General features: G+C 43.1%; 1 protein-coding gene across 1 annotated transcript; it reads right to left on the bottom strand.

Moving 5' to 3' along the window:
- Positions 1–241,006: 241,006 nt before the first annotated feature.
- Positions 241,007–751,245, bottom strand: AHR (aryl hydrocarbon receptor). The gene is made up of 11 exons (XM_078663779.1): positions 750,472–751,245; positions 618,488–618,675; positions 514,828–514,943; positions 452,838–452,927; positions 451,732–451,855; positions 376,241–376,371; positions 317,359–317,561; positions 315,694–315,803; positions 301,993–302,134; positions 294,061–295,324; positions 241,007–243,161 (listed from the first exon to the last, which is right to left on the bottom strand). Exons 1-11 carry the CDS (start codon positions 750,525–750,527, stop codon positions 243,006–243,008), a joined length of 2,580 nt encoding a protein of 859 aa, XP_078519905.1. The 5' UTR covers positions 750,528–751,245; the 3' UTR covers positions 241,007–243,005.
- Between the last annotated feature and the right edge of the window lie 402,188 nt (positions 751,246–1,153,433).

The raw sequence follows: 1,153,433 nt of genomic DNA, 5'->3' as shown, positions 1-1,153,433 counted from the left end.
CCCTTGTCTTGTGGTAATCTGCCGCAGCTGTGTAGGTGGGAGGCAACAGGAACAAAACAAAAAATGTGCCCGAGAAGTCAGGGGGCAACCATGTGTAGGCTCTATCATGACAGATGAAATAGGCACCCCTAGCTGCTAGGAACGAAGGGGAAGTCTGAGATGCAAAAACATATGTCTCAGTGCAGATACTCTTCCCTAACTGAGCTCCGGGATTCTTGCCATTTCCTTGCAGACATAGGTGACCCTGATGGGGTACAATCCAAATCTCTTTGCTCGCTGGTTCTCACTCAGACTAACTCCATATCCGGTTACGTTCCATCCAATATATGCTAGTGTCTCATCTCTCGGGATAGTCTCATAGGAAGTAGCTCCTCTAATCATATCTACTATACCCTAAACTAGAGCACTATTCTCTGGATTGTCTTTTATAGAACGTAGGGGATGGACTTCACGAGCATAGATGAACATCGTTCTGTATGCCAATACGGAACCATTATGGCTGATGGCAGGATCAGATAAGGGATACCTTTATCAGTGGTATGAGGCATAAGACCACACACCCAACAGTTAGTCGTATTCACTACTAATTGATGTTGGTGCAAAAGTTGAACGAAGGAGTTATTAACAAACTCTAATCTTCTAACGGACTCATGTTCAGGTAGAGGGTGAAAAGAATGCGAGGAAACAGTGGAAGGAGGTATGGGCGGTGTAGTGGGTGCAAATGTCACTCGAAAAGAGAATAAAATATATCCTATTAAAAACGCTATTACACTAAGCACCATGAAAATGCATAACATCAAAAAACGTTTTTTGGTCATCATTATACACATTTTGGCTTTAAAGTTCATTTCTTTGGCAGGTCTCTCCATCTCGAAAAACTCCATCCTCTAACCGTGCTGCTCGCGGAGGTAGGGTGTTCCGTGCTAAGGAATGCGCCTGTCAGTCCAGGGAACTCCCAAGGACCAACCAGAACCGTCGACCTTGTGTCTCCGGCTTGCACTCCAAAGACTTGTCGCCCGCGACCCTACAGCTGAACCCGGATGGTGGTTCGAAAAACACAAATAAAAAAGTTTCTCAGATGAGAGAGCTGCACTTCCAAAAAAAATAGCAAAGAAAAGGAGTTTATTTGTCCATAGAGTCAGCAATACCCTCCTGGACCCACCGGTCGTGCGGCAGAGGCAGAGGGACCCTCTTACAATGTCGCCGTGGATCCAGTTCTTCTTCCCTTCCACTCGCACGGCTGATCTCGTTGACAAAAGGACTAGGCGGGGGCCGGTCCAACGGGGCTGATCATTCTTTGTCCGCTGGAAGTTTTTGACCAACACCCACGAACCAGGATCAATAGCGTGTCCTGGATCTTCAGAGTTCTGAGGCAGAGTATCGTGAACCTGTTGGTGTAAAACACGCAATTTAGCCGTCAAATCATACAAGTAATCAAGCAGTACAGGGTGTTCAATTTCACTGAATTTTTTCGGCCTAGGCACTCCCCATATGTTGGCCGGGCGGCCAAACACAATTTCGTACGGACTAAGTCCCACTCGTGAGTGCACAGTCATTCTTGTCGATAAAAGTGCTAATGGCAACGCATCAGGCCATTTAAGACCAGAGCTTGCTTGTATTTTGGCCAGTTTCAGTTTTAACGTGCCATTGTAGCACTCTACTAGTCCAGCTGATTGGGGGTGATTTGCAGCGTGAAACCTTTGGCGTATGCTTAGCCCTTTACATACTCTTTTCATCACTTGACCCACAAATTCACTCCCATTATCACTCCAGGCCATTCTCGGCAAGCCGAACCTAGGGAAAAACTCTTTGACAAGGGCTTTAGCTGTGGATAGGGCAGTATTGTCTTTCAGGGGATATGCTTCTACCCATCTCGAAAAGGCACAAACAACAACGAGTACGTATTTCAAGTTGTTGCACCTCTCCATGTGGATGAAATCTAGCTGCAAAGCCTCGAACGGGTACGTTGGGGGCGCAAAATGACCAGCTGGAGTTGGAGTTCCCCTACCAGGATTGTATTTCAAGCCCACCATGCAATTCTTGACCACATTCTCTGCACACTTAGGAATTCTAGCATTTTGCCATACTGGAGCCAACAACTTGCAGATTCCTTTCACACTGATATGGGCCATTCCATGCGCCATTGTAACCACTGCAAGCACATATGCATCGGGTAACAACCATCGCTGATGTTCTGACAATTCAACCCAACAACCATTTGCATCCAATTTACCCGTACTCTCTCTCCACACACTCAACTCTTTATCTGTAGCTTCAGCTTGAATAGACTTCACACTCTCTATCGTATCTTCACACATTCCAATGTCACCAACCCATCTCGCAGGGCCTGCAACATACATTCGACTCATCACATCCCTTGCTGTTTCTTTCGCGACTTCATCAGCAAATGCATTGCCACCACCAACATCATCAGTAACCTTCTTATGTGCACTGCATTTCACAATCGCAACTTGCAACGGCAAAGTAAGTGACTCGAGAAGCTCATTCACCAACTGACCATGATGAATCTTGGCTCCATGCGAAGTCAAAAACCCACGTTCTTTCCACAATCGTCCAAAACTATGAGCCACACCAAACGCATACTGGCTGTCAGTATATATAGTCACTTTCATTCCTTTTGATAATACACACGCTCTCGTAAGTGCAATCAACTCTGCTGCTTGGGCTGAATTATGTGGGATGCGTGCAGCTTCAACAATCGTATGCAAAGTCGTAACAGCATATGCTGCAGTCGTATCACCATTCGGAAGCTTGAAGCATGAACCATCCACCCATAAGGTACCATCACACTTCACAAGAGGAGTGTCCCTAAGATCTACTCTCCCTTTCGTTTCCGCTTCTGTCCTAAGAAAGCAATCATGCTGTTCAGAAACACCTGTCTCTGCTACAATTGGCAACAACGTAGCTGGATTCAACGTGTTGCATCTCTTTATGTGCACATGACTCGCTAAAAGTGTCAGCTCATAACCTGACAATCGAGCACTAGTTAAGTGCTGTGTCTTGGTTCTGTTCTGCAAAGTGTCCACTGCATGTGGAACCATTACAATCAACGTATTGTTCATCACCAAACCAGCAGACTGTCGAATAGAAACAGCTGCTGCTGCCGTCGCTCTCAAGCAACTCGGCAACGCTCTAGCTACCGGATCCAAAGTCGACGAAAAATACGCACATGGACGCTGCTTGTCCCCAAAAGACTGTCAGCACTGACAATGCACATCCTTCTTTCTCATGGACATACAGTGTAAAGGGCTTACTGTAGTCTGGTGTACCCAAACAGGAGCCGAACACAATGCATCACGCAATTCGGAAAAACTTTTCTGACAATCTTCAGACCACGGAAGGGGATTCGGTGTATCTTTACAGGTCAATGCCACTAGCGGTTTGGCCAGCAGTGAAAAATTTGGTATCCATTGTCTGCAATATGATGTAATACCCAAGAAAGCACGCACTTCTCTCTGTGTAACTGGCACACTCATTTGTACAATTGCCTGTATTCTCTCTGGGGTCAACTTCCTTCCCTCCTTCGATAAGAGATGACCTAAGTAGGTCACTTCTTGTCGACAATATTGTAATTTTGAAAGGGACACTTTGTGATGTAAATCAGATAAATGACGCAACAACGACAATGTTGCTTCTTTACAAATTTCCTCAGTATCTGCAGCGACTAGCAAATCGTCGACGTACTGAATAAGGGTAGCGCCATCAGGTAAAACGATCGTATCAAGCTGTGTTTTTAAAGCCTGACTATATATCGATGGACTTTCACAGTAGCCTTGGGGAGCGCGTTTGAACCGGAAGCTTCGTCCTCCTAAACAGAAGCCGAAAATATCCCTACTCTCCTTGGCAATCGGGATGCTGAAGAAAGCATTCTTCAAGTCAATCACCGAGAACCATGTGGCCGAAGCTGGAACCATAGTTAATAAGGCAGTGATATCAGGAACAACAGGAAATTGTGGCACAACTATTTTATTCACCTCTCTAAGATCAATCACAAATCTGTAAACGGGTGGCTGAGAAGAGTCAGTTCTTTTTAGGACAGGCAAAACAGGGCTATTGTAAACATTACCTCTTGTTTCTTCAATCACATCCTTTTCAATCAAATCATAAATGATCGCTAACAGCGCCTTTTCACCTTCACTAGAGATCTTGTATTGGGGAATGCGCGGCATTTTAACATTTGCTTTCAATGTCACGACATAGGGCGGGGCGGTATTTCCAGAAGACCCACATCATTAGGACCAGTAGCCCAAATAGAATCTGGAAGAGAAGACAATTCTGTTGGAAGTTTATCCTTCGACAAATACATTGAGGAGACCACTTTCTTACCCAGTGTAAACTGTACTCCCGAAGGAGAACAATACAATGTCGCGTACAGTCTTTTTAACAGATCCAATCCTAACAAGTTCTCACCACAACCCGTCGTCAGAATAAGGGGTGCTTCTAATTCACAAGGTCCAACAGAAAGAGACATAGGACTGGAAATTGTGTTCCTAACCGGGGCGCCAGAAAAACCTACTGAAACATTCATTTCGCCAGACAAAGGTGCGCCAGGGAGTTTAGAGTGCATAATAGAAACTCTTTGTAGCACCAGTATCCAACAGAAAAGGCTCTGACACACCTGATGTAATCACCTCAACGTAAGGTCCACTCTGATCTACTGGAACTGAAACAACTCCCTCTCTTTGTCTATGGCTGTCCTAGCAATCATTCATCACCTTCCATATTTTCACCTTCTACATAGTAGTCATCAGCATAGTACTGAGTCGTCCTACCAGACGCGTTATTCTGCTGATCAAAACTATTCATTGAATTTTGTGGGGGAAAGGAACGTGCGTTCTGGGGGAACCCTCCACGTCCTCTACCCCTAGGAGCTTGTTGAACACCTCGACCTCTTGTACCAGACATACCATTCATACGCTGTAACAAAGCAGGGCAGCTACTTTTAAAATGACCTTCTTCTTTGCAATATGCACACTGATTAGGGCCTACAGGAAAACGTTGTTGAGAAAACTCAACGCTTTGCGAGTTTCTCTGAAACTGCTGAGGTTGCTGGTAGTCACGCTGACCACCACGAGGCGGATAAACTTGCTGTAAAAGAACCTTCGTCTTTAACTCTTTAGTTTTCTTGTCTGCTCTATCCTTCTCATCTTTATCCCTATTTTCGTAGTACTGTGCAGTAGCCAATATCTGTGCTGAAGAGGAAACGGCTCAAGAACTTTCTGAATCTTTCAATTTCTTACACAGCTCAGGAAGCAAATTGTGCACAAACTTGTCAACGAACAACCGTTGACCACCTTCTGTACTCATATCTTGACCACTGTGGTCGATAAACGTCTCTTCAAACCTAGTGAAGAAATCCGACACGGTCTCCTCTTTCTTCTGCTTACATGCAGACAATTTATCCCAATTCACACGCATCGCAGGCATTAAAGTCTTCCTGTAAGTAACTATCTTACCAGGGAGTTCTGCTACTAAAGGCTCAGGTTTAGCACCACCAACTTGTCTATCATTTGCAGCACTAATATTAGCCCATGAGTCACCTAACTCTTGCGCATGATCTGTATGGCGAATCAATCCCCATAAAGGCTGTGGAACAACATTCCCAAACAACATATCGATATTGGCTGAATTCATAATGCATGAGTCTGCAGTCTGTGACAATTCCTTATAGTACCCTGCAGGATTTTTACGAGGGTCAGGTAAAGTCTGTTTAAGAGCCAATACTTCAGCTCGTTTCCATGGAACCTGTACCCAAACACGTTGAAAATGAGCCGGTACAGCATCAATTTGATTAGCGACATCCGCCGCAACGGCGTCCTTCCATACTGGAGGAACCTCTCTCATCGGATACTGTCTCACCTTCTTTCTAACAGAGGAATCAGGCTCAAACAACGACCGAGAAACACCCTCACTCCTAAACGATAATAATGTCGCAACTGCTTTCTCAACATCGGAACCCACAATCATTCCTTTTGCAAACTCGAACCGTACACGGCACAAATCAGGCGGATTGGATTCCAAATCATTGTCCTCCAATTCCTCACAAAGAAAATCACACATTTTCTCAAAAACATATCTTTGCTTTGGTGCTTCCCATTGATGGAAGACATCCATAACAGACTCTAGCTCATATCTTGTAGGGTCCGTAACCCATTTATGTGCCAAATAATCCAAGGTTTCCCGCTCCCTAGAGTCAGGCAGTTGACTGCGCAACTGTTTGCGCGTTGAAACAGGGGTCATACTTGCTGCTCCGAAACGAGGATATAGAAGACTAGTAACAGTATTAGTCATTCTCTGGCGAACAGAGGGAGAAGTTGATGAGAGGACAGGAGGAAAAGCAGAGTGAGGCAAGGCAGACGCAGAGGCAGTATCAGAAGGAATACCGGGAATGGTAGTCGATTTGGTAGACAAAGTCGTAGGAAGTAAAGGCAGAGCAGATGTCAAAGTCGGCGGCCCTTGAGGAGGCTGCACCAGAGGAGTAGGAGCCAACTGAAGAGCAGCTGGTGGCTGTGGAAGAACCTGAGGCACAATAACCGGGGGTTGCACAACTAAAGGTTGCGGAGGTGCTGTAGCACTTTGCGCATAAGGGGGTGGCGAACTCAACAAATGAGACATTAAAGGATCGCTGCATCTTGCTGTAGAGGTGGCAAAACTGGATAGCATTTATCAATCACCATTTTACGTTGCCTGTGCAACTGCTCACTCGCTTGCTCTTCTTCGTTATCTTTATACTGCATAGCAGTTTGCATTATCGAAATACCCTTTTCTCTTGTATTTCTCTTTGCTAATTTAATTTCCTTCTGTTTGGCTTCCTTTCGCCACAGGCGGAAAGATTCAAACATCGCCGGCCGGGCTTTCTTCTTAAAGAGTCTAACCTCTAAATTATCTAAAATCTCTGTGCCAAAACTACCATATTGGGGCCACTTTAGAACACCATCTTTCCTGGTGTATCGGATCCATACTTCATTATATGTGATGGGGCCTACGCCATGTTTCAAATAAAGCTCATAGGTTGGAGTTCCAATCGGAGGAACCGGACACAAGTCCTCCAATCGGGAATCCCTATTACAACCAAGACAAAACAAATTTCCAAGTCTGCTAAGACCAGGCATCTTCCCTCACTAGCCTAGCTTCAAACTTCAAGGGGATATTGAATACGATAGTCTCGTGAATACACGAGTCCCTCGGCTTTGGTACTTGCAAGTTCCAAATCAAAGATCCCAAGAGGATATCCAAAAACTAAGAACCAAAACTAAGGACTGGGAGACGCTCCACTCATACTTAACTGAGGTATCGATGACGTCACCAGAAGACTCGTCTATCGTCTCGCTCTACAAATCATCAAAGGGTCCAAGACAGGGCGATAGTCAGGGCAGCAGTCCTTTGTAGCCGTCGGAAAGGTTTTTTGGGAGGTACTTGCTAAGGATATGATAAGTACGATGCAAAAAGCGTAAATGGGGGCATCTGTCCCAGGCTCCTGGGCCGGCGCCGAAATTGTTATCATCTTAAAAAAGGGGAAGCCGGCTTACGAACCTGGCTCTTACAGGCCAATAACTCTGATGAATGCCGACACTAAGATCTACTCAAAGGCACTTGCAATAAGGTTCGCAAGTGTAATAAGTGCATTAGTTAGCAGTAGCCAGCATGGTTTAAACCAGGGAGGGGGACTACTCATCATACCCGGAAGCTGATTACTTTATTTGACACCATGGAAGTCTCAGGGGGCCCGATGGCGGCAATGCTTTTAGATGTCGAGAAGGAGTTTGATCGGGTCTCCTGGGACTATCTATGGTGTGTCTTGGTTAGAGCCGGGTTTGGTGAGGGGTTTGTCAATGCAATACGAGTTCTGTACAGAAATCCGATGGCATCTGTCAGGGTAAATGCAGGTGTAACTATGCCAGTCCAAATTAAGAGGGGAACCAGGCAGGGGTGCCCATGCTCCCCCCTGTTGTTTGCTATGTACCTAGATCCTCTGATCCGGAGGATGGCAGCGAATGAGAATATAGCTCCCTTAATAACGTACAGGGGGGAGTGTAAGATACTTGCATACGCTGATGATGTGGCGGTCCTCACATCAAACCCCATGGAGGCTATTGGACACGTAGAATTGGAGGCAAAAAGCTTTGGTAGAGTCTCAGGGTACTCTCTTAATACCACTAAAACTCAAATAATTAAGAATAAAAATGTGGCCTGTCAGGATCACCGTGTGGTGCAGGAAGGTACATATCTGGGGATTACAGTTACTTCGGAGTTAGATAAAATAGTGGAATTAAATATAACCCCTAGTATAACTAAAGTAAGAAGGGACTTAGATAGGCTTCATAATTTGCACCTGTCAATAGTCGGCCGAACTAATATAATAAAAATGTTGGTTCTGCCCAAACTTTTGTATATTTTCAGGGCAATACCTTTATTTTTTTTAAATATATGGTTTAAGAATTTAGAAGTCTTGATTAATAGATTTATTTGGTCAAAAGGTAAAACTAGGAGGGCACTGCGCTTTATGGCATTGCCCAGAGAACGAGGTGGTTGGGCATTACCAGATTTGAAACTTTATTATTGGGCTGCTGCTCTTCAGTACATGGTGGGTCTGATAGGTGGAGCGGAGGCAGAAGGGGAGGATGACTTAGGAACTATAGCAATATATGCCTTACTGCTGGGAGGGAGGCGCAAAATGTGTTGCTGAGGCAATTCGATTCAAGCTACTTTAAGAGAACTCGTTTTAAGATTATTATGGCAGCACATAATATCTGGAAGGCATTCACCAAGAGATATGGCTTAGGTAAATATAACAGATACACGAGAATGATCAATAATCCAGCATTTCCTCGGGACATTTTTTTCCGGATGCGATTTTTAATGAATGGGCTAGAAAGGGAATTATTAAGATTGGAGATTTTATGGGGACGCAGGGTTTATTGCAGTTCTCTGAGATCCAGTTAAAATATGGTGTTGACACAAGACACTTCTTTAAGTATCTGCAAGTAAGAAGCTTTTTAGCAAATAAAACAGGAGTGGCCTTGGGATTTGCAAAAAAACGCTATAATGGAGGTGGCACAGGGTGGAGTGAGTTGTACTATTAAGAGGTTTTATTATGAGTTAATAGAAACCAAACAGGATGATTTGGAGAAATGGGGGGGACAGCTGGGAAAATAAGCTGGAGGTAGAAAGGGACTGTTTTAAAATGTCATTAGAATTAGGCCAGAACGTTTTGTGTTGCGCAGCCCTCCAGGCGCAACATTTTAAAACACTGTACCGGCTATATTATACCCCAGCGAAAATAGCCCAATGGGGGGGAGTAACAGGCATTAATTGCCCAAGATGTGGAACCTTGCAGGCGGATATCATACATATATTTGCAACATGCCCCACTTATCTATGACGTTGAAAGGAATTGAGGCATTTATGCAAAGCGTGTTAGATGTATCGTTTAATTTAACGCTTTCAATAATAATGTTGGGTGTGAATGCGGATGGCAGTCAGAGGGAAGGTGGGTAATTCATTTTTGTGGCTATGGCTGTATTAAGATTATGCATTGCCTCAGCATGGCTCGACCCCTTGCCACCAACATATCAACAGTGGTTAGCCAGGGTACTCAGGATATATAATTTGGAAAGGCCTATTTATGTAAGAAAAGGGAAGAGGGGGAGGATGCTGGGATTACAAATTTGGGAACCAATAACTAGATGGAAAGACGAGAATAATGAAATTTAGTTTTGTTTTTGTGTTTTTTTTTTCTTGAAGGTGCTCTAAATTCAAGAAGAAGTAATGTACAATCATAGTGCAGGGGAACTGAGAATGTATATTGAGATGTATGATATATTGGCTGATCTTTTTGGTTTTTTTGTTATAGTATGTTGTTTTTTCTCTTTGTTTGTGAAGCTGAATTTATGTAACGTTGTGCTCTGTAACCAATAACAAAAGAGGGTAAAAATTCTAATAAATATACTTTAAAAAAAATAAATAAAAAATAACAGAACCTTCTGGAACTCTCCAATACATAGGGAGGGTTGTGGAAAAGGCTGAGTGGAAAGCACCTATTTGTTGACAGCGGTGAAGAAACAAATTCCATCCACCAAATGGCTGAAGTACAGATGTTGGCTCTGTCTAATAGAATAGCATGGTCGCTCTGTCAAAAACTGTCGGAAGGTCGAGCAAACTAGTGAATTGAGCCCTCTGCAATCTACCGTCATACACAAATAATCCCAAACTGAGCTAACCACTGATTCTGTACTGTGACCGCACTAAATCGGCAAAGGAACTTCCATGAAAGAATGAAGCTGTTGAAATGCCAGTCCTTCCATAATTTTAGGCATAAATTGTAACAGAGAAAGAGGTCAATAATTACTGGCATCATTTGGAGGCAGAGAGAGCTTTTTTAACAATGGTTTTGCTAAGGCTACCTTTCAGGGACCCGCGACCGGCCTGAATACACAAATGATTGAACTGAAAAAAAACAAGCAAGGACTATACAATAAGCTTTAAGTATCATAATCATACAGAACAGCTGTTATTGGGTGAACTGAAGGATGAAATGATGGTACAATTGAATTCTGAAACACAAACTGGATTGAATGCAAATGTGGGCCTATTAGTACTTTTTGTTAAGTGACGGTTATGCTAGAGTGCAGGTGGTAACTTTGTTGTCTATGTCTGCTCCTATGTTGTTTATTTTGGCCATAAAGTGTGCTGCAAATTTATAAAATTGACTTGAGAGGAATTATAATAGCAACTATCTGAAATAGGAGACAAAAGCTTACTCATTACAGTAAAAAGGTCCTTAGAAAGTCTAGGAACACTACAGACCTTAGCAGAATAACAACTGCATTCAGAAGTGCAGCTATTTGACTTATAATCAAATAACACCAGGTTCTCGGGAACATAATCATTTCCAGTTCCTATCGGATCTTCTGATTGATGTGTGTGAATTAATAGAAAACAGAAACTGAGAAACTACATTGGAGAGGAAACCAAATCATGAAAAACCAATTTTAATGAAAGATAATTTTACTGAAATACAAACAATTCAAAAAATGGAGGAAATATTTTAAAGCAAAGATAATGTTAAGGAAGAATCCAAGACTACGTTAAACTTGGGAAGAGTTTCGGACTACTGTGGGTTTTTTGGGTTCAGGGAAGGGTGTTGTTGAAGAGGAGGAGGGATTTTTAAGGGTCAGGAATAATTGGTTTTTGGGCATACAAAGGGTTGTAATAGAGTGTTTAAGGTTCAGAAATGGTTGGGGTGGTAAAGTGGAGAAGTGTGGCTCACTGGTTAGAGGAGGTAGATCCTGAAGCAGAGGTCAGACCCGGGACCAGGGTTCAATTCCCGACGCGGCAGGGTCTTGAGCCCAAATATCCACGGACTCGATAATTCTCGTTTCGGTACCTACTCGAATTCATGGGTTCACACTCTGCAGCTCTGGGCATCAGCTTGCTTAATCTACACTATGGCCCCCTGCGGCGGGATGCCTGGCTTCCACCTTGGGGATGCCCAGTATGGGTATCTCATAGGGAAAAAGCCAGGACGGGTTCCCAAGGCAAGCGCCGAGATGCCTACGGGTAATCGAGCGCTATATAAGAACGCATAATAATAATAATAATAATAATAAAGTGTTTTTAGGGTTCGCGGATGAGGCGTGTTTAGGTGTGTGAGGTGTTTTTGGTTTCTGGTATAGGTGGAGCGCAAGGTTGTGGAGGGGCTGTAGGGTTCCTGGGTGGGTGGAGTTTAGGGCTAGTGAAGGTTTTTAAGGTTCAATTATGGGTAATGGCTGGGGTGATGAAGAGTTTTTAGGGTTCAGGATGGTGTGGAGTTTAGGGTGGTAAGGGGTTTAAGAATTCAAGGATGGATGTGTTTAGATGTAGGAAGGATTGTTAGTGGTCAGGGATGAGTAGTTTAGGATGAAGAGGAGTTTTTAAGGATCATGGAAGGATGGTGCTTAAAGACAGTAAGAGGTTTTTATGATTCAGGGATGGGGGAGTTTGGGGGCGCAGTGGTGTTTTAAGGGATATGGGATGTGTGGGTTTTAGGGGTAGAAAGGGATTTTTAGGTTTATGGAATGGGGACTTGGGGTAGTGAGTGGTTTTATAGTTCAAGGATGGTAGATTTTGGGGTTAGAAAGGGCTTTTAGTCTTCAGTTGTGATGGTAGTTTAGGTGTGGTTAGAGGTTTTAGAGGGCAGAGACTGATAGTGTTTAGGGATTGTGAGGGGTCAACAATGGATGGTGTTTATGTTATGTTATGTTATGTTAATTTATTTTTCTAATGCGCACAGCTACCCAACAAGGGTTTCCCAGCGCAGACCATAACAGAGACTCAAGACATCTGAATTAGCAGTGTTGATTAAAGAGCCAAGTTTTTAATTGCTTACGAAAATTGGGGTACAGCTTCTCTTTCTGCATCACACCAGGTAAGGAATTCCACAAAGTAGGACCAAGAAGAGAGAAGGAGCGGCCTCCCATTCTTGTCAATTTGATCCTGGGAATTTCAAAGAACTCTTCTGAAGAGGAAAGGAGCAAGCGAGAGGGATGGTAAGGGCGTTCCAGATCTTGTAAGTATTTAGGAGCAGAGCCGATCTTAATTCTGAACATATAGCATAAGGCTTTAAATGTTATGCGATGTTCTACCTTAAGCCAATGTAATTCTCTCAGGGCAATTCCCGTGTTGGACATTCTAGGAAGACCACACAGCAATCTGGCTGCAGAATTCTGCACCACCTGGAGCTTATGCAGTACATCCCTGTTAGACCCCAAAAAAAGAAAGTTACCGTAGTCCAGGCGCGATGTTACAAGCGCCTGGACTACCGTCCTTTGGGTATCAACAGGGAGCATCCAAATGATTTTTTTTAGCCATTTTAAGATGGTAAAACAGGTGGACTCAATTTGTACTGCCTGTTGTTTCATTGACAATTTGTTGTCAATAATAAAGCCTAGATTGCGGACCTGAGAGGAAGGCGTAGGTAAAGGTCCCATTTCAGCTGGCCAATGTTGAGGGCCTCAATGTTCATAATTTTTCCTAAAGATAAGCACTTCCGTCTTTTCCCTGTTGAGCTTTAGTAAATTATGTTGCATCCAAGATGCAATATTACGCAAGCCCAATTGCAGAGCAGAAGGGCCCTGTTTCTTATCAGCCGATAGGGAGAAGATGATTTGAGTATCATCGGCGTATGAAAACAGTGCCAGCCCTGCTGCTTCAGCAATCACTGCTAGGGGTTGCACATAGATGTTAAAAAAGACTGCGCTCAAAATTGAGCCCTGTGGCATCCCATACAGGGATGTGTAGGGTTTTGAAGTGGGCCTAGTGGAAAACACCTGGAATGTTCGCTCAGATAAAAAGGAGGACAGCCAGCCAAGCGCCGATCCAGAGATGCCCAATGCCTGTAAAGATTTTAATCATACGGTATGGGAAACCATATCAAAGGCGGCACTTAGATCTAATGATATAAGGGCCACTGTATCACCAGCTTCCAAACGCTGGCGTAGCAACTCAGTGACGCCCAGCAATGTAGTCTCCGTTGAGAACCCTGCTCTAAAACCTGATTGTGAGGTGTGAGGTGTGCAGAAAGTGAGAGGATTCCACAAACGTAGATAGCTGGCCATTCACATGTTTCTCCAAGACCTTGGAAAAAGTTGGGAGCAGGGAAATAGGCCTAAAATTAGATGGCATAGCAGGGTCTGCATTAGGCTTTTTCAACAATGGCAAAACCATTGCATGTTTCCAGGCGGCTGGCATCACTGCCTCACTAAGAGAGGCATTTAATAGCACCATAACCACTCTTAAGACGGGCTGTTCCATTTGTAAAAGCACTGTAGCTGGAAGCAGGTCGCACGGAGAACCCGATTTAATGCTTGCTAAAATTTTTATAAAGGAGCCAGTGTCCAAGAGAACCCACTGCTCCAATTTTAGCCCAGAGCCCTCTACCACGATGGGTACCTGAACAATGTCAGGCAGAGTTCGACACACAAATTCCTCCTAATGTCTGATGGATTTGTTCAACTTTATTTATAAAGAAGTTAGCAAGAGTGTTACATTGCGGTTTGTCAAGGACAGGCGGACTGGGTTGTGTCCCTGAACCTGCTAACTTCTTAACCATGGAGAATAAGGTACGAGGACAATTTTTTGCCCCCAGGATAGTGGAGGAGACATAATCAGCTTGTGCCTTTTTGCATAAAGCATGATACTTTTTCAATGTGATTTTGTAGATATTTTTGGACTCGGGGGCGTAATTCCTTCTCCAATTTCTTTCCATAACTTTACACTTGCTTTTTTCAGCTTTTAGCTGCTCTGTGAACCAGGGGGCAGGAGGCCGGTGGTTCTTACATTTTTGGAAGGCAAGCATTAGAAGCGGAGGCAATCCAATTAAAAAATACTGTTCAAGGAAGCCAGTGATATGGAGTTATAAGAAGTGGCATTGTTTAACAGTAACTGGTTGCATTTTGCTATATCCAATTTTCCCCAATTTCTGGTTCGACCTGATGTATCGGGAAACAATGGGGACAGGTTCAGTAAACTACTGTATTGAAACTTAACCGCGAAATGGTCGGACCAGCATAAAGGCAGTGCAGGCGGACAGTTAATATCAGACAAGTTAGAGAAAATAGGGTCCAAAAAGTGACCAGCTATATGAGTGGGACCTTCAATGCAAAGTGGTAAATTCAATGCAGATAAATCAGCAATGAGCGCCTTACTTGCTGGACAATCCGTGCTTTCCAAATGAAGATTAAGTCTCCTAAAACTGTAAAACTTGCCAGTTTAAGTAGCCAAGGAGCCAACAAGTCTGACAGAAGGAGCACCCAAGACCCATCTGGTCCTGGGGGGTCGATAGATCAAGGCCCCAGATAGAGTGAGCTGGGGGGAGAGCATAAGTTTGAAAAGGCAGCCTCACAATCCTGCAGTGGGAAGTCCTCCAATTTGCATGAGTAGCTCTTTTTAAAAATAATCGCAATCCCTCCACCCTTTCTGAGAATTCTATTTCTCTTTATTATAGTGTCATTTTCGGGGAGGGCGCAAGCCTCATCTGGACCTGAACTATCATTCAACCAAGTTTCCGTCATAAAAATAGCATCGGGTCCTTCACTATTTAACAAATTAAAAATGTCCTCCTTATGTTTTGAAAGGGAGTGACAATTAATACTCCAAAAATTATAAATTTTATTTTTTCTGGGGTACTTTTGTATCATTTCCTGCTCATTTAAGTCTTTAAAAATGGGCCTATTAGTTGTATTTAAACTAGAGTTATTAAAACCATAGCTACAACCACTGCACAAAGAGTTGGCCTCTAGAGGACATAATAAATTACAATTTGAGCCTCTCCTACCTTGCAAGCTAAGCAGCTGACTTGACAAATATTGTATAGTAGGTTTGGGGGAAGAACATTTGTGAGCATAAGTCCTGGCCCCTGGTCCCGGTCGGTCTCAGACGCCTTTGTCGCGACATTGGTGCGACCACTGCGCGTAACCGCTGCGCGTCAAGACCATGGCTCTTAAATAGCAGCAGGGTCGGTCGGCATGCAAGGACTGAAACGCTGACCTCCGTCAGCACGCGGCAATTAAAGATGGCCACCCGGGACAAAGCGTGTCCCGAAAAAGAAGACCTAATACACGTAATTCAGCCCCCAAATATGATGCCGCTCAATGGTGGCAGAAGTTAACTCCCATAGGTTAAAAATCAATTTTAAAAACAATTTCCTCAAGTTTGTGGAAAAAATGCTAAATTAATTGGTGCAAAGTACAAGTATTGTCAGCCGAATTTCACATTCCCCCCAACACGATCAAATTCCCAATTTCTTAAATTCAGAGTGAAAGGAAGCCTCAGTAAAGCCTGGTGATAGTGATGGGTCAGTGTTTTAAAGGCATCCAAAGTAATTGTTTGACAATGTAAAATACATAAATATGAAAGTATGTCCCTTGGAGTAAAGCTCTGGAATAAATATATCCAACAAAACTGTTTCTGGAAGTAAGATCTGCAACCAGTGCATTTACACTTATAAAATAAGCATTTCAAAGCCAATTTCGACCAAAGAGGCATTCTATCACTGGTTTCCACAAAAAGGCAAATGTCATTCATTCTAAAATTTTCTTTAAACCATTAGATTAAAGGGTTTCTCAGTAATGGTGTTCCATGAAATAGTTTTTCTATGAAATCACATACAACCCTTCTGACATCCAACATTTGTGCAGAAAGACTGTTATTAAACCAAGGATTATGCTGCAGCTTTTCATTTGAAGCTTGTATTATGCTTTTAATTGAAAGAAAAGAGCGTAAAAAATACAGCCAAGGTTATTTTCTTCTATTCAAAAGGATTTCTAAAGTGCATGGCTACCAAAAAAAGGCTTCCTAACACTGTAACAACCAGATATCCTCAAATGTATCTATAAGTAGAGCAAAAACGTTTTCAGTAATTTTCTGAAAACTAATTCCATTGCTAAACAAAGACAGAGAACAGGCATCTTCCACAAACCCACAAGCAAGGTACACAACCTAAAAAATAAAATGCAAATGCTGGGTCAAACACATGTGCAAACGATGATTAAAAGCTGGTGATTGGCTTTCGGAGCATGGTAATAACAGGTTAGAAAATGGTAAACACGATCAATAATAACTAGGATCAAAGAGTTAAATGTAGCTTAGCATAAGGTTTATGTTTTCGGAGGTTGTGCAAGTCCTTGTTCACAGAGCTCTCAATTTCCCCAATCCCATGGACGAGTAGCTGATGTATTACATCATGTATCATATGAAACAAAACTTAATATACCAGAATGTTAAATAGAAAGGGGATCTAGCCAACCTAATAAAAGCTGAGCAGGTACAGTTCACTATCTGGAGAAAGGTAAGAGGGTCCAGAAAGATGGCAAGTTTCCCAATTGTATGCATGCGTAGATCACTCATTCCAAGTATGTTTTTGTGCAGAGTGGCACTTATTTCTATTACACTATGGCTTCAGTATCACAAGTACTAAGAAGGGGGACCCTTGGCAAGATACAGGCAGGTAAGCAGGGGGAAATGAAGGCAACCAACAACAAGAAAATACCTGCCCAGCAATTTCAATAAGGCCCTAGGTGGGGGTCCTGATACTAGTTAGCACACACCAGAGCAGACCAGGGCTATAATCAACAATCAACTTGAGTTTATCAAAGTATATAGTCCTTTTATTTATTCTTTTTCAAATTCACAAAGAACATTTCATCAATCTTTCAACAAGAATTAAATACAGTACAAAGCCAAACTTTAATAAAACATAAATACATTGATCATGTCCCACACACCATATTTATACATCACAGTCATACTATCATCCATTCCAAAACTCATCATCAGATATCCAACATCACTCATACACATCACATCAACAAGTGCATCAGGGCAGAAACAACTGGCACAAAATGATTGGATGACAGGTTGAAAATAATCATCAGGGGGGTAGGGGTAGATAAAAGCCAGCTTCCCCCACAAGAACAACGCCAACGCGCGTTTTGGTGTCTAGCCCCAGCCTGGGCTACACCTTGATCAAGGCGGAGATGGACGAGTGGTGTGGGACAGTACACCTAAAAACATGAGAGAAGACACATACATTTGAGATAATTACAGGTGCTGTCAGTCTCAAACTCCTTCATTAAATAAGATCATATAGCTACATGATCAGCTCCGGGGAAAAAGATAGTTTATTTACATAAGAAAGATTCTACAAAATCAATGAACTGGAATAGGGGGCATCGTTACCAAACAAGAATGAGAGAAAAATAGGTGAGAATAAACAATACCCAAAGGTCTCAAGTTCAAGGCCACGGGTAGGGCTCATTTCAAAATCTCATACCAACATATAAAGGAGAACCCCAAAGGTGTTTTAGTAAGAAAAGGAGCATAGCAAGCTATGTGCTGCAAAAGAAACCAGTGGCAGTTATAACAGAAAGAGGGCTGTGAGTATAACATATTCCACTCCAACATGCAAGGAAAGAATTCACATGTACCACTTAGTCGCATACCTGTTGTTAAAATGCGGACAAAAAAGGTGTTTTTTTCTAAAAAACAGAGCAGCTTCCAGCACGGAAGGATAGGGCTTCAAAACAAGACTCTATGGGGAAAAAAATTAAACATGTGTATACACTATAACTCTACAAGAGGATACCCTGTCAATTAGGAAATCCTTAGCAAAGTTAATGCCACGCCCTCAGTGTGAGTTGGGAATTAAAGAACCTACCCCACAAATTCCTGACGAGTCCTTCTCCAGGATTTCAGAAAATCTCCTTCAGTCAGGCAAAAGGGAGGGAGAAGACGATGTCCCTCGTAGCGCGGCAGATAGGGCAATACTGCTTTACATGGTCATAAGACCGGTCCCGGAAATTGCGGGATCGTTACCTGTTCGCACAGAAAGTACATTAAACATGTTAAGCTCATCGGTAGCCCGAACAGTTAGGCTGCCCGCGGCAAATGAAGTACCCCGGCACGCGCCCATACATAGCAGTAAAGGGGGGGTTGAGGGTAACAGCAGGTGATCAGGGGCGAATTGCGGGGAAACTGCTTCATCCAGTGATGGCGGTGCATGAAAAACGTGTACTTAACTCAGGGAAAGGGGGCCATCTGGGCTCTAAGGGAGCACTACACTTAACATGCCTATGGATAGGGGAGATGGAGCAACAATTTAGCTTCATGCTAATACAAGAAGAGTAACCATCCGGCCTCAATTAAATAATAAGGGGTAGTCCAAAAGGTAGTATTTAAGGGGCCTTCCAGACCAATCCGGGGACCTACCCATCTGTAGAGCGGGATTCAATTAATGCACCTCTCATGAACAAAGACGAAATGAGAGGGAACCTAGTCAGATGAAGAGGCCCCATCAGGTAACCCGCTCCAAAGCTAGTGGTTACAGGGGTACCTAACAAGGGGCGGTCAGCACACCACCCTCTGTTATGCAGAAAAGGGTCCCCCGACGGATTCTCCCGCTTACGTTAAAACCGGATTACAGGACCAGCAATAAACACTTCCTGCAGGCCCGGCTCCAGGAATTTTTATTTGGGTGGGCCAATGGTGCATTCGGGTGGGCCACTGAGTTAGTCGCGGCCGGCATGACTCGCGGGGGAGGGAGAGGGGGCAGAGGGGTCACGCGCGGGCACGGGGGTCACAGTGAGGTGTTTTAATTTAATAATATATATTTTTTTAATGTAGCTTACCGGGTCCCACATCTTCTCTGCTCCTGCCCAGGATGCAAGCAGCCAGGCTCCCTCCCCAATGGTGCATAATTCCAGTGACCCTGGTTATATCAATACACCCCAGCAGGCAGCAGTTAATGACTATGCCGTCTGAACAAATAAACTATGATGTAAACATTTTCAGTTTCGCTGGTATTGATTGATAGGGCTTTATTTTTTTACCAAGGAAGGAGTACATGATCAAACATTTGGTCTCTCAGAAAAAACATAACAGGTTCTGTGGTGGCCCTCCTTTGACTGAGGTAACTTAAAAGTTGCACTGCTGTGGCACTAGGGCCCAGGAAACTCGCTGCCAAGGTCTTCTGCTGACAAAGCCTATACATTAAATGCCACATCTCAAAGAGACAGGTAAGGTGGGGCTTGGTTTCTGGTTACATTCTGAGTTTGAGATGGGAGGTTGGTAGAGCAGTGAGGATGCCTTGCCTGGCCAGAATGAGTTGGAGTCGGGCCTGCCATCCACTGCGAGGAGGGAGGGAGCAAAACCCTGTTTATTGCCCCCATCACTTCCTGTTCCAAGGGGAGTGAAGACTCTGGCCCGCAGTAGCAGCATCTCCCGTGGTGAGGCCTCACTGTCATACCCTAAGGCAGTGGTCTTCAAACTTTTTTGCACTGAGCCCCCCCAAAGCAAAATGTTTTGATGTCGGGGGCCACATACAAAACTTTATTCCAAGGATCGGGAAACAGATGAGGCAGGGCTGAGCGCAAAGGCAGAGCTTTTGAAATCATATCATGCATACTTTTTTTGTAGCTCATAATCCACAGTAAATGTGAAACATATGATAGGGAACATCATCAAACAATAACAGAAATTGACAAAAAACAGTTCTCTCCATAATTTGGTTCTTGTGAACCCCTCACACTCCTGGGCCCCAATGGAATTGAACTTTCTGCACTAATGATAGCTGAGGCCCTAAGTAGCCCTCTACCTCATCTGCCTCTTTCACAACTTACCGACCATGGCTATCACTCTAATCTTGAAACAGGTTATCCATCCCTTTTTTGGTTTAACATAGGGAGGACCCGTCCCAAGGGCATTGGGAAACTTTAAATAAGTACCATTTACATTACACAAACACAAGTTGATATTAATTTATTATATATATTTTTTTATTTTAGGCACTGGACTATTAAGTGATTTGAGTTGAGCTGACAGGAGAACCTGAACTAGGTTCCAAAGTAGGAAGCTCTTGCCATTTGGACACAACTCCTCCCTTTTAGAAATAATGAGCTCCAACGTGCTGCCCCCACCTTTTCGCAGTAAAGGTGCTCTCATCTCTCTGTGAAACGTCCTTCGCAAAGCTTGACTGGTCACCTTTCCTTTTTGCTATATTTGGGTATTAAACCAGCATTAATGAGGTGAAATCAATGCCCAGATAGTTTTAACCAAATGTAAAAATGACAAAGTAACAAAGTAGATGCATAACAAAATGTTCTGTATAACCCCACATAATTTTCCTTTTCTTGCCACATAATTTAGTCAACCCTGCCACATGATTTGGTCCTCCCCTGCCGCATAATTCCAGTGACCCTGGCTTTAATAGGCCTCTCATGACACTGGACCAGGGTTGTATTGAGATCAAAAATCGGCCTGGGCACACCAAAAAAAAGTGGCCCCCTTGCGTATTGCCTTTCATAAAAACATTGCTTCAGCAAAGTTTTATGAAAAGAAAGGGGGTGTGGGCATGTTTTATGAACTACACTTAGATAAAAAATAATTGTATAGAATAGTTCACACTTCTGAGCCACACATGAATGCAAGTAAGGCCACTTTTGCTCAGGCCCCCTGTCCCGTTCAATCAGCATATATTAATGGGCCAGCCCAGCGAGAGATAGGGAGTGATACCTCCGCCCATCTGCCTCTAGAAGGCCTCTCGGGCACCCACTGGGCCGCTGGCAGAATCCTAACAGCACAGACAGCCCCCAAGCTGTCCAAAAAAGCAGCCCACAGCCAAGACTCGCCTACCGGCCCTTCGGCCATTTCCCGAGTGCCCCTTTACCAATCCGACCCTGCACTGGACCCTATGCAACTGGTTAAGCAACACACATAAAAGCAGCTGAGGAGCTAATATATGCTTTATGTGATGCCAGAGTGCTTTTTTCCACAGGCATGGAACGTGTAGCTCTATAAATACACTAGTTACTATTTCCCACTGTGAAAACCAGGATTCAAATCGGCGACTCTCTGGTCAGACACAGAAATCTGCAGTAATAGCTTTGGATAACAGAGTTTTATAACGTAAGAGAGTATATTTTTCCAAAATTCGTTTCATTTGCTTTTTTTTTATTTACTGTGTGTGCGCATTTTTTATATATGCAATTGTATGAAGATGAAAAATTACATAGTTATTAGCCTATTGTATTTAGCCTTGAGCCCAGTCTCCCTACTCACTGACAGTGCCCCAGGAATCACTCAGAATTACAGGTGCAAACTTTTTATGCGGTTTAATTTCTGCATATAAAAGAAGACATCCTTAGAACTCACCAGATAAACTTCGACCCTTCCCGGCTATCTTCATTTACAATTCCTTCCTTGCAGACGCAGTTGTGCCCCACTAGGAACGCAGTTGCAGACCCCCAGGGAGGTGCGCACCACCGTTTGAAGACCTGTGACCTAAGGTCAGGGCAGGAGCTCCCACCACATGCTGTGCCTGCTGGCTTTGGCCCATTGTCATTCTATATGTGACAATGGGCCGCGATAATCTGTACTGGGCTGTGCAGAGGCTGCAGCAGCCTCTTGACTTCGGATCAGGAGAGCCAGCCTGAACACTGGTGGGGGGGAAACACGGCTCACATCAAGCCTCGGGCCAAGGCTCATGTTTGGGTGGGCCAGGCTCATGTTTGGGTGGGCCAGGCTCATGTTTGGGTGGGCCAGGCTCATGTTTGGGTGGGCCTGGCCCACCCGGCCCACCCTCTAGAACCGGGCCTGACTTCCTGACGGCTCGAACACAGCTGGCCGTCCGTGGGTAAAGACATAGGGCAGACCGAGCGCCATTTCAGCTTTTCAAGCACAGTCACGCCAGCCAATAGACACCTGCTGCCATCAAAGAGGTATAGATAGAAAGCAGACTGCTACAGAGCAGAATATGCTCCAGCTTCTGCGGCGGACATCTTAACAGTGGCAAAAACGTCAGATCGATAATAAGGACCAGGTACAGATAAAGAGAGCCCAAGCTAATGCAAGGAGAACGAAGTTAGGGAATTAGACATACAATAAGAAAAACAATACGAAAATCACTCCCAGGGAGCTCCTCAGTCACATAATGGAGGGCTTATTAAGGGGATAGGAGGAGAATACCCAAGAAAGGGGGAACACACCAAGGAACAGGTGTGCCACAAACTCCAAACAGACAATACACGATGGGGGGGGGTCCTGGGGAGGGAAAAAGTGGGGGGAGGAAAAAAGGGGGCAGAGGAGGGGGACCCCACTGGTATAGGTCGGGGGATCCAGGAGTTCAAGGTTTACAGACAAAGGTACCAATTATATTATGGCATTCTCCCATGGGCAATTCTCATTGAGACCCTTCTTCACGGAATTCAAGAAATAGATCCAAAAAACCTCTCCTTTTTTGCGAATAGCAGAGGGGTCTTGTCCTGGATGTAGATTATTTTCAGTATAGACCACTTAAGATCGCTCTCAGAGTGGTTTTTCTCAAGCCAGTGGCCAACTAACAGAGCCGAGAGTTTTTTTATTCGGATGTTTGATTATTTTCACCAATCCTGGTTCAGCACTCTCGTCAAGTTTCTCCAACATAAATAAGGTCACAAGGACACATAATTATATAAATAATGTTGGTGGTACGGCAGTTGGTCATTCTCAGAAGGGTGAATGTGCACTCAGCGGTCTTGATAGTGTCACCCACCATAGCGTTGGGCAAGCCTGACAATTGCCACAGCGATGACTGCCCTTGATGGGGCCCGGGCCACATATTGCTTTTTGGAGGGGGGCGGGAGGTTCCTGCAATTTCCCTATAACAAGACAGTTTTTAGGATTCTTGTTTTACTTAAAGGCAAAAATGGGTTTGGGGAGATGCTCTTCACCATTGCCCAGATTAAGAAGATGCTAACATAAATTTATCGCCTGTCTCAGTTTATGACTGAAATTAAAATGTCTGGTCACACAGACCAATTTGTCCATGGATTCCTTTTCCCTGGGCATGAACATAGACTCGCGGTTAAAGTATCTTGCCCTTTTGAGTGATTCCTTGATCAGTTTGTGAGGGTAGCCGCGGGACTATATACTTTGATAAACTCAAGTTGATTTTTGATTATAGCCCTGGTCTGCTCCGGTTTGTGCTTACTAGTATCAGGACCCTCTCCTAGGGCCTTATTGAAATTGCTGGGCAGGTATTTTCTTGTTGTTGGTTGTCTTCAGTATCACAAGTACCAGATTTCAAAGAATGAATCTAGTAGGAAAAGCTACACAAGCCTGGACTGGGGAAACTTGAAAGTTCTCCATTCATGAAAGTAGAATGCAACCAGAAGGACAGGATGACAGGCGGTGAACTGGGTGTGGGTCACAAGCTTTTACATTGGTGTGTCTGTTATTATTTTATCTTCACATTTCCCAAGTGCCTATGTCTCAACACAGGCCCATTAATTGGAAGGATATGCCATTATGTTTTCATTTTAATTTCAAATTGCTCAGGAAGTGTTCTTTTGCATTGTATATTAAATACAGTCACGCTCATAGTTAATTTTCCTATGCACAGGGAGAGAGAGAGTAGCTCCCCATTAATGGCACTCCTGAATAGAAATAACACATTAAATCAGCCACAGGCATATATCAGTTAAATTAAAAGACCTTGATCTTCAGTCAGGATCACACCATGTAAACGAAACTAGCAACTCCCTGAAAAACAAGCCATTCCACAAGTGATGCCAAAACACAATTGCTTGTTCAAAGGTTGGTAGGGTGGGAGGCAGGGTAATATCAGGACTTTATTTTTCTACAGCCTGCAAAGTTTCCAAGAAAAACATGGCATTCTCACAGAAAATTAACACAAAAGCATGAAAGAAAACATTTGCTTAGCCCCTGAAACGATCAGCTCTGTTTTCTTGCCAAGTCACATTCAAAAAAATAAAGCTTGGTCTATTGTGCAAAATATGTTTGGATAAGAACGCCATTTAAGATGAAAAGGTTCTGATTACCATGACCTATTAATAAAACTGCATTGAAGAATCACAGACAATATGAGAAAAGAAAATAATCTGCTGGGACTATGTCGTACATTTGGTGGATGTGGCTATTATTTTCACTGCGACTGGTTCTGGAGTAATCTATAAATACTCTGTAGTTTACACTCTTATTTTCGACTTAATTACATTTAAACTTACTTAAAGTCCTAGAAAGAGAAACATATTACTTCTTTCACAGCTGTGCTGCACTTTAAAACTGGACCTTTTCTATGTATAGGCACAGTTTTCTATTATATACAGTTCCATCATCAGCTACTAGAGCATTTGACAACAGAAAGGCAGTAGGGGTAGTCCACGCAGGGTAATGTACAGGCGTTTTCCAGTTCAAATATTCCAACAAGTGTAAGTGTTCAAGGCTATCCTACAACGACCACCCTACATTGTAAAAATTATAAAAATTATAGACCTAAATCCACATGTGATACAATAATTAGCAATCGACAACCTGAGCAAAAACACTGAAGTAAAGCACATATAAAGTCCAAATCTCAGTCCTTAGTGATTTCTTCTTGCTTTTATTCCGAGGTCTTTAAGCATACATCTGTATTTCAATCTTCATAACAACTGTCCAAGCCACAAAACATGCCAACACATGTTTCGTCTATAAGGCTGCAAGCCATAGACTTCATCAGGGCACTCAAAAAACATGTATTTGCTAGAGTCATAAAGTCAAAATGAGGTCGCAATAATCCATATGTCCTTATTCCTGAAGTTCGACAGAGGAAAGTATTCCTCGTGTATCCCGTGGCATGTAGCCTACTAAAGCAAACTCAATTCAACTCTTCTTTGCACAATTGCCTTTTGGTGTACTGAGTCAATTTTCGGCCAGTCTTCTTGCTGGGGGTACTAAGCTGCGTCCACTGGACACACAGATCGCAATCCAATTCTTTAATGCTATGGCAAAAGTTGTTTTCCTTTTTTTTTAAGTCAAGTATTTTATTTTATTTAGAGAAAAAGATATACGATCAAGGGATACTGTGATACATACATGCCAACATTGATAAATATGTAAGACGATAAACATAATCACATGACATGAATATGAACAGATACATAATGACAGAAAGTAAATACATTCAAATCCTCCAGATAATAATTATCATTCCAAAGTAGAGGAGTCTAAAGAATGAGGAAACAAATGTAGACCAAAGATCACCATGTCAATAATGCCATGTGCGGCAGAATATGTATCACATGAGAGATAAGGCATATCACAAGGGGGAAGGAAAATAGGGGGTAAATAGAAGGAAAGGAGGGAAAGATGGGGGGTGGTGATGGTATAATGAGAGATCTACTTCACTTATATTGAAAAAATCAAGAAAAGGATCCAAAAGGATGCTGAGCCACTAGACCCCGAGCAGACAAATCCTTGTAGTCATCCAGGGAATGCAATACAGAAATCACCAATGGAAGTGGTCCCTCCCTGTGTTGTCAAACCTTGCGCCAGCTTGTGGAGACACAAGCGAGGCAGTAGAATGGTAGCTGATGGTCTCGCCTGCCTTTAACTGTTTTTGCTGAATCTCTACATAACTAAGGGAGCCAATTGACTGCCCACATTTCCCTATCAATTTGGGTCTCTACAGAAATGTACTGACAGGGAAATACAAGCTGGCTAACCAGCACTTCTCGCAGAGACCCTGTCAGTACGGCGCTGGCTCTCCACACATGTGAGAGCACATCTTTCTGTAGGAAGCAGAAAAAAAGAGCAAAAAGTAGTTGGCTTGGGTAGCTGGGAGCCAGGGATTTATGTTTATATTTGGTCGGCAAGGTAGGGGTAAATGTAGTACTGTCGGTAAGGGGGTAGGGATATTTTTTTCACATTTGGATGAGAGGGAAGGGTAAATGTAGAAGATGATGGTGGTGTGTTGCAGGACGACAAGCATTGTTTTGCACTTTTGGCCTAGGAGATTTTAAATGCAGAGGATGGTGGGTGTGAGTGGCAGGAGACAAAGAACACCCCTGCAAGGCTTATTTGTAATCTTCCTTCCAGATCTACATCAATTCCCCTCTTTACACTGGCTACCAGTCAGAGAAATAATTATATTCAAGCTCTGGCGTCTTACCCATAGAGCTCTAGTGGGGAAAAGAACCAATATACATACACCAAAAGCTTAAAGGCTATCTCCCTGTCAGGAATCTGTGATTTAAGGATAAAGAGCTACTGACTATTCCCTGCATCCAATTTTTACAGTGTGGAGGCAGATATTTCTCTTACTTGACCCCTACCTACTGGAATTGAATCCTTTTTTTATTCGCACATGCTCTGATTACACCAAATGTAAGACATTATTCAAAACGTTCCTATTTTATTTTGTGTCCTCCTGCAGCGCCAAGATACACCATTGGGGTGATTTGTGCAGGATATCAAAGTAAAATAACATAGTATAGCAAGAAGCCAGGTATTTTGTTTAAACTTTGTGAGGGGTTGGGGAGGCCATATTATGTATGGCATCTCCATTGCTTCTTTGCCCCGGTTCCGATGTTGAAACCAGGGGTGGTATATTTGGGGGCCCCAAACGTACCATAAAATTCTCAAATGGTAAAAAAGTGAATAATGGATATAGTGAAGTTGGAATTGAGTTTATTTGTGATACTATTCATATTGCACCCTTAGTACTATGGTCTAAAGTTTGGCAATCTGATGATTTGAAATTGACGAAAGATATTCTCACAGATTGTCTTAAACTAGAGCACTTTGATGAAATCCCTTGGCTCCGATATGTTAGAGATACCTTTGATAAAATCGGGTTAGATATTATGTTTAAAAACCGTGATATCTTGAAAAAAGGACTCTAAAGCTATCATTAAAAAAGCATATAGCCAAAAATTGGGATCCTTGTGTGGTAATGAACAGGTACTACGTGTTCAGGGAAAATTAGTGCGCCCATTTTATTTAACAGATATTTTGAAAATGCAAGGACGCTTTTATTTAACTAGGTTTCGTCTTGGAACCTTACATTTCCTTTTTGCTTTCCCAGAGCAGGGGGGTTGGAAGGTGACTTTACCCTGTTGTCCCTGTAATAATAAAGTGTCACAAAACACTCTACATTTAATTTTATTTTGTACTTTGTACAAAGATCCAAGAAATTCCTTTATTAAACCACTATTATTATCCCTTGGAACGCCTTATTACAAAGAAGGCTATGAATATTTGTTATCATTATCTACGGAAAAGATCTGTAATGCTGTATTAAGCTTCATTAGAGCGGCACTTGCCATCAGAAACCGTTACTGATTTGTATCGTGTAAATCAGAATTGTGTAACAATGTACTATGATGTCTTCTTCTTTTTTGGAAATGTATTATGATTTAATGTTGTTATATTTTAACTTGCATACTTTTATGATTTCCTTTGAGAAATCGAAATAAAGTTATTTGAACGAACGAACGAACGAACGAATAATGGATATGATTTTCATCTCAGAATTCTGAATAATTACATAGACAACTTGTGCTTCCTCTCATTGTCTATTTAATATTACAGAGAACGTCACTGCGAAAACACCCCAGTTAATCACTGTTATCCATATATAAAACTACATATGTCATGTATGGCTCTCACCGAGAGCCATTAACATCAATACTGGATTCTAACTCTGTTTACACTGCTATGAAATAATAGTGGGAAAAATGTTTTTCACTGTTGCTACATCAGGAAAGATTTCCAGACTACACTGACAGGGCTGGCAGGGTTCCTAGATCTCTGCTTTATTATTTGCCATCTGACCACTTCTTCAAACTGTTTCGCTTTTATGGTAAGCATCATTATGCTCATTTAGACCATTTACTCCCTAAAACTTTCTTCTCCATTGAAATAATCAATGCTCTTCATATAATGCTGTATACTCCCTGCAGGTTTGCCTTTATGACCCAACGTTCCCATACAATTAATCTATATATAGTCATCAAACAAATCTTAACAATTTGAAAGATGCTAGAGTAAACTTTTCCAATTTCTACCGTTGACAGCACTGGCCTTGTTGTTCTTACCATTGACCAAAGGTTTTACGACCTTCCTTCAGTCTTACTTGACCTACTGTCTTTTTTGCCCAATCCAATAGAGTGATGATGTGCCAAAGTGTGCAAGATCGCATAGAGTTCACAGATTGTGCGCAGCAAATACTTTGTTCAAAAGGGAAATCACATACCTAGTTAGATGATAACATTTTCTCTATTTCCTTTAGTTACAGAAGAGAAGAACATAAAATCATACAACTGATGCTTTATAAGCCAGATCTAGAAATGTTATCAATATTATTATTGCAGTGGTTTCTCTGACTTGAAAGCAACAGCTTCTACAGTTGTTCGTATTTTGTCAGTTTTGAACAAGGAGCATGAGTATTTTTTTCCTTAAGAACAACATTTTGAGGAAGATACATATGCTAAATCATATATAACATCAGGCTCTCCTTCGATGCTAGACAGTCTGCCATCCTTATCCTGCTCGACTTGTCAGCTGCCTTCTAAATCATTTCTCATGGCATCCTCTTAGAGCGCCTATGGGAGCTTGAGGTCGAGGGTCCTACTCTGAAATGGCTTACGAGCTACTTGACGGAATGCTCCACCAAGGTACAAATTGGGGGTTTCTGCTCCAAAAGCCAACCTATTGACAAGGGAGTTAACCTTTATGTCTCACCTTTGGCCAAAATAATCAGAGACCATGGCTTCGATACAGTCTCCTATCCGGATGACACACAATTGTTGATCACTCTCGTCCCAGATCCCACTGACACACAACACAGATTTAAACTATGGATGTCATCAGTAAATAAATGGATGTCAACAAACCACCAGCTGCTCATTGCGAGCAAGACAGAAATCATATGACAGCACATATGGACCACCAACTGGTGGCCTTCCTCCCTTGGACCGTACCCTCTGCCCAAAACAACAGTTCGAAATTTGGGAGTCATCATGGACAATAAACTTTCCATGACGGACCACATCAACTCCATGGGCCGTACCAGCTATAGTTTAATGCGCTCCCTTAGGAAAATCTTCAAATGGATGCCACTTTACAGGGTCTAATCATAAATCGATTAGACTACGTCAATGCACGGTTCGCATCCATAAATGAAAGACTCCTGTCGAAGCTTCAAGTACTTCAAAACACAGAAGCCAGATTGGTCTAGAATCTCCCCCCTCGATCACCATGAGCTCCCAGCCTCAGGACCAATTACTGGCTACTTATAAAAAAGCGGGTCACCTTTAAGCTATGTTGCTTGATACACAAAACTCTGAACAAAAAGGTGCCTGCCTATTTAGCTAAGAAACTGATCAAATATCAGCCAGGGTAAATTATCCGCTCTTCTAACAAGCATCTCCTAACAATCCCCAAGGTCCGAACGGTAAAAAAACGGTGACAGGTTCTTATCCAAAACTGCACCACAATGATGGAACTCACTGCCGCTACGGGTACGCCTGGAAACTGACCACAAAATGTTTCGCAAAGATCTCAAATCCTGGCTATTCTAATCCTAATTTTAATTTTTCACCTCTTGACTGTACACTTCCTAGCTTCCAGTGTTTGGCAAAGCGCTATGTGACCTAAGGGTGATATATGCGCTCAATAAATACCTACTACTACTACTATGCATAAGGGATTCAACTGGAGAACCACAGAGATGATAGACTGTTTTACCTTTAAAGACCGGGTTCCATTTCTCTTCAAACTCCCAAATCGGATTGTATAACAGTCTTTTTTAGGGTTAAAGGGCTTTATTATGCAAATAAGAACAAAGGTACAACATTGCAAGAGCTAATATAAAGAATTACAAATAAAGTGCATACAATATATATAACTGTTGGAACTGGCCCTTCTTGCAGGGTCATCCTCAAACTTTTTGCTTCTTCCTCCCTTATTTTTCCTGACCCGTGGCTGTTGGCAATAGGACTCTGCGCACTTTTACCACTGCTGATCAGTGCTAAAGTTTTATTACCCCCCTTGGTTGCCATGCTTCCTCCCCCTCCCCCTCAAAGACTTATTACAGACTTTTTCCGTCCCTTGGCCCAGTACCCTCTGTCTTAACTGTTTTATCCGGCCAAGCATAGCAAAACGCTAACATAGGCAACCATAATACTGCTCCTCAATAAGCATATTGGCCACTAAGCCTTGTAAATTACTTTTTAGCCTTGTTTTTATTTGATAAATGTGCTAAAAACTAAATTTTATATTCATGCTGAAGTAGACTTTGTACAGCAATACTTTTAAGTAACTGTGCTAAACTAATAAACTTGAAACTTGAAGCATATGCTCTCTGTGTAAATTGTTATTCTGATTGAATATACATGTTTGGCATATTTGTATCACCATGAAGTCCCTAGTAAAGTGCACTGGGTGTGCCAGGGCTGGTGATGACAAATGCTACTAGTGGGCCTGCAGCTGAGGAAAAAGGGTCAGGCAGATCAGGTCGATTACCCCTTTTCAAGGTTTGCCCGGCGTTAGCCGCCTCTCACCCAACTCACGGTTACCAAATAAAGAGGCAGGCGCTGGAGACTGGAAGGCAGGAAACAGGAGTTTATTCCGACGGAGCAGAACACGTCAAATCAGACAACAGAGTATCTTCTCGAGGTGCTCTAACCGCATCTCTGAGGCCTGGCCTCTTATACACAGGTTTATGGCTTTATTACATTTATGACATCCGTGGTATTGCTTTGAAGTTCACAAAGGCATCTTTGGAATCCCCGGTTCAGGCCCGTTCTCACACATATCTACAGTAGAGGTCCCCACCCAAATCTCAGCATGATGGCTATCGCGCAGCTGGACATTCCGCTGGGAACAGGAATGTGGGCGATCGGTCAGATCTAGGGGTGTGAAGGCTTTGATTAATCCCCGCTCCTTTGATGTGGGGCGAGGTCCTACTGTAGGGGGCAATAAACTGCATCTGTTGAGCTAGTTGATGGCCTGGGGTCAGGCCGGACAATCGGGCAGGGAGGAAGAGGTTATCAAAAGGGCCTGTTCTATGAATGAGATGAAAGAGTGAGGGAGGTTCAGCACGGGATGTGGCTCGGAGACAGGGTCGCGCTGGAGGTGCGTTTATGACCCAAGCAGGAGAGACCGGAGGCTGTCGGGGATGCTTGCGAGGCTGGGGAGTGAGGGGGAGAGAGAGACGCTGGCTATCGGGAGTGGGCAGAGAGGCCATGGCAATCAAAATGGTTGCTGCTTACGCGCACGTATGGATCTGAAAAAGGACAAGATGGCGCCGATAATGTTTACGCCACAATCCAGATTTTAACAGTCCTCCCTTTTCAACATATCTAGCCAGCTTGTCAATTTATGTCTATCCCCATTATATTACGTATTTCGATATCATACAAAGCTTTCATACGTTCAGCTTCGAAATTCGGAGTCCTAGGGCACATGCAGTTAGCAATGAGTGAACACAAAGGTGGCAAGCATTGAATACCTAAGCAACACCCACACAGTACCACGACCGGTATCAATATAAATGTAAACAACCTCCATCCCCAGTCCTTCAAAGTACCCCAAAACCAGCTCCCAAGCGACCATCCTTCTTGCTCCTGGTGAACCTCTGAGGAAAGTCTGTGGAGGTGCTCGATTGCTTTGTAGACTGAGGGCGAGTTATCTGGCACGTAGGTGCAACAGCTGGATCCGATGATGCGGCATGCTCCTCCACGGTCAGCTAGAACCACATCTAGAACAAGGCGGTTCTGAAGAGCCACCAGGCGGACTGCCTGAAGCTCGACCGTATTGTTAGTGAGGATGCCAGCCGTGATGTTCATGGTCGTTTCTACTGCCTGGGTCAGGTGTCGGATGGCGCGGCTGTTTGCCATTGGGCCCCACAGAGGAACAAGTCCCTTCACTGCATCCAGGAACTGTGCTCCGGTGGAGTCGGCTTGTTCAATGTCTCTTGCGCACTTCTGCCGGTGATGGTTTGCTGGGGCCACGTACGTTGGAGGGAGAACGAAGGCGATGTAGCAAGTACCCCCCCAACTTTTTGGAAGCCAAGTGTAAGCTTTGGTGCCACAAACAAAGTACATATTCGGAGAAGCAACAAAGGAGGGGGGATCAATTGAGTCCAATGTTCTGGTGATGTGACAGAACTGTGACCCACTAGCTGTGTTCCCAGGCCTTCGAGGCATACGAGGCCCGTGACATTGATAACAGACAGAGCCACAGTCAGAGTGGCAGCAGTTCGTTTCCGTAGGTAGGAGAAGGTGGGTCTGGCTGGATTATGGAACACCTGCATTTCAACTCGTTCCTTGGCAGGGATGTCCATATGGAAGGAGGAACCAGAGGTCAAAGGACAAAAGGGAGCAGATGTCCTCCTGGTTTTGTTCAGCCAGAACCCATGGTAAAAGTGTGACACTGTTTGACCAGAAGTGGCGTTGTCCTTGTAGCTCTCTTGCAAGAGGATCAACCAGGCAAGGCAGGGGCCATGAACTGAGAAAGGGGAAGGGATGAAAGGGATGGAGTGTCCGGTGGCATGCGGGAGCAACCCGCAGATCCAGCAGTTTGTGGCGTTGGCGGCAAGGTTGTGTTGGTGCAACAGTTGCACGAAGGAATTGTTCCAGAACTCCTTACGCCTTTCTCGGAGCTGAGGTGAAAGGGAGATCAGGTGATGCTCTTTTATAGTGGTTGGCTGTGCAGTGGTCAGCAATATCTGATGAGCGGGTGCGCTCTCTTCCACGATCCAGAAGGAAGTCATGAGGAGGAGGCAAAAGAGGAGGACAATGAAAAGGGCAATTGTCTTTGATTTGTGCATACTGTCAGTCTTTGGGTTCCTGTAGTGGGTATTTCCGGTTGCTTCCATCATCTTCTTATCTGGCGCTTCCATCATCTTCTTATCTGGTGCTTCCATCATCTTCGAGGTGCTCGGTAGTGGGCAGAACCGCAGACTTCGTTTAGCTTCTCTCCGGGTAACCCTTGGTTGTGTTTAGGCTACCGTTCTGAGATTCAACTTAGTCCGTGGTCTACTTAGCCGAAGCTCCCTCCTTTCGACGCAGGAAATACCCTTCCCTGGATGGCACAGTGGGATCAGAGAATTTTGCAAGTTCGAGTGCCTCGGTATCAGGATAACAGTTCAGTGATGGCCGGTCTTTGTTCAGGAGCTCTTCTTGGGTGCTGACGTTTTCTGTCGTGGCCAGGGTCGAGGAGACCTTCTTACAGTGGTGTGCGTGCAGCCAGTGTCATTTCCCCTCCACTCGAAGAGCCGTCCGGGTGGTGATCAGTACTTGCCAGGGGCCCGTCCACCGGGGTTCCAGACTCTTTGCCCGTTGGAAATTTCGGATCAGCACATAATCCCCCGGTTGGATATCGTGACCCGGACCCCTGGAAGCATCTGGGATGGCCTGCTGCACCTGCTGATGAATGACAGACAACGTTTTAGTCAATTTGCACAAGTAATCAGACAGTAGGACATCCGGGACGTCGTGAATGGAGGTCGGTTTAGGGGCGGTCCAGAGGTTCATCGGTCGCCCAAATACAACCTCGTAGGGGGTCAAATGGTGCTTAGTGGGAGTGGAGCGCATCGATAGCAATGCCAGTGGGAGGGCATCTGGCCATTTAAGTCCTGTGGTGGCCACTATCTTCGACAGTTTTAGTTTCAGTGTGGCGTTGTGTCGCTCAACTAAGCCAGCAGATTGGGGGTGAAAGACCGCATGAAACCACTGTTTTACACCCAACCCTTTCAAGATTAGTTGGATAACTTCAGCTATGAAGTGGGGGCCGTTGTCGCTCCATAGAATTCGACCGTAGTGAGGGAAAAACTCTTTCAGTAGTACCTTGGCAGTGGTCATGGCAGTGTTGTCACGGGTTGGATAGGCTTCTACCCATTTGCTGAAGGCACACACAATGACTAATACATACTTCAGGCTTTGGCATCTTTCTAGTTGGATGTAGTCCATCTGGAGGACCTCAAAGGGATGGTCGGGGACCCCAAACCCTCCCCGGGGTACCACAGTTCCTTTCCCAGGGTTGTGTTGCAGGCAGATAAGGCATTGCTAGACCAGGCGTCTGGCTGAGTCGGGGATTTTGTCGTTGTGCCAGACCTTGGAGATGAGTTCGATCATGGGGGCAGATCCTATGTGTGCGGGGGAGTGTGCCATAGTCAGTATGGGAATCAGGTACGAGTCAGGCAGCAACCATTTGTTTGTGTCTTTTGTCCGCCAGCAGCCTTCATCGTCTTTTAAGCCTACCCGTGCCCACTCAGTCAGTTCGTGAGGTGTGCTGGCCAACTGGATGTCCCTAATCGTTTCCCTAGCGTCAGTCCATTTTTCTGCTTGTGACCTGGTCACATACATGCGTGTCGTCGTCCTATTCTCCGCTGTGGTTCAGGCAGTGATGTTGGCCAGTGCGTTTCGCTGTCCGACTAAGTCTGTCACCTTCCTGTGTGCCTGGCATTTGATTACGGCTAATCGTTTGGGGAGGAGAACTGCTTCAATCAGGGCGGAGACTAGATCTCCGTGGAGGATGGGCGTGCCGTGGGACGTCAGGAATCCCCTTTCTCTCCACAAGAGTCCAAAATGAAGAACCACTCCGAAGGCGTACTGGCTGTCCGTGTAAATGTTTGCCGTGGTCCCTGTCGCTATAATACATGCTCGTGTGAGGGCAATCAGTTCTGCCGCCTGTGCGGATCGTTGTGTGATGCGGGCTGTCTCAATTACTGTTCGGGCTGTCGTTACTGCATAGGCAGCTGAGGTGGTGCCGTCGGAGAGTTTGATGCAAGAGCCGTCTACCCATAGCTCTCCGTCAGGGTCTGTGAAGGTGGTGTCTCGGAGGTCAACTCTACTCCTAGTCTGTTCGTCTGTGAGGGTCACACAGTCATGTATAGGGGGGGCATTTGGGTCGTTTTCGGGCAGAGGCAACAAGGTGGCTGGGTTCAGTGTGGTGCATCTTTTCAGCGTGATGTGGGGTGCAAGCAGAGTCAGTTCGTATCCAGTCAGTCGTGCGCTAGTCAGGTGTTGCGTCTTAGTCTGGTTCAGGAGGGTGTCAACAGCATGGGGCACTAATACCGTGAGGGAATTCGATAGTACGATCCCCTCACTTTGTCGGATAGAGACAGCAGCGGCAGCTACGGCTCGAAGGCAGGCAGGCAAGGCTCTCGCTACGGGGTCAAGGGTGGCAGAGAAATAGGCACAGTGTCGTTGCTTGGGGCCAATAGTTTGAGTCAGGACAGACAAAGCGCACCCCTCCCATTCGTAAGTGAAGAGAGAGAAGGGCTTGGTGTAATCGGGGGTTCCTAGGACTGGTGCAGAACAAAGGGCGTCTCGAAGTTCTTTGAAGGAAGATTGGCATTCAGGGGTCCAAGGGAGTGGGAAGGGGACATCTTTGGCTAGCAGGGAAAGTAGTGGCTTTACAATGAGGCTGAAATTTGGCAACCACTGCCGGCAGAAGGAGGTGAGGCCTACCAGGGAGCGGACTTGTTTCTGGGTCTTTGGGACAGGGGTTTCTAGAATGGCCTGAATTCGATCGCGTGTAAGCTTTCCCCCGTCTTTGGACAAGAGGTGGCCTAGGTAGGTGACCTGGGGTTGGCAGAATTGCAACTTTCTCTTGGAGACCTTGTGGCCATTTTCCGCAAGGAAGTGCAAGAGTTGGATGGTGGCTGTGACTGCAAGTGGAGTGGTGTCGGCCGCCAAAAGGATGTCATCGACGTACTGTATCAACACCACTCCCTCCGGTAGCTGAACGGCGTCCAGCTGTCTCTTGAGGGCCTGGCTATAGATGCTGGGACTTTCTGTGTAACCTTGGGGAGCTCTACAAAATCTATATGAGCGGGATTTTAACGTGAAGCCGAAAAGGTAGCGGCTGTCTGGGTGGATGGGGATGGAGAAGAAAGCGTTCTTGAGGTCTATTACAGTGAAGGTGGTGGCTGTGGATGGAATCAGGGTCAGAATGGTGGCGATATCTGAGACTACGGGGTACTGAGGTACAACTACCTTGTTGACCTCTCGAAGGTCGATGATGAAGCGGTACGCTTTCTCATCTCCCTCGCCCTGCTTCTTCACAATGGGTAGGATAGGGCTGTTGCAAATATTGCTGACTACTTCCTCTACCACTCCTACCTCTACCAGGGACTAAATTATCATTACCAACGCCTTCTCACCTTCGGGCGGTATCCGATACTGTAGGAGTTTTGGGAGTATCGCATCTTGGCGAACAGTTATGTGCACGGGGTCGATCATCATTCGTCCTACTTCAGCGTCCGTTTTAGCCCACAGACACAGAGGTAGAGAGTCAAGTAAGGATGCGTCAGAGATGGAGAACATGTGTCGAGCGGGATGAGGTCTGAGCAAAGTCGGGTTATTGTACAGAATGACTCGAACTCCGTCCTGTGAACACCTGATAGTAGCTCGGAAATGTTTCAGTAAGTCAAGTCCCATAATGGCATCGGGGGTGTTGGAGGAAAGCAGAAACGTTGTGTCAGTGGGGTTACTGTCCAAGTCGAAGGAAACCGGTGCGGATAAGGGGTTAGTGGAGGGTGTTCCATCAAAGCCTATTGATGTTATGCGTGAGCCAGACAAGGGTGCCCTTGGAATCAGTTGTTTAGATAACGCACTACGTGTCGCGCCAGTGTCTACCAGAAATGGAGACTTCGTACCTAGGACCTTAGCGGTGACATAAGGACCTTGCTGGTCAACATAGAGCTCGACTGGATCCCTCCCTTGCCCTAGGCAGTCCTATGCGAAGTCGCGGGCATCGTCACAGTCAGTCTGCTGGCATTGGCTCTGTCGGGGGTGGTCAAAAGTGTTCGGTCTGCCTGATCTGTTATTGCTGGCGTCGTTTGCGTGCCCTCGTCCCTGTCCTCTATTTTTCGGCCTACCCGCTACGTCTTTTGCGTCCCTATTTTTGTACATTTCTAGCAGGACCGGGCACTGGGACTTCCAATGCCCATATCCTTTGCAAAACGCACACTGGTTCTCATCGAGGTCTGTTCGTGGAGCGCCGGGTGCGGGTGTGCGGTCTCTAGGGGGTGGATTTCTAGGAGCATTCGACTGGTAGTTTCCTCTATACTGTTCCCTTCCTGTCGTCACTCCTTGTAATTGAGCAATCATCACTCGTTCTTTCAAGTCCTTTTTCTTTTTCTCAGTCGCCCTATCGTTCTCGTTCTTTTGCCGTTCGTAGTATTGAGCCATCTGAAGGATAGCCGCGGGTTTGGAGGCAGCCCAACTACTTTCACTAGTTTGCAGTTTTTGCGAGACTTCTGGTGTCAGGCCTTTTACAAAGTTCTGGACGAACAAGTGATGTCCGGTCGCAGAGGTCATGTCCTGGCCACTGTAATCGGAGAACACCGTTTCGAACCGGGAGAAATAGTCTGAGGCGTCTTCCTGTGGTTTCTGGCAGCAAGCCGTTACTATCGACCAGTCCACCTTCTTTTCTGGTACTATGGTTTTCAGTTTTAGTACTATTTTGTCTGGCAGGTCTAGAATCGATTTCAAGGGTTTCTGTCCGGGCTCTCGCTGTTTGTCTATGCCATCGAGTTGTGACCAGGTATGTCCGAACAGCTCAAGGTGGTCGACTTTCCGGATTTGCTTCCACACATCAGCTGGCAGACATAGCCCGAAAAACAAGTCGATGTCCGCTAGGGTCATAATCGTCGAACCCAAGGCGGTACCTAATTCTGTGTAGAAGGCAGTGGGGTTCTTTCGTAGATCAGGCAAGGACTTTCGGAAAGTCAGGATGTCTTGCCGATCCCAGGGTTGGTAGACCCAGTTGTACACTACCCTCCCTTTCGCATCTTGGTGGTTAATATCGTCGTGTGTTCCCTGTCCTCGTGAGGGGACCCAATAAGGTGCCGCTTCTCTTATTGGCATCATGGTGTCAGTTCTCTCGGGTTGAGGTTCAGTCGCTACAGGGGTCGTGGTGTCGGCCTCTAATCTTTGTTCAGTGAGGTGGCGGAAGACTTCAAGCGTGCGCGAGAAGAGGTCCGTCACATCACCCTCGCCCTGCTCTCCAATGTCGACTTTTCTATACAGAGCCGTTAGGCTTTCAGGACCTTTGTTACGATACCGGTCTTCATAGGCGTTAAGGGTGTGGTAACAGAAACGTGCAACAAAGTGTCGTTTGTGGTTATCAGCATATGTATTGCATATATCTGTCACGTAATCTTCGTTTTCTTTCCGTTCTACTAGCGTCTTTGCGATCTTATCAATCCCTGCTCGTTCATCCTTACTCAATCGATGGAGCCTAGCAGAGTCTTTCTTCTCAGTTTCGGGCTCATCTAATGCTGCTGCTTGCGCTGCGCTGAGTACAAGGGGCTCGGCCGGCGCAGAGGCCGTGAGGACTGAGGCTCTGGCACTGCTCTCATCTGTGCTAGGGGGTTGCGTGCGTTGCACTAGAGGTTGGGAAGGGGTTGTATGGAGGGGGCATGTAGATGATCGGGGGACCTAGCAGTAGATCATCGTTCGCTCGCTGCTTCGAAAGTAGCTATGGGTAAAGCGTAGAGGGTGTTCTAACGGGACATTGGCTCGATGTCTCGGATTCTTGCTTCAGTCTAGCTCCCTCTCTTTCCTTTATCTCTACTTTCAACTTGCTCGCGGCTAAATGAGCTGCTTTTCGCAATTCTTTCTCTAGTCTGACTTCGTTTCTTTTGTTTCGTTGTTCCGTCTCCTTGCGCCACATGCCGAAACTATCAAGCATAGTGGGCGTTGTTTTATTGTTACAAAGGGCTGTTTCCAGCACGCTTATTTTTGCGTCATCGAAGGATCCTATCAGTGGCCACTGACTTTCTCGATCCTTTTTAGTATATTTATGCCATAACTTACTATAAGCTACGGCAACTAGTCCATACTTTAAAAACATATCCTTATTAGGGGTGCCCTCCAGAGGAGCCGGATGATCCACCTCCAATAAGCGGTCCGGGCTGAACCAACTACTGAACAATGGGGAGAAGATAGGCATGACGGGTTACAATGGGGACAAAAGTCTGCACTACCTATCCTTTCACTGCTTACAAAGACTAGACAGAATATCTCTATTCCACGTTATTTGTAAGCAGAGAATACCTCCAAAGAACCAATATCGAACAATTAATGTCCGTTCAATCAAACAATCAGTGGCGAGAAAGAAATAGGCACGACGGGTTACAACGGGGGCAAAGGCCTGCGTTACCTATTCTTCACTATCTGCAAAGGAGGACAGAATACTTTTATCCTTCCCCGTTTGTAGACAGAGGATTCTCGAGAAAACAATCCTCGAACAAACAACGTTCGGGCAAACAATCAATCAGTGGGGGAGAAAGATAGGCACGATGGATTACAACGGGGGCAAAAGCCTGCGTTACCTACCCTTCACTACCTGCAAAGGAAGAGAGAATACATTCTATTCCTCTCCGTTTGCAGACAGAGAATCTCCAAGAGAACCAACAATTCGGAGAGTAATACTAGTATTTTCCAATCAATCAATCAAATATTTCACAGTTTGTCGTGTTACACGACCTTACCCGGACCGCATGGACAGTTTCCTGTCTTCCGATTCCAGCGCCGATCGTCCTCTATCATCTGTCGTGGCACTCCTGATGGTTCCCAGTCAGGACCGTAGATCACTCGAGAGAGGTCTGCTCGGAACCAGTGAAGTTCGGATGATCGGCTGCCAGACGAGGGTCTATCGGGCAGGTGCACTTCCCGATCGTTGCAGTCGTTCACTCCGTCGTCAGGACCTCACCCACTGGATCCACGTGTCGCTGATGGGCCCCACGTTTGGTACGCCAATTGAGGAAAAAGGGTCAGGCAGATCAGGTCGATTACCCCTTTTCAAGGTTTGCCCGGCGTTAGCCGCCTCTCACCCAACTCACGGTTACCAAATAAAGAGGCAGGCGCTGGAGACTGGAAGGCAGGAAACAGGAGTTTATTCCGACGGAGCAGAACACGTCAAATCAGACAACAGAGTATCTTCTCGAGGTGCTCTAACCGCATCTCTGAGGCCTGGCCTCTTATACACAGGTTTATGGCTTTATTACATTTATGACATCCGTGGTATTGCTTTGAAGTTCACAAAGGCATCTTTGGAATCCCCGGTTCAGCCCCGTTCTCACACATATCTACAGTAGAGGTCCCCACCCAAATCTCAGCATGATGGCTATCGCGCAGCTGGACATTCCGCTGGGAACAGGAATGTGGGCGATCGGTCGGATCTAGGGGTGTGAAGGCATTGATTAATCCCCGCTCCTTTGATGTGGGGCGGGGTCCTACCGTAGGGGGCAATAAACTGCATCTGTTGAGCTAGTTGATGGCCTGGGGTCAGGCCGGACAATCGGGCAGGGAGGAAGAGGTTATCAAAAGGGCCTTTTCTATGAATGAGATGAAAGAGTGAGGGGGGTTCAGCACGGGATGTGGCTCGGAGACAGGGTCGCGCTGGAGGTGCGTTTATGACCCAAGCAGGAGAGACCGGGGGCTGTCGGGGATGCTTGCGAGGCTGGGGAGAGAGAGACGCTGGCTATCGGGAGTGGGCAGAGAGGCCATGGCAATCAAAATGGTTGCTGCTTACGCGCACGTATGGATCTGAAAAAGGACAAGATGGCGCCGATAATGTTTACGCCACAATCCAGATTTTAACACAGCACTGATTGTGCCACCCACAGGAGTAGCTCTAAAATGGTGTCTCAGGCCTGCCACTGCAGTGCCTATGGGCAGTTTAGAACTGCCATGTCCTCCTGGTTAGTGTCCCCACTGACCAGGCCTAACCCTTCCCTTTTTGTGCACATCAGTCACCCCTATGGAAGGCCCAAGGTACCCCCCTGGGCAGGGTGCAGTGTATGTAAAAGGTAGAGCATGTACTAGTGCAGGTGACATGCTCTGGTAGTGAATGGCAGCCATTTTCGTTTTTCACTACTGTAAGGCTATCTTGCTCCATAGGTTAACATGGGGGATGCTGGCTACAGTGGTTAACAGCATTTCTTCCCATAGGAACAAGATAGGACATAAGTATCTAGTATCCCTGAACTCAGAATTTAATAACACATCTTTTAGGAAAGGTTGTTTTTAAATCCTGTGTTTGAGAACAGCACTTTTAGAAAGTTGCCGTTCTCTTGTCTGACCCTTCTGTGTGCCTGGGCCTGTTTGTGTATTGACTGTCTGGTTTGAGAGTGACAGGGGCTGGGGGATTCCCCAGGAGGCTGGATGAGTCAGCACTAGGCTGAATGACTGCAATTGCAATTGGAGTGGTGGGAGGAGTTAGCACCTGGGCTGAATAGGGCTGTGCCTGCCTTCCACAATGCTGGCTCCACCCCCCTGCTGGGCGGCTGAGGACCCTGCCCCTCACTCTGAAAGGAAAGATGCAGCCAGCAAAACAAAGTGCTCAGGATCCACCCAGAACTGGTTTAGACCGGGCTCAGGGCCCACATGCACCTAGAGAACAAAGACTTTAGGGGTATAAGTACAGGACCCCTGACAACAGAAAATTAGATCATCCTGGAAATCAAGAAGGAACCTCTGCCAAGGAGAAAGCTGAAACTGAAGAAGGAAGATTGTCCTGCTGTTGCTCTGCTGGACTGACCAGTTGCTTTGCTGCCAAGGAGAGGGGAAGGACTTTGCTGCTGAGCTGTGTCCCCTGTCTTGAAGGAATCTCCAAGGGCCTGAGAAGAGCTGGCTCCCTGTTTTGAAGTCCCAGGAACAAAAGGACTTCACCCCCAGCTTCCCTGAACTCTGCTGAGAGAGCTCTGTCCTTCCTAGAGTGCTTGATCCAGTTGTTGGGCCTCTGGAAGTTGTACCTGTGCTGGGAAGCTTGAAACTAAGCTTGAGTGACTTTTGAAACTGAAAAGTGTCACATCGCTCGCTTGCGGAGCGCATCCCCGACAGTGCGAGAAGTTTCCCGCCGCTACGGAGGTCGAGATCGTCGCAGCGCCTCACGCCGCTGCCAGAGACGTCGCATCCTTCGTTTGCGGGACGCACCAGACTGGTGCGGGAGAATCGAACATCGCTGCGAGTATCGTCGCAGAGCCTGTCGTCGCTGGGTGAGATCGCCGCACCGCTTGCTTGCGGACCGCATCACGTCGCTGTGAGCATCATCGCAGAATCAACGCATCGAGGAGCTGCGAGAGAGAGGATCCCCGCTGGACCGCGCATCGTCGCCCCGGAGATCGTCGCAGCCCCTACGAGATCGTCGCATCGTGCCTTTGCGAGAACAGACTTCCTACGGAACCTACACATCGGAATCCATACAAGTGGCCTTCCTCCCCATACAGACCGGATTCGTCGCAACACGCCCGCTGCTGCAGCGGGGCTGTCGCATAGCCTCCCCAGGGTCTCAGGAGGAACGCATCGCTTGTTTTCCACCGCACCAGCTTCTGCTTTTGGAACTTTGTTGCAACTAAAAGGTACTGTGAGTAAACGTGACGCAACTGTGAACTTTTCACGCATCAGTAGAGAATTCTATCGCAACGTAGAGAATTCTAACGCAACCTTAAGAACTCTTTTTGAAACCATATTCTTGAACTGTGTATGTTGGATTTTTGTCGTTTTGGTCTTATGTAGTTTAGATTAAAATACCTTTATTTTTCTAAACTGTTGTGGAGTCAGTTTGTGGTGTTTTCACTGTGTTACTGTGAGTGTTGGTACAAATACTTTACGCATTGCCTCTGGTTAGCCTAGACTGCTCGTGCCAAGCTACCTAGAGGGTGAGCAGGGGTTATCTCAGAGGGTTTTCTCCTTGCCCTGACTAGAAGCAAGGGTCCCTATTTGGACAGTGGTAACTACCTCTGCCAACTAGAGACCCCCAGATCTAACATTGGTGGCAGCGGTGGGATTTGAACTTGTATTTGTACTTGACCCACAGTAATTGGTGTACATCACTAGTGAGTGCAGACCACTACGCCACCACATACTACTGGTTTGGTTCTATTTTTGATCATAACCCTGAACGAATCCAAGCATCATGTCTCAGAATGGTAAACCAGCAAGTGATGTTGCAGAACTGGAGTTTGATATTGAAATGGTAAGTGATTACAAAGTAGGTCAACTTAGGCAGTTCTGCAGGAACTTTGGATGCCCCATTAAGCACCGCTCCAAGAAGGAGGAGCTACAGGAGGCCTTATTGGCCTGGTGGGAGACCAAAGAGGCTGGGGAGACAGATGATGCAGAAGTGGATGAGGATGCACAAAGGGATGGTTTCAGGTCACAGGATCTGCCTGTGTCCAGAGCAGCCTCAAGGGCTGGCAGCAACCATTCAGCTGAAAGTTTTTCCCCAGAGGAGTTGGAGGAAAACCAAAGAGCTAGAGATCATAAGTTAGAAATGTTGAGGCTTGAAATTGAGCTGAAGCAAATGGAAAGGGTGGCGGAGGAGAGCAAAAAGGCCCGTGCCCTGGAGGAATGGAAATTGACCTTGGCCCACGAAGTAAGAATGAGGATGCTTGAGTTGGAGCTCAAGAGGCATGAGGCCATGAGGGTCTCAGCTGAAGAAGAAACATGGGTAGCTCAGGAGGTGAACGTTGCTGAGTTGGAGGTGGAGTCCAGCTCAGATGGTGGCAGCATGTTTAGGATATCTAGTGCTGAGAGAAAGGTACAAACACCCAGAGATGTGGCGCCTGACTTGAGGGAGGGGGTCGACATACACCAGGGGGTTCTGGTTTATGATGTAGTTCCAGTGGAGTACAGTTTTCCTGAAGTAGATTGGGGGACTGGCACAGGGGACCATATTACTAGTGGTGGGAGGGACACTCTACTGACTCTAGATGAGAGGTACAGGGAGAGGGGTTCCCCTATGGTAGAAACCTTGGTGTGTGTGTGTGAAGACCAGCCAGAAGAGTGTGGGTTGTGTGACAGAGACAGTCAGATACTGTCTTGCCAGTCTCAGGAGAGTGGTGTGGGATACTTGTGTGAGGCACTGGAGGGTGAGGCAAAGGGTAGCTTGGTTAACAACTGTGGGGGGCTGTGTGATTCATTTGTTGGAGAGCATATTTTAAGTCCCTGTTTTCCAGAGCTATGCCAACACCCGGTGGAGTGTGAGTTCTCTGACACCAGAGAGCTTGCGTTGGAGGCAGACCTCTTGGTGGATTCCAGAGAGTCTGAGGAGGCATTGGGGAGTGATCCCAAAAGGAGTGGCTTAGATATCTTCCAGACCTGTGAGGTGGAAGCGGTTCAGTGTAGCCCAGGTAGGCCCCAATGTAGTGGGAGGGGTGTAGGGGCTCATGTCCGGTCTCAGTGGAGAAGGAATGAGTGTGGGACGGTGTGTCTCATGGTGCCCGAAACCAGTCTCAGGGCCTGGAGGGTTCCTTAGGGGAACACCAGGTTGGGGACCTAGACTGTACTTGTAGGCCATTTGAGGAGGATCTCCTAGTGTCTGGGGAACGGGGAGTGCCTGTAACCAGGCCTCCATCAGTTCTGGTGTCTGGCAGTGCCGCTCCACTTGGGAGGGTACAGAAGTCCAGACTGAGGGGTGAGAGGGGGAAGGAGTCCCCAGTGGGAGAACCAGTGGGTCAGGGACCAGTCAGAAGGGCTGAGTCCCCAGTGAGTGACCATGGTGACCTCACTTCTGTCCTGGGGGATCTTCCTGCGCTGTCAGGTAGACAGGGGTCAGGAGATCTGCGCCGGGCAGACTGTCACAGGACACATGAGTTGTGTGTCACCCTCAAGGGGGTACTATGTGAGTCCCCAGAAGTCCTGGCGTGCCAGGCAAATGCACAACCGCAGGTTTTTGTCCCTGGATTGGGAGACCAGGTTCAGGATTTGCCTGACCTGGAAGGAAGGACATCTGTAACCAGTGTCCTGACCAATATGGTTCCCAGAGGTACCCCTCCAGTAGGGAGGGTGCAGCGCTCTGGAAGGGGGTACAGAGGGATGGAGTCCTCGCCTCTGACCCCGGTACAACCTGAGGGGTTAAACCCTAGGTGGGGAAGCCAGGTTCAGGTGTTGTCTGACCTGGAGGCTTGGGAGCCTAGGTTTGAGGGCCAGGCCCGGGGTATCCCCCCTGACCTGGAAAACCAGTTGCAGGATAGCACCCCTGAACTGGTGGATGAATGGTGCGGGACACCTGCCACAGGTGCCCTGGCTATTCTAGAAGGGGTTACCGCTCCAGGTGGGAGGGTACAGAGCCCCCAGGAAGAGGAGGACCGGGTGTGGGGAAGCCCACCACAGCCTCCTGTCCAGCCGCTGGATACAGGTCCAGGACTGGTGGGTCAGTGCCAGAGTGTCAGACCTGACCTGACAAGAGAGGGAGTGGACAAAGGGTGCCAAGCACCTGGGGCTACTGTCCCCCACCCTCTGACGCCACAGAGGTTTGAGCGCCCTGAGAGGCATGAGGCCTGGGTCTCATCCCCAATCACTGTTGGTGGTCACTGTGGCTTGCTGTCGGTCTGTTGGGACACACCTGTGAGGAAATTAAGGCTAGGTGCCGCACAGGTGGTGTCCACAGGTGAGGAGAAGGGTTCCACATGGATTGGCATGGTGGACCCTGAGAGTATGGATAGAGTGATTGAAGTGGGTTTAGGACGGCGTAGAACAGGACTGCCCTGCTGTGTGGGCCAGTTTCCGTATTCTATCGCCTTAAGCAGGGAATCCCATCGAGGTATCGTTTGGTCTACCCTGGCTTTAGGCTGGAAGGGGGTTGTGTTGGAACTGGCCCTTCTTTCAGGGTCATCCTCAAACTTTTTGCATCTTCCTCCCTTATTTTTCCTGACCCGTGGCTTTTGGCAATAGGACTCTGCGCACTTTTACCACTGCTGATCAGTGCTAAAGTGCATATGCTCTCTGTGTAAATTGTTATTCTGATTGAATATACATGTTTGGCATATTTGTATCACCATGAAGTCCCTAGTAAAGTGCACTGGGTGTGCCAGGGCTGATGATGACAAATGCTACTAGTGGGCCTGCAGCACTGATTGTGCCACCCACAGGAGTAGCTCTAAAATGGTGTCTCAGGCCTGCCACTGCAGTGCCTATGGGCAGTTTAGAACTGCCATGTCCTCCTGGTCAGTGTCCCCACTGACCAGGCCTAACCCTTCCCTTTTTGTGCACCCCTATGGAAGGCCCAATGTACCCCCCTGGGCAGGGTGCAGTGTATGTAAAAGGTAGAGCATGTACTAGTGCAGGCGACATGCTCTGGTAGTGAATGGCAGCCATTTTCGTTTTTCACTACTGTAAGGCTATCTTGCTCCCTAGGTTAACATGGGGGATGCTGGCTAGAGTGGTTAACAGCATTTCTTCCCATAGGAACAAGATAGGACATAAGTATCTAGTATCCCTGAACTCAGAATTTAATAACACATCTTTTAGGAAAGGTTGTTTTTAAATCCTGTGTTTGAGAACAGCACTTTTAGAAAGTTGCTGTTCTCTTGTCTGACCCTTCTGTGTGCCTGGGCGTGTTTGTGTATTGACTGTCTGGTTTGAGAGTGACAGGGGCTGGGGGATTCCCCAGGAGGCTGGATGAGTCAGCACTAGGCTGAATGACTGCAATTGCAACTGGAGTGGTGGGAGGAGTTAGCACCTGGGCTGAATAGGGCTGTGCCTGCCTTCCACAATGCTGGCTCCACCCCCCTGCTGGGCGGCTGAGGACCCTGCCCCTCACTCTGAAAGGAAAGATGCAGCCAGCAAAACAAAGTGCTCAGGATCCACCCAGAACTGGTTTAGACCAGGCTCAGGGCCCACATGCACCTAGAGAACAAAGACTTTAGGGGTATAAGTACAGAACCCCTGACAACAGAAAATTAGATCATCCTGGAAATCAAGAAGGAACCTCTGCCAAGGAGAAAGCTGAAACTGAAGAAGGAAGATTGTCCTGCTGTTGCTCTGCTGGACTGACCTGTTGCTTTGCTGCCAAGGAGAGGGGAAGGACTTTGCTGCTGAGCTGTGTCCCCTGTCTTGAAGGAATCTCCAAGGGCCTGAGAAGAGCTGGCTCCCTGTTTTGAAGTCCCAGGAACAAAAGGACTTCACCCCCAGCTTCCCTGAACTCTGCTGAGAGAGTTCTGTCCTTCCTAGAGTGCTTGATCCAGTTGTGGGGCCTCTGGACGTTGTACCTGTGCTGGGAAGCTTGAAACTAAGCTTGAGTGACTTTTGAAACTGAAAAGTGTCGCATCGCTCGCTTGCGGAGCGCATCCCCGACAGTGCGAGAAGTTTCCCGCCGCTACGGAGGTCGAGATCGTCGCAGCGCCTGACGCCGCTGCCAGAGACGTCGCATCCTTCGTTTGCGGGACGCACCAGACCGGTGCGGGAGAATCGAACATCGCTGCGAGTATCGTCGCAGAGCTTGTCGTTGCTGGGTGAGATCGCCGCACCGCTTGCTTGCGGACCGCATCACGTCACTGCGAGCATCGTCGCAGAATCAACGCATCGAGGAGCTGCAAGAGAGAGGATCCCCGCTGGACCGCGCATCGTCGCCCCGGATATCGTCGCGGCCCCTACGAGATCGTCGCATCGTGCCTTTGCGAGAACAGACTTCCTACGGAACCTACGCATCGGAATCCATACAAGTGGCCTTCCTCCCCATACAGACCGGATTCGTCGCAACACGCCCGCTGCTGCAGCGGGGCTGTCGCATCGCCTCCCCAGGGTCTCAGGAGCAACGCATTGCTTGTTTTCCACCGCACCAGCTTCTGCTTTTGGAACTTTGTTGCAACTAAAAGGTACTGTGAGTAAACGTGACGCAACTGTGAACTTTTCACGCATCAGTAGAGAATTCTATCGCAACGTAGAGAATTCTAACGCAACCTTAAGAACTCTTTTTGAAACCATATTCTTGAACTGTGTATGTTGGATTTTTGTCGTTTTGGTCTTGTGTAGTTTAGATTAAAATACCTTTATTTTTCTAAACTGTTGTGGAGTCAGTTTGTGGTGTTTTCACTGTGTTACTGTGAGTGTTGGTACAAATACTTTACGCATTGCCTCTGGTTAGCCTAGACTGCTCGTGCCAAGCTACCTAGAGGGTGAGCAGGGGTTATCTCAGAGGGTTATCTCCTTGCCCTGACTAGAAGCAAGGGTCCCTATTTGGACAGTGGTACCTACCTCTGCCAACTAGAGACCCCCAGATCTAACAATAACCAAGGTAAAAATGGAAAACGGATACAACTACTATTCTGAACAGTAAAACCAAGAACTAGGAAATAGGAATACAGAATTATAAACCTTAGCAAACTAGCATTTTAAGTTTTAGAATTAAGAAGTAGAAAAATAGAGAGAGAAGAAGAGAAAGAAGGAAAAAAAAAGAAGCCAACAACCATAGCAAATAAAGTGTATAGGAATATCCGATAATGAGCACAATGAACTTATGATAGTAATATAATATCTTAATATGTACAATAAAAAAAGAATATATCACAATACTCATGGTGGTTGAAAAACAAAAGGACTGTCTTTGTTATGCCTTACAGGAGAGGATAAATAGTTGGCAAGAGGAACCAAAAGACTTCTTTCCGAAGAAGCTGCAAAGAGGTAGTGGCAGAAGCTCTATCCAGCCTGTGATGGTAACAGACAAGATTCCACCAACATGCCCTTTGCATGGATATCACACTCTGCTTCTGCCAGCAAGCCAGCCAGCTCTGACCCTCTACTGCCACTGCCGCAAAAAGGAACCAGGGGCCAGGACCGGGAGTGTAGTGAGTGACCGGACTACACTACCCAGGGTCCCTTGCAACAAACCACGCCGTCGGACTCCCACTGACAGCATCGGAGCAACAGGAGGCGTGTTGAAAAGAGCCCAGGGGCTCCCGCAGCGCGGGACGCCCTTTGCACTGATATCACACTCTTCTTCTGCCAGAAAGCCAGCCAGCTCTGACCCTCTACTGCCACTGCCGCAAAAAGGAACCAGGGGCCAGGACCGGAAGTGTAGCGAGTGACCGGACTACACTACCCAGGGTCCCTTGCAACAAACCACGCCGTTGTGCACCCACTGACAGCATCGGAGCAACAGGGGCTCCTGCATCATGAGACGTGCCCGGGCTGTGCCTGGGCGGAGCCTGGGCCATGGGCGGGCCTGTCCTTGCCCATTACTGCCAGGAAGTGGCAGGGCTGGGCCACCGCACTTACATCCGCGACCAGGTGCCGATCGAAGCAAGGGTGGGAAGCTTAAGGTACTGTGCTATTGCTTGTTTCTATCCCGATCCTTTTAACGGAGACTGTCCTGGATCACCTGGCTCACTGGACGCTACCCAAGGACTAAACTATTCTGTCACCTTAAGTAAACCGGGTAATTTATTGTTTAGTATCAGTGTAACTAAGTTTTACTGAAATCCAGGTGGAGTGTGCTATCCAGGGCTGGCACGGTTATTTAGGAGGCACAGGGTCAGACTGATTTGCATATGGCCATGTCTGAACTGGGGTGGCGGAGTGAGCTAAAGAACGGTGATGGATTAAACCCAGATCAGTTGACTGGGGGTGAGTGTTTGTATTGTCAACGCTCCGTCCATCATCACCTTTGGTTTTTCTTTGTTTGCCCTAAGTTGGCAGGGTATGCTCAGACGTGAGTCCCTTGCTCACTTTGCCACTGGAGTCAAGCAAGCCCGGCTGAAGACGGCTGTAATGCCAGAAACCGGTCCTGGGAATCTTGATTCCGGTGCAGGGAAGACATGGCTTGGCAGTTCGGTCTGGACTGTTCCCATGAGGCACAGGGTCAGACTGATTTGCATATGGCCATGTCTGAACTTGGGTGGCGGAGTGAGCTAAAGAACGGTGATGGATTAAACCCAGATCAGTTGACTGGAGGTGAGTGTTTGTATTGTCAACGCTCCGTCCATCATCACCTTTGGTTTTTCTTTGTTCACCCTAAGTTGGCAGGGTATGCTCAGACGTGAGTCCCTTGCTCACTTTGCCACTGGAGTCAAGCAAGCCCGGCTGAAGACGGCTGTAATGCCAGAAACCGGTCCTGGGAAGCTTGATTCCGGTCCAGGGAAGACATGGCTTGGCAGTTGAGGCTGGACTGTTCCCATGAGGCACAGGGTCAGACTGATTTGCATATGGCCATGTCTGAACTGGGGTGGCGGAGTGAGCTAAAGAACGGTGATGGATTAAACCCAGATCAATTGACTGGGGGTGAGTGTTTGTATTGTCAACGCTCTGTCCATCATCACCTTTGGTATTTCAGGGTTATTTCATTGCCAGTATAACTTTGCTTAGATAAATGGGGAAACGAAAGGCACTGGAAGTGAGTGGGGAGGGGAGCGAGGGTGGGGTAAGACGAGAGAACAGGAGGAAGAAGTTAAAAAAATCACAAAAAACAGCAGCAGGTAATTGTGTTATGGACCGAATAGATACTCTTATAAGTGAGTGCAAGGTTATTCTAGAATCAACACCCTTGAAACACGCAAATAGTAGTAATAAAACCAACGACAAAGAGAAGCTATCTGAGAAGCCAGCAATCCCTGATATGTTTCGCAAGTCAAATAGGAAGCTAGCAACTAATGTAAAGGATGCGGTGCAGGATCTCTCTGTTACATTACGAACTGCTAATGAGTCAAATATGCAATTGCCTGAAACAGATCATGTAGCACACATAGATCCTATAGTTTTCTGCACCAACAGATTTCAGCCACTCTTAGTTTTGGAAGGAAACAACAGAGAAGGTGGGGAAAGCTTAGAAGAGGCACAAACCAATTTGAATCTACTCACACAAGAACAAGATATTGAGCCAGGCTTATGCTCAGTATGGCAAAACATGTTCCAAGTAGTCACCACATTAAGAACTGAGGCGAGGTCCATTAAGGGCATATTAGAGGAGATTTTCATAATGGTAAAATCTCTATTACCTGATGCAGTGCTAAAAGGGAAGGGAAGTGCACAGGTTAGTAGAGATTTGGAAGACCCACATGGCCCTACACCGAATAAATCCTTGGGTTCCCCGATTATCCTAGGCTTAACTAGAATAAAACAGCAAGAGGTGTAAATCAAAACCCAGTTTTAGCTAAGAAGAGTATCAATGTGGCAAACCTATTTACGGTGGAGCGTACAACACCTACCGTAGCTAACAATAACATCATAAAATATAGCAAACCATCAGGTAAGAGGAAGCAAAACCTCTTCACAAGGGGGTCTACCACAATTGGGACTTAAATTGGGGCCCAGTAGGTAGAGCATACCTAACATGGCTAGCCCACCTAAAATCTACATGGTAAATATACCAACATGCGAGGCACGTGGAGGCATGGAGAACAGGGACTCTCTAACCAATAAAGTTATCCATTGGATAAGGCATGTTAGAGGATGCCGTTCGGTGATTAGGAACGACATAATAGCTGCACGCAGGTTAACTTCCCCAAGTCATCCTCATGATTGTATTGACCTCACCATGGAAAGTACAGATCTCGTTGAGAATCTTTTTACATTGGAGTTCCGTACTAGTCCCCCGGAGAATTCGAAAATCCAATTTAGAAGTTCTCCTCCTACTGGTGCGAATGGTATCATGTACACCCGGAGACTCCCCAGCATTCAGGCATGCTCTACACTTGGGGATAATGATTGACTAAGGCAAACTGGAATACCCAGGCCGCTGACAGGGTTTAGTAACGCGAACACCAAGGATACACCAGCATTGCAGGTATCGCCCCCTAAGATTGCCCTGGCTCCACCTATACAAACAGAAGGCATACCGGAAATGGGTATTTCACAATCTCACAATTCTACGATGCTGCAGCCCTGAGACTTATCTCCACCGAAGAATAAGATCCTGAGCTGGAATATCGCAGGTCTGAGAGCTAAGATGGGTTCAACAGAGTGGCATGCATTTATAGAGGTATATGATATATGCCTCTTTTGTGCAGGTTACTTAAACTATTTTATAAGCATGGGCGTAAAATCCGTTCCGCTCGCGGATTTTGCGGATTTTCGGTAAGTTCGCAATCCGCGAACTCTCGCCAACTTGCCGAAAATTCGTAAATCCGTGCGAAGCGGATTTTTTGCTTGGTTGCACTTGCCAACTAGAATACTATACAATTTTGCGGGAGTAAACACTTGCGAACACATAGATGCGGCGGGCAGCGACAAGCTCGCAATTGCGAGATTGCAAAATTTGCAATTTCGCACAAGAAATCCACCAGCAGGCAGCATAAACCTTGAAAATTATGATTTTTAACAGAATAACTCCTCAGGTTGACATTTGCATGCACTTTTTTTTGCAAGGAGTCCATTTTGGGGGGGGGGTGGGAGGAAGGAAGTGCCCCACAGTCCCCAACTTCCTGTTCCTGTCCAGCAGGCTGCTCCCAGTGCTTTCTTCATGTGCTGGTCACTTTGATTTGGATCTTGACCTGGAAGGATTACTTTTTGTGGATGCTGCTGGATATTTGGATTTTTGCAAAACTGAAAGCACTCAGCAGGTGCAAAAGTTCAATCTTATCATTAGTAACCATTCCCTGTAGTGCTTCCTGAGGGGCCCCTTCAGAGTTCAGTTGCCTACTTGCAACTATTCTATGACCCTGCTCTGACCCTCACAGCAGGCTCAGAGAATAGCTACAAGTATACACCAAAGGTCCTGTTAAAAAAATTACACTGCAACAGAAAACAATTACAGATAAGGAAGCAGGTGCCAGCCTGGAAGTTCAAATTCAGTGACACATTAATCAGCCTCTAATTCATTCATGTCAGTTGAGGCAGGGCAGGTGTGCTTTTCCCCCCATAATCTACAGTGATGAACTAGAGGGTGGCATGGGTGAGCCAGAGGGTGGCATGGGTGAGCCAGAGGGTGGCAGTGATGAAACAGAGGGTGGCAGTGGTGAAACAGAGGTTGCTGTGATGAACCAGACATAGAAACAACATGGTCGCGACCGTTGCTACCCGACAAGTAAGTTCGCGTTTGCGAACTGGTAAAAAACCCTTGCGAAATGGCAGAAACACTTGCGAACACAAAAAAAAAAGGAATCCGCAACATTCGCGAGAGTTCGCGGATTTTGCGGATTGCGAATCCATAAATACGCAATTTCGCGGATTGCCAATTCGCAAAATCCGCCCATGCTTACTATTTTATAGCTGCAAGCAAGGGAGCAACAGGGAGGCCCTCTGGAGGGCTGACTATCTGGGTACGACAAGACCTTGAGGCTCATATTCAGTTCTCCCAACCCAGAGCCATGACATACAAGAAATTAGATTGACCACGCGCGACCAATTGAAAATAGACATATATAACATTTATGCTAGAGGAACAAGAGAGAAAAGGTCGGGAGTTTTAGCGGCTCTCGAAGATCTCCTTGACTCGCATCAAGACGTTCCAAACATAATAATAGCGGGGGACTTTAACATAATGTTTAAACCACTTACCACTGAAGTTGCCTATTTAACAGAAGAAGAAGATACCAAATGGGGTGTTCCATCTGTAGAGTTAACCCCAATAAGGAATTGGTCTAATGTGGTCATTAAAATAAACAATATTTGCATGGAAAAGGACTTTCGGGCTTTAAATGGGTGTACACAATCTGATAGATATGGGGCTAATACCCTGAACAGTGGCCATAGTACTAGTAGAATTGATTATATTCTGGTGAGTCTGGGTCTATGGTTCTTGGTGGTGGACATGGAGGTCATAGACAGGATAGAAAGTGACCATAACCCCTTGTGCGGAATCTTGGATCTGAGCCGTCAAATGTCCTGTACAAAATCCAGGAACAGGCATTGCATAGGAGAGGTTGTACCAACCAATGATCTAAGACGGGTTAAGTGGGTAAGATTAATTGAAATGCCAAATCAGCTAGACAATATTCTCCTGAGTATGGATCATGCCACAAACGAACTAGAGGCCAGTGCAGAGGAAAATAGAGATTTAGCCAATTCAACATACAAACATAATACACTCTTCAAACTCCTATGTACTTACTTTTTTAAGCAGGGAAAGAATTCTAAGGCATCTATTCCGATAGTGGGGCAATGGTACAGCAAGGAATGTCAAGAGGCACACCAGGCCCTAGGAGCAGCCATTAAAGGGGGTGAACCCATAAAAGTCCGAGCAGCAAGGTCACTTTATAGGGGCGCCCAGGCAAAAGCCAGGAAATCATGGGATGACAAAAGGTGGCAGGAATTAAAGAATGCCTGTGCCATGAAAAACCCCAAACAATTTTGGAACGTTTATAAATGGGCCAAGGGGGCCAGGCAGAGCGACCCCAAAACCACGTATCACAATCGGACTGGGTGAACCATTTCAAACCCCAATATGCTTCAATCCTACCAGAAGGGGAGGGTACCTTAGTGAAACATTTAACAGGGCTGAAGTAGAGACAGCACTTAAATCAGTATTGGCTGGGAAGGCACCAGGCCGGGATGGCATTCCAGGGAACATCTTCTTATATGACAAAGATAGATGGTGCGGTTATATTCTTTTGCTGTTCAATGCTATCGCCCAAGGAGCCCCTATACCTGACTCCTGGAAGAGTGCAGAAATCATCCCCGTTTATAAGAAAGGGGACAAATCATGCTCGGGGAACTATAGGCCTACAAGCCTAATTGACTGTTTGCAGAAAATAATCGGGAGGCTGGTGCTCAATAGAGTACATGAATGGATTGAGGAGTTTGAGGTCTTGTCCCCTCTGCAAGCCGGATTCCGAGGCATCCTTGGTACTATTGATCAGGTGTTTCGATTTGTCCTGATATACTGGAAGATGGTGACCATGGGTAAGGGAAGCCTTTATGCCACCTTTGTAGATCTTAAGGCGGCATTCAACCTTGTCCCTCGCACAAAATTATGGTTAACCTTGCAAGAGCTAGGGATTTCATCTGAGCGCCTGACTTTGATCATTAGATTGCATGAAGACAATAGTGCACAAATTAGATGGGGTGGGCAGGGCGTAGTTACTGAAGCGTTCCCTGTAGAAAGAGGAGTGCGCCAAGGGTGCATGATGGCCCCAACACTATTCTCATTGTATATTAATGGAATAGTAGATCATATGAGTTCTACCCCGTCTGATGCACCTGTACTGGCAGGTGATAAAGTGCCAATGTTAATGTTTGCCGATGACACATTGATTTTATCCAAGACCCCAAGCGGGCTCCAGAAAGCCCTAAAGACATTTTAGGGATTCTGTTCACAGTGGGGCTTGGAGGTCAATGAGTCAAAGACAAAGCTGATGGCATTTAATCCGCATAGGGCCTACAAGGGTGGCATCTGTATGAACGATAGGCTGCTAGAACTGGTCAAGGAGTTTACCTATCTAAGGGTTAACTTTCAAGATAATATGAAGTGGGACCATCAGATTGAACTAGCTTCCCTCAAACATAGGCAGATATCAGGGATCCTACACCTGGAACACAATTCATCGCACACCAAGCCCATTAGCCCTGTCTTAGAAATCTACAACATGAAAGCCATTAGCTCAGCTCTTTACAGCTCGGAACTTTGGGGTGTGAGAACCTCGTAACTCTTACTTCTTCGGAAAATAGGTTCTTAAGAAAAATTACTAGACTGCCACAAAGTACCCCAATGAGCCCATTATTACTTGTTCTGGGTAGAAAAACGATCGCAGCGGTAGCCAAACTCTGACCCCTCCTTTATTGGAGGAGACTCTGGACTACGCTGGAGCTTGCAGGCTATGCGAAAGGTTTATTAGAAATAACAAGGGCTGAAGCATCTGTAGGTATGTCTTCCAGATGGTCTGATCCTGAAAACTCAAACTTTCCTACAAAGGATGTTTCGAAGGCCAAATATTGGGAATGCTTCCAGTATAAAAACATTAGACAAAGTGACCCATTTTCCCTATCAGGTCTTTTTTGGAACATAAAGCCAAGTTGAAGTTGGAGACTTATTCGGACCTAATCATGAATCCACTAGACCGCAAACTATACTTCCAGTTTAGGCTAGGCACACTGCCAGTGAGAATATTCACCGTTAAATGGACCACGCAGGCAGTTGATATATGCCCGGGATGTCAGTCTAGCAAAGAATCTTTGGCTCATTTTCTCTTTGCTTGTGCTGCTAATGCTGCCCCGCGTCAAGCCTGGTTGCTCAAAATCTGTAAGCTCCTGGGCACCAGACGGGCGAACGATGTGGAACATATCTTGCTGACCGATACCTCACCACCAATTGCAATAGCCATGGCAAAATTTATCGGGTGGGCATGGGTATTAAGGGCCCGTTTATTACGGCAGAGCGAGGTTAAATAATGATGTGACCTAAAATAGCCACTTTTCCACTAAGTAGTATAGGGTATAACAGTGAGAGTCATCCATTAAGACCTAAATGAGCTTTACATGTGGGAGGGTTAAACAACAAACTGTTAATCTTATCTAAGATTGTGATGTATATTGTATATATTTTAAATGTTTTTTAACACTCCCTCAGGGGTTTTTATTAAGTTTTATGACAAGTGTATTTATTTTTCCTTTGGAGGCCAGGCCTAGTACGAATCATCATTTAGAGATACGACTAAGAGCCTTTTAACGCTGGTCTTAGCTAGGGTGTGTACTACTGTACTTCTATCCAAGAAATATATAAAACGAGAAAAAGAAGTGAATCCCTCTTATATTTAATAATTGAATGTTTCTTCCACTGACAGCTGTTTTATCTAATTAATTCTATTTGTATTTTTGTAAATGCTTTTATGACTCAAATTTGTCGAATAAAGCTGTTAAATTGGAATTGGATTCCGCCAACAAGAAAAGGTGACCTTAGTTGCGTCCTTCCAATTAGAGGTAATAACCTGAAAGCCTATGGCAAGTAGCAAATCCACAAAGGTGCCCAACATGTGAGCACCAAACCAATTAATAGAGTTACTGCCCAAGAATATGAAGTAAATATAAAAAGGGAAATTAATAGAGCAAATGGAGAAGATTGATTTACAAACCCTTATCCAAAAGGATTTAATGCTGGGACAGAGAAAAAATGAGTGTAAATAGGTGCCAGGGGTGTTTGTGTAAGACCAACAGTTGGGTGATGGTTCGGAACTGTATTTGGAAGTAGCTATTGGGGTCAAATATAACCTCTGATAAAAGTAATAAAGAGTTTGAGTGGTGCTAGCATTACAAGTGTGTTGTATTCGTGTCCAGATAGAATTCCAAATGTGAACAGAAAGAGTGTGCTGCAAATCCGATTCCCAAAGTAGTTCAGTTTTAATCTTGGAGTGATTGGGAGGAGAAAAATGAAGATATTTGAAAGTATGGGACGCCCGAACAGAAGAGGAGGTGAATAATGGTTGCTAATGGGGGATCTGATGGAGTAGATCAAAATCTAGATAAAAGAGAAAACTGTTGAATTAAGAGCATTCTTAAAAAATTGTACTTAAGAAGGGAGGTGGCAGACAGGCAAATTTTGGCTTGAACTTCCTGAGCAGAAAGAAAGTGCGCACCTTGAACTAATTGTTTAAATTGAATTATCCCTTTAGTCACCTAGTCTCTCCAGAAAATAGTATGGTTGGAAAGTTTGATGGACGTATTGTGCCGTATACGAGAATCCAGGAATACTTGCAAGGATAAAAGAGATTCGATAAGGACCGGATTAAAAGTCGATATGAATTGTGAAATGGTTGGGGACTTAAATGAGCGAGGAGGGTGGGGAATATTGGCTAGCGAGGAAACAGGAAAGGGATGAATCAAGGAATCTTCCAATCTATGCCAGACCGACAAGAAGGGTGTTTCGGAAGAAGATAGATACTGTAAAACCTAACAAATTAGAAAAGAGGAAGGGTACGGTCGGAAGTTGGGGAAATTGACCCCTCCCCGATCCTTGGATGCAGGCAAAGAAAATAAAGGGATGCAGGCTTTCCAGTTATTCCAGAGAAATATGTTCAAAGTGCTATTAAGCGTCTTAAAGAACGTTAATGGAAACCTCACTGGTAACATAGACATAAAGAAGTTAATAACAGGAAGCATTATCATGTTTGATTGTATCCAACCTGCCCCACCATGATAAATATAAGGGAGATCACCTCCCTGCCATGTCAGAGTCCATTCATGAAACATCTTCCAAATGAAGTTGAACTGTTTTGACAATTGAAGAAGAGTATTTGATTCCCAAACACGTAATGGAATTGGTGTTCCATTTGAAACCCTTACCTTCGAACATGTTTTTAAGCAATACTTGTTTAGTGGAGCACTTCAGATTTAGAAAAGTTTAACTTATAACCCGACAGCATAAGAAGACAGAATGTCAGTAAAGGTGGGTAAAGAGGTAATGTGATCCGAGATATATAACAAAATGTCATCCACATAAGCAGTGAACTTAATTTAAAAAGATTTATAGGTAAAACCCGAAATGCAGAAGAATGTCATAAAGAATGGAGAAAAGGTTCAAGAGACAATGTGAAAAGCAGAGGGCTGCCTTGACGAGTTCCGCTTTGAAGGGAAAAATAAGGAGATTGTTCATTAACAAAAACCGAAGTGGTTGGAGAGGAATATAGCAAACTGATAAGAGACAAGATACTAAGGCCAAAACCATGCCATTTAAGTGGCCGCATCATAAATAGCCCGTGAATGCGATCAAAGGCTTTCTCATTGTCTAAAGTAATGGCTGCTACAGGTGAGGAACTCTTAGATGCGAGATGAATAATGTTTAGAAAGGTTCTTTAATTGGCTGCCAGGGTTTTTCCTTTGACAAAACCAGTCTGTTCAGGACCATCAGATCAGGAGTTAACTGATTAATATGAAGGGCCAGTACTTTAGCAAAAATGTAGCAATCTAGAAAAATTAAAGAAATAGGGCGATAGTTGACACAAGATGAGAGTTATTTTTCTTTCTTAGGGATTAAACAAATCAAGGCTTCTAAAAGTGTGCAATGAGCCTCGTTATGGGAAATAAAATGTTGAAAGAGGGATAAAAGATAGGGGAGAAGAGTCTGTGAGAAACAGGAATAGAATTCGGCAGTAAAACCATCTGGGCCAGGGACCTTGTCCTTAGATAGTTCAGCTAAAGCTAACTTAATCTCGGAGAGGGACAGGTCTTTATCTAAAAAGAGCAGTCAGCGGGAATGGGAGAGCAAGGAGGTAACAAGTCGAAAAAGGAATCCAAAGCAGTGTCAGAGGGAGGGGATTCCGGAGTATATAAGTTCTTATAAAAATCCATAAAACATTTTAATATCTCCTCATCTTTAAAATGATTAATGTCTTTATCATCAATGATGTTGACTATTTTAGATTTTTGTGATTTGACTTTCAAGTATTTCGCTAGCAATTTTCCAGCTTTATTACAACCACCATAGAATTTTGAGTTAATTTTAAGGGATGTCCCCGATGCTTCCTCCGTAGATTTCCTATTAACACTTAATTTAGCCTGGATTCGTTTTTGAAGAGCAACATCATCGTTGGAAGTGAAATAGGCATGTTCAAGTTGCTTAATGGATGATAATAAGGAGGTTGATTCCGTAAGAAGATGTTTCTTCTTAACTGCGACGTAATCAATAATTAATCCTCTGGCTGTCGCTTAAAAGGCATCCCAAATGGTATGGAAAGGAATGTCCGAACTGGCATTATTGAGAAAAAATTCCAATAAAAACTCTTTGACACACCCAATGAAAATAGGATCTTTAAGTAAATAGTTATTAAAGAGCCATCTGCAAAATTTGGAGATCGATTTTTATAAAAACAGGAGCATGATTGGAAATAAGTATGGAACCAGTTTCGGCATGAGTTAGGTATGTCAGAAGATGGGGGTTTCAGCAAAATATAATCAATTCTAGATGTGGATTTGTGTGTAGGAGAATAAAAAGTGAATTCTAAACTGTCGGGATTGTATATCCGCCAAGCATCTACCAAACCTCTTGAATGAATAGTGCTCATAAAGGTTTTTTGGTTTTATGGGGGATATACCTAGAAGTGGATTTCCTGTCAATGAAGGGGTCCATAACTTGATTACCAGCCCCACCCACCAGCAGATTGGAATTAGGACATGAGTGGAGGACATGCAACACGGACTGCCAAAATTGTGTATCGACACCAGTGAGACCATAGATGTTAAAGAGAGAAATAGGAGAACCATTTATAGTTAAGTGAAGAAGAAGCTATCTGTCCTCGGCATCCTTCTCCTCCTTATCTATAGTGGGGGAAAGGGACTTATGAAATTGTGTCACCACTCCGATTTTTCTTTCATTAGCCGGGGAACAATACACCTGACCAACCCAGTGCTTTTTGAGAGAGCTAATGTCATTTTCATTAAGATGGGTTTCTTGCAGCATTGCAATTTTACAATGTAATTTAGATAAAAGAATAAGTACCCTTTGTTTTTTGATGGGGTTATGCAGACCATTCACATTCCAAGATATGATACGAACATTATTGGTCACAGTAAGAGGGGAGGGACATTATGCAACCAGGAGCATTCTAAAATTGATCAAAACTATGAATTCAGCATGCAAAAATATTATGCAAACTAGAAAGAGAGTGTGCAATAAGAGTAAATGATAGAAAAGGATGTTAAAGAGGTAAAGAACAGGATAAGGAAAAAAGAAGAAAATGATCTGAGATAGTGATTTAGAAAAAGCTGGGAAGAGAGAAGAGCACTATTCAAAGAATAAAGAGATAGATAGAAGAAAAGAAAAGGATGAGGTAAAAAGAGAAAAAGAAAATAGAAGAGGATATAAATGATAGAGAAAGAGAAGTTGACAAGAAGCCAAGAGACTTCAGTCAAGGTAAACAAAACATACTTCCAGAATGAAGAGAGCAACATGAGGAGGCGGGGAACCACGAAAGGAAGACAGACGAGAGTCGACGAAGTCAAAGGGAAATGACAAAGACCACTAGATATGTAAAAGAAAAAGAATAGAATAAGGAGCAGCAGCTAAAGAGGTGTGGTAGACAAAAATGAACTTAAAGAAATAAATATTAGAAGAACAAGTGGAGATAAAGTGCATGCTTAAAGAAGGGAGGAACACTTACCAGCAAGTGAAGAAGCAAAAACACTAGGAGTGGGAGGGAAGGCACAATGAGGAGAAAACATCAAGGAGGAGTGTCTGTACTAGACAAAGTACATCTGCAAAAGAGAAACCACAAGATTATTAGAAGATAGTTCCCTGAGAGGGTAAACATACAACAATCTCGGAATAGAAAAGCGAATAAAGGCAAAAAACATTTGAACCTGTAAATTAAGAACAATTAAACATATGGGGGACAAAACATGATAGAAAAGTCAGTATTCACGTTTTCTTAAAGTCCATTTCTTCTCCTTTGTGATGAAAAATAAATTGTCTTAAATCCTCAGGGTGGTCAAAAGAATGAGTCCTTTCCTTGTAGGTGACTTTAAGAAAACAAGGAAGACCATATCTGGCATTCATATATCGAAGAGCAGGGCGAAAGGAGGGGAACTCCTTACGATAAGCAGCGGCGGCACAAGCCACGTCCTCAGAGAGAAAAACTCTTTGGCCTGTCCGTAACATCTGCTTGCTCTGTTTTGCTGGAGACAAAACCATTAGCAGTTCAGTATATTCCAATAAGAAGACAAATATCCCTCTGGAGCGACTGAGTAGTACCTTCCTTAAGGTCAACTAGCTTAGAAATGTGAATTTTAAGAAATTCGATCATGTCAGGCCCCTCCTCTCCCTCAGGAATACCACAAATTGTAAGATTGTTGCACCTATTGCGGTTTTCTAAGTCCTCCTTTTGTTGTTTGAGAAGAGGTTTTTCTTTGAACATAGCTTCCACTTTAGGGATCACATCCTGAGTATCACTACTCTTCTGCTCCACCACAGAAACCCTTGACTCTAAATTGGACCACTTCTCCTCTATCCTCTGTGGGGTAGCGTTGGTGTCAATGACAAATGGTTTCATAGGCTTTATCTCATCTATGAGATCAACCAGTGTTATAGGCAGTGGAGATTTTGAGGGAGAGCCCGCCTCCTTCTTTTGCCGTTTTGACACAGCAGAGGTGGAGTCTTTGTAGAGAGAAGACCTGGTAGCAGAAGCACCCTTTTGGCTGAAAGGGGAAGGAGGTTCCATAAATATGCAAAGGAAGAGATAGCACCAATGCTATTCAGTTGGCAAAGCTTATGAAATGCAGCTGAGAGCCGAGCTTGGACAGTGTCCTTTTACTTTTACTTTCTTATTCTCTTTTCCAGTTCCTTTGTTAACATACAAGTGGGAATCAAAGAAGGGCAGAGGGAGTATGTGAAGAAAGGCCAATGGTAAACCAACACAGCTGAAAACCTTCCATGACAGCAATGAGAGGGTTCATATGGCAAATGCACCATTCTTAGGAGAATAAAAACTATTGTCATATTGTTTAGTGCATGAACAAGGAGAATGTCTGTGAGGAAAAGCCACTGGTAAACCAACACAGTTGAAAGACTTCAATGACAGCAAAGAGAGAGTTAAGTTGGCCAGTGCACCATTCTTAGGAGAATAAAAACTACTGGCATACTGTTTAGTGCATGTACAGGAACCAAAGTGTAAAAAAAAAAAAACACAGCCACTTACCACCCAGGCCCACAGCCATCAAAATGGCAGCTGCAACCAGATCCCCTGAGAGGAACCCGACATGGGAGAAACAGGCACGAAAAACGGCTTGTAAATGTAGAAAAATAACAGTTACCTGCGCCCGTGTCAGTATTATTAAATGTGCCAGTTTATATTGTCCAAAGAAAAATGCTGCTGCTCTGAAGAGGAAAAGGTCCTGGTCGATGCGTGGAGCCTCGCAGAGCCTCACGGAGTAGTGGCCATCTTGCTGCAGCTCAAGCCACACCCCCATGTATAATAGTCTTAACCGTAAAAATTTATTTTTAACATGACTAGGAAGGTTTAGCTCTAAATATTCTTGGCTCTGTGCAGTGTAGGTGTTGAATAGTAGGTCCATATATTAGTATTTTACGACCTGTGACAAGTCTGAGTCTACTGTTTAATAGTACAGATATCACAGAGAAAAACAATTCCGGGCTGATCGATTCATTTGCCCTAATGTCTGTGGATCAGAAAGATCATAAGATTCTAAACCCACCAATACAGTGTGCAATTCAATATCCTTGTATATAGATTTACTCAATTCTTGATATATTAGATGTTTTAATGGAGCTGTGTCAGTTTTTGCACATTCGCAGATGAAATTCACTGTGCCCTCACTGTGCTTCTATAGTGGAGTGATGTAAGGGATTTTAGGCCTAGTTCCATTCTTATAATGCAATGAGGTGTTGGCGAGCTTAAGCACAATAAATTACATATACACTGCATAAAGATTTTATTAACATTGGAAATGACCACATTGTTCATTACCAGAGATGATACAAATTTCATGCTTAATGCTTAAAGTAATGGCTTAATCGCTTTTCCTCAAAACATGTTTGCGAATCTTAATACTGATCTGGTAATCGTTACTGACTTTGATTTCCTTGTGGCCAGGTGGTTCGACCAAGATGACTTACTGTCAAAATTCACTCTGAGATAATCATATTGTTTACTACTTCAACTGGTTTCTCCTAAAACCCACCACAAGACTTTGGTTGTGTGTAGAATGTAAATGGTTAAGATCTATTTCCCAAGTTGCAAGCTTATTCCACAGTCTCTACTGATTTACTTTGTCAAAAGCTGTGGAATAATCCACAAAACAGACATATAATGTTGTTTTCTGTAAGCTTGATTTTTTTACAAGTGAAGTCTATGTTGTAATATTATCAACTGTTGAACAACGGAATCCTCTTTGTGTTAGTGGAATCAGTGACTTTTTTTCTGCCCAAACCCTTAGTTTGTTTTGGAGGTGTTTAGCAAACAATTTCTCTTCAAAGTCAAGGAGTGCCTTTAATCTGCAGCTAGTTGGATCTTGTTTTGGACCTTGTTTGTAAATCGGATGCATGATAGCCCCTTACCAGGAACATGGTACTTTATCAGACCTGATTGCATGCAAAAAAAGTTGCGCTTCAAAAGGTTACATTTAAATTGACCAGATGTATAGTTATTCCATATTCTCCAACAGCTTTGGACGAATGAGCGCTTTTTATAACTTTGATATTTCTTTTTTTGTAATGTCCAGATATGCTCTGAGTTCTTTTACTAATGCATGTGAACAGCTGATTACTGATTGATACAGGGACTTCTGGCTGCTTATACGAAAATGTACAATATACCACCAAGGACCAATATCCTTATTCATTTAGTGGTGAGATGGCCTACCATAGGCGTTATCTCCGCTGCCCGGTTTTATACATGTATTTCTGATCTTCAATTAACTTTTTCATTTTTGCAGTCTCGAGTCATGATCCTTAGACACCGGAAGTTTAAGGGTGTGTTGCCCCAATTTATGATACACTCTCTTTGATTCGATTAGTTGTAGAGCATTAGATGAAATAAACATGTTTGGACGTGGATTTTGTAACTATTTCATCACAAGTGATAGTATGTGATCTCATATGATTTGCCAGATGTTCTTCAAATGATTGCCTGCATTCAGTTGAGCAAGAGCTTTATTAATGGATGGTGTCAAGGCTCCACCCAGATTTGACGCTTTGTTCCTTAGCCCGTTGCTCCAGATGAGTTTCTTTCCATTAAGAGCAATTATTAGGTAATTGTTTGCCGTTGGCCAGGCCTTCCACCAATCATATTTTATATAAATAACTAACCTTTGAGGGTCATGATCACTCTTGGGCCTTTGAATGATAGCATGCTTTTTACATAGGTGGAATTGTGAGTAATGAACAAATGTATAATCTTTTGTGGTGGAAGCCGCCGGTCCTTGATAAGTTGGTGCAGCTGGATAATCATCTAACAACCTACCATTTAATGCTCTCTATCCAAAGTCTGCTAACAAGTTATACATAAGCCTGTTTTGAACATTGGAGCCCTTTAGTTTTTCCTGAAATAGAATTTTTGGATGAGGAATATTGTAGCTCAGATCTGGTTCATCAATGGTTGAGAGCTGGCTCACCAATGGCAATAACTTTTGGTTAAAGTCCCCTGTTATAATTAAAAATAATTGACCATATGTTTCCGTTATTTGCTTCAGTTCAACAAGTGTTTTAAGATTTCTATATTTATTTTTTACAAAATGAGGGGGAAAGTAGATATTTATAATCAGAATTTTGGCGGCGGATTGATTTGTAAATAGGACTACCAATATAAAATACCAGGGTGTTTTTATCTTCATACAAAGGGGTCCCCAGAGGAGGAGGGAACGTCTGCATGGGCTGCGGCGTTCCCTCCGTGCCGATTAGGATGTGACCGCCAGGGTGGCGGTCACATCCTCTATCTTTAACATTGCGGCGGATGCAGCTTCAAGCTGCACCCGCCCCAATGTTAAAAATGCATGCATCGCATTTGCGTGCACAAAGCGGCACGCGGTGCCTGCTGCTTTGTGCACGCAAATGCAGGGGGGTACCATAGGCACCCCCATGTGCACCCCCAACCCCCTTCACCCAGGGGGCCCACAACGGGCCCCCTAAGTGAAATTCCGTATGCTTTTTCCTCCATCCTAATATGGCTGGCGGTGTCTGACAGACACCCGCCAGCCATGTTAGTGCTTTTCCGCCGCGGTCGGAGGGCGACCTCGGCGGAAAAGCAGCGGACGGATTTCAAGACCCACCGCCATCCTAATACGGCGGTAGGTCTTTTGAGGCTCCACAGCAGTTTTCCCTCATCCTCTGGCCCGGCGGTAGCTTCCGCCGGGCCGGAGGATGCGGGAAAACCGCCATCATAATCGGCCCCAAAGTTTGGTACTGATTGATATTACCAGGCCTCCACTCAATTGTCTCAAAGCATTCGTTTTTGTTTTAATGTCTTGTGTTGTTAAGCTTGAGATTGTTAAAGTTGAAGATTGCCAGGTCTCTTAAAGTCAGACTAAACAGTGTTCTTGAATGAAACTCGACAATTTTACCCCTGATTTTTGCACTTGACGCTCATATCTTGTGATATTCCATATTATAATGGAAAACGCTTTAAGCCAAGCTTCCCTTTCTTTCTGCTCATTAGGAATATTGATTAGCAGGCTGTGATGGGTGAACTGATCGTGAATCTACTGGCCAAACAACTGACCGCAGGTTAAGATCTGGTCTCTCTGCTGTAATTAGCAATTTTTCAAATCTTGTTGTTGCCTCAGGGCGTTTAAAAAATGGGCTGGTTGTTGATGTTAATCTATTAAACTCTGGGTGCCTGTATGAAGGTCTTAACTTATGTGGATATTTTGGTTTTACCAGGTGGCATGGCTGTGATTCCTCAGTCCGGTAGTTTCTCTTTTAGGGCCAGTATTCTTTGTGCCATGTTTTGTGAAGCTCATGTTGTTCTGGTGGCCTCACAATCTGCGTTTGTTTTATGACAGAGGTTAGCAGTGATTGCGAGTCAAGGTTTTTCAGGTCCTCAAAGGTACTTAGTAACTTCAATATATTTTGACGATTTAATATATCGTGAGAGCCTTCAGATTTATATAAAGGTCTAAAGTCAATTTAGTGTTTCTCTTGACTAATAGTTAGCTCATAGTGAGATGTTGTTTTAATATACTGACTGGAACCTCCCTTTACTGCTGTTTGGGTCTGCTCTCTGTTTGTTAGTTGTAAATACATGTAACCCCTATTTGAGTCAAATTCTGTTTCTGGGGTTTTTTTTGCTTCCTCTACTGCATGCACAATACTTAAGTTAAATAACTCGATGGTGTAAGTAATTTTTCCTTAATATGATTACGTTCACTGATAGTGCTAGGCCTTGGGTTGTGAGTCATGTTCTCAAGTACTTCACTATAAGTTGGTTGGGGTATTGTTATTGCCGTTCTGGAGGTGGATGGCACAGTGATGTTTGGATCTGTATGTGAAGGTGAGGGCTTGCCATCAGCACAAGATGTTGTTTTAGTAATTTTTTTGCACTGGTTCTAGTTGCTTCCCTACAACCGCGATGTCCTTATCTCATTCATCAGTGGAATATTGATCTATTTGGCCCTGATTAGATTCCTCAGTCTTTGCTGAATTTTGGCTGATTTTAATACAATGTAGTTCATAGTCCTACAGTCATTTGCCTTTGCTGTCAATTTATTAAATATGGAAACTTTTTCTCTTGATTTAGAATAGAGTGCGCCTGGGAAAAGATAAGGGGCAAAACTATCTTCTGGGTCAAATAATTCCTCATGAGCTTGTTCTTAATCTGAGTGTCCTGTTTGAGAGAGGTGTGTAGTTGTCTCCTGTATTGTCAGCCTCATTGATCTAGAGTTTCTCATTTTAGAAATATTGTGACTTAGGTTGTTTATCTCATTGTTGGTCTTTTTATTTTCATAAGTCTTCTCTATAGTTTGGGGTGATAGGTGACTTTTTACCTGATCCAATATAAGGTTGTTCATTCTTTTTGGGAGAAGGTGTAGTGAGTCAACAATATCATCCAGCCGCTCAAGGTTTTTTGAGGTAGTTGTTAATTAAGTCACATTCTGTTTAATCAACACCAATACTTTTGAATTTTCTTTCATTGATGTCAGTTCCGCCGCATTTTGTTTGAGATATTCCACCTGTTCTGTAAATAGTGGTGATTGATTTTTTAGGATATCTGATCTCTGTAACAGTGTGTTACTGATTGCCCCTATTGTAGTCAGCACAGGAAACGCAGGAGGAGTATCTTCATCTTCTGAGGGTTTGGAGCCTTTTCTGACTTTATTCGTAATTTGTGTACATTGGCCTACTCTACAATGCAATGTAAGGCCTGAATTTTTTGTACATTTTGTGAGTTCTTATACTGCAGGCTTGACTTATAAAAGAAGGAGTTAGGTAAATTGACTAAGTTCCAGCAATTGATCAGATGATATTGAGACATTAAAAAAGTAATGTGAGATTTCTATTTGTTCAGATTCTGGGTCTGTGTCTGTATCTCCATCTCCTACTGTATTAGTCTCCTCATGTCCATATATTAAGTCAGTTTCTGAATCAAGCTCAATAGATATATTGTTTGCTGTGGCTGTGGCTGTACTTTCTTGATATACTAGATGTCCATTTTCCTCTTCAACCACTTTGATTAAAGATGACAGACGAGATTTCACAGATGGGGCTGATATAAATACATCCACAGAGTCAACATTAGTATCTTGGGTGAACTGTGTAACTTGAACGTCCTATGTGGCTTGAGATAATGCGGTATTTACCGTGGATAAGTATGGTGCTCTTTCACTTTCAGGTTTACCACTGTTCCTGTAGATTGAGTCAGCCAGAATCTCTTTCCTCCTTAAGCAATCTTTGATCTTCAGCTGTTTTTTGTGTTGTAACCCTGATATGCTAAATGTTAAATCCCTCGGCATATCATGTGTTAAGCTCCCCTATGTGACGCCACAATTTTTTTGGGCTAAACAGCCTTGTTCAGTAGTCTTTGTGTTTTGTCCCCATGTGATGCCCGTGTTAAACTTTTTTTGTGGAATAGCCTTTGGCCCTCCTTGTTTTTTTAATGGTGTTGGAGCTCTTGCTGTGTGTGCGTTCAACCGCTATTTTTGCTGAGCAGGTTTTCATACTCCTGTTATTCTTGTCTGGTTGCCCCTACTCGACTGTAAGGGGTTTGGTGGTATAAGTCAAAATAATAACAAAGCCAAGGTCCTCCTTGGTCCCTTAGCCCCTTAGCTGTTAGACCTCTGGTTGAACCAAATTCCTCCCTTTTACATTCTTTTCACTTGTCCCTGTCCCTCGCCCTTGTCCTTGCCCTTCCCATACCTGTCACCACATATGCAGCCAGAGAAGTGGAAAACCAAATAGAGGTAGTGAGGTAAAATCAGAGATAAGAAATCCACAAGGTCCCACACAGATTATCACACACCACCTCAATCCCTTAAAAAGGGTGGACCGTTTTCAGGATGCTTTTCAGACTAATACGATCAAGGCAACCTAAGGGAAACCCATCCAGCCCAGCACATACCTCATCTATTACCTTATATTTATCAGAGATAATAATGACAAAGGGCATTCAGTCGACAGCCTGCAGCTGGCAGTTGGCACCCAAAGACAATAGGCAGACGATAGGCAGACCGCCACTGGCAGTTGAGCGGATAAGGCAGGCAATGTAGTGTCGAAAAGCAAGGACTGTGTTGACTGTGTGGTTATACACACAGCAGGTGTCAGGCGTTTGACTCACAAATATCGGGTGATGCCAACAACGGCACTAGTTGCTGCTTTGCACAGGGAGAACGAGTGGATGCAGAGCGTTCCTCTCTGAGTGCACAAGCCGCACTGGCTTAATGCTGGCTTAATGCTGGCCGTCTCTGCGCAGACAGAGGGAAACCTTGGCACTAGCCTTGCCCCACCTGCTACAACGCTGCCTGAGCCGTCCCTGTGGTGACGTATTTATATAGGGCATGGAGCACCGATCTGTCCCAGCTTATGGCTCTCGATCCACAGCCTTGACTCAGTATCAGTTCGCCAGCCCCTTCCGGCTCACCCGGCCTCAGCTCAGTAACTTCCAACTGATCACCTGATGCAGAGAACAGAAGTAAGAAATGTTTATGACAGGGCAGTATTGAGAACTCTTGAACTGAGTGCCTATCAGTGGGTCATAGAGGTGCTCACACTACAGGCAAATGTAATCCTTGGCCTCTCTGCAGGACACCTTTGCAATGGTAAAAAGTTCCAACTGTGGGAAATTACTCAAAAGAGGTCACACAGTTCTCGAAATATGTACAGCAACAAAGGAAAATGCAGTGCTTATAAGTGAGTGGTTGAGCAGATAAAAGTATGAAGGAGTTTAAAGTATGCGCAAAAAGGAGGAAGTGAAGACTGTTTTTTAGCGGAAAATGAGCCACAGAAAAAAATAATGCCCCACACCCTTAGAGAAAACTAAAGATCCTTCTTTTTTCATCTTTTTCAGAAACCAACCCCCACTTTGGGATTTTGTTTCTGAAAAACAATACATTTTGTAGATGTTTGATGAATGGCCATCAAAACCGACGGCACCCTTCCACAAAAACTTTTGTACCTTGAAGGGGGCCTCCACGATGGTGGTTTCTTTTAAGGTACAGAGATGATCACTGGTCTGGAAGCCATCTAAAAATTCGGTGGAGGGTAGTCTGTCAGGGTGGCAGAAGTAATGCCCTTTGCCACCCTGATGGACAGAGTACCCTCTGTCATAGCCTAAACCAGGCACTTAGTTTTGCTTTGTTGTGACAAATTATGCCCGGTTCAGAGAACCCTAGCTTCATAAAGATTTGAGAAGAGGGAAGGTAGGTGCAGGTTAAAGTTATTCAGGTTTCAATAAAACCTTTGATTTGCTGATAGTTATGGCATCATTTGACAGATGTGTGAGAAAATTGAGACACTAGAATTGGATTTAACTTGGAAAGTGCATATGTAGCTACAGGTTTGCTACATGGGGGGTTGATTGCCTGCAGCAATACATGATAGCACACATCTGATGGCTTTACGCAGCAAGGAATGCTTAGAGGCAGAGGGTTAGGCACAGGGCCTGGTTGCCAACTCCTGCAGTGCCTATTTGAAGGCAATGCACAGCAGGAGTTAGCCACCTTGGGAGCGGCATTCTTTTATGGAAGTTAGATTTATATATAATGCAAAAACTGAAATTCGCAGAAAAAGTAAATTTAACATGAAGATATGGTTGATTTTGTGCACTACACCATAATATATGTTTAAAAACGTTAAAACACAATTCAATGTTGCTACTAAAATAAAAACAAAAGTTCTGTGAAATACCGCAGTTAAGTTCCACCAACCAGAGCTCAGACACTTGCCCTGCGAGCCAGCACTCACACAAATAATAATAAATAAGACGATCCCACTTCACAACTTTAAACTACTACACATATAAAAACAAAGGGATCATATTATGTCAATGGTCATGTCATTAATGTTGATTGTAAGGTAATGTCATGTCAAGAGTGAGATCACTTATGTCATTTGTGTAGTCATCGGTCACATCTAGGGTGAGGTCATAAATGTATTGGCAGGGGCAGGTCATGTGACACCACCCTGCTCCAACTGTAGAGTTCCTGTGACCCCCAAATTAACTATTTGCGTTGTATAAGACATTTTAGCTGCAGATTCTAATAGATCAATCATCTTGAAACAAATGTCCATTGGTAAGATTACCCACATTTGAACTTTAAGGGCAAATGCATTTAGAACATATTCTGATTATCTAAAAATTTGGAGCCATATCTGTGTCTCTACATTATCTAAAGTTAACTTTACTGTTGCTTTAATACCTACAGGCAGATCTACAAGAAACTGACACAGCACAGCGCCGCATGTCATTTTGCTGCGCTGCGTTAGTTTCGATGCACAGGGATGCAACATATTTACAACAATATGTCACATCTCTGTGCTTCCCCCTGTGCTGGCGCACACACTGCTACAATGCGCCGGTGCAAGCACCCTTGCACCATGGTTTAAGGATGTCTGCGTCTTGGGGAGATTGTTTTTGTGCAGGAAGGGGCACCTTCATGCACAAAAACAATCAATTGAGGTGATTTCCTCTTCCAATGTGTGCTGTAGAATGCAGCATGCATTGAAAAAGGAAAAAACGAGGAGAAATGAAAACATTTCTCCTCGTTGCACATCGCTTTACCACAAGGGTACATAAGATGACATTGTCTGTGAGGCTGCCGTGACTGTCTCCTGTTTCTCTTTTGTGCACACATTTTCTTGACCTGTAGGGGTGTGAGGCAAAGCATATAGACCTAGTTGACTAAGGTGGATATGTTTCACTGGTTTCTGAGAGATCATCAAACCCCATACAGGTGACACATGCATTGTTGTAGATGTCTGAGACCTCATGAGAGGTATAATCTTGTAAGTTTACCTAAATCCAGTGGCAATTTCTGATGCCTCGCAAAAAAAGCTAGTCACATGCAACTAACATCACCAGTTATTCCCCTTGTTCTTTGGCAAGCAATAGGGTGTTGATCCTCTGCCAGCAGGTGTGATTCCCTCAGGGCATGTGGCAACTTCTTTTGGAGGCTGTTGAATGCTGCTATACTTTTGCACACCCTAACTGGGGACCTGTGCAGGAGTTGGTTGACAGAAGTTTGATTCCATGGTTGTGGTTGTTAACAGTGTTGTAATATAACTCCCTTTGTCCATCAACAGATGCAGTTGCATTATGAAGCTATTTGGATGTGGTCTATCACTTCATTTAACTCATCTTATTGCAAGTCTCCCTACTTAAAGTACCATCGCCTATTCCCTTCCCCTCAATTGGCCACTTTGCACTTCTGTTCTCAGTAAAGCAAAATTGTGCTGTCAAAAGATAAGAATCTGTAAGTGTACAGTTCTTAAAGAAAGTAAAGCTTGACAGAGGCTCCTGAGACTGTTCTCAGCCTTTTGACTTGCAGGTAACATACACGATCCATAGCCACACCATTAAATTTTTACCAGTTCTTGAAGAAATTGAGTTGATGGATTATAGGATGGAAGAGGTAGAAGATTTAAATGTGTTGCTTAACAACTGGATTAGTAGAGTTCGGTCTATCATATCCAAAGTAAAAATGGTGAAGTCAAAGCAAGCCAGACAATTGGCGTTAAAGTTCTCTGAGGGACCTTTGCATTTGAATAGAGGTTGTAAGAGATTTGTGATGGTATGGGCAAGAGATTATAAGGATGAGGATAAAGAGAAGTACTCAGCGGCTATTTATGACTATAGAACTCTGATTAGACTGGAAAAAGCTCATATGGAGGCCCAGATGTCATTCTCTACTAACTTGCCAGGTAAATCTTCATGATTTTAAATTTCTTTGTCAATCCTAACCGTCTCTCATTGAAAATGGCTGATCCTTAAAAAAACTGGCAACAAGCCTGCCTTTTCTTTCTTTGAGAAAATGTATAAAAATTCCTGTGATCTTGTTGAGTCACATGATCAGGAAAAAACATCAAAAGATGAGCAAGCATATTATTTTATTCCATCAGATTTCGGAGTTCGAGCCACTATCTCTGGGTTCTGTGTATGAGCTTCTCTTAGATGAAAAAGCATGTTCTCAACAGAGCCATGCTCTAGGTCATTAAGTTATATAATACATAACTGACTTCAGCAGTGGCTCTGTGTATTAGGAAAAATGACTCTGAGTTTATCACACCAGTATTAAAGAAACCATCTCTGGATTCAGGTATTTTGACTTACTTCTGACCGGTTTCATTATTTCATGTTCCAGTTAAGATTTTAGAGAAACATGTGCCAATCTGCATATGTAGGATCACAATCAGTCCTGGACCCAATTGAATCAGGTTTCAGGCCAATGCATAGCATGATGTCCACCCTGTTAGCTGTAGTAGACAAATTGCAATGGGTCCTGGATCAAGGCAGTTGTATGTCAATGATAATTTTAGATCTCTCATTCACCTTTGACACCATTTCTAATACTATTCTTCTATCAAGGATGAAAGGGATTGGTTTTAGGAGCCTGGTCGCACAATGGCTGGCATACTACCTTGGTAACCATCATTAGAGAGGAAGAAACAGCCAACTTTACATCAGATGTTTTTGTATTAAGTTTGGATCTTCATTGAGCCCTACTCTTTATGATAGATATATAATGCCGCTAGCCAAACTTAAAGAAGCTTATGAGCATCACGTTATGATGAATGCTGATTGCACCAAGCTTGTCATCTGCATTGATGGTGACCAAAAACAGAATGGTGCTTTATTTAAAGCGTGTTGTTCAGCTAAGGCTAACAATCTCTCATTCTTCCAAGAGATGATTATTTTTACTGTGTTTACAAGGGGACCTCTAAGACAGGTATTAGGGAGCTACAGCGGCTTAATAATTTGGAGATTCATCTGATTTTTAATCATGAAAGACAGTCACATACCCCCTCATGTAAATGGTCACTTCATTGGCTTTCAGTGGAAAAAGGAATCTTGTTCTAGTCTATCTGCTCAGTACAACATGCAGTGGCTGGCACTGGTGCGGACAATCCTCCCCGGGGCTGCGACTTCGCAGAGGTTACCTGGTTGTGCTCCTGCACGCCGGATATCCCGCCGCATTCTCTGAGGGGCTCGCAGGACTCGGAGTAACGCGGGTCTACCCGTGAGACCTGAGGTGCGCTTGGTGGTATGCGTGCCTCTTAAAGGGCCAAAATTGAAGTGAGGAGACTGGATTTCCCTGAAGGCAAGCACCGCTGGCAGTTGGGGACTTTAATGTAATTTCTGAAGTTCTCGATTTTGATGAATGGGAGAGATGTACACTTGGCGCCATGCCTGACTTCAAAATGGCACCGGCGCTCTGATCTGCCCTCAGTGTGATACATTGCTTGACCACGGAAGTTGAGGTAGGCTCAATACCTTTTCTTCTACTTCTCCTCTGGCTGCCTCTGCCTTGGATGCCGATCCCCCAAGCCAGCAAGATGGCTGCCAGCATCCCTTAACTAGAGATCGGCCCGTGCAGATTTATTAGAGAACTGTGGGGGCTTCCTGGGGTGCCCCCTCATGATTCAGACCGTTGCATGCTCCAGTGCCCTTCGCCGCATAGCCCATATGCCACCTATGAAGGTGTCGAACAAAGTCTCCCGCTACTTTGCTACCGCAGACAAAAACTCCACTTCGGCCAAGTCGGATCAGTCACAGGCCATGGCTCTCACCAGGGAGGACATGGTAGCCACTCTCCGGTACTTTAAATCTGATCTCTGCCAGGAGATAAAGAAAGATCCCCATGCCTCCATGGATCAACTAAAAGCTGACCTCACTGAGAAGATGGCTTCCCTGCAATAGGATGTGACCACGGTGGGCTCCAGGGTGCTGGAGGTGGAGGAACAGACGTAGGCCCTCGATGCGCACTTCCATAGACTACAAAATTCCCAGCTGGCACTTCAGTCCCAACCGCAACAATTGCTCCTGAAGGCGGAGGATTTGGAAGGACAGGCGATCACAAACGGCCAAGAGATGTTTTAGTGAAAATGCACTCCTTCCAAACGAAGGAAGCCATCCTGGGTGCGGCGAGTAAGTCAGGGACAAATACTGTCTCCATATGGACAGGGCGATTGTGGGGCAGACCATCTGGGATATCTTATGGAAACCAAAACCCGACAGGCCGGTAAATGCATGCCTGAGCACACCCACCTGCACTACTCTTATGGTATGTGACCAGGATACGAAGCGGGAGGGCTGGACCACTTTCCCTTCTCCTTACACCCCAATCCACTTTAATCTAGCCTTTTCACCAGCAATGACTGAGGGGCCCTTTGATAGCTGGCGGGAAGGAGGCTGTCTGAAACTATCGGATCTCTTCCATAACTTTGACATCATGACATTTGAAACCTGCAAGAGAATTCCAACTTAAGCAGTGGGCCACCCTCCCACACATGAGAGACGCCACTACCAGAGAGCTCATGGCCATGGATAGGCTGGTACTTAAGGCAGGCACCATGAAGGGGGCGATCTCTTCACTGTATAACATGCTCCTAAATACCTTACACGCACGCCAAGCACGCTACATATCCTTTTAGGAGCAGGTGCTAGGCAGGGGATCACAGACGAAGAATGGAAAAACCTCATGGGCGACATCCCTAAACATAATCTCTCGGTGGCTCTGAGGGAAGCACACCACAAGACTCTCCTTGGCTGGTTCCTTTATCCGACCAAACTCAAAAGGATCTTCCCTGACACCTTAGATCTCTGCTGGCGGGGCTGTGGGTTGCGGGTTTTTTTTTGCCACATCTGGTGGGATTGCCAGGGTATCCGGCCTTTTTGGGTAAAAATCCTTTCTCACATTAAAGACATCCTGGGGTACCATGTCCCGACTGCTATGGAGGAGGTCCTACTTGGTATTAGGGATCCCAACCTGGAGTACCAAACACAGGCCAATAAGGCTATCTTGTGGGCATGTTTGGGGGCAGCGAAACATACGAAAGCATTTGCCTGGAAGAAGAAAGCCACGCCAGAGATTGCGTTATGGCATGCCCGGTTGTGGGGTATCCTCTCTATGGAGCGACTTGCGGACATCTTCCCGGATGACTTTAAGACCTTTGAAACTAAATGGGGTCCGTTAGTGACTTACTTGTCTAAGGGCCACCCTCGGCGGTTTGCCCTGCCTCATTTAGGTCCACGAATCTCTTTCAATTCTAATTTCCCTGTCACAAATTGACCTCAACATCCGCCACTCCTCTCACAGCTCAGGTTACCCTCCTGCGGACAAACTTTTTTGGCACACCTGTGTGATTTGCTTTACTCCTGTATGGCTCCACCACCATCAGGGTTTGGGAGTGTTGGGCGGAGTTTTCTGAATGTTATTGGCTTCTTATTTGTTTATGGGGTTCTTTCCTAGGGCTGTTAACCCGACACAAAAAGTCTCTCAGCTATGATGATAACAGGGGGACTGTATCTGACCTAGGGCTATGTGCAACTGGATTTCCATTAGCTCAAGGGGTTGACTCTGGGTCCTGTGTACCCTACTGTACTTTGAATGGTGTATTACATTTAATGCTGAATAAAAAGATTTTTGTCAAAATTACATCAATGTAAGAATATCTATTATGGAGACCAAACCTTTAATTATTTAGCCGCCAAATCTTAGAATGCACTCCCTATCGATGTAATAAATGAATATGCATTTTCCTTTCAGGAAACTGTTAACAATCATCCTATTTGAGTGATCTCTGAGAGGTGTGGTGTGAGATCCAGGGTAGGTTAGTGCCAGGACACCCACTAATTCAACTGTGGTGCTTTATAAACTAATTAACATATTCCATCAGTGCCAACCATCTCCTACACATCTACGAGCTTGCCTTAAGATCACACCACAGCACAGAGATATATCGTAGACAATGCCCTCTTGACCACAGATGGAGAGGTTCCCTGTCTCCTGATATTGTTGGACCTCTAAGTATTTGACACTGCGGGCATCCCACCTTCATATGCACCTTTATATCGTGAATAGGATTCTCCGGCAGTGTCCTTCACTGATTCTCCTCTTACCTTTACAAAAAAACACCCCTGATCCCTATCATGTCATTCTTCACATTTATATAGAGTCATGTGGATAACAGCATCAAGATTCATCAATATGTTGATGATACACAACTCTGCTTGAAAGTTTCCTCGTCTTCAGGCATTCAACACCTCAAACACTGCTTGCACATCATCCAGCCCTGAATGTTCAGCACCCATCTGAAGCTCAACACATCCAAGATAGAATTCCTGATATTTGCAAAGAACAACAAACAAGATACAGTACAAACCTGGAACAATGACTTGAGCAATGACAGCTTTGAATACCACTGCTCACCGAATGCACAGTTACATGGATTCACCCTGGACACCATCCTCACCTCAAGGAACACATTACCAGCAGACAACCTGGTAACAGCTCTCTTTTCTAAAGAAAGCCAAACATTTCTTCCAGAAAGCAACTTCAAAACTGTTGTTCAAGCCCTTATACTCTTGTAACTGGATGGTAGTAATGCCCTACTCCATGGCCTCACAGACTCCATACTGGCACTCCTTGGGGACATCCTACACTCTACAGCATGTCTCATCTAGCAGCCTGAAGAAATATGATCACATAACTTCCAAACTGATGGAACCCGATTAGCCTCATTTACTGGCCCACACCAACTTCAAAACCAGATTTTTCACAAAGCTCTTGTGACCAGTATCCCCACTTATCTTGCAGACAAACTCACTATTTCTGGAGTTTCTGCACACACCCACAGCCAGGACACAATCTGAATGCAGATTAAGAAGTCTATAAAAGAAAAAAACAAACCTTTTCCATCAATTCAGCAAGGTTGTGGATCAACATCATCATGTCTATCAGAACTGCCACTATGCCGCTTCAGTTTAGGAAAGAGTTGAAGATTCATCTCCTTAAAGAACACTACATCACAATGCATTAACCATCCACTACCCAGCTCCCTTTCCACCTACTCACTTGCCTTTAACCATCTACAGCACTCCACTGCCTTTTGGAGGGATTTGCACTATTGAAATTGAATATACATACATAGCCACAGGATGGCGTTGGCAGAAGTGTGGAAATCAATGGAGAGACTATAAGTACTGTTAATCAGGACTCAGAAGTGATCCACTGTGTGTGTGCTGATATTGATGCAGAGGTTTCTTACAAAAGAAGGATTCCAACATGGTGTGCACATCTCAGAGGAAGCCCACTGTCCTTGGGTTAATCAGTGAGAGGGATGTTCGTGGAGCTTACGAATTACGATGAACTGAGTCATTGAATAGTGGTGAAGGGTGGCCCCTTTGAGTTAGTTTGGGTGTAAGAAAATGTTATCCTTCCCAAGTAATTGATTCAAAATCTTGTCAGGTCTTTCCCACATGTTCAATAAATAGACCTGGGCTCAACCCCTGGTAACTATGGCACAGAGCAGACATGCTTATGTTAAGGATTTTTTTTAAATATTTAGCATCACCAAAACAATTAAAAAGTCAAAACACAAAGCAATTAAAATCCCACAACCAATTTCTAAAAATAGTGAACATTTTAATTAGAAAAAACCCACAGAATTACTCAAATCCAAAAGGAGAACAAGAGATTTTGTTAAAGTTTGATGGCAAAAATCACTAAGAAAATGTAACGTGCTAATCAGAAGTGACTGTTCAAGGTTGAACAGTATATAGGCATGATTTCAGTCCAGCCATGAAGGGAGTGGAGATCGGATACCCCAAGTGAGTTGTCCCAGTCAAACATTTTGGGGCCTCTTGACAAAGTGCATTTTATAGTACCTTTAGTAGTAAAACAATACTCATACTACAAAGGCTATTCAGTAACCTATGTGTAGAGGTATCTGTCTCTGCCTCCCCTTTCTTTTATTTGTGGAGATTTCTGCCCAACTGCAGAGATCATTGCAAATGTATGCCCAGGCTTTAGTAGTAAATGTGGGAGGGTCGGGAGGAGGGAATGGACAATAGGGAATACTTACTACTAAATGGGAGTGGTTTGGGGAGGATTTCGGAGAGGTTAAGGAAGGGCTAGGGAGAGGTTTAAGGAGGGACATACACCCAATCCCAAATGAGTAAGGCCATTTCTATTCCCTGCACTTTTAAAGTTACTACAACCAAAAGGACCTAACACTGTTTTAAATGTACTACTTCAGACCTGGAGTAAACACCATAAATGGCCAACCGTTGGTACTGCAATACTCTCCCACAGAAAATAATGGTGGCAGGGACTTAAATAACATCCCATTGGAAATCATGTAAAAATAGATTAATTTATTGTAAATTTGTAAATATATAAATTTAATGTAATAGTATGATTATATATAAATAAAACAATTATAATTGTATTAAACATATTTTAATATTATTTGTTAACTTACACATAAATATAACTTTAGTTGAAAAAAGCTAAATACTTAACTTAAATTATTTCTATACACAACTTTGAATATATTTTAATATCAAAAATACATATACACATTTTAATTAATGTGGTTTTTAAATAAATATTGAACAGATAGTTATTTAATTTAATATCTTGCAATGAATTATATATTTATTTCAAAATGTAGGTACTATTGCTGTAGCATGTTTTGATTTGCTCTATATGAAAATAAATATATAGAATTCCTTTAGATTATTATTTATCATAAACATATTTTCACTACTTACGTTTTAAAGATTAGTAAACTTTCTTACTTTTCCCTATAATTTACCTTACCAGTGAGGGAGATATAAGTGTGAAAATTTACTAGTAGTAACTTACACTTGTTAATTATCCTCCACTCCCTAAATGCAGGGGTAAGTGTACACTTACAATGGCTCAATAGCCACAAGTAGTACATTTACTACAAAGGGAAAGAGTGAATTTACATGAGCAGATTTACTCATTTTCTAAATATACTTTTGTGAATAACCCCTTTACCTTCTGACTTAGGGGCCGATTACGATGTCGTAGGGTCGGAACCATTCCTACGGCATCATAATCAGCTTTTCAGATTAATTTCTGACTAACCCATTTGGATGGAGTTGGTCGGAAAGGAATCCAAACTGGATTTCCAAAAGGCTTTCGGCTGTCTCAGAGAGCCCGTCTGCCATTCGGAAAGCTTCCAGTTATCCCAAGGCCGAGGGATTACACTGTCAAATTCCGACAGCTTTTCTGTGCCGGCCTTTTCAACACAGAAAGTCTGTCAGAAGTCGACTTTGCGGGCCCCCGGTAGGCCCCCATGGGACCATGGCCTCCTTTTGGAAGCTAAGGGGGGCACCTAAGGTTCCTCCCATGTTGATCCCTGCAGCCCATGGCAGGCACCTTAAGGGGTGCAGGGATGAAGTGCACCTCTTCTCTATACAATGACAGCATGCATTCTGGTTAGAATGTATGCTCCCATTGTAAAGAGTAGGAGTGTGACTGAGCAGTGTTCGGTTATATCCTAATTTCTGGGTTGAGACTGCCAACAGGAGGTCAGTCGGTCTCAGTACTGAATCAATGTTGGGCAGACTCAGGTCCGTCCGACATTGAAATCAGGCCCTAAGTATCTGAAATGCAAGTTAAAATCCTCCAGCAGGGCAAGGCAGCAGGTTGTATCTGGTGACGTCTCTCAAGCTCACATAGCTGCTGGATGAGGTACAGCTGAAGCCATTGATTTTAGCTTGAAAATCTCCAAGAGGAAAAATTCAAATTCACACCACCAAAGTCCTCTCGTTGATCCCATATTTTTGGTACTTTGGCCTGGTCAAGATTTCTGCCTTAAACATTTAGAGGTCTGTTAGACCTGTCAGCTTTTTGGTGGTCCCTCCTAGTTATTTATTTATTTTGTCCCCGTTTTGCTCCTCAACCTTTTTATCTTTTATGTCCACTGAATTTTTAAGTGTTGACTTTGGGGGTTAGGAGCTCCTTGCCCCTATAGTTCTCTTACCCTAGGTGCTCTTCTGACTAAAAATCTACAAGAACCACAAAATGGTGGACAGTAACTGCCATAACTGCCACCTTAGGAGAAAGACCCATAGGTTAGAATAGGGACCTTCCAGAACCTTCTGGACCCTGCTGGACCTTTGGAAGGGAGCCTATATAAGGTGGAATGCGAGGTGACCAGTGAGAGCATAGTGTGGAACTGGTGAGGAGGGAGGCGACTCTGAGGAGGAGGACAGCGCTTTACTAGGAGTGGGATTGACCTGTGGGCCGGTTGATCTCCTGTACTGACCTGCCCCCACTGGTGTTGACCAAACCCTGCCATGGTAGTCCACACGTAATTTCTTAAACGACCCCGTGATATTTCAAAGGCCCTGGGGACTCTGTGTCGAGTCGCTATTGAAAGGCTGAAGAAACCTAACACTGAGGGGTCACCCCTGGAAACTGCGGAGCTCAACTCGCCCCCCATATTGCTTGCGGGAAGCTAGCCGATCCCTTCATCAAGGACTCACCGTGTGTGGGTCTGGCCAGGCCAGCTGTCATCCCTGTGGGGTGAGGGCGCACTATCCGGCGCAGATTCCCTCTGTGTGTTGACAGGGGCCTGAGGGGCGTTGGAGGAGGCGGAGCGGCGTTGGAGGATGCGGAGCACGAGCAGCGTCGGAGGAGGCGGGACGTGGAAGGCGGAACCACCGGCGTGAGGAGACGGCGAGGAAGGAGCAGCCTGTAAGAGAACGCCGTGAGAAGTGCAGCGACGTCGATTGCTGCGCAGGCCCAGAGGTGCGGGTCTCCGAGGAGTGCACCGAGCGGCAGTGTCTGGTTTCGGCGCAGACTCTGGGGGTGAATCAGCTCGTCCAGGGACAGCGGCGCATCTAGAAAAGGAGTGGCAGAAGGTGCTGTTGTGTCCCCGGGTACCGGCAACAGTCTGAGCTTGTCCGGTCAACTAACTCCATACAAGTAAGCCGGGGCCTCATAACTGGAGGGAGGTGAGGAGCGTCCCTGGGATTGTGACGGAACAACAGCTGTTGACTGTGAACTACCCCCCCAGGTTGCAAAACGGTATCCGCGTGCTGGATAGAGGCAAAAACATTACCCCATGAGATCGGGTCCTTCTGTTCAAACGAGGCTAAATACAGTTTGACTGCACAGTACCAGAAACCAGGAAAAGGGGCTGAACTGGGGATAAGTAAGGGTTGGGGGGCTGCACCTGACCCAGACCGTTCAATGCTCGTCAAGGGGACCCTCATAGCCTAAGGTGGGTTCTGGAGCAAGTTAAGATAGCCTTAATCAGATAAAATAACTACCTGTTTGTTTTCACTTAGGCCCCAGCTGTTTGCATCGAGACATTGGGTGACCTTATTGAAGTTGGGCTGTAAACCTGTGCAACTTGTGTGAAATGTCCATGAAGCTACAGGGGTAATGTACAGCGTCGCCTTATTGTAAAAGAGCTTGTCAAATGCTGATACTTGACCTAGAATTGTAGAGTGGTGGAATGCTTGCTTAAATTACAGAGTTATCAACCAGCTTCTTTTATTTGGGAGAAAGTATTGTTAATAACATACAGAACTTGGCACAAACTAATAATGGCATGTGAAGATATTTAATGTACTGAAAACTGCTAAGAAGCCATAAATCTAACAAAGAACTTTTATAAAGCAGACCGTATTCTTCTAAATCTGGTGTGGTGTCGTTTTTGCATGGATGAACACTGAGTTATTACTGGGTGGAGCGCAAACTTGACACTTTTGCTTCTAGGATCTGACTGTCTTACACTAGGCCGGGCTACCCTATGTGACTTGGCAACACTAGGTCCAACATGATTGGTGTCTAGCGGTGGGATTAGAACTGTGTTTGCGTCCACTCTTTAGTAACAAGGTGTATTCCATAGGCCTACACTTGGAGTTTTCTCCTGGAGGACTTCCCAATTACTTCTTTTGCTTTTTCCAAATTGGCTCCTGGTGGTGGGTGGAGGTAGCTTCGAATTGCCCTTTGAACCAATTCTTCCTGAGTGGTTGTCCTTGTATCTCTCATAAGCAAAATGGAATTTGCTCTGGAGGAACTGGAAACCTATTCTGCAGCCCAGCTTAGAGACTTTTGCCAGAAGATGGGAGTGTTTTTTAAGCGTGGTGCCAAGAAGGGGGAACTCCAGACCAGTTTGAGGGCTTGGGTGGCAGCACGTGGAGAGGGAAAGGAGGAGGAAGAGGGGACGGACCGGGACACAGTCATAGGGGTAGAGGGATTGTTCCATCCTGAGATGGAAAACCTACTCCCAGGACCTAGGACCTTCTCAAGGGAGGGCAGCAGTGTCTCAGCGAGAAGCTTAACCGAAGCTGAACTAGTGGACAGGAGGGAAAAAAGACAGCTAAAGTGGGAATTAGCCAGGTTAGAAAAGGAGAGGGAGGAACAGAGGATGGCTCACGAGTTGAAACTTAGGGAGCTAGAACTCAAGGCCCGACATCTAGGACCCTCCAATTCTCCAAATGGTGGCAGCGAAACAAAAGAACTGACCAGGGAATCCAGACCCTAGCTACCTAAAGATATAGTCGCCAGCTACAGCCCAGGGGACGACATCGCCAAGTGGCTGGCTGCCTATGAGGTCTCCTTAAGAGCCCATGGGATCCAGGAAAAACACTGGGGGGGTGGTTTATACAAGTACATGCCTCCTACTGGACGGGACACACTATTGGCCCTGGAACAGGAAGAGCAGACCCACTACCCCACCATGAAAGTGGCGCTAATTAAGAAGTTTGGGCTGACCCCAGAGAAGTACCGGCAAAAGTTCAGGGGAAGTCACAAGTTAGGCACACAAAATTGGGTGGATTTCCTGGACTATGCAAGGAAGGCACTAGAGGGTTGGATACAAGGCAGTGAGGTGAGGGACTATGAGGGGTTGTACGACCTTTTTCTCAAGGAGCACCTACTCGAGAAATGTTTTCCCGAGCTGCGTCAACACCTGGTGGACAGCAAGCTGACTAACCCCCGGAAGCTTGCTGAGGAGGCGGACATCTGGGCAAGTACCCGGGTGTCCTCGAAGGGGACTGGAGGGGATTCCCAAAAGACCGGACAGGGCGCCCCCCAGAAGAAAGAGGGGGGAGATAAAAAGCGGGAGTTCTCCAAAGGCCCCCAAACCAGTTTCCAGGGAAAGGGAACAGGATTCACCCCTAAGGCTAACCCGCCCAGAAACCCTCATCCTGGCCAAAGTCAGCAGCCAAGGGTTGTCCACTGCTTTGAGTGTGGTGGTGTTGGACATTATAAGGGAGATGCCAAGTGCCCAAAGAGACCACCCCCTCCCACCGGAGGAAAAGCCCCGGGAGTAGCTAGTGTAGTGCTTGGGGAGGAGTTGCCCTTAGATAAGGGGGTGAGTGGGCGGGTGTCACCTTAGTGTCCCTGGGAGATCGGGAGATGGTTCCTAAGATCCAGGTGCCCTCAAATACAGTAAAGTATGGGCAATGGGTCACCATCAATGGCCATAGAGGGGAGGCTCTGAGGGACACAGGAGCCAGTATGACTATGGTGAGGAGTCAACTGGTGTCCCCAGAGCAGGTGATTCCACATGTACTCCACCCCGCCGCGATGGCTGACGCCAGATTGGGCCACTACCCGGTGGCCGAGGTTCCATTTGAGTGGGAAGGGGTTGCAGGTTCACTTCGAGTTGCCGTAAGCCCTGCCGTGCCAGTCGATTGTCTGTTGGGGAATGACATGGAGCACAATGCTTGGAAGGAGGTGGAATACCGGACTCATTCTGAGATGCTGGGTACACCTGACCGGGCCTGTGCAAGCACAAGGTCTGCGACTGCCCAGAGAGGGAGTTCGCCTGGGTTGGAGCCTGGAACAATGGCCCAGCCCGCTGCCAAAAAGGGAAAGAACCGAAGTCAGGAGAAGCCTGCTTCGACTTCCACGCCTCATGAGACAGATCGGCCACCTGCGGTGGTGGACCAGGAGTCCATGAAGGGGGAAGTAGTCTCCCTGGAGGACTTACCTATCCCTGCTGAGTGGCATGTGGAAGGAGGGCCTACCAGGGGGGAGTTTTGTAAGGGCCAGAAGGAGTGCCCTACTGTGGTAAATAAATAATTAATTACCGGTACTATTTTTGAATACATTAATAAAACAGATAGCTCAATAAATAAGAGGCAGGATCCGGGGAATCTGAGTCTAACAGGCTTTAGTCAGGCACAAGGGAAGGGACAGGATCTGAACAGCCTGAAATAGAATGGCACGAGTGGCAGCTGCAACGTCTCATTAACAGTACAAGGTATATATAGTAAAACATTAGAATTACATTGCATACAGTAGGCGTAACAAGTGACAAGCGTAAGATAAGAACACATGGGCGTGAAAAGAAGGCGTGCACAGGGCGTGCACGAAGACATGTGATGAGAACGTCACAGAAGTGTCATAAAATGGGTGGATACATGGAGGGGGCTACCTGGGCAGCTGGAACCTTTAACCTAGTGGTGCGCGCAAACGGGCCATGACGTGTAACTGGGGAGAGCTGGGGGCTCTGACTTCTGTGCTAGAAGAGGAGACTAAAGTCTGCGATGTCAGGACGACATGTACCTATAGCATATCTGGTATCTTGTGTTTGGAGTACATGTCGACAGAATCTAAAAGTTATCAGAGCAAAGGCTACTGGACACTAAGGCTGGTGTAGGCATATATTCTACATGTATTGCGTGTGCTATGAATCTTCTATGAATATTAATACAGTAATTCACTTGCATGGAGACAGAAAGACTAGACTATAATTGAAGATGTTTATGCGGTTCGTTAGCTTAGGAATGTGAAGACGGAGAGCTGAACTGATAACTAGAGGCATAACATATTCTTGGCAGACAGGCAGGCAGAGCCAGGCCGGGCACTGCGCTGCGCGGCAGGAAGTAAGCGAAGGGTCAGGGATGCAGGTGGGGGCTGCATCGCTCCTCGGAATGGTTTCAGGAGACTGGAGCTTGAATCTGGTGTCCGAGCCCTTTTTGAGGCCTGGAAACGGGGACAATTCAATGAATAAACGTGCATAATGTAAAACGTTGGCAACATAGGCCTAATACTCGTTGCTTTCACGGGGACTGGAAACTGGCATACTAAAGTTGGACACAACTAGAATTGCGTCTTTAATCGATCATAGGGGGATATATGCATATCGATCATGCACATATTACATAGGATGTGGAACACGTAGGCACACATGACAAGGCAAAATTCAATTTTCCTCATTCCCTCCTTGTGCCCTACGTTTCCATCAGGAAACATCAATATTCATGATACCATCTATCTGTTCATATAGCATCATTTGCTCGTCTCGAATTTTCTTGGAACGGGATTTAGGACTAGGACTACAAGAGGTAGTACACAAGCCGCAAATCGCAGGGCCACATTGTAAACAGAGACACAACTGAATATGATCATTACTGTTATACCCAGGAATGATAATACTCTCCATCCCCAGGCAGATATTATATTCCAGAGCCAACCGGACCATGTCCAGGTGCCTGGATTCTGGTGTAACTGATGGGCAATTTTATGAAGTCTGGTTATAGCTGAATAAACAGACGGTGCGTTATTAGGAATGAAAATGCAGCAACTAGATCCGATGACTCTACAAGCTCCGCCCCTATCGGCCAGTATGACGTCAAGGACGAGACGATTTTGGAGCACAACAAATCTCATAGCAGATTGCTCTTCAGTTAAGTTACCTAGAGCGGAAGTAGTCTCATTCACTACTGCTTCAAGGGTTCTGGTTAGCCTACGTATTAGCTTACTATTCTGGACAGGACCTATGAAGAAAAAGAAACCTTTATTGAAGTCTTGATACTGTTCTAAAGCAGTTTCAGTCTGATCGACAATTTGGGGACTCGATCTCCCTTCTATGTCTTACGTGTACTAGATGTGTGTTTCTGTGATAATCGGATGGGGCTAGAAAAACTGGTGGCAGTAGGAAGGCAATGTAACATGTTCCATCCCAATCGAGGGGCAGACGTACATATGCGGTCTGACCACACACAAAATATGAATGACGTGAGGCTTTGAAAGTAGATTTCCCACTGTCACTATACTTGACCACAGTAGTACAATCACTGTGTCCTAGATGTACTGAACCATTCTTTCTGACACATAATTCGCCTTTCACTGGTAGAACTGTAATAGCAGGCAAATCTGGAGTAGTCTCGGACTGAACATTCAAAACCATGAAATTCGAGGAATAATTACCTAGATCATATACTTCATTTCTCTAGATCTAACCCTGTTCTGTGGGAAAGACCTTCCTTGTCTGGGAAACATGTTCTATTCAGAAGGGACATATCAGCCGAAGATGACGTTAACGTGGACCATGCTCCACACGAACCATTGTGTGAAAACGGGTAGGGAAAGAGTGGCAGAACTCCCTTCGGTGTCTGGAAAGGGGGGAGTCGACCACACACCCAACAATTTGTGGTATTGCTGGTCTGGTGTTAATAGTGTAACATTCGGATAAAAGTATTATTGTGCATGGCAAGACGATAGGATAACTCGTGAGGAGGCAGTTCACTAAATGTGTGCTCTACTGTAACATTAGAGAACATATGTACATGTGAATTAATAGGAAAACATAGATGTAAGGCATAACTTATGCAGGTAACCATAAGACTCAGAAATAACATTAATAATAGAGTAATAATACATCGACTTCGAAGATTTTTACAATAACGTATTCTCTTAGAGTTTTGACTAACTCTCTCACTGGGTTGGTCTATCTCATACATGTCAGGAACCTGTCTAACCGTTTCACCCGAGAGGGACTTAGACAATTAAACTGGCTGACTTACTAGACCTTAACTTTTCTTTATACTCCTGCTGCGGAGTTTTCTATAACAGAGGAAGTTTAGAGTCAGTATCTGGGCAGTCCTTGAAAACGGGGCAGTCTTTGAAAACAGTTTTTGGAGAGAGTCCATGGAATCGCTTCACGTGACTGGAGTGCAACCACCCCTTGCGACCTTCGACCTTGATTGCAGTCCTTGTTGTTAGCAGGACGAGTTTTGGCTCTTTCCAGCGGGGCTCCAGCGGACTGGAACGATCAAAATTACGAATCAAAACGAGGTCGCCTGGTATGACCTCGTGCGGTTTCACTTGAGTGTTGTCGGGAAAAGCAGCGGCGACCTGTGAACGACAAGAGAGTAGTGCAGACATCAAGGAAGCCAGGTAATCTGTCAGCATATTACTGTCAACATCTGTAATTGTACGTGGCCTAGGTGTACCCCACATGTTCGGGGGACGACCGAAAACTACCTCGAAAGGTGAGAGACCTGAACGGGAGTGAGCGACCATTCTCATGTAAAAAAGGGCGACTGGCAGGGCTACCATCCAATCTATGCCTTTTTCTGCGCATATTTTGGCAATGCGGATTTTCAGAGTCTGATTATGTCTCTCTACAAGACCAGCTGCTTCAGGATGTCGTACACAGTGGAACTTCCACTGGTACCCTAACAGAAGGGATACTTGTTTCATGAGTTCGGATGAGAATGGCTGGCCGTTATCTGAATACACGACCCTAGGTAATCCATAGCGGGGGAAATACTCACGAACCAACTGCCTGGCAGTGGTCGCGGCAGTGTAATCTGGGACTGGATATGCTTCTGTCCATCTGGACAAAGCGCATACAACTACGAGGACATACTTGAAACCTCGACATCGATCCATCTGAATATAATCCATCTGGAGGACTTCAAAAGGGTGGTCAGGAGGATGGAATCCACCTTGTTCCACCGGAACACCTTTACCTGGATTGAACTGACAACATATCATTCAGGTACGCACTTTCTGCTTGGCTGCTGCTCGTAAATGCTTGTTAAACCAAAGGTTCTGAATACTGTCTATCATGGCTTTTTCTCCCAAGTGTGCTGGACTATGTGCGGTGTTAATAATGACTTGAACCATAGAGTCGGGGAGAAACCATGTGGCTTTTCCCTTCGTCAACCATCCTTGATCTGTCTGGACCCCTCCTTGTTCAGACCATTTCTTGATTTCATCGGGAGTAGCATGTGACTGTATATCTAGTACGTCTTGTGTAGGGTCCTTAACTGTCATACAAGTAGTCTGATCGGGAATGTCTGTCTGTGTCGTGTTAACTGGAATGTCTGGAGTCTGAGCTGTAAGCTTGGCTGTTCGATCTGCCAGGTGGTTACCCTGGGAAATGATATCAGTGACTTTCGTATGTGCCTTGCACTTCATGATAGCGATAGCTGTCGGTAAATGTATTGCATCTAACAGAGCTTGAATGAGGGGGCCATGCTGAATCTTGGTTCCATGAGAAGTCATGAAACCTCTTTCTTGCCAGAGTACTCCAAAGTCGTGTACGACTCCGAATGCATAACGTGAATCTGTGTATATGTTTACTTTCAGGTTCTTGGCTCGTATGCAGGCTTGGGTCAGAGCGACGAGCTCTGCTGCTTGAGCAGACAGGGTGTCAATACAATGTGTTTCTATAACTTCAGTTTCAGTAGTCACTGCATACGCGGCTACTAGTTCTCCTGTACTTGTTCTCATACATGAACCATCCACATAAAGTGTCAGGTCGGGATCAGGTAATGCGATGTCGGTCAAGTCTTGTCTTGGCTTTGTCATGGTGTTAACAACTTCCACACAGTCATGTGTGGCAGGATTTGAAGTAACTGAGGGTAACAATGTAGCTGTATTTAAAATGTTGCAGCGTCTGATTTCTATGTGTGGCTGAAACAATGTCAGTTCATATCCTGTTAAACGTGCAATTGTCAAGTGCTGAGTCTGTGTTCGGTTTAAAAGAACTTCCACGGAGTGTGGAACCTGTACTGTCAGGGAGTGTCCTAACACTATGGAATCACTTTGTCTGATAGCTAGAGCTGTGGCTGCAACTGACTTGAGGCACGCAGGCAGAGCCTGGGCCACCGGATCTAATGTGCTAGAGAAATAAGCACAGGGCTTGTATTGTCCTGCTTGATCTTGTGTGAGAACAGATAATGCAGTACCATCACGTTCAGTAACAAAAAGTGTAAAAGGCTTACTGTAGTTTGGTGTCGCTAGAACAGGTGCTTGGCATAAATCTTTCTTTAACTCATTGAAAACAAGTGTATGTTCTTGGGTCCAAGGGAGGACAGTCGATGTGGCTGCCTCCTGTGTCGTTAACTGTATCAGTGGCTTGGCTAGATATGCGTACTGAGGAATCCATTGTCTGCAGTATGAAGTGAGGCCGATAAAAGCTTGCACCTCCTTTTGAGTCTTGGGCTGTGGAAGATGTGCTATTAACTGGATACGGTCAGGTGTCAACTGCCTACCCCTCTTGGACAGTAAGTGTCCTAGGTAGACCACTTGCTGGACACAGAATTGCAATTTAGAAGGGGACACCTTGTGCCCCATCTCGGCCAGAAAATACAAGACTGTAAGTGACGCACATTCGCAGTCACGTTCAGAACGGGCTGTGATCAATAGATCATCGACATACTGGAGCAGGGCAGTGTCAGTTGGCATGTGAATATTGTCTAGTTGTCTTTTAAGTGCTTGACTGTAAATGCTAGGACTTTCTGTGAAACCTTGAGGAGCTCGTGTACATTTATAGCTCCTTCCATTTAAACAGAATCCGAAAAGAAACTGGCTGTCTGGATGAATGGGGACACTAAAGAATGCGTTCTTGAGATCAATAACAGTAAAGAACGTAGCTTCGGAATCAATGGCAGTCAATAGGGAAGAAATATCTGGAACCACTGGGTACTGGGGTATGATACATTTATTAAGTTCTCAAAGGTCAATCACTAATCGATAAACTGGAGGTGCATTGGGATCTGCACGTTTTAGAATCGGAATGATAGGAGAATTACATACATTGGAGTCAGTTTCTACAACTACTCCTTGAGCAATGAGTTCGTCAATAATTTTGGATAAGGCTGCTACAGCCTCAGGTGGCAATTTGTACTGTCGGATTCGTGGTAATACAACCCCTTGCTTTAGAGTGACACGATAGGGTGTAATGTGCATACAACCTACATCAGTTGGACCTTGCGCCCATAAATGCTGAGGTACATTCAATAATCTTGGATCAAAATCACGTAATACATAATGACCTTTAAAATCTCGCAAAAATAATCGTACTCCTTCTGGGGAACAGCATATAACTGCTCCTAATTCTTTCAGAGTCTTAATGCCTAGTAAATTCTCTGGACATGATTTCGTGAGTAACAAGTCTGTAGTTCGGGACAATGGACCAACTTCTAGGGAAACTGGTTTCGATATTTCATTAACAATAGGCTTTCCTGAAAATCCAAGGGAAACATTTCTAGAGCCTGAGAGTGGAGCCCCTGGAACCTCGTCATGACTGATGGTAGTCCTACTTGCCCCTGTATCAATCAGAAACTTTCTGTCTTTCCCTAATACTTGACTGTGTACATAGGGACCCTCTTGATCTACAGGTATCTCGATGAGAGGCAAGCCAACCTCCCTCTCTAGGCTGTTTCATGAATACTGCTGGTAATCTGGATATTCTGACTGTGCATACTGGTACATCTGCTGTGTAACGTGCTGTGTGGCAGCTATAGGCTGCGGTACTGTAACTGTCTGTTGTGCGTTCTGCGGTAGCTGAGAATTCTGCGGAACCTGTTCTTGTCTAGGCGGACGTGGTCTCTCTTTCGTTTTACCAGTAGCTATGTTGTGTTTCAGAACTGCACATTCGTTTATATAATGACCTGGCTGTTTACAGTAATTGCAGGTCCCTTTAACGGGAGCTGCCGGATGACTAGCTTGATTCGGACCCCTCTTCTGACTGTCTTGTGGAACAGACTGTGCCACTAGTACTTTCATTTTCGTGTCTTTCATACGTCTCCTTTCATGTTCCTGCTCCTCCCTAATTCTGTTCTGGTGATACTGGAGCATCTGGAGCATTTGTGACGGAGTATTAGCTTGCCAGGTACTTTTGACTTTCAGTACTCGATTTTTAACTTGTGGTAAAGAATTCTCAACTAGTTTGGTAACAAAAAGATGTGGATACGATTCACTACTTGTTTTCAGACCACTATTTATAATGAAACATTTCTCAAATCTAGAATAAAAATCACTAGTGTCTTCGTCTTGTTTCTGTTTACAGGCTGAGATGGCATCCCAGTCTTCCTTTTTCGTGGCTAGTAATCTTGGCAAGACTTGTATTAACAACTCGGGTAATGCTTTAGCTTTTTCCCCAAGACCGGTACCTGGAACTCGTGTGTTATCTTCAGTCTCTAATGCGGTCCAATCTATCTTTTTCTCTCCCACCTCCCATTCTTTTTCTTTGAGTTTTTCATATATGCCCGCAGGCAACAGGACCTTTAACATTTTAATGATATCAGGATACGTGTATTCTCCCATACGGAGCATGTCCTTTAGTTCACGGTGGAACCCTGCTGGATCTTTATCGTGACAGGGTATTAACTTTTTCATTTCTAGAAGTTCTATTTTCGTGATAGGGGTGTAAACAAATACTCGTTCTAGATCACCCCCCTCTCCCTTAACTGGATGTACTTCTCTCAACGGATTCTGTCTATCTATGTAGAATGATTTCCTTACTGGGGGTGGAACAGGAACAAAATGTGGATTCAGGAACGTTCTGTATTTGTGGCGCTGTTCTAAAATGACACTAATTAAATCGGTACCTAGACCTTTCCATCTGTTTAGGAGTAACTCGTTCAGTACATCATGTAAAGGACCTGGATCAGAATGCTGATCCTCATACAGGGTAATGAGGTGCTGGATCATATACATACCCACCAGACGCTGCTCGGCTGGGGGCAGTTTCAGAAACGTTTGGGCCACTATTTCATCTGGAAACGTGGTAGAATCACTAGTCCATCGGACTGCTGATCGGGCTAGTTCTTGTTCATGCATGGTACTAAGCTCACTATAACCTATTCGTAATTTCAGAATTTTATCGGTGGCCTGGAATACTTGTTCAAGAGAACACTGTTCTGGTACGGGAGGAGGAAAAACTTTCTTGTAATCTAGGCGTGAATGTCTGTCAGAAAGTCTAATTCTACCTACATACGCTATTCTGGAGGGATTCTCGCTATCTACCTCTTCACTTGAAGAGTCATTCTCTTTCTCGGTTGCTCTTTTTGCTTCCTCCTTTTGGTGTATACTTATAATTTCCTTACGAATTTTCCTGTACATATTTTCTATACTACCTTGTGACTTGTGTTTTCCCTCGGCTATATTGTCACTCCACCTAGTCAGGCCTTTCATCTCGTCTTGGTCTTTATCAGGATAATCTTGTTCTCTTATTAAACAGTTAATCAAGAACTGTAAAATCATATTTTGAATCTCGGCTTTCCTGTGTGCCATAGCTTCGTGAATACTTCCTGGATTCTCCCCTGTACGGACAAAATGATATATTCTGTCTAGATGTTCTTTCATGTCGGGCAGGGTGGCCAAAAAGTTGGCAACCCGTCTTAAACGTACTGAATATAATATCATGTGATCTTCGCCTGGAACTGGATCATATATGCAGTCAGTAAGAAGTCGCTTGAGGTCTGCGTATGTAGCCACTTTTGGCGTACGCTGTAACGCTGCTTCTCGCGGCGTCAGTCGTCTTAGTTGAGGCGGGGTGATAGGAGCACCTCCTCCCACACCTCCTGAACTGGAATCGTCAGTTAATACTGTACGTGCTGGTAGAGTGGCTGGCAAAACGGGCACACCTAATGTGGGCTGGTCCGGGGGCACTGGCACATTAACTTGGTCCCCGGGACCAGTGGCTGGAGGAGCAGGAATTACATTATTCACATGGTGCTGCGGGTGAGCAGGCGGAATAGGATTTGTATATTCTGGGACTGTATCGTCCAAGTGGGACGAAAGAAAAATTTCAGCTGCAGTCGGTTTATGACGTAGCTTAATCGGGACCAATGGTGGCGGTAAATTACAGGGTGCTTCCGGGGTTGCCTTCGGCAAGCCCTCGGCAAGAAGAGGATACATACCTTTAATAAGGGCATTTCTCTGTCTGTCTGACTGTTCTGCTCTAACTCGTTCACCTTCTTCTAGGAGTTCCCTTTCTTGGGCTTTTTCTGCGGATTCCCTACTTAACTCTGCTTTTCTGAATTCTTTTTCGGTTCTTCTATGAGATTCTTTGCGCCATAACTCGATGGCATCTTTCTGGGACTGTCTGGCTTTCTTTTTCCATAATGCTTCTTCTACTCGCATGATGCACTCGGCATCCCATGTACCTGATACAGGCCATCTATATTTCTCTTCAAGATCCTTGGTGTAACCCACCCATAAGTCTAGATATAATATGGAATTTAAGCCATGCTTGTGATACATAAAATGTCCAGGACTGTCCCTAGGAGGGACAGGAACTGATTCTTCGAGTAACCCTTTTCTGGTTTTGATCTGACGTAATTTCGAAAATAGAGGCATAATCGGGTCGTACTTAAACTAAACACAATACACAATAATCACAGTAATGGAATGGCAAACAAATCACTCATACCACGACATAGAAATACATTAATAACAGTTCGAACAGAATACTACCTGATACACTGAAAACATAACACTTGAATTTCTCGAGAACGGACTTACTAGAATTACTGGATGCACTGCTAAAACAGTACAGAACATACCAGTCTCGTGAAGAGACACGTCATACCGTATCCACCCAGGTGGACACGTTGGACTGGATCTGCGTACCCAAACCCATCGGACCAGGAACAAACTAATGAACCTGTCTAGATACTTCCCCCGCAACGGTACTCACCGGGAAGCAGAAACTGAAGGCCTCGGACTGGACTGGACTGCTACGACGTCTGGTTACTACGCATGCGCTTCGGACCTCGGGCTTCGGTTACAGGTGGGCCTCCGGATACCTCGGACCTTGCTCTCTCGGCTTGGGCTCTGGTCGGGACGAACCGCATTCCTCACCGCCTCGTCTGGATGCCGGACCGCAGTCTCCGTCTCCTCCGTGGGCCTGAGGGAGACTTGATGAAGCAGAAATATCTGCACGTGCACGGTAGAGTTCCGTCTCAGCTGTAGAAGGGTCAGGGGGCCTGCGTTACATCGCCGGCGCGTGGGGAAGGGGCTCGTCCCTGTTCGGGCGCCATTATGTGGTAAATAAATAATTAATTACCGGTACTATTTTTGAATACATTAATAAAACAGATAGCTCAATAAATAAGAGGCAGGATCCGGGGAATCTGAGTCTAACAGGCTTTAATCAGGCACAAGGGAAGGGACAGGATCTGAACAGCCTGAAATAGAATGGCACGAGTGGCAGCTGCAACGTCTCATTAACAGTACAAGGTATATATAGTAAAACATTAGAATTACATTGCATACAGTAGGCGTAACAAGTGACAAGCGTAAGATAAGAACACATGGGCGTGAAAAGAAGGCGTGCACAGGGCGTGCACGAAGACATGTGATGAGAACGTCACAGAAGTGTCATAAAATGGGTGGATACATGGAGGGGGCTACCTGGGCAGCTGGAACCTTTAACCTAGTGGTGCGCGCAAACAGGCCATGACGTGTAACTGGGGAGAGCTGGGGGCTCTGACTTCTGTGCTAGAAGAGGAGACTAAAGTCTGCGATGTCAGGACGACATGTACCTATAGCATATCTGGTATCTTGTGTTTGGAGTACATGTCGACAGAATCTAAAAGTTATCAGAGCAAAGGCTACTGGACACTAAGGCTGGTGTAGGCATATATTCTACATGTATTGCGTGTGCTATGAATCTTCTATGAATATTAATACAGTAATTCACTTGCATGGAGACAGAAAGACTAGACTATAATTGAAGATGTTTATGCGGTTCGTTAGCTTAGGAATGTGAAGACGGAGAGCTGAACTGATAACTAGAGGCATAACATATTCTTGGCAGACAGGCAGGCAGAGCCAGGCCGGGCACTGCGCTGCGCGGCAGGAAGTAAGCGAAGGGTCAGGGATGCAGGTGGGGGCTGCATCGCTCCTCGGAATGGTTTCAGGAGACTGGAGCTTGAATCTGGTGTCCGAGCCCTTTTTGAGGCCTGGAAACGGGGACAATTCAATGAATAAACGTGCATAATGTAAAACGTTGGCAACATAGGCCTAATACTCGTTGCTTTCACGGGGACTGGAAACTGGCATACTAAAGTTGGACACAACTAGAATTGCGTCTTTAATCGATCATAGGGGGATATATGCATATCGATCATGCACATATTACATAGGATGTGGAACACGTAGGCACACATGACAAGGCAAAATTCAATTTTCCTCACTACCCTTGAGGGACTGAGGCGACAGGACGAAGCCCAGGCAGCAGGGAATGTTGCAGGGAACTACCATATTTACTGGGAGGACGGACTCCTCTACAGTGAACCAAAGGTACCTTTGCCCGGTTCATCACGGGCCCTGGTAGTCCCTCAACGGTACAGAGCCTTTCATTAAGAACTGGCTCATGAGATTCCCTTGGCAGGACACTTAGGACAGGACAAGACCTTTGCCCAGCTTGTCCCCCACTTTTACTGGCCTCAGATGAAAGTGGCATCCGACACATACTGCCGGACATGTGTATCATGCCAAGCCAGTGGGAAAACAGGGGTGAAGCTGAAAGCTCCCCTGGAACCACTTCCTGTCGTTAGCACCCCCTTCGAAAGGGTGGGCATCGACATTGTGGGGCCATAGGATCCACTAACTATGGCTGGTCACAGGTTTATCCTGGTTCTGGTGGATCATGCCACACGGTACCCAGAGGCAATTCCTCTGAGGACTGTCAGTGCACCTGTCGTGGCCAGGGCCCTGATGGGGATCTTTACCCGAGTGGGTTTCCCCAAGAAGTTGTGTCTGACAGGGGGGCCAACTTCATGTCAGCATATATGCGGGCAATGTGGAAGGAGTGTGGAGTGACCTACCGGTTCACCACTCCAACCACCCCCAGTCCAATGGACTGGTAGAGAGGTTCAACAAGACCTTAAAAGGCATGATAAGGAGTCTGCCTGAGAGCCTGCGGAGGAAATGGGACGTCCTCCTACCCTGTCTGTTATTCTCCTACAGGGAAGTGCCGCAGAAGGGAGTGGGCTTCAGCCCCTTTGAGCTACTGTACGGGCACCCTGTACGTGGACCTCTCAGCCTGGTGAAGGATGGATGGGAAAAGTCTCCCAGAAAGCCTCCCCAGGATGTGGTGAGCTACATGCTGGCCTTCCGGAGCCAAATGGCAAAGTTGTGGAAGCAAGCTTCTGACAACTTGGAAGCCAGCCAAGCAGTAATGAAAGAGTGGTATGACCACAACGCTCACCCGGTGGAGTTGGAGCCTGGCTAGAAAGTGTGGGTGATGGAGCCTGGAGAGCTAAGTGCCCTCCAGGATCGCTGGACAGGCCCCTTTGAGGTGTTGGAGAAGAAGGGTAAGGCCACCTACCTGGTGGATCTTAAGACCCCTCGACAGCCCCTATGGGTGCTACATGCTAATCGCCTCAAACCCCACCATGAGAGGCCCGAGGTCATCTTGATGATGGTCACTGATGGAGGAGAGGAAGCGGAAAGCGAGCCTCTTCCTGACCTATTTTCGTCTCAGGAAAAGGATGGGTCAGTGGAGGGAGTGATTCTCTCCCCATCCCTAACTCCTGAGCAGCGGGAGGACTGCCGCCAGATATTGGAGCAGTACTCTTCGTTGTTCTCCCTTGTCCCGGGAAGGACCCACCTGTGTACCCATGATGTGGACACAGGAGACAGCCCACCAGTGAAGTCAAAGACTTACCGGCTGTCAGACAAGGTGAAGGCCAGCATCCACGGTGAGGTTACCAAGATGCTGGAGCTAGGAGTCATTGAACCCTCCAGTAGCCCCTGGTCCAGTCCGTAGGTTTTAGTACCAAAAGCTGCCCCACCGGGCACCACTCCAGAACTAAGGTTCTGTGTGGATTACCGGGGACTGAACTCAGTGACCAGGACTGATGCTCATCCAATCCCTAGGGCGGATGAATTGATTGACTGGCTGGGAGCTGCCCAATACCTGAGTACCTTTGACCTTACTTCAGGGTACTGGCAGATCTCCCTTACAGATGGAGCAAAGGAAAGGTCAGCTTTCTCCACACCTGAGGGACACTACCAGTTCTGTGTGATGCCCTTTGGGCTCAAGAACGCCCCTGCCACTTTTCAGCGGCTGGTGAACCAGGTCCTCTCTGGAATGGAGGCTTTCTCCGCTGCTTACCTGGACGACATTGCCGTCTTCAGCAGCAGTTGGGAGGACCATTTGCGTCACTTGCAAGCTGTTCTCCAGGCCCTGAAACAGGCTGGCTTGACAATCAAGGCCAGCAAATGTCAGATTGGGCAGGGGTCGGTTGTGTACCTAGGCCACTTGGTGGGTAGGGGAACAGTGCAGCCCCTCCAGGCAAAGATTGAGGCAATCATGGCCTGGGTACCCCCCAAGACCCAGACTGAGGTCCGAGCTTTCCTGGGCCTCACAGGTTACAACCGTCGCTTTGTGAAGGGGTATGGCACTATTGTAGCGCCCCTCACAGAGCTCACATCCAAGAAACAACCTCGACGGGTAGTCTGGACAGAGGCTTGTCGGCAAGCCTTTGTGAAATTGAAACAGGCAATGTGTGCAGCACCGGTCCTGAGGGCCCCAGACTTCTCCAAGGAGTTCATTGTCCAGACAGACGCATCAGAACATGGCATTGGGGCAGTGTTATCGCAACTCAATGAAGAGGGTCTGGATCAGCCTTTAGTCTTCCTGTCCAGGAGACTGCTTCCCCGGGAACAGAAGTGGAGTGCAATTGAGCGGGAAGCTTTTGCAGTGGTATGGGCTCTGAAGAAGTTGCAGCCATACCCGTTTGGCTTGCACTTCCTGGTTCAGACTGACCATCGTCCTCTTCGTTGGCTGATGCAAATGAAGGGGGAGAATCCCAACCTGTTAAGATGGTCCATCTCCCTACAGGGAATGGACTTCCGGGTGGAACATCGGCCTGGAGTGGACCACGCCAATGCAGACGGTCTCTCTAGGTATTTCCGCCTTAGTGATGAGGACTCCCAAGGGGTTGGGTAGCTCTCCCCACTTTCAGCTTGGGGGGACGCGTGTTAGACCTGTCAGCTTTTTGGTGGTCCCTCCTAGTTATTTATTTATTTTGTCCCCTTTTTGCTCCTCAACCTTTTTATCTTTTATGTCCACTGAATTTTTAAGTGTTGACTTTGGGGGTTCGGTGCTCCTTGCCCCTATAGTTCTCTTACACTAGGTGCCCTTCTGACTAAAAATCTACAAGAACCACAAAATGGTGGACAGTAACTGCCATAACTGCCACCTTAGGAGAAAGACCCATAGGTTAGAATAGGGACCTTCCAGAACCTTCTGGACCCTGCTGGACCTTTGGAAGGGAGCCTATATAAGGCGGAATGCGAGGCAGTCATTTTAGAGGTGACCAGTGAGAGCATAGTGTGGAACTGGTGAGGAGGGAGGCGACTCTGAGGAGGAGGACAGCGCTTTACTAGGAGTGGGATTGACCTGTGGGCCGGTTGATCTCCTGTACTGACCTGCCCCCACTGGTGTTGACCAAACCCTGCCATGGTAGTCCACACCTAATTTCTTAAACGACCCCCGTGATATTTCAAAGGCCCTGGGGACTCTGTGTCGAGTCGCTATTGAAAGGCTGAAGAAACCTAACACTGAGGGGTCACCCCTGGAAACTGCGGAGCTCAACTCGCCCCCCATATTGCTTGCGGGAGCTAGCCGATCCCTTCATCAAGGACTCACCGCGTGTGGGTCTGGCGAGGCCAGCTGTCATCCCTGTGGGGTGAGGGCGCACTATCTGGCGCAGATTCCCTCTGTGTGTTGACAGAGGGCTGAGGGGAGTTGGAGGAGGCGGAGCGGCGTTGGAGGAGGCGGAGCACGAGCAGCGTCGGAGGAGGCGGGACGTGGAAGGCGGAACCACCGGCGTGAGGAGACGGCGAGGAAGGAGAAGCCTGTGAGAGAACGCCGTGAGAAGTGCAGCGGCGTCGATTGCTGCGCAGGCCCAGAGGTGCGGGTCTCCGAGGAGTGCACCGAGCGGCAGTGTCTGGTTTCGGCGCAGACTCTGGGGGTGAATCGGCTCGTCCAGGGACAGCGGCGCATCAAGAAAAGGAGTGGCAGAAGGTGCTGTTGTGTCCCCGGGTACCGGCGTCAGTCTGAGCTTGTCCGGCCAACTAACTCCATACAAGTAAGCCGGGGCCTCATAACTGGAAGGAGGTGAGGAGCGTCCCTGGGATTGTAACGGAACAACAGCTGTTGACTGTGAACTACCCCCCCAGGTTGCAGAACGGTATCCACGTGCTGGATAGAGGCAAAAACATTACCCCATGAGATCGGGTCCTTCTGTTCAAACGAGGCTAAATACAGTTTGACTGCACAGTACCAGAAACCAGGAAAAGGGGCCGAACTGGGGATAAGTAAGGGTGTGGGGGCTGCACCTAACCCAGACCGTTCAATGCTCGTCAAGGGGACCCTCATAGCCTAATGTGGGTTCTGGAGCAAGTTAAGATAGCCTTAATCAGATAAAATAACTACCTGTTTGTTTTGACTTGGGCCCCAGCTGTTTGCATCGAGACATTGGGTGACCTTATTTAAGTTGGGCTGTAAACCTGTGCAACTTGTGTGAAATGTCCATGAAGCTACAGGGGTAATGTACAGCGTCGCCTTATTGTAAAAGAGCTTGTCAAATGCTGATACTTGACCTAGAATTGTAGAGTGGTGGAATGCTTGCTTAAATTACAGAGTTATCGTCCAGCTTCTTTTATTTGGGAGAAAGTATTGTTAATAACATACAGAACTTGGCACAAACTAATAATGGCATGTGAAGATATTTAATGTACTGAAAACTGCTAAGAAGCCGTAAATCTAACAAAGAATTTTTATAAAGCAGACCGTATTCTTCTAAATCTGGTGTGGTGTCGTTTTTGCATGGATGAACACTGAGTTACTACTGGGTGGAGCGCAAACTTTACACTTTTGCTTCTAGGATCTGACTGTCTTACACTAGGCCAGGCTACCCTATGTGACTTGGCAACACTAGGTCCAACAAGGTCGATTTAGACTTTGGTGCACAGAACACAGTCTGTCAGGGTGGTGGATGACATTTGCTCCACTGCCCTCACAGACTGCCATGTGCCAAATTTAGAGATGACCTCAGGCCCAGCAGTCATCTCTGTGCTATGAAAGGAACCACTTTCACAGCAGTTTCCTATATGGTATAAAAAGTTTGGTGGGCACCTGCCATCTGTTCTGATGGCTGTCCACCAAACTTTTAAAACTTTTTGTTTTTCAAAAATGAACTTTCAAAGTTTTCTCTCAGAGTGCGGGAATAATTTTTTCCTGGGCAGAAAAAGAACATCATGCCAGCCCCCCTAAACACGGTGGACAGTGTAATATCTGTCATACGATGGCTCCTACTCCATCAGGCCGTTGGAGGAAGCTCTCCATCAACAGAGCCAATGAAGGCTCTGTCAAAATGAAGCTTTTGGTCCACCTGTCCCTAAATGAATTGGGCAAACCTAGAATTTGACCAACAGGGTACTATGTCGCATTTGCAAAACAGTACCCTTTCTGCCAAATCTATGTAATCACGATGCAAGTCTGAAATTGTATCCAACAAAGTCCTTTGACGTTGAACACTTTTGTCATGAGGCATAAATTAAAACACTTTAACTGAACCCCTTCCCATAAACCTGGATATAGAAGAAAAAAGAAGTAAAATGGAAATTTGCCTTTTCAGATGAATCACTATCATGATTCTGTTCACTTCACACACTGTTGTAAAATTAATAACATAATGAAGACTACTGTCATGTAATGTCAATAAGGTCAGACTCCATTTGGAGCATTCTGAGACTCAATTTTCTGCTTGATCATCGGACCAACTAGACCTCAAGGTTAATTCGAACAAGTCACACACCATAGTTGTTGGCCACCAGAGGAAAAGGGCCCTGGTTAAAACCTTCATATGTAAGGGCGAAGTTGTTTCCAGAGTTTCTGTTTTTCCCTACCTGGGGGTGCTCTTTGACAACAAGGGCACCTGGGACCCGCAGGTAAGGGCCAAAAGCCTGGCGGTGACCAGGACATCCATGGCCCTTTTGGGTTTCGCTAAAAGGCTGGGTTCTAGACCGATGGAAGCCCTCTTAAAGGTCTATAACAGCAAATGTTATTCAGTGGCACTGTATGGCGCACCATTATGGGGTTATGTATGCCTGGAATCTATTCTAAAGGCGGAAAAAAGATTTTTACGCTCCCTCTTGTCCGTTCCCCAGTCGACACCAACCTTTTCCATACATGCAGAAGTGGGTCTGGATTACGTTAATGATAGGTTAAATTTTGCATCTCTAATTTACTGGCTTCATGGCTCAATAAAGAACTAACTCTTAATCATTTGATAATGAAGGAAGTCATGTCTTTGGACCATAGTAGCAGAATACCGTGGATGGCCTACTTGAAGAAGGACTTTATGGAACTGGGCCGCCCTCTGGCATTATGAAACAAGATGTTGATACCATTAAAAAACAATTTATGTTAAAGGTAAGAGTGTATCGAGAGGAAAGGGAACTGTTAAAGCCTGCAGTGAGACAACACTATTTGCTAGTGAATTCCTTTGCAGTAGAACCATATCTATGTTTTGTCACTAAACCATTTCACAGGTTTCTTTTAACTAAATTTAGATTCAATCTTATACATTTTTATTTGGGAAATTTTAACACATGGGTGAAACCAGAGTCAGCACCGCCCTGTACTTGTGATAATTTCTCTGTACAAGATACCATGCATTTTATTATGTTTTGTGATTTCTTTTCTGATCAGAGAAAAAAATATTTGTTACCTATTCTAAGGGAAGCTGGCTTCTCACAGGTTAGACCAGCCATGTTTTATCTTCAATCATTGTGTAACATTCGTATCACATTTTGTATGGCAAACTTTTTAGTGGCGGCGGCTAGATCAAGATCACGCAAGACATTATAAGACTTCCCCGTATGAACTGTTTTGCATATTCCTTTTTATAATTCTGTTTTTAGCTTACATACTACGTCATATGAATTCGATTGATATAAAATTGTTTAATTGTGTTTTACTTGTATATAAATGTTTTTATTCTCTTTGTATGATTTTTAACTAAATCGAATAAATATTCTTTGACTGACTGACTGTCTACCTTCAACAAAGATGCCATCCGTCTTTCTAAGAACCTGGGACAATGTCTAGTCATCCAGAAAATTACTTCAATAAGAAAACCTAATGAAGCATCAGTCTGGGACAAGCACCTTGTTTTCTGAATTTCAAGGTCAGCTAACAACAATAACATAAACAATGTAGTCTGAATTGACGTATTTGTGCCCTATTTGTTTATAATAATGCATCTAAGACTATTTTTTGATGCACAAAGGTTATGTTAGGGATTTCTCAAAAATTCCCCATTTGAGATAAGATTGGTAATCAACAGTATAAAAGGCTCATCAAGTGGCAATTAGATAAGAGGGGTCCTATGTCCCAGATTATCGCACAAGACAATGCCATCAGATCATGACAGTGACCTTCAGATTGCTGTGCTGCTGAAGCACCCTGTTTTACACGAAGAGCTGTACCAAGCCAAGCCCAAGAGGAGAGGAGATGAGCCCAGCTGATGTTTGTTTTGCCTTTTGAGGAAACACTTCCTTCCAACTACTGATAACTACAGCTTCTTGATGTAAACAGGTGCGCAATGCATTGAGTCCTGCTGCTAAGCAACAGGGTGAGACTGCTGATATCAAATACTTTTAATCGTAAAGGGTCTTTTAGTACATAAATTGTGTGGTATATTATAACGAAACAATATTAGATTTGAATTTCCACTGCATCCCTGACCACTTTGTAAGGGTATGTTAGTAACCCAGAAAGCATGAACACCACATCAATTATTATTGAGTGGAGTTCTGTGGGGTTACAATAACCTGTACTTTCACATTTCAGATTTGGTGTAATGAACTAAGGGGTATATTACCAACAACTAGCGATAATTTTTGTCTCTAACTTGTTTAGAGACAAAAATTATCGCCGCACATCGGCGATTTTTATCGCAGATAAACCTTGCTATTAGCAAGGTTTATCGCAAATGCGATAAAAAACTCCCGCAATGCATGAATATCGCTGAAAAGTCAGCGATATTCATGCATTATCGAGCAAATGCTCTTAGCCATGTTATCCACCTCCCATTGGATAACATGGCTAAGAACTGCTCAGGGCAGGTGTTAGCTTTTGGAGATATTCGCGGTTAGCGCGAATATCTCCAAAAGTTGGTAATAGGAGATAGCGATGTTAGCGACTGTTTCCAGTCGCTAACATCTTGGCACGCCCACTTTGCATGTCATTAGTGATAAATATCACTGACATGCAAAGCGGGGCCCAAGATGGTCGCTATCTCCTATTAGCTGTCGCTAACTGGTGTTAGCGACAGCTTGGTAATAGGGAGATAATTTTATCTCCGCTTTCTTGGCTTTTAAAGCCAAAAAGCGGAGATAAACCCCCTTGATAATATACCCCTAAGTTCAGGCATCTATGGGTGTGACAGCAAAGCTTGTAGAGCTATGCCAGAGTCTTAGTTTACCCAACAACTGTATTTGGTTAAAGTAAATCTTAGAAATTGGGTTACTGGTTGAGGGGGATGAAACCGTACTCAAGCAGAACCCACAATACCTGTCAAGGTGAAATCTTAAGCAACCCCGAATTAACCTGTGCTTATCCCTCTGATAGCTTGGCACAAAGCTGTCAGGCTTATCTTAGAAGCAATGTGCAAAGTATTTATGCAGCATGTCAAAACATTAATAAAGTGGAAATACTGCACAGGAAAGATCCAACACCAATTTAGAAAAAAAGAGCAATAATGTAATAAATTATTTGACACCAAAACAACAAAATCCAATCAGTACAACTGGAGATATACAGTTTTAAAGATTTCAGGTATGGAAAGCACTTAAAATCACAAAGCACCACTGACAGTCAACTGGTCATGTGAGACCGGGTCAAAATCATACCTACAGGCTGATTGTTAGGGCCGACTGATGCGGGTGGGAAGATCTTGGTGCCAACAAGACAGTTCGTGTTCATGAACAGCTCAAAACGTCAGGATTTCTCCTTTTCTTTGGCGAGTAGCTCAGATGAGGCCATACCAAAGTTCCAAGATTTATGGGGTTCCTCTTGGGGACCAGGAGCTCACTCCAGCCAGGCCAGCAGAGCTCAGGCAGGTCCAGACAGCAGGTCAGCTGGGCAGTTGCAGGGAGCCTCTAGATCTTATCATGTGTCTGTAGCTTAAACCAGGAGGGCAGTCTGCTGTCCCTTTGAGACACTTTAGTCTGGGATGAAGTGTGCAGGTTCAGTCTTCCTTCTCAGCAAACAGGGTTGCATGTCACAGAGCTGCAGAGTAGGTAGCAGGGCAGCAGTGTAACAATCCTTCTGGCCGCAAATAAGCACAGAAGTCCTTTTTCTATAGCATCCACAGGACCAGAAGTGTACTGAAGAGTTAGGTTTGAGAGTCCAATATCTATATCTGGTACCCACTTTGAAGTAGGAGAAGTTACTAGAGAGTTCCATTTGAAGTCCCTGACGTTTCTAGCCTCCCCTGCCCCGAAGTTGACTGCATGAACAATGCAGTGATGACAACCCTTTGTGAAGCCAGGGTACAGCTTATTCAGTTGCATATGGGGCTATGCCAAATTCCGCCCCCATCCTGTAAGCTGATGGCGCATCCAGGCACATCTAATCCCTCTACTGTGTGGCTGTCTGGGGGAATAACCAAAGTCCAACTGCCAACTACACCCAGTCATGTAACCCAGGAACAGGCTGTGGATGTCGAATGGTCAGTGATGGAAAATGGCAATTTTCAAAATAGTAACTTAAATCGGGATGAATGCTTATTTTGTATTCCAACTCCTGGAACAACACATATTAGTGTAACGGGATATATCTGTGGGAGTCCAGAGTTACTATTCTAACTCCATGGTATACAAACATTAGTGTAACTGGAAATATTTGTTGAAGTTCAAATAAATTATTCTTACTCCAAGGCCTACAAATATTGGTTTAAATGCATAAACTTAGGGGAGTTCAGAGTTACTATTGTAACTCTAGGGTTTACACACATTGGTGTAAGTGCATGGATTTTATTCTAAATTAAGGGTCTTCATGCATTAGAGTAAGTTACACATTTGGGAAGAGGACATTTACTATTCTAAATTCAGGGCTTAGAAACATTGGGATAACACAATATATTTGAGGGAGGGCAGCATTACTATTCTAACTGCATGCAAGTCCTGCAAACACTAAGATGACACAAAGTAACTGGGGAAATGCAGATTTACTATTTTATTTACAAATCCTACAAACAATGGGGTAACTTTATTTATTTGTGGCAGTGTAAATGTACTATTCTAAACCCAAATATTCCAAACATTGGGGTAACTGCAATGTGCAAATGTATTATTCTGTCTCCAAGACTTACAAACATTGGGGTAAATACATACACTTAGGGACATACAGAATTACTATTTTAACTCTAAGGCTTACATACATTGGGGTAACTGCATATTTATAGGGAAGTGCAAATATATTTTTCTAACTCTAAGGCTTACATACATTGTGATAAATGTGCATATATGGTGTGGGGGGGAATAGAAGTACGATGTCAAGAAAATCTGTCCTATTAAAAGCATAGGACCCATCACCGTTTATCACCCCTATGTGTGTTACGCTGATCTCAGTGCCTTACTAAAACAACTGTATCACCAGCTGTACTTTTTGCTAGTATTACCAAGAAAAGGTGAGTAATGCCCACTGTTAATTCCGGTCACTGTGACTCCGCCCCCTTCCTGCACCTTGCTCATGATTCTCCTGGTCCACTCACCTCAGTTCTGAATTACACTATTACCTATGGCTAAAAATCCATGCAACACTGAACATGCCCGCCTCACCACTTAGGCCACACTAAGATCCCTCTTCTGGTGCCTCTCATGAAAGGGGGTTTACACCCCCACCAAATACACATGTGCAGCTGAAGCAACAAACCACAGTGCATGCACCCTTCTGGGCCACTTGATTGAAGGCGTGACGCTTTGACAGAGTCACCACCGCCTTGTCTGTCTCATCTTCCCCAGGTGCTTGTGGACAGTGTCAAGGTGCAGAGACTCCTCCTCCTGGCCTCCAAGCACAGCTGATGGTCCTTCAGGATCCTCTGTGCTGGTGGAGGTCGCTGCCTCTGTCTTTTCCTGAGACTCTGCTTCCTTCTACCTCCCAACTCACTCCTCCGCTCCTTGCCACGCCACAATGCTCCCTGCATTCCTCACGTCCCAGTCTCGTCTCCTTCTTCAGTGTTTTCCCTCAGCCTGCAAGCCTGCCGTGCCAATGAAAGGGGCAGGTCTGCATGGTTATAATGCTAGTTGGGCCCTCTTCAGTGCCCCTGTGGTCCCCACCAGAGTCAGCCAAGTGTGGGCTGTCACAGTTGGATTGTTTTTATTTCCTCTAGATAGATTTGAAGCTGACCAGGATACTTTTGATTTTTTTATACTGCCATCATATAGAAAGTGTCGGCTTTGTTGGCATAGTTTCAATAAATAAGGTAACTACTTCTTTACGTTGACAATGTAACCCATGAAGAATGAACCCATTAAAATATGAAGGAGCTTATTCATAGAAACAAGCAAGAAAGGAGAGGATATGAGTTCATTTGACAGCTAGAATAAACACTTGCTCCAGCTACTATACATCTACCAAGGCCTATTCTGTTGAGGAAAAGGTAAAATAATAGATATTGGAAATTATTTCTAAGTAATTACTTTTGTGAGCCCTGGGATCGAGAAAGTACCAACAAGTGAGTCACTTTTCAGTAAAACATGAACAGCTAACAATGTCTTTTAAAATATAAATGCGGATGTTCTTCTACTTGGCAGAGATAAGAAGTGGCATTTAACCACACAGAAGAAATCACATTCATCGGGCAGCAGGAAACAGATAGTATCGTGGGAAGTTGTGCTGTTAGTCAGCTAAAGCATGAGACAGATAGTGAAATCTTATAGTCTATAACATCTGCAGAATTTGCTTATGAATAGACATAGAAAAGACCCAGGCATAATCTAAATGAATCAGGAAATACATAAAACCTCAGATTATGGAAACATTGCTTTATGTTAATATTAATAAGATTGAAAGGACGATTGTATTGACTAGGATGAACATTTTAATGGATTACAAACAAAGAAATTAAACCTAGAAACAAAAAGGTGTGAAGGAAAGATACAATGAATGCTATAAATGTGCTCCTGAGTGGTTAGTTGTTGCAAACCTCATCCTAACAAACACACTGAGGTTGAGGGATATCAGGCCCAAACCTTCACCTCCAAGATAAGCTCCACTGGTCTTATCCAAGATAGAGTTCAGCCTGTGGAGGAATATACTAATCTTTAATACTGAAATACTATAGTCTCAATAAATATTTCTTGATTCAAAATTAATCTACATTGCTGCTTCTGTGCAGTTTTATACAAAATCCATCTTCATTTGAAATCATTACGGGGCCAGACAACATGCGCTTCGAGGGATCTCTTCTTCAGGGCGGATATTCCATGTAGGTATGTCCATCCACCAGAATTTTCATATCAAGAGTAAATGTTATAAAGATTAGATCAATAATTGCTCCATTCCAGTATAAACAATCACACCACAACAGCATACTCTACTCATCACTCAAGCTTGCAAGCCTGGAGCAATGTATGAAGTTTGCTGATGTGACGTGATTGCTGATAGGCGAATGAGGCAATTATTGATCTAACCTCATCCTATTTGTTTCATGATGAGAGTATGCTGAAACAAAACACATAAGCAACTCCTGCAACATGTAGAAAATTACCATCTGTCATTAACAGACAAACCAGGCTGCCAAAATCAAAGGATAAATCATCTACAACACAACAGGTGATGACAAATGAAGTTGCTATACACATAACAGGCAAGTATATGTTTCATACTACGTAACAATGCATCCAGAACATAATATCCTAGCAACGAATATGTGACGTAATCCTGCATTCAATTACCCCACATACTATCACCCTGCATTTTTTATAACGCAATTACAATGACCCCGCAAATTATCACAACGCAAACTTTTACAATGACTATGCCTTTACCACGTATGCCATTACAACACAAAGGCAAGTGGTAAAGGTATACTCATTGTAAAAGCTTTAAAGGTAAGTGAGAGTACCCTACCCTACCCTTCAGCCTAATGTAGTACCCCTGCATAACCCTTCCTTGGCAGCCAGTCCTTTTCCTACATTTACACTACCCAGCACGACCCCCAACACTAATATAAACCACTACTCTACACTACACAACACTACAACACTACCCTAAAACACTACCCCCAGCATGACCCTACACTAAACAAACACCACAACACTACCCTACACTACACAAACACTACCCTAAAACACTACCCACAACCCCCAGTCGGTCCCTACACTCAAACACTACCCTAAAACCTAAAACACTACCCTACATGACACAAATACCACAACACTACCCTAAAACACTACCCCAGCATGACCCTACACTACACAAACACCACAACACTACCCTAAAACACTACCCTTCATGACCCCCCAACACTACCTGAAACCCTAAAACACTACACTACACAAACACCACAACACTACCCTAAACCCTAAAACACCACCCTGCACAACCCCGACACTACCTTAAACCCTAAAACACTACCCTACACTACACAAACAGCGCAACACTACCCTAAACCCTAAAACACTACCCCCAGCACGACCCTACAATACACAAAGACCACAACACTAAACCCTAAAACAGTACCCTACACTACACAAACACCACAACACTACCCTTAACCCTAAAACACTACCCCCAGCACAACCCTATACTACACAAACACCACAACACTAGCCTAAATCCTAAAACACTACCCTACACTACACAAGCACCACAACACTACCCTAAACCCTAAAACACTACCCCGAGCATGACCCTACACAATACAAACACTACAACACTACCTTTAACCCTAGAACACTAACCTGTACAACCCCCAATACTACCTTAAACCCTAAAACACTACCCTACACTACACAATCAGCACAACACTACCCTAAACCCTAAAACACTAACCCCAGCACGACCCTACACTACACATACACCACAACACTACCCTAAACCCTAAAACACTACCCTGCATGATCCCCCGACACTACCCTAAAACAAGACCCTACACTACACAAACACAACAACACTACCCTAAATGCTAAAACACTATCCCCAGCACGACCCTACACTACACAAACACCACAACACTACCCTAAACCCTAAAACACTACCCTAAAACACTACTCCAGCACGACCCACCACCCCTAAAAAAGTAACCCAATCCCCCTTACCTCTCTCTCCTTGTGGTTCCTCTCTTGTTTTATTTCCTAACTGTAACCTTTGGGAGTGAGTGTGTGAGTGAGTGAATGAGTGCCTCAGTAGGTATGTGAGTGAGTGTGAGTGTTCCAATGGGTGTGTGAGTGGATGTATGAGTGTGTCTGTAAGTGGGTGCATATGTGTCTGAGTGAATCTGTGAGTGGGGGGCATACATTTCTGAGTATGTGTCTGAATGAGTGCATGAGTGTCTGAATGAGTGTCTAAGTGGGCCTCTGAGTGGGTGTGAGAGTGTCTGAATGGGTTTGCAGTTACCTCCATGAGTGTGGAGTCAGTCTGTGAGTGAGTGCCTGAGTAAGTCTGAGTGGGTGTGTGAGTGTTGGACATGGCGCTTCCCTTAAACATTTTGCTTTTTGACCTCCAAGGTTTTTGTCAACTCTCTTTTCCTGACCTTATGACTCTGGGCACTTTCCCACTGTACTGCAGTGGAAAAGTGAATGCGCCCTTTCTGCATGTCAGGATAGGGTGCTTACATAATTGGGTTAGATGTCCATCCTCTGATTGCCATGTAAAAAGGTACACCACATAACCAGGGCGGGTGCGACATTGGCAAATAGGGGGATGACACACTGATTGTGCCGCCACCTGAATAGCCTGTCAATAATGTCTCGTACTCAGGTTGGCCAATCTCACTCCATAGCCAACCCTGAGGGGGCCATTCACAACCACCAGACTGGGGTAGGTGAGTGGCCACATAGGTGTATCTGCATGTGCACTGCCCGGGTAGAAAAGAATTCCCATGTGGGTTTCCCTACTTAGGGTTCAGCTCTCCCTATATGACACTTCTTGGGTGTGGCTGATTCTCTTGTTAAGGTCTTAGGGCCTGTGCAGTCTGAAAGTGTGTGTGCTCTTCCTACAAGCGTTAGGAAGTGGGGCTCACTTGAGGCTTCTAAAACTTTGATCAAGTCTGCATGGCCGGCCGGTGGGGGCACACTCACACCTATTATGTTTTAAGACCTAGGTCCAGCCTGCGGTGCACTGGCACCAATGGTGTCTCTGAATGTGTGTGGCAGGCTGCAATGTGCTCGGAACTGAGGGTGTGCTAAGCACGGGCCCAGCCGACCATTTCAGGCTGGTGTGCGTACTTGCACCAATGGTGCTCCTAACTACGAGTCCTGTCTGCCATTGAAGGCTAGTATGTGCCTTGCACTGATGGTGCTCCTTATTATGTGTCTAGCCTGCCACTGCAGGCTGGTGTGCTCACTGGCACTGATGGTGTTTTTAAATATGTGTCCGGCCTACCATTGCAGGCTGGTGTGCCGGTTGCTTCAATGGTACTCCTAAATACGTGTCTGGTCTGCCATTGCAGGCTGATGTGCACTTTGCACTGATGGTGTTCTTAAATACATGTCCAGTCTGCCATTGCAGGCTGATGAGCTCAATTGCGTGTCTACTTAAACTGGCCTGTTTAAGGCAATAGCCATTCCTGAGAGGACCTTTCACTTCCACCCAAGTACGGCAAGGATACATCTTAAGTGGTGAATCGAGTGGTAGGTGAAAGGCAGGGCATGTGCACATGTGTGTTCCCTGCCCAGGTAGTGAGGAATACCCCTGAGTGTTTTCATTGCCTATGAGGTTTGCTCTTCTCATAAGCTAACATGGAGAAATAGTCACTACAGTCTCTGAGTGGTTCTGTGAGTGGGTGTTTGAGTCTCTGAGTGGATCTGTGAGTGGGTGTGTGAGTCTCTGAGTAGATCTGTGAGGGGGTGAGGGCATGCATGGTTCTTAAAGTGGGTATATGAATGTCTGAATGGGTCTGTGAGTGGGTACATGAGAGTCTGAAGGGGTCTGTGAGTGGCTGTGAGAGTGTCCGAGTGACTCTGTGAGTGGCTGCATGAGTGCCTAAGTGGGTTTGTGAGTGGGTATGAGAGCGTCTGAGTGGGTGTGTGGGTGTGTGAGTGTCTGACTAGGTAACAGAACCACACCAGATCCTTTATCAAACAAAAGTCCACAGTTCTGCACAAAATATCTACCCACGTGGAGTACTTTCAACTGGTTAATTGCTAAGTGCTATCGCCTTGGTAAATGTTTAGTACATATTCTATACTACAGCTGTGCAATGGCACACGAGGGATGTCACCAGTGACCTTGTGTTCATTTTGGCAATGTGATTGTTCCTCATGTGGTCTTTAACCAGAAATTTGTGATAACATTAATCTTCCTATAGAGAAGACGACGAGAGTACAAAGAGCTAAATCTCCACCAAACAAGGGAGCTTCCACTTAACTATATGAGGTAAGTGCTTCTTTGTTTGGTGGAGATGTCCTCATTTTCCTTGGCATCAAGAATGCCTAACCAAAATCAGCAGGAAAGGCGCTGGGGTGCCTCTTGTTAAGCTGTCCATCATCCTGGCATAAGGCGGGAAGACTTTTGGATACTTCTAAGGTGGGCAGGGCAAAACGAGTAAAGCTTCCAAGTGATTTTGTACATTTGAATACTCGTTGTAATTTAAAGGGGAGAACCATGGACTCTGCTCTCACCCGGTAATGATAATAAAGGATCCACGTGTTACAGTCACAACAGATTGCGCTCCAATTAGTCAACGATGCATACATCTCCACAAAGCATTTCAGACCTTCTTTCAATGTGGAATTGCTGAGAAAACACACTTGCTTGGCCTTCGTCAAGCCTGGGAGGTCAGGATCATTTGTCCTTTGCTGTGTAAATACATTTATAAGTGTTTCCCGTTGAAGTTTAGTTTCTGTGAAATGAGCATCAGGGCCACCCAGGCCTGCCATAACTTAATGCGGGGGCATGCACCTACCTCCCTGGGCTGATTTCAGCCCTGGGGACCCCATTCCTTGGGATCTGCCCTAAATTTAATGCAGGAGGGGGACCATGCCAACCCCACTCCCTGTGCTGATTTTGGTCCCATGGACCTAATCCCCATGAACGGGCCAAATATTGGAGGGGGAGGGCGTCATGCTTATTTCATACCTGTGACCCCATCCCCTGGGGACCCCATCACCTGGGGCTCAGCCTCTTGCTCCTGGGTGCCCTGGAGCCCACCCAAGGTACCCAGTGACCACCAGCGATTGCCAGTAGGTAATATGTATATATATATATATATATATATATATATATATATATATTACCTACTGGCGGTCGCCAGTAGGTATATATAGTTAGGATTTTTTCTCTATGGGATTTTTGAAAATTCTATGTCTAATAACTTTGCCGTTTGTGGACGGAATTGGCTGAAATTTTCAGGAAAATGGCACATTTTGTTTCTGAGCAGCCTTTGAAAATTTGGGGGGGGTTCGTCAAGGGGGGGCCGAGAAAAAAGGGGGGTCCCAAAACGCGTTTTTCCCATGTTAATTTCCATAGGGCGGTTGGCCTCACTTTTAGCCCGAACGGCTGAATGGATTTGCACGAAACTTGGCAAAATTGTAGGGACTGGTAGCCCGATGTGCCTTTTGTAGGTCTCAATATATGTGCTCCAGTGGATTTTGAGAAATTAACGTTTAAAAAAAGATATATATCTGTAAGCGCGGACCGGGCAGCGGCCTAGGACGCGTACTTTTCGCGCAACGGAGCTTTGTGAAGCGAAGCTGATTGGTTCTCCGGCGTCTGTCAACATTCCAAACAGTCCGTAGTGGCCGCAAACAGTCCGTAGTGGCCGCCATCTTGTCTCTCGGTAGGATCGAGAGACAAGAGGAGGCCAAAGCGAAGGGGCAAATGACCATAAGGGGGAATAGTAGATCCTCGCTGACCTCCTAGGTTTGATGTGGAGGTTTTAAAAGGGCCCCGCGGGGCAAAAAAAAAAATATATAATAATAATCTTACGGCTGAATGGATTTGCACGAAACTTGGCAAAATTGTAGGGACTGGTAGCCCGATGTGCCTTTGCTAGGTCTCAATATATGTGCTTCAGTGGATTTTGAGAAATTAACGTTCAAAAAAAGATATATATCTGTAACAGCGGACCGCTTCGCGTACTTTTCGCGTTACGGAGCTTTGCGAAGCGAAGCTGATTGGCTCTCCGGTGTCTGTAAACATTCCAAACAGTCCGTAGCGGCCGCCATCTTGTCTCTCGGTAGGATCGAGAGACAAGAGGAGGCCAAAGCGAAGGGGCAAATGACCATAAGGGGGCATAGTAGATCCTCGCTGATCCCCTAGGTTTGATGTGGAGGTTTTAAAAGGGCCCCGCGGGGCAAAAAAAATAAATAATAATAATAATCGAACGGCTGAATGGATTTGCACGAAACTTGGTAAAATATTAGGGACTGGTAGCCCGATGTGCCTTTGCTAGGTCTCAATATATGTGCTTCAGTGCATTTTGAGAAATTAACGTTCAAAAACAAGATATATATCTGTAACAGCGCTCCGCTTCGCGGAGATAAAATTATATCTGTATTACGTAGCTGTTGCTAGCACCAGTTAGCGACGGCTAGTAGGAGATAGCGACCATCTTGGGCCCCACTTTGCATGTGAGTGATATTTATCACTAATGACATGCAAAGTGGGCATGCCAAGATGTTAGCGACTGGAAACAGTCGCTAACATCGCTATCTCCTATTATCAACTTTTGGAAATATTCGAGATAAGCGCGAATATCTCCAAAAAGTAACAGCTGCCCTGAGCAGTTCTTAGCCATGTTATCCAATGGGAGGTGGATAACATGGCTAAGAGCATTAGCTCGGTAATGCATGAATATCGCGGAGTTTTCAGCGATATTAATGCATTGCGCTCGTTTTTTATCGTATTTGCGATAAACCTTGATAATAGCAAGGTTTATCTGCGATAATTTCTGACGGTAAAAAAATCTTTGCAATGCATCGTTAGGGATAAATATCGCTTAACTTTGGTAATATGCCCCAACGTCTGTTAACGTTCGATTCGAAGGAAATCAGGAATTGTTGAAAAACATTGTGTGCGCCATCTTGTCTTTTTTCAAATGCCACACTTTTGTCGTGCACGGCAGCCATTTTAGATGCCTTGACCAGATCCACTCTGTGCACGCTGTCGATCCTTAGCATGGCTCCCCACCCTCGCAAGCATCTCCCCCAGGCAGTGGTCACCCCCGCTCTCTGTTTTATGCATGGGTAATAAACCTCCCCCCATCTGCGCTGTTCTTCCCTGAGAATCACACCCTGTGCCCGCCCGACACCTCCCTTTCGCCCTATTCACTACCGCACCCTCTGACACTCCTTTTCCTCTGTGTCCGATTGTCCAGGCCGGTCCTAGGCTATCAGCTAGCCCTGCAGATGTAGTTTATAGCCACAGCTGTAAAGAATCACCCGTCTTCAAAGGAGTTATAGTAGATCAAGGCCCACACTCGATGAGATCCGTCACAGCAGAAGCGTTGCTATTATCTGAAAACCATCCTGTATTGTGATTGGGGAGGGGACCGAGCGTGAAGCGGAAGATTCCAGGGATGACTCTTTGTACATCAAAGTTTTTACAATTATGTGTCACATTAAAAATATATAGCACTCCGACAAAGTAGTAAGATTATAAAACTTTAATAATTTATAAATATATACAAGAAAACAAAAATAGTAATAACATATAAACATTTTTAGAGAAAAACAACGAAGTAGCGGTCGGCTGTGCGAATAGTCCCAACGCAGCACAACGTCCAGATTTCCGGCGTGGGGCGTCGCGGGGGGTGGGTGATCAGTAGCAAACTGTTGTGCGAATAGTTCCAAGGCAGCAGAACGCGCCGAAATCTAGATGACACAAAAGTGATGTCTAGTAAGTTGCCACCCAGCAAATAACGGCGTGGGGCGTCGCGGGGGGTGGGTCATCAGTAGCAAACTGTTGTGCGAATAGTTCCAAGGCAGCAGAACGATGGCACCAAGGTGATGTCCAGTAAGTTGCCGCACTGGTTTTGGTATCCTACAATGCTGCTCCGAATAACGGCGTGGAGCGCCCCGGGGGAGGCGGCGTGAACGGGCCTCTCCAGGTGGAGTCTCGTCTGTTGTAGTGGGGCGCCCCTTTACCGTTTCAGTTGCCATTCCGTCCGCTTTTGGTCCACTGTGTCAAAATCCGCCATTCAGCTGAGTTGCGCCCACTCTTGCGGTGCAGCGATAGGCGGCTGTCACAGGACTCTCAAAATGGCGGCAGGCTGTTTCCTTTTTGGGCCTGGTCCACTGAAATGGCCCTGGGACACCTTGGAAATCGGACGCTTGTCTGCTAGGTCTTGGACCCCATTCTCGAAAGCGTCCCCTCCGCCTTGAGAATTCATCAAAAGTTTTGGGGGCTCCGACTCCTGCAGGCTTCTGGTGGGGAGCGGCTGCCATGATTGCTCGCGGAATGACCACGACTGAGCTACGAGATGGTGGTGCTCTCATGCTGACGCCAGCTTCAGTCTGAAACATCCAGAAACAAGGTGGGGCTTTCATCGTTTGGGAAAAAAAAAACAGTTTTCATCCAATGAAAAGTGTTGTTTTTAGGTCACATGATCAAGCCTTCCATCATTAGGAAACCAAAAGTAAAATGAACCAATGAAAAGTTTTATAAACAAGTCACATGACCTGTTATGCGGCATAGGGTGTAAAATGCGGAGAAAATACGTTGGCACGTGAGGCGGCGTCAGTAGCGGACCGATGTGCGAATAGGCCGAAGGCAACACAACGCGCCAAGATCCGGATGGCACCGAGGTGGTTTCCAGCAAGTTGCAGCACTGGTGTGGCCATCCTACAATGCTGAAAGTCGGCGTGGGGCGCCCCGTTGGCCTGTGAGTTTGCGTCAGTAGCGGACCGATGTGCGAATAGGCCGAAGGCAGCACAACGCGCCAAGATCCGGATGGCACCGAGGTGGTGTCTAGTAAGTTGCCGCACTGGTGTGGCCATCCAACAATGCTGAAAGTCGGCGTGGGGCGCCCCGTTGGCCTGTGAGTTTGCGTCAGTAGCGGACCGATGTGCGAATAGGCCGAAGGCAGCACAACGCGCCAAGATCCGGATGGCACCGAGGTGGTGTCTAGTAAGTTGCCGCACTGGTGTGGCCATCCTACAATGCTGAAAGTCGGCGTGGGGCGCCCCGTTGGACTGTGAGATGGCGTCAGTAGCGGACCGATGTGTGAATGGGGCCGAAGGCAGCGCAACAATATTTTCGGAATAGAAGACACCACTAGGCGCTGAGATTCCAAGATCCGGATGGCACCGAGGTGGTGTGTAGCAAGTTGCCGCACTGGTGTGGCCATCCTACAATGCTGAAAGTCGGCGTGGGGCGCCCCGTTGGCCTGTGAGTTTGCGTCAGTAGCGGACCGATGTGCGAATATGCCGAAGGCAGCACAACGCGCCAAGATCCGGATGGCACCGAGGTGGTGTCTAGTAAGTTGTCGCACTTCTGTGGCCATCCTACAATGTTGAAAGTCGGCGTGGGGCGCCCCGTTGGCCTGTGAGATGGTGTCAGTAGCGGACTGATGTGTGAATGGGGCCAAAGGCAGCGCAACAATATTTTCTACTATATTTCCGGTGTAGAAGAGACCACAAGGCGCTGAGATGCCAAGATCCGGATGGCACCGAGGTGGTGTGTAGCAAGTTGCCGCACTGGTGTGGCCATCCTACAATGCTGAAAGTCGGCGTGGGGCGCCCCGTTGGCCTGTGAGATGGCGTCAGTAGCGGACCGATGTGCGAATAGGCCGAAGGCAGCACAACAATATTTTCTGACTGACACCACAAGGCGCTGAGATGCCAAGATCCGGATGGCACCGAGGTGATGTCTAAGTTGCGGACTGATGTGCGAATGGGGCCAAAGGCAGCGTAACAATATTTTTTGTATGGAAGATACCACTAGGCGTTGAGATGCCAAGATTCGGATGGCACTGAGGTGATGTCTAGCAAGTTGGTGTGGTCATCCTACAATGCTGAAACTCGGCGTGGGTCACCCCATTAGCCTGTGAGATGGCGTCAGTAGCGGACCGATGTGCGAATAGGCCGAAGGCAGCACAACGCGCCAAGATCCGGATGTCACCGTGGTGGTTTCATAGTTGAGAGGCACTTCATCTGCAGTGGGGCGCCGAGATCCGGATGGCACCGAGGTGATGTCTAGCAAGTTGCTGTACTGGTGTGGTCATCCTACAATGCTGAAACTCGGCGTGGGTCGCCCCATTAGCCTGTGAGATGGCGTCAGTAGCGGACCGATGTGCGAATAGGCCGAAGGCAGCACAACGCGCCAAGATCCGGATGTCACCGTGGTGGTTTCATAGTTGAGAGGCACTTCATCTGCAGTGGGGCGCCGAGATCCGGATGGCACCGAGGTGATGTCTAGCAAGTTGCTGTACTGGTGTGGTCATCCTACAATGCTGAAACTCGGCGTGGGTCGCCCCATTAGCCTGTGAGATGGCGTCAGTAGCGGACCGATGTGCGAATAGGCCGAAGGCAGCACAACGCGCCAAGATCCGGATGTCACCGTGGTGGTTTCATAGTTGAGAGGCACTTCATCTGCAGTGGGGCGCCGAGATCCGGATGGCACCGAGGTGATGTCTAGCAAGTTGCTGTACTTGTGTGGTCATCGTACAATGCTGAAACTCGGCGTGGGTCGCCCCATTAGCCTGTGAGATAGCTGTTCTTTGGATTTGGGCCTGGCTCGTCTGCTGTAGTGGGGCGCCCCTTTACCGTTTCAGTTGCCATTCAGCTGAGTTTCGGCTGCTCTTGATGCTACAGCGACAGGCGGCTGCAACAGGACTCTCAAAATGGCGGCCTGTTCTTTGGATTTGGGCCTGGTCCACTAAAATGGCCCTGGGACACCTTAGAACTCGGACGCTCTATTTTTTTTTCCTTTCCTGTACATGCAAAAAAAGGTAAATGCCCGGTACGTTACACGCTTCATCTGCCACGATGAACTCTCCAGAGGAACCGAAAAAAAATATAGTTGTGGTAACTATACCATGCATCGTCATATGGAGAGGTGGCACCAATTAATTATAGTGCTGCATAAAAGAGAGATTTGGAGGAGAACCCCTGACCTGCTAGTACATTCATCAAAGAAGTGGCACTGAGAGCTTCAGAGGCAAGGGAAACGGTCCCAAATTTTTAGAAGAACTTTGGAAAGATTAAAATGACATGTTTAGATTGTGGCAAATTAATTTCATGTGGACAGATGAGTGTTACTCTAATAAATACAGCATATGAACATCATCATAGTCGATGGTTGGTAGAGACATTTTGACTATATCCTGGACCTGCCCGTCCTCGCCCAAAATGGCGCCGGAATAAATGGGACTCGTAACTCCTTGTTGTGTACTGGTTGCAGAACCTTGAAATCACGAGATACGTATGCAGTTTTGAAGCACATGGCGGGCGGGGACGAGAATTGATTGAATATTTCGACATCCCTATTGATATTAAGTTCTGATGTGTTATTGATTACTGTACTGTTGAAAGTTCGAATTAACGTCACCCATGGTACTTGCCCGCAAATGTATATCTAGATAATTTTATTGTAACTGGCCCTGTCGTATTTTAATTATAAAATGTACGTCCACCGATTCCGTAACTGTTAGACACCTTAGTTCTTGCAACCTAATGGCCCGCCCGTTACGTTCCTCTACAGTGTAAATGTCTACTCATCATATACGATTACAGTTTGCTCCGTGGCCGGCCCACGTGGTTATAGGCTCGTATTTGTATAATGAAATTTTCACAATAAAGGTTTTTAAAAGAAAACATGGTAGTAGTATATACATTGGTAAAGTTTGTAATAATAGTCACTGTTTTAGAATCATTAAAAGGCAAGTGAAATAAAGCAGACCAATTACATGAAGGGTAAAAGGTATAATACGAAGGAACGCAGTAAAGATAAATGGTCAAGGGCTGTTGTGTTTTCTATTCCTGCAACATAAAGTGATCGATAAGAATCTCATATTCAGGCGTATCGGCGACTAAGACAGCAGGTCGACCCTCTTTTGCTCAACGGCTCCATCATGGGACGAAGAAACGCTCTTTTTCTCGAAAAAAGAATATATTTTACTTGCAGGACAGTTGTAAAATTTCCGGGAAAGTACATTAGTCTGGAACATTATAACATATATTTAAGAAAAAATAATGTTCGGAAGTAATGAAAAGCGTAATTTTTAGGTCATATGACCAAGCCTTTCATCATTACAATAAGAAAAGTAAAATGAACCAATGAAAAGTTTTATTAACAAGTCACATGACTTGTTATGCTTACGTTACGCGCTGCGCGCACCGGATGACTTCCGGATGCGCTAACGCGGCGCGTCATATGACGCATTACGCGACAACGCAGGTCCAGAATATAGTCAAAATGTCTCCACCAACCAGCGGTCGGAACACAACCCCTTTCAGCAGGCTAAATAGTTCTGTTAAATGACAACAGAAGGGACAGGCAACAAGAACCATCAGTCAAAGAGGGGAGGGCTAGTTCTTCTCTACCGGGTTACATTGGGGCGCTACCGGAACTGATCGAATTGGTAGTCTACAGTGTTTCTGGATGTTTCAGACTGAAGCTGGGGTTAGCATGAGAGCAGCATCATTTCGTAGCTCCGTCGTGGCCATTCCGCAACCAATCATGGCAGCCGCTCTTTATCGTTATTTTGGGCGGGGTGGGTGGCGGAGCCGAGCTGTTTTGCAGCCATCATTGTGTGGAGTTCAGTTCATCTCACTAGTTTTGTATTTGTCATGAGGGGTTGTTCCTAATGTTTCTATTTTAGCGAGGTCAAAAAGAGATCCCATTAGTGGCCTACTGATTTTGCTCGATTCCTTTTCTTTTTTTTACACGATTTTTCGTTATCTGCAAAGACTAAACAGAGCATTGCGACTCTGTGTTTGTTTGTAAATAGAGAATGAACCAAAGAGAACTAATTCTAAAACAGTAAATACTTGGATAACAATCAATCAAATGGAGAGAGAAGCAGGCACGACGGATTACAACGGGGGCAAAGGCCTGCGTTAACTACCTTTCACTATCTGCAAAGAGAGAGTACTCCTAATAGAAATGAGGGGGGGGGGCACCATTCAAAGCAGATCAGTGTGCATAAACACGAAAATGTTTTCACTTACCACGTACTTGACATTCGACAGCTTATGATATTTGCTATTAAAAAACCATTGAAATTCACTGAAAAAACCATAGGTTATAGACCATATATAGTTAGGAATTAGCATTTACAAAACCTTGAAAATTCACTGAAAAAACCATAGGTTATAGACCATATATAGTTAGGAATTAGCATTTAAAAAACCTTATTTTACTCACACAAAACCATTGAAATTCCATATATAGTTAGTTGCACTAACTATATATTGCGCACCCGCAATCCACTGCTGATCATGTCACATATTACATCATTCATGACATGGTCAGTGACATCACTGATGACATCACTGATGACATCTCAAATGACATCACTGATGACATCACTGATGACATCTCATTTGACATCAATGACCACATCACTGATGATATTATTCATGTGACAATACAATGCATCTCTTCACATTTTAATATAACCTCTGTTTCACCCAGTGTTAAAAACAGAGTATAATTTTTGAAACCATTGACACACCAATACTAGTTACTACATACGTACTCACTGATTCCTACGTCTACACACACATTCACTCATTCACCCATACAATCATTCATACATACAATCACTCATGTTTACAACACAATCATATGCACTCATACACCTATACAGACACTCACACTCTGCCACTCATCCATGGAGTTACTCACACACCTAGTCAGTCCTGTAAAGAATCAATCACACTTCCATTTTCTACTCTATACAGTTAAACATAGAGCACCTTACGTTTTCAACCATATACTAACACATACTTACTCTCTTATACAATCATTGATACAAGTACACATTGATCTGTACAGAGTCACACACCTGCCATCCAGCCACACACACACTCAGTCTCCCATGCAAATACTTGGGCAATCAATCAATAACCCATATAGTTACTCATATAGCTACTGATCAACACATGCAGCAGTTTACAGAACAACAGACATAATGATGCACAAATTAAGACAGTTTAGTCACTAACCCATGCACTCAGTGAGACACATTTAATCACTCACTCATACATTCAGTCATGCACCTACTAAATCCTTCGTCCAGACACTTATACATCCACTCATTCTTCAATATGTAAGACATATTTTAACTTTACAGAAACATAGTCACTGGATGTTGTCATCAGTGATGTCATCAGTGATGTCATTTGAGATGTCATCAGTGATGTCATCAGTGATGTCACTGACCATGTCATGAATGATGTAATATGTGACATGATCAGCAGTGGATTGCGGGTGCGCAATATATAGTTAGTGCAACTAACTATATATGGAATTTCAATGGTTTTGTGTGAGTAAAATAAGGTTTTTTAAATGCTAATTCCTAACTATATATGGTCTATAACCTATGGTTTTTTCAGTGAATATATATATATATATATATATATATATATATATATATATATATATATATATATATATATATATATATATACATATTACCTACTGGCGGTCGCCAGTAGGTAGTTATAGTTAGGATTGTTTTCCATAGGGAAATCGCAACATTCTATTGGGAATAACTTTGGCGCCGGTTGAGGAATCTGCCTGAAATTTTACTCAACTTTGCCTGGCGGTGCCCCGGTCCTTCCTTGAAAGTTTGGGGGGGATCCGTCAAGCGGGGGCCGAGATAAAAGGGGGGTCCCAAAACATGTTTTCCCCGTGTTAATTTCCATAGGGCGGTCGGACCCACTTTTAGCTCGAACGGCTGAATGGATTTTCACCAAACTTGGCAAAATTGTAGGGACTGGTAGCCCGATGTGCCTTTGCTATGTCTCAAGATATGTGCTCCAGAAGATTTTGAGTAATTTAGGTTAAAAAAATATATATATCTATAGCCGCGCCCCGGTACGCGCACCGGGGAGTGCTCCGGGCGCGCCACGCGACTTGCTCACGGAAAGCTGATTGGCTCTCGGGTGTCTGTAAACATTCCAAACAGTCCGGAGCGGCCGCCATCTTGTGTCTCGGTAGGATCGAGACACAAGAGGTGGCAAAAACAAAGGCGAAATAACCAAAAGGGGGCAGGGTAGACCCCCTCTGACCCCCTAGGTTTGATGTGGGGGCCATAAAAGGGTCCCGCGGGTGAAACATTTTTTACATTTTTTTTCGATTTTCACGGGGGGAGCGCCCGGTACGCGCACCGGGGAGCGTACCGGGGAGCGTACTTTGGGGAAAAATAGTGAAAAAAATTAGTGTAAAATAATCATTTTGAGTGATCAGAGGTAGGGTAGCTCTGAAAAGAGCTTTTGGGTTCTGTGGCTGTTTTAGGTACCTACAAGTACGTCCCATACACACCCACACGCACACAACCCCACACCCCCGCAGCCACACACTCCCCACACATACCTCACACACGCACACCTCCACCTACACCCAAACACCCCACACCCCCACACCGACACCTTACACATCCACACCCTCACACCCCACACACCCACACACACACCTCACCCCCCCAACACACACACACACGCACACACAGATACCTCACAGACACACCCTACACATCCCACACACACACCTCCCTCCCCCCCCACACACACACACACCTCACAGACACACCCACACATCCCACACATACACACACATCCTATACACATACCCCCCACACCCACACACCTCCCACACACACCTCACACACCCACACCTCCACCTACACTCAAACACCCCACACACCCACACACACACCTTACACCCCCACACCCCCACCCACACCCACATACCCCACACACCTACACACACCTATACACCTCACCCCCCCAGACACACACACACACACACCTCACAGACACACCCCACCATCCCCCACACACACCTCCCCCCACATATGGTGAAAACTCAGTGAAACAGTAAAATAATAATTTAAAGTGCTTAGAGGTAGGGTAGCTCTGAATAGAGTTGTTGTGTTGTGTGGGTGATTTAAGTACCAACATGTAGGTACCAATGCAGAGTCTTAAATTCAATGTACACCTTTTTTTCTGTAGATATCTTGCATGTTGTTACAGAAGTTATTGTGGTATATGGAATCCATACCATAGTCTGTCAGGAAAGCAGAAACAGATCCTTTAAGTACTCCCTGAGAAGACCTAGGGGATCATGGGTAGTCTACCCTGCTCCCTTATGATGTTTTAAAATTGCACAGTATACTGTAAGTTTCACTTTATACTATAATATAAATATAAATCTTTTAAGTACTCCCTGAGAAGACCTAGGGGATCATGGGTAGTCTACCCTGCTCCCTTATGATGTTTTAAAATTGCACAGTAATATACTGTAAGTTTCACTTTATACTATAATATACACATTATCATTTTGGTAGTACTTCATGAATTAGATATAAAAATGAATAATGTCTCAGACAATTTTTAATTATTAAATAAAAATGTATTGGTTAGAATTTTCATAGTTCAATAAAACTTCCAGCATTAGATCATCTGGAATCTCCTCAAAAATGCATGTTTCTATATCTTGTAAACATTCAATAAATTGTTGATCCAAAGACTGATCCATAAAATCTTCTTCAACAAAATCTTCATTAAGAATCTCCTCATATGTAATCTCGAAGGAAAGATTGATGTTTTCTTGCTCCCCTTCCATTTTTTTGCTGTAAATTGCATGAAAAATAACTATATCAGTAGAGTTAGGGTACTGTTGGGTTTAAGTTCAGACAGGTAGTTCTGATTTTTTAACAGTGAAGTTAACTTTGGGCAGTGTATGGTAACAGGCAGGAAGTAGAAATATAAAAAAGTGCCTGTGAAGAAGCGTAAGTAAATTCATAATTATAGCAGAGAAGCCTAAGTCAATCCATAAATATAACAGAGGAGCCTATCTCTATCTATAACTATAGCAGAGGGACAGTAAATAACTATCAGAAAACGTTTTTACAAATTAACTTAAAGTGCCCCTTACAAATTATCAACTTACTTTACAGAGAGGTGAAGAAGAAAAAATGCGAAAATCCTTTCAAGATGTACCTCAGGTAGTTGTAGTCAAAATGGCCGTGTTTCCCTCTCATTTTTCATTTATATTCATGTACATAACCAATCAAATGTAAGGAAAAAAAGTAGAAAATGAAAGTAACATTTTAATTGGTTGTAAATTCTAACACTTCAGATGTGTTTTTGTCATGTAATTTACCTCAGGATATTTAGACAATGCTACAGCTCAAATGGCTCAATGGAATTCCACCAAATTTGGGAAAATGGTAGGGATTGGTATGTAGTAGGGCCTATTCTATATTTGGTGAAAGTGTCTCCAGTGGTTTTTATGTAAATTAACTTTTAAAAAATTTGGGGAGCGCTTCCCGGTGCGCGCCCCGGTACGCATACCGGCAGCGCTACGGGAGTCCTCCATCTTGTGTTTCGGAAGAATTGAGACACAAGATGGAGGACAAACAACGTTGGGAATGGGTAAAAAGGGGCACGGTAGACACTCCCTGACCCCCTAGGTTTTCTGAGGGGGGCTTAGGAGGCCCATATAGGCCAAAACAAAAAATATATATATATTTTTCGCGGGGGGAGCACCCGGTACGCGCACCGGGGAGCGTACGGGGGAGCGTACTTTGGTGAAAAACAGTGAAAAAAGTTAGAGTAAAATAATCATTGTGAGTGATCAGATGTAGGGTAGCCCTGAAAAGAGCTTTTGTGTTCTGGGGCTGATATAGGTACCTACAAGTAGGTTCCAATGCACAATCTTAAATTCAAGAGGAATATTCTATTCCCCTCATCTGAGAAGTGCACACCATCTCCTCTGTAGATATCTTGCATGTTGTAACGCAAGTTTTTGTTGTATATTGAACCCATTCCATAGTCTCTCATGTAAGCAGAAACAGATTCATTCACATGTTTCCTTGCTTTCTCAATCTGTGGACAAAATTGGTTGGACCACTTCCATTTCTGTCTTTGACATATATTGGAATATACCAAGGCAGTTTGTGGAAAAAGTGTCATCAATTGCCCAAAGGTGTCCTTTAAAACCATTTCCAGACCTGCCCCAGTCAAAGTGCCTAAGTCATTTCCACCACAGTGCAAAATTATAAGGTCAGGGTGTGGCAGATGGTGAAAGGTTTTCACCAATGGTATCAATTGATGACATCTCAATGCTCTTTGGCCAATCCATTTTATGTGCACATTTGGTAAATCAAGGTTGTGAAAATTTCTGATAGCTGCATACCTTTGAGCCCAGTGAATGTAGCTATGTCCAATAATCCAGACAGAGTACATGGTGAGAGGAGGTTCTGGTGCAGTCAGATGAAGTGTAGGAATGAAATGGCAGTTGGAACAGTAGGAGTTTGCAACAAAAAAAACTGTGGAGCTTCAGTGCTCTTGAATCACAAGCAATGATTGGTGGATTCAGATAGTTGAAAACTGGAAGTTAGGGTGCATGGTTCTGTTCTGTGAAAGAAGCAATTTGAATGGTTAAGAAAAAGTCATTTAAAGAAAGATTGCAGCGGATAAGCTGGTGTATTGAGAGGTCAAACATCCTTGCTTAGTTCATTTGCAACATTGTAGAATAAACTTTTAACCCTGAGAGCTCAGTGAGGAGGGAGTTGCTATGGTAACAGGTAGAAAAGGCTGAGGGGGGAAGGGTGTTGGTTTGAAAATAGAGAGGGAAGAGTTTTGATTGGTTACCATGTGCAATATGTGTGTAGAATTAGAGGTTCTCTGTGCCATTCATGGTTGCAGTGCCTGGAGTACATACCTTTTGCTCTGCTAAAGAAATATTGGTGTGTGTGTCTGACACTGTTCACAATCTCCTAAAGCATTTGTAAAGGTGAGTAATGATTCATTTAATATACATAGAGACTTGTATACTCTATGGAGAAGATTTGGAAGCAAATTGTGTTTTTTTAATGTTGCTTTGTGTCATGCTTTTTGATAATGCTTGGTAAAAAGTTTTTACTGCATAGAGGAATTGTATTTTGTAAAATTGAGAAGTGTCAGTAGTGACATGGAATTCTTGTACATAGTACCTGTGCTGTGTTTCTTAAATGTGATGTCAAAAACGATTTTGGGGAAAATGAATGGCTTTTACATTTTTTAGAAGGAATAAATAATGTGTGCATGCTTAAAGAAATAAATTTGACCCTTTCACAATGATGTTACCTGTGTTAACTCAGTGTAGGAAGCACATGGAGTTTCTTTGCATAGAGGAATTGTATTTTGTAAAATTGTGAAATTTCAGTAGTGACATGGAATGCTTGTACATAGGACCTGTGCTGTGTTTCTTAAATGTGATGTCAAAAACGATTTTGGGGAAAATGAATGGCTTTTACATTTTTGAGTAGGAATAAATAGTGTCTGCATGCTTAAAGAAATAAATTTGACCTTTTCACAATGATGTTACGTGTGTTAACTCAGTGTAAGAAGCACATTGAGTTTCTTTGCATAGATGAATTGTATTTTGTAAAATTGTGAAGTTTCAGTAGTGACATGGAATGCTTGTACATAGGACCTGTGCTGTGTTTCTTAAATGTGATGTGAAAAACGATTTTGGGGAAAATTAATAGCTTTTACATTTTTGAGAAGGAATAAAGAGTGTCTGCATGCTTAAAGAAATAAATGTGCCCCTTTCACAATGATGTCACCTGTGTTACCTCAGATTAGGAAGTAGATTGTGCAGATGAGGTGAGGCATGTCCAGAGGTACAGAGGAGGTGAGGCCTTTGTTCAAGACTGTAGTGGGAGAGAGGGCTTTCCTGGGGAGCATAGGTGGTGAGGCTTGTGTCTAAGAGTTCAGTGGACAAGGCTTCATGAAGCCTATCCCCGACTGCACTCTTAGACACAGGCGTCAATTTGACTCTTTACAATGATGTTACCTGTGTTAACTCAGTGTAGGAAGCACATTGAGTTTGTTTGCATAGAGGAATTGTATTTTGTAAAATAGTGAGGTTTCAGTAATGACATGGAATGCTTGTACATAGGACCTGTGCTGTGTTTCTTAAATGTGATGTCAAAAACGATTTTGGGGAAAATGAATGACTTTTAGATTTTTGAGAAGGAATAAATAGTGTCTGCATGATTAAATAAATATATTTCAACCTTTCACAATAATGTCACCTGTGTTACCTCAGATTAGGAAGTAGATTGTGCAGTTGGGGTGAGGCATGTCCAGAGGGACAGAGGAGGTGAGGTCTGTGTTCAAGACTGTAGTGGGAGAGAGGCCTTTCCTGGGGAGTATAGGTGGTGAGGCCTGTGTTTAAGAGTGCAGTGGACTAGACTTTATGAAGCCTATCCCCCACTGCACTCTTAAACACAGGTCTCACCTTCTTTGTACCTGTGGACAGACCTCTCTTCCACTACACTCTTCAATACAGACCTCGCCTCTCCTGCACCCCCAGACAATCCTCACCTTATCTGCAACCCTGAATAGAATTCAACTAATCTGTATCCTTAGACAGGCCTCAGCTTATTTACACCCTTGGACATGCGTCACCTCATCTGCACCCAGTTACCATCATTTATGCTCAATACATTGAGGCCTGTCCAGAGGACACAGATGAGGTAAGGCTTGTCCAAGGGTCAGAGGAGGTCAGTCCTCTCCACTGTACTCATGGACACTGAATGCTTGTACATAGGACCTGCAGTGTGTGTCTAAAATGTTATTTAAAAAACGATTTTGGTGCAAATCAATGAGTTTTAGATTTTTGAGAAGGAATACATAGTGTCTGCATGATTAAATACATATATGTCATCCTTTCCCAATAATGTGATTGGTGTTACCTGAGATTAGGAAGTAGATTGTGCAGATGAGGTGAGGAATGTCCAGAGGGACAGAGGAGGTGAGGCCTGTGTTGAAGACTGTAGTGGGAGAGAGGCCTTTTCTGGAGAGCGTAGGTGGTGAGGCCTGTGTGTAAGAGTGCAGTGGACTAGACTTCATGAAGCCTATACCCTACTGCACTCTTAGACACAGGTCTCATCTTCTTTGTACCTGTGGACAGAGCTCTTTTCCACTACACTCTTCAATACAGACCTCACCTCTTCTGCACCCCTGGAGAATCCTCACCTGATCTGTAACCCTGAATAGACAGTTTGCTTTTTGTCATTGCTTTGTTGTTTGGTAATAGTGGTCTATAATGTGCTATTTTTTTCTTTAACACAGATTGAAATCAAGATTTCAAGAGTAAGGAAAGATGCCCTCAAGGCAAAGCAGAAGAAAACATGATAACCGCAAAAAAACAAAAACAGCAACGGAATTACAGCACTCTTCCACAACAAATACTTCAAAAAACAGGAATAAAGCTCCTGGTAAGACAACTAAGTCTTTCTTACGGAACACATGTAGATCAAAAAAAATGTTGGACAGCATGTAGAAAAAGAGAATGAGAGAGTAAATTTGAAAAGGAAGGAGAGACCCTCAAAAAATCTTACAACTGGAGCAGGAGAGAATAATATGTATAGGAATAGAAGGCAGAATCAGTTTAGAGACATTCGTAAACGAATGTTTCGCAATAGGGTGGTTTTAAATTTGTTAAAAAACATTAGGAAAGGTAAACAGAGAGCTGCTGTTTATAAGAAAAAGAAAAGTGTAGAGAAGATTGTTGATCAGGCTTTTGAAGTTAAGAAAAAATTATTTATTTTAATAATCAATAGAATTAGGACACTTAACAAGACAATTGATGTTTTCAAATCAAACAGTAGATGGAAAAGAGTAATTAATCGGACTAATTTTTGTAAAGTTTTTTCAGGAGAATGGATGCACAGTTCAAGTTGTGAGCCATTTTTTAATGAGGAGAGTTACTTCCAGGAGAATGATTTAGTGCATGCAGTTGACACCAGTGGTCGAGCATATGAGGTGAAAGACGGTTGTCCGATTGAAAAAGAGAAACTTGTGCCTAGAGAACCAGAAGAGGTGTTAACTGATGAAGTTTTAGGGAGACATACTAAGGGTCCAGTGTACACTTGGAAGTGTAGTAGTATTTGTAGTGTGCGACAGGAATCAATTGATTTGTTTTGTAATTTCTTACGTACATATAGTAAGAAAAGTCTAAAGCAGAAAATGAAGTTGTTGCAAAACTTAGATCCTTGCAGAGTGCGAGAAAACACAGGTTTGCAAGGGCATTCACTGGCTGGTCTTTCTAGAAAAGTCTGTCAGAGTGTTTTAATCATTTTAGGATGTTAGCAGTGCATCATCCAAAATGAGGAAATTAGTGAGAATGTTGTATTATGCAAAAAGTCCAGCACTTAAGCTTAAACAATTAAACAGTGCTCTTTTGCATGGAACTGAATTAGATGTGAAGAAGATTTGTGAAGAAATTGAGATTTGTTATTTTGGTGAAAAAGAGGACAGTGTAGAAATTGAGACAGAAATTCAAGGTAATGAGGAAGACAATTTACAGATTTCAAGTACAGAAAAGTTTGACCAGGAAATTACCAGGTTTAAGGTGAAATCAAGTGAAAGGCCGAATTTTACTTGTGTGTGTTGTCGACGAACTGATTATAAGCATCAAACTAGATTAGTTGATTTATAAGTAAAAAGTGAAAAGATAAATAATTATGAGTGGAAGGATTTTGCAACTTATTTGTGGGTGGAGAATTGTTTTGATTTGAGTTCTGATCAGCGTATTTGTAAATATTGTTATGATAAATTAAATCAAAACAGAATGCCTGCTAGAGCTGTTCATAATAATCTGGAGTTGGTAGACATTCCTCCTGAATTGATGGATTTAAATACATATGAGTCTATTTTGATTCAATGTGTCCATCCTTTTCAGGCTATTGTTCGCATGGAGCCTTAGATAGGGAAATTGCCTCCTTCAGATTTACAGAGAGGATTAAAGGGAAGAGTTGTTTATTTGCCTCTAGATTTCAAGAAAAATATTGATACCATTGGTGTAGAGAAAGTGGAAGAGGAACCTCTGGTTATTCTAGTTAATGGGGTTCCGACAAAGAGTAAGAAAATCTGGCAAGATTTAGTGGATGTTAAGAAAGTCAAAAAGGCAACGTTGTATTTGGTCAAAAAGAATGAGTACTACAAACATGTATGTGTAGAAGCAGAGGAAACAGCTGCAGATGAAGACAGTGATTGTTCAGCTGGCCAAATTGAAAAAGTTGATGTGTCTAGAAGTGAAGAAATATATGAACATTATACTGTTCATCCTTTGCATTCCAAAGAAGTGATGGGGAATGCAATTGACTTGTTTCAAATGAAAGCAGCAAAAGGAAGTCCCATTAGTGTATGGGAAGAAAGTTTGGAAGCTCGTTGTTTTCCACATTTATTTCCAACAGGTCGAGGTGGACGATATGACGATCGACCACTTCAAATTCCTGCATCTGAATATCGAACTGTAAGATTATATGCTGAAGATCCAAGGTTTCATCAATGCATTCCTTATTTGTTTCATCTACTGTATGAAAGTGACTTGTCTGGGCTTTCTTATGCAGTAAACCATATACTGAAAAGTGGAGCACATCTGCAAAATGTTTCGGCGAGGGACTTTATGGAGAAAGTGAATCTGCAAGATAATATTTTGGAATCTCATTTAATCAATCTCATGGCATGTCAGCGTAGTACAAACGAGTATTGGTACCGTCGTCATGGGGAATTGAAATGTATGCTAAGAAACTTAGGAACTCCTACATGGTTCCTCACTCTTAGCTGTGCCGAGTATGCATGGGACGACTTACTTCAATTTCTACGAGAGGCAAATGCAAATATACAAAATATAGAATTCAAAACACCTGGAGAACTGTGTTCTTTGGATCCAGTGAATGTATGCAGATATTTTCATCATAGATTTGAAGCTATGATGTCTTTTATTACCAACAAAAAAAATCCTCCCCTTGGAGAGGTTTTGGATTTCTTTTGGAGAAAGGAGTATCAAGCGAGAGGTGCTCCTCATATACATATGTTGTTGTGGATTAAAGATGCACCCAAATTTGGAACAGATTCGGATGAGACAGTGATGAGCTTCATTGAAGAGTATTCAACATGTGCTGTTCCGAAAACTACCGAAGAAAACAGTTTAAGGCAACAAGTTTTACGCTTTCAATCAAAAATCGAAAATCGTCGAAAATTCAGAAACAACGACAAGTTCTACACAAAATGTCATTTCGGCTTTCCACGACCAGTGATTTCTAAAGGAAGAGTCAATAATTTGATGTCTTCTCTACGACATACTGTGACGAGGAAATCACCCAAAAATACATACAATTTAAAAAGAAACGAAGAGTCCAAGTACATCAATGACTACAACCCAGTGATTTTGTCCATGTGGAACGCTAACATGGATATTCAATTCGTTGCTGACAACTCTATTGCTGTGGCTCGATATGTGACGTCTTACATCACAAAAAAAGAAAAGACAGAACTGAAGGAAATGTGGGAGGACATTTCACATGAAAAGAGTCTAAGCAAGAAATTATACAGTTACAGTCTGAAGATGTTGTCGCATCGAGAAATTGGAGCATATGAATGTTCTGATCAATTGTCATCAGCAAGTCTCTATGCCAAATCTAGAACCATCATTTGGATAAGTCTAGGTCTTGTTGTAACACTAAACCGAGTTTTGAAATCTGTACAAGAGATAGAGTATTTGGCGGAGAAAGAACCAGAAAGTACAGATATTTTGAAGACAAACATGTTGGATACATACTATCCAAATAGAAGTCCTCACCTTGAGAACGCTTGTCTCTATGAGGTTCTTCAAAGCTATATTTATAAGAGGAACATCAGACAAGATATCAATAATGGAATATATGCTGTCATTGGATGTGAAGGATGTCTAGTGAAACAGAGAAAAGGTCATTTGATTAATCATCGAAAATTGAGTTGTGAAAATCCAGACAAAAGAGAATTTTACTATTTGGCTCTTTTGCAACTCTTTAAACCATGGCGTACAGAAGAGGAACTACTTGGAGATTTTCTCTGTTATGAAGACTCTTTTAAGGCAACGAAGGATACCATAGAATGTCATGTTTTTCCAAATTATCTGCAAATGTTGAATGAAGAAATAGAGCAACAAGCAACAATTGCTGCAGGGATTGTGAGAGACAGTTCTCAAGACAGTCAGAGTTCTGCTTCATTGAGTCAGGATCCACTAGGAGGACCAATTATCCAAAATGAAGCTGCCACTGCCATGGATGAGGTGGAAAGAGCTATGGAGCAAGCTCAAGAGGATGTTATTAATTTAGAAGATTTGGTGAAACAATTAAACCTTGAGCAGAAACAGATATATGACGAAGTCACAGAACAGGTTGAACATGGATTGAGTCATGAGAAGAAAGAGTGCTCATGTACATCATTTAAGCCTGTCCGACTGTACGTGAGTGGAGAAGCGGGAACTGGAAAAAGTTTTCTGATTAAAGCAATTGCAACTTATCTGCAGAAAAGGACTGAATCACCGCTGTCTTATGTTGTTACCGCTCCAACTGGGCTGGCAGCACATAATATTAAAGGGATTACTTTACATCGTTTACTGATGCTGCCAGTGGAGCATGATAACAAATTGCAATACCACAAGCTATCTGGAGATGCGTGTTCTGAAGTTTCCAGAGTCCTGAAGAAAATGAAACTTCTTATCATTGATGAAGTAAGCATGGTCTCAAATCTAATGCTTGCTTTTGTGCATTTGAGAATGCAAGAAATTCTTAGAACAGACTATGATGACTTATTTGGAGGAAAACACATTATTGTTTTTGGAGATCTACTGCTGTTGACTCCCCTGAAAGGTCAACCAGTGTTTAAAATAGTCACGCATGAAGATACCAGGAAGTGCTTAGGAAGCATTGGAAACGTTAATATATGGTTAAATTTCAAATATGCAGAACTACTCCAAAATATGCGGCAGGCAAAGGATGAAGATTATAAAAATATTCTACAAGATGTAAGAATCGGAAAAATAAGTCAGCATGGGAAAGAAGCTTTACATGGACGATTAATTTCAAATTTGTACCCAAATAAAAACATTCTTCCAGAGAATATTTTTAAGAAAATTAACGAGAAGAAATCTGGCATATGTTTGATGCCTACTCTGAAAGAATGTTCCATGTTCAACAACAAAATGTTAAAGTTAGAAAATGAAGAGATAGTGAAACTGGAAGCTATAGATAAAATAGAGCATATGGGAGCAACAATTATTTTGTCAGAAAATTTGAAATCAAAATTGGATTCATTAGAGAAGACTATATCTAAAACTGCTGGTTTTGAAAAGACTCTGAATGTGTGTTTAAATTTTCGTATCATTTTGATGCAATTCAAAAGGAATGTCTACCAACTCCACATTATTATGAACAGCTCTAGCAGGCATTCTGTTTTCATTTAATTTATTATAACAATATTTACAAATACGTTGATCAGAACCCAAATCAAAACAATTTTCTACCAACAAATAAGTTGCAAAATTCTTCCACTCATTATTATTTCCCATTTCACTTTTTACATATAAATAAACTAATCTAGTCTGATTCTTATAATGAGTTCGTCGACAACACACACAAGTAAAATTGGGCCTTTCACTTGAATTGACCTTAAACTTTGTAATTTCATGGTCAAATTTGTCTGTACTTGAAATCTCTACATTCTCTTCCACATTACCTTCTATTACTGTATCAGTTTCTGCAATGTCCTCTTTTTCACCAAAGTAACAAAACTCAATTTCTTCCCAAATGTTCTTCACATCTAATTCAGTTCCATGCAAAAGAGCACTGTTTAACTGTTTTAGCTTAAGTGCTGGACTTTTTACATAATACAACCTTCTCACTAATTTCCTCACTTTATTATGATGCACTGCTAACATCCTAAAATGGTGAAAACACTCTGACATACTTTTCTTGAAAGACAAGCCAGTGAATGCCCATGCAAACCTGTTTTTTCTCTCACTCTACAAGGATCTAACTCATGCAAAATTTTCATTTTTTGTTTTAGACTTTTCTTAGTATATGTCCGTAAGAAACCGAGAAACAAATCAATTGAATCCTGTCGCACACTACAAATACTACTACAATTCCAAGTATACACTGGAGCCTTAGGACATCTCCCTAAAACTTCATCAGCTAACACCTCTTCTGTATTTCTAGGCACAATTTTTTCTTTCTTCAACCGGACAACCATCCTTCACCTCATATGCTCGACCACTGGTGTCAACTGCATGCACCAAATCATTATCCTGAAAGTAACTTTCTTCATTAAAAAATGGCTCACAACTTGAACTATGCTTCCATTCTCCAGAAAAAACATCACAAAAATTAGTCCGATTAATTACTCTTTTCCACTTACATTTCGATTTGAACACATTGATTACCTTATCTAGTGTACGAATTCTATTGATTACTAAACAATATAATTTATTTTTCACTTTAAATGCTTCATCCACAATCTTCACTATGCTTTTTTTTTCTTGTAAAAAGCAGTCTTTTTTTGATACATCTTTACATTTTTTAATACATTTGAAACTATTCTGTTATAAAACATTCGTCTACGAATTTCAATAAATTGATTTCTCCTTCTATTGCTATAGACAATATCATCTCCTTCTACAGGTCTAACATTTTTTGAGGGGCACAGTTTTTTCTTTCTATTTAGAGATGGGTTATTCTTCTTTGAAACAACATTTTTTTTTACATTTCAATAACTTCCTTAAAAAGTCCTTAGTTTGCTTACCAGGAGCATTTTTTTTTTTTTTGGATGAGTCTTGTATTTCTGTTTTCTTGGACCTTAAATCCTGTTTATATTTCTTTTGACGTCTTTCCTTTGACGGCATATTCTTTTATCTTTCTATAGATGATTACAATCTGTGGTAAAGAAAAAATAACATATTATAGACCACTACAAACATACTACATAGAAATTACAATAAGTAAACGATATAAACACTAGTTTACAACATAAGTTACTTTATACCACAGCAACTGTGTCACAGTAACAGTGCAGTACAGTTTCATTATTAATCTTACTCTCTGCCTGCACCATCTCACTTTGTGCCTGTGTCTTATGTCACTCTGTGCCTGTGTCTCATCTCACTCTATGCCTGTGTCTCATCTCACTCTGTGCCTGTGTTTCATCTCAGTCTGTACCTGCCCCATCTCTCTCTTTGTGTGTGTCATTTCTCTCTTTGCGTGTCTCATCTCACTCTATGCCTGTGCCTCATCTCACTCTGTGCCTGTGTCTCATCTCACTCTGAGCCTGTGTCTCACCTAACTCTGTGCCTGTGTATCATCTCACTCTGTGCCTGCCCCATCTCTCTCTCTTTGTGTGTGTCATTTGTCTGTTTGCGTCTGTCTCATCTCATTCTGGTAAATGTTTTATGGTAAAAAGCATAGCTTTAACATTTTTGACAAGGATCACACTGAGTGTCTGTATGAAATAAGGAATTATATTTTCACATTTTTTCCATAATGTCACCTGTGTCTGCTCACAGATTGCATTCCTAGGGTTAAAGGGTACTTTGTGCCTGTGTCTGACCTCACTCTGTGCCTGTGTGTCATCTGACTCTGTGCCTGCCCCATCTCTCTCTCTTTGTGTGTGTCATTTGTCTGTTTGCATCTATCTCATCTCATTCTGGTAAATGTTTTATGGTAAAAAGCATGGCTTTAACATTTTTCACAAGGATCACACTGAGTCTCTGTATGAAATAAGGAATTATATTTTCACATTTGTCAATAATGTCACCTGTGTCTGCTCACAGTTTGTATCTCTAAGCTTAAAGGGTACTCTGTGCCTGTGTCTCACCTCACTCTGTGCCTGCCCCATCTCTCTCTCTTTCTGTGTGTCATTTGTCTGTTTGCGTGTGTCTCATCTCACTCTGGTAAATGTTTCATGGTAAAAAGTATGGCTTTAACATTTTTGACAAAGATCACACTGAGTGTCTGTATGAAATAAGGAATTATATTTTCACATTTTTCAATAATGTCACCTGTGTCTGCTCACAGTTTGCATCTCTAAGCTAAAAGGGTACTCTGTGCCTGTGTCTCACCTCACTCTGTGCCTGTGTGTCATCTCACTCTGTGCCTGCCCCATCTCTCTCTCTTTCTATGTGTCATGTAGTCCTCGAGGGATTGCAACAGTGCATGCGTTAGTGACTGAGTCATTGCATGAGTATATGGGTAGTGACTGGAGGATTAGAGTGCTTCAAGGACAGTGCATGGTCATTTTATAACTACTTTGGTTTTGGCGGAGTGATTGGATAAGTACATAGTGGTGGCTGGGTAATTGGAGGAGTGCAAGGGTAGTGACAGAGGGATTTCTGGAGTGCATGGGTACTACCTGGGTAATTGGAGGAGTGAATCAGTAGTGTGTAGGTGGTTAGAGGTGTGCATGTGAAGTGCTCAGGGTATTGTAGCATTGCATGTGTTAGTGCCTGCATGACTACATGGGTAGTGACTGGATGATTAGAGTACTGCAAGGAGAGTGCATGGTGAATGTATACATGCATGGGTTTTGGCGGAGTGATTGGATAAGGACATGGTGCTGGCAGGGTGATTTGAAGAGTGCCCAGGGCATGATAGGGTAATTACTAGATTGCATGGATAGTGCTCTGGTGATTTTAGCACTGCATGAGTTAGTGCCTAGGCCATTGCTTGAGTACATGCGTAGTGACTGGATGATAGAGTGCTGCAAGGAGACTGCATGGTGAATTTATAAGTGCTGGGGTTTTGGCAGAGTGATTAGATAAGTATATGGTGCTGACAGAGTGATTGGAAGAGTGCACAGGGAGTGACAGAGGTATTGCTGGACTGCATGGGCAGTGCTCTGGGGATTGTAGCAGTGCATGTGTAAGTGCCTGGGCCATTGCATCAGTACATGGGTAGTGACTGTAAGGAGAGTACATGGTGAATTTATAAGTGATTGGGTTTTGGCGGACTGATTGGATAAGTACATTGTGCTGGCTGGGTGATTGGAGGAGTGCATAGGTAGTGACAGGCAGATAACTGGACCATAAACACATGGTTAGTGACTGTATGATTAGAGTGCTGCAAAGATACTACATGGTGAATTTATAAGTGCTTGGAGACTACTCAGTTGTTTGCAAAATCTTCATTAACCAGATTAGGGGGCACTTAGCACAATTTACAGAACTATCAACTTCAAACGACACCTTGCATTGGCGTCAACAGGCACAGAGGCGTAGCTGGGGGGGCGGACCACCCCAGGCGGCACCATTTAGGAGGCGGCGGTCACGCGGCACTGGTCGCCCGTTGCGATGGCCTTTATAATTTATTTGGGGACACTCACTGACAATACTCTCAGTCATTACAGTAGTGTCAGTGTCCCCAAATAAATTATAGAGGCCGAGCAAGCAAGCCTCTAATGAAATAGATAGTGCGCACTGCACGCCCGGCGTACTAATGAATTTAAAAGACGGTGCGCATGCCGCTGTACCCACGGCGGGCATCTCTGAGCCAGGCTCTTTATTAAATATGGCACACGGTGCGCGCCGCGCGTGCAGATGTCTCCGCGAGTGCGTGTCTTAAGGGTGGGACCATACCACATTGTCATGTGCAGAAGCGCAATTAAAAGTGCTCATGAGCCTGCCACGACGAGTGAGGTGAGGCGAGGCATTCCACCAAGAGTGACTACTATCTGAGAAAGAGACCGTCACGGTGCGGCGCCCCCAGCCCGGCCATAATTATTCCTAGCCCCAGCTGCATGGCTAGCCAGCCTTGCCCTGTCTTAGGCTGCCCGATTGTGCCTGCCTCTGAAGCTGCTGGCCGCCCAGGTCTCAGGTGAGTCTGTGTGTTCTTTTTCAGTTCACCTGTTTATTCCTTTCAGGATTGTGTTATTTGGCAATGGGCTGTTAATAAAAAGGTACAGGCACTGATTATTGCTGCTCAATTACCTCCAATCACGGCGGAAATGTTTCAGGGATCCGTGTGCGTTGACGGGCCCTCTAAGGTGAGTTTCAGTGTATTTGCTGCAAAACCTTTTACTGTTTAAATTGCAACCTCGCCAGGATAGGAGGCAGGGACTTACTCATTCAGGTGACCTAACGGGGACAGGAAGGGGCTTTCTTCTTTGCAAGACTCAAAAATGGAGCAGGCTCGGTGGCGTCTGCTCTTTGTGCCTGTGTGTTGACCGGCCTTCATTTAACCAGAGTTTGCTTTTTGTTTTTACTTTCGCAAAGGCGTATAGAAAACTTAGCAACTTTCTGTCACGATTTAAACCTTTTTCAGGACGAGTCAAAAAAGTTGTGTGTCAGACGCACTCTTTACGGAGTCGTGTTCTTTCCCCGAATAATACATTATTGTGCATAGAAAGAAATCCTCAGCAAAGGGTGAACTTGCATAGATGAATGCTGCGTGCCTTTCCTAGCTTGGCAGGCAGTTAGGCAGTTATCACACAAATTGCGTTTAAAATTATTTTGGAATTTACAAAAAACTTTGTTGCACGGGCAAAAGTGAATAGGGAAACTTCACAAAGCAACAACTTTGATAACGTTCACCAGTATAAAGCAAACTTTCCTTACCTCTACATAGACCCCAAATTCATTTCAACCACACCGCCCTGCACAGGACATAGGCTCATAAACCGGGTCTGGTGGTTTAGTGGACTAATGCATCCACTCTAGGGGCCTGTGTTTGACCTCATAGTCACAGGTTCAAATCCTGGCGGCTGCACTCAGCCTTTCAAATTTCTGAGGTATTATTGAGTTGGGTAACAACAAACAACTGTTATTCAGTGCCAACATGCCCGTGTGGGTGAACGTGTGCTTTACAAATAAACATGCTATGTTTTATGAAGCGACTGGCACTGCACCCTAAGAACTTCTCTTCTGAGCAGCGCTGTCACTACCTGTCTTGATTTAAGGTGGGTTTGCTGAAAAGTGCTCGTCCTTTTCAGATAAACGTTATGTTATATACTGAGTTGTATTATGTACAGCACCTATCCAATGATGTTTAGGGTTCCCCTTCCAGATATTGGCCTCTTGACACCAGGTTTTATTCTATCTCCTGATTTTTGAGATGGTCCATGGTTGCCTGATTGGTGTGGACCAAAGAGTTACACTGTTTCGAGGAACGGTTACCTAAGTGCGTATTCACAATAGGCAACAGATTTCATACCAATACCAATCAATAGCAGTAAATTAATGTTCATTTGCACTTGTGATGTGTACATATGTTTGTATAAGAAAAGAGAAAGGGTATTTAAGTATATATCTATGGGCATCTATGTTAGTGGAACAATATATAGATCTATGCTATGACAGTGAAAATTAATGTGATTAAATTTAATATGCTACTGGGGAGAATGTATACTAATTCATGTATGCCCTCCCCCCACTCCCATTTTATACCACAGAACAAATGTCAGATTTGATGTTATTGCCTTAGAGCAACCCATCTAATGTGGAAAAAACACCCTTCTTCCTTCAGAGATTATTTGCTACTATGTCTTTAGAGTATACTATCTCTGCTGATGCTTGAAAGGCCTATTCAGTGTGCCTGCATCTCACTGTACGGATTCAATCCACTATCTCCTCTTACATTTTTATTATATAGAAATGTATTTCTTTATAACTACTAAACAAGTCATACATAAAGTATACAAAGGGTAACGTGTTATGTACTACCAATTTTGAGTTAGGGAATAGTCCTCCTAACACACTTGAGGCTTTGTTTCTTGTAAATCATTTCCCCTCCCATCCAGAACATTGCTGACAAATAACAGATTACACTTTGCCCCTAGATAGATCGATAGTTAGATAGATATATTGTGTTTACTCGTTGTTTTCTTTCATGCAATTGAAAAGCTTTCTATTAACTAATAGATACAGAAGCTAAAATGAAGTCAGTTAATTGGGGGTACCATGATATTTGGTTATTTAATGTCAGCTGTAGATGATGGATCCCCAAACAGTGTCATGTATGTGCATGTTTGTATTGTGTTGAGGGGATTACCAGGTATTCGTTCACGCAGCTCTCTGATGGATGTCACATGCGTTTTTTCTGAGTCCCCAGATAGATCATGCAGTCTGTGTTTTCTCCTTTGTACTGCCGGTCACCATTGTATTCAACTGTGTAGCCTTGGACCTCGTCATGTATGTGCATGTAACTTGCATGATCAAGGTAACTATTAGCAGCGATACTACGTGTCTCTTGGACCTCTATCAAGGGCTTGCCATCCTTTTTCCCCGCCTCCCCCCCCCCCCCCCCGCCCAGGGGTGGCAATCTGAGGGATAGCCCCAGGCGCCACAAGTTCTAGCTCCGCCTCTGAACAGGCAGACCTTTATACTAAGTTTAAAACCTGAGGATTTCCAACTCAATTAGTTTTCTCCAGACTTATCTTTAGAAATGAGCATAGCGTTTAAATGTTACTCTCTACAGGGCAGATTTACAAGCCCCTTGCCACCAGTATGTCACTTTTCCCATGTTAAAAATGACGCAAAAGTGGTGCAAGAGGCTTGTAAATGAGCCCCTTCGAGTTTTAGAAATACGTGAAATAAGGTTCCAGCGACATGCTATTGAAAACATTCATTCCCGGTTAGGCTGGTTAGAAAAAAAACAATAGGTGAATAATGCATCTGTACATTTCATTGTGTGCATCAAACAATGGTATAAGTGTCGTTTTTCAAATCCACTGCATTGCATTTGGTTTGAGGCCCAGGAAGCTTCAAATGTGAAATGTCTCTTCAAATTTAGGAAATGAAAGCTGGAATTTCCCTGATTACAATGTATTGAAACACGCATCAATTCAGCCATTGGAAAATTGCTTTCTAACCGATCATTTGGCATATCATATAACGGGAAAACATGGAGGCCCTGTGCAATTAGAGAGGTGCAGAGGTTTACAGCTCATTCTTCTGCTGGGAAACCCTGGCACGCTATGAGAATTATTTTCTTTGCAGGATTCCCGAGCTTGACTCGGTTCAGCTGTTCGAAGAATTCCCCGCCGCGAAGCCGAGTCTAGCATTCTGGTGTGCCGTGTTGGTGAAGACAATAGATCAGAACATTGCCTGTAATTACTCCTTTTTGGCACATGGTGAATATGTCCTGTAAATGATATGGCAGCAACACAAGCTCCCCCTTTTCACACTTTGTGTTCGCGCGCGTAAATCACACGGGGCTCAAACCTGATGCCTTTGGCATGCAACAATATTAGACCCTAAAAATGATGACCGTAAAGCCTTTTTCCACACACATTATTTGTTACAAAACAGATGACTTTGCATTAGAAAATGGCTGGAGGTAGTTCACTACTTTAGTTTTCATTGTAAGCAACTTGTTTTCTTGTGAAATTTGAATAAAATTCTATAAGTAGAAGGAATGTGCTTGAAGTCATACAATCAAGAAGATTTATTCAGTACCATTAGACCAATGTATTGTCTATTCTGTTTACTTGAAATGTGAGATACAGTTTTATGCATCTGTCATCACAGCACTGTACAATCATTAAAGATACTGTAAGAAATTGGATTACTGTTGGAGAGGGGATGAAACCCTACTCAAGCAGCAAACACAATCCCTTTCAGAGTGAAGACAGTGTAGGATTTTACTGCATTCCCAGTTTTACAAAATGTTGTAAATTTGGGAATGCGCCAAGTTCCATGGATGCTGCGTGGGAGCTCCCAAAACAATACCTACCCATGGAACGCCCCTTTCATGCAGAGTAATGTGTGAAAGGGGCCCATATTTACAAGGCAATGAAAAGCCATGCGGGGTGACTTTATATGGCCTTGTAAATATGGTCAGGCCCTTTGCGTAGCTGGTGAACCAAAAAAAAGTGAAACATCGGAAGGTACAATGTACATTTATTAGTGTACATTGTAATAAATAAAACAAAACAGCAAAATCCAGTTAGTAGAACCAGAGATATAATTTTTTTTAGATTTAAGCGAAAATAGTGGCAAAAGGCTCAAAGAGCGACTTGCGGTTATCTGTTCATGCAAGCACTGGAGAAATTGCAAGTTACGGCCATTCAGGGGCCAGACTTGTCGCATTGAAAAGTTACCTTTTCAGTCCAGGGCAAAGAGTCCCGTTCGCGGTGGAGGGTGATTCACGGAGCAGAAAAGCATCATAGATGGTCGTCAATATAGCGTGAAGAGCAGGCCTTACATCACAGTAGTGCTGTAGCGCGGAAATCCTGTTGTTGTCAATAACACTCAGCCCAGTGTTAGTTACCTGTTCCCATTTGAAAGTCCAATGTTATCCTTTGGGTGAAACAGCCTTTTAGCAGTGTAAAACGAATTTAAGAGTTTTTCACTACCAAGACATGTAAAACTTAAAAGTACATGTCCACCTTTTTAAATACAGTCGTCCTGCCCTCTGGGCTGTCCAGGGCCAACCCTACGGGTGACTTATATGAGTTTAACAGGAAGGGGCCAAACTAAATGTTTAATATTACCAGGTCGAAATGGCACTTTAAAACTGGCATTGGCAGGTCTGAGACATGCTTAAAGGGATACTTAAGTGGGTGGCACAATCAGTCCTGCAGGCCCACTATTAGCATTTGATTTACCTATAAGTAAATTAAATGAGTCAATAAGGGATATGTTAATTTTACCATGTTTAGAGAGTGAGCACATGCACTTGAGCAGTGAGCCTAAGGCTAGCAAAAATAAGATCAGCAAAAATGGAAGAGGAGGGCAAAATCTTCGGGGGAAGACTACGCCACAGGCTAACAGGTCTAACACATATCAGCACAAAAGACTTACTATATTACTAGCTAGGCATTCCAAAGAGCCATGATCACATACGGCATATGTTTTACAGTTTATTCAAACAATGCATTATTATGGCACAGGAAAACATACATTTGATACAATCTTTTTAGTATTTACATATAGGAACCGGGCTCATCACATACTGGACCAAAACAAGGTACACTGGGTAAAGAGTCCAGGCAAACCCCAATTGGTTTACAGAGGCACCAATGATATCCCAAATACTCTCTTTTCTGGTAGTGTGAACGAGCAGTTAGGTGTATCAGAGAGTAGTTCTAAGAATTTGTTGTACTCACAGAGGCAATTAATGAGATTCACATTTGAATCCAATTTTAAAAAATAAGTTAGGTTTTTATATGAATTTTGATACGAAGAACTTAAACACTTTTGAATTTTGCAGGCAAATAAAACAGTCACTTAAATGCGCTTTTACGCACAATGTTTTCCAATGGAGGGAAAAGGCATAGATAGCGTACAGGTATTTCTGTTTGGTTTCTGGGGGTCTCCTTTGGGACTTAGCGTTGTAGGGGGCAAAGGTCCAAAGTACTAATGGCAGTTTCTTGTTACTTAACCTGGGGCGTCTGGTTGCAGAGGTGCTAGTTGGGTTGGTAGCTGTGCTCACTACACCAGTAGGAGAAGAGGAGGGGCACCTAGAAACAGTCTGCAGAGGGGGACTTGGGAAAAGGTCCTGGAGCTCTCAACGGGGGCGCTCAGGTCACAAGGGTCCTGGGAACAACGAACCGCAGTCGGTACGTCAGTACCCGAGCTGGGGCACTCAAGTGCAGAGTGAAAAGGTCGGCTGGGCTTTGTGCGTCCTAGGGTCTGGCGGGCGTCGGTCTTGCTGGTTGAGGGTACAAAAATCAGGTCAGCTGGGCCACTGTAATTAATGTGTCAAACTATCTGCTTGGTGCTGGTGTGCTATCTCGATCCTGCTTATGTTGTTTTCCCCTCAAAGCATGTCCTGATGTGCCTGAAGACTGACACCTCCTGTCTTGATCTGTCTGAAGAACAGAATTATATTGAAGTCTAGTGAGACACTTGGGTGAGTCACTTACTTGAGATCCCTCTTTGGTCTGAGTGGTCATCCCCATGGGTAAGGTCAGCAGAAATAAGTAAACATTGGAGTCTGACCCTTCTTTGATGTTGGGAGCTCATGTACAGGATAAAATATCTCCTGATGAGGGGAGTCTAAATGACAAACACACTGCCCTTACTTTGGATACAGTTCTGCAGGTTATTGCTGCCTCAAGAGAGGCGATAGCACTTAAGATTGATTCCTTGCTAGCAGTCAGGGGTCTGTTAAGAGACGATCAGAGGCGGCTTTCTGAGCATGTTTACACTGCTGAGCGTGCAATTGATGATTTCATGCCTGAGAGGACATCAGTGAAATCTAAGTTATCTGGTACGGAAAACAAGTTTAAAATTTTAGAGACAAGGGCAGATGATGCAGAAAATAGAGCCTGCCGAAACAATATAGGAATTATTGGTATGCCTGACCATATTGAGAAGAAACAATTACAGGAGTGAACCTGTTAACCCAGGTGAAACCGGGTGAAGTTTGTACCAAAACAACAATGTCTCAACTGGAAATCATTCGAAAAAGGCAATTCAGGACAATTGCATACATCACAAGGGAGGGAATAAAGGGAGACCCCAACAGAGTTGTTGAAAGGAAAAAGTTTTTTTTATATTTATAAGTAGTTATGACAGCACTACCATATAATTTACAGTGACCATAACATACAAGTGTGCACTGAGCATGCTAGTGACAGTGGATGGCGCAGTGACACTTGGGTGAAAAACCCAGCGTGAACGGGGGAATAGGAACAACTAATACCGTGGTCAATAATACAAATATATTCAAGATCAGTTTTTGTCAATTGGGTTAAATAAATTGACAACAATAGAGACAAAGTTCTGTGCTGGTTAGTCAACGGCGTTTCAACCTGATCAATTTCAGGTCATCATCAGGACAAAGGTCACTCAATTCCAGAGTAGTGCTAAGTACTGTAAAGGAAGATCAAGCGGGGCGGCCTTAGAGGTCTGGTTGGGAAAGGATCAATAGATAGTAGTCAAGCAGGAGTAGTCAATCATATATAGTTGTGAATCACATGAGCCCCTCTATGAATAAATCGTAGCGCCCGGCGTGAGGACAATGGTGGGCTGGAGGCAGGCGGGGTGAGGTGTGCCAATCACATGTGAAGGTTCCATGAGATCCTGGTTAATGAAGATCTGTTAGGGAGATCCTAGCTCTAGGGGTCCGGGTTGTAGCCAGCTATGGGCCGTCGTGGTTAGGAAAATGCCACTGGGCGGGAAGCCGGATGAATTAGGGAGGAGGGATTCAATCCTTTGTTTTTTGTTTTTCAGGTGGGTGGAGGACGAGTGAAGTGTCTGCGTGTAGGAGGGAAGTGGTTCCTTTCAACAACTCTGTTGTGGTCTCCCTTTGTTCCCTCCTTTGTGATGTATGCAATTATCCTGAATTGCCTTTTTCGAATGATTTCCAGTTGAGACATTGTTGTTTTGGTACATGACCATACTGAGGGCACTGTGTAAATTTGGTTGACTTTTTATAGAGGCATGGATTAAAGAACAGGTGGCCCCAGAGGGCCTCTCTCTGTACTATTTCTTAGAGCATGGCCATCATGTTCCCTGGAGGCCCCTGCTACCTGGTGCAGCTCCTCATTCAATAGAGGCAACACTATTACATTATAGAGACCATGACCATATTCTGTCACAAGCCAGACTCTTGGGAAATATTATGGTTAAAACCATAAAGCCATTTTATTCCCAGACTTCTTGCAAGAAGTCCAAAAGCAGGGGGCTTCCTTTACCGATGCCTAAAAACATCTTTGCCTACTTGGTATATCGTATGCTATGTTGTTCCCTGCCAAACTGAGGGTGACCTTTGTGAGGAGGTGCAATTTTTCACTACTCCACAACCTCTTTGAGATTGGATTGATGACCCTCCTCAACAAAAAGATGAGTTCAAACTGAAGAAAAGCTAACATAGAAGGAGAGCACATAAAAAGTCCACCAGGGGTATCCGAGGAGCTGCTCCATCTCAGTTCCAGGTGCACTATGAACGTAAGCAGGTTGTAGTGGTGATTGCTGCCATGAGTAGTGGGGAGGCAGATTTACCGGCACTCAATAGAGAAAGTGATCAATGTGACACAGACTCTGATCAAACATCTGTTTCGTCTCAGGATCCTGCAATGTTGTTACCTAAAATCACCCCAGGCACATCAGATAAGATAATCTGAAAGCTTTTGAATACTATAATGTGGGGTTTTGGAGTAGGGCATTAGTATGAGGTGAATATTCTGTTTGTAATTTTCAGATGGTGTGCTGTGAAGACAGCGCCTTTTTTGTTGTTTGTCATGCATGCACCTGAGTTGGATGATGTCCGACTGGTTTGGATGAGTCTGCTTCTGGTCCTGGGGATAGGGAGTTGGGTTATTTTTATTAGGGTTTGGGTTTTAGGTACAGTTGCCCCTGTTTGCTGCTTTAGGGTGGCATTAGAATAAGTAAGTGTCACTGTCATGTGGGCTACAGTGATCACCATCTCTGGCTATTCTATGTGGCAACCTCAGTGAAATATAATGTTGTATCCTGGAATGTCTGGAGTCTAAACACTACGTCTAAAAGGTGTACAGTTTATTTTTATCTTAAGAGACAAGGAATTCACTTTGCCCTGAACTGGACAGCTCGGAATTTAAGGGCCTGGCACCAGCAGTGGGGGCTTGTTGACTTTTGGAGGCAAATGCATCCTGTGACGCGTGACTACTCATTTTACTCAGGCCTACACAAACTTCATGTTAAACTGGATACCTTTATAAGCTCTCCCCAACTGTCCATGGTGTGGTACACAGAATTGAATATCTATGCCGAACTATTTCTGATCACAACTCTGTTAGTCTCTTTTAATTGGGGGCGTGAGCGCCCTTGCATTCCGATATGGCATTTAAATGTAGAGGCACGAGATGATTTAGTTTTTTAAAATAATATTAGAGAGGCTATAACTGCTTACTTGAAAATGCTGGAACATCTACATCCTCTTTGATTTATTGGGATGCATTTAAGACAGTGATCAGGGGTCAATGCATCGCAGAGGTGGCTGGGATACATAAAAACTTTAGTTGGTGAGGTGGAAACTCTGGAAAGGGTACTTAGAAGCCTTGAGCAATGTAGGCCAGGTAATCCTGTTCTTAAATATCCCCTGATTGAGGCAACGGAATTACTGGCAGCCCAAATTGAAAAATTATGTTGTTTTGATAATAAGGAATATTTGACTCATGCTCATGCTGAGCGTGATAAAGCTGGATCCGTTTTGAAATGTCTTATTAATCCAGAAAAACTGGAATCTTTGATTCTAGAGCTTGACTCTGCTGCAAGTGAAGCATTATATAATTATGCTGCTATTAATGGTAGCTCCTGTGAATATTACACTTATCTATATGCTCCAGTGCCTGGGTCACCACCTCGGGATATTGAGGATTTTTTTATCAATAAGCCAACAGCTGGTCCTCTCACATGAGGATGCAGATAATTTGGGGGTGAAATATAACTATACAAGAAATTAGAGCTGCCATAAACATATGGCATGTGGTAAGGTTCCTGGAGCAGATGGCTAACCTGTTGAGTTATTTGCTACTTCCAAGAATGAGTTGAAATGTATTCTACATCCTGGAAGACAGGACACCTGCTGGTGTCTACATGTGAGGCGCTGGCTATTCCTCTTTTGAAACCTGGATGCCCTTAAATGAATGTAGAGGCCACTGTCTATACCCAATGTAGATTTTACAATTCTAAGCCATGTTCTGGTGAGAGACTCTTACCACATATGCCCTTTTTAATTCATACTGATCAAGCAGGCTTTAATCCTGGACGTAATGCAGCGTATATTATTCGGAGGATCAACTTTCTCTTAAATGATGGTTTTGTGGATAAGGAGAGGACAGCTGTCATGGCAAGAGACATTGAGAAGGCCTTTGACAGTTTAAGCTGGGAGTTCTTATATTTTGTAATGGCTCAAAAACGTTTGGGTGCAAGATCTATTCGCTGGAGTGGTATCTAAACCCTATGACATGGGAAACTGGACTAGAGAGGGGTGTCCAATGTCCTCTTTATTATTTGCTTTTGAAATTGAGCCTCTAGCCAGTCCTGCCTGCACCAGACATGTTTTATCACGAGATGGAGGTTCATGGGCAAACTAATTTTCCAGCACTATATGCTGATGTTATGTTGCTGTTTCTCCGAGGTGTTGGGATGGATTTGCCTGGTTGTATAGACTTATTAAACCGTTTTGTTATGGTATCTCGGCTACATATTAATTGGCAAAAATATCACTTGTTTCCACTTTGCCGAGATTCTGCACAGCCCCTGAATTTACATGGGCTCAGTTGCCTAACCGGCATTAAACATTTAGGTGTAAAAATATATCATAGCCATCAAGATTTATTAGCTGGGGATATTGCAGCAGATTTTAGAACACGTAGATCTAGTATTAATTTGTGGACGAGCTTACTATTATCTGTGGGTTGAAAGATAGGGGTAGCTAAGATGGTGGCGCTACCTAGATTGCTCTCTTTCTTCAACATGTTGCCATTGGGTTTGCCTTGCCAATTTTTTAGGTAATTGGAATAGCTACTTCTGAAATTGTTCTGGGCAACAGGTAGGCACAGAGTAGCACTAACAAAACTAGACCGCTCTGTAAAGGAGGAAGGGTTGGCTTCCTCTGATCTTGAATCGCATTATCTGGCAGCCAACTACAATGGTTAAATGGTTGGGTTTACTGTCAAATGAACCCTGGGGAGGGTGTTATTGGCTCACTGCCTGATTTGCAGCAACTTATTGAAAGTCTTCCTGCTTCATTTGTGGAGATTGCCAGCAATTTCTCAAAATCTGCTAGTGATATAGCAAAGCTGGCAATGTTGCCTTCTGGAAATCTAAGACCAGGTACCCTATTCGCCTGATATGTAATTGTGGCCCAGGTAGGAGCTTTAGCAGGGATCGAAAGATGGACTAACATTGGTGTTAACCTTGCTGTTGACCTATATAGGGATGGACTATTGCTTAGGTTTGAAGATGGCTCAAGAATTTAATATACCTAGAGGACAATTTTTAACTCACAGGGCATTGGTTGTAACAATAAGGAATTGTTGCAGAAATGGAGATGCAGAACCTGCCACACATCAGGTGTGTCAACAGCTCTGTAAAAATGGTCTTGTATCTATAACGTGCGATTCATGCAAATATTCTTTCTTGTCTTGCTGAGTTGAAAATAAAATGAGAGAGAGACTTAAGGCTCCAATTTAATGATTTGAACTGCAATAGAATTGTAGTGAATATACCAGAAGTTTCTAGAAATGCTAGGTTCAAATTAATTAATTTAAATAACCTGCTTTGAGCTTATCTTACACCTGGCAGGATTAACAAGTTCTATGCGACTGCTGCTGATAAATGCCCTAGATGTGGGAGTTGGGGGCAGAAATGTTCCACAAGTTATGTTCCTGCCCTTCATTAGCCGGGGTCTGGGAGGAAGTAATAGAATATATTAATGGAATAACCTTGCGGGATATCCGTTGTACACCCTTGGTCTGCCTCCTAGCGAGATACCCTTGTCCTAAAAATAAGAAAACTACTACTAGATTTAGTGATTTAGGTTTGATTTTAGCAAAAAGAGACTGGACTATGCACTGGAAATCAGCTCAAGGTCCTCAAATTACTGGATGGCGTAAAGAAATATCAAATGGGCAAGTTTGGATAGTGCTGTGTTGTTTTGTGTGATAAAAGGAGACCAAGGCAAAATTGAAAGGGTTAAAGCATGGGAACACTTTGTGGATAGTTTGTCGGCCCCGGAAGAAGACACAGATTCATCGAATAGCTCCCTGAGTACTTGCGGGCAAGAGAAGGTAAATCTAGTTTAATACTGATACATGGGTGATAATGGGTACTGCTGTGATATTCTTGTCCATGTGAAATATGTTGACACTTTATTTATGACTGCTTTTTTGATTAGGGGTAACTGTGGGTGAGGGGATTGATGTTCTAGTTTTATTGTACTAATTTTAGTAGAGCTAAGATATGTATAAATATACAGTAGTTGGAATATGCTTGAATGCTTGTGGATGCATGTAACATGAAATATCATTTTTAATCTGTAAATTATAGTCATCTGGGTATTTCTCTTTTTTAACCTATATTTTAATTTATTTATTTTAGTTATCTATGTACCGTTTTAAAGCAAATGACTGTATATGTAGTGTACATCATTTATGAACTGTATTACATGCCTGTCACTATTGCATTAAGGTCTATTTAACTAAACTAATCAACATTAATTAAACTAGGTGTGCCCCTATGCGAGTGGGTCCCGGCCCACGTTGCACATCGTAAGCTGACCAAAAGGTGTGATCGTTAGACAGTTCTTACCAGCCATACCAATTACTCTGAGTCTAGTAATTTCCAGAATAGCCCAAGCTTGTTTCTATTATTATGGGAATTAACCTTTTGATCCAAATCTTTAAAAAAATCTGACTGAATTCCCCCACTGCCTCCAAAATGGAGAGTCTGCCTGATGCCATCTTTTGCATATTTCTCGTCTTGCTAAGAGAATTAAATAGAACACAAGTTCATGCTGTTCACCCGTGAAGTCTGCCTCCCCCTCTGAGGGCTGTGCTATGCCAAAAAAAATTAAAATAAGGCTTACCACCACATCTTTACCTAGTGCTTCTGACAAAGTCTTACCCACATTTTCCCAGTACTCCTTCAACATTGGGCAGGTAAACAACCTGTGGATGTCATCCGCCTTATGGGTGCGACATCTTGTACATCTGGCATCTCCTCCTCCCCTCATTTTGGATATCTTAAGCGGAGACCAATATATCCTATGAACGGTGAAAAGGTGGTTCTACCTAAGTGCAGTCGATTTAATTAAAGGGTATCATCTATCTAAAGGTGCTTGCCATAAGGTTTGCAGCTCTTCATCTGGCAAGCACTTCTCCCAGATCATGCAAGAAGGATCCAGCTTTCGGTCTGCAGCAGCAAGAAGATGATTATACCAGAGAGCTATCTCCTTTTTTCTTGGATATGGATCTTGGAGATCATCCTCCATTGCATTGTCTCCAGGAAATTGCCAGTGTTGGTTCTTACACCAAGTTGAGATTTGGTAGTAATTAAATCTGGAGAGCCTGTCCTTCTTTAAGTTCCTCCAAGTATCCCAGGGAAGACAAGCAATATCTAAAGTACTACGGCAATCAAACCATAATTTGTCAACAGCGTATAGAAACCTACAGGTGCACTTTAAAAAAATGTTTAGGGGCGCCAAATTTGTACATAAAACCCTCAGCTGGACTCATGTGCAGCATGACCTTGAACATGCAACCAATCCAATTATCATCTGGTCTGGATAAGAGCATTCTACTGTTCTTGAGTTGGTATGCCCAGCAATATAATTGAGGTCTGGTAGGCCCAGACCTCCGTGTGTCAACTTTCGTCTAAGCTTTTTCCACAATAGTCTTCCCTTACCAGCCCAGATGAAAGTAGAAATTCTTCCCTGAATTTTATTTAGAAGGTTTTTTTCAAAAGTCAGGGGGATATTATTAAAAAGATAAGCGAACCTGGGCAAAACACACATTTTGACCAGGTTTGACCTACCATAATGTGAAGATTCTGCATCTCTATTAACCTCCTTAGAAACTCCAGCTATATTTGTTTTGGGGAGTTCATTTAGCTCTTGTGTGATGGTTATTCCTAGATACCTTAACTCCTTTGAGACCCTGAAACCCTGCACTTCTGAGTTCCAAGTCCTAATCTCGGTCTTATTGCTGTTAATCTCATATTCTGACATTTTACCAAAGAACTGCACTTCTCTGAATAAACTCGGTAGAGCTTGATTGACATTAGACGTAAAAAGTATCAAATCATCAGCATATAGTGCTAATTTCCTAAAAACCACATTCATCGAGAAGGGGGAGATTTCTTTGTATAGCCTTAAACTTTGAGTGAAAGGCTCTATATATAAATCAATAAGAATAGGGGACAACGGACAGCCTTGTCTGGTGCCACGCCCTATTGATATAGGAGCTGAGAGGTTACCGTTTACTCAGATTTGGGCTTGTGGTTTGTTATAGATTTTTCCAAGAAGATCTTTAAAGGTCTATTCAAACACAAAAACCAGTACACTAGAGAGAAAACACCAATTAAAGCGGTTGAAGGCTTTTGCAGCATCTAACGTTATAATTGTTAGAGGAACTTTACCCACAGTTGCCAAATCTATTGCATCAATTAAAGAAGTAACAAGTTCCTTCATCTGATGCCCGGGAAGAAAACCCTTCTGATCTTCATGTATTCTAGCCCCAGCGATTTTACTTAACCGGGCGTTCAAAATTCCGGTTAAGGTTTTATAATCGCAGTTCAACAAAGATATCGGGCGGTAAGATTGACATTGTGTAGGATCTGTTCCGGGTTTTAAAATCAGTGTGATGACTGCCTCTTTCCAAGAATCTAGCAGTGGAGAGGATACTCTTAAAATGTCATTAAATAGCTTTAACCATATGGGGATAACTTCATCAATTAATACGGTATAGATCTCATTAGGAATCAAGTCTGGGTCTGCAGCTTTGCCTTTCTTGATTTTCTTAGTAGCTTCCACAATTTCACTCCGTGTTATATCTTGATTAAGTAGCATTAAACTTTCCGCGCTCAACTTTGGAAGCTGTTTTTGAGCAAGCCATTGGTCTAGGGCAGGCTTATCTACCTCTAAATCCTCCTTGTACAAGTCCTGAAAAAATGTACAGAACTCCCGCTCTATCTCACCCTTGTTATCAGAAAACTGATCAGAAGGCTTGCTACCACTTTCTACTCTAATCCTTTTGATGAAGTTTTGAGACCTGTCCATTCTGCTCTTTATTGCTAGAAGTTTCCCACAGTCCTCACCCTGACCAAACTCTCTCATTCTACCCACTTCCAATTTCTGTAACACTATTCCTTCCATTGCCAGCCTGTATTCACATTGCAAGTCCTCAACTTTGCCAAGCAGTTTTTCTTTTTCCTCCCCCTGAGCTTGACCAAACTTTAGACTTGCTTCTGCGTTTATTAGCCGCTCCTCCAATAAGACTATCTTTTCTTTCTCAAGTCTGACCCAGCCTGCCACCGCCCCCTTCAGCATCCCTCTCAGCCAGGCTTTGAAGGAATCCCAAACCAAATGAATGGGAGTAGACCCTAAAATTTGGTTAAAAAAGGCAGGCAAGTCTAGTTTAATCTTCTCCATAACATTAGTTTGTGAGAGCAATCTTCTGTTCAATGTCCACCTCCTAACTGGGGGACTAGTGGGGAGTTCCATGCTTAGTTCTATTGCCCCATGATCCGATATATGAATAGGCAAATATTCAATTTTCTTGACCGTATCTACTTCTGAAAGATCCATAAATACATAATCGATCCTAGAGAAGTCTCCATTCTTTTTGCTAAAAAAGGAATAGTCCCTTGCGTCTCCCTTTTTCTTCTGCCATACATCACATAGATTTAAATGATCTAGCATTGCGGAAAGGCAAGCTCTAACTCGAGGCGCATTAATTTGAGTATGGAGTGAGGATCTATCCAACGTGTTGTTTAGTAGTAAATTTAAATCCCCGCCAATTATCAATGGGGTCTCGAACTCAAGCAGCAAAGAACAAAGACTATTCAAGAAAATAACCTCGTCCTCGTTTGGACCGTAATAGCTAGTCAGTGTGTAGGTGCTAGTTCACTTTTCTCTGCAACATGGCACACAGCCTGCAATGTTAGTTTGCCTGTTGGTGCTGAGGAGTCTCTTAGGGTGCCATAATACATGCTGCAGCCTTTAGAGACCCTCTTTAACTTCCCTGCCCTTTGTACCAGGGGTACAGTTTACTAAGGACTTAAAGGAAGGGCCTTAAGGTACTGCTCATTGGGGGAACAATGCTACAGCTTTAGGGAGTGAGATCTGGCACCGGGGACCTGGATGACAGGAACCCAGTACACTTCTGTCAAAATTGCATTACATACCAGAAAATAAATGGGGGGAGGGGCTATGTAAAAACTGAGCACTTTCCTACATTACATCCAAAATCTACAACCATTTTCATCCCTAAATTGTTTTTGGAACATCAGTTCAAAAGCTATTTATCCTGCAAAACAAATCAGCAGACAAATCTTATATTATTCCAGCAAGGGAGTGATGATGATAATGCTGTAGTAGCACATAAAAGTTGATATTGAGGTAGCACAAGCAGCCAACATGTGTTTGGCGGGGGAACATCACTTACAACGCAACTTTTACCACGCAGTGCCTTTACGACGCAACTTTTACAACGCAAACCATTTCAACGAATTGCGCTGGGGGGCGCTCTAGGATAGGGAATGTGTTTAATGTACTATCCAACACCTTCCCTACTATCCACGGGGACTGGAGTTGGAATAGTAAATTAAACAATTCACTATCCAGCGCCTAAAAGCATTATGCGTTGTAATGGTATGCGTTGTAAAACTCGCGTTGTAAAAGCATGCGATGTAAAAGCATGCGTTGTAATGTCGTACATCCGTTTGGCGGTTTAACTCTCACCGATTCTTCAAGGCTGTATGACAAAGAAGAACAACAATAAAAGAGTGTTACTTGTTTGGAGAACACACAAGTATTAGAGCACAAAGGAAAAACAACACCTATTTGGTGTGTTTAGAAAGCCCTGGTTGTTGACATGCTTCATCATCGGGCCCCACTGGGAGTGACCGAGTGTCACCCCAGTGTGCTTCAATGCCAGATTTACTGCGGAGTGGGTAATGTGAAGATGTGAGAGCTAAGTGATAGACTATGTGAAAAGAGTGACATGGTGGGTCGAATTCCGGTTCCTAGGGATCGTGCAGGTTCACAAACAGGTGCCTGGCGTCGTGGGCGGTGTGCCAAATACGCCATCACCCCCCTCCTGTGGTCTATGTGGTGATATTTTCTCACCTTCCAAGTGCATTTTAATTTTTGGAGTCTCTAATCCAGAGACCAGTAGGGGTTCTCACCACCGATATTTTATGTGTGTTCCCCTTACCATTTTGCACTTTTTCAGACGACTTTTAACTTCCACGTCCCTTGGTAGGGTGGGCCTTAGCGTGTCCATACCGCCGGGGTTTAATTCACCATAGGTCCTGACGAATGCCAGGTTAATTACACCAATATTGGCAGAAACATGTTGACCATCACCTAAGAATATTGGAAACGGACCATTCAACTTAGTTGGTCTAGTTTGCCAACACATTTCTAATATGTCTTTATTGATCAGCCATTAAATCAATTTTTGATACAAGATAGGCATTTTTAAACCCACCACGTCACTCTTTTCACATAGTCTATCACTTAGCTCTCACATCTTCACATTACCCGCTCCGCAGTAAATCTGGCGTTGAAGCACACTGGGGTGACACTCGGTCAATCCCAGTGGGGCCCGATGATGAAGCATGTCACTGACCAGGTCGGTGAGTGAGGGCTTTCTAAACACACCAAATAGGTGTTGTTTTTCCTTTGTGCTCTAATACTTGTGTGTTCTCCAAACAAGTAACACTCTTTCATTGTTGTTCTTGTAAGTCAAGTGGGGATTAAGAGTGTTGCACCCTCCCTACCTCTCTCTTTGTTGATATGTATGACAAAGAAGCCACAAAAAAATGTAAATATTGACAAAAAGGAAAAACAGAATCCTATGCAATATAGCACATAATTCATACAAACCTTTTGTACTCAAACCATTCTTTAAACCTGTATATTTGCATAAAGAAGCAGTATGCTGTTGCATTTGGAATTCGTACTCACAATAATCATATTGGAATTATGTATAATATGAGTTAATTTAACACCAACAATGGACAGTAACTCAGTTGAAGTGGTATACTACAATATGAAAACGTTTTCTATTAACCTACCAGATAGAAATTCTAGAAAGGGGCCTCCAACCTTTTCTGTACTGAGAGCTACTTTTGTTCAATGAAACAAATTGAGAGCTACTAATATTAGTAGTGTGGTATAATCTCAATTTTTTATATGTATTTTAATTCAACCAAGCAAAAGCATTCTAATTTGATAAGATTACATCTCAATCCGTCTTATATGTATATACCTATTGTTGAACATTTGCAAATTATAGTTCTTAAAATCATTTTAATATAACGCATTTAGTAGCACAGTAACCGGCTAAAATATTATCACTAATACCAACAGAATTATCTGACACAGTACATCATTTTAGACAAATATCCTAATACAAGAGAGCAGGGGCGGTGGGTGACATTTGAAAGTTGTAGGGCGCAAAGTGATTTGCATACAGCACCGTAGGGAGCGAGCGCAGCGAGCGAGCCTGAACCCCTAACGTTCTCTTAAAAACAGACCGAAGCACTTCATAAAGAGCTATAAGCGTTAGGTCCATACTCTCTCCATGCAATGCTTCTTTTACTGCCAGAATTAGGAGCGCTTAGAAACGGACCGAAGCCCAGCATGAAGCACTATATAAACCAAACCCATAATCACTCAGTAGCTCATTTTTCTCATCCGTCAGAATTGCAAGCGCTTAGAAACAGAGCAAAGCCCAACATAAAGCACTATATAAGCCAGACCCTTACTTTCTCTATGGCACTGTTCTCTTGTCTGTTCCAGTTTTGGGCACTTAAGAACAGACCGAAACACTTCATAAAGCGCTTTAAGAGTTAGGTCCATAACCTCTCCATGTCATATTCCTTTTACTGCAAGAATTCGGAGCGCTTAGATGCGGACCGAAGCCCAGCCTGACGCACTATATAAACCCGTCCCTTGGTCTCTCAGTGGCTCCTTTCACTCATCTGTCAGAATTGCGAGCGCTTAGAAACAGATCAAAGCCCAACAGAAAGCACTATATAAACCAATTCCTTAATCACTCTGGGGAAGCTTCTCGTATCCGCTAGAGTTGTGACCACTTAGAAACAGCCCACGAAGCGCTAGAGGAGTCAGGCTCATAATCTCTCAATGCCCTCGTTTTCTATTGTCAGAGTTAGGAGCGCTTAGAAACAGCTCGAAGCCCAGCGCGCAGCGCTTGACGAGCCCGCACTCACCTCCCAACCACTCGGAGGAGATGTTCTGGAGCAGGGTGAAGGGGATGCAGAAGAAGGTGACCAGCAGGTCGCTGGCCGCCAGGGAGCAGATGAACATGTTGGAAGCCGTCCGCATGGCCTTCTTGCGCACGATGATGAAGACCACCAGGCTGTTGTCCAGGAGCGCCAGGGCAAAGATGAAGATGTAAAGAACAAGAAAGACCACCTTGGCGCCAGGGGGCAGCTCGGGGATGTAGACCAGCGGCTTGATGCCGTACGCCGCGATGAACTCCTGCCGGGTCATATTGTGCTTGAGGAGAAGGCGGGTCAGCGCCTCTGGGGTGACGTTCAGCCGGCCGTCCATGGTGGCTTCTGGGGGCGGCGGTGGGGGAGTCTGGGGGGGTCGTGGCCCGAGTGCTGCTACATGCCGGGGCCATCAATGCCTCCACCAGAGGTGGCCAACTGCTTTCTGTCTGCCAGAAGGGTGCTGCATCGGACGCTACCGCTCCAAAGTCAGGATTATAGTGCCTAGAAGGTCAGGTAACATTCACAGAAGGTTACCGCTGCTGGACCGGTGTTGGATCGAATACACAGGAGCATCGACATAGTGCCTGCATGAATTACCCCGCTGCACATGGTCAAACTTCCTCTGACATCTATCGAAGGTCCCTTCTCCGATGTCAACAGTTTTTAGTGCTTCAAAGTGCAGAAGAAAGGCTGGCTGTCAACCCTGTTAATGGTAACTCACGTGGCTTAAGCCTCCTGGGCTCTCCCATTATACTATCGCCATTAAATCTAGAAGACGTGGTCAATCTTTCTTCTATACAACTTCTTCCTGTGTTCTAACGACACTCGTCGGAATTATAGCGCCGAGAAGCTCAATCAAAAGTCCCGGCGATGGCACATGAGGGGCTCTCACCACCGTCTGCTTCTCCTCCTGCCCGGGGTCGCGCCACTCTGCCCCCACCCACGCCGCGCCCCCCTAGCCAATCCTGGTGCTGCATGCAGCGCCAGGATTGGCTGGTCCACCGCGAAACATCCATTATTGGATGCGCGGTGGACCAGCCAATCCTGCGCTAATTTGAAGAATTCGTGCCGGTATGTTTATATAGCTTAGCTGCAGTGCCACGGTGCGTCCAGGGCTTAGTGGGACTACGCCCCTACGCCCCAATGGACGCACCGCGGCTGCAAGAGAGCAAACAAATACAGTTCATTTAAAACTCCACATTTACCCCATTGTGAAATTTTCTAACCGAATTCAATAGGCGTCCATTGACCTGAATCATAATTTAGGGACTATTTCTTCTGCTTACCCATTCATCTTTTTATTTCTAGTGCATAGATTGTCAGGATCACAGGCAGTCAGCTGAATTCTCAGTCATTATTTCTGTAATAGAAATAGAGAACTGAATCGAGCTCGGTAGTAACAATCAAATAAAATTCATCATAACTCGCTTTGGTATAATACATAACTCTTAAATATAAAAACAACGGGTTTACCCAAAGCATTCCGTATCCGGAAATAATACTAAGAATTCTGATTTCAAATTGATTAAAACTTTATAAGCATTTCATTAGTAGACACAACGAGTATTAACACACCAATGAGGGTAAGCACTAGCTTTTCAATTTCCTCACTCCTTATCTTTGCACTCTTCCCTCATTTCAGTTCTTACTTCATAAATACTAGTCTCACAGATAGACAATACGACTTTCCTCTAAAATAAAGCACATCTCTTTTTCCTTCTGTTAATCTGTGGTATGCATACCCACTCCTTTCAATGAACATCCTGTTTGTCTATGTCCCGGCGCCTTGAGATCCTTACGGGTGAGCAGTTGTGCTATACAAGTCGTCTGATTGATTATCCTGGGACATACAGTTAACTGGGAGTCAGCATCACAGGTTGACCCCAACTGATGGTAGCCATGTAAAAGAGGGGTCAGAAGAGATAACTGCTGTCTAGAAAGTAAGAGAGGAGATACAAGAACGTTAGAGTGCAGACGAAATGAATAAATGTAAAGAGAGGGGAAATATGAGAGGGCGCAAGACAACAATTGCCATACTGGCATTTCTCCGGTGGGCTGCAGGATGGGCAGCAGCTTTGTGAGCCAGCAAGACCAAGCACACAGAAAGTTATATGAGGAACGCTTGTAATTTGTTTACCCACTGCCCATCGTTCTGGATACCATTCCAAACGATTATTCCTTTGCCCACCATGCCGCCTCAGTTTGGACACAGCTACTCAGTCTTGACCCCGTTCCAATAGGAACATTCCACCCGATGCCCAGGCCAGGAACTCCCTGAAAAAGAACACAACTAATTTAGGACTGGTTTCGCAGTGATTGGGGTTCTTCAGTCGGTGTAGCTTGGCTCCCACAGCACAGTGAACCATGGGTTTGGATGCCACCTTAGCGATTTTCAGTGGTCAGAACAATTGCAAGCATCCCTACCATCACCTTTCGTATGTTTGATGTATCGTCCTAAGTGGTAACTATGCCCAGAATTCGGCCATGTGCTCACTGTCCGAAGAAACAGTGGCAACTCCTCCGCTAAGGCAGGGAAGTGTCACCCACTGCTTCAACTGCAAGCTCAATACAAAAAATAAAATGTTATTAACGGAACGTTATTATCATTTTATTTTTTGTAATGAACTTGTAGTTGAAGCCAGGTTAGGTTAGGGCGGGGTGGGGTCAGGCTCCCTGACGTAAAGGGAGGAGGAGTGGTGGCTGCACCTTAAATGTGCATGACAGTTTGGTCTGCCGTCTTGGGCTGGCCAAACCGTCTTGCGCACTTTCCACGTTCTCCACAGGCTGTATTTGGTCAACCTGGGTGGAGAACATGCACAACCTCTGAGTCCCTCTATGAGTGCCAAACCACAGCGCTCAGACCAATCGCAATGCTTAGGTAAGGCAGTATCGAGATTGGCTAGGGAATTCAGGGAGGCTATGTGATTCCTGCTGTGAAGAAGAGGACGAAGGAGAGGTGGCGGCCGGCAGTATTTAGGTAAGTACTTTTATTTATTGTTTAATTCCCACCTTTACATCCCCCCAGCACACCACCCAGTTTGGTAGCAGCCACTACTGCGAAGAAAGCAAATAGAGAAATAAGAATAGTCACACAGGGAAGTGGTTTGAGCAGTAGGCATTCAGAAGAGCTGATTAGCCTTTTCTCGGCCTAACTGACTTACACATTGTCATAAAACAGCATATCCAGTACACCCTTATTCACATTTGCTCACTGAAAAAACACAGTGTGGAATTCTGGCTAACTCTGTTCATAGGACCATAATATGTTTTAAACACTCAGAAGTTTACATTAAAATAGAGTTAAAAATTAGTACGGTTACGAAATAAAACAAAGCTCCAATGAATTGCCAACTTTTAATTTGCTCAGGAAACCGTAGTTCACACAACTGACATGCACACTTTTGTTCACACTACAAATGCAGAGCTCCTGACCACACCATTGCTGTAGCAAATGACTTCATAAATTACTTACAATATCTCTCCCTTGACATGACATATTACCTCAGCATTATCATTATGGATCACAGAAAAATTGACATGAGTTGTGATTTAAAGATGTGGTGTGAAATCTTATTTATTGTTATTGTTCATATAGTGAGCAAGTTATGGTTTGCATAGAAGGTGTGCAATATATGATTTGCTGAGCTAACCATAAATGGGAAAAAATCATGACCCTTTTGGGTTTATAGCACAGTCATAACTGCACCTTAACTGTAGCTTTTTGAGTGAATTTCAGAGGTAAATATATATTTAAGCATAATGAATAAAGGGAACATCACTTAAACTGTGTTTTTCAGTGAATTTCTCTGTTTTTTTGTTGGTATACTAGATCCAACATAAACAGGAACGCCTTCCACTTGTGACCAAAGCAGTCTGCCCAGAGCCTTCAGCTGATCACCACAGGTGTTGCCCAAAGGCCTGGCAAACAAATAGACCCTTCACCCAACCCTCCACCAGTTTTTACAAGGTCTGACCTTCGCATGTGTGTCTAACTTCTGTAGCACATCGTAGCGACTGATGATTTAAAAAGAACACTTTTATGATTCACGGTTCCTGAGCCTCTAGGAAGATCCACAGAGTCCAGGATCTGTGAATCTAGTGCTAAACTTAACGCATATGTATTATAATGCTGGAGTTGTTCATTTGGTACCCTTTAGCATGGACTCACAACTGAAAATACAATCAGCAGCAGCAATAAATGATTGTCCGGTCAAATATTTGCTTTCATGAAACAATAAGTATTTATAAACAACACAAAGTAAAATATGACATTCACAAACAATACGTACAGTCCCCTGAGGTCAGGGCTCTAGTGTTTCATAGGCCTGAGTCCCACTCTCCTGTCCTAGCGGTAGTGGTTACTCCCCATTCAATATAGGCGACATTCAGGTATAACCACACTAAGTAGTCCTAGTCTCAGGAGTCCCACTCAGACTCTGTACCAAAGTGAATAGTGTTCCAGCGCCGAAGCGCTACTTGGCAAGCTAGTTCCCCCAGGGCCATCTAGCCTGTCAATCAGTTTTACCTGTACCAGCAGAATCTGAGTGACCGGAGCTTCTGAGTGCACCCCTTCGCAGGCGCTGATGGTGCAGCGGACTCAGGTATGTCTTTCACAGGCATGGCCCTGGAGGGCTGAGGTCAGGTATCAGTTCCTCACATGCAATCCTGCAGCAACCAGGGTCTTGATGCTTCTCCACTGCTGGTAGGATTTTCGAGTTCCTCTCAGCTGATGGGATGGGGGTGCGACACAACTAATCCTCAGTCAAGGCTTAGTTCCGTTCTGGTCACCTAGGTGGCCGCCTTCTTCCAATAATGGTCTTGACCAGAGCACCCCTCTTACCTTGCCCTGGTGCCTCCCCGTGCATATGGGGTCACTATTCCTCATCTGCGCATGGCCCACAGCCTGATTGGCACAGCAGCAATTTTCACATCGGCCTCTCCCAGCATATGGGGTTTCCGACTTGGTACCGCACAGGGGCTATGGCACAATAAGCACAGCAGCATTTTTCATAAAGGCCCGTCCTGGCATACAGTGTCACCGACTTTGTCACTGCACATGGGCAATGGCCTGATCAGTGCAGCAATGATCAGAGGTCACATCATGGTGGCCCTCCTCTGGCATAAGGGGGTCACTGACATTTCATTGCCTAGGGAAAATGAACAGATTGATGCAGCAGCTGTCTCCTCAAACCTTGCTACTGAGATCCAATCGCCAGGATTCCCAACTGGACCGCACTCTCTCCAGTGCTGTCCTCTCCCTTACATGGTGCACCAATCTTGGCAAGCAGGCATGCTCTGGTGCTCCAATCTCCAAGGGCAGTTGGCTTGGATTCTCTGGGTGATGTCCTTTCACCCAGCTGGGAGACTAGCAGGCCTTGGCCCCCAGTCCTAGTCACAGGCAGCAGTCTAGCACAGTCCCTCCTTCTCGCAGCAACCCAACTGGCTGCTTGGAAGTTGACTATTTTGGGGGGATTGAGTTCTTCTTCTAAAACTTAATTTCCATACATAAAATGTGACTTAGAGTCTGAGTCTTTGAAGTTTACATTGGGGGTCTGCTTCCAATTGAAGTACCCTCTCCTCTGTCCTGCAATTCCTCTAGACAACAGTCTGTCACAGCAGGACCAACTGTAAAACTGATATCCTCACAACACAGGTTATGGGAGTGACTAGGTGTCCACGCCTGGATGTAAACTCAGTGATATGTATACCAAAAGGTTAACCCTGGGCCTCAAGTCTACTCTTTATGATTCTCGTATCAGACCCCATCTCCTTCCTGAGTTGTGCCCAGGCCACTTACCAGTGACCGCTCTCTGAACCAAAGTTCACTGTTTGAAGTGTACTGAAGAGACTGCCTCTCCCTTTCTCCAATGTCTGTCACCCAGCTTACAGGAATGCAGAAACACATAAATCTATCTTGGGGGATTCCTGTATCCTCCTCTCCTCATGTTCCTCCAGTTCTACAAGCATCCAGCACACGTGTTTCACACACACTGCTATATAACTATACATAATTATAGTTAGGACCACGTTTTCATAGGAAATTAATTTTTTGGTTTGCTAATAGCTTTGGTGCCGTTTATAAGTCCATTCAAAATATTGTAAAATAAAAGTCTCATCCACCTCAGGTCCTTACTGGAGAGTTTTGAGGTGATCTGTCAAGCAGGGGCTGAGAAAAAGGTGAGGGGGCAAATGCATTTTCCCCATGCAACTTCCATAGGAAAATTGTACAGCAATACCACAAGACCGGCTGAACAGAATTACACCAAATTTGGTAGAGAGCTAGATTTTGACCCAAAAGTAGTTTTTTTGTTTGGTTTGGTGTAAACCCGTTGTGTAGTTTTTGAGAAACTAAGGCTCAAAATGTATGTATATTTCACGCCACAGTGGATCTCAAGTCCCTACAGATGCAAAAGATAAGATTTGATTAGGTGCCACCACATCAGCAAAGATGAAGCAGAAGTCATCTTAGAACTTGGGAATTCAGGCCCCTGCCATTAAAAAAGGAAAACAAAAACAAGGTATGGATACCATAAATGTAAATGTAAATGTAGTGGTACTTGTACAGCGCACGAATCACCCATGAGGCATCTCGGCGCTTGTACGAATACCGCTGAGGAACCCTTCCTGGCCTTTCCCTGTGAAGTGCCCCCTCCGGGGCACCCCCAAGGTGAAGCCAGGCATCCTAGCATTGTTGGGGCTGTTGTGGAGATTAAGCAAGCTATTGCCCAGAGTTGCAGAGTGGGACCCATGATTAGAATAGGCACCGAGGTGAGAATTATCAGGTCCGAGGAAGTTGAGCCCAAGACCCGCTGAGGCGGGAATTGAACCCTGGTCCCGGACTAGACCTCTGCATCAGGGTCTGTCGCTCTAACCATTGAGCCACACTTCTCAACGAACCATGAACCCCTAAGCCTGGTGGTGGGGGATTGCCTGATGGTTGAGAGCAACATAGCATGTTTTGCTGGGCCAGTACATCCTTGGTCCTATAAAACAAAAGACAGGCTTCAGGTTGAATACCCGAGGGTGGACCATGGCCACGTGGGAAGGTTTGTTTCATATATAATTTTGGGGAGGGGTAATGTTGCCAACCTTCTCTGAGCTATGACCAGGCCCCTGGGACCCCAACCCCGAAAGCTGCCTAATATTTTTATGAGGAGGGTAGTTTGCAGCTTCCCCTCCCTGAGCCATTATATGGCCTCAGAGACCCCATCCCCAGGCCATAATAGAAAAATGCAGTGTGTGCCCCATGCCCACCTGGAAAAAAAAAAGCAATTGCAGGCCATTGAGCCACAGGCTCCCCTGCCTGCACTCATTCCGGGTGCGGCAGGAGCTTGCTACATTGGGTTGCTCCCACCTGGTGGGAGCAGCTTTGCCCTCTGCTCCTGCCAGGCAAGAGCACACCTGTGTTTTCTGCCTGCAAGAGCACGGGCAAGGAGTTTAATTCCTCCCTTCCAGTGCTGCTGGAGCAGGGAACAACAGTGTTCGGGATATAGGGACCCCATAGTCGCTGGATGGCTTGGGGGGCCAGGACACCTGCCCTACAAAAAATAATTTGCTTATGGGAATGGCGTTTAAGGGGCCTTTTTTTCTATGGCTCGGGTAGGGGGTCTGCACGCCTCCCCTCACAAAAAGGACATTAGCCCCAGGAGATGGGGTCCCCAGGGCCTTGAAAAGGGTCATGGAGGGGGCCCACACCCCTCTTCCCATTAACAACAGTGATCTGCCCCACAGGATAATGTCTTTGGGGCCTTGAAAAGGCTCAAGGAGGGCACCACACACCCTTTGAAAGTGATTGAGATTCCAACTGAAGGGTGCCCCGGGCCATGAAATGGCTCTAGGAGGGTGAGGGCACTTCCTTCCCCCTCAAATAAAATAAAGTAGTGAATGTGAAATGCTTTTTTCCGACCAATAATAAACATTGCAATGCGTGAATTTATCAAATATGAATTTGATTATAGTTAATGGTGACCCCCCCACACATGTTTTGTATTGACATTTGACAAAGCCAATATGTCTGCTTTATAAATGTTGATGTGCTGGTCCCTTGATAAAGCCAATAGGCCAGCTTTTTAGTTCTCGCCTACGCAGCGTACATGCGCTGCATAGGAAAAAGACCTTTAGCAATGGATTCTGTTTTTCAGTCAAAATGCGTGCACGTTTGGCTATTCCCTCGCAGGAGCAAGCTTTAACATATGGTTTCTGCACACTCCCGCAAGGGAAACAGCCGCAGGCCCCCTCCTCTCTCCCCTCCCCCTGCTGCCTCCTCCTCTCCCATCTCCCATCTCGTTTTTTTTTTTTTTTAAACTTTCAGCGTGAGGCACGCGCTGGTTCTTTTTTGGATCCATTTCACAGGGAAGCAACTAAATGAAAGAAGGAAAGAGATGTTGTGAACTGTTTCTTCAAGTCACGGTTTTCAGTAAGTGAGGAGCGAGGCGCGCAGTGGTTGTTCCTTTGTGGTTGCTAGGATGAAGCACAGTAGGGCACCCATCGGCGTGAATCAGTCCACAGTGTTTCTTTAATTGCATTTGCATATCTATGCTCGAGTAGGTCATTTTGTTGCGGCCGCATGGTCGTGCTTGCTCCATTTGCGGCAGGGAGATTGCAGGTTAGGTTAGGCCCTGAAATATTTATTCGTTTACCACCGTAAAGGTGGGCTGTGGCCTCCCTGAGACACTGACGCCTTCCATGATTTATTTTGGGTGCAATGAAGTGGCTTTTCACTGTCATAACGTATTTGTCGGTTAATTAAAAAAAGCAAAGGGTCTGAACTATATACCATTCTCATGGAGATTGCAGGTGAGGTTTTCCCAAGTTTTAAGAATCGATTAAACACCAGGCGCGACCCTGCGATATAAAACTTTGCGTGACTAATCTCCCTATGATAGTAGTGCAGGGCGATATTTAACAAAAATATACACTTTCAAATTAAATTATGGTTTTATTTAACACAAAGTGGGATAATTGTCTATGTATTGACTTAACTTCTGCCTTAGGCTCCATGCACCTATCAAAATCACTGAAAACCACAAAGGGCGTATCACATCATAGAGAACATGCTGGCATCCCAAAAAAAATATCCATGAGTCTTTTGCAGCCCTTCAGCATGATTATCAATATGGTTGGAATTTAGCAGGACGTAAAATACTGCACAGCTCAGCTTAATTTCCAGAAAACCTACGTTTTCTCTCTTCTTTAATATTGGCTTTTCCAATGCTTGTTTTCACTATTGGGGCACGTAAAAAAACATAGATGTACCTGTGTTGCGATGAATCCGAGCCCATGGGTTGGGCCTCGTGAACGCACATTGTGGCCATCTTGAACACTATTCCAAGATGGACGTTGTGTGAGCACATGCATGTGTATGTGTCACAGTGTATGTAATGTTAAGCATGTGCGGTCATGATGCCCTGGTGGGTATGTTTTACATTCCATTTCGAACATGGCTGTGTTAAAGCTATAAGTAACAATAGTGTTGTAATGTACTGCTATTTATGAAGCGCGTGCTACCCCTGACCAGGCATTAAAACATTTTGTAGTGAGTGGCACATTACATGGAATGCAACAAGCAGTGGATAAAACTACTTCTGTAAAACTCCGCCTTTCCCTGAACCTCGTCTTCTTCGCTCCTGATTATGCACCAACTCAATTAATATTAAGGGGGGATTTGTGGGAAAGGGAGAACGCTCGGCTGATGTGATTAGCCAATGCCATTAAGGAACAAGCATTGGCATAGCCAATAGGTCTCGCATTTGGGACCTTATAAGTGCTTAGCCATGCAACAGTTCATGTTGTTGCACCAAGGATATTGTGCTGTATAATCAAACACTTAGAAGGTCCCAAAGGCGAGACCTATTGGCTATGCCAATGCTTGTTATACTTTGTTGTAATGACCCCTTTAAAAAGACAGTAGGTCTACCTTACTCAAAACGACAGCCTTTCCATTGTTACATGAAAACTGTGTGCAGTTCAGCGGGTATTCCTCAACACTACCTTCCCTAAGCATAAGAAACCATTCGCAACCACTCCACTCTGCGATACCTGAACCCTCAGACTCCTAACTATCCCATACACTATGGGGCCTATATATGAGCTGGTTTGAGTAGATTTTACGCCAAGCAACGTGGTGCAAGAGCGATGCAATCCTTTCATGTGATTAATGAAGCCATCAAGGCCACTTTGCGTGGCCCTGAGTTGCTCCATAAATATGGAATAAGGCAATGCAGCGCAAATCGCTGTGTTGCCTTACTCTGCCCTGGGAAGGCATTCCATGTGTGTTGCGTAAGTGGTCCCACACAACTCTCATGGTTTCTGACACATTCCCTGATTTACCAGAACTGGAAGAGTTGGGAATGAGCTATAACATATGCCTTCCCAGTTGAGGCGTGATGAGGAGAAATTTCTTTATTTCTCCTTGTTACCTCCTCTTTCTATGTGTGCTACATCCTGCACAAAAACAATCCTTTGAGGCAAATTCCTGTTTCTTTGTGTGCGGCAGAATGCAGCACATGCAGAAAAAGGAAACAACAAGGAGAAATAAGGACATTTCTCACTGTCACGCTTCTGTTGAAAAGGCATACCATTTTAATATAATCCTAGGTTTAACAACGTTAGTAAATCTGGTATTGCGTAAAATTCCATGGGTGGATGCATGGGAATGCCCATGCCCCACCCATGGAATGCCTTCCTAGCGCAGCGTAACACAAGGCAGCGATTTGTGCTACCTTGCGTTTCTCTGGAACTTGCGAAGACATGCATGGGCCTATATATATAATATCTATCTATCTATATACATACAATCAAAGTAGACTGTTTATTCCAACCAAAAGACCTGAGCCAGATATAACAAGTTGCTAGGTGACTGTTATACATAGGGCCTCATTTAGAGATAAGAGAAAAGAAGAACTTTACCAAAAATAAGCAGATTTCTCGCCCACTAGGTTGGGAGTCGGTTACTCTATTGAGACTGTGTACACTTGAAGGACTTTCCACTGTTATGTTCCTATGTATCTAAATTGGGGCTGAGAAAGGCCTCTTGTAAATACCTGGGTAAAGCAGGTATGGTTTAGGTTCATCAATGCTACAGTCCTAAGTAGCTTTACTTCTCTGACCCCAATTACACTTGCTACTCGCAAAAGAAATATGACTAGCTAGGGTCCAATGTCTGTGGGGATCTTGGGCACTCACAGCTCGAGATGAACCAACCAGTCTTCAGTAAGGTGGGCCTTGCACTTTCTCCCTTTGGTCAGGGCACTCTCCTCTGGTCTCCCTAGGCAGTTCATAAGCCAAGTGAGTCACTGGGAGAGGATTTCTTCTGGTAACTAGATCTTCATCCCAGCGTTTTGGGAGGACAACAATCAGTAGGTCAATTAAAATGCAAATATATTTCTCGGTTATAGTGCAGGGAGAGTCCCCTTTCAAAGTACCGATGAAAGCAAAGTAGCTGGCAAAGAGAGATAATCTTAGCAAACTAAGGGATCATGTGTTGGGAAGCTGTGGCAAAAAACGTGCACATTTTCTGCCCCTTTGAAATAGTCTGTCAGTTTTGAGCAAGTACACCTTTGTGTATGTCCCATTGTTCATGGGCTTTACAGCTAGATGCCTGACTGATAATAAAAGGTCAAGGTACACAGTTTATTCCAACATGAAGGGCTGAGCCATATTGCAAGGTAACAGTCAGATTTAGGGCCTCATTTAGGGAAAAGAGAAAACTAGAAAGCTGCCAAAAAATAGCAGAATTCTCGATCGTCAGGTTGGCAGTCTGTCCACTATACTGAGATCCTATACAAGTGAATGTCATTGCACTGACAACTGCTCACCATGCCTTTGCCATTCAGCCTCTCTGTCTTTGAGATATTAGTTGTGAAAGTTCCAGTCCTGCTACAATCATGGATTCCCCTCTCCACCCTATGAGTGAGAATGGTTAGCTTACCAACAACAGCCTGAGCTGGTATAAGCACCACTGTTATGTCCATTCATTACTTGCCCTGTCCGAGTCCATCAGCCGAAGCTTGGTTGTCTCAATCAGACAAAAGAAACAATAGCCCTCACAAAGAGCGAGAAAACTAACTTTGTTGGTTACATTATGTTTTTGTTTTCACACACCCGCTGTATCGTATCGTCATGCCTGACCCTGGCTTCAAAACAGGGCATGCATTACAGGAACAGGAAGGGGCGGAAACAGGAAAAGGGCAGAGTCGGAGGATCCAGGGAAAAATAAAGAAGCACATTAGAAAGCTCCCGTCTCCCGTGTCTTTCTTGGGGGGGTTAATACAGGAAACTGGCGACAAGGGTGGGATTCCCTGACCCACCACACCAGCTCCCCCTCGACCGCCGCAGCGCGAGAAGCACGGGCGTCTGAAGACGCGCTGCAGAGCGCCAAAAGAAAAAAAAGAAACGAGTGAGAACATCGGGCTGACCCGACGAGGCAGCCTACAATGGACAGAGCGCGACTCCAGAGGTGGCACAGAAGAAATCAGGGTGAGCCTAGTGCATTAGCTACCCTGCAACAAAATGCACTCCTAATTTGCTCAGTGGGAATGAAATACCCACGTCCCTCCGGCGGCCATCTTGGAATCAGGTATCGGGCATAGGAAAGCATTGTATCCTATCATGGCGGCCATTTTGGGGTCAGGCGACCTCCAAAAAACAGCAACAACAAAAAAATCTAAAATTTACGAATTAGAAGCCCCTGCCGTCTACTGGAGCCACATTTTCACCCACCATGTCAGTAGAAGCCACCTCCACGCAGCCCACGGCTACTGGGTCCACCCAAAATGCCCTGCATCTTGGACCAATGCTCATGGGAGTACCTTTTCAATGCCACCCAGAGCCCCTGATGAAGGGGAACAGCATGGGCCCAAATGGAAAAGATGGGCTGAAGATTTTGAGGATTTAATGACGAGGTCGCAAGTTCGTGATCCCAATCAGAAACTTGCGGAATCTAGTGGGGAAAGACATAGCGCAAATAATCAAGGAACTACCGCTGCTAATAGCGCATCCTACGAAGATGTGAAAGGAGCTCTAGATAGGAAGTTCCTCACAAACGAAACCTAGACTATGAACGCTATAAGTTCAACCTTGCCTCGCAAGAAAAGGAGGAGTCAATGAATGACTTCATCGCACGCATCAGGTGTCTCGCCGGATACTGCGAATTCGACAAATTCAACACCGAAGATGCACTTCGCCTGCGCATCATTGAAGGATGCCAATCAGAATCACTACATCGACGACTACTAAAAAACACTACACTCTTGAGGAGATAGAAGAACTCACTCGCATCAATGACCAAGCGGAAGAACATGCGAAAAAGATGGAGGCTAGCAAAACTGAAAAATAAAAAGAGAACAAGCTCTTCGGGTACAGTCCCACACCGACTCGAGGCGTTGCCCTGACCGTCACAAATCTGGTAGGCTCGCAAGAACACATTGCGCAAACTCTCCTCACAGCAGGACCTGAAGCAGCCAACCTAGGAGAAAATCATCGCAATGCTATTGGTGTGGCCAAGACTACCCTCACACAGGCCCATGCCCTGCAGTTGGTCAACAGTGTCATCCATGCAGAAGAGAGAACCACTTGAAGCTGTCTGCCAAACCCGCCGCTCGGAGGTGAAACAGACCAGACAAAGCACAGAATCACGTCACCATGTCAGAGCTGTACAAGGACGGAGAGATCGCTCTTCCAGCTCATCAAGGTCAAGTTCTCAATCAGTAAATTACTACAAATCCCAGCGGTTGATGTCTAGAGAATCATCTTCCCTCACTCCTATATCAAACTTCAAATTTAAATTTGCTTTATTCGAGGTTCACTCATAAAAGCATAAAAATTCCATTGTATTACAGAAAGGATAAAACTAGTTAAAATTTGATGTACAAACAAATAATTTAAAAAACATAGTATAATTACATCATAAAATTCCATATAGAATGCAGATACTCATTTAGTACATTATCTTACCAGATCAATGATAATTTACAAAGAATACATATTCAGTGATCGAGGAACTTCTGTCTAACAATCCATGCCCATCCTAAATATTTGGCAGTAGCTATTGATATAGGGAGTAAAGTGCTAGTGCATATGATTCTTAAGGCTTCAGTACTACTAGTAGTACCTAAAGACTTACACAGTGGAGTTAACCAGATGCGTCTTGGTATTGCATACGCCGAACAAGCAAATAAAAAATGGCCAGTTGTTTCTTTATGTACTCCACATGCCGGACAATTGCTGGTTGACGGACCGCCCCATCTACCAGTCAGAGCTCTAAGGGGTAGGGCACCTGCTCTGAGTTGGAAGAGGAGCTTCCTATCACTTTGGTATAGTTATAGCATCCCAATAAAGCTCTAAGCTAGGGTTGAGCTTTGCTTCTAAAAATCCTCCAGCCATAGTCGAGGAGCTGGTACCACTCCAGTTTCGGTGAGCCACCTTCTTCCAATAAGTATCTTTTAAGACTTATTTGGATGGAAATAATGCTGTCTCTGGATGTTCCCACAGCATTTGGAGACCTAGAACACCCAACGTTTCTCTAAGTACATTCAACCAACTAACTTTATGGAAAACGTCAGACTTGATAATGTCTAGGAATCCAACCGCATAGTGCGAAAGTTCTGGAGTAGTCCAGAGCCTACGCCAATGTAAGATTAGACAAAGCCTAGCTAAATCTACAATAGCCTTCCTACCAAGATCGTACCTGAGTGGCAGCAAGGGAGTACTTGTGGGGAAATGTAAATGTAAATGTAAATGTAGTTGAGCTTATATAGCGCACAGCTACCCGCAGTGGGTTTCCCGGCGCTTGCTTAGGGAACCCTTCCTGGTATTCCCCTGTGAGATAGCAGGGTATCCACAAGGCGAAAGTCAGGCATCCCGCCGCGAGGGGCCGTTGTGGCCAGTAATGGATCGAAAAAACTTGTTTTCTGAAATTTGCACTGGCTGTAATTTCTCAAAACCCCACAGTTCAGCGCCGTACAGCGCCGAGCTGAGGACTTTAGCCTCATAGACCTGGAGTGCTGACTTTATTGGTTTGGTTAAAGATTTTCTATGTTCTATACCAAGTGCTCTTGCTGTTTGCCTATGCCTTAATACCGCAGTGTCTGTATGTTGGGCCCATCTAAGATCCTTTACCGCATGAATCCCTAGGTACGCAAAGGCATTAACCACCTCTAAAGGGCGACCATTCATGGTGAGTTTATTTTTAAAACTACGATGAGGATTAAAAACCATGAGCTTAGTTTTAGCCACATTAACTTCTAAGTCATGATCCCCACAATTTTTTTCAAAAATGAATAGGGCATGCTGCAGGCCACTCGGGGTCTTCGATAAAATCAGAGTGTCGTCTGAAAACATTAAAATAGGTGTCTTGATGCCAGCCAAGGAAGGAGCATCCACATTTGCAGAGAGCATACGGGCAACAACACCATTATTATACAACGTAAAAAGCGTGGGAGCCATCGCGCACCTTTGGCGGACACCCCGCTGCACTGGGAATTCTGAGGTAACCATTCCCTGCCCTCCCCACTGTATCTTAGCAAAGTTTGATTCATGGAGCCTCATCAGCATTGTTAGCAGTTCTACGGGCAGACCCAGGATCTTCAGGACTAGCCACAACTGAGACCTGGGGACTAGGTCAAAGGCAGCCCGCAGATCGACAAATGCCGCGTACAGGCTGCCCTTGCCCAGTAACAGTAGGGTGAAGCGGAAGACCTGATCTACCGTGCTGGTGAACTTCCGAAACCCCGCCTGGAAGCGCGACAAAGCATTTTTCTCCTCGGCCCAATCAAGTAACCTATTGACTACCATCCTCCCAACCACCTTTTGGATAGTATCAATAAGGCTTATGGGCCTGTAATTTCCAGGTTGTGATTTGTCTCCTTTCTTAAATACAGGGATTATCACTGCGCCCTGCCATGATGTTGGGACAGCAGCACCCTGAGCCACTGCATTGGCGAGGAGAACAATATACCCAGCGCTCTTTATCGTGGATAAAGACGTCTGCCGGTACCCCGTCTAAACCCGGTGCTCTACCACTAGCCACTGTGCTAAGAGCCATTGTGACTTTATTAATGCTAAAAGAATTTCCTTTATAAAAGACAGGCCTAAAGCCATCCATCATATTATCAAGCTGATTTGGGGCGTACTGAGGTTTGAAGTAATTCACCCAGTCCTCCTGTGATACGTTGTTACTAGGAGGGTCAGATAACCCCCCCTAACCCACTTGACGATATTCCAGAATTGCCTGGAATCTTTTCTATCACTGGCTTCCTTTAGATCTTGCCAATGGAGCTCGTCCCATAATTTCTTGGCTTTTGTTATACACTTCCTATACTCCTTTCTGGCGATGCGAATGATCTCCAGTTGTCTACCCTTGATAGCTAAGCCAAGGGCAAACCTAGCATTCCTACATTCAGCATTGTACCACTTAACCGGCTTGGGGGTTACACCAATATTCCTCTTAGCTGGTTTTAAAAAGTGATCCCTAATGCTTGAAAAAAGGCTATCATGAATTTTGGTAACATCATCCGAACCTAGATCAGATATGTTCATTTGTTCAATGGCCAATATGGCTTTATCATCCTCCTCGACAATACTATCCAGAACCTGTTGATTGGCCATAACATGCACCCATTTTAACCTGCGCAGATTATTTGTCGGGACAGTTATAGGTGTGCATTCCACGTCCAAGTACAGTTCTACTTGATCAGATTTCCACCATTTATGCACTACACACAGCGGACTATGGTCACTTTCAATTCACCATTTAACCTCCATGTCACCAACCAGATTCCACAGTTTCATGCTACAGAGGACATAATCAATTCTCTTGCTATGTCGCCCATTGTCAAAAGTATTTGCCCCTATCTTATCGCCCTCAGTCCTCCCATTTAATGCCCTTAATCCCCTTTCATAACAAATCGCATTTAAACATATAACATCCTCAGACCAGCGAGTAACAGGTTTCAAATCTAATTTGGGAACACCCCATTGCCTATCCTCCTCGTCACCAGGAAAATCGTCATAGGTAACCAAAGGCTCGAAAGTTCGATTTAAATCACCAGCTATAACAATGTTATTATCTGCAGAGTTGGTTTCTAGGAGGGAATCCAAAGCCGCTAAAACTTCTGACCTCCCTCCCTTGTTACCCCTAGCATAAACATTGTAAATATCAAGCCTTCCCAGGGGACCCAAATCAGCTCTAGTGAGTTGGATATCTTTACTTTTGGTGGTTTCCTCTTTGATATGGAGTGATAAACTCTGGCGGACCCATATGACCAAGCCACCCATTGGTCGCCCCTTGGGTCCTTTAGTTGCCGGGACAAAGTAATTTAAATAACCCTGGGCAAAATGAGGTTCACACAGCCAAGTCTCCTGGAAAATGCACACGTCGAATTCGTTAATAAATGTTATCCAATCTGGAGACTGCTGTCTGGAACGCAAGCCAGCAATGTTCCATGAGATTAACTTACCCACGCCAACCTTATTGCTGGCAATTGAAGTTGAGGAGGTGGCAATGGCAGGGATACTACATAGCACCCTCTCTACCTCACCACTAGGTCTCCTATATCACAGGACAGTGATGAATATGTGTGCATGGTGGCAGACCCAGAGAGACTGAATAAATATCCATGTCTAGATATCCAAGTAGGAAGCCACTCCGCCAAGTTTGTACTAGACACGGGCGCATCACTTAATTACATCTGTATCACAGAATATCAGAGCATGAATCTCAAACTGAAACTTGAACCAGCAGCAGTGCGAGTCTGTACGTGGATGTCTAGGAAACCACTGCCGTGTCTGGAGCAGTTCCGCACTACGCTGACGTACAAAGACCGACAAATTCAAGCACATATTCATGTGATCGAAGGCCCTGAAGCAGCAGGCTGCTTCCTCAGCCTGCAACAGCAAAACGTCTGAAGCTGGTTGAGATCCTATACAAAGTGGATGACTTGCCGGACATTGTCAACAAATTCCCGAAACTATTCAGCGGACTAGGAAAACTAACACACTTCAAAGTCAAGTTGCACATCAACGAACAAATAACACCGATAGCGCAACATCACAGGAAGGTACCATTCCACCTGCAAGAGGCAGTAGAGGCCGTAGAGGACGAGCTACAAGACCTACTGCAAACGGACATCATAGAGTGTTCAACAGGACCCACCCCATGGGTGTCGCCGGTCATGGTTGTGCCCAAGAGAGGTCAAGACAACAAGGTATGCCTGTGTGTGGACATGCAAGCCCCTAATTCGGCCATTGAGAGAGCACGGCACCCTGAACCCCACATCAGTGACATGATTACGCGCCTAAACGGAGCGACTTCTCGAAATTGGACGTTAACAAGGGCTATCACCACTAGAATTACATGAGAAGTCGAGGTACATCACCACATTCACCACTCACCAAGGCCTCTTCCGATATAAACGTCTCAATTTTGGAATTTCCTCAGCAGCCGAGATCTTTCAGGAGGCCATCCGGCGGGTAATTCAAGACATTCCAAACGCATTTAACTATAGCAACGACATCCTGGTCTTTGGGGAAAACCAGAAAGAACATGACAAAGCACTTGATCGGGTATGTCATGCCCTCCTTAATGCCAACCTCACACTCAACCAGGACAAGTTTATAAGTCGACACTCAAATTCTACGGCCACATCTTCTCTAAGGACGGCATGATACCTGACCCGGAGAAAGTATCTGCCATTTTGGACACTCCACAACCACAAGACGTCAGTGACCTCCGATCATTTCTAGGGATGGCCAGCTACTGTGCACGTTACATCAAAGACTATGCCACCATCAGCTATCCACTCAGAGAACTGACACGTCAAGAACAGCAATTCCTGTAGTCAGATAATTGCGAACATGATTTAAACAAGATCAAAGAGGCGGTGAGAACTGCGATCAACCTAGCAAACTTCAACACCAAACGGAAGACTGAAATCAATGTGGATGCCAGCCCAGTGGGATTAGGTGAATTCCTGGCATAGTATGATGGTGAAGCTGACCAATGCCACATTGTCGCATATGCCAGTCGCAGGCTCACCGACACGGAAAAAGCTTACTCCCAACCAGAATAAGAAAGCTTTGCGGTTGTGTGGGCATGTGAACCCTTTCATCTCTTCATCTACGGGAAACACTTCACCCTCATCACGGATCACTAGGCGCTGACAACCGTCTTTGGTAACACGCGGGCAAAGATGCCCCCACGGACTGAACGGTGGGGAATTCGCCTATAAGACTACACCTACACAATTATCCACAAACCGGGGAAGGCAGAAAACCCAGCGGACTACATGTCGCGACATCCACAGACCCGAACAATAGTGCGACGCTTTGTGGCGGAGGAATACCTCCACTTCATCATCGACCATGCCTGTCCACCCGAGGTCTCGCTAGAAGCCATACGAGAAGCATCAGCTCAAGACGCCACAATTCAAAACATTATGCACCGAATCCGCACCAACTTGTGGAGACATTTAGACGACCTCACAGAAACGAAGCTGTCAACACTCAAGAACTTGCTGCGTTCAGACATGTCCAAGAAGAACTGTCTGTCAATACTGACGGACTACTACTGAGAGACAGAAGAATCGTGATCCCTCAAAGGTTAAGACAAGGAATTGTCATCCTGGCACACGAATGACACAGAAAAGTGGTGGCCACGAAGAAAGCGTTACGAGAACGCGTCTGGTTCCCGTCCCTCAACCAGATGGTGGACGCTATGCTCCGAGACTGTACATCCTGCCAACTAGTGGAACGAGATGAACCACCAGCGCCACTGCAGATGTCGGACCTCCAAGACAGTGTGTGGAAACAAGTAGGTATTGACTTCTTCGGCCCGTTGAAATCAGGGAAATACATTGTCGTCATCATGGACGATTACTCTCGGTTTCCCATTGCTCATCAAATCTCTTCCACCAAAGCGACGGCCGTCATACCCGTCATGGACGAAGCATTTGCAGCATGGGGAATACCTACGGTGGTGAAGACAGACAACGGGCCACCATTCAATGGACAAGAATTTGCGGAATTTGCAAAACACCTGAACTTCAAATATCGGAAGATCACTCCTTTGTGGCCCCAGGCTAACGGGATGGTAGAACGTTTTATGGGAACAATCAAAAAGGCCATGCAGCAAGCTGAACTGGCTTGCCGCGACATTCACCTGGCACTAAATGAAGTGCTGCGAGCCTATCAGACCACGCCGCACAGCACCACAAATCATTGCCCTGCCACTCTAAAGTTTGGGCTAGTTCAACGTACCTGGCTCCCAACTACAGATCCTGTCATGCAATCCTGAGTCATGACCACAGACCATGACACTCTAGTAGAACTTGATCACCCCAAGAAAGCCAAAATGAACATGCTGATGACCGCAGATATGCAAAGACGTCCGACATCCGTGAAGGAGACTGGGTGTTAGTGAAGCAGGACAAGAGAACCAAAGCAGACAGTCGCTACCTTGCACACCCTGTGCAAGTCACAAGAAGAAAAGGGACTGTTGTATTCTATCTAGGACCCTAATTCGATATTACCGATTTATGCCCTTATGTGGTTATAATAAATAATTTCCTTATAAAGGCATAAGAATCATATCCATATTTAGGCATAGCCCATGCAGTCCAAATACGGCAAGGCTACTCCCCTAGACTCCTAGAAAGTACAACGCGTTCTTTAAACAAACCAAGCCTCCAGCAGCCCGGGAAATCCCCCTCATTTGTTTTGATTTGCACAAGAACTCCTGGAGTCCAGAAAGAACTGTTAGTTCTTGGTGACGTCTTGTGTCCAACCTTACGTCAAACCTGGCATCTTTCAGGTATAAATATACCAACTTTGCCTTAAGCAAACACATGGTGGTTTGGAGCAGAGCGGCTATCTACTTGCCCGACGCCCAGCTGATGCGAGAGCCGAAGGAAGCTGACCCTCCCTTTTGACGCAGTGAGAAAGACGCTGTCTTTTTCTCCAGCCGAGAAAATCCAGCTCCAGTGTTTCCAGTCACCCTTGTAGGTTGCTGGGAGATCGAGTCCTGAGAGAGAGATACAAGACCTCCTACATTCTAGAGCCAAGGTACGGAGTTGACTAAACCCTTAAGAGAATTCTTGATTCAGATCCTTGGCGAAAACCAACTTAACTTAAACTGCTACTTACTTACTCCTTCCCACGTATTAGGCTTAGGTCAGGTACACTGGTGTAGGCGTATCTTAGAAGTACCAGTTGAGTACGTTAGTCAATGTTTTTATGTATGTATGTATTTTATCCATTTTAAAGTATCATATGGCTAAGAAACCATATCAATGCTTTTACAGTATTATTTTATAATACTCCTTTTACTGTACGCACTATACTTTATGATAAGTATTGCAATTGTGGCAATTAATTTCTCTTGCATGAGAAAAAAGACTGCTCAATAAATAACACCTTTTATTGAAAACGCCTGTCTCCCTATTTCTCTGCACTCTGGTGAAACTAAGTATGCACGATTGACTGACTGAAATAGTTGTCTATTGTTTTCACACGACTCTAGAGATACACTCTTTATTCTGAGGGAGCAAAGTTGTCATGTTTATGCGGTTGTCAGAAGCTAATCCCTTCTTGTCTAAATCCGGACAGTTAACTCTTTCCTGAACATTCGAGAAAGTTTCTAGTGACCTCTGAGCTAGCTGGCAAAAATAATTAAGTCTAATAAAGTCAGTAGAGACCTAGTCGACCTCAGTCCTACGTCTACACTACTGTTTATATTATTCCAATGCGCAGAGCCTATTGGGAATATAGGAACTACACTACAGGACCATGGTCACTGCAGAGTCTGAAGGCAAGCGAACGACCAGAAACATATCACACTACAAAAGGTGCACCCGATCTGCCTATAGTCGAGTTCAAGAGCCTGACCGTGACACAGATTCGTCAAGTCAAGAAAGTAACAGTGACCGTGAACATCGTTGCACCCTGGAGTCTGAGTACACGAGAGACAAGAGCCCGCTTGACCAGATACAAGCCAGCCGACCACGAAGAAAAATTCGGAGGCCTGTTCGGCTTATTGAAGAACTCTGAAATAAGGTAAACACTTAAAATACAAAGGGGGGAGGTGTCATTTCCTCATGCCTGACCCTGGCTTCAAGACAGGGCAGGCATTACAGGAACAGGAAGGTGCGGAAACAGGAAAAGGACACGGGGAGAAATAAAGAAGCACATAGGAAGCTCCTGTCTCCCGCATCTTTCTTGGGGGGGTTAATACAGGAAACCCTGCTTATGGAGTTTGTAAAAAAACATACCAAAACAACGATGGGCGTCTAACAAAACTGTGGTGTTAGCTGAACATTCCGCATGCCTCGCTGGCAGATGGGGGGGTAGAGAGAGTGCCCCAGTAGGCAGACTGATATCTAGGTATGGCAGTAGTTCTGATTTAGGGAAGCAAAGGCATGTGACTCTTCTGAACTACTAGGCTGCCCGCCATTGTCTAAATCACTCCCATTGTTCCTTCTAAATTGTGCCCGAAGATTAGTCTGGAGCTCTTCCACAGCTAACTAGTTCAAACATGAAACTACTTGTTTATAAACTGAACATGCAAAAACCTGAAGTAGTGTGTCATGTCATGTACAATTGATTGTCCCATGTAACACCATACCATAGTTGAGCTGGACTACTGTAAAGGAAATTTAAAAAATACCAAAAAAAAGATAGGTATCCCTAAAATTAAAAAGCTGTTTGACAGATTATGAATAGTGAATTTCACTTTGTAGGATAAAAGTAATGAAATGAATGAAATGAAAAGCAATTTATAAACGTGCTACTAAGCCCGAAGGCATCAAGGCGCCTAACCAAGAAGGAAATCATAAAAAGGCAAATCCAGAGCTAAGGGTACGCTTTGGCAAATAGCCAGGTCTTAAGGGCCCTCCTAAAAGCTTGCATTGAGGGAAGGGACTTAATTTCAGCCGGCAGAGTATTCCACAACTTTGGAGCAAGGCTCGAAAATGCTCTGCCACCCCACTTGGCTCTACGAACGCACGGGACTGCTAACAGAGATTTATTGATAGAGCGCAAAGTTCTGGAAGGGGTGTAAGGGACCAACAGGTCTCCTATGCCTCCAGACCTGTTTGTAGCCAGAGCCCCATAGATCAAACACAGGGACTTAAAGGAGATCCTGGCCTCGATCGGAAGCCAATGTAATGTCTTTCTCGCAGCAGTGGCTGAGGCACGCCTAGGTAAGTCCAGTACAAACTTGGCTGCGGCGTTCTGCACCATCTGAAGCCGCAGTAACAGACCCTTGTTGATACCTAGATATAAGGCATTGCAATAGTCAAGTCTGGAACCTATTAATGCTACTACAACTTGCTTTCTGGCCTGAGGGGACAGATAGTGCTTAATCTTCCGCAAGATATTTATTATCCCCCAACAAGTGGAGATAGTCCTGTTTACTTGCTGACCCATCCCCAGGGTTGGGTCAATCATGACTCCTAAATTCCTGGCAAGGGCAGTGGGTACAGGGCAAGCTCCCAGAGATGTAGGCCACCATTCCGCAGACCAAATGTCCTCCTTTCCACCAAACACCAGAATTTCTGTCTTCTCGCCATTAAGCTTCAATGAATTGCAAATCATCCATTGAGCGACTGCCTCCATACAAGATCTAAAATTGGAGGCAGCAGAGATGACAGGTTGGGCGAGAGACAGCAAAATCTGAGTGTCATCGGCATAGGAGACTACCTCCATCCCATATGATCTGATAAGCCTGGCAAGTGGGGTCACATAGATGTTAAAAAGGGTCGGACTTAATGCCGACCCCTGAGGGACCCCACAATGCACAGGAAGGGATGGAGATAGAAACTCCCCCAGCTTAACTCTCTGTTCCCTCTGGCCCAGGAAAGAGGCCAGCAAACTAAGCGCGGGCCCCTCAACCCCTATCTCCCTCAGTCGAGATGTTAACACCGAGGGATACAGAGTATCAAATGCAGCCGTGAGATCTAACAGGATAAGGAGGGTAGTCTGGCCCTTATCAACTCTGGTGCGGATGTTATCAAGCACTATGGTAAGGGCCGACTCCGTACTATGCCCTCTCCTAAATCCATGCTGCGAATGATCCAAAAGGCCAGAGGTTTCCAGAAAGGCTGCAAGATGCTGGTTAAGATGGGTTTCCAGCATCTTTGCAGGGGCTGAGAGCAGCGAGATGGGGCAGAAGTTTTTAAGAATCCCTAGATCTAATGTGGGCTTTTTTAATAGTGGCTTAACCACAGCTCTTTTCCATTGTAAGGGGAAAATCCCATCCTTCATTGCCCTATTCATGATCTCTAATAACTGAGGCAGAAGAGTCTCCTTGCATTGTTTGAGGAGTTTCAGTGGGCAGGGGTCTAGGGAAGACCCAGACCTAGTCTTGTTCAAAAGGGCTTCGAGATCCTGGAGGGAGAGGGGTGGAAAATTGGACAAACACCCTAAGGGCACCTCCTCGGGTGGTGTTAGCGGGGGGATAGATAAGCACGGAGAGATAAATAATGAGATCCTCTGTAGCTCTAATGACGAATATATGTCCACAATTTTAGACTGAAAGAATTGTGCAACATCATTGCAGAGCTGCTGTGAGCTGACAACGGGATCTGGCACCTTCAAAGAGGTGAGCGAGTCTACGATCTTAAATAGCTCTTTCGGCCAGGTGAGCGAGGTAGTACGGATCGTAAAATACTCTTGCTTAGTTCTTATCACCTCCGCCTTATAATTTCTCAAGAGGGTTTTATGATTTTCCCTATCCCGCATATCCCAACTAGTCCTCCAGAGACGTTCCTGTCTCCTTACTCCCTGCCTAAGGAGTCTTAAAGGTTCCGAGAACCAGGGGGCCGAGGAACTTTTCCTGGCAGAGTAACGCAATGACACTGGGGCAAGTTTGTCAATAGCTTTTTTAATGGCACTATCCATCCTAAGTACTGCCAAACCTACATCCTCCTCCGAGGAGATAGCCTGACTGGGCAATCTGGGGGCGAGCGCATCATTAGTTATATTCTTAAAGTTACGCCTCAGTTCCATTTTACTTGACTCGTTCCCCTTGCTATTGACAGTGGCTATCATTAATTCTATAGGGACAGCGTAATGTACTTTTGTTTTGCCAATCCTAAGTGGAAGACGACGAGCACAGATCACTTGTGACAGATGTCTATCATCGTATTTATATTACCACGAAGCGGCCTCCCTCTGCCATGAATTCTTCATTCATTCTTTCAGGTGTTTGTGAAAGTTATATAACAAGACGTATAGCCAGTCCGCAGTACTGCCATATATCTGGTCTCGAGATCTCCTTTTTCTCGACCTCAGAAGTCCCTGCATACAAAGTCTTTGCATCGCCTCACCACTTGCTCCAGCGCCGACCTTACCATGATCGATCATCATATTCTTCAAGAAGCATTCAAGTTTGTTTCCATTTATGGGCTCCGCTATCCATCTGAATCCTTTTCTGCACATGACATCCTTACTCATTGGAGTTTAGGATCTGGCATGTTGTATTTGTGGCTTTCCTGATGAAGGCGCTTGGGTTGTCGAAACGTGCATAGACTCGAAGATCTACCGAATGATCAAAGCCACTCTATTGTCTCTCAACAAGGATATATGGTTTGGGAAATAATTTTCCTTTTTTCTTAGATCAAATGTTTGATTTAATTACCCTTGAATATTATGTCTATATTTATTAGTGACATTGTTATGATTCTACATTAATAGGTTTGCATAATTGTGAATATAGTATCCAAAGTATCAAAAGATAGGATTGTATCTGTTAAAACTACACACATGAAACTTGATCCTATTGACTTAATGCTTTGAGAGGCAATGAGATTGTGATGTATGTTGTTTTTAATTGCCATGTGATCACACAGGCATTGTTTATCATAATTCTATTTAGGCATTTTGTATGAATAAAAGGTCTTTATAATGTATTCTTTTGTGCACATTTAGCCTTTTCAGTACCATGTAGCATTTATGCTCTTAAAAGAGTAGAATAATAGTTGCCTAGGGACTTGTTTTGTACAATTAAAATTATATTGTTACCATGACTCTTGTATATGTACCATAAGGTAACTGCCCCTATACAAAAATGAGATTTCCATTTGGCTTAAAAATCGTTTGAGTTTGTACAAGCAGTGAGCAAAACCTAACTATTGCTCTGGAAAGTCTACTTCAGATAAATTATCCATCAGACACAGTGTTAACAAAGATACAAAAATTATAATTCATATGGATATCTCTAACTTATTTTAGCCTGATTTTTAAATCTTTTGTTTTGTACTCAGTGTGTTAAACTCATATTTAAATGAGCAGTGAGCGGACGTGCAGCGCCTGACAGGTTTTACCTACGCTTATCTCTTTGCTGAATTTTGCACATTAATCATATTGCACATTTTTGTCTGCTTTCTAATTGCTGCTGAAACTTTTATTTACTTATTTTTAGAATTGAGCATAGAATTACAAAGGATTTTAGCTTGATTTTTAAATCTTTGTATTGTACTGAGTGTGTTAAACTCAGCTGTTGGTTTCTTGAAGTAATGCTGAACTTTCCGCAGCAGCCATTTTGACTGTACCACGCTTTTTTTTCCTGCTGAGGGCACTAGTTGATGCACGCCGCCCTGCTTCATCTACTATTTAAATGAGCAGTGAAATGACGCGCAGCGCCCTACTCTTATCTCTTCGCGGAATTTTGACAATAATTGTATTGCACATTTTTGTCTGCTTTCTAATTGCTGCTGAAACTTTTATTAACTTATTTTTAGAATTGAGGTTAGAATTACAACTGATTTTAGCCTGAGTTTTAAATCTTTGTTTTGTACTGAGTGTATTAAACTCAGCTGTTGGTTTCTCGAAGTAATGCTGAACTTTTCGCGGCAGCCATTTGGATTGTGCCACCTGTTTTCTTCCTGCTGAGGGCACTAGTTGATGCACGCCGCCCTGCTTCATCTACTATTTAAATGAGCAGTGAGCGGACGCGCGCAGCGGGTGCGACGGGTGCACGCCAAAGGCAAGCCCGTCTGCGTCCATCAGCGCCCTTTCTGGACCAGGGTCCACAAACCCTGGCCAAATGTGTGGCCAGTCTGAAATCTTGATACAATACTGCACTGAACAACTGATGAAATATCGCCCTAATACTGATCCTGATTGTAATGTTAATCTCTTGTTAAATAATGCTTTTCACTGCTTTTGTTGAAACTTTATGTTTTGCACAGCACTTCCTAAAGATAAGACAAGCGGAATTTTGAATACCGCCCCGCCTTTAAAAACCAATCTTTTGTTGTTGGGTAAGAATTCTTCTAACAAGGTTTTTACATTCTGGAACATCAATTGCCGCTCCCTCCCCAAACATAAGATGGACATATTTGATCTTTTAAATAGTGAACATCCAGACACCATCTTCCTAACTGAAATGTGGCTACATACAAGTTCTGGTCCTGATGTAGCTTTAGCTTTACCATCTAACTATGCTATAGTTAGAAAGGATAGAGTTTGTGGGAAGGGCGGAGGAATTGCCATAATCTATGATGAATCCTATCAATATAAGTTGGAAGATTTACCTTTTTCAAGTTGTGAAGCAGCTTTATTTAAAATCACAATGACCCTGCAACTTACTTTTTTGGGCATTCTCGTCTATCGGCCTCCTAGACCATCAGGTTCCTGGGCTTCTTCACTTCCAGATTTGGTCACTCCATGTCTTCTTGTATCAGCAAATGTCACTATTCTGGGTAATTTTAATTTACATCTTGATAAACCGGAATGTACGGTCAGCAGTACACTGATTGCTGATTTTGCAGCACTACATCTCTTACTTTGTAATATAGGCCCCACACATATTGCTGGCCATTTGTTGGATCCCATTTTCTCCAACTTGTCTTGCCTTCAGTGTTATCCTGCTCTTCCTTTATGTTGGTCAGATCACTTTGCAGTTAAGTTTCACTGTACTTTTTCGGTGACTCCAATTGCAGCCACCGTTAGTACTCCACAAAGATCTCGGAATTGGAGTAAATCGGATATGGAAGCCTTTAACAAGCTTCTTTCTAATAGCGCCCCTACTATTCATCATATGTCAACTACCTCGTTGACTATAATACATGAATGAATTTTAAATGAAATGGAGTATTGTCTCCCACTATCTACAAAAAAAACTACAATCACCATCCTCCAGCCCCTTGGTTTACGGAGCAATTAAAAATTGAAAAAAACAAATGTAAAGCTTTGGAAAGAAGTTAGAGGAGGAATTACACGCAGGAGTCAAAATTAAAATATAAGCAAGCTTTAAAACACTATCAAGCTCTCTGTAAATCAGCAAGGAAGTACTATGTTTCCTCCACCATCTCCAATGCCCAGAATTGTTTGCGTACCCTGTTTACTATGGTGAAAAAACTTGCTGGCTCTGATACACAGTCAATACCACCTATTTTAAATGAACAACAATGCAACAGTCTTGCCAACTACTTTGTGAACAAAGTAGAGCAAATACATTCCACACTGCAAAATACTCAGCCAGTGGCATCTGCTATGCCACTTTCTACAACTGAGCCTGCCCATAGGGTGGAGTACACCACCAGATTAGAAACCTGGGCACTCTTTTACATCAATTCTTTAAAAAAGATTTTAAACAGCATTAAATCCGGGTCTCCTCGCGATCTCATCCCTGTATCTGTGTTGAAGCCGTTGGATTTACCATCTCTCATGTTAATTATGCAGCTGCTTAATGCCTCTATTCAAGTAGCTATTGTCCCATCGGACTGTAAACATGCCATGGTCCTTCCCCTCTTAAAGAAGGCCAATGATGACCCGGCCCAGCCATCTAATTTTAGGCCTATTTCTTTACTTCTGACCTATTCTAAAATTCTGGAAAAGCGTGTTAACTTGCAACTAACTCAATTTGTCGAATCTGCTGCCTTCCTACACTCCTCTCAATCCAGCTTTAGGGCCGGCTATTCTATGGAGACAACTCTTCTTGAAGTATCAGAAATGTTACGACAACGATTGAACTCTGGGGACACCGTGGCTCTTATACTGCTCGACTTGAGGGCTGTATTTGACACGGTGTCCCATACCGTGCTAAATAAATCCTTGAAATCTCTTGGCATCACCGGCTCAGCGCTCGGCTGACTTTAATCTTTTTTAGCTAAACGGACATTCAAGTTTTTTCATCCAGAGGCACTTCTAAAATTCACTCTTCTTCCTATGGGGTAACCCATGGTTCTATCCTAAGACCTCTTCTGTTCAATTTGAATGTTAAACCTTTGGCAACAATTGCAGAGGAGGCAGGGTTGTGCCTTTTCTCTTATGCTGATGATACCCAAATCATCTTTTCCCTTTCTACGGAAAGAATGCCTGGACCTTCAGTTCTTCAGACTTGATTGAGGAATATTGCATCTTGGATGCAAGCAAATCTACTTAAGCGTAACGGCGAAAAAACTGAGGTCCCAATTTTTGAGTAAAAATAAAAATCTCTGGCATCCCCAGCAATGACCGAGTGAAATGGGAGCTCTACCTCAGCCCACTGATCATGTCCATAATTTGGGAGTCATCATTGATGACAAACTATCTATGAGCAGCAAACAGTGAAGATGGCAGCCACTTGTTTCACCATTTTAAAATGGTTGAAAAAAATTATCTGGATGCTTCCAATCTCCACTCAAAAGACCATAGTCCAGGCCCTTGTGACATTTAGAATGGACTACGGAAACATCCTTTATTTGGGATCAAACACGGATGTTACGGGGAGGCTGCAGGTGGTACAAAACTCTGCTGCCAGGCTGCTCTGCCAGCTTTCTAAAACATCTCCCGTCTCCAGTGTTTTGCGAAATCTTCATTGGCTTAAGGTTGAAAACCGTGTTAAGTTTAAGGCCCTGAGTTATATGTACAAAATCAAGGTTGGCTGTGCTACTAAATGTTTGCAAACCCTAGCCCACCCTTACCAACCTTCTCGTTTACTATAATCGACTACTCAGGCAAAAATCCTGGTGCCTAGGATTAAACTCACAAGAATGGGAGGTCGTTCGTTTGCTTGCCTTGGTCTATCCATGTGGAATTCTCTTCCCATTGCACTTCGCAATGAAACTTCAATGAAACTTCATACATTAATTTTCGTAAACTTTTAAACACGTGGTTATTTAATCAATAATTATCTATTTATCTGCATCTCTTTGTTTCTTTTCTTTACTCTTTTTTTTCTTCCGTCAGGTTTTAGCGATGGGAAACCCTTGTTGGGTAGCTGTGCGCTGTACAAAATTAATTTATCATAACATAACTTCAGATTCTTATCCTTTTGAGTCAGTGCCAAAGCAATGCCCACTCCAAGCAGGTGGGTCTGAGGAGGGAAATTACACCAGGAAGTCCTACAGGACCGAGCAGGCAAACTGATCCTCCCAATGGAGTAAACAATTGATCAGTAGTGCCTGGTAAAAGAATGGGCAGATGCCCACATGGATGCCTGGTTAATGTCCAAAACCTGGACACCCAAACTAGGGCTGTTGTTGTGGTGACTTTCGTCCTGGTATAACAATCTCCAAGGCCCTTAGGAGGATCCTACTTGACCAATAAATAACACAGATGTATGCAGCGCACAATCCGTGTAATTGAGGTCTGCTTCTGGACAGCCTTTTCTTTCTTCACACTAGCAAAAGCCTACACACAGTTGATTGTCAACATAGTAATCCTTAGTTGTTTCAGTGTAGAAACTGGTGTAACCTCAATTCTTTTTTGATGGATCTAGCAGGGAAAAGAAGGCAGGGAATATGATAGATAGCTTCAAGCAATAGAGTGACACCACTTTAGTAAGGAGGGATGGATGGGTCCTATGCACCAGTTATTGAGACAAAAACATAGTATATAAAGTCTGAAATGGCAAAGAATGTAGCTTGTGAGTACAGAATATCAGAAGTGATTGGAAATGCAATTTCAAGGTCAAGTGCCTCAGTGTACAGCTTCGGGGTGGCTCAAAGGGAGCATGCACTCAAAGAGATAGAACCAGATTAAGTTCCACTGCAGCAAAAAGAAGTGTGCATGAGGGGACATAAGTGATATCCCCTTTAAAAAATGCATCACAATGATAATGTAACATAAGAAAAGTTGAAAGAGCCGATAAGTAGCCCTTAATTATGCACACTGAAAAGCCTTGCCAGAACAATACCAGTAAAGTATGAAACATCAGAAAGCCTTGCCTACGGAAGATGTCATATAGGCCTTGAGAGGGGAACAGCACCATTTTATATATTCACTTTTAAAGTTGACATCTTTCTTAAACATTGACCCTTAACACACACTTGCATGCGTGCACATATAGGATAATATTCTCTGAAATGGATTTGTTTACATTTACACTTCTTCGCAGGCATATAATCAGGGCCTTGAACATTCTGTACCAGGCTTAAATTCACGACACAAAATGTTGATGTTTGTAGTTGCCCGCTCGATGACAGCACTGCAAGGGTGGAATCAATAATGACAGCCTTTCAAGGGCTCCAGTATGGTAACACGGGTGAACTTTATTATGCAAATGACGCTAATCCTTTGTTTAGACAGCAGAGCATTTTGATGTCACTGTCAAGGGCACCCCATCTGAATCCTATTTACCTTCCAGAGAAGGATGATGGCCTGCTCTGCATACGACTGGGCTCCCAGATGAAATATGCCCACAGGTAACAGGGTAGTTGGTTCACCCTAGGGTATTCTGACAGATTCTCTCCCCCTAATCCCACTAGGTTTCAAAGCTCTAGGTAGGATTACAGATATTATTGGAAATGTATGCTTATAATCAATGTAACAGCACAAGGGTGGAACTGTGGCCCAAAGGACAGGGCCAGGGGCCAGAGTCTCTGCTAGCCCACCGCCAGCCCAAATGTCTTTCATCTCCGCAATACTACAAGCATTTAAGGCACCACTAGGTGAGCTCTGTAGGCCCTCTGTGCTCGTGGATGAGGGCCAGTGGGCTTGGAAGCATTACAAATCGGAGGCAGGAAACACCAAGTCTACGCCCAATTGTATGGCAAGCTCCCCTCTGAGAAATAGCTCTCATGAGTGGTGTACAATACTACTAAACTTCGCAGATCCATATCTGAACATAGTTCAGAGCTGTTTATTTTATAAGAAGATAAAAAACGAGATGACATTTATTACAGAATCCTGACCTGTAGAGTAGTCCATGCCAGACCCAAGGATATGTAATCAAAAGGTGCGACTGCGAAAACAGGAGGGGAGTTTCCCCCAAGAAAGCTTCCAGGAAGTGATTGTCTGGTGTTTGCTTTGGAACTCTCAGTTACCTTCTCCTTCACATACATTTTAATATATCACTCCCCGGGTCCCTCATCTGAATTTAGTTCAGCACCTCCTGAATTAACTGAGGAACTTAGTCCAAAAATATCTATCTTTACAGTAGTAGGAGAGCTTAACATACATTTTAATAAAGACAGTAATGAAAGCATAAAAATTCTTAGGCAAGATATGTCAGCAATTTAAATAATTCAAGTAGTAAAGCAGCCTACCCACAAACACGGCCATATATTGGATCCTATTTTTTCCAGTAGTGAGGAGCTTACTACAGATATTCCCATTCCCATTCCCATTTACTAACCAGACCATTATCTAATACCATTTTCTCTTAACATTTCTAGGGATACAGAAAAACAGTCTCACTATGCTCAATTAACGATGTTGGTTTAAATTAGATGGGAAAACACCTGAACAGATTTAGCACTAAAAAGGAAAGGAGGAGTTAATGAGAGACATAAACACTTTGAGAATTGGCTTATAGGCTCCTTGGACACCTTGGTCCCTATGAAGTTAAGGGGCTCATGTCGTCCAGCAGGTCTTTTGGTACTCAGCCAAGCTCAGTGGATTAAAAAGGGAAGGCAAAAAAACACAAAGACAAGAGCAAAACGTATGATGGGCCAAGTAAGGCATCATACAAAAATGCAACAAAAATACCAGTACGCCATCAGAGATTCCAGGGTAACATATCTCAGCACCAAAACAGAGAGTGCTCCAAACTAATCAAAGGAATTGTTTAAACTGGTAAACAGTCTTATGAAGCCAGCCAAGACTCAAAATTAACCCACACCGTCAGTTGAGCGGCGTAACATGTTAGCTAAGTTCTTTCTAGGAAAGTTGAATAACATCTTGCTTACCTTTCCCCAAAAAACTATTGGTGCAAAAGTAAACTCTACATTAACAGCATTCCCCATACTGCACGCTGAGACAACCAAGGAGAGCTTCAATACAATCAAATCAGACTCACCGCTAGACCCATCCCCTCCCGATATTCTAAGAAAAGGAGGAAACACTATCTTAGTCGAATTGTCAGGCCTCCTCAACTATTCCTTAGAGACTAGCATGGTCCCTTGGGCATGGAAACAGGCAGTAATAAAACGCTACCTGAAAAAACATACAACCGATACTCTGCTGGTGGAGAATTACCACCCCATATCACTTCTCCCAGCGGTGAGTAAGATTCTTGGAAATCATACGTCTACTGGCAGAAATAATGCAAGCCTATGGCTTTGCCCTTGACCAGTCCAACGTAACCAATTATCGACCCATCTCCCTCCTTCCCTGGCTGAGTAAGCGGCTTGAAAAACATATAAATACCACGCTGGTGGAGTATCTGGAGTCCAACAATCTTCTCCACTGCTCCCAAACAGGTTTTCACCCTCAGCTAGGGACTGGGACTGCCCTTCTGGCAGTAACTGAGGAGGCGAGAAAGATTCTGGACCAGGCAGGTACTGCAGCAATTATCCTCCTCGACCTCAGTGCCACATACGACACTGTCAATCATAACATCTTGACCTGTTGACTTAAGAATTTTGGAGTGAAAGCCATGGCTTTAACCTGGTTCCAGTCTTTCCTCAGCGATCGTTCTTTTCAGGTGTTTGAAGGAGATGTTGTGTCCAACTGGTTGCCTCTTAGCTGTGGGGTTCCCCAGGGATCCTCCCTGAGCCCCACGCTATTTAATATCTACATGGGACCCTTGGCTAAGATTGTCCATCCTTTCCGCTTAAAGATCATCACCTATGCAGAAGACACGCAGCTCATGGTGGCGCTAAACCACCCCAAGAGGTCATCTAGCTCCCTAGGCCCCTGCCTAGAGGCGGTGGCCGAGTGGATGTAACTCCTATGCCTTAAGCCAGGGGTACTCAAAGTACGGCCTGCGGGCCAGTAGCGGCCTGGCAAGCCTTCAGTGGCGGCCCGCGGAGCTTGAGACACATCGCATGTGTGGTTTTTTTTAACTTCAGCAAACACCTTGGGGAGCAGCAGTGCGAGTCAGATACACTGCTCTGTGGGGGCCCGGGCGATTCCAGCCACAGTCAAGAGTGGAGCTGCAGGGGCGCTAAGAGGTGAACAAAGCCTCATTTACATACAAATGGTCGTTTAAAGACCTGTGAAGTACTGGGGGAGGCTATGTCAGCCAGGCTGACGCACAGGAGAGAGGGGTGGGAGGGGGGGAGGACAGCAGTAACTGAGAGCCGAGTGAGGTGGGAGGGCAGAGCAGGGAGTCAAGTCAAGTCAGAAAATTTATATAGCGCGCTACATACCCAGAGGGTCTCAAGGCGCTTGAAGAGGGGAGGGGAATTACTGGTCAAATATCCATGTTTTAAGTTCCTTTCTGAATGCTAGGTGGTTCTGAGTGAGGCGAAGGTGAGTGGGAAGTGAGTTCCATGTTTTAGCTGCGAGGTAGGAAAAGGATCTACCTCCCATGGTGGTTTTGTTGATGCGAGGTACAGTGGCCAGGGCTTGGTTGGATGATCGTAGCTGGCGTGAGGGGGTGTAGAAGGACAGTCTTGCGTTGAGGCATTCTGGTCCGGTTTCGTAGAGTGCCTTGTGTGCGTGGGTTAGGAGCCGGAAAGTGATTCTCTTATTGACGGGAAGCCAGTGGAGGTCTTTCAGGTGACCAGAGATGTGATTGTTGCGCGGGATGTCTAATATGAGCCTGGCTGAAGCGTTCTGGATTCGTTGGAGTTTTTTCTGGAGTTTAGCGGTAGTACCGGCGTAGAGGGTGTTTCCATAGTCCAGTCGGCTCGTGACCAGAGCGTGGGTGACCGTTTTCCTAGTTTCGGTGGGGATCCAACGAAATGTTTTTTTGAGCATGCGAAGAATGTTGAAGCAGGATGAGGAGACGGCGTTGACTTGTCTGTTCATTGAAAGTGAGGAATCCAGGATGACGCCCAGGTTCCGTGCGTGGTCTGTCGGGATGGGTGCTTTTCCAAGGGCTTCTGGCCACCAAGAGTCGTCCCATGCGGAGGGGGAGGTACCTAAGATGAGGACTTCTGTTTTATCTGAGTTCAGTTTCAGACGGCTGTGTTTCATCCATTCGGCTACTTCTTTCATACCTTCGTGTAGGTTAGTTTTGGCGGTTCTAGGGTCATTGGTGAGTGACAGGATCAGTTGAGTGTCATCCGCGTAGGAGATGATGTTAAGGTTGTGTTGGCGGGCGATGGCCGCGAGGGGGCTCATGTATACGTTGAAAAGGGTGGGGCTGAGTGAAGATCCTTGTGGTACGCCGCAAATGACTTCAGTGGCCTCTGACTTGAATGGTGGAAGGCGGACTCTCTGGGTTCTTCCGGTGAGGAACGAGGTGATCCATTCTAGTGCTTTTCCTTGGATTCCGATGTTTCTGAGGCGCTGTAGAAGGGTGCTATGGCAGACTGTGTCGAAGGCTGCGGAGAGGTCGAGGAGGATGAGGGCGACTGTGTCTCCATTGTCCAGTAGAGTTCGAATGTCGTCTGTTGCTGCGATGAGGGCGGTCTCAGTGCTGTGTTTTGCTCGGAAGCCGGACTGTGAGGAGTCGAGGGATTTGTTGGCTTCGAGGAAAGCTGGTTGTTGACGGCTTTCTCGATGACTTTGGCCGGGAATGGAAGGAGCGAGATGGGGCGGTAATTTTTGAGTTCGGTGGGGTCCGCTGTGGGTTTTTTCAGAAGGGCGCTGAGTTCAGCGTGTTTCCAGCTTTCCGGGAAGGTGGCGGAGTTGAAGGAGCAGTTGATGACGTCTCGGAGGTGCGGTGCTATGATGGAGTCTGCTTTGTTGAAGATGTAGTGAGGGCATGGGTCTGTGGGGGATCCTGAGTGGATGGAGTTCATCAGGCGGATGGTGTCCTCAGTGGAGATTGGGTTCCAGTCATTAAGGATGTTCGAGGGGGGTGAAGGTCCAGCAGATGGTAGGGTGGGTTGGTCTCCGGGTTGGTCGTCGAAGCTGTTGTGGATGTCTGCAATTTTGTTGTGGAAGAATGAAGCTAGGGAGTCGCAGAGGGCTTGAGAAGGGGTGATGTCGTTAGAGTTGGCCGAGGGATTGGTAAATTCCTTGACGATGTTGAAAAGTTCCTTGCTGTTGTGGGCGTTGTTATCTAGTCGGTCCTTGAAGGCGGTTTTCTTGGCCTTTCGGATCAGTTGGTGGTGTATGCGGGTGGCGTTTTTGAAGGCGTCCTTGGTATTGGTGGTTGGGTCTTTTTTCCAGGCCTTCTCAAGGGAGCGGCAGAGTTTCTTGGATTTCTTAAGATCTTCGTTGAACCATGAGGTCTTCTTGCTGCCAGATTTGCTTTGTCGTTTTTTCAGTGGTGCTAGGATGTCGGCGCTGTTGGATAACCATAGGGTGAGGTTGTTGGCGGCTTGGTCGGGGTTTGAGGAGTGGGCTGGGGGGGTTTAGAAGAAGCGATGAGGAGATCTGGTCGATGGTGATTTTGTTCCAGTTTCTTTGCAGAGTTGGTTGGGGGTGGTTGTTGGGTTTGGGCTTGTTGTAGGTAAAGCGAACGCAGCTGTGGTCAGTCCAGAGGAGAGCCGTAGTGTGGCTGAAGGAGACATGGTTGCTGGAGGTGAAGATGGGGTCGAGAGTGTGACCTGCGATGTGGGTGGGGGAAGTGACCAGTTGTTTAAGTCCGAGGTTGGCGAGGTTGTCCAAAAGGGCGGTGGAGTTGCGGTCGTTGTTATTTTCAAGGTGAAAATTGAGGTCTCCCAGAAGGATGTAATCTTTGGAGGGGAGCGCGTGTGGAGTGATGAAGTCCGTGATGTCCTCACTAAATTGTGCGCGGGGTCCTGGTGGTCTGTAAAGGAGGGTGCCTCTGAGTGTGGTATTGGGGTCGGTGTGGATCTGGAAGTGAAGGTGTTCAGAGTTGGCGAGATTGACGTCAGAGCTGGTTGAGATGTGGATGGATTTCTTGTGGACGATAGCGATTCCTCCTCCTGTGTGGCCGGTACGGTCCTTGCGTATGATCTTATAATTTTCTGGGATGGCAATGGTTATGTCTGGGGCGGAGGAGGCGTTCATCCATGTTTCTGTTAGGAAGGCGATGTCCGGAGAGATGGTGTCTAGTAGATTCCATAGGTCAATGGCGTGCCTGTGGACCGATCGGGTGTTGAGCAAGATGCATTGTAGGTGGTTGGGGTCGGGAATCTGTGGTGTGATCGTGGCGGAATTGTTGACGGTGCTGGTGAATTTGCAGGAGTAGCATGAGAAAGGTCCATGGGTGTGTCCAGGAGCGGCTTGGACGCAGTTGGGGTAGCGGCCAGGGTTAAAGGCTAGGAGGGTGGTGGCATCGTAGGTAACGCGGGAGGGCTGGGCAATGCGAGGGCCAGGGGGTCTGGCGCTGGGCGCGGTCCAGGCGTGGCCGGGCGTAGACGGGCTTACCTTTGGCGCACCTTCGGCGCGGATGGGGCGCGAACGCTGCGCGTCAACGCTACGCGCGGGAACAACTGTCATATATGGATGGTGGAGGGGGAGGGGCGAGGGCGGCTCAGCTGGGAGGCGGGGCGGGCTACCGAGGACAACAACAACAATCAAAATGGAGGCGGAGGGGGGAGAACAGACGAGCGCTTGGAGCAAATGCGCAAACAGAGTCAAAGCAACAGTTTAAAATGAGCAAAGTACAAATAAGGCAAAGCGGCAACCAGGCAGACAGCAGGCAATAATGATTAGGCACTTTAGGATCGCAAAGCAGCACAACGATACCGGATGTCTCGAGGGACACTGGGGAGCGAGAGCCCGGGTGTGGGAGGTGGGAGGGCAGAGCAGGGAGTGAGAGCCCGGGTGGGGTGACAGAGGGCAGCAGGGAGTCAGAGCTGGGTGAGGTGAGACAGATAGAGATAGAGACAGATAAAGACATATAGAGACAGATAGAGGCAGAGACAGATAGAGACAGGGACAGACGGAGGTAGATAGGGTCAGAGACAGGGACAGACAGAGACAGATAGAGGCAGAGACAGATAGAGGTAGAGACAGACAGCGATAGAGACAGACAGCAATAGCGATGGAGAGAGAGACAGATAGAGAGAGAGACAGACAGAGAGAGAGACAGACAGAGGGAGAGAGGGAGACAGATATAGGAAGGAATGGAGACAGACTGAGAGAGACAGACAGAGGGAGACAGACAGAGGGAGAGAGGGAGACAGACAGAGGGAGGGAGACAGACAGAGGGAGGGAGACAGACAGAGGGAGATAGACAGAGGGAGGGAGACAGACAGACAGAGGGAGGGATGGAGACAGACAGAGGAAGACAGACAGAGGGAGGGAGGCAGAGGGAGACAGACAGAGGGAGACATAGGGAGAGAGGGAGACAGACAGAGGGAGGGAGACAGACAGAGGGAGGGAGACAGACAGAGGGAGGGAGACGGAAAGACAGAAGGAGACAGAGAGAGGGAGGGAGACAGACAGAGGGAGTGAGGGAGGGAGACAGAGGGAGGGAGGGAGGGGGACAGACAGAGGGAGGGAGACAGAGTGAGGGAGTGAGGGAGACAGAGGGAGGGAGGGAGACAGAGGGAGACAGAGGGAGATAGACAGACAGAGACAGACAGACAGACAGACAGACAGAGGGAGGGAGACAGAGGGAGAGAGGGAGGGAGACAGACAGAGGGAGACAGACAGAGACATACAGACAGACAGACAGACAGAGGGAGGGAGACAGACAGAGTGAGGGAGACAGACAGAGGGAGGAAGACAGAAAGACAGAGGGAGACAGACAGAGGGAGGGAGACAGACAGAGGGAGGAAGGGAGCCAGAGGGAGGGAGGGAGGGAAACAGAGGGAGAGAGGGAGGGAAACAGAGGGAGGGATGGAGACAGACAGAGGGAGGGAGGGAGACAGACAGAGGGCAGACGGAGGGAGGGAGACAGAGGGAGATGGACAGTGGGACACAGATAGAGGGAGACAGATGGAGGGAGATGGAGAGAGGGAAGGAAAGGGAGGGAGGGAGACAGAGAGAAAGAAAGGTAAGACAGAGAGAGACAGAGGGAGAGAGACAGAGGGAGACAGAGAGAGAGGGAAGGAGGGAGCGAGAGAGAGATAGAAGGAGGGAGACAGAGAGAGAGAGAAAGAGAGATGTGTGTGTATGCTGGTCTGTTGGCTCAGTGGATGAACGCGTCCGCTGCAGGGGCCTGTGTTCAACTTCATGGTCACAGTTTTTTCTAGCACCTTCCCCCTCCCCCACTGACCCCGCCTCCACCGGTGCGGCCCTCGGCCACAAACCACACTGTAAATTTGGCCCCAGAGAGAAAGTTTGCGACTACCCATGCCTTAAGCTCAATGGGGAAAAGACCGAGCTTATGCTCTTTGGCAACTCACCCTCCTTCAACCCTGCCCTCCTTTGGCTGAACTGTCTTGGCCCTATCCCTGACTCAAAAGCTCAGATCAAGAGCCTTGGTATGTGGCTTGATTGTTCTCTTAGTTTCAACCATCAGGCCACTAAGCTCTCAGCTACCTGCTATAGCCTGTTGAGGATGTTGCATAAAATCCTCTCCCTCCTTCCCTTCCATGTGAGAAGGATCATGGTCCAAGCCCTTATTCTTTCTCGCCTGGACTATGGGAATGCCCTCTATCTGGGACCCCTCAATTCACCATTCATAAGCTCCAGAAGATCCAGAACTCTGTGCTGCTCACCTACTCCTTCAGATTCCCCGTAGGCAATCTGCGAAACCAGCACTGAGTAGCCCATTCCCTTATCACCCCTTACCATCCTTCCAGAAAACTTCTCTCCAGCTCCTCTTATCTTGCCGTCCGGAAATAATACGAAGAACTAGATTGGGCCGGTGCTCCTTTTCCTTTAATGCCTCTAACCTCTGAAACACGCTTCCTCTAAATCAGCGGAAGGAGCCAAACCTGCTAACGTTCCAAAAATTCCTGAAAACCTGTCTTTTCAAGGACTTGCTTTAACTTTCTGTCTTGTGTTCCACCTGTGTCCGTCCACGGTGCTGGGAGGCCTCAGGGTAGCCATGCGCTATACAAATATAAATGCATTCATTCATTCATTCTCATACGCAGACCTCATATCAGTGAAATGCATGCCTTAAGCATGTTACAAACTGGATGTTGGACAGTTGTCTGAAACTGAACAGAGATAAAACAGAGGGTATGGTCGTAGGGAACAATCCTTCGATCTGGAAAGAACTCAACTGGCCGGTTGAGATAGGAGTTCTCCTGACACCTGTGCCATCAGTCAAGAGCTTTGGGTTCTGGATAGATGAGAGGCTATACATGGAATTCTAGGCCAAGAAGTTGGTGGCATGCTCCTTTGGACTTCTTCGCACCCTAAGAAAACTTCTGAGATGGCTCCCAGTCTACCTGCATAGAGTAGTAGTACAGGGTCTCATCAACTCGCGTCTGGAAAAAGGGAACACCCTTTACCTTGGCAGTTCCAAATATGTCACAAACCATATGCAGGTAATTCAGAAAGCAGCAGCATGTACTCTCTTCAAAATCCCTAAGTGTACCTCAGCAGCTCCTGCATTAGCAGCACGTCATTGGCTGCCAATCCAGAAGAGAATACAGTTTAAGTCCCTCTGCATGGTTCACTGGGCTGGATACAGAAAAGGACCCCAACTTATCCAACATCTGATAACTCCCTATGTCCCTAAATGAACTTTGCAATCCAAGGGTCAGAACCTTCTTCTTGTCCCAAGGACCAAGAAAGTAAGAGGTGGCAGAAGTTCTTTTTTTAGCCCCCGAACTTTGGAATTGCTCCACCTTGACATTAGACAGGAGGGATCAGAAGCCTGCTTCAGGAAGCTACAGAAAACCCATCTATTCAAGTGACCAGCTGACATTCATAAACTGAGAGTGAAGGTTTATTATGTGTGCTGGGAAGCCCGTTGGCTAGCCAGGCGCTATATAAATTATGTAGAATAGGATAGAATAGAATTGTTCATCTTCTATACCATTCTAGTAATTCTGTTTCCTTATATCAATCATTGCAGTGCGCGTATTTACCACGAGAATCATAACGCTTCAATAAATGAGGGTATTTCTTGTGTCTCCCTTTGGGCATGCTTGAGTTACTAACGAAAGGTACTGATCTGTTTCCACAATTTCCTTGGGGAGTCAGAGTTGCCATGTTCTGAGGCTGCACATGCTCTCCACAATTTCCTTGGGGAGTCATAGTTGCCATGTTCTGAGGTTGCACATGCTCTCTGGTACCTTGTAAGATTTAGAGGTCCAGAGGGAGAATTATGAGCTGGCCAGGACTAAGGACAATATATCCTGATGGTGTGCGTGGAATAAGTCTCACACAGTTTTGAAGTTTATGTTGTCCAAACCCACAGTTTTACTGGTATAGTATGAACCGTATGGCATGGCACTACCATTGTTCTAGCCTGGGTACTTATGTAATGGGTCTCCCGAGTAGGTTTTCTTTTGTGTGCCCAAAGACCCTACTCACCAATTAACCAGAGACGTCCTTGGTCTTAGGGAAAAAATCATCCACAGTAAAGTAGGGAACCACTAATACTGACTGTAGGATGTTCAAGCTTTAATCTTTAAACGGTTCACTCCACGGATGTACCCTCTCTGAATTCAAGGTTTTCACATGACTAATCCAGCACACATGGCTTTGCCACTAAATTGCAGACTTGCATTAAAACAAATGTTATTAAACCATGAGCTCACCCTGACTGGTGGTGATGTTACCTTCGTGGTAGAGGCCCACAAAGCTTATCGAACAGAGGTATTCTATTCATGGATCGCATTCCCAGCAGCAAATACAAACACAGGGAATTTTCACACATAAACTGAAGCACAAGTACCGATCAACTATAGACCACATGAGGATTTAGAAATCCCATTAATATATCAGGGATGTGGACCATGAATTGGATTCAAGGCACCCTACCACATACAATAGAAAATGTCAGACTAGGAACCCCTCAGTAATGAGGGAGCAACATGGCCATGCCTAGCTGATTACACACCCTATTCAGATATAAGAAACCTTAAAGCTCCAGAGCTATGTGTACTGTACACAGGTATAGTAACATGATATAGACAACAAATATAATTTGTTATGAGAACCATAACAGCAAGCCCAGTGAGTGCTGTTCAAGCTGCTCAAACAAAATTGGTTATGTCTGGAATTAGTCCAGTGACTATTAACCCAATAATGTGTAAAGTTCCCGTCAGGTGGGATGAGATTCCGTTCTGGATTGCACAAAAGAACAAATTAGCTTGAAGCAGTGTTTCCCCATACCGGACCCCAAGAAAAACTTAGAATTCTCACAATGTGCCTGCCATTAGGGATGGTTCCCCCTGATGGAAAACTGCACCACTTGGGTCAGAGTCTTTGGTGCAGTCTATACCATAACTCATGGTACGCCATCATTATCTGTCTTGCCAAAGGTACACAAACAGATTCAAAATGGCAGCCCCTCAATGATATTAAGTAACATAAAAGGTGAAGCAGCAGCATTGGCAGTACACCAGTGACTTGCACATGGTGCTTCAGCAGACAGAGAGTGCAAACTATCTAGAATTATTTCTAAAACCTATTCTTCAATAGGTCGAGATTATTTGGGAGCCAGATCTTTAAAGCACAACTAAAGGGTAATTCTAAAATGGATAACCCAAAACAGGCACCTGTGTCTTCTAATAAAAAAATACTGGGATAATAACATGCGTTGGCATAGCCAATAGGCCATGCATTTGGAACGTTATAAGTGTTTAGACAGAGCTATTGGCTTTTCCAGTGTCTTTAAGCTATGCTGTAGAGCATTGTGGCCGCTGTGCAGTATGCTGAAAAGCTATAATAAAAAAGTGCTGTAAGCATTTTTGTTATTTTATATATAACCAAGAAGATATTAAGTAGAACTGAACAACGCTATTAAAAAAAGAATTAACATAAGAAAATTCTAGTTTTTAGTTCTTGCAGTGCTGGATATTTTTGCCTGCCTTTTTTAATGCTTCTTTGTTATAGGATTTTTTACTATGTGAGGGATGGGGGACCACCATAAACATTGCTGGTAGTGAGGTGGTGCTGCACTGGTGCAGAGCTGGTGCTGCGCGTGTGCAGAGGTTGTGCTGCACTGGTGCTTAGGTGATGCTGCGCTGCTGCTGAGGTGGTGCTGCGCTAGGGCTGAGTGATGCTGTGGTTGTGTGTTGATGCTCAGGTGCTGCTGAGTGATGCTAAAGTGATGCTGCAGTGGTGCTATTGAGTGATGTAGAAGTGGTTCTGAGTGACGCTTATGCTGCAGTGGCCCTGATTTGGTGCTAAGCACTGAGAAGGGCGGATGGTAGGGTGGGGGAGGGAGGACGGGCAATGGGCGTTCAACAAAATGCGTTTTTAAATCAAACATAAATCCTGCTTGGCTGGGAACACAATGTAAATTAATCAGTTTAGTGTATATTACACATAATATAGACACACTTATGGCAACAAATGTTATATTTGTGCACATATAGGGGCCGATTACAACATGGTTGGAGCCTCTCTGACTGCATCATAATATGCTGGTCAGATTCCTTTCCAACCACATCATTTCGATACAGGCGGTCGAAAAGGAATCCGACCGGTCATTCCAGCTGGCTTACAACAGGCTCGGAGAGCCCGTCGGCCAGTCAGAATGCGGCCAGTAATCCCAAGGGAGGCTCTTTCCAACCTAGGGATTAATGTTGGGTTTCGGAAGCCTTTCTGTGTTGGCCTTTCAACACAGAAAGGCTGTCATAACTCGCATTTGGGGCCCCTCAGCACAGCCCCCTTTGGTGCATGGCCTCTGTTTGGAGGCCGAGTGGGCACCTATTGCGCCCCCCTGTTGCTGCCACAGGTATAGGGATGAACTGCACCTCCCACTTTACAATGGGAGCATGCATTCCGACCGAACAGTTGCATCCTACTGAGTTGGTTAGGACCGCCGACTGGGTGTTGGTCATCCCTCCGCCCGACATCCTAATCAGCCCCATAGTGTGTGCACATGATAAATACAAACACAAGATTTTCATTTGGCTACACAAGAGGCAAATCACATGCATACATAATCATGGCATACTGCTCACACACACTAAATGTAGACACATGAACACAATCCTGGCAACATACGGTGCTTGGGCCACAATCAACATACTTAATGGCTCTTGGCTTGCCTTGCTGCCTGCCTGGTTAATGTCACCGTCCCTCTGCTGATGTGTACAGAGGGTGAACAGATGGACTCTTTTCTTCTCAAACCAGTGAATTTTGAAAATGTAAGAGAGACACATTTAAATAAACAATCAGATACTTCCGATGTCTCTCAAGTTACTTAGATGATAACGTGGGTGCCAATGAAATGAGAGCTATGTTTAAGGATGCCTTAGCGTTAAAGGCTTGCACTTTAGACAGCATGGCAATGAACAATTTAGTAGTGCTTCATATAGTGCCTAACACTGAACCCCATGTTGTTGCAACCATGATCACTGGATGGAACTTGGTTAAAATGATGTTGTATTCTCGGGAGGCTGGCTGAGGGCTGGCATGCCAACTGGAATTAGTTTTAGCCATTAAACATTTCAGAGGTAAGATTTGCTGTGCCTACCAGTAATATAACAGTATTGTTTGGGATAAGCACCGTGGATCAATAAACCTGCCACCCATTTCTACATCTTATAAAGAACTCAGTCTAAAGAGAATAGAATTGGTAAGGAAAAGCATAAGTTCACTTATAAGTTACTGCCCCACTGAGAGAAATGCGCACTGCCTTAGGCTACAACCCAATTGAGAAGCGCAATAAGCACCTGGATGTGACTCAATTCAAATTATGCACTAGACAAGAGTAATATGTTGCCTGAAAAGTAATATCCTGCAAAAAGCAATCTTTCATAGGGAATGCTTTTAATGCTTTTACAATCATTATTCAGAAATCAGTGTGTGGTAGTAGTGAGTGTTTTTGGCTGAGAAGTTAAGCACATGACTACAGGGCCTGGAAGGGACCCGTCTCAATGTCCATTGCTTACATCCTTACAAAACCTAAGCAGTATGGTTTAAAAAGATCACACCCCTGAACACAGAGCCACGGGACATGCTTTATAAACTAAAATGAAAACAGCTGGAAAGGATCAGATTAAACGTTTTCTACTCCTTACATCAACCAGGTATTACTGGACCGCTAGGACTGGTGTACTTTTCCACACAGGAAAAACAATGTTGTTCACAGAAAGACGAGAAGACTAAAGAAGCGCTTCACTGGCAAACTCTGTAAAGTAGCGCTAATGTGTTTGGGTGTGAATAAAACCAATCCGGTCACTTGGCAACCATTCAACCTCGCTTTATTCAGTTACTTTTTGTATTTTGAAACTTTTTTCAAGGCTTCACTTCGGAACAGAAAAATGACAGATAAAGATGATATTTCCAGCAAAAACGTTTCTTTCTTTTTTGGGGTCCATTTCACAGGGGAACGAATGTAGGAAGGGAGAGGAAAGAGAGGGTAAGAGCCATTTCTTGAAGTCAGGGTTTTCAGCAAGTGAGGGTTTCAGCGAGACAGAGACTGAGACAGAGACAGAAAGGGACGGAATAAGATGAAGAAGAAGAAAGGGAAAGTGAGAGGGGGACAGCTGCCAGTGGACACCTGTTTTTATGCAACCATTGCCCATTATATAAAGTGGGAGGAGGAGGGAGGAAGCAGCTTCTGAAGCAAGGCTGTGTGAGGGCTATCTGAGCCCAGTTACTCTGCCGACTACTGCTGCTGCTTCTTGGCCCCAGCCCTTTCCTCTGTGATCCTCGTGGTGGCGCCAGTGATAACATGGTGTCAACAACAACACCAGGTCTCATTGAAAACGCTGGTGTTCCATCGAAGAGGTAACATAATGTGCTAGAGAACAACAAGTTGGAGGCAGCGAGTTACCCGCACTGCTGATTCTAGGAATGGAGGTTGGGATCCGGGCTCAGGCCACAATGAGAGGCCTGCAGGTGGATTGAGCTGCCAAGCATGCACCGGGACTTGGGAGGGGCACAGATGATGCAGTAATGCTACAGATTCTACAGGTATATGCGTACCTTTTGTGCACCTATGCTGTCAGTGCTGGTGAGGCAGAGAGCAAAAAATAAAGGCACAAACACACATTGTCACTGAAAAAATTGTGAAAAATTTCCCTAAGCAGAAAGCAAAAAACAGATGGTCCTACAGCGCTAGCAGTGCAGGCTCCACCTAAAAGTAAAGAAAAGACTAAACCATAGGATGGATCTCCTCAACAGGAATCCTCTGATAAGCAGTATAACTTGTGAAACCATGATAAAATTAAACAGCCTGATAGGTATCAGGATACTGATACATGTCCTTCTTGTTCATTTAAGGAATCACCTGAGAAAATGTTCAGAGAGAGGAGGACGATCAGTGTGCAGATCAGAAGAGTATGTGAAACTGAATAAGGACTCAAAACGCTCTTCTGACTTCATAATAAAAAAGGAAGAAAACTACCACAACAAAAGCCTCCATTTAAAAAGAAGAAAATGGCTGGGATAAAAGTTAAACATGCCACAAATATTGAAGACTCTGCATCTGAATGGGGAGTGAGCTCTGACTCTGCTTGGCAGTGTGGCAGAAGTTGCAATAGTTTGCCAGAATCTTATGGAGTCTCTGGCGGCAGAAGCCATGAATGACAAATGTCTAGGTGGAAACACTGGACCAGAGATTAAGCGTCCCAAGTCAATTATATTACATTTCCAGATGGAGAAGGATATGCCAAGTACTATAACTGTACATTCTCTTGGTTGAAAAAGACTGGCCACCAGAGTTTGTTAAAAATGTCCAACAAGTAGAAACAGTAAAACTACCAGGTTTTCCCAACCTCGACTCGGAATCAGTAAAACACACATATGCCAAGGTGTTGGCCATGGCACAAACCCCAGCATTATACTGCGATCATGTGGGTTGGGATAAAGGATCCACTTACCACATCATACCCATAAGGTCCAGCCCACAAGCACTGTGGCAATATTCCATCAGACATGAAGCAAAACAACAGGTTAGAGAAATATTCACACAACTTGAATATCAGGGTTTAACAGAAAGATGTACCTCATCAAATGAACAATCCTTTGTTTCCAGTAATGAAACCAGATCACTCATATTGCTTAGTCTCTTAGACTATAGACAATTCAACAATGCTAAATGCACAATTGCAGTACAAAACATGCATGGAATTAGCACTAATGAACAATATTGTGCATAAAAAATATAAAACCACATTAGACATCTCAAATCGGTTTTTCTACCAAAATTATAGGAACTGAAAGCAGGTATCTGATTTTATTTAGTGCCCTCGGCTCTCAAAAAACATTTTTTTCAAATGCCACAAGGGTATAAGAATAGGACCGTGCTGTTGTCAGCCCGTGTAACAGAACTGTTACAAGATATGATGAGCAAGAATTGTCCTATGTTGATGACATACTTGACGGTTGATGATTTAGCACCACATTTGGCCTCAGTAAACCGCATAATTCTAGAGTTTGCTCACATGGTCTACAAATTCAGTTTCAAAAACTCAAAAATGGCTTATCTCAATGTCCTTACAGGGCACCTCTGCCTGTCCTGGCTGTTGAAGGCACTAGACTATACTTTTACTGCCTCTTGCTGGCAGCAAACACAAGAGATTTGTTTCTATTGATCTAATCAAACCACACTAGGTGGCCGGTTCAACATTGTAGGCCGCAAGGTATACTGGGTAGTTACCTGCCTCCTCTCACTACCATGCAGGAAATGTCTTTGGAAACTTTAACTAACAATGACGTTTCTTCTCCCTCGCTGGGGACAGCTAATTCTAAAATTTCACTACTTCCAGTTAAATCTACAAACATCATACAATCATCAGGTGTAACTACACAGATTTCAACACAATCAAATATATTAAGCTGTTTATAACATCCACCAGTGGAGTTAACTGGCACTTCTACACAGCTCCATCCGCCTCCTACACTTGCACAATCTACCTTTGAGTACTTTGTTGACTTTGATGACTTTTTTTCGGATTCGTCTGATCCACTGCCACAGCGTGAACCACATTTATTTTTAATCAGGTTAAAAAGACATACTTAATCCCACCCAAGGTATACATTTGAATTACAATTTTGTTACTTTTTCTCTTTCTTTGAATTGGTTATGTGACTGTCTTTTTCTTTCTTCTGAATGGACGCAGTCTCTGCTGTTGAACTGGTAAACGAGGTTTTGAAGCCTTATTCTTCATCACACAAAGTGCAAGGAGACCTGTTCCTTGTGAATTTTTCAGCTGTTCCAGTTCCTGGCGGAATTGTTTGGGATAAGGTACCCTATGATATATTTGGACTGGGAGAAACTTTACAAGTTCCATATGTATTTGATATTTCATTGAATGATGTTACCTCTCCGGGTAGCATCTCTGATGATTGGGACATTCGTACAGTGAAGCAAATGTTTGACGATTTAGAACATTATACTGTATTTGAAATTGAAGATATGTATACTGGTGCATCTAAATATTATGAAATGTTTTGTTTTACCATTATGGTCACCATCATTTACACAAAGCAAGTAACTCAATGTGCAGTATTTAATTACACACAATGTGAACACTGCCCTATACACCAGTGAGTAGTTCAGAGACGTGCACAGAAATGTGCTTTTTTTCTGGTCATAATCCTGGTTTACCCAGAGTCCTACTATCATAAGCTTCATCCGTCCCCGGCAAAGAAAAATATGCTAACTGACACCATGCTAATTTATTCAGCCCCTTTCATTTCAATGTTGTCGATTCAAGGGTATGGCTTTTGTAAAGATAGCACTGATTTGAAATCCACCTGGGGAACTAAAGATTGGTAGGTTCAGAGAAATTAGGCTTTGTTTAGAACATGCCTCATACCACAACAAATGATTTTCCTGAACAAAACAGTGCTGCAAACACCCTATGTCAGCCTGGCCGAGATAAAGGATATGAATACACCAAATGTTCCCACATTTGCATGTTTTGAGAATTTGGTACAATTCACAAACTACACTGAGGAAACATTCAACAACACGCTTATGAATGGTACATGCAATTTTTTCAGTTACAGTCCACAGGGATGACTAGTGTGACCATTAGATACTAATGAATGTCAAGAATGTTTTCTTAACAACACAAAAGGGTTTAGTATCAATAGGTCAGACCCATATTATGTACAGACACAACACTAAGTAGTGGGAACAAAATATAGCTATAGAAAGTTATGCCTAGATTGGCAAAGACATTCAGTGTTAGACAAGGTGAAACAACACTTGTCAATCTTTTCTGATAACATGGTCCTACAGGATTTCTTGTTAAGTCCACGAAAACCAGTTCAAAAGCGCTTTCTATATTCAATATACAATATACAATGGAGTATGGAAGGTTTCACAGCAGGAAGCTGCTGAGCAGATATGAGCAATAGACAGGGCAAATTTGGAGAGAGCACTACCTATAGTTAACAATGGTATGACTACATTATCCAGTAGGATATATTCTCTGAGTAACATTGAGTCATCTGCTAATGACAGCATTCAGTGACATGTCCCTTTTACAACATGGACAGATGCAGCTTAGGTTGGTTATGCTACTGAGCTGGACTTTGCAGGTTCTGTGCAATGACTGCATTCCAAGGAAGCATTTAAATGTCACACCTTTGTTTTTACCATATAATTTGACAAAAGAAAAAGAAATGGCCAGGAAAGACAGAACATGCACAATGTTACAGATAGAAAAGCTCTAAAAATCACCGTTCAGTGTAGCAGAGACACCCTTAACTGATTGGATAATACATGGATTTACTTGTCTGCCAATTTCAACTTTTCAGGTTAAATACTGATTATAACTCTATCAAGTAGGCAGATATGAAATGCTAGGGGAGGGATTTGTACATGAGGCATAGATCCTACCTTCCACTTACAGATGTATGAATGGTGCAACTCAGGGTTTTCTTAGCAGTATAGACTGCAAGAACACTTTACACCATTCTCTAGTTTGGAGGGAATTTATAGTTCATGAAGCATGTATGGTGTTGAATGACCAAGGTTGCTGTGAGATGGAACCAGGAATTCTATAACTGACAACGGTTTCTAGGACTGTGACCTGTTGTGCACAAGTGCTTTTTCCACCTGCCCGTACAGTTAACGAGGTGTCAGGTTAGCCTTCAATTCCCATTGTAAGAGTGAACTTTGATGGTTCAAGCTGACTGACAGCCATATTGTTTCAGCAAAAAATTGCTTGCCTTAACATCTGCACAGGAAATGTTTGACCTTCAAGCTCCACAGTCCTCTTCTGCGATACAGTCGTTACCACGCACCAACCTCCCACACCATTTTGGGCAGCTTCTGCAATGTATTTTTAAAGCCTCGAATACTGTGGGTGTAGTACACTTATTTAAGACAATTGACTACAGATTTCTTAGTACCTTCCAGATTGTCTTCAGAATAATTCCATCTTTTATCCATGCCATGCTTTAAGTGTTTTTTGTAGGCTTACCACCTGTCCTGTTGCTCATTGCTGGGATACTCATTTTATTTTATATGCCTCGCAATGGATGTTTCGTCATGCGGCCAAATGAGGATGGACCTGCCACATGTACTCCTGTGTTGTGTGAGGATGATACATTATTTTGGTGCACCCTTGCTTCAGGAACTAAATTAAAACTGGTTCTTGTCCTTTAGGCCCATCTTGTTACACTGCATGCAACCTGTGTTCTGGTGTCTTGTGTACACTTTCAAGCGTTCCCTAGATTTATGCATTGGATTGCAACCGGTTCAATCTACAGACATAGGTTGCTGGTGGATCCATTAAAAGCTCACTTCGTAGTTGCCCTACACGATGGCCGTTGGTAGAAAATGACTATTATAAGCCTTTCTGGGATGCCTCAGCTCCTGGATTTCTTGAACCTGGCTTATCCTCTGCGGATGCACTATTGGCTGTCACACATTCAGCGGCAGCTGAGGGTGAAGGATTTGAACATGTCTGTTCATTGGAACTTGTTAGAGGGAAGCCAACTGAAACATCGTCTGCAGCAGCTGGGAATAACTTTGTTTTGTCTATTTCGTTGTCAATCCGGCAGTTTCGAGCAGTGAAGATTTTTTTATATTAAGCAATATTTTTTATTCACAAAATGACTTTTAAAGTAGCCTTTTATGCACTTTTTAAAATTACTTTTTAGATATGTTTGGCTTTCTTAATGATTTTAACATTAAAGGAGATTTTGACCCTATATTTTAGCACTTGCTTTAGGAAGCTTTTAGCCACTTTACGTACAAGGAGTGGGCATTACATGGGCCTCGGACTAGGAACACCACCATTTTACATGTTTAAAGTTGACATCTTTCTTAAACGTTGACTTGACACAAATTTGAATGCGTGCACATATAGGGTAATATTCTCTGAAATGTATTTGCTTAATTTACACTTCCTCGTAGGCATGTTACCAAGGCCTTGAACATTCTGTACCAGGCCAAAGTGTTGATGCTTGTTGTTGCCCTATCGGTGACAGCCCTGCAAGAGTGGAATCTATAATGGCAGCCTATAATCTATAGTGGCGGATCATGGATGAAGAAACTGGCGCAGCGCCTCTCGACGCTGCTGCATTGATCGCCGACGCATCGCAGACTTCCACGCATCGTACCTGAGCGGCAAGTTTTCCCAAAGCATGGCCCACGGACCTGAATCGTCTCGGATCCAACGCATTTCTTTCTCCTACAGACCAGACACGACGCATCACTTCTCCTGCGTGTAGCGGAATTGTTGCATCGCCTCCACATGGTCTCAGGAGCTGACCCATATCTTTGTGTTCTCAACGCTTCCCATCCCTGCGACTGTTTGGTCTTGCAAATCTTGACGCATCTATAGGTACTTTATGATAAATCACGCATACATAGTTTTCGATGGACCCAGTTTCTTAAAATCTTTTTAAAATCATATTCTTAATATTTGTATGATGGATTTTTGTCGTTTTGGTCTTGTTGAATTCAGATAAAGATACTTTATTTTTCTATAATGGTGTCCATTTGTGGTGTTACCACTGCATTACTGTGTGTTTTGAATACAAATACTTTACACATTGCCTTAGGGATAGGCCTGTCTGCTTGTGCCAAGCTACCCAGGGGGTGAGCAGGGGTTATCTAAAGTGTGTATGCCCCTTACCCTGACTGGAAGCAATGGTCCCTATTTGGACCAAGGCACCTACCCCATTTCTAACACCTCCAATGATCATACAGCTGACCATCGCACATGGCCTTGCCTGGCTACTGTGTGCTGACACCTCACCCTAACCTTATCATCTCCTGGGGTGAGTGAGACCTCTTCTCCTTTCCTTCTCCTTCCTGTGATGCCACCAACGTTCAGTCACCCCATCCTTGCCAACACATCAGTGTCAGAGGTAACCGATGCCTCTTATTGCTGATTCAATGACCAGGAGACCTACAACACTGGGTCAGAGCCACTTTGCTCACTCATCCTACTCTGCTGTTGTGAACCTGCCTGGCACTGGCCCTTCTGAAGCCCACAGCCAGCAACTAGTCATGGGTCGCCTTCGCCCGACTGGTCGCTGGCTCCTGCCCCTAATGGATTGTCTATGGAATGGTCAACTGCAAACCTAATAATGTTTTATGTATTGGGATCTCAGCCCGGTTCCCCATACACATTTGGCCCGCTACTTGCTTTTGGTCACTAGCTCATATGCGTGAGCCATGACTCTTTGCTCAGAGGTGGAAGAGGCAAGCGTGTAACCCTATTATGCCATCTTTATGACCCACACTAATATAGTCACCTGGAATGTGCATGTATACACACACCCAAACGACGTTATGCAGTCTACTTGTACCTTAAACGCAGATCTTCCCACATAACACTGCTACAGGAGATACATCTGACAATCGCTGAGGCTGATCTCCTTCGTCACTGATGGCGGGGCCAGGTGTTTGCCACAAACTACTCTTAATATGCCAGGGGGGTGTTGGTGTGGGTGAGATCAGGAACTCCATTCATGGCAGAGGATGACTGACACAGAAGGTAGATATGTGTGTTCATACATGTCGCATAGATGGTAGGTACAATATATGCCCTTAACACAGATCAGGCTTCATACCTGCACACGCTATCTGGCACACTATCTAATAGGAGCACGATTCCCTCGTTCTAGGTGGAGACTTTAACTCGGTCCAACTTCCCTGGATCGGCCCTTTGCTCCATTGCCATGCACAGCGACTGTGACTAATGCCCATGCACTGAGCAATTGGTTACAAGACTGGTCTCTTGTGAACCTATGGCGCAGTGTTAACGCAGCCTTGCAAGTTTATTCCTTTTACTCTGTCCCGCAAAACTTGCAAGTGCCGATTGACCGCATGGTAGGGTTGACTGCTCTTCGCCCCGCAATCCATCAAATTGACTATTTGGGTTGCACACACTCAGACCACAACCCCCAGCTCCTAACATTGGCATGGGACAGGGAGGTTCCTGCTATCCCTACATGGTGCTCCAACTGGAGGCACTTGAAGTGCCGTTTCAGGAGTCCCTTGGTGTTGCCACAGCAGAATATTTCGATCCTAATGCTGGCTCTGCTTCTGACAAGCTCATGGAATAGAATGCCTTTAAAGTCACCATTAGAGAGCACAGTTTAGGCATTACATTGAGCATTCGTAGGCAACCAGATGACACTATTACCAAAATTATACGCAGTCTTATACAACTTTAAACACGTTCGGTTACGTGCCCAGACTCCACATGTCTCTTGGATAAAGTCTGTAGCGAGCCTACCACATTACGCTGGCTGCCTCAACTACACTGCACATTGTGCTTGGATCCATGTGACATCGGACCATGGGGGGCAGCTGTTGCCATTGTTAATACATCAGGAGCAACCCATTCTCTCCCTATGCACTCAAGAAGGCCATCTCTTGCACACACAGCATGAAATACATGCTGAACTGACATGCCACTTCTCTTCGCTATGTAGATACACTGTTGCACTTAGCCCAGAACTCCTTGCCGAATTATTCTGAACTATAAGTCTGTCCGCTATCTCCCCCATTCATCAGGAGGAGCTGGAGGAACCCAATAACCTTTCCGAGATCCGTGAGGTCATCAAGACACTAGCATCAGGCAAGACTCCTGGACCAGATGGCCTGCCTGTTGAATACAACAAAGCACATGCCTCAGTCCTGACTCCACGCCTTCACTCTTTATATGCAGATGCCCTAACAGCCTCCATCCTTTCGACATCATTACAGGAGGTTCTCCTTATTTCCCTTCCTAAACTAGATAGAGACCTCACAGCCTTAGACTCTTATCGTCCTTTAGCTTTACTCAATACGGACTATAAAATGTTGCCAAAATACTCACCAATCGGCTAGTGCTCCCAGTTTTATCACTGGTACACTCAGATCAAAATGGGTTTGGCCCTGCTCGTCACACCCCCTGAACCTGAGGCACTTCTTCTTTGTTTCCACCTACTCCTTCCTTGGGCTGCCTGGTGCTCGACATAGAAAAGGCCTTAGACTCTCTGAAATGGGATTTCCTTTTAGTCACCCTGCCTCCCTACGAAATTGGGCCCCTTGTTCATTTGTTTGGTGCTGCTTTTTACTGCGCCAGCTGCCAGGGTGAGGACAGGATCCTATATATCGGACCGAATAGCGGTGTGCCGTGGCACCCATCAAGGATGCTTACTATCCAATCTGCTTTTTTCCCTGGCCACAGATTCGATCGCAGCTGTTATTCGTGTGCAAGGTATTGATTGGGGCATTGTTAGACCTGGTATTTTTCCGTGTTTCCCCTGTCTTTTATGTTTTCTGACCTCTTGGTTTTTACTCTGTTTTTGCTGGTTTATTGTCTCTGTGCACTTTCTCACTGCTGTTCAGTGTAAAAGTGCAAGTGCTCCTTTTGTATATTGTATCATTGATTGGTGTTTCCATGGATGGCATATTTGATTTACTGATCAGTACACATGGACTTACACAAGCAGGTAGGAGTAACAGTTTTAACACTGTCTCCTAGTGCTTCAATATCCAGAAGGGCACAGGATTCCTCACTCCATTCCGCTAAGGGGAGAAATCTATTAGTACATTCAATTACCTTATCTATTTGGCTTTCATCAGTTGTATTGGAATATTATATCAAAGGATTAACATTCAAAGTGCTTGTTTGAGATGATGCTAAGTGCCCTTTAGGTAGATATCTTATAAACATATATGGAATTAATAGAACACCACTTGGAGGAGGGGTGATACACAACTGTTGAGCTACTACCAGGGCCCACTGGAGCAGCTAATATCGCATGGCAGTCACTCACTAGACTATCCATGCGATTCATAACACAGTTCTTGTTTTTTTGCATTGACGGTTTGGATTAATTTTTGGCTTTCTAACGCTTTCCCAATGGATCCCCTTCTAAGCAATCTGCAGCTTTCCTTTTCCCCATGGCACTTATTAGAAAATACAAATAGAGCAACAACAATAAAAAAAACGATAAGACAAGAGTAAAACAGGAATAGACAAAACAGTGACACCAAATGATGGTTAACTGTCTCAATGTCACGGCTGACCGGGTAGAATGCAAGGTACCTTTTATGCTACAGGGCTCTGCTAGATGCCAAAGTGTCAAGGGGGTGGCCCTGTCCTGTCTCGTTTGCGGCAGAGTCCACATGGGATCCTGAGACTGGCGGTCAGAGTCCCCTCTCCCTCGGCAACAGCGGCAATACAAGCACGGGCTTCCCACACTGCGGGATCCCGCAAGGGATTTTGTAGACGCCTCCAGGCATGTTGGAGTGACGTTTGCGGCAGAGTCCGCACGGGATCCTGGGACTGGTGGTCAGAGTCCCCTCTCCCTCGGCAACAGAGGCAATACAGGCACGAGCTTGGGAATTTTACTACTCAGTTAATTAGGGCTCATATTAGGCACTGAAAGCCAGGAGCAGCAGAAACAGAGATAGGCCTCTCTCTCACCTCCAGACCTACCCTCCACGTTAATCAAGCAGCACAGGCGATTGGTCCCAAGGGGAAAGGACAAAGGAGGGATACCATAAAAGTGGGAGAAGTCAACACAGTAGGACCACAGGTTTACTCTGGAAAGACCATGACACAGGATGGGGTTGATCTTCTGGTAAGTCCCGAGTAAAGTGCACTGAGAGTACCAGGGCCTGTAAATCAAATGCTGCTAGTGGGTCTGCAGCGCTGCTTGCGCCACCCACATACGCAGCCTTTTAAAGGGTTCTCAGACCTGCCACTGCAGTGTCTGTGTGCAGATTTACTGCCACAGTTGACATGGCAAGTGCACCCACTTGCCAAGCCCTAACCTTCCCTTTTATTACATGTGAGTCAACCCTAAGGTAGGTCTACGGTACGCCTATGGGTAGGGTGCTGTTAGAAGCGGCTGTCTCTAGTTGGCAGAGGTATACACTTCTGACAAATAGGGACACACCTTTTCTAGTCAGGGCAAGGGGATCACACACTTAGATAACCCCTGCTCACCCCCTTGGTAGCTTGGCAAAGCAGACAGGCTTATCTCAGAGGCAGTGCGTTAAGCATTTATGACCACATACAGTAATAAAGTGAATACACTACAAATGGACACGACACAGTAGTATTATAAAAATAAGGATTTTTATATAAGGCTTAGCACAAGACCAAATAACGACAAAAATATACCACAGTCTTAATAAATACTCTTGGAAGGAAAAATAATAATTCAAGCACGGTTTCTTCTTAGCACAAAGTCTTTTAGTATCAAAAGCAACTCTTCTTCTTTATAACACAGTTCTTGGCAACAATGTAACCCACACGGGAGTCACACGACGTCGAGGCAAAGTTAATCCAAAGGTTCGGCGTCGACCGCGAGGAGCGCTACGTCGAGCCCGGAGTCGCACAGACCCCAACAACACAGTACCTTGGAAAAGTGAACCACTCGATGATCAGCAGCGTCGAGATGTCCGGCGTCGCGTCTTCGGCGTCGATCGGGCCTCGGAGTCGGGGCGATCTGCAGCGGCGTCGACCGAAGTCAGGCAGGAGCAGCGCTCACGAGGCGAAGCAGGATACGGCATCGTCGATGTCGATGTTGCAAGAGTGAGCAGCGCTCACGGCGTCGAGAGGGCTCGAAGTCGATGCGATCAGCAGCGGTGCAGACACGAGGTCACTTGGAGCTGGAGCCGAACTCACTACTCACTGGCATTGTTGCTGGCGTCGATCGGGCCCGGCGGCCGGCGTCGAGGAAGCGGGACACTGGAGCCGTTACTCACGATGTCGAGCTGGATTCGGCGGCGTCCGTCGGCGTCGAGATTGCTGGATTCTTTCAGAGGTGCTGGATTCACAAGTTCCAGCAAACAGCACTTTAAGCAGATGAAGTCCTTTAGCCCTGTGACTTCAACAAGAGACTGGCACTCTTCCAGCCCTTGGAGATTTTCTTAGCAAAGATTGAGAGTACACACACAGTTCCTCTCTCCTGGTTCCTTGGCAAAAATAAAGAAGCAATGCAGGATTCCCCCAACAAACAGCACTCTGGCAGAAGGGGGAGGCAGTCCTTAGATCAGCAGGCTTCTTGTCCTTGGTTCAGGTTTCCTTGTCAGAAGTGATCTAAATTCTTGGTTCAGGGGTCCTTCTCTTATACCCCTTTTTGGCTTTGATCCCTTTGTCCATGCAGGGGAGTTTCCCCCCATGTTGGGTTTGTTGTGGGTGTTGCCAGGCCGAAGCACCTGGCCTATTCACTGTGCAGGGCAGAGTCTTCAGCCGCCCAGCAGGAGCGGAGCCAGCATTGTCACTGGCAGGGGCAGGGCCATCAAGTGCCCGGCAGGAGGTGGGCCAGGAAAGTCCCAGGCAGGCACAGAGTCATCAGCCGCCCGGCAGGGGGGCGGAGCCAGCATTGTTTCAGGCAGGGCAGGCTATCAGGAGCTACTCTTCCCCTACTCTCAATGCAAATGCCCCACTCATCCCACACTGACTCATTCAGACCTCTGGAGCCACCCAGCTCCTGTCACACGCACACCAGAACCAGCAGAGACCGGTAGACAGTTAGACAAGAAAATAGCTACTTTCTAAAAGTGCTATTTTCAAACACAGAGTCCAAACACCATCCACCCAAACGGATGCGTTATTAAACCCTGAGTTCAGGGATACCAAACTCGACATTGCACCATGCTCCCCGAGCCCGCTAGGATTATAGCATTAATAATCCTGGCAGCCCATTCTAACTGATGGAGAGCAGGTTACCTTACAATAGTGAAAAACGAATATGGCTGTAATTCACTATTAGGACATGCCAACCTTGTCAGGCTTGTCCTACCTTATGCTTACAATGCACCCTGCCCGTGGGCCTACCATAGGGGTGACTAACATGAAGTTAAGGGAAGGTTTAGGGACTGGCAAGTAGGTGTACTTGCGCAGTCTGCGTGACAGTACCAGACTGCACGTGGTCTAGCAATGGTAGACCTTCAGACATACTTTTACTAGGCCGCTCTTGTGGGTGGCACAACACGTGCTGCAGGCCCACTAGCAGCATTTGTATTTACAAGCCCTGGCACTCCTGGTGCACTCTACTAGGGACTGACAGTAAACCAAATAAGCCAAACATGGAATTCAATCAATACAGCAATTTCACATAGGGAGCACTTGCACTGTGGCACTGATCAGCAGTGGCACAGTGCCCAAAGCATTTACCAGCAAAAACATCGTAAACAGAGGAGGCAAACAGAAAAAATGGAGGAGAGACTCATGCCAATGATGCCAGGTCTAACACGTGTCCCCTCCAGCTGAAATGTGGGGAGAACTACCCTTACCCTAGGGAGTCCTCATCACTAAGGCGGAAAAATCTGGACAGACCATCAGCATTGGCGTGATCTGTGCCAGGGCGGTGTTCCACCGTGAAGTCCATCCCCTGTAGGGAAATGGACCACCTCAACAGCTTTGGATTCTCACCCCTCATTTGCATCAACCATCTGAGGGGCCTGTGGTCTGTCTGAACCCGGAAGTGAGTCCCAAACAGGTAGGGTCTTAGCTTCTTCAGCGCCCAGACCACAGCAAATGCTTCTCTCTCTATCGCACTCCACCTCTGTTCCCTGGGAAGTAACCTCCTACTGATGAAGGCTACAGGTAAGTCTCGGCCCTCTTCATTCACCTGAGCTAGAACAGCCCCCACGCCATGCTCTGAAGCGTCCGTCTGGACAACAAATTCTTTAGAAAAGTCGGGTGCCTGGAGTATGGGTGCTGTGCACATTGCAGTTTTCAGGGTGTCAAAGGCCGTCTGACAGGCGTCAGTCCAGATCACAAGTCGTGGCTGCTTCCTGGAAGTCAGCGAAGTCAAGGGGTGCACAATGTTACCATAATCCTTGACGAACCTCCTGTAATAACCCGTGAGACCCAAGAAGGCTCTCACCTGAGTCTGGGTTTTGGGCGGTGCCCATGCCAGGATGGTATCAATCTTGGGTTGCAGGGGGGCCACCTTGCCGCTCCCTACTTGGTGCCCCAAGTACACCACTGAACCCTGCCCAATCTGGCACTTACTGGCTTTGATTGTGAGGCCTGCTCTGCGCAGGGCCAACAACACTTCCTGGAGGTGGCACAAGTGTTCCTCCCAGCTGGCGCCGAACACTGCGATGTCGTCCAGGTAGGCGGCACTGAAATCCTCCAGTCCAGCCAAGACCTGGTTGACCAACCTCTGGAAGGTGGCAGGGGCATTCTTCATCCCAAAGGGCATAACCCGGAATTGGTAGTGCCCATCTGGTGTGGAGAATGCTGACCTCTCTTTTGCCCCATCAGTCAAGGCGATCTGCCAGTACCCAGACGTTAGATCAAACGTACTAAGGTACCGGGCAGCCCCTAACCGATCTATGAGCTCATCAGCTCTGGGGATGGGGTGCGCGTCAGTCTTGGTGACTGAATTGAGTCCTCGGTAATCCACACAGAACCGAAGTTCCGGTGAAGCACCAGGCGCTGCAGCCATTGGGACCAAGACCACTGGGCTGGCCCAAGGACTGCTAGAGGACTCAACCACCCCTAAGGCAAACATTTTGGAGACCTCCTCCTTGATGTATGCTCTGACCTTGTCAGTCACTCTGTAAGCCTTGTGCTTCACAGGAGTGCTGTCCCCGGTGTCCACATCATGGACACACCACTGAGTGACACCAGGAATCAAGGAAAACAGATTAGGGAATTGTCCCAACAATTGGCGACAATCCTGCTGCTGTTCAGGGGTTAGTGTGTCAGAGAGGACAACACCATCCACTGACCCATCTTGCTCTTTTGCAGACAGGAGGTCAGGAAGAGGCTCACTCTCCTCCTCCATTCCAGCATCTGTAGCTAGGAGCATGCCCACTTCGGACCTTTCTAAGTGGGTCTTTAAACGGTTGACATGCAGGACCCGCAAGGGGTTCCTGGGAGATTCCAAGTCCACCATGTAGGTGACATCGCTCTTTTTCTCCACAACCTTAAATGGTCCAGTCCACCTGTCCTTGAGCGCACAAGGTTCCACAGGGGACATAACCCAAACTTTCTGTCCAGGCTGAAGCTCTACCAGAGTGGCCTTCTGGTCGTACCGTGTTACAACGAACAAGTAGTCCCTAGTTGGCCTATAGTTTAGGCAGAGAGGGAAATTCCTCAGTTAGAGAGATGATGGGGTGGGGGGGAAGCCAATTGGCCAGCAAATGCCATAACCACATGAAAAATAAATCACAAATGTTGAGGGAAATTTCAGAGACACAATACAAAACACAAGATGTATGTACTTGTACAAATTTTTAATTCACAATATACAAAAATTAATATAAAATGCCAGTTTAAAAAACATAAAAATGTACTTTGAGATGTACATGGGTACAGAGCAATAATTTAAAAACACAAGAACACAAGTTGTCGACGCAGCGTTTCGGTATCTAGGATTTGACCTTCATCAGGACAGGGTTTCTTGAAATGGAGAAGACGAGATCCTCTCTGTTGGGTTCTATGTTTGTGTTGTGACATCCAACCTTGTGGTGGCACGGTCCTTTGGATGATAGGGTAATTCTTAACAATTAGTATTCTTGGTGTATGCTTGAGTCTTAACACCGATTCGATGGTTCAATAGGAACTCTATGGAGGCTACCTTCATCAATTGGTAAATCTCTATGAGGGTCCTTAAAAGAATTGGTATTCTTGGTGTATGCTTGGATATTTAACACCGCTGAAATTGATCAGATGGGTCTCTATGGAGGTTACTTTCATCAGTTAGTAATTCTCTGTGGGAGTCCTCAGGCGTCCTTATGTAATTAGGAAACCAAGTGGAAGAGTGCAGGTAGCCACCGGTTATTCATTGCTCACTGGTCATTTCAAGGCGTATATATTTTTGATATGTTTCTTGAAATAGTGGTCCAATTTCTGATGTCACGTCGCAGATAATGACTTGCTGCGAGGGACTGTTTTATCTCCACACTGGGTAAGTTGTATCACCAGGCTTATGAGTGTACTGCGGCCTCCCTGCTACCTCGCGTCTCTCTGGTCGTACCACCGCTTCATCTCCTCCTGGCTGGCCTCCAGATTTGCCTGAGCAAGATCTCTGAAGCGCCTAGTCTGGTTCCTAAAGCCCAGCATGTCACTGTATACAGCCTGGGGAGGTTTCCTGGGAGATTGCTCCCAGCCTTCTTTGACCAGACTCAAAGGTCCTCTTACCGGGTGACCATACAAGAGCTCAAAGGGGCTGAACCCTAGAGACTTTTGTGGCACCTCACGGTAAGCAAACAACAGGCATGGCAAGAGGACGTCCCATTTACGCCTCATTGGTTCTTCAAGACCCATAATCATGCCTTTAAGGGTACGGTTGAATCTTTCAACCAACCCATTACCTTGAGGGTGGTAAGGAGTGGTGAACTTGTAAGTTACCCCACACTCCTTCCACAGAGACTTCATATAGTTGGAAATGAAGTTGGTGCCCCGGTCTGACACCACCTCTCTGGGGAACCCCATTCGGGAGAAAACACCCATCAGTGCCCGTCCCACCACGGGGGCCGTCACTGTTCTGAGAGGGATGGCTTCCGGGTACCGTGTGGCATGGTCCACCAAGACCAGGATGAACCTGTTGCCCAGGGCTGTCTTGGGGTCCAGGGGCCCAACAATGTCAATCCCCACCCGGTCAAAGGGGGTACTGACCACAGGAAAAGGTTGGAGGGGAGCCTTCTGCTTCCGCCCGCTTTTCCCACTTGCCTGGCAAGTTTGACAGGTCTTGCAATGGATATCTGTATCCCTTCTCATCTGAGGCCAATAAAAATGGGTGACAAGCCTGTCATAGGTCTTGTCCTGCCCCAGATGTCCAGCTAACGGAACGTCATGAGCCAAACCCAGTAGGAAGGCTCTGAAGCGCTGGGGTACCACCAGCACACGGGCTGACCCAGGCTCAGCAGCCTTAGGCTCGCTATACAGGAAGTCGTTCTCCCAGTAAACAAAATATGACCCTGACTGATCACCTGAGGTTTGGGCTGAGGCCTGCTGCCTCATACCCACAAGAGAAGGGCACACTTTCTGTTCTGCACAGAATTCCTCCCTGGAGGGACCACCATCCTGCTGCCAATGGGTCAGCTCGGGCAGGTCTCCCAGTTCAGCAACTTGTTCACCTGTGGGTTCCAGGGCATGCCCCTCAAGGCCTGCCTCCTCCTGGACCATGGGAACTACGGGGGATGGTTTCCCGCGCCCCCTGCCTCTTCTCTTCACAGCTGGGTCCTGGGCCATACTTTCAGGCTCCAGAACCCCATAAACACCCTTACTTGCTGTCATCGATCGAGTGGTTGCACACACCCACTCTGGCACACCCAACATTTTCAAATGTGTCTCCCTCTCCACCTTAGCCCAAGGGGAGTCTTCTAAATCATTGCCCAGGAGACAATCAACAGGCATGGCGGGCCTTACAGCAACTTGAAGAGTACCTGAAACTCCCCCCCATTCAAAGGAAACTTGAGCTACCTCACACTCTCTCTGGGAGTTGTCAGCAGCTATCACAGGGTAGAATGCGCGGGGAACAACCTGCTCTCTGGACACCAAGTGACACTTGACAGCTGTCACACTCGCTCCGGTGTCTCTGAGAGCTTCCACTCTATGGCCATTAATGGTCACCCACTGCCTATATTTCTTAGTGTTACTAGGCAGAGGGGGTGGAGGGACCAATTCCATGTCTCCTAGAGAGACCAGGGACATCTCTGTGGGACCCTCCCCACCATGGGCAACCATCTCCTCCCCTCCCAGGGCTACACTCGCCAACTGACGGGGGGCGGCACGTGGTGGTGCACTAGAGTTCTTCAAGGGACACTGGGGATCATAAAACCGGTGTCCCACCTGCTTACAGGTGAAGCAGGTCATTGGGCCCCTACGAACAGGTCTACCTGTCGGGGCCTCTGATTTCTTATCGGGGGAGGCTGGGAACCCTTCCCTTGGTTCCCTTGGGGATTACTTTGGGGCCCTTTCTGGAACTCCCTCTGTTTACCCTTGTCCCCCCCACTCTTCTGCTGGGGACCCTGCCCACCTTTGGCTGAGTCTCCCACTGGACCCTTGTGGACCCTGGTACTGACCCAGCGGTCCGCCTCTTCAGCAAGTTTTCTAGGGTTAGATATCTTGCTATCAATAAGGTGCTGGCGCAGCTCTGGAAAACAGTTATTAGACAAGTGCTCCCAAGCAAACAAATCATAAAGAGCATCATAACTTTCCACTTTGCTGCCCTTTACCCAACCATCCATGGCTATGCAAAAATATGACACATATTCCACCCACGTCGTCCCAGGCAACTTCTTACATTCTCTAAAGGCCTGTCTGTACTTTTCTGGGGTTAGGCCATACCTTAACATTAAAGCATCTTTCGTATGAGCATAAGACAGCCTATCCTCAACAGGCATGTCTAACAGGGTATCTCTTCCCTCATTCACAAAGCGACCCCACAACCCCGCTCCCCAATCCTTCTCAGGGACCCGGTGGGCCAACAATGCTAACTCATATGCTTTAAACCATTGACCAATATCCTCATTCTTCTGAAAATCTTTGATCACATCTTTGGGAAAATAAAACCTACTTTCTGCAGGCACAGATGGGATGCTGCCACCAGAGGGATTCAATTCTAACTCTTTAGCTTTGAGCTCCAACTCCCTCATCCTGGTATCACGCTCAAAAGCTAACTTCTCTCTTTCAAACTCTAACCTTTTGATCTCCATATCAGCTTCTCTCCTGCCTCTTGCAATCTCTATTTCCAACTGCCCATTTATCTTAAGTTTTGCCATTTCCATGTTGTATGCTCGCTCCTTCGCCCTTTCTTCTCTTTCTTCAGGAGAAAGACCTTTGGAGGAAACACTGCTGCCAGGAGAGGATGCGGGCCCATTCACTGGCACCTCCTCCTCCCCTTCCCCTGTCGGTACCACCACCGGATCAGAGGAATCTCTGGCCTCTAACCAGGCCTGCAATGCTTTGAGATAATCTGGCCTCCTTGAAATGCCTGGGGTAGGAACTTGCAACTGCTTGCAAAAGGATTTCAGCTTCTTTAACGGGTAGTCGTTCATCTTACTCCTATCAAATTCCTCCACAACAACAGGTGTAGTGCCTCCAGCATTACTCATGGTCAAAACTGGCAGTTTCAAAAATCAAGCTGCAGGAAATTTGGAGAACAAAAATAGAATATCCAACCAAAACAGATTGTGGCTGCGCTATGGTCTGCTTTCACTATGTAGTGCACACTAATCACTGCACATGGGTCATAAATGCAAAGTTCAAATCCTCACCGCTGACCCACCAATGTTAGAAGCGGCTGTCTCTAGTTGGCAGAGGTATACACTTCTGACAAATAGGGACACACCTTTTCTAGTCAGGGCAAGGGGATCACACACTTAGATAACCCCTGCTCACCCCCTTGGTAGCTTGGCAAAGCAGACAGGCTTATCTCAGAGGCAGTGCGTTAAGCATTTATGACCACATACAGTAATAAAGTGAATACACTACAAATGGACACGACACAGTAGTATTATAAAAATAAGGATTTTTATATAAGGCTTAGCACAAGACCAAATAACGACAAAAATATACCACAGTCTTAATAAATACTCTTGGAAGGAAAAATAATAATTCAAGCACGGTTTCTTCTTAGCACAAAGTCTTTTAGTATCAAAAGCAACTCTTCTTCTTTATAACACAGTTCTTGGCAACAATGTAACCCACAAGGGAGTCACACGACGTCGAGGCAAAGTTAATCCAAAGGTTCGGCGTCGACCGCGAGGAGCGCTACGTCGAGCCCGGAGTCGCACAGACCCCAACAACACAGTACCTTGGAAAAGTGAAGCACTCGATGATCAGCGGCGTCGAGATGTCCGGCGTCGCGTCTTCGGCGTCGATCGGGCCTCGGAGTCGGGGCGATCTGCAGCGGCGTCGACCGAAGTCAGGCAGGAGCAGCGCTCACGAGGCGAAGCAGGATACGGCGTCGTCGATGTTGATGTTGCAAGAGTGAGCAGCGCTCACGGCGTCGAGAGGGCTCGAAGTCGATGCGATCAGCAGCGGTGCAGACACGAGGTCACTTGGAGCTGGAGCCGAACTCACTACTCACTGGCGTTGTTGCTGGCGTCGATCGGGCCCGGCGGCCGGCGTCGAGGAAGCGGGACACTGGAGCCGTTGCTCACGATGTCGAGCTGGATTCGGCGGCGTCCGTCGGCGTCGACATTGCTGGATTCTTTCAGAGGTGCTGGATTCACAAGTTCCAGCAAACAGCACTTTAAGCAGATGAAGTCCTTTAGCCCTGTGACTTCAACAGGAGACTGGCACTCTTCCAGCCCTTGGAGATTTTCTTAGCAAAGATTGAGAGTACACACACAGTTCCTCTCTCCTGGTTCCTTGGCAAAAATAAAGAAGCAATGCAGGATTCCCCCAACAAACAGCACTCTGGCAGAAGGGGTAGGCAGTCCTTAGATCAGCAGGCTTCTTGTCCTTGGTTCAGGTTTCCTTGTCAGAAGTGATCTAAATTCTTGGTTCAGGGGTCCTTCTCTTATACCCCTTTTTGGCTTTGATCCCTTTGTCCATGCAGGGAAGTTTCCCCCCATCTTGGGTTTGTTGTGGGTGTTGCCAGGCCGAAGCACCTGGCCTATTCACTGTGCAGGGCAGAGTCTTCAGCCGCCCAGCAGGAGCGGAGCCAGCATTGTCACTGGCAGGGGCAGGGCCATCAAGTGCCCGGCAGGAGGTGGGCCAGGAAAGTCCCAGGCAGAGTCTTCAGCCGCCCGGCAGGGGGGCGGAGCCAGCATTGTATCAGGCAGGGCAGGCTATCAGGAGCTACTCTTCCCCTACTCTCAATGCAAATGCCCCACTCATCCCACACTGACTCATTCAGACCTCTGGAGCCACCCAGCTCCTGTCACACGCACACCAGAACCAGCAGAGACCGGTAGACAGTTAGACAAGAAAATAGCTACTTTCTAAAAGTGCTATTTTCAAACACAGAGTCCAAAAACCATCCACCCAAACGGATGCGTTATTAAACCCTGAGTTCAGGGATACCAAACTTGACATTGCACCATGCTCCCCGAGCCCGCTAGGATTATAGCATTAATAATCCTGGCAGCCCATTCTAACTGATGGAGAGCAGGTTACCTTACAATAGTGAAAAACGAATATGGCTGTAATTCACTATGACAAGGTTGGCATGTCCTACCTTATGCTTACAATGCACCCTGCCCGTGGGCCTACCATAGGGGTGACTAACATGAAGTTAAGGGAAGGTTTAGGGACTGGCAAGTAGGTGTACTTGCGCAGTCTGCGTGACAGTACCAGACTGCACGTGGTCTAGCAATGGTAGACCTTCAGACATACTTTTACTAGGCCGCTCTTGTGGGTGGCACAACACGTGCTACAGGCCCACTAGCAGCATTTGTATTTACAAGCCCTGGCACTCCTGGTGCACTCTACTAGGGACTGACAGTAAACCAAATAAGCCAAACATGGAATTCAATCAATACAGCAATTTCACATAGGGAGCACTTGCACTGTGGCACTGATCAGCAGTGGCACAGTGCCCAAAGCATTTACCGGCAAAAACATCGTAAACAGAGGAGGCAAACAGAAAAAATGGAGGAGAGACTCATGCCAATGATGCCAGGTCTAACAGGTGCCATGTATTTGAAAGCTAGGACACGTATTGGTGTTTGAGAGAGTGAAATACAGTACATCTTGTTTTTCACTATTGAAAGGCTATCTGTCCCATAGGACAAAATGGGAAGTACTTGGTAACATTTTACGAGTATACCATCCCATTGAGACAAGATAGAGGAATTGAGTTTAGCATGCCTCAACTCAGAATGTAGAAATGCATCTTTTAGTAAAGATGATTTTTATGTTCCTTGTTTGAAAATACCACTTTTAGAAAGTAGGTCTTTTCTTGTTTAGCCATCCTGCGTGCCTCTGCTGGATTGTGGATTGATGTCTGGCTTTGGAGTGACAGGGGCTGGGGATGTGCAATCTCTTCAGACAGCTACTGGGGGGGCTAGGAGTGTCCTGACTTTCCTGGATGAGGCAGGGCTGAGCTTATTAGACTTGGGCTGCATTTAGAGTAGTGGGAGGAGATTTCATTGCACCTGAATGGACCTGGTCTGCCTTGGACAGTGCTGTCTCCACCTCCAGGCAGGAATCTGGACCAAAGAGGACAGAACTGGTTTGGGCTGAGCACAGACACTCTCTGCCCAAAAGAACAAAGAGAAACTGAATACAAATATTGGGGAGCCCAGACCCCAGAACTTTAGAACTAGCTTAGATCAAGTAACCTGCCAAGAAGAGCTGGAAGAACTGCCAAGAGGAGTACTGTCCCTTTGCTGTGTTGTTGCTTTGCTGGGTTGGCCTGCAGTCGCTGCTTCTGCCTTGGGCAGTGAAAGGACTGGATTGAACTTTCATCACGTGTTGCTGAGTATCTCCAAGGACTTGAAATAGAGTTTGCATCCTGTTCACGAAGTCTCAGGGACAGCAAAGACTTCACTTCCTTCTGGGTACTGCCTCTGGAACCATGGGTTTCAGTTCCCACAGAGGGGGAAAGCAGCCAACACCATCACAGACACTGCTGCTGGCTCCGGGTCCTGAAGGCACCACAGAAGGCACTGCCACACTTCGCACTGCGACCCTGGTCTCACTGCTGCCGCCACCAAGCCGCTGCTTGCACTGTGACCTATGGGCACCGCACTCCACACTGCCTCACTTCACGCTATCACCCTGGTCTCACCGACGACGTGGCTGCACGCTGTCCTTGAAATCCGTGACTGCACTGTGGTTTGGAGGCACTGCTCGTAAGTCAGATGATGTACTGCCCCGTCCCACACCGCAGCCTGGGATGACTGATGCCAGCTCCCATCAACCGGCACTGCTGCTAGCACCGTGACCTGTCAGCCCTGCAACGAGCACCGCCTCACTTTGCACCACAGCCCTGGTCTCACTGACGCCACTGGATGACCCCCACAGAGCCACTTCCTGCACTGTGACTTGAGGGCACTGCACGCGGCAGCGCTATGCTTCACATTGCAACCGCAACAGTTGCCATGACCAGCCCGCACCAACTTGGTCGGCCAGAACCAAAGGTACTGTTTACGAGTCATCTGACACTGACGCCGGTCCGCACTGATGTGGTCAGCGGGAACAGTTGGATTCTGTTGTTTTCAGCACCGCGGTAGCAACGGATGGAGCTACTGGCTTTAAGGAACTGCATTTTAAATTCATTCTTGCTAAGGGCATATTTTTTATTTTTGTGTGTTATGTGCAAATTCTTTACACATTGCCTCTGAGATAAGCCTGACTGCTCGTACCAAGCTACCAAGGGGGTGAGAAGGGATTATTTCAATAGTGCATCCTCCTTGTCCTGACTAGAAAGAAGTGTCCCTACTTGGACAGGGTAACAACATGCCAACAAGAGACTCCCATTTCTAAAAGGCATTCCCCTGGTAGACAATACGAACATTATATCTCTCTCGCAGATGATCTTCTTCTATACTTCCAGATCTGAGGTCGACTCCCACTGCACTGGCCCACACCCTCTCCGACATCCCTGCTCTTTCTGGCTTGAAGGTGAACTGGGCGAAATCCTGTTTATCCCCGTTCGCATGCACATGTCCTGATCCTGCCTAGACCCTCTGCAGCATGTCCATCATGTGGCAACCTAGCTCCTTACGCTATCTCGGGATTAGAATATATCAACCTGCTGATCTGCTTGATGGTAATCTTATCAGAGCTGCGTTGGCTAGCAGATCCCAGATGGTTTTCTGGCGCATGCTACCTGTAATTTTTTCATGCTCCCCTTTTTAAATGCATTTAAACGCACCATGAGGAATTTATTTGGAATGGCTTCTGTTGTCGAGTGGCGCTCTCCAAGCTGGATTTGCCCACGGATCAGGGAGGCCTGGCTGTCCCTAATTTGGAACAGTATTATCTCGCTTCCCAACTACAGTGAGTGGCCAGATGGTTGGAGGGCTTACAACTCACAGACACTGCCACGCACTTACCCCCTTGGTCACTCCAAGCGCTGTTCCTGTTATTCCATCTCTGCAGTCGTCATCGGCTGCCGAACACCCTACTTCTTGGAGTTGCTTACCACTCCTACTGTAGACGTTTGAATCTCACACGAATGATGACTCCTAATGCACCAGCACCAACCTTAATGGGTTCCCCCCATGGTCTTGCTGACACCTCGTCCACTGAGCTATCCATGTGGTGGGAAGCTGGCCTCCACGCACTAGGTGCCCTCTACCCGAGATGGGATCCTGCACACCTCTAAACTCGCTGCTTTGGGGGCGCAGATGGGGGACATGTTTAGCGAACATCAGATCCACTTCACTGTTCAGTAATTGCACGTGATGGGAACAGGTAGGTATCTTACCAAATGGTTTGCAGCATTTTTGCATCAGCATGGAGCAGTGCTGCTCATCCACCTGAGAGAACGCTTGGAAACAGATCTGGCCCGCCCCATCCCGACAAAGAATGGGCTGCAATATTAGTAAGTCTTAATAGGACTCCCCAAAATGCTTGTTTTTGCCAAATCTAATATTCCATCACACAAAGAGCATACATTACCCCAGATAAAATTAACTGATATTCCCATCACACTGATGCAGCTTGCCCTCAATGACACTCTGTAAGTGCGAACCTGCTACACTTGGTGTGGTCCTGTCCCCAGCTCGCATCTTATTGGTGATTGGTCACAGCCTCTGTCATCTTGTACTGAACGGACCATGGCATCCACCTGAGAGGAGTGCATACTGCATCTCTTTTCTAGTAGTAGACGTAAGAGGGTGACTTCAAGTTTCCTGGGATTAGGGCTGCTGGTGGCTATACGCCTGATCACATGGAGGCGGAAATATCCTGTACCTCCTCCTCTGCTAGCTTGGAGACGTTCACTACAGGTGTGGGCCAAAGCTGAAAGCATCACCCTACATAAAAAAGAGACCCTCAGCCACCGAATAATCCTCATTGCGACTCACTGGGACGCGGTAGTACAGGATTTTCAGGAGGGTGCCCCGGCGGAGGTGAGTCCCTTGGGCGATGCTGATCAGACATCGGAGGCTGATGGGAGGTGTAATGACCTAGTTTAGTGACTTGTACGAGCTGGCTTGCATTCGGGTCTGAGTTATGACCTCCCGCATTTTATAAGACAGTCGTGTTCAGGGGCATCTATGGTGTATAATGTCTAGTCAACTATAATATGGGAGGGCTAAGTTTTTCCTGTTATTTATGATTTGTCCCACTACTTTTTTTCTCTCCTGCCTCCAGATTTCCATAGAGTTAAAAAGGAACAACTAAGTGCCGCCTTTATATGTGATCTTTCCTTGGCGCTTTGCCTACGACGGACCGCTCCTTTCTAGTCAAAATGGCATGCCTTACCAACTGAATTCCCATGCATCACCTATGACTCAAAACTTTACATTGTTCTCACCTAATATATTTACTGCTGGTAGGGTGTGTGGGTTGAGGCATGCTTATCTTCAGGATGTCAAAACACCTGGTAAATGGCGACACGTTAGTGGTTTTTCTTCTGTTGTATTTTATTCCAACTCACTGATGCATTTTTAAAACTGTATAATGATAAATAAAACTACTTGACACTCAAGTTCTTATTGTTATCAGTTTATTGAAATGTATGAATCTGTCTCCAATTTCAGCTAGGGGTATAACCTCTTCTACAATCTTACTGCAGGGGTCGTCATGTAGATGTCACATTAATAATGCCAATATGAGCCTTCTGGACAGAAGTAATAATTCGTAACTAAATTCTAGTGTTTATCTTATCATTATTATTATTATTATTTTATATTTATATGGCGCACAAATCATCCCCAAGGGGATCTCTAGACGCCCAGTAGGCAGACAGGACATTTTGCAAAATACTCATCTAGAAAAGCCAGGTTTTAAGATGCTTTTTAGATCGGATCAGAGTAGGGCATGCCCGTAGGTCTTCCGGTAGCGCATTCCAATACTTAGGAGCCAAGTAGGAGAAAGCACGGCCTCCCGTCTCCGCCTTCTTAATTCTCTTGGTTCGTCAGAGCTTTTGCCCAGTGGATCTGAGCTGATGGGCCAAACATACCATTCTAGTTTTTTGTAAGATATCTAGGTCCAAGTCTGTGAAGTGCCTTGAACACTAAGTATAACAGCTTAAAAACTGCTCTTTTCTTTTTCGGGAGCCAATGTAACACTCTCAGTAGGGGAAAGGATGGCGTCCGTCCTGGCTTATTCAATCCTAACCGTGCCGCCGTGTTTTGAATAACTTGTAGCCTTGAGAACAGATCTTCCCTCATCCCTATCAGTAGCGCATTTCAATAATCTAGTCTACTGACTAGAACTGTCTGTAACAAAGCCCTTCAGGTGGTAAGAGGGATCCAAGGAAAAATCTTTTTCAGCATACACAACATTCCAACACTCTTGCCTGATAGGGTCTTGACATGCTCCTCCTTAGTAAGATTGTTATCAATTACAATGCCCAGATTTTTTGCCCACTTCTTTGGAATGGGAGCTTCTCCTAACTCTCCCGGCCACCACTCCTCCGTCCAGAGGTCCAGAGCTTTCCCAAACAATAAGATCTCAGTTTTGTTTGAATTAAGCTGCAGGAAGTTCTTTCTCATCCGTGTGGCTATTTTTATCATACTAGTCTTAAATGTATCTCTGATCACCTCGGGGTCCTTCTCTATTGGGACTATCACCTGAGTGTTGTCCGCGGGTTCATTGGTGTTTACTCACTACTGTAAATAAACTATGATGTGGACATATCATTACCACAATAACTTGCTTGTGTTATATAGCGTACGTCTTCCACTGTATACTATTCTACCTGTCACTTGCTTTGCTTTTGTATTGTATAAATGGAAAAAGTTCAATAATCATATTCAAACAAATGCAGATGGTAGGAGACAAGCTGAAGTGAGCCTTCCCTCACTAGCCAGTCATCAAGATATGGGAATACCTGTATTGTTTAGCCACAAATATGAGTTTTACCCACTCACATGACACTTGTAAAGACAAAGATTTGACGTACAGCCAAGAGGCAGTACCAGTAGTATACTGATCCCCCACAAAGCAGTGATACATTCTGTAGTTCTATGGAACTGGCATATGAAAATATGCATCTTGCAGATCCAGGGACAATATCTGTTTGTAATAGTACAAGACCAGCAGAACCTGCCCCACAGCTGATATTTTGTGCTTTGCCTTCTTGAGGAACTCTGAAGTCTGAAATCTAAGATTGCGTTCACGACCCAGTACGTCTTGGGGACCAGAAAGTAGCATCAGCAATTCCTATCTCTGACTGACCCCCTTGGCAATCAACATCATCACATTCTTGGAAAGGATATTGGTGTGGTCCACTGTTAACTGGTTGCAAACAGCGAATGTGAGGATGTTTGCCAAGAGAGGAAAGGGCAGACCCAGCTTAGACAAATTGAGAACGAATATGTCTGAAATTATCTAGTGCCGGTGGAGTAGGCAATAGGTTATCCTGCCCCTACAGGCCCCAGATGTCCATTTGAGGTCACATTAATGAGGTTTGGAAGTGTCACTGCAAACAAAGAGGGTTGATGCTGCTGCTATCCGTGACATTTGGCACCACCTCTCCCTCTCGAGTGTCATAAAAAGCCTGTATGGGCAGCGATGCCACTGAGAGAAATGCAAATGCCCTATAGTAACCACACAACTTACTGCATTGCTGATGGACAACAACCCCAAAGAGCCAGCCATAGCTCTGTCATTTTTTTTAATGCCACATGTAATTTTCTCAGAAAATCGGATCCCATCAAAGTACATATCCAACAATGAAGCCAGGAAAATCAAGTGGAGCATATTGAGTAGTGTTATCTATAATGATACTTGTACCCAGTAAATGAACAACTGAGTCTGTGATGTCCAGTCCAGAAAGTAAAATATATTCAACAGGATATTGTATACAATGGACTTTTGGTGCAAAGCTATTCTGTAGGTCTTCGGGTAGCGCGGGAAAGATTTCACACATCATGTCTCAAAGGGTGTGGCTGGTAGATGTCAACCATGCAGCGCTACACTGCCCAGGAACAAACTTTTCTGCCCTTTGCGTCAATAATCATTGATTCTCTTTTCCTAGGAGCTGCAGGAAAGGATTTAGGGTTGTCCAATAGAGACCGGTACCACAATGTTCTCCATAGTGGGATGCTGTATCAAAAAGTAGGCTCACCAGTATATGGTCAATGGTGCCGAGCAATGAGGCTGAAATAGAAAATGGTTTTGACCAGGCTGACATAATTAGGTCATTTAGACACCTTGTTAAATATTAAAAGAGGCTCTGATATACCATTCCAGGTTGGCAAAACTCAGGAAGATGACTGGATTCGGCCTCTTTAGAGGAAGGGGTATCATAGCACTTGTTTCACACTACTAAACACAGCAGCAAAATAAGTATTTTTTCAGAGGTTGGGTCCCAAAGGGAAATCAAGGGCAGATTGTGCAGAGGTATCTAGGTCTATGGCTTTCTGTAAATTGAGATACTAGCTAGCATCATTATAACAAATGGGTAGTAAGCTATCAGCCTCCTCAGCATTGTGGGTAGGTTGAGGTCCCTGTATTGCATCAAAGTCACACCCAAAATAGCCTCACTCCTGCAGCACTATTGCTGCTGAGGTATAAGTACTGGTGGAAGTGAGGTAGGTTAACTGCAGGGGAGACTTCCTCTACAATTTGTTGCACCTTTTATGACTGCATAGTGTTCCATTGGGCAAACACTAGTCATCAATATGTTTGAACCTGGGTCCAGAGACAAGACCAGATCTGGAACAAGTCCTTCCAGAGGTAATGGAGAATGGAGGCACAACTGGTGAGGCTAGCAGTACAGGGGTGGGCGCATGGCATGTCAAGGTACAAGAAGTGGCGTGAACTCACTTCACCCAATGTCAGTTAGTGCCAGAGGAGGGCCCACTAGCAGCAATACACCAGATGCCACTGCTGAGTCCATGGGGCCTGAAGAAATGCCAGATCCATTTTGAATATCTACAGCATTTTTGAAAGGGTCAACCTTTAGTCAATTATGCCCAAGGGAATTAAGGGGGGGGGGGCACATCAGCTCCAGGATTGATATCAGGTTAAAAAAGAAACGCAAAGCCGGAGTAGGGTTTCAAAACTTCAAATGCGAGACATCTCCCTTGAACAGGAGCATATGGATGACAAAGTGTTTTACTTATTTTTCCTATGTTTCTTGACTTGTCCTTCACCTTCAACTTACTTGATGAGAATGATCTGGATGGTTAGAGATGTGGCAATCTGGATAAGGATCAACCAAATCTTTGTGTTTGGCAACGTAGAGTTTAGTTTCAGAGTCCTTGAAGGCACTGGGGTGCATCAAGGAATATGTGTCACAGGACTCAAAATCATGCTTGGTACCAGGGCATCACAGGCAGGCATTGTGCAGATCCCTAACCAACATCTGCTTCCAGCAAGCATGACATAGTATGAAACTTGTTGTCTGTTGGGGCTGACATCCCGGCACACTGCCAAGAAATTTCAAGTTAAAAATTACTTTGGTAAGTACCAAAATCTGCAGGAGCGAAGCTTCCTCTCTGTGTCAAAGGACGTGTAAAAAAAGAGGAACTGACATCAGGGTGCACGGGTGGCACCTACTTGCAGGACAAACTGGAGGCAGGCTAAAGACATGACCGTGGCTGATGGTTCCACCAGCCAGCTAACATGAGCTATGGTAAACATTTTCTGGATTCGGTCTGGTGCCTGGAGAGTTTCACAACGCGAGGAAAGTATGGTTTGAAGTATCTAATAGGATGTGGATTTCTGCAGATATCATTTGAAGGTTTGTCACAATCAATTTTTTTAAATCTTCTAATTCCCCAAATATTGTGTATAGTATCTCTGAGGAATGGCCAATAGAAATATTTCAGGATCTTTCCATATAAATGAAGGAGGAAAATAATTTCAAGGCAGAATGACCCTCTTCCGTCCTGCTAATTCCACCTAGGATAATGACTGCTTCAAAACTCTGCTAAGTAACTCCAAAAAATACAAAGAGCCTCAATGCTTGGAATAAATACATGGAACAATTAAGCAAACTACTAATTAAAACTTCATTCAGACACTGCGCCTCATTTAAAGCATTGATGTTCTAATTATATGATTTAAATATTCTACCATTTTTATTGTTGAAAAATATATTATTATAGCTGTGTTCACTTGCTTGATGATTATATTCACGAGTAAATTATTCTACTATTTTATGCTCCACCAAATATATTAAATTAGTTAGATAAATAATCAGATACACTTTATGGCTCGTGCAAAACTACCCTGAAAGTCTTTGAGCCACACATTTGCTCCCCCAGGTATATTCTAGTGCATTTCAGGCAACAACAAACAGGTGGAAGATGGTAGATTGATTAAAATTCTATTAATTTAAAGAAAATAACAGTCATGGTGGCAATAACGTGTGTAAATTCTGTGATGATTTTATTACCATATATTATATTTTACAGGTTTCTTTTCCAACAGCCAATGCGCAAACTGTACACCATACCTTAAAACAAAATAAGGTATAGCATGTGTAGGCATGGTAACTTAGGGACCAACACACAAAGCACTACAAGTCAAACTATATATTACAAAACAATACAAGTAATACTGCTCAAAGCAATGTTATAGCTTCCATAAAAGACACAAAGGATAGCAAAAGCCAATTGGAATTAGAAAAAAAAAAGTACAAGAAAAGCTGCAGCTGACTTTCCTGTTGATCACAATTGCAGTGCTCAACAATTGTTTAGTTGGGCTTGTCAAATTAGTGGTGCATGAGAGCTAGATTCATGCTGGATTTTCAGGATATACATAGGAGATCAATTTACTTGCAGTTCATCTAAATGGTAATCCACTTACAAAGTCCTTGGTTAGGCTGAACGTTTATCATAGATCTTGCCCTCATGGACAAAGCTGGAAAGAATTCTATAAAGGTATTATCTACAGGTTCAGCTGTGTCGACAAACATGATCAAGATGACTATTTGCATGTAGCAGCGCTTAAAAAAACCTGCTTATAATGAGGTCAGCACGCTATTAGTATTGCATGCTGGGCACTTAGTGATGTGCAGCATGTGTATTTGGTGTAGCAGAAACAATAAACAATTGCATGATATTGGTACATTTTTTCCAGCCTGCAGTTCACTAATGCAGACCGTCCCTTTGAACCTCAAATAATGAAAAATTATTTCAAAATCACAACAAACGTATTCACAATATGTACATGTTTAAATCTGATAATTTATCTACAGAAGAGGCTTAACTGTTGAAACATTAAAAAGAAGTAGCACACTGTTGCTAAATTTAAATACATTTTTAGAAAATGTAAATATAAATACAAACAAGAAAGCATTTGGTCATGTCCCTATACCAGTATCTTGTCTCTGTTTAACATGTGATATGCGATTCAAACATTTTAGCTGAACAGGTCACAGATTTTAAACTGTGACTAGCTCAATAGTAATGAGATGATGGTAGGATTATGATTCATGAAAATAGAGGCAATATATCAAATTTGGATTTAGGCATGATATTTGCCTGCACTTGTACTATGGTCTTGTATTGCACCTAGATGGTAAACTTTTCTTAAAAATTACATGTGATATATTATTATCCTAAAATATACTAAAATGAAAAAAGAGTTACTTTGACCATGGTCTTAAGATAGAGGTCTATTGATTACTATATATATATTTGTTATTATATCTAAAATGTAGTGCCCAGTAAACCTAACCTGCTTTATTGACTCTACTGTAATGTACTGCAACAAACCCATAACAGCAAACCCATAAGAGGGGGTCGGCATGTGCAACTGCAGTATTGATTTCACTTACTACCATTCTTCACATATGCTGTCAGAGAAACCAAGGGGCATATTGTCAAGGGCTTTATCTCTGCTTTTTTGGCTTTAAAAGCCATAGAAGCGGAGATAAAAATATCGCCCTTTCAACAACAGGGTGTTAACATGCAAAATAGCATGTTAGCACCCCTTCCACTACGCTTCCCTTTGCATCTCTAATGAGATGCAAAGTGGGCGTTCCAGAGCAAAATAATTGGAGAAATGTCGCTAAGCGACATTTCTCCTATTATCAAGCTTCACGCTAACCCTGTTAGAGACAAAAAAAAGCGGCGCTAACCACGGTTAGCGCTGCTTTTTTATGTCTGCTAATTTTCAGACTTAGCCATGTAACCCAATTGGAAGTGGATTACATGGCTAAGATCACCCTGCCCTATCAGCAAGGTTTCGCTGGTTGCAGTGTGATTTATGTTTAATTTTGTGTATTAACATGTGATCTTAACTTCTTGGAGAAGAGAAGGCATCAAGGAACATATAACCTCAGTACTTGATTAAAGTCTCTGCCTGCTAGTGACAAAGCTATTCATTCATTTTGTAAAAAGAAGTTTCAATTCTTACAATAAAAAGGAAAATGCACACAACACACTTTGGGACCGACTTAAGAGTTTGACAGACAGGGTACTGATTCATAAATATGAAGGATTACCCTGCTGGCCAAACCCTTGGACTGCCCTCCTCATCAGAGATCGGCAGACCTTGCATATTCCTTCAATGGAGCCCCTGTTGGCTCTGTCAACAGAATATTATTCTGATGGCCCAACAGAGTAGCGGGCATCAGAGGAAGGACATTACGCTCTCTGCTGTAGTTAGGATGGCCACTGTAATGCCTTTTTGTTACTGTCTGTCGCTATCAGGAAAAACCTGTTAGTGAGGGGCAGGAAAAAAACAAGAATGACCCCTAAACCCTGGGAGAAACCTACCAAGTTGTGGGGTATTCTTTTTCTCTCCCAAAAACAAGCTCCCACTTTGTCAATAGTTTGGTGTTCAGCCATCAAAACTGACCGCAGCTGTCTAAAACATTTAGTACATTGAAAGGAACTGCTGTGACAGTGGTTTCTTTCAAATAAGTGAGTTGACTGCAGGGTCGTCTGACATCTCTAAATGAGGCAGGTGGAGTACCCTGGAGATGGCAGAGGTCATCCTGACGGACACTACTCCATCTGCTAAACTTTAAATCAGTCTCTAAGTCTAGCACTCCTCTCCCAAACGATTCCTCATTTCACTGAATACTTAGAATAACACCTTTCCATGCTGAAGAATGTAACATGGACAAACCGGTGGACCCCAGATATGTACTCATCAGGCTAGGTGCCCCTTCTCCCCACAGATTCACTGCTACCATGTATGATAAGATAACCTATAGAGTTGACCAATGTTGGAAGGCTTGTTTTGGTAATTATAAATATATGAGCCTGGCTTATGTTTTCAATGATTGCTAAATATGTGGAGAATGGAAAATGTCAGCCAAGGGCAAAGTGAGAACCTACTTTGAAAACAGAAATAGTTATAGTTACTGTGTTTTTCCTGTCCCCTCTATCTTTAGAGGATACTTTCTCTGTAGAGGAAGGCATGTGCATTGCGTCTGAAACAAATAGCGTATACACTATCTTTTAGGTGTGCCAATGTATGCAATGTGCTAAGAGGTTGCCAGAAATTATGCAGACGATTGAATAACTACAAGGTGGTCTAGTAGACTAGTCAATAGACAAGAATACACTCACACGTAATTTTCACTTCCAATTATGCGGAATGCCAGGGACATAGGTGTAAGAAGGCAGAGGAAAGAAGGCTGCAACAATAATTTTCTAATTTATAAGGAAATCTGAAATAATCTTTGGAAGGAAATAAAAGTTATAGAAGGGCTCCTTTCTACTAAAAATTGCATGACGTTCTAAAAAAGGATATAACCCGAAGCTCAGAGTAAGAGCTATTACTTAAGCGACTTTCAACCACATTTCAGATCAGAAGACATTTTTTTCTTGATGAATGTGACATATTCTTCAAGTAAACACGAGTGTGAGATATTGCATGAGGGTAATGTGTAGAAATATGCCCATCTCTGACCAAAGTGTGTGAATTGTCAAGGCATACACAAGCCAAAGAGCTGATTTCAAACAATTCATAGTTATGATGGTTTGACGTTAATACTTTTAAAATGTAATATGTTCTCAGTGTCATTACTCATTCAGCATTAGGATACATCCCTACAACTGAGGTTTATGGCCAACTTGATACTGAGAACAGTCATATAGTTATCCTTTGTCAGTACAGACTACCTGTCACAGCGAATATTCTTCAAATGTGCAGAACAGAGTTGCTGGTGCTTCTTAATGCACCTCAAAAACAAAGACATCTGCTGCCGATTGGTACTCCATTCTGTGAGGTAAATGATCAAAATATTGAAAGCAGATATCATGAGCATCGAAGTTCACTAGACAAATTAAATGGCTGTTAACTCCTTGTTCATTTAATTTAAGTTTGTAGACCATTAGCAAATTTTGGTTTAAAAAATAAATAAATGTCAATTTAAGCATCCATAAGTACTTACAACTGATCATTTTCATCCAGCACCTAAGAATCCAGGGGGACTCACATCTACAGGCAATGAAAGCTGTATACTGTCTGTATTATAGATATGAATTGCTTCTAGACTGAAGTAGTATGCAAAGGTTTACAAACCCTTCCTGTGGTCAGAACAATCTCTTTCAACTTTGACAAGAATAAGTTATCATTTTATCTATTCAGCTGAGCCTATTGACCTGAAATGGTTGCAGAGAATGGTGAAATCCTGAAGTTCAGACATCTGATGCTTGCTTGGAGGAGAATTGCAGTATATCTGGATGTCATATCTGAAGTATAACTTATAAAAGGAGACCCCAGTCATCCACCAAGGACAGCGGGATATATCAATTATACATAATGATTTCAAGGAAAGGGGAATTGTTTTCCTTCAACAGACAGTGGCAGATTAGTTGCACTCTTGATTACAATCTTAATATTTATCCTATATCTCCTTTTTTATAGGACATCCACAGCAGAGGTATACACCACAGAGCCACATTTCATTCCATTCCTCGGTATTCAAATTGATTACAAATATTCCATATATTTACAAAACATTCAATGGTGTGTTAGTGGTAACTAGATAATTACAAGAATAGTCCCTATGCATAGAAGTTTTTCAATGTGTAACACAAGAATTAGGGAGTCAAAATGTGATGAAAGCCTGATTTCCTGCGTTTGGTGCCACTTTACGAACAATGAATATTCCACTGGGGGTATTAAACCACCTGAAATTAAGAAAATTTTCCTTATGATTCTGGGCATTGGGGAAATTGTGTACTATGCTGGGATATTTGGCACATGGATGTACTAACCCTAATAAAGTCCTATGGACGAAAAGCGTTGGCTGGGCGGATTGACTTTTTGATAAAGGAATCAATAATATGAAATCAAAACAAAAATACACGACTCCTGATGGACTGAATTCGATTGAATAGATGTTATATGTGACTTTTGGATGACAAAATATCATACATTGAGCTTTCATTGCTCAAATTGAGACATATGAAATGTGATTATTTGCGCTCCTTTTTCAGTTGTTGTATAAATATAATGAAGGTCCATAATAAAGACAATTCTTTTAGTAGAAAAATCTTACAGTATTAGACTCCAGATAACGGCAATAGTTGTTACACTCTGAATTTTTTTATTTAGGGTGCACATTCTTTTAATTAGTTGCGACTTTTAAAAGAGCCTCCCTCCCCTTGAAGCTAGAAATGTATCCTTTTATGGGATCATGTTTATCTGATTCATGTATTATAGTTACAGCTGTTAACTGATTCAATTCCATTCTGAAGCATTGTTTTGCTGCAGAGAAGGATTGTATATGACTTTACCAATTCAATTTAGGAAGCAATTCCCATGGATACAAAAGCATTGCTAAGTAGGCAGATCTCTTCCCACGCCTGTTTCCATTAACAAACTAGAGGTGAATTGGGTGACAACTGTTTCTTCAATGTAGGGCAAAGGTATATTATGAGTCCCTGAAGAATCATGGCCTTAAAGTACACAAGTAGGGAAGATAGTGGGCAGGAAAACAGAAAGGGCAAAGTGAATGTCAATTTAATCAAAGCTGCACACCTTATGCAAAACAATAAAAAACAAATTTCACAGCTCCTCACCCTAAGACAAATATGTAGACTCACCGTCCTCAGAAATATAAGCTGTGGCCATTTTAGCTAGTGAGATGGCCATGTATGTGGTTATCTGAGTCAGATACCCCTAAGATTGGGAAACAAAGTTGTCTAGTAGGGACATATTTTGTGCCTTTTGGTGCAAATCCTGAGTGCAGTGATAAATGAACTTTGGGTTGAGCTGGTGGTAGCCTGATCTGCTCAGAATGGAGACAGAATTATCCAGATTCAAATCAGCCTTCGGAAAGTGGAAATATTTGGTTAGAATGCTATGCAATCGAAGGAAATTAGACAAAGCAAATATTATCCTTGACTAAGCCTATTTTATTTGAAAGAAAATAGTTCTCAAGATAATTAATTAAGATTGTGTTTTGTTACATTTGGTTTTAAAAAGTAAGGGTTGGTAGAACGTGGATTTTCACTCTCTGGAGTTCCCCAGAGTTATATATAAACTCAGCAATAATCTGAGAAGTTGCGCCAACAGACAGAAAATGCGTGCAGTGTGCCCGTGCTGCAATTTAGGGCTGTTAGTGTGAATACATACTTGAAAAATTAATTTGAGTTGATTGTTCTGCTTCTCAAGTGGAAAATCTACTTGAGAAGCAGCCCTCTGGCCGCTCACAACCACCTGCTTTAGAAATGCATGCTGGAAGGCTTCCTAGCAGGCAGAAATCATGCTGGGGCTGCAAATCTCGCTCGTTTGGTGCAGCTATGCAATGTTTCCATTATCATCACTTTGCTCAAACAGGAAAGAAATTCTGCCACATGGTGATCACCATATGATGGAATTTGTCCGGAACTCCTTGTTACAAGCGTAACGTGGAGTCGCCACAATGCTCCCATTTCGCAAGAAGAATTAAAAATTCTACCCAGCCCTAGTAAAAATAGCTCAAAATAGAGTTTGCCTGATTTCTGCCAGTACTCCCACCTTTTCTAAACTCGGTCCTATGCCTTCTTTGCTATGAATATCATCTGGTGTTTGCTGACAATGTCCTTGTGTACAAAATAGGTATACCTTGCATTTGCATCTTTTTCCTCTCATATTCAACTGTGCAAAGAACATTAATTTATTATATGGCATATATTTTGGCAGAAAATATTACCTTAAGTAAAAAAGAAAACATTTTTTAAAAGAAGTACATTTTTTCATTACTTCTATTATTTTACTGTCACCCATCTACATAGTAGGAACGCCGCCTTGCAGAAATATGATTTTTTTTTAAAGTATGCCTTCTGTTAACATTACAAAGAACATGAATCAATATTAAAATGCTGTATTACTCTTTACCCCGAAATATCTTGTGGCATTATTTAAAAGACAATTTCATGTTGTAAATATACAATGTACGCAACTTGTGTTCGCATCTATCAACTATACAGCACTCAAACAAAGATGCATTTACTTTACAAGTACATATATTTAATATTATTCATTTCAAATATTTTTTGCCTCAAACATCAATAATCTTTTACAAATGTAACCTTACCTTCAGTTAAAAAAATACAAAATTTCTCATCTAATGAGATAGATCTTCATGTCAAATCTGTAAAGACACATTAATAATTTTACATTTTGTTTTCACACAAAACCCTTTAATTAGAAGGGTCGGACCTGCCTCTTAAATGAAAATGCAGAATTTTAGAGATATACAATATGTAGTATTATATATACATAAGGTATGTCTATTGCTTGAAAGAGAGCTTAAGCACAAACACAATTATTCACTTTTGAAATTGTTTAAAAAATCCTGCAGTGGGACATTCTCAAGTTGTGCTAAGGTGCCCAACAGAGGACAATTACAACACTGTCTCACAGCTATCTACCAAGATAAATGTTCTTGTATTTTTATGCAACTTTCGTAAACAACATTATAATGACACGTTAAGGTTGCATAGAAAGTGAAACTTCAAAAACATGAACGCACAATAAGGCACAGATTGTCAACATTTAATATACCTGACATGTGGGGACTTGGCATGTGACACAACTTCAGCCAGTTTTGAGTTTTGAACTACCACTGATTTTCTTACTGGAACCTGTAGTCCAAGTATCTAATGGGAAAAGTGCTAACTACAAGTCTCAGAATTAAAAATGATATTGGTTAAAAGACAGGCTGAAGGTATGGAAAGCCAGGACCACATGTGAGCTACAAAATAAGTGTAGCAAGCCTACTTAATTTGCAAGCATAAAGGCCTTGTTTCACATAATCCAAATAATATTTATGTTGACCCTGTTTCACGACCAACAGTAGACCTAACATGCATTAGCATTTATTAGCATTTAGTGGCATTAAGTTTCAGTATCTATACCAAATACATAAGTGAACCACTGTACAGAAAAGCTACATCCTGCATGTATGTGTTGAGCCATCTTAATTACTACAAGTATTTTACACAATAGCCATAGAGTTAATAAGGCTTCGGCAACATCTGTGCGTTGTTTGGAAATGTACTTAGGTTATATACAAATGTTATTATCTATGAAATTGTAGCGTAATTTACATTGAATGTCCATGAAGAAACATGCGACACTTTTATTAATTCATTTAGGATATTACTATTGGTCACTGAACAACTTCCTGCATGCAAATAGCTGGCTTTGGTTCCAAGCATCAAGTTGAGTTGAAGTGTGGACTGCAGTCTAGTGTGAGCTGGAATTGTTCAGTGACTAAGGTGCAATATACAGCATACCTGTACGAAAACAGGAGTATTAATATTAATATGCCTGGTGTTGTCTGATAGGCACTTTTTGCTGCTGATAAAAAGACTGCACTATTTTATTTTACAAAAAGTGCAAAGCACACACTTATTCTCATAAAAGTAATATATTGCAAAGATGTGACCGGTGTGTAAAAAAACACAGACAAAAACAACAGAACACATCAAACTTATAAAGAGAAGATGTCCGATGTCCTCTAATAAGTGCTTTTGGTTTTCATCAGCTATGAACCTGATTTTACTTCTCTTGCAGTGAAATCGCACTGGGAGAGAAAACATTAGCACTTTACACACAGTTACAATTAAGGCTTCCGAAAGAGTGCAAATTTGTTTTCCAACCAAAACAAATCTTGCCTTATATTATGATTTACTGCTCAGTACTTACAAATTATGGACATTTTGTTGTTAAACAGCCAATGTTCTGTATCACTGAAAATGTAATATGCACTTGTATTTCAGGAGAAAAGAGTGTCCTCTCCCTCAAAAATATAATTGCCTCACTGCCCCTCAAAAGAGCTTTGGATAGATTCCTTATTGGATATAGTGCAATGAGACTCAAATTCCATATAAAGTCTTGCTTTAAGAGGTCTTTCCAGATTCACAGTCTGCACTTCACATCATCCTTCAACAGCCAACAGAGTAACACTCAAAATTCCATGTGATCTTACAGATCACCTGTTCACATAAATCCACTGGATGCCAGATCTGGATACTTTCTGGGTTCTGTTCGATGATGCGGAGTCTGAAAAGGTGCTGTACTTTGCGTGCTATTTACAATGTTTAATGGAGTCAGATATGAATTGATGATATTTCCTCCACTGAAACCATTTTGGAACTGAAAGGAAAAAAAAGCACACCATTAGAACTGGTATGGGTTACTGGCCCCTTTTGGAACGGTCTTTCTAAAGATAACATATATATATACATATATATATATATGCACATGTACTTAAAGTAGCATTATATTTCTTCTCAAAGTTAAATATGAGGAAGAATATTAAAACAGAATAAGTGAAAATAACATCAGAATAACTTTTTTGCTTTTGATAATGTGTTTGAAAACCTCTTTTCATAGTAATGTATTAGAGACCACAGGAGTTGTAACTTGCGAAAAACTTTCCTCGAAGATATAAATTCAAAGACCTTCAAGGTCACTTACATCAGGTCTAACTTGTTCCTTTGAATATTGACAAATGAGGGAGTACTTCTAGCCCCCATGAGGAGCGACATTCATTGACTGATTTATAAAGCATTCCTTTCCGGGAAAATATACAAGGTTAGTCATGATGCGGCATGCAGTGTTGCAGGCATAGCCCACAAGGCCACATTTCTGAAGTTGATCTCTTAAAGATATATGTTATGGAAAAAGTAGACCCCTATGTTGTCAACTAGTAGTCAAGGCATTATGTTATGTTATGTTATATTATCAGAGCTTATACAGCACAAAGCTGCCCCTGCAAAGGGGCGTCCCGGCGCTTCCAGCATCAGAAAACGGGATTAACCACTACAGAGGGATAGCTCTAACAAACATTGAGACCAGAGAGTTATACTAAAGGAAAGAGAAAGGTTTTGATGGCTTTCCTAAAAATCCAACAGACCCTTCAAACCACGTATTTGAACAGGCAGGGTGTTCCATAATTTGGCCGACAGGCAACGGAAGGACCGTCCGCCCGCTCGACAGCGTTTTACACGGGGGACATTGACCAAATGCTGCCCTAAGGAATGCAGTGAGCGGAGGGAGTATACGGGGTAAGCAAGTTACAGAGCAGGCTAGGCATAGCGAGCTTCAGTATCTTGAAAGAAAGACATAAAGTCCTAAATTGAATCCGCTCCGCCATGGGAAGCCAATGAAGTTTCCAGATGGTGTCAGCAATAGGACAGAACCGAGGGAGCCCCAACAAGGTTCTGGCAGCAGCGTTTTGGACCCGCTGCATCCAAATAATTTCAGCCTGATTGGCCCCCAACAGCAGAGAACTAGCATAGTCCAGTCGGGATAGTTAAGTCAACTGGACAATCAGCTGACGTGTTGATGGTTCGAAAAACTTCAAGAGTGGTTTAAGACCCCGCAAGAGGCCGAAACACGTGCCAGCAACTTTTTTGGTATGGATTTGAAAGATAAGAGAGGAATACATCCACACCCCCAAGTTCTTAACCACCTCCTTTGGTTCAGGAGTCTTGCCCAGGGCACTCGGCCACCAGTGCTCACCCCACAAGCTTGCATTCTTTCTGACAAGCAAAACCTCAGTTTTATTCGCAATTAGCTGCAAATAGTTGGTGGTCATCCATTCAGCTACGGCCGTCAGGCCATCTCTAAACCTGGAGGCGTTCAAAGTAGAACCTTTAGCCAGTGCAACCACTAGCTGCGTATCGTCCGCATATGAGACCATAGTGAGGCCCCACTGCCTAGCGACCGCTGCCAGTGGCTGAACGTTTAAAGGGTCAGCTGGGGAGAGGGATTTAATTTTTGCACTCAGTCGAGTAAGCTTGTCTTGTGAAATCTCGGGGATAATCGTAAAACAGGAGCGTGGCACAGGTCTTGAAGAAATAGAAATAGGGCGGAAGGTCATAGGAGGAAAGGACCTATAAATAGCACGCACTTTCTCCACAAAGAAGGAGGCCAAATCTTCACATTGGTGTTCGGATGAGATTACGGGCGCCGAGTTTTTCCTAGCTCTGAGATCTTTTAAGATATTGAAAATACATTTAGCAGGGTTGGAACTAAGCTTGATCTCGTTGGCATGGTAGGCCGCCTGACCCTTAAAAACAGCTCTATGGTAAGATTTAATCTCGGCCAGATAACATGCTTTTTTCCCAGGGTCATAATCTTTCCTCCACTCACGCTCTGTTCTTTTACAGGCCTTCCTCAATGTAATCAGAGAGTCGTTGTACCAAGGACTGGTGTCGTGAGTACGTCCCTTAAACCAACACGCCAGGATGAGTCAATCCAGTCCCCGTGTGATCCAGTCACAAAATACATAATAACCTGACTCTGCGCTATCAAGAGAACCCAGCGGATCAGCACTAAGAAGTGCATGAAAGTCCTCTAGTCTCAATTTCCGCCAAGGACGTTTAAAGACAGTCTCGCTGAATGGCCTTATTAAACGGCTCGAAGATTGGGAAGGACATTTCTACCAACAGATGGTTGGACCAGCCCATAGGAGTAGGCACCGCCACAGTCGCAGACTCAATATTAGAAAAAATAGGGTCTAACAAATGGCCGCCATGTCTGCAAGCAAGCTACAGATCGTATTGTCTTGCATGAGATCAAAATGCAGATTCAAATCACCAAAAATACTAAAATTAGCAGTACCCACAGCAAGAATGCCCACTACCTCCAAAAGTGCATTTTTAAAGTTAGTGGCTGACCCTGGTGGCCGGTACACTAGGATCCCCGAGAGAGTCAAATGGATACCCACTGTGATACTAAAACGGGCACATTCGCACCCCTCAACTGCTTCCTAATGAAGAGACAGTAATAACAGGATTTAAAAATCACCACAATGCCGCCCCCTAGTCTCCCTGTTTATCATGCAGATGGAATAGCCAGAGAGCAGAGCTAAGTTTGGCTCAGCCACCGTGTCCCCATTAAGCCAAGCCTCCTTCAGAAAAAATATGTCCGGAGCTTCCTCAGTAATTAGGTCATAAATTAGGAGATACAAATGAACTTATAAACAGTTTGGTGTTTCTCTGCTTTAAATTAGTTGGAATAAACATTAAGGAAATCAACTACAGCAGAGTGACCTTACAACGAATTATGATGGATGGATGGAAGTATGCATTTGAAACAATCGTGTAGCTGCAGTGTCAATGCTAAACAAGAGCATCTAGGATGTCGCTGATTTAGCATTCAAATTATTTGTTAAAACACATTTGGGTGTCCATAGCACACACCAGTTACTGGGCCTGTCCATATCTTAGGAAAAAACTATTCTGGCCACAGATAAATGAGCATCAGTACACAAACAAATGTCCCTTAGGAAAAGGAAACATACTTTAATATACCAATAATGCAATAGCACACAAAAGAAATAGGTGCAAGGCACACTGGGTATGACTATGGTGCTACAGGAAAATGCATTTAAAATCATACTCAGAAATAAATTCAAAGGTGCATGCTCATAGGAGAGGACACAAAGAGACCACTTTATCCAAGATCCTCTGGTCCATCTATTGTGCTTGTACCCCATTAGATAATGGTTATAGAACCAAAACCAGGTCTATAGAGGAGCCCCTGTACCCTCAAATAATATCAGTACCTGAATATTTGCTTGCATGTTCCAGCAGGACTTCAGTCAATGTTGCTGCTGTTGTGGTTCAGCGCATTAGGCCCTGCCTCTTTCTAGACACAAGACGCAAGGCTACAAATGTTACAGTTGGGCTGCGAAAGCAGTAGTAGCCTTTGATGTAGTTCTGGCCCAAAACACCGAATGACAGGTGAAGAGCGCTGATCCACAGGTCCACAGGAAAATTCACCAAGGTTTGTATGGGGACTAGGGCTGGTCCCAAGAGCCTGCTCCCCAGAGTCCCTGTCACATGACCCCAGGGGAGCACAGGAGGAGGGAGGGAGGGTAAATGCCACAGGATATGCTTAAAGTACCAACATAGGTACAGGACTTCATTGGGGACAGCAATGGCTTATTAATCCTGCAGTCCCATGCCATTGATGTCCAATTGGTCTAGGATTTTACCAAGGGAATGAGCTCACACATTCTTTTGAGCAAAACACACATTTGGCCTTGGGGATGCAGCTGAGCCACTTCAGCATCAAGATCGAATCCTGGGATGTCTCTCTGGTGAGTCCTTGTTAGCCATGATTCTGTTTGTTCTTAGACCTTGGAGGGAGCTGAGAACATCTGAGGCCTTTGAAGATAACTGGGGGCACACACTATTGTGGCAGGGCAATCCTCAGCTACAGTCAGCAAAACATATGGGTGATTTACAAAAGCATGTGAAAGGTCAGTCTGATTCCTTTGGGCATCACCTCCACCAGACTGCTGAAAATGGTCTTCTCTGGGCAGATTTCCTCCTCCAGGAATGCTGTTACTCAGTAAGCTTGGTAGATTCATTTCAAAGGCAGAAGAATGGCTTTCTTCAAGCAAATAGTTGCAAACATCTTAAGGTGTTGTCCCCCGCTGAGAAACTGTTTCTCAAAAGTAACCCTGCCTTTCTGGAGAATGTAAGCTACTCTGGGCAATGAGAAATCTTGGAGACATTTGCATCTGGTTCAGTCCTCCAGGCGTGGATTGTTACTTACTCATGCATTATTCTGGAAATGGTTCAAAGTGGTTCCCTTACTTTGGGTAGCAGTCCTCTCCACAGCAGACACTGTATTTGCCTTGATGGTTCAATAAGAAGCCGCCGAGCACAAGCACAAAAGAGGTGAAGCCTTCCACTTGACAGTTATCAGCCGTTGGTGGGCAGTACCACTGGGGGTAAAAAGGGCATTACTTTCTCTAAAATGTTAATTTCATCCTGCTTGATTCTCAAATTTCTTCATACAGAGATGACTCCTAATCTGTTGTTCATTAAAGTGTTGTACAGCTTATACTTTCTCAAGTAAAACTGTGTGTTTGTTGGACAACCTAACAGTCAGAACTGTTGGAGACTGATTCCCTACACACCTTCTGGATATGTTGACCAAAGTCCTGCTAGCTCACAATGCACCATCGGTACCCCTAACCTGACAGGGTAACAAATGGATTGTGCAACCTCAGAACATGACAACCCTGACTCACCAAGGAAATTGTGGTAACAGAAGAAGAACCCTTTCGCTTAATAACTTATGCATACCCAAAGAGATACACAGGAAATATACAGTAAAGAGATTCAATATTTATTAAAGCATTGTGGTTCTTAAGTAAAATACTTGTGCTTCAATAATCAATAAAAGAGAATATAATTATGTGATTAGCGTTATGAGAATGGTGAAAAAGATGAACAGTTCAACCATTTTGCTTATTACAGAGAATATTTGCTTGCATAAAAGTACTGTAATATCGTGTATTCCTATCTAGCTCATCCTAATTTATCATGTCTAGTGTGAGTGAATCTGCCAAATCCCTGTAGTGTGATCTAACTCCCCGTTACCCGAGGGTTAGTGTCATCAAGCTACCCGTCTTGGTGTAGAGCCAGGCAGCATCCCTTGCGTGAAGCAAATACAAATCAGCTGAGCAGGAATTCCAGCATGGATCAAAGTCTGAATGCCAGCGCAATGCTCCTCTGTCTAAACAAAGGTTTGATGTAATATGTGTGTGTGTATCCTGCACGGACAAAGTTTCCACCCTGAAACCCTAAAGAAAAGCATTCCGTATGGAGAATTACTAAGAATGCGGAGAAATTGCTCAGAAGAAAAAGAAATGGAGAAAAACTTCAAAGACACCAAGAAGAGATTCGAACAACGCGGTTACAAACACCGAGACATTCACCAGGGAGAAATGAAAGCCAGGATAAAAACCAGAGCAGAAACACTGTTACCTAAACCATCAAGTACCGCCCTGGGTAAAGAACTAACTAAGGCTGAGCCCCCAAGAATGATCGTCACTTACAGCAAGGAATGTTACAAAATTCGCAAAATACTAAACAAGTACTGGCATCTAATACAGAAAGACCCTGATATAGGTAAAAACATTGGAGATAGACCCTCAATAACCTACAGAAGACCTCCAAACCTAGCCAACCATTTGGTGCATAGCCATTATGAAGAGAGGAAACAGATCGACTGGCTCACCGAGAAAAAGAAAGGCTTCACCAGATGCAGTACGTGCAAAGCATGTAAGATAGGAAAAAACATGAAAACAATCAATGATCCAAAAGGCAAGACTTTTACCATAAGAGAACACATTACATGCGAAACAAGTTTTGTAGTGTATATGCTACAATGTTACTGTGGAAAACAATACATCGGCAGTACCACGTGCACCTTAAAGAAAAGAATGTTGGAGCACATTCGCGCAATTCAGAACAAAGATTCCACGTATGCCATGGCCAAACATCTAACGACCCACACAAACAAAACGTGGAAAGATACTCATTTCTTTGGTTTGACCACGGTAAAACAACATGAACGTGGTGGTAACAGGAAGCAAAACCTAAGAAGATTGGAATCAAGATTAATAATGCGCTTCAAAACGAGACAGCCGATGGGATTGAACGAAAATGAGGAACTTTATTTCCACCTTTGAAAAATGAAAAATGAAAAAAGAAAAAAATGTTGTTCTTTGTAAATTGCCAAAAAGGATATCTCAAAAACTAACAAACTCACAAGCCATTGGTAAATAATCATTGTAAAGAATATTCTGCTTTCTCAAACTAATGCACATGCACATGAAAGTGTCTGAAAACATGGCAGTGTGAAGGGCACTCAGCCCGAGTAAATAGGACATGACTGCACAGCCGGATGGATGACCACATGGCTTTAACAAGAAGGACAATTCAATCATATGTGCAGTCCATCACACTGCCAAGACACTCTGTCCTCGTGCTAAAAAGTTGAATGTAGGGCACTTAGCCCACAATAAAAACGCATAAAAACGCAAAAAAATGTAAAAAATGTAAAAAATGTAAATAACAATGCATAATGAATGCCAAACTGCATGTCCCATAATGCACCAGGATGAGCATTATAAGCTATATAATTGTAAGTGAAGTAGGACAACTGCTAACACTGCCGTGAAAAGGAACCATCTGGTTCGAAACGCGTAGGCTTGCACAGTGTCTAAATAAAACCTTAATTCCAAAGTGCAGGAGTGCTGGTTTTCATTTCATGAAAAATTATTCACGGGATCCGGTCCTGGTCCCGAACCTAGCACCAACTTGCGAAGCTGTTCCCTCTGCGACAGGATCGCTCGTGGAAAATATATATATATATATATATATATATATATATATATATATATATTTCAAAAAAACTTTTCCTTTGATGCTTCTCTGTCTAAATAAAGGTTTGATGTAATATGTGTGTGTATATATATATATATATATATATATATATATTTATATATATTTAAAAAAAAACTTTCCTTTGATGCTTCGATAAAAAAAACAGAACGGACTCCATTTAAATATGTCCTTCAGTTCTTTTTTATTTGGTGCTAGTTGCTGCCACGACGCGTTTGGGGCTACACGGAGCCCTTGATCACATGACGTGCTCAACATTTTTTCTGTTTTTAAAGTGACACCGTGCAAAGTGAGTAATAAAGTTCGAAATTCCACATTGCAATTATCATGGCGTTTTAGTACAATTACAATTATCATGGCGTTTTAGTACATATTTATAGATGTTCCATTGCTATATCTTATGCAATATTATTATTCATAAATATTCATAAAATTCGATTTTTATAAATATAATAAAAACTGATTTTAAAAGAGAATACACATCTTGGCACCGTAATTTGATAGAAATACTACATTTGCTAACTGCTTAAATGCACCTTTAACCATATAACTGTCAATACTTGTGAATCTTTATATGATATTTAAAGAACTCAAACAATACCTGTATAAATACATATTGTTAAAAACACACCAGATAAGAATTTCATCATAACGTAATGTTCTTGTTTTTTATAGTTCTTACTCAAAATTCGATCTGAAAATAAAGTATGTTTGCCTATGTGTTCCCTTTATTTGCCCATTCGGAACTATTTTAGGGTCCAAAACATTTTTCCTGTATTTGGGTCCCAAGGTACAGTTCATGATATGTGCAAAATGAGCTTATAAAAAGTGCATAAAGTGCAAATGAGTAAATACATTTCATTTATGAATTAACCATAAAGTGTCACCATGCCTAGTGCAATATTTATTTTAACAGTATACCATGAGCCCATGGAACTACTGCTAAAAACAGATTTATTTACAGGGGGTAAAAGAGACAGACCAAAAATTATTTCATGTATTTACAAATTTCTATTTTTCATAATTAAGATGTTATTACAACCATGTATATAGATCCCCAGTTGTATTTAAGCCATGCGGACTCTTGCTGTCTAGCTCCAAGATATATTTTGTCTCCAGTCTCCTGAGTACTGCGTCTCTATTTCCTCCTCGTCTCAACGGAGGAACATTATCAATTACGAAATACTTCAACTGATTCAAATTTTTATTGTGTATTACGTTGAAGTGTCGGGTTACCGGATAGGAGCTATCATGGTTGGTAATCGCCCGTAAATGTTGCAGTACCCTCTTATGGACTTTGAGACGGGTGCTGCCAACATATTCTAGTCCGCACGTACATTCGAGTACATAAACTGCGAATTCAGATTTGCAAGTTAGCAGTTTGTTGATAGTCCTGGGCTTGTTATTAAATGGTATATGGAATGAGGTCTTATTCTCTCCATATTTACATGCTTTGCAGGTTGTACACCGCACAAAGCCTTTACGTTTTGTAAGCCAGTTGGTGTTAACAGAAACTTCTGGGCTACTACTAACTAAGTGTACACTAGTACTGCATGCTTTTCGGTAAGGGATGACAGGGGAAGCTGGCATTTTGTCCCCTATTGTTGGGTCACTCCTTACCAAGTGCCAGTTCTTTTTGATTATTTTCACTAAGCTATTCCTTTTTTTGTTGTATGTCAGGATAAGCCTAGGACTAATAGGCAAGTTATCTTTTTTGCAGACTGTTTTATTTTACTACGTGTAGGTTTGAATAGTAAATCCCTTCTAGACATAGTTGTGGTGCGTGCAATGGCTTGATCTATGATCTTATGCCTATAGCCTCTTGCAAGAAATCTCAATTTACATTCTTGTGGCGCGACTTTTAAATCTTCATCCTTACTACACAACCTATGAATGCGCAACATTTCACCATACGGTATACTTTGTATTGTATTTTGCGATGGAAGCTACTTGAATGTAAGATTGTGTTCCCTGTCGTAGGTTTACGGTGTATTCAGTGAAAATATATATATATATATATATATTCACTGAAAAAACCATAGGCTTCAGGGGCGTTATGGGGTTATTGTTAGTTGGACATTTCACTCGTACAAAACCATAGAAATTCCCCCGTTACAGTTAGTTCAGCTAACTATTACTCGTGCGCCCGCAATGCACAGCTGATGACGTCACATATTAAATCATTCATGACATGGTCAGTAACATCACTCATGACATCACTGATGACATCTCAAATGACATCACTGATGACATCATCTAGTGAATGTGTAAACAAATGTGGGAGCACACTGCTTCACCTCCCAGCGGGTTCGCCCCTGAGCATTGTGGTCAATGCGGTTCAACCAAGCATGTGTGATTGCAGGAAAGTCTCAAATCATTACACAAGTGTGCTTGCCATCTAGTGAATGTGTGGTTTTCTGAAAATTAAATATGTCTTATATATGGATATCTCAAGGTCGAAGGAATAAATGGATATATAAGTGTCTAAATTGATGATTTTTTTTGTAAAATTGATTGTATAACTGAGTGATTAAGTGTATCTTAGTGAACACATGGATTATTAAGTAATGTTTGAATATGTAAATATCTGTATCAGTCTCACTTTGTGTACAAGTGGCTGCATGGGTTGGTGAATAGTTTCATGAGTGTCTCTATGGGTTATTAGTTGTTCTTTTGCGTATCAGTACGAGTGTCTGAGTGTCTTTTAGATCTGAAAGCGGCCTTTGATACAGTGAATCACCGTATCTTAATTGACCGCCTCAAAAATGTGGGAGTTTTGGGAACAGCTTTAACCTGGCTGTCGTCTTTCCTGGAGGTGCGATCCTTCCAGGTATTTGAGGGTGAAGCCACTTCCAAGCCCTGGCCTCTTTTATGTGGAGTCCCACAGGGCTCTTCGTTGAGCCCAACGCTTTTGAATGCCTCATCAGCATATGTTACGATGTTCACTCCATAGGGCTGTATGATCTCTGCAGAGATCATACAGCCCTATGGAGTGAACATCGTAACATTCGCCGATGATACTCGGCTAGTGGTTTCACTTAACCATCCTGATACATCTACTCCCCGCCTTTGCACTTGTCTTGAAGAAGTGGCTAAATGGATGAACCATTCCTATTTGAAGCTAAATGGAGACAAGACAGAGCTTATGCTCCTTGGTAATTCATCCTTATTCAGACCAATTGAGATGTGGCCGACTGTAATGGGACCAGCACCCATCCCCAAACTATATATAAAATGTTGGGGTTCTGGTTGGACTCAGACCGTACTCTTAAAGTCCAAACCAGAAAGGTAGTTGCCACTTGCTTCAGCATGCTTAGAATGCTTTGTAAAGTACTTCATTTACTTCCCTTTCAAGCCAGAAAACTTGCACTCCAGGCGGTTATTCTATCACGCCTGGACTTTAGCAATGTACTTTACTTGGGTGCCCCAGAGGCGGTGCTCTCTAAACTTCAAATGATCCGGAACTGTGCGGCAAGAACTCTTATGGGAATTTTCTATCGGCAGTCAGCCAAACCTGACAGAAAAGCTCTGCATTGGCTGCCCATTCGGAAGAGAGTCCACTTCAAAGCGCTTTGTATTACTCACAAATTGCTTAGAGGGAATGGAACCAAGATAATCTCCTCTCTAGCCAAACTATATCAAGCCAACAGGCCTTTACGATCGGATGAATGGCCTGTGTACCAAGGATTAAAAGATCCAGAAGCGGAAGTCGTCTCTTTTCTTACAATGCCGCCAAACTTTGGAACTCCTTCCCACTTCAGCTGTGGAAGGAAACTAACCATCGGAACTTTCGAGAGATGTTGAAAACCTGGCTCTTTCCCAGATAAATCTCAGAAGCTTCTTGCAGCCCTCAGTGCTGGGATGCCCATGGGTAGCCATGCGCTTTATAAATGCTACTTCTATTCTATTCTATTCTGTATGGTTCGGTGGGGGGTATTAATTAGTGCATAGATGCATGAATGAATGACTCACTGTTTGTATGTGTTGAAGACAGCATGTGTGCAGGACTGTATGGGTGGATGAGTGTGTGTATGGGTGTGTTAGTGAGTGAATGACTGTCTCAATAGTGTCTTTATGAGTAACTACACATGTTTTAAACTAGTATATGTGAGTATTTGTGTATATAAGTGAGTATATGTGACAGTGAGAGATTGGAAGAGTTCAAGTATAAATAAGTATGTGTTTCTATAAGTGATTCTTTAAGAGAGTAAATATGTGTAAGTTTCTGTAGAAGTAAGTGTGGTGGTGTGTGTATAACTGTATATGCAAGTAAATGGATGTTTTATACTTTATTTGCATGTGTGACTATGTGCATGAGTAATTCTATGGATGAGTGGCGGTGTGTAACAGGATGTATAGGTGTATGAGTACATATGATGAGTGAGTACAAGTATGAGTGACTGTATAGGACTGTTGGTGAATGAGTGGATGTGTAAATCTAGGAATTACTGAATAGGTGTGTTGTAACTGGTATTGGTATGTCCATTGTTTTGAAAATATTAGTTTCTATTTTTGAGTGTGTGTATTAAAGGGTATATTAGGGTGAGAGGAGGTCTGCCACTCTATTACAAGGATGATGTCATCAGTGATGTCATTTGAGATGTCATCAATGATGTCATGAGTGATGTCACTGACCATGTCATGAGTGATGTAATATGTGACGTCATCAGCAGTGCATTGTAGGCGCGCGAGTTTTTGTTAGCTGAACTAACTATAACGAAGGAATTTCTATGGTTTTGTATGAGTGAAATGTCCAACTAACTACAACGCCCCTGAAACCTATGTTTTTTTCCGTAAATTTCTATGTTTTTTAAAATGCTAATTTCTCACTATTACGTGCCTGAAACTTATGGTTTTTTCAGTGAATTTCTAAGGTTTTTTAAATGCTAATTTCTAGCTATAACGTGCCTGAAACCTATAGTTTTTTTCAGTGAATTTCAAAGGTTTTTTAAATGCTAATTCCTAACTATAACGTGCCTGAAACCTATGGTTTTTAAGTTAATTTCTAAGGATTTTTTAAAAATCTAGTTTCTAACTATGCCTACAGAGGTAGGACATGTGAAGAAAGAAGACAACATGCACAGAATGAAGCAAAAGAAATGCAGAGAGAGGCCTTGTTACAAAATCATTATGTGCCCACAACTTTTTCAGATGGGTACTGGTGTTAACTGACTCTGACTAACCAGGCCTAGATCCAGTGGTATGCTAACAGACACTTAGAATACAGTGAAAACACCTACATACACTAGGGAACACTATGCGTTGGGGTACCTCTGTGATTAGCATGACCTCCTCTGTAAACTCCTAGTACATAATAGGGCAGGAGGATTAAAAACCTCTTAAAACGCCATGGGCGCGTTTGCACACTGGTGAAGGGAGGGGTGGACCTGAGGTGACATGAGTGCAAACACGCCCTGTGGCCATTTTATGTTGAGGGATAAAGTCCCCTTGAATCCTGAGTGTCCCTGGGGGGAAACTAACCCACCAGGTATGTCCAGTAAGTGCCACAGAGTTGCATTGCAGAGAGGTGTAAAATGGGGCATGGCCTCGGACACCTCTCTGCAACGCAGCTCTGTGATGCTTTCTAGAGGTACATGGTGGACTAGTTGGACCCAGAAACTGTCAGCATTAAAGGGGACTTAATTCCCCAACTTAAAAAGCACCACAGGGCATGTTTGCACACGTCACCTCTGGCCCCGCCCCCTCCCTTTACCACTGCGCAAAGGCACCCTGTATCACGTTTTAAGTTGGGAGATTAAGTGCAGAAAGAACCAACAGAGGAGCAGAAAGAGGCCTTGTTACAAAATCATATATATATATATCCTATATATATATGATATCCTCTATGTTACCGGGTCATAGCCCCAGTCACGCCGCTATTGTTTATACTATGGTGATAGCTCTGTTGCAGAGCGGAAAAAAACAAATAACATCTTTCATGTTGTACTTAGTACTTGTACAGAATGTTCAAGTTGATTTGATAGAGTGCTATGAAGTGGCAATGTAAGCAAAACTGAGTTCGAAGAATATTATCTCATATGTAAATGCAAATAAATGTGTGTCAAATGTCACCGTGTTTAGGGAGAGAAGGCAACTTAAGAAAGTGAATATGTAAAAATGGCGTTTCGTAACCGGGCCTAATACCGCCACGTGACAAAAGGAAATACAAGTGATTCTTCTATAAGACAGACAAATGTTTCTTTCCTTCCAAAAACTGGATGACAGCTAATATGCACAAACTAAAGTCTAGTGAAGCAAATATTCTGATGAGCAGGCAAACATCCAGCCTGGATGTCATGGTAAGATAAACAGAGCTATATCACATAAAGTGCTGATTTTGAGACGGTCACTGCCACAGGTTTAATCTGACTGGTGCTTGAAAGAGCTGAAGAGCTGGAATAGAACAATTTTATCACCGTAGGCAGTGGAGAATGGCTTCTTGTAACTGGAACTTCAAAGGCATGTGGTGTGTTCGGGTGGAAATGTAGTAGCATTCATTGGCATAGCTAAGGGAAACAACAGAACACAGCACAATAACAGCCTCAAAGCAAAATAAAAAATAACCCCTTTGATGTGGGTGTCGGTCAATGGCCAATACCCGCAGTACCTCGCCATGGAGCCTGTCAGCCACTAGCTTACACTTGGTGGGCCCATAAAGGTCTCACTGGTGCCATGCACTAGAGGGAGCCCTTTCTTGTTATATAACCTCGGGCTGCTCGGTAAGTACTTCCCTACCAGCCTGAGTCTTTTGTTTTGGCTTAGTGTAAAGATGATCAGCATGCAGGGAGCGCTGACGTCCTTACACTAAAGTGAAAGTAAAATGAGCCTTTGGGATCCTTTTAATTTTACTGTATCAATGATCGGAGGCATTTCCAATAATATCCCTGCTCAGTGGATCCTAGCTCGGGGATCGCCATAGGAGAGCAATCGCCAAGCAGGGATCAACCCACTAGACACCAGAGACTTTAGGGGTGCAGACCCTTGGGCAAGGACTTGTGTCCCCCACCCCAATAATAGAGCAGTTTTTCTGCCCAAAGGGCGGATAGGGGTAATTACCCCCAATGTGCCACCCCATGGGGAAGAAGGGCACCGAAAGCTCACTAGACACCAGGGTCTATTTTTAGAATAAATACAGGGGTGGGGGCTGCCTGCTATAGCCTTAGAGCCCGTTGTAGCAGACTACAAACCTGCTTCGGAGGGCTCTAAGGCTGTTAGAACATTCCGCCCCAGAGGGCAGTATGTTCTAATTAGTAAAAACAAATGCCTGAGGGGGTTTAAAACCCCTGGGCTCTGAGAGGCCGTTGTTCAGAGTAACAGCTGAGAACAAAGTCAAACATTGGAATGTTGGAGCTCCAGGCTTCTACCAGCCATTAGAAGCCCGGAGCACTCCATTGTTTTCAAATGAGCTCCCAACATTCCAATGCTCTAATATGGGCATGGCCATACCCCCTCCCAAACAAGAAGAGACACAGTCTTTCTGCCCCCTGCCCCTGGTGGCAGATGGGGATAATTTCCCAAATCTGCCCTTTGAGGGGGAGACAGAAAGCCCACTAGACACCTGGGACTATTTTAAAAATAAATAAAGGGGTCGGGCCTGCCCTTATGGGTATGGCCAGGCCCCCACCCTGCAAAAAAACTATGGTAGAGTCTTTCTGCCCACCCTCCTGGAGTGCTGATGGGGGTGATTAAATATATGGGTGGGCTTCCCATTATTGGTTTGGCACACCCCAACATGAAAAAAACAGTGTTTCTGCCCCCCGCGAATGATGGGGGTAAGTTCCCTGGATCTGCCCCGGGGGGCAGAAAGCCCCTAGAGACCACAGTCTATTTCTAAAATAATTATATGGGTGCAGTTTTTCTGTCCCCCTGGAGGGAAGATGCCACTATGGGCATGGCCATGGGGATTACCACTATGGGCATTGCCATCCACTCACCCCAACAAGAAGAGAGACAGTCTTTCTGCCCCCTCTGGAGGGCAAATGGGGTAATTATCCCCGATCTGCCTCCTTGGGGGCAGAAAGCCCACTATACACCAGGGTCTAATCTAAAAATATATTGGCGATGGCCATGCTCCCACCCCCAAAAAACGATGGTGACAATCTATCTCTACCATGCAGGGCAGATGGGGGTGATTACCCCCAATCTCCACCCCCTCCCGGAAGGGGGCAGAAAGCCCATTAGACACCAGGGAATGTTTTATTGTTTTTAAATAGTGGGGTAGGGGCTGCCCACCATGGGGATGGCCATGTCCCCACCCCGACAAGAAGCCAGTCCTTCTGCCCCCTTGGGGTGGATTGGGGCAATTTCTCCATTTGGCCCTCCGGGGGGTAGGGGGTTGGGTTCGGGGGGATAATGCCTACTAGACAAAAGGGACTGCATTTATGCAGTATTTATTTTAGGGGGAGTGACCCCTCTGGGCATGGGCCTATACTCTCCCCCACCTTGCAGCCCAATACATTTCTGACACCCACTGGGGGATAGATAGATATATTTACCTCCAATCTGCTCCTGGGGGGTGAAAGCCCACTAAACACCAGGCATTTAAAAAAGGAGCCAAAATAAACAAAAGGAGGAAGCGGGCTACCACAGCATCGAGCAATATCCCCCCTAGAAGGGAAAGTTTTGTCTTTCAGCCTCCCTGTGGGCCGGTTGGAGGTTTGTCGCAATTGGGAAGATAGTCCCAAATATGCCCCTGGGGAAGTAGAAAGCCCACATGACACCAGGGATGTTACCTTTGTGGCAAAAGAAGTGATGCTGGTGTTGCACTCTGGCACTGGCCACACCCCCACCTCCGAAAAATGAACAAACCAGTCCACCACCCTCCTGAGCAGACAGGAGGTTTGCTCCATTTTGCCATGGGGGGGCCAGAAAGCCCACTGTATGGCAGGAATATATTTTTTTAATAAAATAATCAGGTGGGTCTGGTCCATCTTAACATCCACCCCACCCTCACCCCTAAAGCCTCAACAGTCTTGCTGCTTCCTTGCAGACTATGAAATCCCATTCCGAGAGCAAACAAGAGGACATTTGATTCCCTTGGCTGTGGTTTTTACAAATGGGCCATGAGAGTGCGGCTAACTCCAAATATCGCCATCCTTGCAGTGGTGAATGGTAGCACTTATTGGGCTTGGGTAGGTTGCTAACTGGAAAAACACCTCGACAGTTCTGAACACTTGACACACAGGGGAGTCCAGGGTGGTGGGCTCCGCATGGATCCCACAACATTTTCTTCACATGTCAGTGAGGAAAACCTCTGAAATATGTGGGGATCCACAAATGTCGTACCACTCAGCATTCGACTTTGACACAAAAGGTGCTAAAGAGCTACGTGTAGATATCAACAATAAGGGTAGTTTTGGGATTTGGGGCCGTGCTCGGCTGCCACCCTTGGAAACTTACGAACCATGAACGTTTTTGAAAACTAGACAACTATTGGATTCCAGGGTAGTGGGCCTTGTGTGGATTCCATGAGGTGTTCTTACCCACAATACCCTGCAAATCTCAAACTTTCTGGAATCTTCAAAAAAATCCTACTATCTAGCGTTATCCCACTTGGGCCAATATAAGCGCTGTGTCACGTTTGTGGCTGGGACTACTGATCGCATCTGGAACGATTCAAACCGAGGTCAATGAGAGTCTGCTCCTATTGACCTTGGTTTGATCCATTCCTGTTGTGGTTTTCCTATTCATTCTTATTTTCCTATATTCCACCCCCCCAAAAAAAATCTAAATGTAGCTATATTTTGCCTATTTTCTTTGTTCCCTCAGGCACATCCACAAAAGCCTCTGTACTTTTAAAATCCCCAGGATAGTCAGAAAGCACAACAATTTAGGAACACATAGCCAATCAGGACATACCACACACAGTACATGCACTGATCACGACCCCTCATGCCAGACATCTGGACACGTAACCCACTGGCCCACATTGTGTCTACACAAGGTCAAGGCCTATCTGCATTTATTATCAGGGATCTTATTTATGACTCCACAAGCAAGGCCTGCATTCTTTTAACAAACAAGGTTCACCTGAAGTGTTTTTATGATGCACAAACATTTTACAAAACTCTGCTCAGATTGATTGTACTTTGAGACAGTCTTCAGATCCGCTTCTGGAACTGTGCTGCCGGCCGATGTGTTTCAATAAACCAACGGTTTCTGTTTGGCCAAACACCTCTTGTGTTCTCATATTCAAGCAACATTTTAGGAAGCCAAATAGGGTAGATTGGTACCTCGGACCTGACTGTAGCCGAAGGACAGGGACCCCGCCCAGACGGATTCACATCTGCATAGCTAGGAAGGGGACCAGATGCAGAAATTGATTGCAAGTTTTGCTGAATTTGCAGGGCAGAGGTCCATCCTAAAGCTGCTGTCAGAGGATAAGAGACCGCATCTGATCCTCAGTTCCCAGCAATTGGCATATGGCAAACTTGTAAGATGTAGAAAACTTTAACCGGAGCCATTGACAGAATTCTGACGTGTTACCTATTCTATGTGCCTCGCCTGAGTAGTCACAAGGCGGCCTCGGAGGCGTTACGGTAGAGGTCACTTTTTTTTGTTTATATTCCGCATGCTAGGAAGGGTGAAAGTGGTTATCGCTTTGACTGCTAGGCATGACACAGATAGTGCCCTTGTCCGCTGGGTGTGCTACAGGGTTGAGGCCTCATCGCTTAGACCGCTGGGCATGATACAGATGGTATTCATGGGCCATGGGTGTAATATAGGGCCAGCACCTCAATCTTATTTTTTAGTCTAATGGGTTTTTTTCTCAGTGCTTCCGGTTTCTTAACACTGGTGGTATCTGAAAGAAGCGAGAGATGTTAACTCGGACCGCTGGGTGTGTCAGAGAGGGTACACTTAGCTTCTGGGTGTGAAACAGAGTGCAATACGGACATTAAGGAAAGCTTTGTATCTGGAAGATCAGTTGTGGCTTGTGTTCGGCCAAAAGGGTCCTGTGGTTCTTAAAGTTATCCCTTTTCTCTGCGAAGAAAATGGGTTTCTCTGTCCCAGAGCAGAAATTGACAGATTATCGGACTCACTTAGTCCTGTGTATGGTGCAGGACTTCCCCTGGTCACAGAACAGCATGCGCTAGGAGCCAGTTAAGGTATTTTTGACAAAGTCATCATTTTTTCTCTGTCAGCTTTTTCTTTTATATTGGTGAAATTGATGCTGGGTATGTTTGATGTTGTGGTTTTTTTCATAATGTAGCTTTGGGAAATTAATGCAACTGTAGTACCCAGCATTTCATGGAGTCGCCACTAAAGCACATGCAGACCAGGGCCTCCACACAGGCTAAAACACTTAACAAGTATTGCCACGAATGGCATGCGCACACTAAGGCACACATGATTCCCTGGCCAAAGAAGGAAACCTTCAACACCATCATAATTGACCACATGAGGAAACACATGGATCAAATACGCAGGACAAAAAAAGGAAAGGAGAGAGGCACTATTAGAGCTGTGGGCGATCTTCGAGGAGGCACGGACCGACCATCCTTTCCCACAGATAATAAGCAATAGGCAGAGACCGATCCAAGCGTGATCGGTGGGGTGAGGCGATTCAATCTTGAAGTAAAGACGAGCGAGTGAAGCGCTGTCAAGGACAGGTAATGTCTCACGTCGGTACTTAACCGAGAAGGTTTTAGATCAGCGGCTACCCGATCTACGCCGATTGCTGATCCCATTTCCCCTTTCTCTAGATTGAATCGCCTCACCCCACCGATCACGCTGGATCGGTCTCTGCCTATCCACGGACCACGCGGCTCCGTGAGTCCCGTTTGAATTTACTTCAATCACAGATTAATTCTCAGCTCTTGGTGAGTTCTTCCTTTTATTTTATTTTAGCAACTGACCTTTGAGCTCACCATCACACCTCCACCCCAACTGCCTCTCCATCTGACTCCCTAGCTCTAATACACACGAGGTACCTATGAAGTGATTTCGGACCCTTCAGCGGTATTAAGACGGGACGACCCACGAGGCACCCGTACTGTTCCAGCCCTCGCGGAGCAGCCCCACAGATCCGCCCATCATTGCTACCAACCAGTGGCTTCACACGGTGAGCATTACACCCCTGTCCTCCCCCACCCACTCCGATGTAGTTTGGTTCCCACCCCCCACTGACCCCTGCCTCATTCCTTCCCATACAGCACTGCTACCAGCCCATACAGTCCTGAAGATGATCCTAATTCTTATGGATCGAAACGCCGTCGACTATTCAGCAAGACTTTAGGCGCTCCTCACACAGTGGTTCTCGCAAAGAATGAAAAACGAAAAATAACCATTCTGAATCATTTAGAAACCACTCTGTCTTTATTCACTGTATATATCTAGGCACAAATCACCCTGCGCCGCCCACGCTGATCACACTGTCGCTTGTGTCGCCGTAGTGTCACTCACTTTTGCACTCGTGCACCTTGTACAACTTTGGGTTGTTATTCTTTATTTGTAAATTGCAGTGCTGATATAAACTGTAATTGTACTTGCCCTAAATTTTCAAAATGCTGATAAAAATGATGCCTTGAGCACATGTGACAATCAAATTGAGTCTCCTTGTTCCTCCATGGATAATGTTGAATTCATATCCTCACTAATTGTCTACAAACAATACTGGTTGGGATATTGTTCAGTATATATAGTTCTCTAACCCAATCGCAACAAGGTTGACGGGTTTTCCACTCCTGTTATTTTGTATAAAATTTGCTTGCAAATGAGCAGAGCAGCACTAGCCCGTTGAAGCAAGTGAATAGACAGACCCTGGCCAGAGGTGGGATCCTTCGAACAAGAGGACATGGCTGTTACAGAAGACTGCATCCGGCACAGAGGGAGAGAACTCAAGTGGAACTTCCCCTACATGCAGGGTTGTCTAAGAAGATAGGAACGCTATGTTAAGGAAGGACCAGTGGACCTCCTCCAAGCCAAAATGTATCCAATTCTGCAGAAGGGCAGATCAGGGATCAAATGTGTGCCCAGGGCTCAGATGAAAAAGACGCTCTAAGGATTAAACTGCTGCTGTTGCTGGATGGAGTGGGGAAATGGATCTCATGTTTTGAGAAAAACACCACAGGAGTAAATCTAGCGATAGGCGATGTTAAAAGTCTGCTGAGCAGTCTCATCGGAGGGTAGGCTAACAAGGTGTTCGCCAGAGCTTGCATCCCAGCAGTCATGCTGAGAAACACAGAGCATGATGGGGTCACATTCAATTCGTACAAGCACCAAATATGGACGGCCCAAAAGGAAATGTTCCCAGACTGCTCTGATGCGGTAGGGTTAATGGCAGAAACTATGAAACATGAGGAGACTATAACTGAGTTTCAGTATAGAATAAGGGAATTATGGGGACCAGAGACCAGACAGCCATGGACTAAGAAGGGCTCGCAAGTAGCGTTCTTTTATGATATCCTCAAAAAGGAGCTGCCCACCAAGATACAAAGCGGTTTGCACAAAGTAGTGGGGCTGAACACCAAACCCTGGTGGGAGATACAAGGTTACATATTACACTATTACAAAAAGAAACAAGAAAAGGAGCATGCATATGTCACCAGTCTTGAAGAGGGCTCCACCACCCAATACTAGAGGTTTTCAACCTAACAGTAACAGCAGAAGTCAGGGAGATTGGCACCAGTCACACCTTGGAGAAGGTTACTATTGCTACAAAATGGGGCCAAAGGCTGACTGATGCCGGCTAAAAGCAAACCATGAATAGAGGTCAATAAACTCGGGCCAGTCCCCGCAAAACCCCCATCCACAAAACCAAGCCCAGGGAAACTCAAATAGATCCTACTGAAAGCCCCATGGAAGACAGTCAGCATTGGCACCACTACAACAGGAATCAGGTAGCTGGACAAAATGTGTGGCAACAGCAGACAGAACTCTCAGCCCAACAGGTGCCAGAGTTACAACTGAGGCAAGGAGGGGTAACTGACTGGGGAGGCAATGCTTTAGCACAAACACAGAACTCAAATATAAAGTAAGGCAGACCCAAATGCAAAGCATCAATTTCATGTGTACCTCACAATTCACGGTACCAAAAAAGGACCAATGAGCCAACATTAGTAATTCAAGCCTTTACTAGCATTCAGGAATTCAGGGCTGCTGGATGTGTTTTGTTGATTGGTTATCCTCACTAGGGTTTGCCATTGAAGGTGCCTGCGGGAGCCTAGGCCCCACCCTGCTGCTGATCCCCCCGTTCAGTCCTTAAAAGCAGGTCCCCGCATCCACAAGTCAATTGGAACAGGTTCAAATGACCAAACCGAAAGGACCATATACTTGGGTTCCCAGCCCCTCAAAATTCCTTCATGTTGTGAGGTTCCAACAGCACCCCCAAAAAGCTAGCAGAATTCTGCCAATGGAGGCCCCCTTTAATTTCCAAAATAAAGCTGGCCTCCAGTGTCGGTAGCCAGGGGTCCCGCATGCTCGGGATAGTGAAGACCCCATAACCTGCACTGCACAAGAAATGACAGGTTGCGAAGCACCGCACAGTGCTGAATCAGTCAGGAGGGTGGGTCGGCCAGGATAACCAACTGTCCCCAGTTCAGCACCTTCATTAGACAAATTCAAAGGAGTTCTTCAGCGATGTTTTTGTCTCTTCTCCCTCAAAGTTTTTCAAGTGTCCAAAGTCCGTTCATTCCCCTCCAGAATAACGACAATAGTGTGTCGCAGGTTTAAAGACATGGTTAGAGGGAGAGGGGGGCACAGGGGAAAGGGGATCATAGCTCTATGCAAGACCCATACTCAAGAGTGTTCTCACCCTCGTATCAGCTGAATACACCAGGCCTTATACAGACCATCTGATGGAATCAGCAAGCCCAATCTCAGACAACGCAATCTGAGAAACATGAGCTGACTGCAGGACGGTCTTCAACCCACCTCTATTGTTTTCCCTGATAAAATAGAATAACAGATCACGTGAGACCCAGGGAAAGCACCCAACTCAAAAGACCCATAAAAAGACGCCCAAAGCCAGCCCAAAAAGGAACTTCTAGAAAAGCGACATAGTCAAGACATCTGTAGCCCCTAGGGAGGGCCCTGTTGCATGACTAGAAGGATATAAACGTGACCTCAGCACATGCTGCGATGGTCAACAACATTTAATTGCGACACGCTCCCTCTTTATACACTGCCCTGCAAACTTGTAGGTCAAAAGACACCACCTGCACCAATAGCACCCCCCATGTATACCATGGAGAGAGTGTATGGCAATGCCCACGGAACACTAGCTCACCAACTGCCAGCTAGGTACGGAGAGGGGTGAAGCCCAACATTCCATGAAAATTAGAGGCCAAACAACCCATAAAAATGAATGTGTCACATTAACAATAGTACACTTTCGAAAAGATACTCGGACTGGAGCCACCTTTCAGTGCCTCACTAAACATTACGTGAATAGAGAGTAGAGAGCACACCCTTAAAAAGGAAGGCACTTTAACCCTGGCGGAGAATCACAGCATATGCAATAATGCACTGTTTTTTTAACTAACCAAATGAGCATAGCCCTAATTCAACAAGTTGGAAATCAAACGCCCAAGTGCACCACCTTTTCAGTGTCCACATAAGTCGACAGGATCTACAGTGTGTGAATTAAGAACTACAAACTGTGAGCTTTTTGCCTTGAACTTGCTGGCGAAAGACACTCCCAATTACCAGAGGATTACAGACGTCTACCCTGGACCCAATACCAAAGACCTGCGATGTTTGATAAGTTATGTATTGTTGCACTTGTACGCTCTGTTTACCATGCGTTTTTCTGCATTCATTCATCACCAAAGCACTGCCCAGTATGATGGATTTTACCCCAAAGCTATTACTGCAATTGCGTAGGGACCTCTCCCATATCCCTTGTAATTACACTGAGCCCAACACGTGCATTCCACACACAATACACATCACCCTCTAACACATCATGTGGTATCAGCACAACAGTCAGGTCATGCTACATCTGTTCGTTGATACCACATGCAGCAGACACAGACGGGCTTATACCTATGTAGGATTAGGGCCAAGATACAACCCAACAGAGTAGAACCCCATAGAGTAATCATGAATCTGACCAGATATGAGACCAATCCTACAGCATTGTACCTTTTCACCGAGCTAGATAGAATGAGCAGGAGGGGCACCATAGGGGAGGATACTGTTTGGCCCGAGACATACCAGAAAAGAGATTCTTGGAGATAGCAAACCCACCGCACCAATGCACAAATACGTCCACTTCTGCTTCCATCTGTGGTCCCTGGATAGCCCTTATCATTTCTGGGACTGTCTTCATGAGCAAGAAATGGACCCCAGACATAGAGTTCCAGTGCAGAGCCATCCACTTCGATAATGCAAAGGGAGAAGAGCTTTGTAGGGGAGGGTTGAACCACAGCACAGAAATCTGGGATACTGTGGTGAATAGATATACAGGGTTAGAAGGGCAGGGGCAACACTTAATTGTATGGACACTTACACTGTATTCCTTGTGTTTCAGAGGTAAAGGAACCATTGGGAACAAATGAGAACTGTGGCACAATACTGTACATTCCGCGAATGGATACCTACTGGCAGTGTGACGAGTTTCCAGACACTCAGCTCATCCCCGGATGGTGGGATGGCACGGTCTTTGCTCCATCATCACCATACACACACACCAACCCTGGTCATTCCCAGAGAAAATCTGTCAGAGTTGCACCAACTTCCGCTAAGTAAGAAGATGACGCTTTTGCATCAGGCTTGATAACAAAAGAACTTCTAATTAGTTTGGCTAGGCTCAGTAGGACATGCCGAAAGAATTCAGACTGTTTTCTGACACGTAAATCAACGCAAGGTGGTCCATACCCTTCTGCACAGTGCAGACGAAATCAAACACCTGATGGTTGTAAATGACCAGTTGGGAAATGCTTATGATGATAAACAGCACTAAGCTCAACCTGAATGCGATCAAAGAAGAACTAGAAGTTGTCCTCCTCATGGTGATGCAACATCGATATGTGTTGGACTTATTGACCACAATGGAGCAAGGGGTGTGCGCTGAGATAGGTGTCTCTTGCTGAACGTTTATCCCAGGTAACGACCTGGATAACAAGACTCTGACTCTTTCCATCCAAGCATTGCACCACTTACAAAGAGGCATGCGTGAGGAGGGAGGTGCCCCTGAGCAGGAATGGTATTTAAACTGGCATTGCCTGGCTCCCCCTGAGGCTGACCAGACTGTATTTCATTGTTGTCCATTTTTATATCTTTTATATCTTTATTGTTCTTGTGTGGTTTCCTGCATTTTGGGTTTTCCTGTTGTGAAAACGCAGTCCACAAATTAGGTAGTATGCAAGTATAGGATAATTGGAAAGCAGTAATAGTCAAAACTGAAGAACAGCATGTCCCCAATAGCGTGATTGGCATGAAGTATGGGTTAGACAATATAGTTGAAAATTCAACTGGAGCGGGGGTAATGTTAATACTGATAAACTCAATGCCAAAATGTATAATAATACACTGGCATATCTGAGTGAAATAGTAACACTATTAACAAATTTGCACACCATAAACTCTCCATCAACCCCGATTCAGAATTACACAGTCAGGCAGGCTCTGCAGTGTAGGCTCGAGGTTACTGATTGACTGGTCACAGGTTGGGTGGCACATAGCTGGCAGACAAACGTGTAAACCCAATACTCAGGGCAATTTCCCAGATAAGCACGACAACACCACCACAATGGTCCGGGGAGATTGGCCCCAATAAAGCCCACATGGCCAGACACACCACACACAGTGATCATGTGCCCCTTATGCCAAACATCTGAACACCTTAACCACTGGCCCACATTATGCCCATGCAGGGTCGAGGTCCACCTGCATTTGTTTTCAGGGCTCTTATTTATAAATCCAGAGACAAGGGTGTGGAATTTAATAAAATATCTACTTGACCATTGGGAAGGTTGCTTCATAAATCTACTTGTCCTGAAACAAAATCCACTTGTCTCTTTGGTGCCATGTAGTGCAGTGACAAATTATGGGAGCAATCTCATTATATAAGAGCTCTGATATAGCCTCTCTGGTTATGCCAGGGCTCATACCATCGTTGTGTTTGAATACTTGCAATCCACCTTATGTTTTAACGTTTCCGCTGATGTACATTCTGGGGCTGAAGGTAGTAGTAAGCAAAAGTTCCAGGGTTAGAATGCCCTTTTGAGTCTTTGCAAATCTACTAACTTGCATGTTTTAAGAAAACTCTTCTCTAATCTTTTCCCATACTGGGAAATGTTGGAAATTTACGTAAACCTTCTGCCAGAGTTGAGAAAACAGGGAAAGTAAACTTGTAAACATTCAAATTTTTGCATTAGCAAATCTATACATGCACATTTGCTCATTCTAAAATGCAGTTCACAAATATTTTCTACGAGTGCTATTTTTTGTAAAATTTCTGTAAGTTCTTGGGAATTCACGAAAGGCAAATAACTGCACCTAATGCAAGGACATATACCAAGGGTGCACTTTTGAGACTTTCTTTAATAATTAGGTCCCTAATTTAGTATGGCATTGACCATGACCTTTTGTGATTATTAACATTCTGTCTCTCTCTCTCTCTCTCTCTCTGTATCGGCTGGCTTCACTCTTTAACAATGACCATATTGGCACACAAAGTAGTTTTGTTCAGTGCCAATAACTACTGTGGCAGTGTGTGTATTTTGAGACCAAAACATTTTTTGCTTTTGCCAATGTTTGTTATAATGCTGCTCCCACACCAATAAGGTTTTGCAATTAACATGCCAAAACAAGTCACACAATTTCAGGCCTACTGGCTTTGCCAATGCTTGTTTATTTATGTTTCCCCCCTAATTATATTGAAACTGGTTGCACTGATTTTCCATTATTAATATTTTTGGGAAATACTAGCATGCATCAAAACATGTTACTAAATGATGCTGCAAAGAAATGGTACGTGAAATGTTACAATAATTTAGCTAAATGTTTTTTTCCTGCTTTCATTTTTTATGAACATTTAATTTTGAAAGCAAAGAATCATCAATCCTGCTTTTAAGCTTCTGCAAGCAACTACATCAAATCAGAGAGCATTCTACATAGCCCCATATTGCTAAACTTTGAAAACGTGTGTCCACATTTTTATACTGGAACCACTGTCAGTAGTGCAGTCAGAGCTTACAACATTTAGTTAGAGCGGTCACCCTAATAATAAAGGATTTCAATTAATGAACCATAAATACAAGTTTGAACAGCATTAACTCATGTACACAAATATTACCTTAACTGCAGACAGGCCCTTTCCTATTCCATAATATGCAAACTAGCAGTCAAAGGGTTCGTGCTGCAGGGGGTTGGGCCCACTTGTCGGAAGGACAATACACATGAAAACTTGTTGCCCTTGACCCTAAACAATGTTTCCTGGGCTATAGGAATTCCTCATCCCTGTTTCACCAAAACAAGGTTCACCAGAAGAATTTTTATGATACCCAAAAAAAACACTCAGATTGATTGTACTTTGAGACAGTCCTCAGACCCACTTCTGTGACTGTGCTCCCAGTCGAAGTGTTTAATTAAACCAACTGTTTCTGTTTTGACAAACGCCTCTTGTCTTTTGTTTTTTCAAGGTAAATTCATATTCAAGCAACAAGCACACTCTAAAATGTGCCAAAGCAGACCCTCCTTCACCAGATGCTTGGTATGGATCTCACTGTTTGGGTGAGGGACCTTGACATCTTTCCATAGTAATGCTACAGCTGAGTCTTAACTATACTGTATTTGCTTTCGCTACAACTTGACCTAGAGTTATTGTTGTTAGACAAATTACTGGGTTGTTTTCTTTGGTATTTTTGAATGCATGTTTTTATGCTCTTTTCACTTACTATTGGGGGGACCAACCTGTATATAAATGGGATCGAGCTGAGACCGGCAATGCCTGGGTTTGCCTATTCATGGCTGTTAGAAATGGGGGGTCTCTAGTTGGCAGAAGTAGGTACCTGTGTCCAAATAGGGACCCTTGTTTCTAGTCAGGGTTAAGGGGATACGCACTCTAGATAATCCCTGCTCACCCCCTTGTCAGCTTGGCACGAGCAGACCGGTTTATCCCAAAGGCAATGTGTAAAGTATTTGTACTAACACTCATAGTAATACAGTGATAACACCACAAATGGACACCACGCCAGTTTAGAAAAATAAAGTATCTTTATCTAAACTTAACAAGACCAAAATGACAAAAATCCAACATACGAGTATTAAGAAAAATTACTTTCAAAAGGATTTAGCAACTGAGTCCATAGAAAACTACGGATGCTTGATTTCTTGCAATGTACCTGTCGTAGGGACAAAATCCACCAAGCCAAACAGCCAAAGCAATAAGAAGTATAGAAAAACAAAGAGATGCCTTGATTCCTGAGACCATCATGGATGCGATGCAACAGTTACACAGGACACAGGGGAGAGGCACGTCGGGTATGGTCTGTAGGGGGAAGCGATGCGTCGATTCTGAGATGACTCCGAGCCATGGGTGATGCATCTGGGAAAAATTGCCGCACAGGGACGATGCGTGGAAATCAGGATGCGTCGTCGAACAATGTGGCGGCATCAGGCGGCGCTACGTTGGTTTCTTCAGCCACGATCCCTCGATGCTTGGATTCTTGCAGAGTAGCGTGATGAACGCAAAACAGTGTGTGGACTGAGACGCGCACCGCGACTACTCCAGGAAGGTGCAACTGAGAGCCGGCACCTACGATTAAGCAGAGGAGACATTGCTACGAAGTCTCCATATACAATTCAACTTCTAGATGTGCCCACGAGGCATACATTTGATTGTCTTCCGACGGGTTTATGTATGAGGTTCTTCACCAATAAGAGCTGCGAGGTCCTGATGAGAACTCCCAACCAAGTAGGAGTTCGAAACACGTAGACCGCTAGTTCTTACGCCATAAGAACTTGAAACTGCTAATAGTATTTCTAAAAAAACTAAGCATTAACAAACGTACTGTCTATGGTTTTGTGTATATGTATCATTGAGTCCTTTTTGTAAATAGATCTTTTTCCCTGTGTGTGTGTGAGAGTGAATATTTGAATGTGGGATGTAGTGATTGACTGTGAGTGATGAACGGCTATTGAATATGTACAGTCTTATTTTCTATTCGTTGTATAAATTGTTTTTATATGTTGAATGTAGGTATTTAAAAATTGTGGAAATGGTGTAAATTAACCATCAAATGTTCTTTAAGTGAAAATAAAAATAATGATTTATTCAGATTGATTTGTATATCTAGGACCCATATTTGGTTTAACTCCAATGTGCTGTGACAAATAAGAGAAATTGAGGATAACAATATTGGCGATTGTTTAGTTTATCATTGATTATTGCAGAGGCAACAGGTGCTGCGACGGTTTCATCTGCGACACGGCAGTGCAGGGAGATTCTACTCGCACCACGCCGGTGCGTCGGAAAAACTGTGGCAAGAAGAGCGATGCGTCGATTTTCTTGTTGTTGCGTTGCTTTCCAGCTCCCAGCAGCAGCAACAACCTCCACAGGGCCTACACAGTCAAAGGCACTCCTGGTAGGTCAGAACTCCCAGCAAGGAAGTTCAGGGGAGCTGGGGACGAAGTCTTTGTGTTCCTGGATCTTCAAAACAGGAGGCAAGCTCTACTCAAGCACTTGGGAGACTTTCCTCAAGCAGGGGACACAGCACACAGCAAAGTCCTTCTCCTTTCCTTGGCAGAATCAGCAACTGCAGTCCAATCCCAGACACAAGTAAGGGTCGTACTTCTCCTCATTTTCTCCTGCTCTTCTCCTTGGAAGTAATCTAAAGTTCAGGGGGTTTAGGTCTAATACTTATACCCCAAAATGTCTTTGTTCTCTTTGTGCAGAGAAGCCCTGTGCTCAGTCAAAACCAGTTCTGGGGGGCACTTTGCAAGTGCACAACAACCTCCATTGTCAGTGTGAGCCCTGGCTCCAGACACACTACAGGGGGGCAGAGCCATCATTGTGGATGGCAGGCAGAGCCCTATTCGGGTGCAGGTGCTACTCCTCCCACCACTCCAAATGCAGACCAGGCCTACTCAGCCTAGCACTGACTCATCCAGACTCTCTGGAGCCACTGCACATCCCCTGTCACTCCAAAGCCCGACAGTCAATACACATCCTAGCAGAGACACACTAGAAGGCTAAGCAAGAAAATATCTAATTTCTAAAAGTGGTACACAGAATGTAAAAATCAACCTCACGAAAAGATGCATTTTGACATTCGGAGTTCAGTAATACTAAACCTTATTTTCCTATCTGGTTCCCAGGGGCAGTTATGCTTATAAGATGTTATAAGCACACTCTCCATTCTATCCTATGGGAACAGGTAGCCTCACAATAGTGAAAAAGAAAACTGGCAGTATTTCACTATTGGGACATGCCACACACATCAGGGCATGTCCTACCTTTCACATACACTGCAAACTGCCCACAGAGGTACCTTGGGCCTTCCTTAGGGGTGCCTTACATGTAAGAAAAGGGAAGGTCAGGGCCTGGCAAGTGGGTGCACTTGCCTGGTCGACATGGCAGTTAAGAACTGCGCAAAGACACTGCACTGCACTTGTAAGGGCTACTCATGTGGGTGGCACAATCAGTGCTGCAGGCCCACTAGTAGCATTTGATTTACAGGCCCTGGCACACTCAGTGCACTTTACTAGGGGCTCAGCAGTAAATCGAATATGCCAATCATGGATAACCAATCATGTTAATAATTTACACAGAGAGCATATGCACTTTAGCACTGATTAGCAGGGATAAAGTGCCCAGATTCCTAAAACAACCAACAACAGGTCAGGAACAAATAGGAGGAAGAAGAAAAAAGTTTGGGGATATCATTGCAAAAATGGCCAAGTCCAACAATGGCCTACCTCTCACTCATTTGAAGATGGGAGGGGAAGTGCGGCGGTGGTGGGTGGGTTGGGGTTTTGGGTTTGCTGTATGGTTTTCTCTTCTTTTTCATTTCTATGCTCCTTTCTTTTTTTGCGTCTTCTCCGGAATTCTTCCCTCCCCTACTCTTCCCATCCTGTGATTTCTCATACTTACCGTTGCTCCCACAGACTTGGCAATTGCCCCTCTTTTCCCAGGGTACCTGGAACACCATGGATGTGATTGTTGCTTTATACGTCATAGACTTCAATCATATTGTGTCAAATATGCATGCCACATCCTCATGCTTATTTTTGGTTCCTCTTCCCTTTTGCTACTACACACATCCACTTGAGTTCCTGCATATATTATAGATGGCATCACTCAGAATCCTCTTGCTAAATACTAAAGGCTTGACCCACCGCTTTAAAATGCAAAAAGATTGCAGACATTTGTAACAAGTTAAGAGGGGATATAATATTATTACAGGAGACACATATTGACTCCATCAGAGATGCCAGATTCTACTGTTCCTGGATTGCCAAATCATTAGCCTCTTCAGCAGTGAACAAAGAGAAAGGATTCATCAGGTTAATTTCTAAGAAGTCGGAGGTTAACTTCTTGTCCCACATACACAATCACCAAGAACTTGGCTTATTACTACTGCTGCAAAGAGGGACAAGGAATATGGTGCTCCGAATGAGAACTCGGTGGATTTCCGGAAAGAATTAGATAAACAACTCTCAGAACTCCCTGATAAAATGGGTATTATCCTAGGTGCTGGCTTCAGTTTACTGATGGAGAGGATCTTACACAGACTGTCATCATATAAAATGTAAATTGATACTTGTATAGCGCACTACTCACCCGCAAGGGTCTCAAGGCGCTTGTACGAATACCACTGTGGAACCCATGCTGGCTTTCCCTGTGAGGTGTCCACTCCTGGGCACCCCCAAGGTGGAGGCCAGGCATCCTTAGCGTTGTGGGGGCCGTTGTGGAGATTAAGCAAGCTATTGCCCAGAGTTGCAGAGTGGGACTCCATGATTGGAATAGGCACCGAGGCGAGAATTATCAGGTCCGTGGAATTTTTTTAGCCCAAGAACCGCCGAGGCAGGGAATTGAACCCTGGTCCCGGGCTAGACCTCTGCATCAGGGTCTGCCGCTCTAACCATTGAGCCACACTTCTCCACATATAAATCTCTAGGGAGTAGATCCCATAATCAATCAAACTCTGTTGTAAAAACAATGTTCTGGTCGATATATGGAGGTTGCTTAACCCGCCAGCAAGTGAGTATACATTTTATTCTTCCCCACACTCTCCAGGATTGATTACATCTTGGTCGACAAATCACATGACCCATTGTCCCAAAACCCCAAGATTGAGCCAATAATAATTTCCGATCATGCCAGCATATTCCACACCTTCTCCAAACAATGGCACCTTAATGATGCTTTACTGGAAAATGGTGATTCTAGCAACAAAATTACCACTGTGATTACTTAATTTTTGAAAGAAAATGCCCCGGGGACACCTCCGCCAATATCAGATGGCATGCTATAAAGGCCTCCCATAGAGGGAGTCTAATAAACCTGACTTTGTCCAGGAATAAGGCCATGAACAAACACCTCAAGGATACTGAATTGAAAATAAGAACTCTGAGCGGGTCTATTAGATATACCACTGGTTCAGAGGCGGTTCCGACATCATGTAACTTACAGTATGAATATAACCAACTACTGAGTAAAAGGGTTCAGAAGTGGGTAGAAACCACTAATGCAGAGAAAATGATATCAAGCAAAAAAGCCAGGAAAAACTTGGAAATATTCCAAAAATAGGGCAGTTACCTCTGCAATTAAAAATGGCACTGGGGAAAGGCTCACATCTCACATTCTGGAGGTATTTCACATGTTTTATGCTAATTTATACATGCCCAACATAGTGATAAGCCCTAATGCCTGCACCTCGAATTGTGCTCTTGTGCTATCCCTCAGGTCTCACAAGAGGACCTAGATTCTCTTAAAGCTTCAATTGAAAAAGAGGAGATTGTGGCTGCCATTCAATGCATCAAGACCGGGAAAGCTCTGGCTCCCCATGGCTGCTCGATCAAATTTTTAAAATCTTCTTGGACTAGTTAACTGATCCTCTACAACAAGTCTTTCAAGACTATGTTTCCTCACATTGTATTATAGGCTCTGCATCTGAGGCTACAATATTGTGTCATCCCCTAGGATGGGACGGACCCACTGGATGTTAAAAATTTCAGGCCAATCTCTCTAATCAAAATTGATCGTAAGCTATATGCTAAAGTCCTCATGTGGAGCTTAGAGAAGGTAATTCTAAAACGTATTGTGCTCTCCCAGACTGGCTTTTAAAAGGCAGACTCACTGCAGATAACATCAGAGTATTCTGTCAAGCTCTCGACAAGGCTCGCTATGCTAAAATCCCGGCAGCCGTGCTGACTCTCGACGACGAAAAAGCCTTTGACCATGTCTCTTTTGCAGGCTGTCTTACACAAATTTCAGCTTGGAGAGGAATTCATCCGCATGATAATGGCACTGTACAAGAGCCCAGTGGTGAAGGTTAGAGTTAACGGCCATCTATATAGATCCTTCCATTTAGCCCAGGGCACTTGGCAAGATTGCCCACTTTTGTTTCTGTTAGTGATTGAGCCACTCCTTTCCTCCCTCAGGCACTATCATAATGTCAAAGGCATGCACTTTCACTCAGGTAGGAAGCTGGCTCTGCATATGCCGATGATGTATTAATATTCCCGGATGAAGTAGACACAGCCATCCCTCACATTATGTTAGAAATTGAGAGTATCTCTCAGGTCTCAGGCTACAACCAAGCCTGAAGTCTTCCCATTAATGTCCACTGCGCCTCAGCAATATTGGGTGTCTCTGGCCTGAAATAGAAATCAGAGGCACTTAAATACCTTGGCATTTGGTTTAGTAAAAACTGAACGCAACTGTCATGATTAATGAAAACAAATCATTGTCCGAAATTAAAGATCTGCTAAACACATGGTCACTTAAACATATCTTGCTGTGGAGTGGGGCGGACACAATTAAAATCATGAAAGCGCCATTGGTCAACTACCTTACAAGAATGTTCCCTATAGACCTCTCCACTGCCTTTTTCAAATCTGTGAATAAGCAAATATATACGTTTCCTTGGCAGGATAAGAGCGCTAGGATTTCCGGTGTTACGCTGAAGCTGAATAAGACCGAGGGTGGTCTGAATCTGCCTGAATTTCGAAGATATCAACAGGCCTTCTTGGCAGCTCAGGGCTCATTGTGCTACAGAGATGCAGATGATCATTGTCCCATATGTCTTCAGACTGAATCTCAGTGAGTTTACCCTATACGTCTTAGCTCTACCCTTTCCATTCAGGGTCGAACAAAACTACCCCAGGCTCATTCTCAACCCATACTTTTAGATGTAATCCTCGCTCTATTACAAATAGATAAGCTTTTGAGTAGACAACTAGCTGACTCAACTTTGGCCTCCTTATGGCAAATTCACAAGATCAAGATAGAAGGGAAGATGGTGTTCTGGGATTTGTGGGCAAGCAAGGCCATAAACATCATTGGGTATGATCCTGAACCCCACTCCCTTTGCTTCCATGAGGGCACAATATAACCTTCCCCTCATAGAATTTTATAGTTTCTTGAGACTTAAGAGTGCTATTAGGAAATTACTGAGGCCGCACTCCCCTGACCTCCCAGGGCCACTTGGTAACTTTAGGAGGTTAGGCCACTTGGCATCTCACCTCTATAAATTGCCCAAACATTCTAGAAAGCACCAACTCAAGACCCTATAAAATAAATGGCCACCATGTATTCCATTAGCACATACCTCCCACTTTAAGGATGCAACATGGAATAGAATCTGGCACGCTCCTTTCATGGAGAAATTTACTCCGGCACTCGCACAATCTGGATTCTGACCTATGCTAAAGACATTTTGGACTCTGTCCAAACTGTATACATTGGGGCTCATTTCAACAGGCCGTTGTTGGAGCTGCTATGAGAATGCAGATTCTCTTGAGCACATGTTTCTCTCATGTAAAATGGTACAGCCCCTCTGGTCCAGAATACAGCAGACAATTGTAGATATTTTTTAAATATCATTTACGACCTCCTTTTTGACTGTGACACATACCATTGACATTCCTCACACATGACATACTGTTAGTAGACCGACCTGATGGTAACATTGGGTGTTAAAATTATATTATTGGAATGGAAGCCTTCTACCAAAGTTCCTGTCAATAAATGGTGGAATATGCTATGCTCCACTAGAAGTGCAGATAACAATGTACCGGAAGCTACATAACACATCTAGCGCAAGACCCTTCTGTAATTCCTTTGACAAATATCTATAAAAAGAAAACCACTACAAATAGCATACATCCATATAGTGCTTTGGGCTGTCCAGTATACTTTCACTCATATAGTATATGTCTCAAATATGGTATTATCGAGTCTATCTGGCTTGTTGTCGTCAACGGATACCCCCACTCCCTGTCCCATTATTCTTTCTCTATACATTGTTTCCGCTTGCTGTGCCCTTTCCTTCCTTTCCTACTCTGGCACGATGTATTCTGATGAGGGCATTATACTCATTATTCATCAGAGATGCTCACATATTGTATTTTAAGCTGTTAGGATTATTGTACCTCATTTCGCTTTTGTTTGAGACTTTCACTCAGTGACTTTAACACTTTATAGGATTACCCTAGCAACGTACTGCCACCTCATGCTGACATTTACTGTGATTTCTTTATTATGCATACCATTTCAATAAAATTGTTTGAAATTAAAAAAGAAAGATGACCTCCATTATTTATAGTGGTATTATGTACCATTGATAACAATAGTGTAAATGTTACTACTGACAAAGCCCCCATAGCACTACCCTTTCTTTTTTGAGAGAATAATTCAATTTATATCAACCCAGTGAAGTATTGTGGAAAGCATACCAGACCATGTTGTTTACTCCATGTTTTAAGTTATTCTGGGTGATCGGCTGGTCCTTCCCAACCCTATTCCTCAACTAACAAACTTCCTGCTTTCTTCAATCCATAATAGACACAAACATTTGACCTTCGGGAATGCTGCTAACATTCATCTTACTGTTGATTAATTTGTCCTCAGCCTTGCCTGGAACATATATGTACATCCTCAGCAAATAGTCCATTTGTCAAATACATACAACACACCACTGCATCTTAATGTAGTAGTTTTTGGTAGGGTGTTGAAATATCGATTACAAAAATATTGTTGACAAAAATATAATTGGAAAAATATCGTTTACAAAAATATCGACACCCTATACCTAAACAGGTAAGTACATAAATATCGACTCAAAAATATTGTTGTAATAAATATCGTTGTAAAAAATATCGAATTTTTAAATTAATTAAAATTACATTCAATATTAAATAAATATAAGTACTATTAACAAAATTAATTACATTACTTTTATTTTTTGACTATTGAAAACAAATTAAATACACTTTTTCATTATAACTTAATAAATGTGTACATATACATATATTTAACACATTACTTTATATAACAACAATAATACATACATATAATTAAAATATAAAATATATTATTAATTAAAACATTTGATAGTGAAGGGGTAAAAATTACTATTCCCACTCCAGAGGGTGCAACAGTAGGGAAAGCGTTGGATAGCGTAGGGGTTTAAATTACTATTCCCACTCCAGAGGGTGCAACAGTAGGGAAAGCGTTGGATAGCGTAGGGGTTTAAATTACTATTTCCACTCCAGAGGGGATGTATGACGTTACAACGCATACTTTTACCACGCCTACCATTACCACGCATTTTTTACAACGCAGGATCCATGACAACGCATACCATTACCACGCATGTATTTACAACGCATATACCTTTACAACGCATACAATTACAACGTAAGTATTGGTAAGTATATAATATTTTTTAATATTTAATTTAATTAAAATTAATATAATGTAATTTAATGTAATTTAATTTAATTAATTTAATTTAATTTAATTTAATTAATTTAATTTAATTTAATCAATTTAATTTAATGTAATTTAAATTTAATTATATTTAATTTTTACACTGTACCCTTTTCCCAAAAACCCAAAACTGAGCCTGAGCCCAAAAAATACCCCTTTTACCCAAAAACCCTAAACTGACCCTGAACCCTAAAAATACCCCTTTACCCAAAAACTAAAAACTGACCCTGAACCCTAAAAATACCCCTTTACCCAAAAACTGAAAACTGACCCTGAACCCTAAAAATACCCCTTTACCCAAAAACTGAAAACTGACCCTGAACCCTAAAAATACCCCTTTACCCAAAAACTGAAAACTGACCCTGAACCCTAAAAATACCCCATTACCCAAAAACTGAAAACTGACTCTGAACCCTAAAAATACCCCTTTACCCAAAAACTGAAAACTGACCCTAAACCCTAAAAATACCCCTTTACCCAAAAACTGAAAACTGACCCTGAACCCTAAAAATACCCCTTTACCCAAAAACTGAAAACTGACCCTAAACCCTAAAAATACCCCTTTACCCAAAAACTGAAAACTGACCCTGAACCCTAAAAATACCCCTTTACCCAAAAACCCAAAACTGACCCTGAACCCAAAAAATACCCCTTTACAAAAAAAACCAAATAATATTTTTAATAAAATAATATACTTACCAATACTTACGTTGTAATGGTATGCGTTGTAAAAGTACCTGCGTTGTAAATACATGCGTGGTAATGGTATGCGTTGTAAGTCAAGTCAAGTCAAGTCATAAAATTTGTATAGCGCACTACATACCCAGAGGGTCTCAAGGCGCTTAGGGAGGGGAGGAGGATTACTTGTCGAATATCCACGTTTTAAGTTGTTTTCTGAATGCTAGGTGGTTCTGGGTAAGGCGAAGGTGAGTGGGAAGTGAGTTCCATGTTTTAGCCGCCAGGTATGAGAAGGATCGACCTCCCATGGTGGTCTTGTTGATGCGAGGTACAGTGGCGAGGGCTTGGCTGGAGGATCGTAGTTGGCGGGGTGGGGTGTAGAAGGACAGTCGTGAGTTGAGGCATTCTGGTCCGATTTCGTAGAGTGCCTTGTGTGCGTGGGTCAGAAGTCGGAAAGTGATCCTCTTATTGACGGGTAGCCAGTGGAGGTTTTTCAGGTGACCAGAGATGTGTTCGTTACGCGGAATGTCCAATATGATCCTGGCTGAGGCGTTTTGGATTCGTTGGAGTTTTTTCTGGAGTTTAGCGGTAGTACCTGCGTAGAGGGTGTTTCCGTAGTCCAGTCGGCTCGTGACCAGAGCATGGGTGACTGTTTTTCTGGTTTCGGTGGGGATCCAGCGAAATGTTTTTTTGAGCATGCGAAGAATGTTGAAGCAGGATGAGGAGACGGCGCTGACTTGTCTGTTCATTGAAAGTGAGGAATCCAGGATAACGCCTAGGTTCCGTGCGTGGTCTGTCGGGATGGGTGCTTTTCCAAGGGCTTCCGGCCACCAGGAGTCGTCCCATGCAGAGGGGGATGTACCTAAGATGAGGACTTCTGTTTTATCTGAGTTCAGTTTCAGACGGCTGTGTTTCATCCATTCGGCAACTTCTTTCATTCCTTCGTGTAGGTTAGTTTTGGCGGTGCTGGGGTCATTGGTGAGAGAAAGGATCAGTTGAGTGTCATCCGCGTAAGAGATGATGTTGAGGTTGTGTTGGCGGGCGATGGCCGCGAGGGGGCTCATGTATACGTTGAAGAGGGTGGGACTGAGTGAGGATCCTTGTGGTACGCCACAGATGACTTCAGTGGCCTCGGACTTGAATGGTGGGAGGCGGACTCTCTGTGTTCTTCCGGTGAGGAACGAGGTGATCCATTCAAGTGCTTTTCCTTGTATTCCGATGTTTCTGAGGCGTTGTAGGAGGGTGCTGTGGCAGACTGTGTCGAAGGCTGCAGAGAGGTCGAGGAGGATGAGGGCGACTGTGTCTCCATTGTCCAGTAGAGTTCGAATGTCGTCTGTTGCTGCGATGAGGGCGGTCTCAGTGCTGTGTTTTGCTCGGAAGCCAGACTGTGAGGAGTCGAGGGATTTGTTGGCTTCGAGGAAGGCGGCGAGCTGGTTGTTGACAGCTTTCTCGATGACTTTGGCCGGGAAAGGAAGGAGCGAGATGGGGCGGTAATTTTTGAGTTCGGTGGGGTCCGCTGTGGGTTTTTTCAGAAGGGCGGTGAGTTCAGCGTGTTTCCAGCTTTCCGGGAAGGTGGCGGAGTTGAAGGAGCAGTTGATGACGTCTCGGAGGTGCGGTGCTATGACGGAGTTTGCTTTGTTGAAGATGTGGTGAGGACATGGGTCTGTGGGGGATCCTGAGTGGATGGAGTTCATCAGGCGGATGGTGTCCTCAGTGGAGATTGGGTTCCAGTCATTAAGGGTGTTCAAGGGGGGAGGGAGTTCAGCGTATGGTTGGGTGGGTTGGTCTCTGGGTTGGTTGTCGAAGCTGTTGTGGATGTCTGCAATTTTGTTGTGGAAGAATAAAGCCAGGGAGTCGCAGAGGGCTTGAGAGGGGGTGATGTCGTTGGAGTTGGCTGAGGGATTGGTAAATTCCTTGACGATGTTGAAAAGTTCCTTGCTGTTGTGGGCGTTGTTGTCTAGTTGATCCTTGAATGCTGTTTTTTTGGCCTTTCGGATTAGTTGGTGGTGAATGCGGGTGGCGTTTTTGAAGGCTTCCTTGGTGCTGGTGGTTGGGTCTTTTTTCCAGGCCTTCTCAAAGGAGCGGCAGAGTTTCTTGGACTTCTTAAGGTCATCGTTGAACCATGAGGCCTTCTTGTTGCCAGGTTTGCTTTGACGTTTTTTCAGTGGTGCTAGGATGTCGGCGCTGTTGGATAACCATAGGGTGAAGTTGGCGGCGGCTTGGTCTGGGTTAGAAGAGTGGGCTGGGGTGTTTAGAAGGAGCGATGAGGAGATCTGGTCGAAGGTGATTTTGTTCCAGTTTCTTTGCAGAGTTGGTTGGGGGTGGTTGATGAGTTTAGGCTTGTTGTAGGTGAAGTGGACGCAACTGTGGTCAGTCCAAAGGAGAGCCGTGGTGTGGCTGAAGGAGACGTGGTTGCTGGAGGTGAAGATAGGGTCTAGAGTATGACCTGCTATGTGGGTGGGGGAGGTGACCAGTTGTTTAAGTCCGAGGTTGGCGAGGTTGTCCAAGAGGGTGGTGGTGTTGCGGTCGTTGTTCTTTTCAAGGTGAAAGTTGAGGTCTCCCAGAAGGATGTAATCTTTGGAGGGGAGCGCGTGTGGAGTGATAAAGTCCGTGATGTCTTCACTGAATTTTGCGCGGGGACCTGGTGGTCTGTAGAGGAGGGTGCCTCTGAGTGTGGTCTTGGGGTCGATGTGGATCTGGAAGTGGAGGTGTTCAGAGTTGGCGAGATTGGCGTCAGAGCTGGTTGAGATGTGGATTGATTTTTTATGGACGATAGCGATTCCTCCTCCAGTGTGGCCGGTACGGTCCTTGCGAATGATCTTATAGTCTTCAGGGATGGCAATGGTGATGTCTGGGGCGGAGGAAGCGTTCATCCATGTTTCCGTTAGGAAGGCGACGTCCGGAGAGGTGGTGTCTAGTAGATTCCATAGGTCAATGGCGTGCCTGTGGACCGATCGGGTGTTGAGCAAGATGCATTGTAGGTGGTTGGGGTCGGGAATCTGTGGTGTGGTCGCAGCGGAGATGTTGTCGGTGCCGATGAATTTGCAGGAATAGCAAGAGAAAGGTCCATGGGTGTGTCCAGGAGCGGCTTGGACGCAGTTGGGGGCGCGGCCGGGGTTAAGGGCTAGGAGGGTGGCGGCATCGTAGGTAATGCGGGAGGGCTTGGCTGCGCGAGGGGCAGGGGGTCTGGCGCTGGGCGCGGTCCAGGCGCGGACGGGCGTAGACGGGCTTACCTTTGGCGCACCTTCGGCGCGGATTGGGCGCGATCGCTGCGCGTGAACGCTGCGCGCGGGAGCTACTGTCATATGTGGGAGGTGGAGGGGGGAGGGGCGAGGGCGGCTCAGCTGGGAGGCGTGGCGGGCTCAAGGGAACAACAACAACAAAATCAAAATGGAGGGGAGGGCAGAGCAGGGCGCCGGGGGATAACACACGAGGTCAATATCACAATGCGCAGGTAAATATCAGAGCGAGCAAGCAAGCAGCCAGTAAAGCAGTGACCAAGCAATGAAAACGCTAATGAATCCTGGCGCTGTTGAAATACATAAACAATACTAAAACGCTATAGAATCCTTGCGCTATTGAAATAAATAAATAAGCAACACTAAAACGCTATAGAATCCTGGCGCTGTTTAAATAAATAAGCAACACTTCGTAAAAGAGCAGCTTCACAGTACGATACCGCCTTTCAGCAAGCACACAGGGGAGCGACCACTCAAGGCAGGAGCGAGGAGTGGATCACGGCGCTGCGAGGTCAGAGGGCGCTCTATATTGGTAGTGGGAGGGCGGCTCAGCTGGGAGGCGTGGCGGGCTCAAGGGAACAACAATAACAAAATCAAAATGGAGGGGAGGGCAGAGCAGGGCGCCGGGGGATAACACACGAGGTCAATATCACAATGCGCAGGTAAATATCAGAGCGAGCAAGCAAGCAGCCAGTAAAGCAGTGACCAAGCAATGAAAACGCTAATGAATCCTGGCGCTGTTGAAATACATAAACAATACTAAAACGCTATAGAATCCTTGCGCTATTGAAATAAATAAATAAGCAACACTAAAACGCTATAGAATCCTGGCGCTGTTTAAATAAATAAGCAACACTTCGTAAAAGAGCAGCTTCACAGTACGATACCGCCTTTCAGCAAGCACACAGGGGAGCGACCACTCAAGGCAGGAGCGAGGAGTGGATCACGGCGCTGCGAGGTCAGAGGGCGCTCTATATTGGTAGTGGGAGGGCGGCTCAGCTGGGAGGCGTGGCGGGCTCAAGGGAACAACAACAACAAAATCAAAATGGAGGGGAGGGCAGAGCAGGGCGCCGGGGGATAACACACGAGGTCAATATCACAATGCGCAGGTAAATATCAGAGCGAGTAAGCAAGCAGCCAGTAAAGCAGTGACCAAGCAATGAAAACGCTAATGAATCCTGGCGCTGTTGAAATACATAAACAATACTAAAACGCTATAGAATCCTTGCGCTATTGAAATAAATAAATAAGCAACACTAAAACGCTATAGAATCCTGGCGCTGTTTAAATAAATAAGCAACACTTAATGGATCCTGCGTTGTAAAAAATGCGTGGTAATGGTAGGTCGTGGTAAAAGTTGCGTTGTAAAGGTTGTATACCCTCCAGAGGGTGCAACAGTAGGGAAAGCGTTGGATAGCGTAGGGGTTTAAATTACTATTCCCACTCCAGAGGGTGCAACAGTAGGGAAAGCGTTGGATAGCGTAGGGGTCAAAATTACTATTCCCACTCCAGAGGGTGCAACAGTAGGGAAAGCGTTGGATAGTGTAGGGGTTAAAATTACTAAATGTATTTACAATGTTTAAAAATTAACAAATCTTTATTTTTATTTAATTAATCATTAATTAAATAATTATTCAATTAAAATGTAATTAATTCACTACTTTTTCACTTAAAAATTCAACTACACACACCTAAAATTAATTAAACAATTAACATAACTAATTTACATAATTATTAATCAATTAACGAATTGAAATTAATTAACTATTATTTATTACACTATTTATATTCAATTAACACATTCATTAATCAATTATTTTATTATATTTACAATGTTTAAAAATTAACAAATCTTTATTTTTATTTAATTAATCATTAATTAAATATTTATTCAATTAAAATGTAATTAATTCACTACTTTTTCACTTAAAAATTCAACTACACACACCTAAAATTAATTAAACAATTAACATAATTAATTTACATAATTATTAATCAATTAACTAATTGAAATTAATTAACTATTATTTATTACACTATTTATATTCAATTAACACATTAATCAATTATTTTATTATATTTAAATTACTTCCCACCCTACTCCCCTATAAACCCACAACCCGCTACGGAACTATTAACACTAAATTCAACATAAAATATGGTATTAACTAATAAAATACTACAAAAAATACTACTTTGACAACCAATACTCATTAAAAACACTTAATTACTTATTATTATTTAAAAAACGATATTTTTGTAAACGATGTTTTTGTAAACGATATTTATTACAACTATATTAATGTTAACGATATTACTTACCTGTCTGTCGATATTCTTGTCAAACTATATTTTTGTCATCGATATTTCTTCTTGTCGATATTTCTGTGACGATATTAATGTTAGTCGATATTTTTACGACGATATTCCCGCTCTGTACCGTAGTTTTTATGTACCTTATGCACTTTCACCAGTACTACATAAATACATACAATTATATTTGTTTAATACTTCATAAAAACAAGTGCCTCGTTGAAGAAGACACTGTATACAGCCATACATCTGTGTATATCTGTACTTACATTCTGTATTTCATATGGGAATGAGAGGATTCAGAATATGCATCTTTTGATAACCATTGGTGTTGTTCGGGTAAGGCCTGTGCAGTGCTGGCGAAGGCCCCAGGCCATGGGCAAACATATTGCACAACAACACTACTTCACTAAGGTGGACTGTGGAATATTTTTGCAACCTGATCAGGTATGAGCATACCAATAAATAGAGTGTTGCTATGTTTTTACAATACACTGGATATTTTGGATTAATTGATTGATGGATTGAACTAGGTATTCTGCAAAACATTCTGGAATCCACAGACAACATAGATATGGTGTTAATGTTACAAGATATGCTGCCTAAAAGGATATTTAGCAATAAACATAATTAAACAAGATACATAATAATTTAAGTGGCATGTAATATCACAGTATTTAACATTTTTAATTATCAGCATTTACTACTATCTGATTCATGTCATTTATCTGACTATCTTTGTGAGGATAAAATGTGGCTCTTTTTGAATTCAAACTAGTCTTCATCAGCAGCAGGTACCAAATATCTCACTGACCAATCCTAAATTCCAGCCACTAAAATATTGAAGAACACTTGAGATCTCACTAGATTCCAAAACAGTGCCTTGACAACAACAACCAACACGATGACATCTCTAAGACTTACCCAGAAGAATAATGGCAAGAGATCAAAGGATAAGACAATCAATAAGGCCTTGTAGAATCAAATGACCATAGTGTAGACCAGAAAACAACGATTATTGTTTGCACGAAGAAGTACACAAAAGTGCGACAATAGCAAATTGCATATACACATAGCAGTATTTTCTGAATGAGAATACATTTGCCAAGTGAAATATGGTTGGTTTCCATTAAAATTCAGTCCCCAAAGTAAATGCTAAATAAACATATTCTCCAATCGACTTTTTCTTCTAAGATGGAGATATCAGGGCCAGCTCTAGGCTCACGGAGGCCCTGAGCAGGGAGTGTAGGTAGGGGGCCCAAGGCTGCCAAATCCCTGCCAGGGGCCGCCACGCAAATATGTATCTAAGGATATATATTGGCGTGTCGGCCCCTGGGGTTTGGCGGCCCTGTGCAGGTGCACAGCTTGCACGTGCCTTAGGCCGGCCCTGGAGATATTGTTCAGAAATGGATGGCATGTCAGTTTCAGCTCGTGGTTTAAGTAAATACACATTTAGATTTTCACAAACACCCCTAAATGCTCTAAACTTCACCTTTCACAGGGGGCACTGTTTTGCTTGTAAGCATATTTTGGTGCAAATACTCTCTCTTCAGAACTGTTTTCGCAGCTATCATGTGCAGCACTAGCAAAACCAAACTCACCAAATAGCAAGAGTATCCATTCATAAAAGGATATCACAGAATTAATCTTTACACCATCCTTTATTGTATGAAGGTTAATGAAGTGGATGTCTTTTGGGTTATCGTAATTATAGAGCTTAGCAATCTGTATGTACTACTAAGTTATATATATCTAGTAGCATCCCTAGTCCCAACTGCTGGCCCTCATGGTCATCCTCCTGAGCTTTATTCTTGGTGAAGCAGTCATTGTGCAGCATTATGGTGAAGCGATCATCAAAGGCAAAGTCTGCAAGTATTAAAAGGGTAATGGTACTAGCAGTATAACAAAGTGGATGGTCAGAAGAGCGAGAACCACACAAAGCATTCTCCTCAACACTAGGGGTGTGTGATTAATTCCGCTCCGCGGGTGGAGTTGGTAGAGTTTTGGACACTCTGAATTACGCATGTAAAGCGGAGTTCGGGCCAAAGTCCGCCAACAGCCATGAGGCAGAGTTTGTGTTTTTTAAGTTGGTGAGTGAGATTTGGCATCCCATACTGCAATTATGCTAGGATGGCACCCGATGAGATTTCCGCAACAAGGACGCACGCGACCATTTGCAATCAAAAAGTTGCAGCTTGAATAGAAAACCTAATTAAGCGGCAGCAAAATCAACTTGAGATGCAGCGCCATCTGGTGCGCCGCACGGTGCTGTTTGTGCTGATTCTTCAGTGCAGAAGGAGCTCCCAGCACTAGCAATCACAGCGAGCAGCGCAACTTGTCTAATTCCGCTCATTCATGGAACTCTGCAGAATTTCCCAGAGTTATCATGTAACTGCACGGAACTCCAAAGAGTGAAACTCTGCGAGTTCCCAGCACCCCTAACAAACATCAGCCCTGCCAGCTCCAGTCTTTGGTGCAATGAGCTGTAAGTACCGAAACAGACATTGCAACTTTCCATGGGTATTCAAATATAGAGGGTTCAAAGGTTCTGCTCAGGGAAAAGCTGCTTCTCCTCAACACTAGGGGTGTGTGATTAATTCCACTCCTCCAGTGGAGTTGGTGGAGTCTTGTACACTCTGTGCTATGCTTGTAAAGCGGCGTTCGGGGCAAATTCTGCCAACTGCCACGTGGTGGAGTTTTGTTTGTGTTTTTTAAGTTGGTGAGTGAGAGTTGGCACCCCCTAGTCCAATACTCAGTTGCTAGGAGGGCAACCAACGAGATTTCTCCAACAAGGGCAGACAAGACCATTCGCAGTGAGTAAGCTGCAGCTCGAGTAGAAAACCTACCGGAGCTGCAGCAAAATCAACTCGAGAAGCAGCGCCATATTGTGCAATGAGCTGTAAGTACAGAAACAGACATAGCACCTTTCCAAGGGTATTAAAACTAACAGGAAATATAGGGGGTTCAACGGTTCTGCTCAGGCAAAAGCTGCTTCTGAAATTCAGGAAATGGCTTAGCACCAAAGTCATCAGTAGCAGCCTTTGCACACGGACACAATTCTAAGAAAATAGTTTTTTTATGAAGTTAAATGGTAGATATTTAATATATCAAAAGATCAGAGAGTGCACCGAAGGGAGATATTGGATGAGTGGCACATGACGAAGAGAGGCTCTAAATAGCAGCGGGAGCGATATATATCTTTTCACTCAAATATACAGAATGGAAGAAAGCTGCGTAGTCAGTATTTTCAAGTTATAAGCCACACCAACAGAGCAGATGTAGTTGTGGTGTCACCCAGAAGGAGCAGCCAGAAGCATAAACATGTAAAAGAAATCTCTGTTGTTGGTGCTGAAGCAAACATGGCAATCATACTGCGTTACCAGCTCAAAGTGGAAGTCTATAGGGAGTAATGCATCCCTCGAGGAAAAGCTTCTTATGAAACAGAGGAAATTACTTAGCAGCAAAGCTGCTAGTAATTGTGTGTGCACACACGGAGGCATTACTGGTAGACTCATATGAAAGTTAAACAGTTAAGAGAAAAAGGCATCAGGAAAAAGATCGGTGTTGGTGCCAGAAAAGGATACCCTGAGAAATGCAGGGGAGCTTTGTATAGTGGGCCTTCTTTCAGAGATGCACCTTCTCTCACCTGTGCATCCTTATTGGAAGAGTGGTGTGCATGGGCTGTGCAAGCATAAACAAAAAAGTGAAACGTCCCCCAATAAAGCAATTGACCAAGAGCATTAGAAATTACAGCTTTTCTTGTTTCTCTTAAATGACTTCAGGTAAGTCATCTTGGAGTCAGGCTGTCCTGATTGGCAAAAAAGATAAACAAATAAGATAGCCATCAAAGAGACTCACACTTTTGAGCCCTGAAAAATGCACACATTTGCTGCAGCCATGGAAAAATTAATGAAAATGATTGTTTTGCTGTTAGAAAGCATGTGTGACATTAGGTTTGTATGTGACAACATGTTTGATGATTGATTGTATTTTCTGGCTGTAAAATAGTGACTTATGATTTGCAAAGAAAGAACTCCTTAAGGGGTTGAAAGAAAGAACTCCTTAAGGGGTTGAATGAAGCACTAAACAGCCACTGGCAAGAGGTTAAGGTTGGTATTTTCTCTATTGGCCTGATTATGATGGTGGTCAGATGAGCATCTGACCGCCATCATGTCGAGAAAGGGACCAGCCGACAGGGAGTCGACGGTACTGCCATGCAAATTACAATCCAACCTCCATGGAGGCAGTCGGAAACATGTTGGTAGCATTGAGGCATGTTTGTAAACATTCCTGCACCCTGTGAAAGGCACCATGTGGTGCCTGCTACAAGGTGCAGGGATGTTTGGGGGGCACCATTGTGGATGGACTAAGGGCAAGTGGGGCCCGCTAGGGGACCCTAAAGTCACTTTCTGCCTGCCTTTTCATGGCAGCCAGACCGCTATAAAAGGGCAGGCGGAAAGGGACATTGAAATACCCCTAGGTAGTGCATGAGCAAGCACTGTCCCTATTGTAGGGACTACTGTCCCTCTGACAGGCCGGCGGGATCCATGAGCCCTTCGGATGTGTGGTGGACAGTCTCATCCCCAGATGCCTCCACCTGCTGCATCCTAATGTGGCAGACAGACCTACAGGGGCCGATGGCGGTGGCACCACCACTGACAGTGGCGGTCCCATCACCATCGTAATAAGGCCCCAAGTGCATAATTTGTGGCAGTGGTTGCCCAGGCGGGCTATCAAATCTCATTTGAAGAGCCAGCATGAGGGAGATAATGGAGCAGGGTGTGTCAGGTGGTGATTAAGCAGAATCAAAACTATGCAGCCTTATTATTCGGCACCTCCAAATATCATAGTGCCAGATGCAGGACTTTGGGTCCCAGGACTTTTCGTTTTACAATTTAAGCACTGATTCTGAGTCCTACTTGTTGCATATTTCTTAAAAGAGTAATGAAACAAGATTTGGCACACAGCTAAAGCTACCATGTCGGCCTGAAAAATTAGTGAAATGTACCGTTTCAATTAACCTATGGTATATATAAGATAGGGGGTACCACAAAAGCTTCAACTGCACTGATTTTCTTGCAAAGAGATTGTCTAATGTATTTAACATTTACAGTTAGTCCAGCACACTCAGTTGGAGATTCCTTCTTCATTGCCTTCATACACATTAATTTTCAAATCAGCTGGTCTGACTCTCCTGCGGTCCACATGTTAAAACGCATGCTTGCACACACTAGCAATAGGTCAGAATACCGTATTCTATAAAAGCCTGACACTGACAGTATGTATGCATGGCACTGTCATTAGATCTGACTGCCAGAGACACCTGTAGCAAGTAAGAACCTTAAAACTGATGGCCAGACTTTGCTAGCAGGTCAGAACCATACATTCATTAAAACTGAGTGCATACGCACTAGCAGTATATCAGAGCCCCAAATGTCAATAAAACAGACAACATCAGCATGACAGGTCTCCAATGTCATTGAAAAGGACACATTTATTTTTAATATATTTTGCAGGGGTCACACCATTTTACATGTGTCAGTTTATGGCTAGACACATGAATTGAAGTATACAACACCAACATATTTCAGGTCAGGAGCTATGCATCAGGCTAAATATGAAACAATATATTTTCTTGAATGATGTCAGCTATATGATGCCATCTGACCATCATGCAGAAACTCCGAAAAAATTGGCTTACAGGGGAACTATGGAGCCGATTTGCACATTGGCGGGCGGAAGTTAAGTCTGTTAGGGCGAAAGTGTACTACTCCATCGCCATGATGGAGTCCCCACCTGCTAAAGTTAGAAATGACAGCTAAGACAGAAACGGCTGTCACAGCTTTGTTAAGTTTGACGCAAGTCTCCATCAACATGATGGAGACGTCCATCATAATTATTATTTTTTTAATTTTCAGAAGGAAAATACTGAAGTGGAATTTTCTTTTTGAATATGAAAAAAACAATGCCTCCCTCGCCATAGGAGTTATTTACCCTTACAGCTAGGGTTCTTCTGGCAGGGATGGGCAGTAAAAAATGGCTATATGTCCGCCCATCTAAATTGGGAGAGCGGACCTACAGCCATTTCTCAAAGTAGTCTCCGCCTTTGCCAAACTGTGGCCCACCAACACATCAGTTCGGCAGGCAGACCATTATATTGGGTGTAAGGATACTCCATCACTATTGTGATGGAGTATCCTTACACCCAATATATGAATCGGCCTGTTAATCACTAGGGCATAATGTAAATTGCCCAACATCACATAATATATTTAAAAGGGGAGGGGCACATGTATCAAACAATATTCATATTTCTGAACTTTTTTAACGAGTTTACATCTCTTACCATTTCTACCTCTCTAGGAATCACTTTGTCAACCTATAGCCTTTAACATTAAATGTGCCAGATAAGAAGCACCTTTTGGAAATCCACTGATTGATAGCTACAAAGTTTTTGTTTTAATTTAAAAATGCTTGAATGAATCCTTTAATTCAAAGACACAACATAAATCCGGAGAGCCTCCACGTACAGAACTGTACGTGGAGCCTCCTCTGTGGCCTGTATAGGCCCGCAAGCCAATTGATAGCTTGCAAATATTACTAATCAATTCCCCCATCAAACAGATCCATGAAAAACAATGCATCAATCTAAAATTGTCAGCTGCAGAGGGAGACTGAAGGAGTTAATGGGATGGTAGGGTGAAAAGGGAAGCTCCTGCACAATAAATGCTAATGAGCACTAAGTGCATTTGCTATCATGCCCTCCAAAACTAACAATGAGAAATGCTTGAGGTGATCTACAAGATCTTTTCTTCTCAGGAGCTTCTATGAGACCTAGACGGATGCCTCAATATTCACTACCACAAACTTCTTAGGAATGTCCTGTAATACTCCTCTTCACTATGGGTATGAATATCTGCTTAGCAGCCTCAGGGAGAATTTTATCTTTACGTTTGTGATATTTATGTAGCATAATTAATTTCTCCTCAATTTCTTTCACTACTTTACTCAGGCGGCATTTCTGAAAGCCTATTGAGTTCTACCTTGTGCATTATCTCTTTCGCCAAGACCTCAGTGTTAAGGAAATTCTCAGTAAACAAATTATGAATCCTCTCTCCATCCATCTGTGTCATATGATATCATTCTTAGGCTGGTAAGTGAAGCAAGAATGCCATATCATGGTATCTTCTTCTGTATCTGGTATAGAGAAGCTGCTGCACATTCTCAAAAACCAGTGGACAGATGTTGCACAGTCATTTTAGACTCAATAACACCACCCTCATCTTAGATCTCTACAGCCTACCTACCTCTCTTTTAGTGAAAAGCCCCTGTCTTATTTTTATTAACTTTATGGGTACCAGGAGGTTTCTGTTCTTCTATGACACATACCTCAAGGCTTTTCTGTTTGTCTGGCAACTTGAGTTGTATGTGGTCAGTCTTCCCACATGGCCCGCAGGTTAACAACTCTGGGCTATGCACTTTGCTGGCAACAGCTTGTGCTTTAAAAATTTAGTTCACAGCTCAGTAATGTATTCTTAATAGAGAAAACAAGCTAGACTCAGATCTGGCTCTCTGTTACCTGTAGGTAAGGAGCTCAGTGTCAAACATCTGGTGCTAAAACGAGCACTGTTGCTCCTTTCTAAATTCTGATTATTCACTGTGTCCTATTTTCCTCTCAGCTCTTGTTGCAGATGTTGCCTCCAGTAGCCGTGCCCCAGTGCTACCTAGGTAAACCGCCTTCCTGCTGTGATGTGTGTGCAAACTTTTTCCAGGGAATATATAGTTGGTGCTACCCCAACAGGCGCACAGATGAGTCGAAGACCCATGATGCCTCTGTGAATTTCCCACCACTGTCATCTACAAGACTCTGCCCTTCCAGCAACAACAAAGACCACACGTGAATGAGAAGTGCTACAACATCTTATTTAGTTATATGCCACAACAGGGCTTGTAATTCCAGGAGATAGATCTTCTCTCTATCTTGTGTCGAGGTGGCCTTGTCTTATGTGTTAGTTGTGAAAACATAGGATGATGATGATGATGATAATGGGGTATGGGATAAGAAGTGAAGCCCATGTGTGGAGCCCTAAAGAAGTATGACCATCTTCAAAAGATCTGACCCACCTTCATTACTACCTCCCTCCACCAAAACACCACAATTACATTTGAACTTAAAGGAGACCATATTGCAATTCTACAATTGAGAAGGCCATATTTCACCAGGAAGTATTCATCTTTCTATTGATTTACTTGTTGATAAATGATTTCCTGAGATACAAATGATAAGTATTGGCTCAAGCCTAGACATTTGAAAGGTAGAAAGGTTGCAGGTAATTACTTTAGGTGTCTGGTTTAAAGTTTCTAAATCTGTGTTTTACCTTAGCTGCTATTAGGAATCTGTTTCTCCAGCCGAATGATGTTATTTTGTATCCACAAATTTTCTCTTGTATTCTCAAAAGGCAATTTCTTAAAAATCAGTCATTGTCTTTACTAAGAATCGGGGTATCTAGGATCAAAAACTAAGAATTTGCTTCACTACATTATTTACGTTCCAACAGTTGAATTTTGAAACTAGTGAAAACGCTCCACTACACACTAGTGAGCCACCATCATGTAAGCAATTGGGAGCTGAACTCTCTTTGATGTGAATTAAGTCATATTATGTATATGTAGACTTACTGAAATTAGCAATATTTTGAGAATAAATATTGAATGGTGCTATTTACCTCATTTAACAATGGTTGCTGACTTTCCATCAAAGAGTCATAAGATGGCTGATTCATGCAAGATGGCTGTGTTTCTGGAATGCATGGATACATTGACACAGCACCTGCGTAGCATGGCTGGGCTGTCCCGAACATTGGCTGTGAGATTACTCTGCATGGCTGACTCTGAGAGTTTTGTGGTAAAAAATTTGTACAACCCTCAAAACTGGGCATAACAGGACAGTCTGACCTTTCAATGTTCCCAACATGGAAATCCATGTCTTCAGCTGCCAGTAAAGTGGGATCAAAGCTACTTGGCTGCTGATATGGCATGAAGTCCTGTGTGCAGGAAGAGGGGGAATTAGTGATTTCCGACTTGTAGGGAAAATCTGAATTGATTTTGTACACATGTGAGAAGCCATATTGATCCGGATGTTGTTTGTGGCAGGTAAACGGCATGCCACCAACAGAGTTCCAGTTTTCAAACATATTATTAACCTGCATTTGTTTCATTTTGTGATATAGCTGGGGGGGGATTGTTTGCCTTTGGCAGGGCTGAGGATGGGGCTGTGTTTCTGCCACTTGAGGCATTCTGTTGTTCATTCCATCTGCCGCAGGATTTTTCTGAAGGCTGCTCGAATACATGCAGTCTGACCACCTATTTAGAGAATCTTGCACAAATGTGAGGATTTCATCAGTAAAATCAATATCTCCAATGTCTGAAGATTCACATTCACTTTTGAAGAACGCCTCATCTTGTTGAAGGAGTTCCAAATCTTCATTATCAATACCCAGACTTCTCATGATGTTGTAGAGTTCATTATCCTTATTCCCTAGTGTCATTCCTGTACCATCCTGTATATGAGATGGGTTCAATGTTTCTGGACTGTCCTCATGTTCTTGTTTCAAGATATTACTGGTACCCACCGGAACCAAATTTTCTTGCCAGTCGCTGGAAATTATATTGCTTAGTTCATCCTTTGCTTCACTTAAAATATTCTCGAAGGTGAAGGTTTTTGGTGCAGGAGGACAGATGTAGACCGATTCATCTTGTCTTAGTATAGCTCCTAGAAGTGAGCTTGGATCCACAGACTCACTGCGTGCAGGGGTTTTGGTTGTGCTCCCTCCTCTTGGCATTTTACCTTTGCTCTTCATCTGCAAGGGATCCATCATCATCATGCTAGCCATAGGGAATGTCACTTCGTACAACACTGCTTCGCCAGTAGCAAACATGAAGGGCAACTGCATACTTCTTTTCCTTAAGTGCTCAGCTCCTTCTTCTTCCCTAAAAGTATAAACATATGAGATTGAAAGACCTGCTGATCACTCTTTTCACAATACTACCTTCAGAAATATAAAGGTGAAAGAAAAGGAGTTCTGAAAATATTTATAAGCTCTGGTCTACGTTTAAATGCAGAGTTTTGTGCCAAAGAGAATCTGCCTAAATGGACAATATGATCACATTATTTAAAAACAAAGAAGAGCTTTATTATATTTCAAAAAATTAAATGTGAATGTAAAATATTGACCAGCTCAGTAAAAGAAAAACCATCCATGGCCTTCTTGTGCAACCTTCAAACATATTATATTATTTGTGTATTGTTTGACTATTCGAAAAATGTTCCAGGAGTTGTTGCCCTCTTCATTTTCACCCAAACCACTTGATTCATGATGAACAATCTACCCTGTACACCATGCATATCAGATATTCACCCGCCTTTATTAGCACATGATTTTGCTTTCCATTTCCCTTGACAAACTATCAAAGCAAGAGATACCCTTGCCACACTATTTCCTGCTTCAGATACACCTTCCTACATCCCCAGTGTACTCCAGATTCACTCATCTAATCTATTGCACCTCTTCTCCATGTGACTCACTGAAATAATTTCCATCATCATATCTGCTAAGACTTCTCACGCACCATCTGCTTTCTTTAGTTCATAAACTATTAAATCTCTCACTTTCACCTTCAAGGTCCTTCATAGTCTAACCTCTGTATTTACCTATTTCTTCAGATTTGCAGAGGTGTCCCCCATTTAACGATACCCTGTACTGTTCGGTTCTAGTCTTCCCAGTTCCTATATCTCAGCTCCTACCTTTCGCTTGCATGGCTAATTTTCAAGAGGTTCATACTGTACCTGTTCATTAACAATCTACTCAAGTCTCCTTCTGTCAAATATTTGTACTCACACACATAGCAACTTCAGCAATTACTTTCACCTATTATCTAGTTTCATAATTTTGACCTGATGTTGTCGGTCATTCCACTCTGCAATCTTCTGTCATTCCACTCTGCAGTCTTCTGTCAACTGACTAGACATTTCATGACTAGTACACACATGGCCCTTGCTCTACCTCGCTGACTACTCTTTCTGAGTTGATTAAATGTTATCCATACTCACCCACAACACTTCCAGTCGGTGCCCCTCAAAACATTGACCTTGAATCTACACTACACTGTCTACACTACATTTTGTCTTCACTGGGATTGTAATACGCTGGTGTCATCTATTTTTTCCCTTTTTAGGGCTCGGGCGGAGCCCGAGATCCTATTACTACAGAAAGAAAAAAAAGTGTGTTAAGGCCTTGGGAAAGACACATTCCTTAATTTTTTTATTATCTGAATGGTCATTGGTGTTCGCGGTGATGTATTTTTAGTAGTCTTGATGCTATTGGGCAGTTGTAATTTTCGGGCGCCATTTTGGGCATATTTCGTGCGGTTACGTGCTCGAAAGTGCATTCATCTTAATTAGGAACTGTCAGGGTGGCCGTGTAATGCATTCCAGATGGTGTGCGCGTGTTCACCATCTAGCAGTGTGTTTGTCGGGCGCGCGTCCTCCTCACGTGCACACAGGCATAGACGCCGTGTGCGGCTCCTTCCTGCCGGCCCGGGGAGCTGCTCTGCCGCTCTCTGGCTCACTCCCCGTCTCCCCGCCTGATTTAGACATCACCGGCTCGGGCTCAATTACCAGTCCAGGACCCGGGCAGCGCGCTGCCTGGCTCCCTTCTCTTCCGTTACGGGAACCCCGCTTTTATTGTAATATCGGCACTTTTTGTATCTCATTTTCATGACTATATTTGTGATTATAAGAATCTGCCGCCAGCCGGATCCATCTAGGAAACAAAGCTATTCCGTTTGGAGAAACAGCCCCGGGAAGCGGCAAAGAAGGGCGGCCGCGGCCGGGCTGTCAGCGCGCCCTGCACACACCGCCCCGGAAAGCTCGGGCCAGTGACTTCACAGGCCCTGCACAGTCCCATCCCCACGGCGCCCCCATTCATGCCCACGCCCCTTCCAGCAGTACAAGAAGGAGCGCCCGTCTCCCCACGAACACAAAGTGACATGACGCCTCCAACATCGCAATGTTCCTTCAAACAACGAAAACAAATGTCTCTGCTGGCAGATTTTATCGCCCCGAGAAAGGCACTCTTTTCCTCCGAAAATAAATATATCATACACAATAAAAAAGTGTCACTCCAGTCCCAAGCACAAACAGATCGTTCATCTCCCGGCCACTCAATCCCCAAGTTTGGAAATAAGCGACTAGGGCATAATAGGAAATTAAGTGTGTGTGTGTGTGTGTGTGTTGAGGATGGGGGCAAGGAAAGCACTCGCAGGATTTCGAGGAGCATGGCACATGCACCTATAAACCCGCACAAAAAGTTACGGTCTTAACATTTTAAACATAAATATATTGTCAACTGAGTAAAAACCAGCGAGAAACTGCACATTCAAACCTGTGCCCGCCCTGCTAATGTTTCAGCTGACCGAACCTGATAAATGAGCGAGAAATGACCTAGTTTGAAGTTTAAGTGTGGGTTGAGTATATTTCTTGTACTTCTCCATTTTGCACCTGTCTCGGGGTAAAGACGGACCCCGCGCATTTTTTTTAAATCTCTCATGCCTGGCTGGCCTTTCCATCTTTAGCATTTATGACTTTTAGTAACTGTATGCACCTTTTGGTATGCGCTGGGGATCTCTCAGGGGAATTTCATACGAGGCTCTTTACACAATCAGTCTTACAGATTGTACGGCTCTAGGAGGATAAAAGCCTGAGTCAGCCCTGCAAGGGCTGCACTTGTGACTCCAGGCTATTGAGGGCGTCCACAGCCGTAGCTTAAAATAACCGATCCTTCCCCCAGGCACAATCCTCCTCAATTGTCTATTTTTTAAGACCAGAAGAACACATTTCCGTCTTGCAATTATTAGCGCTGCTAACAGAATCTTGTACTTAAGACTGCGCGGGCGATTCTTCATGGCTGGACATTTGTGGTGTTTGTTTTCTTGCAGTTTTAGGATTCTCCGTGGTGACCTGTTGTTCTGCCTCGCTGGTACCGCAGCCTGCTCGTAGTGAGTGCAGAGTGAGTGTGCAGAGTAGTGAGTAGTGAGTGCAGAGTGAGTGTGCAGAGTAGTGAGTAGTGAGTGCAGGGTAGTGAGTAGTGAGTGCAGAGTAGTGAGTGCAGAGTAGTGAGTGCAGAGTAGTGAGTAGTGAGTGCAGAGTAGTGAGTAGTGAGTGCAGAGTAGTGAGTGCAGAGTAGTGAGTGCAGAGTAGTGAGTGCAAATTAGTGAGTGCAGAGATGTGAGTGCAGAGTAGTGAGTAGTGAGTAGAGTAGTGAGTAGAGTAGTGAGTAGAGTAGTGAGTAGAGTAGTAGAGTAGTGAGTAGTGAGTAGAGTAGTTAGAAGTGAGTGCAGAGTAGTGAGTAGTGAGTGCAGAGTAGTGAGTAGTGAGTGCAGAGTAGTGAGTGCAAAGTAGTGAGTGCAGAGATGTGAGTGCAGAGTAGTGAGTAGAGTAGTGAGTAGAGTAGTGAGTAGAGTAGTGAGTAGTGAGTGCAGAGATGTGAGTGCAGAGTAGTGTGTAGAGTAGTGAGTAGTGAGTAGAGTAGTGAGTAGAGTAGTGAGTAGAGTAGAGAGTAGAGTAGTGAGTAGAGTAGTGAGTAGAGAGTAGAGTAGTGAGTAGTGAGTAGAGTAGTGAGTAGTGAGTACAGAGTAGTGAGTAGGGTAGTGAGAAGTGAGTAGAGTAGTGAGTAGTGAGTGCAGAGTAGTGACTAGAGTAGTGAGTTGTGAGTGCAGAGTAGTGAGTAGAGTAGTGAGTAGAGTAGTGAGTAGAGTAGTGAGTAGTGAGTAGAGTAGTGAGTAGTGAATAGAGTAGTGAGGTGAGTAGTGAGTAGTGAGTGCAGAGTAGTGAGTAGTGAGTAGAGTGGTGAGTAGAGTAGAGTAGTGAGTAAAGTAGTGAGTGCAGAGTAGTGAGTAGTGAGAAGAGAGTAGTGAGTAGTGTAGTGAGGTGAGTAGTGAGTAGTGAGTGCAGAGTAGTGAGTAGAGTAGTGAGTAGAGTAGTTAGTAGTGAGTAGAGTAGTGAGTAGAGTAGTGAGGTGAGTAGAGTAGAGTAGTGAGTAAAGTAGTGAGTGCAGAGTAATGAGTAGTGAGTAGAGTAGTGAGTAGCAAGTAGTGAGTAGAGTAGTGAGTAGTGAGTGCAGAGTAGTGAGTAGTGAGTAGACTAGTGAGTAGAGTAGTCAGTAGAGTAGTGAGTAGAGTAGTGAGTAGAGTAGTGAGTAGAGTAGTGAGTAGTGAGTGCAGAGTAGTGAGTAGTGAGTGCATAGTAGTGAGTAGAGTAGTGAGTAGAGTAGAGTAGTGAGTAGTACATCACAGGCAGCAGCTGTGCAAGCTTCTTACACTCACAAGGAGACCACAGGCACTTGAGGTGCAAGCTTCTCCCACTCACAAGAAGGACATCACAAGCAGCAGCGGTGCAAGCTTCTCACACTCACAAGAACGACATCACAGGCAGCAGCAGTGCAAGCTTCTTACACTCACAAGGAGACCACAAGCAGCAGAGGTACAAGCTTCTCACACTCGCAAGAAATACATCATAAGCAGCAGTGGTGCAAGCTTCCCTTACACACTGACAGCAGGTACTGTGCCAAGGCAGCAGCAGCAACAGAGCAAGAGTCCCTTACAAAGAACAGGAACAGCACAGAGATGCACAATGCAATCTTCTCATACTCACAGGCAGCAGCGGTGCAAGTTTCTCACACTCACAAGAAGGACATCACAGGCAGCAGCTGTGCAAGCTTCTTACACTCACAAGGAGACCACAGGCAGCTGAGGTGCAAGCTTCTCCCACTCACAAGAAGGACATCACAAGCAGCAGCGGTGCAAGCTTCTCACACTCACAAGAACGACATCACAGGCAGCAGCAGTGCAAGCTTCTTACACTCACAAGGAGACCACAGGCAGCAGAGGTGCAAGCTTCTCACACTCGCAAGAACGACATCACAAGCAGCAGTGGTGCAAGCTTCCCTTACACACTCACAGCAGGTACTGTGCCAAGGCAGCAGCAGCAACAGAGCAAGAGTCCCTTACAAAGAACAGGCACAGCACAGAGATGCCCAATGCAATCTTCTCATACTCACAGGCAGCAGCGGTGCAAGCTTCTCACACTCGCACGAAGGACATCACAGGCAGCAGCTGTGCAAGCTTCTTACACTCACAAGGAGACCACAGGCAGCTGAGGTGCAAGCTTCTCCCACTCACAAGGACATCACAAGCAGCAGCGGTGCAAGCTTCTCACACTCACAAGAACGACATAGCAACAATACATTGGCATTTACAATGCCATTAGCTCAAACTCAAATAAATCCGAGCCCGATTGCATTTCTAATGCTTGTTCTACTTTGGTACGCACTTCTCACCTATTATAGAGACATACATATTTAACTGTCTCACTGCCGTCTGCCACAGGATAGCTTGAAGACCACCAGAAATTACATCAATGCATGCCTGGCAAGACAATACTGACTTAACTTTGGCAATCAAGAAATCAACAGTGGTTCCCTCGGAGGATGCTTAAAGCCTAAGATTCCTAGGCGGAAGAAATTGAAGTTTACACATAAGCAATGAACAGGTATTTAATTGTGACTTTCACATTCAATGAGAACAAAATCCAAAACATCGCTCCTGGCATCAGAAAACATGCTATATTAGCGATCAGGAATACAGATCTAAACAGATGTTTTGCTGCTGGGACAGATGGCCTTATGCTGACAGCGCGCTTGCTGTTGTAGTGCAACCAAGATTAGTTTATAAATTATGATCATTAGAGCTCAGGGATGTGGATTTAAACAGATGTTTTACTATTGAATATTAGAAGACTTCCCAAATCATTTGGGTAAGAGTTTGCTTCCTTATACGTCCTGATGAAACCCTTTAACATATTAGCACATGGGTCAAAACTTCAATGTAATAAGTTGTAGACTGACAAGAACTAGAGTAGGCAAAATTAAACTGTAATTTTGAGTAATTTCTTGTATATACAAACACGACTGAGTCAGCATGTTTGTTAACCTATCGCTTACATATATCTATATATAAATCCATCACTAGCACATTTTATAATTAACTCTTGTCCTTTCGCAGTTTTTTGGAGCACCTATGTTTTAGATTCTGTTCTCATAGAATGAGAAAACAGCAATTAAATAACTGTTTACTGATTTTTGTAAGCTTACATTTTTTCACCTGGGAAGCTTGCTTAATCATCCTCCGAGGGAGCCACTGTTGATATTTGATTAAGTACACAGGACTCCAGGAATGCTGGATTAGCCCCTTATTTTCTGTCCAGTCTTACTTAGGCATTGTTATAAAACAAGTCAGGACATTCCCTGACAATATGTTAAAAACTACGAAACAGAGAAAACCAGAACATCTCCAACTATGCTCCTAAAATTTGTAGCAACATCCCTTTCAACATCAAAAGTGCTTCAAAACTCCTCAAATTTAGATGGAATACGAAGTCTCTTCTCTTCAGAGGGCACTGAATGTTAAAAGTAAAACAATTCTCCCTACATGATTATTCAGTTTCATTGTCAACAGTCATGAATAACACATACAACTCACACTTATGTTCAATGTTCTGTGTGAACCTACACATTTGACATGCATTCAACAATAGTTCTTACGTAAGAGGTCTTTGTGTGGCAATGATGTAATCTGGTCTTCCATTTTTGTACACCAGACGAGCATTTGCTTGTACCCATGCCCATCCATTATCTTTGGTTAGAAGTCTGAACACTGTCATTCCACTCTCTCCAGTTTTTATCACTAGGAAAAAAGACATTGAATTGTCAGTTATTACAGTGACACTTTAATGATTAGGAAAGAAAAGAGACACATATTAAAAAACATTAGGATGGGTAGGAAATAGTCATAATTACTTAAAAAACTGATCACTTTGTCACTAAAGGTATTCAGTCCACTTTTCTGTCATATCAATTTACCCAGAAAATGAGAATGTTCATATTTTAGGTTTTACTAATATGATTCAGAAAAAGTCCAGTTTAATTGGTTTACAGAATGTCCATACATTCTGTTATATTCCCCTATAAGTAATAGAATGTATACAACAAAATGAATGCTATTCTCAAGCAGTTTTGACACACACCTGTTTTGCATAAGATGATATGTGTGATGTCTCCAAATTTCAAGGAATACATGAGTGTAAGGAGAGGAAACTTGAACAATTTAAAAAATGTTTTTATTTTCATGTAAAAGTATTTTCAATTGCAGTTTTATTGTATATATTTCCTGCTTTTTTAATACGAGCCCTTCTCTTTCCACTACTGCTCCCACTTCTACTACTACTACAAATATCGCATTACACACACAAGTGCCTAGGTATGGACTTTGCCCAATATCTGTCTCCATCACAGAAAAGTGACAAAAGAAAATTAGAGATGCTGGCTTGAATTTTACTACTTCGAGGTGCCACTATATCGATGGCATGCCCTCAAAAGAAAGTACATCATTTTTTTAGTTATCCTAATTTATACTCTCTAATTAACCTATTCATAAACCTTACTATAACCCTAACCTTAGAATAAGTTACCTCAAATTTCAATAAAAAGCTTACCCGTCTTTTATTTAAATTAAATAGTTATCCTTAACCTAACCATAATGTGAACCCTAAACCCAACCCTTAACTAGTTTATAATAATTTTCATTAACAGTTAACTATTCCTAACAGTAATCCTGACCCAACATTAAACTAAGTTAAATTAAATTAAATAATTCCCTTAATTAAACCCGATTCCAAATCTTTAGTACTGTATAGTGAATGGAATTTATTAATATAAGTATGCTTACCTTAAACCTAATAATAAGTCGAACTTTTAATTGTTTTAAGTTAAAATAAATACAAATCCCAACTTCAACACTTACCGTAACTCTCTAATTACAATTGCATTGAATTTAAATAAATAGTTGTTCTTTACCTAACCCTGATACTAATTGTAACCCATAATTAAATGAAATGAAATGAAATAATTATCAATAACATAACCCTAGTATTAACCATAATTCTTAATTAGAGCAAATGTAAATACAGTACATTCATAGCCCTTACCATTTTAATTCTACAAAATATTCTTACATAAACCCTAATTAAATATTAATATCTCAAAATGAATGTTCTACATAATACAATTTAGTGAAATTGTCTATAGTAGGAATCTCTGTACAGGTTACATTGATGCTGATGCATTTATGTAGTGCAGTCTACTTAATGGGGGTATGCCAGCTGATGGGAAGATAAGGAGGCTTGTAGCATTTTGTTTTTTAGCCTCTGGGTCAGACGTAAGTCTTAAGACTATGTAAATACTTTTCAAAGTCTTGGAGGCAATGACATAGGTGTATACCCTTGATCTTCAAAATACAGACCTTTCAAAAGATTACAATAAGGTATCCTAATTGGAATTATATAGACACAGGGCTTGACATGGATATCCAGAAATATTTTATTGCCAAACAGCAAAGTAAAAACATTTTTTTTTTTACTTTTAAGGAAAAAAAATAATAATGTTTTATTAGATCTAGAAATGCAAATTGAAAACATTATGTGCAGTCTGCACCTAATGAACAAGACTGGCTTGATGATTTCGACACTATGCACTGGAATACTAAAAACGTGCATTAATAGTAACGCGTATCTTTGACTAAAGTCTTTTTTTGTTAGAAATGTAATACAAGACATACTTAAAATGTAAGTAGTTCTTTTTAATGGCTATCTGCCTCAAATTTGGGAGGCTGGTATCACTACTGGTGTGATAAAAATATTATCATTAATAAAATAATAATAATAATAGTACTCTTCTGCAAGAGTAATACACTGATCATTATATAGTTTTTAGGCATCTGACAGTGCTGTCATTCTAGAACTTATTGGTGGCGACCTACATATATATATATATTTTTTACGGAGGACTTGACCCGAATTGGGTATCAGAGCGCTTTACATAGCACAAGTTGCATTACATAAGGCACGGGGAGATTAAGTGATTTGCCCAGAATCCTAGGGTGTTCAGCGTCATTGCCGAGACTCAAACCCGGTGCCCCAGATTTGACTTCGACCGCCCTAGCCGTTACGACAAAAATCAAAAATCAAAGAGTGCAGGAACATTATTGTAATCATTTCAAAATTTGAACTACATTTGCAAATCTAGTGCAGAAAACTACATTCTAATTTAGTCAACATCTTAAACAGTATTGCTAAGTTAATATGAGTGCAGAAAGCAGTGTGCCTTTCCATACACAGACTTTTGGCATAGTATGATTTAAAGGGCAGTGTCTGCCCCATTCCCATGATTTGGTGGTCCACACCCCAAAAAGCAGTGGATATGTGCAGAAGGTCTAAATAAGTTGTATTCTCTTCATCCACCCCTTCACAGGTCTCATTCCTGAAAATTAACAGAGAGTGTTCTGCTTCTAAAATCTTGACCCAAGAATCAAAAAATCAAAAGGTGAGGTGAGATGAATTGCTGGAAAGTTTATTGATCTCTTATCCCTTGGTGCCATCAGGTCCAATATTCTGTGTGTGATTCACAAGGATGTTGCTTTGACTTAGTCTTGTAGCTGAGATCCATGAGTTAGCCAAGAGTACTACATGACTTAGGGCCTGATTTAGATCTTTGCAGATGGGTTACTCCGTCACAACGGTGATGGGATATCCTGTCTGCCGAAATATAAATCTCATAGGATATAATGGGATTTATATTTCGTTGGAAGGGATATCTCTCACCGTTATAACGGAGTAACCTGTCCCCAAGATCTAAATCAGGCTCTGAGACTTTTCCGTATGCCCTTGCCCATGCATACCCGGAACATTTAGGAGAAAGACTGGAAGTACAGACAAGTGAAAGAAATACATTCCTAATTTGTGTTAATAGGCACACAGTTACAATTGGGTCAATGCCTATTTTATATGTATTTAATTTGCCAGATGATCCCCAGTCCTCCTCTTAGCACACCAGAAGTACTCATTTAAGTGTCACATATGAATGAAGAAAACCTATAGGCATAGACTTCTGCCTACCTCATTGAAATGGCAAACAAACAAATGAAATCACATGTCTGCATCATGTGACGGAGCCCGCTAGCGAGAGATAAATAAGAACAATAAGTCAGTCAATCTGAGTATTACAGAATTTCAAAATCTTTTCAGCCTTAACAAATGGAAAAGTAATTCGTGATTGGAACTATGGGTGTGTGTACAAATATTAAAGAGTGGCAAGTAATGAAATAATTATCTACCCGTAATCTCATTTACTCTCTAGGTTTTCCTCTTTCCAGTCCTTACTTAACTGATGCATCCAGCCTCTCGAAACAGATTGCCAGAGTACACATAACTAAGAAGAGATACTTTTCTCTCATAATAGCAATGTCTTTCTTCCCTTTCTAGAATGACAGCTAGGCTCACCCTCCTTTGCACATCCTTTCGCACTCCTGTTTTAAAAAACAACTGATATAAATCCATACAAAAGGTGTCTCGAGAAGAATGGGAGGGAGGGAAGATGGGTTTAGGACTAGGAAAGGGACGTGTACCCAGAGTAATAAAGATTATGTATTTATTTCATTGCCTCCTCATCACTTTTCCTTGACTTGTGCTTATTTAAGGATGTACCTAAGCCTACATAGCTCAACCCAAGATTAAAGTCCCAGTGCATAGTAAAAAAAAACACACTAAAAATATTACCAAAACATCGGAGTGATCTTACTTCAAGTACATCAGAGGCAAGACTAGATGATTCTGAATGTAAGACATAAGGGGCCAGATGCATCAAGCATCCATTTTGCGATTCCTTATTAGCGAAAAATAAGGAATCGCTAATAAGGAATAGCAAAATGGAATGCATCAAGCAATCACTACATAAATAGCGATTCCTTAGAATTCCTTAATTGCGACTCACAAATTGCGAGTCGCAATTAATGAATATCTCCCCATTCATTCCTATGGGCCCAGAGGCCCATAGGAATGAATGGGAAGACAATCTCAATTTGCGAATCGCAATTAGCGATTCGCAAATTGAGATTGCGAGTTCAAGGGTGCAGGGGTGTCCAAAGGACACCCTGTTGCACCCCTGATTTTGATCTGTGCACATATGTTGCGCACACACATGCCCTTAGGGCATGTGTGTGCGCAACACCAAACTTTAAAATATGCACAAAAGTGCATTTTTCTAAGTTTTTGCAAATTACCACGAAGTTGTACTTCGTGGTAATTTGCGTGCCCTAATAGCGAATTCGCTATTTTTAAAACTTTCATGCATTGCATTTAAGGAATCTCAATTTGAGATTCCTTAAATGCAAACAATCGCAATTTAGCGAATTTTCTATTAGCGATTTTTGCATTTGGGATGATGCATCCCAAATGCAAAAATACCGGTCGCAAAGGGGCAGATTCTGAGAATCTGCCCCTTTGCGACCAGTTTTTAGCTTGATGCATCTGGCCCTTAGTCCATAGTGGGAAGTATTTGTATGAGCCCAAGTGGTACCCTTTTGCATACTTAACATTACATGTATATTGTAATGCACATGTTCATACAGAAGAGCATTTTGGTGCAGAAATAACAGATGCCTTTTGTTACTCAGCTCAATGGTACTAATTTTATCGACCTCTTAAGAATAAAAGGCTTAGTGTACCCAACAGGATTTATACCTGCGACCATGAGCTCAAACACAGATTCCTACAGAAGATGTATTAGCAAACTGAACCACCAGACCAGGCTTAGACCCTGAATTCCCGTAGGGATCTTTTGACCAGAATAAGCTTGGGAAAAAGTCAATATTACCCATCACCTTATAGTTGTAGAAGAGTTTTTTTTTCCATTGTGTTCGTCCCCAAAGAATACCAACTAAGAATTAGAAGAATAAAAAGTTTCCCCTGAAATTGAAAGGGCCGTGGGGATATCTGACACCTAATAAAAAGTGGCCTCAATCTCAGGCTGTAAAATTAGACAGGATTTTCACAAAAGACATATGAAACTAGGAGGACCTCTTAGGAACAAAACCCAAAACAGGTCTATGAATGACCTTATCCGAAAATAGCTGAAGGTATGGGCATAGAAAACCAAGAAATAACCAAGGAATCAAACTCATGCAAGCTATGAACAGATGTTGTATTTATTAGAAAAGCCACCTTGACAGATACCATGAAAGAGGGGCAGAAGATAGAGGATTAAAATGAGGTGCTTGTAAACCTTTCAGTATTGTAGATAGATCCAAAGAAGGGACCACAACATGTAGAACAGGCTGTTTGTTTTACTACAAACTCCTCAGAAGTCTAGAAGCTAATAGTATAATTTTCTCCACAGATCCCCAATGCTCTGTATAACTAATCAATTGCTGGCCACTGAGCAGTCAACGTAGAAGGGGCTAGAAATCTAGAAAAGCCATCGCTAATAAATTTTAAAATGAAAAATGGGCTTAATGATTTGGGATGTAGGCCTCCAGTCTTTCGCCCTAGCTTTCAAAATAATACCAATGTTTACTGAAATAAGCTAGAGTGGATTGACAACAAAATCCTTGAATAACATATTATCGAAGAAAATTGTTCTTGCTACCAGAACTCCTTCCCAATTGATATATGCCTTTGAAACCTGATTGTCCATCTTTAGCCATATTGCTTTCTCTTGAATCGCAAATGAAAATCATTGAATTATTACTACGACTTCAGCATGTTGCCACAAGTTGAAGACTGAGTTTACTATAACTCATACCACTGAACCTAAAGCCATTGTTCTTCCATTGGTGCTTCCAACCTGAGTGACATAGCATGGGTTGTCATTATCACTGGAGGCCGAGGAGAATAAGAAACTAATTTAGAAGATGTTCTGGACCTAATTACCGTGCTAAGGCTTCGGTATCAACAGATGTTACAGTAATCAGTAAATCATAATATTGAGAATCTGGAGACCAGTGTTTTAGAAGATGAACCTTCAAAGGTTTGCGTTGCAAACAGTGGCGGCTCCTCCACTAAGGAGGAGGAGCATCGCCACACTGCTCGTCTGGGCAGTGCAAAATAAAAATAAAATGATAATAACAAACAGTTATTATCATTTTGTTTTTCTTTAGACTTCAGCCACCCCTGTTCAGAGGCAGCCGTCACTGGGTACAAATGGGTCAGGCGAGTCCTAAAGTCCTGGATGCCAAGCTGCACTGGATTCTTAAGCAAACCCTGACAGGTGTTTTAGGCAGTAATAATAGCAAAACTTAGAAAAGACTTAAGGCAGAAGTGTCCGTTTTGCAGAGGAAACGCTGATCCTGTAGTAGTTGGGAAAATGGCACCAATTAATTGTATTTCCCCAGTTGCACAAAAGATGAGATGTTTTTCAAGTAAAGTAGGACCCCAAACTCTCTGAGGGAGCTGCTCCTCAGATGTCACCTTTAAAAGAGGAGTAGAGATTAGATATGGAAACACTTGGATGCCTTGTAATTGTAGAGATGCTACCACTGCAGCCAATACCTTCATAAATACCCTTGGAGCTGAGGAAACACCAAGGGAAAAGACCAAAAGGTACTACTGTGAGTTGAAGGTGATGATCTCCCACTGCAAACCATGGGACTTTTTGAATCAGGATTTGAAAGTAGGCACCCTTTGGGTCTTAATTTACTAGATTGAACCATTTTGAACAATGCACATTTTACAGATGTGTACACACCCTTCATATCTAAAACTGGCTGAATTCCTCCATCTAGTTTCAGAATTACAAAAGAGATACAGTAGAATCTCAGTGTTTGCCTTTCAAGGAACTGGCATTATGGTTTGCTTGTCCTTCAATGTATAGCTTCCTTTGAAAAGCACTCGGTAAACCAAGCCTTTGGAAAGGGAGTTTTTCTGAAATATTCTTCCTAGTGGAGGATGCCATGAGCTGATGAAAAAGCCATTTTTTTTTACCTCATCCGGTATCTAATTGTTCTAGATGCTTAAGAGACAAATGTGAATAATCTGAATTAATACAGCATAGTTAGTTAATTTTTCGGCTTTTGTTTTCGTTATTAAAGCGGAATTTGGGACTTGGGCAGCCTTGAACTCAGCAATAAAAGGGGTGTCAGCTCTCCTGACTCACTTTAGAAGTTTGACAAGAAATGAAAAGCTGATTCCAAGTAGGCTTTTTCCAGAAAGTTTGGAAGAACTTTCGTCTGTTCTGCAGATTCCTGCTCAAATTCAACCTATTCTGGGCTGAACAATTTAGACCTTAAAAAGGGAAGATTGCCATTCGCAACGTTAGTCTAAAATTGCATTTAGCCCCTACGAAAGCACCAGTTGCCATAGATGATAACCAAAATAAGTCAAATATATATTGTCGGAAACAAACGGAGGTAAAAAGTCCAAGGAGGGAGAAGTTCAGTATGTTACCTTTCTGAATACAGACAAACTTTAAAAGTCTTCCAATATTGTCTGAGCAGCATGGGGAGCATACGTTCCTGATCTAATGAACATTTCAGCTCTCTTTCAGACTTTTTGTCAAAGTGATCTAGCAAGTTAGCTACTTCTAAAACGAAAAAAAGGAAGCTGCCAATGGAAGTTTACAGAGTTCTTTGTGGACTGCAATTAAACATTAATATGTGTTTTTAGAAATCCCATGTTTTTTTTTTTAACTTCCATCTCTAAACAATTTTCATGCGATGCAGAATGATGTCATATTTTCAGTCGAGTCATGGAGGGTGTTTAGAATTGTCTGATGGATGGATTAAACGTACTGCTGACTCTGCTCCAGATGTCTGTAGGCACATGTTATAGTAGCAAATCACACAACCATCAACAAGTTTAGGTTTTTAGCAACAAATATCAGGACCATATTTCGCACGGATAGGATAAAGGTTTGCATATTTTCGCTATTATGCTGACCTTCCACTAGACCCTGTGGGCCTGATTCACAAAGACAAATATATATTTGTGTGTACATTTACAAATGATTGCTATTCAAAAGGGTGTTTTACTAGTAGTACCTTTACGACTGAGGAGCGTCCGCACATAGGAAATAGGGCAGTCCTATCATTTTATGTGAGGAGACTCCACATTTGTAAAGATACTACTAGTAAAATACCTTTGTGGGTAGTAAGCAATCGTAAACTTACATAAAAGTGTAAGTTAATCTTTTTGAATCAGGCTCTCAATTTATGTCTGCAGTCTCCCTAAAATGGTCATGTAGACCTATGCAGCATTAGGAGAACTGAGCATAGGCACAATTCCTTATAAATGCAATATTTCTCTGCAAGCACTGATTGTTAACATGTCTAGTGATTGAGACTGATTTCGTTGTTATAAATCCTCGGTTGAGTCCCTTTTTGGGAGGACCTGTATGTGGTAAAAATACTCTAAAAATATGTCACTTCCTAGAAAGGAATACAGAAGAGGCCACCCTCCTCAGAAATCCTTTTGAACTGCAACAGTATCAGGTTATAAAAAAAAATCACCACGTGTTTTGGGGGGGGGAAATATTGTTGTTCATAATTTTGTATATCTTGGAGGTTTGCAAAATACAAAATCTTAGTGACTGAACTGAACCTGTAGGTTTACAGGCCAGTACTGAAGTATTTCTTTATGTCCATTTTGTATGATATGTTTTCTCCCCTTTTTTTAACTTTTTTTTTACCACTGAAGCGGCTGTGGTTGGCATTGATATTTGCAAATTCATATGTGTCACTCTCTTAAGTCAGTTCTCTGTGCATAGGAAATGGAGTGCGTCACTTTGTTGAAAAACTGGGATTCTAGCCTGGGAGCTTTCTTATCATTAACTATGGTCATATCAACAATGAACCTTGATACCTTTATAATATCTTGCTTGATCCCCTCCAAGGAGAAAACCTATCCACAGCTAAAGCACTGAACATTTAAACATTGTTCTAAACCTCTGCCTCCAGCAGTCATCTTCACGAATGGTAGCACCCGTCTCCTCTCCCTCTATTAGGATTCATACTGACATTTGTAGCCCTCTCTTGAGAGCATCCTGCCTACTGGAGGAACTTTCTCCTTAAAGACTGGGTACTAAGGAGCTGAGAAAAGCCTGCATTTGAGGTAGATACTCTGCCTGGGAGGAACCTTCCCTAGTGACCCTGATTGCTGAGGGGGCTAGGAAGAGAATGTGAGAATAGGAAGCAGCTCAGAGACCTTTAAAATAGAGGCTCAGTCTAGCAATTTCTGCAATACTTTTCTGGTTCTGCTGACTGATTTAAACTTGAATAGCACTGCAAAATGAATTTGGACAAATATGGCAGTATTTTTGACCCAATTGTAATTCCTGTGTGTGACTGGGCTTATTTTGGGTATTTTTTACCTATTCATTATATTTCGTTCGTTTAGGTTTTTTATAACTTAGCTCCTTTGTTTTTGATCAGTAGTTGCAAACATACCGCACACTTCGCCCTTGAGGAGGGCCTTGTTGCTTGAGCCAAACTTCAGCTTGAAGAAAATAGGTTATTTCTTTGAGACAAACTGATTGGGCCTTGTGGGTGCTCAGACACAACACACATCAAGATTTTGGCCTATCTCGCTACCAAAATTAATTTTACAATAGAACAGGGCTTAAAGAATAGGTGGTGAGAAGGCATTGTTCCCTCAAATATAAGAACAAAGACTATGACTTTTTACATTTGTTTAAAGGCTAAGGACTGTGGCCATGTCCATCTCCCCACAGTGATGGCAGGTGGCTTCTGACAGATGCAGCCATCACATCTCTAGATAACACCAACCTTCACCCTTTCCGTTGTAGACATCCAACCTCTCCAACCAAGAAATATAATTACTTCCGGTTACAGAGTAAGAAACTGTGAAATCTCAGAAATGGTCTTCAGAAGGTGCATCTGGCTTTGACAAACTGAATCAAGAAGATATGTCTTCAGGTCTTATTCTTGTGGCATCCCAGAAATGTTATCCTGGGAAACGACTGACTTTGATTGCAGCAGCTTCCCAAAGAAAATGTAAGCGTTTCAGCAAACAAGGAACCTTTTTTGGTGACCATCACCATTTACACAATACAAGTCTTTTATCATGACTCAGGCCAGTACGCGAAACCAGAGCAATCTGACTAGTATGCAAGTGGGTGCAACTCGAATCATGGAGCAGAAGATAACTACTGGACCACTCACATTGATGGTACTGTCTAACAATAATGTCCTCGCTGTAGAGTGCACGAGAAATCTGAATTTAACATGGCATTTCTGTATGCGGAATTAGCAGCAATTGTAAGTATTCCCGAGAATCTACAACTCTGCTGGGCTAGAAAGTTAATGCTTCAGACACATAGACCTTTCAGGGGTGTACCGGAGAACAGACTTTCACCGGCAAGCAAAGGAGCAAACAATATTTTGATACTGTGCCGGGAAGTACCGTAGATGTGACCTACACTGTAGGTGTTAGCGCCATAGGGATGTTGTTACAGTGTCAAATAGAATCCTACTTTGGCAGTGCCACAAGCAGTAATAAAGACTAATGAATGCAGGAGTTCGGCCTCGAGATGGAAATTGTACAAACTCCCCCAGTTAGGGGATGCCTTTCAGACTCAGAATGGACCAGCCATGGGAATACTCCATGACTCAGAGCGGGAAATCAAATACTACAGACAAGAGTAGGACATTACCACAATTCATTTTGGTGTTATTCAACGAAAGAATGGATCATCTGAGGACATGTTTTCTTGGATAAACTTTTAATCGCTTGTGCTAGAAAATATGGTGTGGGTTTTATCTGAAGAATCAAGACAACAAGCTTAATTTTAGAGACTGGCTACAGGCACCACTCACTACACACAACAGCACACACTCTAACATACATTACACAACAGAGTATACCGGAAAGAACTTTGTGGTATTTCCTTTCAGCTATTAGTTATTCAAAGGCATTTCACGGATGTCTACATTTTTTGTGCAGTTGGAGGTTGAAGCAGTGATAGGGCCAAAACAGAGAGACTTTTTAGTTTTATGTAATGTTATTTATTGCAACATGATGTATTATTTAGATATTTGTATGTTCCTTCATTTTTTCTGGTTTCTACACCCATCCATGATGGCCCGGTAGAGTTGTCATGATTCCCATCCTCCGATGGGCTGTTCTATCCATCCACAAGCACCCAGCAAAGTCATCAAACTACACCAGATGAATCCTCCTTCCTCCAACAGCTGCTCCTTTCCTCCCACACTTAGAGGTCTGGTGCACTCTAGTGGTGTGTGCTTCACAGCCTTAGGACGCGTCATGTGCGTTCCTGGTTTTAGGAGACCTACAAGCCACGTGCAATGTGCTGGCGTCATGGCAAGCTGTGGTTCGGGTACAAGGGCGGGCATAGTGAGCAACCGCAGTAGTCCTGTAGTGCATGGAGACTCCAGTAATCAAATAGTAGAGGCAAAGGAAGCAGTGGCCAAGCAAATTGGTTGACCTTTTACCAGAAATGTAAATCATACTGGGTTTGGCAACGCCTGCCTTACTCATTGGCACTGACATTTTCAGGGAAGCTTGCGTTAGTGTATTTGTACAATGCATTATTTTTCCACTAATAAACATCCCTGCCTATTTGGTTGTGCGATATGTTGTTGCCCAAAAGTTTTTTTCTTAATCTCTAATTTAAGTGAATCCGTTTTAAACTCAACCTAAGATACATGCTTTGCCACTTTGTGTCATTTTCACTATATTTCGGTAAGTGATACATAGCTATTCCCAGAAACGAGTTAGAACACTAAATTTGTGAAGAGAAATGTTATAGAAGAAGAGGAATAGAAAAATATAATGCTGTTTGAAAACAACAAGAAGGTCATCAGGAAGAGAAGAGCAAGCTAAACAACTGCACACACTGTCTGAGTTTTTCAGTTTCCAAATTTCCTGAGCGTTCCTTGGTCCTTGGACGACAATTCTGCCTCTACCTCACCATAACTTCTAACTTTAGAGAAAAACACATCACAGGAGCTTTATGTGCATATCTTTAAACCTCTTACAGCCAGATTCATCAAAGTAAAATCGGCTCGCAAAGGGCCAGATTCTGAGAATCCGGCCCTTTGCGAGCGCTATTTTTGCCTTTGGGATTCATCATCCCAAATGCAAAAATCGCAATTACAGAAATCGCTAAATTGCGAAGAATCGCATTTAAGGAATCTCAATGAGAGATTCCTTAAATGCTATTCACGAATCTTTTTAAAATTGCGAATTCGCAATATGGGGCCGCTATTTACCGCGAAGTGTAACTTCGTGGTAAATAGCGAAAACTTAGAAAAATGCACTTTAGTGCATTTTTCTAAGTTGTATGTTACACACACACATGTCCTTTGGATATGTGTGTGCGCAACACCTGTGTACATTTGCATTTCAGAGGTGCTACAGGGTGTCCTTTGGACACCCGGGCACCCTTGAAATCGCTTCCTAATTTGCGATTCTCTAATTGCTAATCGCAAATAAGGAATGACTCCCCATTCATTCCTATGGGCCTTGAGGCCCATAGGAATGAATGGGAAAGCCATTCCTTATTTGCGATTAGCAATTAGCGAATCGCAAATAAGGAAGCAGTAGAAATCGAAAAATTAATTGCGATTTCTACATGCATCCCGTTTTGCGAGTCTTTAATAGCGATTCCTTAATAATCGCTATTAAGGACTCGCAAAAGTGGACAATGATGAATCTGGGGGTTAGAGCCTTGTTTATATGGGATTAGGTTCCGAATGTGGTTTCTGGGACAGTGACCCTTTATTCCTTCGCAGAGCGCGTTGCAATCTAAACTTAATACATTGTGATGCTGGGAGCCCTTTCATAATCCCCGGTTTTTGGATGGCAGAAATTCCATGGTAGACTGAAGCGTGGTGCTCAGAAAACGCAACGAAATGAAGTCGCAAGAACAAAGGCACATTGGGTTAGCAAACAAGAAACTGGCACAATAACATCTGGCACTTGCGAAAGAAAGGCAACAGGCTCATTCTTGTTTGCTACCTAAAAGTAAGAGGTGTATGACTTTTCCTATTGAGGATCTAATTGAGAGAGGCCTTTTTTCGATCATGTTTGCATGGGGTTTTGGAATCTGGGTAAAGTAGTCATTACCGCATCCCCTGAAATCTTTCCCAGGTGAACGCTGACAGGTCAAACTGGCTGAAATTTACTAGAAAAATACCCAATCAATACCAGTACATGCAGATTTTGGAGTGGAAATATACAAAAATCTGAATGTCATTCCCCATTTGGATTGAGAAAACTGGCGGTAGCATTTATTTCTAGGGTCTTTCCTGAACTGTTGCGGTTTCTATTTCCTCAAGAAAGAGCTGCCCTCGCCAGGACATTCACGGTGAGGTCTTGGATGAGCCAATGGATGCATTTAGGGTCCCAGCACAGACGTGATGCAGTGAGTTTCACTTACTTCGCACGTGATTCTCGGCACAGTACATCATATCTGCGGCGTGAATGAACTGATATCCTGTGCCCCTCACGCACAGCTCTGCTTCGGTGTATCCCAGCACAATGCTTCCCCTGTAGGAGAGAAAAAGGCAATTATTTCTCAGTGTAATATTACTATACTATAATGTGTGACTAATTCTGCAAAGTATGAAAACAAATGAAAACACCGAAACTCCTTTAGTATCATCAACTAATCTAGCAAGAAGACAGCTACGGCACTACAGATTATGTTCAATCACGTTTAGACCATTATTGTTTGTATTTCATTCTATTTTAAAGAGGTAATAGTGTCTTGCCTTAGTGGAACACCTCCCAATACTTAGCATCAAGCAGATCGATAGAATGAGCATCCTTTAAAAGCAGAACAATCCAGTGAAAGAAAGCCGCCCTTTAATAAACAATATTCACAGTGCTTATATTGAAATGCCCATGAACCACTTTCCGCTCAGCGGCTGTTCTGCTCTTGCAGTGAAAGAGCAGCAGAGCAGACCTGGGGTTTCATGGAAAGGGAAAGGGACGGGTGTGCCAAAGCGCTACTTGGGGCAAAGAGACCGAGGCGAGTGTTAAGTAAGGTGATGATGTTCTAAGTGGGAAGGCTGGGTGACAAATAAGGGGCGTGCCTGGGAATGTAAGAGATAGGATTTATTACAAGAGAATACAATAGCCATGGCTGATATGCATCTTAAATAGCAACAAGTGGAGAGGTCTGTAGAAATGGGTGTGAGAAGAAATAATAAGTATAGAGTAAAGGTAATAAGATTTTCCTTGTAGAAATAACACAAATAGAAATAACATACATTACATTAAGAGACAGGCCATTGAATTCACATGTACCAACTCACATATAAAAATATGAAGCAGCCCAGTAGTGTACCATGTATGCCCCGGACCCTGGTGCAAGCGAGGAACTAGACCCCTTTGACTACTGTTACGGTAGTAAGATACAACAACTATCAGGGTTCATCGGTCCCCAGTGCAACTGCACCTGTTGATCCAGTGGTGGCTAAGCCCTTGAAGCCCCATGGTAATTACAATCAGAATTGCTGCAGATAATAGTTCCACCTTCAGGCTAATTTCAGAAAGCAGTTCATTAAATGGGAAGAATATTCAATATGCTACTATGAATACTATACCATCCTATTCCATACCACACCACACCATATCTCACCACACCATCCTACCCCATACCACACCATACTATATCATACCATCATATCCCATACCATACCATACCATGCTATCCTTTCCCATACCATACCAAACCACACCATACTATATGATACCATACCACACCACACCATACCATCCTATCCCATACCACACCATACCATCCTATCCCATACCATACCATACCACACCATATTATATCACACCATCCTATCCCATACCACACCATACCATCCTATCCCACACCATGCCAACCTATCCCATACCACACCATACCATCCTATTCTATACCATACCATCCTATTCCATACCAACCATACCATACCATCCTATCCAGCCCATACCATACTGTCCCATACCTTACCATACCATACTATACCACCCAATCCATTACCATGCTATCCCATTCCCTATTCAATATTCTAATGCGAACACCATCCCATTTCATCTAATAACTTACTTGGTATCACAACCAATCGGAGTAAAATCCAGCTTGTGTTTGGTTCTGAAGATGATATTTCGAGTCCTGATCTCCAGGATGGACGGGGACTGCATCGGTGTGGCCAGCGCAAACAATGCCAGCTGAGGGGGGATCAGCGAGCCATCCTTCCTTCGTATATTCTGCCCGTGAAGGAACTTCAGGCGGCCTTGAAAATTCATAGCCTGAAACAGACAAATAATGGTATATTCCATCTGCATCACTGCTTCGGGTTGCATTTCATTTCTGTCACATTAATCCTCATAGGTAGCACATCGACTTCAGACTCTGATATTTCAGCATCAAATGGATTATTGAAGAAACTGTTCTGCCTCTTTCAAGGTCAGTACACTGGGTCTCATAATTTTCCTTATAGACATTTCTGAGATTTTCAAAGGTTAGGAATTGTTTACATGTGTTGTGCAGTGTGGTATTGTATAGTGAATAATGACGATGCTTTTCAATGAGAGGTCGGAGTGACGTCAAAGAGACAATCAGGGCACACCCATCTACAATGTACGCTATGTATGGCCCAAAGTCACTTTTCCCAGCTTCCAACAGCTACACAGGGTCAGATGAGTAATGAATAGCCATACCTTTCAGGACCACTTCTAATCCTCCCAAATATAACAAAAAACATACCTCCCCTCCTCCCCACCCCAACCACCCTCTGCATTTACCTTCATCACCAAAATTAAAATGCAATTTTGTGTCTAGCACTCACCACCACCGCCCTGTGCATATAGTTTGGACTCTGCTCAGATTGGGAAAAATCTAAGATTTACGCCAAACACCCCCACCACCCCGTGTCCCTTTCCACCACCCAAACTGCAGAAAGCTGCACTCTCACATTAAGAACACGGATTTTACACTGATTGGTTGTGATACCAAGTAAGTTATTTGATGGGATGGTATGGTGTTCACATTAGACTATATTGAATAGAATGGTATGGTATAGTATGGTGTGGCATGGGATGGGATGGTATAGTATGGTGTGGTATGGTATAGGATGGCATGGTATAGTATGGTGTGATATGGTCTGGTATGGGATAGGATGGTATGGTATAGTATGGTGTGGTATGGGATAGGATTCTATGATATAATATGGTGTGATGTGGTATGGTATGGGATAGGATGGTAAGGTATAGTATGGTGTGATATGGTATGGTATAGGATGGTATGGTATAGTATGGAGTGATATGGTATGGGATAGAATGGTACGGTATAGTATGGTGTGGCATGGGATAGGATGGTATGGTATAGTATGGTGTGATGTGGTATGGTATAGGATGGTATGGTATGGTATAGTATGACTAGGTATGGGATAGGATGGTATGATAGGGTGTGATATGGTATGGCAGAGGAAGGTAAGGTATAGTATGGTGTGATATGGTATGGTAAAGGATGGTATGGCATAGTATGGAGTGATATGGTATGGTATGGGATAGGATGGTATGGTGTGGTATGGGATAGGATTATATGGTATGATATGGTATGGTATGGGATAGGATGGTAAGGTATAGTAAGGTGTGATATGGTATTGTATAGGATGGTATCGTATAGTATGGAGTGATATAGTATGGTATGGGATAGGATGGTATGGTGTGGTATGGTATGGGATAGGATGGTATGGTATAATATGGTGTGATATGGTATGGGATAGAATAGTATGGTATAGTATGGTGTCGCATGGTATGGGATAGGATGGTACAGTATGGTATAGTATGATTTGGTATGGGATAGGATGGTATATTATGGTGTGGTGTGGTGTGGTATGTACGGGATAGGATGGTATGGCATAGTTTGGTGTGGTATGGCATGGGATAGGATGGTATGGTGAAGTATGGTGTGGTATGGTATGGGATAGGATGGTATGGTCTAGTATGGTGTGGTATGGGATAGGATGGTATGGTATAGTATGGTATGGGATAGGATGTATGGTATAGTATGGTGTGATATGGAATAGGATGGTATGGTCTAGTATGGTGTGGTATGGGATAGGATGGTATGGTATAGTATGGTATGGTATGGGATAGGATGGTATGGTATAGTATGGTGTGGTATGGGATAGGATGTATGGTATAGTATGGTGTGATATGGGATAGGATGGTATGGTCTAGTATGGTGTGGTATGGGATAGGATGGTATGGTATAGTATGGTGTGATATGGGATAGGATGGTATGGTCTAGTATGGTGTGGTATGGGATAGGATGGTATGGTATAGTATGGTATGGTATGGGATAGGATGGTATGGTATAGTATGATGTGATGTGGTATGGTATGCGATAGGATGGTATGGTTTAGTATGGTATGGTATGGGATAGGATGGTATGGCATAGTTTGGTGTGGTATGGTATTCGATAGGATGGTATGGTGTAGTATTGTATGGTATGGGCAGCCCTCCGTGACAGCCATTAACGCAGTGTGTTTTCATGTCAGCTTGGATCTTCAAAGATCTGAGCTGGCAGGACAGGTGGGAGCTAAACAGGCACAACACTCTTGAGTCTGCTGAGCCATGCTTCCCCTGATGATGTATGAACAATGGGAAGAACTTCCGCCTCCTAATGTTGTTACGTCATAACAGTGAATAGCCAATATCGATCCGTTTATTCCCAGGAAAGGCTCTTTCTGAGAGTCACACATACTCAGAAATGGTATTCATCAGTAAGCAATATCAGGCTTAGACTCGGAAAGGCCGTCGCAGAGGAGCACTTCCTACTTTGCGGCTTGACTAAACTCTGTCTTCACCTACCTGTTCTTCCGTAGATGACTTACACAACCACATACTCCTTTGTGTAGATCAAGACTGTTACCAGCGCTACACTTTATCCTTGGTCCAGAAATCACAAATGAGTGTGTTTGAAATAATTCTGCATTACATAACTTGAATGGTACTAATTCCCTTTCTGTACTAATAACAAGTAATGCACAAGGGAACGATTTACAACACTGTTACCATAACAGTAACAGATTTCACCTCTGCTAACAAATGATCATGAGTAAAAGACGTTTTACAAGGAAGGTTGCAGACGTGTGGACCCACATCACAGCTTTTCTCTCAAAACAAGGCTGGGATAAACAAAAATAAACCTGATGCATGTATTAATTATTAGGGTACTATGCCCTACAGATGATACACAAACATTTGGACAGCAGGCAGATTTTGAAGAGGTGAGGTTTATGGACCAAAAGAGCATCATCCGAGGTGAGATAAAAGGTACAAATGAAAAGTGGGTGATTGGCATTACTGATATCTTGTATTGTTTCACTAATGATTTAAATATTCCAATACATTCTTTGGTATCTGTTAGAAATGGGATTTCTGGTTGGCTAAGGCTTGCACCAAAGCCAGGCAGAAACCACCACTCTAGTCAGGGCAATGGAGTTACACGTCAAAGATAACCCCTGCTCACCCCCTTGGTAGCTTGGCACAAGAAGTCAGGCTTATCCTGGAGGGCATGTGTGAAGCATCTGCGCTCGCACACAGCAACAACATCCCAGGCACACCACAAAAGGAACTCCGCAAAAGGTTATATCAAAAATAGCCTTGGTATTCTCATAACACATTAGAATAGTAAACACATATATACATGGTGCCACCTGGCACTATGTCATATCTACAAGTGATTATTTACACCTGACAGGGCCCACTGGACCACTGTCAAAACCATCACAAAGCAAACTTAGTAAAAGTATGACAGATCATAAACGTACAACCAGTAATCACTGTAAACCACTGTACTCAGCATCAGCCTGTAACATAAACTACGTTATGCACAGTATCACATTAGGTGCGAATTGCATTCTGCACCAACCTCATTAGAATAAACACATTATGCAATCCTCTCGTAAGTATAAACGCATTAGACCCTAACCTCCTAAGCTTAACTCGCATTAGGGGCATAAATCACAGTGGAACATAATCTCACTAGCATAAACCATAATATGTAAATCAACCTCATAATCATAAAAAACACATTTAGAGGTATCAAAACAGGGTGCGGAAATCATGCTACATGAATCACATTTCCTAGCACCACATAAATCACATTAGGGCCTAGCGTCCTATCACTCTCAGTTCTCCTGGCTAACTGGCCATCGCTAAAGGGCTCAAACGCCCTGTGTCCAGAATGTCAGGGCTGCTGCCTAGCAGCGAAATCCGATTGCGCCATTGCGCAAACCTAAACGGTGCAGTTGGCACTAAGTGATGCGCAGCTGTGAATGTAAGGGGGCAAAGAAGTGCATCTCACTCCTAACGTCAAAAAGACATGCCCCTAAAGCACTGTGGGCTAAACGATGCAGCTGCCCACTACTTGCATGGCATGGTGAGCAAAAAAACGATGGATGTAGGCCCAGATCTCTGTACTGGGGTGAATGTATAACATTGTTCTGCATTCTGTCCATCAACTGTTGTTTTTGCATTCGTCACTCCGAGTGGGACGGGTATGCTCAGACGTGAGTACCGTGCTCTCCATGCCCCTGGAATCAAGCTATCCAGGCTGACGAGGGCTGAAAGCCTGAAACCGGTCCTAGGATGCTTGTTTCCAGTCCAGGGAGGACCTGGCTTAGCAGTTCGGCCTGGACTGTTCCCATGGGGCAGAGGGTCGAGACTGATTTGCATATGGCTGGGCTCAAACTGGAATGGCATGGTGAGCAAAAAAACGATGGATTTAGGCCCATCAACTGTTGTTTTTGCATTTTCCCACTACTAACTGGGCAGCTGTGAGTGAAGCGAAGGCCTGGCACCTCTGTGCCGCTTCTGTCCCTCTCAGGGACTCCTGAACCAATCTGCGCAAGACATGGCCGCTGCCCTCTTTCAGGCGGGGTAGCGGGAACAATGGCCTGAGACCTGCTCTGGGGCTCTTGAACAATGACACGTGCCCTCTCGGTGCAGCTGCCCTCTGCGAGCGGGGCAGCTGGGATGCATGCAGCTATGGGGCCCGGGCACCGCTGTGCCCTCACTTTGGAGCCGACAAAGGCTGGCAGTTGCAGTGCCTTGGGGGAGCAACACTATGCCTCACAAAGCACCATAACCAGGATGAAGCCCCTACCCACCGGGGCTGGCGTGGGGTCTCTGCTCCTCTCTTCCTGGTCTCCTCTTCAGGCAGCACAGGGAACCTCTCCGGGCTTCACTGCTCTTCACCCAGGCCTCCTCCTGGGACCCAGTTCTTCGCTTTTCCACGCTGCGGAACTGGCAGCACTTCTCTCATGGCGCGGGGCTACCCTTTCACTCTTGGGAGCCCTGTGCTGCCATTGGCAGCCTCTGCCGCCTCTTTCTCTTCAACTGGGCCCCCTCCTGGGACCCGGGACTTTGCCGCGGTGCTCGGGGAGGCAGGGTAGGCTCCCGTCCTCCCTTCTGCCTACACTTCTTCTGCTCCCGCTCGGACCGTGGCGGTGAAACGCGGGGTGGGCTCCCGCTTTCCCAGCAACACAAGGCAGACAATGAGGGGTAGGCTCCCTCCAAATTCCAAAGATATAAAGCGGGGTGGGTTCCCGCTAGTCTCCAAGCAAAATAGTCGGCAGAGACGCGTGGTGGGCTTCCGCCCAAGACACAAGGCGGGGGAATCCCTACGCTGGGGATTCCCTCCAACAGGGCTGAGGCAATGTGCCGCAGAGCCCATGCTTTCCATCAGCTGGGCAGTCCAAAAGATAGCGCTACCAGGCGCTAGATGCAGCAAAAATCCTGGGGCAAAGAGCACAAGTCCTTAGGCATGAAAGAAACGCAGCAAAAGGTCCGAGGGGCACAGCTGGGCCCAGGGAGCCCAGCACACAGGGCCCTCCAGAAGGGAGGCAACCCCCATGGCGGTTCCTCCTGGGCCCCAGCAACAGCACCAAATACAGCACAAGCACAGAGACTTTTCATGGGGACACAGCCCCTATATTTATATTAGCAAATCCCTTTGTCACAGCACAGGGCTTGGGGATACCTGTTAGGACTGGCTTAGAGGGGATTTGGAGAACTTTGTTTTGTCCAGCTCCTCTCCCCTTTGTCAGGTGGGGGCTCAGTGATCAGACGCACCACAGGGGGCGCAGCCAGCATTGTGGAGGGAAGGCCCAGCCCTATTCAGGTCCCATGTGCAACTCCTCCCTCCCATCTGCATGGAGATCTCTCTTTTCACCACTGGGCTGACTCACCCTGTCTCCTGGAGCCACCCACACCTCTCAGCTCCTGTCAATCACAAGCCAGACATGCAATTCACATCAGGCAGGCAGACACACAGTACACAGAAATGCCAACTTCTAAAAGTGCCATTTCTCCACCATTCACCATAAATCTGCGCAGGCCATTGCGCAGCATTTATTCTCACGAGTTCATACATACTAACCTCGCCCCTGCAGTCCTCTCATACCAGGAATTACCATGGACACACATATCCCCAATGCATTCCTATGGAAGGGCAGGCCAATCTCACCACACACACACACACACGCACTTTACACTGGCTTACAGTGCTCAGAGGCCTAAAATCACCAACACCAGGTTACAGGAAAAGGCTAGGAGAATGCAAAAAGTTTCGGGGTGAACCTGCCAAAAGGGCCACATCCAACAGTATCCAATTGGTCTGAGGTGTGGTATTGATAGGGTATTGATAGGGTAGTATTGTTATCAGTAAATGTTAATGTACCCTAGGTGGCAATAGGTGGCAATAGGTTTAAGCCCAGTATTGACTAGGTAGAGCAAGTTCTTCACAGTAAAAGATATTACAAGCTTCTTTTGTTACCAACGCCACATTATAATACAGGAACTGATTTGTCACAAAGCAGAGCTGTAAAGAAGTGCTTAGAGTGGAAGGATACAATATTCTGCTTAGTCCTTAAGAGGATATTTGCAATTAGGGATCGCTGAGTTTGTTGTGTTTTAGCATAAAAAGTCCAATAAGAAAATTGGAATACAAGCATGAAGGAGAGATAACAGTAGATAGTTTTCCTTGACCCATAAATAAAGGCTTTTACCAAATTATATTTCAAAGCCTTAAACCACTGGTTTAAAGGCCTCCCCTCACACCATAAAAGAAGCACTGGCATCAAAGAGCACTTGTAGAAAATGTAATGACTTGCGGTCCACCCCGCCCCGGGCTTTTATGGCAATGATTGGAAGAGCGGATGTGCAAGGCAGCTGAATATAAGATGTCATTCCGCTAGCCAAGGAATAGTGGGCACTACCCATTAAATCTCTGCTGTTGAAGGCTGAATCAATTTCATACATCGCTACCTCATATATGTGTGATTAAGTGTCTGCCTTTTATTGCAGTATTCTATTCCTACCTGTATTTTGTACAGTTTTTGTACCCTGCACCTATGTCACTTTTCTCCACCTGTAGTGTGTTCTTCACCTGCTCTTCACCTGAGCATTTTATTGCAGTATTATACCTCTACTTGTATTTTATACACTCTTTGTAACCTGCACCCATCTCACTTTTTCCTCACCGGTATTGCACCGATCGCTACCTCATATGGTACCGGTTGCGCATTGGTGTCATACTTGTCTATTGTAGCCTTCTGTCTGCACCTATATTGGTTCCAGTATATCTTTAGTATTTTATTCCTATCTGTACACTGTTTAATTTGTAAGCTACACCCATTCCACTGTTATCCCTATTATGCACTGATTACTACCTCATATATTTTGCTCATTCTTGTAAGCTGCACACACCCACTTTTATTACTGGATGACACCGATGCTACCTCCTACATTCTGGAAATTCTCATTAGTGTCATACCTGTCTATTGTAGCCTTCTGTCTGCACCTATATTGGTTCTAGTATATCTTTAGTATTTTATTCCTATTTGTATATTGTTTAATTTGTAAGCTACACCCATTCCACTGTTATCACTATTATGCACTGATTACTACCTCATGTATTTTGCTTACCTATTATACCTATTATGCACTGATTATTACCTCATATATATTGCTCATTCTTGTAAGCTGCATACACCCACTTTTATTACTGGAGTACACCGATGCTACCTCCTACATTCTGGTTATTTTTGGCTACTCACTAATATCACTTTGGCCCCAGTTAACTGGCTGCTACCTCATATACCTTGTAAATTTTTGTAAGCTGCATCCACTCACCGTTACTTCTGGACTGCACCGATTGCTACCTCCTATATTATGGTTTCTTTTGGCCATTCACTAGTGTCACTTTTGTGCTAAGTAACTTACGGTTGACAGTTGTCTTTTCCACATGTGTATTATTATCGTTCTCCCTCCCATACCCACCGCTACAGCCACCCCAACATGGATCTCATCGGCAAGCACACATATAGAATAAATTACCCATCCACACTCACCAAAAAAGCCGCTAAACGCTTTAAACACAACCTCCTGAGGTCCCACTCTGAAACCCCCTTTGCCGACACCTACTTCTCACCGGTCAATGGATCCCTGAACATTGATATCATCTTCCACACCTCACGTAGAGCTCAATGGAGAAAAGCGTTCCTCACCCTACTCACCGTCTCCACCACCAGGAAAACGGCTCATGGCCTAACACTCTCCATCACACCATCCCAACTCTTCCCTGGCAGAACCACCATTACTATCTACAATAACGGGATTGTCCTAATTCAATCCACAGACAAGAACCTGGAACTACTAGACAACCTGTTCCCCAAGTTCAAAGAACACCTTTCCAATCCCCGGACCTCCACCCATATCTCATCCAGCACTATCACACCTGACATCACAGCCCCCACCCACAACCCGTCTAACCTAGCGCAGCATCAGAACGACACGCACCTCACCTCTACCCCCAGCACCCTATCCAATCACCCACCTGCTGTTACCACCCCACAGTCCTCAATCACAGTCACAAATCTCTCCCTCTCACACACTAGCCGCCCCCCTAACACCAACACTTGGACCCCAACACATACCACTCCCACTCATCTCTCCCCTGACACCACAGCTTGCACCCACAATCCCGCTCCCCCCACTCACAGCCCCCACTACCACCCGCTAATTAACGACACAGAACACACCACATCTATTATTATAACTCCCCCTCCCCACGACAGGACCATCTCCAACACCATTTCCCCTCCCACTCTCAGCCCTCACTACCCCTCAGGCTCCCCCATCACCACCAACATACACTCCACCTCCACCCCGCTCTCTCCGCCTGCTACCAATGCCCTCCTCTACGCCACCAACCTCCTCCGTACTTCATCCACTCCCATCGCCCCCATACCCTCTCTCCTCCCTAACACTAACTCGTACGCCCGCACCACGGAGCCATGCATGAGCACCAACCCACCCCCTCACCCGCACGCTAATTCCCAGGTCAGCCACTCACCCATGACTTCCTCCCCTAGCACTAACACCTATCCCACGCTGGACAAGATTATGTCCTACCTCCTCCAGTTCAAAGAAGACATTCACACCATCAAAAAAGACATTCACACCATCAAAGAGGTACTCATCACACCCCCCAGACACACCCCATTCACCACCACCCCCCCTCTAAACTGGCTCCGCACCCGTCCTGATGACGCTCCAAAGCCACACCCCTCACACAAGACCGTGATCCATGCCCACAATTGCAACAACCGCACCCGCCGCCCACATTGGATCGTGATCCCTGCCCACAATCGCAACAACCGCCCCCGTCGCACATGCAACCCTCGTTCGGATCTCGACACTCTCACCCTTCTCCGCTCCTACGACCCAGCCCCCCTAAACCACACAACCGACACGCACCTCCCCATTCCCACGATACACGCAAATCCCCGTAGACCCTCCACACTAAACAACAGAATCTCCGTCCCGAATAACCTTAGAAAGGTCTCCCTCTCGCTAGTACCCTCTACCTCACCTGGCACACCCCGTCACAAATGCGCTCTCCTCAACTGCAGATCGGCCTCTAGACACTCCTCCGCCATTGCCGATCTCATCCTAACATAGGACCTTGACCTAATCATCTTGACTGAAACCTGGCTAACCGAATCTTCTACACCTATAATGGACATTCTGGTTCCCCCCAACTACCACATCATTAGGCTTGACAGGTCTGGCAAGATAGGTGGTGGAATTGCATGCATATACAGGAACAACCTTACTGTTCTGAAAGTCTCCGCACCTTCCCTACCCTCCTCAACTTCCTGCGAATACATCTGCCTTGATATTATCAGCGAGGGCAAACCGATATGCTCTCTTCACGGCATTTACCACCCACCCAGAGACAACCTCACCTTCGCCCAACAAATCATGGACATGATTTCAACTAATGCCGGACGACAGCTCACCCAAATATACCTTGGTGACTTCAACCTCCACTGGAATGATCACAATGATGCGGTGGTAAATAGTCTTAAAAATTTCCTCAACGCTCTGGACCTCACACAATTTTGCAACAGCCCGACCCATGAGAAAGGTTCTATCCTCGACCTTATCATCGCCAAAGAGGACGCTATTCAGCTTGAGTCTATCCAACCTTGTGACTGGTCGGACCATCATATCGTCACATTCTTCATCAATGAAAAAGTCAAACTCAACTCGACTCAATCCTCCAGACCCAAAATATGGAAAAGAGACCTGAAAAAACCCAACCCACACTCCCTTCCCCCGAACAGCCGCGACCTCCTGCTCCCTCCTACGGGCGCCACAGATGTCCAATCTTTGACTGACCACTATCTCGACGCCATGACTTCAATAATTATTGAGGCTGCTCCCATGCAGCTAAAAAGAGTCTCCGCTAAAATCTCCAATCCATGGTACGATGGGAGTCTCAATGAAGATAGACGAGCCATGCGAATGGCAGAGCGCACCTGGAGAACAGCTCCCTCTGCACTGCACCTGAAAACCCTGAAGAAAAAGAGAAACGCCTACTTCAGGAAAATAAAGCGCTCAAAAGCAAACTTCTTCAGCCTCCAGCTCGACCAAGCAAAATACCGTCCAAGAAAACTGTTTGAGCTAATCAGAACACAAGCCAAGGAACAACCCCAACCTCTCAGTACTTTGGGCAAAGCACCCTCCTGTGAAGACTTCGCCACTTTCTTTACCCAAAAAACTGACAACATAAAGAGTGATCTCGCATTGACGCAAGCCGCTACACCACGCCCAACTACATAACACCCACCGAACTAAAAAACAATGCTACATGGTCATCCTTCGACACCTACTCAGAAGAAGAAATAGGCAAACTGCTCAGCACCTTGAAACCTTCCAATCACCTCACGGATCCCCTCCCTGCCAACGCTGTCAAGGATTTCACCCCATGGCTCCTTCCACTGTGGACTAAAATTATCAACAGCTCGCTCCAACAAGGATCCATCCCTGACTCCCTCAAAGTTGGACAAGTCACACCTTTACTAAAGAAACATACTGCCGACCCATCCGACCTAAACAACTACCGTCCCATTACCAATATTCCCACTCTCGCCAAACTATTGGAAAAATGCGCACAACTACAGCTGACTAAACACATTGATCACTTTGATCTCCTCAACGCTCATCAATCAGGCTTCCGAGCAGGACACAGTACTGAAACTGCTATGACTCACATAATTGACGACGCCCTACAAATGCTAGATCAAAATGAAACCTGCCTCCTCATCCTTCTTGATCTCTCCTCAGCATTCGACACTGTTAAACATGAGAATTTACTCGAACTTTTGAACACAAGAATGGGTCTATCTGGGACGGTTCTCAAGTGGTTCACCTCCTTCTTACACAACAGGTCGCAGAAATTCAAGAGTAACAACCTGATGTCCTCGCCAATACCTGTTTCGTTAGGTGTCCCCCAAGGATCCTCCCTATCACCAACTTTGTTCAACCTAGTTATGGAACCTCTCACCACCCTGCTTCAAGCATCCAATGTACTTTTTCACATGTACGCAGATGACACCCAATTATATCTCAAACTACAATCCCCAATGACATTTTACTCCTGAACTCAACGATCAGAAGCACCCAATCCTGGCTTGCCAATAATCATCTCAAACTCAATGCTCTGAAAACAGAGTTCCTTCTGATCTCACCTCCCGCGAAGATCTCTACCACTCAAACCTGGCTTAAACAGCTAACTGCACTCAATGTCCTACCCACCATCGTGGACTCAGCAAAATCCCTAGGCATAACTCTCGACTCCAATCTCAACATGCAGCATCATATCAGCAAGGCTACTAAGGGAGCGAACTTCCAAATCAATACCCTGAGGAAACTTAAACCCTTCCTACCAGCCAAAGACTTCCAAACTGCAGTACAAGCACTAGTAATCCCGCGAATTGAATACGGCAGCATCGCCCTCTGCGGTCTCCCGCTAACCACTACTGCACCCCTAAGAGCCTCTCTAAATGCTGCAGCGAGACTCATCACTGGGTCAAAAAAACACTCGCATATCTCCCCTGACCTGAAATCCTTGAACTGGCTGCCTTTTGAAGCCAGAATACATCTGAAAATCGCCTGCATGACACACAAGGCTGTACACCTGAGCTCTCCCGGATACCTCACGCAGAAGCTGTCAATTTCTGGCAGATCTAGATACACTAGAGGCACAAACAATCTTCTGCTAAAACCTCGAAGATTCCGGAAGGAAAAAACTTATAAACGCTCTTTCTCAGGAATGGCACCCAGGATCTGGAACTCACTCCCTCCTGAAACCAGGCTCATCTCCTCCGTCACACTTTTTAAGAAAGAAGTAAAAGCTATTCTCATGGCCAAATACACTTGACCTATTAACGTGGATCTGTAAAGTCACTGCACCGATCTGTATTATTCTGATCGATCCCTACGACTATGTGTTTTTCCTGTATTTTACTGCTCGAGCCCTACGACTTTGTGTTTTACCTGTATTATTGATTCACATACCTGACTTTCTACTTGCATTACTGATTTACTTGTGCTATTATGCTATTATGCTCCCTCACGTACCTACCTATGTCACTTACTACCTATAATTTCGATATACCTAATGACATGTTATTTACTCTCTTGTTGGTATTCCATGCATTGTAAAGCGCTCTGATATCTGCAAAGATCTTGTTCGCGCTATATAAAACTATAAAAATAAATAAAAATAAATAAAATACAAGTCTTCAATCTATCTTTGGAAAAATGTGCCCAGGCTGAGAAACAGAAAGGGGCCGTATCATTGAGGCTGATTTTATTCTAGGTAGAGAATACTGTTTAAATATTGACTACCTAAATGTAGCATTTACTACCTGGCATGAAACATATGTAGCAGCAGGGATTCTTTTTTTTAATCGGTCTCTGCATATTACAAGCCTTCTGTGAATCAATGAAGCATGTGTTAGCAGCGTACATCATTGCCTTAGTGTAACTGCGACTGCTGCAGTCATGTTTTCTTGCTCATACTATCTGTGCCTGGAGGAAAAACATGATGTTTGAAGCCTCTCTTTCACAATTTGTCTCTCGAGACAAAAGAGAAAACATTCTTGTAACAACTGAAGGTTGTCTTCTCCCTTTTTCATGACCTCATTCTCCGGCACCTGAGCACTCCCTTTGTTGTATGACACCATATGGCTCCCACTGAAGCCTTTTTGTAAAACACTCTACATTTGTGCCCGGCCTTTGATAGCGCTCACCTTCTTACATTTGACTAGTCCTGTATTTCACAGATTTACATTTTGTTTATAATATTTTAAACTTCATTTTTTGTGAGTGCAGGATTACCTTAACATTTGAGTTACTGTAAGTGGACTAGGTGTGCAGTCTCAATTTTGAATGGATGAGGGAAATTAATTAAATGGAGCTTTGCTAAAGAAAATTACAAATTGTGCTCTTTGAGCTGCATGGATATTCGTACAGGTAAATGTTGCTTCTCTGCAACAGCTCACAGAATTGTGCCTCGGAATGCAGAACCCCTGCATGTTGGGAATGAGGAGATTGGATGAATAAATTGCATACCTTCTGGTGGGTTTGTAAGATTCTTCATCCTAAGAATGAGTTTCAAAGCAATATCGTCTGAGAGGTGAATGAGTAAGATTAAGAACCAAAAAGGTCATGCTGCACAGCCCCAGTAAAGTATCCATCACTGTGTGCTTGGGCTGTGGGCAGTAACAGTTAGCAAGTGCATGCAGAAATGACAAGTGCCTTTGTCAAACCCTGGAACAACTCTGGTGACAGCTGGAAGAAGTCATGGCCCTAAAGAAGGCCCAAGAGAAGATGGCATGAATACCCTCGAGAGGGTCTTTTTTAGCCATAGCAGATCTAGATATAAAGGCTGAACCTGGTAGAAATTGTGCTTTTGGCCATTGCCTCAACTTTCATGACATTTGGAAAGAACCACAAAGAGTTGGTTGGCCACTCTGTGCTGTTTGCACGCTTGCAAAATAGCTCCTCTACCTGGGTGGGATGAGGAGGAGGGAAGAAAGACAGAAAGAGGGCCTGAAGTTCTTCAAACCTATTAGGTGAAGTGACTGCTATTAGCACCACTATCTTAAGGGTATGCATCCAAACAGAACTACTGTCCAGTAGCTAGAAATGGGATGCATAAAGAAAGTCAACTCAAGTTTCTGATGCTACAGAGGGACAAAGAATGAAGTTGGAGGAAACAGTTAAAGGTAATCTTGTATAAAACGTGACACTAAAGGCAACAAATAACAATACCTTATAAGGGAGACATATGAAAGCCAATAGTGCAGTCAGATAATGCTTCACTCCAGGCAGTGCCAGCGCCTAATTTGCTATAGACAATGTGAAATGCAGCTAACAGAAAAGCGTGATTTAAAAGATTCTGTAGCATGTTTTATGGCAACCAATATGATGTCTGCAACTCCATCAAGGAGGCCATATGACTTTAGCTGGTTGTGTTCAATTTCCATTTGTGCAGCCAGAGGATCTTAGAAATGGAATGGAAGATCCACCCTATGGCCCTCTGGAGCGTGTCAACAAATTGGCGTACCACTCCCTCTATGCCCAATCTGAGGTGTCTGAGATCAGGTGTACGCATTCCTCCTGCTTCTTCTGTAGGATATTCGTCAGAAGCAGGATCAACATGAATGCATACCGCAGGTCCAAGACCAGTTGTGGTGAAAAGACGCACAGATTGACACCCAACCAGGACAAAATTATTTCTGTCCCTTCCGAGGACTTCTGATCCTCCACCGAAATGTGATTAAGACTATTCACTTTCACTTTTACAAAACTGTCCAGGTGGGCCACTATCCACAGAATCCTGCAATCCTGTGTCTACTTCCACAGGAGAATTGCCTTTCAAAATGCCTGTTGGTTTAATTGATGGTGTTTTGACATATGACTTGTAGTGGTGTTTTGACATATGACTTGTAGGACCGAGACATGTGATTGAGTCAGAAATCTCTGTATCACCTCCTGAAGAGTGAGAATCCTCTGAGGAGGAAAGGTCTTCCTAAGAGTTGTGTTCACAACTGTACCTATGAATGTCAACTTCTATGTTGAAGTGAGGTGGAATTTCTGGGCACCGAAGGTAAAGTAGTTCCCGGTCGCTGTTTTCCAAGTACGGACTCCGTACTTGGAAAACGGCGACCGGGAACTACAGGAGGAGGGATACTATGCCGACGATTTTCCAGATTCAAGTAGCACCCACTAGAACCGGAACCTGACTTAGCATCCCCTCCCGGTCAGAGGCTTGATGTACACTGATATCAAGCGTCACCGATATACACCAGTCTTGAATTTACTGCTCTTGATTTCCGAATTGATGGGATACTCACCTCGTTGAAAATTTTACGATCTTACTTCATTCACTACTCCCAGCTACGGAAGGAACCACCACACCTGGAGCCGCCTTTGACAATGGAAGCATCCGTTCCTCTCTTCTCCTACAATACTCGTATTTGTCTTAACTCGAGTAGGATCACCTAATTTTCCACGTAATCGGACTGTATAGACACACTGATCAAGACGTATAGGATATTAGGTCGTGTCTTAAGCCCTGAGGAGTCGCAGTGATCTGTTCCCATGCGACGAAACACGTGTCGGCTGGTTGTGGAACCAATAAACCTACATCTATTTCCCAAAGATACGGAACTGGATTGCAATTGTACCCCCTGTGGGCTCAGAAGCGCTCCAGGGGCTAACGCTCTAGTGGTTGCAAGCACCTTTCTGGCAAACACTATTTAGGGGACTAGGCAGCCTCGCGCGGACAAACATACAGGATTGTCACGCTGCTGCTGCTATTTTAAAACCATTGCTGTTCGATAATTATTTTAGGAACACTCTGCCCGTTTTTTATAAAATTGTTCGGAATTGTAAAATTGATTGTGTGGTGGTGCTACATTGTACTACATGACGCTGTGCTGATTTAAAATTGTGCCCCTCGCTCCCCCTTTGATTGTAGCGCTTAGAAAATCATCAGACCTAACAGGATTTACCAAATTGGGAAAACTCAGCGCCGCCTCACTCCCGACCGCCATTTTGGGTGTGGGCTCAGAAGCGCTCCAGGGGCTAACGCTCTAGTGGTTGCAAGCACCTTTCTGGCAAACACTATTTAGGGGACTAGGCAGCCTCGCGCGGACAAACATACAGGATTGTCGCGCTGCTGCTGCTATTTTAAAACCATTGCTGTTCGATAATTATTTTAGGAACACTCTGCCCGTTTTTTATAAAATTGTTCGGAATTGTAAAATTGATTGTGTGGTGGTGCTACATTGTACTACATGACGCTGTGCTGATTTAAAATTGTGCCCCTCACTCCCCCTTTGATTGTAGCGCTTAGAAAATCATCAGACCTAACAGGATTTACCAAATTGGGAAAACTCAGCGCCGCCTCACTCCCGACCGCCATTTTGGGTGTGGGCTCAGAAGCGCTCCAGGGGCTAACGCTCTAGTGGTTGCAAACACCTTTCTGCCACACGCTATTTAGAGTCCGGCATGCCAACGCGCAGCGCTCGCGCGCAGCGTCGCGCCGGAGGAGCGCCAGAGGAAAGCCCGTCTGTGCCCGTCCGTGCCAGGCCGGGTCACGGGACACGAAACGTTGAGACCGGTAAGATTACAGTGGACCAGATGCGGGCTTTGCGCCCTAACATTCCCAATAACTGTTCCATTCTAAAGCCTTCCTTAAAAGGTACACATGTGTGCCCTCATTGTGCTTTTGCACTAACTAATATTCAACCCTATCCAGAGGTCTTATATAAGCCTAGGCCACCTATTTTAGCCACTGTTGTAAACTCTCGTACTTTTACTTTTTACACTGTGAATTGTAGATCACTGCCCCAACACAAAGCTGATATTTATCACCTCCTAATGGAAGAAAAACCTTGTGCGATATTTTTAACTGAGACCTGGTTGCACGATGGCTCAGGTCCCGATGTAGCCGTCGCTCTGCCCTCTAACTATGCTATTGTTAGAGTAGACAGAGAAAGACAGGTCGGCGGGGGTATCGCTGTGATCTTTGACAGAGATTTTAATTGTGACTTTGAATCGGTCAATATTCCTGGATGCGAAGCCGCATTTTTTAAAATATCATTGAACCCTAATTTTATGTTCTCCGGCTTCTTAATTTACCGCCCCCCGGGTAACGGCAGTGTATGGGCTGCAAATTTGGTTAACCTTATTTCCCCGTACTTCCTAAATGCCCAAAATCTGACCATATTGGGGGACTTAAACCTCCATTTTGAGGATAAATCTAATTGCATCGCTTCCAACCTTCTGGAAGATTTTGATACTTTGAATATGTCCCTGAGAAATGAGGATCCCACGCATAAAGCTGGGCACCTATTGGATCCTATTATCTCCAATATACAGGAGCTGAAATGGTTAAAAACCGACCCCATTTGTTGGTCGGACCATTTCCTAACGCTCTTTAGTATTTCGCTTACACAACCTGAGAAGCTAGGTTCTGCCCAGCCCCCAATTTCCATGAGAAACTGGAAAAAAATAGATTTGACCGAATTGCAGAATGCTTTACGGGTATCCCCTCCAGTTTTAGGTGATGATATGGAGATCAATGCACTGGAAGCCCACACCTGGCTACAAAGTGCAGTGGATATCTGCCTACCCGTTACCAGGTGCAGAGGGAATGTCCATCGGCCCCCGGCTCCCTGGTATACGGAAGAACTGAAGCTGGAAAAAACTAAGTGTAAGGGACTTGAGAGGAAGTGGCGCAAGCACTATGACCCTCAATCTAAGGAACTGTACCGTAGGGCCAGAAACCTCTACCATACGGCCTGTTCCAGAGCTAAGGCATTTTATGTAACGGAGACCATTAATATGGCTGCCAATAAAGCACGGACCCTTTTTAATACTGTAAAAGACTTAGCCGGAGCAAATTCTGCGGCGGTCGTGCGCCCCCTGACCCCTCAAAAATGCCAAGATCTTGCTACGTACTTTGTGGGAAAGATCGACACTATTCTTGCAAATATCAACCCCCCGGTGAGGGAGGACAGGGAAGCCCTTCCTTTAGAAAGCCCACTAGGAAATCGGCTGGATTCCTGGCCTTACATTACCGTGGACACCTTAAAATTTTTGGCGACCTCCATTAAATCAGGCTCTCCGTGCGATCCCCTCCCTATTAACATTCTGTGCCAACTGGATGACGGTGCATTAGGAACTATCGCCGAGACACTTAATGCTTCCATCCGTCTGGCAACAGTTCCGGCATCGTGGAAGCACGCTATGGTCAGCCCTCTGTTGAAGAAGCCATCTGCTGATCCAGAGGTTCTTGCAAACTACCGCCCAATATCTCTGTTGCCTGCTTTTTCAAAGATTTTAGAGAAGCACATCCATGGCCTGCTTTCATCGTACACGGAGAACAACAACTTGCTCCACTATTCCCAGTCGGGCTTCAGGGCAGGTCATTCGACCGAGTCTGCCCTCTTGGGAGTCACGGAGAAGATCAGGGGACTTTTGGACGACGGGCAACCGGTTGCTCTCGTCCTGCTCGATTTGAGCGCGGCCTTCGACACCATCTCGCACAACAGACTGCTTGCCAGGCTGAGTGGGGATGGTGTCGGAGGGACCGCATTGGACTGCATTAGATCTTATCTGAGCAACCGGACGTTTCAGATCTCGTCCTCACATGCCCAGTCGGACATTTTTCCGTCATCCCATGGCGTGCCCCAGGGCTCAATTTTAAGCCCATTATTTTTCAATCTTTATCTCCGCCCCCTCGCTGATTTAGCAGAGCGGGTAGGTCTTGAACTTATGACCTATGCGGATGACTCACAGATTATTTTTTCCCTCACCAACTCAGAGTCTTCATCCCCTTCAGCCCTGAAACTTGGTCTTCAGGAGGTCTTCAGCTGGATGTCAACAAACCAGCTGAAGCTCAACGGGGAGAAGACGGAGATTCTTCTCCTGGGAAAAAATCGTGATCTGTGGCAGGAGAGGCACTGGCCGCCATCTCTGGGTGCTTTCCCCAGTCCAGCTACCCAGGTTAGAAACTTAGGGGTGTGCATCGATGATTCTTTATCGATGAAACAACAGGCTAATAAAGTGGCTGGCATTTGTTTCACGATTATTAAATGGCTGCGGAAGATTATCTGGATGCTGCCTGTGGATACCCAGAAGACCGTAGTCAATGCGCTAATAACATCTAGGCTTGACTACGGTAACATTCTATACCTGGGCTCCAACCTAGCTGTAACCAGGCGGTTACAGCTGGTCCAGAACTCCGCAGCCAGGCTGTTGTGTAAGATTCCTAGGACAGCAAGGATCTCGAGCCACCTTAAAGACCTACACTGGTTGAAAGTTGAGAACCGGGTCCGGTTTAAGGCCTTGACCTACATGTTTAAGATCAGAGTGGGAACCGCACCACGGTATCTGCAGAAACTGGTTAGGCCCCATGTACCTGTACGGAATCTTCGCTCTTTAAATGGAGCAACTTTCACGGTACCCAGATTCAAACTGGCCCGAATGGGAGGTAAATCCTTTTCCCACCTGGGACCAGTTCTTTGGAACTCCCTTCCTTTAGCTCTGCGCAAAGAGGAGAACTTCGCCAGTTTTAAGAAACAAGTTAAAACCTGGCTGTTTAATAAATAACTGTTTAAATAAATAGCGATCATTGTGTTGCCAGCAGTTGCTTTCTGTGTCTTGTTCTCTTAGCCATGGCGCCGGGAAACCCTTTGTGGGTATCTGTGCGCATTACAAATGCAAAAAATAAATAAATATAAAATAAATAAATTAATTGAGCTCTACACTTAGAATGTTTGTGTAACTTTGCCTACTCTGTTGTTATACCGTGAATTGTGCGTGCGAGGGCATTGCAGTTATGGATGGGGAGGGTGTTCCAGGTCTTGGCGGCGAGGTGGAAGAACGATCTGCCCCCGGCGGTTGTCCTTCGGATGCAGGGGATGGCGGCGAGGGCGAGGTTGGCCGAGCGGAGCTGGCGGTTCGGGGTGTAGAAGGTGAGACGTCTGTTGAGGTATACAAATATGTTATTCTATGGACATGTTTCAGGATAGGTGTTAGACCTGGCACTCTTGGCGTGGTTTCCCCGGACTTTTTGCCTCCTGACCTCCTATTTTGCTGACTTTGTTTTTGCTGGTTATAGGATTCTGGGCATTTTACCACTGCTAACCAGTGCTAAAATGCGTATGCTCTGTACACTAAACATGGCAATATTGGCTCATCTACAATTGGAATACCTAATTTACCTGGAAATCCCTAGTAAAGTGCAATAAATGTGCCCAGGGCCTATAAATTAAATGCTACTAGTGCGTCTACAACACTGATTGTGCCAGCCACTTAAACACGGCTCAGGCCTGCCATTGCAGAGCCTGTGTGCAGATTTAAATTGCCATTTCGACCTTGCAAGTTGAACTACTTACCAGACCCAAACCATCCCTTTTACTGCAGATAAGTCACCAGTAAGGTAGGGCATAGGCAGCCCCATGGGCAGGGTGCAGATTATTTAAAAGGTAGGACATGTACTTTTGCGTTGTACATGTCCTGGTAGTCAAAAACTGCTAAATTAGTTTTTCACTACTGCAAGCCCTATCTCTCCCATAGGTTAACATGGGGATTGCCTTTAGCATCTTTTAACTATCATTTCCATTTGGAAGCAGATAGAAAATTGGTGTTTAGTGTCTCTGGACTCACAATTTGGTTTTTAAATTGCAGGTCTGAAAATGCAATTTTAAGAATTTACCATTAGTCTTACTTTAACCTTTCTGTGGATCTGCCTGCCTCTGAATACATGTCTGGTTTAGGGTGGCAGCTGGGCTTTGAGCCTTCCTTCTAGACAGTGACACAAAGGGAGCTGAGGTGTTACATTTGCATCCTGATGGCCCACCACCAGGCTGATGGGCCTTCATGAGGTTGATAGGGAGGGAGGAGATGACACTTGCACCTGCATAGATCTGTGCCAGTCCCCACACAAAGAGCTGCATACCCCCCTGTAGTGTGCCTGGGCCGGAAAGGCAGGGACCTGGTGATCTTTAAAAGGCCTCTTTGATATCTACTCTACTTCAAAGACACAAGTGGGTATGAGCACTGGGCCCCTGACGCCACCAAATCAGAACTCTACTGGAACCAAGGACATTCTGCCTGGAAGAAGAGCTACTGTGCTTTAGGAGGAACTGTCACTTTGCATCTTGCCCTGCAGTATTGGCCTATAGCCTAATACTTCTTGCCTGACAGTGGGCGGGACTGGACATGCTTTCTACGACCTTAAGCCCAACATTTTCCAAGGCCTTTCTGGCTTGCCTCATGTTTTCAAAAGTCTAAGGTCACAAAAGACTCCTTGTAACACTCTTGATGCCGAAGGACTGTGCCATTGTGAATCCTACCCTTGCCTGAAGTGCCCCCTCCAGTCCTGGACCTCAGAAGTTTGTTTTGCAGCTGTTTTAACCTTAAATGTCGATGCAGCAGTGACTTTGTACCGTTTGGTGCAAACTCATCACTCTTCACCGCTAACGCATCAACTGCTCGATGACAGCGTTTCAAGCACCAACGCGGCTCGATGTCGACTGCGATCTGACTGCCGAAGCTGCTTGTCAACAACAGTGCGGCTCGACATAGAAGCAGTGCCTGCATCGGAAAGGGTTCGACATATAGACCTCAATCGAGGACGTAGGTCAGTGCAGACACTCGCCTCCATCGACAGATTGAAGACAATGCGCCACATCCTTGACTCCTCACCTTAAGTCTTCAACATCGACAAAAGCTCCAGCCAATGTACTTTGCTAGCGGGACCTGTCTTGGTCCTGTAGCTGGCCTGCTGTCTATCGCAGTGGGCCTGTACTTCGGATTTGCACTAGTTTCTTGCGACCTCAAGTAACCTTTTAACCACTAATTGCTTCTAACCACTATTTTCACATTTATTCTTTATAAATTCATATCTCGACTACCACTTATTGCATTTTTGTCATTTTGGTCTTGTTTTAATCCGATACAATATTCTCTATTTTCCTAAATAGAGATGGCATATTTTTGTGGCTCTTTCATTGAGTTACTGTAAATAACGTGTATACAAATACTTTACACATTGCCTCTCAAGTTAAGCCTGAATTTTCTGTGCCAAGCTACCAGAGGGTGAGTGCAGGTTAATTTAGGTTGTGTATCTAACTTACCCTAACTAGAGTGGTGGTCCCTACTTGGACAGGGTTCATACCTCTCCAATTTCTAACAATAGATAAAATTGGAGGATTGTCTGCTCTGGCAGTCCAGCTGTCCCTGCTCTTTGCTTGTCTCCGTTACCTGAGGAGGGGCGTTCTGTGTCCACATGGGCAGTCACACATTTAGGTTCTATGAGGAGGGAGAACAGTTGCGATATCAGTGACAAGTGATGGGCATTTACTAAGTATGGTTTGAATATGGTAAAATTATAAATTACTTAGGAAACCCACAATGAATGACACAAGGCAACGGTGTTCATATTGCCATGGTGACCCTTCACATTTACTCACGTTGCATGTGTTGGACACAGCAATACTAAAAGAAGTAAATCTTCTGTGCTTAGTCCCCACCTGCTGAAGTAGATTCTTGTAAGCCAGTCTCTCCTTTGGTTGGCACCAAAAGACAACAGCACCTTTGCTGATTTCATCTACAGGACGGTTGGCGGGACCTGCCTCATTTGTTCTCAAGCACATGGCCAACCTGTTTTTTTTGTTGGCCTCCGGTATGGTCAGCGAGTATTTACCAAATAGATTATGAATTTTAGCAATATACTTGTCCCTAGGAGGTCCAACTCTTGGTTGCTGAATTTCCCCTTCCTTCTTTAGTATTCCGTGGCGTCTGACTTGCAACAGTATTCAGTAAATGTTCTGAACCATGAGAGTTGAAACCGGTGCCTCCATCTTTTTTTCTAGACTGCCCCTACTTCACTTCCTCGTTTTGGGATGTCATCAGCAACTGCTGATGCAACAGTTGCTATTTAAAAATCGTTCCGAATTCCATTTCGCAATTCTCTATTTTTGATTGAAAATCCTACCAAATCACTATTCAGTCCTGCCAAGCGTCACGCAACAGGTGTGACGCTCACGCATTTCAGTGCGGTGATCCGCATCACCGCACTGAAATGCAATGTCACGCATTTTGAACCTGCTCCAGGCGAGCCACCAGCGGCGCCTCTGTCACTATGCTCGTGGCTCTCTCTGCTGCTCCGAGGTGCGCCTACTAAGTTCCGTGTGTCCCCAAATAGTTAATGCGGCAATGGTGCGGCTGTGGCGCCAGCACGGCTCATGAAACAGCGGGGTGCGGACTGACTGCCCTCTCAGTCCGTAATTAGAGAGCCAATCACCGACCGTGATGTCACCAGGGTGCCGGGATTTTAATCCGGATGTGCTGCGGTGAGTGCCGTCACGTCCGGACCAGGAACAGGAAGTTAAAACGGCGGGCGAATCAATCTGCGAGTGCAGGCAGGCTGCCTGCCTGCTGCTCACAGAGCCTCTCTAATGATGGCAGGCCGGCCGCCGTTATGTCGAAGTACGACCAATGGGGCTCTGCGGCGACACAGAGTAAGTCACGCACTGTTATCTTGTGGTCGTGAGGTGTTGGGGCGTCGGAGAGCGAAGATTATAATAAAAGAATCTCACCTTATGTATGCACTATCCAGTGGTTTTTTCTTAGCACTAAACATACACATGGCGCATAGTGCAGCCACCATTGCGCACAGACCAGCAAGTCTGTCCTGCTTAGGGTTGTGTGTGATTCTCGCACGTGGCAACGTGTGCGTCGGGGCTCAGGATAAGGTATAGCGGGGACGCACAGAGCTGTGCAGCAGGTGAACAGAGCTGTGCACTGGTGACCTCTGCGCTCTGTGCCCAGGGGGACCTTTGGCATTGCATTTAAGGGAGCACTTGGCATTGTGCATCAAGGATTACCGGGCGACATGCATAAAAGAAGCGCTGGGTGTTGTGCAAAGAGGGAACCTGTGCTGTGCATCCTTCATAAGGGGGGGGGCGGCGGCCTGTGACTCGCTGAAACACTGGTGTCGAGTAAAGCAACGCGTTGTGACTCAAGGGATCAGGGCTCTGTGCAATGGGCTTTTTTCGGGAGGTGAGGCTAAAATGCACCCCGACCTCCCCTATCTTAGGGCGGGGTGAAAAGGTTCAAGGATATAGGAAAATGATATTGGTCAATGTAGCGCAGGGGCCAAGTACACGGCACAAGGACATCGTGGACTATTTACACGAATACTTTGGCAAACAAGCATTCTCATATTCCAACACGGACGTCATTGAGACCACCAGCATCTCCCTACTCTAATTTACTTTCAGTAATAGTAATTCAGCCTGCGTACAGTTACATAAAGCAGCTCTGCATGTAGTCTGCACAAACAAGTTGAATTCAGCTGAGAAAGTAAAGTCTGTCTTGATTGGAATTTACGGTTTAAAGGTCACATATACATGCCCTCAATGCCTAATTATCGCACACATCAAGCCGAACCTGCCTCTGAGGGAGTGTACCTTAAGGTCATTTTCACAGGTCCGGACCGGCAGGCAGTTTGGTCTTGTGGCAGCAGTGGCACCTTTATTTGTCCGGTTAATGTCCTGATGCGCAGTGTTGTCCAACTGCATGTTGAGCAGTTTCCAAGCGCTAACTCGGCCCGAAGGTATTCGGTCTCCAGCCGTTATCAGGGCCTTGTTTGCGGGGGCAGATTGTGGGCCTTGGAATGCCAATCCGGGACGGCTAGGGTCTCTTTGTTGCCACGTCTTCCCTCCTGGGGCCCAGAGCGGCATCCTCTAATTTATGGATACCCCATCGGCTCACTTTTAAGTCAGGATACTGCTGGATGGGACCCGCCGGCCGGGAGCTTAGATTTCTGCTCCTCGCTACATCAGCTCATGTCCACGCCCCCCTCTCTGTTTGTACATGCCTGACTATAGGTTTGGGTGTATTCATGTGTGCGATAATTTGTGAATATGTGCATACAAGTGTGTATCTATTTATATGTACGTGGTCGGCCCTAAGCAAGGTGTGCACTAAAGCGGAGCCCGATAAGAGAACTCCAGTCATCTAAATCTGATACTCACCAGAAAGGTCAGTGACAAAATCCGTCATGGGGAGCGGGTTAGTGGTGGAAACAGGGAAGGGCAAACGAGGGTGGACACTGCCTCCCCTCTCGGCTGGGAACCAGCGTAGGCATGTTTAAATGAGTATTCAACACTCAATCACTGCCTGTGTACCCTGCACAGGCATGTAAGTGTGTTGATTAACAAAGACAAATGACCTATTGTTACCTTACACCCCCATTTCATGGCCCTCTTCAGATACGGGATTGCAACAACATCACATTGGGATCAGCATCTTATACTATCATGGCACTCGAGAAGGGTGAGGTTGGGACACTGGGTCCAGTATTCACCATTCTGAGTATTCTTCACAAAGGACGTTTGTTTCACTAGGACTTAAGCATTAATGATAAGTGAGGCAAAGGCGTTCATTAACTCTTGCTCAGGCATTGTCCCAGGTGAGGGTTCAGGCCAGCCTGCCAGTAGCTGCCAAGTTTTCAGATTGCTATATGTGACATTTTCATAATTTCATTGTAATTATAAGTCAGCCACTGTAGTCGTTTGCACCAGTTTAAGATCTTCTAACAGTTCCTTGATCTAATTTCTGACATTTTTGTGTTTCCCTCGTCTAAATTGCTTGATTTTATACTCGCACGAAAATGTCACTCATACTCGTTGAAATGTCACTCATAATTACATTGAAATTTTGAAAATGTCACACATAGCAATCTGAAACCTTGGCAGCTATGACTATTTTACATTATCCTCAGCAAAATGTGCAATTCATAAATGTTCGCAAATTCTGACTCCATATTTTCCATCCATACATCAGACAGGGTTGAGACTCAGGCCCTGCAACCCCTGTGTTGCAGAGATGCCCCCAATGCTTTTTGGACCCACAGCCCTTTAGAGGGACCCAATCAACCCAAGACTAATGCATATCTTTATGATGTGGCAGACTCTGGGGCGCCTCATCACATTCTGCAGGGGGTCCCATCATTTTGTGTTATGCCACTGATATCAGTCCCAAGGATAAACATTTTAAATTGAGGATCTTCTGGTTACAGCTCTAAATTTTTCAAGCTAATACATTCCTTTTAGCCTGATACTTTGTAATGAAAAGAAAAACTATAACCTAGTTATAAATGAGTAATTCAATTAAAGAATATCTTCTGTGGCCTTATGTATTCACATGTACATTTAAGTATCATCAATGTACTGGCTTAGATCCTCACCCGTCCGAACCATTTTGAATATGGAAATTCAATAAATGTGGTTAATGCTTGCAAAGAGTCATTTAAATGTAAAATCTTTGGAAAAATTATGCAACAATTTTTTTTAAAGTGTAGCAATATTTGCTTAATAAAATTAAACCAAAAGCTGTTTGATAAACACAAGGGAAATTGCACAAAATATCAAGTCCATCTAACAATACACTGGGTACAGTTTGTTCTCAGATAAGAAGAGCTCTGATAACTTGCCAAGGAAGAGGGAACAGAGGTGACAGATCTTGATGTATCTTCTTGTTCTTCTGATAACATATTCATGTTGTAGAATCTCTGCTTTGCTTTATGTCAAACAGAATGATAAGGAATGATTCCCCTTGAATTCGCACACATTGAACCCAAGCACGCATATATTTGCACCTTTAAGTCGAACGTGCATTTACAAAACACAATATATGAACAAGTCCGTTTTGCACTTGTAAAATAATTTTTCTTAAGTAAATATTCTCCAATGGGTTGTTAGATGGCATTCCATGGTGTACTAACATTTGCAAATACTTGCACACAACAGTGCTAGTGTGTATTCATAAAGGGTCCGATTCACAAAGGGACTTAAGACTCCTTAAGATTCGCCGCACTCAGTCACTCCTCTCTCATTGCAAGTGTAAGGGCTTGTAAGCTTTGGAATCGGAAGCAAATGGAGCAAGTCGTGGCAGAAACGATTTACCACATGGAGAAAAAACTAAATACAATATTGAGGGTTTTTTGCAGCTGCTTGTTGTCCTATGACTTGCTTGCGTTCTAGACTTATTTCTGAAAGTTGTCATCAGTTTAAACTAGACATGATCTGTGGGACTTTCCCTTGCCATACATCAGTAACAGTATAAAACATGCTTAAGCAGTATTATTTACATCTCTGCTGGTGTTCCAGAATACTGTGAAAGATACAAATTTAAAGGAAATACATACTTAATTTCATTGTTTGAAAGTTTATGGTTCTATGGAAAAGGATGAAAGACAAGGCTTTAAAAATATATATTTATGGTGTACTGGAGATGCCACACACCCTGAAATAATTGTGCAGCACCTCACGTAATCTTACCCAAAGGCCGAAAGTGATGTTATTGTTATCCACTCTCTGCCAGGCCCGGACTGGTGAGTCCGGGCACCGGGCAATCCCCCGGTCGGCTGGAGGGTTTTGGGGTCCGGTTTCCGAAAAGGGGGGCCGGTTCTGTGTCCGGGGGCCGATTTTGCCCCAGGCCCCGGCAGCGTGCGTCACTCACTTTTGCACTCGCAGTCACTGTCTCGCACAACTGACTCTCCTGCAGGCCTGCACGAACACCCCCCCCCCCCCCCCGCGCCGCCACAAGCAAGCACTGCAAGCCTAATTGTTGTCAAGTTGCAAGCAAGCAACCACCGGGTCCGAGTCCGACCGTAACCGTTACGTTACAAGTGTAAACACATGACATAATAAACAAATGGATTATGGAGGAGGAGGGGGGAGGTGCCTGTGCGCAGCACCCAGAATTATGCCTGCCCCCTCCTCTGCCGCGTCCCCGCATGCGCATTGGCAATTTACTGCGCGTGACGAGTCACGAGAGGAGAGCAGTCCAGTCGGTGCGCATGGAGTCGGAGTCCCGCCAGGCCCATAAATTAATTTTATTCTAGAGTGGGTGGCTGGCTACTGGCAGTGGACTGGCTACTAGCGCCGGCGCCGCCTAGCCCGACCCCCCTGTGTCTCTAGCCACAGTGCCTGCCTGTGCCACCGTCCGGGACCGTGACCGACACTGACCAACAGCAGTCAGCAGACACTGGACGGCAGCCAGGCCTGAGTGAGGTGAGTGACTGAGTCAGTTTAATTTCTGCCCGGCCCCCGAGAAAGTAAAGAAGCAAGCAGCGCTGGCGCTGCGCTGCTTGCTTCTCCAGCGCAGCAAGTAGCCTGTCTCCACATAACATCGGAATAAAACCATGCTAAAATGCCGGAGTGACTTGAGTAAATCCCTATTACAAAACATTATTACAAGCTAGAAGTGGCCGGGCCGGTGGTGTACGGTATTGTCAATCTGCACCAAGAACGTGGCGGAACACCGGTGCAGAGTTTGGCTTGACAGCACTGCAGACTTTGGTTTTTCAAGTGTGTAAGGACGAGTAGCATCGCTCATTCACCCCCAGGAAGCCAGCCCCTTAATCTTAGATTTATGTCATCGTTTAGTGGGCCAGTGGATGTGGGACTGCAGTGCTGTGCCTTTGCCATACCCGCCACATCCGACCTGCCACATCTAGTATGCTGCCAGGCTGGCTGTGTTTTTGTCCAAAGCAGTTCCTCTTACCTTCGTGACTGGGAAATTGTGTGGAAAAAAAATTACGTTGCATTTTGCACACACTCTTTGGCTCATTTTGCCCAGCATGTTAGGGTACTTTGTAGACTTTTGTTGTCCACTGCTACAGTGCTTTACATGCTAGTCGCAGATGGGGATTTGGTGTCTGAGGGGCCCCTGGATGGATCCTGCAGGGACTTTCTACCCAGCAGCTTGCTAAGCAACACTTTCCACCAGCAGAGCTGACCGTGGCTCCTTGTCAGGAAACCACTTCCCCTGACCTCTAATTCAGCGAGTTGCTGACGAGAGGTGGTTGGACATCCACCAATTTTCGGCATTAATTTTTTACAGCCTGAGTAAAATGATGCCCTTCATCCACAAGAGAGAATAGGTGGGGAGCCGTGTCCGAAGGAAAGAGCCATGAAATCTGAATGCTCAAGTGTCACAAGTCAGGTGATAAACTACAGGTTTTATGGCAGTTTTAACTCCTACCGACCGATTCATCTGGATAGTCCTGCAGCATTTTTTCTAAGGCCGAAGGTCAACCTACAGGTTATAGTGACTCTCCTCGAGAAAAGAGGCTGCAGCTGAGCTGGTTAGAACATAAATAAATAATTAGAAAACAGTGATTTTTTTTTGGTTTGTTGCAGTTTTATAAATTGGGAAGTCAAGCCGAAGGTATCGGAGCGCCTAACATAGGCACCTTTCACATTACAAAAAGGCTCTTTCATCTTTGTTTTTAGGCACGGGGAGATAAAGTGATTTGCCCAGAATCGCTGGATGTTAAGCGGACGCTGAGACTTGAACCTGCTTCCACAGTCTACAGCTCTGGCCCTTACACCGCACCCCCTTTCATAGATAATAGATACATCAGCTTTCCACTTCAGTCTGCACCCAGCAGTCGATTGAGCTAACAGTATGTAAGAAACACACGTGTTTTTTAAATGTTCCAATGCAGTTGTGTTTTAAGAGGTGAACTGAGACAGCGCAGAGCACTCACAGAAAGAAATCCACAGCTGAGCCTGGCACAGGAAGAGATCTCTTGATGAGCTGAGCGAGGCGATCTGAAAGGCCCTAAGGAAGCATACACTGTTACCATGATCCTTTCAGAAACCTCAACCACTAGCCCTTACAGGTACTAGTACGTGTAGCTTTCTTTCATCCAGGTAAATGGGGCTGGACGTGCAAACATGGCTCCAGGAACAGGCCAACATGGGGAAAAGTAGGACGTGAGAAGGCTGGCTGCAGCAAGGAGGCGGACAAGTGAGGGCTAAGTTAGTCAAAGAATAACCAGCATGTTGCGTTGTAGGGTTGAGGCACGTGCTGCAGATTTCTCTGTGTGTACAGCATGGCTTTAGGTAGAGTACTTTAAGATAACTAAGGAGGCAATTGCACGGTTTTACTACCTCTTTCAAGGGCTTTAGAGCTCTTTAAACAAGCATTGGCATAGCCAATAGGTCTCGCTTTTGGGACCTTCCAAGTATTTAGTTATGCAGCACAATATCATTGGTGCAACAACATCAACTGTTGCATGGCTAAACACTTAAAAGGTCCCAAAGGCGATACCTATTGGCTATGCCAATGCTTGTTTTAAGTGACAGAGACCGAGTCAGTGAAGTGTAATCACTTCTTGTGAAGGCCCCTTTGTAACACTTCGGTCTTGTGTGTGTAAAGGACCAGTACTGTAGGACTGGGACAGAGACAGCTGTTCTGCCTGGCATGTAGATTCTCTGCACACAACACCCATATCTGGCCATAGAAAACAAGCTAAAACAGCTTGTCTGGAGTCACAGTGCACATAATAATTCTTACAAATGGGTGCCAACATTTGAATATGAAAAATAGGATTAGACTAAGCCACTGTACTTTGTTACTATGATAACAAACATGCTTCCTTGCCTGCTGAGGAGTCACCAGTTTGCATTTCTGCCATTTTTTCATTGCCAGGGCACATTATATGTTCATTTGCTCTCCATATGGCCACCTTAAGTATGACGTTTATTTCTCAAAACTACATGGGAGAATTTTAACAGGTTTCCAACAGTTCTGGCTATGTTGTATGGGAGATTATTACGCTGGCCTCAGCCTGTGAGGATAATGGAAAAAGGTACTCAGCCTGTCCGCGCGTGAGTCAGCTCACTGACTCTGTGACAGGCAGCTGAGATACCTGGATCCCTGTGTAACTTGTCTTGTTCATATTGGAGCCTCACACATCCTTCCTGTTGGGCTGGGGGTCCCACGTCACGTGGACATAGAGAGTCCCTGTAGTCCTGATGTTCACTTGATTGATTGCTGGCAGGTAGGGGGCCATAGGCTGCCAATGATTTCTGGTGCTTTGCTGCAGTTTTCAGATTTTCTTGGAGTTTCTTGTTGCTCAAATGGGTGTAATTTCAGATATTTATATGTTTCCCCCGTCTTCATTGCTTCATTTTGCTCGCGAGAAAGTGTCACTCATAGTCATTGAAATGTCACTCATAATTCCACAGAAATTATGAAAATGTCACACATAGCAATCCGAAACCTTGGCATCTATGTCTTACTCACTAGTGAGCTTTACTGCTGCATCTGCTCCTTCTCACTGTCTCCTCGCTCCGTGGGGAAAAAAAATCTCAGTGCTGGATAAATAATGCAGCAGCAGTTTCAGGGCCATTTTAGGAGGTGGTGACTGCTGAGACAAGGTTAGATAAGTCCCTGTTGGCCTCAGATTCCTCCAAATTAAAATCCAGTTTCATCTGCTTTATTACATCAAAAAAGCCATTTTTGTTGGCTCTTAGGGCTTAGTGCACTTTACCACCACTAACCAGTGCTAAAGTGCTTGCGCTCCTTCCTTTCAAACATGGTAAAATTGGCTTACACCGAATTGGCAATTTTAATTTACTTGTAAGTCCCTAGAAATGTGGTTCTACATGTACCCATGGACTGTACATTAAATGCTGCTAGTTGACCTGCAATACTTATTGTGCCACCCACTTAAGTAGGATATTTAAAGATGTGTCATGTCAAGGCCAGGGCCTGTGTGTTATTTGTTCATGCTTTCTGGCCAGGGTGCCATTTGAGACATTTCCATTCCTTCTGTCCGCCTAGGTGCTTATATGTGACGTTTCCATGCTTTCTGGCCTGGGTGCTTAATTATGTGTGCTATTTCCATAGTTTTTGGCCTCAGTGACCTGGAGCTGGGGGGGTCATGTGTGACATTTCCATGCTTGCTGCCCTGGGTGCTTATGTGTGACGTTTGCATGCTTACTAGCCTGGTGGTGGGACCAGGCCTGGGTCAGTGCCTAGGTGCTTATGTGTGACATTTCCACAGTATTCTGGCCTCAGTCAGTGGCCTGTGTGTTCATGTGTGACATCACATGTCAGTGCTTAATGTGTGATAACATGAGTGACAATTTACTATGCTTTAAAAGTTAATACAATCTAATATGTAATGAAAAATGTGTTGACAAATGTTTTGTTTTGGCCTTTCTGTCTCTCAAATTTTCTTGGGGAGGATAAGTTCAACCCCCAAAACTCCCCCTAGTCGTGGTTGCTCACTGCGCTTGCTCACTACACACCATGTGGGGGGCTGGTCTCACTTTTACTTTGTTCTCTCTGAGTCACTGAGTCTATTTTTTGTGCTCTCTGAAAGAATGTCTATGGATACATATGACTGGGTGGGTAACCTGGTGCTCTTTCAGGTCATCATCTACTATTTACTGTGCTTTAAAAGTTGATACAATTGAATATGTAATGAAAAATGTGCTGTAAAATTCACCATTTTGGTCTGTCGTTTGCCAAAATTTTCTTAGGGGGAGAACCCCCCAAACCCCCAAGTTGCGGTCGGCCTCGCTCGCTCGCTGCGCGAGCTCGCTACGCGTTGGACGGGGGCTGGTTTGCAGAAATTTGCCAGGGCTGCTTTCAGTTCCCAGTCCGGCCCTGCTCTCTGCCTCCACCTTGCCCAATGTTGTGGGTAACTGGCTGCACTTTTTTTCCTGTTTATGATAGTGAAGGAGGAACTTAACAGGTAAAAGCAGTTCTGGGGCCGTATTATACATATGGCACACTTTCCCTATTTGTACCACGGTGCACCTTTCAAATGGTGAGCCGGGTGCATACAGGAACAGTGCGCTGTATTAAAAAGAATGCGCTGCCACCACAGCAGCTGAAAACTTGCGCTGCCCTACGGGCATTGCTACCAGGTGAAATACAGCAAACCGCCTGCACTTTCAAAAGGGGAGAGAGATACCCTCTCAGACAGGAGCAGTGAGTGACTGCGCCCACCTGTAAGGGGACGTCTAGGGGGTCCATTGGACTCCATTTTTCCCTTCTAGAGGCTGTCTTTAGGAGGTAAACTAAAAGAGTGCCACCTTTTTATTGCGTACTTTGTGTATGCCTCCTATAAACATGTATGCCTTTGCACCTGTTAGGATTGTAACTCCCCTTCCCATTGTGCACTTACACATGCTATGTTAGGTTAGCATTATGTGGCTAAATAAACGCTATTTGTATTCGTAATATGCAACCCACTGAGTTATCCTCACAGCATGTAAGCTTAGTTAGCTTGTGTGACTCCATTTTGTATTTCGCAATCACTAGAAGACTGCTTGGACCATGCTCATAGTTGGCTTTATTTCTCCGTTTGCTTGCCTTAGCAAAATACTGTACTTGTTATTATTTTCTCTCCTGTTCAAGGTTGTAACCCGACTTGCTAATGGACTGGCATTCTTTCGCTGCATTCCAATCTCGATTTGTAGCTCTGCTCCCACATTAGGAGACGTTGAGACTTGGCACAGTGGCCTTGGAGTACTGATAGTGCACCCATCTGGCAGGTGTTAGCTCATCTCTCTGTAATTCCTTTGTTCATGCCAAGCTCAAGCCAGTAACTTTTCGTTAGAGGTGAGGCCGAAGTCTCCAGAAGGGTTTATTATGTATTAGCGTACCCTGGGGAGTCAGTCCCCCTCAGCAGACATCTTTTTTCCTGCCGCATTTAATGCCTTAAGTGCCCTATTGAGCCTTCTGCTGCAATTTTCTTCAGTCGGTGCCTCAGTATTTGACTTCTGTCTACTGGGAACTATACCTGCACACCAATACAGCTGATATTATGGCATTTTTCACCCGTTTTTCCTTTTCTTTCATGCCTAATGTGTATTTCATGTGAGCTATCTTCCTCACTCATGAGATAATGTGTGCTTCAGGTCATTATTCACGCTGGATATGCCTTTTTTTAAGAGCTGTTCCTTGATTTTTTCTTCATAAAATTACTTCCTCACCAGCTTTTCTATTTCTCATCTATATCAAGTTCTGCTGCAGGTTGCTACATATTACCTCACAGCCTCTATACCAGCATATGCAAAGTGGGTCCTGCCGCTTTCTCTCATTTACCTCATAAGTTCTCTTGCTTATCTCAAGTGTTCATTATGGCCAATGACTTTCATTCTGCGAGATCCTCCTCCACTGGAACAAATCTGAAACGGCATAAGAATGATCCACCCTCTCCTATCCTCTCCTAACAGAATCCTGTTTTAGACTCTATTTTGGATGAGGTACGTGGTCTGCAACCTTTTAAGACCGCTACTAATGAAAGCTAAGACAAATTGAGGAAAGATGAATTGTAATGGAGGGTAAAGTACTGGAATTGGAGCAAAGGGTTAGCGATATCCAAGCTGTTTCTGTGAAAACTCCACTACTTGAACTAGAAATTCATGAATTAAAAATTCACACTGAGGATCTTGAAAATCGTAATAGTAGAAATAACCTGCGCCTTTATGGTCTTCCGGAAAATCTTGAAAGGACTGACTTGGTTGCATTTCTACAGAAGTTTCTTTCAGAATTGTTGGATCTTCAAGCTGCGCCATCTCCTCTCAACATTCAGAGAGCAGATCGCCTGGGTCGTCTGCATCCCATGTCAAACAAGCCACGTGGAATTATAATGCTTTTCTTGGAATTTACTGAACTTATGCATGTCTTGAGGGCAGTGAGGTTTAAACGACGTCTAACTTGGTATGGCCATAACATCTTTATTTCCCAAGACAACTCTAATGCTACGAATGCCCGTCGCAAAGAGTTCCTTGCTTTACAACCGTAAATGAGGCAACTCAACATCAAGTATGGAATTCTCCATCCCTGCCTTTGAAAAATCACACATGATGGTCGGTCACGTTCCTTTGATGATCCTGCAAAACGTAAGCTCTTTCTCGATACCATTTCATCGCACGGCATGGAGACTATTGACTAACGTTCCTCTTATTACAGGATTGTTTCGTTGTTCACAAACTATCTAATTTCTTTTTCCTTTCCAGGATATTAAGCTATTTTCAAATATTTGGCTTGCATAATATTTTTCTTGTTGCTTGTTATCTTTGAGGTTCTTCTTTCTGATATTATTCCCCTACGGGTGTCCGTGTTCTTCAGTGTCACCACGCTTCTCTCAACTCGCGTTTCTCTTTTTCTACATGTCTGGATTTTCCACCTTTATCTGTCTACTTCCTTCCTTCCTGTATCTTCCTGTCCTTCTCCTTCTTTCTTTTCTTCCTTTTTTAATATTCTTCTCTTCCACTGCTCATTAAATGTCTTGTCTTTTGCAATGTTCCCTTTTATTGGTCCCACAGTTTCTTTTTGTTGAATATGCAGATTTTTGTGTTCCTGTTTCCTTCCATATTCCCTAATCCAAATCCATGGTTAATGTCGTCTCATGGAATGTACGTGGTCTAGGTCATCCTGTCAAACGTCAAAAGGTATTGTCTCACTTTGGAGGAAACCCACTGTAATGATGTTGAATCTTTGTTTTTTCACCTACTATTGATCGTCATGGTGGTGTTGCTATTTTACTTCTCAAATCCATTCAAGCTCAAATTGTATCATCTGATTGTGATTCTCATGGTTGATGGGTGATAGTTGACGCTACCATCAACAAAAAACGAATTACTTTTTTCAATATTTATGGTCCCGTGAAACCAGACTCTGAATTTTGGCATACTGTAAAAATGAAATTGATGTCTATTTCTAACCCTAATGTGGTGATTGGTGGCGATTTTAATAATTGGTTAGATACTTTCTCTGACACAGTATCAAATTATACATTTAAACCTGACAAGACCCACAAATCATTCTAATTAGCCATCTCCTCTCGTTACTTGTTTGACTCTTGGAAAACATGTAATCCTGATGCATCTGAATTTACCTTTTTCTCTCCTGTCCATCACACAAGATCTCGTATTGATTATATTTTAATTTCCAAGTCATTGTTGCCTTGTCTCCAATCATCTGAAATTGGTTCTACTTTTATTTCCGACCATGCTCCCGTTTCCACCTGTATTGGTACATACCTATCTCCACTCAAACAAGGTAGCTGGCGTTTTAATAATGACCTTTTATCTGACCGCACTTTTATCTCAGAAGCGACCTCTTTTATTAAGGAATTTTTTCGAACTCGACGACTATTTAGAAACCTCACCACACAACAACTGGAATGCTTTTAAAGCATCATTCAGAGCCTTTACTATTGTTTACTCAGCTAAGAAGAAAAAATTGTTGAGTAAAGAATATAAAGACACACTTAGTTTAATTAAAACTTTGGAACATAGTTACTTCTCCTCTATATCTCCCTCTTCATTACAAGAATTAATCAAAGCTAAATCCACACTAAACAAAATTGCCACAGTAGATGCTTGTAACGTCCTCCTTAAAATCAAATCCAAATATCATGGGGGCCAAATAAAGCTGGGAAAATGTTGGCAAACTATTTAAAAATCAAATCTGAACGCAAAAATATTGGCCCTATCCATTCAGAAATAAACAATCAACTCCTATCTTCTGATTCCAACATTATTAGCACTTTTGAATCATATTATAATAACTTATACACAGAAACTACTAACCCAACTGAGGGAGATTTCACATCTTTTTTCCAAAATATTCCCAGAACTGCTACCCCTCCTGATATCTTTACCTTTCTTGAGGAAGATATCTCTCTCCAGGAAATCAATGCTGCTCTTAAGTCCCTGAAAAAGTCCAAAGCCCCTGGTCCCAATAGTTTTTCAGTAGAATTATTTCCCACCTTTTCTTCCTTTCTTGCTCCTAAATCACTGGAACTTTTTAATTCATTTCTATCCAATTGTAGGGCTTCTGGTTCTTTTTTAGAAGCCCTTATTATTGGTATTCCCAAACCAAATAAAGATCCTTCCATCCGTAAGAATTTTCGCCCTATTTCTTTAATCAATTATGATTGTAACATTTTTGCAAAGATTTTAGCCACCAGACTGGAGAATGTTATCCCTACTCTTATTAATCCAGATCAATCTGGTTTTGTCAAAGGTCGTTTAGCCTCGGATAATGCCAGAATGTTTTCTAATATTCTCACTCTAAGCAATAAATACCCTTCCCACTTAGCAACTCTATCATTAGATGCTGAAAAAGCTTTTGACCGGATTAATTGGGATTTTATGATACATACTTTGCAATGGTTTGGTTTTGGTCCTAAGTTTATTTCATATGTTAAATTGCTATATACAGATCAGAAAGCATGTGTATTTGTTAATGGTCTCTTCTCCCCTTATGTTTGCTTACAGAGAGGTACACGCCAGGGTTGCCCCATTTCCCCTTTACTCTCGTTGTTATGTCTAGAACCTTTTCTTCAACGAATCAGGAATAACTCTCAGAAATCCCATCACATTAAATTATCTGCTTATGCAGATGATATTCTTATTTACATGTCTGACCCTGTATCTTCTTTACCACATTTTCTACAAGAAATATTATCATTTTCTCAAGTTTCCGGATACAAATGAAATTTCTCCAAAACTGAGATTTTACCATTAAATGATTCATGCTATCAACATATGTTTGATTCTACTAACTTTACATGGTGTCCCCCAAAAATTAAATACTTAGGGATTTGGTTTTCTTCTAATATTCATAATACTATATCCTATAACTTTACTGCCCTGAAACTCAAAGTTACCAATTTGATATCCTCTTGGTCTCCCTTATTTTTATCTTCGTGGGGTAGACTTGATACAATTAAAATGATGATTGTCCCTCAGGTATTAATTATTTTGTCAATGTTAGATTTTAAAATTCCTAATTATTATTTTTCACAGATCAATTCTATTTGTACTTAGTTCCTTTGGAACAATAAACGTGCTCGTGTTGCACTACTCAAATTGTCCCATCCCAAATCTGAAGGGGGTGTCCGATTTCCTGATTTTAGATTGTATCATAATGCTTTTTTAATTCGCTAATTTTATGCTTTGTCTAAAGATTATCAGGATGTACCTAAACCTTCATGGGTTTTTGTTGAAAGTTCACTGCTAAATTACTTTCCCTTTAAGAATGTGATATTTATGACCAATTGTACGTTTACTTCTCAATATCCAATTTTGAAATATGCTCATCACCTATTACACACACTTTTCTTTAAACCTTTTGATGAATATCTATCTTTCCTAGCTTCCTCCTTATGGTTTAATAGACACATTAAATTTCGCCACAAATCATTTTACTACAAACATTGGAAAAAAAGGGTATTTTTTATGTTTATCAACTGTTTGCCAATGATTTGATTTTGCCTTTCCATAAATTGCAAGGGAATTTTAATCTACCTGATTCATGTATTCAATATAATGTTCTTGTTACAAATCTTCAAAATTCTCTACAGAAGTTCAACTCTCAACCCTTCCCACTCTCATTTTCACCTGACACTCCTCTATATGATGTTTCTTCTAACATTATACCCAGTGCCTCATTCACATATAAAACCTTATCTAATGTATCATGTCCTCACACTAAGTCTAGAGTTGAACTTGAATGGGAACATGATTTATCCCACGCGTTGTCTATTCCTCAATGGGACAAATTATGGCCAACATTATTTAAAACCTCCAAGGCTGCACACATAACACAATCTCTATATTTCATCTATAATAGAGTTGTTACTACTCCTTCTCTTCTTCATAAATTTAATCACTCAGTTTCATCCTCTTGTTGTGTGGAAATAAAATTGACAATTGTGCCCCATCATTTCCCTGTTTCTGCCTGACAGCCATTTTTTTTCATTCAGACAAGCACCCATTTTGTGTGTGACATCCATTTTGTCTTCAGACCCACAAGCAAGACACCCTGCCTCTGGCACCCCCGTTCATTGACCACACATTTCCGTGGTTCTGCCAATTCTGGGAACCAGCAGCAGATAGTTCCTGTTTTAAGAAGTAGTTCCTGTTCTTAACTGTAAGACACCCTGCACCCGGGCATCTTAGTTCATTGACCACCCCTTCCTGTGCTTCAGCCAATTCCCAGAACCAGCAGATAGTTCCTGTTTTAAGACATAGTTCCTGTTCTTGACTGCAAGCCAGAGAGCAGATGGTCTCTGTTTTACACAAGATAGTTCCTCTTTTTGACTCTTGTGGTTCAGCCAATTCCCAGAACCAGCAAGATAGTTCCTCTTTTTGACTCTTGTGGTTCAGCCAATTCCCAGAACCAGCAAGATAGTTCCTGTTTTACACAAGATGGTTCCTGTTCTTGACTCTAAGACAGAGATAAACCCTCGAATGAGGAAGGGCCTTCAACTGAAAGAGAACACATTTCCACACATTGCATGCCCTCTCATGAGACACAAGACACGCCCCTACCTTGACACATCTGTTGGAAATTACTGCTTGTCACTTCCCTTTTTCTTGTCACTTCTCTTTTCTTCTTTTTCCTATTGACTGAAATTTGTATAAATATTCTGATGTGTGAATAAAGCTGCGGACCACTCCTGTACCCGCTTGGTGCTGGAGCTCTCCCCTTAACTCGAGTTACTGGACCCTTTTTTTGTACTCGAGCACCACGGACTCCTCTCTTTGCTTTGACTGAAATTATGATTATTAAGTATAGAAATTCTGAGATGAGGTAATATTGAATTAATTTACCACAGTTGGTCATGCCTTACAGCTGAGGTTCATTAATACATTTACTTTACCACTGTCCTAAGGTGAATTCTTTTTGGAAAAATATTTGGTCAAAATGTTTATTGATTTTTTCATATAATGTCCCTTTCAATATTCATAATGTATTTTAGGCACTATGGGGGTCATTAGGATGTCTGGCGGATTGCCTCCGCCAGGCTGGCGGTGGCCACCGCCAGCCTGGCGGAGGCAATCCGCCAGACATCCTTCCCTGAATTCCCCCCCGCCATATTACAATGGCGGGGGGGACCGCAGCGTGAGAAAACACCGCCAGGGCGACCAGGGAGGAAAATTATTAATATGGTGGCGGTGTCTATTAGACACCGCCAGCCATATTAACATGGGCTGTGTGTTATGCTTTTCCACGGCGGCAATGCCGCCACGGAAAGGCAGGCGGTGTTCACTATGGGGGCACGCTGCGGGCCCCCATAGTGAAGCAGAGTGGGGACATGCACACGGGGCGTACTTGTGGTACCCCCCCACATTTACATAAACAAAGCGGCAGGCACTGCGCGGTGCCTGCCGCTTTGTTTAAGAAAATGCTGCAAAGCATTTTCAGTATTGTGGCGGGCGGTGCAGAGAGCACCGCCCGCCACAATACTAACAATACAGGATGTGCCCGCCACTGTGGCGGGCACGTCCTAATACCCCCCACGGGACCTCCGACCTTATGGCGTGCGGTCCCATTTACCACGAGGATGGCGGGCAGGCAAAGTCCGCCGCCATCCTAATGAGGCCCTATGTCTCCAGATTTTGATCTGGTTCTCTCCAAATCTATTTTTACTGACTTGTTTATTGCTGTCGCTTTTAAGGTTATATTATCTTGTTGGAAAGACAATTCTAAATTATTCCTCTTGCATTGGATGGAATCTCATTTGTGATGAACACAGAATTGATTAGTTTCTTATGTCTCAACACCATTACAGATCAAATCTGATTTGTTATGGTTACCGTTTGCTACTTATTTATCTTAGAACTTGCCGCTTCCATAATCTCCTCTTTCCTATTCATTTTTCTTTCTTCTCCTCCTTTTCTTATTGTTTTCTATCTCTTCTCCTACTTTTCTTACTCTTCCCCATCTTTCTCCTTCCCCTCTCCCTTTTTTATAATAAAAATCCTTTAATATAGTTTTCTTTTCCTCCAGTTTTTTTCACAGATATGTTCTATTTACTCTTCTTACTGTTCAATTTTCCTTAGCATTAGCTGTTTTATTATGACTATTTTGCACAAGTTCATGTAATCTTCTGTTATATTATTCTTATTTCCACTGTTTTTCATATGTATTCTTTGTAAGTTATTTATCCACTTTACTGCTTGAACATACTAGTTGTTTGTATTTTCTGTGGTTACTTTCTTAATAAAAATAATTTAACAAAAAAATAGAGGCGCATTAATATATTCGGCTACTCCAAGTCCTTAAAGTTCGAGATCATTAAGTCTTCATTAAGGTCAAAGTCTATAGATACTATAGGATATGGTGTGAAACCAAACAAGATTCGCCAGAATAAATAATTAAGATTTAGTTGCAGTTGTCAGTAGGAGAATAAAACCTTTGGCAATGATGACCGTCATGACTGCTCAAAGTTCTAATGTTCTGTCTTGTATATGGGAAATGCTTTTTATATCACAATTTCGAATCATCATTTTTAAACCAAAAGGTGGTGCCAGCAAAACAGAAGACAAGCTCTGTGTTATTTTTCGAAACTCATTTACTGTGTGGGCCTTGCACAGCCTTGCAAAACAAAAATATGGTTGGGAAACAACTGAGAAGCCACTGAAGAGTGTGAGTCCCACAGTAAGCAAATAAGGCCCCGTTTTACTCAGAAATGTATAACATCACACCAGCAGGTAGACTGCCTTCCATATTTGTAAAATTATGCATTTTAGATCGCTAGAAGACTTATACAATCACTGTGAATTTGCCTCTCGACTATGCAAAGTCCTTTGTATAATGCAATATTGTGCATGAAAAATGGCATCTCATTTGTGGAATGGCACATTTTTTTTCTCTGTGTGAAAAACTTTCCCACATGGAGAAATGCACTTCCAAAGACTCTGGCCGATTCTGAGAGGTTCCGAGCACATTCCTACCCTATAAATATATTTACTCCTCCCGTTAAAAGCGTACATCTTCAATCATCCCTAGGGATCGATTGTCATACAGAAATTTGTACATGTCACAAATAGGTTTATGAGAGTACACAGACATTCATGGCACTTATGGATAGGAACGCTGACAGCACCTCAGAGAAGAAGTAAAAATAAAAATCGTTGTATAAATAAATTATTTTACAAGCTGTAAATAGAATGTGTAATGCGCATTCACATGAACAGATAGCTTCGTGAATCAGGCCAGCAACGCTTATATTAAATTCTACTGTTTAGTAATACAAACAAATGAGTGGGTTTTTAGATCCCTCCTGTGTCAGCACATGTGCTGCATATGCTCTTGATTGCAAGAGATATTGTAAACAAAAAGAGATTACTTCCCACTCTTTGCTTACCATTTGTTGGTTTCATTGTCACTATTATTTGCTGCCTTCCTACTGGCCAACTTGCCTCGGCTTCATTCCTCTTCTTTCGGCTGGAGCATGGACAATCACTGATTGCTTCAGATTGATTGCTGTCCTGACCATGCTGCGATTGAGAAACCATTTTTATTCTTTCTTCCTCCCATGTCCGTATTGTTCCTTCCCTGATGTAGGGTCCTAGCATGAACACGGTCTAGTGTTCAAGAGTGTTTGTATTACACTTCACACCCACCCACCACAGACGTCATGGTGTCACATGACGCTGGCAATAAAAGGGGCCGAGCGCACGTGCTCGTGGCCATTCCCACTACCCCTAACTAGTGTCCGTGTCCACATCATTGCTGCTATCTACCATGCGGGCCTAGGGCCCTCCCCAACTCTACACCTCCCACCCCGTGTCTGCATTACTTCCTTCCCCTCCTCCACTGGCGACGAGGCCGGTAGTGCAGCCCATGCGTGCCACTACCCTCGGCTGAACAAACAGCAAAAAGGGGAAGAGAGCTGCCCGCCTAGAGGGCATCCCCTGCAGCAGGGCGCAGCGCGCCGAGAAGCCGGTGAGCACGTCGGAGCCCCGCAGTGACCGGGGACCCCACAGCAAGCCGACCGGAGCCCACCCGCGTCGACCGCCACCACCGAGTGCCACCAAGCAAGAGCGGACCGCCCAGTGCCCACCTGCGACGGCCGCGAGGCTGCAACCCCCACTGGAGAGGTGCACGGGCCGGGCGGAGCCCACCCGCCACGACCGCGACAAAGCATCTGGCCCGCCGGCCGAAGGTGAACCCCAGGGGCGAAGCGCCCGCCATTGACTGTGCCAATGCATAAGCAGGACCAGCGGAGCCTACCCGCGGCCTGCCCGAGTCGTCCCCTGCCCCCGCCGCGCGTGTGCTTAGAAGCGGTGGGGCACAGAGACTGAAGACGGCGTGAACAAAAGTGCGGCCGGACCCGCAATCACCGAAAACCACGAGGGGGAGGGAGCGGAGTAGCTAACCGCCTCCCGACCCCCCTCGCAACGTGATCCGGGCCAGCGGAGCCCACCCGCGGCCCGCCGGTAGCCCCCCCCAAAGGAAAACTCTGCAGCGCCAGCGGAGCCCACCCGCGGCCTGCCGACGGCACCCCCGAGAGGAAAGAAACTGCAGAGCCAACGGAGCCTACCCGCGGCCTGCGACATACATGGCAGGTCTCCGCCGCGCAGCGTGTGCAAGTTGAAGCTGCTGCGGCGGGAGACCGGGGAAAGTGAAGCCTGCCGCACCGGACAATCACCAGCGTCTACATAGGCAGAGCCGGCGGAGCCTACCCGCGGCCTGCCTCAAGCACCCCGTCCCGAGGTGAGTGAACAGAGGGCAACGCGGAGCTCACCCGCATGGGGAAGCATCAGCATTCCCTTCCCCCCCCCCGCGCACCGACTGCGAGACGCCGCCGTGGGCGGGGAGGACCCAGGAAAAGTGACTGGCGTTTTTCTGTGCCCTGAAACGGGCACCACGCACCCGCCAAGGAACTGCTTGAAGCGGAGCCTACCCGCTCAGCACACCACACATCGCCGGCAACTCCCCAGCAGTGCCTCACTCACACGCACAGACACTCCTATGTGCCCCATCTCTAAATGGAAAGTGCCGGTGCACCCGGCAAGCTTCAGAACATTTTGCATTTCTGCCCCCATAAGTGAAAAGGAAGAGACTCACCGGGAGGACAGTTTGAAGGACAGTTTGAAGCAGGTTCCCAGCAGCAGCTCCAGCCCCCTGTGCACTGAGACAGTAGAGTGCACATCAGGGGAAGACAAGACAGGCTGCTAACAAATCCAGCAACACTGCCACCCAGTGGCCAAAAGCAAAAGTACACCTACATCAACAAGAACTAAAACAAGCATTGCACAACGCAAGAGAAATCAGCAGCAGCAAGAAAGCATCCAAACTCCCGCAGCAAGAAAGCATCTAAAACTCCCGCAGCAAGAAAGTGCGCAACAGCGCAGAAGACACCCACACACACCAGCAAGGAGTCGGCAGCTGCCACTTCCAACGCGACGTGGGAAGAGGCGCGAACGTCTCACTTAACATCCAAGCACTGACGTCTGGAGGAAAAGACTGCCAAGCACTGGAAGAACGTCCATGGAAAAGACTGCCGCGATCAAAGGACGGAGAGAGCAGCGACGCCTTGTGGCCACAGGCGCTCACCGCAGCATCAACTACTCCCGCCAACGGTCCAAAGCATCAAGTACCTGACGACAGCCAAAGCAGCAAGTACCCAACGTCACGCAACAGGCGTCCCAGAACCCTGAACAGTAAGTGCGCAATCAACGCGCCACGTGGCAACGCACAGCCGCCGCAAGCAGAAAGAAGGATGCATGCAGCGCCATCGCGCAGAACAATCTTCGCGGACGACCCCACGACATGGCGCCTCCAAGGAGCCGATCCGCAGAACGATCGCCCATCAAGTGTCGAACGGCGACAGATCCATGGCGCCTCCCAGGAGCCGATCCGCAGAATGATCGCCCATCAAGTGCTGACCCACAACGGGTCCCCTAGGAACTGTTGTAGCGCAAAGTCCGACAGGACGACCGAAAGCAACCTGCCAGGCATCGGCAGAAGTGGACCACCAAGCAGGACGTTCAACCATGAAAAGGACGTGGACCCCCGAACGTCACCAACAAGCATCAAGAAAAGAAAACATCAAGAAAAGAAGGTTCGCGACACCAACTCTGGCTGCTGAGGAAGAAGGAGAAAGTGTCCCCGACGGGGACAAGACCAGGGGTACACATGCAGAGTGCGCGCACTGCATGGAGGACCCAGGTCAGGAGAGAAGACACAAGATCGGACCAAGTGATGTCGCGATGCAGGAGGAAGAAAAGGAGAGACCTGAGTGGCACCTCTGCCACCGCGAAAAGGAAGGAAGAAAAGAAGATATCCGTGTGGCACATCTGCCACCGCGAAAAGGAAGGAAGAAAAGAAGAGATCTGAGTGACACGTCTGCCACTGCGAAAAGGAAGAAAGAAAAGAAGAGATCTGAGTGGCACGTCTGCCACTGCGAAAAGGAAGAAAGAAAAGAAGAGATCTGAGTGGCACGTCTGCCACTGTGAGAAGGAAGGAAGAAAAGGAGAGATCTGAGTGGCACGTCTGCCACCGTGAAAAGGAAGGAAGTATATCCATGTGGCCTGTTGCCACAGTTAAGAGTAGAAGGAGAAGTCAGGGCGAAGCAACGTCCCCACAGTGAACCAACTTAGGAAAGAGAGAGGAGTGCAGGAAGACCACTCACACTCACACTCCCGAAGAGAAGGGAGGCGACAAGTGCCAGGACAACGGTGCAAGGAACACGAGGCCGGAAGAACACCAGTGGCAAAGAAGACCAGCTGACAGACGATGTTTCCGCACACCCAGGATCTGCGGAGAGGAGCAAGCGAGACCGTTTGTGACATCCACCTTTGGGGTCACACGGACACTGGACACATGCCAGCCGTGGTGACTCAGGGGCAGAGGCCTCTGGGACGCAGTCCCCGCGACGAGAGACGGTCCTCCGACGCCCATCCGAAAGGTCCGGGGAGGGCGAAGACATCGCAAGCAAAGACAGAAACCAACAGCTACCTTGGGACGAGGCTGCGGAATCTGAGGTGAGACACATCGTCTTTTCCATACCCCCACTGACGGCGGCGCAGGAACAACTGATGTGGCACATCCAGCCCAGCGCAAATCCGAGAAAGAGGACCTCAAGGATATCCCGTGGCAGGGGAACACCGACGAGAGGGGTCATCCTAGTGAGAGGGATGCCTTGCAACGGATCTGCCTTTTGCCAAGTAGGACACAGACTACAAGTGAAGCTAAGGCCGAGACCGGAAATCGTGCATCATTCCACAAGAACTCTAACTGCACCCGTCGCCATGGAAGTGAGCAAAAGAAGGACTGTGAGGACAATCTTGTCGCAGAGTCGTCAATAGACTGGTTCCATCGAGCACCCCCACACCGGTGCCACTGTGAACTGACGTTCCCCGCAGCAGATTGAACACTATCTGTGATGCCAAGCAGCGGCGGATAAAAGGACTCAGCGGAAGTTGAACACTTTACTGCATCCTGATACAGTTTGTTTTTCCCACAGGTTGATTTCCGTAAGTGGGTTTTTGCGATTAAAAAATGGGAGGGATGTAGGGTCCTAGCATGAACACGGTCTAGTGTTCAAGAGTGTTTGTATTACACTTCACACCCACCCACCACAGACGTCATGGTGTCACATGACGCTGGCAATAAAAGGGGCCGAGCGCACGTGCTCGTGGCCATTCCCACTACCCCTAACTGGTGTCCGTGTCCACATCATTGCTGCTATCTACCATGCGGGCCTAGGGCCCTCCCCAACTCTACACCTCCCACCCCGTGTCTGCATTACTTCCTTCCCCTCCTCCCCACCCCGTTATACGTGTTGCTTTTTCCCTCTCACTTCCTCCGTGTCCATGTTGGTCCTTCCCCCTCCTCCCCCCTTGTACATGTTCTTTCTTCCCCCTTTCATCCCCCTTGCTCATGTTGCTTTTCCCTGCCTTTCCCCCGTGCAGGTGTTACTCTTTCCCCTTACACCCTTCTGTTCTCTGTGTTACCCACCATCAACATGAAAAAAAAGCAATTTGAGGCATTCAGCACTGTTTGCGCATTGTTTTTTAATTTTTAATGCCCTATTGCCTGCTCCTTGTCACCTTTCCTCTCACTGTCAGCGTAGCCCATTCGATCCCACCCTCCCTCCTGCTGTCTGTGTTGCCCATCCCCACCTACCATAAACAAAGTTGCTATGACGTGGACAGAACTCCTTGTTTATAACTTTTAGCTATGCTGCAAAGTAGCCGTGCTGACCAATGACATGGCTAAAAGACATTGGTAAAGCCAATAGCTCTTGCACTCAAGAGACCTACTGGCTTTGACAGTGCCTGTTCAATCTTGCCACAAGTTTCAGTCATTTGCACTCTGAAACGTCTGCACCCTGTCCCTGGGAGCAGATTTACTCACAGAACAATGCAATCTTTGTAGGTGGGAATATTGAATTTCAAAAGTGTCTGTATACTTATAGAAACATTTTTTATGTGCTTGTAAGTGTTGAAGCCTCAATTCTTTCATAAACTTTGTCTTGGTTAACAATGAAGAAAATGTGCCTGACTTTAGAAAATGTGTTTAACTTTACCATATCTGTAGAAGGGAAAATTAAAAACATAGCAAATAATTCTTTAATATATGCTAAATAAATAACAGCTTTAACCACAGGAGATGATATTGTTGAACATGTAAAAATATATAAATATATATAAACATGTAGCTTAAATAAGTTGTAGGCTCCCATACCTAATGTACCACCACAAGTAGGCTTCAAAATTTTGTTTGTCGACTTCTGTTTGTCATTAGAATAAGATGCCTTTTGGCAACTGGCAACCTAATCCTCTAACTGTAAAATCATTTATCACTTTAAAATGTGCTGTGCTGACAGAAATGTATTTCTTTGCTTCCTCACGCCATATGATGTATTTCTTTAGCCTTTTCACACCATATGATTTCCTTATTTCACTAAATAATGTATCCTGCTATGTTTTCATAATGAATATAGTATTAGCAATGTTGAACTTTCTGAAGATATTGATTCGCATGCTCTCATCCAGACATACTGATAGAAATGTTTCATTGCTTTAGACCAGCCCTTTGTCCACACAATGGTATACTGACAGCAGCTAACAGAATAGGTCTGCAAGGGTTCTCATGAGAACCTTCCCTCTTGTATCTAGTATAAGACACATTCAAAAGATAATTGCTTACCGTGGAAAATAGGAGGAAAGATGTCAGAACATTGGAAGAACTGCTTCCATTGGACAACGTCATGTTGAAAGTTGCAAATGTTTTATGTTTTCATATTGACATGTTCCTAGTTAGAGAGGGGCAGGCATTTCTACCCTTTTACATGCCACTGTACCCTGGGTGCTTTATGTATTATTTTCCCTTTGCTTTTGCCCAGATTGCTGTGTGCTACTGTTAACAGTGATTTCCTATCATCCTGATCTTTTGGCAGAGAGACTTTCTCTACAGCCGATCATAACTACTGCTGTGACTACTACTCTTTTATCTACCAAATGAGTTGCTACTGAAACTTGTTAGGGAACTCGGCTAAGTTTCCTGAACTACTCTTTAAGGGGAATTCTTTTCTTTAGCTAACTAAATGTTCCAGGATCTTGCTCTGACCCAAGAGAGCTCTTTACGGGTTCTTATTTAGGTTACGACTCTTCGATTAAGATAAGGACTATTTCCTTTATGGAACACATTATCTATATTATGCTGATTCTAACAAAACCGTTTCTTGATATTTCTGTAAATTTACTAATCTGAATAAAATGACAAAAACAATACTTATCTCTTAATGAAAAATAAAACTTTGAAAACGATTTCAGACCTGCCATCATTGACTAAACATTAAGTTTACTGAAAGATGATGATTATATTTTAAAGGAAATTTGTTTCAGCTCCATTTTGAAAGAACAGCCAAGATCTGTCGGCCTGAAGACAACGAAGTACTGAAGATTGGAGTCTTTTTTTTTTAAGTACTAGAGTCTTCACTGGCCACCAATGGTATACACCTGTTACAACGCATTTTTTACTCCGCACTACCATTACAACGCGACTTTTACTCCGCATACCGTTACAACGCATTGCGCTGGGGGGCGCTGTAGGATAGGGAATAAGTTTAATTTTCTATCCAACACCTTCCCTAGTGTCCACGGGGACTGGTGTTGGAATAGAAAATTATACTTACCACTATCCAGCGCCCCAAGGCGCTATGCGTTGTAACGGTATGCGGAGTAAAAGTCGCGTTGTAATGGTCTGCGGAGTAATAGTATGCGTTATAACGTCATACATCCGCCACCAATTACCTCCAAAATTTGGACGTTAACATAAGCTAAACTTGTATAGCCAAATAGCTTTGTTAATGAGCGTTCAAAACATTTACTACTGCATCCCTGAGAAACAAAGGTAATTTAAAAAATCTGCTTTAACTTCTATATGTTATTCTAATCATAGTTATTTCTTTTTTAACCCATTTTTTTTACAGTTACTAGGCCTGAGCTGCTCCCCGGAAATGCCACCAAACCCTCACTGCCACTTTCAGCACGCTGCATCCCGTGTGAGCATTTCAAGTGGCAGCCATAATGAAATGCATGGGATTTTGGCATTTATTACGAATAACAAATAGTGTCAAACATCATCCCGTGAAGGTCAATCGTGTAAGCATAGGAATCTACCCATGCAGATGTCAGGCAGCCAAATTTGGAAAACATTCAATGATGGACACATATATTTACACACATGCATGCCATGGCCATCATGGAATGTGGTGGAATATTTCATAATGCTTTACCATTCCAACATAGCCAACACATTGCTTCTAATTACATTGGCCATCTTAGAATGGTAAAGAATTATAAAATATTCCAAAGCAGACAAGCATAGGCAAAGTCAATAGCTCTGCTGACCGGTAATAAAGGCTTGTCCTAGTGGCTTTGCCAGTGATTCCTTTCTTGCAACAAGCTCCTTTGACGAATTCTTGAAGATAGCTTTAGGATTCCACAATAGATCGATCCACCCTCTTCCTAGTCTTCTACTGGTGACATAGAGCTGAGGTAAAACATACCACCTTTTGAAAGTTATAAGCATATTCCTATGTCCAGCATTTACTTCAAACATTTACAAGATTTACAGAGGGTCCCCAGAAATTCCGCACATAATACACCACTCATGACATGTTAAATTACATTATTGATGATATTACTGATGACATCACTCATAACACCACAGGCATATGCAGCATAGAATTTTTTTTAATTCGGCCTATGAGTGGGATCCTTCAGGTCCCCCCTCCACAAGTGTCAGGGGGACAAGGTTGTCCCTACCCTGTCACACTATATTTACAGTACTTTTTCAGGACATGGGGACCAAGTTCCCGAATCCTGCAATGGCAGCTACAACATTTTCTTCTCACTTGCGGCCAGACAATCAGATCTTTCTCTGTACCACAGGATCTGCACCAGTCCAATGATATTAAAATGGTAATAAGGAGAAAAATCTATTTCAGCCAGTTAGAAGGTCCTACGTTTAAAATGTTCAGATCTGCGGGACACCAACTGTCCAGATATACCTAACTTTATAACTCCTACAAGCCCAACTTGAGTACCTTTTATTGTTAATTCCTCATAAACAGCAGGGTAGATTTACACAAAATCACAAAAAGCATGCTTTCTGGGGGAAGATCTAGCTTTCTACTAAATTTGCTGTCATTTTGAAGTAGCTCTGTTCGAAATTTCCTATGGAAACTGCAGGAGACAATGCGTTTTTGCATGCCCCCTTTTTTCTCAGCTCCATCCCCAGGAAGGAGCTGAGTTGGATGAACTTTTTCATTGAAATGTTTCATGAAGATTCGACAAATGGTGCAAAAGTTATAAGCAAAACAAAAACACGCTTTCTATTGAAAGTGTGCTCGAACTATAAATACACAGTGGGACTGCCGCTGAGTGATATATATATATTCTAAAAAAAAAAAAAAATTGTTACAGAGGTGTTATAGGTCGGAAAGAACATTAAAAAAAGTCACTGGAAAATCTAAGGTTTCAACAGCATTATATTAGGGTATAGATTTAAAAATCTTTGAAACTCACTGAAAAATTGCAAAGGTTACAGGGACGTTATAGTAAGGCTCAGATTGTACACGCACAAAGCCATAGATATTCAGCAGTTATAGTTAACGGGGTTAACCATAACTTACGTCCCCGGAATACACTGCTTATGACCTTACATATTATATCATTCATCACACGGTCAGTGACATCACTGATAACATCAGTAATGACATCACAAATTACATCACTGATTATATTATCCACAGAGCCACTCACACACCCACAAAACCACTAACACACCCTCTCACACACCCATACAACCACTCACACACCCATAAAACAACTCACACACCCATACTACTACTAACACACTCACTAACACAACCATACAACTACCCACAGTCACTCATACACCCAGAAAACCCCTAGCAAAACCATTCACAAACCCATACAACCACTCACATACCCACTGACAGACCTATGCAGCCACTCACACCCACTGACACATCCATATAGCCTCTCACACACCCATACAGCCACTCAGACACCCACTTACACATAGATACAGGCAGTTACACAGTCACACATATACAATATGTTAGAAATAGTATCACTCATTACTAGTACAGAAAGAATAGTAATTTAACTTAAGAAGTAGTTTAGTATCTCTCAAAGTCTCAGACCATATCATGAGTGATGTAGTACGTGAGGTCATAAGCAGTGCACTGTGGGGACATGAGTTATCGTTAGCTCAGCTAACTATAGTGGCTGACTTTCTCTGGTTTTGTATGAGTGAAATATGCCTGTAACATTTGTTTTATTCAATGAATTAAATGTTAATTCCTAACTATAACGTCCCTGTAACCGTTTTTGTGAATTTCTTTTTTAGCTAGTAGTCACATTTGAAGAGTGGTGGAGAAAGGGGTGTGGGCCTCTGGCCAGCTCTCAGGAATTCCGTTGCCTAGGTGTTACAGGAGGTACCAGGAGGGCTTCTTGGCCCCAAAGGTCCCTCAGAGGTAAAGTGGGCTTCCTCCCCCAACCAGTAGTGCGCCTACAAGGAAGTGCTGCAACGTGGCACCGCAAGCCGTTTGGCCGTGCTACACTGCGGCATTTCTGAAGCACAGGGGTGCAACATATTTACAAGAATATGGCGCATCTCTGTGATTCCCCCTGCGCTGTCGCACAAACTGCAGCCATGCGCCGGCGCAGGCACCCTTGCCTCATGGTGCAAGGATGCCTGCGTCGAGGGGAGATTGTTTTTGTGCAGGAAGGGGCACCTTCCTGCATAAAACCAATCACTACAGGCACACCCACAGCAACACCCATGGAATGCCCCATCAATGCATACTGCTGCGTGTGAAGGGGCCGTATTTACAAGGAGAGGAAAAGTCACGCAGGGTGGCTTTTCCTGTCCTTGTAAATATGGAGCAGCCCCCTGCGCCACCAGTACGTCACGAAAAGTGACGTATTGGTGGCGCAAGGGGCTTGTAAATCTACCCCAAAGTATTTCGTGTTGCATGATAGATGGGGTTGAATCTTTCTAGCAGTATATCCCTGGAGAATGTTTCAGGAAGTAGTTGCTTGTTGATGGCAAACAGGATGAATATGGTCTTGGTGTGGTTGATTTTCAAGTGTTGACTGGACATCGCGGGGCTGGGTGAGGTGCAGACACTGCTTGAGGCACTGAACGTTGAAATAAGAATCTTTCAAGCAACATTTTTTGTTTTCAGCGCATCTGTGAAATTTGATGCTGTTGGTGAACCTAGGTGGGACTAGTGCTGTATGTTGCCTGCTCATCCCGTACAAGTCTTCAGTATGTGGATGAGTGCGAGACATAAAAGAAATGTCTTATTTAAAACCCAAACCCACATCCACAAGAATAACACTGCCATAAGGAACTGTGATATATCACATTCCTCTAAATAAGTTGTCCCCTTATGGATTCCAGAAACACTGTTTGTACAGGTTATAAACAAAATGTTCGAGCTGATCAGACATATGCTTATTGCACCAGTTGCATAACTCTGGCCCTACACACTAAGAGCCTCATTTATGAGGTTTTGGCGCAGGGCAGCGCCAAAAGGAATATTGCTGCGCTGCCCTTCATCAAAAGAAAAGGGCAGGAGTGTACTGTATCTATAAGATACGGTGCATTCCTGCCCTTTTCACCTGCGCTGGTGCACAATGGGCTGCCATGCGCTACATGCCAAGGTGCAAGGGTGCCTGTGCTGCAGGCCTGATTGATTTTGTACAGGAAGGGACAGCTTCCCAGACACAATCATTCAATTCAGGGGATTTCATCTTTCTAAGTGTGCTGCAGAATGCCTTGCTATGTGTGCTGCAGAATACAAAAGAACTCAACCGTCGGAACTGTATCCAGTTAAGATACTGTGCCCTTCCCTCATTAGGTTTATACATAATAAATTGGGGTCTTGGCATTATTCCTAAATAAGCAAGAGAGTCTTCACAGGAAATCTTGGACTAGCACTAGGGCCTGGACTTACTAAGGGCTTGCGTTGCCCTTGAATCATGCAAGGTGATGTACATGCAACGCTAGCCCTTAATTGAGATTTACGAAGTCAAGCAGAGCCAACTTGCATTGCACAGTAAATCTTGCGCTGGCTTGCTTTACTCTGGCTTGGAAAGGTGTTCCATTGGCGGAAGGTGGTTGTCCCACACACCTACTCATGGTTTATGGTGCATTCTCAGATTTACAAACACTAGTAAACCTGAGAATGCTACACCTTGAAGGGGAGGCGTAACGGAGAGAAATACATTAATTTTTCCATGCTTTTTCCTCTTCCTACATGTACTGTGTAGAAAGCACACGTAGGAAGAGGAAAAGGATTGGTGTCCCTTCTTGCACCAAAACAATCCTGCCTGCAACGTGTTTGCAGGTACTAATGCGCCAGCACACATAGAAAGCAGGAATGCGCCATATCTACGTAGATTCCTGCTCACTAAGTTTGATACAGCGCAGCAAGTTGTCTTGCTGTGTTGCATCAAAAATGAGTAAATCTGCCCCTGGTATCTATTAGGTTGGCTGCAATTTCTTTACAATTTTGAGGCAGCTGTGAGCCTTTCCTGCTCAGGGCAATCACACCATTGATCTGTGTCCCTTGACTCATAACATCCCCGAGTCCACACTTGAAAGGAATTAGAAGCCAGATTAGATCGTATTCATATATAGGAGCGGCTAACATCAAGCCACGTTTCACACTGAGTTCCTGCTTTAGTGCAATCACTGGATCCAGCTCCAGAGACTATCAAGTTCTCTAAGAAGTGTATTCTAGGAATTTTTCAGTACATTAGACATTGTTCTGCTTCACAAGCGCTAATCTCTATTGTGGACAGGTGAGCAAGTAAAGGACATAAGATCATAAGATCACAGAAGTCCAGAGTTTAAAATCATTAACAGACAATACTCTAGAGGTGTTTACTAACATCAGGGGGTTCTTCTGAAGATCGGAAGACATAGGGTCTGATTTAGAGTTTGCCAGACGAGTACTCGATTATAAATGTGATGAATATCCTGTCTGCTTTGTTACAAGTGGCATAGGATATAATGCATTTGTAACAAGGTGGATGGGATAGCAATCATGTTGGTGACGGAATAACCAGTCTGCCAAACTCTAAATCAGACGCCCAGTCCCTTTACTACAGAACTGATTTCTGAGACAATCACATTTGTTGATAACATCAATCCTTAGGTATACAAAAGAGGAAAGGGTAGTGGTGGATACAAGCGTTGCACATCAAGATTACTGTATGTACGGGCTACAGAATGAATTTAGGCAGTAACCATACAAGAAAGAGTAGAAACTGTGCCACTCAGGGTACAACACCCCACTACCTAAGGTGTAGAAAACACAAGTGACAACTGTGACTTGTGAAAAACTTGCAAACAAGGAAACCCTGGCACTCACAATATTTCGGATTATATTAATGACAATATTCTGTCAGCCTAATTTAAAGAAAGCACCTTAGAGTTTACCACGGCACAGACGGGAGGAGATCGGCTTTAACAGAGGCCAGCAAAGAAACAAGGGACTTATGATAGTTCCCATTCATCGTTTAAACTTTCTACAAAGAATATTGTTGTTCTTGTAAGTCACGAAGTGCATCTATCATATAGTTCACGAATACGCTTCTCTCAAGATACGAGTAAATGTGTTATCTACGGTAACCGAGATCGAAAATGGCCTAGATACCATTAATAGACTTTGGGGCATATTCAGAAGCCCCTATTGCCACCACAACGTCACTTTCAGTGACATTGTGGTGGCTATAGGGGGCCTCTCCTTATTCACAAGGCAGAGTTAAGCCACTTAATGTGGTTTAACGCTGCCTTGTGAAAGGGGCGTGCAGTGGGTGTTGTGGTGGGCGTTCCACCGCAACACCCATTGATATTTACACTGCCCCCTATTCACAAGGGCAGTGTAAATAAGAGCTAAAGCCAAACTTAAGACCAGCAAAGCCCAGGTCTTAAGTCGGCGATACGAGGAGAAATGCTTTATTTCTCCTCGTTTTTGCATTTTCCATGTTTGCTGCTTTGTACAGCACACATGGAAAATGCAAAATGACATGGTTTGTTTATGTACAGGAAGGTGTCCCTTCCTGTACATAAAAAATGCTGTTTTGTAACTTACATGTGTGCTGCATGACGCACCACACATGTAAGTTACAAACTGGAATTTTAGGTTTGTTTATGTGCAGGAATGAACACCATCCTGTACATAAACAAATATCCCTGCTTGCAGACACCCTTGGACTCTGGTGCATGGGTGCCTGCATTGGTGCTAAGTTGTGAAACTTAGCGCCATCGCAGGGGGAAACGCAAGGCTGCACCATATCCTGGTGAATATGGTGCAGCCTTGCTTTTCCGAAGTGGCGGAGAGAGGCGTTAAGTCAAGAAGGCTAACACCTCTCTCTGCCACTTCCTTGTGAATATCTCCCTTTGTATGCTATTAATACAGACTTATTTCTATCATGTCTGTCGAGCCGCCAACTTCTCCAAAAAATTGTTACAACTTTAAGCCTTGAGACAGTCACGTGCTGGCTGTTTTTTCATGTTCTTTGCAACAAGGACTGGACTACAATTTCCATCATTGTTGATAGTTTCTGACTGTATTATCCAGACTGAAGAGTCTAAGTCCTTGCTACTTTGTGTACTAAGTTTGGTACTTTGATATATGTGAAATAAACTAATGGATGTTTAGTTCAATACACTTTCCGTGTTTCCTGTGTCAAGAGAATCTTTCTTTGTGCTTTCTTTGAGTTCGTCTGACAGAATATTGTCATTTTGTCATTCACCGCATGCGTGCGGTGCATATTTACCGCGGTGCGCTGCATTTCGCTAAAACCCGCGTTACATGACGAGCTCAGCTCGTCATGAGTGTACGAGAGGTGTACCTCATGACGAGCTGAGCTCGTCATGAGCGTCGAAGGGGTTAACATAATCCGAAATATTGTGAGTGCCAGGGTTTCCTTGTTTATCAATCCTTAGGCATTGAGGCTGACCGGCATTCTATGCCCCAGCTTCAAACTGTTAAATGCAACTTCCATTAACCCGAGATTAATTTGATGTTCATGTTGTCTGAGCATACCTCAAAACCCACTATTAATCAGCAAAGCCCAATCTCTGTTTTGGCAAACAGAATAGAGTCATTGGAATAAAGCAAACATGTTTATCTTTTTGTCTACCTATTTAGGTAAGCTCTGGGACCTGTCTCCCTTTTTGATTCCAATAAATATTATGGGCTTGAACCATGACTCAGGAACAGAATGATAGGGAAAAGGATAATCAAACAAAGAAACCAAAGGTTCTGCCCAGACATCTGTATGATTGCAGACGAAATCTTCAGGAACCCAATCTGACAAAGATATACATACATTGAACAAGACAAACTTATGCCAGCTACATAAGGATGGACCAACACCTGGACATGCTTGGTTCTAATGTATTAAGCAATTGCTTGACGAAGTCCCAAAAAGCTATTTAAAAAAATAAGTGTGATGAACTTCATACAATCTAGAACAAATTGTTTTTCTCTTACACACAGATAAGAACGATGTCAGCAATTGTCAGTGCTATCATACTAAGCAAGTTATTCTGCAACTCAACCCCAAGAACTGAGTTTCAATCAATCAGTATTTTCTTACTGAAGAAAGTAGCTCTTGGGAGTTGGAGATATGAGCTATGTAACCACTATCATTTGTTTATGTTAGGCGCTAAAACAATGATTGAATGTCACTTGCTATTTCAAAATAAAAATGAATCGCCCATTTCCTGCACAAGTCTAACCCGGGTTTATTTATTGATACAACTCTCCTGTGCAAGATAACAGTAAACCACATAATTTCCGGACCTGTCCACTCAGACCACAATTAACCCTGGCTCCAACAGTACTGTGGCTACTCCCAACTCTCTTCAAAACTACAAAGTTTTAAAGATGTTCTCAGTCCATGAGTCTTGTAAAAATATAATCCAGACTTCAGGATCTATTTTGATCTACCCAATTAGGTATTTGCAGGACAAGGTGATGAAAAGACCATTCAAAGATCTGAATCTAGAGCTGTGTTTAAACTTTTTAAATTCTTGATAGCCACAGTTGTAAGTGGAAGAGTATTTGGAAATAAATGTCTCTTCCAAAATTGGTCTTAGTCTCAAAATACCTGATTGTCCATAAGATAGGATCTGTGTTTTTTAATGCTTTGTAATCACAAATAATGCATCAACGAAAAAAGGGAATTTAAAACCTGAAGTGTTGGTAAAGTGCAGCCGTTCAGGGGGCAAGAGGTGATGCCACAGCAGGGCAGGAGAATGCTGGAGGAACATTCGCTGCTTCTGTACCTAGAAACCCCTGCATGGAGTCATTAACAGTTTAACTGGATAAAAAAGTGTTAGGTGATAATGGACTCGCTTTAAAGGGTTCGGAAACACCAGGCCAATTTTAATTGTCTAGAGTGGTATATCCCCACTCTGAGTGGTGCTCTGGACAACTCATTGTCTCTCCTTTGCTTTATAGAATCAATAGTGTGCCTCCCTCCAACAATAAACAGCCCAGACTGTTGTTAATCCATAAACCAACAATAACAAGAACCAATGCTACATAAATTTACACCTGATTATTTGAGATAAGAGCTTTTTACATTTGCTGGCATAGTCCTAACTCATAGCTGCAGTCAGGGTATTTTGCATTCTTCCAACCATTACAATTAATTTAATCTTTATAGTAACTTAGCCTGCCTACTTACGGCCTTTTAAAAGATGCCTAAACAGTTAGCTGTTTTTAAAGAACCAGAGGCATGTTAGGTTTTATCAAGACAATGGTCGAAGTAGCGTAATCATGTCCTCTCTTGGGCCAGACCTGTACCCAAATTAGTGTTTTTAATTTATTCAGAATTGTCAGCATGAGGCAGAACACACAAAAATAGAAACAGGCTATTACTAGGCCTGGGTGGTAAATTCCGTTCCGCTCGCGGAATTTGGGTAATTTTGCATTATGTGGAGAATGCGGAATTGCCAAAAATTCCACGATCCGTGGCTTCGCGGAGTGAAGCACTGACAATTTTTAAGAAATGACATTGTTGGTTTCGCGGACTGAAAATTGTCTATTCTCATATTGCTTGTCTGACTTTAATATTTTAAGATAAACTACACAATATTAACATTTCAGGTGCATTACAGTTTTGTCAATACTGGTAGAATAAAAGGGAAAATTGGGACTTATTAAGTTACACATATACTTTGGGCAGCTGAAGATGAGTCATGGACATGTACTTCCATTCTGCCCAAATTTCTAGCTAAAGACAGGATAGAGTGGTAACAAACAACTGCAGCAAACGCATATTTCACAATGGAGTCAATAATAACTTCAACTTTTAAATGACAAGAAGAAAGGCACTTACCAAGAACCCAGAGGAATTATCCAAAAGGCACCTTAACCTGCAGATAAAGTTTCTTTCCATAAATGCAGAATTTTCTGGAGGGAGTTGGTCTGGGTCATAATAGGATGTGCGCTGCGTGAATTCTTGATCACCTGTAGTGATTACATGAGATACATATTGATTTATTTGTATGGAAAGGATTACATTTCTTTGGGCCAAGGTCCATCTAAGCAAAATGAATAAGATTTGCAGCCAGCATTTCTGTATTATTAAATCAGAACTGCACCAAATTATGTCTTGAGCCACAAATGTTCAAAGCTTCTTTTCAAGCATGCATGACAAAGTTCTATTCTCAGTCTAAAAAGTGAGTTTAATTCTTAAATGATTTTGCTCAACTACGTCTTGTGTGGCATCCAGCGCATACTTTAATATGTAATGGCAGTTATGAAATGGCATCTGCCATCTTAGAAGAGTCAATTAAAATAAAGTATAAAAATCATTAGAGGATGGCCACAGCGATTGTGAATAAGCACACATTTCAGCAATCTTTGAATATTTATTTTCGTTTAAGTACAATAATGCAGAGATGGCTCAATGCATGTGTGTATATAGACAGAGTACCATCTTGGAATGATTTCAACATTCAAAGATGTCCACAGTTTACTCGTGTGCACACATTGCTGTCATCTTGGAATCACTTTTCCAAAATTATTTGAAAAAACATTCCAACACTACTACCACATTTGTGTGCACACGTACCGTACGGTAGGCATTAGGAGAATAAAAAAAAGCACTGGCAAAGCCAATAGCTGTCACTGGAGAAACCTATTGCATTTGTCAATGCTTGTCTGTAGTTGGGCCAATCACTAGGGGATATTTATTGGCTGAGTGCCCCAAAGGAGTGGGCATGTAAAGCTGGGAAAATATAATCCGCCATAATTCAGTGCATATGAATTTGACAGAGAGTTCTGAGGGAAACAAAAAAGTGATGGGTGGATGCTTACATTAATTTTGGCCACTAATAATTACCTGGACTGGTGCCTATAACAAATAGAGTAAGTTGAGGCTACTGAAACTATGTCAACTATCTTAGTAGCAGGTGTACGTATGCGCTCTTTCAGTTGTCCATCCTTGAATAGACAACTGTGGAAGCTGCAGACCATTGGTTTCCACTTGGAGCAAATCAACACTGAAATTGAGCAGTTGTCAATTAGAAATTTAGTTTACCTGCTATTGCGTTTAAAACACTTTTCAAACACTGGTAGATGGTAGTCAGCCATGATCTGAACAGATGACAGCAGAGGGACAAAGGCATTTATATGCAGGAAAAGGTTGCAGGGTATCCCCATAAGAAAAGTCTGAATGTCCGGGTCAATTGAACTAGAGAAGTGGGATATAAAGTCAGGCAAAGTGAAGTGTCAGTGACGTGGTGAAAACATATAAGAAATAAAATATGATGATGGAAATATAAAAAGGGACACAGATGAACATCAAAGGCCCGTCACCGTGAGTGGCCTGGAATAAATGCTGTTATTTCCCTAAACCCCTGGAATTACTGTTACCAGGAATACAGGTAAATAAGGGGGAGGGAAATGATTCAGGGGCACATGTCTTTGGGGAATAAAATGCTGGATTCAGTGATACTATGCCAAATTGTGCATGTGTTGCTTAGAGTTTTACACTGCAACGTCAGCTGCTTTCAGAATAGGAAGTCCGATGAGCCGGGTAACAACTTTTAAGCAGGCCCATGGCAATAATGGGCCAATAGTAACGCAGGCCAAAGTAGAGATGATGTATAAATCCAGAACCTACGGCTCTGTTAAGAATCACCAATTGGTTCCCTGGATAATAACTGATTTGTTTGGAAATGTTTACAGCAATAGTTCCTCTGCTTCCTTAGATATGTGAATCAAAATAATGCATGCTTAGTTTAAACACATTCATTTTCTTTTGCAAACTGATTAAAAACATTGGCAAATGGTTAAGCCCGTGAATTTTGTGTCATCCCCGTGTTATATTAAAAAGAACCTGTCACAAATATAGTTTTCAATTCTTTTGCAGAACAGACAACTCAAACCAAAAATCAATGAAATGCCAAGAATATACGCAACAGTGCACCAGAAAGAAAACCCTGCATAGATTGAATAGGTATTTAAATATATTCCACTGATATGTAAAGTGACTAGTCATAGTTTTGAATTCTGATTTGGCTAACTCAGCCTTTTATCCTTCTTAGGTTGACAGGAGCCCCAACAAAATTGTTCAAGCATCCCCTGCCCTGAAAATACTGAAGGCGGCCCAAATGGGTCGGGCCTGCATTGCTGGGGCGGGCCAGAAAGAAGCTTTGGGCCTGGATACTGTAGGGGAGCCTGGAACTTGGGTTCAGTGCGGAGACCTACTAATATGGTGGCCCGGATGCCACACTGGGTGCCTGACTGAAGATGGTGGTCCACGGTGGGGGCATGGCCACAACTATGGGTATTTGACAAACATTAGAGAGAGACCTAAAGTTACAAGAAGACAAGCTGGCTACTACAGGGTGGGCACTACTACATGATCCAACAGTATGCCTGGCACGGGGTAGACAGGAAAAACAAGTTCTTCCTCCTTGGAAGTTCATATAAAATAAAAACATGTATGACTCTTTTACAGGAGGTACCTGCAGATGAAAGGGGACAGGGCAAGCAGGTTATTGGCAACGTTGGTCAAATAGGAACATCAAACAGCATCCATACTATCAATCAGGGATTCGATGAGGCAACAGGTTCATATGCAACAGGGCATTAATGAGTCATTGTTGGATCACCTTAAAAAGTGTACACATCGACAGGCGATTTCCTGGTGCGAGAAGCTGCGGCCTACCTTGGGTTTCTGCCACTGCCACGGCTGGAGGAACCTGACTGGGCAGAACTAGAAGGGCCATTGACTAAGCAGGAGATTTTGCAAGTCATAGATGCCCTTAAGACAGCTAAGGCCCAAGGTGAGGTTGGCCTCCATGCTGAACTCTATTAAGCTCTCCCAGTTACTATGGATGATCAGTTATTATTAGTGTACCAGGTTGCCCTGGAAAGAAGTGTGCTCCCTGAGTCCATGCGTGAAGTGCTGGCAGTGTTAATTCCCAAACCAGGGAAGGACCAGTTTGATGTGTCCGCTTACAAGCTTCTGTTACTCTTAAATGCAGAGCAAAAATTACTCGGACGAATTCTAGCCAAACATTTATGTCGACACCTACCAAAGCTATCCAGCCTGACCAATCAAGATTTATCCCTGGAAGAAACCCCCTTTGCAATCTGCGAAGGCTGGCACATGTCTTCCACATGCCCTACCTGGACCAGGATCCTTAGAAACTAGCCTTCCTAGATATGGAAACGCCTTTTGACTCGGTTAAGTGGGAGTATATGTGGCAGGTGTTTGACAGAATGGGGCCTGGTCCCATATTTTTTCCGTGGATTAAACTACCCTATGCTCAACCACTAGCACAAGTTTGTATGTTATGCCTGATGTCAAAGGTGAAACAGCTACAGTGGGGAATGCAACAGGGGTTTCCCCTTTATTGTTCGCCCTGGCAGTGGAACTGGTGGCGTGCAGGTTACGACAGGTGTTAAATGGCTGTTGCACACAACTAGGACTGACGAGTCATGTCATATCATGATATGCGGATGATGCCATGGTATATTTACACCAGCTGGATATCTCGGTCTCAATCATGCTAAACGTGATGAGGGAATTTGGGGAACTCTTGGGATTTCAAGTTAATTAGTTGAACTCAGTATAGTTTCCACTGGGACAGCTGAAGGAGACTAAGGCCACTCTCCTGTCTAAGTCGGTATAGTCCTGGACGACAAGCAGTGTTAGTTACCTCAGTTTGCATGTGGTGCACACAGTGCAGCAATGTCACTCCTTAAATCTAGGGAGTGTGATTGCTAATCTTAAGCCGTCCATTAAATTCTGAAATACTCTTTGGTTCTCCTTAATGGGCAAGACTGCCCTAATTAAGATGGTGCCTTTATGTACTGCAGGGAGTGTACGGAGTGTCGTTTGGGGATTGGATAAGCTGCAGTTAGATCTGCTATAGGAGGTGAACAGATGCAGGTTGGGGCTTTCAACATTGAAACTAGAGTGGGATAGAGGTGGTAAAGAAGTATAAGATCTTGAACTGTATTTCCTTGCTTCACACTTGCAGCATTCCGTGAACTGGTTTGATGATGAACCCAATTGGGAGAATGACATTTTGGCCGGTTGTGTAGTAGGGGGAGATCTAGGGACCATGTTGATGTGCAGCAGTGGAGCACCTGGGACTATGACACATGTCCTGAGAGTGGTGTGCAAACTCTGGGAGTGGGGGTTATGGGAAGTGCTCCGCAGAGCGTCCTATGAGCAGGAGCTTGAGATATGGAAGATCCGGGCTTTCGCGCAAATTGAACGATCCATGGCAATAGCTCACTCGCGCGTGGGGGGGCTGTGTCACTTGTATCCATCGGGCCAGTTTGTCACTCTCCAGGAGGCCACAGAGACCATTGGGCTGGATAAGGGTCAATTTCTCCAGTATCCCAAAATAGCAGCCACTACGCGAGCGTTCACGGAAGCCTCTGAACATACTCTGACGCTTCTTGCATTGAGGAGACTATCGGGAATTCGGAGACTCATTACTCATATATACCATGCTCTGCTGGCTGACAGGCCCAAGGCCACGGTTAAGATCGAGGAAACATGGCAATGTGTCTGTGAGTTCCCAATCATGGCCATGGTGTGGTTTAGGGTACATGATGGAGTGCGAGAAGCTTCTACCAATACACTGTTTAAGCTCACTCAATATAATATAGTGCATATCACATATCCCTCTCCTAAACAACTGCGCACTATCTATCCCACAAGGAGCGTGAATTGCACAAACTGCGGACACACAGCCGCAGATTCATTTCATGTCATGCAGAACTGTCCCCAGAATGTTTGCTACTGGGTTAAGGCCCTGAGGCGCTTACATAGTGCTAGGGGCGGTCGATTCCTAGGGAAATAAAACAATGCTTACTGAGTTTGGTGTCTGCTAAGAAAAATAGGAGGCTTAAGACTGAATCTTGCTCTAAAAACTGAAAGCTAAACATTCAAACGTGATTTCAGACGTATAAAGAAGTTCACATGCTATGTTTTAAAAACAAGTATACATTTTAGAAATCGTGGTCTTGTTCACTAAACAGTAAGGCACAACTCTTGTAACATTTTATCAAACAATCACAAAATTTCAAATAAATAAAAACAACCACAGAACCTTTCAAAGTATCAAACTTTGTAAAGTATTTCAATCGTTCTAAACAATTACATATCAAGCTTAACATTTTAAAGATGTTAAGCTTGTGGGTTTTTATTATTTTATGAAGACATTATAGACAACTTCAATAACTCGTTAGCTAGGAGTGTCAACCGTTTTAAAAGTTACAAAGCCCATTTTAACTTTTTTTTAGGAACAACGCCAATTTGTTTATCTGATTAAAGAATATTTTTTTACTTCGGTGTATAGATATATCTTAAGCAGGGACAACTACTTATCATCCTCGGAAGTTGTATATAGTGGTAGCATTATTTTAAAAATAGCTCTGAGTGTTATTTTTGAAGATGATTACGAGGTAGCACCTACGACAGAAATTCTCTCTAGCAGTTTCTTTTGTTTTCGACATATTATTCTTCTTAAAAGCATCTTGCAGGTATTTCAATGAGTAACAAGTATATAGAAAAACATATAATTTTTTAAGTACACAATGGTAGATTTTGTAATGCCAAATAAATTAATCGATCCTTTAAATGCTAGATTACATTTTACAAAAAAGGGAGTTGTTTTTTTAAAACGTTATTGACATATTCTGAAACATTCTTTAGTTGACAAAACTTTCCATTTTCTTATCCTGAATTAAAATTCATAGCGATATAATGTTAAATAAAAAATTTAATGACTAAACCAATCACTTTTCATTCTCATTTCCTGAAGCAACTACCAGTATAACAAGCATTTACAATGCAACGGTCTCGGCATTGCAAAAGTTAGAGCTATTAGCACTGTAAATGAACGCGAGTTTAAGGTCTTGACATTGTAAATGACAAGGTCTTTTATTTATGTTTTAAAAACCAAAACATAAATAAAAGTCATTGTCATTTACAATGCCAATAGCTCAAAGACGCGTAATGTGTATGGCAAACTACAGTAGCCTCCTGACGAGTGCCCTTTCACTTAATTTTTTACAACTGAAAGCCCTGGCATTTTTTTTTTACAAATTAAGCACGGGTGGTGTCCGTGTCTGCATGGCAGTGGTGGTGTCTGTGTGTGCATGGGAGTGGTGGTGTCCGTGTGTGCATGGCAGTGGTGGTGTCCGTGTGTGCACGGCAGTGGTGGTGTCCGTGTGTGCATGGGAGTGGTGGTGTCTGTGTGTGCATGGCAGTGGTGGTGTCTGTGTGTGCATGGCAGTGGTGGTGTCTGTGTGTGCATGGCAGTGGTGGTGTCTGTGTGTGCATGGCTGTGGTGGTGTCTGTGTGTGCATGGCAGTGTTGGTGTCCGTGTGTGCATGGCAGTGGTGGTGTCCGTGTGTGCACAGCAGTGGTGGTGTCCGTGTGTGCATGGGAGTGGTGGTGTCTGTGTGTGCATGCCAATGGTGGTGTCCGTGTGTGCATGGCAGTGGTGGTGTCCGTGTGTGCACGGCAGTGGTGGGGTCCGTGTGTGCATGGGAGTGGTGGTGTCTGTGTGTGCATGGCAGTGGTGGTGTCTGTGTGTGCATGGGAGTGGTGGTGTCGGTGTGTGCATGGCAGTGGTGGTGTCCGTGTGTGCATGGCAGTGGTGGTGTCTGTGTGTGCATGGGAGTGGTGGTGTCAGACTGCTGAGACGCCGACAATAGTTCTCGGCGAGAACGCGCTTTCAGCGCGTTACTAGCCGAGCCCTAAAAAGTACTCTTTCCCCAGGTCAACCGGGTAGCAAATTTATAGACTATGCCAACTGCAAGAAACAAATCAACAAAACCGTATATGTGTATACTTTATCAACAGATAGCAAACATAGATGTGCAAAATTAGCCACGTTAAAAAAAGACATTAGAAAGGGGAAAGATTACATAAATCAATGTATGGTTCTTAAAGTAAATCATATGGAATGAATACATGCTCTTTATATTTCAAAATACTATAGTGTTTGTTTTTGACCAAATAAGTTTTTGCATAGTTGGCACATGGTTCTTTAAACTGGCTTTTCGGTTGCCCAGGGAATTTGTAATGGTTCTGGGCTTCCTGTCCCCTGTGGTTACGTCCAAGTATTCTGTACTCTGCAAAGTTTTCAGAACAGGACCATTTTATTAAAATAGTACTTCAATTATGTGGCACAAGTAAATCGCATTAATAAACACACTTCTAAGTATTTCAGCAAATTATTTTCAAGTGTAATGTTAAATCATCGGTTATGATTGGAATAAATAATAAAAATCATTAGTAATCAAAAATTTCACCCAAAATTGCACATATAAAACAACTTTCACAAAGGTTTTATAAAGGCAATGCTTTTTGACAAGGCCGATAATGTTAAAATGGGGCCTTTAAACATCTGCCATCCATTAGCTGGACAAACATCTCGACAAATCTTAAGGCACCTCTGGTATCCCTGGCCCTTTGGGGACCCAGCTCTCATTTTCTGACCACGTACCAGAATAACGTGCTGTCTGCCAAGCCCTGGCCCGGTTTCGTTTTGCCACGGCCATGCCAATTTTAATTAAAGCTAGTTTCAGACCTATTGATGCCACAGCCTAATGTTATGTGAAGTAGCATGAATTTGGGGCTCAGCCTTGCTTCTAGGTAGAGGACTAAAGCTTCCATGGGCAACGTTTCCTATATTGGGAATGTGAATCGGCATCTTGAATGCTTTCACTCTGGTTTCACAAGTGTCAGGAAAGGAACAGTGAGTGAAAACCCCACTCGAAGGTGGGAGGGTGGGTGAGAGAAGAGGCAGCCAGCTTGTTCGTGAAGAGCGCCGCGCGCCCCTCTGCAGACTCCCCCTGCATTCCAGAGAGGCGCGCGACGCGATCCTGTCTGCCCTGCGATGCTGTGGAGACAAGACCTGGCCACGCGCACAACGTTATCCTATGGGGAAACGCTGCGCGCGGCCAGGTCTTGTCTCACTTCGGTGTCTCAGACTGCTGAGACGCCGACAATAGTTCTCGGCGAGAACGCGCTTTCAGCGCGTTACTAGCCGAGCCCTAAAAATGGAAAGTGATATACTCTAAAATAAAAAGTAATGGCTAAACCTCTCTATGCCACACCTCAAATGAACCAATTTGAGATCTTTCCTTCGTAAAGGTTAAAACAAATCTGATTGCTTTTAAGAAAACTTTCATCAACTTCCTTAATCTCCTTAACAATGTGTAAACGTTTTAAGGTATAGATAATTAATAAAACGTTCTAAATAAAATTTACCATTCTATGAATCCAATGTTATGTTCTACTACGTTTAAATAAGACACTAAGGGGCAGATTTATGTCGGACTTGCGCCACGTTTACGCCGCCGTTGCGTCACGCAACGGCGCGGAAACGTGGCGCATCCCTGCGACCTATTTACAACGTTGTAAAGCCCTGCGCCACATGAAACCTGCGTCAGGTTTCATGTGGGCGTTCTGTCGCAGGGTGGGTGTTCCCTTGTAGGAAAGCCCCGTAAAACTGACGCAGTGAAATCTACAAGATTTCACTGAGTCAGTTTTACGACGCTGCTGGGTCAAATCCTTACGCCTGCTTGAAGCAGGCGCAAGGAGTGACGCACCACGTTATGTATGGGTGGCCTCTGTACATTGCAGGAGTTGCGTCGCACTGGCGATGCTACTCCAGCAATGCGCCACCCGTACACCACAAGATGCGTCACGCATCTGCCCTTCCTTGCACCATGGTGCGCCGCATTGTAAATGCGGCGCATCTTTGTGCCGCAAGGAGAGAATTGCGTGACGCATCAGTTCTGGCTCATCCCTGCTGATTTGCAGAGATGCGCCAGAACTCATAAATCTGCCACTTATTTTTCAAGTTTTGAAACCTACCGCAGCATTCTACAACTCATCAATTGCATAACTAATGTTTATTAGCAACATAGAAACAATATTTATAATGGTAGAAACAATAAGAACACGTATGAACTCAAGATGCTTAAAACTAATTTGCAAACCGTGTAGAAAGATGATAAAAGTTACGAATAACTTTTGAGCGAACTATTCTAACTTTGTACCATTTTTTGAATGCTACTTGTGGCTCTTACGAGTTATACAGTTAATTAAAGCATTTTCCGAGTTGAACAGGAGTTTGCATAAGTGAGAAATATTATTAGGAGTCCTTATTTTTTTGTTGAAAGCAACTGGTAGAAGTGAGCAGTTGTTCTAAGGCACAGAGCCATTTTTTAATAAAGTACTGCCTCACCTGCCATGAAAGGAAATCCTCCGTGGAATATCACGTTTTCATCTGCAGGGCATAAAAGGCAGCAGTATTTATTTTGAACTGAATAGTTTGCCTACCGCAGAAAGTGTTGTGTAGCCGATCCCATGGCTTATATCTGCAACCCTTGCAGGTGAAGTAGTGAATATTTGCAGGGTTACTCTAACCGTCAGTCTTTCAAGAGAATAGTAAAGTTCGGTGACTGTAACGTAATGTTTGCAGCGCTACAGAATTAAAAACTGTGGGGCATATTATCAAGGGGGTTTATCTCTGCTTTTTTGGCTTTAAAAGCCATGAAAGCGGAGATAAAATTATCTCCCTATTACCTAACTGTCGCTAACACCAGTTAGCGACAGCTAGTAGGAGATAGCGACCATCTTTGGCCCCACTTTGCATGTCAGTGATATTTATCACTAATGACATGCAAAGTGGGCGTGCCAAGATGTTAGCGACTGGAAACAGTCGCTAACATCGCTATCTCCTATTACCAACTAAGCGCGAATATCTCCAAAAGCTAACACCTGCCCTGAGCAGTTCTTAGCCATGTTATCCAATGGGAGGTGGATAACATGGCTAAGATCATTAGCTCGGTAATGCATGAATATCGCGGACTTTTCAGCGATATTCATGCATTGCGGGCGTTTTTTATCGCATTTGCGATAAACCTTGGTAATACCAAGGTTTATCTGCGATAAACCTCGCCGCAGCTCAGCGGTAAAATTTTGTCTCTAACCAAGCAATAGCGATAATTATCGTTATTGCTTGGTAATGTTTTTTATCAAAATATAAAAATAACCTGTTATTATTACATTCAGCATCAGACAGAGAATGGGCAATTGCATTGAAATTATTCTTGTGCCGAGACTGTGCAATTCCTGCACTTTACTGGATAGAGACACCTTTCCTGAAGACCGTCGTGAAGTGTGGTATTACAACAGCGGTACAGAGGAACATTTAGTAACACACACTTGTCTACTACCACCCTCTTATCATACATTAAAAACAGCTATGGGCATCACACACGTAAATAAGGAAAACTGCTTTTAGGACGCCCCAGGGGAAGAACACCTCATCAAGTAAGTAGTGGTATTTGACCTTTCCAGTCTATCAAGAGAAACATATTACATACAAAAGTCGCCTGGACCACAAATTGAATATTCATTTTGGAAGAGGGTTTGAAAAATGGTGCAAAAGGGAAAAACATGTGTGCACTTTTTAGTAAGGTAGCTGGGTAAGAACCACTTAGATAACCAAATGGGAGGAGGATCATGCATTACATATTTAAGTGCCAGGCATATAGGTTTGATATGTTATCCTATCATTCACAGTAAGCCAGTTAAGGGCATTGTTGAGGGATGCAGAATGTGGACCACACTGGGGATGCCCTGTATTTCATGGAACAGAACCATTCCCAGGCGTTTTAACAGCATCTATTCACACTGCTGTGAAAGGAGACCCACTGTATTGCACTGCAACCCCCTGCATAGGCTTCTCTGGGGACTGCAATGACTGCATACATAGTTAGACAGTTTACATCTTTGATAAGACCTGCATTAACCCATCATAAATGGACCAACTCTTTCTGAAGGTATGAAGAGTCAAATGGGGACCAGGATCACCTGCCTGGGGATCATTGCACTTTAAGGGGAGTGGTAAAGTATACTGAGTATACTGAGTTGATTTCAAGGCCACATTTCTGCCACTCTCATAGGTAAGGGATTCTTGGTGCCCACGTCCTCTGCACAGCTTTCAGCATGTAAATATATATCAGCAGCTCGCCCCATGCCCTCGATATCATGAAATACAAATTCAGGCATAAAGAGATCCCCTTAAGAAGCTAAGTTAGGTCGTAGAAAAAAAAGAAAGAAAAAAAAGAAAAGGGAGACAAATGTAAGAAAGAAGTAATAAAGGAGAAAAAGCAAGGAAGGACAAACATAAAGGAGAATCATAATAAATAAAACGCAGAGGGGAAGGAAAATTATTTAGAAAGAATGTGACAGAGAAAGAAGAGAAGTAAGGTGAAAGAAGGAAAAAGAGACGCCAGGATTGAAAGAAGTAGAAAAATGGCAGAATGAAATAAATTAGTGTGAGGAAGTAGAAAACGAACGACTAGAGAAGAAAAGAAGGAAGGGGATAGAAATGAGAGGAAAGAGAAAAGTAATGAGAAAAGTGGAGGAGAGAAGTAAAGAGAACAGAAAGTAGAGACGGAAGGATACAAGGAGCATGGAGAGATAGAAAAAGAAAGATGTAAAGGTGGAAGTAGAAAAGAAAGGAGACAAAGAAAGGAAACCGAAAGGAGAAAAATAAAAGGGAAGAGGAGCAGGAAGGGAGGAGAAAGGGAATGAGAAAAAAGTAAAAAGTTACGTGAAACTGGAAAGGACCGAAAGAAGGGGAAAGCGGAAAGAAAAGAAGGGATAGGAGAAAAAGGAGAGAGGAAGGAAAATGTCAACAAAGAGGCAGTGGAGAAAATGAAGAGGAAAGAAGAAATTATACGAGGAAGGAGATATGGAAAATGAAAAGGAAAAAGAAAAACAGATGGGAGAGAACAAAGGAGATATGTTTGAATTAAGGAGTAAGTGAAAAAGGAAATAATGGAAGGAGAGAAGAATGAGAAAAATAAGGACTAAAGTTGACACTGTTAAGGTAGGAGAGCAAGAAAAGTAAAAAAGAAAAGGAGAGAAAGAAGGAGAAAAGAAATAGAAGAACAGAGAAACATTGAGAAGGATGGAGAAAAAAGGGGAAGCCAAAAGAAGACAAAGGTAAAAGAAATGAGAGAAGAAGCACAAAAAGAAAGATAAAACTCAGGTCATACAACTGAACCCAAGTGCACAGTTTTGATTCCTGTAAAACTAAAGGTCTTTCCTCTAATCTTCATTCATACCCTCTGGCTGAGTCAAAAGAGGCTGCGGTGCATGCTTCTGCACAGTTCCCCTGCCTCACAGAACCAGGACAGCAGAATTTTAAAGTGCTGTATCAACAGGTGGCCACCTGCATATTATTGAACCTGCCGATCACTTGGAGGCAAATTTATCAAAGGTTTTGCATCACCCTTGCACCACGCAAGGGGACGCAGAGCGTGGCCATGAGTGGCTTGGTAAATCTGGAGTAAGGCAAGGCAGCGCAAGTCCCTGCCCTGCATTACTCTATCCCAGGGAGGCACTCCACAGGTGGCATCCACCCATTGATTTTGGCGCATTCCCATATTTACCATGAGTGGTAGACCTGGGAAAGCGTAAACATGCTAGACCTTCCTAGGGAAGGTGTAATGAGGAGAAATATCTTTATTTCTCCTCATTTGTTCCTCTTTGTGTGCCGCTGTTTGTTTTTGTGCAGGAAGGCACACCTTACTGCACAAAACAATCCTGCCTTTAAAGCAGGCGCTCTTGAACCATGGTGCAAGGGTGCCTGAGTTGGCATTAGGCAGCTCACAGTGTGCCCGCACAAGGAGAGGACAGGAATTGGCCATATGGTGTTATATATGGAGCATTCCTGCCCGCTCCTTGTCACACAATGAAGAGCAGCAAGGTGTCTTGCTGTGATGCATTGCGTGACATTTTGATCAATCTGCCTGTTAATGTGCAAGTATGTTAGAAGCAGCCGGCAAATTACTGGCAGCTCAAAAAGGACCTGTTGGAAACCACTGTCCTAGATGGTCAATAATACAGCAAGTTGCCGAGGCTTAATGGGAAATTCTTGGCTTTGTGCTATCCGCAGAACATTAGATTACTGCACTGGTAAAAGGAAAAAAATCATTATTTGCTCCACTGCCCTGTGGCAGTCTGTGGTTAAAGTGGCATTGGCATTCCAATGATGTCAAAGTCTCACTAGGCAGTTCTTACTTCTTAAGGAGAATTTAGGGTGTTCAATTGTCACAGCAAATCTATTAAGCCCCAATTTAAAAAAAAATCACCACAACAACTGAACCAGTGTGCGATTTTAGCAACAATATAAATTCATAAATGCAAACGCCTCGTGCAAAGCAGAATGCCAGTGGTTCTTAAATTTGGCCGCAGAAAACATCTACAAAATCATTCGCAGATGGACTAATAAGCAACACATGGAATAAGGAGTCTTTTTGGGGCATATTCCAGTTACACATTCCGTTGTCTATTCCATTCCATCCTCTCTCTTTTTCCGCTGGAAACTCAAGAAGAACCTTTAGCGGTAAGCTGCTCATATCTTTTTTTGGCAATGTAACACAATGGATACACAGATTGTCTTATAAATAGATGGTTATTTGACTTTCGTAACAATCTGGAGGGAGACTCTCGGGCACGGACAGCCTGTTTCTCAGCAAACCAGGAAGGACTAAAATAACTTTTGTAAGTCGTGGCTGCAATTAGTCATGGTGTTAGATATTTTTTATTGACCTGGAGCTACAATTATTGATCATTGAGCTTCCTCCATAGATCTCATTGACATACTCAACTCCCTCAAAGCCAACTCATATGCAGATGATGATTTGCATTCCATCAAAGCCTTCTCCAAAATGCTCTCTCAACCATACCCAGCACTGTCAACACCTCTCTCACTCAAGAAATCTTCCCAGAAGCTCTCAAGACAGGACAGATCCTCCCACTCCTGAAGAAATCCACACTCAGCCTTGTTTACCTCATCAGTTACTGACCCATCTCTCACCTTCTTGGGCAAGATTATCAGTCTCTAAATTTTTTATTTTATGTGCAAATAAACCAATGCAACTGTATTCAAATAAACATTTATTTCCTGCTGGATGTAAAAACCAGATTTTACTATAATTCATTTTGTGGTACTCAATTTACCTTTTCTCATCAGGATAGAATTCTGAGTGTCTTGCTGACACACAAACTCATGAATTACAGATCCCTGCATTTGTGAACGTTCAGCTCACTTAGCCATTGATAATGAAAGAAGGCTTATTACCGGGGAATCCACAAAATCCTAATAGTAGCATTAGCTACCAGACCCTTCTCTATCAGCAGCAGGAGGTAATTACGCCTCGTCTTGAGTTGGTTTTGATTCCTGCATGTCTTCATGTCGGCATAGTTGGTCTTTCCTTTATTTAAGGCACATCCGTCTAGCTGTTGACAATCTGTGCACTCATGGTGGGGCAATCTTTTCTCGTTTTTCCAAGTGTGTATGAGTAGGTCTGTGTTTGTCTATCCGTGTGCTACTGGTCTACTTGTAAGATCTTCATTTGAGCAGTTTATGCAGCATAGCTGTATCCTTATAGAGTGATGTGCTTGCTTTTATGGAGACCGATCCATGTGTGGATTGAAGAGAAGGAGCTGGATTGTAAGTAACATTGTAGTAATTCTTCATCTGTCAGTAAATTCATGTGTGGATATGTTGTTAGATAAGATGATTTTGCTACTCACTAGAATGAGTTTTGTTGTTGTGGAGGTTGGGCACAATACATTGGGCATGATTTCGATTTTTTCTCTGTGTTTTCAATTAAACAAACCTGCTTATTTACTGCTGTGCACTAAGTACATAGTATAATTATGACTTCATATTTCTACTATTCCAGCATATTTAGAGACATACATTACTATGGCATCATACCACAGCAATGCCATTCAGACAGTTGCAATAAAAAGTAAGGTCCGAAACAAAATGCAAATAAACGCAGAAACATGTGCAGTAACATTGCTGCTGATGTTATTTTCTATTTAACTGAATACACCACTACATTTTGGAATATCTGCTTATGATAAGGTTATTGCCATCTGAGGATGAGAAACATCGCAGTACTACTACAACGCGGTCGTTACAACGATCGCGTTGTTAGTACGTGATAGATTTACATCGTAAGTCATTAGAACGACTTGCTGTAGGGGGTGCTAAGGTATTGGAAATTAATTCCAACACCTTCCCTACTGTTGCGCAACCTGGAGTAGGAATAGTAAATAATTCTATTCCCAAGTCCAGCGAGCCCCCTACATCAACTCGTTCTAATGACTTGCGATGTAAATATATTGCCTACTAACAACGCAGTCGTAACGACCGCGTTGTAAAAGCACGCAATGTAATACATCGCTTTTTTTTGTGCTATATTCTCTGAGGATATTACCTGTGGAGTTAGCACAGGACTCTAAATTAGCCTGACAGGTGTTTGTGATCCGAGGTTTGTTTATATTCGGGCTTGAATGCAGTAGTGATCCACACGGGTGAGGGTTTTCATGTTAATTGTGCGTTTACTGTAAGTGCCTTTCAGGGGCGTCGCCAAGATGGCGACCGGTTCAGAGGCTTAAACGAATGGATGACTTTGGGGCAGTATCAGGCCTTTGGGTAAACTGGTCCAAGTCCTGCCTGTTCCCTCTTCGCCATATTCCGGAACAAGAGAGGGGGAACTGCCCCTTCTCGTTTCTCATGGCATTTGCAATTTTCAAATACCTGTGCATACAGATTTTCTATTTTGACGGTGACCTAATGGAGGGAAATGTGGGCAGAGTGATGAACTCGATCTGGGGCTACCTACCATTTTGGGTGTTGTTGCCGCTGTCGGCCGTTGTCTGGGTGGCGATCCCTAAGATGCTCATACCCTCACGACTGCTACACTTCTATGCAGCCTTGCCTATTGTGATTCCCATACTTTTTTTTGTGGATCTGAATAATTGCTGGTAGAATTGAACGAGCGGATACCTTCAGGAAGAGGGCTTTGGGGCCCCTTACTTTGACCTCTACTACTTGGCGGCTCAGTTGGAGTGGCTGGTGCGGTGGTTGGGTTCGACTTAATGCTCTGAGGGACACGCACACCCTCCCAGTGGCACTTTCTGACATACAATGTAGTGTCTCACACTAAAACACGAGAGCGCTGGGCTCGGCGGCTTACATACACCCCTTACAGACAAGCAGTGGGATCAGGCCTTGAAACAGTTTAAGGGGAATCACATAATCTGTGCTTTTGTTTCACACAGATTACCTACCTACATCAGGTGTACTTCATGCCACGATGCATAACACACATGCGTCCCACTGCCACAATGCAATGCCCCATGTGTAGATCACTGGATGCAGGCTTCTTTCTCCAGGTGTGGTAGTGCTCAGTAATTGAACGGATCTGGGAGGGGGTGGCAGAGGCCACATCAGAGTTGGTCAACAGAGTGGTCTTGGCTACGCCGAAATCCTGCTTACTAGTTGGTCGGCCATGACCTGGATTCTATCGCCGCATAACATGGACTCACAGAGTGAACTATGTCCTACTGTTTTAAAAGTTCCTGCTGATTTAACTGTTTGGTGAACAATTTTTGTTTAATTTATGCTCGTGTACCTCCACTGTGTTTGTTCCTGGATCCAGTTTGGGTTCTGGACTGTTTGCCTACATGGTTCTTTGTCTCATGTTTGAAATTAATAAAGATATGTAAAAAAAAAAAAACTGAATGGCTTTCATAATGGTAAGCCCCCTCATCTACAGGTATGACAAAGTCATACACTAAATCTGATGATTACACTATCTTTTTTACATAAATATCTACTCCGGAACTATATAGCCGTAATCGATGAAGATGCATGATTGAGCCTCTCTACCTTTTCTGGGGCTCTCAGGTAGTCCTGTTTGTGGTAACAGTAATACGTGACTGGTAGGAATGAGCTACATAGACAGTACATGGCTCAAACAACAACTTCATCTGAGTGATGATGAATGCACAATGCTATGCGTAGCAGTGTCTATTACATGCTCAGTCAGTTCAAACACTGTGGGGTTCATTTAGGCCTGACCGATAAAAATGGCGAAGATACATTTGCTCCAGGAGTTGCCCTTTGTTCAACAAAATTTACAGATCAGAGCTAAAAATGGGGACTAATGCATAAATCCTATTTTGTATGTGTTACCACTGCTAGATTTGTGGATTTTCAATGGCAAATATCATGTAGTAGAACCTAGAGGTTTTTGGCTTTGCTAATCTAGAACGGGTGTGAATTCCCAATTTTACACAGACAGAGAATTGTAATTGGTCCCGTCTATGGTCTGCAGGGCTGGACGTTTTGCGAGATCAAACTTGGATATATAAATATACATAATAGACAAAGTATAAAACATGTTTTTGAGCTCAGAGGGAGAGAGCCAGCTGTATTTCCAATACCATGAGTAATTTATGCATGATCCTTCAGAGAACCAGCTGTTTTCAGTAACAACTAAGAGAATTGTCTGAAACAGATCTGTGTTATGTTATGTTATGTTAGCAAGCACTTGTAAAGCGCGCGTACACCCTAGGGTTTCATGGCGCTAAAGCTGAAGACTATTGCAGCCGAAATACTAGGCATAGGCTTGCTCAAATTGCCATGTTTTTAAAACCTTCCTGAAGCTGAGAAGATTATCGCAGCTTCTGAGTACCAAGGGAAGAGAGTTCCAGAGTCTGGGGGCCAAGTGAGAAAAGCGGCAGCCTCCCTGTCGTTTCCATCTGAAAGACGAAGTAGTAAGCAGGAAGTGGTGGGCTGAGCGGAGGGGTATATTTGGAAATCATACTGCTGATGAATCTGGGGCTTTTGCCGTGCAAAGCCTTAAAGGCTAGGCAGCAGGTCTTAAAGGCTACTCGTTGGGATATCGGGAGCCAGTGGAGTTGTGCCAGGCCAGGTCTGGCTGACAGCCACTTGGGTTGTTTATGAATCAGTCTGACTGCCTGATTCTGGACCATTTGAAGTCTTTTTTGTAGACCAACAGGTAGACCGAGATAGATAGAGTTAGAGAAGTCGAGCCGTGAGAGTATGAGGGCTAGCACCACATGTATTAAAGCTGAATAGGTCAGCAGGTGTGCGATTTTCCTGATTTTACGAAGTTGGTGGACACTGGAGGAGATCACGGCACCCACCTGTCCATGAAGCGAGAGGTCGGCGTTGATTATGACCCCTAGGCTTTTCACGGAGGGAGAGGGGGTGGGGGGAGGCACAAGTTCTAACGGCCAAAAGTGCATGCCCCAGCTGTTCTTGCTGTTCCCAGGTAACACCAGCTCCGTCTTGACCGGGTGGAGTTTTAAATGGTTCACATCCATCCAGCTCTAGATGTGAAGCATGGTAAATTGGAACTCAATTACGGCATTGGGGAAGCCAAGTGGAAAGCCTAGTGGAGAAGTGTGGCTCAGTGGTTAGAGGCGGCAGACCCGGAATCTGAGATCGACCGTGGACCAGGGTTCGATTCCCCGCCTCGGCGGGTCTCGGGATCATAAATTCCACGGTCTCGACAATTCTCGCTCCGGTGCCTACTCGACTCACGGGGTCACACTCTGCGACTCTGGGCAATAGCTTGCTTAATCTCCACATCGGCCCCTCGCGGCGGGATGCCTGGCTTTCACCTTGTGGATACCCTGCCGGGGTTTCTCACAGGGGAATACCAGGACGGGTTCCCTAAGCAAGCGCGGAGATGCCCCAGGGTAAGTCCTGCGCTATATAAGTTTCATACATTTACACATTTACAATATGATCGGGAGATCGTCGGCATAGTTAAAGACAGTGATGCATAGTTAAAGACAGTGATGTTTCTGTTTTTAAGTGAGTGAATCAGTGGTCTCAGATATAAATTAAAAAGCAGCGGGGACAAGAAAGAACCCTGTGGGACCCCACAGGTAGAGGAGAGCTTGGGGGAAGTAAAATTCCCAAGCCTTACTGCTTGAATGCGGTCAACAAGGAAGGATTTAATCCATCCAAGTGGGGGTCCACGCAGGCCTGCTTGCTTGACACGGTTTAACAAGATGGTATGGTTGACCGTGTTGAACGTGGCCGACAAATCGAGGAGCACCAGTGCTTGATGGTTGCCCCTGTCAGCATTTGCTCTAAGGGTATCCAGGACTGCGAGGATCACAGCCTCCGTTGAATGCGCCGGACGGAACCCAGCTTGATTTGGCTCTAGGTAGGCCGAGCATTCAATGAAGCTAGACACACACCTAGCTACATGGGGCTCTAGCATTTTTGCAAGGAAGAGGAGGAGAGAGATAGCGCGGTAGTTAACAGGGTTGCTAGGGTCCGCCCAGGTTTTTTATAAGGGGGACTATCGTCGCATGCTTGAATGCGCTGGGGACCTTGCCTTGGGCAAGGGATTCATTAAGGAGAGGAGCACGCTCTGAGGCAAGGCGGTGAATAGCAGTAACGCAACAAGCAAGCTTCAATCGCGCGTCCCTGGGGCTGAATCCCTTTTCTGTGGTTCTGTCAGGAGGGGCGTGTCTCGCACTGCCGGTCCGCCCACCACTCAAACCGCAATCAGCTGCGATGGACCGAGGTCGGAGTGGGAGGCGTGCGGCGAAGTGGTGAGCCAAAGCAGCTTCTTACGGCGAGTGCACAGGTTTTTAAAATGACTTGACCAAATGTGAAGAGAGCAACACACAGCTCAGGGTGCAGCCAGCAGTAACGCGACAAGCAAGCTTCAGTAAATAGTGTTGCAAAGACTTAGGGCCAGATTTAGAGTTTGGCAGACAGTTTACGAGGTCACATAAGTTGTACAGAGAATTTAATGCACTTGTAATAAGGTATATGGAATATTCATAATGTTTGTGAAGGAGTAACCCATCCACCAAACTCTAAATCAGGCCATATGGCTTCTATTTCATGCATTTGTACAATTAATACAAGTAAACAATAAGTTCCAAAGGTACCTTTCACTGTTTCACTAGTTAGCAGCCTGCCACGCTCTTAAAACATGAGTTCTAAAAATATTTAGAAAACATCTTACTTCATTCTGTCATCTTTTGTCGACATAAGATTAACGTCAAATGTCTACACTGGAATGCCGATACGATTATCTCAAAGTCAAGTAAGGAAGGAAGTTAAAATTAAAATCCGGCTACTGTGTTCACTGTTATCATGCTGAATTGAGACTTCCTGTTGATCCTGTGCATGCAGTTTAAAATAATTCAATATTTCGTAGGAGAACGGACACATGTCGCTGAAATGGTCAAGATGGATAAAATTGGTAATTTGGTTACTGTCAAATAAGCTTAGAAATAACTAATTCAATACAACCAAACTAAAAGTAAAGGAGAATGCCAAAAAAGATAAATTGATATTCTGCATGATGAAAAACTACTTAAACCTAAACCAATGGGTATGAGCATTCAAAAAATATAAGACCCTCACCCACCAAGATGGCATGCTTCATCATCTGGTCTGTTCCTCGCCAAGCAAATGGGGATTACTGGCAGGGTGGGCTTCAGGTGTTAGAGCTCTTGGTGGAGATCTGGTGGGTGAGGGTCAACTATGTTACACTGTGTTTATCATGTCCACCTACACCTTCACTTACTTCACCTACACTAGAGGGCAGATAATAATAAGAAGTTTTTCCTCAATGCATAGAGAAATTGGCTCTCCTAAAGAATAACATGAAAATGATCGACAAGATCTTTTACCCGCATTCGTGCGGCGCATTTTCCCGCTGTGCGCTGACTTTTTCAAAAAGCCGCGGTTCATGACGAGCTCAGCTCGTCATGAGCGTACGAGAGGTGTACCTCATGACGAGCTGAGCTCGTCATCAGCATCGAAGGGGTTAATGAAAGACTACTGTGTGTGTAAAATCTCAACTGCAGATGGATGTACAGATTTATTTTTTCACACAAAACCCAGCCCACCTGTCACTACTCCTAATACTTTAATAATGAATAACGGGGGCGTTCAGCACTACAGTAAGTCAAATCGTCCAGGGATGCTCCTTAACCGAAGTTGGAATAATTTAAAGTGCTTTTTAAAACTCATGTGTGCCGAGTTGATTCTAAAAGATGATGGTATGTCATTCCAAAATCTTGAACATGTGTAAATTAGAGAAGCAAAGTGTTCTTTCTAGATGATAGTGAACGCATTTATTCCTGAGCTACTAATATATCACTTAAGAATACCAAGACATAGAAATATTGTCAAGCACAAATTCATCAAAACCAAAAGGAGAATGGAAAATCAAGAGGAAACACATGGGAGGGTAATATGCTTGCATTTGTTTACTTAAAGCGTCATATACATTCCCCCAAAAAACTAAAAACCTTCTTGTTTCCTTTAAAAAAGGAATCTGATCCTTGTATGTCATTTGGTTGCCACACCAAATTGCATTATTTAAAGTATAACTCAATCTGCCAAAAATGCAGACTTCATTTAAAATGGGGACAACCATGGATTGTCACCTTAATAAGTTTCATGCGGTCGTTGGTTCTTTCATTTTCAATGCAAGCCTTTGTTAGAGATTTTGAAGTATTTTGGCCCTCCAGCCATTCATTGGCTTCTTCAAGACAATGCTGTCGTTCGCCTCTGATGTTTTGTTTAATTAAATACTTGAATGTACATATTTTATGTAACACATTATTTTCTGCATTATTTTGTTTTAGTAACAACAAGATTCCCCAACATAGCTGAATAGTGCATCGCTCATCTTGACTTTTTTGTGTGATTAACTTTTAAGAAATCTGCTTCATCCAGCTGGGTAGCAAGATAGGGGGAAAACACTCCACACTCCTCCTGAAATGGCAGAGACAGAGATGGCGTGCCCTTGTTGCAAAGCTATTTTTGGGTAAGTGTAAACCTTTGATATATTTGAAGATTCTATTTTGTTTAGTGATCCGCTCACACCTTTAACTTGTTTTCCTACACCGTGCCATCATAGAAAGTAGGTAAATCAGTACACAGACATATAATACAATGCAATGCCTAATTTTAAGTGGTTATTTACTAAATGTAAATTATTTATATGGATTTTTAAAAGATCCTATCTTCCATCCAGTCATAGCAACATTAATATGGAATGAGCTTGTCTGGGACGCAGCTATTTGAAGTCCCCAAAACGGAGTTACCCCTTGTTTCCTCAGATTAGAGTTTAGGAAATCATTTTGATCTGGGGAGCGAATAAGGCTCTTGTCACACATGCCAGACCCAGCTGACCTTTTCGGCTACGAAGTGGTTGTTACAAGGTGTTCTCAGGTAGGAATCAACAGATCGTTCCCCCTCTATGAACAATATGGAAAGTGTTAACCAACCACCAGATATGATTAGAAAAGATATAATTTAGAAAATCTAACATTTAAAAGATCCATAAAGAGAGAACAACCTAACAGCATGAAGAGGAAAAAAGGGTTGAGAAAAGAAAAGGTTACTAAATTCAAGAGAAATGTATGTGTGTTAGGGTGAAACCATATGCCCCCAAGAATATTTACCCTAAACCAAAGTTGCATAAACTTACAAGAGGGGGTCCCATTAATCAAGGATGAAATCGTTGTGCCATCTAGGAGGAAATCTAACATTCCTCAGGGATTCTTTTCTAGAATGGCCTGGAGTTCAAATCCTCCTAGCAGGACTCCCCTAGTACTTTGAGATAAGAGATAATGCTTGGATATCCTGTCTAGACTCCAAGTTTGTCCATTACTCAATTGAATACATTACATCCCAGCTAAATATTTCTATGAGGACAGGAGAACCTGTAACTTCCTCCTTACGGTCCTAGGTAACTTTATTTTCACCTTATCCCTACAGCTAAAGTAGGTTTCTTTACACTGTTCAAATGATCATATTGTTCTTTGCATCTCTCTTGGTGGGAACAGATTATTTTCTACTAAACTTTCTTTTGTGATTCAGGATGGTGTAATGGAAGGTTTGGGATGCCTTCCCTTTAGGGATAAAAAAGGGGAGAGGCCTGTAATACTATTAGGGGTAGTGTGGTATGCCCATTCAGTTTCTTTCTGAGCTTCTTTAGCAGGTGTTTTCATTACTTCCACCCATTGCAGACATTTGTTAACAATACTATTGATTCTTTCTACTAAACCGTTAGCGCATGGACAGTACAAAGCTGTCTTGAGGTGGCTAATACATACCCTCCTGAAGAAGTATTGCATGGGGTCTGAAGTAAATTGTACCTCATTGTCAGTGCTAAGCATTTATGGGGTGCCCTTCTCAAAGAAAATATCCTATAAGAATTTTATCAGGACAACAGTAGTCTTGCATCTTGTCACCACCCAGTGAGTATAGTAACCTACCAAGACAATGATACACGTTTCGTTTACAAAACTACTTTGGATGGGCCTGATGATACCCAATGCTAACTGGGCCCATGGTTTGTCAGGGATTTCAATAGGTGATAAGGGGTCCTTAGTAAGTAAACAAGACTTGTCGCTTTCAGCACAGGGTACACAACTTTTCACTATGTTGTCTATGAACCTATCTATGCATTGCTACCAGTACTTAGAACGGACTCTGCTTTTAGTTTAACTATGACCTAGATGTCCTACATGTGCTAACTGTACTGTTTCTAATCTCATATATGTGGGAGGGACAATCTTCCGCCCACAACAGATAGACACACTTAAAATACAGAGTTCATGTCTCGCTTCCCAACATTTCAGTACAGAATTTGGTAGATCAAGGCAAGAATCGGGCCATCTTCTAAAATATAAGCCTTCAAAGATCGCAATTCCTTATATTTTCTCATGGATTTCTCCAATTCTTCCTAAGTTTCCCCAGCCATACTTATCGCTAGGACAAACTCATCTAAGTGCCTTTGTTTAGCGCACATGCCTCTATTGATCTGCATCCTTCAAAAACAATCAGCAACAATGTCCTTGTTGCCTAGCAATTACTGCATGGTAAAATAGGGTCCTTGCAATCTTAGAAGCCTACAGCATATTCTGGGCGTAGTACATTCAGAACCCTTGGTCGTGAGAGCGAAGATTAGGGGTTTATGGTCTGTCCATATCACACACAGTATGCCCAATAGAAAGAATTCAAAGTGCTTTAAAGGCCAAAAGCACCCCAAAGTTTCATGCTGGACCACAAAATAGTGGAGTTCAGGACCCTTAAGGGAGCACATGGAGAAAGTAAGGATGTGTTCACCACTATCGGCCGATTGTATGAGAGCTGCGCCTAAACCAATATTGCTTGCATTGGTGGTAGAAAATGTGGGTTTATTGGGATCCAATCTGCAGAGGGAAGAGGCATTACTGATGGAAGATTTTATAAGTTCAAAGGCTTCCTGATACTTAGCTACCCATGTGAAATGTATGTTTTTCTAAAAAGGTCTTGAGTTCATCTTTGTTCATAGGATAATTTGCTTTGATGATGACTTCTATCAGATCTAGTTTAGGTTTAATGCGATCATGCAAGATAGTATGTCCGAGAGATTCCATCGATCCCACACCAATGCAACATTTCTCTCTCTCGCTTTATAGTGAACCCAGCATGCCTTAATTTCCCCAAAACTTCTCTCAAAGCGTGGCTGTGGTTTTCTTCATCCTTTCCAAATACTAGTATATCACCCTTAAACATAGAACAGTATCTAACCCTTTAATAATATGTTGCATGGTGCACTGAAACGCTGACGCCGCAAAAGCCAACCAAAAGGGTATTCTGGTAAAACAGTAAGTTCCTAAGTGAGTAACAAATGATGTAAAATGACCTGAAGATGGGTACAACTCTACCTGATAATGGGTCAATGATAAGTCACGTCTTTCATCAAAGGTAGGATCTTGTAAATACAAGGAAGCGGGTGCCTGTGAACCTATATACTGGCATTTAAATCTTGTAGGTCAACGAATAGTCTGATATCATTCCTACCCGTTTTGGTGGCTATGACTACCGGTGCGAGCCACTCCGAATGTTCTATGAGCTCTGTGATACTTTGTTGCAAGAGCTTGCCTACTTTTTTTTTTTGGGGGGCCTGCATTAGGTGCGGATTAGACCATTCATTGTGGATTACAGGTTTAGCATTGTTTTTTAGTTTGGCACAATGTTGGTAATCTCTTAAGAGGCCTAGTCTATCCGGGAACTCTCGTCACACTTCTTTTTTACAATGTGAGGGGTCAACAAGCAAAGTAGGGTTCTTACTATTAGAGTCAAGTTTGATGCCCAACTCTTTTTGATGTGTCCTCCAAGTAAATTGGAGCCCTGTTTTGTAATGTAGGCTTGTATTACTGTAGATCTGTCTTTGAAATTGATGTGCATTCTTACCATGCCCTCCAAAGTACTTGGGTCACTGTTATACTCCCCCTCTCCCCCTCCGCTTTTATGCCAGGAGATTCTACTACTTATATGTTTCCTGAGAACAGCTTATTAAAATCATTGCTATTTATAAGGGTACAGGGGGACATGAATATGCAAAAACAGTGGCCATTACATCATCTAATAATATTTAGCATTTAGGAGAAGAAATGTCACTGCAGCACTCCGATAACTGAAAGAGCAATGTTTAATCCTCAGTATTAATTAAATCAACTGTGTGAATGTTCTTGGGAGAAGTGTTATTACAGACTCTCCTGTACTGACCTTTTTTGCTGTAATTGCGGCATGTGACGCTTTTTGCTTGGAATTTAACATTATTGACTAGATGACCATTACTTCCACATTGGAAGCATTTCACTCTTTCATTAGAAGATGGCAACTCTTGGCTGCTCTTGGGGTTAAGGTATTTGTTATTCATTGTTGTTTCATTCTTAGTAATGACATTGACTTCAGGTTGTGACTCTTTTGTAATTTTCATGTTATTTGGGGGAGAGGATGTAGCCTTATGGCTAGAGCGGCTGACTTCGTAACAGGGCAAATCACTTAGGGCCATATGTATCAAGCTTTTTGCGAATCGCTAACGGCCTTTTTGCATGTTTTGGTATCTATGAAATATTCGCAAAATAAGGAATAGCAAAGATTTGCGATTTCCTATTTTGCCTTAGCATTTAAGGAATCACAATTTTGCAATTCCTTAAATGCTATGTATGTAGCATTTTTGGGTTGCGAATTATGGTTAAGAAATCGCAAATTACCACCAACTTTTAGTTGATGGTAACTTGCGAATTCTTCAAAAAATGCACAATTTGGCATTTTTGAAGGTGCATGTGATGCACACACATGCCCATAGGGCATGTATGTGCGCCATATGCACACACGTGTACATTTCAGGGGTGCAGCAGGGTGTCTTTGAGACACCCCTGCACCCTTGAAATAATTCTCAAATTGCGATTAGCAAATTGCGAATTCGCAATTTGAGAATTATTTCGCAATGGCCCATAGGAATGCATTGGAAATTATTCCTTAATTGCGAATTCGCAAAATGCGAATTCGCAAATAAGGGAGATTAAGGAATCGCTAAAAAATAGCGAATTTCTTCATACATACCATTTTGCGAATCCTAAATAGCGATTCCTTAAAAATCGCTATTTAGGAATCGCAAAAGGGTTTGTTGATACATATGGCCCTTAATCTCCCCGTGCCTCACAAAAATTAATGTAAAGAGCTCTGATACCCATGTCTCTGGTCTAGTTCGCACTATATAAAACTCTAAAAAAAGAAATTATAAAAAAAGAAAAACATGTAAACAACCATCAGTATGATCTACGCCCACAGCTACTGATATGGCATCTTTTAAATCAGGGTTTCCAAATAATAGTCTTTCCAGAATTTTCTGATTGTTCGTCGATCTCACTAGTAGGTCACATATCAAAGATTCTGTGAGGGCCTCAAAATCACGTGTTAGAGAAACGGCTCAAAGCAGCAAGATATGCAGTCAATTTTTTGCTTTTTCCATAAAACCACCCAAACAATTTGGCCTCTCTAGTCCTACCTTTTTCTTTGTCCAAAATGCTCCGGGAGTTTGAGAAAGGTAAGTTGATACACACCAAGCAGTGCATATTGTCTATCTCCCTCCCTGGTAAGTTTTCATAGATATTTTTTCCATCAATCCCCAGGTTGTGTTGAAGAATGTGATGTTTGTGCACAGGCGTACATTTTTAACCGATTGCAATAAAGTAAGACTCGAAATGTTTGGTCCATTGTTTCCAAGGAAGAGAGGGATCCTCGATATTATTTAGAAATGGTGGATGTTGTGACATGCCGGCATACAGCCATGTTTACACTGCTTAAAGTGGTTTAAAGCTTTCCAAACACAAGATTGTCAAAATGAGTCCTCATGAAAAAGTATTTACTGAAGAGGTGAAACATATAGCTTAACATGTAGTCATCTGTACAGTAAGTAGGAAGGACTATGAAGAATATATTCTGCACTTACAGTGTATGAGTAGCAGCCATTCCGTTTTAAATTTGGTTTAGGCATGCATTAGGGGAAAGTCCTGTTTCTTTTTTTATACTACCGATTTGCTGAGGAGAAATGGAACCGCTCCTTCCTGTGAGTTAGAAAGTGGTCCAACTGCACTACATTGAAGGAGACTGTAAGACTCCAAAAATACCCCCCCCAGCATCAGCACCTTGCCCAAAGAGCACCAAAGACTGCACGTCACAGAGAAACAGAGGAAGGGGGCCATTGCACATGCCATGCTGGATGGAATCACAAGCACCAGTAGCGGCTCCTGGAGGGAGTGCTGCCGGGCGTTGACATGGGACGGGGGAGGGGCAGGGTGGGGGTTAGTAAAGTCCGGAATACGGCCAAATGCGATGCAGCGCGCGCAACATTTGTTTTATTTATTTATTTGTTTTCTTACCTCCGTTCGGCCGTATTCCAGACTTTACTATCCCCCACCCTACCCCTCCCCCGCCCTACGTTACCGCCCAGCAGCACTCCCTCCAGGAGGCGCTACTGGCTGCTTGTGATTCAAGCAAGCAACACCCAGCGGAGTCCCGTCTTGGCCCCTGGGTGACAAAGAAGGACACGAAGACAGGCCACAGAGCTGGCTCCCAAGCGACAATGAGAGGAGCCTCTGACGGGCTTATAGTGCCACAGTGGCCAGAAGCTGTAAACTGCCTGAAGAATTCGTCAACTGGGCACTTTGCAGGGGATGAGTCTCAGAAAGGGCACATTGTGCCTTAGCGGTCAGCCAGAGCCATAAACTGCAGGGAAAAATTCATAGACTGGGAACTATAAACGGGGCTGATACCTCCTCTGTCCCCACTCATGATTTTATGACACAATGAAGGGTAAGTAAAGCTTGTCTATTCAGCATCACCAATTCTGTGAGCTGCTAACATCAAATCTCAATACCATTTTACAGGTGACAGATAACAGCTGGTGGAATGTTCCAAAGAACAGTAAGGTAAGGGGGTGGGAGGGTAGAGAGTACAGGTCAGTAATTTTTTATTGGGTGCGGTAATCTCATGTATAGGAATTAGAAAAAGATTGCAAAAGAGGACCATGGATCCACTGTAAAATAATCTGTTATCCACACATATGGCATCTTGCCAGTCATAATATGGCAGCTTGTTAAGTACCCTGGATGACAATTCCCAGTTCCCAAAATGTTCTCTCTTTGCAACACAGTAGCAGGTGATCCATAAAGCTCCACTGAGGCAGGGGTGCTCCTTGCTGCTCCACTAAGCTGCCTCTCCCCTAAACTCCCGGTTGGACCTGGCCAATTACTGCTAGTCTCCTAGCAGTAGTTTGGGAGGTGTGAGCTTTGTATACAGGAAGGTGACTGGTAACAGTGCCTACGACCCCACACAATTCAGTAGGGGCTGCAGCAAAATTGAGTGATCCATCATTCAATAGGCTGCGGCGAGGCTCAAGTGAAAAGTCCAGAGCTCTACAAGCATCTTTAGCTCTCCGAGAAGGTCGGCCGGCTTGGTACACCCTGAGCTTCAGCACCTCTTACTTACTTATTTAGTGGGAAATCTTGACCTGGTGTCAGTAAATAAATGTATAATTGCTATAATAAAACCTCCGGAAATTAATATCTGTTCATCCATGTTTTTGTTATAATGAGCTTCAAACATCAAGGTCATCTTAAGACACTGGCTAGAACAGCCATATTCATCTTGCAGTCCAGATCCCTGATTAGGGGTCAGGGAATATGCTGTGCTTTTCAATTCGAGTCTGTAGATATTTAGCGACCTGGGGCCATATTACAGAAGTGACCCAGGGGTACAACGGGCATTTGTACCCACTTTGCGCGCTTCTGGGGCATGTTGATATTACAGAAGGGGCCGCAGACCTTTGTGCGACCCTTTCTGTAATATCGATAGTGCTGATGCACATAAAGCACCAGCGCTTTCTTCTAAAAGGTCACTGTCAGTGCGCCCCCTAATTGCAGCCCACTGGAGAGTAAAGTGGGACCCATGGACCCCCCAGAGATCCCCTTTCACACGGGTGCAGTCACTCACTGCACCCGACTGCATAGTGAATCACAGAGTGGCTTCAGAGCAGCCGCTCTGCTTTTCACCTGAATGCACTGTCCCCAGGGCAGCATGAGTTCGGAGCTACCCTGGGGATAGTGCATTTCATGTAATACTCGCAAACAGAAAAAGTGCGCCCTTTACTTAATAGGGCCCGTGGTCTGCCAGAATAATATTGCTATCTAAACCAGTAGTACTGTGTATCTTCTTTGGGATTTGAGCCAGAATATTGTCTGCTTTTGAAGACGCCCATAGAGGCATCATAAAACTGTTCAAAATCACATCATCAGGTCAAATAATATGTAGATTTAAAGAGCTCATCAATAAACTGGTTGAGTGTTCGTATTAAAATAATTGGTGTGTAGTGCTCACCTAATATTAAAGTAGAAGGTCCTGAGATCCCAAAACCAGAGGTTGAGGGCACCTTTGCATCACGAATATGACTGTCTTTTGCTAAACATCTGCGGGTAAGGGAACACTTGCTACAGCTTTTCTGGCATGTGTTTTCAAAAGTGAATTATCTGCATGAAAATCAGTCGTATATGATCCTACAAACATTTATGTTTTTTCATTTTTTTAGTTCTTGCTGTGGGTGGAAAAAGTAAAATATAACCAAAGAACAATTTAATATTTTCCACATTCAAAGCAGGGTTCCTCTTTTTTATCAGGCCAAGCATCAATCTGAAATAGGATCAACACAGAAGGTGATTTTTGTGGTTTTATCATAATAGTTCTACATGTATTTACTGATGCCAATCCCTGCAACACACCAGGTCGCCATACACCTCCCTGTGAGGTCAGAGTTGTTTTCTTGTTCCGAGGTGTTAGACCTGGCACCTTGGCGTGAGTCTCCCTTCCACTTTTTGCTGATGTGCCTCAGATGTTTTGCTGGTGTTAGCTGCTCAGGGCACTGCGCCACGGCCAATTCCAGGGGACAGTCTGGGCTGCCAGGTGGTGAATGGAGGGGTTACCCCCGAGCTAGGTGGGAGGAGTGCCCCATGACTCTGAATAGGGCTGTGCTCTGCCACCACAATGCTGGTTCCACCTCCTGCGGAGCGTCTGATGTCCCTGCCCTGCACCCTGAAAGAAGAAGGCCGCTTCCTGTAAACAGAGTACTCCAAAACTGGGATGAACCTGGCTCAGGCCCCCTGGCCTGCAAAGACAAAAGAAACTTAGTATAAATATAGGAGCCTCACTCCTAGACATTAGATCCTGTTTTACCACGACGAACCTCTGCCCAGCTAGAAGGACCAGAAGAAGCTGAAGGACTGGCCTGCAGGGGTGCCTTGCTGAGGAAGTAGAGGAAAAGCCCAGAAAGACTTAGCTTCATTGTGCTTGAAACTATCTCCAAGGGCTTGGTCTGAGCTTGCCCCCTGAATTGAACCCCAGGACCAGTGGGTTCTTTGTGCCTTCGCCCGTCTTTTGACCGAGCCGTATGCTTCCTTCCCGCCGGAGCTGAGTCTTGTGCCCCCTCGCCCCCTCCTAGGGCCATGGTACTCAGGAGTTTGGCCGCCTTTTGCCTGCTGAGAGCCCCGCTCTTACAGAGTCGCTCTCTCCTCGTTGGGCCGGGCCGCCTGCTCCTCTACCACCCTGCCTGCTACTGGAGTGTGTGGAGTGCTCCCTCGCCCCTCCCGTCGGAATTCTGGTTGGATCGCAATCCTACGCCTCGGACGGCCGCCCGTACGTTGCATCGTACCCGGCAGCCCCGCTTTGCCATCCAGTCCCCTGAGAGAGGCCGCGCCGCACTCAGAGAAGACCCCAAGTACGGTCCGTACTGGAGGCCCTGTGCCACGCCTGCCTACTGGAAGCCGCCAGCCGTCAAATACCCAAAGGTACGCTTTTCCCCCCGGTGCGTACTCGCTGAGTGCGAGTCGAAGCGGATCCGGACGCCGCGCCTAGGACATCTACAACTTAAGGTACGGTCCCGCACTCACTCGACAGCGAGTCTTCAACGGACTTGGGTCCGCACCGTTCTGTTTTCCCCATACGCACTGTACAGCTCGACCTCCCAGCGCTGTACGTTTAATACGCGTGGCGCGTATCATTCCAAAGCCTTAGCATGCGCTAGTGAGGTACGCCTCGCACGGGACTGTAATGACGTGCACTCCATTTCGATTCTCTAAACAGTGTACGCCTCGCACATAGCGCCGTGCCTCGGACTAACGTGTCCACGAGGCGCATGAGGGTTGGCAAGGTGGTATTGTAAACATCGCGTACAGCGTACAAGAGCGCTACGAAGCGCACGCAGTGAGAAACACTGCCAGAGCAGATCAGAACTTCTACTTTAAGATCAAGGAAGCAACATAAACTGCCTTTAACAACTTGAAGAAAACACTTGCCTTTTTGAAATCTTGTGGCCTCCTATTACTTGTTATGTTGGTCTTGTGATAAGCCACTGCCTCATATCCTATATTTTTACATAAAGCTACGTATTTTTGATACAAATATAACGCCTGGTGTCCATTTGTGGGGGGTCAGTATTGTTTACTGTATGTGGTCATAAATGCTTAACTGACTTAGCGCACTGAAGATTAACCTTGACTGCTCGCGCCACGCAACCTAAAGGGTGAGCAGGGGTTATTCGGAAAGGGTAGTTCCCTTACCCTGACTGGAAGAGAGGATTCCCTGCTTGTCACAAGTGCCTACCTGTGCCAACCAGAGACCCCCAATTCTAACACCAGGCATAGTGTCCTCATTACAAATGATGGTTTTGTGTGTCTATAGGTGGCTGAAGACAATCCAGAGAGCACACAGTATTTGACTATCCCATCCCTAATGAGGGTGACAGACAGATTGAGAGAGAACACTGAATATTATCACTTCTGACATCTCTATGTGTGGCAGCTGGCTGACAGCATAGTCTACCTAACACAGAAGGAGGCAGAGGAGGACAGGGTCGGACTGGGAACCAAAACCGGCCCTGGCAACCCCCGGGGTTTGGGGGTGCTGCCGAGGTCTTTGCCGGGGCCAGTTTTCTGCCGATTTTGCAGCTATGCTGCAAAAACGGCCCTGTAACAAAAACGGCCCCCAGGGGCCTAAAACCGGCCATCACCCTTGTTGCCTACCGGGGGATTGCCCAGTGCCCGCAACGGCCAGTCCGGGCCTGGAGGAGGATAATTAAAGGAAGGCAAAAAAATCGGTCAGTATGGATGGTAGGCTGAAATGGGCGGAGCAGATGGGGACAGGCTTAGAGATGACAGTGCAAGAGGGAGACGGACAGTGAGATGACAGAGCAAGAAGGAGACAGGCTGAGAGATGACTGGCCTGAGATAACACTCTTAAGTGGGAGCAGAATTAGGCAGACTACGGAAGGGTGAAGAAAGAGGGAAGGACATGCTGAGCAAGACAGCCTTGGAAGGGGAAGGCTTAAAAGGGATATAAATTCATGGAAGGGGAAGACTGTGGGAGAAGGGCGGGGAGTGTGAAGGGAAAGCTTGAGGGCTGGCAACCTGAATGTGGGACAGACTGGGTGACAAGACTGACACTGGAAGGCTTGGGGGAATTTAAGAGGGAACAAACTAGGGAAAGGGTGGACTGAAAGGGCACATGAGAAGCGCCCCCCAAAGCACCCAATCACCATCTTTAGAAACCAAAATAATCAGACAATCCTTCTATAGCTTCACTGAGATCATCCACATGACACATGTCAGTGGTTATGGTGACAATAGGGTGAAGATGTTTTACCAAAACATGATATTTATATGAGTGAGACATACATACTCTATTTATATCGGATCACTGACTAAATATCGACGGACACAATATAGACTACCCAAAATATCGAAGCCAAAATATCGACTGACAAAATATCGAATTCCTATCTACAAACAGGTAAGTACCAAAATATCGAGTCCAAAATATCGTTTATATATATACATTGTAAAAATATCGAATTTGTTAAAAATCATGTCAAATAAAAAAATTATTAAAAATAAATAGCTAAAATATACTTAAAAATACTTAAATTACCTTAAAATTATTAAATTAATTTGACTTATAAAAAAAAAATACAATCATATCTGTTAAAACATATATATATATATATATATATAAACATAATATTAATAAAAAATACACAATATTATTACCGTAGGATAGCGTAGGGGTAAAAATTACTATTCCCACTCCTGGAAGTGCAACAGTAGGGAAAGCGTTGGATAGCGTAGGGGCAAAAATTACTATTCCAACTCCAGAGAGTGCAACAGTCGGGAAAGCGTTGGATAGCGTAGGGGTAAAAATTACTATTCCCACTACAGCGAGTGCAACAGTAGGGAAAACGTTGGATAGCGTAGGGGTAAAAATTACTATTCCCACTCCAGAGAGTGCAACAGTAGGGAAGGCGTTGGATAGCGTAGGGGTAAAAATTACTATTCCCACTCCAGTAAGTGCAACAGTAGGGAAAGCGTTGGATAGCGTAGGGGTAAAAATTACTATTCCCACTCCAGAGAGTGCAACAGTAGGGAAAGCGTTGGATAGCATAGGGGTAAAAATTACTATTCCCACTCCAGAGAGTGCAACAGTAGGGAAAGCGGTGGATGGCGTAGGGGTAAACATTACTATTCCAACTCCAGTGAGTGCAACAGTAGGGAAAGCGTTGGATAGCGTAGGGGTAAAAATTACTATTCCCACTCCAGTGAGTGCAACAGTAGGGAAAGCGTTGGATAGCGTAGGGGTAAAAATTACTATTCCCACTCCAGAGAGTGCAACAGTAGGGAAGGCGTTGGATAGCGTAGGGGTAAAAATTACTATACCCACTCCAGTAAGTGCAACAGTAGGGAAAGCGTTGGATAGCGTAGGGGTAAAAATTACTATTCCCACTCCAGAGAGTGCAACAGTAGGGAAAGCGTTGGCTAGCGTAGGGGTAAAAATTACTATTCCCACTCCAGAGAGTGCAAAAGTAGGGAAAGCGTTGGATAGTGTAGGGGTAAAAATTACTATTCCCACTCCAGAGAGTGCAACAGTAGGGAAAGCGTTGGATAGCATTGGGGCACATTTTAATATCCCCACTCTAGTGAAAATAAATTAATATAAATCACATAATTATAAATTAATCAATTAATACATTTTAATTACCAATTAAGAATTAATTAATTACCAATTAAAAATGAATTAACAATTTTTTATAAATAAATACCAATTAATTAATTAACATATTTAATTAATTATAATTAAATTACTTCCCATCCTATTCCCCTATAAACCCACAACCCGCTACAGAAAATATAATAATATTATTCACATAATTATCTATTAATCAATTAATAAAAATTAATTATCAATTAACAATTAATTATTTATCAATTTAAAATTAATTAACAATTTATTCAAAATAAATACCAATTAAATAATTAACATATTTAATTAATTATAATTAAATTACTTCCCACCCTATTCCCCTATAAACCCACAACCCGCTACAGAATTAAATTATGCAAAAATTAAATAACATTAAATTAATTACTTACAATAAATTACAAATAAATATACACTTTTCACACATAAACTAACATATAAAAAAATTCGATATTATTAAAAAGTCGATATTTTTAATCACCTATATTATGTACTTCGATATTTTGACTGTCTATATTTTAAATTCGATATTACAGTACTTACCTTCAAAACGATATTTTGGATGTCTATATTCTGTCCAGTCGATATTTTGTCCATTCTATATTTTGGACTCGATATTTAGGTGACTCGATATTTTGGAATCTATATTTAGACCATTTACCATTTATATCTAAGGGGTTTTCGATGCTGTCCACGTAGAGACCAGCATAACACATGTGATAGCCAGCTACCAGTAGGTAAGACTTAACCTCAGCAACACTAAGTTCCTGTAAGTGACCCTAACCCATGGAGAGGCTGGCTTTCACTGGGAAAGCATTTCTCCCAGAAAGCTGTGTACCCTGAAAGTGAGGAGAAAACCAGAGCAGTGTTTCAATGACAAACATGCATCCTACTGCCCATCTCCAAGCACTTTTTTCCACACATATTGCTTTGTCTGATAACTTCTTCTGTATGTAGAAAACAGTAGCCTGCAACCATGACAGTGGAGTGATAACATCAGCTAAGAGGCATACAGATTTCTCAATATCCCTTGTATCTGATCATTGTTGTTAAAACAGCTGCATTAAAGGCTCTAATCTCTGGTGTGAAGTAAGAGACTCCTGGATTTAAACAAGGATCATTACTTCAGAAAGAGGCTGCACACTAATTAATCCCCTGGCACCGGGAGCCAGGCAACAACAGAAAACAAGCAATCATACTGTGCCTGCACTTGGATCCCATGAGAACCTCATGCTGACGAATAATGAACATGGTTCAGGTGCCTGACAAACACTTCATGGGCTCGATCACCTATGACCTGCGACGTCTGCATCGCAGTGGTGTACACTTTCAGTGGAGAAACCAGAGAATGTGCACTTGATTACTAAGAAAACAGAGGGCCACAGTCTACATGGCTCAGGGAGTTAGCAAATGAGCTGCAGATAGAGAAGGACAGAATCATGGAGTCATTTCCTGCTCACATTTCCATAAAGCTGCCAATTCCTACTTTCAAGGATGGCAACAAAACTCTTTACAAGTATTAGTGCCCTTCCATACTGAGATCAACCTCAGGGTGGTCTTCATAATCTACCTTTGGTGCAGAGTTGCAGGCTGCCCCTGCAGAGAGTGTCACAAGGCTGCTGCTATCACTCTGTCAGTGTCTCTGCAGAATCCAGTCCTTGCCTTATCTGTCAGTATTAGTGCAGTTTATAATTCCACTCCTCTGGCAAGGAGCCTCCATGTCATCCCTGAAACACTCCGTGCTCCGTCCTAAACTATACGCAGGTAGGTTTAGTACTTCGTTTGCACACGACCCGGGGCCTATTGCCCAGGCACTTGCATCTGTGATATGGCACCAATACCGACTCAAGAGCAGACTCGATGATGAAGTGTGCCACTAATTAGTCAGTGAGGATTCAACAAATTTAGCGATACCTCTCTAATCACGACATTCACTACACTTATGAATGGATACCAAGCATGTCCCCACCACAGGCAGAGTAAGAGAGATAAACATGTTGTTGTATGGTCATATGGAGGACATACTGATTGCTTATTAAAATTCCTCTCTTTTTTATTTCTAGGTTAAATAGAGCTAGTAAACCATGGGGTCAAGTCTCTATGTCATCCAGGGAATGTCCACAATACATTGCACAGGTTCTAACCGAGTAGCTGCACAGTGGGTATTACCAAAAGGGCCTGATAAACATCAGCTGATCCTATTGTAAAACCAAAAAGCCCAAAGGTTGGGCTAGTGGGACACTTGCTCACCCAATACTTTCTTTTACAACTTATGCTGAATATTGTTTAATGAGGGGTAAGAGTAAGTGAATTATCATCACTCCAGGATCAGATTGGACTCGCATCGCCATAGCGTGAAGATCACATCAAATATTATGCCACTTGCATGCGGATATTTAATTCAACCTTCTAGAGGACTGTGCCATATAGTTGGCCAAAGCACAAAATAGTCTTCTAGGAGAGAGTAGAAGGTATATATTTCAAGGGTTAAGAAGAAACAGCAGAGTTTGAAGTGGTAGATAGAAGGTTTCCAAAGAGAGACAAGTACAACTGTCGACAAACGACAGACATATATATAGTCCCACATAAGATAGATGTGGTCAACCAGCACTCACAGATTGACATGTGAATAAAAGGACTAAAGAATTGACAGATAGATGAACACAGTTCTCTTGCCCGCTTAAGTTTGTGAACCTCTGGTGACAAAATCAAATCTGAGTGAATGAAAGGTTAGTGTCAATGTTTCATCGATGATTAAACTCCGCTTTCAGAAGTTAATTCCATTGGGTGATGCAATACTTTGGTTTCCTTGGTGACTGAATCATTGCTCTTTTTTAAATGATAACTAGTTGGTAACAATGTAATGTATACACTTTTCATTCTGCGCCTCTTTTCTATAATCATACATATGTAGCTCAGCATGTTATCATTTCTACTTCTCTAATCATCACACTTTATTCACATAGGTGTGTTAGATCCTTCCGTCAGCACCCAACACTGGGGGTCTTATGTTTACAGATTCTTAAAGAAATCGGGAAAAAATGTATCCATATTTTTGACGAAAAGGTATTTACTTTCCTGGAATTCAAAACGTTTTTAAAGAGTGCTCTTGGAAATCTGCAAAAGTCACAGCTTCTCAAAGGTTCTGAAGTACGTTTAACGTTCATGAAAAGTTGGTGAATGACCACAAACCAGTTACTTTTTGGGTGTGCACGAACTTTCCAGGCCGTTCCTGCTATGAAAAGTTCACTACTTGCCCATTGAAGTATATAAACAATACACCATAATGTGGGACTACTACTCTGAATGAATTGGACTACGGGTGAAGGTTCACAGTTTCTGAATAACAATTATGAATTTGCTCTTATAAACTAAGCCACCTGGGCATGTAAGCTAAATTGGAGTCATGAAAATTGCTTTGTTAGTCAGACCAGGTGTATCTAGGTCTGAAATTTCCGTTTACACATCTTTATGAAATGCAGTGGTTAATTGCAATAAATGAAGGTTTTGAAGTCATAAGGTCCAGAAAATTGCATTAGTCACCACAGTGCTCAGCTCACTGTGCCTAGATTACCTTTCAGGTACATGCAGTGCTTAATTGGCAAAAAAAAAAAGTGCCTGGGCTCTCGTCAGGAGGTCACTGCTGCTTGTACCACATACTCTCCCTGCCATGCTGCCAATGATTGTAACAACACAAGTACCAACATTCACACTCCTACAAGTGTAACAATTTGGACACTTCAAGCCCCCAAAGCTATAAGAATGGCTTGAGCAGCAGGTAAGATTAATTTTTAATGTATATTGAGTTACTAATTAACTGTTGTTGTGGTCATCTCTAAATTAGTCAACCAACGGCACCTTGTGGCAGACTGTCAGAGGTCCAGGTGCTGACAATTAAGTGCCAATGCAGAGCACTGGAAATTACTGGCTCAAATTAAGCACTGGGTACATGATGTCTGATATTCATGCAATATAGTGCCTGTGTTGATGCAGGATTGTTTTTAATTATTTTTTCCCTCATTGTCGTCTGTCGAAATCCACCCCACACCCAGCCCCACCGCCCCACCACCCTTACCTGCATGAGACGCTGCTGGTAATGAGGAGAAATAAAGATATTTCTCCATGTTATGTCTCTCCTGGGAAGGCATATCCTTACTGTTTCTGTATCAGTTCTGGTAAATTTGGGAATGTGTCAAAAACCATGGGAGGTGGATGGAAACACCCACACAACGCCCATGGAATGCATTCCCAGGGCAGAGAAGGGCATCGCAGCGATTTCCACTGTGTTGCCTTATTCTAGATGTTTTGAGCCACTCAGGGCCACACAAAGTGTCCTTGCCTGGCTTCATAAATCTGACTTAAGGTTTGCGTCGCTCTTGCACCACATTGCATGATGCAAGAGTGATGCAAACCAGCTTGTAAATAGGTCCCATAGTTAGTATCACATTTTATTTATTTCAAATGATTTCTATAGCGCTGGCTAGACCCAGGGGTATCAGAGCGCTTTACAGGAATGTGAGGAGGTACAGTATTCAAAAACATTTGAGTTAAACAAGAGCTAATATAACAAAGAAAGCAGGTAAAATGCGAGAGCTATTTACAAAATACTATATTAAGCTAACATGGGTAGTGAGAACCTAGGTTAGGGTGGGTGGGTGAGGGTGAAAGAGAAGAGATAAGGAGGGAGAAGAAGAGGGTATGAGTTAGGAGAGTAGCAGGAGCAGTAAATCAGTAGGAGGCCGTGCATAGGGCTAGGAGTCATATGTAGATATAGAGAGAAGGGAGGGAAGATAGGGGGGGAAAGAGTAGCGTGAGGGAGGAGGGTTTGGGGGAGAGAAAAGTGGAGGAGATGGTCAGTAGGTCCCTAATGCCAAAAAAGGCAATTCTAGAATGTGAGAAATGAAAAGTCCATTCCAGAGAGATGACTCTTGAAGACCCCTCTGTCTTAAGCAACTGCAACGCATTTCTACAAACCAGTCCCCATTCAGTTATTGTAAGCTCTATACAGTAATTAATCAACAGTATAAACGGCCCCCATTGCACTATGAACACAATTGTCCCTCTGCAAAACAGACATAACAACAAAGGTATACGTTGGGCGTGGGGGACAAGAATGGAATTCTTTGTTACTAGAAATAATAATGGTTCTGCATTTTTTAAACAAAAGGTAGACGGCCACATTAAATTAAGATGCGTAACTACAAATATCAAAAGTCCGAATAAAATGCTGTGAGAACAGTTGACTGATTTAATTTCAGATACCATTCTCTTTCCCATGTGCAACAAAACTACAACTGAGATATGAAAGAGATCGTTTAGCTAAAAATGTGTTGAAAGGTGCAAGCACTTGGAAGGAGAGCCCTCAAGAGGGGCAAGAGACCTCTAACCTCAGGGTGTGAGGTGTGACGGGAACTCAATTTGATCTATTCTCACTAGCAAGCATAACTTCAAGTGTTTTCAGAGAAGTTAGCAACTAACGCAACCATGTTGCTGAATTTTGCTAGTACCGACATTTTCAATATGGCAGGCAACATTTTCAGTTTGCTTTGGAACTGGGTGCCATTACTGCTTTTTGCAATTTAGACATTTTTGAGTTTTCCACGTTTTTTACCGATGCCCCTAAGAGCAATCTCACGCCCAAAGTTATGTTGAGGGAAAATTAACCTGCTCAAAGGGGATTGCATTTTTTCCCATCAAAATACATGAAAACACGGAATCACTTATTCTGCTATATTATATTCGCTCCAAAACTGAAATCCAATATTTCTCTCTCAACATTGTTCGAATATTATATCTGCCATAAAAGTATGCATAGTGTGTGAGGTTTAAGTAATATTGCCAAGTCATCCACAGAGTCTCACATACTACAGGCAAAGAAAGACTGACAACTCTATCCAGCTCTAAATTAAATGAGACAAAATTAATTCAGAACAAGCACAAATGGCTTAAAGGTTTTGAGATTTGGAGCTATTAGTATATTATCAGACTCTACATGAATTGAAAGTGTAAATAAAGATAATTTTAATTCCATAATTCGAGCTTCAGCTCTTATCCACTTAGTAGACAGCAGTTTTAAGACACAGGAACAGAAACTCACTCTGGGGCTCATTATGAGTGGGCTTGTTCATTCCATTGGGCCAGGCAACATTAAAGCAGGGGAAGGGAAGAAACAGAATTGATTACAAGACCATTGTAATGAGGACCTTAGAGGAGCAATGAAGAGCGAGAAAGAATGGCGTGGCGCTACCTTGCACTTGCTGGTGACAACTGTGTACTACTGAATATTGCGGCACACAGTCATGAGAAAGTCACCCACATGCGCCCTCTTTCGCAAAATAATGCAGCCTCATTTGTTGGGTCAATTATATTTAGAAACGTTTCTATATGGTGCACGGATTTTATGCATTCCTGGCAATGAGAAAACACAATTTTCAAGGTATTATAATGGTTTATTTAGTGTCCTAAACATTCTAAATTACTATGCTGTATAGTCACTGGATGTATCACATGATTCACTCCTGTCCATTGGCCTTTTTATAAGGGTGATAATCATAGCATCTACCAAAAGGTTAGAATTATGGGATCATGTTTGTTTTTTACACCAACTTTGGCCCACAAATCAACAACCGTGAAGGAAACTAACATTCAGCTCTCCATTCTTCAGGAAATCCTTTAACTCGTGCAAACAAAGAACAATAATAATAGGGCTATTTGGAGGATGGGGGAAGGCTTCTTTGGACTAAAGTAACAAGGTTCACAGTAGCCTTCCCAAACCAATCACCACCAGTCTGCAAATAGTCCAAAATAAGGCAGCCAAAATGTGCATTTATTGGCAAAGCCAATAGGCCTGGTGTTATGGCTTTTGCAAAACATTATCGTTTGGGAAACTGCCAAGCGATTGTCAATCTATAAAAAACACTGACCATATGCAAAAACGTTTTTTTTTCTCAAAATAACACTCATTTCAATAATACTCCCTGGCACTGAAGGGAATTACTTTATGTGTGGATGTGCTCCTTGTGAAAGAGCAGCATGCCGTAACTAATAGTGAAGTCAGCCAATGGCTGAAGTTGGGTGATGCATTACCCCTGGGTGTATACTTGAGTGACTTGAAGAAAAATGTGAATGACACAACTACAGACAAATGGATGAAATATGGCTGAAAATCCCTACACGTTTTTATGTCATACACAAAATATTAGTAAAATTAAAAGATCCTGGCTAACACAGACCGAAACAAGACATTTGTTATGCCACTGGCTGACAGCCTCTTGCCTTTGAGAAAGATAGACAGTAAGAAGGTATAAAATAAAGAACAAAAGAAGGAAAGAAAGAAGGGAAGACAAGAAAGAAAGAAAGAAAGAGCTAAAATGAAAGATAGAAAGGCAAGAATTAACTTAGAAAAAGAAGGAAGGCAAGAAAGAAGGAATTAAAGAAGTCAAGAAAGAAATAACAAATAATAGAAAGACAGCAAGGAAAAAAAGACAGAATGAAGCAAGAAACATGGAAAGGAAGCAAGAAAAAAGAAGGAATGAAATAAGGAAGGAGAAAGAAAGAATGAAACAAATAGGAAACAAAGGAAAAAGAAAGAGAGAGCGACAGAAACAAAGAACAGCAGAAATACAGAGAAAAAGAAAAAAAATTTAACAAGAAAAAGAATGAAAGAAAAAAGAAAGAAAGAAAGAAAAAAGAAAGAACAAAAGCAAGAAGGAAAGCAAGATAGAAGAAATAAAACCAAGAAAGAAGGGAAAAATGAATGTAAGAAGAAAGAAGGAAAGAACGAAGGCAAGAGAGAAAGATAACAATATGAAGGAAATAAGAAATGAAAGACAAAATATTGCAAGAAAAAGGGAAAATTGTAATGACAGGATGGTAACAAAAAATAAACCAAGCAAGAGGAAATGAATGAAAAAGGAAAGCAAGAAAGAAGGAAAGACAGAAGTAACAAAAGAATGAAAGAAACAAGGAATGCAAGCAAGAAGGAAATAAAGTATGAAATAAAATATGAATGATGGAATGGAAAAAATGGAAAGTAAGAAAGAAAGAAAGAAGGAATGGAAGTATGAAAGGAACAGGAAAGAAGGAATGAAACACAAATGGAAAGCATGAAGGAAAGAAGGAATACAAAAATAAAATAAAGATAAATGAAAGAAGAAAGAAAAAAGAAAGAAAGAAAGAAAGAAAAGAAAAGAATGAAAAAAAGTAAGAAAAACAGGAATCAATCAAAAAAGAAAGTGGGATGAATTAAAGAAGAAATGAAATTAAGAGAGCAGGAAAGAGGGAAAGAAAGAAAGAAGGGCGAAGTAAAGAGAGAAGAAAGGAAGGAAGGAATAAAAAGGGTGTTACAAATGCTTCAAATTAAAAATGATAAAGACTGTTTATTTCCCTAAGCAAAGTTTATTGGTGAAATTGAGTCCAGAATAAGCATGTTCTGAAGAATCTTCCGTCTTTGAACTCACATTTATAATATTGAAGCGTTTGATAATTTAATATAGAACAGTTTTAAATGAACTGCAATCTGTTACTTTCTGAAATTCCATTAGGAGTGTCCTATGTTTATCTGAGAAAATCAGATAAAACAAGCATTGGAAATGCAATAGGTCTCGCATTAGGAAAGTTTGAGCGATTGGTATTGTAAATGACACTTTTTTTATTTATGTGTTGGTTTTGAAAATAGCAAAATTAATAGCTTTGTCAGTTACAATGTCAATAGTTTTAACTTTCGCAAATGTGACACCTATAGCATTTGTAATGTAATGTGTGTTGTATTTACGTGACTTACATGTATTGACATTACAAATAACAATGGCTTTTAATTTTGTAAATAATTAATACTTAAATAAAATGTATTGTAATTTATTATGGCAATAGCTTAAACGTTTGTAAATACATTTTGTGAAGATTATGTTCAGTGTATTTTATTGTGACGAAAATCCAAGAAGATTGCATTTGCACCTACACACACACAGAGCCACACACACACACACACACACACAAACACACACACACACACATATAGATGTGGTGGTGGATCTGGGGGATATGGTGGTGGTGGATGTGGTGGTGGTGGTGATGGTGGATGTGGTGGTGATGGTGGTGGATGTGGTGGTGGATGTGGTGGTGGTGGTGGATGTGGTGGTGGTGGAGGTGGTGGTGGATGTGGTGGAGGTGGTGGTGGATGTGGTGGAGGTGGTGGATGTGGTGGTGGTGGGTGTGGTGGATGTGGTGGTGGATGAGGTGGTGGATATGGTGGTGGTGGATGCGGTGGTGGTGGTGGATGTGGTGGTGGTGGATGTGGTGGTGGTGGATGCGGTGGTGGTGGTGCATGCGGTGGTGGTGGAAGTGGTGGTGGATGTGTTGGATGTGGTGGTGGATGTGGTGGTGGTGGGTGTGGTGGATGCGGTGGTGGTGCATGTGGTGGATGTGGTGGTGGTGCATGTGGTGGTGGTGCATGTGGTGGTGGTGCATGTGGTGATGGTGCATGTGGTGGTGGTGCATGTGATGGTGGTGCATGTGGTGGTGGTGCATGTGGTGGTGGTGGATGCGGTGGATGTGGTGGTGGTGGACGCGGTGGTGGATGTGTTGGATGTGGTGGTGGATGTGGTGGATGTGGTGGATGCGGTGGATGCGGTGGTGGTGGATGCGGTGGTGGTGGATGGGGTGGTGGATGTAGTGGTGGTTGGGGTGGTGGATGTGGTGGTGGTGGGTGTGGTGGATGTGGCGGTGGATGTGGCGGTGGATGTGATGGTGGATGTGGCGGTGGATGCGGTGGTGGATGTGGTGAATGTGGTGGTGGATGTGGTGAATGTGGTGGTGGATGTGGTGGATGTGGTGGTGGTGGATGTGGCGGTGGATGTGGTGGTGGTGGATGTGGTGGTGGTGGATGTGGTGGTGGTGGATGTGGTGGTGGATGCGGTGGTGGTGCATGTGGTGGTGGTGGTGGATGTGGCGGTGGATGTGGCGGTGGATGTGGATGTGGAGGTGGATGTGGAGGTGGATGTGGAGGTGGATGTGGAGGTGGATGTGGAGGTGATGGTGGATGTGGTGGTGGTGGATGCGGTGGATGTGGTGGAAGTGGTGGTGGAAGTGGTGGTTGATGTGGATGTGGTGGTGGATGTGGTGGTGGATGTGGTGGATGTGGTGGTGGTGGGTGTGGTGGTGGGTGTGGTGGATGTGGTGGTGGATGCGGTGGTGGTGCATGTGGTGGATGTGGTGGTGGTGGATGTGGCGGTGGATGTCATGGTGGATGTGGAGGTGATGGTGGATGTGGTGGTGGATGTGGATGCGGTGGTGGTGGAAGTGGTGGTGGATGTGTTGGATGTGGTGGTGGATGTGGTGGATGTGGTGGTGGTGGATGTGGGGGATGGTGGATGCGGTGGTGGTTGTGGATGCGGTGGTGGTTGTGGATGTCGTGGTGGATGGGGTGGTGGATGTAGTGGTGGTGCATGTGGTGGATGTGGTGGGGCAGCAGCAACCACATACCAACCTTTCAATACCTGGCTGCGCAAGTTAAGAGAGCACAACAATAGTCAACATTTAATAAAATCCAGTTAGTTGCGACTGAAGTGGCGCCGGACGTTAACGTGTGTTAAGAATGTTTTTATTCCTTTTAAATCACGGAGAAAGAAGAGACTTCGCATAACTAAAACATTGAAATACTCGCATTTTTAAGCAAGGATGCAAAAATTGTAAACATTGCACACACAAAACAAGATGCAGCGCCTGGAATCCAGAAAGTATGAGACGGGGGTGTGTTTCTGAAAGTTGTTGAAGGTATAGAAGTCTGATGCCCTGTCAGTTGGTGGCGATGCTTTAAGTCCCCCGGCCCTGGAAGTACAGAGGCTGCAAGGTAACTGGGCAGCAAGTTACTGGCTCTAAATATTATGGGATAAACTGTTCATTGTCAAGATCACACACATTTTCCAGCTGCACATACTGTAAGCTATATAGATAATTCGGTCAATGTTTATTTGTTTTGAATGCCAACTATGAAATGATGAAAATAGAAGTGGGTGAGGGGGCTGGGCACGAAGGAAGGAGAAATGCGAGTCACGGCCAGAGGCCGGCCGTGAAAGCCTTTGATGCCGCAGGGGGTGGAGCGGCAAACTGAAAGCACGGCCGGCCGGCCGTGAAAGCCTTTGATGCCGCAGGGGGTGGAGCGACACCAAGCTGGGCAACAGATGGCTGACGATTTGATGCTGTGCACGCGCATTTTAGGTCAATGCGCTTGCGCATTGACCTAAAAGCGCACGGGCACAGTATCAAATCGCCAGTTAGGTGAACTCTCGATAAGCCCCTATATATATCTCGCTCGACCTAAAAAGGACAAAACAGGTTCTGGGTTCCTTGTGTTCTGTTTCATGGAGGTCCTGGCCTGGCAGTCGGGCTGGACTGTTCCCATTGGAGCAGGTTCAAGACAGATTTGCATATGGCTGGGTCCAAACCGAGGTGGCACAGTGGCCGAAAAATGATTGACTGGGATGCAGCCCGAATGATTGACAGTGACCTGGATTAATTCATGCATTCCACCCATTATCTTGTTGTTTTTGTAGGTGACAACCTGTGTGTGTCGGGTATGCTTAGACATGGGTCCCGTGCTCACTGTGCACCTGGAATCAAGCTATACCTGGTTGATAAACCCTGATCAGGGAAAAACTGGTCCTAGGTTGCTTGCTTTCTTGTTCAGTGAGGACCTTGCCTGGCAGTTTGGGTTGGACTGTTTTCATTAGAGCAGGCTCAAGACTGATTTGCTGGGTCCAAACTGAGGTGGCATAGTGGAGAAAAATAATTGACTGTGGTCGAGGCCCTGTGCCAGTGTGCTGAGATTAATTCAAGCATTCCACCCTTCACCTGGTTGTTGTTGTTGCAATGAATCCTGACTGGAGGCACAGTGTGTATCAAAACACACCTTAACTGTAGTAGGGGTGAGGAATCCAGGGGCCAGATCTACAAATACATTTATAATGGCCGCAATGCTGCGATTCTTTAATCACCGGATTATCAACCATTAAATGCCTTTTTAGTATATATTAACTCCATTCTGCTATTACAGAGCTCTCGACTGTTGAACTGGGGAACCAGGTTTGAGTCTTGGCATCAGCTCAACTTCCTGTTATTCTGGGCAAGTCACTTAATCACCCCGTGCCAAAAAACAAAACAAAAAATGAATGTGCCTTTCTGTAATGTAACTGGTGCTCATGAAAAGTACTACAATACATTTAAGTCCAGTTTGGGCTATATAAAACTGCAAATAACTAAGTAAATATGTGCACAGCGAATCGCAAAAAAGGTTTTAGAAGTACCAAATAATTCGGAAGGGGTGTGTTTAGATTAGAACATCCCTTCCAAACTGCAATGGTTTGCGACCACAAATTCAGTCGCAAAACCTTGCTAGGCTAAAGACTCCTGAAAGGAGGTGGTAACTGATTCACAAAGGGCAAGGATTCCGCAGGGACACCTACTTTGTGAATGTAAAAAATTAAGTTTGTTAGCGAGTAGGTAGTGGTCCAGGGGACCACACCCACCTCTTGAACAAACTTTTTATTTAAATGCATGCCAGTTTCCTCTAAAACAAAAGAGCTGCATTAAAAAAAATAAGTTTATTGAAAATAAATGACAGACATGGTGGCATGCTGATTCTTGGAGGCCACTATCCGTGTGCTTGTGGTCAATTGAACTGAGCTGCAATTTGAATATTACTTAATTATAATTAATGAATATTAAGTAGGTCAAATTAGGAGGCAATCCAATTTTTTCTTTTTACAATCCGACCTAATGGTACATAGATCGGTTCATAAAAATATTTACTGGTCACAAATTACTGCCAGTATTTCGCAAGCAGTGCACACACATTTGGCCCTGGATGTTTTTGCACACAGACTGCACGTACATTCACCACTTTTTGCCACCGCCTGCACTTTACTGAAAATCGTGTTTCATTTGCAAGTAGGGTTTGTTATTTGTTTATTTTTTACATGTGAATTGCATTATATACCACGTGCTCTCACGGCCCGCATAGTACTTGAAATGGTCCTATTACCCAACCTAAAAGAGTTATGTTTTATTTATCATGAAAGTATAGAAATTTGCGTTGGCGATCCCAGAAGTTAAACCATTAACCTATAGATTCTTTCAACAGGTATATATATCCCACTGACGCATCTGGCCGCCTTCAATAAATTATAGAAAAGAAGCAGCGTGCTGAGTAGGCCCCTCGAAGCGCTGGCTCAGTGTTGAGAAACGCCCACGTATAGCGCTCCAGGCCACACATTTACAGGTCCCACCTGTGTCAACAATCCCACCGCACCCATGGGGAGAGGCAGGACGTGCACATTCTAAAGTATCCTTAGACAGAGCACCCCGCCCCCACACTTTACAAATTCAAGGTCACAGGGGGCACTTCCGCCTGGAAACGCTTCTCTTGCATCTCTCTGAAAAAGTATGAATAGCCACAACACAGACGTGCATATGGAGCTCAGGAAGAGGGTTATTTTATACCCCAAGGCGCTGCCAGGGAAACCTAAAAGGGACAAGTTCAAGAACGTGTTTACATTATGATAATTCCCTCCACAACACCGAAATGTTGGCATATAGGAGAAACGGAGGCGGGGGGGTGGGGTTTATACAGTGGTTTCCCAGGATCACACCTGTAAGGCACCTCATGAAATGACATGTATGAAGATTGGGATTCTGTCGAGCACGTATGGCACAGAGATACTGAAAGAGTACCACAAATGTAAGTCGCAAAAAGCAAGGACATGTATAAACACTGAGTTATTGCTAAGAATGTAGGGCCTAACAAGCAAGGACATGTGCGCACTGAGATACGGCTACACCACGCATGTGTAGCAAAACATACAAAGACTTGCACAAACACTGAAAATGGTCAAAAATATAAACCACAAAATGAAAGTACATGTCTAAAATTCAGACACAACTAATACCGTGAGGCACAACATGCAAAAATATGGGTAAACGCTGAGATACTGACACGTGAGACAGAACATGAAAATACATACATAAACTGAGATTATGCCAGAAATGTAAGCCACTACGTGAAAAAGACATGTATAAACATTGACATACTGTCACAGAAGTTAAGTATGCCGTACAAGATGTGTGTACCATGCACGTAAGGCAGAACATACAAGGACATTTCCACAAATATACGGTCATGGTATAAAACGTTATGTAGAAATCCTGGCATACTGCCATGTTAGCATTGTAGAACATGCAAGTACAATAAAAACCTCGATATCTTAGCCCAAACCAAAAGTAAAGCATACCAAACAACAACATATATAGGTGCTGAAGTACTACCAGGGTGCGGGGGAGGCGGGGGGCGCGGGGAAAGCATGTGCGGGCGGGCGGGCTTTGTATGTATGTGTGCGTGCGTGTGACTGTGGGGGAGGGGGGTGTGTGTGTGTGAGCGAGTGTCTGTGTGCCTGTATGTGTGTGCCTGCGTGTGCATGCGCTCCCAGGTGTGTGCGTGCATGCAGAGGGGTGGGGGCTGCCTGCGTCTGTAAAAGCAAGGGCTGTGAGTTACTCTGCGCATGCGCGGGGGCAAGCCTGTTCATTCCAAGCCAGCCTCAGCCAGCCTCGGGAAAAACGAAAGTAATAAAAAAGCGAAACTGACACTGCCACTGCAGACAATGCTGCGCGCTCCCGAGGTGAAATCCGGCACTGAAAACGCTCGTAACACTTTGGTGTCCACTCTCCTAAAAACGGATCACATTAGTTGTCGAGCTGACAGCATTCATGCTTCGCATGAATGCTAACGTCAGCTCGACCTAAAAAGGACTTTCCTAAAAGAAATTTACGACACACAGAATTGGCAGGAGACAGGAATGGATAAAAAGTGAAATGTGGCCTGTGCACAGGTCTGGTATAAGGGTCCTGCTGCTCACATCATACTCTAAACACAAAGGCAACATCAAAGTAATAAATTACAAACAAAGACATTGACACAGATGGGAACTAGCTTGTGTTTGATGTGCTCCTTGTGCAAGAGTAAAATGCAGTCAACCAAAGTGAAGTTATCATGTGGCTAAATTGGGCTGACCACATGACCCATGCTGTATGCTGTAGTGGGTAGAAGCAAAGTGTGAATGACACACCAACGGATGACTAAAAGCTGACGAAAACCCCCTTTAAATAAGTACATTGTACATATAATTAAAAAAATCAAAAGGTCTTGGCTAACAAAAGACCTAAAAAACAAGCACTTCAAGTCAGCCAAGAAAGCTTTCCATTGGCTTCCACCAGAATTCAGGATTCAAATCAAAACGCTCTTCATTATAGACAAATTGCATTGCAGCAAAGATCTGGGCATTATGTTCCAGGCAGGAATGTACATTCTTCCTGAGCTCATTTGTTTAACTATGCTTCTTTAAGAGACAGAACTGTATTAAATACCTTTGGAGGCCTATGATCCGAAACTATAAAGCAGCCTTTGCCCTCTATGTGAAGGAGGCTACCCACAATCTATACTACTATTATAAAGAGAGAACTTCGAACCTTTGAGGCGGGTAAACTCAGGAACCACAGCACCAATCCAAACACCTGATACATCGTTGTAATTGTCAGGATCTGCAGATGGACATAGGCTATATAAAAAAATAAAATATACGTTCTTTAAAATATAAAAACAAAAAAAAAAAGTAGTCCCTTGGAAGTAGCGCCGGCTGCGACGTGCGTGCTGACATCAGGAGCGCGGGGAGGAGCGGCGTACAGGAGGCGAGGAGGAGCGGCGTACAGGAGCACGAGGAGGAGCGGCGGACATGAGAGCGGGGAGGAGCAGCGGACAGGCGGGGAGGAGCGGTGAGGAGCGGCGGACAGGCGGTGAGGAGCGGCGGCTGAGGTAGGTGAAGCGGCCCGTGTGCGGCTCATTGGGGGCCTTGAAAGTGGCGGGTGCGCTCCGGGGGACCCACGGACAACGTCGGGGCGGGCGGGGGCCCTGAAGCCTGAGACAACGTCGGGGCGGGCGGGGGCCCAGAAGCCTGATTGCTCCCGGACAACGTCGGGACGGGCTGCTAGTTAAGTATATTTCTGAAAACAGGCATGCAACTAACTGTAAGTCCTGCCTCATATGGACCAAAAATGCCAGCTCAACGCCTATGCTATGAATCGGGTTGGACTCTAACTTCCCTTTATATGAACATTTGAATTCATGTTTTCTTTTCTGTAGGTTTCAGTAGTCTAGCTTAATACATAGCACTATAAAACTAAACAAATACATAACTTCAATGACGTTCAACCCTCATGATGAAATTTAGAGAACGGATACAGGGTACACTATGGGGTAGAATACCATCCTACCTAAAGGCACCAGACAAATTCACCCCATTGACGTGTAACAATGAACAGCAGCAGACAGTACGAGACCCGGGTGCGGAAGAGCCCATTTGGGCCTGGGAACGTAACCTGGGAAGTTGCTCCCAGGCAAGGTATGGCACTAATGCTGCATGCAAACACAGTTTGTCTCCCCCAACCACAGACACAAGCTACTACACTACAAATTCCTACACCAAGCATACACAACCCCACTAAGATTAGCAAAGATCGAAACCCCACGATTGCATAGCTGCCCAAAGTGTGGCACAGTTCAAGCAGATTTTATACAACTTGCATTGATCTGCCCTGCTATCCAAGCCTCCTGGACGCATATCCTCGCCATGCTAGCAAAAATGACGGAAGTCTCCAATGACTCTGATCCCTTGCACGTCCTCCTTGGCTACATCAAAGCCCGACTGCCTAGCATTATGCACTTCACTGCAATTGCACTACTGCTAGCAAAGCGCCAGCTAGCCCTGTACCGGGGCAACAACAAAAGCCCCACCACAGAAGACTGGCTAAAATATATGATCTGTTGCGACACTACCAGTGAGGTATATGCTACATTACAAACCCCATCTTCAAAGCCCATGGATATTTGGACCTGTTAATTATTGATGGCGAGGCCTCTGACACAGACACCACTTAATTAACCACATTCTTTGACTTACTGCCCCTCATGAATTCATTACCTGCTTTTACTGTAGGATAAACCTGCCCCACTGCCATGGCCCTACTCCTACCCACTAGTTGATACAGTCTTTAACCCCGATGGATGCCCATGAGTATCCTTTCTATTGTTCCATAATTTACCTCGATATCTGTGGTTGTCACGACCCACTCCTACACCCCCTGCATAGTGGTCTAGCATGCAGGGCTCATGTTGTATTATCCATTTGGTGCTGTATGGCATGCTATGATACCATGACTGCTGTTCCCCAAGACCTGTAATTCCTTTGTGTTTGAATCACTGTAAGCATCCCCCAGAACCTATGAATCAATAGATTATCTTGCAGATGCTGTTACTTATGCCTTGGTGTGGTTTTCTATTTAATCCCTGCAAGCTTTCTCCAGAATCCTGTGAGCCAATGGCAAGCCTTGCTCCAGCTGTATTGAGGCCTTGCTGTTGTTTTCCACAATGCACGTTTGAGCAAAAAGGATACATGCGTTTCCTATTAATTGGTTCCAATCATCAAGTTGCATGTACCAATTCAATAAGGGCAAAGAGAGTGTACTAACACGTGTTTTCTTCAAGGGTTCAAGAACGTTTTAGACGGCAATGTGCCACATGAACCACATCTGATCTAGCTACATCTGTTCAGGCTTCGGGAGGGTATATAAACCCCGCCCAGCCCTGAGTCGTTGCTTGGCTTCGCTTCCTGCGGACCAAGCTTCAACCATCCCACTCACCAAAGTAACCTGCCGGAACCGAGAGGCACTACAGTCTCCTTCATGTCCAATTGAACAGGTGACTCCAGCCCCCTTGACGTCATCCTCCTCTCTCCTTCTTGCACCACTACTCAAGACAGCCCACGACTCTTATTCGAACTTCAGTCAAGTGGAAGAGCTACACTAAGTATTTGATATCAAGTTAGTGTGCACAAATCCACCCATAGTAGTAAAGGGGACTGAGTATCAGTGTCTTCAAAGACTATATGGCCTCTCTGCGGTTAACAACAGTAAAATCAAATCTCCCCTTAGGAAAACGTTGTGTTACCACCAATCCACTCAAACACTAGCCAAAAAGATCTTCATATAGATCACTCAATGATCAGAAAGATTCTTCAATCAAACTATTACCACATCATTATGGAGAAACTCCAAGTTTTTATTGATGTATTTCATAAACACCACATCCAATTATAATAGTTATAGTAATCCACTGATAAAACATTGTTGTACCATGACATGTTAAAATATGACGCAAAAGAATAACCAAAAATTAAAAGGGAGAATATGAAAAAGGGAGAAACACAAAAGACAACAAACACGTGCCTATTTTGGTAGTGCCAGTCTGCTCAAAACATTTTGCCTGATACATATATTTTACCAAGTCACTGTACAACAATGTTTTAACTTGCATGATGGTCATGTGATAACTGGATTACTATAACGAATTGATCCTTAGGAGTGCAAGTAACTCCAACCTGTGTTCCTAGTTTATCCTTGGGAGTGCAAGTAACCTCAACCTGTGTTCCGAGTTTATCCCTGGGAGTGACTCACTCTGTGGTTTTGATTATTTGCTACAAAAAATAAAAAGCTCCCTTTCCCTGCTTTTGTACAGGATGAGGCTATATGCCTCTTGCACTCTCAAGTGGAGTATTTACCCTTTTATTTCTCAACTAATAAGTCTAAGGTAGGCTACCAAAAGGAATTTTTCTATATTACAAACAACATTGATTTCAATTAAAACAGAGGCCATGTTAGTGCACTGATTGTAACTGTCTTCTCTTATTTCCAGTGCATTGCATCATCACAAACCCAAGGTCCTGGTCCAGTGCATATCTATCTAACAAACGCAGAAGGTCTCAGAAGTGACAAATTCTGTTACACAGTGTTGCACAGCCACTGTGCAGAACAAATACAGCAAGTCTCTCTTTTATCTAAACCCAGCTTCCACTCTGAAGCTGTGCATGATCTAGGGAGTTTGGTCCCTTGATCTTGTGTGGCTCTAAGAGGCATAGGAGGTCCCACATCAGCTCCAGTGTCGTCTTTGCGGTTAGGACTAGGTGAGTGCATGACAGTGGTCATATTGACTCTGTAATCAGAATTTTTGCTCTGTGTATATAATTAAATAGGCTTTTGCTGTTTCTACAAAAAAATGAAAATAAGGCAGGAAGATTGCTGGGAGGAGTGCAGGGTTCCTAGGGGTAGGCAGGATTGGCGACGGGCGGGTGGTCGGCAAGATAAATGAGGGAGCTCCAGTTCTTATCCTGGAACGTTAATGGCCTGCGTGTGAAGGGAAGGAGGCATACAATCTTGCAATATATTAGGGATTCCCCCGCGCAGGTCATAGTAATCCAGGAGACGCACTTGCTAAAACAAGAGGTCAACGAGAAAATGAAAAATCTGAAATGGGTAGACAAATTTCTCAGTACGGACCATAATGCCAAAATCCGTGGGATTGTCATCATTTTTAAAAAACAAGCCAAAGCTCAGATCACAGATTACAGGGCCGATCCGAGTGGTAGATGGCTAATAGCCAATGTCCAGTTAGATGGGGGAGCATTCACCCTGGCTGGGTATTATGGTCCCAATCAGGACGACCCTTCCCACCTCAATACAATCCAGAACCACCTGATCACCTCTCAGAACCCTGTGATATGGATGGGCGATTTTAACCTTCTCTTAAATCCAAAATTGGATAAATCAGCTAGTTCTACAGCACAACCACATAGTAAGGCAAGGTCAACCCTCCTTACATGTATGTCGAACTTGGGGTTAGTGGATTTTTGGCGGGAGAGAGCCGGTAACACCTTGGGGGTTTCTTTCCATAATCATAAATATAAGCATAAATCTCGCATTGACTATGCCCTGTTCAGTTTTATTCTCAAGGACACTCTGAAAAATGTGTTTTACCTTCCCTCTCATCTGTCCGATCACTCGGCTATTCTCTTCACGTTAGTATTAGGCCAGAATGTCACACACACCTCATGGTCCTTCGATCGTACCATCCTACTCGAAGAAGACGAGAGGGAATTTCTTATAAATGAGTCCGCCGCATTCTTAGAACATAATCTAAATTCTGCCCCCTTAGTGTCTGTGTGGGAGACGTGGAAGGCGTATTTAAGAGGATGTATCACCAACCGTGCCTCTTATAGAAAGAGCAAATACAGAGAAGAGGTATTAAACATAGAGCGGGATTTGGCACTCATTGACTCAAATGACCCCGTGTCTCCAGTAAATCCTAAAAGACGTAACGACCTAAAAGACAAACTAGATTCTATACTGCAGGAGAGAGTGGCGAAGAGGTGGAAGGCCAGTAATCTCTCACACTTCGATTATGGTTAGGCTGCAGGCAAATTGCTTGCCTGGAAAATCAAAGCAGACCAAGCCAGAAATTACATTAAAGAAGTGAGAGTAGAGGGGGAAGCCACCACTAGGATCTCCAACTCAGAAATAGGGGAAGCCTTTCGGGCGTTTTTCCAGAACATATATACTGATGGAATCGCAATTAACGCAAAGGAGAGGGATGCGTGGCTAGGGAAGGTGGGCCTCCCTACGCTGACCAAGGAAAAGAGCGATCGTCTTGATAAGGAGGTAACAGAAGCGGAAGTCACCAGAGCAATTAAACAGTTGAAACGGGGGAAGGCCGCAGGGCCTGATGGCATACCCGGCGAACTATATCGGATTTTAGACACGACTATTGTTCCAACTTTAACTGACTTGTTTAATAACATCTTAATGAACGGAGTGGCGCCACCCATGTCATGGGGTGAGGCAAATATTGCCCTAGTTCTAAAAACGGGAAAGGATCCGGTCGATTGTGGATCTTATCGCCCGATCTCGCTCCTAAAAGCAGAGAGTGCTGCCAGATCGTCGCTGAGGGAAAGCGGAGGGAAGCGGAGCGATCACTGAGTAGGGCAGAGTGGCGGCGGAGGAGCAGCGTGGTGTTTTTAGCTATTAACGGGACCGGGACCGGGAGTTAGCAGCGGTAACCGGGACCAGAGAAACTCCGCAAACCCCGCGAAAACAAAGACTCCGCAGCTCCTGACGATTCCCCAGCCACAGCCACAGCCACAGCACAGCAAGACTACGCGGGGGGACACGACCAACCAAAGGGTTAAAGGGACAACCGGCTAACTAACCCCCCCATCCAACAGCACAGCCCAGCCCAACCCAGCACAGCCCAGCCCAGCCCAGCCCAGCTCGTGAAGGCGTTGATAGCGCCAGGCAGCACCAGGCAGTACCGGCAGTACCAGCATGACCAGGCACACACCAGGACTAAGCCGGTGAGTGCTGTGTTTGGGGGTGCGTGGGGGGGGGTGCCAAAGGACCAAAGGACTAGTGCTCCGGCCACCAAGCCAGCAAACCACGATCAGTGACAAGATCAAGCGGGGGCCTGGGCGCAGCCTACACTCCAACTCCCCCAAATCTTAGACAGAGCCCGGCACTGAGGGGGAAGGGCCACTGCCGGCCGGGAACTGATAATGTCAATGTACCCGGGGGTCGGGGGCTAACTGAGCAATAGCTCACTGAACTACAGCCAGAGCACCGCCACAGCAGAGGCACGGAAGAGATACAGACCCCGTTTACAGCCTAGAGCCTTCAGCCTACAGCCTTACCACGGCACCACTACCCACCATCCTTACCTGAACTCGTGAAGTTTGCAGACGCTGACCACTGCACGACGCTTCTTGGACTCTCTGCCCCTTTTTTCAGCCTTTCCACCCACGCCTCGCGGCCCCCGCTTCGCGGGAGCCGCTCGAGGCTGCCTAGTGCCGGCTCACCTGATCAACGAGGATACCGTCGTGGGACTTCCAAGGACTAAGGGACTGCGAGGACCAGCGGGCGCTGCTTCAACTAACTCGCCGCAGCTGGTCCTCTTCCCGACCCCTCCCGCCTCACCTTGAAGAGCGTAGGATTGTGAGCGCTCTGTGTGAAGTTTGCAGACGCTGACCACTGCACGACGCTTCTTGGACTCTCTGCCCCTTTTTTCAGCCTTTCCACCCACGCCTCGCGGCCCCCGCTTCGCGGGTGCCGCTCGAGGCTGCCTAGTGCCGGCTCACCTGATCAACGAGGATACCGTCGTGGGACTTCCAAGGACTAAGGGACTGCGAGGACCAGCGGGCGCTGCTTCAACTAACTCGCCGCAGCTGGTCCTCTTCCCGACCCCTCCCGCCTCACCTTGAAGAGCGTAGGATTGTGAGCGCTCTGTGTGAAGTTTGCAGACGCTGACCACTGCACGACGCTTCTTGGACTCTCTGCCCCTTTTTTCAGCCTTTCCACCCACGCCTCGCGGCCCCCGCTTCGCGGGAGCCGCTCGAGGCTGCCTAGTGCCGGCTCACCTGATCAACGAGGATACCGTCGTGGGACTTCCAAGGACTAAGGGACTGCGAGGACCAGCGGGCGCTGCTTCAACTAACTCGCCGCAGCTGGTCCTCTTCCCGACCCCTCCCGCCTCACCTTGAAGAGCGTAGGATTGTGAGCGCTCTGTGTGAAGTTTGCAGACGCTGACCACTGCACGACGCTTCTTGGACTCTCTGCCCCTTTTTTCAGCCTTTCCACCCACGCCTCGCGGCCCCCGCTTCGCGGGTGCCGCTCGAGGCTGCCTAGTGCCGGCTCACCTGATCAACGAGGATACCGTCGTGGGACTTCCAAGGACTAAGGGACTGCGAGGACCAGCGGGCGCTGCTTCAACTAACTCGCCGCAGCTGGTCCTCTTCCCGACCCCTCCCGCCTCACCTTGAAGAGCGTAGGATTGTGAGCGCTCTGTGTGAAGTTTGCAGACGCTGACCACTGCACGACGCTTCTTGGACTCTCTGCCCCTTTTTTCAGCCTTTCCACCCACGCCTCGCGGCCCCCGCTTCGCGGGAGCCGCTCGAGGCTGCCTAGTGCCGGCTCACCTGATCAACGAGGATACCGTCGTGGGACTTCCAAGGACTAAGGGACTGCGAGGACCAGCGGGCGCTGCTTCAACTAACTCGCCGCAGCTGGTCCTCTTCCCGACCCCTCCCGCCTCACCTTGAAGAGCGTAGGATTGTGAGCGCTCTGTGTGAAGTTTGCAGACGCTGACCACTGCACGACGCTTCTTGCACTCTCTGCCCCTTTTTTCAGCCTTTCCACCCACGCCTCGCGGCCCCCGCTTCGCGGGAGCCGCTCGAGGCTGCCTAGTGCCGGCTCACCTGATCAACGAGGATACCGTCGTGGGACTTCCAAGGACTAAGGGACTGCGAGGACCAGCGGGCGCTGCTTCAACTAACTCGCCGCAGCTGGTCCTCTTCCCGACCCCTCCCGCCTCACCTTGAAGAGCGTAGGATTGTGAGCGCTCTGTGTGAAGTTTGCAGACGCTGACCACTGCACGACGCTTCTTGGACTCTCTGCCCCTTTTTTCAGCCTTTCCACCCACGCCTCGCGGCCCCCGCTTCACGGGTGCCGCTCGAGGCTGCCTAGTGCCGGCTCACCTGATCAACGAGGATACCGTCGTGGGACTTCCAAGGACTAAGGGACTGCGAGGACCAGCGGGCGCTGCTTCAACTAACTCGCCGCAGCTGGTCCTCTTCCCGACCCCTCCCGCCTCACCTTGAAGAGCGTAGGATTGTGAGCGCTCTGTGTGAAGTTTGCAGACGCTGACCACTGCACGACGCTTCTTGGACTCTCTGCCCCTTTTTTCAGCCTTTCCACCCACGCCTCGCGGCCCCCGCTTCGCGGGTGCCGCTCGAGGCTGCCTAGTGCCGGCTCACCTGATCAACGAGGATACCGTCGTGGGACTTCCAAGGACTAAGGGACTGCGAGGACCAGCGGGCGCTGCTTCAACTAACTCGCCGCAGCTGGTCCTCTTCCCGACCCCTCCCGCCTCACCTTGAAGAGCGTAGGATTGTGAGCGCTCTGTGTGAAGTTTGCAGACGCTGACCACTGCACGACGCTTCTTGGACTCTCTGCCCCTTTTTTCAGCCTTTCCACCCACGCCTCGCGGCCCCCGCTTCGCGGGTGCCGCTCGAGGCTGCCTAGTGCCGGCTCACCTGATCAACGAGGATACCGTCGTGGGACTTCCAAGGACTAAGGGACTGCGAGGACCAGCGGGCGCTGCTTCAACTAACTCGCCGCAGCTGGTCCTCTTCCCGACACCTCCCGCTATTTAAAGTGAGTTACAGACGCGCTAGCGGGACGCGCGCGGAGCGAAGCGCGGAGCGAAGCCCGGGCCAAGGGCGGGCCCGTTTCAGCCCGTTCCAGACTGTGAGAGACTGGACTGGGCCACGGTATTTGTGTTTTCATCTCTTGACCTCCTGATTTATACTCTCTCATTGCTAAAAACTCCGGCAAACTATACTTCCATTCTTGTTTACTGCGAAGTTTAGCCTTATTGTTTCCTTAATATTACTGAGCTAGAAACGTATAGAGCGTGATCATGAATAGAGCCACCAGGAAGAGAAAGACAGAAAAAAACACTGATAAAATTACTGACATAACTGGTCCCATTGATGTATTTTTAAATAAGACAAATGCAGTTATTGACAATACCATTCAATTGATAGAACGAAGGGTGTCACATGAACTGGAGGCTGCAAGGAGAAGATCCTCTATGGGTCCCCTCGCTTCAGCACTAACTCCAATCCTTAAGGGGCCGATAATTCCCTTGTTGAATCAAGCAAGTGCACAAGTTCACACAGTTCCAAACACCGTGGACTTGTCCGCAACACAATTATCATCAGGGTCTGACTCGGTGGATGACTTAGAAAAAACACCGGATTTACAACTTCTACACAACCAAGACTTAGCTGTGGAACCTAATTTAACGGGTGAAAGGGAGGGCGCCATACCCAAGAGGTTAGGTAGTGGGTTGGTTATACAGGAGACTCCTTCTGCCCCACCAAATATTGCCTATCCCTGCAACCCGAACAAGAACAGTCATATCACTGTAGTTCCGCAAATCCATTCTTCCACCAATAGAGTGGTTCTCAACACGCTCCCACAGATCACTAAACCACCGGGGAACCTAGATGAAATAGGCGCTGTAGGTGGTTTACATAAACCTTGCACCACATGTGTGTCACTGCATGATTTTCTTACTAACAGTTTGGGGGAACTGCTAAAATACCACCTGCAACCCTTAGAAAAAAGTATAAGGATTATCGAAAAACAACTTGCAAAACTAAATACCCCTGTATTTACTCAAAAGTCATTGGGCACTTTAGATACGGGGGATGGGAAACCCAAAGAGTTAAGTAAAACGGCTCAACCGCTTATTTCACTAGCGGCTTGCCCAAAGCCCCTTGCACACGATAGAATAGCAGACTCCAACACTAACAAAAGTGCCAGTTCAAATCCACAAAACACACCTAAACCCCTGACTGCAGATGGGAAGGGTCAATCTGATATTATCAGTGGTAGTGTACAGCCTACCCCGGCCCTCGTGGCCCTAAACACCCAGTTAGCGAATTTCAAGGAGACCTTACAGTCATCACAGAAAACTCAGCCTCCCCAATTCCAGGGTAGAGAGAGAAAGGGTACTAGGCATAGGCGCCCGTTCCATCTGCCGCCTGAGGCTACCCCTTACACAGTAGTTTTAACAGGGGTGCCAGAATTGACAGATGGCTCGGATGAGCCCCCGTGGTCATTGAGGAACAAAGTTCTGCAATGGCTAAGTCAAAATAGACCTCTCCAGTCATCACACCATAGCAGAATAACTTCTGTGAGAAGAGTGCACTGGATTGGGGACACGAAAAAAAGTCTACAGGGTGACTGTGTTATAGTCAACTGTGACGATCCTGCCATGGTTGACTATATCTCTTCTTGGCCAGCCCTCGAAAAAAGGGGGGGGATCGACGTACAGCGTCTTTCCTTCTTTTATCCCCCTTTAAATACCCCCAATTATGCTGTTCCAACTGGCTGGGATGAAGTGCAAGACTGGCCCTGGACGCAGGTGGGTTACTCGAATAGAAACAGGAATAGCAATAATTACTGGTCCAGAGGCTGGGATTCTCGCCCCTGGTACCATAGTAGAGGAAACTCAAATCCTGACTTCTGGAGGGGGGCTCCCACAAGGAACAGATACGACTGCTTAGACATGGTCGATTGACCAACAAAGGTCATCCCTGGGGCTTTAGTAATCTTAACCCCCATAAATAAGACCCAAGATGTCCTTACTCAGGCAGAAAGTACTAATTCCGTGTTAAGGAGCCCACTAGATCATGCTAAGGGGGGTGGAAACCTGTTAGGCCTACACCTAACCGAGCAAACTAGTATGCCACTAACTGACCAAGGACTTGGGTCCACAGTCGAAACTACCTGCATGTCCGCACACCAATGCAGAGCAGATAATATTCTAACTCATAATGAGTTTGGAATTCTGCCCGTGGGTATTGCTCCAGCAATCAGCCAGGAAGAACCGAGTCCATGCAACGAGGGAAAAAAAAACTTGTTAAAAATAACATCTTGGAATATTGCCGGGCTAGCTAAAAAAGTGAGGAACCCGTTATTCCTAACTTTCATGGAAAGGCAGGACATAATTTGCCTGCAGGAGTGTTGGGATTTAGACGAGACCCATGTCGAGGGTTTCAGCACATTCTACGTCCCTTCGATTCAGGGTACTCGAGGTAGAGGCTCGGGGGGACTGTGCATCTTTACCTCTAACCTCTGTAAGACAGAAAAGTGTATTCATGAGGTTAGTGGCTCAAAGGCAGGGGTTGGGAGCCTACTACAAGGTCTGTTTATTAAACTAAATGGGCGTTCTTTCTTTCTAATAAACATCTATAGTAACGCGCCGATTGTGGAGGTTAAAACCTTTATAGCGGAGCTTGACTCACTGCTAAGGAGAGGTGGGCAGGGGGCAGACTGCCTTCTCATAGCTGGGGACTTTAATTGCCACCTATGCCCCTATAGCCAAACAAAAAACTGTGGTATTTTTGACTTAAGGGGAGACCCGACCACGCATTTTGAACACTCCATAGTAGGCAACCTGCTAAACCAATTTATGCACGATTGGGATTTGGCCTTCGCCAATGAACTATGTGAGCCATCTGTGTCATTTCAGACTACTTTTTGTGGCCGTGGAGCAGGTACTGTAATCGACTTTATCTTAGTCTCAAACAGGAATCAGGGCTGGGTGGTGGGTTTTGATACGGAGGATCTGGCAATAAGCGATCATTTCCCTATCAGCACTTCCCTTAGTCTAGGGAATTCGGGAACCACAAAAACAAGCACGATAAGCACACTTCATGGTCGCTCAGTGGCGCTGGCCAGAAAAAACGGCTACGCCATAAAATGGGCAAAAATCGATCCCACAAAGTTCCTGAAAGACTTGGTTCAGAAAGAAATGGGCCAGTTTTCCATCTGCCTAGAATCAAGCTCCAACCCCGAGCAAATAATACAGGCGTTTGACGGGATTACCGCCACAATAAACGCCAAGTTAAATAAGAAACAAAAGCTAGGGGAGGCAAAAAGACTACATGGCTGGTTCAATCGAGCCTGCACCAAAGCACATAAAGCCCTCTTACAGGCCCTAAAGACAGTCCCAAGGGATAGTGGCAGAGTTAAGGAGGCTAGGCAAGCATATAAGCAGACCTTACGAACCAGACAGTTAGACCTCAAAAACGCAGCCTGGGAAGCCCTTATTAAGGCAAGTGCCCTAAGGGACAACACCATGTTCTGGAAAGAAATCAATGCTCCCTTCTTTTCAGACAGGAAGGAAGATTCTTTGGAAATTGGCATACCAGAAGATACCTGGGTTGACTATTTCACCTCCCTCTACAAAAAAGAATCACTTGCATTGCTGGAACAAGATGAGTTGGAGGTAGAGCGAGAGGTCCATTCACCGTCTCACAGAAATTTTCCACTAAATATAATGTTTACCCCTGCTGATGTGGAACAAGCGATCTGCCAGAGTGCTAGTCAAAAGGCCCCTGGGCCTGATGGAGTTCCCATTGATCTATTTAAGGGGAATGTGGATCTCTGGGCCCCCTTACTAGCAAATGTCATGAACGCTTATACCAATTTAGGTTTTCCCAACACATGGCACGAAGCAATACTCATCCCAATATTTAAAAAAGGGGACAGACAAGACCCAAAATGTTACCGTCCCATCTCCCTGCTAGACAACCTAATGAAAGTAGCAGGGAGGGTTCTCTTAACTAAATTACAAGCATGGTCTGAGAGCAAGGGGATTCTCTCAAAATTCCAATATGGATTTAAGTCCGGATTGGGAACCGTAGAGCAAGGTCTAAATCTGTCCCTAATAATAAATAAATATATTGGAGCAAAAAAAGGGAACCTTTTCCTAACATTCGTTGATCTAACCTCGGCGTTCGAATGTTTAGATCACGGAATGTTGTGGAGAACCCTGGCCACAATGGGGATAGATAATAATATTTTAAGTTTTATTCAGGAGTTGTACAGAGATGCAGGCGCTACGGTGAGATTTGGCAAAAATGGCGAGCAAACTAGAAAGTTCCCCATAGCAAAGGGTGTCCGCCAAGGCTGCATACTTGCGCCATTTCTATTCAACTTATATATTAACGAGGTAGCAGTCTCGTTAATTGCTCTGGAGGTGGACTACCCAAAGATAAATGGTCTCCCAGTCCCACTATTGCTATACGCTGATGATGCGGTGATTATGGCCCGCACTCAGCGGGGACTCCAAAAGGCGTTAATGGGTTTTGCAACCTTTATGAGTTCTAGGGGCCTAAAAATAAATGTGGGGAAAACGTTTACGATGTCTTGTACCACCAGTAAAAAAGTGCCTGACTGTAAAACCTTTGTTAATGATTCAAAGATAGCTGTGTCTAAAACGTTTTCTTATCTGGGCATTATTTTTAATAACAGGGGGACATGGTCCTCAGCGATCACCTCCCGGAACTTGGCTTTTGCACGCTCGATAGGGGCAGTTAAACAATTTGCCAAAAAACTAGGCGGGAAACCGGTAGACACACTACTTAAGATATACGCAGCTAAGTGTGTGTCTACGGCGGTTTATGGGGCGGGGATCTGGGGTCTTGCGGATCCCTCTCAAATACAAAGGGTGGAAAATGCTTTTTTGAGATACCTTCTAGCAGTCCCGCGCTCTACATCCACCACCATATGCCACAATGAACTTGACAGACCCCACATTAGTGATTTGATAAAGATAGCGCCAGTTATGTTATGGTTCAAGATTTGGACATGTGAGGACACGACTTTCAATAGGGAAGTAATTCACGATTGCTTGGGGCAAGCCGAGGGCACCAAGCAGCCGTGGTTGGCATATGTGAAGAAATTTCTGAATTCTATTAACCAACCAGAGTTATTCTCAAATCCAACATCATGTGCCCTAATCTCAAAAAAATCACTAAAAATGTCATGCCTTGGTTTATTGGAGGACAGGAGATATTATTTAGATGGGCACAAGTCCACTATCGTTGCCCATCGCCAGATCCTCCATGATCAAGGCCTCCACCCTTATCTGGCGCCCAATTTTTCATCCTACCACAGAATGCTCTTAGCACGAATGAGGACGGAATCTTTTTTCAGGTTAATAACGTTCCCCGTGCCAAATGAGTGGTCCGGGAACCTGATAAAATGCCCGTGCGATGGTGTAGCCACCCAGTCTAACATACACTGTATCCTCTTCTGTCAGTATTATCAGTGGGGGAGGAAAAAACTTTTGATACCACTGTTAAAGGCATGGGGTCTGAGAAGTTGCAAATCTCCATTGTAGTGATGATAAAATTCTTGTCGTTCATTATAAAATGCAGAGGAACCATGAGAAATGATTAGGAGCATGAGGGTTTGTATGAGTATTATTTTGTGCCTAATAACATCATATAATACACAAATATGTTTATATTTACCTCAATTGCTCCTTCGCTTTAATGAATTTATCTCCCCATCAAATGTTTTTAAATGTAAAGTTTTTAATGGTTTTTAGATCAGATTAATTGATAAGCCTAATGAATTGTATTTGTGTAGTGTCTTTTAAATTCATGCAATTTTTTCATTGTGTCTTGATTGTATTTTGTATTTATGTTCGCTTTTATGGTGTTTGTTAAATACCGAATAAAGCTATCTTTGAATCTTGAATCTTGAATCTACCTGAACTCGTACTGCCCCCCCTGGCCACAGCACCTGACGGACCCCCTGCTCCTTCCCTGACGGCAGTAGCCCCTCTCGCGGGAAGGGTCGACAGGCTTGGGAGAGTGAGCGGGGCTGCTTTTGACAGGGTGGACGAGGTGGCAAAAAAGTCCCATCGCCGGGGTGCGGAGTAGACCTCACTAAGACCTAATACCTTATTAAGGCCCTGCCCTGATCAGCACAAGTCAGGCTGGTTGCATGAGCGAGCCGTCAAGGAGAAAAAGGCTACAGCTGAAGAGCCCAAGAGCTGAAGAGAAACGAGCCCAGGAATTCAAGAGTCTAAGATTCCAAGAGCCAAGAGCCAAGAGGACACTAAGCAACGGCTGCACAATTGGCGTGTAGGTGTGAGCGCTGCACTAGCGCTGTGAAAACAATACCTCCGCCACAACTCGCAACTTGCAAGCAGCAGACAGCAGGGGAAAAGTAGACAACCTGCCTACAACTGCAACTGCAACTGCAAGCTTAAAACACTAACTCAAAGGGTTGACGGATCCAATCCAGATCTCTTAAAGACACCACCGGACAGTGCGCACCCTTAGTTTCCCCAGCTTCTACCTGCCGGCCGTTTGCAACCGAGGGCTAAATAGCCCCAACATGAGATCTGGAATGATCCGAGGGAACCAAACGAACAAGGGAGGGACAAAAAAGCGCAAACAAAATCTTCAGCCATCCAAGGGGGAAAAAGAGGTTCAAACAGATACATCTAAATCTATAACGAAGAGCCCATTACTGGACATAATCGATCTAACGGACTCAACTGAGTCAATACAGAACCAATCGGCTACAAACAAACAAAAAAGAGATACGATTAACAAAGAAGGGAGAAATAAAATGAATAAAACTTTGGTACAGCCCAAAATCTATACAAAATGTTGCTTTCTAAAGAACCCAGGGGACGCTTTATTCTCAAAGATCAATAAAGTATCAGGCCTTCAATCGCCTCTTGAACCACTTTAACCAATCCTGCGTCACCAGCCCGGTGACAAGCAGTCCCGACTGGACGATGGCAATAGCAATAGCATCAGTAACAGTAAAAGAGACATATGAATAAAACTTTGGTACAGCCCAAAATCTATACAAAATGTTGCTTTCTAAAGAACCCAGGGGAGGCTTTATTCTCAAAGATCAATAAAGTATCAGGCCTTCAATTGCCTCTTGAACCACTTCAACCAATCCTATTGGCAATAGCAATAGCATCAGTAACAGTAAAAGAGACAAAAGCACAACATCTATAACATCACCCCAAATAACATCAACACCTCAGTGCTATAACATTAAACCGGGGCAAAAGCGCGAAACGGCAGGTACCCCGGCAGGACGAAAAACGGCCATAGACGCCAATTTAATCCAAGTACATTGGCCAAATGAAGCCAAGGACATGTCGCCATCAAAACTGGAGGAGTATATCTTTAACATCAGCAGCAACTCCGAGAGCGTCAGCATGAGCAATGAATTTGGCCACGGGGGCATAAGTAACAACGGAGAGTGCAAGAGGAATGAGGAAACCGCTACCGTACCGGCCAATAGAGACGGAACCCTCACTAGTAGTCCTTGACATCACAAACAACGAACCCACACTAGTACCCAATGCGTCAAAAGGGACGCGAAACAAAGACACAAGCCAGAAGAATCTTACCCCAGAGGTGATCGAAATCTCTTCTTACCTAAGGAAAGAGGAGTGGGAGGAACTCATAGCGGCTTACCCTAAAGACCTGAGCATAAGTAGGATGGCCAGTGAGACATCAAAAAGCGGAACGGCATGCATGCAGACAAAAATAGCAGGAACAGGGAGGCCAGAAATAGCATAACCCCTCAAAGAGCCACCCGTGTCCCAAGAAGCGGGTCTTAAAGAGAGCCATGGAAACCAGGATGCAACTCCAGCACAAGCCAGGCAAGAAAGCGTATGGCCCAGCCTCCTCAATACAGTACAACTTCTGGTGGATGCAATACACTACCAATCGGAGAAAATGGACACTCAACTAACGCTATTAGACACGCTGGCAGTATTTGTAGTTGCAATAGATGGAAAGCTGGGCACGCTAAATTCACTTCTCCAGAGTAAATTTTACCAACTTGAGGATATCAAAAGGAGAAACGGCATCGAGTGTGAATGTGGCCCAATCATCGACAAGCTGGCCACCCTGCCGACATTAATGTCAGACTTATGCGGTCAGCTCAAATGATCTGCCGAACATAGTCAGAAGATCAGCATTGACGCACAGGGGCGCCCAAAAACCAAATGATATCGGAAAAGTGACTACTGCAAAAGCAGGGGCGGCCGAGGTAGACACCACCCTCAGCAAGGATACAGCTGTCGAACGGCATGGCAAGACATCGATGTCTGGAGCCCAGGATCATCCCAGGATGAAAGAGTCAATCCAGGACACAGGGGAGAATAGAATGGAGCCAATAAAATCTCTACCAGCGGGTGCCGAAGACGACGCTGATACAAATCAGAAATTAAACGCCAAACAGAGGCGAGCGAAAAAACGCAAAGGGAGGAAATACAAGCTTTGCTCAAAACGTGAAGGCTTCAGGCAACTCTTTGGGCAAACTAACCCCGCAGAACAAAACACGAGCAATCCGGTGGAAGTAATAACACCAAATAGTGATCACGACGAAACAAGCGGCACATCCGAAGATAATGTCCAACTAGCAAACACAAGCTCAGCGATAACAGCAGCTGATCTACAAAGCGATCAAGCTGCTATGCCTCAACACTCTGGGTCCACCACCTCACCGGATGACTCTGGGTCACGGAATTGGCAAACACACAACATCCAGCCTTGTATAAAACCCATGGGAAACCCAAAAGTCTCCATTGGCTCAAGGGGAGAAAAAACAGGAAGACAAGATCGAGGACTCACTGAAAACCAAATACTAGCCATCACCCAAGCAACCGTGTCAACTCATCTACGGGCAGACCAGACAATGACAATACCTGCCCCCGTAGCCCTGATTTCAAATACGCAGCATCTACGCTGCGAAACCTCTGGATTAACCGTATGTGCAAGGGATCAAATCTCAGCATGGGAGCACAACAGAGAGGGCTATCAGGCATCAGCAAATGCAACAAGTGGCGCGAAACGGACACCATTACTAAATATGGACATCGTATCTGGGGGCGCAACCAACCAAGGGAAAGATTCGGATGCCACATGGTTCACCCCAGACTTTATATCCAAAAGAAGACACGACATCCTCAATAGAGGCAATATCTTACGATTATTGGCCCACATCCCCTCACTGTCATTCGTGGCAAGCTCTGACCTGAAGTCTATTGAATTTATAGTTGCAGAAGGCACAGGAAAAGAGGTGACGAAGGCGACTTGGGCTTCGGCAGACCTGGTACAAAAGATCCTTATGGAATCCGAGACCTTTAAAAACTGGGGCATCACGATTAAGCCTTTCACAAAGCCAGAATATCCAGACGTATTGTGCTCTGAGAGAAGCCTGAACTCGAGGGAGCACGCAGAAGGCAGTAAAATCTCGGTTCTCAGGGGCGCTGCCGGGCCAAGCTGTATTGGCAGAAATGGGTTCATCGAACTTGCTTACGAGGAAGGACAGGGAAGACAAGCTCCAAACGGGTGGCAGGAACAAAGACGGTTCGTGAAAACCATAACAAACAGCAACTGACACGCGGAGCGGATAACAACGGAGCATCCACAGAATCAATTGTGTATATGCTCCTGGAATATAAATGGCCAGGCATCCAAAATGCTGGATATGGATTTCATAGCCTACATTCGATCCTTTGACTTAATTGCGCTACAAGAAACTTGGCTTGCTGAGCCCCCGCACCTCCAGGGGTACCTACGCTTTTTTTCTGGCGCCAAGAGCTTAGCCAAGTATGGGCACTTAAGAGGAGGTTTGGTAATATATGTAGCTACAACTAGCTTTGTGATGGTAAAAGAAACTGGGCCCTCGGTGACAGCTGCACTCGCAGTTAACCTGACACTGACAACAGGCTCAGGCAAAGCAACTAACAACTGCACCCTGGTCAATGCTTATATTCACCCCAAAGGAAAGAAAAAAGCAGCGGAGGACTTATATGCCTTCATAGAAGAGTGCATCACGGGGGAAAAAACAGAGAACCTAGTACTCACTGGGGACTTCAACCTCAATCTCATGGGAACAACACAAGAGGAGGGAATTATGGCACAAAACACATCTTGGGCCCTACCACTACAAGGAAAGCCACAAACAGCCAAACAATCAAAATTGGGAAAAAAGGTACTCGAGGCATTAGAAAACTTCAATATCAGGGCACTAAACGACAGGTTTGCAGGGGATAACCCGCCAGCCTCAACTTTTCACTCAAGAAAAGCGTACAGCACACTAGATTACACCTTCATGTCACTACCACTTTTTCAACACATAATATCCTATCGGATAGGGAACCAAATAGATAGCGATCACTGCCCTCAGGAAATCACCATGGACCTTGCTAGACCAACTTACGAGCGTTCGACGGCTCCTAAAGAGTCCATCTATACCGTAAACCTTAGAAAAATTAAGTATTCGGCTGCAACGGGTGAAATCTTGATAGGACTGGCAAAACAACATTACATGGAGCGTACAGGCCTCAACGAAGTAACGAAATGGGTGCAGTTTACTACCACCCTGGGGCAACATGCAACAAAGCCCAAAGCGTGCACGAGGATGATCAAGCTGGGTATCCTTCCCCGAGCACACAGAGGGAAAATTAAAGAAATAAAAAACTCAATCTCTAACTTAATGAGAGCAGTACAGCTGGACCCCAATGACAAAGGGAAGTCGGAACAACTCACTAAATTAAAAGCTTCATTAAAAAAACTAAAGTGGGAAGCAAACAGAACTATAGAGGAACAACTATGGGCAACACTTCATGAGGACATAAAAAAGAACGACGGGGCAAGGTTTTGGAAAACAATAAATTCACTAACGCACCCTGCAAAAATGGAGACCACATCAAACATCACAGAGGCAACCTGGGCAGCTTATCTCGATAACCATTTTAACCGAGACCTGTCGTCTAATCAGAATACGAGCGAACCTATTTTCGGACAAGCCCATGATGTTGGTAACACGTCACAAAGGTGCCCAATTAACCAGAACACGGTGGGTGACACAGATCATATATCACTGCAACCCAAAATCAAATGGCAAATAAAGAAAGCAAGAAGGGAAGGAGCGCCGGGTCCAAACGGGATCCCGCCCGTCCTCTTCAAACAAGATATGGATTATTGGGCAGCGGCACTTGAACCCCTTTTTCGGGAAATCAGGTACACTAACATCTTGCCAGACACTTGGAAGGGCTCCATCATTGCCCCCATATATAAAGCAGGGGATAGGGGCCTCCCTCAAAACTACCGGCTAGTTGCCTTAATCGATAATGACGCAAAGTATTTTGCAGGGCTCATACTGGAAGAACTACAGGCATGGGCCACGAGGAAATCTCTTATACCTGTTAATCAAACAGGCTTTGTCAAAGCAGTGGGAACAACAACAAACATATTGACTATGGGTATGCTTATAGACAAGGCAGAGACAACAAAACTGCCCCTACACCTCTGCTACATTGATTACAAAGCGGCATTCGACAACATCAACTGCAATCTACTATGGGCAAACTAAATGGCTGGGGCATCCCAAAAGTTTTGTTGGAGCTGTTAATTAACCTACACACTGACACCTGGATTCAGATCAAGGTGGGGGACGGCTCAATGCTGTCAAGGCGGATACAAACCAACAACGGCCTTAAGCAAGGCTGCGTACTGGCCCCCACACTGTTCAACCTGTACCTGGGGGACCTGGCGCCCCTACTAAACAACTACAATTCACACTCGCCAAAATTAGGAGGCCTCAATCTACCATGCCTCTTATATGCAGACGACTTGGTGCTAATAAGCCATACAAGATTAGGGCTCCAAAACCTCTTAAATACGACCCAGAGATATTCCGAGTCAAATGACTTAACAGTGAACCTCGAGAAAACGCAAACAATGACAATCAGTAAAAAAAAAAAAAGAAAGCTTTCTCGTGGTTCTGGAACAACACCCGCATCAAAGACACCTTGTCGTACAAATACCTAGGTGTGAAGATAGACAGTGGTGGCCAATTCAGCGCACAAAGGGCTAGCATAAGAGGCAAAGGCCTTGCTCTGGCAATCGCTCTAAAAACACTAAACAATAACCTCTCCGGCCCTTCTCTAACACCTTTACTACATGTCATACACACCAAACTGTTACCAACACTAACTTATGGGAGCGAGGCTCACCGAGGCAGAGATGCCATAACACTCGACAGCACAATCGTGTCGGCATATAGAATTATTTTCAGCCTCCAAAAGCGATCCTCCCCAGCACAGATCAGACTGGAATTTGGAATTCGGCTACAGCTTTTGGTACGACAGGGGGCATATATCTGCACTTGGGACAAAGTGAGAAAAACGACCGAAGGAACCCTGAATGAATATTTATGGAAAGAGCTAGAGCAGTCCCAAAACTCACCAGCAGCAAAATACCTGGCAAAAAGCTTAGAGAACATGGGGCTGGCAGAGCTCTGGGCGTCCGCTGCAGATCATAAAACACTTAACAAGCTGGTAAAGAAATTGATCAAGCTACAGTCGTGGGTCCAGGATAAAGCCATCCTATCAAAAAGATCTCACGCTTGGATGGTATACATACCCGACACAAGCCCCCCCAGCCTTATTTCGGTCTGGGTTACGCAAGAAAAACCAAATTGACCTTCTTAAGATACAGACTGGGCCTGCTACCATGCATTCAGCACCTTCCTCACTGGCTGAGATCGAAAGCAGGAACCCTATGTCGGCTATGCGGCACCGGGGCAGAAGACATGCTGCACCTGCTATGCTCGTGTGAGGAATGCAAGAAGAAAGGAAGCTCCTGCTGAAACGCCATTTTATTCTACACGGGGCACGTACACGAAGGAGCGCAGTGCTAACCTGCTTCTCAGCACAGGACCCTCAGCTGAGCTGCAGCTTTGTGAAATTTCTAAAAGCCGTGGAAACAAAACTACCAAAAATTGACCCATGAAAAATCAATAAATTAGGACATCTGTTTTAACTCATATTGTGGAAATCATCTATGACGCAAAATTTTATGCAAAACATGAATGGACTAGCAGGCCTACAAAGAGGATGGTAAGTATAGTACGGCCCAATGTAGGCGGCCTGCAAACAAAATTTCTCTTTTATGTTGAATCGTTTATTTTTATCTCGTCATTGTATAGCATTGGTCTTAAACGTATGTTTTTTATGCTGCATTTTAACTTCTCTTATTGTGTTATTGTATCGCATTGGTTTTAATTAACTGTGCAATAAACTTTAAACTCTCCTAAATAATGACTATAAGATCTTTGCAGCAATTTTGGCAGCACGTCTTGGGAGCGAGATCGGTACGATTATCCATCATGACCAAAAGGGTTTTATCCGGGGATGCAAATTGGCTGACCTGACTTATGACCTGGTTGGGGCGATTGATATCGCCTCAACTTTTGTTCTCCCTCTCGCAATCATGACGCTTGACGCCACAAAAGCATTCAATAGGGTCAACTGGCCCTATCTAGATGCCGTAATGAGGAAATTCCAACTTGGTCCTAAATTTTGTCGAGCAATAAACCTGTTATATAGTGATCCTAGGGCCAGCCTCTTGGTCAACGGCGCCCGTACAAAGCCTTTCCAAATTATGAGGGGGACAAGACAGGGGTGTCCGCTTTGCCCCCTCCTGTTTAATTTATATGTCGAACCCTTTGTTCAGACTCTTAGGGATGGCTGCAGCATTCCGCCTTTCTCCTTCCATGGTTGGGAGAAAAAGGTCGGGCTCTATGCTGACGACATTCTTATTTATATAACGGACCCCGGTCAGGCCTCCCCCATGGTCGTAAGGAGGGCAGAGGAGTTTGGGAGGTTCTCGGGTTATGAAATTAATGCTGGGAAAACCGATCTTATGGCCTGGAATATCGATAACCTTCAACTTCCAGTAACGCCTTCAATCCGCTACCTGGGAGTCAGAATTACCCATGACATCGGTATTCTGGCCCAGACGAATCTAGATCGGGTTTCCCGTGAGTCCAAGGCACTGTTGAAAGCATGGTCCTTCCTCCCTCTCACGGTTTATGGGAGAACAAGCTTAGTGAAAATGACCATCCTCCCCAAATATACATTTATCTTTAATGCTATTCCACTGGCATTCGACTCTAAACAACTCCACAAATGCCAACAATATATTAACTCCTTCATCTGGGGATTTAGGTCCGCCAGTCTGGCCTGGAAAAAACTTAGGAGAAGGAGGGAGAAGGGAGGCCTTGCACTGCCAGACCTGGAATATTACGCCTGGGCATTCCACCTGTCTCACTCCAGGATGCTGCTGAAGACCCCCGAAGACAACTCAAACGGGTGTATGTTTAAGGCAATGCTATCTGGCTCTAATCTACCACTGGATGGTTTTATGTTCAAATTTGGACATCAGAGATATTTCAAGAGGGTGAGGTTAAAGATTTTATACCTGTTTGTAAAAGAATGGACCCAAATAAAAGCTAGGGTCGGGTTGGCATATTTTTCGAATCTTGCTCCAATCTGGGATTCCCCGGAACTCCCCCCTTGTCTTGCTGATAGTCTTACACCTCCTTTATTGGATGCAGGGGTACTAGGATGGGGAGAGTTGGTGGCGGGAGGGATCTTGGTAGAATGGTAGTTTTTTTTGAGAGGGTCGGTTCAGCTTTATCCTGGTTTAAATACATGCAATATGCCAGTTGGTTCCGAGAACAGTTAAAGAAAAATGTAAAACTTTGGGGGTATAGCTCGCTAAAAACACATCTGGTAGATAGATCAAGGGGCCCCAAAGAGGTGACTTTTTGGTATTGGTCCATCATGGAGGAAGCTGACGGAGATTTCGATCCCCCGAGTGAACTGTGGGGAGGTGATGGTGAAGCTCAGGCGGAGGACTTATGGATCAGATCTTTCAGCCTCCTGTACAAAGTCATCAAGCCTGCCTGGTTGAGGCGTAACCATCTATTTACTTTGCATCGAGCATATCTCTCTCCCCAAAGACTCTCTAAGTTCCAACCAGGGAAGTTCTCCAATAAATGCCTTCTTCCGGCAGCTTCCGATGTCCACATGTTCTGGGAATGCCCTAACATTAGTACATTTTGGGAGGAAGTCAAGACTTCTCTAGAGTCAATCCTTAAAACTCCGATCCCTCTTTGCCTGTCGTTAGTTATATTCGGACTGAGCGACAACATAGTGGGGGCAGAAAGAATATTTCTGTTCTATGCTATCCTTTTAGCAAGACGGCAAATATGTAAAAATTGGGTCCATACCAACCCTCCGACTCATGCAGAGTGGCTGACATCGCTTTATGAAATATCTAAAGTGGACATGGCAAGATCTGGCAGTTCCAAAAGCCTCGTCTTCTGAAATTTCCTACTTAAGTGGAGATGAAAAACCATCTGGGCATCCGGGTTTTTTTTTTTCCCCCGGGTCCGATGATTAGGCCCTGTACTCCAGGTCCAGAGGGAGGCCCCCCGTGCCACGACGAAACTGGGCCGACAGCTTGAAATAAGCCTTGACGGAGTAAGATCTTCCGGAAGATACCTCCCGCCAATTTGATACGTTTGCCTTGGGGAAGAACAAGACCACTTTTTGGTCTCCAGCCTTTCAAGGACATTAATGGTGGTTGGATATTTCTTGGAACGATAATGTGGCTAATGAGGACAAAAAAAAAAATATGAAAATAATGTTCAAAAGCAAAAAAAATTGCTATCCTTACACAGATGTGCATCTCTGTTTTGAAACTGATCATGAAATTACGGTCGCTTCTGTTATTCATTTTCTTTACAAAATATAACTTTCCTAGTTTTTTCTCTCCCCTCAGAAGGTATCGGGAGATTTACTTGTGGCTCCAAGCCTGAGGTTCCAAAATTGCAGACAGAAGTAAAACCTCTCTTGGCCAATAAGAGGACCCTATTTATTTAATTTTCAGCACTTGTGGGGCCAACCATACGGATATACCTAAAATTTTAACTCCTTCAAGCACAACCTGAGCATCTCTTTATCGCTAATTTCTTGAAAACAGCTGGATAGATCTCCACAAAGTCACAAAAAGCATACTTTAAGGGAAAAGTTCTAATGTTTTGCCAAATTTGGTGTTATTCCATTAAGCAGTTTTTTCAGTCTCAGACACCAAAATGGAAAACATGTGAAATTAGGGTTTTGCTACCCACACCCCAACACCTCCTTCATGACGTCCACTTAACAGATCAGCACAAAGCTTTCCATAAAGGAGCTGGGGTGGATTCACTTTTTTGGGGAGAATGTTGTGGGCAGATTAGTTAGAAAAACAACAAGTGACCTTCCTATGGAAACTCTGGCTTTACTGTAAATACACTGGTGCTAGGGCCACCAGTGTAATATATATCTATTACGTATTAAATGTGTTGTAAGGTTATGCAGGCTTTTGGTTTGCATTGAAATGGGAAACGTCATTGTGGTGAATGAGAATGTGCAGTAAGTATAATCATAGCAGTGCTTGCATGGTAAGTGTTTTGTGTATTGGTTGAGTTCGCGGTTGCAACCTATATTTCAGGTTTTTACCTGATCATGATGGCATGTGAAATTTGGCTGCACAATTTTCAACTATTCTCCCTTTACTCCCACCCCTCGCCCGCCATCTCCACTAGAGACATTCCCTACACCTTCCAGGCTGTAATGGGCCAATTGATCCAGACGCCCTTTTGAGGGGTAAAATGACTGCAAAGAAGACATACAGATTTAAATGAAGCAGATAGTTACTTCCTATGCAGCAAAATCTGTGTGGTGGTTGGGCACCTAACTCTCAAAGGAGCAATCAATACTTTCTAACACGTAAATTGAACTATCTTTACTGATATCGAAAAGGAAAGGCAACACTACACCAAGTCTCACCTTCAATCTGCACGACATCAGTCGTCGATTGTGCAGGGTCTAACGCCCAGTGGAGTTGTCGCTGGAATTCCAGCCTGTCTTCTGTATGAATCAGTTCAAACACACTCTGGTGAATAACGTCGGACTGTCATAGGGAGGAAATGAAATAAACAATGACTACTAATGCTGATAACACATCTAGTAAATGGATGAATGTGATTAGAAGAACACGTGTTAATAATGACCTCAATTTGCATGTTTGTTATTTGTTTCCCCATTATTTTCCTAAAAACGTCCCATTGTAAGATTTCTCTTTTACTCTCTATAGTATTTTTAATCAGTCTGAACCAATGTGTGGAGATACTCAACATTCTAATAAACTATTTTTGAAAATTATTACAACATCTTAGAAACAAATAATGCAATCTTACACCATGTCAGCTGCCTTTACAGGGAGGAGTGCTGTTTTACTATCAAATGCAAATTGCATATTTGCAAGACAAAAAAAAGTGGTTCAAAATAATTAGAATACTTTATATAATGTAATAAGCCACAGTGGCCAGGTGGCTCATATTTTGATATGACTTCTGTTTTTCAGCTTTTATTTTCTCTTCTGTCATTTATTAAAGTGATAGTAATGGCGGGTATTAGTAGATTACAATCCTAAACACGGTTTCCAAACAAAAAAGTGTTCAATGCAGTACTCGGCCAACCCACAGCCAGGACACCAGCAGAATGTAGACTAAAATGTGCAAAAAGGAGAAAAAAGATATCAGGCCTCTTCTATCTATGCACTCAGGATCTGACACCACAACCCCTTATCCATAAGGACCTACCTATCCCCAATGCTGTTACAATTTAGGAAAGAGTTGAAGATTCACGGCTTTAAAGAACACTGCATCAGAATCCCTCCAATTAATGAATGACTTTAAGCATGTCTTTGAGCATGCACAGTACTTCACTGCCTTTTGCTAGGTTCACACTAACCAAATACCATATACATACATTCATACATACATACACACATACCCAGCAATTTCACCTGTCTCAGGAAAGTGAGGTCACTCATTCACATGTTGGCTGATTCACTAATGCAATAACCTTGATAAAGGTGGAATAACACGTACTTGTTGAAAACCCAAGTAATCCTGCACGGTGGAGGATGCATAAAATACAAGACCATCGGCGGTGACCACCAGTACAAAGCCATTCAGAGCCTAGAAAACACAAAAAGGCATGTATAAAAGACCATTTACACATATCTAATTAATACAACCATGGCATTATTTTGAATCACAGATAAACATAAATGAAACATACCACTTTTTACAGTATAAAGAGAGCAAACCAACACACATTATGCAAACATCAACTACATACATATGACATCTATGCTGGCTTACCTGAAAATGCGTTATGTACCTACTTACATATAGATGTAAACATCAGTGTCAAAAACGCAGTTTCAAGCAACATTTACGAATTTGTGCACATCTTAATGGCCATTTCTGTAGTGTTGTGCTACCAATAGGTGTAAACAGCCACACAAATCACTCGTTTGTGGACAACTTCTGACAGGCAATAATAGTAAAACAGAAGGGATGAAAATATCACCTGCACCTATTTTACACCTTGTGGGGCTTATTTACAAGACCCTTGCGCCACTTTTTCATCATTTTTAACATGGGAAAAGTGACCTACTCGTGGCGCAAGGGGCTTGTAAATAAGCCCCCTTAGACCGGATTTAAATTGCCCCATTGGTCTACGATCAGCAACAAACATGGGATGCAGACATGGTGGACGAAACCATCAACTTCTGGCACTGTGGCACCAAGTCATTAACTCCAAACAAGCATCTGCCTTAGGCCTTCATCAGTAAAGAATACAAAGCGCACATGGCCCCTGCTGCAAACTTCCTCTCAAAGACAAGTATAAAGCTACCATTCAGCAGAATCCAGATAAAGAGATGGAAGTCGCAGATAAGAGATATGCCTTGCTTTCATTTTAGGGGCAATCATATCTATATGCCACAGAGGGGTCATGTGACTCTTTATATGCCATCAGTCAGTAACCACAGAAAAATGTGTGGCACTGGTAGTTGTCACAGAGATTTTATACTGAATGCGGCACGCCTCTAGGGAGACGCACTCTATAACATGAGACAAACCAAATTAACATCTTTTTGGGACCCTCTTGCCATTGCATGGGAGCACTAATATCTACAAAGTTTTTATAGCAGTGTGGAGATCAACTCTCATACCCGGATGACCGCGCACTTTTAAAACAAAAGATAATTCAGAAGTCAGATGTTATTTTTCACCAACTGCAGTTTTGGAGTATTATCAAGAGGGCCCTTTATCGCCCCAGTTAATCACGGAACACCGTCTTCCTCCTAAACCCCTGATTTACCAACCATGGGTCCAATTCAGAAAGCCAAGGTAGCGTGAAAATCGGAATAATTGCAAAAATGGCGCTGGTTTACGAGTAGAAGCTATTCACAAAAGATGACTTTGCACTTGCAATTTTCTTTCTCCTGTGGATTATGTCCTCATGAATGTTAAGTTTAATTAAATTCCACGAAAGGGGCGGGGAGTGCATGTTCCAGGGTGGAGTTTCTTCTGTTAACTTTAGTAACATCAACAAACTCTGAGCTCACTCTGGTGCTAATTTTAATGGTGCCTCTGATCTTGTTCACAACAGAGGTTCATGTACCTATTTAGGGAAATAAAAACTGATTTGCAAAAGTCTTGAAAATAGTTGGCTACTCAAACATAGTAGGTTAAATCTTGTACAAACAAAATTGATAAATCGACGAGCAATGACGTGCGTCGTATTATGCAAGTCAATTTACTTCACTATTAGTAGATACCTTCCAAGAAACTAAACACAAGTTTATGCTGTCTCCTAAGCTCGTTACGTATTCCATTTCTAATGTGGAACTGCACTTTCTATTTATGACCTTTAATTACTCTAGGGTCTCTCTTGCTTTCCCCTTCGCTGCGTCATTTATATTGTTGCCCATCTTCAATAGTTGTTTCACTGTTCTTCAATTTGTTCGATTCAGACGATAAGGATAAAAGCCTATGACTGACTATGCCGCAGTTCCATCCCGGCAAATTTTAATCTCCAGTAATCACCAAACATGCTGATCTATTGCTCCCATGAAGACTATAAATTCATCCTAAATTAGATTCCCAATAGAGTAGTTTTACGGGGGTACCTTCTTCAACCTTTTTGCCCGCAACTTAACTGAGAACAGCATTTGCTAAGTTTCGGGGATGCAGTGGCTACACTGTGGAGTGATGCTTACTTGCATAAAATGTAATCTAAGAACAGTGACAATAGGAAAGCAGGCTTCTTAGTGCTGATAGTTTTTGATGGATATGCATGCTCAAAGACATAACCTTAATTGCTTTTGCAATAATGAATACAAGCATCACAATAAGTCCACCTACAAGACTACTCATAATCCATTTCTGTGGATCACTGAAAGAATATCGACGGACAGAATATCGATCATCAAAAATATCGCTGAGAAAATATCGACAGTCAAAATATCGAGTTTCTATCTACAAACAGGTAAGTACAAAAATATCGAGTTAAAAATATCGTTTACAAAAATATAGTTGTAAAAAATATCGTATTTACTAAAAACAGCGTTAAATTAAATTAATATTAATAATTAATTACTAAAATATACTTAAAATTACTTAAATTAACTTATAATAATTAAATAATTAATGAAAGTTAAATAAATATTTTTTTATTTCATATTTATTAAACATATATATATAGTAATAAAATATAATAAAATAATACCCAAAAACTGAAAACTGACCCTGAACCCTAAAAATACCCCTTTACCCAAAAACTGAAAACTGACCCTGAACCCTAAAAATACCCCTTTACCCAAAAACTGAAAACTGACCCTGAACCCTAAAAATACCCCTTTGCCCAAAAACTGAAAACTGACCCTGAACCCTAAAAATACCCCTTTACCCAAAAACCCAAAACTGACCCTGAACCCTAAAAATACCCCTTTACCCAAAAACCCAAAACTGACCCTGAACCCTAAAAATACCCCTTTACCCAAAAACCCCAACCCTAAAAATAAAAACGATATTACTTCACTTACCTTAAAAACGATATTACTTCACTTACCTTAAAAACGATATTTTGGCTGTCGATATTCTGTCCTGTCGATATTTTCTCCAAACGATATTTTGGAGTCGATATTATGTCCAAACGATATTTTGGAGTCGATATTATGTCTGTGTACCCATTTCTGTGCACCAATCTTTCTGGTATCCCTTATATGAACTTAGATAATAAGTATGAACATCTTTTTGGTTGAACATTGAGACCCAGATTTACTGATCTTTCATGCCACAGGATGCAACACAGAAAGGGAAATCTGTAAGCTGCACTGCGAGACAGGGAGAGAACAGAAATGTGCCATATTTATTAAGATACAGCACACTTCTTAACTGATCTTCTGAGCAAATTTTATAATTTTATGAACAGCCACCTTAGCTATAATGCTCAGACACTGTGGAATTTAAGGGCGGCCCCTGGCGCTATGTGTCTACACTCATTATGTCCTGGTAACATCGTCTCAAATTGCTCTTATTGTGATTTTAAATGTAATCCCTCTACTAAGGCTGTTCAGGGGATTCAGCCCCCAATAAAAAAATGTCTTCTGAACTGCCGTTCATTTGTTAAGCATTCTGATGAACTTATGCTCCTTATGGAAAATTGTAGTCCCGATGCCCTTTTTCTTTCGGAAACATGGTTGCAGGATGAGGTTGACCCAGCCATTACCCAGATTTTACAGCTAGGGTACTCACTACAAAGAGCGGTTCGCAAATCAGGTAGAGGCGGGGGCTTAGCAATAGTCTTTAAAGATCATTTTTGCTGTCGGTCATCAACCGAGGAGCTACTTGACTGCAAAAGTTTGAGCTTTGTACTGGAAATTTCACCTACGGTCACCTTCTCTGGCCTGTTACTCTACCGGCCACCTGGACCTGTGGGTCAGTTTCTTAACAGTCTTCTGACCCTTGTTGCCGAATTAGCACTATCTCCAGCTAATTTTACAGTTCTTGGAGACCTTAATATACACCTAGATTATCCATCCAATCATCAAGCAGCGGATCTTCTGTCTAATTTGTCAGCTCTCCAAATTGTACAGAAGGGTTTCGCACCAACACACATCAAGGGTCACCTCCTTGATGCAGTGCTCAGTAATGACTCAAAATTCCATGTGGGCACTCCTATATCCTTCCCGTGGACAGATCATTTACTTGTTGCCATGGAATGCGATGCTATCGTTCCCCCCGCGGTGCAGAACGCAGCCCCACTGTTAGTAAGGAAATGACCTAATCTTTCCGTTAGTCAGTGGTCCTCCTCATTAACTGCTTCCATTCCGTTGTGTGTCTCTGACCCGGGAAAGGCTAACAGTAATTTTGACGCTTGGATACAGACCTCATTAGATTCATTAATCCCTATGGAAATATCACATAAATTTTTTTTTAAACTCAGACTGGCACTTTGGTAAACGCCCAAACTAAGGGAATTGAAACAAATGTGCAGGAAACTAGAAAGGAGTTGGAGGAAGGCCCCAGATGCTGACACTAGAAACGCCTATAGAGACGCAATTAGGAACTAGAAAGCTGAAATAAAAAATGCGCAAGCTGAATTCTACGAGGGCAGGATCAGCACGGCAGCTAATTCCCCGCGGGAGATCTTTGAGATTGCTAAATCTCTTATCAGCGTTCCTCAAAACTTCCTAACCCTAAGGAAGCCCAAGCTCGGTGTGATAAGCAGGCTGAATATTTCCATCAAAAAATTCAGCTTATCTCTCACTCTTTTACTTTCTCTCAGGACAAATCTGCCCCCCGGTCCTGAGAGCACTCTTGTGAATACACAGTGTCCTTTATGTGAGTTCCCTCCGCTGGATGAGGCACTACTGTCCACACTAATGGCCAGAGTAACATCTGGTTCTCCCATCGATCCAGCCTCTCCGCGCCACCTTATGCTAGTGGGGGATGTAATTCAGCCAGTGATCCTGAAGGTTCTAAACGCTTCCATTCACTTGGAAATGTGCCCATGTTAGATCCTTACTAAAGAAACCCAATCTGGATCATTCCATCATGGCCAATTATCGCCCTATCTCTCTCCTCCCCTGGTTGGGTAAGCTGCTTGAGAAACATATAAACACCATTTTGGTCCACCATCTTGAATCTAACAATCTTTTCCATGATTCCCAAGCAGGCTGCCGCCCTAAGCTTGGGACGGAAGCAGCGCTCCTGGCAGAGACTGAGGGCGCTCTGAGGCACCTGGACCCAGGCGGCACAGCAGCAATTATATTGCTGGACCTTAGATCACAACATCTTGCTTTCTCAATTAGAACATCTTGGGGTGACAGGCTCGGCTCTTGCCTGGCTGCAATCTTTTTTGGAAGATGGTTTTTTTCAGGTTTCAGAGGGTGTTACTCTATCTAAACGCTGGCCCCTTAGCTGTGGGGTTCCGCAGGGATCTTCCCTGAGCCCCACGCTTTTTAATGTCTATATGGAGCCATTAGCTGGGATAGTGCTTCCTTTTGGCAACAAAATTGTCACTTATGCAGATGATACCCAACTGGTGTTTGGTTTCAACCACCTTGAGGGATCAACTAGCACTCTGGGCAGGTGCCTAGAAGCGGTAGCCGACTAGATGGCACTCTCTCATCTTAAGTTAAATGGGAACGTGTTCGGCGCTATCCGTAGACGCCATGCCCGTGGAGGACCTGCCTTGCTGGCTTCAGTCCCTGGGAAGCCCGAGGGAGTGTGTCTATTGTGGCTTCCCCTGGAGCGGTCATTTTGGATGTCACGCTCCGGTGTTGTTAGCATTATTAGTTTCTAGTATATAAGAATTTTGGCCCACCCTTACTCCAGAGGGACGTTACTTTCATCGCGCTTTATAGCCAGGACTCGGTTGTGAATATTGTCTCCGTTATAAACATCCCGAGGGCCCCTAGGCCCCAGGAATCGTGGTGGCTTTACCATCTTTGGTACTGCGAGCTTTGCTCAGACATTCTGTCCGTCTAGGAGATTCGGAGAATATACTTATGTGTATTGAAAAATCTCAAGATTGAGCCCCCCCTTTTTTGGTTATAATTTGAATTGTTGGTTTACCACTTGAAATTTGAAGAAAGCATCACTTCTGAAGAACTGTATTCTTTGCGCCCTGACAAAGGAACTGTGCATAGTTGTCCTTTCCGAAACGCGCGTCGGCGCCTTTTCCTTGTTTCTTATTGTATGTTTATAAATATTGTATTTTTGTGTATTTTTTCTTCTTTGTGTATTGTTTTGTATAATTTTCTTATTGTCATGCAAGTGTGTATGGTTGTGCGGCTGCATGTTAGGATGACTGGTTGCATCAGGTTGATTGGGGGTGGTTGTCTATCTCTAATATGTTAAATTGTACTGTATATATTTAAAGAAAATTATTCTTCTATGTCTAAAAATAAATAAGAAATATGTTTTTCAAATCAATTGTTGTGGGACAATGTTGATATATACAAATTAATGGATATATTACCTATGTACTAAATGTGCTTTCTAGGAGAGGTTTTGTTCTCGTCTCATTTTGCTCCCTGCCTCCCTCTTCTAGTATTTCTGTACTCAGGGACCCTCGTTTGTTATTGAAGTTAAATGGGGACAAGTCAGAACTGATGTTCCTGGGTAAGTCCCCCTCTCCCAGAGCAGAGTTGGTGTGGCCTACTTGCCTCTGGACTATGCCGATGCCTAAAGAGCAGATTAAGAGTCTGGGAGTGTGGCTGGATAGCACTTTATGCTTTAATCACCAAGCCACCAAGCTTTCCGCCACTTGCTTCGGCCTGATGAGGTTACTGAGGAAAATTCTACCCCTTCTCTCTTTACAGGCTCGTAGGATCATGGTGCAGGCTCTCATCCTGTCCTGTCTAGATTACGGGAATGCTCTGTATCTGGGTGCACCACTGGCCACCATCCAAAAATTGCAGGTGACCCAGAATTGCGCGGCCCGTTTACTTCTGGAGGATCCTCAAAGGCAGTCGGTTTCTTCTGCCTTGAAGAAGCTACACTGGCTGCCAATTCAGGCCAGAATTTGGTTTAAGGCGATGTGTATTGCTCATAGAGCCATGTGGAAATCAGGCCCTGCTATGACTTGTTCTTTAGTGACCCCCCTACCTTCCCTCTAGAAACCTTCCTTCCTTGCAGCTCCACGGAAAGTACGGCGAGCCAGATGGGGAGGACGCTCCTTCTCGCGAAACGCTGCTACTTTTTGGAACTCTCTGCTACCCACTCTGCGCAGTGAATCCAACTTACAAACTTTTCGCAGACTCTTGAAAACTTTTCTCTTCCACTAATCTATATACTCTAGCCTCAATTTCTTGGCCGCCCGGTCCTAGCGCCACGAGGCCTCAGGGTAGAAGTGCGCTATATAAATCAACTTACATTTCATTCATTCTGCTCTCTCCTTGAGCTGCTACATGTGTGGCCTCTAGTAGGCATGCCATGGTGCAAGGGTGTCTGTGTTGTGGTCACAATTGTTTTTGTGCAGAAAGTATACCTTCCTGCACTAAAACAATCCTTGGAGACGTATTCCTCTTTGTATGTGTGCTGCAGAATGTGAAGTGTGATGAAGATATTTCTCCTTGTTACGCCAGCATCAGGAAGGTGCATCTTTTCGGCGAAAACCCAGGATTATTGACGCTAGTAAATCTGGATTTGAGTCAAAATACATGTGGGTTTCTACAGGAATGCTGATACTCTACCCATGTAATGCTTGACCGACGCAAGGTCATACAAGGCAACACGATGCATGCTGGACTATTAGGGGGCATTGTGACACAAAGTCACGCAAAACACGATTTGAATGGCTAAGTAAATCCATTATTTTGCGTCATAACTGCATCAAAAAAGTGGAGTAAAAAGCGAGAGAAACTGATAGTACATCTGGGCCAGGCTGTAAGATAGAGGATGGATGCTTCCAAAAAGGAAAAAATACAGCATGACCCCCTTCTCCATTTTGATACTTTGCCTTCTGTTTTCTTCAGGAAAGAAATATGCCAGGTTTCCCACCAGAGCAGTCCTGAGGAGAACATACCTGTCTGTTGGATTGTAGGCATCAACACCAAAGTGTGCTTGCATTATGGCAAGATTGGTCCTGCTCTATCTATCAAACTAATAACCTTTACTGAGACAGTTCTGTGTGGCCCACACTGCAGTGCTACAGAGCTGCATGCTGCCCAATTTCCCAAGACTATGATTAGTCTTGATGTCTGCTGAAGCTCTACTAGTCTACCCTGCTCCTTACCTAGGTTCAGCTTTCAGCCCTAACTCAGAACAGGGAGACCAGAGACATAGACACAGATTACCAAGATGACCACTCGAACATTCAGAAGACCAGATATGTACAGTGGAAGAACCATGTACCTTCAAGTAGAGGTGAACAGAGTGGTGCCTGGTGAGAATGTCTTCCTCTTACCAACCATTGATTGTTGTGTACATTCTTGTATGACCAGTGACCACCACATGCCCTTGTATGGTTCCCAGTAGCCTCTGCCATGCCTGGGAGCCAGAAGAAGAGTTATGACAGCATACTTCAGGATCCTTTTGACTTATAAATCAGAGGCCAGCACTCTCCTGGTCTCCATGTTCGATAGATATGTTCAGAAGCTGAAAGAGGTTCAGTGTGGTTTGTGTTTGGAGGGTCTGTGTTTGTGACATCACTCCATAATTAGCCTGCTGGTTCATACCTAAAGTTGTTCTTCTTCGGTACCAATATCTGTTACCTCTGGTTGTGGAGCCACTTCACTGTTGTTGTCATTAGCACGTTTGGGAAATGAGCCATGCAGTTTTCATGGTACAGACATGGTGTAATATATGTTATGAATCTCATAACCTTTTGCCTTACAAACTGAGATACTTGACTTTAATGCAGTAGAATAATGTTTTCTTTAATCATCTGTTGCGGGAAACAGCCATTACATCGCGGCTGTTTCCCAGCATGCCATTCACATCACAAGCGTTACCACGCATGCGTTGTAACAGCGCCTAGTCTATACTGCGCATTTTTTTACAACGCAAGTGCTTTTACTACGCAAGCCGTTATAACGAATTTTATTGGAAAGGTATGTATGGTAAAGGCACATACGTTGTAAAAAAATGTAGGCGGTCCATGTCGTTGTGAGGAAACAGAGGCTTTTCTGTTTCCTCACAAAGACGTGCACTGCCCCTCAGACGACCGCAGGAACCAGGAGGAGAGAGAGGAACCACGAGGAGAGAGAGAGGTAAAAGGGATATAGTCTTTTTTTTTTTTTACTATTTTAGGGTAAAAGAGGGTCAGGTGGTCGTGCAGGGTAGTCTTTTAGGGTTTAGGGTAAAGTCGGGGATCGTGCAAGTTAGTGGTTTAGGGTACGGTCGGGGGTTGTCAGGGTAGTGTTATTGGGTAGGGAGAGGACTGAGGGTCGGGGCATGGTCGTGCAGGGGTAGTGTTTTAGGGTTTAGGGTAGGGTTGGGGGTCATGCAGGGTAGTGTTTAGGGTAGGGTCGGGGGCAGGGTCGTGCAGGGGTAATGTTTTATGGGTTTAGGGTGGAGTTGGGGTGTCATGCAAGGTAGTGTTTTAGGGTAGGGAGAGGACTGGGGGCCAGGGGCAGAGTTGTGCAGGGTTCGTGTTTTAGGGTTCAGGGTAGGGTCGGGGAGGTCGTGCAGGGTAGTTTTTTTTGGGTAGGGGGACGACCGGGGGTCAGGGTGAGGGTCGTGCAGGGGTAGTGTTTTAGGGTAGGGTCTGGGGGTCGTGTAGGGTAGTGTTTTAGGGTAGGGTTTGGGGGTGTAACTTACCTTAGACACTTTAACCAAGTGTAATGGCATGCGTGGTAAAATAATGCGTTGTAATGGTAGGTCATTGTAGGAGTAGTAGCGTAGTAATACCCGCGTTGTAATGGCAAGCATGGGATTAATATGCGTAGTATCATCATACATTAATCTGTTGCAAATAAATGTACTTTCCCTTGTTATTGCTAACAATTAGTGAGCTAGAAGCAGAGTGTAGATTAGCTGTTGGAATGAATATGATCTATGTTGTGAATTATAAACAGCATAGCATTTATAATAACTTAGGGGTCTATTCTCAAAGATACATTTACACACGCTGATTAACTCAGGTGTAACTTATTACTGAAACTTGTAGTAAGTTTACATTTTACATCACTCCACCCATTCAAAAGGGAGGGTGGAGTCTACTACAATCGGATTTAAATGAGTGTAAAGTTACTACTAGTAACTTTTCAAACATATGCAGTGGATGATAAATAAAGGGGAAAAAATAATTAATGATGATAATTAAAAACTGTGTAAAAATATGTTTTTTATTAAATCATTAAATGAGATATATTATTTTCATTTAAAAACGTAAGAGTTTAAAAGTTTAATTTAATCATTTTTAAACATAAAACTCTATACCTGAATTGCCATGCAAGGTGCCGAACTAATTTCAAGGCTGGCCTGGAGTCTATTACAACAGTTTTGTTTGCCTTAAATTTTATTGCTTTATTGATTTGTAACAATCACATTGTTTGCAGATTCCTTTTACTGTATTAAGATGTGTATATATGTCAGTTGTTAATAACACGTTGTTCATTTTTACAAAGTAACAACTCTGACTGCAAATATTGTTTTTATTGCAACTCCAACAACTGGGCTATGCCATATTCAATTTCAACTTTAAAGACCCCCAGTCTGAGGCAAGCCTTGAGTAATGGACAAAGCTAACTCATAGTCACAAACTCTCTGGAGGCCGTCTTCCAGTGCACATCAAGTTTCAGCATCCTGGTTAGGAGGCAACATCTGAAATGTGACCTTTCATCTAGCTGGTTCAAACATGGGACCAGGGAAAAAGCACAAGAGCGTGGCTATGCATTTTATCAACTGTATCAGCAAGCGCTTGCCTTTGAGGAGCACCTTAGGACCACGGCAAGTACCTCAATCTGCTAATCAGTGGGTACAGGATTTAGTTCTTTGCTTCGAACACCTGTACTATTAGCATCCCACATTAAAATGTTCCCCACCAAAATAATTGACTATTTCCCCCTTCCCCCCTCATGGCTGTAAACTTCCACTCAGTGATAGCACCTCTCTTGGCTGCTGAGATGGTGCTCTCAAACCTCTTCTCGAGGTCTCTGAATACCTCCTCCAGCCTCACACTGCACACCCTCCTTGACAATGGAGCCCTGGCTGTCTCATCTCTTGAGTCCAGATAGCACAAACATAAATCAAGAGCAGCAAATGCCATCTTTAGACATGCAAAAAAACTGGGCTCCAAAATTGAACAGGTTTCAGGGCTTACAGCTTTGCTAATTCGGAGTCTCTTTCAGGAGTAAGTGCTGACTCCAGACTTCTAGAGACTGCAGCTTTCAGAGTTTAGTGAAAGCGTAACCTTGGGGTGATTTTTGCGTTCTAAGCTTGCAGGACTGAAGAAAGCCTGCACTTAATTGGAAAAGACTTTCAGGTTGGAATAAGCAAGCTCCGGATTTCCTCCACACAGCTGAGTACAGACAGGTGGCATTCTATCGGGTTTCATGGAGAAACCGGAGAGCCGTGCATGCAGGCAGACTTTACTGCATAAACATTGCAAAGTTCAGGTGTTTGGGCTGTTAACAAAACACGTTGGCACCGTGTGAGCGCAGTAAAACACGCCAGGTCCTTTCTAGCTCCAGGCACCTCTCTGACTTGTGTTTGCTTGTAGCTAGCTAGCACACCGTGCTGTTCCAAAAAACAGCTTATGGCTGGCATACACAATAAAAATAAAAAACATTTGGTCGACCTTTCCATCAGCCAATACTGCAAGCGAAATTATTGCAAAATACCGCAAAGGTTAAGAAAATATTCTAGAAGCACGGGCAAAGCCAACAGATCTTGCCTTCAGGACTTATTGGCTGTGCAAGTGCCTTTGGCAGTGTTATATAGCATCGGAAAGGTGCTGTGTAGCATGGCTAAAACAAAAAATATAAAGTGTAAAAAAAGTCACAATGACGTGGTCATACTATCTGCATCATTGTGTAGGCGCATGCATACTTGATGACATATGAATGCACAGGCACCATTACGCGGGGGCACCTACGAAATGAAGCAAGCACCAAACACAGTGTGTATGGAGGGCAGCAGAGATGCAGGTGGGGTGAAGCATCGAGAAGTGGGCAGGAAAAGAGAAGCACAAGAAAAAACAACATGGAGGGCCAGCTAGAAGCATGTAACGTGGGGGAGGTGTTGTGAAGTTAGCAGACTAGTGGTTGTGGGTGGAGCTAGGGGAGGACAGGAAGAGGAGGAGACGGAGTGAGAGGAGGGCAGTTAGAGTAGGGACAGGGTTGAGACAGGTTGCAGATAATAAAGCTCCTGAAATATAAGAACCTGTGTCTGTGGTTCTTTGTAGCACGATGCTACAACTGTCGACGAGGGTGGGATGAGCAAGACTGCAGCCCACAGAATCGTGTGAGAGCACCCTGTCCCCTGCAGCGTCGAAAAAGAAAAGTCCGCTGCTGTGTAATGCTGCCAGCCAAAGGAGAGACCAACAGTAGGTGACCCTGCCCCTCCTGTGATTGTGGGAGCCCAGAGGGAGCCGCTACCACGAGTGCTGAAACGCTCTAGAAAAGAAGTTGTTTTCGCGCCGAAAGCGTGAGCCCCGCCTGATGCGTGAGCTTTGGCACGCTATCGGCACCGAAGAGCGGGAACTCAGAAAGTGAGTTGGGAGCCTACCCCAACCCAACCTGACGACTGCAGTGGCCAGAGAAGAGTGAATCCTGGGGTGGATCGCCCCACGAAGGCCTGCTGCCGGGCGCTGCTGAGCGCGAAATAATTGGAGCCTGAGCGAGCTCCGACGTCGGAGAATCTCACGCCGGATGCGTGAGACTTGGCACGCCGCCGCCGAGGACCCTGCAAAGTAAGGCGGGAGCCCACCCCAACCTCACCTGACTGTAGCAGTGACCAGAGGGAGCTGAATCTGGAGGGTGCTGCCCCTGAAAACGACTGCCGGTCAGTCCTGGGTGAAGAAAAGGGTCGAATGCAGAGAGAGAAAGTAGTGCCTGCAGATAACCACGGCGGCCATCTTTGAATCAGGCAACTTTCAGGACACCTTCCCTGTGCAAACTGCAGGCGGCAATTTTGAAGTCAGGCATTGAGCAAACAAACAAGCATTGGCAAGGAAACAAGCATTGGCAACAGAAATAAACAAGCACTGGCAACAGAAAATAAACAAGCATTGGCAAACAAACAAGCATTGGCAACAGAAAGTAAACAAGCATTGGCAACGGAAAATAAAACAAGCATTGGCCAACAGTTGAGCGAGCATTGGCAAAGAAACAAACATTGGCACCAGGAAACAAACAAGCATTGGTGGGACCCAGTGAGTTTGGCAAAAGGAAAAGAAACGCAAACAAGCACTGGACTCCACCTCCAAGCAAGCTCTACATAGAGACAAGTAGGATTCGTGAAACACCTACTGCAGAATGGTGTCCGATGATGAAGAGGCTAAGCCTAAGGTTGCAGGTGGGTCGCACCTGCGAGCACCCGAACCTCTCAAAGTGACCACTGGGGGAACCATGGGTCCTAAATGGCAAGAATGGTTAGAGGAATTTGAGGATTACATCGAAGGATCAGAAGTGATCGTGGACAAAAATAAGTTGATTGCCCTGCGCAACTTGGCAGGGCGAGAGATAGTCAAAATTATCAAGGACCTTCCTGCCACTGAAGCGGACACCTATGACAAAGTGCGAGACGCATTAAACAAAAAATTTCTTCACAAAAAGAACGTCGACTATGAACGACATACCTTCCACTCGGCTCGTCAAGGGAAGGAGGAACCAATGAGCGCCTTCATGATGCGCCTGAGGAGACTAGCCAAGCACTGTGCATTTGATAATTTCTCAACAGATGCTGCAATAAAGTCGCAAATAATTGATGGATGTCACTCCGACCAACTGAGGAGACGATTGCTGAGGAAAGAACATAGCCTAGACGACATAGAGGAAATGACACGAGTCTTTGATCAAGCGGAAGAGTATGCAGCCGACATCGAAACAGGGCACAAAGGAAGTCGCGAACAAGTGCGACGTGTACACGCTAAAAGTGATCATCGAAGGAATTCGAGAGACAGACAATGGAGGTCACGCCCGTCATCTCGTCAAGAGCAGTCAAGATATCAGCGGCGAGAACCGTGGAAGAAAGACAAAAGACCCGAGAACGTGAGGAAGTGCTTCCGTTGCGGATATGACTACCCCCATGTAGACAGTTGCCCTGCCATGGGTCAGAGATGTCGGAAGTGCGGTAGAACTAATCATTTTGAAGTGATGTGTGGGGAATACCACAAAGAGAGACGAAGTGGAGCCACAAGGACAGCTCAGCCCGAGACAAGAAGAGGTACCTCGAGAATGTCCCGGTCCAACACCCGAAGACACCATGCACGAGCGGTCCAAGAACAAACTGAGCAGTCGTCTGGGTCGTCACACTCCAGCCGGAAGTCACGTCGGTCCAGGTGGGAACGGAGGTCACCGTCCAAGGAGTCTAGGCCGTCATCCAGAGACTCAACCTATACCATTGAATATCTGAACCTAGCCGCAGATCCAGACCAACTTAAGACATATCCTCGGCTGAACATCAAAGTTGGCAATCATGATACAAAGTTTGTACTAGACTTGGGTGCATCCCTGAACTATATTCCAGTCACCGAATATGAAAGAATGAGTCTGCGTCCCCCCCTGTCCTTTGCACCAGTCAGAGTCTTCACATGGATGGCTAAGAAGCCACTTCCCTGCCTTGGGAAGTTCTCGACGACTCTTAAACATGAGGACACATCCATCTCAGCGGTCATCCATGTTATCAAAGGCCCAGAAGCGGACTGTCTGCTGAGCCTACCGACAGCTGAACGCCTTCACCTAGTGGAAATCCTCTTCAAGGTCAGCGGAAACCAAGATGTGACCCGTCAGTTTCCCAGATTATTTCAAGGATTAGGCAAATTAAAAGACTGTCAAGTGCGGTTGCATATTAATGAACAAGTCAGACCCGTCGCTCAACACCCTCGACGGGTACCGTTCCATCTGCAGACCGCCGTGGAAGAAGAACTCCAGGACCTGCTAGCCACTGACATCATCGAGCGCACCGAGGGCCCAACACCGTGGGTGTCCCCAGTAGTTATCGTCCCCAAAAAGGGCACGGCCAACAAAGTCAGACTCTGTGTGGACATGCGCCTGCCCAACACTGCAATCGAAAGAGAACGACATCCGGGACCACACTTGAGCGATATGATCTCAGCTCTCAACGGGGCAAAGGTGTTTTCCAAGTTGGACTTAAATAAAGGATACCACCAACTAGAATTAGAGGCCAAGTCAAGATACATCACCACGTTCGCAACCCATCTGGGGTTGTTCAGATATAAGAGACTCAGTTTTGGAGTTTCCTCAGCAGCCGAAATATTTCAAGAAGCCATCCGACAGGTCATCCAGAACATTCCCAACACGCTCAATTATAGTGATGACATCCTTGTGTATGGTTCTGATCTACGAGAGCATGACGTCGCACTCAATCGTGTTTGCCACGCACTACTGGAGGCAAACCTGACTCTAAACAGAGAGAAATGCGAGTTCCACCAAGACACATTGAAATTCTTTGGTCATATCTTCTCAGGCGCTGGCATGAAACCTGATCCTGACAAAATTGGGACTCTGAACAACACAAAGAGTCCCCAGGACGTCAGTGAGCTCAGGTCATTTCTTGGGATGGCCAGTTACTGTGCTCGTTATATCAGGGACTATGCAACAATCAGCCATCCCCTCCCATCTTGACCAAACAAGGCCAACCGTTTGAGTGGACTCCACAATGCGAGAAATCATTCAAGGAGATCAAGAAGGCGGTGGCATCTGCGGATCACCTGTCATATTTTAACCCACAAAGAAAGACTGAGATAACTGTGGATGCCAACCCGGTCGGGCTTGGAGCCATCCTGACACAGTATGACAACGACTCAGATCCACGTCGAATCATTGCATATGCGAGTCGTAGCCTGACTGACCCGGAGCGAGCATACTCGCAGCCCGAGAAAGAAAGTCTTGCCGTAGTGTGGGCATGTGAACATTTTCATGTTTTAATATATGGTAAACACTTTACTTTAATCACAGACCACCAAGCTCTCGTCACCATTTACGGAAACCCACGATCCAAGATGCCCCCAAGAATCGAGAGGTGGGGCCTAAGGCTACAGGAATACACGTTTACTATCATCCACAAGCCGGGGAAGTTAGAAAACCCGGCTGACTACATATCCAGGCACCCACTTGCATCGTCAGTCTCTAATTCCTCCATTGCGAAAGAGTACATACACTTTGTGACTGACCAAGCTCTTCCTCCCGCTATCCCAATGGACACCATCCGAGAGAGTACAGCCCAAGATGTTGTCCTGCGCAGGATTCGGCACAATAGGTGGAGACATGATTCTAAAGATGAAGAGACTGATCCTATCATTAAACAAGAAATGCAAGCCTTCGAAAATGTGTGCAGCGAACTGTCAGCCACCACTGATGGCATACTGCTGCGAGACCAGCGAATCGTGATTCCCACTCAACTGAGACAAGGAGTAGTTGCCCTTGCCCATGAAGGACATCGGGGTATTGTGTCAACCAAACGTGCATTAAGAGAGCGAGTGTGGTTTCCATATCTCGACCAAATGGTGGAAGCCACCTTGAAGGACTGTCACCTCTGTCAGCTCACGAGCAAAAGTGATCCTCCAGCACCACTGCACATGACCCCTTTACCACCGGGAGTGTGGCAAGAAATTGCCATTGATTTCTATGGACCCCTGTCATTGGGCAAATATGTGCTGGCCATCATTGATGAGCATTCTCGATATCCCATTGCATACTTTGTACCGTCTACAAACGCCGCGAGTACTCTCAAAGTACTTGATGAAGTCTTTGCGGCCTGGGGCGTTCCCTCAAAAGTAAAGACGGACAATGGACCCCCATTTAATGGACAAGAATTTGCAGCATTTGCGAAACATTTAGACTTCCACCATCACAAGATCACACCCCTCTGGCCACAGGCCAATGGAACAATTGAAAGATTCATGGCCACGCTCAAAAAGACTTTTCAACATGCGACTGCGGAGGGAAAGGACTTACAAGTGGCACTCAATGAAGTCCTCCGAGCTTACCGGACGACTCCTCACGCAACCACGGGACAATGCCCGGCGACACTCATGCTGGGACGTCCCATGAGGAACCGTATTCCAACGTGGGAAGGGGCCTTGCGACCATCATTGTCATCCACTCAAGACCATCAAGAAATGATAGCAACCGACAAGCGCCGAAAAGACAAAATGAAGTCATACGCAGATCGACGGAGAAGAGCAAGGTCACTCTCGTTACATGAAGGAGACCATGTGCTCGTCAAGCAGGAGCAGCAGAGAAAGACCGACTGCCCATTCAAGGATGAACCGTTATTGATCACGAAAAAGAAAGGAACTATGTTGACTGCAGAATCAGAGCAGCGGCGAATCACGAGAAACATCTCGCACTTCAAGAAATTGCCACGAGACACCACTGAAACCCTGCTGAGTGAAATGGACACTCTCGGTTCTGAAGAACCACGTTCAGTTGGTTGCGAGAACACTAGTTCAGTCAATGAGACACGGAACAATATTAGTCAGAGAGCCAAGTCACCACGACCTCATCGTGACACACGTCCACCCAAAAGACTTATCGAAGAAATGGACTAAGAAGTCAGTGTGTTTATTTGTTTTGTTACAAAAGGGGGAGATGTTGTGAAGTTAGCAGACTAGTGGTTGTGGGTGGAGCTAGGGGAGGACAGGAAGAGGAGGAGACGGAGTGAGAGGAGGGCAGTTAGAGTAGGGACAGGGTTGAGACAGGTTGCAGATAATAAAGCTCCTGAAATATAAGAACCTGTGTCTGTGGTTTTTTGTAGCACGATGCTACAGGAGGCAGCAAGTTTCGCACAGGGAGAATAACGAGAGAGCTTGCAACACAACGGAGAAACAACATGCAGTGCAGGTGGGATTCCCTGGCAGGAGGGAAAGGGCAGGTAAAGCACAGGAGGAAGAAAACTGAAAACTCATGCATTCTCAGAAGCAAAAAGCTGTTCCCCAAAAGTGAGCAGCGGAAGGATAGAAGTCAACTAATCAGAGAAATGGTAAAGAGGCTATGCAACGGAGGAGGAACAAACACCACATGAATAAGCTAAGGCTAGGAAAGCCACTGAATAAATAGAAACGTCTTGGTAACATCACAACTGGTCTTTTGCACCCAGACAGCTTGTACTGTCAGCTAGGCCCAACTTAAATATAATAAAACAATTATAGCAGGCTTGCTTACCATGTTAAATGAGCACATTGGGCGAGCTGTGAGAATTGATTGTGATAAAAATGTCTATGTAATGTTGCTAAAATAATTACATAAATACTTCAGTGAAGATATTGGATTCCTTAATGCTGACCTCATCGTGCCTCACACCTGTTTTGCTCGGAAACCTCAATTCAAGTATTCCATGAGGTCCCATTGAATTTCTGAACTTATTTTAAGTACTGCAAATGCAAACTCGCCAGTTATCAGCACATAATCCATGGTATCAAGAACTACTTATTAGGAATGTTTCTGAGTACATGGGTTGCTCTGTGTTTATAGTTCTTTTAGTAAAAATGAGTGTGAAGCATTTGAGTCTCAGCAGGGCAGACTCAGGTTCACATACTTCTGAGGTCTGTAACTGAGTACCATAATTTGACACAGCTTAACATCTGTTGTCTAAAGTACACAGCAATTGGACAAGCTATATCAACAAGCATTGGAAATGCATTCGGTCTCACATTTGAGTTTCACAGCTACTGGCATTGTAAATGAGTTTTACAGCTGTTGGCATTGTAAATGGCAATGTAGGCAACAGAACGCATTCATTTTATTTCAGCAGCATAATAAAAAGCAATACACCATAACCATACAATAACCCCCTAAAAAAAACATCTCACTGATAAGGCTTTACACTTCCCTAGGCTTTGTGAGACTACAAAGAAGTTACCTTAAGCACATCCTCCCAGCTGTAGAGCATTAGCTCCAACTATGGGAAAGTGGATTTAAAAAGCATTTCACAGTGGGGAAGGTGAATAACCAACTTAAGGTGAGTAACCAGATGATGACCTGCAAAGGAAAAGCAAGCTGTATGGAATGATTTTGTGGCGGTCCCATCATACTAGGACCGTTACAGGCTGAGTTATGGAAAGAAATGTGTTTTGAATAAAGGGCTGCAAAGCATTATGGGCGAGTTTCCCTAGTGCAATGAATATTGAAGTATCATCTCCCCTGCTGAGCAGGGAGAGCTGAAGTGAAGATTTCCTTTTGTTTTCTTTCCTTCTGCAGCTCGTTTCCTTTTAAATGGGCGCACAAAAAAAGCATTTGTTTGTCAAGTTGACAAAAAAATGCTTTTTTGGCAAAAGCGCCCCATGATGCACTTTCTCGATAATGTCAGCCGCCCCCGTTGTTAACAGGAGCCGCTCCAGGGAGGCGGGGCCACCATTTTTAAATAAAAAAAGAAAGTGTTGCGAGAGAGCTTGTCCTGCCTGCAACAGCAGGCAGAAGAAAACCATTTATCAAAATAGTGCTCGGTGGCTGTAATTAAAGCGTACCGCGTAACAACACATGTAACAGGGCATTTTGTCATGAGAGGTTACAAACTGATACAAGGCGGTACAAAGAAGGGACTATTAAGCCTATTCACCAATGAAAAGCCTTGGTTTCCAAAGGACAATCACACATGCCAAAAAAAAATATGGGCAGGGAGTGGGCGGAGATTCAAGTCCATATCGCAATACAGCATGCCTTACAGAGCAGCACATGTGCCACCCAGGCTCGACCTAAAAAGGCGTTACTATCACAAAGGTATTAGCCACAGTCTCAATGCATTATAATGGGGCATTGTCGTGCCATTTAGGTAATGTTACGAGTTTCCTATTAATCAAACAGAGAATGGCAACCTGCTTCATAAAAACAATTGGTATTGACATGATTTTCAATCTATTGATATATTCTGTGCTCCCTTTTGAGGAATTGATAACATTATGCACATAACAGAGTAACCATGAGCTCAAAATATGAGTAGTTTGAATCAGAGAATTATGGGCCTCAATGTCAGGTGTTTGGAGGGCAACATTATTGTGTATTGAGCTCTAGAGTACATTTTTCGGTATCCATGTACCCTGCCTGCCAAGGTTCTATTTTACAGCTTTACTAATGGGCAAAGAAGAGGTCCTTGGGAAACGTTGCTGAGAGCGATATTTAATACAATAACTTTCTAACTTTTGCACTGTGGAGATGTTGCCAATATTGATGCTGCAAATATGTTACATGAAGCAATTTAGGATCATTTTCTTGTTAATGGTTGCTTGAGTGATTGCCAGTGGCTGAGATAAATTTAAGTGGTCCATCCACCAACAACCCTGTTATTGCAGTTGACATCCTAGGTGCTAAAGGCATGCCCTGACGAGGGTCCCAGGCTCACTGTGCCTCTAGAATCAAGCTATACCTGGCTGAAGAGCCCATAATAAGGGCACAAAGAGCCTAGGTTGCTTGTATTCCAGTTCAAGGAGGACCTGGCTTGAAAGTGCAGACAGGGCTGTTCCCATTGGAGCAGGGTCAAGACTGATCTGCATATGTCTGAGTGCAAACAGAGGTTGCGCAGAGGGTGAAAAACGATAGAATTGGGATGCGACCCTGAGCAATTGCCAGTGGCTGAGATTAAATCAAGCATTCCATCCATCACCTTGCTGGTGTTGAAGTTGATGCCACAAGTGTGACGGGTATGCCCACATGTTTTTCCTGTGCTCACAGTGCCTCTGAAATCAAGCTACACCTAGCTGAAGAGCCCATAATAGGGGCGAAACCGGTCCCAGGTTGCTTGGGTTCCGGTTCAGGGAGAATCTGGTGTGGCAGTTTGGGCTGGACTTTTCCAATTGGAGCAGGGTCAAGGCGGATTTGCATATAGCTGGGTGCAAACTGAGGTGGCATTGTTTCCACCAATCACTTTGTGTTGTCTAGTAACAAAAGGCCTGGTTATGAGTTGAAGTGTTATACATTGCCCATGATAAATAACGATACCATGGGGTACATTATATATTGGGTGCGATAAAAAAAGTATTATGAGTTATTGGGAATAACATCCGGATGTTGGTGTTTCACACACAAAAATAAGCATGATAAGCTAAATACTGTATGTTTCTCCACTGTTAAATTTGGGAAAGTTTGCCCAGCTCAAATTTAACGAAAGTTCAGTTATTCAACACATTCGATATATATTGGATACATTAAATACCTTCAAACTCATAATTCCAACCCAGGCGTAAACAGAGGCTTACACATGGTTCAGCATAAAACAAGCAATAATCAAGGCCTAAGTAGTATTTTTTAGAGCCTAGAGACCTCTGTTCTTGGTTGGAGCATTAGACAAAAAACATTTTTTCTCCTTGTGCCTCAAATGGAATATAATGGTAATATATTCTAACTCTGTCATTGTGTACATTTGTGATATTGTTTACAAAAGAAAAGTGTACTCTTTAGTAATATAGTATTAATTAGATATACCCTTGCACACCAGCTTGTTTGCCGTTTTCGTGTTTGTTGTGTGCTCCTGGGTGTGCACTCCATCGTGCATGATGTAAATATGAAACTGCGTGCCCCTAGAATTGGGGAACGTCCCCTGGTCACAGCTTTTGTCCCCGTCGGGGTTGTAAATGTTTCAATCCTTATTTCAACCAAATAAATTGTAACATCCCTTTAATTCATTAGTTTTTATTCATTTGTTTTTTCTCATACTTAGAGTTGTAAATCACTTTTATTTCCAGATCCTTTTGATGTTTAAATGCATATTAGTACACGATCCAATGCATTTTGGCTAATATAAGCCTTCATCAGTGAACCATTGTCTAAAAATAAATGTTTCATATTTAATACATGAGGATACATGAAGATAGTTGCTCAAACCATGATTATGAAACAAATGCTGTCCCATGGTGGTAAAAAATGGTGAGTGTCACAAAATGAAACAGTAATATAATACTTAAAAAGAATGTTAACCGCAGTAATCCGTAGTGTTATCAATATGAACACGATTGGTTACCGCTAGACGGTAATTCCGTGAATTGGTTCCCGAACAGGTGTTATCTGGGGTGCTCCATGGTGATACGAACGCTTATTGGCCCATATTCTGAAACGTGTATTCAGCTAGATAAGCCGCTTGAGGTAAAACTGACCGCTAAACGGTGAAAACGTGTATGGATTCACAATCGGGTATATATTTCAGGTGCTGCATGCTGATGCGAATGCTTACTGGCCAATATTGTGAAACTTTTAATCTGCAAGATAAGCCGCTCGGTGAGTGGTGCTTAAGTTTAGATCGTGCTTTCAATGATCAACACAGTATCGCTATATTATAAGTTAATACGTGCTAGAAATGCCGCTTGAGGTCACTAACAGTGATTTACGTGGTAATGATACATTGCCAGTTAGTGGCTGTTGCCGTGTGTTTAGGTCTAATGTGCTTGCATGGCTCAGAGAGTGCGTCTAGTTTAGTTATTGACGGTCGCATAGTGACTTACTTGTGGTAATTTCAATTTCGGTGATGAGGTGTTGCTACTTGCGCGTATCTCATGCTGTGAGCGAATGTTTATTAGTAACTCGTAAAATAGTGAACGGACTAAACATGGGGGCCGTGATGACTCGGTTTCGTCAGGCGTAGTGAAAATAATGAAAGGATTTAATTTCAGTCTCACTGTGGGTGCCATATTTAGCGTCCTTGGTAACAATTGTATCTCCTAAATATTGGCTGTTAACAATACATATGTTGAAAATATCGTGACATTTTGATATGTAAACGGACTGTGACACATTAAACAAGTTTTATTGCTGTATAAATAAAATATATTGTGACATTTTGATATGTAAACGGACCATGATTTTCCTAGTGCAACTAATACATTAAACACGCATTTGAAAAAAACTGTCTGTGTTTACATAACCTATTTACAAGGGAGGTGGCCCAGAGGCTTCTTAGATAAACTGTTAGAAAATGTGAATGAATATAACTTATAGGTAACAACTGTATTCCACTCTATCATTCAACCCCAATGGTTTGAGGGTTTCTAGTCTGTGAATCCAATAGTTCTCTCTTTGCAACAATGTTTTGTTGTTGTCTTTTCCTTCCATTTTCGGTACTATCTCCAGTACCGTGAATCTGAGTTGGCTGATGTTGTGTGATGCTTCCATGAAATGGCTTTCTACCGCTGATTTGGTCATTCTGTTCCATATGTTTGATTTATGTTCATTGATTCTAGTTTTAATGTTTAGTTCTGTTTTACCAACGTAGCCTTGTCCGCAGGGACATTTTAGAAGATACACCACATTCATGATGTCACATGTAGCTGATACTTGTAATTTAATTTCCTTGGGTGGGTGATGGTCGTTCCTCTTATGACATTATTGCAATTGCTGCAATTGTGGCACAGTACTGTGCCCCTATGTGTATTCTCAGTTTTCAAAGTTTTGAATTTAAGTATTTCTCCCAGGTTCCTTCCTCTTTGGTATGCAAAAATTGGTTCATCCTTAAAAATGTGGTTGAATTCATGTTCTTGTGCCAATATTGACCAATGACATTTGATAATATTTTTAAATGCTTTGCTTTTGGTAGAATATTTTGAAACAATGACAATTCTGGTGTTTCTTTTAGGGGAGTTTTTTCCAAAATATAATTTCTGGTTTTTTGTGCACATCGCGATATGGCTTGATTCAGTACATCCTGAGGGTACTCTCTTTGTTAAAATTTTGTTGCCATTTCCTCAATCCGGTTGTTCGCTTTTATTGGTGATGATACAATTCTTTTCACCCGAAGCATTTGTGAATATGGTAGATGTCTCTTTAAGCTTTCCTGGTGAAAGCTGTGGTATGTAGGAGATTGTTACGGTCTGTAGGTTTACGGTAAATATCGGTATTAAAACCTGTATTGGTTCTTGTGATCTCCACATCTAGAAAGGTGATATTTGTTGTGCGTATTTCTGATGTGAAAAAAATTTGATCATCTTTGTTGTAGAGTTCTGCAATTGCTGCTGTTAGGATAGTTTTTGATCCACTCCATATTATGAACACATCATCAATGTATCTTAAAATGAGTTTGGTGTGTGTTTTCCATGGTTCTTGTGAGAGGATATGCTCTTCCTCATATCGTTCCATAAAAAATTTTGCATAGGCTGGAGCTGCCGAATTTCTCTTGAAGTTCCCGATTGTTGCAAAAAATATTGTTCTTTCCATTTGAAAAAACTGTGGTACAGAGTGAAACAAAGGAGTTCCATCAAAAATATTTTCATTTCCATGTTGAGCTCAGTTTGTAGTAGTGTATGTTCTATTGATTCAATCCCTTCTTTGTGGGGTGTGGAGGTATACAATGCTTTGACATCCATAGTGGAGAGTAAAATGTGTTCCTCCAGTGTTAGTGTCATGTTTCTTAATTTATTTAAGGAGTCGGTCATGTCCTTAACATATGTTCTCATTTTTGTGATGCTTGGTTGTAGGTATTTGTCTAATAGTTGTCTAATGGGTTGGTGAATACTGCCTCTAGTGGACACAATTGAACGGAATGGGGGTTTCTTTAGGTCCTTGTTTATTTTCAGGACCATATAGACTTTGGACTCCTAGGGTGGGGCGGTGTTAGAAAATGTTTTGATCTCCTTGTCATATGCATTATTAACGATCATCTGTAATTGATTGGCAAACTGTTCTGTTGGATTAATATCTAGTTCTTGGTATAATGTTCCTTCTGATAAGTGTGTTTCCACTTCTTGATCATAGTGTGGTGTTGAGGATCACGATTGCTCCCCCTTTGTCAGCCTTTTGGAATGTGATTCTAGGGTTATTGGCTATTCGTTGTAAGATGCCCCTTTCTTCTCCTCAGTGAGGTTGTTCAGTTTAGTTTTCTTGGTGTAATTCAATTTGGATGAATCAATTTTAATAAGATTTTCAAAGATGTCTAGTGTCTTATGGCTGGTAGGTGCCATGCACGTACTGTGGGGTGCTAGGCCTCGTAGTTGGTCCTCTTGGATAGATCTTTGTTCGGGTAACACATTGTCAAAAAAATGTCTGAGGCGTAGTTTCCTCATAAGTTTGTATAGACTTATCTCTAGTTCTAGTTGGTTAGTATCCGTAGTCGGTACATAGGTCATTCCTTTTTGTAACGTTTTAAGTTCGATTGTATTCAATGGTTCATCTAATATGTTTATCACCAAACTGTCTAGTTCTTCTTTGTCTTGTCCTTTTTTGTTCCCGCTGTCGTACTCCTGGTGTTTGGGGTTTCTTTTTTTTTCATCCCACCTGGGTATACCTTTTCTGATTGGCCTGCCTCTAAAAAAGGCTCTGTTATTTCTTGTTGTTGGGTAGGTCCTTGTGTTCGTCCTGAGGTTTGTGGCTGTTCTTTGGGTGTTGATTGTCTTGGTGTTCTGAGTTTGTTGTGCCACTCTCTAGGTCTGTTCAATGCGTCACTTCCTGAGGATGATGTGTCTGTCTGTTGGCTATCCGGTCTGTTTTGTCGACGACGGGCATATACCTTTGCCCAGGTATAAACCTCCCCGAGTTTGTAGACCACCATATCGCAGGCGGAGTTTTCTGATTTTCCTTTTGTTCACCTCCTGTGAGTGTTTGGTTAATTGTGAGTTAATGTCCTCTAGTGCTTTGGACCAATCCTCCGATGACATTGAGTTGGTCAGTTCGTTGGTAACTGCGACGATCTCTTTTGATAGTTCCTCCAGAATATTAGACAGTTCTTCCATGATAAGAAGAATTAAATATAGAGAGCATTTGTTAAGGATCGCGTACCACTTGTCTTTAAAGTTTTGTGCATTCTTACAAAGCAACGGCTTCAATGCAATTCTTAGTCCCCTAGGGATACGTTGTGCAAAATGGTATTTCACTAAAGTGCTCGCGTGCAACCTCTGATTTATCTCCCTCTTAGTTAGGTATAGTAATTGTCTGATGTTTTGCTCCTTGTTTCTATGGGATGTAAGCTCTGAGGCGACCTCGTGTATTAAGGAATACATTTGTGATGCTTCTTCGCTTGAGAAAGCAAATGTATTGGTTCGTTGATCTGTGATGTTTGTGATTTCCTCGTATTTCATGTTTCTTTTTGGGTGCCAAGAGTATGGTTCTGGAGAATAAATATTAGATACACCCTTGCACACCAGTTTGTTTGCCGTTTTCGTGTTTGTTGCGTGCTCCTGGGTGTGCGCTCCGTCGTGCATGTTGTAAATATGAAATGCGTGCCCCTAGAATTGGGGAACGTCCCCTGGTCACAGCTTTTGTCCCTGTCAGGGTTGTAAATGTTTCACTCCTTATTTCAACAGAATACATTGTAACACCCTTTAATTCATTAGTTTTTATTCATTTGTTTTTTCTCATATTTAGAGTTGTAAATCACTCTTATTTCCAGATCCTTTTGATGTTTAAATGCATATTAGTACATGATCCAATGCATTTCGGCTAATATAAGCCTCCATCAGGGAACCATTGTCTAAAAATAAATGTTTTATATTTAATACACGAGAATACATAAAGATAGTTGCTCAAACAATGATTATCAAACAAATGCCGTAGATGCTGTCCCATGGTGGTAAAAAATGGTGAGTGTCGCAAAGTGAAACAGTAACATAATACTTTAAAAGAATGTTAACCACAGTAATCCATAGTGTTATCAATATGAACACGCTTGGATGGCCAAAACGTTTCCAAAACAGAATTTGTCTCTGATAATATCCTCTACAATATTTTGTAGGTGGCTTCATAGATGGCACTGCGACCAAGATAATTCAATGTGAAGTAAAATTTTCAAAATGTCAACTGTGTTAGATGAGTAGGGAAACAGAACGTATCTAGTCGTACCGTTACCTGCTTGCTACCTTTGCATTGTCAATGAAAAGGGAACTGATAATGGGTCTTCAGGAGAGAGTATCATCTGTTCAAAGGATAAACCACACCCACCCTAAGTCAATTGTAAGTCTTTTATCCCATTAGTTGAAAGAACAGAAGAGTATTGAGACCTCTACAAAGCTTGGAGTTACAGAGCCTAGTAATGGAGTCCTGCAGCTGTTAGGTCCGAGTCAAACAGACGGCCCTGGATGCCACTGAAATCATCTGCACTGTAGTACCCATAGAGCTAAGTGTACATAACTTAAAATACTGAAACAATGGTACTGATGTGATACTAACATAAACACAAAGATGTGAGGGGCCTAGAAAGACTGTGGCAGTCCACAGAGAACCCAACAGCATATCTGATGCATTCCAATAAATAGCGCAGATTCTGCACTAGTTACAAGCGCAAGCACACAGAATTTGCACTGTTTATCCATGTTAAATTTTTTCTTTAATTTACCACACTATTTTCATTATGAACTGTCAATAACTGGATTTCATTTTGCGTAGTACAATGGCACTCAAGATGTCCTGTTAAATAAGACACAGATCCTTTAGCTTGACTGTGTCCATAACATTATATCAGTGTAAATTCCAATACAGTAAACAGGGAATACTACCATTTCCAAATATCCCTGATCACGTTTATTGGAAAGGGCCCTTTTTGCAGGGTCATCCACAAACTTTTAGCCTCTTCCTCCTATTTTTTACTGACTTGCCAAGCCCTAACTCTCTCTTTTCTTAAATATAGGGCACCCCTATGGTAGGTCCAAGGTACCCCACTGGGCAGGGTGCAGTGTATGTGAAAGGTAGGACATGTATTGGAGTGTATAACATGTCCTGATAGTGAAATACTGCCAATTTTGTTTTTCACTAATGAAAGGCTATCTTGCCCCATAGGACAGAATGGGGAAAGCTTTGTAACAGTTTACAAGTATATCTTCCCATAGGGATAAGATTGAAAAAATGAGTTTGGTATCCCTGAACTCAGAATTTAATAACACATATTTTAGTAAAGATGGATTTTAAATTGTGTGTTTGAAAATACTACTTTTGAAAGTGGCAATTTTCTTGTTCAACCATCCTGTGTGCCTCTGCCTGGTTGTGGATTGACTGACTGGATTTGGAGTGACAGGGGCTAGGGAGGTGCAGTGGCTCCAGAAATCTGGTTGAGTCAGCACTAGGCTGAATAGGCCTGGTCTGCATTTGGAGTGGTGGGAGGAGTAGCACCTGTACCTGAATAGGGCTGCGCCTGCCTTCCAAAATGCTGGCTCCACCCCCTGTGGTGTGCCTGGGGCCTAGGCTCACACTGACAATGGATGTTGTTGTGCGCCTGCAGAGTTCCCCCAGAACTGGTTTGAACTGGGTTCAGAGACCCTTGCACAAAGAGGACAAATACATTTTGGGGTATAAGAATCAGACCTAAACCCCAGACTTTTAGATCATTCCTGGAATTTAAGAGGAACCTTTGCCAAGGGGAAGAGCTGGAGAGATTGAGGAGAAGCACTGCCCTTGCTATGTGTCTGGGGTTGGCCTGCAGTTGCTATTTCTGCCAAGGAAAGGAGAAGGACTTTGCTGTGTGCTGTGTCCCCTGCATGAAAGAGGTCTCCAAGGGCCTGAGGTGAGCTGGCCTCCTGTTCTGAAGTCTCGGGGACACAAAGACTACACCCCCCAGCTCCCCTGAACTCTGCTATATAATACTGAATCATCTCCCTATGAGGTTGGATGGCCAAAACGTTTCCAAAACAGAATTTGACTCCGATAATATCCTCTACAATATTTTGTAGGTGGCTTCATAGATGGCACTGCGACCAAGATCATTCATGTGTAGTAAAATTTCCAAAATGTCAACTGTGTTAGATGAGTAGGGAAACAGATGTATATAGTCTTACCGTTACCTGCTTGCTACCTTTGCATTGTCAATGAAAAGGGAACTGATAATGGGTCTTCAGGAGAGAGTATCATCTGTCCAAAGGATGAACCACACCCACCCTAAGTCAATCGTAAGTTTTTTATTCCATCAGTTGAAAGAACAGAAGAGTATTAGGACCTCTACAGAGTTTGGAGTTTCAGAGCCTAGTAATGGAGTACTGCTGCTGTTAGGTTCGAGTCAAACAGACGGCCCTGGAATCCACTGAGCAGGGGTTTTCTAAAGTGTGTATCTCCCCCTTACCCTGACTAGAAGCAAGGGTCACTATTTGGACAAAGGTGCCTACCTCTGCCAACTAGAGACCCCCATTTCTAACAACACTTAAATAACATTTCTCATATTTCCAATCCACCTCGAACATATGACCTCCTCCTGCTTCTGGCTACCTTTTTTCCACTAAAGCAAAAATCGGTTCAATTTTGTGGAAAAATAAAGATTGCAATTTATTTGTAAGTAACTGAAAAATATATTTGTTATACAATTCCCTTGCATGGTGTGATCAATGTCGGTTAGCCCAATGAGTTAATGTATATGCTGCTGAAATCTTTGTATGAGCTGCAGGTCACACTTTGGCAAAAGCATATTTCTTTTATTTTTAGAAGGGGGAGAAAAGTGATTAAGGGCCTGATTAAGACTACTAGGAATGCCATAGCTGCGGTAGTAATGCGGGCACCGCCGCAGCGGAGGCCCGACCATCCTATTACAAGTTGGGTAGTCAGTCTGCCATTGCACCGCCGCAACCACAAGGGATCAGAGGTCGCAATATGCTAGGGGGGATGGCCTTGGTACTGCCAAACATATTACGAGTTCCCTATCCGCCACAGTTTACATGGCGGTACCTGGCCCTACAGGGCCCCCTGTTGCCTAAAGGCCATGGAGTACATGCTGGGGAATAGATAAATAATATACAGTCCTTTGGCCACATATGCATACAGAACTTTGCATCATCATTTAACAAAAATAATATATATACTCTGGGATTGAAATACATAATGTAGGATTATAATGTATTTTGGGGGATTGAGAGGGGTGTGAAATGGATGTATGCAAGGGTATGATCGAGTAGCAATATGTCTAATGACTGTAATGTACGCCAATTTGTATATTTCCTTTGTTAATAATTATTTATCAAATTATACTGACATTGGTGTTTATAAGATTTAAATAATGTTTGCATTTTTGTATCAATCATATTGTTTCATTGTATGTACTTGCATGCGCCCTCTACCAAATTTCATGAATAATTGCCTGAGATCTCTTTTGTAATTTATTGATATTATCCTTGCCCTGGGCAGTTTAGCATGTTGCAAGGGACTCCTTCTTCTTTCTAATTAGTGCATGCTGGGTGGGGGCACATGTTGTGAACCTCTGTGTGCATGCACCCCAGTAACTGTGCGACTACCTTTGACGTTCCCATTGCGGTGCCTATTTCAAAGGCACCGCCGTGGGACGCCAAAGAACTTCCCTCAAGTGACTGTACATGTCGTAATCTGGCGAGCGTTGTGCAAATGGATTTTGCGGTGTGGGATCACGGATGTTAGCGTGGTGGTCCCTCTCCTACACCACCAACCTTATAATCAGGCCGTAATTGTTTTTTGTGGCTTCAGAAACAATGGGGTATAATTACAAGGAAATGGCGCAGCGCAGCAAATTTTGCAGTGCCACGCTGCAGCATTTAAAAAATGTAGGCATGTGCCAAATTTACAAGAATATGGCGCTCCCCTGTGTTTTCCCTTGCTCTGGCACTAAAAATAGCTACCTAGCGCCAACAGACACTCCCTTGTGCCATAGTGCAAGGGTGCCTGCATTGCAGGGATGATTCCCTGCAACACAGGCACCCTTACACCATAATGCAACCTTGCACCATAGGTTTTGCTCTTTCTATGTGTGCTGCATTCTACAGCACACATAGAAAGAACACATTGCCTTTAAAGATTGTTTATGTGCAAGAAGGGACAATCATTCCCTGCAACACAGACACCCTTGCTGTGCAGGGATAATTTCTTGCAATGCAGGCACCCCTACACCATGGTGCATGGGTATTGCATCGAATGATTGTTTATATGCAGAAAGGGATACCTTCCTGCATATAAACAACCTTTAAAGGCAATTTGCTCTTTCTACATGTGCTGCAGAATGCTGCACACATAGAAAGAGCAAAAGCAAGGAGAAAAAAAAGTATTTCTCCTCGTAGCGCCAATCTACCGCCTGCTTTTGCATGGCGTTAGTTTCTGGTGCTGCCTCATATTTACACATCTTGTAGATCTGGGGCAGCGTCAAAAAGCAATGGGTGTTGCGGTGAAACACCCACAGCAAAACCCATTGCATGCCCCCTTCACGCAGATATCTGCGTGAAAGAGAACCATATTTATAAGGTGGCGTTGAGCCACGCACATTGGCTTAATGGCACTTTGTAAATATGGAGCAAGGTATTGCGCAACCAGAACGTCGAAAAAAAGGATGTTCCGGTGGCGCAATCTCCTTGTAAATATGCTCCTATGTGTTCTAATCATACTTGCCAGCATGGCGTAATTCTTGACAAATCATACTCAACTCTGTCTTTCACAGTCCTGTTACAAAGGTTCGAAAAGGAATATGAACTTCCGAGCAGTGGCTCTGCATTCTTGTAACTTCTATCATGAAGTGTGGTTCAAGTTAAAAAAAAAAATACTGCTAAGGGCTGCCCATGCCTGTCTGTATTTTACTATTCATTTCTACAATTCAGTCACATTTAAAAAATGCTTGAGTACAAAATGAGAACCACATAGTTTCAAAAGGTTCTCAGGCATGTACCTTGTTAACAACATTTTCAGAGGTGTATGAGGGGTTTATGTGCAAGATTAGATGTGTGTGTGAGCAGTGTGTGAGGGTAAGGTGAAAGTCCAGGATGACAGGTGCCTCAGTGCATGGTGAGCAGTGTATGAATGTGCACAGTGAGCAGTGAGATTGTGCAGGGTGAGCAGTGTGTGAGTGAGCAGGGTGAGAGGCATGTGAGTGCAGTTTGAGCAGAAACAAAGTGGTAGTGGTGTGTGAGAGGAGAGGAGTGTGGGTGTAGGGGGACAGGAGTCTGCATGCAGCTTTACAGGTGTCAGTGCTTGGTGAGAGATGTGTGAGCAGTGTCTGAGTACAAGGTGAGTGATGTCTGCAAGCAGGATGAGAAGTGTTTGAGTGGAGGTTAACTGCTGCCAGTGCAGGACACATGTCCTGAGTGAGCAATGCATGAGTGCGCATGGTTAGCACAGGGTGAGTGGTGCTTATGTGTGTATGGTGAGTAGTGAGGTAAGCAGTTAGTTTAAATGGAGTAAGACATTGGGTTATTGGTTGAGTGGAATGGAAGCTCCACTGAGACAACACCCAAAATCCTTGTCAGGGTGAGCCACAAATGTTCATAAATTAAACTTTGCTTGGCACAAAGGAAGTCGCCTTAACTTACAGGCAATGTGCAAAGTATTTATGCAGTACAAAAACAGTATAAAGTGAAAAGACAACACAATACAACTCCTACACCAATTTAGAGAAATTGTTTCACAGCAAAATGATACAAAATCCAATAAGGAGAACTGGAGATATGCAATTGTAAAGGTTTGTGCGAGACAGCGTGAAAGTCACAAGTTCAGGCCAAATGTGATGAAATATTGGCCGGATATAGGGAGCAGGTGAGTCCTGCTGAAAGAGTTACTTTCAAAGTTTAGCATGAAGAGTCCCATTCCCAGTTGAAGGGGCGTGAGGAGCAGGAAGAGTGTTGTGGATGGTCGTCGAAGTACAGTGAAGAACAGGCAGGGCGTCGCCGATGGTCGTCACCGCAGCACGAAGATCCTGTCAGGAGTCACTGATGGTCATTGCTGAAGCTCCACTTTAGCAGTCACTCGGAGCTATCTATGGTGTAGTGCAAAGTGCAGATCACCCATTGGGGGACATGGCTTGCAGTCACTGCGGCGCAAAAAGACAGGTTTACTGGGGCTTTGCGTTGATGGGTGTCAAGACCCTGATGCAAATAGGCCCATTCAAGTTAGCAAATTGCCCAAAACTTCAGGAGAGCTCAACTGCGGACAGACCAAGAGTCCAGGACCTGAAGGGCACCACTTGGTTGTAAGGAAATTACTCCAACAGAGGCCAGCAGGGCTCAGGCAGATCCAGTTGCAAGTCTAGCGGCAAATCAGCTTGGCAGTTGCAGGGAACTTCTGGAGCATTTATGTCCCTATAGCTCAGGCCAGGAGGCCAACTGGCTGAACCTTGGAGTCACTTCAGACTAGGATGAAGAATGCAGGTCCAGTCATTTTTCTCAGCTGGCAAGGCAGCAGAGTAGCAAGGTAGCAGATGGCAGTTTTTCTGGCAGCTGAGCAGCACAGCAGTCCTTCTTCTGTAGTTTCCACAGGTCCGGGATTGTAAGCACATGTTCATTATTAGTTTGCTTGTATTTCATCCTGACAGAGATTGTGGTTGCTGCAGGCTTCTCAACCAGTAACTCACTTTCCAACAATGTGTTAATAATGTGAGTCTAAGCTGATAAGTATATGAGAAATGTGACTTCAGGGTGAGCATTGTGAGTGCAGGGTTAGTGGTGTTTGATTAAAGTGTGTGAGGTTTATGGGTGTGCAGGGTGAGTAATGTGTTTGTAGAAGGTGAGGGTGTGCATGTGTGTAACCTGAGCAGTTGTGTTGTGTGGATGAGCAGGGTGAGTGTAGGGGTGTCCAAGGTGCAAAGTTTGTGAGAGCAGAGTGATTTTTGTGTCTAAGTGCAGGGTGAGAGGTGTGCCCATGTTATATTTGAGTAAATATACTTTTGTGAGCCCTGGGTGTGGCAGATTTAACCCATCAGATTTGCCACTCCATGGAAGAAACCCAAATAACAAGATAGGATTTAGCTGTGTTCACAGTTACTCTTCTATCACGGCACACAAGAAATCTGCTGTAAAAAAGTGATGTACTGCCAGCATTTAATCTTATCAATCTTATCAATAGCCCTTGCAAGCAAATCACAAAATCTGCTGAGTGGTCTGTTCAGAAGAAGTGATGTAGTCTGAAAGAAGTAGAATGGGAGATAAAAGTTTCACAGTAATATGGAAAAAGAGTGGTAGGGTTGGTGTACCGCATTTTTTCTTTGAGTAATTATTTGGTTAGCAATCACAATAAAGAGTAGGGCTGTACTCATGAGAACGAAATTCAGTTTTAAATTGAAGGACCCTTCAGGAAAAACTGCAAGTCTACTTTTATCAAAAAAGTGAAAAGGCACTTGTGTAGTTAGATGTTGCCTGCTGTAACAGTTGTGAGGATGCAGAAACAATATTAGACAACTGATGTTATTACTATTTAACTCAAAGCCATGGTAGCCTGGTTTTAGAGATGGACCAAAAACCTCCTAGCAAAAGATTATCTGAGTAGGGTTTAACGGTCATTTTGTGTCGGAACAGGGACCACTTGTACCTTGACAGAGTGGCTTTAAGATCAGATGCCTTAACCATCAACCTTCCAAAGTATTCTGAGAACTCTTCTCCCAGCAGGAGAAGAGACTTGTGTACTTTCCTTGTATTCCTCATACGGTATGGGGCAGCTTGGGTGTCTGATATATATGTGAGAATTCTAAGCTTTGGGTGATTTGGGGGTGTCAGTAGGCATGCACAGTCTGGATACAGCTATGGATTTCCCCATTAAAGACCACCACTATCATCTGGCCTGATTGGATAACCTAGGAGTCAGGACTTCTCTTATGGCAATTATTTCGCCTACTAAACCTAGTTTCCTTTACAGAAAAGCTGCTTTGGTACTAGGCCATTATTTGTTCACAAAAACCTGAGATTAATAATCTGTTATGACATGAGTCAACGTGGCACTTTTATGTTGGCTTGCATAGTTATGAGATGATCTCATAGAACAAAAGATGTGTGCCAGTCGCTGTGTTCTGCCACATCTGATAATTCGCGAAAAATGTTTGCTTCTTCTTTTCCTACTTGTTTCCACTACCGACTTTGTATATTTTCTGAACATCACAAAGTAGATGAAAACAAATCTCCAGCTCTTGGTATAAATTCAAACTTTAGAAGGCGATGTTTTATGCTAGCATGATTTGAAATTCCACAAGCACTATTTCAGCTGATTTAATTAATCACCGATCTTATATGAACAAATTAGATCAGCAGTTCTCAACCTTTTGACTTCTGTGGACCCCCACTGAATCATTAATGGAGTCCGGGGACACATTGGTCATAATTGGAAATCGAGAACCCCAAGCTTAAACATTTTTTATAGTTTGGACTTCAAAATAATACACAAAAATACAAAAACAAGCATGCGCCAAACAAATGCTTAAAAATTGAAATATTTTGTATAATTCACAATTAAATATAGATAATGTTTTCAAATTTTCAATTTTGCTACTTTATTTGCATATACTTTTTAAATTGTTATTGATTCTTTTTAATATTATTTAATTTTGTTAAACAGTCGCGGATCACCTGCATATGACTTGCGAATCCCCAGGGGTCTTCAGACCGCAGAATAAGTACTACTGCAGTAGATAATTTATTAATGTTATTCTTCCTCTTATCCCCACCTTTCCCTTGTTCATTTACATGAAAAAGGTGGCAGAAAAAAAATAACGAGGTGGAGAAATATCGAATTTGAAATATTGTGACACAGTAATATTGTGTGAAAAAATATTATTGACAAGAATATCAATTTTAAGCTAAGTATTATTGATGGTAAAAATATCTATGTTGTTAATATCAATGTTAAAAATATCTATGCTGTTAATAATGATGTTAGAAATATCTATGTTGTCAATATCATTGTTATTAATATTGTTTGTTAATTTTTTTATGCGTTTTGGTATATATTTTAATTGTATATGTTATATATTGTTTGTATAATTATTGTTAATGTTTTTTAATGTACTTTGTAAATGTTTAGTTGTTTTTAAATTTAATGTATTACTTTATTAGTATTTTTGTGTGCCCCCGCGGATTGTGGGATTCATAAGAGTACAGGGTGGGAAGAAATGTAATTATATTTAATAATTAGTCATTAATTCATGTACATTTTTTAAATTAATAATTAATTATGTTAATTGTGCAATTGTTTTATTGCATCAAGTTTAAGGTGCAGGTTGGGGAGTATTTACGGGTATTGGGTGGGAAATAATGTAATTGCAATTCAAAATTAATTATTAAATAATATTAATTAATTAATAAAGTATTACATTAATTCTGTAAATATTTTTTTCATTGTGTTAAGTGTTAGGTGGGAGTTGTGGGGTTTGTAGGGGTATAGGTTGATAAGTAGTTTAATTATAATTATTTAATAATTCATTTTTAATTATTATTAATTAATTAATGTATGATTAATTATGTAAAAACTTATAATTTATTTTTGTATTCATATTTTTGGTGTGGGTTGTGGTTTTTGTTGTGATAAAGGGTGTGAAGGAAATTCATTATAATAATTGATGATGACTGTTAATTATTTAATTGATAATGAATTGTGTAATTAAGAATTATTTTGAATTTTTATGAGTTGCAGATTCTTGTGTTCGTAAGGGTAAAATGAGGGAAGTTAATTAAGTATATTAATTTATTAATAGTTATTTTTGATTGTTTCATTGATAATTCTTTATGCAAATTATGTAATTAAGATTTTTTTAAACATACATTAGGGGGCCGATTCGGATTCGGTAAAATCCTGTCCGAATCGCCGTATGGAGCATTTTTCTCATACGAATCGTATCCCAAACCGTCCCCGTCGTATGATGTAGGACGATGTGCACCCAAAGCAGTTCTCTGTACGAATCGTACCAAGGACCGTACGACTCAAGAATCCGTACGGATCGCATTTGGAACATGCAGTACGCGATGTCCGAACAGGTCGAAGCATCATTTTCTGACCCAGCAAGTACGAATCGTCCGGACAACACTCCGTACGACTCTCTTGATGCGGGAGCTGAAAACGTCCGGAAAAGCAGATTTCGACTCGAAATGCGTACGAAACGCCCCCCCCCCCCCGGGGTCGGTGCGTACACCCCATGATTGCAGGGGTACGGTGCGTACACCCCTGGATTTCAGGGGTACGGTACCCCATGATTGTGGGTGTATGGTGCCTTGGGGTACGGTTCGTACCCCCCAAGGCTGTAGGTGTACGGTGCGTACACCCCGTGCGTACACCCCGTGCGTACACCCCGTGTGTACACCCCTTGAGTTTAGGGGTACGTGCGTATGTCAATGTATGACTCTCCGTACGAATTGCTTCTACGCGATGTTTTCCGTACGAATTGCGTACTCAATCCCCGGTCCGGATCGTACTTGTCGGGTCATACAGCATGTTTACGATTCGTACGGTTCACTGTGAGGGTCTATGTCATACGGATTTCAGCTTGTGTTTCGTGCGGTTCGCAATGATTCGGACGTATTTTTTATCTACGGATCGTACTACGCGATTCGGACGGATCTGTACGATTCGGACGGAAAAGGCTACGAATACGAATCGTCGTACGGATTTGTTTCACGAATCGGAATCGACCCCTAGGTGTGCATTGTTGGGTGTGTGAGGATAAAGGGAGGGAAGTTAATTAAATATAATTATTTTACTATTACTTAAATACTATTAATTGTTTAATTGATAATTATGTATGCAAAATGTGTAACTATTATAATTTTAAGATACATTTTAGGTTTGTGTTGTTTACTTTGTAGAGGTATAGAGTAGGAAATTATTTCAGTAACAATAAATGTAAAAATAGTTATTTATCGTTTAAGAAATGTGTTCTTTATTATGTTATGTGTTATGGTTTTTAATTGTAAATAGTACATTTGTTGAATGTTAATGTAAATTAATATGTAATTATTTTTATTTAAAAAGAAATGATGGATACATTTTAGATTTAAATATTAATATTTAATAATATGTAATGTAGTTGTTAAAATATGTTATTATTTTAAGTGAACTAGTCTCTAGTGTTGCACAGGCTAGAGTGGGAATAGAAAATTGTACTCGTCCACTATCCAATGCTGTCTACTGTTGCACAGGCTGTAGTGGGAATAGTACGTTTTACCCCTTCTGAGTCCAACTTTTTCCCTATTGTTGCACAGACTGCCCTCTTGAGTCCAACGTTTTCCCTACTGTTGCACGGCTTGAAGTGGGAACAGTAAACCCCCTCAGCAATCCAACATTTTCCCTACTGTTGAACAGACTGGAGTGGGAATAGTACATTTTACCCCTCCTGAGTCCAACACTTTCCCTACTGTTGCACTGACTGCAGTGGGAATAGTATATTTTATCCCTCCGCAACCCAACACTTTCTCTACTATTGCTGTGACTGGAGTGGGAACAGTAATTTGTACCCTTCCTGGATCCAATGCTTTCCCTACTGTTGCACAGACTAGAGAGAGAATAGTCAATACAAACTGGAGGTACACCACAAACAAGGCTCTCCAACCCCCTACTGACCATCACCAACACCCCCATATCACCACCTCCAACAAACAATGAACGACCCCAACCCACAGTCTCCGACCCCCAACTACCTCTCTCTTCCCACATGCAAGAGGACGCTGAAATCAAGACATGATTTGCCACACCCCTTGCCCACGGCCCCTCACAGAGTCAATACTGACAGCACAAAAAACAAAAGCCAACACAGCAACGACAAACTCTCTCCTTCTCGGGACAACCCCGCCCAAAACACCTACCTCGGAGGAGACGGCACACCGTCTCGCCTTACTGGGAAACCAGCTAGAAACTATAATCCTGGGCCTTAATAAAATCTTACTGAACCGCACCACGCTCTGAAAGCCCAGCCAACACCCTCACCGGACTCCCACTTTTTCTATCCCCACACACCAAAGTCGTTCCAAGGCGATGTGCCCCAGTTGGATCTCAACCTCCCTCTTGAACCAGAAACCGAGAACCAAAATAACAAGAACTGCAATGTCCACGAGTGAACCGTTGATCTTGCCTCCTCATATGATACTCCCTCTACCGTCATCACCAAAATCCAAGATCCAGGTGATCACTGGATTCAGAAGAGGTTACTCCCCTTCAAGATCCCTAAGACCCTCTGCCTTCCTGACTAACATCCCCAGGACCCCCCTAATGAAGAAACTCAAAAGAGAGGGGACCTCCACCAACTGCATGCTCTTAAACTGCAGATCAGCCACCAAACATGCAACAGATCTGGCAGAATCCATCCTCACCCATGACATAGACATCACGTTCATCACCGAGACATGGCTGAATGATTTCTCCTCCCCAATCATGGATATGCTCGTGCCCCCAGGCTTTGCAATCATCAAGAAAGACAGAAAATACCAACGAGGAGGGGGTACAGCAATCATACACAAGAACAACATCTCCGTAACGGGAACCAACACCTTCAACTAAAACACCAGTGAATGCCTAACCGCCAACATTAAGACAAGTGATAACAAAACACTACTCTGCCATCTCCTTTACCATCCGCCAGGCAACACCACCGCATTCGGGGGAACACTTGTCTGACCTGATTGCTCACTGCTCACTCCGAGACTCAAACTACTTATTTCTAGGCGACCTCAACCTACACCGGAATGAAGAAAACAACTCGCTAATCCAAACCCTGAATGACCATCTACACACCAACAACCTTACCCAACACTGCTCAGAGGAAACCCACACAGAGGAGCGATCCTAGATGCCATTATAGACACAGTCACGATCGAGCACATACTGCCCTTTGACTGGTCCTAACACATATCATCCTAATCCAGATCAACCAAATTATCCTATAACAACCCCCCAGGCAAGACCCCACAAATGGGCAAGAAATCTATTCCCTTCACTGACCTAGAGGAAAGGGTAAGCTCTCTACTTCCCATCCCCACAGATGATGTCTCCACATCCGAACTCGCCTCCCACTACAACACAACTATGACTTCCATGAAGGGCCAATTAGCCCCCTTGAAATTAAAAAGAGTCAGGAACATTCCTTCTAGATCCTGGTTCAACACAGACATTAGCTCCGAAAGAAGACAACTAAGAGCTTCAAAAAGACTTTGGTGGAAGAACCCTTCCACAATCCTCCACGATTAACTCAAATCCGTTTTTTAGGAAGTACAAAAAAACCATAAAGAACTGTTAGACCTGGCATTTCTTGGCGTGAACACCCCAGAATTTTTGCCTCTACTTCCTCTATTTTTGGTGCTGTGATAGATTTTGTTTTGCCAACTTAGAGGCTTTGGACACTTTGCCACTGCTAAACAGTGTCAAAGTGCAAGTGCCCCCGTATAAAGTTTAATGGTAATAGGTTGTCCATTATTTGGTATGTTCGCCTTACTAGTACAGTCCCTAGTAAAGTGCTTAATATGTGTGCCAGGACTGGTAATGCACATGCTACTAGTGGGCCTGCAGCACTAATTGTGCCACCCACACACGCAGCCCTAAAAAGGAAACTCAGGCCTGCCATTGCAGTGCCTGCACGCAGTTTGTTAAACTGCCATGTTGTACTGACAAGTGCACTCACTTGCCAGACCTTACCCTTCCCTTTCTATGCACATCAGACACCCCTATGGTAGGTCCAGGGTACCCCTTGGGCAGAGTGCAGTGCAAGGGAAAGGTAGGACATGTACCAAGGTGTGTACCATGTCCTGACGGTGAAATAATCTCCATTTCGTTTTTCACTGTTGAAACGCCAATCTTGTCCATAGGTTACAATGGGAAGGCTGTGCAATATGTGTTCCAGCCTATCTCCCCAAAGGCTTAAGATAGAAAGGTGAAGTTTAGTATGCCTGAACTCACAATGTAATAACACATCTTTCTATAAAGGTGGTTTTTGCATTGTGTGTTTATACACCGCTCTTTCAGAAGTGGCTGGGTTTTTGTGCTCTAAACATTTCTGTGTGTCTGGATTTGAAAGTGATAGGATCCCGGGAATGTTTTGACCTAGGGGAGGAGGTGAGACAGCAACAGGCTGACCTGCATCTGGAGTGTAGGGGGCGGAGTATCCCCTAGAAGAGAAAAGGCCTGGGTTGCTGCTATAAAATAATTGTCCCATCTCCTGCTAAGTGATTGAGAATCCAGACCCCCACTAATCAAAGTGAGAAGGTGTCACTGACAGGGAGGCACCCAGAACTGGTTTGAACAGGGGTCAGTGCCCCTGAAACACAAAGACTTTAAAGCCATTGAGGGGTATAACAATAAGAGCTGAAGACCCTGAACTTTGGAGTATGGTTTGATCAAGATTGAACACGACTGGAGCTACTTCATGGTCAAGGGGAACCTTAGTCAAGGAAGAAACAACTGAAGAGACTGAAGGAAAGGACTGACCCTTGCTGTATGTTCTGTGGCTGGCCTGCAGTTTGCTGCTTTAACCAACGAAAGGCTAAAGTGACTTTGCTGTGTGCTGTGTCCCCCTGCTTGGAAGGACTTTGCTGTGCTGTGTCCTGAAGAAACTTATCCCCAAGGGCCCGAGGTGAGCTGGCGACCTGTTGTGGAAACACAGGAACACAAACATTTCCAGGAGAGTCTCAGCGGCGCTGTGTGTGCGTGCTTGTTGCAGCCTGAGACTCTCGTAAGGTGTGCTCTGTGATTGTGGGCACCTGGAGTCCAAGCAAGGATCAGTGACGCGGTGTGCGCGTACTTTTTACAGCCTGAACCCCTTTGTTAGGATTGTCCAGTTATTGTGTGCACCGGAATCAAGGTGAGTCTCATCAATGCTGTGTGCATGTGCTTTGTGCACCATGAGACCTTCGTGAGGATTTGCCTTGTTATTGTGTGCCCCAGAATCCGAGTGAGTCTCATTGACGCTGTGTGCGTGTGCTTAGTGCACCAGGAGACCTTCGGAGGATTTGCCTTGTTATCGTGTGCACCGGAACCAAGTGAGTCTCATCAACACTGTGTGCGTGTGCATTGTGCACCGTGAGACCTTTGTGAGGATTTGCCTTGTTAAAGTGCACCCAGAGTTTAAGTGAGTCTCAGAGACGCTGTGCGTGTGATCTTCGAGCAGCCTTAGATCTTCATGTGGAGTGCCCGGTGATCATGCAACCGAAGCTCAAGGAAGTCTCAGCGACGCTGTGTACATGTGCCCTGTGGCAGCCTAAGATCTTCGTAACCGTAGCGGCCCAGACCTGCAGCTCCGGAGGAGCTGAGCCGCTGGCCTGAGCTCGCAGTTGCCAATTCACAAGGCTTGCATTGGAGGCCCATTCATTAGGAGAGGAGAGTGAGTTCAAGCCCCCCAGGTAACGCGTGTCGACTCCTGGGGCAGGATGCGGGCTCGTAGGGAGACGCTCTCGGCCTCTCTCTCATTCCGGCAGCGTGAGCCTCTGCTTCGGCTCGTATTGCGGCCCGTATTGCCAAGGGAGTGGCAGTACAGGGGCCGGAGTGCGGAGCTGCAATTTGTGATTACATAGTACCCATGTTGGGGGCAACTGTTGAGATGCTGACTGCAAGTCAGAAGGAGTGGCAAAGAGACCGCCTAAGGCACAGTGATCGGTGCCTGAGTGTATTACACATTATTCCATTTCTGCATAACGGAGTACCTGACTGTCATATTACGCATTGCATCAATTTCTGCATAACGGAGTACATGATTAGAGTATTACGCATTCCATTATCCCTGCATAACAAACTACCTGATTAGTGTATGGCGCAGGGTATTATTTCTGCATAACGAATTACCTGATTAGTGTATTACGCATTGCCTTATTTCTGCATAAAGACGTACCTGATGGTTGTATTACGCATTGCATTATTTTTACCTTGCAAAGTGCCTGATTGTTGCATTACGCATTTCATTCTTTTTACATTGCAGAGTGTCAGATTGCTGCGTTGCGCCTTACATTATTTTTACATTGCAAAAGTGCCCGATTCTAGTATTACGAACTGTATAACATGATATTAGGATTACAGGAGAATGTTTAGAAGTGCTCATTAATACCGCCAGAACTTACAAGGGCTGGCTGGCCTAACAACCGGCCAGGAGAAATAGTACACAAATTCACATGTTGATTTATATTGTGTGGTCTCATTTATATATTTTTATATAAAATGTATACTCGTTTTTATAAAACTCGTGTGGAGTCTATTTGTTTTTTTTTATTTTTGTTTTTTTTATCCTCATTTGCCTCTGACCCCAGCAAATTAGGGAAACATCCTTTACGACACAACTTTTACCACGCAGTGCCTTTACAACGCAGGTTTTTCAACGCAAGTCATTACAACGAATTGCGCTGGGGGGGCGCTCTAGGATAGGTAATAGTTTAATTTACTATCCAACACCTTCCCTACTATCCACGGGGACTGGCGTTGGAATAGTAAATTAAACTATTCACTATCCAGCACCCCCCAACGCGAGTCGTTGTAACGACTTGCGTTGAAAAACCTGCGTTGTAAAGGCATGCGTAGTAAAAGCATGCGGTGTAACAACGTACATCCGCAAACTAGTAGTCTGCAGGTGTCCACTGTTACTCACATTTGAGAGGTAGGTTTTATATTTAGGGGAATTTCCATTTTGCCAGCCTACCAGTGGCATCTTACTTGTTGCTAACCTCTCGTTGTTCTTTGCTATTCTGCTGGCCAGGCGAGAATTATGCAAGAGATGGATAGAGGTTTCCCCTCCTAAACACTCTGAATGGCTTTCATCGGTCTACAAAACATCTATAACAGACCTGGCCAGACCGAAAAATAGCAAGAAAAAAGCAACGTGGGACTGTCTGTTAAAATGATCTTCAGCTCAATTAGTATAGAAACCAAATCTGATCCTTGAAATCTGTAAAGATCACCTTCTGTTTCTTTTTTGTCCTATGATGAGGCCTCATGGGAAGCTCTTAGACCGAGATGTACGTATCCCCTTGGTATCACTGGGTCATCAGGTAATAGTGATCCAAGAAGGGCTCTATCGACAAGTCTGGTCCCGGGTCGGCCTGAACTGACAGAGAGCGTGGAGTCTATTTGTGGTGTCATCATTGGGTTGCTGTAATCGTGGTTGCAAATACTTTACACATTTGCCTTGAAGATAAGCCTGGCTGCTCGTGCCCAGCTACTGAGGGCGTAAGCGGGGTCTATCTCAGAAAGTGACCTTCCTTACCCTGACGTGGAACCGCAGGTTCCTATTTGGCCTAAGGTACCTACCTCAGCCAACCAGGGATCCTGTGTCTAACTAGAACAAAAAACACATTTTTCTGCAACGATCTAGACAATGCAAAAAAACAGGCCCAAATAACTCTTCAACCTCATTAGGCAACAAACTTCCAAGCCCCCAACATCCTCAGGTTGGGTCTCCAAAGATCGGTGCGACAACTTTGCCAACTTCTTCAATGACAAAATCACTAAGATTGAGCTTTCACTGGACAACAACCGCGGTCCCCCCCCACAAGAGCCCATCACCAGACAGAAGACATCACACCCAAGCACACCCCAGGGCCATGGAAATCCTTCAACCCCTTCCCGGAAACGGACATAGTCAAACTGATCTCCACCTCCAAACCTTCATCTGACGTCCTAGGTCTTATACCTGCCCAACTGGCCAAAAATCTTCAACTCTCCCTAGCCCCGCTCTGGAAGAAGATCATAAACAGCTCCATAAGAACTGGAGTCATACCAGACTGCCTCAAAGTCGACCAAGTCACGCCATTACTGAAAAAGCCAGGCCTGGACAACAATGATCTGAACACTTTCAGACCTGTCTCCAATCTCCCTCTCCTATCCAAAATCCTAGAAAGATGTGTCCTCCTACAACTGACTCAACACATGGACAGCATCAACCTTCTAGACCCCCACCAATCGGGCTTCAGAAAAGGCTGCAGCACAGAGACCGCGATCCTTAACGTCATGGACGATATGCACAAGTCACTCGATATGGACCAATGCTGCCTACTCATTCTCCTGGACTTATCGACAGCCTTCGACGCGGTTGACCAAAATCTACTCCTTAAGGTTCTTCAAGAAAGGGTAGGTGTGGATGAGGTGGTCATACATTGGTTCTCCTCCTTCCCCCACAACCGCACCCAAAGAATAAAAATCAAAAACTTCTCGTCCGACCTACACCCAGTCAGCAGTGGTGTCCCCAAGGATCTTTTTTTTAAATTTTTTTATTGAGGGTTAAAGTGCAATACAAGGATTATACAATTAACTAGGCAAATATAGAGCAATAAAATTTGATACAGAGATAAAAACAGATAAAAGCAGATGTACAATTCAGGATGTGGGAATAAAATTCATTAAGAGGAATAAAATACAGATAAGAATACTGACTTCAAATCATATTCTGGTTCTAGCCTCCCTCCATTTCAACACAGGAGCCCAAAGGTGTTTTCCCATCTCCCGCTTTTTAACTCCTTTAAGTTCATATAAACATGACTCGATGTTATCAATACCTAGGAGTCTCGAGAGCCACATCTGAAAGGAGGGTGCAATTGCATCTTTCCAACCGGCTGAAATCAGTATTCGCAGCACAGCTACTGACATAAAAACCAGGGCTTCCTCATCCTTTCCCAGAGCCAATTTTGAGTCTGTACCCATTAATACCAGCGTAGGGGATAGGTCGATCTTATGACCTAGCAGTCCCTCCCAGAATGTCATTATCTCATCCTTAAGTGGGTCCAGCCTATCACATGTGACAAACATATGTATTAGGTCTGCTTGGGGTGCGTTACATCTAGGCCAGCAATCATCGGACCTAACATCCCATGCAAATAATTTGGCCGGTGTATGGTAAAGATTAAAAACTGTTTTAAAGTGCTGGGCACGTAGATTAGAAGCCCGGAAAAGCTTTTTATTCAAATCAAGAGCGAGGTCTAAATGAACGTCGGGGTCGCCCAGTCTAATAGCCCAGGCACTTTCCATTTTCCCGATGTCATCCTGCAACCTCTCTGCCAATTGATTATAAATTACTTTAATCTTTCTACACCCTCTAACCAAAGCCTCAACAACAGGAATATCCACTTTGGACTTTAATTTAGGTCTTAAGCTCCTTAAAGTGCGTGCAATTTGTTCATAAAGGAGCCAATGAGTAGCTGGAATGCCAAACCGCTTTTGCAGCTCCTCAAACCCTATAATCTGATCCCCTCCATAACGTCATCAATAGTCTTAACCCCGATTTGCTTCCAATCCTGAAGATTCCTATCCGTCCTCAATTGTGGTAATAAACATGAGTTTGCCAAGTGAAGATAGGAATTTAGTTTTGGGGCTTTGTCCCCCAAGGATCAGTGCTCTCCCCGCAACTTTTCAACATCTACATGGATCCCCTCACCACCATACTCAATAAAGCCAACATCCTATTCCACCTATATGCAGCTGACTCCCAGATCTATCTTGAAATCTCCTCCATTGATGACATTCAGAGACTCAATGTCACTCTAAGAGAAGTTCAATACTGGCTATCAATAAATAATCTAAAACTCGACCAAGACAAAATGGAAATCCTCCGTATTTCCAATATAGAAGAGAACCCCCAAATCGTAGAACAGCTAAAAGCTATTGATGCTCTCAACGTCAATCACACCCTGGCTGATTCAGTAAAATCGCTGGGAATCACCCTGGTCCCAAATCTTGACATGGCCAAACGGATCAAGAACTCCTCCAAGAGCGCCTTCCTCAACTTGAAGCTACTCAACAAAATAAAACCCTTCATCCCGCCCAAGGCCTCAAACAAGCTACTCAATCACTGGTGCTGTCTAGACTTGACTACGGCAATGCAGTCCTCACAGGTACAGCGAAATCCCACTTAGCTCCCCTCAGAATATCTCCCAACACAGCAGCCAGAATGGTCACTGGAGTTAAGAAATATGAACACATCTCACCCGCACTCAGAGAACTAAAATGCCTCCCAGTCAAAATGCATGCCAGCCTCAGAGCTGCCTGCCTCACACACAAAGCCCTGCACACAGGGAAACCAGGCTATTTGGGCTCCAAACTCAAGAAGGCCAGTCAGACAAGGAACCTCAGAAGCTCCAACACTCTACTCCTCATCCCTCTGAAAACACGCAAGCAAAAAGCCGCAGCCAAGTCCTTCACTGGAAATGCACCCAAAACCTGGAACTCTATTCCAGTCCATATCAAGACTACCCCCTCCTTTGTAAAATTCAAAAGACAGCGCAAAGACCTCTTCCTCAATCGTTCTCTGTCGAGCCGATAGCTGCAGTTGAAAGCGCACAAGCCTAAACTTTGCATCACACTGCACTTTGACATTAAGACTTGTACCTCCTCCATGACCCCTGCCTCTATCCCCCCTCCCCGAAGGAGCCTCAGCTCACGTCAAAGTGCACACAATTAGGACACTATAAGACTTCCGTGCATTAATGATGTACAGCGCTGAGACTTCCAAAGTGCCTCGAACCAATATATATATCACTGCTATAGTGTTTGATTCTCGCGTGACGATTATTGTAAAGCGCTTCAATACCTTCGGTTCTGGCCAGCACTATATAAAACTCCTTAATAAAAATAAAATAATAAAATAGTTAATTTTACCCCTCCTGAGTCTAAAGATTTCCTTATTTTTGCAGAGACAGGAGAGGGAATAATATGCGTATTATTCGTTCAATTTGATAGTTTTGTTTATATTGATTACATTTGTATTATGATGTTTCTGTGTATTTTACACTATATTATTTTGATTTATCAATATTAGTAATATGTAACATAATTTTAGTAAAACGTCATTTTAAATTTTATTTTTTAGGTGTAATTAAATTAGTATCTCTTTTAGAATGTTTCCATTTTTTTTACAGTTTGTAATTTAGTGTGTATATGTATATATATCTATATATCTATATAGATATATATACATAGATATTTTTGACTCGATATTTATGTCCCACAATCTTTGTGATTTCGATATTTTGTCAGTGAACCGATCTACACCAGACTTTAGCTTAATTGTTTGCAAATCTAGCGTCTTCGTAAAAATTACCTACACCAATCTAGAAGCAAATGGCTTAAGATATTGTTATCAACAAACATCAACACCAGTTTTAGGCACTGCATGAAAGCATTAACGTATTACACTACCTTATCTGGCATTTGCACCTGAATTGGGATTAAATCCCGGCCTTCATCGTGCAAAGGTTCATTATTGCTCAAATCATTCACGAGAATCACAGGAGCATGTCTAAACTTTCTCACACTGCATTACATGCACATCCTTAGGAAAACTGTAACTTTTCTCTTTTTTTCTTAACACTTTTGTTTTGCACTATTTCTCAATTTCGTATGCCCAAACAGTGAAAATGATGTTTATTCCTGCACTTTTCCACGCATTCTTCAGCAGGAACGCCTGTGCCAAGCAGAACAGCATTCACGTAGTTCAAATACAAAACAGCAGAATTCCAGTCTGGGGAGAGGTTAGGGTCCAGTGGCTAAGATGCTGGTCTCGGCTTTTAGGAACCTGGCTTTAAATCCTGGCAGCTGGAGAGCAATCAATACATTCTTGGCGAATCTCACTGAATCCTTGGCCTGATTCTCAGAGAAGGGCATAGATCAGCACCCATAAGTTTACTAGCTAGGGTAAGTGAGAATGTATGGCTATTTGGAATAATCAAACTTTTCCAGCCTTCGGTTGGATACTTGTGCCAGCCAGTGCTTGGCTTGTAAGTGAATGAGTGTCAGTGCCCGCAGCTGTTCTCAGACGCCATGTTAGTGCACTGAATACCAAGGCTGCGTAATCTTCAATTCACTGTATGACTCTGTAATCCTTTAGCGAGCACTCCCTTCCTCTTTATCTCACTCTTGCAGATTCCTCCTTTCTCCCTTTGTGACGGTCTTTCAGTCTTTCTCTTCCTCCTCCTTACCCCTGTGTTTGTTTTTACTTTTCTTGCTCTCCGAAATGTCTGATCAGGAAAAATAAATGCCGATCCCCAAAAATGAGTGCAGGTGGCCCCAACGGGCAACCACTGGCTCAAATTAACCAGTGGTGCGAGGCGGCAGCCTTCCAGGTGTACTTCAGGAAAACTTTTTTGAACAATATTTTTTCAAGTAAAAAGATACAATCCTACGTTATAGCATTTAAACAAAAAGAGAATTTTCAACCACACTTGTTTACATTTTTAATTATTTTTCCGTATAATAAATATTTTTCCCAGGAGAAACCCCTTTCCTACCTTCGTCCCTTTACCTTCCTGTCATGCAAAATAATTTTCTCCAGCTCCAGTTAGGAGTGAATGAGCGTGGTGGACACATGGAGAGGAGTCTATGAACACCCACAAAGATGTATGTTTGCAAGTGTTGACAAACCACTCAGGTGTCTCAGCTGTGGAAACTCACTATCTTCCCAAAGGAGATCTACACTTACTGAAAACTCTTTGTGAGTAAACAAACGATTTAGCATGTGTGAAAGCAACTCGTCTGAATTTAAGAAAAAGCATAGAGAATTGTAATGTATATTCTAAAATATGAAAGGCTGTAAGTCAAAGTTATACACATTGACAGCTTTTTGCATCAGACTCCTTCTGTCTTATCTTTCAAATTTGTGCAGGGTCAAAAATGTAAAAATGTGAAGTGTTGAAATGTATATATTATTAATTTCATTGCATCACCATTTCGTTCACTGGGCCAGTTTTATGCAGTCTGCTGTTAATTACTTTTTATTGTACTGCCATCTTTCTATATACAGAACGTATGGTAGATTACTTCACCCATAAGTAAATACATTGAAATGAAGAAACTATCTAGACTGAATGATATGGAGTATCTTTTAAAAAAAAGTGTCGGTGCAACCCATGATAAATAGCTGGAGGAAAGAAAATCGGAATCCCCACTTAGATACCATACCAAATCAGGGGCTTAGAATGGAACTTTTAAGGGTGAGAATTGGGATCAATCCAGCTCGGTCAAACGACAAAATAAACAAGCATTTACAATGCAACGGTCTCGCCTTTGCAAAAGTTAGAGCTATTGGCATTGTAAATGACAATTTTTTTATTTATGTGTTGGTTTTGAAAAAAGATAAATAAATGGCATTGCCATTTAAAATGCCAATAGCTTAATGCTCTCGCAAATGCGAGACCTATTGCATTTGCACCTACACGCACAAAGAGAGCCACACACACACAGAGCCAATCACACACACAGAGCCACACAAACACACACAGAGCCACACACACACAGAGCTTCACACACACATAGAGCTACACACACACAGCCACACACACACAGCCACACACACAGAGAGCCACACACACACACAGAGCCACACACACAGAGCCACACACACATGGTGGTGGTGGATGAGGTGGTGGATGTGCTGGTGGTAGATGTGGAGGTGGATGTGGTGGTGGTCGATGTGGAGGTGGATGATGTGGTGGATGTGGAGGTGGATGATGTGGTGGATGTAGTGGTGGTGGATGTGGTGGATGTGGTGGTGGATGTGGTGGTGGATGTGGTGGTGGTGGATGTGGTGATGTGGTGGTGGTGGTGGATGTGGTGGTGGTGGATATGGTGGAGGTGGTGGATGTGGTGGTGGATGTGGTGGTGGTGGATGTGGTGGTGGATGTGGTGGTGGTGGGTGGTGGTGGATGTGGTGGTGGATGTGGTGGATGTGGTGGTGGTGGTGGTGGATGTGGTGGTGGTGGATGTGGGGGTGGTGGTGGATGTGGTGGTGGTGGATGTGGTGGATGAGATGGTGGTGGATGTGGTGGTTGTAGTGGTGGGTGTGGTGGTGGTGGAGGTCAATGTGGTAATGGTGGTGGTGGATGTGGTGGTGGTGGATGTGGTGCATGTGGTTGATGTGGTGGTGATGGATGTGGTGGTGGATGTGGTGGCGGTGGATGAGGTGGTGGTGTTGGATGTGGTGGATGTGGATGTGGTGGTGGTGGATGTGGTGGTGGTGGATGTGGATGTGGTGATGGATGTGGTGGTGGTGGTTGTGGTAATGGATGTGGTGGATGTGGTGGCGGTGGTGGCGGTGGATGCGGTGGTGGTGGATGTGGTGGTGGTGGATGTGGTGGTGATGGATGTGGTGGTGGATGTGGTGGATGTGGTGGTGGGGTGAACAACCTTTACAACGCAACGTTTACCACGCAGTGCCTTTACGACGCAACTTTTACAACGCAAACCATTACAACGCATTGCGCTGGGGGGCGCTCTAGGATAGGGAATAGGTTTAATTTACTATCCAACACCTTCCCTACTATCCACGGGGACTGGAGTTGGAGTAGTAAATAAAACAATTCCCTATCCAGCGCCCAAAAGCACTATGCGTTGTAAAGGCATGCGTTGTAAAAACAGCGTTGTAAAGGCATGCGATGTAAAAGCATGCGTTGTAATGTCATACATCCGGTGGTGGATGTGGTGAATGTGGTGGTGGAGGTGGTGGTGGATGTGGTGGTGGATGTGGTGGTGGTGGATGTGGTGGTGGTGGATGTGGTGGTGGTAGATGTGTTGGTGGATTAAAATATATATTTTTCAATAAATGATACTCAATTCGGGGTTACATTCGTACATACATTATCAAAACACTGAAATATGTTGAAAAATAAACGTTTCCCTTGTAAAGTCTTTATCACTTGTTTTCAAAACATTTGCTGCCGGATTTGCATATGGTTCGGCACATACTCTGCTCTAAGAGCCCATCCAGATCTCTGCTTTTGCCACTGAACTAATACTGTAGCTTGGACTTCCTCCAAATGGCATGATAACCTTACGCATTGAATTCGCTGGATAAGCAGGATAAAACACGAACAACAACTTGCGTAGAAATACAAAATAAAAATATGTTTGCATTTGTTGGAGCAAATGTTACTCAAAACTGTCAGAGTATCCTGACATAGACACTAAGGGGGCAGTATGTATTAACAGAGCACATTGGTTAGGAAACAATGATAAGCAAACATTCGCAGTTTGGATGTGGTTCACTGAGATTTTAAGCACAAGTCCTCAAGAGCCAACAAATCAATTAGACTGGAAGTGCTGATAAACTAGCTATGCTTGGAGTTCGTTTTACATACGCCGGGTGGAAAAAAGGAATTAGTGGTGGTTCAGTTCTAGCTTTCGTCGTATTGCTGTACAGCAAACTACGCCACAGAAAATATTATTGTGCGGGTGGTTTTTTTCCAAATCATTCCATAAGAGATAATAATTATCATGTGGCGACAATCCCAGCTCCGTAACAATACTCCCACGCCCATAGCTGAAGAAATACTTTGTCATGGTGTCAACAAGACTTTCGTCCTAACCCGTCCTCACACTCACATTTGTAGCAGACAATGACTGGTGTTGGAGGACTACTTCTGCTCCTCAGCCCGATAGATGCCCACAATAGAAGCACTAGATCGGAACCTAATGACAAGAACGGGCCAAAACATAAACAGGAAGTGACCACTATCCAAAAACGACAACTTTTGCTATCAATTTATTTCACCAACCAACGGCGCCCTTATGAACTTCCACCAATCACAACGAAGCTCTGCGTGGCTGTTATTTCCCCACGTTCTGCCTATCGTCACTTTATTGATGCATTTGAGATAATTATTGCAACACGAAGTGAGCGTTTATATTGAACTCTTATGATATAAAACCTCCAAAACACGACCCTCTCCTTTTGAACATTCGCAGCTGTGTCTTTGGGAAGGGGTGTGCGTGGGTTTTTGTTTCCAGTCCGCTCTCCATGTTATTGGCGCTGCCGTTTCCTGGTTCTACTGCTGTATGGCTCTGATGGCTGCAGAGACACTAGGACAGCGAGCAGCGCAGAGAAGGCATCTGGCTTACGCGCAGCATAGCCATCTTTAGACGTAGAGCAGCGCCTACGGTATCCACTGAAGCGACTGGTTATAAATAGAACACCTGTGGAAAGACCCTGTTGGCTGAGGGATTGTCGGGGAAACATACCTGCTGCCGACGCTGTTCTCACGGGGAGTCAGTCGGGGAAGCTAAGGTCTACGGCTATCTCTCACGATAGTTCTGCCTCTTGCAAGGAAGCAGACCTGCTGCCGAACCTTTGATGTGCACAGAGCAGGCAACTACTGACACTTTAATGTCAGGCAGGGCTTGAAGTGGGATGAAACAAGCGCTCGCCATTTTTGTCACTCAGCCCCGTCCTTTGCAGACTGGGGGCGTGTTTTTCTTTCTCCCCTCTTCTCCATTGGCTGGAATGTAAACAACGGGCGTGTTTTTTACTTGTTGTTTACATTCCAGCCAATGGAAAGAGGAGAGAAAAAAACGAAAAAAAACACGCCCCCAATCCGAAAAATACGGGGCTTAGAGCGAGAGAATGACGTCACTGAGACTTCTTCTCCAATGGCTGGCCGCCGTTTAGGAGGCCAGCCAATGGAGAAGAGGGGCGGGGTTTACCCTCGCTACTCAGAGTCATTAAGACTCGCCGGCGAGACTGCGCATGTCGCAGCCTACGCTAGCCGAGACCTAAAAAGGAATTGATGGGTCCAGATAGCAGATGCACATGCAGGTTCGGTTTGAAATGTAGTTGCTTGCATATATTAATGGATTGTCAAAAATTAGTAGCCCAGCGAAAACAGTTTTTACGACCGATTTTCATAAAATATAGTATTAGGTCCCGTCTGCAAGCAATCGAGGTCCTCACTGATATGCATCACCTTGATATCGCCATAGCTGTGGCAAAGTTTATCCAGGCTGTTAAAAGGTTGTACATGGAATAGGGAATGGAGGGATAGATTGAGTAATGAGGAATAGAGATTGAAGGTTTATCCTTTTTAACATTTTAAAAGAGGTTTTAGTGCAAGCTATTTTCTTATAGGACAATTGAATGTTTTTTAGCTGCTGTATGAAATTGTTTTAATATATCTATGATGGAGGATATGAATATCCATAGATCTTAAGGGAATGAAATGTTTTTGTAATTATTTTAAGAATTTTAAAAAATGTGTATTCTTTGTGGTTTAAAGATTTATGATCTAAATAAACTTTATTCTGACTGACTGACAATACTTTGAAATGTGCATTCATCTTCGCCACCCAATCAAAGCTTAATAACAAGTATATTAAACATATCACTGAGAGCTTCAATAGGACCAATACACTGCCACCTTACTGGTGTACTTTTTTGTGATGCTCCCATTTCAACATTGTGGCATATTCTGTCCCTGTTTCAGGCTGAAAGCTTGCAAGAGAAGCTCTTTTATAGTGTCTCATATTTAAATCTTTGTTTATAACCAAAATGTTTTTAGACTAGAATGCTAGAATTCTTTACATCTGTTAGGAGTATCAAAGTTTCACCACAAGTTTATGGCATACACAGCAAGATGAAAAGCATGGATTATTCTACAGTATCATCACACAGGCATTTATTGGATTGTAATACCCACCTTTGTGATATAACTGAAAATGACATCTTGTTCATTAGAAATAAAGCGTGCCGGACAATACAAAATCCAGGCATTGGAGACCCAATGGCCTAAAGGGGCCTGAAGACAATATGGACACCAGGCCTTTTTAGGAAAATGCCAACTATGCTTTCTTTCAAAGCCACATCATTTTGCTAACAACATAGCCGAGTTGGCATTTATAGCGTCCTATCTCTTGAAACATGCCATGCCATGGGCCACACCAGCGAATGGTTGCCAAACTTTGTTTATACTGCATTTTACTCTAACGGGGCTTTTCATGCTTCAACCAGCAGCTGGTCTCTTACATTAGTCACCTCCAACAGTTATTTTCAGGCAGTGCCTGGCCTGATAAAGCAGCAGCAGCTACATTCTGCCAAGCCTTGACGGACAATTTAAAGATACTTTATCAGACCCACTTCTACTATGGCCAACACTGATTTACCCTTCCCAAGAGACGCGCAGCAGAGCAAAAAGCACGGAAAAGAAAGGCTATGCCTCACAAATCTGATCCCACAGCATCAAAATTCCCTGAGATCTCCACTAACACAGAAGCACGGATCCACATCTGGAGTGTTTGTAAGGCACTCACTAAGAAAGAAAGGAAAGACGGCAAAAATAACTTCTTCTGAAGGACCAGTTCGTCTTTTGACTCTGGCAGACTCAAGGGACTCAGGCTGTTTTATGAATTAGACATTTGAAGTCCAAAAAGGAATCCTTATTAATCATCAGGAAATTCCTGATGAAATCAAGGGTACTGATTGAGCGCCTCTGACATCTGGTCTGGTATGTAAACAAACGCTCCCTTTGGTGATGGTTTGCACAGATTGACATTTAGAGGCCCTAGGGCCTCTTCACAAATGTATATTTGGTTGTAAATGTAAGTTTATGACTGGACTTTACGTTTTCTCACCTGCCAGGTATTCAATGAGATTCTTGTGAGGGGTAAACCAATGTATGGGTGCACAGATCTATGCTGAGAGTGCACAGATCTCTGTTGATGTAAATACTGCCCAAGATATAAAGAATGTATGCTTCAAGGGGTATTGTGTCTAGAAAACTGATGCGGAGCAATGGATACAAGAACCAGGGAGGGCACAAACAAAAATAATATTGTTGTACAATGACAATGCTTTAAATGTCAGAAATTGTGTCAAAGAGCACTACAGTGGAGCCATGACACTGAGGCAGTAGGACATCTGGGATAACAAAAGCTTCAGTAACGTCTAACCAGCTATTTGTGTGGGTTGAATGTGTTGCACTCCATCACAGACTATGTCAGTATATGTACACACTAAGAATTCCCATACCCAGTGCCCTGGATTATACTATCCACCAACCAACCCTATGCTCCATCAACCCAGCACAATGATATCAATGGATTTTATAGTTGAATTCCTAAACTCACTGGCTTACACAACACCCTTGATTGTGGTGGACTATTTAACTAAATCGGGACACTTTATTATGTTGCTGAAAATACCATCCACTGTAGAGCTAACTAATGTCTTCTTATATCACATGTTTAGATTGCATGAATTACCAGACATTATTATCTCTAATAGGACAACATAATTGTCAGCACATGTTTGGAAAGGGTTAACCAAAAGGTTAGCCGCAGTATATTTTTTCTCCACCTCCTATCATCTGAAAAACAAATGGACAGACTGAGGGACACAATCAAACCACTGAACAATATCTTCAGTGATCCAATATGAAACATGAAACAGAGCAGTGTAAATCAAATGCTTAATTAGAATTCACTCACAGCAATTCCTAGGATAGTATAAGGAGAAGTTCTCCATTGTATTGTACTTTTGACATTCATCTGACATGCTACTATCTGCTATCTTTCCAGCTCCTGTCTCATCTGTTAATATGTGTCTGTCTCATGAGGGTTGTGAGACTGTCAATGTATCAATATTTTAGTAAAGGCAAAAGCAGATTATAAATGCCATGCTGTCTGTGTCACTGTCCAGTACCACCATTTTACAAGGTAGGAAATATTGTTTAGATGTCTATTAAATTATTGTCCATCCATGGTTCTCAATTCTAAATGTATCTCCCAGTTTGTAAGTCCCTTTCAAATCTTATGGTTGGTTGGGCCTCTGACTTCGAAGCTGTTTTTATATACACAATGGTATATTTATTCAGTGGTTGATGTGCTTCATGTAAAACCTACTAAATCCATCCATAACTGTTTGCCCTCCTCCACCCACCTTGGTTGATGGCACTCATGAATGTGAGATGGAGCCTATATTGGATTCTAGATGGTAGCATGGACTGTTGCAATACTCACTACTATTAAAGGATTATGATGCTTCTGAAAGATTATGTGAATCTGCAGCATTTGTTCATGCTCCCCCCTTTGGTTTGATGTTTTCTTGTATTTCCAACCAGGTGGGGTCTCCTGAGAGCAATTCATCATTGGAGTACTCTCAAGATTCAGACAATACTGTCCTTACGTGAAACTATACTCCATATAAACCCAGCTGCACTTTTGTAGGTGCTGGAACTCGCATGCTGCATCCAATCAACGCAAGTCCACAATTTCATCCAGACCAGGAAGATCATGGAGACTATAGGTGGTGGTGACTAGAATGTAAAATAGGTTTCAGAGGTAGAGTACTATGGCAGCAAGGGTTACTTCAAGAGAGGCATAAGTGGTTTTGAATGTACAAAGCATCCTGTTAGTATCCCATGAGTTGAAGGTGTCTCCTAGTTTAGCACCCGGCTCTGCATCTTCTCATTTAGCATTCTGTACCTTACTGGTTCCTTCTTGATTAATATTATTGTCCTGCTTTACTGTTGGGTTTCCTGTGATCCCAATTCAATCCTGCCTTTGCCTGATTCACCTCAACATCAGGGGTTCATCATCAATATCCAGGACACTGCCACATCCACCTTGGTGAATACACTGTTCGATCTTACTAAGTAACCCACTCACTGCATGGTTAGGCTCAGCTAATGTTTAACATTTATCTGATGCCATCGAAGCAAATACTGAGTGTTGCCTCCACCAACTACAGCGAAACGTCATTCTGACATCCCTGATGAGAATCCTGTGTTTTCATCATTCCTCATTTTCTCCCTAATTGCTTTGTGGGACTCTATAAACATACTTGTATCTCTAGAGAGGTTTGAGGAGAACTGGGACTCTGCTGGCTATACTGAAGCCTTTCCTAAAAATTGACAAATATTTTAAGACTTGCCAGACTTGGCGGTTTGAGCCACACTAAGGATGATTCATAAAAATGTGTTCCTTGCCTGACCAACACTAATTGTTCATCCCTTGAACTTCAGGATAGTAACATAGCACAACACATACACAAGTCCCTCCTCTACCACTCCTGGTTTGGTCCACGGAGCATATGCTATGGCAGATGACAACACACAATAAGGATCTCTAATTTTAATGAACAATAAACTTATAGCATGGCCTCACTAACAAATGAGGTATTAACCATGGTATTGGTAGTTCCATATCCAATTCCATTTTGTAATCTCTTATTTTGGCCCAGACGTTGAGCAGACTAAATCTCTGGATGAAAATAAATACATCTGAGGTGTTTCTGCAGCTATCATAATTCTGATGGAGCAATAACTGCTATTTCGTGCCTCAGCGGAATAAACTGTCAGTCATAATGAGGGCCAATATACTATAGTGTCCAATATACTATTGTCACTATACATATAAATGAAGTTATAGTGGTTGAGTTTCCTCATTTCATTCATTTGTACAAGCATTTGTTTTGTATGAAATCAGAAAAAAATAGCCAAACCTGTTTATCTCATTACTTATACCAACACATGTGAGTTATTTAGGTGTGGCTCGCTCAAGAAGCTGTCTACATCACTTATTGATTGTTACCAATTGATTGAAGGCACATTATGGGCTTCAGCTCCATCCAGAGCACAGTTACTCTCTTACCTCATTCTATTGATTGCTGATTGAATTACACTATTTTTTACGAAGTGCTTCCATTGCAAAGCAGGAAGGACTATTTTACATCTGAAAGTAAAGTCAATCACTACACCGATTGTCACATCCATTGCTTTATTTCCCATATGAATTCTATAAATAAAGCAATCCGTTTTTGCTATTTGTATCCAAGCACTGGCAAAGTCAGTAGGTCTGGCTTTATTGTGCTGAACTGTATTTACAAATGCCTGTGCTTGCAACGCGTTCACGCATTGAAGCCTTGACGCACTGGTTTTGCCAATATTTTTTTTTAATTTGGAACAATTTGGATTTTGAAAAAAACCCGAACAAACGCAACCTAGTTCTGAAAATACGTGTCTCTATTTCCATGCGCCTAAATATTTAAGAACAAAGCTTAAACTATAGAAATCTGAATGGACCCGTAGCATAATAGTCTGTGGTTAAAAATACACTGCCTGGAAAAGCTCTGCAGAAACAATCTGTACCGCAGTCAGGAAACCAGCTATTTCCGTAAAACAAGAGCTTTGTGTCACTGGCTTCCCACCCCCCCGCCCACCATAGTACAGATTAGAAAATGCACCCGGGTGCAGACTTTAGATCAGCGCTGCCAAATGTTTGAACATGCACAAAGCAATTCTATCTGTTGGTTCACTGGCCACGTTGTAATTGACCTTAATGGAAGTAAAGAATCTTTAGTAAGTATAAGGAGGTGCACGTTATTGTTTAGCAATAAGAAGGAGTCCCTGCTGTCATATTACAATTGTAATAAACCGCATGCCTGCTGCACTCACATCTCTTGAACTTGCAAACTTCTCAGAAACCGTGGACTCTACAATAGAAAACTAAAAAACAAGCACTCATACGGGAGCAGAGAAATAACTATTGTTTAAGGACAGAAACACCTAAAATGCACACCCGGCAATCAAAATTAAAGGCAACATGGTCATTTTTAATCTGAAGAGGCACAAATCACAACCGTTCCAGACAGCTGACCAAACATTAGCTCCAACTAATTAATGCAAAAACGTAATGTCGTTCAATGCAAATGTTGGTGCAAACTGCTCGAAAATGGTAGGAAATTACCATGCACGATCGGGTGTGACACAGACGGGCAGATTAAATAAACTTGCTCTGGCGCAAGAGACAGGACAAATCCGCTTTAAAAAAGAGTTGTTGCGTGTGAACGTAAATAGAATCCATATAACACATGTAAAAACGAAAACCCACTAAAACAATACATGATGTACATGATTAATTTATATATGGAATATGAGGGTTAATTTACAGTATCTTGACTTCAATTTTGCCTTGTTGCAGACCTTTAGCTGCAGCCTGTCCAATATTTCTATACTCTATTATAAAAGAAAGAAAAAGAAACAAAATATACCTGCTCCCGTTAACGACTGGTGCAAAACTTTATGGAACATGGCCTATGCCTTCAGCAATGAATTTGGGTTGGAACTGAAACTACCTCCAGTAAAATCCAAATAATACTCGGTCTGCAGGGGAAACATCAGAGGAATCGGAAACCCTTTTCACTTAAATTTGAATTTACGTTACATTTGCCAGGCAGCAGCTATTAGCGCTATTCAACATAATCATCTCCAAAGGCGAGATTTTCAAATCATGACATTGTGTAGTTTAGTTGCTGATGCCTGCAATCTTTGACTTGGAAAACCATTTTCTTTGAGGTCAGCTGTTCACCTCCTCAGAGTTGGAAAAGTCCTACTTGGCTAACACTGGGCCCATTTATCTCAAGGTGAGCAAGGACAGGTGGGAGACTCTTCTTTTCTACTTGTCTCTTTTGGACTTTATATGTATGTTGTTCATATATTTATTTTCTCGTCACTCATATAAGGGCAGCATACAATCACATAGTTATTGCAATGACTTTATCACCTATGCAGACACAGATTGAGGTTCCTGGGCCTTAGTGCTTTGAACAGGGTAGTGCTCCCTTGCATAACTGGAACATTCATATGTTCCAAACGTATTGAGTCTGTACTCTGTGCACCTCTGGTGAGCTAGAAGAAAGCTAAAAAATGTTTCAGAAGATTGCAGGAATGTTTGAGCTTTTACATTGCAATTAGTTTTAAGTTCAAGTATGGAATTAAATGCAAAGCAAATGTCCCCCCAAATCATCTAGTAGTGTAAAACAGGCTGTACCTACTGATGTGATGTTAGAAGATATTAGTTTCAAAATAGAACTTACATCTATTTTACTGATAGGGTGGCAAATCTAGGCTGCCATACTGGGGTATTGAAGAGGCTATCCATCATCCCACATATGGCTTCTGTTAGAGATGATGGTGAGACCCTGCTGCATACGCAAGCAGGGACCAACAAGATAACAACCAATTGCCTTGGGACTATACACACACACAATGTGACCCTTGTACTAGATGACATAAATAATGTATTACAGAAAGCTTCACTCCCTGCCCAGTATCCCACAGCCCCCGTATTGTTGTTTACTTTTGGACAGAAAGCCTCCCAGGATGAGATGTCGAGTAAAGAGGAAGCAAATGGAGCCCTAAAAGTCTGACTGCTGGGAAATCGCCAGGAATAACAGCTTATCAACCAAACCTTAACCTGCATATGAATACACCCTGGCCAACAAACAACTGCTGGTTCAAGGAGATGGAAACAACAGTCAATGGGTGAGATTTAAAGTGCAGTGGTTCCTAAACCAAATAAAGACCATTTGGACTACAAGGCATATCAGTCATTATCGATGCTGAACACAGAGTACTTGGCAAAGGATTGGCGAACAGGCTCTAGAAAGCCATTATGAACAGGTTAGGATATAAAAACCTGGGAAATCCAGTGTAAGATTTTAAGTGCAAGGAAATGCCTCTTTTTGCATGACCACTCACACGTTTTTGTACTGGTGCTGCTGGTGTTTTGAGTTGGATCAACCAGAATAGGCATACGTTAATTTACCTTTGAAACCCCAGTATACAGTACCATGGGTACCCAAGGCCTCTAAGTTAAAGTGCCTCTCTTGTACTGCAGCACTTATTTTGCCACCACAAGTGTGACAAAGCAAATTGGGACTCTCAGCCCATCATTGATGGCTGGTAGAGCAGTTTTAAACTGCTAACTCGACTTTGCCAATCATTTAACGTTTAATGGCAAAGCCCAAGCTTCCTTTGTAATATTTATAAATCACTCCTAAGCAGGCCTACTATATTTCTAACCTGGTTTGGGATATTTGTTTGTGTGGTGTTTTCACTGATTTATCATTTGTAGTGTTGCGCAAATACTTTACACATTGCCTCTAAATTAAGCCCAACAGTTGTGTGCCAAGCTATCAAAGGGTGAGCTAGGTTAATGTAGGGTTTGCTTGACCCTTACTCTGACTGGTATTGTGGTTGATGCTTGACCAGGGCTCAAACACCAATCAACCAGTAACCCAATTTCTAACAGCTAGACTCTACAGCTGGTTGTAGTTTTTATTTAGAATTAGTCAAACTTTTGAGTCCAAGTAAACATGTTGCCAAATGGGCTATCATTGAAAGTAGTGGTTGAAGGTCACGAGGTACAGCTTCTGCAGATGAAAGGTGGATTACAGTCAAAATACACACCAACAGGAGGAAAGATGAAAAAAAGAGGGAAACCTATCTGAAATATAAACACAACCACAGTGTTTGTGTGTCCTAGAGACCCTTTACCTTAACCAACTGCAAGAACAATATATGTGTATTGTACTATCTCAAACATTGCCTGTGTTTTGTACCTCATTAATATGCTAACACAACATTTTCGAAACCAATTGATGTTACATCTAGGTTTAAGGAGATACTCAAAAGATGGACAAAAAAAACAATAATATATAAATGTGCCATAACATCAAAGAGACACAATGATCATAAATATAACAAAAACAGTGATATGTTTCAATACATTCTTTGCATTTGTATCCATCTGTGTAAAATCTGGTGAGATGCACATGGTTAAGGTATTATGTTCTTGGAACGAACCTGTAAGAGCAGCTCTCCTTCAAGCAGATACAGGTTTTCCCCAGGTCTTCCTGGTTTTGCTGTTCTTTGTTCCTCATGATTTCCATTTCCGTCAGTGCGAGAAGATTTTAGAGCAACTGAAAGAGAAATACATGTTTTTTTATTACTTGTACAGTCATGCCATACGGTAAGCACTGTATTAGATAAATACAATCACCCAGGGCGTGACTCACAAAGGTAAACATACATGTTTGTGTAAGTTCACACGTTTTGACTATTCACAAAACTGCATTTTAATACTATGTTTACGATTGCGGAAACTCGACAGTCGGGCAGAGAATTTTTTTTTTATGTTCTGAGTTCTCTGCCCCGACTGCGAAGTCTTGGTGCTCATAAACAGGGCCGGACTGGGAACCACAACCGGCCCTAGCAAAGTGCTCGGCCGGCCCCCCCTCCCGCCGAGGTGCCGCCGAGCTCTTTGCCGGGGCCGGTTTTCGGACGATTTTGTTACAGGGCCGATTTTGCAGCTATGCTGCAAAAACGGCCCTGTAACAAAATCGGCATCCAGGGGCCCAAAAGCGCCCCCCACCCGTGCGGCGTACCGGGGGATTGCCCGGTGCCCGCTATGGCCAGTCCGGTCCTGCTCATTAAACGTACTATTAAAATGAAGTTTTTTTAAATAGTGAAAAGGCGTAAACTTACACAAACGTGTAAGTAGTATACCTTTGTGAATCAGGACCACAGTTGGTAAAAAGTAACGAAACATTTGTACAATACAAAATAACATTCTTTCAATTCATATTTTTTCACCGGCGGCTTGGGCCAAATTTTCCTATGACAACATTAGGTGGCGTCCTGCCCAAATGATGATGTCAGCCGGAGTAAATGGGGTGAATACGGCATATGGGAGCTTATCTTTATAGATGACTTTTATAGTGGCTATACCCAACATAGGATCAAGGCAGGAGATGTGGGGGCAAGTGGCTGTGTTTAAACTTGTTAGAGAAAAGTATTGGTAATCAGACACACACACACACGTAAGGGATATGGCTGAAGGAAGGGACAGAAATGAGACTGGTCTTATTAAACAGGGTAAAGGGAAATGCATGATTACAGACTGGATACATTAAAAAGTGGCAGCTGCAGATATAGGATGAAGCCATTCAAAAGTGGTGGGTTGTGAGTTAGGACAAATATTTATGGTACATGCCTTGATGAAGTGTAAGAGGTTCCAGTTTTAAACACAGGTTAAGGAAGTACCCAAAGGGCCAAAACATTCAGAATATTTAAGCATTCTTTTGTTTTTTATGTATTGCGCTGTGATGATCAATGCACGGTTAAACCGTAGAGGTCCGAATCACAAAAACGAACATATAAAAGTTGGAAATTAACACCTCGCAGCTTTTGCCCATGTTTAGGAATTCTCCAAAATTTCTAGGCGTGCTCGCTTGTGTAACTGTATAAACCGATGAACTGTAAACGGCGCACTTTTAATATGAGTAAATGGAGCACAAAAGACAATTTACATTTTTAGGTTTTGTATCTTTTATTACTCCCCTTGGGAAAAATATTTCTACAATAGACATTTATTTTCTCTTATACCTACTCAACAGTTCTTACTTCAAATAAATATTAGAAAACTGGAGTGCTGAGAGCTCCATTAAAGACAAAGGAGCAGCAGCGTCTATATAAACTGGTAGAGGCCAGCTGCTCTCAACATTTCAATGTTCTACTAAAAAGCCTCAGCCTTTCACTTTCCCCTGCCTCTCCGAACTACATGGAGTGGGCAGGGGAACGTGAAAGGAAGAGGCTGTGTTGCAGGGCACACCAGAGCCTTCCCTCCTCCTCCTCCCATTTCTCAGAGTCACTAGAGCCTTGAAGGGAGGGAGGGAGAATGCTGGGACTCTCTGGCTTGGCTGAATGAAAAAAAAGCAGTTTAGCCAAGCCGTGGAGAATCAGGGGCTAGATTTCAGCTCCTTTTCACAGCTATTACTGTGAATGTTCAACAGCTAACAGCATTGGCCCTTTGCGCGGCTGTTGAGCAATAGCAGCAACAACAGCGAAACAAAGGCTTTGGAGCCTCAGGATTTCAACTTTCTCCGTCTCTGATGCCTTGGTTTTTCTGAATAAGACAATCTGCACTCTGAGGGTGAAATGTTATAACAGCCTTACAGCCCCCTGCAGTGTGCTATACCGGGCATTAAAGGCCCACTCCCTTCTTAAAGGCCCAAGCCGTAGAGAGTGCCTTTAATGAGTGGTATAGGCCATTATGGCAAGCTAAAAGGCTATATTAGAACATTAGAATTTTGAGAACTCCACTGAAGACAATAGACTGGCTACAGCCTTATACAGGCAGGTATAAGCCTTCTACTCCAACATTCAAATGTTTGTCTTTCTTTTTCTCCCTTTTTAATTTAGTACAATCTACCCTTAGTAAGCGGAATATTCTAATTCCTTGTAACCCTTCTGCCTCAGGTTATGCCTGTTCTTAAAGGTCCGCACCCTCATTATAACTCAGATTCAGGACCTTTAACAACCGGGATAGCCCTCGGCAGTGGGCTATAATGCTATAATATTGGGCCTTGACACAACAAGTTCCACAAGCATTCAACAAGGTGTGACAGACACATAGTGTGGTGTTGCACAATTCCTTCTGTTTTTGCTGGAGTAAGGATTTTACACACTTTACCACTGCTAACCATTGCTGAAGAGCATGTGCTCTTTCCCTAAAACATGGTAACACTGGCTTATACCCAATGGCATATTTAATTTACTTATAACTCCCTAGGAAAATGAAACTACATGTGCCCAGTCCCTGTAAATTAAATGCTACTAATGGGCCTGCAGTACTGATTGTGCCACCCACTTAAGTAGCCCTTTAAACATGTCTCAGGGCTGCCATTGCAGAACGTGTGTGTGCAATTTAAGCTGCCGTTTGACACAGAAAAATAAACCTTGTGCTGGGCCAAAATCTTCCTTTAAAATACATGTCTGTCACCCCTAAGGCAGGCCCTGGAAAGCTCCAGGGGCAAGGTGCAGTGTATTTAAAAAAGAAAAAGGCAGGACATATGCTTGTAAGTGTTACAAGTCTGGGTTGTGAAAAACTCCTAAACTCCTTGTTCACTTCTACAAGTCTTATAACTCCCATTGGATAACATTGGGATTAGCTTATTACATTTTATAAAAATAATTCCCAAATATAAAGATAGACCTGGTTCATGGTTGGTGTCTCTGGAATCAAATTTAAAATCCAAACTTATTGTGAAGTCAGATTTTAAATTACAATTCTGAAAATGTCACTCTTAGAAAGCTGGCATTTTCCTGCCTTCGGCATTTGGTGCCTGCAGCCTGTCTCTAGTCACATGACTGGGTGTAGTGGGCAGATGGGCTTTTTGTATTCCTCCTAGACAGCCACACACAATGGGAGCTTAGGGGTGACAGAATGGACCATCACTGACAGGATTGGAGGCAGGAGCTGGACCCACACAAAGGTCTGCACACCCCCTGTAGTTAGTCTGAAGGCAGGATTGGACAGGTAGGGAATCTGTCCACTTCACTGCTAAAAGCTTCTCACCACTTTAAAGACAAAACTGCATATAAAAGAAGGACCTCAGACACCACCATTTCAGTACAGTTTTGGACCTGTGGACACTCTGCCAGGAAGGACTGCTGCACTGCTGAAAAGACAGCCACTCTGCTGGACTGCTACTCTGCTGGACTCCTATCCGCTGTGCTGATCTGCAACCTGCTGCCGCCCACTTGCCTGGGAGAGAAGAACTCGATATGCATCAATTGAACAGAGAACCCAGAGTGACTCCAAGGGCTAATTGGCTGGCCTCCTAATCTGAAGCCTCTGGGACATAACAAGCTTCCAACCACGCTGCACCTGGACTCTGCCATCTGTGATTCTACCCTGCCAAGTGGTGCCACCCCAGCCCTGGACCCTTGGAAGTGGTCTTCATGTGCTTTCCAGCAGAACCACTGCATCTTCTCAGCTGAGTGGCGCACCCTCGAGCCAAATCAATGCATCTCCTCGGCTGAGCAGAGCATCCTCGAGCAGAGCGGAGGCCTCACCACTACAGCATGAATTGGACCCGGCGCAGAAAGACTGCATCACCCTCGCTTTCTCCATTACGCATCCAAAGCCAAAGGCACGATACATCTACTGTCCATGTCCTCGCATCTCTCATTGGCGGCAGCCTCAAAACCAACGCAGGACACCCTCACAGCTCCTCGAAACCGATGCATCACCAGCTGCTCGCTGAATCCCCTACTCCAGACTTCGCATTGCAAGCCCGCCAACGGGATCCTTGATGTTGACTCAAACAGACCTTGCACCATGGCCTCGCTGCATCTTGGAATCAAAGCATTGCTCTACCTTCTTCTCTGAAGCCCTTAGCATCTGAAATTTTCTGGTCAAGTTCGACCATTGTCACTTTTGGAAAAAATCAATAGGTAAATTAATAAATTAACTAAATAACTAATTGCTGATCAATCAATTTTTTATCTGTCTGTTATTTAGGAATGAATTCGTTATTTGAGATAATACTATGTTTCCCATTAATATCGCTGATCCTATGCCGCATTCAGAATTTCGTGCAAACTGAGAGTCCACTGAAAAAATAAATAAAGGGAGACTCTACTACCTGTATTGTCTCCTTCATAACAATACTACATAGAAGGACATTTCTGTCAGCAGATTCCATTTCAGATTTAGTATTTTTTCCAGAAATTGGAGGATATTCAGTTACAAAAAGATTATTAATTAGTCCAGTCCATGGTGAGCAAATTATTTAAGAAACATAGAATTTTCACATTCAATTAAAATCTGGAATTTAACTACATCATTGTTTTCAAGATTTAGGTCTTCTGTTTAATATTCCTAACTACATTGTTAGGATGTTTCTAAAGAAAGTTTCACATGTCTGTGGTCGAAGACTTATTGTAAACAATACATTAATACATAGTTTGGGCTTTGTATCAGCTCTTTGCTTATGGTTGGATTGCTTTATTGTCTATCTCAATTCAAACTCGTGATTTGATTGCTTTCCTCCATATTCTTGTTTTTGGCTCACCCTTGAGGGTATCTTCTTTACCATTGAATTTATTGACTGCATTACATATTTTCACTGCTGAGAACAGTTCATTCTTTTTTATGTGTGTTTTAGAACTTATGACGTTCCTTGCTATTTTCCCTTCCCCTCAAAAAAACGAATTACTCCTCGCACACTTCAGTGGCTTTATTGAAATATATATATATATATTTTAAAACAACTGATTTTGCAAGGGCCCTAATAGCTGTAAACTACTGTTCAGCTGCTCCCTACCATGCTCCTTCATTGCTCCACTATCCATCCCCTGCACCTGCTCATCCCCCTTTTTTACACTTAAAACAAATATATTTTTGTGATTGCCTCAAAGCTGCACCTTGCTACTGGGCCACCCACTTCATTCTAGGGCTGTACGAGGCTTGCAAGAACCAAAATGTTGTTGAAGGTTAGAGGGGCAAGTAGAAATTTAATCAAAACCTTAGACTTCATGGATGTGTTCTTTGATAAGTGACTGGTAACAGGAAAGGTGAAGGGAAGGGTTTCTCATATTATAAACACCAGCACACACAAAACTCCAGGATTGTTTACATTTTCCCCTCTACTGCTACACATTAGAATTAGCTTGGACCGTAATTCCTGCCAGGAGACAAAAGGAAAAACATTCAACCATAGAATGCAGATGGTGAATATTAAATCTGTCATCCTGAGGGTGGTCTTCCCCCATACATTTTGCCAGCTTACCTCCTTTTTTTGCTGTATCTTTTTGTTGGCCTTAGGACGTTTAGCACTTTACCACTGCTAACCGGTGCTAAAGTGCATGTGCCTCTCCCTGAAACATGGTAACATTGGTGCCTACACAATTGACATATATTTTTTACTTGTAAGCCCCTTGTAAAGTGCTATACCACATACCAAGGTTCTGTAAATTAAATGCTACTAGTGGGCCTGCAGCGCCGATTGTGCCGCCCATCACAAGTAGCCTTTCAAATCTCTCAGGACTGCCACTGCAAGGCCTGTGTGTGCAATTTACTGCCACTTTGACATCCCATTTAAAATCACCTGCGAAGCCTTAAACTTCCTTTTATTACACATAACTCACCCCCCAAGGTAGCCCTAAGGACAGGGTGCTGTGTAACTAAAAGATAAGATATGCACTTTTACGTTTTACATATCTTGTTAGTGACAAACATTCAAATGTTTTTTTTTTCACTACTGTGAGGCCTACTTCTCTCATATACTAGCATTGCTAATTCCTTAATAAACTTTTAAGCTGTAATTCCTGATTAGAAAGGAGTAGCTGCATCCTGTGTTATATCTTTGGAATGGTAACGATAAAACCTCTTAACTGGTAAAGTTGGATTTGACATTACTGTTTTAGGGAAACCACTTTTAAAAAATGGACATTTCTTTGTTGTTACTGCTCGGTGGGCCTTGCAGCCTGTATCAAATATACGTCTGGGGATGGTGACAGCTACACTTTGTGCACTCCCTCTGGACAGCCGCAAACACAGGACGAGGGGGTGTGATAGAAAACACATCTGCATTCATCTGCACTCTGATAGCTCTTCCTGGGCAGGAATAAAGAGGGGGATCTGACACACCTGAATAGGCAGTGTCCTGTTTCCCACACAAAGGGCCGATTACCCCAACTGATAGTCTTGAGTCATGGATGGGAAGAAAGGAGGACCTGTACACTTCAAGAGCCTGCTATGAAGTCACCTCCACTTCATAGGCACAATTGGTATAAATACTGGGGGTCTGACCCTACCAAGACAATACACTACTGGTCCAGTGAAGAAATTGTCAGGAGTAAAGACTGCTTCACTACGACGATTGACACTCTGCTTGACAGCTCAGGGGTGTGGAATTTAATAAAATATCTACCTGTTCATGGGGCAAGTTGTTACATAAATCTACATGTCCTGTGACAAAATCGATTTTTTCCTTGTGTGACATGTAATGCAGAGACTAATTAAGGCAGAAATCTCTTTATATAGGAGTTCTGATATAGCCTTCTTGATTATGCCAGGGTTCATACCATAGTAGGGTTTGAATACTGAAAATTCCCTTATGTTGCAACATTTTCACAGATCTCTATATTGGAAATGAAGTTAGTGGTAAGCACTAGTTCCAGGGTTCTTGTGAATTCATAAAAGCCATATATATCAGCACTTAATGCTAGGACATATACCATGGTGCATTTTTGATAATTTCTTTTTTAATTGGGCCCCTAATTCGGTCTGGCGTTAACCACGACCTTTTGTGTTTATTAAAAAATGTTCTCTCCCTCTGTCTATCGGCTGGCTTTACTGTGAGTGACAGCATTCTGCTCTTTCACAAGGAGCATATCAGCACACAAAGTAGTTTTATACAGTAACAAGAACTACTGTGGCAATGTGCGCTTTTTAGCGACCCAAAAATATTTTTGCTTTTGCCAATGTTTGTTATAACGGTGAGGGCCTGGCAGCTCCCACACCAATAAGATTTTATAAAAAAACATGCCAAAACAAGTCACACATTAACAAAACCAAAAGGCTGACTACCAATTTCCGACCTACTGGCTTTGTCAATGCTTGTTTATTTGTTTCTCATAATCTTATTGAAACTGGCTACACTGATTTTTCACACATTTTACAACATGATGCTGCAAAGAAATAGTATTTAACATTTTACACTAGTTTCACAAATTCTTTTTCCTACTTGCATTTTTAGGTGAAGATTTATTTTGAAAACAGAGAATCCTCAATCTAGCTTTCAAGCTTCTGGAAATATTTGCATCTAATCAGAAAGCATTCTGGGACCATTATACAAAGCCTCATATAGCTAAACTTTGAAAATGTCTGTACACATTTTTATACTGGAACGACTCTCAGTAGTGCAGTCCGAGCTTACAAAATTTACTTTGAGCGAGAGCGTGCACCCTAATAATACAGGCTTTGCATTAATGAGCCTTAAATACAATTTTGTACAGCATTAACACATGGGCACAAATGTTCGCTTAATTGCAGACATTGCCCGTCCCTGAACGATACTGTGGTATACTATAATGACCAAAGGGTTTGTACTGTAAGAGCCAACAGGGTTGTGCTGTAGGGGGATGGGCCTACTTGTCTCAAAGACAAAACACACATTAGAACTTTTTGCCCTTGACCCAACACAATATGTCCTGGGTGTCAGGCTATAGGAATTCCACATCCCTGCAGCTGCTCTGGAAGAACTGCTTTTCTGTGCTGCCCTGCTTCCTGCTGATCTCGGCCCTGCTGACGACAAGGACTGGATCCATCTCACTTGAACCAAGAGTGACTCCAAGGACTTGCTGTCTTGTCCCTTGTTGTGAAGACTCAGGGCTATCAAAGACTTCCTTCTACCTTGGAAAAAAACGATGGATTTAGGCCCAGATCTCTGTACTGGGGTGAATGTATGACATTGATCTGCATTCTGTCCATCAATTGTTGTTTTTGCATTTGTCACCCCAAGTGGGATGGGTATGCTCAGATGTGAGTCCCATGCTCTCCACACCACTGGAGTCAAGCTATCCTGGCTGAAGACGGCTGATAGCCAGAAACCAATCCTAGGATGCTTGATTCTGGTCCAAGGAAGACATGGCTTGGCAGTTCGGGCTGGACTGTTCCCATGAGGAACAGGGTCAAGGCTGATTTGCATATGGCCATGTCTGAATTGGGGTGGTGTGGTGAGCAAAAAAACGATGGATTTAGGCCCAGATCTCTGTACTGGGGTGAATGTATGACATTGATCTGCATTCTGTCCATCAATTGTTGTTTTTCCATTCCTTCAACCTTGCAACAGCACCTGGACTCTGCCATCTGTGAGTTCTGCCCTGACAAGTGGTGTTAATCCAGTTCTGGGCCCTTGAAAGGTGACTTCTGCTGTATAAAACCATCAAAATCATTGCAGTGACGACTTTGCGTTGATCAGAACCAACACACTGCCCTGTGATGCCAACACAGGAGCTAATCGACGTCATCGATTCAATGGACTACGCGGCTTGATGGAGACACACAGCATAGCTAGAGGATGACGCAGTGCCTGAAAAATAAAGGGGCTAATTGACGAAGCCTTCATCTCTTGTGCGGATCCGAACGGACGTATCGAGTGCTCAACGTCATCGCTTGCGCCATGCACGATATTTTTTCTGCGGGCCATGAGTGAGTCCTGCAGCCGTCCATTGCAGTATGCCTGAACTTTTAATTTACCCTGGTCCAACGCGACCTCAATTAACCCCTAAGCGCTATTTACTTCTACTCTCTTATTTATTCTTTAAAAATTCATATCTCTGCTTCTACTTATTGGATATTTGTTGTGTGGTTTTGTTTTACTCATAAGAATATAATCTATTGGTCTAACCCTGTGTGGTATATTTTTGTGGTGATTTTGTTGTGTTACTCTGTGTGTGTGTGTTGCACAAATACTTTGCACATTGCCTCCTTAGATAAGCCTGACTGCTCTGTGCCAAGCTACTAGAGGGTGCACAAGTTATCTTTTAGTGTGTATCTACCTTACCCTGACTAGAGTGGTGGCTCCTGGTTTTAAAAGGCGCATACTTTCCTTTCCTTAGCTGACAAACATCTCAGAAACCATATTCGGGACATAATAAGGGAATATACACATTTCAATCACCAGTTAACCAGTTTTATGGGATACTTTCAAAGTCACAGTGCAGGGGGCAATACATAGCTAGCTATAGCATGAAGAAGAGAGTTATTCCAGGCCAAGGATCAAATTAGTAGAACACTGTGGGAATAAATACACAGCTATATTTAAAATATTGCACCAAACAATATGAATACAATAAATCTGTGGGGTATATACTAGCATTTAGTGGCAGAGAGCATCAGGCAGGGTTCAGCATCAAAAAGAACATAAAGAGACAGTTGTATTAGAACCAGAAGCTACCACACATACTTTTCAGCAATATTATCAAGCACTTTACACTCAGGAACAAAATTATTCTGAGAGTGCAGTATGTAACTACCAAATGACAATATCACTTAAACAACTAGCCCCACAAGAGTTAATGCACTGATCCTGTTGCGGCTGGACTACGCCAATGCCCTTTTTGTTGGCATACCAGGGCTACCTGATGAAGAAGTTACAGGTGGTTCAGAATGTGGCAGCCAGACTCCTACTGGGTACTTCGGCTGGGAACAGCGTTCAACTTCATTTACGATCCCTCCACTGGCTCCAGATGGCGGAGAGAGTCAAATTTAAATCATTGGTACTGGCCCATCGTGCCCTTCATGGCTGTGGCCCCCTCTACTTGCAGAGACGCTTTTCATTTTATCGGTCCTCATCCCTACGATATGCTCATATTCCCCGCTTCAAGCTTCAGAGGTTTGGGGGCAGATCCTTGGTAGTGAAGGCTGCTGCTGCTGGAATGCTCTTCCTCTTGTCCTGTGTATTATTCAGGATCCAGTGGCTTTTGGCAGGAAACTAAAAACACATCTCTTTGCTTGATTTACGTTTCATACCCCGCTAGGCTCCGCGCTGGGATACTCATGAGTAGCAGTGCGCATTACAAATTTATGTAATATAACATAACATAGATAGTCCTTTTACTAACAATGGGGTTAAGCTGGCCACTACCTTAGCCACTAGTAAAGGAGCAGGCTAGGATAGTATTCTACTGAAATTCTATAAAAGCTTCCTAGAAGCAATATTACCACTGTTTATGGATGTTTTCACTAGCATACATGTATGTAGTACTACCCCTTCTATTCTGGGATTATATCTTGATATCTATATTTTTTATGAAAGATGAACCAGCTAAAGAGAGAGAAACATACTGGCCAACCTCAGTTAACAATGCTGATGCCAAATTATATTTTAAAATCTTCTATTTATCTATTTGTAAAGTACAACAACTACTCATAGCGTGTTTGGGGCACTAGTTGATAGTACTGATCCTCAGTATCATGGAGTTCAGAATGCAAAATTGAAAAGCCAGGTGTTAAGCAGGCGCTTGATGACCAAGATGTCCTCTGTGGCACAAAGCTGCAGTGTGAGGGCATTCCAATCTTTGGCAGCCAGGTGGGAATAAGACCTACTGCCCCACGTTTTCCTTCAAAATTTGGGAAACACACCAGAAGGGAGGTCGAGGAGCGTAGTGATCTATTTGGGTGATAGGGATAACACTTTTTGACAAATACTGAGGACCGGAGTGAAAGAAGGCTTTGTATGTCATGACAGTTCCCTTAAACCTCACCCTCTCCTTGATGAGAAGTCAGTGAAGTTCTTTCAGGTGAGGTTGGATGTGAGTCCTTCTAGGCAGTCTCAGCAGAAGTTGCGCTGTGGTATTCTGCACCAACTGCAATGTTCTCAGGAGATAAACCGGTGGGCCCAAATAAATACATATATAAATCAGACTTGAGGTGATCAGGGCCTGGTTCACTGTTTTCTGCTGTGGAATAGGGAGATGGGAGAGTAGCTTCTTTACGCTTTTTAGTAGTCCGAAACTTGGGCCAACAACACTCACTACCTGAAGGGCAAAGGTGGCAGAGTTGTCAGATTTCACTCCCAAATTGCGGGCCACCGCAGCAGGGACTGGTGAAGGCAGAACCCCAATGAGCCCAATGTTATAGTTCCAGTCGGAGGGGGAGATCCCAAAGAACAATATTTTAGTTTTACTGGCATTGCATTGCAGATTGCGCATCCAGTGAAACACTTCAGTAATGCATGCCATGGAATTGCTCATCGCATTCAGGGCATTTTTAATAAGGGTGAAGAGCAGTTATGTATTGCCGGCGAACGAAACTACTTGTATGCCATAGTACATCAACAAGGGTCGCCAAAGAAGTCATTTAAATATTGATGAGTGTGGGACTCAGTGCAGTCCCTTGGGGCACAAAAAAAACCAAAGTCTTTGGTTCTGAAGTAAATGGAGCCATCCACACAGTTTGCCTGCAAGGAAGGAATGGAGCCAGGCCAGGGTAAGGCCACCCACACCGATGTCGCTGAGGCACTGTAATAGTTTAGGGTACGAGACAGTGTTGAAAGCTGCCGATAGATCAAGGAGAATCAGGGCCATCTCTTGGCCCAAAGATTGGACTAAAGAAAGGACTAATCTCAGATGGACAACAAATGTTCATACCAGAATGTGACACCACTACCCACATAAATACGGCTATTTCCATGTTTGAAGCTGCAAATATTCTATCAGAGTAGGCTGGGTTTTCATTGACATGGGCTCATCTGTGCAATATTAAGCTGTGGATGCAAGTAGGTGGTAAATTTATCTCGCTGGTTAACAGAAATGTGTGATCAACCTACAGCTAATACAACTATGATGGAGAAACAATCAGCTAGCATCAGAATCCAAAGGGGCACTGGTTATGGCTGCACTTTATCCCCATTATTATTTGCTTTACGCTCAGAACTATTTTATTAAGAATCAAATCTGCAAAACAAATCACCAAGGTACAACTTAAACCCTGTGAATTGAAGATTGCTGCTTGCACAGATCATATTGGTATTTTTACACAAGATGTGACTAAGGCTATGATATCTATGGATGAAATTCACCTAGAATTTGGGAAATTGTCAGCATATGCATTAAATACAACCAAAGCTGAGTTTATAACTAATTACAACGCGAACCCGATAGCCAGTTAAATTAAATCAGTGGTAAAACACCTGGGAGCCTACATAACATCTAACCCACATAAGATTTTTTAAATTTAACTTTAAGCTGCTTGTCAAGAACTCAAACACACGTATGGGGAAATGGGACAGAGTAACCCATAAAATAATTGGTAGGTGTAATTTGGTCAAAATTACTATTCTGCCAACGTTTTTGTCTATTCTATTCAATCCTTGTATATATTCATCTAAGCATTTTTAAACAATTAGAAGCAGCTATTTCAGTCTTCATAGGGGGAGATAAAAAAGTACGGGTAGTCAAATTTCTTAAAATTTCCCAGAATCTTGGTGGGTTGGCAGTACTTGACCTTAAATGTTATTATTGAGCCACTATTGGAAGCTGAATGGCTAAATGTATAAATTATTCACGATTATTCAAAATGCTGTTTAGGTCCAAACGCAACTGCCGCCGGCGTCCTGTGGTACTTTGATCCTAATGTTTTACAGAACTGGGACTTTTAAGATTCTATCTTTTGCCAAAGGCTCTGGCAGCAATTGAGAAACCACCTTACCATACCTTTAATCCATCGATACCTTTCAGTTGCCATCAGAACAGCTCTACCAGAAATCTTTTATGGTTCAAATGCATAGAGCTGGGGATGTATAAAAATCACACTCTGAGGGCATACAAAGACCTTGTGGTAGAGTACTGACTTCCCAGAGGTGGCGTTTTCAAATACCTACTGATCAGACATTACCTTGTGCAATATGAAATAGTACTGGATAAAATCAACCTCATAGATTTCTTAAACAAGCCTGTTACACCCAATAGTAAAGTCAGCTATATAACTTTCAGTGAAAACTTACCCAAATATAATGAATCTCTGGCAGAAATATGGACCATGGATTTAGGTACTGTTGTTACTACTAATAATGTGAATAGCTTTAGTAGTAAATACTTCAGAACAGCGAATTTAATAGCCCAAAATTTCAAGACAATCCACAGGAAATACTATACTCCCTGCAGACTACATGTGTAGAAGTATAAATCAGATTACACTTGCCCAAGATGTCTAATTGAGAGGGTCAATATTGTACATATGTTTGTTTTATATAACAGACTTATCAGTCTGAGGAAATGTTGGTACACTTACACCATCATATTCTATTGGGATTGATATGACTTGGCAGGTTGCAATGTACCATTCTAACTGTATGTTTTGTTCTTAGCTCTGATACCCAATTAATAATAGCTAAAAAATGGGCAGATTCTAAACCACCTGAATTTCCACATGTGTGTATAAAAGATGATATGAAGCCATAATATATTGCAAAGGTAAAAATGAGAAACGAATTGCAGCAGTGTGGGCTAAATTCCATTGGCAGCTTTTCTCTTCTTTTTGCTGCACCTAAGAAATTTACTTTAATAATAACTATTGTGGCTGATACTCAAAGAAAAGGACACACTTGTCTCTCATTGTATATGTAACTAGTAAGTAAACATAAAAACTATCCATCTTGGACCAATTTTTTCACATACAGAAAAACAATTCCAAAATGGCCTTCCATGCCTGCACATGCGAGTGTATGCATCATGATTCACAAGTAGCCACTTTTGGGGATTTCTGGTTATTTTTTCCTGTGCAAAGGGATACGTGCATTAGCAATGCCAATAGAACTAATCTCACCCGTTAAATGTGAGACCTATTAGCTTTGTTAAAGCTGGTTTTAAAAACTTGCATATCAGAGCTAGTATATTTTCATATTTCCAAGGGGAATTATCCCCAGATTTTTGACAGGATGTAGAAATATTTTTTAAATAAAAGAAATAGGAGAAGATTTAATTTCCTTTTCTGCAACCTCACCCATAATGATTTAAATAATTTTGTGAGAGATACAGAAGGTGAAATACATAAACTGTGCATACTTAATTTATTCTTTGAACTCGATCAATTATCATTAAAACTTGATGATGTGCAACTGAAACGATAGCAAACTGCATGCAAACTTAATTATAGCCCGACCACAATGTTTCAATCTCAAAGAGCCATCATGGTGAGTAAGAGATATTCTGGGTAAGAGTGGGCGATAACATCAATGTGCTTTGTCAGTCTACCATTACTGCTACGACAAAATGACTTATCATAACTGGTTTTAGTGGAACAAAGAGTGTTATCTTTAATCAGATAATTATTATCCATCTATACTGTCTTAGTGGTTAGGGCAGCTTGTTGACTTCTATACCATTCTATAATTACATATCAGCATTTTATTTAGGCCAGTGTTTCTTGATACTGTAGATGTGTTTAGTTATGTTAATCACATTATACATTTCCCCCTTGCTAATTTCCCATTTTAGTCAGATCATAGTTCTGGGGGGTTTGTAATCTTCATTCTAATTTGCAACGTTGTCCTTTTGTGTATATTATTTACCCACCACAATAAATTGGTAAAAAAAAAAACATAATACATTTTATAGTTTCTAAAGGTTTGCTCCTCAATCAGGAGAAAAGTATACACCTAACTGAGTTTTTTTCTCCATTTCATCCGCACCTTTCCCAGACTAGCCCCCTTGGTATCACAATTATTCCGAATCTGTTGTGCTTGGATTGAATTGTGCGAATAAGTGAATATGCGCTAAAGCTACTGAATTACTTTGTTTTGTATAGATGGCATACATGAAACATAAAGTAATGGTATGGGGTGTCAACACATTGATGACATTGCTACATACGACCACATGTAAATATTAAGGATGAGATTCTAAAAGAATAAGGGTTGTGACCACTAAAATATTTCTCTGGTTAATAAACAAATTCTCCGTATTTGCCTGCTTTCAGTAGCTTGCACCACGCACATGGGACACTCCCAGCCCCACGAAATCAATGATACATTGTCAAGTGAAAATATGTGAATTAAATGCTTGCTTGACAGCTTTATTTACTATGCAGCTAATGTCACGTACAGACAATACATTCATGACCTTAAAAAAAGTTGAACTGCGGGAGCAAAAACATTTACATTGACAATAATACTATCGGAGTGCTTGTTAGATTGGAATACATTTTCACTGATTCCATCAAGTGGCCTTGACCCGTCTGTCCTGTTAGAGTAGTAACAAGTAGCCTCCGTAAATAAATGCGTTATTGATCGCTTCTGTTCAAATTATGCTTTTAGAGTTAAGGCTTTTTCAAGAAGCACTGTCCTCTAGTAGCATTAGTGGTACAATATGCCAGATTGAAAATAGCCACAAAAGACATTATAAGTAATGTTATACATGGCCTCCATAGAAATCTTCTATTATTTAACTCCTTCGCTGCGGCGGCTATTCGGCCGCAGCGCTAAGGGGGCGGGGCGGAAATGCGGCGGCCGCAGGCTGGTGACGGAACCGCTCCGTCACCAGCCTTGGTTGATCTATGCTGATGATGGAGCGGTTCTGTCATGCCCCTCCCCCGCTCAATAGAACGCTCAGCGCAGGCGTGCCGAGCGGGCCATGACGGAACCGCTCCGTCATCAGCACAGCGCCACCGCAGCTGATGACGGAGCGGCTCCGTCATCAGCATCGAAGGAGTTAAGCCAGATAGTGAGTTTGTTAATTAACTGCTATGCTATAGCTACAGGTAATAACACAACTCGGTACCCCTGTGGCTACGCCCTAAAGGCCTTCTTGGCCAGGCTGGCAGCTCTCTGAGAGCCTGTCAGTGCAGTGCTGCTAGTCTGCTTTGACTGAAAACAGAAACACAGCTGTAGCAGGGGTAGGGAAAGCAGGGACCATTGTGGAGGTTGGTTAAGGATGACAAGTTTTTTTTTTCTTTCACATTTATTCAGGGAGGACAGGCCATGTTATATATTGCTCCCTTATAACTGCTCTGCCCTGGTGTAGCAGCTCCAAGCAGGGGCAAATGAGTTTGGGGGTCATACATTACATCAAATGATGGATGTGTAAAAAGTGAATTACAGGGATGAATTTCTCCTCTGGGTTCTGTGTGACATCAAAGAAAGCTCAAGCTTCGCTCTTTCTTGTTGTCTATCTGATGTCACCCAGAGACCCTGAGTGCAACAAAATCCCCATAATTCACAGTTAGCCATCAATAATCCTATATATTATCACTGTGAAATAATTATAGTGAATAATTAATCGGAAAACTGTGCATCGGAAACGAAGGTGAATTTACCAAGGAGTTTAATTTTTATGTAGTTACACGAAACCATAAAAACTATGATTCTCCTTGGATATTTTTAGTGTTTTATTGTCACAAAAATGTGTATACTTAACTGTTACCTATACTTGACAATGCTGCTCCCATGTACTAATGTAATTGATTTTTTTCCTTTTTATATTTTATACTTAGAAATATTATTGGAGTATAACTTATGATTATGAGATCATGTATGTCATACCCTGTCAATATTTCAATGTTTTCATTTAAAAATCTACCATTAACCTATGAGTCCTACAAAATATTACAATTTGTAACTGTTGGACATACACAAGTTCGTGTTGGAATATAACCATGAGGAAAGTTGTTAGCAGACACAGAAAAGCAAAAAACGAAGCCAGCTAACGAAAGCATTTAAAATATCTGGAAAATATTTCAATAAAGAATCTTGAAATTAAAAAATTAAAAAATTAAAAAATGGGATGAGAAAACTGAGATGGGAGTCACAAGGTAATGGAAAAGAAACAACAAGAGGAAGGAGTCCCAGCTCTTGCATTCTTAACCGAGAGTGAGTTATTTCACCATGCGATCTCTGGCTAATTCCATGCTCTCTCTTGGTTTTCAGTTTGAAGCATTTTCTTTTCAGGAAACTGTTCCCTTTGCACAACACACTGCACCTGACATTATGTTGATATTTCTTTTAACGTTCTGACTACTGTGATCTTTCAAAGTTTTCAAGACAATATACTTTGTTAGATATTTTAGATTGGAGCAGACATATAAGGGTGAATGACGGAGCCACTCAATATCACTCCCCTCCCCACCCTAAACACTTAAAACACCCAATACTCTTGCTCAGCCTAGACATTAAAAGTACCTTTACCCAACTCTAAACCCTAAAAAACCCTTACCACCTGAACATTCTTACCCACCCTAAACCTTAAAAAATATCCTTGCCACCCAAATACCCTTAGCCACCCTATTAACACTCTTACCACCCAATTGCCCTTACCTAACCTAAACATTAAAAATACCCTTTCCACCGCATACCCTTACGCACCCTAAATCTTAAAAATACCCTTGCCACACAAATGACCCTCACCCCCACCCCAAACTCTAAAAACACCCTTGCCACCCAAATAACCTTGCCCATGCTAAATGCTAAAAACGTGCTGACCCCCCAATTACCCTCCCCCACCTGGACTCTAAAAATATTCTTCCCACCAAATAACCTTACCCAGCCTACACCCTAAAAACACCCTTGCCACCAAAATACCTTTACCCACCCTAAAAATACCCAAACCACACAATAACTTCATGCCCTTACACATATATATATATATATATATATATATTATGCTCAAATTCTTCCAAATTTGTCAAAGAATTACCCACACTCACGGAGTTGATATTTCCAAGGTTGGTTTTTATTCACAGACAGGACAGACGCCCTCGCGTTTCGGCACACAGCCTTTCTCGATGTCGGTAGCCACCAGATACCGGCATGTTTTTAAACAATATCCTCACATTGAAGGAAGGACTACTGGCTAGCTGACGTTCACCAGCACCATCTTGGAGTGGTATGTTTTTCACAAAGATGTAATCACCTTCTATGCATATTACCGTTTAAACATACATGTAAACACCACTTTGTACCAGCAATTCAAACTGTGAAATGTAAGTTTTTCTAACCATTCCATATATACAGTTTCTTTGTATTTAAATCCAGTTGTATTGCTTGTTTTACAAACAAAATTGAGCCGTGTATCGGCCATTATCCTCCCTTAGATGTTATTCAGGTCTGTTTTCAAATCAAATCAACCATTAACAATTCCTGTTCTATATACTTTTTTTTATACTATTTTATCATGTGTCAATTTCATACTTCATTTTTTCACTTTTCAATTCATTAATCAAATTCATGTTTTGCGGTTAGCGGATACCAAAGCATATTTCATAACTTCATATCAAAATTCAAAGAGTCATAAATCAATCATAAACCCAAAAATGAAGAGTTGATTCACCCAAAACAATCCCGTACCACTTATTCCTACCTACATATATACATATATATACATATATACAAGTAAAGGTATCATGTAAAGGTATCATCAACGCATCCTTGCAGTGCCATTGTACGTTGTTACCATTCTTTTAAGTACCAATGTGAACCATAAGGTCTTCGCCACTATTCATACCCCATGGTGTTTTAGTATGAAGGTCAATAATATACCTTGATTCAAGCCTTCAGAGTTTCTTAAGTCTATCCCCTCCTCTGATATTATCAGGAACCGAATCTAATCCGTAGCACAACAACTGGTTCCGATCACTTTGATGTTTTTCCGCAAAGTGTCTTGCGACCGGATAGGCTTGGTCCACCTTGTCTATCGCCCTCATGTGCTCTAATATTCGGATTTTGAATGGGTGCACCGTACTGCCTATATACTGCAGCCCGCATGGGCAGACAAGACAGTACACCACATACGGTGTGCTGCAAGTGATAAACTTGCTGATTTTCCTAACCATACCAGTGTCTTGAATGGTATATGTAAGCTCCCTTTTGCTGTTACAGCACGCTTTACATTGATGACAGGGGAAAAAACCTTTCATACTCCTCAAGGTGTTAGTTGTAGGAGGTATTTTTTCTAAGTGGCTGCTTACCAATTGGTCCCGGATGGACCTAGCCTTTTTGAATGTGACCAGTGGATAATTAGGGACATCCTCACCTATGACATTATCGGCTTTTAAAATATGCCAGTTTTTTCTCAGCATTTGTTTTTGGTGACTCGCCTCCGCTGAGTATGGGGTAATTAATCGGAATTTACATCCTTCAGTTCTTTTGTCCCTACTGTGTTCCAGTAACCTATCCCTGGTCATGGCTCTTACTTTGCAAAGTGTTTTGTTCAGGGTGATTGGATTATATCCTCTTACAGTGAATCTGGCTACACTCTCAGTGGCTGCTGTATCAAAATCACAATCGCGTGTACAATTCCTCCTGAGTCTAAGCAACTCCCCATAAGGGATACTTTGCACTAGTTTGGGGGGGTGACTGCTAGTTGCATATAATATCGAATTCCCAGCAGTGGGCTTCCGATATAATGAAGTTTCGATCTTGCCCCCAACAACCTGTACTCTCAGGTCCAAGTAGTCCACAGAAGTTGGACTAATTGTTCCCGTGAAATGCAAGTTGTGATCATTTTCATTCAGGTGTGCGATATAGTGACGTGCAGTTTCTTCTGTGCCTTGCCAAATGATAAATAAATCATCGATGTATCGATGCCATTTTACCACTGAGCCACTAGATATGTCATCCCTGTAGGTTCTGGGCACCCGCTCCTCCCACCAGCCAACGAACAAGTTCGCATAGCTGGGAGCGAAGCAGGTGCCCATCGCCGTACCAAACACTTGTTTGTAATAATTTTCTTCAAAAAGGAAAATATTGTTGTTCAAACAAAATTGCAGAAACTCAATTAACATGCAGTTATGTTGTGCATATCTTAACTGTCTTTTTTTCAAATATACAGTTACCGCTTCTATTCCTTTTGAGTGTTCAATACAAGTGTAAAGACTTGTTATGTCAAGGACGACCAATAAGTAGTCAGATTGCCATTGTATGTTTTGGATTTTAGTTAAAAAGTCCTTGGTGTCCTTCACATGGGAAGATAGTTTAGTTACCAAGTTCGCTAGAAAAAAGTCAAGAAACCTTGAGACATGTTCCGTCAGTCCCTGAACTGAAGAAACAATAGGAATATATATATACAAACACACACACTCACATATACATTTGTATATGTATGTATATATAAATAAACACACACACACACACACGTTTCTGCCATATAGTACACCGTCCTTCTGCACCCCCTTCCAGTTCCACTATTACAGGCCCAGTATGTCTCAGGCTAGACAGAGCACACGCCAGCAGCGTAGCAGCGACACACTCTCCTCCCACCGGGGTCAGAAGTAAGGACACCATCCCTCTGCACCCCCCTCCAGAGTTCTGCACCCTCCCACCTGGGAGCGGTACCCCTGGAAGCCAACAACCGGTCAGGACACTGATTACCGATGCCCTTCCCTCCACGTCAGGCTGAACCTGAACCTGGCCTCCCCCCTCCTCGGGAAGCAACCTCCAGAGGCCCCCCAAAAAAAAAATGGTCAAGCACTCTAGACGGTCAAATGCCCAGCGAACCAGGACTTCTGCACCCTCCACTTAGGAGCGGTACTGCCCAACACTAGGACCGCCGGAGTTCTGGTTACAGAAACTCCCCGTCCTCTAGACACAGTAAGATCCTCCTCAAATGACTTGTAAGTACAGCCTAGGCCCCTGACCTGGCGCTCCCTTAGGGAACCCTCCAGGCCCTGAGACAGGGTTTCGGGCCAACATGGGACACACCGTCCCACACTCACTCCACCTCCACTGAGACAGGACGCGAGCCCCTACACCCCTACCATACTAATGGGACCAAGCTGGGCTACACATGAACCTCTTCACCTACACAGGATCATCAGATACACAAGTCACTACTTTTAGAATCACTCCCTAATGTCTCTGCACGACATTCAGCACACCGCCAGACATCCACCTCACGTGCAAGCTCCTTAAAAAAAACTCACACAACTCCTCTAGTTCAACACAGCACTCGTCCACACAATCCCCCTCCAGACTGGTGAGACAGTTCCTCACTGCCTCCGACTCTCAACCTGTCACCCTCTTACTGAGCGCACCAGGCACCATACTCAGGGAAATGGGAATGGGAATTCACGCACTGGACACATTTAAGCTGCCACCACTGGATCCTACCATACTGGGGAATCCAGACGCACACACTACACTCAGGGACTAACCACCCTCCTGAGCAAGCAATTTCTCCTCCACCCTCCCTCTCTTCCATCTACCCACACAGGGACAGGAATAGGGATTGGACACTGGACCCAGCAAGGGATTCCTAACCTATGGGAACCTCCCCTATCTACTGGCGTCCCGCCCTGTCATTTTCTCTCATCTGCCACTAAACATAAAGCGCAGGAACACCATCTGAAAATGACACTTTTGAGGAAAAACAAAATCAAAAACAATAATCCCAAATATGTGACTATTTGAAAAACGCAGAGTTTTTGTAAAGTAGCCAGTTGTCGCTATGGCACTGGGCAAACGCAAGTCCAAATCCGCACCGCTGACCCACCAATGTTGGTAGGCTAAGGCTGATGCCAAAGCCAGGCAGAAACCACCATTCCAGTCAGGGCAAGGAAGTCACACGCCAAGATAACCCCTGCTCACCCTCTAGGTAGCATGGCGCGAGCAGTCTAGGCTAAACTCGGAGGCGATGTGTAAAGCATTTGCGTCAGCGCACGACAGCAACAACATACTAGGCACACCACAAAAAGAGACTCCACACAAGGTTATATTAAAATAACTTTTGTATTGTCAAAACATATCAGATAGAAATCACACATGTACATTGTGCCAACTGGCACGGTAATATTCACAAGGGATTATTTACAAGACAGGGCCACATGGGCCCCTGTCTGAATCGACACGTTGCAGATATAGAAATACTTGTCAGAAATTAGAATAAAAGTATAAAACTTCACTGTAACACAAAGTAACAGTTATAGATCACATCCAGTAACTACTGGGAACAGGTAAGTACCTCCTACGCAACCCTAAACCCCTTAGGAGACTGTCACGCAGGGGACCAGGACCTCACTAGGACCACCTGTACTAAAAGAACAGCCACCTAAGTATCACACAGCATTTAGGGGTCTAAGAAAGAACACATTACCCATGATGTATGAAACACATTCAGAGGAGTAGTAAAGGAAAACCACCTAAGTATCACACAGCATTTAGGGGTCTAAGAAAGAACACCTTACCCATGATGTATGAAACACATTCAGAGGAGTAGTAAAGGAAAACCACCTAAGTATCACACAGCATTTAGGGGTCTAAGAGAGAACACATTACCCATGATGCATAGATATACATTCAGAGGAGTAGTAAAGAGAAACACATAATGTATAAACCTACACATTCAGCGGTGTCAAGAATAAAGCACATGATGCAATAAAATTACATTCAGAGGTACCAGAATAATACAGTAGCGCAATAGTCACATGATGTCTAAAAACATTCAGAGGTGCAGGAATAAGACATGATGCAAGAAATCACATTCAGAGGTGCAAGAACCATACAATTGCGCAAAACCTACATAAGCCACCACCTGTGGCAGTCCCTAGGCCAACTGGCCTTGTTGGGGCCAAAGGCCCTCCTCAAGATCACGTGGATCTTGAGGATCCACGTGATCATTGAGTATCATTGGCACTTTGTGCTTCTTGGTTCTATTCCTTCATAAAACTTTAAAAAATCATATTTCGGGGTGTGGCCAAGATGGCGAGCTGAGCGGACGCACTCTCCGCGGCTCCTCCGACCTTGGGCCCTTCTGACCGAGAATTAACGCAGATCTCCCCCCGGACTGTTGGGGCTAGAACGCCCTGAGTCTCAATGTCAGGGCCTAAACGATGCAGGGGCCCACTACTTGCTGGGCCCCTGGGAACACTCACAAGGGCCTAAACGTTGCAGCTGGCACTAAGTGCTGCGCAGCTAGGTAGGCCGGGCACCTCTGTGCCAACTCTATCCCTCTCAGGGACTCCTTCTCCATCTTGCGCCTAAACGGTGCAGCTGCCCACTAATTGCTGGGCCGCTGGAGAATCATCAAAACTGCGCCAGGGCCCTCACTGGCCCTCAGGCGCAAACTGCGCCACGCTGGAGTCTCGCAGGCTCTACACACATCTACGTCCACGTTGGAGCCACACAGGCTCTGGCATTACTCGTGCCCAACGTTGGAGCCACACAGGCTCTTGAAAACAATGGTGCCCCCTCCACCTAAAACGAAGGGCCCCGAACCTTCTCAGGGCTCTACACAAGCATGGCCCCCAAGCCCCTCACAGGGACTTCTGAGACAGCTACGGGCCCTCGGTGGAGCCTCTCTGGGCTCTAGGCTACGTTGGGGCGACCCGCTGCCAACCGGGGCCGCCCTGACTCTGTGCCCCGAAGCGGCACCAACCTCCAGCAATGGGGGCCCTCAAGAGCCCCTCGCGGGCTCTGTAATCCCGGTGCGGCGACCCACTGCCATTCGGGGCCGCCCTTACTCAGTGCCTCGACCGGCACCGCACGGAGCTTCCTCCCCCGCAGCCCTTCACTCACCGGCTCTTCTGTGCGGCGGGGGCGGGCTCCGGCGGCATCTGCGGAGCTCCTGCTCCACGCAGACTCTCCTCGCTTTCCCGGTCCCCCGTCTCGGGACCGGGACCCAGGGTGGAGCCAGCAATGCTCCCGGAGTCAGTCTCCTCTCGCGGGGGCGAAGGCGGGGCTCTCCCGGTCACATGGGAGCCTCGCTGCTCCCGCGCCGGACTTCTCTCTCTCGGCAGGGCTCCCTCGGCACACGGGAGCCCTGTCAGCCGGCCGCCACGTTTCCTCCTCGCCGTCTCTTCCCCTCGGGGCTCCCTCAACCAAGAGGAGCCCCGCGAACGGCCGCCATCTCCCGGGGGTCTTCCACTCCCCCTCTCCAGCTTCCAGAAGCCAGCCACTCACAGCGCGGCTCCTGGATCAGGCCCCCCTCGGAGGACCAATCAGAGCACGGCTCTCTTCGGGTCTCGACCAATCCGGTCGCGGCCCCTTCGTGGTTGCTTTTCTTCCGCGGGAAAATCGAGGTGGGCACTCGTAATTGCTAAAACAAATACGGCCATGAAACCTCAGCGCGTCCAGCGCTACCAGCGGACATAAAGAGCTCCTCAGTGCTAGAACAGTCAAGAGAAAGCGCTCTCAAGCGCTTGGGGGAAATGAAGCGCTCCAAAGCGCTAGACAACAGGCAGAGCGCTCCCAGGCGCTCAGGAGGAAGCTCAGCGCCTCCAGGCGCTAGAAATACCGTTCCAGCGCTATCCACAGGACAATGCAGCTCCTCCATGCTGCCAAAGCCCCAGAGCTTCCCAGGGGGGCAAAGCCAAGTCCCCCCATCAGCCCAGGCAGGGCAGAGGGGTCCCCCAGGAGTCCAGGAAAGTCCATCAGGAGTCCAGGGGCTGGGCAGGACTCAGGGAGTCCCCTGAGCCAAAGCATCAGCACGCCCCTGGCAGATTCAAGTCAGAAAACAAGAACAACTTGGAAGGGAACACAGCCCCTTCTTATACACAGAAAAGGCTTTGAAGTCTTTTGAAGTCTTTGTGTCAGCGAGCCTCTAAGCCCTGGGTGTATCTGGTTTCCCTCTCCTGTCAGCCTCAGGTCAGAGGTGACAGTGGGTCCTCAGGAGGGAGAGCCATCAGGGGTGGGCTGCCAGGCACGGCACGGCACCACCAGAGCCCTTTCCTCCCCTCCCTAACAGCAGATGGGGGCCTTTCATCTACGGCTGACTCAGACCCCCTCCTCCAGACAGTCCATCTACCAGCAGGCCCAGGCTCATCAGCCAATCACGTGCCAGCAGACTCACTACACAATTATGCCAACTTCTAAAAGTGGTGCTTCTAGACTAGACACAGCCATGCCGCATACACCATTCTGCAGCATTCATTCTCACGAGTTCATACATATCAAACTCGACCCTGCACTCCCCACGCATCAGGAATCTACCACGGGCATACATATTCCCCATTCATTCCTATGGGAGGGCAGGTCGCTCACCATCCATACACAGAGAGCACACGCACTTAACACTGTACCACAGTGAAAAAGTGCGCAGAGGCCTAAAATCACCAATCCAGGTTCCAAAAACAGGCTAGGAAAAAGCAAAAAGTCACGGGGTAAACCTGCCCAAAGGACCGGGTCCAACAGTTACAAAGGCCTCTCGGAACTCAAGAAGATTTACATCCCCTCGAGCTTTGAGAAGCCTTTGTTTTATTTGTTAGAGCATTCTTCCTTCTAGTGGCAGAATGTTCTAATAGAATTATAGCCCTTCGTAGCAGGGCTATACCGGCTATTAAAGTCCAGCTCCATTAGGCTACTTTTCATTTGCACAATTTACAAGATTTTTCGGGCTAAAATGTGCTTACTTACTTACTTACGTATGCCAACTACCCCTCCTGAGGTATAAGCCATCAACCAGGACTCTCCGTCCATCTCAGTCCTGGACTTTTCTTTTAATCTGATTCCAGGTGTAAACTATTACCTTGCAGTCAGCCTTGAGACCTTAAGGCCTGGTTATTTAGCCTTCGTCTTTTCCTTATCATTGATGGTTCCAGGTCAGGACTTTCCAGGTGGTGCTACATGCGGGCTTGTGGAGGGTGTGACCAATCCAAACCAAGAGTCTTTTCATAATTTCTTCATGAGCCGGGAGTTGGAAAGTCTGCTGCCATATGTAAGAGCTGCTGATGGTGTTTGGCCAGTAGATTTGGAGGATATTCCCCAGACAGAGTTGTTGAAGTTCTGGACTTTGTTGGTGGTGAAAACTGTTGTCCTCTAAGTTTCTGCTACATACAGAAGGACAATTTTACGTTGGTGTTAAAAAGCCTGTTGTTGGTTTGCAGATGGTCTGGAGCTCCAGATCATATTTAGCCAAATGTAGGCAGCCCTTGCTTTGTCAATTCTTGCCTTGACGTCAGTGTCTATGCTGACCTGCTTGTCTACGACACTGCCCAGGTAGGTGTAGGTTTCAACCTTGTTCAGTGTATCACCTACAAGAGTGAGTTCAGTTGTGCTGGCCATGTTAGCTTTCAGGATCTTGGTTTTTCCCCAGTGGATTGCCATGTTGGGCTGATGTGGCTGCCATTTTGTCGGTCTTGTTCTGCATCTGCAGATGTGTACGGGAGAGTAGGGCCAGGTCCTCTGTTAAGTCCAGGTCATTGAGATGTATCCCAGGTGTCCACTGGATCATGTCTTCTCCTCGCTATGGATGATTTCATGATGCAGTATATGGCTAGCAGGAAGAGCAAAGGTGAGAGCAAACAACCCTCCTGGACTCCGGCCCTCACTTCAAACGTTTTTGTGAGTTGTCCTCCATGGACTATATTGCAGGTCCCTGATGATTCTTACGAGTTTATCCAGCACACTATAGTGCCAGAAGAGTTTCCAAAGTGCCCTCTGTCCATGCTGGCAAATGCCTTTTCAAAGTCAGTGAAGTTTTCCATTCCATTGACTGCTTAATAATGATGCGCAGTGTTGCAATTTGGTCTGTGCAGGATCTATTTTTGCGGAAGCCAACTTGTTGGTCTTGTAGCTAAGCATAAACTTGTTCCTTAATTCTGTTCAGGATGACTATTCTCAAATACTTTGTCTGGGGTTGATAGAAGTGTTATCCCTCTGTCGTTTGCGCACTTACTTAGGTCACCTTTCTTGGGGATCTTGATAAGATATCCCTTCTTCCAGTCTGATGGCACCTTTTCCTCTTCCCAGAACATTCCAAACATGGGGAGAGCATGCATACTTATGTTTAAATGTCTGCCTTCAGTGCCTCTGCAGGAATGTTGGGAGGTCCTACTGTCTTCCCCTTTTTCAGATGTTTGATAGCATGCTGCATTTCTTCCTTAGTTGGCCTGCTGCAGTTTATTGGCAAGTACTTATCAGATGGCTATATGTCTGGTGTGGACTGGGGCATGGGCTGGTTCAGCAGTTCTTTAAAGTGCTCCATCTATCTTTGTTGTTGGCCTTCATTACCCATGAATGTCTTCCCAGTTTTGTTTGTAACAGGTCTTTCGGGCTTGCAGTATCTTTCCTTTGTTATGTCGTAGCGTTCTTTAAAGTTCCATGTCTTGCTGCTTCCTGGGCTTCTGTGGCAAGACCATTGATTAAACTTGTCTGCTTTTAAGCTTCTCTTTGCTTCTTTGTTGGTTTTGGTGTATTCGCCTTGAGCTTTCGCTTTCACTGCTATCGTTTGGCTGGTGTTGACTGCAGCTTTCTTTTCCTTTCTCTCTTGGATTTTGCAGAGAGTCTTGGAAGAGATCAAATAGTTATGCTGGTGTTTCTTGGGACCCAGTATCTCCTGGCAGGTGTATGTCAGTTTCCTTTACCTTCTCCCACTGGATTTCTACTGTATCTCTGTCATCCTCTAGTTCTTGCAGGACTTGAAATGTGTTACTGAGGGTGACTGATTATTCACTGGGTATCTTTGTGGAGGGTGGTATTATATCGCTGGCATTGGTTTGTCGGCTCCATCCATGCTTTCTTCAGCATTAGGTGCAGACTGGCCACAACAAGGTGATGGATGGTCTGATGCCATGTCCACTCCTCTTATCACTCTCACATCCTTTAGGGACCATAGGGAATTTCTTGGCAATGCAATGCAATGCAGACATGGTCGATCTAAATTCTATTTTGAACAGTCTAGTGGCACCGATGTTGCCTTGTGTATTCTTTTGGGTGGGAATACACTACCATCTATCACCAGCCTGTTCAGGGCACAGAGATCTGAGAGCCTTTCACCATTTTTGCTCATGTCGCCAAGGCCATGGTTGCCCATGATTTCTTCGTACCTAGTGTTGATACTTGCAATCTTGCCATTGAGGTCCCCCATCTGTATGGTGATGTCTCTCTCAAAACATTTCTCCAGGATGAACTGCAGTCTGTTGTGAAACTCTTTTTTTCCTCTTCTTTGCTGTCAAATATTCAAGTTAAAAAAAGTTAGAAACTGAAGTTTCCCACAAAACCTGTAATGATGATTTAGCCAGTAGCTTCTGCAGCAAGCTGAATCGTAATTTACTCCTACTCTGAATAGGAGCTGAAGTAGATACAAGGCAATATATGGAGCAATATAAAACACCTAAAAGAAATAAAACCAAACTTGTGTACATCATAAATGCTGAGAATCAATGAGACACTGTTATAATACAAATTCTGTGAATAATGTAATACACCTGCTAGAAGAAAAATCGCTAAATTATGTTACATTGCAACAGACGAGGAGCTATTGACAATCTGCCACAATCTTACGTGTGAACATCAAAAAGACACTGATACTCTGTGTGTGCTGAGACGTTAGTGATACTTTCTTACTGCATAACTGTTTGGAATAGTAATATTCTGTGTACATTGCAACTGGTGAAATGGGAATATTGCACCTATGTCGGGTGAGTGCCATATTTTTTGTATGGCCATGTCAAATGAGTTGACATATGTATGTATGTATTAGTATTTATATAGTAGAAACCTAGCTGTGAAGCAACATCACTCACACATTACCTGAGGGATTGGGAGTCGATCTACAAGATTGTATATATATATATCAAGGGAGGATTACCCAGATACATCTTACATATACATTAAGGCACAGGGAGATAAAGTGTTTTTGCCCAGAATCACACGATGTTGAGTCTAAAACCAAAGCTGGGATTCGAACAACTGTTCCCAGGTCCCAAAAGTGGCCTTTAAAGCCTCAAGGTCACATCTCCTCCACAACATATAATTATTCTAAATAAAATGTATATACACATCCTTTGGTTAGCCTGAATTACGTATAGTAAACAACACAGTCTGTTGTATATAGTCACTTATCTTTACCACTACATTCCACATTACAGCTGCAGTCTTACCATGCTTATGCAATCTCTGGGCAAGAACCGCATTTAAAGGTCAAAAAGAACCAATAAATGCTGATCCTGCCTAGAGTTTGCATAAGCATGGTAAGATTGCAGCTGTAATGAGGAACCTAGTGGTGGAGATCAGTTACTACGTACAAAAGACTGAATACATCAAATAGAGGGACGAGGAAAGGTTGTCCTATCTGTTCCCCGGAACTCAGTAGAGATTATCAAAAATGGATAGGACACTTGTTACCACTTATACCAAGAGAAATATATTGTAAAATATATTGTGAAACCCTCATAAACGTTGTGTATAACGAGAAGCGGTATATCTTATTCTCCGCCCCACATAAACGTTTTGGCAGCAATCATCGGGTTTGACAAAATTGTGTATTGCCTAGCCTCGCCCGAGGCTTTCTCTGGTTTTTTCGTGGCAGTCTCCAGAGATAAAAAATTCGAATAACCCCAACAGAAAAGGCACAAAAAGGGATAAAATAGTTTCCAACCGATTAAAATACTCTTTATTATTAGTATCGGTGGACAACTAGTTTAAAAGAAGTTGGTATGCTCGCTGGAAAATTAGGAATCCATAGCATATATTAGTAGTATTGACAAAACGTCGACATGTTTCTGCTCTGTTGGCCCGTGGGTCTAAGAGCATTCGTCAGGACAAAAAACAACAATAAACAGAGATCTACCTATCACTATTTGTGATGTAGGGGGGTAGAGGTGTAATTTACAATCTTACCCTTACGTGGTTCTATGTAGTCACCTCTAAATCAGGTGAACTTGAGTGTGCGAACCTTAATTGTGTTTAGAAAAAGGTTCCCTCAGGAGGTCCCAGGCCGCAGCGGAAATGTGTTGTGCTGGCTTAGATACTAGCAAAGCACTGTACAGATTCCAGATGAGAAAGTCCAGTTCAGTTGTGGATTTAAAGACCTCGAGAAATACACCAAATAATTTTCACATACACAGAGAGAAGCTTCAAATTAAGTATACCAGGAAATCTGGATTAACCAGACAGCTGGAATAACCATTCACTGCTTATCCAGGCCTGAACGCCTGATCTTTTACAAAGCTGCATTCTCTGGAAACATGAGAGAGACAAGGGGCCAGTCAGCCCCAACAAAAAGATTGGCTGCCTCTCCAGTAACTCGATAAGGCCGAGAAGGAAAGTTCTGAATACTTTGGAGCCTTTTTGCCTCCGGGCCTGGCAACAACGAGCTGCTTTGTGATACAAGCAACCTATTTGAGCTCTGCTGCGCAGGCTGTGGAGCCGTGTGCGCTTGCTTCCCATGTACAGTGGAGGCATCAACCTACATGTTGAAGAACTTGTGCAAATGATGCACGTTTTACAAACCGCTTTTAGTGAGCATGTGTTCAAGCGTTCTTCATTCTATTCATTCAACAAAAGACAAATGCAGAAGCTGGAGGGACTCAACCTTCTAGTTTTCACTTCTCGCCAAGAACCGTGGGGTGATATGTTAAAGACATTTTGCACCGGTGCAAAGAAAAAGGCTAGAAGTTTTTTTCAACATTTTTGGTGCTGTTACCTTAGGAAACAGGCAAGCGTTATTTACAGAAAGGTGAACGGGGACAACATTATTCAGAGCCAGAGGGAACCAAAAGCAGATTTTTTTGCCTTCTCCCCCTTTCTTTCTCTTTCTCCCTTCACACATATACACACTTTCCTCTCCCTTTTACTCTCTATAACCACCAACTCTGTGTCTGCTGCAATAAGAACTAGGGAGCTGTAGGGAGTGAGAGAGGTGGCAGCAGGTCTATAAAAACCCACCAGCAATGGCTCAAGCCCCAACAGAAAATGGCTGACACGAGCAACGCTCAGAACAGCCTTCACAACATTTCACATAATTGTTTGATCCATTTATGTAAAAAGCCATTTGCAAAACCAACATGCCTGATTTGAATTTTCAGTCCTGACTAACACCTGCTGCAATGGAAAGAACAAACCTATTTGATTACTGCATAAAATGCATCTATGAGATAAAGAATTCACCTGCATCATTCATAAAGCCATAATGACCAGCACTTAAGTTTATCTTGCGGACAAGTTCACCACTTCTGGTGTCTCTTGGCACACCCACAAGCAGTCCACCATTACACTGGAGACAAAGGGCCTGATTTGGAACTTTGTGGAGAGGTATCGCGCCACAAACCTGACAGATATTCTGTCTACCTTATTACTAGTGCATTATATCCTCATGCACTCAGAAGAATAGAAAAGAAACAACAAGGCAGGATGCTTTTTTTGTCCATGTAACAAGGATCTGGAAAAAGATCCTCGTATTCATAAGGGTCTCCCCAGAGCTGCTCCCATTTAGGAAAGAGTTGAAGACACCCCACTTTAAAGAACACTAGATCACAATGAAGTCCAAAAATCAACTACCTCTCATATCACTCTGACTACATGCTTAAATTTCACACTGTATATCACTCCATTGCCTTTATGGTTATGTTTGTCCTAACAAATACCACATACATAGATTTGTGTTACTCCCTGGGAGGTGGAATGCTCCAAACAGCCAATAACATGAGGTGAGACAAACGCAACTATGGGAGGAGCCAAAGCCCACTTTATGAATCTTTTCATGAAGTGGAAATAGACAGCTGTCCAGTCAAGCCATGCCCAATAGCCAGAACAAATGCGAAGGGGAAATATTAAATTGTCTCTACTTTTCAAACTGGTGGAAAATGAGTTTACCCTTAGGGCAAAATCAAACCATCCCATTTTTATCGTGCAAGCAGAAAAGCTATGAAAAAAAAGTTTATGCTACTTTGTTTCAGTAACGGTTGTTAATGGACTACAATATTTTGTTAAAATATGTATTAGAAACCTAAAATTCTTTTCATGCAGAAGAGTGAGTAACATATGTTTAGCAACAGTTCACTAATGACTGTATTCATGTTTGCCAACGTGCACAAATATCTATGTAGTATGGACTAAGGCAAACATTCTTGACTTATTTGGGGGTGAGACAGGGCAGTGTCCTAACCCCCTTCCTGTTCTCTCTAAGTATATAAATATTGTGGGTGCGGTGCTGGCTGCTTCGCCTAAAGACCTACCACAAGTTGGGACACACCGTGTACCAGCCCTTCTTTATGCCGATGATGCTGTCCTCATGCCAAGTACCCCACTTGCCCTCCGCCATTTACTGACAAATGTTGCTGCTTATATGGAGGACCTATGGCTTTTAGTAAACCAAACGAAAACCTTTGTGATGAAGTGCGGGTATAAATGTGCTAAGTGCTGGGACTTAAAAATCCAGGGCAAATCTATATGCTTTACCAAAACTTTTTCCTATTAGGGAATCTTAGTTGATAAAGAGTGCCTATTGAAAAAGGCAATCTCCAGTAGGAAACTAGAGTTCAGTAAAGCCTATGTGGCACTTAAGAGGGTTTGCCAGACGACTTGGTTCATATCCACCAGAGCTGATGATGACAGTCTATAAAAAGGTAAATGTCTTAGTGTTGCACTTTATAGGGCAGGTGTGTGGGGATACGATAAATACGGTGAAATACAACTGGTTGAGAACGACTTTTTCAGGAACCTCCTTACCACCCCTAAAAGTGCCCCAGTACATGTCTGTTATGCTGAACTCTGAGCACCATATATAGCAGACCTGATTATCTTACAGCCTATGTTACTCTGGTATAAGAATGGACTTCTGCACACACTGATTGATTTAAATCATGCCATAATTAAGGATTGCCTTAAATCTAGCTTATACCAGCTTAACTTGTGGCTAGTTTACATCCAAGTGTTCTCTAATGACCTGGGCCATCCGGAGTATTTCGAGAAGCCAGAAACCCTAGCCCTCATTAGTAGAGTCACTTTAAAAAACGGAACAATGTCACATCTGGAGAATACTAGATTTACTTCTGTCATTTGTAAATCCAGCGTTGTGAAAAGTCAATTAATTTTGACAACTCCCAATATGCAACCTTATCTAATAGCAGGTTTAAACTCAAGACATAGGTTTATCTTGGTTTGATTAGGATTAGGCACTTTCCATAGATTGGTCAGCCTTCCACATATGTTTATGTTTATGTATTTATTTTTATATAGCGCATATATCACCGTTCGTTCTCAGACTGGTCAAACTTCCGACCTAGTTGCCCCTGCAGTAAAGGTATGGCCCAGAACACCATGCATGTGGTGCTTTTCTGTAAGTTTTATAACCCTCAGAGGAAGCCCTACATCATACCAATTTTGAGAGAAGCATATTCTACGAAATGTCGACCTATGTTTTTATATTTATAATCGTTGCCTTCTTTGGCGATCTATCATAATATGGCATCTTTTATGTGGGCGGTCCTGTACGCTAGAAAGAAGACCTCTTAACATCTCCACAGCAAAGTTTTGTCAGTGTTATCTCTATGATGTTTTGCTGGGTGGCTATGTGGGCTTAATGCACACACGTAATAGGAATTCTGTGTTAATGTAGGTAAACAATACATTAGCTACTTTTAACTCATAAGTGCTGTTCACCAATTCTATGTGCTAATATATTGTGGAGCTGATATTAACTGAAAACCTCTTTGTATTTGGCACAAGGTTTTATTACGGTTATAATTTGAGCTGATTATATGAATTTTACTGTGTCCTTTTAATGATTTCATACTTTTATTGTTTTATGTATTGCTTTTATGGATGGCTGATCGCCTCCAAATAACTTTATTATTGATTGATATTGATTGACTTATTTTCAAGTTAAACAAGCAGTAGAATAGGGGCAATCCATGTGCCATTTTGTTTGCATCAGTGCAAGGTTTATATAATGCAGCCCACACATGACTCATTTAGATGCTAGTGAATTTAGGGCATTAAAGCTATCTGAATCCATTTAATGACGATTACAAAATATGGGCTGAGTTTGTTTTGTACAAGTGCAACGTTGCTATAACATGACATGATTGGTGGAGACAAACATCTAAGTTCTCTTTTACAGAATTTTGCATTAGTGGAAAAAGAGGTCATCTCAATGTTGCTCTATTTTGCTGCTCTGTAATATAGAATATAGTAAAAACATTTTGCTTCAGTCCATCTTAAAGAAAGGATTTTGCAGCAGAGCATACACTGTGGTGATCGATTGGGGCCAATTCTTAAACTTATATACCGCCCCCTGGCCTTAAAACTGTCACAAGCAGGCTATCCCTGGGAAGGCCATTCCTGGTAATTGCCCTTGATTACAAGGTCCAACTTGACAGTGGCATACATTAGTGTGGTGATGCACACGCCACCACCCTGATGTCCCTGTTACCTAGGCCATCCCAAAGGGTCGCTGGTGGGATGGTTGCCTCAAGGAGGCATTGGGTCTTGGGAATTTTCCGGGGACTTTCTTTCTGGAACCGTACATGCACACATAATTTATTGCCAAGGGAAGTCTGGGAGATTCCTTAGGGACAGGATAGTCTGTTCATCAAAAATAGGAAATTGGAGATCAATAGATCTAAAACCTATGTGATGGAGTGCTCTGGCCGAGCTAAGTCAAAAACGAAAACAAACTCCCATTATTTTATAGAAGGTGAACAGGTTTTAAAAGTAGACAACTTCTGCTATTTGGGGATTAATTTCTCAAAAAATGGTAGCTGGGACACCGAACACAAAGCGGTTAAAACTAAGATGATTAGAAGTGCCAATGGGGTTTTCGTATTCGCAAAGAAATTGGGAAATAGACGTATAGCAGATATGCTAAAAATCTATCAATCTAAATGCCTATCTGCTGCCCTATATGGGGCAGGAGTTTGGGGTGTAACATCTGCCGGGTGCCTACAGATAGAGGAGAACAACTTCCTGAAAAGGCTCCTGTGTCTGCCCAAATCGACATCTAATACCCTGGTTCATAAGGAGACGGGGTCTCATTTCTTGAACGATTTAATCATGCTAAGACCTTTATTATTGTGGCGATCTGTTTGGTTAAATGAAGGCACCTCACTAAACAGAGCTATCATTGATGGTTGGTTGATTGCTTTATTTCGATATGCATATATCATAAAAGCATTACAAAAGATAGAAAAGTAAAACAGCATGTCGAAAGTGTGACTGTACATAAAAAAATAAAAGGAATAAAAGCCCAATTGATTAGAATAAATTATCTAAAACAGAATTAAATTGATACGGACAGTCTTTTTAGTCGAATCAACCAAGCCCATTTTAAAAACTTGGAAACAGCACAAACAATGGTGGGGGCTGAATTAGTTAATAAAATCCGGAGGGCGACCGTGTGCTGGCGAGTGCCCAGTTCTCTGCAAATAGGTTTGAGCCATCGTGATCTAGGGGGCCCATAGTCCGGGCATTCGAATAGAAGATGTGGCACAGTCTCAGGTTTGTCAGAGCATAAGGCACAATAGCGTGATGCTGACTGTGACTTGTTCCACCTGGAGCAAAGGTCGGCAAGGGGTAGAGTTCCTATTCGGAATTTAATGTACAAAGACCGGTCCATGGCGATGGTGATTAAGTCCATGTAGGGCTCAAAGGCAACAACATCTTTTATTAGCAAAAAAGCTGCGGTGGCATTGCAGTGCTGCTGGCTGCTGGTGCGCTTCGTGGAGACCTATTCCCAATATAATTTCTTTAGAGACTCCTTTGGGGGAGCGGAGTGGCTAAGCCAGCAGGATTCCAAACCTAGATTCCCTAGAAGTTGATTAATGTCCCTGAGCCATTTGATCTTCCGCCAACCAACAGAGCCCATCACCTCTGCTAGCCCATCAGCATAGGGTTTTAGCTCCGGGACCCTCCACAGGCGAGCCCAAAGCAGGAGAGGGCGAAGGCGTGCCTGATCCCTAATTGCTTTGCAGCCTACATGCATTAGCACCGGGACTGTCGGGGTGCTTATCGGGATAGCAAGGAGATGTTTTAAGAATTTGTTCTCGACCTTGCTCAGAGAATCCAATTTGCCTTGGCCCCATAGTTCAGCTCCGTAAAGTGACGCAGAAACAGCTCGGGCTTTATAGATGTCTATTAATGGGGCAACACAATGTTTGGTTGAGTTGCTGTACTCCTTGAGAAGGGCCCCCCCCACCCTTTTATGGCCAATTATCATTTTGTTGATGTGGGCAGACCAATTCATCGAATCGCTTAAACGGATTCCCAGGTAGTCAAATTCTGCCACTCTTTCAAGGGGGGTTGAATTCAAAACAGGGGGACGGCCAAGTTTGCGAGGGGGATGCATGACTAAATACTTGGTCTTGTCCACGTTAATGACAAGTCCTCTGATGGTGCAGAAGTGCTGGAAGCGATTCAGGAGTTTCTGGAGACCTTGGGGGTTTTTTGAGATGAGGAGGGTGTCATCGGCGAACAGCAATGTTGGAATTTTTACGCCTCCCAAAGTGGGGGCGTCTGCTGGTTCACCCAGCAGGTGCTCCACCACCCCATTGATGTAGAGGGAAAATAGGGTGGGAGCCAAAACACAGCCCTGCCGCACTCCCCTCTCAACCTTGATCTTTTCGGTCATTTCCCCATTAAGGCCCCATCTAACCTGGGCATAGGTGGCATTATGCAATTTGATAAGCAGGTTTAGAATGTACGGGGGCATCCCTAGACCGTGCAACACCCTCCAGAGTTCCTCCCTAGGAACCAGGTCAAAGGCAGTCTTTAGATCTATAAAGGCCAAGTAAAGACTGCCTTTGCCTAGTTCCACCACCTTCCAGTGCAATACCATGAGCCTGAACACTTGTTCTATAGTTCCAGTTCCTGAACGGAACCCGGCTTGCATGTCAGACAGAATGTGGTTGTCATCCACCCATTGTAAAATCCTCCCCAAAATAGCTTTCCCCGCCAGTTTCTGACTCGAATCTATTAGGCTTATGGGCCTATAGTTCCCGGGTAAGTCCCTGCAACCCTTTTTAAAAATTGAGACTACCACGGCCCCTTTCCAGGAGTCTGGGACAGGTCCTCCCTTGATGATTGCGTTAAGAAGGGCCGAGATCAGTACCCCCCATTCTTCTGAGTAGGCTCGAAGAATATCTCCTGGCAGGCCATCCGGGCCAGCTGCTTTTAGTGGCATCAGGGTTTTGATCTGCTTTGTGACATCCTGTACAGAAAACAGGTCTAGGGCTCTATCTAAGGTGTATGGCGGAAGAATGAAGGGATCATTAAGCTGGCCTTCTATGGCGGAATAGAGTGTTTGAAAGTGGGTAAACCATGTCTGGGCATTAATGCTACAGGTCCTCAGTGTATCCTCGGGACGGTTCCTGTTTCCCACCAAGTCCCAGAAACCTTTAGCATCTCTCCCTTGACTGGCTGCCAAAAGGTCCTGCCAGTAGTTGTTCTCCCACTCCTTCTTGGCGTTTTTTTGGCAAAGGGAATAGAGCCTTCTCGCCACTCTAGTCCTAAAGGGTATTTTAGATTTGACTGCTTCAATAAGGAGCGACTTCGCCTCCCTACACTTCTGGTTAAACCAGCCCTGTCTAACCCTTAAACGGGGATTCCTCCTGTTGGTACTAAATGGGACTATAAAAACGTCACTGATAGCCTGGGTTAGGGTGCAGAATCTGGTGGTCACATTCAACAACCCACCCTCACAGGGGTCAAGGTTATCTAAAGCTGCGGTGAGGAGCTGCCTTATGGCATTAGTCTTCTCCTCTGAGAGTAACAGCTTTGTCCACTTTAGTCGTCGACCGCAGTTAGAGACTGCTGTCAATTCCGGAATGGAATTGCAAGCAGTTCTACTCTCAGTGCCAGATAGCCACCTATGGGACAATGTGAGCGAGAGGAGATTGTGATCACTCTCCACGGAAGGTAAGATCACCATATCATTTACCATGCTCCACAAATTTACGTCAAGAAGAAAGTAGTCAATTCTTGACGAATGTCCAGGCCTGTTGCAAGTATGGGCTCCAGCTTTGTCGGAAACAGTCCTGCCATTAGCGGCCCTCAGACCAAACTCCATAGTTATGGAGTTAATCTGAAGGGCCATCTCTGTCCATTTTTTAATTGGACTAAGTTCTAAGGACGGTATCCCCCACCTGTTATCATGTGCCTCTTGGTCTTGTGAAATTTCGGGGCCCAGGGGCTCGAAGGTGCAATTAAAATCGCCTGCCACCAGAGTACAATGCTTATGTGGGGATTGCCTCACCTTGGACCAGCATATGAAGATCCCCTGGATCAAATATAATATTGAAAATGTTCAAATTGTCTTTGGATATGATGTGATCAATGATCGGTTTTGTGTATCTGATAACCCCAAGTCACATATGAAGACTATGTTTTTGAATTCCTGTATAGAGAGGCGTGCCTTGGAGGATTCAAAACTTATTACCTGTAAATTGTACAATGGCTTGAATGAGTTTAGTGGATTTCATCCCTACTTGACACAGGTGACTAGAGTCTCACACCAGTTTGTACTCACAAGAATGAGGATGGGAATTGCACACCATCTGGTTGCGTGTCCTAATATAAAAACGCGCCCTGTGGGACCCTGTCCATGTGATCACAAGACAGAACAGAGTACTGTGCACTTTCTTTTTTCTTGTACCATGTACAGTGAATTACGGAAAATTTACTTAAAGCCGATTTTGAATAGATTTGGAGTAAGAACTATCACAGAATCTATGAAATTGCTTTTTAATATGCATCATCCGGACATTTGCTTTTTTACGGCTATTTCCTACAGAAGGCTATCAGCGCTAGGAAAAGCATGTGTTTTTAATGATTCTGTTTTAATGTATTTACTCCATCCCGCACTGGATAATTATTGTTATAACTGTATTTTTCTTTATATTTTTTAATCTATGAATTGATTGTATATGCAACTCTATGTGCTTTTATGGACATGTTTTATACTCCGAATAAAGCTCTATGAAATGAAAGGTTAGTCCAAAGACAAACTGGCAATCCCAGGGATTACCTTCCTTGGAGTGCATGTGCTTTCCCTGACAAAAGTGGAATCCCAGAGATTCCCTGACCCCACAGGCATGCATTGAACATAAAATAAGATTACCACAAAAAGGAATAAGACTGTGGGCCTGTGGGGTGTGTAGGGTAAAGGGTTATGTAGATGCACAAAACATATTCCTTGTGCCAACACTACATCGATATTCCTGCAAAGCACATGATTCTGTTAACTTTTCTCAATATTGCAACCACACATGCCAATCATTTTACACAAAAGTTTGGACTGGGTCAAAAATATGAAAAACTGTTGCAACAGTTTACTGCCTGTTAATAAGGAATGGAGCTCAAAGATTTTCCTCCAACAATTTTTACAAGTTTTTATTGGTGTGAAAAAGGGAGTGAAGTTATTTTCCTGGATTCCTAAATACAAATCAAGCACACTAATATTGCTCCATCTTTTAAACGTAAAGGGTGGGATTCTCTGTCCTATTTTGTGTCATCCCCTAATAGATAAGCAGCCAGTCAATGTGCTTCATTTTAGGCCCATATACCTTACTATTTAATTAGTTAGTTATGTACATGGTTTTCTGAAGTGTAGGTCAGGTGCAGGCCGAGGCAAGAGTCAGAGCTCTGTACAGTGATAGATAAATTTAAACAGAAATAACATTACATTCATGAACAGGATTCATAGGTAGATAAAAACAATTCGAGATAGTACACTGCAATCCTAGACAGCGGTCGAGAGTGGCTATCCAGTAGGCAACAATGTATGAGTACATACCGTTTGATTTCAGAGAACTCTTGTAGAAATGAAGGGCTCACAATAGAGTTGGGACCTGTAAGAGGTTCAGTGGAAGAACTCAACAATAGCTCATGTCCAGTGGGACATCACTCTAAGTGCCCCCATAAACAATTCCACAAGGAAGGTGGTTGGGAATACTCTGCATAACTTGCCTGCAAAGTAAATCCATGCAGAATATCCGGGATTGAAAGGAAATGGAGACAGCTACTGGAGATTGAGGCTGTGGAGATTAGGGTTGAGATGGGAAATATTGAAGGATTAGAGGCGTGGCTTGGACGCCACTGACGATGGCCGCCTGAGTTGGGAGCTCTGCCGCCCGCAGGAACCTTTAGCGAGAACCTAGGCGTGTTGAAGCAGGAAACTGGATTCTACCTATGTCGGATCGACCAGTGAGTGTCAGTGATCATTTTCAAGGTCAGGTGAAGCCTCATTTGCACTTTATGCTCTTTCTGCTGCTGAGGTGTTTGCAGTCGCCATCCTTTTTTGATCCACTGCTCTTCACTGGCAAAATGCTACACGCAAGTTCTATAGATTGCGTTTATTTTTCAAGATAGTTATCTGCTTCATTTTCCTCAGACTTAACTGGACTGAAGCTCCTTACCTTTTATGCATTCTATATGTACAATACATTTTGAACTTAGTCTGCATTCTGATACAAATGTTTTTTGTTTTGTTTTAGTGATACCTCATCCAAAAGCACCAGATATTTAGAGCTTTCTAAATGGCATACTTACTTGGATATGTCATGATGTTACTACTTGGAAAGGTCTATTATAGGTTAAGACACCTCCTCTCAGGCATGTACAGCAGCAATAGCTGGTGCCTAAATACATTCCTGATTTTTCTTCCTTCCTGACAGATGTTGCTGGATACCAGATACTTTCAGGGAGAGAAAAATGTGTCCATACCTCATGGATCATGAAGAGACTAAAAAATTAGACCATGCCTCTGATGCTCTGATGCTAGAAGTCCAATTCATTGTTGTGCCTTCCCCCCAAGGGTTAAATGTAGATAAAGTAAACTGGGTTGCATTCTCTTTAGGTGCATTAACATTAGGCCCTGATGAATTTGATTGTCAAAATACATTTGTGGGACTCTCTAAGAAGCAGCAATCTTGTACTTCTACCAGCCCCCCAGTTTAAATTCACCTCCATAGGTGGAAGGTCTTTCTCTTCTCAGTGCCTGTGTCTGTAGAACATATTTCCAATGGAATTAAGTCACTTCTCTCCTTATATGTTTTCAAAATGGTTCTGAAATCATATCTTTTGTAGGTTACATGCTGCTCTTTTGCTAAGACCTGCACCAAGAGATCTCCTTCCAGATGTAGTGAACATGTTAAATGCTCAGTAAGTCTCAGTCTAAGTAAGGAGGATAAGCACCGGGTTTGGATGTTATTTAGGCACTGGGATCAGTCAAGTGCACGCAGTGGAAAGATCAGAATCTCCATTTTACGGGGAAGATGGGAGAAGAGCAATGTTACAGAGCTAGAGTCCAAGGTTAGCCAATGTAAAGGCAGAAGTAAAGTAAAGTAAAGTCCACATTTGTAAAGCGCACAATCACCCGTAAGGGTCTCTAGGCGCTGGGGGCCGTCAGGAAGATTAAGCGAGCTATTGCCCAGAGTCACATGGTGCTGGGCTAACCTGCCGCCGGAGCCGGGGATCAAACCGTGGTCCCCAGATTCCAGTGTCAGTCGCCCTGGCCGCGGCGCCACACCTCTTCCAGAAGAACAGGGTAAGTTTCGGAAATGTAAACAGATGAGTTTTCTGATTTGTTTAGAAACTCATATCACATCAAGCACTGTAGCAAGCATAGCCAAAGGCTGTCTAATGATAATGCAAGCAATGACAGAGCAGGATGTGGGACTATGATAATGGAAGTAAGCAACAATACGGCATGAGGGTGGTATAGGTGATGCGAGGGAGAGAGAAGGATGCATAATACAGTGGCACCTTGAGGTTTTTTGGGGCCACCGGCAAGATATATTTTGGAGTATCCCTGTTTCGATCAACTTTAAATTTATTACCCACTTACAGCTAAAGTGGCCCTCTTGACCAAGCAATACATGAACAATCAAAAACAGCCCAAAGCTCAAGCTGCTTGTTGTCCACACGCTAAAAAGCAACAAACAAGAGCATAAAGAAGCATTTAAAAACCCATTTTATTTTCACTTGGATCTAGATTTTTTTACATGCAACATCTTGAAGTCAACGTCATGAGTTGGATGTTTAGACTTATGTAGGCCGGGCATTCATTTTAAGATTCTGTTAAGCACGTCCTGCTTTCAAACTGAAAAAGAAATCTGGTTTTATGTGGATTCGTTATTTTCCAAATAACTTTTCTAGGGCCCTTTGGAAGGTGGGTCCGTGGGCAATTGCCCAATTCGCTAATACCTTAAAACATCTCTGGGGAAGTGGTCACATAGGAGACAGCACAATAAGTGAGCAACCATCTTGTTTTAACTTCTACTTTCAACCATATACCTTTAAGATTATTTATGACATTGTCAGAGAAATCTAAACAAGGCCAAATCCCAGGAAAAGAGGTGCAAAATTGAAAACGGTATTGCACAAATTAATATTTTCTTGCAAATCACCCCAACACTGTGATGCTGGACAACACATTTTACCTAACTGCAAATGCACCCAACATGAGAATAATATGTCAAAGAAAAAATTATTCGTAAATAAAAAATGTTTGTCATTGATGACTTCATCCACCATGGGCTATATGTGGAGCCATACAATGTGTACAGCAGTGTATAGGAAGAACTAAAAATGACACCACTACATGCCCTTTGGACTCTTACCACAAAATACTTTTGTAGCCGTTATTAGATCTTAAAGGGGGTTCCTTATTTAATGGTGGGCAGGAGTCTGTGTGATGATTACATGTACTTATGACTGCAGGGTCTCGGAGAAGGAAAATACATATGTGATCAAACTTGAAACAGAAAAAGAGCCCCTTTCTATTATCTGGGATAGGTTAGCAAAGGTGAAATATATACTTGTTATGCTTGCTTGGGTTGCAGTGTTGAACTATAACCCATGAAACAAAATCAAAAGTAAGATAACAAAAAAGCACTTGAGTCACAGTTTTACAGTATTCAATTCTGATTGTGAAATACGCATAAAGTCTCTTTCTGTGCTGCTAATGCATAACTTGAATAATTTATAATAAATAATTTCGAATGAGCCCCACTTGATTGTGTTATATGTGGATGGTGTTGCTAAATTTAGGACAACCCTCACACTGTCTCACTGGTGTTAAACACTAGTGAGACAAATTGGCCGACTGCACAGATGAGGCTGAACTGGGACATGCAGATCCATGCACTGTCCAGAGACCTGGGAGCGGAAGAGAGAATACAGTGGCAATTATAATGGTTACCTAGAGGTTGTAACTGCATGTCCTATCATGGGAACTCAAATCACAGGATTTTCAAGCAATGCTTTCAGTGAGGTGATTGATGATATGGCAATAAAACCGATGAAATTGACCAAATATCCTTCTTCAAAGACAGGGTGGTTAGCCATTTTTTAAATGATTGCCCTACGGATGGTACCTTACACTTTTATGCACATGCATAGTTAAACCAAGACTTAGCATCTGTTTCTGAATATCCAAGAGTGGAGGGTAGAACACATGGGACACTTATAGTCTACACAGCCACAAAATGAATTCTCTGCTAAACCTGTTACTCCAAAAAACTGATACGTTCTTTAGCCTGATATACATATATTCACCCCTTTTTAGAGCTCTCAAATTATTTGTAAAGTTTTTTTTTTGACACATTATCTTTAAGGTAAGTAGATGTGGAGTTAACCATAGTAAATCTATACTTACCTATATGCACTTATGTCTTCAATATTTTTGTCTTCTGTATCTAGGCCTCATTATTGTGATAAAATGGTATTCACCACATTATAAGCACAACTACAACACTTAACATCCAATGGCTGCTATATTAAGTGGCCATGCTCTTTTGGTTGTCAAGGTCTGCAATGCCAAAACTGGGTTTGCCAATCCATTACTCAAAGGCACCACAGGAACACACCAGTGTAGTTCTTGGCACCTAAGAGCTATACAGTCGGGTGGACACAAATCACTAGTTAGGAAGAGACTAGAGAGCTCTGATTGTCACTGTTAACCCGCGTATGTCCAATTTTAAGAAGGCATCAGGCCACCAGTGGTAAATGACTCTAATTATCACAACTGGTGACCCTTCTGCCCTGACTGCCCAGTGAACTGTCAAGCTAGGCCATTCAGTCTCTCTCAAACATGGACATAGTGAGCTTGATTTTCAAAAGTAACTTACACTTTTCAGTAACTTTACTAGTTGTGCCTGTTCACAAAGGGCTTGATTCACAAAGGTAACTTACACTTTGAGGAATTTACATTTGTGAATAGGTTAACTACTTTTTGCTGATTTACAAACTCCAAGTGTAAAATAAAAGCAGCATGATATGTCCAGCACCACCTATGTCCATCACTGGTCCTGCAACACCCTCCAGGGAAAATAATAGAGGAAAGGAATTTAAATAAAATCCCCCAAGAAATAATATTAAATTCATTAAGTTACATTTTAATTTAAAAAAAGTTACATTCATTTTTAAATTCAAAATAAGGTATTGGATTATACATAATAAATGCATACTATGTTATAATATTTTTGATATTATATTGTATTTATTGATATTTTAAACTATTTTAAATAATTTATTTCAATTTGGCATCATTTTTATGGGGTTTTATTTTAAATGTCTAAGCCTACCTCCATTATCTCCTATGGAAGGTTGTTGCAGTAACAGTGGTTGACTGTGTGTGGTGATAGACTTACTACTTTTTGCTTATTCACAAATTCAGAGTGTGTTACCTTTGTGAATCTGGTCCTTTATGAATAGCCAAAAGTAGTACAATTATTCAAAAGTGTAACTTAGATTTGTGAATCAGGCTGAGTGTATCCAAGAGATATTCTACACCCATGTTAAGGAGCCTTTTCTGCTTTAATCAGCATAATATTCAATATGTTTTATAAATAAGCAAACCACAGTTTGTTTTTAAGTATTCAAAATGAAGGTTGAAGTTTTTACACCCCAGCAGTATTCAGTGCTTGGAGTGTGCAAACACCTGATATATTGGCATGTATTGATTTAACAAATGCATGCTTCCAAGTGTGCCCTGAGAAGATGGGGGTTTCATACACAGGCCCCAAGAGAAATAACAAGGTGTTGCTCTTAAGACAGACTATAAACACATTGTACTATTAGTGTCTGACACTTTAGAAGATGTGGAGACCATACAACTGGGAGGTCTGAATCAAAACAACATTTTGTATATTTAACTGTTTAATTGTCCTTAAATGGGAAGAACGCTATTATGGAATTCAGTAAAGAAAAACGTTACATTGCTTAATACATTTACGTAAAAATCATTGTAGATGAACAAATTTGTATGTATGAATGGCACCAACAAAAAGCTCCTGCTGTGCTATAATTCCCTTCAAAAGGTTAACCAAATACACAGTCAAAAAATTGCCTCAGGCATTTGTTTCATGTTTTGATGAACTTGGTTACCATAGAAACTTGTTTGAACGGGGTGAAGGACTGCAATAGCTAAGTAAACAGCCAAAAATACAGTACTGAACTCCACAATCCTAGCAGTGTGTTTGAATACCATCTCCGACTCCAGATAAAAATCAGACTGGGAAAAGAGAAATGTCTGTTATCAGCACTGGAGAGGTGTGAAAATGCTGAGTCACCATGCAGCAGCAACATGTGGGAAATGACCGTTATTACTGTTCAAGGCTTACTTTCTCTCAGTGGTCTGACCAATAAGACCAATAAGAAGCACTCGCTGAGCTAATGGAAAATCTGACTTGTTCATGCAGTTTAGCAAAATCTCTGTTAAAAGTATATCCAAGCATATAATGCCTCAATGTACTAGATGCAAATGTGAAGAACAAGTCTGTGATGAGGACATTTTGTTCAGGCAATGGCATAATGCAAAATTATTAGGCCTCTGCAGAATGTAATTAGGGGCCCCAAGCCCATATCTCGGAGATATTTGGGCTGAATGTGACCTACTTGAATGGTTGGATCAGCCTGGAGTTTTGAGCCCCTATGCCCACTCTGCCCGCGATACCCCGAATTCAAAGCTCATTTACCCTAACATAAGGCTAACAAGTGATAAAAAGTCATGCCGAATTTTAGCCACCACTCTTTGGTGTATTGGGATTTGTAAACCCAATTATGCAAAAAAGCACATGCAGGTCGCAGAAGGAAAAGTGCTGTTGGCCACGGAACCATGTCTGTCTGAAGGTGTCACATATGGCATGGGGCCAGCTATGTGAAAGGGGACTCCTGGTAGGGGAATCCGTAGGATGTCCACACCCGGGCAGCTTCAGGCGAATTGTGCATAGGCTTTAGGATAGCTCCTATTGGGGATTTTGTGTGTGGGAGGGTGTGGTGTGGTTAGCCATTAGGCGTTTTTTTCATAGTTTGCATCATTCTGACATTGTGGTTCTGTTAAGCAGTGAGGTTTCTGTCCTGGTGAGGTAATTAGGGCCTTTAGGGTGCTTCGTACGTTATGGCGGAGAATGCGGCAGCAGTTCGGGAAGCCTTAAAGGTATTGTGTGATGTGGGTAGGGAAGACTTGATAAAGCCTGGTGTCCTGTCGTAGGCTTTTGTAGGCATGTCCCGCCCTAAATACTTCACGGTGAGTGATGTTGCAGCTGCGGTGCTTGCGTGTTCACTGCAGCAACAAAAAGTAAAAATTCAGGGCGCTTCTAAAATTGAGGACTTGCCTGGGGATATGTCAACTTTTGTAGGGACATTGCATGAATAAGGAGACTTACAGGGTGATGAGCAGTCAGAGAGCATGTTGATAGGTGACAGGGGCTGTGCATGTACACACACTGTCAAGGGAAAATGGCTAATGAAGGGCGAGTCCCAAGGGAGTTGGAGGAGTGAGCCAGCAGCACGCTGAATCTGTGCCACCTGCGAGCCGCAGGGTAAGCATTGCAGGCCAGCAGGGGCAACAGAGCGCTCACATGTGTTAGGCAGCTTGAGCATTTGCTTCAACTGTATGATAATTTTGCCAACTATGCTGAAGAGGAGAACATCACAAGAAGAAGTTGACTCACAAGTTTAGCGTGTGCTCTCTCCACCTAAATGGTTATCAACAGGGGATTTTAGAATAAATAAAATTGAAAGTGCATCATTTGGTACCAAATCCCAAACAAGAAGTGGTGCCATTATTCCTAATAAGGCGATTTGGCAGAACAGGCCTATCAATCAGGGGCCCATGTTCAGTTGGGGCTAGAAGTGACAGGCAGAACAGACGGCAAAGGTCAAGGTGAGCCCAAGGCAGTTTCCAAGGTAGATCCTAAGGCAGGTAGATGGATGTGGGTGTCAGGAGGGGAGGATTTGAGCCATGGAGATGTTAGTCAGGATGAGCACAGGACCACAGTTGCTGTAGGTTGGGGCGACTTGCAGGACAACGGAGAGAGAATGCTGCATGAAGCTGGCAAATGCAGTGACTACCAGATGGCTGGGTTTGAAGTGACCTGGGTCAACTAGCCAGAAGAGAGGGAGAGGTTTGGAGCAACCATCCCGACAATGAGGGAGAAGAAGGCTTCGTAGGGTGCAACCTTCAAGAATGTTGACTGGAAGCATTTTGATGGGGGTGTGGTTGATGGCGAATGTTCAGGTGTGAGTCGTGTGTATGACTTAGGGCAAATAGAGTGTGAATTTGATTATGAGGAAGTGGAAGAAAGGGAAATACCACGCTGACAAGAATACAGAGAGGTCAAAAGAGTGGATGGGGAAAAAAGGATGGGATACTAAACTTCTTTCTAAGAGTTATATACCACGGAGCCATAAGTGGAGGTGCTGGAAAAAAGAAGGGGTATTAAGAGAGTGCAGTAGAAAGGCAAACAGGCTTTTGTCAGCGAATAAATGTGTGGGAACAGATCCTATTTCAGAAGGTGCAGCAAAAACAGGTAAGAAAGACTCAGAGAGTAGTAAAGGAGAAACTGACAAGGTAGATGGGAGCACTGCCCTCACAACTAAGATATTGACAGAATAGGAAGAAAGAGGTAAAGAATCAAACAAAAGGTTTAAAAAATACTTCCTTACATGGGGATTTCTATTCCTTTGGGGGAGCATTTGAGCAATGGGACTAAAGAGAAGATTTGGAGGGGAGAATTTGTGGATGTATTCATATTAATACACAGAGAGATACAATCCAAGGAGGGTTCTTGAGAAGAAGCTTAGGAACTGGCAAACAGGCTGAGCGTACCCACTACAATTGACACATGGACGTCTGCATTCTTAATATTTGCAGCATCTACTGTGAGAAATTTCCAGAGAGGGCTGTCTCCATATTCAAATATATGTATACCTTTCAGAAGGCCAATATGGAATTTTGGAGGCTTCGCATGGTTGCATTATGACAAGGAGTTTAAGGCATGATGGTGCTTATACCAGATAAACAATGGGGGAAGTTGACAACAAGTTATGGGTGCAATGGATGTACCCACATAGGCCTCCCTTGTCAATGTACAATACCGGTGTTTTCTCCTGAAGCACACTATTGCTCTAGTGAGATCAGTGTGTCCAGGCACTGAGTTAGCAAAGTGCAACATCAAGTCTGCTTTTCAGCTACTCCCAGTTCACCCTGTAGACTTTTCTCTTTTAGGTATTCAATTTGATGTCAAATTGTTCATTGACAATGTTTTCCCAATGGGACGTACCATCTCTTGCAGTCGGTTTCAGTCATTTAGCACGTTTTTGCAATGTTGTTTCACATTCAGAACAGGTAACAAATTGATTCTGCATTATTTGGAGGACTTTTTGTTTGTAGGTGCAGGAGGCACATAGGATTGTGATAAGTCTTTAAAGCAATTTCTGGATATGTCAGTTGAGTTAGGCGTACCTTTGGCTCCTGAAAAAACTGAGGGTCCTACATACCTAGCTTTTCTTGGTATTGAATTGGACACAGTTAAAATACAGGCGAGGCTGACTAAACAGAAAATTAAGGAGATTGTTGCTTTACTTGAAGGAGCAATGGAAGCATCTAAACTAAAACTGAAACAAATTCAACAACTGTTTGGTCATTGCAAATTTGCATGTTGTGTTGTAGGAGCAAGCAGAACGTTTTGTTGTTGGCTTGGTTTCGTCATGACAGGGGCTAAGTTACTGTACCACAGCATTAGGATCTCAGCAGTGATGCGTGCGGATTTTGAAGTTTGGTTAATATTCTTGGAAGGTTTTAATGGCATCACCATGTGGTCTATGGATTGGATTTCTTTTGGTTGGTTCAGATATTCTTAGATGTGGCTTGCGACAATGGTTTTGGTTTGTTCTGGGAAGGTAGATAGTGTGCTGAAAGGTGACCATCAATTGGGTGGAAGAAGGTAGCAGAATTGCTTTCTTTAAATACTTTTCTCTGTTGGGGGTTTGGGCAGTGTGGGAAAAGAAACTGGATAATAAAACTGTCTCCTTTCATGTGGACAATAAAACTGTAGTGGATTTGGTCAAATGGTCACAAAGAAAAAGATAAACATCTTTTAAGGTTACTGCAAAGATTGATACTAGGCTGCCTGATGCATAACAGTGTTTTTAGAGCCAAGCACGTGCCAGGTGTGGACAATAACATCACAGACACATTGTTTTATTCACAGTGGCAGAGATTCGGTTGTTTGGCGCCCAGAGCAGATTTGAAGAACACAAAGGTGCCACAGGAGGTATTGGAGATAGCAGACTAAGGATACTTGAACTGGTTTAAAATCTCTGGCAGTGAGCACTAAAACATTTTACAGGAGAGCATGGGAAGAATTTTGGAATATGGGGGATATTCATAGAAGTCAAGATGAGCAAGGGCTTGTGCTGCGTATGGAGGATGTGTTATACTTTATCATGAACAATATGGAAAAGAAAGTTTCAGTTACAACAATTGCTAGTTAGTTAGCAGGTTTGAGCTTTTATGGTAAGTTTTTCTGGGGCTAGGAGCCTTCAGTTTATGAGATGGGTAGGCATCTCACAAGAATCGGAGAGGTTGCTTTATTACGGACCCTATTTTCATGAAATTACAGTCACGCATGGTCAGAGGGCATCCTTTATTTGTTTTTCTTCTTTTGAAGAGATGTTATTCATGTTATGCATGTATTGGCTATTTTTTGGCATATTTAGGATATAGGAATTGCTAGAGAGAGGCTGATCTAGAGGTATGAGAGTAGAAAACATAACCGTGACAGGTGAAGCAATACAGGTCTTTTTTTGAGCTGTCTAAAACTGATCAAAGAGGAAAGGAGACAAAGATTTTACCTAACAAAATAGGTGGCTTGGTATGTCCAGCAGTCATGAGGCAGAAATTTAAGGCAGCAGGTGGGGCCAAATCAGATTTGTTTTTTGCTCACAATGATGGAACTAGGCTACTAGCGTCACAAGTGCTAGGGGCCATGAGAAAGTTTTATGTCATATTGGGGAAGATCCTTTCATTTTGGCACCCATTCATTCCAAATTTGTGCTGCATCTGAAGCAGCCAGGTTAGGTTTCACTTTAAATGAACTGGAAAGATTGGGAAGATGGTCATCTGATTACTGTCTACATTATATCAGAGGAAATTAAGAATGCTTTGCCATTATGTTGTTCTTAACTCTTGTTTCTCATTTCAAGTTGTGTGGCAGGACTGGTGGTGGCTTCCTTTTCTATCTGGATTGTAGGACATTCTTTCAATAAATCGGCTGTGAAGCAGGCTGAAAATCATCCTTTCGGAAAGAAGCTGGGCTTCCGTAGTGACAAAATTGAGATTGAATGGTGGGGAAGGGAGGCATGAAATGAGGCCAACTTTTGCCTTGCTTGTCCAACCTGGTGTCTGTGAGAGCGTGCCCAGATCTTTTACTTTTACATTTTGGAGAAAATTAGCTTGTGCAGTTGTCTGGTTTGGGTTTGATTGAAGAGCCGAAAAAAGATTTTGATGTGATTGGGAAGTCTTAGTCGGGTACAAATAGTTTTTGTTAACAGCCTTAGTACCTAGAAGAATACGGCAAGGTGCAGTAAAGTTTACAGCAGTAGAAATAGGAAGGCATAAGAATAAAAATAGGAAGACATAAGAATAACCGGGAAATTAAGTGTTTTTGTAGGGCCAGAGGAGTAGGTCAGTTGGAACACATGGACATCACAAAAGAAGATTTCCAACTTTTCAAGTAGGACGGTGTTCACCTGCCATTTGTGGGCAACAAATTGTACTTACTTGAATTGAGGGAAACATTTATCTTGATATTAGCCTTGAAGAAGTGGTGCTGAAGATTTTTAGGCTGTTGGGGGCATTGCAGAGTAGGCTTTGGAAGAGGGAACACAGGGGAGTGATGGTTGAGTCATGTGTGAAGATCCGTGAATGAATGAAAAGGGATGGTGAAGACCGAAGGTTTTAAGAATAGTGTGAGGGAGTTTAGTGTTGGGGAGGTTTAAGGGTGGGGCAGTTAGGATTGTTTATTGTATTATTGAGGTCAGAAATTTCAAGAATTGTAAATTGTTCAACGAGTTTCTGCACTGCATACGTGTCCTAATAAAGTGTCCTTTTACTCTCACTTGGACTGGTTTATTACGCCATTTTGCCCAAGGGTTTTTTTGTTACAGTCTTACCAATTAACTGTATGTTTAAAAGTGGCAGTTGCATTTCAGGTGCCATTGTGTCGCATTTAGGTGTCCTTAACATACATCTCTACAACTGGTTATTTATCTAGATTTATCCCTCTTAGGCTGTGTCCAAAATATAATGACAAATGTGCTTTACACTGCCTGTAGTCAATTCCCTGCATTTAAACACAGAAGTGATGGAAGATAAGCATCATTATGTTTCCTTTCTGGTGACCTAGTTCCACAGTAACAGTCAGCAACACTTAGGGCATAGAGCATCGAGTTAAAGTTGACCACTGTCTAACGCATTTTGAAAAAATGTAAACGTTCAATCTTCATCTAACTAAATGGTAAAAATAACTTTGTATGTTAGCAGGACAGCTTTCAGTCATTTTCATGTGCTGAACTGAGCAACTGAAAATATTTTTAATAGTTTATACTCTTAACATCATATTGTTACACGTATATGCAAAGTATGCATGATACTTTGTAGGGGGAGGGGTCAAATTTGCTTTGAAAAAAACGCTTTCACATGGTACTTAAAATACATTAACATTGGCTGTAAACCACCACACCTCTCATAGTCATTAACAGTAAATGCCCTAACTTTTCAGTTTACTTTTCACCAACATTAGAAGGTTTGTATGCCTATTCTAGGAAGTGCACAGACAGAACACATATTCTAGGTGTTCTTTTCAGGCTGTCACACCTCAATGCATTTGATATAAGATTAGCATGGGGAATTCATACCATATAGAGAAATAACATATAGGGGTGAGATGGGACTTAACACCGCGAGCTGCTGACTTTGGAATTGGAGAACCGGTTTTGAATACTGGTGTTGGCTTGACATCCTGTGATGGTGAGCCAATCATTTAATCTCCTTGTGCCTAATAGAAAAACATCTGAACTTGTTTAATGTAAACTGGTGCTCACGTAAGGAGCTCTAATGCCCTTTGGGACAAGTTAAACTATATGAACACTGCAAACTAATTTTTTTTTAAATAGAAAAAAAAATATGAAAGCAACTAGTAGAAATGTGGGTACTTTGTCCATTTATGTCAATAAGTGTAAATGACATAAGCCCTCAATCTAGCAGAATGATTCTACAGAACAGGAACAAAAAGGCGTACATGTGAGAAGAAGTTAAGAACATGATGATCAACTCAGTAGCTCATGTAGCATACAACGTATGCTTCTCTGTTATTGTCGGCTTCCCACAGGCTTAATTATACCTACTGGAGCCAATTAAATATCAAATGCAATTTTTTATCATTTCCATCCATTGTGTGGGTGTGTGTGTCTGTGTGTGTGTGTGTGAATGCAAGAGAGCATGTGCACACATGTGGGTGAATGTAGGTGTGTGTGAATCTGAGTTTGTATGCAACTGAGACATGACTAACGTCATGTTCTGATAGATTGTTAACAGGGTGCTTCTCAGTCTTCATGTTATTCTGAAAAGTGGAATTATACAGTGCACACTTTACACTGTGGAGTTCCCTACATCAGCCATCCTCAACCTCTACCTCTTACCATCATGGATGCTTCTTAACCACCTGCCATTATTCCAACTTCACTTAAAGCAGCCTCCTTTAACATTGTTCTAAAAAACAGAATGAATTTCCACCTCTATGGACTATACTTAAAATACTGGAGACTTGTGATACCTTGCAATTTCGGAAATGTCTGAAGAACACCCCACCCTTGATAAATGCCATTTTGGCATCCTTCTTAAAGAGGGGGGTATAAATTATACTTCATTATCCACCTGTATGAATCTGCAACATGCACAGCTCTGCACCCTACGGACTGCTAAACATTTTGGGAGTGTTTGACACTTGATCTAGAAATAATAGCAGACTGAATGCCTAATATTGCATATGACTAACCAATCACAGGCTAATTTCTAGCACACTGTATCCTTCCAATATACTTAAAATGCTGGAGAAATGTGATACCTTGCAATTTTAGAAATGTCTGAAGAACACCCCATCTTTAATGAATACTATATTGGCGTTCATCTTAAAGGGGGGGGGGTATAAATTCTACTTCATTATGTACCTATATGAATCTGTGACATGCACAGCTCTGCACCCTATGGACTGCTAAATATTTTGGGAATGTTTGACACTGTTGATCCAGAAATAATTGCAGACTCAATGCTTGATATAACTGGTGGCAACAACGTTGTCTTGCAGAATTCCTAATTCTCCTTCCAAGTATGAACCACCCAAACCAAATTGCATCATGTTTTCTTGTCCAGTTCCCTGATTGATTGGGATGCTCCTTAAGGCTCTTCATTGTCACTCTCAATTTTAATGCCTGAGACGTCTAGCCACTTAACCAGCAGTCATAAACAACATTCTCAAATATATGCTGAAGATACTTAGCAGTACTTCCTGAAGGATGACAAAAATGTTGCCCTCAGCTTCAACTCAATAATGCTCTAATGATAAACAACCTATTGAATCAAAAGTCAAAATAGCTCTGGTAATGCACAATGCTTTCTTTACTTTCACATCAATTGCGGAGAGCAATCCTCTCACTCGCCTACAATTTTATAACAATTTGAGCCACACTGAATATCAGCCACTCAAAAAGCAGTTCTCCACAATTGCTTCTTGGACTTGATAAATGCGGATTGCTACAGAAGACGTTTCCCTTAATCCCATTCCCAGAAAACATTGCCCTCATCAAATGTACCACTGTGGCAGCTCTCTTTTACTCTGGCCTGCCTCAGAGAGGCATCCACAAATCTGATATCCATAGAGTGACACTTTGCATACTTGTAAAAGTTTCATTAGGACCTTATTTGATCTGACCTAAAAACACTTCACTGGCTTCCCATCATGAAATAATCCAATTTCAAAATTCAATCTCTTATTAAAAAATTCATATATGACATTGGCACTGTGTGTCTCAGGAACATTCCGTCACTTCAAAACCAAAGTTGCGAACTCATATTTAAAAACGAATTTTCTCTTCAATACACAGACATTTCAGACATTCTCATTTGGAGCCTGTTAACCTTCTGTTACTTTAACCTGTCTTTGGATCTATTTGCTAGTAAATATATCCTCCATAGCTAACCATATGTCTTGTCTCCGAAACCCCCTCTCATTTACAAACTATAGTAATATTGTTTCAACATCTTCTTAAGGCAGGAATTATTCCAGTGTGTATCTGTTGCTTAACAAAATTCTTACATAGCTAATATTATCATTAGCACTATAATCCTCACGATCATCCAAAGAATGGCCAGATTAAGTATTTTTTCATGACTCCCCCTAGATTCTTCATAGTCAGTACATATAAAGATAAACCAGTTTACCCTCTAATAATTTTTCTTCAATGCGCATGCTGTAGATACACCACTGTTTAGCGACTGAAGTTTCCCATATGTTTCCTGTTAATTTATTTTTGCACTATACAAAGATCCAGAGATTAGACAATTGTGGTGTATGCATCTTTACATTTCAGGATATATTACTTTGCGTTTTTAAACTTTTTTCTCTATATGGAATCATATTCCTATGTGAAGAACTACATTTCTCAATTATCTCTTACAATAATTGGGTGTCAGAACGTTTTTACAACCAGTTTTTACGAATAATCAATACTTTCACCTAAATATAGGTGTACAAAAGAAACAGTTTGTGAACACACTCAATGATGGGTGTTCACTACCTTGCCCTGGAGATTGGCCTGCAGCTATCCGTAACCTATACATTTATGTTCCTGCTCTTAATCCTAAATTCACAACTGTGGAAAATCCACCCAATATGAACAATTTCCACTGTCCAAAGTTCCATTCACAGTAGTAAAAGCTTGCAGACCCTTAATCTTTGAATCAAGATCTATAATTTCTGCCTGACCGTTTTTGTGCATGGAAGATGTGCAAATTGCTGGTGAATCAAATCCAAAGCTTTCTATTAAAAAGACTAACCTCAACTAGCTCCAAGACATAAAGAGAAAACATGGCTGAATCACTCATGTACCTAGCAACAGCACAATGTAATATTTGTTGTAGTTGGACATTATTCAAGATACAAAGACAATCCTAAAAACAAGTCCTTACATTCAGAGCACTGACCCCCGTTGAAAAACATCCTGAAACTAAAGTTTATAAAAAGTATCCTTTTCATGTGTAAGCATAATCTTTCTCACTAACTTAATATGTAGAGAATTATACATACAAATAAGTTAATGTTTTGGACTGGATTATTCCATACACATCTGTAACTGATTGGGAAAGATGCACAGATATATTTATAGTACATTCTTGGCTACAAGTGCAAATACTAGCACATGGAACAGTGCATGCTTAGACCACAATCCAAAAGAGTACGCAGTTAAAAATAAAAATGTGTTATTGTGGAAAATAAAGTTGTCCATTTGCAAGATTATTTGCCAAATTGTGCTAAATACATCATTGTTCTATGTTTTTAATTAATGTGGCTTTTCCTATACTTGCCAATTGGCTTCCACATGTAATGTATTATCTGTTGGGAAGCTACAGGGGCCTGAAAAAGAGGAATGCTTTCATACGGAAATGGCAAACTATTAAAAGGGTACTCAAAATGGAATCTTTGTTGTGGTATGGTTGGAAAAATGTCTGACTTTTTGTACACATTCCATTTGTATTAGCATTTTATTTTGTTTCACATTGCTGTTTCATATATGTGCATAGCTTGTTGTACACTAGGGAGCGAATAAACTGGCATGTTTCTAGAAATAATGAAAGAATCACGTTAGCAGATCTGGTCCGAAGTCAATATTGGTGATGCAAAAAGAACTGTTGTTAATTAGACTTAGGGCATGATTTAAAGTTTGGCCGACATGTTAATCCATGACAAACGTGACAGATATCCATCCACCATATTACAAGTGACATAGGAAATAATGGACTTGTAATACAGGGGACGGGATATCCGTTGCATTTTGTGGCGGAGCAACCTGATCTGTCAAACTCTAAATCAGGCCCATAGTCTGTGACTTAAGGTGTCAAAAGTCCCCGGTGAGGCTGCAACTGTGCTGCAGAAATTGCAGATAATTGTGTGATAAGTCCAGAATCACACGGCCATTCGGCTGCTCAAGAGAAGCTGGGGAGCAACATTTATTGGATTGAGATCTCTGATACAAACCTTTTGCCTCCACTTTGCTGCACTCTGTATTCGTTTGGGTCGATCGTTGCACTTCCAGCTGGTATATATAGCCATTTAAGGTGTTTGGGATATTCTTCATCTGCAGGGGAAAGTGCAAGGAATTGCAACCCTTCAAGGAAAGCAAAATTCGGTATGTTCGAGGTCACTCCAAACACATAAAAAAGCATTAGCAAAGCCAGTATGCCTGGCGTTGGCCACCAGCCTTTTGGGTTTATCAATGCTTGTTGTGTTTTGTCATGGTTATAGCAAAACTTTACTGATGAGGAAGCTGCTCATCAAGCTAAACAAATACATTGGCTAAAAGCAAAAATATATTTTGGTCTCATGGGATCCTGGTAGTCCATTGTTGGGCGATCACTGAGGACATGGGTTACAATTTGAGAAAATGTCAGGAAAGTTTAATGAGTGTAGTTTTAGACAGGAATTGGATTTTGATGGCGCTTATTTTAAGTAAGAATGACCAGGAATTATCTTCTCTTCCTGTGGCCAGTAGTGCAGCAATGTTCTGTACATTCTGGAGTGTGTCAGTGACATTACCTGGTCTGGGGAGGTATCATTTCACATGGATCCGCTAGAAGGCAATAAGGATTCCCAAAACATCTGCAAGCAAAGTTTGACTGATTTAAGGGGGAGTTTACCTCAAGAGCCTAAGCCAGAAAGTACATTTGCCCCTCTCTGAGATCCTCTTTGTGACATAGACACAAATGGAAAGCAAATGTGACATGGGAGAGGGGTTTGTTGACTCACAAGTTGAATCGTCATTGGGGTACAGAATGCCCTCAATACAGAGGCAAACCTCAGTGACAGATAACTTGTCATCTATGCTAGTTCCTGTATAAAAAAGGGTTGCTGTTTTGGGATGAAGAGCAGTAATAGAGGCCAACATTACTGAGCATTGCTGTTAGACAGAGCAACAAGCAGGTGTATATGAGGGTGGCATACCTATGGAACATTTCACAGCTGCCTGAGGCGAGGGTGAATGTTGCGATTGGTGGAACTCAAAAAAGAGAACTTCAGATACAGACTGTCTACCTGGATCCACTGTTACTTTCTTTTTTGAGCAGTGAAATAGGGAATGTTATTAACATATTTTCACCAAATGGTTTATCTAATGTAAAGTTATCCTTTTTTTAAAGAGTAGCTGCAAAAACACTCTCTTTCAATTAAGCCTCAAGCAGGAGAGGGGTGGAAAGCTGAGCCCATTAGACTGCAGTTTGACCGAATTCTATCACACATTTACATAAATCATTCCTGCTTCCACTTGGATCTTGTCAATAAAATCGCAGTACTCTCAAGTGATCAAAAGGTGACATGCACTGCTATATAAATCATCAAAATAAATTAAAAACTAGAATCCCTGAATAGTACGCTGCATATTTTCAGTGAAATGTATGTAAGGACTCTATTTGGTTGACGAGCATGACATAAAAGTATATTATTAAATGACATTAAAATATTTGCACAAATTCCCCTTGTAAATTAATTGTGAAAAAGGACTGCCAACCACTTTTAAATTCACAGTGGTAAGCATACTCACAGGGCAGTGGAACAACAGCAATTGAGTGAGCTGGTTTTACTACAAACACTGCACCCACATTCTCAAATGCAAGAATAACTTTATTGGCGGGCGCCACCAATGTAAATCAGCCTATCCATTAGGGTCGCACAATATTTAAAATACCCTGGCGTAATTTGCAAATTTTCAGGAATTTTGTGTTACCTTTGATACCGAAAATTTTCAGAAAGTATACCATTACACCACCTTCCATAATTATGCCACTGTTTGCTCCAAAACGATAGTGCTGGAACAATATGAACAATCAGAACACAAAGGGCCGCTGTTTGCAGTTATTATTTTACCATATTTCTTTTTTAGAGCAAAATACATCTGTGTCAAAAACTGATGAAAGGACCAATTTTACAATAAAATATTGCGCTAGATGACAGACTTGCATTCTGCGTAATTACATATAATGTCACGTAATTTGTACTAACATTTTGCACAATTATATGATAGCAAATAACATGGACTTCACCCATCTCTACTTCTTATATGTCTACCTGCCAATAATATGTCAAGACATAGGGATTCATTTAACTACATGTAGTTACAAACTGTAACAAGCATTGGCATAGCCAATAGGTCTCGCTTTTGGGACCTTACGTGTTTTGCCATGCAACACTGGATGTTGTTTAATCAAGGATATTGTGCTGGATAACTAAACACTTATAATGTCCGAAAGGTGAGACCTATTGGCTATGCATTGGGGGGCCTTATAAGTGTTTAGGTAGAGCTATTGACTTTGCCAATGTTTCTAAGCTGTGCAGCATGCTGAGAAGTTGTAATTAAAAAGTGTAAGAAGCACTGAGTGATGCTGTGGTGTCGTTGAGTGATGCTGTGCTGGCCCTGAGTTATGTAGTGGTGGCACTGAGTGATACTGTGGTAAAGCATAGTGATGCTGTGGTGGTACTGAGTGATGCTGTGGTGTTCCTGAGTGATGCTGTTGTGGCGCTGAGTGATGCTGTGGTAGCGCATAGTGATGCTGTGATGGTGCTGAGTGATGATGTGGTGATGCTGACTGATGCTGTGGTGGTCCTGAGCGATGCTGTGCTGGCCCGAGTGATGCTGCGGTGGTGCTGACTGACGCTGTGGTGGTGCTGAGTGATGCTGTGGTGGTGCTGACTGATGCTGTGGTGCCGCTGAGTGATATTGTTGTGTCCCTGAGTGATGCTGTGGTGGTGCTGAGTGATGCAGTGATGGTGCTGAATGATCCTGTGGTGTTGTTGAGTGATGCAATGTTGTTCGGCCCTGAGTGATGATGTGGTGTCGCTCAGTGAAGCTGTGGTCATGCTGAGTGTTGCTGTGGTGGCGTAGAGTGATGCTGTGGTGGCGCTGAGTGATGCAGTTGTTGCCCTGAGCGATATTGTTGTGGCCTTGAGTACCGCTGTAGTGGTGCTGTGTGTTGGTGTTGTTGCGCTGAGTAAGGTTGTGCTGATGCAGAGAGATGCTGTGGTGGTGATGAGTGATGCTGTGGTGGTGCTGAGTGACGCTGTGGTGGTGCTGAGTGATGCTGTGGTAGCGGTGAGTGATGTTTTGGGGGTGCTGAGTGATGCTGTGGTTGGGCTGAGTAATGCTGACGCATATGTGTCGGAGGTCAGAAATTTCTTGTAATTTATGTGACACTAACCACTGCTTTGATTTTTTTATGTTTAGATTTCCTTTGTAACGTGCCACTCTCAGAAATACCTAAACTCCCATACCTGACCTTAAATTTATGTATGTGATAATTCTGACATACTGGCAGAATTTTCACACTCGTGAGAGTACGTTATAAATGTAAAATTCAGCTAAACCTGATTCTCTGATTTCAATTTGGTATTTTAAATCGATACATTTCTTACTTGATGCAGAATTCGACTTCGTTTGGTAAAACAATGCATGGATTGGGCCCTCTTTCTTAAGAAATTGTGTAAATATGTTTGTACATGTTTTAAAAAGATATTCAGGGACTAGGTTTTAGTTAAAAATCTGTTGTCCGTATTAAAGTCTTTATAAGCAATAGATGTGTGATGCATTTTTTGCAAATGGTTCATAGTCCATTTCCTACATGTATGCCCTGAAGCAACAATCCTTGTGCAAAATGAGCTTGTACACAATCTAGCGGGCTGGCAAGCCCCCACCGCCCAGCCTGCCAGGAGTGGCCCAGACATCGAGTGTGCTGGGGGGGGCGGAGGGCAGAAGAGCAGGAAGCCTCTTATCACTCACAGACTGTCAGTCCGAGAGCCGTCACCCAGCCATAAATCTGTGTACTGTAAATATGCCTCGTGAAAGGAGCCGGGACAAGGCCGAGGGGTCCGAGTGAAAGACAGCAGGCCAGAGAAGGGAGGCGAGAAAGAGGGTGGAATAAGGGAAGACAAGAGGGGAAGGATGGACGGGAAGAGGGGAGGCAGAAGAGGTGGAGCGATTGAATATTGAACATAGGAAAGAATGTTGAAGAAGGTGGTATACGAGAGGGCGAGGGAGGAAGGTGGGAGGAGAGGGAAAGAGTAAAGGAGGCAAGCAGCGACAGTAGGGAACAAGACGCACAGCCGCGATCTGTGGATCTTACTACCAACTGCCATAAGCGCATAGGAGAGGCGCAGGAGAGGGAGAGTAAGAGGAGGGGAGGGAGAGTAATGTTTCCTTGTCCTGCCACAGCTGCTTGTTCCAGGCCGCGAGACGCACTCAGTGGTGGGGGAGGGGGAGGAGGATTGAAACGCGCGCTTGGGAGTCAACAAAACATGGGCTGCTGACGAGAGAGGAAAGCCAGATGGTAAACCGCAAGCTCTAGGCCATGGTAGCATTTTCTTAAGCCCACTTACTAAAAGTCTCGACAGAGCAGCCCATGCGCTGGCTCAAGCGAGACCTAAAAATGAGTTTATATTTTTCTGCAGGGATAAATCACCAAATTGTTTAGGTTATGACAAAATACAGAATGCTGAGCTAACCCCGCATATGGGAAACATATCATGCTCATCTATTTTAACAGACGGTTTTATTAGCACATTTGCGCTGCCGGAATGTCACTTTTTTTACGTTCCGGTGGCGCGATGTGCCACTGGCATATTTATAAGGCCACATAAAGCCAAGTTACAAATATGTGTCCCTTTCACGCAGAAAACTGCGTGCAAAGGGTGTTCCATGGGTGTTGCTGGGGGAGTTCCTAGCAACATCCATGGCTTTTTGACACTGCCCCAGATGTACAAGAAATCATAAGTCTGAGGCAGCTCCAAAACGTACACCTCCCCAGGAGAGGCGTAAGGGAAGCACAAAGAGAAGAAATATATTTATTTCTCTATTGTGGGACAGAAATATCGCCGCAAAACTATTGTGGAGAAGAAATATCAACAACAAAAATATAGCTGACAAGAATATCGACTGACAGGTAAGTAATATCGATTACATAAATATCTTTGTAATAAATATCGTTAACAAAAATATAGTTTCAAAAAATATCGATTCATTAATTTAATGTATTTTAGTTTTTTTAATGAGAATTGTTATTTTATTATATGTTTAAGATTTTTACTAATTTATTTTTAGTTTATTTCTGCGTTTTTAGTTCCGCAGCGGGTTGTGGGTTTATAATGGAATAGGGTGGGAAGTAATTTAATTTTTTAACATTTATTGAATAATTAATGTGTTAATTGATTGATTAATAATAGTTTAATAATTAGTTGTTAATTAATTTCAACTAGTCAATTAATAAATAATTAGGTTAATTGCTTAATTAGTTTTAGGTGTGTTTTGTGGTGTTTATATGTGTAAATTGTGTGAAGGGTGGTAATTAATTAATTTGTTTAATTCATTATTAAATACTTTTGAGTTAAATACCATCAAGTAATTAGTAATTAGTAATTGTAATTGTGTAATTAATTTTTGGCGTGTGTTTTGCTGTTAATATGTGTAAATGGTGTGAAATGTGATAAGTAATTAATGTTTTATTGATTAATTAATACATATTAATACATTAATTTCCATTAATTAATTAGTAATTATTAAATTTAATTGTGCAATTAATTATAGGTGTATGTTGTGGATTTTATAGTGTTAAATAATGGGTAATTTTTTTGTATTATCTTCGTTAATAATAATATATTTAAATGTATATATGAATTATGTTAATAGCGCGTTCCCTTCTGTTGCACTCACTGGAGTGGGAATAGTACATTTTGCCCCTCCGCTATCCAGCACTTTGCCTACTGGTGCACTCATTGGAGTGGGAATAGTAAATTTTACCCCTGCGCTATCCAGCGCTTTCCCTACTGTTGGACTCACTGGAGTGGGAATAGTAATTTTTACCCCTCCGCTATCCAGCGTTTTCCCTACTGTTGCACTCACTGGAGTGGGAATAGTAAATGTTACCCCTCCGCTATCCAGCGCTTTCCCTACTGTTGCAGTCATTGGAGTGGGAATAGTAATTTTTTCACCTACGCTATCCAGCGCTTTCCCTACTGTTGCACTCACTGGAGTGGGAATAGTAATTTTTACCTCTCCGCTATCCAGCGCTTTTCCAACTGTTGCACTCACTGGAGTTGGAATAGTACATTTTACCCCTCCGCTATCCAGCGCTTTCCCTACTGTTGGAACTCATTGGAGTGGGAATAGTAATTTTAACCCTACGCTATCCAGTGCTTTTTTTACTTTTGCACTCACTGAGTGGGAATAGTAATTTTTACCCCTTCGCTATCCAACGTTTCAACTAATATTTTTATTTTGCTATTAAATGTATGTATTATTTTTTTTAATAGGTTAATGTGTTAATTAAATATAGAATATTTTATTTTAAATTACTTATATATGTGTTTATTTCATTTTTATGTAATTAAAAAATGTTATAAATTAAATAAAGATAATAGTTAATAAAATGTATTTTTGTAAATATATGTATATGTAAAAAAAAATGTTTATATTTAATATATTAAGTTTATTTGTTATAATTAGATTAAATATATTACATTTAATTTATTTTGGTAATAATATTTATTTTAATTCATGTTATTGTTATAAGTCAATATTTTTTACATATATATTTTTACATCAATATTTTTGAGTTGATCTTATTGTACTTACCTGTTTAAGTATAGGAATTCGATATTTTTGTAATCGATATTTTTACATTGATATTTTTTTCAACTATATTTTTGCAATCGATATTTTAACATGGAACCCCCTTGCACCATGGTGCATAGGTGCTTGCATTGGCACACGGCAGACCATTGTGTGCCGGCGCAGGGGAAAAGAAAAGGAATGCGTTGTATCTAATAGATATCGACACATTCCTGCCCTATTCTTTTGAGATAGGGCAGCGCAGCAGGAAGGCCTGCTGCGCTGCCCTACAGCAAAAAAAAACATAAATGAGGCCCTTAGTTTTTTATTTTTAGGAGGGCAATTTCACATAAGCCTTCTCTGTTGTGTGGGGGTCTGTGCGTGTGTGTGTCATGTCTCTGGATTTTGTGCTGGAAGTAACCAAATAAGTTTAAGAAACATATACATCAATGCTTTGGAGCCCTTTAACGTATGTTTCGCAATGTGAACGAAGGGTAGTGCATTAAATTATTTGCTGAATACAATGTAAAAGTATGTTTTCATAAAGGTATGAGCAGCAACTTCTTTTTGATGAGAGTTCCCTTTCAGACATGTCCTATAAATATCCACAAATGATCTGGCGTTCTCTGCACAAATCCAGTGGTGTATAAGTGATGGCAAAATTACATTCATGACCCCGTTTATATTTTAATTAGTACCTTATTTTCGCCAATAAATCAAAATTAGATCTTCAGTTCATTATTTTTTTCCGTTTTTTCATAAACCTATTGATAGTTCACCATCAAATGTTTTTATCTCCCTTGATCCTCTACTTCTCCTATGACAAAATACCACTTTTACATGAGTTTAGTGCATTTTGTATACCATGTACATGGTCTGTGTCAGCAGGAAACAAAGGAAACACTGACTGTTGATGACTTTGGTAGCAATATTATAGAGATAGACCGTCTAGCATTCACTACGAGCATAACACCTACTGCACTTCTATGTTTTGGTTGCTAAGATTCAATAGTTTATCAAATATTTTCTGAAGAAGAGCAGAGTGCACAAAATACTTTGAGTTCGGGTAATATTAGGAGTTTCCTTTGGGGCAGAGAATCTGATGTGAAAACCGATCACAAACCTTGGAAGAAGATATTTAGAAAGAGGGGCATTTGTGCCGTTTCTCCTACGACATAAAAATCGGTAAATAGTTAGCAAGGATACATTCCTGCTATGTATAACATGATAGCGTATTGTCTTTCCAAATTGACTCAGAGGCAAAGGATAGATCATATTGTGAGAGCTGGTGTGGTCACAGAGGAAGTGATATCTGAAGTAGAGTGGTTAGAGGGAAATGTACAAAGATGAGGTGCTGCAGGAGGTGTGTGATTGTGTGAGTAAAGAATGAAAGGACAAGAGAAATAGTAATGGAGGTTGTAATGCTTTCTGAGTGAGGACAAAGCGTTCTATAAGCATGGTTGGTTGACATTTAAGAGTACACATCTACAGACCACTAACAATTTTAGATGAACAACCAATTAAGCTGTCACCTGAACATCTGTGTATTTTTAAAACAAAGTCAATGCTAGGAAGTGATTTTTGGTGTCAAGTGCTACAGTTAGAGGGAAAGGAAAGTAAGACACTGTGCAGACTATGCATTCAGTAATAACGTATGTAAGCTCAGAACTCCACCTACAGCATGTAGGAAGGTACCTACTGGATTCTTAGAAAAGGTTGCTTTTGACGTCATTCAACCTATTTATGATGAAATGGCATCATGGTATATCTAGTGACTAATGAGTATGATTTCCAGATGGATAGAGGCATCTCTTGTAAATGATATCTGTATGCATACAATTATTCCATTTTTGGATCACCTTTGTCTAAAAGAGGGTTATCACATCATGTCTGATGGGCAACTGTTTTCCATCTTACATCTAAAGAAATAGTTTTTTAGCTGACAGAGGTATAACCCAGGAAACATGTTCTCTACTACCTAGATGCAAACAGAATGGTGGAAAGATGTAGCAAGACACTGAAGAAAGGTATACAGCTTGCTTAGTAGTCCGGGAAGGGTCGCTTTGTTTTGTTTTCAAGGAAGGAAAGTAAATGTTTGCATAGATCTTGGCTGATTGAAAAGGAAAGAGATTGAAGTGGTGAAAGGCTTTATCCGAAGACGAGGAAGATTTGTGAAAGCAAGAATAAATTAGCAGAAGTGAGGGAATTAAAGTGAATATTGTTGTGGTTGAATCAAAAGTCATTAAATCACTTAGGATGTGAAGATGTGAAGATGTTCAGAAACGCTGTCAAGACCACAGATGGTCAAAAATAGATCTTAAATTGTGTGTCACTCTTTGGTGGTAGCTATTTGCCACAAAAAAATAAAGTTGCATTGGATGGAGTGATGGTGAAGGACAGAAGAGCGATAGTGAACCACAACCATGTTAACCTGTTTTGGAAAATAAAAAAAGTCGACGAAGGAACACTGTTGGGCCAATTTATTTGAAGTACACTGTCTTGAAGTTCATTCAATTCAATATTGTTCCATAAAATAGGAGTATGTGCTGCTTTCTAGCTATCTAACTGTGGGAAAGATAGAATACGAACTAATGGAATGAAAGTAGATGCAGCTGAATCCATGAAGTGTGGTGTAATGAATATTTACCCATATTCTAAGGTTGGGTTAGTTACTCAAGAGTAGTTCCTAAATTACATGCTTAAACTGAAATATTCTTTGTGTTAATCTAATTTTCCATAGCCCATGTGTATACATCAGAAGTGTTTCTCAACCTTTCTTTCTACACATTTATATACTCATGTTATCGAAATAATAGTGAGGTTCAGAAAGTAGTAAGACAAAGTGATCAAGTTCAATGATATGCTGTCTGACTTCACCAATCACCAGCAGTTTGCAGATTCTTAAAGTTTAAGTAATAAAGAAACCTGCTGAAGCTCTTTCCCTGCAACTTTTAATGAGATTCAGCACACAACTGCCATAGGGTCACTTATTCTTAGCAGCTGTAGTAGAGGGAGGATGAATAAAAATCTCATTAACTTAGACGTGCGGCACCAGAGTGCACAACTATATACTTTTTCTAAGTACACCTTAAAGAAATTGAAATGCAATGTGAATCACAGATGATGATATATTAAATAGAACATTTTTCATTTCACAATAATGTAGGAGGATAATTAATGCTAATTTCAAGTTATTACTGTTTTTGTGATATTTTGTGACCAATATTGGACCATGTTTTCTGGGCTTCACTGCCATTTAAGCTGAAAATATTTACTCCAGATATTGATCGATTATGATACTCTTTTAGTAAGACCACCAGGTCTAAAGTTGACTGAGTGTGAGCCCGACAGGAGCTGGGTCTCAAGAGTTTGATTTATGTAGAAAAAGCATGCCTCCAGTTATCACACTTGGGGGCTGGTTACGATGGCGGTCAGACTCATGTCTGATCGTCATTGTATTGGGAATGGGCCACCCGACAAGCTGTTGGTGGTCCTGCATCCTGTATTACAATGCGACTGCCTTCAAGGAGGTCGCCAAGTGTATTTTTTGTATTGTGCTGTGTGCTGCAGGCTGCAGCACACGCCGCAGACCAAAACATGTACATTGTGCATATATCTGGGCCCATGTCTGGGAGATAGTGGGTAAGGGGGCTCATTAGGGGTCGCCAATGTGCCTTTCCGCCAGACCTTTCATGGTGGGTTCACCGCCATGAAAGGGCCAGTGGAAACTAACATTGTAATGCCTATGGCAGGCACCGCCACCATTGTATGCTTAACAGACCGTCCGATGGGCCGATGGGCTCATGTCGGATGGTCTTTCTGTCCTGACCATCCGCATGCCATCCTAATGTGGCAGGCGGAAATCTTTACTGCAATAGCTCTCAGTGGCAGTCCCACAGCCATCGTAATCAGCCCCTTGGTCTTGTGCTTTGCCAAATCTGCTTCAGAAATGTATTTTCCACCAATTACATTAGGACGGTCGAAGAATATTAGTGGGTTGAGTGCACTGCATATTAAATTTGTTCAAAAATATAGAGCGTGGGAGGTGGGTTTAGGAACCACGCAGTAACTGGCAGCACACCTACTTATCTCCTACAATGCAATTTGGGAGCTGCCACCTTAGTGACTGATCAGAGAGTAAGAGGCAAGAAGCTTCTCCTGGATATTATGACTGACTAATGGATTTGTTGCAAGAGTGCAGTGAAAGACAATTGCATAGAGAAGCCCTAATTATACACACTGCACCACAAGTGCATCAAACACTATTTGTGTATTTTATTTATTTATTTATTTATTATTGATATTTATTAAGCGCGAACGAATACCCGTAGGCGTCTCGGCGCTAAACCAACTACGATCTTCAAAGAGTGTTTCCATTACAGTTTTATTGGTTAAAAAGCCAGGTCTTCAAGCGTAACAAACTAAAATTGATTTTAGAACATGTTCCATTTCACAACATTCTGATAACATATTTCAAGGAGAGTGAACACCTTTAGACAAAGAAAAAACGATGTGGTGTGCCACTTCTCTAATTTGTTCCATACAACAGATACGGAAGGTGTCGACTCATAGCCCTAAAGACCAACAAGACTGTTGGACTTAATACACTGAGACGTTTTAAGGCATTGGCAAAGTGGGCAATTGCCCAGGGCCCTCACCTTCCAAGGGGGCCCCATTGGGAAAGTTAACTTTTTCTCAATTTCACATCTAGATATCTCTGACCTTTCTCTAGCATGTTAAGTAATTTTTGACCGTGCATCTGAAAGATTTTTTGACATCATGCCGGCTTTAACTATCTGAAAATGGGAGGAAAAAAACTGAAAGATGCTTCAAACAGAGGCCCCTAAAATATATGTTGCACAGGACCCCAAAAATCTGTAAGATGACAATGTCGGTAATACCTTTAGAATACTGCAACAATTTGTAACACCTATTTCATATGACAGAAAGAAACAATCAAAGAGATGAGTTTTATATAAACACAAATATATGAAATTAACATTATACCCAAACTCTGAACAGATGTGTACTGAAAGCTCTTTGAATGTTGTTAACAACCGTAGTACATTAATTAGAATGATACAGAAGTGAACGTTAGTGATTCCCATAAGGCTATGGAATGATGCATGCATACAAACAATATGTAACAGATCAGAGTAAAGCTCAGGCATTTCCCACTCCACACACATAACTTCAATGGGTAAGATTTCATATACTGTACCTGCAACGGATCAAGATTCAAGAGGTGACCAGCCAATTAAGAAAGAGCATTTACTGCACAGTGTAAATTTACATTTACCCTGACTGACCAGTGCATAAATACCATTGAAAATGGTATATTTCACTGATTGGTGTGTGCCAATGCCTCTGAGAAATTGCTGAGTCGCCGTCGAGGAATTACTCAGTAAAGCACCACTTCCCCTTTTTTCGGCTGAATTTTTCTGCCTAATTAATACCAGGTACAAAGTAAACCAAATTATTTCGCAGAACGCTGTCAGTGTCTAAACATTCAATTAAAGTGCAGACAGGAATTTACAACATGTGAGGTGGATAAAGTCGGAATTTTTGCCAGTTTATTTACTAAAATGGAACATCATCGCCCACCACTTTTCCAGATCAATGGAAAATTGCAGAAATCAACGCCCTCCTCAAGAAGACCACAGTTCACTGAAATCTACTAAACAACTTCTGACTCATCTCCATGCTTGCCAATCCAGCCAAAGTGATTGAGAGAGCCAGCAACAAGCAACTCACAACTCACTTGGAACTTGACCATCTTCTAGAAAACACTCAATCCGGCTTCAGAAAGAATCACAGCACCAAAACAGTTCTCATCGCAGCCACCAATGACATTGAAATCATCCAGGACCAAGGAGAAACAGTGTCCCTCATCCTGCTCGACCTCTCTGCATCTTTTGTCACTTTCTCCCAGCACACTCTCAACAGAAAACTCCACGAGATTGGCATGCAAGGATCCACTCTCACATTGATCTGCTGCACAGGATCAGGCTGCCACCCTTCACATCAGAGACCATGAAATTGATATGTGGAGTCCCACAGGGATTGTTCCTCAGTCCCACCCTTTTCAACATATGCATTACACCGCTCGCCAACGTCATCCTATCACAATACATCACCGTCATCTCCTACACTGATGACACGCTGATCCACTCCCTGAAGGATGAAACAATCAGCACCAGAACCAACTTCATCAACTGCATGACCTTGGGAGCAGACTTGATGTGAACCAATAGCTTGCAGGCAGAAGTACTGGGCGACAAGACATATGGGATTCTACCTGGTGGCTGACAGAGCTATGCCCAACACCCACAGAACACGCAATAAATCTAGACAACAAGCTCAACATGAGAGCTCAAGTCAAGGCATTGTACACATCCTGCTTCCACATCCTATTCATGCTGCGAAAAATCTTCACAACACCTGACGGACTGTCACGCAATGACTCATCACCAGCAGGCAATACCCTCTATGCCAGAATCCCCAAACTACTCCTAAACTCTTGGCCATCCAGAACACCGCTGTAAGACTCAAACTTGACCCCCCACGTTACACCCGCATCACACTGCACCTCAGGAAGCTTCAATGGCTCCCCATTCACAAGAGCAGCCATTTCAAACTTCCCACGCACACCTATAAAGCCCTAAACAAGACAGGGCCAGAATATCTGAACAGCCACATACACTTTCACCAGCCTAGCAGATACCTACACAATGCATCTCTCTCACTTGCACACATTCCCCGCATCCGTAAAAGCAAAACAAGAGGTTGCTCATTCGCCCAGATCACACCCAAGACATGAAACAAACAACCTCAACAAATAAGAGTCTCCTCCTCACTTCTTGAGTTCCACACGAAGCTTAAGACCAGGCTCTTTGTATAAGCACCTTGGGGACCACAAACCTACACACCTGCCCAAGCACCTGGATACCTTCTTGGATGACTAGTGCACTATGCAAGTCAATATAACAACAAAAGAAACAATCCATTGAAAAAATGTAAGCTGGAAATCAGTTTGGGAGGTGTATGGAGTTCATTTTTGAGCAAACAAAACATGTAAGAGATACAAACACAAGATATGCTTCTGGATAACAGGATTAGAATATTTTACTTAAACCCATAACACAGTAGGAATTTATTAGGAGCTTATGTGTATTTTGTGTAACTGCCTCTCTCCTTCACATTTTTTTGATGTCTGTGGCAGAAAATGTTCTTCAGTAATAAGACCCAGAAAAAAACAAGCACTAGCAAAGCCAATAGGTCTGTCGTTGGTTGCCAGCCTTTTAGCTTTGTGAATGCTTGTTTTGTTTTGTGGATATTTTAGGTGAACTTTTTTGTTGAGAGAGCTGCAGGACCCTCAACAAAATATAAAAATATATCCTTTGCTAAAAGCAAAAATATTTTTTGTCTTAAAAAGTACACACAGCCGTAGCTGGCCCTGGCACTGAAGGGAACTACTTTGTGTGCAGGCCGCTTTTTGTGAAAAAAAAAGAATGAGTCGCTTGCAATGAAGTTCGCCGATGGGTGAAGTGGGGTGGTCCACTGGACCATGTTGTACGCTGTAGTTCTTGAAAGAAAAATGTGACTGACACAACTACAGACCAATGGATAAAGACAGCTGGTTGACTGCGCCAATAAGTACATTATGATAGAATTGTAATAATATTGAAAGGACCTTGCTAACGTAAGACTTCAAATGGTAGGATATAACTGCAAGTCACTTACTAGCTGACATGCTGCCAAAGGCTCTTCAGTAAACAAAACAATCTCAAATGAATTACTAATGTATTAAGTTGATTTAAAGTCTTTTCAATTTGTTGGCAGTGAAGCGAAAAATAACCAATTGCACATGACAAATGCACAAAAACTGTTTATTCGAATGTTTACTTTTAAAGTCGTTATAGTTTTAATATTTCATTTGGCACTTCACCATTATCTAAAAGGATAAACAAAAATAATCTGACACTCCAACCACGCTGTCCAGAGAAGAATTATCTCTTTGTGAAGAGGTAAAAAGTATCAGGGCAGTGGAATCCGAAGGCTCTGTGCAGTCGGAAAGAGGAAAAATTGGAATATCATGCTCTCAAACAATTAATTTACTTGAATCGTCCCTTGGTATGTTTTATGGAAATACCAACGTCGACTGCATTTAAGTAAGGACACTAGGGGCTGTTTTGATTACAAGTGTGGCCTGCGCCAATTTCGCCTTCTCGTGTTTGTACTGCAAACCATGATCTGTGGCATTACAGACGTTATGACCATTTGGAAAAATGCTCTCGGCCAACAAACAATCTAACTGAGACAGAGAAAGTATTCCATGAGGTACTGATTTGAAAGATTTTGTCCAACTTGTAGTGAAGGACTTGGTACATCTCAATGAGGATCGCAATGACCATCCACAACTACCCAATCTCTTTGGAGGAAAGTCAATGACCCCTATTAGAGATACAACTTCTTGTCAATGCCAGCCTATGAATTCTCTAGGGCAGAGTTAGACAGGATGTGTGGCACCATGAACCGTCTAACCAGTCTGTTGAGATAGGCCAACCATGAAATAAAAATTATTGGCACCAATGGATTTTTGGTGACGTCATCAGAGTGGTGCGTAAATGTCACAAGAACCCTCAGATACATTATAGGACCACATTAAATGTTATCCCTTATGCATTTTTTAAATTACATGTTTATTTTGGGGTGCTTAGGTTAAAAAAAATGTTCCTTAAATTGCAACTCACAATGGGTACTGATTGGCATTAGTCTGGTTATGCCTATTTTTGTTTAATAAAGTATTGGTAAAACAATGGGCAATGGTGAGAGCCAGTGACCTGATGCAATTCTTTGACTGCTGAGTTTTCTGCATAGTTATAGATTTCCTGCATTTGTCACATAATTTGATTTCACGTCATATGCGTATGATACCCAATCACGGTAGACATGACCTCCTGTGACAAAAAGTACAGGCATGAATTTTTAGGACTGTATGGCAGCTACTGGAAACTGGGTGAACTTAACCTGAACTTGAAATCTGCTAAATCAGGGAACAATCCTACTCTTTGGACCCCTTCCTGGTGGCTGAAGGAATTAGGTACCCTGCTTTCTCCAGTGACCAATGTTAGGAATCTGGGAGTGGTGATGCACAATAAGCCGCAATTTGGCCAACTGCTGCCAGAGTGCTGACAGGCACGACCAAATTCAAATGCGTCTCGCAAGATATCATCAAGCTACACTGGCTCCCTGTTAGGCAGCGTACCAGATTCAAAGCCCTTGTCTGGCCTATAAAACTCTTCTTGGGGTAGGTCCAGACTATCTGAAGCAAGCCTTCAAATGGTACAGCCCAGAAAGAAAACTTTGTTCCTCTGATGGTCAGAAACAAGGGGTGCCCAGATAAATGTACCAACTAGGGTGGAAGACGTTTTGTAACTTCAACCACAAAAGAATTCAGAAACAAGCCTAACCTTCTAGCTTTTATGAAGGATTTAAAAACTTTGTAATTTTCTAATTAAGGACGGTTATGTGTTTTTCATTCAGAGCTAGCGCCTTGACACCTTTGGGTATTTGTTTGCGCTTAAAAAATGTCAATAACCTAACATTTGCATAACTTGCAGACCTCTCTGTAGTGGGTAGTTTTACATATGAAAAGCAAGTAGCATTCATTTTCTTACGCTGGTAACCACATTTGGTAACATGGCATAACAAAACGTAACATACAATAACCAACTATCTACAGACCAGCAAGAATTAGGAGTGGGTGTACTTGACAATGTTTCACTCACTCGCAGCAGAACACTGCTGAAGGACATTTGTTTTCTTTGAAATCGATCAATTGTAAGTTAAATGTTAGCTTCCCTTTGAACAAAGTGATATGGCCGCATGTTTATGTTATCTTTTCCGCAGGAATACGCCCTTCCACTCCTCTAGGCTGACTTCCTGTTATTCACATAGTGCTTCTCCTTCGCTATTGTGCTTTTTTCATTAATAACAGGGAATATATTAACCAATGGCACAAAAGAAATAAAACTGTACTACAGCTATAAAAAAAAAACTATTTATGCACACACAAAAGCGTATAGGCATTTTGCAAACATTACCGAAATAAAAACCATGGAGTGGGGATTACATAGGAGGCCACAAGTGTTGCCTCATTTTCTGTATTCCTGAGACACCGCACTTGCATTTGGGTTTACAGGTAATAAAGTTTGAAAGAGTCTGCTACACTGTCAATAAATGTTCGTCTGCCCATCGCGGAGACAGGTTCACACTACAATTCCATTGAGCTAGGGAATGCTGAACTCTGCTGTTGTATAGCAAACCATCAAACAAATCATCATGGGATAGATTTGCAAAGGACAGGCACAAAATGTCTGGTGTGGTTTGCAAGATCGTAGGCTGACCTGGAAACTCAACATAAACTATTTGAGGCGGCGACCAATATGGAATGGACCACCGCTAACAAACTTAGGGAATCTGTAAAAATCCACTCTCCCTAGCACGCATACCGGGTAAAAAACCTCTATATCTAAACACAATTTCTGGGAGATACTATGGGTGGGTGAAGGCAGCAACAGTCGTCCCATTTCCGCACCCTAACCTGCAGGGCAGAAAATCATGCGTTTCAGCACTTTATTTCTGCTGGCACTCTTTGCTACATAAGATCCTAACACAGACCAACCTTAAACCCTATAGTGACATAAATAACTCTAGAAAGTGATGCAAATTGATTAGTAAAAGACACAATCTTGAGATCTGCTCAGAGCAGCCTGTTTGTCACACATGTTGCACCACTTCTCGTTCTCTCAATTATCTATTCGAGGATGGTTCTGCCTATGATACACGTCTGTACAAGTGAACATGGTGAGGTACGAAGGTGGAAACTCAGATCTAGCATACATAAAATGCCAAAATGTGACTTTACTACCTATTTTGTAAGGCTGGATGTGTTTCCCTTACATGTGCGTACATCCCAAAAGTGGCACATCTTAAAGCAATGCCATTGCAGATTTCATTCCTACAATACAAACCACACAAGCAAGAAACACAAGCAGTTTAATTTATTTATTTATTTTGTTTACATATTGGTTGTTAATACAGCTCGGAAGTCACTTCTGAGTGCTTGAGATGGAAACATCTTAGGAATTTGAAAATAATACAGTGTACTGTTAAAATCCATCAATCCAAAACCTTCCAAATCAATGGGAAGCTCTTCAGCTCAATTGTAAATGTGTGTGGAGAGGAGAGCGAGATCTGCCCTCAAAGTGTATGCACTTAGGGCGGTGGATTGGCAGCAAGTTTTGGTAAGACAACCCTAGGCATCTGGAGGTGTGACAATATTGTAACGTCTGCGTAAAAAAATGGTAAACCACTTTGATGATGGTAGGCAAGTTACGAAATCCATGGAGATTCTCTTCCAAGGTCTATTTGATTTGGGTGATGGGATCAAAAATACTTTTCTTCAGTTTGGAATACAGAGCATGTTTTGTTAACCACTCTAGCCTGAAGATGATGTTTTTCTAAGGTTTATGAACACATCAAAATATTGTCAAGGTAGATGATTAGATATATATCAAAGATATCGCAGAACATATAATTCACGGAGTACTGCATTGTCACAGGAGCATTGCATAGGCTAAATTGCATGACACAATATTTATAATGTCCATAACAAGTAGTAAACTTCGTCTTGAGGTCACCACAGTTTTAATCCAGATGAAATTATAGACACCACTGAAGTTGAGCTCAGTAAAAATCCTTGGTGGGTTTAATCTGATCTAATAATATAAATATAAGTGGAAGAAGGTAACCATTCTGAAGGGTGATGGCATTCACCTGTCTGGAATCCTCGCTCACACACCAAGACTTGGACATAAAAAAGATTGGAGTTCTTGTCGATGAAGTCAATCAGCTGATCAAGCCCATAACAAGCCTGTCCTTTAAATATTCCTGTAATACTTTGTCTTCTTTCACCATTGAAGGGTAGATTGTATCATCAGATATTTTAGAGCAGGGAAGCAAGTCCACAAAGCAATCATACTGCCTGGATGGTGGTAACATGTCTATCCCCTTCTCACTAAATAAATCCAAACATTCTTCATAAGTTGTGGGAAATGTGTACAACAGTAGATCGTGCTGTGTGGAGGAACAACGAATCAGTGCTTGAGACTTTGACTTCTGTGGACGAGGTAAACAATGAAGTTCACAGTACTTAAATCTGAAACTGATACTCCACTCTTGCCAATCAATTCCTGGAATGTCATGTCCTAAGCAAAATGCCCCCAATATAACTTTGAAGAAAGACGCTTTAAAAAGATCGCTGATACTCACGAAAAAATGGGAGCAGTCAATAGCAGACACTATAAATTCAGATACACCTTACAAGGATCTGCCGTTTTAGACTGGGTAGTGTGTTTTCCTCTATCTGTGGACAACAACAGATTAAGTATCCGACATACCCACAATATAAAAAGGTAAACTTTCCTTCTGTTTTTCTAGTGGAAGAGATTTTTTTAAAGTTCCATTTGCATAGGTCTGTCGGTAGTCGACGGTGTTTTCGGAAAAGTACCAACAGTTGCAGAATCCACTTTTTATTGAGAAACAATTTGCAAGTTAAGTTGATCAAAGCATTTGTGGTTTTGGCTGGATTCACTACAGTTGATAGAGCATACTTAAGTTCTTCCATAAACCATATTGGACAATATCAGCCACCACATCATCTGTGCAAGCTGTTTCTGCTTTAAATTGGTTCCATTGGCTGATATATAAGTGAATACATCTCTAGACCCTTTCTGTCTGTAAATCAATAAAGCAGTATGTTGTACCTTTATAGATTGCTATTTGTCAAATATTGCATTTAGTTGTTCAATAAATCAGTCATATATTTTTAGCAAAGTACTCAGACTTACTAAGAGGAGAATGGCCCAAGATGAGGCATTTTCAGTAAAATAGGACAGAACAGAAAAGCAACTTTATCTGTAGCAACACAAAACTGGGATGGTTGTGACAAAAGTATTAAAGGCCTCAATAGGGAAAAATAGCTTACTCATAAAAATTCATTCAGAATCACTCGTAAACATTTCAGCAAGTAAAATAGTTGACAGCATATTACAAGCCCCAGGAACATGTTGCTTCAATTCTGTAGAGGTTGCAGGATGACCTGCCATAACAATGAAGGGTGTTATTGCTCTGTGTGACACTTTATTAACTGTATTCAAAAGATAAAACCTCTCAATCCAGGCTTTCTTAATGTCTTCTTGAATTTTTTACATGATCATGGCCTTCACTCGAAGTGGACTGGAGTCTGAACTCATGTAAGATATTTTTCTCTTTTTTGCCAAGCTACTAGAGTCAGGACAATGAAGATCAGTTAAATACAGATGAGGCTCCACCACTCACCCATTGCATTTTTTGTTCTGCTAATTACTTTTGTGCAGTTTGACAAATCTTCACGAAATGCTCAAAACTGGTACACCAATCACTTCAGCTGATGTCTGGAAAGTTTTGGGGTTATCCGTCAAGTGGAAGGCTTTTTCCCCATGAAATTTTCCATGGGGATTTTAGGCACAGCCCGAACTACTGAACGGAATTATACCAAATTTGTCAGAAAGCTAGATCTCGAGCCAGAAAGAGTGATTTTTATAATCTGGTATAAATCTAATCAGTAGTTTTGGAATTATTAAAGAAAAAGAGGTAAAGATATCTAGGAACGCTGACCCACAGTGGCAGATCCACGTGCCACTAGCAATGCTGTGATTGGCTGGCCGCAACTTGAGAGCAAAGTTGTGGCTGCCATTTTATGTATCAAGCCACGGGCCTGAAAATAACAGTAGAAACTGATAGAAGGGGCCAGGGTAGAGGTACCTAGACCCCATGGGTGTGCCAGAGGTGTCGGGGAGGGACCCCCTGATGGGCAAGACATTGCCTCCAAACTTTTTTTTTACTCGCACATGGATCCACAGATTGATCGGAGCACTCAATGCGGCTCTCCTGTATGAATCTGAGGTGGATCCAGAGGCCAATGTTTTGGGTTACCTCGATGTGAAGCATATAGAAGGGACAGGAGACTACTTAACATGGGTTGCTAATACCAAGCAGAGATTTTATTTGACGCGGTTGAGACTTAGCACTTAGTACTTTTTGGTGCCTGTCCACATCAAGGCTTCTGGTTTCACTCTTTACCGTTATATCCTTGTGACAAAAGTTCCCAGCAGTCTTCAGCACATTTTATGTTCTTTTGTACATTTAATGTCTACCCAATATTGCACTATTTGTGCCTATTATTACGTACCTGTGGCACAGGATCTTACAAATATGTAAAGTATCTCCAGGTTTTAAATTCAAAAAATTTCAGTTTACATGTCGTAAACTATGCAGGCCAAGCGCCTTAGAATCAGAAAGACATTGGTAAATGCCTCAATCAATGATAGTTAAACAACATTTATATTTAGCTGTATTTGTAGTTATTCTGCTGGCTCATCAAATTATCTTTTTATTGCATTACGTATTTATTTGCTTATTTTTTGACATTTTTATGTATTTTTAAAGTGCGTTTTTATTATGTTCTTTTTTTATGGCTATTTAGACAAATAAAGGTCTTTGACGGATTGATTGATTACTCACACACCAACTCATAGACTAACGCAGCCACTCACACACAGTGGTGGCTCGTCGTGGGAGTGCTGTGTGGTGGTGGGGCAGGGGCGGGGCAGGGTGGGGGGGTAGTGGAGTCCAACCTACGACGGACAGGAGTAAGGTAAGTAAGTAAATAAATAAAAACAATTTACCTTGTGCGCGCTGCATCGCCAACTCGGGTCATTAGGGCCGGCTAGTTGTGGTGCATGGTGATCCTGCGATAGTGAAGTGGACGATGGAGTGGTTGGTCCAGGAGAGTTCCGTGTCATGGCTGTATTTGACTCTGTCACTGGTCGTGATAATTGGGTCAAGCATGTGTCCTGCTCTGTGTGTTTAGTTGGTGACCAGCCAGGTCAAGCGGATGTTGCTTATGCGTTCCAGGAGTTTGGTGGAGTTAGCGTCTGTGAGGTCATCCAGGTGGAAGCTGAGGTCTCCGAGGAAGATGTGGAGCTTGTACTTGATGGCTAGTGGGGCGATGACGTTGGTGAAGGCGTGGCAGAAACTGGTACATGGTCCTGGGGGTCTGTACGCGAGGCTGCCTCTGATGCTCGTTCTGTCGTTGGAGTGGATTTGGAAACTGAGGTGTTCCATGGTCGGTGTTGTCTTGTCCTTGGTGGTGGTACATCGGATTGTTTCTTTGTGGATAATGGCAAAGTCTACTCTGTGTTTGTTGGTGTGGTTTTTTGTGCAGTCTTGTAGCTGTTGGATGTTGCGATGTCGGGGGTGGAGGAGTGGTTGAGCCATATTTCTGTAATAAAAATCACATCAGGGACTAGGATGGTCAGACTTCGGTGGCGTGTTTGCAGAGAGATTGGGCGGGTTGCAGTTGGCGAAGTAGGAGTGGAGAAGGTATCTGTGAAGGTGTGAGGTCATGAGTTGTAGGTGGAGAGACAGCGGTGGTAGGTGAATGGCCCTGCCAGTGAGCGAGGCGAAGTGTGACAACAGTTGTTGCAACGTCTGGGGGCCACGGCCCGGAGTTCGGTAGTGGAGTACCTGTTGGTGGTCTGAAGGCCAGGGTTTCCTGGTGCTGAGCACAGTCCAGGTGCGGATGTTGCAGACAGGCTTGCCTTTGGCGCACTTGGGCACCTGTCACATAACCTTTTTACCTCCACCAATATTATTCTACAGGTCTTTGCTTCCACAAAAATACATACTTGTTCCCACAGTATTTATTTGTAATGCTTTACATTGCCATGCAAAATTCTATTAAAGCCGGATCTACTGACATTAGATTAGCAATGCTTGTTTTTACTGTTGAGGTCCATAATATTACCACAAGAATTGCCTGCAGGATACACAAATTAGTGTTATATACCATACCTTGCATAATACTCTCAAAGTGTGTCTTTACAAGTTCAAAACAGGCCTAATTTCAGTAAAAGAGTCTGGCCATTGCTATGAAACTCCTACAGAAGAAGCTTTGCGGTGCCTGGAATTGTGACATGTGGAGTGGGATGCTCTATAAATGTGGTCCGCAAGTTAAAGAGATCCAGTCTTTTATAAGTAATACACTTACACTTACTGGGCTCAAAAATATGAAATCCCATAAAGTGTATTTCTAGTTTTGAAAACAACTCTAGCAAAATGATCTTTGCTGTCTATACATTTGAATACTAATCGTGCTCGATAATTTTGCCCATACTTAAAATGAGATTTATTTATTTTGAGCCATTTAGTCAATATTTGGAGCAGTGCTGTAAACATGCAGTTATTCTATTTTTCTCTTTAAGGGATTTAGGGCCCTATGTGTTTAGAGAGGTGTTCTGAAGCCACGCCCCTTTTTACACCACTCTGCAAACGCGGCTTCTGGAGCACTGCTGGTGGGGCGAAGAGGTCCTTTTGTGTCCTGAGGACCTCAGGACACAAGTGGACTTCATCCTCTGAGCAGCAGTGCGCCAGAAGCAGTGTTTGCAGCGTGGTGTAAAAAGGGGCATGGCTTCAGAACACCTCTCTGCAATGCAGCTTTGTGGCGCTTACTGGAGGTACCTGGTGGGCTACTTGGCCACCAGGGACCTTCAGGATTCAAGGGGACTTAATCCCCCAACTTACAATGCGCCGGGGGGCGCGTTTGGACAGTGTTGCACGGAGGGGGCGGGGCCTGATATAAGAAGTGTGCAAACTCGCCCCCTGGCGTGTTGTAAATTGGGGGATTACATCCCCTTCAATCATGAGGGTCCTAGGGACCAACTAGCCCACCAGGCACCTCCAGTAAGCGCCACAAAGCGGCATTGCAGAGAGGTGTAAAAAAGGCATGGCCTCGGACCACCTCTCTGCAACGCAGCACTGTCAAGCTTACTGCAGGAACCTGGTGGGCCACCCTTATTTAATGAAGCCCCGGGAGGTGGCGGTCCCCGGGGCAGCTTGGAGGGAGGTGGGGACTAGCCCACACATTACTTTTTGAAAAACAACCTGGGGAGGTGGCGGTCCCCGGGCCTACAGGGGCCCCTGTGGGCTCCCGCTATTATTTATTAACAATGCCTCTAGGACCTGGCCCACCCGGGGGCCTCATTAAAATGAAGCACGGGAGCACGGGTGTCATTTTTTAAAAACATTTCGATGGTATTCATGACCCCAGCACAAATTCGGTCAAAATTATGGGGAGGCTCTGGGGGACCTTGGGGGACCCCCTGAGCAAGCCTAGGGGGTCAGGGTGTTTCTACCCTGCCCCCTTTTCTTGCTGTTCATTTTGGAGTGTTGGCAGCCAATCAGAAGTCAGCTCGTGCTCGTGAGTAGTCGCAACGCCTCCTCGGTGCTCAGATATCGAAATTTTTAATTTTTACATTTCTCAGGAACTACTGAATGGATTTACATCATTTAGAAGGGCTCTTTCTGAACCAAGGGCTACCTTTTTGCATAATTTGGTGTAATTCCGTTCAGCAGTTCGGGCTGTAGCCTGTTTAAATTTTCCAACGGAAATTAACATGGGGAAAACAGGTTTTGGGACCCCCCTTTTTTCTCGACCCCGCTTGACGAATCAACCTGAAAATTCCAAGGTAGGAGCTGACCAGAGCGGGCCATTAGTTTTGAAACTTTCGTGAAGATTTGTCAAACGACACAAAAGATATTGAGAAAATAAAAAATGCTATTTGAATAGAAACAAGATCCTAACTATAACTACTAAACTAAAGGGCCTGTCCTATCCTAACAAGAACCCATAAAGAGTTCCTTCTGGAAAAGAACATGTAGATTTTGGAGCAAAATCAAAAAATAAGAGGAAGATCGTACTCCCCACAAAGGGTAGTTCTGGAGACTCAGTCCAGTATTCCGAACAATTGAGTAGCAACCGTCTAAAAGGGTGAGAGAGAAACTCAGTAGGAAGTCACCGTAAGCAGTAGCTTTTGGCAAGTAAGCAAACACAGCAACATGGCAAGGGACATGGCAGGGTAGGGATAAATGAAATGAGTACCTCTCTAGCAAGGAACATGTACTATATAGAAAGCAGATAAACGTGTTGCAAAAACAGGTGAATGTGTCATTGGCTCCAATGGTGAGAGATTTTTCGATGATTTGTCGTCCTCGATTCCCACGGTAAATGTCCCAATCAGCATGAAGTTAGTTAGAAATGGCTACAAGGTATTACAAGAAGTTACATCTACGAAGGTTCTCATGAGAACTTTTTGCAAGTTTACTCTGTTAGCTGTCTGGTGTCCCTTGAATTATCAATAAGCTATTTTACTAAATGAAATATTCAAATAATGGTTTGTCCTGGTTAGATCACAAATTGTAAGCTGTAGAAAGCATTTTCTTTTCATGAATACACTTGCTCATTATGTATATGTGGCAAAGAAAACAATCTAAGTACAGTGAAGTCATATGGTGTGAGAAAGAATACATTTTCTAAGGAAACAGCACATTTCACAAAAAGTGAAGCCCTACAGTTCGAATGTTAAATCACTATTTTATGAAAATCTATTATTTTCTTAAAGGGATAAAGTAGAATAAATGAAAAGTGCAGCCTAGTAAGTGGAAAATGATGGAAATTAAAGCTTTCTGTCGAAAATAAACAACATTTTCACATTTGCATATTATATAACGGCACATTTCTAACATTTGACTTATTATGAATTTTCATGTTAATAGTTAGTGTTTTTCTATATTATTGTGTGCTGAGATTTTCGTAAACAAATTGCAGCTTCCTTAACAGCATAGTTATTAGGATCCTTTATTTTAAAAGCAGCACCTGAAAGAACACAAAGATAATTCAGTAATCACTACCTGCCCGAGGCAGAACACCTTTTCTCAGATAAACAGACTGATTATATGTAAATAATTCAAGCCAAATAAAGAAGTAGACAGAGGACTGGTGGGTACACGTAAGAATGCTGTGCTACAGGGAACCTAACAGAAAGAAACCACACTAAGGGGTTGATTCCGATTCGGTAAAATCCCCTACGAATAGCCGTACGGAGCATTTTTCCCGTACGAATCGTACACCTTCGATGTCCCCTTACATACGATGAAGTACGATCGGAACGCAAAGCAGATCTCCATACGAATCGTACCAAACACCGTACGACTTACAAATACGTACAAATCGTACATGGAACACGCAGTACGCGAAGTCCGTACGGATCGAAGCAGCATTTTCCGACCCAACAAGTAGGATTCATTACGACAGCACTCCGTACGACTGTTTTTCTACGGGAGTTTAAAACGTCCGTATAAGCACATTTTGACTCGAACTGCGTGCGAACCGGACCCCCCGGGTATGCGAGTACATCCCATGATTGCAGGGGTACGGTGCCAAGGGGTACGGTGCGTAGTGGTACGGAGTCACGGGGTACGGTGCGTAGGGATACGGTATCACAGGGTACGGTGCGTAGAGGTACGGTGCCACGGGGTGCAGAGCATAGGGGTACGGTGCATGCCCCCATGATTGCAGGGGTACAGTGCGTATGTGAATATGTGGCTTTCCGTACCAATTGCTCATACAACGTTTCCCGTACGAATCGCGTTCTCGGTCCGCGGTCCGGAACGTAATTGTCGGGTCATACGGCATGTTTACGATTCGTACGGTTCATTTTCAGGGTCCAATCGTACGGATTTTCCATTGCTTTTCGTATGGTTTGCACTGATTCAGACGTATTTTTTTTATTACGGATCGTACTACGCGATTCGGACGAATTTGTACGATTCGTACGGAAACGGCTACGAATTTGAATCGTCATACGGATTAGTTACCCGAATCGGAATCGACCCCCAAGTGACACAAAATATGTGTCTTGATGTACTAAACAAGTGAAGTTCATGTGCTCAGAGGTGGATTTGCCTGATGCCTACAGCAAATACCATAAACAATTCATCCCTGAAGGTGGTCAGGGCCAGAAACTGAGAGCCTAAATGAGCAGCCCGCAGACTGCCTCTGCAAAATACTGACTTTTAAAGGAGATGTGGTCTTGTTGATAAGGTGCTGACTTTGGAAGTAAAGATCTGAGTTAGAATCTGAGTCACAGCACCAAAACAAAACTTGTTTAATTGATGTAAATCACTTAAAGTCTCTATACTAAAACATATCAATATGTCAAGTGCAATTGTAAGCATAGGGAATGCAATATAATTGTGGAATCTAAAGATATACACTTCATGTATCATAAAAAGATATAATTTCCCACTTTATGGATCAAATACCAATTTACCCCAAAAAGTACAGCACTTCTTTGATCTTCTGCTAGTTTCAAGCTACATAAATACCAGTACATTCATGCATTCTTCACAAAGATAAGCATCTTGGTGACCTACAAAACGATTGGGAGGATTCTAGTGTGGAAAAGTAAATTTTGCCATGTTCTGTGTCCCTACGCCTCATCCATCATATGTTATGTGTGCATGACCAATATGCATATGTTATTCCCCATGTCCGATTAATGACGCAATTCCAGTTGTGTCCACCTTTAGTATGCTAGTTTCCAGTCCTCGTGAATACTACGAATATCAGGCCTATGTAAAGTAATGTTGCCACGTTTCCCAGTGTGCACGTTATTCCATTATAAAATCTCCGTTTCCAGGCCTCAAAAGGGCCCGGACCCTGGATTCAGCTTCTGTCTCCTGAAAGCCTCGCTGAGGAGCGATACAGCCCCCACCTGTATCCTCGACCCTTCACTTACTTCCTGCCTCGCAGTGCCCGGTGCAGCTTGGCTCTGCCTCTGAGTCTGCCAAAAGTATGTTATAGTTCCAGCTATCAGTTCAGTCCTCCTCCTCTGCATTCCTAAGCTACTGAACTGCATCAATAGTTTCCGTCATTGTCTAGCCTTCTCGTCTCCACGTTAGAGAAATACTGTATTTAATAGTTATTTAGTATTCTTCATCACGCACTACATGTAGAATAATGCATGGTCCAGTCTTAGAGTCAAGTTAGCTTTTCCCCTCATGACTTCTAGTTTATATCAACATGTTCCCTAAACATCAGATACCAGATAGGGTTTAGGTACATGTCGCTCCGACCCTCCAGACTCTAGTCTCTGCTCCTAACACAGAGTTCATAGCCCCCAGCTTCTCCTAGTAACACGTCATTGCTAGTTTCCGCGCACCATTAGGTTAGAGGTCCCGGCTCCTTAGGTAGCCCCCTCCTATGTTTCCGCCCATTCATGACATATTCTGTTACGTTTGCACCACATGTCTATGTATATGCCCAGTTACACCTCTTTTTACTGTTATCTTTCGCGACTGCTACGCGTCACGCCTTCTGCTCCACCCACTGTTACGCCTACTGCAATGTAATGCTATGTGTTCGCGCTATGTATATATGCCTGTGTTTTGTTATTGAATGTTAGCGCGCTCATCCCAGACCTAGCCCCAGCAGCTGCTGGGCCTCTTTTCCCCTGTTGGGCCCCAGTTGTCCTGCTGGGCCCTGTCATTCTGTTCCTATGCAGGTTGTCCTGATCCTGTCCTTATGCTGTAATAAACCTGCAGAAACTCCTACTACCTCGAATCTTGACTCTTATTTATTGAGCTATCTGTTATGCTATAAGTCTAGTCAAAAATAGGGTATTATTTATTTATTTACCACATAATGGCGCCCGAATAGGGACTTGCCCTTTCCCCACGCGTCGGTGAAGCCACGCCGCCCCCTGACCCTCTGCAGTCGTGACGGAACTCTTCTGCGCAGTGGCAGATATTTCTGCTCAAGTATCCCTCAGGCCCACGGAGGAGACGGAGGAGGCGGTCCAGCATCCGAACGAGACGGTGGAGGAACGCGGCGAGTCCCGACCAGAGCCCAAGCCGAGAGTCCAAGGTCCGAGGTATCCGGAGGCCCACCTGTAACTGAAGTCCGAAGTCCGAAGTTCGTCGTCCAGTCGTCCAGTCCAGTCCGAGGCCTTCCGTTCCGTGCTGCCCGGTGAGTACCATTGCTGGGGTAGTATCTAGACAGGACCAATTTAAATTGACTCCTGGTCCGTGGGTTGGTGGTGCCCAGACTCACAAACGAAGTGTTCACCTAGGTGGATACGGGTCCTGATGCGTCCCTTTATGGGACCGGTATGTTCCGTACTGTTACAGCAGTGCATCCAGTAACTCTAGTCTGTTCCGTTCTCAAGAAAATCTGTTCTATTTCTGTTCTCAGTATTCCAGGTAATATTCTGTTCGAACTGTTATTTATAATGTTCTTTATGTATTTTAATGTTGTGGTATGAGTGTGATGTGATTTCGTGTTTTTATTGTGTATTGTATTGTGTCCAGATTACAGTTCAGTCATGCCTATATTTTCCAAGTTACGTCAGTTAAAAACTAGAAAAGGTTTATTAGAGGAAGCAGTTCCTGTCCCGCCTAGGGACAGTCCAGGTCATTTTATGTATCAGAAACATGGCATAAGCGCCATAATGTATCTAGATTTATGGGTAGAGTATACCAAACAGTTAGAAGAAAAGTATAGATGGCCCGTATCGGGTACATGGGATGCCGAATGTATCATGCGAGTAGAAGAAGCATTATGGAAAAAGAAAGCCAAACAGTCACAGAAAGATGCCATCGAGTTATGGCGTAAAGAAGCTCATAAAAGAACCGAAAAGGAAGTCAGAAAGTCAGAGTTAAGTAGAGAATCCCAAGAACGAGCCCAAGAAAGAGAATTAATCGAGATAGGTGAACAAGTCAAAACCGAACAGTCAGACAGACAGAGGCATGCCCTTATTAAGGGTATGTATCCTCTCCTTGCCGAAGGAGTGCCAAAAGCGACCCCAGAGGCATCTAGTAATTTCCCGCCACCATTAGTTCCGACCAAGCTACGTCACAAACCGACCGCAGCTGATATTTTTATTTCGTCCTATCTGGACGACACAGTCCCCGAATATACAAATCATGTTCGCGCTCCGCCAGTCCCTGTAAATCAGGCACTTCCCGCTCCTCCAGACACCGGAGTACCTGTTACGGTACCCCCGGTCCAGCCTACAGTTCCACTTCCCACTCTGCCAGGACGTAGAGCCTCAGTAGACGACTCCAGTCTAGGGGCCGCAGGAGGAGCTACTCCTCAAACCCCGCCGCCACACAAGCGTTTATCAGCACTCGAATTACATGCTCAAGCATCACAGCGTACTCCTAAAAGTAATAAGTCTGTTACAGAAATCAGGCAAGCCCTTAACGAATGTGTTTATGATCCAGTTCCAGGCGAATATACTATGGTTTTATATTCCTTACGTGTAAGGAGAGTGACCGAGTATCTAGTCACCTTGCCGAATATGAAAGAAGATCTAGACAGAATATATCGTTTCATCCGTACAGGGGATGATCCAGAAAGTATTGGCGAGATTATGTCTCAAAGGAAAGCCGAAATTCAGCTCATGATATTAAAGTTCCTGATCAATTGTCTAATAAGAGAACAAGATTACCCGTCTAAAGATCCCGCCGAAATGAGAATCCTGACAAGGTGGAGTGATAATATAGCCGAGGGTAAGCACAAGACCGTCAGTGCCATGGAGAATATGTACAAGAAAATTCGTAAAGAAATAATAAGGTTACACGACCAGCGTAAAGCAGCACAAGTAAGCGAGAAAGAAAGTATCTCTGATCCTGAAGAGGAAGACGAGAATCCCGTCAGAATAGCGTATGTAGGAAAATCCAGATTTCCAGATCGCCATTTACGTCTAGAACCCAAGTCTATTTTTCATCATCCAGCACCAGAACAAGGTTCTCTAGAACAAGTATTTCAAGCTACCGATCACATTCTGAAATCACGAATCGGTTACAGTGAATTAAGTACCATGCATGAACAAGAACTAGCCCGATCAGCAGTCCGATGGATTACTGATTCTACCACTTTTCCAGACGAAATAGTGGCACAAATGTTTCTGAAACTGCCCCCAGCCGAGCAACGACTGGTGGGTATGTATATGATCCAGCACCTCATTACTCTGTATGAGGGTCAACATTCTGATCCAGGCCCGTTACACGATATCCTGAACGAGTTACTCCAGTATAGATGGAGAGGTCTAGGTACCGATTTAATAAGTGTCATTCTAGAACAGCGTCACAAGTATAGAACGTTTTTGAACCCACATTTTGTTCATGTCTCACCCCCAGAAAGTAAATCGTTTTACATAGACAGACAGAATCCGTTACGAGAAGTCCACCCAGTCCAAGGGGCGGGTGGCGTAATGCAACGAGTGTTTGTATACACTCCGATTTCAAAGATGGAACTTCTTGAAATGAAGAAATTAATTCCCTGTCATGACAAAGATCCAGCAGGGTTCCATAGAGAATTAAAAGACATGCTCCGTATGGGAGAATATACTTACCCAGATATTATTAAAATGTTAAAGGTCCTGTTACCCGCAGGGGTGTATGAAAAGTTAAAGGAAAAAGAATGGGAGGTGGGAGAGAAAAAGATCGATTGGACAGCTCTAGAAGCTGAAGACAAGGCACGAGTACCAGGTACCGGTCTTGGAGATAAATGTAAAGAATTACCAGAATTATTGATTCAAGTTTTACCCAGATTATTGACAACTAGGAAGGAAGACTGGGATGCAATCTCAGCCTGTAAACAGAAACAAGATGAAGATATTAGTGATTTTTATTCTAGATTTGAGAAATGTTTTAGTATTAACAGTGGTCTCAAGACAAGTAGTGAGTCATACCCTCACCTTTTCGTTACCAAATTAGTCGAGAATTCAAGCCCACAAATTAAAAATCGAGTTTTGAAAGTTGAAAGCACCTGGCAAGCAAATACTCCGTCCCAGATGCTCCAGATGCTCCAGTATCACCAGAATAGAATCAGAGAAGAGCAAGAACACGAGAGAAAACGTATGAAAGACACGAAAATGAAAGTGCTAGTTGCACAATCTGTTCCTCAAGACAGTCAGAAGAGGGGTCCAAATCAAGCCAATCAAGCCAGTCATTCTGCAGCTCCCGTTAAAGGGAACTGCAATTATTGTAAACAGCCAGGTCATTTTATAAACGAGTGTGCAGTTCTGAAACACAACATAGCTACTGGTAAGACTAAAGAAAGACCACGTCCGCTGAGACAAGAACAAGTTTCACAGATTCCTCAGTCACAGAATGCGCAACAGACAGTTTCCGCACCGCAGCCTATAGCTGCAACACAGCATGTTACGTCACAGATGTATCAGTATGCACAGTCCGAGTATCCAGAGTACCAGTCATATTCATGAAACAGCCTAGAGAGGGAGGTAGGCTTGCCTCTCATCGAGATACCTGTAGACCAAGAAGGTCCCTATGTTCACAGTCAAGTATTAGGGAAAGACAGAAAGTTTTTGATTGATACAGGGGCAAGTAGGACCACAATTAGTCATGCCGAAGTTCCAGGGGCTCCACTCTCAGGCTCAAGAAATGTTTCCCTTGGGTTTTCAGGAAAACCAATAGTTAACGAGATATCAAAGCCAGTCACTCTAGATGTAGGTCCATTGTCCCGTACTACTGATCTGTTACTTACTAAGTCATGTCCAGAAAATCTGTTAGGCATTAAGACACTGAAAGAGTTAGGTGCAGTTATTTGCTGTTCCCCAGAGGGAATACGTCTGTTCCTACGTGACTTTAAGGGTCACTATGTATTACGAGATTTTGATTCAAGATTGTCTAATGTTCCACAGCATTTATGGGCGCAAGGTCCAACTGATGTAGGTTATATGCAAATCACACCCCATCGTGTGACTCTCAAACCAGGTGTAGTGTTACCACGAATCAGACTGTACAGATTGCCACCTGAGGCTGTAGCAGCCTTATCCAAAATTATTGACGAGCTCATGGTTCAGGGAGTAGTTGTAGAAACTGACTCCAATGTATGTAATTCTCCGATCATTCCAGTCATGAAACGTACTGATCCAAATGCACCCCCAGTATATCGATTAGTGATTGATTTACGAGAGCTTAATAAATGTATTATTCCTCAGTACCCAGTTGTCCCAGATATTTCTTCCCTGTTAACAGCCATTGATTCCGAAGCCATGTTTTTCAGTGTCATAGACCTCAAGAATGCATTTTTTAGTGTTCCAATTCATCCAGATAGCCAGTTTCTTTTCGGATTCTGTTTAAATGGAAGGAGCTATATGTTTACACGCGCTCCTCAGGGTTTCACAGAAAGTCCTAGTATTTATAGTCAAGCACTTAAGAGACAACTGGACAACATTCACATGCCAACTGACACTGCCCTGCTCCAGTATGTCGATGATCTACTGATCACTGCCCGTTCTGAACGTGCTTGCGAGCGAGCATCCCTTACAGTTCTGTATTTTCTAGCCGAGATGGGGCACAAGGTGTCACCTTCGAAGCTTCAATTCTGTGTCCAGCAAGTGGTATACTTAGGACACTTGCTGTCCAAGAGGGGTAGGCAGTTGACACCCGACCGTATCCAGTTAATAGCGAGTCTTCCCCAGCCCAGAACCCAGAAGGAGGTACGTGCCTTTATCGGCCTAACTTCTTATTGTAGACAATGGATTCCCCAGTATGCATTTCTAGCCAAGCCACTGATACAGTTAACGACACAGGAGGCAGCCGTATCGACTGTCCTCCCTTGGACATCTGAACATACACTTAGTTTTAACGAGTTAAAGAAAGCCCTATGTCAAGCTCCAGTTCTAGCTACACCGAACTACAGTAAGCCTTTTACACTTTTCGTTACTGAACGGGAAGGTACAGCATTATCTGTTCTCAGACAAGATCAAGCAGGTCAATACAAGCCCTGTGCTTATTTTTCGAGCACACTAGATCCAGTCGCCCAGGCGTTGCCTGCGTGCCTCAAGTCAGTTGCAGCCACAGCACTAGCTATCAGACAAAGTGATTCCATAGTTTTAGGACACTCCCTGACAGTACAAGTCCCACATTCAGTAGAAGTTCTTTTGAACCGAACACAAACTCAGCACTTGACAATTGCACGTTTAACAGGTTATGAATTGACACTGTTCCAGCCACACATAGAAATCAGACGCTGCAACGTTCTGAATCCTGCTACACTGTTACCATCAGTTAATTCAAATCCAGACACACATGACTGTGTGGAAGTAGTTAACATTACGACAAAGCCAAGACAAGACCTGACAGACATTCCGTTACCAGATCCTGACCTGACACTTTATGTGGATGGTTCATGTATGAGAACTAGTACAGGAGAACTAGTCGCCGCGTATGCAGTGACTACTGACACTGAAGTTATTGAAACACACCGTATTGACACCCTGTCCGCTCAAGCAGCAGAGCTAGTTGCTCTGACACAAGCCTGTATACACGCCAAGAACCTGAAAGTTAATGTTTACACAGATTCACGTTACGCATTCGGAGTTGTACACGACTTCGGAGTGCTCTGGCAGGAGAGAGGTTTCATGACTTCTCATGGAACCAAGATTCAGCATGGTCTCCTTATTCAAGCCCTGTTAGATGCCATACATTTACCGACATCTATTGCTATCATGAAATGTAAAGCACATACGAAAGTTACAGACATTATTTCCCAAGGTAATGATCTAGCAGACCGCACAGCCAAGCTTACAGCACAGACTCCAGACATTCCAGTTAACATGACACATACTCCAGATCCGATTACATGCATGACAGTTAAGGACCCTACACAAGATGTCATAGATATCCAGTTACATGCTACTCCCGATGAAATCAAGAAATGGTCTGAACAAGGAGGGGTCCAGACAGATCAAGGATGGTTAACGAAGGGTAGAGCCACATGGTTTCTCCCCGATTCTATGGTTCAAGTCATTATCAATACCGCACATAGTCCAGCACATTTAGGAGAAAAAGCTATGTTAGATAGTATCCAGAACATTTGGTTCAACAAGCATTTACGAGCTGCAGCCAAACAGAAAGTCCGTACCTGTATGATATGTTGTCAGTTTAATCCAGGTAAAAGTGTCCCGGTGGAACAAGGTGGTTTCCAGCCCCCTGACCACCCTTTTGAGGTCCTCCAGATGGATTATATTCAGATGGAGCGATGTCGAGGTTTCAAGTATGTCCTTGTAGTTGTATGCGCTTTGTCCAGGTGGACAGAAGCATATCCAGTCCCAGATTACACAGCCGCGACCACTGCCAAGCAGTTGGTTCGTGAATTTTTCCCTAGATACGGACTCCCTAGAGTCGTATATTCTGATAACGGTCAGCCATTCTCCTCAGAGTTAATGAAGCACGTTTCCCTGTTGTTAGGGTACCAGTGGAAGTTCCATTGTGTACGCCATCCTGAAGCAGCCGGTCTCGTAGAGAGACATAATCAGACTCTGAAAATCCGCATTGCAAAAGTCTGTAAAGACAAAGGTGTGGACTGGTTAATAGCTCTGCCAGTCGCTTTATTTTATATGCGCATGGTCGCACATTCCAGATCAGGTCTGTCCCCGTATGAGGTCGTATTCGGCCGCCCCCCTAACATGTGGGGTACTCCTAGACCCCGAAGTATTACCGATGTTTCATGTAATATGCTGACAGATTACCTAGCTTCCTTGATGTCTGCCCTCAACTCATGTCGTTCACAGGTTGCCGCCGCATTTCCAGACAATACCGAGGTGGCACCGCACGAGATCGTTCCAGGCTCCCTTGTGATGGTCCGAAATTTTGACAGATCAAGTCCGCTGGAACCACGTTGGAAGGAGCCACGTCAGGTCCTCTTGACCACCCGAACTGCCGTCAAGTTGGAAGGCAGGAAGGGGTGGGTCCACCTTTCTCATGTAAAACTTTTCAATGGATTGAAATCAGTCTCCAAGAACATTTCCAAGGATTTCCGGGATTCGAAGGACTGCCAAAACATTGTTTTAAAGGACTGTCCCGCACAAGACATTATTACAACCCCTCCCTTGTTAGAGAAAACTCCGCAGCAGGAGTATAAGCTCAAATTAAGGTCTAGTAAAATAAGTCAGTCAGTTTGATTGTATAAGTCCTCCCCTAGGTGAAACGGTTAGATTGTTTCTGACATGTATAAAATAGACCCCCATAGTGAGAGAGTCAGTCGAAGTTCACTTCAATGTATCGTTTTTCTGAGTTTCATATTATTCATCAGCATTTTGATTTCCTGCACCAGCTATGCGTTCTATCTGTATTTACCAGTTCCTCATGTAAATATGTCTACTAATGCTACAGTAGAGCACACGTTTAGTGATCTGCCTCCTCACGAATATTCATACCGCCTCGCTATGCGCAACAACACATTTATCCGTATGTTACATTACTCACACCAGACCAGCAATGCCACAAATTGTTGGGTGTGTGGTCGACTCCCCCCTTTCCAGACACCGAAGGGAGTTCTGCCACTTTTCCCTTATCCATTCTCACATAATGGTTCGTGTGGAGCATGGTCCACGTTAACGTCATCCTCAACAGATATGTCTTTTCTTAACGGTACATGTTTTCCAGACAAGAAAGGTCTTCCCCACAGAACAGGTTTAGATCTAGAAAATGAAGTATATAATTTAGGTAATTATTCGTCGAATTTTATGGTCCTGAATGTTCAGTCTGATACTACTCCAGACTTACCTGCTATTTCAGTACTACCAGTCAAAGGCGAATTATGTGTCCGTAGTTATGGTTCTGTACACATAGGTCATAGTGATTGTACTACTGTTATCAAGTATAGTGACAGTGGGAAATCTGTTTTTAAAGCTTCACGTCATTCGTATTTTATTTGTGGTCAAACCGCATATGTTCGTCTGCCCCTCGATTGGGAGGGAACCTGTTACATTGCCTTCCTACTGCCACCTGTTTTCCTAGCCCCATCTGATTATCACAGAAACACACATCTAGTACACATTAGACATAGAAGGGAGTCCCCAATTGTCGATTATACTGAAACTACTCTAGAACAGTATACAGATTTCAATAAAGGTTTCTTCTTTTTTGTAGGACCTGTCCAGAATAGTAAACTGATCCGTAGGTTAACAAGAACCCTTGAAGCTGTAGTTAATGAGACTGCCTCTGCTCTAGGTAACCTAACCGAAGAACAATCTGCTATGAGATTTGTCGTTTTGCAAAATCGTCTCGTCCTTGACGTCATACTGGCCGATAGGGGCGGGGCCTGTAGAGTCATCGGATCTAGTTGCTGCATTTTCATTCCAAATAACGCGCCGTCTGTTTATTCAGCTATAACCAGACTCCATAAAATTGCCCATCTGTTACACCAAGATCCAGGCACCTGGACATGGTCCGGTTGGTTCTGGAATATAATTTCCGCATGGGGATGGAAAGTCCTGTCCTTTCTAGGTATTGCAGTAGCGATCATATTTAGCTGCTGCCTCTGTATACAATGTGGCCCTGCGATTTGCAGCATGTGTGCTACCTCTTGTATTCCTAGTCCCAAGCCCCGTTCTAAATCCCGTTCCAAGACAATTCGAGACGAGCAAATGGTACTGTATGAAATGATAGATGGTATCATGAAAATTGATGTTTCCTGATGGAAACGTAGTGACAAGGAGGGAATGTGGAAAAGTAAATTTTGCCATGTTCTGTGTCCCTACGCCTCATCCATCATATGTTATGTGTGCATGACCAATATGCATATGTTATTCCCCATGTCCGATTAATGACGCAATTCCAGTTGTGTCCACCTTTAGTATGCTAGTTTCCAGTCCTCGTGAATACTACGAATATCAGGCCTATGTAAAGTAATGTTGCCACGTTTCCCAGTGTGCACGTTATTCCATTATAAAATCTCCGTTTCCAGGCCTCAAAAGGGCCCGGACCCTGGATTCAGCTTCTGTCTCCTGAAAGCCTCGCTGAGGAGCGATACAGCCCCCACCTGTATCCTCGACCCTTCACTTACTTCCTGCCTCGCAGTGCCCGGTGCAGCTTGGCTCTGCCTCTGAGTCTGCCAAAAGTATGTTATAGTTCCAGCTATCAGTTCAGTCCTCCTCCTCTGCATTCCTAAGCTACTGAACTGCATCAATAGTTTCCGTCATTGTCTAGCCTTCTCGTCTCCACGTTAGAGAAATACTGTATTTAATAGTTATTTAGTATTCTTCATCACGCACTACATGTAGAATAATGCATGGTCCAGTCTTAGAGTCAAGTTAGCTTTTCCCCTCATGACTTCTAGTTTATATCAACATGTTCCCTAAACATCAGATACCAGATAGGGTTTAGGTACATGTCGCTCCGACCCTCCAGACTCTAGTCTCTGCTCCTAACACAGAGTTCATAGCCCCCAGCTTCTCCTAGTAACACGTCATTGCTAGTTTCCGCGCACCATTAGGTTAGAGGTCCCGGCTCCTTAGGTAGCCCCCTCCTATGTTTCCGCCCATTCATGACATATTCTGTTACGTTTGCACCACATGTCTATGTATACGCCCAGTTACACCTCTTTTTACTGTTATCTTTCGCGACTGCTACGCGTCACGCCTTCTGCTCCACCCACTGTTACGCCTACTGCAATGTAATGCTATGTGTTCGCGCTATGTATATATGCCTGTGTTTTGTTATTGAATGTTAGCGCGCTCATCCCAGACCTAGCCCCAGCAGCTGCTGGGCCTCTTTTCCCCTGTTGGGCCCCAGTTGTCCTGCTGGGCCCTGTCATTCTGTTCCTATGCAGGTTGTCCTGATCCTGTCCTTATGCTGTAATAAACCTGCAGAAACTCCTACTACCTCGAATCTTGACTCTTATTTATTGAGCTATCTGTTATGCTATAAGTCTAGTCAAAAATAGGGTATTATTTATTTATTTACCACATAAGTTACCTAATTATGAACTCAAGAATCACTGAATGCATAATGACAATAAAAAGCATAGCAAACATTCCCGAAGATAACCTCTCTCTTGTGATACAAGGCCTGATGCAATATGTCACAGTTTTTCAATGCAAATAGATGGAAAAATTCCAAAAAGAAAAATGTAAGTAAGAGAATAGGCAGCGTCATACTTCTAAGGAGAGGAAAAAATGATTGTCAAGAAAACAATAGTGCATGATCTGGCCACACCCTCAGGTAATTAATCATGTACAGCTGCTGGAAAACCAAGGCCATACATTCGAACAAAAATGCTAGGATCTTGAAAACAGCAGAAGGTGTGAAACAGGGTATACACTGTCATCATTTCGGAGATCCAGGGTAAATGTATCAAGATAATTTTTACGAACAATGCTCACATGCTTGTACAACAAAACAACCAAGCTATTACCTTGGGAACAAGGTTATGATAGTTCTGGAATGATCTAGATATATCAATTTTCTAGCCAAGCACTCTGAACTAAACTGAAACCACTCGAATACTCACAGTTTTAAAAGACAAAACAGTGACAATTAATATCATGAGAAAGATCCAATTTCTTTTTCTACAAAAGATGCACTCTAAGGAATAAGATCGGGTCTGTCTACACATGTATAAGGCTTCAGCCTTTAACAAGATATTTGGAGTATTTATGTCTCTACATAAATATGCACCAAATGAGTCTCAAGACCACAAGGTTGATCAAAAAATGGTGGCATATTTAAACAAAGTCAAACTGAAAACAAATATTGGTCTCAATCATCTCTGTTTATGCCATAAAATCTTTTTAGAGGAAACATAATTTTGGAGGACTGACGCAAAGATCAAGAATGACCGACCGGTAGGGAAAACTACACAAGTTAATTACACGCCATGAGAATAAATCTGTGCTATGTTCTGTATCTGGCTGGAAAAGAGGGAACGCCTTTGAGAATCCAGAAACATATATTTATTTATTTTATTATAGCCTTATAGCTGTAGCAGGCTCTACCGGCCATTGAAGGCCCGCTCCAGCGTTAAAGGCCGGTAGAGCCCCCTACAAAAGGGTTATAAGGTGAATAGAACATTCTGTCCCTAGAGGGCAGAATGTTCTAATTTGTAAAACAAAGACCTTACAGAGCCTGAGGGGATTGAAATCCCCTCAGACTTTGTGAGTCCTTTTGTTCACAGTAACAGCTGTGAACAAACATTGGAATGTTGGAGCTCTGGGCTTCTACTGGCCATTAGAAGCCAGGAGCACTCCATTGTTTTCAATGGAGCCCTCACATTCCAATGTTCTAATTATATATATGTATATGTTTACGTATTTATTAATGCAGCAAGAAATTCTTCAATCAGCCATGTTGTACACAGCAGTAAAATATAGAAGAAAGTGGTAGGGCAAAGTTGGCAGAGTGGCAGAAAGCAGAGAATGTTAAAAGGTTGTTAGACAAAGGAAATGTGTTTTGTAATGGAGACAACAGGTGCTTAAAACACAATGCACACTACAGTTCTACACAACGTTCTGTTGAACTGTACCCATATTCTGGAGAGACTGAACTTTAGATGCTGTTCAGTGAGGCTTAGGGTTTATAGAAGGTTCAGTACAGGAGATCAGATATGTTTGGGGTGTGCTGACTAATAATGTAAGCCAGGTAACAAAGGTATATTCCATGGAACACGCTGAATTAGTAGTTTGTAGAGGGCCTTGTTTGTGGTTTACTGCCATCTGGCCTAACATCCAAAGGGGGTGATGTGTTTTTGCTTGCAAAGGTTGAATAAAATTTGAGTGGCAAATGCTTATACCGGTTCCACGGTAGAGAAAGGGGGTTGAGGGAGGCCCACAAGCAGGTTGTTAAAATATTTTGATTTACTAAGAACCAATGAAAAATGCTTTGGCAGTGCAGAATGAGAGAGATAGTCATAAGTTTCTTATGTTAATACCTTAATAGCGAGCTGACACGTCAGTAACAGTGATATATGAGTCCACGTAAATCGGAGACTAAAACATATCTTGGGTTTTTAGCAGAGGTAGAGGAAGTCAGTGTAAGGAGGCACTGGGTGGAGAGATGGGTGAAGGTGTTGAAAGTAAGTAAAATACATCAGTGTTTTACGAGGTCAACATAAGCGAGCATAGAGTCTTTCAACAAGAGATGTGTTTCTGTAGAAGAGGAGAGAAGAGAGGAAAGAGGGATATTTATTTGTCTTTGCTGTAGAGATGGTAGGAGAAGCCAAAGGTGGAGCTGATTTCACCAACGGAGGTGCCGCCAACAGGTAGAGGGGCCAGTGGGAATCGATTATAATCCCACACCACAGAATAAGAGAGACCCCACTAAACCACTGTCGATTAGAAACTTGTCTGTTTACCCATGTATTTAAATCATAGGAAAGGCTGTGGGCGTTCACCATATATCATTCATTATTTTAGTATGCTTTTAGAATGTGATGCTATTTCTGTAAAAAAAAACATTTTCTGCTGAGGAAGGATAGTTCAAGTAAAAAAACAAATGGTTATTTGTACAATATTCCGTACCACAACCGTAAATAACATACATATTGCTTTCAATTGCACATATATGGCATAAGCACATGCCATTGTTGTCTATGAATAAAATCCCTTGACATGTTCACATTATAATATGCCTAATTTACATTTGTCTCACAAGAGAACCATGGCAACATTTGAAAGTGGCGCAGTGAAAAAGTTGGGTATGACTTTAATGTAGCGATCGAAGCGAGAAAACTTAATCGACAAAGATGGGTCCAGGATGGGTCCTTCTCCTGAGGAAAAAATCAGGTTGACAAATGGTGCGTTTGAAAACAAATTCATGACGTAGAAAAGTAAGCTGTGGGAATATACAGTCTTGAAATACTAAACACATAAAAAACTGGCCAATATCTCAATGCATTAATATGCTCAACAGTCACTTTAGTGTGCAAATTGGCCTGGTCTAGACAAAGGTAAAACTTCAAAGACTATTCTCCTGACGGCCTTTCTGGATGCTAGAAGTTAACTGTTTCCAGTAAGGAAGGGTAGAGAGGTGACAAGTTCTACAGCACTGTTTCAAAGTTATTGTAAAATGACAACTGGTGCTTTACAAAAGATCTAAATAAATCAAAAGAAATAACCACCAAAGTAGAGAAGACAATTGAAGAAGGACTCGTGCCCTGCACCCTTTTCAAATTTGCAAAATTCTACACAAGATGAACAATAGTCATGAAAAAATACATTCAAAAGCACTTATATTACCATTTTTAGTAAAATTCTATCCAGGACATAACCTGGGGGCAAGGGGTCAGACGCAAGGATAACTTGGTCCAGCAAGGGGACTGACGGCAGGTGGGGAGATACAGGGCAGCAAGATACTTGGAAGGCCAAACAAGCTATATGAAACGCAGCGCCATATGGGGGAGCCCCCGGTGCGAGCATCCCCTTTTTATACCAGACTTAGGGACCCACTCGAAGGGCTTAGAATTGAAGGCAAACACAGTCGCTGTTGAGCGTCAGCTGTTTGCCGGAGGGCTTGAATAGCCACATGCATAAGGAGCCAGACAATGGCTTGGTATGGGTTTAACATGTCAACAAAAGACGTCAGCACCTTCCCATTCACAAAACAGAGACCCACAACATGGCAGAAAAAGTATTTAAGCTGTAAATGTTTATTTACATTAAATTCAAAGGCTGGGGGCACATATAGGGAAGCAACGCCCCAACACTCTTATAAAGGAGCCGCCGCTGCAAGAGAATGTATATGGATGGATAGAAAGTCAGAAAATACTGAGTTGAAAAAGCATTATTTGTGTTTTATACAGGTCACAAGTGTGTATATGTACCTTTGGTGAATTGGCTTCTTGTTCTTAATTTGAAATATGTCATTTGTTATTTTGTCTCTCGAAAGCACTCTGATGCACACACACACAGGATTTATGGCACTGTCTGAATAGTTTCTTCTTATATTACACTAGTGAATTAGTTTAGGCAAGGTAACTTTGTGCATAGAGACAATACTGTGTAGTTTGTAGAAAATTAGATGAATAGAAATCTGGCATAACTCTAGGAGAATGTTCCAGGCTACAGGAGTCTGAAAAGAGAAAGCTGTATACCCTCTTTTCTCAGTTTTACATCTGTGTTGTAGACTTAAGTACTCAAAGCATCCCTTTAAAGGCTTTGTAATCATCGTTATGGGATTTGAGAAGTTTATTATGCACATTCACCAAATCTTGATTTCTTACTTTTAATGGTCTTTGCCAAAACCATATATCAAGCCTGACTGGCGTGTGATGAGACAAACCAGTGCCCACCACAACTTACAACTTGTGTCTTGTTCTTTCATGAACTGCTCAGAATTATATGGTCTGCTTGAGTGAAGGACCAGTTGACAGGAGAGAAAAAGATATTAAACTCTCACCAAATGTCTCCCATGTCTATATCTGTGATTTTGTCTACTAATGTCTGATTAACTCATGTAGTTTTCCTTTTGGATTGGTCACTCTTGATCTGGGTCTCAGTCTTCCAAAATGATGGCCCCTCTAAAAAAAGAGAGTTTAATGTATGAATGTTGTGTGCACAATACACATGTGTGCTACACATGCGTACATTACATGGCTATGCTCAAGTTAATAATAAACATACCAAATGAGATGGCGAGATACTGCTAGGCTGATTTTGGTCCATACAACTGAAAAAACAAAAAAACCCTACTTTGAATCATGAGGGGATGTATCATTTGCCATAGAGTGCCAGTTAGATTGGATGAGGAAGACTCACTCACTAGCCGTGGAATGCTTCATCATCGGCTACCTCATCCCACCATCGGGAGATGGTACAGCTAAAAACATACAAAAATGAGGGGGCTCGTTACACAAGTGGCTGAGTAATAGAGGCCATTAGGTTTGCCTGCCGGGATACCTCTAGACGAACGTGTGACTACAGAGGATACCAACTCCTTTCATCCAATGGAGTGTTAGCTCCCTTGAGTTAGGGAACCTTGATTCCCTGGGTTGTCAAGGTAGGAATCATATTCTGACAACGCTGCACTTCATACTTACTCAGTGTTAGAAGTAGAAGATAGGGAAGCCCCCCTGTTAGGCCTTGACTAATTCCCCTGACCGGTAATGGCATGTATGCAGGCAGAAACACGTTTGCATATACGGATGGTTAGGTCATTGTAACGGTTCACGATCCTCAGTTTTAGCTTTTAAACTCTTATTATTATAACAGTCTATTTGAGCAAAAACCGAAACTAGTTTTACAAAGTCTATCATCCTAGACGGCCTCGCATTAAACCATGCTCATAAGATTCCCTAGTTGTCTTATATAAATGATTATTTTAGTTTATAGTTTGAGCTACCCATTTTGAGTGACCGCAAAAGTATCCTTGTATTGAGAAGAGTGTAATTATGGCCTCTTTTATGTATTATAGACTGGTGCAAAGAACGTGGTAAGAATCCAGGGAGCAAACAGGTATGACATATTTATCGAATGATTTTGCCAGACGGCTGCCAATCATATCTGACCTGGGTAACCAATAGCCAGCACCATTGTGTCCTAAACAGACTGCGTCTGGGCACTGTTCATCACTTGGGTCTCATTCCTGATACAAATAAATGTCCTACAAGTAATACCTGTAATGGTGTATTGACACAAAGCACACAGCACTTTATCTTATTTTGTGGTTTTTATCCTAGTTTGAGGAGACATTACTTAAAACCAATTTTTATTGCACAAAATATCCGGGATTGTAAAACTGCTGCATGCAATATATTCACACTTGGGTATGCTTTAGTACTGAAATCTATATTTGGGTGCTATGCACTTCAGGTAAAGCATTGTATTGTAGTGCAAATTAACGGGAACAATTTCACTGTTTGTAATTGTTATTGTTTTAAAATGTTATATTTACTGGCGATATATTTGATGATCTTTTCTCGTATCAGTATTTGTATGGTGTTAGCTGTACCTAAGGTACCCTCTATTAAACGCATTACCCTGGGTTTAATCTTAAGGAATTTTTAGTCTGTCTCTATCTCATCTTGTCCAGTAAGTTTTATTAAGAACTCGCTTGTAATGAGGTTGAGTACCATCTTACCGGGGTAGGATGAGGTCGCGAATGATAACGCATGCCACAACTAGTGGGAGAGGCTTCCTCATCCCATCTAACTGGCATTCTATGGCAAATGATATATCTCCTCGTGATTCAAAGTAGGGGTTTGTTATTTTTTTCAGTTGTAGGGCCCAAAATAGGCTGAACACTGTCTTGCCATCACACTTTGGTGTGTTTATCTCACAGTGTTTGTGGACTGGCGTACCTCCACTTCTCCCTTTGGGTTAGTAGTATGCTTTAGTTAGTCACATATGATGTATCTATGGAAGATACTTAAGTAATGCAACCAAAAATGTATTGACAGTAGCTAAAGAAAGGTAAATTGCAGTGATCTGATTCAAACTGTTTACTACAATGAATTGTGTCACTAAAGCAGAGAGCACACGCATAACTAACATCATTTGAGAGTTCTGAAGACGGACTAAGCCAATCAGAATTCCTTCCTAGACTGCTGGCTCGGACCTTGTTGATTGCCTTCAGTCTGAACTCAGTGAGAACGTGAAGCAGGAACACAGATCAGCCAAGGACATTTGGTTTGTGTACGTGTCTGTGTTTTGAAATTAGGTGGCCATGCTTATTCCCTTTCTATTAATATTACTTGGCATTGACTGGTGTTTTCCTCATTATGCACCCTCGTCTTTGCCTCTGGCCTATAAATGTAAAAATGTGGTGCAGGCAATTACCAGTAGTTAAAAACTCCTACAGAAGGCATTAATTGTTTTAAAACCCCGGACAGGCATCAATAAGGATTACTGATTGAAAGATAAACTTGAAGCCGTTAAGATACAATGCCTCATGCAAGAAATACATAGTCAGATGCAGCTTCATCATAGCTTCTGGCACGCTCAGTGAAAACAGGACTGGCAATGCCAATAGGTCAGGCTTTAAAGCACCAACACGTCAAAATACAGGCATTCACAAATTCTCAATAGATATTCTGCATGTACAAACTGTTTTTATCACATTAAACCCTTCCCTGTGTATATTGTAAATAAAGATTTTAATGTTAAAGTGTGATAACTGAATGCACTTTAAAATGTGAAAATAGTCCCTCATGCCATCAACTGGAAGCACTTCTGGAAGGTGAATTAATACTCCACGAGGCCACTAACTTAAGTGGAGAACGTAACACCCCTCTGGGTGGAGCTAAACCTCATTCTAAGTCAATTTTAAGAATGTAGTAACAATATGGCCTGCAGCCAGCTGTCAAATCAGACTCAATGAGATTCACAACACCAAATCTAGCCAAGCATAAGAAAACACCAAGGACATGCGTGACAAAGGTAACTTACACTTTTGAGTATGTTTATAGTTTTGAGTACGTTTACTACTTTTCAGTTTTAACATACTGCACTTTTGTGGTAATTTACACGTTTGTGACTAACATACACTTTTGCAGTAAGCCTAGCACTACACATGGCCAAGCCATGGTGCTCCAACACCCACAAATGGAAAATAAGGAGGTTTGGACTTAATACAATCGTGTAAATGATGTTCAAAGTATACGTTGCTATAAAAGTGCAGTTTGTGAATATGTAAAAGTTATAAACGTACTAAAAAGTGTAAGTTACTATAAAAGTGCAGTTTGTGAATAGCACTTAGTAAATTTTGTAGGACTACTATAATATTATAAAATGTACCAAAAAGTGAAGTTTGTGAATCAGTCACTCGCACGGGAAAAATGTTTCTATTAACTCTTAGGGGCATATCATCAAGAGGGGGTGATAATTATCGCTAAGCGCACTTAGAGCTAGGATAATTATCGCCCCCCAACTCTGAATTTTATCGCTGAGATAGCGTACTATAAGCAAGGCTTATCTCTACAGCGATAAAATTCAGAGCGCAAGCGGCCTAACTGTGTGATTATTGCTGGAAATCCAGCGATAATCGCACAACTTTAGGAGATAGCTTGCTGATAGGGCTACACATACTTAGCCATGATATCCACCTTCCATAGGATATCATGGCTAAGTCAGTTTCAAAGCAGGCGTGAGGAAAGAAGCGATAACAGAGGTTATTGCTACTTCTCCTGTCGCTATGCTGCTCTGCGTGATGCTTGATAATAGGAGAAATGCCGCTTAGCGACATTTCTCCCGTTATCCTGGGTAGGAACGCCCACTTTGCATCTCATTAGAGATGCAAAGCTGGGCGTTCAGGGAAAGTGTGAAGAAGCATGGATTCGCGCGTTATCATGTCCTTGCTAATAGGGCGTTAAAATTATTGCCGCTTTTCGGCCGAAAAAGGCCGCAAAAGCGGCGATAATTTTTTAATGCCGCCTTGTTGATATGCCCCTTAATCTAACATTTTAAGAGATGGGTTTGGTTGGAACATCAGTAAAAGGGATACCGATTTCTTGATACCTGTGCTAATAAAGCCTGGATGCAAAGAAACATGGCACTGTTCCATACCTCCCTCGGAGCACCGAGCTCAGACAAGCATCAACACCCTCACGCAGAAAAAAGGAAAGTGTTTCTTACCCTCAAAAAATCCTTTCGCCCTCAGGTAACTGACGCTGAGCCTCAGCACAGACAATTTATCCAGTTTGCTGATAATATCTTGTGAGAATGGCAGCAGGCCAGCCAGCCGATCCAACTCCGTATTTAATCTGTCTCGATGCCTCTTTGATGGGTTCGACTTGGCCCCCTCCGAAAAGGAAGACTTGACTCTGCGGAGATACAAAAACAGACATTATTTAAAGCGTCAGACGCAGAATACTTTATCAGCTGATCCTAGGTTCGAATGTTACATCTAGGACTACCTTCTATAGTCCACAAAACTGCTGACAGAATATACTAGAAAAAAAAGGTTGACAGGTCGTCCCATCACACAATATAATTAGTTTAAAGGGGCCATCTGGTGTATGATGTCACAATAGCTCTCAAAACCCAAGCTGACATCATTGAACAAGGCCAATATTCTTAAATGCTTATTGTTGATAATTGATAGAAATGCAGTACTGGGTAAAGAGAACACTGGATGCTCCCTTCAAGCGGTCTGCCGTGGCCCCTGCTAATAAATATAATACTATGTGCAATAATATAACCAGTCCTAAATTTGTGCCGGTGGGGGCCACCAGCCCTCGTTTTAGGGGACCAGATCTTATTTTGTCTCATCAGACATTTACATAAAGCAAGAAAGGGAAAACACACAAAGTAGAAAGAACAAGCATTTGCAATGCAATAGGTCTCGCAGTTACGCGAGTTTAAGCTATTGGTATTGTAAATAATAATGCCTTTTATTTTTAAAAAGAAAACAAAAATAAAAGGCATTGTTATTTGCAATGCCAATAGCTCAAACGTGAATCAATGCGAGACATATTGCATTGCAAATGCTTGTTTAATGTAGTGGGAACTCGACCCAAAGGTATTGGAGCGCATTACACGAGCGCCAGTTACGTTACACAAGGATACATTCATTTTTTGGTAGGCACGTGGAGATTATGTGATTTGCCAAGCATCACAGGATGTCGAGCCAACACCAAGTTCTAAAGTCAGCAGCTCTGGTTGTTATGCCACATGTTTTAAAATCATATTCTTTACAAAGTTAGCATTGATAAGATCAGAAACCAAATCTGCTCAAACCATGAATGAAGGCTCTGGAACATCATCCAATCAAAGATCCGACTAAACACTCACTTCCCCGCATCAGGAAGGCGCTGAAACCTCTCTCTCCGATGATGTATCAGCAGGTGACACGACCATGGGCAGACTCATCCCTGGACAGCACTAGAACAGAACCCGCTCCTGGCTCTAGGCCTCACTCTACTCAGGTCGACAAGCACAAATCACCGCTGCTCCCCAGCTAGATTCGCTTTGGAAGTGATTAAAGTGCATGTAAGGCGGCTGCATGAAAACTGCCCTAAACCCACGTGGGTGTAATGGAGGCCTGGGCAAAACTGCCATCACAAAGGCGTAAGTTTGCACTATTTCGCAAATTTCACGTAAGGCTAAATTCCCCAAATTATGCTAATATGCCACGTAACGTATTATATGTTGCTCGTGGCCCCAGCTCACACGAACAGCGCAAATGACCAGAGCGTAAGAATACATGTCACGCTAAAATATTGCACCAAGTGGTGGTTTTGCATTACGTGTAATTTTTCCGAAATTCGGCTTGATTACATAACTTGAACGTATTTCACACATTCCTGGTGCAATGCACGCTCTGCTTCATTCAAATGCGATACATACATCTAAGTAACATATTACGATAATCTGATAGTTTTAAGGTGTCTTCCAAACATCGCTCGTCGCGGGTTCATTGTTTAACAAAATCCCATATACCGGTTCCTGCTCGGGCTGATACAAAGGCTGCTGTGAGTGTCCAGATGCCCGCAGCGCCTGGATCTATCCGGGTTAGAGGCACTGGGAGCAGAGAGACCTTGCCTGCCTCTCTCAGGGTGGTCAGTGCTGGAACCCTGAACACCCCTCTAAGGGTATAATCACCTGCAGGTGCCAAGTTGTTCACTTTTAGTACGGCCCGTTATCTGCAATAGCCTGCTTGGACGTTTCATGCAGCGGCCAATAGGCTCTTTGAGAAGATGCCCTCGTGTGCAGGGGACACGTGTGCTCCGTACCAAGCCCCACTCATCTTCAGGGGGCAAGTGAGGAAGTTCTAGAGAGTGCCATAGTGAACACGCTAGTGTTCAGGACAGAGCAACCTCGGCATACACAGACGAAGATGGGCCTGTCTGCAGAACTCGTCTGGAGGGGCCAAGAAAGGGCTCTGGTGTTAAGGAAGCAGCTGTGGAGCTTAGAGAAAAATCCATCCTGCAGGTGGGGTTAAAAACGCATCATAAAAGGCCCTGCTGAGTACCTAGTCACGTGGGCAGTTTGAGGGTGTTCCGCTACCCACAGGGGCTAAGTGGGAGACACTGCAAAGATGCGTACACGGGCCAAGTGGACTCTTTGAAAGGGCTCTAACGGTCTATGGGGCAGTGGGGTCATTGCGTAGGCAGCTTCAGGTGCGTACACTACAAAGGAGGCCCGTATCCTCACTGTCCGCAAACCTTCATCTGCTAAGTGCATTAAGGCAGAGTGGAGGAAACTACACACTTCAAGGTCCTACTAGTAAAAGCGCCGCTTAGACTCTAAAGCCCGGCTTTCGCAAGGCCAGCAGCGGGTGCGCCTCTTAGTGTCGCTCATATATGCGCGCGGCTGTGAGCCGTTCGATGTTGTCTACATAGGGGGAGGTCCCCACAAACAGCAGGCACTAGGGGAGACCCAACCCCTCATCTGTACTGGAAGGCGTGAGAAGGGGCTGTCAGAGAGCGCCAGGTGCAGGAAGGGGAGATGTAAATAACATATTAAAAAAAAAGCCCCTTGTATGGCAACGCGCGGGGTGCCTCTTGGGCAAACAAATGGCCAGTGTCATTGGGCGCTGCGGTCACGTCGAGAGCTGCTATTCGGTGCACAGAGAGCTGGAAGGAGGGGGGAGGAAGAGGGGTAAAAGCGAGGAGCACTGCGAGACAAGCATAGATAGGGATGAGGGCTGGGGTGTGGGTGGCGTGAGAGGGGCTGAGTCTGGATGGAGGGGGGTGGGAGGGAAGGCGTCAAGAAACACACGGGGCTTCCCTCGCTGACGTCACGTGCGTCAGGCAGATGAAAACGTGACTGCGGGAGCTCCGGCCTTGGAATAAAATCTGGGAAGAGAGGGAGCGTCATTTCACAGGCTCGAGCCGCAGGGGGCGGGAGACCCTATTGCGGCCGCTGCGCGCCCTCGCACAGCTCGTCGCTTCTTGTCCTGCTGCCTCCCGGACAGAGCGCGTGTACAATGCGCCACACCGGGTGAGTTTGCACGTTTCCTCTTGGCAGGGGTGGGGGCGGGCTTGGTCGTGCCAGGGAGCCGGTCTTAGAGGCGCGTGTACGGTGCGCGTTGACGGGCCGTGGAGCCCACGGCAGAAGGGGGAGGGAAAGTGGAAGTTACTCCACGAGGCTTGCAAGGGAGACAGGAGATGGGCACAGGGCGTGAGTGTACGTGGTGAACGCGCGCGTTCACCGATCCGAGCTGCAGCCTGCGCGTACCCATCTCCTGTCTCACTTGCAAGCCCTTGAAAGCAGAGTCGACCACTATAGGTCTCGCACTGCGACAGCGCTTTGCGCTGCGTCGCAGGTGCAAGACCTAAAAAGGAAGAGAAAGACAGAAAAATCTTCACAATGAGAGAAAGCAGGAACCTGTAAGAGTGAGATAAAGGGACTACGAGTGTCTGGCAGTGGATTTAAGAGGCATGAGGTGGATTCAAGAATATGCAGTCTTGGTATTCCGTGTGCAGACACCTAATAGTGGTTGCCGCTGGCTTCTGAGCATAGCTTTAGTCACTGGCACTCATTCTTTTACAAATCAAGCACTGAATATTACTAAATTTAACAAGCAGACATTTCTACAGTGTGAGCAGCTGTGAAAACAAACCCAGGAATCTTAAAATTATGGAAATATTGTGCTGGGAGGGGGCAGATGTTTATCTTATCTTATCCATTTTCAAACTCTGATACAGGAATAATCACGTTTATGTTTTCCTCATCAACGTTAGGTTTGTATCCTCGTGACAATGAACTAAGGAAGCACAATGTACCACAGCTACAGCCAGTTATACCAATGCCATAGTCCCTCCTCAGGTTATACGTCCACAACGCAGGCAATGGCCTATAGCAAAGCATAGGTAGGGAAATGTTTGGCCCACCCCTCTGATGAAGGGCTTCATGTTATTAGAACGTTCAACACAGTGAAAAAATAGGCGACTGTAAATTAACAGAGGACTGCTATAGCAGAATACTCCACCGCAAAAACCCATTTCAAATTTATAGGTCAGTTTCTGGAAATGTTCCATTATCTTACACTTTGCTAAGGCCATGCACAGTAGTACCCAAACACCCACTCCAACCACCATTTGCATTGTGCATACATTTCATTCTGAAAATGAAAGAAATTCGAGGTCTTTATCATCATACATCATGTGAACAATAAGCGCCCAAAAAAGGAAAAATTTATTTTTTTACTTTTTCAAATAAATCTTGTCATGGAAGATGATCATCCGTGTTTCAATAAAACGTCTATATCATGCCAATACTGAATTTCGACTGAATGTATACCAAATACTGTTTCTGAATATAGGATATAAAACAGAGAAAAAGGCAATATGTGATATATATATATATATATATATATATATATGCTTTATAGAAATCCAAGGTACCTTACGTGCACAAAACTGGATAGACGGGTTCACCTAGTAACCAATGGTCCTTGTTCTCATTAATTGTGCCTATATAATCTGAGAAAAACATCCATTTGCACCGTCCTATAACTACACATAGTTCAGGATTATGCTGGCTTTTGTTTGAGGTATTTCTGGTTCCCTGCTTAATTTTAGTTCTAGATTTAAAGAATCTACAAGGCCAGAGTGTTCACGACAAAGTTACAATTGTGTAGGTATGTGATCATAGGGAATGTGTATTTCCTGCCACTGCATACATTTCTTCAGATTAAGAAAAGAAGTGTTTGCTCACCATTTAGTAGGTAAGGCCAACATGCTTCTGCACTTTTTAGCAGCATGTATTAAGCCTTCATCAAGACAATAGATGCTTACAATATCATGACCTAGTCTGACCATTCAAACTCAGCACCCCGTGGACATTAGAAAAAGTTTTAGATGAATACTACTGACAAAGAACATTTTTGCTAACAAGAGGAAAAAGACAATGGAACTGATTAAGAAATTAGGTGAACATGCTAGTGTAACTTATCAACACACAAAAAGTGATTTGCACATTGACATTCCTCAACATGATCAAAATTATAATTATCAATATTATTGACGTTCACTGCATTAAACAATATGGTACATTTTTCACTAGTATACATTTAGGGATGGGTAGAGAACATTACAGAGAAGGAGTGAGCATCTAAAATGGAGTGAATATCTAAAAACTCCAAGGTTTGCGAATACTTGAACATACTTTGTAGGCAGTTTGCCACCAAGAAATTTCACAAAAATTACCCGTGTGGGACAGGAATAATTTTCTTTTTAAAGTGGGAAACAGAAAATAATGCCCCAATATTTAATGTGGGTGTAAATAATGATGTTAGCCCATTTGGAAACACATTTTATTCACTACTTTTGCTTTCTTAAAAAAATAAAACACACATGTACAAATGCACATTTTGGAATGGCTTACTCGCCTACGCCACTCACCACAGCTGGGCTGCAATAGTCTGACACCTACACAAACTAGTTTGTGCACTGGTCAGCATTATGAGGTGTGAGAAAGCGTGCATTCGCATTACATTTGGTGAAACCTGCTGGAGTTTAACGTGGGAAAAATGTCTGGTAATGAACAAGACAAGCACATTTTGGTGCTGTATGTACTAACCTCCACACAATATTCTCCATCGTTGGGGACAGAACTTGGAACATCGATACATTTGCAAATTCCAAGGTATTGGCTTAGTCAAGTGCAACAAATACCAAAATAATGGCAAGTGTAAAGCGTTCCTACAGGGAGAGCTCCTGGAAATCTAGAGCAGTTGTAAATTTGTAGAAGTACTGTTCTTGGGCTTCCCTGTAATACCGCAAAAGTTGGAAAACTACTCCAAACATAGAAGGAAAAACAAAGGAGTAGCTATACATCTTATAAAATGATTGTGTTTCTGAATAAGGCTCATTATTGTTTGGTGTAGTTGTGTTCTAGCTGCAGATTTCTGATCTGATACATACAGGCTGAAGCAAATAATTAAGCTGGGAACAAAAACAAGGCAGAGTACATTTTAGACATCATCCATGCATATTTTCAATAAACCGGTGCGTGCAAAATTATAGTTAACCGTATAATAGTAGCTGCTTAAAATGCACAAACTGAATCACTTATTTCCACAGACAGCAAAGAAGAATTGTCTCTGGCAGAGCATGTATTTACACAAGAAAATATAAGGTTTTTCCACCATTCAGACAAGTGGTAATCAGTTTTTCTGGTAGCAGACGTAATTCTCTATCTACTACTGTCATTACATGTTATATGTTATTTATCTACAATAATATATGTTCTCTACCAAGATATATATGCAACTAAACAGAAAACAAAGGTCTTCTGAAAACATCTTGTACAACATGGCATTGAAAATGTGGTCAAGATAATAAATACCTACAGAATTTGAAAATATCAGTTTGTAGTTCTGTAAATCTCTTAAATAAGAACACATCTTAGAAGTTTTCACTATGTGTAAAATGCACAAAATTAGCTGATCCATCTTCGGGAAGACTTTACCACCAGAACATACTTTATAATAATACAAATTTCTAGAACATGGCTTACAGGAGAAACCACGACCCTTTATCCAATATTTTTGCTTAGATGTTGATACAGTATAGTAAAACCCTACTGTGGCTCGGGGGTGTCTCATAGAATTTTGCCAAACCTAACTGCCTACCTATATCTCTGTGGAGATCGCAAGATTGAGCATACTTTACATGCAAACAAATAGCCAATATCCTCTCTGGGAATCATTCTAAAATCAAAACAATGAGGCTAACTTTATGATGAGATGAATGCTGATAAAAAATATGACAACAGGGAAGTAAACTATCTTAACTGTTCAAGGCAAGCACAAATGACAAGAGTGACGATAATTAATTGATTAGTCAGGAGAGCGCACACAAAGGATTGCAGCAAGGAAAATAAGCTGAGTTAGGACAATGATGACGGTGAGTTAAGTAAGGAATGGGTGAAGTCAGGTGTTTGTGGAAACACTCTGAGTGACGTCAAGAGACTGGAGAAATTAGTCCGCAGCATCATGAGCCGCATGATTTAGGAAAGAAGAGGCGAGAGATGTGAGTCTGAAGCCAGTGATGAAGCAGAGCTTCGCATTTGCGACTTGCTTTTGTCATGAACCTCGCTCATGTGTAACCAAGTAATAATTTGTACGTCTTACTAACCTTTATTTCATGTTTGAAACGAGGTAAATGAAGCTTGCATATGTGTATTTCTAATACGATTAATTCGAGTCCATAAGATGGCCGCTGCTTTGAAATAGCTTCTGCGCATGCGTCAGTCACACTCACGTGTCCTGATGTGTTTGCAGGTTTGGAGGGAAATAGTTGCGCATGCGTAATACTTAGCTTTGGCAATAACGTGGTACTGCTCGTGCCATTGCTCTTGTGCCTGTGTATATGTAGCTAACATTTAGACTGCATAAGTATATTTTTTAGTGATAAGTTGAAAGTACAAAACCAATGATGTGTTTTCATAACGTTATTTCTATGTGTAAATTTGTTCTCGCTTACTTTTCATGTACCGCGGGAAATGGGGGTCTGACTGAGCCGAAAGCCATCTTGGAGGTCCTTACTGCGCAGGACCGTCCGCCTGGGGAGAAGTCAACCTTGGCTGGTGGAACTCAGCCAGCTGGCAGGGATGGGCAAGATGCTCCTGAGAAACTGACCTGCGAACTCAGCAGGACGGAGTCATGTGTCCCTATTCTGAAACAATGTTAATTTGTCATTGTATTTCCCTGGATTTTCTCATGAGAACCCCAATCTCGCTAGGCGGTACCCAGAGATGCAAAGTAGGCATCCAAATAGTGTGTTCTGATTGGTGTGTTACCCAAATCCTACCTTAGGACCAATCCAAATTGAGGGATTCTGACATTTTGCAACATTGGGGGGTGGTACACCGTCCCCAAACTGTATATCTACCCTGGGTTCACCTAGGGAAGTCGTCCGACTTGTCTTGTTTAGCTGACCTGTCACTGACCCAACGCACTCAATAGGTGACTGAAGATACAGAGCACTGCGGAGTACTCTGTCCGAAATTGACCATAGACTAAGGTTCTACTGAACCTTAAAGTGCTGGCGAAGCACTTTGCTGGGAGTTCGCTGACCCAATCGGGGTCTTGATCGATAGCTGCAGAGAGGGTGGAGCGCAGGCGTTGCTTCCGAACTGCGGGTGCTGGTCCTGTCCTGAGGGTTTCCTGTCCTGTCCTTAGGTCCTGTCCTGATTCCTAATCTGAGGGTTTCCTGTCCTGTCCTGGGTGTCCATTCTGCACCTGCTGTCCATTGAGGGATATCCTTCCTTGAGGGTTTCCTGTCCTTAACTGACCCGTGGCCAGGGTTTGGTTTCCACACCAGTCTAGGTAAATATTGCTCTAAAATCTTTAAACTTGCACCTTTCTATTTTTCTGTCTTTTGCTTCAATAAAGACACACCTTTGCATATGTTGATTTTTCCATGCTTTTGCCGCAAATTATTGAAACGTAAAGTCATTGCATATTTTCATAACGTTTCCCATGTTACCCTACCTGTTAGAAATCATATTTTGCATTGCAGTTTGTCATTTTCTGATATGGTCTAGAACGGCCTTTCTTAAACTGTCCAAAGAACTTTTGCCCTAAATGCATAGCGTTTCCTGTTGCATTCCCATATTAGCAATTTCATGATTACCCTGACTTTATTTCTCTATAGTTATGTACTTTTCATTATCTTGATTATCGATTGTCTTATCCTTGTAAATCTAATGCTTACTGAGAACGAACTTTAGATAAAGACTTTAAAACTTCCAGTTGTCCGTGGTCATTTTACCAAAGTATTAAATGTCATTTTGAGTTGTATTTTGCTGCCTTTCCTTTTACAGCTAGCTCCCTGATCCATTGTGGTCATAGGTACCCGTGTCGGTGGATGGTAAGTCGGGTACGCTGAGGAATAACAGTAGGGAATTCACACAAATTGGTAGCAGCCCGTGAAGTCACCCGGTCAATGTATATGGTGAATTGAAATATATGGGCCCGAAGCCGGAAGCGGCGAAATTATTGGTTGGGTGACCTCGCGCGCTCTATCAGTTTTTCTGGTAGCAGACGTATGGTTAGGGACTAGTTAAAGGTTAGGCAGGATTAGTTAGACTAGTTAAGTCGGTAGCTGCTAGTATATTAATGCTGCTATAAGAGCGGCCGTTCCGAGGGACCTGATCATTCTCTTGAGAGTACGCTGCTTTGAAATTTATGAATTGTTTTATAATTGTTATTCTTGTTCTTATATTGTTATATGTATTAATCCATGCATTTGTAAACCGTCTCGTTCAATGTTGTCCGAACTCCCCGGGGAATTGAATGGCAAAGTGGTGAATAGAATCCATTTGCCTTGAGGTCGCAGGCTCAAGGAAAGTTAGGTGCAGGTTAGGTACAACCGGGAAGCACTAACTAGGGTTTTTCTGAATACGTGTGTGAATAAATATCAGTAACGAGGTTCATTGGCAAAATTCCAATAGTGGCGTAACCTAGTAAGGGTCACATCGGAAGAGTAGCAGGTTCATCGGAGCTTGGGTGAAAGCAGAGGGGTCCGCTGGGAAACCTTAGACTCGGATATATCCCGGAGAAGTGGATGAGTTTAGGGAAGTAACAGGTTCACTGATGTTAGAGTGAAGGGTAGGCGGAAGAGATCTACCCGCAGCGTGTGAAAAGTAAATGGAAGTAGTTTACTTGCAGTAAATTAACACTTTCTCTGTCTAGACACTTGAGCACTGTGGCGAATGTGTATTCGTTGTAAAATAACCAAGCACTGAGCACTTTTAGAAAGAAAGAAAGAAAGTTTCCGTTACCTTGTGAAGGGAGGGAGTCAGCCGCGAAGCGTCTCTGACGTCACTCCGTGCCGCGCTGGGATTGGTAGAAACAGCGGGCGGGTAGCGGGCTGGAATTGTGAAGGAGGGGTGAGCGCCGAAGCGTGAGAACTGTCTCACGAAGGGGCCGCGCACCCATTGGTCGAAACTATTTGAACGCGTGCACCCCATTGGTCGCACGGAATTGCAAGACGCGTTCTGATTGGAGGTAACTTTGTAAACAAAGTTAAGCGTAGAAATCGTATGTGGCACTCGTATTGTCCAGAGACTAGACCCGATCCAAGAAACCAAGGGTTTGAAAGGGATCAGTGGAAAGCCAATAGATACGATATTATGTACGGAACTAAGAGAAAAATGTCCCTTGTAAATAAGGTAAAGAATTACTTCAAAACGGACAAACCGATTAAATCCAGAGAGGGCGTTATTGTTCCACCACCCAATACTCCCGCCTCTTTCATGATGTTTGATCGAGGGTACAATACCTGTGTATTGGCTTTTCCGTTAGACGGTACTTTCAATGGTAGGATTTTATTTAATTTGAGAACCCGAATGAATGAATTGCATCCCAGACCGAGACTAACGCAGTATGAGGCATTAGAGGAATGGGAGATTGAGGCTTTCGAAAGAGAGAAACCCCGAATGGACAAAGGTCTGACCAAGTGGTACCCAAGGCTGAAACAAGAGACCAGGGATAAAAAGATGAAACAGTGGAGACAGAGCATGATTGTTGAGGGTCTGTTTCCCATGATGCCAGCATGTACCCCTTCGGAGGGAGAGAAAAGGACGGAAAAGGGTAAGCATTGGGGGGCCCTGGGGGAGTCAGACGATGAATTATTAGATGACATCTTTACGCGGAGTCCGCCCCCTTATAATGAGGGAGCCCGACCTTCCAGTGCAGGAGAAAATCCCCAGCGTCCATCTATTAAGGAAGAGGACAGATCCCTAAGTAGGGGGGGAGGGGGTCAGATACCGCCGTATTTTGAGAATCCCGGACCCGCGGAGGTAAGAGATATATATCCTAGAGTGCCCGTGAGCCCGGAGGAAAAATATTCCAGCAAGAGAGTCTTTTTCCCCCGACCTCTTTATGAAAACGAAGAAAAACCATTAAGTTCAGGAATGCCCTTTTTACAGCCTCCATATGAGGAAGAGCGCAGGTCATTTGGCACAGGAACTTTGTTCCCAAAACCAAATTATGGTGGAGGACCAAGTGAAACGCATCCTACTGCCCCGAGTTTTACCCCTCACCTGACCCCACAGATAATACCTGACCGAACATTAGGAAGAGTACTAGGTGAAAGGGAGCAAGAGGCCCTAGCTAGACAGAGAACAGAAATAATTCAGAAAATCTCTCAGTTAAATGCCAGTCCTGAGGCTTTGACTATTCCGGTAACAATCGGACCAGTGGTTCCGTTGTATGGGAGTAATCAGGGAAGTCCAAACCCTCCAGTTATTAACCCAATCATGGCCCCACCAAGGCAGGAGCCCCTACTGATAGACGATCAGTCCAGTGAGTGCGAGTCCGAAGTTGTGTTCTTGGATCTGCCAAACAAACAGACCGGGAAGGTAATGCAGAAGAGGCATAATCCTTTTAATGCGAAAGAAATTAAATTAGAATCAACGTCAGGTACTAGGAGTGTCTCTCTGGTAACTCCGGAAGAAATTGAAAATTGGAGTCGTGAATTAGAAAAACAGACTCCACAAACGAAACCTTTAGACCTCTACAAACTGAGGGTAGAAATAGAGGAATTAATGGCAGGAAATGTGGGATTAGACAGATTAAATACCTACTCTGAAGAAGAGTTGCTGTTTATGTGTAAAAGCCTTACCAGAAGTACCAGAGTGCTCCACGAAAAGCTGACAGACACTGCAGCTAGTATGGGGGTAGATATTTCAAGGTCCAAGCCCTTGCAAAAACCTTACAGAGCTGAATTCTCAGACAAAGATATAGAGAACTTGAATGTGTCAGGGAAAAAGTTGCAGATTAAAGAGTTGCTAGCAATTTTGCAAAAATGGGGAGACGTGGAAAAATGGAAAAGCAGGTGGGCACGAAAGAAAGATGAGGCTCGATCCAGACAAGCGACCCCTGAGTTCGCTTTGAGAGAAGTAGACAAGCCCGAACAGTTATGCCCCATGCGTGAAGTACCAGGTGGGAGGTATGTGCACGTTCCATGGTCCAGACAGGATATTGTGTCCTTTAATAACGATTTCCCGAAATTGTGCGAAAAGCCAGTTGACTGGTACCGGCAGGTGGAAAGGTTCGTAAAGGTGCAAAAATGCCTGTGGAAAGACCTGGATGGATTTTTCGATATTGTGGTCCCGGTAGATCTATGGACCGAGTGTAAAATAGCCATAGCCTGGCCTAGTGAGGAGTACCCGAGGGACTCTAACACAGGGGAGCCGTCGATTGAAGTGATGAAAAAATACGAACAAGTAATTCAGCATTTGAAAAATAAGGTGCCCGCAAAGGAAACTGATTGGACCCGGATAGATAGAACCACGCAGGAAAGAGACGAGACAGTGCACTCCTATTATGAAAGGCTGTTGCAGTTATTTAAAACATACAGTGGTATAGATAACATCGAGATGAAGGATATGACGCATTTCATTTACAGGTTTGTAAACGGTTTAAGACCCGAAATTTGTCAGTGGATAAAGGATAATAAAATCTGTTGGCATACCAAAAAGGTAGACGAGGTCCTACGGTATGCAAAATACTGTGAGGACGAGATGGAAGAAAAGAAAAAGGCTCTCAAGGAGAAGGTTATGTGGGCTCAAGTGAAGCTCGCAGAACAGCAGGAAAAACAATTGAGTAACATGGCCAAAAACACTCAGAACCAAGCTCCTGGGGGTGGGGGAGGAGGTAAGCCCCGGCCCAAAATGAGCAGAGAAGAGGCTATGAAGAAATTTCCCTGTCACCAGTGCGGAGAAATTGGACACTGGCGAAACGAGTGTCCTTATTTGCCTGACGATAACCCCAAAACACCTGATTTAACTCCACAGACGCAGAAAGAAAGACCAAGAAAGACTCAACCACAGGTAAAAACGATTCAGGTGCCCCGAGCTCCAAAGCAAGTATATAAGGGAAAATCCACAGAGGGTGATGAGGTAGAAGTCTGGGAAAGCAATGAGAACAGAAATGCAGCAACTTCGCAGTATTTGTTAAATGATACCTTCCTTTGTGATGACCAGTACTGACGGGGCCTGAGAGGGGAGGACGAGGAGTGCGTACTTGGCGCCTCCTTGCGGGTAGACCACTCCGGACCATACATTGAAGGAGGGGTTGACGGAAATGATGTCACTTTTCTGTTGGACACTGGCGCTACCCGTTCTACTGTGAGAACAGTGGACGTTCCAAACCTACCCCTCTCGGGAGAAGCCATCCAAGTAGTGGGTGTATCTAATCAATTGATTAGTACTCCTGTTACTAAACCAATGGAGATATCAATTGGAAACTTTAAGGAAATGCATAGATTTGTCGTTTGTGACACCAGTCCAGTGAACTTACTGGGACGTGATTTGCTGTGCAAAATGAACTGTACCATCTTTTGCACACCAAAGGGAGTTGAAATTCAGACCCCAGATGAAGATGGCATCTATAAATTAATGTTAATCAGACCTGACTCAGAAATTAAACGAATGACTATGCAGGATTTGCCCAAAGAACTCCAAGAAGCAGTGAAGCCAGAAGTATGGGACTTTACTGGGAAAGATGTAGGGTTAATGAAAAACGTGGACCCCATACAGATAGCAATCAAGGACAATGCAGTATACCCCAATACTAAACCCTACAGAATGAATGCAGAAGTGAGAGCAGGTGTTACCCTGGAAATACAGAAATTGCTAGAAGGAAACATCATACAGGAAGTATTGAGTAGCCCATGTAACTCACCGATTATGGGCATCAAGAAGCCTAGTGGCAAGTACAGAGTAGTGCAGGACCTTCGAAAAGTCAACAAGATAGTGGTCCCCTGCTGCCCTATTGTCCCGAACCCAGCAGTGATTCTGTATCAGATTCCCTGGGATGCTGAGTGGTTCACTGTGATAGACCTATGTCATGCATTCTTTTCCATTCCCTTGCATCCAGATAGCAAATTTCTTTTCTCATTTGCCTTCAATGGTCACGTGTATGTCTGGAACAGGGTCCCTCAAGGGTACACAGAAAGCCCCTCTATCTTTAATCAGATCTTGAAAAAATGTTTGGAAACTTTGGTCTTACCTGGGAACTCTATCCTAGTGCAATACATTGACGACCTCTTGGTGGCGTCTAAAAGTCATAGGGATTGTGTGATTGACACCATTGCCCTACTGAATCACCTGAGTGAGAAGGGACATAAAGTGGCCCCTGACAAATTACAGTTCTGTGCAAAATCAGTGAAATATCTGGGGCACCAGATAGAGAAAGGTGTCAGGAAAGTAACATCAGAAAGGGTGAGAATAATTCAAAAGATGCAGTTACCCCGTACTCAGAAAGAGATCAGAATGTTCCTGGGAGTGATAGGATACTGCAGGCAATGGATTCTGGGATTTGCAGTCCTAGCTAGGCCCTTGATAAAAATGACCAAGAGAGGAACACCGGATGTTGTACAATGGGATGATGAAAGCTTAACAGCCTTCACAAAACTACAGGATTGTCTGTGTACAGCCCCTGCGTTGGGAATGCCAGACTATTCTAAGGAATTTGCCCTATTCTGTGACACTCGCGATAATTGCGCGTTGTCAGTCCTGACACAAGAACATGGCACAACCAGAAGGCCTGTGGCATATTTCTCTGCCACCCTGGATCCAGTGGCTGCTGGATTACCAGGATGTCTGAAAGCAGTAGCTGCTACCTGCGCAAGTTTAGAGCAGAGTGAGTCCATTGTCATGGGACATCCTGTAACTGTGTATGTTCCACATGGAGTGGTAATTTTACTGACCAGAACCAAAACTCAGTACCTCACCCCTAGTCGGCTGACTAAATACGAGAGGATTCTTGTGGGTGCTGCAAATGTAAACATTGTTAGGTGCAGTATTCTGAACCCCGCCACTTTGCTCCCCGACCCAATGGATATGGAAGGTGGGGTGGATGATGAGCATAATTGTATTGATTTAACAGAATTCAGCACCAAACCACGCCAAGACATTAAAGAAACACCGTTGCCTGTGCATGACAAGGAATTATTTGTGGATGGTTCATGTCTAAGACATGAACAAGGAGGCCTGAGCGCTGCCTATGCGGTAGTCTCCTTAACCAAAATTGAAGAAGCAGGTTATCTATTTGAAGTAAAGTCTGCACAAGTAGCCGAATTGATAGCTATGATAAAAGCTTGCAAAATTGGGAAAAACGTACGCATAACAGTGTATACTGACAGTCAGTACTGTTATGGAGTTGTGCATGACTTTGGCCAGTTGTGGCTACAGAGGGAGTTCCTGACTTCATCAGGTACCCCTATTCGAAATGGAAAAGTTGTCCAGGACCTTTTAGAGGCAATCCAGTTACCAAAGGAGCTGGCAGTGGTGAAATGTGTTGCTCATAAGAAGGGCATGGACACTGTATCACTGGGAAATGATTTTGCTGATCGAGTGGCCCAATGGTGCGCCAGAGATCGATATATCATAAATCCAAAACGAGGGGGGCCAGGAACCAGCTGCCAACTTCAAGTGTTTGAAGAAGTGCCTACATGGGATGAAGTGAAAGAGTGGCAGCAGGCGGCACCTTGGCAAGAGAGAGAGAAGTGGAAGGAAGACGGGTGTAGACCAAGACGTGTGGATGGTGTCATCTTGGGCCCAACTGGTATGCCTGTGTTACCTAGACACTTACTTGGCACAATGGCGAGATTGATACATGAAGGATCACACATTGGTAGGGACGCCATGATTCTAGTGTTCCAACAGACTTGGTACAGTAAAAAGTTCAGGAAAGTAGCAGAGTCCCTCTGCCAGAGGTGCCTGCCATGTCAAAGGATGAACGCAGGCAAAAGAACTGCGGTGGAACTGGGAAAAATTGGGAGGTCAGGGGGTCCCTTTGTGAGAATACAAGTTGATTTCATCACCATGCCACGTTGTGAAGGGAAGCGATATGTCCTTGTCATGGTCTGTTTATTTTCGAAGTGGGTGGAAGCTTTCCCTACTCCCCAAAATGACGCAATGACAGTAGCTAAGTGTTTACTGAAAGAACTGATACCTAGATTCGGGGTTCCAGTCACTATTGAATCAGATAGAGGCCGACATTTTCAGAATGATGTAATCGACGAACTCTGTAAGGCCTTTGGTATCACACAAAAGCTTCACTGTGCGTACCGTCCAGAGGCTTCTGGAATAGTGGAACAAATAAATGGAACTATCAAAAACAGACTAGCAAAACTGTGTGATGCATCTGGCATGACCTGGGTGAAGGCCCTGCCCTGGGTCCTGATGGGACTCCGAAGTGTTCCTGACCGCAAGACAGGCCTAAGTCCCCATGAAATCCTGATGGGAAGAGTGATGAGACAAGCATGGGTACCAGGAAGCAAACTGTTGAGTATTACTGATGATTTGGTGCTTGAATACTGCAAGAGATTAGGTGACCAAGTGCGTTCTATCTCTCGCCAGATCGGAGAAGACGCCATCCTCAATCCAACGACTCCTCTCCACAAACTGGTCCCGGGGGACTGGGTCAAGATAAAGAAGCATACTCGGAAGAGCTGCCTGGAGCCAAGGTGGGGAGAGAAGCGTCAGGTGATCCTGGTAACAACCACAGCAGTAAAGTGTGCAGGGGTTCCACATTGGATACACGCCAGCCACACCCAGAAGGTATTACCAGACGAAGAGCCTGAAGAAGAAGGGCGTCCAGCAGAGGACTCTGCAGGAGCCAGACCAGAAGTAGCTGACGACGTACAGCCCAGTACCAGTCAAGCAGCGGGATCAGCAGACGTTGGCCCAGGAATAGTTGATAACGAACTACCAAGAGCCCAGCCTGCTGAAGGGGTCCAAGAAGCTGAGCCAGAAGTAGCTGAAGACGAGCTGCCGAGCATATGGCCAGAGGAGTGGATACCGTTGATTGATCTCACCGAAGACCCCATTCGAACAAGAGAGCGACTTTGTGAAGGTAGAGAGTGGACTAGAGAGGAAAAGCAAGGCACAGGCGAAGAACCTCAGGATCTTGAGATTCACATCAAAACTGAGGAAGGAGAAGGTCAGACAGGGACAGAACAAGTGATTGATACTCCTCCACTGACTCCTGATGTCGAGAAGGGACAGACTAGACATAGCGTAATAGTTCGAGCAGAAGAAAATCCAGAGATCGAAGTGCTTGAACAGGATCAGATAGGATTAGAAGAACGTGTTCAGGAAACAGAAACAGAGACATTTGAAAAACAAACGCAAAACTGTCCTGAACAAGGCCAGATTAGTAACCAGGCAGAAGAAATAGATGCTAGCCCTGGAACTAGTCAGATAGAAGGAGAAGAAACTGAAACAGAATTGCCACAAACTAATGAAAACAAGAGGGCAAGAGAAGAAAACGAAGTCCAAGTGCCAACTAAAAGACTTAAGAAAAGAAAGCACATTGAGCCTGGATTTGTCAAGAAATTGAGGCTAAGGATAAAAACTGTGGAAGAAAAACGTGCAGAAGAAAGGAGAAGTGCTCGCATAGCTGAGCAACAAGAAGGTACCTCCAAAAGAAGGAGTGATCGAATAAAGAGACAAAACAAAAAGTACAAGTCTCCTGAATGGACGCTCGTTTTGGAAGAATTTGAAGATCTTGATATAACTGACGAAAGCGACGGAGAACCCGTCCCTGAGTACTCTGCCGAAGAAGAAGACGAGCCACCGTGAATTTGCACAAAGTAAGCTACTTGTGTAAAGACACAAAGAGGGGTCGAGAAACTTCTTCTGAGCCAAAATGTCTGATTCAAGCGTGAATGGTAGACCTAGTCGCAGCTGTTGCAAAACATGCTGCAAGGTATGTGTATGTAGTATAGTTATACTGATATTAGTTTGGATAGGACTAACAGTGTTCATTCCCTTTGCAGTGAGCAAAAATACTAATATTTACCCTACTGAAATTGTAAATACTGACAGTGAGGAGCTGACAACACAGAGTGTAGCAAGACATGAGAGAGCACTGAGACAAACAAAACAAGACTTAGAAGCATCAGATGAGGGAGGACTACATTATCATGGAGTTAAGAACAGGACACACTTAAATGTTTTCGCAAACTTGTTAATACACTATGTAGAGACTATGGAAATTGAAGATTGCTATGTCTGCATGAAGCTACCTACCTCTGTAGCTGAAGGCGTGACATACCATCACCTGCCCCTGACATATGGAATCTCCTGTAGCATTTTAGCCAGTTTATTTTACAAAAGAGGACTGTTACAGTACTATTACTCTAACAATGACGTGATCTTTTCTGAACTTCCTATACGTGGGAACTTGAATCCTGTACATACCAAAAGTGACGTTACTCGCTACATGGGCGAATATTTTCTGACTATAGGTAATATCGACATAGGTGACGCACACAGAGATAACTTGACTTGTTCTTTGCGTGAGCAGGAAAAGATGTTCCTGAACATGGCAGAGAAAAGGAGAATAAAAATACAAAGAAAGGCAGATGACGAAAGACAGAAAAGGCCAAGATGGGCAGAGAACATGGAAGGCACCTCAACTGGTGGGGCGGGTCCTGCTCTGTTGCTGGATTTTGAAAAGAAAGGCAAGCTATGTCTTCACCGCGAGAAGACTAGCTATTATAATAACATTTTCATTGGTTCCAGTGAATGCGAACATAATTACAAGGTAATTGGAGGTTGGGGTTTCAAAAATGGGTCAGAGCCTGTGTTTCCTGGAATTTATTATATTTGTGGGGACAAGGCTTATTTCAAATTGCCGGATCACTGGTATGGAAGCTGCTATTTTGGCATTGTCTTCCCGAAAATATACCATGTGAATGGAGTTGCTGGAAGCAGTGAAAATACTAATGGCTTAGTGCGTAGTAAAAGAGAAAGCGTAGGTGAAATAATGGGTAGTATTTTCAGTGCACTGATACCTGGAGTGGGAGTGGTTCTGAACACTCACAGAATTTGCAAATTGTCCACTATAGTGGATGTGTTGTCTACTGACACAGCTCATGGATTTCTGCTGGTCAATACCGAAATGGTTGCGATCAGATCAATGGTTTTGCAGAACAGACTTGCTCTTGACACCTTATTAGCAAAAGAGGGCGGAGTCTGCCGGATGTTGAAGGCGCAACATTGTTGCACTTATATTCCGGACAAAAGTGTACAGCTCAAAAGATACGTGAAAAACATTACTAATTTGGAAAGGGAACTCAAACCACTCGAGGTTGACAGTGCCTGGAAGAGACTGGTAGATGGTCTCTCAAATGTAGGTCATTGGCTTGCTAGCGTAGGTAAAAGCTTATTGTTTAAGGTACTGATGCCAATTGGAATTATAGGTCTTATCCTATTCTTCATATTTGTCTGTTGCAAATGCCGTAAGCACACCAGAAAGCATCAAGTGAATGCGAGAGGAGTGAAACGAAGTGTGGATGAGCTTGAACTGGAGGAGATAAATAATCAGATATACAAAAGGGTGAAAAATTCTCACCCTACCAAAAATGAGAAAGAAAAGTTGAATCGCTTGTTGGAAGAGATAGAGCTGTATAAAGTGTGAGAAGTTGGCATCTGGTTCCATTTATTTTGTGATGATAGTAAATATCATCAAAGAGGGGATTGATGAAGCAAAGCTTCGCATTTACGACTTGCTTTTGTCATGAACCTCGCTCATGTGTAACCAAGTAATAATTTGTACGTCTTACTAACCTTTATTTCATGTTTGAAACGAGGTAAATGAAGCTTGCATATGTGTATTTCTAATACGATTAATTCGAGTCCATAAGATGGCCGCTGCTTTGAAATAGCTTCTGCGCATGCGTCAGTCACACTCACGTGTCCTGATGTGTTTGCAGGTCTGGAGGGAAATAGTTGCGCATGCGTAATACATAGCTTTGGCAATAACGTGGTACTGCTCGTGCCATTGCTCTTGTGCCTGTGTATATGTAGCTAACATTTAGACTGCATAAGTATATTTTTTAGTGATAAGTTGAAAGTACAAAACCAATGATGTGTTTTCAAAACGTTATTTCTATGTATTAATTTGTTCTCGCTTACTTTTCATGTACCGCGGGAAATGGGGGTCTGACTGAGCCGAAAGCCATCTTGGAGGTCCTTACTGCGCAGGACCGTCCGCCTGGGGAGAAGTCAACCTTGGCTGGTGGAACTCAGCCAGCTGGCAGGGATGGGCAAGATGCTCCTGAGAAACTGACCTGCGAACTCAGCAGGACGGAGTCATGTGTCCCTATTCTGAAACAATGTTAATTTGTCAATGTATTTCCCTGGACTTTCTCATGAGAACCCCAATCTCGCTAGGCGGTACCCAGAGATGCAAAGTAGGCATCCAAATAGTGTGTTCTGATTGGTGTGTTACCCAAATCCTACCTTAGGACCAATCCAAATTGAGGGATTCTGACATTTTGCAACATTGGGGGGTGGGACACCGTCCCCAAACTGTATATCTACCCTGGGTTCACCTAGGGAAGTCGTCCGACTTGTCTTGTTTAGCTGACCTGTCACTGACCCAACGCACTCAATAGGTGAATGAAGATACAGAGCACTGCGGAGTACTCTGTCCGAAATTGACCATAGACTAAGGTTCTACTGAACCTTAAAGTGCTGGCGAAGCACTTTGCTGGGAGTTCGCTGACCCAATCGGGGTCTTGATCGATAGCTGCAGAGAGGGTGGAGCGCAGGCGTTGCTTCCGAACTGCGGGTGCTGGTCCTGTCCTGAGGGTTTCCTGTCCTGTCCTGAGGTCCTGTCCTGATTCCTAATCTGAGGGTTTCCTGTCCTGTCCTGGGTGTCCATTCTGCACCTGCTGTCCATTGAGGGATATCCTTCCTTGAGGGTTTCCTGTCCTTAACTGACCCGTGGCCAGGGTTTGGTTTCCACACCAGTCTAGGTAAATATTGCTCCAAAATCTTTAAACTTGCACCTTTCTATTTTTCTGTCTTTTGCTTCAATAAAGACACACCTTTGCATATGTTGATTTTTCCATGCTTTTGCCGCAAATTATTGAAACGTAAAGTCATTGCATATTTTCATAACGTTTCCCATGTTACCCTACCTGTTAGAAATCATATTTTGCATTGCAGTTTGTCATTTTCTGATATGGTCTAGAACGGCCTTTCTTAAACTGTCCAAAGAACTTTTGCCCTAAATGCATAGCGTTTCCTGTTGCATCCCATATTAGCAATTTCATGATTACCCTGACTTTATTTCTCTATAGTTATGTACTTTTCATTATCTTGATTATCGATTGTCTTATCCTTGTAAATCTAATGCTTACTGAGAACGAACTTTAGATAAAGACTTTAAAACTTCCAGTTGTCCGTGGTCATTTTACCAAAGTATTAAATGTCATTTTGAGTTGTATTTTGCTGCCTTTCCTTTTACAGCTAGCTCCCTGATCCATTGTGGTCATAGGTACCCGTGTCGGTGGATGGTAAGTCGGGTACGCTGAGGAATAACAGTAGGGAATTCACACAAATTGGTAGCAGCCCGTGAAGTCACCCGGTCAATGTATATGGTGAATTGAAATATATGGGCCCGAAGCCGGAAGCGGCGAAATTATTGGTTGGGTGACCTCGCGCGCTCTATCACCAGGAATGGGCAATGTTAGGAAAGTAGAGAAGGAAGTTAGCAGAATGAGGAAGATTCAGAGTATCAATGTACTAGTCACACTACAAGTTGAATTTTAGAGATCATCACAAGTGCATGTCAGAGTTTATGTTACATCAGCAGATTTTTTGACTTTTTTCTCAATTCTGCCACCAGCGATATAAGGATCCAGTTGATATATGTAATAGATAACGTCATTATGATTACACGAGTCAAAGATAGAGATTACCTTCTTGTGCTACCAATGAGTGAATACCTGAGCGATCAGTGTGTCCGTAACTTGGGGTACCCCCTTTTTGTCTATGAAGGTCCGCACCCATGTTGCTTCCAGTTCCTTTTTACTAAGGCTGGCGAGGAGTTTCCCAGCTTTATCACCTACTTCATATAGCTGGTGTAATGTCGCCAACAGTTGCTTTTTGGCATTGTCCTGCATCAAATCACGGTATTATGTGTGTGTGCCTCACGCTTTCTAAAGAGCAGGGAGTCTGGTGAGGCAAATAACTGTTCTTCTAAATGAAGGATCTGACGTTCTAAGTTCTCTAGTTTCAATGCCCCGAATTTTCTGGGAGAGCAGGTTCTGAATCCTTTCTCTTAGAATGGTCTTATAAGCTTCCCAAAATATAACACTGGAAAAAACAGTCTCTTTGTTTTCAGTAATAAAGAGTTTGGTGTCTGTCAAGCGTCTATGTCGTTTGGAATACCCAGTAGTATATATTTGGGATCTGTCAGTAGCATGACCTCAATCAATGATGGCGCTAAGTTCTTTTATGATCTCGGTCCAGCAGGCCTGGATGCAAGGACACCCCCATATTGTGTGCATCAAGTCGCCCATTGCGAGCTGGCATCTAAGACATGTCTGGCTGCTGCCCTACCGACATAAATATAACGCACTCTAGATGAGGATATGATGGTTCTTTAATGTGTACTGTGGAGCTCCACTCTGTACTGCCTTTCCCATATGGACTTGTTGCTGCATGGGCAGTTGTGTACTGTGTAATTATCCTCCATAGAACCGTTGTTACTGTTTAAATAACAATGTGGTCGTTACAGTAAATACAAAAATAAAGAGACATTTACAAAATAAGGAAAACTAAGGAATGACTTGGACCAGTTGCGATGGTGTCATGTTTCTGGAGATGGTGACCTAGGACGACATTACCTGGAAAACCGAGCCGCAATTCAACCAGATAATACTAAACCGACACACCATATAGAAACAGTGTGATGTTCTACTCTCTCCAAACACAAGAGATATGACTGTAATGGGTACGTCAATCTAGATCCAGCCACTGCTGAATACATTTCAAAATAGATAGCTTTTTTAAGTGGCAGGGAAAGATATTTCCTGTTACATCTAAGATTCTAATATGAACATACACCGCCACACTTTTTGTGGATATGTTAAAATGGTCAATCTAAAACGATGGAAATGAACAGAAACCCACAGAACTCTGGACTTTCCCTCATTTCTTCATCAAGTTGTCTCATTGGCTTGATTATTTTCACCTCTTCCAAAATATGGTTCACATATAAGAATTCCAATAAGCATTACATTGAAAATGGCTGGTCTGTGAAGGACCTGACGCTTGCATGTAGTGAACCACAGTTTCCTCTGCTTTAATTAACCATTAGCTATCATACAGCATTGTTGCAAACTGGTTATTTTTATGTACTTTGTACTTCTCATCCATGTGGCTACAGGTAAGCCCATCTGAAAAACTCTCCATGCACACTGAGTTAAGTACCTGTGGAGTGCTCGGATCACTGACAGAATATCGAGGAGCAAAATATCGACCTGCCAAAATATCGATAAAAAAATATAGAATGACAGAATATCGACTTCCTATCTACAAACAGGTAAGTACAAAAATATCGAATCCAAATTATCATTGTAAATAATATAGTTTGTTAAAATATCGAATTTTGTAAATGTCTTAAAAGTAATGTAAAATAATGAAATAATGACTATAATTAAGTAAAACATACTTAAAATACTTTAATAACCTTAAAATTATTAAATAATTGTTGTAAATGTATAAAAAAGACATGCATTTTTATTTTTTTATACATATATTTGTTAACTTAATAATATTACAAAATATTCAATATTTTTTGTGTTGGATAGCGGGAGGGTAACATTTACTATTCCCACTCCAGTGAGTGCAACAGTAGGGAAAGCGTTGGATAGCGGGAGGGTAAAAATTACTATTCCCACTTCAGTGAGTGCAACAATAGGGAAAGCGTTGGATAGCGGGAGGGTAAACATTACTATTCCCACTCCAGTGAGTGCAATAGTAAGGAAAGCGTTGGATAGCGGGAGGATAAAAAATACTATTCCCACTTCAGTGAGTGCAACAGTAGAGAAAGCGTTGGATAGCGGGTAGCTAAAAATTACTATTTCCACTCCAGTGAGTGCATCAGTAGGGAAAGAGTTGGATAGCCTAGGGGTAAAAATTACTATTCCCACTCCAGAGAGTGCAACAGTAGGGAAAGTGTTGGATAGCAGAGGGCTGAAATTTACTATTCCCACTCCAGAGAGTGCAACAGTAGGGAAAGTGTTGGATAGTGTAGGTGTAAAAATTACTATTCCCACTCTAGTGAGGGCAACAGTAGAGAAAATGTTGGATAGCGTAGGGGTTAAAATTACCATTCACACTCCAGAGAGTGTAACAGTAGGGATAGTGTTGGATAGAGTAGGGTTAAAAATTACTATTCCCACTCCAGTGAGTGCAACATAGGGAAAGTGTTGGATAGCGTAGGGGTGAAAATTACTATTCCCACTCCAGAGAGTGCAACAGTAGGGAAAGTGTTGGATAGCGTAGGGGTAAAAATTACTATTCCAACTCCAGTGAGTGCAACAGTAGGGAAAGTGTTGGATAGAGTAGGGTTAAGAATTACTATTCTCACTCCAGAGAGTGCAACAGTAGGGAAAGTGTTGGATAGCGAAGGGGTAAAAATTACTATTCCCACCCCAGTGAATGCAACAGTAGGGAAAGTGTTGGATACGGGTAGGAATAATTTACTATTCCCACTCCAGTGAGTGCAACAGTAGGGAAAGTAATGATGCAATATTTAAATATATATAAATTAATTATCAATACCAATAAAAAATTAATTAAAATTAATTATCCATTACAACATATTTAATAATTAATTAATTATACATGCCAGTAAATATTAATTATTATGAAAGAATTACCAATTAATAATTAACAACAAATTAATTTTCAATACCAAAAAGTAATAAAAAATGATTACCAATTAATAATTAGCAGTAAATTAATTATCTATACACAAAAACATCAATAATGACTTAATTACAATTAAATTACTTCCCACCCTATTCCCCTATAAACCCACAACCCACTCTGAATAATAAATTAATATAATTATTATAATTATCAATTAATCAATTAATAAAAATTAATTACTGATTAATAATTATTTAACAATAAATTAATTGTCAATACCAATCAATACAAATTAATATTTATTTAATTACAATTAAATTACTTCCCACCCTATTCCCTACTAACCCACAACCCGCTACAAAACTAAAAAGCAAAATTAAATAAAAAATAATTAATAATTCCTAAAAATTCACATTTAATTTACTTAATTAAATTACTTCCCACTCTATTCCCCTATAAACCAACAACAAGCTATGGAATTAAATTACGCAAACATTTAATAACATAAAATTCATTACTTTTAAAAATACAAAGAGACATTACAAAAATAATACATACTTTTAACACATATACTAACACTTAAAACACTATAACAAATTCTATATTTTTAGCAACTATATTATGACTGTCAAAATTACTAACTTCGATCTTATAAAAATCGATATTTGTTACCTGAATTTCGATATTCTGCACCACTATATTTTTGTAACTCGATATTATATCCACTTGATATTTAAAACTTAATATTTTGCCATTTTGATATTAAAAATTCGATATTTTTACTGTTCACCGGAGTGCTCATGAAAATCAGTGAATTTCAAAAAGGTTAATGGTTTCAAAGAGAGGCCTATCTCATATTCTTATCAAAATAATCACCATGTAGGAAAATGTATAATAGCTTTCTCGCAAAAGTTTTATCTGGTTTAGATCTAAGGTATGATTCCATTTTATCCAGTCGATGAACCTCTCATGCTACTTTATACCTTCGAAGTGTGTTTAAGATCATTAGTGAAAAAACTAATTTTACTTCCAGACATATGCTTAAACTTTGTGAGGGCAATGAAAGAGGAACCTACTAGAACAATGGGCAGTCCATTGAGAAGTATGGATTACACATTGAGAGTTCATAAAAGTGCCTTCTCTGACAACTAGGATATTCTGGCAACATTCACTTACCAATATATAAATACAATATCTCTAGGTTACTAAAGGTACCTATAACAAAGAAAATCTGCATGTTTCTTAAGTGCTCACAAACTTTATAAGTTTAATACCCTTCACACATTATGCATAATATGAATTAACCAACTATCACACACAAACGTTATAATACCAGAATATCGTAGACTAAATACAGGCTGACAAATGTATTACAGCCTCAATCCTCAATACCGTGTACAATATTGTGTACAAAAATATTGCCCCATTGGAGTTTCTAATACAAAATCTACATTCATAAGATATTTTTGTGGCTGATATTTAGGATAGAATATTTATGTCGGACAGAATTTTCCACAATGCTATTCTGATATACAATGCACAGAAACACGATCAGGTAAGTGAAATTACCAATAAAAAGCACAATATAGCCAGCTAGCAGAGCATTTAGAACATGATAATAGTGCATGGGTTAAACAGGGGACTAAAGCATAGTGAGGGTGTTTTTCTCCAACATCAATCAGGCCAAAAATAAATGTCTGAGTATAGGATCAAGTGGATGCACCAAGAATGTGTCCAAGATCCACTTCAAATGTAGCCCTCTCCTCCACTGAGTACCACACCAGATGAATGACAACTCATTGGAACACAGAGTGAATACCAAGAAATTGTAATTATAGAGATGTGACTCCAGAACTTGCTGAAAGAGACTGGAAAGCCCTGTGGTAGTATCAGGCAGCAAACCTTCCATTAATGTTGAGGCTTCATCAATGAGAAGATGGCTAAAGAAAACAGAGTTGGTAGTTCATGCTGTTGATTGTTTAGGTGAGTAAGGGGTCAACCAGGAGGGCAATCCACACAGAAGTGTTTATGTGATGGAAAACAAAATGAAAACGTTTTAACCAAAATGTTTATATTCATAATTTTTTCCTCGTGATATCAAATCAGCTGAATAACAAGAGACAGTGTAAATGATGAAGGGCCCACCCATAAGCACAGGATAAGCCCATTTGAATGGTCCAAACAGGTGCAAACATTTATGGCAAAAGAACACTCAGCAAACATGAACTTGATGGAAATTGGCCACAGGTATTGTAAGAATCTATTCTTGAGAGAGAAAGTGTTAGCATCCAGATAATGACAAAAACGTGATTCTGTGTGGTTTTCACAGAATACCACCTCTTTGCTTTTCGACTTCATTGTAAACTCTGTGCAAACCGAACTACATCGGGAATATCCCACAGAAACATATGACCTGAAGGGCCCAACTTTAATGTAGTTCTGTTTCATTTTGCGCAGACGTATACAATGATAGTATTATATCACCGAGCTCTTTATGTTTCAAGCCACAAAAAAAGAAAGAAAAAGAAAGCCTACAACCGATCCTTCTCTAGAATAGCCCCAAATATTTGGAACTTTCTCCCTTCTGAGATCAGATGCAACCCATCCCTCTCTAGGAAATAAGTAAAAAAAAATCTATACAACAAATTCCTCTCTCATTAGGATTTGGTCACGCCCCAGTTCCCTGTCTAGACCCGAACCTCCTTTTGTCAGCTGCCTCTTCTCACTCCATAACATGCCTGCGTCTTGGGCCAATGTTAGACTACACCCCTCAAGTAAATCTATGATTCACTACCTTGGGGAAAACTGTGCATCTACTCTCCCCACCCGTGCTTCTCCGAGCCACAACTACCTCAGAATCTTTGTGTACACTGTCTATCATATTCTTCTTTGATTTATTGTCACTGTGTATTTTGATTTACACGTTATGTAACTCAGGAACTTGCTGGTATTCTATTTACATATGCCACTGGATTTCATTTACGCGTTTTTACTGTTAACTATATATTTTATCTACTCTCTATGTACCTATTGCTGTTGTGCTTACTCTGTGAAGCACTAAGTTGTCATGAATGCAAGCGCTAAGATGCCATCTTTGTTCTCTACTGTGGTGAAAGACCATGCACCTACTATCCCCTCCCTCACATCTCAACAACCTCAGAACTGTTGCGTTCACATGTCCGAATGTCTATAGGATTCTTTTTTTTTATAATGTTGCTATGTATTTTTGTTTGTGCATTATGTAACTCAAATACTGGTTGCTATTTTGTTTTCATGTGCCACTGTATATCATTTACTTCTTTTTACCGTTCCTATCTATATTGTTTTTATCTGCTCTCTAAATACCTCATGTTATTGTTTGTTGTGCTCACTCTGTAATGCGCTCTGATACCATTGGGTCATGTTCGCACTATACAAAGCATTTTAAATAACTTGACTTCAGCAATTCCAAAAGAAAAAGATTGCAACTACGTCAAATTACTTTGCAAAATTATATCAAACTCTAGGGCTTCCAAAGATGAAAACTTCTCAATTCACGAACAAGAACAATGATAGCAGATCTAACATAAAGCTTTAGATGTCTTTTGCACAGGGAAACTCCCGTTAATATTTTTGCGATCTCCATATAGGAGTACTATGCAGCAAGAAAAAGAACAGTTAATGTGACAAAATTGTGACAAGGACAGGTAGACTTGATCATATAATGTCAGTGGCTCATCTCACGTGGCAAGCTAGCTCAATTTGGCCTTGCGGTGCTTTAAAAGGATGTATGACGGTACAACGCGTGGTATTACCACGCGTACCGTTACAATGCAGGTTTTTCAACGCAAGTCGTTACAACGACTTGCGTTGGGGGACGCTGGATAGTGAATAGTTTAATTTACTATTCCAACTCCAGTCCCCGTGGATAGTAGGGAAGGTGTTGGATAGTACATTAAACTATTCCCTATCCTACAGCGCCCTCCAGCGAAAGTCGTTGTAACGACTTTCGTTCTAAAACCTGCATTGTAATGGTACCGCGTTGTTAGGGTTTCGTTGAAAAGGATGTTCCCCCTTTAAAAGAAACCTTCTAATCTTACAACTCAGTTAAAAGTTCAGGTGGGATTTAGGGCCTGAACAGCCAAATTGTGTAGAGTGTCACTGCTCTGCTATTTCTATTTGGACAACAATGTGTCGATTTGAATCACGCCTTCATATAAATTGTAGTGCACACATTATTAAAAGCTTAGGGGGTTATTTCGTTTGGCAGATGTAGGACATCCACCAACATTTGGCAAATGTTCCGCCGTCCCTATTTAGCTCATGTCCTGCCTTCGGGAAATAATAAATACCCCTAGCTTTTGACGCTTTTTCCCGTAGTATACATATTTGGCAGTCCGAACTGCTGTTAGTGACATCTTTCATTATTTTGAGAAATATTTTAGTAATTGTTTCATGTGCTGCAGTAGTACAATTGCTCTGCATTCGTGCTTTGAACAAAAATAATAAATAAATATAGCTTGCAGGCTTTGCCCATATTTCTAAGTATTTTCTTGAAGATGTAAGCCAAAGTTTAGAGCAAAGAGAAACTGAACTTGACTGCTTTCTCCATTAACTGCTCGAAGAGTAACTCTCTTCGCCTGCTCTCAAAGTTGAAATTAACCCAGACGTTTTAGGGTGACATAGCACACCCGGTATGCATAATGTATGATATGAAGAACTATGAAATGAACACAACATGTACCTACAACCAAAGCAAGTATCTGAAGCAAGGCAAGCAGATAATATTATTTCACCAGCCCTAATCCAGAGATCTAGCTTTCTTCTAGGGATCCATGTAATTCATTAAGAACAACTCTTGTTCAAACAAAACGAGGCATTGCAATGCAAGTTACCATCCATATTTGTCGTACTCAATGTGTCCTTTACAGCAGCCAGCTGTATAAGTAACTTAACTAAATCTCATTTGAAAAAAGTACTTTAGAAGATGTATTTACTATTTGTTTTCTAAATTAATATTAAAAATCCAGTCTTCATAAATCTGGGAAATAGTTTTGCATGTCCCGGCTATTCTAGGTTTCACCCCAGAGAAGTTTCAAAGAGTACTACATTTTAAATCCTGCTTACATTGCTCCGTTTAATGATGACACTGCCTTATGAATATGATGAGTTAAGAATAGAGAAGATGGTAATTGTGAAAGGATTTTAGTGTAATTAAAATATTTCACTTTTAATTGAGTCAAGCACTACTTTGTTTACCAAGTCTCACATTACAAGCCTTTCTGCCATTTCAGTTTGAGAAAAACAAATATTGGTTAGTTCACTCTGCACTGCAAGCTGGGTATGTTTGTGCGTCCCAAGCAAGTGCATGTTAGAGTCATCAAACTTTGCAAGAAAAGTTAAGAATTCAGATGAAGAGCAGCAATTTCAAGTGCAATTAAATAGCAACAACAGAAAAAAATCAGAGATTGAGAGGAATTAGTTTAATGGCCTCTCTTTTTTGGGTATCAAATAAAAGCAAACTTATAATTAAAATGGTAGGAAAACCCTTTGACTAGAATTATTGAGTTTTAGAATGATACCACCTGTCTTCATCATCAGTATTCTATATTTTCTTATAAGTGGCTTAGTAGCATGATGAGCCTTATTCCTACAAATAAGCAAAAAGGAAAAAAGGAAAAAGCCAATAATTGCAAAGTTTTCAAGGCCAATAATGGTTAGGGAAACATAATCGCTTAGTATGATTAGATTATCATGCTATTTACTGTAACAGCATGCATTAAGAGTTGGCGGAGTGCCAATCAATACTCTCTGCTTTTCTAGTGTACAGTAGTTTCATTACCACATTATCAGCCATTTGAGGAATTCACACTCTGATGCAATGCAGGACAAGATTATTGCACACCCTTCTAAATAAAACAAGTTACGCCTTATCCAATTTCAAGACTTTTGCGAGGCGCTCCAAAAACACGTGGATAAGATATACTTATTTTAGGTGATGGGAAGCCTGGGCCACTTTCAAAAAATGAAGGGAAGCATAAGAGGGATGTTATCTATGAGACTCAGTTCTTAACTAAACATGCTACTGCCTCAACCCTATATTACAGCATTTCTGGTCAATCCACACGGTTGCATTTTTTATTGCCACTCAACTACCACATATTAAGCTAAACAAGCACTCTGAGACTGTGAGTGAAACAACTAAAAGGTTCAAGCAATTTGTACCTGCTGCCTTAGCTTTAGCATAGATAGCCTCTCCCATTTCTTTTCATTACACTTTGTTAATGGTCTTTGTTGTATTTTCAATATAATTTCATTTAAATGTACTTGACACATACTGAAATACCTAGAAGTACCCCTGTATAAGAAGACATATCAAAGAATACACAACACACAACTGGTCAAAGTAAAACAACAAGAGGAAAAAGCAACTTCAGATGCCACTATTAAACTGTTCAGAATGTATAAAAACCTTTGAGACTGTGGACTCCACCATGATTCTCCTGTGCTTAAAGGAATAACATCTGGAATAAGTTTTGGGCCAGGTTCAAAACATTCTTATTAGAGTGCAGGAAGTATATTAAGTAATTTGTCAATACATCTAAATACCCAAATGTGCGGAGTACCTCAACGTGCAGCCTTGTACAACCTGTATGTACTCCCCCATCTGCTTCAAGATAGAGAGGCCTTAGTTGTAAACTGCATGCGGACAGCACCTAAATATTGACTGATCCTAGTAATACAAATGATAACCCTAGTTTATCTGAGTATCTTATGAATATAAGTGGACTATAAGCCAGATGTACAAATCCATGTTGTAATCAGAAACCTGGCAATTTTCAAAGTCACAAAGTTTGAGACTGCAAAGTGGCTTTTTGTTATGTTTTAAACCAAGGTTGTGACTCAGAAATGCATTTTCTGACTCAGCAAATGGGTTTAGTGAGCCATACTGAATCGCAATAAGGAAAGGGCATAAAACGGCGCCACATCCTAATTAAGGAGGGGTAACTGATTTGTAAAGAGGAAGTTGTCCCACTAGGACACCTTCCTCTTTGTGAATGGTGGGGTCAGCCTCGATGTGAGGTAGGCCGTGGTCCACAGTGGTCTGTTGGACTGCTGCCTTATCCTCCCATGTTATTCCAAAGGGAGAATATATTTTCATAGCATGCTTTAAAAACCAAAGATTCCTATTTGGAACTGCAGACACGATGATGGTGGTCTGCTGTTCCTTTTAGACCACCATCCTTGTGTGTGTAGCCAGTCAGAGAGTGTCCTAAGTCGTGACCTGCCTGATTAATATTCATCAGTCAAGTTGTGCAGTGACCCCCACCACCCCCACCGACTGAAGATTTTGCAATGCGACCAGTTTGTAAATACATTGCATCACAAATTAAAGAATGGTCACAAAAAAGCCCACACACAGTATGTGACTACTTGTTGTGACCAGTTTTTTAGTGCATAATTCCTTTGGGCTTCATTGGAGTAAATCAAAATTCTGCTCATAAGCAATGACCTGACAGCTGCTCCTTTGTTAAGCTGGCCACATGAACAAGTCCCTGTTCCTACAAAGGTGGTATGCAATTATGCATTCCTTTTTATTCCAGTTATCATTTTCTCCTCAGATACAAGCCACTTTAATATCACTTGTTTTTTAATTATATGCTTTGGAAAAGATTGGTCCTAGCTTGATAACTGATGATCATTGTCTGTTGGTCCCAACTCTGGTGCTATCCATGTTGCAATACTATCTGGAAGCCTACCTAGGCTTCCCAAAAATGAAAGTCCAGATGTTGCAGATAGAAGAAAACAGGACCATATGCACAATCGTCTGTTTATGGAAACATTAGCATGTTTGAAATTAACTACATTGGTTGTTGGTAGATCAATAAATCCATCACAAAATCTTGACCCTTTTTTTGGGCAGCTCAAAATTTCACTTGCCTGAATGTTTCTTGTATCATCAACACGGCAGGTCTCTTTGCTCTGATCAGGGTGAATTGTGACTGTCTCGATCGAGCTTCAATAAATTTGAGAAGGTTGCAGGCACCAAAATGACACAACAACAACATGATTCCCAAAAGACTTACTTTAGAGCATTACCTGGCAACATTCAAAAAGAGGCTCAAATGACACCCGCTGCAAACTTAAACAAGTCTTCGCATAGCCAATAGGTCTCGCTTTGGGACCTTATAAGTGTTTAGTTATCCAGCACAATATCCTTGGTGCAACAACATCAAGTGTTTCATGGCTAAACACTTAAAGATGCCAAAGGCGAGACCTATTGGCTATGCCAATGCTTGTTTTGAGTGAGTGGCTTGTGCAGGTATGCCACTGTGAGGTAGAGATGCTGCGAGTGCTTTTACAGGAGCCCCTGTGAAATTGCGCCTCATCCAAATGTATCTTGGGTCTGGTGTAATACTTCTAGCCCCTATTCCCATCTTCTCGCACCAAATGCATCCTTAAATGTCTCATGTACAGCCAGGTTGAAACTCCTATTACCCCTGCCCCCAGTGACACTTTACCCATCACAGGTGGTGGTGGAGGTGGTGGACATGGTGGTGGTGGAGGTGGTGGTGGTGGATGTGGTGGTGGTGGTGGACGTGGTGGTGGTGGACGTGGTGGTGGTGGTGGACGTGGTGGTGGTGGACGTGGTGGTGGTGGTGGACGTGGTGGTGGACATGGTGGTGGTGGAAATGGTGGTGGTGGACTTGGTGGTTGACATGGTGGTGGATTTGGTGGTGGTGTATGTGGTGGTGGTGGATGTAGGGGTGGATGTGGTGGTGGTGGATGTGGTGGTGGACGTGGTGATGGTGGTGGACAAGGTGGATGTGGTGGTGGATGTGGTGGTTGTGGATGTAGTGGTGGTGGTGGACGTGGTGGATGTGGTGGTGGATATGGTGGACGTTGTGGTGGTGGTGGACATGGTGGTGGATGTGGTGGTGGGGGTGGTGGTGGATATGTTGGTGGTGGATGTGGTGGTGGATGTGGTGGTGGTGGTGGACGTGGTGGTGGATGTGGACGTGGTGGAGAACGTGGTGGATGAGGTGGAGGACGTGGTGGATGTGGTGGTGGTGGACATGGTTGTGGTGGTGGACGTGGTGGTGGTGGACATGTTGGTGGTGGTGGATGTGGTGGTGGACATGGTGGTGGTGAACGTGGTGGTGGTGAATGTGGTGGTGGTGGATGTGGTGTTGGTGGTGGTATTGGTGGTGGACGTGGTGGTGGTGGACATGGTCGTGGTGGACATGGTGGTGGATGTGGTGGTGGTGGATGTGGTGGTGGTGGACATGGTAGTGGTGGACATGGTGGTGGACGCGGTGGTGGTGGACAAGGTGGTGGTGGTGGATGTGGTGGTGGTGGTGGACGTGGTGGTGGACGTGGTGGTGGACATGGTGGTGGTGGACGTGGTGGTGGACATGGAAGACATGGTGGTGGTGGTGGACGTGGAGGTGGACGTGGTGGTGGACGACTATTGCGTTGGAGGGTGCTGGCAGAATGCGGAAAGAGAGGAGGATCTCCAAGGGGGCACATGGGAGAGCAAAAATTAGGCTGAATATTAGAAACAAAAAACAGCGAGTAGATAGAACACGAAACAGATTTAACGGGGTGGTCCCTTCTTATAGCGCATGTGAATGTTCCTTAGCACCCTGTTTTTAGTAAAACTCCTATTACCCCTGCCCTCCAGTGACGTGCCACTTTACCCCTCACAGGTGGTGGACATGGTGGTGGTGGTGGACGTGGTGGTGGTGGTGGACGTGGTGGTGGACATGGTGGTGTTGGACGTGGTGGTGGATGTGGTGGTGGTGGACGTGGTGGTGGATGTGGTGGTGGATTTGGTTGTGGTGGTGGTGGACATGGTGGTGCTGGACGTGTTGGTGGTGGACGTGAGGGTGGACATGGTGGTGGTGGACGTGGTGGTGGATGAAGTGGTGGTGGTGGTGGACGAGATGGTTGTGGACGTAATGGATGTGGTGGTGGATGTGGTGGTGGATATGGTGGTGGTGGACGTTGTGGTGGTGGCGGATATGGTGGTGGACGTGGTGGTGGTGGTGGACGGGGTGGTGGATGTGTTGGTGGGGGACGTGATGGTGGATGTGGTGGTGGACGTGGTGGTGGACATGGTGGTGGATGTGGTGGTGAACGTGGTGCTGGTGAACGTGGTGGAGAACGTGGTGGATGTGGTGGAGGATGTAGTGGACGTGGTGGTGGTGGGCGTGATTGTGGTGGTGCTGGTGGTGGTGGTGGACATAGTGGTGGTGGACGTGATGGTGGAAGTGGTGGTGGTGGTGGACTTGGTGGACGTGGCGGTTGTGGTGGTGGTGGTGGACGTGGTGTTGGTGGTGGACGTGGTGGTGGTGGACGTGGTGGTGGTGGACGTGGTGGTGGACATGGTGGTGGTGGGCGTTGAAGACATGGTGGTGGTGGACGTGGAGGTGTACGTGGTGGTGGATGACTATAGGGTGCTGGCAGCATGCGGAAAGAGAGGAGGATCTCGAAGGGGGCACATGGGAGAGCAGAAAGAGGCTGAATATTAGAAACAAAAAACAGCGAGTAGATAGAACATGAAACAGATTTAACGGGGTGGTCCCTTCTTATAGCGCATGTGAATGTTCCTTAGCACCCTGTTTTTAGTAAACAGGGGGACCATGGGGAGATTAATTGATTAATCACGCATGAGGATCGCGTGCGGTTAACTGATTAATCACGCATGAGGATCGCCTGCGGAAGCTGGTGTTGTTCGAGTCATGCCATGACAATGTGAATCTGTGCAAATTACTTAATCTCCCATGCCTTCTAAAAAGCAATGTGTTCCTTTGTGAATGTGCTCTCGTGTAATGTAACTGGGTCTTGTAAAGGTCTCTACTACTCTTGAGTTCAGTTTGCGCTGCATGAATTTGCTAAACAAACAGCCAGCAGACCTTGTAGAGCAAGAGCCTATTATATCCGTTCATGTAGCGCACAGCACAGCAATGAGGGCTCTGTATAGCCCAGTACTGCACACTACACAAGAAAACAAATATCTGTTGACGTAGGGCATGCACAGCAATGAGGGCTCTGTACAGCCCAGTACTGCATCTAAATTAAAGCGCATTAAAGCGTAATGCTCCGTTAATAAAAAAAAACACGTCGTGCCTGCAGTGAGAGTGGCTCACAAAGAAAATAAATAAGTGGGTAATTAAGAGACACTGTCTCCCGCCGCAAGTAAAAGATCCAATCCCGGTGGGCAGGGCCAAAAGTGGATAGGGTGGTAATCAGGAGGGACTAAAAGGCCTCCTGGACAATCGTAACACCCGGTTTTGCATAATTGGTGATGCAAAATGACGCGCACCAATGCAAAACACGGGTGGAGCAGAAAGCGAGCTTCTGGTATCGTATTGATTCCAAGAAGCCCTCGCATGGCGACACAGCGCTTGCGCGCTGCTAACGCCAGACGAGACCTAAAAACTGAAATAGCTGCTCATTGCCCTTGTTTGTCAGTAACTGCTGATTTTGTCTTTAAAGGTTCATGTAGGTTTCACCTCCCTGCATGTCTTGATTTTATATTGTTATTATGCTGATCTTTAGCTGTTACTACTTTGTTGACTTTATGTACTGAAAATGAAAATTGAAAATGAAAATAAAATGTATAAAGCTCCTTAAACCCAGGATATCTAAGCGCTACGCCAGAAACAGGGCTTAAACACAGCAAACCTAACCATTAAGATGAGACAAGCCAAGTCTTCAGGGATCTTTAAACAAAGTACAAGTGTCAGAGTGGGTAATATGAGTAGACATGGCATTCCAAAGCCTGGCCGCAGCACTGGTGATGTACCAGCCACCCCATCTGGCTTTCTACATTCTAGGGATACTGACTTTCCACCCAGAGGAGGATCTAAGTGTCCTGTCTGGAATAAACCAGTTAAACAAGGCCGAGAGCTGTTTAGAACATTTATGATGGAGGGCTTGAAAGAATGAGCAGATAACCTTATATAAGATACGCTTCCTAAAAGGGAGCAATGCAACGCCTTGGCTTTCTACTTTTTTAGGTCGAGCCTAGCTATTGCGTAAGCAATCGCTATGCGAGAGATATAGAGGGGCACCAGAAAATCCTACCAAGAGTGCTTTGGAATGCAGATTATGGCCAGTGCATGTGGGCCGGTCGCGCGCTCCCCATTTGCTCCCCCGCCCCCCATCAGATTTGAAAGGAAGCCACTCGCACACCACCATTTGTCTGAGCCTCGGCATCAGACTTCAAAGGAAGCCGCTCCCCCGCTCCCCGCCCCCTTCATCAGTCTTCAAAGGAATGCGCTCCCGAACTTGCTGGCCTCGCTCTCGTGAGCCTTTATTTATTTGTTTTCATGGTCTGGTCTTCATCCAGCTCTCTCTCTCCTTACCTCTGTTTCTTCCCCTCTCTTTCGCTTTCAACCTTGTTTCCATAGGTTAATTTCCTTTCCCCATTCACTCTACTTTTTCCCCTCCCAAGACATGCTTTCCTTTCTCTCACAGCTCTCTGCTTTTTCTTTCCCACATTCTTTTTTTTTTTTTTTTTTTTTTTTTGAAAATCTTTATTAATCAACAGGCATTTTAGACAGGTATTTCGTTACAATATTACAGTTTGTGGTCCGTTTTTTATCTTTTGGAGGTACATTCCTTTGTTATGTTTGCTCGGTCGGAACTTTTTCGGAGTTGCATTGTAACAGTAAATTTTCTTGTATCATACATTGCGTTTCAGAAAATTCCTTCACACTTGCATTACACAGTTTTCTCAGCACATGCTTGCCCATACATTCGGTTATTAACCTTAGCATTTGTGTAACACTAACTTCTTTCCCACATTCTTAATTCACTTTCATTTTTCCGTGCTCTCTGTTTTCAATTCTGCTAAGCTCTGTACTTTTCTTTCATTTTTCGGCACTCTCTGCTTTCTTTTCTCCTATGTTCTCCTTTGTTTCCTCCCACACGCCGTCTTCCTTACAGCCATTCTTTGCCTTCCCTTTTTCTCACATAAGCTGCCTTCTTTTTTCACATACGCTCTTTACTTTATGTGATAACGATTGCTTCCTTTCTCCTAGTCTACCTTACATTCTTTTCTGTGCACTGTGCCCCAAGTTTCTCATGCACTCTGCTTTTCTTCTCCCATGATCTCTGCCTTCCTTTCTCCCATGCACTCTCCCATCCTTTCTCCCTTGCTGTCCGTCTTCATTTTTCCCATGCACCCTCCCTTCGTTTTCCCTCTCACTCTGCTTCCCTTTCCCCATGCCCTTCACCTTCCTTTTCCCATGTCCGCCTTGCTGTCACCCACGATCTCAGCCTTCCGAAGCCGCTCCCCCGCTCCCCCTTCCCCATCAGTCTTCAAAGGAATGCGCTCCTGAACTTGCTGGCCTCGCTCTCGTGAGCCTTTATTTATTTGTTTTCATGGTCTGTTCTTCATCTAGCACGCTCTTTCTTTACCTCTGTTTCTTCCCCTCCCTCTCGCTTTCAACCTTGTTTCCATAGGTTACTTTCCTTTCCCCATTCACTCTAATTTTTCCCCTCCCAATACCTGCTTTCCCTTGTCTCACAGCTCTCTGCTTTTTCTTTCCCACATTCTTAATTCACTTTCATTTTTCCGTGCTCTGTTTTCCATTCTGCTAAGCTCTGTACTTTTCTTTCATTTTTCGGCACTCTCTGCTTTCTTTTCTCCTATGTTCTCCTTTGTTTCCTCCCACACGCCGTCTTCCTTACTGCCATTCTTTGCCTTCCCTTTTGTCACATAAGCTGCCTTCTTTTTTCACATACGCTCTTTGCTTTATGTGATAACATTTGATTACTTTCTCCTAGTCTACCTTACATTCTTTTCTGTGCACTGTGCCCCAAGTTTCTCATGCACTCTGCTTTTCTTCTCCCATGATCTCTGCCTTCCTTTCTCCCATACACTCTCCCATCCTTTCTCCCTTGCTGTCCGTCTTCATTTTTCCCATGCACTCTGCCTTCGTTTTTCCCTCTCACTCTGCTTCCCTTTCCCCCATTACCTTCACCTTCCTTTTCCCATGTCTGCCTTGCTGTCACCCACGATCTCAGCCTTCCTTTTTCCCATGCTTTCTAGCTTCTTTTTCCCTTTCTCCCATACTGTCAGCCTTCCCTTTTTTCCATTCTGTCTGCCTTACACCTCCCATGAACTCTGCCTTCCCTTCTTCCTTGCTCTCTGCTTTCCTTTTTTCCCATGTCGACTTTTCTTTCTCTCATGCTCTCTGTCTTACTTTTACCCTTCCTTGCTGCCTCCCTTTCTCCCATAACCCCTCCTTTCTATTTCCTGTTCCCTGATACACACTGCCTTTTGTTCTGTCTTAAGGTCTACTGTTGCTTCGTTCATGGTCTCTCATCCTTTCTTCCATGCAGTAGGGTGTAACTTTCCCCTTAGTCTCTGCCTTCTGTTATCCCATAAACAGTTTTTAGGTCGTGCCTTCTGTCATAATTTCTCCCAGAATCTGCTCTCCTTTCTCCATTAGACTATTTGTCTTCCATACAAATATTTTATTTTGCATACACTGTATCCCCCTTTAACACATGCACTCTATCATACATTATCCCATACAACCTACCTTCCTTACTCCCATACAGTCTGTAGTCTTCTCCCATTCAACCAGACTTTCTTTCTCCTATATGCGCACCATACATGATGGCTCATTTCTTAGGCTGTCCTATCTCCCATACACTATACCTCCCTATTTCCCATACAGTATGTGTTCATTTCTCCCATGCAATATTCTTAACTTTCTCTAACCTAATCACTCGGGGGCACCACCACATCACTCTGGAACACCACCACATCACTCGGGGACACCACCACATTACTCGGGGACACCACCACATCACTCTGGGACACCACCACATCACTCGAGGACACCACCACATCAATCTGGGACACCACCACATCACTCTGGGACACCACCACATCACCCGGGGACACCACCACATCACTCGGGGACACCACCACATCACTCGGGGACACCACCACATCACTCTGGGACACCACCACATCACTGGGGGACACCACCACATCACTCAGGGACACCACCAAATCACTCAGGGATACCACCACATCACTCAGGGACAACACCACATCACTCCGGAACACCACCACATCACTCGGGGACACCACCACATCACTCGGGGGCACCACCACATCACTCAGGGGCACCACCACATCACTCGGGGACACCACCATATCACTCGTGGACACCATCACACCACTCGGGAACACCACCACATCACTCGGGGACACCACCACATCACTCGTGGCACCACCACATCACTCAGGGGCACCACCACATCCCTCAGGGACACTACCACATCACTCAGGAACACCACCACATCACTCAAGAACACCACCACATCACTCAGGGACACCACCACACCACTCAGGGGCACCACCACACCACTCAGGGACACCACCACACCACTCAGGGAAACCACCACATCACTCTGGGACACCACCACATCACTCTGGAACAACACCACATCACTCTAATACACCACCACATCACTCACCCCAACCACATCATCACTCAGCACCACAACAGCACCGTCCTTGCTTTCTACCAACAAGCATTGCCATAGCCAATAGGACTCGCATTAGGAAAGTGTAAGCTATTGGCTTTGTGAATAACAATGCTATTAATTTATATATGTTCAAAGCCAACACATATTTAAAAAAATTGTCATTTACAATACCAATAGCTCACACTTTCTTAATGCGAGACCTATTGCATTGCAACTGCTTGTTCTTTCGAGTTGCTGCACCTTGATTCTGAGCCATTGGCATTGCTGTGCATTATAAATAAATATAAACTAACAAAGTAATAGCTAGTTTGGTCCTTAACGCCCAAATGAGTAATTTTATAAAGAGTAGTCACCAGTAGAGGTATATCTCTGAGCATGGAACCTCTTAACCAATGTCCATGGAGAAAAGGCATATCTAACTGATTATCAGGAAGAAATTCAGATATTTTAACATTCATGTTTGGGAAGGGATCGTACATTAAGTACTATGAACCTAATGTATTCATGTTCTGGATATTCTTGCTTTTCAAGCAGACATCATGGAAGGAGGTTCACGGGATAGTCTGCAAGTTATCTTTGACAGAATGGAAAAGGTTCATAAACTGCAACTTAGAGTGAATGATCCAGGTAGAAGGAAGGTGTTCAGAAGTAAAAGCAGCAGTTGGGCTATGGCTGGATGTATTTGTGATGCAGGGCTGCAGGCAGTCTTGCCTTAGGTGCACCTTCAAAGTCCTTAAATAGGGCATGCTGCCTCCTTAAATAGATAAACGGCTTACCAATCAATCCGGGTGACCTCATCAAACTCACCCTTATATAGGACATATGCCGTGGCAGGACATGGTAGCATTGCACCTCCCAAGCATCCCTGCAGAGCCGGGGTTTGTGGCATAACAGACAGTGGTGGGTACCCCATGCTGAAAGGGCGAGGTGCCTTTTACAGATATTCGTAGTCCTTTGACTGAGTGGGGGACCCGTGAAAAGTGGGGGCCCATCTGTGCCACAGGGGCTGCAGCGGACTGCGTTGCACCCCTGACCAGGGATACTTGATCAAGGAAAGGAAAGCAGAACAAGTAGAGAAAAGGAGCAGAAATGGAGACCAGCAACTTCTCCCTATTCTCTGCTACGTTCAGCAAGATCATAAAAAAGACCTAACAATCTCACAATTCTAAGGGCGTTTTTTTACAAGCAACAAAAGAACACAGCGTGGACATGTGTGTTTCTGTTAGTGCAGTTAATTTTTGCAGCTATGAAACTGCAACATCAAAAATGAATCCTATAATACATTTTTGAAAGTTTAAACAGATGTTTTTTCTATTTTGAATGAAGCTTTTTTTCACTGACCTAGTTTTGGATTTCATTTGCATTTTCCCTTTTTTCATCTGAGCTGTCTTGCATTGCATCCAGTGCTTGTTCCAAATGTAAATCTGTGCCGGGCATCGTTTGAAGGAGCTCAGTCTTTTGTAATCTCATCTGGATCACATGGCTGACCGAACTTCGATTAATCAGTGTTATTTATCTTATAGCGTCATACTGTATTTAAATTATAGTGTCATATGAGCTCTCCAGCTAAGAAGCCATCATACCACAGTATGCACTGTTAAAACAATCAAATGCCGATGCTCAAATCGCCGAGTGAGGTAAAACGCAGGAACCGAGATTACTATTTTTAAATCTTTGCTATTCATGGACAATATAATGTCTTATTTAAAATCTTAAACTTTGAACAACCCGTATAACTGCTGCTGCGATAATTAATGTAATGACATCAGCAAACAATAGGCATTAAACAAATCTCTACTTTTTAACAATGCACTTCAACTACTCCTTATATTTTAATTAAAAAAACTTACCAGCGGCTGGACTATATCAAATAATGCACTATTTCTGAAATACTGAATAAAGAGAGGATGTGGCCTAACGGCTAGCGCGGTCAATCACGAAGTTGGGGAACCGGGTTCTAGGCTCGGCAGGGGCAATCAACAGCATCATGTGATTCTGGGCAAATAACTACATCTCCCCGTGCTCAACAAAATGAATGCGTCCCTCTGTAACTTAACCGGTGCTCATGTAAAGCGCTACCTTAGGGTTGAGTTCGGGCTATATAAAACTCCAAAATAAATGCAAACAATTTAACCCTCTCTGGGGTCACAAAGTACAATGTGAAAAATTATTGCGACCGACTCTTTCACTGTCACCTGAAAAGCGCACGTTTTAAATCAGATATGGCTAAAAAAGTAAATAAAGACTCGGGGATCATCCTGCCGAGGGTTACACAGAGGTTGCAAAATGTTAAAAGAAATCTGATCGCACAAAATCCTTCCGAGTTGTTAATCAATGCGATGAATGGCGTCGCTAGAAGTGAATTTTAGGGGGGCACCCATCGGGTCACAAATAAATCTGGAGGGGTCAGCTACAAACGTTGTATATTTTTCTTTATCTACAGATTCATACACATAGGTGTTAAACTTTTTAAGCAAACAACACTGCTTTGAGTGCTGCTTTCCCCTGGTCGGATGCATCTATCTTTTATCTTTTTAATTGGCTGATGACTGTATCATGAGCTTTTTTACATTTTGTGAGATTTTTAACCTGTGTATGTCCACTGGATGACTTGTTTAATATATGAATTTGAGAAATGTATAATTTTTAAACTATAAAATGTACTATACCTGTTTTACTTTGAACTTTACTTTGATGGCCCTAGTGGCCGAAATAAAGTCATTTGGATTGGATTGGAAATGAAAAGTACTTGAACAAATTCATGTGTGTTGCAAGGTTCAGTGTCAAATAGTTTTTTCTGTGTCGCATCCTGGTACATTGAGCAGCTGTGGTGGTGCAGAAAAAATGGGTGCATATAGAGCTGGGGGCATGGTCCCTCTCTGGCCCCCATCAAAAGACACCACTGCTTAATGGGTTTGGCTATTTAGTGATGTAAATGATACATCAATCAGAAATGAAATATGAGACATGTCCTACTGAGTTATAAATAAAAAGGTAGAATCCCAAACAGTATGTGGAGAGACAGTCATTAAGCTAGAAGATGTTGTGTGTCACATTTGCAAAAAATCAAGATTTCACGATATGTACCACATCAAGCATGCCACTGGGTCTGGATACATTTATTACGAGAGCTAAAACTCCCTTTAACCAGAATATAGTGCACAGTCATATTGGACTAAAATGTACAGGTGTTTTGAGACCATCTCCTGTGCTAAGGCTGTCTAATGAGTAATATAAACCAATTCCAATGCAACAGGTAGATACAGTGTGGTCTAGACAACTAAACTGCCACTAAGCAAAGAATAAGGACGTGTAAACGTGACATGAAAATAAAATATGAAATGTTGAGCTGGTTTACCAAACTAGTCGTCTTAGATGGTGGGTTTTCACCAAGTTCTACATGCATAAAACAACTTTGCACTGTTGTGAACAATAGGTCTTAGAAAAAAAGATACAGGCTCGTCATGAGCTAGAACCAAGAATAATAACTTTACACATCACCATAATGCATATCACATCATTTACTTCACAAACTGATGAGCTTTATGCTTGTAACAGTGAATGATCATTTGTAACACGAGGCACATATATGTTGGAGAATGCTTTACTCCCCTTCCTAGATGGCATATACTATTTAGAGATATTGTATGATTAGATACTGAGAAGGCCCTCAACAGGGCCACATGGACATTTCTACTGTCAATCATGTCAAATATTGCTTTGGTCTCAACATATTTTGAAGCATTAGGGCTGTATATCGCTACTTCATTGCACCAGGAAGGAATAATGGCAACACCTCATTCATTTTGACCTGGAACGAGAGACTAGAAATAGTTTCCTTCCGCTCCCCTTTTATTTATTCTCATGTTATAAGCTATACTATTTATGATTTTGAGAATCAGACAAGGGCATTTCATTGGGATCATCACAATCTAAAGCATCGTCCCATCCATATTTTCTTAATCAAAGCAGAAAACTCTATTCCAGGATAAAGGTTAGATGAGAATGCACCTCAATCCAAGGTCAAGGCGCGGATTGTGCATTCCCCCAAGTGAATGTCAGAGAAGTCTGGACAATGATGGAAAGCAAATCACTCAATTACTTTTTTGAGGATGACCTAGAAAAAACTAAAGACGTAAATTAAAACAAGGATTGGCAACACCGGTAGTTATGTTGTTGACCGCCAGCTGTACAGCTTTGGCAATGCTTGCTTTGTTTTGGCATGGTTTTTGCAAAACTTTATCTTTGAGAATGCTGCTAGGCCCTCAACATTCTTTGAGAAAACTTTGGCTAGAAAGAAACTTTCTTTCGGTAACAAAAAACACATTGTTGGAAATGGCCCTTGTTGCAGTTATCCTCAAACTTTTTGCTTTTTCCTCCTATTTTTTTCCTGACCTGTTTGTGTTGGTTTTAGGACTCTGGGCACTTTACCACTGTAGATCAGTGCTAAAGTGCATATGCTCTCTGTGTAAACTATGTTATGGATTGGTGTTTCAATGATTGGCCTATTTGATTTATGTGACAGCCCCTAGGAAAGTGCACTGAGAGTGCCAGGACCTATAAATCAAATGCTGTTGGTAGCCTGCAGCACTGGATTGTGCCACTCATGCAAACAACCCGTAACGTGTTACTCTGGCCTGCCATTGCAGAGCCTGTGTGCAGCCTGGGGCTGCCATGTCGAATTGGCAAGTGCACACACTTGCAAAGTCCCTACACCTTCCCTTTTCTACCTGTGAGTCGCCCCTAAGGTAGGCCCAAGGTACGCCCATGGTCAGGGTGCATTGTATGTGAAAGGTAAGACATGCCCTGGTGTGTGTGGCATGTCCTAATATTGAATTACAGCCTACTTCGTTTTTCACTATTGCAAGGCTACCTGTTCCCTATAGGCCAGAGTGGGCAGTTTGATTATAACATTCTATAATCCTAACTGACTCAGGGAAAATGGTAGAAATTAGAGTTTAGTATGCCTGAACTCAGAATGATAAAATACATCTTTTAGTGGAGTTGGTTTTAACATTCTGTGTTTGAAAATGCCACTTTTAGAAAGTAGGTATTTTGTGACTGAACCATCCAGCCTGCCTCTGCTAGATTGTGTATTGTCTGTCTGGTTTGTGTGTGACAGGGGCTGGGGGAGACTCCAGGAGACAGGGTGAGTCAGCACAGGGATGAATAGACCTATTTGCATATAGATGGGTGGGGGGAGAAGCACCTGCGTCTGAATAGGACTGTGCCTGCCTTCCACAATGCTGGCTCCACCTCCTGTGGTGGGTCTGATGACCCTGGCCCACACTGACAAAGGAAGAAGGTGCACACTGGCAGAATGCACCCAAAACTGGTTTGAACTAGGTACAGACCCCTCTGCCTTTAGAGAACAAAGGATTTGGTGGTATAAATATTGGGGTCCAGACCCCAGAGGTTTAGATTACTTCTGAACTAAGGTACCTGCCAGGACAAAGGACCGGGAAAGCTGGAGGAGGAGTACTAACCCTATGCTGCATGTTGTGGGGTTGGCCTGCATTGGTTGCTTCTGTCTTGGGTAGGGAAATGACTGGACTGTCCTTTCATTATCCTGCTATTAAGAGTTTTCTCCAAGGGCTTGAAGTAGAGCTTGCCTCCAGTTGGAAGTCTCAGGGATAGAAAAGACTTCAAAGAACTCGCTGGAATCAAGGAACCTGCCAAGAAGAAGAGCTGCAAGAGAGTCCAGGAGGAGTACTGCCCCTTGACTGCGTTGTTGCTTTGTTGGGTTGGCCTGCAGATTCTGCTTCTGCCTTGGGCAGTGAAAGGACTGGACTGAACTTTCTCTACTTGTGCTGATTATCTCCAGGGGCCTCCTGTTAAGAGCTGGCCTCCTGTTAAGAAGCCTCAGGGACTGCAAAGACTTCACCAACCTCTGGGTACAACTCCTGGAAACGCTGTTTCAGTTGCTACAGAGAAGAGGGAACCGCGACCGACTCTGTCACCGACTCCGTCGCTGACCTTGTGTCCTGAAGGCATGGCCGGCTGCACCGACTTGCCCTGCACCGCAGGTCTTGGTCTCACCGACGCCGTCTGCACAATCGTCACCGAGCCGCTGCCTGCACCGCATCGAGGGACACCGTGCCCTGCACCGCTTCCACTTTGCACCATAACCGCAACGGACGTCACGACCGGCTCTGTCACCTGCACCGCAACCTGCCAGCACCACATCGAGCACCGTCTTGCCCTGCACCGCAAGCCTTAGTCTCACCGACACCGTCTGGACGATCGGCACCGAGCCGCTGCTCGCACCGCATCGAGAGGACACCACACCATGCACCACTTCCACTTTGTATCGCAACCACGAAGTGATGCCAAGACCGACTCACACCGCCGTGTGAGCCGCACTAAGAAAGGTACTGTTAACGAGTCTGTTCATGCTGTTGCTGGCCCGTACCGGCGTGGTCAGCTGGAACTGCAAGACTCTGTTGTTTTCAGCATCGTGGTAGGCTCAAACCGAGCTACCGACTTGTACGAACTGTGTTTTCAACACATTTTTGTAATTTAATGACATCTTGCGAATTAACTATTTTTAAAGTACTGTATTGTGGATTTGGTCTTGTTAGAAGTGTAGAAAGTGTAAAAAATATTGGATATTTTTCTAAACTGGTGTGGTGTCCTTTTGTAGCGCTAACACTGTGTTACTGTTAGTTATGTACAAATGCTTTACACACTGCCCCTGAGATAAGCCTGACTGCTTGTGCCAAGCTACCAAGGGGGGAGCAGCAGTTATTTTAGGAGGGTAACTCCCTTATCCTGACTAGGAAGAAGGGTCCCTACTTGGACAAAGGTGCAAGCCCTTGCCAAATAGAGACCCCCATATTTAACACACATCCAATACATTGAGTAACTCACCAACCCCTTTTTAACAATACTAGCCACAGGATTCATTAAAGTCTAGGTTCCTAGCAGCTAGGTATTTTTTAAAGATGTTTTTCCTGATCACTTTGACCCTTCCACTCCTACACCAACAATATAGCCCACACCTTCCAAAAAAGTGTTCCCACATCTCCGTTGTTCGGAGCACGCCCCATCCTGCAGCGAAAGAACCCAATGATGAATCATGCCACTAAGGGGCCTTTTGGTGAGTGAGGGTTATTTTAAGAAAATTCATTCTTTCCCAAAGGGATCACTTACATTTGGAAATATACCATTTTGAATAAACCTTATCAAGTGGACTTCTTTTGATTAGCTATATGATACAGGAGGCAAGATCCACCATGTACCTCTCTCTCCCCTTTTTGATTAACGTGGTTACAAAAAATATACATTGCATAGTAGTTCCTGGCTCTCAGAGAACTAGTTGGTTTGTATGTGCTCCTTGTGACAGGGCCGAATGTAGTCACAATAAAGTTAGCCAATAGCTGAAGTGGGTTGAACCACGGCCCCAAACTCAAAGCTGTAATGGGCAGTAGATAAATATAAATGCCTCAATATCAGACATATGAATAAAGAGGCAGGCTGAAAGGTAACTATGAGGAAGTTTATTATACTTATAATTTAATAAAATTAAGGATAGGGAGAACGGCAGACCTAGTGAAAGCTTCTAGAAGTATATTATGCATATAATGTTAGTACTATCCAAAGGTCATGGATAATGCCAGATCTAAAAATGATCAATCAGTGCAATGTTTTATCTGACAGACCATCATTTATAACATGCTAATTAACTTATCCTGCAGAACATTTACAAATTGCTAATAGTTGGCAAGCAGTCATACAATGTTACAAATCGCACACAGTAATTTATTGACAATTGCAGTGCATCAGAGGCCAATAAGGCACCATAGTAGGCCCCCTTAATTCAGATGGAATTCCAGGTATGGGGTGAATGGCAACAAAGAGGGCAAAAAGTAGGAACACATTACGTAAGGTCTTCCATTACTAATGAATGATGTTAAAGTGTGGTTACAGTTTGCATAAATGAATATTTCATGTTATCAGGTCATCTTGCCACAACTACAAATATTATTATTATAATCAAAACTATGAAATGGCAGTTGTAATTTAATACAGTCCCTTTAGACGTTGGGATTACTTTTAATTATGTATTTATGGCTGCATTCCAGTTGCTGCAATTTGTCGCGGACTGTACATCACCACTTACGGTAAAATGTTTTCTACTGTGAGGCAGTGTTTATGGGGTTGCAGAGATTTGAAACACATGTACTCACTCCTCTGTAAATTTCCTAGAATGTACGATAGGGAATTGTAAAGCTATAAAGTCATTGGCTTTCATGAATGTTGCTAGAGTTTTTGTTCATCACTAATAAATAACATGCAGAAATGTGGATATATTCTCGAATTGTATTGCACGTTGTCCTGGGGCTGTTGCACTTGAAACATACTTCCTATGACGTATAGAATAGCCTTTTTAGCTCTTGCTAACAAGGCCTCAATTTAAGCCCAGACGCCATCTTTTTCAGAATAGATGTCTCTGATGTATTCCCCTGCGTATTTCACTGTGAATCGTTTCTGCAGCACACCGTCAAGCACAGCCATGCTTGTTAATTTCATTGACATTGTTCTTGCTGCTCTCGATGAACAACTTTCCAGGTCACAATAATGTAAGGTTTCCAAGGGCCATCCGCTAGCTCCCTGTGCCTTGTTCCTTCATAATAGTTTGCTGTTGTTCATATAGCTAGTTGTTGTTGCCATCTCCAGATGGCATTAGCATAGAGGGGGTAGAATCAATATTCATGTCGCGGTACAGTCCTTAGGTGCTAAGACAATATGACATTTCATAAAAATGTGTACTGATTTGCTGAAAATGTTATTTCTTTTGCTCACACCATGAAGAATATGTATTTCTATTTTGTTCTATGAGAAGGTTTCCTATATAAACCCCTGATTTTCAGGAGTGAACCAGAAGTCTTTCCAACTGGTGTTGTCTGTTTCTCTGCTGATTTTGCTGTGTACTTAGCACTTGTACATTTTCTGTAATTTGCAAATTTTCTGTAAAGTCTCTATTCTAAGAGCATTTATGGCACTCATGTAATGCTTTGGAATTCACTACCACACCTTTTCAATTTCTGTAATACATTTTTTACATGTGGAGTGAGACCTTACTTAATACATTGTATATGATATTGTTGTGGGGTGCCTTATCTCGAGAGACACACTGCTTCATGAAACTGTGGTGTCACACGGTCTCCAATTTATCAGCTCTTGGGGGATTATCTGAGATTATATTTTTAGGGTGCGTGAATTTAGGGTCTGATTGCTCCCACAATGTCATACAACAGTGTCTTTTTCTCGAGTGGTGCAAGCCCCGAGAACCTGTCTACCATGTTTCCTCTATTAGTGTTGACCTTCAAGGGGTGCTTACTTCTACTCCCATTGTAATCATGCCCTCGGTGACGTTGAGCAGTTACGTAAAGTTGTGTTTGTTTATCTCCTACATATTTAGAATTGTGTCTCACTTGCTTATCACATGGCAGGACTCGATGTTCTGCTTCAGCTAAGTATCTAACCTTAACTTGTATCCACTCCAAATTCTTGTTGCTTAGCAGTCTCGACAGAGCATGCGAAGAGACTTATGTCCCTTTTGTAAAATTGATTTTATTGCACAATTCATAAAAAAGAGGTTAGAATTCGCTAATCGCATTTGGTTTGCCATCCCTGATCACAGTGTGAATGCATTGAGGCCTCCTGGTCCGGGTCATGCATCTCTTAGAGAAAAGCGACTGGTCGTTGTTAAGCAATTGTTGCGTGGCAAACACCACCCAGCTACTTAAAGTCCCCATAAGTGCCGGAATTAGTGACGTCATTGTGCACCCGATCACATTTGGAAAAATCTGTAATTTATGCACCTGGAAAGTATTCTTTAGGACGCTATCGTGAGAAATGACAGGCATATGTTATTTGGCAAGCTGAATAGTAATTTTATTATATCGCTTCTTACTGCACCTGTTACATTTGTAAGTCCTGTCAGCTTTGTTAAAAAAAATGTATTCATATTACTTTTCCATGGTGCTTATTTGCTGACTTAAGAAGCATTCAAGCCTGAAATGACCATGCCAGTATTCAAAGACAGGACATTATCACAGTAGTGAGCAGCACCCCGTCAACCCGATGAGGTATCTTATCTGCATGCTCACTTTGAAGGCCTTTGCTATCGTACAATTTTGAATTTATTCACATAAATAAAGATTTTCAAATCACTTCCCTTTTTCTTGCTTCCTTTATTTCGCCATTTATCTCATGATCAGAGGCATCTTTGGTGCATTGTGGCAGTAGTGCAAGCTGTGGTGCGTGCAGGACTCACATCAGTGTATGGCTCCCTTGCTGGCCAAAACAAACCGCTACGTTCACACTTAAAAGTCCAATCAATGATGAGTATATGTCTTCATTTGCTTTTGAACGGTCCAAAGAAACATTGGCTGCTGTTCTAATTCTGTTGTTTCATTCACTTAACCCTGCAGCACTAAAAGTGATGGTGCCAGGACGTCTGCTGAACCCTCCTAAGGTAGAGTATGTTTATATTTTTTAAGCATGGGACAGCCTGCCATTTAAAGGTACATTTCATCATGGGCCATGTGTTATTGGGTTTCTGTTTGGCAGAGGTATGCACGCTGTCCAAGCAGGAACCACAATCCTAGTCAGGGTAAGTCAGATACACACCATAAATTAACCTGTGCCCACACTGGCAGTGTGGCCCAGAGGCGGTAGCTGAACTTAAGAGGCAATGTGTAAGGCATTTGTGCAACACTTCAATCAGTAACACAGTGAAAATACCAGAAAAAGATTCCACACCAAGTTAGAATAATAGAGTATATTTATTCGAACAAATCAAGACCTAAATGACAAAACTCTAATTAGTATAACAGGTGTTGTGAATTTGTAGAGAATAAATGAAAATGTAGTGCTTAAAAGTGTAAAGCGTCAAACTTACACTTACCATGCTAGACTGGGAGAGATCCATAATTTCAGGCCGACGACAATGGAGCATGGGTTGGATACAAGGACCAGCTATGGCCCGCAGCCAACCACTTTAGATGTGTCATCAACAGAGTCGAGATGCAAGAAGAAATGAAGCAATGCGTTGTCGTCGACCCGCTGAACTGAAGTCAACATGTTGGTGTCGAGCCTCGCAAAGTTAGAGATGCATTAGAAACTGGAGACTATGCACCATTCAATCGGCAATGCGAGGTCAGCGGTCCGTGCGGCAGCGGCAATGCATCGATGTCAAGAGAGACACTGGTTGCAATTGGCACAAGGTCGTCAATGCGTGGATTATAGCAGTTGCAACACTTTATAACCACATCCAAGGGCCCAGGATTGGATTGGAACCACTTGGCAGGGCAAGACTTGCAGCAAGCAAAGTCCTGGTGCTGTTGCAGGTTGATGAAAACTCTTTGATGGCCCTGAGACTTAGTACAGCCCTTGAGTTCAAGTGAGATGGGTCCAGTCCTTCCTCAACAGGGCAGAGAGTAGCAGACTGTAGGGCAGTACAGAAGAAAAGTAGTTATTTCAGAGTGGCAGTCCTTGTAACAGCACAGCAATTCTTTTTTACTGGCAGAGTTCACCACTGGTCCATTAGTGTACTGATTGGTGGCGTCAATGACCTAGTATTTGTACCCAGTTGTGCCTTTGAAGTGGGAGTGACTTCAAAGAGGGGCTTTGAAGTGCACAGAGGTCCTTCATCCCATCTCTGGCTCCAGACTCACTTCAGGGGGGTATGCAGGCATTTGTGGGGGGACAGGAAGCAGCATATTTAGGTTGTCAGTTCCTCCCTCCCATCCTGCCCTCGATGACCCATCTGGATGTAGATGGCCACTCACTCACACCTAAGCTCTCTTTGTGTGTGGCTATCTATAGGGAGTGCACAAAGTCCAGCTGTCACCCAGCCCAGGCGTGCATTGGTAGCAGGCTGCAAGCACACAGGACTAAGAGCAGAAAAATGTCATCTTACTAAAAGTGGCATTTTTAAAAGGGCATTGATACATTTGGCTTTACCAGTAAAGAGGCTTTCTCATTACCATTTCAACAATATAAAATCTGACAGCTCTACTCCTTCCCAATCAGGATTTACAGCGGAAAAGTGCAAAAAGGAATTCCAAATATTAACCTATGAGAGGGGTAGCCCTCACAGTAGAGGAAAACAAATATGGGTGTTTTTCACTACCATATACTACTATATGTCCTATCTTTTGATTACACAGCACCCTGCCCTATGGGCTACCTTAGGGAATACTTATATGTAATAATTAGGTATATTAAGGCTTGGAAATGGGGATTCCAATGCCAAATCAACATCACAGTGTAAAACTGCACACACAGGCCCGGCAGTGGCAGGCCTGAATCATGTTTAAAGTGCTCCCTGTTTGGGTGGCATACTCAGAGCTGCATGCCCATTAGTAGCATTTAATTTACATGCCCTAGGCAGATGTAGTGTATAAGTAAATGATATATGCCAATTGTGGATAAATCAATCAAACCATGTTTAGGGGAGATAGCACATGCACTTTAGAACTAGTTGGCAGTGGTAAAGTGCTCCGAGTCCTAAGGCCAACAAAAATAAGTCAGTAATATTAGAGACAAGCAGACAACATATTTGGGTGAAGACCACCCTAAGGCTGACAGGTCTAACACCAATGTTTTCCATCAGATATCCACTGGTCAAGTTGGACTATTTCGATGAATAGTAGAGACCTATTCTGTATTCTGCCATAAGCACAAACAATATATGTCTGTGATGATATGTTTATAGTGTAGATATAAATAAATAGCAGCGGATCACCGAACATGTAGATTTAACTCTGAGATACGACACGATTGGATCAATCAATCAGGGGGTATATAAAGTGCGCTACTCACTCGTGAGGGTCTCAAGGCGCTGGGGGGGGTGCAGCTTTGGGTCGATCGAAGAGCCAGGTCTTGAGGTCCTTCCTTCACGTGTGCAGGGTCGGGGAGCGTCTGATGTTCATGGGGAGCTCGTTCCAGGTCCTGGCTGCGATATAAAAGAAGGCTCTCCCGCCTGTTCTGTTTCTGCGGATGCTAGGGACATCGGGCAGGGCTAGGTCCGTGGAGCGGAGGTTCCTCTTGGGTATGTGGAAGGATATTCTCTCATTGAGGTATTTGGGTCTGATTTTTTTAAAGGAATTTTTAGGCGTGGGTGAGGAGTTTGAAGGTGACACTCTTTTCGACGGGGAGCCAGTGGAGGTCTCGTAGGTGTTGGGTCATTTGTTCGTGGCGTGGAGTCCCGAGGACGAGCCTGCGGCGGCGTTCTGGATGGTTTGGAGTCTGCATAGTAGAGTTCTATTCTGGATCCTCCTAACTTTTGGATTTTCTGTGTTTCTGAAATGCTAAACCTTTTCACTTAATCACTTCTGCCTCTCTAAGGATACAATCATAATTGGTTCTTCTTCGATTATTTATTACTAGTCTACATTAATATTTTTTTTATTTAGTTAGATATTTTATTGATGGAGTTTGTGCAGCCCTAATATGTTGGCAATACAAATGCCACATAGTATCAGAGATCACCGGGAACGAGTAACAACGACACAGTATTTATGAAATAAAACAATACTAGCATTGACTGTACTTTTGCAGACAAGGGTTACAAACGACATCAAAACCACCATTCCAAAGATAGAGTATTCCACCTAACAGCCTTTGGTAGGAGAAGGTTATTTACATAATACTGTGGAAACAACAGAACCGCTATTGAATTATCCCCATGCTTGACCATAACAAACAGCTAAGAGATTAACAGGGGGTGATCGACAAAATCAATCTGACCATCTATCTCAAACCTGGACTGAACTTTAAATGTCCCACCAACCTGACTGCAATCACCTGATTCCTATAACCCCCTTCCCTAAAACACTCCTGTCCTCATAACAAGATCATGTGGAAACAGACAGTGAACATCAATTAACCAGTGCCCACCTGTGAAGGACTCACATTTCCTAATTTGAAGAAATACTATTTAACAACTAGCACACTTAAGTGGCTTAAGGTGAAATATTGGAATGTCGCTGTCACGTGTGATCAATCTCTCGCCTCCCACCCGCTCTCCCCAGATCAACAGCATTTCTGGGATGTCTTTCACCTATCTGTGAGTAATGAAGAATCATTTGCCTATGCTTTGTTTCTCCATCACTTTTTAGTATTCCATGCTACCATTGTCTCTCTCCAGGACTAGCGCAGTGCTCTCCACCTCAGGCTTCCAGCCTATTTACCTAATCTGGTGCAAGTTATCCCTAAAACAGCTTCTCACTTCTTACTTTTAGGCACACCTTAGATGTCGCCCATTTCCAAACATGTTACCAAGCTACACTGGCTCCCACTGCCAGGAACTTCATGGTTAAAGGTCTTCGTATCTGTCACAGGGCTACTACAAATTCAGGCTTCATCTTTCTCCTGTTCAATCAATCAATCAGGTGAATTTATAAGGTGCGCTACTCACCCGCTAGGGTCTCAAGGCGGTGGAATGGCGGGGGGGGGGGTCCGCTACTGCTCGAATAGCCAGGTCTTGAGTTGTTTCCTGAAGGAGAGATGGTCCTGGGTCAGCCGTAGGTGGATGGGGAGGGAGTTCCATGTCTTGGCCGCCAGGTAGGAGAAGGATCTTCCTCCGGTGGTGGTTCTGTGGATCCGTGGGACGGTGGCGAGGGCGAGGCTGGTCGAGCGGAGCTGGCGGGTGGGTGTGTAGAATGTGAGGCGGTTGTTGAGGTACTTGGATCCCAAGTCGTGGAGAGCCTTGTGTGCGTGGGTGAGGAGTCTGAACGTGATTCTCTTGCTGACGGGGAGCCAGTACAGGTCTCTCAGATGATCGGAGATGTGGTCGTGGCAGGGATGTCCAGGATGAGTCATCCAGAGGCGTTCTGTATGCGCTGGAGTCTTTTCTGGAGTTTGGCTGTGGTTCCCGCGTAGAGGGTGTTCCCGTAGTCCAGTCGGCTGGTGACGAGGGCCTGGGTGACCGTCGTCCTGCTTTCGGTGGGGATCCACCGGAAGATCTTTCGGAGCATGCGCAGGGTGTTGAAACAGGATGACGAGACGGCGTTGACTTGTTTGGTCATCATGAGGGAGGAGTCCAGGATGAAGCCTGTTGAAGTTTGCTCTTCCACTCTTCCTGAACTAAACACCTGGTGCTACACAAAATTTGAAAATCTTGACTGGGCGGATGCCCATTTTCTCATCTAGAAGCAAATCATCTGAACTCATCACCATTGCACATCAGTGATCAACACAACACACCATGTTTAACTTTGGTAACCTGTTAAAAACTTGGCATTTCTCTAATTAACAACCTGCCCTGAGTGCTACTATCAATGGTCCCTACTGTAACAAAACATGACAATGGGCAGTCCTGTGACTCCTAAATATAAAAATTAAAATAAAATAGATACATTGTTTGTAACATAAAGATTTGCAGATTCGAATCCTCAACTGCCGTTGTGCTGTAAAAGTATTATAAGTGCAGTTTCAAAGACCCATGTACAGCCATAATATGCTAGTAGCACCCTCATATGATCAGCTTTTCATCTCAGATATTGGCTCAAATGCCTCTAAAATTTGTTTAGCTTTAAAAGAGTGGTTTAACTAACATTCCCCTCTTGGTATGCCGTGTTTCATTTGTGGTCCTGAAGCCTGATTTGGAGCTATATATTATGAACTGTTAGAAATTAAGGTTTCTAATTGGCAGAGTATACACCCTATCCAAGCAGGAGACACAATCCTAGTCAGGGAAAGTCAGATACACAACTTAACACCTTGGCTGCTATGGATTTTCCCCTCCTGTGCTGTTACTCCAGATTTACCATTGTTCATGACAAGGTCAGCTCGTCATAAGCACACGACCAGTGTACTGCATGACGAGCTGAGCTCGTCATGAGCATGGAAGGGGTTAAATTAACCTGTGCTCACCCGCTGGTAGCTTGGCACACAGCAGTCACGCTTAACTTAAGAGGCATTGGGCCAGATGAACAACCTTTGGAATTTGAAACTCGAGATCGCACCAAATTGCGAGTCGCCATTTGCGAGTCACAAGATCCAATGTACAACAGTGTCTCAGACACTGTTTGCTATTCCCAATGGAGTCCCAAACTGCATGCCTCATGAATGTTAATGAGGCTGTCGCAATTTGCGACCCCATTGGGAATGGCTGGCACTCCCAGGGATGGTGGATTGCTGGGGTCAGCAGGCAACCATGTCTGGGCTGCATTGTCAATAAAGCAGTTTTTTCTAATGCAGCCCGTTTTCCCTAAAGGAAAACTGGATGCATTTAAAAAATAAGAAGAAACATTTCAGTTTAATTTTTTAAGCAGTGGTCCCTGGGACCACTGTCTGCTCTTAAAAAATATTTGCGCATCCATTCCCAAAGGGGAAGGGGTCCCCCCCTTCCCATTCGCGAGTAGTTTACCACCCTTCTGGTGGTAAACTGCGAGTGTTCTGCGACCGCAATTGCGGTCGCAAAACATTCATACATAGGTTTTGGAGTAGCTATTAGGAAGGGATGCCCTTGGCACGCTCCTTCCTAATAGCGAGTCACTAACGCTATTTTGCGAGTCGCTAATTGATTAGCGACTCGCAAAATAGGGTTGGTCACAAAGGGGCTGAAATCCCCTATGTGACCGCAAAAAATGGTCATACATCCGGCCCATAGTGTAAAGTATTTGTGCTCACAGTAAAACAGTGAAAACACCACAAAAAGACTCCACACAAGTATAGACAAATAGAGAATATTTATTTATCTGAGCAACACAAGACCAAAACAACAAAAATCCAATAAGAAGAAGTTGGGATATGAATTGTTAAAGAGTAAATCCAAAAACAGTGTTAAGACGTCAATAGTGCTGAAAGGTTACCTGAGGTCGCAGTAGACCAGGGTAAATCCAAAGTTCCGGTCCTTCCTACTCCTCATTGATGCAAACTGTGTGCTGTTGCTCAGTTTACTCCTTTAGTAGGAAGAAACATGTAAACTCAAAAAAGCTTATACATGCCCCTACCAGATCAATATAGTTCAGATACTGGGCCAAAAATTATATAATCAGAACCATGAATTCTGTACATTTTAACTCATCCTAAACATGTGAAATAAGTCTTCACAGAAAGTTCATTGGAAGTGCAAATGAGTGATATATTTCCCATTCAGACCGCAGCTGCATAAAAGCAACATCCAAAGCCAACAGGTCACCAGTTTGCCAGTGCTTGTTTGCTAAAAGCATTGGCTATAGATTTTTGCTGCAACAACTGGAAAAGCCAATAGTAAAGTCCAATAATCATCTACATGTACTTTCAAGATGGCTGTGACATTGCATTAATATGGAACAAGATAGTGTTCTTGGAGTGTTATTATTTATACTTTCAAGATGGTCTTCATGTTGCATGACACAGTGTGGCATGACATCACCGGTACCCTGTGTGTAATGCCTGGGTGATGCTAGTCGTTTTGCCAATGATTGTAATGCCATTCTACAAGCACTGGTAAAGCCAAAGGCATGAGCAGTGGCAGGCGGCAGCAGATAGTAGCACAAGGGACTACTTTCAGTTTTGCCATGTAACAAACGTCAGCAAGGGAAATGATGGCAAAGCCTTGTAACCTTCTGCGAAATGTCATGGCTTTAAGGATAGCACAACCAAGCAATGACAAGTCTTTAAAAATACCAGAAGCCAATGGCTGAAGGGACAGAGCAGAAGCCCACTCTCTGTACAGTATACCCACACTGTATGTCGTATGTATGTAGTGTTGTATTAGTAACATGAGGTTACAAGTGTCTGAGAGTGAGAACTGAAAAGGACCATTCCATATGGAAATACAAAATACACACACAAAGCAAAATCGATGTATATTTCATTCACACAAAATGTTTTACTATGGGGGAAATGAGAAGGCATAATCAAACAATATTTGCAAAGATGGATGTGTGGTATGAATGTAACCATTTCACAATACAGGTATCTTCCTAACACACAACTGCTCCACATTTCACAATACCGGTACCTCCCCTCCAACACACACATGCCTCCACATCGCCACTACCGCTGATTGGGAATTGAGGGGCATATTATCAAGACTGGAGATAAAATTATCGCCGCTTTATCGGCAGAAAACTGCCGATAAGGCGGCAATAATGTGCTTGATAATTTCCATAGAGCATATTATCAAGCCCATTATCGCCGCTTTATCGGCAGTTTTCTGCCGATAAAGCGGCGATAATTTTATCTCGAGTCTAGATAATATGCCCCTGATTTCTTCAACCTAGGGCTTGAATTCACCAATCTTGAACCTACAGGGCTCTTTTAAAAGCACAACGCACTATTTGCTGCTTAGGCCAAACTTCCAGTGGGCGGTGGTCATTCAAATTGCAATTTTGTGCGAAAGATGGAAACGTTGTCAAATTATGAAGAGTGGAGTTGCCAGTACCTTGTGTGAAAACTGAGGGGCATATTATCAAGGACCTGTGTTAAAATTATCGCCGTTTTATCAGCAGGAAACTGCAGATAAAACGGCGATAATGGGCTTGATAATACGCCCTTGTTAATTCCCATAGAAGCCCAGGTTAACATCAGTACATGGGCTTCTATGGGAATTAACAAGGGCGTATTATCAAGCCCATTATCGCCGTTTCATCGGCAGTTTCCTGCCGATAAAACTGTGATAATTTTAACACTGGTCCTTGATAATATGCCCCCGAATGTGATGTGAGGGAATAGCTAATGGTAGAAAAAACCCCACATGATTCACACAGAAGACAGCCCACACGGTACACTAGGGCATATTACCAACCAATAGAGATAATTTTTGTCTCTAACTTATTTAGAGACAAAAATTATCGCCGCACATCGGCGATTTTTATCGCAGATAAACCTTGCTATTAGCAAGGTTTATCGCAAATGCGATAAAAAACGGCCGCAATGCATGAATATCGCTGAAAAGTCAGCAATATTCATGCATTATCGAGCTAATGCTCTTAGCCATGTTATCCACCTCCCATTGGATAACATGGTGAAGAACTGCTCCTGGGCAAGTGTTAGCTTTTGGAGATATTCGCGCTTAGCGCAAATATCTCCAAAAGTTGGTAATAGGAGATAGCGATGTTAGTGACTGTTTTCAGTCGCTAACATCTTGGCACGCCCACTTTGCATGTCATTAGTGATAAATATCACTGAGATGCAAAGCGGGGCCCAAGATGGTCACTATCTCCTATTAGCTGTCGCTAACTGGTGTTAGCGACAGCTTGGTAATAGGGAGATAATTTTATCTCCGCTTTCTTGGCTTTTAAAGCCAAAAAAGCGGAGATAAAGCCCCTTGATAATATGCCCCACTGTCCCCACACAAACGTTTCTGCTCAAATCAGCCTCCCCCAGGAGAAAGCCAAATAAATCACCAAACCTACCCCCAGCAAGGCACGATTGTGAGATCATCTACATGGGCAGAGAGAGTTCAGCCACAATCTGTACCAGGACCAAGGTCTCTTTCACCCCAAATCTGCAAGCAGTGTAACTACAGGAGCAGATAGGAGGCGACGTCTTTAGCAGGGTATGCCAAAGCCGCGTTTCACTCTTCTACTGGCTTTGAGCAGTGTGTTGTCTTTGGTGCACACCAATTTATCTGGATACGGCTGCAGTGCGATCAGTTCAAGCTCCACTCTCACAAGGAACTGATCAGCTTAAAAATAAACTCTAGACCTCCACTGTGAATGTGAACCCTCTCCAGTGTAAACATCGACGCACAGCGCCTCGTCCATACAGTGTGTGAACGTGAACACGCGGAGACATGTTCAATGACTAACACGTCTTCCTGTTAACTGCACTCTGCGTTGTAAACACAGCAGTACGTCACTCGGCGAGCACTTGAACTGTGTAGGCATCGAAGGCTGAATGCCTCACGGTCTAGCAGATGTGTTTTCAGATAAAAAAAAGTCTTATGATATCTTAGGTGGCCTCAGGCTACACTTTGTAACTTGTGAAGAAGTTTCTGTAATCCACGCAAATAGCTCACCCCTCTCTGCCGGGTCATCGAGTTTGGGGCCCATTGGGGAAAGGGGGGGGGGGGAGAAAGCACCGACCCGAGACTCAATGTAAGTGTGATAAAGGCCGCTTTATTGGAAGCAGGTGCATCCTACACAATAACATCCTCGGCCTGCGCCGCACAATCTAAACCTCATAAATATGTAATTTCCTGCCTCACCCCCACCCCCTCCCCTAACTGATTCCCACAATCCACAAACATTAACCATTAGCATAACGTCAATTTGCCTCTCCACCTGGCTAAATACTTTATTGTGCTAGACCTACCCCCCGATACTCCAAACAGTTCTCCACTCTTCCCCCATATATTAGGAAGAAACGCCCTACATACATAATGCACCCCACACCTGCTCCAGCGACATGCGAAAACCCCCCACCCAATCCAAAATTGAAAACCCCTTTTTGCACATAATACAAAACATTGTAACTAGCCTTGAAAAGCCCTTGCGCAATTCGCCACAGAGTCGAAGCACTTGTCGGCTACCACATTGTCATCTATACAATAAAGAGCAATGATCCACAAAGCAAGAACTCTTCCGCTGCTATTGAGCCTAAGGACACCAAGATGCGCCGTCCACCAACTTATCACCCCGGTCACCCCTTCATGCACCAGCCTCCAACAAAAAATTGCCCAAAATCCCCAGTGCCCCCAAACTCCCCCGCAAAGGAAAATCCCCCGTAAAGAGTATCGCCTGCCCGTGGGCACCCCCCCCCCCCCCCGAATCATGGCCCAGGGAGGGAGGGAGGGAAAAAATTGTCCACCCGCCACCCCCCGCCCGGCGGCCGAGACACCTCACTTAAAATGGTGTCTCTGCCGCGTGGCCGGGCGGATCCTAAAGCCCCGCCCAAAAGGGAGCCCAACCCAGCCCCGCCCCCCAGCCCAAAAACTACCAAAAACACCTAACCCCGGTCCCGTGACGGCGCCATCTCTACCCCCCCCCCCTCTCCCCGGCCCCAAATTCCCCCGGGCGGGGCAGGCCTCCCTACGGTCGGCCCCCCCTCCCAGGACCCCATTGGGGCCCATTGGGGAAAGGGGGGGGGGGGGAGAAAGCACCGACCCGAGACTCAATGTAAGTGTGATAAAGGCCGCTTTATTGGAAGCAGGTGCATCCTACACAATAACATCCTCGGCCTGCGCCGCACAATCTAAACCTCATAAATATGTAATTTCCTGCCTCACCCCCACCCCCTCCCCTAACTGATTCCCACAATCCACAAACATTAACCATTAGCATAACGTCAATTTGCCTCTCCACCTGGCTAAATACTTTATTGTGCTAGACCTACCCCCCGATACTCCAAACAGTTCTCCACTCTTCCCCCATATATTAGGAAGAAACGCCACTCGAGGGACGAGCTAACGGTCCTCGACCCCCCCCTAGGACTCCCCCTCCTTAAACCCGGGGCGCGCCACCTGGCCCATTCGGCAGGCCCACCCCCTAACGATATGGCCGCCGCGGAATCCCCCAAACCCTGTGCTCCTATCCACGCGTCCAAACCGCCGGCAGGTCCTCCCCCAACCACAGGGCCATGCCCTCCGTCCCAATGAATAGGGCCATGCCCCCCGACACCACGTACCGGGCCATGCCCTCAGTCACCACGTATAGGGCCATGCCCTCCGTCACCAATGTAGAGGGCCATGCCCTCCGTCCCCAATGTATAGGGCCATGCCCTCCGTCACCAATGCATAGGGCCATGCCCTCCGTCACCAATGTTTAGGGCCATGCCCTTCGTCTCCAATGTGTAGGGCCATGCCCTCCGACACCCATGCCCTCCGTCACCACGTATAGGGCCATGCCCTCCGTCACCAATGTATAGGGCCATGCCCTCCGTCCCCAATGTAGAGGGCCATGCCCTCCGTCACCAATGCATAGGGCCATGCCCTCCGTCCCCAATGTTTAGGGCCATGCCCTTCGTCTCCAATGTGTAGGGCCATGCCCTCCGACACCCATGCCCTCCGTCACCACGTATAGGGCCATGCCCTCCGTCACCAATGTATAGGGCCATGTCCTCCGTCACCAATGTATAGGGCCATGCCCTCCGTCACCAATGTGTAGGGCCATGCCCATCGTCTCCAATGTGTAGGGCCATGCCCTTCGTCTCCAATGTGTAGGGCCATGCCCTCCGACACCCATGCCCTCCGTCACTACGTATAGGGCCATGCCCTCCGTCACCAATGTACAGGGCCATGCCCTCCGTCACCAATGTATAGGGCCATGCCCTCCGCCACCACGTATAGGGCCATGCCCTCCGTCACCAATGTATAGGGCCATGCCTTCCGTCCCCAATATATAGGGCCATGCCCTCCGTCACCAACGTATAGGGCCATGCCCTCCGTCACCGATGTCTAGGGCCATGCCCTCCGTCACCAACGTATCGGGTCATGCCCTCCGTCACCAATGTTTAGGGGCCATGCCCTTCGTCTCCAATGCGTAGGGCCATGCCCTCCGACACCCATGCATAGGGCCATGCCCTCCGCCACTAACCGTATAGGGCCATGCCCTCACCCGGGGCGTGCTTCCTGGCCGCGGAATCGAGCTCCCTAACAGGTATGCCGCCCTAAACACGGGGCCGTGCCCCCTCTCTGGCGCAGAGGCCCAACCCTGTGAACACCAGGCCTGAGAGCCGCTCCGTCCCCCCAGAGAGAGAAGCCCTCCGGGTGCGTGTCCCCACACCTGCGCCCGTCCGCCAGGAAGAAACCCCTGCCGCTCGGCGTCAGACCCCCAGTCCCCCGGCGGGCGTGCTCCCTGGCCACGGAGTCGAGCTCACCACGTAGATGACCACACTGCCATGGGACCGTGCTTCCTCTCTGGCGCCCCGAAAGAAGTCCTCCACACAGTGCGTCACCCCCAGAGCCTGTCCGCTAGGAAGAAACCCACTGCACCACGTACCCCTCCCGCCCGCGCAACCGTGACCTCGTTGCGACCCCCCCCCCCCCCCCTGTCCTCGGCGGGCGTGCCCCCTGGCCACGGAGTCGCGCTCGTTACGGAGATGACCACACCGACATGGGACCGTGCTTCCCCTCCGGCGGCCAGAAAGAAGTCCTCCACACAGTGCCTCACCCCCAGAGCCTGTCCGCCAGGAAAAAGCCCACTGCCAAGAACGTACCCACGCGCGACCGCAGATCTCACCCACTCGCGCCGGAAACGCCCGCGGTCCCCTGAAACTGTAATGTTGTCCGCCGTATTCACAAGTGCATCTGCAGCTATTTGGCAGGGTTTTTCCCCTCCAGGCCGTCAACTGTGAAAATGTCACTTTTGCAAGTTTTATAAGCTTGCCTCCTTCATACTACTAAAATGGAAAAACGTACCTCTCACCCAGGCAAAATGTCCCATTTATAAACTCTATGCGCCTGCCTCCTCGTGTCCCACCAATAAAACGTGTTCTACAGAAAACATAAGTGTGGTACTCCGCAATAGCCCTGTGGAAAGAAAAGATCAGCAATAAGTCCACCGGAAAGAAAAGTATGTATATATTGTAAAACGTGGGATCCAAACACAGAATGCAAGAAAAGTAACCTGGGCCCAGATTCAACACACTTTACTGCACGGAGGCGCAAAGTGCAACTCCGCCTTGCTCTACAGAAACCGTGTAGCACCGAATGTACCACGAGCCGCCTTCTAAAACATGCCGGACCCCCGCAAAGAACGTTCATATATCACTAAACAAAGCCCTCACAGGTTCCGGAGTAGCAAGCTACCCCACTGCAAGATGTGATGCCGCTGTTAAGTGCATGGCACCAACTTGCGGGTTGACGGTACCTTATTTCTGATGTGTAACTATTCTGAGAGACATGTCATTCTGTTTACTCAGACGCTCCAACACATCCCTTTTTTGGGTCGTAAATGCCCACAATGCCGTGCTAGGAAACATTTGAAGGACATGGCAAAACAAGGATAAGCTACCCCCCCTAACGCACATATTAACAGTAGAAGGTGGAGCATCCCAGTGCCATGATTAGAATTTAAAAATTAATCCATCTACCTTCGTGTACTGTTCCCTCCCTAGTGTTTTGGACCCCCGTGACTTAAGGTTTCAATCCCTGCCCCAGCTCAGGGAAACCAGGGTACGGCTTTGCCTCGGACAGCTTCCACCACCCACGCACACTTCGAAAGTATAGCCTGTCCCTTCATTCTTTTTCTCCTGCATAATATTCTATGTGAAACGGCCACTTGGCACGGAATGAGTGATGCGGGATCGTTCCCACCTTTCTTACAAGCCTCAATATCAATCAGGAGTGATCTAAATAATGTAAACGTTGTAGCGGAATTGTGGTTGGAAAAGAAAGCCTTGCAAACCCAAATGGACTGGTTCCGAATAACATAGGTGCATGTGAGTCGCAAGTCACAATTGTCAATCCAGATATGGTTACCACACAGGGGAAACCACTCACAAATTAAAACTTCCAAGTGCAATATTACCTGCACCCAAACTGCGAGCTCACTCTAATCACGAAACCTACACGCATATAATTATGTATGCCAGTACGTATGCTAATAACAGTACGAGACTGAGATTTCGATGTGCAAAACTTACGACCAGACGACAAGTTATCTGAACGTGCATTCGAAAATGTACAAACTACCAAATAGGTAACCAACCACACCTGACGCCACACACACTCACATGAAAGTAATCACTAACTAAACACCAAAAGGATGCTGCATGCCACGCCTTTTCATTGTCTCCTTAAACACCCATAGTCACTGGCACCCACTTAGAAGATGGAGACAATACCCGCGAAGAGGAAGGGGACTTTCAATAAGAAGGCAGACTTTGTGGCCATCTACTTGGCTAGCCACCTAGTTAGCTCCAGCCTGCCTCCACCCACCCCCTGTGGGGAAAGACAACAGCCCCTGCAAACAATATCCGGACCATAAACCACGTTTTGAACCAACACTCAAGGTCTTCACCCCCCCCCCCCCCGCCCCCGCCCCCAATACAACAGTCTAGGAGCCCATCTGTAGCAGTCTAAACACATGCATAAATACATTTACCAGTATTGGTAGCTTTTGTAAGTAAGAGGGCTTGTTTAAATATTGTACCCAGATGCCCGAAAAAGAGCGTAGTTGATAATTATCCAGTGAGAATGCTCAAATCGGCACGTTATCCTACTTCAGCACAGCGAGCATTGGAACAGAAATCAAACAGCAACATGTCCAGTGATGCCTCCGAGGAGCAATCCACTTTTTAACCTGTGACTCGCCACTCTCGGAAATCCGCCCCCGACGGGGGCCTTTGGCACTCCAATGAACTTTTATTGTCCGAGCTGTACTGTGTGGGGCACCCCGGCGGCCGCACGGACCCTTCGGGTAGGGGGCAGAAGTGACTCACCTAGTCCCACGTGGGAGCCTGACCGCCCGCACTAGCCAGAACAGGCCCATCCGCTCGGTCACGTGGAGCCGCAAGCTGCTCTCGCCGAGCTCCTCCCACGTCCATCGATGTGTCCAGCGATGCGTCCCGCGCCTTGAAAGTCTCCTCACAAGCCCGACCTGACCCATCGGAAAGCCCGCAAAGTCCCGTCACCCACAATCGTGACGTCCCCTCCGCTGCAGGCCCTCCGCTCGTGCCGCAACCATGGGGATTTGAGGAGATTGTTAAAAAATTGTCCACCCGCCACCCCCCGCCCGGCGGCCGAGACACCTCACTTAAAATGGTGTCTCTGCCGCGTGGCCGGGCGGATCCTAAAGCCCCGCCCAAAAGGGAGCCCAACCCAGCCCCGCCCCCCAGCCCAAAAACTACCAAAAACACCTAACCCCGGTCCCGTGACGGCGCCATCTCTACCCCCCCCCCCCTCTCCCCGGCCCCAAATTCCCCCGGGCGGGGCAGGCCTCCCTACGGTCGGCCCCCCCTCCCAGGACCCCATTATAAAAAAGAATGTCAGTCAAAACTGAACAGTGCATGCGCTCCAGCAGCAGACAATGCGCCTGGAAAGACCACTCGCAAAGACGCACCACTACACTTGACACCATTTTCTAAAAACTATCCATAAAGAACAGTTTAACGGAGACTCTAAACACCACGACATATTTTTTTCACTTCATTATGAACAACGGGTTGTTTACAATGCAAATGCTATCAAGCTGTACTGCAATGAAAACTCGTATTCTGCAGATGTTCTCTAAAACTGTAAAGAGGCGTTCCTTTTTTAAAAGCACGCCACGCATGACCACTAGGGTGGTCAGTGAAGCCATAAATAGGACGGCAGTGCTTCAATAGAAGAAAATAAAAACAACCATTGGAATATATGACGATTTGTAAATTTAAGAAAGACTTCATTAATTAGTGATGCTTGTCTGTGGTGTGCAGATGGATGAGTGAGTGACTTACAGCCTGATTCATCATTCTCCCGTTTTGCGAGCCCCTAATAGCGATTCATAACGAATCGCTATTAAGGACTTGCAAAACGGGATTCATGTAGAAATTGCATAAAGAAATGCGATTCCTACACATTCCTTATTTGCGATTAGCAAATTGCTAATCGCAAATAAGGAATAACTCCCCATTCATTCCTATGGGCCAAAAGGCCCATAGGAATGAATGGGGAGTATTCCTTATTTGCGATTAGCAATTTGCTAATCGCAAATTAGATAGCGATTTAAAGGGTGCCAGGGGTGTCCAACGGACACCCTGTAGCACCCCTTAAATGCAAATTGAAACAGGTGTTGCGCACACACATGTCCAAAGGACATGTGTGTGTGCAACATGCAACTTAGAAAAATGCTTTTAAAAGCATTTTTCTAAGTTTTCGCTATTTACCACAAGGTTTGACCTCGCGGCAAATAGCGGGCCGAAATTGCGAATTTGCAATTTTTAAATGGATGATGAATTGCATTTAAGGAATCTCAAATAGAGATTCCTTAAATGTAATTCCTCGCAAAATAGCGAAATCGCTATTACCGATTTTTGCATTTGGAATGATGAATCCCAAATGCAAAAATAGCGCTCGCAAAGGGCCAGATTCTCAGAATCTGGCCCTTTGCGAGCCGATTTCGGCTTGATGAATCAGGCTGTTAATGTGGTGACGAGTCAACGGTTGGATTGATGAGTGGGTGCAGAAATGGTGTGACTAAGTACATGAATAAGTACAGTGAGTTCCGAGATGGATGAATGTTTGAAATATGAGTCACTGATGAATGCACTGGTAAATGCACAGCTGGCACCTTTTAACCTGGGAAACAGGCTGGAATCTCGGAGTTGCTCAACATCCTGTGGGGGAAATTTACGAGCCCCTAGCGCCATCAGGGCGTAACTTATTTTGACGCTCCGGTGGTGCTGTGTGCTGGCCCATATTTACCAGGACACGCAAAGCCACTCTGCATGGATTTTCATGGCCTTGTAAATACGGACCCTTGGGGGGCGTGGCTTAGCGCCCATCGAGAATGGCGGCGTCCCTGTGAGCGCTCCGTGCCTGCCAAGGGAGACAGGCGGTTCGCACGCTCCTCCTTACTCGCGGATGGAGAATTAAGCCCGCGGAACACACCAGGCATGTCGTGTCATCTTGGGTGAGACTCCTTGCAGCTTCCTTTCCCTATTTCTTGGAGGGCACTTTTCGGCCGCAACCTCACAGCGGCCGCGGACGCCATTTTGAGCGTTTACCGCGATTTCACTGAAGGACGCTACCCTGACTCCTACGAACCCCTACAATGCTTGGCTCTGATTTCTTTTTGTGAGGAGGGCTAATGTCAATCCCCTCTTCAATACGCTGACTTTCTTGGCTTTTTGCTCGCATGTTTAATATCGACACAGCCCTTCTCGTTTTTGGCGGCCATTTTGTATTACCTAACCTGCGTTTTTTTTTTTTTTGTGTGACACTTTCTCTTTCTTATATGGCGCTATACAGTGCACGCTTCCAGTTTCTATATGCAGGATAGACTGTTACATTCTCTCTTTTGCCCTGTTTTTTTTCCTGCTAGCATGTGAAGGCTGTTATTGCATCTCCTAGTTTTGGAAGTCATTTTGGAGCCTCTTGCGCCCTTTACTGGAATCTGACTTTTTGATAACATTTTCAGCAACGCTATTTCACTGCCACTGTTTTTTTGCATTCTTTCGGCACTTCTACAGTGTACACAGATCATTTGGTGGATTTTTTGTTCCCAACTAGTGCCTCATGGGCAGACTTCCGGCGGCTCGCGCTAACAAGATCCAGAAGCGCACCTTCATCAAAAACTCCAAACTTTTCTCTGCATTGGCGCAGTTAGAGGCTTCTCAAACACCTGCTACCACTGTTCCCTCATCTGAAATGGAATCTTCAGTGCAGCCATCTGGGAAAATAACCACTAAACGGCTAAAGAAAGATCCTCCCTCACCATCCAATTCCACCCCGAACACCACTATGGAATTACTCCTGGAGGAAATATGGGCTTTACGTCCCTTTATGGAGGAAACCAACTCTAAACTACAAGTTCTGACAGATAACTGGTCGCAAATGGAAGCTAGAGTCACGTCGGTGGAACATACTGTTGTATCTCCAGGAGTCGTCTGCTAAGGTTTCTCATATGCCCTCGCAAATTACCTCCCTTCAAAAGCAGGTCGAGGAGCTCGAAAACAGAAACAGACGCAACAACTTATGTATCTACGGCCTGGTGAAAGGTTGCGAGGGAAGTGACCCCATTGCTTTCTTCAAGTCTTTTCTACCCAAACTCCTACATCTGCCAGAAGATACTGCACTCAATATACAGCGCGCCCACAGACTCGGCCGAGCTACCTCTCCTAATTCCACTTCATCGAAACCAAGAGGCGTCATCATGTATTTCCTAGAATACACTGATCTTTTGAAAGTTCTCTCAGCTGCCAGAGCGTCACCTCGTCTTTCTTGGTCAGGTTCCTCCCTATTTTTTGCGCAAGACTATGCCAGAGCCACAGCTAATCGTCACAAGGCCTTCCTGGACATGAGACCGGAGCTCCGCTCAATTGGCGCCAGATATAGTCTTTTCCATCCTTGCCTCTTCAGGGTTACCTACAACAACAAAACAACAACCTATGAGGATCCTGTTCGACTTCGGAGCTTCTTAAATTCCTGCCGAGCAGCTGACATCGATGTGTCTGGCGCTTCTTCTTCGTCCTTCCCTCCATGATTTTTATGAGTTGTTTTGTATTTTTTCCTATTTGACTTGTTATGTTTATTGTTCACACTGCATTACTTAACTCCTTGTTCTCGTACTCCTTCCTGGTTTCATATGGTGTTCTGTTTTTGTAGTAATTTTTTTCCAAATTATCTTATTCCCTTTCCTTGCATGTTGTTGTATTAGTTTCTCATTGTTCCTTACCGATTTGTCCTTTTGTTACTCTCCTCATGTCTCCACAGCATTTTTTTTCTTGCGTCCCGCGTTGTCTTCCTGGTTGGACGGTTCGCTGACCTTGGATGTCCCGCCTTCTCCAGTTGGCTCTACCCCCCTCCTCCCTCCCGCTCGAACTGTTTCCTGACTGCCCTCCCCTGCTTCCCTCCCCTGTAAGTACGCTTTTTCATTCCTTGTTTGCATTGTTTGTTTATGTTCATATTCCCTTTCTCCTAGCCTTTCCTTTTCTCTTCTCGTGTTTCAAGATGTCCTCTTTTTTTTATTTGCTTCTATTTGTCTACTTCTTCTGCTACAATATTTTTCTCTTTCGATGGTTTTGTATTTTTTGCTCGTTTGTTTTTGCATTTGTCTACTTAGTTTCTTTCTCTTTTCTTTCCTCCTTCTCTTCTCATTGTAACCATCCTCGCTTTCTAGTTTTTTTCCTTCAGATATTGTTCCTCCTTTTCCCTTCTCCTTATTCTTATTACTTTTCCTTCTTTCTGGCCTTATTTCTTATTGTAAACATGGCTTGTTCTTTTGGCATTTTCCTTCTGATTGATTCAGGATTTTTTTCTTTTTTTCCTTCAATTTCATACTCTCTCTTTTTACATCTTATATGTGAGTACATTTTTTCTGTCCAAATTCTTATTTCTATTCTTCCTCTCTTCATCTCTTTTTCTTTCCTTCTCTTATGAGGTTTTTTCTTATTGTATTTAATATCCTCAGTATTACTCTTTTTAATGTCAGTACGTATTGTTTCATGGAACGTTAAAGGTCTCCATTCCCCCATTAAGAGACAACAAATTCTTTCTCATCTTGCCAAATTGAATGTGGATTTTGCTTTTCAACAAGAAACTCATTTATCTGAAGCAGAATCTGTTAAGCTTAAGAGGGGATGGGTGGGAGAGGTGTTTTTTTGCTCCTGGAGATGGTAAACGTAAAGGTTTTGTCATTCTAATACGTAAATCTCTTTCTTACTCCCTGTTAGCTACTGAATTTGATACTGATGGTCGATGGTTATATGTCAAGCTTTCCTTAAGGGGTGGAACACCTTCTCTCTTCTTAATGTTTACGCTCCCACAAATGGTGACCCAAAATTTTGGCGTGATATGGCTGCCCGTATCTCCACTCTCATCGATGATAATTTCATTATGGCAGGAGATTGCAACCAACCTCTCGACCCTTTTCTGGACCGGCACTCCAAAGCTCCCTTCGTTCCAAATAAACCTCATAAACTCTTTGCCCAAGCAGTCTCGCAGCATAAACTTATTGATGCCTGGCGTCTTTGCAATCCAACTACCAAAGAATTTACCTTTTATTCTCCCTCCCACCACTCCCAATCACGTATCGATTACATTTTTCTTTCCCATCATTTGTCTCAATCTCTCACCCAATCAGAAATTGGCCCTATCTTATTATCTGACGTTGCCCCAGTCTCTATTAATATTGATGTTCTTCCCAAGTCCACTGGACCCAAGAGGTGGCGTTTTAATAATTCTTTACTTTTGGATCCTAAATTTACCGCCTCCTTCGTTGACTTTTTTAACGATTATTTTACCCTTAATGATACTCCTTCCATTCCTGTCCACACTATTTGGGATGCATTTAAGGCCACTGCTAGGGATTTTATCATCAATTTTGTGGCCAAAAAACGGAAGACCGCTCGTAAATATACCAGCGATCTTCTCCAACACATTAAGGGATTGGAGCACTCCTACTATACTTCTCACTCAGAGGAAAGCTTGACAGCACTTATTGATGCTAAGTTGAAGTTTAACAAACAATCCACAGATGATGCTTCTCTTTTTCTATTGAAATCTAGTTCGAAATTCTATGGAGGGAAGAACAAGGCGGGGAAGATACTGGCTAACTATTTCAAAATCAAACATAATAAGTTAAATATAGATTCTGTTTTTGATGACAACGCTACTCTTAAACATAAGGATAGTGACATCCTTGACGAATTCTCTCGTTTCTATTCTACCCTTTATTCCTCTGAGACTCACCCCTCTCCCCAATCTCTTTCTGATTTCTTCTCTTCTATTCTTCAACCAGACCATTTCCCCATTGACTTAGCCTCTTTGGAATCGGACATTTCCCAACAGGAATTGCTTTTCGCCCTCCATTCTCTTAAAAAAGACAAAGCTCCTGGACCTGATGGGTTCACTGTTGAATTTTATCTTCATTTTTCCAAATTACTAATGCCCAAATTACACTCCCTTATTGGTTCGTTTGTCGCTCTTGGTAGTTCTTCAGGTACCTTCTCTGATACCCACATTTGTATCATCCCTAAGGAAGGGAAGGATCCTCAATACTGCAAAAATTACAGGCCAATTTCCCTTGTTAACATTGATTACAAGATTTTTGCTAAATTACTTGCAATTCGGTGGGACCCCTTTTTTCCTGAACTACTTGGCCCCGAACAATCTGGTTTCGTTAAAGGGCGTTATATTACTGGCAATACTAGAATTCTTTTTAATGTTTTATCTAAGTCCTCCCGCTTTCAAGATTCTCTAGCGGCTATTGCCCTAGATGCGGAGAAAGCTTTTGATAGGGTGGAATGGACCTATCTTTTTTCTGCCCTTGAATGGTTTGGTTTTGGCCCTAAATTTGTATCCTTAATTTCATTTCTTTATTCCAATCCCAGAGCAGCAGTCTGTGCAAATGGTCTGGTTTCCCCTTTCTTTGACCTGGGTAGAGGTGTACGGCAAGGTTGTCCTTTATCCCCGTTCCTCTTTAATTTAGCTTTGGAACCCTTTCTTTCCAAACTCAGACAAAATCGTAATATCCAGGGCTTCCAAACTTCACATTCTCACATCAAACTTCATATTTCCTTTCTCCTAGCCTTTCCTTTTCTCTTCTCGTGTTTCAAGGTGTCCTCTTTTTTTCATTTGCTTCTATTTGTCTACTTCTTCTGCTACAATATTTTTCTCTTTCGATGGTTTTGTATTTTTTGCTCGTTTGTTTTTGCATTTTTCTACTGAGTTTCTTTCTCTTTTCTTTCCTCCTTCTCTTCTCATTGTAACCATGCAGACAACATTTTGCTTTTCATCTCCAACCCTACTGACTCTATTCCCGCTTTCCCTGCTGAAGTGCATGAGTATTCGCAGATTTCAGGCTACAAGCTGAACAATGATAAATGCGAAATTTTACCCCTCCCTAAATACACCTTCAAACCTGATTTCGCTGCCTGCAATTTCACTTGGAGCTCCTCCCACATGAAATACCTAGGTTTACATATCACTCCATCTATTGCTGATACGGTTTCACTTTGTCTCAACAAATGTACTCAGAAACTCTCTGCTCTCACAACCAGATGGCACCCACTTTATCTCTCGTGGTGGGGGCGCCTTGATACCATTAAAATGTTGCTATCCCCTATTGTCCTATATACCATTTCTAACATTCCAGTTCCTATTCCCATGAAGTTTTATAAGAAAATCAACGTTATTCTTACCTCTTTTCTTTGGTCTGCCAAAAAGTCCCGTATGTCCCTTCTTAGATTAACACGCCCTAAATCAGAAGGTGGTGTTAATTTCCCTGATTTCCCTACCTACCACAAAGCCTTTCTTCTGCGTCAGGCCTCCTTTTGGTTACGTGATCCTGATGGCCCTTGCCCTCTATGGGTTACGTTGAAACGTCTTTCCCTCTCCCCTTTCACTTTTGCTGAATTTCTCTCTTTTTCTCGCAAACCACAATTATCATTCACTCCTATACACAAATTTACCATTAAGCTACTCTTGGCCTCGGCTCCGGCTCCTCCCTCCACCATTGCTGACTTCTTATCCACCACCATTTGGCATAATAAAAGTCTCCTGTCTAAACAAACCTTTTTATTGGAAATCTTGGAGGCAGAAAGGTTTAATTTGGATTTCTCAACTCTTTTCTCGCTCCACTTTCTTACCTTTTTCAACACTCAGCCAATCCTTTAATCTCCCCGCTTCCTTTGCCCGTATATACCTTGCACTTAAAGATTCGGTCCTGTCTGCTTACTCCCGGATCCAGCACTCTCATAACCTTTCCCCGTCTCCCGAACGTAGCTCACATTTACATTCTTTCTTAGCTGTCCCCTCCAAGGCCTCCCTCATTAACACATTTCTCCGCTCCACACCTTCTCCTCGTCCAAAATCCAAAGTTGAGGAACAATGGGAGCGCGACTTTGCGAACTCTTGCCAATCCCTTTGTGGGATAAATTATGGATCAAAATTCGCAAGTCTTCTAGGTCTGCTACTCTGACTCAAACACTATTTTTCATCTACAAAAGACTCCTTTTTACACCACAATCCCTCAATAAGAAATTCTCTTCCGTTCCTGACCTCTGTTGGTCCTGTTCCTCACCCAATGCAACTCTATTCCATATGCTCTTTTCTTGTAATTTCATTCACGACTTTTGGAAACAAATTTGGTCACAAACCAATGTTATCTTTCACACTCAAATTCCTTTTTCTTTTACACACATTTTTCTAGGCAGTCTCTCTACTTGTTGGGATCACGTTAATGTTGATGTGCGAATCATTGATTTATTGATAGCAGCTGCATCCCAACAAATTACTGTTAACTGGAAGAGTTTTGCAAATATTTCTTTTAAAGCCTGGTGGTATAATGTCTGTCATAACCATAGGTTGGATACAGCTTTTGTTTTCCCTCTTCATATGGTAACTAAACGCACTAATTTATGGCTTCCCATAACATTGCACTTTGATGCTTGTGCTAAGAAATCATCTCATCTGTCACCCATCCAGCAAGAAGTTTCCAAACCCCCTTGATTGACCTTATTGTTCCAATACTTTTTACCTTTTCACAGATTTTCTCATTGTTGTTTTTCATTTTCTTGTGTTATAACCTCATTTATTTCTTTTACAGCCAATTTACCTTTTGCTCTTTGTGCACTACTTCTTTGAATTGTTTTTGTTTCTTTTTTTTTTCTTTATATTGCCTATGTATATTGTATTGACACCTCTTGTTAGTCAGTCAAACACTTTTATTCGATTTTTAAAAAATCATAAAAAGACACAGGATACATTTCAAGGGTTACACGTACAGAAAAAGTTAAATAACACAGGGAGAATATTTACATAATATGTACATAGTAATTCATAGTTCATAGCAGCTGAATGTAAAGTGACATGAGCGCAAGCAGTTCCTCTATACAAAGAATAGATAGATAAAAAAGTTAAAAAATTTCGTTAATAATCAATCCGTTATTACATTTTCTGCGCTTTTTATTGATGCGTACTCCTGCTGCTAAAAAACTTGCAACATGAAAGGTGACGTGTGCATTGTGCAAAAGTTGCAGGAATAAGAGCGCTGGCTTCACATGTAAGAAGCGGGCCTCTCTAAGGATGGGGACAAGATATTTCCTTCTGATTTTACCATAGTGATCGCAGAACATAATAAAATGTAAGGTGTCCTGGGGTGAGAAGTTATCACAATCACATGGTTTATTGTTTTACGGCGTCTCCCATCTATAGTATGAGCCCAATAAAAAGTGAATTAGATTCAACCGAAATCTAATTAAAAGAAAGCGGTGGAAAGAGTTGTTTACAAATATCAGGTAGGGTTCTGGGCCTGGGACGGTTTTCAATCTGAAATTCCTTCTCACTGTAAATTTCATAAGTTCAGTTTCCTCTCGCTCTGAAATAAAAAGGTTCATCAGTGAATCCTTAACTATTTTAACGTCCGCTTTGGTTATGCTCATAGGTGAGTAAAAAAGGTCAATGCGTCCCACCTTTGCTAACATATTTTTTACATACAGCATCCAGGGGATCTTAAGGACTCCATCCAAATTTAAACAATCTTCTAGAATTTTATGATTTAAAGAGATCTCTTCATTTAACCAGGTTTTGAGCCAAATAGTAACCGGGGCAGATTTTATCACATCCGAGACATACCCAACTCCCAGTTCTGAGTGGGTGGAGAAAGTAGGGGTAGACTGGGGAACAGAAAGCAATGATCTTAAAAACCTGTTTTCTGCCCTTTGAATGGGGACAGGCTCTATGTATCCCCAGATTGAAGCCCCGTAATTAGCGATTGCGATGCTCTTGGCATTATATACTTTGAGGATCGCGCTCGTCGGTCTTGAACCCAGTTTTCTGGCAAAATTCAGGATGGCTCCTGTCGATCTGCTTAGTGCATTGGATTTCGCCTTAAGTTGGGGACCCCACGTACCTTTATCGTCAAATAGGACGCCCAAGTAGGTAAAAGAGGGAACCCTCTGGACCTCCTTACCTAGACAGACCATGGTTATTGGTCTCCTCTTTATCCCTTTTATTCCCATGATCATGACGTGAGATTTTTGTGTGTTCACTTTTAGGTCTAGTGAGGTCATGAATTCCCCAAAGGAGGCCAGGAGTTTATTCAGGGCAACACCAGTTCTCGCCAAGAGGACCGCGTCATCCGCGTACAGGAGAACTGAAATGTTAGTGTCTCCTGCACGCGGGACGTCGGCGCCCAAGGCAGAGAGAACCGGCTCGAGGGTGTTTATGTACAAAGTGAATAGGAGCGGGGCAAGAATACATCCCTGCCTCACTCCTCTCTCGGAGCTAAAGGAATTTGTGCACCTACCGTCCCTGGTCACTCTCACTGTGGCCTCCAGCCCCTGGTGTAAGTCAGCCAGAAAGCCCACTAAGGATTTATCAATGCCTATCTCCAGAAGGACCCCCCACAGCCTCGACCTGTTGACCAGATCAAAGGCTGAGGAGAGGTCCATGAAAGCCATATATAACGCTCCTTTTTTGACTATGGTGTATTTGGAGGTTATCAGATACAAGTTTAAGCATTGATCCAATGTGCTTCTTTTGGCCCTGAAGCCATATTGGGCGTTCGAAAGAATTCCCCTGCCCTCCAGCCAGGATGTTAATCTCCCCAAAATGACTCTGCCCAGGATCTTAACAGCAGAGTCAATTAGGGAGATAGGCCTGTAACAGGCAGGGTCATTCTTGAGGCCTTTTTTAAAAATGGGTATGATGATAGAGGTTGCCCAAGACTGTGGTATCACACCTGTTCTGGCTGCATTAAACACATTTCTCAAAATCTTTGACCAGAATGTGGGTGCTGCTTTGTACAGATCGGCCGGGACCCCGTCAGGTCCTGGGGCCTTGTTAATAGATGTCTTATTTATTGCATCCTCTATCTCTTCTATTGTGAAAGCTTCAATTGGGTCAGCATTAGAGTGGTCAGGGCTATCCTGTGATGGACTGGATCCAGTTTGTTTATAAATATTACCAAAGTGGGATAGCCACTGATCGTCAGGGATAACACACTCTGCTGAGTGGCTGTCTCCTTCCGAGAAGTATGAATGGTTAATAACTTCCCAGAATTTTGAACTATCCCGAATGACCTCTGGCGATTGAAGGTCCAACCAGGCCTGCTCTTTGATGTCCTTCTTCCTTTTCCAAATTGCCTGTTTATACTCTTTCCTTAGTTGGATGACTTTGGCCTTGTTTCTTGGTGTCTCTTTGAGGGCATATAATAAGTTAGTGTGGGCCCTTGAACAGTTAGAGTCGAACCAGCGTTTAACAATCTGTCTCCCCTTTTTTTTTTTTTTTTTTTTTTTTTTTGTTATTCAATACATTCTTTTTGAACTTAAAAAGTAAATACGGACCCTTTTCACATATCACTTTGCATGAAAGGGTCATGCGAAGGGTGTTGCTGTGGAAGTTTCACCGCAACACCAATTGCTTTTTGACACTGCCCCTGAGTACAAGGATCTGTAAATGTGATGTGGTGCCAAATACTAACACTAGTGAAAAGAATGCGTTACAAGTGGCACAACGAGGAGAAATACTTTTATTTATTATTTTTTTTAAATAATTTCTATGTGTGCCTTCTACAGCACACATAGAAGAAGCAAATCACTTTACTGATTGTTCATGTGCGTGTGCAGGAAGGTCCAGTCATTACTGGCAGTGTACATGAAGGTCCTTCTTTGGTCAATTGAAGGGGTGCAATATCTCCGGTCATTATTGGTGGAATATCTGAAGTCAGAAGAAAGGGTACAATTCCTCAGGTCATTATTAGATGTTCCTCTAAAGTCAGCAGAGGTGTGTAATAAGATAATTGGTTACCAGCTATATGAGAACTCAGAAGCCTAACCTCTTGCCAAATCAGGAAAAATAAAAATGTGCTTTCCATTTATCTATTCATGCTATGCAACTTTAATGACAGACCAGTCAACGAACCAATCTTAAAAGGAAAAAAAGGCTGTGTGTTATGAAGTCTGTGCCCAGTGCCAGCGGCGACTGTTAGGCACCAGAAGTGGTGGGGCACTTGAGGGGAAGGGGGGATTTAGAAAAAATAAAATAAAATGATCACTTACCTGCGCACGGCCGCCACCTCTCCTCCGTCCTTTTCTGCTCCTGACTCCTGGCAGCACACAGACTCCCCTAAGACATTTAAGAAGCTGCAGTCATGCTGTTAATAGTATTAATAGCATTGCAGCAGCATTGCTATTGGTCTAGGTGGCCCTGTTGGCCGCTCAGACATTACCTGGGACTATTCCCCACCCAGGAGACATGCTCCTCCTCCCTGCTGGCTGCTGCTGTCCGTCAGGATAGCTCAGCCCCGCCGACCGTACTGAAAAATAAAATGTTAATAACACTGCGTTATTATCATTTTATTTTTTGTTTTGCACTGCTCACAGAGAAGTGGGGGGATGCTCCTCCACCTTACCTGAGGAGCTGCCCCTGCCCAGTGCTTTCATAAAAGACTTTTTTGTTTTTAAAACTTTTTATTGGATTTTAGATTGAGATACAAGAACTATGAAATAATAAAACATTGATACAGTACAGTACAAAGCATATTTAATGGAGAACATAAGATAAGTATCCAAATTATGTATACAGAGAACAAAGGCCCCTGAGAAATAACATAAAAAAGGGAAAGGAAAGCCAAAGGAGAAGCAGGAACTTGTCTATGCAGGCCCATTAAACAAGGGCTGGACCATTGGAGGTAATCTAAATTACTGCGGGTGTATTAGCAATGGGGTTTGGTAGGCATTTGTGAACGTTATGAGCATTTGCGGGAGACCTTGGTTATTAACACCTTGCCTGCGGCGCCGATTCTCCCCCGGTGCTGAACATTCCATTCGCGGGTGTGGTCGTGACGGAACCATTCCGTCATCCGCACAGCTCAACCGTGAGGCATGACGGAATGGTTCCGTCACAAGCATCGAAGGGGTTAAGGCAGTGGTGTGAATACAAAAGGCAGAGGTATAGACAAGTATGGTAGAGGATTAAGATCAGACAACGCTCTTATGTGACTGGTGTGAGGAGCAGCAATGGGGATCAAGTTTCAAATATAAATACATTGTGGGGAACCCTGAGAGTGAACAGACAGGGAGTGCGACATGGTAGAGAGGGGGTTTAAATGTAGGCAGGACCAAGCACCCACATATCCCACAATTTATATGAAATCGGAACAGCCTCAACTATTCTGCACGCTCATGAATCCTTCTTTGTTAGACCAGAAACAAACCTTTAGCACATGTTGTGTTACACAGTGTGTAAAGTGTTTTTTTCTTTATCAATTTGGTTGCAAAAACTGTTTTGTGTCAACTATCAGCAAAAAAAAGGGAAATGTGTATATTGTATTTTCTTTTCTTTCACATTCTGCTTGCGTGGCTGTGATGAAGGGGTTTCAGAATAATAAGTGGGTTTCTGAGTACACAAATAATCAAAACGATTGTGCAAGAAAAGGCTTAACCATTAAGCAATTTGCGGCTGCTGAGCTATTTTATGTTTTATCTCTATTTTGGACACAGTCTATTGAAATCAACCATTGCAAGTTGCACGAAATACTGAAATTATAATCTGCAATTTAGAATGACTGCAAACTTATTATGTTTTACATTTTGAAATTTACAGTAAGTGGAATTGAATTCAAGATGCAAACAATATCTCATAATGTACTTTTCAAGTTTCCAGTATGTTGAAGCTTCCTGCTGGAAGGGGTAACTACATCTTTGTTTCATTGCTAGGAGTAGGCTTTAGAGAGAACTGTCCAGAAAACAGCCTTTCCTGAGTTCATTGTCATACCCTGGTTTGGATTACACAGTGGTGCTATTTCCTTGCTTTTAAATTTCATTTATGCTTACAAATTACTTTTAAAACACAGAAATGAACAAGGCAAAAGAAATAGACAGAACGTTTTCTGTTTTCAATTCCACTCTTTTTTTAAATAGTTTTATCACAGAACTTTAAAAACCACACTGTTTACGATCTCTCTAGTTTCACTTTACATCGTACATGCGATACTGGAGAGGGATTCCTTTTCTAATTACCACTTCAAAATGCATCTTTGCAAAGTACTCCTGTGGGCTTACACAAAATGTGACAGAATTCAGATAATCAACAGCTGAAGAGGGCTGCCAAAGGCCAACCCTACTTGTTTGTATTAATGGCATGAGCTCTAAATGTATGTAGCAAGACCTAAAAACTCGTTAGCATTATTGAAATTCTTATTGTGTTTGTGTTTGCTTTGAGACGTGCACCAGCGATTACACTCTCCATTTGCACATATAGGTTCATGGAATATGGGCATAGTCTTCCTCACTTGCAACACAACTCCTATGATTGAAATCATCAGACAGGTGATCATCATTATGGGCCATCAGTGAATACAGAACTCATTCAGACATTCATTTATGGTCAAAAGAAACTCAGTAGATGGTCCCGGCATAATGCAGAAGTTTGTTTGTGTTTGTGTAATATGTGGTCTAGTATTCTGAAAAAGGCAATACACATTAGCAATGCATACATTTTTGTTGACCTTTAGGAAATGTGCCTTGAGTCTTAAATAAAAAGCACTTATTTGTAACAAAATGACAATGGCATTGGTAAAGAAATGTAAAATAAATATGCTCATTGGGAGCTGTGAGCATAATAGAAACAACGCCCATCATGTATTCACACTAGCTTTGCCCCACAATGTTAAGATAAATCTACATCTTACAGAAAACTTTACTTTTGTGTTCCAGATTCTGTGATGCGTTATGACGAGATAACATAATATCAATCATTATTCTTTATAAAACATACCAATTCATTCTACAGTTTTTACATCTCTTAATGGGATGTATGACGGAACAACGCATTCGGTTGCAACACATGCCTTTACCACACATGCGTTACAACGTGAATGCCTTTATGCGTAACCTTTACCACACATTTTTCCATAACGACTATGCCTTTACCGCGCATGCCTTTACAATGAATTTCATTGTAAGGTCATGAGAGGTAAAGGTTTTCCCTGACCCCTGCCCTTTGCCCTCAAACTGGTCCCCGGCACTCCCCAGACCCTAGCCCTTTTAAAAAATCCCCAACCCCTGGCCTTAGCCCTAAAACTAGACCACAGCACAGCCTCCCCATGACCCCTAACTCTTGTTAAAAATACCCTACCCCTGCCCTGAGCCCTAAAAACTAGACCCCAGTGTGACCCTCCTTTAGCCCCCAGCCCTTGTTAAAAATACACAACCTCTGCACTAAACTCTAAAACTAGATCCCAGCATGACCCCCACCTCCAGCCCCGTGTCCTTGTTAAGAATATCCGTCCCCTGCCCTGAACCCTAAAACCGGACCCCTCTGAGACTCCCCCCATAAGGCCTTTACCATGCAGGTGCCTTTACCACCACGCATATGCCATTTCCACCAGTTCCACGCATATGCCCTTACCACTCATACCGTTACAACGTTAATTCGTTGTAAAGGCATGCATGGTAAAGGCATATGCATTGTAAAAAAAATAAGTGGTAAAGGCGATACGTGGTAACAGTGCATACAATGTTACTATTAACCAATGTAATGGTACACTCTTTTCTGACCCCATAGGTGTGGATGGGCTTGCTGGAATTTGAACAGTAAATCGAAGTGCTGAGGGATTATTCAATCGACAGATCTTTCTAGTCAGCTATCTTTAGAAAAAGTCGATTGTTTTTTTCAATAGAATGTGCTTATCATTTGTCAAGGGCCCATCATATTGCCAGAGAACAAGTGCCCATCACTGTGGCACAGAAAAAGTACAAATTAATTAGGGTGTATTTTCTAATATAGTGTCACCTCTATTTGCAAACATAACATGTGGACCCTCTCTATTCCTGTTCCTTTTAACTTCATGGGTCGCCACATAGTTGGCATTTGGCCTTTGATCAATTCACAAAGATTTTCTCTAGAACCAATTAGTAAAGGACTGAAGTCTCTCAGATTTACAGAACAACACTTATACCAAATTCACAAAGATGTAAAATGGAGATGGCTGGAGATGGATGCTCAAGCGTAAAAGGATTTCACAAGGATTTCTGTAAGTCTGTCTTAAAGATATTTCAGGAATTACTGCATTTTCTAGCAAGCAAAGTTCTTCATGAATGTGGTATAAGATGAATACTTTGTTAGAATTATCTGGTTGTTGACATTTCGGGCATCTTCTGATGCTAAATATCCTTCACTGTTTTAACTACTATCTATCGGACACCATTTGTGCACATGGGAACTTCTATGACCAAGAAGATCCCTATTCCCTTAGGAGGCACCCAGAGTCCATCTTGTTCCAAGTCATCTTCAACCTCTACATGGAACTGTTTTATACTATTTCCACTGGTAAGAGTATCAACATTCACAAATATGCTGATGATACACAACTCTACTAGACATTCTCCTCCTCCCGGACATCCAATGGTTCAAAGACTACCTGCATCTTACACAGACTTAGATATATAGCACAAACCTGAAGCTCAACCACACCAGAAAATAAATCTTGCTTTTCATCAAGAATAAAAAGGAACAAATAGACCAAACTTGATTACTGACTTGAACCTGGAAGGCCTCAAACCCTTACTTTCACCCATAACCATATTACTAGGATTAACTCTGGACACCACCTTCGCATCAAGGAAACCTTCACTGCGAAAAGTAAGAAAGCTTGCCACCCCTCTTTCTACTAAAGAGAAATGGAACCGTTCTGCCCAGAACGCCACTTCTGAACTGCTGTTTAATCCCTTATTCCCTCGAATCTAGTTGGTGGCCACGCTCACCTCCAGGGCCTCCCAGACTCAAGGCATCCTACATATTGCAGCCTCCTCATAAAAGTGTAGGATAGTATATCTAACAATTGCTACACAGTCATGTCTACCTTGTCAACCAGATGATAAGGCGTATGGTGCTAAGTGAGTAAAGCTCACAGCTTGGCTTTCTCTTAATAAAACACACAAACACTCAGAGCCTGGTCTACCCATCCCTTTAATTTTCATATCTTACGACTCTACCATGGGATACACATGATAACGTTTTTAGTTTCAGCAGTCACTGCACAAAGTAAAATTCACAAGGGCACGGCAGGGCACACAGGAGACACATCAACTGAATAAATAACCACAGAATTCCCTGAACTAGTCCTTTAGTGCCTAAAACTGAGTTCTCTCAAACCCTCGCTGATCCTCAATATGATGCACAATTCAGCAGAGTTTTTCAAGAGTTTTGCCTAAAAATCTACAAACAAACTGGATGGAGAATGCCTTTTGCAATCCCATTTTAGTTTGAAGTAGTTGTCAAGTGTGCTGATTTTGTTACAGCACACTCATACGAAGGGCTCTCCCCTCCTCTGCATGCCTCATCAGGCCCTTCTCTTCCGCCTTGGTAGGTCGGGTGGCTCAAAGACTCACCAGCCCACTTATAGCAAAATCAGAACTTTCTAAGCCATGCCAGAGTACATCTACGATGCCTTACAAAACCCAAAATTGCACTCACAATTACCCTCTGGTAGCTCTGGATACGAAACGAGAGGCGTATTGTTCCTCACAAATATACACAGCCCCATATAAAAAGCAGAATATTTCTATGTTTTATCCAAAATTATGTGATGTATGGGAGAGGGACTCTTAAGAGCCCTGATGTTTTTGTAAAGTGATACGCGTGAGCCAAGCACCGAACTAAAGAGCACTATTTGCCTTGTAAATTGTCAGCTGGCAACTTACTGCAGGGGGCTATGGGTCCCTGTGTGAATTCAACTTTGTCATGTCTAAGACAGTGGTATTTTAAAAGCACTTCTGCTGGCCACTGGGACCACAGCCAAAATGGAGTAGCTCTTTAGGATTGTTTCAAAGTGGTAAGCCGCTAGAGATAAAAGCTTGCAATACATTGACCTTTTATCAGGCCTACAATTTCAAGTTTGAAAACAATGTAAAGAGTAGCTATGATTCGAAAAGTAAACACATGATCTATATAAAGCTCTCTCGCTACCCTGCGCTGCAGCTGTGCTGGGGGGTGTGGGGGGGAGTGGGACTGATGAAAGGAGGGTTAATACTTAGAAGAGCAATGATTCATAAAAACAATGAACCCATAACATAAATACACCGAGAAACACTTCTCCAGCGACATTTATTGAAAGAAAAATATTAGGTAGCCGACTTAATTTTCATGTAATGACTGTGACAGAGCTCTCAAGTTACACCTAGTTCCTTGCGTGAGTAGTTGATCCAGTCCAGGTTTTCTCTGTTACATTCTTGGATTTTTAGACATGCTGGTACCATTATAAAACTAGAACTACAAGTTCCATAATGCAAAGATAAAACCTGGACTGAGTGAGCTACTCGTGCATAGATCTTAGAAACCTGAGAGCTCTGGTGTATTACAAGTTCCATTCGCAAGTAATGTCAAGGCCAGTTTCTTTGCAATCTGGCATTTGACCTCCTGAATTTGTAATGGACTATAGTACAGCAATGGGAAAAACATGAGAATGACTCACACAAGGAACTTGGAAGCTTAAGAGCTGTGTTGTTTTAGACAACTGCGTAGCATCAGTCATCACATGCTATACTGAGCCTCTTCCATAAATGACAATGATGCACAATCCAGTAGCTTATTACTCAGATGAAGAGGGGTGTGTGTTGAAGGTTAGTTTAAGGTTTCTAGTTTGCTATACTACATGTTTGGCAGAGTGTGTGTGAGTGTGTGTGTGTGTTTGCCTGTTGTAATGCATCATGTCTTTGAGTGTGTAGAGTTGCTTCAGACATCCATAATGTGTTTTTAAATTCATCACCCACTTACATATTTGTCATTTTCTATATATGTACATGTTATGTTTACATGTGTAAAATGTGCTTTATATAGGTGCATGAAGTGTTTACAGTTATATGGCTTCTACGGATGTATGACATTACAACCCATGCTTTTACCACGCATGCCTTTACAACGCGGTTTTTACAACGAAAACCTTTACAACGCATAGCGCTTTGGGGTGCTGGATAGTGAATATTTTAATTTACTATTCCAACTCCAGTCCCCGTGGACACTAGGGAAGGTGTTGGATAGTAAATTAAACGTATTCCCTATCCTAGAGCGCCCCCCAGCGCAATGCGTTGTAAAAGTTGTGTCGTAAAGGCACTGCGTGGTAAAAGTTGTGTTGTAAAGGATGTTTCCCGACTTCTACAACTTGTTACTTTACTTTTCAATATTTTTATTATGTGATTGGTATGGGTGTCTGTAATGTGTACAGGCAAAGGACTATTTTTGTACATAAATGTAATTCATCTTTAAGGATTTTATTTTTTTATATTTGTGTTACATTTGTATAATGTGATAGAAATAGATGAATGCAATATTTAAAGATACATGGCCTTTTCTATTCATTTCTATTTTTCAGATGCTGGGGTTGTGCTGGTAGTGTTACTCCATATCTCCATACCTCCTTCGCTTGCTGTACCTGTGAGTGGCCATGTGTGGTATGTGCCTTACTTACTCTATGGCTCGGATGAAGTACATCTTAGCCTATTTCTGGTGTACAACTACTGGAGTATATAAATGGTATAAATTTAGTGAATTGTAACTGACTTAACATTTTTTATATGCTTTGTACTTACATGTGCCTGTGCACCTCCATGAATATCCCTTCCCACACCTACACGTCTACCCATTTATTAGTAGATAATACTTATTTTCCAGCCACGCCCAACTGCCACTCCCACATTTACATCTAAAACATAGATCTATAAGTGGAGTTATACACACTTTCAACAAACAACTCTGCACAGAAACTGTACGATAGGAATAGGTGTAAATGTATGCCCACACCTTGGAGAATTGCATTTAAAAGTATTTGAAGTGATACTAATGCATTTGTGAAACGGGCCCCGCGTCTGTAGAGGCTGTAAGTATGTTTGCATACACCAAACTCTAATTTAACAAAATCTTTTCTACAAGGAGCTAAAAACAGCCCTCTTCTGTGTTTAAGCTGCTGGGAAATCCATTCATAAATCTATGGTAGACATTTTTCTGGTGTCTATTACATCTGGAACCTATGGTGTTGAACACAGTAACTTTAACATCCATTTATGTTTTTTTCTTTCTATTCATGGGATATCTATAATTGCCTCTGGAACATTTCTGGTGGTGGGGCATCACGCATCGTCAACTATTTTCTCCTCTTGTGTATGTATTTTACATGATTGTCGTAAAATAATTTTCATGTGTGTTTTGGGGAAATAATTTCCTAATAATTATTAGTTGTTTCTTGTAACAAGGTCACCACTCCTCCAGTGATGGACTTTCACTTAACACATTAGTGCAATGAGAAATACTTAATCTTGGATCCGGTGAAATGAACACTTTGCTTAACAATGGGAAGAGGATGTGGCCTAACGGCTAAGGGGTCGACCTCAAATCTGGGGAACCGGGTTCAAGTCTCTGCAACGACGCTCAACGTCCTGTGATTCTGGGCAAATCACTTAATCTCCCTGTGCCTAACAAAAATGAATGCATCCTTATGTGAATCAACTGGTGCTCATGTAAAGCGCTCTGATACCTTGGGGTCAAGTTTGCGCTATATAAAACTCCGGGGAAAAAAACACAATTGAAAACAAATAATTGAGTCCTAGCGACATATAGCCAATTACCAAAAATCACCTTAATGGATATGAATTGGAGAGTAAGCAATAAGGGAAAAATATATTTAGATCACATTACAGATCTATCCTCCAGTCACAAGATCTGGGCTGAATCCATCATAGTTTTTTAGCTCACTTCACCACCCCAGTTTGGACCCAGCCATATGCAAATCAGTCTTGACCCTGTGCCTCATGCGAACAGTCCAGCCCGAACTGCCAGGCCAGTTCCTCCCTGGACCGGAAATAAGTATCCTGGGACCGGTTTTGGGGTAAGACCCCTGATCAGCTGGGTTAGCCTGAATCCAGTGGCAAAGTGAGCAATAGACCAACGTCTGGGCATCGGTTAGTCGATGTTCTATACAAAAGAGGGTGTTCGGAAAAACAAACAAATCACCATTATCACAGTTTTCCCCATCATTATTATTCTACCTTTTAGGGATAATTTTCCCAAGTGTTCCTAATATACCGCATGCTCCATATGCTCCTTCAGTCACTGTGATGTACATCATCAGGATTATAAATCTTGAGGCGCCCAGACAAGTTGTAGGTCAATGCTAGTTTTGGACAAGCAGACCACAAGTGAACAACCATCTGATGTCAACCACATAATCCAAAACTCTCTTGCTGGTCGAAATTTGTTGAGGGAATGTATCACAGCCCTCAGTGCTTAATTGTGTAAGGAATGACACACCTGTCATCTGATATAATGCTATTCAACTATATTTATTCAACTCAATTGCATATTCACATGATGTCAACTCTTCAGGCCTGTTTTCTACTTGATATAATGGCTGTGTATGTGATGACTCTAACTATGACACTTATTTAGATCAGCCTTATAGGATATCAAAGCATTCGAATTTGATTTGAAACTTGTCTTGAATTCCATACACTGCACTCCTCTATAAAACTGCTCTCAGATCAGGGAGGCAAACTTTTTATCATGACCATTTTTTCCTGGTCTTCACCATTACCAAGTATCTTAGACTTTGACTAGTCTTCTTGGATGTATCAACCCCGACAATTCTTTACAAAATGTTCAACTTATCAGCTAATACTTTTTCTAGTATCTTTGTATCATGTTTTAACAGTGAAGGTCTGTACCTGTGAGTTCTTAACTGATCCTTGCCCACATCAAATATAACTACATTGGGGACTTTGTACTTTGCCATATTCTTATTTATTAAGTCTGCCATTCAACTGCAGCAAGGTGGACCTTCAATTCCTTGAAGCATCTACTTGCTTTCTAACACATCCACAGCAAAACCTATGCTCTTGTTGAAGAATAGGAAGGCCATGGATGCCACGTTGTATCTCATGAACCCCATTTGCCGCAAACATCTACTACAGTTTGTGGATAATGTCACCACTCATCAAACCTTCAATGAAGACACATGGGTCATAGCTTCCAGCCATGGTTCACCACCATGCTCCAATCTCTGATTATTACAAAATTATTACAAAATGCCAGGATGTTTGGTTTGCATATCAACAGCCTCAATTTCCTTCTGCTGTCTCCTGTACCAGTCATGGGTGTCTGCAGGAGCACGCTGCACACTGTGACAAAGGGACACCTTTTCACACATTCAATGTTTAAAGATTTTCTAATATCAGTGAAAGAAAAACATAACCTTTGTCTGCCTACCGCTTCCAATTTCTTTTAGAGAAGGTGTAACTGTAAAATTACTGTGGGCTGGAAAGGGAGTGAGAGAGTCTCACATCCTCGCAGCAAGACATTCCACCATGCCTCGTCACTGAATTGTTTCCTAAAATATTTGAAAACTTTTTATTTAATTTCGTTTGGTTTTCCACCTTTTTTTAAACTTCCATCTCAATCTGTAAGGAGAGTTACTATAATACGACAATAAAATATTTGATATTTTATAATTTTTAAACTTTAGTTATTTTAATACATTTTTTCATTTTAGTGTCGCACACAAGTAGCTAGAACCTTGAATATTTTGGCAACTATCAGTAATCTACAAAAAAGGATACAAGCAAACATTAGTTAAAACATACACACTGCAACAAAATTGGAATGTCATCCCGTCCCCTGCACTAAATTACACAGCTAACACATGAACATACAAATATATTACCTTGCCTAGCCCTGACCCTAAAACTTTGGCCCTCACAAATACATACACAAGCAATGGATATGCTCCTTTTGAGAGGAAAATACATTTAAACATTTAATGACATGAGAAACCCGATTATGACACTTTCTGAGAAAAAAGTAATTAACGTGCACCAACTACACGTTTAAGAAAACATGACAAAAAAAGGGAAACTTAGATAATGCATCGTAAAAGCATGCAGAAAAGATGTAGTCTAGATTATATAATTTGTACAAATAGTATAGACTGATCTACTAATTGAACGATATTTCATTAACGGGTGCTAGAGATGTGTTAATGGTGAATTCTCACATTTTGTAATTTATCCCAAATCATTATTTATTATCATTTACGTATGTATACCTAATGAGAATGTATCAAATATTATGATTAAATCTGATTCTGATAGGGAATTTTATTAATAAATTATCTTTTATATGTGTAAGCGTATGCACCAAAATGACAAAAAAAAGTTGGTGTTGCACATTCCTAATTAACGATGCCTTAACAAAACTTTCATAGATGATATTTCGCACATGTACTCCTGGTTTACACCTAAAACGAAGATTATAAAATGATTTGTAGAAAATATTTACAAATTAGTTCATACTAGAATCTCGACATCTTTATATTTCCTATGAATGTAGGCTTATTAATTATATATATTTTATGTTATATTTGCTTAATTTAATGTAGGTATTACTGCATATGTGAAGTCTCTTGACTTGCTGAATCTAATGCTCGTCAGAGAATTCCACAATATAACCAATAACATGAAACAGTGTTTTCTTTCCTGAGTCCTCATGTACTGTACAAGATACTTTGCTACATTTTCCAATACAATCCTGAACAGCTGCCTGGGAAACTGTCCCCTTGAACTTATCACTTATGTGCTCTTATAGTTCCGTTTCACACATTGGATTGCTTAAGGACTGCGTAATTCTCCCACCTATTTCTCTACATTTTGTATCTTCTTTATGTCGCTTGACACCTATCCTATACTAACTGACTAATGGACTGAGTGGTCTGACCAGATAAGGGGATTCCAGCAGGCGTCACCCTGGAACTTTAAGAATATAATAGTGTCTGAATTAACGTTTCTTCTGCAAAGTGCAGAGAGCAAGAGAGATATGAGAGAGCTAAGGGAGTAGAGACAGAGCAGAGAAGTGGCTTTTTAGCTGATGGATGAGCAGTTCTTTTGCTTACGAATTTCTACATGCACGCTAACAACAATTCTGAAAGATACTTTGCAGAACTTTCCTTTGCAACTTTGACTTGCTTGATGTGGACTCATCAGGCTTCCTTTTCGAACTGGAGCTTACGCTGTAAGTGCTGAGTGGTCTCGTCCTTCTTGGGAGACTGCTTGAACTGGCGTATTTCAGATCCATTCCTGAACTCTTCAGCTTTGGTATCATATTTCAAATGTCTTATTACAATTTGATTAAATTATCCCATATCCTGATTTACTGATGCACGTGTCTTACCTTAAGAATAAGATAAACTAAACTACATTTCCATATTGACTCTGCTATCATGATTTATTTCTATCCAAGTGAATGTGCATTCTTAATTGGGGTTTACTAATGAACAGGAAAGATTATATCAGAGAAATATGTGAGCATCAGATCTAATGTTATTATTGTGTATAGCTTTAACTGAGCACTTAGTATGTATGATTTTGGCTCGCCTTCATTTCTTCTGGAGACTTGGGCTCACCGTAATAATCTTTTATGTATACAGTATTGTGTTGAACGTAATGTACATGAGTCTGATTACTAGTTTGTAGTTGGGTTATCCAATTCCTGGTCCTCATTGGATGATATTTGGGACCCTTTATATCCATCCTCTCACTGCACTAAACAAGATCCATTGGAGGACCAAGAGAGTGGTACAATGATTGGCAGGGAAAAAGATACAATAAGAAGAAAATCAGTAATGATGGGCCTAGTAACGCTACTTCATTCCCATGGATACCTGCAGTTGGGGAAAAATGGCCACATTGTGCCTGCATGCTACTAGACTGAAAGAGTAACATGTCACAGATGCGAACAAGTTGCCAAAAATTACTACCATTCTTCCATGTCCAACATTATAACAGGCATGGCCCTCTAACCATGGATGCCTACAAATTGTCAAAAAATATCATTATTTTGCCAGGACCAGTATTTTACCAGAGTGTGACTCTAAATAAACCTATGAATTCACAAAAGCTGCAAAGAATAACAAACATTGTGGTAGGGTCACCAAATATGGGCAATGGTCATCATTTAGTGGATACCCACAAATTGCCAGGAGTTACCACCATTATGCGGTGACATGTCTGTAACCAGGAAGAAATATAGCAAGCATCATCCCATAGATGCCCACAAGAAGCTATGTAGCCATGGTTTACTACCATTACATGAGGGCCAGTCGGATGCCAGTGATGGGCAGTGGTCACCGTCCCATGGAGTCTCTCAGTTTCGCACTGCGAACCGATCGCGAAGTGATTGTCGCTGCGAAACTCTATTGTAATCATTTCTGCTTCCAAGGAGTCAAGGGAGACAGGAGACAAGTGATGTGCACGCGGGCGTAAACGGATCAGGTCACGCGCGCTTCCTGTCTCCCATGGCTCCTTGGAAGCAGACACACACGCACGCACACACACACATACAGACCCCCCCGCCGCCGCGCATACACACACTCACACACACACACACATAGAGAATCCCCCCCAACCCCCCGCCCGCCGCCGCCGCGCATACACACACGCACGCACACACACACGTAGAGAACCCCCCCCGCTGCCGCCTATACACACACGCACGCACACACACACATAGAGAACCCCCACAGCCGCGCATACACACACGCACGCACACACACACACACATACATACAGAACCCCCTGGCCCCCCAGCCCTTACACACACACATCCCCTACCTCGGCTCGGCGTGTCTTCTCATCACAGCTGTTTATACCGCCAGAACCCCATCCGCCCTGCCATCGAGCAAGATGTTATCAAAACCTTGTATGCCGGAGCATCGTGCCGCCGTGCTAGCGACCCTGGAATGACTAATATCAATCATTCGATTTACCCAACGTACCGTGCCGTCGGAAATGGCCGGTTAATATCCGTTGCAATGTACGAACGGGCGGATTAATTCAACATACCACCTGGAAACTCGCGTGTTCCCCACGCAGAGGCTATGTTATTATGGAAATGTTCTCAAGACAAACATGATTTAACGGTTTTTGTCCTGATGATGATGATGCTTGCATTTCTAAATTGCATCGAAACGTCGTCGACCTTAAAGCACCATATGTTTTTTATAAAGTCACAAAATGTCATTAACAATGGTTTGCTAAAAATGAATCCAAGTCTGTAAAACTGAATACTAGTACAGACCACATTGTGCGCCCTTACATAATTTGCTTTCACTTGTTTTGTCTTGTTTTCTGTGGGTCACAGGTTGTGCCCACTTGTGTATACATGTTCACTATATGAACCAGTATATAAAAATATTTAATTAATAAATTCTTGTCCGGCTGGACAAAGGTCATACATACTATTTAGTATATGTCTATCATTTGCGTGATCCTAATTTACTAGGGTCCTCTGTTTTGTGTAATATATTTCTCATCACAGCTTGCGCAGGGACAGCCAACGTGCACGCGCACGGCGACGGCGTCTCCTGCGCTACAACCGTGGCCATGCCATTGGCTGTACTGCCGCCAACCGGCACTTGATTAGCTGCAGAGCAATTACGCAGCTTTATCCCTGCTTCTTGAAGAGTTCCCCGAGCGAGCAGTACGGATTCTTCTGGTATGTTGGTGTGTGGAGTGGTGTGGCTCACTGGTTAGAGGCGGCAGACCCGGAAGCAGAGAACGGCCCGGGACCAGGGTTCAATTCCTGACGCGGCAGGGTCGTGGACCAGGGTCAGCGGACTCGATAATTCTCGCCTTGGTGTCTACCCTAACCAGGGAGCACACTTGCCAACTCTGGGCATTATCTTGCCTCATCTCTACAACGGCCCCCCAAATTCGCCGGGGATGCCTGGTTTCACCTTGGAGATACCCAGTAGGGACCATCTCACATGGATAGCCAGGACGGGTTCCCCATCGGTCTACAGCGCCACGACACCTCAGGGCAGCAGTGCGCTTTACAAGACACATATATTTACATTTACATTTACATGTTGGAACCATCTGCGGATGTTAAAATAAACATTCTTTTGTATTGACAAAAAGCAAGGCGTAAATGTTTAAAAGTACTGCATACTTTCATTGTATTGCAGTTTCGTTACTATTGTTTATTTTCTGTCACTGCTGGCACGTTTCTGTACCCGCTCTGTTCGTTTCGTTAATTTGCTATCTAAAGCTGACTGATAAAGTTTAGTGTATGAATTGTAACCAGAAGTAGCTATGGCAAAAGATGGCCCATGCCGGTAGCAGACTGCTCCTGCCTCGTATGCCGCTTGTTTACTTCCGGCTCCGCTGACAGCTGCTGCCTGACCATGAGCGGAATCGTGGGCAACACTCTGAGTTCTTTACCGGGGCTGCTGGCGCAGGATTTCGGGGCCGGTAAGCTGGCGGGAACCTCCAAGCTGGGCACCCTGATCCGCAGCATCACTGCGCTCAGCTCCAGGCAGGTGAGGAGAGGAACCATTAGCGTGTAGCATCCTAAAATTCCCCCAGGGTGCACAGACATAATATCGACTACAGAATATCGAATGGAGAAAATATCGAGGAAAAAATATCGACAATATAAAAATATTGACAAAAAAAATATCGTCATTAAAAATATCGACAAAAATAATGATAAAAAATATCGAGTACAAAAATATCGACTCAAATAAATCGACTTGACAAAATATCGATATATAGTGGAAGTTAAAAATATCGAAAATATGTAGAAAAAAAGTTTAAATAACTAATTTTAATTAATAGTAATATAAATTGTAGTTTATGTTTAGGAGCGGGATGTTGGGTTAATAGGGGATAAGGGTGGGGAGTAATTTAAAATAATTAATAAATTAATATATGTGTGTAAATTATTTATATATTTAATTAATTGCTAAATAGTTATCAATTATTTGAATAATGTTTAATAAAAAAATTAATAGGAAATAATTAGTCATTAATTAATATTAATTAGTTAATTAATAAAGTAATTAGTTATTATTAATTAATAAATGCAATTGTAGTTTATGTTTAGGAGCGGGAAGTTGGGTTAATAGGGGATAAGGGTGGGGAGTAATTGAAAATAATTAATTAATTCATATGTTTGTACATTTATTATATTATTAATTAATTGGTGAACAATTAACATTAATTATTTAATTAATTAACTTATTAATTAGTTAATAAATTATTAAAATGTGTAATATTTTTTAATTAGTAATTAATTGTTAATTTATTAATGTTTATTAGTTATTTGAATAATGTTTAATAAAAAAAATTAATAGGAAATAATTAGTAATTAATTAATATTAATTAGTTAATTAATAAAGTAATTAGTTATTATTAATTAATAAATGCAATTGTAGTTTATGTTTAGGAGCGGGAAGTTGGGTTAATAGGGGATAAGGGTGGGGAGTAATTGAAAATAATTAATTAATTCATATATGTTAGTACATTTATTATATTATTAATTAATTGGTGAACAATTAACATTAATTATTTAATTAATTAACTTATTAATTAGTTAATAAATTATTACAATGTGTAATAATTTTTAATTAGTAATTAATTGTTAATTTATTAATGTCTATTAGTTAATTAATTAAGTAAATAGTTATTATTAGTTTGTTAATTAAATTGTAATTTATGTTTAGGAGCGGGATGTTGGTTTAATAGGGGATAAGTGTGTTGAGTAATTACTAATAATTATGTAATTAATATATGTTAGTTATTTTTGATTTACATAAATTAGTAAATAATAATATACATTATTTAATTAATTAATAATAATTAATTTAATTAGTAATTAGTAATTAATACGTAATTAATTATTATAAATTTTGTAAATATATTAATGAGATTTTTTTGGCCTATTATTTCGAAGTTATTGTTCATTAATTATTTAGGGAATATATTTATTAATCATAACAAATTTTTTTATTACAGCTATTTTTATTTAATATTAAATAAATTTTTTATTATTAAATAATTAGTTATACAATATTAATACTTTTATTTTTGGTAAAGGAGTATTTGTAGGGTTCAGGGTCAGTTTAGGCTTTGTGGGTAAAGGAGTTATTATTTATTGAGGGTAATTGATCAGTTCTGGGGTAATTGTTTTTTTTTATTGTGTGACAGTTTTCATGTGTTGGATAAAGGGATATGATTTGTCTTTAGTGTCAGTTGTGGTTTATTGGAGGAAGGATTATTTTCTGTGTTGTGGGTTAGTTTTTAGTCTTTAGATACAGGTTTTTGTAAAGGCTTCAGGGTTAGTTTTCTGTCCTTGGGTAAAGGGGTATTTTTAGGGTTCAGGGTCAGTTTTCTGTTCTTGCGTAAAGGGATATGTTTAGGCTTCTGGGTCAGTTTTCAGTTCTTGGGTTAAGGGTATTTTTTGGGTTCAGGGTCAGTTTTCAGTTTTTGGGTGAAGGGGTTTTTTTTGTGTTCAGGGTCAGTTTTGAGTTCTTTGGTAAAGGGATATTTTTGGGGTTCAGGGTTAGTTTTCAGTTTTTGGATAAAGGGTATTATTTTGAGTTCAGGGTCAGTTTTCAGTTTTTGGATAAAGGGCTTTTTTTAGGGTTCAGGGTCAGTTTTCAGTTTTTCCGTAAAGCTTTTTTTTTAGGGTTCAGGGTCAGTTTTCAGTTCTTCGGTAAAGGGATTTTTTTTGGGTTCAGGGTCAGTTTTCAGTTTTTGGAAAAAGGGTTTTTTTAAGGGTTCTGGGTCAGTTTTCAGTTTTTGGATAAAGGGGTTTGTTTAGGGTTCAGGGTCAGTTTTCAGTTCTAGGGTAAAGGAATATTTTTGGGGTTCAGGGTCAGTTTTCTGTTTTTGGGTGAAGGAGTTTTTTTTGTGTTCAGGGTCAGTTTTGAGTTCTTCGTTAAAGGGATATTTTTGGTGTTCAGGGTCAGTTTTCAGTTTTTGGATAAAGGGTATTATTTTGAGTTCAGGGTCAGTTTTCAGTTTTTGGATAAAGGGCTTTTTTTAGGGTTCAGGGTCAGTTTTCAGTTTTTCCGTAAAGGGTTTTTTTTTGGGTTCAGGGTCAGTTTTCAGTTCTTCGGTAAAGGGATTTTTTTTGGGTTCAGGGTCAGTTTTCAGTTTTTGGAAAAAGGGGTTTTTTAAGGGTTCTGGGTCAGTTTTCAGTTTTTGGATAAAGGGGTTTGTTTAGGGTTCAGGGTCAGTTTTCAGTTCTAGGGTAAAGGAATATTTTAGGGGTTCAGGGTCAGTTTTCAGTTTTTGGAGAAAGGGTATTTTTTTGAGTTCAGGGTCAGTTTTCAGTTTTTGGATAAAGGGCTTTTTTTTGGGTTCAGGGTCAGTTTTCAGTTTTTGTGTAAAGGGTTATTTTTTAGGGTTCAGGGTCAGTTTTTATGTTCTTCGGTAAAGGGATATTTTTTCGGTTCAGGGTCAGTTTTCAGTTTTTGGAAAATGGGTTTTTTAAAGGGTTCAGGGTCAGTTTTCTTGTTTTGGATAAAGGTTTTTTTTTAGGGTTCTGGGTCAGTTTTCAGTTCTAGGGTAAAGGAATATATTTTTGGGTTCAGGGTCAGTTTTCAGTATTTGAGTAAAGGGGTATTTTTAGGGTTCTGGGTCAGTTTTGGGTTTTTGGATAAAGGGGTCTTTTTAAAGGGTTCAGGGACAGTTTTCTGTTCTTGGGTTAAGGATTTATTTTTGGGTTCAGGGTCAGTTTTCAGTTTTTGGGTAAAGGGGCATTTTTTGGGTTAAGGGTTCCTTTGGTGTATATAAAGTGTGCTACAAAAATATTATACTAATAATTAGTAGGAAAAAGTTATACATTTTTGTTCTATTTATATATTTTTGGACTACTCAGCTACAAATATTATACAAATATATGTAAATAACATTATTTAACTATTGTACCTTTTTAAGAAATTTACAATTAACTGTCACATTATACTAAAGTAGCAATTCACATTTATACATGGTCAGTGTCCAGCAGATTACCTGATATTAGCTACACTGGAGTTGAATTGAAAGTAATCATTGGTCACTATCCAGGACCTTCCCTAATATTAGCTTGACTGGAGTAGGATTTGTAATTCATTATTGGTTAATGTCTAACATTATACATTATATTAGCTTGACTACAGTATCAATAGTAAATATTAATTGATCAGTGTACAGCACATTTCCATAAATTTGTAAATTATCATGTTATTATATTACAAAAAAATGCACAATGGGTGTTTTCACAAAACTTTATTACCATTTTAATATTTTTTTATGTGAACTATAATACAATCACAATCAAAAAGAAAATAACTGTTTTTGGAAATGTAGTATTTGCAGATTAACACATTAATATTTATGTACATGTTATAATTTTTTACATACATTTCTTTAACAACATTTTTTATGAACATAAATATTTTTATCAACATTAACATTGAGTAACAAGTTTTTATATAAACATAATTAAAGAATTAGTGTTCATTCTGCTTATTCATGTTATATTTAATAATGTTAATATTATATATTAATATTATTAAATATTTTTTTTTTACACTTAAATTTTTATAAAGTAACATGACAATTATTATATTTGCTGAAGATATGGAAAAACAATTTATGACATTTTTGCCTACATATTTCAGACAATGTTTGTATATCACACATAAAAATATATAATGTTGTTCAGTTTGTCACTGTAAAGGGGAATAATATGTTTATTAATAATTTCTGGTATTGGAAAAATATTAATTATGCAAGTATATACTTTTATAATACTTAGAAATTATTATTAACATTTTTTAATAATTAATAAAAAAAAGTATATTATTATTATTATTTATTAATAAACTTAAACATTTATTTTTTCTTTTCAGAAATATATATATTCAGATAAATAAATATACATTATTTCAGGGTATAATTTTTATTATAAATGGTTACAAATGTTTTATTAATAACAATAAATAAGTTATATTATTTATTATTATTAATTATTCACATTAACAATTATAATGTTTAGTTATAAACAAACACAACATTATTCCTATAAATTTACACAATTACAAATTAGTTAGATATATCATTTCAAGTGTTACATTATTTTTTAATATTATTAATATATAATAATTATTATATATTATTTAATATTAAAAATATTTTTTATTTTTTTACTGTTTAATTTTTAATGAGTCTAGTTTATTATTTTGTTAAAATAACAATGTTTATGTATTACTTTTTTATACTATAAGATTGTATTTTCTATAATACCTTTTCCAAAATGGTTTAAGGGGACTACTTTTTTACCGCGTAACGTTATTGTGCTTCATTCCGGACTGGAGAAGCTCGCGGTTGGGAGTTGCTTCGTGTGGAGGGAGGTAAGGTTGATTTTACATACAATTTATAACAGAGTGGTAATGTTTGATGGTATATTCTAACTGTGGAGGGTTTGTGTGTGTATGTATGAATTGTTTAGGTAGCGTTTAGGTTAAATGTCGTACTTAGACATGCGTCGTGTATGTTTTAGTTCTAATGTTATTTTAAGTGTTAGGAAAGGTCTTCTTACATGGTTAATGTTAATTGTGAATCTATTTACTAATGTTATGGGCTATTTGTGGGTGGGTTTCGTTATGTATGTATTTTGTAGAGGTTCCGGTTCCTCGCATGAAAACTACATGGAAGGAAGCGTGTTTTTTTGATGAGATACTAATGTATGACTTTTCTAGTTATATTTTGACGTGTATCTCCTATATTTCGTGTTTGCCAGGAGCGGTTTTTTATATTTTATAACTGTTTTTCGTGTTTTTGGAGGGTTTCGTATTGAATTGATACATTGATATGTGTGACCGTTTTTTTTAGAAGTTGTGTGTATATCACTTTAAATGCTAAAGTGTCCACACTACTGTTTTCGGATTTTCATGGAGCGTTTATTTCATTTTAACATTATTTTCGGGTTCTTGATCGTTTCTTATACTGGAATTATTATACATTGCAATGGACTGTATTTTGCTTTATTACGTTTTTTTCATCAACACAAATTGTAAGTATTTTAAGTAATTATTTTGTTGGGTGGGAAATGTTGAACTTAATGTAATGTGTATGTGTGATGTAATTATAAATATTGCATATTTGTTCACAAATATGGTACGAACTTTTGATCCGTTTCTTAAACAAATATGTATTATTTATAATTTTAACAGACATTTTTCTATTGTTATATGTATAATTATTGTAATAAGAGATTAGTATCTATTGTAGACATTTTTATAGTAGGCTTTTTGCAATTATTGACAGGTATTCTAATCCTCTAGTTGTCGGATATAGTGTGACTTGACTTTGCAGTAGTCGGAACATTTGTTTAGTTTGTTTCGTTAGTTTTGGACCAATTTGGGTCACAGATTGTTCCATTCTTAGTTCTTGATAGCTTTGTTCTTTTTTCAAAGCTTCTACTAGGTTATGGAATGTGGGTCTGGCTCTGCTTGTGGTAGCTTGGAAAGCATTATGCCACCCTTCTACACTGTTGTTTGTTTTAGCCTCTTGGTTTAAAGTGCTAAGATAGACATTCCACCAAGGGATATGGAATTTGGGTTGGCGTCGATGTCCAGATCTGTGCAACCTTCCCACCCAAGTATCTTCGAAATAGTCCAGTAATGGCGTTAGTTTATCTTCATTCCTCTTGTAATATGTGCTGTCAATTAATAAATTGTAGTGTTCTGCTACATCGGTAACAGGAACGTAGGCCAGTGCAATCAATTTTTTTATTTGATAGGCAAATGTGCTATCTGTTGAGTATAGAATACTTAAAGTGGATTTCTGGAGATGTCTCCATATGCTCTGGTTGAAATGATAGTAGCAACCCTGGATTGCTGTGTGGGGAAATGTTCTCAAAATGCTATTAATCATAGCTAATTCGAAATCAATAATTATTTTTTCTGGAAAATAATTATTGATTTCATTTTTGAGAACATTTAATATTTCTGCATAAGTGTTTTGCTGTTTGTTTGGTAGCAAACAGTAAATGAAAGGGATGTTATAGTTATGGTATAAACCGTGGATGGAATATAGTTGATAAAAAGGTTTTGGGCATGGTTTAAATGTTCCATCCATCATCCATTGGGGACACTGTTGGATTTTTCGTAAATTACTTGCAGTTGCAAACATTATGATTCTGTTTGTACTGCTTTCATTGTCAAAAAGGATAAATTTGTCTTTATTGTGTGTGATGGACATTTCTGGTGAAATAATAATTTCATCAAAAGTAGTAGGGTTGGGTGGGGTTGTGCAAGTGCGTCTTTTAGTGTATGCAATTGTGCGTTTTAGGGATTCAATAGAGGGTAGTTGACCGGAAGCATGGGCTGGGACTTTTAACAGTTCTTCCTTAAGGATTTGTGTTGTTGGTTTATCACTTTGTGTGCTAGCAGTTTTTATACTTTCTAAAGCATCTCTTATTTCAATTTCTGTGACATTGGGGGGATGATTGTGTTCCCTGGTAAATAACACACTAGTCTCCTCAGTTGTAGCCCTTCCATAACATTTGTTAGAGTAATATTTTGTACATTTCCAGAAAACTTTTCTACCACTTTGTCTTTCCTGATTATAAACATAACCCATATAACATAACAGTAATTTATTTTTCTGTGACATCACAAATTCTGCACCTTCTGTCATTTAGCTTAACTTGTTCTAGGAAAGAGTAGAAAGAAACAAAATTATAAAAAATATCTTTCACTTTGTGGTGCTAACATAATTAATTATGTATTTATACTTACAGTTACTAACAGTAGTAATCAGAAATCCAGAACTGTATTTTGAAGTCTTTTATTGTATGTATTTCTTGATTTACTGTTGGTATGAGAATATAGAAATGCTAAGTTAATGTTTACACATAACAAACGATTTTTCTAGGACAACGCAGTTTTTATTTTAGTTTACTACTACATTTGATGTGAACGTTACATATACTTACTTGATAAAATAGTTGATTTGTAGAATTGGGTGCAGTAGATCAAGGTAATAAAGTTCTGATCTGTAGAGAAGATAGAATAAATAATTGTACAATATTATTAACAATTTTTGGAATTGTTGGTAAATGGCAAATATTTAAAAGTATACTCACTTGAAAAAAAGTAGTTTTGTTTGCTGTAGGTAGAATAGATGTATGATGTATTCTGAATATCTATTGAGAAAATATAAAAAACATAACATGGTGTTAAGAACATATATTTTGTTTGATTTCTGAGGTTTTAGGCCAATTACAATTATACTTACATTTTTTACAAGGGTCGTTTTGTCTTTTGGTATAGTTGATGTTGGATGTTATAATTGGATCTGTAGGGAAGATGTAATATGCAAGATATGTTGTTTAGAAAATATGATTTATTATATTGGGTGTTTACTAACAAAAACATATATACTTACATGTTTAATGAGTCTACTTTTATAGATTTGTAGTATAGAGATAGGAAATTCTCTGATTATCTGTGAATAAAATGTTTAAAATAGAGAATAAATCTGGTGAAATAGTGTTTAAAAAAAGCAGTTGGTGTATAACACAACATTAATGTATACTTACTATCTGATTTTCCAGGTGAAGAAATAGGAACATGTATTATGTATTTATTTGTAGTACTTTCTATCAGAAATGTAGAAGGAGATAAAAAGTAAATAAGTGCAAGAGTTAGGAGATATAAGTACATTATCACACTACTAATTTAGATTTCTACATAATGCACTGTTACTTACTTGAATAATTAGCTAGTGAGCTGGATCTTTAAAGATGTTTGGTCAGGAAGAAATCTTCAGAGTTTTGGCATCTTCTTTCTAAGAGTTAGCAGCACCAAATGGTAGAATGTATGTATCCCTTTTATAGTATGTGTATTTTGTGTGCTTTCATTTAATTGGTTGCAGGGTGAAAGGAAGGATTGTATAGGCTAGTTTGAATTTTTTTGGGTTAATTGGTATGTTTGTCGATGTGAGAATGGTGGTATGTGGTGATTTCTGCATTAAAGCCAGTTATTTGTTAAATAAAATAGATATGTAAGTGGTTACAAATCATGAAAATGTTAGTTAAATGTGCAGAATATTTTCCAAAAGATAGAACGCATTTTATAGAATGTATAGGAAATGTAGTTAAATAGGAAGGTGATAAAAGTAACAGGTATTATATGTAAAATGTTTTTTCTATAGAGCACTGACTTTTATAGACTATTAATATGGTATTTTAGACATGAAATGTAGAGAAAGCAACTCGATATTTTTTTTTTACGATATTTTTGTAGTATATATTTTAGTAGTCGATATTTTTGTAGTGTTTGTGGTAATTTCATGAACAACGATATATTTGTAGTCGATATTTACTAAGGCAATATTTATGTATTCGAGATTGTTAATACTCGATATTTTGTAGTCGATATTTTAGTAGTTTGTGTAATAAGTATAGAAAATCGATATTTTAGTACTCGATAAATTTTCTACGATATTTTAGTAAGTCGATAATGTGACCGTCGATAATATTTCAGTGATCCTTCCCCCAGTCATGGTAGATGGGGCAGCTCGTCTTTTCAGGCAAGGGTCAGTGTGGCACAGTCTGGAGCAGTGTCTCCCTCCCACGCAACATTGGAGGGGAGGGCTCAGCCCATTAGGATAGTTTGTTTCATCCTGCTGCTGGTCTGACTGCGAGAGCAGGTTTTTGGGTTCTATGTAGTTCTTCCCTAAAAAAATGTCAACAAACAGTTGTGTCGCCTCATCTTCACTTCGAGCATCTGGCGACAAGCAGAGGTTGGGCGTGCACAACATAATAAGGTGGGGGGGTGGGCTCAGACTGTGTCATCACACGCCGAAAGGGAGGACGCTTTCTGCTATTATAAAGGGTCCTGCATGCTACTACATTTGTATCACTGATCAAATGCAGATGGACATTACCGTCATTATCCCACCTCACAAACTGATTTAGCTGCCAAGCGGGTAAATGCATTGGGTGGCCCCTAATGCCATTCCTGTTCTTTTGGGCAGCAGCGTATTGCATTCTGGGTCTTGTAGTTTCACATTTAACTTTGCAAGTATGGGATTTACCATCCGGTTTTTCAAGAACACTACTACTGGCTGTTGTTTTGTTTGTTTAACTGTGTTTGTGCTGCTCTGCCCGTTGGCGCTCAGTTCGTTCTGTGACAGATATAGGGATCGAAAGTGTAGTGGCCCGACCCATCGACATACTCGTTTCTCTCTGCAATCTGATCGATCCACTATTCCCTGGTCTCAACCTCTCCCTTGGATCACAGCACACCGCACCCTCTAGTGTTCCTTCCCTTGTCCTCTCTTCTGCTGAACCTCAAACCTCCAGAGGGAAGCGGGTCCTCTCCTTTGTTCTCGCCCCTCGTCTCAGCCTCCCTCTTTGACGTTACTGTCCCTCTTCTTATGTTGCCGTTCGGACACGCTCGCTGTTAGTCCTTCCTTGGAACTAGTTACAAAGCAAAATGCAGTTGTCAGGTGTGAAAATGCAGCACGAGTAAAAGTGTGAGGGGACAAAGAAACAAAAAGCCTGAAATGCTCAGGAGTAATTGAAATTAGGTCAGAATAATTGTGCAGCTACAGATTAAGATGCTCATTTAGACTCCAATGAAAACAAGCATTTGCAATGCAAGAGGTCTCGCATTGACACAAGTCTGAGCTATTGACATTGTAAATAATAATGCCTTTTATTTATGTTTTAAAAAAAGGCATTGTTATTTGCAATGGCAATAGCTCAAACTCACATCAATGCGAAACCTATTGCATTGTAAATGCTTGTTACATGGCTAGTTGGCTCCTGCTTCCAATCAGCACAACCAGAGGGACAGAGAGGGGTGCTTTTTTCTCTTTTAATGTTATTCAGCTAAGATATGCACTAAATCAAGCTATTCTACAAGTGTAGAAAGTGAGAAATCTGGACTATCCAGCCTTTAACTTTAACACCTAACTTAATTTAATGTTGTTTGTGGTAATAAATACGAAAAATACTTTCTAAATCATTTGCTCTCTGAACTCAGCGTGGATTTTGAGAAATCAGAACCTAAGATATTTTTAGAAGATAACTGATTTAATGAAAACATAAAACACTTATCAGTGTTCAATCACACATCAAGCTATACTCTCATAAACAGGAAAGAGACAGTCAATAATAATCAATGCAATTTTAAAACAAAAATTCTTTACTTAAAGTAGACCGACAATAAAACGGTATGGCCTTCCATCGAGTACACAACCAGAAACATAACACACTATATTAAAACATTTAACCAAATAGCAAATAGGCATGGAGGACTTTTTTTAATGGGTTTTGTTTTGTTTCTGCTTCAAGGTAACTAAGATACCAAGGGACGGGCCCTTTGTCCCCAGTCCAAGCAATTCTAGGAAGTGAAATGACAGATAAAACTAAGGTTCCCTGGAAATTAAATCGATGATTTACAAAAGTTGACCTGAGGACCTTGTTAATAATGAGGGGATACAATGAAACACAGTGAGAAACGTCAACCCAAAATGTAGACCTTTTCCGAAGATAGCAAATCCAATGAATGTAAAAACAACCCACTAAAAACGTTCAAATCCTAATGAGCTGACTGCATCTCTGAGTTCCACAAATGCAGACTATCAAGTTCAGCTTTAATTTCACTTCCGGGAGATGCGCCGAAAATACTATAAAACAAAACAACAGAAACTAAGCTCCAAGGTTTAGACTTCTGCTGGTGCTTTTAGAAAATGGAACCTGTCCACAGAAATTGCATTCCATTTGTTGTGACGATCCAAATAAAACAAATATGTACTAAACTATTTAGACTCCAGTAATACGGTCCGTGCCATAATCCTGACATATCCAAGAAACTGCAATTTACGGAGCACTATTTTGGACCATCTGATACATGGACAGTTTCACACAGCATAAGAAGTATTTATTTATTAATTAAGTTTTATATAGCACGAACTTGACCCTAGAGGGTATCAGAGCGCTTTACAAATGGTTAGGCAAGTAGAAAAACTATATGGCATATTGTTCACCTAACTGGGAACATTGTAAAAACAAACAGTAGTTAAACTGCGCCATATTTGTGGTCAGTCAATGATACGACCCATCTACTGATAGACGCAATGTCACAAAATGTCCAGTTGCAAGGGGTCGAAGAACAATCTGCCTACTGAGTATTCATTTGACAGGATCCTATTTACAAACCCCTGCAATTGGCTACAAAGGCATGGGTTGTGCCCAGAAAGGAAGAGCACACCACTTTCCCCGTGTTTGCATCTCCAAATGGGAAAATATTTTTTAAAGCAAGATACTTTCCTTAAAGGAACAGGTGTTGCTTTAAAAAAATAAAATCGAATTGTTTTGGAATACATCGGGGAGCATACAGTTGTCCTCTGGACATGCTGGGGAGATAGCCAGCCCTCCCTTGCACCCTCACTACCCCCACACCAAGGCTTCCATTAGGATGGGGGCGGACTTTGCCATCCCACATCCCATCGTGAAAAGGGACTGCCCACCATAAGGGCGGGGGTCCCATGGGGGGAATTAAGATGCGCCCGCCACAGTGGTGGGCGAATCCTGTTTTTTTAACATTGCGGGGGGCGGTGCTGAATGCACCGCCCGCCGCAATTTTAAAAATACATGTTGTGCATTTCAAACCACAACGTGACAGGCACCGTGCGGTGCCTGCCACGTTGTCCCTGGGTACCATAGGTACACCCCATGTGCACCCCCCACCGGGCGGGCCCCCAAAGTAGACTCCGCATGCCTTTCCATGGCAGCATTGATAAATGCCCATCCAAAAATGGGGGACGGTGTCTGATAGACACCGCAACCATATAAACCCTTTTCCACCTCGGTCGCAAGGCGACCGGGGCGGAAAAGCGGTGGACGGTCTTTCTGTCCGCCGCAGACCCCCCAGCCATGCTAACATGGCGGAGGGTCATTCCGGCACGGATGGCGGGCAGATCGCCCCCGCCAGGCCGGCCCGCCCGCCATCCTAATGGGGGCCTAAATGTCCCAATATGAAGATTTCCAAATCGAGCAACTTCCTCTGTGTGAACCTGCTTTGAGAAGTTGACAGCATTTAAATGGTTTTCTGCTGCATAAGCAGCAAACCATTGATACATCTTATTTCGTATGTGGGGTCGCCTCTTCAACCCTTTTCCTGGGATTCCGACAGTAATTCTTATTTGCAAATGGGATATTCCTTTTCGAATCGCAAAATGGTTTTACTACATTTCAAAATGTCATTTTGAGGTTGCAAACCATGTGATTTTGCGAATTGCAGGGTCAGCAACTGCAAAATCATGTTGCTCATCTGTCTCTATATTCTTTAAACACTACAGTGACCCTGATGACTGTGAAGCACTGCACACTAATTACTAAAGAGCTATATAGTGCCACAAGAAGACAACCCGCTAGGGGATGCTGCCAACCAAAAGATATATGAACAGTGCAAAGTCCAGCCACTAGGGAAAGGCTTGAGTACAGGTTCCCAAATAGTACATATTCGGATGTGAAGTAAATGTAAGACCAGGCTCGCTGAGATTTTCAACAGTATTTACCAGGGTATCATAAAAGAATACAAAACATAAAATAATACATTTCTAAATGGGATATGGGTCGAAAATATACGACTTTCAGTACTGCTGAATTCATTGCACTATACCTGCTGTAAAAGAACATTTTCCTACCCATTACCACAATATCTATTTAGTGTTTAAGTGCTAGATTATCATAGGTTTAGCTTTCAGGAAAACCGTATTGGCAGTCTGGAGTATCCAATTAGTGACCCTTTCTCTGCCCATCTTGTCTATGCATCACACAGAATTTGTACAGCATAAGTAATTTTCTAATCAGAATATTAATGTTTGCTCCCAAATGGAATATAGTTTCACACATACCTTTTGCTCGGGAAGTGTATCAAGCAGGCCATAATTCTAGTGAGGACATTATTAAATTCACTGAAGGGGGCCCTGGAAGGAATTTCCCTGTTTACGCTCTGAGGAGCTCAAACAGTTTCCCTGCTACTAGTAATTGTGTTTCAATGTAATCGCTGTTCTAAATCGGCAACCAAATCAGATACTGACTGCTTGCACTTCCTTAATTGGAAAAGAGGAGTACTAGCACTTCTTAGCGCTAGTTTTAGTACTTATCAGAAAATAGGTGTTAGACCCGGCTTCCTGGGGACCAGGGCACACAGGGGTAACTGCGTTCCAATCGCATCAACTGAAGTGTTCCCAACTGGTGCCCCAGGGCCTCAGTACTATTGCACCCAAAACTGGATAACCAAGTACTTCTCTCCAGCACTTTACTCTCTCAGGGTAGCGAGACAGAGCAGTCCAAGGCTTACTCAAGGAGGTGAAGTGGGGTTAGACATTCAGAATACAGTGCACACTGCACTACCAGCTGATAAACTCAATGTCCAGTCAGTGCTTTACTTTTTATAAACGAAAAGTGCCTTATTACACACAGGATAATTATACTACACATCAAACTAGGGTAAACAGTGAAAAACAGATGTCTCTACAACCCTCTGGGCCAGAGTTCTGACCCCAAACAGTATTATAGCGCCTAGATGCCAAGCACTATAAGAAAAGAGTTAACATGAAAACACACAATTTTCATTGCATATTACACATGTTTCACAGGGCTGCTCTCATTCGCTAGAGCCTTGACACCAGTCTTTGGATTGAAAGGATATAGTTTCAGCATATGATGTGAAGTCAAAGGTTCTTGATCAGCCCCATAACCCCAACCCAAAGCAACAGAAATGATGTTCCGTCCAGAGTGAGGACACTGCTCTAGTGGTGTCAGGGATCTGACCACAGGTGCCTAATGTCTTGGCACAGTTTACTGGTGTCCCACTAGTCCAGTACCCACTGGCTAGCTGTAGGAGGGTAGTAGCTGGAAAGTGTGTCAGTTCACCCTGATACCCACACAGATCACAAAAAGAAAGGTGGGGGCTGGTTTACTGGCCTCTATTCCCAGCTACTGCTTCAACAGGCTCCTACAGTGTAGGGGAGGAGCTTAGAGGGGATTTGATCTCACCTTCAAGGACTAGAATCAAGCTTTCCCCTCTCTGGCTCCCTTAATGTGCTGCAAGCTTCCTTTCCACACCAGCTTCCTTGATGTGTGGCAAGCTTCCTTTAAACACCAACTCCCTTGATGTGCTGTGAGCTTCCGTTCCACACCTTGGACAGCTGTCTGCAATTTTCTTGTTCAAAAGCGAATGCTCCACAAGTCTCACAGCTGGTCTTTTCCCATGCTGCTAATGCCCCGGATTCTCATTGAACTCCTGGCAGCAGACTCCATCTGTCATAGAGAAAACGTCCTTAAGTTCCAGATCCACTGAGCAGTGTCTTATCTCCTGCCTTCACACTGCAGGTCGCGCCTGGCTATCTTCTTCGGATGGACCTGAATGCTGTCTCTTCAGTCATAAAACCAGTATTGAACAACAGCTGACCACTCAGGCCAGACTTTTATCACCTCTGATTGATAGGCTCATCCAATCGGAGGGTCTGCTACTTTTGCATCCTGACTACACCTCCAATCACAAACCATTCATGGCATGTTCAATGCATGGCTAAAGCATGCACAATTACCCTCCATGTTTCCTGGTACCAGCCTGTGCAAATACCTAAAGAGGATTTTTAATTAACTCCAGACCAGGAGGCACTGACCAGTGGGGGAGGGTCCTCTTAACAGAGTTAGTGCAGCTAAACCCCGATAAGAGCTGAGTGTCTACCCCAGCCCACCAGGCCTTTCCAAGGAAATGGGGAGGGGCACAGGGAGCTGGGATGTCCAGAAGAACAGCTTGCATTCCTCACACTGGCTCAGCTCACCATTCTTCCCCAGTACACCCATGGGCTCTCAAACACAGGTAAGGTAGACAAAGGCAACAGTACCACAGGCATGGCAGACTGCACAGACTTGGTCAGGAGGGTGGCTAGGTACTCACACCCTCCTGACTAAAGATTTATAGCTGACACCACTGTCAGTCACCACAGCCTGGAAAGAGAGGGCAGTAGCGACTCTCTGAATAATAGGGGTGCACTAGGCATGCCCCCTTGACATCAGAGCCAAGCTCTAGGGTCTCACTCCATGTAAACAGGGAGACCCTCAGTAGACATGTATAATTGTCATGTTCACTGAGGTAGGTATCTAGAAACCATACAGTAGCTTTTGAGTGACTTGCCTGGAGACTGGCATAAGGCAGGGGAAGCACTCTCTCTAGAGACATGCAGGAGACTTCCGGTCTCAACAACAGGTAATCCTTGAGAGTCAGTACTTGTATTTTTATATTTTCACTCGAAATACATTTCTATTTAGGTCACCTATTCTCCCCTGTAATACAATCTACACAATGGTTCCTATGCCCACGAATGATTACATAATGTGGACTGAAAGCTGGCGGCCATGTTCTGGATAGTGTACACTGCAGCTGTGGAGTGATGTACCTATCTGCACAGCACCAAAGTTTTTTCTTCTCACTTGCCCAACAAATCCCGCAACATTCAGCCATGAGAGAAGAAACACAGGAGAGCAGGTCATTCTGTTCTTTAGTTCACTTCCATAGATGGTTGGGCATTAACAGAAGGCAAACTATATATATATATATATATATATATATATATATATATATATATATATATATATATTCACTGAAGAATCCATAGGTTTCAGCCACGTTATAGTTAGGAATTAGCATTTAAAAAACCTTAGAAATTCACGGAAAAAAACATAGGTTTCACACGTTATAGTTAGCTGGACATTTCACTCATAGAAAACCATTGAAATTCCCCTGTTATAGTTAGTTCAGCTAACTATAACTCGCGCGCCCGCAATGCACTGCTGATGACGTCACATATTACATCACTCATGACATGGTCAGTGACATCACTCAAGACATCACTGATGACATCTCAAATGACATCACTGATGACAGCATCCTTGTGAAAGAGTGGCAGACCTCCTCTCACCCTAATATAACCTTTGATACACACATTCAAAAATATAAACTAACATTTTCAAAAAAATGGAGATATCAATACCAGTTACAACAACCTATACATCCTGTTACACACCGATACTCATCCACAGAGTTACTCACACACATACTCACAAATGCAAATAAACTATCAAACATCTTGTGTATATAGCTATGCACACACCACTACACTAACTTCTACAGAAATGTACACATACTTGTTCTCTTAAACAATCGCGTATAGAAACACATTCTTATTTATACAGGAACTCTTCCAATCTCTCACTCTCACATATACTCACTTATATACATCAATACTCACATATACTAGTTTAAAACATATGTAGTTACTCATAAAGATACTATTGAGACAGTCATTCACTCACTAACACACCCATACACACACTCATCCACCCATTCAGTCCTGCACACATGCTGTCTTCAAAACACATACAGTGAGTCAGTCATTCATGCATCTGTGCGCTAAGTAATACCCTCCACCAAACCATACAGACACTCATTCTGATACTCAAAAAACCAACTAATAACCCATATAGACACTCATGTAGCTACTCACCAAACCATGCAGTCACTATACACAAAGTGAGACACTGATACAGATATTTACATATTTAAACATTACTCGCTAATACATGTATTCACTAAGATACACTTAATAAGTCAGTTATACAGTCAATTTTACAAAAAAAAATCCATGTAGACACTTATTTACCCATTTATTCTTCCATCAACCAGGGCCGGACAAGCTACCGGGCAGTTTGGAATGCTGCTGAGCTGGGGGCTGATTTCGTTAATGGGGACCTGCGTGAGCTAAACGAAATTCGTTTTGCTTTCAGTATTTCAAAGCGGACGCAGGTCTCCATGAAAGAAATCAGCCCCCACTGCTGTTAAATCAGGCAGCAGCTCGGCAGTATTCCAAACTGCCTGGTAGCCGGTCCGGCCCTGCCATCAACCTTTAGATATACATATCTAAAAAATATTTATTTTTCAGAAACACACACATTCACTGGATGATGTCATCAGTAATGTCATCAGTGATGTCATTTGAGATGTCATCAGTGATGTCATGAGTGATGTCACTGACTATGTCATGAGTGATGTAATATGTGATGTCATCAGCAGTGCATTGCAGGCACGCGAGTTACAGTTAGCTGAACTAACTATAACGGGGGAATTTCAATGGTTTTGTATGAGTGAAATGTCCAGCTAACTATAAGATGTGTGAAACCTATGTTTTTTCCGTGAATTTCTAAGGTTTTTTAAATGCTAATTCCTAACTATAACGTGGCTGAAACCTTTCGTTTTTTCAGTGAATTTCTAAGGTTTTTTAAATGCTCATTTCTAACTATAACGTGTCTCAAACCTATGGTTTTTTCAGTGAATTTCAAAGGTTTTGTAAATGATCAATTTTAAATGTATTAATTGTATTATTTTTTTATACTGATTTACTACATTGTTTTAAAGTATTTATTTTTTGATATTTTATTTTTATATTACATTACATATTTTTTATATAAATTGAAAAAAAATGTTTTTAAAAATATTGAAATTGTAATATTTATTTATTTTATTTTATATACTTTTTAATTTATATATATTTTATATAGCAGGCAATGATATCCTATTGAAGGAAATTCAAGTAACTGTAAGTATGGTTAGAATTACTTTTCAGGATCAGTAGTGGGCTGAAAGATGCAGCACTGAGGTCTCTCCTGATAACAGGTGAGTAAATCAGAATTCGTACTTCGGTTGATTTTAGAGGAATTTTTTAAAGTTCCAAAACTCCACACTTAGAAGAATTTCCAAGTGAAACCAGTCAATGTTAGCCTATGGAAGGAAATTCAAATTACTGTAAGTATGGTTAGAATTACTTTTCAGGATCCGTAGTGGGCTGAAAGATGCAGCACTGAGGTCTCTCCTGATAGCAGGTGAGTAAATCGGAATACGTAGTTCGACTGATTTTAGAGGAATTTTTTAAAGTTCCAAAACTCCAAACTTAGAAGAATTTCCAAGTGAAACCAGTCAATGTTAGCCTATGGAAGGAAATTCAAGTTACTATAAGTATGGTTAGAATTACTTTTCAGGATCAGTAGTGGGCTGAAAGATGCAGCACTGAGGTCTCTCCTGATAACAGGTGAGTAAATCGGAATTCGTAGTTTGGGTGATTTTAGAGGAATATTTGTACGTTTCAAAAATAGACACTTGGAAACTTTTCTGGTGAAAATCACACAATAAATTCCTATGGAAGGAAAAACAAGTTACTGGTAAGTACGCTTAGATTTATTTTTCAGGGTCCGTACTGGGCTCAAAGATGCAGCACTGACGTCTCTCATGATAACAAGTGAGTGAATCGGAATTCGTAGTTCAGCTGTTTTTAAAGGAATATTTTGCTCAATAGTGAAGGAAGGGGGCGGGGCCTGAGGTGACGTGTGCAAACACGCCCTGTGGCGCGTTTTAAGTTGGGGAATTAATTCCTCTTCAATCCTGAGGTCCCCAGTGGGCCAACTAGCCCACCAGGTACCTCCAGTATGCACCAGGGAGCTGCATTGCAGAGAGGTTTCAGAGGCCACGCCCCTTTCTTACAACACTCTGCAACGCAGCTCCGTGGCACTTACTAGAGGTACCTGTTGGGCTAGTTGGCCCCTAGGGGACCTCTGGATTGAAGAGGAATTAATTCCCCAACTTAAAATGCGCCACAGGGCATGTTTGCCCACATATCTCCTCAAGCCGCGCCCCCTACCTTCACCACTGTGCAAACGCGCCCCGTAGCACGTTCTAAGTTGGGGGATTAAGTCCCCTTGCATACTGGGGTCCCTAGTGGCCAACTAGCCCACGAGGAGCCTCCAGTATGTGCCAGGGGGCTGCATTGCAGAGAGGTGTAACAAGGGGCGTGGCCTCATTACACCTCTCTGCAACGCAGCCCCCTGGCGCGTTTCTAGAGTGGGAACTAAATCCCCTTGAATACTGGGGGTCCCTGGGGGCCAACTAGCCCAACAGGAACCTCCAGTATGCACCAGGGGGCTGCGTTGCAGAGAGGTGTAAAAAGGGGCGTGGCCTCATTACCACTCTCTGCAAAGCAGCCCCCTGGCGCGTTTCCAGAGGGGTAACTAAATCCCCTTGAATACTGGGGGTCCCTGGGGGCCAACTAGCCCACCAGGAACCTCCAGAATGCGCCAGGGGGCTGCATTGCAGAGAGGTGTAAAAGGGGCGTGGCCTCATTACACCTCTCTGCAACGCAGCCCCCTGGCACGTTTCTAGAGGGGGAACTAAATCCCCTTGACTACTCGGGGTTCCTGGGGGCCAACTAGCCCACCAGGAACCTCCAGTATGCGCCAGGGGGCTGTGTTACAGAGAAGTGGAATGAGGTCACGCCCCTTTTTACACCTCTCTGCAACGCAGCCCCCTGGCGCATACTGGAGGTTCCTGGTGGGCTACTTGGCCCCCAGGACCCCCGGTATTTAAGGGGAATTACTTCCCCCCATGAAAACGCGCCAGAGGGCGCGTTTGCAGAGTGGTGCAGGGAGGGGGCGTGGCCTCCTCCCCGATCCCGGACTTTTTTGTTTTTGTTTTTAAGAAAGGGGGCTGTGTAGCTCCCCTTCTTTTTCTGTTTTTTGGGCTTTGGGGACCCCATCCCCCAGGGCCCTGTGGAACCCAGCCCCCAGGGCATGACCCCCAAAAATTATTATTGGCCCCCCTCCCAACAGTTAAAAGTCCGGGGGGGGGGTGGTTGTCCCTGGCGCTGGGGGTCCGTCACGGAACCCCTATTTTGAATATTAGTGCCCCGGGAAGGTGGCAGTCCCCGGGGCGTGTGGGGGGCTTGAGCCCCCCCACACAGGTTTTGTTTTTTTATTTTTTTTAAAAAGAAACCCCGGGGTGGCGGTCCCCGTGGCTGCGGGGGGGAGGGCGTAAGCCCCCTCATACATTTCCTGAAAGCCCCGGGCGGTGGCCGTACCCAGGGTTGGTATTACAAATAAAAGAAGCCCCGGGGCGGGCCGTGAGCCCCTGCATGCATAACGTGAAAGCCTCGGGGTGGCAGACCCCGGGGCTGGGGGGCCCCTCTGTGCCCCCCCATTATAATTAGGCAAATTGCCCCTGGTATTTGACCACCCCGGGGGCTAATAACTAATAAGGCTGCTTCGTTTTTTTTTTTGTGGGATACGTGTATCCCGAGATTTAAATATATATATATATATATATCTTTTTCTGGGCCTTGGTAGCAGGCCTAGCGTTTTTCACGTTTCTTTTTATGTTTTCTTGTGCCTCGGTTCTACAGAGGCACAAGATGGCTGCCAACACTTCCTGGTTTGGAGTGTTGACAGCCAAATAGCATAAAGCTCGTGCTCGGGAGGGTACGTGTACTGTACGCGTACGGTACTTCTTCAATAGATATATCTATGATTTTACTTTTGATTTTCTCAGGAATTACTGAACGGATTTACACCATTTAACAAAAAGCGTGATCTGCGAACTAAACTCTACCTTTTTGCCAAATTTGGTGTAATTCCATTCAGCAGTTCGGGCTGTAGCCGTGTCTAGAGGTCCCTATGGAAAATTGCATGGGGAAAACACGTTTTGGGACCCCCCTTTTTTCTTGGCCCCCATTTGACGTATCACCCCGAAACTTTCAGGGAAGGAGCAGAGCGGAGCGCTCCATCTTCTTGGAGAATTTCGCGAAGATTCGTCAACCGGGGCCAAGTAATTCCAAATAGAATGTTGCGGATTTCCTATGGACACTAGGTGCTAACTATAACTACCTACTGGCAACCGCCAGTGGGTAATATATACATATATATATATATATATATATATACATGTTATCTTTTGGCTCCTTTCGATGACTGTGGCACTCTTTGGCTGCGTGTGACCCTGCGACCGAACCCGGCCGCCGTCAATTTCCAAACACTTCCCTTCTACGGAAGAAAAGAAAGGGTCGCACTCTGTCTTCAGTTCAAATCCTCAGTTTTTATTATATCTCAACAGGCAAAAGTTCACCTTGAACGAACAAAACCTTTACGCGTTTCGGTCTCCACTGAGACCTTGCTCACGGTAACACTCCTTTGTTTAACCACATGTTTTTAAACTAAAAATTCATTACATCAGTTCCTGAAACAATACTGCAGGGCATTAAGGGCTTTGAAGTTCTATACCATATGTTTACAGAAAACCTTTACTTTTTACAATTGACGAATCTCTAAAACCAAACAAACCTCACCCTCACACTAAACACATTCTTTGTGTTTGTGAGTTGGATACTTTCTAACGTAGACCACTCTTTTTATTGTTTTGTTTTTCTTGTTTTTTTTATATTGATGACACAATTAATTCCTATTTATTTACTCCCCTGGTGGAGCGTGATCCTCGTATATTATATTTATTGAGATTATGCTTTTACCAATTTATCAACAAAATATTATAATGTGTATTGTATATATATATATATATATTGAAAAAAAATAAAGGTTCAAATGGCGTTATAGTTAGGTGTGATAAAAAGGTTGGAATTTTTTTTTTTTTACTTATAAATTCACAGTAAAGGCCAAGAATTAAAGTGAAGTTATACTTAGGTGTGAAAAAAGTATCTAATTTAGTAGAAAGAAAGGTTAAAGTGATGTTGTAGTTAGGTGCAAATTTCAGTGCCAGCATATTGTTTTGAACTGATAAAAATGCAGAAATACACCAGTTATATTTATCCGCCTATCTATAACTTGTGCCTCCACTGTGCACTGCTTATGGCCTCACAGATTATATCACTCAAACCATGTTCTATTACATAATTTATGACATCACTGGCAAAACCTTAAATGGCATCATTTATGACATCCCTGTGTATTAATTTTGTTTTAAAACTCGCTTCACACAGAGCGGACTCACATGAGTTTTATTAAACTGCACTACGAGGTCCAGAAGGCAGAAGTAACAGCCCCGCCCACTGGGGCTGGTCCTCTTTTTAAAGTATTGCAGGTGACGCTGCTGTGTTTTTTGCTGAGATGCCACTGAAGAAGGGAACTTTTGTTCTTGAAATGCGTCTGGTGTGATCTTGCAATTGATGAACTTTCATGTCCCTTTGTTTGCCAGCCAGCTGCCACGCAATAAACCGAGGATGTTACACTTACCTGTCAGCTTTCCTCATTGGGGCTAAACCTTGTTGTGGATATATATATATATAGGACTCCCGAAAGAATCCCCGCTGTGTCCTTGGGTCATTCTGAAACAAGTGGTCTTTCCTGTGATATTTTCCGCGCAAGCCAGAATCACGGTGCAAGGAACCGTCCTGTCAAATTGCTGCTGGCAATTTTCTTATGTTTACCAAGGGATTGGTGATTGCCGGGACCGCCACAAGAACGGATCAGGCCTGTGGCTGCTGTGAGATGGCAGACAGTGACTGCACAGGAGAGAGGGTTCACTGTAGCGCTCTCTGCGGCCCGATTTGTTTTGAACTTGTGGCTGGGGCGTTGGGGACCCAATGGGAGCCCTGACACTTCAATGTGAGGATGGTTCCTGCCACTACACGGCCCTTTCTTCACACGGAATTGCAGCGCTAATTAAGAACTCCATTCTCCTGTCAACGCACTTGCCATTACATTGCACTCTGGGAGCTGTGGTCTCGCATCTGTTCACAGCTACAGCAAGTTGACTCGGGCCAGCTGCTCTCCCACCAATGAGAGCACCATATAAATATATGAAGGAGGGAGACGGCACCATCTAGTTGCAAAGGCGTCTGAGGAAGGCCGCTCCGGCCAAAATGCATAATGCCACGCAATTTGTAAATAAAGGACTCTCGAAAGAATCACCGCTGTGTCCTTGGGTCATTCTGAAATGAGTGGTCTTTCCTGTGATATATATATATATATTATAAATACACGTACACACACATATGTTATGTTATGGAAGGGGAAGTGTTCCTAGATATTTGTGACGATGCTGAGATAACAAAACATAGGGGTCCCGCCCTCTGAAATATGTGGTGGGCGCCCCTATCAACTGCGGAGAATAACTCTTACAGGAAAGTTGACAGGTGATTGAGAGCTCTCCTCCAACACCCCCAAAACCAGGAGAATGGACACCCGCTCAGGCACTGCAGCAGATGAGGATCCCTGTGTTACGCCCCAAGACGCAAGCAAAACAGCTATTTTTTATATCAGAAGGATTTAAAGCTGTAGAAAAGAAATAATACTTGGTGTGTTAGGTAAGGCAAAAAACACTTCAAGAACTGTGAATGGGAAATAAGTGTTATAACAGTACAATTCGACTGGAATTACAGTTTGGCGGCCACTGCAAACATGTTGGCTGAAGCGCCATGTTTCTACATGAGCCTCCACCAGCAGAAACCATTGACTGTCAGTCGATCAGATACTGGGCTCTCTGACATTGGCCTCAGACTACACACCCTATTAAAGGTGGAAATTCCAACATTATATTTTTTTAGTTCAGGACAACCAGGAAAGACTGATGGTCCTGAACAGGAAAAATATAAAATAAAAATGACCCCCCACACACTGAGAAAAAACTCCCAGTGTATTAGGGCCATTCGTATTTCTTTTTTGTTTTTGAAAAACAAAAAACTTTGCTGGCCAGCTGCATTAAACATGGAGGTCTTTCAGAAAACTTGCAGTCCCTTCAGATGAGCCTCCGTGGTGGCAGCTCCTGTAAATGCACTCAGACCTACGCCAGGCAGGCACAGATCTCTGAACATGGAATGCTGTCATCCAACAGGTTGGCAGAGGTTAGGCCCTTTGACACCATGGTGGGTCAGTGGGCTGCCTGGCAAGGCTGAATAAAGCCTTAAATGTCGTAGATGAGTGATATTTCTGATAGGCTTGTGCATACGTTATACTATGCAAAGAACAAAATGTACAGTTTACATGGCCTATCTGTTTATTTGGGGTTATTGTATTGCAGTTGTCTGTTGGTTACTGGATAATGCTTAATATTTGAGTAACTAATAAGTTTTTGCCTACTTGTATAATCTATGTTAAAACAATTACCCCCTTTTTTAAACCAAAACATTTGACTTTGTTAGTAAGGCACGTATAACATACTGCACTGTCTGCATTGTGGTGAATGTTAGGAATATTTTTTTTATTTCAAAGTATTTTTTATTGAATTTTTACCGGTAAAATCGCTATTCATCTACAGGATACAAGTCATTCTTGGTTACAGAGTTTTGGTTACATTTCAGGTTATATACTTGTTCTCCTGTGTGCCATATATTGTCTTGCTAAGAGGTGAAGAAAATCTGAGCGAGATGGAAAGGAAAGAGAGAAGAGAGAGGAGGAGTACACTGGGGAGGCTACTTTTGCGGTGATCTCAGGCACATTCTGGGGTTAACCTACTAAAAGAAACATATTAAATTGGACTTAAACTGGGGCTAACCGATCACATCTGCTGATGAATGTGTAATGCTTAGAACATGACTTTGGTTGTTTGTGGTTAGAATTAAGTTTTAAGAGTGTTTTAGGTGGAAAACTATCAACCTTGCAATCAAGTGAAGTGGGCAGACTAGTGCCCAGAGTGGTTAACACAGTACCTATCATCAGTATCTCTATTGACAGAATCTAGCTTGGTAACAAGGACCAAATGTAAAGCATTAAGAAAGTCAGATAAAAAACGTTTTGAGGCCAGGCTTATACATTTTTGGGGTGCTACATTTCAAATGTTTTCTAGATCCAGAAGCGCAGAATTATCTAGCCATCTCTAAGACATTTTGTGGTTTGTTAGACTACACTAAATTTTTTCAATTTAAGATATAGAATATGTGCTATTTGATATACAACAGGTTGTAGACTACATTTACATTATTTGTAAGATCCAGATTGACGGTTTAGGGGAAAATGTACAGTGTATGTGAGACAAGATGTACATTTATGTGGGCCACTTTTTTGGGCAATTTTGACAAATTGTTTAGAGAATAAGAACATTTCTTTGGTGCAGCACCTTTTCTGACAATGTAAGCCTTTAGTGGAAGGCAGGTCAAGTTATTTTTATAATGTTATAATTAGTGTACGAAAGATTATGTACCACAAATGTGTGTCGGGTGGAGAATGAGCTCTTATGGTGGAAAAAGAAAACAATTTCAGAGACAATGATATCAAAAAAGAAAGAGAAGGAAAGTTTGTTTCCAAGGGAAGGAATAATTAAAGACTAGGTTGCATTTTTAGGATTAAAATCATTGATATATATATCTGTGTATGTCTAATTTACAGTTCATGTAGGGCCATATGTATCAACAACCTGATTTGCGATTCTCAAATAGCGATTTTTTAGAAATCGCTATTTGAGAATCGCAAATAGGGATGTATGTACGAAATTGCAATTTTTTTGCGATTTCTTAGTATTCCTTAATTGTGATTTGCAAATTGCGAATCACAATTAAGGAATACTTTTCCATTCATTTCTATGAGCCAGGAGGCCCATAGGAATGAATGGGAAGTAATTCTCAACTTGTGATTCGCAATTTGAGAATGGCAAATTGAGAATAATTTCAAGAGTGCAGGGGTGTCCAAAGGACACCCTGTTGCACCCCTGAAATAAGCATGGGTGCACATGTGGCACACATACATGCCCTAAAGGCATGTATGTGCTTCACATTGCACTATGAAAAATGCAAAAAAGGGAATTTTTCAAGGAATTCGCAAATTACCACCAACTTGAAGTTGGTGGTAATTTGCGATTCCTTAAGGCCAATTTGCATTTTTTACACTCCTTACATTGCTTTTAAGGAATCGCAAAATTTGCGATTCCTTAAATGCAATCGCAAAATAAGGAATCGCAAATTTTGCGATTCCTTATTTTGCACGCAGATTTCTTTGATACATACCATTTAGCACTAATGCGTTCGCAAACGCCGAAATATGGCCCTGAGTGTCTTAATGTTAAATATAAAATATGCCATCAACTTAAAAAAACGCTCTTCTCGGGTTTTCAGATTACACCACAATGTACGTCTGCTGACCTTGTTTATCGTAAGTGACATGTCAACACATGTCAAATGTATTAGTTGGTGTTTCTTCTCCACATGTTATCAGTTAAAATATGAGCGACACTACAATTTATTGACTTTGTGATACTGTTGAGAAAGACTCGCCGAAGCTGTTTAGCTCATGGTGCAGGACTTTTCTCACAGAAGGAGAGCACACTCAGTCCTTCAGAGCCCTGAGCTCCCATTTTCCTTGTTTGCAATATCTGTCTCTGACTAACCTGCCCATCTGGTACAGTCAAAGATTTTGCTGTTAGGAGCCATAATTAATGAACTAGCTTATACTCTGATCAAGTAGTGTGGACACTTCTGTACTAGAGCTAACAATTGCATACATGCTTCCAGAAGGCAAATTTGTGATTACTGTGAATGTTTTGTATGATTTACCTCTTGTCCTTCCTTCTACCTTCCTCAATTCGTTTTAATTCCTTTTATCATCCCCTCACTACTAAGTCCCATTTTTAGAACTAATGAGTTCACCACAGTCGCAGACAGTGACTTTTTTGAGGAGTGGAGACTGTGGCGCTAAAAGAGGGTATAAGAGATGCATGACACAGGGGGAATTATCTACAGCTGGATTTTACTTTGCCTGAAGTGGAATACTTCTGTTATGCACGAGGCTAGCATTGATATATGTATCCAACAGTTGGACCCCAGATTATTCTTCCGCTGAGTACATTTTAGCTGTGGCTCCTCACAGAAGCAAGCAATTAAAGTCTAATCTTGCTATGCCGGGGTGACTCAGAAGTACTTGGAACGAAAGAGGTGGGATAGGGAGATTTAACAAATTCTCCCACAGATTGGAAGGAGAGTTTTCTTAGGGACTGTACAACAGCAAGGTCAGCTACTGCGACGGAAGCATCAAGACAGTCACACATTGGTACCACACACAAGTGAAACTTTGAGAATGGGACAAACACAGATCTGAAAGATGCCGGAAGTGCCCTGGCAGTAGCTGTATACTCATAAAATGTGGTATGGCTCTTCTCAAATCTTCAGACTTACTAAGAATCAGTACTTAGCACAATTGAAAAAATGGTCCACACAAGTACAGAGAGGGTCCTGCCAAATGCCATATGATGCCTTGTCAATAAACAAACATACCCCCTCGAATCCTGCCATGGAAGACAGATATCACTGGCGTTGTTTGCAGTTACTGCTTCTCATTGCGAGAAAATAAGGGAGCCTGGAACAGGGAGACTGGCTCTTTAGGCTTAGGGATTTGCTGGGCATAGAGAAAACCTTGCACCCCATTTACGGGAGGGCATAAAGCTAAGAATCAGACTGGGCTCCATTCTTAATGTGTCTTTATTTTGAAATCACCCCCTGTTACTTCAGATTGTTAAGAAATACTACTAAAAAGGAGGTGTGAGAATTCTGCTCCGGAGGGCAGGATATACCCACATTCACTAGGTATACACTACACCACATTCATAATGACTGAGCTCTCTTGAGCTCCCTGCCTCCTCTGCTGCTGATGGGTTTGGCATGGATAAGAGAAGATTTTCTTTTGTTGATACCTTGTTGGGTCAAGCAGCTGACTTTCATTGCCAGCCTGTGGCTGTAGGTTAGAAGAGTACGTGTACATTATCTTTCAAAATAAAAAACAAATGTGAACTATAATTTCTCTTTTCTATCACAGTTTTATTTTATTTTAGCCGAACTTGATTTCCCTGCCCCACAAGGCATGTTTGTTGGTGTTGTATTTTTGATTATCTGAGCTTTTGCACACTTCCTGCCTGGATTGGATTTAACAGGTAAAAAACAAGTGTGATGTCATGAAAAAGGCCATCAGCACGAGCTTCTTTTTTTCTCTCAGAGTATAAAATTGTTTTTCCTGTTATCAAACCACTTCCTGTTCTATCTCTTCAACATTACTGGGAGCGTTTCATGCACATCTCACACCCTGAAAAAACAATTTCACTTGCCTTCTATCATTATGCAAATTAGTTCAGTGCATGAAACGACCTGAAAGAAGTTGCTGAAAACCTGCAAAAATGCTGTGCTACAACTACCTAATGACTCCACCAAAGAACGCCCACAATGCCCCACTAAGAGCAGATTGTCTCATGCAAAAATGACATCATAAAATGGTGGAATTGTTCTGATCAATACAATTTGCTAGAACAAATGTCCACTGTTCCTGAACCAGGAATGGAATCCTGCCAGATATAACTATGTAAGAAAGTCATATCTGGGTACACAAAATGTTTTGTGAATAGGACCCTCTATCATAATTATTACAAAAGTGAGGCTTGTAAAATCATAAAAAGACAACAATTAAATTATACTAATGCTGGGATAGGAAAGAAGTAAAGTGATAACACAGAATCACTCGATTGAATATGGTATCATCAAATTTACTCCAGTCCCCTTTCCTCTTCACCAAATATGTAAATTAAATCTGTTGGTTCCATTCCCTATATAGTGAACAGAACAACAGTCGCAAACCCTTTTGAAAAAATATCAGGCCTTGCTCAAAATGATTGCAGGTGTGTGTCAGGGCTTTACATAAAGTATTTACAAAAACATGTTCTGGTCTGTGCACAGCCTTAACATCTTTCATAAAAAAACACATGTAATATCAAATCTGAGAAATTTTCGCAGATGCTTTATTGGAAGGCACGTTTTAGTGAAAAATATAGGAAAGATTTATGACGACAGAGAGCTGCGGCAAAGACACACAACGTGGCATAAAGTATAGCAATTACATTTATTTTCCAGCACACCACTATTTTTGCACTGGATGAATGCCTTTGTTTGCAGCACAAATAACACTTTCACTGCTTTGCATTACATTGCATTAGGAGGACATTCCAAGGTGGTACTTGGGCATTCCATGGTTATCGCCCATCGTTTTTTATACAAATCCTTATGTTGGCACTAGTCAGTCTTCACAGCACCAGCGCAGGGAGCAGCGTCAGTCCATATTTTCTTTTGTATATCGTCCCCTATGTTTTGTTCGAATTCAAAGGAGGCCTTATACAAATCACAAATGTACTGCTTTCCTCTGCAGTGCATGGCAAACAGATGGAAGAGGCCAAAAGTAGAAAGAATGGACAGATAAAAATTATAACCCAGAGTCAAATGGACCATATCGTCTCTGTAAACGTACAAGAAATTAAGGATTTTAGAAAATAATAATAAGTGTGGGTATTATGTCTCCAAGCAATTCAGCGGTGAGTTCAACCATCCTAAAGCGATGTATTCCTTTATTGTAATACTGGCTTCAAACCTTAAAACTATTTTGAAATGTAAGTAAATATTGTGAATAATGACATGCAATGACAAATTTGTGTTCTTGATTCACAAAATCAGGAATGGTGGAATTTTTTTTATGATAATTGGATTTACCCACTGGACATACTGTCAACCGGGTATAAGTTGAAAGCAAACCAATCTGTTCTCTGGGACGTGTTTAGGGGCATTCCAATATGGTTGTGCTTGCCAAATGTAGTGAAGACCACAGACTTGTAAATATGCGAGTGGGTATTTACCAACGTTTTGCAAGTAATTCCCAAATTGAAATCCGTTCAATAATGTATTTCTCACAAGGAATAAATACCTATTGGAGATGGGAATGGAGACAAATAGCCACAACATTTTACAGGGGTGGAGAAGAAGGGAGTTCTTTTGGGGAATATGGTTTTCACGAAAACAATCCACAAAAAAAAACCAGGCAGTTAAATGTCTGCATGTGAACATTCACACTAGTTACATTTCCACGTGTGTAATAATTGCACAAGTAAATACTCCTGAGAAGATAAAACTGCCACAGATCACACGAGTTGTCTGAAGTTCTTTCAGAATTCCATAAAATAAGGAAATTAACTCCAACAATAGGAGTAAGCTTACAGGTGTAAGATTGATATCACTGTTTTAAACCTTTACATTTGGAAAAACAAACATGATAAATTCCTAATGTGTAACAGCACTCCTAGTGTTAAGTACCACCAACGCAAAGTACAAGTTTGCCATTGAGACATACGCAATGCGTTTTGAGTGTCTGCTAAGGGAGAAACAAAATACCCTTCAAACCTTCCTAGTTAAAACAAGGATAGAAATAGGAGAAATAACTTCTCACAACAAAACCAACTAGCCTGTTCCTTGAATTCACGTTGTTTCAAGCAAGAACTCATATATTTCATGTTTCCACGGAAAAAAAAGTTTGTTTTCTTTTACCACTTACACTGGATCATGCTTAAAGCGCCCTAGTGTCCACAAAATGGCATGCAGCGCCCTCTAAGTCAACTAAATGAAGAAAGAAAATAAAGGGACAAAAACACGTGCGAATAACGCCAAGATCACTACACCCTCTTTAGCAACCCGTGAAGGCCATACCACTGTGTAAAGATGTCAACTTCGCCAACAAACAATAAAAGCAACCGTCTGAGAAGCACAGTTCCCATAGAATTACTCTGACTTCAGAACCAGAGGCTTCAACATAAACTACCTAAAATGCAGTCGCTGCTTTGTGAACTTTATAGCGAAAATACGTGGCGGTTCTTAACTGTTAATGAAATACCACCCTGTAAGATTTTATGAGGACACGTAGTGTACTAACTCGCTTGTAAAAAAAATGCCACGCTGGCTGACGCTTTAAATAAATGTTTACGTGTTTTTGCATCTGCCCACGTGGTGTTCTTCGGGCGCCTCAGTCCAACATTCTCGCAGATTAAAATGTCGTCATTCCTAAGGGGTGTCTCAGCTCCTAAGCATTCTGGAAAGCGGTACTTGAAATGAAAAATCAAAAGTTCATGTTTCTGAAAAGTGCCGGTACTCCCCAATTAAAAGGATTACGTTTCTATTGAGACGTGCAGGTGCACTCCCTCTCAAAATAAAAAAGTGCAGGTGCTCCATACCGGAGAGTACCGGCCCATTTAAAGCACTGCTGTGAAGTACACTGAGACTGGGTAGAAGTTCAAGGTCGGATGAATTCCATCTTTTTACCACGATCACTGACTAAATAAACGGGTTCCATGCAGGTGTACAATATATAAATGGTTTTATTGGTTGTATTCTGAACACCTGGCTTGGATCCGGGCCTCCTTAATAAGGATATGTGTTTACAGAACTATTGAAGGCACAGAAATGATGAGAAAGGCAAACTAATCAAGAATGTGGGTGTAAATACTTTCCAGCAGCTTCAAACAGTTAACTGATGACATTTTTTTTAACTCTGACTGGCAAAATAAATTACCCGGACGCCAGGTGACTGGTTCTGGCCAATGTGAAGAGGCAACATTGTAAAGACAGAGAAACAAACTGAAGACAACGCATTACAATACTTCACAGGAAGAGATACATACACTGCAAAGTGCCTCCCTCAAACACAAAACCATTACCTACGTTGGCTGTCTCAATGTATTTATCCAGCCTTGGCTTGTTTTTTTGCATAGCCTTTGCCCATACACGTCGCTGGAGGCCTGCTACAAACCACTGCACGTCAGGTGGTGAATTTGGCGTTCCTCCATCATGGAGCGCGATAATAAACCACCCACCTGGTCTATATATAGAAAAGCACTTGGTTCAATGTCCTTCTGCAAAACATTTGGAACGCTTGAGGACCAGCCCAAGGCTAATGGGAGAGTAAAATATTGCAGTCTGTATTTTCTTCCGCAAATCATTTAAACCCCACCCCTGCCATGTCACGACACCCTTTCTTTGAGGAATTTTAATATTTGTAAGATTTAGACTAAGACACCATCAGACACAACAGTTCTGTTTTTTAAAGGTTTTATTGAGTAATGCTTCAAAACAAGACATGATTAGTTCTGTTCTTTTTCCGCACTAACTCGCTAACAAGGAATGATATTTTAATCTATGTTATAAATTAATATTTAGAGCTCTGCAAAAGGAAGAGGATGGGAATGAGTATATTTACCAATGTATGGCGCATTCCTGCTCTCTGCCTGCACTGGCGCGCGATTTGAAGCCCAGTGCCAACGCTGGCACCGTTGAGTCATGGTGCAAGAGTGCCTGCACTGCAGTCAGTATTGTTTTTGTGCAGTAAGGGACATATTCCTGACAAAAAACTATCCTCAGAGGAATTTTGCTCTTTCTAAGTGCGTGTCAGAATGCAGCACACTTAGAAATAGGAAACACCGAGGAGAAATAAAGATATTGCTCCTCGCGGCGCGTTCCCTGGGAAAGCGTATCATTTTGAGGCATTCCCAGGTTTACCAATCTTGGCCTTGCATTGCTTGGTAAATCTGACTTTATTATTGCTTTGCGCTTGCACCACCTTGCACAACACAAGGGAAACTCAGTACTATGATAAACCTGGGTCTTAACTACTTTTGTATATTCCCACATATTGCTTTTCAGCCACTGTAGAGCACTGTGAAAGAATAAGAAAACGTGTGTAAAAAAACAGTTGATGTAAAAATGTGTAGAGTTGGGTAACACTGGGCGCCATTCCTTTCTTTAGAACCATATCTTTGTTCCATAAATAATGTATTCCTGTATTGTATTCTCATTTATCTTGATATGCAAATTATAGTTTATTTGGGAGTTGCAGTTCTTTCAATCATTTTTTTTTATGTCTGGCCTTTCAGATAGCTTTAGCTGACTTGCAAGGCTATTACTGCTTTTCCCCAAAAAATCACACATGATATACATACATAGAGGGCCTTTTGGTCAGCAGACTTCATCACTGGTCCCTACAATTGTTATTGACGTTTTGCTTCCGCCTTCAACAGCATAAAGCTTAGGGCAATGGACAGCCCACGTTACTCACGCTGTTTACTTTGAGTGGCTGAAAAAACCCTGTGCACATTGTTCATATCTTCCCAAACACAGCTATTTGTGTTCAGATGCAAATGTGGTTCAAAGTGTGTTTTTTTATTTTATTTGTTTTATAGTATAATTAATTACTTACTGGCTGTTTATTTTACCGGGACTACTTTTTAAACTTTACATTATGAAGTGCTCAAGTGATATTGTAACACTATAGGTACCTATAGTTTGAGTGCTTGGTTAGGAAGGTGAGTTTTATTGTATCCTTTACAAATAATGCTTTTAAAAAATGCATGAGACAGCTGAAGAATTTGTTGTGTAAAAAACATTCCAAGTGCTGGAGTTCACCGGAAGAATGTTTTTTTTAAATTTAAAATTATTATTTCAAGCCTAAGAAGCAATATTTAGTTGAGGGCATATTTTCTTTTTTTCCTTTTTGTTTGTGTCTCATACGCTTGTAATAATAATAAAACTGACCATTGCTTCAGCTTGCCAAGGCTACACCAATTGACTTTGCCACTGCTTCTTTTGAATGGTAGTATCCTTACAAAATTGGCTTCTGTGTTTTTAATACAATCTAGGGTTTTCTTCAACAGAAGTTCAAAAATCTCCATGTTCCAGTGATGTACATGGGTTGGAAGTCAATGTAGCACATACATGAATTCTACTGATGTTTTCATTTCTATAAAACGATATCATTTTTTTAAAAGTATAAAACAATTGAAAAATACCAGTAGCAAAATTATCTATATAAAGTTTGGAGAAAATATAGAATTTCAAAATGTCTAATGAGTTATTATCACTAGATGCATTTATAGATCTATATGTAAAGCCCTGTATGTCTATTTAAATATTTAATGAAGGCCAAACCGTGTGGCATGTTCATTCCTCATACGATCATGGGGTGCTTTTCTATCTCTTCAGACTACCTTTGATGACATTCATGAAGCGCCTGCTGCAGGTGCCAAACTACCACTGATGAAGCAGGTGCAGATGCACCGGAAGCCCAGATCCTTGAGGGGCCAATTCAACCATGATAATTGCTACATTTTACAACCTAACAGCAGTCAAAGGGACAATTCCCGTTGTTTGCACCGGGGCCCAGGACATCCTTGCTGAACTAATGCCATGTTGGGTGTTCCCACCGGCATATAGATGCAAATGTAAAATACACGGTAAACAGTCAGTTATCTTTTTAGAGATACACGCTCCTAGTTTTAAGTAAATTTAGGAATTAAGACACAGGCAGGCGATCACACAAAAAGGGCCAGTGGTGAAGCTGAGACTTGAACCCAAGGGGATGTAAGAGCAAGCATGTAGCGCCTGGAGCACATCCCCTCCACAGCTCTTCTTGTAGCTCGCTGTTGTTAGAAGGTGTTTGCCTGGTACGGGAGCGGTTTTCACTCACTGAAAAACATACATTTCCCAAAACATGAGAGGGAACTAAGCATTTCTCATGTCATAAACAAAGTTCCACGAAGTCGAATTTAAGGCCTGTCTTTAAAATGTGCATGTACAAATATAAACAAGTTTAACGCCCATCTACTTTTTAACCCATCAATTCTCATAACAGATTCTACAGTACTTAATTAATAGAATTTTATTGTGAATGGCCTTCATGGGGCATCAGAGAGGCACATTCTGCGCGGCTCAGGAATGTGAACTCCAAGGAGTTAAGTCGTGTTTCGGATTGTGGGAAAACAAAGAGGCGACTCCCTTTTGCACCATATCGCTAAAACGTGAGGCAAAATGTGTATGTTATAATGGTGACTCGGCTACATTACATTCAGGGTCAAAACAATTTACGCAGAGGCTGCAGTATATCCACCTATTTGATTTCAGGACGTAAATCGAACGTAAATGTATTTGTCAAAAGTGAAAAAAGTGACCGTGTTTTGCAAGATCATGTGGCTTCTGTAATTTAATCACCGACAAACATGGTGCAAATGATTCTGCTACGTGTTCACTTCGGAGTAAATTGTATATACCACTTGATCAGCAAAACCAATTTTATCCATTCTACGTCAGACATGCAAAAAAAATGGAGCACGCATTAAATATATTATGTGCTCTATCTTTGCAGAAGAGCACACTGTATTATAGGAAATGCGGCCGGGCTGTGCTCCTGTTTTCCGACAGGGAGGAAACAATCCGGTTTACGCAGCACGCAGGCCTGTGCCACGCGCGACTCCTTCAGACAGCGCTTGACTGTAGAGCCTGGAGCACATTGCATGACGGGATTTTTGCGCCCTTGTTTACATTGTTGAAAAGCGAAAACACAAGTCCCTGAATGTAACCGGAGCTGACTTTCTGCCTGAATGTCTAACATATGACATAGGGTCTATGCATGTGTAAGCTTTTGGCACAGCGGTACTCGCCCAAGAGGGTTATCCTGGGTTTAACTGTAGTAGTTAAATAACATTTCCGATCTACCAGCATGGAGGGGCGACCGTTTTAGCTTGAGTTTTTGTTTGCACTTTTGTAATCCCGTTATTTCACTTTCAATGAAACCTCAGACTCTGGGCAGGCCAGGACAGGGTCTGGTTGCTAAACAGGGCAGTGGGGAAGTTTCAAGAAGGCAGGCCTTGATTACAAAGATGCCCTGTTATATTCACAAGTGTGTTTGTCTAGAACAGGCCTCGTTCTCCAAGGAATAGCTGTTCACCGACTGGTATCTCTCCAGCTGCCAAGTTGCAGCTCTCTTGTCTGCAGCTAAGCTTACGAAATTAGGGGCCTATTTATCATGGGTTTGAGTCATGTTTGCACCATGCAGCATGGCGAGTGTGTGACGCAAACCCTAAAATGCGATTTGTCGACCCACACAAGACCACTTTGGGTGACCCTGAGTGGCTTGATAAATCAGTAATTGCGCAAGGCAGTGCAAATCACTACATTGTGTTATTCCATCCCAGGGAGGTGTTTCATGGGCGTTGCATGGGTGTTCCCTGGCAACTCCCATGGATTTTGATGCATTCCCTGATTTACCATCACTGCTAGACCTGGGAATACACTAAAATGCTACGCCTTCACAGGGTAGGCGTAACAAGGAGAAATTTCTCAATTTATCCATATTACTTCCTCCTTCTATGCACACATACAGAGAGGAATACACCTCAGGGGATTTTTTTTTGTGCAGGAAGGTCCACAAAAACAGTCCTTCATGCAAAGCAGGCACCTTTGCACAGTGGTGCAAGTGTGCGTGCGCTGGTGCTGGGCACCTCATAGTGTGAAATGGCTGGGGAAAAGGCAGGAATGCACTGTACTGTGTTAAATACAGCACATTCCGGCCCTTTCACTATAACACAACTCAGCAAAGTGGCTTGCTGCACTGCATTTTATAATGTTTATGCCCCATAGCATCTTAAATTAGTAATGTAGAGGCACTGCACATTAACGAAGCCTTTATTAACATTCCTTTTTGCAATCATGCCTGGTGCACCTATGTAATTACTGCTATTAATCTTGCATATGGTGGGCAATTGTGTAATCTATTTTGACCTGATCAATATTACGCCAATGATAATATTAGTAACTCAGGATTGTTTTCATTAAACATAAGTAGCTCATTTTACAGAAAAGTTTGGAGTATACTGAAGTCGAATATTCTTTCTTGATGTAAACAGCTAAAACATATATGCAGTAGACATGCTTAACATGTTCTTTCACAGTAACTCATGCACCTGGCCAAAGAACAGAGAGGCAAACAAGGCAGCAAAGTACCTAGGGAGTACCTGGAGTAACCATTACACTGCAAACACGTCCCAGAGCCCACACTTCCGGCCCCGCCTGAGCACGCTGCTGCTTAAACCCGTGCAGCGCTCACACACACACATAACAGGCCTTGTCGTCACTTCCTCCTTTCTGTGAGCATGCAAAGAAATGCGAGCCTGCACGTGTTGTCGCTACGCTTACAAAACAGGTTTTTATGTGAGACTTGTGTAAATCACAACAATGTAACTGAAAGAGTGAGCATGTGAGGGAAAGAAAACATAGAGAATAATTACACTTCCCAGGCTTGCTGGTACGCCTTTCCACATCCCTCTGTTTACTTGATGTGTGACTTGCATAACAGGCGCTCCGACCTCTCTACACATTTCTTTTCAGAATTCAAAAACATATCTTAAAAGTCTACAACTTATAATAAAAGGACTGGAGACTTTTAGCCGCGCTTGGGAATTAAAGAATCCTGCAAAACATTAGAACCCAAACAAGATTTTACTACGAAAAAAAATAGGCTGGGGTGGAGGGCTGTGTTGAGAGAATAAGAAAAACAGCCCCTGTGCAGCGTTACGGTCAATCATTGACCGTCAATGTCAAAACAAAATCGAGTGCGGGGGTTATCACGCATGTTTCTCATGTGCAGTAAGTGGGGGGAAAGTCGTGGTTTACCGTAAAGGGCGTGTACCCCAGACAAACAACCTGAGAAAACCCCACTAGTACTTCCCTGATGGCGTCAATGCCCAACCACAAACACACAACGCCCCCAAAAAAACGTTTAATGACAGAAAGCTTCTGGCCTATGGGGCTTGAGGTAGGGGGGGCAAGACGTTGATCCCTGAAGAAACACGCCGTTCCTCTGCTCTGGAGAGGCATGTGCTATGCCCCCAGTTCGCTGGTCACGCCCCAAAACACTTCGAACACGCTGCCAAGTGCGCCACACGTCCAAGTGCACAGCCCTGGGTGAACATCTGCACGTCCCCACCTGTTGGAGAACGAGACTGGCGCTGGCCACTTGTGGTTTCAACACTAGACAAGCCCACTGCCCACAATGCCCTCGTGTTTACACAACCCGGGCGTGCAGCAGCACGTTTACCTCTTGCCTCTTTCGGAGGCGCTGCGTGTGTACTCAACAGGCTCCTAAATCAGCCATAGTATTTACTACACACCCTGAGTTTTCCAAACACGGGTTTTATCAGTCCCGCCATACAAATGTATTTATTTGTGCTACACTACGCTAACTTCTGTTGCAATTAATGCACCCAACGCAACGAGAGTCACTTGGAACTGCGCGGCACAGAAAGCCAACGAACAAGGCCTTGCGTGTAAATGTTTTTGGGCTCAAATGTATAACAAGTGCAACAAACAGCAATATCTTTAATTCTTTGCGACGCTGAGGCGACAGCCGCACATTTGGGAGCCACGTGCCCTGCTGGGTAGCACAGACACCGCAGTTCACCTACACTATCATACCATCGTATCACAGCTTGCATCTCAATAAGCAAAGCAAGGTGTCACTGCGTGGAGCTATTGTTGGGACAGGAGTGTTTATTACAGCCCGTTTCCTGATTAGGTGATTATGCAAAATGCTCTTAAGTAACCCCGCAGAAATGGCACAGGGAAAACAGAAAGACAAACAACAACGAGGGAGATCTTACGCTTTCTGGACAGGCTTCCGCCTCTTGCGGCTTGCATAAATGGCATTGGTGTTCATCTTGAGCCCCTCCTGCGACGACGGCGCCCACTCCGTGGTCAAGATGCACTGTCACGGCGCTTCCCTTCTTCTGTTTACACTTCTGGGCTCATTCCTAGCCCCAAAACCAGATTGCACACTGTGTGCCGCTGTCGCCCTAGATGCTAGACAAGCCTCCGAAATTCATAAAAACAGCCCAGGTGATGCAAGGCAAGAGCGAGCGGCAGGGAGACGTCCTGGGGTCTCCGGGGACAAGGGTGGGGCAGGAGGAGGGCGGGTATCCCCGTGACAGCCTCACATGAGTGCCAGAGCCCCGTGCGCTTGTGATCCGAGTCTGGGCGCTAGACTGGGGCGGACGCCCTCGCGCTGCAATGACAGCAGCCCAGGCTGCAGCAGCGCACGCTGATCCGGGTGGCCTCGCTTACAGCCTCCGCCTCACTGTCTGTAAACAAGCCTTGTCTCTGCAGTCCCCCGAGCACTTGCAAGGCACTCCACGGCAGCTCGGTTCTGCGCGATCAGCCCATCGGAAGCGCCTCCCCGGGCTCTTGGATCAGTTTTTTTCGCTCTTCCCCTGAACTGCGCGGATAAATCAGCCAAGCGGCTCTCTGCAATCAAACAGGAAATGCTTGGCCGTGTTCTGCCAGGCCACTGCCCGCCTCAGCTCGGCGAAACTTCTCCCAGAGCCCCCTCTTGCGGTTCCTCCCACCAACCTCTAGATCTCCTCGGTGACAGGGCTCCCGGCTCACGTGACCCCCTTGACAGGCCTGCCAGAGGAGGGCGTTAACTGTTTCTCAGCCAGATGTGGACGTGAGGCAGGAGGCGGCAGGCTCTGCTCTACCCACGAAGGCAAACTCAAGTATTGCAACATGACTGCAGCTTTCATTCCCTGCAGTGTCTACACTTGGCCAGGATCCGCTAGGGCTTGTGAAAGGCAATAGGATTGGGTAAGTTGCATATTGTGTTCAGTGTTTTAAAGGCCAGGGCAGCTGGAGCAGAGACAGGCGCACATCAGCCCAGTACTACTTGAGAGGCCTGGTGGGCTTTATCACAGTCACGTGTGTGGATTTTTTAGGGCGACTGGTGAGCAGATCTGGGAAAGAAGAAGGCTTGTTATCTCAAAAGCCGGTAGAGTTGGAGGGATAGCCCTATTTTAGAGCATTTGGCAGAAAGGGATTGTACTACTCACGCCCAAGAATATCGACCTACAAGAAAAATCGTAAACAGAATATTGAAAGGTAACAACATATAGGAAAGTATAGATTTACTCTTCCTAACTCCACATCTACTTACCTTGAAGATGTGTGTATCACCAAGGTACATGTATGTGGCTGGAACACTATGAATCCTATACCTGGTCAGTGTTACTGAAAGTCCAGAAGAGGTAAGGAACGGTGAACATACCAGGCCGTTGTTGCAGCAGAGCAGTCAGTTGCATGTCGGGATAGTAAGACTTGGAAAAATTCTGCTTGAAAATCTGCCTGGAAAGGCTTGTTACCAAGGATGCAAAGAGTACACTTTTGTTGGACTCCGAAGTCCAACGGGGTACCTTGGCTATTTTGGTTTCGGCAACATGAGTTGCAGCTTGCATTCTGAACAATGAAGTGCCTACAATTGAAAATGAGTCTCCCAGTCGATGTCAGACATTCGTCTCTTTATTAACTTATTAAAATTCTCAAAGCCTTCCTTTTCTGCTAGCATGGATTTAGAACAGTAGCGTGAGACCCTTCCAGGGAAGTTGCAGTACCAGTGGATGTAAAATGTGCAGTCAGAATGAGTGCATGATAGGAGGGAAATTATAGTTATTTGACTAAACTATAACTGGTACATTTCAGGTTTTATAAGCGTTTTAACATTAGGTCTTCTCACATTTAAACACTTAACTATAACATCACTTTAACCTTTGTTGTTTTTAGAGAATCTATGAGGTGTTTTAGCTCATATTCTAAATTGCAACCAATCTTCTACATCCTTATACTGCTATCTTGGGAATATGAACAAGTAGAAAAAGGATTCAACCGCTATTGTAATAGTTATAAAAAATCAAATTCTATGGGGAAGTCTGAATTTGAATAAATATTAAGGAAAAGTACATTTTAGAAAGTTACTTTTAACTGCCTGAACTGCCAGATGGTTAATTAGCGTAAGCCTCTGTCAGCTCGAAGCCTGTGCTCAACCACGATAATAATAGTCTACAGAATAGTTCAGTCGGGAAGCAGCTAATTCCTTTAGATATGCAATAGTCATATAGTAATTAAACAGATAAACTTTGATTTTTAAGCACAAACACACAACACCAATTTTTCGATAAACACGTATGTCTATATATATTTTTTTCCTTTTTATATACATATATCAATTTTTTTGAGTTGAAAGCAGGCTGTCGTACAAGACAAGAAAAGTGGTTCAATAGTGACTGTTGTGACATGAGTCGATAAAGGTGAAAAAACTGAAAACAAGGAACGAAAAAACACTGATACATAAATAAAACAAATTTAGTGACCAGTATAGTTGAATCTCTGTCCAAGTATATAATTCCAGTTGTAACCTGAACATTCAACTTATTGTGCTTACACTGTTTTACGACATGAGAGAACAATACGTCGACGTTTTGACCCCAAATGTCTGTTTTATAAGGACTTCACGATGGATCTTTTTCAGGACAAAAGGAAATATGACAGCCGAGTCATAGAAATGTGAATTCCTCCAATCCTGGATGGTGTGCAGAAAGGACATCTTGAAAGGGCATCATCAAGAAGTTAGACCGGCTTCAGGGTGTGTTCCTCTCATGGTCGTAATGGCGCAGGTCCTAACCCCATGGGGTAATCAATTGGTCCTGGACTATCAGTGGAAGAGGGTTCCATTTGCATGCCGTTACAACATCATCACATGGTTACATTCAGTAGTGGTCGGCAGTAGGAGTTACTGCAGGGCGGTGACGTGGGCCAGGGGAGGGGCAGGGTGAGGGGTAGTAATGTATGGATTACGGAGTTTTACAGGTAAGTAAGCATTTAAATAAATAAAACGAATTTCGTTGCACGCACTGCATCACCAAATGTGATGTAGTGCGCGCAACGAAATTCGTGTAAAACTCCGTAATCCATACATTACTACCCCCACCCTGCCCCTCCCCTTGCCCACGTCACCGCCCTGCAGTAACTCCTACTGCCGACCGCTTCTGGTTGCATTCAGTGTAACCCAGAGGATGTTAGTACCCATTTGCAGCTAAGGAGAGACCCCTGACTTGGAACAGCGCTGTAAAATTCAATTGCCAAGGTTTTCGGATATAGCTACTTCTTGAAGGCTCTTTCACTGATACCCAAATATCACTACCAAATACACGAACCATCGGTAAAAACAAAACAGTAGACTACTGTTGCAGAATTAGGGAAGTTGTCTAAAAATAATAGGTCACTCAATTCTATACTAATTCCAAAGCTCAGAAATTTCCTTACAAAGTTTCCATCTTTGTAAGCTGGAGTTAACTATATTTTGTCAATATTAGCTGCTCTTTTCTATAAATCATACTGTTCAAGCACTCATATATAATGGGAGGAACCATCTCTCTTTACAAACAATGTTGCATGATTTTTGCCGTTTGGATAATGACTGCTGAGCTCGCACACAAATTAAACCTAGCTACTTTTAAGTGTTCTAGCCTTATTTCATTATATCATTTTTAGCTCATCTGTGCTACTGCAGCTAGAGGCCAATAATATATAAATTGTTTGTAGAAAAGGATGTTCTGGGCTGGTACTCTACTACAGAAGCAAGGGACATATTTAATGGAGAACTTGTATATGGTGGTCATATATTAGGGAGACTTATTTGTTATGAAGTTCTCTCATCTCATTTACTACAGTATCCTCAGTAGAACATGCTTTCAGTTTTCACTTTGATTCCTTCAAGATGGCTTTCAGGTGTGCCACACATTTGGCATATATTCAGACTGTTAGCACTCTAGTTTCTTATCAGAACACTGTAGTAAACTGCTGATCACCAGGGTTAACTGGCAGTATGCTGCTGGTGTTGAAAGTGCATGTTTCAGTCTGCATGTCAGAATGTTTTAATGAAATAGAAGAGGAATATATTTGAGAACTCACATAAAAGGTATCCTCATAATGAATGTTGTCCTTGGACTCTTAAAGGTCTTTGGAGGCAAGATGGCGATCTGTCACTGATCGCAGTGCACACGCTTCAGAGCTCCCGACAAGTCATGCTACGAGAGCACTGACCACCCTGATGACCGCCCCGATGACCGCCCCGATGACCGAGCAAACTAAGGCGCATTAGCAACCATTGGGAAGGAGATACTAAACTGTATGTGAGAGACCGCATGGATCTACACAACCCTGCGGTGAAAACGATAAACACTCTCTACTCGATCATCGGCTGGGCAGTCCTTAGAATTGCCGTAAGACCTCCCTCAGTGATACAGCTCAAGTGCGAGGGCTGCATTTACCGGACAAGGACCTCCGTGATCGTCCAGGAAGATTTTGGTGGCAGCGCCGTCATGGCTCCAAAAATTGCAACAGCCCCGTTATCTGTTGCTGCACGAGCGAGGGCGGCGAGGCTGGCCCAGCGAGATGCAGCCGATCGGCGTGGCGTCGACACTTCACAGAGCTCGGCGGAAAGGGCTGGAAGGGTGGACAAACCGATGGATAAACTGGAGAGAGCGGAGAAAGCTGCCGCGGTGTCTGTGCCTGCTGTGTTGGACTCGCCGAGAACTGGAGCCGTGACCCGGAAGAATGATCAAAGGAAGGGCACGGTGGGTCTGACGGTTGTGGACTTGATGCGCAGAGGCCCCAGTCTGCTTCCGGGGCAAGAGAGGAAGCGCCAAACAGAGCCTGCTACCGTTGCGGGCACTCCAGTGACACCTGAGATCATCGCGGCTGTAGTCAGCCTCACGCTGTCAAAGGAGCCCGGTGGCAAGAACTCGAGGATCGTAGCGAGCGATAATCTGGATGTGCCATCTGATCATACTTCAATGCAACAAAACTGATGCCTGCACCCTTATTGTTTAGTAACACATAATTATTTAGATGTGGACCACACCGTTAACGAATATAGGTAGATCCGGTACCTCAATTTGTACCAATGACTTTTTTATTTTAAAGAAGATTTCATATGTGTGTTTATGCACAAATAAACAAATACACTGACATTTCAACCTAACTGACTACATATATACACATTTTATACAAAACAGAAATTATTCATAAAATAAACACAACAAAACCTGACAACATCATGACAAGATTTATACAAAAACAATTAATTTTCTACTTCGTAGTATATCAAGAGACACTGTCAAATGCCGGGGAACATTTAAGTATTATTCACGAAATCCTAGCGTATATTTAATATACTAGTGTGTTCCCATTAGTAAGCCGACGCGTTTCGAGTTGGGGCCACCAGGGTTCCCAAACTCTCATCAGGGCCTTTTGATCAATATGTAGTTCGATTCACTGTGGGAGCAGTATATTCGGGGGGCTTTTCGTTGAGAAGGGCTGTATCTCTTACTTCTGCCCGTATTGCTGTGCCGGTGTACTAATTTCTCTCGTCTTGAGTATTGTGAGCTGCTAGTGGGCAATTATTTGTACTGGTAGCATCTTGCATGTAAACATTACCTGCACACGCGTGTGCTTGTTCTGCCGCCTGGCTTCTTATGGCGTTCGTCACTCAAGGACCAAAGTCTCAATTCTCGTCTTGCTTAAGCACTAGTCGGATAGTCCTTGACTATACGCGAGAGCGGACGCTGGTGTGCTGGCTAGGAGTAAACAAACAAAAACATTTGAGCTTGAATACGCTCGCTCGCAAAAAGTCTCATCTTGCGAGCGTATTCAAGCTCAAATGTTTTTGTTTGTTTACTCCTAGCCAGCACACCAGCGTCCGCTCTCGCGTATAGTCAAGGACTATCCGACTAGTGCTTAAGCAAGACGAGAATTGAGACTTTGGTCCTTGAGTGACGAACGCCATAAGAAGCCAAGCGGCAGAACAAGCACACGCGTGTGCAGGTAATGTTTACATGCAAGATGCTACCAGTACAAATAATTGCCCACTAGCAGCTCACAATACTCAAGACGAGAGAAATTAGTACACCGGCACAGCAATACGGGCAGAAGTAAGAGATACAGCCCTTCTCAACGAAAAGCCCCCGAATATACTGCTCCCACAGTGAATCGAACTACAGATTGATCAAAAGGCCCTGATGAGAGTTTGGGAACCCTGGTGGCCCCAACTCGAAACGCGTCGGCTTACTAATGGGAACACACTAGTATATTAAATATACGCTAGGATTTCGTGAATAATACTTTAATGTTACCCGGCATTTGACAGTGTCTCTTGATATACTACAGAGTAGAAAATTAATTGTTTTTGTATAAATCTTGTCATGATGTTGTCAGGTTTTGTTGTGTTTATTTTATGAATAATTTATGTTTTGTATAAAATGTGTATATATGTAGTCAGTTAGGTTGAAATGTCAGTGTATTTGTTTATTTGTGCATAAACACACGTATGAAATCTTCTTTAAAATAAAAAAGTCATTGGTACAAATTGAGGTACCGGATCTACCTATATTCGTTAACGGTGCGGTCCACATCTAAATAATTATGTGTTACTAAACAATAAGGGTGCAGGCATCAGTTTTGTTGCATTGCTTTATGAATGGTCCAGCCTGCCTCTGTCCCGCCAGGACCTAACTCCTTTTGGTTCTAAAATCTGATCATACTTCAGCAGTCCTTGAGGTGAGCGACTGCAATACTGAAATACTTTGGCTAGAAATACTGACGTTGACACTACAACAGCGATCACTGCCGGGGGTGAATTTGATGCGGATGGTGCTGGATGTGGGGAGCCCGAAATAACTAACAAAACTATTCAGTGTGGCACGGGTAACCCCCTGGAAATACCTGGTACTAGCGACCCTCATAACCATAAAAACATTGACAATATGAACAAAGCTGATAATGCTGGTAATGCACAGGCAGATATGGAGAAGGAAGCTAGCGACTTCTTTTCTTTCTCCGATGATGCAGAGCTGGAATCAGGGTGGGCTGATACCTCTACCTCATATCTAACCAACGAATCAGGTAGTTTGAGCGAGGGCATTGTAGAAACCCTAACCGTAAAATCTAAGTCAAAGATAGCTAATAAACGGGGTAAGGAGGCACATGGGGGAGCAGAACTTGCCTGGGACTATACCCCTACTGATCAACTAACCCGCCCTTCTTCTCTAGCAGGCCTCACTACACAGCTAGACCAGCCTATTCCTATAGACCCACCACCTGCTTCTCTTGATACGGTGCTGCAAGCAATAGCAGCTCACCCCGAAGAAACCTCACAGGATGGGCGGAGGGCACAAGCTGCCCTACGCAAGGTACAAGGGGTAGTTCGGAAGCTTACAAAAACCTGTAGCTCTTTTGGAGACCGATTGACAGAGATGGAGTCTAGGATGCTCTCGAACGAGTCAGAACTTGCAACAAACCAAGAGCGGGTTGAGTCTCATGAGTCAGAGCTAGCCGACGTTAGGTGGAAGCTAGAGGAGTTTGAAAACCGTCAGCGCAGAAACAATCTACGCATTTTGGGTGTACCAGAAGCTGCAGAAGGGGATGACACCCGCTCTTCTCCGCGAGTCTCTGCCTGAGCTTTCCAGTTGGAATTGGGATGTTGAAATCCAGCAGGCCCACCGCATGCCATTCACGTTGAAAAACCGTGTAAAACCTGGGGCCTACCCCAGGGCTGTTCTTGTCTTTTTTGGCAACTTTTTGCTTCGGCAGGCAATCTTCGAAAAAGCCAGACCTGAAGCTAAGAGTACCTCCAACGGGATTTCATATTTTGTACGTTCAGACTTTTGCTACTCAACCGTGGAAAGAAGATGGAGGTTACGTCAGCTAATAAAGCCATTCCAGGATAAAAAGGCACTGGCATATCTAAACAATACCGTACAACTCAAGGTCATCTATGGGGGACAGACAAAACTCTTCCTTTCTGAAATTAAAGCAAAGGAATATCTGGATGGATTAAAGTAAACATATTATTCATAAATACGGCCACCAGGATATACATACACCCTAAAGGGGTGTTGAACTATCTGAGATATCTGACTATAAGATATACATGTTAATGGATTTGAACTTAGTGATTGTAAGGATGATAATAGTATAGTAATGTCATAGTAATGGTATAGGCTTCTTTAAAAATAAAAAAAAGAGGTATTTTCCTTGTTGCTCGCAAAAATCTGGGTAGGTAGGGCGGTAGATCTTATATATTTTTCTTTTCATTAGGGTACATCGGTGTGCTCTCTCATATTTCTCTATGGTGTTAGGTGTTGGTGGGGCTCTGATAGCGTGCTGCACGTCCATCACTACCAGACTCTTATGGAGTCTTTTTGCCTTATTTTGGGTGTAAGGGGGGAGGGGGAGGATGGGAGGGGGAGGGAGTGTGGTGGGCAGGGAGCAAACACTTTTAAAATGAAAACAACTCCAGATTTGAAAACAAGAAAGGAAACTACAAGTGACAGAAACTATATTACATCTTTATTAGCATTTACAACAGAAGAGAGCCCAGCTTGTCAAATAATAAAAATCACTAGAACATTGCCGGCAAATATGGAACAAAATATCAATTATCATGGGGAGAATAACCATATGTAGTTGGAATGGTGCAGGGCTTCACAATAGGGATAAACGAGGGCGGATGAACGAAATAATTAATCAAAATTCTTTTGATATAATATGTCTTCAAGAAACTCACCTGCCCTGGAATAAGAAAGGCCTAATAAAAATCCGGGGGTACAATTTGTTAGTAAGCACCACTCAAACCTCAAACACCCGCGGAGTAGCTATACTGGCTAAAAATTTTATAGGTCAACCCATACGTCAAGCCGTAGACCCCCAGGGCAGATGGGTTATATATTTAGCTCGCTCTGGGTTTAATCATTTGCTCAGTCTATGGTTCAAACCAGGATGACCCCTCTATCTTTGAGAATCTGGAACTTGAGCTGGCCTCCTGGTCTGGATCACTTATATTTTGTTGTGATTTTAATATCTCGCTCGGGCCCACATTTAATAAACCAAATAAACATAAATATGTAGGCCGTAAACCCAAAGTATTTAATGCAATTAGCCTACTTAGAGATAGCTACGTCCTGGTCGATATTTGGACTCTTAAAAATCAAACAGACCCAGCATATACATATTTCTCATACCCCCACAATAAATACGTCAGAATTGATTATATATTCACAGCACGGGAGATATCAAATCAAGCAACAATTGTTAAACATCCTAAGCTAGTCTCTGATCATAATGCTCTCACTCTTACAATTGACCTACCTAATTTTGGCAGACATTGCTCCACTTGGACATTTGATAGGAAATTGTTGGTTAACATGGATTATATTGAATATATCAAGAACTGGGCCCGGGGGTTGTATGACATCAACCGCTATAGCTCTCCCAGATGTGTTGTATGGGATTGTTTTAAGGCTGCCCTTAGGGGGAAACGGTCAGCTATGTTGCCAGAATTAAAAAACAAAGTGTCATAGAACATAAACAAAAGATTGGTGAGCTTGCTAGGCTAGAAGAAGAACACACAGAACTAATTGCACAAGGGGCGGATGGAAAAGACTCAATGCGCCGAATGCTAATACTAAAAACAGACTTGAATAACGGGCTGACCCAGAAATCAGCAGAGATCTTTAGAGCCCACCAAAGAAATGTCTACGAAAATGGAGAGAGAGTAGGTAAACAACTGGCCTTGCTTACTAGACAGAAAATCTCATATAATGCAATTCCATCCATCAAAACAAATGATCACGTATATACACAAACAGAAGATATAGTGGAGGTGTTTCAGCGCTACTATCAGAAACTCTCCCAGAATGATATCTCTGTTAATGGAGAGGAAGTAAACATTTTTTTAAATGAGTTTGAAACAAATACGGGCAGGGGGCTAGACACAATCACTAAAGAAGATCTGGAGAAAGAAATTACTCTTACAGAGATACAATTGGCTCTTTCCGAGCTATCCTCTGGTAAAGCCGCAGGCCTAGACAAAATGCCCCTAGACTTTTATAAAATCCTAGGCGAGGGTATATTGCTTTTTCTGCTCGACTTATTTCTTGGGATTCAGTGGAATGGCATTTCACCCGAGTCCTGGAAAGATACAATCATTATTATCTTCCCCAAAAAAGGCAAACCTACCGATTCACCATCATCATATCGCCCAATTTCACTTATTAACTCCGACTCAAAGTTATATGCTAAAATTATGGCTAATCGGCTCGGGAGGGTTGTTGAACATCTGGTTTCCCCCTGGCAGCACGGTTTGATCCCCGGGAAAGGTACCACAGACCACACTCACAGATCCATCTCATTATTTGACATAATGTCCGTGACGGGAGGCCGGATGTCAATGATCCTCCTAGATGCCGAGAAGGCTTTTGACCGTGTGTCATGGGAGTTTCTGTGGGCAGTGCTGGAACACCATAACTTTGGGCCCAATTTTGTTAAATCTATAAAAGCTATGTATAAAGATCCAAAGGTCAAACTTAAAATTATGGGGCGTGAGTCAGGTATAATTAGAATATCAAGAGGTACCAGACAAGGCTGCCCTTGCTCTCCGATATTGTTTGCTCTCTATATCAATCCCCTGATTTTAAGACTTCTAGAGAATTTAAGATTCAAACCAGTTGTGGTGGGGGCATATGAAACTAAAATATTAGCGTATGCAGATGATGTTGCAGTCCTAACACCTGACCCAGCGGAAGCTAATATAGAAATTGAGGCAATCGCACAAGTATTTGGATCCTACTCTGGGTACTCCCTTAACAAGGGAAAAACTGTCATACTCTGCACTGATAACATCGACTTTATAGATCCTAGGAGAACCGGAAAAGCTACATATTTAGGGGTATGTATAAGTCCGGATGTTCAAAGTATTTCAAAATGTAATTATGAACCTCTAATTAACACCATCAAAAAAGATTTAACCCGAATTAATAGCTTACATCTATCAATTATAGGAAGGGGGAACTATGTAAAAATTAATGTTCTATCAAAGGTACTATATCTATTCCGCGCCATCCCCTTGATAATTGAAGATAAGCTTATTAAAGCTCTCAAATCCCAGATCTCCAAATTTATCTGGCAAAATTAGGAGATCACTGAAATATCTATCCCTACCACAGAATAGAGGTGGCCTAGCTATTCCAAATATGCTGCTGTACTTTTGGGCGGGTTTCCTTCAGCAGCTGACACCACTTATTAATACTACTCCTTTCACTCAGAACGCAGAGGGTTTACAAATACCTTCTATTTTCGAACTAGCTTTGGGCAATGAGGCCAAAGGTCTCCTCCTGAGACAATTAGAGCCAAGGTATTTTAAGAAGGTTACATTTAAAACTATACTTAATGCGTGGAAAGTCTGGTCAAAAGTTGCGAAATATATGCAAGTTCCTAAATTTAATTGCTACACTCCTCTGTGGCGCTCCTCATTGCTCCCTGAGCATGCTAATGATGCCATTTCAATAAAATGGGAGAGACTAGGGATCATTGCACTCTGGGATTTTCTAGGCGAGGACATGCACACAACCTTTCATAATCTTCAATATAGATTCAATATCTCGAATCCCGATTATTTCAAATTTATTCAAGTAAACAATGTGGTAAGCTCCAAACTACCCAGGATCAACTTGGTAAGGGTGCCACTTATAGAAACTATCTGTAAAACCACTACGAGAATAGGTACAATTTATTCAACCCTTCTTGAAAAACTACAGGATGATCTAGAGCGCACCAAAACAATATGGGCTTTTAAATTAGCTAACCAAAATGTTGATATTGATATGACCCTGATATTAACCTCGCGTTTGCTTCTTTCATCTAGCTTAAAAGCACAATTATACAAAACAATTTATAATCTATACTTCAAACCTGCAAAATTGCACGCTTGGGGGAAAAGGTTAAATGATGAATGCCCAAGATGTGGCAAAGGTCCGGCCACGGTATTACATATGTTTTACGAGTGTGAGAAACTGTTGATATTTACGAAAATGATCTGGGAATTCTGGGAGGAGGTCTTTGGGCGTAAACTACCAGACTCCCCCACAATATATATGTTGGGGTATGATAGTATGCTAGAATTAAGCTTGGAGGAGAAGTCTATTCTTTTTATTGGAACAGCAGTATACAGAATCATACTTGCTGCTCACTGGAAAGACATTGACCCGCCTAGCTTTCAAATGTGGCTAACCCGCTTCTTTGGTATATACAATCACGAAAAAGCAATCAATGCCACTAGGGGCAGACAATCTAAACGGCGGGGCAATAAGATCTAGTCTCCGATCACAGCTTGCAGTGCGGCATTAAGATTAATTTAAGAGTTTTTGTATCATTTTAGATTATTCTAGCTATCATGTACATAATGGTTCTGTTTTCTAATTCAGTCCTATGCATTAACTGTATCCTGTGCTTTCTTTTCTTTCCTTATATTATTATTATTACTTCTTTTCAATTAAGTGCCATACGTGGTCTAAGTATTTTCCCAAATATGGATTTGTTTGCATTTCATGTATTATCTGGAGTTGTTTAATAAAAAAAATTAAAAAAATAAAAATAAAAAAGTATCCCCATTTTTGTTTATACAGCACTAAGCATAATTTCTATGACAAAATAAACCGCTCATTTTGTTCCTTTCTAAATTAAATGTTTTATTTTTTACCAGTTTTTTTTCAATCAAGATGGCTCGTTAATAAGACTGTTAGCACACTAGTTGTTCTTTAGAACACTCTGGGAGGCTGCAGTAGAACACATGGGACATCTGACAGGCTGCCCTTGTTAGAAGTACATGTTTTACTGAGAATGTCATACTTCATTCTCATACTGCTGAGAAATATAGTGCACATTTACAGCAAATATGCTTTCATTTTAGGTTCTGTAGCACCTTTTATAACCTCTTTGGGAAAAACATGAGAAAACAGTTTTCTCTCAAGCATGATTGATGTACTCCCAGCAGAAGGCTTTTTCATAGGGTAAAATTACCTAAGAACACGCCACAATTCCTAAAATTAGTATGGTACCATTAACAAATGATTTCTCCTTTTTTGTGACCCACAAAATCTGCCAGTAACTACAATGCATTTCAATGTGGTGCTATCATGTATATTGGACCCAAGAAGGCTGCCTGCCCTTTCTGGTTGAAGTGCTGACAGCCAAACAGATCTCACCATGAGATATGTGCTTAGGCTCCACCCAGAAATCCTTATTTGCTTTCCCTTAAAACTTTCAACAACTACTGAACTGATTCACACTAAATAACTGAAAGCATGATCTACGAACCAAAATCTACCTTCCTACCAATTTTGGTGTAATTGCAGCCAGTGGTTCGTGCTGTAGTCTTGTTCAAAATTCATATGGGAATTAACATGGGAAATCATATTTTTTTCAACCTCCTTTTACTTGGCCCCCACTCGACAGATTACCCCGAAATTTTCCATGCACAACAAGACTCACTATTTTACTTTGTTTTTAAAATTTGTAAAAATTAGTCAAATGATGCCAAATATATAGGCAAGTCAAACAATGCTTTTTCTATATAAACGCGGTCCTAAATAGGGGGGTCCCAAAACACGTTTTTCCACTAATGCATTTTCCGTTGACCTTTGCATCACACATAGTGTGAAAACAGCTTAACAGATTTCCATGATATTTGGCAGCATTATATATTATGCTGCACAGATCATCATTTTGCATGATACATGTAACTAGGGTAAACATTATTTAAGTTATAAGGCATTTAAATGTAGTGATATTTGCTCTTGTGGTAGTTTCATTAAATGTCGCTGTATTTTGTTAAACTACTGCTGTACATAGGAATGACAATGAATTATGTGATTGGCCAATGGCTGCCTTTACAAAAACAAAAACACAGCCATGTTGTTTTCGGTACACTTTGGCTGTGTTTCCCGTTTCTCCCTTTGATATAGGTAAGCATTCGGTTTGATATTTTTTTCCTACCTATTACCACTAAATTAAAGTGGTAATAGGTAGGGGAAATTATTTAGAAGTTTTCATGGGCCAGCTGTACAAAGCATGTTTCCCATTGCAACTAGCCTGATTTGCAAAATCGGACCATTTGCCACTGGAAAAATCATTTTCAAATGTACAAAATGAGATATGTGATTCAGTATTTGGAAGGGGCTAACTTTGTTTGTCCCTTCCAAAAAATTAATTGGTATGGTATGTAATAATGTTTTGCAACCAAATTCTGGTCATCAGACAGTAATACTTTCCTACCATTTTGAAATCTATTAGTAACCCAATTGGAATGGGGAAGGGGTCCCTTGGGACCCTTTCCCCTTTGAGAATGTTGAAAAATGTTTTTAAGAGCAGCTAGTAATCCCACGGACTACGGCCTAATCTTAAAAATTGAAACTGCAACGTTAGATTTTTTTCTTTATAAACATATCCCATTTTAAGTATAATGGACTGTATTCATAAAATATTTTTTTATTAAAAAACAGTAACAGACATCATGGTTTTTGTAATAGGTCTCAATTTGTGACCAAACTCATTAATATGCATGAGGCCCGTCAATTTGCGACCAACTAGGAACCTCTTATGAAATTCAAAAGCATTTCATACATTAGGAATAATGATTTCCAAATTGTGATTCAGAAAGAATCGCAATTAGGAAATCAGTATTCCTAATGTTTGTACATATGGCCCCATCTATGTTAAACATTTTTTACGGAGTACCCCGGTACTTAAACACATCTTTTTTTAAATTTAAAAATACACTGCACTGCACTATATTTCACAAACTTCACAAAATATAGGGCCGGATGTAACGGCCGAAAATCGGTATTTTTGGCCGTTACCGACCGGTATTTACGAAATGGTATGTAGGGCCACATATTTTACAGATTCGGTAAATTTACCGAATCTGTAAAATACAGAATCGGTATTTTTACCTATTCGATAAATTTGATATGTAGGTGGGACTCTTCTGAGTCCCACAACCCTTACCGAATCTGTATTTTACCATCAAATATATTTGATGGTAAAATACCGATTCCGGTGTGCATGCACATGTGTGCATGCACACCTGTGCCATATGACAGGCAGACCTGCCCTTAGGGCAGGTATGCCTGCCACATGGCACCCGAGCCTCTTTTGGGGGTGCCAGGGGGTGTCAAAGTGACACCCCCTGCACCCTTGTGGAATTCGGTATTTACCGATTCGGTAAATACCGATTCGGTAATGCCCATTCATTCCTATGGGCTGCAAAGCCCATAGGAATGAATGGGCATTACCGGTCGGTAGTTACCGAATCGGTAAATACAGATTTTTACCGATTCGGTAAAAGGAACATCTGGATGTTCCTACATGTCCCCCATTCTTATTTACCGATTCTTAATTACCGAATCGGTAAAATTCGGTAATTAAGAATCGGTAACTGAGTCCTACCTACATCTGGCCCTCAGTGTACTAAAGTGTATTTTCAACTTTTTACATCTTTAATTCCAATAAACTTTATGGAGTGCCGCATAATGCCTACAAATTACAGTGCTAATTAAACTTTTTATACAAAAAAGTGCAGTTCTCCATAAAGTGCCACATAAAAATATATGGAAACATATAAATACATCTGTCTACCTTATACCACTTTAATATAGTTGTAATAAGCAGGGAAGAATAATAAAAACAACTTCTTACCTATATTTAATGCCCTAACCCAGAACGCGGCGAAAGTGTTTTGACAATAAACATGGTTGCCTTTTATGTTTTGTAAAAGACAGCCATTAGCCAATCACATTCTGCCTTCTCTTTGGCATATAACGCAGTATACCATGAAGTTATCATGGTATACATCAGAACAATATATAACTAAGTATTTGAACACTTATATCTTTAACAGTACTTACACTATTTACACCTAGTACTGAAAATGTCCATTCCCACGGCATAATCTATATACTTGCCACATTGCATCTACATCCACTCACCCACTTTAAGGCTACATCTGTTTCAAGCACCACACTGCACTCTATGCCACTCCACTCTAAGCCACTTCATTCAGTGCCACTTTGCTGTATGCATTTACTCTCTGTGCCACAACACTTTATGTGACTGTACTATATGCCACTCACTTTATGCAAATCGGCTAAAGCCACTCCACTCTACACTGCTGCATTCTATGCCACTCCAGTGAACGCTCCTCTACTCTTTGCTTCTCTATTCTATCTATTCCACTCTATGCAAGTTCACTCTACGATACTACACTGTACGCTATTCCACCATATACCACTGAACTGTATACCATTCCAGTCTACATCTATACACTATTCCACTATAGGCAACTCCATTGTACACCACTCCAGTTTATGCCACTCCAGCGTATGCTATTTCAAAGTAAGCCACTACACTCTTCCTCATTCTAGTCTACACCACTCCATTGTACACCACTACACTCTACTGCACTCCACTCTAAACCATTTCACACTAACCCACTGTAGTATATGCTATTCCTTTGTATACCACTCCACTGTATGTCACTCCACTCTACACTATTCCACTGTACACCACTACAGTCTACTTCACTCCACTCTACGCAGCTCCACTCTACACCACTCTTCTCTATGGCATCCCACTGTACATTTTTCCTCCATACACAACTTCACTCTACAGCACTACAATTTATACTAGTCAACTGTATGCCACTACACTCTACCCCACTCTAGTGTATGCCACTCCACTCTATACTACTCCAACCTATGCTGCACCACTGTACGCTATTTCAATATACCCCACTTCACTCAACACTACTCCACTGATCACCACTCCACTGTACGCTATTCTACTGTATGGCACTCCACACCACTCTACTCTACAACACTGCACTGTACACTATACCACTCTACGCCAACCCACTGTAAGCCACTCCACTTTGCAGAACTCCACTGTACCCCACTCCACTATACACCACTCAATTCTACGCTGTTTTGCTCTATACCACTCCTCTCTATGTCACTCCACTGTATCTTCTTTCACTGCACACCGCTCCACTCAATGCTGCTTCCGTCTGTGTCACTCCACTGTACACTATTCCACTGTACGCCACTCCACTCTACATCACTCCACTCTAATCCACTCTGCTGTATGCCACTACACTATACGTCACTCCAGGCTATGCTATTCCAGTGTTCACCACCCCACTGTTCGCCACTCCATTCTATTCTACTCTGTGCCACTCCTCTGTACGACACTCACCTATATGCTATTCCACTGTACGCCACTCCTCTCTATGCCACTGTACCCCAATCCAGTGTACATTAATTTACTGTATGCATCTCCACTCTACACTACTCCACTCTACAGTATTGTAAAACCAGAGCCTAACTATAACGTCCCAGTAACCTTTATTTTTTCAGTGAAAGAAAAAAATCAATAAATATATATATATATATATATATATATATATATATATATATATATATATATATATATAAAAATATATATATTCCCAACTCGTTTCTTCACCAGCCGTTGCTCCGCCTTGCTACGGGTGCTTTCTCGGCGCGTGGTGCAACGCGCATTCATTTACCCAACTCCGGTTTTGTATGTCCACAAAAAACATTCGAGAGCACGCAAAAAACAATCCAGGGGGGGCTCAGTTATATATTATTTAATTAGCGCTTCAGCAAGCAAGTTGACAGTGACAGTCAACTTGCTTGCTGAAGCGCTAATTAAATAATATATAACTGAGCCCCCCCGGATTGTTTTTTGCGTGCTCTCGAATGTGTTCTGTGGATATACAAAACCGGAGTTGGGTATAAATACATATATATATATATATATATATATATATATATATATATATATATATATATATATATATATTCGGCAGAAGGACGTTTCGCAGCAGTCACGCAGCATCAAAGACGAGGCACACCCAGGTACTAGTGCTCAGAGGTTTATTCCGCTCTCCACCACACCACCACTACGCGTTTCGGTCAAACAAGACCTTTATCACATGACAACGTTATAGGGCGGAAGTGCTCCTTTTAAAGTGATAGATGCCAACAATAATTTGTATTTTGCAATAGACATAGAAGACATACTGTCTAAAATCAGTTGCTGCGTAAATGCAGATAGGCACATTTGTCAGAATTAATTCATGTCAAATCTTGTTCAAAGATAGTCAAGGGTAAATGCTTTACACATAAATAACATGTGAATATCTAAATACATAAATATTAATATAAATATATAGATAAATATAGCATAAATATAGCAGCAAGAGGAAAAGCGGTATACAAAACATATGAATAAAAAGATCAATACATATGTTTAAAATTGTTAATGCTTCCCACATTTGCAGTTAAACACCGTGGTATGTGAATTACACCACTAGTTTAAACTGAACCAAGATTTTGCCCACCAGATTCCTAGTGGGCCCTGAAAGACAGTCTATTTTCAAATGTGCAAAAAAGGCATAAGTGCAAACACAGCAAAATGAATGTTGGCGTAAGTTAAAAGTAAGTGCTACCCTGTGTTAATGTCATTATATAAAAGTGAGTTAAGAATTACAATAAACAATATCATTGGTTGAGACAGCTGCTATGTTTCAGTGTGTACCGTTAGCAATATCCTTGGTGGTACTTATAAATAAGTGTGACAATCCTCCCGCGCATTTAGACCATTAGGTGTCTTGGTGTCTAAAAGAATTATATGTCTAGTTTCCAATCTCCGTAATAACTGTTCACGGTCACCTCCCCTCCTCTGAGGTGGAACCGTGTCGATTACAAAATATTGCAATTCAGCCGGATTTTTATTATGTACCTCCTCGAAGTGTCTCGCTACCGGGTACGCAGTGTCGCTGTTGGTAATGGCCCTGAGGTGCTGGAGAATATGTTTATGTACCTGTGGTCTTGTGCTGCCCACATAGCGTAGACCACAGGGACACTCCAGCACATACACTGCGTACTCGGTGCGACACGTCAGTTTGTATTTGATGGAGGTCGGAGTCTCACTGAAAGGGGTGAAGTATTCTGTCCTGCTGACTCCATTTCTGCATGCTTTACAGGATGAGCATTTCAGAGTCTAACCACAAGCCTGTGGCCCTAATCTCAGGGCTACTAGACACTAAACAGTTGCTCATGGTCCTTGCTCGCTTATAAGCTATGCTAGGCGCACTAGAGACCTGATTGCTTAGAACCGGGTCACTTGTGAAAAGTGCCCAGTTACGTTTGACTATATTTCTAATAGTCCGATGTTGATAGCTGAATGTGAAAATAAGCCTAGTTTCACTACGGGCAGTACTGACTGTGTCTTTCTTGCTATGTGCTGTAATGGAAGATGGAGTTACTGTGCCATGGATTGTGCTAGGCAATAGGGATGCTCTGTCTTGCGAGTTAGCTCTTATCATGGCTTTCTCAATTACCTCATTAGAGTAACCCCTTTGCATGAATCTGTTTTTGCATAGAAGTTGAGCCTCTCTACAGTCAAACTCTGAACTGCAATTCCGTTTAATGTGGAGCATTTCTCCGTAAGGGATACTCCTTATGAGATGCGCTGGGTGATGGTTGCCCGCATGGAGGACACTGTTACCGGCAGTTGGTTTTCGGTAGAGTTTAGTTTCAAGTCTCCCCTCTCTGAGGTAAGTTTCCACATCTAAAAAGCAAACGGATTTGTCACTAATGTGGCTAGTAAACTGAAGATTGAGAGTGTTTTTGTTCAGTTTCTCAATGAATTCAGCTGCCTCATTCTCCAAGCCATCCCATATAATAAAAAGGTCATCTATGTACCTTAACAATTTTACAATTTTGGTATTCATGGTATCCGCAAAGTAAGGCAGGAGGACCTGCTCCTCCCAGTATCCAATGAGCAAGCAGGCATAACTGGGAGAAAAGCAGGCCCCCATTGCCACTCCCCTTGTCTGTTGGAATAACTGCTTCCCAAACAGGAAAAAGTTGTTCTCAAGGCATAACTCAATCATGTCTACTATCATGCGTGTATGTTCATTGAAAAACACTGGTCTAGAACCAAGGAAGTGTTGAACTGCTCTCAGCCCATCTTTATGGTAAATACTGGTGTATAATGCGGTAACATCAAGAGATATTAACAAATAACTGGGTTTCCACTCCACATCATACACCTTTTTAAGGAAGTCACCAGTGTCAAGCACAAACGAAGGTAATGACCTGACGAACTCTTGGAGGATGAAGTCCACATATTCACTGATGTTCTCGAGTATGCTATTACAGGCCGATATAATAGGTCGCCCTGGCGGTAACAGCAAGTTCTTGTGGATCTTCGGTATGAAGTAAATCACCGGTGTTACAGGATTGTCATTTTTCATGAATTTAAACTCATCCATAGTTATAACACCAGTGCTTCTCCATGCCATAAGTTTAGAATAAACGTTGTTCTTGGCCAGCTGCACTTCCTTGGCATCAGTCCGTCGGTAGCAAGCACGATCCTTTAGTTGCTCAAGTGCTTCATCCATGTACATCTGGCGAGGCCATAGCACCACATTTCCTCCTTTGTCAGATTGCCTCACGATAATGTTTGTATTGCTTTTCAGTTTTCTAATTAGTTGATGGTATGCAAAATCACGATAGTGATGTTTTTTCGAGAAATTACCATGCTTGAGAAAGAGTTCCCTCAGTTCTAGAGAAACTTTGTCGTCAAATTGGTCAATGTTATCTTTGATCATCAAAGGGCAAAACTTGGACTTAGGCTTAAAATTAGTAACTGTAGATAAATTGGTTGTTGGCATCCTGCCCGAGCCCGGGGTAGATGCTAGCAAAGTCGATTCATTTTGCATTTCCATCAGGTCGAGTAACAGACTGGAGTCTGGTGGAGACAATGTAGGAGATTGGGAACACGGCACAGCGTCTGTGGTGGGAAGTGAATTCTTGTGTAGGCAATGGTATTTACGCAGTTTGAGTTTACGCACATATTTATACAAATCAATTTTCGTGCCTGCGTAGTCAAAGTTGCTTTTAGGGCTATATGATAGTCCCAGGGCGAGCAAAGAGGTTTCTTTATTTGTAAGTGGCACATCAGTGAGGTTAATAACCGTGGGTGGTTCTGTTGGTGCAGAATTCATCCGCGGTTCCACTGTTTGCGTTGTTTATTGATTATTTTGTTTGTTGTGCCTGCGTTGTCTGTTGCAGCGCCTCCTTGCTGCCCGTTTGGCGTTGAGACTTTGCTTGCGGTGGCACCCTTAACACCTGAGCTGAGAGTCTGCTTCCGGTCCCGCTGCACTACCTCCAGCTCCTGTGCAAGGGTGAGCTTGCGAAACCCCATTCTCTGCGATCTACCCAGCTCATTGTCTGATTCGCTGTCGATGTTGGGGCAGCCCTCCGACATAGATGAGGTTTCAGCTGTCGCCACCGTTACTGTAGAATTAGATGTTGTTGAGCTTGCTGCTTTAATCGTATGTGAGGCTTTGATGTGATCATATTTTCTGGCAAACGTAAAGATTTGACCGTGTTCATAGTCAAGTCGGTCTCTTTGGAACTTGTACGCCTTGCGCCTCTTGATCACGTCTTCCTCTCTTTTCAAGTGGACAAGCATATTGTCCCTGTGTTTTGCTAACTGCGGTGTGCTGGGCAATTTGTCAATTTCTTCATTCAATCTGTCAATTTCCAATAGCAATTTAGCCCTATCACTTTCTGCGTATTTTATCAATATTGCCATAAGCTTCTTGGAGGACTCGAATTTGCACTCTGCCCAATCCAAAAGCATGCACGGGTCAGGGTTTTCGTAAGACGGGGCTAGCATGATTCTTAATCCCCACGGGACCCGGCCAACCTCTAAGTACCCAGTCAGCGAACAGTGCTCCCACCATTTAGGCTGGTTTTCATGTATACAAGTACCATTATGTGATATATTAAAAAAGGAAAGGAACAACTAAAAAAAGAAAAGTCTGGTCTTATCCTTCCATCAAAGGACACATCACCAACTATTGAATTAACTTAGGTTGTGTGCGCCTGACCCTGTACATAGACTTATAGAAGGCAGAGCTCCTCTCTCCCCTCTCTCGCAGAGAATAGGGTTATCTCTGATCAAGCAGCACCAACAATTAACAATCACAATAATTACCTCGAACCTACTAGCTGTTGAGCGCCGTGCTATTTCTGAATATCACAATAACCCCACGCCGAACTTTCTCCCACCATTTAGATTGTTCGGCTTTGCTCGCTTTCTCCAAAGCCTTGAACAGATCTTTCATTGTGCTGTGCTATTCATGTGGGGTGGGTGAAATTACTGGTACTGCTCCGTCCCCAGCCGGGGAATCAGTGAACATATTTTTGACTGCCTCAACCCGCCCCTGTAACGTGTCGGCAGACATGGTGTTGTTGTGAGCGTTAGTTGTTACAGTCAATGCTCCTGTTAAATCACAATGTCACTAACGGGAGCAAGCACACTCCACACGGGACTTACTGTGGAGTCCGGCTTGCTGGCAGGTACTATCGATGCAACTCCTGTCCGGGGATCAACGAACGCCAAACGAAAGCTGTCCTGCGACCTGGAACTGCTACGGCGTACTTCCCCGCTCTGAAACCGGAAATTCCACTCTCCCGGGGCAAATCGGTTACTCCTCACGGAGTGGAACAAGAAGACTCCAGGACTGGAATCGCTGCTTCACACCTTAAAGCCCAAGCGTGGAGGGGTTTTCCAAATTCAGGGAAGCAATCCTGAAAAATATTTTCGGCAGAAGGACGTCTCGCAGCAGTCACGCAGCATCAAAGACGAGGCAAACCCAGGTACTAGTGCTCAGAGGTTTATTCCGCTCTCCACCACACGACCACTACGCGTTTCGGTCAAACAAGACCTTGATCACATCACAACGTTATAGGGCGGAAGTGCTCCTTTTAAAGTGATAGATGCCAACAATAATTTGTATTTTGCAATAGACATAGAAGACATACTGTCTAAAATCAGTTGCTGCGTATATATATATATATATATATATATATATATATATATATATATATATATATATATATATATATTACCTACTAGTAGGTAGTTATAGTTAGGACCTATTTTCCATAGGAAATCCACAACATTCTATTTGGAATAACTTTGGCGCTGATTGAAGAATATTCGCGAAATTCTCAAAACTTGTGGGGCGCTCCGGTCCGCTCATATCCTCAAAGGTTCGGGGTGGGTCGTCAAAAGGGGAGTGAGTAAAAAGGGGGTCTCAAAAACCCTTTTTCTCATGCAATTTTACATAGGAACCTTTAGCCGCAACTACAGCCAGAACTGCTGAACGGAATTACACTAAATTTGGCAAAGAGGTAGGCCTTTGTTCAGACTCCTGCCTTTTTGTTAAATGGCGTAAATCTGTTCAGTAGTTGCTGAGAAAATCAAAAGTATAATCACATATAAATCTATGGGCGCGGTGGATCCGCGCACCCTGCGCGCAACCTGCGCGCACCCTCCCGATCACAAGCTGCATGCTAATTGGCTGTCAACTGGCTGTCAACACTCTAAACCAGGAAGTATTGGCAGCAATTTTGCGCCACAGAAGAATCGAGGCACAAAACGTAAAAAGGGGTCAGGGTAGAAACACCCTGACCCCCTATACCTGCTTAGGGGGTCTCACAAGGACCCCAGGGCCCCCCAAAAATATATATATTTTTAAAATGGCAAAATGCACGCTGGGTGCGTGGATCCTGCCGTGAAAAATAAAAAACTGAAGCACGGGCTCCTGAGCTTCTTTAATAATTAGTCCCCGGGGCAAAAATATTTAATGTAATGGTGGGGCCAGAGGGGACCCCCAGCCCCTTTGACCGCCACCCGCCGGGCTACAAAAAAAATGGTGCTAGCTCAAAGGACCCCCCCATCAAAGTACATGGGTGGGGGGCTCAAATGCCCCCCTGAGCCTCAGGGACTGCTAACCCCTTGGGGCTTTCAAATAAATGGGTGGTGGGGTCAAAGGCCCCCAAGCCCTGTGGACTACCACCCCTGGGGCTTTGTACATTGTAGGTGGGGCGATGCGCGGCCCCCCTCCTGGAGCCGTTGAGGGCCCTGGGGACCGCCACCTCCAAGGGCCAGCTCCTGCGGTGTCCCGGGGTGCTCACTCCCGGGAAAGTGCTGTTTGCTATGGCAGGGTGGGATCCACGCAGCTCCCGCCCTGCCATAGCAAACTTGGTTTGGATTGTGAAAGAGAGAGTAGGGAAACCTGCTCTCTCTTTCAAAATGCAAACCAGATTGCTTTTCCACACGGGGAGCTGCAACGTCCCCAATGTTGTATATAGGCCCCGACGTTGTATATAGGCCCCGGGGGATGGGGTCCCCAGCTATAATAGAAATTAGAGGTAGGTGCAACAGTTTTTTTTTTACAGTAAAATTAGGAGTCACGTATCCAGCGTGGTGCTCAGTGCGGCCCCCAGGTGTGCACGCGCTGGGTTTGCGACCTCTAACGGGTTGGGTGCTCGACTCCTCTCGTGTTGGGTGCACGACTCTAAGCAAAAAATAAGTAATATTTTTCAGATATATATCAAGCTTATGTGTTTAGATCTTGGGTGGCTCTAAAAATAGCTGTTGTGTTTATTAGGAGATTTTGGTACCTACAAGTAAGTACTGATGCAAAGTCTCAAGTTGTTGAGGAAGACTCTGTTATCCTCATCTGTAAAATGTACACCATCACTCCTAAAGATGCCGTCCATATTAAAATGCAGATTGTTGTTGTAAATGGACCCCATTCTATAATCTCTGAGATAAGCAGAAACAGCTTTATTGATATGTTTCCTAGCTTTCTCAATCTGTGGACAAAATTGATTGGACCAGTTCCATTTCTATCTTTGGCATATGTTAGAATAGACAAAGGCAGTTTGGGGGAAGAGTGACATCAATTCTCCAAAGATGTCCTTCATAAGCATTTCCAGACCTACCCCAGTCAAAGCGCCAAGGTCATTGCCACCACAGTGCACAATTATGAGGTCAGGGTGTTGGATATGCAAAAAGGATTTAACCAATGGTGTCAATTGATGCCACTTTAATCCTCTCTGTCCAATCCATTTAATGTCTACATTTGGCAAAGTTAGGTCTTTGTCAATACCTCTGTTTTTTGCATACCCTTGGCTCCAGAAAATATAGCTCTGCCCCACAATCCACACTCAAAGCATCTTGAAGGGAGATGTGGATGCACTCAGATGGTGTCTGTATGTGAAATGGGCAGTTTGAAATCTAAGATTTTTCTAAAATGGTGGATAAGATGCAGTTTAAAAAAAAGAGAAATGATTGGCTGTTTGAGAACATTATAGACTGAAAAATAGGGGGCATGTTTCTGAGTTTCAAAAGCATGTTTCTTATTGATTAATGAAAACTGTGTGAAAGCAACATTACATAGGATAAGCTGATATTTTGAAATGTCAAGCACACTTGCTGTCTGGATTTGCAACATTGTGTGCTGAACTTGTGACCTGTGTGTTCATTTGAGTGTTCCATGAACTGATACTATGGTAACAGGCATTAAGCAGAGTGGGGGGGGGGGTAGGGTTCAAAGGTATGTAAATTGCAAAGGGTTGAACTGTGTAACCAATAGAAATGTGTGTTAGCTCTTGAATTAATGTGGGAAGCAATGTGATTTGATATTTACATGTGTATGTGTGCAGAATGAGAGCAAACGTTTGCCATTTTTTGGTTTTGGCAAGAGCAGTGCACTACAGACATTCTGTATAAGAAATATGGTATGTGATTCAGATATTTCTTAATCTACTAATGAATTTGAAAGGTGAGTTATTAATTTGTCAGTTGTTGCATGTGGTTCCTTTATTTTTCATTAGACTACTGTGTTTCTTCTGCTAAAGTCCAGGGAATAGTCTTGCTTGTCTACAATCAGACAGTGAGTCTGTCTGCATTTGGGCAAGCATTGTGAGAGAAGCATTTGGTAACTTCATGTCTTTGCTGACACATAACTGCTTAAAAACCAATCCTTTTCTCAAGTTTTAGTAGAATTAGAAGACAATCATTGCTTAGAGTGCAGTAATGAAATATGTAGAAAGTGTGCAGTCACCTTACCCCTTTCAGACTAGTCAGTCTGTTTTGCTAAAGTCTATGGAATAGTATTGCTTGTCTAAAATCACACTGTGAGTCTGTGTGCATTTATGCAACCATTGTGAGAGAAGCATTTGGTTACTTCATGTATTTGCTGACACATAAGTGCTTAAAAAACCTGTCCTGTTGTCAAGTTTTAGTAGTATTAGAAGCCAGTTATTGCTTATGCATTCGCATTGCATACTTTTGTACAGTGCGCTGTTGAATCCCGTGCACTCGCACGGCACAGCATTGTAATGCGTATTTCGGCATGTCGTGCGGCATTCGAACTATACCATGAGAGTGCCGTTTGGTGGTGATGGATGCCACGTTACAACATTCTCTGCTGCGGCCCTTGTGGTAGACTATATCAGAACACAGAGACACCGTTACCGCACTTCCTGCACACGGGCATGTGGGAGACACCCGTTTCCCTTTTCGGATAGTCACACCCCAGCGCTGACTTGTGTTGGCCGGACCAGCACACATGTGTTGTGCTTGCAGGAGGATGCGTGCGTAGCTACGTGTCCAGGGTGACTGCTAACGCTGCGGTGACATGGTAACGTCTGCTGAAGACAGCACATTGTGATGTTGCAGAGTATTTGCTTATCATGCTAACACAATGACCACACGGACACACTTGCTCAGATGCGGTTTTGGGGGACGTTGGTCTTCCTGGGATTGTTGTGGTGAGTCTTGTGGCCCTCATAGGTCTCCCTGTTATGTTATGTTATGTTAAAAAGCTTATAGAGCGCACTTATACCCAAGGGTGTCCTGGCGCTAACTGAAACCTAACTGGATATAAAAGCTATAAACCAATGGTTATTGAGAAAAAAAGGTTTTGAGCCCCCTTCTAAAGGCAAGTACCTCTGTATTATTCCTGAGATATGATGGCAGATTGTTTCATGCTTTGGCAGTGCCCACAATAAAACGTCTCCTACCCCAGCTGGCTCTTTTTACTCGAGGGACAACCACATATTTTGCCTCTGCTGATCTCAATGGTCTTCCAGGAACATACCAATGAAAATGATTCCTTGGATATTCAGGGCCCCTGCCCGTCAGAGATTTAAACACCTTACACTGTGCTTTAAATTGGGCTCGCTGTATCACTGGTAGCCAGTGAAGCTCATTTATATGCTTCCTAACAGAAACAGATCGAGACATGCTGGTAATCAGTCTGGCTGTTGAGTTTTGCACCAGCTGGAGTCTGTAGAGATGCTTCTTCTGAATATTTGCATAGAGACTATTACAATGTATCGTGGTCATTGACTCTATGGCACCTGTGGGTGTTCTACTGTGTCTCTTCGCTTTGTTAACACCAGTAGAAAGCACGTGTAAAATTCTTGGTAGTAATGTGGGTTATTGCCAGAATTAATTTTGTATTGTAGTTGTGAAAGTTGTGATGTCATTTGTTCGTGTGTAGACCAATATACGGACTGGGTAATGTATCCCGTCAAGATGCAGCATCTGACGTACTATTCCAAACAATATAAATACAATGAGATTTCTTCATTGATTTTGTGTGTACACTGTAAGCGCAGGGACTACTTCAGTGCACTTCAATACAGGATTTTAGTATTTAGAATAAATTGCAAAGGTGCACCTCATGTCTTTTTGCACGGGAACAGCTACTCTGCATTTCATTATTAGCTCTTTAATGCAACTAAAGTTGAGATAAATGTAATACAGTATTTAGAAGTTGGTGCTAACGGTAGAGATAAATAGTATTCCCGCAATAAGTGCTCTAAAATTTAACACCATGGTGGATACCAGCACATAACAGTAATAAGAACAAGAAAGAGTCACACATCAGTTAAGAAAAAAAATCGAAAAAGTTTATAATATTTTTTGTAAAACGTAATTTTCTTATAAAGTTATATAAGCCATAAGTCTGCTGTGGTTGTCTCACGGAGTTGGGGGTCACTGTTATTCAGGACTCAGGAACCAGTTACACATGTGGGATCAGCTTGCGTTGAACAGGATTAGTTGGAACCGCGTGTCGCTGGTCTTCCACAGTGCAAGGCAGAGGCAGCGATCAGCAAAGGTCCACAGGCAGGTGACGCTGACTTGAGCTGCACAGATTGCGAGCATTTGGTCTTCTTAACCCGTTATAGTCTCTTACACAATTTACTTTGCTACTAATCTAGAATTGTGAACCATGTAACCTCAGTGTAGGCCGGAGGCAGCAGTCAGGATGGGCACACAGTCACGTGGCGTTGACTTGAGCTGCACAGTTCGTGGCACCTTGAGTACTGGGTGTATGCCCACACTCTTATGATACGTGGTCTCGGAGGTCCGAAGTGGGAGCAATGTCTTGCCTTGATAAGGTCACATTTAGATCATTTATGGTGCAGTGAGTTAGTAGCACCTGAAGCACACAGCGTCTGCGCATTCTACGATGAGTGGTGGTCTCGGTGGGCTGCAGTGGGTACAATGTGTGTTGCAAACTGGATTGCGTCATATGCAATCACCACTGCATCTGAATTGTGAACCCTGCTGTCCGCAGTGTAGATCGAAGGCAATAGTTAGCATAGACATCGAGGAATGCTTTTTGGCACTTCTTCTTGAAAAAATTCGAGGACATAGAGTACAATTTTATCTGCATTTAATAAATCAAGGCTGAATTCAATGCTGTCCGCAATGTAGATCCAAAGCTGAATTCAAGTTGTGAACCCTGCTGTCTGCAGTGCAGATCGAAGGCAGTAGTTATTATAGATATCAAGGAAAGCTTTTTGTCACTTCTTCTTCACAAATTACGAGGACATAGAGTACATTTCTCTCTGCATTTAATAAATCAAGACTGAATTCAATGCTGTCCGCAGTGTGGATCCAAATCTGAATTCAAGTTGTGAACCCTGCTGTCCGCAGTGTAGATCGAGGGAAGTAGTTAGCATATATTTCGAGGAATGTGTTTTGTGACTTCTTCTTCACAAAATCTGAGGACATAGAGTACAATTCTCTCTGCATTAAATAAATCAAGGCTGAATTCAAGATGTGAATCCTGCTGTCCACAGTGTAGATCGAAGGTAGTAGTAGGTACAGACATAAGTCTGCGGTGTTGTGGCACTGGGTTCACAGGGGGCCTGTGTCGAGGAGGCACGTGGTCATGGCGGCAGCCACGTGCCAGGGTGTGGGCCGCCTCTCTGGCAGACTCTTTTGTCTTCGCACAAGTGAACCACGCCCAGGACCTGCCCTATGTATTTATACTCTTACGCTAGAGTTGCGTACGTTGGACCAGCCCCCTCGCTTCCACTTCAAGGGGGAAGACAACACAGATACATGACTGAGATCTTCCCCAGTGTCTGAGGTAATATGGTTGCCTCCACTGTGCAGAACACTACACGTTTCAATACTATATCTCCACAAGGAGAGGTTTGCGGTTTGTATAGTGAGTTCTCTGCAGCACATCACCGGCACACTTGGGATTGTGTGAATTATTGCTGATGGGCGAGTTGCCTCCCTCAAACATAGTTGGTTGCCACATCTTCGAACATTCAGCTATTGTGCGGTTGAGGGGATATGGTATTTTGGGATGGTCCGTTGTCCTGTTTTGCGCTGCCTCGGTGGTAGCGGGGGGAGTGGTCCAGGGGGGAGGTTCTGGTGGTGGTGGCGCTGGTTGTTGTGGCTTTGTTGGGTTTTGGAGCTGCATGATTAGTACCTTTATCATGTGTTGGTCTTTAGATGTGGGTGTGAGTTGGGTCTAATTCACGCAGTAGATTGTCTACCTTCTTACACTAGTTAAAGGTTGATGTTAATTTGTTACTGGTAAGTTGGACTATTGCCTGTTTTTAGGTAGCATTGCAGATTTGGCTGGTTGCTGAAAATATGGGGAAGTGCTGTTTTCGTGTTTTTTGTGCACGGGAACGCCTAGTTTGTATATCATTAGCGTTAGTTGTGGCTTTGGTTTGTGGCGATATAAAAAAAATGTTTTATTGTCATTTGCAAAGACATACAATGTCAATATTTAATAAACATACAGACCGTTGCACAACAACATCCATTATCCAGTATTTGCAACTTTACATTGTAATCGGTTAGTGGCAATTTTGTTGGCGGAAGGTATTGATGAAAGAGTGGTGACATTTGCAGTTTTTACAACGGTTGAAAAGGGTATGATAATTAAAAAAAACAGAAAAAAAGATATGTCTAATGAACAGTATAATTAGACATTAGCATTTAACAAACCTTTGAAATTCACTGAATAAACCCTAGGTTTTACAGACGTTATAGTTAGGAATTAACATTTTAAAAACATTAGAAATTTACTGAAAAAACATAGGTTTCAGGGGGGTTATAGTTAGAAATTAGCATTTAAAAAAACCTTAGAAATTCACTGAAAAAACCATAGGTTTCAGGGGTATTATAGTTAGCTGGACATTTCACTCGTACAAAACCATTGAAATTCCTCCGTTATAGTTAGTTCTACTAACTATAACTTGCGCGCCTGCAATCCACTACTGCTGATATCACATATTGCATCATTCATGACATGGTCAGTGACATCACTGATGACATCTCAAATGACATCACTGATGACATCATCCACGTGACAATCTGATACACCTCCTCAAACACTAGTACAACCTTTCATCACTCACTATAAAATATAGAGTACCATATTTGAAACCATTGACACACCAATACAATTTTCTAAAAACCCACATAGTGATTCCTAGATCTACACACACATCTAAACACTAACCTATAGATTCACTCATACATGCTTACAAAGATCAATAGAACACTATCAAATATGCTTATACACCTACATCAACATTACACACCAGCACACATCCTATTCACTTATGCAGTCATACTACTCACTTATGCAAACAATTGATCATTCTAACATTTACTCAGCTACACACTTATACAAACACAACTTCATTTATTTATATAGATAGTAACTCATACTTAGTGTGTTATAAAATTACTATTACAAGTATTCAGTTATCCATACAGTCACTCATACAATCACTGAGTCTTATGTATACTTATTTATATACAACTGTCACATACACTGCCTTTTATATTTCTACTTTGTTTGACATGTATCATTGAGAAATATATTTACTCATCACCACACCCATAAAGACATTCACTCACCCAAACAACTTTTTCGCATCCAGTCTTAACCTCATATACCTACTAAATCAACTATTTGCACATCTTTGGACAGTCACACACCTCCCACCCAACCACAGACATTCAGTCTCCCATACAAATACTCACTTAAGTAATCAATAACTAGTATAGACTTTCACATAGCTAGTAACCAACTTACGCAGTAGTTAACACAACAAGCGACACAGTGATACAGATATTCACACAGTTTAATCATTATCCCATATATTTAGTGAGACACTTTAAAATAGTCACTTAGAGACGATCACACTGCTACTAAATCCTCCATCTAGATATTTATATATCCACTCATTCTTCAATGCAGATTGCTATATATAGATAATACATATTTAAATATCGAACCAAACCACATTCACTGGATGATGTCATGTAATATATGACATCATCAGCAGTGGATTGCGGGCACGCAAATGATAGTTAGTAGAACTAACTATAACGGAGGAATTTCAATGGTTTTGTACGAATGAAATGTCCAGCTAACCATAACACCCCGGAAACCTATGGTTGTTTCAGTGTATATACATATATATATATATATATATATATATATATATATATATATATATATATATATATATATATCTCTCTCAGTGCGTCATGTGACCAAGGCCTCTGTGTAGGCCGAAACGTTATGCTTCCGTGGCGTACTAAGCAATAAAGAACTCACCTGCATCTTGGGTCTTCCGTTTTTCCTCTTGTTTGATGGCTCTGGATGGTGGGCGCGTCGTTGAGAGGGTAACGAGTATGAAAATATATATATATATATATATATATATATATATATACCAGACACACACGTTCACGGTTCCCAAGAACGGAGTCCAGGCCAGCATTAGTATTCAAAACCGGATTTATTCCAAAGCTTTCACTCGACGCGTTTCGGGAATAGCCTTCCCTTTATCACGAGTACAAGAGTTTGTTTGCATCCGTTTTTTAAATAAATCACGTGACTGTGTTGCAACAAAATTATAATAAACATAGTTAACAGACTACCAGAGCATCTTATGTCTGGAGCTACGTTGTACATTCATCTTCGCAGAATGTGCGGCAATACTGTAGTATCAGCTCAAATTTATATTTCACACATTTACTTTTGTTTCATGCAAATTACGCATCATAGCAGTCCATTTAACACCTCATCCGAGGTATTTGCTATTTTTCATACTAAATGCTACGTGTGCAAGCCCCGTTCTCTGCCTACGGCACCCTGGTCAGAAATCCTCATTGTGGACTCGTGGCTTCTCATATTTACATTATTTGTCACGTGCGGAAGGCAATAAAGTTTTAAATGATGATGCCAAAATAAAATAAAACATGCAAAATCGAGGCATCGTGCACAATGGCTTCTCATATTTACATTGTTTGTCACATGCGGAAGGCAATAAAGTTTTAAATGATGATATCAAAATAAAACATAAAAAACCAAGACATCGTGCCAGATAATTTAACAACCTGACACAGGGCTCGAACTCACGACCTTCTGGTTCGCGCCTTAGATCATCAATCTGTTAGATCCATCCCGCAGCGTGAACTTTAGCCGCTTATTTTCTGCTTAGTGGCCTCCCCGCCCTGTGCTTGATCACTGTTAAGTTTCACGGACCAAATGCATTCATTCTTTTGGCGCAGCCACTTTAAATGGATAATGCCCCAGTGGGCAATTTATAATCTATTTGCCAGTTCCCCGCATTGTTAGAAATGTCACTTTTCACATGAGAAGTCAATCGGTCCCATTGGATATTGCCATTTCAGTAAATACCGCCCCAGTGGGCTATGTGTATCATGTCCGCTCATTGACCATGCCACACCATTCAAGTTATGCTAGAGAACACAGTCTCATGTGCCAATTCTCTCGTGTTTGACTGCAAGTTGATACATACTGCCATACATGTTCTGATTGTGTTGTACAATTTTATTTTGGCATCATCATTTAAAACTTTATTGCCTTCCGCACGTGACAAATAATGTAAATATGAGAAGCCACGAGTCCACAATGAGGATTTCTGACCAGGGTGCCGTAGGCAGAGAACGGGGCTTGCACACGTAGCATTTAGTATGAAAAATAGCAAATACCTCGGATGAGGTGTTAAATGGACTGCTATGATGCGTAATTTGCATGAAACAAAAGTAAATGTGTGAAATATAAATTTGAGCTGATGCTATTTTTCATACTAAATGCTACGTGTGCAAGCCCCGTTCTCTGCCTACGGCACCCTGGTCAGAAATCCTCATTGTGGACTCGTGGCTTCTCATATTTACATTATTTGTCACGTGCGGAAGGCAATAAAGTTTTAAATGATGATGCCAAAATAAAATAAAACATGCAAAATCGAGGCATCGTGCACAATGGCTTCTCATATTTACATTGTTTGTCACATGCGGAAGGCAATAAAGTTTTAAATGATGATATCAAAATAAAACATAAAAAACCAAGACATTGTGCCACATAATTTAACAACCTGACACGGGGCTCGAACTCACAACCTTCTGGTTCGCGCCTTAGATCATCAATCTGTTAGATCCATCCCGCAGCGTGAACTTTAGCCGCTTATTTTCTGCTTAGTGGCCTCCCCGCCCTGTGCTTGATCACTGTTAAGTTTCACGGACCAAATGCATACATTCTTTTGGCGCAGCCACTTTAAATGGGGATTTCTGACCAGGGTGCCGTAGGCAGAGAACGGGGCTTGCACACGTAGCATTTAGTATGAAAAATAGCAAATACCTCGGATGAGGTGTTAAATGGACTGCTATGATGCGTAATTTGCATGAAACAAAAGTAAATGTGTGTAATATAAATTTGAGCTGATACTACAGTATTGCCGCACATTCTGCGAAGATGAATGTACAACGTAGCTCCAGACATAAGATGCTCTGGTAGTCTGTTAACTATGTTTATTATAATTTTGTTGCAACACAGTCACGTGATTTATTTAAAAAACGGATGCAAACAAACTCTTGTACTCGTGATAAAGGGAAGGCTATTCCCGAAACGCGTCGAGTGAAAGCTTTGGAATAAATCCGGTTTTGAATACTAATGCTGGCCTGGACTCCGTTCTTGGGAACCGTGAACGTGTGTGTCTGGTATGTAGGGAGTGGCGATCCCGTCCATGGCCCGCCGCTGATAGAGGCCACTACAGCTTAATGCTAAAACTTTTTGTTGGAACAGATATATATATATATATATATATATATATATATATTACCTACTGGCGGTCGCCAGTAGGTATATATAGTTAGGATTTTTTCTCTATGGGTTTTTTGAAAATTCTATGTCTAATAACGTTGGCGTTTGTGGACGGAATTGGCTGAAATTTTCAGGAAAATGGCACATTTTGTTTCTGAGCAGCCCCTGAAAATTTTGGGGGGGTTCGTCAAGGGGGGGCCGAGAAAAAAGGGGGGTCCCAAAACGCGTTTTTCCCATGTTAATTTCCATAGGGCGGTTGGCCTCACTTTTAGCCCGAACGGCTGAATGGATTTGCACGAAACTTGGCAAAATTGTAGGGACTGGTAGCCCGATGTGCCTTTTGTAGGTCTCAATATATGTGCTCCAGTGGATTTTGAGAAATTAACGTTTAAAAAAAGATATATATCTGTAACAGCGGACCGGGCAGCGCTCTGGTTCGCGGACTTTTCGCGCAACGGAGCTTTGTGAAGCGAAGCTGATTGGTTCTCCGGCGTCTGTCAACATTCCAAACAGTCCGTAGCGGCCGCCATCTTGTCTCTCGGTAGGATCGAGAGACAAGAGGAGGTCAAAACAAAGGGGGAAATAACTATAAGGGGGCATAGTAGATCCTCGCTGACCCCCTAGGTTTGATGTGGAGGTTTTAAAAGGGCCCCGCGGGGCAAAAAATAATAATAATAATAATAATCGAACGGCTGAATGGATTTGCACGAAACTTGGCAAAATATTAGGGACTGGTAGCCCGATGTGCCTTTGCTAGGTCTCAATATATGTGCTCCAGTGGATTTTGAGAAATTAACGTTCAAAAAAAGATATATATCTGTAACAGCGCTCCGCTTCGCGTAACGGAGGTTTGCGAAGCTGATTGGTCATTCTGTCACTGGGCTATAGTTGGGCTACATCTGGCTGATATTTGGGCTACATTTGTTTTTTTGTGTGTCTGGCGGCCATCTTTGGGCTACATTGGGCTACATTGGGCTTCATTGGGCTACATTCGGCTAATTAGCAAATAGCTCATCGCAAACTAGGAATGGTAAAGAATCGCTATTTATTCCTTAAAGTTCGCTATTTAGGAAATGCAAAAAACTTTGATGATACATATGGCGGTTCATCTCTAACAAGATAAGAAGCATAGGGATACATTTATGATGACTGGCGCATCACCAGGGATGTGTTAGTCATTCTGTGCCGCTGTTCCGTCACCTATGGTGTGCTGCATTTACAATGCGGCGCATCATGGGGCAAAAACAGCAGAGATGCGTGATGTATCTGTGCCGTAAAGGTGGCGCATTGCTGGAGTTGTATCGCAAGTGTGATGAAGCTCCAGCAAGGGTCGGGGGTGCCCCTGTCGCAGGGTTTCTGTTCTCACACAGAACTGTGGACAGAGGATTGGAACCTCGGCGAATTAGGGTGTCCCAAAACTCACGTTAGTAATCAAAAACTCCTTAGCAAGCTAGGTACAGTGTCACATTGGATATAACAAACTCTCAATGTTTAGACAATCCAGAATATGAACTTATAGTACCTCAGGATACGTGGAACTCATGAACAGTCGGTCGTTATAGATTTCTTAGAAACCAGAACATGGAGTTAAGAAGAACAGATGTGTATTTGAAATGTTTATTTACTAATGCCGTCTTCTCAGGCGTAGTACCTTAGATAATAAAAGTACACATATTATCAGTAGCAAAATTACCAGCATAGTTACTAGTACATAAAAAGTGAATGGTGATAGTATGTTAACATGCTGTAAATGAATAAGAGTTAGCAACACTTATAACCAGCCGCGGGCCGTGGAGGGAGTTACGGTGAGGCAGGGAGGCGGGGAGGGGGAGAAGCAGGGTGGAGAATACAAGTACACATATTATCAGTAGCAAAATTACCAGCATAGTTACTAGTACATAAAAAGCGAATGGTGACAGTATGTTAACATGCTGTAAATGAATAAGAGTTAGCAACACTTATAAGCAGCCGCGGGCCGTGGAGGGAGTTACGGTGGGGCTCCACCCTGCTTCTCCCCCTCCCCGCCTCCCTGCCCCATCGTAACTCCCTCCACGGCCCGCGGCTGCTTATATCTCACCCTCCCTAATACACATATTATATTATTTGCTAAGAAGGTCTCTTTGTGTTGGTTTAGGGCGTGCCCATACTTTAGTGTCTTAGATTTGAAGGAATCACATCAGCATACACCAGCTCTCTCTTCATGTGAACCGCATCAACTGTTGTGTATGTGTGTTCGGCAAAGCAATATAAAACCCGCCTCATGCCCAGAATTGGCAGAAGTTGCACTTATGTTATGAGTATGAAGTCGTGGAGATCAGACCTCATAACAATTCTGTATCGTGTTGTTCTTGAAACTTTAGCACTCGCTGTACAGATATAGTTTAACAAGTAAAGCAGATAGTAGACCAATAACATATTATTCTCATGTAAACCACGATGAACTACTAGGTGGAAAGCTAAAGCAACAACTAAGTGTCGTGTGCAGAAGTTGCAAAAAAGGAAAAATGGCGTTTAAACCGGTAATGAGCCCATGCTAACTTAACACGGTGTAAAGATATCCAGGACCTAGATGACACCTCCTCATGATCCGGAAACGAACTGAATAAGATAATAGAAGTGCCATCTCATGAGAGCAGATTGCAAGTTTATATGTGGACGGTCCGCAAGGTAAAGCATTAAAAACTAGGAAAATTTAATGCTAAAGAAAAATAAAACAGCCAAGTACTTTATCGAGTCTTAAGCCAATAGGCAAGGTAAATAATAAAAACTTGACAAATAAGTCAATGAATTGTCAATGAAATGCTAGTACTCAGCATATCAAACATGAAAAAGGTCTATGACATAACTGTGTATGCAAAATAAGCTGCAACAGCCTCCAATAGGAAGTCACCGTCTTCATCCGAAAACAGTTCAGCCATCCAATTTAAAAGCGGAAAAGAACATACGTGCTCTCCCAGCACCGGATCCTCTATCACCATCAGAGGACAGCTCGGTGGGTTTTCAAGAAAGCTCTGTTCCAAGAAAGACTGTGCTGCCGCCAGTAAATTCCAGGGACCAAGTAGTCCATGCATCAATGCCACAGCCATAATCCTTTCGCCAGGACAAACCAACTCGTGAGTAATGATAGGAGTCATCAGCTGATTAAAGTCGACGTCAGGAGAAACCGGTCCGCAGAGACACAAATCAATGGCCCAATCGAAATCACAGGTCAGGCAGTGAAATACAGGCTGGACACAGGTGAAGTAGGAGAATCGAAAAGATAATCCATATGCCGTGCTTAATATCGCCAACGGCATTGTGCCATAATATTCTAGCATGCGATTGCGGAACAGTGTCAGCAGCTGCAGGGTGGGAGGTTGCATAGGAGGGACATCCATATTTAAAAATGTAAAAAAGCACAAGAGCGTCCGCTGGTAATGCAAGTAAAAATGCCAATCCACGAACCAGAGTGCAGAAAATAGAATGAAAGGAAGCAGGGATGACTCCAAAGATTTTCTCAAATGAAGTCACGAGACCACTGGTAACAACTTTAAAAAAGTGCGCCAGGGACTTTGTGGAGGATGCGTTAAAGATAGTCGGAAACATGTTGCTGAAATTGAAAGGCAAATCTTAATTGAAAAGGGTGTGCACCTCTGTACGGGTGTTCGCTATGTGAAGTACGAAAGTTTCACGGGCCGAACTCAAGGCCACCTCTCTCTGAGACAAAAGAGCTCTTATTCTTGCCATGCCGTTGAAACGTGTCCCAAGGTTGGTATTTGTGGCCAGATTGAAAACTCCCTATGTTCATGTGTGGGAGGAAATAGAACATTTCTGCAGCAAATAACCCGTTCACTTACTGTTACGATAAAAGGAATACTTTTAATTAACTCAGAACAATCTTCATTATTGAGCATCAAATAACTACCATTTTCCAACAACTTGAACGTGGGGATGATAGCAGGAACTGGCGTGCCTTGCAACACGCAAGCCATATTTGGTCGTTGTTTGTTGCATGAACCGTGTAACTGTATGTGCCTACACATTAGTGAATGATCTGGCGTCTCAGTGCATTCCTCTCCATTCAGATAAACTTCTTGATCATCTTTGAAACATCTGTATGTGTATGGAAGCGACCAGACCTCATGAAGAAAAGCACTACCTAAAGGTTCATAACGACCTATTGGTATATATTTCATACAATTTGAAAACTTATATAAAGCAAAAGGCAGCGTTATTAAACCGTGGATAAGGCATGTTGCCAAAAAACCCGCAATCCTCTGCTGATGATGTCACTGAGCATGTCATGAATGATGTAATATGTGACATCATCAGCAGTGGATTACGGGTAATGGTATCTCTAGTTTACTCCCTTATAGCTGTCTTTCTTTTAACATAAGTGTCTGTTTCCTTCCCTTATACTTACTGTTTTTGGTTCGCTTCCGGTTCGCGTACCGGCGAGCGAACTGGGAAGCGAACTAAGAGAAATAGAGGTTGGCACAGTTCCAAATATTGTACCAATTTTTTAATAACGGGGAGGTAGTTCTGAAAAGAACTTTTTTTTTTATTTTTCTGAACATTTTTTTACTGTTTTTGAATTTTTCGGAACAGTTTTATATTTTTTTGGGTTTTTCTTGGAGGGGGCAATGAAAACGATTCATTGTAAAGGGCTCAACAGGAGCAACAAAACAAAAAAAAGAAGTATTTATTATTTTGGGCGTTTCGGACAAACTTGCATATGATAGTCAATAGCTCTGTTGATCAGAGTGATGCTTTTTTCTCCGTAGGAAATGAATCCATCGCAAAATGCGCAGATGTGTTTTACATCACCAAATCTCATTTGTATATTTGGCACCATCTCCCTGCCCTCTGGTCCCGTTACTTCCGGTACAACAGATCTTCTGGCCATAATAGGGAGATTATCTAGGTCGTTCCGAAACTGTGCAGCACTGTAGTTGTTAGGATGCCACCTAGTCATATGGCGATGCATTGTGTAGTTTCCGAAACTGTATTTTTTGTCGGTCCCTCTGGACAGTCTATCTTGACATATAAGGCAAGTTACGTATCTTGCATTTACTTTTTTCTGACCTTTGGGAATTTTAAAAAATTGCCAAATGAAGTTTTCTTTCCGGTGAGACGTCCTGGGCTGCTCAGGCAAAAACTGCCTCTCTTCGTGCTCGTCCTCCTGTTCCTCTTCTTCTTCTTCTTGTTGAATTATAACTTGAGCAGGTGGTCCACTCTTCCTTGGATGTGGTGGAGGTGGTGGGGAAGCACCAGCTGAAGCTACTAAAGAAGCCATTGCTCAGTGATCACAAAGGGTCTTTCTCTCACAATGATGAAAGTCAGAGTGAGGAAAGAAGGAGGGATTTTCATCATTTGGAAAAAACAAGAGTTCTCAACCAATCAAAAGTGTTCATTTTAGATTATATGACCTAGTCTTACATCATTAGGAAACCAAAAGTGAAATGAACCAATGAAAAGTGTTATTACCAAGTCACATGACTTGCTGTGTTTACGTTAAGCGCTTTGCAGGGCCTCCCGGTTTGCTTCCAGAAACCTGCGCTTTGCGACTCGCTTCGCGTACCAGTTCGCTAACGTAGCACGTCATATGACGTATCACGCGACAACGTGAAACGTCATGCGGACGGGAGGCGTCACGATGTTGTTTTCAAACGCGCCACTTGCGGTAAAGAAACGTTTACCGGCTCGCGGTCTATTTCGCGGCATCAAGGTCAGCTAACGGGAAGCTTCCCGATTTGCGAAGCGGGAACGAAGAAAAAAAAATATTTAAAAAAAAAATTATTCATAAACATATAAAATATATTTTTGGATTTAAAGAAGAATACATTTTACAGCTACAGATATTAGCTGTTAAAAAACCAATGAAATTCACAGAAAAAACCATAGGTTATGGACCATATATAGTTAGGAATTAGCATTTACAAAACCTTGAAAATTCACTGAAAAAACCATAGGTTATAGACCATATATAGTTAGGAATTAGCATTTACAAAACCTTGAAAATTCACTGAAAAAACCATAGGTTATAGACCATATATAGTTAGGAATTAGCATTTAAAAAACCTTATTTTACTCACACAAAACCATTGAAATTCCATATATAGTTAGTTGCACTAACTATATATCGCGCACCCGCAATCCACTGCTGATCATGTCACATATTACATCATTCATGACATGGTCAGTGACATCACTGATGACATCACTGATGACATCTCAAATGACATCACTGATGACATCACTGATGACATCTCATTTGACATCATTCTTGTGCTAATACGATAAACCTCTTCAGACTCTAATATAACCTTAGATACACTCAGTGTATACAGACACTCACACACTGCCACTCATCCATGGAGTTACTCACACACCCAGTCAGTCATGCAAAGAAACAATCTCACCTCCATTTCTTCAACTATACAGTTAAACACACCTTACTTATTGAAACATATACTAACACATATTTACTCTCTTATACAATCCCTGATACAAGTTCACAATGATCGATACAACCACTCACTCATTCAGTGGCTCTCATGCACAGTTATTTATATATGCCAACTCTCACATGTACTGTGTTTTACATATGTACTTACTATGACATGTAGCATTGAGATATCCATTCACTCATCAATACACTCATGCACACAGTCAACTGCCCATGTAGCTGTTTCCACATGCACTCTTGAACTCATACACCTAGTGAATAAACTGCTCACACATCTATGCATAGAGTCACACACCTTCCAGCCACCCCCACACAAACTCAATCTCCCATAGAAATACTTGGGCAACCAGTTAATAACACATATAGCCTCTCGTATAGCTAATGATCAACACATGCAGCAGTTTACAGAACAACAGACATAATGATGCACAAATTAAGACAGTTTAGTCACTAACCCATGCATTCAGTGAGACACATTTAATCACTCACTCATACAGTCAGTCATGCACCTACTAAATCCTTCATCCAGACACTTATACATCCACTCAAGACATATTTTAACTTTACAGAAAAATACAGTCACTGGATGTTGTCATCAGTGATGTCATTTGAGATGTCATCAGTGATGTCATCAGTGATGTCACTGACCATGTCATGAATGATGTAATATGTGACATGATCAGCAGTGGATTGCGGGTGCGCGATATATAGTTAGTGCAACTAACTATATATGGAATTTCAATGGTTTTGTGTGAGTAAAATAAGGTTTTTTAAATGCTAATTCCTAACTATATATGGTCTATAACCTATGGTTTTTTCAGTGAATTTTCAAGGTTTTGTAAATGCTAATTCCTAACTATATATGGTCTATAACCTATGGTTTTTTCAGTGAATATATATATATATATATATATATATATATATATATATATATATATATATATCAATTGATCAATCAGGGGTTTATAAAGCATGCTATCACCCTTGAGGTTCTTCCAGACGGGGAGCATCTGATGCTAACTGGGAGCTCATTTCAGGTCTTGGCTGCGGTGTAGGAGAAGGCTCTTCTGCCTGCTCTGTTTCTTCAAATGTGGGGGGTCTCTGCCAGGGCGAGGTCGGCGGAGTGGAGGTTCCTTTTGGGTACATGGAAGGAGACTCTCTCGTTGAGGTATTTGGGTCCGATGTTGTGGAGGGATTTGTAGGCGTCAGTGAATAGTTTGAAGGTTACTCTCTTTTTGACGGGGAGCCAGTGGAGGTCTCATAGGTGTTGGGTCAGGTGTTCGTGTCGTGGGGTCCAGAGGAGGAGTCTGGCTGCAGAGTTCTGGATGGTTTGAAGCTTGTGTAGGAGAGTTCTGTTGATTCCGGGGTAGATGGCGTTGCCATAGTCCAGTCTGCTGTTTATGAGCGCTTGGGTGACGATCGGGGGTTATCCATTCGAAGGTCTTGCGGAGGATGCTGAGGCAGTTGAAACTGGTGGAGGCGACGGAGTTGATCTGGCAGGTCATGGTGAGGGAGGAGTTGAGGATGATGCTGAGGTTCCGTGCGTGGTCTGTCGGGGTGGGTGTGCTCCTGAGGGTAGAGGACCACAAGGTGTTGTCCCAGGCAGAGGTGGAGGGTCCGAGGATGAAGACTTCAGTTTTTTCTGAGTTGAGCTTCAGGCAGCTATTTTTCGACCAGGCTGCGACGTCCTTCATTCCTTCCTGGAAGCAGAGTCTGGTGTTTTCTGGGTTATTCGTGAGGGAGAGGATGAGCTGGGGATCGTCGGCGTATAATACTATGCTGAGCCCATACTGTCTGACGATGGCGGCGAGCAGGGCCATGTAGATGTTGAATAGCGTGGGCCTGAGCGATGACCCTTGGGGTACCCTGCAGATGATCTCTGTGGGCTCTGAGAGGAAGGGAGGGAGTCTGATCTTCTGGGTTCTGCCGGAGAGAAAGGATTGGACCCAGTTGAGGGCAGTTCCTCGTATCCCAGCATCATGAAATCTGGTTGCAAGAGTGCAGTGTGAGACGGTGTCGAAGACTGCAGGGATGTCTAGTAGAATGAGGGCCGCGGTGTGGCCCTGGTCGAGTAGCGTGTGGATGTCATCAGTGGTGACAAGGAGGGCGGTCTCAGTGCTGTGGTTTCTGTGGAATCCGGACTGGCAGGGTCCTAGAATGGAGTTCTCTTTGATGAAGATTGTCAGCTGAGCGTTTACGAGTTTCTCGGTGAACTTGGCTGCAAACGGGAGGAGCCAGATAGGCTAGTAGTTTTTCAGGTCCGTCCAGTCGGCTGTGGGTTTCTTGAGGAGGGGCTTGACCTCCGTCTGCTTCCAGTCATCTGGGAAGATGCTGGATTTGAAGGAGGCGTTGATTGTCCGTCCTAGTTCTGGTGCAATGGCGGCAGCAGCCCTGTGGTAGATGTACGGTGGGCTGGGGTCCATGGGGGCTCCTGAGTGGGTGTTCTTCATGGTCGCGGTGCTCTGTTCAATGGTGGCCGTATGCCAAGTTGTGATTGTTGGCTTGTTTTTGGCGGAGGGGAGGGGGATGGTGTCAGGTGTCTGTTCGCTGAAGTTGTCGTTGAAGTAGGCGCTGAGCTTGTTGCAGAGTTCCTGGGATGGTGTGACATCTGTGGCTTCGCTGGGGGGTTTCTGAGTTGCTGTTTAATGTTGAAAAGTTCTTTAGCATTGGTTGCATTGGTGTGGTTTTGTTCTTGATGAAGGTCCTCTTGGTGGAGCTTATGCACTGGTGGTATTCCTTCAGGGCGCTCCTGTAGTCGTTCAGGTCTTCAGTGGTATTCAGTGGTTTTCCGGTTCTGCCAGGTTTTCTCGAGGCGTCTGCTGGAGCGCATGGCTTCTTGGAGTCCTGTGGTGAACCAGGCGGCCTTCAGGGGGCATTGTTTGACCGGGTGGCGAAGGGGCGTGAGCTTGTCGGCGTGACTGGAGATCCAGTGGTGGAGTTCTTTGGCTGTGGAGTTGGCGTCGGTCGTGGAGCAAGGGGGGTCTAGGAGGAGGGTGATGTTGAGGTGTTCTTCTGTGACCTTGCTCTAGTTCCTTCCCGTCAGGCACGGGGTGGGAGTGGCTGTGGTGGTGGTGTTGAAAGTGAAGTATACGCAGTGGTGGTCTGTCCACAGGGGCTGCGTGGAGTGGCTCAAGTGGATGTTTGTCCCTCCTGCAAATATTGGGTCGAGTGTGTCCTGCTCTGTGAGTGGGGGTGGTGACAAGCTGCTTCAGTCCGAGGTTGGAGAAGTTGTCAAGGAGGGTGATGGAGTCAGGGTCGCTGTGATTGTCGAGGTGGAAGTTCAGGTGTCCGAGTAGGATGTAGTCCATAGAGGTGATGGCAAGGGGGTGCGACAAGGTCGTCAATGATGGTTGTGTACAGCGTGCGAGGTACAGGGGTCTGTAGGTGAGGGTGGCGCGTAACGCGGTTCTGGGGCTGGTCTGGATCTGGAAGTGGAGGTGTTCTGTGTTGGAGTGGGGGTCCCTTATGCTGGAGATGGAGAGTCAGAGGAAGCTCTTGTGTGCGATGGCGAGTCCTCTTCCTAGGCGGTGTGGGCGGTCCTTTCTCTGGAACTTTTATCCATCAGGGATGGCAGTGGCGATGTCCGGGCTGGAGGTGATTTTGGTCCAGGTTTCAGTGAAGAAGGTGACGTCGAGCTAGAGGTTGTCAATCAGGTCCCAGATCTCTATGGCGTGTCTGTGTAGGGAGCATACATTGAGGAGGATGCATGTCAGCTTTCGGTGGTGTAGGCTTCCGATGAGACTAAGGCGTCGTGGGAGCGCCTTTGATGGTGAAGGATCGTCGGCAGTGTCTGCATTAGAACTGTTCATGGGTGGTAATTGGTGAAGATCTTTGGCAGTCGTTGTGTCTTCCGGGGTTGAGTGCGTGGAGGGCGGTGGAGCTGTGTCGGTGGTGTATCGGAGATCTAGGGCCCTTGGCCATGGTCAGGTCTCGGACGGGCGCAGACGGGCTTTCATTCGGCATGCCAGCGGCACAACCACCATTAAGAAGGGGAGGTGAGAGGTATGATCAGCTGGGAGGCGTGAAACGGGCGGGAACAGAGGGAAGGGCCGCGGGGCAGCAGCGGCGGGAGTGGGGAGCGGGAGAAGGCCGAATTGGCGCAGAGATGAAAAAAAAAAAATACAATGCCACAAATGCAGTACAGTACAATTGCCAGAATACAACAATACAAATTACCAGGTGACGAGCAGTTATGATCAAGAAAGCAGGAGGCAGCGACAAGTGACACACAGGCCTACAACGGCCGCGAACACCTCGCAGGAGGGGCCAGAGGGCTCAGCGGCAGGGAAGGTAGAGTAGAGCTGTTGGGGATAGAGCAGGCCAGGGACCGAAGTCAGTGGTCTTACTATATATATATATATATATCTCCAAAAGAAATGTACTCCCGAATAAAGGCGCCACACACAGCGTGAAGTTTTCCCTTTTTAATTGCAGGACTCACAGGGCACAAAACAGGATTGTTTCAACATCGTAGTGTGCCGTTCTTGCCATACGCGTTTCAGGTCTGTTACCCTTGGTCACTGGCTCGGCAAATGGAAGGCAGGCGAAAAACTATGACAGCGTACTTTCAACATTTATACCAGTTCCACCCATATGGGCGTGTGCACGGAGTGCATTTTGGTTAAGTAAGTTCGATGGTGTTCAATCCCAAATGGGTATCACCAAGCCCATTCCTAATTCGATCTTTTGCCCCGATGGGTTGCTGAACCCAAACATAGTCCGTGTCCTGCTTGCTTAAGGTCCCGCAATTAGGCACGTTGCTCCTCAGCACCTTGAATTCACTGGTACTGAGGATCCACACAGTCAGCGACGGGGCGCCTTCTGCGGCCGGAGCAGTCCGCCATATATCCAAAAGAGAGGTACTCCCCAATGAAAGCGCCACACACAGCGTGAAGTTTTCCCTTTTTAATTGCAGGACTCACAGAGCACAAAACAGGATTGTTTCAGCATCGTAGTGTGCCGTTATTGCCATATGTGTTTCAGGTCTGTTACCCTTGGTCACTGACTCGGCAAATGGAAGGCAGGCGGAAAACTATGACAGCGTACTTTCAACATTTATACCAGTTCCGCCCATATCGGCGTGTGCACAGAGTGCATTTTGGTTAAGTAAGTTCGATGGTGTTCAATCCCAAATGGGTATCGCCAAGCCCATTCCTAATTCGATTTTTTGCCCCGATGGGTTGCTGATCCCAAACACAGTCCGTGTCCTGCTTGCTTAAGGTCCCGCAATTAGGGACGTTGCTCCTCAGCACCTTTAATTCACTGGTACTGAGGATCCACACAGTCAGCGGCGGGGCGCCTTCCGCGGCCGGAGCAGGCCACCATATATCCAAAAGAAAGGTACTCCCCAATGAAGGCGCCACCAACAGCATGAAGTTTTCCCTTTTTAATTGCAGGACTCACAGAGCACAAAACAGGATTGTTATAGCATCGTAGTGTGCTGTTTTTGCCATACGCGTTTCAGGTCTGTTACCCTTGGGCACTGGCTCGGCAAATGGAAGGCAGGCGAAAAACTATGACAGCGTACTTTCAACATTTATACCTGTTCCACCCATATGGGCGTGTGCACAGAGTGCATTTTGGTTAAGTAAGTTTGATGGTGTTCAATCCCAAATGGGTATCGCCAAGTCCATTCCTAATTCGATCTTTTGCCCCAATGGGTTGCTGATCCCAAACACAGTCTGTGTTCTGCTTGCTTACGGTCCCGCAATTAGGCACGTTGCTCCTCGGCACCTTTAATTCAATGGTACTGAGGATCCACACAGTCAGCGGCGGGGCGCCTTCCACGGTCGGAGGAGGCCGCCATATATCCAAAAGAAAAGTACTCCCCAATGAAGGCGCCACACACAGCGTGAAGTTTTCCCTTTTTAATTGCAGGACTCACAGAGCACAAAACAGGATTGTTTCAGCATCGTAGTGTGCCGTTTCGTGCCTTACGCGTTTCAGGTCTCCTCCGGGGCTTTCACGTTATATATGCGGGGGGCTCACGACCCCCCTGCAGCTCCAGGAACCGCCACCCCCGGTACATCTTTTTTTATAATAATGGGGGCACAGAGGGGCCCCCCAGCCCCGGGACCACCACCCCGGGGATTTAATATTATGTATGCGGGGGGCTCACAGCCTCCCCGCAGTCCCAGGTCCCGCCACCCCCCCAGGGCTTCTTTTAAAAAAAATGAAAATAAAAAAAAACCTGTGTGGAGGAGCTCAAGACCCCCACACGCCCCAGGGACCGCCACCTCCCCGGGGCTTTTAACTGGTGGGAGGGGGGCGCCCGGCCCCCCTCCTGGAGCCCTTGATGGCCCTGGGGACCGCCACCCCCCAGGGCCGGCTCCTGCAGTGTCCCGGGGTGCCTACCCCCGGGACACTGCTGTTTGCTATGGTAGGGCGAGAGCCTCGTGGCTCCCTCCCTACCATAGTAAACTGTTTTGATTTTTGTAAGAGAGAGCAGGAAACATGCTGTCTCTTTCAAAAACCAAAACCGATTGCTTTTCTGCATGTTAGCTTCTCCCCATGCAGGAAAGCAATGCTTGCTCCCGCAGGATGCGGGGAGCCGGCAGAGACCGTGGGGGTCTAAGGGGACCCACCCATGGTCCCCAACAGAGAGGGCAGGCCCCGGGGGATGGGGTCCCCGGGGCCATAAGTTGCCCAGGAGGGAGGCCACACGGCCCCCCTCCACTATTAAAGATTCAAAAAAGAAAAAAAAAGAGATTGACAGGCCCCGGGGATGGGGTCCCTGGGGCCTTAAGTGGGCATAGGAGGGGGGCTATGCAGCTCACTCCACAAAAATAATATAAAAGTTGGCCATGCCCCGAGGGATGGGGTACCAGGGGCCGGAATTGGCCACGGGAGGGGGGCCACGCTGCCCCCTTCCCGTAAAAAATAAATAAATAAGAATTGGGGTGAGGCCCTGGGGGATGGGGTCCCCAGGGCCAAAAGAAAAAGAAGGGGGTCTACACAGCACCCTTTCTCAAAAGTAAATAAAAAAAAAACGGGATTGGGAGGAAGCCACGCCCCCTCCATGCACCTCTCTGCAAACACGCCCCTTGGCACGTTTGCAGAGGGGGAACTTATTCCCCTTGCATACTGTTGGTCCCTGGGGGCCAACTAGCCCACCTGGAGCCTCCAGTATGGGTCAGGGGGCTGCGTTGCAGAGAGGTGTAAAAAGGTGCGTGCCTCAGAATACCTCTTTGCAATGCAGCCCCCTGGCGCATACTGGAGGTTCCTGGTGGGTTAGTTGGCTCCCAGGGACCCCCAGTATGCAAGGGGAATTAGTTCACCCTCTGCAAACGCGCCAGGGGGCTGCGTTGCAGAGAGGTGTAAAAAGGGGCATGCCTCATTACACCTCTCTGCAACGCAGCCCCCTGGCGCATACTGGAGGTTCCTGGTGGGCTAGTTGGCCCCCAGGGACCCCCAGTATGCAAGGGGAATTAGTTCCTCTTCTGCAAATGCACCAGGGGGCTGCGTTGCAGAGAAGTGTAAAAAGGGGTGTGGCCTCATTCCTCCCCTCTGCAACGCAGCCCCATTGTGCATACTGGAGGTTCCTGGTGGGCTAGTTGGCCCCCAGGGACCCCCAGTATGCAAGGGGAATTACTTCCCCCTGTGCAAATGCGCCAGGGGACTGCGTTGCAGAGAGGTGTAAAAAGGGGTGTGGCCTCATTACACCTCTCTGCAACGCAGCCCCCTGGCATATACTGGAGGTTCCTGGTGGGCTAGTTGGCCCCCAGGGACCCCCAGTATGCAGGGGGTATTAGTTCCCCCTCTGCAAACGCGCCCGGGGGCTGTGTTGCAGAGAGGTGTAATGAGGCCACGCCCCTTTTTACACCTCTCTGCAACGCAGCCCCCTGGCGCAGACTGAAGGTTCCTGGTGGGCTAGTTGGCCCCCAGGGACCTCCAGTATGCAAGGGGACTTAAGCCCCCAACTTAGAACACGCTACGGGGCGCGTTTGCACAGTGGTGAAGGTAGGGGGCGGGGCTTGAGGTGCTATGAGTGCAAACATGCCCTGTGGCGCGTTTTAAGTTGGGGAATTAATTCCTCTTCAATCCAGAGGTCCCCTAGGGGCCAACTAGTCCAACAGGTACCTCCAGTAAGCGCCACAGAGCTGCGTTGCGGATTGTTGTAAAAAGGGGGCGTGCCCTCTGAACACCTCTCTGCAACACAGCTCCCTGGCGCATACTGGAGGTACCTGGTGGGCTCTAAGGCTCACAGGGGACCTCAGGATTGAAGCGGAATTAACTCGCCAACCTAAAACGCGCCACAGGGCGTGTTTGCACACATGTCACCTCAGGCACCGTCCCCTTCCTTCACTATTGAGCAAAATATTCCTCTAAAATCAGCCGCACTACGAATTCCGATTTACTCACCTGTTATCACGAGAGACGTCAGTGCTGCATCTTTGAGCCCAGTACGGACCCTGAAAAGTCAATCTAAGCGTACTTAATAGTAACTTGTATTTCCTTCCATAGGAATCTATTGTGTGGTTTTCACCAGACAAGTTTTTAAGTGTCTATTTTTGAAATGTACAAATATTGCTCTTAAATTAACCGAACTACGAATTCCAATTTACTCACCTGTTATCAGGAGAGACCTCACTGCTGCATCTTTCAGTCCACTACTGATCCTGAAAAGTAATTCTAATCATACTTACCGTAATTTGAATTTCCTAACATTGACTGGTTTTACTTGGAAATTCTTCTTAGTGTGGAGTGTTGGAACTTAAAAAAATTCCTCAAAAATCAGCCAAACTACGAATTCCGATTTACTCACCTGTTATCAGGAGAGACCTCATTGCTGCATCTTTCAGCCCACTACTGATCCTGAAAAGTAATTTTAACTGTACTTACCAGTAACTTGAATTTCCTTCTATAGGATATCATTGCCTGCTATATAAAATATATATAAATAAAAAAATATAAAATAAAAAAATAAATATTACAATTTCATTATTTTTAAAAACTTTTTTCAGTTTATATTAAAAATATGTAATGTAATTTAAAAAATAACATATCTAAAAATAAATACTTTAAAGCAATGAAGTAAATCAGTATAAAAAATATAACAATTAATACATTTAAAAATTATCATTTACAAAACCTTTGAAATTCACTGGAAAAACCATAGGTTTCAGCCACGTTATAGTTAGGAATTAGCATTTAAAAAACCTTAGAAATTCACTGAAAAAACCATAGGTTTCACACATGTTATAGTTAGCTGGACATTTCACTCATACAAAAGAAATTCCCCTGTTATAGTTAGTTCAGCTAACTATAACTTGCGCGCCCGCAATGCACTGCTGATGACGTCACATATTACATCACTCATGACATGGTCAGTGTCATCACTCATGACATCACTGATGACATCTCAAATGACATCACTGATGACATCATCCAGTGAATGTGTGTCTTTCTGAAAAAAAAAGATTTGTTATATATGTATATCTAAAGGTCGATAGAAGAATAAATGGGTAAATAAGTGTCTAAATGGATGTTTTTTTGTAAAAATTATTGTATAACTGACCGCCCGCAATCCACTGCTGATGATGTCACATATTACATCATTCATGACATGGTCAGTGACATCACTGATGACATCTCAAATGACATCACTGATGACATCACTATTGAAATCATCCATGTGACAATGAAATACACCTCATCTCACACTAGTATAATATTTCATCACTCACTGTAAATTAGAAAGTGCCATATTTCAAACCATTGACACACCAATAGCAATTTCTAAACACCCACTCAGTGATTCATAGATCTATACACACACCTAATCACTTACCTATAGATACAGAGTTATATGCAGTGAATAATTAACAGAACACTATCAAATATACTTATTCGCCTATTTCAACATTACACACCAGCACACATTGTATTCACTTATAAAGACAACCTTCTGACTTATGCAAACAATCGATTATACTTATATTTACTCATCTACACACTTATACAAACACCACTTCATCCATTTATATAAATAGTAACTCACACTTAGTGTGTTATAAAATCACTATTACAAGTATACAGATATCCATATAGTGACTCATACAATCACTAAGTCTTAAGCAAACTATGGGGCTTATTACGATACGCCGGCCCGGAGGATGCGGAAAAACCGCAGCGGACCCACCAAAGACCCACCGCCACATTAGGATGGCTGGTGGGTCTTGGTTTCCGTCCGCAGCTTTTCCGCCGCGGTTGGCTTACAACCGTGGCGGAAAAGCTCTAATATGGTGGCGGTGTCTCTCAGACACCGCCAGCCATATTAGGATGGGCTTTAAAAAATGCTTTTCCGTGGCCGTGGAAAAGCATGTGGAACTTCACTGCCGGGGCCCGTTGCGGGCCCCCTGGGTGAAGGGGGGGTGGGCGGTGCACATGGGGGGTACCTATGGTACCCCCTGCATTTGTATGCAGAAATCGGCAGGTACCGCACGGTGCCTGCCGCTTTCTGCATACAAATGCAATGTATGCATTTTTACCATTGCGGCGGGTGCAGCTTGAAGCCGCACCCGCCGTAATGGTAAAAATAGAGGATGTGACCGCCAGGGTGGCGGTCACATCCTAATTGGACAGGAGGGAACTCAGCAGGCCATGCGGAGGTTCCCTCTTCCTCTATGGTCGCGGATGGACTCAAGTCCGTCCGCGATCATAACGGGCCCCTTAATTAGATATAACTGTCACATACACTGCCTTTTTTTTCCAAGTTTAATGGCCGCAAGAGTGGGCGCAACTCAGCCAGATGGCGGGTGAGACGCTGTAGCCGCAAGAGTAGGCGAAACTCAACCGGCCGAGTGAGGCACTGTGCCGCAAGAGCGGGCGGAACTCAGCTGGCCGAGCGAGGCACTGTGCCGCAAGAGTGGGCGGAACTCAGCTGGCCGAGTGAGGCACTGTGCCGCAAGAGCGGGCGGAACTCAGCTGGCCGAGCGAGGCACTGTGCCGCAAGAGTGGGCGGAACTCAGCTGGCCGAGCGAGGCACTGTGCCGCAACAGTGGGCGCAACTCAGCTGGCCGAGCGAGGCACTGTGCCGCAAGAGCGGGCGTAACTCAGGTGGCCGAGCGAGGCACTGTAGGTCTTCCTCTCACAAAGATGAAAGTCAGAGTGAGGAAACAAGGAGGGGTTTTCATCATTTGGGACAAAAAAATGGTTCTAAACCAATGAAAAGTGTCATTTTTAGGTCACATGACCTAGCCTTACATCATTAGGAAACCAAAAGTGAAATGAACCAATGAAAATTTTTATTAACAAGTCACATGACCTGTTATGCTTACGTTACGCGCTCCGCGCCGCGCCCCGGATCGCTTCCGGGAAGCTGCGCTTCGCGCCTTGCGCTTCGGGTGCGCTAACGCGGCACGTCATATGACGCATTACGCGACAACGCGATACTACAGTGTTTCTGGATGTTTCAGACTAAAGCTGGCGTCAGCATGAGAGCACCCCGTGGCTACGTCGTGACCGTTCCGCGAGCAATCATGGCAGTCGCTCCCCACCGGAAGTCTGCGGGAGTCGGGGGCCCCGGTGACTCTTGTAGAATCTTCAAGGCTGAGGGGACGCTTTTGGGAATGGGGCCCATGCCCTAGCAGTCAAGCGTCCGAGTTCCAGGGTTGCCCAGAGCCATCCTTGCAGGCCAGGCCCAAGTCTGTGGAGCCGACCGCCATTTCGTGAGCTCCGTGGCAGCCGCCTGTCGCTGTACCGCAAGAGTGGGTGCAATTCAGCCGGATGGCGGGTGAGACGGTGTAATAGCAAGAGCAGGCGCAACTCAGCTGGCCGAGAAGAGAGGCACTGTGCCGCAAGAGTGGGCGTAACTCAGCTGCCGAGTGAAGCGCTGGGGTGCAGCTGAGAAACCTCCACCTGGGGAGGCTCGTTCGTGCCGCCTCTCCCTTCCAGTGCACCCCACGCCGTCTCCTGGCGCAGGTATATGTGATGGTCGGACCAGGGCACCGCAGGACGTGTCTTCAGGTCAAACGGATTGTGGGACAAGGTCCAGAATGGAAGAGTCACCAAAAGGCTAAAAGTTCCGCCGGACCCCGGGAGCCGGCCGCCTACGTCGAGTGAAGCGCTGGGGTGCAGCTGTGAAACCTCCACCTGGGGAGGTGGGGGAGGCTCGTTCGCGCCGCCTCTCCCTTCCAGTGCACCCCACGCCATCTCCTGGCGCAGGTATATGTGATGGTCGGACCAGGGCACCGCAGGACGTGTCTTCAGGTCAAACGGATTGTGGGACAAGGTCCAGAATGGAAGAGTCACCAAAAGGCAAAAAGTTCCGCCGGACCCCGGGAGCCGGCCGCCTATGTCGGGGGCGATCTCAAGCCACACCAGGGCAACAAGACTTGGGGAGGGGGCAGGAGCCAAGCGCCCCCTCCGAGTCCGCGTCACCACACCGCCCCTCGGGGCCTCCGTCAAGCGGCTCAGGGAGGCACCGCAGGCAGCGGTTCTTCAGATCAGTGGTCTCACCGGCAAGGCTCCCCTCCGTCAGCAGCGATCGTTGGCGCTGTGATTGCGGCCGGAGGCCCCGCCTAGTCAACGCCCCGGCCTCTCCATCTCGTAGGCCGCAGAGTAGTCGGGGAGAAATCCCGGGAACGGCGGCATGTATTTGGATCGATGTTGCAGCAGGCTGCCATGTAAATAGTTATTTAATAAAACGTTTTACCCTGTTACTTTGCTGGTGTGTTGTATATATTTATAATATTTGCATAGGGTTTGTCGTTATTTTGGGCGGGGTGGGCGGCGGAGCCGAGCTGTCTTGCAGCCATCATGGCGTCGAGCTCGGTTCCTCTCACTAGTTTCATATTTCTCATGAGGGGTTGTTCCTAATGTTTCTATTTTAGCGAGGTCAAAAAGAGATCCCATTAGTGGCCTACTGATTTTGCTTGATTCCTTTTGTTTTTTCTAACGATTTTTCACTATCTGCAAAGACTAAACAGAGTATTGCGACTCTGTGCTTGTTTGTAAATAGAGAATGAACCAAAGAGAAGCAATTCCAAAACAGTAAATGCTTGGATAACAATCAATCAAATGGAGAGGGAAGCAGGCACGACGGATTACAACAGGGGCAAAGGCCTGCGTTACCTACCCTTCACTATCTGCAAAGAGAGAATACTCCTAAAAGAAAAGAGGGGGGGGGGCAGCGTTCAAAGCACATCAGCGTGCATAAACACGAAAATGTTTTTACCTACCACGTACTTGACATTTTAAAGCTTTTGATATTTGCTAATAAAAAACCATTGAAATTCACTGAAAAAACCATAGGTTATAGACCATATATAGTTAGGAATTAGCATTTACAAAACCTTGAAAATTCACTGAAAAAACCATGGGTTATAGACCATATATAGTTAGGAATTAGCATTTACAAAACCTTATTTTACTCACACAAAACCATTGAAATTCCATATATAGTTAGTTGCACTAACTATATATCGCGCACCCGCAATCCACTGCTGATGATGTCACATATTACATCATTCATGACATGGTCAGTGACATCACTAATGACATCACTGATGACATCTCAAATGACATCACTGATGACATCACTGATGACATCTCAAATGACATCACTGATGACATCACTGATGACATCTCAAATGACATCACTGATAACATCTCAAATGATATCACTGATGACATCTCAAATGACATCACTGATGACATCTCATTTGACATCAATGGTCACATCACTGATGATATCATTCATGTGACAATACAATGGATCTCCTCACACTTTAATATAACCTCTGTTACACCCAGTGTTAAATACAGAATATAATTTTTTAAACCATTGACACACCAATACTAGTTACTACATACGCACTCACTGATTCCTACGTCTGCACACACATTCACCCATACAATCATTCATACATACAATCACTCATCTTTAGAACACTATCATATGCACTCATACACCTATACAGACACTCACACTCTGCCACTCATCCATGGAGTTACTCACACACCTAGTCAGTCCTGTAAAGAATCAATCACACTTCCATTTTCTAATCTATACAGTTAAACATAGAGTACCTTACATTTTCAAACATATACTAACACATACTTACTCTCTTATACAATCATTGATACAAGAACACATTGATCTGCACAGAGTCACACATCTCCCAGCCAGCCACACACACACTCAGTCTCCCATACAAATACTTGGACAATCAATCAATAACCCATATAGTTACTCATATAGCTACTGATCAACACATGCAGCAGTTTACAGAACAACAGACATAATGATGCACAAATTAAGACAGTTTAGTCACTAACCCATGCATTCAGTGAGACACATTTAATCACTCACTCATACAGTCAGTCACACACCTACTAAATCCTTCATCCAGACACTTCTACATCTACTCATTCTTCAATATGTAAAACATATTTAAACTTTACAGAAACACACAGTCACTGGATGATGTCATCAGTGATGTCATCAGTGATGTCATTTGAGATGTCATCAGTGATGTCATCAGTGATGTCATTTGAGATGTCATCAGTGATGTCATCAGTGATGTCACTGACCATGTCATGAATGATGTAATATGTGACATCATCAGCAGTGGATTGCGGGTGCACGATATATAGTTATTGCAACTAACTATATATGGAATTTCAATGGTTTTGTGTGAGTAAAATAAGGTTTTGTAAATGCTAATTCCTAACTATATATGGTCTATAACCCATGGTTTTTTCAGTGAATATATCTAAATATATATATATATATATATATATATATATATATATATGAGAACATCACGTTTAAGTAACAGTGCACCTCAATTCTCAGAACTCCTCTTCTACTTCAGTAACTCATTGACTTCATGTGTGGAGTACTTTGATGAATTTTGTCTAGGTTCACTCAATTCAAATACCATATATATGTATACATGGCAGTGTCATGATTTGCTAAATAAAAAACCTGCCATGTTTTTAGTGAAGGAACTATTATTTTCTTACCTTTGGCATTCTATAGCACTTTAATGTGCTCATGTGAGGTTGGAAGAGATTAAAATGTTCTACTTTGTAAATTAAAAAAAAAAGAAGATGCAACTGTCAATATTACTTCATGGCAGAGTAACTGATTATTGGCTTCAGCACATTCTGAAACAAGAAGTTAGCATCCACTGTAAATGTCTCACAAATTACTGAAACTGAGAATAGATAGAGCCCTACTATTTGGTCAATCACTGACTCTTCTGTAATGAAAACTCCATTTTTAATCATTCTGTTCTGTAGTGATTTGCTCTGCCTCAGTTAGAAAAGCACTGCTTTTTTATCAGTTGAGAAGGAAAATGTGACGCTGCAGGTTCATTGGCAATTTCCTGTCCCATCTAAGATGAGAAGTGACCAAGATGCAATGCTTCCTGATGTTACCAAACCTCTGCTTTTTCGTCTATCAGGAAGTACATTTCATTTGATATATGAGGTTGATAAGTTGTTTGTCCAGAAGTACTTAATGAGAAGTAATTAATGAGAAGTAGATTAAGAAAGGAATAATTGCTAAGTATTAAATGAACAAGTGTTGGGAAGAAGGTTTTTTTCTAAAGCAAAACAATATATAAAGAGGGACCCAAAACGAGTTGTGTGGCTGGTGGCACAGACCAAAGGCTCCTTTTTACTCAGCAAAGTGAGGTGATTTGCCATAACATCCTTGGCCAGACTCAAGGAATGCCAAGAGAGAGAGGGAACAGTTTCAGGTTTATAGTACCCAGGAGGCCAACGACAGCTTACCAGTGAGGGAGCGTTTATGTGCAACATTGAGCAGGCCAAGTTTGGCGGGACGGGGGGTATTGGGGTGGTGAAGTAGCAGTTCCAAAGTTGCATGATGTAAAACCAGAAGGCATACATACATAAATGAAAGTATAGGAAATTAAAGATGTCACAACTAAAAATGAAGCTGCGCTAGTGGTTTCTCTCCTTAGGAGAAATATCTGTGGTTGCCATTAAGGGAAAAGTCAGTTGTAAATGTTGCAAAATAAGAGATGAGAAAGCATGGTGCCAGGAGGGGTGCAATTGCTGTATATCTTCCCTCTAGATAACTTGCACTAAAAAGTTTACCCGAACCAGCCCACATGCTCATCCTGTGTGGCCTTCAGCACTGTACCTTTGTGGTGGCTTATTTGGAAATGGGAGGTTTACTATTTTCTTAATTCCTTGATTTGTACCAGATCAGTTTTTGCTAAACATAAACAGTATGCATACACCCTATGGGCCTGATTCACAAAGGTAAACTAACACTTTGCCCCTCATTAGGATGTTGGTTGGAGAACTTTCGACCAACATCCTTGGTTTGAATTCCGACCATCGTATTAGGATTACAGTGGTTGGAATTCAAACTTCCCGGCCATTCTGGCTTGGTTCCAACAGGCTTATGAAGCGCATTGGTCTGTCGGAAACCCACCATAATCCTGTGCAGATGGCGTTTCAGCCGTTGGTATTATTATGTTGGTTTCCAAACCAGCTCTCCATGTTGCGTTTTCGGACAAGGAAAGCCTATCGGAAAGTGACTTTGGAGGCCCCTAGCAGGGCGCCCTTCTCCCTGCGTCCGCTGTTGAGGGCCAAGGGGGCACCTATGGTTGCACTTTGTAAATCCCTGCATCATGTGGCAGGCCCCATGAGGTGCCTGCCCCACTGTGCAGGGATTTACACAAACCAACGTTTCTCAATGGGAGCTTGTGCTGAGGGTGGCTTCCCGCCGCACAAGCTCCCATAGAGAACTGGGAGTTTGCGACCGCATCATTTGCAGTCGCATTGAAATAAGGCGGTTGGTCGGTTTCCACTCCGCAACGGTGTCGGGCAGACATGAGTCCATCTGACATCGTAATGGGGGCCAAAGTATCTTCTGTTGATAGTCTCATTTTAATGTGGGATATTCAGTCTAATTCTTTGTATGCGAAAAAACAGCTTTCCTCAATACAGATTTCCCCCCTCAACTCATTAAAGTATATTGGTGCTGCTCTGAGTATGCTGAAGACCATGCTCAAACAATGCTTATTGATCCAATGAGCATCTGGAATTGTTCACACTTGTTATGTTTGTTATGTCTTCCATCAACCAATCTCTCATAATCTCGCATCTGGTCACGGGCAATGTAACAAATAAAAGATTGTTATGTTGTGGATAAAATAGTATATACTATCAACCACAGCCTAAGCAATGTGTAGTTTATCACTACCATATGTATGAAGTTGTATTCCACTTTACAGTCCTTACTGGGGTTTAAGATCTAGAATTGTGTATCTCGGCTAGCGTTATTGATAACCAAAATGTATTGAGAAACTAGTTTATTTATTTATGTGTTTTTATAGAGCACAAACTTTACCTGAAGGTGTCAGAGCGCTTTACAATAGAACCAGTTACATAAGAACTTCAGAGTATATGAATTACATAAAAGATGTAAACAGATAACTCTAACTTCACATAAAAATGGTAGTAAGTACATAGGTCTACTACAGATACCAGTGGTTAGAGTTACATATATACAAGCTGCAAATTCACTAAAGGTTACATTTTAAGAAAATTTGAAGCAATTAGGGTTGGACAAATATATAATATTTATTCACACAGTATGATCTTCTCGCCATTGCTGGGGTTCTTCCTTTCAGTCCGGCCTTCAGGATGTTGTTGCATCACGGGTAGTTATCTTGGGACTGGATGGATCCCTGAACTGGTAATGGCCCAATTCCCTCCATGCAAACACAGGGGAGAGCATGCCAGTCTATGAAGTGGTACTGCCCTGATGACGTACAAGCAATATTTCAAGCACCCGTAATGTGACGTGCTACTTCCTGCTGAATAACGGTAATCAGGTTTCCAGAAATGCACAGAAATACCAGCACCTGCTGTAACACCTGATGGTGAACACCTCAACTACTGAAATAATCACAAGCAGCATTTAGCAGAATACAATGGGGAACTTTTGCTGAGATGCCAGTTTAGGAGAGTAGGATCTGCTTCCTATGGTTACCCGCACTTTTTGCTGTGTTTCACTGGTTTATCGAGTTTAGTCTGGCTGTGGCCCTGCTAATCAGGACCACAGCCTAGCTGTTCTCTATCTAAATTGGTTACCTGTACATTAGGTACAATCCAGATTGGTTACTAGGTTACCCTTGTGAGTCCCTAGTGTATGGTACCTTAGGTACGCAGGGCATAGGTACCCCAGAGGCCTACCAGGGGCTGAAGCATGTATTATGCCACCCCTGGGAAGCCTTCTAAAATGGCACCACAGGTCTGTACTTGCAGCCTGGGTATGGTGGTGTAAGCACCCCTTACTTAGATATAGTATACCTATATCTACCTATATATATAGACACATATAAACCTATAAGCCCCTCCTATGGCAGGCCTTGACAATCCTGAAGGCAGAGTGCTTGGTTTTGTGTGAGAGGGTGCCCTACCGTGAGCTGAGCCCCTCTGCATCTTTTGGAATCCCTTCCTTATAGCTGTTCTATGATATAGCCATACCATATACTCTTAAGTGCATTATAATCTTCGCTGTTAATGCTGACTTTGGAATGGCTTTATCAAAACATGTCGTGTTTTGTGTCAAACACTTTGGAATCCTACCCCCCCCACCAGTTCTGGCGACGGGGGGTAGAATTCCACCCTTCTAGAGGGAGAGGACATGTACACACTTACTTACCCGGTAAATGGACAAAAGAGCCCTAGCATCACAAAATGGATGCTGCTGCCACAGACACAAGTCTGACCTCCTGCTGCTGGAAGAAATTCCGTCAGGGGAGGCCTGGACAATATGTTTCCCAGAAAGGCTTTAGTGTATTGGGGCAGGGTGGGTTGCATTTAGTGAATGCTTTTCAGACAGTGCCTGGGGCACACAAGGTGTCCCCATGCATTTCCCAGTTCAAACCAGTTGCTGGGGCACTCAGCCCCTGCTCTGGCACGAAACTGGACAAAGGGGAAGGGGTGTAACCATCCCTTCCCCAGGTCCTCCCATAGGTGGGACCCTAGAGTTAGTCCAACCTATAAATTTAGAATAAGTATAGGAACCCAGTCACTAAGATTTAGATTACCCTGGATGAAACTCTGATACATAAATCTTGGACCTTCGATATTCCATATCGACTGGAAGACAGAATAAATCTCCCTTGCCATCAAGGAGTGACTCCCCTGTTCAAACAGGCACCAAAGAAGCATCTTGCTGGTCTGCATTTTCAAGGCTCCCGACAGATCCCGAAGAATCTGCACCACAGGACATAGACTTCCAGACATCTCCAAGGCTGTCACGAGTCCCCAGCAAAGCTGAGAGCTGTAGCTATCACGAGAGACGTGGGACCGGAACTCATGGACATCCTGCACATTTGCTAGTGCATCAACTTCCCGAGCTCTCCCGAAGTTGTGCATTGGGCTACTTGTAGTCCAAGCCCTGAGCACCTTTGCCCTCGAAGATGGTGGGCCTACACCCCACAAGTGGTCAGCGGGCCCTCTTTCAGCTCAAGGTGCCTTCGCGATCCCTAGTCCGTCGACTGCTGGGTCCCCATGAAGGACAATAATTTGTTTCTAGGGCTTAGCTGGTTTCTCCAGATGTGCCCTGACTCCCCTCCAAAGGATGAGTCCCTCAGACCTTGCTGGTCTGCACCGAAGCCAACCTTGTCATCTTGCGTGGGTTGCTGTTGGCAAGGCTTGTTGGGTCCAATCCGGATACCGATGCTGCAGCACTCAACATCCGATATGGGAAAGCTCGAATCCAGCTCCTGGTTGTTGTCAACGCCTCCTGGACCTCGTGGCTGAAGAGTCAAGCTTCATCTACTGCACTTGAAAGCACCCAACATCGACTGGCATCTTCTTGTCGCTATCCTGGTCACTGGCTATTGACCCAGACTCTGTCCCCTCTGCTTTCAGGTTCTTCAGATCTCCGATCCACCCTTGGATCCATCTGGACACTGTTCACCTGGACGCCTGCAGCACTTCTTTGCAGCTCTCCTTTGGAATTGACGATTAAACCTGACACGAAAAGACACCTATGCACCCGGCTTACCTCGGTGAGGTAACGTGAGTACTTCGGTGCTCCTGTGGGTCTTGACTCTCGAAGTGTCCAGTACTGACAGGGTTTTACCGTAGTCCACTCCTAAGTGTCCTTATTCTTTAAAATTGTAACTCCATAAAAGTCAATGGTGATTCGCAGCTGTGTTTAGACACTGCACACGTCCCCCGTGGGTCTCCTGCATCCCTACCATGGGTGGTTCCTGGTTGCCCCAGCGGTTCTACAGGCTCTAAGCCTGGTCTCTATGTTGAGAGCGGTCGTTATACCACTTTCTTAGTATATGGTTTGTGAGGCCCCTAGGGCAAAACGTATACTGTGCTAATTTACTGTGTGCTATTTAAGTTCTTATGTTGTACTTTTGCCTCTAGCCTCATAAAGAGACTAGAGGGGTGTGTTTAGAATAAATACATATATTTTATATATATATACCTGGTGTGGTGCTCTTTCACTTGATCATTCAAGAGATTACAGACTGGTAAAACAAGCTGCTTTATATTCCTTTAAGACTTAGCTTGAAGACTGCTCTCCACAGCTACCACTAGAATAGCTTTCTATAAAGGTTGTCTAAACCTACCATCAATTAGAGTCGTTTGGACTGGTGCAAGTAGCCCACTAGAATAGTGGACATCATATGCCAGGCCAACCTCTCACATTGGTGTGCAGTGTGTGGGATCCCAGCTTGCATTGTTTTACCAGATACTCTTGATAATATCATTTGAAAAACCACTAAAGGTACCATAGGTACATATAATACAAGCTTATAATACAGTAAGGTCTACTGAACTCAGAGTTGTGTGTCAAGGGCCTAGCACACCCTTTCTACAACTCAAGAGAGGTTTAGTAGGAAAGGAAACCAAATAGTGCAGGTAGGTACATACACCACACCTCACTAGTCATGTCTTCAAAGGAGGACCCAGTGGGTCTGTTCCAGATGTCTGTCAAGTACAGACATCACAGTATGACACATTCCCTTTCCAAGAGTTAAGGGGTCTATGTGCCATGAGAAAATTGAAGCCAGGACAGAATCCTAATACCCAACGCCTTATAGAGGTGTTATTGCTTGATGACTTTAAGAAAGCATCAGATCCTGACAGGGTAGGCAATGGGGTAGATACATCAGAAGAAGAGAACCCTGGTGGGTTGCCCAACCAGGACTCTGAAACTGATGAAAACCAGGAAGGTGACAATGACCTAGACATGGGGAATCAAGATCTGCCTGGACATGAGGAAGGCCAAGGTGGCCCTATCTTTGTCCCGCCAGGTAGAGTTGGTGGTGTGCCTAGAAGAGAAAGGTCTCTTTCACAGGAGTCTAATCATTCTGGTACATCTGTAGGGTCCTCTGCCTCTTCTCATAGGAGGGGTAGCTACCTTGGGAAGAGGGAGTACCAATGAAAGAAGACCAGCTGAGAATAGGGAGACAGCAAGTAGCCTTAGAGAAGGAGACCCTCGAGCTTGAAAGAGAAAGAAAAAAGATGGGGCTAGTGCCCCATGGTGGCAGCAATATCCCTAGTGGTAGGGATAGGTCTTATGACCATAGAAACCTTAACACGATTTTCCCTCCCTATCAGAATGGGGATGACATCCACAAATGGATTACTGCACTGGATAGGGCCTGCAAAGTACAGAAGGTACCCCGGAGCAATGGGGAGCAATCTTGTGGCTCTCCTTTGCAGACAAAGGTAGAGACAATCTCCTCACTGTAAGAGAAGATGATGCTGACGAGTACAAGGTCCTGAAGAGTGCTCTGATAGATGGGTTTGACTTAACCACCGAACCGAATAGAATACAGTTCAGAGACCACCCAGAAGGCAAAGACTCATGATTGGGTTGACTTTGTAGATTGTGCTACTAAGGCTCTGGAGGGCTGGTTACTGGGCAGTAAAGTGTGTGACTATACAGGATTGTGTAATCTGATCATGAGAGAATACATTCTTAATAACTGTCAGAACCAGCTGTTGCATCAGCACCTGGTGGACTCTGATCTGACCTCTCCCCAAGAATTGGGAAAGAAGGCAGACAAATGGGTCAGAACCAGGGTGAAGCAGAAGGTACAGAACCAAGGTGATGACCAAAAGAAGCAAGACCAAAAGGGTGGGGAGAAAGGTAAAGACCAGAAGTCCTCACAAGTTCCCCAAAAAGATTCTAATGTGGGGTCCCCAATCTTCCAAAAAGAAAGAAGGTCAAAAGAAACCCTGGTGCAAAGTCTGTAAACAGAATAGTCACTGGACCAGTGACTGCACCAAAAAGAAGACAGCTCCAGCCACCATTGCCCCTAAGACACCTGTTCCCCCTAGTTCAGCTACAAGTGGTGGTTTCCAGCAGAAGGGTGTAGCAGGGTTAACCCTAAGATCTGAGATGGACTCTGGCCTAGTCAGAGTTCCAACTCAGGCTGTGTTAGTCTGTGATGGAGGCATGGATATGACCTCCTCTGAGAGTCCCAGTAACCTGGGCAAGTACAGACAACAGGCTTTGATTAATGAGAAAAAGGCTGAGGTCTACAGGGACACAGGGGCACGGTTTATACACAGTGAGACTTACCAAGTGATCAATGCCAGCAATGTCAGGACCACTCATGCCCTGGCAGTTGTTGATTTCTCCTGGGGAGGGGTAACTGGCCTTAAGAAGGTTGTGATCAATGCAGACTTCCCTGTAGAATGCTTGCTTAGCAATGACTTAGAGACTTCAGCCTGGTCTGAAGTGGAGTTGAGGACCCATGCAGTAATGCTTGGGATCCCTGCACATGTGTTTGCTGTGTCTAGGTCACAGGTCAGAAAGTCTAACACTGGGCAGGCCCTGGATTCTGGAATAATGGACCTGGTGCCTTCCAGGAAAAGGAGCAGTAGGGTTAAGGCAGTGCCTTCCCCCCTGACTAAGAGTGAGGATCAGTCTTCTGAGGAAGCTGATTGTGAGCCTGAAGAAGGAACTGTCCCAGAGGAGCATGAGCCTGATCAGTTTGAGTTCTTAGGGACAGGGGGTCCTTCCAGGGCAGATCTGAGTGAGGCGCAGCTGAACTGCCCTTCTCTTGAACCCCTCAGACAGCAAGCTGCTTCTGAGGTTACTGGGAATGCTAGTGGCACCCATAAACTTTATTGGGATGATGGACTCCTGTATTCAGAGAGTAGAGACCCCAAGCCTGGTGCAGCCAGGAGGTTGGTCATACCTCTGGCATTCAGGGGCTTCCTATAGACACTAGCCCATGATATTCCCCTATCAGGACACCAGGGCCAGTACAAGACTTGGGACAGAATTGTCCCTCACTTTCACTGGCCCCACATGTCTGAAGACACCTAGGAGTTTTATCACTCCTGTGTAACCTGTCAAGCCAGTGGTAATGCAGGTGGCACTACAAAGGCCCCCCTGATACCACTACCTGTGGTGGGGGTTCCCTTTGAAAGAGTGAGGATTGACATTGTTGGACCAATGGATCATCACACTGCATCAGGGCACAGGCTTATCCAAGTGGTAGTAGAACATGCCCCTAGGTACCCAGAGGTAATTCCCCTTAGGACCACTACAGCACCTGTTGTGGCAAGATCCCTCTTGGGAGTTTTCTCAAGAGTGGGTTTCCTAAGGAGGTAGTATCTGACAGAGGTGCAAACCTTATGTCCAGCTACTTGACTGCAATGTGGAAGGAGTGTGGAGTGAACTACAAGTTCACTACACCCTATCATCCACAATGCAATGGTTTAGTTGAAATATTCAACAAAACCTTAAAGGGTATCATTTAGGGTCTCCCAGAAAAGCTCAGGCAGAGATGGGACATCCTGCTACCCTGCCTTTTGTTTGCATACAGGGAGGTTCCTCAGAAGGGGGTTGGCTACAGCGCATTTGAACTTTTGTTTGGACACCCTGTCAGAGGACCACTTTGTCTGGTGAAGGATGGATGGGAGTTACCTCTGAAGCCCCCAAAACAGGATATTATGGACTATGTACTTGGTCTCTGCTCCAGGATGGCTGAGTACATGGAAAAGGCAACTAATAACCTTGAGGCTAGCCAGGAATTACAGAAAACCTGACATGACCAAAAGGCGGTACTGACTGTTTACCAGCCAGGCCAGAAAGTGTGGGCGTTGGAGCCTGTGGCCCCAGCAGCTCTCTCAGACAAGTGGAGTGGGCCCCACACTATCATTGAACAGAAGGGAGAGGTCACCTATTTGGTAGATCTTGGAACTCCCAGAAGCCCCAATAGGGTGCTTCATGTCAACAGATTGAAACCATATGTTGACAACCCAGACATGGGCTTGCTCATGGCTACTGATGAAGGACAGGAGGAAGAGAGTGACCCTCTCCCAGACCTGCTCTCTGGCCTAGTCGGAGTTCCAATTCACGCTGTGTTAGTCTGTGATGGAGGCATGGATATGACCTCCTCTGAGAGTGGGCAAGTAAAGACAACAGCCTTTGATTAATGAGAAAAAGGCTAAGGTCTACAGGGATACAGGGGCACAGTTTATACATGGTGAGACTTACCAAATGATCAATGCCAGCAATGTCAGGACCACTCATGCCCTGGCAGTTGTTGATTTCTCCTGGGGAGGGATAACTGGCCTTAAGAAGGTTGTGATCAATGCAGACCTCCCTGTAGAATGCTTGCTTGGCAATGACTTAGAGACTTCAGCCTGGTCTGAAGTGGAGTTGAGGACCCATGCAGTAATGCTTGGGATCCCTGCACATGTATTTGCTGTGACTATGTCACTGGTCAGAAAGTCTAACACTGGACAGGTCCTGGATTCTGGAATAATGGACAAGGTGCCGTCCAGGAAAAGGAGCAGTAGGGTTAAGGCAGTGCCTTCCCCCCTGACTAAGAGTGAGGATCAGTCTTCTGAGGAAGCTGATTGTGAGCCTGAAGAAGGAACTGTCCCAGAGGAGCATGAGCCTGATCAGTAGGAGTTCTTAGGGACAGGGGGCCATTCCAGGGCAGGTCTGGGTCAGGCGCAGTTGAACTGCCGTTCTCTTGAACCCCTCAGACAGCAAGCTGCTGCTGAGGTTACTGGGAATGCTAGTGGCATCCATAAACATTATTGGGATGATGGACTCCTGTATTCAGAGAGTAGAGACCTCATGCCTGGTGCAGCCAGGAGGTTGGTCATACCTTTGGCATTCAGGGGCTTCCTATAGGCACTAGCCCATGATATTCCCCTAGCTGGACACCTGGGCCAGAACAAGACTTGGGACAGAATTGTCCCTCACTTTCACTGGCCCCACATGTCTGAAGACATCTCGGAGTTTTGTCACTCCTGTGTAACCTGTCAAGCCAGTGGTAAGGCAGGTGGCACTACAAAGGTCCCCCTGATACTACTACCTGTGGTTGAGGTTCCCTTTGAAAGAGTGGGGAATGACATTGTTGGACCAATGGATCCTCAAACTGCATCTTGGCACAGGCTTATCCTAGTTGTAGTGGATCATGCCACTAGGTACCCAGAGGTAATTCCCCTTAGGACCACTACAGCACCTGTTGTGGCAAGAGCCCTCTTAAGAGTTTTCTCAAGAGTGGGTTTCCTAAGGAAGTAGTATCTGACAGAGGTGCAAACTTTATGTCCAGCTACTTGACTGCAATGTGGAAGGAGTGTGGAGTGAACTACAAGTTCACCACATCCTATCATCCACAATGCAATGGTTTAGTTGAAAGATTCAACAAAACCTTAAAGGGTATGATTAAGGGTCTCCCAGAAAAGCTCAGGCAGAGATGGGACATCCTGCTACCCTGCCTTTTGTTTGCATACAGGGAGGTTCCTCAGAAGGGGGTTGGCTACAGCCCGTTTGAACTTTTGTTTGGATACCCTGTCTGAGGACCACTTTGTCTGGTGAAGGATGGATGGTAGTTACCTCTCAAACCCCCTAAACAGGATATTGTGGACTATGTACTTGGTCTCCGCTCCAGGATGGCTGAGTACATGAAAAAGGCAACTAAAAACCTTGAGGCTAGCCAGGAATTACAGAAAACCTGGCATGACCATAAGGCTGTACTGACTGTTTACTAGCCAGGCCTGAAAGTGTGGGTGTTGGAGCCTGTGGCCCAAGCAGCTCTCCCAGACAAGTGGAGTGGGCTCCACACTATTATTGAACAGAAGGGAGAGGACACCTATTTGGTAGATCTTGGAACTCCCAGTAGCCCCCATCGGGTGCTTCATGTCAACAGATTGAAACCATATGTTGACAGCCCAGACATGGGCTTGCTCATGGCTACTGATGAAGGACAGGAGGAAGAGAGTGACCCTCGCCCAGACCTGCTCTCTCAGGACTCTGATGATGGATCCGTTGATGGAGTATCATTGGCAGGCAGCCTCACTGATCAGCATCAAACTGATTGCAGACAAGTTCTAAATCAGTTTAGACATATGTTTTCACTGACTCCAAGTCAGACTACCTAGTGCAGTCATGAAGTGGACACTGGGGACAGTCTTCCTGTTAAAAATAAGATTTACGGGCAACCTGATCATGTCAGGGACTGTATCAGGACAGAAGTGAAGAAGATGTTGTATCTGAGAGTGACTGAACCATCAGATAGCCCTTGGGCGAGTCCAGAAGTCCTAGTACCCAAATCTTACACCCAGGGTGGTAAGAGAGAGATGACGTTTTGCGTAGACTGCAGAGGTCTCAATGCATGCACTAGGACTGATGCCCACCCAATAACAAGAGCAAATGAGCTCATAGATAAGTTGGCATCTAACAGCTGGCTACTGGCATATCAGACTAGCTGATGATGCAAAGCCAAAAACAGCATTTGCAACCCCCACTGGACATTATCAATTTGTGGTAATGCCCTTTGGTCTGACAAATGCACATGCCACATTTCAAAGGTTGGTGAATAAAGTCTTCAAAAAGGCCTGGAAGACTGTAGTGCAGCTTATCTAGATGATATGGCTGTCGTTAGCTCCAACTGGGAAGAACACTTGGTCCACCTAAGAAATGTTTTGGAGGCCCTGCAGAAGGCAGGCCTAACTATCAAGGCTACTAAGTGCCAGACAGGGTAGAGTCAGGTTGTGTACCTGGGCCACCTTGTAGGTGGATGCCAAATTCAACCATTGCAGAGCAAAATCCAGACCATAATGGACTGGGTTGCTCCAACCACAAAGACTCAGGTCAGAGCTTTCTTGGGCCTGACTGGTTACTATAGAAGATTTGTCAAGGGGTATGGATCCATTGTGATCCCCCTGAATGACCTAACTTCTAAAAGAATGCCTAAGAAAGTTCAGTGGACAGTCAGCTGTCAAAAAGGCATTTGATGACCTGAAGCAGGCCATGTGCACTGCACCAATTCTGCAAAGTCCTAACTACTCCACATAATTCATTGTCCAAAGAGATGCATCTAAGTTGGGGGTAGGGGCTGTGCTGTCACAATTGAATGATGAAGGTCAGGACCAGCCAGTAACTTTTATTAGCAGAAAGCTGACCCCTAGAGAGAAACGTTGGTCAGTTATTGAGAGGGAGGCCTTTGCTGTGGTTTGGACTCTGAAGAAGCTGAGGCCATACTTGTTTGGCACTCACTTCATAGTTCAGACAGACCATAAGCCCCTCTTATGGCTAAAACAGATGAAGGGTGAACACCCCAAACTTTTGAGGTGCTCCATTTCCCTACAGGGGATGGACTATACAGTGGAACATAAACCTGGGAATAACATGCCAATGCAGATGGACTCTCCAGATATTTCCACTTAGAACATGAAGACTCAATTGGTCAAGGTTAATTTAATGTTCCTGCGTTTGGAGGGGGTTGTGTAGGAGAGTAGTATCTGCTTCCTATGGTACCCCCACTTTTTGCTGTGTTTCACTGGTTTATAGACTTTAGTCTGGCTGTGGCCCTGCTAACCAGGACCACAGCCTTGCTGTCCTCTCTCTAAATTGGTTACCTGTACATTTGGTACACTCCAGATTGGTTACTGGGTTACCCTTGTGAGTCCCTAGTATATGGTACCTTAGGTACCCCAGAGGCCTACCAGGGGCTGAAGCATGTATTATGCCACCCCTGGGAAGTCTTCCAAAATGGCACCACAGCTCTGCACTTGCAGCCTGGGTAAGGTGGTGTAAGCACCCCTTACTTAGATATAGTATACATATATCTACCTATATATATAGACACATATACGCCTATAAGCCACTCCTATGGCAGGCCTTGACAATCCTGAAGGCAGAGTGCTTGGTTTTGTGTGAGAGGGTGCCCTACCATGAGCTGAGCCCCTCTGCAGCTTTTGGAATCCCTTCCTTATAGCTGTTCTATTATATAGCCATACCATATACTCTTAAGTGCATTATAACCCTCGCGGTTAATGCTAACTTTGGAATGGCTTTATTAAAACATGTCGTGTTTGGAGTCAAACACTTTGGAGTCCTACCCCCTGCCAGTACTGGCGGCGGAGGTAGAATTCCATCCTTCTAGAGGGAGAAGACATGTACACACGTACTTAACCGGTAAATGGACAAAAGAGCCCCAGCATCACAAAATTGATGCTGCTGCCACAGACATGAGTATGACCTGCTGCTGCTGGATGAAACTCCGCCAGGGGAGGCATGAACAATAGGTTTCCTGTCCAGGGAGGTGCCAGAACCTCCCCAGACAGGCTTTAGTGTACTGGGGCAGGGTGGGTTGCATTCAGTGAATGCTTTTAAGACAGTGCCTGGGGCATACAAGGTGTCCCTGTGCATTTCCCAGTTCAAACCAGTTGCTTCACAAAGGGGAAGTGGTGTAACCACCCACTTCCCAGGCCCTCCCGTAGGTGGGACTCTATAGTTAGTCTATAGTTAGTCCAACCCCTAAACTTAGTATAAGTATAGGAACCCAGTCACTAAGACTTTAGATTACCCTGGATGAAACTTTGATACAGAAATCCTGGAACTTCGACATTCCATATCGACTGGAAGACGGAAGAAATCTCCCTTCGGGGCAAGGAGTGACTCCCCTTTTCAAACAGGCACCAAAGAAGCATCTTGCTGGTTTGCATTTTCAAGGCTCCTGATGGATCCTGAAGAATCCGCAACACAGGACACAGACTTCCAGACATCTCCGAGGCTGACACGAGTCCCCTGCAAAGCTGAGACCTGTAGCTATCACGAAAGACGTGGGACCAGAACTCCTGGACATCCTGCACATTTGCTAGTGCATCAACTTCCCGAGATTTCCCGAAGTTGTGCATTGGGCTACTTGTATTCCAAGCCATGAGCACCTTTTTCCTCAAAGATTATGGGCCTCCTCTCCACGAGTGTTTCGTGGGCCCGCTTTCAGCATTTCAGCTCAAAGCGTCTTCGCGATCCCTAGTCCGTCGACTGGTGGGTCTGCACGAAGGACAATCCTTTGTTTCTAGAGCTTGCCTGGTTGCTTGCTCCAGACATGCCCTGACTCCCCTCCAAAGGGTGAATCCCTCAGACCTTGCTGGTCTGCACCAAAGCCAATCTTGTCATCTTGCGGGGGTTGAAGTTGCTAAGGCTTGTTGGGTCCAATCCGTATACCGACGCTGCAGCACTCAACATCCAGTGAGGGACAGCTCGAATCCAGCTCCTGGTTGTCGTCGACGCATAATGGACCTCGTGGCTGAAGAGTCAAGCTTTACCTACTGCACTTGAAAGCACCCAACATCGGCTGGCATCTTCTTGTCGCCATCCTGGTCACTGGCTAGTGACCTAGACTCTGTCCCCTCTACTTTCAGGTTCTTCAGATCTCCGATCCACCCTTGGATCCATCCGGACACACTTCACCTGAATGCCTGGAGCACTTCTTTGCAGCTCTCCATTGGAATTGATGACAAAACCCGACACGTAAAAACACCTATGCACCTGGCTTCCCTGGGGGAGGTAACACGAGTACTTCGGTGCTCCCGTGGGTCTTGACTCTCTTAAGTGTCTAGTACTGAAAGGGTTTTACCGTAGTCCACTCCTAAGTGTCATTATTCTTTAAAATTGTAACTCTAACTTTCTCCACAGAAGTCAATGGTGATTCGTGGCTGTGTTTAGACACTGCACGTGTCCGCCGTGGGTCTCCTGCGTCCCTACCTTGGGTGGTTCCTGGTTGCCCCAGTAGTTCTAGAGGCGCTAGGCCTGGTCTCTATGTTGAGAGCGGTACTTATACCACTTTCTTAGTATATGGTTTGTGAGGCCCCAAGGGCAAAATGTATACTGTGCTAATTTACTGTGTGCTATTTAAGTTCTTGTATTGTACTTTTGCCTCTAGCCTCATAAAGAGACTAGAGGGGTGTGTTTAGAATAAATACATATATTATATATAAATACCTGGTGTGGTGCTCTTTCATTTGATCATTCAAGAGATTATAGACTGGTAAAACAAGCTGCTATATATTCCTTCAAAGACTTAGCCTGAAGGCTGCTCTCCACAGCTACCACTACGATAGCTTTCTATAAAGGTTGTCTAAACCTACCATCAATAAGGGTCATTTGGACTGGTGCAAGGTGCTCATTAGAATAGTGGACATCATATGCCAGGCCATCTTCTCACAGACAGTAGTCTTCCCTCCCTTGCAGCATGGCAAAGTGTTTGTCTAAAAAGTGGGTAAAAATCTGCTAAAATATTAATTTGTAAAAAAATTATAATAATTTGCATGGAAATCTTTTCCAAGGAGCTGGATGCCCTAAGAAGACAGTGTGCTTCATCCCAACAGAGTGAACAAGATCAAACACAAACATAAGTACCATCGTCAGTAGAGGTTATACAAACATTTCTCTATGTGCCACCAAAACAGGATATATCAATTCAAGAAGATTTAGACCTTGATAGAGTTGTCCCACCTATGTTTCTAGTCCCTAAAGCGAATAAGAAACACTGTAGCAAAAATATCAGACTCTCTGATTTATCAAACAGATGCTAGGGATATCAGACAACTTGTTACAAAGCATTGCAAAAACTTTAACAAATTTCAATAGGACCAAATCTGGAATGGCAATTCAAGAAGCTCTGGTAGACTCATCAGCTTCCAAACTTCAACAGATACTATAGTGTTTGGACAGAATATCGAGAACAAGTATTGTGATACAAAAATATTGAATCAAGAATATTGGGACATCAAAAATATATTTGACAGGATTATCAAAGGTACAAATATTAAAATATTGTTTTTAGTGTTGTTTTCAATGTTAAATGTAGCTACTTTTTTGTATTTTATGATTTTTAAATTGTGAATAACTGTTTAATATTGTATGCTTTAGAGTTTAGGAGCGTTAGGAAAAAGTGAAAATATTTTAACCAGATCGACGCTGATGATGAGCTCAGCTCGTCATGAGGTACACCTCTCGTACGCTCATGACAAGCTGAGCTCGTCATGAACCGCGGTATTTTCAAATCTTCAGCGCACAGCGGGAAAATGCGCCGCACCGATGAGGTTAAGTATTATTAGTCATAAACATATATACTTTTATTTTAATATTTAAATTCTTACACATAAGATTGTAGTTTAGGGTAATTTTTAGATTTGTTTTCATTTATTTCATAGTAAACAAATGTTTATGAGTATGTTGTATTAATTGTTGTTTATTATGTATTACCTTGTTTAAAATTATTTATATTGAAGGGCTTATTGTAAAATTCTCCTCTTTAGTATCCAACATCTTTTTCAAATAACCTTATATTGAAGAGGGGTTATTAAATGTCACCCTTTTAGTGTCTAGTGCCTTCCCTAAATTGGTATAGGTTGGAGTCGGAAAAGTAAATGCACCCCCTTTAGTGTGCAACTCCTTCCCCAAACTGGTATAGATGGATGTATGACGTTACAACACAGGCTATTACAAAGCCTGCCTTTACAACGCGGTTTTTACATCGCAATTCATTACAACGCATAGTGCTTTTGGGTGTTGGATAGTGAATAGTTTAATTTACCATTCCAACTTCAGTCCCCGTGGACACTAGGGAAGGTGTTGGATAGTAAATTAAACGTATTCCCTATCCTAGAGTGCCCCCCAGCGCAATGCGTTGTAATGGTTTGCGTTGTAATGACCGCTTTGTAATGGTAGTGCGTTGTAAAAGTTTTGTTGTAAAGGTTGTTTACCGTATAGATTGGAGTCGGAATAGTAAGTGTCAAACGCCTTTCGCAAATTGGTTTAGATTGGGATGGGAATAGTAAATGTCACCCCTTTGGTGTTCAATGCCTTCTGCAAATGTCACCCCATTAATACCTAATTGACAAGGTTTTGGCATAGGGCAGCGCTGCAAGGAATCTTGGGGCACTGCCCAGTGTCAAAAGAAAAGTGCAGGAATCTATGAGATGTGGTGCATTTCTGTCCTTTTACCTGCTCTGGTGCACAATGGGCTGCATAAACCAATGTAGGCAGCTTTGCGCTTATGTGCAAGTTTCTTCTTTTGATATTCTCATTTTAACATGGGGTATTCAGTCTACTTCTTTGTATGTGAAAAAGAAGCGTTCCCTCTCAACTCATTAAAGTATATTGGTGCTGCTCTAGGCATGTTGAAGACCTTGCTCAAACAATGCGTATTGTACCAATGAGCATCTGGAATAGTTCAGCTTGTTATGTTTGTTATGTCTTCCATAAACCAATCTCTCAAAATCTCACATCTAGTCATGGGCAACGTATCAAATAATAGAATAAGATGTTCTCGTCATCACATTTTATATTGGACACATTCCCAGGTTTACAATTCCTCATAGATCTGAGAATGCTTCAGATTCCATGGGTGTTGCGTGGGAAAACACACAGCAACATCCATGGAATGCCCCTTTAACGCAGTGCTCTGCGTAAAAGGAGCACATATTTACAAGGCCACATAAATATGCTGCACCACATTGTGCCACTGGAGTGTCAAAAAAGTAATTCTCTGGTGGCGTAATATTACTGTGGGGCCTTGTAAATGAGACTCCCAAGTGTTCAACACTTTCCTCAAATTGGTCTAGATTGGAATAGGAATAGTAAATGTAACCCCTTTAGTATCCAGCACTTTCCCCAAATTGGTTTACAATGGAATGGGAATGGTAAATGTCATCCATTTAGTTTCCAACACTTTCCCCTAGTTAGTTTAGATTACAGTGGTTATATTGGAGTGAGAATAATCAATGTAACGCCTTTAGTGTCCAACGCATTCCGAAATTGATTTAGATTGGAGTGGAAATAGTAAATTTAACCCCTTTAGTGTCTATTAATTTGTTACCTTTATTTGTATATTGTAGAAATAGTTTGTGTTATTTGATTAATATTGTTGGTCAATAAAAATATATAAAAAAAAAATAGTTGTATGTTTGTATACAATAATATTATTAACCCCTTCCATGCTCATGACGGAACCATTCCGTCATGAGGCCAGGGGCACGAAATCCCTCTGCTGCAGACAGCAGAGGGATTTCCTTTTCACCCCTGTGACCTTGGGAGCTGACGTCATTGAACACAAACCGAAACTAAAATGAGCCTTTAGGCTCATTTCAGTTTCACTTTCTACATGCTCAGTGGGCTACCTCAGCCCCATGAGCACGTAGAAAGACGGGAGAGGTATCATTGGAAAGGGGAGAATCTCCCCGTTCCATTGGTACCCCTCCCGAGTGGATCCCTACTTGGGGATCGCCCCAGGAGCGTGATCCCCTAGCAGAGATCCACCCACTAGACACCAGGGAGGGGGGAGCGGCCCCTTGAGCAAGGGCCTTCACTCCCCCATAAATACATTTATAATATTCAGTTTTTCTGCCCCCCAATCTGCCCCCCCGGGGGGGCAGAAAGCCCACTATGCACCAGGGATTTTTTTGGGGGCACTTTTTTAGGGTGGGGGCTACCCGAAATGGGCGCACTAATGCCCCCACCTCCCCGACACCATTAAAGCCTTTCTGCCCCCCTGGGGGGCAAATGGGAGCAGTAGCCACCAATCTGCCCCCCTCGGGGGGGCAGAAAGCCCACTATGCACCAGGGATTTTTTTGTGTGCACTTTTTTTTAGGGTGGGGGCTGCCCGAAACTGGCACGCCAATGCCCCCACCCCCCACCACCAATACAGACTTTCTGCCCCCCCTGGGGGACAGATGGAGGCAGTAGCCCCCAATTTGCCCCCCCGGGGGGCAGAAAGCCCACTATGCCCCAGGGATTTTTTTGTGTGCACTTTTTTTTAGGGTGGGGGCTGCCCGAAATGGGCACGCCAATGCCCCCACCCCTGCCACCATTACAGACTTTCTGCCCCCCCTGGGGGACAGATGGGAGCAGTAGCCCCCAATTTGCCCCCCCCGGGGGGCAGAAAGCCCACTATGCCCCAGGGATTTTTTGTGTGCACTTTTTTTTAGGGTGGGGGCTGCCCGAAATGGGCACGCCAATGCCCCCACCCCCGCCACCATTACAGACTTTCTGCCCCCCCTGGGGGACAGATGGGAGCAGTAGCCCCCAATTTGCCCCCCGGGGGGCAGAAAGCCCACTATGCCCCAGGGATTTTTTTGTGTGCACTTTTTTTTAGGGTGGGGGTGCCCGAAATGGGCACGCCAATGCACCCACCCCCGCCACCATTACAGCCTTTCTGCTCCCCCAGGGGGCAGATGGAGGCAGTAGCCCCCAATCTGCACCCTCGGAGGGACAGAAAGCCCACTAGACGCCAGGGATATTTTGGGGCAAATCGGAATTAGGGTGGGGGCTGCCCAAAATGGGCATGCCAGTGCCCCTACCCCTCCCCCACAAAAATGACAGCCTTTTTGCCCCCGAGGGGGCAGTTGGGGGCATTAGCACCCAATCTGCCCACAGGGGGGGGGGGCAAAAAGGCCAGTAGAAGCCAGGGATTTTTTGGGCAAATGTTAATTAGGGTGGGGGCATTATCATGCCTATTTTGGGCAACCCCCACCCTAATTAAAATTTGCCCAATAAACTCCCTGGCGTCTAGTGGACTTCTGTCCCCCATGGGGGGCAGATGGGGAAATTAACCCCCAATCTGCCCTGACGGGGGGGGGGGCAAAAAGCCCACTAGACGCCAGGGATTTGTTTGCGGGCAAATTTGAATTTGGATGGGCTGCCCAAAACGGGCATGCCTAGGCCCCCACCCCCTCCCCCACAAAAATAACAGGTATCATTTTACTCGGGAGAGCAAGGGGAACGCTGGGTGGTAGGACATTTGTGCCGGCACGAAGATCCCATGCAAAAATGTATGGAAAAGTGTTTTTTTAACCTAATTTTAAGGTTTGCAGGGAATTCTGGGTAGGAAAATGTTGGGGGACCCATGCATGCCATACCTTGTTGGACACCCCCGTGTGTCTAGTTTTTAGAACTGTTTGGGTTTGGTAGTTTCCCAAGATGGCCGCCGAGCCCGGGGCAAAAAACTCAGGTGCCCCCCCAAAAATAAGGTAGCTTTGCCTTAGGTAATTTTTAAGTCTCCACCATACGATTTGGGCCTTTCCCAGTTGCAGCCACTATGCCTACCCATGCAAGTGAGGTACCATTTTTATCGGGAGACTTGGGGGAACGCTGGGTGGGAGGAAATTTGAGGATCCACGCAGATTCCACAACTTTACCACACAGAAATGCGAGAAAAAAGCGAACTTTTTTACAAAATTTGAGGTTTGCAGTGGATTCTGGGTGTCTAGTTTCCAGAAATGTATGAGTTAGGTAGGTTTCCCTACATGGCCGCCGAGGTATGGGCCAAAAACTCATGGGAACCCCTTGCAAAACCAGGTTGGTTTGTGATAGGTAATTTTGATGTCGCCTTATTAGGTTTTGGGCCCTTGCCTGTTGCGGGTCCTTGAGCCACCCACGCAAGTGAGGTACCATTTTTATCGGGAGACCTGGGGCAACGCTGGGTGGGAGGAAATTTGAGGATCCATTCAGATTCCACAACTTTCCACACAGAAATGTGAGAAGAAAGCACATTTTTTGCGACATTTGAGGTTTGCAGTGGATTCTGGGTAGGAGAATGATGAGGGACCCACGCAAGCCATACTTCGCTGGACTCCCCCGGGTGTCTAGTTTCCAGAAATGTATGGAATAGGTATGTTTCCCTACATGGCCGCCGAGCCCCGGGCCAAAAACGTATGGGAACCCCCTCGCAAAACCAGATTGGTTTGTGATAGGTAATTTTGATGTCGCCTCATTAGGTTTTGGGCCCTTGCCTGTTGTGGGTCCTTGAGCCACCCGCACAAGTGAGGTACCATTTTTCTCAGAAGACCTTGAGGAACGCGGGGTGGCTGGAGATCTGTGTATCCATGCAGATTCCAGAACTTTCCACCACAGAAATGTGAGAAAAATGTGTTTTTTTCCCCAATTCTTTTGGTTTGCAAGGGATTCTGGGTCACAGAACCTGGTGGGAGGCAGTCGAGTCACCCTATCCTGAATTCCCCTGGGTGTCTAGTTTTCAAAAATGTTAAGGTTTGCTAGGTTTCCCTAGGTGCCGGCAGAGCTAGGGTTAAAAAACGACAGGTTGGCACTCTGCCAAAAAAGGCTCATTTTTCACTGCGAAATTGAGGTGCGACCACATTGCGTTTTGCGCTGTTTCCTGATGCAGGCACTTATCAGACCCCCGCAAGTGAGGTACCATTTTTCTCAGAAGACTTTGGGGAATGTGGGGTGGGTGGAAATTTGTTGATCCACGCAGATTCTAGAACTTTCCACCACAGAAATATGAGGAAAATGCATTTGTTTTGTCAATTGTTTAGGTTTGCAAGGGATTCTGGGTAACAGAACCTGGTGGGAGGCAATCGAGTCACCCCATCCTGAATTTCCCTGGGTGTCTAGTTTTCAAAAATGTATAGGTTTGCTAAGTTTCCCTAGGTGCCGGCAGAGCTAGGGTTTAAAAACTACAGCTAGTCACTTTGCTAAAACATGGTAATTTTTCCCTGCGAAATTGAGGTGTGACCACGTTGCGTTTTGTGCCGTTTCCTGTCACAGGCACTAGGCCAACCCACACAAGTGGGGTACCATTTTTCTCGGACAACTTTGAGGAATGCAGGATGGAAGGAAATTTGTGGATCCATGCAGATTCCAGAACTTTCCACCACAGAAATGTGGGGAAAATGTGTTTGTTTGTACACTTTTTAAGGTTTGCAAGGAATTCTGGGTAACAGAACCTGGTGGGAAGCAGTCAAGTCACCCCATCATGGATTCCCCAGGGTGTCTACTTTTAAAAAATGTATAGGTTTGCTAGGTTTCCCTAGGTGCCGGCAGGGCTAGGGTGCAAAAACTACAGCTAGGGACTTTGCCAAAAAAGGGTCCATTTTTAACTGCGAAATTGAGGTATGACCACATTGCATTTTGCCCCGTTTCCTGTCGCAGGCACAAGGCCGACCCACACAAGTCAGGTACCATTTTTATCGGAAGACTTAGGGTAATTCAGATTTGTAAATCAACTGTTATTACCTATTGAGTTTTCACGCATTTCTCCCTTCAAAATTAAAGACATTGTGTAAAAAAAAATAATTTTGAAAAATGACCAATAATTCTCATGCTAGTATGAGTATTCCCCATTTTGAAAATGTGGAAATATATACTGTTTCTAAACTCTATAATTGGTACCCAATATAGAAATACATAGGTGTCTTTCATACCGATTTTTCCATGTATACATTTTTCCAGAATAATTGCTCTATACCCGGTACATAATAAAATACCATTGCAAGTTGCTGCTCAGTTTTTGGCTTTGGGTTCATCGGGTTCTTGGCGAAACTACAAGTCCTGTGTATCCCCAAAACCAGGAAGGTCTATCGGATGTAACGGTATATTGATTTTAAAGAGCTGTCAAAATTACAAGAAGTTACAGGTGAAAACGTTGAGACAAAAGACTTTTTTTTCAACTAATTTTCAATTTTTCCAATATTTAATTGTTAGTTTCTATGAAGAAAACCTTCATGGATTTAGACAAATGACCCCTTTCTGAATTCAGAATTTTGTCTACTGTTTTAAAATGTACAGTTTGTTAGGATCCATTATTGCTTTCAAACTCATTTCTACCATTAACTGGAAGGAGGTTGAAAGCACTAAAAAAAGCAAAAATAGGCAATGTCCCAGAAAAATGCCAAAACTGTGTGAAAAATGTTGGTTCTCTGACAAAAGACTGTCATTCCCTGAAAGCTGGGACAATGCTGATTTCAGCCCCACAAACCATTTTTGGATAACATTTGCAGGGAAAAACCCAGAGGCTTTCATGTGCAACCCGTTTTTCCAATTTTTCTGAAAAAAACAAACTTTTTACTGTATTTTGCTTAATTTCTGGGACCCCTCCAAGTCAAGTCAAGTCAAGTCATGAAATTTGTATAGCGCACTACATACCCAGAGGGTTTCAAGGCGCTTAGGAAAGGGGGGAGGATTATTTGTCAAATATCCACGTTTTAAGCTGCTTTCTGAACGCTAGGTGATTCTGGGTGAGGCGAAGGTAAGCGGGGAGTGAGTTCCATGTTTTGGCAGCCAGGTATGAAAAGGATCTGCCTCCCATGGTGGTCTTGTTGATGCGAGGTACAGTGGCGAAGGCTTGGCTGGAAGAGCGAAGTTGGCGGGCGGGGGTGTAGAAGGACAGCCGAGAGTTGAGGCAATCTGGTCCGATGTCGTAGAGCGATTTGTGTGCGTGGGTAAGCAGTCGGAAAGTGATCCTCTTATTGACGGGTAGCCAGTGGAGGTCTCTCAGGTGACCAGAGATGTGTTCGTTGCGTGGGATGTCTAATATGAGCCTGGCTGATGCGTTTTGGATTCGTTGGAGTTTCTTCTGGAGTTTAGCGGTGGTGCCTGCGTAGAGGGTGTTTCCGTAATCCAGTCGGCTCGTGACCAGAGCATGGGTGACTGTTTTCCTTGTTTCGGATGGGATCCAGCGAAATGTTTTTCTGAGCATGCGAAGAATGTTAAAGCAGGAGGAGGATACGGCGCTGACTTGTTTGTTCATTGAAAGTGAGGAATCTAGGATGACGCCTAGGTTCCGTGCGTGGTCTGTCGGGATGGGTGCTTTTCCGAGGGCTTCCGGCCACCAGGAGTCATCCCAAGCCGAGGGGGATGTGCCTAAGATGAGGACTTCTGTTTTGTCTGAGTTCAGTTTCAGGCGGCTTTGTTTCATCCATTCTGCGACTTCTTTCATTCCTTCGTGTAGGTTAGTTTTGGCGGTGCTGGGGTCCCTGGTGAGAGAGAGGATAAGTTGAGTGTCATCCGCGTAGGAGATGATGTTGAGATTGTGTCGGCGAGCGATGGCCGCAAGGGGGCTCATGTAAACGTTGAAGAGGGTAGGGCTGAGTGAGGATCCTTGTGGTACGCCGCAGATGATTTCAGAGGCCTCGGACTTGAATGGTGGGAGGCGGACTCTCTGGGTTCTTCCATTGAGGAACGAGGTGATCCAGTCAAGTGCTTTTCCTTGGATTCCGATGTTGTTGAGGCGTTGTAAAAGGGTGTTGTGGCAGACTGTGTCGAATGCTGCAGAGAGGTCAAGGAGGATGAGGGCGACTGTGTCTCCATTGTCCAGTAGAGTTCGAATGTCGTCTGTTGCTGCGATGAGGGCGGTCTCAGTGCTGTGTTTTGCTCGGAAGCCAGATTGTGAGGGGTCGAGGGATTTGTTGGCTTCGAGGAAGGCGGCGAGCTGGTTGTTGACTGCTTTCTCGATGACTTTGGCCGGGAATGGAAGAAGCGAGATGGGGCGGTAATTTTTGAGTTCGGTGGGGTCTGCTGTTGGTTTTTTCAGAAGGGCGGTGAGTTCAGCGTGTTTCCAGTCATCCGGGAAGGTGGCGGTGTTGAAGGAGCAGTTGATGACGTCTCGGAGGTGCGGAGCTATGACGGAGTCTGCTTTGTTGAAGATGTGGTGAGGGCATGGGTCTGTGGGGGATCCAGAGTGGATGGAGTTCATCAGGCGGATGGTGTCCTCGGTGGAGATTGGGTTCCAGGCGTTAAGGGTGTTAGCGGGGGGAAGATGGTCTGCAGATGGTAGGGTGGGTTGGCTTCCGGGTTGGTTGTCGAAGCTGTTGTGGATGTCGGCAATCTTGTTGTGGAAGAAAGAGGCTAGGGAGTCGCAGAGGGTTTGAGAGGGGGTGATGTCGTTGGAGTTGGCCGAGGGGTTGGAAAATTCCTTGACGATGTTGAATAGTTCCTTGCTGTTGTGGGCGTTGTTGTCAAGTCGATCCTTGAATGATGTTTTCTTGGCTTTTCGGATCAGTTGGTGGTGAGTACGAATGGCGCTTTTGAAGGCATCCTTGTTGCTGGAGGATGGGTCTTTCTTCCAGGTCTTTTCAAGGGAGCGGCACAGTTTCTTGGATTTCTTGAGGTCATCGTTGAACCATGAGGCCTTCTTGTTTCCAAGTTTGTGAAGACGTTTTTTCAGTGGTGCTAAGGTGTCGGCGGTGTTGGATAGCCAAAGGGTGAGGTTGGAGGCGGCTTCGTTGGCATTAGAAGAGAGGGCTGGGGGGTTAAGAAGGAGCGATGAGGAGATCTGGTCGATGGTGATTTTGTTCCAGTTTCTTTGTAGAGTTGGTTGGTGGTGGTTGATGGGTTTTGGTTTGTTGTAGGCGAAGTGAACGCAGCTGTGGTCAGTCCAGAGGAGCTCCGTAGTGTGGCTGAAGGAGACATGATTGCTGGAGGTGAAGATTGGGTCGAGTGTGTGACCTGCGATGTGGGTGGGGGAAGTGACCAGTTGTTTAAGTCCGAGGTTGGCGAGGTTGTCTAAGAGGGTGGCGGTGTTGCGGTCGTTGAGCTTTTCGAGGTGGAAGTTGAGGTCTCCTAGGAGGATGTAGTCTTTGGAGGGGAGCGCGTGTGGGGTGATGAAGTCTGTGATGACTTCACTGAATTTTGCGCGGGGTCCTGGTGGTCTGTAGAGGAGGGTGCCTCTGAGAGTTGTCTTGGGGTCGATGTGGATCTGGAAGTGAAGGTGTTCGGAGTTAGCGAGGTTGGCGTCGGAGTTGGTGGAAATGCGGATGGATTTCTTATGGACGATAGCGATTCCTCCTCCTGTATGGTCGGTGCGGTCCTTGCGTGTGATCTTATAGTTTTCAGGGATAGCGATGGCGATGTCAGGGGCGGAGGAGGCGTTCATCCATGTTTCCGTTAGGAAGGCGACGTCAGGAGAGATGGTGTCTAGTAGGTTCCAAAGGTCAATGGCGTGCCTGTGGACCGAGCGGGTGTTGAGAAGGATGCATTCTAGGTGGTTGGGGTCGGGAATCTGTGGTGTGGTCGTAGCGGAGATGTTGTCGGTGCCGCTGAATCTGCAGGAGTAGCAGGAGAAAGGTCCATGGGTGTGTCCAGGGGCGGCTTGGACGCAGTTGGGGGCGCGGCCGGGGTTGAGGGCTAGGAGGGTGGAGGCATCGTAGGTAATGCGTGAGGGCTGGGCAGCGCGAGGGGCAGGGGGTCTGGCGCTGGGCGCGGTCCAGGCGCGGACGGGCGTAGACGGGCTTACCTTTGGCGCACCTTCGGCGCGGATTGGGCGCGGTCGCTGCGCGTGAACGCTGCGCGCGGGAGTGACTGTCATATATGGATGGTGGAGGGGGAGGGGCGAGGGCGGTTCAGCTGGGAGGCGGGGCGGGCTAAGGAGGACGACAATAACAACAAGATGGAGGCGGAGGGGTCAGACCAGCAAGAGGGCTCGGGGTAAAATGCTATTTATGCACAGAGTCGCGCTAGCAAGACCAAATGTTAATGAGCAAAGCGGCGAAATGATCTAAGCAGTCTGCAACAAAGTAACGTTGTCAATTACACAATGCAGGTCGGCAATTACACTATGTGAATGGGCAGCGCGGTAAATTAAGCAGGCAGGCGGCAATCAGAGCACACAGAAGGCAGTAATAACAGTCAGAGTACAGAGTGAATGAGATGCGCAGCAAAACGATACCACAACAGCAGCAGGGGAGCGACCACTCGGCTTGGGAGCAAGGAGTGAGTCACGGCGCTTCCAGGTCAGGACGCGCTGTTTGTTGATTGTGGGAGGGCGGTTCAGCTGGGAGGCGGGGCGGGCTAAGGAGGACGACAATAACAACAAGATGGAGGCGGAGGGGTCAGACCGGCAAGAGGGCTCGGGGTAAAATGCTATTTATGCACAGAGTCGCGCTAGCAAGACCAAATGTTGGGCACCTTTAGAATTCACATGATGTTGGAAGAAAAGGACGCAAATTTGGCATGGATACCTTATGTGGTCAAAAAGTTACAGGGGCCTAAGCACGCACTACTCCAAATCGCCAAAAAAGGGCTTAGCACAGGAGGGGAAAAGGCCTAGCAGCGAAGGGGTTAATTATATTGTTTTCTATAATAAAGTCATGTCATACATTTGCATCTTTTTCTATTGATCATACTTTATTATTTGTATATTTTGACATTGTTGAGTATATTTATTGCATCTGAAAATCAAAATGTATATAGGGTTAAGTACATAAAACATTTCATTGTATTCATAAAAACATATATAAATCATATATGCATAGTATTGTATGTTGTACATTTTCTAATTTTATTTTACTTGTTTGACAGTTTATCAACATTTCTTAGCTTCTTTAATATATATATATATATATATTACAATTTCATCTTATTTTTAAGAATATATAGAATAATTGTATATATTTTATACTAATATTTCATTTATACTTTGTACATTTTAAGCATTTTATAATAACATATTTGGAGAAGTTATACATATTAATATTTTAAAAACATTTTTGTATAGATTTATTCAACACTATTTCCCAATGAGTGCTATAGGGAGATAGTATTTTGTTTGGTTTCATTTACCAGGCAGTTTTTTTAACGCTACCATCTATTTAGTAATCAGTTTGTGTTATTTTAGTCTATTTTACCGAAAACATGTGACGGAAAGGGTTTGGTGTTTGTAAGAACAGGTAAGTCATTTTTAAACAATTTTGTAAGGTTTTTGAGTTTGAGGGGATTTAAGGGTGAGGTCCAGAAGGTAGCTATAATTATCGATGCCAGGTCTGGTGGCTTAGTGAACTAATGCATCCACAGTAGGGTGTTGTGTTCGACCTCAGGATCAGAAGTTTAAATTCTGGCAGTTCCACTCAGCCTTTTATTCTTCTGAGGTTGATAAAATCAGCGCCATTGAGTTGGGCAATATTAAACTTCTATTCAATGCCACAATACCCTTCATGGTTATGTGCACTTCACAATTAAACATGCTATGTTATGTTATGTTGTGTTTTTTTTGTATATTTAGATGCATAAGTATTATTGTGTTTTCAGTAGTTTGTAGGTTTGTATATTTTATATTGTTTTGCTAATGTTTTGTTAAATTAAGTTAATTTATGTTAGTTAAGTTTGCTGTTAACTGGTATGTATGTATATATTTTTGGGAGTGTAATGTGTTTTGCAAGTGTTTTTTTTATTTTACTTTACATATTTTGTCTACGATCTTGTGCTATGGCCATCAGAATTTTATGTTTTTTTTAAAAGGAAATCATTTTTTGTTTATAGTAAACCAATACTTTTAATTCCTATTTTTCGTTTTGTTTCTGGAGAATTTTTTTAACACACTTTTCTTGGGTTCCTACATACTTTGGAATGCTTTCATAGATTTGTATTGGACTTGTTTTATTGCTGCATTTTTGGGACTCTTTAAGGACACTATTTTTCCTGTTTTTGATGGCTTACTATTTTTTAATGCTTGAATACAGAAAGATCTGCAGCTACAGAACAGTAAGGGCCTCATTACGATGGTGGTCGGAGGAGCGTCCCACTGCCACCACTGCGGGATGGAGACCACCTGACATGTAGTCGGCAGTTCCACCCACCATATTATGATAGACTGTCAGAAACATGCCTGAAAAGGTGAGCAGCACAAGCTGCCATAGAAAAATGCATGTTTGCAAACATCCCTGCACTATTTTTTTTTTTGCAGAGTTTTATATAGCGCAAACTAGACCCAAACCGAATCGGGTATCAGAGCGCTCTACATAGCACCAGTTACGTTACATGAGGACACACATTCATTTTTTGTTAGGCACGGGGAGATTAAGTGATTTGCCCAGAATCACAGGATGTTTGGTGTCGTTACCGAGACTCGAACCCAGTTCCTCCAGGTCCGAGGTCGAGCGCCCTAACCGTTAGGCCAACTCCTCTCCCTATGTGCCAGGCATGATGTGGTGCCTGGTACTTGGTGCATGGATGTTTTGGTGGTACCAAATATGCCCCCCTGGCCACGTAACAGTGGTCCATGGGGGTCGAGTCCCTTTCTAACAGCCTTTCCATGGCAGTGGGACCGCCAGGAGAAGCCTGTCGGAAATTGACTTTATAATCCATACAGTGGTGCCTGCACAGGCACTGCTTTCATTGTAGGGATTACTGTCCGACCGCCACCCCAACGGGCTCCTAGAGCCTGTCAGAGGCAATGGTTTTTCCCCCTGCCCTCTGCGCTTTTGGATTTATTTATTTTATTTCCTTTTGGGTGGTAAATGTCATTTTAAAATGTTTCTGTTAATATTACATGATTGTTACGTGGAATTGTTTGGTTTATGTGTTGTAATTATTTAATTTGATGTATGTAATTATTTTTATATTTTTTATTTGGTGATTGTTACATTTTATTTTAAATAGTTGATACATCATTTTACTATATGTCTTTATTAATATTGGTATTTTAATAGTTTTTTGACTGATGTAATGAAATATAATATTAATTATTTAAAATAAACAAAGGTTTTTTTAACGGTAACGGACCAGAGTATAATGCTTGCTAGTTTACTGCCTGTTAGAACTGGGATTTCTGGTTGGCTAAGGCTTGAGGACGCAGAGGGAGACAACATGCTCCGTGTTGCCTGGGCGATACAAGAAACGATAGGAACACTGTCTTGCCCAAAAATAGGGTTTCACGAAAGGAAACTTTTTATTCACGAACCTCCTAGCTGGTAGGCTACAACATGGCTCTTGGAGGTTTTTTAGATTGATGTGTCCAACACATGGTGCTGTGGCAAAAAAGCTTGGCCCTGATGAATCTGCGTAAAATATATGAAGCAGAGAAACATGTTGGCATCCAACAGTGGTATGCATACATAGCAACCTATACTGTTTTTTACTTTGAGGGGGTTCACTGAGCAAAAGAATAAAGTTGTTGTGCATTGAGTGAATCCGTCCAATTTTAACTCATTTTTCTACATTGTGAGGTGTGACACCTTTCTGTACTTCACATTCTGCACCTGTTTATCACTTACTTCTTTCGTTGGACACCGTTTTTGTTAAGAGCGTAATGACCGCCAATGATGATAACAATGGACTCACCTGGTGAGTACCTATCAGTGGTCCGCCTGGTGGTACGTCCGTGATGCGTCATTTTGCTCGGTTCACTTTTTTCACTTTTTTTACTTTGAGTAGTATATGATTGGGACTGCCAACAGTTGAGAATGCGAAGTCTTTGAATCCATCATACATTAAAAAACTGACAAAGTATGAGTAAAGGTTTTAAGATATATATATATATAAATACTACTGAACAGAGTACAAGGAAGGTTATGTAGAAGACTACAAACCTCTAAGTAAGACTACATTGGGGAGATACGATAGATTAGGATCTCCGTAGTCTTAGGACCCTGGTCTTTTTGTGTATGGCTAAGGCTTGCGCCAAAGCCAGGCAGAAACCACCACTCTAGTCATGGCAGGGGAGTTACATGCCAAAGATAACCCCTGCTCACCCCCTTGGTAGCTTGGCACGAGCAAACAGGCTTATCCCGGAGGCAATGTGTAAAGCATTTGCGAACGCACACAGAAACAACATCCCAGGCACACTACAAAAGGAACTCCACACAAGGTTATATAAAAAGAACTTTTGCATTGTCAAAACACATCAGATAGTAATCACACAATATGCATTGTGCCAACTGGCACGGGCAATATTCACAAGGGATTTTTTACACAGGACAGGGCCACGTGGGCCACTGTCAGGATCAGCACTTAGAAATAGCTCTTAGAGTAACTGTAACACCAAATAACAATTATAGACCACAACCAGTAACCACTGGTAAAAGGTAGGTACACACTACGCAATACTAAAAACCATTGGCATAGATCACGCAGGCACACATAAATTGACTAGTATAAACTATACTGGGCAAAACAACCTCCTAAGCATGAAAACGCATGTAGAGGTATCACATGCATAAAGGGCATTGCACATTATGCATAAATCCCATTAGGCCTAACTAGTATAGTAGGCAATCTCCTCACTAGTCTAAACACATTAGACCCTACCCCCTAAGCATAACTCACATTTAGGGGCGTAAATTACAGTGAAGCACAATCCCACTAACACAAACTTCCATAGGTAAAACCATCTCTAGAGGTATCAACACAGTGTGCGTAAAACATACTAGATGCATTACATTTCCTAGCACCACATTTAAAGGACACAAATCACATTTAGGGCCTTGCGCCCTATCCATAAACCAGCCCCCTGGCCAACATGCCATCACAAGAAGGGGCTCAAATGCCCTGTGTCCAGAATGTCAGGGCGCGCTGCCAACACAGCGCCAGTCAAACCTAAATGTTGCAGCTGTCCACTACTTGCTGGGCAGCTGTGAAATAAACTGTGGCATGGCCCCTCACTGGCCCTTTTGAACAAAAACTGCGCCCAAACGTTGGAGCCACACAGGGCTCAGTAACTCAACAGGGTACCCCTGGAGCACACTGGCTCCTCAAAGAATCACAGATGCCCCCAAGATAGGAGAAGCTTGCCGCCACACACCCTATGGGGTGCACTGGCGCTGTTGGCCTGAACATGCCCACGACGTTGGAGCCCTCTGGCTTCTGACATCAGTCATGCCACTCATCGCAGCTGACCCCTGCCAACATGGGGCAGCTGAGAAAATGCCCTTCAGACAAAATTGCGCCCACCGTTGGAGCCCTTTAGGCTCTAAAGCTACACATATCCCCTGGAGCCATATAGCTCTAAATATAAGCTGGGGCCTCATGGGAGCAGCTGGCTGCAAGACGGGACTGCCCAAGATGCAAGAACCACCTGGTGCCTTCACTGGCATCAAAGAGGAAGAACTGGCCCCCAACGGGGGCAACAACGGGCCCCTCGGGCCGAGGAAACAAGCCTCGCCACGTTGGAGCGGCCCACTGAGCACCTGGGGCCGCTCTGACGCCATCTCCTCCCCATAGCTGTCAACACGCACCGGCTCTCTGGATGCTGCCGGTCTCTGCTTTGCCCGGTCCCTCCGCTTCCTCCTCCTGGCGCTGTGGCTCCCCACAGGTCACGGGGGCCCTTCTCACCACGCTGCACTCCTCACACGCAGAGCTCTCACCGGGACACGGAAGCCCTGCTTGGCAGATGCCGACCTCCTCACTCCTCTTCCTTGTGCCGGCGGCGGGCGCGGGACTTCACTCTCGAAACCAGAAGTCCTGCCCGCCGCCAGGCACTACGGTGCCTAACTTCTGGTTTTGCCGGCATTTCCATTCCCGGTGCCACGGCGGTGATCTCTTTACTCTGGGCACCACGAGGGGTAGGCTCCCTCTTTACTTCAAATAGAAAGCGGGGTGGGCACCTGCTCCCTCCTTAAAATCAAACTCGGGCAAAGTCGCGGGGTGGGTACCCGCGCACCACCAAGGCCATCTCGGGGGAATCCCTTGCAAAGAGGGATGCAGCATCGCACTGTGCAGCCCCTGCTCCTCCTCCGCTGGGCCATCAAGAGGCAGCGCTTCCAGCAGCGCTAGGGGAAGCCAAAGTCCTGGGGCAGGGAACAAAGCACAAAGTCCCTAATGTCCCCAATCAAGGACATACAGCAAAAAGGTTCCAGGGCATAGCTGGGCCCAGGGAGGCAGCCCTCCGGGCAAGTCCTCCTGGGCCCCAGCAGCGCATCCTGCAGCAATCAGGATCCGAAAAGTAGAACAGAGCCATGGGGTCACAGCCCCTCCTTTTATACACCTTTTCTATTGTCCAAAGGGTGCAGGCACTGGGAGAACCAGCTACAACTGGTTCCGGGGAACTCCTGAGCACTTTGTTTTGCTCAGCCCCTCTCTCCCTTTCACTGGCAAGGCTAGGGACATCAGACGCACCACAGGGGGTGGAGCCAGCATTGTGGAGGGAAGGCCCAGCCCTATTCAGGTCCCAGGTGCACTCCTCCCTCCTATCAACATGCAGATCTCTCCATTCACCACCGGGGCAGACCCATCCTGACTCCTGGAGCCAGGCACACCAGCCAGCTACAGCCAATCACAAGCCAGACAGCCAATTCACATTCACTGCACAGACATACCAACTTCTAGAAGTGGCACTTCCACACTAGACACAATAAATTCTAGAAGTGGCACTTCCACACTAGACACAATAAATCCACGCACATCATCGCGCAACATTTAATCACACGAGTTCGAACGCAGCAAACTCGACCCTGCACTTCCCACACATCAGGAACTACCATGGACACACATATTCCCCATGCATTCTTATGGGAGGGCAGGCCACTCTCACCACACATACACAGAGAGCGCCCGCACTTTACACTGGACCCCAGTGAAAAAGTGCGCAGAGGCCTAAAATCACCAACACCAGGTTACAGAAATAGGCTAGGCAAAAGCAAAAAATTTCGGGGTGAACCTGCCAAAAGGGCCAAGTCCAACAGTGCCATAGATCAACTCGTACTGCTCTGAAATAACAATTGAATTCTGTTACAGGTCACATCCCAACAAGACAACGCGCATACCATCTGGGAGATTAAGAAAGCCCTATACACTTCTGATCCCCGGATGAAGTGAATCAAAGAGACTTGCCTCAAATAATTGTAGATCAGAATGATCTTAGGCAGCCAAATTGAAGAAGAAGAGATTCGAGCGGTGAGTTCCTCTCTTAAATTACACAAACCCCCCCAGGCCTGATAGGTTCGCAGCACACTTTTATAGAACTTTTATTGCAGATCTGACCCCACATCTTAGGCTCCTATTTAATCACATGGCAACCGTCAAACAGGTTACCCCCCCATGAGCGAGGCTCTTATATCGGTAATTCCAGGGCATAGACCCCCAACTCTGCACCTCCGATAGACCTATTGCCCTATTCAATCTAGAAGTTAAATTATATACAATAATACTACCTACTTGACTTGAAGGAATTCTTCCCAACCTGATCCGTCATTCAGGGGAGGCAAACACATGACTATCTCATGAGGATGTTTCACCTGATCGAGAAGGTTGCCAAGAAACAGATTCATGCTATCTTGCTAGTTTTAGATGCTGGAAAGGCGTTCAACCTTCCTTTTCCACACCCTTTGTAAATTTGGCATTAACGAAGACTTCATCAACATAGTGCAGGCGAATTATGAACATCCCTTGTCACGATTCATGGTTAACGGAGTGGGGTCTGATTACTTTTCACTATACATAGTGCTCACTGCCCCCTCTCCCAACTCCAGTTTTTTCTCAGCATAGAACTCTTAGCTTCTACGATATGGACTGCATCGGAGACTCAGGGTGTCCCCTTTATCACAGTGATCACAAAATATCAATCTTCAGGGGAAATGCACTGCTCTCCTGTACCTCCCCTACAGGATGTGTTGACTAACCTTGGGCGTAGTTCGCGTAGTTGTGCTATGCTGAGTTCGGCAAAGTGGTAAAAAAACTCTGTGGACATTTTTTTAAATCTTCTTTATTTATTATCTATCTATTTTTTGGATTCTATATTTTGACTTTTTTCTACTTTTTGTGTTTTTCACTACTTTTTCACTCTTTTTCCATTACTTGTTTTTTCTAATTTCTTTTACTTACTTTTTAATTCCTACCTTTTCTTTTCTGCTCCCGAGTACCAGAACCATGGCATAGGGCAAGGCTCGTAGTCGCAGCCAGAGCCACGGCGCCCAAAAGGGGTGCAGGCACAGCCCTTATTTGGAGAGGCGGAGGTGGGTGCACTTGTTTTTTTTTATGCAGCGCCCACTCCTCTTAACCCTGGCAGCAGGGGGCAGGCCTGGATCTGGATATGGGCTCCGGGAGAGTCACCAGTGGTGGGGAAGGGTGTGCCGGGCAGTGTTTCACTGCTCTGTGGTCCGGCGCACCTGCACCAGCTTACGCTACGTTGGTCTGATATCCTGGACCGGGAGCAGGACTTGCTAGGAGTTGAGGTCCAGGGGCTTGGTGAGTAGCTATTTAATAATACTACTTTGTGTTCTTCTGCTCTGTGTTATATATTGCGAATATCATTTTTTTCCTAATAGCAAGAATGCTGCTGCTTATATTGCAGGTAAATTACGTTTAAAAATCTTCTGTGATTGTTATGCCACAGGAGCTCGGCGCTACTAATCTTACTTGTTTGCAACTTTGTGCTTGCTTGGGCTGATTATGTAAGAGTTTACTTTAGAGATTTTTTACATCGTTTATTTTTGTTAGGGGATTAAATTACATTTATACTTAAACTTTACTTACAATGTTAATGTTTTGTGGGGGGGTTACTGTTTTACGCCACATGGTTGCCTTGCTGCTGCAGGGCCACAGCCAGTGTTTGATTTAAATAATCTGCCGATTTTGTAACACATAAACAGATAGATGCGGTACCCCTCTCTGAGTGACTTGTCCTACTAGTACTGTCAGTCTCTCCTCCTAGTCTATGCATTCATCAATAGGAGGACGCAAGGGATGAGTGAATTAATTAATTTCCTTTATTAATTCTTCCTACCCCAAACTTCTTCTCTTACCTGTGATTTATATTTAACTTAGGCACAGCGATGACTGCATGGCGATGATGGTATGGTTTCCCAAGATACCATAGTTGTGATGATAGTAGTAGACAGTGGCAGTAGCATTTGCAAAAAAAGAAAATGAGACAGTCAATCGCCTGAGAGAGACGCTGAGAGGAGTAGTAGAACGAAGTACAGTACAGTACACAAGAAGACTGCCAAACAATAATAATAATGCTGATTAGCAAAGCTAAAGTAAAATAAAACATAATGGTGGTGGGGATAGCCTAGTACAACAAGTTACAAACTGTAGTTGTGTTGAGTCACATGACACAAGCGTAACCTTTAGTGCTGTGTAGGAGGATGATGAATCTAATCAATGCCTGCAATTAATTATGATGGATTTGGTTCCTTTGGAAAAAAAAATGACTTGCAAATATCCTGAGCATGGGTGGGCAAGCAAAATACAATCCTCACCTCGCCCTGCCTTGAAATTGAATTGGTGTTGCTTTCACCACTTCTGCCCCAGCAAGCGTGTGATCAATTATTGGTGTACATTTAATTTATTCACACCTCAATATAAATCACACAGCCCGGGGGAAGAGGGTTAGGGTTTGATAAATTGTTGGGAAGGGGGTTTTAGGGAAAGGTTTGACAAAGAAAAACACTACGCATGGACAAACAACAAAACACAATCTTGGCAGACCATCATATCCATAAATCTGTTCATAAATGATAATGACTTGATGGTTAATGATAAGTAGTACTTACGAACTAGACTAGTAGACAGTACAAGGCAGCAGTATATTATTAATTATTATGCAATTTGCCATGCCTGTCTGCCCTCGGAGAGACCCAAATTACATACATTTTAACTTCTGTTGTACCGGGCTTACTTTTTAAAACTAGCAAAGAAAATTAAAAAATATCTGTAGGGATCAATTATAAGCAGAGAGCAAACAACAACAACACACAGTCATTATGATTGTAGATAAAAAATTAATCAAATTTTTTATTAGGTGATGAATGTCAATACTAAAGTGTTACTGTATGTTATCCTGGTCAAATTGGGGAGTTGCATCTTGGCATTGTTCTTTGTTCTCCCTTTCGTGTCAATCTTGGGTGCCACTGCCTGCCTGGGGGATGCGAATTGGTAGGTGAGTGTGAGTTTTTTTTTTCTATTTAGCACCGGCCTGTAAGTGTAGATGGAAAAACAAAAGGGATATTTAAAAATCAAGGAGAAAAAAAGCATAAATTACGGAGGACTGCAAACACTTTCAGAGTGGCATTGCTAAATCATGTCTACTCTGTTTTCTGTTTCCAGCATTAACATACAACAGCAACAGGACAGAACAGGCCCACGGCACCCACCCGACCTCCACTTAGCTTAGATTTTGACTGAGTCAGGCAGAGCATACACGTCACATACAGCAACAAAGCATTTTCCAAAGTAAGTAACTAAATCAATGGCATGCACAGCTGTCAGTCATACCACCATTACTACACTTGTGACTCAACTCCACCATTATACTAACATGAAGGTCTGCTGTCGTTGTTGTTGACTTGTTTACCTTTTATGCCACTCATGAAAAGCCCTGAGTTATCCCATCAATCATCTCAGATCCTACTGACTGACTGCGAAGATTTTATGTCACTGTGGTCATCATCATGGTGTTATCCAACTCAGTCTGCAGTGTATCGAGTAAGTCCAGAGACTCTATATTCATAAATGCAATAGATTGGCCTGCAGTAGAAGTACAATTTTGCTATTAAACAACAAGAAGGGAAACATTGACTTGAGTCACTTTTAGTGTGTAGATAAAATAATAGTACACAATGAATTTACTTCATGCACAACAAACAACAACAACAACACCAATCACTCAGAGTCAGCGTCCAATGTATGCCATCATTACCTGTTCCTTGTTCTCATCTTAAGTTAAGGGGCAGTCTCTCTTGGCTCGGAAAGGAGGATGCTATAGTAGTCATCATGTTCCACTTCTTTTGGAAGGACTTGACGAGGCAACATTTTTTGTACTATTCTCCACCCAATCATCATCTGGCTTGAGGGAAATGGATATAGGGCGAGTCAGGAGGATGTGAGCAGGACTCGGAGGAGTGAACTTAAGTTCAATGCACCGACTTAAGTTCAATGCACACAGCTGCAACTCCATTATGGCAATAAAAAGACTAGAAGACGGTGGTGATGGACACACACAAATATAAGTAAATAAGGAAGAAAGAAAGTAAGAAGTTCAAAGTCTAGTTGTCAGGGAAGTATAGCTCGTCCTCAAACTCTGGTGGTTCAACCAGAAGTAGGTAATCATCTAACATACAACTTCCATCACCTAAGTCGCTGTCCTCATCTTCCTGCGTTGATTCCCTTATTTTGTAATTTTGTGGTATAAAGTGCAGATTCATTTTGATCATGGTTAACCTCTCCACGTTTTGGGGCGGGAGACTGGTTCTTTTCACTGTTACAATGGCACCAGCGGTACTGAAAACACACTCAGAAGAAATACTTGCGATAGGGCAATCCAGATAGTTTATCGCCAGCCTGCTGAGCACTGGCCATTGGCCCCTTTTCAAATTCCAATACAGCAATGCATTTTGATCAATGTAGACCTCTGTTGGGTCATCCAGATAGGCCTGGACCATCCGCTCAATGTTCAGGGGTGCTCCTCTTTTGTATTTGCACCAGCACTGGATTTAACAAGCCTTTGCTGTAAATACCAATCCTGTGTAGATTTTACTGGGGCTGATGATCTGGTTCTTGTTGTTGTCGATAGTGTTGGTGACCGCTGGGAGCCAAACGCACTGCCCTCAGGCTCTAAAGTTAAACTTGATGTCGAATGCCCTGCTGCAGTACTTTGTTGTGGGTTTAAGTAGCGGGCCTTTAATTACCAGCCGTTAATTTTCCAAGTCACTGGCTGCCTCAGCTATCCAAATTTTGTACTAGCCAACATCCACTTCTGAAAATGGAATTAATGTCTTAGTGTTCAGTGCCAATTTGTACTGTGGATCCAGAAGTGTGGCACAAATGTAAGATTTTTCTGAAACAATGCGAGTTTGCACCCTTGTATTTTTCAGCTAAGCTACGGAATAATCTCTCCACTAACTCATATGGTTAATTTTTTCCTCCACACCTGTGTACGTTTCAGACATCTCCTTCAGTACAGTCTTTCCTGCTGACTTCACATGTAAAGAGCTCAAAAGGAAGAAGCATCTCTGTCAGGAATTTAACTAGGCCCCATTGGTCCATCTGTATGGTCATGCCTTTCACAGTCGCATCCCCTCTTTGCATGACATATTCATTGATTGACATGTACTGATCAAACAGACGATCAAGCATGTAATAAGTTGAGTTCCAACGTGTTGGCACTTCCTGGATGAGTGCTTTGACTGGAATTCTATGCTCACGTGGAATGATCCTCAGCTGCTTCCGGGCTTTAAAAGAATGGCTGAAATGTGTGCATATTCTTCTGCAGGTGGTCAGCAAGTTGCTGACTCGGTCTGCTTTTTTAAGAACGTCTTGAAAAATAATGTTAATGCAGTGCGCCAAACACACGACTCTGGAATAGCCACCATCCCGCAAGGCCTAACTATATTACTGCCATTATCCGTGGCAACAAAACCAATGTTAAGCCCTCTTGGAGGCAGCCATTCAAAGACCTTGCTGTTAAACTTTTCCAAAATGTTTGCAGCCGTATGAGATTTCTCCATGGCGAACATGGCTAGAGTTGCATATTTACGAGTAGCATTAAAAATGTCAGCAATGTCAACAACACCTGCTTCAGATATCTTTTCTCTAATCCCCACAAAAGAGATCCAGTGTGCAGTGATGCATATGTAATCAGTGGCTTGGCAACTGGTCCACATGTCTGTTGTCAGGTGGATATTGTGAACAGCACTCTGCTGCAAACCTTGTCAAAGCAATTCCAGCACCTCGTGATGTAGTGCTGGAACAGCAACTTTGACGAAATAGGACCGGCTGGGACCTTCCATTTTGGGCAGATGGCTTTCACAAATTCAAGGAAACCCACCCATTCCACAAAAGAAACTGGGAGAATGTCCAGCTCTAACACTTTAGCCAGCTGCGCATTGTACAAACGTGCCATTGGGTAGTTGTGTTCGTACTGCCCCTCTGACCTAAGCATGCTGACAATGGTAGGCTGGATTTTTTCCTTTCTGGTGGTGCTGATGCAGGTGACTTCTTGAACCCAGTTAGCCACTTTTTTCATTGAGGTACTCTGTTGCCTTAGTGTCTCAACCTGACTCTTACTACAGTGCATCTGAGATGTTGCTGAGGATGTGGACGTACCACCACACTGCTGGGGACAGGGCTACTTTGTGTACCAGAGAAAATGTCTTTCTCTTGCTCACCTTCCACCGCGATCATATCTTCTTCTACTTCTTCATCCCCAGGAACAGCAATGGGTACAGTTTTACTTTTTTGTGCGCTAAGTAGGTACGCCTTCTACTGGATCGTGATGACTGGCTCGTCAACATCCTCAGCTTCTACATCTACCTCCATAGCTCTAAGGCTTTATGGAACCTTCCTATACTGTGGCCTTGTCGCTTGATGTGCCTCACTCTCAGACTGAGCTGGTGGCTTCCAAGTGGCATCTAGATCATCAGAAGGGGAGCTTGAAGAAGAAGTTGATGGACTAACCCTCCTTTTCCTTGCTCGGGATCTGGAAGACAATGGATCTTCTGAAAGAGTGGCTCTCCACACAGGACACTACAGAAATTGGTTGCCCATCCCTGTCCTGATTAAGACCTGCAGGCAGAAGACCCAAAGTACCCTCTGTGCCCCAAATCGGGTCGAAACGTCGACGCCCACACCAATCAAAGCCTGGATCCAAAAAATAACACCCATGTCATGCTAAATGATGATACTTTTCTGGATTTCAAAATATATATAAATAGACCTTGTGAACTATTATTCCTGTATGGCCAGGCTTACTAAGATTGATATTCTCCTATTAATCCAATCACTGAACTGTGTTTAATATTTTCCTTACCTCACTTGGGATCCTTCTCATTCCCTTCACTTGAGCACCCCCTTTTTTGCACGTTCCTCTTTGTTTCTTTCATTGTCTCCAAAAAACGCAGTAAGATGCCTACTGCCAGTCCAATTACGATTGTATAAAAATCATGTTATTTTGGATTTCTTTGGTTGTTGCATATTATTATATGGAATGTTTTGATTACTGGAAGCAGACATTAAGTGAGCTCTAAAATGTATTGATAAATTGATTTATACTATATAAAGGAAGGTTAAGGTTCACTGTTTTCTGTATTTACCTTAAACAGTAGGCACCAATGTACCTCTTGTGGCTAGGATAGATTAATACAATCAAGATGACAGTTCAGCTGCAGGTCCTTTATCTTTTTCAAGGTCTTCTGATTGAGGTACTTCTTAACTTCATTACAGAACTTCATATTCTGTTATCTAAATTCTCTGGCAAGGCAAAAGAGCTTGTCGTAAACAATAGAGACTACGGAAGGGAGCCGGAGCACTGGCACTGCTGAACATCCACCTATACAACAAAGCAGCACAACCAGATGTGATTACGGAATGGGCACTGAGAGATCGGACGAACATTTGCACCACATGGGTAGGGCCATAGTTGGCAGATTCCTGTGGGATGCCCTCTGGAAACCGAAAGCTTTCCAATGCCTATCTCAGTACACCCACTCGCACCATCCTTAGACTTTGGGATAGTCACAAAAAGGCGGGGTGGGGGACAACCCTCCCTTCCCCCATACCCCCATTCATTTTAATCCAGCCTGCCCTCTGGCACTAATACCAGGAGCCCTCAATAAATGGAAATAAGGAGGATGTCTTATGATTTCTGATCTCTTCCATGGGTGAGAAATATAGACCTTTGAAAACGGTCAACAGGACTTTGCTTTACCAAACACCAAATAATACCATCATACTCAAAGAAAACACTGGGTGCTGCACCCTGCACCCGATGTACGTTTAGTAGCCATTGAGAAGCTTGTGCGGCAAATGAGTGGCACTAAAGGCACCATTTCCTTTCTTTATGCCCACTTACTCTAGACTCTCCCAAAAAAACACAGCACAACATGTACACTTTTGAAAAACCATTTCAGCCACCCCAATACAGGACTCACAATGGCAGAAATTGTGGAATGATATTCCTCTGTTTAATTTCTCTCTAGGGCTTAGAGAAGCACACTACAAAGTCCTGCATGACTGGTATCTCTATCCCACTAAACTTAAAAAGATTTTACCAGCAAAGTCTGATCTCTGCTGGGGGGTATGTGGTCTCATAGGTGACTTTAAGCACATTTAGTGTGACTTTCCAACCATTCAACCTTTTTGGACTGAAATCTTAACACAAATGAAAATGACACAGGGCTATCCCATCCCATCCAAGCTAACCTTTGTAATCTTGGGCTTACGAGATGACTCCTTAAAGTCACCAAACCTCGAGCAATCGCTCGATCTTGCGGCTGTGTCTGGGAGCAGAAAAGATGGCTCAAGCAGCTACTGGAAGCAGGCCACAGTGCCCTCCTTATCGTAATGGCATGCTAGGCTCTGGCATGCATTGACAATGGAGAGAATGACGGAGTGTTGGTGAGCTTCCTCTCAGAGGATATCTCCGTCACCACTTGCCCTATTGGCACAAAGAATGTCTGACAGAATATTGACGGACAGAAAATCGACCTACAGAAATATCGACGCAAGAATATCGAAGTCTAGAGTATCGATATCCTATCTACATTATGGTAAGTACAAAAAATATCGAAAAAAATATCACTGTCAAAAATATTGTTGTTAAAAATATCGTTTTTTTAAGTTAAAAAAATCATGTAACATAAAGTAAATATTACATATATTTAAAATAAACATAGTTAAAAATGTTTTAACAAGTTAAAAAATTATAAGTAATATATATTAAGTAAAAATAAATGAAACATACATATAGTATAAAATATATACGTACGTAGTAATAATTTTTAATAATTACTTTATTAACTTATTTTTTTTAAACATCATGTAAATTATAAATACATCTATACACATAAAACAATAATATAAATACAAATTAAATAAATATCTATGACACATTTTTAAAAAGTACTTTTTTAACTCTTTTTAATATTAATTATATACTACATGAACTAAAATAACACAAAAAATATTATATAGCGGAGGTAATAAAATTACTATTCCAACTCCAAACAGTGCAACAGTAGGAAAAGTGTTGGATAGCGTAGAGGTAAAAATTACTATTCCCACTCCAGTGAGTGTAATAGTAGGGAAAGTGTTGGATAGCTTAGGGGTTAAAATTACAATTCCCACTTCAGAGAGTGCAACAGCAGGGAAAGTGTTGGATAGCATAGGGGTACAAATTACATTTCCCACTCCAGTGAGTGCAACAGTAGGGAAAGTGTTGGATAGCGTAGGGGTGAAAATATCTATTCCCACTCCAGGCAGTGCAAGAGTAGGTAAACTGTTGGATAGCGTAGGGGTAAAAATGACTATTCCCACTCCAGAGAGTGCAACAGTAGGGAAAGTGTTGGATAGCGTAGGGGTAAAAATTACTATTCCCCTTCCAGTGAGTGCAACAGTAGGGAAAGTGTTGGATAGCGTAGAGGTAAAAATTACTATTCCCACTACAGTGAGTGCAACAGTAGGGAAAGTGTTGGATAGCGTCGGAATTATAATTAATATTCCAACTCCAGTGCATGTAACAATGTTGAAAATGTAGGATAACGTAGGGGTTAAATTAACATATTTATTAATTAAATATTTTTTTAATATAAATACCATATTACAAATTATATTAACTAAAAAATGTATAATAAATAACAATAATATTAAATTAATATTTACTTAAATAAAATCAAATTATTTCCCACCCTATTCCCCCATAAACACACAACCCACTACACATAAAAATTAACATAATTAATTTAATTATCAATAAATCAATTGATACATATTAATTACCAATTAATAACAAACTAACAATAAATTAATTACCAATTATAACAAATGGAAATTAGAAATACATTAATTATAATTAGTATATTTATACATTATTCAATAATACTTTTTTTAACAATTAATAATTGATTAACAATACATTAATTATCAATAACAATAAATGAAAAATATTAAATAATGTATGATAAATAAATTACTTCTCACCCTATTCCCCTATAAACCCAAAACCAGCTACACATAAAAGTTAACATAATTAATTTAATGATCAATTAATCAATTAAAAATATATTACCAATTAATAATTAATAACAATAAATTAATCACCAATAACAGTAAATAAAAAAGAATAACCCATTAATTATAAATATTATGATGATACATTAATAATTTAATACAAAATTATTTACCAATTAATAATTATTTAACAATCAATGAATACTCAATAACAATAAATTAAAATATATTAATCAATGAATTATAATTAAATTACTTCCCACCCTATTCCCCTATAAACCCACAACCCACCCTGATACTAAAATGCTAAATTTACTTAAAAAAATTTACTAATTTCTAAACATTTAATACATATATTTAAAAATTATAAAACTACATTACAAAAAATGTTAAACATACATATAAAATACATACTAAAATACATAACACTAATATAAATATCAATATTATTAACAACAACATTTTTGTTAATGATATTACTTACTTCGATATTATTAACTTCGATATTACTTACTTAGATATAAAAAAAAAGAGGATATTACTTACCTTAAGGTCAATATTCTGGTCAACGATTTTCTTGACATCGATATTCTGTCCCTACACTATAAAAAAATTGATATTACTGTTTGTCGATATAATTTTTTTTATATTTTGACTGCTCACCTGGCATGAGAGCACAGCACCCCTTCCACATCTGATTCTCTAGGACTGAGCCCCCCTATCCATCTTAGTAAGGGTTTCACAACGCCATTCCTAGCTACCGGAATCAGAGTAACAGCATACACTCCTACATATGGTCGAAAGAGTTTTGGTTCAATTTTTCCTTTTTGTCAGTCTGGGTCTTTGTTTTAGGTCGAGCCTGGGCAGTGCATGTGGATGCGTTGCTCTGCAAGCCACGCTGTATTGGAGTATATACTTGAAGCCACACCAACTCTCCTCCCATACTTGTCATTTGCTTGTGTCATTGTCCTTTGTAAATGCTGGCTTCTGATTCCTTATTAGGCTTGTTAGTCCCTCCTTAGTACTGCCTCGTCTTCATTTGTAACCTCCCATGAGGACTGGCCCTTTTACTTCAGTTGTTACACTGTAATGAGCTTCTCTTACTGCATGAGGGCCTCTCATGCGCAGTTGTGACCACCGGCGTGTTTAACTCATTGATTCTAAAACCATTGGCTCTTTTTGTCATTATGCACATAACGTGCACTTAAAAAAAGTCAGCAGTATAAATTGCACTCTTCTATGTGGCAATTATATTTTTTCTTTTTTAATTGTTACTTACGGAACTTTAAACTAGACTCTGTTTGGATTGGCAGCATCTTTGTTCCACTGTGTTACTTGGGGAGCAAGAGATAATTAAAATGCACAGTATGAATATGCTTCAGTGTAAATTGCAACTATGTTTCATTCTCTAAGAATGGGTGTTTTTTTTCTTTCTCACCCTGTAGCTCTGCATAACAGACTTATGTTTAATCCTAAATGCTTGTGAAAAATTACAGGGGCCCATCTGACAATTTTAGCCTGTTGACTATAAAGGTTGCACACTTGGGTTGCGTGGCAGAGTCAACTTTTTCACCCTTTGCAGATGAGGGTTAAATGTAAGAAATGAATTGCATGGATTGGTGTATACCAAGCGAAAGTGTCGTTCAGAAGGTTATGCACAAGTTCTTGTGTTTTGCTTCAAAATCTCATCCCTCAGCATAAGTGACTGGGAGGTGGTTGCCGGTACTAACAAACTTTGAACATTAAGATGTGTTTTGTAGCTATTGCCCGAGACAGTGCATGCGCTTTCGTTTGAGAGGGGTCTAAAGTAAACAATCCTCTGCAATGCAATAGGTCCCGCATTTACGCGAGTTTGAGCTAATGGCATTGTAAATGACAAGGCTTTTTATTTACGTTTTGGTTTTTAAAACATAAATAAAAGGCATTGCCATTTACCATGCCAATCTCTTAGACTCTAGCAAATGTGAGACCTATTGCGTTCCAAATGCCTGTTGTCTTTGGGGGGAGGAGGGTGTAACGGCACCACTACAGCAACGATTGTGCAAAGTTGGCTCAACTTTGTTTATATAAACTTATAACACTGGTGAACTCTTGTATATATGTATCTGTGCAACTCGATTCCCTTGTACTGATTGTTCCTATGACTTCTGCCACATGCACTATGTAAGTCTAATAAAGCAAGTTTAACAAAAAAAAGTATGACCACAATCCAAGTGCACGCAGCGCGAAGAACACTATTTAAGATCAAGCAGTACTTGCTCCATATGCTCCAGGGAAGAACCATCTCCACCCCACTCAAAAAAGAATAAAAACAAACACGGAGGCGATGTGTAGCAGACGTGTTTAACAGTGAAAAGGAAGAATGGAAAATGTTTTACCGGTAAGCATCTGTTCTTGGCATGCAGTGCTGTAGATTCAAATGCCACACATAATCCTGCCATCCAGCACCAGGCCCAGATGTGGGCAAGCTGTCCCCCCCCCATAAAGTCCACTTGTCAACTCCATTGATAGACTGCCTTCATGCATAGGGGGTGAGGATAGAATGTGAAGCGAAGTGATATATAAAAGGATGTCTATGCATGGGAGGAAAAAGAGAAAGTGAGATACTGCAATAGCCACAGGCATCTGGGGATGAGTGTGGGTGCATGTTAATCTACAGCACTACATGCCATGAACAGATGCTTACAGGGCAAGTAATAATTGCAGTTTGGGACATGTCCGGCTACCGATACAGATGCTGTGCATAGACTGCAAAGCAGTCCTCCCAAAAAGCGGTGGCTAACCTGTGGGTGTTGCAGTAGATTGAAAAGGTGCCTGTTGGCAGGCTAGGACATCCACACAGTAATATTTTGTAAAAGTGTATGATGTTGAGCAGGTATCTGCTTTTGTGTGTATCCGCTACTGGGATGTTTCTCAGTAGGGTCACAGAAGCTCCTTTCTTCAGAGTGGAGTGTGCTCAGGAAGAGGGGGTGGAGTCCTCTTGGCTTTATCATAGTATGCCTGGATGCATTTAAATGACTATTTCTTGCAATGTCGAACTTGGATAGAGTCTTTAGTTGTTGGGATCATAAAAAGCAACAAAAAGTTGTTGAGTTTTCCTTAATGGTTTGGTTCAACTTAGTACATAAGGGCCCATTTTACGCCCATAGAATGGAGAGCCCATTCCACAACTGAATCAGATTGTGGGGAAAAAATGGGAAGGTCAATGGACTGATTAAGGTGGAAGTGAAAGACCACCTAAGGGAGGAATTTGGGGTGTTGCGAATGACAACCATATCCCTATATTCTTGGGAGAAGGGTTCTTCCAGGGTTAATACCTGAAGCTTACCTGTAGTGTAGTTCCTATTATCCCAATAGGCTCTGCGCATTGGAATAATACCTTCAATAGTATAGACCTAGGACAGAGGTTAACTAGGTCTTCTTCTGACGATATTAGACTTAAACTTTTTGGTTTTGCCAGCTAGCTCAGAGTTCACTAGAAACTTTCTCGAATAGGCAAGGAGGAGTTTAACCTCCCTGGATAGACAAGAAGGGATTTAGTTTCTGACAACCATAGAATATGAAAACTTTGCTCTCCCCTAATCAAGAGTGTATCTCTAGAGTCGTGTGAAAACAAAAGACAACTTATTTTACTCAGTCAGTTCAGTGCATTCTTAGTTTCACCAGATTGTAGAGAAAAGGAAGAGACGGGCGTGTTCAATAAAGATGGTATTTATTGATCAGTCTCTTTTCTCGTACAAGAGAAATGAATCGATATTATTGCGATACTTATGGTTAAGTAAAGTGCATACAATAAAAGCAGGAGTATAAAATAATACTGCAGAAGCATTGATATGGTTTCTAAGCCATATGATATTTAAAATTGATAAAATAGATACATACATATATACATTTTGACTAATCGTACTCAACTGGTGCTTCTAACCACGCCTACCCCAGTGTACCTGACCTAAGCCTAATACGTGGGCGGGAGTAGATAAGTAGCAGTTTAAGTTAAGTTTGTTTTGCCAAGTGACTGACTCAAGAATTCTCTGCAAGGGGTTATTCAGTTCTGTACCTGTGATCTAGAATGGTCGAGGGCTGGTATCTCTCGTCTCTGGTCTTGATATTCCAGCTGCCTGCGAGGGCTGCTTGGAAGCGCCGGAGCTGGATTTCTCGGCAGGAGAAAAGCAGCGTCTTGTTCTCAGCGCGTCAGGAAGGCGGGGCAGCGCGTGTGGGCTTCGCTCTCTGCTGGGCTCCTCAGCACGTCTCGCTGCTCCGATCTCGTCACCACCGCCTGTGTTTGCTTAAGGCAATGTCGGTAATATTTATACCTGTAAGGTGTCGAGATTGACGTAAGGATGGACATAGATACGTCAATAAGGATGTCATACGAACTGATCGTTAGCACATTCTTTACTGAAGTTCTCGGTGAAATCAAAACAATGGCCGCAGGGATTTTCCCAGGTTGTCATAGGTTTGATTTGTTTTGAGAACTCTGTATGCCTTATCAGGGGCTGGAGGAATAGTGCTTACCTAATTAGATGGCAAGCGTTATGACCTAATCAGATAACGCGTTCCTGTGCCATGGTGTGGCTTAATCAGATAACGGTTTTTTGTACCGTGGGATGGCTGCTAGTTAATTATTAACCAGAACAGGGTCAGGAATAGGGGGATCGATACAGAACCTATAGGAATACATCACACCCACTCCACGCAGACTATGTCCATATTTACAAATCTAGGCATAGTAAATATACAGTAGTGTATGTGTATACCGTACCACCCCAAAATAGATCCATATGCATTTTGAAATTATGTAATACACGAGAAAGAAGTAATCATAAGCATTATATGCACTCAAGCAGTAGAAAAATGCTAAATTAATCACGCATATTCATACATCATTATTAATAAAATATTGAAAAATAACACATGAAATGGCTCTTAAGACAGAAGAAAAAAATGCGAGACCATTTCATCACAAAATAAAATATATATGAACATGCCAGAGGGCAGCTAAACTTTCTAAGTTCCTAGAATAGAATTTTAGTTCTCTAAGAATAGTTTCCACTTTAAGCAGAAGATAAGTGTCCCGAAAAACTGCAAAATATTTTGGGGCCGCTGAAAAAATTATGTTCCGCTGTCCGTAAACTGGAGAAAAATTGTCCACAATACTTTATTATCAAAGTTGAAGGCCAAATTCAGGGTGTTGAGAACGCCGTGTGCTAGCTTGCTCAAAAGTCATTATTTCTGCTCTGGTGAGAACATCATATCATTTAGACTTTCGAAAAAACTGTCAACAGCTTCCTGTGAAAGTTCCATTAACTCGGAAAAAGATGTTACCATGCATTCATGAGCATGATTGCCTTCATTGATGTTTCGATCAGCATAGCTGACAGAAGGTCGTACCTGATCGATGCTGCTTTCATCTTGAACCTCACTACCCCTCAATCGTAGTGGTGAAGTCTCCACGAATGCCGTCATCAGGATTGGTAGCCGCTGGGGACAGCACAATGCATGAGCCGTGACCGGACCCAACAAAGTTTCTGCATCCATTGGCGCATCCGATTGTAGCGTCAGACAGGTGTCTAACACGCATTCTTCTCCGCATAGCAAGCACCTTAATACAGGTAAAACACAGCTTTGCCACATTGGTCTAAATGAAAGAAACCAAGTCATGTTCAGGTCTCTAAGCCGGGACAGTCCAAGGATTTTAGATATCCGGTCCCGGTATCCAATGGCTAGGATTGTTTCTTCCCTTGTCGCAGGTGTTTTGTCTGTGACACGGTTTGCCATAGCGAAATAACAGAATCAAAAATAGGATTCCTGCCACTAGTCCCAAAAGGAGAGGAAGTCCACCAAAGATGGAATGGACAAAGTCCGGAAAAATACCCAGAATGGCTTTAAATGGTGTTAAAGCCCCCGAAAACACTGTCTTAAATACATTTGAGACTCCACTGGTATCAGAAATATTTAAGATTTCGTTCAGGATTTCTGCGAAATGTATGGGGGAATTAGTTGATAACAATGAATGAATCTCTGCCGTTTTCCTTGCAACTTGGAGATCATACGTTTCTTTTGATGACGTGAGCCTGGTCGGCGTCTGAAGGAGCACTGTTTTCATTCTGCTTAAAGTATCAACTCGAATGGAAGCAATTTTCAAATTCGGCCATAACCTTGCCTCCCTGTCTGGCATTGCGCTGGGGAACAATACTCGTTCACAGCACATAATCTTCGCAGTCGCATCAAGCTACAACATCTGCGGTCTACGATTATAATGTAACTCCCGTTCGATAGTCTCCTAAAGAATGGTTCTATTTGTGTCGCAGGTGTGCCTAGCTGGTGACATGAAAGGTTATTTGAGGACCCTTCACAGGCTCCGTGTAAACTAATACCATTACACAGAAGTGTACCGCTTAGTGACATGGCACAATTATTGCCACTAAGAAACACTTTCCGGCCTTTATTACTGACACAAGCATGTGAATAGGGCAAGTTCCATGTTGACTTAATGTACCCTTTACCCAATTTTTCGTACATGCCAGCCTGTATATATTTTTGGCAGTATTGAAACCTGAAAGTAGATATTGGAATATTAATTATTCCATGTATTATCCATTCACTGACTGGTCGTTCTGACATTGTCAATGGTAATCTCTCGAGTTTCTCAATGCTCAGGATTGTATAATCAGCACCCTTCTGTGCCATACTGATTTGTTTATCAGTGAGGTTAAAGATATTGAATAGTGACGTTGTGTTGATTAAACGCCAAGGCACATAGCCTGAACGCAGATTTTGTAACGTCCAGCCAAGTTGTACAATAGAACGCAATTGGGACTGACCATGTTGTAACAACAGTAAGTCTTGCGATATTATGTCGATTGCTGAAGACACAATGCTGTCCAGAGTCATTAACCCATTGTCCACTACAGAAAGTGATTTTTCCAAATTAATACGGTCAATTTCCCGTATTCTCTCTGATGTTTCAATTTGAGTTATTTTCCAGGCTTCGTTATAAGCTGCATATATAGAAGCTGCTATGAAGCGTTTTTGACGCTGTTTGCGCGGTCCCATAATGAAATCACGCAAGTCAGCACCATCAGTAAGTAAAGTCAGGTGTTGCTTAATTTCTGCCAGTGTGGATGTTTGTAGCCATTGAAGGCAGAGTTTGCCCACACTGTACGTGGTAATTATCCCTGGGTGTTGTCTTTGGGAATATCTAGGGTCTGGCCTTGTCAATTTGAACCCCTGGATTTTGTTCAGGAATCTGTCTTGACAGTTATTAGTATATGTGGGCCAGATCAACCACTGTTTCCAATCAGGATGTGTTCTGTTTTGGCTTAATATATGGTTTACGTCTATCTCCTCATCTAAAGATATATTACCGTTCATTGATGGCTTTGGAATAGACGGTTTGTTTAAGTCTTTGATTTTGGCTAGGCCAAGACAGGTAGTTTGTTGAACAGTGTCATTCAAAAATATAATTTGTTCTGGGATCATGCAGGCTCTAAACAATGATTCTATACCTTGTACTTGCCATTCCTTTGTACCCCAAACACTTTTTACTTCAACATTTTTGTCCCAGTAATCAAACCCAAATGTACTCATTTGCTCAAAAAATGAGTCTGAATATATCAATTAAGTGTTTGTAAGCATGGTCTTTGTACCTGTCTTATTCGATAATTTGAAATAAAATGTTTCTGCATTACTTGTGTTGAACCCTGAAAAATATGAATATTTGTCATAAAAAGTTCTTGAGCTACCTTTTGGAGGGGTTGCACAGTGTTCCCATTGATTATAATTTAAAACATTTCTAGGTTGTGCAGATTTATGCAGATAATGATTACTATAGTGATTATAACAGAACATTTTATCATAATTAGACGAACCCTGCAAATAATCATGTTTTGTAAATTTAGCAGACATTACTAGGTCAGACATCATATTATTAATGCTTTCAACGTCCCAATCATCAGCAACTGAGTTTGGTTTTACAAAGTCACTCAATGAGATCTTGATTTGACGTGGATACTTCAGGATTTCAACCGGACCATAGATTTCATAATCAGTGTTGTCCCATGCTACCCCACCGGGTATAGGATTGGCTGTGAAGTTGACTGAAGAAAGTTCTCTTTTCTCGACGTGTGAAGACGTGTGTGGTTTGAGGACCAAGTTGATTTTCTGGCTTGCTGTGTCCATTTTAGCATATTTTCCCTCAATGAAGTGTCCCAAACATAGTACCATGATGAGCCAAAGTATGAGGATAAGTGCACCTAAAGCCACCCAGAATTCAATCCACGGAGAAATCAGATAGGTTTCTTTCAGATGTAGAAAAAGTTCCTTAGCTTTATCTTTAAAGGTTTTTGTTGATGTTTGTTCCTTTGATTCACTCAGGTCTTCAGATGAATCACTGAAGTTGATGAAGTAACCGGATGCCGTTCTGTCTATTGTTCCTATTGTTTCAGGATTGCTGTTTGCTTTATTAGTGTCTTTTGTTGCAGCAGCATAGTCATTTGTTACTTCATTGTAGATTGGTGTGTCTCTGCTAAATGTTTTTATTTGGGTTTTTAGAGGTTTAAGTTCCATAGCATTGTTGCATAGTCCTTGTTGTTCTTCTGTTGGCATTTCAAATGTGAGTAGCCTCTTAGATTGAACCTCTGTGTTTGTAGCAAACCTTGGTATTCTACTACTTATCGGGAGTCCACTTGGCCTACTGTTTGTTATCGGCCACATGATTGTGGTTTTATTAGGTCGATTGATACAACTCTGTTCTCCTTTTTACCAGCAAGGGGCGGTAGTACTACTGATCTTGTCCCGTTGATAGACAAGACAGGAACTGCTTTTCTGTAAGAAGGCCCAAATTCCTTCTTTACCGCGATCTTTTCTCTGACTATATCCCCGACTTTTGGAATCCAGACAGGTCTTGCTGGGACAGGTGGTTTTTCTTCAGTGGTCGTTGGCTGTTGTTTCAACTTTATGTTGCTCAGGTCTTTCCTTGTTTCGTTTAAGTCCTGTAAAATAGCCAAACGATCTTTGATATCAAAGCTTTTTTCTTTAACCACTGAAGTCTGACTGTCAAGATCTAAGACCATCATTCTAGTTCCAAACAATAATTCGTACGGACTGAATCCCCTCAGAGAATTTCTTGGCAGGTTATTTAGACTAAGTTGGACACTTATTAGATGTTTGACCCACCCAGCTCCCGAACCTAATACCTTCGCTGTTATAGATTGCTTTATGCCTTTGGTTTTTTCTTTACACCATCCCGTTCCCTCAGGTAGGAAGTGAGAAGAGTCCCGCTATGCTATGCTCATTTGACCATGTTTTTTCATACGCTTTAGGGCAAGAAGAAAAAACATTCAGCCAAACGTAGCATGCTTCTAGCGTATATGCCATTATAGACTCGCAAATCTTTTTATAACAGTCCAGACGTCAGCCGAGTGCTGGGATCTTACATCATAAGTGAAGAATAGTCTTTTTATGTTAATATAACGCTTTTTCGTGATGGGTATTTTCTTATTGTTGTTGTTTTTCTGGAGCGAAGTGCCATGGTAATAGTCCTCCTCGCTCGCCACTGCGATCTCTATTGCAGTCTGGGCAGTTTTTTACAAAAATCTGATGATGCAGGCTCATGCCTGGCCACCAGTACACTGATTGTAATTCTTCCAGAGAATCTTTTTGTTTAAGGTGTCTGAGACCTTCACCCATATGTGCGTCTGCTATTAACAAGCCTCTCCTGTCCGTGTTTGGAATCACTCTATGCCCCACTCCAGGGATTCGAGCAAAAGGGACTGAGTTTGCATCGATTATGTATGTATAATTGAGTGGATAGTTGATCGGTAGTGCTGAGCAGTCGCCTTTTGATGACGTTTTTACCGCCAGCATAGTTTCACGGTCAATGTGTTTTACTGTACGCTTTTTCTTGACTACGGAAGCCGATTCAGTTGCTGCCGTTGTGGCTTTCTTAGCCAATGAATTCCCTGCAACGTGAACGCCATCACGCTGATGACTCAGTGAGTGTATCACGTGAGTTTTTGGTAGTTCTTTCTGTAAAAGAACTACTTGTTTCCAAAGCACTTTTTGCTTTATTGTTGCACCTGTGTCATCTTTGTAACCGTTTTGAATCCATTTCTGTAAATCGTTATTGTATGATTTGACGCAGTAATACGAATCGCACACAATAAGTGTCGGGAATTCGCGATCGGCATTATCTAGCGCCATTTTTAACGCTATTATTTCCGTTTGTTGTTCTGAATTATTTTCCACTGAGTGTGTTTTTGTAAATAGAGGTCTTAATTTACCTCCGCGCCACACTTCTTTTACAATTTCGCATGTGGCCTTGTAAGCCAGCTCTCCCCAAACTGAGGGTTGAGCATGCCCGTCTGTATGTATTACACAGGCGTATTGTCGTAAAGGCAGAATGTCGATTGGCAGAGGGTATGTCATTTCATATTCTAGATATCTTAATTCCTTTAATTCTGGATCAAAGTAGTATTTTACTCTGTCCGTTGTAATTGAATTCACCCATTGTATCCATTCTGGATTCAACGCTGTTGTTGGTAAATTACATGGGGTTGTTAATGCCTCAAAGGCTGACTCCGCTGTTCTGACTGTGATACGTCTACCGTCAGCGTTGTCTTTTTCTCTTGCTATAGCCGTTTGAACTGCATGAACAATGTTGTCTTTAACACTGAACTTCTTTTCAGCTTCTGTGTACAAGTGTGATTTGTATGCAATTGGTACCTTTTCTCCCTCATTAGAGGTCAGGTATGTGAATCCGCATCTTCCTGGGATGACTCGAATCACAAGATTGCGTGTGTTGTCACGTGCTTCTAATTTTGTTTTAATTAACATGTCTGTTTGTAAGGATCTCAAAATTTCTGTGTGTTTTTGAGTCCAATTGATTCTTTTAAAATCTGGTTTTATTAGATCATAAAGGGGTTTAACCCTTTCTGCGTAATTTGCAATGTATGTTCTTCCGAAATTTAGGAAGCCTAGAATTGATTGTAAGTTTTTTAGTGTTCAAGGAGCTTGGAGTACAGCACATTTCTCTAGGAAATTGTCAGCCAGGCTTTTGCCTTCACTTGATAATTCATATCCTAAAAACAGGACTGTTAGATGGGCAATTCTTGATTTTTTAAAGTTGAATTTGTAACCCTCTGCTGCGAACCCAAGTATTATGGTGTTCACTCTCTTCAAGTGAGTATCCAAGTCATCATCTGTTAGGTAAATGTCGTCGACATATGATAATGCCTCGTCATCGTATGTTTGCAGTAATTCTGTTACTCTCTTTGAGAATAATCCTGGGCTGTTCTTGTGCCCCTGGGGTAAACGGCAGAAACTTTTTTGTGAGCCATTTACCGAGAACGCAGTCAAATATCTGCTCTCTGGTGCTATATTTTGACAAAAGAATCCATTAGAGATGTCTAATGTTGTTTTGTATTTTTTGCGCACTATGTTATTCATTAGTGCAGCACTATGCGAGTTTTGCACTGCAAAGGTTTTGCAACATGAGTTAAGGTGTCTGTAATCCAAAACTAGACGATATGAGTTGTCTGGTTTGGAGACAGGAAACAAAGGATTGTTCATTTGTGAGGTGCAAGTTTCAATCACCCCCTGGTATTCAAGTTGATCTAGGATCTCTTTTACCTGTTGTTTAGCTTCTTGCTTAATTGGGTACTGCCTCTGTGCAGTAGGTTGTGATTTTAACTGGATTTTGTGAGGAGGAGAGTCCTCATCCCATCCTACATGATTTTTATATAAAGCAGGAGCTTGAGCTACTGCCCACTTTCTAGCAAGTGTATATTTCTTATGAATTGGAATATGATTTGAGAAGGCAGGCATAATTATTTCTTCGCCATGAGGACACTCCCTGACAAACTCTGGAGGCCAGTCTCGTTCAGCTAGAAGGATGTCATAGCCCTTGGACAGATTATCCCAAAATAGTCCCCTTATTTTTCTAGTCTTATCCCCTTCTATACATAATGTTATTTCATATATTTTATGAGGTTTGCTAACTCTGGTATCTGCAGTTTCCACCTGAATGTATTCATTCGTGTCCACTGTCTCCAGATGATTCATAAGGACTTTGCGAGCTATGCTCACTTCTGCTGCGCTGTCTAGCATTGTCTGAGCCCATTCTCCGTTTTTCAGCTGTGTCCTCAGTATTCTCGGCATCTTTGACTACCTTAATACTGGCTACCTTCTTTTTTGGAAATTGTAACTTTTTATTTGGATGAGCAGGTTCCTTGTCTTTGGACTTGACGTGCTCTTCCCTGTGTTCTGATCGTCCTCTTCTTTCCGATTTCTGCGAGGAAGTCTGAAAAGATTGAGAGGGACGTGTATCATTATCTTGATATCTATCAGGTTTCTTTATATTATCCCTATTTCTAAGGTTGTATTTTTTCCCAGAGGGCTCACTTTGGGGAGACCTGCGTCCTTGGTTCGGAGATCTTTCTCTCCGCCGAGGAGACCTTCCTCTGGACTGGAATCTTTTTTCTTTAGGATTGGATTGTTTGTTTCCATCCCAGCTCTTTTTTTGAGTGTTTAAATTATTTTTAATAAATACCTTCTCAGGACTTTCAATTAGTTGAGGTTTTACCGGTATTCCACCCAGACTATCTCTTCCTAGTTCTTCATAGGATTTCTCTATGATTCTGGCAATTTCAGTTGGTTGGTCTGCTATATCTGTCTCTTTTAACCTTTGGCGGATCGCCACGTTTGCTGCTTCTCCCTTTATGTTGGCTAATAATATAGCCGAGACCTGCTTGAAGTCTTTCAGTAATTTCATACCAAGAGTTAAAGCGGGTTCTGGACCATATTCATCTTGAATTTGTTTTAGCACATCTGGTATTACTGACATGGATGGTACACCATGTGTTTTTGTGTATATGGAAGCAAAGACTGTACCCCAAGTGTCACAGTCCTCCACGTGTGGTGTGATTCCCATTGGAAGACAGATAGTCAGAATCCTGTGTTTTTCTACCGGGGTGGTGTCTGGAAACACCGCCTCTATTTGAGTGATTTTTTGCGCTACCCAGAAGGATATTTGTTCCCGTTTTGCCGGTACTTTACCCAGACAGGACTGTATGTTCTGTGGTGTAATTTTATTTGTGTTACCCTGATGAGGGGTCAGCTGTGGAATTGTACTTGCTGGTTGGACTGTTGAAGTCCGCATTACATATTGGACTAATTGTCTATGTATTTTTATTAGTTGTTTTAGCTGTATTAAAAGCTCTGGTGCAGGCATTTCTTCAATGTCTGGATGTGGTGTATATCCGGCTAGGACCGGCCACGTTGCTCCTGGTCTACCTAGTGGACCGAGCCTGGTGATGTGATTATTATGTTTTAGGGCGCCTTTAAACAAGAGCAGGTGCTCTTGGAATTTGAGTGGTACTTCCACCTCCTCGAAAGGAGTGTAGTTATCCGGTGGTTCCTCTATTTTATAATAGTGGAACTCTTTTGTTACAGCGTTTGCTGCTGGAAAGTTTATCCATGAATAGAATACCTCTGTCTGCCGATATTCGTGTGCCTCAATTACGAATATGACTGTACCACCTCTCGATGTCAGTCCATTTTCTATAAGTTTTAAAGTTATAGATTTTCTTATGTTGACCGGGATGAGTATTATATCCGGGTCATTTTGTAGCAGAGTATTATCAGCTGCTATTAGTTCAGCTGCTAGTCTAACTGTCTCTCTTTCATCATCACTGTCTACCATTTTACCGACAGGAAGGTTATTCTGTTTGTTTGCAGATCAGGTTTCTATGGAAACAAAGATTAGATGCACAATATTTTGGAACAGTGTATCCTTCAACGTTGACTAAACCAAGAACCATACACAGGAGTCTCCTCCTGCGAGGTTTGGCGGATATGACCTTTCACCCACTCCAGACGTCTTTGGAGTATTATGGGAAAAAAGGGGTTCTGTGTGAAAAAGCACGACTGAGTTACTCTAATGTCTTGCGTTAGTTTTATCGCCTATCCAAACGTTTGGGCGCCATGTAGTGTAGTTCCTATTATCCCAATAGGCTCTGCGCATTGGAATACTACCTTCAATAGTATAGACCTAGGACAGAGGTTAACTCGGTCTTCTACTGACGATATTAGACTTAAAGTTTTTGGTTTTGCCAGCTAGCTCAGAGTTCACTAGAAACTTTCTCGAATAGGCAAGGAGGAGTTTAACCTCCCTGGATAGACAAGAAGGGATTTAGTTTCTGACAACCATAGAACATGACAACTTTGCTCTCCCCTAATCAAGAGTGTATCTCTAGAGTCGTGTGAAAACAAAAGACAACTTATTTTACTCAGTCAGTTCAGTGCATTCTTAGTTTCACCAGATTGTAGAGAAAAGGAAGAGACGGGCGTGTTCAATAAAGATGATATTTATTGATCAGTCTCTTTTCTCGTACAAGAGAAATGAATCGATATTATTGCGATACTTATGGTTAAGTAAAGTGCATACAATAAAAGCAGGAGTATAAAATAATACTGCAGAAGCATTGATATGGTTTCTAAGCCATATGATATTTAAAATTGATAAAATAGATACATACATAAATACATTTTGACTAATCGTACTCAACTGGTGCTTCTAACCACGCCTACCCCAGTGTACCTGACCTAAGCCTAATACGTGGGCGGGAGTAGATAAGTAGCAGTTTAAGTTAAGTTTGTTTTGCCAAGTGACTGACTCAAGAACTCTCTGCAAGGGGTTATTCAGTTCTGTACCTGTGATCTAGAATGGTCGAGGGCTGGTATCTCTCGTCTCTGGTCTTGATATTCCAGCTGCCTGCGAGGGCTGCTTGGAAGCGCCCGAGCTGGATTTCTCGGCAGGAGAAAAGCAGCATCTCGTTCTCAGCGCGTCAGGAAGGCGGGGCAGCGCGTGTGGGCTTCGCTCTCTGCTGGGCTCCTCAGCACGTCTCGCTGCTCCGATCTCGTCACCACCGCGTGTGTTTGCTTAAGGCAATGTTGGTAATATTTATACCTGTAAGGTGTCGAGATTGACGTAAGGATGGACATAGATACGTCAATAAGGATGTCATACGAACTGATCGTTAGCACATTCTTTACTGAAGTTCTCGGTGAAATCAAAACAATGGCCGCAGGGATTTTCCCAGGTTGTCATAGGTTTGATTTGTTTTGAGAACTCCGTATGCCTTATCAGGGGCTGGAGGAATAGTGCTTACCTAATTAGATGGCAAGCGTTATGACCTAATCAGATAACGCGTTCCTGTGCCGTGGTGTGGCTTAATCAGATAACGGTTTTTTGTACCGTGGGATGGCTGCTAGTTAATTATTAACCAGAACAGGGTCAGGAATAGGGGGATCGATACAGAACCTATAGGAATACATCACATACCGACATACAGGAGTGAGGTGAAAGAAACTAAAAATGCCACCTTCCAAGAGAGGAACTAAAAGTGGCAGGTGTGGAGGGGATCGAATGGAGGGCTCATGAGTTGTGTGAGTGCAATGTTTAGATTCCATGAATGTGCCGGTGGCACCAGGGAAGAATGACCCTTTTCAGACCCTTCATGAAAGCTTTAATGGCTGGTTTCTTGAAGAGTGATGTGTTGTCTATCCTGAATGTAAACAGCCATGCTGGGCTAGAAGTAATTTTCTGGAGGTAAAATCTAGCCCAGAAACCTGCAAGTGAAATAAGTAACAGACACTGTCTTCTACAGTGGCTTTCAATGGGTCAATTTCTCTGGCGGGACTGTAGCAGACATATCTCTTCCATTTGACTGCATAGGTCTGTGCACTTCCTTGAGAAGTCTCATGCATTCAAGTGGAGATTAAGGTATCCAAATTCTATTCGCTCAGGAGCAAATTCGCAATGTTGAGGGACCTGGGTACCTGATTTTTCTATGGTTCTGCATGAGAAGGTCCGGCATGTTGGGGAGCCTCTCATGTGGAACCAAGCAGAATTGTGAACCACGACTGTCGGGCTTATTTGCGTGATACCATGTTGAGCATGAGGGACATCTGCTGAAGCCTCTGAATCACAAATGGAAGTCGGAGAGAAGGAAAAGCATAGGCAAATATTCCTGACCAGATCAACCATAGTGCATTGCCGCTGGAGTGTGGATGTGGAAAAAGGGGAAGAAGTTTTGGCATGTGGTGTTTTCGGCTGTTGCAAACAGGTCAATCTGTGGGAACCCCCATCTGTGAAAATAACAGAGAAGGACTTGCTGGTGCAGTTCCACTTGTGGACTTGTTGCTGCATCCTGCCGAGGAGGTTGGCAAAATCATTATCCATCCACTGAAGGTATCACACTAACAAATTAATTTTGTGGTGGAGAGCAGAGTGCCAAATGCTTTGGGATAGCCAAAACAGCTGTGGAGAGAGTGTCCCCTCTTGTTTCTGAAGATGTCCGGACAAGTACAACCTTGCCTATGAAGTGAGGTTTGAAAGCCTTCAATGCTAGGTGAACGGCTAGAAGTTCCAGGGAGTGGATGTGAAGGCCTTGGTACCTGGTTCCTCACTGACCCTGTAGAGTCAAATCCTGCAAGGGTTTGCCCTACCCCGTAAGAGAGGAGTCAGTTTTAACAATCTTCTGCTGAACTGGTTGATGATGAGTGATGAGTACGACAGCCAATCAACCCTCTGCCTGAGACCACTGTTGTGCTAAATATTCTTGAAACGGATGCATGTGAAGCCTGGCATGAGATTCTATGGCAATGCATAATTGCAGCATATCTTTTGGTGGGTTGGTTAAGTTTGGGTAATAGATTTTTCTAGTCCTAGTTGTTGGTAGCTTTGCTCTTTTTGTAATACGTCTATAAATTTGTAAAGTGTAGGTTGGGTTCTGCCTAATGAGGATTAGAAGGCATTGTGCCATGCTTCCAATGCATTGTTTGTTTTGCCTTCCTCTGCCAAAGTGCTGTGATAGACTTTCTACAATGATATTCGGAATTTGGGTTGGTGTCGGTGTCCTGAGCGATGCAGTCTGCCAACCTAAGTGTCTTCAAAAAAAGTCCATTAGGGAGCTAAGTTTGTTGGTTGAAAGTGCTTTCTGTTAGTAAATTGTAGTGGTTGGCTATCTCTGTGATAGGGACATAAGCGAGTGCTATCATATTTTTTATTTCAAAGGCAAATTGACTGTTTGTAGAATATTCTATACGTAGGGCAGATTTTTGGAGGTGTCTCCTTATACTTTGATTGAAATGATAATAACAGACTTGTATGGCTGTGTGGGGGTAAGTGTTTAGAGTGGTTTGAATTATGGCTTGCTTGAAGTCTATGATTATTTTATGGGGGTAGTAATTATTTATTTTGTGTTTATTATGGTTTGGAGCTTACAGTAAGTGCTGCTTTGTTTATTTGGTAGTGGAGCATATATTAGAGGGATTTGTTTGTTTTGATATTCACCATGTATGGTACATGTCTGAATGAATGGTTTGGGACACATTTTGAGGGTCCCATCCATCATCCATGTGCCACATTGTCTCAGTTTTAGTACGCTATCTACTGTAGAAAATATTATGATTCGTTTTTCATTATTTAGATTGTCATGTAAAACGGAAGGTTCCTAATTGTGTGTTATGTGTTCCTGTATGTGTTTGTCTTTGTCTTGTTATCTTCTAGGAACAGGTGGGGTATCACTGGTGGCTCTTTAATTTGTGAAACTAAATCATTTGAAGCATTATTGGCCTGTGTTCTGGGGCTTAAGGTAGTATATCTTTAAGGATTTAGTGCTTGCCTCTTTTATATCTTGCAGTATCTCTCTTACTTCTATTTCTGTTACGTGTGGGAGATGGTTGTAGTCTCTAAATTACAGCACTATCTTTTGTAGTAGCCCTCTCATAGCAAACATTAGAAAAGTATGATGTACATTTCCTGTTTATAGTCTGATTTGATGCAGTTTCTTGCTGTAGGTGTAGCCCATGTGATTTAGTAGCTACTTTCCTTTCTGCTAAATTATAAGCTTAGCAGCTCCTGTAATTGTGTAAGAAAGTGGTGTAATAGTATCAATAAATAAAACATTTTAACATTTGTATATTTATGTTCCATTTAAAATTATGCAATCACTTAAATTTTGTATACTACATATATGTTATATAGATGATTGTCATAATTTTGCATCTTTTCCTTTAGGAGTATGTAGAGCTGGTGCTTTATTTTCTGCTGGATGAAAAAAATGGTAAGTTTCATTTTAAATGTTTATTTGTTGTTTGTAAACGTTGAGGTCATAAGGTTTATTTTTGCTCTGTAACTTATTTTTTCTCAGTATTTGGTTGAGTTTATACTTTTGTATTAAATTATGTATATTTACTTTCTTGCATCGTTTTGATGCGTTTTGATAGTTGTTATTTTCAGGTAGTTTATCGCTGTTTCCGGCAATGGGCTTTTCTTCTAGGAGGTCTATGTAAAAAGATAGAAGTTCAATAGTTTTTTATTAACTATTTGTTATTTATTATTTTTCAGTTTAATAACAATTATGTTTTAGTTTTAGTATAAGTTTTACCTACTTGGTTAAGTACTTGTTGATATTTATATATTTTTTTCTGTTCTGGTTTTGGTGAGAAAATCTGGCAGAGTTTCCTCTTCTAGCAGAGTTTGTTGTTGAAGTATGTAGTTGTTTAAATTAGTGTACCTTATATCGCTGATTTAATTGTTCATTTGATATTATTGCTTTACGTTATTTGTAATTTGATTGAATTGATTTGTTTAGTTTTAGATTGAACTTTTTTGATTGTATGTGTTTATATGTGAGTGTGTATATATACATTTATATATATTTATATATATTTATATATATTTATATATATATATTTATATATATATGTATATATATATACGTATATATAACCTACTGGCGGTCGCCAGTAGGTATGTTTTGGTTAGGAGCTATTTTCTGTAGGAAATCCACAACAGTCTATTTGGAATAACTTTGGCGCCGGTTGACGAATCTTTGCGATATTTTTAAAACCGGTGCGGCGCTCCGGTCCGCTCCTATCCTGAAAGTCTTGGGGTGATTCATGAAGCAGGGGCCGAGAAAAAAGGGGAAATCTTGTTTTCCCCATTCAATTTTCCATAGGAACCGTTCATCGCGGCTACAGCCCGAACTGCTTAATGAAATTACACCAAATTTGGCAAAGAGGTAGTCCTTAGTTCAGACTCATGCCTTTTGCTTAAATAGTGTAAATCCATTCAGTAGTTCCTGTGAAAATGACATTTAAAAGTACATATATATCTATGGCCACGCAGGATCCGCGCACCGTGTCGTGCACAAGTTGCATGCTAATTGGCTGTCAACACTCCAAATCAGGAAGTGTTGGCAGCCGTCTTGTGCCTCGGTAGAACCGAGACACAAGAAACCTAAATAAAAAATGCGCAAAATGCTAAAAGCGGGTAGGGTAGAAACACCCAGACCCCCTAGGCCTGTTCAGGGGGCCCCACAAGGACCCCCATGACAAAAAAAAATGATTTTTGGGGAAAACATCAGCAAAATCCACGCAGAATGCACGGATTTTGCAGATAAAAAAAATCCAAAGCTCGGACTCCCGTGCTTCTTTGGTAATTGGCCCCTGGGGACCGCCACCCCGGGGCTTTTTTAAATTATGTGCAGGGGGCTCTAAGGCCCCCTAGCCCTGGGGACCGCCACCCCCAGGGCTTCTTTCAATTGTGTGGGGGGCTCTCAGGCCCCCCAGCCCCGGGGACCGCCACCCCTGGGGCTAATTGAAATTAGGTGGGAAGTGCTCAGCGCCCTCCCAGCCCCAGGCACCACCACCCCCGGGACTAATTGAAATTAGGTGGGGCGCTCTCAGGCCCCTCCAGCCCTGGGGACCACCACCCCCATGTACAACTGCACAGTTTAAAAAAGGCAAATGTCCCAGAATTCCTTAAGGTAAGTCTATGCATTCTGGGATGTGTCGTACGATATCCTTTGAAGAATGTCTCTTTTAATTATTGTTACCTTGGTAGGCTCTGCGCAGAGACATGCAATTATTTCAAAGTTGGTGTTTCCCTCTAGTGGACCTCCAAACGAAAGTGCAAAATTTTCAAAACGTTTGCTACAGTCAGTTCAGCTGCTGTTGTGAAAGTTTCGGCATCATCCATCACGCGGGGCCGAAATAAAAGGAGGGTCCCATGACTCATTTTCCACATTTATTTTCCGATAGGGATTTTTAAAATGACTACAGCCCAAACCACTGAACGGAATTAAAACAAATTTAGCAGAAAGCTAGATGTTGGTCCAGGAAGCATGCTTTTTATGATTTGGTGTAAATCCATTCAGTAGTTTTAGAGATATTTCAGTTTAACTTATATAGATATCTGGGGACGCAGAGCCTTGCAGTGAAACCATGGATCCACAGTCACCATGCTGATATTTGATTGGCTGCCAACACTTCAACAAAGTGTTGGCAGACATTTTCAGACTTGGCTTGACCAGATATGGTGGGGTTCCCACAGGGACCCCGCTGGGGGCAAAAGCATGTTTAAATTTAATGTTGCCACAAATTTGTTGGTGGACCCGCGGATCAGCAGCAAAATTGTAAGTCTTCCTCACATTTCCTTTTCAGGAAGCCCCTGGCTTGCCCACATGGCACTTCCACACACCAGGGACGGCCACTTCCTCAGGGCTATTTTTAAAATTAGTGCTGGGAGGCCCATACAGCCTCCACCGCATCCCTGGTGACTGCTACCTCCTCGGGGTATTGTTCACATTTTATGCAGGGGTTGCGAGCCCTGGGGACCACCACCTTCCCAGGGCAAATGTGAAATTAATGTGCGGGCCCATGCGGCCCCCCACAGCTCAGGGAACCACCGCCTCCCTGGGGCTACATTTGAAATTAATGTGTGGGAGCCTGAACCCCTCCAGGTCCAGAAACCACCACCTCTCCAGGGCTAATGTGAAAGAAAGCCAGGGCCTGTGGAACACCCCCTCAGCCCCAGGGACTGCCACGTCCCTGGGAAAATCTTGCAAAATAGGGACATAGCTGCTCCCGCCAAGCAACAGCAAACTGTGCTCTGCTTTGAGCAAGCAAAACATTTTGAACTTGCTTGCTCAAAGTGGAGCACAATTGCTATGACAGGGAGGGAGCAGCATGTTCAGCAGCTCCTTACCTGTCAGAGCAATGCTGACTCCTGCAGGAGTTGGGGAACCACCAGGGACCAAGGGAACCTTGAGGCTCTCTCGTGGTCCCAAACAGAGTGGGTGCCCTGGGTGGGGCCAGTGCACCCACAACTGAGGTCAGGTCCCTGGGGCCCTAATCAGTCAGGGAGGGGGTCTGTTCATCCCTGCTCCCTTGAAGGTTATTAAAAGATTTTTTTTTTAAACCCAGGCGCTGGGGGTGTGGTCTCCAAAGACCAACATCAACGTGAGGAGACGTGGTTGTACGGCCCCTATCCCATTCAAAATAGGCCTGGCCTTAGGGAAGTCACCGGAGGCCCCATCCCCTTTCTTCACAACTCTCACAAACGTACCTCCTGGCACACTGTTGGTTGGGGATGAAGTCCCCTTCGATGCTGACGGTCCTTGTGGGCAAATAAGCCCTCCTGTTGCCTCCAGGAAGTCCCAAACGGCTTGATTTCTGAGAAGACTTCAGAGGCCATGCCCCCTTTCTCCACCACTCTGCAAATTCTCCTCCTGGCACACTGCTGGTTAGGAAATGAAGTCCCTTTGGCTCCAGAGGTGCCTCAAGGGCCACAAGACCTCCGTTACCTCCAGTAAGTCCCACACAGCATGATTGCTGAGAGGACTTCAGAGGTCAAGCCTCCTTTCTCCACTGCTCTACAAAAGCACCTCCTGGCACACTGCTGGCTGAAGAATGATTTCCCCTTGGCTCCAGAGGTCCTTGGGGACCAACAAGACCTAATGTTACTTCCAGTAAGTCCCACACAGCAGCTTTGCAGAGAGGTCTTCGGATGCCATGATCCCTTTCTCCACCACTCTGTAAACACATCTCCTGGTACACTACTTGTTGAGGGATGAAGTCCTCTAGCCACTGAGGGTCCTTGGGGGCCAGCAACTCTTCTGTTACCTCCAATAAGTCCTACACAGTGGGATTGCTGAGAGGTGTCTGGAGACCACGCCCCATTTTTCCACCACTCTGCAAACCTTCTTTCTAGCGCACTTCTAGTTGGGGATGAAGTTTACTTAAATGCTGAGTCTTTTTAGGGGTCAAGAAGCCCTACTGTTACCTCTAGTAAGTGTGACACAGCAGGATTGCTGAGAGGTCATCGGAGACCTTGACCCCTTTTTCACCAGTTTGCAAACATACTTCCTAGCACAATACTGGTTTGGGATGAATTCTCCTTGGATGCTGATGGTCCGTGGGGGCCAAAAACCCCTCCTGTTACCTTCAGTAAATCCCACACCTGAGGATTGCTTAAAGGTCTTCGGCAGTCACGCCCCCTTTCTCCATCACTCTACAAACACACCTCCTGGGGCAATACTGGTTGGGGGATGAAGTCCTCTTGGAAGCTGAGAGTCCTAAGGGGCAAGAAGCACTCTTGGTACCTCTAATAAGTGTGACACAGCAGAGTTCATGACAGCTGGTCAGAGACCACTCCCCCTTTCTCCATCACTCCACAAACACGACTACTAGTCAAAACAACATAAAAATTCACTGAAAAAAACCCAACGATTACTGGGAACTTTTAGTTAGGAAATAGGATTTAAAAAACCTTAGAAATTCACTGAAAAAAACAAAGGTTATAGGGAAGTTATAGTTAGGCTGACATTTGACTCATGAAAAACCAGAGAAATTCAGCAGTTATAGTTAGCTGAGCTATATATAACTTACACACCTGCAATGCACTGATTATGACCTTATATATTATATCACTCATGACATGGGCAGTGAAACAAATGATGACATCACTGACGACATCTCAAATTGCATCACTAATGACATCGCAAATTATACCACTGATGACATCATCCACACTCACTCACCTACTCACTGATTCATAGAGCAACTCACACATCAACTCACCCATACAGTCACTAACACAACCACTAACTCGCATATATAGCCACTCATGCACCTACTCACTGACCAATACAGACATTGACACATCCATTCCTATAGATATACAGACACTTAACCACTAATACACCCATTCACCCATCATCATACTCCGTCACCTATAGAAATACTCACATGCCTACTTTCTCACTCATAGTCACTCACACATCCACACACTCACCCATACAGTTACACATCTACTCACTTACTCATAGATATACTAACACATCTATTCACTCATGTATACAGTCACTGAGACAAGTAACTACTCTCCCATACAAACTCTCTCACACTCACTTACTCACTGATACAACCACTCACACACCCATTCAAACACCCATTCATGCACCGTCATTTATGTACCCTGCCACTCACCTATACAGATATTAATGTACCTGCTCAATCACCCATCCAACCACTCATGCAATCTCATATTCACCATTTACAGCCACTGACACACCACACCCTCACCCATACAAACACTATCACAGCCACTCACTCATACACCCACTGACACACCCACTCGCTCACCTAAACAACAATTCACGCACCCAATCACTTTGGAATACAGTGTAACTCATACCTACTGACTCTTGTATATGCCACTTACACACCTAGTCACTCACCCATATAGGAACACCCACAGCCACTTACCTTAGTATAACAATCACTAGATGATGTCATCAGTGATGTAATTAGTGATGTCATCAGAGATGTCATTTAAGATATCATGAGTGATGTCACTAACCATAACATGAGTGATGTAATATGTGAAGTAAAAGCAGTGCATTGTGGGAGCATAAGTTATAGTTTGCTCAGCTAACTATAACTGCTAAATTTCTCTGGTTTTATACGAGTCAATTGTCAGCCTAACTATAACGTCCTTTGTTTTTTCAGTGAATACATGTATATATATATATTCCATCTATCTCGATACACCATGCTGAAAATTATGAATTAAATAAACCCGCTTTTTTTGCAAGCACAACTAAGGAGTGGTAATACGTTGTTTGGAGTGGAGTGCACTAGCATTGTTGTGCTTTGGGAAACTGTATATATATATATATATATATATATATATATATATATATATATATATACATACACACACACACACACACAAACACACACACACACACACATATATATATATATATATATATATATATATATATATATATTACCTACTGGAGGTCACCAGTAGGTAGTTAGGACCTAGTTTCCATTGGACATCCGCAACATTCTATTGGGAATAACTTTGGCGCCGGTTGATGAATCTTCGCGAATTTCTCAAAGAAGATGGCCCGCTCCGCTCCCTTCCTTGAAAGTTTGGGGGGGATTCGTCAAGTGGGGGCTGAGAAAAAAGGGGGGTCCCAAAATGTGTTTTCCCCATATTATTTTCCATAGGACGATTAGACACGGCTGCAGCCCGAACTGCTGAACGGAATTACAGGAAATTTGGTAAAATGCTAGAGTCTGATTCGCAGATCACGCTTTTGCTTAAATGGTGTAAATCCCTCCAGTAGTTCTTGAGAAAATCAAAAGAAAAAAGTATATATATCTAGAAGCGCGCACCGCGTGCGCACTGTGCGCGTATCGGGTGTGCGCGAGCGGAATTCTGATTTGCTGTTAGATGTCTGTCAACATTCCAATCGGTGGAAACCAGGAAGTGTTGGCCGCCATTTTGTCACTCTGAGGCAGAAGAGAGCCAAAATCAAAAGTGGAGAACGTGAAAAGGGGGGCAGGGTAGAGACTCCCTGACCCCCTAGGCCTTCTCAGGGGGTCCCTGAAGGACCCTGAAGGGCAAAAAACAATAAAAAAAAAACAATCGCGAGGTACACGCACGGTGCACGCACCCTCAAGGCAGAAGAGAGTCAAAAACAAAAGTGGAGTATGTGAAAAGGGGGCAGGGTAGAGACTCCCTGACCCCCTAGGCCTTCTCAGGGGGTCCCTGAAGGACCCCAAAGGGCAAAAAAAACATTTAAAAAAAAACCAAAATCGCGAGGTGCACGCACGGTGCATGCACCCTCAAGGCAGAAGAGAGTCAAAAACAAAAGTGGAGAACGTATAAAGGGGGCAGGGTAGAGACTCCCTGACCCCTTAGGCCTTCTCAGGGGGTCCCTGAAGGACCCTGAAGGGCAAAAAAACCTTCTTTTTTTTAAATCGCGAGGTGCGCGCATGGTGCGCGCAAGTCGGCAAAAAAAGACAAAAAAAATATAGTTAAATAACAAGTTTGAGTGTTTAGATGTTGGTTGGCTCTAAAAAGAGCCGTTGTGTTCATTGAGTGTTTTTTGTACCTACAAGTAAGTACCGAAGTTCAAGAGGAAGACTCTGTTCCCCTCATCTGTGAAATGTACACCATCTCCTCTATAAATGCCTTGCATGTTGTAACACAAGTTGTTGTGGTATATAGAACCCATACCATAGTCTCTGAGGAAAGCAGAAACAGACTTATTCACATGTTTCCTTGCTTTCTCAATCTGTGGACAATATTGGTTGGACCAGTTCCATTTTTTGCCTTTGGCATATATTAGAATATACAAAGGCAGTTTGTGGAAAAAGTGACATCAATTGCCCAAAGGTGTATTTTGAAAGCATTTCCAGACCTACCCCAGTCATTGCCACCACAGTGCACAATTATGAGGTCAGGGTGTGGGAGATGCAAAAAGGATTTTACCAATGGCATCAATTGGTGACATCTTAATCCTCTCTGTCCAATCCACATAATATCCACATTTGGTAAATCAAGGTTGAGAAAGCATCTATTTGCTGCATACCTTTCACTCCAGAAAATATAGCAGTGTCCTACAATCCACACTCTAAGCATCTTGAATGGAGATCTGGTTGTACTCAGATGGGCTCTGGAAATGAAATGGCAGTTTGAAAAGTATGAGTTTAGAAAAAAATGTGTATGAGATTCAGTGCACTTGAAAAAAAGAAATGATTGGTGGTTTCTGAAAATTCAACATTGAAAACTAGGGTGCATGCTACTGTTTTTTTAAAGGAGAAGTGCTAATGGTTGAGAAAAAGTCATTGAAAGGACCATTGCACAGGATAAGCTGGTGTATTGAGAAGTCAAACACCCTTGCTGGTTTGGTTTGCAGATGAACTTTTCACCTATGTGTTCAGTTAGGTGTTCTATGGAGTGTTACCATGGTAACAGGCAGAGAGAGCAGTGGGGGAAGGTTGAATATTATGTGAGATTGAAAGTGTTGCAATGTGGAACCAATTAAAATGTTAGTTTGGTTTTGAATTTGTGTGGGAAGATATTTAATTGGTTATTTACATGAATATGTGTGTAAAATGAGAGGGAAGCTATGCCATTCTATGGTTCCAGTGACTGGTGCACAATTGAGAGATTCTGCTTAAGAAAATCTGGTGTGTGATTGACACTGTTCTAAGACTACAAAAGCATTTGTAAAGGTGAATTGTTAATTTGTAAGGGGATCTATGTTGTGCACTTTAAGTAAATAAGAAAAATGTGTTCTAATGTGGAAGCAGGAGTTTATTTGTATAGAGTCTGATTCTGAATTTGTCTGCTTTGGGAAAAACATTGTGATAGGAGCATTTGGTATGTTAATGTGTTTGAGGAGATCTTTTTTTGCAGTACAGTGCTGTTGTTAAAAATGTAGGGTGTGTACATGAAGTGGTCTAACCACTTACACACTTGTATTTCAGGGTTAGAATTCTCAGATAGTCTCCTTGCAGTCTAGTAAACATTCTGGGTGTGCTGCACAAATGCCATAGAACATCTTTTAGTAGCATGTGGCAGAATATTTGCTTAGTTGATGTGTTTAAAAATATGGGAATACATGTACTCATGGAGTGAGTCAGGCTTTAGGACATGCAGTGCTTTATAGTCCTAGCCCTTGCATGATACCATACACTGCCCAAACACAACTGCATTGTTCTAAACTCAGAAATATCAGTCCCACCTTGACCCCCTACACTGCCTGAACACCACTGCACTGTCCTAAAGCCTGAAACACCATCCCTAGCAAAACCTGCTAAACTCTTTCAACACTACTGCACTGCTTTAAATCCAGAATCACCATTCTCAGCGAATGCCCCTATAATGTTGAAACACCACTGCACTGCCCTAAACCCTGAAACATCACTCCCTGCATGATCTCCTACACTGCCTGAACACTGCTGCTGTGCCTTAAAGTCTGAAAGAACACCTCCTGCTATACCCCCTACACTGGGTGAATACAAGTGTAGTTTCCTAAACCCTGAAACAGCACTCCCAGCAAGACCCCCGTTCACTGTAGTAATCATTTTACTGAATTGCAAGGGATACTGACATGTGTCTAAGATCACAGTGTGAGTCAGTATTCATTTCAGAAAAATGTGGCAGAATAATTTGCTTAGTTGTAGTATTTAAAAATATGGGAATGCGTGTACTCATGGAGTGAGTCAGGCTTTAGGACATGTAGTGCTAGAAAGTACTATGCAGCATGTGTGTCAGGCCTCTTAATTCCCAAATAGTCTCCATTCTGTGTAATAAAGATCCTGGGTGTGCTGTAGAAATGCCATAGCAACTCTCTCTGTAGCATGTAGTAATCATTTCAGTGAATTTTCATTTCTACATTCTCAGTCCCACCTTGACCCCCTACACTGCCTGAACACCACTGCACTGTTCTAAACCCTGAAACACCATTCCTAGGAAACATGCTAAACTCTTTCAACACTACTGCACTGCTCTAAACCCTGAAACAGCTCTCCCAGCAAGACCCCCTTTCACTGTAGTAATCATGTTACTGAATTGCAAGGGATACTGTCATTTGTCTAAGATCACACTGTAAGTCAATATTCATTTCAGAAAATTGTGGCAGAATAATTTGCTTAGTTGATGTGTTTAAAAATATGTGAATACATGTACTCATGGAGTGAGTCAGGCTTTAGGACATGCAGTGCTTTATAGTCCTAGCCCTTGCATGATACCATACACTGCCCAAACTCAACTGCATTGCTCTAAACTCAGAAATATCAGTCCCACTTGGACCCCCTACACTGCCGGAACACCACTGCACTGTCCTAAAGCCTGAAACACCACCCTGGCAAAACCTGCTAAACTCTTTCAACACTACTGCACTGCTCTAAACCCTGAGACCCTCTTTCACTGTAGTAATCATGTTACTGAATTGCAAGGGATACTGTCATGTGTGTAAGATCACAGTGTGAGTCAGTATTCATTTCAGAAAAGTGGGACAGATCAATTTGCTTAGTTGATGTGTTTAAAAATATGGGAATACATGTACTCATGGAGTGAGTCAGGCTTTAGGACATGTAGTGCTAGAAAGTCCTATGCAGCATGTGTGTCAGGCCTCTTAATTCCCAAATAGTGTCTATGCTGTGTAATAGAGGGTGCACAGACATAATATCGACTCCACAATATCGAATGGACAAAATATCGAGTAAAAAATATCGAACATAATCAAATATCGAGAACAAAAATATCGTTGTTAAAAATATCGATTACAATAATGATAATAAAATATCGAGTCCAAAAATATCGACTCAAAAATATCGACATGACAAAATATCGATTAATAGTCAAAGTAAAAAATATCGATAATATGTTGAAAAAAGGTAAAAAATATAAATAAATTGTAATACTAATATAAATTGTAGTTAATGTTTAGGAGCGGGATGTTGGGTTAATAGGGGATAAGGGTGGGGAGTAATTTAAAATAATTAATTAATTTATACATGTTTGTAAATATTTTTATATTTTAATTAATTGGGAAATAATTAATATTAATTAGTTAATTAATTCATATAAATTTCTATAACATTTTTATTAGTAATTAATTGGTAATTAAATAATATTAATTAGTTAATTGGAAAATAAATCATATTAATTAGTTAATTAATGAATATAATTGGTAATAAAATGTTATGTAGTAATTAATTGGTAATTCACTATTATTAATTAGTTAATTGGAAAATAAATAATATAAATTAGTTAATTAATTAATATAATTGGTAATACAATTTTATGTAGTAATTAATTGGTAATTAAATATTATTAATTAGTTAATTGGTAATAAAATATTAATATTTATGTAATTAATTAATATAATTGGTAATACAATTTTATGTAGTAATTAATTGGTAATTAATTAGTATTAATTAGTTAATTGGAAAATAAATAATATAAATTAGTTAATTTATTATTATAAATTGGTATACATTTTGTATTAGTAATTAATTGGTAAATAATTAATATTAATTAGTTAATTACATTATTTAGAGTAATTGTTATATATATAATATTTTGTTATAGTTCATTAAATAATTGGGGAAAAATTTATTAATAATTACATGAAAATAATTACAGCTAATGTGCTAAAATATTTTCTTCTTTGTTATTGGTATAAATTGTAGTTAATGTTTAGGAGCGGGATGTTGGGTTAATAGGGGATAAGGGTGGGGAGTAAATAAAAAGAAATAATTAATTATGATATGTTTGTGATTAATGTAAATTATGAATTAATTGGTAAAGAATAAATATTAATTTGTTAATTAATTCATATAATTTGGTACATATTTATCATTAGTAAATAAATAGTAATTAATTAATATTAATTAGTTGATTTAATTATAAATAATTTTTTTTCTTCATATTTTGTTATTATTAAATATTTGTTTGGGAATAAATATTATAAATACTTATATTTAATTAATTACAGCTATTTTGCTAATATATTAACTTATTAATTATAGGTAATTAATCATTAATAGTTAATTAAATAATATTAATTAAATTTGGGTACAGGAGGAATTTTAGTGTTCAGGGTCAGTTTTCTCTCTTTAGGTAAAGGGGTATTTTAATGTTTCAAGGTCAGTTTTCAGTTTTAGGGTAAAGGGGTATTTTTAGAATTCAGGGTCAGTTTTCAGTTTGTGGGTAAAGGGGTATATTTAAGGTTCAGGGTCAGTTTTCAGTTTTTGGGTGAAGGGGTATATTTAGGGTTCAGGGTCAGTTTTTAGTTTGTGGGTAAAGGGGTATATTTAAGGTTCAGGGTCACTTTTCAGTTTTTGGGGAAAGGGGTATAATTAATGTTCAGGGTCACTTTTCAGTTTTTGGGTAAAGGGGTATTTTTAGGGTTCAGGGTCAGTTTTCAGTTTTTGGGTAAAGGGGTATTTTTAGGGTTCAGGGTCAGTTTTCAGTTTGTGGGTAAAGGGGTATATTTAAGGTTCAGGGTCAGTTTTCAGTTTTTGGGTAAAGGGGTTTATTTAAGCTTCAGGGTCAGTTTTAAGTTTGTGGGTAAAGGGGTATATTTTTAGGTTCAGGGTCAGTTTTAAGTTTTTGGGTAAAGGGGTATATTTAATGGGTCAGGGTCAGTTTTCAGTTTTTGGGTAAAGGGGTATATTTTTGGGTTCAGGGTCAGTTTTCAGTTCTTGGGTAAAGGGGTATTTTTTGGGTTCAGGGTCAGTTTTTAGTTTTTGGGTAAAGGGGAATTTTTAGGGTTTAGGGTCAGTTTTGGGTTTTTGGATAAAGGGGTATTTTTTAGGGTTCAGGGTCAGTTTTCAATTTTTGGGTAAAGGAGAATTTTTTGGGTTCAGGGTCAGTTTTCAGTTTTTGGGTAAAGGGGTATTTTTTAGGGTGCAGGGTCAGTTTTCAGTTTTTGGGTAAAGGAGAATTTTTTGGGTTCAGGGTCAGTTTTCAGTTTTTGGGTAAAGGGGTATTTTTAGGGCTCAGGGTCAGTTTTCAGTTTTTGGGTAAAGGAGAATTTTTTGGGTTCAGGGTCATTTTTCAGTTTTTGGCTAAAGGGGTATTTTTAGGGTTCAGGGTCAGTTTCCAGTTCTTGGGTAAAGGAGTATATTTTTGAGTTCATGGACACTTTTCAGTTTTAGGGTAAAGGGGTATTTTTAGGGTTCAGGGTCTGTTTTGTGTATATAAAGTGTGAGAATTTTTTTTATAAATATTACAAATAATTGAATTTTTTTTGTGAAAAATAGTTGCTCATTTTTATGCTAATAATAATTTTTTGAACCACTCAGCAAAAAATATACTACTAATATATGTTAATAATATTTATAAAATATATATAAATATTTGACAAATTTTACACTATAACATTATACTAAAGTAGCTATTCTATTGGTCAGTCTTCACCACCTTTCCAGATATTACTTTCACTTGAGTAGGAATAGTAAATAATAATTGGTAAGTGTCCAGCAACTTCTCTGATAATACTTTGACTGGAGTAGGAATAGCAATTATTAATTAGTCAGTGTCCAGCACATTTGCATATAATTTTACATTAGTGTGTTATTATATTACAAGACAATGCAAAATGGATGTTTTCACAAAACTTTATTACAATTTTCCAATTTTTTCATGTGTAATACAATACAATCACTATCAAATATAACATAAACATTTTTGGAAATGTTGTATTTGCAGAATAACACATTATCATTTATGTACATGTTTTAATTTGTCACACAAAATTTTTTCACAACATTTTTTATGTCAAAACAAAATATTATTATCAATCACTTTCTGTAACAAGTATTTATATAGAAAAAAAAATCAAGTTATTTTTCTGTTTCTTCCATTTATATTTAATAATGTTAATATTATATATCAATATTATTAAATATTTAATTTTAATATATACATTTTTATAAAGTAACATGACAATTATTATATTTGCTCAAGATATGGAAATAGTAATTAAGACATTTTTTTCACATATTTCTGACAATGTTGTTTTTAAATTATACATATAAATATATTATGTTGTTAACTTTATAACTGTAAAGGGGAATAATATGTTTAATAATAATATCTGGTATTGGTAAATGATTATTTATGCAATTATATACTTTTATAATACTTAGACATTATTATAAAAAAAATTTAATTAATAAAAATAATAACAAATATATTTATTATTAATATTATTAATTAATAAACTTAAACATTAATTTTTTCTTTTCAGAAATATATACATTCAGAGAAATAAAAATACATTATTTAAGGGCATTATTTATATAGTAAATGGTTATAATTTTTATATTAATAATAATCAATAAGTTATATTATTTATTATTATTAATTATTTACAAAACAATTAATAATTTTTTGTTATAAACAAACACAAACTTATTCCTATAAATGTACACAAAAATACATTTTTTACATATATTATTTCAAGTGTTACATACTTATTTAATAGTAATAATATATATTAATTACTATATATTAATTAATATTAAAGAAATTTCAATTTTTTTAACACTTTAAATTATAATGAGTCTACTGTATTAATTTGTTACAATAACAATGTGTATGTATTATATTTTTATACTATAACATTGTATTTTCTATGATACCTTTTCAAAATTGGTTTAAGGGGACTACTTTTTTACCGCGTAAGGTTATTGTGCTTCATTCAAGACTGGAGAAGCTCGCGGTTGGGAGTTGCTTCGTGTGGAGAGAGGTAAGGTAAATTTTATATACCATTTATGACTGAGTAGTAATGTTTGAGGGTATATTCGAACTGTGTAGTGTTTTTGTGTGTATGTATGATTTGTTAATGTAGCGTTTAGGTGTAATGTCGTCGTTATAGATGCGTCGTGTATGTTTTAGTTCTAGTGCTATTTGAATTGTTAGGAAATGTCTTCTTACATGGTTAATGTTAATTGTGAGTGTATTTACAAATTGTATGGGCTATTTGTGGGTGGGTTTCGTTATGTATGTTTTTAAACAGGTTCCGGTTCCTCGCATGAAAACTACATGGAAGGAAGCGTGTTTTTTTTCGGAGATACTAATGTATGACTTATTATGGTTATATTTTTACGTGTATCTCCTATTTTTCGTGTTTGCCAGGAGCGGATTTTAATAATTTTAACCTTTTTTCGGGATTTTTGAGGGTTTCGTATTGGATTGATACATTGGTATGCGTCACCGTTTTTTTTAAAGTTGTGTGTATATCACTTTAAATACTAAAGTGTCCACACTACTGTTTTCGGGATTTCCAGGAGCGTTTATTTTATTTTTACATAAATTTCGGGTTTTTGATGGTTTCCCATATTGGATTTTTCTTACTTTGTAATGGATTGTATGGATTGTATTTTGCTTCATTACGTCTCTTTCATCTACAGAAATTGTAAGTATTTTTATATTTCTATTTATTGGGTGGGAAATGTCGATCTTTATGTAATGTGTATGTGTGATGTAATTATAAATATTGCATATTTGTTCAGAAATAATGTGCAAAATTTTGATAAGTTTGTAAAACAAATATGTCTTATTTATAATTGTTTAGAAATGTTTATGATTGTTATATGTATCATTATTGTAAGAAGATATTAGTATATTTTGTCGACATTTTTATAGTAGGGTTTTAGCTATTATTGACAGATATTCTAATCCTCTAGTTGTAGGGTATAGTGTGACTTGACTTTGCAGTAGTCGGAACATTTGTTTAGTTTGTTTACTTAGTTTTGGACCAATTTGGGTCACAGATTGTTCCATTCTTAGTTCTTGATAGCTTTGTTCTTTTATCAAAGCTTCTAGTAGGTTATGGAATGTGGGTCTTGTTCTGCTTGTGGTAGCTTGGAAAGCATTATGCCACCCTTCTACACTGTTGTTGGTTTTAGACTCTTGGTTTAAAGTACTAAGATAGACATTCCACCAAGGGATTTGAATTTGGGTTGGCGTCGATGTCCAGACCTGTGCAACCTTCCCACCCAAGTATCTTCAAAATAATCCAGTAATGGGGTTAGTTTATCTTCATTCCTCTTGTAATATGTGCTGTCAATTAATAAATTATAGTGTTCCGCTACATCGGTAACAGGAACGTAGGCCAGTGCTATCAATTTTTTAATTTGATAGGCAAAGGTGCTATCTGTTGAGTACAAAATACTTAAAGTTGATTTTTGGAGATGTCTCCATATGCTCTGATTGAAATGATAGTAGCAACCCTGGATTGCTGTGTGGGGAAATATTTTCAAAATGCTATTAATCATAGCTAATTCGAAATCAATAATAATTTTTTCTGGAAAATAATTATTGATTTCATTTTTGAGAACATTTAATATTTCTGTGTAAGTGTTTTGCTGTTTGTTTGGTAGCAAACAGTAAATGAAAGGGATGTTATAGTTATGGTATAACCCGTGGATGGAATATAGTTGATAAAAAGGTTTTGGGCATCGTTTAAATGTTCCATCCATCATCCATTGGGGACACTGTTGGATTTTTCTTAAATTACTTGCAGTTGCAAACATTATGATTCTGTTTGTACTGCTTTCATTGTCAAAAAGGATAAATTTGTCTTTATTGTGTGTGATGGACATTTCTGGTGAAATAATAATTTCCTCAAAAGTAGTAGGGTTGGGTGGGGTAGTGGAAGTGTGTCTTTTAGTGTATGCAATTGTGCGTTTTAGGGAGTCAATAGAGGGTAGTTGACCTGAAGCATGGGCTGGGACTTTTAACAGTTCCTCTTTAAGGATTTGTGTTGTTGGTCTATCACTTTGTGTGCTAGCAGTCTTTATACTTTCTAAAGCATCTCTTATTTCAATTTCTGTGACATTGGGGGGATGATTTTGTTCCCTGGTAAATAGCACATTAGTTTCCTCTGTAGTAGCCCTTCCATAACATTTGTTTGAGTAATATTTTGTACATTTCCAAAAAACTTTTCTTCCACTTTGTCTTTCCTGGCTATAAACATAACCCATATAACATAACAGTAATTTATTTTTCTGTGACATAACAAATTCTGCACTTTCTGTCATTTTGTTTTACTTGTTCTAGGAAAGAGTAGAAAGAAACAAAATCAAATAACATATATTTGACTTAGTGGTGCTAACATAATTAATGTTGTATTTATACTTACGTTTACTAAAAGTAGTAATCACAAATGCAGAACTGTATTTTGAAGGACTTTCTTGTATGTATTTCTTTATTTACTGTTGGTATGAAAATATAGAAATGCTAAATTAATGTTTATACATAACAAACGTTTTTCCTAGGAAAAAGCAGTTTTTTAATTTGCTTAGTACTCCATTTGATGTGAACATTACATATACTTACTTGTTTAAATAGTTGAGTTGTAGTATTTGGTGGAGTACATCAAGGTAGTAAAGTTTAGATCTGTAGAGAAGATAGAATAAATACATGTCACATATGATAAAAATTATTTTGAAGCGTTGGGAAATTGGAAATATTTAAAACTATACTAACTTCTAAATATGTACTTTTCTTTGCTGTAGGTAGAATAGATGTATGATGTATTCACAATATCTGTAGAGGAAATATAAAATACATAACATGGTGTTAAGAACATAGTTCTTGTTTTTATATGAAGTTTTAGACAAATTGAAGTATACTTACATTTTTTACAAGGGTAGTCTTGTCTTTTGGTATAGTTGATGTAGGATGTTTTTATTGGATCTGTAGGGAAGATGTAATATGCAAGATATGTTGTTTAGAAAATAGCATTTTGAATATTGGTTGTTTACTAACAAAAACATATATACTTACATGTGTAATTAGTGTAGTTCTATACATTTGTAGTGTTGAAATCGGAAACTCGCTGAATATCTGTGAATAAAATTTTTTAAATTAAGTATGAATCTTGTGAAATAATGTTTAAAAACAGCTGTTGTTATATAACAGACCATTAATATATACTTACTATCTTATTTTGCAGGGGAAGAAATAGGAGCATGTATTAGGAATTTTTTGTAGTAGTTTCTATCAGAAAAGTAGGAGGAGATAAAAATTAAATAAGTGGAAGAGTTAGGAGATATAAGTAAAATAATAGACTACTATTTTAGATTTTTAAATAATGGAATGTAACTTACTTAAATGATTAGCTAGTGAGCTGGATCTTTAAAGATGTTTGTTCAGGAACAAAATCTTCAGAGTGTTGGCATCTTCTTTCTATGGAGTTAGCAGCAGCAAATGGTAGAATGCATTTATCCCTTTTATAGTATGTGTATTTTGTGTGCTTGGATTTGATTGGTTGTAGGATGAAAGGAAGGATTGTATAGGCTAGTTTGAATTTTTTTATGTTAATTGGTGTGTTTGTTGATGTGAGAATGGTGGTATGTGGTGCTTTCCGCATTAAAGCAGGTTAGTTGTTAAATAAAATACATGTGAAAGTGTAAAAATATTATGACAATTTTAGTTACATGTAAAGATTCTTTTTAAAATGATAGAACGCATTTAATATAATGTATAGCAAATGATGATAAATAGTAATGTTATAAAAGTCACAGGTATTATATGTAAAATGTTTTTTGTATAGAGCAATGACTTTTATAGACCATTAATATGGTATTTTAGACATGAAAGGGTACAAAAAATAACCCGATATTTGTTTAGAAACAGTATTTTTGTACTCTATATCTTAGTAGTCGATATTTTTGTAGTGTTAGGTGTAATTTCATGAACAACGATATATTAGTAGTCGATATTTAATAAGACGATATTTATGTACTCGATATTCTAAATACTCGATATTTTTTAGTCGATATTTTTGTATTTTGTGTAATAAGTATACAAAGTCGATATTTTTGTAGTCGATAATTATTCAACGATATTATTGCTAGTCGATAATGTGACCGTCGATAATATTTCAGTGATCCGTAATAGAGATCCTGGGTGTGCTGCTCAAATGCCATAGAAAATCTTTCTGTAGCATGTAGTTATTATTTCAGTGAATTGCAAGGGATATTTTGATTAGTCTAGAAACAGAGTGGGAGTCAGTGTGTTTTTGGGAATATTGCGGCAGAATCACTTCCTTGGTGCATGTGTTTGCAGACATGGGAAAACATGTACTCATGGAGTGAGTCAGGCTTTAGGACATGCAGTGCTTTATAGTCCTAGCCCTTGCATGATACCACACACTGCCCAAACACAACTGCATTGCTCTAAACTCAGAAATATCAGTCCCACCTTGACCCCCTACACTGCCTGAACACCACTGCACTGTCCTAAAGCCTGAAACACCATCCCTATCAAAACCTGCTAAACTCTTTCCACACTACTCCACTGCTTTACATCCATAATCACCATCCTCAGCGAATGCCCCTATAATGTTGAAACACCACTGCACTGCCCTAAACCCTGAAACAGCACTCCCTGCATGATCTCCTACACTGCCCAAACACTGCTGCTGTGCCTTAAAATTACTTATGGAGTGAACCAGACTTTACAACATATAGTGCTTCTAATTGCCATGTAGTATGCTTGTAGTGGTTTATAATTGTAAAAAAAATGTGGCATGTTTTTTTTTTCTTCACAACAGATTTTAATTATCTACAGAAAGAAAAAACAACATGCCTTCAAAGAGTGAGAAAAGAAAATGGCTTACTTTTCAAAGAATAAACAAGTACAAGATTTGTCTAAACAGCAATGTGTGGAAAAAAAGAAGAAAGCTCCTGGTAAGAAAACAAAGGATTTTATAAGGAAAATAACACAAACTAAAAAAAGTGTGGAGAATCAGGAAACATTTTTTTTATCTGAAATTACAAAGAAAAACCAGACAAAAAAGAAAAATGATATATAACTATGTGGTAAAGACATTGTGTATAGTAATAGACAAAAAAATCGTTTTTGAAATTCGCAAGCGAATGTTTTATAACAGAGTTGTTTAAAATTTGTTAAAAAATATAAAGAATTGTAAAAGAAAAACAGCTTTTTATAAGAAAAAAAACATATTGAAACAATTGTTGAGAAGGCTTTTGAATTAAAAAAAAGTTGTTCATTTTAGTAATCAATAGGATTCGAACACTAGATAAGCCAATAAATGTTATGAAGGCCAAAAGTAAGTGGAAAAGACTAATTAATAGAACTAATTTTTGTAATGTTTTTTCTGGAGAATGGAACCATAGTTCAAGTTGTGAGCCATTTTTTAATGAAGAGAGGTACCTTCAGAGTAATAATTTGTTAGATGCAGTTGACACCAGTGGTCGAGCTTCTGAGGTTAAGAATGGTTGTCCGATTGAAAAAGAGAAAATTGTCCCAAGATATGCAGAAGAGGTGTTAGCTGATGAAGTTTTAGGGAGACGTCCTAAGGCTCCAGTGAACACTTGGAATTTTAGTAGTATTTGTAGTGTACAACAGGATTCAATTGATTTTCTTTGCAATTTCTTACAGAAGTATAGTAAGAAAAGTGTTAAACAAAAGATTAAGATGTTGCAAGAATTAGACTCCTGCAGAGTGAGAGAAAAAACGGGGTTGCAAGGTCATTCTCTGGCTTGTCTTTCTAAAAAAGTATGTCAGAGTGTTTTTCACCATTTCAGGATGTTAGCAGTGCATCATACTCAAGTGAGGAAATTAGTGAGAAGGTTATATTTGCAAAAAGTCCAGCACTTAGGCTAAAACAGTTAAACAATGCTCTTTTGCATGGATCTGTATTAGATGTAATCAACATTTGTGAAGAAATTGAGGTTAGTTACTTTGGTCCTGAAGAAGACAGTGCAGAAACAGATACATTTATAGAAGGAAATGTGGCAGAAAATGTACAGAATTTTAGTACAGAAAATTTTGAGCAAGAAATTACAAGGTTTAAGGTCATTTCGGGTGAAGGGACAAACTTTTCTTGTATTTGTTGTAGACAAATTCATTATAAAAATCAGACCAGGTTAGTTGATCTATATTTAAAAAGTGAAAAGGAGAATAATAATGAGTGGAAGGAATTTGCAACTTATTTGTTGGTAGAGAATTGTTGTTTTTTGGGTTCTGATCAACGTATTTGTAAATATTGTTATAGCAAATTAAATGAAAACAAAATGCCTGCTAAAGCTGTACATAATAATATTGAGTTGGTAAATATTCCTTCTGAACTGATGGATTTAAATACTTATGAGTCTATTCTTATTCAATGTGTGCATCCATTTCAGGCTATTGTTCGTATGGAGCCTAACACAGGGAAATTGCCTCCTTCAGATTTACAGAGTGGATTAAAGGGAAGAGTTGTATATTTGCCTCTAGATTTCAAGAAAAATATTGAAACAATTGGTGTAGAAAATGTGGAAGAGGAACCTCTAGTTATTCTAGTTAACGGCGTTCCTACGAAGAGTAAGAAAATCTGGCAAGAATTAGTGGATGTTAGGAAAGTGAAAAAGGCAACGTTGTATTTGGTAAAAAATAATCAATACTATAAAAATGTATATGTAGGAGAAGAGGAAAAAACTGTAGAAGAGGACATTGATTTGTCAACTGCACAAATTGAAAAAGTGGATGTGTCCAGAACTGAAGAAATTTATGAACGTTATAGTGTGCATCCACTTCACTCTAAAGAAGTGATGGGGAATACTATTGAGTTATTCCTAATGAAAGAAGCGAAAGGAAGTCCCATTAGTGTATGGGAAGAAAGCTTGGAAGCTCGTTGTTTCCCTCAGTTATTTCCAACAGGCAAAGGTGGACGATATGATGAACGACCTGTGCAGATTCCTGTATCTGAATACCGGACATCAAGATTATATGCAGAAGATCCAAGGTTTCGCCAATGTGTTCCATATTTGTTTCATCTTCTGTTTGAGAGTGACTTGTCTGGACTTTCTTATGCAGTGAACCATATACTAAAAAGTGGAGTACATCTGCAAAATGTTTCGGCAAAGGACTTTATGGATAAAGTCCAACTGAAAGATACTGTTTTGGAATCACAGCTAATTAATCTCATGGCATGTCAGCGTGGTACTAATGAGTATTCGTACCGTCGTCATGGGGAATTGAAATGTATGCTAAGAAACTCCTACATGGTTCCTTACTCTAAGCTGTGCAGAGTATGCTTGGGAAGATGTACTTCAATTTAGGCAAATGCAAACATAGAAAATATAGAATACAAGACACCTGGAGAACTGTGCTCTTTGGATCCAGTTAGTGTATGCAGATATTTCAATCATAGATATGAAGCTATGATGTCTTTTATCACAAACAAAAAAAAATCCTTTTGGAGAAAGGAGTATCAAGCAAGAGGTGCTCCTCACATACATATGCTGCTATGGATCAAAGATGCCCCCAAATTTGGAACAGTTTCAGATGACACAGTGATGAGTTTTATTGAACAATATTCTACATGTGCTGTACCAAAAATTACAGAACAAAAGAATTTAAGACATCAACGGGTCCATTATGATGACGGGTGGACTTAGTCCGCCCGCCATCACATCGGGACTCGGGACCGCCCGCCTTAAGGGCGGGGGTCCCGACCAGGGCATTAGGATGCGCCCGCCACACAGGCGGGCGCATCCTGTATGGGTGCTATTGCGGCGGGCGGAGCAGAAATCTCCGCCTGCTGCCATGTGTAAAGTGCATGTTGTGCATTTCAATGCATAACATGACAGGCACCCCGAGGTGCCTGTTATGTTGTGCATTGAAATGCAGGGGGGTACCATAGGTACCCCCCATGTGCACCCCCCACCCCCACGGAGTCCCTGGGGGCCCGCAACGGGCCCCTGCAGGGGGACTCCGCCTGCCTTTCCGTGGCGGCATTGCCGCCACGGAAAGGCGTGCCAGAATGCGCATTGTAATATGGCTGGCGGTGTCTAACAGACACCGCCACCATATTAAACATATTCCGCCCCGGCCGCAAGGCCACCGGGGCGGAAAACAGGCGGGCGGTGATTTTCACCGCTGCGGTCCCCCCTGCCATCCTAATATGGCGGGGGGGGATTTGGCAATGGATGTCGGGCGGATTGCCTCCACCAGGCCGGCGGTGGCTACCGCCAGCCTGGCGGAGGCAATCCGCCCGACATCATAATGGACCCCTAAGTCTTACGGTTTCAAACCCATCATGGTGGAAAATACTGTCGTCGAAAGTTCAAATCTAAGGATAAGTTTTACACAAAATGTCGTTTTGGATTTCCACGTTCAGTAATATCAAAAGGAAGAGTGAACAATTTTATGTCATCTTTGCGACATACAGTCACAAGAAAATCACCGAAAAATACCTACAACCTAAGAAGAAATGTAGAGTCAAAATACATAAATGACTATAACCCAGTCATTTTGTCAATGTGGAATGCTAACATGGATATTCAATATGTTGCAGACAACTCCATTGCTGTGGCTCAATATATAACGTCTTATATTACTAAATCTGAAAAGACAGAACTAAAGGAAATGTGGGAAGAAAGAGCCTAAGTAAGAAATTGTACAGCTATAGTTTGAAGATGTTGTCTCATCAAGAAATCGGAGCATATGAATGTTCAGATCGCTTATCATCTGCAAGTCTATACTCCAAATCTAGAACAATCATTTGGGTGAGTTTAAGTATTGCAAGAACACGAAACCGAGTTTTGAAATCTTTACAAGAAATTGAGTATTTAGCAGAGAGAGAACCAGACAGTACAGATATTTTGAAGACAAATATGCTGGATACATACTATCCAAACAGAAGTAATCATCTTGAGAACGTTTGTCTCTATGGAGTACTGCAAATCTATACTTTTAAGAGGAATATTACAGAAGATATCAATAAAGGAGTAGAGGCTGTGATTGGATCTGAAGGATGTTTAGTGAAACAAAGAAAAGGACATTTGATTAATCACCGAAAATTGAGTTGCGAAACTCCTGACAAAAGGGAATTTCACTATTTAGCTCTTTTGCAACTCTTTAAGATATGGCGAACAGAACTGGAACTCCTTGGAGATTTTGACAGTTATGAAGATTCATTCAACGCAACTAAAAATACTATAGAATGTCCTGTTTTTACTAATTATCTGAAAATTTTGAACGACGAAATACAGCAAGAAGCTACAATTGCAGCAGAGATTGCTTGAGACAGTTCTCAAGACAGTCAAAGTTCTGCTTCGTTGAGTCCACTCGGAGAACCAATTATCCAAAATGAAGTAGCAACTGCCATAGATGAGGTGGAAACAGCGATGCAACAAGCTCAAGAGGATGTAATAAACTTAGAAGAATTGGAAAAACAACTAAATGTTGAGCAAAAACAAATATATGATCAAGTGACAGAACAGATTGAGCCTGGTTTATATCATGAGAAAAAAGAGTGCTCATGTACGTCATTTAAACCTGTCCAACTGTATATGAGTGGAAAAGCAGGTAAAGGAAAAAGTTTTCTAATTAAAGGAATTGCAACTTACCTACAGAAAAGAACAGAGTCGTCACTCTCTTGTGTTGTTACTGCTCCAACTGGGTTGGCAGCACATAATATTAAAGGGATTACTTTACATCATTTATTGATGCTGCCAGTAGAGCATGAAACTAAATTAGAATACCACAAGCTATCTTGAGAAGCTTGTTGTGAAGTTTCTAGAGTCTTGAAAAAAATTAAACATCTCATTATTGATGAGGTAAGCATGGTATCAAATTTAATGCTTGCCTTTGTGCATTTAAGAATGCAGCAAATCCTTAAAACAGAGTATGATGTGTTATTTGAAGGCAAACACATCATAGTTTTTGGAGATCTACTACAACTAACTTTTAAAACAGTTACACATGAAGACAAAAGAAAGTGCCCTGGGAAGCATTGGAAATGTTAATATTTGGTCATGTTTCAAATATTCAGAACTCATTACAAATATGCGACAGGCAAAGGATGCTGATTATAAAAGTATTCTTGAAGATATAAGAATTGGAAAAGTGAGTGAACATGGCAAAGAAGCTTTACAGGCAAGATTACTTACAAATTTGTTTCCAAAAGAAAATATTCTTCCAGAGAATATATATAGAAAAATTGCAGAAAAGAAATCAGTGATATGCTTGATGCCAACTCTGCAAGAATGTTCAAAATTCAATGAAAAAATGTTAAAGTTAGAAAATCAAGAAATTATAAAACTGGAAGCTATTGATAGAATAGAGCATGAAGGAGCTAATATTATTTTGTCAGAAAAGTTGAAGTCAAAATTGGATTATTTAGAGAAATCAATATCTAAAACTGCTGGTTTAGAAAAGAATGTATAAATTGTCGGATAATTGTACGACATAATTTACATGTGGAAAGAGGTTTAGTGAATGGAGCAATGGGTAATGTTGTTGATTTTGTGAATTACTCAAATAGAGATGCCATTGAATTTTTGAAAATCAAATTTGATGAAATTGAAGAAGTACAACAATTAGTCGTTGTTCAGCTCGATTTTTGCTTGTAAAAGATTTATATGTTTGCCGAAAACAGTTTCCTGTTTGTTTGGCATATGCGGTGACTGTTCATAAATCTCAAGGTTTAAGTGTAGATAGTGCTTTGGCGAATATTGGAAGTTCTGTGTTTAAAGAGGGTATGGCATATGTTGCTTTAACTCGAGTCAGAACTTTATCTGCATTATACTTGACTGATTTTGATGAGACAAAGATTAGTGCAGATGTACATTGTGTAAAAGAATATAATAGGTTAAGAAGAGAACATGCTCCCAATTTAGGACAATATCCAGTATTTGAAAAGTGTGTTATAAGTCGAAAAAGAAGATATGAGAAAAATTGTAGCGAGGTTGCAGAGAAAAGAAAAAAACTAGATGAACCTGTGATAGTAAGCAAAAAGAAAAAGGATTCTATTGAAGAGGTTGTTAGTTTTCAGTTTGAAAATAGTTCTGGTGTCAACTTCTATGCTAATGTAGTGGTTAATGTTTTTTTTCTTGAAACTTTAACACAACAAATTGTTGAAAATCGGGACAAAAGATTTTGTTGTTTGTTGAATTCTGTGTTTGAGAAATGTAGTAGCGATAAAACTAAAATAGAAAGTGTTTCTGATATTTGAAATGTTTTAGACATATGTTCTGGTTTAAATCAATTTTCACAGAATATTCAGCAAGATTGTCAGGAATTTCTAATGTATATGCTTGTTGTATTGCAAGATGAAGGTATAGATATTGAAAATCTTTTTGGCCTTTCTTATAAATGGTAACATGACTGTGACAATTGTTCGTTTTCAAGTAGTACTAAAATAGACACTGAAAGATTTATATATTTGACTTTACCAGACTGCAAATCAGTGTCTTTTAATAATCTAGTTAGAGAAGCAAATCAAAACATGGTCTGTACCCAATGTAACTCACAAATGTTATCAACATTATTTATACAAACATATGGACAGTATGTAATTTTAATGCTGCAACGATGCAGACCTGATGGAAGAAAACTGACAACTTTAATAAAAATTGTTGTGGCTTCTCAACTATCAATATCAGGAAGAACTTTTGTAACTGTAGCAATTATTTTCCATGATGGTCCTTCTACAACATCAGGACATTACACAGCTTATTTAAAATGTACAAAAGGCTGGACTCATTGTAATGATACTCAATTGATTTTTAAACAACGTTTGCCTTATGACTTACCAAATTCTTACCTAGTGTTTTTACAACCAAAATTTTAGGCAAAATAATTGGCCTGGGAAAATTACTGCTGTTAAGAAAGGGTAGTCCGGTGTTGAAAAGTACTTTGTGAGTGAGGGTTTAGTTGACGTAGAGGTAGTGTAAGTGTATCAGTTAGTGGGTGATGTAGCTATCACAGGACATGTTGATCATCAGTGAGGCAGAGGTGTTTTAGATTTGTTGTAGTTGTTGTAGATGTTGGTGACATTTTTTATTCCCTTGTAGAGGTTTCTTTTAATGGTATACAGCTCCTATGTAAGATAAAGGATGAGTTGAGTGTCATCGGCATACCAGATGATGTTGAGATTCTGATAGCATGCTAGTTGTTTAAGGTTTATGTACATGATAAATAGCATCGGGTGGAGGTATAACCATTGTTAGATGGTGCAAAAGATGTTGGTGCTTTTGATTCAGAAGGTTGGGAAACAGACGCTTAAGAGTACTATTAAGTAACTTCCAAACTAAGGATTTCACACATACTATTTGGCCATGAGGAATGCTATGTGAAACAAAAAATGACTATTTCGGGTAAATGTTGTTGTATAACTTTATTTAGAGTGTATAAAAAAGAAGTAATAATGTTTTGTTACTTTGTGATTGTTGGAGATGTCCCATATTTACGTAAGAAATTGCTGTTCGAAAAAAACATTTAAGATATGTTTTTTTCTAATTATTACATTATTAATGAAAATGTTGAGTGGGTTTTTTAAAGACAATCTTATTGATTGTCTTTTTTTTTGCCCGCTGGTATATGATGAGTACTATTGAACTCACTGTTTTCAGTGAAATTCAATATATTCTGAGAACAGTAAAATAAAATACATAACATATTGTACAAATTATTTTGTATTGTGAAATATATATTATAACTCAATTTTTTCTTTTCTTCCAAAGATACTATATTTATAAATAATGTATTATTACATTTTCATTACTTATATGGTAAGTATGACAAACAAAAAATACTTTCTCATCACTCTCTTACGTTTCTTTCCCTCTTTCCCTTTCTTCACTCTCTCCCTTACTCCCCTTCCTTTACTCATCTTACTCCCCTTCCCTCACTCTCCTTACTCCCCTTCATTCACCTTTAAACTCCTTCTCTCACCATCAGTACCCTTCCCTCACCCTCACTCACCTTCTCCTGCTCCCTCTTCCCCTCTCTGTCCCTCACTTCTCTTTCCTTTCTTCCTCCATCACTACCCTTCTCTTGCTCTATCCCTCATTCTTTTCTCTCTCCCCCCTCACTCTCTTTCCTACACACCATCCCTCACTCACTTTCAGTCACTCCCCTTCTCTCACTCCCTTTTACTCACTCCCCTTCCTTTATTCCCTCCCTCACTCTCCTTTCCTCCATCCATCTCTGAGTCTCTTCCTCTGTCTCAGTCACTATAACTGCCTCACTCCCTCACAGTCCCTCCCTCTCCCTCTCTTTCTCTCTCACTCTCTCCCTGACTCCCCTTTCCTAACTCCCTCCATCCCCTCACTCCCCTTCTGTATCCTTCACTCCCATTCTCTCACTTTCCCTTACCCCCTTTCTCATCCTCATACCTTTTCCCTCACCATCACTCCACTTCCCTTACCCCCACTCCCCTTACCCTGCTCTACTTCCCCCTCTCTGTCCCTTTCTCCTCTTCCCTGTCTCCATTCCCCGCTCCCCTTCTCTCACACCCCCTTCCTCACTCTCCTTTCCTTACTGCCATTCCTTTACTCTTTTACTCTCCTTATCTCACTCCCCTGCCCTTAGTCCCTTCTTTCAGTCACTCTTTTACTCCCCTTTCTTCACTCACCATACTCTCCTTTCCTCACTCATTCTCTCAGTCCCTTCCTCCCCTTCACTCAGTCATTTCAGTCATTCATTTATACACTACACATTCATTCCCTTACAGTCCCTCACTCTCCCTCTCTTTCTCTCTCTCACTGTCTCCCTCTCTCTCCCCACTCTTCCTTTTCTTTCCTCTCTCTTTCCATAAATCCTTCTCTCTCACTCACTATTTTCCCTCTCTCTTAATATGCTTCTTTTTCCCTCACTCTCCTTCCCTTACCCTCATATCCCTTCCCTCACTGTCACTGCCCTTCACTCAATCTCACTCCTCTTCCCCTACTTCATGTTCTCCTATAGGTGCATCACTCCCATTCCCTTTCTCCAGCTCCTATTCCTTCACTCCCCCTCACTCTCTTTCCCTCACTCCATCCGTCGGTCCCCATCCCTCACTCCCCTTTCCTCATTCCCTTTTGCTAACTCCCATTCCTTTACTCCCTCACTCCCCTTCACTCCATTTCTCTCTCCCTCTTTCCCTCGGACTCACTCAGTCTAACCGCCTCACTCCCTCTTAGTCACTCGCTCTCCCTCTTTCTCTCTCACTCTCTCCCTCTCTCTCCCTCACCCTTCCTCTCTTACCCTTTCTGTTTCCTTCACTCCTACTTGGTGATAGAGAGAAGGCCAATCCCAGTTGAAGACCTTGCCACTAGAGGTCAGCATTGTGCAACCAACGAGTTGCAGAGGAGCAGTGGAGCTCGGAGAACGGAGCTGACCGGACCAGAGCTGTGGGACTGAACCAAGCCCGGTACTGTAGCCCTAACCGCGAGGATCGTGAGGACGCCGGGGGAATCAGTAAAACAGCAAATGCGGTCTCGGTCTCGGTGAGTTGTTTTCAGGACCGGGTGAGGGAGGCGTGTAGCGTGGAGCGTGTAGCGGAAAGAACGGGAAGGACGCTCCGGCTCCCGGTTGCCAACTGTGGTCCCTTTTCACCCGTGGCACCTTCCCCACCCTGCTCCTGCTCCTGCAGCCTGCATCCTATGCTGCTAGACTCTCAGAGTCTCTAACTCAAACGCCACTGGATCCTCACCTCTCACCCCTGTTTCATGCACGTTTTGGCGTCCGTCTGCCAGGATGCTGGGGGGCTGAGGCTGCTAAAGTCCCTACTGCGGTCTCCATTGCGGTGAGGGGTGGGGAACAGGGGAGAGGGCACAGCCCTGAGGCAAGCCAAGGTCCTTACTTATTGAACTGAGTGCTGGGAAGACTATAGAAAGCACTAGAGCCAGAGGTGGACCTGGGGTTACAGAGCGATTAGGAGCCCAGAACACAGCACCTCAACCCCGCTGACAGTAGCCGCATAGAAAAGCATTGGAAGGATCTTGGAAAACCTGGACAACTTGGAAAACTTGGATAACTTGGAGGTTGGGGCGGAGAAGTGTGCTGGTCCTGGTGAGCGAGGTGGACAACTGCTACAGTGCTCAGCTTTTCCTTCCCGCACTTGTTCTTGCCCCCTCCCTGACGGCAGCTGTCCATTATCTATAGGGCAGACGGGCTTGGGAGGGCGAGCACCTAAGGGTGAACGGGAGGCAGAGACAGAGACTGATAGCAAATTTAAGTGGTCATCGGTGGGAGGCACATACCTCCAGTTTCTTTTCCCACGTTAAAATATGATATTGGAGAAGCCTGCCCACGATTCTTATTGAAGAATTAAAAGAATAAGAAATTGAAGGGGGTCGAGGGCTTGCACTGGTGGAGCGCAGTTGGGACGCAGGTTGTATGCAGGCTTGAGCGCGGAGATATGCGCTGGGAAAACAACGTAACTGCAAATTGAAGATCCCCAGGTACACAGTAGCCCACAGGTGGTGTCAGGCTGTAAGTCAGGCTGTATGTGGGTTGAATGCAGGCGTGAGCGCTGTGACAACAACGCCGTTGTAACTCACAGGCCGCAAGTTTAGAACAAGAGTGTGTTTGCCAGATAAGGACTTCTTATATCTCAATAAACTGTTAGCAGCAGCTTGAAATCTAACAGAATTGTGCACACTGCCCTCGCCAAAACCGGGGACCAGGGATAAAGTGCGGACTTTATAGGAAAAATACAAGGAATTATGCGCTCTGGCAAAGTGAGAACAGCAGGAACAACTGTCAGACATATAAAGAAAATTCCACAGCCAAAGGTGAAAGCAAATATTGCAGGAGCAAATCAAACTCTAATTTCCCCAATAGCCAGAATGTTCGCAAAATAAGGAAAAATCCCGGATAAGTTTGACTTCATGAACGATCCAGCTGGTGCTCTTATCACTATGCATAAGGATAGGGAAAACGACAAACTACAAACTACAATAAAGCCGACGAGTACGGAAAAATACAATAAACAAGCCATCCAAAGTACTCCTCAAAACGGAGATTGTAACTTACAAAGGAAGGAGCATGAATTCCAAATTACAGACCAGGATATCGCAAATGTAACCATCTATCCTCATATAAAAAATGATAAACCGATTGATCTAAAGGATTTAGAAATACAGGATATACAAGACGTAACTACTAAAAAGCGGCATGATGGAAACAAAGCTAGCAGTAATTCCCATAGAAGTAAATGTGGAAATTATGAAAAAACCTCAGTCATCAGTTGATGAAAACTTGATCAAATCAACTAGTACTATAAGTCACAATACCGGGTACGATAAAAAAGAAGAAAATGAAATGATGAAAATATGGCAAAATAATAAAACAATTGAGGATGTGTTCCCAAAGGCAAACACCTTCCTTACATCAGATTGTGCTTTACTGACGGAACAAATAAACAGAAGGTCAACTGAAAGTGATTTAAAAGAAACAAAAATCCCAGATGTTGGAGTAAATTGGGACATATTCTATCAAACATCGACACTAACTCTAGAGGCGTTAAAATATCAATCGAATAAGATGGACATTCAGATTGACCTACTCACAATGATGGCAAATGCAGTTACAGGGATAGATAACAAACTCGCATAGCTTAATAATCTGATAATCAGAGTCCAAAATGATAAACAAAAAACGGACATTGAATGTATTTGCACCCCACTTATGGATAAGCTTGTAGCAATACCCGATGTTTTGCATACTATAATAGAAGACACAAAAAAGGCTCTAAAAAATGAAATTGTCCAGGAAGTGAACATAAGGAAACATAAAAGGGAAGAGATGGAATTAATAAAAAAGGAGGAAAAGTTAATAGTGGATAAAAATGAATTAGCAACATTGAGGAAGTCTCAGGAGAAAGAAAATGCACAGGATGAAAGAGACTTGTCAATAGAAACCCAACTAAGGGATGAACCATACAAGGAAGCAACCAGTATAGAAACAAAGGTACAAACAAGACCCAAATGGTTATATTATGTCAAAACGATAAAAGGAAAAAACTACGTAAAGCAAGAAAAAATCAAAAACCTAATTTCTATAAGTATGATGAGTTAACAAAAACTGAAGGTACAACAAAAAATAATGGAATGCAACAAGAAAAATCAATTGAAGAAAAAACTCCTCCAACAACTAAGAATGAGCCAAAGTATTCCCAATATTCGTACAAGAAACCTTGCTGGAACGAGCATCGAATAAAGAGGCAAAAAAACGACAAGAAGTGATGAAAAAAAGCCAAATGGTTACAACTAATCCACCACTGATTACAGAAAAAATAAGGAAAGAAGATGTAATCCAGGAGGACGATTTAAAATACGATCATAGGAACGGAATGACTGACAGTATGCCATTAAAAATAACGATAAAACCAAGCGAGCAACAATATCAGCATCACAATGTGAAGACAGAAACAGGTCTGAAAGTTAACAAGAATGATGTAGCAAGATTGAGTTTAGAAAGAACAGTAGAGCCAAGAAACAAATCTCCGTACTGGGACCATCTGATAATTGTTCTTTCAAAAACTTTTATTCGATTGGCATTTGGCAAATCATAAAAAGTACATCATAAAATTTCAGTATATAATTAAAACACAATATTATGATACAGGTAAAAACTGAATGACGATTAAAAACATTTGATAAAACCAGTTTAACGAATTGTTACAGATGAGATTGGAATCATGAGGGCAATAGCTCAACTTCACTGCGAATTTTCAAACATGATTTTAAGAAGCGAGCTACACATTTAGCAACGTGTTGGGAGTCTAGTAACTGGAGGGCCAGATAGGCTGGCCGACAGGTTCTCAACCCCATTTCTCGAAGAAGTGAAATAATCCAGCGCTTACGGGGAAGCTCGTAATAGCGGCAAAACAAAGTTACGTGTATTGTCGACTGGGATGATAATCCATCGCACGGACATTTAATCAGATCGTGAGACCAGTTTAGCACAGTGGGAAAAGTAACAAGACGGAAAAAAGAATTAAAACGAAACCTGGTTAGAACAAATTTTTCATGGTTAGATAAAAAGTAGGTTAAATAAGGCTGAATATCAGGGGAGGACTGAACCATTAGGATCTGCACATTTGTTGGTTTAGATACTTCTTGTGAGAGACGCAAATCTCTGAGATGGTTTAGACAGAGTTTTTTCAAGGCGCTTCTACTAATATCAGATGTTGAAGAAGGCTCAAAGAAGTAAGATGTGCAGTTCAGGTCCTTTAGAAAGTTGGAGATGTACAATAGCCAAGGAATTTTATTCCAACTTGCCAGGGATAAACAATCAGATATTAATGAACGGGTTAAATGGCATTGCGGTCTATTCCAAATACGGTGCCATAAAAGAATCGGCTGACATCTGATGTTATCGGTTAATTAATCGATGCCCAGCTCGATGTGGCAACCGTATATTGGAGCGCTTTGGGGAAGTGCCAGAATATATTTAAAAAACCCGTTTTGGACCTTTTGTAAGTCGTCTACGGGAGCATAGCCCCAGACGCCAGCGCCATAGGTTGTTACGCTGTGGCATTTCGCGTGATAAATTTTGAGCAGCTCTGTTGGGGCTGGTTTGCCCAATTTTCTTGAAAAGGAAACAAGAGCAGAGGTTGCTCTCTGATAGAGCAACTTTTTGCTTGCCACTGCTTGTTTCCAAGATAGCTGATCGTCCATTAGAATTCCTAAATAGGGATATTCCCTGGCACGTTCCAATCTAACTTGTTCTATAAAGACAGGTTTAGGGTTTTTTGCCTTGGGACCGATGTGCATGACAAAGGTTTTGCTTTTATTTACTTGTAACCCCAAGGAGAGCATAAACTGGCAATATTTGTCTAATTGTCTTTGCAACTGGATTAGTGTTCTTGCGAGAATGACAGAGTCATCCGCGTAAAGTAAAGCGGGAATAGGGCGATGGTTGATACATGGAAGGTCCTGGCTCCCTACTAACATGGCAGTTTCAAGCCCGTTGGTATAAAGGTTAAACAAGAAGGGGGCCAGGACACAGCCCTGTCTAACTCCTTTGTTTACTGGGAAGGAGGGGGAGAGTTCACCGCCAATCCCATATCTCACACACGCAGTAGCATCGGAGTAGACCTCTCGGAGGAATTTGATGAGAGGGTGTCTACCCCTAATTCCCTAAGAATGGACCACAGCTTAGAGTGTATCATGCAGTCGAATGCTGCGCTGAGGTCAACATAAACTAAGTACAAATTTCCTCCTTTTGCCCCAACATACTTGCCTGTTAAAAGGGTTAAATTCAGTGCCTGTTCAACATTGCCAAGTCCCTCCTGGAATCCGTACTGGAGATCAATTAAAATGTTGTTCCCCGACGCCCAATCCTGGAGGCGTTCCAAGATCAGTCGACCTGCAACTTTCCCCAGGAAGTCCAGGAGAGAGATGGGCCTGTAACAGGCTGGGTTATTACGTTCCCCCTTTTTAAAAATGGGGAGCAGAATAGAGGAAGACCAGGAGTCTATTAGGCCAATCTTAGAGACAGCAGCCATCACCTGGGTGACGAGGGGGGACCAGAGTTCTATATTGCTTAAAAAGATGTCGAGTGGAACTCCGTCGGGACCGGGAGCCTTACCGGTTTTTGCCGATGTTAGGGCATGAATGACCTCACTAAGGTTGAAATGGAGATCAATAGGATATATTTGGTCCTCGCTACAATCCTTTTCCAACTGGACAGTTGTAGTGTCAACGGGAAAGCCACCAAAAATCTTTGAAAAGTGTGCCACCCACTCGTCAGCCGTCACTGCGACATCTAAGTGTTGGGGAGTTGTGGCATCAACCGGAAAGGGTGATTTAACTGTGCGCCAAAACTGAGAGCTGTCTTTACTTAGACAGCTCTCATGTAGTTGGGCCCATAACTTCTTCTTTATTCCTTTTTTGCAATTATGTTGTGCGATTTTATACACCTTTCTGAGATTAGCTATCTCGACTGGGTCTCTATTTTGACTGTGTAACGCCCTTTTTAAGGCGGTTAACGCTTTACGACAGGTTGAGTTAAACCAACGTGTAGATTCCTGATCTCCGGGTTTATGATGACGGAATAACTCAGGCCGCATAACTTTTAAGATCTCCGAGAAGCTGGATAAAATCAGTTGGGGTGGGGAATCCTCTGCCAGGCAGTTATTCAACCAGGGAAGGGCTTTGGCTATAACATTGCCAGTGATTAGTTCAGGATCAACTTTGGACCATTTTACGGAAAAGCCGTTTACTTTGTCCATGGCCAAAGATTGCTGGTTTAATAAGCTGATCCTGGTAGGGGGAAGTACGTCAATATTAATTGACATGGTGATACTATTTGGAAAATGGTCGCTTGAAATATCAGATCCTGTGCTAAATAGTTGGAGTTTGCCCTTTAATATTTGGGAGCATAGAATGTAGTCAATAAGGCTTGACAAACCTCTACCATGGAATGTGGGCTTAAATTCCATGGGTGGATCCACAAGTTCATTTGCATATTCCAGTTCCAAAGAGAAAAGACAATCATTCAGGGTATTACCTAGATACGAAAGAGTGAAGTGGGTCAAAGGACAGTCATTTTCATCTTGGAGACCACAGACACCTTTCTTGTGATTGGTATACAAAGGAACGTTGAAATCCCCCCTCAAATCACATAACATGTAAGTGATGAATACTTGTTGCGTTGTTCATTTATAAGAGAGGAGATTTCAATTACGGTCTTAACACAATCAGCAGGGAGGAGGTTATTATACAAGTTGATGAAAAAGTGTAACATACATTTATTGAATGCAACCTTTATGATTTGAAAGCTCGCGGTGGTATGGAGGATAGTTGTTTTCTTTGATGGTAAATTGTTAGAAAGATATGCTACTAGGCCTCCTTTGGATCTGCCATGTGTAGTGGTACTAGCTGGAACATGGTATGTTTTGTAGCCCTGGATATGTATGGGTTCTATGGCCCAAGTTTCTTGTAGACATATTATTTGGTGTGCGTTCACTATATCCAACCATGGTTTAAGGTTTATTTTGGAGCGGAGACCCGCTACGTTCCAAAATAGTACTGAAAGCATTTGGTTAGGGGAAGTTTGGTTACTAATATTCTGCAGGACATCAGGAAGTACATTTTCTGAATGTCGAGAGGTTAGTGTTAATGGGGCAATTGAGTGAGGTACAAAGTAATCATCACGCTTGATAGGAGGAGTTTGTGCAGTTGTGGATATGAAGGTGGGTACATCCGCTGAGGCCAAAATACAATCCATAGGGAGTGGGATTGGGGAACGGAAAAGTGGTTGTGGTGTATTAGACTCTAGGGTGAGGGGGTCTGTGCTTTTCTGGGTACCTTGGAGTGATGGTCAATCCACCATTTCCAAACAGTCGAACCTGTTTGCTAATGGAACGCCTCTCCATCCAAAGGTTGGAGCAGCGTCTCTACCCCCATGACCTGGCCAATCAACCCAATCGCGTCTTCTGTCCCAATTTCCAACTTGGGTCCAGTTCTATTCTGGACCTTTGTTGTAATGGGTATTGGGGGATAGAAGTACGATAGTCTTTTAGTTTCTATCCCGTCTGAAGAAGGTTGTGAACCCCAGGAGCAGATATGCTCAACTGTATGGGGATCCTCAAAATTGACGATAACACAGTCACCTTGGATATTTTTTGGCTCTTTACCTATCCACGGGACCCTGCGGACCATTGTGACTCTGTTGTCAGAATATGGTGGAAGGGGCCTATTGGTAGATAGCCAGTGGAGTACTTTATTTTGTAGGGACCAGCCCGGTTCGTCCGAGTTTGTATTCAACTCGGGAACCCCGGTCATAATCATCACATACGGACTTGCTTCTGGTGGGAGGTGGATAGGATAACCACCTCTCCTCCTAGTCTTGTGGATGGTGTTTTGGATCCCTAATGACTTTGTTTGAAGAGGAGCCTGGGAGGATGGAGGAGCTGGAACTTTTGTTACAGCAGAACCCTTATTCACCACTGTAGGTGGAGGTTTTTGTAGTATGGCTGTTACAGTGGGAGCTGACTTTGGTACTGCCACCCCTTCCGTGGTGATTTTGGAGTTGGGTTTTTGGACCACTGTTTGACCGGGAGCAGTTCCCATGTGGGATTTTGGAGTTATGGTCAATGCTGCTATCTGTTTTTCAATTTTTAACAGGGTCTGTTCGATAGGTTGTACGTAGGATTTAATTAGTGCCCCTAATCTGGTCAATAGTTGGTTATTTATACCACAGATTTCGCACCCTCTGCCCACGTTGCTATTTACACTAAGGTTGGCCGTGTTGGTGGAAAGGTTAATTATTTCTGCGGATGTGGGGTTTAGCTCTTGCTGTGACAGGACAGCTTGACTGAGAGACTGGGTAGTAGGTGAGGCTTGATGATAGGGTTGTATCGTGGGTTGAGTCTGCTTGCGGGGTTTTTTATTGTGGGTTTTCTTTTTCTTAGGTATCGCTCCCTCCCTTAAACCCCTAATTGATGCTAAAGTGGAGTCTTCCCTGCTCGGACTGACAAAAAGAGCCGGAGTTCTCTCCAGTGACATAGACGTCTGAGATAGCTGTGAGGCTGATAACTCGAGAGATACTGACAGATCCACAGTACATGGTACAGTGTGGGAGTCAGTATGTTCTTCCAATAATGCCCCGGGTTTTAAGGGGCGTATGGGGGTTTTAGCTGCAGCAAGTAAACCCAACGAGGAACGTTTAGCAGTGGCCAAATCCTGCGAAACCCTCCGTTCCAACATGATTACGCCCTGGTTAATCGCCTCGTTTGCCCTAGAAATAAATTGGTCAATGGGGCCGGTTAGCTGAGCAGCACGTAGTGCTTTAGTACTTCTGGTACCTCTGGGTGACATAATTAGGTTAACGAAACAGGGTACACAAATACAGAATGGCAGCAAAAGTACGACGATATTACAAAGGTAAAAGTGATACCCAAAGTGCGAATGTTAATGGGGTTGCCCAGTCCAGTCTTACCCGGTCTTTAACGGGCTTAAACGGGCCCGCCCTTGGCCTGGGCTTTGCCCGGCATCCCGCGAGGCGGGTATGACGCTGCTTTTAAGCGCCTCCTGGCGCGGAAAGCTGTTTTCTGGAGGCCGCTAGGGCTGCTGGGAATTGTAGTCTGCCCACGCTCCGCTCGGCGGCCCGTCTCCTCGGTGGCACAGGGAGTAAGGCGGCGGGAGGCGGGCAGGCCAGACCCCAGTCCACAGTTCCCCTCTGGGCAGGATACGTGTCAGGTAGGTCAAAAGGCAGGATACAAACAAGATTCCCCTGATAATTGAAAAACGGGAAGGAGAAAAACTAATTAGATGTAGAACAAATCACATAACGGAAGCCTCAAACAAAGAAAACCAACTGCCAGTTGAGAAAATACAGCTCATATTTAAACCTGAATATGAATCCAGAGGTAGATGTGACACATTGAATAGAGGGTGAAACTATGTTATCCTGGTGCACTCGTGTTAGCAAAGTTTTGAAGAACATATATTCTGAGTATTCTTAGATAGCGCAACTCATGTCACAAGGCGGCCTACCCTTGTCTTACAATAATTGGATGCGTAGTGTGGACGGTGAACGCCGTCCTACATATGAGTGCGCTGTTTTTCAATGAAACACTACGGTTTCTTCTCTATTTAATCCAATTTATACTTGAATTATTCCATATATATAACCAATCTGTAATCCATTTTAGTTTTGCAAATGATTTGTAATTTTATTTCGCAGTTTCATGTAGGATAATATGCCAATTATCAATACATCTTATATTCCCAATGCATTTCGGGTCTCTTACATGGGACCCTTCGTCAGGGGAATTCGACCGTCCGGTCTGCTGCATAAAGTAAACTGGCGTCTCTGTGTTGCAGTTTTGAATAGAGGGAACATCCTTAGATTATTTAAATCAATTCCAGCATTAGACAACATTAAGAACGATGATATTAATTCTATTGAATTCATTGCCGATAAGAATAGTACCCAAGAATTGACATTGGTAACATTAAAATCAACATCAATAGCAGAGCAAATATTAAAAGAGCTTTCAACATTGGCCTGGGGAATATTAATCACAAAGCAGGCGCCGAAAGTTTATCCTACTCCATTTATTAATGAGACAAATCTGGTCCAAACAGGAAAAAAATACCAAACAAAAAGGAACAGTGTTAAGTAATGCCCGGGGGAGATCCATTAGCACATTAAGAGTGGCATTACCACTTACCACAACAGAAACACCCCCAGGAATAAATGAAAAATGGATTGCACAGGCTCTGCATAGTAAAGTAGAACAATGAAGGAATAACATTCCAATCCCACAAACAAAAGTAACTGAGTTGAGAATGTGTTCATGGAACATAAATGGAGTAGGGATAAAGCTTTCCAATGCACAAATAAGGTCTATTCCTTTACCAGGTCACATCTTATTCCTCCAGGAAACCTGGGAAGAACACCCTTTTGTATTGGAGGGTTATGTAGGATACTATGAAAACGCAAGTAAAATTCATAGGTATGGACGTCCGAGTGGGGGGTTAGCAACTTTTATTTCCAGTGGCATACACGCTGAACATGAGCAACTAGTATCACACAGTAAAAACATTCCTATAGTCAGACTGAAATATAAAAATGCAGATCAAAATGATAGGTCATTAATTATGATCAATGTATATATCCACCCAACAAAAACAAGTAGAGCAACTATATGTGCAACCCTTAACACCATACTATTGGAACAAATGCTAGAAAATCCATTAGTGGACTATCTGATGACTGGGGATTTTAACCTTAATTTACTAACACCGTTCTTAAGGGATGATGTAGCACAATCACAAGACCTTCAGTGGTCAATTCCACAGCAGTATCACCAAGGCGTTATGATAAATCAGGCACGAAACCAAATTGGTATAACATTCATTAAGGATATAGAAGCGTTGGGATTGCGAGTCCTCAATGGCCGATTTAAAGAGGATACACCCCCCGCATATACGTATATCGCACATAATGCAAGCACTAGGATCGACTATACAATGGTTTCACTCAATATATTTCAAAACATAAATTCTTATAGGTTAGTTAAAGTTGGAGATAGTGACCACTGTCAGCAGTTAATAACTACCAACATTAGAAACAATATTAACCAACCATACCATACTGTGCCGGGGTACATTGGAACAATAAATTATAAAAAACTAATTTGGACTAATCTGAATAAGGATAGTATGAATGAAAAAGTTGAGAACATTATAAAGAGCTGCTTTACTGAAAATACGACGGAAACAGCAGTTGAGCAGTGGGAGGAATTTACTAAGAAATTATTGAAACCCCAAACCCAGGTTAACCCCAATAGAAGGAGTGTAAAATGGAAAGAAGAAGGAAAGGACTCATATATGAATCTTCCATATACAATAACGAAGTTAAAAAGAGCTCGAAACAGAATAAGAAGACAAATAAAAACTACAGCAACTAATGAGGAAATCTTGAACAATCTAAAGGCATTAAATCAATACCTGAAGAAGCTAATATGGAATGAGAAATACCAAGCTAAGCAGGAAATGTGGTCTAAATTATTTCATGCAAGCAAACAAGCAAACGCAAGAGAATTTTGGAAAATCATAAACAAATTAGTACGGCCGAACAAATTGGTAGTTTCATCAACTCTAACTGAGCAAGAATGGGTTACTTTTCTTGAAAAGCATCTAAACAGTAATGGAGCTACAAAAATCATTGCGAATATACAACACAGCTTAATAATCAGTGATGAAATGCAAGAACAATTTGAAATCTCAAAAGAACAACTAGTAAAACTAATAAAGAAGCAGAAAGATGGGGCACCAGGCCCCAATGGGATACCGTTTGCCCTTTTTAAAGAAAACCCTGACTTTTGGTCGAGCTATTTGGAAAAGGTATTCAAAGAAGTTATAGAGACAGGAAACATCCCTGAGTCCTGGCGAGGATCTCTAATCTCCCCCATATTCAAGAAAGGTAATTGGTCGCTTGCGGAGAACTATAGACTCATCACCCTACAAGACACAGATGCTAAGCTGTTTGCTGGAGTACTACTAATTAAATTAAATGAATGGGCATCAGAAAATAAGATTTTGCCATTGAATCAAACAGGTTTTATTAAGGGGCTTGGAACAATGACAAACATTATGGCGTTATCACTAATAATTGAAAGATCACTCAGAGTAAAACAGCCCTTGTATTTATGCTTTGTAGATTTTAATCTGCTTTTGACTGTGTGCAAAGAAATTTATTGTGGAAAAAACTTTTTAAAAAAGACATTCCAATTGAACTATTGAAACTGATTCAATTGCTACACAGTAAGACCTGGGTAAGAGTAAGGATGGGGGACGGCCGATCACTAACAAAGGAGATTCCAGCAATAGAAGGGCTAAAGCAGGGATGTGTGTTGGCCCCCCTTTTTAATTTATTCCTTGGAGATCTATCAGGGAACCTGGACGAACTTAATGCACATCCTCCGAAGTTAGGGGACAAACCGATATCTAACCTAATGTATGCAGATGACGCCATCCTTCTAAGTCATACTAAAATCGGTCTTCAGCGCTTAATTAACAGAACAGTTTTGTATGCTCAGGAAAACGGAATGGTAATAAATGAAACTAAAACAAAAATCATGGTGGTCACTAGGAACATAAAACTGAGACAAAAAACCAAATGGTATATGGAAAATACCCAACTGGAACAAATAGAAGTGTACAAGTATCTGGGTGTACTATTTGACCAGAAAGGAAATTATCAATTACAAAAACTGGATATACAAAGAAAAGCTAATTCACTAACTGCAGCATTCAAGATAGCACAGAAATCGCTCGGAAATCTGACCTATCGACCGCTCTTGAAAATTATAGGGGCTAAAATGCTCCCAACAATAACATATGGTAGTGAGGCATTAATGGGGATGGATGCGGAATTGATAAACAAGGTCCTTTCTAAAACGTATAAAACTCTTTTCTATCTCCCGAATAATGCTTCACCGGCACAAATTAGACTGGAGTTCGGGTTAAACAATCAAAATTTTGCAAGAAAAGGGCAATTTATTAAAACGTGGTATAGGATTAAAAATGACCATGATAATCATATATCTCAACTACCTTGGCAAGAAATAAATAAGAATACAAAATCAGTTGCATGCAAATATCTCAATGAGGCAGTAGAAGAGTTTGCACTAATGCCAATCTGGAACAATACGATAAGCAATGGATCATTTAAAAAAATAGAAAATCGAACAACAAATCACCTATCACTTGTAAATGACAAAGATACGCTGGCAAAAAGAAAACATTCGTGGTCAGTAATAAATGGATACGAAAAAAAGAAAGTACAAGAATATTTGGAGATACCCTGGTCTGAAAAAAGCAAACAATGTCTCGTGAGAGCAAGATTTGGAATACTACCAGGCCTTAGTCACCCCCACCGTGGAAAAAAACCAACAGCAGCACATTGTGTAGACTATGTAACGGTGGAGAAGAGAATATTGTCCACCTCCTGTGTATCTGTCCCGGACTCCGCAATGAAAGATGCGCATTACTCAAACCTCATTTTAATATGCGTGGAACAAGGACATGTAGGCAGGCACTGAAAATCTGTCTTCATTCAAATGATATAGTCATGAACGCTGCCTTTGTAACGTTCATAAAGATAGCATCTACAAAACTGGGAGAATAAATTAGAATAAATGCTTTTAAGATTATTTTTAATAGACATTTTTTAGGATATAACTGCTTTTATTATATTGTATTTTTTAAATGTGTTTTTGTACTAGAAATATTGTAAGATTTTAAATAATCAAAAAATAAATAATTTACTTACACTCCTACTTTATCCCTCAGTCCCCTTTCCTCTCTCTTAATCTCCTTCCTTCTCTCTCATTCCCCTTTCATCACCCTCATACCCCTTCTCTCACTGTTACTGCCTTTCACTCACCCTCACTACTTTTCCCTCACTCCCCTTCCCTCACTCCCCTTCCTTCACTTCTCTTTCCTCACTCCCTCACTCCATCTCACTTACTCCCCTTCATTCACTCCCTCCCTCACTTTTTTTCATCCATGTTTCTCTCCCTGTCTCCCTCTATCTCACTCACTCTAACTGCCTCACTCCTTCTTAGTTCCTTGCTCTCCCTCTCTCTCACTCTCTCCCTCTCTCTCCCTTATCCTTAATCTCCTTTCCTCTCTCTTTCTATCACTCCTCCTCTCTCCCTCACTCACTTTCCCTCTCTCTTAATTTTCTTCCTTCTCCCTCATTCACCTTCCCTCACCCTCATACCCCTTTCCTAACTGTCACTGCCCTTCACTCACCGTCACTCCCCTTCCCCCACTCCACTTCTTCATATCTGTATCTCACACCCCTTCCCTTTCCCGCTCCCTTTCCCTCACTCCCCCTCGCCCTCCTTCCCTCACTCCATTCCTTACTCCCCTTCCCTCACTCCCCTTCCCTAACTCCCTCCATCGCCTCACTCCCCTTCTGTCTCCTTCACTCCCATTCTCTCACTTTCCCTTACCCCCTTTTCTCATCCTCATATCTCTTCTCTCACCGTCACTCCACTTCTCTTACCTTCACTCCCCTTACCCTGCTCTACTTCCCCCTCTTTGTCCCTTACTTCCCTTCCCTGTCTCCATTCCCCGCTCCCCTTCTCTCACAGCCCCCTCACTATCCTTTCCTTACTGCCATTCCCTTACTCTTTCACTCTCCTTACCTCACTCCCCTACTCTTAGTCCCCTTCTTTCAGTCATTCTTTCACTCCCCTTTCCTCACTCACCATACTCCCTTTTCCTCACTCATTCCCTCAGTCCCTTCCTCCCCTTCACTCAGTCATTTCAGTCATTCATTTATACACTACACATTCATTCAGAAAAAGTATGACACAGTATATAAGAAATATCGCTCTTCTTGACGATGTGAAGTTAGTTCTTAGAAGAATTGTTTTCTTTGTTTTAAATTTTTTTGTGTTTTTTTGAACAATTTTAATTATTTTTTGGATTTTCTGTAACAAAAAAGAAAACAGGTAACCAAAAACTGCTCAACAGGAACAGGAACAAAAATAATAAAAGAAAAAAAATTAACGGCGGGAGCATCTGTGCTGCCTCTTCTTTGCCATGATTAAGTCAATGCTCTGCTCTCTGTAGCACAACATTTTGTTGCAATAGTTGCAACGTACGTGTATGTCTGCAAAATCCGGCCGCATATCTAGAGCAGTTGCTGATGGAGATGCTCCCGAAGAAGAGGTGCTGGGGACAGCAGCTGGAGGATTGTCCCTGAGGTCTTCAGTAGATGTCCGAGCATAGTTGATGGGATGACGATTTTTTACATGCCGAATCATCGTAGCAATGCTAAAAGAATAATGTTTGGTAGCATCACCTCTGGAAAGGATGGTGCAACCAATTTTGCAAGTGACCTTTGCTGCATTTACCTTTTTTTGCCCCTCTGGATATGTGAAAAACTTCCAAATGAAAGACTCCTGGGTTTTCTTTTGAGGTGGCTGTTCAGGGGCAAACTCCACATCTGAATCAGAGATAGAGTGCTGTGGCTGCTGCTGTTCTGCCATTTTTAGAAGGTGAAAAGCACAAACAATTCCTTCTAGATGTTTCTCCTTGGAAAGTGAAACAGCTTTTGAGGAAAGTGGGTGAGGTTTTTGAAGATTTGGAAAAGAAACTACTATGCGCTCATGGTTTTCGCACGAACCGCATATAAATGACGTTTTACCGGATTTTCGTAAATGCTTTTAAAGCTAATATACGGTTATAAAAAGTCAAAAATACTATTTTTACAGTTATGTCACAGAATGTCTTGGGTCTTGGGTTATTATGTACATTACATTTACAGAAATGACTTTTTGGAATGAATTTTTTTTCGCCGGGTGCGAACACCATGCGCGCGTACGTGCGAACTCCGTGCGCGCATGCATGCGAACACCGTGCGCGCACCTTAAAAAACACCCCCAAAAAAAGATGAGGCCAGAATTATTTAAAAAATCAAAAATTAGTACATAATAATACATTAATCAAAAATAAAATTTCAGTATTGTTAAAAATATAGAACATTTGTATAATAACACAAAAAAGACAATAATTGATACATTTTAAAATTAGCATTTAAAAAACCTTTGAAATTCACTGAAAAAACAATAGGTTTCACACATATTATAGTTAGGAATTAGCATTTAAAAAAACTTTGAAATTCACTGAAAAAACCATAGGTTTCACACACGTTATAGATAGGAATTAGCATTTAAAAAACCTATGAAATTCACTGAAAAAACCATAGGTTTCACACACATTATAGTTAGGAATTAGCATTTAAAAAACCTTAGAAATTCACTGAAAAAAACATAGATTTCACACCAGTTATAGTTAGCTGGACATTTTACTCATCCAAAACCATTGAAATTCCCCCGTTGTAGTTAGTTGTACTCACTATAACTCGCGCGCCCGCAATCCACTGCTGATGATGTCACATATTACATCATTCATGACATGGCCAGTGACATCACTGATGACATCACTGATGACATCTCAAATGACATCACTGATGACATCACTGATGACATCATCCATGTGACAATCAAATACACCTCATCACACACTAGTATAATCTTTCATCACTCACTGTAAAATAGAAAGTGCCATATTTAAAACCATTGACACACCAATAGAAATTTCTAAACACCCACTCAGTTATTCATAGAACTATACACACATCTAATCACTTACCTATAGATTCAGCGTTATATGCAGTGAATAATCAACAGAACACTATCAAATATACTTATACGCCTATTTCAACATTACACACCAGCACATATTGTATTCACTTATAAAGACATCCTTCTGACTTATGCAAACAATTGATTATGCTTATATTTACTCACCTACACACTTATACAAACACCACTTCATCTATTTATATACATAGTAACTCACACTTAGTGTGTTATAAAATCACTATTACAAGTATACAGTTATCCATATAGTGACTCATATAATCACTAAGTCTTAGGCACACTTAATTAGATATAACTGTCACATACAGTGCCTTTTTTCCAAGTTTAATGGAGATGTACCATTGAGAGAAATATTTCATCACCACCACACCCATAAACATATACAGTCACTGAAACAACTGTTATAACATGTAGTCTTAACCTCATATACCTATTGAATGAACTAGTCACAAATTTGTTGGCAATCACACATCCCCCACCAAACCATATAGACATTAATTTACAAATACTCAGTTAAGAAACCAATAACAAATATAGTCGTTAACATAGCAATTAAGACAAAGCAATAAAGACTTTCACACAGTTTAGTAACTACACATTATGTATAGTGAGACCCTACAAATTAGTCAAGGAAACAATCAATGACACTGTTACTAAATCCACCAATCACACATTTATATTTATATATCCACTCATTCTTCAATGCAAAGTAGTGTATTTATAATACATATTTAAATATCAAAGCAAACCACATTCACTGGATGATGTCATCAGTGATGTCATTTGAGATGTCATCAGTGATGTCATCAGTGATGTCACTGACCATGTCATGAATGAGGTAATATGTGACATCATCAGCAGTGGATTGCGGGCGCTTGAGTTATAGTCAGTACAACTAACTATAACGGGGGAATTCCAATGGTTTTGTATGGGTAAAATGTCCAGCTAACTATAACTGGTGTGAAACCTATGGTTTTTTCAGTGAATTTCAAAGGTTTTTTAAATGCTAATTCCTAACTATAACGAGCGTGAATCCTATGGGGCCTTATTTAGGAGCCCCTTCAGCCTTTGGAACGTCTCTTTTTGTGACGTTCCGGTGGCGCAGAAGACTGAGTGAAATTTATCAGGCAGGACTAAGCCACTTTTTGTGGCGTAATCCTGCCTGATAAATATCAGTACCTTAAACGCAGTGTCCTGCGTTAAAGGGGCGTGCAATGGGTGTTGCTGGGGGCGTTCCCAGCAGCATCCATGGACTTGAGTAATTTATAGCATCCTCAAAGTCAGCCTTTCAAAAATTCCAAAGTATAGGACATAATAATCCAAATCCAAATGTTTCTCGAGAAAAGTCATAAACCGTGTCCGTGGGTCATATCTGCCCAAACGCCGATATTCCGAACGATTGAAAATGACTTTTCTTGAGAAACATTTGGATTTGGATTATCATGTCCTATACTTTGGAATTTTTGAAAGACTGACTTTGAGGATGCTATAAATTACTCAAGTCTGCCTGAATTGTGTGGGTAAAATTGATACCTAGTCACTTTAAATAAGAATGTACTTACGACTCGTTAACATTTGGAAGAAATATCTAGTTATATGACAACAGGATACCGACATAACTTGAAGGAAATAAGAACGCCCTGAAGAAGTTCTGTTGTACAGAACGAAACGCGTCGGCTGGCTGTGGTACATAAATTTAAGGAAAATAAAAGCATTTGAATATACACCAAGATTCAGCGCTTCAATAAGGACTCTAAGTGATATGATTTGCTTGGACTTGTTGTGCAAGTGGTGCTGTGCCAATCTTTGGAAAATTCTCCACTACTCTCTACTACTCACTCTCTACTACTCCACTACTCTCTAATACTCACTCTCAACTACTCATTCTCTACTACTCTACTACTCTCTACTACTCTCTCTCTACTACTCACTCCCTACTACTCTCTACTACTCACTCTCTACTACTCTCTACTACTCACTCTCTACTACTCTCTCTCGACTACTCACTCTTTACTACTCACTCTCTACTACTCTCTACTAATCACTCTATTTCTCACGCTCTACTACTCTCTACTACTCACTCTCTACTACTCTCTCTACTACTCTCTACTACTCACTCTCTACTACTCACTCTACTACTCACTCTACTACTCACTCTCTACTACTCACTCTCTACTTCTCTCTACTACTCACTCTCTACTACTCTCTCTCTACTACTCTCTACTACTCACTCTACTACTCACTCTCTACTACTCTCTACTATTCTCTCTCTCTGCTACTCAGTCTCTACTACTCCCTCTCTACTACTCACTCTCTACTACTCACTCTCTACTACTCACTCTCTACTACTCATTCTTTACTACTCTCTACTACTCACTCTCTACTGCTCTCTACTACTCACTCTACTACTTACTCTCTACTACTCATTCTCTACTACTCACTCTCTACTACTCTCTACTACTCACTCTACTATTCACTCTACTACTCTCTACTACTCACTCTCTGCTACTCTTTCTACTGCTCTCTACTACTCTCTACTACTCACTCTCTACTCTCTATTACTCACTCTCTACTCTCTACCTCTCTCTACTTCTCTCTACTTCTTTCTCTACTAGTCTCTACATCTCTACCTCTACCTCTCTACCTCTACCTCTCTACCTCTACACCTCTACCACTACACCTATACCTCTCTACCTCTCTCTACACACACACATATACACATATATATATGCATATGCATTTATATATATGTATGTATATATTACCTACTGGCGGTCGCCAGTAGGTATATATAGTTAGGATCGATTTCCATAGGGAAATCGCAACATTCTATTTGGAATAACTTTGGCGCCGGTTGAGCAATCAGGCTGAATATTTCAGCAACTTTGCCTCGCGGCTCTCTGCTCCTTCCCTGAAAGTTTGGGGGGGATTCGTCAAGCGGGGGCTGAGATAAAAGGGGGGTCCCAAAACGTGTTTTCCCCATGTTAATTTCCATAGGGCGGTCTGTCGCAGTTTTAGCTCGAACGGCTTGCACCAAACTTGGCAAAATTGTAGGGACTGGTAGCCCGATGTGCCTTTGCTATGTCTCAAGATATGTGCTCCAGTGGATTTTGAGTAATTTAGGTTTAAAAAATGTTATATATCTGTAAGCGCGCCCCGGTACGCGTACCGGGGAGCGCTCCGGGCGCGCCACGCGACTTGCGCACGGCAAGCTGATTGGTTCTCGGGTGTATGTAAACATTTGAAACAGTCATCAGCGGCCGCCATCTTGTGTCTCGGTAGGATTGAGATACAAGAGGTGGCAAAAATCAAAGGGGGAAATGAGCAAAAGGGGGCAGGGTACACCCCCCCTGACCCCCGGGGAGCGTACCAGGGAGCGTACTTAGGTGAAAAATATTGAAAATAATAGTGTAAAATAATCATTTTGAGTGATTACAGGTAGGGTTGGGTTCTGTGGCTGTTTTAGGTACCTACAAGTGTGTCCCACACACACCCACATGCACACAACCCCACACCCACACACTCCCCACACACACTTCACACATGCACACTTCCACCCACAGTCAAACACCCCACACCCCCACATCGACACCTTACACATCCACACCCACATCCACATCCCACACACCTCACCCCCCTTCCACCACACACACACACACATGCACATACACACAAATATCTCACAGACACACCCCACACATCCCACACACACATCTCCCCCCCAAACACACACACAGAGACAACTCACAGACACATCCACACATCTCATACATACATACACATCCTACACACATACCTCCCACACCCACACATACCCCACACACACCTCACACACCCACACTCCCACCTATACTCAAACACCCCACACACTCACAACCACACACACACCTTACATACCAATATCCCCACCCACATCCATAAACCCCACACACCTATACACCTCATCCCCCCTAGACACACACACACACACATACACACCTCACAGACACCCCCCGCACATCCCCCACACACACCTCCCCCATGTCTACACATGGGGAAAACTAAGTGAAATACTAAAATAATAATTTCTCCCCACACACAGTTCACACACGCATACTTCCACCCACACTGAAACACCCTACACCCCCACATCGACACCTTACATATCCACACCCACACCCACATCCCACACACCCACACTCAAACACACACCTCACCTCCCTTCCACCAGACACACACACACATGCACATACACACAAATATCTCACAGACACACCCCACACATCCCACACACACATCTCCCCCCCACACACACAGAGACAACTCACAGACACATCTACACATCTCACACATACATACATATCCTACACATATACCTCCCACACCCACACACACCCCACACACACCTCACACACCCACACTCCCACCTACACTCAAACACCCCACACAGTCACACCCACACACACACCTTACATACCCATATCCCCACCCACATCCATATACCCCACACACCTATACACCTCATCCCCCCTAGACACACACACACACACATACACACCTCACAGACACCCCCGCACATCCCCCACACACACCTCCCCCACGTCTACACATGGGGAAAACTAAGTGAAAGACTACAATAATAATTTAAAGTGCTTAGAGGTAGGGTATCTCTGAATAGAGTTGCTGTGTTGTTTGTTTGTTTTAAGTACCAACATGTAGGTACCAATGCTGAGTCTTAAAGTCAATGTACACCGTCTCCTCTGTAGATAATTCGCATGTTGTTACAGAAGTTATTGTGGTATATGGAATCTATACCATAGTCTGTCAGGGAAGCAGAAACAACATGGAGGCAGGAGATGAAAAAGAGATGTCAAATACACATTGGAGATAATATAGTGGGAGAAAGGAAGTAACTATGAGCAAAATTACTATGTAACAGAAATACGTTGCACAGTATACTATAAGTCTGAGTTTATATTATAATCAATTTGGTACTAGTTTATGAATAACATATAATAATGAATAATGTCTCGAACAATTTTTGATTATTAAATATAAATTTATTTTTCTGATTCTTTTTCAAAATTTAATAGAACGTCTAACATTTGACTGTCCGAAATGTTCTCTTGTTGAGTGAACATAACTTCCAACATTTGACTGTCAGAAACGTCCTCATAGTGAATTAACAAATCCACAGATTCTACACATTGTAGAAGTTCATGGTCCCGTGATTCATCCATGAATTCCAAGTCAATGGGTTCAATGATTTCCTCATTGTTCATCTCTAGGACAATTTCAAAGGAAATGTTCTGTTCTCCTTCCATTTTTGTGCTGAAATTTGCATAAAAAAAATCAGTAGAAATATGGCACTGTTGGGTTTAAGTTCAGACAGGTAGTTTTGATTTTTTATTAGTGAAGTTAACTTTGGGCAATGTATGGTAACAGGCAGGAAGTAGAAATATTAAAAAGTGCATGTGAAGAAGCGTAAGTAAATTCATAATTATAGCAGAGAAGCCTAAGTCAATTTATAAATGTAACAGAGGAGCCTATCTCTATCTATAACTATAGCAGAGGGACAGTAAATAACTATCAGAAAACGTTTTTAAAAAATAACTTAAAGTGCCCCTTACAAATTATCAACTTACTTTACAGAGAGGTGAAGAAGACAAAATGCGAAAATCCTTTCAAGATGTACCTCAGGTAGTTGTAGTCAAAATGGCCGTGTTTCCCTCTCATTTTTCATTTATATTCATGTACATAACCAATCAAATGTCAGGAAAAAAAAATAGAAAATGAAAGTAACATTTTAATTGGTTGTCAATTCTAACACTTCAGATGTGTTTTTGTTATGTAATTTACCTCAGGATATTTAGACAGGGCTACAGGCCAAATGGCTGAATGGAATTCCACCAAATTTGGGAAAATGGTAGGGACTGGTATGTAGTATTGCCTATTCTATATTTGGTGAACTTTTCTACAGAGGTTTTTATGTAAATTAACTTTTAAAAAAGTTTGGGAGCGCTCACCGGTGCGCGCCCCGGTACGCGTACCGGCAGCGCTACGGGAGTCCTCCATTTTGTGTTTCGGTAGATTTCAGACAGAAAATGGAGGACAAACAACATTGGGAATGGGTATAAGGGGGCATTGTAGGCACTGCTTGACCCTCTAGGTTTTCTGAGGGGGTCTTAGGAGGCCGAAATAGGCAAACAAGATAAAAAAAGTTTTTATTTTTCGCGGGGGAAGCGCCCGGTACGCGCACCGGGAAGCGTACCGGGGAGCGTACTATAGTGAAAAATAGTGAAAAAAGTTAGAAAAAGATAATCATTTGGAGTGATCAGAGATAGGGTAGCCCTGAAAAGGGCTTTTGGGTTCTGTGGCTGATTTAGGTACCTACAAGTAGGTACCAATGCACAGTCTTAAATTCAGGAGGAATATTCTATTCCCTTCATCTGAGAAGTGCACACCATCTTCTCTGTAAATATCTTGCATGTTGTAACGCTAGTTGTTGTTGTATATTGAACCCATTCCATAGTCTCTCATGTAAGCAGAAATAGATTTATTCACATGTTTCCGTGCTTTTTCAAATTGTGGACAAAATTGGTTGGACCACTTCCATTTCTGCCTTTGGCATATATTTCCAGTTTGTGGAAAAAGTGCCATCAATTGCTCAAAGGTGTCCTTTAAAAGCATTTCCAGACCTACCCCAGTCAAAGTGCCCAAGTAATTTCCTCCACAGTGCACAATTAACAGGTCAGGGTGTGGCAAATGCAAAAAGGTTTTCACCAATGGAATCAATTGGTGACATTTTAATCCTCTGTGGCCAATCCATTTTATGTTCACGTTTGATAAATCAAGGTTGTGTACATTTCTGGTACTAGCATACCTTTGAGCCCAGTGGATATAGCTATGTCCAATAATCCAGACAGAATACATGGTCAGAGGAGATTCTGGTGCAGTTAGATGAAGTGTGGAAAAGAAATGGCAGTTGGAATAATAGGAGTTTGCAAAAAAAAAACTGTGGAGTTTCAGTGCTCTTGAATCACAAGCAATGATTGGTATAATGAGATAGGTGAAAACTGAAAGTTAGGGTGCATGGTTGTGTTCTGTGTAAGAAGTAATTTGAATGGTTAAAAAAAAGTTATTTAAAGAAACCTTACACCAGATAAGCTGGTGTATTTGCAGGTCAAACATCCTTGCATAGGTGATTTGCAACATTGTAGAATAAACTTTTAACCCTGGGAGCTGAGTGAGGAGGGAGTTGCTATGGTAACAGGTAGAAAGGGCTGAGGGGGGAAGGGTGTTGGTTTGAAAATAGAGAGGGAAGAGTTTTAATTGGTTAATAAAAAGGGATATCTGTATAGAATTAGAGGTTTTCTGTGCCTTTATGGTTTGCAGTGCCTGAAGAATATACCTTTTGCTCTGCTAACGAAATATTGGTGTGTGTATCTGACACTGTTGTGAATCTCCTAAAGCATTTGTAAAGGTGAGTTATGATTCATTTAATATACATAGAGACTTGTATACTCTATGGAGAAGATTTGGAAGGAAATTGTGGTCTTTACATGTTGCTTTGTGTAATGCTTTTTGATAATGCTTGGTAAAAAGTTTTTACTGCATAGAGTAATTGTATTTTGTAAAATTGTGAATTTTTAGTCGTGACATGGAATGCTTCTACGTAGGACCTGTGCTGTGTTTTGTAAATGTGATGTAAAAAATGATTTTGGGGGGAAAAATAGTTTTTACATTTTTTAAAAGGAATAAAGAATGTGTGCATGTTTAATAGAAATACATTTGACTCTTTACAATGATGTTCCCTGTGTTAACTCAGTGTAGGAAACATATTGAGTTTGTTTGCATAGAAGAATTGTAATTTGTAAAATTGTGAAGCTTCATGTGAAAGCTTTTGCCTTAGTCTTATCCCTGCTGTGAGGCAGATGGTTGTACATAGGATCTGTGCTGTGTTTCCTAAATGTGATGTTAAAAACGATTTTGGGGAAATGAATGTTTTTTTACATATTTGAGTATATTGTGGCACAGAGATTTAAAAAGTGACGCATCTAATTACATGTGTCTCTTTTTAAATATGGTGCAAAAAGGTACATGTTTGGGCTTTCTTGGGGAGCGTAGGTGGTGAGGCTTGTGTCTAAGAGTGCAGTGGACTAGGCTTCATTAAGCCTATCCCTGACTGCACTGTTAGACACAGGTGTGAAACGCTTTCTCATGGAGCTTCACAATTTTACAAAATACAATTCCTCTATGTAAACAAACTCAATATGCTTCCTACACTGATTTAAAACACAGGTAACATCATTGTAAAGAGTCAAATTGACACCTGTCTCTAAGAATGCAGACAGGGATATGCTTCATGAAGCCTAGTCCACTGCACACTTAGATACAATCCTCACCATCTAGGCTCCCCAGGAAAGCCCAAACATGTACCTTTTTTCCCCATATTTAAAAAGTGACGCATGTATGCGTCATTTTTTAAACCTTTGCGCCACATTATACTCAAAAATGTAAAATACATTTATTTTCCCCCAAATCGTTTTTGATATCAAATTTAGGAAACACAGCACAGATCATATTTACAATCATCTGCCTCACAACAGGGATAAGACTGAGGCAAAATCTTGCACCTGCCTCACAACAGGAATAAGACTGAGGCAAACGCTTTCACATGGAGCTTCACAATTTTACAAAATACAATTCCTCTATGCAAACAAACTCAATATGATTCCTACACTGATTTAAAACACAGCTAACATCACTGTAAAGAGTCAAATTGACACCTGCGTCTAAGAATGCAGACAGGTATATGCTTCATGAAGCCTAGTCCACTGCACTCTTAGACGCAAGCTTCACCAACTACGCTCCCCAGGAAAACCCAAACAAGTACCTTTTTGCTCCATATTTAAAAATTGATGCATGTAGGTAGATGCGTCACTTTTTAAACCTCTGCGCCACATTGTAATCAAAAATGTAAAAACCAATCATTTTCTCCAAAATCGTTTTTGACATCACATTTAGGAAATGGATGTATGACGTTACATCGCGAACTTTTACAACGCACACCGTTACAATGCAATTTTTACAACGCAGATACATTTACAACGAATGCTTTTACAACGCATGACATTACGTAGCAGATGCTATTAAAACGCATGCAATTACAACGTAAGTATAGGTAAGTATATTATTTTTTTTTTAAATGTAATTTGTTAAAATTTAATTAATTTAATAAATGAAATTATTTTTTAATAATTAATTTGTAAATATATATACTTAAAAATATTTTATTTTAAAAAGAACAATTATTATTAAAGAACTAATATTAAAAAATAATAAAATTATTAAAATTAATTATTTAAATTATTTAAATTATTTATTTAAAAACTGAACCCTAAAAATACCCGTTACCCTGAACCCTTAAAATACCCATGTACCCCATAACCCATACCTAGCCCTGAAACCTAAAAATACCCCTGTACCCCAAAACCCAAACCTAGCCCTGAAACCTAAAAATACCCCTGTACCCCAAAACCCATACCTAACCCTGAAACCTAAAAATACCCCTGTACCCCAAAACCCAAACCTAGCCCTGAAACCTAAAAATACCCCTGTACCCCAAAACCCAAACCTAGCCCTGAAACCTAAAAATACCCGTGTACCCCAAAACCCATACCTAACCCTGAAACTTAAAAATACCCCTGTACCCCAAACCCCAAACCTAGCCCTGAAACCTAAAAATACCCCTGTACCCCAAAACCCAAACCTAGCCCTGAAACCTAAAAATACCCCTGTACACCAAAACCCAAACCTAGCCCTGAAACCTAAAAATACCCCTGTACCCCAAAACCCAAACCTAACCCTGAAACCTAAAAATACCCCTGTACCCCAAAACCCATACCTAGCCCTGAAACCTAAAAATACCCCTGTACCCCAAAACCCATACCTAGCCCTGAAACCTAAAAATACCCCTGTACCCCAAAACCCAAACCTAACCCTGAAACCTAAAAATACCCCTGTACCCCAAAACCCAAACCTAACCCTGAAACCTAAAAATACCCCTGTATCCCAAAACCCATACTTAGCCCTGAAACCTAAAAATACCCCTGTACCCCAAAACCCAAACCTAGCCCTGAAACCTAAAAATACCCCTGTACCCCAAAACCCAAACCTAGCCCTGAAACCTAAAAATACCCCTGTACCCCAAAACCCATACCTAGCCCTGAAACCTAAAAATACCCCTGTACCCCAAAACCCAAACCTAACCCTGAAACCTAAAAATACCCCTGTACCCCAAAACCCATACCTAGCCCTGAAACCTAAAAATACCCCTATACCCCAAAACCCAAACCTAGCCCTGAAACCTAAAAATACCCCTGTACCCCATAACCCAAAACTAAATATATACTATTACTTAAATTAATTTATTTAATTTACATTTAAAAAAAATGATTTAAAAAAATAACATACTTACCAATACTTACGTTGTAATGGCATGCGTTGTAATAGCATCTGCTATGTAATGTCATGCGTTGTAAAGGCATGCGTTGTAACGGATCCTGCGTTGTAATGGTGTGGGTTGTAACGGTGTGCGTTGTAATAGTTGCGTTGTAAGGGTTGTTTCCCTTAGGAAACACAGCACAGATCCTATTTACAATCATCTGCCTCACAGCAGGGATAAGACTGAGGCAAAATCTTGCACCTGCCTCACAACAGAAATAAGACTGAGGCAAACGCTTTCTCATGGAGCTTCACAATTTTATAAAATACAATTCTATATAACTATATAACTCAATATTTTCTTGGGAAGCATAGATGGTGAAGCCTGTGTATAAGAGTGCAGTGGAGTTAGATATAGGTCTGATCTTCTTTGTAGTTGTGGACAGAGCTCTCTTCCACTATATTTTTCAATAAAATCCTCACCTTTTGTGAACCACTGGAGAATCCTCACCTGATCTGAAACCCTGTATTGATCGTTTGCTTTTTGTCATTGCTTTGTTGTTTGGTAATAGTGGTCTATAATGTGCTACTGTTTTTCTTTAACACAGATTGAAATCGTTATTTGAAGAAAAAGCAAAGATGCCCACAAAGGAAAGGACAAAGAAACAACGTAACCTGGAAAAATCAAAAACAGCAACGGAATTACAGCATTCTTCCACAACAGATACTTCAAAAAACAGGAACAAAGCTCCTGGTAAGACAACTAAGTCTTTTTTATGCAACATATGTACATCCAGAAAAAATAATGGACACCATGTAGAAAAAGAAAATGAGAGAGTAAAATTGAAAAGGAAAAAGAGAACTTCAAAGAATCCTAAAACTGGAGCAGGAGAGAATAATATGTATAGGAATAGAAGGCAGAATCAGTTTAGAGACATTCGTAGATGAATGTTTCGCAATAGGGTGGTTTTAAATTTGTTAAAAAACATTAGGAAAGGTAAACAGAGAGCTGCTTTTTATAAGAAAAAGAAAAGTGTAGAGAAGATTGTTGATCAGGCTTTTGAAGTTAAGAAAAAGTTATTTATTTTAATAATCAATAGAATTAGGACACTTAACAAGACAATTGATGTTTTCAAATCAAACAGTAGATGGAAAAGAGTAATTTATCGGACTAATTTTTGTAAAGTTTTTTCTGGAGAATGGATGCACAGTTCAAGTTGTGAGCCATTTTATAATGAGGAGAGTTACTTCCAGGAGAATGATTTAGTGCATGCAGTTGACACCAGTGGTCGAGCGTATGAAGTGAAAGACGGTTGTCCGATTGAAAAAGAGAAACTTGTGCCTAGAGAACCAGAAGAGGTGTTATCTGATGGAGTTTTAGGGAGACGTACTAAGGGTCCTGTGTACACTTGGAAGTGTAGTAGTATTTGTAGTGTGCGACAGGAATCAATTGATTTGTTTTGTAATTTCTTACGTACATATAGTAAGAAAAGTCTAAAGCAGAAAATTAAGTTGTTGCAAGACTAAGATCCTTGCAGAGTGAGAGGAATCTCAGGTTTGCAAGGCCATTCACTGGCTTGTCTTTCTAGAAAAGTCTGTCAGAGTGTTTTTCATCATTTTAGGATGTTAGCAGTGCATCATACCAAAATGAGGAAATTAGTGAGAATGTTGTATTATGCAAAAAGTCCAGCACTTAAGCTTAAACAATTAAACAGTGCTCTTTTGCATGGAACAGAATTAGATGTGAAGAAGATTTGTGAAGAAATTGAGATTTGTTATTTTCGTGAGCAAGAGGACAGTGTAGAAATTGAGACAGCAATTCAAGGTAATGTGGAAGACAATGTGCAGATTTTAAATACAGAAAAGTTTGAGAAGGAAATTACCAGGTTTAAGGTGAAATCAAGTGAAAGGCCGAATTTTACTTGTGTGTGTTGTCGACGGACTCATTATAAGATTCAGACTAGGTTAGTTGATTTATATGCAAAAAGTGAAAAGATGGATAATTATGAGTGGAAAGATTTAGCAACTTATTTGTGGGTGGAGAATTATTTTGATTTGAGTTCTGATCAGCGTATTTGTAAATATTGTTATGACAAATTAAATCAAAACAGAATGCCTGCTAGAGCTGTTCATAATAATCTGGAGTTGATAGACATTCCCCGTGAATTGATGGATTTAAATACATATGAGTCTATTTTGATTCAATGTGTCCATCCTTTTCAGGCAATTGTTCGCATGGAGCCTAAGATAGGGAAATTGCCTCCTACAGATTTGCAGAGAGGATTAAAGGGAACAGTTGTTTATTTGCCCCTAGATTTGAAAAAAAATATTGATACAATTGGTATAGAAAAAGTAGAAGAGGAACCTTTAGTTATTCTAGTTAATGGGGTTCCAACAAAGAGTTAAAAAATCTGGCAAGATTTAGTGGATGTTAGGAAAGTCAAAAAGGCAACGTTGTATTTAGTCAAAAACAATGAGTACTACAAATATGTATGTGTTGCAGCAGAGGAAACAGCTACAGATGAAGACAGTGATTGTTCAGGCGGCCAAATTGAAAAAGTTGATGTGTCTAGAAGTGAAGAAATATATGAACATTATACTGTTCATCCTTTGCATTCCAAAGAAGTAATGGGGAAAGCAATTGACTTGTTTCAAATGAAAACAGCAAAAGGAAGTCCCATTAGTGCATGGGAAGAAAGTTTGGAAGCTCGTTGTTTTCCACAGCTATTTCCAACAGGTCGAGGTGGACGATATGACGATCGACCACTTCAAATTCCTGCTTCTGAATATCGAACTGTACGATTATATGCTGAAGATGCAAGGTTTCGTCAATGCATTCCCTATTTGTTTCATCTACTGTATGGAAGTGACTTGTCTGGGCTTTCTTATGCAGTAAACCATATTCTGAAAAGTGGAGCACATCTACAAAATGTTTCGGCGAGGGACTTTATGGAGAAAGTGAATCTGCAAGATAATATTTTAGAATCTCATCTAATCAATCTCATGGCATGTCAGCGTGGTACAAATGAGTATTGGTACCGTCGCCATGGGGAATTGAAATGTATGCTAAGAAACTTAGGAACTCCTACATGGTGCCTCACTCTTAGCTGTGCCGAGTATGCATGGGAGGACTTACTTCAATTTCTACGAGAGGCCAATGCTAATATACAAAATATAGAATTCAAAACACCTGGAGAACTGTGCTCTTTGGATCCAGTGAATGTATGCAGATATTTTAATCATAGATTTGAAGCTATGACGTCTTTTATTACCAACAAAAAAAATCCTCCCCTTGGAGAGGTTTTGTATTTCTTTTGGAGAAAGGAGTATCAAGCGAGAGGTGCTCCTCACATACATATGTTGTTGTGGATTAAAGATGCACCCAAATTTGCAACAGATTCGGATGAGACAGTGATGAGTTTCATTGAAGAGTATTCAACATGTGCTGTTCCGAAAACTACGGAAGAAAACAGTTTAAGGCAACAAGTTTTACGCTTTCAATCCCATCGTTGTGGAAAGTACTGTCGTCGAAAATTCAGAAACAAGGACAAGTTCTACACAAAATGTTGTTTCAGCTTTCCACGACCAGTGATTTCTAAAGGAAGAGTAAATAATTTGATGTCTTCTCTGCGACATAATGTGACGAGGAAATCACCAAAAAATACATACAATTTAAAAAGCGACGAAGAGTCCAAGTACATCAACGACTACAACCCAGTGATTTTGTCCATGTGGAATGCTAACATGGATATTCAATTCGTTGCTGACAACTCTATTGCTGTGGCTCGATATGTGACGTCTTACATCACAAAAAAAGAAAAGACATAACTAAAGGAAATGTGGGAGGACATTTCACATGAAAAGAGTCTAAGCAAGAAATTATACAGTTACAGTCTGAAGATGTTGTCGCATCGAGAAATTGGAGCGTATGAATGTTCTGATCGATTGTCGTCAGCAAGTCTCTATGCCAAATCTAGAACCATCATTTGGGTGAGTCTAGGTCTTGCTGCAACACGAAATCGAGTTTTGAAATCTGTACAAGAGATAGAGTATTTGGCGGAGAAAGAACCAGAAAGTACAGATATTTTGAAGACAAACATGTTGGATACATACTATCCAAATAGAAGTCATCACCTTGAGAACGCTTGTCTCTATGAAGTTCTGCAGAGATATATTTATAAGAGGAATATCAGAGAAGATATCAATAATGGAATATATGGAGTCATTGGATGTGAAGGATGTCTAGTGAAACAGAAAAAAGGTCATTTGATTAATCATCGCAAATTGAGTTGTGATAATCCAGATAAAAGAGAATTTTATTATTTGGCTCTTTTGCAACTGTTTAAACCATGGCGTGAAGAAGAGGAACTTCTTGGATATTTTCTCTGTTATGAAGACTCCTTTAATGCAACGAAGGATACCATAGATTGTCCTGTTTTTCCAAATTATCTGCAAATGTTGAATGAAGAAATAGAGCAAGAAGCCACAATTGCTGCAGAGATTGCGAGAGACAGTTCTCAAGGCAGTCAGAGTTCTGCTTCATTGAGTCAGGATCCACTAGGAGGACCAATTATCTAAAATGAAGCTGCTACTGCCATGGATGAGGTGGAAAGAGCTATGGAACAAGGTCAAGATGATGAAGTTAACTTAGAAGATTTGGTGAAACAACTAAACCTTGAGCAGAAACAGATATATGACGAAGTGAAACAACTAAACCTTGAGCAGAAACAGATATATGACGAAGTCACAGAACAGATTGAACATGGATTCAGTCATGAGAAAAAAGAGTGCTCATGTACATCATTTAAGCCTGTCCAACTGTACGGGAGTGGAGAAGCGGGAACTGGAAAAAGTTTTCTGATTAAAGCCATTGCAACTTATCTGCAGAAAAGGACTGAATCACCGCTGTCTTGTGTTGTTACTGCTCCAACTGGGCTGGCAGCACATAACATTAAAGGGATTACTTTACATCGTTTACTGATGCTGCCAGTGGAGCATGCTAACAAATTGGAGTATCACAAGCTATCAGGAGATGCGTGTTCCGAAGTTTCGAGAGTCCTGAAGAAAATGAAACTTCTAATCATTGATGAAGTAAGCATGGTGTCAAATATCATGCTTGCTTTTGTGCATTTGAGAATGCAAGAAATTCTTAGAACAGACTATGATGTCTTATTTGGTGGAAAACATATTATTGTTTTTGGAGATCTTCTGCAGTTGACTCCAGTGAAAGGACAACCTGTGTTCAAAATGCTCACACATGAAGATACCAGGAAGTGCTTAGGGAGCATCGGAAACGTTAATATATGGTTAAACTTCAAATATGCAGAACTGCTTCAAAATATGCGGCAGGCAAATGATGAAGATTATAAAAATATTCTACAAGATGTAAGGATCGGAAAAGTAAGTCAGCAAGGGAAAGAAGCTTTACATGCATGATTAATTTCAAATTTGTACCCAAATGAAAACATTCTTCCAGAAAACATATTTAAGAAAATTAACGAGAAGAAATCTGGCATATGTTTGTTGCCAACTCTGAAAGAATGTTCCATGTTCAACAACAAAATGTTACAGTTAGAAAATGAAGAGATAGTGAAACTGGAAGCTATTGATAAAATAGAGCACATGGGAGCAACAATTATTTTGTCTGAAAATTTGAAATCAAAATTGGATTCATTAGAGAAGACTATATCTAAAACTGCTGGTTTTGAAAAGACTCTGAATGTGTGTTTGAATTGCCGTGTCATTTTAAGAAGGAATTTAAATGTTGAAAGAGGTCTAGTAAATGGAGCAATGGGTTATTTTGTGAATTACAAAAATAGAGATGGAATTGAAATTTTAAAAATTAAATTTGATGACATTGATGAAATAGAACAAATTTGTCGTTGTTCAGCTAGATTTTTGCTCGTGAAAGACTTATAGGTTCGCCGAAAACAGTTTCCTATTTGTTTGGCATATGCGGTGACAATTCATAAGTCTCAAGGTTTAAGTGTAGATAGCGCTTTGGTGAACATTGGAAGTTCTGTGTTTAAAGAGGGTATGGCATATGTGGCATTATCACGAGTCAGAACTTTAGCAGGATTGTACTTGATTGAGTGTGATGAAACAAAGATTTGTGCAGATTTAGATTGTGTAAAAGAATACAATAGGTTAAGAAGAGAGTATGCTCCACATTTGCCTCAATATCCTCTGATTGAAAAACGTGTGGTAGGCCGAAAAAGAAGAAATGAGAGTAATTGCAGTGAGGTATCAGCAAAAAGGCATAAAGTAGATAAAAGTGTAATTGTAAAGAGAAACAAAAAGAATTCTGTTGAAGATGTTGTTGGATTTCAGTTTGAAAACAGTTCTGGTGTCAACTGCTATGCTAATGTAGTAGTTAATGTTGTTTCAAAATTTACAAAGACAGATTGTTGAAAATCGGGAACAAACATTGTGCTGTTTATTGAATTCTGTGTTAGACAAATGTAGTAGTGATAGAGCTAAAATAGAAAGTGTTTCAGAAATTAGAAATCTTCTAGATATATGTTCAGGTCAAAATCAATTTTCACAGAATATTCAGCAGGATTGTCAGGAATTTTAATGTATATATTTGATGTATTACAAGATGAAGGAGTAGATATAAAAAAATCTATTTGGCCTTTCTTATCAATGGCAACATGACTGTGATAACTGTGCTTCATCAAGTACTACTAGAATAGACTCTGAAAGATTTATATATTTAACTTTACCAGACTGCAAATCAGTGTCTTTCAATAATCTAGTTAAAGCAGCGGATCACAATATGGTGTGTACCCAATGTAAGTCTGCAATGCATATGTTATTTTAATGTTCCAACGATGTAGACCTGATGGAACTAAATTGACAACTTCTATTAAAAATTTCGTGGCTTCTCAGTTATCGATATCAGGAAGAACCTTTGCAACTGTAGCTATTATTTTTCATGACGGTCCTTCTACAACATCAGGGCATTACACATGCTATTTAAAAACTTCTAAAGGTTGGACCCAATGTAACGACAATCATTTGACTTTCAAACAACGTTTGCCTTTTGGCTTTATAAATTCATATCTAGTGTTTTTACAGCCAAAATTTAGGTAACGGTAATTGGCCTATGAACACGGGAGGAGTACTCATATATACTCATACATCTGACACTATTTGGCCAAATGGAAAGGTGCAAGAATGAGTAAAGAGTCATGACTGAAAAAAAGGAGTATATTAAAATTTTGAAAATATTTCAGATGTTCTTGGAGCTTTTCTTGTAGAAAGTCGATGAAATGGATTTCTAAGTGAATAGCAAAATACTATGTAACGAGAAAAGGACCTCCATGATATACTATTTGGCCTCAAGGAAAAGTAAGTCAATCAAAGATTAGCGTACATTTGTCATTTGTCAGTATGTAAGGTTTTTTTTAAAACACAATCTTTTAGATTGTGTTATTTTTTTCCCCGCTGTCATATGATGAGTAAGTTGAACTCACTGCTTTAAGTGAAATTCAATATATTCTGAGAACAGCAAAAATAAACTATGTAACATGTTGTAGAAATTATTCTATACTTTGGATTGTGTAAATTAAATTGTATTCCCATTCTCTGACACTTACTTTCCTTTTTTCATCATCTTTCAGCTATTTTTACTCACTTATAATGTCTTTCTCTCACTCTCTGTAACCCCCGTTCCCTTACTCCACTTCTTTGACAACCCCTCATTTTCATTTCAACTGTGTGTATCCCGTCTCTCCCTTGCATAACTTTTCAGCTTTCAGTCTTTCTGCTTTTCTTCTCTTTTCCGTATTTTCCTCCTTTGCTCTTTTAGTAATTCCTGTTTACTCACTCAGCAGTATTATTGCACTCTATCACTATAAATCACCCACTCTCCTTAGCTTATCTTTGTTTGCTCTTTACTTTTGACCTCTTCTCTCTGTTTTTCGTTCACTACTCCTATGTCCTCAGTGCCTCACTCTACTTGTGTTATTTTCACTTGTGTTTATCTACCTTCTATCACTTCTTTTACAACAACTTCACTGCTCCTCTCTGGTCGTTCTTCATCCCATTTCTTTTACTCTGGTTCCGTTACTATCCATCATTTCCTTTCTTTCAATGTCCTTCTCTTTACTTTCACCACCAAATTATTTTCTCTCAGTACCACTGTTTTAGTCGTCTTCTCCTCTCTTTCCTTTTTTTTGCAGACTTACTTTTTTTCTTTTCTCACTCATTGTACTCCACCTCACTCAGTTTTTCTCTTAGTGTGTCTACGTTATAACTTCCTCAGTCCATTTCCTTCAATTGTTGTATATTATTCTGTTTCCCTTCATCCTTTCACTGTATGACTGTTCTTCTCTTAATCTCAGTTATCTTCTATTCCTCATTCTTCTAAATGCATCCTTAATTAGACTTTTTTCTGTCTCAGTCATTATCTTTTTACTTACTTCTGTTTCCTGATTTAGTTTTGCTAACTCACATTGTTTTAGTATCTTTCTTACCTTCAGTTCATTTCTCTGTACTTCTCTCTCTTTTTCTTAGTGAATCTATATGCCTTACTCTTTGTAATTTGCTCTCCTTCTATTTCTTTTTCCCTCTTTTTGTCCTTCTACCTTAGTTTATTTCCCTTTCTGTGTTCTTCACTCTCACTTTATTTCTAAATAGAGTGTTATGATGTTTTTAGCTCTTCATTTGTATCTTTTAATTTAAAATACATATTTTACTAATTATAACTTATTTTTTCTTCTCTGTTTCACAGATACCAACTGTAGTAAAAAAAAATAAAGTTACATTTATTATATGGTAAGTATGACTAAAAAAATGTAGTTTGTTATCACCCTTTGCTTTAAGGTCACTAACATTTTCTCAATCTACCTCACTCCTGTGTCTTTACTCTGCTTCTTTCACTTATTCTTATTCTCCATGTTTACTTCCCTTTCCCTATTTACCCTCTCATATTCAACTTTTTTGATCCCTATTCTTTACTTCACTTACCCTCTGTTCCCTTCCTTTGCTTCTTCACTCATTCTCTTTTTCTTAATTATTTACCTTACTCCTACACATATAGCTCATCCCCCTCCCAACACATGCACACACCTGTAACATACACCCACACACACACCACACACACACCTCATACACACAAAAAAACCTCCCACACACACTCTTCAAAAACACACACACATTCCATACACACACATACATCGAACACATATACACCCCACACTCATACACTTTTCATACATATTTAACACACCCTCATTTCTACGCACACCAAAACAGTCCACACAACCACACCCACAGACACACCTTACACACCCACACTTTGACCTACACCCACTAACTCCCTGTAAGTCACACACACTGCATTACTTATCTTTTTTTGCTAACACCATGAGTTATCCTAATTCAATATTTCTCCCTCTATCACCCCTCTTTACTTATACTATGGGTAGCGCACCGGGGAGCGTAACAAGGGGAAAACCAAGAGAAACAGTACAATAATATTTTAGAGTGCTTTGAGGTAGGGTAGCTGTTGTGTTGTGTGGGTGATTTACTTACTGCACTCCTTCCACTCCTTTTCTCAGTACCTCTGTTCTCACAGTTCTTCATTCCCGTTCACTCAGTCCGTCTATCTTACTGTAATTGTCTCTGTCTCTTCACTCTTTCACTACTTGTTCATTATGCTTTCTCCCTGAAGTTCAAGCACACTACGTTATTTACATTTCTTTGCTGCTTCAATTATTCCCTTTCTGTTACTTCTTCTTTTCTTCTTTTAGTTTTTTCTCTCTGTCAATCCACATCTTTTAACTTTATTCGATGTTATCCATCTTATTTCATCCCTCTTTAGTTATGCACACTACTTTTTTCTCTCTCTCCCTTACCAGTGTTATTTAAATCTGGTTCCGTTATTACCTTTTATTTGTACATCATTTTTTCTCTTTCCTTTTACTCTTTACAGCCACTCACATTCTTCATGTGCCTCTGCTTTAGTATTCTTCTTCTCTCTTTCTTTGTTTCACAGCCTTATATTTTTTCATTTTCTCTCTTACACTTTGTTATATCTTTTACACTGTTTTACTATGTATTACACAGTACATCTGTGTTGCTCTCTCTTGCTGTCTGTCTCTTAACATTACTCTCTCTTTCTCTTTCTCTTATGCTCTCCTTCTCTTGTTTTTTTTTTTCTTTTTTTTTGTGTTGCGCTAACGGGGCGCTCACCGGTGCGCGTACCGGGAAGCGCACCCATGAGAAAAATGAAGTCAAGAGTGCTAAAAATTTTAGTAGTTTTTTAAAAATGGGAGGTAGTTCTGAAAAGAACTTTTTTTTATGTTTTTGTTGTTTTATATTTTTTTTATTTTTCTGAACATTTTTTTATTTGTATTTTTTGAACAATTTTATGTTTTTTTTTGTTTTTTTGGGGAGAACAACGAAAAACAGGCATTAGAAAGGGCTCAACAGGAGCAAAAAAAAAAAATTATTTCTTGGGGCGTTTTGAGCACTTGTGGTTTTCAAATGCTCTATTAATCAAATTGATACTCATATTCACACATGAAAGTAGGTCACCACAATAAAGGCACACTATCTTTATGTGCACAAAATTCTGCTGGATATTTGGGACCGTCTCCCTTGCCTCTGGTCCCGATAGAGTTACATGTGCCGATGTACTGGCCACAGGAGTTGGTGGGTTATCTTGGAGGTGACGCATCTCTGCAACGCTGTAATTGAGTGGATGCTACCTCTGCATATGGCGGTGCATAGTATAGTTACCATAACTATACTTTTTGTCTGTACCTCTAGACAAAACATCTTTACAAATGAGGCATGTCACATGTCGGGCATTGACCTTTTTTTGGCCTTGAGGGTATGAATAAAATTGCCAAATAAAACTGTCTTTGTGGTGGGATTTCCGGGGCTCTTCACGTAAGAACTGCCTCAGCTCTACGTCTTCTTCCTCTTCTTCTTCCTCTTCCTCTGGGTTGGGAAGGAACTGTGGAGGTGGTCCTTCCTTCGTAGGTGGTTGTGGTGGTGGTGGCTTACGCGACGCGTCACGATGTTGTTCTCGAACGCGGCAGTTGTGCAAACGGTACGTTTCCCGGTACGCGGACCGGGTCGCGGCATAAAAATGAGCTAACGGGAAGCTACCCGGTGCGCGGACCGGTAGGAAACAAAAAAAAAAAAAATATATATATATACATAAAAAAATTATATTAAATACATATAAAATATATTTTTCCTTTAAAAGAAAAATACATTTAACAGCTTTTAATATTTGCTATTAAAAAACCATTGAAATTCACTGAAAAAACCATAGGTTATAGACCATATATAGTTAGGAATTAGCATTTACAAAACCTTGAAAATTCACTGAAAAAACCATAGGTTATAGACCATATATAGTTAGGAATTAGCATTTATAAAACCTTATTTTACTCACACAAAACCATTGAAATTCGCATATAGTTAGTTGCACTAACTATATATTTCACGCACCCGCAATCCACTGCTGATGATGTCACATGTTACATCATTCATGACATGGTCAGTGACATCACTGATGACATCACTGATGACATCACTGATGACATCTCATTTGACATCACTGATGACATCACTGAAAACAACATCCAGTGATTTTATGTTTCTGTAAAGTTTAAATATGTCTTACATATTGAAGAATGAGTGGATGTAGAAGTGTCTGGATGAAGGATTTAGTAGGTGCATGACTGACTGTATGAGTGAGTGATTAAATATGTCTCACTGAGTGCATGGGTTAGTGACTAAACTGTCTTAATTTGTGCATCATTATGTCTGTTGTTCTGTAAACTGCTGCATGTGTTGATCAGTAGCTATATGAGTAACAATATGGGTTATTGATTGGTTGCCCAAGTATTTGTATGGGAGACTGAGTGTGTGTGTTGGTGGTTGAGAGGTGTATGACTCTGTGCATAGATGTGTGAGCAGTTGATTCACTAGAAGTATGGGTTCAAAAGTGCATGTGGAAACAGCTGTATGGGTGGTTGACTGTGTGCATGAGTGTATTTGTGAGTGAATGGATATCTCAGTGCTACATGTCAAAGTAAAGACATATGTAAAACACAGTATATGTGAGAGTTGACATATATAAATAACTGTGCATAAGAGCCAGTGAATGTGTGAGTGGCTGTATGGATCATTATGAAATTGTATCAGGGATTGTATAAGAGAGGAAATATGTGTTAGTATCTGTTTGAATAAGTAAGGTGTGTATAACTGTATAGTTGAGGAAATGGAGGTGTGATTGATTCTTTGCATGACTGACTAGGTGTGTGAGTAACTCCATGGATGAGTGACAGTCTGTGAGTGTCTGTTTACACTGAGTGTATATAAGGTTATATTAGAGTCTGAAGAAGTTCATCGTATTATCACATGAATGATGTCATCAGTGATGTGATCAGTCATGTCAAATGAGATGTCATCAGTGATGTCATCAGTGATGTCATTTGAGATGTCATCAGTGATGTCACTGACCATGTCATGAATGATGTAATATGTGACATCATCAGCAGTGGATTGCGGGTGCGCAAAATATATAGTTAGTGCAACTAACTATATATGCGAATTTCAATGGTTTTGTGTGAGTAAAATAAGGTTTTATAAATGCTAATTCCTAACTATATATGGTCTATAACCTATGTTTTTTTCAGTGAATATATATATATATATATATATATATATATATATATATATTCCAACCAAACTACAGAGACCCATTTAGATGCAGCCACGCAAGAACTCCGTTTCGAACTCCTTTATTAAACAGCCTGCCAGCAGGTTACCAAAGGTGACGCTCTTCCAGTATTAGGACGCCAAATGCATTTCGAGAGTCTCTGCTCTCTTCCTCAGTGGCAAAGTCATCATGTGCTGGCCCACTCCCTCTTCCTTAGTAATTAGTCCCCGCCTCTTGGGCGTTAGCAGTCCGAGGAGTTTCTGGGATCAGTAGTTAATGTATGAATGGAGTGATCCCCAGCGAAATGGATGCAAATATTAAACCCAAGTGGGATGAAGGCACATCTCGTTTGTTTGCCTGCCTCGCTTTGTTGCTGTTAATGGAGCGTTTTCAGGGGATACCTCTGCAATACTCCTCAAAACGTTCTTGTCCATTAGTCCTCCGTGGTATAGAGGACCGGCTCCGTTGTAACAGGGTGCTGCAAACCACGACCGGGCGGCCGTTATTTATTCCAACCAAACTACAGAGACCCATTTAGATGCAGCCACGCAAGAACTCCGTTTCGAACTCCTTTATTAAACAGCCTGCCAGCAGGTTACCAAAGGTGACGCTCTTCCAGTATTAGGACGCCAAATGCATTTCGAGAGTCTCTGCTCTCTTCCTCAGAGGCAAAGTCATCATGTGCTGGCCCACTCCCTCTTCCTTAGTAATTAGTCCCCGCCTCTTGGGCGTTAGCAGTCCGAGGCGTTTCTGGGATCAGTAGTTAATGTATGAATGGAGTGATCCCCAGCGAAATGGATGCAAATATTAAACCAAAGTGGGATGAAGGCACATCTCGTTTGTTTGCCTGCCTCGCTTTGTTGCTGTTAATGGAGCGTTTTCAGGGGATACCTCTGCAATACTCCTCAAAACGTTCTTGTCCATTAGTCCTCCGTGGTATAGAGGACCGGCTCCGTTGTAACAGGGTGCTGCGAACCACGACCGGGCGGCCGTTATTTATTCTAACCAAACTACAAAGACCCATTTAGATGCAGCCACGCAAGAACTCCGTTTCGAACTCCTTTATTAAACAGCCTGCCAGCAGGTTACCAAAGGTGACGCTCTTCCAGTATTAGGACGCCAAATGCATTTCGAGAGTCTCTGCTCTCTTCCTCAGTGGCAAAGTCATCATGTGCTGGCCCACTCCCTCTTCCTTAGTAATTAGTCCCCGCCTCTTGGGCGTTAGCAGTCCGAGGCGTTTCTGGGATCAGTAGTTAATGTATGAATGGAGTGATCCCCAGCGAAATGGATGCAAATATTAAACCCAAGTGGGATGAAGGCACATCTCGTTTGTTTGCCTGCCTCGCTTTGTTGCTGTTAATGGAGCGTTTTCAGGGGATACCTCTGCAATACTCCTCAAAACGTTCTTGTCCATTAGTCCTCCGTGGTATAGAGGACCGGCTCCGTTGTAACAGGGTGCTGCAAACCACGACCGGGCGGCCGTTATTTATTCCAACCAAACTACAGAGACCCATTTAGATGCAGCCACGCAAGAACTCCGTTTCGAACTCCTTTATTAAACAGCCTGCCAGCAGGTTACCAAAGGTGACGCTCTTCCAGTATTAGGACGCCAAATGCATTTCGAGAGTCTCTGCTCTCTTCCTCAGTGGCAAAGTCATCATGTGCTGGCCCACTCCCTCTTCCTTAGTAATTAGTCCCCGCCTCTTGGGCGTTAGCAGTCCGAGGCGTTTCTGGGATCAGTAGTTAATGTATGAATGGAGTGATCCCCAGCGAAATGGATGCAAATAGATATATATATTCCAATAAAAAAAATGCTCGTAAGCAGACGCGCACTCAGAAGCTGGTTTTGCTGTAAGTATTTATTCTCAGGTAACGCTACGCGTTTCAACACTAACTTGTGTCTTGATCACACGATAACCACTCCGGCACTGCCGGCATGTTAAATAAACGAACATAAACGAGACAGAATAGTTTGAAAGTCACATGACCAGACGGATGGAATTGGCCGCCATTATTAAGTGGTAAAACCAAAATATATGTACTTACTACCAGGCTGTACACTCAGATCCTGTATTACAACATACCAGTACGCATTGATGCAATTCAAAATTCATATGCCCATAACTGCAGTGTACATTGTATGTTATTTGGCGCCGGTGGCCAAATTTCTCCAAGAAAATGGCCTGCTCAGTTCCGCTCCTTCCCTGAAAGTTTGGGGGTGATTCGTCAAGTGGGGACCGAGAAAAAAGGGGGTCCCAAAACGTGTTTTCCCCATGCAATTTTCCATAGGGACCTTTAGCCAGGGCTACAGCCTGAAGGGCCGAACGGAATTACACCAAACTTGGCAGAGAGGTAGAGTTCGGTTCCCAGATTGTGCTTTTTGTTAAATGGTGTAAATCCGTTCAGTAGTTTCTGAAAAAATTACAAGTAAAATCATAGCGATATCTAGAGACAGAGTTCTACACGCGGACGGAGATCCGTTCAATTACGAGCGCGAGCTGCATGCTGATTGGCTGTCAACACTCGAAACCAGGAAGTGTTGGTGGCTATCTTGTGCCTCAGTAGCACCGAGGCACAAGAAAACAGTAAAACAAAGTTGAAAAATAAGGAAAGGGGGCAAGGTAGAAAAACATTGAACCTCTAGGCCTGCTGAGGAGTCCCACAAGGATTTTTAGGCCCCCAATTTTTTTTTTTAAATGTACAAACCGCGGGGTACGCGTATCATACTCGTACGCGGTTGAAAAGGAAAAAAAAAAGTAGAAGTCCGTTTTAGTTTTAATTAGCTCCCGGGGGGAGGCTAATCCCGGGGGCAATTTTTTTTTATAATGGGGGGTTGAAAGGTCCTCCGAGCCCTGGGGAACACCACCCCCGGGGTTTTATTTTAAAGTATGCAGGGGGTTCATGGCTCCCCCACATGATCCGGGGACCGCCACCTTCCTGGGGCAGTAATATTTAAAATTGTGGGGTCTGTTATGGCACGGACCCCCCAGCCGCCGGGACCACCACCTTACGGGGCTTTTTAATGTTGGGAGGGGGTCGCACGGCCTCCCTCCTAGAGTTCTTTATGGCCCTGGGGTCCCACACCTCCGAGGGCCGACTCCTGCAGTATCCCGGGGTGCCATCCCCCGGGACACTGCTGTTTGCTATGGTAGGGCGGGAGGGTCGCGGCTTCCACTTTAGTACAGCAAACCGCTTTCCTATTTGAAAGAGAGAGCAAGTTAATATGCTGTCTTTTTTAAGTAGCAAAGCAGATTGCTTTTTGTTAGAGAGAGGATCATATAAACTGGTCTCTCTGACAAAACAATGCCGGCTTTCAAAGGACGCAGGGCGCTGGCTGGGACCATGGGGGTATTGGGGTTCCCCACTCGGTCCCAAATGTTATTTTTTGAGTCCCAGCGGATGGGGTCCCTTTGCAGCTCCTTAAACATTCGTGTGGCAACGCGCTCTAGTTTACCAGAGCGTGGGCGCAGTGCATTCTGAGAACGTAGGCGGCCACGGGAGTTGTCGCGAGTCTAGCAATGGGAAGTGGCGTTACCGGCGCTCGGGACATTAAATCCTCACATTCTTATCTCTGTGTCCATGTGGTTATTAGGAGCAGATTGTTATAAATCTGTTTTTTTTGTGTTTTTAGTTTTCTATTTTTTTTGTGTTTTGTGAAAAAGTTTTTTTTAAAAGCAAAAAAATGAAACTGGAACTAAAAAAATGTCCAACAGGAACATAAGAATGAAAAACATATATAATAATGTCGAGGATAGCAATGCTTCTGCTTCCTGCGTTTTATCCGGTCAATAGACTGTTCCCCATAACACAAAAGTTTATTGCAATAAATTCATAGAATTTTAACTTTAGCAAAATCAGGATCAATTTGTGGGTGTGGACTGCTTGCTGAAAATGCTGGTGCAGCAGTTGATGTGCTTGGTGTAGCAGCAGGTGGGTTATCCTGCAACCTCCGTGTTGCAGCTCAAGGAAAGGTTTTGGGGTGCAAGTTCTTGACGGGTCGCTCCATATTTGCTGTGCCAAAGGAGTATTTTTTAGATGGATCACCCCTTGAAAAAGTTGTTTGGCAAATTTTACAGGTTACTAATGGAGCATTAACCTTTTTTTGCCCTTCAGGGAAAGTAAAAAACATGCAAATCAGAGCTTCTTTCCTCTTCTTTGGAGGTTCTTCAGGAATGAAATATTCCTCTGAAGAATGGGTGGAAGATGAGTCCATTGGTGTTATTATGGTAATTTTCCTTCTATTTGACAATAATCTCAGAAGAGAAAGTGAAAGTAGAATGATTAAAATGGGATGGAACTTTCAACAGTTGGAATAGGAAGTGTTATGAACCAATGAAATCTCTTCTTTTAAAGTCACATGGCTTTGCTTACACTTACGATGTGGGTTCGTATGACGTTCCACTGCCATTTGTGTAATTGCTTTTAAAAGTAATATACGATTGTTCAATGTTTAAAAAAACTATTTTCATAAGTATCCTACATAATGTATTCTATTAGTATGTTAATTAAATACATAAATATATGTTTTTAAACAATTAAAAACATTAGCGTCTTTTGCGTATGGGGCGCAGTATGTGACGTCATACGTAAGCTTTGATGCGATGCGTAACGTGAAAGCGTATTCGTAGCGTATGCTGAGAATGATTAGCAGACAAACTATGGCGCTATCACTCTCTCACTGTCAAATCAGAGCACAAGGCGCGCTATGAGAATTGTTACAAGTGGTCACTCATTGGAGATCCGATTCAGCTGTGTGGCTTATCCACGGTATCATAATGTTACTTTTTAAGACTGTTTAAGTTTGAGGTTTGTATGAAATACTATGCTATAGGCAGATATAGATCTTTAGGGAGCGCTTATCTCCATGAAGCTTGGTTATTACCATTTATATATATATAGGTGCCTGAGGGAGGGAAAAGAAGTTTATCAGAATGGCGAGGATTGCACAATAGTACCAGATCAGTCCTTAATTTGTAGACACATACAATTGTATAGTTTTTGTAATCAAGATGCGGCTAATTTGGCCTGAGTTTTAAAAGGCACTCCGACACCTGCTATCATACCAATGTTCAGTTTACTGGCAAATCGGAGTTATTTACTTTGAAATAATGCAGATTGTTGTGCGATGTTAGCAGGCATCGCTTACATGATTACGGTAACTGAGCGTGTGGTTTGCTATAAAAAAGTAGTGTTGACTCCTCTGCATGGGAAGCTGGATGTTTCCCTCTGGCCGTCGTTTCCGACCTTGAAAGCAGAGTCAACCAAATGAGCCGTATAAGAGCGCTATTGTCTCAAAAAGAGGTTGCTCTTACATCTGCTAGAGAAAGATTTGTCCTTCATGTAGCAAACACCCGCACAGAAGTGCATGCTTTATTAAATACAGACGTGCCCCTGAATTTTAGGGAGTTAATTTAGACTATCTTTAATGCGTCCTCGAGTAGGGGGTTAGCTTACTTTTTTAAAGTTATAAGCAGTGGCCTTGTGACTTCTGTAGAAACTCTATTTGGTGTCTTGTTGGCGTTTTTTCATTCAATTTTTTCCAGCATCTTTGGTGGATTCTCCTTAATGCTCGCATTAGTTGCCGGTGTGCCTCTATTAATTTGTTTGCTTAAAAATGGATCGACATCCTGCAGCACCCGACAATATGTCCCGGCTGTTGCTGCTGCGCAACCGAATGCTTAGTTATTACGGAGCGCTGCCTCTGGCTACATTGAGCGCAGCTTATGGATTATCGTTTCGATTCTCCTTTTTCACATGCATTCAACCTGTCTTCCATTGCCTTGCGATGTCGACTGGGCCCTGGATTTGGGTCTCTGCAGTACGGTGTCTCCTAACGCGGATAATGACCAGCTGATGAGCCCCTTAGTGGTTCATGACTTGCTCTGTTCTGGCGGCGGGATTATGGCCTTAGCAGCAATACATGGAATAATGGGACGTTGGAATGTTTTTGCAGTGGCATATGACTTCTTGGCACGCAGTTACATTGAAGATGATCCGAGTTTTCCTCCGATGGTGATAGAGGCTCCGGTCGTTGAGGAACATGTATGTTCATTCCCACTATTGAATTGGATGGCTGAAATGTTTTCAGATGAGAACAATGACTTCCTCTTGGAGGCTGTTGCTACATACTGTGCTTATACGCTGATGGAATAAGACTGTTTGGTTTTTCTACCTATTCTTTATTATTTATTTACTGTTTTCTATCAAAGATCGAATCATTTGTTTTGAAAAAAATTAAACTTGACTCTGCTTTTTAGGCTTGGACTCTGAGTTCGTAATTTGCCCACGTTTATATTATGTGCTTTGGTCAAGGAAAGGTGTCGTGGGCTGAGCCTTGCACTCACACCATGTTAAGTTAGCATGGGTTTATTAGAAGCTTAAACGCCATTTTTGTTTTCCTGCTCTGCTTTGCACACAACACGCACTTGCAATATTGTTTAGAGAAGGCTGAGTATTTTGCTTCATATGAGAATAATTTGTTATAGTACATTTGTAGACTGCCTCGCTACTTCAGTGTGTATAGTGAGAGCATGAAACATCAAGGTTATCTTGGATACTGTGTCCGTTATTCGGAATGATCTTCGCACGTTCGAGCCATAAGACATATGCAGCTGTGGCACCTCTGATACTGGCTCGTTTCATAATGCACTGTGCAGGCATGATTACACACAGTTGGAGAACATTTGTATCTTGACAGTTTGTGTAGAACTCATTGTGAGGTATGGGTCTGCCGATGTAGTCGTATGAGATCTTCTGTAGTTATAAACTAACCTGCTAGTTAGTGAGGGTGAAATCTAGGTATATTTTAAATCTGTTTCCCCTTTGCATTATATCATGCTTTCTCCCTTTGTATTTTATGGAATAGTAACAATGCTGACAACTTTGTTTCTGATAATATGTTTGCTTGTATTATCTAAGGTACTGGGCATGAGATTACGGTGTTAGAAATAAACATTTCAAAGTTGCAGGTGTCTTTATTTAGTGCTTGTTTTGTACTGGTGTAAGACTGTAACGAAAGAGTGCTCTTGTTATCCACCTTACCTGAGGTAACCTAAGTCGCATGTTCTTGGTTGACTAATAAGTGGTGGTTTTGCTATAGGATGAAGAACCAATGAGTCACTGATTGCTAGTTTGTTAGGGAGTTTGGGTACTAAGGTGGGGTTTGGAACACCGTAATTCACTGAGGTCGTAAGTCTTTATGCACAGTTGTGTGTAGGAGCAGAATCACTGCAACAGTAGTTACAACAAAAAGGCTCGATAAAGGGCCTTGAGTTTGAATCAAAATATGAAATTGAAGAATAATTGATAAGTGCAGCCAAGAAAGGGAGCAAGTGTGCAAATTTCATAGTGCCGTCTGTTGGGGTAGTTGTTATAATAAAACGTCTCGATAAAGGGCCTGCACTTTGAATTTGAATTAAAGAAGAATAATTGATAACCCCAGCCAAGAAAGGCAGCAAGTAGGTGTGTGTATGTGTGGATGATGTGTTGATTGAGAGGAAGATTAATAAGGTGAAAAATAAGAAAGGCTGCAGACATGCAAACATTGTACTTCTTTGTAAGGGAAGTGGCTGTTTAGTTTTCCAGTAAATATATATATACATATTCACTGAAAAAAACATAGGTTTCACACACGTTATAGTTAGGAATTAGCATTTAAAAAACCCTTAGAAATTCACTGAAAAAACCATAGGTTTCACACATGTTATAGTTAGCTGGACATTACACTCATACAAAACTATTGAAATTCCCCCGTTATAGTTAGTTCAGCTAACTATAATTCGCGTGCACGCAATGCACTGCTGATGATGTCACATATAACATCACTCATGACATGGTCAGTGACATCACTCATGACATCACTGATGACATCTCAAATGACATCTTCTGATGATATCATCCTTGTTAAAGAGTGACAGACCTCCTCTCAGCGTCATATAACCTTTGATACACACTTTCAAAAATAGAAACTAAAATTTTCAAAAAAATGGAGATACCGCTACCACTCACCAACAAGCTATTCAGTAATTCCACCATCTATATACACATCCACTCATTCACCAACAGTTCTATATAGTCACTTATACATGTACTCACTGATCATATCTACTCATACACTTATACATCCTGTTACACACCAACACTCATCAATAGACTTACTCACACACATACTCACACATGCAAATAAACTATCAAACATCAATTTATTTGCATATACAGGATATACACACAGCACTACACTTACTTTTACCAAAATATACATACACTTACTTTCTTAAAAAATCACTTACAGAAACACATATTTATTTATACGGGAACTCTTCCAATCTCTCACTCTCACATATAATCACTTATATACATCAATACTCATATATAGTAGATTAAAACATATGTAGTTACTCATAAAGATACCATTGAGACAGTCAATCTCTCACTAACACACACATACACACACTCATGCACCCATACAGTCCTGCATAAATGTTGTCTTCAAAACACATACAGTGAGTCACTCATTCATGCATCTATACGCTAATACTCTCCACCAAACCATACAGACACTCATATTGATACTCAAAAAGCCAACTAATAACTCATATAGACACTCATGTAGCTACTCACCAACCCATGCAACCAATTATAGACAAAGTGAGACACTGATACAGATAATTATATATTTAAACATTACTCGCTAATACATGTATTCACTAAGATACACTTAATAAGTCAGTTATGCAATCATTTTTACAAAAAAAAATCAATTGAGACATTTATTTATTCATTTATTCTTCCATTGACCTTGCAATACACATATAGAAAACATATTTAAGTTTCAGAAAAAAACATTCACCGGATGATGTCATCAGTGATGTCATTTGAGATGTCATCAGTGATGTCATGAGTGATGTCACTGACTATGTCATGAATGATGTTATATGTGACGTCATCAGCAGGGCATTGCGGGCACGCGAGTTATAGTAAGCTGAACTAACTATAACGGGGGAATTTCAATGGTTTTGTATGAGTGTAATGTCCAGCTAACTATAACATGTTTGAAACCTATGGTTTTTTCAGTGAGTGCTGTTCACACGGTGCCTCAAGGGAGTGTTGGCGTATAAACATATATATATATATATATATATATATATATATATATATATATATATATATATATATATATGAGCAATACCCAATCTTGACCTGCACTACCCCATTGCCTGCCATTTCCAAGAAAAGCATCAATCCAACAATTTCCCTCTTGAGATTCTTTGCTGTCGAGCAGGTTAATCTGGGGAGGAGGGGAGGTAACCGAGAACTGGCATTAAGAAAGAAAGAATCCAAATGGATCATGAAGTTAGAAACCAGATTCCTGGGATGACATCATTTAGATGAAGAATTAGCCACTCATCTACATGAGGATTGAATGTATGAAGAAAGGGCTTGGTTCTTCCATTATAATTCATGCGGTGTTGATATACTTCTTTGAAATGTTATGAGTATATCTGAGCTCATGTTTTCTTCTTGTTTTTAAATTAGTCTCTTTTTCTTATTTCGTCACAGGAGGAAAGGAAGGGACCCTTCACTTTTCAAACACTCGCGGGTGCCCTACCCTTTTCTTCATCAGGATCGATTCTGCACTGTCACTTAAGATAAGGGACTTTTTAGTACACTTGAGCATTCTTTAATTTTTATGATTCAAAGTTTTGCGTTTGTTGTAACTATTGTTATGTACCATTGATTGAGGACCCCTCTTACTGCCACTGGGTTTTTCTACAACTGATATCCCATCTTTTTCCTGCAACCACAATTTTGAGCTATCATGCATATCATTGGGGCACTAGAACGTTTGATAGCTGTAACAAGTGGTGTTCTGGAGCATTAGTCCTCCAGCAACTTTTCATTTTGCAGGGAAACCTTAGCAGATTATAGGTTAGAACTGCTTGTAACAAGGATCCTTGAAAGCGGTTTACAAGGCCTTTCTATTTTGATTTGGTTTGTGACCCTTGTAGGGTAGCGCTCCGCAACATGTTTTTACGGTGGAAAGCCACCTTCGAACTACACAGATTATGGCTCTGTGTAGGATTTTAATCTTATGAAATTCCGTTTACCAATTTGTGCTTGAATTAATTAATTGTGAGCATTGTTTGTTTTTTAGTTATGTTTATTTTCATGATATTATTTTTGCGGTCTCTGTGCTTGAATCTATACTGTGCACACAACAAAATCTTGCTAGGAGTAAGATATGAAACTTACCTTCTCCAATATGTCTGCCAAGTATGACGCCAGATGGGGTTGAGAATTGGTGCCTCTTCTATGTTTATTTATTATTTATGCACGTCCGTGTAGAACTGTTAAACTCGTGTGATCAAGACACATCTGTGTGTCAAAACACGTAGCGGTTTGAAGGATTAAAACTTAATTTCAGCATCCAAACTTTTGAGTGTGCGTTTTACCTTGTGGACTGTTTATTGACACACACACACACACACATATATATATATATATATATATATTACCTACTGGCGGTCGCCAGTAGGTATATATAGTTAGGATTTTTTCTCTATGGGTTTTTTGAAAATTCTATGTCTAATAACTTTGCCGTTTGTGGACGGAATTGGCTGAAATTTTCAGGAAAATGGCACATTTTGTTTCTGAGCAGCCTTTGAAAATTTGGGGGGGGTTCGTCAAGGGGGGGCCGAGAAAAAAGGGGGGTCCCAAAACGCGTTTTTCCCATGTTAATTTCCATAGGGCGGTTGGCCTCACTTTTAGCCCGAACGGCTGAATGGATTTGCACGAAACTTGGCAAAATTGTAGGGACTGGTAGCCCGATGTGCCTTTTGTAGGTCTCAATATATGTGCTCCAGTGGATTTTGAGAAATTAACGTTTAAAAAAAGATATATATCTGTAAGCGCGGACCAGGCAGCGGTCTGGTTCGCGGACTTTTCGCGCAACGGAGCTTTGTGAAGCGAAGCTGATTGGTTCTCCGGCGTCTGTCAACATTCCAAACAGTCCGTAGCGGCCGCCATCTTGTCTCTCGGTAGGATCGAGAGACAAGAGGAGGCGAAAGCGAAGGGGCAAATGACCATAAGGGGGAATAGTAGATCCTCGCTGACCCCCTAGGTTTGATGTGGAGGTTTTAAAAGGGCCCCGCGGGGCAAAAAAAAAAATAATAATAATAATCGAACGGCTGAATGGATTTGCACGAAACTTGGCAAAATATTAGGGACTGGTAGCCCGATGTGCCTTTGCTAGGTCTCAATATATGTGCTCCAGTGGATTTTGAGAAATTAACGTTCAAAAAAAGATATATATCTGTAACAGCGCTCCGCTTCGCGTACTTTTCGCGTTACGGAGCTTTGTGAAGCGAAGCTGATTGGTTTTTCGGCGTCTGTAAACATTCCAAACAGTCCGTAGCGGCCGCCATCTTGTCTCTCGGTAGGATCGAGAGACAAGAGGAGGCCAAAGCGAAGGGGCAAATGACCATAAGGGGGCATAGTAGATCGTCCCTGACCCCCTAGGTTTGATGTGGAGGCTTTGAAAGGTTCTCGCAGGGCAAAAAAATATATACCGTTTTTTTAGTTTTTTTGCGTGGAGTGCGCTCGGTTCGCGAACCGGGAAGCGTTCTGGGGAGCGTACTTTCTTGAAAATTAGTGAAAAAAGTTAGAGTACAATAATAATTGTGAGTGATCAGATGTAGGGTAGCTCTGAGAAGAGCTTTTGGGTTTATGGTACATTTAGGTACTTATAAGTAGGTACCAATGCACATTCTTAAATTCAGAGTGAAAACTCTGTTGCCCTCATCTGAGAAGTGAACTCCATCTCCTCTGTAGATATCTTGCATGTAGTAACGCAAGTTATTGTTGTACAGGGAGCCCATTCCATGGTCTCTCATGTAAGCTGAAACAGATTTGTTTACATGCTTCCTCGATTTCTCAATTTGTGGACAAAATTGGTTCGACCACCTCCATTTCTGTCTTTGGCATATATTTGAATATACCAAGGCAGTCTGAGGAAAAAGTGCCATCAATTGCTCAAAGGTGTCCTTTAAAAGCATTTCCAGACCTACCCCAGTCAAAGTGCCCAAATCATTACCTCCACAGTGCACAATTAACAGGTCAGGTTTTGGCAAATGCATAAAGGTTTTCACCAATGGTATCAATTGGTGACATTTTAATCCTCTGTGGCCAAACCACTTAATTTCCACATCTTGTAAATTGAGGTTAGGTAAATTCCTGTTTTCAGCGTACCTTTGAGCCCAATAGATGTAGCTATGTCCAACAATCCAGACAGAAAACATGGCGAGAGAAGGTTCTCCTGCAGTCAGATGAAGTGTGGCAATGAAATGGCAGTTGAAAAAATGAGAGTGTAAAATGAAAAAAACTGAGGAGTTTCTGTGTTAATGAAGCAGTAAGAGTGATTGGTGGATTTTGATTGCTGAAAACAGAAAGTTAGTGTGCATGGATGAGTTCGTTGAAAGATGTATTTTGAGTGGCGAAGAAAAAATCATTAAATGAAAGAATGCTTTGGATATGCAGGTGCACTGAGAGTTCAGAGTTCAATTGCAACATTGTTGTGTGAGAGGTCTTGCAAGAGGTGGTTGCTATGCAGAAAAAGCAGAGAGGGGGCAGAGGGGGGAAGGGTTTTGCTTTGAAAAAAAGTGAGGGAAGAGTTTTGATTGGGTGACATGAGATATCTGTGTGAGGAATTACAGCATTTCTGTGCTTTTGATAGCTGCAGACTCTGGAGTGCATACCTTTTGCTCTGCTGAAGACAAATTGGTGTGTTTCTGAGACTGTTTTGAAACTCAAAGTACTTGCTAAGGTGAGAAAAAATTTCTTTAATTTAGATAGAAAATAGTGTGCTTTAAGGAGAAAATTATGAAGAAAGTTGTGTTTTTCAAATGTTGCTTTGTCTCAAGTGTTTCACAAATAGATTTTGTTTGTTTGAGAAATTGTAATTGGAGAAAATGTGAAGTATTAGTACTGACAGGGCTTTTATGTGCATAGGAGCTGTGGAGTGTTTTCAAATTATGACTTGTAAATCGTTTTTGAGAAAAAGCAATGGTTTTAATATTGATGAGAAGGACATAATGGTGTCTGCTTCTTTATAAGGTAATTGAGAGTCTTTCCCATTTCAATGTAAGAAGTTTGTCTGTGGAGCAAATTGCTTGTAAATATGCTCCCACCTGTGCATGGCAAATTTAAATTTTGAATGTTTCCGTTACATAGGCATGTTAAAGGTGACTGAAACATGCTGCAAAGGCAATCAAAAAATGCTTTTATGTGTCTTAAGGACATTTTAAGTCATTTCCCCATGTGCAGTGTTTTCAAATTATGAGTTGAAAATCGTTTTTGAGGTAAAGGAATGTTTTCAAAATTTATGTGCGCCATATGACCCCAAATTTTTTTTTCAGGGGTGCAGCAGGGTGTTCTTGAGATACCCCTGCACCGTCGGAAAAATTCGTAATTTGCGATGAGGTAATTGCTAATCGCAAATTGCACCTTCATTCCTATGGGCCTCCTGCTGCATGGAAATGAATGGGTAATCTTGCTGAAATGCAAAGTCGAATCTGTATTTAAAAGGGTCTGCACCTCTGTACGGGTGTTCGCTATGTGAAGCACGAAAGTTTCACGGGCCGAACTCAAGGCCACCTCTCTCTGAGACAAAAGAGCTCTTATTCTTGCCATGCTGTTGAAATGTGCTCCCAAGGTTGGTATTTGTGGCCAGATTGAAAACTCCCTATGTTCATGTGTGGGAGGAAATAGAACATTTCTGCAGCAAATAACCCGTTCATTTACTGTTACGATAAAATGAATACTTTTAATTAACCCAGAACAATCTTCATTATTGAGCATCAAATAACTACCATTTTCCAAGAACTTGAACGTGGGGATGATAGCAGGAACTGGCGTGCCTTGCAACACGCAAGCCATATTTGGTCGGTGTTTGTTGCATGAACCGTGTAACTGTCTGTGCCTACACATTAGTGAATGATCTGGCGTCTCAGTGCATTCCTCTCCATTCAGATAAAGTTCTTGATCATCTTTGAAAATCTGTATGTGTATGGAAGCGACCAGACTTGATGAAGAAAACCACTACCTAAAGGTTAATAACGACCTATTGGTATATATTTCATACAATTTGAAAACTTATATAAAGCAAAAGGCAGCGTTATTAAACCGTGGATAAGGCACGTTGCCAAAGCAGTCAACCTTTTGGATTTATACTGGAAATGTTAAAGGAAGAATTACGGAGTAGGGCCTGTAAATCTTTAATAGACAACGAGTAAAATTACTCCAACCATCGTATTCCTCTAACTCCGGGATAGTAGGGGTGTTTAATTTTTTAGAAGTAGCCAATCCAAAGCATTTGGTCTGGGAAATTGTTTCATTCACAAACAACATATGTTTTGGGATGAGACATGCACGGTGGAAAGCCTCAGTGCCTTGTACCTGCCAGGTTCGTGAACCCCAAACTGATGTAGATCCTGGATATTTTTACTCTGTATTACGTTAGCATGGTCTCATTACTGGTTTAAACGCCATTTTTCCTTTTTTGTAAGTTCTGCACACGACACTTAGTTGTTGCTTTAGCTTTCAGCCTACCTGCGTCAAGATCTATGCCTGCTTCAAGCAGGCGCAGGGTTTTGATGTAGCTTTGTCCTATCTGATTGTAAATGCGGCACACCGTGGGTGGCAGAGCAGCGGTGCACGTTAACTGGTGCATCCCTGGGGATGTGCTAGTTAATATAAATCTGCCCCATTACATTTAATTATGTGCAGGGGACACAGAGTAGGTGAGGTTTATCCAAGGTTAAGAAGAGATGAGTCCTGTTCAGTGAAAAATTGAAGATAGGCTTCAGTATATTATATACTTAAGTAGTGTGTTAAGTTTTTGATGACTGTTATTAATTTACTGTTGGGTAATAGTGGTTAATAACATTTTTTATTATATTTTACCACAGATTCAACTGCACATTATTTCAAGATTTTAGGATGCCTAGCAAAGAAAGAGTAAGAAAGGCTGGAAAACGTCAAAGACAGCAGGAGCATGGAATATTGCAGCAGTCCTCTAACAAAAAGATTTGTCAAGTCACCAAGAAAGCACCGGGTAAGAGTCGAAAAACAGTCATAAGAAATATGTCTAGTAAAAAAAATATTACTACAGAAAATGTTTCACTCCAGAAAAGGAGACCGAATTCAAATGGTAAGGAAAGGCCAATGAGAAATGTTACTGCTAGAGTAAGAGATAACTCTATGCATGAAAGTAGAAGGAAACAAAAGTTTAGGGATATTCGTAAACGAATGTTCCGCAACAGGATAATTGGGAATTTGTTAAAAAATATTAAGAAAGGTCAGCAGAAAGTGGTTTTTTATAAGAGAAAAAAAATAGTTGAGAAAGTTATTGATCAGGCCTTTGAAATTAAACGTAAGTTATTTATTTTGACAATCAATAGAATTAGGAAGCTAAACAAGGTAATTTATGATTTCAAAAGAAATAGTAGATGGAAGAGAATAGTTAATCGTAGTAATTTTTGTGAAGTTTTTTCTGGAGAATGGATGCATAGTTCAAGCTCTGAGGCATTTTTTAATGAGGAGAGTTATTTCCAGGATAATGATTTGGTGCATGCAGTTGACACCAGTGGTCGAGCTTATGAAGTGAAAGATGGTTGTCCAGTTGAAAAAGAAAAACTTGTGAGAACAGAGATAGAAGAGGTGTTAGGTAATGAGGTTTTAGGGAGACGTCCTAAGGGTCCTGTGTACACCTGGAAGTGTAGTAGTATTTGCAGTGTACGACAGGATTCCATCAATTTGCTTTGTGATTTTATACGGTCATTTAGTAAGAAAAGTTTGAAGCAGAAAATGAAGTTGTTGCAAGAATTAGATCCTTGCAGAGTGAGAGAAGTGATAGGTTTGCATGGTCATTCACTGGCTTGTCTTTCCAGGAGAGTATGCCAGAGTGTTTTTCATCATTTCAGGATGCTAGCAGTGCATCATAATAAAGTGAGGAAATTAGTTAGAATGTTGTATTATGCTAAGAGTCCAGCAATTATGCTAAAACAATTATGCGCTGCTCTTTTGCATGGTTCTGAAATAGATGTGAAAAATATATGTGAAGAAATTGAGTTTTGTTACTTTGGAAGTAAAGAGGAGAATGTTGAAATTGACCAAGAAGAAGAGAGTAATGTGGAAGATAGTGTACAGGTTTCCAGTACAGATAATTTCCAGAGGGAAATTGCGACGTTTGAGGTGAAATCAAGTGAGAGGCCAAATTTCACTTGTGTGTGTTGTCGACGCACTTATTATAAGAATCAAACTAAGTTAGTGGATTTATATGGAAAAAGTGAAAGGGAAAATAATAGTGAATGGAAGGATTTTACAACATACTTGATGGTAGAAAATTGTTTTGATTTGGGATTGGATCAACGTGTGTGTACTTATTGTTGTAACAAATTAAATCAAAACCAGATGCCTGCTAGAGCAGTTCATAATAATCTGGAATTGGTTGAAATTCCTTCTGAATTGAAGGATTTAAATACTTATGAATCTATTTTGATTCAAAGTATCCATCCCTTTCAGGCTATTGTAAGAATGGAGCCAAAGACAGGGAAATTGCCTCCATCAGATTTACAGAGAGGATTAAAGGGAAGAGTTGTTTATTTGCCTCTAGATTTGAAGAAAAACATTAACACAATTGGAGTAGAAAAAGTGGAAGAGGAACCTCTGGTTATCTTAGTTAATGGGGTTCCGACAAAGAATAAGAAAATATGGCAAGATTTAGTAGATGTTAGGAAAGTCAAAAGGGCAACATTGTATTTGAAAAAATATAATAAATACTATAAAAATGTATATGTTGCAGAAGAGGAAGTAAGTGAGGAAGAGGATAGCGATTTGTGTGCTGGTCAAATTGAGAAAGTAGAACCCTGTACTAGTGAAGAAATATATGAACATTATAGTGTTCATCCTTTGCATTCCAAGGAAGTCATGGGGAATGCTATTGAGTTGTTTCAAATGAAACAAGCGAAAGGGAGTCCCATTAGTGTTTGGGAGGAAAGTTTGGAAGCTCGGTGTTTCCCACAGCTTTTTCCAACAGGTCAGGGAGGAAGATATGATGAGCGACCTCATCAAATTCCTGCTTCTGAATACCGGACTTTGCGATTGTATGCAGGAGATCCTAGGTTTCGACAATGCATTCCTTATTTGTTTCATCTCCTGTTTGAAAGCGATCTGTCTGGACTGTCATATGCAGTGAACCACATCTTGAAAAGTGGTATACACATGCAAAACATCTCGGCAAGTGACTTTATGGATAAAGTCAATGTCCAAGACAGTATTTTGGATTCTCACCTGATTAATCTCATGGCGTGTCAGCGTGGTACTAATGAGTACTGGTACCGTCGTCATGGTGATTTAAAATGTATGCTGAGGAACTTAGGAACTCCCACATGGTTCCTCACTTTGAGCTGTGCTGAGTATGGCTGGGAAGACTTACTTGAATTTCTACGAGAGGCAAATGCTAACGTAGAAAACATCGAATTCAAGACACCCGGAGAACTGTGCTCTTTGGATCCAGTCAATGTATGTAGGTACTTCAATCATAGATTTGAAGGTATGATGTCTTTCATCATGAATAAGAAGAATCCACCTCTTGGAGAGGTGTTGGATTTCTTCTGGAGGAAGGAGTACCAAGCAAGAGGTGCTCCTCATATACATATGTTGCTGTGGATCAAGGATGCACCTAAATTTGGAACGGATGCAGACGACTCAGTGATGAGTTTCATAGAACAGTATTCTACGTGTGCTGTTCCAAACGCAAAGGAGAAAAAAAGCCTAAGAGAAAAAGTTCTACGTTTCCAAAGCCATCGATGTGGAAAGTACTGTCGTCGTAAATTCCGGAACAAAGACAAGTTCTACACCAAATGTCGTTTCGGCTTTCCACGATCGGTGATTTCTAAAGGAAGAGTGAACAGTTTGATGTCTTCGCTGCGACATAATGTGATGAAGAAATCACCTAAAAACACATACAATTTGAAGAGGAACGAAGAGTCTAAGTACATCAACGACTACAACCCGGTGATTTTGTCCATGTGGAATGCTAACATGGATATACAGTTTGTGGCTGATAACTGTATGGCTGTGGCTAGGTATGTGACATCTTACATCACCAAAAAAGAGAAGACAGAATTGAAGGATATGTGGGAGGACATTTCCCATGAAAAGAGCCTCAGCAAGAAGTTGTACAGTTTCAGTCTGAAGATGTTGTCGCATCGAGAAATCGGAGCTTACGAATGTTCTGACCGGTTGTCTTCAGCAAGTCTCTATGCCAAGTCCAGGAGTATCGTTTGGGCGAGTGTTGGTCTTGCTGCAACGCGTAATCGAGTTCTGAAACCTGTGCGGGAAATTGAGTATTTGGCGGAAAAGGAGCCAAACAGTACCGACATTTTGAAGAGCAACATGTTGGATACATATTATCCAAATCGAAGCAGTCACCTCGAGAATGTTTGTCTGTATGAGGTTCTGCAAAATTACATATTCAAGAGGAACATCAAAGAAGATACTGAGAAAGGAGTGTATGCTGTAATAGGAAGTGAGGGATGTCTGGTCAAGCAAAGAAAATGCCACTTGATAAACCATCGAAAATTGAGTGGCGAATCTCCTGAAAAAAAGGAGTTTTTCTATTTAGCACTTTTGCAACTTTTTAAGCCTTGGCGTGGAGAAGAGGAACTGCTTGGAGATTTCCTCTGTTACGAAGACTCTTTCAATGCTGCCAAGGAGACCATAGAATGTCCTGCTTTTCTCAAATATGTAGAAATGTTGAATGTGGAAATTGAGCAGGAAGCAACGATTGCAGCCGAGATTGCCAGAGACAGTTCTCAGGACAGTCAGAGTTCTGCTTCATTGAGTCAGGATCCACTAGGAGGACCTCTTATCGAAAATGAAGCTGCCACTGCTATGAATGAAGTGGAAAGAGCCATGGCACATGCTCAGGAGGATGCGGTTAACTTAGAAGAGTTGGAAAGACAACTCAACGTTGAGCAGAGGAAAATATATGACGAACTTACCATGCAAATTGATCATGGATTAAGTCATGATAAGAAAGAGTGCTCATGTACGTCGTTGAAGCCTGTCCGACTGTACGTGAGTGGAGAAGCGGGAACTGGAAAAAGTTTCCTTATTAAAGCAATTTCATGTTATTTGCAGGAAAGGACAGAGTCATCGCTGTCTTGTGTTGTCACCGCTCCAACTGGACTGGCAGCACATAACATTAAAGGGATTACTTTACATCGTTTACTGATGCTGCCAGTGGAGCATGACAACAAATTAGAATATCACAAGCTATCTGGAGATGCTTGTTTTGAAGTTTCAAGAGTCTTGAGGAAAATGAAACTTCTTATCATTGACGAAGTAAGCATGGTTTCCAATGTTATGCTTGCCTTTGTGCATTTGAGAATGCAAGAAGTTCTCAAAACAGAGTATGATGTGTTATTTGGTGGCAAACACATCATTGTTTTTGGAGATCTTCTGCAGCTGACACCAGTGAAAGGGCAACCTGTGTTCAAAATGCTCACGCATGAAGATACCAGGAAGTGCTTAGGGAGTATTGGCAACGTCAATATATGGTTAAACTTCAATTATGCTGAACTGCATGAAAATATGCGTCAGGCAAAGGATGAAGTTTACAAGACTATTCTACAAGATGTTAGAATTGGAAAAGTGACCGAGCATGGGAAAGAAGCTTTACATGCACGATTACTGACAAATTTATATCCAGACGAAGATGTTGTGCCTGAGAATATTTTTCAGAAAGTTACTGAGAAAAAATCTGGAATATGTTTGATGCCAACTCTTGCAGAATGTGCCAAATTCAACAACAAAATGTTGCATTTAGAAAAGCAAGAGATTGTGAAATTGGAAGCTATTGACAGAGTAGAGCATATGGGATCAACAATTATTTTGTCTGAGAATCTGAAAACAAAATTGGATTCATTAGAGAAGAGTATATCTAAAACTGCGGGTTTTGAAAAGACTCTGAATGTGTGCTTGAACTGCCGTATAATTTTAAGAAGGAATTTACATGTTGAAAGAGGTCTGGTAAATGGATCAATGGGTAATGTTGTTGATTTTGTGAAATACAGAAATAGAGATGGAATTGAATTTTTAAAAATTAAATTTGATGGCATTGAGGAAGTACAGCTAATTGCTCGTTGTTCTGCTAGATTTTTGCTTGTAAAAGACTTATATGTTCGTCGTAAGCAGTTTCCTGTTTGCTTGGCATATGCGGTGACAATCCATAAATCGCAAGGTTTAAGTGTAGACTGTGCATTGGTGAATATTGGCAGTTCTGTGTTCAAGGAGGGTATGGCATATGTGGCATTGTCACGAGTTAGGACTTTATCGGGATTGTACTTGATTGAGTGTGATGTCACAAACATTTGTGCGGATCTAGATTGTGTTAAGGAATACAATAGGTTGAGAAGAGAGTATGCGCCACATTTGCCTCAGTATCCTTTGTTTGAGAAACGTGTGGTAGGCCGGAAACGAAGAAATGTGACCAATACTGGGGAGGTTGTAGCAAAAAGACGAAAAGTTGATGAACCTGAAATTATAAGCAGAAACAAAAAGGATTCTGTTGAAGATGTTGTTGGTTTTCAATTTGAAAACAGTTCTGGTGTCAACTGCTATGCTAATGTAGTGGTTAATGTTGTCTTTTCTCTAGAAACTTTAAAAGAACAGATTGTGGTCAATTCGGATCAAAGATTTTGCAGTTTGTTAAATTCTGTGTTAGAGAAATGTAGCACTGATAGAACAAACATAGAAAGTGTGTCTGAAATTCGAAATCTGTTAGACAGATGTTCAGGCCAAACACAATTCTCTCAAAATAGTCAGCAAGATTGTCAGGAGTTTTTAATGTATATGCTTGATGTATTGCATGATGAAGGTGTAGATGTAGATCACCTGTTTGGGCTTTCTTATCAATGGCAGCATGACTGCGAGAACTGTAGGGTATCAGCTACTACTAGTGTAGACTCAGAAAGATTTATATATTTAACTTTGCCAGACAGTAAATCAGTCTCTTTTAATAAGCTAGTAAAAGCAGCTGATCACAACATGGAGTGTAGCCAATGTAAATCTGAAATGATGTCCACTTTATTTATACGAACATATGGCCAGTATGTCATTTTAATGTTCCAACGATGTAGGCCTGATGGAACAAAATTGACAACTTTAATTAAAAATTTTGTGGCTTCACAGTTGTCAATATCAGGAAGGACTTTTGTAACTGTAGCAATTATATATCATGATGGTCCTTCAATAACATCAGGACATTATACAGCTTATTTAAAGTGTAGAAATGGCTGGTCATTCTGCAATGATTCTGTTTTAATTTTCAAAAAAAAATTGCCATATGACCTTAAAAACTCTTACCTGGTGTTTTTAAAACCAAAATTTTAGGGAAAGAATCTCGGGATGTGCTCTGAGGAATTTCAAGAAGTTCTTATGGCTCCTACACTATTTGGCCTTGAGGATAAGTGTAGTACAGAGACATAACTTCTAACCATAAGACTGGACGTCATGGAAAAATAACTGCACTTTGAATGAGTTCAGAAAAACTATTTCTTTTTATAAGCTAATTGAAGCAGCGAATCAAAACATGGAGTAGAGGGAATGTAAGTCTGCAATGCTGTCTACTGTTTTACATTGCTTTGTGATTAAAAGTGATGTAGAGAATTAAATAATTGTACTAGTCATAAAGGTAGTGTAAGTCTGCTTCATAGTAAGCAGTATCAGTGTGATAGGAAATGTAGAACATGATTGAGCAAGAAGGGGAAGATATTACTAGTCCAGGATTGTGTAAATGATCTTCAACATTTTAATTCTGAAAGTTGCGGAAATGCGAAAAGACGGGATTGGCTTACAAGAAATCCAAGAGTTATACATGGCTCTGACACGATTTGGCCTTGTGGAATCGTGTGGTAGAGAGCGAGAAGTCATTTATTGTATGTAACATGTTTTTGAAAACGATGGAAGTTTTCTTTCAGAAAGTGGCGGGTTGAAAGTAATAACAGCACAACAGAGTGTAAGCTGTTCATAGGACATCCTTGGCCGTCATGGAAAGTAAGTTAACTTTAAGGAGTTCTGAATTCTGATTTGTAATGTATGGGTTTTTTAAACACAATCATTTTGATTGTGTTTTTTTTTCCCCGCTGTTATATGATGAATACCTTCAAGTCACTGTTTTAGTGAAATTTGATACATTCTGAGAACAGCAAAAATAAACCATTTAACATGTATAATTAATTCTGTTCTGTTTGCATTTATGATGTACATGTAGAACTGTGTAGGAGGCATGGAGAAGATGAGGCTTCTGTCAGTGTCAAAGTTGTTGCATACAGTGGTCATATTCTACGTAGTCTTTTATATTTCATTACTTTCACTGTTTCTGACAGATCTAAAAAAATTTTTTTTAAAAGAACAGTAAGTATAAGGGAAGGAAACAGACAGTTATGTTAAAAGAAACACAGCTATAGGGAATAAACTAGGGATACTGTTACCCGCAATCCTCTGCTGATGATGTCACTGAGCATGTCATGAATGATGTAATATGTGACATCATCAGCAGTGGATTACGGGTAATAGTATCTCTAGTTTACTCCCCTATAGCTGTCTTTCTTTTAACATAACTGTCTGTTTCCTTCCCTTATACTTACTGTTCTTTTTTATAAAAAAAATTTTTTGGTTCGCTTCCGGTTCGCGTACCGGGGAGCGAACTGGGAAGCGAACTAAGAGAAATAGAGGTTGGCACAGTTGCAAATATTGTACCAATTTTTTTATAACGGGGAGGTAGTTCTGAAAAGAACTTTTTTTTAAATTGTTTTTGTTGTTTTATATTTTTTTTATTATTTTTCTGAACATTTTTTTTACTTTTTTTGAATTTTTCTGAACAGTTTTATATTTTTTTTGTTTTTTTTTCGGAGGGGGCAACGAAAACGATTCATTGTAAAGGGCTCAACAGGAGGAAGAAAACAAAAAAAAGAATTTATTGTTTGGGGAGTTTCGGACAAACATGAGCATGATTGTTAATAGCTCTGTTGATCAGAGTGATGCTACTTTCTGCGTAGCAAATGATTCCACTGCAATGTACGCAGACTTGTTTTACTTCACGAAATCTCGTTTGTATATTTGGCACCATCTCCCTGCCCTCTGGTCCCGTTACTTCCGGTACAACAGATCTTCTGGCCATAATAGGGAGATTATCTAGGTCGTCCTGTTCCTCTTCTTCCTCTTCTTGCTGAATTATAACTTTAGCAGGTGGTCCACTCTTCCTTGGATGTGGTGGAGGTGGTGGGGAAGCACCAGCTGAAGCTAGTAAAGAAGCCATTGCTCACTGGTAACAAAGGGTCTTTCTCTCACAATGATGAAAGTCAGAGTGAGGAAAGAAGGAGGGATTTTCACCATTTGGGAAAAAAAATAGTTCTCAACCAATGAAAAGTGTTCATTTTACATCATATGACCTAGTCTTACATCATTAGGAAACCGAAAGTGAAATGAACCAATGAAAAGTGTTATTACCAAGTCACATGACCTGCTGTGTTTACGTTACGCGCTTTGCAGGGCCTCCCGGTTTGCTTCCAGAAACCTGTGCTTTGCGACTCGGTAAGCGTACGAGTTCGCTAACGTAGCACGTCATATGACGTATCACGCGACAACGCGAAACGTCATGCGGACGGGAGGCGTCACGATGTTGTTTTCTAACGCGGCAGTTGCGGTAAAGAAACGTTTACCGGCTCGCGGTCTATTTCGCGGCATCAAGGTCAGCTAACGGGAAGCTTCCCGATTCGCGAAGCGGGAACGAAGAAAAAAAAATATTTAAAAAAAAAAATTATTCATAAACATATAAAATATATTTTTGGATTTAAAGAAGAATACATTTTACAGCTACAGATATTAGCTGTTAAAAAACCAATGAAATTCACAGAAAAAACCATAGGTTATAGACCATATATAGTTAGGAATTAGCATTTACAAAACCTTGAAAATTCACTGAAAAAACCATAGGTTATAGACCATATATAGTTAGGAATTAGCATTTAAAAAACCTTATTTTACTCACACAAAACCATTGAAATTCCATATATAGTTAGTTGCACTAACTATATATCGCGCACCCGTAATCCACTGCTGATGATGTCACATATTACATCATTCATGACATGGTCAGTGACATCACTGATGACATCACTGATGACATCTCAAATGACATCACTGATGATATCTCATTTGACATCAATGGTCACATCAATGATGATATCATTAATGTGACAATACAATGCATCTCCTCACACTTTAATATAACCTCTGTTACACCCAGTGTTAAATACAGAGTATAATTTTTGAAACCATTGACACACCAATACTAGTTACTACATACCCACTCACTGATTCCTACGTCTACACACACATTCACTCATTCACCCATACAATCATTCATACATACAATCACTCATCTTTACAACACTATCATATGCACTCATACACCTATACAGACACTCACACTGTGCCACTCATCCATGGAGTTACTCACACACCTAGTCAGTCCTGTAAAGAATCAATCACAGTTCCATTTTCTAATCTACACAGTTAAACATAGAGTACCTTACATTTTAAAACATATACTAACACATACTTACTCTCTTATAGAATCACTGATACAAGTACACATTGATCTGCACAGAGTCACACACCTCCCAGCCAGTCATACACACACTCAGTCTCCCATACAAATACTTGTGCAACCAATCAATAACCCATATAGCTACTTATATAGCTACTGATCAACACATGCAGCAGCTTGCACAACAACAGACATGCTGATGCACACTTTCAGACAGTTTAGTCACTAACCCGTGCATTTAGTAAGACGCATTTAATCACTCACTCATACAGTCAATCACGCACCTACTAAAACCTTCATTGAGACACTTATACATCCACTCATTCTTCAATATGTAAAACATATTTAAACTTTACAGAAACACATAATCACTGGATGTTGTCATCAGTGATGTCATTTGAGATGTCATCAGTGATGTCATCAGTGATGTCACTGACCATGTCATGAATGATGTAATATGTGACATCATCAGCAGTGGATTACGGGTGCGCGATATATAGTTAGTGCAACTAACTATATATGGAATTTCAATGGTTTTGTGTGAGTAAAATAAGGTTTTTTAAATGCTAATTCCTAACTATATATGGTCTATAACCTATGGTTTTTTCAGTGAATATATATATATATATATATATATATATATATACACACACACACACACACACACACACACACGTATACACACACACACACACATATATATATTCACTGAAAAAAACATAGGTTTCACACCAGTTATAGTTAGGAATTAGCATTTAAAAAACCTATTAAATTCACTGAAAAAACCATAGGTTTCACACCAGTTATAGTTAGCTGGAACTTTTACTCGCATAAAACCATTGAAATTCACACGTTATAGTTAGTTGGACTCACTATATCGTGCGCGTGCAATGCACTGCTGATGACGTCACATATTACATCACTCATAACATGGTCAGTGACATCACTCATGACATCACTGATGACACCATCCAATGAATGTGTGTCTTTCCGAGAAATAAATATGTGTTATATATGTATATGTAAAAGTTGATGGAAGAATAAATGTTTAAATAAGTGTTTAGATTTTTTTTATTTGATTGGTTAACTGGCTTATTATGTGTATCTTAGGCAATACATATATTAGTGAGTAATGTTTAAATATTTAAATATAAGGATTAGTGTTTCACTTTCTGTATAAGTGGCTGCAAGGGTTGGTGAGTAGCTACATGTGTATGTATATGGGTTATTAGATGTTTGTTTTAGTATCAGTATGAGTGTTTGTATGGTTTGGTGGGGGTATTACTTAGCACATAGATGCATGAATAACTGACTCTCTGTATGTGTTTTGAAGACAGCATATGTGCAGGACTGTATGGGTGGATGAGTGTGTATATGCGTGTGTTAGTGAGTGAATGACTGATTCACTAGTGTCTTTATCAGTAACTACATATGTTTTAATCTAGTATATGTGAAAATTGATGTATGTAAGTGAGTATATGTGAGAGTATGAGATTGTAAGAATTCCTGTTTAAATAAGTATGTGTTTCTATAAGTGATTGTTTAAGAGAGTAAGTATGTGTAAGTTTCCTTAGAAGTAAGGTGGTTGTGTGTGTATAGCTGTATATGCAAATAAATGGATGTTCAATAGTTTATTTGCATGTGTGAGTATGTGTGTGAGTAACTTTTGGATGACTGTCGGTGTGTAACAGGATGTATAGGTGTATCACTACATATGATGAGTGAGTATATGTATGAGTGACTATGTAGAACTGTTTGTGAATAAGTGGATGTGTATATAGATGGTGAATTACTGAATTGGTTGTTGTAACTGATATGGGTATCTCCATTTTTTTGAAAATTTTTGTTTCTATTTTTGAATATGTGTTTCAAGTGTTACATTACAGTGAAAGGAGGTCTGTCACTGTGTCACAAGGATGGTGTCATCAGTGATGTCATGAGTGATGTCACTGACCATGTCATGAGTGATGTAATATGTGACGTCATCAGCAGTGCATTGCACGCCCAAGTTATAGTGAGTCCCACTAGCTATAACGTGGGAATTTCAATGGTTTTATGCGAGTAAAATTTCCAGCTAACTATAACTGGTGTGAAACCTATGGTTTTTTCAGTGAATATATATTTATATATATATACATACACATATAATCTGCATATCTATATAAATACAAATATAAATGCATGCATACATATACATATATGCATACATATGCATGTTATTTACATGAAAGTTTGAAAAACACTAATAAAAGCAAAGCTAAAAAGCCACCTCATTACAAACAGAATGGCTTTAACTTAAACGAGGGTGAGATCTATTGCATTTTCAATGCTTGTTTACTTTGGTTCCATCAAGAAGGCATTCAGTTGTGTCACACATTTGCCATAAATTCTGAATGTTAGCACTCTAGTTGCTCATTAGATCACTGCAGTAAAGCTACTGCTCACCAGGGAAGTCTGCTGCTGGTATTCAAAGTGCATGTTTCAGTCTGCATGTCAGAATATTTTTTTTTCATAAATCTTTTTATTATTGAAAAAACAAGAAAAACCAATGGCAGATGCCTTACATCATGGAATAAGCAACAAGTATACAAACATATGGCGAGTAATAGACGGAAAATCCCCAAGGTGAAAGCTGAATCTGAAGATGGAAGTGGCGTGCGACCGTATAAAATACAATAAATATCAGTCCAACCTTATCGACATTATTCACAAGTCCACCACCCATAGGAACAGGATTTTAAAAAGACGGCAATTTCGAGTGGCAGGAAAGTGTAACACGATAGAACAATGGGCAAAACAACGACCGCTACCAGCTCGCAGCAATTAAAGGCAATACATTGTAGAAGATCTCGTAAACACAACCACCCCTAGGACCCGTCTACCCACCAAACAGGAGAACCCCTCAGGAAGGCACCCAATACCAGGATATGAATTGGATTTGCAACATAAAAACCAAAACAAAAACAAAACAATAAACCCATCTACCCACCCTGCACCCCTGCATATGGCTGGCGCCTAACCCCAACTAGCAGTGTGCCTGTCGCCCCAACTAACAAAGTTCTAAAAATAGAAAATGGGGGAGAGCATTTCCGTACGGGCTCCCGGTCCCCTACCCCCCCGCCAGTAACAAGCAACCCCTGCGAGGAACACAATTCTATCCAAAAATACAGTCCATCTCTCCTCGTTCAGTACTGACCATATTCACTTCCCCCAGAGAGCCCGGTCTCTCCGGGGGAACAGACAAGAGCGGAACGGACGGCGTCGGAAGCTGACTAATCGTTCTCCGTGGCAGCGATCTGTACTCCGCTTCCGCGAGCGAAGACCCCGACTCACCGAATCCCGGCGGCGGGAAACTGGGTCCACGGGACAGGAACCTCCGCCCACAGCCACAGTCGCGCCACGTCACCTCTCCCTCAATGTTAGTCAATCAGAATGACCACCGTCAAAATTGGGCAAAAACGACCTCCACTGCGATAGACCGGACCCTGCCTGTTTCCCACAGCCGATGTTGTTCAACTGCAACCCGGCTGGGCCAGTAATCAAGGCCCCGGCTCTCCAGCTGAACTAGGCCGCAAACTTTAACTTGACGTAACTCCATCTCCCAAGCCGGTAAAGTTCTCGGGATTGTATCATCGGACTGTACACCGGTTCATCCACACGGAGGTCGGGCGCAAAAACAGGATTATTGACAGGATCATCTGGCAGGAGATGGAGGTCGGCGGAGCCGGGAGCCTAAGCAGCCATCTTGTTTGGAAGCGTAGCTCCTCCTCCATTGCAGAATTTTTTTAATGAAATAGAAGAGGATTTGAGAAGTCAAACTATGCCCTAATTTTTCTTTCTTCAGCACGAATCATAATTTCTATAGCAAAATGAACCCCCTAATTTTATTCCTTTGCAAATTAAATGTTTTAAGTGTTACCACTTTATTCCAATCAAGATGACTTCAGGTGTGCCATACTTTTGTCATAAGTAAGACTGTTAGCGCTCTAGCTGTTCTTTAGAACACTCTGGGGCATTCTGTCATTGGGCTATACTTGGGCTACATTTGGGGGATATTTGTGCTACATTTAGGCTCTTTTGTCTCTGGTGGCCATCTTGGGAGACTTATTTGTTATGAAGTTTCCTAATTTCCTCATTTACTACAGTCTCCACAGTAGGACATACCTTCAGTTTTCTACTTTGATTCCATCAAGAAGGCATTCAGATGTGACACACATTTGCCATAAATTCAGAATGTTAGCACGCTAGTTGCTTATTAGATCACTGTAGTAAAGCTACTGCTCACCAGGGAAGTCTGCTGCTGGTTTTGAAAGTGCATGTTTCAGTCTGCATGTCAATTTTTTTTAACGAAATAGAAGAGGATTTGAGAAGTCACTCAAAATGTGCCCTAATTTTTCTTTCTGAAGCACTGATCATACTTTCTATGACAAAATGAACCCCCTCATTTTGTTCCTTTTTAAATTAAATGTTTTTAGACTTACCACTTCATTCCAATCAAGATGGCTTCAGGTGTGCCATACCTTTGTAATAAGTAGGACTGTTAGCGCTCTAGTTGTTCTTTAGAACACTCTGGGAAGCTGCAGTAGAACACAAAGGAATCAACTGACAGTCTCTGTCCTTGTTGGATGTACATGTTTTACTGAGAATGCCAGACTTCATTCTCCAATGACTGAGAAAGATAATGTGAATTTACAGAAAATATGCTTTCAGTTTAGCTTATAGATCCCCTTCCAAACCACTTCCCTGAAAGTCTTGGGAAGATTCGTCAAGCGGGGGCCGAGAAAAAAGGGTCCCAAAACGTTTTTCCCCCATGTTAATTTCCATAGGACGATTAGACACGGCTACAGCCGGAACCGCTGAGCGAAATTACACCAAATTTGGGAAAATGGTAGGGTCTGGTACGCAGATCACCCTTTTGGTTAAATGGTGTAAATCTCTCCAGTAGTTCTTAAGAAAATCAAAAGAAAAAATATATATATATCTGGGCGGAGCCTAACCACACATCTCATCGTGAGATCTGATTGGCTGTCAGCACTTCATCCAAGAAGTGTTGGCATTTTTGGACCAATATACATGATATCACCTCATTAAAAAGCATTGCAGTTAATAGAAGGTTTTAAGACTTTAGTTACATTATAAATCATGTGTTGATGGTACCATGCTCATTTTAGGAATTGTGGTGTGTTCTAAGGTGATTTTTCCATGTGAAAAAGCCTTCTGCTGGGATATCATGAATCATGTTTGAAAGAAAACTATTATCTCATGCTTTTCCCACAGTGGTTGGGAATGGGATCTATAAGCAAAGCTGAAAGCATATTTTCTGTAAATTCACATTATCTTTCTCAGTCATGTGATAATGAAGTCTGACATTCTCAGTAAAACATGTACATCCAACAAGGACAGAGACTGTCAGTTGATTCCTTAGTGTTCTACTGCAGCTTCCCAGAGTGTTCTAAAGAACAACTATAGCGCTTACAGTCCTACTTATTACAAAGGTATGGCACACCTGAAGCCATCTTGATTGGAATAAAGTGGTAACTCTTAAAACATTTAATTTAAAAAGGAACAAAATGAGGGGGTATATTTTGCCATAGAAAGTATGATTAGTGCTGCAGAAAGAAAAATGAGGGCACATTTTGAGTGACTTCTCAAATCCTCTTCTATTTCATTAAAAAATTCTGACATGCAGTCTCCCAAGATGGCCACCAGAGACAAAAGAGCCCAAATGTAGCCAAAATAGCACCCAGATATAGCCCAAGCTTAGCCCAACGACAGAATGTCCCAGAGTGTTCTAAAGAACAACTAGAGCGCTAACAGTCTTACTTATGACAAAAGTAGGGCACAACAGAAGCCATCTTGATTGGAATGAAGTGGTAAGTCTGAAAACATTTAATTTAGAAAGGAACAAAATGAGCGAGTTCATTTTGCCCTAGAAAGTATGATTAGTGGTTCAGAAAGAAAAATTAGGGCACATTTTGAGTGACTTCTCAAATCCTCTTCTATTTCATTAAAAAATTCTGACATGCAGTCTCCCAAGATGGCCACCAGAGACAAAAGAGCCCAAATGTAGCCCAAATAGCACCCAGATGTAGCCCAAGTATAGCCCAATGACAGAACGTCCCAGAGTGATCTAAAGAACAACTAGAGCGCTAACAGTCTTACTTATGACAAAAGTATGTCACACCAGAAGCCATCTTGATTGGAATGAAGTGGTAACTCTTAAACCATTTAATTTAAAAAGGAACAAAATGAGGGGGTGCATTTTGCCATAGAAAGTATGATTAGTGCTTCAGAAAGAAAAATTAGGGCATATTTTGAGTGACTTCTCAAATTCTCTTCTATTTCATTAAGATATTCTGACATGCAGTCTCCCAAGATGGCCACCAGAGACAAAAGAGCCCAAATGTAGCCCAAATAGCACCCAGATGTAGCCCAAGTATAGCCCAATGACAGAATGTCCCAGAGTGTTCTAAAGAACCACTAGAGCGCTAACAGTCTTACTTATTACAAATGTATGGCACACCAGAAGCCATCTTGATTGGAATGAAGTGGTAACTCTTAAAACATTTAATTTAAAAAGGAACAAAATGAGGGGGTATATATTGCCATAGAAAGTATGATTAGTGCTGCAGAAAGAAAAATTAGGGCACATTTTGAGTGACTTCTCAAATTCTCTTCTATTTCATTAAAATATTCTGACATGCAGTCTCCCAAGATGGCCACCAGAGACAAAAGAGCCCAAATGTAGCCCAAATAGCACCCAGATGTAGCCCAAGTATAGCCCAATGACAGAATGTCCCAGAGTGTTCTAAAGAACAACTAGAGCGCTAACAGTCTTACTTATGACAAAAGAATGGCACACCAGAAGCCATCTTGATTGGAATGAAGTGGTAAGTCTGAAAACATTTAATTTAAAAAGGAACAACATGAGGGGGTTCATTTTGCCATAGAAAGTATGATTAGTGCTTCAGAAAGAAAAATTAGGGCACATTTTGAGTGACTTCTCAAATCCTCTTCTATTTCATTAAAAAAATTCTGACATGCAGACTGAAACATGCACTTTGAATACCAGCAGCAGACTTCCCTGGTGAGCAGTAGCTTTACTGCAGTGATCTAATGAGCAACTAGAGTGCTAACATTCAGAATTTATGGCAAATGTGTGACACATCTGAATGCTTTCTTGATGGAACCAAAGTAAACAAGCATTGAAAATGCAATAGATCTCGCCCTTGTTTAAGTTAAAGCCATTCTGTTTGTAATTAGGTGGCTTTTTAGCTTTGCTTTTAATAGTGTTTTTCAAACGTTCATGTAAATAACATGCATATGTATGCATATATGTATATGTATGCATGCATTTCTATTTGTATTTATATAGATATGCAGATTATATATGTTTATATATGTATGTATATATATATATATATATATATATATATATATACACATACATATATATAAATGCATATATATGCATATATATATATGTGTATATGTGTGCTTGTAGATAGACCAAGGCACAAGAAAGCAGAAAACCAAACATGAAGAACACAAAAAAGGGGCACACCCTGACCCCCTAGGCCTGCCCAGGTGGCCCCACAAGGACAAAAAAGGCCACATTTAAAAAAAAAAAACCTGGTCTGTTTTTTTTGAAAAATTACCCCCCGGGGGGACCAAATCGCAGTGGCATACTAATAAAGAAGTGTGGGGGGTCCACAATCCCCCCCACACTGCCCTGGGGACCGCCTCCCCCGGGGCAAAGCAACGCAGCCCCTTGGCACATACTGGAGGCTCCTGGTGGGCTACTTGGCCCCCAGGGACCCCCAGTATGCAAGGGGAATTAGTTCCTATTCTGCAAACATGCCAGGGGTTGCGCTGCAGAGAGGTGTAATAAAGGGTGTGGCCTCATTACACCTCTCTGCAATGCAGTCCCTTGGCGCATACTGCAGGTTCCAGGTGGGCTAGTTGGCCCCCAGGGACCCGCAGTTTGCAAGGGGAATTAGTTCCCCCCTGCAAACACGCCCAAGGGCTGCGTTGCAGAGAGGTGTAAAAAGGGGGCGTGCCCTCTGAACACCTGCCTGCAAAAATGTAGTAAATCAGTATAAAAAAAAACAATTAATACATTTAAAAATTGTCATTTCAAAAACCTTCAAAATTCAATGAAAAAACCATAGGTTTCAGGCCTTATATAGTTAGGAATTAGCATTTAAAAAACCTTGCAAATTCACTGACAAAACCATTGGTTTCAGGCCTTATATAGTTAGGAATTAGCATTTAAAAAACCTTGCAAATTCACTGAAAAAACCAAAGGTTTCGGGCCTTATATAGTTAGGAATTAGCATTTAAAAAACCGTTGAAATTCACTGAAAAAACCATAGGTTTCAGGCCTTATATAGTTAGGAATTAGCTTTTAAAAAACCTCTGAAATTCACTCAAAAAACTATAAGTTTTAGGGGTGTTATAGTTAGCTGGACATTTCACTCATACAAAACCATTGAAATTGCTCCTATATAGTTAGTTGTACTAACTATATTTCGTGCACCCGCAATCCACTGCTGATGATGTCACATATTAGATCATTCATGACATGGTCAGTGACATCACTGATGACATCTCAAATTACATCACTGATGACATCATCCACGTGACAATCACATACACCTTTTCATACACTATTAAAATGTTTCATCACTCTTTGTAAAATACAGAGTATCATATTTGAATCCATTGTCACAGCAATACAAGTATCTAAAAATCCACTCAGTGATTCATAGATGTATACACACATCTAATCACTTACCTGTAGATTCACTCATACATGCTGTCAATGAACAATAGAACACTATCAAAAATACCTATACACCTATATCGACATTAAACAACAGCACGCATCCTATTCACATATGAAGTCATCCTACTGACTTATGCAAACAATGGATCATACTTACATATTTACTTAGCAAAACACTTATACAAACACCACTTCATCTATTCATTTAGATAGTAAGTCATACTTAGTGAATTATAAAATCATTATTACAAGTATACACTTATCCATACAGTCACTCACACAATCATTGAGTCTTATGTATACTTATTTATATACAACAACTGACACATACACTGCCTTTTATTTTTCAAGTTTGTTGGACATGTACAATTGAGAAATATATTTGCTCATCACCACACCCATAAAGAGATTTACTCACCCAAACTGTTAGAACATGTAGTTTTAACTTCATATATCTACTGAATCAACTATTCACACATCTTTGGACAGTCACCCCCCCCCACCGAACCACACACACTTTCACACTCTTATACAAATACTCAGTTAACTAATCAATAACTAATATAGACTTTCACATAGCTAGTAACCAACTGTAGATCAGTTTACACAACAACTCACAAAGTGATACAGATATTCACACAGTTTAGTCACTATCCACTATATTTAGTGAGACATTATAAATTGGTCAAGTAAACAGTCAATTTCACTGCTACTAAATCCTCCATCCAAATATTTATTTATATATATATCCACTCATTCTTCAATGCAAATTGCTATATATATAATGCATATTTAAATAACGAAGCAAACCACATTCACTGGATGATGTCATCAGTGATGTCATCAGTGATGTCATTTGAGATGTCATCAGTGATGTCACTGACCATGTCATGAATGATCTAATATATGACATCATCAGCAGTGGATTGCGGGTGCGGGAAATATAGTTAGTACAAGTAACTATATAGGAGCAATTTCAATGGTTTTGTATGAGTGAAATGTGCGGCTAACTATAACACCCCTAAAACTTATCGTTTTTTGAGTGAATATCAAAGGTTTTTTAAAAGCTAATTCCTAACTATATAAGGCCTGAAACCTATGTTTTTTTCAGTGAATTTCAAAGGTTTTTTAAATGCTAATTCCTAACTATGTAAGGCCTGAAGCCTATGGTTTTTTCAGTGAATATATATATATATATATATATATATATATATATATGTGTATATATATATATATATATATATATATATATATATATATATATATATGTACATATATATATATAAAATCTATACCTTAAATTTCCTACTCCAGTGAGAGTAACAGTAGGGAAAGTGTTAGATAGTGGAGGCGTAAAATGAGTCAAAAGTGCCTCAAAAACACCATCTTCCTATTTGGCAAGGATCTTTTTCAACAGCTGCAAGGAACGGCAATGGGCACCATCTTCGCCCCCAGCTTTGCTAATCTGCATATGGGCTGGTGGCTGGAGCAGGTGCTAGCTGTAGACTATGACGATGAGATGTCAGATAATGTCATCCTATGGACCCATTATGTTGACGATCTCTTCATTGTCTGGTGAGGTGACGTAACGTCTTCTGAGTCATTTTATTGACCCTATGAGCATAAATTACTTGAACTTAAAGTTTACTTCACATGTACGCAGAGAGGAGGTCCAATTTTTGGACTGACAGTGTACATAGAAGGTGGGGAGATCAATAAGAAGACATTTTTAAAATGTACGGCGGGGTATACTATTCTTCATGCCCAGAGTTTTCACCCTTCAATACTGGTGAGAACTTGAGAATGAAAAGAAATTGTAGCTGCCCTAAGCAACTGTATGAGGCACAAGAGGAGCTGGAAGTGAGGTTCAAACAACAGGGATAGGGCTCATCAGTTCTGAGAGCAGCTAGATTAAAGGCAGATACAAGGCCCAGGGATCAGCTGATTTTCGGTAAAACTGTTGACTATAGTGAGCGCAAAGTAGCTAAGCCACAATTCCGTTTCATTACAGGGTACAATAATTAAAATAAAGACATAAGATGTATTATGTAGAAGCATTGGCATGTACTATGTGGTGATGCCTTTTTAAGACAAAAGTTGGGTAGTGGGCCACTTATCACTTTCGCAAAGCACGATCATTGTGGCAGGCTTTGGTTACCAATAGTCCAGGCATCCCACAACAGGCAACATGGCTCAGTGAGAGTAGGAGCTTCAGGAGATACCACAAATGTAAGGCGTGCAGGTATTGAGAGAACACAACTGAGGTACCCTTACCATTTTCGAACAAAAAGTGGCAGATCATGAGGCCTTTAATGTGCAAGAGCCTGTATATAGTGTATGTTTTAAAGTGCAGTGGTTTTAAATTGTACATAGGTAGTACGATTTTTCAATTGCACCAACTGATCTAACAGCACATCAGAGCAATAAACAAGAATGAACAGGCATACCCCAAAGCCAGACACTTCCACAGGTCAATGACATAAGGTCTAAAATACTTTGTAATAGATCAAGTTAAAAAAAGATTGAGCAGGGAAACAAAAAAAGATGCCTGAGGCAGCTCGAATCAAGATATATTCTCCGGCTCAGCAGTAAGATTCCGTATGGGCATAACACTGAGGAAGATCTGCATGTGCATTTGTAAATAAAAACAGTATCCTCAGTCTTGCATGAAAATGATAAAGAATAACTGTTTGGGGTTCAGAGGATTTAAGTCTCTCTCTGGAGTGAATCGTTGATTGATATTATGAATTGTTGATTTGTAAGTCATTCCATGAAATTTTAATTATATGGTTGTACTTGGTTTTTAGCACTAAGCACTTTAGATTAATGAGGATGTGAATAGCCGAACACGAAATTCTGTTACGGTCATTTTGTGCAGTATTGATCATACCTGTAAGCATTCCGGTTTGTCCAAGTGCAATAGATTGTACCATACTATGTTTGGGACCATACTAACGCTTGACGATTGTCTTCATTTATCGGACAGGTTTCTGAATATAGAGTTTAGGGATTTCCAGGATGATCTACAGTCATTTCGATCCACTAGTTGATGTTCCCCATTGGGAAGGTCACTCGTTGTTTGATGTTTTTGTGTTGTTAATTTATGTTTTTCTAATAAAGTACTGTTTTTCCACAACTGTTGACCACTAGACTTCATGACCTGGTGCACCCCCATTTCATAAACCACAATCTTGGATCTGGAGAACAGAGGCACCAGGCAATAGCTGGGGTTGGGGATGGTTGTGCAGGTACACAACCAATTGGGACTACCGTGTGGTTCAGATACAGGGTCCACCATGGTTCCTTTATGATTGAATTGTTGTAGTTGTTGCCAGCACCAGCCATTCCCTGAGGGCTGGCTTACACTCACCCCCAACGCATCTATCACAGACGTCACTGGACATGTGACCCTGGTGATAAAAAGGGGCGAGTGCACATGCCCGTAGCCAGTACCACTATCTAACTGTGTCCGTGTATCCATTATGTATGCATGATGGCCCTGGGCCCTACCACATTACATTGTCCTGTTGACTGAGCATGCAATCAAGTTATCTCTGGCAGTGGGGAAGACCTCAGTTATGTAACTTTGTCTTGGGCATTCTATGAGTACATGGGTAGAGACTGGATACTTAGAGTACTGCAAGGATGCAAGGAGAGTGTATGGTGAATGTATAAGTGCTTGGGGATTGGGGGATTGATTGGATAAGTACATATGTTGGCGGAGCCTAACCCTGAGCACGAGCTTGGCTCTAATTGGCTGCAAATCAGTGGCGGAACATCAGGATTGCAAACCAAACCTCGGGAGAGCTGACGCTACGCACAGAGCGTGAGTGCGCTGCGCCAGTTCCTGAGGCACCCGCCTTCTTTGCTACCGGATCCCCACAGCCTTTGCTCTAGTACCCTGTGTTCCCGCCCACGTAAATCTGGGCCACTGGCTAGCGGGAGTACCGCACGGATGCCTGGAAATACGAGTCCAAGTGCTTGGAATTCTCATTGTGGTATACTGCAATCTCAGTCAGTGGATACCCTTCCAGGTAGTTAATCTCTGGATCAATTTATTTATTTATTTATTTTTGGCATTTAATAAAGCGCAAACAAATGCCCGCAGGCGTCTCGGCGCTGTACTCTTGTAGACTCTCCTAGCTTTGGCTTCTAGCTCTTAAAGATTAAACAACCATGTTTTCAGCTGCTTTCTGAATGACAGGAGATTTGGGCTAGATCTGATGGATTGAGGAAGCGTGTTCCATAGTTTCGGGGCAGCAACCAGGAAACGTCTATCTCCCCAATTAACTAATTTCGTCCGTGGCACTACCAGATCGTTCAGATTAGCAGAACGGAGTGGCCGAGGAGGATGATATGGCGTAAGGTGATCTCTCAGGAATTGTGGAGCTTGTTGGTGCAGAGATTTATACACGATACACAAGGTCTTGAACTTGATTCAATTCCTAACTGAGAGCCAGTGAAAATCTCTCAAGGTATAAGTTATGGGTTTAAATCTAGGGACACCCGAGAGAAGTCTGGCCGCAGCGTTCTGTACTGACTGCATTTTCTTGATGACCCTGATTTGGGCATTGGCAAACAAGCCATTGCAATAGTCTAATGCAGACAGGACAAGAGCGCTTACTAATGTCCTGCCTACGGATTTGGGGAGAAATGGCAGGATCTTTTTTACCAGGCGTAATTTGTAAAATGCCACAGAGGCCGTCTGGTTGGCATGAGCCACAAAGTTCAAGTTATCATCGAAGATGACACCTAGGTTTCTCACCCTCGGAGTTGGTTTGGGCAATGCTCCAAAAGATGAAGGCCACCATACAGAGGACCAACTGGGGCTAAGGTGACCAAAGGTTACCACCTCGGTTTTTTCGGAGTTCAGTTTTAAGCGGCTTGCTGACATCCACCGTCCGATAGCCAGCATTCCTGCCTTAAAACTCTCCGCTACTGTTTCCCCATCATTTCTGACGGTCAGAATCAACTGGGTGTCATCCGCATATGAGGTAAGGTTCATCCCATGCGCTTTGATGGTTTTAGCGAGGTCCGACACATAGATATTAAATAGTGTCGGACTAAGGGATGAACCTTGAGGTACCCCACATGGCAAAGACAGCTCTGCTGACTCGAATTGTCCCAGGGCAACTGCCTGAGATCTATCCGCCAGAAACGATGCCAGTACATTCTTAGCTAGGCCTAGCACGCCCATCCCCTCGACACGGTCGACCAAAGTCTTGTGGTCGACCGTGTCGAAGGCGGCCGATAGGTCTAGAAGCACCAGTAATGCTGAGCCTCCTTGATCGCGGATTAATCGGATGTCATCCGCCGCTTTAATAAGCGCCGTTTCCGTTCCATGAAACTTGCGGAATCCAAATTGTGTTTCATCGAGCAGATGGTTTTGCTCGATAAATTCCGCAAGTTGAATGTTCATGGCTTTTTCTGCCACTTTGGCTAGAAATGGGAGGTTAGCTATAGGCCTACAGTTTTTTAACTCCGTTTTATCTAGGCCGGATTTTTTCAGGAGTGGCTTCAGTAAGGTTTTTTTTAGTGAGGTGGGGAATGAATTCTGACAGTTGGATCTCAGGAGTCCCTTCCACTGGATCTCCTAAAGTGAGTTGCTCGGTCTGTGGAGCACGGTAATAAAAGGTCCAGAATCCTGCCTGCAAGATATTCCCAGCCCCACAGCTGGATCATTGACATACGGCAGACAGAATCTACAGAATTCTGTAAGCGGAGTGGGCAGAGCCGGCGTACGCCAGTCAGGGGCGCAACTAGAGCCAAATTTCAGGGGAGGCTGATAAAAGTTTCGGGGGGGGGCTAATTCTTCCTGTCATAGGCAGAGTGGAGATGCAGGGGCTCTAAGAAGGGGTGAAAACACAACAAAGGCTCATTTGCAGGTAAATGGTCTTTTAAAGACCTGTGAAGTACTCGGGTGCCGCGCTGATAACCGCGCACCCAGCGTATTCACACTACGGGGTCGTGCTGAGAGCCACACACCCAATGCATTCACACTAGGGGGCCATGCTGAGCACCACGTTAGGATCGCCACTCCATCCATAACATTAAATCTCACTATTGTTATGCTAGGCAAATAGTCAGAAACTCAGAGGGTGAAACGACAGGGATTAACTTTTATCGCGATGGCAGTTTGGAGGATCTGTGTGGCCACTGCTTGGCTCAATCCAGAGCCCCCTTCATTTTCTCAATGTCTTGCTAGACTCGTTGCTACTTATCACTTAGAAATAGCTGTTTATGCTAAAAAGGGATGCAAGGGCCGGAAAAAGGGCCTGGAGGTGTGGGAAAATCTTACTTCCTGGCTGGAGCAGTCAGGTAAATTTTTGTTTTGCTTTTTGCCTCCTAGTGTTGATTTCTTTCTCGCTGTTGAATCTTGACTCCTTCCTTTAGCTGACTCCTGTCCTTCATTTGCACTATACCATCTCATCCTTAGGACCTCAGAATGTTGCTTGACAATTATTTCTTTTTTCTTTCTTCCTTTTACTTCCGCTGTGCCTTTATTTTCACTCACACGTAGTTAATCTTCCTCTTGGGGGGTGGGAGGTGGATGGGGGTTGCTCCACTCGATGTGATGTCTTTTGTATTACTATTTACGTTGGCATGATAAAAAAAATTAAAAAAGGATCGGCACTCCATACTTTTCCCCAAAAAACAGTCCACTTCCATTAAGTTATATTTGCCCCGAGGACCCCATCCCCCGGGGCATGCTGGTCATTCAATTCTTGAATGTTTTTATTAATCATTATTAATGGGGGCCGCGTGGTGCCCCTTACCTTGTCCACTTCTGTCCCCGGGGACCCTATCCCCTGGGGCTTGGCCTCTTCGTTGGGGACTGTGGGGGAGCCCCAATGCCCCCACAGTCCCGCCGGCTCTGCGTCTCCTGCGGGAACCATCATTGCTTTTGGGCAAGGGGAGCTGCTAACATGCAGCTCCCCGTGACCAAAAGCAATCCTACTTGCTTCATTGAAGCAAGAGCAGGTTTTCCTGCTCTCGCTTCAATGAAGCAAAGCAGGGCTTGCTATTAAAGGGTGGGAGTTATGCTCCCGCCCTGCCATAGCAAACAGCAATGTCCCAGGGGTGGGTACCCCGGGACATTGCATGAGCTGGCCCAGTGGGGTGGGGGTCCCCAGGGCCCTCAAGGGACGGCCCCCTCCCTCTATTTTGATAGCCCCAGGGAGATGGTGGGCTTTGGGGGGCCCGCAAGGCTCCCCCTGTATATTTAATTGAAGCCCCAGGGGTCGCAGTTCCCTGGACTTAGGAGGGCCTTAGAGGCCCCTCACTAATTATAAAAAATGCCCCGGGCAGGTGGTGTTCCCTGGGGCTACAAAAGGGCCGTGCGCCCTCCTGCACCTAATGTACATAGCCCCGTGGAGGGCTGCTGGGGCCTGCATGCCCCGCAATATAAATAAAGGATTGCCGCCAGGACCTGGCCCACCCTTTGGCTCATTTAAATGAAGTGGGGGAGACCCCGCTTCACAAAAAAAAAAATCTGTATTCGCACATCCAGCCCGCATTCGTATGTTTGCATTTTTTGGGGGGGGAGCCTGGGGGTCCTTTTGGGACCCCCTGAGCAGGCCTGGGGCATCAGGGATTTTCTACCCTGCCCCCTTTTCTTCTTTTTTAATCTTTTTCCATTGTTTTCTTGTGAATCAGTTCTACTGAGTCACAAGATGGCTGCCAACACTTCCTGGTTTGGAGTGTTGGCAGTCAATCATGGTGAAACTTGTGGTCGGGAGGGTGCGCAAACCCACCGGTGCCCCAGATATCGAAACTTTAGTTTTTTTGAATTTCTCAGCTACTACTGAATGGATTTACACCATTTAAAAAAAAAGTCACTTTCTGAACCAGGCACTACCTTTTTGCCAAATTTGGTGTCATTCCGTTCATCAGATCGGGCTATAGCCTTTGCTAAAGTTTCCTACGGGAAATTGATTTTCAGACTTTTATTTTTCAAATTTCTCAACAACTACTGAACGGATTTACACCATTTAAAAAAAAAAAGGTCGTTTTCTGAACCAAATGCTACCTTTTTGCCAATGTGGTGTAATTCCGTTCAGCAGTACGGGCTGTAGCCTGTAATAACATTTCCTATGGTTAAAACACTTTTTGGGACCCCCCTTTTTTCTCAGCCCCAGCTTGATGAATCACCCCCAAACTTTCAGGATAGGAGCTAAGCTGGATTGAACTTTTTTGGGGAGAATTTTGCAAAGATTAGTCAAACAATGCTGAAGTTATTTGCAAATCAAAAAATGATTTTCCTATGGAAACTAGGGGGTCCATTAGGCTGTATGGCATCCTACCCCGCTCGCCACCTATTCCCCCTGCCATATTAGTATGGTGGGAGGACCCCGGCGGACGGAAAGAGGTTTAATATGGTGGTGGTGTCTGCTAGACACCGCCATCCATATTAATATACAGGCGGAGAGCAGCCTCTCCGTGGCGGCCAAGGAAAGGCATGCACAGTTCATAATTAGGGACCCGTTGCGGACCCCCAGGAAGTTGGGGGGTGGGGGGTGCACATGAGGGGTACCTATGGTACCCCCCAGCATTTGCATGCACAATGCGGCAGGCACTGCATGCTAATGGACAACATGCATTTTTTCCATTGTGGCGGGTAGATCTACCCGTGGCAATGTTAAAAATGCGTGATGTGCCCGCCAGTGTGGCAGGCTCCTCCTAATCTCACCCACGGGACCACTGCACATATGGCAGGCGGTTCCGTTTCCGTCAGGATGGTGGGCAGATCTTAATGATGCCCTAGGTACTAACTATAACTACCTTCAACCCTAAATTTCCCACCCGAGGGAGTGTAACAGTAGGGAAAGTGTTGGATAGTGGAGGGGTAAAAATTCCTATTCTCACTCGAATCAGTGCAACAGTAGGGAAATTGTTAGATAACGGAGGGGTAAAAATTACGAATTCCACTCAAATAATTGTAACAGTAGGGAAAGTGTTGGATAGCGGAGGGGTAAAAAGTACTATTCCCACTCCAGTAAGTGCAACAGTAGGGAAAATGTTGGATAGCGGAGGGGTGAAAATTAATATTCTCACTCCAGTCAGTTCAAAATGAAAGGCAAACAAAAGATTAACAACAAAAACATATAAAAAACAAAATAAATAAAAACATATACATATGTTACAAATTTAAATAAACCATATTATATTGTTAAATACATTTGACAAACACCTACAATTATTATATTAAATAAATACCAAATTAATTTTCAAACAAATACATATTTTTTATTAGAAATTATTTAGAAACAAAACCAGTAATTATACTTTTTATATTTCCTACCACATAAAACACTGCACAATTCGTAACCCACATCTAATTTTTTTTAAAATGTACTTCCTTAATTAACATAATTAATTAGCAATTAAAGAAATATTAATTAAAAAACTAATTAAAACTCATAACAATTAATTAACTTCCCACACGTTAACCCTGTAATCCCCACAACCTAAAGCTAAAATTAAACTGTAAAAAAACGAATTACACAATTGAAACTTATTTTCAATTAAAAAACTAATAGTATTTAACAACTAAATATAAAGCAAGTAAAACTAATTTACTCCCCACACTGTGCCCCTATAAAAGTAAACCCACACATAACAAATAAACAAATACCCTAAACAAATATCAATGTATTCATTAATAGTAATGATCAACTAATTATTATTAATTAAACATACATGCCTACCCTTTACCCCTATAAACCCTTCAACATACATCTAAAAGTAATTACACTATTTCCATAATTACTTTTCAATCAATTATTATAAATTAACAACTAATTAGTAATTAATCAAAAATCACTTCCCACACTTTACCCCTATAAGCCCCACAACCTGCACCTAAAAACAATTACACAATTACCATAATTAATTACCAATTAATTAATTAACAACTAATTAATATTTAATTACAAATAGATTACTTCCCACCCTTTACACCTATAAATCCTACAACCCGCACCTAAAAGAAATTACACAATTACCATAATTAATTACCAATTAATTAATCCATAATAATTAACAACCAATTATTAATTAATTACACATAAATTACTTCCCACAATTAACACTATACAATCTTAATTAAATAAATGTTAATAAATAAAAAATAATCTTTAATTTATTATATTTAAATTACTTCCCACCCTACTACCCTACAAACGTACAACCTGCTACGGGACTAAAAAACACAAAAATGTAACACATATTAAAAAACATAAACAACACTTATACAAAAAACATACATCACATACATTTAAAATATATAAACTAAAATACATAACACTAGGGGGCCGATTCCGATTCGGGAAAAAACACTCTGAATTGCTGTACGGAGCATTTTTCCCATACAAATTGTTCCCTGCAGCCTCCCCCGTACGTACGATGAAGTACGATTCGTACCAGGAGCAGGACTCCGTATGACTCGTACAAAGACCGTACGACTCTAATCTCCATACGATTCACCCTCGGAACCCGCTGTACGCGGCATCCATACGGTTCAAAGCAGATTTTCCTGACCTAGCAGGTACAATTCGCTTTTTTTACGGGAGCCCAAACGTCTGGAGAAGCAGAGTACGCCTCGAAACAGGTATGGAACGCCCCCCCCGGGTACGGTGCGTACACCCCTTGTCTGCAGGGATACGGTTCGTACCCCAGCGATCATGGGGTGTATGCACTGTACCCCACGATCATGGGGTGTACGCACCGTACCCCATGATCGCAGGGTGTACGGTGCGTACACCCTGCGATCATGGGGTACAGTGCGTACACCCCATGATCGCTGGGGTACGCACCGTACCCCTGCGATCATGGGGTGTACACACTGTACGGTGTGTATGTGATTGTGTGGTTGTCCGTACAAATCGCCCTTACCTGACGTGGATCGTACGAATCGCGTCCTCATACCCCGGTCTGGGATTCGGACGGACGTGTATGCTTCGTACGGAGAGGGCTCCGGATACGATTCGGACGGACGCTTTTTTTCCCGAATCGGAACCGGCCCCTAAATAACAAAATCGATATTTTAAACAACTATATTTTTGCAAACTTTATCAATAACTTCTATGTTTTTGAAAACAATATTTCTTACCATAAATTCGATATTCTTGACCACGATATTCTTGCTGTCGATATTTCAGTGTCACTATATTTCCAACTCGATATTTGTGTAAGTCGACATTTCCAACTCGATATTCTGTCTGAATACCCATGTTCTTCACATTCTGTATTATACAGCCTTAGTGGGAACATGCCCAGCCTCCAAGCCCCTTTCTGAAGGGCGAATCACGGTGCTCAGGCCAATCACAACGCTGCTTAAGGCAACGTTGTGAATGGTCAGGGCATTCTGAGAGGCTGTGTGCTTCCTGCTGAAGAAGAAGCGTCGGCTGCGACCTCCAGGTAAGTTTTTATTTCCAAATCTTCCCCCCACCTTCCCCTGCCCCCCTACCATAGTTCCCTACCAGCCGCGACTAATAGGCCCTAAGGTTCTAGCAACCAACTGGACTTGCAAAGTGTATCAGGTGCGCTGAACAGAGCGCCATTATTTCCTTTTACTTGGCAACAATTTGTATTGAACCATGGACTCTGAATTCTTGTAACCCCCCCCCCCCCTTGGTTTTGAGTACGTTTTCAATACCATTAACTTCTGAAACTCCCCAAAAATATCCTGATCACTCAAATTCAGGTTTATTCCTCTTAATGCAGTCCTATTGAACTTGGGTATTAGGCTACTAAACATATCAGGGTTCACGTTCACCCATTGCTGCTGCTTAGCCTAATTAGTAGAATTAGTATTCACCTAATTACTCCAGTAATCTCAAACTCCATTCCCATCCTTTTTCACCCTGGATGAGGCTAGAACTTTACACCAGCACAGGTTGGAGTAAGTCGCCCTCCAGAGTGTGAAGACAATCGATGGACTCCATTCTTTGCTGGGATGTAGAAGATGAGGTTTCCTAATGGAGGAAATTTTTCCCAGTGGAAAAAAGACAAAATGCACATTTTTGTAATAGTTCATAGAGGTAACGTTAAAGTGGCCCACTGACTATTATGCCTCGAAAACAGGCACCAGTAACTGTTGCAGCTGTCCATGTCCACTGCTGGTGAGTTATTAGAACGGGGGAAAACCCGCACCCTTTCATAAACAGTACGGCTACGAGTGAATCAAAGAAGCACACATAATTGAAAAGAACGTATTTATTTTTTCATAACATTATTACAATTAACGGCAAAAATATAATTAAATAGACTAAAATACGTGCATGAACTTTGAAGGCTGTTTAATGACATAAATAAAAGCCGTGTTTAAGGAACTTAATAATAGCTTACAATTACAAAGTTATAGCCAGTCAACCACTGTTCCCTTTCTGTTCTCATTAGTAGGACGGATAAAGGCACACAGCAGGGCTAATGAGTAGTACAAATTATCCTAATTAGAAATGACAACGTGGCTTCAATGCCAAAAATGTATTTGGTCCTAGAAAAATGTGGCTAATTGCAAGTAAAGGGATTGATGTGCAGCTGACAGTAGTTACTGCCAGGGCTTAATGGAATTTATTGGTAACGTAAGTGTGAGAACATAAAGCAATTACCGTGTGACATGCTGCTTTTATCATTTTTGGTGTTTGTGGGCACCGTTTTTAATACATTACTTTCAATTTAGTGCACACAGTGTATATATGAATAAAGAGGCCATTGTTTCTCATTTTGGAGCATCGGTGCAAATTGATTGTGGTGCAAAGTGGAAGAAGATCTGAGGAAATTATAAAATCACATTGCTTTGTGGTAGAATCTGTTTTATGACGTTCATGCAAGCATAAAACAACATACAATCTCAAGATTGTTAACGGCAGATGCATTTTCGCTTACATGCATTCAGAGAGCTTTTCTCATGGTTAATTCAGCATTTGGAGCACATTTTTGGCACAGTTAAGACTATTCTTCGCAAGCAAATGTATTTTCAATATTATTTTTTCATTTAAATGTGTCTCTTTAAATGTGTGGTTGTCCCTTCCCATTCCTAACTGGTAAGATTAGTTACTGTAGAAAATTTAAATACGTTTATAGGGTACCAAACTTTCTGTTAAAGTCATGTGAGTGCCTATAACTTTTTGGGAGATCACCTACTTTTCTAACAGGCCGCCTCTGAGAATCGAACAAATTATTGGCATCAGCGTTACCCTACATGAGGGAATGTGGCAATTCTGCCATAATGGCAGGCTTACCACTTTCGGACGTCCCCCTTCCATCTGTAAAATTCCGCCAATTCTGAGTCTATAAATCAGGATTGTGATTCTACGTTCACACCGTTATCCTTTTGCATGCTTATTTTTAAGTTAAGTGCTCAGCCTTACCCAGGCCTATATGTCCTGATAACACTAAAAAGTTGCTGATTTCTGGATTAATTTATATAAAAAAAATGATTGGCATCAGAATTGCCCTTGAATTAAACCAACACAACAATTACGCCTGGTTCAGAAAGGAAAATATACACTTTGGTGTAAGTTAATTTTTTTGCCGTATTCACAAACTGCAGGTTAATAGTAAGTTTACATCTGTGGAGACTCTGCAGTGAGTGGGGGGGGGGACCTTGCACATAAAACATAGACCTATCAGGCTGTATTTAATAATAATGTTACTGAGCAATTGGATGTACAGGAATCCTTTTAGAGTCTTTATGAATGCCAGAAAAGGGGCTCTATTTTGATTACTTCAGGCAGTTCTATATTTCTGGCTCCAGCACAGATAACCTACTATACAGTTTTCTTCATAACTTTGGGGCATATTATCAAGAACAGCGTTAAGAATATAGCCGTGTAGCGGCAGAAAACTGCCGCTAAAGCAGCGATAATGGGCTTGATAATATGCCCTGGAGAATTCCAACAAAAGCCCATGTTCACACCAGAACATGGGTGTTGGAAATGGCCCTCTTAGTGTCAGGATAACCTGGAGAGTATGTAAACAGAGCTCCAGTGGTTCTAGTGTCTGGCGGTTCCATGCCAGTTGGGAGAGTGCAGAAGTCCAGACTGAGGGGTGAGAGGTCGTTGTGTTCCCCAGTGGGAGAACCAGTGGGTCAGGGACCAGCTAGAAGGGCTGAGTCTCCCAGGGGTGACCATGGTGACAACACTTTTGTCCTAGGGGATCTTCGCGCACTGTCATGTGGGCTGGGGTTGGGAGATCTGCGCCAGGCAGACTGTCATATGACACCTGAGTTGTGTGTCACCCTCGGGGGAGGTATATAAACACATCATTGGGGAGGGCCTAAGGGATATTTAGAGACCTCGCATAGGTTGTATCCCCTGTATTCCAGAATCTGATCAACCTAGAAAACCTATGGGTCTGACTTCTGATTCATGTATCAGGAAAAAAAGCTATGGTCTCAGATTAGTAAGAGTACTAGCTAAAGGCGTCATCCAGAAGATGGTTGCCCCTGTGTTAGCAAAATAAACACCCGTATTGGATTCCCATCAATATCATGTATGATCAATATTCTCATGTGGTCCTCCGTCCTAGGTACAGTGTCTCTAGATCATTGAGACAAAGTAGTACCGTCTGTGGACACATGGTTTACACATGCCAACACAAGGAACAATCATAAGAATCTGATCAGACGGGTAGGTGCAGTGCAACGAAGAAAAGTGTGTGAAAGGTTAAAATAGGATAGAGAATCTCATTCCTACTTTATTCTACCAAGACCTCTTCCTAATTAAAAACAAAGAACAGCACAAAACTATACTACTGCAGTTTAACAAATATCTGCATAGGGGCCGACATGTTTCTGCCTAAGCGGGAATTTGACCCTAGGCTTTCATCAGGGCCTCTGTTCTCTCAATAGTGCGACTGCAAAAATGTGTTGGTGAAAAAACTCAAAACAATAATTGTGTGATATTTAAGTAAAGGATATGAATCTCCAATTACTGTGGCTTCACTCCTCCATGACACCTGGTAAATTTGTTAGATCCAGGGTGCCCGGGGAAGAGACCTCACCTCGTCCTGGTCCTGGCTCAGCCTCCCCCTGTCTCAGCTATTGCCAGAGACAACGCCGGACAGAGCGGGGTCTCACTACGCCTGAGCCAGAACCAGGACGAGGTGAGGTCTCTTCCCCGGGCACCCTGGATCTAACAAATTTACCAGGTGTCATGGAGGAGTGAAGCCACAGTAATTGGAGATTCATATCCTTTACTTAAATATCACACAATTATTGTTTTGAGTTTTTTCACCAACACATTTTTGCAGTCGCACTATTGAGAGAACAGAGGCCCTGATGAAAGCCTAGGGTCAAATTCCCGCTTAGGCAGAAACATGTCGGCCCCTATGCAGATATTTGTTAAACTGCAGTAGTATAGTTTTGTGCTGTTCTTTGTTTTTAATTATGAAGAGGTCTTGGTAGAATAAAGTAGGAATGAGATTCTCTATCCTATTTTAACCTTTCACACACTTTCCTTCGTTGCACTGCACCTACCCGTCTGATCAGATTCTTATGATTGTTCCTTGTGTTGGCATGTGTAAACCATGTGTCCACAGACGGTACTACTTTGTCTCAATGATCTAGAGACACTGTACCTAGGACGGAGGACCACATGAGAATATTGATCATACATGATATTGATGGGAATCCAATACGGGTGTTTATTTTGCTAACACAGGGGCAACCATCTTCTGGATGACGCCTTTAGCTAGTACTCTTACTAATCTGAGACCATAGCTTTTTTCCTGATACATGAATCAGAAGTCAGACCCATAGCTTTTCTAGGTTGATCAGACCCTCGGGGGAGGGTCAGATGTGTTGGAAGTCCTGGTGCGCCGGGCAAGTGCACAACCGCAGGTACTGCTACCTGGGCTGGGAGGCAAGGTTCAGAATCTGCCTGACCTGGAGGGAAGGATATCTGTAAGCAGTGTCCTGGCCTGTTTTGCTTCCAGGGGTACCACCCCAATTGGGGGGGTGCAGCCCCCTGGAAGGGGGTGCAGAGAGAGTGAGTCCTCGCCTCTGACCCCGGGGCAACCTGAGGGTTTAGACCCTAGGTTGGGAGACCAGTTGCTGGAGAGAGGTCCTGAACTGGTGGGAGATTTATGTTCTGACGGTGACTCTCCTGGGAGGAGAGGGCAGGACCCCAGAAGGAGAGGTAGAGGTAGGAGAGCCTTGCCTGTGACCTCTGGTCAACCTGAGGGTACAGACCCTGGGCTGGTGGCCAGGGTCAGGATGCCCTACCTGACTTGTCAAGAGGGAGAGTGGAGGAGAAGGGCCAGGCACCTGGGGCTACTGCCCCCCACTCTCTGATGCCACAGAGGTTAGAGAGGCCTGACAGGCATGAAGCCTCACTCTCCTCACTGACAGCTGTCAGTGGCCCCTGTGGCTGGTTGTTCTGGTGGACATGATTGCCCCTGGAAGGGGAGCAGGAGTCACACCCTGGGGGTGGATTGGGCCACACCGTTGTGTTGGCCAGGTGGGTACTGTGTGAGTCCCCAGAAGTCCTGGTGTGCCAGGCAAGTGTTCAACCGCAGGGGTTGTTCCCTGGGTTGGGAAGTCAGGTTCAGGTATTGCCTGACCGTAATGGAGGGACATCTGTAAGCAGTGTCCCTAGCAGTTTGCCTTCTAGGGGTATCACTCCAAGTGGAAGGGTGCAGAACTCAGGTAGAGGGTGCAGAGGGAGGGAGTCCTCGCATCTGACTCCGGTTTGCCTGGAGGGTTTAGACCCTAGGTTGAAGGGCCTGGTCTGGGTGTCCCCCTGACCTGGAATCCCATTTGCAGGATAGAACCCCTGAACTGGTGGGTGAATGGTGCAGGACACCTGCCACAGGTGCCCTGACTATTCTAGAAGGGGGTACGCTCCAGGTGGGAGGGTACAGAGCCCCAAGGAAGGGGAGGACCGGGTGTGGAAAAGCGCACCCCAGCCTCCTGTCCAGCCGCCGGATACAGGCCAGAGACTGGTGGGTCAGTGCCAGGATGTCAAACCTGACCTGACAGGAGGGGGTGTGGACGGAGGGTGCCAAGCACCTGGGGCTACTGCCCCACACCCTCTAATGCCACAGGGGTTTGAGAGCCCTGAGAGGCATAATGCCTGGGTCTCATCCCTGCCCACTGTCAGTGGCCACTGTGGCTTGCTGTCTGTCTGTTGGGACACACCTGTGCACAAGTTAAGTTTAGGTGCTGCACAGATGGTGTCCACAGGTGAGGAGAAGGGTTCCACAAGGGTTGGCTTGGTGGATGCTGAGAGTATGGATAGAGGGATCCAACTGGGTTCAGGAAGGCATAGAACAGGAATAGTCCCCTACTGTTTGGGCCAGTTTCCGTGTTCTATCACCCTAAGCAGGGAATCTCATCGAGGTATCGTTTGGTCTACCCTGGCTTTAGGCTGGAAGGGGGTTGTGTTGGAAATGGCCCTTTTTGCAGGGTAACCCCCAAACATTTTGCTTCTTCTTCCCTTGTTTTCCTGACCTGTGGTTGTTGGCAGTAGGACTCTGGGCACTTTACCACTGCTGATCAGTGCTAAAGTGCATATGCACTCTGTATACATTTTTATTGTGATTGTTTATCCATGATTGGCATATTTGTTTTACCAGGAAGTCCCTAGTAAAGTGCACTGAGTGTGCCAGGGCTGGCGATTCAAATGCTACTAGTGGGCTTGCAGTACTGATTGTGCCACCCACTGGAGTGGCCCTAAAATGGTGTCTCAGGCCTGCCATCACAGTGCCTGGCAAGTGTCCACACTGACCAGACCTAACCCTTCCCTTTCTTATACATATTGGTCACCCCTATGGAAGGCCCTAGGTACCCCCCTGGGCAGGGTACAGTGTATGTGAAAGGTAGAACATGTACTAGTGTAGGTGACATGCTCTGGTAGTGAATGACAGACATTTTCGTTTTTCACTATTGTAAGGTTATCTTGCCAATAGGCTGTAATGAGGACTGCTGTGTATGATGTTTACCTGCATATCTTCCCATAGGAGCAAGATAGAAAATTAGAGTCTGGTATCCCAAAACTCAGAATCTAATAACCTATCTTTTAGGAAGGATGTTTTTTATATCCTGTGTTTGAGAACAGCACTTTTAGAAAGTGGCTGTTCTCTTGTCTGACCTTTCGGTGTGCCTTTGCCTGTTTATGAATTGACTGTCTGGTTTGTGAGTGACTGAATAGCTGCATCTGCATCTTGAGTGGTGGGAGGGGATAGCACCTGGGCCTGAATAGGACTGTGCCTGCCTTCCACAATGCTGGCTCTCCCTCCTGCTGGGCAGCTGACAACCCTTCCCCTCACTCTGAAAGGAAATAAGAAGTCAGGAAAACAAAGTGCTCCAGGACTGACCAGACTGGTTCTAACTAAGCCAATGCCTCTCTGCCTTCAGAGAACAAAGGAAAGACTGGTATAGAAAGGGATGTCCAGACCTCAGAAAATTAGATCATCCTGGAATCAAGAAGGAACCTCTGCCAAGGAGCAAGCTGGAAGACTGAAGAGGAAGGACTGTCCTGCTGTGTGCGTGTGGACTGACCTGCAGTTGCTTTGCTGCCAAGGAGAGGGGAAGGACTTTGCTGTGTGCTGTGTCCCCTTGCTTGAAGAGATCTCCAAGGACCTGAGAAGAGCTGACCTCCTGTTAAGAAGTCCCAGGAACAAAAGGACTTCACCCCCAGCTTCCCCCTGAACGCTGCTGTAGGAGTTCTGCCCTTCCTAGAGTGCTTGTTCCACTTGTTTGGGCCTCTAGAAGTTGTGCCTTGTGTCTGGGAAGCTGGACAAGGAGAAAAGAAGACAATCTGCAATTTTCACCCATCGCTCGCTTGCGGAGCGCATCCCCGACAGTGCGAGGAAATTTCCGCCGCCTCAAAGATCGAGATCTTCGCAGAGCCTGTTGCTGCTGCAAGAACTGACGAATTTTTTGCTTGTGGAAAGCATCGCCCCGGTGCGGGAAGTTTCCTGTCGCTGCGAGTGTTGTCGCAGAGCCTGTCATCGCTGGGTGAGATCGCTGCACCGCTTGCTTGAGGACCGCATCACGTCGCTGCAAACATCGTCCCAGAGTCATCGCAACTAGGGGCCGCAATAGGAGATGATCGAAGCTGCGCCGCGCATCGCCGCCGTACCTGAGATCGTCGCCGTTCTGAAGATCGTTGTATCGTGCCTGTGCAAGACGCTTCCTACCGAACTTGCGCACCGTAATCCATACAAGGTATCGCCTCCCTCCCCATACAGACCGGATTCATCGAACACGCCCTCTGCGTCCAGAGGGGCTGTCGCATTGCCTCCCCAGGGTCTCAGGAGTGACGCATTGCTTGTTTTTCAACGCTGTAGCTTCCATTTGGAACTTTGTCGCATCTACAGGTACTCTGGGCTAAACGTGAGACAACTGTGGATTATTTTACCGCAAACCCTAGAACTCTTTGAAAATCATATTCTTGAACTGTGTATGTTGTATTTTTCTTGTTTTGGTCTTGTGTAGTTTAGATAGAGATACTTTATTTTCCTAAACTGATGTGGAGTCCATTTGTGGTGTTTTCACTGTGTTACTGTGAGTGTTGGTACAAATACTTTACACATTGCCTTTGATAAGCCTGTCTGCTCGTGCCAAGCTACCAAGGGGGTGAGCAGAAGTTATCTAAAGAGTGTATCCCCCTTACCCTGACTAGATGCAAGGGTCCCTATTTGGACATTGGTACCTACCTCTGCCAACTAGAGAACCCCAGATCTAACAATGGGCTTCTATTGGAATTCTCCAGGGCATATTATCAAGCCCATTATCGCCGTTTTAGCGGCCGTTTTCTGCTGCTAAACCGGCGATAATGTTTAACGCCGTTCTTGATAATATGCCCCTTGGTTTGTGGGGCTTTTAAAAGCAGTCAAGCGTTAGTTACAGGTCAAAAGCAGATCTAGTTGATTGCAAGAAATTACATCCTTCACTAAGGAAGATGGCGCTTCCTATTACGCCATTCTAAAGTTTCCAACTACAGAAATAAGGTTGCACTGTTTCTAGTGATATTAATGGAAAATGGCCAAAACAAATATAGAAGCAATCTCTAGGTTCGCATAGGTTAGCAAGATGGCTCGTCATATTGGCATGCGGTTTGACTTACACAGATGTCCAAAATGTATATACCTAGCTCCTTACGTAGGATCATGTGCCTGCATTGGTGGACATTTTGTGCCCGCAAGGTAGCAGTTTCTGCCTTCTCCTAGCTTAGTTTCTGCCCAACATTTAAAGCACTGCTGTATTGAGTATTTTCATGGCAGTTTGCTTTCTTGGGCCCAGATTAATCACAGGATTACAGTGTCCATGTGTCCTTAAATCAGATTTACCAAGCCACGCAAAGCCACCTTGCATGGTCCTGCATGACCTGGTAAATCTGGAGTAAATATGGGTGCTACCTTGCGTTACTCTGTGCGGGAGAGGTGTTACAATGGTGGACAGTAGGAGTTCTCAGGCATCCACCCGTGTATTTTGGCCCATTTTCAGATTTACCATGACAAGTAAACAAGTGAAGGCGTCAAAATTGTACGCCTTCCTGATAGAGGTGCAACAAGGAGAAAGATCTTTATTTCTCCTCATTTGTTCCTCTTTCTAAGTGTGCTACATGATTTTTGTTTTTTAAATTTCTTTATTTGATTCTTCCATTCAACAGTTACGTATTGCTTATTAGTAAAGTATGGTATACATATAAATGAATGATCGCTTGTAGAGATGCCGGAGTCATCTGGAAATGAACTTGAAGTGGCTAAAGCAATTCTTGAAAAATCAGTATCAGTAGTATCTCCCTTTTCTCTGCTCAAAATCATGGATTTGTGTTCTATAGACAACCATCACATGGAATCCAGGATAGTAGTTGACTCCTTCTTGAAAATTTAACTACTCATTCCATGGCAATTGGAGCCTCCAAACCTGCTGGAGTCGCTCAATCATCCAAAAAAGTAGAAGAAGTGGATGATTGCATTGCGGAAGATTGTACGTTGCCTGATATCAATCTAGAACTGCCTCATAAGAAGTCTTATGCAGGTAATCTAGAATCATCCTGGATTCTTTCTCCTGCCACTCCTCTATCTACTAAGGATCTTCCCGTGTGTTCAGCAGTACACCAAGCGAAGCAAGCCTATTAAATTTACTGCGTTCATTAACCCCCGAACTATCCCTAAACTTTCCTCCACAAATTATTCATCCAAATTAAAAAATATTGATGTCGGATTCGTTACTTTGCCTAGAAAAAGTGCTGGCCTCTATTTTAACACTAGTCAGTAAGTAACTCCGACTCTATTTTGGATTCTGTTTTGTCATTGACAAAAATGATTGCAACAAAAAAAAGTATTGCTAGGCAAGGCCTGCGTACTTTCCCTCTGTACAATTAAGGAGGGGAAGGGAATAAATATCCCCCATCCAAAGATTAACTCTGACAATCTAAATAGTATCGAAATGAATTCCGTTCCACAGGTTAAAGGGCGAGACTTTGGTACTCAATTTGGTAAGCCTTTCCTCTTCACTAGAAATATTAAACGCAAAAAGAAAAGAAATGAAGATATATTAGATAAGTTACACTCTTCTACCTTACAACAACTTTTTGATACTGAGTCTTTAGTAACAGAGGTTGATCCTACATCACGTCCACATCCTGAGATGAAAAACACAAATCCAAACTCAAGACTAAAGATTTTTCCAATCTTCCTACAAACAGGCATAAATCCATCAAAACAGCACGCAAAGGAAGGACATAATGTCGGAAATTCTCCTATCAAGGAAACAGAACTCAAGACCAAAAATAACTACGTTTGCAAGAAAAAGCTGAAGGGAAATAGGGAAAAAAGCAGAAGGATAAACAAAAAAAGTTATGCTTTGATCCTAACGCTATCCACACTATGGGCCATATGAAGGTGGCTCAAATACCGGTTGGTAACGGTGAAAATCAGTAAATTTCACCGTTACCGACCGGTATATAGGAATGCGCGATGTAGGGAAGGAATCGGTAATAAGGAATCGGTAAATACAGAATCCTTATTACCGATTTCTAATTTACCGAATCGGAATTTCCGAACACCCAAATACTGAATCAGTAAATAAGAAACGGTAAAAACGATAAAAGAGATGTAGGAAAATTCGGTGATACCGACTTTCATAGAATTCGGTATTTAGGTAGTCGGTAATTAACACTGACAGAAAGCAGGTGGTAATCAGGTGCAGTGTAAATAAGCAGTCCCAAAATGCAACAGTGTGATCACTATGGCGGCCTTCTATGTAATTGCAAGGTGGCTACGGCTACAGACAGCAGGAGTGAGGATCTGGAGATGGAGGAGCGCATTTACAGACAGCGCATCACACTCTTCCAACTGACTGAGGCTGAGATACATGAAAGGTATAAGCTACAGCCCCACACCATCCTGGACCTGATAAGGGACCTGCACCTACTCCTGGAGCATCCAACAACAAGGGCGCACGCCATACCACCACATGTGCAGGTGGTCTGTAGCCTACACCTACTTGCATCTGGCAGTTACTAGGGGGTGATAGCTGTGGTAGGTGGGGTGTCACAGAGTTTCCTGTCCCGTTTCTTCAAGAAGTTCCTGGATGCCATGATGCAGAGAATGCATCACTACATAAGCTTCCCAAAGACACAGGCAGAACTGCTGAAAACCAAGACAGACTTTGACACAGTTCCCGCATGTCATAGGGTGCATTGATGGAACACACATTCCAATCTGCCCACCTGCAGCCACTGAGTATATGTACAGAAACAGAAAATCCACCCACTCCATAAATGTGCAGGTAATCTGCAATGCAGCCAACATAATCACCGACATTGTTGCCAAATTTCCAGGGAGCACCCACGACATTTTCCAGAACAGTGGGATCTACACATGCCTGGCTGCGGGAGAATTTGGAGAAGGATACCTGCTAGGTAAATCACTGTGACACATCCTGATGGATACTGTAGATGAATGTGATGGTGTTTGTAATTAGTGCCCCTCTCTTTCTCAACTAGGTGATAGCACTTATGCTGTGCACTATGCTTTGCGGTCATTCATCCTTGGTACGGCGATTTAGTCTCGATGCTCCAAATTGAAATAATGTGATTACTTAGAAAAATCGAAGTCATCCTGCAACTGTACCCAAGAATATCTATGAGACAATATTTTTTATACAAGATAATTTACGGATTGCAAATTCAAAAAGGAGGACATCTGTCCAAAATCGAGCTGAAATATAAACATTACATGGAGGTTTTTTGTATTTGGATCATACCTTATTTATTGGAGAATGAATCTTGAGATAAAGATCAATTCCTAATCTGCTGCTAGGATATCCATACAGAGTCCAAAAAAATGTGGAGATGAACTTTGTTCTGCTTATGGTCCTGAGGAAGGTGGTCTTAACCCACCGAAACGCGTCGACCTAGCGTAATAGTTCACAGTTAAATCCGTGACTTCTTAGACACAGAATAAAGACTGAGTGTGGAGTGTATGTATGTGTATGCATGAGACAATGGTGAGAGTGAATTAGATGTGTTCTCTGTATGGTATATTTTTATTGTTCACATACGTATGGTTAATTTAATCATTGTACTGTTTTTTATGAGAAATGATTATGATGAATTCAAAAGGAGAAAAAAGTATAAAAAGAATTTTGTAAAAAGAATATAAAGGAAACAATAAAAGTTATAAAAATGAAAATAACAAAATTGCTTGCCATATTTTGTAGGACCATTCTGAAAGTTGAATCTGTGATATTTACAAAGAAAATTAAGGCCGTGTGGGAATCCTTCCTTTTTCTGTTATAGTATTCCTCTCTTTTCCCTGGCCTAAAAGTAGCTTAAGAGGGGGTCCCGTATACATGTTGAGTCATTCATCCTCACTCCTTACCCAAACCCATTAACCCCAAGTGAGAGACGATACAATGTGGCACACAAATCAACACACAACGTTGTGGAGCGCACGTTTGGACTATTGAAAAGCAGGTTCCGCTGCCTCCACAAAAGCGGAGGCGCACATCAGTACACACCCATCATCTGCTGCAAAATCATTGCAACTTGTGCTATGCTGCACAACCTTGCCACTAAGAAAGGTACAGAAGTTGAATTAAAAGACTCTGAGGACGATGATGATGAATTTGCTGAGCCAGAGCCCAGCGCAGCGCAGCAGTAGTGGAGCCAGCACCAAATGGGAGACAAAGACGGGCAGAGATCACACACAACTATTTTTGAGTAAGTAAGAAGACACAGCCAGTTGTTGACATGTCCCTCATGCCCTCAGCCATCTCCTTCATGCCCTCAGCCAGCGTGGAGGTCATAGTGCAGATGCCCTTCTCAATGTTCACCATGTTAGTGTTCAGGTGTCTCATTTGATGCTGTACAGACTGTATTGCCTTCCCTTGCAGGCGCTGAACCTTGACCATGTTTGCCTCCAGCCCTGCAAAAACATTATGCTCCTCACCCTGCAAAGGTGGACTGGGTTCCCTAGCCCTGCGGCGTCTGGCACCTGTGTGTGCTCTCTCTGAGGTGGACTGCGGCCGTGCATTACTGCCATCCACTGGCACAGTCGAGATTTCTCCACCCCTGGTATCTTCCAAGGACGACTCCATCTCTTAGAGTTTGGCAACTGCATGCCTCCTGGGTCTTGCCACTGACGGTGGTGTTGCTGCTGGTAATGCTGGCAGTGGTGGTGAAACTAGCAGTGGTGGTGATGCTGGCAGTGGTGGTGATGCTGGCAGTGGTGGTGATGCTAGCAGTGGTGGTGATGCCGGTGGTGGTGGTGTGGTGTGCTCTGCACTTGCACTGGCCTCCTCCGATCTCTCCTTCTGGGGTGCCCTTCCTGCCTTGTCTTGTGCAGACCTGCTCGATGTCTCGCCTGTGGACAGAAATTGTACATTAGCTCACTAGTCTGGCAGCCCTACGTAGCAATAATACATTTTCATTTCTGGCACACCATCTTTCTGTCCTCTGCTTGCTTATAACTAATGTGTGTCACATACCTTGGTGTTCAGTGTGATGACTGTCTAATACATGTTACACTGACTACATCTCCCATAATGCATTGCTGGTGTATAGTAAAACCTGTACTGGAGTGAGATTCTCACAGCCTCATTGGGGAATGGGGTTAGGGAATGGGGGGGCGCAGATTAGTGTGCATGCTTCTTACCTTGTTTGTTGGCAGCTCTGGCTGAGCTGCCTGCATCCCCGATTCCACAGACGCTTTCAGGCTCTATGGTGGACTCCACAAGCTGTTCAAGTGCAGTCAGTGCAGGTGCCCTGTTCCTTCCTCCTCCTGTCTGGCTGGCTTGTTTTTTGATCTCAGCCATCTTCTTTTTTGTGAGGCTCCTGACATCATACCACCTTTTTTTAAGTACTTCAATTTCCCGGGGGGGTCACTCCTGTGGCATTCACTTGTGCCTGTATTCCCAGCCAGATCTTCCTTTTCTCTGATTCAGCCACTTGCAAGGACTGTTTCTCAAACAGCTTTGTATGCTGTTTGACCACCTCCTCAATCAGGACCTGAAGCTCCCTTTTGGTGAATTTGAACTTTCTCTTCCTTTCAGCACATTCTTTGTCTGTCTCCTTGTTAGCCATTGTGCAGGTTTTACAGGAAAAGTTCTTCCAGTGGCTCCTGTGTTCTCCTCTGCACTCCCAGCCTCTCCAGAAGGTTCTGATTCAGTGCACCTGCATGTGTGTGGCAACTTCCTGGTTGGGAGGTGGGGTGGATGCACAGGATTGGCTGATTCCTCAATTGTTGGTGTTTTGAATTACCGGTTCGGTATTTACCGATTTGGTAATACGGATTCGGTAATACTGATAGGTATTAAGGAATCGGTAATGTTTTTTCCGATTTTTACCGATTCAGTAAAAAATACTGAATTTTTAATACCGAATCGGTAAAATTCGGTATTAAGAATTCGGAATCTCACTTTTACCCACATATAGCCCTATGACTCCAAAGCTAGATTCACCTGGTACAAATACAGAAAATGGACAAACTGAACATAACCATTTGGGTTGCAGTTCCCTCATTTTGTACTCAGATGGACCTTGTAATCGTCCCAAAGCAGTCGAGAAATCAGATAAATGTGCTTCTATTACGGTTCAAAGGGCACTGAATCCTAATGCTACATTATTTGCTTCCTATCTAGGTAACAACACTATTTACAATTCTGAAAATGTAATCTCTGAGGCACCTAGCATAGATATTAACTCCCAGCCTGTCCCTTATAGTCTGGATTTTTCGTTTATTTTTTAACACAAACCTTTTATGAATAGGTCCTTCTTGTTGGGTTGCTTTTCTGAGATCTTGGGCCTACGGATGATTGTAAGTAACAATATTGTGCTGGTTGAGGTACAAAAATATAAAAATCCTCGGGGGCAAGAGTAACCTTTGCTTCTAAGGCCATTTCCCATCTAATAGTGACTCACTGTGATAAATTATGTCATTGTGGCATTGATGTTTTAGTACCACAAGTAATGTCATGTTTAAAAACAGTAGCCCAAAAAAAGCCTCCTTTTTCTGATCTAGAAATCAGTGCAAAAGACAAACCACTGTCAGAGAAAGACAGTACCATGCAGGTTTTTCTTGGTAAAGAAGGTTGGCAGGTGCTGGTCCACTCAGGACAAAATAGTCATCTTGGGTCCTCTTCAGAGGCGGAAGATAAGAAATGGTGCTGGGTTGCAGGTGTGTTAAATTCAAATAGGTCCTTAGGCTTAAAATGTACGAACTCCTCCTAGCAAGGAATTAAAGGTGAAATCATGGAACATAGCCGGCTTAAGCAATAATAATAATAATCTTTTACTCTTGAAAGAAGAAAATTCAATGTAATCTGTCTACAAGAGACCTGGATCTCTAAGAACTGGTCTACCAAAGATTACATAGTGCTGAGCCGGCCTGTGCTTCTTGTGAACAGAGGTCACACCAAGGAAGGTATAGCAATATTACTAAGTTTGAGCCTTAGTTGGTCATACAAGGAAATTTCCCATCCTTCCAACCTAATGCAGGCGATCAAATTAGATCATATGGATGATCAAATTTCCTTGGACTCCATGTTACTTCTAAAGGTATACCCGCCACCCGATGCCTCTTATGCCTATCTTTTAAAAGATCTATTCCTTTTTATTTCTACCACCTTGGATAACGAAGATTGTAGATCTGTATTATTGGTGGGAGATTTAAACTCTAATGTCTCATCCCATAGTATAAGGATATTCTCTAACACTGAAAAAATTAAGCCCTCAAGATCCCGATAAATCAATTTCCGGAAAAAAAACAGGACAGATAAAAGATGAGTTACTCTACTTGAAGGTTTGCGAAGCCTAGACCTCTTAATTGTTAACAGAAGGCTGGATAATGATATGCTAGCTAATCACACTCATAAGGCGCCAACTGGAAGATCCATCATAGATTATATGATTGTTATGGCTAATTCCTTTTATAAACTTACATATATGGAAGTTCTTGGAAACATTTTTAGTGATCAGTATTAAACCTTTTGCACAAAAAGGGCTCTAGAACACACCCAGACGATTATCAGCAAATTACCTTATTGGACGCTGCAGGAAAAATGTTTGCGCGTAGTATCCTGATTCACCTTACAGAATGGGTGACGGAGATGAAAGTCCTCCCCTTAGAACAAGCAGGTTTGCGCAAAAGTCATTCCCCTCTAGATAATATATTTATGTTGAAACTAATTGAGGAAAAATATACAATTACTCGTACATCTAACATGTATATGGCTTTCATAGATTTTTCTACAGCCTTTGATAAGGTAGATCATCCGATTTTATGGAGAAAGTAGAAAAAAATTGGCTTGCCTCCACCCGTTATCCTTAATTATTGCTCTTCATTCCCAAACTTGGTGTCAGATATTAATGGGAGGAAACCAAGGTCTATCTGGTATAATGCCCACAGAAAATGGCCTGAAACAAGGATGCCTTCTAGCACCGCTGCTATTCTCTCTATATATAGCGGATTTACCCGATTGTTTTGCCCAAACTATTGGAGATGCACCGAAGATAGGTCCCGTCCTTTGGCATTTCTTTTGTACGTAGATGACATTGTAGTAATGGACCTAACCTCTATCTGGTTAGATAGAAAGCTAATATCACTACAGAAATACACAGTAGATCACTTATTGAAAATAAATGTTTCTAACAGTAAAATTTTAATTATGAAAAATTCTAAAAGTAGAAAGTCTGGTAATTTCAAATGGCAAATCGGTCCTGAAAAGTTGGAGGTAGTAGATTCATACCTATATTTAGGGAAACTCTTAACAGGCAGTTCAAACAACAAGCCTCACATTGATCATAGCATTTGTATAGCTAGGTCCAATGCTGATGGCTTGCGTATTTTCTATCTTGCTATGGGTTGAAGACACTTTTTAAACCTTTTGACGGTTTTTAAGGCACAAATTCTGCCAACTCTGCTCTATGCGATTGAATCAATCCCCGTTAAGGACTGTAGTTTTTTAGATAATACTGAAGGCCAAATATTACGTAAAATTTGCAATTTTAGCACTGTAATCCCAACTGCAAGAATTAGATTAGAATATGGGCTAATATGAATAATGGAAGAATTTGTAATTTTTGTACTGCGTACCCAGACCCTAGATCATGTTTTGTTTGCTTGTCCGGTATTGATCGCGAGTCGATATCGTTTGCTTCTGCTGATGTTCCTGCTAAACAATGTAAAAAATGTAGCATCAGCCCAAGACTATTTTTTTGTCCAAAAAATGAAGCTGTTTGTGTAAAACATTTTAATTACTTTAAAGAATTTATGTATATATTTTAAATTTGTTATATATATATATATATATATATATATATATATATATTACCTACTGGCAATCGTCAGTAGGTAGTTAGAGTTAAAACCTAGTTTCCATAGGAAATCCATAACATTCTATTTGGAATAACTTTGGCTCTGGTGGACGAATCTTTGCGAATTTCTCAAAGAAAATGGCCTACTTGGTTCCGCTACTTCCCTGAAAGTTTGGGGGTGATTCGTCAAGTGGGAGCCGAGAAAAAAGGGGGGTCAGAAAATGTGTTTTTCCCATGCAATTTTCCATAGGGACCTTTAGCCAGGGCTACAGCCCGAACGGCTGAATGGAATTACACCAAATTTGGCAGAGAGGTAGAGTTCGGTTCGCAGATTGTGCTTTTTGTTAAATGGTGTAAATCCGTTCAGTAGTTTCTGAGACAATTAAAAGTAAAATCATAGCGATATCTAGAGACAGAGTTCTACATGCGTACGGAGATCCGTTCAATTACGAGCGCGAGCTGCATGCTGATTGGCTGTCAACTGTCTGTCAACACTCAAAACCAGGAATTGTTGGTGGCCATCTTGTGCCTTGCTAGAACCGAGGCCCAAGAAAACAGGGAAACAAAGGTGAAAATGAAGAAAAGGGGGCAGGGTAGAAACACCCTGACCCCCTAGGCCTGCTCGCGGGGTACGCATACACTGCCCATCCCCCCAAAAATTAAGGCACCATTCCCCTTGAATACTGGGGGTCCCTGGGGGCCAAGTAGCCCACCAGGAACCTCCAGTATGCGCTAGGGGGCTGCCTTGCTCAGACGTGTATAGAGTCCACCCCCCTTTTTACACCTCTCTGCAACGCAGCCCCCTGGCGCATACTGGAGGTTCCTGGTGGGCTAGTTGGCTCCCAGGGACCCCCAATATGTAAGGGGAATTAGTTCCCACTCTGTAAACACGCCAGGGGGCTGCGTTGCAGAGAGGTGTAAAAAGGGGCGTGGCCTCATTACACCTCTCTGCAATGCAGCTCCCTGGCGCATACTGGAGGTTCCTGATGGGCTAATTGGCCCCCAGGGACCCCCAATATGCAATGGGAATTAGTTCCCCCTCTGTAAACGCACCAGGGGGCTGCGTTGCAGATAGGTGTAAAAAGGGGCGGGGCCTCATTACACCTCTGTGCAACGCAGCGCCCTGGCGCATACTGGAGGTTCCTGGTGGTCTAGTTGGCCCCCAGGGACCCCCAGTATGCAAGGGGAATTAGTTCCCCATCTACAAACTCGCCAGGGGGCTGCCTTGCAGGGACGTGTAAAGAGGCTCCGCCCCTTTTTACATCTCTCTGCAAGGCAGCCCCCTGGTGCGTACTGGAGGTTCCTGACACCCTAGGCCTGCTGAGGGGTCCTACAAGGACCCCCAAGTCCCCCAAAAATGTTTTTTTGGGGGAATAAATCCCGGGATACGCGTACCCTGCCGATCCCCCCCAAAAAAATTAAGGCACCACTCTGCAAAGGCACCCTCTGGTGTGTTTGCAGAGGGGTAAATAATTCCCCTTGAATACTGGGGGTCCCTGGGGACCAAGTAGCCCACCGGAAACCCCCAGTATGTGCTAGGGGGCTGCCTTGCAGAGACGTGTGAAGAGGCCATGCCCCTTTTTACACCTCTCTGCAACACAGCCCCCAGGCGCATACTGGAGGTTCCTGGTGGGCTAGTTGGCCCCCAGGGACCCCAATATGCAAGGGGAATTAGTTTCCCCTCTGTAAACGCGCCAGGGGGATGCCTTGCAGAGACGTGTACAGAGGCCACGCCCCTTTTTACACCTCTGTGAAACACAGCCCCCTGGAGCATACTGGAGGTTCCTGGTTGGCTAAATGGATTTTTTTTGTAAAATTGATTGTATAACTGACTTATTAAGTGTATCTTAGTGAATACATGTATTAGGGAGTAATGTTTAAATATGTAAATATCTGTATCAGTGTCTCACTTTGTGTATAAGTGGCTGCATGGGTTGGTGAGTAGCTGCCTGAGTGTGTGTATATGGGTTATTAGTTTGTTTTTTAAGTATCAGTATGAGTGTCTGTATGGTTCTGTGGGGGATATTACTTAGAGTACAGATGCATGAATGAGTGACTCACTGTTTGTATGTGTTTTGAAGACAGCATGTGTGCAGGACTGTATGGGTGGATGAGTGTGTTTATGGGTGTGTTAGTGAGTGAATGACTGTCTCAATAGTGTCTTTATGAATAACTACATATGTTTTAAACTAGTATATGTAAGTATTGATGTATATAAGTGAGTATATGTGAGAGTGAGAATTTGGAAGAGTTCCTGTATAAATAAGTATGTGTTTCTATAAGTGATTGTTTAAGAGAGTAAGTATGTGTACGTTTCTGTAGAAATAAGTGTAGTGGTGTGTGTATATAGCTGTATATGCAAGTAAATGGACGTTTGATAGTTTATTTGCATGTGTGAGTATGTGTGTGAGTAACTCTATGGATGAGTATCGGTGTGTAACAGGATATATAGGTGTATGAGTACATATGATAAGTGAGTACATGTATGAGTGACTATATAGAACTGTTGGTGAATGAGTGGATGTGTATGTAGATGTTGGAATTACTGAATAGGTTGTTGTAACTGGTATTGGTATCTCCATTTAAAAAAAGAAATTTAGTTTCTATTTTTGAATGTGTGTATCAAAGGTTATATTAGGGTGAGAGGAGGTCTGTCACTCTTTCACAAGGATGATGTCATCAGTGATGTCATTTGAAATGTCATCAGTGATGTCATGAGTGATGTCACTGACCATGTCATGAGTGATGTAATATGTGACGTCATCAGCAGTGCATTGCGGGCGCGCGAGTTATAGTTAGCTGAACTAACAATAACGGGGGAATTTCAATGGTTTTGTATGAGTGAAATGCCCAGCTAACTATAACAGGTGTGAAACCTATGGTTTTTTCAGTGAATTTCTAAGGTTTTTTAAATGCTAATTCCTAACTATAACGTGGCTGAAATCTATGGTTTTTTCAGTGAATTTCTAAGGTTTTTTAAATGATAATTCCTAACTATAACGTGGCTGAAACCTATGGTTTTTTCAGTGAAAAAAAATAAATATATATATATATATATATATATATATATATATATATACATATATACATACTTATTTCAATTGGGTAATTAACTTCCTCGCTTAAGGAAATCCTTTGAAGTACTAGTATCTTGCTTTTTAAATTGCCTTTTGCACATTACTAGCTGCTATTTATTGCTTTTGGCAAATTAGGGATATTTTGAGTATATGTCCCTCTCTGACCTTTCGATTATTCCTCAAAATTAATTGAAGTAGAATTTAGCTCCTAATGCATGGCTTTTTTCATAGATTGGGCTTCGCTTAGTTATTCTGTTACCGTGCTGCTATTCCCTAAATCGTACTTGAATAGGTTGATATCTACTCCCTTTTGTACATTTCCATATTTAGGAGATGCTTTGTTTTCTTTCTCGCCTGGTAATTAATTTTAATAATTTTTTATGCGAAATAGAATTTTGATATTGTTTGTTGTCTCAACCCTTATGCTGCAAATTTTAAGCACCATCCATGGTCCAATTGTTTACGTGTTCTTGAGGTAAATTTTATGATGGCATGTGGAGTGAGCCTTGTTACATTTTGTTATTCATAATACTATGCATGTGATCTTATGTGGACCTCATAGGAGTTCTAAATCTTAAATAAAATATTGAATTGAATTGGGGGTGTTAAGGTCTGTGAAAAAGTGCCCTCACACACCCGAAGGATGTCATGCTTCATCATATGAGCCCATGGGCACCCGCGAAGGGGCTCTTTGGCGAAGATCTTTTTGGTGAAGCCCTTTTGGTGTGTGTTGGTATGTGGAATAAGTAGTGTAGTGAGTGCAATGTGGTATTAAAATAGGTTTAGGGAGACCCTATTGCCTAAATTCTATTCCTAGGGCTCACTAATCTAACTAAAACAATGGCACCCTAGCTGGGTGTAATGATCCTAAAGGGCGAGTGTGGTGTTTAAGGTCGACATGTTTCTTGCCTAAGGTAGCCCCTAACGGGCCTTGTGTCAATTCATCAGGACCAGGGGTTTGAAATAAATATCATAAATCTTACACTACTGCAATGCTGGAGCTAAAAGTATAAGGAATACAATAGGTACCAGCTTTGCAAGTCAATATCAGGTCCGATTTACCTGGTATTGAGTGACCTGAAAGAAAAAATGGTGATAAACACAACTTTAAGGTGCTGCTTGACAGGAAGACTTAGCGGCGCGTAAAGAGATAACGTCAGTGATCCCAGCATAGATCAGGTGATGGTGCAGCGTTCAATGACCATATGGGGTCTCAATTTGTGACCATTTCATGATGCGACAATATGGGGTACGGATATCGAGGTAGTCCCCGTGTGGAATACTGCTCCTAGTTATTAGTGGGGTTCAAAAAATGTTGGCGTGACCCGCTAATCGCATTAGAAAAGCTAGGACCTATTGAGGCGTATACTGCTCTTATGCGTGTCTCCGTAGCCAGAAGAGGAACTTCCTTACGTAATCACAAAACGTTTGAATAATCGCAGCAAACACGAATGACCAAGACAAGACAATATATATTGTGGAGTGACCCGCACGTTATAGTTGAGGAAGATACTTTTGCAGCATGTTATTGCTCTCAAACGTGTCCCAATGTGGAATGGGGGATCTTAATCATAATAGTGTACCGATCACCTTGATGCCCATTGCAAACCGAGAAAACAGGTAAGACAAAAACAAGACAAACCAACACAGATTACAATGCCAACAAGTGGGATGGAGTAGCTAGCCTCGCCCCAACCGAGGCTGGGTGCGGTGGCACTTGAAGTGAAACAACATGGAGTACACAATATCCTAAAGGGGACTGGTAACAACCACTCACCCCAAATAGTGCAGGTCTGTGTTGACGTGAGCGTTTAAGCAGAGCGGATCATTTCTCATGACCTGAAAATTAGTAAATAATGGTACAAGGAACAGGCATTCAAAACTATAGCATGCATAGTCTTACCGGGAGCTGCAAGCGTTATTATGTCCTCATACTCACAAACAGGTGGTGTGGCAACTAATCATAGTCCTACGCCGCCTCTGATTCCCGTAACGGTATGTGCTGAGGGCGGGTTCCTTTCCTGAAGGTCTTTGGAGATGCTGCACTGCTAACCTCGCCTGCCATCTTACAGTGGGTCAAGAACGTGTTACATATTTCCTGAAAGTCTAAGGAAACGCTGCATTGCTCACCTGGGCGGCCACCTTATGGTGGGTTAACAGACTGGTATGGAAGTAGTCAGTGACACTTTTGCTAATGTTAATGTGTGTACACATGAAGTGTGGTCAAGACTGCGTGGTCAACTTGTAATATGCAGTGAGTTCATTAATGACCCCTACTGGGATAACTTCTGGTCATGGGTGCGGCAGAAGGCATGGATTGTCCGTAGGTGGAGTGTGTTCTACTGTAGTGATTTTTTTTACGATGACAGAAATGCTAGAGTCTATAACTGAGAATGGAGGTTGAGGAATAACTCAGGGACGCTTTTGTTGGGGGCTGCCCCACTGATGTGAAATCCCCCTGTGCGGTACATGGACTAACACTGTGGGGTGACTAGGATGTATTTATGAGGGGTCAACTAAAGACTAAGGCGGCCGCTCATGATCGGTCACAACCCCTTGACCGGCAAGGCACCTAGCTCCCAATCTGTGTCCCACTGGATAGAAGTGGTTGATGATATTGTCCCAACGGTACCAACTAAGTGTAACTCATTACTTTTTGAGTTGATGTTTTAATGTGTGTGTCCCCTCCACTACTCCTGTTGCCCTCGTGCGGTGTTGCTTCTGTGCCATGCTTTTACAGAAGTGCGTGAGGGTATCTAGTTGGACATTTGGTTCTTTCTAGTCCTGCCTGATTATTTGTGGCCCTACTCATAGTCTGGTTGAGCAGGCATTAGTAAAGCAAATCGATGTTCTGATTAGTCTAACTCACCCCAGGGGAAATCTTCATTGAGCCCTGTAATGTGGGTGGAGAGCTTAAACACCAATTACTGTACCATTAATTTTTACAACAATATGAACTTAATGGAATTCTTCCATTCAGTCATTAGTTTTGAGCCATAACAATAGCTACAGCATCGAGAAAGAAATTAAACTTCCTTCCTGTTACAGTAATTTTGCAGATGTTTTTAATGAACAAAAAGTGGATTACTGCCTTATCGACAAAAGACTGTTTGATAAACCTAGTTCCTGGGAGTGATGTGCAGAATAGCAGAATATACACATTTAACGATGCAGAGAATACCCATTTAATATCATACTTAGATATACATCTGGCAATTGGGTTCATTCTTCATTCCCAGGGTTCTGTAGGTCACCATTGTTCTTTGTGCCTATCGGCAATTGGGCACATTCATAGTTTATCATGCACTGAATAAGATAATGGTTAAGAATAAATATCCACTTCTCAGGTGGCGGGCATTCGCCGGGAGCCTCACTGTCTGCCTTATTTAGACACTAACATTTATCACACCTCCGAGGATTTGCTGGAGGGTAATCTGGGTCGGGCCATACGAGGACTTAGGGAAGCTTTGCGTTCTGGGGTACGTTACCGTTATCTGTAGCAGGACGGGTGGTGCTCCTGAAGATGGTGATCAAAAAAAGTGTGCCAGCAAGGGATTTTGTTTCAGAATTTTTGATTATCAGCCAAAGTAGGAAATAAATCAATAAATTACCTACACAAACGTAAATTGAAGGCTGAGTTGAAATGAATCTTTAAGAACAAACAACAGTATTGTTACCACACTAACAATACACGTGGATGCAGACAGTGAATGTAAAAAATACAAAAAAATACACGAAAACCAGGATTTAAGTCAAAAAAGTTATTATTTTCTTTACTGTGAATAAAAAGGGTACTTGAAAATGCATTGGGGACAAACGAGAAGCATACTACATACTCCTACTGTAAATCTCCATAAATAAGTCAATACTGCTAAACAACATTAATGCAATGATTTCAAATCAACAGAATAAATGAAAATCAGAGTAGATAAATAAAAATCCGGCAGAATTAGACTTAATAGTCGACGTTTCGGTCTTTGGGAATGATTTCATAAGACCATCATCAGGACTTCATTATTGTGCATTGAGAATGATGACCCTAAAAAAAAATGCAAAGTACACTGGCTAACAGTCAGTGATGCTGGTCGAGGTCTATCAACATGACAATGGGGGACAACTGCAATGGAACTTCAGGCTGTTTTGTGCACTTGTAAGACTGGTATTTGGAGGTGAATGATTGAGTTTTTAGATCCTAATAGCGTCAGCAAGTTTAGTTCCAGAAGACGAAAGAGAATTTAAAGACGATTTGGATATTTCACGACACGGCCCTACTCGCGTTCGGCAGCGTCCAGACAACAGCGATATAGGAACAGCTGGAGCTGAAGATGGTGGCACTCCTGGCCTCTTATATTATTTTCTGACGTTCCCAATCTGGGTGCCAGGCTCTGTCTTTTGTCAGCTCCGCTCTATGGCTGGGGGATTTCTCTGGGGGACGGGCAGACGGCGGGTCGCGATGACTACAATGATATGGCTGAGAGCTGATGGGGGTATGGCAGTGCCGGACTTTGAGTGGTACTATTTTGCGGCACAGCTGCAGTGGCTCACTCAAGCTGTGGTTCGGGAGTTCCGGGCCCCGGATAGTCCAGAGGGACAATGGATCCCACGCTATATCTTGTCCTTTATAGTTCTTCAGCTGAAGATGTGACTCGAGCCGCTTACTACCGAAGAGAGGACGCTAAGCCTGTGCTGGAACCGGAGCAAGCGCCGGGCTGGAATCACCCGCCCGTATGCCCCGGAGATACCACTGGGGATGTGCACGGCCCTTCCGCATGGGGGGGATTTAATGGCATTAGCTAACTGGAAGTACATGTGTTGGGAGACCTCTATGAAAACGGAACCCTGTTGTCATTTCAGGCCCTGCAGGAGAGATATGATCTCCCGCGAGGGGGCTATTTGCTACATTCAGCGCTAGTCTCTGCAATGGAATGCCACTGGGGGACGGGATTGTTGGAGTCGCAGACCTCTAAGGCATGCCAATATGTGGTAATGGCTGCAGGGACCTTTAAAGCTATCACGTGCCTTTACAGGCACATGCTGACAGAGGCGATAAAAACATTGTGTGAGTTGCGGGAGAAGTGGGAAGCGGACCTAGGCAGGGAAATTCCCGAGAAGACGTGGGCCCAGTTAGCTAGGCAAGCCTGGAAGAGCACGAGGAATGCCAGATTTCAATTGGTGCACTTTTATGTCCTGCATAGAGCGTACTTGACACCAGCTAAGATTAATCAGTATTTCAGCGCGACCGCAGCTCAATGCCCAAGGTGTGACTTAGAGGGCGCCAATTTCCAGCATATGATGTGGGGTTGTGAGAGGTTCCCACATGCAGCTCAAACAAAAGTGACAAGCAAATTTATAGATCTGGGTCTCGTATTAGCTAAGAGAGAAATCACAGTGCATTGGAAATTGGCGAAGGGCCCAACTGTAGGGAGATGGCGGGCAGAATTCCTTAAATGGGGCATTGAGGGAAGGTACCTTTAGACTACAGAAGGCACTCCATACTAATAATGAAAAGGAGCAGGAAGCGGGAAGGGCATGGGAGGCCTTAGTTGCACTATTAGCTCCAATGACAGTTTATTATCAGCACTGCGCTTACATTATTACACTCTTTATTGCGCACAACTCAGATGTACCTCTATTATATACGATATACGTACTCAAGGCATAACGGTGGCAGGAAAGGGATGAGGGTGGAGGGTACCGAGACTAGCAGCTTGAGATTTGTCATATTAACCTCTTTAGTGCGGGCGGAATTCCGCCCGCACGCTGAGAATTTGTAAAGTGCATGTTACATGACGAGCTGGGCTCGTCATGAGCGTGCGAGGAGGCTACCTCATGACGAGCCCAGCTCGTCATGAGCGTGGAAGGGGTTAACAGATATTTGACTGATATTGCAATACTGCCATCGTCCTTTTCTTTTGTTGTTTGGAAAAACCAATACAAATATTTAAAAAAAATAAAATAAAAGAATAAATATCCACTTCCATTTCTCCCCATGTTACTAGATCAAGTGAAGAAATCCAGCAGCTTTGCTGAGTGAGACTTGAGAGCTGTGTATCACTTAGTAAGGGAAAGGCAAGGAGATGAGTGGACTGAAGCCTTTAAAACACTGTTTGGATTGTTTGAATTTTGGGTAATATAATTTGGTCCATGTGTAATGCCCCTGTGGTAATCCAGTATTTCATAAATATAGTTTCTTGATTGTTTTCCTATTGTTCATATAGACAATATTTTTATACTTTCTAATAAGGAGACTGATTATCTATATAAATAAAAATGTTAATGTTCGTTTGTTCAAAATCAGAAATCTCCGAAAGTTCTTCACCGATTGCTTTGAAATTTTGACACAACGTTGGATTCGAATAAGGGGGTGTTTTTATATACACAACGTTGGATTCCAATACACGTGTGTCGAATACGCACGTGTTTTTAATCGATAGCCCGAACAGACACAAAAAAATGTCAATGTTCCTTTGTTCAAAATCTTAAATCTCCGAAAGTTCTTCACCAGTTGATTTGAAACTTTGACACAAAGTTGGATTCGATTAAGCGCTTGTTTATATATACACAACGTGGAATTAGAATACCCGCTTGTCCAACAGGCGCATGTTTTTAATCGAAAGGCCGAACAGACCCTATTGATTTGGTTGCTACGCAAAAACTACAAGGTACGCATAGAGACAATAGTCTACATATATTAGGATGGACAGTTGGTGTCAGGATAGCAGACCGGGAAGTGGGTGGATGGAGGGGGGAGGAGTTGGTTCACTTTGCAATATTAAGAAAGGACGCACAGAGACAATAGTCTACATATATTAGGATGGACAGTTGGTATCAGGATGGCAGACCGGGAAGTGGGTGGAGGGATGGGTGAGGAGTTGGTTCATTTTGCAACATTAGCAAGTGTTTCTATATACTCAACGTTGGATTCTAATACGCGCATGTCCAATACACTTGTGTTTTTCATCGAAAGGCCGAACAGAACCTATTGATTTGGTTGCTGCGCAACAACTACAAGGGACGCATAGAGACAATTTTCTACATATATTAGGATGGACAGTTGGTGTCAGGATGGCAGACCGGGAAGTGGATGGTGTCAGGATGGCAGACCGGGAAGTGGGTGGAGGGAGGGGGGAGGAGTTAGTTCACTGTGTAACTTTAAGAAAGGACGCATAGAGACAATAGTCTACATATATTAGGATGAACAGTTGGTGTCAGGATGGGAGACCGGGAAGTGGGTGGAGGGAGCGGGGAGGAGCTGGTACACTTTGCAACATTAGCACATGTTTATAGTCAGTCAGTCAATCACTTGTATTCGATTTTTGACAATCATAAAAAGAAACAGGATACAGTTCATGATATACACAAGACAAAAAGTAACTACAAAGTATATCTACACAATGTATCATACATCAAATCATCAGTTTACATAAAAGTTTTAACATGGTATATACAAATTCTGTATCACAGTACAATGTAGAAAAAATTTCATAAAAGAAGGTTTAAAAGATCAAAACGTCTATTAAAAATACATTAAGAGATTTCGTTTATAATTAATCCTTTGTTTCCTTTACTACGCATTTTGTTAATACGGACACCTGCTACTAAAAAGTTTGCAACATGGAAAGTGATTTGTGCATTATGCAAAAGTTGCAGAGATAAGAGCGCTGGCCTAACCTGTAGGAAGCCAGCCTCTCGGAGGATTGGGACAAGATATTTCCTCCTGATTTGAGCATAATGGTCACAGAACATAATAAAATGTAAAGTGTCCTGAGATGAAAACTGATCACAATCACATGGCTTAGTGTTTATATAGACACAACGTGACAATAGTCACAAAAACATATTGTGTGCCCACAAGCATTGTGAAATTCAACATATTAGAAATGTGCGCTTACTCTTTTCTTTCTCTTCCATTTAACCAGACTGAGCCACAGCAACGCGTGACAAGGTACAGCTAGTATTCAATAAATCTCTGCACCTCTGTTAACCCTAGATAAGAGTCAGTTGTATTGTAAAAAAACAAAATGTGATTTCCAAGTGACAACAGTTTAATTCTTTCATGCAACTCTGTCTCCTTCTAGGATGAGCATATTCTGAACAAAAGGTTCAAGCAATGAAGGATTTGCCTACCCTGAGGTCTGTATAAGATATACCGTTTTCCTTGGGGTTCACCAATTTTTATCTGCAGTTCATGTCCATTTTCTCCTGTAAATGCACCAATTACTATCTTACCACATTAAAATATACCTTTTCAGTGGTCATCTGATGCAGAACACATATCTTTTTCCCACCACCCTGGTATTAGCTCATCCCAATCCCAGCCCGCCTTTAATAATAGAAGTGGGTGCTTTTAGTGTAGCAGTTGGTGTGAACCAAGCACAAAGACACGAGACAATAGGGATTTGTACACACTTTATTCTTGTCTATTCTGCTGAGCGCCACGATACAATTGCAGAAAAAGAACTGCTAGCTAAAAAAGAAGCCTTTCGAGAATGGTGTTGTTATCTATTGGGAGCTAAGAATACAGCGACAGTGTTTACAGACCATTTCAATCTTCAGCTCATGTGCTGTGCTCCAATGTTGACTCTGATACAGTTTTGTTGGATGCTGTTCTTTGCTGAGTTTGTTTATATAGTAACATTCAGATCTGCAGTTCAAAATAAAAAGGTAGATGCTTCAATCAGACAAAATTCCAATGAGCGCACTGCCGAGAAAATAAAGATTTCCATTTTGAAACTCTGCAGGCCATTGGAGAAATTAATCAAGGGATCTTCTGGATATAATTTGACAAAGCTCTCCAAAACTCAAAATGTGAAATTGAGTGACTCAAGATCAAACTCAAAAGGTTATTCTATGCTTACACTCAGGGCCAGACTGGGAATAGAAACCAGCCCTGGCAAACAGCTCAGCCGCCCCCCCCTGGGGTGAGGGGGAGTGCAGCTAAGCAGTTTGCGAGTGCCAGTTTCGGATGATTTTGTTACAGGGGGCTGATATTGCCGACCCCCGTAACAAAAACAGCCCCGAGGGGCCCAAAACCGACTCCCACTCTAGCGGCCTACCAGTCCGGCCCTGCTTACACTTCCATGACAAGAAACTATTTTCACCCTCTAAAGAGCTTCAGCATTTGGTGTGCAATTGGTGCCATGTTCTATCTGCAGCTGGTCATGCTAAATAGTAAAAACCATAGACCTGATTCAAAGGAGGTTGCAGTGCATTGAATGTATTGAAATTAATTTAGTGGAATAGTGCTTTAGTTGGGGGAGTGGAGGTTGTGTCAAACCGCTGTTTTATAAATTTGTCCTTGGCAATGACAATGGGCTGCTTGCACTCTCTTCTCAAGGCTTTTGGCTCAATGCATACTTTGAGGGATCTCACGAGCAGCATGCATTTCTGTGTTTTGGATCTCTTCTTTTATTTATAGTGTCTCTATAAAACAAGGTTTGCTTGTTTTTGTGTGTGTTTTTTATTTGAGTTGGCAAATAGCTTCAATAGCTGTCTAGAAGATACCAGCCTGTTTCATACTGGAGAGCCAATATTTGCAGATATATAGAGTTAGTGAGGTCTTGAATGCCTACTGGAGTCAAGTTTCACACAGAGTAGGTCCTTAGTTCTGTGATGTAGCTTTTGCAAAATTATAATTGTTTGGTAAAACATACATGGAATAGGATGGGAAAGTGATGAGACCAGATTATAAATGTGATATGCACTTTGCAGATGCAGGATCATCAATGATAAGGCTTTATCTCCTTTGCTGTGGGCAGGAAGAGATGGGTGTGGATGTATGACATTACAACGCATGCTTTTACCATGCATGCTTTTACATCGCAGTTTTTACAACGCATACCATTACAACGCATAGCGCTTTGGGGTGCTGGATAGTGAATAGTTTAATTTACTATTCCAACTCCAGTCCCCGTGGATAGTAGGGAAGGTGTTGGACAGTAAATTAAATCTATTCCCTACCCTAGAGCGCCCCCCAGCGCAATGCGTTGTAATGAGTTGCATTGTAAAAGTTGCGATGTAAAAGCACTGTGTGGTAAAAGTTGCGTTGTAAAGGATGTTTCCCGATGGGGGATGGTTCAGGTTGTGTAGACATAGGAGGCTGTCCAGGGCAAAACCAGAGTTTCATTTGACATTGCCACAGTTCAACATGAAGTGCCCTACCTAGATGCAGTTTAGCATTAAGTGGAATGTCAAATACTTAGACAAAGTTGCAATGAAATTTGAGTCTAACTCTCTTAATATTTGCTGAAGTTTAACTGAGAACACGCTGAAGGAATCTTTTTTTCGGTTTATTTCTCCTGCTAAGACATGCAGTGGGCTGTTGTTGCATTTAAGGTGCCAATGTTAGAGAACAGAGAGCAAAGCATACATCCAACGGAGTCCGAGGAGGAATAGCCATCGTCCACAAGTCCACCCTCAAGGTCGCCACCCATGCAGACGATACCCTCAACACCACCCTCAGAGGAACACTCAGCTACAGACCCCCCCGGACCTTGGGCTCAGTTCAGTGACTCCATCGACGACCTCGCCAGCCTCCATGGACTATATCCTCCTTGGGGACCTGAACTCCCACCTCGAGAACAACAACGACGCCAACTCCGCCACCCTGATCGCCAACCTCGTCAACCTCGGCCTCAGACATCTCGTCACCGCACCCACCCACGCCGCCGGCCACACGCTGGACCCCGTCTTCTCCACAGTCTCCCACCTCACCTTCGACCACACCACTGAACTCCACTGGACCGACCACCGCTGCATCCATTTCACCTTCAAGCAACCAACCACACACCACCGCACCCAACAGCTACCCCGCCGCTGCTGGAGCAAAGTCACCGACGACCAGCTGATCACCACCCTCGCCCAGAACCCACCCACCGACCCCACCAACCCAGATGCCGCAGCCCGCAACCTCAGACAGTGGATTGACGACTGCGCCAACACCCTCGCCCCGCTCAAGAAACCCTCCAACAGCCACGCCAGCAAGAGAGCCACCTGCTTCACCAACGAGCTCCAGACCTCCAAACGCACATGCCAGAAACTGGAGAAGACATGGCTACACGAAAGCACACCGGACACACACGCAGCCCACAAGGACACCAACCGCAGACATCACCACCTCATCAGATTAGCCAAGAGATCCTCCTTCAAAAACCGCTTGGTCAACAACACACACAACAGCAAATAGCTCTTCAGCATCGTAAAGGAACTCTCCAACCCTAGCGCCAACACCAATGACATCCCGCCCTCACAAGAACTGTGCGACTCACTAGCCATCTTCTTCCACCACAAGATCGCTGAAATCCACGACAGCTTCAACACCACGACCGCCCCGACTACGCCAGACGCCACCTCCCCTGTGAACACCACCAGCGCCAACCGCCTGACCTCCTGGTCCAACGTCAACGACGACGAGACACGCAAGGTCATGAACTCCATCCACTCAGGATCTCGGTCAGAACCATGCCCACATCACGTATTCAACAAAGCAGGCGCAGCCATCGCACCCCAACTACGGAAGGTCATCAACATCTCCTTCAAAACAGCGAAATTCCTGGAAAGCTAGAAGCATGCTGAAATCAACGCCCTCCTCAAGAAGCCCAAAGCGGACCCCAAGGACCTCAAGAACTTCCGGCCCATCTCCCTGCTCCCGTTCCCGGCAAAGGTCATCGAGAAAATCGTCAACATGCAATTGGCCCGCAACCTGGAAGACAACATCTTAGACCCGTCCCAGTCCGGATTCAGACGCAACCACAGCACCGAGACAGCCCTCATCGCCACCACAGACGACATCAGGCGCCACCTAGACAACGGCGAAACATCAGCCCTCATCCTCCTGGACCTGTCAGCCGCCTTCGACATGGTATGCCATCGCACTCTAAAGACACGCCTCCTAGAAGCCGGAATCCAAGAGAGGGCCCTTGACTGGACCACGTCCTTCCTCTCAGGCAGAACCCAGACAGTCTGCCTCCCACCCTTCCGATACAAAGCCACCGACATCGTCTGCGATGTCCCCCAGGGCTCATCCCTCAGCCCGACGCTGTCCAATGTCTACATGGCCCCCCTCGCACAAGTGGCCCGCCACCACAACCTCAACATCGTCTCCTACGCCGACGACACCCAGCTCATCCTCTCCCTCACCAAGGACTCATGCACCGCCAAAACTAACCTCCACGAGGGAATGAAGGCCGTCGCCGACTGGATGAGGAGCAGCCATCTGAAGCTGAACTCGGACAAGACAGAGGTCCTCATCCTCGGACCCACCCCCTCAGCCTGGGACGACTGCTGGTGGCCGACCACGATGGGAACACCACCAACACCCACCGACAATGCACGCAACCTAGGATTCATCCTCGACTCCTCCCTCTCCATGTCTAAACAGGTCAATGCCATCTCCTCCTCCTGCTACAACACCCTCTGCATGCTCCGCAGGATCTACAAGTGGATCCCGACCGAAACAAGAAGAACGGTACCACACGCCCTCGTCAGCAGCAGACTGGACTACAGCAACGCACTCTACGAAGGAATCCCAGCCAAACAACTACGACGGCTAAAACACATCCAAAACGCCTCCACCAGACTGATTGTCAACGTCCCCCGCCACAGCCACATCACCCCCCACCTGAGAGACCTACACTGGCTCCCCGTTGACAAGAGGATCCCCTTCAAGCTCCTCACCCACGCACACAAAGCACTCCACATCGCCGGACCAGCCTACCTGAACAGCAGACTCAGCTTCCACACCCCCACCCACCAGCTCCGCTCCGCCAGCCTCGCTCCGCCAGCCTCGCTCCGCCCGCCTCGCTCCGCCAGCCTCGCCCTTGCCGCTGTCCCCCGCATCCAAAGTACGACCTCCGGTGGCAGATCCTTCTCCTACCTCGCCGCCAAAATCTGGAACACCCTCCCCACCCACACATGCCACCCCCACCCTCCCCTCAGCGCCTTGCGAACCTGAAGGGTAAGTAGCACGCTTTACAAGTACTCTGATTGATTGATTGATACAGTACTAAGATCTTCCTGTGTTTCTGTGAATATCTTTGTGGAAGCTCTGCTATTTTTTTTAAGGGAAGGATATTGCCAAATGACATTTAAAGGTGTCAAAACCAAAAAGGTATGTCCTTTAAGAGAAGGAGCTATAAGGACATGAGCTGGATAAGCGTGAAGGCACGTTTTGGCACTTAGAGCTGAACCTAAGACATAATACCCTGATAGCATCCCTAGACAATGAGTTGGGTTCTTCAGGGCATGAATCTCAAAGCACTGCTTGCTGCTATACCGCCAAGGCTAAAAATGTGTATTTTGCATCAAAATGCACTTTTATACCATTGGCTTCTTAAGAAAAGTAAGAGTCAGTATATGTGTTTTTGCTTTCTGTAGTGCCTTACTCACTAGGGAACTAGGGGCCACATGCATCATTGAAAATACCGGTCACATAGGGGTAGATTCGTAGAATCTGCCCCTTTGCGACCGTTATTTTAGCATTTGGGATGCATCATCCAAAATGGAAAAATCACAATTTAAGTAATTGCTAAATTTGCGAATACTTAAATTGTGATTGCATTTAGGGAATCGCAAATTGCGATTCCCTAAATGCAATGCATTAACAAAAAATAATCGCGATTTTGCGATTATGAAACACAAAATACCATCAATTTCAAGTTGATGGCAATTTGCTAGAAGTTTGAAAAATGCACAAAAGTGCATTTTTCAAAGTTCCATGTTGCACACATACGTGCCCTTGGGACATGTGTTTGTGCAACATGTGATAACAATGCCATTTCTGGGGTGAATCAGGGTGTACTTTTGGCCCCCTTGCATCCTTGAAATTGCATGCGCAATTTGCAAGTACCTATTTGGTACTCATAAATTGCACATGCAGTTTGGCCAATAGGAAGCAATGGGAAGCAATTTTGTAATTGTGATTCGCAATTTGCAAGTCGCAATTAAGAAATGTATAGGAATCACAATTGTTTTTGAGATTCCTACTTGCATAAGCATTTGCGATTCCTAAATTGCGATTTCCTGCAAAACGCAATTTAGGAATCGCAAATGCAATCTTTGATGCATGTGGCCCTTTATGGGCAGAAACAGAGGGAAGGGGGTTAGACATGGTATACATCGGGTAAGAAAGTATATTTAAACCCATGACTACTGCCCGATTTCCCCAGGGTAAGACATAAAAAATAACATATATTAATCTTGACTGATCTTTCCAAGTTGTCCAATTACTGACAATATTATTGGATCATCAATCGTATAAACAGATTCATGAACATTTTGTGGAACTTAGGCTGAGGCTGATAAAGTTATCAATGGTAAATAGAACAGCAAGTATAGTTGTGAGACAGAATATTGCCAGTGTTAGAAAAGCATTGCTTTTTTTTATTATGTTTAAAATTAAAATTACAACAAGCACCTGAATTACACAATAGACAGTGCTTGATGGCCTGAATGTCATTTACATCTCTTCATTTCAGTCTCATATTTGCAACCTTGATGAAGATAGCAATCAACATTATTCACAGTGCAATTAATAGTCTAACAGCTAATTTTGTATTTATCCCATGAAAAGCGTAATTTAAAGATCTTGACCCGATGCTGGTGATGAAAACTGCTCCACTATTGACAACATATTTACTCCCCTATGGCAATCGTGAAGTTCAAGTTCAAGTTTTATTTTTATTTGCTTTGGTACTCCACTGAGGACCACAAATATTATACAGATAAAATTCAATTACTACAACGTGTAAAACTTTTCATGTTAGTACAAAGATAAAAAAGATTTTAAAAATTTATAAAATGTATAACATACTAGTTCATTCGGGGGAGATTTTCATGTAATAATCAATTCCTTTACGGTGGTAATACGGCATCTGACATATATGGGGTACAGATGTTTTGCCCTTGCCACTACTACTTTTGGATTGGGACAAGTGAATAGTAGATGCTCTAAGTCTTGCTCCCCGCCATTACATAGGCTACATAATGTGGTTTCATTTGGATGCCATTTCGCTGTTATAGTCTGGACGGGTAAAATGCCCAGCCGAAGCAAGATAATTGATCTCCTGGCACCATGCGTAAGATTAAAATCTATATATTTCTGCGTTTTCTTGAGTGCCATCGTTTCCGTAATGTTTTTATATAAAGTTAATTTGGCGCAATGCGAGGAGTCAAGTTCAAAGCTAAATCTTGGGGTATAGCATTTCAAAAAAAGTTTCAATTGAGATGGTGTCCAAGTTAGCAGCAGATTGGCATTAATGTCCGCCAGTTTGAAGGCAATAGACATGTTTTTGAAGAATACATGTTTCGATGAGCCGAAGTCAAAGGTCTCTGCTTTGAGCAGGGAGCGAAGAGTCCCATCCTTCGCATGTAGCAGGTTGTATGCCCAACTAATCACGTTGGCGATACCTTTAGAGTAAGAGCTCGTGAGTGAAAGTTCAAGGCGGAGAGCTTGTACTGGGATAGATTGCGATACCTTTAACATTCTCCTTAGTATTTTTCCTTCTTTTAGATCCAGGAATGACCACTGTTTGATTGGAATGTATTCCAAGGTGTATGATAGAACTGAAGGTATCTTCACACTGTAGACTTTTAGCAGGGAGGAGAAGTGCCTATTTCCAGAGGCCGCATACAGTCTTTGCAGAGCTCCTGCATGTACCTCGGATTTCCTGGACAGGGTTAGAAGCTGTTGATTGATTTTTAAAGACTTAGTAAAAATCCTGCCTAGATAGGTGTAGTCCTCAACCTCTTCAACTTTTTCGTTGCCCAATCTCCAACTGTATTTGCTGCTTTTTTTCCTCCCTGAAAAGGAGACTATTTTTGTTTTAGTTAAATTAGGAATTAATTTTTTTTCCTGGGTATACTTATGCAGGGCGTCCAGGTCGCTTTGCAGACCAAAGGGGGTTAAGTCCAATACTATAATATCGTCTGCATATAGTAGGGCATGTATATTTTGAGCTGCTACCTTTGGTGGGAAGCTTTGCACTTGTTGTAGATGCTGCGGGAGATCACTGAGATATAATGAAAACAGCAAGGGGGCAAGGAGACATCCTTGCTTGAGTCCATTTGGCATAGGGATCGGGTGGGTCAGGCCCTTTTCCCTCCCCATTTGAACTTGACACCAGGTGTCTGTGTGCAGGGCAATTATAATTTGTAGTAGCTGTTCTGGGATTTCTAATTTTCTCAGTTTATTCCATAGCAACGCTCTGTCCACTCGGTGGAACGCTGTTGTAAAATCAATAAATGCTGCATACACAGCCTGGGATTTAACTACCACATATTTGTCAAGGATAGTTTGCAGCATCGCGATGTTGTCTATGACTGAGTGCTTTGGCCTGAAGCCTGCTTGGTAGAGCGGAATCAGTCCCAGTGAGAATGCCCACTTTTTAAGTTGGTCCAGGACCTCTGCAGCAAAGATCTTTCCCGTGGCGTCTAATAGCGCTATTTGTCTATAATTGCCAGGATGGTGTCTCGGTCCCTTTTTATATATTGGTACTACGGTGCTCCCCTTCCATGATTTTGGCATTTCCCCTGTCTTTAGAATGAAATTAAAAAGGGGAGAAAGCACCATACTCCATCCCTTAGGGTCAGCCTGGAGAACCATGATTGGAATTTGATCTGGGCCGGTGGCTCCTGTTGATCTTGCCTTCCTTATGTGCATTTCCGTAGAGAAGGGGGAAGCAGTTCCAATAGGCGAGGGGTTTCCTTCGCAATTACTTGTGGTTTTACTAGACATTTCAGAGGTTGTATTTAATTTATACAGGTTGGTTTTATATAAATCCCATTCTTTAGGGGCAACTGGGATAGCTTGCAGGGCCTTTTTTGTGCCTGTCTCTTTTGCAATTAAGGACCAGTAAGTGCGTTGGTTGTACTGCTTTGCTGCTATCCGCAGATCGACCCAGTTTTTATCTTCTGCAGCACTTTTTATTCGTTGTTTCTCCCTCTTGAGCTGATTCTTCAGTTTGTTGATTTCTGCCTGTCTTGGCATTGAGAGTTCCAGGAACTGTGCTCTTATCAGTTTGTTTAGCATTTTTGCGGTTGTAGATGACTTATTAGTTTTGTTTCCATACTTTGCTGGTACTGCTTGTTGCAATTTATATTGAAGCATTTGTTTTAATACCTCGAGAATTGACTCAAAGTTTGTTATTGGGTTGGAGGAGTGTTTTGTTAAAAAAAGTTGATTAGTGTTTATTAAGGTAGTTATTTTATTGAACGTAGATGAACTCCAATAGATCCGCCTTTGATTTGTCTTTACCATAGCTGTACTGTGTTTGAACATGATATGGCTAGTTGGACATGTGATTGTTTTCCATTGCGTAAGTAATGACAGAATAGCATTGTCGCTTCCCTGGACAGAGTAAATTCGAAGATGTGAGGCAGACCCGAATATATCCAAGCTGCAGATAATATAGTCCAGGATTGATAAGGTATTAGTTCCCCGTCTCGTGTAAGATGCAGGAATATCACCTTCCACGTTCCCGTTTAGAATGGTTCCATTTAATAGTGGGAGTGATGCTAATAATATTTTTCCCCTTTTATCGACCTTATTTCCAATCGGGAACAACGGCACTGAAATTTCCAGAGCTTGTTCTTTGTAGCAGTTTGCCCATTTTGATATTTCACTATTTGATAGTTTTCCATTAAGGTCGCCCATGATCATATATGGCAAATAGGCTAGGGCTTCTATTATTTGCTGGATACCATCCAGGATGTCAACAAATAGCCCATCATTTCTTTGTCCAGGTGGAATATATACGTTGAAAAGTAAAAAGTTTTTCAGATCTGAGGGGTCTGTTCCCAGTCTGATCTTAATACATTGAAAGTGTTTAGATTTTGTATTAATGATTTCTTGGGCCCAATTATACTCTTCACTTAATAGGATAGCTATCCCTCCCTTCGCATGACCTCGGTCGACTTCCTGCGCAGGAATATCGTAGGTAAAATACCCATCCTGATGAAAGCTTTTTGTTGACCAGGTTTCTTGTAGCGCAATAATAGCGGGTTGATTTTTTGCGAGCTCAATCATTTTTTCTTTTGTTTTCCCTGCTATATTCCAGGATGATATCAATAGGCCGTTGTTAAACAGAGTGATTCTTGTTCAGTGCTTGTTTTTTGTTGTTCAGAGTCTCTGCGATCCATAACCATGACTGATCTACTCTTGCTGCATCCTTTTTTTGAGTACTTTGGCTCCAAATTTCCCTTTCTCCGTCCTTTACAGAAATACATAGATTTTCTGCTGAATTTTCGATGTAGTTGGTCATTTTATTCGGCTGATTGTTTTTTTTTTGGTTTGGTCCCTTGTGCCGATTTCTCGAATTACAGTCGGTAGTTTTCTGTACTGAGGTCAAATTGTAGCCACATTTGTGGAGAGTTTCTTGTTCTTTCAAGATAATTCCAGGCAGCACAGGTGACCAAAATTCTACCATGGCGGTTTTCATGTTTTCTTTATCCGGGAAGGTTACTAAATTGATTTCTTTTCGTGTTAAGGTTTGTAGCGGCAAAATACGTTGCAGGAGATTAATGATTCGGCCTCGATTGAGGGGGGCATCATCTATGGGAAAGAGCTCTGTTATTTGTAGGTGTGTTGATATTATCTCCTCCTGCGGAGAGTATTTATTTTGATGATCTTCTGGTCCTTTGAAGCAGATTTTTAATGCTGGGCTTGCCGGGTCGTAAAGGAAGTCTTTTGCCCTTGGGTTTAACGCGGAGCTTTGTTGTGTGTTTTTATTTTCTAATTTTACCGTTGATTTTCGATTTTTTATCTTTGATGGCGTGGGCGATTTTGTGCTTTCTTCATTGTCGAGCTGGATGTCAGGGGAAGCAGATGTCTTCTGAAATTTAAGTTTTTGTGCTTTCTTCTTTTTAAATCTTCTTAGTGTCTTTCCCCTTTTTTTCTTTACCTCCACTTGCTTCTTTGTCAAAAATTTTCTATTTTGTAAATCCTGTGCGTCCTTGCTATTTAAGTCAGTGCTATCCTTTATTTCTTGATCCCCGGCGGAACTGGTCGTGATATGTTTGTTTTTAATATTCCTAAATATAGGGTATAGGTTAGGCTCTCTGCTGCTTTCTTCTTTAAAGAGTTTCCTTAGGGAATATACGATAGTTTCACACTGGTTACTCATAGTCCCCTTGCATGATTTATTCCCTGTTTGTGTTCCAAATTCTCTTTTACCCGGAGCTAGTTGAATACTGGTGGTTTTGATATCACTTGTTACTTCTTGATTATTAACAGGTGTTCCTTTTGTTTTCATTGACTCGGTTTGTTCTTTTTTCCTCTTTTCTTCTACTAGGAACTTTAAGATTCCTATTTGCACGTCGAGTGTTTGATCCGAATTCTCCAAAATATTGCCTAAATGGGCAAGGACCGACTCCAGGATGTTTTGCAATGTGAAGAGAGATTTAGACACTGGAGTATAGTTGTTCGTTAAGCTGGCAGTCTTAAACATAAAGAGATCTGGTGAATATTCCAGGAGGCCTTCTCGTTCCGAGGATTTTAGTAGCGTGCTATTGTGTATGTCATCAGGCTCTATTTGTGGCTCGAGATCCATATCTCCGTCTTTGGTGATGGTTTCTGGCCGTATGGGATTATTATCTGGGCTGTATTGAATATTTGATAGGCCCAATATTATTTGACCAGTTGATTCTATTTCCAGGGGTGAGTCCACCCACTCCGATAGAATGGCAATGGTGAATGTATAGATGAAAGTACTGACAGTTGACCTACTGTTCTATAATCAGTAATTGTACACTCATTCTGCATCATTTATTCAGTCACACATGGAAATGTACTGATATTGTTTTTAGGCAAACAAGGATTTGCTCCTTCATGCCATGCTGCATAGAGGACTGAATCCCAGCACTCCATCTAAAAATACAAATTAATTCAGGATCCCCATCTCTTCCACAGATCTCCTCCTAAAGGAGGGAGGAGGTTGGTTCACTAAAACACATCTGATGTTTCAGGAATCTGGGACTTCCATGCCCCTCTATTTAGTCTCTTCCTCTCAACTGCTTCAAACTATACTCTCTTCAGCAGCATCATTTTGTGGATAATATTACAGGCGTTTCAGTACTGGCTGACTTCAGAATCTTGTCCACTCACACTGACATTTGTCATACAGGCAAACACACCACGGACTAATAAAACGTGATTCATTCAACTTGGTGGAATAATGCTGCAGTAATGCATAATGCAGCTCTTGGGATGTGTCAGATGAATTTGGGGTCTGCCTCTTGCCCTGTTTGACATTTTTGTGGTGAGTGAGGTAGTGTGCAGCTTTGTGACATGAAGAGAATGACTGCATCGATGGACAGATAAGAGGGACTGGTGTGGGATCAAAACACATGCCTTTTAGCTAGATTAGAGTGTAAGGGTATATTTGAGTGTGGACCAGTGTTGTTAACAACTGCTAAGGTGAATGATGACCTGGCCGGGTCTGGTGTCTCTCAGTGTACTAATACGTCCACTGCAGGGGCCTGTGTTCCACCTCATAGTGTGAAGTTCAGATCAAGGTGGGCCACTCAGCCTTTCATCTATCTGAGGTCGATAAAATGAGTGCCATTGAGTTGGGTAATAATAGCATCTATTATTAGCAGCGCCAAGATGCCTATGGGTGAACGTGTGCTTTACAAATACTTATGTTATGTTGAGAGTATACTTTTAGTGAGGAAACCTGTGGAGCATTAGTCCATGGAAGGTGAAAAGGTGGGTCATCAGGGGTAGAGTAAGTGGGTCAAACAGATTAAGAGGCCAGTTTTGTAGGGGTGACTGCAATAGTTTTGCACTCACAGAAGCATACTTGACAGTTCTCTGATTGTACTACTGAATATCGACGCACCAGAACTGGGTCTCTGCCATCTTGTGTTAATCCAATCACTTACCACCTGATGTGCACTGGGAAAATCTGAGGGGCACATTTACACGCCCCTATCACCACAGGGAAGTCACTTTTTATGGCGTTCCTTCGCCGATAGGGGCTTCGCCTTATTTACGAGGTGGCGTTAAGCCACTTAACGTAGCTTAACACCGCCTTGTAAACAAGGCCCCTTTTCATGCTACACTTAGCGTGAAAGTGGTGGGCAATCGGTGCTGCGGTGCGCTTTCTGCTGCAACGCCAATTGATATTGATGCTGCCTCTATTTACAAGGGTGGCGTAAATAGGAAGCAGAACCAGAATTAAGATCAGGGAAAACCTGGTTTTAGCATGGCGAAAAGAGAATAAATGCTTTATTTCTCCTTGTTTTTGCTGTTTCTATGCGTGCTGCATTGTGCAGCACAAATAGAAACTGCAAATTGCTGTAAATGATTGTCTATGTGCAGGAAGGTGTCCCTTACTGCACATAAACAATCATTAAAAAAATTACGATTTGCAACTTCTATGTGTGCTGCACAATACAGCACAGTGAAATGGTTAGAGCATGGTTGTACCCCATTACTTCACTATTCCCCAAGACAATTAAAACTTACCTCCACGCCACACACCCAGCCCGCAAACGCGGGCTGTGTTTATTACAAATGACTGTCATTTGAGAGGCCATGAGAAAATCATTTTAGCACTGGTGACTGGAATTTTAAACTTTAAATATTGCTCAAGGTCAGTTCTGACCTTTGTCTAATAAAGGATGAAATGCGCACTTAAAAATAGATGGCACGTGCTAATCTCTTTCTAGTGGGCACAAATTCAAGCATATAAGGATGCAGAGCTTCGTGGTTGATTTTTCATAGCAGGGTGCGAAAGCAAATGTCAGAGCACATCAGAAAAACTGTGCATATTTTAAGATTGACTTTATTAATTTTTCAGCACACTTTGCAAAATAACCTAATTTCTTTTATCTGCGCTAAAATGTCCCGTCTCGTCAGACCTCACTGCCATGTGGACGTTTCTTTGCTGTGTTTTGTCAAAACCGGAGTTACATGCGTGTCACTGAGCATCTGAGCCCCCCGAGCAGCAGTTACTTTATCCCTGCTGCTGAAGCATTTTTACAAGCACATTCTTAGCAGGTGTTGACTGAACTTGTGGGCACTGGCAGCGCGCCTTCTTCCCAGAAGGCAGTCATCTGCTGTAATATAGCACGAGGACGCTCGTCGGATCGTGCCCTGCCGAGCACAAGTGAGACTTGCAATACAGAGCCTATAATCTGGCGAGGTTTACATAACACTAAGAGAGAAGGTTGTCGTTTATTTATATACATTTTACATCCCCGCATGTGACGCGAACACATGCTATTGTTTAAAGTTTCTTCATGTTAGGATGCTGCGGTAGGGACATTTTGTTTGTGTGTATACTACTTTAATACGTTTAGCATACAGTCACACAGACAGTCACTCACAACCGTTCTTATTTTTCCTTTATCATTATTAAATGAGTAATACAAACAAATGAGCAGGATCTCAAAAACCCATTCTGTGGCTCCTTCTCATATGTTATGTTATAGATTCTGGTATAGCGCCGTTCTGCCATTTGAAGCGCCTAGCAACGCTATGCGCATCACCTCTCCCTTCTCGTTCTTGATGCTGTTTCTCCTTTTAGCTCGCATTTCTCTCACTGCTCGTACCGAAACGACTGAACTTCAGGTTTATCTGCGATATCACAAGGCCTGCTGCCAACAGGCAGTGTGAAAAGCAGCTCTGTGCAAGAAAAGACAAATTTACACATATCAAAAAGAAAATTAGATTTTCAGATCGTTTTTCTAAACTTTAATTTCCTGAAAAATCGCAATATTCAGCCAAAGTGTTTTCTTTATTAGGTTTACTTCCGTAAATCAAGGCCACATTAAGGTGGGCGGAATTTGCGGAATCGCCTTACGCAAATCTCTGCGAAGCGGTAAAAAATCTCTGCGGACACGCAGAAATTCTGCAAACACGCGGAATTGCTTGTTCGCGATGCTTTTTTACTGTTCGCAATTGCTGTTTGCGTGCTCGGGGTGAAATATCTCACAAACACGCATTTGAGAACGCGAACAAGCAAAACATTTCGTAAAGTTGTGGAATGCAGAATTTTGGGCAATTTCGCGTTCTTCACCAATGCAAAACTACCCAAATTCCGCAAATTCCGCGAGCGGAACGGAATTTACCGCCCAGGCCACATTAAAAATACGAATACATTATATTCCCGTTCGACAAATCTGCCGCACATCATGGGTAAGTATAGGTACAATTCTGCCATCACAAGATTGGGGAACGCCTTCGATCCTCGTCAACACCCTATACTTCCCACGCAGGCTACACTAAATAACCTACACTCCACAAATGTCAATTAGGTCTCATCAAAGAAACAACCTGCCCTTGTGATCTTTTGCTTAAAGATCGCAGGAAAAGTGTCAGGGGAAGGAAATTTACAAGGGTCTTTTTCAGAGCCACAATTTATTTTTAAATTGTCACCCCATCGTTCCTCCTTTAACCCCTATGCCGTAAATTGGAGGCTGTTCTAACTTATTCCCACCCAAAGCCCCTAAGCAGCCTCCAATTTCTTGCTTAGTTGTTTCTGAAACAGCAAGTAGTGGCAAAGAAAGAGCAACACCTCCAAGCTGACTCATCTCTGACTCTGCCACATAAGAGGAAGTGTGTGACGGACCTGGCCAGCCTGAGTGAAAGTGGCTGCAAGTCAAGGCTCCTCTTGTCTGCAAGGTCTATGAATTGTTTAATGATGCTCCAAGAAATGTATATAATGGCGCTCAAATCGATTGTACTTTGTCAGTCTTCGGACCCATTTCTCTATGATGTACTCCCAGCAGCAGTGTTTAATTAAACCAACTGTTCCTGTTTTACCAAAAGCCTCTTGTCTTTGTTTTTTTCAAGGTAAATTCATATTCGAGCAACAGATGGATGGGCCAGAATCGGCTGTGCTAATGCTGGGTCAGCTATTGTGTGGATGTTTATGGCATATGCACCATCACTTGCCCCCAAACCTACAGCTGATCATACGTTCAAATGTCTCTCACCCATACCATGGACAGAAAGTGATATGTTGCCAAATTAGGAGACAATAATGTTGCATGGGATAGACTGTGACTTTCTTGACACAGCATTTTTGCCCAAATCCAAATCTGAACCTGACACAGGTGTGGTGTAACACATATCCCTGACAATACTACCAATTTTCAACAGTATATTTTTATGTGAAAATGTGAACAATGAACTTCTTTTCCAAAGTAATTGCCTCCTAAAGTGTGTCCACATCATAGCATGCCCATGCCTGCAGAATACGTCCCTCATTGCTGCAGAAATTGGTACAGTGTAAATTATTGAAGGCATGCCAGACATTGATGCCATTCACATGGCAAAATGTTTTGTGATCCATACATGTACCAGTAGATTGTCGTCTAGCCAACGTTTGGACTCCATTTGTCTTGTGTGACCATGTGAGCAGACTCAGCATACCGAAACATTACTCCTTCCTAGTATAGATGCTGGATATGTATTTGTGAGGTGGCATAATTAAAATGTATCATTAATTATAGCAATACCAGTGGTTAATACATGTCCCCATTTGTTGCTGTGAGTGTGTGAGTCCATTGTACATATCAATGAATTACTTGACTTTACGCATTAGCCTACATTTATCATGATATGTATCAACTTTCATCCTGCATTGCTCAGAGCGCTGCATATCAGTGACAAGTGAGATGGGCTGCCTGTCTGATGCACATTGCTAGTGCTGTTGTCCACTTGGTAATGTATGGATAATTTTGTGTGGCAGGTCCACACAGGCAGTGAGGATTCTTACCTCAGTGCAGACAGAATAGGTATGAGTAGATGTGGCACATGTCACCAGTTCACACATACCAATGCAGTTAAATGCCTGACCCATACCCTCATATGCCCAATGTCCTATAATCAACATGTGATCACCCCTTTGTAGTGTTTTGTGAAGAAAAGGGGCAATGTGCAATGCACCACAGGCATGTATGCACTGTGTTGTGAGCATACAGGCCATTCCACTGTCCACCTACTGCTTCCATTACCCTTGCTGTCTACCTCTGGACTTTCCACTATTGAAATTTTTTTGGCAATTGCCTGCAAGATACATTCCAAGACACTCACAAGATAGGATCTATAGCAGGAATGCACACACTCATCTCATGGATAAAATATGAGTTTCTGTGCATCTAGGTAACATTCTGTACTGAAATATATGGACCAACACTAGGATTTGTTAAGGACTCCATAGTACTGATTGAATTTCATTACATGATCTATGTACTAGGGTTCCAGGTATTTTCGTGAGTCAATATTGTCCAACAGGTCTGTTGTTTTGGAGGTAGCTAGCCACCTTCCATCTATGTTTCAAATACTTGGCACAGAGTCATTCAATGCTTCAATGTCTGTGGACTTGTCAATTTGCCATAACAGTTACCCATTGCTGGTGCCCCATACCTGTATTTAATATACATCACTTGTTTCACATAGGATATTGCCCATAGATCATATCCTCTTGCATGCTGCATGACAGACCGCAGGGAGAATCTAGAAAGACCATGCGTACCATTCCATGCGTACGCAACCTCATTGTTCCTATTCAGTCTTACTGTTTAGATAGGTATACATTTATTAGGCCAGACCCTGCTATTTCATGTGCCGGCAAGACCAAGGGCCCGATGTAGGTCACCAAATACCGGTCGGTAACGGCCGAATTCGGCCGTTACCGACCGGTATTTGGTGATTGAGATGTAGGAGGCAATATTTTGCACAATCTGTAAATTTACCGAATCGGTAAATTTACCAATTCTGTAAAATACCGAATCGGTAATTTTACTGATTCGGTAAATTCCAGATGTAGGTAGCACTGTTTACAGTGCTACAGGCCTTCAGAATTCGGTATTTTACCACCCAATCCTATTGGGTGATAAAATACCGAATACAGGTGTACATGCACATCTGTGCATGTACACCTGTGCCATGTGACAGACAGACATGCCCTTAGGGCATGTCTGTGTGCCACATGGCACACAAGCCTGTAATTGGGGTGCTAGAGGGTGTCAAAGTGACACCCCCTGCACCCTTGCAAGAATAGGTAATTACCGAATCGGTAAATACCGATTCGGTATTCCACATTGATTCCTATGGGCTTCAAGGCCCATAGGAATCAATGGGGGATACCGATTCGGTATTTACAGAATCGGTAAATACCGAATCTTACAGATTCGGTATTTACCGAATCAGAATTACCTACATTTCCCCCCTCTAATTTACCACTTCTTAAATACCGAATCGGTATGATTCGGTATTTTAGAAGTGGTAAATTAGATTTACCTACATCGGGCCCCAAGACCGGAGTACTTTAGCATAGTTTGTAGTGAGGGCTGGACCTTGTTCTGCACACTGTTATGTTAGCATAGGCTTATTAGAAGTTTAAACGCCATTTTACCTTTTTGCTGCTTTTGCACAGAACACTGCATATAGCTGTTGTTGTAAGTTAGTCTGCGTGAAATGCTTCACATGAGAATGGCTTGTTTTCGACATCCCTAGACTTACATCGCAACCCTAGTCTGCACAGTGAGTGCTAAAGCCTCCAAGGTTATCATAACAAGGTAGCTGTTGTTCAGGCTGATTGGCTCACATTTTAGACATAACATACATGCAGCTGCAGCCAATGTGATTCTGGTGCCTTTAATATTGCACTGTAAGAATGACTGCAGATACTTGGAAGAATCCTGTTTTTCCAGAGAGACCAAGAGCTGTTGCAGATCCTGATGTGATACAATCCTGCTGATCTTGGAAGTATGGGGTCCCCCACACAAGCCTAAGAGATCTTCTATAGCTTATAAAACATAGTTTTTTTTTAAAGTTCAAAAAGCTTTATTAAGCATTGCACATGTACCACAGCTGTGTGCCTACAACCCGGGGGCCGGCAGCATATATTTAAGAAAAATAACCTTCAATAAAAACACAGCCCATCAGCCGACATCCCGGGGGACCGGCGGCGATTCAGTACTAGGCACTTCGAGTGACCGCAGTACATGATAGACAAAAAATGTCAGAGCATTTCCAGGTGAACTTTGCTTTTTCATTTAACCAATGCAACAACAACAAAAACAATGTCACAGGCATGTAGGCAATCAAGCAGCAGTGCAAGCAACATGCGTTTTCCAGACATCAAAGACACTTCGCGGAGACTGTACATCATAACCATTGCAGCAGATCAAACAGAAATAAAGGGGAAAGGGTCAATATGCACGGGCCAACCTCATATCAATACAACCCACTTGCATCCAGGAACTCCCTACAGGTATGATTCAGCCTCCAGAGGTGTGTCAGGGTCGGCAGTAGGAGCCACCCCCACTGGGCCATCCCGCTCCACATCAGCAGCCGCAGCAGTCTCGTCAGGCACGTCCGCTTGAACCGCACCCTCCAGCACTGCCGCCCAGTAGTTCTTAGGCCTATTCTTGGGGGGTGACAGGTCACTATACAGCCCAGTCTGGGTACAGCAATAAACCAGTTCTCTCTTCCACGCTCGCACCGCAGGCGGAGGGCCTCTCATCCAGGCCCTGGCAATACAGCGCTTAGCCATCAGGAGCACCAGATCTACAATACATCGCTGGGAGGAGCGCAAGGGTTTAGAGTAGCCCAAGTGAGCCAATAAGGGTTCCGGAGCTAGTGTCAAGTTCACCGTTTTATTAATCTCAACAAAGACCGATTGCCAAAAAGAAAAGATCGTGGGGCACGACCATGCAACATGAAGGAAATCCGCCACCCTGCACCTCTCACACTCCGAGGATTCGCGAAGTCCATATCTATGAAGCCTCTCCGGCGTATAATATGTCCTGTTCAGGAATTTAAAATGCGTGAGCCTATGCCGGCCATTGAGAGAGATCTTGCGGACGCTGGCGCAGCAATAGCTCCAGAGGTCTTCAGTCATTACGGTGCCCAAGTCATGTTGCCAGGCCAGGCGTGGCTTGGTATAATCCGCATACAGCTCCGTCTGGGCCATCCGATAAAGAGTGGAAACCAATCTCTGAGGAGACTTGGCTGTGGCCACATATTCAAAGGTAGTCACCGTCACTGGTTCCAACATGTCTGGTCCCAAAAGGTCCCGCAGAGCACTGCGTACCCTATGGAATTGAAAGTGCGCCATCGAGGGAGGGTCCTCAATCGTAGCAGTCACCTCATCCCACTTCCGTGCCATGCCACCCAAGAATAAGTCGCCCATGGTGTGAATCCCAATCCGTCTCAGTGTCAGAATCACTCTTTTTCCTGCAAGGACCCAGCCAGTAGCACCACTCAAGATTAGCGCTCGGGGAGTATAGGAGCGAACATGCCATGTAGTGCCAGGCGTGGGTGACCGACATTAGAGAATCGACCAGGCCCGTACGTCGAACCCTAGTCTGCATTAACAGGGCCAGCAGAGGAGTCGGGTCTGCGACTATCCGTTCAATACAGACGTAAGGGGCATCCTGTGGACCGTGAATCCACGCGTAAGCATGGGCGGACTGCGCCGCACGGTAGTAGAGTTCCAAATCTGGGGCGTTGAGCCCGTCCGCCGCATACGGTCGAACTAAAATATGCCAAGCTACTCTAGATTGTTTACCCGCCCAAGCAAGCCGTACCAGGAGCGATTGTAGCCTGCGGAAAAACTGCACAGAAAAGACCATAGGAATTGTGTTGAACAGAAACAGAAAACGCGGGAGTACCACCATCTTCATTAACGCAATGCGCCCCAAAAGAGACAGTGGGAGGCAAATCCATCTCTCTACATCATCCTCCAACTTTGAAACCGCGCAGCCATAATTTTCCCGGAGAACTATCTCCGAATCGGTATGAGCCGGATGCCAAGATATCGGACCGCTTCAGTAGTCCACTGTAGTGGAAACTCAGGGTCGAACTGCACCGTAGCCGCTGTAAGCGGAAACATAATCGACTTCGTCCAGTTCACCCGGATGCCAGAAAGGGCGCCAAACCGGACTACCTCCCGCAATACCGGGAAAAGATGATTCTCAGGGTCTCGAACATAAAGAAGCGTATCGTCCGCATAAGTGGAGACAATGAGCCTGTACGTAGGGAAGCGGATACCTTGGTGAGCATGGTACTCGCGGAGGGCACAAGCAAGGGGCTCAGCCACCAAAGCATAAAACCTCGGGGAGAGCGGGCATCCCTGCCTCGTGCCCCTGCCAATCTCAATGGGCTCAGAGGTCAGGGGTCCAATACGGATCCGGGCCCTCGGCTTAGAATACAGGATCGATAATAGCTGCAGGAAGAGAAGACCAACACCCATCCTTCGGAGAACATGATGCATAAAGGACCACTCTACAGAATCGAACGCCTTCTCTATATCTAAAAATACGGCAACAGCTGGTACCACCGGACGAGTATGTTGAAATGCAGCAAAGACCGTTCTAATGTTATAAACAAAGATTGCGCGTAGGGACAAATCCAGACTGCTCAGGGGCCACCAGCGTTGTGACCATAGGATGTAGACGGTTAGAGAGCACATTAGCAAAGATCTTCGCGTCTACGTTCATCAGGGAGAGTGGGCGATACGAGGCATAGTCATTAGGGTCCTTGCCTGGTTTAAGAATTGCCACAATTACAGCCTCGCGCATGGAGGGTTGCATAGATCCCGAATTGGCCATATCATCGAGGAGGCTTAGCAGATGGGGAAGCAGCAAATCGGAAAAGGCTTTGTAGAAAGCTACTGTGAGGCCGCCGCTGCCCGGGGCGCTACCGCCCCCCATGGAGGACAGTGCCTACACCACCTCCTCTCTCTCAAAGGGGCGCGCCAAGAACTTACGGTCCACATCAGAGAGCCACGGGAGCTCTATGTGCGACAGGTAGACTACTATCCCTTCCTCCGGAGTGGGTCCCCTCGAGGCTTACAGTGCCTCTTAGTAGTCCTTAAAGCGTGCAGTTATCTCATCGTTCGTCAGTGGGAGCCCGATCTCATTATCGGAACAGAAGAACGTTCTCTGCCCCACCTAGCCATGCGGGCCAGCACTGCGCCCGGGCGCTCACCCTCACAGTAAGTCCTGGCGATGGCGTACTTCCCTAAGTGTTTAATCTCCAGATCTGCCTCAACGTTGTACTCCCGAAGAACCCAGCAATCTCCTGGTCGACCGAGCCGTCGCCAGACCGTAAGCGCAGTTCTTCCAGATCTCGAAGCTTTCGTTCTAAAAGTTCAAGGCGGCCCCTGATTGACTTTAACACGCCACCATGCTTAGAGATAGTAACTCCTCGAGCATAAAGCTTAAATGCTTCCCAAACCGACTGGAACGAATCAACAGAACCTACATTGGCCTCAAAGAAAGTCTCCAGGGCCGTAAATAGTTCCTCCTTGAAGAGAGGGTCAAGTAAAGAATAAGGGGGAAATCGCCAAGAAAAAGGCGGAATCCGTCGCGCTGGCACCGAGCAGGAGAGCAATACAGGCGAATGGTCCGAGTAGGTTCGCGGAAGAACCTCGCAGGATCGCACGTCCTGCATGCAAGCCGAGGACACAAACCAATAGTCAATTCTCGTATGAATATTGTGGGGAGCCGAGTAGTGCGTAAACCCTCCCCGCAATGGGAATCTATGCCGCCAGACATCAAATAGATCAAGGTTAGTCAATTGTGTATCTAGTGTGCGCGCAGAGGCCGAAGGCGTCCGGGGAGGACCGTCCGATCTGTCCAGCGCCGGGTTCTGAGTCAGGTTAAAATCCCCTCCCCAAAAAAAAACCCTGTCCCCAAACGCATAAACCCTCTGGGCCAGTGTTGTGTAAAAGCTAGGGAGATCAAAATTGGGGCCATATGTGTTCACTATACACATGTCAAGACCTTTACCAGAGCAACCCGTAATCGTGAACCGACCCTCGCTATCAGTGGTCACCGGCGTCCAAGCAAGAGAGGATTTAGGATTAAGTAAGAACCCCCCTAGCATGAGAAGTAAAACCTGCAGCATGGATATTATCACGGAGCCCTCTGTAAGCAAGAATGGGACTATGTGGTGCCAGGTGTGGCTCCTGCAGAATTGCAAAGTCCACCCTGTGCTTTGCCAAATATTGGAGAACCCTATGGACCTTACGGTGATCATTCAAGCCCCTCACATTCCATGTCAGGGGCCTCATTGTGTCAGGAGCGTCCACCCCATCTGTCACATCCCCTGCCATGAAGAAGAAAAAAAGACTGTGTCTACCGCATACAGTTTAGTAACTTGTGAAATTGCGTGTCTATCGCTGTCACTCCTACCAATTAGATCACATGCCTCAAACAACAGCTGCCCCGCACCGCAAGGCAACAAAATGGTCTCAGAAACAAAGCCATCCCATCCCCCCACCCACGCTTGCCCTACCCCAACCAGGCCGCGCTCATCCGTCCACCCCAACAAGCAGAACCCCTCCCCCATCACAACCCCCAACAATAATACAGTCACACACACCCCCATCACCCGCACAACATCCCCCCCCCACAAAGGAACCATAAGAGCAGTGGTAAGCACACGAGGGCAGAAGTAGCCGAACTAGCATGTGCCAGTAGCACCCAGCAACTGTAGCCCCAAAACCACCCCTGTCACCCCCCCCCCCGCCCCAGAACCTTGAAAAAGAAAGGCATGAGAATAACACCACAATATGCCCATTTGGAAACCCCAATAACGGAAGAAAATAAAGATATCTCATCAAATAAGTGCACACTGGGCCCAAAGGGGCGCCAGTGCAACCATGGCCAAGCAATATAGAAAAGCGTACTATTGTGCAAAGTCCAGCAGGCAATGGGCACAAACATACACATTGACAAAGTCTGCAAATAACTCAAAGAGTGGCACAGGGCCACCACAGGGCTCAAGGCAAGATGGCTCAGTTGCAACATAAAAGAACTGTCAATACCTGTGAGATAGACATGCAACACATCAGTCCGTGGGTCGCCGGGATCCCCCGGGACCCGAAGCATGTCTAGCAGCTTAAAGTGAACAAAACAGCGACCAAGCCTGAGGTGTCACAGCCAACAGCAATCGGCTCGCAGCATGCCTCAATCAGTCCTGGTCCTCCAGGGAGCCCCCTTCCAGGTCGTCGGTGTCCTGCCTCGGCTGTCGCTTCTCTCGCTGCCAGTCCTTCAAGGCCTTCTGCAGCGCCTTAGGATCCGTAAAAATTAGGGACTTCCCTTGTCGATTTACGCGTAATTTCGCCGGATACAGCATCGCGTAATCTGCGCCCAGATCGCGTAGCTGGCGTTTCATGGGAGCAAACTGTTTCCGGGCCTCCTGGACCCAAGCCGTGAAGTCCGGGTAGATGGACAAGGTGGAGCCTTCATACTGCAAAGGCTGTTTCTCTCTAGCCAGTTTGAGCGCGACATCACGATCTCTGTAGTTTAAGAGTTTGGCTATGATAGGTCGCGGGGGAGCCCCCGGCTTGGGCCGTGGCCCCAAGGAGCGATGCACCCTCTCAACCACAAACATGTGGGAGAATGCATTGTCTCTAAACAGTTTCTTCAGCAGGTTTTCCATAAAAAGCTCCATATTACCCATAGGGGTACTCTCCAGAAGGCCCGTAACCCGTAGATTGCAGCGTCGCGAACAGGCTTCCAAGTCCTCAGTTTTATCCAGGAGCGACTGCATAGCCGGTCCGATCTGTCGATTGTCCGACTCCAGCGTAGTGTGGGCCTCCTCGACCTCAGTGAGGCAGCGCTCCGACATGTCCAGTCGTTCCGCGTGTTTATCTAGCCTCTCTGCCATGCGATCCATACGATAAGTCAGGGCATCCAGTTTCGTGCCAATCGCAGCCATGCCCCCCTGCAGGTTCTTTTCCATGGCTAGGAGTATTTCTCTGAGGTCCTGTTGCTGCGCCCCCTCCGCCCCGGCTCCATCGGTCGCGCCGCCACTCCCAGCGCCATCCGTCGCCTTAGAGGTCTTCTGCGAAAAGGAGAGCTTCGGCTGTGTTCTATCCTGGCGTCCCATGCTGCCAAGAGAGGCCCCTCCAGGCCCCAAGCGTAGATCCGAGGTCAATACGTACTCCGCCGGAAGATATCCGGCAAGGATCCCCGGGGAAAATGTCCCCAACACAGCATGAGAGCCAGGAGTGCTCGCAGTCTTCACGCGACCCACAAGTCGTCAGGCAGTGGACTAGTGCCCGCAGAAATAGATGCAAAGAAGAGAGGTGTGTTAATGCCGCCGGGCACTGCGCCCGGGCAGGCGAGTAGTAGCAAGCAACCCAAAGCTGCGCCTCGGGCTTACCACTATGTCTATTCACGGGACCTCAGACTGGAGAGTAAATCACAATTGACATCAATCGGGTCTGGGGCAGCCAATAAAAATGCGGTCAAGTGGGCTCCCCGGTCTCCTGCACACAGGCCTCGTAATGGGGCGGGCCCCCCGCCTCAAACAACAGGGAGCCACCAATACATGAAGAGTAGGCCCTTCGGCATCCAGTCCTCCTGCACAATACCTACGGGGAGCCCCAGCAAAAAAGGTATACGTAGGTACGGTGAGTCCAGGCTGCACCCCACCGTCACAGTAGGGCCACCAAGGCCAAGCGTCACTCCGCACCTCCAGGCCCCTCAAGGGCCGAGCGCTCCGTGTGCCTGCCGCAGCGTCCAGGCCTCAAATCTTCTACACCAGGGGCGGGAGAGTAAGGAGACCCCCCCTCGCCAGGCTCACACTCCTGCTTACCACCCGGGTATCGAGCTGCGTCCTCCACCTCCACACGGGGTCGCGCAGTGCTGTAGACTGGCAGATGTGTGTCCAGGGGCGGCCGCGGAGTTACTCGAGTCCGCGGCTTCACAGGCCCTCCGTCCACCGCCTCACTGGGTGTCCGATCTCCGCTTTCCGAGCAACGGCTCCCAGCTGATCCCTCTCAAACTAGGCTTCGGCGATCCTGGTCACCTCCGGGCACAAAGTCGCCCCATCAAGGGCATGCGACGACAGAACAGGACCGCCACGCCAGGGCCACAAAGCTTCCACGGGCGGGACGGGGGGGATGAAGACCCCCCTACTTCAGGATGACACTCCCCGCTCACTGCCAAGGGTGTAGGGCCACGTCTCTCTCCCCCGTACGGGGTCCGGCAGTCCGTAGCACCGGCGGTTGCAGATGCGGGGACGGCCGCGGTGATAAGCGAGACCGTGGTCTCACAGGCCCATCATCCGCCGCCTCACCGGTAAGCAGTTCCTCGTCTTCCAGGCAACGGACCCCTACCGCTCCACCTCAAACTGGACCCCAGCGGTCACGATCACCTCCGGGCACAAATCCGTCACTATATGGGTCCCAAATTAGCAGGATAAATGCAGGATAGCGGTTCAGAGCGGAGGAGCTCCGGACTCAGGCAGCCACCACGGTTGCCGGCTAGCTCCGCCCCCCCCTTATAAAACATAGTTCCTTTATAGGGAGGGTGTTACACTAGGCACTATAAGACCTGTTTTCACCATGGTTGTAATATGATTTCTCCTTTTGTGTTTTATGGAATTGTAACAATGCTGATCATATTATTTCTTATCATATGTCTGCCTATGTTAGCAAAGATAGTGCATCTTAGAGCAGAGCACGTCGTTAAAATAAATACTTTAACCTTTCCCGTGTCCCTTTTTACTCCTGTTGTGAACTGGAATGAGAGTATAATGAAAGAGTGTTCTTGCTTCCCACCGTTCCTGAGTATAACCTAAGTCGCATGTTCTGGGATGTCTAATCATTGGTTCCTTTGCTATAGGACGAAGAGCTAATGTAACACTGATGCTAGCTGGTTAGTGTTTCTAGGCACTGAGGTGAGTTTTTTGGTATACCACAATTCACTGAGGTCCTGGGTCTCTGTGCACAGTTCTGTGTAGGAGCAGACTCCCTGCAACAAATTACTTTAGGAGAAGTATATGTTTCTTATGATGGCTGTTCATGATTAGATCCGTAGATGTTTATTTGACTGGAGATACCACATGTGCTGCTGTATGTAAGTCAAAGCGATACCAAAGGGGATGATGGACAGGGTGCTTGAGCAAATCAAACACTCACCCCCAGTCAACTGATCTGGGTTTAATCCATCATCATTCTTTAGCTCACTCCACCACCCCAGTTCAGACATGGCCATATGCAAATCAGTCTGACCCTTTGCCTCATGGGAACAGTCCAGCCCAAACTGCCAAGCCATGTCCTCCCTGGACTGGAAACAAGCATCCTGGTACCGGTTTCGGGTTCATAACCCTCATCAGCCAGGCTATCTTGAATCCAGTGTCAAAGTAAGCAAGGGACTCACGTCCTGGCATACCCTGCCAACATAGGGCGAACAAAGCGATACCAAAGGGGATGATGGACGGAGCGTTTGAGCAAATCAAACACTCACCCCCAGTCAACTGATCTGGGTTTAATCCATCATCATTCTTTATCTCACTCCACCACCCCAGTTCAAACATGGCCATATGCAAATCACTCTGACCCTGTGCCTCATGGGAACAGTCCAGCCCGAACTGCCAAGCCATGTCTTCCCTGGACCGGAAACAAGCATCCTGGGACCGGTTTCGGGTTCATAACCCTCATCAGCCAGGCTATCTTGAATCCAGTGGCAAAGTGAGCAAGGTACCCACGTTTGGGCATACCCTGCCAACTTAGGGCAAACAAAGCAATACCAAAGGGGCTGATGGACGGAGCATTTGAGCAAATCAAACACTCACCCCCAGTCAACTGATCTGGGTTTAATCCATCATCATTCTTTAGCTCACTCCACCACCTCAGTTCAGACATGACCATATGCAAATCAGTCTGACCCTGTGCCTCATGGGAACAGTCCAGCCCGAACTGTCAAGCCATGTCTTCCCTGGACCGGAAACAAGCATCCTGGCACCGGTTTCGAGTTCATAACTCTCATCAGACAGGCTATCTTGAATCCAGTGGCAAAGTGAGCAAAGGACCCATGTCTGGGCATAACCGGCACACTTAGGGCGAACCAAGCGATATTTTTGATGACAACATGTACAAGATCAGATCAGCTATGTCTGATACATATGCCCTTCCTTTCCAGCAGAGAACGTAACCCCTGACTTGAAGATGGCCTATTGCATTAGTTTGGGGCAGAACCTCCACTTGAGGGACATTGGCCTGACCTACAGGCACATGAGATGGCAGTACAAAGATCGAAAGGCAGTTGGGACATGGAAGACGACACCTAAGGGACAGAAAGGGCTGGACAGGCCAAGAACCATCCGTGAAGTTGGCGTGTCCCATTATGGTGATCCAGGTGCAGTTGAGGGACCTCCACTACGCAGCCTGTAGTAGCACCACCGATTGTAACCGTACCCCAGTACAGCAATCAGATTTCGAGAAGCAGGTCCTGGAAGAAAATTCAGACATGATGTTACATCTGGCAGGCATTGTAAGACATGTTGCCACACTCATGTGCATGGTGCGCACATTGCAGCAGTCAGTGGACTGAATAGATCAACAGCTATAGGCCTGCTTATGACTTTTTACCCCTCCCCAGATTTAGTAGTTTGTTTTAGCAAGTAGTATTTTAGCATAGGATAAGATAGATTGTAGCATAGGGATCAGTTTGTGTAGTTTTAGTGACTTTATAGATTTTAATAGTTTTGTTTTTAGGTGAGGATATGGGTGGGTAGGCTAATAAGTGGGTGGGAGTAATGTTTAGGATATTTAAAAAATATGAAAAAATATAAACATACGGAAAAAAATCTTTGTTTAGGTTTTAATCTTTAGGATGTTTGTAAATAGGTGTAGTTTATGGTTTTATTGCGTGCACATATTTTTTAAGGGGGTGGGGGCTGATGTCATTTGTAGTTTATGTGCAGAGTAGGATAAGATAGGGTTAGGTAGGTTAGGATAATTTAATTAAGGGTTGTGTAGGTTATTTAGCATAGGTTAGTTTAGTCATAGTTTAGATAGGATGACTTAGTTAGTGTAGTTTAGTTAGTTCAAGATATTTTAAATAAATATTGTTTTGCACTTTCACAACTGCTTACTTATTAGCTGCTTAGCAGTTGTCATATATGTTTTGGTGATTTTAGGAACATGCTTTTAGATTTCCAGGCAGTGTTTGCATACATGTGTAATTAGGTTAGACACCTATGGAGAAGATCCTATCAAGTTGCAACAGAGTCACTTAAGGGAAATTCAAACAAGATTGTGCACTGTATATGGCACTCTTGCTGTGAATGGACACACAGTATTCACCTACTGTTGCACTGTTTGTGTAAGTAATGCTACATGTATTGTAGGAATTATTTTCTCAATCCCTAGTCACCATTCCTGACAGTGTGAGGACACACATTGGTGCCTGCCACTTAAACCCTCACCCTTGCACCATTTTACTGTGTCCTCAGTGTAGTTTGCCAGTTGCTGTCCTTGGGAGTGGGTCACAACTGGCTAGACAACTTCAGCCTTCCTTGCCATTGACTACCTGCTATGTTTGGCACATATAGCATGTGTTTTGGGGCAACTACATAATAATTTTCATGAACATTGATCTCACTTTACCATTCCCCATGGCATGAGTAGCTTGATTTAGGGATGTGAGCCCTGGCTCCTAAAATATTATATGTGTGTACATTGTAGTTGTGTGGTTGCAATCACATTCAATACATGTGAAGACTCTCAGGTACAGAGGAACACAGTGACCCAACGTATTGCAGTGTGGCTTACTACACCATTTGTCAATTAATACACAAACCAAATTACTTTGTAGTTGCAGCTCATGCTTACTGACATCCAAGGTGTAGCACTGAGCTTCTACATCCTTCAGTGGCAGCAATCTGATGCTATACAGGAGGAGTCTAACCATTCCTCTTAGTATGTTGTAAGTGGATGGCTGATGATGGTTCTAATATGTAAAGTACTGTTAGAGCTTTGAGGCAGACATACATGCATGATGACATTGTCATGATACCTGTGCTGGGCATATGTGGATGTGTGAGCATGAGTTTGTGGCAAACATCCATTACTGGCCCAAATAATACACTTCTGCTGTTGTTTGATTAGTTGGCCTATTACACTGTGATTACTGTCACCCCACGACTTACAATGTTTGATAGTGATTTGGTGCAGATTGACATGGCATTGAAGGTGCATGATGCTTGCACTTGTCAGACTTGAACATGTGATAGGGCCAGTAGCACACTTAGCAAGACATGTTGATAAGTGTGCTTTGTATGTGCATATTACCCATGGCCAAGTTCATCCTATCTGCAACAGACATACAAAAGGCTGGTTCATTTTATTAATTTTATTTACACGTGAGCCAAGGAGCAAAGAGCAATTATCAGTCCTTGCAGCAACAACCCCAACATAGATTTCAAGCCATAGTTTGTCCAGACGGAGTCCATGGGGGATACATGTCATGTGACATGTTGAGGCAAGAAGTTTTCCAGTGAGAAGGATGTGCAAATTGCCATTATGGAAGTAAGGCCACGTTGACAGTCCACGAAGATCAACAGGTGGGAATTCACATAGGGGACAGTACTAGTTGACAAGTACACTGGAATGATCATAAGCACAGGTCAAACGAGAAATTGGCCATGTGGCACAGGCAATTGTTACTGGGCAGTTCTTTTTTGGAAAGTGTTGCAGTCCTCATCTTCATCCCCTGATGAGTTTCGTTCCTCCCCTAAGGAGGGTGTTGTCAGTGCTTGTGGTGATGGAGGCACATACACATCAGGGGCTGAATATGTATATTCCCTGTCCTCAGTAGCAACTGTCATTGCCAACAAGGAGGGCAGCAGAGCAAAAAGAAGGGCCTGATAGCTTGCAAGCATGGCAACAATGTCACAGTGTAAGGCATTCATTGTTGCTATGTAGGAGTCCTGCTTCCACTCCATAGTTACAAGGATGGTGCGGATAGGCTCCAGCGGGTTGGATACCTCACTGGTGCCACTGCCGCAGGGCAGATGTTCATGCCTCTGTCTCATGCCACCAGCGATGTCAGCCAGCAACTGATCCAATCCATGCAGCTGAGTAGGTGTGGAGAAGTGTGGCTCAAGTGTGGTTAGAGCGGTAGACCCTGATGCAGAGGTCTGGCCTGGGACCAGCCTTCAATACCCGCCTAGGCGGGTCTTGGGCTCAATTTCCTCGGACCTGACAATTCTCGCCTTGGTGCCTATTGTAATCATGGGTCCCATTCTGCGACTCTGGGCAATAGCTTGCTTAATCTCCATAACGGCCCCAAAAGCGCTGGGATGCCTGGTTTCACCATGGGGGGGGTGCCCAGCAGTGGACACTCACAGGGAAAACCAGGAAGGGTTCCTAAGCGGTATACGGACAGCGCCGGGACACTGCCTCAGGGAAGTAGCCGTGCGCTCTAAAATACCGGTACATTTACATTTATTTACATAGTAGGTGCCTCTTATAGTCTCTGAGCTGCCCCTATTAGGACTGAGCCACCTACGGACTCCCTCTAGGGTGCCCACCACAGTCTCCATACCCACCAACAACTCATCTATCAGCTGCTGTTGGACTCCTATCGCATGCCTTTGGAATTCACCTTGGGGGTCCTCGGAATCCAGGCTGGGTGCTGGCTGACTGGGGTTTGTCTGTTGGCAGGCGGACACTATGGAGAACCCGTAACATTGTTGGCCTTCCCTTGACCGGAGGTGGTGTATCAATGGAGGCCAGGATTTGTTGGAGGGTGTCTTGTTCCAGTGTTGGCAGTTTGTCATCCTCATCAGGTTCCTCGTCCAGGACAGACAATTAGTCAGGAGGTGTTGATGCATTCTCTGCAATGTAAAAGATATATGTTAATGGTGATCTATGTTAGATGTTGACATGAGTTATCTGGTTGACATACAGACTTTCTTCTAATTTACTTTCAGTTCATCATTGAAGTGTAGGGCATATGTTACTCATAGTTATTGAGACCAAGTTGCACTGTAATAGCCTTTCCGATGGCATATCTCTGCATTATTCACACAACCACTGTGTGACATGGGTATCTTTTTATTACATGTCAAACATTGCAACACAGTTACACAGGTTGCTGAGCCTGCCATGCCTGCACAGGTAGGCTATACTGATTGTGATTTGATGCATTTACACCACCCAAGTGCACATTGCATCAAGTTCCCAGGGTGCCTGCATTCCCTGTGACCAGTACTCAGCACACAGCTCCAGTGAAGTCAATATGGGCTTGGTCATGTATTGGATTTGATCCTGCAGACTGCTTTTCACACAGTACACCACAGTAATCTGCCTTGCTGTACTGTCTTAAATGCACATTGTGCATTCATGTGGCCAATGGTTCAGTTTTTCATACTCATCCATACATCTCTACACAGCGAACACCCTTGCTACACTGCTGGACTGTATGGAGGCATGCACCTACCATGGGTTTCCTAATTGTGTATACTCATATGACTTCATTTCACACAGGGTTGGCTTCATAGTGGTGGGCAATGGGCACTGTGTAGCAACTTAGAAGGGATGGGCCCAGTCAAACTAGATAGATTGCTAGCACTGACTCTCACCCCATATAATAATTGCCAGAGGGAGGTATCTACAGAATATCACACATCATTAGACTCAATCACGCTCACTTGTACACATACATTTCTCCTCTGCCAATCCTCATTTAGGCAGAGGGACTTAACTTGCTAGCACACAATGATGGGACCGAGATCATAGATTGAGTTATGTGCCTACAACACCATCAATTTGCATGAGCATATCCAATGGGCTGACATGGGTGCCTGTATTTGAGTGCTATGTGTCAAGCTGTAGCCCCCATGCTAGCCGTACTGGAATTGGTGGCATGTACCTAGCCACGATTGCCACAAAACTAGGACCAGTAACCTCACCCTTGAACCATCCCTGACACCTGCCCTTTTGGTGGCCATCTAGTTCATCCTGTACCATCTCATATCCCTGTTTCACCAACAACAGCTCCTCCACTAAGGTGGAGGAGCGTTGCCCCACTGCTGTGCGAGCAGTAGTTAAAGGAAAACTAAAATGATAATAACCAACGTTATTAGCATTTTTGTTTTCCGTTTCCTGATGCGGGGCGTGGCTGATCTTCTAACAGAGCAGGGGCCATGGGGAGGAGTAGTTTGCCTACTCAAATGTCACATGAATGTTTGGCCTTCCTTCTCAGGCTGGCCAAACATTCATGCCCACTTTGAATGTTCTTCACCCAGTCTGCATTAGAACCTGGGTGGAGAACATGCCCAGGCTCCCATTCCCCATCTGAGTCCTAAACCATGGCACTCAGACCAATCCAAAGCTGCATTGCAGCATTGTGGTTGGTTTAGGGGAGCCTGGGTGCTTCCTGCTGCCGGACTCCAGACAGGAAGAAAATAAGAAGAGGACGGAGGAGAGGCAGCGGCCAATCATAACATGGTAAGTGTTTATTTTGTCTTTTTCACACCCCACCTCTCTGCCCCACCACCCCCATCTGGTAGGAGTTGCTCTTGTGTTTCACACCCTCCAATTTTTATGTATGTGGCATGGTGAGACCTTTTTCCTTCAGACTCCCTCCTGCCATGTGCTACATCTTCATCCAGGTCTACCTCACATGTAAGATATAGTACACCAATAGGCTCCTCTATGTCATTTTGTAATTTGTTATAATATTTTTATTGATTTTCTAAAGAACATCAGGCTTACAGTACAGCATTACAAATATCTATCTTCTGACCCTGCTACCCCACTTATCTTGAGACCCCACGGTGTGGACAAGGGACCCATGGTCTGTACTTATAGCTATCACCTCCTAGCAGTCACCCTCTTCTCGATGGTATGTTGTCCCGCATCACAGTGTCAAAATCAATTCTGGGTATCAAACGAGGGCCGAATAAGCAATACAATAATTGAAAAGAGTAAATGCAAGACTGAAACCTGTCTAAACCTATCCCCCCCCCCTTTTCGTACCACCGGTGTGCCCTACCTACTCGCAGCTCAAAAGTGTAGGAACATCTATCTCCTTTGTCATGGTGCCCCCAGTAGCAGCAACACAATACAGTTGGTCTCACCACTTATTAAGTCCGACTAATATACCGCAGGGTATGTGCAATATTACTCTACTACTTCCAAGAGGCTTGGTGAGCCAATTGGTGCTTCCAAGGTCGAGCCATCTTCTGAGTCCGTCTCAGGTATCCGTAATGCTGCCACCAGCGCCTCCCACGCCCTCACCCCATCCAGTGTTTTTTCCTTATCGGTGTGCTTGGCCTGTTGAAACCTGAGTGTGCTTTCGCTCTGTGCCCATTTAAGCAACTCTGCCTTCCACCTCCCAAATGTGGGCCCTCACTCTGATTTCCAGTGTGCAGTAAACTCTTTTAGCCAGCAGCAAACCTAGGTCCATGAATTTGCTCGTAACTTTTGTTATGGAGTTGTGCGGAAACCAGTGCAATAAACAGGTTTCCTGATCAGACTCTACATTACGGTCGCTAACCCCACAGAGCTGATTGACCACCTCCTCCCAATACGTTCCTAGTTGCGGACACTCCCACATCATATGCTGAAAGTTTGCTCCCTCTAGACTGCAACGCGGGCACCGGGCAGTATCCACTTTGAAATATTGATAGATCTTGGAAGGGGTTAGGTACGCCCTATGCAATATGAAAAAATTAACCAATTGAAACCTGGCATTCCTAGTACTTTTCTAAGCTCTCCTAACTAACTGGGCCCAGGTCTTCTCCGGTTTCTCTTTACCTAGGTCCGCCTCCCATTTCACCCACAGGTCCTGCAAAGGCTCTACCCTCTCCGTCAACATGCACCTATAAAGGCATGTAATCACCTTAACGCTTCCCGTGGCCATTACCACATACTGGCAAGCCATAGATGTCTGTGGTTCCGATAGCCCTCCTTCCAATAACGTTGCATAGCCGAGACCAGAGCTGAGTGCAATAAGTAATCTCCCAGAGGGAGGCCATATCTATCTTGCAGGGCCTGGACCCCCAGTACCTGCACCCCCAGTTCCTCCCATTCAGCCAATGCCACCCAGTGTCCGCCATGGGGGAGGGCTGTACACATCCCTCCTGGCTAAAGAGCAAGACATTAAAATGGTATCCTACGTGGACGATACCCAGCTGGTATTTACCTTCTCAAGCAACCCTGCTCTGGACCAAGTGAATTTTCGTACCGATGTTCTTGCCATCGCAAACTGGATTACAAACAACTACCTAGAGCTTAACTCAGCAAAAATGGAGTTACTCTTGGTCAGTCGAGACACCTACAAATGGGACTACCAATGGTGGCCTGCGACCCTGGGCATCACTCCCACGTCAAAAAACACAGTTAAAGACCTATGGATTCTAATCGTTTCCACCCTCTCTTTTGAGCCCCATGCAAAAAAAGTGGCTGGCACCTGTTTTGGTCTTCTACAAGGCTTAAAGCACATTCTGGGATTCTTTGACGCTGCCACCCGCCAACTGATAGTTCAATCAGTTGTCCAGTCATGCCTGGACTATTGCAACGGTCTTCTGCTTGGCGTAAACAAAACAGTCACTGCAAGACTCCAATGGGTACAGAATGCAGCTGCATGTAGTTTGTTTGCCCTCCCTAGGAAATGTCATACTTCGAACCTCCTTCGTCGTTTACACTGGTTGCCAATTAAACAGAGAGTTCAGGTTAGAACTCTCTGTTCCACGCATAAGATTGTACATGTCCTGGGTCCAGAGATACTACAGGGTCTCTGCACTCCTTATAAGCCTCTGCGCATTTTACTCTCCACTAATCATCCTCTGCTGTGCATCCCATGGGTTCGCCGAGGCAGAGCCAGGGGTCGCTCTTTTAAATATCAGACCCCCGCACTATGGAACTCCATCCCACTGGCCGCCTGTTGCACCCTTGATCACTTGGCCTTCAGGAAACTGATCAAAACCTGGCTGTTTGCTTCCATCTAGCTTCACCTCCTCCACCACCGGTCCGCTAGCGCTGGGACGCCCTGTTGCTGGGGCAGTCATGCACTTTACAAATCCCCCTAACATAACATAACAAAGCCGTAGAAATAGAAGTGGTTATAAAGACACCCAAGTAAATGGCAGTGGAGGCAATCTGCCACCCCAGGTCACTTTTATTTAAGAAAGCATAAGAAAAATACACTTTCCATATTAAATGTAAAAAAGACACATATATATGAAAACGTGGCAGAAATGTTGCCTTTCAAACATCACTCTCTACAAAATCTGAAAAGTCCATGTGTTTCTTTCGGTGCCGAGGGGCACATCCATTTCCATACAGATTGTTTGCTCACCCAAATGGTGAATACCTGCAAATTTGTTCCAATTACCTACACTCCTAAAGATCGATCAGGAGCAGGATAAATAAGAACTGCTATTTGAAGGCGGGAGTTACAGTACTTATATAAGCTTATGTTGGAGCGGAGAAAGCACAGTGTATATAATTAGGTGACCAAATTTACTTAAATGAGTGCAAAAAGTGTAGTAAGCAAGATTTACTTCTAACAGATGAATAGCCCTGGATTCAAAAGCCACAGAAAATGTATAATTAGATTTCAAGGACAATAAATGCACAAAGCTTCTTCCACCTACGAAATTACATCAAAAGAGACATGCCTTGTGGGTCAGTGATGCGTGTGCAGTGAGAGAGTGTTTCTTCCTGGCTGTCTTGACTTCTAAAGCTTTTTTTAGAATGAAGCATAAGCCGAAGATTCAATCCGGCCTTTGTGATTAAGGGGTATCATACAGTTCATAATTTCTCAGGAAAACTGTGCATTTGTTGGACAACACAAATATCAAAATTTAATGAGTCTGAGTCCACACACACCATCATGATATGTTGATCTTAGTCCTGGCTAGCTCACAGTGCACCATCTGTACCCCTAATCTAGCAAGGTAATAGGTGGTCGGTGCAGTCTCAGAACATGACAACACTGACTCCCCAAGAAAATTGTAGAAACAGATCTAAAGCCATTTTGTTTGGTAAGTTATGCATGACCAAAGGGAAACACAAGAAATAGTTTCATTGGAATTTCAAATTTTATTGGAGCATTAAGATTCTTTTCTAAAATATGTGTGCTACAATTATCAATAGAAGAAAACAAAACAGATAACACTTTGATGAATCTGCCACTAAATGTCATTGGGGAAATCAATGGAAGGGATGTGTCTAGCTGACCTAACTTTGCTTTATTTTACACTATATGGTGCTCGATTACAAAATACAAAACCATTCATGTGGCTCCATCTTATGAGTGCAGTACATCTATGATTATTTGCAATTCAAAGTGGTTTCCAGGATTACTTATGGAAGACAGAGACTGTCAGAGGTTTTCCAGGAGTACTCTTGAAACTCTTTGCTGAATTTCATTTTCATATAAGCAAATAAATAATTGCTAATGCCAAAATTCATGACCAAGTGCAAAACTATGTGCTAACTGTTTTTCATAAATCTCCTGGGGAAAAGCACTTTTCACTGTACCCTTACAAACTATGGAGTTGGTGACTACCCGTTGTTACTCAGGAAAGGGATTTACTCCTGTTGCTGCAAGGGGAAACGCTTCCCCACCCTCCCGAACATTTCCAGGGTTTGTTGAAAATCGCTTCTCAACACTTTCCTTACTAAGTATGCAGAAATTTGTTAGGGCGTTCCCATTCTGTAAAGCCACTCTCCGCCCCATGGTAAAATTGCCCATATGAAAACCTTTGTGAGATTATATCTTTACACAAGTGAAAACCATTGTTTGTGGATAAGAAAAGGGTATTTTTCACCCAAAAATTATACTTGGACTTAAATTAGTCGAGGAGATATTGTTGGAGCCATTAAACTGCTTTTTCCAAATATCTCAAGTTGCAAGTTCTATACACATGCAAATCTTTTTCCAGTGGTTGTATACATGTTCACTGTTCTCAGCTGCAACAGGAAGGTTAATGTACTTTATAAATAGAAGCCAGAGAGAAAGAGGAGGAACAGTCACAAGGTAAGGACTTGGCACAAGGACTGGATAGAAGAACGTTTACAGTAAGCTGACCCATTCCCTACATACGTTTGAGGTACTTGTGACGTGGATAAGAACGGTTTGTTTCATTCAGCATGTAATTTGTGCTTTGCTACATAAAATGAGTATTTACCTTTTTCACTCACCATTGTCCCATGTGCAATTGTAAACTCAGCTTCGACAGGGCATAATTTAAATGCTTACATGTAAGTCTACGGTGCTGCTGAATTGGTCACTAAAGTATACTTTTGTAACTTCAATTCTCAAGAAAATTACATTGCAAGGTTTTGGATAATGCTACCAGATAATTAAATTGACGTAAAAACTCAGTAAGAATATCTTTGTTGTATGGGGTTGTAATTAAATCAAAGTAGTCAACGTAAGTTTAAAGCCCCAACAAAGATGAAGGTGGAAGTTACATCTATAACACTCACCATGAAGTGACTGTTTGGAGAATTGATGAATATCCCAATATATGAAAATAATCTGAGGGTAAAAATTTGGATGAGATGTAATATGGATGCACTAAGCTTTTCTTATTCATTTACTGATATCTTAAATATATTTGATGTGATGTGTTGTTGTTGTAGGTGCCAATAATTACCATGAAGCAAGCAGGCAAAAAACTTTTTAAATCCATGATGTAGGAACACAATTCTATAAAAACCCTTGAATTTACTTGTTCATATTGGTGTTCCTAGAGTCATCTTCGAGACAACCTCTGTGCTAGTCACATGCAGATCATTCCCATTTTACATTGACAGGGGTTCATGTGGCCCACCATTGCTGGTACATATTGTTCAAAATTGTATTACCTCACCGCCCCGCTTTCCTTACTTACTTACTAGAGGCAGTTCTGTCTTAGTTAGGTAAGTAAGGAAACGAGGGGAAGGAGTAATGCGATTCCAGGCGAGTAAATAAAGTATTTCTCTTTTAGTTGCCCTGCCCCTCATGTGCCATCACAGCTGATAGAACATGGTCTGATGCTTCAAATCATGTCCGGAAATTTAACCCCTCTGGCCTTCTGCCACCGTTTGGGAGAAGGCTTAGGACCAACAAGAGTACAGAGAGGCGTTTAAGGCTACAATACGGGGATCTATGTTCTATAAAAGATCCCTTTATGGGAGACACAGAGAGGGACAATATGATATTTGGGCAAATATTTCTGAACTATTATGACTCTCTTTCTAATGGGGACACTGGAATATGGGATCCGGCCCTTTTGACATGTTTTTACAGGAAGTACACCTGCCAGAATTAAGCAGCGAGGCAGCAAGCAGCCCTTTTGGTACACTTCAATAGCCCAGAGGAGGTAAAAAGCGCTGTAAGAGAATACCTGGGTCTAAAGCCCCTGTGGAAGATGGGATCGTTGCAGAGTTTTATAAGTGCTTTTGCACTTTATTTGAAGCCCTTCTCTCTGATCTGTTAATTCCATCTGACCCGTGGTCTCTGTCCCACCCTCTTTTAAGAAAGTAAACTTTTTAAAGAAAGGGAAGGATGAGTCTACCACATCTTCCTACAAGACAATAACACTTTTAAATACTGATTATAAGCTTTTTACCATAATTGAATCTAATAGTTTTGGTGTTGTGATTGGGTCGCTGATTCACCCCAATCAGAGCGGTTTCATTAAGTGCCACAGCATAAGAGTTAAAACATATTATCCGGCAGAGTTTTTTGATTTGGTGACTACTGACAATATCCCTGCCGCCATAATCTTGCTGGACATGGAGAAGGCATTTGACCTTGTGAGCTGGGACTTCTTGTTTAAAATCTTGAAGAAATGTTATTTCCTTCCCAGCTCACAAGGTCAAAAGCCAGATTGGACTATAATACCTCGGCTCAAATAATAATAATACATAGCCTAAGTACGGGGACAGTGTCTCCCAGTAGGGGAACTCGCCAGGGTTTCCCCATGTCGCCAACCCTATTTGCCTTATTCATGGAACCCTTGCCTCAATATATTATTTTGCATAGTGGTATTCACTCCCCACTTTTGGGTGCAGCAAAAATGAAATTATATGTGGATGACATGGGCCTTTATCTACTCCTGAAAATTCAGAATATTGAGACAGCTTTGCAAGAATCCAGAGGTATACTGGATTGGTGGGATATAAAATTAACAAATCTAAAACGGAATCATTGCTGTTTAACACCTCTACTGTGGTTGGATGTTAGGTGCAATTATAGCTTACATCCTAAAAGATATTTAGGGATATTTTATTCAGATGCTGTCCTGGATAGCTATTATTTAAATGTTGCTGTGCTATTAACTAAAATCAATTCTCTATTTGCTCTGGAAATCATGCCCGATTTTTGTGATTGGTCAAATACCGTTAATAAAGATGCTGATTTTCCCTCTTATATTATCCCTCTAAATAAATGTCCCCTGCAAGTTAGTAGCAAGCTTCTTTTGCAGGTTGGAGAGCAGTTAATCATCATTCATATGGGGTAATATATCTCCTAGAGTTAGTTAAAAAATACTCTAACTGCCTAAGACGGAGAGCGGCTTAGCTAGTCCATAGCCTTGCAGTTGCATCGCTTTTTTATGCCGGGGTCTTGGTTTGATATCTCTCTATTTTTATATATGCTTGTGTTAATATCAGTGAATATCATGTCATTACAAACCATGATATATGTAGGCCCAACCACAGCAATACCAGTAAATATCAAATGCTATAAAATGTGCTTGCAAAACAATGTCGATACCAGTAAAAACAGTGTCAATGTATGCCATAATATATGCATGCATAACAATGTCGATACCAGTAGAAACAATGTCAATGTATGCACAATGAATGCAAGTATAACAATGTCAATATCGGTAAAGACAATATCTGTGTACGCTATAACAACTGTATGTACAATACTGAGGATATTGGTAAAAATGATATAAATGACCGCCATGTTAATTGTACACATTTTAGCAAACTCATTTCATTGCTGTCTGATTCACCCATGGTGGCCTCCCCATCAACCCCGAATCAGAGATATGTGGTCTGACAGGCCTTGCGACCCAAATCCGAGCCGACCGATTGACATGTCACAGGTGGGGTTACACTTAGACCAAAGACAACCGCAGGGAAAACCCGATCAATCCCACAGATAGGCAGTTATACCACAAACATGTCGAGGAAATTGGCTCCAATAAAACACATTTGGCCAAAGGCGGGCATTCCCGAAATACCACAAAGATAGATGACACACAATTGGAACACTCAGCCAATTAGGACACAGCATGCACACCACCCGTAGTGATCACTAGCTCCCCATGTCCGACATCTGGACACATACACACTGGCCCACACTAGCTCCCCCCGAGGAGGAGAGCCATCTGTGTCCCCTTATCAGATGGTTGTACTTGTTGTTTATGACTAGGCCAAGAATGCCAGATTGGTTTGTTGTAGCTCATGAACAATATAAATGGTTGTCCTAAATGTCTGTACAACAGGAGACTTTCTTTAGATGGTACTCTTTAGATACTCTCCCGGCTGCTGCATTTAATTAAACCAACATGATCCTGTTCTGTCAAATGCCTCTTGTCTTTTCATTTCTTTTAAGGTAAATTCATTATTGAACAACACATGATTGCTGCAATAAAGCCAATCTGCCAAGAGCCATTAATGAACTTAAAATAACAAATAGGGTGAGGTATCAGAGCTTGTTGAACATTAGTGCTCTGAAGAGACACATTTTTCGTAAATTTAAAATACCAGTGATTCATGCCGAAACCCCTTGGCATGCTGATCCCAGCTTTTTCCCTGTCTTTCGCCAGCAACAATTAAAAATGGGCAAAGATTCATATTTTTAAAATCAGAGACTTTTTGGATCAGGACAGAGTGAAGCCGGTGGTAGAGATCTGTTCTTGTCACAACACACATTAAGCTTCTCTTAGCCTCCAACTATATGATGTTTACTGCTCAGCTGAGCTGGTTGGGAAACCTTTTTGGCTTGAAACTGTGAATGATTCCCTGAGTTTCTGGTATAGGGAGCTCTGACCGGACAGCTCTTTAGTTCCCTCTAATATTTGGACAAAATGACGGGACCGTACAGAGGTAGAGATTGATGGTGACAAATGGTCAAAGTACTTTGTGTGCGGATTTACAATGCTGAGTGGTACACACTTCCATTGAATTATGTTTGTAATGCCTGGATTCTCTATTACACCCCAGAGAGGCTTAGCAAAATGTTCTGCACAGCTCCCAATTTATTTTTATTTCCACCTTGGTGTCTCGTTCTATTATTTCCATTCACTGGAAGTCCTAATTGAAACCCACGTTTGAGGAATGGTTGAAGAAGATGAGGAAAGCCAGTACAAGTGAATACTGTTATTTTTACTGCATAAACAACATGCAACATTATAAAAAGCTCTCTGCAGAAGATGGGGTTAATTGATAAAGATCTCACTTAGTATTTTAGTAATATTTTAATGGCTTGTATGCTCCTGCACTGTCATTTTATTTCGCATCTGGCTTCCAGCTAACAACTAGATGTCCTGTATGGTATCTACACTGTCACTTTGCTGCTTCAATATCTGGCTTGATGGAAAGGGAGATTGCACTTTATTCATTTCTGCACAGTCACTTTATACCATCAGTTATTTGGTGAATGTTATGCCCTCCCAGCACTACCTTAGCATGGCCTCTAATGGGCAGTTTGAGTGTTCATATATTAACTGTATTTTGCACTGTCACTTTACTTTATTATATATTTTCACAACCAGGTTTTGGTTTTTAGCTCTCAATCGAAGGCAATGCACTCAGTTTTGTATTGTCACTTTATTGATTGATGGGTATATCCCTCTACTGTCCTTTCACTATCATTTTATTAGGTCGAGCGCGAGCCAGAGCGCAAGCTGTTGTAGGTGGAGTATGGAGGAGAAGGCCTGCCCATATTTTTCATTGGCTTATGTCTTTGTCCTTCATAAATGCTGGCGTTTGATTCCTTAATAGGGTTGTTAGTCCCTCCTTAGTATGTCCATGTCATCATTTGTATCCTCCCATGGCTACTGACCCCTTTACTTGGTTTTTACACAATACGTGGACTTTTTTTCTTTATTGAGCTTCTCCTACATTAGGCATGACAACATAGGATAGGATAGGATAGGATGTGCATTTATATAGCGCGAATTGCTGCCCGGAGGCGTCCAAGCTTTGCTTACATTCAGTACGCCATGGCCGCTTTCACTTTCGAAACAGGGATAGTGGCTGCCATTTTTTTGCAATGCCGTAGTTCTCTCATTTAAATGCGAGACCTATGGCATTGTAAATATTCATTTGTTTAAATGTGTTTCGCACAGAAAGGAAAGGAACCCGTAGGCATGAGGCTCCAAGCAAGGTGTCCCTTCTCTCCACTCCTCAGAGTGCCGGGGAAGCCGCAACACGGCAACATGGGCTTTACATAATTTCAAGGGTAGGACGGGTGTGCTGAGAAGACAGAGCATCGTCTTCGGGCACAGCTTCCCAAATGGCAGAGCAAAGCTTGACACAGAGATTTCAGCAGGAATCTGAGATGCGGAAACAAAAACCTCTCTGAATGAGAGCTGTTCTGGGAGCTTGTGGCTGCCCCCTTCACATGGCACAGCCCGTCTCTGAGCAAAGGAGCACCCACTTCCGTTGCATGTAGACTTCTGCTCTGATTCGCGTTTCAGGATTTTATTTTTAATACCCTTGTATGTCAAAATTAAAATTTACATGTGACACCCCCGCCCCCAACCCACACCACGCACTTTCGCCCCACCCACCCACACACTCAGAACGCAGACCTACTGTGAATCCTCGTCTGATGGCAAACTCTGTAAAGGGCATGAGAGCACGTTGTAAGAGTAAGAGTCCACCTCTTGAAGACGTCGAGTTCAGGCTGGTCAGCGGTAGTTCACAAAAGATTCACCAGTAAGCCTGTAGGGATTTTAGGCCTGGGAGGTGCGGGTACTCAACAGAATCTCAATACACAGCAAGGTATTAAGGTTCTCCTGGGACATGAAAATCAAGTAGCGATGTGGCCCCCATTAACAACAAAGCTGTCGGGAGATCTTAATAATACCGATAAGCCCCTCCTTAGTCCAGATAACCCAGCTTCTCTATTATGCCAAGATGAATCTTCATTGGCAACACCGGTCTTATCAAAACTGAGGGATTCTTAGTGGACAAACAGGACATACCCTGCCTGCTCCCTTTGGGATTAAGTGTGAAGTCACAGACACAATCTAATTTAAAAACCTTTATTCTATCTAAACCCAATGCACACCCCACGGCACAGGATGTGGGGAATGCCCGCTTCTTGGACGCTTCCCTATTTACTACATCAATGGAAGTTGCAACTGTAACAACAGACAGGACCTCGTCTCAGGATTCAATCACTCAGCAATCAGTTTCAAAGCCATCAAACTCAAGGAACTTGAGGGCATATTACCAAGCAATAGCGATAATTATCGCTATTGCTTGGTTAGAGACAAAATTTTACCACTAAGCTGCGGCGAATTTTATCACAGATAAACCTTGGTATTACCAAGGTTTATCGCAAATGCGATAAAAAACGGCCGCAATGCATGAATATCGCTGAAAAGTCAGCTATATTCATGCATTACCGAGCTAATGCTCTTAGCCATGTTATCCACCTCCCATTGGATAACATGGCTAAGAACTGCTCAGGGCAGGTGTTAGCTTTTGGAGATATTCGCGCTTAGTGCGAATATCTCCAAAAGTTGGTAATAGGAGATAGCGATGGTAGCGACTGTTTCCAGTCGCTAACATCTTGGCACGCCCACTTTGCATGTCATTAGTGATAAATATCACTGACATGCAAAGTGGGGCCCAAGATGGTCGCTATCTCTTACTAGCTGTCGCTAACTGGTGTTAGCGACAGCTAGGTAATAGGGAGATAATTTTATCTCCGCTTTCTTGGCTTTTAAAGCCAAAAAAGCGGATATAAACCTCCTTGATAATATGCCCCTTGGATGCTACAGAAGATTCTACTAAAACTCTTCTTTTCCAGATTTTAACAGAGTTAAAAAAAAATGAAACTTTTCCAAGAAGAAGCTCAGAAAAGGACGGATTCAAAACTGAACTCAATACAATCTCATGTCCAGCAGCTTACATCTCGAGTCTCGGAAGCTGAACAACGCTTATCTGATCTTGAAGATATCACCCCCTGACAAGCTGATCAAGTAATTAAATTACAATCTGAACTAGCAAGTGTTCAATTTAAGGTAGTTGATGTGGAAAATCGAGCTAGAAGATGTAATTGACATATTACAGGGGTTCCGGAAGGCTACAATAAGGGACATAAATGGACAAAGTTATCACAGACTTAGTTAAAAAGTATGTCTGCCCAGAAGTTACTGTTTAGTAGACGGATCTCACAATTTTGCACCAAATATCCGAGAACAATTATTGTGAAGTTTGGGGACTTCAGAATAAAGGAAAAAATTCTAGCATGCGCAATCCGTGATAAAGGGTATCAGACAAGCGATAATTTCTCGTTTAAAATGTTCACAGACATGTCTGCCCTTTCTGGCAAGCGCAGAAAGGAATTCAGAGGCATGATAAACTGTTTTCAACAATCAGGGGCTCCAAGGAGAATAGTTAAACAATCTAAATTGAAGGTCCTACATAAAAAAAGGTCATATAATTCAATCAGCAAAAGCAGCGCAATAATTTCTCCATTCTATACAGCATTCTGGGGGTAGGGGAGACAAGTGAAATATAGTTTGATAAAAGCACAGCCAGATGTGCTGAAACTTGAATATGCTCTCTCCTCTTATACCTCTTTCTGTCTCTTAATTCTTTCTCACTCTTTCTTTGATCACTAGCCACTGGCCCACCACCTTGGGTGTTCAATGTTCAAAGCAACTGCTCTTGGCGAATAATTCACCAAACTATAGATATACGTTTTTACAACAATCATACCATACCACGTCATCAATCTAAGGAAAGAGAAACCAAAGAATGTGAATTATTTGCCAAGAGCAGCTGCTTTAAACATTGATTACAGTACCCTGCCTATTGGCTTTGAGGGGTCACTCTCTTGTTTTTTGTATTCGGTGTCACCACCTTGGGTGCCATGTCACATCACCTCAATGCAGGAAGGAGGGTAGGGCCACATGGGGTAGGAGGGAATGTCACTTGGGGGGAGGGAGGGATCACTCGAGGAGCCCCAGACGGGGGAGTCTTCGATATTGAGGGGATCCATGGGTGTGGGGAGGAAGGGTTCAAGGAGGGTAGGTGGTGGAATGGGGGATGGGCTCACAGGGCTTGGGGGTTGAAAAAATAAAGTGTGCAGATTTTTTATAGAAATGCAAGGGATCGAAATCAATTTTTCCCTACTCTTACATTTAAATGTCAGCTAGACCACTAAAGATTATTTCCTGTGATGTAAATGGCTTTAATAACAAACTGAAGTGGCGTTCAATGCTGGTTTAGTTCAAGTCTCTTCAAGCCGATATAGTTTTCTGCAGGAGACTCATTATAAGGAGGGGTCGCTAAGGGATAAAACCCCCGCCTTTGTTGAACATGAATTTTATGCTTCCTCGAGTGTGGCCTTTACAGGAGTAGCCATACTAATGAGTAAAAAGGTACAGGGAGATATTAGAATGGTCCAAAGGGACAATAGCGCTAGATGGCTTTGGTTACAGATGAAGATCTGTAATGAATTATTCAATTTTATTAGTTTATATGGCCCTATCGAAAACTCATCTGAGACGCTTCAGTCTCTAAAAGATTTTGCCACGGCCCAAACAGGGTATATGGTTATTGGGGGGACGTTAACTTGTTAATCGATCCAACTATTGATTCTACATGACCTCAGAAAATGCAGACAAAACCTAAATCCATCAGGGATTGCCAGGATTTGATACAGGACTTTACGTTGGTTGATTGTTGGAGAGATGAATTTCCCCATGAAAAGAAGTTCACTTGTCATTTTAAGAGATACCAATCATTATTGCGAATTGATTTTTCCTCATACGACATGCTCTTTCAAGTACTAAATCTGAGATTATTGAAAATCCTTTCTCTGACCATGGCAATAATCTTGGTCCAATTTCAAATTCAATCTTAAGCCGGAATCAATTTTAGATGGTCATTGGAAAAGTCTCTCCTAGTGGACGAGCAATGGGTAGTCTCAATGCGCTTGATATTAGAAGATTTTTTGAAACGCAATGTGAATACAGCTCCAGTTCTTGCAGTTTGGGCCGCTCTCGAGGTATTTTTTCGAGGGGAAGTAATTACTTATAAGGCGTACAAAAGGAGAAAAGAGAATAATGAAAGGTCGCCACTAAAAAATCAATTCTCGATAGTCACGGCTACATATTTAGCAGTACCTTCCAGGCAAAATAAAATGAAGCTTCATCAAACAAAATATAATCTACAAGACTTTTATGTCTCTAAGGAAATTCTAGCACATGACGCTTTATTGCAAATAAGATATAAAGAGAATGAACATATAGGTAGATATCTTGCTTGGTCAGCAAAACGTAGGGCAAATAAGAGCACCATTAAAAAGATAAAAAATCCAGCCACTGGGAGAGCTACATCTCATCCCCAGAAAATTTCTGCTACCTTTTTTTAACATTACAGGGAGGTTTACTCAGATCCTCATATTACCTCAACAGAGGAAGCGCCTACCTGGCGTAATGGCATTAATTGCCCCTCACTATCTCAGGAGCTAAAAGATAGTTTACTTACAGAGATTACAGCTGAAGAAATTAATCATTGTGTGATGTCTTCACCCTCTTCTAAAGCAAGTGGGTGTGAAGGGATACCAATAGAGTTTTATAAGCTTCTTCTACCTCAGCGTAGCTTTTCTTTTTAGATTATTATTTAATGAAATCCTGAAAGGCGAAACGGTCCCGGTCTCTTTTACGCAAGCTGTAGTAGTCAGCTTTGTTAAAAAAGGAAAGTCAGAGGGCAAGTTCAATCCCTACCGCCCGATAAGTTTACTTGATAATGACTACAAGATCTTTTCGAAGATCTTGACTATTCGATTATCTCAGGTGACTATCTCTCTTGTATATAGGGACCAGAATGGGTTTTTCCCAGGTAGACTTTTAGCTATAAATACACACTACTTATGTCAATCAATTGATTATTTTAATACTAATAAAACAAAAGCAGTCTTTATAATGTTGGACCCAGGGAAAGCGTTCAACAGAGTTCAGTGGAATGTACTATCTGCTATTTCAAATAAATTTGTGGTTCCAGCTGAATTCTGTCGAGCAGTGAGAAAATTTTACTTAGGTGCTCAGGCATCCATAGTTATAAATGGGAACAAGGCCGATAATATCTCTATCACCAGGGGATAATACAACCACCACCACCAATACCATACCAATACTGCCACCAATACCACCACCACCAATACCAGTGCCTCCAATACCACCACCACCATCAATACTACCAATACCAATACCACCACCACCAATATCACCACCACCAATACCAATATCACCACCTCAGCACCTCTTGATTACTAGTAATAGCAGGGGCACTGTACGAGGCCGGAGCTGCAGCCCAGACCATCCCATCCTTCCCTCCATGCCTGCCATAAAGCACAGCTCGTCCAGCACCAGGAGGTAAAGCCAGGCTCTACTACAGCTGGAGTGTTTTTTATTAGGCCAAAGATAGCAATGCCACGCTGCACACTCAAGTCAAGTCAAGTAAGCTTTATTCAGAGTAATTTTACAGCCATAAAAGCCTTCGACAAATACACTAATCATTTAAAATAAGAAAAAATACTTCAAACCTATAGTGTTAAAAAAGTCAAAAATTCATTTCTTTTTCATGCTCAAGTTAAAAAAGGCATTCTTAAAATTCTGCATAAGCAGAACGGTATATTATATAAATTTTTAAAATATCATTAAATTCAATCATTAAAATCTACATATAGTAAGGCATCTAGATAAGACAGTTCATTTCTAATCTTAATTGCCCTTTGTATAAAAGATATTACAGAAAACACAGTTTTTACATTTTCAAGTTTGCATAGATAGAAAAAAGCATATTTGTACTGATAAAGTCCATTAGTGAGGAATAGCAGTTTACATTTTTTTTTCCTGATCTCACTATAGAAATTACCGAACAGTAAGAAATGCAAAGTAATCTGTGGAGTTTTTCCATCGCATGGGCAGTTAGGGAATTTATACGACCACTTTTCCCTACTTGGAAACGCTACTATATAATGCAGAGTACCAAGTCTAAGTCTTGTTAAGTAAAATCTGTGTTGAGTCTTACTTACAAGAAACATATATATTTAGGTGCCCAGTGTGCAGGGGATTTCACAATAGTTAGTAATACTTTGTTTGTGTCTTATATTTTCCATTCTATCATGTTCCTTTTCGGTGGCATATCTCAACTTTAGATCACATTTGCTAACGTTCTGAATAAACTCAGGCTTTGCCTTTTCAAAATCTATTTTACAGCATGCTAGCAGGTTGAGAGTATGCTCTATCCATGGAATTTCCTTCCTTTGTCCAAAGACAAACAATCTCTTATTAAGTCCTTCGTCAGTTTGGTTTCATCTTTCACCCAAAGCCCTCTCCAGAATGTGAGCCCCATTAAGTTAATAAAATCGCTTAAGTATGGTACAGACAACTCTTTATGCACTATAAAATTTGCTGTTGATTTTGGAACTGCCAACACTCTCTTTAGGAATGTATTTTCATTAATTTGTGAGGACGTAAAGTTCATCCTCCCCCCATATAGCTGCCCCATAGCAGGTGCCTGTCACACATTTACTTCTATAAAGAGTAATGATTTCCCTAATAGGCTTATTCCCTAGCTTAGCTGAGAATCTAAAAATGCTCTCAATAATTCTTAAAAATGTCGATTCACATGTTTTAATATGTGTATCCCAAGTACCTCTTCTGTTAAAGAGTAAACCCAAATAACAGAAGGTTGGGACTCTACTTATCTCAGTTTCTAACACATGATGTGTTTTTGTCTTTGATTTCTTATTACCACATGTCATGACAAAGGTTTTACTGAGGTTTAACTTTTTATCAGACATGTATTTATCAAAATTTTCTATTAAGAGTTGTAGCCCATTTGCTGTCCTCAACAGCAACACCACATCGTCTACGTAGAGGAGAACTGGTGTTATTTGTGTTCTGATTTTAGGGGCGTCTGCATGTTGTTTTTGTAAAAAGCTATCCACGTTGTTAATGTATAAGGAAAAAAGGAGAGGTTTATTCCCCTCATGACCCTAAAATCCTTAGTACATTCCCCCATTTTTCCAAACCATACTCTAGAGATTAATAGGGCATGAATCTGGGATAGGTTTATTATGATATCTATGATTAGCTATAGTATACTTTCCTTTAATAACTCATGATTTAGGTACTGTTCCACTGTAGCCATACGCCTCCTGAATCCATGCATCTGAGAGGTTGTTGTTTTCCTCAGCCCATTGTTCTAATCTTCCCAGCAGTATTCTCCCCATCAATTTGGAGGTACAGTCCAAGAGGGATATGGGTCGGTAATAGTTCGCCTTCCCTCTGTCCCCTTTTTAAATATGGGAACAATAATACTTTCCACCCAGGAGGCTGGCAGAACCACCCCTAGTGCTGCATTTAAAACATTTACTAAGATGGGGGTCCAGAAGTCAATATTACATTTTAATACATCTATAGGTACCCCATCTGGGGCGGCTGCTTTTCCATTACCAGTTTTTTGTAGGGCTGATTTAATCTCCCCCGGAGTAATTACTGATGTGTGTACTTGGTCTAATACAGTAAAATTTTTGTTCTTTACGGTCGTCTCTAAGACAGCATCAGGGTTAAAAATACCCTTGAAATGAGTGATCCAGTCTTCAGAGGGGACTGCATGTTCAATTTTTTCTATTGAGTTTTCTTTAAAATAAGGGGGATCAATTGTCCTCCAGAATAATGTTGTGCTTCTTGTCTCGCCAGCCTGAACTAAATTCTCCCAGGCATCATCATTTTTCCTTTTGATTAGGGTGCTTTTATAATCATTCCTCAGGATTAAATTTTTTTCTCTATCTCGTGGTTTTACCTTTAGAGCTGTTTTCAGTTCACTGCACACTCAAATCACGGAGAGGGCAGGAAATAGCCCCACTCCCGTTCTTCCTCCTGTGTAATCACAGAGCGAAAGTTGTTGGATCGCTTTGTTAAGTATTTATAGCTCGGGTCATATGTAACCTTCACTTCACACTTTCTGTCTGTGTAATTTACAACACTTACACATCTTCTTCATTGCACTATTTATCACTAGTAGTAGTAGTGGTAGCACGATTTTCTGAAGTCATTGCTAAGATAGAAAATACCAGTTATTTTTAGGTGATAGAGGTCTGGGGACACATGTCCTTGTTCTTGTTTTTCTGTCCACATTTGTGATTATACTGCGGTGTTTTAGTGTTTGGGGCTTTTGTGACTCGCTAAATAGGTCGCTAAATAGGTTTTGCGACTCGCTATTTGGAAGGGGCGTTCCCTTCCAAATAGTGAGTCTCAAAACAATGTACTAATGTTTTGCGACCGCATTGTTGTCGCAAAACACTCACAATTAAAAACCTACTTCAAGTAGGTGGTAATGCATTTGCTGATGTGAAGGGGTCTCCAGGGGACCCCTCTGCAAATGCATGCAAAATAATTATTTAAGGGCAGGCAGTGATCCAAGGGACCACTACCTGTCCCTAAAAAATTAAAAAAAAACTTTTCTTTTTTTTTAATGCATCCCATTCTCCTTTAAGGAAAACGGCTGCCTTTTTTAATAAAAGCTGCTTTATTAAAAAGCCATCCCAGACATGGTGGTCTGCTGAGCTCAGCAGGCCACCATCCCTGGGAGGGCTGACCTACACAATAGGCTTGCGAATTGCGAGAGGATCATTAATATTAATGAGCCTCGCAATTTGCGTCCCCATTGGCAATCACAAAACAGTGCAAACACATTGTTGTACATTTCAATTTGCACCTCGCAATTTGCGACTTCCAATGTGTCGCACATTGCGAGGCAGTCAATGAAAAGTTCGTACATCTGACCCTTAGTCTGCTGTGGGCCTTTCATGTTGGTCTTGATTGTTTTAATGGGTTTTTCATGTAATCCCTGCTGTTGTTCTAGAGATATTGTTGGAGCCTGTGTATGGCCTTAAATGCATGCCAAGTGCAATACATTTTTGTCTGTTTGTGGATGTTTGTTGTCAGGGCGTAGGGAGCTGTGCTTGTTCCCTATTTCATTTGTATTCTGTGTGAGACATTTGGTTGATTATTTTTTCTGCAACTTTTAAAAGACTTTGACTGGCGTAATTGTTAAGTATGTCTGCCTGAGTTTGGCTTTCACTGCAATACTGTCTTTGTTTGGTGCAAGGGGAAGAAGGAGCTTCATATTCTCTTTGTCGTCCATGCATCATCCTTCTTTGCCATTTGCTTATCTACTATTTTGTGAAACAAGTGTCTGTCTTACTGACGACCATTTTGTCTTTGTTCTCCATAGCGCCTCCTTCCGTTTTATGTGTTTGTTCCCCCATTATGTTTAACCAGTGTGTCTCTCATACGCAAGCATTTTCGGTTTGTTTTCAATGAATCCTTCCTTGTAAAACATGCGATTGTCCACCATTTTATGAAGCCAGCGTGTGACTTTCATGTGTAGCTATTTTATTTATATTTTATGTGTCTTCTCCCTTGTCAAGCCATGTGCTCTTTCACCAATTTGTGAAACCAATGTGTGTCTGATTGTTGATTATTAACCATCTTATGCTACTTTTGACCCTTTAGGAGCCAACAGATATTTTTGCTCCTTTTTTCTGTTTTATATATATTGCGTCCAGTTTTTTTGCTGAAGTTTTGAGCTGGGTTTAATAGGCTGTGGAACCATGATTTTTATTTTTTATTAATTTGATCAATTTTTGCCTGCCTCGGGCAGCTCCCAAACGTCACAGATGGATTCTGGAGGGACATCACACATTATTTCATTATTTTTTTTACACTTGTTTTTAACATTTTCTGGTATGTTGGTGTGGCCCTCTGGGTCATTAATTTTAACGTATGTATTTGTTTTGCCAGCCTCTTCGCGGCTTCCATAAAAGTTCCATGGGCCCTGAAGGGACACATATATTATTTAATATATTTTAGAATTGTTTTTGTAAATGTTCACTGGGCCTGCGGGCCAAGGTAATTATTTTTCATTTACTGAATATTTTATTGCCATCCTCTTCCTTGATCACTGAGGGCACCAATGGGCCCTGGAGGGACACACGTATTGTTTAATATTTTTTATGATTTTGTGGGCGTTTTCTGCCATGTTCGTTAGGCACACTGATGCATAGCTATTATTTTCAATTCATTTTTGACAACCTCTTTCTTTTACTATTTCTGTTGCTTTTTGTTGATTTTGAGCTAACTAGTGCCTGATTTAACAATTAGTTTACACATTGGTTTTATATTGTTACACGTTCCAGTGATTTATATTGCATATAATAGAATGGCCAAGTCTGACTGTCTTACTCCTTATTTCTTTTATTGCCCAGAAACCTCTGTGATATGTGCTGCAGCTAGTGTATCCAGCGGAAATGAAAACGATGGCAAACTATGAAACAGGCTCCAGCGAAACAGTAGCCAGTGAGGGGAAGTAGCCTGTCACCACAACTAGGATTTGCCCTCTTCCATTTTCTGCCAAGGTGCACAACATGGTATACCAGTTGTGCACACTTTTAGGCAGGAGGATGTTAGGATTACCCTTGGATCAAGAACAATACCATCAGTACCATCAAAACAAAAGCAGGAAACTACCAGTGCTACAGTAGTCCATACAAATCCCTGGGATGCTCCTTGGGTGGCTGCAAATAGTTTGGGGAAAACATAATAACAGTTATTTACATACTGCTTCCAAACAGGTGGTATTCCCAACACCTGTCATGGTTCCATTCTCCCACCATCCATAAAAATGGTCCTAAGGATAACTCACAATATTATTGCCAAATTACCTGGCTGGGGGCAGCAGCATCTGCAAATGCAAATGCAAATATGTGCTTGAACATATACAGAACTGGATAACTTATAATAATATCCTTCCATAAGAGCATTCAGGTTTGAAAAGAACGTAACTGTGTCGAGTTATTATTACAGTATTACATTTCAATCTAGACAAATCTATAATTTCCCTGGACAGTCCATATATGGTACTTTTGTTAACTTCTACCCAGCCATTGATAGGGTTGTCCTGTTATGGCATAAATTAACTGCTTTAAATCATCTTCTTTAAAGGTCAAAAGAGCATTAAGTTCCCTTAGCAGTTGTGGAAATCTTTGTTAGAGCGAGTAAAAGATTGTTTTTTCTGGAATCGTATTTCATTAAAATCTATCTACCATTCCTTTCACTAACCACATGGTGAGAAAGGAGGTGTGGGCCTTAAAAAACACCTTATGTTAGGAAAATGCCTCTTATACAGTTCCTCAAAGTTTATGAGGCAAATATTCCACTGATTTTTCTGTAGGGAATAGAATGTATATACTCTCTACGATTTGCCTTCTAGATTATGCAGTGGAAAAAGTGCAAAGAAATTTGATTAATGTGCCTATACCTTTGGCGGGCCAAGCTATAATACTTGAACTTTCAATGAGTAGTACCGATTCAAAAGCTTTAGATGCAATTTTCAGGTGTGCCGCCTATAAAGTTTTCACTGCTCCCTAGAAATTGTTTGCAAGAGTTAGTCAAAAATGAATTGCCAAAAAAGCTTATATTTATTGGAAATATTGATTGCTGCACACCTACTGCCTGATTAGATAAGAGGATCTTTATTTCTGTCAAAATGTAAATCATATAAAATTAATCATTAGGAATGCCACTTTGCATATATAAATTGTATAAAGTGTTGCAGGAGTAGAAAGAATCTCGGTATATCTTAGACAATCACAACAGTGTGCTTATCACTATGAGCAAATTTTATTTACATTTTAGGTCAGGTTAGTTTTACGATGATTTACAGGTAGGTGGGTGGTTTACAAAAACACACATCAACACTATCTTTCTGATGGGGTTCAAGATTGGCAAAATCCACTGTTTGTGAACCCTGTACTTAAAACATGTTTTTAAGGGATACGGTGTATAATTCCAAATAACCTCTTTAATTCGTTTTGTGCCCTCCTTTCATTATGATTGTTGTCACATTTTAAATATTTCAATCAATTTCTGGGATTGTACACAATTTATTCCAATTGTAATCATTGTATTTATTATGGCATATAGTTATGCACAATGTGCCATTTTGAAGCCATTCATGGGAGAATGATATCAAAATTAACAAAATGTTCACAGTTGTCTTGTGCTGTAGTGAATACATTCCAGGCTGAGACCACTCAATTTCAAATAGAGCTGTCACAGCAAAACAAATCTTCCATGAAAATTCAACAGGAGCAAGAATCTGCTACATTCAATGGGCCTCATTTATGAGGCGTTGCGTGAGTTTTGCGCTTCCGATGCGTCACTTTTTGTGACGCATCGGTGGCGTAAAACATGCCTCCTAATGCGCACTATTTACAAAGTGACGCATCTAAGCAGATGCGTCACTTTGTAAACCCCTGCGCTACATTATACCTGCGTCAGGTATAATGTATGCAGAGGGGGCGTTCACCCGCAAAAAGCCTCGTAATAGTGACGCAGTGAAATCTATGAGATTTCACTGCGTCACTTTTAGGATGCTGTTGCGTCAAAATCTTGCGCCTGCCTCACAGCAGGTGTAAGACTGACGCAAGCCCTTTCACATGAGGCTTTCCCCATGTGAAAGGAAGCATTGCTGGAGTTGCGTCACTTTTGTGACACACTCCAGCAATGCGTCACTTTTGCGTCTACAGATACGTCAGAAATACTGACGTATCTGTAACTCCTTGCGACATGATGCGTCATATTTTAAATATGACGCATCAATCATGTCGCAGGGAGAGCGCAGTGAAAAGTGACGCATCGCTGTTTTCACGCAGCGATGCGTCACTTTTCATAAATGAGGCCCAATGTTCCTGAGATAGGAGCAGAACAGGAAGGCGAGACCCCGATTGGGGATAGCGAGTATAGTTGCTGCCCGCAACGAGGAGGAGAATTCACGCAACACTGGAGGTCGTGATGTAATTGAGAAGACGGATTTCTGCCAAAACTTGATACTTTAAGATATTAGCGACCTCCACAGCCGTAGTTGTTGCTTTTTGACCGTGGCGAGAGAATGACTTGAAAATACCTTAGAAGAAGGGGAGTCATACGAAAAGACAATTATCGAGTGGGAACAACTGGGCTAACTTACGAAAAATCTCTCTATCTGAGTGTTTTGTACTGTATGTTATGATGAGGAGAAGTGAAGTAATGATGATGGCAGTATATTGAACCCAGTTTTCTTAATACTGGACTTGCGTTGATCTTAGGATATTAGAAGAGTCAGAAGAGAATTTGTTATTGATATTTGAGAACGGGATAGAGAAATAGGACTTAACTTGATCTATGGACAACTTTTGAACTTGAGAAACTGTGGATATCGAGCCCTGAAGAAGTCAGTGTGTTATATTGTACACGATGAAACACGTGTTGGCTGTTGTACCATCAATGTTGGACACTGAAGAAAGAAAATAAACAACAAGGAACTTTAACCTTTTGATTTATGGACATTTCAATTTATATTTTCTTTTCTCTACTATAATTGACTCTTGCCTGATAATTGCTTTTAGTTACGAACAGGAATGGACTTTGTGTGCTCAGCGGTTAATGTACAGAACAGGAAGGTAACAGGGGACAGAAGGACAGTAAGGAGCCCTACGGGGCTCTATAGGTGATAGCCGTCTTTTGGGACCTGTAAGTTAACACGTGAATAAACGTATGCTAGTTGGAAAGACAGCAGAAATATTGAAGGACATAGTTCATTAATCCCTTTTTGAGACTCAAGGCTATTTAAGAATGTAGAGAGGCAGACTGTGTCATCTTCATCTGTGGTCGGGGGCATTGTCTGTGATGTCCAAGGTAGAAGTCTCTGTGTTGCAGGGTTATCTGAAGCCAGACTGGTAGTCATACAGGAGATGGCTAGCATTAATGTGATCTTGAGTTGAACATAGACTGTTTTTTTTTTGCAACTTCGGGGGCAATGGAAAAATGTTAATTCTTTAATCCCATGTCTCTAGAAAGCAAGCTGGTGGCTCCAGCAGCAAGTTGCAATATCATGGCATGTCGCCATCTCCATTACTATTCATACCTTCATATAAAAAGAAAAACAATACTAGCAACATCACTAGAACCATCCTCTGCGCTAGGTTAGTGTTTAGTAGTCTAAATACTTCCATGAAGGAATCAAAGGATCAACAAATGTCAACTATCACAATAGAAAATATGTTACTAGACTACTTTGATCACCAACCAAGATTTCTATTAGATCAGGACCCATTGATCTATTTCCATGGGAAAAGGGAATAGTGGCCAGAACTTGCATGCTGCCACTAAAATATTTAGCATGTGCTATAGCAAGTGAATCCTCTAAGCCAGTTTTTAGTGCAGCTGTCATAGTCACATGGCCCAGTCTGACTCTTCAAAACATGGAGACACCAATAATTAGCAAATTTGTACAAATTTCATTAAAAAACTTATTAGGCTTCACAATACACAACAGTGAATAAGTGTGACTTTACAACTTCCTCAAGTCTAGCAATTAATTGTCCTCCACATGTACCTTCCTGAACTCTCGAGCTTTGGTATGCTACTTCAATGATTTATTAGAATTTAACCAAATTGTCTTATAACCTGATGCACATTTACTGATGCACTTCAAAAAAAAAGAAAAAAAAAAAAAACACTTTATTCGATTAAATTAAAATCACAAAAGTATGCTATACATTCATAGTTGATTATTGGAGTATATAGAGAAAAATTATTTAAAAGAAAAAAATAATAGCTTTAAAAACAAGACATATTATATATAAATACAAAATTTCCTATTTACAAATTTCATTTTACAAAAGTTATAGAAAAATTAAGATGTTTATCCTCGTACTGCACTGTCTGTGGTTTGCTACTCAATTTCATTTATACATTATGTGGAATGGAGTTTGTTCAATAATATATTTACAATAATATTTACAAACCTATAATACAATCCTATTAACAGTGCTGCCCCTACTGGGCCTACAATTTTAACAAAGGCTAGGACAATTGATCGATGCCTTCGCTCTGTTTCGATGCAACCTGATGGACATAGTGAGAAAGTAGTACTGATGCACTTGTCTTACCGTAGGATTTGATAAACTATACTAAACTTCCTATTTCGACTCAGCTGTCATGATTTATTTCTATCCAAGTGAATGGAGATTTTGGCTTGCAGTGATTTTTTTTACCTTTACAGCATTATTTTGTGAATAATCTACATGAGTCTGACTTCTATCTTATAGTTCAGTTATCCAATTCCTTTCCCTCATTGGATGACTGTTGGGACCCTTTATATACAACCCCTCTCGGCACTAAACAAGATCCATCAGAGGACCAAGACAGTTGTATGGGATATTGGCTAGACAAAAGAATAAAGATGGTAAATTAAACCTTTTGATGGACCTAGTAACACTACAACAGATGTGATGAACACCAATAGAAGTCTATATAAAGCTCACAAGATTAACATTGATCAAAAAACAAAATCCTAATGAAAAAGAAACATTTAGCTAAATTGTTCTCATGTGAACCAGTTAGATAGGAATGTGTGTTAAGCTCAGGAAGCGAAAACAAAGCATTCCTAGATGTGCTCTTAGAAGTCAAATAAAGTCCCCTAGTTTTTTGTATCTCCAGGGTAGGCCCGGACGAGAGACCCATAAGGAGCCCTGGCAAAAATGCTGAACCCATCCCTGCTCTCTCACGTATTCTATCTCTTTCCCTCCATTCATTTTCTCTCTCTTCATCTCTCAGTTCTTTCTTCTTCATCTCTGATCACTTCTCCCTACTTTCCCTGACCCGCTCTCTCTTGAAGCCTTTGCGTGCCTGCTACACTTAACCACGGAAGCTAGAGAAAGTGACAGAGGCACCAGGAGTGGCACTGGGCTTTCAAAACCGAACTCCTAAGGCTCCAACCCACAGGGCAAATGCCCAGTGAAATAAAAGGCCTTCCGGCCCTGCTCCAGGGAGCAGCTGTGCAGGGATTCAGAGCTGGGGAGGTAGTAAGTAAAGTGTAGTATGTTTCCACCAAACTGATGGAGTCATACTAGAGAGACCAGTTATTGCCTACCACGTTCACCAGTCGGTTTAATAATTACTGACTGATCACCATCTTAGATTTGTTTTCACTTTTCTGATGGTAATGAAGATGTACCTCGCAAAGCAAAAACAACTTTACTTACCATCCTACTAAACTACAAGTAAAATCTAGTCGCAATCCTATTGTGAGAAATCATTCAAGAGAAAGCCATGAAAAAATCAAAGTCGAAGACACCTGGGATAGATATATCAAAGGTTATGCCAGCATGTAATCACACAAAAAGTTTTGCAATGAGACAACTGCACAACATTTTCGCATTGCTAGTTATTAATTGATCCGTCTTATTGTGATTTGGACCAGGAACAAACATTTCCTCAAGGAAACATCCAATTTTAATATGATAGTCCTATCTTAGTTTCCACCTTACCTACTAAGTGATAGAGACACACCACACCCACCAACAGCGACAGCTCAAAGTGGTTTCAATTTCAAAGATTATTTACCTTCACACCTGTATTCAACAGCCCACATCTATTATATTAAAAATGAATGGTGTGACACCATGAAGGGTGGCTGTTCAGAACAAGCTGCAGGCACAATATTGCAATTCAGACAGCTTCACACTGTCTGAGCAGGTGAGCATGTGCTGCCCTGTGGAACATAAATAAACAGTAAACAGCGAGCAATCTCCTGTGTTTACAGTTGTGCCCGAGGCAAATACTAGATAAGTAATTTACCCAAGTGCCATTTAAAATGTAAAGCTGCAACAGGAGGCCACAAACACTAAATAGAAATGCATCTGTATATGAATGTAAGAGCCCTTAATTCAGAGAATATAGATGTGTGAAGTCAGACAATTTTTGAGGTCGAGGTGCACCTATTTTCTGCTATATAAGGATAGCAGGCATTTTCCCCAGACTGCACAGAAACATAGCACAACCATATATTTTAAATATCCACACATCCTAAAGTTTTTATAACTGGATGCCAGATCTCTCACAATCTGACTGGCGGGTCTGGAGAGCACGCTGAACATACCCTCTAACAGATTTTTGACATTAGTTCTAAAATATGGTTCTTTTTCATCACACAAGAACATATCCATGCCAAAGGTTGACTCCCAACCTTCTTCCTATAGCTCGTCAAATTTGGGGATTCCAAACATACTTTGTTTTTCTTTAGGTTCAGGTTGCCTACAGGCAATAAATTGGGTTCAGTGCGTTTTGTAAACTTGGAAAGCAACTACAAAAAAAATTCCGGGTTAAGCTATTTGCCTTTTGGTTGCAGGTAACATGTCTGGTCTGTATTGAAACCCCCTGCAATCATATATTTTTTACATCTACACACGATAATGTTTTATTTTCTGGGTCCTAGACCACGCTATCGCCGATTGGTTGACTGAAAATTTGCAGGGAACATGGCCTTCAAGAAATATGCTGCAAAAAAGAAAGTGATGGATGGAATGCTTGAATTAATCTCAGCCGCTGACAATCACTCACGGCAGCGTCTCAGTCCATCATTTTTCGCACAACTTGCCAACTCAGTTTGAACCCAGTCACATGCAAATCAGTCTTGACCCTGCTCCAACGGGAACAGTCCAGCCTGAAACGCTAGGTCAGCTCTTTCCTGAACTGGAACACAAGGAACCCAGGATCAGGTTTGCCCTTATTAGAGCGTATCCACCAGGAATAGTTTGATTCCAGTGGCAGAATGAAACAGCCCCACGTCTGGGCATACCCATCAAACTTAGGTCATCAAAACCGAAGTGACGGATGAAGCGCTTGAATTAAGCTCAGCCACTGGCAATTACTCAGGAGGCATTCCAATTTATCATTTTTTTGCCCACCATGCCACCTCAGTTTAGACCCAGCTACATGCAAATCCATCTTGACCCTACTCCAATGAGAAAAGTCCAGCCTGAACCGCCAGGCCAGCTCTTCCCTGAACTGGAACACAAGCAACCCAGGACCGGTTGCACGCTTATCAGCCATGTGTAGCTTGGATCGGATCACTGAAATATTATCGACGGTCACATTATCGACTACAAAAATATCGACTTTGTATACTTATTACACAAAATACAAAAATATCGACTAAAAAATATCGAGTATTTAGAATATCGAGTACATAAATATCGTCTTATTAAATATCGACTACTAATATATCGTTGTTCATGAAATTACACCTAACACTACAAAAATATCGACTACTAAAATATAGAGTACAAAAATATACTTTCTAAACAAATATCGAGTTATTTTTTGTACCCTTTCATGTCTAAAATACCATATTAATGGTCTATAAAAGTCATTGCTCTACACAAAAAACATTTTACATATAATACCTGTTACTTTTATAACATTACTATTTATCATCATTGCTATACATTATATTAAATGCGTTCTATCATTTTAAAAAGAATCCTTACATGTAACTAAAATTTTCATAATATTTTTACACTTACACATCTATTTTATTTAACAACTAACCTGCTTTAATGCGGAAAGCACCACATACCACCATTCTCACATCAACAAACACACCAATTAACATAAAAAAAATTCAAACTAGCCTATACAATCCTTCCTTTCATCCTACAACCAATCAAATCCAAGCACACAAAATACACATACTATAAAAGGGATAAATGCATTCTACCATTTGCTGCTGCTAACTCCATAGAAAGAAGATGCCAACACTCTGAAGATTTTGTTCCTGAACAAACATCTTTAAAGATCCAGCTCACTAGCTAATCATTCAAGTAAGTTACATTCCATTATTTAACAATGTAAATTAGTAGTCTATTATTTTACTTATATCTCCTAACTCTTCCACTTATTTAATTTTTATCTCCTCCTACTTTTCTGATAGAAAGTACTACAAACAAATTCCTAATACATGCTCCTATTTCTTCCCCTGCAAAATAAGATTGTAAGTATATATTAATGGTCTGTTATACAACAACAGCTGTTTTTAAACAGTATTTCACAAGATTCATACTTAATTTAAAACATTTTATTCACAGATATTCAGCGATTTTCCGATTTCAACACTACAAATGTATAGAACTACACTAATTAAACATGTAAGTATATATGTTTTTGTTAGTAAACAACCAATATTTAAAATGCTAATTTCTAAACAACATATCTTGCATATTACATCTTCCCTACAGATCCAATAAAAACATCCTACATCAACTATACCAAAAGACAAGACTACCCTTGTAAAAAATGTAAGTATACTTCAATTTGTCTAAAACTTCCAATAAAAACAAGAACTATGTTCTTAACACCATGTTATGTATTTTATATTTCCTCTACAGATATTGTGAATACATCATACATCTATTCTACCTACAGCAAAGAAAAGTACATATTTAGAAGTTAGTATACTTTTAAATATTTCCAATTTCCCAACGCTTAAAAATAATTTTTATCATATGTGACATGTATTTATTCTATCTTCTCTACAGATCTAAACTTTACTACCTTGATGTACTCCACCAAATACTACAACTCAACTATTTAAACAAGTAAGTATATGTAATGTTCACATCAAATGTAGTACTAAGCAAATTAAAAAACTGCTTTTTCCTAGGAAAAACGTTTGTTATGTATAAACATTAACTTAGCATTTCTATATTTTCATACCAACAGTAAATAAAGAAATACATACAAGAAAGTCCTTCAAAATACAGTTCTGCATTTGTGATTACTACTTTTAGTAAACGTAAGTATAAATACAACATTAATTATGTTAGCACCTGTAAGTGAAATATATGTTATTTGATTTTGTTTCTTTCTACTCTTTCCTAGAACAAGTAAAACAAAATGACAGAAGGTGCAGAATTTGTTATGTCACAGAAAAATAAATTACTGTTATGTTATATGGGTTATGTTTATAGCCAGGAAAGACAAAGTGGTAGAAAAGCTTTCTGGAAATGTACAAAATATTACTCTAACAAATGTTATGGAAGGGCTACTACAGAGGAAACTAATGTGCTATTTACCAGGGAACACAATCATCCCCCCAATGTCACAGAAATTGAAATAAGAGATGCTTTAGAAAGTATAAAGACTGCTAGCACACAAAGTGATAGACCAACAACACAAATCCTTAAAGAGGAACTGTTAAAAGTCCCAGCCCATGCTTCAGGTCAACTACCCTCTATTGACTCCCTAAAACGCACAATTGCATACACTAAAAGACGCACTTCCACAACCCCACCCAACCCTACTACTTTTGAGGAAATTATTATTTCACCAGAAATGTCCATCACACACAATAAAGACAAATTTATCCTTTTTGACAATGAAAGCAGTACAAACAGAATCATAATGTTTGCAACTGCAAGTAATTTAAGAAAAATCCAACAGTGTCCCCAATGGATGATGGATGGAACATTTAAACCATGCCCAAAACCTTTTTATCAACTATATTCCATCCACGGGTTATACCATAACTATAACATCCCTTTCATTTACTGTTTGCTACCAAACAAACAGCAAAACACTTACACAGAAATATTAAATGTTCTCAAAAATGAAATCAATAATTATTTTCCAGAAAAAATAATTATTGATTTCGAATTAGCTATGATTAATAGCATTTTGAAATTATTTTCCCACACAGCAATCCAGGGTTGCTACTATCATTTCAATCAGAGCATATGGAGACATCTCCAAAAATCAACTTTAAGTATTTTGTACTCAACAGATAGCACCTTTGCCTATCAAATTAAAAAATTGATAGCACTGGCCTACGTTCCTGTTACCGATGTAGCGGAACACTATAATTTATTAATTGACAGCACATATTACAAGAGGAATGAAGATAAACTAACCCCATTACTGGATTATTTCGAAGATACTTGGGTGGGAAGGTTGCACAGATCTGGACATCGACGCCAACCCAAATTCCAAATCCCTTGGTGGAATGTCTATCTTAGTACTTTAAACCAAGAGGCTAAAACCAACAACAGTGTAGAAGGGTGGCATAATGCTTTCCAAGCTACCACAAGCAGAACAAGACCCACATTCCATAACCTACTAGAAGCTTTGATAAAAGAACAAAGCTATCAAGAACTAAGAATGGAACAATCTGTGACCCAAATTGGTCCAAAACTAAGTAAACAAACTAAACAAATGTTCCGACTACTGCAAAGTCAAGTCACACTATACCCTACAACTAGAGGATTAGAATATCTGTCAATAATAGCTAAAACCCTACTATAAAAATGTCGACAAAATATACTAATATCTTCTTACAATAATGATACATATAACAATCATAAACATTTCTAAACAATTATAAATAAGACATATTTGTTTTACAAACTTATCAAAATTTTGCACATTATTTCTGAACAAATATGCAATATTTATAATTACATCACACATACACATTACATAAAGATCGACATTTCCCACCCAATAAATAGAAATATAAAAATAATTACAATTTCTGTAGATGAAAGAGACGTAATGAAGCAAAATACAATCCATACAATCCATTACAAAGTACGAAAAATCCAATATGGGAAACCATCAAAAACCCGAAAATTATGTAAAAATAAAATAAACGCTCCAGGAAATCCCGAAAACAGTAGTGTGGACACTTTAGTATTTAAAGTGATATACACACAACTTTAAAAAAACGGTGACGCATACCAATGTATCAATCCAATACAAAACCCTCAAAAATCCCGAAAAAAGGTTAAAATTATTAAAATCCGCTCCTGGCAAACACGAAAAATAGGAGATACACGTAAAAATATAACCATAATAAGTCATACATTAGTATCTCCGAAAAAAACCACGCTTCCTTCCATGTAGTTTTCATGCGAGGAACCGGAACCTGTAAAAAAACATACATAACGAAACCCACCCACAAATAGCCCATAAAATTTGTAAATACACTCACAATTAACATTAACCATGTAAGAAGACATTTCCTAACAATTCAAATAACACTAGAACTAAAACATAAACGACGCATCTATAACGACGACATTACACCTAAACGCTACATTAACAAATCATACATACACACAAAAACACTACACAGTTCGAATATACCCTCAAACATTACCACTCAGTCATAAATGGTATATAAAATTTACCTTACCTCTCTCCACACGAAGCAACTCCCAACCGCGAGCTTCTCCAGTCTTGAATGAAGCGCAATAACCTTATGCGGTAAAAAAGTAGTCCCCTTAAACCAATTTTGAAAAGGTATCATAGAAAATACAATGTTATAGTATAAAAATATAATACATACACATTGTTATTGTAACAAATTAATAAAGTAGACTCATTATAATTTAAACTGTTAAAAAAATTTAAATTTCTTTAATATTAATTAATATATATTAATTAATATATATTAATAATATTAAATATTTATGTAACACTTGAAATGATATATGTAAAAAATGTATTTTTGTGTACATTTATAGTAATAAGTTTGTGTTTGTTTATAACTAAACATTATTAATTTTTTTGTAAATAATTAATAATAATAAATAATATAACTTATTTATTATTATTAATATAAAAATTATAACCATTTACTATATAAATAATGCCCTTAAATAATGTATTTTTATTTCTCTGAATGTATGTATTTCTGAAAAGAAAAGATAAATGTTTAAGTTTATTAATTAATAATAATAATAATAATAAATATATTTGTTATTATTTTTATGAATTTATAAATTTTTATAATAATGTCTAAGTATTATAAAAGTATATAATTGCATAAATAATCTTTTACCAATACCAGATATTATTATTAAACATATTATTCCCCTTTACAGTTATAAAGTTAACAACATAATATATTTATTTGTATAATTTAAAAACAACATTGTCAGAAATATGTGAAAAAAATGTCTTAATTAGTATTTCCATATCTTGAGAAAATATAATAATTGTCATGTTACTTTATAAAAATGTATATATTAAAATTAAATATTTAATAATATTAATATATAATATTAACATTATTAAATATAAATGGAAGAAACAGAAAAATAACTTGATTTTTATTTATTTCAATATAAATACTTGTTACAGAAAGTGATTGATAATAATATTTAGTTTTGACATAAAAAATGTTGTGAAAAAATTTTGTGTGACAAATTAAAACATGTACATGAATGATAATGTGTTATTCTGCAAATACAACATTTCCAAAAATGTTTATGTTATATTTGATAGTGATTGTATTGTATTACACATGAAAAAATTGGAAAATTGTAATAAAGTTTTTTGAAAACATCCATTTTGCATTGTCTTGTAATATAATAACACACTAATGTAAAGTTATATGCAAATGTGCTGGACACTGACCAATTAATAATTGCTATTCCTACTCCAGTCAAAGTATTATCAGAGAAGTTGCTGGACACTGACCAATTATTATTTACTATTCCTACTCAAGTGAAAGTAATATCTGGAAAGGTGCTGAAGACTGACCATGTATAAATTAGAATAGCTACTTTAGTATAATGTTATAGTGTAAAAATTGTCAAATATTTATATATATTTTATAAATATTATTAACATATATTAGTAGTATATTTTTTGCTGAGTATTTCAAAAAAGTATTATTAGCATAAAAATGAGCAACATATTTTCACAAAAATCTTTCAATTATTTGTAATATTTATAAAAAAAATTCTCACACTTTATATAGACCCTGAACCCTAAAAATACCCCTTTACCCTAAAACTGAAAAGTGTCCATGAACTCAAAAATATACTCCTTTACCCAAGAACTGGAAACTGACCCTGAACCCTAAAAATACCCCTTTACCCAAAAACTGAAATCTGACCCTGAACCCAAAAAATTCTCCTTTACCCAAAAACTGAAAACTGACCCTGAGCCCTAAAAAATACCCCTTTACCCAAAAACTGAAAACTGACCCAAAAAATCTCCTTTACCCAAAAATTTAAAACTGACCCTGAACCCTAAAAAATACCCCTTTATCCAAAAACCCAAAACCGACCCTGAACCCTAAAAATTCCCCTTTACCCAAAAACTAAAAACTGACCCTGAACCCAAAAAATACCCCTTTACCCAAGAACTGAAAACTGACCCTGAACCCAAAAATATACCCCTTTACCCAAAAACTGAAAACTGACCCTTACCCATTAAATATACCCCTTTACCCAAAAACTTAAAACTGACCCTGAACCTAAAAATATACCCCTTTACCCACAAACTTAAAACTGACCCTGAAGCTTAAATAAACCCCTTCACCCAAAAACTGAAAACTGACCCTGAACCCTAAAAATACCCCTTTACCCAAAAACTGAAAACTGACCCTGAACATTAATTATACCCCTTTCACCAAAAACTGAAATGTGACCCTGAACCCAAAAATATACCCCTTTACCCAAAAACTGAAAACTGACCCTTACCCATTAAATATACCCCTTTACCCAAAAACTTAAAACTGACTCTGAACCTAAAAATATACCCCTTTACCCACAAACTTAAAACTGACCCTGAAGCTTAAATAAACTCCTTTACCCAAAAACTGAAAACTGACCCTGAACCTTAAATATACCCCTTTACCCACAAACTGAAAACTGACCCTGAACACTAAAAATACCCCTTTACCCAAAAACTGAAAACTGACCCTGAACCTTAAATAAACCCCTTTACCCAAAAACTGAAAACTGACCCAGAACCTTAAATATACCCCTTTACCCACAAACAGAAAACTGACCCTGAACCCTAAAAATACCCCTTTACCCAAAAACTGAAAACTGACCCTGAACATTAATTATACCCCTTTCCCCAAAAACTGAATAGTGACCCTGAACCTTAAATATACCCCTTTACCCACAAACTAAAAACTGACCCTGAACCCTAAATATACCCCTTTACCCAAAAACTAAAAACTGACCCTGAACCTTAAATATACCCCTTTACCCACAAACAGAAAACTGACCCTGAACCCTAAAAATACACCTTTACCCAAAAACTGAAAACTGACCCTGAACATTAATTATACCCCTTTCCCCAAAAACTGAAAAGTGACCCTGAACCTTAAATATACCCCTTTACCCACAAACTAAAAACTGACCCTGAACCCTAAATATACCCCTTTACCCAAAAACTGAAAACTGACCCTGAACCTTAAATATACCCCTTTACCCACAAACTGAAAACTGACCCTGAATTCTAAAAATACCCCTTTACCCTAAACTGAAAACTGACCTTGAAACATAAAAATACCCCTTTACCTAAAGAGAGAAAACTGACCCTGAACACTAAAATTCCTCCTGTACCCAAATTTAATTAATATTATTTAATTAACTATTAATGATTAATTAACTATAATTAATAAGTTAATATATTACCAAAATAGCTGTAATTAATTAAATATAATTATTTATAATATTTATTCCCAAACAAATATTTAATAATAACAATATATGGGGAATTTTTTTTTTTATTAAGAAATAAATCAAGTAATTAATATTAATTAATTACTATTTATTTACTAATGATAAATATGTACCAAATTATATGAATTAATTAACAAATTAATATTTAATCTTTACCAATTAAATGATAATTTACATTTCTCACAAACATATCATAATTAATTATTTCTTTTTAATTACTCCCCACCCTTATCCCCTATTAACCCAACATCCCGCTCCTAAACATTAACTACAATTTATACCAATAACAAATATGAATTTTTTTTAGCACATTAGCTGTAATTATTTTCATGTAATTATTAATACATTTTTCACCAATTATTTAATGAACTATAACAAAATATTATATATATATAACAATTACTCTAAATAATGTAATTAACTAATTAATATTAATTATTTACCAATTAATTACTAATACAAAATTTATACCAAATTATATTAATTAATTAACTAATTTATATTATTTATTTTCCAATTAACTAATTAATAATAATTAATTACCAATTAATTACTACATACAATTTTATTACCAATTATATTAATTAATTAAATAAATAATATTATTTAATTTCCAATTAACTAATTAATAATAATTAATTACCAATTAATTACTACATACAATTTTATTACCAATTATATTAATTAATTAAATAATTAATATGATTTATTTTCCAATTAACTAATTAATATTATTTAATTACTAATTAATTACTAATATAAATTGTATAGAAATTTATATAAATTAATTAACTAATTAATATTAATTATTTCCCAATTAATTAAAATATAAAAATATTTACAAACATATATTAATTAATTAATTATTTTAAATTACTCCCCACCCTTATCCCCTATTAACCCAACATCCCGCTCCTAAACATTAACTACAATTTATATTACTATTACACTTTATTTATATTTTTTACCTTTTTTCAACATAATATCGATATTTTTTACTTAGACTATTAATCGATATTTTGTCATGTCGATATTTTTGAGTCGATATTTTTGGACTCGATATTTTATTATCATTATTGTAATCGATATTTTTAACAACGATATTTTTGTTCTCGATATTTTATTATATTCGATATTTTTTACTCGATATTTTGTCCATTCGATATTGTGGAGTCGATATTATGTCTGTGCACCGCTTGGATCCAGTAGCACCGTGAGCCCAGAACCCACGACCACCTTTGATTTTTCTTTTGTTTTGGTTTCTTCCTCAAAGTCAACACACTGGTGCTTCTGCTTTCCTTCGCTACCAAATACCTGAAGATTCTCATCATTATGGCAATGTGTGCCCCAGCGCGCTGGTACATGCACCCAAATCGGCATGCATGTCGCTGCACGTCCCCTGCTCTCATCAACAGAACGCCGATAGAGACAAAGCTCATCTCCCAATTCCCACTCTTGCTCTTAAATGTGTCTAGCGTCTCCTGGAAACCGGCTCACCAGCCTCTGATAACAGAACCTGGGCTCCATTCATAGATGTGAGACTATCCAAAAGATGAGCTCTGCGCAGGAGAGGGCTGGAGTCAGTGGTGTAACACAGGCCCCTGCCGCCCCCGCGGTGTGGAGGGGCCCCCAAGTTCCAGGGGGGCCCCCTCAGCACAATACTCTGCCCGGATCGCTCCTAATGTAATCCGGAGGGGGGCCCTCCACATACCTTTCAGGGGGCCCCCTCAAGTTTTGTTACACCAGTGGCAGAAGACCTTCTCCCTATTCAAGCATATGCAAGTACTACTCAGCACTTCCAAATCTCTTGGAACATCTGAGTGCTTCTCCACACAGATGCTTTAGTTGTAGCTGAAAATGTGGTTCCTGATCTCACATGAACTTGGGAGTGTACCTCAAAGAGGACTTTTCAAACAAAAATATTCATTTTGGATCTAATGCATGTATGATGGTAAAATCCTATAGTAGTCTTTTCAAACTTGCAACATTTAATGTCTTGTGAGCTCTTAATTGGTCACATGTTCTGCCTTGATATATTTTAGCATATGTATTGTCAAACAAGGCATTTTAAGAGATGATGATTATATGTCTGGGTTTTCTTGTTGTCCTGCCAAGGGGCCAGACTCTTTCTTTGTGGGAAGGGTCATATTTCATTTAATATTCTCATTTTTCTCTCCTGTAATGGCAATGATAAGCCAACTAAATATGGAAGCCTGTCCCAAGGCATGCAGCATAAACAGGATAAGGCGAAAGGAGTACACCCAAGAATTGCCATTGCATGCATTATTATCTGCCTATGCCTGTGTGTCTAAACGTGAACAGCTTTAAACTATGCATTACACGTTTTAACAGACTTACTAGGTGGATCTGAAACACTATGGAGCCGTCACACTGTCATTATGGAAAATTATCATGTGTGCAAGCTCCAAACCATTTTAGGCGATTAACTTGCAAAATGGGTAGGTTTTAATACAAACCAATGGCACAATATTGCATACAATATGACTTATAATTTTGAAATTATCCATTGTCTGTAGAGTAGCTTCTAACCAAAGGAATAAAAGGAAAAAACTAAATACTACATGTATCTGCCAGAAAGCTAGTCCAATGAAATTGTTTTTGATATAAACAGACAGGTCTTTGTTAAAGCAACGCGCGCGCATCACATGGGTTGCATACATTTGCTGGAAGCATGCCTTAGGTAGGGACCCATCTGCTTATGTCAGGAACTCAAAGCATGGAGTCTGGCATAATCACTTCACTGGATCTTAAATCTGCAGAAGAGAAACATTGAGTCAGAAGGGTTGCCTCGGGTCATTTTACTACAACGACGCTTTTCAGTTGTCCTTACAAGATGAGATATGCCCGCCTCTACTAATGGCTCTGCCTGTTATGACTACACACACTGATTCATAGAAATAGTGTGTTTGAAAAAGGATTCTTGTAAACTCTGATCTCAACCATGTTATGTGCAAAACAGAGTTCATTTGCTGGTTACTTTTATACTCTGTGGCTTATCAAGATGGGAAAAGCGATGGGGGAGGGATGTAGCTCACAAACAGATATGACTGACAGTTTTTGGGCTTATTTTCTCAGAAGAATCTAGATGATTCCAAATAAATTCTTTTCAGGTAAAGGATGAGCGCATGGGAATCTGGCGCCCATATCTAGTGATCTGGTGTTGTTTTTTCAGGGTAAGTTACACTCCTCTAACCTTGATTTGGAAGGCATTTTGAGCCTCATTTAGAGAGGGTCACACAAATAATACCAGAACTTAGAAATTGTGTTACTGGGATCAGTATTCACAGTATTGACAAAAACATTGCTGTACACATGGAATAATGCAGGTGAAATTGTAGTCTCAGTGCAGTGGCAGTAACTAGAAACAATACAGTCTGAGTAGTTAATCATGAATTGTGGTGTGTCTTTTCCCACTGTGGTATTAACTTCTCTTTCCAGTGTCCACAGGTTAGAATTTAAAATTAAGGGATAATTCAGTAATAACACAGTTGTTTTCTCTTTCGCCATTGCACCACTCACAAACTTGCGTGATCATTGAAAGCTTTATACGCTATGGCCTGGATTTCCACTCAGATCCCTCCCTACTAACATTGGAATATAGGGATTTGAACCTCGAGGCAGCCGTAACTGAGGAGTAAGTTCTAAAACACTGCATATTTTTACAAATATGCACGTGTGTCGAACTGTACAGCACACATACAAAGGGGGAAAATATTTAGAGTGCATTTTTTGTACTGGGAGAGTCCTTTTTCCAGTACAAAACCTATGCTTGATAAAATGTAAACACCTTTGCAAAATAGTGCAAGGTTGGTGCATCGGTGCTTGGCTGCCTAAAGTGGATGTATGAAGGTACAACGCGTACCGTTTCAACGCGTGCCTTTACAACGCATCTTTAACAACGCAAGTCGTTACAACGACTTGAGTTGTTGGGCGCGATAGTGAATAGTATAATTTACTATTCTAACACCAGTCCCCGTGGATAGTAGGGACGGTGTTGGAATAGTAAATATACTATTCTTTATCCTTTAGCGCCCACCAGCGCAAGTCGTGGTTACGACTTGCGTTGTAAAGGACGCGTCGGTAAAAACACTGCGGGGTAACATCTGCGTTGAAAAGGATGTCCCCCGCCTAAAGTGTGCCAGCACTGGGAGAGAGGAAAACAGCACCATATCTGTATAGATGTTCTGCTATCTCCTTTTCACACAGCACAGTGCAGCAATTGTGATTGTGGTGCTGAGCTGCTAGAAAAATTTGTAAACCTCCCCTTGCATGTGATTTCTATTCAGATCCAAACTCCTGTTCGCGGCTGAATCAGGTTTGGTAGGGCACTTGGTATGTTGTCATGAGGATGGTACGTTTATAATGGGATCGAAACCAACAAGGCTGTAAGTAGAATCTCACATTGCATTGTTAGGCTCACATTGTGCTGCTGGATGTGCAACACTAACCGCCATCTGCTTTCACATCCAAAGATTCACTTGTTAACTAATTTTACCGTTCTTTTAGGATTTATATAAATTGCTTGTGATGCTACATGTCTTGATTAGCAAACTGTGATTAGATGCTGATTGCACACCATCGAATTTGCTCACCAAGCACTATCACAAATTCTCAAGGACTGTATTATAGAAGTTCCCAGGGGACGCAACGCGTCACATTGATATTACTCAGTAATAATGAAAGCGCTGGTGCACATACAGCCCCAGCGCTTCCTCAATAGGGCATTCCCTCATTTGCAGTGGGGCGTGGCCCCACGCAAATGAGTTAATCCCTTTACCTGTGCCGTATTACAGATGATGGTGCAGAAGCAAAAAAGCTCTTTGGAGGCACGCTGCTAGTGCGCCCCCTGATGGCAGCCCTCTGGAGGGATAAAGGGGGTCCCATGGACCCTCCAGATATCCCCTTGCAGGCGGGTGCAATCACTCACAGCACCCGCCTGAAAGGGGATTTCTATTCCCCTTTCAAAGTGAGGGCATGTACCCCCTGTGCTGTGAAAACACGGACCGATTTCAAAGCAGCCACTTTGTTTTTTCAAATGAATGCACTGCCCCCAGGGCAGTGCGAGTTTGCGGCTTCCCTGGGCGCAGCACATTCACCCTAATACAGTGCATTTTCCTTGATTACGTCGGAGATGCACGGTATGTAAAATAGGGCCCCAGTTGTGCAACTCAATTTTGTATGCCGATCATGGTCAGTTCTGAGTACAACTCAAGACCATCATGTATCTTTAGCAGTAGGGATTACAGAGGCAGAATTGGGCACCATTTGAAAGAGATATATTGCTGAAGTAGCTCTTCAGTTGAGTACACTGCATTTTATTCTATAAGGTGACATATTGTGCTGCTCTTCTATTTCCACCGGTGGTTCACCTCCTACCTCATTGCAAATCAGTTACTCCCCCAACTTGGATATCGGTAACTAATAAATGGTTTGTAAACATAAATTGGGAAACATAATATTGATACATATCTTTGCGACTCCGAAATAGGAAAGGGACTCCTCTTTTGCACCCTTCCTAAGTACAATTGGGAAAGGGTCACAAAAGACCTTTTATAAGCTGGAAATACTTCTTTGACTTGTGAAAGTGGCTTCTGTACATTGCGAAAAGCCATAACTCCCGCACCAGCCCCACTCTCTCCCCTGTGTGCTCCCTCTGCACACTACCCCCCTTTGCTTTGCAAAATAAGCCAACATACACGCTTCTTGTGGTGGTCATTTGTTGGCCGCAATTTTTATTAGGGGTACAAATTGCTTTCTGGGTACTCAGTACCACCTTTCTTCAGCTGTAAATGGCAGTGTGGCATGACATACTTGTACACCTTATTTCTTGGTAGTTGCTTCGGTTGGGTCTGCTTTGTTATTCTCGTGACTGCGGGTGTGGTGTAGCCATTGTCCCGGAGTTAGGCCCAACTCGCTACCTTGTTGGACTCCTGTTGTGCCCTGCCAACTGGTGTGGGCTGGGCTGTGAGCGGCGTCTCCATTTACACCCCTCTTGGTAGGCCGACTCACCCAGCCGTGAGGCATCGTAAGGTGGGCGGTCTTACCTGCTGTCCTTCAGTCCCCTCGCCCAGCCGTGAGGCATCCTAAGGCAAGTGGACCTGTCTCAGCACACCGCCCTCCGGTGTGCTTCTGTGCCAACCATTGTCCCCGTTGTTTCTCGCCTCCTGCCCTTCCAGCAGCCCTGCGACATGGCTGCTTGCTAGGTGTGGGTGGGTGGGTCAACGATTCCTTGGTCGTGCTGCTCCCCCGCTTCAAAGATAGGAGTCTTTCTGGGGGGAAGCGGTCTTTTATCCCCCCCGTGACGGTGGCCGTCGTTCGCGCCATACCTCCCCATTGGGCCGTTTGAATATCGCTGGGTGCCCATTGGCCGGGGGGTGGCGCCGCCGTGTCTGCCGGGTGGGGGGGGGGTGTGGGGGTCCCTCCCCGCTTTCCGTGTGCTTTTTCGCGCCCCCATACCGTTCTAGCGGAGGAGGTGTGGGGGGGCTCGGCGTCTGTTATGGCGCCGGCCTCTGATGCCCCCGTTGGTGGCTGGCCTCTGCGATAACTCCCGCACCAGCCCCACTCTCTCCCCTGTGTGCTCCCTCTGCACACTACCCCCCTTTGCTTTGCAAAATAAGCCAACATACATGCTTCTTGTGGTGGTCATTTGTTGGCCGCAGTTTTTATTAGGGGAACAAATTGCTTTCTGGGAACTCAGTACCACCTTTATTCACCTGTAAATGGCAGTGTGGCATGACATACTTGTACACCGTATTTCTTGGTAGTTGCTTCGGTTGGGTCTGCTTTGTTATCCTCGTGACTGCGGGGGTGGTGTAGCCATTGTCCGGGAGTTAGGCCCAACTCGCTACCTTGTTGTACTCCTGTTGTGCCCTGCCAACTGGCGGGGGCTGGGCTGCGAGCGCCGTCTCTGTTTACACCCCTCTTGGTAGGCCGACTCACCCAGCCTTGAGGCATCGTAAGGTGAACGGTCCTACCTGCTGTCCTTCGGTCCCCTCGCCCAGCCGTGAGGCATCCTAAGGCAAGTGGACCTGTCTCAGCACACCGCCCTCCGGTGTGCTTCTGTGCCAACCATTGTCCCCGTTGTTTCTCGCCACACCACCAGGGAGGCTTCCGTCTTCCTGGGGGCTCCCCTTCCCCCCGTGATGCCTTAGCTGCACCCTGCCATGGTCATGGCGCCCCACAAATTGCTCCAGAACATGCGCATGCCAGCCTCGGACAGGTGCACCCCATCTTGTGCGTAGTGTTCCGGGCGGCCTGTGTGAATGAGCCCATGCCTGATTGCTTCCAGCCCGTTGATCCCGCAGAATTTGCTCACGGTGATGTTCAGCTTCTTTCACGAGTTCTTGACCGCTTTTGTGGATTCTGCTCCTCGCCATTCCCTCCAGCTGATCATCCCCGACCAGATCACCATGGTCCCCAGAAAGGCTCTGGCGGTCTCCGTAAGGTCCCTCTTAATGTTGTGGAGGAGGGCTCGCCTCCCCAACTTGGCCAGGTCGTTTCCCCCCAGGTGGATGATCAGTATATCCGGGCGCCGGGCCGCCTCTGCCCGCAATTCCATCAGGGTCGCCGGGAGCTGGTCCCACCTCATCCCGGGTCGACCGTACCAACGCGCGCATGTCGCTGCAGGCCGTCCCTCCCGCTTGTGGCCCCCTTCTCGCCACCAGGCGTGCATCCTGCTGATGTACGAGTGGCCTACCACCCATACCAACCGCGTTTTTTTCCCTGCTGGGGAGAGGACACACAATTTGTCACTTGGTGGCGCGCCTCTACTCACTCCCCCCCAGCTGGCCCTACTGCCCTATAATAGCTGTGGTCTAACATACGCCCTTGACCGCCATCTTCCTGTAGCTTGGTTCCCTGCCTCGCTGATGCCCTGTTGTGCGGCTGTTGTGGCCACCCCTATCCTAAAAGAGTGGGACCCGAAGCCCGCGGGGGGGCAGCCCTGCTTTGCTGAGCGCTATGCGCAGGACCGCCTTAAACTGGAATCTGCTAAGGTGTGACCCGTCCTGCTGCTTGAAGAGGGGGCCCTCGCCGGCTGGGCGTAAGCCCATGTATGCCATCTAGCAGCAGACTGCGCAGCATGTCTGGTCCCTGATGCAGCGCAGCTTCACTACTGCCCCCTTGCCTGTCTAATCTGTTTTTGACCGTCTAAGCAGTAGGTTGACTTCCCTGCTTGTAGACAGTGGCTCGCCGCCCCAGTCTTGGCTGGTGCTACCAGCTCGATGATTCTGAAAGCCCCAAAAAAGGCCGTGGAAAATGCCGCCTTTAACAGGTGAAGCTCGAATGTGTCTCTCGCGGAGCCCTCCAGGGCCTGCAGTAGCGAACCCGGTTTGCTGTAATCTATTGGGCGCCTGCTGTCCTTCTTTGCGCCCTCAGCGCGCCGCCAACCCTTCATGGCTGTCTTGATATAGTGGGATGCTATGGGGTCCTGTCTCGTCTCCAGCCTGCTGTAATGCGCCACTGCGGATAGGTGGGCGCTGGCCCATGACCTGGATTTGTTGGCGTAAAAGGCCCATCATATAAATGCCTCAGCTGCCCTGCTCGTTGCCCCGGCATCACTCAGTGACCGGATGCCGCCTACTTTCATCACTGTGGCGACGTACTTCTTATACCTCCTGGCTGCCTCCGGGGCGAGCACTTGGCAGATTAGTTCTGACAAGTCGACCCCGCCAGGTCCCACAGTTGGTCCGGAAAGGGGGTCATGATCTGGTCCGCGCTGGGGGCTAGCTCCCTGAACTTCCCCCATCTCGCTCTGGATAAGGCATCCGCTGCTTCGTTGTCTACTCCCGGGACATGGGGTGCCCTCACTTCTATGTTGCCCTCCAACTGTAATTTAATCAGTCGGCGCATTAGTCTCACAGTGTCTGGGCACCTGGCTGTCCCCCTGTTGATTGCCTGAACCACCCCCTTGTTGTCGGACCACAACGTCAGCTTCATGTTTCGTAGGGGGTGCCGCCATATTGTGAGTGCCACTATGATGGGGAATAGTTCTAAGAAGGCGATATTGCTGGTCACCCCCTCCCTGTGCCATCTAGAGGGCCACTGCTCTGTGCACCACTTGTCGCCCAGTATTGCGCCGAAGCCTGTGCTGCCTGAAGCGTCAGTGAACAAAGCAATCAGTTTGCTGGTGACCCAGCCCTCCCTCCAAATAAGTGTACCGTTGAAGTCTTTCAGGAAGGTGTCCCACATGAGCAGGTCCATCTTGACCGCCCCCCCTAACCTGACATGATGGTGTTTGTGGGTCACTCTGCATGTAAGCTGTGTTAGTCGCCTGGCAAATGCCCTGCCTGCTGGGATCACCCTGGCTGCAAAGTTCAGTTTGCCTATGAGACTCTGTATCTCTCTACGGGTGGCTTTTTCGCGCCCGCACAGGCCCTTGATTTCTGCCCTGATGTCTGCAACCTTCTCCAGGGGGAGTCTGGCTGTCCCGGCGAGGGTGTCTAGCTCAATGCCCAGGAAAGTCATGGTTGTTGCTGGGCCTGTTGTCTTCTCCACTGACAGGGGGATGCCCAGTTCGCCTGCCAAGCCTTCAAATGCTACGAGTGTGCTCTCGCATACTGCTGATCCTGCCGGGCCAGTGAAGAGGAAATCGTCCAGGTAATGCAGTTTCCCGCCCGCCGGGTGCCTGTCATGCAGTGCCCACTCTACAAAGGTGCTGAACATTTCAAAATAAGCACAGGCTCTTGAGCACCCCATTGGCATGGCCTTATCAAAATATACCTGCTCCTTCCACCGGAAGCCTAGCAGATGGAAGTTGTTGGGGTGGACAGGGAGTAGCCGGAAAGCGGCCTCTATGTCCGCCTTTGCCATGAGCGTCCCTCGCCCGGTTGCCCTAACTAGGTCAATGGCATCGTCTATGGATGAGTAGCTCACCGAGCATGCCTCGGCGTGAATCCCGTCATTTACTGATCCACCTTCGGGATAGGATAAATGGTGTATCAGCCGGAATTGCCCTTGTTCTTTCTTGGGCACGACCCCTAACTGGGAGATGACCAAGCCCTTGCACCCCTCCAGGGGGAGGGGGCCTTCTCTTCTGCCTAGGACTTTTTCCTTCTCTAACTTCTTACACACCACCTCTGGGTGCAGTAACGCTGATTTTAGGTTCCTGGTGCAGCCCTGGGGGGGGACGGGTGCCTGAAAAAGGGACGGGGAAGGGGACGGGGAAGCCTGCCTCAAATCCTTGGACTAGTGTCCTAGCGTCCGTTTTGTTTTGATACCTGTTCGCTAGCCTGCGTAGCTGGTGGGTGTTGATGTGGGACCGTGCTAGCTTGTAGGCTGTCCCAGCCTGCTTCCCCCTGGTCGTCCTTGCGGGCTCCCTACTGCTTCATTGGCTCTTTCTTGTCTCCTCTTTGGTCCCTTCTACGCTTGCATGCCGCTGCCGGGGACCCACCCCCGCATGCTGAGCATACGTGCTGGAATTTGCATGCCGCTCCGTAAGTATATTCATTTGCCTCAAACTTCCAGCATATTGCTGGTGCCCCGCTGGCCTGCGCTGTCTTACACGATGGGGCCTGTCTGAATCTCTGAAAAGGCCGCCCCCTCCCCTTGTGGACAGCTGTCCGAAAGGGCTGCTCGCTCCTTCCTGCCCATGACCTGGCCTCTTTGACCACCATCATTTTATGGATGAAGCCGGATACATCCTCCTCATTCCACTCCATCTCGGTGTGTGTCTGCATCTTGAGCCTAAAGCCCTTGTTGTACTCGAGCCAGGAAATTGCATATGGGCCCTATGAATGCTGGCTTCATAAAGCCATAGGTCCGCTGCGCAGCGCGGGAATTTCTCCACTATTATGCATGCCATGATCCTGAATGCGTCTAGCCAGTTGTCGAAATTCCTGTCCTTTCTCTCCCTTTGCCTCTCCCTTCTATCCTTATCCTTCTTATCGCATGTCGTCAGGTCAAGCCCTTCTAGCTGTATTTCGAGAAGAGAAAATATGTCTATGAATTCTTTCCTCCATATTCTCTCCTTTACTGCTAATGGTATGAGACAGGCCAACCCTGTTGCCCTCATGGTCATGGATGCTGGCCCGGGGGATGACCTCGTGTAAGGGTCAGTTGCTGGAGGGGCTGTTGTGCTGCTGCCTAGCGTGTTCGTGTCCCCCCAGTCCGCCAGCGGTGCCCTGTCGTCTCCCCTGGGCCCTGCTGTGCCCTGCACTCCCAGCGCCTGTGCGCGTGCCTGCCCTGGTTCTAGGAGATGCCACGGCTGTCCTGCCGCCTCCCCCTGCGGGGCGGTTCCTGCACTGCCTGCGCTGAAGCTGTGTAACAGTAGCGGTGTCATTGATTTTATGCATTCCCTCACAATTTCGCTGATGTGCTCATCATTCGTTGCTGCATCCCTGGTCTCCGCGCTGGGTCCCGCCGCCGCCGTTTTGGCTCCAGGTGGTCCGGCATTTTTCAGGGGAGCCTTTTTTGGTGGTGCCGCCTCTGTGAATTTGGCTGGCGTCTTCCTCGCCCTCTTGGTGGCCCGTGGGGCGGTGTCCGCCTGACGTCGCCTGCTTGGCCCCTCGTCGCTGTCGTCACCAGACGCACAGCGGTCCATCCAGTCGCTCCCGTGTTCCTGTGATGCCGCCCGCATCCTTTTTAGCAGCTCGCCCAGGTCCTCCTGCTGCCGCTTGCTGCCTCTCCGCGGCATTCCTGGAGCCCTTGCTGCCACGTGCCTGCACTGGTGGTTGAGGACTGCGGGGTGCTGGCGCCTCCGCTATGCACCAACCTGCAACTCGCTAGCGGGGTGCTGCCGCCACCAATATGCACCAAGATCCGAAGTTTCTCTCTTTTTTTTTTTGGAGAGTTTGTGCTTGTTTTCTTCTGTTGCTTTCCCGGAGGGGGGAGGCGGGGCTCACTAGCTGCCTGCTCGCCCGCCTTTTCCTGTCTTCAGCATGCCTGGTGGGGTGCTGCCACTGCTCCGCTTTGCACCAAGGTAAGCCTGTTGGCGAGCCTCACCCTCGCAATTGCCCTGTATCTGGGTCTGGGGCTGCCGCTCGTCACTGCGCTGAAAGACCGGGGCTGCCTGCCCGCCCGGTTCTTATTTCCGCTGCGTCGGTGACACAGCGCTCAGCCGCTTTTTCTCCCCGTTAGTCAGTGGTGCCCCGGTTGGCGAGGCAGATGCGGCGGGGGGAGAGGGAAACTGCCGCCGTGTCTGCCGCTCACCTCACTGCTCGTCGGACCCTGTTTCTGAGTCCGGGCTGCCGCTCATCACTGCGCTGGAAGACCGGGGCCGCCTGCCCGCCCGGTTCTTAGTTCCGCCGCGTTGGTAACACGGCGCTCAGCCGCTTTTCTCCCCGTTAGTCGGTAGTGCCGTGGCTGGCGAGGCAGATGCGGCGGGGGGATAGGAAAACTGCCGCCGTGTCCCCGCTTACCTCACTTGAGTGCCGATAGAGCTGGTCCACTCCCGGCTCTCTTGTCGCGATGCCTTGGCTCTCCTCCTTCGATCCCCGATCATATCGCATGCTGTTGCCAGGCTTGTCTTCACCTCCAGCGGTCTTATTATTATTATTATTGGGATATTTATAGAGCGCTGCGTTACGCACACCGGCGTGTCCACGCGCTGTCCGGGGAGGGTCTCGATGCCTGGTCCTGGGTCCGGGTTTCGGCGTGCCGTAGTCCTTCTTCCTTGCCGCTCGCCTTCTCCTGCAGCACGGTGCCGGCTTCCGTCGTCTTCCACCGTCATCCAGTCACCCCTCAACGATTCCTTGGTCGTGCTGCTTCCCCCGCTCCAAAGATAGGAGTCTTCCTGGGGGGTGCGGTCTTTTATCCCCCCCCGCGACGGTGGCCGTCGTTCGCGCCATACCCCCCTATTGGGCGGTTTGAATATCGCTGGGGGCCCATTGGCAGGGGGGTGGCGCCGCCGTGTCTGCCGGGCGGGGGGGGGCGGGGGGGTCCCTCCTCGCATTCCGCGCGCTTTTTCGCAACCCCAAACCGTTCTGGCCGGAGGAGGTGTGGGGGGCTCGGCGTCTGTTATGGTGCCGGCCTCTGATGCCCCCGTTTGGTGGCTGGCCTCTGCGAAAAAAGCCCTTTTGAAGCCACAAGCATGTGATTTTGTGAATTCCATGGATTCCAACCGTAAAGAGCTTTGTACATCTTACCTTAAACGTAGAAACACAATTGGGGATTCAGTTGGTGAACGAATTACGAATGGCCCGGTTCATAATGCTATAACACAAGGCAACTGTGGTTTTAGAGTGTATTTATCTGACATATCAAAACAGCATAAACGTTACCCATTTCTATCTGACCTGCTTGAAACGACTAAAGAAAACAAACATTGGCAAACCTGGCCTTGTCAAGCTTATGAACTTGTTATTTCTCGTTATTTTACAGTGCAAGCAAATGCTATAAAAGTAAAAAGTAGAAAAAGACAGAATATAAAGACAGCTTTACTTGTCGCATGCTTGCAATAAAAAGTTTACATTTTGAAAAAAAAGACGAAATCAAAGTAATTTTAATAGAATGCTAACATTGCTTACTAGCTTGCTGATCTACTTAGAACATGGAACAGAGACCCCTTTATCTTTCATGCACATCACAAAAATATGATTGGTATTGGCACAAGAAAAGGTGATACACGCCTTGAATTACTGTCACGTGAAAGCTTAAACAGGGAAGGAGGACAAAAAAAAGTTAAAGAATTAAAACAAAACACATCGTCTCAGCAGCACTGGCACTGAATTGAATGTGTGGGTGAGCATTCTAAATATCATCCCACTCACTGCAGGAGAGCTAAGGGTACTTTTCCAGTGCAAAATACCTGTTGTGTTGGAAAGTAAGAAGCCTTGCAAAACGTTGCGTCACTTTGCACAGGTGCAAAGTCTTTGTAAATCTGGGCCTTAGTCTGATTGCTAATAACTGAAAAGTTTTGCGTCCGGGATCAACTTGAAATGACAATATTTTTATCTCAGTCAAACAGACCAGGGACTGACACATCCAGACCTTGGTTCAGCCATGTTTCAACCTGGATAACATCTGTGGATATTAAGCATGGGCGTAAAATCCGTTCCGCTAGCGGAATTTGCGGATTTTCGGTAAATTCGCAATCCGCGAACTCTAGCGAATTTGCCGAAAATCCGTCAATTCGCACGCGGCGGATTTTTTTGCTTGGTGATACAATATTGCGGCGCGTGGCGTTCACTTTCCGTCATTCAGCGTTTGCCGAGTTGTGTTTCTCGATATTTTGCGAGTGCTGCGCCATTTTGAATCTTGCGGCGGGATCCCGCGCCCGCGAATACGTAATCGCGGCTTGCCACCTTACCTTGCACAGCACGCATCGCGAGAGTTCGCAATTGCACGTAGGTGCGGCGGGCAGGAACAATCTCGCACTCGCGAAATAGAGATTTTGCAATTCTGCACAAGAAATCCACCAGCAAACAGCATAAACCTTCAGAAAATGATGATTTTTATCAGAATCACTCCTCAGGTTGACATTTGCCTGCACTTTTTTTTGCAAGGAGTCCATTTTTGGGGGGGGGGAGGAAGGAAGTGCCCCACAGTCTCCAACTTCCTGTTCCTGTCCAGCAGTGCTTTCTTCATGTGCTGGTCACTTTCATTTGGACCTTGACCTGGAAGGATTACTTTTTGTGGGTGCTGCTGGATATTTGGATTTGAGGCCTTTTTGACTTTCTTTGGATCACTTTTGGATTAGAAATCAACTTTCACAAGTAAGTTTGTTTGGGGCATTACAGTTGCTGCAACTACAATTTTGGAACTTTTTCAGAACATTAAATAAAATATATTGTGGGTAGCCACAGTATCCAGTAGGACAAGGGTTGGTTATGGGTGCATGATACAACTGTTTTGTTGAATTTAAACATCATTGAGGCCATGGATGGGCTGGGATTGTGCTTAATTTTGTGTTTTTTGTCGATTTTTTGGGACTGCTGTTGGGGCCTTTTGCCCAGGGGTAGTGAGTGGTGCATGGACTGAGTCTGCCTGTGGGGTCTTTTTAATGTAAACATCCTGGATGGCATTGGATTGTGGTGATTTTTGTGTGTGTTTCTTTTTTTTGGGGTGTACTGTTGATTTGGACTGGCCATGTGGGTGGTGGTGGTGGCCATCTTGAGTGCTGGTACCGGCAACATGTGCTTGGGGTGCAAGGGGCCATTTTGAAGAGAGGCAGTGTCTGAGGCCTGCACTTATTTTGCCTAGCTTTCATCCATTATGCCCAGGGGTAGTGAGTGGTGCATGGGCCTAGTCTTTCTGTGGGGTGTCTTCTTGAATTTAAACACCATTGAGGCCATGGATGGGCTGGGATTGTGCTGAATTTTGTGTTTTTTGTCATTTTTTTGGGGCTGCTGGTGGGGCCTTTTGCCCAGGGGTAGTGTGAGTGGTGCATGGGCCTAGTCTTTCTGTAGGGTGTCTTCTTGAATTTAAACACCATTGAGGCCATGGATGGGCTGGGATTGTGCTGAATTTTGTGTTTTTTGTCGTTTAATTGAGGCTGCTGGTGGGGCCTTTTGCCCAGGGGTAGTGGTGCATGGACTGAGTCTGCCTGTGGGGTCTTTTTAATGTAAACATCCTGGATGGCATTGGATTGTGGTGATTTTTGTGTGTTTTTCTTTTTTTTTGGGGTGTACTGTTGATTTGGACTGGCCATGTGGGTGGTGGTGGTGGCCATCTTGAGTGCTGGTACCGGCAACATGTGCTTGGGGTGCAAGGGGCCATTTTGAAGAGAGGCACTGTCTGAGGCCTGCACTTATTTTGCCTAGCTTTCATCCATTATGCCCACGGGTAGTGAGTGGTGCATGGGCCTAGTCTTTCTGTGTGGTGTCTTCTTGAATTTAAACACCATTGAGGCCATGGATGGGCTGGGATTGTGCTGAATTTTGTGTTTTTTGTCATTTTTTTGGGGCTGCTGGTGGGGCCTTTTGCCCAGGGGTAGTGTGAGTGGTGCATGGGCCTAGTCTTTCTGTGGGGTGTCTTCTTGAATTTAAACACCATTGAGGCCATGGATGGGCTGGGATTGTGCTGAATTTTGTGTTTTTTGTCGTTTTTTTGGGGCTGCTGGTGGGGCCTTTTGCGCAGGGGTAGTGGTGCATGGACTGAGTCTGCCTGTGGGGCCTTTTTAATGTAAACATCCTGGATGGCATTGGATTGTGGTGATTTTTGTGTGTTTTTCATTTTTTTTTTGGGTGTACTGTTGATTTGGACTGGCCATGTGGGTGGTGGTGGTGGCCATCTTGAGTGCTGGTACCGGCAACATGTGCTTAGGGTGCAAGGGGCCATTTTGAAGATAGGCAGTGTCTGAGGCCTGCACTTATTTTGCCTAGCTTTCATCCATTATGCCCAGGGGTAGTGAGTGGTGCATGGACTGAGTCTGCCTGTGGGGTCTTTTTAATGTAAACATCCTGGATGGCATTGGATTGTGGTGATTTTTGTGTGCTTTTCTTTTTTTTTGGGGTGTACTGTTGATTTAGACTGGCCATGTGGGTGGTGGTGGTGGCCATCTTGAGTGCTGGTACCGGCAACATGTGCTTGGCGTGCAAGGGGCCATTTTGAAGAGAGGCAGTGTCTGAGGCCTGCACTTATTTTGCCTAGCTTTCATCCATTATGCCCAGGGGTAGTGAGTGGTGCATGGACTGAGTCTGCCTGTGGGGTCTTTTTAATGTAAACATCCTGGATGGCATTGGATTGTGGTGATTTTTGTGTGTTTTTCTTTTTTTTTGGGGTGTACTGTTGATTTGGACTGGCCATGTGGGTGGTGGTGGTGGTGGCCATCTTGAGTGCTGGTACCGGCAACATGTGCTTGGGGTGCAAGGGGCCATTTTGAAGAGAGGCAGTGTCTGAGGCCTGCACTTATTTTGCCTAGCTTTCATCCATTATGCCCAGGGGTAGTGAGTGGTGCATGGGCCTAGTCTTTCTGTGGGGTGTCTTCTTGAATTTAAACACCATTGAGGCCATGGATGGGCTGGGCTTGTGCTGAATTTTGTGTTTTTTGTCGTTTTTTTGGGGCTGCTGGTGGGGCCTTTTGCCCAGGGGTAGTGTGTGTGGTGCATGGGCCTAGTCTTTCTGTGGGGTGTCTTCTTGAATTTAAACACCATTGAGGCCATGGATGGGCTCGGATTGTGCTGAATTTTGTGTGTTTTTTGTCGTTTGTTTGGGGCTGCTGGTGGGGCCTTTTGCCCAGGGGTAGTGTGAGTGGTGCATGGGCCTAGTCTTTCTGAGGGGTGTCTTCTTGAATTTCAACACCATTGAGGCCATGGATGGGCTGGGATTGTGCTGAATTTTGTGTGTTTTTTGTCGTTTTTTTGGGGCTGCTGGTGGGGCCTTTTGCCCAGGGGTAGTGTGAGTGGTGCATGGGCCTAGTCTTTCTGTGGGGTGTCTTCTTGAATTTAAACACCATTGAGGCCATGGATGGGCTGGGATTGTGCTGAATTTTGTGTGCTTTTTGTCGTTTTTTTGGGGCTGCTGGTGGGGCCTTTTGCCCAGGGGTAGTGTGAGTGGTGCATGGGCCTAGTCTTTCTGTGGGGTGTCTTCTTGAATTTAAACACCATTGAGGCCATGGATGGGCTGGGATTGTGCTGAATTTTGTGTGTTTTTTGTCGTTTTTTTGGGGCTGCTGGTGGGGCCTTTTGCCCAGGGGTAGTGAGTGGTGCATGGGCCTGGTCTTTCTGTGGGGTGTCTTCTTGAATTTAAACACCATTGAGGCCATGGATGGGCTGGGATTGTGCTGAATTTTGTGTGTTTTTTGTCGTTTTTTTGGGGCTGCTGGTGGGGCCTTTTTCCCAGGGGTAGTGTGAGTGTGCATGGGCCTAGTCTTTCTGTGGGGTGTCTTCTTGAATTTAAACACCATTGAGGCCATGGATGGGCTGGGATTGTGCTGAATTTTGTGTTTTTTGTCGTTTTTTTGGGGCTGCTGGTGGGGCCTTTTGCCCAGGGGTAGTGGTGCATGGACTGAGTCTGCCTGTGGGGTCTTTTTAATGTAAACATCCTGGATGGCATTGGATTGTGGTGATTTTTGTGTGTTTTTCTTTTTTTTTGGGGTGTGCTGTTGATTTGGACTGGCCATGTGGGTGGTGGTGGCTATCTTGAGTGCTGGTACCGGCAACATGTGCTTGGGGTGCAAGGGGCCATTTTGAAGAGAGGCAGTGTCTGAGGCCTGCACTTATTTTGCCTAGCTTTCATCCATTGTGCCCAGGGGTAGTGAGTGGTGCATGGGCCTAGTCTTTCTGTGGGGTGTCTTCTTGAATTTAAACACCATTGAGGCCATGGATGGGCTGGGAATGGGATTGTGCTGATTTTTGTGTGTTTTTTCGACTTTTTGGGGTGTATAACTGATGTTCCTCTGTCTTCCATTGCTTTTAGGTGCACAAGAGAACCACCAGTGCCAGGAAGAAGTCCTGCTGCGGTGTGTGCTGCACAACGTCACGTGTGCGTGTGGCCACAGACAACTCTGCAACTTGTGCAACTGCGGCCTGCTGTTCAGAGTGACATCTGAAGAAGATGGCCCCAAAAAAAGTTGCCCGTAGCTCCTCTAGCAAGAAAGTTGCCAGTAAGGAGCAGAAGAAGCAAGTGGCGCCACTTACCAAGGAGACTGGTGTGATGACGACCGCCACATTTTTTGGGATAAAAAAAGTACGCCTGCAGCAGCAGCGGGGTCTGCTGGGGACCAAGCTGGGAGCAGCACCTCCGCTCCATTGGGCTCAGTGCCACCACCACCACGCCAACTTAGGTCCAAGTCCTTGAGTGCTGCAGAGGCAGCCAGTATAGTTGTTCAATCACCATCGACCAGTGATGTTGGCTCATCGCAAGAAAGTAGCAGCAATGTCCCTCAATCAACACAGGTTGTTGTAACTCATCTGACGAGTGTTGAACAACCACAGCCGCAACAACAATCACATGTGCAAGTACAAGCCCAAGTACATGTGGAAGGAGAGGCGGCGCAAGGAGAGGAGCAAGCAGAGGTGCATGGAGGGGCACAACAAGTGGCCACAATAGTTGTTCCTCCAGAAGTAGGGGCACATCTGGAAATCTACAATCAAGCCGAGGTATCATTCGAGGAAGCCACTCGTCCTGATGATCATTCATTGTCTTCCACATCCCGAGCAAGGAAAAGAGCAAGGGTGTTGGTGTCTACATCTTCTTCAAGCCCACCTCCTTCTGATGAAATGGATCTTACTTGGGAACCAGCACCACTGCCGTCTGAGAGTGAGGTTGAGGAGGCACACCATGATCTGACAAAGGTAGCTAAGCGTAAAAGGAAGGTCGTCGAAACTCTCAGAGTTATGGAGTGTGATGATGCTCAACAAGAAGTGGCGTATACTCCTGCTGCTGAAGACTCTCACGACGACGACGCAGTCATCATCACTAACGTCACTGAAGCCCCAGCGGGCATGCAGCAAACAGACATTTTGACCCTAGCCCGACAAGCTGCTGAGCGTTATGATGAAGTCGACGAGGAGGCAATGGGAACACCAGAATCATTGATGTTAACTAGTACACCACAACCTACCGCTTCCATGTTTTTTACCCGCCAGAAGGGACCTCCATCCACCTCGACCTCAATTAGTGGTGGTGAAAGTGCACAACATAGTAAAGTTTAGCAATACACATCCTCCACTTCATCTGGCATTAGCAGCACGGCCACCACCAGTATCGCCTCCTTCGGCCCCCACAGACATTTCAAGTCCGCAGTTTGGGACTTCTTTAGTGTTTGCACAAAAAGGGAAAACCGAGCCATTTGTAGCATTTGTAAGCTTGCAGTTAGTCGTGGTAAGCTTGGTACCAACTATGGGACTGGAGGCCAGAGAGGTCATCTTGAGAGACAGCACGCTGTCCAATGGTTTGCGCACCTAAAGGAGATCAAGGAAGCCCGAATTGCAAGTCGAGAAAACGTTGATGTTCCATCTGATGATGACGAGGAGGGAAGAAGTGTCACGCACTTCACTTACACCCAGTACCCCTGGGAGCCACACTAAGAGTGTGGGACAGAGTGAGACACCAATGCGAAAAAGTTCATCAGCGAGCGTAACTGGGTCAAAGAAGTCATCATCATCATCCCGTAAAATGGTCCAGGGCAACATTAAAACAATGTTTTCTTCAGACGCGCCATATGACCGCAACCACCCAATGGTGCGTCTGTATAACACTAAGCTGGCTAAAATGCTAGCGCTGGATCTTCTCCCTTTTTCTTTTGTAGAAGGGGTTGGTTTTCTCGAATTAGTGGTAGCGCTCTGCCCTAAATGGAAGGTTCCTAGCCGGTACTATTTTGCCCGAGTTGCGGTTCCAGCACTACATGAAGATGTGCTGGAGGTGATTGGGGCAGCTTTGCAGAAGAGTGCTGTTCACACTATACATCTGACAACAGACATGTGGACCAGTGCGCAGGCACTGATTACATGTGCATCACTGCACACTGGGTCTCTTTTTCAGGGGTTAAAGCAAAGCTAAACGCAGGTGCTGACCTGGACTAAGTTTTTAAAGCTGCTCGGAAACATGCAACACTAGCCATGTTTGGCTTGGAGCTACGTCATACAGCAGAAAACATTTTGAATGAGTTCAACACAAAGGTCTTGCACTGGCTGTCTCCAAAAAAACGCGGCATTGGTTATGTTTCTACGGATAATGGCGCCAATGTAGTTACGGCCATGGGACTGGGTGACTATTTCAGAGTGCCGTGTTTGGCGCACTGTATAAACCTGGTTGTGAAAAAATTCTTGGAGAAAGACAGTCCAGCATGCGAGTTAGTGGTCACCTGCCAAAAAATGTGCAACCATTTCAGCCATTCTTTTAAGGCATCTGAGGAGCCTGCTACATGAACGTCGAATGCCAGTGAAAGCACTCATCCAGGAGGTGCCAACACGTTGGAACTCAACCTTCTACATGCTTGAGCGTCTGTATGAGCAGTTTACGGTACTGGATCAGTATTTCTTAACAATGGGTACAGCTGTGAAGGAGGACCTGAGGTTAAATGCGGCGCAATGGGAGCTAGTTAAAAGCCTGACAGACATGCTTCGTCCTTTTGAGGTCTTCACGCGTGCAGTCAGCAGGGAGGACTGTAATTTGGGAAAAGCTATCCCATTGTTGCGCATGCTGGAGCACAAACTGAAGGCGGTGTCTTCAAAGTTTCAAAAAGATGAAGAAAAGCAAGGACCTTTTGTTTTGGCGGAGAAATTATTAGAGCGTCTACTTGGCGATGAACGTCTTCAAAAGATCTACTCAGAACAGCATTACATTTGTGCTACTATTCTGCGTCCACGCTACAAAAAGGCGCTGGCAGGCTGTGCATTATTTCCTTTTGGTGATGAAGATGTTAAAAAGTACAAACGTTGGATAGCCTGGTCAGCCATCAGGTTTGAAAGAGAACGGAAGCAAATTGAAGGAAAAGGCAGTACATCAGCAGGCCATCCCCAGTCAAAAGACTCCACTTCTGCACCTGTGGCTGTGGCAGAAGTGACCTCTCAGCCGTTAAACACACCGGCAACCGCATCATCTGCACCAGACACAACAGAAATATCGGGTGATGAAGAGGATTGGCTAGCTGAGATTGGTTATGGTTCTCAAAAGGTCCGAGCAAAAATTCAGCAAAGTGGAGGAACCGTGGAGAACTTTGAGTCGATGGTGCAGGACTATCTGAATGACTCAACAGAGGTCTATGTTAATGCTGACCCATTGGCGTATTGGCATGGGAAAAAAGAATTGTGGCCAGAGATCACCCGCCTGGCTATACATTACTTGTCTTGCCCACTCGATAGTGTGTCTTCTGAACGTGTTTTCAGTGCTGCTGGTGGCATTGTAACTTGCAAACGGACCCGCCTCTCGCCCAAAAATGTGGAGATATTGACAATGATCAAGATGAATGAGCACCTCATACCACCAGATTTCAAAGTACCAGATCGCACGACTGAAGAAGACGAGGAGGACAGCAACTTAGATGAGGGAATTTCTTCTGTGTTAGGTGACACTGACCTACTCCTGCCTGAATTCGCAGGGTATGAGGACGAACTCTTCTTCCCTGACACCGAGGCCTGAAAATGAGCCAATGAATTCAGAAATTTTCTTTTTCGTACTTATTCACTTTTATTCCTGTGTTTCTGTCTTTCTTTGTTTTGCACAAGTTAATATAATTAAAACTTTAACCACATTTTTGTACTTTTGCTTTTTGGCTGTTTGGGGGTCTTCTACTTGTTTTCGCCTGGGTCGACGGCTCTGGGGCCATTGCTGGGAAGGTCTAATACCGGATAAAACTGGTTTAAACAACATCCATGAGGAAAAAGGTTTTGGCACTTTTTGTAACTTAGGGTTCGTTAGGGTTAGCCCTAGCAGCAGGATTGCATGTGTTTCGGGGTGTTCTTGATTTTTGCAACTGAGTTCTGGGGTTTTAGAGCACTCGTGGGAATGTGTAATTTTTGTTGCAAGTGATTTGAAGAAAATCCATGGTGGGAAAGGGGGATCACTTACTCTGTGAGAGGCACTTAGTGTTGAAAACATTTAGCCATTTAGACTTAAAGGAAGAAAATGACACAGACTTAAGTTTCAGGAAAACAAACTTACTGTTAAAGCACCACCCACCAGACTCAAAAGCAGTAGTATGGTGGGAAAGGGGGGATTTGGCATAGTTAAAGAAAGCCTTTGCCACTATTCTTAACTTAGGGCTCGTTAGGGTTAGCAGTATTTCTATTGCATGTGTTTGGGTGGGGGGGGTTTTCAAGTCTTGGAGCGATGCTGGCTATGGATACTTTTGCTTGCTTGCAAGTGGTTTGAATACAGTCCACGGTGGGTAAGGGGGTATTTGGGCCTACTTTTACTTTCAAAGTATGTTTTGTCACCAGTTTTCTGCTAGGCCTTGTTTTTTGAGATCTGATTGGGAGTCTTCTACATTTTTGGCTTTAGTAAGGGTCTGGGTGGGAGCACTGCTGGGAAGGTCTAATTTTGTTCTAAAACACAGTTTACAGTACACCTAGCTTGAGGGGAAAGATCCGCTAAATTAATTTGCCCATACTTATTTATCCTTCAAAAGGTGACTCAGACAGAGTACGCACTTTCAAAAATATTGTACTGTCTATTAGGAAAATCAAAGTGTGACTTTTTGCACTACACAGCATACATACCTTATATTTATTTATCAGTGGTGTTGTAATAGCACTTCCTGTTTTTCGTTCAATAATTAAAGGCCGGGTTTCAGTCTGTGCAATGGGGAAAAAAGGATGGAGTCAGGCTTCACATTAGCGAGCCGCAATTCAGCATCCACCAGGCAGGCAGTGGACAGGGTATCTTCTGGTCACCAACATTGATGGACGAAGCGTCAGCTGGAATGGAGGAGTGCCGCTAATAAGAGGAATTGTTTGCTGCATGCAACTTACTTACCAAATTCAACAGGACAACTACAACAACATACAGATACAGTATCCATTGTTTTCTTCTATGAATGTGACTGCATTTCTTGGATCTCTCTCTGCTTCTAAATTGATCCCTACAGCCATTCTATAGGTTTTACTTCGGCTAATTTTTAAACCTAATTTAATGTAAGAAGTGTTCTCTGAGTGCAGAGATAGGCAAGTGAAAACGCTGCAGCCCTGTACTGTCGCATTCTAGTACTACTTACTTTTCAGTAAAAATGCATGCAGTAAGGCATGCACTTCCTTTATGTCACTTAAAAGATTTATGGTTAGCTTTGTACCCAAAGATTTCTTTATCTTCAATTATTGTTTGTCCATGCTGTGCTTTTTTTTTCTCTCTCAACAAAACCTACCCAAAAAGAAACCCCCATTCCCATCCATTTTCCAAACCCTAACCCTTTTCCCCCGGGCTGTGTGGTTTTGCTTGATGTGTGACTAAATGACATCAATAATTCCACACACTTGCTGGGGAGGATAAGGTCATAGCAACAGGCTGGTGAAGGAATCCGAGGATATATTCTAGACTTACTCAGCTTCAGTACTATTTCTTGTAGTAGTAGCCAATCTCAAAGAAATTCAATGCAAGTACTAGTTATACTTTCAATACTTTACCATTTGTTAGGCTTTGTGTGGCACTGTTCTAGTGTACTGTCACCTGCTATATTCTCTATCGTACCGTTGTAATGCTACAGTAAGGACAAACCAGGTTTCATTTTCTTTTTTTCCATAGGCAGGCAACTGCCACTGTGTCACACCACTAGTACCACCGCAATGAGGACATTTCATCCGCCCAGGATTGCCAACCTTAATCGCCATTTCCCGTGGAGCCAGCCCTGGGCCTAGCCCTACTTTCAAACACAAATTACAGGTAAGATAAGCGTTTGGTGGGAGGTAGTATAATGGAGTATTAGGAATAGATGAGAGATTGACGGTAGTACTACTAAAGTCCTAGGACTCTTCAGGAAAACAAACTTACTGTTAAAACGCCACCCACCAGACTCAAAAGCAGTAAAAAACAGGTATGGTCAGATAAAGTTTCAAAAAATATATTTTTGTAGCCCTAACAAAATAATCTCCCGCAAGACCCTCCCTAACCCCAACGATTGTCCTTCAAAAGTCCCAAAAACAACCCAACTCCCAATTCCCACCCCCCAAAAGTCTCTAAAAAAGGGGCAAGGGACACTACACTATGGGAGGGTGCTGTTAACTTTTGCGGCCAGGGCATCATACTCCTTGCGGTGGGTGGCATGGTCGAAGCGGAGGCCCTCCACTAAGTTCTTATAGGTATGCACCTCCTGCTCCAGGTAGGACACTCTGAGGCATAAGCGGCGCTGGCGTGCCTTGCAACTCCTGTGGGGGGCAGCTGCTGTCTTTGCTGCTCGGCGGTGGCGGTTGGCTTTGGTAGCCCGGCTCCGTACCGCTGGAGCACTGCGCTGGCTGGCAGCCCGTGGGGGCACGGAGGAGGATGCAGCTGTCCCAGTGGATGTTGGTGTTGTACCGGTAGACTGCGTCTCCTCCTCCTCCAGGGCCACCAGCCGCCGATATTCAGCGACAGTGGCATCCAGCCTCCGTTGCCGGGCCATTTGAGCCAGCTCCCTCCTTGATGTTCTGTTTGATTTGGAAGGAGCAACTATATGAAGAAAGAAAGACATAGTCTGTAACCAATGCTCCTTAAGATTAACGCAAAATGATTGAGCAGAAAGTTGTGTCACAGTACAAGTAGCAATTTGAAAGCACAGTTCATAACTATTGAGGACAGTATCTATCTAACCTCCCACTTCTTCATCCTTGCTCTAACATTAGTGGGAGTTTAAGGAACAAATTCTACGAGCACTATGGACTTCCATTACAGTCGACTATGACAGTACACCAGTCTTATTTTTCTTCTTCTCTCTTGTTTAGGAAAATTGGTACGTTATCTTATGCAAGCTGGCATAATGCCAGCGCAGTGAACTTGCACCAGAGAAAAACAGACGCACACCATGATGAGTGAGACAGACTTACTGTACCGGTCCAGTACATGCAGGTGGTGAAGCTCTTACTTTTCTATTACGGGTGGCAGTGAGAATACTCTGTTAAAAGGGCTACTGCTTAATTAATTTAGCTTTCACCCTACAGTGCAAATGAGTACTAGAAAAGGAAAATGAAGAAGCTAAGTAATCTGATTATCTATCACTTCACATGGGATGTATTTGATGACATATGGGATGACTTTAGGTGCTTTGCTTATTATTGAGTGAACAGTGATACACCCACACCTGAATGACGTACTACTACTAAACTAAAGTTATTAAGAGAGGTAGGGAGTGTCCACCGTAATAACCGGATGTATGCTGTGCTTGTAGTTGCAATAGAAACTACTGCTACTATTCATGGTAGTATTTGGACAAAATTACAACTTATTTTCCTTGCCTTTCCTGCACTGGAACGGACGTGCGGGTGCGGTGTTACATGCTCTTAAAAGTAACACTTAGTTCATCCAGTGACCGTCTACTCTCTCTAGATACACATATGCTATCTAAGAGTCAGATAATACCATGATCCAGGCATCCATCCATTCAAAGTATATGCACACATACAGTTTCTGTTTCACCCACCCAGGCTGTTCTCCTTCCACCCATCCTTGCTTCATCATTCACCCAGCCATGCACCATACCATATTCTTTCCTTCCCAGCCACCTCGGGGACCAAGCAAACACATATCTTTCTCCTTTGCCAGTCATCATTAAATTTCTCGTCCTTCCACACTTACTTACACTCTTCTTTCGCTTTTCGTTCATCCCATCCATCAAGTTCATCTCAGATCTTATTGGGATTCTTCTCGCCAAAAACTTCACAGCTAAGTCGAAGTACATTTAGAGGAGGCTACTACCTGGTTGATTTATAATACACCCGTGCAGAAAGCACACTATGCAGTCTTCAATCTCAATAAGTAAGGAATATATAGCTTACCTCTGCCCGCCACCACCGTGTGAACCCTCACAGGCACGTCCGGCCCTTGCGCCGCCTCCTCCCCAGAGTTGGTCCCCTCGTCCAATACCACCACCTCCGCGCTGGCCCCGCCACCAGATGTTCCACCTACAAAGTACATTTAAGAATGTTAGAATACACCACTCACTACTATATAATATTTGGTCTTGGAGGAATAAAGAAATCTGAAAAAAACAGAATACAATGTAATAATTTGTGACTGTCTACTCTAAAGTAAAAATGTCCCTTTTTCCAGGGAAGGCTGTTGTCTTGCTACACTTTTTGGCACAACCGATGAATGCTTGCTTTTTATTTTTAACACGCACCACTTTTTCTCCTAACAGACAGAAGCTTGACTTCTAAGAACACGAGCAGGATCAAGTTCAAACCAGGTGAGAGCTCGGCTCGACCACAAGAAATGTGTCCAATTTATCGTCAGCACTAAGCACTTTTCCATTTTCAGTTAAACGTTTAGTTTTATGACAAAGTTGATTTTAATAAATGTGTTTACATTTAATAAAGCTTTTAAACTTAAATAGACTCTGTGGTTTTTAGTCCTCCAGACTAGAGTGGATGAGCTAAAGGTTTTGGAATTTTTGCAAGCATGAGTCCGTGCCTCTGACACTTCTTGACTCTGACTCCGTACTCTTGTCCTGCGTTGGATAATCTAATCATCATTGGGGATCAATCATCGGTGACTTTGGGAGCTAAATGACTCTGCCACACTATCTAGTCAGTAAGGAGATTGGGGGTTCAACTACAAAGTCTGTTATCACTGAGGTATGTGGAAAGTCTAACAGCACTTATTATAATTGATAAGGTAAGCAATGCATTATTTAGTGTCCATAGTTCTGTTTGTGCAGATTTGTCCCTGCAACTGTAGTAGAATGGATTGTCCTACTATCCAAACCCAAAGTAAAGTAGTATCTTATTATTTCTTGGTGGTCATTCACCTTTTTATTGTTGGCAATTGTCAAAGCATAAACATTTAGAAGACTTGAAAAGACATTATGGACAATCCCAGAGGACTGCACTCAGTGCATAGAGCTATTGCTGACTAGAATGGGAGTCCAATGGAATTGCCAAATGTGCAATCTTAGTTAGCTACACAGACAGACTAATAAGAATAATCTAGTAATACCACAGGGAGTCATAGTCGAGGCAGGATAAGAATTTAGATCCAGTCTACAAGAAGATCAAAGACGATGTAGAAAAAATCGAATGAGGAACGCTAGGAAAAAATAGGTACTCTATATTAAAATTAAAACTTACTGGGGCCAGCAAAGGAGCCCTCGCCTGCCCGATCCTGGCCGGCATCCTGAACAGCACCCTCCTCCTCCTCCTGTGTCCTCTTGCCCCTGAGGGGAGCTGATGTACAACATGAAAGAAAGAAAGACCAGAAAACATGGATGATATTTGTCAACCAAATCAAACATTTCAAAAGAACAATAACAAAATATTTTGGCGAAATAGCAAATAGACAACTATTCCACGGGATATATTGACCGATCTCATGTGGTCTACTACGTTATTAGCATTGCTTGATTTGCGGACCGTTGACTTGGAAAGTTCCTATGTAACTCAGTAAACAAACTACTAAAAAGGTTTGCCTAGGCCTGGCAGGCAGCAGTCCGCAGCACGCAAAGTGACAGACAAAGTCCATCGAGCTTGCAGATCAGTGAATACTCAAACTATCAATCCACCGACCACCACCACTATTTCTTCTTATAGCCATGTGTCTAAAGGAAGGACTGGACTTGAATCTGTAGGGGCTGATTTAGAAGCCCCTTGCGGCTCTTTTGCTCCATTGTTGCGTGACTTTTGTGACGCAGCGGCAGAACAAAAGAGGCGCCATGGTGCGGCGTATATTGACAAAGTGACGCATATGGGAGATGCATCACGTTGTAAAGCCCTGCGCCATCAGGGGGCGTTCCGGCGCAAGGGAGGGCGTTCCTGCGCAGGAACGAATCCTAAAAGTGGCTGAGGGAAATCTACAAGATGTCAATCAGTCACTTTTAGGACAATGATGCGTGACTCAAACCCTGCGCCTGCTTGAAGCCGACGTACGGCTTGATGCAGCATTGGGGAGATAGGGCACCCCAGAGCATTGCTGGAGCTGCGCCATCGTTGGCACGCAACTCCAGCAATGCGCCGCCTTTACAGCACAGATGCGTAAGGCTTCTGTGACGTTTTGGGCCCATGGTGCGCCACATTGTAAATACGGCGCACCATCGGTGGTGGTGGCATGGCGCACAATTACTGGCGCATCCCTGCTACTTTGCAGGGATGCGCCGGTAATTGAAAATCTGACCCTTAGTGTCTAGCATTACGCAGTTCTTTACACTACACTCATACATAATTTCTCAAGCCAATGAAATGAACACAAAATAGAAAACAAATAAGCATAGTAGCAAGGCTACTGAGAAGGAGAGCAGTGCACCTAAAATGCATAGAAGATTTTGAAATATAATTTACCTACAATGTAATCGGCAGCATTATTGCTCTTGGTAAAAAACAAAAATTTGCAAAATAAAAACACACAGAGCGGGATAAAACAGAGTAGTGATGAAATAGATAGAAATAGCTACTACTACTCACCAAGCCCGGGGATCTCTACGCCGAGCACGTCCAGCAAGTCGCGTTCCTGGTCCATGAGATCCGTCCAGCGATGGGTGGCCTGGTTATAGGTGCGCCGGACCCCAGAGTATTCAAACATGGCCCGGCACACCTTCTCCCACCACTTCCGGCGCTCCCGGATCCCGTAGCCAGTAGCGATCCTGCCGCCTCCCATGATGGTCTTGGGGAGGCGGCGCTGGACGTGAAACACTAGTGCGGCCACCTCCTCCGCACTAAAAATCTCCCGAGCTACAACTGTCTCCCCCCTCAAACGCCCGCACGGGAGCCGGGCACGGGGTGCGGGACCCTTCCCCTTTGCGGGCTTCTTCCCGGCTCCCTTTGCCATGGTCTGGGCAGAAAGGAAGCAAAATAAGAAAGAAGAAATAGAACAGGGAAGAAGAAAAGAAAAGCGTTTAAAAAAGTAGTTTAAAATTAACAAAAAGTAGCAGAAAACACAAAAATATGGAGCTAGAAAAATAGAGGGATAGATAATAAATAAAATAGATTAAAAAAAACTTCAAACAAGCAAAGGATGGCAGAGATTAAGAAAGGATACAGAGAGCATGCCCAGAACCATAGCAATGAATGAGAAACAAGATGGCCGCGCCCGTTCACGACCGCGTGGGTAAGTTCGCACGAGATTTTCCTCGTGATCACACGCGAACATGTACGAGCGAGTCGCACACTTTGCGAGATTACACATAGCGCCCGGAAAACAAGATGGCCGCGCCCATGTACGACCGCTAGGGTAACTTCGCAAACGTTGCGCTACAAGCGGCTTGCGAACATGCAAAAAATCACGCGAACAAACACGCAGCAAAAAACAAATCGTGTATTCGCACAAATTTGCAGCTTCCGAAATCGATCTCGCACGGATTCGCGCCCCGCAAATTGCGCGAAATTGCAGAAAAACGATTTTTGCAAAACTGAAAGCAATCAGCAGGTGCAAAAGTTCAATCTTAACATTAGTAACCATTCACTCTAGTGCTTCCTGAGGGGCCCCTCCAGAGTTCAGTTGCCTATTTGCAACTATTCTATGACCCTGCTCTGACCCTCACAGCAGGCTCATAGAATAGCTACAAGTAGGCCATAAAGGTCCTGTGAAAAAAATTGCAACAGAAAGCAAATTACAGATAAGAAAGGAAGCAGGTGCCAGCCAGACTGGAAGTTTAAAAATCAGTGACACATTAATCAACCCCAAATTAATTCATGGCAGTTGAAGCAGGGCAGGTGTGCTTGCTTTTTTTCACCCCCATAATCTACAGTGATAAACCAACCAGAGGGTGGCAGTGAGGATGTACCAGAGGGTGGCATGGGTGTACCAGAGGGTGGCAGTGGTGAAACAGAGGGTGCTGTGAACCTGTGATGATGAACCAGACGTAGAAACAACATAGTCGCGGCCGTTGGGAGCCGAAAAGTAAGTTCGCAATTGCGAACTGGTAAACAAACCTCGCGAACTGGCAGAAACCCTTGCGAACACAAAAAAACACAAAAATCCGCAAATTCGCGAGAGTTCGCGGATTTTGCGGATTGCGAATCCGTAAATACGCAAGTTCGCGAATGCCAGATTTGCAAAATCCGCCCATGCTTAGTGGATATGAGGAAATTAGATTTACGACTGTAATAGGGGATACTAGGTGCAAAAGATACATATTAAGCAACAACGAAAAAGATGGCCTTTTAGAAACATCCCCCAAAAAAGTAGTGAGCAACTGTTGGACTTGGCCCTTTTTGCAGGGTCATCCCTGAACTTTTTTGCTTCCTCCTATATTTCTTCTGAACTGTTGTTGGCTATTTCATGACTCTGGGCACTTTACCACTGCTGACTAATGCTAAAGTGCATATGCTCTCCCTATTGTAAATGAATATATTAATTGGTGATTCCATGATTGACTATTTGGTTTACTTATCAGACCCTAGTACAGTGCACTGAGTGTGCCCAGGGCGTGTAATTCCAAATTCTGCTAGTGGGCTTGCAGCACTGGTTGTGCCACCCACAGAAGCGGCCTTGTAAAACGTGTCTAAGGTCTTGCATTGCAGAGCCTGCGTGCAGTCAGGAACTGTCATGCTGACTGGGCAAGTGCACCCACTTGCCAGTCCCTACACCTTCCCTTTTCCTCATATTAGTCACCCCTACGGTAGGCCCATGGGCAGGGTGCATTGTAAGTATAAGGTGGGGCAAGCCTTGATGTGTGTGGCATGTCCTAATAGTGAATTACAGCCATTTTCGTTTTTCACTATTGCAAGGCTACCTGTTCTCTATAGGTCAGAATGGGCTGCTAGATTATTACATGTTTTTAATCCCAGCAGACTCAGCGAACATGGTAGAAATTCGAGTTTAGTATGCCTTTACTCAGAATAATAAAATACGTCTTTTAGTGAAGTTTATTTTAATATTCTGTGTTTGCACTTTTAGAAAGTAGGTATTTGCTTGCCTAACCATTTAAGCCTGCTTCTGCGAGGTTGTGTATTCCTTGTCTGGTGTTTGAGTGACAGGGCTGTGGGATTCCAGGAGACAGAATGAGTCAGTCAGTGGTGAATATAGAGATCTGCATCTAGATGGGAGGGAGTAGGGTTGGGCGAAATTTGCGTAATCTTGTTACGCAAATCTCTGCTAAATGGTAAAAAATCTCCATGAACACGCAAACAAGCAAAAGATTTCACGAAGTCGTGGAACGCAGGATTTTGGGCAATTTCGTGTTCTCCGCGGAACGCGAAATTACCCAAATTCCGCAAATTCCAAGAGCAGAACAGAGTTTACCGCCCAGGCCTAGGAGGGAGGAGTTGCACCTGGAACCTGAATAGGACTGTGCCCGCCCCCCACAGTGCTGGCTCCACCCACTGTGGTGTGTTTAATGTCTCTGCCCTGCTCACTGAACGAAAAGAAGGAAGACTGTCAACAAAGTGCTCCAGAACTGTACTTGCCTTCCACAATGCTGGCTCCACCTCCTGTGGGGCGTCTGATGTGCCTGCCCTGCTCTGTGAAAGGAAAGGAGAAGTCTGGTAAACAGAGTGCCCCCAGGATTGGTTTGAACTGGGCCCAGAACCCATAACACATGAAGAATAAAGACTTTTGGGGTATAAAAGTAGGACAGAGACCCCTTGAAAATCAGACTACTTCTGCAATCAAGAGGAATCTCTGCTAAGAAGATCAGCTGAAGAGACTAAGGAAGACTGCCCTTGCTGTGTGTTCTGGGGCTGACCTGCAGTTTTCTGTATCCACTGAAGAGGAGAAAAGGGGACTTTGCTGTGTGCTCTGCTTCCCCCCACCTACTTGAGAAAGAGACTTTGCTGTGTGCTGTGTCTCCAAGGGCCTGGGAAGATCTGGCCTCCTGTTGGGAATGCAGGGACACCAAGGTTCCCAAAGAAACATTCTACAAGGGGCTGCGTGCATATCTCTGTGCACAGCCTGGACTCTCTGCTAAATGTGCCTGCCCGTGTGATCCTGGGGATTTGGTGTGCGATCGGCACACAGTGAGTCTGGTGGAGGGCTGCCGCACCTTTTATTGGCTATTCCGGCGCTCAAGAGTGAAACTCTGTGCACTGCCCGAGGCCGTCATCAAAAGGAGGCCAGAATCACCGCCGCGGGCCCCGGGCCACTGTTGGGAGACGTAGAAGTCAATTTTCTCTTTAGTAAGTAGGCCTTTAAATTTGTTCAAGGAGAGTGTTACAGGACAAGGGATATATGGTCCACTCAATGCACTTTGTCACTCTGTTTCTATTCCTCCAAATGTTAATGTTTAGTCTAATATAAAGCAGCAAAACCACTCCACGCAGGTTCTGGGTCTGTTTTCTGTTTCCTTCAATCATTACTCTCCGTCTCCTTCAAGGTTTACTTCCAACCTTCCTTCACTCCTGTCTAGCACCCTCTGGAAACATAAGCTCAAGGTTGTTAGCGTCTCAACTTTAGTTCTTTGTACCATTCCCCAAGCAAACATCTCCGTGTAGCGAATGGGAGTGATGTGACACCTAAATAGTGTAGGGCTATAAGAACGAACTAGCCCCTGATTAATATTTAGCATTAGGTGTATGTCAAACATCAGCATTCCTAAAATAGGTATCAACACCACCCATTAGCACATGCCAAACAGTTGTAGTCCGTAGTGCCCCATCGAATTTGCAAAGTCCCACAGGCCCAAATACATATATAAAGCAAGCCACAATCGCAGGATGCGCGAGCTTGCTTGCCACACTTGCCTGTGTGTCTTTGACATCAGGGACATCACGTTGGAAATTAAAGTAATTTAAGATGGTGTAATCGTTAGCACAGATCCTGTCTTCTAGTTGTAAGCCTAAGTACTATAAGAAGCCACTCCAGAGACCTGGAGGTCAGTAAACAAGCAATCCTTTAAAGGGTTGTTTCTTAGTTAGCTCGAAGCTGAAGGACAATACTTCACAATCAAAGGATGATGTTGATTCAAATTTAGCTGTAAGCCAATCTCCATAGATAATGCCCCTTCTGAAGGGTCTGTCTACTCTATGAACAGAGTAACCAGAAGAGGTCGCAATTAGTAAGTCAGGGCTTGAAGATTCTTTCGCCCAAGTTTCGGTAATGAAAATTATATCGCGCTGGTGACTGTCAATAAAGTCAGCTAGTTCCAGCTTATGCTTGACTATGGAGCTGGATTTTATAAGAGCTCTCTGCATTTTGGCCGGTGAGATAACAGAGGTAGAAGGCAGACTTAACACCTGAGAACCTTGTTGTGTGGCAGGCACATGTAGTTGGGAGCTACAGTTAGTACAAGTCGTGATCATCCCAGGATAAAAATCAGTCAAATCAAATCAGGCACAGGTCTGTTCTACTGTTTTGAGAGAGTGCAGTTCCTTACCAAAGTAACACTTTCTGGTGACTTTGTACGGCTTAAAACTAGCAGAGGTTCTGGTGCATGGCATGATTTAGGCGTAGATGGGAGCAGATAATCAATCAATCAATAAATCAGGGGTTTGTAAAGCACGCTACTCACACGTTAGGGTCTCAAGGCGCGGGGGAGAAGGTGCTGGCCATTGGCAGACACACTGGTAAGGGATTTAAATAACCCTCCATATGAGGGTGTGTGTCTGACACGCCGGCACTAGGAGTCCAGTGTCGAATTAAAATGGGGCAAATCCAGGGCCCAGAACCCCGCAGACCCGCACTGGCTCCTCTGTGAAGGAAAGATACTGGAACATTTTAAAACAGAAAGTAAAGATGAGAATCTAAAACCAAAAGCTGAATAAAATCAGGGACCACGCCCTGTCTAAGATGACGCCCGATATCAAGGGAGCCAGGCATCTTCAACCGACACTGGGTGCCTAATGCACCCAGTAATCTGCAAGGAAAGCAACATTATTGGCAATCTCATTTGTGTTTTCAGTTGTGCTCTGCTGAGCTGCTTGGATGCCATGGTAAGGGAGTTTAATAACCCTCCATATGATAAGCATTGTACATTAATATTAAATTGCTCTCTCTATACAGAGCAATTAAATCTGTACACACAGATATATTCTATGTTAACATGTGGGTATTTGCAACATAACTCCTAACAACAGCCAGAATCAATATTCTTTTATGGGTTTTCTGGCTTCTGCCTCTAATCCTGCTCATGGTCATGGCTGCCTTGCATCCAAGACACCTTCTCATTGCAGGGCATGCTTCTGCCCCTTGATGCAGATGCACTCAATTTCTTTGGAGTTCTATATTATTTCTTACCACGACCCCAGTGGCCTTTTAACATTTTAAACATGAATGCCTCTGCCCTTCCATGGGATCCATGATGCGTACTCACTTCACTCTGTTGGCCCTTGAAGCTGTGAGGTTTTGTCAGCTCTTCCCCTGCAAAATACCCTTTTCTCTGTGTCACCGTGGAGCCAATTGTTTCCCCTCTCCCTGCCTGCCTGTGCTTTACTCTTCTCTGGGCACAAGTAGAGGAAAGATGGGCAGTGCACTTGGTTCCGTTAGGCCCCCTGATTGGCTACACTGGGGAGACCTAGGGGATCCCCTACAGGTATGGGGGATTTAATCTGTTTCCTATACCTATAAATGTTGGAAATTATAATAAAGCACATTATCCCCTTAGGTGACTGATTGTAAAAAGGTATTTTCTTGTCAAATACACAATTGTTCGCAGGATTTTATTTCTCCAGCTGGTGTCCAAAGCCCCACAGACCTCATTAGAACTGTGGGAGAACAGCACCTGAGTCACCAGAACAACATCAGATAACTTGTTCCCCACTCAATGGATTTGAATGGGGTTAGATGTGTTTTTCTCTAGAGCTTGCCTCATTCAAATGAACAGCAATGAGTAGTCTCTGAGACCAAATACTTCCTTGAAGATTCTTTATGGACCTCTAACTGCACCGATGTACCCTATTGGCAAAACATTATCTAACTCCTGCCAAGTGCTATTGCCTCCTGACCTGGGGATCTTCCTCAGCATCACCTCACAAGGCATCCACAGCAGATAATCCTCTCAGTTGCACTCTTGAACCACCAAGAAATTGAGCCTCTTGCAGGGTGACTGTGGACAACATTAAGATTCTGCAGTACCCCTTCCCCCATACACTCAAAAATCTAAAAGTCCAAAGAGTATTGGTTCATCCATCATCCTTTCAGGTTCCTTCTCAGCTCTTCCTTCCATTCCAAGTTATTAAACAGGTAAGGGGTTCATTTCTTTATTGGCGAGGGCCCCACCTAATCCAGTGATATCACATCCTCTTACCTGTAAGTAACACTCAGCGAATAAGCCCACCACTCATCCAGCAACTGAACATCATTCTGGGTAAGTTACAAAATGGCAACAAAATTGCACCCTCTCCAAAAACAGGGCACATCATTCTCTGAGTTTGTCTTCACCGCAACATGCCTGACCTCTTTCCTCCAAAGTCTGATCAACAGACGGAGAAGTCTGCCCTTTCCTCATTTCGAGCTTCTGGTACTATAATTAACAAGTAGGTACTAGTTTGTAGCATTGGAAATTTCAACATCCCCCCTCGTTCCTCCAGCAGGAAAATCCTTTTATCCATGGACTGGCCTGTTGTCCGTGAGGGCCTTTTTCTACCATGTGATGAGGATAGTAATTAACTAACTTGTCCAGTCAGCTTAAAGGGCGAATTAAGAGCTGTCTCAGAGAAGTATTTTCTTATACAATTCAAATAGGGTAAATCTAACCTTGAATATGAATTCAGGGATACGGGTTGTCTTCCTGCCTTGTAGGCCTCGGCTCTTGGTACACTGATGCGCTTCTCTTTGCCCCCGCCTGGAGGAGGACTCAGACTGGATGTCGAGAGGTCATTATCGGGGGAAACATCCTTTACAACGCAACTTTTACCACGCAGTGCCTTTACGACGCAACTTTTACAACGCAAACCATTACAACGCATTGCGCTGGGGGGCACTCTAGGATAGGGAATACGTTTAATTTACTATCCAACACCTTCCCTAGTGTCCACGGGGACTGGAGTTGGAATAGTAAATTAAACTATTCACTATCCAGCACCCCAAAGCGCTATGCGTTGTAAAGGTTTGCGTTGTAAAAACTGCGCTGTAAAGGTATGCGATGTAAAAGCATTTGTTGTAATGTCATACATCCCATTATCGGTAGCTTAACAGCCATAAAGGGTACATCAGCACAGCTTGACGGGACTCCTGAAGCTGCTTTTCTTTGCGGGGGAACTTTCCAGCGCATTTAACACCCTGGTGGGAACATCGTCTCAGGGTGTAACCTTTGTCATCAATGCTGCCTCTGCCTCCCGGCCATCTCCGGGATCGAGCTGCGCTGACCCTGGTGGGACTCCAAGTCCCAGGGTGCCCAGCGCTTCCCTTCACTGGACACAGGTGCGGGGGAGGAGCCATCACGCGCTCTTAAGTGCTGCAACCTTACCCGGGGCGTGGGACTCCTGAAGCTGCTTTTCTTTGCTAGGGAACTTTCCAGCGCATTTAACACCCTGGTGGGAACATCGTCCCTGGGTGTAACCTTTGTCATCAACGCTGCCTCTCCCTACCGGCCATCTCCGGGATCAAGCTGCGCTGACCCTGGTGGGACTCCAAGTCCCAGGGTGCCCAGCGCTTCCCTTCACTGGACACAGGTGCGGGGGAGGAGCCATCACACGCTCTTAAGCGCTGCAACCTTTCCCGCACCGCGGGACGCACGCGGGCCAAGGCGGGCCCGTCCTTGCCCGTCATCGGCAGGAAGAGGCAGGGCTGGGCCACCCCCCTTGAATGTACTATTCTTCATCAGTTCTGCTTCATGACCAGCGCCAACGAGAACACCATTGAACCCTAACTCTAGCCCTCTGCAACGGCAAGTAGACTGATCATCTTTGGTGTATTGTGGACTGTAATTACCTGTAAATGTTGTGTATCAGGCTTCAGTGACATTTTCTTTTCACCTGGAGTCTAAGGAGATCTATTTCAGGGGTACTTCGGTTCACGGATACAGCAAAGTAGCTTGTTCCTTTATTTGAGCCCTGTTCCGAAAGCTTGTGTGCTTGTTACTTACCCCGGGATCTGTAGATTTTTCTTGGCGGTTACTATCTAACAAGTTGTTTTTTCATAGTTAGATATGGGTAAGCGCACTTGTATTGTTAAAAAAAATGGGGTACAAGTTAATTCTTCCACCCCGCCCCCCCAACATCAATTAACAAGATGCTGCAAAGGACAATAGGTGTTGTTACATCAGAAATCAAACGCACCAAAAGGCGGTTGTCAATTACCCCTGACCTTTCCCGCCCATAGTGGATTTGCCCAGTCCCAATACTCCCTCGGTAGCTTTGTCAACAACTGGAGATGTTCTCCTAGCCTCTTTAGCCCAAGTGAATAGTTCAACGGCCTCAACAAAACTGGCCGATGAGGGTGCAGGCACATGTAAGAACAGGAAACGTAAGCAGATAGTTGGGAGGGCAACCACGTGCAAGAAGGCAAGAAGAGGGAGTGGCTTAAGGACAGAAGATCTTGCTAGATGAATTCCACTTATAGATCCCGAACCAGCCCCTAGTGTAGATCCTAAGTACCCAGTCTGGGCCCTGTCTCTACTAGCTGATTTATTGTCACGACTTAGCGATCTGATCAAGCAAGAGGTTGCCCCTCTAGTTGAACAATTAAAATCTTTGACATCTATGGTAACCACGAGGAAAATGCAACCCAGTCCCAGTGTAACACTACTTCCAGCGAAGGAGGGAGCCACAAACCTTGACCCTGATTCTAACCTGAGGGCACCTATAGGCAAAGAGGGGATTCCTAGCATCCAAAATTCTAATACCTGGCAGCTTACTAGTCGAGTTCATAGCTCCCCCCTACAGCATCCTCCCGCTCAACGTGAGCAAGAGCACAGTACAAACACAACGTTAAGAACAGCTCCCAGTGTGGATGAGAATACCCGCCCAATGAACAATACGTTGAGTACCCACCAACCCACCAGTACAGTAGCAGGGCGAAGTGAAACCAGAGAGGACCTGAGAAGTAAGACAGAAGTGGCTCTCCCAATCATAAACCACCCCCAGAATCATCGCCCTATGTAATTGTTTTAACAGGGGTCCGCCTCTCAAAAATACTCAGAGGGAGACACACCTAGAACTTAGGAACAAGACCTTATTTTAGTTAGCAACACATAGACAGTTCCCCTATGAGAGAGCTGGGGAAATTTTAATGGTGCGGAGGGTAGATTGGGTGGGACCTAGTAGCAAATCTAACCCAGGAGACTGTGTGGTTGTTAACTTTAAAAACACCCAGATGGTACGCTTGCTATTAAATCATAATTCCACACCTGGTGAGCCCCGTACAGATGTGAGAGCTTTTCTGCTCGAATTGTTTTATTCCCACTGTCGTAACCCTGCTGGGGCTAAATTTCCCTTGGGGCATCATAGACAAATGGAGGAGGAACGGAATCTTGGCCACAGATATCCTCCCAGTTGATCTCTGTTTTTCAACCTGCCTGTAAACAATCGATCTGGGCGCCTGGAAGATGTAGATTGACCACTAAGTTCAAACGGTGTATGTTCCCCAAAGAATATCCAAGAACCCCAGTGAGGGTGTGTGAAGTTAGATCAGGGGAGCTTCAAGCAGTCACCCTTAGTGGGGATAGGTACAACAATGGGGGCTTCTGTTGAAACCTCCTTGGGGTTGGAGTTTCGGTGAGACCATCCTACTCACCTGGATTTAAACCCATTAATCAGTCTACCTGTTCCATCGACACCGTACAGGGGATTAACCATCTAAGCCAATCGAAGCTCCCACTGATTTTTCAGAAGGAGTCTCATGCCCAGGTAGCGTGCTTAAGATCCTATCCTGGAACGCAGCTGGCATTAAGAATCAACTTTCTTGCCCAGAGTGGGGATTTTTTGTGGACCAGTTCGACGTCTGTTTGTTCCTGGAGACTTGGGCAAGGGATGACTATGCCAGGGTGGGTTTTGTAATATTCAACATCCCACCTACTGCTAGAGAGAGAGGGCTGACCGTCTAGTGGATTATCCATTAAGGTTGCCTCTCATGTGGGCTGTACACCTACTCCCCTGACTACCCACTCTAAAGACGCCCAATGTGTAATGCTTAGTTTTCCTTCCTAATTGAGGTTTGCCATCAATAATATCTACTCTCGGCCCATAAGCCTGTCCCAGGAATCAAAAACTCTTGACGATTTAAACTCTTTTATCCCTATGGTGCCTTTAAATTGGAGGCTAATAGTGGGCGGAGATCTAAATTGTCTTTTCGAACCCCTCTCTGGTGCTCATGACATGATTATCAATGAGAAGGACCTCCAGTGGGCTATTCCAGATCCACAAGTCCAGCCGGTCAAGATTTGTTTCCTCTTGGTACTCCAAATAAATGCCATTTTTCTAAACCATTCCCACAACTGCTGACAGGCCGGGCAAACCAACGTTTAATAGAATCGGCCAAGCATCTTTAATTGATTATATTCTAGTGGAAGCAGGTCATGGAATAGAGTTCTGGATTTTGCTGTCTTGCCACGACATGACAGTGACCATAATACTGCCCTGATATTAACTCTGAAAGTTCCAGATTCTGGTATTCTCCCTGCAAATAACTCCCCACTGGAGAATAGGCTATCTCTCACTAGCAATAGGAGAAGAATTAGGTGTGGAACAAGAAAACGAACACCCGAGAAGATGGGAGCAATTTATGAAATGGTAATTCCAGCTTTCCAGAAACTCAGCTGCGTTCCCGCTGATTGGGATGATCCAGCCCATATTGAGCAGGTTGCGGTACTCCACAAGAATTTGACAAAAAAACTAGCCGATTTCTTTTATTCGATAGTACGCCCTACTAAAACAAAAATGTTAACCCATATGTGGTTTCATGATAACTGTCGTAAGGTCAAAGGTGCGCTGTTAGTGGCCATTAAAGATAAAAACAAGCCATTAGCTAAAATTAGGAGAGTTCAATATAAAGAAGTTGTTCCCCGAGCAAAGCAGTCCTGGGAAGAGAACAAATGGGTGGACATGAAAACCGCCCTACTGAACCGGGACATGAGAGAATTCTGGGCCATAGTCAGGTAGTAGGGAGGGTAACCCAGCGGTTGAACCTAATATTCCATCAGAAATATGGACAGATCATTTTCGGGCATTGTATGCAGTAGCAAATGATCTGGACCCTCCTTCTACTAACCATAGTGCTCCCCTAGGCAACTTGGGTTCAGTTAGCGGGCAGCACAGGACTTACCTGTTACTGCCCCTAGCCACGCCAATGAGGTGACTGTTGGGAGAACCCTCTGTGAGGTTATCTCGGCAATTGAGAAATTACCAGCAGGCAAAGCACCTGGTCTAGATAGGTTGCCAGGGGATTTGTTCCGGGAGGAACCATACATCTGGAGCCCTTATCTGTGTGTTATTTAGCGCCATTATGAATGGCATGCCAAGCCCTGAGACCTGGGCTGGGGCAGAAATCGTCCCAGTCTTCAAAAAGGGCTCTCCTCTACACCCTGCAAACTACAGACTGATCAGTTTGATTAATGTCACACAAAAATTGTTTGCTAGGGTATTATTAGATCGAATCCAGAACTGGTTGCAAGTGAATGACATCATAAGACCCTACCAAGCCGGTATCAGGAAGAACACCTCCACTGTGGACCAAATATATAGACTGCAACTTATTGTTTGGAAGACGGTATCAATTGAGGGTGGCAGCCTCTTTTTGATTTTTGTGGACCTGAAAATGGCTTTTGATCTGGTCCCCAGAACTAAACTTTGGGGGGTGCTAATAGAACTGGGGTTTCCCCCTACTTGCTCAGCATGCTTATCAAGCTGCATGAGGCCACTTATGCCCAAGTAAGATGTGGCAAGGGTGGAGAATGAATCAACAGACTCCCAGTTGACAGAGGAGTGAGACAGGGTTGTGTGCTTGCACCAACCCTGTTTTGCCTCTTTGTCAACGCACTCATTGCACAACTTTCAGAGGTTGAGGACAACGATGCCCCCAAGCTAGCAAACTCAAAGGTACTAGAATTGATGTTTGCTGATGACACTCTCTTGATGTCTAAGACGCCGATGGGGTTCAGAGGATATTGGATAGGTTTGTCATTTTTTGTAATAAATAGGGGTCTGGTGATCAACACCATGAAAACTAAATTCATGGTAGTCAATCCGCCCACGAAAATATGTTCAACTCCCCAATTAAATGGCATTGCACTGGAAAGGGTCTCTGTATTCGACTATTTGGGCGTCACCCTTACTGAAAACATGGAGTGGGCGCCCCAAATAGCTAAAGCAAGCTAAAATTAGCCCAGACCTCCGGGGGCATAGCTAAATTGGTAAGGGAATTGACTATCAAGCCCATTGCCCCTGCCATTGAGATTTATAGGGTGCAAGCGAGGGGAGCCATGCTGTATGGGGCTGAACTCTGGGGTCACTGTTCCTCTGCCCTTTTAACTAAAGTTGAGAACAGTTTCCTCAGACAAATTCTGGGCCTCCCGCCTAGTACCCCGTTAATCCCATTCCGGCTAGACATAGGCATTCCCCCGATCGAAGATGAGGGTGCCCTACGACCCATAACATTTTGGCGTAGGCTTTGGGTGACCCCAGAATTGGCTGAGTACCAAGCAGAAACCAAGGACCTACTAGCCTATCCAGGGGTTTTTAAAAAAGTTCCTTGGTTTGAGCATGTAAGGCACCTATGTGTATGGCTAGGCAAACCAACCCTCTGGAGTAATCCCGAAGAAACCAGCTTTTTGGTTTCCCGAGCTGACTTCTTGAGAATGTATCAAACCCAAACGCTCGAAGCCATCCAGGTAAATCTGAAATTAGGTGCTTTAACTACACAGTTCCTCATTGTTAAGGCGGACTATAAATTAAAACCCTTTTTGGATGACATCCTACCCCCCACAGCAAGGACATTATATGTGCAGTTCAGATACAGTACCCTACCCCTCTGGATCTTCACTTCTAAATGGGCTGGTCTGCCCCTATGTGGGTGTCCTGCCTGTAATAACCAGGAGGAGTCTGAACTGCATGTTTTATTTTTTTGTCCCAGGTATTAAGCAGCAAGAAGGTGTTGGATTCTACAATTGTGTCGGAATCTGGGGTTTGTGCAATGTATGGCGGCTTTCAGAGTTTTGAAGTACGATACCTCCAAGCCCATAGTTTTTGCTGTCTCTCGTTTTCTAAATGCAATGTGGTGGAGGAGATGAGCTTTCCTACAAAAGGAAAAACAATCAAAGATGTTAGCCTGACTACAGTACCAACACAAGTGTCCAATGCATAGACTATCGTAATGGGAAACAACGATGACATTTTTTATGATCAATGCAGTTTTTTTTATTGAACATTTTGTGGTTTCAATTATTTATTGCAATACCGCTGTTTTGTCGAATGCATTGGCTTTGTCTATTTACACTAAATAAATTGATCTACTATCTGGTAATTCAGACCATGGTGTGTTTTTTCCTTTCACTTGCCACTCTAGTGCTGTACTCTAGTAAAGGAAATACTATGTCGTCATATGTGCCAAAATCACCTTTGATGGAATTGGTCCCATTTGCACTGTTCGGAATGTTTTAAATTCATAATGCAGTTCTTTTTATATTTGTATGCTTTTATGGTCCCAGTCACCGAAATAAAGGTTTTTGAACTGAACTGAATTCCAACCCCAGTAAAACATAAGCAAGACAAATCTAGAGTTACAGATCTACCACAGTGTAGACGTAAAATGCAAAAAGTGAAAGTCCCCACACACTTTACACTTCACCTAAAATACAGTAATGGTTCTTTCAGTCCCCAATTGAATGATACAAGTTTAAACTTGATATATAGGAGTCACCTCGAAGGTATTTCCTAAAGGTGCATGGGCAGTGTGTTTTGTATTTAAAAAAATAGGATATGTATAGTCAATGTTTTACATGTCATGGCGGTGAAAAACCTTCAAAGTCATTTTTCACTGCAGCAAGGCTCTCTCTCCCATAGGAAAACACTGAGTTATAATATAAACATTTATAGTGTATAATTTCAGTTTGGGAGCTGCTGAAAAAAATGATTCAAAAACTCCTTTTAATAGCAATTAAAAATGGTCAAGTCAGATTTTGGAAATGACACTCTTGGAAACTTGTCATTTTCCTGCCTAAGCCAAATGAGCCTTCCTGCCAATGTCCATTTGTCACCTGACTACTGATTGCTCTCCTGTGGTAAGATGTACATTGAGCCCAGACAATGGACATAGGGCTTAGGTGTGGAGACATATTTTTATTTCTTGAGCAGGATGGCCTGGGGGGTGGTGGGGGAGGGCGTGCCTAAACCTGTTCTGATCTTCAGAAAATGTCCGCCCTGTTATGGCAGATGTACCTCAAACCTAACCCTGCCTCTCTTTTGGCTTTCTAGACTGCTTGGCTCTTACCCCAGTAGGACGGAAAGGGGCCTCAGAACTGGTTTGGAGTGACCACAAGGGAGGGTATGCCCATTTAAATAGCCAAACCTCTGGGTGGGAACAGGGAGCTCTGACCAGGGGAAGAAGGTTTGGTGTTAGGGAAAGAGGGGCAATGTCAAATAGCTTAGAGTAGAACACACAGGAAGTGCTGCAAGAGTTAGTAGGGTCACCTCTGGCAACATGTACCTCAATGCGGCACCAGCAGTACCCGCCTTATAATACTCCTGGAGCTGAGGAGAATCATATGAAGGACTTGGCTGCTGTCTGAAGAACCCGAAGGAAGATTGAACTTGCCTTCCTTAAAACCAGGCCCTCAGAAGTGACTCCCAGGGTCCGTTTGCTGACCTCCTGTTTGAGCTAAAGGGATACAACGATCTTAAAGAGGCCTCCCTCCCTGGAACTGCCTAACTGGATCTTCCCAGGTCCCTGCTTCTGGCCTCTTTTGGAGCGAGTCCTAACCCTCAAGTGGTTCCTCTAGGTCCTGGACCCTTGACTGGTGTAAGAGTCTACCCCTCCTATGCCCAAACTACAAGAACTAGGGCTTTTGCCAACTTTCTGCTTGGAGAACCATGAGACTTTGACTGTCGTCAAAGCTACCGCCATTGAGGTCAAATCACTGGGCAGCTTGAGCGTGTTGGTTTGCCCCTATTATGGGGATCTTATTTCCACAAAAGTGTCAAAATCTAATCATAGAAGGTGTCATCGGGAGTGATGCCTAGTAGCAACCAGTCGACATTGATGCCTCGTTGGTCAGAGAGCGAGAGAATACGCTCCGCGTCGCCTGGGCGATACCTACTACAATAGGAACATTGCGTACCCCAAGAGCAAGAGTTGTACAAAAGAAACTTGTTTTGAAACCTGGCAGCTGGTAGGCTACAAGATGGCTTGCTAAGGTCTTTTCAGATTGATGTGTCCAACACACGGTGCAGTGGCAAATACAACATAGCCCTGATGAATCTGCATAAAGTTTAGAGGCAGAGAAACATGTTGGCATCTAACAGTGGTATGCATAATTAGCAACCTACACTGTTTTTTATTTTGGTTGGATTCTCCGATTGAAAAAATAAAGTTGTTGCAAAGTGGGTGAATCCTATCAATTTTATTACACTGTACATCTTTCACCACATTGTGAGGTGTGATACATTTCTGCACTTCACATTTTGCACCTCTTATGTTATTTTCTTTTTTGTTGGACACTCCTTTCTTCTGTTAAGAGTGTGATGAATGCCAATGATGACAACAATGGAGTGGAGTAGTGTGGCTCACTGGTTAGAGGCGGCAGACCCGAGAGCAGAGGACGGCCCGGGACCAGGGTTCGATTCCCGACGCGGCAGGTTTCTGGACCAGGGTCAGCGGACTCGATAATTCTCTCGCCTCGGTGCCCACTCTGATCAGCGATCACACTCGGCAACTCTGGGCACTAGCTTGCCTCATCTTCACTAACGGCCCCACCAGACCGCCGGGGATGCCTGGTCTCACCCTGGAGATACCCATTAAGGGACCATCTCTCAGGGAAGCCAGGAAGGGTTTCGCAGCGGTCGAAGCGCGGAGGTACCCCTTCGGGAGTGATTCCAGCGCTATATAAGCACATAATTAATTAATTATATAAGCACATAATGGACTTCACTGGTGAGTACCTATCAGTGGTCCACATGGGGGTACGTCCGTGAGGTGTCATCACACTCGCTTCACTTTTTTCACCGCATGGGAGCTGTATGAGTGGGATCGCAACGCATTATCCCATCACAGTCTGAAATACTGTCAACAAAAAGTGTGAGATGAGGTTTTAGATTTACATACATGTGAATACTACTAAATTGTGTACACGGAGTGCTATGTAGAACACTACAAGCCTCTGAATAGGACTATATTGGGGAGATACGATATATTAAAGATCTCCGCAGTCCCAGGACCCTGGTCTTTTTGTGTATTAACGATTTGAGTGGAGGGCTACCAGGGTTTGTTTCCCTCTTTGCTCCATAGAGTTTGTGTGACCTTTCTGTGTGCCTTGGCCTGTTGTGAATTGACCGTCCGGTTCAAGAGTGACAGGGGCTGGAGAGCACCGAGGAGGCTGGCTGAGTCAGCTCTAGGCTGAATGACTGCATCTGAATCTTGAGTAGTGGAAGGGGATAGCACCTGGACCTGAATAGGGCTGTGCCTGCCTTCCACAGTGCTGCTCCACCTCCTGCTGGGCGGCTGATGACCCTGCCCCTCTCTCTGAAAGGAAAGGAGAAGCCAGGAAAACAAAGTGCTCAAGGAACACCCAAAACTGGTTCAGACCGGGCTCAGAGCCCTTCTGCACAAAGGGAACAAAGACTTTTTGGGGTATAAGTACAGGACCCCAGACTACAGAAAATTAGAACATCCTGGAATCAAGAAGGAACCTCTGCCAAGGAGAAAGCTGGAAGACTGAAGTAGGAAGACTGTCATGCTGTGTGCTTGTGGACTGACCAAGGAGAGGGGAAGGACTTTGCTTTGTGCTGTGTCCCCTTGCTTGAAGGAATCTCCAAGGACCTGAGAAGAGCTGGCTCCCTGTTAAGAAGTCCCAGGAACAAAATGACTTCACCCCCAGCTTCCCTGAACTCTACTGAGAGAGTTCTGTCCTTTCTAGAGTGCTTGGGCAAGTTGTGGTACCTCTGGAAGTTGTACCTGTGTTGGGAAGCTGGAAACCAAGATTGTAAAGACTTTCTGCAAGTTTTAATACGACGCTTGTTTGCGGAGCGCATCCCGTTCAGTGCAAGGAAATTCCCGCCACTACAAAGGCCGAGATCGTAGCAGGGCCTGTTGCCGCTGCCAGAGTCATTGCATTCTTTATTTGCGGGATGCACCAGTCCGGTGCAGGAAGATTACCATCGCTGCGAGTATCGTCGCAGAGCCTGTCGTCACTGGGTGAGATCGTCGCACCGCTTGCTTGCGGACCGCTTGCTTGCGGACCGCATCACGTCACTGTGAGAGTCATCGCAGAGCCATTGCATCAAGGGGCTGCGAGAGGAGAAGATCGCCGCTTAGCCGGCCATCGTCTCCACACCGGAGATCGTCGCCGCCCTGGAGATCGTCGCATCGTACCTTTTGCGAGCCGCTTCCACCGAAACCTGTGCACCGGAATCCACGCAAGGTATCGCATCCCTCCCCCTACAGACCGGAGTCACCGCAATACGCCAGCTATGTCCAGGGGGGTTGTCGCATCGCCTCCCCAGGGTCTCAGGAGTGACGCATCACTTGCTTTTCAATGCTACAGCTTTCACCTGGAACTTTTGTTGCATCTAAAGGTACTATTGGCTAAAACGTGACACAACTGTGGATTATTTTAACGCAACCGTAAGAACTCATTTGAAACCATATTCTTGAACTGTATATGTTGGATTTTTGTTGTTTTGGTCTTGTGTAGTTTAAATTAAAATACCTTTTTTTCCTGAACTGTTGTGGAGTCAGTTTGTGGTGTTTTCACGGTGTTACTGTGATTGTTGGTACAAATACTTAGCACATTGCCTTTGATAAGCCTGACTGCTCGTGCCAAGCTACCAAGGGGGTGAGCAGGGGTTATCTAAAGAGTGCATCCTTCTTACCCTGACTAGAAGCAAGGGTCCCTATTTGGACAGTGGTACCTACCTCTGCCAACTAGAGACCCCCAGTTCTAAAAAAGACCAAAACTACCACTGCTCCACAGCACTTCTAAAAAGCATGAGCAACATCGGACTCACCCAGCTCGTCTCAGAACCAACAAGCACTGCAGGACACAAACGGGATCCCATTTTCACCACAAGCAACAGCATCAAAAACTCCACCATGCTGCTCACATGGACGGACCACTCCATCATCCGTTTCCAAATCAATACACCTCAAGTCAACACCCCTACCAGGTTCAGCATTCCAAGCTACAGCTGGGGCAAAATCACTGAATCTGACTGACTCTTCCCCCTCAGCCTGGATCAACCTACCCCACAGAAAACCTCAACAAGGACATCAACAACTTCAACAACTGGATCAAGAACTCTGCGGACTCCCTTGAACCAATCAAATCCATCAAACCCAACAGGTATAGTAGATCATAAAAGCAGGCCATCTGGTACACAGAAGACTTCTGAGACACCAAACAACACTGTAAACAGCTTGAAAGAAATGGAGAGGCAGCCATGACACCACTGACCGAAATACCTACAAGGCTGAACTCAGACGCTCGCACCATCAAATTAGAGACTCCAAGAAAAAAAGCACTAGTGGACCACATCAGAAGAAGCTCCAACAGCTGCAAGGCTATCTTCTCGACTGTTAAGGATTTCACCTCAGCCGCTGTCAACAACATCGTTGCCTTCCAACAGCTCTGCAACAACCTGTTGAACTTCTTCCACAGAAAAATTGAAAACATCTACATCAACTTCGCACATCAACCCAACCCCAGAGAACTCATTGTTATGTTATGTTATGTTAATTGGCTCTTCTATAGCGCAACGGCTACTCACAATGGAGTGTCCCGGCGCTTTGGCGAAGAGGACCTTTAATGGAAAGGAAACATAACTGAAAATAAAAGACAACACGATTCCTAAATAAAAAGCCATGTTTTTAATGCCTTTCTAAAAGACAACAGACTAGGGGCCTGTCTAAGAGCAATTGGAAGTTCATTCCAAGCACGTGGGGCCAGGTAATGAAACGAACGCCCCCCTTGTCTGGCTCGTTTGATGGATGGAACGCGCATTGTAGACAAGGAGGCGGAGCGAAGAGCTCTGCTCGGTTGGTACAAAGCAAGGCGCTTTCTAATATACCTAGGGCCCAAATCATGGAGGGCCTTATAGGTAAGCGTCAGGCTTTTAAACAGCACCCTTTTGGCTATAGGAAGCCAATGCAATTCCTTCAGCAGATTGGAAGCACTAGCTCGTCTAGGTAGACCATAAATGGCCCGAGCAGCTGAGTTTTGCACGACCTGAAGTCTTCTTACAAGATACTTAGGAAGACCTAAATAAAGGACATTAACATAGTCCAGGCGCGACCCTACCAATGCCTGGACAATAACCCTTCGATGATTCACAGAAACCAAAGGGAGGAATTTCCTAAGCATCCGTAGGATACCAAAGCACTTCCCTGCAAGACAGGCTATTTGAGGTCCAAAAGTCAACTCGTTGTCAACAATAATACCAAGGTTTTTAGCCTTGGTACTGGCATTGGCAGGGGGAAAAAGATCCTGAGGCCACCAGTTCTTCCAGTTTGGTTCGGAGACACACCCGAAAAAGAGCAGCTCCGATTTATCGGAGTTGCATTTCAGGCCATGCCTCCTGAACCAATCAAAGACTGCCTCTAAGCAGCCTCTGATGCGGGTCCCATCAAACACCTCGTTCTTATTCTGAGTGAACAAGAGCTGGGTGTCATCAGCATAAGACACGATCTGGGCGCCAAACAACTCCGCAACCTCTGCAAGGGGGGCCATAAAGATGTTAAAAAGCAGGGGGCTAAGAATAGACCCCTGAGGGACCCCCACTTCCAGGGCTGACATAGCTGCGGAGTGAGGTGGCGCCCAGATCGTTTGTCGACGGTTGGCTAGAAATGATTTAAGCCATTTCCACACCGTCCCCCTTAGACCACAATCCCAGAGTCGAATTAGGAGAGTGTCATGGGGAACGGTGTCGAACGCCGCCGACAAGTCTAACATAACCAACATGGCCTTTCCTCCTGAGTCTAAAACCTCCCTAATGGCAGTGGTGACTTCCAGTAATGTGGTCTCGGTGCTATAATTCGCACGAAACCCAGATTGAGTACTGTGCAATAAGTTGTTAATCTCGATAAAATCGGAGATGGATCGATGCACATGTCTTTCCGCCACCTTTGCCAAAGCAGGGAGTAGGGAAATAGGCCTATAGTTGGCATGTATGATGGGATCCAAAGTTGGTTTTTTTATTAAAGGAATAATACAGGCGCTCTTCCAGGCCTGTGGCACAATGCCGGCGGACAATGAGGAATTTAGAATGGAATTAATGGGACTATTTAGCACAGAGGCTATTTTGTTAAGACACGAGACCGGGCAAGGATCAAGGGGAGAGCCCGATTTCAAGCTTGTCAAATGATCCAGTGAAGCAGTAAGGCTTAGCTGCGGAAATTCCCAAAGAGTGGGAATAGCAAGAGAGATAGCATCAGGATCCACAGCCCGAGGCTGAATGGAATGAGTGGCAAGGTCGGCTTGAATAGTGGTTATTTTCTCAACAAAATAACGTGCAAGTTCATTCAGCCAAGATTCTGAATGACACTGCACATACGTGGCTAAGGATGGGGAAGTGAAGTCTCTAACAATTTTAAAAATTTCCTTACAGGAATTATCCGATTCATCTATCCGCCGTTCAAGAAAGGATTTTTTTTCACTCCAGATCATCCTATGATAGGATTTGGTCAGATCTTTAAATTTTTCTCTCTCACGAGGGTTATAGTCTTTCCTCCAAGTTCTTTCGGCTCTCTTGCAATTTTGACGTAATTCTCTAAGCTTAGATGAGAACCAAGGAGCAGAAGAACGTTTCATTCCAGGTTTGACAACTTTCTCAGGCACGAGATCCGCCAGTATGGCCGTGAGCCACTCCGTATAACGGGGTAGGTCAACTTCCACCTCACCGGACAAAGTGCAGGGTGAACGAGCCAAGACCTGGAGTAACGTGTCACTAGATAGCAGATGAAAAGGCTTAAACAAACGTTTGGCAGAACTAACGGGGTTCAATCTGGCAGAAGAGACACTTGAAAGACTAAAAGTGATTAAGGAATGGTCTGACCATAATACGGGTTGGGGGGCGAGTACATTAATCGAAACAGTGGAAAATACTTGGTCCAAAGTATGACCCTTATTGTGAGTAGGATCATGAATGAAAGGAGTAAGTCCTAATGTAGCCGTAACCTCCAGAAGTTTCATCGTGTCGGGGTTTACAGCCTCATCCATATGTATATTCAAATCACCCAAAAATAAACAATGTTTAGATTTGAGACATGGGACTGAAAGAGCAACCTGTAGCTCGTCCAGAAAAGAACCTAATGGACCAGGGGCACGATATACCAAAATGCCAGTACAAGCATAATGAGGAGACAAATGGAGAGTGAAACCCAGCGCCTCGGTGTTCTGGATGTTATCTACCGTAAAAGTGGTGCAGTGCAGCTTATTGTTGACAATAATTGCTACACCGCCCCCACGCCCAGATGTTCTATCTCTCCTAAAGATGGAATAATTAGGTGGGATGGCGTTGGCTAAGTCTGGGGCCGAGGTATCACTCAACCATGTCTCCGTGAGAAAAAGACAAGATATGTCGGAGTTATCAAGTAAATTCCATATATCTAAGGCATGACAGCCTAATGAACGTGTATTAAGGAGTAAACAAGTAATAGTAGTTTCCGAGGAAATATGTTTTGGTCTATTACATGAAGGGGCTCGCCAACCACAAACCTGACACCCTTTCCTTAAGGTTCGATGTCCCGGAAAAACCGAGTGGCAGCGCCCTAGCGGCGGACGGAGATCAGAAAGAGTCTCAGAAGAATAAAAATAGCACATTATAAGACTTTAAGAAACGTACAGTACCAGCTACTTAAAAAGAGCCTGCCAGCCGTCCTGCACCGTCCGCTGCCGGAACGCTGACGGGCGCAGACGGGCAGGACTCTGGCACGACTCAGGCGCAGGGAAGGCGCCACCTTGCGCGTCACCGCTGCGCGTTGAATAGGGTGGAGCTTTAAGTAGGCCGGCGGAAGTAGAGCAACCCAGGCGCCACGACCCGCACCAAGATGGCGGCGTCAGGCTTCGCAGGCTACACCAACATGGCGCTCCCTCACCACCCCAGAACCGGGCCCACCAAACGGCGGTGCAAAATAATGTTTTAAATGCAGGTGAGGGGCCAGAACAAGCGCTAAGGCAGATGGATAGTATTTGTAGTAAAATCACAAATTATACACACAAAAAATGAAACGTTATGTTACATTTAAAAAAATAAGCGCGTTAGCGCAAAATCGCGCAGCCCTTTATCACAGCGTCTACCTCCTACCCTTGCAGGCACCAATTTGCCAAGAAGGATCGTCCGAAGGTTCCGCCTTAAGTAGGCCGGCGGAAGTAGAGCAACCCAGGCGCCACGACCCGCACCAAGATGGCGGCGTCAGGCTTCGCAGGCTACACCAACATGGCGCTCCCTCACCACCCCAGAACCGGGCCCACCAAACGGCGGTGCAAAATAATGTTTTAAATGCAGGTGAGGGGCCAGAACAAGCGCTAAGGCAGATGGATAGTATTTGTAGTAAAATCACAAATTATACACACAAAAAATGAAACGTTATGTTACATTTAAAAAAATAAGCGCGTTAGCGCAAAATCGCGCAGCCCTTTATCACAGCGTCTACCTCCTACCCTTGCAGGCACCAATTTGCCATTGCTACCTACCTACTTGACCAAATGGACAACCCTCAACAGAAGAGACAGTGGTAGTCTTGTGGACCATCCACTCAGGGTCCCCAAAGGATCCATGCCTCCACTACATCTACAACCTGAGAATATCACAATCAGCACCACTCTGACACACATCATCAACACCTTTATCAATTCTGCCACTTTCCTAGATGAATGGAAACTTGCAGAAATCTATATCTCCTCAAGATCTCCACAGTCGTCCCCAAACAATTGATCAAAATCCAGCCCATCGCCCTACGCCCCTTCCAGTTAAAGTGATTGAGGAGGCCATCAACAAGCAACTCACAACCCATCTCCAACTTCACCATCTTCTAGACACTTAATCAGGATTAAAAAAAGAATCACAGCACCGGAACAGCACTCTTCGTGGGCCAGCAATTACATTTGAATCATCCTGGCAGAAGGGAAACAGCAGCCCTAATCTTGCTTGACCTCTTTGCGGCCTTCAAAACTGTCTCCATTAAGACTCCACAAGATTGCCATACTAGGATCCGCTCTCAAATAGATCTATTACTTGCTCATGGGAAGAACCCAAAGAGTCAGGCTGTCACCCTTCACACCAGAGGCCCAGAAATTGATATGCGGAGTCTCACAGGCATTGTCTCTCAGCCCCACCCTCTTCAACATATACATGACACTGCTCGCCAACATCATCTGATCCCAAGACATCACCCTCATCTCCTACGCTGAGGACACCCAACTCCTCCTTTGCCTGACAGACAAGACAAACACCACCAGAACCAACTTTACCAACTGCATGGCCATGTTAGCAGACTGTATATAAACCAACTTCCTGCAGCTCGACTCTGACAAGACACAAGTTTTGGATTTCAGCAATAAGACCTCCCCATGGAACTTCACCTGGTGGTCATCGGATCTAGGATCAACACCCACAGACCACGCAACTAATCCAAGGTTCATCCTAAACAACAAACTCAACATAACAGATTAAGTAAATGCAGTATTCACCTCCTGCTTCCACATCCTACGCCTGCTGAATGTATTTTTCAAATAGTTGCTTCAGAACACCAGATGGACTGTCATGCATGCACTCATCACAAGCAGGCTGGACTACGGCAACAATCTCTATGCTAGAATCTCCAAAATAACCCCTATACAGACTCCAGGCCATCCAGCACAACGCTGCAAGACACATATTTGACCTCTCACGCTACACCCACATCACACCACACCTCACAAAGCTTTACTGGCTTCCCATTCACAAGCGCAGCTAATTTAAACTTCTCACAAACATATACAAAGCCCTACACAACAGAGGATCGGAATACCTGCACAAAGGCGTACACTTTCACCAACCCAGCAGGCACCTATGCTCTGCCTCACACACACACATTCCCCACATCCACAAAAGCAAAACTGGAGGTCGCTCCTTCTCCTACATCGCACCCAAGACATGGAACGAACTCCCTTAACACATCGTAGCCTTCTCCTCAATTCTTGAGATCTGCAAGAAGCTGAAGACCTTGCTCTTCGTATAAGCACCTTCGGGATCACATACCTACATACCTGCCTAAGTGCCTGAATGCCCTCTCGGGTGATTAATGCACTATACAAATCAACATAACATAACATATCATAACCTAATATAAGTCAGAGCATTGACTTTCTACTGGGACAAACCTGGTCACTCTATCCAGACCACAGTTGCCCTTAAGTTTGAACTTTAACCCAGTCTAGCGTGACCAGATAACCGTGGTTGGTGCTTTGTGCTTATCAGTTCTATTTTCATTTCATTTATGTTTTGGTGATATTTTCTTTTTTTTAAATCACTCTTTTTTTCTTAATTGGGATTTTTCTTGTGTTGTGCTTTCACTTTATTACTATTTGTGTGATGCATACATATTTTCAAGTTAAGCCTGAATGTTTTGTGCAAGCTAACAGAGAGTTGGGCACAGGTTTATTTTGTGACTTTTGGTTTACTCATAAAAAGGATTGTTATTATTGTTTGAGGTGGGTTCCCACCACCTTCAACTAGTACTTCAATGTCTTACAGTCCCCTAAAATAAGAGCCGGTGGGTCCCACCTACATCCACTGGCTCACATTAAGCAGTGTATATTTCTAATGTGTAGCCCACACATGTCTTGGATTCATTTGAAAAACCTCCGTCTTTCTATTGCGTACCTATGTAATACTTGAGATGTGATATCCACAACATGAAGATCTCCATTACACTTTGCAACACAGCTGGACAAAGTGTTCCTGATGAAGCAGATGGAACCTGCACAAAATTCCGGGTGAATTCGGAACAACCAGACACAGTACACTAGATGAAACATATAAAACTGGAATGCACACAACATAATTGCGTACTCCAGGTAAGGCGAGAAAATTCCAGATGCATGCTCACGGTTTGTCCTTGCACATAACAGTACCTATCACTGCATTGCAACAAGTGCAAACAAATGCTAAATTAAGACACTTGTCGAGTGTGCACCATTACAGCTGCGCTTTATCCTACATTTTTGCACAAAATGGAAAATTGGGCACAAACACTCATACAGCGCCCAACAAAAATGATCAGCCCTGGAGCGTTTTTGTGGCTGATTTTTTTGTGCAGGCAACTAATGTAAACGCGAGAGTCCATCAACAGAACTTGGTGGGCATTTTCATAATCATCATTTTATCCAACTATCCAGCCATTTTCACCACTCTACGCGATATTTATATAGATACATCTGGATTACGAACTTTGTGATCGCAATTTCATATCTACTACAGAACTTGCAGGCAAGAGGATAAGGACTCCCATATATGCTTTGATTTCAGGTTAGCAAAGACACCCTGCATAATTTTATAAAAGGCATGTAGATTTTTCCTTGTTCTCCATCAGGGAAATTTTTTAGAGAAATGACTGTTGCTTATAAAAAAATATGTACCCATACTAATTTGACTTTGGTGGTGACATCCTCAAGTAATTAACAGTCATCAGCATCGGCAGGTGAAATGCCTAGTAATCATGGCTTTCTCCCTTTACCAAACAGTGTGGGCAAATCACTGTATTTTCCTGTGCCTACGGGCCAGATGTACAAACAATAGTAATAGCAATTTTTGGGGAATCACTATTTTGTAATCGCTATTACTAATGTACAAAGAGGTTATTTAGCCCTCATTCCTTTAAATAATGATTCGTAGTGGGTCGCAAATAGACCTACCTCATGAATACTAATGAGGTAGGTCGCAATATGTGACTCATATGCAAATCAGTCTGACCCTGTGCCTCATGGGAACAGTCCAGCCCGAACTGCCAAGCCATCTCTTCCCTGGACCGGAAACAAGCATCCGGGGACCGGTTTCAGGCTAATCAGCCGTCATCACCCAGGCTAGCTTAAATCCAGTGGCAAAGTGAGCAAGGGACCCATGAGGCACAGGGTCAGACTGATTTGCATATGGCCATGTCTGAACTGGGGTGGCGGAGTGAGCTAAAGAATGATGATGGATCAAACCCAGATCAGTTGACTGGGGGTGAGTGCTTGCAATGTTCAACACTCCATCAATCATCCCCTTTGGTTTTGCTTTGTTCACCCCAAGTTGGCAGGGTATGCCCAGACGTGGGTCCCTTGCTCACTTTGCCACTGGATTCAAGCTAGCCTGGCTGATGACAGCTCATTAGCCAGAAACCGGTCCCATAATGCTTGTTTCCGATCCAGGAAAGACATGGCTTGGAAGTTCCGGCTGGACTGTTCCGAGTTCACGTCTATTTTGTGGGGTGTGCTTTTGTCCTGAGACTGTGTTTGAGGAGGGGAATAAATACAGCAACGTCTTGGACAACATAGTGAGGACTTTTTATTTTTTTTAATGATGGGTTGTTGGTACATTTGCTGGGTATGGGGTTGGTTGACAAGGGACACATTATCAACACATGCTCGTCTACCTGGGCTAGGTGGGTTATGAGGAGACTGTAGATACTGAGAGGGAGGGGCAGAGCTAGGCCTCAGAGGCCTCGGCATGTCTTAAAAGAGTGCATGTTGCTGCTGCACGTAGAGCATGCACTCGTGTGCACAAGCCCCATATATTCTCTTGACTGGTCCTCCCCCTACTGCCTGGAGCTGGGCACACCAAAGCATTGTTTGAGTTACAGCAATGCGCCAAGTGAGAGCCAGTGCCAAATGAGCACTGTGACTAGCCCAGTCAGGCCTCCTCATGTAATAGTAATGAGCGATTCTCCTGCAATATCAATTCAATCAGATCATATGGTCAGGCCTGTTGTATCGCCCTTTGTGTTACTGCAACTTCCAGACGACTCCACTAAGTCGTCTGGAGGTGGGAGTTTGGTTTCGGTCTACCTCACGGCGCATGCTGTTTTGGTTGGGCCCACGACGTTACGTGGTGGTGAATAATGCACGCAGCTGTGGGTTGGGCTCTCAGTGTAGAGACCCCTTGCGACAGCATGCACACAGCTATGTGTGTGGTCTCCTTTATTTCCAAGGCCGCATCACGCTCGTGCAGTCCTAATTGTTGGCGGGCTTTGCAATATGCCTGACCGTCATTACATTGTTGACGAGGGCAGTCAGACCATCTCTTGCACCCTGCGGCAGCCATGCAGCACACCCACATAGGGCGGTGCTCATGCTGCGGCGCACTATGCCCTGGAGGGGTGTGCTGAGTGCAGAGGTTGTAGGTGGCCTGCTATATTCACAGACCCTGCTGCTGCGGACAAGAAGGCAACACCTATGCAGCAACGTCCACGCAGAGCTCCACGGGGTAAGAGATCCGGTGTCCTACTACTGCTGCCAGACTGGGAACACGCTTCCTCTTCCCGTGTGTAGGTCTCTGCGCCCCTGCATGTGCCATCTCTGTTTGGTGGGAGGCATGTAGTCTGCAATGCATACGTTTACAAAACAAAAGGAGGGGAACCCTAAAGAGAAAATTTCGAAGGAACCACCTGGCTACGCTAGGTGGCATACCCATGAAAGGGGAGAGTGTTGTTAGGTGGATGTCTACTTCAGAATAAATTCTAGCAGAGGGCTGCGCAGACTGTCCAGCACAGTGGGTGGCGTGTGTTCTTCTATTCTTCAAAGCCACGAAAGAGGAAGACGAGCAGAAATGTGCCATGCTGCTTCACCTAGGAGGGAGAGACATATTTAAGATATCCAAAGCGGTTGTAGAGGCGGCACCGAAGACTCACCTTATTGCAGCCCTCATGGCTCACTTCGAGCCCATGGCTAATCAAGATTATGAAAGATTCATATTCAGGCAGGCGAGACAACAGCCAGAAGACTTCCTAGATGTTTTTAATGCACAGTTGAAAGAACTAGCCAGCACCTGTGGCTTTCACGACGAGACCGAAGAGATATGGGGGCAAATCATCCCAGGTTGTGCATCAGTGAAACTGTAAGAAAGGATCATAGAAGGGTCTAGGAAAACACTAGTGGATATCCTCACCCTGGGCAGGACTAAGGAACTGTTGAGAGCGCGGGCAGCACACATGGAGGCTGCACTTCAGAACCCATCAAGACGGAGCCATTTAACATCATCACTGCCAACCCGCCAGTGCAGTTAAGCAAAGGCAGGAATGCAAGAACCTGGCTGTTCGGGTACTGCGGGGCACCGCTACATTTCCCCTCGGAGTGACCGGTGAGGGGCAAAAAGTGCACAACATGTGGAAAACGGAACCATTTCATGAAAGTATGCCGCTCCAGCAAAAGGCGGACCTGCGATCCACATTCAATAATGTACAGGAGGACCAGGAAAGAAGCAGTGACATGGACAACGATGAGGGTGAAGAGCACACCGTACATTCAGTTTTCACCACTGGCGCTGCAGCCCAACAGTCAAGCCAGCTGCCCCAATGCCATATAACTGTGGGCGGACACCCAACCACTGAGGTAGTAGACACGGGGGCTATCATCAACATCATGTCATCAGAGGCCTATGGAAAGATGAACCAGCCTCCGTCACTAACTTCCACAAAGATCAAAGTCTTTGCGTTTGGACAGAGACAACCACTTCAAGATCACCATCATGAATGACCTAAAGTCTGTTGAATCACAAGTGCATGTGATGGAGAGGTGAGGATCTGTATGGATAACAACTTGTTGTTTTAAAGTTTGATATCATTGGTACTTTTTTTTAAAGAATTTATAAGAAATTGTAATTGAAATATTGCCCTTTTTGAGTTAAGTCATACTCAATTTTTAATCCCATTTATGTTTTAGTGATATTGTTATCTTGATATATGTGTGCGAGCGAAGTGATTGAATCCACCAAAGAGGATCTATATTTTTTGACTATGAACAACACCAATGACTGACTTCATGCTGTATTGTTTAATTAAATTACGTCAGAATAAAGACCCGTCAGAGTGCGGACATCAACCTTCCTTCTCCTCCTTCATTAATCATCCCCTGGATGCACAAGACACACATGTACTCATTCACAAAGGTAAACTTTGACTTAGGGCTGTAATATGATTATGCTGTGCTTTTTGTGCCCTGGGGCACTTTAGTATTAAAGAAGGGTCCGCAGACGCTTGTGCATCCCCTTCTGTAATACAGATAGTGATGTCGTACATAAAGCACCAGCACTATCTTCAGAGGGTATTCCCTCATTTATATGTGGGCAGGGCAATCCCTTTCCCTCTGTACCCGCACCGTATTACAGGCACAGGCGCAGAGGAAAGAAGCTATCAGGAGGTGCAGTGACAGTGCATTACCTAAAAGCTTAAGAAAGCCTCCCTGGACACATTTTAGTTTTTGAAGTTGAATATTTATACAGAATTAGGTAAGTAAGGCACCATAGTCTCCTTGACATTGGGGAAGACCAAAGAGAGAGAGAGAGAGTTATACTGTACCACACCAGTAGCTGAGAGTACTTCTGAGGGCGTTCAGAATTGGTTTAAGATGAGGCTGTTGAAATGCAGATAGTTAAAAACGTATTAAAAGGGTACTAAATGTGTAATTTGATGTGAAAGTATTTGAATGCAATGTGGGACTTCAGTGGGTGTGAGTGGAGAGTAACTACCAGTCAGCCAAATGAATTGGAACAAAATGGCTATAGTCCTATATAGAAATCAAGGAATCTTTGATTTTGGAGTGAAAGAAGAAAGGTGGGAAATGATTTTATCAGCATATGAGATGTAGCTAGAAACAACATGATTTGGACGTTTTATTTATGTATGCAAAAACTATATGTAGGACCAAGGCGAATATTAGTAAAAGAGGGTGAACACATTAGGAAAGTGTTGAGCTTGGCCCTCCCTGCAGAGTCACCACCAAACTTTAAGCTTTTACCCCCTCTGCTTTCTAAACCTGTTTTTGGTTGGCTATAAGAACCCTGTGCACTTTACCTCTGCTAACCAGTGCTAAAGTGATTGTGCTTTCTCCTTTAAGCATGGTATAATTAGCTCACACCCAATTGGCACATTTAGTTTACTTGTAAGCCCCTAGTAAAGTGGAGCTACATGTCCTCAGGGCCGGTAAATTAAATGTTACCAGTGGGACTGCAGCACTTATTGTGCCACCAACTTAAGTAGCTTTCTAAAACATGTTCAGGCCTGCCATTTCAGCCTGTGTGCACAGTTTTAAACTGCCATTTCGGTCTGGTAAAATAAACTCTTTGCAAGACCTAAAACTTTCCTTTTTAATACATATAATTCTCTCCCAGGGTAGGCCCTAAAGAGCCCAAAAGGCAGGGTGCATTGTATTTAAGTAGCTGGAGATAAACTTTCAAGTTTGACATGTCCTGGTGGTGAAAACCTCTCATATTCGTTTTCTCTATTGCAAGGCCTACTTCTTCCATAGGATAATATTGGGTTAACTTATCACATTTAATAAGTGTTAATGTTTGATTAGGAGCAGGATGGAATGTCAAGTTGGATGTCTGAGGAATTGTAATTTAAAACCCTCTTTAATGGTAAAGTCGGATTTTAAGATTTTAAAACTCAATTCTAAAAATGACTATTTTAGTAAGATGGTACTTTCTTGTCCTAAGCATTTTGTGACTGCAGCCTGGTCCTGTGTTACATGACTAGGTATAGCTGTCAGTTGGCCTTTGGGTATTCCACCCAGAAAGCATCACAATAGAAGGTCTGAGTTTAAGGCAGAATGGGCCATCTCTGACTTGATAGACCACTGAACACACTTGCATTTCAAAGGCACTGGCTTCGTTCTCACACAAAGGACTTCACACTATCCTTTTGTGCCCCAAGACAGACTGGGCCAAGGCAGGGAGGCAGGAAATTCCAGACACCTCTGAAGGGGAAAACTCTAGAAGATTATCCAACTTCAAAGCTGACAACAGGTATAAATATTGGTCCGCCAGATCCAACTCTTCAGTATACTTCTGTGGAAGACTCAGAAGGACTACTGTGGTGCTCTGCTGCACGGAGGACTGCCATGCTGCCTTGCTGCCATGCTACTCTGCTGTACAGCTGCCTGAGTGAGAAAGACTGGACCTGCATCTTGAACACAGGACCACCATGGTGATTCCAAGGGTTAGTTGGCTCACTTCCTGATCTGTACTTAAGGGACAGACAAGGATCCAACAATTTTGACCCCTGTGCCTGGAGTCTGCCTGCTGTCAGTCCTAACCTGCCAAGTGGTGCCCGACTTCGTAACTGATAAGCTCTCTTACCTGTCTGTGAGCACCACAATGTTGCAGAGACAATTTGGACCCACCTCCTAGTTCCTTACCAAGTAGTTCAGGATACCGTAAATGCCTCCACAAATTACTGATAAAGCGCAGGAAAGAGCACCTTCCCGGATAACGTCCGTCCGATTCCTTGCCTATTGACGTCCTTAAAAGTAAGAAATAGAATTACGTAAATGTCCTAGGTGTCCATCTAGCATACCAATCACTCACAATACCTGTGTATCTAACACAAAGGAAATACCTGCGAGTAACTAGAAGGATGGATGTGTTGTTCTCAGAGTGGTTTACCAAAATAAAAGCAAATAGAAATAAACCCACTGGATACAAGACAACTGAAGTAGCAACTGAAGTAAATATGAACCTAAATACAATAGCACTTATGTAGTGACATCTCTGGATTGTGCATACACATACACTAGTAGAGAAGGCTCTCTTACAACCAATTGGCAATGCACGTCTGTGGAGATATTCTAAGCTGACATGGAATGTCATGATATCAGTCTTGAAGGAATGGGCAGTTGAATTGCAGTAGCTGTTGCGCTTGAGCTCAGCTGGGATGTGCGATAAAGTATTTTGAAGAATATTGCTGACATTCAGTTCTTACACTGGAGACGATTTGAAAAAAACTCTGCGGGGGACAGTCCTGCGACATCTCACCTCTGGATCAAGCAGAACCAGAGGCAAGTTACCAGAAACGGAGGCAAGTTACTGGCATCAATGTGATATAATTCAATGTAAGAAAAATTGGGGAGTTCTGCATGAATACTTTGCATTGGGATCACCTCATTTTAACTCATACATATGTATGGATACCCACGTTTTAAGATACATATCAACTGACATGAATTTAAAACGAAAAAAAATTCTACAAAGAAAAATTATTTATAGCCTGAAGTTATTACGTTTTGCCATATTTCATTGTATTGTTGATCTTGGCACCGGTAAATGTGGTGAACGTTAAAAGCTGTTTAAAGCTAGCGCGAGGCATTTTCGGCATGAGCGATCAACACGCGGTCTCAGGCGCAAGCTAGACTATTGTCCCACTGAGAGAGGCCGTCACTGTGAGGCAAGCACTGGCGGGAGCAATCGACACACGCTCCCACTGTGCATGGCCGTTACTGAAACAGCCTTTGGTAACGCACACTCTCACTGTACAAGTCCATCACTAAAGCAGCCTTTGGCGGCGATTAATTGACATGCAGCTTCTACTGCCAAGACAGTCAGTGTCAGTTTAAGACCATAATAAATAAAATAAATAGACAAATAAGGAACTCACACTCACCTTTCTGATTCTCCATCTTCCATTTCTGCTCGAAGTCCTCTTCGTAGGAATGGTAATGCAGGAAGGACTCTGAAGTGCTTGTTGTGTTGAGCGCGTGAGTCGTCGGAATGAGACAACGAGGATTAGAAATACAGGAATAGATTCTGAATTAGCTAGTGAGAAAAGACACCTTGCCGGTTGGGAAGGATATCCATTTTTAAAAAAAACGCAGTTTCTTGTGAGAATCTTCATACACCACGTCTGCCTTTCGAATCACGTAACTCTTGAAATGAAACAATGGAGTGGGCAAGAGAGAAATGAGAACCTCATGTGAATTCTTCCGGAGGCATATATACATCAAGGAGGACGTTATCTTCATTAATTGAAATTGAAAATTGAACATAGATACATCCATCCACGTCAGGGGTCATCCTAAAGAATATACGGTTGCCCATCTAGTCCTGATGAAGACTCGCCCGGCCCAGGCATAACTCACCGTGTGGCCAATAGTCGAGTCGAAACGTCGACGCTTATTACAGATTATTGACCTGGACCATTACTATTTCCTTTCTATGTGCATAGGATTTACTAACCACAATGGTTCTTAAAAAACTTGAATGATTTGTTGCAAAGTTGATTTATGGGCAGGTCTTGATGTGGGGATGATTATTGATCCTTGTATTTGAATTATACAATTGTTTTTATATCACCATCTTTGCCAATTTTCCTTCTCTTTTTTCTTCATCACTAAATCCACTCAACTTTTCTATTTTTGCACTCTCTGATTGGGGCAACCTTCTGACCCTGCATTACTTGTAAATATATAAAAATATATAAATATTATGACGATTAGTGGTAGAGAATAAATTTATCACCGCTGGTTATGTGTTTTGGCTGTTTTGTGCTTTAAGAATATTTTACCATGTGAATTATAAAATGTTGAATTAATTGTGATATTTGAACTATCAGTCCATTGGACCACTGTTTTTTGGTATTGTCAAACTCCCAGGTCCTGGACCTTCTGGGCTACCCCATTTCTATTAATGGGTGTTGAGCGCGTGGGCAGCGCCAACACTGGTGGGACACAATGAGGTATATCGTCCGGGCCCAATACGCACTAATAACTACAGGAGCCAATATGGTGGGTAATCTCGTGGGGCTCGCCTCCGTCGACTAAGTGGCATACGGTTACGCGCCCCAACGCTTTTATTAAACCATGGTCACATGACCATTAGGTTCTCGGCGTGTCTGTGACGTCAACCCGGCACGACATCACATTCCTCCCCAACAAGTATCAAAACAACATAATAACAAAAATGCCCCTGAACAGTGGATTGAAAATGTACATCATACAACTTAGAACCACTCTAGGCACCCTTAACTAGCCACATATATATGGAACAGTCTTACGTGAGATAGTCCTTCAGTCAGCACGATGGTTTAGGGTTTCTCCGCAGCTGATACTGGGACTGGCCTCACCCAGAAGAGGAAACCGCCTCAGCCTCAGAGGTGTCTTCACAGCAACTGCCCTCCAACGGAGGTGGAGAAACCTCCACCTCCGCATGGCAGGTGCCACTAGGCCAGGAAGCATCACCACTATCATCCAAGGTGAAACATTCCGCTGATCCACTGTGACTGTCCTCAGCTTCAAGCTGAATGGAAGATGACACCAACAGTTCCGGGTGATATCTTTTAAAATGAGAGAGATTGAGATCCACAGTCTCCCGCCCTCTGGTGGCAATGATCCGGGTTCCTTTGATGTTGACCACAGTCCATAACATATTTTCATAAGGCAGTTGAAATTTCCCAGTAGAGAAACGATTCTTAAGCAACACCAAGTCTCCTTCTTCGATCCTTCTAGTTTGGGCATTTTGTCGCTGACTTACTTGGGCGTACGCTTTCCTGCGACGAGCATCAATCCTATGATCATCAGGGTTTTGCGGTTGCCATTGAGGATGATGAGGTATTGAGTCAGTGACCACTCGGCCCATCAACAAGTGAGCCGGAGCCACTCCTGTGGTGGTGTGAGGAGTTTGGCGGTAACATCTGAGGAATGTGAATATGGCCAATTCTATAGACTGCTTTTTGTTGTGTGCAATCCTGATTACCTTATTAAGAGTCCTCATGTCCACATGAACCTTTCCGCTTCACCTTTGGCTTGTGGCCATCGAGGAGTGATTCGGTGATGCCGGATACCAAGGGCAGTGAGATATGTAGCTAGTTCCTGTCCTTGAAAAGGAGGCCCATTGTCAGTGCGCAATTCTGGCATCAATCCATGGGCAGCCATAATCTTTTCAATTTGGGTATCACTTCTGCAGCATTGGGAGATGTCAAGATCTCAACCTCCGGATACTTTGAATGTTTGGTTTGAAGCCGGGATTTGGTTTCCACCATGCCTTGATGCCCGACGTGGGCTAACTGTACGCATCAGTCCCTTAACGACGTGGGGATGACCAACCAATGTCCTCTCAATAAGCAGCCCGTCAGGTCTTCAGTAAGTTCGTCTCTGACATGGTATAGGCTCTCCATGATCCGCTGAGCCTGGATTGTTAGGATTTTCCATTCCTCTTTAGCCTTGTGCCAGTTACCATTTTGCAGAGCCACCGTGGCTCTCTGCAGGCACTCATCTGTGGACATTGCATCCCGCATGGACAGGGAATCGGGCATGACCGGGCTGTTACGCACTTAACATATTCTTCAGTGTCAGCCGCATCTTCCATTTCCTTGTGAGTGGCCGCTCTGGGATGTCGGGACATGTAGTCCGCCGGATTGCGAAACCCAGGTTGGTACTCTACTTTACAATTGTAATCTTGAAGTTGCAACATCCACTTCTTAATCCTTGGCGGAGGCTTCGTGGATGTTCCTGAGAATAGGGCCACGAGAGGCTATGGTCCGTTGCAACCACAAATGGCTTTCCAAAGACATACAGGTGAAAATGGTTACACCCCCAGTGTATGGCGATTGCCTCCTTCTCTATTTGTGAATATCTTTGCTCAGTTTTGGTGAGGGACCTACTTGCGAAGGCCACAGGGGCCCAGTCCTCTTGCTGACATCATCTCTGCAAGAGCACAGCCCCTAGGCCCATGGGACCTGCATCCACTGCTATTTGTGTCATTTTTTCAGGATCAAAGAAAGCCAGTGTTGTCGCTTCCGAGAGGGTGTTTTTGATTTCCTTGAAGGCCTTGGCTTGATCCGGACCCCACTTCCACGGAACCGAGTCTTTGGTGAGCTCTCGTAGCGGCAGCGTTAAGGTGGTGAGATCCCGAATGAACCTACCACAATAGTTTCTTCTTTAGGAATTCGCACTTCTCTATGCAGAGTGAGTCCAGAATCTCGCAGACGGCGGAGCACTTGGGTGAGACATGCATTGTGTTCCGGAAGCGACTTCGTGTGTACCATGATGTCGTAGCTTACATTGATTACGCCAGGGATGTCCATGATCAATTCATGTATGCTGTTTTGGAACACTTCAGCGGCACTCGATACTCCAAAACTCAACTGAGTGTAGCGTCGTAGCCCCACATGGGTTGAAAAAATGGTGATGTATCATGATGCTTCATCAAGCACCAGTTGATGGTATCCTGACCGTAAGTCGAGCTTGGAGAACCAACAGGCTGCGGCCATTTCTCCAATGAGATCATCGATTGTCTGAGTGATGTGGCGCTCAAGTTTGATCGCCGCATTCGGTAAGCGCATATCGACACAGATTTTCACCGCGCCAGGCTGCTTTGGTTTCCTCGTAACCACGATAGGAGAAACCCAAGGGGTGGGTATGGTGACTTTCTCGATGATTCCTGCTGCCTCCCAATTCTTAAGTTCTTCTACTTTCGGCCGTAGATGGAATGCTATCCTCCGATGTCGTAGGGCAACCAGCTGGACCGTGGGATCAATATGAAGATGGACTTCTTTCCCCTTGAACCTTCCAATACCCTCAAAGACTTCTGAAAACTCATCTAGCAGGTGCTGTATTGACTCATGATGTACACTGAAGGCGAATGTCACCACTCCTAGGTCTTCTGCAGCCCGACCCCCCAGCAGCATGCCTTGGCCATCTTCAGTGGTACAAAAGGGGGTGGTGATGGACGGAGCATCTGAATAAATCAAACACTCACACCCAGTCAAAAGATCTGGGTTTGATCCATCACCGTTCTTTAGCCCACTCTCCCACCCCAGTTCAAACATCTTCGGTGACATATACATTGGAGTTGACAGGACGTTCTCCGTGGGCTATGGAGGTCTTGAACCGCCCAAGGATCTTCAGAGGGGTGTCTTGGCCATAGGCGAACACAGTGATTGCTGATGGATATAGCGTAGGTGCGGGGCACAGTGTCCGATGAAGGGCATCTGCCATGATGCTAATGGTAGCCCCAGTGTCCACTACAGCCATGACTTCCTGAGACCCGACACGAATGTTACATTGTGGCAAGCGTCGCGCTTTATGGGTGGCGGCACCAATCATGGTTACCTTGTGGACTACCCTCTCTTCTTCCTCATCATCGTCCATGTCGCTTGGTGTTTTTTCTCCCTCCGGCACTGCGTTAACCATCTGCCGTGGCTTTCGGTACTTCTTGGATCTGCATACTTTCTCAAAATAATTAAATCGCCCGCATCCGGAGCATCTCCTCCCATTTGCTGGACACTCAGCTGGCGGGCGCAGCGGTCCGTCACAGTACCCACACGTCTTGGCTGTTCCCGCCGTCACGGTGTGGGGCCCTTTCTTGTTCCATCTCATCGTGTTCTTGGTAGTTACAGCATTGACTGGTTCCGTCTCCACCGGGACTTGGAGGGCGGCCTCCATGTGGGCTGCACGGGCTTTGGAGAGCTCCTTGGTGCATCCCAGGGTTAGGATGTCAGCTAGGGACTTGCCAGATCTTTCTAGAATGCGTCCCTGGAGTTTGGCTGAGGCATGCCCCTGAATCACTTGACCGCTTATCTCTTCCGTTTCGTCCTGGAACCCACACCTGGAGGCAAGATTCTTCAGCCTCGCGTGATATGTGTCCAACGACTATTCGGGGAGTTGTCCTGCTTGCCTGAATATAAACCTCTCATAGTCCTGATTGGCCATCGGCTCAAAGTACCCATTGAGCATATTTATTAACGTGTGGTGGTTCTTTGGCGTGGCTTTCACAAGTGTTTTGGCGATGTTATGTATGTCTTTTCCTCCTAGATGGAACAACATTGCCCTTTTCTGGTCTTTTTGCGCCTTAGTGGCTTCAAAGAAGATTTGTAGACGATCCACCCAGTCTTTCCACTTGGGCGCGAGGGAAGATGGCGATCCTTCCACTATGAAAGGCTCTATTGGTGGTATTTGTGACATGGTTCGAGTTCAGGAATTTGAGACTATATCCTTGCTGAGTGCTATTGCTCTTCGATATTCTACCAACACTGAGTAACTGGCGGTGATGGGAACTCTACCCTCTCCTGGGCTCCTGGATTGCTTCTGCGTGGCAGGACAGGCACTTTGATTTAGTGTGTGAAGCCTTGGACTGCTCCCAGTTATTATAGGTGTCTGCACTGGGAATACTCTTCGTCTGCTCTCCCTTTTAAGGCTGCCCGCCTTCACAACTGATGGGTGTCACCCTGTGCCTATGCGCTGGGCCTGCTCGTTAGGCAGTAAATATGGCCTGAATGTAGCCTCTAGCTGTGCTCCTCAAGGCCGCTACAGGACTTCAATGGGGGCGGGGCCTGTGTCGAGGCCTTGCTCCTGCTCCTTTTAGAGGCCTGTGCTGAGGCCTATGCTACCCCCACCTTGTGGTTGCACGATCGCTAGGGGGGTCTATTCGCACCGCAGTCCGGGCCACACGTGTTCTTTAGGCGGGCGGGACAGCGCCTGCCGCCGGAGCAGCAAAGGGGGCGTTGCCGCAAAGCCGCACATGGCTACGGAGATGGCACGTGCGGCGGGTGGCTCCACAGGGCTTTGCGTAGTGGCAGCCTCACCTCTCGGCCCCGCCGGGCCGCTCTGAATCCAAATCCCCGCCTGGGATGGGAGCACCACACAGGACCTCGGGCACCAGTGAAGGACGGCGCTGGTAGTCGGGGCATGAGCGCCGCGAGCAGCAGGTCAAGCTCGCAGCCGCCTCACCAAGGGGTGCGAGGGCACGCCCGCCCTCGTCGCCAAATGTTGTCTTGAGCGTGTGGGCAGCGCCAACACTGGTGGGACACAATGAGGTATATCGGTCAGGCCCAATATGCACTAATAACGACAGGAGCCAATATGGTGGGTAATCTCGTGGGGCTCACCTCCGTTGCCTAACTGGCGTACTGTTACACGCCCCAGCGCTTTTAACATGACCATTTCGTTCTCGGCGTGCCTGTGAGGTCAACCCGGTACAAAAGGGGGTGGTGATGGACGGAGCATCTGAACCAATCAAACACTCACACCCAGTCAAAAGATCTGGGTTTGATCCATCACCGTTCTTTAGCCCACTCTGCCACCCCAGTTCAGACATGGCTATATGCAAATCAGTCTGACCCTGTGCCTCATGGGAACAGTTCAGCCCGAACTGCCAAGCCATGCCTTCCCTGGACCGGAAACAAGCTTCCGAGGACCGGTTTCTGGCATTCCAGCTGTCTTCAGCCCGGCTTGCTTGAATCCAGTGGCAAAGTGAGCAAGGGACTCATGTCTGAGCATACCCTGCCACACTTATGGCGGCCAAAGCGGTACAAAAGGGGGTGGTGATGGACGGAGCATCTGAACCAATCAAACACTCACACCCAGTCAAAAGATCTGGGTTTGATCCATCACCGTTCTTTAGCCCACTCTGCCACCTCAGTTCAGACATGGCTATATGCAAATCAGTCTGACCCTGTGCCTCATGGGAACAGTCCAGCCCGAACTGCCAAGCCATGCTTTCCCTGGACCGGAAACAAGCTTCCGAGGACTGGTTTCTGGCATTCCAGCCATCTTCAGCCCGGCTTGCTTGAATCCAGTGGCAAAGTGAGCAAGGGACTCACGTCTGAGCATACCCTGCCACACTTATGGCGGCCAAAGCGGTACAAAAGGGGGTGGTGATGGACGGAGCATCTGAACCAATCAAACACTCACACCCAGTCAAAAGATCTGGGTTTGATCCATCACCGTTCTTTAGACCACTCTGCCACCCCAGTTCAGACATGGCTATATGCAAATCAGTCTGACCCTGTGCTTCATGGGAACAGTCCATCCCGAGCTGCCAAGCCATGCCTTCCCTGGAACGTAAACAAGCTTCCGAAGACCGGTTTCTGGCATTCCAGTCGTCTTCAGCCCGGCTTGCTTGAATCCAGTGGCAAAGTGAGCAAGGGTCTCACGTCTGAGCATACCCTGGCACACTTATGGCGGCCAAAGCAGTACAAAAGGGGGTGGTGATGGACGGAGCATCTGAACCAATCAAACACTCACACCCAGTCAAAAGATCTGGGTTTGATCCATCACCGTTCATTAGCCCACTCTGCCACCCCAGTTCAGACATGGCTATATGCAAATCAGTTTGACCCTGTGCCTCATGTGAACAGACCAGCCCGAACTGCCAAGCCATGCCTTCCCTGGACAGGAAAAAAGCTTCCGAGGACCGGTTTCTGGCATTCCAGCCGTCTTCAGCCCGGCTTGATTGAATCCAGTTGCAAAGTGAGCAAGGGACTCACGTCTGAGCATACCCTGCCACACTTATGGCGGCCAAAGCGGTACAAAAGGGGGTGGTGATGGACGGAGCATCTGAACCAATCAAACACTCACACCCAGTCAAAAGATCTGGGTTTGATCCATCACCGTTCTTTAGCCCACTCTGCCACCCCAGTTCAGACATGGCTATATGCAAATCAGTCTGACCCTGTGCCTCATGGGAACAGTCCAGCCCGAACTGCCAAGCCTTGCCTTCCCTGGACCGTAAACAAGCTTCCGAGGACCTGTTTCTGGCATTCCAGCCGTCTTCAGCCCGGCTTGCTTGAATCCAGTGGCAAAGTGAGCAAGGGACTCACGTCTGAGCATACCCTGCCACACTTATGGCGGCCAAAGCGGTACAAAAGGGGGTGGTGATGGATGGAGCATCTGAACCAATCAAGCACTCACACCCAGTCAAAAGATCGGGGTTTGATCCATCACCGTTCTTTAGCCCACTCTGCCACCCCAGTTCAGACATGGCTATATGCAAATCAGTCTGACCCTGTGCCTCATGGGAACAGTCCAGCCTGAACTGCCAAGCCTTGACTTCCCTGGACCGTAAACAAGCTTCCGAGGACCGGTTTCTGGCATTCCAGCCGTCTTCAGCCCGGCTTGCTTGAATCCAGTGGCAAAGTGAGCAAGGGACTCACGTCTGAGCATACCCTGCCACACTTATGGCGGCCAAAGCGATGTTGTGACGTCAACCCGGCACGACATCACAGGGCTGAAACAAGGAAAAGAGAAAAAAAGACTGTAAACTATGTGAACAACATTGGAAGACAGATTACCTATGTTATTATTTTAGATTATTGTATTAATTTATTATTTTAATTTATTATATTACATTTTTATTTTTATTTTTTATTTTAGTTCATTGTGTTATATTGTTCTGGAAATGGCAGATCAAAGTATGGCTTCACCTCCACCCTTATGGGGTATGGCTTCTCCTGGAAATCCACCAGTGCCATGGAAGCAATGGAAAAAACTATTTCTCACGTATCTAGCTATTGGTGGAGCTCGTTATGGTCCACCCAGAAGACAAGCAATTCTTCTACATCACTTAGGCATTGAAGGAAGAAGGATCTATGAAGACTTGCCTGAGGTGTCGTTGGGAATGGGCGATAGGCAACCAAACAATGTCTTTTTTTTTCCTCATTCACCATCAATCTCACTTCACTACGCACCAATGATCTCAGTACCAAACTGTTGTAGTAGGAAAGATGGGTAATATTCCAATGAGTCCAAGTAAAAGTAGAGAGGTATTTATTGGAGCATCCACCTTGTAGAAGATCAGCAGTATAACTGACAACTGTCTGATCCAGTTCACATGAGCAAAACAAGCATTTTTAAAGATACACAAACCACGCAGAGAATACAGAACAAGAACAATTCTAAATAGAATTAACAAGGAGAATTCCATCCGGAATTCTTACATAGTAAATATTCTAAAAGAAAGACATAGTTAACACAATACTACACATCTCCTCCCTTTATAAAATAAAGAAAAATACACAAAGTGAAATCAATTATATAAAATAAAATCATCACATTTTTTAGGAATACGTTTCTGTCTTTTAGAAAAAGATTGAATATCAGAAGAATCCATTTGTACATGTGAAGAATAAGTAGAAACATTATAATCAAATACTTCATGACCAAAAGTATTAGATTTTAACTCATTATCAGGATTTACAGTATCACTGGAAAAATCTGGATCTAGGAAGGTATGCCGTTTGAAAATAGAAAAATCAACTTTGGCAACTTTGAGATATTCCACCAAGATCCAATATCCAAAAGAACAGAAGTCTTGCCAATTTTACATATAACAAAAATATCTGAAAATTTGGATGGACCTTTCTTCACAAAAGTAGGTAATTTAATTTTAACTTTATCACCTACACATAACTACGGCTTAATTGAAGGAGCAACCTTATTAAAAGCACAATCATTTTTCTTTGCCAATTTATAAATGGTGCTCATATCTGACTTTGAATTAGCTTTCTCAACCCAAGAAAGAGATATTTCTTGTTGAGGATTCCTACCTTTAAGTAACAAAAAAGGAGAACATTTTGTAGAAGAATGTGGTGTACCTAAATAAGACCAAACTAAATCAGCAACATGAGTTTTGACATCAATATGAGATTTTATAGCCAATTGTATACCTTCAACTAATATCTTGTTAAACCTTTCCACAAGAACATTCATGTTAGGAGAATACAAAGCTGTTTTGATATGCTTAATATTAAGTTTTTTAAGAAACGCATCAAACAAGTGTGAAGTAAATTGTGTTCCATTGTCTGATACCAGAGTCAAAGGAAAACCTTCTCTTTTAAAAGTGTCCTTAAGAAAGTCAATTATGGAACTAGAATCAACCTGAGATAACCATTTGTATTCAACCCATTTGGAGAAATAATCAATGACAACCACAATGTATAATTTATGAGACTGAATACCCTCATAAGGACCCAAAATATCAATAGCTATTTTTCTCCAAGGCTTGTCCGGAATTTCAACTCTCACTAAGTCAGAATGCAAAGATTTCAGAACTTTATCCGAATTTGAACACAATGAACATTTTATAACAAGATAAACAATGTGATCATCCATGTAAGGCCACCAAAAGATTTCTCTTACTTTTTTAATTGTTCTAGACTGACCTAAGTGACCCAAATGAGCAATAGAAATGATTTTTTGTCTGATAGAATTTGGAGGAACAAAACAATCACCTTTTAGAATCAAATTATCATTATACGCCAATTCATCTTTTACTTTCCAAAATACAGCAAGCTCTTTCGAAAGATTTCTCTCAAGTGGCCAACCATCTACAATACATTTTCACACCAAAGAGAGATCTTTATCTAAATCCATCGCTTTAGACCATTCATCTTTTGAAATAAGGTCAGACAAAGAAAGAACAACATCATCTACAGATGCTACTACACATTCATCAAAGCATTCAGAATTATTAACAAACTTTAGATCAGGCAATAATCTAGACAAACAATCAGCTCTAGTGTTTTGTGAACCAGGAATATAAATTATTTCAAAATTATATACATAAAGTTTAGCAAGAATACGCACTAATCTCGAAGATGCTTTACCAACACCATTGTTAGACAACAAAGAAATTAAAGGTTTATGATCAGACTTTATTTTAAAAGACTTCCCCCAAAGATATGTCTTAAAATGTTCAACTGCCCAGGAACAGCCTAACGCTTCCCTTTCAATAGTGGACTAATTAGATTCAGCAGTTGACAAAGGTTCAGACGCAAAAGCAATGGTAAGTTCCTTGTTACCCTTAATTTGACTTAACACAGCGCCAAGACCCGTGGCACTAGCATCAACAGTAATTACACTCACAGCAGTAGGTGAAAATGGAGAAAGAGGTTTACAATCAATAATGGCCGATTTATTAGCAGCCACAGCAGTAGAATGTTCACTTGACCAAACACACTTACATCCTTTTTTAAGCAATAACCTTATAGGTAAAACAATGTCAGAAAAGTTATTTACAAATCTAGAATAATATTCACATAAACCTAAAAACAATTTAAGTTGATCTTTGTCTTTCGGTTCATTCATATACTTGATGGAAGAAAGAAGATCTTTCTTAGGAAAAATAGCTTTTGAATTAATCATGTGTCCCAAATACTCAACTTCTGATGCAAACAACTTGCACTTCTCAAAACGAATGGTCATTCCTTTATCATCTAAAATAGACAAAACCCTATCAAGAGTTTCTTTATGTTTTTCAACAGATTCTGAAAAAACGAAAATATCATCTTTAAAAGCAATAACTTTTTCAGTGTTTTTGAACAAGGAATTCATTAGCTTTTGAAAAACTGAGGCTGCTGAAGAAAGACCAAAAGGCATCCTAATATATCTAAACGTACCATCAGGTGTGATAAAAGTTGTGATGTCCCTAGAATCTTCAGTCTATTCCACTTGATGATATGCAGATTTAAGGTCTATAGTACTGAAAACTTTTGCTCCCTCTAATTCAGCTAACAAATCTTGTATTTTAGGTAAAGGATGACATTCCATAACAATTTGTTTGTTTACAGATCTCAAATCCGTGCACATCCTAAGCTCGACATTTTTTTTTTTACTAAAACTATGGGAGAAACCCATTCAGATGCATTTACAGGTTCAATAACCCCTTCAGAACACAGCATTTTGATCATTTCAGATAATTCACTCCTGACCGACAAAGGAACATTTCTTAATTTATGTTTGGAGGGTACTGCGTTTTTTTAACACAATTTTGAGTGAAAATCCCTTAACTTTTCTAAGTTCTTTCTTAAATACATTTTTATGTTTATTAAGTAAATCTGACGTAAGACTATCAGTGTCTTTACACTCAACACTATTAATATGCAAGTGTTCAACAAAACATACTTGAGTTTTGGCATTAGGACGTAAAGTAATGTCAAACTTTCCTTGATGTTTCCAACCAAGTAATTGTAGACTATCAATAGCCACATAAACTTTTCAACTAATAGTCTTTTGTTTGAAAGAAATGTCAGAAACAAAATAACCCAACATATCAATTTCCTTACCTCCGAAACCAAAAACACGATTATCATTAGGTTTCAATGGCTTGTTATCTTAAGACTTATAGAAGAAAGCATCAGAAATAATTGTATAAGGAGAGCCAGAATTAGCCATGACCTCTATATCCTTGCCTTCAGCTGAAATAGTACACATGGGAGGAATGTATGGTTCAGAATCAATATCCTCATCATCAAGTACAACTTGACCTAATTTGTGAACCTCTGTGATAGCAAGAATTTCATTTTCAAAAGACTGTTCAGTAGATGTTTCTTCTTGAATCTCCAAATCTGAAAGAATTGCTACTCTTCTATTAGATAGACAATAGTTTCCAAAATGTCCTATCTTTTTCCACTTAAAACACTCCTTACCTCTGGCTGGACACTGTCTAAATTGAAAAGAATGTGATTTTGAACCACAACGATGACAAAATACATTCCTTGTATTAGTCTGTGGTTTATAATTATTCTGTATAGAAGATCCTTTAGTGACAGATTTACTTTTAGGAAAAACTTGAGATTTAGAATTAGAATCTTTAACATTTACAGCAGCCACACCAGTGGTAACTTTATCAACATTAATAGTATTAAACGTAATAATAGAGCGTTCAACACTCTTTGCAATTCGTATAGTTTCCTCTAAACTTGGATTACGTTGCCTAAGTAATTGTTCTTGAATTTTTTTATTTGAACATCTAATAATTAATTGATCACGAATATATTTGTCAATTTGATCACCAAAATCACATTCCGCAGCAAGAACCCTAAGACATTCAACATTAGTATCAGCAGGTTCATTAACTAATTGATGTCTTGTATAAAAGTTATATCTTTCCATAACAATATGAGGTTGTTCAATAAACCTTTTATTTAACCTGTCAACAGCTTCAGAAAAGCAGTCATAATCTCCATGATCCATACCAGAAGGAGTAGGAGACGGTGGTAAATGTATAAAAACATCTTCAGCATACCCAACTAGAGTATTTAAAAGAATAGCTAGTTTTCTTGAAGAAGTAAAACTGCCACCATCAATAGCTAATAAATAATGGTCAAATAACCTGTACCACTTCTCCCATTTCATACTAGGCTGACTGGGTCCTGAATCAAAAGTAGGTGGAGGAGTATCACACACAGTGCTCATGGTGATGAATTAAGTGAAGATTAAATTACAAATAACAAATTTCTTATGAAAATACTGCTGATGTCATAAAAATACAATTCAAAACAAGATATATAAAATGAACATTAATTAAAATCTACAATATTTTTACTTATTTGCGTTAAAAACGAACC

This window comes from Lissotriton helveticus, chromosome 10 (assembly GCF_964261635.1).
Source record: "Lissotriton helveticus chromosome 10, aLisHel1.1, whole genome shotgun sequence".
NCBI classification, from domain to species: domain Eukaryota; kingdom Metazoa; phylum Chordata; class Amphibia; order Caudata; family Salamandridae; genus Lissotriton; species Lissotriton helveticus.
Note: the sequence above shows the minus strand (reverse complement) of the source record. Positions and strands in the feature narration are given on the sequence as shown.

Excerpts from the sequence above, each read along its gene's own strand:
- AHR (XM_078663779.1), bottom strand. The coding sequence starts at position 750,527 with ATGAACACCAATGCCATTTATGCAAGCCGCAAGAGGCGGAAGCCTGTC. Across the intron at positions 618,676-750,471 it reads CGGAAGCCTGTCCAGAAAGC|AGTCAAGTCTTCCTTTTCGG; the intron begins GTAAGATCTCCC and ends GTATCTCCGCAG. Across the intron at positions 243,162-294,060 it reads AGCAACCATTGTTAAATGAG|TTCCAAAATGGTTTCAGTGG; the intron begins GTAAATAGCACC and ends TTTTCCTTTCAG.